General features: G+C 42.7%; 3 protein-coding genes and 3 long non-coding RNA genes across 23 annotated transcripts; 2 read left to right on the forward strand and 4 right to left on the reverse strand.

Moving 5' to 3' along the window:
* Window positions 1-47,880: 47,880 nt before the first annotated feature.
* Window positions 47,881-71,103, reverse strand: MYLIP (myosin regulatory light chain interacting protein). Of its 2 annotated transcripts, none has more exons than XM_005308566.4 (7): window positions 70,742-71,103; window positions 68,971-69,161; window positions 52,948-53,133; window positions 51,603-51,800; window positions 50,940-51,104; window positions 49,876-50,296; window positions 47,881-49,341 (listed from the first exon to the last, which is right to left on the reverse strand). In XM_005308566.4, the coding sequence occupies exons 1-7, from the start codon at window positions 70,841-70,843 to the stop codon at window positions 49,252-49,254; spliced, it is 1,353 nt and encodes a 450-aa protein (XP_005308623.1). In that variant the 5' UTR covers window positions 70,844-71,103; the 3' UTR covers window positions 47,881-49,251. The 2 variants fall into 2 exon arrangements, with proteins under 2 accessions (XP_005308623.1, XP_065441140.1); XM_065585068.1 differs by lacking the exon at window positions 70,742-71,103 and adding an exon at window positions 69,603-70,554.
* A 195,108-nt stretch (window positions 71,104-266,211) lies between these two features.
* On the reverse strand, window positions 266,212-305,000 carry LOC122174713 (uncharacterized). 2 transcript variants are annotated; one of them, XR_006176910.2, is made up of 3 exons: window positions 304,868-305,000; window positions 284,846-284,929; window positions 266,212-266,857 (listed from the first exon to the last, which is right to left on the reverse strand). It is a non-coding gene; the product is annotated as an uncharacterized LOC122174713 (long non-coding RNA). The 2 variants fall into 2 exon arrangements; XR_010598786.1 differs by lacking the exon at window positions 304,868-305,000 and adding an exon at window positions 287,176-287,284.
* DTNBP1 (dystrobrevin binding protein 1) lies at window positions 304,900-467,784 on the forward strand. Of its 5 annotated transcripts, none has more exons than XM_065585075.1 (10): window positions 304,900-304,974; window positions 308,188-308,238; window positions 313,599-313,649; window positions 324,423-324,483; window positions 329,423-329,555; window positions 352,635-352,767; window positions 375,507-375,529; window positions 454,669-454,824; window positions 457,989-458,129; window positions 465,802-467,784. In XM_065585075.1, the coding sequence occupies exons 1-10, from the start codon at window positions 304,955-304,957 to the stop codon at window positions 466,050-466,052; spliced, it is 1,020 nt and encodes a 339-aa protein (XP_065441147.1). In that variant the 5' UTR covers window positions 304,900-304,954; the 3' UTR covers window positions 466,053-467,784. The 5 variants fall into 5 exon arrangements, with proteins under 5 accessions (XP_065441147.1, XP_065441145.1, XP_065441146.1 ...); XM_065585073.1 differs by having other exon boundaries at window positions 304,936-305,207; XM_065585074.1 differs by lacking the exon at window positions 304,900-304,974 and adding an exon at window positions 305,012-305,034.
* Window positions 467,195-782,993, reverse strand: JARID2 (jumonji and AT-rich interaction domain containing 2). 6 transcript variants are annotated; one of them, XR_010598780.1, is made up of 19 exons: window positions 782,354-782,993; window positions 654,072-654,207; window positions 610,955-611,096; window positions 555,297-555,466; window positions 531,784-531,960; window positions 519,944-520,173; window positions 511,946-512,963; window positions 507,102-507,595; window positions 501,373-501,465; window positions 500,695-500,813; window positions 500,437-500,507; window positions 492,408-492,522; window positions 483,655-483,760; window positions 479,383-479,565; window positions 475,639-475,769; window positions 475,068-475,155; window positions 473,037-473,220; window positions 470,233-470,340; window positions 467,195-469,068 (listed from the first exon to the last, which is right to left on the reverse strand). XR_010598780.1 is itself a non-coding variant. In XM_065585070.1 (19 exons), exons 6-19 carry the CDS (start codon window positions 531,935-531,937, stop codon window positions 468,895-468,897), a joined length of 3,180 nt encoding a protein of 1,059 aa, XP_065441142.1. In that variant the 5' UTR covers window positions 531,938-531,960; window positions 555,297-555,466; window positions 610,955-611,096; window positions 654,072-654,207; window positions 726,004-726,141; window positions 782,354-782,993; the 3' UTR covers window positions 467,195-468,894. The 6 variants fall into 6 exon arrangements, 4 of the variants coding, with proteins under 4 accessions (XP_065441142.1, XP_065441144.1, XP_065441141.1 ...); XM_065585070.1 differs by lacking the exon at window positions 475,068-475,155 and adding an exon at window positions 726,004-726,141; XM_065585072.1 differs by lacking the exons at window positions 475,068-475,155; window positions 519,944-520,173.
* On the reverse strand, window positions 750,096-774,561 carry LOC135981652 (uncharacterized). Its single transcript, XR_010598787.1, has 2 exons — window positions 760,389-774,561; window positions 750,096-759,596 (listed from the first exon to the last, which is right to left on the reverse strand). It is a non-coding gene; the product is annotated as an uncharacterized LOC135981652 (long non-coding RNA).
* Window positions 782,994-784,419: 1,426 nt separating the features above from the next.
* On the forward strand, window positions 784,420-876,516 carry LOC101943887 (uncharacterized). Of its 7 annotated transcripts, none has more exons than XR_010598783.1 (10): window positions 784,420-784,665; window positions 786,287-792,602; window positions 794,680-794,729; window positions 795,579-795,711; window positions 823,005-823,188; window positions 826,971-827,093; window positions 864,971-865,064; window positions 869,960-870,054; window positions 873,305-873,455; window positions 875,755-876,516. It is a non-coding gene; the product is annotated as an uncharacterized LOC101943887 (long non-coding RNA). The 7 variants fall into 7 exon arrangements; XR_006176907.2 differs by lacking the exon at window positions 784,420-784,665 and adding an exon at window positions 874,248-874,338 and having other exon boundaries at window positions 788,508-792,602; XR_010598782.1 differs by lacking the exon at window positions 784,420-784,665 and having other exon boundaries at window positions 788,508-792,602; window positions 869,965-870,054.
* The last annotated feature ends 276,917 nt before the right edge of the window (window positions 876,517-1,153,433 follow it).

A 1,153,433-nucleotide genomic window follows, 5' to 3' on the forward strand; every position in this document is an offset into this window, starting at 1 on the left:
TGTAAAAAATAATTATAATAATAAAAATGTTTAGTACAGAAACTCCCCAACATAATGACCTCTCAAGATAGCAACAATGTGAGATGACAACCTTGGCAAATAATGCATTTTAAAAATCTTGTCCTACTAGGAAACATATTTATATAAGTTTCCATTCCCAGTCACAAATCTAGCATTCTGGAGCAAAGTCACTAAAATATAGTCCAACAAACAAATGTTTTTTTAACATGCCCCTCACTTTTCCCTCCACTGCACCCCACTCACCGGGGTTGTCCTTGGTCAGTGGAGACTCAGAGTTCAGAGGTGCTTTCACATAAGTACACCTCCCAGGTGGGGGGCAAGAAGGCACCTTGCTCGTTCCTCCAGCTGCTCACTGTTCGCTCTGGCCACGGCTGTTTGTTGTGCCACCGTTCACTCCACCACTCTGTTGCCAATGGCCCTACGCAGTCGTCTTCTGCTGCCACCTGCCACTGTGACCTCTGCTAGTTGGTCTCTTGAGGTTCCACCCAGCTGTCAGTGATTTCAGCTGAGCTCTCAGTGGGGGAACCTCACTGCTAGTGCAGTCTGGGCTGTCTTTTACACAAAAACACTGTACCCACAGGAACACTGTCCCCACAGCAGGACTAAGCACTTAGACTTGTTTATCAGTGATTTCAGCTGCAGTGGTCACTTAACAGAACAAAAGACTATCTATGGAGCCTAATCAGCTCTGTCTTTAAACAGTGGAGAGGGACAGGTCCCCACCCTCCCTCCTGATGCCCTCAAGCAGCACAGGCTAAGTACAGTTCTACTGCCCTTGACTCATACAATAAGAACAACAACATTTCATTCCCCCCCACCCGCCCCCACATTCAAGTGATTTGTAACCCAACCCCAGCCAAAAGCTATCACTTGGGCAACACAGCTTTGTTTGCTGGATACCTAGGTAGATTAGGTGTAAATGTAAATACAATCTGGTCCTGAAGCCTTTCCCCCCAGCTCATCATTAGCTGTCAGGGAGAGCTCATTTAGACTTTGCTTACAAATCATCATTTGAAATTATTAGGTTGGCCAACATCACTGAAATGAATGCACTGACATCATCATCAAAAACAACAGCCGTATAAGGAAGCTAGTCTATGTTCATACTTTTCAAATCTATTATACTTTCAGATACACATATTTTATCATAAACTGTATATGCTTTTAAAGTGTGTATTAATGTTTCAATTTCAATTCAAATTTCCAAACAGTCAATAAATTGGCATGTTTCAGAGTCGCAGCCGTGTTAGTCTATATCCGCAAAAAGAACCAGGAGTATTTGTGGCACCTTAGAGACTAACAAATGTATTTGAGCATAAGCTTTTGTGGACCCACTTCAATGGATGCATAGAATGGAACATATAGTGAGGAGATATATATACATACAGAAAACATGAAAAGGTGGGAGTTGCCCAACCAACTCTAAGAGGCTAATTAATTAAGATGCGCTATTGTCAGCAGGAGAAAAAAAACGTTTGTAGTGATAATCAAGATAGCCCATTTAAGACAGTTTGACAAGAAGCTGTGAGGATACTTAACATGGGGAAATAGGTTCAATGTGTGTAATGGCTCAGCCATTCCCAATCTCTATTTAAGCCTAAATTGATTGTATCTAGTTTGCATATTAATTCAAGTTCAGCAGTTTCTAGTTGGAGTCTGTTTTCGAAGCTTTTCTGTTGCAAAATTGCCACCTTTAAATCTGTTACTGAATGGCCAGAGAGGTTGAAGTGTTCTCCTGCTGGTTTTTGAATGTTATGATTCCTGATGTCTGATTTGTGTCCATTTATTCTTTTGCGTAGAGACTGTCCGGTTTGGCCAATGTACATGGCAGAGGGGCATTGCTGGCACATGATGGCATATATCACATTGGTAGATGTGCAGGTGAATGAGCCCCTGATGGTGTGGCTGATGCAATTGGGTCCTATTATGGTGTCACTTGAATAGATATGTGGACAGAGTTGGCATCAGGCTTTGTTGCAAGGATAGGTTCCTGGGTCAGTGTTTTTGTTCTGTGGTGTGTGGTTGCTGGTGAGTATTTGCTTCAAGTTGCGGGGTTGTCTGTAAGCGAGGACAGGCCTGTCTCCCAAGATCTGTGAGAGTGAGGGATCATCTTTCAGGATAGGTTGTAGATCTTTGATGATGCGCTGGAGAGGTTTTAGTTGGGGTCTGAAGGTGACGGCTAGTGGCGTTCTGTTATTTTCTATGTTGGGCCTGTCTTGTAGTAGGTGACTTCTGGGTACTCTTCTGGCTCTGTCAATCTGTTTTTTCACTTCAGCAGGTGGGTATTGTAGTTTTAAGAATGCTTCATAGAGATCTTGTAGGTGTTTGTCTCTGTCTGAGGGATTGGAGCAAATGCGGTTGTATCTTAGAGCTTGGCTGTAGACAATGGATTGTGTGGTGTGTCCTGGATGGAAGCTGGAGGCATGTAGGTAAGTATAGTGGTCAGTAGGTTTCCGGCATAGGGTGGTGTTTAGGTGACCATCGCTTATTAGCACAGTAGTGTCAAGGAAATGGACCACTTGTGTGGATTGGTCTAGGCTGAGGGTGATGGTAGGATGGAAATTGTTGAAATCATGGTGGAATTCCTCAAGGGCTTCTTTTCCATGGGTCCAGATGATGAAGATGTCATCAATGTAGTGCAAGTAGAGTAGGGGGCATTAGGGGATGAGAGCCAAGGAAGCGTTGTTCTAAGTCAGCCATAAAAATGTTGGCATACTAGGGGCCATGCGGGTACCCATAGCAGTGCCGCTGACTTGAAGGTATATATTGTCCCCAAATGTGAAATAGTTGTGGGTGAGGACAAAGTTGCAAAGTTCAGCCACCAGGTTTGGCATGTAACTAGTTCACAAAACTGGGGGCGGGTGTTGGGGAAATTCGGGGGGGGGGGGTGTAGGGAAATCACTGCATGGCACTAGCATGATCAGAGGCTCGTATTGCAACTAGAAGCAAAAACCTTGAAACTGTAAGAAAGTACAAAGTCTGGCTGAATGAAGTAGGCTTCACTGGACATCTACTGACTAAGCAGAAAACGTTTCATGCCAAATCCTGGAAAGGTAAGGGCCATTCACAAGACGCCAGAGCCCGAAAATAAAGCGGCACTCATGAGGCTTATGGATAGGATCCAGTACTGAGCACAATCCATTCCCAACCTCTGTGAAGTGTTCCATTGAGAAAATAAGGTTGAATGGCATTGAGAACAAGAGCAACAGAATGGCTTCTGTGAGCCAAAAAGCTCGTTTAAAATGTTCCTGTCGTCCAACACAGCAGTGAAGCAGTGCCAGTAAATCTGTTCACTGAGGCAAGCTTTGAGGATTAAGGAGCAGTGATTTTGCAAGATTGAAGCAAGTCTGAGTTAAAAATAATTGTGCCAGTAACTGTACATAAAAGCTGTTGATGTGCAGACTGGCACAGTAGAGCTACAACATGAAACTGTGGGTCGCAAGTGCCTTTAAAATTTGTGGGCCTGGTTCACCACTGGCTTAGCCCTTATTATTTAGTATTAATTATTTCTGTTTTATTATTATTCATTATTTGTGGTGCAGTCGCTCTTAGAGGCCCTGTAGGGAACATTACACCTGGGTTTGCATTTGAATGTTAGCATGAGTGATAGGCCCAGAGTGTGTGACTAGAAAGTATGAACTCATGAGACAGAAAGATTGTTTGTGTTAAATTTGTAGTGACCTTTGAAATACCAGCATTATCTTATTTAAGGTTTGGGATGAGGTAATAGAAATAAAGAAAAACATGGTTAATTGGATACCAAGTGCACTACATAATTTGTTTGATTAATTTATTAGAAAGAAGTGCTTAGCCCAGTAGTTAGAAAGAAATATGGCAAAATGAGATAAGAAGAAAACTTTGAAGAAAGAGGCCCAGTCATTAATCTTGTCTTGACTGGAGCAGAGGACAGTGTCCAGCCCTAAACTGCTTCATCTGGCCTTATCTAAGGTCTGATAACCACTAATGACATCACTTTTTTAGGATAGTGTATAAGAAGCAAGGTTCTTTCGGACTTTTTTTGGCAGAGCTTTTCATACGGAGTCATGCCATGATTGGCAGGTATCTCCTGGGCCTGATCCTGTTGTAAGTATTTGGCCAACGCATATAACTGTATTGTTGCTAGGAATATAAGTGCGTATATGCTTATATTTTTCTTTTGGATGTAATCAGCACCATGTGGCCTTTGGACTAATAAAGGAATGCTTGTGTGGAAGCTGAATCATGGTTAGACCTTAGGAAAATTATTTCCAACAAGCCCTAACTAAGATCAAGGCCCCACTGTGTTAGATATTGTACAAACACATAAGAGATGATCCTCGCCTTGAAAAGCTTACAGTTTAAAAAGGTAAGACAAACAAGGGGTGAGAGGGGAAACAGACACAGAGAGGTGAAGTAACTTGCCCAAGGTCAGAGAGGAGGTTAATGGCAAAGCAAGAAATATAATCACGTCTCCTGAGTCCCAGTCTGGTGCCTTTTCCACTAGATCATGATGCCTAGCCACCCCATCCAAAGCAGTTGTGAAAAGCTATCAAGTCAGGATCAGCATTTTACACTCACTTTGCATGGGTTTAAATGACTATGTAAGAGGTAAAAGCAGCAACATATCAGGCGGGCCCATTGAGGCGAGGAAGCATAGAAAGAAGTCGGTAGTCTATATAAAAGGGGTATTTTTATTTTAAATCCCACAAAAAGTAAAGTAATGTGACTTAGAAAAAGGCAGATAATAAAATTTAGATCACCTTGCAGAAAGTCATCCCAGCAAAAGCAGCAGGCCCCAGATCCTCAATGGTATCCAAGCCCTTGACGCTCATTGATCTCAATAAAAAGAACAGGAGTACTTGTGGCACCTTAGAGACTAACAAATGTATTAGATCATAAGCTTTCGTGGACTACAGCCCACTTCTTCGGATGCATATAGAGTGAAACATATATTGAGGAGATATATATACACACATACAGAGAGCATGAACAGTTGGGAGTTGTCTTACCAACTCTGAGAGGCCAAGATCTCTATCAAGCATTCTTAAAACTACAATACCCACCTGCTGAAGTGAAAAAACAGATTGACAGAGCCAGAAGAGTACCCAGAAGTCACCTCCTACAAGACAGGCCCAACAAAGAAAATAACAGAACACCACTAGCTGTCATCTTCAGCCCCCAACTAAAACCTCTCCAGCGCATCATCAGAGATCTACAACCTATCCTGAAAGATGATCCTTTACTCTCACAGATCTTGGGAGACAGACCTGTCCTCGCTTACAGACAACCCCCCAACCCAAAGCAAATACTCACCAGCAACCACACATCACTTAACAAAAACACTGACCCAGGAACCTATCCTTGTAACAAAGCCCGATGCCAACTCTGTCCACATATCTATTCAAGTGACATCATCATAGGACCTAATCACATCAGCCATACCATCAGGGGCTCATTCACCTGCATATCTACCAATGTGATATATGCCATCATGTGCCAGCAATGCCCCTCTGCCATGTACATTGGCCAAACCGGACAGTCTCTCCGCAAAAGAATTAATGGACACAAATCTGACATCAGGAATCATAATACTCAAAAACCAGTGGGAGAACACTTTAACCTGTCTGGTCATTCTATGACAGACCTGCGGGTGGCTATCTTACAACAGAAAAACTTCAAAAACAGACTCCAACGAGAGACTGCTGAGCTGGAATTGATATGCAAACTAGATACAATCAACTCAGGATTGAATAAGGACTGGGAATGGCTGAGCCATTACAAACATTGAATCTATCTCCCCTTGTAAGTATTCTCACACTTCTTATCAAACTGTCTGTACTGGGCTATCTTGATTATCACTTCAAAAGTTTTTTTCTCTTACTTAATTGGTTCCAGCCAGTGACACTCTTTTTTCCCAGCTGGCTTTTGTTGTTATATTTTTGTTTCATAGCTTCCCCTTGGTTTGGATGTTAACCATTAAAACCAATTTGACATCTTAGCCTTCCCCAGTCATCAACACCAACCATTCATAAGCACACATAAGCACTCATATAATTACCTGGCATGATAGACTAGACCAAATCAAACAAAAACAGCTAATTAGTATTTTGCTGTGCTGTTGTAGCTGTGTTGATCCCAGGATATTAGAGACAAGGTGGGTGAGGTAATATCTTTTTATTTTATCACAGAAGTTGGCGCAATAAAAGATATTACTTCACCCACCTTGTCTAACAAGTATGTGACTGTTCCCCCTTCATTTCAATAAGAAGCTGTAGCACTGCATGCTTAGCACAGAGGGTGCTGTGTAAGGGTATGAATAAGTTTCTTTATGTGATCCAAAATGACATCCATCAGCAAGTACAGCTGTCTTCTCTTGGATCCAGAGAAGATCTTGAATTTTGAAAAACACTCCTCTGAGGTAGGGTGACCAGACAGCAAATGTGAAAAATCGGGACGGGGGCGGGGAGTAATAGGAGCCTATATAAGAAAAAGACCCAAAAATCGGGACTGTCCCTATAAAATCGGGACATCTGGTCACCCTACTCTGAGGTAAGAATGTCCTTTTGTAATATAAGAGCCAGAGGAAGGAAGAAACCTTCTCTGCAGTTGGTTTCTCCTTATCTTGCCTCTTGGGGATTCATATATGGTTACAGTGAGGAAAGCTCTTCTCCTTTGGCTTTCTCATCTCATTGGTGGATTGCTCCATTGCAAAGACTGATTACACCCACTGGAGAGTAAATGTAAGACAAACGTCTAATGTGAACATCTTCTGTGAGAATTAGGGAAAATAATGTTCTGCTGAGAAAGTGAAGTAAGAAAAAGATATCACCCATAACATGCCATCTGGAAAATAATGCAAATAAAGATGTGATTCCATAGGAACCTCTGTAAGAAGTAGAAAGAGATGAAATTTTTCATTCAAAAGGTGTGTTTTGTTTTGGTTTGAGTCTTTTTAGGTTTTGGTTTGGTTTGTTTGTTTGTTCAAATTAAATATGGCTTTTTTATCAAAATGAAAATTTCCGAGGAAACTGTCTAATTTTGCCAAAAAGAATTTGTGGGGAGAAGGTTGTCAAAAAAAACAAACCCACAATATTTTGGCCAAAAACTGAAAAACTTTTAAGTCTTAATTGCTGAAAACAAAATATTTTTCAGTTTCCAGACAAAAATTTTCAGTTTGCTGAAAGTGTTCTGGTTTTCGTCATAACTGGAAAACTGTTGAAGAAAAACATTGACAAAAATGAAAAAATTTAGTTTAATTTGAAATTTTTTTTGTAGGAACAAAACATTTCCCAGCCAGCTCTGGTAAGAATGCAAAATGCCAAATAAACCATGGGCTATGATAGGGAAGATTTCTGCCTAAAGATCCGCTCCTATGTGGACTGCTGCTCAGAAATTTGGGCATAGGTAGCTGGACACTATTTGGCAGTGATGTACTACCAATATCTTAATATTTTAACAAAAACTTCCTTCTTAGCCTTGTCCCAGGGGTGTGTATGCTTGCAGACAAGTGGAAAGAGGGACTGGAGAATGGATTAATTTGAACAAAAACATTGTCTCATAACAATAAAGTAGGAAGACTGGAATGCCACTGTGCAAACAAACTTCTATTCAGTGCATTTGCTATATATGTATACATCGCCCCTACAGTGTTGCCAACTCTTATGATTTTATTCTGAATCTTGCTCTATTTGGTGTTTTTCTTAAAGTCCCAGCCCCTGGAATCCTGTGATTATGTGAGACTCTCAGGTGTATTTTAAAAAATGTGTAACCTAAAGGCTCAAAAACGGAAAGGCAAATAAAAAGAAGCTAAGCTTTATTATTTTATTTAAAAGCTCAGCTGATGCAATCCAGTTAGCCGATGCAATCTGATTTATTCGAAAAGTAAGCACTTTTCTCTTCAGCAGTTTTTTAGGAGCTTTGGGATTGGGTCAGCGTTAGATGGGTTTTGTGGGTTCAGTTGCACCCACAGAAAGCGTGAAAACAAGGGTGCAACCCCCCCCCCCATAAGGGGGGGAAGGAATGGGGAACTGCATTCACTCCTTTGCACAAGAAACCATGCATAGCTCAGATCCTGCATCATGGTGGTGCCGCTCCCAGCCATGTCACTGTGTGATGCTGTCAGAGTCTTGCGCTGCTACAGAGGCCTGAAGAACAAAATGTACAAGAGGGAGCAGTGGGGTGCTGGAGGGAGATGTTTGATGCCCCCATGTGTCCCAGTCTCCAGGAGGTAAGGACATGGGGGTGGATGCCTAGCTGGGCTGACTCCCCCACCACATCCCAGGCGGGGTCTCTCTTGTCACTGTGAGCACACCCATTGAATCAGGAGGCTGTATCATTGCCACTGTCCAGGCTGTCTGTGGCAGGGATGATCTATCAGTACTTGAAGGGGGGGGGGGCGGGATAGGGAGGAAGGGCTAAATGCTAGAAGAGGCAGTGAAATCACCCCAATACTCTCTGTAGAATTTTAACAAGGGTTTCCAGGCACTCCTCAAGGCGCTCCAGTACGTTGCTGCTTATTGGTTTACTAGGACAGTAACCTGGCTGATAGTCCCAATTATTGTTATGCTTCTTGCAGGCCAGTGTCTACTAAACTTTTAGGGCCAGGTTATGGCAGAGTCTCTCAGTGATGTGTGGTAATGGTAGTGAACAAGAAGCTGCCTCCCCTTGCAGGATCCATGCCAGGACCACTCAAGGCAGAGCAGGGGCTGTATTTTTGGGGCACCCTCCAGGGGACACCTACATGGAGGGACAAAGCAATGAACTTCTCCTCTGAACCATCGTATGAAGTGGGATGTGCCACTCTTTAGGGGGATGAATGGGCCTTGCTGATGGCACCATTTGGCGAGTCTGGAATGGTTTCTATGGAGTAGGCCATGCGTTTGAGTGTAGGTAGCTCCTGTTTGCTATACCTGTCCTAAATCCTAGTTTTGTCTTAGCAGAGAGAAGGTGTTACTGTTCTACAGTGATCATATACTCCATTCCTGAAGTGTTCTGTAGTATCTGCAAGGGCAGAGTGCAAGTATGTGCAGTGTTGGCATATTGGGACACTGGTCAAAGAGGGCCTAGTTGAGGCTGTGTTCTGGGGGTGACATGTAGTTCTGTATTTCCTGGCTTTCATAAGGTTAAATTTGCATTACCTTAGCTCTTCATTTCCTAGATTTCAGAGGTTTAAGGGTAGCTGACCTTGATGTTCTGAGATGAAGCATCATTGGACAATCTTAACTCTCTGCCTTAACAAAGTTTTTGGGCCATCAATTTCCTTTAAAAAAATTCTAAGAACCCCATGTTCCTCAGGCCAGCTCTCCATCTCTACTGCCCCTCGTTCCTTGACAACTATTACCCTGGCCACAGAAAGTACTGAACTGATATTGGTCCCTTCACTGCCCCAAAATCAACTCTTTGCCTGTCCAGCACAGCCTGGTCCTCCCTTCCCAGCCTTCCTACCCACAGAAGAATGGGTGTCAGTGGGGGGCCCAATAGATTTAGAATCTGGGTACAGGATGCAGGAATAATACAGGCACTGACACAGTCAGTAAAGGCATATTTTGAAGGAGGGGGCAAAAATGAGGGGCATGGGTAGGTTTTGATGATGCAGCTGAAGCCTCCCTACTTCCCTCAGTGCACAGCACTGACCCTCTCCTTTCCTTCCCACACTCTTCTGTACTTCTCTGACCTTCCCTTTCCCTCTAGAAGCAGCAATATCCAGCAACCTGGAGGCAACATGGGGAAGGACAAAGTCCTGGGTTCTTTCCCCAATCAGGTTTCATTGGAGGGAAGGAGAACTACTGAGCCCCCTCCCTTGGCCTAGTGGAGAAGCCATGGGGAGGAAATTTGAGGTGATGGGTGTATTTGTAAGGGTAGTGGGGGAAGGCAGAGCTGGCTCCATTTCCTTTCCCCTCCTTATGATACTGTTCTGTCAGCACTTATGAGCTCCCATGGAGCAAAGATCCTTTTGAGGATGATCCCTTATTCATAGAGGGATTGTAGAAAAACTACACTTTTTGGAAACTTAGTTCTTCATCAAAGCTCTAATAATCAAACTAGGTTTTCAAAAACATAATGCTTGTATGAGCCCTTGCACTAATAAAAGTCATTGTCTATGACTGTGCTGTCCTCTCAGTCGCTGTGCCAGGTTGGCAAAGGGGCAGAGCAGCAGTCCCAACTCCAACATTGTCTGCCCTGCTCCAACATATACCCCTATTTCTCCCTCACTTCTCCAATTCCCCCATATTTCCATGATCCTATGAAGCAAAAAGGTTATGAAAATCTGAAAATGTTATGAGCAGCTCATGTTAATGGGTTGTCTATCACTAATCCCATGACCAAAGGACCTAACAACTTACTTGCTTTCCTTTGATCACATTCAGTCCTATTGTTCAGGAAATGATTGAGGCTCATGAGTCATAATTGCATTACCTTTACAAGAATCTTTCATCTTACCTCTGTTTAATACTAATTTCCTTGGTAATACTTCTAAAGTAAAACCAGAGTGCATGTGGATTTTAGAGCACTTTAAAATATTGGCTCTTAAACCAGGGCAAAACTTTCCAAAAGGAGCCCCTACAGAATGCAGGCAGAGAACTCAAATGTATAATACAGATGCTCTGAAAACTGCCAAGGGTACAGCTCCAGTTCACTGTTCATAGGCATTGCTCAGGGTCAGTGGCCATAGCATGTCACCTTGAGCCATCCCAGTCACTGTGATAAGACTGCCTGCGAAGTTTCTGGCATGAACAGAACCCTAGTCTTGCTGTACACGTGCATTTCCCTCTTTGGCTTGTCAGTTAGGCTTGACCCAGGGTAAAGCTTTGGAAATGTTGCATTCCCCAAAGAGGCAGTGGGTAGCGTGCTATACTTGAGATAAATCCAGAGCAAGTAAAATCAGTGTGGAGAAGATTAGAGCCATTGTTCAAAACCCAGATATGCACAAAAATTGTTAGAAGAACCTGGTGATTTTGTAAACATTACTTTTAGGGGGACTGCATTTCAGGAACCCTTTGTTCAAAGGACTCCAAATGTGAATCCTTTTCCCCAGCCCCATGTAGCACAGCAACTTTCAAGACAATTCAAGCCACCATGTGGATTTTAGAGTGACTAAATCTTAACTACGCAGAGTTGCCACTTTGCTATAATGTGCAACATCTAAATTGCCATGACCCCAAATCAAAAACAGAAAGTATCTTTGTGCAAAAAAAATCACCATGTGAGAAGAATAAAATGAGAAAAGGCCTTCACAAATTGCTGAGGCCATATTTATTATGTTCTCAGGATGACATATAGTAATGAAGGCATATATCCAGGATATGAGAGGCCCTCTTTGAAAGGGATCTGGATAGCTCACATGTACCAAATGATCAAAGCAGATCTGGGTATTATGGACAGGTCCAGTGTGCCAGTTCTTAGTGAGAAACCTACATCTAGAGCAGGACAATAAAAGGTGATTTTGTTTCGCAGGAGATTTTGATTTTCAAAAATTGGTTTACTTTGGATTTGGAATGAAAACCAAAAATTTCAAAATTCTCTGTGGAAAGGAATGGAGCCCTGGCTACCCTGAAGCCAAGGACCCTGAAAGCTCTGGGATCCTACGCTGCCCAGGAGCCGGGTGGGCAAGATGACAGGAAAATAGGCAGGTTTCATGACCGTCCTGCTTGGGTCCCATCAGAACTTCATCAAAATTGAACCATGTCTGTTTGGATTTCAACAAATTTGCAAATGCTGATTAAAAAAAATGTGTGGTCTGTGATGACTTCTGACCAGTCTATCGACAACATTAAAGATCGATCAGTTTATCTAGTTACAGAGTAGCAGCCGTGTTAGTCTGTATCCGCAAAAAGAACAGGAGTACTTGTGGCACTTTAGAGACTAACAGATTTATTAGAGCATAAGATTTCGTGGAATGCATCCGAAGAAGTGGGCTGTAGCCCACGAAAGCTTATGCTTTAATAAATTTGTTAGTCTCTAAAGTGCCACAAGTACTCCTGTTTTATCTAGTTAGTTCATTATTACTGTTTTATTTCTCTGTCAATCATACGAAAGCATTTTACATCAAAAGTCAAATGTAGATCTAGTCAGTGGATAATGGAGCTGATTGTTGTGTACAGGGAGACAGTAGAACCCCAAACTTAGCAGTAAATATTTTCCTTCTGTTTATTTTTTTTTTTCTTATTTTTCTCCTGTTGCAGCTTTCTTTGCATGTTCTTTGCTGACAACATTAGTCCTTTGTGCCTTTCTTATGGATGACTTTTCTTGTGAATTTTGTAAGATACTTGTTTCCACTTTTCATGGTTGGTGATAAGTTGAATTACTCCAGACATATTTTTGTTTTGCAGTTTATATCCAACTCATAATTTAATCATTTGAAAATAGATATGTTCTTTGTAGAGTGGTAGAGTGTGAATCAAACAGAGGTCAATTAAAATAACAAAACAAAAACTATATAATCAGGCAAAGAATTGACTAAAGCAAGGTTAGATTGCTACGAGATTATCAACACCTTTTTTGAAAGGAATCTAGCACCTACCATCTATAGTATACAATAGTCTGAACAGTACTAAATAAACTACTGCTTGATGCTAGCCACCTCACAAACTATTGCCCAGTGAGTTATCTTCCTTTCCTAAGTAAGATAGTTAGACAGCTTGCAGAAAACAGTTTCTGATACCCTCTGTTAGCTGCCAGGACCTGGGATCCCTCTGTCAGGCTTCGAGCAGGGAATAGTACAGACACAGCACTTGTGGATGACTTCTTTCTAACCATAGAAGACGGAAATGCATCCATATTCTTTGTTGGACTCTTCTATGGTTTTTGAAGCTATTGATCACCAGCTAGTCTTGGCCATCATGAAGAGGTTACTGGCGTGAACAGAAATGCTCTGAAATGGCTCTGGTCCTTCTTCCCCATCTGAGCTCAGTGGGTTGGAACTGGCAGCTGTTTCTCTGCCTGGAGTCCCCCAAGGCTCAATCCTCTCCTCCTCCATCTTAGTCAACATCTGTATGAAGCTATTGAGAGAGCTGGTGAAACAACACAAGGTGACGTGATAGCAGCACACAGTTAACACAGTTCTACAACTTGTGTCAAGTATATGGAGCACCATCTCCCAGCTTTTTCAATGCCTGCTTCAGATCAACCCCTGGATGAAGAACAGTTGCCCAGAGCTGAATCCAAGCAAGACTGAGGTGATGTTGATAGGAAGAGGCTGAAGTGCTGAATTCAGACCTTTCACAGGAGCTGGACCTGGATTATGGGACTCACTTCCCCCAAGAGATAAGAATGACTGTGGAACTAACTACTTCAGAATGAGATGCAAAACTCACTTCTGCAACTCAGCTTCCCCTCAATAATTTCTTCACACATGACATATCCATTCATTCACACATACATATCCACAAGCATAAACAAGCAAATAAAAAGCCTATAGTCTTTCTGCTTGGAACATGGTTGTTGTGATTTTGTTTTTGAGATACTTGGGAGGTGCTCACATATGACACAAACACCTAGATAGACTAAAATACTCAGGAGAAAATTTTCAAACCTGAGTGTCTAAAGTTTGACTCTTAAATCCATATTTAGGCAACTAAATACAAATGGCTTGTTTTCAAAGGCCTAAGGCAGCTAACAGATTCTCCTTCAGTGCATGTGGGACTTGTGCATCTGTAGAAGGATGCTCTGAGTTCTACCATGCTCTCATTCAAATATTCCTGGTGTGAAGCACTGTTACATATGTGAATTCCTATGTGGCCATACAGTTGTTGTGAATATATATTTATAATGGAAATGTAACATAGACTTTCTCACTGGTAAAGAGATTTCACATATGTAACACTATCTTCTGCAAGGGGTAAATGGTCATTCATAAAAAGTCATTTTGTAAAGGTCTTGTATGAGTTCTTTTTGGGACTCAGAGACTAGCCCAATAGCAGAAATGACAGGTTCTGCCTGTGCAGAAAGGAGAGTAAGTGTGACGGGGGAAAAAAATGAAGGACATACAGTCAAACAGACACAATAGCATGAAATGAAACACTTCCCTTGGGGAGGTATGCTCTCTGTGGCCATGAAAAGTGTTTTCTACACTCTCAGTGCAGTATGTTATTAGAGAGAAAAATAGACCACATTGTAATGTGTATTCTTTCAAATACTTTATGAAGAAACTTGTTCTGGCTCACTTTTGTGCTCCTTGAGTGGCTTCTGTCTGCTGTTCCTGAAACAACTGATTGTTGTGACTGAAACTGTGACAAAAAAGATTTAAATGTGGATGTCCACAATTTTTGAAGTGTCCATAGAAAATACCACAAAATAGTGCAAGCTGAAATCACTTCCCTGGAGAAGTGTCCACACAATCAAAATGCTCCTCTTACCACTGGCATCACCTATATTTAGTCTCAGTTTCAGAGTCATGGTGATTGGAAAAACTGCTCCTCCTCGTGGCCCTTGGACTCAGATAGTCAGGCTCATCTGCTTTTCTTTTAAACCTCATTAATGGAGGATGCTGCCAATGTGAGTAATAAGCTGGGACTTCTTGACATGCTGTGTATAACACTGGAAACAGAAAATATCCCCCAGGAAAGTTCCAAAGACACTCTTGGCTATTCATTCAGCTACATTGAATCACATCACTTGAATTGAACATTTGCTCTGTCAGAAAGAGCTTAATTAAATAAACAAAACAAGAGACCAACCCCCAACATTTTTTTTCAAAGCCAGCTGCTTCGCTGACCTATTTCAAAGCATGCAAATTTACAAGTGAAATGCAATTTTCAATCAGTTAGTGGCCTGTGAAATATAATTATTATGCTAATTTCAAATTCCAAATCATCAGCCCAGGTTATGGGTGCTCACTCAGCAAATAAGCCGGTATAATTATAATGAAAATTAAAATGTCAATCCTAGGATTTGACTAAGGCGTTGAAAATGATGTCTTTTTTTTTTATGGTGTCAGCAAACAAAAGTTCAAAAGAACTCAACATGGGTGAATTTTTCCAGTAGAAATTGTTGTTACCTGGCTGTCTGAAGGCAATCCTGAATGAGGGAGCCGTGCCTCAATGGGTGTTTACAAGACTGAGTGAAGAGGCATGTGATCTGTATTGACTTGTGTGATCTTAGTCAAGTCACTTAATCATTCTGCTGTGCAATTCCCCATCTGTAAATAGGGCTATTGATACTGACTCTGTTCTGTAAAGTGCTGTGTGATCTACGATTGAATAACGCTAAACATTCATAGGTGTACAATATTTCGTTTTGTCAGCTTGTTAGTGGCACAGGGATGTCTTGGAGATGGGGAGCTGTTTAGAAAACATGGAAATATCCTCTTAGATATATTTTCCTTTCTTTGCATTAGAATTCTTACTGTGAAATTTCAAGCTGTATTTGAACAGTAGTGGCTTCTCTCCTCCCAGCAAGATAGCACATCTATCATCTAACACCAGACAGTTATTTTTCTTCAGTAGCACCTTTGGGATTCAACTAACCTTAGAAAATGTATTCTGATGGTGACAGCAGGTGACATACGGAGTCAAATTTTTCACTAAATTATACTGGTGCAACCTCATTGAAGTAACGAAGAATAGGATTTTGTCCATTAGCGTCTCTAACACTGAGAGATGAATCAATAACATGATGCTGTGATCTATCACAGGTGGGATTCTAGTGAACAAAATAAAGCCACAGCTCTCTTGGACATTTATCTGAAGGAACTCTGTTACTGACCTTCAACTTGTCATACCACTTGTTAGGAAAGAGCTGTTGCTGCTGCCAGGGTTGTTGTGGCAGGATCTAACGTAATCAAATTAACAGTGATTTTGTACAGTGCCTCCAGCTCTTGTGAGGGCATGCACACAATGGGTGTCACCATGCCTCTCAGCACAATTTCAATGTACAAGTACGCAATGCTCTATGGACCCAATGAACCAGACAGAATATGTCCAGTAGAAATTTCTAGTGCAAAGCACAAGAAGGAGTTTGGAAAGGAAAAGAACTGGGGAGCGAAAAAGAGTAAATTTTGCTTCTTGGAAGAGATTAGGCCTGCTCCAGCTCCATTGGATTTTGCTTTTCTCAGGACTATTGGAATGAATGGGAAAGGGATAACAGCATAATGAGGAACCATCTGATTGAGAATGAATCTGTTGCCCAGGCCTGAGAATCTCTAACCTTGCTTCAGAGCGTTGGTAGCTTGTGGTTCTCTGGCAAGGCAAAGAGATCCATTTTGGGTCTCCCACAGTTGGAGGGCGGGGGGAAGAGAGAGAGAGAGAGAGAGAGAGAGAGAGAGAGAGAGAGAGACCCGACCACGAGGGCTGATGGCTCAATAACTCAGCCAGTCTGACTGCAAGCTGAGGGCTCCTGCCAAATGTGATACTTTTAAGACTCTGGAATTCTTCTCCATCCATTCTGAGAGCATTCGTCCCACTGGCTATAAAGTTCTTTGCCTGGTGCCCTGCTGGTGATTGATATGAGACCACCATGGTATTGTCAGATAGCCACATCGTCTCCTCATCCTGGGAGACCATGTCCTTGAACTGCTGTAAAGGTAGTCCCCCAACTGCTCTGAGCTTGAGGAGGTTGATATGCAGTCTCCTGTCCTGTCTGGAACGCATCCCTGAGGCACAGTGGGTAGGAGAACAGCTGTTAAAGAAGTGAGAAAGTTGAACACTTCATGTATGAGTGACCCAAGGAAGGGTAACAATAATACATAGAACTTATCTAGCGCTTTTCATCAGGAGATCTGAGTGCTTTACAAAGGAGGCCAGTATCATGGGGAAAACGTCTTTCTGTGACTGGGAGGAAGGAGTCTTTTCCATCATAGAGGTCTTGCCGTGTTTGGTCTGGTGAAACTCCAAAAAGACATTTCCATTTAAAGGGATTGGCAGTGAGACCATTTGCATCATAAAATGCTACTCAGCTTCAGGGTGGCAGAATCAAGCCCTTTACAATCACGTCCTGTTTAAAAATTTAAAAATTGGCAGGGAGGCTTGGTGACAAGTGTAGCACCTGGAACTACTTTAAACTTTAAAAAAAAAATACTGATTAGGTTTCAAGTTGTCACTTTAAGAAATGTCTCAAAAACCTGTAACTAGGCTTGGCACAAAATTTGTACACTGGATTACAAAATTGATGCCTCCCACCCCAAAGGGAGGCTGTGAGGTTAGGAGTGTCTGGAGGGTAGGGTAATGGGGATATCTAGACTCAGTGCATTCTGACATAGTGTTGCAACTCCTGTCTAGAGAGGAGACTTTAATAGTAGCCCTTAGAATGCTGTAGCATTCTAGACAAAGTAAATACTGTAGGAAGCATTGAACTAGGAAAAACACAAACAGCAAAAATTAGCTGTAGCCAGTCTCAAAGGTCTGCCTCCACGTGGAAGAGAAGCTGAGGGAGAGCTGCTGGCCTCTCAATCACGTGCATTTGAGCTTATTTGTGTAACTACTCAAGGAGTCTAATTCTCTGTTACACTAAGGTCCCCTTAGCCCACTCTGGCAGCATAACAGGCCTTAGAAACATGGAGATAGCGCCCCTGATAACAGCCTATCCACAGGGGGCTTCCCAGGCCTGCATAGAGCTGGTGTATCTATACAGAACTCATAACTGAGTGTAAGGGCTCCAGGCTGATGGCTAACTCTAAACTAGCCCTGCTCCCAACCCTCAGCACAGGGGGCAGGCAAGATACAGCTATTCTCTGCTTCCTAGGCAGAGGTGAAAGTAAGCTGGTCCGGTCCGGTATAGCATACTGGCAAGAGCCGGTACGCCGTGCCGGACAGGACCGGCTTCTCCGGCGGCGCTTTAAAGGGCCCGGGGCTTCCCGCACCGGCCGGAGCTTCTGGCCCTTTAAATCACTGTCAGAGCCCCAGGGCTCCTGCAGCCAGGCTCAGGCGGGGATTTAAATGGCCCGGTGCTCTGGCCCCTGTGGGCTAAGCACCGCCTGAGCCCTGCTGTTGGAGCTCTGGTGGCACTCTAAAGGGCCCAGTGCTCCCCGTAGTGGCAGGAGCACCGGACACCTTAAATCCCCCCCAAGCCCTGCTGCCCCGGGGTAGTGGCAGCAGGGCTCCTGCGGTTATTTAAAGGGCCTGGAGCTTCACGGCGGCCGGAGCCCTGGGCCCTTTAATTCGGCCCTGAGCCCTGGGGCTCCCAGCCGCCTCTTCAGCTGGTAGCTTTGGGGTGATTTAAAGGCCCTGGGGCTCCCAGCCGCAGCCGGAGACCCAGGGCCTTTAAACCTTGAAAGGTCCCACCTCTTCCGGTTGAGGCCCTGCCCCCGCTCAGGACTCCAGCATACCGGTAAGTCCTTTAAGTTACTTTCACCCCTGTTCCTAGGACCCCTCAAGGGTGCCCAACCTCCAGGCCATAAATGGCCCACTAGAGCATTTCATAAGGCCACAGCCTGCTTCAACACAACATACTAACGGCCGATTCATTAGTGTTGTGTCATCATGTTTACATCATTTTAGTTTACACAAGTGTGTAAACAGACAACACTGTAGGTTGTTTCTATCTAAATACATACAAAACAAATTGAACTTAAACATACACTTCAAATTTATTAAAATGTATAGAATCTGTTTGGCCCACACAAGGGTGTGCTTAGGGTTATGTGGCCCTCCTGTGTAATGAGGTTGGGCACTACAGAGGATCATGGAAAGGAGAGCATAAGCAGAGAACAGCCTTGGGGTTGCTGTAGCTTACTCTGGTGACTAGGCAGGCTGCTGCATCACCCCAAAATACAGGGAGTGCAAAGGTGACTTAAAGGCACTTTAAACCCTCTCTATCTCTTAGTCCATCCTTGCGCTTGGAGAAATGGTAATCAGCCCATGCAAGGTAAGGATGGAAGAAATCAGGTCCTAAATGTCTGTCTTTCTGCCTGTCGCTGTGTGTAAAACTCACATAAACAGAAGGGAATGACTCACTAACAGTTGCTTGTTCAGGGGAAACCATGACATTGACTATCCACCAAGTGCTGTCATGTGCAAAAAAAGTAAACAAAGTAGTTAAAATATTAGTTTCCATAATCTTTCAATGATAGTGGGTGTTACAAAGTGACAACAATGTTCAGGCAGAAGTGACCATCTTTGTGTTCTGTTTGTACAGCACCTAGCACCGTGGGATTCTGGGACATGACTATGGCTGCTAGGCATTGTGGTTATGTTACTGCTACTGTTATCTAAATTAAGGGTGTTCCCTTAAATTTTGTGTACTTTGTAGCTGTCATATATAGCATCAGTCATCTGAGTATCTTCAAAACAATTAATTATGCTTCACAACACTTCTGTGAGACAGGAAAGTATTGTTCCCATTTTACAGATGGGTAAACTGAGGCACAGAGAGGCTGCCCAGAGTCACAGAGCAAAATTAGTGGTGGAGTCAGGAATAGAATTGAGGACTTCAAAGAGTGCCAGCGCCCTGCTCAAACCACTACACATCACTGCCTCCTCTTGTCATCCCCCAAATGTACTTATTCCTTCCCCCGAAAGATATTTACACTGTGACTTTTATGTCTGTACACTGCTTAATTTTCTTCTATAGCAACTATTTCCCTGTTTTCTTTCTTTTTTCACCCTGCCTTTCCCTCCTCAAAAAATGTATTTCAATTGTCCCCAAATTTAATGCTTAAGTAAAACTTTACACATTTATTTTTCTTTAATCCCTACCCTCACCCACCCATTTACCACCTGAGTGCCTGGAAGAGATTTCCCAGCCTTTCCTTGGACACCTAATCAATCTGGGTGACCAGTGAAGTGACACAGTAGCTAGTAGCAGCTTCAGCCCGTCAGTAGGGAAAACTACTTTGCTTCTCTCCAGACAGAGCAAACTCTAGTGTATTCCAAATGTAGGAGCTGGCTCCTTTATAAATTGCTTGGGAGGAGAGGAGAGAGATCTTGGTAGCTCCAGATGTGGTGGGAGGAGCCAACTTCACTGTCCCCCACACACTTATGGGTACTTGTGATTCCCCCTTTTTAAAAACCTGCTTTCTTCAAAGGGGGGTTAGAGGCCAGTGTGATCTACTAGTTAAAGGAACTCAGCACTTCTTTATTCTGGACCTGGTTCAGCAATGTACTTGAGCATGTGCCTTACATTAAGCACATGAGTGGTTCCTTTGACTTCAATAGAGCTAGTGTCACACTTAACGTTAGGCATGTGTTTAAATACTGTTATGGGTTAGGTTAAACCTTGTTGAAACTGGAGGGTGCAACAGCTGCCCTTCATTAGGGATACGTATAAGAAACAATTAAGCTCCTTTATGGAACCAGTAGCTGAAACAATAGCAGCCTCCACCCAAAACACAGGCACATGTGAGTAGAGGGGTTTCTCTGGCTATTGTTTTGTGAAAATTTGCTTCTGTGAAAGAGCGGCAGAAAGACCAGAGAAGCTGAGAGAAAAAGAAGCACCAGACACAGCCTGAACAAACACTGGCAGTGTGGCCCTGTGTAAAGGCTAGAAAGGGAGCTTTTTAGGCCAAGTGGTGAGCTGTGAGCAAAGACGCTGTCTCCTGCTGTTTGATTTCTGCTGTGTCTAAGGAAACAGGACTTTGATGCAATCCAAATTATTTACAAAGATGCCTGACTCCATCAGTTTCACCTTCCTAACCAAAACAACCTTCAGGGTCCTGAATTTGGATAACCACTCGGGTCAAAAGGGGTAACAGGGCCTGGATGAATTAGGGCCTCTGTTTCAGCTCTTCCACTAATATACCGGGTGTCCTCAGTCAAGTTGTTTAACCTTTCTGTGCAATAATTCTAACCTACCCCTGAGGCTTGTTGTGAACTTTTATTAACCAATATTTATAGAGCTTTTTACAGTCCTCAGATGAAAAGTGGTCTATATTACACATTCAAACTACTTTAAATGAACATTATTAAGGTTGCAAAGGTAAGCACTCAAAAGTTGGGAAATGCCAGGATTAAGGTTGCCTATCCAACCCTAATTCAACTTCCTTGTGCTTATGCATTATGATATTGTAACTATTACAGAGTGAGCTGAACCTTAGACCTTTTGGCAGTCCCTCATGTGTGCACTTCTCAAGTGCCAGGCTTTGCTTTCTTCAACACTTTCAAGGTAGAACCCTGTAGTTCAGCCATTATTAGACTGACTCTCTGGGCTTCAGCCCCTTGTTTCCCAACTATGTTAACTCAACAGGCCCAACTTATTTGCAACTGGCAAGAAACTTCCTTCCCAGAGCCTGTGACCATCTGCTGATTGAAGTGACTCAAAACAGCTTCTTTGGAATAAATTTGTTTATTCACCCAAAGGTAGATAGCATAGGGTTACCATACGTCCGGATTTTCCCGGACATGTCCGGCTTTTGGGGGCTCAAATCCCCGTCCGGGGGGAAATCCCCAAAAGCCGGGCATGTCCGGGAAAATCGGGAGGGCTCGGCCGGGGCCTCTTTGTCTGGGGTCGCTGGGGCCGGTGCGGGGCCGGGGGCCAGGCCGGGCCAGGGTCGCAGGGCCAGGCCGGGGTCGCGGTGCCGGGCCGGGAGCCGGGCTGGGGTCGGGGAGCCGGGCCGGGGAGCCGGGCCCGCGGGGCCGGGGAGCCGGGCCGGGGTCGGGGAGCCGGGCCCGCGGGGCCGGGAGTCGGTCCGGGCCCGCGGGGTCGGGGAGCCGGTCCAGGGTCGGGGAGCCGGGGCCGGGAGCCGGTCCGGGCCCGCGGGGTCGGGGAGCCGGACCGGGGTCGCCGAGCCGGGGGGGCCGCCGGGGGTGGTCGGCCGGGGCTGGCACCCCAGGGCCCGAGCCGACCCAGGCTGGAGCCGCCGGGGGCCAGCCTGGGCCGCGCCTCCTCCCCCCACACTCCCCCTTACCTGCTACGGGCTTCCCGCGACTCAAATGTTCGCGGGAAGCAGGGGAGGGGGCGGAGACTTTGGGAGGGGGCGGAGTTGGGGCGGGGGGCCTGGGCGGGGTGGGGGGCGGGGCCAGGGCTCCGGGGAGTGTCCTCCATTTGGAGGCACAAAATATGGTAACCCTAAGATAGCAATCAGAGAAAAGGGTTAAAACAACAAAAGGCCTACAGGCCTGGGCCTTACCTAAAGCTTATCATTTCCCTCAAAGCTTGTGCAAGCCTAGCTACCTCAAACCCATCCAACAGACCTGTGTCAAAGTCTCTGTACTCTCTGCAAACAGCCCCAGATGACTCCCCCCGGCTATAAAGTGAGCGTTTTTAGCTCTTTAGTGTCCTTTTGATCTCAGGCCCTCAGCCTCGTCAAACCAGCAATGTATCTTTTGCTAGTGCCTGGAAGTAATATCCCGGCAATTAATGGCCCAGCTATGAGTCTCTGACCAACCTTGAAGTTGTTTAGCCAGAGGTATCTTATCTGTGGTGATTTTCATTTCCTGCTTGCTCTTCCTAACAGCCCCTTTTGATTCAACTCCAGGTGGTTAGACAGAATAATATCAAATAAGTAAACTGGGGTACAGACAATATGAACAAAAAATAATACAGATATCTCCCACATTCTCCACAGATACTCTTTTTAATTACATGATCACATACTTTATATTCCATAGGGCCACCGGCTCACTCAGTGCACAAGGTGGATGGTACTTAATTAGTGAGCACCTGTTCATTATTTTGTTTTATCCTCATTGTTCAATGTGTACCCCCAGGCCTTATTTTCTGCACACTATTCAAAACCTGCTAGGGAGAAAATTGTTTATTTCCTCCTGGGTTTTACTGTGGTGCTCATCGCTATAGTACCTGAGTGCTTCCCAAACTTTAATTTATCTTCACAAAACCTCTGAGGTGAGGGGGTGATTTATTCCTGTTTTACAGTTCAGGAGCTGAGACACAGAAAGATTAAGGTCAAAAGTATTCACTAATTTTGGGTGCCCAATCTGAGACACACATTTTTTAAAGAGTTCTCCACATTATACAGCACTTTATTCGTTCAAAGCACAGCTCCCCTTGACTGCTGTTGCAGCTGTGAGTGCTCAGCGCTTCTGCAAAACAGGCTCAGCCTAGGGTCCAAGCTGGGCACATAGAAAATGAGGATGGCACAACTAGTGACCACCTGTGAAAAGGTTGGTGTAAGTGATTTGACTAGCATCACAGAGGATATCTATGGCAGAGTCAGAGATAGAAACCAATTCTGCAAGGCAGCATTAAACTGCCTTAACCATGAGAGCATCCTTTCTCTTCTTACAGTCCCCTGCACCTTCCAACTTCTGCAACAAATAAAGTAGGGATTTACAGTCAACAGCCTCCTTTCTGCATTAATCTGATTAATCCCCAGAGCAGGTCCATCCTGTGCATTGGACGAGATGGGGTCCTGTGGGAAAAAATTCGATGTAACCGTGTAATTAAAACCTATCATAATGCATTTGCACAAGGGTGCTGAATTAGGGTTGTTGAGGCAAATTTGCTTCTGGCATTTCCTAACTTTTGACTGCTTAATTTTGCAACCTTAATAATGTGTGTGTGATTTCACAGAGTTTTTAAAAAAGCAATCTGAAAAAAACGAATTCCATCATGTGACACCACATTGAAAGCCACATGGAACCTTTAGAGCCACCACCTGGACCTCTGCCGCTTGAGCTGACAGAGTAATTGATAGCAGCAACAAGTAGTCATGTCCCTGTGGACAGGGCCGGCTCTGGCTTTTTTGCCGCCCTAAGCAAAAGCCAGAGCGCCGGGAGGAGGGTGGAGAGCCCCCGGCAGCCAGAGCGCCTGGAGGAGGGTGGAGAGCCCAGCCGGGGCTCTCCCCTCTCCCAGGCGGCCAGAGCGCTGGGCGGGGGTGCGGCGAGCCCGGCTGGGGCTCTCCGCTCTCCCCAGTGGCCAGAGCGCTGGGAAAAGGGCGGAGAGCCCTGCTGGTGCTCTCCCCTCTCCCGGGCGGCCAGAGCGCTGGGCGGGGGTGCGGCGAGCCCGGCCGGGGCTCTCCGCTCTTCCCGGTGGCCAGAGCGCTGGGAAGAGGGCGGAGAGCCCTGCTGGTGCTCTCCCCTCTCCCGGGCGGCCAGAGCGCTGGGCGGGGGTGCGGCGAGCCCGGCCGGGGCTCTCCGCTCTCCCCGACCGGCCGGAGCGCGGGGGGAGGGTGGCGAGCCCGGCTGGGGCCCTGCCGCGCCGCCCCCCTCCAGGTGCCGCCCCAAGCACATGCTTGGTGGGCTGGTGCCTGGAGCCAGCCCTGCCTGTGGACCAGCATTAGGGAGAGCTGGGACACTTTGCCAGTGGGTTTCACAGATATGTGCTGACAGCAGAGAAATGGGGAGTGTCAGGAATCTTGGGTTCCATTCCAGGCTCTGTATAGGAGTGTGATCTAGTGCAGGGGTCTCAAACATGTGGCCTGCGGAGCTCTTCCCTGCGGCCCAGGGAGCTCCCCACGCCCGCCCCCCGTTACTTCCTGTCGCCTCCAAACTCCCCTCACCCCCGCCCCCTGAGTTATTTTCTGTGCCTGTTAACTCCCGGTGCGCTGCTCCCCAATTTTTGGGGCACCTGCCACCCCCATGCGCCCGCCCCCCCCCGGAGTGTCTCCTGGCACACACTTGCTGCCTCCTCACTACCCCGGAGCCTGGAGCCTGCAGCACACGTTGAATCCGCTCCACTCTGCAGGCTGCTGGCAGGTCCTAGTGTCCCTCTTCACTAGGGCCAAGGCAGGCTGCCCTTCCCCTGCCCTTCTGCCCTAGTCCTGAGCCTCTCTCTTCAGTGAGGTGCTGCCACCTTGGAGTCGCTGTAGGTAAGCGGCGCCAGGCCGGAGCCCGCACCCTGCACCCTAATCCTCTGCCACACCCCGCACCCCTCCTGCACCCCACATCCCAACTCCCTGCCCTGAGCCCCCTGCCACACCCTGCACCCCAACCCCCTGCTGCACCTCTCACCTCTCCTGCACCCCAACTCCCTGCCTTGAGCCCCCTGCCACACCCCACACCCCTCCTGCACCCCACACCCCAATTCCCTGCCCTGAGCCCCCATCATACCCCACACCCCTCCTGCACCCTAACCCCCGTCTGGAGCCCCTGTCACATCCCACACCCTCCCGCACCCCAACTCCCTGCTGCACACCTCACCCCTCCTGCACCCCACACCCCAATTCCCTGCCCTGAGTTCCCGCCGTACCCTACACACCTCCTGCACCTCAACTCCCTGCCCTGAGCCCCCATCACACCCCGCACCCCTCCTGCACCGCCTGGGGGCAGAGAGGGGGCAGAGTTGGGGTGAGGACTTTGGGGAAGGGGTTGGAATGGGGGCAGGGAAGAGGTGGGGCAGGGGCGGGGCCTCCTGGAAGGGGTGGAGTGGGGGCGGGGCCGGGGGCAGCAAGGGGTGGGTGTCAGTGATGCGGCCCTTGGGCCAATGCACTAGTCCTCATGTGGCCCTCGTGGTCATTTGAGTTTGAGACCCCTGATCTAGTGGGAAGACACTCCTCTGCTGGTTTCCTCCTAGCTTGACACTTACTCCCCCTATTCTCTCTAATGTGTCCTTGCCCTACTACTGTCTCCTGCCCTCTCTGCTCCATCTGTCTCTTTCTCCTTGCCTACTCAATCGCAGTCTCTATTCCTTGGGCTTCTCATCCCAGTCCCACTCTCCTTGCCCAGCCAATGCTACTCTTCCTCCTCCAGGTGTGCTGTACAAGTCCTAGTCTCCCCCATGATTTCCAGTTTCTCCTCCCCACACCTAATCTCAGTCTTCTTGCCCACCCAGAGTTTCCCCCATCCTGACTCCTTGTCGGATCTGCCTCTGTCCCACACCACTGGCTCCCAGTCCCAATTTCCCTCCCTGGGCTCCTCATCCAATTTCAGTCTTCTCTTCTCTTGCTGCTTCTTGTGCCAGGCTTTCTTCCCAGTCTGTCACTCTGTGGGGATGGTGCATGCACAATGCAGTCATACATAAGATCCCTGAGGGGATGGAGCATGCTCAGTGAGGATGGACTCATCAGAGATTTTAGCTGAGAAGCTCTAGCAAGTCTCTATTCAGCATATGCGATCTGCAATTTTTCAGAGGCTTATAACTTGGCCACATTTGGACATATTTTCATAGGAATGGCAAAAGGCCCATCCCTGACACAAAAACCAACTCCTTGCTAAATTTCAAGTCCCTTCTCCAAAGCATAGGGGCACTAGAACATTTCAAAGAAAAGTTCTTAAGTATTTTTTTAACATGAGTAAAACAATGTTTTTGTCCCTAGCCTTGTTCTCAGAAATGGCTGAATCATTTTGGCTGAAATTTCCCAGAACACCCAGCATGGTATATTTCAGCCCAAATGGTTAAAGTTGGCAAAGTTATAAGCAACTGAAAACAGGGTCTTATAATAGGAAGTTTTAAGCAACTTTAATAGGCAGTGGTCCCAGCTCCGCTTATAAGTGAAAAACTACATTCCTTTTACAGCAGTTCTCAAACTGTGGGTCGGGACCCCATTTTAATGGGGTTATCAGGCCTGGCTCAGATTTGCTGGGGCCCAGGGCTGAGGTTACAGGCTGCCTGCTTGGGACTGAAGCCCTTGGTTTTTGGCTCTGGTCCCCCCACCCAGGGCAGAGGGGTCGGGTGGGCTCAGCTTTGGTCCTCCCTCCTGGGGTCATGCAGTAATTTTTGTCATCAGAAGGGGGTCGCAGTACAATGACGTTTCAGAACCCCTTTTAATATATAAAATCTTCCATGGTCCCAAGTCTTCCCTTCTGTAAAAAGTAATTTTATTTTATGTATTCTATCAGTTGGTAAAGCGCTATCATCCATTTTGCTGTCACACAGGTTCACAGGGCAAAAAAAAAACATATGCAAACAAAAATGAGGGGTCAGTATGTAATGTCCCACATTATATCTGACTGGAAACTACTCCAAAAGCCAAACATATGCAAGTAGTTAAATTGTGGTTTGCATTTCCTCTTAGTCCAGGGCTCCAATTTTCTCAAAGACAAACATTCCCAAACAGACCATCTGTTGTTGAAGAGAGCACTTTGAGGAGGAGCAGATTCTTTCCATCTCACTTATTTCTTGGTACCCATTCCATTTTCTGTTTAGGCCTCTTCTGTAAGTAATGAATGGCTTTGCATTTATTTGGTGCAGTTGCTAAAATGCTTTATATATAATATAAACTTCCTTATACGTGGAATATGTGACTTGGGATGGAAACCACCAAAAGTTAAAAATTGAAAAGCTCTTAGATAGAATATATGAAATGTCTATTTACAGTTTGCTTTTAAAAGGAAAGGGACATATGAATAATCACTAAAATACTAATGTCAGAACAAATGTATATATTAGAAAAGTGAGGCCAAATATCAGTGATGATAGTCAATATTCATACAGGGCTAAACCCGGTGGCTTTAAACCACTGCCCCGTTGCTCTAGGAGGCATTGTGCTTGAGGCAGGTACAATGCCTCTGCGGACACAGGAGTGCCACTGCTGCTACACCTTTGGAAAGGAAACAGCATGTACTTGCCTCAGCGTGGAGTCTGTTCCATGGGCTGACATGGAAGGATGGGCCCTCTCCTATTTTGCAAAACTAGTGTTACTATGGCTGCTAGTGGTCTATGGTGCTGATTTTCAAAGGAGCTGAGCACTCTCAGCCCCCACAGTGACTTCACATGGGGCTGCAGGGGCCCAGCGCTTCTGAAAATCAGGGTCTATAGGCAGGAGCTTAAACAAGGATCGCATTGACTTCTACCAGGATGGCAAGCAAATTCAAAGTGTGGGACAATGCTGCAAAAAGCTTCTGTCTCCATGTCCCCTATTCTTTCCCAGCTTTAGAGCCCAGGCCCTCTGCTATGCCCGTAAAGCTGCTTCCATGAGGTTAGAGGGGAGTATGCCATGGAGGTGATGCTCCTGTTTGCATGCCCCACATTTGCTTTGTACTCCCCTCCACTCAGGTGAGGAGCATGTGGTGCTCTGGTTGCAGCTCATTCCATACTCCCAATTCTAACAAAAATCTGCCTAAAGGAAAAGAGCTCGAGTGCTGTGAATTCCAGTAGACCAGGATCACTCAAGCTTTGCCCAGCTGAGGGCCACATTAGCAACTGGCTCAGAGCTCAAGGGCTACAGTGCCTCATTTTCATAAAATGGAGCATTATACATCTGTACTCAATTTTAACATTGATGTGCTGCCTGCAGAGCCTGGCTGCTCAGATCAAGATGGAAGCATTGCATGCTGGGACTTTATAATAATGCAGCCCACAAAGACTTAATCATATTGTTATTTGGCTACTGTTGTTGGTTGTTACATATTTACACAGGAATTGTGCCGTTGGGGCCTATTGTACTAGGTCTATACCACATATACAAAGATGTGTCTGGGCCTGATCCTTATATATTCACACAAAGGCCTCTTTACACCACTCTGAGAGTATTACAGGACCTCAAAATGGACATTAATATAACAGCCACTTTAAGACCCTTTTCCGTGGCTGGAGCAGTGTAAAAGAACTTTAGTGTAAATAAGAATCAAGGCTGTTTGTATAAAATATCAGAACCACAGTGGGCCACATTTTTCTCTATTTCTACAGTAGAACATAATGCTCAAAAGTAGCTGAACTTATTGTCCGTACCCTAACTAATATCCATGTAAAGGGTTAAGAATCCTGTTTTCTAGCCCCAAGCAAGATTCTTAAAAGAAATGCTTTCGTTTCAAAGAAACAAATAAATGCAAGCAAATAAACAAAGCCTGTTCACCCATTCTGAGCGCTCTTTTCAAACTTGAAAAATCCGATTCTCTTGGGAGACCACAAACAACCCTTTTCAGGGGATACAGAAAGAAGCCCTGGGGAAATGAAAAAAAACCCCACACATTACCTCATTCTTCTTCAGTGCACACACAACACGGGAAGAGTTAGGCTTGCCAGGTATCCGGTTTTGGACCAGAACGCCCGGTCAAAAAGGGACCCTGGTGGCTCCCGTCCGCACCGTCGACCGGGCCATTAAAAGTCCAGTCGGCAATGCAGCAGGGGCCCAGGGCTACGGCAGGCTAAGGAAGCTGCCACAAGATCCTTGCAGCCCCGAGGTGCATGGGTGGCCAGGGAGGCTCCACGCGCTGCCCCCCGCACGACTGCTGGCTCCACAGCTCATATTGGCCAGGAACTGCAACCAATGAGAGCTGCGGGGGTGGCGCCTGCGGGCACGAGGGCAGTGCGTGGAGCCTCCCTGGCTGCCCATGTGTCTATGGGCTGTAGGGACCTGACAGCTGCTTCCTGGGAGCCGCAGTAAGCTTTGCGGGGACCCCGCACAATAAAACCCCTCCCGCACCCCAACCTCCGGCCCGGAGTCCCCTCCCACACCCAAACTCCCTCCTGGAGCCCGCACCACACCACCACCCCTGTCCCAGCCCTGAGCCCCCTCCTGCACCCCAAACCACTCAGCCCCGGCCCCACCCAGAGCCCACATCCCCAGTGGAGCCTGCACCCCCCACCACACTCCAAACCCCTTGGCCCCAGCCTGGAGCCCCCTCCTGCACTCAAACCCCTTATCCCCAGCCCCACCCCAGAGCCCGCACCCGCAGCTGGAGCCCTCACCCCCCTCCCGCACCCCAACTCCCTGCCCTAGCTCAGTGAAAGTGAGTGAGGATGGGGGAGTGTGAGCGACGGATGGAGAGGGGCTGCACTGTGTGGGGGTGGGGCCTCAGAGAAGGGGTGGGGCAGGGGGCGGGGCAAGGGTGTTCAGTTTTGTGCAATTAGAAAGTTGGCAACCCTAACCCAACTGTCTGTGGTGATCTTGCCCCAATTGTGGGTGAATGGGGCAAGTTGGCCAAGGAAGATGATGGGTGGTGAAGTGGCTGGCATCGGAGGTGGGTTTGCAGTTCTCGATCTGCATGTCAAAAACGACCTTTGGCCTATGCCTGGGAGAGGGTCGAGGAGGTGACAGTGGCAGGGGCTGGGAATTGGGGCCTTTGGGACTTCTGGCATTTCCGTGGGGACTCCAGTGGATGCTGGTAGTATGATAGGTAGGTCGGATGAGGCTGGGGTCAAAAGGGCTATCTCTGGTGCTTGAGCTTGGGAGTTGTGGTGTAGAGTTCCAGGGATCACAGCATGAACTGCAAATCTTTCAGAGAGTGCAGGCACTTATCCATCTTCTCGTGGAAGAGGATGGTCTTGTGGAAAGGGATGTCCTTGATGGTATTTTGGACCTCCCCTGGGATGCCGGAGGATTGCAGACATGAGTACCTGCGCATCACGAGGCTGGTGGCTAGCGAGCTGGAAGCAGTGTCAGCTGCGTCCACTGCAGCCTGAACGGCTACCTTTGCCACTAATTGTCCTTCACCCATGAAGGTCTGAAACAGTGCCTGGTCATCAACAGGGAGCTTGTCCTTGAACTCTGGGCTTGTCCTTGAAGCCTTGCCCTTGAAGCCTGTTATAGGTATTAAAATCATACTTGGCTTGCAGAGTCGGAGTGTTCACAATGTGGAACTGTAGTCCAGCCGATGAGAAGGCCTTCCTGCCCAGGAGGTCTAGTTCTCTTGGAAGCCTTGTCAGGTGAGGTGGACTTTTGTGGCTGCTGTTAAGCCTGTTCTGCAAACCCCTGGATGACCAGAGATTGGGGGTTGGGTGTGTAAATAAAAAAATCGGCCCCTTTCACCAGCATGAAGTAGCATCGCTCAGCCCTCTTTGGTGTGGGGGCTCATGAGGCTGGCATGTATCACGCTGTTCAGGCAGGTTCCAGGCTGGCATTGTTTGTCAGGAGAGCCATTCTGGAAGGTCTTTGTGGATGTAGAATGTCCAGGAGGTGATGATGTGGATCTTTCACTTCTGCCAAGGGAATCTGTAGATACTGCTGCTGATCATCAGGGGGAGAGAGTGGGAGGGGAATGATTGCTTCATCCGGTGATGAGGAGGCTCCAGTTGGGACCAGTGGTGCCAGTGATAGTGACTTGACGTCTTCCTGTTCGTACACCAACAGTGGAGGAGGGTGCACAGGAGGAGGTACAGCAGGACCCTTGCAATGGCTCCAGACATCTCTGGCATGAATCCCACAGGCTCCAGTAGGGCCAGAACGAGGGTTCCACTGGTCAGGGAAGGTCCCAGGGGAAGCAGTACCAGGCTTCCCTAGGTGGGTCATAGGAAGGAGGGTAAGGGTGCCTGGGCCGTGTGTCTGGGCTCCTACACTGCTACGTCCAAGGACTCTTCAGAGTCAGAAGACAGTTCTGTCAGAAGCAGTGGGACCATCAGTACTGGAGGGCTGTGGAGTGGTGCATGGAAGAGAAGGCCTCTCCTGCATCAGGTGTAGAGGTTCATCCTTGGGTGTGGGGACATCACAGAGAGGAGTCAGGCCCAAGAGGAGTGGAGATTGCGGATATGGCAGAATGACCTCCTTCATGATAAGGAACATTTCCATGTGGCCAGGGGTCTGTGGGGTGCCCATAGATACGGCAGAGGGGCCCGGTGGAGTAGTCAGGGTCAGTCAGTCCAGATGGTGGTGAGGCAATACCGGCAGAATAGTTGGACTCATGCTTGCGATTGGGGCGGTCAGACATTTGATATCGGGCTGACTGTCAATACCGATGGATCCTGCTTCCTCTTGGCTTTACCCTCAAACTGGGGTGGGGGTCCTTGGTGCTGGTCCCATGGGATCTGCATGCAACATCTCACGTGACCAGGCACAGCTTGGGGAGGAAACACTGCTTTTATGAGCAGTTCACTGCGGGGACCTGCTCTTGTCCCTGTGAGAGTTTCTTACTCTCATGATGCGGCTTGTCTTTAGGCTTCAGTGCCAGCGGTTCCACACTATGAGTGGTGCTCAGAGGGGTGCTCGCAGTTGGCAGTGACCATTGTACTGGGGGTGGGGGGTGGGGGTCCCTGGCCAGCATCTGAGTGTGCTCAGGGCTTCATTGCCTCCTCCATGAGGTACTTGCAGAGGTGGCGTTCATGGTCCTCTCTGGTACTGAGCGGAAAGGACTTACAGATAGTGCAAGTCACCGAGATGTGCGCCTCACCCATACAGTGGAGGCACTGTTGGTGCTCATCACTCATATAGAAGGAATGAGGACAGGAGACACCGTTTCTGAAGCCTGGGATCCTGGCCATAGTGCCCGGGTGGTGAGGGGATGAACTCCCGGCCAGAGAACTTATATACTACTTTACACTAATCTATACTATCTCTATAAACTATGATAAACTACAAACTATCTACAAGTCGAGGAACAACTCTTAGGGTACTAAAAGCAAAGAAGGAGCAAAGGTTCTGACTCAGGCCATAGGGTGGTAAGAGGGAACTGGAGTGGTGTCAACCCACACTGCCCCTTATACCTTCAGTCGAGAGCACAAGGAGACATACTACACATGTGTGGGTCAATGGATACTACTTGGAAACACTTCCAGACTCAGGTGCATGTTGCGCATCCGCACACACATGTGGAATACATTTAGGGACCATCACTTGAAGAAGAATAATCTGAAAGTAATCACCAGTTCCCTTGTGGTTGAGGTTTGGATCAGAGGTGTGGCTGTGGCAGACTGGCTTGTCTGTTGGTTTTTTTACATGGTTACAAGTAGGAAGATACACATATGACGCGGTTCTCTTAATATTTAATAAAAACACAGCCCAATACATTGGCCTGCTGAGGAAACTTGCCTTTCACCTTCCTCTTATCCTTCTATAGTCATTTGTTCCCCTGTAGCTTGAGGAGAAGATGCTTTTTGAAACGAGTGTTACAGCTGTGCTGTTCCTATGCCATTGGTCAGCCTGTCCCCTGTATACCATGCTAAACTGTATCTGCCTGCTGCCACAGCTTCCTGCCACTCCGACAGCAAATGTCATGTGGGGTAGTGAGCTGAGTCAACCCAGCATGGCAGCTGGTTCAGGAGGACTAATGCTGACAGGAGTGGAACAACAGTTGTAATTAAACATTTTTAAATTTTAGTTTCAGAATCTTGCTGCTGTTTTTTCCATAGGTCCCAGTAAGTGGCAGTGGATCAGAATCCATCAGGATTTAGAAGGGAGCCAGCAGACAGTGCAAGGGCTAGATCAGAGCAGGATAGGGTTGCCAATTTTCTAATGGCACAAAACTGAACACCACTGCCCCGCCTCCAAGCCTGAGGCCCAGCCCCTTCCCCCTGCTCTCTCCATTCCCCCCTCCCTCCATCCCTCGCACTCCCCAACCCTCACTCACTTTCATCAGCCTGGGGCAGGGGGTTGGAGTGCAGGAAGGGGGTGCGGGCTCTGGGGTGGGTCCAAGGGTTTGGGGTGCAGGAGGGGGCTCCAGGCTGGGGCAGGAGGTTGGGGTGAAGGGGTAGGGTGCGGGGGGAGGGGGTTCTGTGAGGGGACTCCAGGCTGGTGCAGGGGGTTGGGGTGCGGGAGGGGATGCAGGGTCCCAGTGGTGCTTACCATGGTTCCCAGGTAGCAGTTGCCAGATCACTGCAGCCCCTAGGTGCATGGGCGGCCAGGGAGGCCCTGTGTGCTGCCCTCATGCCTGCAGGTGCCACCCCCACAGCTCCCATTGGTCATGGTTCCCAGCCAATGGGAGATGTGGAGTCAACACTTGGGGCGGGGGCAGTGTGCAGAGTCTCCCTGGCTTTCCAATGCGCCTAGGGGTCATAGGGACCTGGCAGCCACTTCTGAGAGCTGCAGGGAGCCTGCCTTAGCCCCGGGGCCCCGCTGAGCCACTGACCAGACTTTTAATGGCCCAGTCAGCAGTGCCGACCAGAGCCACCCAGGTTCCCTTTTTGACTGGGGGTTCTGGTAAAAAAACGGACACCTTGCAACCCTAGGTCAGGAGGGCAGAAACAGGATCTAGATCTTAGGCAGGAGTCAACACGTAGGGTAGGCAAGAGAGGGAATTTGGATTAGGTCTGGTGGCAGCAGCTGGAAGGGGCACTTAAGGGGAATCCTTCACTTCAGCTGGCAAAAAAGTGAAGTTACACTTGTCCAATCTATTTCTGTGATTCCATCTCTTTTTGTTAAGAGCTCAGTATGTTGAGATGGGGAAACTGACATTTCTCTTCTTCTTTCATAGACTGTCTGTGTTATGTTCTGGATGGTTTTATAATTGGGGGTGAATGTGAGTGCTTGTGAAATGTGTCATAGTGGTAGCAGTGGCAGTTCTGTTTCAAAACAGAACAGCAGCAGTATGGTAAGGTTGCTAACAGTGTCCGCCCAATGCAGTGTGCTAGAGGGACCAGCTCAAAGAGGAAAAAACCTGTGCCGACTTCATGACATTCAGTCCTTCTTGGCTTTCAGCTCAGACTGCCCACAAGGATCCCAGTGCTCATATGGCCACTTGTCTCTTGGAAACCAGACAAACTACCCAAGAGCCATCCAACAGAAACAATGTTTGGTCCTCATCAACCAGGAATGGATTCAGTTAAGACTGTATCCCAATCTCCAAAGCCATCCAGTCCCCAAGTTCTCCCTTCTAAAAAGCCAAATGTTCTGTCTAAGATAGTGTTTGCTTTAACTGAGAAGCAGAGATTCGGAAATGTCTTGATTCAACCCTGCTTCTGACACCACTTCATAGGATAGATCATAGATTATAAAGCCAGAAAGGACCAGTGTGATCTAAGCTGACATACCACATAACACATGCCATAAGACTTTCCTGAATTAAGACCTGTTTGAACTAGACCATACCTCTTAAAAACCATCCAATCTTGATTTTAAAAATTCCAGTGATGGAGAATCCACTACAACTCTTGTTAAATGAGTGATAACCCTCCATGTTAAAAATGTGGACCTTATTTCTATTTTGAATTGTCTAGCTTCAACTTCCAGCCATTATAACCCACACAAGCCTTCTCAATAGAAAAATGACTATAATGATGAAAGCATTGATCATTCAGTATCACTGCAAAAATCTAATAAAATCCAGTTACGGGCAATTCATTTTGAGATACCGTTTGGAATGAGATCCTGGCAGGCTAGAAGCTTTGTCCTTGGGTTCAGAGTCAGAAGTACAAATTACTTTCTTGTTCCCAAAGTCGGCACACTTATCATAGAATATGAAAGGAAGAATTGAAGTCCACTGATGTCAGTCCCTTGCAATCAGGGGCAATAGATTTCCTGGGCTTCCCAATGGCCATTTTCAAATGTATCCATGCCCTAGTAGATGATCCCTGCTCCATGTTCCAAAGGAAGGTGGGGGGGAAAAAAAACTCCTTCCTAATTCCCCATATTTGATGACTTGTTCAATTCCACACATGTAAGCAAGAATCTAGTTGAGTAAATTAAGCCTCTAATCATGTGTGTGTGTGTGTATATAAGTGTGTGTATAGATATATCCCAAGAGGTCATTGATATTCATGTAATTATCTTTTTTTATTCTTTAATTCTAGTAAGGTAAATTCAGCCAATTCTTTCCTCATGTAGCTATTTCTGCAATAGATTCCAGCAACCTCTAGGTGGTGGTAAGGATCTCAGGCAACCATTCTGAAAAGGTTCCAGAGCTAGTCCACAAACAGGTATCGCCTCAGGGTGAGTTGAACTGGAATGCAGGCCACTAATTGTCTCAGTGATCATGTGAAGTTGAGTCATTTCCTTGTTTTTAATATCCCTATTTGTAGCATAGTTAAGCTTTCTCTTTTACTATTGAGCAATTTAAAGCAAGACAATGAAAGGTGATTTCTGTGATCAAAAAAGTGTCCTTCTTTTCCAACAGAAGACGACTTATTCTGGGGAGCAAATTGATGAATGGACTCCTCAGAGGTTTGAACGTTAGGACAGATTTTCCCCTTCCTCAAATTTTGGCTGCTTAGTCAAATCTCTTGAGTCACGTCTGTCCTTTTCCCATCTGTTTCCCACCCGCCTTCCAAACCAACTAAATCTTGTTCCTCAGTTTTTCTATCTGATCCATAAATTTGCTCTCTCAATTTGGACCCACAGCCTGTACCCAGTGATTTTCTCCTCTTGTAGTGCTCCACTTTCCTCCTCTGGTTCCCCAAAACAGGAACTTCACTAGCCTTTCCCTAGGTGAACCAGCAAATGTCCACCCCTACCAGCCTGCAAGCACCCACACAAGCAATGACTCAAAGTCTAGCTGGTCTAGTTGAGCCTTTAGAGTAAAAATCTCTCCCAGCTAAACATATCACTATTTTCACTATTGTGTGTTACCACGGAAAACTGAGAGTGAAGTTCAAGAACAGTAGTTGACTGCATATTACTTGAATTGATATATTACTTGAATTGATAGTTCCAAGAATGTACATAAATGAAATATAGAGTTTCTTGTTTCTGGCTTAAAACTATATTTAAGAAATCTTATTTGCAAATATTTCTTTTGCAGAGATAGGACCCTTCTGTCTCTATGATCAGTGTGCCCATGTATTGCTTGGCTGTGAATTGAGAGAAATAGATGCAGCCCGAGGGAAATGCAGGCTGACAGATGAGAATTGTCCCTAAGGGTGTTTTATTGAGAACATAAAACAGTCCTGATATCACAGAAAAACAAATCTCAAAATCTATGTCCGCTATTTTCATGTGGCCAGTTGTTTTGAATGTGATTTCATAGAGCACAGAAGAGAAACCAAGGGAAACCTAAGCTTATAGGTCATCTTAACTACATCACTTAGGCCTTGGCTACACTTACCCGCTAGTTCGGCGGCTGGCAATCGAACTTCTGGGTTCGACTTATCGCGTCTAGTCTGGACGTGATAAGTCGAACCCGGAAGTGCTCGCCGTCAACTGCGGTACTCCAGCTCGGCGAGAGGAGTACCGCGGAGTCGACGGGGGAGCCTGCCTGCCGAGTGTGGACCAAGGTAAGTTCGAACTAAGGTACTTTGAACTTCAGCTACATTATTCACGTAGCTGAAGTTGCGTACCTTAGTTCGAATTAGGGGGGTAGTGTAGACCTGGCCTTAGTGTGAAAATTTTCACGCCCTGTGTGATGTAATTAAACATCATAAGCCCGGGTTAGTTGACAGAATTCGTCCACTGACCTAGCAACCACCTCTCAGGGAGGTGGAGTTACTACAGTGATGGAAGAACCCCTTCCATGCCTGCAGTGTTTACACTACAGCACTGCAATGGCATAGCTGCAGCACTGCAGCTGTGCCATTGTAGCATTTCTAATGTAGACATACCCTTAGTAAGGGAGCCTTTGTGCTAACTTGTATATTTAAGATATTCATAAGTGAATAAAAAAGAAAAAGCCCTTAGGCCACACTGTAGAATCTTGCAAGGTGGGTCTTCAATGTGCAGATCTCCCTTTGCCTGCAGAAAATGAGGGGAGCTGAAGCCAGGGGCAGTTGTCTCCACCAGGCTGGGGCCAATCAGCACAACTCTTCCTTCCCCACCCCAGAAAAGAGTGGGACAATCCATCTTTTTTGGCCTGAGAAAAGGTGGGTTAGTAGCACAAATGCACCTATAGCTCTTTCAGTAGGGTTGCCACGCATCCAGTTTTCGACTGGAACACCCAGTCAAAAGGGGCCCTGGCAGCTCCGGTCAGCACTGCTGACTGGGCTGTTAAAGGTCCAGTCGGCAATGCAGCAGGGTTTTAAGGCAGGTTCCCTGCCTGCCCTGGCTCCGTGTGGCTCCCGGAAGCAGCTGCATGTCTCTCCCGCTCCTATGCACAGGGGCAGCCAGGGGGCTCCGAGGGCTGGCTCCACAGCTCGCATTGCCCGGGAACCATGGTTAAATGGGAGCTGCGGGGCTGTGCCTGTGGACGGGGGCAATGTGCAGAGCCACCTGGCCGGGCCTCCATCTAGGAGCAAGTGGGACATGCTGGTCACTTCTGGGAGCCGCCTGAGGTACGCGCTGCCCAGACCCCACACCTTGAACCCCTCCTGTACCTCTACCCCCTACCCCATCCCACACCCCAACCCTGAGCTCCTCCTGCACTCTGAATCCCTCTGCTCCAGCCCTGAGCCCCCTCCCACACCCAAACTCCCTCCCAAAGTCCACACCCCAAATCCCTCATCCCCAGACCCACCCCAGAGCCTGCCCCCAGCCCCTCTGCTGGAGCCCTCACCCGCCCCCCCACTCGGCTGCTCCAGCCCAGTGAAAATGAACAAGTGAGCAAGGGTGGGGGAGAGCAAGTGACGGAGTGAGCAGGGGCAGGATGTCAGGCCAGGGGGCAGAGCAAGGGTGTTCGATTGTCTGCAGTCAGAAAGTTGGCAACCCAATCTTTTGGTCTGGGACCTGTTACTTCTCCTGTTGATCACTGCTATGTTTTTCGGGAGGACTAGAAGAGAGAACACGTGGTCAGTATTAATGCTGTATTATTAATTGTCAGGTAGGAGGCGATACAGAGCAATATGGTTTGTGTTTCGTCAAATAAGCAAGCATGCTAGCGCTTTTCTCCTCCAGTCAGTTATTTTTACTTGTAGCAAAACTTGAGGCTGTAGCCTTTAAAATCATATGTTGCATGTCACTAGGCCCACTGAATATTTCACACAATGTTCATTGTGTGTATGTAGAGAATTTGGCTTAATGGATAGAGCACTGGACTGGAAGCCAGGGAGCCTGGGGGAGAGTTGTGACTCTGTCACTAACCTGCCAAATGATCTTGTGTAAGTCACTTAACTGTTCTGTGCCTCAGTTTCCCCATCTGTACAAAGGGGATAATGACACTGGTGACATTGTAATGTGCTTGAAATTAAAAGTGCTACATATGTATTATTTCTATAAGTTAGCCCCAATATACTTTTTTGCATTGGAATGGAGTTAGGCAGAGCATGTGTTCTTGACTTCTTTGGGAGTTTTAGGTGCACAAGGGATATAGGATCATTGTTGTATAAAACTAAAACTTCTGTCTCCAGGCAAGGAGAAAAATGATTACTAAAGAATGAAAATACAGGGGAGGCCCTCTATACCTGCAAGCAAAAAAAAAAGTACAAATAGTATAAACCTCACAAATTTGCAGTAGTGTTTATTTAACATCACTTCCAAATCTGCTAATATTTAAATTGTGGAAATACTTTTGGAAGGAGAGAAGGCAAAAATTATCAATATTTTCTTGGGAAATAGGGACTGGCCTTCACCATAAAGAACAATTGACATGTACTGCAGCACACAGTTTAATTTTGAGATGTTAGCTGGTTTATTTCCTGTTTTTAAATTCTTTAGCCTCCTTCAGCAGATCTCTGCTCCTGGGGGATTGGGTGTAGTGCTCTTCCATGAAATACATACTATTGTCAGAAATCCCCACCATAACCTATCAACTGAACTCTGCATTGTGTGGTTAAGAGAAATTATTTTCGTATGTTATTTTAAGCAGGGCTCTTGGGGAAAGCCATGTGAACAAAGCAAATACCCTTACGTCTTCAGCCTTTCTAAGGTAGCTTGTGTGGAATCGTGTAGCTTGATTTTTACTTTACCTCCTAAACTTCTGATGAGATTTCAATCTGCAGTGTTTAAAAACAAAATAGGTATGTGTTAAGTGCCTCTCAAATGAGTAAAGGAGACACCAGCTTTTTGCTAACTTTAAATGTACTCCTGATCTCCTCCCTTCTCACTGCAGTCATCAGCTTCTATTTAGTGCTTAGGCACCTTTCTGGCAATATGATACCCAGAAACACTGGAGACTGTACATTAAGTCCTGAGGAGGCTTTATTTCACACTATGGCATAGTTTCCTAAAACAATTTAAAAAAAATCCTATCCCTTACAGCAAAATATCTTTTTTAAACCATCAAAAGATTTGCCCTATACATCCAGCTAGTTTCAGTTGCACAAGGTGATTAAAGTGTGCCAGGGTTTTGTGCTATGAAAGAGGAAGTCAGGGCAGGGGAAGAAAGGCTTGGGGATTTCTGCACTGCGTGCCTTGCAAGGAAAAGGAAGGTCTTTTGCCTATCCAGATGGAACAATAAAAACACACTCAAGCAGTTTTTGTTCTGCTTTTTAATTACAGCTCACACTCAACAGGCCAGCTCCATGTTCTTTACTTAAACTGTAGCATACTACAGTGGGTAATAGCCATTTTGGGAATAGGACTTTTGGTTTACAGCATGTCTCATATTTTCCACTGTCACTGCTGCGCTATGTAGGCAGCTCCTAGGGGAATGCAGCCACAGAATTACAGTGAATTAGGGCATTCCTATGTAAACAATGCAAGATCAACTGAAACCCAATTCTTAATTAGGCATTAAGCCCTTTTCCAGCAGTTATAATCCCTCTACATCAGTGGTTCCCAAACTGGGGTTCGCAAACTCCTGGGGGTTCGCAGACCGTTACAGGGGGTTCGCCAGAAAAATTTCACGCATGGCAGACAGAGGACCCTGGGCATTGGAGATAGCAGGTGGGACCCGGCTGCAGGGCAGACATCCCGAGCCCCAGGGAGAGTGGGGCTGGGCAGTTGGGGCCGGCAGCCCAAGCCCTGCCCCCATCAGTAGAGGAGCCAGCAGCCCGAGCCCCAGGGAAAGCGGAACCAGGCAGTTGGGGCCGGCAGCCTGAGCCCTGCCCCCGTCAGCAGGGGAGCCGGCAGCCCGAACCCCAGCGCTCTGCGCGGGGCTGGCAGCCTGAGCCCCAGGGAGAGCGGGGCCGGGCAGTAGGGGTTGGCAGCCTGAGCCCCAGGGAGAGCGGGGCCGGGCAGTTGGGGCCGGCAGCCTGAGCCCCGCCCCTGTCAGCGGGGGAGCCGGCAGCCTGAACCCCAGTGCTCCGTGCGGGGCTGGCAGCCTGAGCCCCAGGGAGAGCGGGGCCGGGCAGTAGGGGCTGGCAGCCCGAGCCCCGACCCAGTCAGTGGGGGAGCCGGCAGCCCAAACCCCAGCCCGAGCCCCAGGAATTTGCCAAATTTCATCTAAAGCCAGAACCACGGCCCTCCTTGTTACCACCAGCCACAACCTCACCCGAAACTAGAGGTGGGTGAAACATACCAAGCATTTTTCACAGAAAGTTTTGAATTTTTTTTCACATTTTTCAAAATTCCCCAAGAAAATTTTACAAAAAACTGAAACAGAGAAATGGTCCATTTTCAAAAACTGTTTTCATGAAACATTTTCTGATTTTTGAAAACCAAAAATGAATTTATTTTTATTAAAAACCATTTTTTAAAAAACAAAAGCCAAAAAAGCATTTTACAGAAACATTTTTTGGTTTCTGTTTTTTTTTATGTTCGTTAAAAAAAAGTTTCAATTAAAAATATTTTTCAGAGGTTCATAGATTCTGGGGCCCGGCAGTTGGGGCATCCATCACACTGAGGAAATTTAAACTTAAATCCCTGAAAATATTCATTTTTAGGAGGGGATTCACGAGATTTCACAATTTAGTGAAAGGGGTTCACGGGCTGTTAAAGTTTGGGAACCACTGCTCTACATTATCATGTCAAACAAATTGCCTAGTCAATTCAGTACAGGTGCAGTGTAAGTCTTGCTTACCTCTTTTAAAATCTGCTTTTTTAGAAAGCCAAACATTTCAAAACATGGGTGCATATTTTGGCCTACCAGCTGTGTAAGCTCAAAAGCTTGCCTCTCATCACCAGAAGCTGGTCCGATAAAGATACTACCTCACCCCCTTTGTCAATGTAATCATATCCATGCTAATCAGGATGAATTAAAAAACTCTCAATCTAATTAAAAAAATAAACCTGTTTAAAAAGAAATCTGAATTTAATATAAAGGTCTAAACTTATCTTTTAAAAATGTAAATAAAAACAAATATGCTGAATCCCTAAGCACTGAGCCAAAAACTTGACATTTAAAAGCCGCATTTCTATATAAACAAAGTGTCGGGGAAAAACAGTTAACTCTTAAGGTCAATTTTTATTAATATGACACTATTAAGCGCTTGCTCCTGTGGGGGAGCCAGGGGCTGTGCTTCTGGATGGAAGAGACTGGCAAAGTCGTCATAGGTGTTGGAACCCAGTCTCTGACTCCAGGGGATACCCTCATGTATCTCATCAAGATCATCCACTAACCCCCCCACCCCAGGTGGTCTCAGTCTGGTTTTATAGCTTCTCCCTACCTGAACTCTGGCTCAGTTCTCACCTTAAGAATATTTATGACTCACCTTACCATGGAAATTTAGTCTCCCACTTATGGAATAACAATCAGGCCAGTAACTACCGGCCCTTGCTTCTGGGCACTTCAAGTAGATGATCTTGCTCTCTCTCCTTGTATGTGTACAGACAAAGAAATTAATGGATTTGTTAGTATCAGCTGTCTCAGTCTCTCAAAGAACTGCCCTGTAAAAGGCATGTGGGTTATATAGATGAAGTTTTCAGTGTTGCTGGTTCTCCCCTCCCCCCCCCCGAGGTGGGGGAGTTATGTAACAAGAAGGCATGACACAGTGTAAAGAAGGGACAACATTCTTCAGAGGGCAGCCTCTAGCATGGGGAACTGCAGGGAAAAACTGCAATGTGTACAGGTTGTAAAATCTGGTTCAACTGGTTAATAAACCTAGTTTTGCACCATTCCCTTGGACTGCCTATCATGTCTTATGTGCCATTAAATAACTTGGTTTGTCATGAATTTGTGGTTGGGATGGCTTATTAACAAACTATGTTCAAAATATCATTGGTATGTTTGAAGTATTTATCAATTACATTTTTACCATTACTTCTGAAATTGATAGGATGTTTAATTACATTGAGCAATAAAACTAGGTGAAGATTTCCTGATTAAAAGTAATATTTTATTAGGCATTTACCTATTCTAGCATTTAATTCCCCCCCCCCCCCCACTTACTAGGTATGTTGCTAGAGATAAGTATTTAAAAAGATTTAGGTAATAGTTATGATTTTTCATCTTCCCTATAAAACTAGGTTTAGAATAAGTTACATCATCTAAACAATGGTACTTATTTTTAAAGCAGTGTACTGCGTTATTCAGTAAGAGTGCCTCTTTACCATTTTGTTTCATGGTCCAACTTGGACACAAGGGGTTATGAATGTCCATCGCCTGCAACTTAAGCATCATTTGCTGGTTACCACCAGAAGTGCTGTAACAACGTATACATCAGACAATAAAATACCAGTATCAAAAAGACTTCATGATCCAGAAAAAACATGGATGAGTTCATAATCAGGACCAGCAAATTACAGCAAGACTCAGATGAAGAGAATGCTCAATTCATTTATGCAACAAATTCTCCCTTTCATTTTGTTCAGAACAAATATTTCAATGACATGGTTCAATCCTTATGATGAAGCTATGCTGCATCTAGCTGAGCAGACATTGGAGGAAGGTTTCTGGACAGTATATGAGAAGGAAATCAAACAGCAGGCAAAAACCATTGACAGTAAATTTGTTAATCTGTCTTATTAGTGGATCATTGGCTCCACCTATCATGTGCTTGTGTAACAGAAGATGGGGTTGTCTCTTACAGAAACGACTGATACATCAGGAAATGCCCATACAGCAGAATACTTAAAAGTAGCAGTAAAGCTATAACAAACTGAACAAAATTCTAGTGTATTTGAAAACTTCTGCAGACTGACCTAAAATAATCATTCACTATTAATCCTGCTGTTCCTTTAATAATTGTAAATATGAAACAATTTTTGAAAAGTATAACAAACATTTAAGGCAGTTTTGTTTAAAAAAGATATGCTGTTATGCTTAAAGTAGGGTTGATTAATTGCAGTTAACTCACAATTAACAAAAAATTAACTGATTAAAAAATTAATCACCATTAATGACACTGTTAAGCAGTAGAATGCCAATTGAAATTTAATTTTGGATGTTTTTCTACATTTTCAAATATATTGATTTCTAATATAACACAGCATATGAAGTGTACAGTGCTCACTTATATTTTTGATCTTTTTACAATGCAAATATTTGTAAACAAAAGATAGTATTCACCTCATACACTTTCTCAATAAAGAGATTTGTAACTTACAAATGTAGATTTGTTTGTTTGTGACATAACTGCACTCAAACTAAATAATGCAAGACTTTAGCGCTTACAAGTCCACTCATTCCTACTTGAAATAACATGCAATATATGGCAGAACGTGGATAAAACAGAATAGGAGACATACAATTCTCCCCCAAGGAGTTCAGTCACAAGTTTAATTAATGCATTATTTATTTTCTTTAAACAAGCATCAGCATGGAAGCATGTCCTCTGGAATGGTGGCTGAAGCATGAAGGGGCATACAAATGTTTAGCATATCTGGCATGTAAATACTTGGCAACGCTGGCGAACGCCCATTCTCACTTTCAGGTGACATTGTAAATAAAAAGCAGTCAGCAGAATCTCCCATAAATGTAAACAAACTTGTTTGTCTGAGCGATTGGCTGAAGTAGGACTGAGTGGACTTGTTTTACATGGTTTTATTTTTAAATGTAGGTTTTTTTGTACCTAATTCTACATTTGTAAGTTCAGCTTTCATGATAAAGAGATTGCACTACAGTATTTGCAGTAGGTGAATTGAAATATACTTTTTTTTTTTTTACAGTGCAAATATTTGTAATCAAAAATATAAAGTGAGCACTGGTGGCACCTTAAAGACTAACAGATTTACTGAAGTGAGGTTTTTACCCAGGAAAGCTTATGCCCAAATAAATCTGTTAGGCTTTAAGGTGCCACCAGACTCCTTGTTGTTTTTGTAGATACAGACTAACACTGCTACCCCCTGATACTTGACATAAAGTGAGCACTGTACACTTTGTATTCTGTTCTAATTGAAATAAATATATTTGAAAATGTAGAAAACATCCAAAAATATTTAAATAAATGATATTCTATTAAAAAAATCACAATTAATCAGTTAAAAATTGCTTGACAGCCATAGTTTAAAGTCCAGTTACCATTCTAATGCAGGTTGACAAATCATGAGCAAAAAGTTAATTGTCTAGTAGCTAAGCAATATTTATCATTCACCAGTTTTTGAATACTAAAAATGCACAATTAATTTAAGCAATATTTTCATTTTAGTTAGTGTACCTTCCTAGCTCACCAGATATACCAAATCTAGTATAAAGGCTTATTTAGTTGTAAATCAATAAGTATATGGACTAATGAGAATGCACCTTCCTTTAGAAAAGAAAAATACAAATGGAAAAAGATTACCAATTACTTAAACCACCTTGACTTAAAACAATCAACCAAATTGTAAATTAACATCAGGCTTATCAGTGTTAGCCAGATTTCTTGTGATACAGGGATTTAGATTCTATCACTTGTCTACAGAACCAACTAGCTACTTGGGGATATCCACTTAGGTTGCAAGTTCTTGGTTTTGGACTTCAGGCTGGTGCAGTACACTATTCTTACACTTCAAAGATGTAACTAAAGACAATGAAGAGGATAGCTTGTGTTGTGTATTTGTTTATGTGAATACACCGAAGCTGAGGTAGTGATCATGTTTTATAAATGCAAATGTTTCAATGTTAAGAGTAGGGAAGATCATTTTCTAGTTCAGGGATGACTATACTTTCACTTCAGGTACCTATGCTCTTAATAGGGGAAGATGCTTATGTTAAATTAAATGTTTGTTGCTGCATAAAGCCTCATCTTTGGATACTTTTGTCAGTCTATTAGTAAAAGATTTGTGCCCAGAAGCTGAGAAGTATTTGTATAAAGTATTTAGGCCAAGAGATATTTATAACCTAGTGCTTGGGGCCCTCAATCTTTGTGCCAATGGTTTAGACACACTGGAACAGAGGGAAAATAATTTTGTAGTGCTAATGAGGCCAATTCAATCAAGGTAGATGTGGCCCATTCCCAGCAGTTGACCACTGTTGACACTCACCTTCTTGTCAACTGTTGGGAATGGGCCACATCCACCTTGATTGAATTGGCCTCGTTAGCACTACCCCCCCCCCCCACTTGGAAAAGATGGGCGTTGCCTTACAAGTGCTGTATACCTGCTTACTGTATTTTCCACTTCATGCATCTGATGAAGTGGGTTATAGCCCACAAAAACTTATGCCCAAATAAATTTGTTAGTCTCTAAAGTGCTAGAAGGACTCCTCATCTTTACTGGAAAAGCTGACAACTTTTATTTGAAGTCAAACAATTCAAGAATTTTTTGGATCACACCAACTTTATGGGAACTACCAGTTAATTGAAAGGCTAGGTATTGGTCCAGCTCTAATTTCTTGAACCGTTAACAAGAGCATAGCTTTCTCTCCAATACTAATTCTTTTAAGTTTTTAAAACTGTTTATAGTTACAGTATCATGTTAAGAAGTGAATAGGCTGTAGTTACTAGTTCCCATAAAACTAAAAGGGTGAATTACCCACTCACTCCAACCATTCATCACTAGTGACATTTTCTCCAGAAAGTTTAACAAGGAACAACCTGCAAGAGGGCAGCTAAAAGGAACCAAGTTCCATACAAGAGCCTGAAGTACTTCTACTCCCATACAAACTCTAGTAACCTCTCTCCAGTGCAGGAAAAAATCATTTGGACTCCCAAATGCTAGACACCTAAAGAAACAGACCATGACAAGCGAACCTGCTAAGCAGAAAAACCTACTCTTCTACGACACTACAAACGTGCATTATCAAGTTTGTTTGGCAAAATACAATTTAACATAAGACACCCTTTCTGGATAAACTTCCACAAAATACCAGAGCAGAACTTGAGAGATCATGTCAGAAGGGCAACACATGGCAAAGACAACTTTGTAGGCAATTTTAGATGCCTGACATGGCAGCTTATTTGGTGGCCACAGACATTACAATATGCAGAACCTGATTACAGTTCTCATGGTCAGACAACCATGACAGATTTACCATTCAAGTATTGTGAGCTCTTAAGCTTAAATAATGATAAAGCACTCCACACCCTTAAGGATAGTAGAGCTACTCTGCACTCCTTGGTTCTCAAAACTCCAAGTATTAAAAGGAAATCAGTCAGATACCAAGGTCTGGAATATATTTGCCAATGACTGATGAAGCTTTTTGAATTCATCAAAATGAATTTTCCTTGAAAAGAAATGTGACCCTGTCTTTGGAGGAGTGATATGTGCATTATTGATTCAGTCCCATAGATCTAGCTCCAAGCATTTACATCATACTCATCACTGTAGTCTGTGAACCTGATTTACTCCCCTCACAGCTGGGACTGACAACAGTGCAAAGACATACCCTGCTAATATAATAGAGCATCTAGCAACAGAAGATGTACTAGTCCGCAGCAAGGCGGGCCAAAGCCTGACAGCTAGTCTGTGGCAGGCAATGATTTGTTCAGTATCTTCAACCAGTGACAACTGCTACTTCATCTTAAGTAGCAGAAAATGTAGAAGCAGCTCTGAACAACTCTTCAGAGAAGTCTCTTAAGTTCTGCCTCAGCTTTCAAGAGGGACTGTAGTTCTCCTATCCACCCTAACCATAGTGGCCTTTTGGACATTAATGGCTTAAAATAAAAGCAAACAGAAGTACAATGCTTGGTTCAGGTCTGGCCATTCTAAAGTATTTAGAAATTGCCACTATGATTTGCTATACATATTAAAATTCCATGAAGTTACTTTCACCTACTACACTATTTTGAGCTGGAATATCATTGTTTCATTTGCTCTAAGATGACATTAATAGGTTCAAGTAATAAGGTTTCTGGGATTATCAATTTAAAATGTGTTCAGGTAGAGGCCAAATGTGGAAAGATTTTAGCTTCAATAGGGTAAGTAGTGCTAAATGAAGCCTTCAAAATTGAAGAGTGATGTAGCTGATGACTAGTGGCTCAACTTTAAATGTCTACACACTAGTATAATAAAGGATTTCTGTTAAATGCTTCAGTTGGACTGATGAAATTCAAAGTTTAAGTTTAAATCTTGAAAACAGCTTCTTTAGGTCAAATAGTATCTTATTTTTCAGTTTCTAGTCACAGAAACCTTGTATTTCCTCTGAATGTTTCTATAAGAAAAATTAAGGACCCTGTGACTAGTGAGGTGTTCTAGGCAATATCACTTGAAAGCAAAAGGTAGCGACAACATGAAAAAAAGCTTCCTCCAGTTCGCTCAAGAGAAGAGTCTGATCCAGAAAGATTTTGAGCACCATTAACCTGAATGGCAGTTACAAATGGTCAGTACCTCTTAGATCAGTCCCAAAACATGCAGGTTTAGGAAAAAGAATGGGCAGTATGCTAACTACAAAAGAATGGGTTAAATTATGTACGACACAGCAGGATTTCTCACATCAAAGCTAATAAGCAGACTTCCAAATACTATCAATAATGCAGGAAGACATCTGATTTAAAGTCCTTTATTAACCTGAATATAAAAAGACAGAAGTTGTCTATGATATAGGACAGAGTTCTTGCTTCATGTGGAAACAAAAATTTCTTTACAAAGTGAAAAAATAAATACCTCTTGGAGTAAGGTTTATATGCTAATATGTGCGATAAAAAAGTAGAGTTTTAATATTTTGACAAAAGTCTGTGCAAAGAAACAAATGCATACACACACATTACTGCTACATTAAGGCAATATGAAAAGTATACTCAGAAAATCTCAGTAAAGTGACAGTGTAGTTTTCTAGCTTTAATTTAGCTAGTATTGCACCCAAATATGGTCTTCTAGTTTCCTCTAAATCATGGAGAATACACTAGTTGACCGAAGTCCAAAATGCCCAAATGGGGGTGGAAGATAAAAAGTTTTAGCAAGAAAGATAACCAAGCAACTCAAAAGTTAAACTTATGAAAGCACTTAAATTATACAAACTTTACACTATTTTAGGCCAAAATGGATTTGATAGTTCAAGCAAAATCAGCCTCCACAGCTAAGGCAGATTTACAGGCTGACAGTTGAATCTGTGACTGTTACACAACTTACATCCTTCCCAAGTGGAAATGGTTTTCCCTTTTGATTTGCAAGCAAAGCCCCAGAACATTTCCTCAGTGGAGCATCATTATCAAGCAGGAGAGACTTTCCTGACGAACCTCTCAACATCCAGAAATTAAAATTTGCTGCAAAAAAACCTTCCAAAATTATCACTGTCATATGACTTGAGCTTTGATTAGATTGCTGATTTAAATGCAACTGCTTGCTTAAAGCCTTGCAACCTCAGGTTTTTAAAAATACTGATTTTTAAAATAGTTTCCCCTCACTTTAGAACAATTACTAAACACAGAAACTATAAACATCACACTAAAACTGACGTACAAATTTGTAAAAAACTAGTTTTGCTATTAAAAATAATGGAGTGATCACACTAAAGGAACAAAATAAAAAGAAACGTAAAACCAATTATAAAATGTGTAAAACTACATATTGAATTATCCCTGCTGGGTATATCAAATAGACTTTACACCACATTCCCCAGAATTACCTAGCTTTTGGCAATATTGCCACATTGCAAGCTCATGCATCAAGAAGGCCTTTTTCCTCCTTTAGATGACATGAATTTTTTTAGAGTTCTGTTTTCACAAGATGTCCCAAAACCTCTTCTTGGGCATGCTGAACAGATAATATTGACCCCTCTCCGACCCAGAGATGTAGTGGGGTTTTTGCTTCTCATTGCAGGCAGGAGCTGGAGTGATTGCCTTTTTCACAATCAATGGCTGTAGTTCATCTTAGTGCAGTTTGTAAAAAGTACATGATGCTTTAGAAGTGTACACAGATCATATCACTGTCAGATTGAGCAGACTGGTGTGGGTTGGCAAATACACATGCTGGACATGCTCTACCCGAGACCTGCAAACTGGGCATGACTGGAGAGAAGAAAGAAAAAGTATTAGGGAACACTCCATCACAATTTTCTGAGACCCTATATGTCTCATGAGCACAAAGTCATCACCTTAATGAATAAACATTGTTGGTGAGACTGAAGTATTCAGGTCAGTTGTCTCCATATTTCCAACATGACACCACAAGAAACTTTTATGCCACTAGTTCCTAACTTCTCTGCAAAAAATCCATTAATTTTCATCAAAAGGAAGGACTACATACTATACCAGACCTGAAGATCTCTGTGCAAGCTCAAAAACTTTTCACCAACAGAAACTAGTATAATAAATTACCTCACCTACATTGTCTTTCTTCACACTACAGCCCCATCTATTTAGCTTATAATCTAAACATAACATTCTTGTGAACTAAGACATTATGCAAATTGAGTACCAATCAAACTTTGCTGAGTATATTGGTCAAGATCAGTTAATTATACTAGTAAAAAAATAAACTGTAAAGTGAAATCCGCTGTTAAACACATTAGTGTGGAATGTCCCAAGTGACACTGCAATTACCTGCAACTGGGCAGCACAGGTCTCACAGCATACTGTGTGGCCACAAGGACAAAAGGTTGAATTTATTTCTTCCTCACAACACACCATACATAGCATAGACTCCTTCAGCTTCCGCAACTTCTCTTGAAGAGCTTTTGTTTGCTGGCAGCTGAGACCCTCACAGCTGTCACAGTTCATATTACTTTCTGAAGACTTAAGGGGAGAATTTGGTGGTGTTTGGTCACTTCTTGAAACAAGATCCACAATGCCAGCATTGTAAAGAGTCCTCCTCGCATGATCATAAACCTCCTTTGATGTTCGTTTAATGTCAAAGACATACTTTTTGCCAAGATTAATGTTTTCATTCAGGAACAAGGATGCTAGATGGCCCTTTAAATCTCGACTGTACTGCATCATGACAGCGCTAGTAACAGTGTCACACCTACAAGACAAACCCATGAGACAAGTGAAAAAATTGATTAGTTAATACTGCAACCTCAATGTATCTTATTTGTTCCCTGAGCTCAGACACCCCCGAAGGATGAAAGATCATCCATAGCATGTTTAGCCTACTTAATTTTGTTTCTATATATAACAATTGTGTTTGCAAAGATTTTTAAAAACAGAATTAGAGGAATGAAGCTACAGATTTTGATGTTTTCAATAAATTATAAACATATATGCTAGAAATGAAAACAAGTGTCTACTGCTTACTGAGGTATCTATTAGAAACTGATTTAGTTTTCATTCTGAGGAAGTGCTATTTATATTGTGATAGTGCAGAGAAATATCTTGTTTGCTTATCTTGAATTGTATATTCCCACCCCAGAAAACCTCAGCAATTAGAATCTATCCAGCTCTTGGATGTAACAGAAGCAGAGTAGAACTATGTCTGAATTTTGTTTCATACCACTGCTGCTGTTCCTGGTGTTGTGTGCGCAGGAGTAGCAGCAAAAATATGATAGAATTTTGCAGGGGAATATCTCAAATGCAAGGTAGTGTGAGGAAGTGTCAAAGTTTAAATCCTTGACTCAACTGCTGTTGAAAAGGTAGGAAGAGTGATTTACTCCACTAGCAATACAAACCTGTAAAATGCATGTGTCTCTGTTATTGCTCTGTACAGTCCACTTGCTGCTCTGGTACTGATCATCTTAAACAAGAGAACTACGCTATTACCAGACTCGTTGGTGACAGTCAGATACACATTCTTCCCAGACTGGGTTGCCATTTGAACAACAGGATAAGCAATCCTAAATGTGAATAGAAAATGATGAGTAATGTGTGTGTGGGGGCGATTATTCTCCCTCTAAAAACTAAGGCAATTTCTACAGCCACTCTCATATTGTACTATGAGAAACATCCTTTAAGACTACCCAGAAGAAATTAACAGCTACATTTGCAAAGAGGCCTTTCCAATCTTCTATAATGTTAGATTGAAAATGCTGCACTGAACAAATACAGGACAGCTATACCACTAATATAGTACCCATGGAAGCACATAACTTATTTGTATAGCCCCAAACTCAGTGTTTTACATCATCAATGGCCTCCTGATGAAAAGGCTATCAGAAGTGGATAAATCCCCAGTCACTGCATGGTCCGGCAGTTCTTGCATGGTCCAAACCAGAACAAAGATATAAAAGATTTTAACACTTCCTTTAGAACGGTTTTGATTATATAGATTATAGAACCAAAGTATAGCTCACAGAAAAGTCAGAAGATTAGATTCTTTCGCCCCAGGAACTTACCTGTTAATAGGGCTGAAGTCATCTTTACAGATGGAGATGCCCTCAGGCCCAACACCAATAAGAAGTTTCTGCCCTTCACTGTCTCTCACTGAGTGCCACTCTATCCCATAGTTCTCCAGTGTTGACACAATCTGCAGAACCTGGTACTCTGCTGAAGCCTGGCTCAGCCCTTCTAGTTCCTTGTGCTTTGCAGTAATACTGTGGATAAAAAAGATGGATGATAGGTGAACCATTCAGCCATATGCAGTAATCTACAGCAACATCTCATTTTAAACAAGATTCTAAATGATCAAGTTAGGTGGTGCTTATATAAAAGTACTAAATTACTTGGTCTGTTTAGTTATAGCTGGCTACATGTTTCTGATCATTAAAGTGAGAACTAATTAAATATTCTTGGACTATTTAAAAGGATGTATTGTATTTACTTGGCAAACAATTTTATATATATATATAAAGAAAAAGCTGCATGCTATTTTAGAAACTGTATCCCTTGTGTAGAAAGGCTTTCAGACCAAAAAGTTCCTAGCGGTAAAAAAATTCACATGCATGCAAATACAACATTTAGAATTTTTCTCCTTGATGTTCAGATTTTACACTACAAAAATGTGTGCGCGCACGCGCAGGGAGTAGTCTTGGGCTTGTTTATAACACAATCTAAGGGTATTAAAATTGTGCCTTTAGACAAATGTAGTCTTCTATATGAAATTCTTGAACTTGATTATATACAGTGACTCCTCACTTAACGTTGTAGTTATGTTCCTGAAAAATGCAACTTTAAGTGAAACTATGTTAAGTGAATCCATTTCCCCATAAGAATGAATGTAAATGGGGGCGGGGGTTAAGTTCCAGGGAATTTTTTTTTTTTGCTGTACAGTACACGTAAACTATCAGCCAACATTACGCACGTTCTCTTTGGGATGTTGATTTTACTTGCATATCCATCAAAAAGCAATAGTTTTGTCTCTCCCTTGAGCAGTGTCCTAACACAGTGTGGAGCTGGACAAGGTAACTGGAATTATCCTGATCAGACTATTTAGCCTGCCTTTACTTCCGAATCAAGGAAAATTTAAACAGTTACCGCTTTTTATTTCCAAAAAAGGAAACGTACACCACCGTCTACAAATGCAGCAAATATATAGGGCCACTTTCATTAAAAACATTCTGGGTAAGGTTTGGTTTCCTTTCAAAGAATAGCTAACTAACATTAGCTTTGATTTTTTTTTTTTTTGCAACATCACTTACACTTAAATTTTAGCACCAAATAACCAAACATTATCATTTACTAATTTAAATTCTTAAACAACTTTTGTCACTGGTTGTTCGAGTAGTTACAGCAGTTACTTACCTGTCTAAGGTGGCAGTAGTGAGCTCCTTTGCACACAACTCTTCATAGCTGTACTTGGCAGTATTCTGGTTATAATCCCCAAACTTCATGTGAGCCAACAATGCACTAAGTTCAATGGCATGCTCTGAAGAACACTGAAGATTACCAGCCAAAAGATCCTCCCTTATATGCAAGAAAAACATATGCCTGCAAGAGAATCACTTTTTATTTTTAAAAAGTTTGACTAGCATAGAATTTAATAATTGTTTGAGACTCTAGAATGGTCACTGAGCATATTAAATACCAAATAGTTCTGGCATCAGAGTTAGAAAACTGACTTGGTTTTGTTAACGATTATGCTATCTTTTCAAAAGCCAGCCTACATTAAAAAATGAGTCTTTCAGCAGCTTCATTTAAATATTGAACTGTCCAACAAATCCAAAAAGAGCAAATACTTTAATATCTTAAGGCCATTAAAAAAATTCTCACTATCAGTGAATATCTGAAATGTTACATTCATCAAGTGAGAATTACAGATTAAAGAAACAAAGCACTCATATAGCATGTAAAAGGCTACCATGTATTTATGTTGCTGCACTGTCATTTCTATATAAATATGCCTTACTTCAGTATGCACTACTATCATTCATAGTTAAATGAAGTGAATATTGTAAAATACTAAGCATAAATCAGCACATGCAGTTCTGTGAAATTACAGTTGAGAAATCTGTGGGAGATTTCCCTGTTTATTCAAAACAAACAGCTCTCCTATAGTACTCCCAGAGAGGTGGTGTGATTTTCCCCAGCCTGAAAGAATCCAGTGAAAAATACTTGAAAAACCCACAAAAGTGCTGTGAAAACATATACTATGTTTACTTCGTAAGCATATTTATTCAGCCAGTTATTGCTGTTCTGGGCTTAACTTCTGACCTTTACATTTGGATTTGTCATGTTGGCTAAACAGTTGAAAAAAACAGGATGGATAAAAAAATCAATTTTTTAAAAAAATTCAGACTTACTTAAATCAATTTAAATTAAACCAATTTAAAATTGACAACCTATATTTAGACCTAAACTACTTATAAGCTATTAAAATAATTTACAGTACATGAAAGTAAACTTCAAGCAGTACATATTTTCAGCTATTTTAAAAAGTCAAAGCACTGAACTGGTGGCATTCACTCACTAAGCACCAAGAATCAGTTTGAAATGCTAAAACAGCTTTTGACAGTAGTCTCTTCTGCAGGTGCAGAGACTATTTTCTTCATGTCAGTTTCTTCAACCAGTTCAGTTCAATGACTGGTTTCTCAACTTTAAATAAACTAAAGGGGAATTGAAAAAAAGTAGGAAAGCCTGTTTTAATATTCTGAATTATAAATAAAAATGAGGTGTGAAGATGAGATGTTCTAGTTCTAAAATCTTGAAGGGCCTGATGACCGGAAACCACCATTTCAATTCACTAACTACAGATACTTCCTTTGTTTAATAAAACAGTTTTAAATGCAAAACATGTTTGATAAACTATCTTATGTATCCAGCACACTGAAGGTAGTTTTATAGAATTAATAAAAACCAAAAATTTAAAAAAATATTGGGTGTGTGTATGTGTGTAAGCAGAGTGAGGATGAGCTCTACCCTGACATCTGGTGGTGAATTGTGGTGAGTTGTGGAAAAGAACTTCAGGGGCTGATCTTGTTTGCATAGGCACACCCACCCTGTCTAGCATGAGCCCAAATGGTCACTTTGGCTGCTGTGGGATACCCAGTTTCTCTGTTATTGGGGCAGGAAGAAAAAAGTGTTGTTACCCTGATTATGTGAACCTAGGACAATGAAACTGTTTTATGACAGAGGGACTCACCATCAACTAAGTAGCACTCACTAGACAAGGGACATGGGTTCCAAAACCCAGTGCATTGAGAGAGGCTGGGGACAGTTATTTGTACCTGATGGTATGGGCCTGAAATACCAATTGCACCTCCTCCTCTCTCCCCCCCTACTGTGGAATATCAGAGCTAATTTTAATTCCATTAGGAGTCTAGTTACAGACTGCTGAGCTGAATTCACTTTGGGCCAATGGTGCACCAGCACTGAGGCTCCCCTACTACAAGCTGAAATCACTAAAGAGCTAAAATTACTAAGAGCTGAAATCACTGAGTGTTGGGGGGGCCCTGGAGATATGTTGCTGAGCAGCTGGTGGAGCAGAGCAGTTTGCAGGATGACTGGAGCAGCTTGCAGGACAGCTGGTGGAGCAGAGTGGCTGGCAAAGCGGCTCACTGTGAAGGCTGCAGCAGAACCCCATGGAGAGGCGGAGCAGTCGGCCTCTGATCACGTAAGGTGCCCCTTAACACTGATGCACCCCCAGGCTGGGAGGTAAAACTCCGCAGATAAAGTTTTGAACTCTGGGACTGCACTGACCAGGGATTTCACTTTGGGTGATTTTTTGGTTTACCCTAAGGGGAAAAGGGCACTGCCAAACTTACTTGGGGGGGGGGGGGAGGGAGGGAGGGGGAAATGTCTTTTGCTGATTTGTGTTATGAATTCTGTTTGTGGTGTTTCCCCAACATAATGCCGCATTGTTTCCCTCCCTTATTAAAAGGATTTTGCTACACAGACTTTGTGCTTGTGAGAGGCAAGTATTACCTTAGAGGCGCCTGGGGGGTGGTCTGTAATTGTCCCAGGTCACTGGTGGGGGCTCGAGCCGGTTTTGCATTGTGTTATTGAAACAGAACCCCTAGATACTGAACCCGGCCCTTGTTGCTGCCAACTCAGACGGGCAGAAGGGGTACATGTGCATTTAATTTAGTTTTCCATCCACATATAGCTTGAAAAAGTCTCATGTAAAAAAATTAATCAAGTAAATATGAAAATGCTTCACTCATTTTCTAACATAAAAATGGAAAAATTAAGAACCCGAACAAATGAATGTTAAGCTCTGTAACTGCTTAAATGTGTAGATACACTGTATCCTTGTTAGCAAAAGTACATTTTAGCATAAAGGTTACATTTCATTTCAAATCAACATGTTTTAAGGGTTACCAACCAATGAGAATCAACCTTACTTCAGGAAACTAACTACAGAGTACAAATGCAAAACAAGATTAAGAGTCACTGTTTCCTGCTTGCCAATTTAAATCAGTTAAAACTGGTGATGTAAATCAATCAATGTGATCATGGACTAATCTGCCATATTTTGGGTGTTAAAGCAGAGACTCATCCTGAAGTAAGATGCTGAGCCACTCAAGTCTGGAACAGGGACTGAAGTGATCATTGTAGTTACATCTCAACAGTGACAATCATGCTGAAAGTCTTGGGGCTTGTCTACACTTGAATCTCTACAGCTGCACCAGTGTTGCGCTTCAGTGTAGACACCTATGCCAACAGGAGTTCTCCTGTCAGGGTATGTAATCCAACTCCCCAAGAGGCAGTAGCTAGGTCAACGGAAGAATTCTATCAACCTAATGCTGCGTAAGCCGACCTACCCTCTAGTGTAGCCATGCTGCTGAAGGGATTTTTCATATCCCGGAGCAATGTAGTTGGGTCGACCTAACTTTTCAGTGTAGACCAGGCCTTAAGCTATGTCTACACTTACAACACTATGCCACTGTAGCACTTCAGCGTATATACTCACTACAGTGACATAAAGGGGTCTCCTGTTGCTGTAGTTAATCCACTTCACTGAGAGGGGTAGCTAGGTGAACTGAAGACTTCTTCCACCCATCTAGCATGGTCTGCACAGGGACTAGGCTGGCTTAACTACATCACTCACAGGTGTGGATTTTTTACACCCCTGAGCGACATAGCTGGGTTGATTTAATTTTTACAGTGTAGACCAGACCTTATTTGGGAATCTATAGTCTGCTCTTCCATTTCAATAGTGAAAGTTTTATGCAATGGCATATTTGATCTTGAAGAATTAAATATTTTCTGCATTTTGAGATGAACATAAAACCTATCTAATCTTGCTAAACAATTTTTGACCATGTTTATTTTAGACCATTTATTTTAGAAGAATTATCCATTTTCATTACTTCAGCTAATTTGTTCACCAGTTCCCTACCTTTTTAACTTTAGACATGTTGAGTCAGGTAAGTTTTTACATTTGGTAATCATTACACATTTGCCACCCAACTTGCTGCACGGAGCAGCAGATTTCACATTTGCTACAGTTAGAATGAGAAAGTTATCTAATGAATAAAATATCATAAAGACTAAAAATAATGTGAGCTAGCCAAGACCTGAGTGGTGGTGAATTGCAACCTGAGTTGCAGCTCTCTTCCTCCTCCGACCCCCCTCAACAAGCGGGGACGGAGAAGAGAAGAGATGCTTAGGTCTTCAATCTGACTGTACCATCACACACCAGAGTGAGAATTGATATACCAAATATAAAAACGAACCAAAATAAATGTTTTATAAAGCAATCCTTATGCATCATGAAAGAAAAAGCAAAAATTAATTCATTTTATTTTTGCTTTACAGTTTACCTCTAACAAAAAAACTGAAGCATTATAAAAAAATTGCAAGATGTTTAACTGTATGGGTTATATCAAATTGAAATTTTAGCCACATGCATGCAATCTGACAATATATTTAATTTTTTAAGAGCAATTAATGCAGGTTATCTAAATTAAACTACTCAGACTTGCTCTGGCCAAGACAGCTATCAGTAATCATTTGTTCAACTTTGCCCCCCAGATTAGAAAAATGAAAAGCCTGTTCATACATTTCTGCATACTACTGCTCTTTGAACATACTTTGATTTATGTATCAGATACATTTAAAGGGATACCGCAAACTTGAAAACATCTGCCTGAAAAAATTTACTCCTACTATAGTTGCAAGTGACAAGATTACAACTGAAAAAAGCAAAAAAAAATTTCAGTGTGCTTTCTGCAGTTGACAGCACTTTGATTATACAGGAAAAACAGCAAGACAATCTCTACAGTTACTGAAAAGGCCCTACAGACATTAACAGGGAGCTGAAAAAGCTACAAGATTTCTCCAGCAGATAGAAATGAATTAGAGAAGCAACTACAAGAGAGGCAACTGTTCTAGAACCACCTCCACCTTTCTCTTGCTAAAGACCTATCAAGCCTAAAAAGTGAAGATGCAGGGAAGATACAGAATTCCAGTGTGACCTTGGGCAAGTCTCTTAGCCTCTGTGCCTCAGTTCATCATCTATAAAATGGAGATAACAGTAGTTCCCTAGCTTACAGAGGTGTTGTGAGGTGTTCAGATACCATGGTAATGGGGGCCAGATAAATACTTCAGATAGAAGCCCACTGTAGCTTTTTCACCTTTATTTTTATAGAAGGACACTTGAATGGAGCAGAAAGGAAGCAAATTTGGATGGAAAAATTTCTAAAGGCTTTAATTAATCAGTGGTTACAGAGCACTCGAAGTTTAAAATGCTAATTATTTTGAACAGTGTTCTCTTCATACAACCTGTTTCCGTTCACATTCCCCAAAGTCATTTTCATCAGTCAATTTTAATCAATATCTAGGTTCCAGTTGCCTGATACACATGCAACAACCAGAACCACAGAATCTGGTGAAGTCAGCTGATACTACCCAGGACAGATCACCAAATTAAAATGTTGGTGTTACACTTAACATGAAGAGTTGTGAACTAGAAGAGCTGTTTTTTTCCTGGACATATTCAGGGTAAAACTGGAATGTCCCCTTGTGGGAACCTGACTTAACAGCTAGACTCCTAATTCTGCAAAGTTCATCTGCAGGGCTGAATGGACTGCCTGTAGCATCTTGAGCCATATTATTGAGATTAACTACCAGGAGGCATTTAGCCAAATTTCTGCAAACTACAGTAGTTTTGGGGTTTGAGCACACAGCTTTTATTGGATCTCCAAAAGCCAGTGAATAGCTGCCTTCTCAATATCCCAAGACTCCTTCAAGAATTCCCTGGATAGGCATTCTCAGGTGGCTCTCTAAGGTAAAAAGGTGCTCAATTCTTCAGATCAATGCATTCATTTCTAGGACATTCTGTTCAACAAGGCAGAGAGATTCAGCACATTCAGAATACTGACTGGAAAGTCAAGATAAAAATGAAGTGGCAGTCCCAAGGAGCATTCCTGTAATAGTTCAATAATTCAAAAACCGAAGCCTTCTTTAAGTTGGTTTCTATTCAGTTTTTTAAACAAACTGCACCGATTGCCATAAACTATTTCAGTTCAACCAGTTTATTAAAACTGAATTAAACAGTCATTGACAGTTTCATGGCTACATTATATTTTAACATTTTAGTTATGCAAGGATACATTAACACTTAGAAACATGCTGGAAAAACACTACTTTAATCTCAGAATTGCTACAAAAAAGTCAGTACTTCAGGAGTTCTAAGATTCCTGCTTCTCTTGTATCATGTGACTGATTCAAACAAGTAGCTCTTTAATTTATTTTTCTGAACCAGTTGTACAGTTTCACTTCAACCTTAAAACCTCTATAAAAACCACAGCAAATCTTCATAATGCAAAATTTCACTCTTAAATGAAGTTTTACCATGGTTTGTGTTAATCTTAATATCTCCCAGACATTGGCACACTTCCAACATTAGTAAGCCTGTGAAAAACAACTCTGAAATCACTTGCATACAGAAAAAACTGCTTTCCAGTGCAGTAACAAAGTCACCCATACCTTCCTTTGAGGGCTGCCATCTTGGATTCACATAAGGCTGTAACACTAATAGGAAAATATTGAAGTTAAAGAATTTAATCTTTTACTACTCTGCAGTGCAGGACAAATCCTCCTCTCAAGTTTAGCTGTAGTATTCCTGCATGACAATCGTTCAAAATTTCTTGCCTCCAGTGTAATGCACCCAAGATTGTATAGTTTTAGGATATTAAAGCTTGTCTTCCGTTTTGAGTATGAATATTTTTGTTTGAGAATGAAGCCAGGTGCTCCAGGATATTTCTGGATATAAGGTAGACTACCTCAAAATATAATCTACAGAATTATTATCAGAATTGCAAAGTAAAGATTTGTCCATACAGGATAACTCACAAAAGTTAAGAGAATGAACTGAAGGTGAAGTTAAGGTGCATACATTAAAGTGCATTACACCCCAAAGTGGATGCTCTCATTTAGAAGTAAAATGGCCTTAGTTTGCTGTAGCTTGATCCTTGGAATTAAGGCTACTTTACTTCTGAATGCAAGGATCCACACAGGGATTTAATGCACTAATATATGTGCATTAACTTTACACCTTTAGTTAGTATGCCTACTCTCATGTAGAGAAGCCCTTAGTCTTCAATTTGACATTTCTAGCTAATTGTAGCCCAGACAGGACTCAGGATTCCCAAAGCTTTTTTGACCAAATAAAGCATTTCAGGCAGATGGAACAACAGTACCAAGTGGCTTCTGGCCAAGCACCTATGACATTAAAATTAGTTTATTTTAATCTTCTCTTTTATACTGCCCTAATCTTTTTCACATTTTTATTGATGTTTTAGCAGCATACACAAACCCTTAGGGTATGTCTACACTACGAAATTAGGTAGACTTTATAGAAGTAGATTTTTAGAAATCGACTGCGTATGTCCACACTAAGGGCATTAAATCAGCAGAGTGCGTCCTCACTACCGTGGCTAGCATCAACTTATGGAACGGTGTACTGTGGGTAGCTATCCCCCAGTTCCCGCAGTCTCCGCTGCCCATTGGAATTCTGGGTTGAGCTCTCAATGCCTGATGGGGCAAAAACATTTTCATGGGTGGTTTTGGGTACATGTTGTCAGTTGCCCCTCCCTCCATGAAAGCAACAGCAGACAATCGTTTCGCGCCAGACACTAGGGCGATTAGAAGAGCATAGCAAGGCGCACTGCGCATCAGAGAGGGTTTGAAAACCAGTTTCATGACTGGCCAGACTTCGGTGTGACAGTTGTGTGTTTCTCCTTGATGCAAACCCACCCCCTTTGTTGATTTTAATTCCCTGTAAGCCAACCACCCTCCCCCCTTCGAAATAAAGTAACTATCGATTTGAAACCATGCATTCTTTATTAATTAAAAAAGATAATGGACAAGGTAGCCCGGGTGGGGTGAGGGAGGAGGGAAGGACAAGGCCACATTGCTTATTGTAGCCACACTAAAAATCAAACTCTTTGAATGACAGACTTCTGTTGCTTGGGCCATCCTCGAGTGGAGTGGCTGGGTGCCTCACCCCCACATTCTTGAGCATCCGGGTGAGGAGGCTACGAAACATGGGAAGGAGGGTAGGCAGTTATACAAAGGATGCAGCGGGGGTCTGTGCTCTTGTTGGCTTTCCTTCAGCTCCAACAGATGCTTCATCATGTCAGTTTGCTCCCCCAGTAGCCTCAGCATCGCGTCCTGCCTCCGCTCTTCGCGCTCACTTAATTCTTTCCTAGTTTCTGCCACTGAATGTCTCCATGCATTAAGCTGTGCCCTATCAGGGCAGGAGGACTGCATGAGCTTTGAAAACAGGTAATCGAGAGTGTGTTTTTTTTCTCTTTCTAATCTGCGATAACCTCAGGGATGGAGGTGATAGAGGGAGTGTAGAAACATTCTACGCTCTGCGATTCTGGGGGACTGCATGGTCACCTGTGCTGCCAAGTTCGCCACACTGACCAAACAGGAAATGAAATTCAAAAGTTCCCAGGCCTTTTCCTGTTTACCTGGCTAGTGCATCGGAGTTCAAAGTGCTGTCCAGAGTGATCACAATGGAGCACTCTGCGAAAGCTCCCAGAGACCAATACCATCAATTCGCATCCTCAATACCCCAAAACTTGACCCAGCAAAGTCTATTTTAACACTACTCCCCTCGTCGGGGAGGAGTACAGAAGTTGATTTTAAGAGCCCTTTAGGTCAACAGAACAGGGTTAGTTGTGTAGACGCGTTCATTTTTAAATCGACCTAACCCCATAGTGTAGACCAGGCCTTAGAAAAAAATTTCAGAATCAAATGCATACTGGCTTAGATTTTTCTTTTTGATGGCCCTTAATTTTTTTCAATGTAAAAAAGCAATATAACTGATGCAGAAAAGGTGGTCAACATAAGGATTTTTGTATGAATGGTCGATAGTATGAAAAAGTAATTTTAGGGGTACTGAAAACTACCAATCATAATCACTAACACAAATCTACATGTTGTGCCTACTATTCCTCCCTTAATATGTGATTTATGCAGAGTCCCTGGAGTGACAGCTGTTGCAAACAGAAACAGGTACTTAGGAACCATAATTAAATTTAGACGGGGGCAAAATTCAGCAGCCCACAGAAAGTATAAATTGTACCTATTCCAGATTTTAAGTCAGATTTGAAACTCTACTTTCCCTTCAAGAAAAAAGTTCACACTTAATATGCAAGTTCTGACTTCAAAATATTCCTTTTGCATACAAAGATAATTAAAAATCTTTTTAGTCTAGTAAGGTAAATATGGGAACAGTCCAACAGTGCTGTCTTAATCCCTTTCTTGTTCCATGCTCCGGCTGAATAGTGCCTACAAGGAAATGAGGCTGAGGTAGCAAAAAAAGAGCTGCAATCTCCACTCTGTGGTGGGAGAGGCAACGGAGTGTTTCCCAAAAACTAGGTGGCACAAGCAGGAACATGCATCTCTTGGAACCTCCAGTTGCTGTGCTCCTGGCAGAAATACTGCCAGTCCTTTGGGGGCTAAACTGCTCCAGTACCTGGGGGCCTTCTCACGGATACTGAAATGTAATTTGTAGCTCCTTGCATGAGGTGAATTTGAACTATGAAGTCTAATTCTCTCAAAATGGAGTTATTCTGCTGAAAAATCACCACCTGAAAAGCTGAAAAAATAAGGCCCACCTACCCCAACAAGATGACCCAATATAAGTCACCTGATATGAGAAACTAAAATTCCGCACCTAGTGTACTCCTATTATATTTCCCAGTATCGCAATCCTAGTTTGCGCTCTGTAAAAGTAGGTGAAAGGTTACTAACAGCTATTCAACTCAGCTTCAGATAAACAATTAGATGCATTCAACAAACAATGGCAGCAGTTAGCTTTTACTTGCTCTTATAAAATAAGAGCAACATATCTAAATCCAAGTCCATGGGCAACCAGTGTTACTATGTAAAATAAGCGAGAAACTGGCCAGTTCCTCACTCTACCCCCCCCCAAACAAATGGGTAAAATAGCTATAAATTTACATCAACAAATCAGCCATTCTTACTAAAATTAGCCCATAGGTGCAACTAGGTAATGTGGCAATGAAGCAGTTCACTGTACTTGGTCTTTAAACCAGAATGCTTATTTTGCATTTTCCTTCCTGAGTAACTATACATATATTTAAAAAATACACAAGTACACAAAACACTCCTCAATGGAATATGGAAATGCCATATTTTTGAACAAAACAGTTTTCAAGCAAGTAAAACAGAGCTATTTTAAATGCTAATTCATTAGACTTTTCAGTGTAATATGTCAGTTTGACAAAAAGGTGCCAAGAGCTGTATATGAATATCTGATTTTCAACCCAGTCACACAAGTAAATTATATAACCTACTTTGTCTCAGCGTCGGGTTACTGAAATAACACCAATAAAGTTTATTTTAGTCAGGCATTATATTTCTCAGCTTTCTAGAAAACCTGTTTTAAACAGAAAGCTAACTTTAATAGAAGTGATGGCTTCTGGTCCATTAGGAAACAAAACTAATTTCAATCAATCTTTGCAGAAAGCTTTCTTAACAAAATTAAGTGTCCATATATTACATAATGGAAAAAAGATGTGGTCAGACAAATTACCCCAAAGGAATGGGGTTTGATTTGGAAGAGACCTCAGTAACGCAATAAAATTTCTTTCAGATACTGTTCCAACAGTACCTCACATCAGTCAGGTTAAAAATATAAATAGGAAATAAATGCTGGAGAAATTATGGTGAAAGATTTTATGCTTATCCAGTGGTCAATGTCCAGTCATTAGAGTACTGGGATGCAATCCATAACCAAATATCACAAATTGTTGGATATTTATTACCAAAGACTCCTTTGGTAATCCCATTGGGGCTTCCTAGTGGAACTGGTCACACAAAAGGAAAAGAAGAATTGGTCTCATCTGCTAATAGCCGCTCCACTATTGACAGCCTCATACTGGAAAAAAAAAAACAGAACCACAGAGGAATGGTTCAAAAAAATATGGGAGGTTGTGGTTATGGAAAAATGAACACCAATTAACCCAACAAACAGAGGGCAGACTGATAATTAGATATTTGGTTACCTTTTATTCAATAATCAGACAAAATACACCCATTTTTTTTTAAATATTAACATTTGATAGACATGCCTTGTCTTAAATAGGTGTATATAGAGATTTCATTCAATTTAATAAAATCACTAGAAACAATACAGGTGTTGTGAAAATGCTTACTCTAATATGGTAACATTCTGTTTAATAGAAAGATTTGATGATTAAATTCCTGTCTCTTTATACAAAAGAGAACTGGTGTAATGATAGCTTGCTTGGTTTCTGATATTTACCAGGCAAGGATTCCTAAGCTTGTTTAAACCTTCCTAAATAAAGAGCTTAAAAAATAAAAATGAAGCTTGTTTTATGTTATTCAAAATAATCTTTACTTTAAAATTAATTTTAATGCTATACTTCATAAATAATGCACATTTTGTACATATGGGCTCAAGTTTTGAGTTTATCTTAACAGACTTTTCCTTCTGAAATGTATGGCTTTATTATTTTGTATTACTATTTACTGCAATTTGTCCCTTCACACAGTTTGGCAAACATTGCTTATTGTTATAAAGGTGACAAGTTCCTAGACTTCTTTGCTACTTGTACTTGTTTCACAAAGAAACCTTTTAACCACAAAAGCAGAACTTTCTGCCTCGAGACAAGAGTTCTAAGCCAATCAGGAACTGAATGTCTTCAGATCCTGGGCTGTGTTCCAATGCAGCAGTCACTGATTTGTTAGACATGCCTAGTAGCTATTAGGCAGGGGTTACTCGCAGTCAATGACCTAAAGTTACATTACCATTACTTTACCATAGGGAGCCATACAGCTGCCTCTGAAGCCTCTCAGTGCTAAAACAAGAACAAAAGAGCCACTCCTAGTCACTTTTGAGGTTTTAAAGTTTAACAAACCCATCTGAAAGTATAAAGCTAAAACTTCTTCTGAAGTCTGCCAATCATCTTGGATCACAACTTCAAACCCATTTGCTTCCCTACTCTAAAATCCCATTTGCCTTCTCTTACAGAGAACTGTTTTATAGCAAGTTCTTTGATACAGCAAACACCACTCCTTAAACCCGATTCCTTCGAATTAAATGGAGCAAGAACCCTGTTAAAGTGATCACTTGACAGCAAAGGCTATTCTAATGAACAAACTGCTTTAACAAAGCCTGGACCATCTGTTAAAATGTCTATTTACAAATGCAAAAAAATATTTTGAAAACCACAAAAGATGGAAATGTCTTTTAAACTGTGTTAGAACATAAACTGGTAATGTTTCAGATAAAATGAAAAGGTATTCTCTTTCTCAAAGGAATTTATTTCCTGCTCAAAGGACACCTTTGAAGCCTCAAAGACTGGAAACGTATACATCATAGGTCTTTGAAATAGGCCTGCTCCTTTCTATAGGTCTGAGAAGACTTGCTAGTGAAATTTGAGTTGCCACAGCATATTTCAATAGATCTATGCCTGCATTGGTCCATTTTACCTTTTATTTCACTGCATACAAGTTTAGACTGGTTAACTTTGCAGCCATAATTCACCACAACGAAGGATTTAGATTTAAAAAACCAGCAGCCAACCAATAAACTGAAACCCACACTAGAGCACCAATAATAAAAGCAACTTTTCCCCCCACTCTTAAAAAGGAAGAAATAGTAGGCATAAGATACTTCATGCAACACCTCCACTTACTTAACTGATGGAAGCTGTTTCATGGCCGTAAAGGTTAGACAAATTAACAATCTGCTATGCCCTGGAAAGCCCAGCAATGCAAAGAGAAATAAAGACTGCAAAAAATATTTAAGAGTCACACTATTTTCTACGTAGGCAAGAAAGAGGCTAGTATTCAGCAGTCAAAATAGCTTTCTGCATCTATTTTATAGACGTTGTTTTGAATACTTAACTGACATGAAAATTAGAGACACTAAACTAAGCACTCAGACCATGACTACACGACAGCTATAGAGCCACAGTGCAGGCGCTTCCCTACATTGATGAAAGGCTTTTCTTGATGTACTTAATCCACCTGTCTAAGAAGTGATAGCTAGGTCAATGGAACCTTCCTACATCCACACCAGGGGTTAGGTCGACCTAACTATGGTGCTCAGAGCACCAAATTTTTCACCGCCCTGAGCAATGAAGCAAGGTCAATCTAACTTCTAAGCACTGACCAGGCCTCTAAGTTGAATCTTAAGTGTTAACATACAGAAATCTTTCTAATGAAACAGTAAAATTGTCTATTTGTTTTCTGTCTTTAAAACCATTCAAAAAAAGCGGTTTTCAAACTCTTTTTTGCAACTGTCACTCCGGCTCTTCAATATTGTACTGTCTAGTAATTTACAGCTAACATGCTTTTGCAATTTAAAAACAATTATGATATTTAGTTAATTTAAGGAAAATCCAGTGCTGTGATCTGCATATGTCATGGTGCTGAGGTGTGAAGAACACGGGCTAACTTCAGAGGCAGTATGTAATGTGGTACAAGCTAGACCTCTTGGCCTTATCTACACTGCAGAAATGGTCACGTTAAATGGCCAAAACGGTGGTTGACACCAATAACATTTTTGCATACAAATCATCATCAACCATGGACAGGTATTTACACAACTGCTTTGAATAAGGCTGACTATCAAGTCATTCATCACTCTGTTATCTGCCTGGTTGCAATGATCAATGAAGAAACAAGGTGTTGCAGTTGTAATGGTACAAGTGATCCTCCAAACATGCCAGTGCACCTGCTCACTATTCAGTGATAGCTCAGACAAGCTTCTGGCCTGCTCTCCCTCCTCAATGTCCTCCCCTTATTCCATGCAGGCCTGAGAACAGCCATGGCATCTGCAGTTTGTGTGTGTAAATGTGTACCAGGCTGTAGCTCCTGGCCTTCACAGCCCACATGTTGTACTTTCTGCAGGACAGAAATATTGGAATTAACTGAATTAAACCAGAAATATGACTACAAGAAAAACAGACATTATGCAGTTCAAGGGTGCTGTTGTGCCGTGTATATCCAAAAGAGCATTGCTTAGTATGGCCTATACTGTTGCAGCTTGTACTATTGTAACCCCACCAGTTCAGTTAGTAGTTTACTTATCTAGCGCAGATGCAGCCTAAAAGACCTATTTACCTCAATATGTGAGTGCAAAAGAGTTTATATTTGTGTAAATTATACAACAAAGATAGGTGGTCTCAAGCCTGGTCTAAACCTAAAATTTAGGCTGACCTAGCTACCCCAAGAGACGTAGTTAAGCCAATCTAAGTGCTGATATAGACGCTATGACTTCAATGAAAGAAGTCTTCTGTTAACCTAGCTACTGCCTGTCAAGGGGGTGAATTAACGATAAATCAACAGAAAAATCCCTTCCATCACTATAGCAAGCATCTACACTACTGTATAACAGGCGCACAGCTGCAGTGCCATAGCTGGGCCACTGTAACGTTTGGAGTGTAGACACGCCCTCAGTTACAACTAAGTTTGTGCATTTTTATTATAAAGGAGTATATTTTTCCCCGTCTTTTCAACCGGAGAAATATCAAGAACGTCAAGTGAGTTCTTCCCTTGTTATAGAGGACTTCTTGGAGATTCTCAGGCTTTAGGATGTGAGCTCTCACCTAACTGAATGTCCAGGAGTATTCTATCTTTATAGAAGAGTCTCTTGCTCTCAAATGTTCTTTGGCGTTCAATATGTAAACTAAAGTACCACTCTCAAACGCTTTCCCCTCTCAACTGCTCTACTTTCAGTAAGTTGTCAAGCAGTTTCACTAAATCTCTGGATGACCAAGAATTTCCAAGATAGAAAGGTTCTGAATTTCTATTATAAAACAAATTAAAAAAAAAAAATTCAGGTCTTCATACATCATAAAGAGGGGGAAAGGACATGCTTAATATGTAGTTCTCCTGTGTAATAAGCATTCAGATCAGATCCTCAACCACACTGTACAAATGAATTAGCTGAACATTTTTGGTAAAACAAAGTGAAATACCCGACAATCCTGGGATACTCGTGGTCATAAACTTGAATATCACATTAAGACAGTAGATCATAATTTTGTGCTGCTTGTTTTCAGATAGAGTTCATCAGTTTATGGCCCCCATCTAACACTAGAACTTGATGGCTGACAGAAATTAAATATACAAATGCATTATGTTTCTAGTTCAAAAGGAAGAAAGTTATTGATCCGTCAAGTAAAGATGTGACATTTTCTAGTGTAAATTAAAATCAATAAGACTTCATTGCTATTTTTGCAGGAGTTTGGAACTCAAAAGGTTGGCAACTATGCATTTTTCTGAAATTTAATTTATCATCAATTTAGTTATTGTGCTTTGTTAGTAGGTCTTCTACAGGAGAAGCAAAACAGCTGTTCCTTTTGTAGCTTGAGAGAGGACCTATAGCTGTTTGAAAATTATTGTAATATGACACTAGACTAAGAGGAGTTTAGCAAGTTTAGGCATTGTGGTAGAAACAACTTCCTGCACAAGCAGTTTAGAATGACCTGCAGTAACATGCTGGAAGAGAGGTTACTATCGGGCATGCAAACGTAATATAAATATCACATGCTACCTCCTGTATTTTTCTTTCACTTGTAGCATTAAATATGTATGGAATTAACGATGCTGTTCTTAGCTCTCATATTTAGCTACATATTATGAATAAGTTACAGTAGCACCCTTCCTCTTCAATCTCCAAAAAGACAGAACAATACATTTAAAGTCAGGTTAGGTTTTCACAGCAAGCTATATATACAGCTCAAAAGCAAGTAAGCTGAATATAAGAGGTACTAAATGATTGATACAGACAACATATAGCTACTTTACAGTATTAAATTACAGAATATGAAAACGTGAAATGAAGTTGACTCAAGATTGGATTAATTTTACCTTGTCTGTTCTTGCAAAATAAGATGTGGTTCTACAAAAAACTTGACACGCAGTTTCAATCGGTAAGGAGCTAGTCCATCCATCTGCTGGGAGATCCTATTTCTCAAATTCAGCCATAAACTCTCTCCTTTGCTGCCAGTGAACTGCAGTCCAAAGTAATCAACTTCTATAATCCCCAACCTTCTGCATACCTATAACAAAAATGGAAGTATTGTACAAGTGGCTCTACAACATAGCTAATACCAAAACCATCACACAAACACAGAAGTGTAGCTTTTTTAAAACTGCTCACACACATTACAAAACCTCAACACTCAAATAATAAAGTTATCTTACTGAATCACTTTTCAGTAAGAAGTCATCAAAACTAAGCAAAGCATTAAAGAAGCTGTTCAGATGGCAACCTACAGATATGTATATGAAATGGCAATAAAAACAGGAATCATCTCTGTGGGTCCAAACACACATCACAGGAGTTACCACTATTTTTTCCCCAAAACTTAGGCACCTAAGCAATTGTGACTTGATTCTCCATGATGCTGAGTTTGGAAAATAGATGACTAAGGGGAGATATGACAGATCTATAAAATCAGGAATGGTGAAGAGAAAGTAAATAAGTAAGTGTTATTTACCCCCAAAGAACCAGGTTACCCAATGAAATTAGTAGGCAGCAGGTTTAAAAACAAACAAAATAAAGTATTTCTTCACACAAGACACAGTCAACCTGTGAAAGTCATTGCCAGGGGATATCATGAAGGCCAGCAGGGTTCAACAACGAATTAGTTAAGTTCACCAAGGATAGCTCTATCAATGGCTATTAGCCAAGATGGTCAGGGAAGCGATCCCATGCTCAGAGCCTAGGTGTCCCTAGCCTCTGATTGCCAGCTGCTAGAACTGGATAACAGGGAACCCACAGTGAACAGATCACTCAATAACTGCCCTGTTCATGCTCTGTAGTGTCTGGCACTGGTCACTGCCTGCACAATAGGATACTGGGCTAGATGGATCATTGGTCTGACCCAGCACAGCCCTTCTTATGAGCATCAGCAACTCCCAAGGAAGCCAAGGGCACTTCTGAAAACCAGGCCACTTGTTTAGGTGCCTAACACAGGCAGAGTGACCCAGGTCTGGCTATTTTGGGCAACGTGGAGTCAACTGAGCAGGCAGCAGGGTTCAGCTGGGGCAGGGAGGGCGGGCAGATCAGAGACACCAGGGTAGCCCCCTCCCGGCCACGTGTCTAATGCTTAGGGGAATGTTTGCGGTGCCACGCAGGGGGGACTCGAGCACAAGCCGGGGTCTGGCCTAGGGTGGGCTCCATGCGCGGGGGGAGGGGTCCGGGGGGGTCCCGCCCCCTCACCCCTGCGCCTGGGAAGGACGAATTCGCCGCAAGGGGAGGGGAGACGCGGAGGCCTCTCCCCACCCCGCGGGGTCCCTTCCCGGGGGAGACCGAACATCCGAGGGCGCCGCAGCCTCTGCGGCCAACATGGAGGAGGAACGGGGAGACGCGCCGCAGGAAAGCAGCAGAAGCACCAGCGGCTCCTCCTGCCCCCCTCCCTCCCGCGCAGCAACCGCCCCGTCGAGAGCGGTGGGCGCGCCGGGGAGCGTTAGCCAAGGGCGCGCGAGCCCCGCGCGGGGCAGCCCCCCGCCGCCGCCTCGCGCAGGGAGGGGCCGGGGTGCGGGATTCGGGGTTAGTCGCGTTCTCCGCAACGGCTGCGGCTTCAAGGGCCGTTGGGGAGCCGCGCGGCTGGGAGCCCCCGGGGCGGCGGCTCACCTGGTTGAGGCAATCCTCGCCGTTGGCTTTGGCCTCCACCTCCACCTCCATCACCACCGCGTCCGGCCTGGTCACATAGCACAGCATGGCTGGGGCAGACATCCACCGCCAGCGCGGCCCCCGCCTCGGACACCGGAGCCGCTGCCGACCGAGCCACACACCCTGCCCAGTGCGCCGCGGTCCCCCCCGGCCACTCGTCCGTTCTAGCCTCCGGTGCCGCCTCTGCCCTGCACTCCCGTCGCGCTTCTTTAGTGCCTGCTGCGCTCCGACCGGCCGGCGGCGCGGGCGCCCCCCCCATATATCCGCTCCGCTTCCCCGCCTCCGCCGCCGACCGGCAACACCCGGCCAATCACAACGCGTCTCTCATCGCTGCAGACAGTCGCTCTCGCCAATCAGAGTGAGGTTCTCTTGCGACCGCGGTGGGCACGGCGGCGGTTTGTTATTGCTGCTCCCTTCTGGGCCACGGGGGGGCTTGCTGCGCCCTACGGGGCTCTGCCCCACGAGGGAGGGGAAGGAGCCGCCTGGCCCCGCCAATGACAGGCCCTGGAGGTTCTGAGTCTGCACACAGCCAGGCTGTCCTAAACCTCTTTAAGCAGGGAGCAGCCACGCTGAGGCTTGGGCTGCACTTAAACTTTGTATCTGGTTGTATTAGAAGTTTACTCACACCTCTGTTAACCCAGCTGTGCCACCAACCCTCTCGTGTGGACGCGGCTGGCTCAATGGATGTGAGCGGCTCTCGCCAGAGCGAATGTTGCTCTGGGTGGTAGCCTTCCTACACCGACAGAAACTCCCTTTTGGCAGTGTAGGCTGCCTCTACCCTACCTGGCTGTGCCGACATAGCTGGGCTGGCATAGGGTCTGTAGCATAGAGGTAGCCTAAAAGCTTGTCTTCCTGTGAAGTTGCTCTGGAATAGCTAGTTGTGAATAATGGCCTGTGTGGACACGTCTATTCTGGAATAAGAGGGATTTTTCCCAAATTAGTCCAATCCGCTTTAGAGTTCAGTCTGAAGTCTCTGCTGGTGGGTCTGGGGATGTGTCTGCACTGGCGGTAGGTGTCTGGCCACAGCCATGCTGTGTAAAGTGACCAGGCTGGATTTGGTGGCAGGCCCGGTGAGAGAACTTTTGGGCTGTAGTACATCATGTTTGCTGTGACCACATCCCCTCTCATTTCACTTTATTTACTCAGATGCTACTACATTTGGGTGATCCTCTGAGCTTGGGGCCCTGGTACAATTGTTTCCCCTTCCCTCCTGTCAGCACTGCGTGGTAGTGATGGAGGAGGTTGAGGCAAAAGCCAACGGCAAGGACTGTCTCAGAATTATTCATTTAAGAGTACAATATACAATTATAGAATTGTATTTTGGTATCTTATTTCTAGGCTAAAATGACTCATCTGATTCTGTGAGTGGAAAATAATTTGAAATACCAATATTAAGATTAACACTATTATCTCTGCTATGTCCACCTTTGTTCCTGATTATCCCATTTGTTGAACAGTGCACAAGGCACAGGAGATGGGGCAAACTGTGTGCAAAAGTGGCCACAGACTAAAGTTCACCAACTTCCATGCACTGTGATGCCGCATCTGGGCACAAAGGATGATGGGCTGTTCTCTTTGCATACAGAACTCAGTAGATATGAACTATTCTAATAGACAGTGTGGGCTGGCCAGAGGAAAAACACCTGCACTAGATAATTACCTAAAAGTATGTATTTGACAAAGGCACAGAACATGTGTGAAGTAAAATAGTCTCTAGCTCGGGGTGGGCAACCTGCGACCAGTCAGGGTAATCCACTGGTGGGCTGCAAGACAGTTTGTTACTTTGACCGTCCACAGGCATGGCTGCAGTTTGCCGTTCCTGGCTAATGGGGGTTAGGAGAAGTAGCACGGGCCACAGGGATGTGCTGGCCGCTGCTTCCAGCAGCTCCCATTGGCCGGGAACAGCGAACCGTGGCCACTGGGAGCTGCGAGCAGCTGTGCCTGTGGACAGTCAATGTAAACAAACTATCTCACAGCCTTCCAGCAGATTTCCCTGACGGGCCACGTGCGGCCCGTGGGCCGCAGGTTGCCTACCACTGCTCTAGCTGCTCTAACCTTTGTAGGGAGCAATATAAGCCAGTATGAAAGTAAGGAACACATCAGCAGACAGGGGAGGTCCCAGAAAGAGGTAGCAGTCCAGGTGAATAATAGGCAGCACAGGGTGAATAGGAACAGGCAGTCTCTCAAGAATAAAAGTTGAGAGGGAAAAATGGGGTTCTGGAAAAAAATCTTGAGAATAAAAGGAAAAAGAGTAGAGAACTAACTAGTGGAATGTCACCACATGGATGGACATTAATGTTCTTGCTGCAGTTTACTCTGCATGGCTCATCTGCTTCTGTCTATCTGGGTATTTGTTTTGCATCCATCAGCATAGTGTCTGACCACTATTATTAATTTGTATTTCAGTAACTCCTGGATGCCACCCTAGAAAGGTCCCCATTGTGTTAGGCACTGTACAAATGGAGTAATACACAATCCCTGCCATGAAAAGTTTAAATATATAAGACACATGCAGGGTGAGGGAAAGGAATACAAAATGCAAGTGGAGTGAACAGGCTTGCAAACTATATGTTAGTTCCAGGATTAATTTTTTTTTAAATTCTTTAGGAGGAGCTTTGCTTGTATTAGCCATCCTTTCTTCACAGACAGTTTAGGTGGATGCTTGGGTTAAGATTTTTTTCCCCAGGTATTTATACTTCACCATCAGTGTAGTTTCAATAATTTCTGTATCTAACCAAAGTATTCTTGGAATTGTTATTGAGGTAAAGCTTACCCAGGAACATAAGAGCTACCAGTGTGAAGCAGACCAGCAGTCCATTTAATCAGATATCCTCTCTGACAATGGTCAGAGGAAGGTGCAAGAAACCCCTCCCTGAGAAGTATGAGAACCTGCCATCAAGATAACTTTATTCCTAACGCTGGGCAGTTAATATTTGTTTATACCTAGGGCCCTACCAAATTTACGGCCATGAAAAACACATCACAGACCACGAAATCTGGTCTTTTGTGTGCTTTTACCCTATAGTATACAGATTTCATGGGGGAGACCAGCGTTTCTCAAATCGGGGGTCCTGACTCAAAAGGGAGTTGCAGGGGGGTTGTAAGGTTATTTTAGGGGGCCCGCAGTATTGCCACCCTTATTTCTGCGCTGCCTTCAGAGCTGGGTGGCAAGAGAGCAGAGGCTGGTGGCCGGGCGCCCAGCTCTGAAGGCAGCATCCTGCCAGCAGCAGCACAGAAGTAAGTGTGACAATACCATACCATGCCACCCTTACTTCTGCGCTACTGCCTTCAGAGCTGGGCAGCCAGAGAGTGGCAGCTGCTAACTGAGGGCCCAGCTCTGCAGGCAGCAGTGGAGATATAAGGGTGGCAATACCATACCATGCTTTCCTTACTTTTGCACTGCTGCTGGTAGCGGCTCTGCCTTCAGAGCTGAGCTCATGGCCAGCAACTGCTGCTCTCCAGCTGCCCAGATCTGAAGGCAGCGCCACCGCCAGCAGCAGTGCAGAAGTAAGCGTAGCAGAACCGCAACCCCCCCTACAATAAACTTGTGATCCCCCCACCCCCCAACTCCTTTTTTGGGTCAGGAGGACCCCTACAACACAGTGAAATTTCAGATTTAAATACCTGAAATCATGAAATTTACAGTTTTTAAAATCCTATGACTATGAAATTGACCAAAATGGACCATGAATTTGGTAGGGGCCTATTTATACGCGAAGCATAAGAGTTTATTATTATTTGTATTATGGTTACACATAGCGATCCTAATCTTGTCTCAGGGGCATATGGTGGTAGGTACCGTACACATACAAAACAAAAAAACAAAATGAAAAGATCCTTGCCCCAAAGAGCTTACAATCTCTAAATATTTATATCCCTTACTGGGTTTTTTTCCTCCCTTTCTTTTAACCTTATTTTATGTACATAACAGCTCCAATACATTAATGTCTAATCCTTTCTAATCCTTTTCTTAAGCATGCTAAGCTCTTGGCCTCAGTAATATCATATAGCAATAGCATGCATAGGTTAATTAAGCATTGTTAAAAAAACCAAGCATTTCTTTATGTGTGTGTCATTTCCATACTGCCGGCAAAGAAATAAATTTCATTTCATAATCTTTTCTAGGAGTTTTACACATATACTGAGCAAGATGGAGTGTAGAATTGAGCTACACCTCACAAGAGAGAGCTCTCATGGCAGAGATGCAACTGCCTGTTACAACTCTCGGGGATCTTTCTGAGAGGACTCACTAGACTCTGTTCATTGTGACTGCACTCTCCTGCCAGCTCTCTTAGGTGAATCAGCAGCACTCCATGGTTTATGGTGTCAACCACTGTTGACTAATCTAGCAGGATGAGCATAGACTCCTTGTCTCTGGCAAGAGCAGATCGTTCACCAGCATCAATAGTATTATTGAAGTGCTGTCACAGGCCTGAAGTATGATGATGGGTCTGGGATGGTGGCAGAAGTCAGGCTTTGCTATCGTTTCAATCTACCCTCAGGTGTAATTAAGATCCTTTACATGGTGTGATGATTTGAATTTCCTTGCCTAACCCCATAACAACCAAACTTCTCGCACTCTAGTCACCATGTAAGAACTAAGATGTGTCATTGGCACATCCCCAATCTCATACCTCCTGCTTCATAGGCCAGGTACTAGTGAAATTGCTTCATTATCTGTCACTGAGCACGTACCATGGTGAAACCCAAACCTGTTCTTCTCCAGCATCCCTTCTGGAACTGCTTGCTACCTGTAGCAGTCAAATTCAAAATACCTTTATTGCTATGACAAACTATACAAGTGTTGCCAAAGCTCCTGGAGTCTCTGTCAGCTAAAACATCTGCCCAGCTTGGGATTTTAGAGTGTATAAGAGTAAATTCCTGGTGCTCGCAAGTATTTGTCTGTATTGTCCATTCCTGATTTGGTGGCAGTCACACAAGAGACATGAGCAGAACAATTCCTGAGCTGTTGTGCTATCCTAGCTATTGGTGGGGGATGGTGCTCTACAAAGGCTGCCAAGCAGGCTATGGTAATCACAGACACCTTGTCAATTTCTGCATCTCTGTAATAAACAGAAGCATTCCCTTTGATGGGCAGGTTGAGTACCAACTGGCTCCTACCTACATTGGTTATACATGATGCAATTTACAATCCATTTGGGGAGGATAATCACATGCATGTGACATACAATGTTTTTTGCATAGTTGTGTGGGTTTTTTTTTTAATTGTCCACTGATCAGAACAATGAAGGCCTCTGTATTGTGCTTCCCCCTCTCTTAGCCTATATTTTTTTCTCTCTCTCCCCCACTCTGTCTCTCCTGTTCTTATTCCTTGATCTCTCACTTTCTCAATTTGCCAATGCTTTTAAAGTGCATCGAGATCCTTAAAAGAAAGGCACTACAGAAGTACACTGTACTATCATTATTACTTTAACTCTCCTTTCTTGTGCTCCTCTTTATTTCCTGTGTCTGTCTCTTCTTATTCTGGGTCAAACTACCAGCAGCAGCCAAGGATTAACACTGCTACAGAAATAGACTTTACCACTAGATGTGACGTGGAATGAAACTGACTGGGATCACATGATTCCAGTCAATTCCTTTTGGCAGCTTCTCCTTGGGTAAAACGCCTTTGTGTGTGAGAACAGTCATAGTGCATGGTGTTTCTCAGAATTGTCTTGATTGCTGGTCATGTTGCTGGTGCACGTCACTCAAGTGGAAAGTGGTGTATGAACTGAGACACATGGAGGGAGGCTTAGAATTAGAAGCTAGTCCAACACTGAATCATAGAAATGTTGGGCTGAAAGGGTCTTTGAGAAGTTATCAAGTTCAGTCCCCTGCACTGAGGCCAGGACCAAGTAAACCTAGACCATTCCTGACAGGTGCTTGTCCAGCCTGTTCTTAAAAACTGCCAGTGACAGTGATTCCACAACCTCCCTTGGAAGACTATTCCAAAGCCTAACTAGCCGTATAAGTAGAAAGTTTTTCCTAATATCTAACCTAAATTTCCCTTGCCACAGATTAAGCCCAATACTTCTTGTCCTACCTTCAGTGGATGTGGAGAACAATTGATCACAGTCCTCTTTATAAGAGCCCTTAACATATCTAAAAGCTTATCAGGTCCCCCTAAGCCTTCTTTTCCCAAGTCTAAACATGCCCAGTTATTGTAAACTTTTCTCATAGGTGAGGTTTTCTAAACCTTTTTATTGTTTTGTTGTTGTTCTCTGGAATCTCTCCAATTTGTCTTCTTTTTTCTTGAAGTATGGCATCCAGAACTGGACACTGTACTCCAGCTGAGGCCTCACCAGTACTGAGTAGAGCAGAACAAATATTTTCCATGTCTAACATAAAACACTCCTGTTAATACACCCCAGACCGATATTAGCCTTTTCCACAACTGCCTCACATTGTTGACTCATTCAGTTTGTGATCCTCTATAACTCTCAGACCCTTTTCAGCAGTATTATCCCCTAAACAGTCCCCCCCGCCCCAATTTGTGGTTGTGCATTTGTTTTTGTTTTTCCTTCTTAAGTAAAGTACTGTGCATGTCTTTTTATTGAATTTCATCTTGTTGAATTCAGATCAGTTCTCCGATTTGCCAAGGATGTTTTGAAATTCTAACCCTGTCCTCCAAGTTGTTTGCAACTCCTCCCAGCTTGGTGGCATCTACAATTTGTATAAGCATACTCTCCACTCTATTATCCAAGTCATTAATGAAAATATTGAACTGATGCTTTGAGGGGCACACTTATCCATCTATACACAAATACTCTCTTTTGCACATAAAAGGTCCTTCTAATATTCTCACATATCTCTCTCTTAACTTAAAAAAAATACTCCCAGGCCTGTTGTGCTAAATAAGGTTCTCTGGGTAAGTGAATGTCAATGATTGAAAGATGTTGCTGCTTCCACCAGTGCAGATTTGCCATAACCAACTTAATCATTGCTCTGTAATGAAAACAGAACAGCACATAGCATCTTAAAATGAGATGTTTTATGCAGTTATTTGGTTGTCACCTTTCTTTTCTACCAAGCACTATCAGAGAGACGTCTTCACCAAGATTGTCAGATGTGACTAGTGATTTTGGATAGCTCAATTTTAGGGTGCGCTACTTGACATACTGAAAATTAGTTCCCTTTAAAGTAAGTTCTGAGCAACCAGCCTCTGAAAATTGGGCCCTCTGTATGTGTCTGAAGATGGGGACCCAGAAATGAGGGTTAAATTCAGGAGTGATGTACACGATGCTACATGTCAGTAAGTTGGTCTAAGTGTGTACAAGTGGAGTAATTTACCTGGGAGTGGGAGGAGGAGGTTGCAGCAGGTGGATGTAAGAAAGCCCAGGAGGTTCTTTATCATATATGTTCTTACACCTCTGTTACTTTTCCTGCTGAAACCACACCCTTCTGATACCAGCATATAATATGCACCAATTTATACTAACGTATCTTTTATCAGATGTATCATCCTTGAATTTGGCCTAAAGATGTTAAGTGACATGCAGAAAGCTATACAACAGTCAGTTGCAGAGTCAGGAATAGCACATACAAGTGCTGACACCTAGTCCCCTTCTCTAAATACTGAGATTAGAAGGTGACCCATATTTTTTGTATTTGCTTCCACCTATAAAAGCCAAACATTTTTAATGAGCATTCAATAATTTTTATGCGGTTCTGATGCTCAGATTAACATGCCAGTTATTAAAATGCATTATCATGACTTCTATAGTTTCTGTCTTCTTCCTATATTGATTACTTTATGAAGTAGGATAGTATTGCTTCCCCAGTATCCTTCTCAATTTGAGCCCAGAATTGATCACTGCAAAATTCTGTGCAGATGTTGTGACATACAATCTGCTGCTACATGTAGGATCTGCTCCTCTTATGTCATCTTCAACCTTTTTAAAATTCATTGCAGAAAAATATATTCTCCCCCTCTTGCTGCACCTTCAGGAATTCTTAACAGCATGCCACCTTTTAATCGGAGCTTGTTTTCCAGGTCACCAATTTAATTTCTGAGCATTTCACATTCTTTAGTGTTCTCAAAATAGAACCATCATTGATTATTTTCATGTCTTTAAAATGTTCTTTCATGCTTTAGCAATGCTGAGCCAAAGCTTTCGGATTTCACATCAGTAGCCGTTATTACCCAGATGACAAAAATCTTTCCTAACATTAGTCCTCACTACTGTAAATCTAACATCATTTGATAAATCAAATCTCTAACCCTCAATCCATGACTACTGGGATTTGGGGAACAATATGTTGATACTTAAAGCACACCAAAATTTATTTTTAGGCATAACACAGCATTTATCTTCATCTTCCTGGGAAACTAACAAACACCATTTAGAAAAATGGACTGAGGGCATTAAGTTGCCAAAATAATAAAAGTAGGACACACAAAACAAGCAGGCAGCTATTAAAAGTTTTCTGTGATCATGACTGACCAATATGTAATGAACAATAAACCTGATTCTGACACAGTCAACATTTGACATTTACCACACAGTAAATGAGATATAGCTGAAATGACTAGTTTCCCCCCATATTTAGAATAGAAAATACTTTTGATAACTGTATGGTCAGCTACCAAATATTGATTTTATAATGACTTCTACTGTATCTCTTAAATTTTTCAAGGGACACAATTAGCATAATCTTTTTAATGCACTGTTATTACAAGTAACACCTAATAAAGAGATTAGAGAATATAAATATTACTTTGTGCATTTTACTCCACTTTGTCTATAATAATTTTCACTATTTCCCCTGTGAAGTCCATTAATTAGTCATCTTCCCCTTTTGTTTGTTTGAATAAAATCACACTCACTGATAAAAATTAAAAGTGCAAAAATCTGGTGGCAGAGCAGGTTTCATAGCGGATTGGTGTGGTAATGTAAGAGATGTTTTCAGGAACATGTCAATTACAAAGACTGAGATAGTAATCTCTTTTCTAAGATGAACAAAGGGGAGATATGAGAGAGGTCTGTAAAATCATGAATTGTGTGGAGAAAGTATTTACCCCTTCACATAACATAAGAATCAAGGGGCACCCAATGAATTAACAGGCAGCAGGTTTAAAACAAACATAAGGAAGTACTTCTTCACACAACACACAGTCAACCAGTGGAACTCATTGCCAGGGGATGTTGTGAAGGCCAAAAGTATAATTGACTTAAAAAAAGAATTAGACAAGTTCATAAAGAAAAACAGGTCCATCAATGGCTATTAGCCAAGACTGTCAGGAATGCAAACCCATGTTTTGGGTGTCCCATAATCTCTGACTGCCAGAAATTGGGACTGGACCACTTGATAATTGCCCTGTTCTGTTCATTCTCTTTGAAGCATCTGGCACTGGCCACTGTTGGAAGGCAGGATGCTGGTCTAGATGGACCACTGGTCTGACCCAGTTTGGCCATTCTTACATTCTACTTTCCTTTTGCTATGTTTTTGCAACATTGGTTTTGATTTTGTGTCTTTTTCTAGTGGTGAGGCAGAAGGGAAGGCTTTAGGCTGCAGTTGTGTTTTCATGAGATCAGTTAACAGAAAATGGAAAGACACCTACAGTTGTTAAAAATATCCTGGGATCCACTTTCAGTACAACATTGTGTACCTAAACTTTCCAGTAAAGCAGAGCTGGATGTCCCATTTCAATGACCTAGTTTCTATTATAATGCTGATTTATATTGACTTGATATTTCAATGCTGTTGTTTGTGCACTGCTAAAGAACAGTTTTCCAAATAACATTGTTATTTGATTTATTACCTACTTTATAAAACCCAGATATCATCTTATTAAACTACATTGTAAAGATAACATCATGACAAGTATTGGAGCATCTTAATTTTCTGCTAATAAATACTTCTGTTAACATAATGTATATTTATATCATGTCCATTAAATTCATGGATCTATTTTCCTTCCTTATATAGTTCCATATACTAGCAACAATACAAACCAAGAAATGAGTTTTAAGGTGGCAACTTCACTATCCAGGTCAGTAAAGTCATGTGGCTTTCAGCTTCATTTTATGTAATACTATTACAGCCAGATTGCACTGCTAGTTGTTTTGTTTTATGGCTTAACTACAGTTTTATTTTGCTTTGCTGTTGGTTTTATGGCTATGATGCAAAGTTCAACTTACACATGCAAAAACTAGGTTAAAAACTTCATTAAGGCTGAAAAGTCAAGCACTCAAAAGTTAGGAAACACCAGAATTAAGGTTGTGTGTGCAACCCTAATTCGGCCCCTTTGTGTGCATGAATTATGATACAGTCTAACTACATGATCACACACTATTTTTTTCTATAGCCTATGACCCCTGCCTCATTCGGTGCATAGAATGGATGGTGCTCAATGAGTGAGCAACTGTTCAGTATATTTATTTTTCTTCATTGTTCTATGTGTGGCCTTGTTTACTGCCTACTTCAAACCTTTCTCTGAAGATAGAATTATTAATTTCCTCACAGGCTTTTTATGGTGCTTATCATTATGGTGTCTAAGAGCTTCACAGACATTAATGAATTTATTTTCACAAGACTCTTGTGAGATTAGGGAATATTATTTTTTCCCCTGAGAGAGCAAGGTCAAAAGTCTATGATTTTGGATGCCAAATTTAAGGTGCCCAGGACTGTATATTTCAGAGTACTAAGTATTATATGCACTTCATATTTTCAAAGCATAGAACCCAGTGATTTCAGTTGGTGCTGTGAGTGCTCAAGGCTTCTGCAAATTAGACCCCAAGGCCTCATGTCAGGCATCCAGAAAATGAGCAACGCAATTTGTAACCACCTGTGAAAAGTTTGGTTTAAGTGACCTGATTAGCATCACATAGGAACTCTGTGGCACAGGCAGGAATCACAGCAGTTCTCCAGGGCATCATTCACTTACCTTAGAGACCATCCTCACTTTTTCAGAAATCTCCTGCCTCATTCACTATACACCTTCCAACTTCTGCAACAAATGAGGCCAGGGTCCTACAGACAATAGTTTCCTTCACTACATAACCCTGATTCATCCCCAGAGCAGGTCCATCATATGCAATGAATGAGGCATAGGTCCTGTGGGAAGAACACTATGTGATTATGTAATCAAAAACTGTGTCATAATGAGTATACACAAGGGGGCAAATTTAGGTTGTAAGGACAACCTTATTTCTGGCATTTCCTAACTTCGGAGTGCTTGACTTTGCAACCTTAATAATATTGACACCCATATGGGTCATCAGCAGGGTTGGAATTTTTAGCTCCACCACATAATCTTCTGCTAACAGTGTTAATGGACTAACTGATAGCAGTAGTAGGTTGTAATCCTCTCTGTGGACCAGTACTAGAGAGGCTGAGATACTTTGCCAGTGGGTTTCACAGATATTTGCAGACAGCAAAGGAATGATGAGACTCAGGAATCCAGGGTTCCATTCCAGACTATGGAAGGGAGTGTGCTCAAGTGGGCACAGGCTCATCTGCTCATTCCTCCTGAGTGTGATCCCTTCTGCACTGTCTCCACCAGTGTATTGCTGTCTTAGTCCTGTCTCTTCCCTAACCCTGGCTCCTCATCCCAGTCCCATTCTCCTCACTTCGTCAGTCCCAGTCTCCACTTCTCAGGTGTCTCGTTCCAGTCCTGATCTCCTTACCTACTCTCACATTTCTGTATATCCTGCCCAGTTCCCCCACCCCAATTTCAGTATCCCTGTACCACCATTCCCAGTTCCCCTCCTCTCCCCACCAGCTCTTTGTCCCCAGTCTCCTTGCCTAGCCAATTCCAGCTCCTGCCCCCCACTTGGCTCTTCATCCAATCTGTCTCTCCCCGCTGGGCTCCAGTCGCCCTTTCCTCCCCACCAGCCAGACTTCAGTCCCCCTATATTTCCTCTCCCTGCTTCCCCCACCCATGTTCCCTTTCTTCACTGGCTCCCAGTCCAAATACCCTTCCTCTGGCTTCTCACCTAGTGTCAGTGCCCCCTGCAGCTCTTCATCCCATTTTCTTTGCCAAGTCTGTTGCAGCTCCTCATCTCATCTGTCTCTCCCCTCCATCCGGACCTCCAATTCCCCACTTCACCCCCTGCTGCCCACATTCACTGTCTCCACTGGATCACAGTCCAAATATAACTCCCTGGGTGCCTCATAAAGTCTGTGTTGTCTCCTTGCTCCTCCTAAATGTTAACTTACTGCTTTTTGATTGGATTACATAACTTAAGTGCTTCAGCCAATCAGAAGCCATTTAAACCATAAATGTAGTTTATAGAGACTATGCTGTACTTGTATGGCTAAATTAGCTTCCCACTGGCCCATAAGTAGTAAAATCTTATTTGTCACTAAAGTGAGCTGATATGACACCCAGAGACCTACTGAGCAAGGTGATATTGTTGCAGTCATATTTGTAGCTAGGCAATCACATTTTACTAATCTGATGGGTGAGCGGATGATCATTAATTCCCTGATAAAAGTTTTTGTCTCACTCACAAGTAAAAAGACTTATGCTAAAATACATGGTTTTAGGGTTACAGAGTAATTCGTTCAAAGATTAGGAAATACCAGGATTAAGGGGACAGAATGGAGGTTGCACAGATAACCTTCTGTTCCTTGTACATTCGTGAATTTGTTATGGCAGCTGGTGAGATACAAATGTGAAACCAATAGGTGCCTTTTCTAAAGTTCCTTTTCAGTGTGTAATCAGACTTTGGGCAACAAATATTGTCACCTCCTTGATTTACAAGACAATTTGATCATTGTTGAAACAAGAGGTAGAATTTTTCTTTTGTGTTTGGAACTTGCAGGCATTGAGACTACTCAGATAGCTAAATACTTGGTATGGCATTATTTGAACAGTGGATACAAAGACAGGAATCATACAGTAAGATGCCTTTTACCCTGCATTTTGATTGGATGAAAGGATCCATTCATATTATAATAAATTCCTTATCCTGCAATAACATTCTGTTCTACTGACATGAGAGTTCTAAGAGCCACTTACAAGCTTTCAGAAATACACTTTTAGGTCAAACTCTTCATATCAAATAATATTTTCTGCCACACAGAGTGAACTACTCATGAAAAGAAATGGTTATCTTCTGCCATTGAATTCAATAGCAGGAATTCCCTTGACTTCTTTTTTAAATGTTAGTTGTGAGAAAAAATTATGAATATCCAAGTTTCCTCTTTTTTACTTTGTCTGTAATTTCCTGTGTAACACATGGTCATCTTGTTAAACACATGAGATGTTTTATCAAGAGCTGTTTCCTCAAAGTGGCGCAAAAGACATTTATTTGTATTATATCTAATGTCAAATCTATAATATTTCTTTGATCATATATAACTTAAAACCCAGTAAAAAAGTTAACTTGTACTCAGCACTGACTAAGAATAGTATATCAACTGATGTACCAGCATGATCTAAAACAAAATAAAGAAAATTACCTGGTTAATGCATCTCTGTAATTTTCAAATGTGCACAGAGCACTATTGTTTGCTGCATGTCAAATCCACTTAAGGGCTATTAATAATGTTTGAGAAGACACAGCTGTGACATCCTGATCAGGTCACCCAGAATTGTGAGCCATTGTGTTACCGCTTTGCCTCAGCAAGAGTGAGCTTTGCTGCTGCTAAGTTATGTGTCAGCTCCCCTACACACCAGCTTCTCTGCCTTGGCAGCAAACTCTTCAGGTCTCTGCCGGTCCAAACTTTGCACTGCAAGTAACAATCAGTGAACCTCAATTCCCAAGTTCTTCAGAGGCATCTTTCTGCAGTGTCTGTCCCTCTCAGTGGACACTCGCAGAAGGTCAGTTCACTGCCTTCAAAGAGACAGAGCACTCATCAGCCTGTTAGATTAGCTGCGGACCCACACTTCACTTAAATAAAACAGCACTGAGATGGTTTTGTAATAAATTAATTCTTGTTTTATTAACACAGCACACAGGTTTAAGTAATTTCAAGATATGAAAGGTTACAAACAAAACAATTTTAGTGACTAAAACTTAACTTCAGCAAGTTACAATCTTTGTCTAAGCAGGTTTTTCACCAACAGTCAGTTCCCAGAGAGATCCATCTTTTTCAGATTTTAAGAGCTCTGGCCTCTTGTGTCCCTCAGATGATGGATGCCAAAATGACTTTGTTTCTGCTTATATTTCCCAAAGTCCATTCTTTCTATTTCAAGAGCCAGGAAGGCTTCCTGAGGATCCAGCCTCCATCCCCCGTCATGATCATTAAGTGGACATCTCCCCCATTTGCTAGTTTGATGGCTTTGTTTACTTTCTGCGTAAATGTACGTCCATTGTTTCTGGACTCAACTTGCTCAATTTACATTAGAGACACAGTCAAGCAGGCAAAACAACATTTCTTTGTCTGGGATTGGCAAGCTGTTCATAACCCCAGCCTACCACATTTTAAGAACATATTTCCAGCACACCTCTAGAGTTCTTTATATACCACCTGTACATATATCATGCAATAACATTAGTGATCGTATAAGGTATCATATGCAAACTGATCACACATGACATGTTTTAGATATAGATTATGACAACAGTGAATTGGGGCAATGAGTATGTCAGGCCTGGTGTGAACTGGCACTGAGGTCACAGGGAGTTGGCTCCCTGGGTCACAACAGCCCTGAAAGACTGCTAGTTATATATGCTCTAAAAGCCTTTAGGAATTAATATCCCAGTATTTAGCAAATGAAAGACAAACAAATTCACAAAACACTGATCTGCCTACCTTTGTTATTTTCACAAAGGCATTCTGATACACTCCACCCTCGCTACTGACGTTATCTGCAGTCAAGACATTGGAATGGATTATTCTCAGCCTTAGCTAATAAGACTGCAAAAAAACAACCAAAAAAACGTGTAACAAAGTCAGTTCCATGCAGTACCAGCATAACCTACTGTCATTAATCTTTTCTGTGAATAGATTTTTACAAAAAACAAAGGGCTTGATTTACTCTTCCTTACACCAGTTTCAGAATGGTGTAATTTTCTAGGTTTACTTGGTCCTGCCACAGCGCAAGGGGCAGGACTTAATAGCTTCTTAAGGTCTCTTCCAGTTCTACATTTCTATAAGTCTCGTTCTAACTCCAATGAAGTCCCTGTGAACACTTCTGATTTAGACTGGTAAGGAAGAGAAGAATCAGACTCCAGTTTTTACTGGAAAGTGCTCAGATACCATGGTAAAATACTTGGTGGTAAATTTGTTTGAGGATGTTTTTTGTTTGTTTTTATAATTTGCATTATAAAAAGTTCAAATTAACAAATAACATAATTAACCCCTGACAAATTTCCTAGTTGGTCACCAGCCAGAAGATTGAGCACTAGTGGTCAGTAGAATCAAAGTGTGCATAAAGTATGGGGTAGGTGAGAGGGGTCAGTTAATGAAGCTTGGAAATGCCATATAAATCAAGGGGTAAAATTAAAATAGTTCAGAAACATTGCTGAGTCTCATTGAAATGAGCAGAAATAGTTCAGACCTCTCAGTGGAAATCTTGCTTCCTCCTCTGTGGCTAAGAATGCCCTCTTGTAGCAGAACTGCTGCAGATTCGCTATACAGGGGTGCAGGATTTGGGGAGTTAATATAGGGGAGTCAAGTCAAGGGTTCTCCCTCCATGCCACTGTTTATTGAGTGTTTGGTGGTAGAGTCAGTGGTTCTGTCACTATGCAGATCCACCCGCCATTATTATCCATGGAAGGGGAAGGTGCAAGTGATAAACGGGCTACTCCATTCTGGAGGCACAGAGTAGCTCTTCTGCTGTGGAGTGGTCAGGCTTCCCTTGCAGCCCTTGAGCAACACCACAGCAGAGTCTGGCTGCTCAAACTAGGTTATGTTACAGGCAGCATACTTAGCAAAAAAAGTTTAACTACAATATTTATTTTATCACTTAGGTACAATTTATTTTAAAATATGTGCTTTGCATAATATCATTCTTGGACAGGGAAGGGTTAGTTGATTCACAATGTAATTGGTACAATCGATGGATCAAATTAATTGTTGCATGAAATCAATGAAAAGATTGCTGGTTTCATGAATCCAGTAAAGTGCTATTGATTTTCTGAAACATTTGTCTCAAATTTATACAAGTCAATGAAATAGATACTTATCAGTTTCTCAAATTTGTTATGCTCACATAAGGCTCAGGAAAATTGATCATGCCATCATGGTTAGACATCCAAATTCCCAAGAGATGGCCATTTAGGGACATGTGTGCATAGTGGGCCATATGGCTACTGCTTCAGCTCATAGGCTGGCATTGCATCTCCAGTCCCTCCATGCCCCTTGCATTGTGTGGTGGTGCAAGGGGATCACATAGCTCAGACCCATTGCTCCCCTCCAAGGGTCTTGTGCAAAAACAGTTTCAACAGTTTGCAGAGGACACTGAGACACCCCTGCATGGCTTCTTTGCTCACAGTTCTGGCTTGAGTGGTGCCAAGGGCCTGGCACTGGCCCTTCAGTACCATGGATGAATTTTATCCTTTGTGGATTAGAAGGTCTAGGAGAAAATGGGAGCTGAGATGTAGGTGAAGACAAGATTACACATGACCTTGAAAGCAAAGATAAGGAGCTTGAATTTTTTTTTTTTTTTTTTTTTTTTTGGTGGTGACAGGAAGGATCCGAGGAGAGGGGAATGTGGCCTCCCTTCACAGACTCTTCTAATATTTATTTCCTCCCCAGACAAAAAAATTTAAAACAGAAACAGAATCCCTCAACCAAACTTTCTCAGGAAACTTACTGGAACAGCTAAGTTTAAGAAACCCTCTAAAAGCCTTTGGGAAAAAAAAACAACTTCAAATAAATTATTTTGTAGATGTAATGATAGAAAACTGGAACCATGAAAAAATATATAAAAAAACATACCTCGAGACTCTCTTTTCATTGGTGAACTTCCGTGCATTAACACAAATGATAGAAATAAAGAATTAAAGTACAATATTATTTCTCAATTCATGATCACTATTGAACTGCTAAAAACCACACTGGAAAGGATTGGGGCCTATCGTATAGCGTCCTTCTCCTGCCAGACCAGGTTTTGCTGTTGCTGAGCCAGCTCACTCCCTGGGACAATTCTGCCTGAGCTCTCTCAAGGAATCCAGGGAAGCAGTTTCCAGCAGGGGCAGGCGCTTTATTTTAGGCCATTTTCACAAAACAAATAAAAACCTCACAGGCCAAATAGTCCCTTCCCCAAGTCTGCCCCTCAAACCAGTAACTTCAGCAACCAAAAATTTCTTGATTCTTACCTCACAGCCTGAGCAATCAAGGACTTCACACAGTCTCTCTTTTGTCCATTTGGTTGCTGGAACAATTCCTCTCTGCATTAGTTCCAGGAGCAGTCCATAGGGAACACAGTCCCTGGCCCAAAGGTTGCCAGGTGTCCAGTTTTCAACCATAATGCCCAGTTGAAAAGGGACCCTGGTGACTTTGGTCAGCACAGCTGACCAGGCCGTTAAAAGTCTGGTCAGCAGGGCTAAGGCAGGCTCCCTACCTGCCGTGGCTCCGTGCAGCTCCAGGAAGCAGCGGTATGTCCCCCCTCCGGCGCCTACGCGTAGGGGCAGCCAGGGGGCTCTAAATGCTGCTCCCACCACAAGCGCCGGCTCTGCAGCTCCAATTGGCCGGGGACCACGGCCAATGGGAGCTGCGGGGGCGGTGCCTGCAGACAGATCAGCGCACAGAGCCACCTGGCCACACCTCCACATAGGAGCCAGAGGGGGGACATGCTGCTGCTTCCAGGAGCTGCTTGAGGTAAGCGCCACCTGGCGCCTGCACCCCTCTCTGCACCCCAACCCTCTGCCCCAGCTCTGATCCCCCTCCCACCCTCCAAACCCCTCAGTCCCAGCCTGGAGCACCCTTCTGCACCCCAAACCCCTCATTCCCAGCCCCACCCCACAGCCTGCACCCCCAGCCGGAGCCGTCATTCCTCCCACCCAGCGCCCCAACCCTCTGCCCAGCCCTGATGATGTTGTGGTATCCTCTCACACTGAGGATACCTCTCCGGGGGAGGGAATTCCAGTTATTAGGAAGAGACAGGTATTAGTAATGGGCAATTCAATCATTAGAAACATAAATAGCTGGGTTTGCGTTGACCGGGAGAACCACATGGTGACTTGCCTGCCTGGTGCAAAGGCTGTGGATCTCTTGAGACATTTTAGATAGACTTATGTGTAGTGCTGGGGAGGAGCCAGTGGTCATGATACATGTAGGTACCAAGGACATAGGCAAGGATAGGAGAGAGGTCCTGGAGGCCAAATTTAAGCTGTTAGGTAAGGGATGAAGTCCAGGACCTCCATGGGAGCATTATCTGAAATGCTTCCAGTTCCATGCACAGGGCCAGTTAGAGAGGCAGAACTGCAGGGTCTCAATGCGTGGATGAGACAATGGTGTAGGGAGGAGGGGGTTAGAGTTATTAGGAACTGGGGAAACTTTTGGGAAAGGAGGAGCCTATACAGGAAGGATGGGCTCCACCTAAACCAAAATGGAACCAGATTGCTGGCACGTAAAATTAAAAAAGTCGTAGAGCAGTTTTTAAACTAAGGGCTGGGGGAAAGCTGACAGGTATGGAGGAGCACGTGGTTCGGACAGAGACATCCCTTAGAGGAGGATCTACTAATGGAGATTCTCTATGTCCTAGTAAGGAGGAGAGTATGGAAGATGATAAAATACAGGTAGGATCTGATGAGAAACAGTTTAATGAAAAAAAGTCTCATTCAATTACATCATGTAATGGGAGGCAGCTAAAAAGTGACAAGATTTTAAAGTGCTTATATACCAATGCTAGAAGTCGTAATAATAAGATGGATGAAGTAGAGTGCCTCATACTAAATGAGGATATTGATATAATAGGCATCACAGAAACTTGGTGGAATGAGGATAATCAATGGGACACAGTAATACCAGGGTACAAAATATATCAGAAGGACAGTATAGGTCGTGCTGGTGGGGGAGTGGCACTATATGTGAAAGAAAGTGTAGAATCAAATGAAGTAAAAATCTTAAATGAAGCAAAATGTACCATAGAATCTCTATGGATAGTAATTCCGTGCTTGAATAATAAGAATATAGCAATAGGGATATATTACTGACCACCTGACCAGGATGGTGATAGTGACTGTGAAATGCTCAGGGAGATTAGAGAGGCTATTAAAATAAAAAACTAAATCATAATGAGGGATTTCAACTATCCCCATATTGACTGGGTACATATCACCTCAGGTTGGGATGCAGAGATAAAGTTTCTTGACACCTTAAATGACTGCTTCTTGGAGCAGCTAGTCCTGGAACCCCCAAGGGGAGAGGCAATTCTTGATTTAGTCCTAAGTGGAGCACAGGATCAGGTCCAAGAGGTGAATATAGCTGGACTGCTTGGTAATAGTGACCATAATATAATTAAATTTAACCTCCCTGTGGCAGGGGAAATACCACAGCAGCCCAACACTGTAGCATTTAATTTCAGAAAGGGGAACTGCACAAAAATGAGGTTAGTGAAACAGAAATTAAAAAGTACAGCACTAAAAGTAAAATCCCCTGCAAGCTGCATGGAAACTTTTTAAAGACACCATAATAGAGGCTCAATTGAAATGTATACCCCAAATTAAAAAAAAAAAATAGTAAGAGAACCAAAAAAGAACCACCTTGGGTAAACAACAAAGTAAGAGAAGAAGTGAGAAGCAAAAAAGGCATCCTTTAAAAAGTGGAAGTTAAATCCTAGTGAGGAAAATAGAAAGGAGTATAAACTCTGGCAAATGAAGTGTAAAAATATAATTAGGAAGGCCAAAAACGAATTTGAAGAACAGCTAGCCAAAGACTCAAAAAGTAGTAGCAAATTTTTTTTTAAGTACATCAGAAGCAGGAAGCCTGCTAGACAACCAGTGGGGCCACTGGACGATTGAGATGCTAAAGGAGCACTCAAGGATGATAAGGCCATTGCGGAGAAACTAAATTAATTCTTTGCATCAGTCTGTACGGCTGAGGATGTGAGGGAGATTCCCAAACCTGAACCATTCTTTTTAGGTGACAAATCTGCGGAACTATCCCAGATTGAGGTGTCATTAGAGGAGGTTTTTGGAACAAACTGATAAAACTAAACTAAGTACACCTCTACCCCGATATAATGTGACCCGATATAACACGAATTCGGATATAACGCGGTAAAGCAGTGCTCTGGGGGGGGCGGGGCTGCGCACTCCGGCGGATCAAAGCAAGTTCGATATAACGCGGTTTCACCTATAATGCGGTAAGATTTTTTGGCTCCTGAGGACATCGTTATATCGGGGTAGAGGTGTAATAAGTCACCAGGACTAGATGGTATTCATCCAAGAGTTCTGAAGGAACTCAAATATGAAATTGCAGGACTACTAACTATAGTCTGTAACCTATCATTTAAATCAGCTTCTGTACGAAATGACTGGAGGATAGCTAATGTGACGCCAATTTTTAAAAAGGGCTCCAGAGGTGACCCCGGCAATAAAAGGCTGGTAAGCCTGACTAAAGTACCGGGCAAACTGGTTGAAACTATAGTAAAGACCAAAATTGTCAGACACATAGATGAACATAATTTGTTGGGGAATAGTCAACATGGTTTTTGTAAAGGGAAATCATGCCTCACCAATCTACTAGAATTCTTTCAGGGGGTCATATTGCCTCTATATCAATCCATGGTACGCCCACATCTTGAATACTGCATACAGATGTAGTCGCCTCATCTCAAAAAAAGATATATTGGAATTAGAAAAGGTTCAGAAAAGGGCAACAAAAATGATTAGGGGTATGGAACGGCTGCCATATGAGGAGAGATTAATAAAACTTGGACTTTCCAGCTAGAAAAAAAGACGACTAAGAGGGGATCTGATAGAGGTATATAAAATCATGACGGGAGTGAAGAACATAAATAAGGAAGTGTTATTTACTCATTCTCATAACACAAGAACTAAGGGTCACTAAATGAAATTAATAGGCAGCTGGTTTAAAACAAGCAAAAGGAAGTATTTTTTCACACAATGCACAGTCAACCTGTGGAACTCCTTGCCAGAGGATGTTGTGAAGGCCTATAACAGGGCTCAAAAAAGAACTAGATAAATTCATGGAGGATAGGTCCATCAATGGCTATTAGCCTGGACGGGCAGGGATGGCATTCCTAGTCTCTTTTGCCAGAAGCTGGGAATGGGTGACAGGGGATGGATCACTTGATGATTACCTGTTCTGTTCATTCCCTCTGGGGCACCTGGCATTGACCACTGTCGGAAGACAGGATACTGGGCTAGATGGACCTTTGGTCTGACCCAGTATGGCCGTTCTTATGTTCGATCACCCTCCCGCCCTCCAAACCCCTCAGTCCCAACCTGGAGCACCCTCCTGCACCCCAAACCCCTCATCCCCAGCCCTACCCCAGAGCCCACACCCCCAACCAGAGCCCTCTTCCCCCCGCACCCCAACCCCCTTCCCCAGCCCAGAGCTCCCTCCTGCACTCTGAACCCCTTAGCCCCAGCCCAGAGCCCCCTCCTGTTCCCCAAATCCCTCATCCTTGGCCCCACACCAGAGCCCACACCCCCAGCCGGAGCCCTTAGCCCCCTCAGACCCTAAGCCCCTGCCCCAGCCTGGTGAAAATGAGCGAGTGAGTGAGGGTGGGGAGAGTGAATAACAGAGGGAGGGGGGATGGAGTGAGTGGGGGGAATGGGGCCTAGGAGAAGGAGCAGGGCAGGAGCGGGGCCTCGGAGAAGGGGCGGGGCAGGGAAGCAAGGGTGTTTGATTTTTTGTAAGTAAAAAGTTGGCAACCCTACATGGCCCCTCAGACTTCCAGACTTGCATTCACCCATCCTGTTGCCCTTTTTTTAAAATAAATGTCAGCTAATTAAGATCCAGCTCTTTCTTAGGTTTAGCAGACAGGGCTAGCCAGCCAGCTAGCTGTAGGCCTCTGATCCCAGAGGAATGGTATCAGTTATACCTTCATGCACACATATCATAGTTATAAAATATATGATGTAATTCAGTACATACTGATTTGATACATACTATGGAAATGTGTAAAACTACAAAGATACTACAAAAACATACAAAAACTAATGAATGAGCTGATTGACCAGGATGACAGTTATCTACTAGATCCAAGGATGGTTCTCTTAATTGTCTCTCCTGAAGATGATTTACTTTTCACAAACAGATACTGCTGCATCTTCTTTTTTCCTTGTGCAATATTATGCATTGCATGGCAGTGGAAACTAGAAAAGGTATTGACAAAATGTGGATGGACTTCAGAAGCTTCACAGTAAAAACCACCACTTTACAGACTGATTATTTTATAGGCTGAGAAATAAGATGACTTTTTATTTTCATAGGATATCAGGGTTGGAAAGGACCTCAGGAGGTCATTTAGTCCAACCCCCTGCTCAAAGCAAGACCAATCCCCAGACAGATTTTTGCCCCATGTCTCTAAATGGTCCCCCTTCAAGGATTGAACTCACAACCCTGGGTTTAGCAAGCCAATGCTCAAACCACTGAGCTATCCTTCCCCCCACTATCAAATCCCCTCTTAAATTTGGAATCCTTGGCCAGGTACAGTGATATAAGAAAGGATTCTTTTCATTGCACTTCCAATTGGCTCTAATTCTGCAACTTCTTCTTAAGCTTAGTAGTATTTATTCACACAAATAATCAAAATTCAATAAGATTGCTCATGTGCATAAATACTATCCAACATGAATAAGGGCTGTAGTGTCTGATCTGTGTGATAAACCTTGTATACTCAAGGTTTGTTGTTGTTGTTTTTTTTTAAAGACTTCTCTTCTAAATAAATCCAATTCTTCCATGGAGGACAGAGAACTTTCTGCTTCCTATTCCTCCTTTTAATCTTAACGTGAACTTCCGGAAGAGTGTTTGAGGATGAAAAAGTTGGCATCATAATTACTCTGAGAATTAATTCTTTAAAGTCAGATTTTGAAATTAATGAGATGACTCATGGGATAAGGTACTGCCCCAAAGTAAATTAGTGGGGCCAAATCTAGCCCTGAAACATTAAGAAGAAAAGGTAAACATGTTCAAAGACTCTCAAAATGACAAAGTCTAAATGGAATCATGTTATTCCTTTATATAAGTCTCTGGTAACTATGGTTGATGTAGAGAGTCTTTATCTTGAAAACCAAAAAAACTATAGAGATGTCCAAAAAAGTTTTAAGAAGCAAAACTACAAGGCAGATAACTGATCCACAGTAACCAAAACTAATGTCGATATCTTACAGCTTATTAAGAAACCCGTCATTTCACTAAAGGTCACTTCAGCTTCTAAGGATCTCGTGGGCAAACAGAAAGAGCATAGTTTAAAGAAAGATTCTGATGCCTTTGTTACAGCTTGTGTGAGTCATGTATTGTTAAAGGTAGAGCCTGTCAGTTGTTGGTTTAATACATGATTAGAGCTAAGGCCAAGGTTAAATGTGTTAAAACTAATCTTAGAAAACTTCAGTCCTTTCCCTTGTGTGTGTAATGGTGTGTCATGATGTCACTTGTTCTTCTAGTTCTACTTTAGCTAGGAAAATAATTTGCTTCAGAGCTGGGAAGGCAAGGCCTAATATGAATTCCAAACACACTGCATCTGGGATCCTGTAAATGACTAGCACAGGGGTAGGCACGTGTGCCAAAGGCGGCACTTGAGCTGATTTTCAGTGGCACTCACACTGCCTGGGTTCTGGCCACCGGTCCGGGGGGCTCTGCTTTTAAATGAAGCTTCTTAAACATTTTAAAAACCTTATTTACTTTACATACAATAGTTTAGTTATATATTATAGACTTATAGAAAGAGACTTTCTAAAAACGTTAAAATGTATTACTGGCACGCAAAACCTTAAATTAGAGTGAATAAATGAAGACTCGGCACACCACTTCTGAAAGGTTGCCGACCCCTGGACTAGCATCTCTTTGGAGACCCTCTCGATAAGACTATTAGATTTGTGACTCACAGCTACTACAAGAGTCTAAAGAAAAATAATAGGTATGCCTACAAGTTAAGTTAGTGCATGCACAACTTTAACATGCAGCAGCAGAAACATCCATTTCACTGTCTCTGCAACAGGTCCAATAGAATTTTTTCTGCTTACTTAAAGAGATTCAGACCTGAGCTCTCCTCAACTCCGTTAGGCATTTCCATTTACAAAAGAACAACCATACACTTTTAGTCTGAATAGTTTTTATTTTAGACAAAGGGAAACAACAAAACAAGGAAGAACAAGAGCACAGTGATGTGTCTGTGTGCGACATTAACTTTTCAGGAACCTTCTGGACTTTCAGGATGACTACTTGTGATGGGTTGGGTCCCAGAAACCCCTTTGGGACTGCCACCTGATGTGCTGAGACTACCTCTGAGCCCATTTTCCCTGGCAGCTTGGGACTTTTTTTCCACCCAAGGCAGTTCTTCAACCGCCTCCTACAATCATACTTACAATCCATATTTTCTTCCATTTCAGTGAAGATGACATTTCTCCTCCTTCTCCTTGCCCGAAATTGTAAGCCAGTGGGCTAACTCACCAGCCAGTACATTGAATAAGGCTCCCCAAAGGAGCAGATTTTCAGTCCCTTTCTTCAGGTTTGTTTATTTATTTATTTATTAGCAAAACTGTTCAATGTCAACTTAAAACATATCTTTCATAGACTGTTGTTCCTTCCCGAAACCTATGACCTGCTGCATGGGCTTTCCTAAAGCCTCATATTATTAACGCTTCTGCCCATGCTCCCTGCAGGTATCTCCTACCAGAGATCCTCCCTCTGGTGTAGATAGCCCTCTTGAGACTCTCTGCACCTCTCTCTGACTGAGCAGGCTCCCTCTTATAGGAACTGCTGCCTTTGAGCTGTCACATGACCCTTGATCAACTGACTGAGCTGGTCAGCCAGAACCTTGAAACAGGATGCTGAGTTATGCATGTGTGCTCCAGGACCAATGCACTGCTACACAAACCAAAGAACATCAAGAGAGTTCAGCTAATATCCCTGGACCTAAGAGGGGCCATTAAGAACTACCCCTTCAAAAAAGTCATTTTATAAATCTCACTCTCTTCATTCCCAGTTACAAGTCTAAAAAGAGATCTAAAACATCAGGGTTGCATCTCTTAGATCAGGGGTTCTCAAAGTGGGGGTTGGGACCCCTCAGGGGGTCATGAGGTTATTACATGGCGGGTTGAGAGCTGTCAGCCTCCACCCGAAACCCTGCTTTGCCTCCCGCATTTATAATGGTGTTCATATATAAAAAAGTCTTTTTAATTTATAAAGGGGGTCGCACTCAGAGGCTTTCTATGTGAAAGGGGTCACCAGTACAATAGTTTGAGAACCACTGGCTTAAAGCAAAATGGCAATTGAAGTAGCATTTTCCAAATCCAACATGCCAGTCCCCCATGGAATTACCACCCATTCAATCAGAACTTTAGCTAGTTCCTCGACAAATAGAAACAGAGCATCGGACAATGAGATCTGCAAGGCTGATATCTGGGGCACTCTAGGCTGTTGGATAAAGTTCTCAGTGAAGATCAGTTTACTAACTAGGATAAAAGTGCTCCAATGTCAAAAAACAAAATGCAAGCAGTGACACTGAAATGGATGTTATTTCTCTTGGAAAATTTTGCAGAATTTGTCTAGTTCTACTGGAACACTCTTTGAGCCCTACAAAATATAGTAAAATGTGTGAAATACTAGTTACTTACTGCAGCAAAGCATGTGCAGTTAAACTTTGAAAACCCACTCAGGAGACTGGACTGTGTGGGTGAAGGGCTTATGCTGAGTAGTCTCTGTGTGTGAATGGATAAAAGAACACACAGAAGCGGAGGACACAGACAAGCAGAGGCAAAAAGCAAGAAAGCCAAGCAGTAGCTTTGGAGTCTGTTGGCTAAAGAGGCTTGGGGTATAAGCTAAGAAGCTGCTTCTTTTGTTCTTGGTTCCTCTTGAATTTGGAGAAGTAGGACTTTGTACAATCCTTGTAAATAAACAAGACGGCATCAAAGAAAATACCAGACTCCATCAACTTCTACTTCCAGCTGGAACATCTCCAAGGCTCCAGTTTGACTAGCTGCTCAGGTAAAAAAAAAAAAGGACAACAATCTCAATTGGAGCAGGGACTTGAACCTGATCTTCCCCCACCCTATGTGAGTGCCCTAACCACCAAATTAGAAAGTCATTCTCACTCCCGCTTTCTCTCTGGCCCAATTAATATGTAATTATACAAGATGGAGCCACTTCAACTGGAGAGATGGAGAAAGCCCTAGAATACCCAAGAGTCTGGTAGTTCAGGCACTAACCTGGAGTGTGGAACACCTAGGTTCAAGTCTCTGCTCATAATCAGGGATTTGATCTCAGGTGAGTACACTCACCACTGGGCTCTTAACTATGATGGGGTGGGGAGGGTCGTCTTTGGGAATCTAGCCCTAAGTCTTTCCATGCAGTCATCAGGACTGTGATTATATTCAATCCTGGCACTGGGGCTTACTGACGAAGAAAGCTCCTTAAACTCTCCTCTCAAAATATCCATTTAAAACATAAATTAAAAGATGAGTCTGCTGGCTTGAACTTGAGTCCATAATGTAGTGCAAGTCATACATATGGAGACAGAGGAGTTAAACTGATGTGAAGGCCAAAGAGCTGAATAATAACAACTACATTGGGATAAGTAAAATGCTACTTGAGAAAAGTAAGGTTTGGGGCCAAATTCTGTCTTCAGACTGTTCAGCAAACTGGAAGGAGTGTAATATTCAGAAGAAAAATAATTTGGGCGTTACAGCGGGAGATGACTGTAATCAAACAATATGGGAGAGAAAAAGAAGGGAAATACCTGAGAGAGAGAAATAGTTATGGATTATGACAGGGGAAAAAGAACAATATGAAATGGAAAGAGATAAGAGATATAACCATATAAACATCCTGCTGAGAGTTAGGGATTGAAAGGACAGTTCATATACTGCATGAAAATGGAGAATGACATGATAAATGGGGAAAATATTCTTGATTGCCTTCTTTTTACTAACCTATCAGTCCAAATCAGCAGCATGGTCATCAGGAGTAAGAAACATCTGGTGTGTGTCCCGTAGGAATATTGTATCTTGCCAACAGTTTCCACTTTCCACATAGTTCTCAATTTCTCTTCAATAAGCCAGAGTGTTGTGTATACCAGTTGCTTTTCAGTTGTCTTACATGGGTTGAGGGAATTGTTCAGAGATGTGTGGTTTGAGGTTGCTCTGGTCATCTGTCACCTTAACACTGCATTTGTGGAAAAGTGTATAATAAGATTTATGTCCTCCACAGCTGAATATGATTTTAATTGTCTTGAACTACAATTGCTTGTGAGCTCCCCAGTTAATTCAGTGATACCAGACAGAGAATGCTTGACAACCAATTGGGGATCTTAAGATAGAAGGCACTACCAAAGTACAAAGTATTCTTATTATTAATCATTGTCTAGAACTTCAGCGAGTGTAAATTAGTAGATCTCCACTGAAGTCAATGGCATAAATGAAACAATGTCAATTTTTCGGTTAACGAGGATTTGATCCAAAATGTTTCAACGTCATTGGGGCATCTTCAAAGCAATTTAGTGGTGATTTTTCTTAATATTGTTTGTTTTTAAAAGAAACCAGGGGAAAATAAATGCAAAAAACTAATGTTAGTGCAGTGTTAATGTTGAGAAATCCATTCATAGTAAAATAATTCAAAAACTGAGAATTCTATTGGAATGGTATTTCAACCATATATGGGGGATAGCGTGTAATATATATATTTTCTATTACTGTTTTCCTTGTGCAAATGTAGAGATGTGCAGTAAACCATATTTTTATCTCAGCTATGACAATCTAGTTCTGGAGTATCTCCAGTGATACACAATGCTGTAACGGAGATCAAAGTCTGGCCCATAATGTTTTAGATGCTCTCTAGTGATAATGTCTCATTATGAGGAAGAATTTGTAAGGAAGAATTTGTTGGATTATGTTACCAAGGTATTCTTATTAATAACTTGGCTGTGATTGTTATCAGAGGGAAAAAATCCTGGTGGATTATTAACAGCACCAAAGAGTTCCTTCACACGTACAATAAACAATGCTATGCTTGTTAGATGTAAACTTTCATGTATTATCCTTTATTATTAAAACTATTGTATATAAAATATACAGAATATGCAATGTGATCAACTTAACATTGGGGTAGAAACAAATTTTGGAATTTCTTGACTTTGCAGTGCTTAATTTATCAACCTTAACACTGAATTAATATTAGTTATTTCATTTAACATCACTGGTTTTGTTTTATAAAATAAAATTCAGGCTTTAGAGTACAGTATTTCATATTATGGAGGGTGCAGTGTACCATGAGGTGATCAAAAATGAAATGATAAAACCCCACGCAATAGGTCTAAATGAAAACATTTTGGGGATCAAACATCTCTTATCCACAGTCAGTAGTGATTACTATCTGGAAAATACCCACAATTTTAAAAGAATGGATCATATTTTTAAAAAGTAAGTTTCTAAAACTTAAAATCTGTACACTCTGCCTTATGTAATAGCTATAGCCAGGCGCTCTGTCTGCAAATAGCAGACATAACATCATGTTTCTACCAAAAAAAAAAAAAAAGAGGAGTCCTTGTGGCACCTTAGAGACTAACAAATTTATTTGGGCATAAGCTTACATGGGCTAAAACCCACACCCACTTCCTCATTGTTTTTGCTGATACAGACTAACACAGTTACCACTTTGAAACCTGTCATCATGTTTCTAGTAATTTCATTTCAACCACAATGCAAACGAATTGAGGGCAATGACATGGAGGAAGAGGGAGGTCAGAAGAAGAGATGGAGGCATGATACCTTGGAAATGGTAACAATTTGCCATTCAGTTCCCAAGGACAGCAAAACCAAGAAGATGACAAGGGAGAAAGGAAATAAGGATGTCACAATCTTATTCCTCAACATGAGCTGTTCAAAAAGCAGCAGCAGCAGGTGAAGAGGCAGAGAAGAGGATTACTCATATTGTGTATTAATATTTTGTACTTCTAGAGCATCTCCCACCGCAACAATCTCTACGAGGTTCATATACAGACTTAGAACATCCCTATGAAGTAGGGAATGTACTATTAACCTCATTTTACTGATGGGGAAACTGGGACACAGAGAGGCTGCCTGACTTACTCAAGTTCACAAGGCAAGTCAGTGGCAAAACTGCAAGTAGAACCTGGATACCTTCTCTATTAGGCCTGTGCTTTATCCCGGAGAAAATGTTTGCTCTTGCTAGTAAACCATATTTCCTCCAAATACCTAAAATAGCCAGCTATCTACAGTAGTTGCTGTTGCAGCAGTGACATTTTATGTCTGCTGTGAACTCTAATGAAAGTAATAACATTGTACTTTTTAAATAAGTGTGATCTTTAAATCAAATTTCTATATGGATAACCACAGTATCTAAAATAACTATCTGGCATATCTCTATTGTGCTGTCACATTGTATGACTGCAATTATTCTTCATCTCAACTGCCACTTAAATGTTTCACACACAGAAAAGAATATTGAACCTGATAAGTGGTGAAAAGTGAGACATGGAATGAATGGCTGCCAAATAGGTTGAATTTAACAAATCCAGAGAGAATTTGATTTCTTGGATCACAAAGCCTCCAAGGCCACATTGGCAGAAGCATGTCATTTTCATGGCTGCAGCTAGTGGAAAAACCCACAGTGAGAAAGCCAGCGAGAAGTGGACCGGGCTTGCTGCCCTGCATCACTGGTTAAAATGATACAGAAAGCTTACTTTGCAGCTCCAGCCCCTCCTATGCCACCTATCCCTTTGCTTCAGAAGGCTCAGCTTCCTCAGCACTAAGGAGGTAGATAGGGGAGTTCTGGCTGGGTAGCAAATCACACAGGGTATCTGCCAATTTTGGGCCAGAAGTAGAAGGTTCTACTGCTCTCTCATCTACATGCACTTTTGAAACTTGGAAGTGAGGATTTGAGCCATTATGATTTGCACAAATCTCGTCCCTCTTATGATCACATAGAAGAAAAGTATCACTTTACGTGGTATGCTGGATATGGAGAAATAATGATATTACATTGCATATTTACATTGCTGTACAAAAGATACACACGGGTATTATCACCCACCTCTGAAATTCAGTCACCTCTGGGTGAAGTGTGCAACTGTTTTACACTGCATTACAATACTCCATACCACATCAGATGAGTTTAGAAACTAAGCACATTTTTTCCCAATAGAAACTATAAAGGAAATTTAGATAGGTAAAATGTAATTAGTAGAATTGGAACTTGGCCAATATAACGGAGTTAACACCACTACTCTCACAAAAAATATCATAGGATCTTTAATTCCCAGAGGTGCGGAGAACTACGGTTTCAAGGCTCATCCAGAAGGAGAGAGGAGGTGGAACAACACAGTGATAAAATCCCTGGCTTTTTTCCTTTTCCTATACTTAAGTAATATTCATTAATTTGCCTGATTTTTATTAATAAATTATTGCTATATAATTATGTTTGTCGTTCCAACACACTTGAATGTACAGTTTCCAAAAAATCCAATCCTACCATGATTGTCCACTTGGAACACAATGGAATTTTTGTGTGCACAAGAGGTCTGTAGAATCAGATGGCAAAATACTTGATAAACTCTCATTTTGGTGTAGCTAAACATACTATAACAAACTGAGTGTGAATTTCATGACAATTAATATGTGCTTATATCCTGGTACAAATTAGGGAACACCATGTTTGAATTCTGAGGACTTTGTACTTATCTTTAATCCAATTTAATTCCATTCATGGGACTGCATGGGTCCCCCTCTTATTTGTTTGGTTTTGCTTGGTTACAGACCCTAAGGAAGGTATAGGTGAAGGTGACTGGTGTAGAGAGAACTGTCGGTTCATGTTATGTTGGAGTTGATTTTTCACTTAAAAGACTTGTTTTTATGGCATGGAGTACAGATTAATTTTCATCACTTATATTTCTAAACAATATGAAAAAGTAGCGATGCCTGATCAAAGCATTGATCATCCTCTGAACTACAGTGGCAATAGTTTGATAGTTGAATAATTTAGGATAATAAAATATTGTACAGAAAGTTAAAGATTTATTGTTGAAATATGAAAGGTATGAATCTGAAAAAAGGAGTCTTACAAAATAATCTGATTTTAATTTTTTTTATAAAATATGACTTTATGGGGAATAAAAAATAAAATATCCCTTTGGTTAGGTTCACAACAGGAAACGTTAGAGGAAGTAATTTTTCATTTTGCTTTTGTGATCTAGTGCATCTGAAGTTATTTTGTCTATACACACTCTCAAGGCTAAAATGACAGACTACTTCTCCAGCTTTAAAAATTAGTCAGATTTTTTTTTTTTAAATCGCAGTTAGTTTCCACAAGGTAAAAAGCAGGAGGATTAGACTTTTGTGGTGATCAGGGGAAGCTGTGCAAATCTTTTGTGATGAAACCCAATGCTAAAGATGGGGCCAAATTGCAGAGCTGATCCTGCAATGAACTCATTGCAGACAGAAGGGTTAATATGTATGAAGCTCGCTGCAGGATCAGGGCCTCAACTGCCAGATGCTATGTTACACCGACAGACGCTGGTTGTCAGTGGGTGGGATCAAACCTGGGACCTCTGGAGCTTAGTTCATGAGCCTCTACTGCAGTTGTAGAGGGATGAGGGTGCGGAGGGGGTTTGGGACGGGGACAGATGCAGTGATGGGGGTGCGGAGGGGGTTTGGGATGGGGATGGATGCAGTGACGGGGGATGGGGGTGCAAGGGGGTTGGGACGAGGAGGGATGCAGTGACGGGGGATGGGGTGCGGGGGGGGGTTGGGACAGGGAGGGATGCAGTGAGGGGGATGGGGGTGCAAGGGGGTTGGGACGGGGAGGGATGCAATGACAGGGGGATGGGGGTGTGGGGGGTTGGGACAGGGAGGGATGCAATGACAGGGGGATGGGGGTGTGGGGGGTTGGGACAGGTAGGGATGCAGTGGGGGGGATGGGGTGTGGGGGATGCAGTGACGGGGGGATGGGGGCACGGGGGTGGGACAGGGAGAAATGCAGTGAAGGGGATGGGCGTGGGGGGGTTGGGATGGGGAGGGATGTAGTGAGGGGGGTGGGGGTGCAGCCCCATTCCCAGCACTCGGAGACGGGGATATGCATACTTCCAACTCCTGGGTGCCGGCGAGGGGACGACAGACCGCAGGTCGCAGGAGGGCACATGCTGCAGCTCGAGCCCAGCCACACGAGAAGCGCGAGGAGAAGAGGGCCGGGAACCAGCGGGAGAGGTGCATGCCACGCGACCTCTCAACAGCCACCTGCTGAGCGCTCGCGAGTGGCGCTAGTTCCTCTCCTGCCCTGACCCAGCCAATGGGAGCTGCGCCTGTGGGTGGGGCAGCACGAGGACTCCCCTTGGCAGCCCCTAAGGCTAGGAGCTGGACATGCTGGCTGTTTCCCATCCCAGAAGCCACACTGTGTGGCGGCTAGCAGGGAGCCTGCCAGCCCCAGTGTGCGGTGCCATGAACCAGACAGTCAACAGCCTGGTCAGCGGTGCTGACCGGAACTGCCAGGATCCCTTTTCAACTGGGTGTTCTGGTCCAAAACTGAACACTTGGTCACCCTATTAGCTATTAAGCACTTTGGGTCAGGAACCTTGCCTCCATATTTGTCTGTATAGCATTTAGCACACCGTGTGGGGAATACAAATAAACAATTACCAAAACCCAGAAATTCAGGAGCACTGAACTTTGGGGGGTTCAAAGTGTAAGTTATTCATTCTGCTACTGCTATTTTACAGCCAGAGACTGTGTTAGGTGCTTCATAGCCCAAACAAAAACAGATACATGACCTGTCTTGAAGGATTATGGGGGAGATTTTCAAAGGTACATAGAGGAGTTAGATTCCCAACTCATATTGAAAGTTGGTCACCTAAATTGCCTTTGTGCCTTTGAAAATCTCCCTCTATTATCTGATTTTAGACTTTACACACTGAGAGGGGGTAACAAACTCTAGGGAGGGAAGTGTTACAGAAATAAAGTTCCGATATTACTTATTTTAGACATGGGCACATCTTGGTGGTTCATTTAAAAGTATGGGGCCAAATATCAAGCAAACCTTGAGCCATTGTTTTGATTTGCGATTGAAAGCATATGAAACATGGGAGCTTCACATTGTTTTTTCCAAACCAGGAAATACTTGGTAGTTTTGGCCGAGTTTTGTTTTGTTTTTGTTCATCGAAATCTGAAACTCAAAGTGAAACTTGGATGGGGGCAAAGGCTATGGGAAGTGAACAGGAGAAAAATGGATCACAAGGAGTCTGGCAAACCAAAATAAATTTCACAGAACTCATTCAAGATCTATGGTGAAATCTGAGCACTAGTGAAGTCAAAAGGAAGTCTGCCATTGATTTCACTAGAACCAGGGTTTCACCCTCAAACCTAAACCTCAAGGGCCAATTCTATTCTCAAACAGATGCAACTCCCACTGATTTCACCTGATTTGGCCTTAGAGTAAGAAGTCTGTATTATTGTATGTGGTTATGTAAGAGGTCTCTTGGTTGCTTATTTTAATGAAAGTTTGTAAACCCAGGATTCCTAGTATCTAATCATTTTGACTTATACACACTTCCATCAGAATGAAGTTCCTATCCCGTGTTCTAAGACCTAACTGACAATTCTTAAACATACAGCCATGAACTAGACCACTCTTGAAACCTGCCTTCAACTGGTAGTCAGCACACTAGTATAATATAAAGGATTAGGGCGTGGAACTGGGTGACATTTTTTGGCTGAAACTTTTTTTGGCAAAAAATGCAGATTCACTACCTCCACCACCAGGGTTTGTGAATTTGTGTCACTTTCGCCTAATTGTTCATTTAGGAAAAAAATCGGAATATTTTATTTTGACATTTTCAAAACAATTTTTTCGGTTGACAACTTTTTGCTTCAAAATTTTCTTTAATGTTATTTTTTTAAAGTGTAAGAATGATCAAAATTGAAATGAAAGGCTTACATTTTGTCAAAACAAAATATTTAGTTTGACCTGTAACAATTTTTTAAAACTTCTCAATTTGTCAAAATTTTTTATTTTCAGTCCAAACCATTTTGTTTAAACTTTTTGAAATTGTCAAGGAACAGAACAAAACAAAACAAAATCCATTCTTCACCCAGCTGTATTGGGAAGTCTGTTTCTTTGTTCAGCACTGACCACCCTGCATTAGAAGTCATGTATTTTTGAATATTTTTGTAAAGAAGGAAATGTTGTAGTTGACTTGCTCTGCTAGCAGTAATGTGAAAGGCATCACTTCAAGGGCTGCTGTAATTTTCATGCAGGGGAGGAAAAAGCAATGTAGAAATCTGCTAAGCAATTGCCCAGAGGTCAGGTCTGAGCCTACAACAGGCTGCTCAACCTGATCACGACAACAGACTTTGCACTAATGCTCACAAGCAAGAGTTCATAGCAGAGTAGACAGAAAACTAAACCTAGCTCAAAAGAATAACATATCAAGATCGCTTACCTTTAGAACATGTCTTACTAAGCAGAGCAGTTTAAAGGTTTCCTGTATACTCTAAACACAGAGACAGAAAGAGAGAGAGCACACCACAGAGCAGTTAGGAATTCAGCTGCCACTTTGCTTAAAGATTATAGTAACTAAAAATTAATCCCAAAACTGTGCCTCACGTAATATTACTTGCATTTTCTCTCCAATCAGATAAGATATTATTGGAGATGAGAGAGGAATCTAGCAAGACCTGCCCTTATCCCCCACACTCCAGGCCATATGTGGGATTTATAATAATGCATAGTCAGTGGATGCCATTCAGTTCTTGATTTCCTTTCCCCCTCACCCCTCTTCCTTAGAGTCACCAAAGGATGAGAACCACAATGGAAACAGTTGGATCGCAAAGAACTTTTTGATACTGGGAACACTGAATTGTTGACTGCTGCATTGCTAGGCCGTCCGTCAAAATGAATGACAACCACAACACCCCCTCTCCCGCCCACTGTACTCTAAAGTATTCCTGTGGCACACAGGCTTTGGACAGCTTGTCAAGATTTTTCTTTACATGTGTTTATTTTTGAGACTGTGGGATCCTAACGCTGCAGTTAGGATCAGAGGCCTGGCTTACAGACACTGTAAACTAAATATAAGATAGGGTCTAGATCAGTTTTTAGATTTCTTTCTTTAAATTTTTATGGAAATACAGCTCTAATTCACAGCGGATGTGAGATCACCGGTAAACAGAACTTGAAGTATTGTTGGGCATTTACGTATGAAAATATATATACAAAGTAGGGCTGTCAATTAATCGCAGTTAAGTCACGTGATTAACTCAAAAAAATTAATTGCGATTAAAAATATTAATCGTGATTAATCGCACTGTTAAACAATAGAATACCAATTGAAATTTATTAAATATTTTTGGATGTTTTTCTACATTTTTGAATATATTGATTTGTATTACAACACAGAATACAAAGCATACAGTGCTCACTTTATATTATTATTTTTATTACAAATATTTGCACTGTAAAAATGATAAAATAAATAGTATTTTTCAATTCACCTCATACAAGTACTGTAGTGCAATCTCTTTATCATGAAAGTGCAACTTACAAATATAGATTTTTTGTTACATAACTGCACTCAATAACAAAACAATGTAAAACTTTAGAGCCTACAAGTCCACAGTCCTACTTCTTGTTCAGCCAATCGCTAAGACAAACAAGTTTATTTACATTTACAGGAGATGCTGCTGCCTGCTTCTTGTTTACAATGTTTACAAGTTTGTTTACATTTACGGAAGATAATGCTGTCCTCTTCTTATTTACAATGGCCTGGTCCACACTAACCCCACACTTAGAACTAAGGTACGCAAATTCAGCTACGTTAATAACGTAGCTGAATTCGAAGTACCTTAGTTCAAACTTACCGCGGGTCCAGACACGGCAGGCAGGCTCCCCCGTCGATGCCACATACTCCTCTCACCGAGCTGGAGTACCGGCGTTGACGGCGAGCACTTCCGGGATTGACCCGGGATCAATTTATCGCTTCTAGACTAGAAGATCGATTGCTTACCGCCGAACCCGGAGGTAAGTGTAGACCTACCCAATGTCACCTGAAAGTGAGAACTGGTGTTCGCAAGGCACTTTTGTAGCCAGCATTGCAAGGTATTTATGTGCCACATATGCTAAACATTCGTATGCCCCTTCATGCTTCGGCCACCGTTCCAGAGGATATGCTTCCATGATGATGAGGCTTGTTAAAAAATAATGCATTAATTAAATTTGTGACCGAACTCCTTGGGAGAGAACTGTATGTCTTTGGCTCTGTTTTACCCACATTCTGCCATATATTTCATGTTATAGCAGTCTCAGATAATGACACAGCACATGTTCGTTTTAAGAACACTTTCACAGCAGATTTGACAAAACGCAAAGAAGATACCAATGTGAGATTTCTAAAAATAGCTACAGCACTCGACCCAAAGTTTAAGAATCAGAATTACCTTCCAAAATGTGAGAGGGACAAGGTGTGGAGCATGTTTTCAGAAGTCTTAAGAGCAACACTCAGATGCAGAAACTACCACCAAAAAAGAAAATCAATCTTCTGCTGGTGGCATCTGACTCAGATGATGAAAATGAACATGCATCGGTCCACTCTGCTTTGGATAATTATCGAGCAGAACCCATCATCAGCATGGATGCATGTCCTATGGAATGTGGTTGAAGATGAAGGGACCTATGAATCTTTAGCGCATCTGGCACGTAAATATCTTGCGATGCTGGCTACAACAGTGCCATGCAAATGCCTGTTCTCACTTTCAGGTGACATTATAAACAAGAAGCAGGGAGCATTATCTCCTGCAAACTGTAACCAAGTTTGTTTGTCTGAGCGATTGGCTGAAGTAGGACTGAGTGGACTTGTAGGCTCTAAAGTTTTACATTGTTTTATTTTTCAATGCAATTTTTTGTACAGAATTCTACATTTGTAGGTTCAACTTTCATGATAAAGAGATTGCACTACAGTACTTGTATTAGGTGAATTGAAAAATACTATTTCTTTTGTTTCTTACAGTGTAAATATTTGTAATCAAAAATAAATATAGTGAGCACTATACACTTTGTAATCTGTGTTGTAATTGAAATCAATATATTTGAAAATGTAGACAACATCAAAAATATTTAAATAAATGGTATTCTATTGTTGTTTAACAACGCAATTAATTATGCAATTAATCACGATTGTTTTAATTGTGCGATTAATTGTGATTAATTTTTTTAATCGCTTGACAGTCCTAATAAAAAGGTGTGTGTGAACTCCAAAGCAATGCATGAAAACCTTTAATTTCTTCAATTTTCATATGTAACAACCATCTGTCTATCTAAGGTTCTTATATGGTCCCCATTATCACAGTATCTGAGTGCCTTACAATCCGTAATGAATTTCTCCTCAAAACATCCCTGTGATGATGGTAAGTACTATGTGTGATGCTGGCGGACCAGGTGCAAACTCTTGCCAAGTCTCTAGATGTCAGCTGAGCACAGACAAATTCATAGCTGGAAACCAGACCAGCTCACCTGTATGTTAGTATTATTCGAGATAGGTGTTAGACTTGTAAGGATGTGTTTAGGGTTTAGACGTTATAAAATGCTTGTAAGTTCCTGCCTGCATTAATCTTACTTGTAATATCTGTATCCCATGCTGTAAGGTAATATGAAAGTTTTGCTTTATAGTTGTAAAAATGCCTGCTCTGAGCTTGTGAACTCAGACAGGAGGACTGGCTCCCCCCAGCCATCAAGGACTATCAAAACTAAATGGGCCATTGTAGGACAAAAATTTTGTTGATTGCTCCATCCAGTCATGAAGAAATTACACATGCTCCTGCTCATCCCATCCATTTGAACTGTGGGGGAAGGGCGTATAAAGATGCTCACAAGAAGAAATAGTTATATTTTTGCTGTTTGGACTCTCACAAGGGCTGGAGCTAGGAAACTAAAGCAGAGATCCCCAAGGTCAAGCTGGGTTAGCCCTCAAAGACATTCTGTGGAGAGATTAATACATCTCTGTCACCTTTTGGAATCATAGACTGTAACTCATTTGTGCTTATATGTTGCCTGCTTTCACCTGTAAATAACTCATTTCTTTACCCTAATTAATAAATCCCTAGTTAGTTTACTATGGGATTGGCTACCAGCATTGTTTCTGGTGTGAGATCTAAGGTACAAATTGATCTAGGGTAAGTGACTGGTCTCTTTGGACCTGAAGCAACCTGAATATTTGGTGATTTTTGGTGTAAGTGGCCATTCATCACTAAGTCCAGCTTGCCTGGGTGGCCAAATAGACTGGAGTGCCCAAGGTGAGTGTCTGTGACTCCATGGTAAGACTGGTATAGTGCTTCAGGAGTTCACATTTATTACTGGTTTGATAAAATTTAATTATAGAACATACCATCAGTTTGGGGTGTCTTACCTGCTTTTTGACAGTTTGCCCTGAGGTAGGCACTCACAGTCATGAACCACTCCAGACAGCGTGACACTATGATACCCATTGCACAGATGGGGAACTGAAGCACAGAAAGATTAAATGACTTTCATTGGTTAGGGCACTAGTCTGCGACGCTGTAGAAGCAGATTCAGTTCTTTGCTTCCCCATAAAACAAACCCTTTTGTTTGTACTGAAAAAGCATACAATAAGAATGAAGGGTACTGAAAGGATGTAAGAACCCCATTCTAACATATACTTTTTGAAAAAACACAGAAGGGATATATTTTATTTTTTCACTATGTGCAAATATTTCTGCAGATTATTGTAAACTAGTTAAGAAAAAGACATTATTGACTTAAAGTTCATACATTTGGATAAACTTTGAGTGCCAACAAATTTTAATAGGATGCAATATGCCTTATTAATTGGCAAGGGGGATTCTTTGTCCATAGTTGGATCTTGGGCCATGACATTGAAAGCATAATGATTGATCCAAATAAGAAATCTACCTTTAAGCAGTGTGCATCCTGCCTCCCTAGAGGCTGAAATCAGATGACCATATTTGCTGCTTCATCTGTCTAGGAAATGGCCATTCCCTGGTTCAGTGCTCCATTCGGATGTGTGTCATGCCTTGAGCCCAAAGGAAAGCACAGGCTCGCTTCAAGCTTTCTTTCATAAATGTCACAGATATGTAGATTCCAAGGCTAGAAGGCAGCACTGTGATCATCTAGTCAGACCTGCTATATAACACACACCCTAGGACTTCCCTGAATTAATTTCTGCTTCAAGTCCATTAGCTGTGGTTGAACTAGAAAAAAACATCCAATTTTGATTTAAAGTTTACCAGTGATCAGGGCCGGCTCCAGGGTTTTGGCTGCCCAAAGCAGCCAAAAAAAAAAAAAAAAAGAATTGCGATCGCGATCTGCGGCAGCAATTCGGCAGAAGGTCCTTCGCTCCGAGCGGGAGTGAGGGATCGTCCGCCGAATTGCTGCCGAATAGCTGGACCTGCCGCCCCTCTCTGGAGTGGCTGCCCCAAGCACCAGCTTGCTAAGCTGGTGCCTGGAGCCGGCCCTGCCAGTGATGGAGAATCCACCACAACCCTTGTTAAGTTTTTCTAAATGTTAATTACCCTCACTGTTAAAAACTTGTGCCTTATTGAAAGACACCCTTATGGGCTAAACTCCAAGATGAGTGCTCTTTGGAATAAACTATTCCAACCAAAGGACTAGGTGGGCTCTCACCAGATTAGAAAAATGGAATGACTACAGATAGGCTTCTCTCAGCACTGCAAAGCATTGTCCATTCCAAAGACATCCACAATGATTACTTTTTTCATCTGTCTGAGTCTTATGTAAAGACTAACACCATCCAGGTATATTTGGCAGCTCTCTCGGTCTAGCATGAATTAGTTGAAAGCAGACCAGACCTGCCTCTTATTGTCAGGTTCATGCACAGCTAGACCCTTCTGGACCTTCCCATTAAGAAACCTGTGTCTTGGAATATTAATGGGGGTCTTGATAGAGCTAATGAAAGCTCATTATGAACCACTCAATCCCTATGAGATTAGGTTTCCGACAAAGAAAATAATTTTTCTGGTGATAGTGTCTTCACTTCACAGCATACCACTCAGAAGTACTTCATTTGTAGGGATGTCATTCATTTTAGTCCCAAAGGCCCAGATCTCCAAAGGTATTTAGGTTCCTAATATCCAATGAAATGAAAGTTAGGACCCTAAAATCCTTTGAGGTTCTGGGCCAAAGTTACTTATATTCCATACAAATTTGTTGTCCCCTCACTTCTGGTTGAAAGTCATAGACAATGGAAATAAAAAATATATTAAACTGATTGTGCTTCTTTGAGTGTCCTCTGTATATCTCTACTCATGGAATGCTACTGAGAATGCCTTGCCTGATATATCCTAGGATCCTATTTGCCTTTTTTCACAGTCACATCACACAGTCATCCTGTGATCAACCCACACACCAAGCTCTCTCTCCTCTTCTGTCGTTTCCAACGGCTGAACCCTCAGCTAGTAGCAGAAATTCTTATTAGACCCTAAGTGCATGACCTTGCACTTTGTACTGTTGAATTTTATCTCATTTCTGTCACTCTGGGCTTCAAGGTCATCCAGATATTCCTGTACAATATTCCAATCCTCCTCTGTAGAGATGATACCTCCCAACTTTGTATCATCAGCACATTTCATTGGCACACTCCTACTGTTTGTGCCAAGGTCATTAGTAAATATCCCAAAACCGATCCTTGAGGAACTCCATTAGTAACCTCCCTCCAGTCCAAGTATTCACCTTTCACCACAACCGTTGCCTTCTCCCTTTTAGCCAGTCCCTTATCCACCTTACAATTCTTGTACTGATCTCCATCTTCCCTAATTTAGCTAATAATTTCACATGTGGTACCATGTCAAATGCTTTACTGAAGTCCAAGTTTGTTAGGTTTACTGTACTTCCCTTATCTAAAAAATCAGTTATTTTCTCAAAGAAGGAAATCAAGTTAGTCTGGCATGATCTATCTTTGGTAAGTCCATATTATATTCCATCCCATTTACCTCCATACATTTAATTATTCTTTCCTTCACAATTTGTTCTAAAGCCTTCCATACTACTGAGGTCAGACTAACAGATCTGTAATTGCTTGGATTACTTTTTTTCCCTTTCTTAAATGCAGGTAGAATGTTAGCAGTCATATGGTACTATCCACAAATAGAGAGATATATTAAAAATCCTCGATACCGGACTAGCAAACTCATACTTCAGAATTCTGGGATGGAAATTAGCCTGTCCCCCTGATTTGATCACATTAAGCTCTTTACGTTTTTCTTCAACCTCAGATGTAGCAATTTGCATTGCTAGACACTCATTTCCATCAGCCATACTGCCTTCGTGCACATTTGAGATGGTTCTCTATGACGGTATCAGCGTTCTACTTTAATAAACTTACTATCCTGCCAAAATTCTTCTCAGGCCCACTTGCCCTTCCTGCAAGGCACTTTCTCCATATGCTTAATGTCAAAAAGACCTTAGGATACTACGGCACATTGTGGCCCTTAGAAAGTCCCATGAGGGATTTTTTTTCTTTTCACACCAGTTTTCAGGGCTGTTATTAAAAGGAACATAGTTAAATGTTTGGTAGCATTTCACCCTAATAACATTGCCCTCATGGGTAAAAAAAACTCACACAAAAAGCCCAGACAAAAGAACTAGGGACTTCTGCCGTTTTTGTGCTAAGGATTTAAGACCCTGGAGTGAGTATCCCACAAGATGATAGCTTCATAGGAGCAGAGGCACAAGGTAAGTAATTTTCCCTTTTATAACTGAACTTTACTGAAACCATGTGCTGTAGTTGTGTCATTCATCATCACTTCCCTGGGGGTTTGGTGGGGGAGTGGGGAAATCCCTGCTTCCCGCTAGGAGGGGGAACAAATGCTGCATCCTCTGAGCAGCCTTCTCACAATATTTGTTGGAGATTCTGAGGTTTAAAGTTTCTCCAGGAGGCGAGGCTTGTTCATGAGTCAATTTTTGATACCACTGGAGGTAACTATTAGTGCAAAATGCTCAAATGATTGCTCAGCTCATTAGAACGTACCAAGCTTGTCTCCCACAAAAAACTCAGGGACACAAAAGGAAAAGACCAGCATATTTTGCCAAAAGCAAAGATTCACCTTGCTTTTCTTCCTTGGTCCAACTGGGGAAGCTGCTACACCACTAGAGCTTAGAACACCAAGCAAAGGTGCCAATAAAGAAGCACTACACTTCTATCTTTGCACTTAGTTATTATAACCATTTTAAGGATGGCAAACCTGAAGCATAGACAAGCTCAAACAGCAAGTCAGTAGCAGAGCTAGGACTGCTTCTGCCTTTACTCCCTGTTCTAACCTGATGCCAAGAGATGATCTGCTGTGAAGAAGTGATAAATGCTAAACACAGTCCTTCTTTAAAAGGTATATTTATACTGTAGATGGTATTGATTTGAACAGCACTAACCAACCTGGATCTCACGTTACAAAACACGTCGCATCTCTTCTAGAAAACATTACCTACAGGTGCACTGATCATTAATTACAACTGCTAGTGGGAAAGGCGCTTAGGGAGAGCTGCATATTCTGAAAAAACATTGATCCACAATTATACAATAAAGTACAGCTTGGTTCGAGCAGGCCCTCAAAGCTATGCTTGTAGATCATGACTTAGGAATGATCTTGCAGAGAACATCACACAAAGAAGGCCAAACTGCACAGCAGATTTATGACGACAACAAATGGATGCTTTCAGGCTACACTCCATGGAACTGATGAATTGCAGCAGAACAGCAGGGCTGTAGGAGTAATTTATTAGCAAAAGGAGAATGCGCAGAGCTGGTTAAAACCTTTCAAAGTTTAAAAGGGAACAAGAATTCAAGCTCAGGTTTGACAGTTACCGTATGTCAGTCTTTTATATCTCCTTTGCACAGAAATGCTGGGGAAGAGAGACATCTCTGCTAGGACGCCGGGTTGTCCTCTGCCCTTGTGTGGGTGTGCAAGAGCATGCAAGGAGCTTCTCCCCATCCTTTGCACAGTTGCGCGAGGACCACCCACAATAGCGGTCTCCGCACTCCAGAGAGCACAAAGATGGCTCCTCCTGCTATCACACGAGGGGGCAAGAAGCTGAAAATAGGATGGAAAGGAGGGGATCATGGCCCTGCTTCCCACTGCACCAGTCCATGGAGTGGGACTGGCGCATAAGGCAACAGTCTACAGGTGGGACAGATTACACATCCTCTTGTACACACTAAGAAATCCTTGGTGAGACTGTGTCATGCCTGTGCCATAATCTCCCCCATACTTGTCCTGGGGCAGTGCAGCTCTGCTTTGACCTTGATACACAGTTGTGGCATAAATGCCATAATCTAGTCCTTTGTGACAATAAACTTTGGGGCAGCACCAGTCTGGAGGCACATATTTTCAAAGGAGTCTTGACCAACCATTTTGGGGCTAACACAATCCTTTTTGTCCATGCATAGATAGGTGCACACAATCATTTGAATATGCAGTTTTGCCCACTATCATTTGCATTTGCACAAAAGCCATCTGGGCTTGAGTTGTGCTTATTTGTGGGCACAACTGGGACTTGAATGTATCAGTTCCATCTCTTGTGGACAGGAGGGAGAGTGCACAAAAGCTTCATAGATACAAATGGGTGCTATGCATTGAAAATTTGGCTTAGACTGATCAGAAGTAATTATGACAGCAAACTAGTATTGGCCAAAATAAAGAATATTCAAGCAATAAGTCATTTGTGAGTAGGCACTATCAATGATTATGAACTGGTTTGGAAAGTAATGGGTGAAGGATTTGTTACTTAGTGGAGTAACCGCTACATCTATCCATGGTTATGTCCTCTGAAATCGTCACGAAAATTTACCAGCCCACCTACAAAGACTATTTGCCCTCCCTCTAGCAGGATAGTGATTTAAAAATACGACTTGTCCATTAAAAAAATTACCGCAGATGAGTAAGCAAGTAGAATTTGGTATGGTTACTTCTAACTACAAGATTGCAGTTAGGCACAAACCAGGATTTTATATATCCTAATGACACCAATTACATCTACAGATACATCAAGCACACCAGGCACAAAATTGCACCTGCAATTATTTGCACTCCCAAAGAGGGGGGGTGCAAAAAAAGAAGCAGCTATATTTAAAAAATCTGAACTACTATGAAAATCTCATGGGATTATATTGCTCAGAACTACTTTCATTGTCATTTTGTTGGTGGCTCATTTTTCAGTTTTTTCTTCTGAATTCTTGAAGAAAACTGACATTCCAAGTGCATTTTTTTACAGCAAGAGTAAAATTTTGAACTGTTGGCGTGCAATAGACAGAAATAAATCTGGACATGAAGGAAGCAATGGCTAGTGGTTAAAGAAAAGGGCTGGGAGTCTGGATATCTGCATTCTATTAATGACTTAAAGCTGGGTTTACCCTATCTGGTCTCAGGCCCTGGGGCTGCCACAGTTTTTTTCATTTCTTCCCCAGTTAAAAAAAGCTTCACACCGCGGGTGTGTTCTCAATAATTATCCTTTTTGGGACATCTAGCTTACTAGTATTAGTAACATAACGTTCAAAACAAAATCAGGATGTAAAAACACATAAACAACTACACCTCTACCCCAATATAACACGATCCAATATAACATGAATTCAGATATAACACGGTAAAACAGCGCTCCGGTGGGAGGAGGGGGCGGGGCTGCGCACTCCGGCAGATCAAAGCAAGTTCGATATAACGTGGTTTCACCTATAACGCGGTAAGATTTTTGGCTCCCGAGGACAGCGTTATATTGGGGTAGAGGTGTATTTCACAGAATAACCCATGAAGTCATTAAGAAGTATCTCCATTATATATCTAGAACACCAGACACAAAGAGAGGATAAAGTCAAAAGCCAACAGTTTCACATGTGGGTGTCTAAAGTTAAGCAGCTAACTCCATATGTAGGCACCTAGGGTAGGATTTTGAAAAGTGCTTACATGACTTAGGAGCACAAGGCCCAGTGACTTTCCATGAGTACCCTAAAATGGCCCATCTGAAAATCAGGTTACTGATTAAGAGGCTAAATATTGATTTAGCTGTCTAACTGTAGGCCTCCATATTTGAAAAATTTGGCCTAAATGACTTGCTCAAAATCACACAGCAAGATAGTGGCAGAACTAGGACCTGACCTCTCCCTCACCACCTGCAGGTCTAACTATTAAACACACTTTCTCCCTGCAGTAGTCTTTCCATTACACCCCAGCTCACTATAAAAACGTCTCCGGAAAATTCTTTCCCATTTTAAATGGTTCTAAACCATGTGGTTAATGCATGAATTTAAGCTTATATAGAACCATTTCCATATTTCTCAGCCCTCACACACCTTGGTGGCAACAGGAGTTGTTCTGCTCCCCATATTCTCATACTGGCTACAACTACACAGTGATGCTGCCTGGTCACACATATGCTGATTATTTCCCCCTTGGCCTCCACAACTTGCCGTATGTAGGTCCACTTTTGCAGTCTGCCCTTCCCCTTGCCTGTGCCCTTTTATGGGAATGGTGAGCTGTGATGGCTTCCACCAAATAAGGCATAAGCTGGGTTTATTAGGCAGGTGACCATCTGTTGAGAGTGTTCACCTATTTCAGTTCAGTTTTCCAGCTTGTGCAGGTTATTTTTTCTTTTCATTTTTACTCTTTAAGGAATTATAGGGCCCTTTGTTTGTTGAACAGCAGGCAACATCCTCTCTCTCTCTCTCCCTGCCCCCGGAGCCGCCTGGAGCCAGCTGCGGCCAGAGTGGCATGGCCCTCCCCTGGCACGGACTTGCTGGGGCCAGGGAGGGGCACCTATCCTGCAGCCTCAGCCCCAGAGCTTACGTGGTGGGGAGAGGCGCCTCTCCCCGCCAGCAGGCAACATCCCCTCTCCCTGCCCTAGCCCTGGAGCACCCTCCTGCTCCCCAAACCTCTCATCCCCAGCCCCACCCCAGAGCCTGCACCCCCAGCCAGAGCCCTCACCCCCTGCACCAATCCTCTGCCCCAGCCCTGAGTCCCCTCCCACACTCTGAACCCCTCGGCCCCATCCTCACCACATGAATTTTGTTATGTGCACCAATATGGAGGAGATGTGTCACAAATCACCTTCGTATTGGTGCACATAAGAAAATTCATTACACACATGGGTGGGAAAAATTAGAGGGAACACTGGTTTCCAGGTGTCTGGTTTTTGACCGGAATGCCTGGTCGAAAAGGGACCCTGGCGGCTCCGGTCAGCACTCCTGACTGGGCCGTTAAAAGTCCGGTCGGCAGTGCAGCAGGGCTAAGGCAGGCTCCCTGACTGCCCTGGCTCTGAGCATCTCCCGGAAGCAGCGGCATGTCCCCCCCTCCGCTCCTACGTGTAAGGGCAAGGGGCTCTGCATGCTGCTCCCACCCCAAGCGCTGGCTCTGCAGCTTCCATTGGCCGGGAACTGCCTGGCCACGCCTCCATGTAGGAGCTGGAGGGTGGATATGCCGCTGCTTCTGGGAGCTGTTTGAAGTAAGCACCACCTGGAGCCTGCACCCCTGACCCCTCCTGCACACCAACCCCTTGCCCCAGTCCTGATCCCCCTCCCTCCCTCCGAACCCCTTGATCCCAGCCCAGAGCCCCCTTCTGCTCCCCAAATCCGTCATCCCCAGCCCCACACTAGATCCCACATCCCCAGCCGGAGCCTTCACCCCCAACCCTGCACCCAACCCCCCTGCCTCAGCCCTATCCTATATTCTGAACCCCTTGGCTCCACCCCCAGCCTCTAGCCCCCATCTGTACCCCAACCCCCCCATCCCTGGCCCCATCCCAAAGCCCACACCCCCAGCCAGAGCCCCCTCTCGCATCCCACCCACTGCCACAGCCCGGAGCCCCCTCCCATACTTTGAACCCCTCATCCCTGGCCCTACACCAGAGCCCGCACACTCAGCCAAAGCCCTCAGCCCCCCACACCCCAACCCCCTGAGCCAGCGTGGTGAAAATGAGTGAGTGAGTGAGGGTGGGGAGAGCAAGTGACAGAGGGAGGGGGGATGGAGTGAGTGGGGGCGGGGCCTCAGAGAAGGGGCAGGGCAGGGAGTGGGGCAAGGGTGTTCAGTTGTGTGCGAGTAGAAATTTCGCAATCCTAATTGTTCAATGTGCAGCTCCAATCCTTATTTACTGCACACTATTCTAACTCTGCTCTGAAGACAGACTTATTAATTTCCTCGTGGCCTTTTTTTTCGCACTCATAGTATAATATCTGAGTGCTTCACAAATATTAATGAATTGATTTTCACAACACTCCTATGAGATGAGGGGTATTATCATCCCTATTTTATAAATCAAAGGCCAAAAGCGTCCACTAATTTTGGGTGCCCAATTTGAGTTGCCCAAGGCCTGGTCTTTTAGAATATGTTGCATTATATAGCACTTTATATGATCAAAGCATTGATCCCATTGATTTCGGCTACAGCTGCGAGTGCTCAGAACTTCAGTAAATCGGACCCCAGGGCCTCAATCAGGCACCCAGAAAATGAGGAACACACAATTAGTGATCCCCGGTGAAAAGTTTGCTTTAAGTGACTGGCCTAGCATCACATAGGAACTCTGTGGCAGAGGCAGGCATAGAATCCAATTCTCCAGGAGAGCATTCAACTGTCTTAACCATGAGACTGTCCTTTCTTTTCCTGCAGTCCCCTGGCTCATTTACCACACACCTTCCAACTTCAGCAATAAATGAGGCAGGGATCCTAGAGACAACAGCCAGTTTCAATACACAACCCCTCATCTATCTCCAGTCTAGGTCCATCTTGTGCACTGAATGAGGCAGGGGTCCTGTGGAAAAAATGGTTGTGATCATGTATGTAAAGTCTATATCATAATGCATACACACAAGATAGCTGAATTAAGGTTCCACAAGCAACCACAGTTCTGTCATTTTCTGACTTGTGAGTGCTTGATTTTGCAACCTTCATATTCTTTTCATGTTGTGTTTTTCTACATCTATCTATAGATAGGGATATATATGTATTTGTGTAGGTATCTATATACATATGCACTCAGAGGCCACATGAACAAATTAATTTGTGTATATATATATCTATGTTTACAAGTCTATAAGAAGAAACATTTCTAGCTTTAATAAGATTTTTCAAGCGGTGGTTACATTTGGGATCTAAATGTCTCGACACCATCTTATTAATAAATAGCTAAAACATGGAAATTTAAAATTTGCACATTAGTAATTTATTTTAAAATGATATGCTAACTCAAAGAGGGGAAACAGTGTATTTGGCTTTAAAAAGACAGAGCGGTAAGGAGGATGGACAGAAAATGTGTCAACTTTTTCATATTGACATGATTGGGCCACGACGTCAAATGTTAAATTATTATAGTTTCCAAATTTTGCATTTCATGGCCTGATCTTGAAGGAACTGAACACCCGCAATCTCCATTGATTTAAATAGCTCCAACCCCATGTTGTTTGTAACATAACATACAGTCTGATTTGTACGTGAGTTTTTCTTGGCAATAATCTCTTTTCCTCATTGGGAGAAACGGTGAACCTTCAGATTTTTCGTTTCTTCACTCATGAACTAGATGATAATTGACTTTGGGGGAAAAAGCAAGCTTTTTATTATTTTTTCCTTATTACAATCAGTGAGTCCAATGGCAAGAACACTGTGGGCCAAATTTTCTAACATAAGCACCTTAGTTGCACCCATAAAATATGCACAAACGTGTACAAAGATACTGCAAGCACAGGCAGCTGCATGCACACACAAGTCCAGTTTTGTGCATGCTCATACATATTTTGGAAGTCGGATGTAGGCATGTGTGTATGCAGGGAGAAGGGGAGAAATTAAAAATGATACTGGGGTTGTGAGTCTTGGAGACAGTAATGGAGAAAATTTGGAAGTGAAGAGAATTTGGGAGGAGCTCAAACTTAGTCTTTTAGGCTAAAGTCGATGGCGACACTTCCAGCATATGCTGGAGATAATTTATTGAATAGACTGCTGGGATTGAGTCAACGCTGATGACAGAGGGAATACAAACTGCATCCCTCAATGCCAGCAGACTCAGCTGTGCCCAAAAGAGGAAGGTGATTCGTTCCTGGGCAAGAGCAGTGGTACATGCATGCTGGAGTCCTGCCAAGGGAAGGCAGTGTTACAGTGGTTTGGGATGCGTGGGAGCACTGCCTGGCAGATGCCCTGAATGAAAATCTCTCTTTGGTGCTCTAGCCATGCCCCTCCCCCGGGAGTACCATCCAGTTTTGGAGCAGTGATCTCCATCTAAAGACCTCTTAATGAAGCAGGGTTGTTCCACTGTGAACGTCCACTGTGGTGTGTGCATAATTTAAGCCATCAGCGTCCTGCAGCTTTGGATTTCTGCTGGCAGAGCCTGGTGGAACATGGGAGTGAAGTGATAGCATAAGAAAGACAGTGTTTGATACTTTGCCTGAAGGGGTGGGAAAAGATACACTGGAGATATATGACTAAGGAAAGGGCGAACTTGTGAATGAAAGCAAGTTGCCAAGATATTCCCTTAAATATTTTATTGCTGCTACTCTGTAAAATTTCTGATGGGAATTAGAAAGCAAGTGAATCTGGCATTTGTGCTCAGGCTTAGTACTGTATTGTTTCCAGTGCAAAGGCATTACTCAGCTGGACAGAAACAGGCCGTTCTTTCACATTTAACAGCCAAGCAGTACCAACAAGAGTCTCTTCTGGTTCATAAATATGACCAGGCTACAACAATATGATTTAAAGCAATTTAAAATACTGTTTATTGGGGTTCCTTCTATGATGAACTGCTGCATGATTTAATAATCTTTTACCACATCAGTTTAGTTGAATCCCAGTATATGTGCCACTGAACTCGGTTTCCATATTGAGCAAACGGTTCAGTTATCTCTCACTTAAATCTTGGAACACTAAGAAGTCATCCTCTGCATACTGTATCAAGATAGCAGATACAAGTATGCTCATCTTCAGTACCTCCCCTCATGCCCTTGTTCCTTCTTGCTCCTCCAAAGGAACTACTGTCCCTAGCTTTCTTGCTGGGCAATCAGACAACCTGACCCTTCTCATCTGTCCACCTTTACCTACCCATAGCTGGCCTGCATAGAGCTGATCTGGGCTTCGTGCCACAAACTTATCACTCCTGGTCTCCACTGCCACTGTTAACCAATTGCCCCTGGAAACAGCAGAAAGCAACAGCAGAGAAAAAGTTGTGGACACTGAGCATGCAAATCAAAAGAGGAAAAGGGGTTCCCAGCAGGGCATTCCTTCCTTAGGCCCATTAGCCAACACCCACAGGCCTCTCTTCTTTTCTCCCACAGTGCCCCAGAGTGCCTCCCTCCCCAAGAATTATTTTCAAAAGAGATAAAAATTCCATCAGTTTTCTTTTGTATAATTGTATTAATTATCAAAAGCGGTTAAAATATTTTTGATCATTTTTCTGTTTAAACAGGGCTTCGTTCCCCACCTTTCGCACAGACCACAATCTCCTCCATTTTGATTACCTACAGCTGTTTTTAAAGCAGCCCACTAAGTTCCATGAAATTAAAGTGCAAAATCATAGAGGACCGCAATTTTCATGGCAGGAAAATGCAAAATGAAAAGCGGGGCACTGTAAGGGAAAAATCTCAATTCAGTATACAGCATGACAATATGGGCAACTGTGGGAACACATAGTCCCAAACCAAAAGCCGAGATCAGACCACTCCTAAACTATGGGGAAATTTGAGACCAGATCCAAAATTAATCAAAAAGACATCACGGACTGGTAGTGCTATAAAGGCCTATGCCAAAACTTTGGCTCTGAATAGCCTTAACTTTGGGAAAGTTTGAATCCAGATCTGAATGCCGTGGATCTGAGGAAAACAAAGTCAATTGCTTTGATATAAATATTCTCTCTTTTTTTTTCAAGGTTATCCCTGTGCCCAATGTCCCTTTTTAATACTGCTACCTAGGTTAGCTCTGCAGAGCCAGAATTCTAAGCAGCCTGTACTAATAGCACATGCACAGAACTTTGGGCTTAGAACAGACATCCAGACCCGGCTATCTCTCTAAATGGGGGAGTGTATCAATTAGTTTTCAGAGAAGTTTGCTCTCGCTTATGAGGGGAGAAATATCAAAATTCACATTCTGGAAAATTCATGAACAATAACAAAAAACACTGCAGAAAAGTCGGGACAAATGGTTTTCACCACATCCAAATGCCTGGTGCCATGTACGTGGGAACAACAACCAAATAACCAGGGCTGACTCCAGGCACCAGCTTACCAAGCAGGTGCTTGGGGCGGCCACTTCAGAGAGGGGCGGCACGTCCAGCTGTTCGGCAGCAATTTGGCGGACAGTCCCTCACTCCTGCTCGGAGCGAAGGATCTCCCGCCGAATTGCCGCCGCAGATCGCGATCGCGATCGCGGCTTTTTTGTTTGTTTGTTTTTGTTTTTGTTTGGCTGCTTGGGGCAGCCAAAACCCTGGAGCCGGCCCTGCAAATAACAATCAGGGCAGCAGTGCTAACTGAATCCCAGATAGCTGAAGTAGGAGGGGCAAAATAAAAGCCTATTTAGGATCTGATCTTGTTCTCACTGAAGTCAGTAGGCAGAGAACATATGTTCTAATAGATCAGTTTAGGAGGCAGGACAATCTTGTGGTTAAGGACTGGATTGATAAAATCTGGGTTCGGCCCCAAACGTTCTATGTGGCTTTACAAAAGTCATGTATTTGCTCTGTGCCTACTTCTTCATGTATAAAGTAGGGATTAATTATATTTCTCTACTGCACAGAAGTGTAGCAAGGAGAAATTCCTTAATATATAGATGGTGGCCAGTTATTAGGGTGATGAGTAGCGCAGAAAAGTCCATAAAATAGCAATCAGTATGCGCAGCCTGTTATAACTTTTCATCTCTTTGTCTGAACAAAGTGCACATCATTTAGTGCAGTTCAACCAATATTAGCCGGGCAGCATTCTGTAAATAAAACTGTCCCCTGTCAAACTGTTAGCATCTCTCCTTCACCGCATCAGCTCAGAGTATAGCTTGAGAAGCTAAAGAAGATCTTTCTGCACCAACAATGGTTATTGATCCAGAGAGGCACCAGAAGGGAATCTGGCCATCTCTGTTTCATGTCAACAAAATGTAGCCGGAGAGTGAGGAGTGTATTTGTACTCCTGGTGCTGTCTGAAAGCAGAGCAAGGTTCACATGATCCTTCTCTGGTGCCCTGATTACTATGCATAAAGCTGAGTTATTTTGAAATGTTAGGGCTGAAAAGGATTCAGATTTTTTTTTAAAAAGGAGCTAAGTAAAAAGTGGACAGAGGAAGAGATGGCAGCAGTCCCATCATGCAGACATTGATTTCATCTGCACTTTCCTTTGATTATTTTCTTTACAGTTTATACTCACTAACAGTTTCATTTGATTTGTCCAGCAAATAAGACACATTAATAGTGTGAACTGTCAAAGACTCTTTCTGCTGGTGGACAGCTCTCCTGAAACTAAAACCATCCCTGTTATTTTGGTGCATTCTTATTTAAACTCTAGAGGCCTGTATTTGCAAATCCCCCAGCCTCTGGCAGAGTTTGTGCTAAAAACAAGAATTCTTTGTACTTCTCCAAACCGAAACAGTGAAATAAAAGCTGTATTCAATCAAGTGTTCAAGCAGGTTGCAGGTGGGAGAAATGGTACTGGGAAGCTCATGAAAGCTTTGCAAAATCCTATCTCACTAGGAAATGTGCTCACCACACCAGGGACAAGTTAGTTCATTCATGCTGTCCAGTAGCATTCACATTTTTTCCAGCTCAGCGGTACTGATCAACAGACAGGTAAAAGACACAGGAGACAAATAAAAACATTTCAACCTTTTCTTAGAGGTTAACAATAAGATGTGTCCAGTTATTAGGGAAGAGGCCTGGAGTGAGGAATCCTAAGTTGTATTTTTGGATCTGCCATTTACTAGCTGCCTGATATTAGGTATGGATCCTCACCCTCTCTGTATCTCAGTTTCTCCATCTAAAGAGAAATGGGGGAAATAATACTTTACTCAGGGGTGTTGTGAGGATAACTTAATTCATGCATATAAAGCACTTTGAGCTCCTTAGATGAAAAGCTCTGTGGGAGTGCAAAGTATTATCATCCTACAGGTCACAAATATCTTGTTAGAACATCTAACTGACCTGGTAATTATCATCTATTTAGGTACATAATAGACCTCTGCTGTAGCAGGGTAAGTACATTTTATGTTGTATACTAAACAAAACATTTTTTTAAGTTTTATTTTGTATGTTTTCTTCAGCAGAATATACGCTGGGAGTCACAGAATAACATGGGCCTACCAAATAACATGAAAGAGCAACTGGTTAGTATGGACCTCCAACTAGAAAAGAGAACACTGCACAAAGATCAAAGATTGTCTGTGGCCCTTTTTATCCATATGGTATTTATTAAAACAAACCTCTGTGTAGCAACAATTTATCATGTATATTAGTTTTCATTACATGTAGGTACGTTACCATATACCAATAAGGAAAAATTCTTTGCATAGTATGATGTGAAACTTAAAGCATAATCAGCAACTGAAAATAAATATGGCTTGAAACAAAGACTTTGGCTAAGATTTTTAAAAGTGATTCATGATTATTTATGTGCCCGGCTTGAGATGCCTTAAAGGGGGTTGATTTGCAGAAATTCCTGAGCACCCAACTTCTGCAAAGATGCCTCAACTTTTAAAATGTTTCTGCTCAGGCACCCAAAAACTGAGGCACCACAAATTACTATGCTATTTTTGAAAAATATTGGTCTAGGGCCCACTCCTCCTTCTATTTTTGCTCCTGTTGAAGCCAATCTCAAGAAACTGGGATCAGGATCAGGCCCTAAGAACTGAGTTTAAAGGCATGCTATGGAATGCATCACATAACACATTTTGTCTAAATTAAAGATGGAAATGCCTTGTTCCATCTCTGTTCAGACAGCTAATGAGGGGGTGTCACTAGAAATACTTTCCTAACTAGTGAAGAAACATAGTAATGATAGTTCACTTTTCTAGCAAGTAACTATTGTCTGGTTCTGATTCAGAGACAGGGAGAGGGTTTGAATGGAGAGAGTCTAGACTAGCTCTGTTTATTCAGGGCATGAAACTAAGTACAAGGTAATGGGTGGGGGCTGGTTGCTAGGTATCTCTGGAATGGGGAGAAGAGAGGTGCGCAGTAGCTCAAGTAGCTCTCCACTGCAACCTTGCTGTGAAGGACAAAGTAAGAGGAGATCAGAGATCTGCTCAGTCCTAGTAACGGATTAACCTTAGAAAGTTTCACTCTTCTTGCTGCACTTTATAACTAGTTTGAGTAACAACAAATTCTCCGTAAGTACAGGATAGATTAATCACAAATGAACCTATTTACACACATTTTATTTAGAAATAACAAATGCAATAGCAACTACTTTAATGCATCGTATGTGTAAACTAATAAACATTCCATGCAAACCTTTCTTTCTCCTGGGGCACCAACAATTTCTTCCCAGGAGTTTTTCTTGCTGGAAAGGGACGCAAAGAGGTTTAGCACCAGAAAAGAGCAGCTTCTAACTCCCACTCTCAGAAGGGAAATTGAATCTTTCAATAAGGGATCCTATACTCTTTACACTGGCTAGGGATGAGTTCCCCACTAGCAGTAGTGACTTAAATAAGAAACACCAGAATGGCAGATATGACAGGTCCCTATAGGTCATTTGAATGAGCAGTGAAACTCCTCAATCATAGTTTTATAGACACAAATGTCACACCAGGAAAACCAGATTGTACACGCGCTCCTGATGAAGAGCAAAACTTTTTATACAGACCAGGAACTTCTGCAAGTACTTCAGTCATATTTTGCTCCAGAACCACATCAGTGAAAAATTCTAGCTTCATAAAAGAAAGTGAAAAAGAGGGAGAAATGTTTTCATGATCTGTGGCTGAACATTGTGAATGGGTTAAATGACACTCAATGTCAAGCTAGTCTGTAGTTTAAGTAATGAGATAACAGAAACCTTATGTCATAAGTGGAGATTATATGTAATAATGCTATGAATACAGTAGGAGTTACTATGCAATAATCTAAGAACATTGAGATGTAACAATTTTATGAACCTTGTATATGATCCAGTTGGTGTGAGCAAGTTATTATATATTGGTATGAGTATATTGGTCTGCCTTAATGATGCATTCTTTGTAACATGAAGTCTTTAAATCGTGATTTGAGGACTTCAGTAACTCAGCCAGAGGTGATGAGTCTATTACAGGAGTATGTGTGGGTGAGGTTCTGTGGCCTGCAATGTGTAGGAGGTCAAACTAGATGATCATCATGATCCTTTTTGGCCTTTAAGTCTATGAGTTTATAACAGGGCTCTGTGAGAAGATAAAACAGGAAGGCAATAGAATTGCTCCCCAGATAAGCAACCCCCAACAAAACACTTGAGGTGACAATTACAAGACAATGATATCTTTCCAGGCTTCAAGCTGAAGTAACATAGCAGTTTTGCCATGCTGGGAACTAGAGAGCAAAAAGGAAGTAAAGAGTTAAAAAGAGCTTCTCAAGAGAAGATGAGGGAGTCAATTGTCAATGAGTTTTGTCCAGAAGTCAAGCTGACCCACGCGCTCTGTGAAGGACTCTGAAGGAGTTCTGCCTTTCCAGATCCAGGAAACAGTAAGCCTTCAGGAAAAGCAGGCATTGCATACAGGGTGTGTTATTGTTTTTAAGATATGTTTTCTCTGAGATGCTCTTGTTTTAGATAGTACTTTGCTTGAAGGAGGAGACTGCCACCCAGAGTCCTGCCTGAGAATGGGGAAATTGCCTGCTTCTGCCCTGATCCAGGTGACAGCTCAAGGACTGAGACCTGGAAGGGCATGTGCTCACCAGGAGGGGTGAGAGGTGCAGTTGGCCCACTACCTGTGACACACCTATTGCCTGGGTCTGGTCTCAGCACAACTGGGCTCTCTCTATGGATGACCATATAAGGAAATCCCAATATGTGACAATCATAAAGTGTTTGCAAATCCAGGGTTATGTACTGATCAGATCGACTACAAGAGCTATACTCAAGAGCTCTCTGCTGATGTGCCAGATGTAAAAAAATTTCAGAGAACTGACCCAGGCCAAACTTACTTACACATGCAAGAGGTTGTGTGGACACCACCATTAATCCTTTGGGGGAAACACTGGCAGCAGCCTTAATTCAAAGGTTTGAGCAGTGCTGTCATGGGAGATGGGAATAGCAGACAAGGAGTAACCCTTCCTTTTCTTCCCTCCTGCCCTCTCTAAACCCAGCAGATATGTTAGCTCTCTCTCAGTAGAGTCCCTGGCACTGCTGCATGCTTCTGCTATCTCCGCTATAGCTTGCCCACATCAGGTCCTATTCCCACTCCGGAAAGGGAGGGAGCAAACCCATCTGTCAGATGTACAAAAGCCATTGAGCCAACGCCACTGAGTTTCCCTGCCCTCCTGTAGGTATTCCCCACAGATGATGTGATTGGCTAGGTTTGCACAGAGGGTAAATCAGGGCAGAATTAGGCTGCCAGGGTTCCAACTGTTTTTTTCCAAGAATCATATGACCATCTTTAATGATGAATATTTAATTTCAGTCTCCTGTAAAAAAGAGATATTCCACAAAAGCAGGATTAGGATGGTTTAGCAGCACAATGTTTTTTGATTCATTGCACAGCTCCATCTTACGCTGTAGCATCCAGAACACTTCTTCTTCTAGCTCTTGCTTTTCCCCACAGCTTGTATCTTAGCTTCCTCAGCCATTGCATCTTATATTTACATAGCTGACCTAGACGATGTAAGTCAGCTCTCGCTTTTATCACATAAACAAATGTAATATGCAGATCACACAGAACATCAGTTACCCAATTTCCCCCCTCATTATTAAGCAGGTCATGTTTTGGCATTTGTCTGCTGCAGGATAATTAAAATAAAACGCCTTCAATGTGATTCACATATTAAACCATTTCTGCTTTGCCAAAGCAGAGTCTTTTTATTATTAATTTATTATTATTATTATTATTACTTATTATGATTATTGTGAATCACTTCAGAACAGGAGAAAATACAAATAGGGGAAGCTTTCAACATGACACAGAAAAAGATAGATTTAACACTCTCCAAACAGTAATAGGGGAATTGCAGGTTTAAGGCACAGGGATGCCAGTTTTGGTTGCAAATATTCCTGCAGGTTTTATCACATGACATAAGCTTTAATTAAAGATTAATATTTAATTCCTGGAGATTCCAGGACAATCCTGGACAAGCCCCACCACCTGGGGCTGAAGCCGAAGCCTGAGCAACTTAGCTTCATGGGTCCCCCTATGGCATGGAGCCCCGGGCAATTGCCCTGCTTGCTACCCCCTAATGCAGGGATCACAAACCAGGTCTGGCTCCAGGTTTTCTGCCGCCCCAAGAGGCAGAAAAAAACAAAACAAATAAAAAAAGCTGATCGGCAGCACTTTGGCAGCAGCTCAATCGCACCGCTCCATTCTTCGGCGGCAGTTCGGCGGCGGGTCCTTCAGTCCCTCTCTTCCTCTTCGGCGGCACTTTGGCGGCAGCTTAAAGAGAAAGAGAGGGAGTGAGGGACCCACCATCGAAATCCCGCAGAAGACCCGGATGGGCCACCCTTTTGTATTGGCCGTCCCAAGCACCTGCTTCCTTAGCTGGTGCCTGGAGCCGGCCCTGTCTCAAACTCAAATCACCACGAGGGCCACATGAGGACTAGTACATTGGCCCGAGGGCCACATCACTGAAACCTTCCATGAGGCTCCACCCCTGCCCCGCCTTGTCCTACCCCTTCCCCACCCCCATTCCAACCCCTTCCCCAAAGTCCCCACCCCAACTCCGCCCCTATTTCAACCCCTTTCCCAAATTCCTGCCCCAGCCCCGCCTCTTCTCCGCCTTCTCCCCTGAGCGCACCTTGTCCCCGCTCCTCCCCCCCCTCCTGGAAAGTCCTAAGTGCCGCCAAACAGCTGTTTGGTGGCGGGAAAGTGCTGGGAGGTAGGCGGAGGAGCGGGGATGTGGCACGTTGATGGGGGGAGGAGGAGGATCGGGGCAGGAGGGGAGCTTGGTGGGCCACAGGAAATAACCCCATGGACCACGTGTTTGAGACCCCTGCCCTAATGCCATCCCTGGCTTTTATATGCACAAAAAAAGTTGTTGTAGCACAGCTGGGCCATGGAGTTTTTATAGCAAGTGGGGTAGGGGCACAGAAAAAAAACGGGTGAGAATCTCTGTTGTAGACCACTCCTACAGAGCCCACCTCTCTAGCTTAAATTGGAGATGCTCATACTTTGAGGTCCATGGTTCAATCCCTGGTGCATAGGCTGAGGTAGCAGCCATCACTCAAGCTTTGAAACAATGTCCCTTAATGACTGTTATGTATCACAGGATGCAAACAGAGAAATTAGATAAAAACATAAAATACTCTTACTAGAATGTTGCAACATAACACTGCTTAATTTCTGATGATCCAGAAACACACAAGACCCCCCAGACAGGCTGCTCCCTGAACCAGAGAGGCACAATTCATCCCACCTTGCTTTAAGCTGGCTCTTTTCGAGCTGACTCTGCTCCCTGGCTTTGCTACTAGAGCCCTGTAGCAGGGACAGGGAAGACGTACCCCACTCTGCTTCCAACACCATCCTCAACACACCACAACGCTCGGATTATCAAAATGATAAGGCAGCTTTTTGTGCTATTGAGAAGGGATTTTAAAAGATACAGCCCCCAAGATGTCACAATTATCTCCATGAGAGCTGAAATATATAAAACAATCACTTATGGCATTTTTCCAAGCTTCTAGTGACTGAATGCTGCAGGGCCTGAATGCCCAGGAGTGCTGAACTGGGGGTAAGAGACAACTTTCCAGAGGAGAACCAGGCTGCAAGTCCTATACTCCTGGCTAGACACAAATTAGATGGAGAGGGACTTTCAGCTGTCAGTCAAGTGATATGGTAGGTGTCAGCTTGAAAGGAACTGGATGTAAATCTGCCCCATTTTTCAAAGGCTTTTAGGTGATTGATTACCTTTCAGTGTCAGAGACATGATTGATTAACTTCTGGTCCCAGGTTTTTTAATTCTCCTTGTTAATTATGCCTGGTGGGAGAAGGGAATTGATGCCAATTTTTTGCCCCTAACTCACATCCTCACATGACCAATCCTGGACATGGAAAACAACTCCACTATACAGACTGTCTGATTTAATGCTGATCAATAAGGTCATCAACATCTGAGTGTGGGACAGAGATAGATAGAGAGAGAAAGCAAGAGTGAGAGAAATCTGTGTTGCTAGCCCAAGTTCTCTGAAGCAATGGACTCATGTATAAATCATCATCTCATATCGTTAGACCCTTCACAGCAGGTCCTATCTTGTAACTCCTTGACTGTACTGCTGATACAAAATCAGTGACATGCAGGGCCATAACTGCTAAATGCAGCAGCACAAAAGATGTGCTGCCATGTATACCTAGGGCATTCATTTATCAGCGGTCAAGTGGTAAAATTATACTGCACTTTCCTAAAAAGAGACTTCCTTTAAATTGCACTCCAAAAAAGGCAGTGAGAGACCATTTGCAGGGACTGAAGGTGCAGGAATTCTGTACTAGGCAAAGTGAGACTCACAAAGAACACCTCACTGTTATCTCTGCTCAAGGCAAATTGTTTAGTGGAATTTCTAGGGTGGGCAAACAGTGTGGGGAAAAAATTGGAAGACAATCTTCTCAAATGGGAAGTGGCCTGCCTACAACAATACTACCTTTGGCTGGCATCCTGTCAACTCTCACAACCTTAGCACGGTTTGGCCAGGTTCAGTACTTACAGGGGAGACCTCCAACAAATGCCTAGTTTACAGTAGGTGCTGCTGAATATGGTGTTGGTTATTCCGTAGGTAAGTACTCTTCCACCTGAATAGGTATTGACCCAATGGCACAGCATGGTGTTAGGAAGCTACAACAAGCACCGTGTTTTGAACGAGATGTAAATCCGAGATCCTGACCACTAGTGGTCATTTAAGATCCTACTGCATTTTTTGCAAGGGTAGGACTGTTAAATTCAGCATTCTGGACAAATTCCAGCTTGGATAATTATATTCTGATATATTCATCCTGGAGTTTCACTTGGATCTTTAACCTATCCAGTATTGCTGAGCTCTGTTATATAGTGACTGAGCTTCACCCAGGAAGTAGCTGCATTTCAGGATTGGAAGAAGTGACCCCTGGCTATCACATGGATATCGATCTCTAATAGTTGTAATGTGCTTTTTTCATATTATTCTCCATCTTATTCATTATGGATCCCAATATCTTGATTGCTTTGCGACCATAGCTGCACATTGAGCAGTAGTTTTTCATTGAGCTGTCTAAAATGATGCCCAGGTCCTTTAATAAGAACTGGTTATTATGTTCCGTTATGTTCCAACCCATTGGCGTTGCACAGGTGTCACTGACATAAAATACTGGCCTGCCAAATCTTTACTGCAGCTGATGATGCATGGGAAGTAAAGGACCCAGCTTTGTCCTTAAACCCACTTTGAATTTGCAGAGCTGGCAGCTAGAAAAATAATCTTTCTATCTGTAGCCTGAGCGCAGTTGACAGACAAATCAATGGGCCAGATTCTGATTTCAGTTGCACCAGCATAAATCTGGAGTCAATTTCACTGACGATTATGGAGATAGCGTAAATCTCCACTTTGTAAATGAGATCAGGATTTGGCCCAGAATATTTAGGAGGAACCATGGGATATTGCAGAACAAAGCGACTGTGTATATACTGGGCTATATATACATTGTTTTCCATCAGCAGATAATCTGAGACCCTATCTCTTTCTCCATTTCCTCAAGTTTCTGTTTGCAAAATGACCCTTTCCCAGGAAGGTTCTAAGAGGAATGAGCTGTTGGCAATCATATGCATTGTGTAAGCCAGCCACTTTTCACTTTTCCTGCTGATAATCATTTTGAAAAGAAAGCGAGAGCACTACAACAGTAGGGAATCTATATAATTAAAGCCCCCAGATAGCCCTGAGGAATCAAGCAGAAATGGAACTGTCATATGGCTGTGAAAACTATATGAAATTTCAAGGGATTTCTATCTCACGTGAAGGCCAGCCAGTTCAAAGATGGGTTGGTAGGAGCCAGCACTGGTTGCAACTGTGGGAAATAGCTGCAGAGAAAAATTCATTAGCATTAGAAGTTGGTGTGAAGTCTGTCCTTTGAAGAGTGAGTGGTTCATATAAACCTCAGTGTATCTGGGTTTTATCCTAGCTCCTAAAAAAGGATGTTTAACCAAAATCATCACATTGATGATGCTTGAATTTTGCTACTGGATTTTCTTTTATATACTTTCACCTCAGTTAATTTTGTCCACTGCTATTTGCAGTTTACATTATAATACATAATTCCTTTTTAGCATCTGATCCTTCTTCAGTTGAAGCCAATGGGACTTTTGCTATGGATTGCAAGTGGAACAACCAGAGTGCCTGGTAAATAGCATAAGCTTTTGAAAAATTATTAAAATATTTGGGAAGATGTAAACAAGATGTTTTTCTATTCCCCTTTTGAACCAGGTCAGACCAGACCAACACAATTAAAAAGCATTTCTAAAAAGTACCATTCAGATCACAGCGTTGGCTGCTGTTTTTCTATAACAAGTCATCATTTAGACTAGATCTACATTCACTTTAGTCAGGTCATTTTCCTTAAGCTTCTTGTTTCTGAATATGTCTAACTGCTAAGCTAAGCCTGGCCCACATATTTTAATACAATATTGGCTATTTGCATTTAGAAGCCTTTCCAAAAAAATCTTGGGGAAAAAGAAACTCAAAAGTGTAAGTTCTCTAATTATAAAAACTGCTGCTATTTCCTGAACTTCCCTGTACTACTTGTCCTTAATGATAGCCAGTAACTCTAGTACCATACATACTGCTCTGTTAGTGTGTAATTATGTTACTCATGCTAATCCATAAGGGGATCAGACTTCATTAACTCTAATCTATTTTATGCAGAAGTTAAAGCAAAGTGATTTACAAGTTTGAATAAAGCTCAGGTTTTTAAATATAGGTTAGCAACTTCTTTAAAAAAAATAAACGTTTGGGGCCCATTTCTGCTCCTCCCAAAGTCATTGGCAAAAACACTCCCATGCACTTCAATGCATGCAGAATTTGCCCCTGTATTTCTATTGCATAGATCAGACATATAGATGACTGCTGAATGAGAGCCATGCAACAAAAGAAGAAATTATAATAAATTCCCTTAATTTTATATATATATATAATTATATATATATAACCACTTTCTTATCTTCTGGATACAACCTATAAAAACAATCAAAACTAAAGATATAAAAATTAACATTTTATTGCATTAATGCCTATAAGACCCTACATGCAATCAGTCCCTCTCAGAGGTCCAGGGAGGCCCGGGCCACTTCCAGCTTTTGAGGCTTCTAGCCATAATAAAAATAAAAAAAGGCGACACATGAAAACAAAATAAGGCACCAAAAAAAGAGAGAAACATCATTTGAATAATTTTTTTATTTAACAAATACTTTCTAGCCTTTTTCTGTGCAAAAAAATTATGGCTTTTACCAAATCACATCTCTTATTTACTTAAATTTGCAGCTCTAAGCTGAGAGAGTACGGCACATTTTGGTCCAATAGGGATGCGCATAAAAACAACTTTCAAATCTTATCAAATGCCAAAAAATTTACAAGTGTCTAAATTTGAGGCCCCCTTTGAGCTTGAGGCCCAGGACAAATGGCCCTCCTGGCCCCCCCTCTGATTGGCCCTGCAAGCAATACACTTCCACTGACCAATACATTGACAGGAATCCTTTAAAATACCTCCTCTCCCACATTTTGGGGAAGCAGAAAACTATTTTGGATAGCTACAGTAGGAATGGGCAAATAGGCTGAGAATCAGATTCAGACAATATTATTATTGGGTTTCCTCTTATTCAGATGATACTTTAGATTTGGAGATGAGAAATGAAATTGTAAACCTATTTGCTTCTGTAAACTAAGAGAAATTTAGTTGCATGGTGGTTTCTGCATGACTCACATGAATTGCTGGTTCAAAGGGTTTTCATTGTAATAGCATTTTACAACAAACTGAACAGCAAGGAAAGCCTGTAGCTAGGTTATATTTGCCCAGAACCTCTACTGAAAATTAACTAAGAAAACCATTAATAGGACCCAAGTGTCTGAGAAGGATGAAGAAAGTGCTCTCATAATGGGACCACTACTATGCACATGACCTTGTCAGTTGGGTCTTCTCACCCGATCTTGAAGTAAGCCGATGAAGAGGCCCTAGGCACGAATTTGATCCTTACTAATAAATAATAAGAATACATTGCAGCTCTATAGTGCTACCATCTCAAAGCGCTTCACAAATGTTCATGACTTTAGCCTCACAACACCCCTGTGAAATGTTGTACAGATGGAGAAACTGAAGCACAGAGAGGTTAAGTGCTTGGTCCAGCAAGGAGCTGAGCACCCAGGCCCCAGTCCAGAAAAATACTCTAGCACATGATCAGTCCCATTGTGACTTCAAAAGGACTACTTGTGCTCAAAGTTAAGCATGTACTTAAGTGCTTTGCTGGATCAGGGTGACAATGCCTTTGCAGCCTTGAGCCCTCAATGACTTTGCTGAGGGCTACATGACTAGTCAGGGTCAGAGATAGGAATAACTAAATCATAGAAAGTTAGGGCTGGAAGGAACCTTACGAGGTCACCTCGTCCATCACCACCACTGAGGCAGAACCAAGTATACCTAGAGCATCTCTGACAGGTGTTTGTCTAACCTGTTTTTAACATTTCCAATGATGGGGATTCCATAACCTTCTGAGGTAACGTCTTCAAGTGCTTGACTAATTGAACCCTGATATCTTGACTCTCAGTCCTCTCCTTTCAGTATTAGGCCATAGTCTCTCTTCCTTTCATCTAAGCCCTCACAGGCAACAATGGAAAGGGCCAAAGTTGATCATAGAAAACAAAGGGAAACATGTCAAGTATCAGGGGGTAGCTGTGTTAGTCTGTATCCACAAAAACAACGAGGAGTCCGGTGGCACCTTAAAGACTAACAGATTTATTTGGGCATAAGCTTTCGTGGGTAAAAAACCCACTTCTTCAGATGCATCTGAAGAAGTGGGTTTTTTACCCACGAAAGCTTATGCCCAAAGGGAAACATGGTCAAACCAGCTCCTAGCAAAGATGATATTCAGAAAGACCATGATGGTAACGGGATTCTTTTAGGAGTTATTTGCTGCTTGTAATTTCATCCATCCTATTCATGGGCATGGTGAAGCTCGTTGTATTTCAAAACTTACTGGGGAGACCAGACAGAGGGGAACAGTGCAAGTGCCCATAAATGGAGCCATGCAATTCATATAGAGTAGTGCTGTTTAGACATATCAAAACATCTGCTAGATATATGTGTGTGAGAGGAACAACAACAATAGGCTTTATTTTTACTAATGATTGACACTTGTCAGTGTATTAGAAGAATAGACACATAATCCCACTATTTATCCTTTAGTGAAGAAGTTGGTTTATCTATAGAAATAAACTCCCAATTACAAATAAAATCTTCAAACCATGCATGTAAATACATACTTTTAGTAGAATAAAGTTCATTTTCCCATTCAGCAAGTAATACGTTCATTTGAACTGTCTGCTGCTAACACAAAGACAACTGGAGGCATTTTAAAACAAAAATAATTCATATTTAGCATGCATAAGCCACAGCTGATGTAGTGCATGCATCCTTGCCACTTGGAAAGCAAATACATAGGAGAAACCTCAGCCCAGGGGTAAATATCAAGAACCTCTCGACCTCCACTACAAAAAGCAAAGAAAATCATTATTACACTGCCTGAATGTTTTTCAATTCAAGCACCTATGCTTTGTAGTTTCAGGAAGACTTCAGTACAATGCTGATTAAAAGAGATATAATAAACTCCTTCAAAGACCATTTGCAGCAGAGATTTGAAAAAAAAAATCCACAAAGAGTAGTGGAGTGAAATAAGGAACGGCAATCATATATATTTTTTTCTCATGATGTAAGGAAGCCAGAGAAAATTACCACTATCCTGGCCTCATGCTTTCAAGCCACTTCCACTAATTTAATAGTATGGAGCTGGACTGTAACTGAAAGCCACAGGCCGCACTCGAGGCAGGTGCAGGGGGCTGCCCTAGTGTTGAGGTAACTTGGTGGAAGAATTCTGGGGATCTCAGATCAGAGGCGCCGACTTCCTGGTTTCTCCAGGGGTGCTTGAGCCCTGCTCTGCCTCAGACCCCACCCCCATTCCACCCCTTCCCCCAAGACCCCATCTCCACCCTGCCTTTTCCCACCACATTCTTCCCCCTCCCCCGAGTGCGTCCAGCCCTCGCTCTGCCTCTTACTGCCCCCGCTCCTCCCCCTCCCCTCAGCGCCTCCTGCCCGCTGTGAACAGCTGATCACCAGCGGGCAGGAGGCGCTGGGGGAAGGAGGAGCTGATTGGTGAGGCCCACTGGTGGGCGGGAGGTGCTGGGAGGGAGGGGGAGGAGCTGCTCAGCAGGGCCACCAGTGGGTGCTCAGCACCCACTATTTATTCCCCATGGGTGCTCCAGCCCCCGAGCCAAATCCTGATCTCATTTACAAAGTGGAATTTACTCCAGATTTATGTTGGTGCAACTGAAATCAGAATCTGGCCCATTGATTTGTCTGTCAACTGCGCTCAGGCTACAGATAGAAAGATTTTTTTTTCTAGCTGCCAGCTCTGCAAATTCAAACTGGGTTCTGAGGACAAAGCTGGGTCCTTTACTTCCCATGCATCATCAGCTGCAGTAAAGATTTGGCAGGCCAGTATTTTATGTCAATGACATCATTCCTTCTGGGGATTCCTGGGGAGTACCAAGTCCTCTCCTCTGTGCTCGGCCAGATTCAGCTGGGGCAGAACCATGGGCTCACCCCAACTAGCTCTCTCCCTTCTGGGGAGGCTAACAATGCTAGGAGCCATTGCCATGCACACTTCCTGTGCTCCCCAGTTATTCTGTGGCTGTTTCCTGCACAGGGGCACAATGGAAGAAAGCTCCTTGCACCTTCTCTTCTCTACAGGCTACATTTGATGTATCAGATACTGCAGCATCCCCAGTGGTCACTCACCATGCACACAGCTCCATGGCTACAGTCGTCAGGAATACCAGAGGAGGTCCAGAGAATGAGTGAGGATCTCCCATGCTAAGGTTGAGACCTATTTAATGTAAGAACCAATGAAGTCGTGCACTCTCTGAAAGGTTTAGAAGCCACTGTTTGTTATTTGGGAATCTACATGCCAGCCCCTAAGAGAAATCAGACCAGTCACAAAGCCACTGTAGACAAAGACCCTCCACATATGACTAACCCACAATTTTTTTCCAAAGCTCCCAACTACTATGGGGTTCAATACCACCTGGATTCTGTCTCGGTGAAGGAAATGAGGGATGTTTGGGCCTGCTTTGCCCTACATGCCCATTGTGGGAGGCACAAAGCATCCAGGGTGCAGATGTGGCCCCAGTTGTTTCTACTGGCCAAAAGATTTTGATCTTGTGCTCATGGGGTGCATGCACACCAGGACTGGAATTCAGGTGGACAACACATCTCAGTTAGTGTAAGGCAAGTGACCATTCTTTTTTATTGGAAAACTTCAGCATTTTTTCCCCAGTTGTTCCTTTCTAAATTTCTCACAGAAAATACTGTTTCCCAATAATAATAATATATAGTGAAATCTTCCGTAATGGGGAAAACAATACTCCTTATACTAGTTTTACTCCAGGTTTTTGCACCATTACTGTTATATGCTGTAGCAATTTTTTGAGTGTCAGCACAGAGTCCGAAGGAGATCCGAGGCTAAACAATTAGCCTCACTTCAGAGTAGACCACTGGAGTTTACTACATGCTTTGTGTGCTCTAGACATAAAATAAACTATTACAGTTAATAAAATGTAACCCTTCTGCCAGTTGGAGTTGGCAGCAACAAAGGCCAGGTTCAATCTAGGGTTCCTTTTCAACAATACAACACAAAATCGGCTCAAGACCCTACCCAGTAATCTGGGACAATTACACACCACCCCCTGGGCGCCTCTAAGAGGCAATACTTCCCCTCTGGCAAGCACAGAGTCTGAGTGTAGAAAAGAAACTTTTAATGAAAGAAGGGAAGTCACCCCCCGTCATTAATTTGGGAAAATGCCATAAGCAGGATTAATAAACATAAAGCCATGAGCAAAAGACCCACCCATTGGGCAGTGTCATTTTGCCTCAGGTTCTTAAAGGAACTTCTGGTTGAGGGACTTAACATGCCCCTCCCTTCTCCCTCCAACTCACCCCACTCACAGCTGTTGTCCTTGGTCAGTGAAGACCCAGAGTTCAGAGGTGCATCTGCGTGAGCTCACCTCCCACCTCGCAGTGGGTGGGGGCACCTTGCTCATTCTGATGTCCAGGTGCTTGCCCTGGCATCAGTCACCCTGCCAGCCGCTCACTGGCTTGAGATCAGTGACCTAGAGATAAAAGCATATTATGTCATTATCAGGTCCCTGAGTCATCCACTTCCAAATACTTCTAAGACAGCCATTTAAGAAATCTATAATAGTGTTCAATGAAAGATGGCATTTGGCTCTATAGACAAATCAGTTATACAAATCATAAACCGTTCTACTTAGCATCTGCAGCTCCAGCGCTCCATTCCAATAACTAGAATGAACCTCGCAAATTCAAAGCATAGTTAGGAGAAGGTTTTCATACATTTACTGCTTCACACTGTTTCATTAATCATTGTAGCTGCTGTTTTGGCCAATCCAACCATCGTCAGGGCTTGATACCGAATTACTATTTAAATAGAAAATTTCAGGTCCAGCACATAATCTCCCTTTAGCATCACTAGAATGGGATTCCTGACATAATGCGGTAAACCCAGGATTTATGTTACGCATTGATTTTTATTTTGCATTGGAATATTGATGATGAAAATCAATCCTAGGTTGACAACGTCTGCAGAAGGGATCTTAGCGCTACTGATGAGAGATGAGGTGTTGGAGAAGGCTTGTTTTTTAAAGAGCTATTCAAAGCTGCAGATATAATGAGAAATAAAATAGGCTATAGCATTGTTTCTACCACTGACTAAAACTATGTGTGATTTATCCATTTATACCATAGGACGCTCTCTTTATTTGCATACAACTAGCAGCAAATCCAAGTGTGACTTTGTATAACATTTTCACATCAAGATATTGACTTAATGATCGAGGGTAGCACTGGGGAAAAAGCATCATAAGACATTAGAAGCTTGTACATCACACTAATTTAATACATTATAGGGCAAATCAATTGTGACGGAATGAACTTCAAATAATAATCTGATTACACAGGAACAAAACAAGAAGCATCCAGGTAATTTTACAATGTGGAAGGCAGAGAGATTAGATTTAAATTTCATCTTAACTAGACAATCATTTCTGTATCCAGGACTCACATTCACAAGGATTATTGTTCAAAATATATCTAACCCCAAGCACAGTAGGAATGAATAACAGAAAGACTCCTGCCCTCTGATGCGCAAGCATTGCTGCCATTCATTTCAGAAGGACCTGCAACAATTATCCGAAGACCAAATCTGTCACAAAACGTTTTATTATAGCATTGCCAGAGTTAAGAATCAATATTTCCATTATAATCCTCCTTTCTTTTTCTTTTTAGGAGTTTATGATGCAATTTTTGCAGGATCAGGGGCCAAGCCTCGATCATGCAGATGCTTAAGCATGTGCTTACTTCTAAGCATGTGATCAGTCCCATTGACTTGTCTGGGACTAGTCAGATGTTTAAAGTTAAGCATGTGCTTAAACATTTGCAAGATCAGGGTCCAAGACATGACAAACTAAAGGTTGGAGAAAGTGTATTATTTAAAAAGTCTTTACTAGAAAGACTCCAAAGATCACTAGAGTGTATAGTGTATTGGAGATCAAACAGTATTTACAAAATATTTGCAGTGTATATTTTCCAAAAAGAGTTTTACTAACCATTTTGCTAAATGCATGCTATTGTGTATACATATTGACACCATTCATTCTAACATCTTCTTCAGCAATTTTACACTGAATGATATAAGCACACAAACCCAGTTAATTAATTCCCTATTATGAATCCTGAATACTGATTTCAGTGCTATTAGTAATAAGCATTCATAGTAAACACTGACTCTGAAGGAACCAGAAGTGAATGCTTAATAAGAATAATTCACAAGATTCAACAACATGCAAATGAGGTGATTGACATGATGACAGAATCATGGGCTCACCAGGGAGTATCAATGGAGTATTTGTAGTTTGTTTTACTTGTGGGGAAAAATTTAAACATCAGAGTCTGATTATATTAAACTCCAAGTTTTGTCTGAAATTCTTTCCCTAATTTGACCCACTGTTGTCTACTGCAGCTGTATTGGACAATTAACCCTACTGTAGGTATAGCAGAGGTCCCTAGACAGTAAGACTAATTGTACAACTCTCCTGCAATATAATACATTGGGTCAAATTAAGGAAAAAATGTTTATCTGCACAGCGTAACATTATATACCCTGGGTCTCCTCTTGCCACTGTGCACCTTGAAGGTAATTCCAATGTACACGAAGACAATGGGAATGCCTTTACAGAAGAGGTAAACAAAACCATTAAGCTAACCAGGGGAGGAGATAACTCAGCATCACAACAGGAGGACGCGACTGCAGCAACAGATCAATTTGCATTTTAGCAAACACAAGCATGGAACTTCCTTCACCATGTCTCCCTCCTCACAGCTTGAATGTACTTTACATTGGGGAGTGGCCTTCAGAAGAATCCATTTCAAAGGTTCACTGGATTATAGAAGAGAGGAGCAAAGAACCCCCAGAGATCTTTCACTTAAGAACACAAAATGGAGATCAGCCATCTTGCTGGAAGGTAGTGTGGTAAAAAAATCTTACCTTGGACCAAGACTGTAGTTTTGTTAAGTCTTAGCCTCTAGAATGTGTTTTTCACTTTTATTTTCATGTAACCATTTCTAACTCTATCCTTCATACTTGAACTCAACTAAAATCCTATCTTCTTTTGTTAATGCACTTGTTTTACTTTTAATCTAAACCAACCCAGGCTATGTTTGAATTAAAGTGTTAGTTAACTCCAGTTAAAGTGATAAGCTGTGCAGTTTGTAATTTTGATTTTATCCTGCATATATACACCATGCAATAATATTAATGATCAGTATGTTATTAGCTTTCTATTGACACCATACATGACACCTTTTAGACACAGATTATGACATCAGTGAGTTGGGGTATGCTGAATGGTCAGGCCAACTGAAACTCACTACCAGATACCAGTGACCCCCTTGCTTCTTGCATTGGGATGCTGTTCCCCCTTCACACCTTTTGGTTACAGACCCTGGCAGCACTAGTGTGGAGAAATCTTTGCATTTAGGAAAGTGCAAAGACTGATTGCTTGTGGTCCTTGTGCAAATGTGGAATGGATTTAGAGGGAAGGCTCCTCTCCTTCTCTTGCACACTCATACAGGACCAGACACAATCGTGCCCTATGTGTTTTGTAATAAATAGTGAGTGGAGTGGAGTGAGTTAGACCCAGACTGAGAAAAACACTTAAGCGTGTGCTTATTTTTAAGTGGATGATCATTCCCAGTGAACTATACAGGATTATTCATGTGCTTAACGTTAAACATCAAATTCTTTGTTGGGTCAGGACCTTAAAGAGGGAGCTTGAGCCTTATTTTCTTGCTTTTATGGGTTTACTTAGGTCACAAGAATTATATGAATACAGACATTGCTTTTTGTGTGTTAAGAGAAGGATAAAATATCCATTCTATGCACTAGTAACAAATAAACCAACCAAAAGAATTCTGCATTTGAACAGTGGCTGTACTATTTCTAGTGGAAGTCTAAAATAGCTGATCAGCTCAAAGAGTTTGAAAGTGCTTGTTCCTTCAGAACTGTTTAAAACACACAGAGAAAACATACTGGTGTCTTGCTGAGCTCAAGTTATAAACTCAAGACTCAGCTGAAGCTTTACCACTTGACAAAATGTGGCGATGGCTGAATCTGGCCCTTTAGGAGCCATTTTCAAAATTCAGATCCTGCTCTGGGTTTGGATATTGAACATCTACAAAATTGCTCTGTATTCAGATTATAACTACGACACAAATTTCTCAAACCATTCAAGATTTTGGTTGAGTCTTTCCTGCATTTTTGGGCTTTGCTTTTAGCCAAGCTTCTTCCTAAATTTTTCTTCTTAGCATCATTTATAGGGCAGGGCTTTCCTGCTGGGCTTTTATTATTGGTGTCCCATATGAAATGAGTTGATAACCCCAGTCCAGTTGTTAGTGACCAGCTGTCCACATCACCAATCTACCTGCATATTTGGCACTAATTGGCATCATTGTAGCAGAGTCAGCACAGAGGTGAATGGCTAAATAGGGTTGGAATTATCCTCTCATCTCTGGAGGCATTCTCTGCAGAACAGAACTAAGACCTGCTGGCAGGGTGCAACGTGAGGCAGCTTCTACTGCTATTAAATATGCCGTATTTCTTCAGTGACTACACAGAGTATTTCAGTCTCCAGGGCCGTCAAGCCAGCTCGTTTTGTGTCACCTCTCTCCTTCCTATTGTGCTGTAAAGGACTAAGCTTTTGTAGGCTCTTTAAAAGTCACCATAATATCCTGAAGGTCACAATGCCACATATCCTGTTTGCTCCCACAGACTCTCTGCCACACAGAGACAGGAACCAGTTGCAACGAGCAAGACTGAATATACAACCAGGCTATATGATAGCAGCATCAGTGCCACGTTCAGACGTTATTGCTTGTTAGTTCAACATGTTTTGCTAAAACCTGCCTGACTGAAATACTACCTCCCACCAGAACTAATCTCAGTTAAAAAGAGAATTCATTAGCAATTTTGGCTCTAGTTTTGATCAGGAATTCCTCTAGCATTAAATTCTGCACTACAGAGAAAGATAGCCATGTCCCTTGCCTCATAATCTAATGAAAGGGCATCCTAACTGAGATTTCTAAATGGATGGTTTGCTATAACTCCTCACTCACTTGGTTCATCTATTGCAGCGTTAGTATGACAGGTGTTGACATTTTTGAGGGCTCACTTATCCCAATAGAATTTGGAAAAGGTTAAACACTTATTACAGACTCTGAACACTTTGGTCAATATCTTGTGGGCGTGGTGAGCAGAAATGGGTATTAATGAACTTTCATTGACCTGTTTTTTCCACTATATCCTTTAGCAGAGGAAAATCGTATTTATTTCCCAGCCTCCAAGACAGAGATCTCCTCAAATGGAAAGACAGAAAATGTTACTAAACTGGAACATGTTTCTAGTGGCAGGGTTATCGACGACCCTTTTCAGGATAAATTTGGGACTGTTGCTCAGCGTGTCGGAGTGCTAGAAAAATCATTGTCCTATCAGAGATTGAAACCCTATTCCAGTTAATAGTAAGTTATCCCCCCCAAACTCACCACCTCTAGAAGGAAATTATGTCTTCTGAAGACAAGTGAGAACAGAGCTGGTTATATGGAGCTGAGGGGTTGCACATCGCATCCCTTTGCCTGTGCACCCATTCAGTGGCTGTAGACTGGGACCAGGAGCAATAGCAATAAGGTATTTTTTTTAAATAGGAAAAAGATGGAGAAGGTTAAAGCAGTAGTAGTCTCATGAGGAGGGAAGTGAGTACTGGGAACCAGTTTGTGGGCCTAGGAATGATGGGAGCTGTATTGGAATGGTGAGGATTGAATGAGACATGGCACCCTCCCTTCTGGGGCGATTCCTGCTTCCCCTAAAAAAGCAAAAATAGCATTGAATGAGAAAGGGGGATTGGCACAACTTCAGATTAGTCTGATGCTTCCTAGAAGTGTATGGCATTCCCTTACCCCATACTGGAAAATACTGTACTAGATTCAAATAGATACAGTACGAGCTTATCAAAAAATGTCACTTTACACTCCGAGTCACTTGCAGAAGATTAACTACTACTGCAGAATGCAGACTTGTTTCATACAGTGAGCTAAATTCTGCCCCTGGCGAGGCACACTCAGCTCCCATTAAAGTTACTAGGAACAGCAAACATAGAATTTGGCCCAGTATGTTTTCTAGTGCTTTGTCAAGTCCAGTTTTGAAGTCATTCTGTATTGCTTTGATTAACAGGCTGCTGTTATTATGTGTATTGTATTAGTGCCTAGAGGTTTCAACCTCACTGTGCTAGGGAATGTACAAACTTATAGTAAGAGACAGTTGTTTCTGCCCTGAAGACCTTACAATCTAAATCAACAATCTATAGGCACAAAGGATGGGAGGGGAAACAAAGGCACAGAAGGTGAAATGACTTGCCCAAGGTCACACAGCAAATCAGTGGCAGAATGGGAATAGCACCTAGATCTTCTGAGGCCTAGTGCAGCACTCTACCCGCTGGTCCATGCTGCCCTCTCAAGTTTGCTAAATGTTTAAAAATATTTATACTAGTGCAGAGATTATCATGCCCCTGCCAAACTTCTTCCAGAAGAGATCATGTTCTTTCACAGCAAAGGCAAACGCCTATAGTTTAGCAAAGTTTTATATGAATACACACAGCAGCCACAGGCTTGTTTAGGAAACAGCTTGTAGAAAGATGTAAATGGCAAACAGACCTCAACAATTGTTGTCATCCCTCTGCATATAGATTGGGTAGAAAACCATGAGCTGGTCTTAGCATGACACCATCTAGATATATGGCAGGTAATTTAATGGAAGCTGAAGAACTGCATCAGTTAGAACCACCTCCCATAAGACCTGGTCCCCAGTGTGGTGCTGTCTTCTTACTACTGTTCATTCATCTTGGCATCTAATGGATCTCAGTGGCTCGCTGTTGGTATACAATTTCCACAGTTTATACATGAAAGGCCTAATTCATTATAAAATCCTCATACAGACAGAACTAATTTTGTCATTAATCTTTTATATGCGAGTCAGAATGCATATTATACGCACGACCCATAGAAAGGAGAGAATGGCTTATCAGTGGGGTGCCCAGAGGGTTGGCGCTGCATCAGGCAAGGGCACCATTACAATATAAGAAAAATGTAACCAAGGGCTTGAAGGAAAAAACATATTTTCTGGGGATACCTGATTGCGTTTTGATTTGGTCTGGATTTTTATTGTTTTTAAAAGCGGTTCATCAAGATTAACTTGGTTTCAAAGCTTATTGAAAGTCAAGTAAAAACATTCTAAGGGGTTAAAATGACTTTTCAACTTTCTCGCTCAGGGGTGTGAAAACCCCCCTCCCTGAGTACTGCAAGTTTCAGCACTGTAACGTGCGAGTATAGACAGTGCACCAGCGCTGGGAGCTGCACCCCTAGCGCTGGGCGCTACGCCCCTCATGGAGGTGGTTTTTTTAAAGCGCTGAGAGAGCTCTCTCCCACCACTTGGCTACGACCACACAAGCCACATTGAAACACGGCTGTGGCAACGCTTTAATGTTGCCAATGTAGACAGTGAAATCACCCTAGTCCAGAAGGCCAGTGTCAGGCCCTTTGCACTATTCCACCTTAGATTTGGGGTTAGAGGGGAGTGTGTCTTTGTGCTGAATAGCAACACACCCTGTACAAGAGGGAAACCTGTGCTCCTGAACTGCATATGATAGGGTTACCATACGTCCGTTTTTTCCCGGACATGTCCGGCTTTTCGGCAATCAAACCCCTGTCCGGGGGGAATTGCCAAAAAGCCGAACATGTCCGGGAAAATGCCAGCCGGGCACTTCCCCTCCCGCGGCTGCTCTGCTCCTCCCCTGACTCTTTGGCTCCGTTTAAGAGCCGAGCTGCCCGAGCGCTATGGGCTTCAGGCAGCCCCCTTGCCTCCGGACCCCAGCCGCCGGCGGGCACTTCCCCTCCCGGGCTCCGGCGGCACAGGGTCCGGAGGCAAGGGGGCTGCCCGAAGCTGGTAGCGCTCGGGCAGCTCGGCTCTTAAACAGCGCCGAAGAGTCAGGGGAGGAGCAGAGCCTCCGGCCGCGGCGGCTCTGCTCCTCCCCGACTCTTCGGCTCTGTTTAAGAGCCGAGCGCTACCGGCTTCGGGCAGCCCCCATACCTCCGGACCCTGCGCCGCCGGAGCCCGGGAGGGGAAGTGCCTGGCTGGGGGTGCAGGGTCCGGAGGCAAGGGGGCTGCCCGAAGCCCAAGCGCTACCGGCTTCACGGTTTGCCGGGCAGCCTCCAGACCCTGCGCCCCCAGCTGGGCGCTTCCCCTCCTGGGCTCCAGCTGTGCTGGGGAAGCGCCAGCCGGGGACGCAGGGTCTGGGGGCTGCCCGGCAAACCGTGAAGCCGGTAGCGCTCGGGCAGCCCTTTCCGCGTGGCTGGGAGTGGGAGGAAGGAGGGGGTGGGGTTGGGGTGGGGAATGGGCGGAGTTGGGGTGGGGCTGGGGGTGGAAAATGGGCGGGGCCAGGGCCCCGTGGAGGGTCCTCTTTTTTTATTTGTTCAATATGGTAACCCTAGCATATGAGAATGCAGAGGGCAGCTTGGAACAGGAGGTGGGGGAAGGAAAGCAGGCTTGAGGGGAAAACAACAGGATCTGTGTTTATATGGAACCTGTGATCCAAACATCACAAAAGGTAGAAGTAGCAGATGCAGGCTGGCTACACTGCAGCCCCACTGTCTGACCATGAGTGGGGAATGTAGATTCACCTCCCCAGCTCACCAGCCCTTCACCTATATAAGATCCACTTCGTGTGGATGAAGTGAATCTCACCTACACAGTCGTTTTTCCCCCTCAAAGAACAACTTTACTATACAAGGAGGTTGATTAATTGGAAATGCAATTTGCACATTGGAAAAATGTAGGGAAATAGTCCAGGATACTCACTCAACTTCATTTTATCCCAGTTCCTTATCAGTGAGCACCATCTATTTACAGGCATGGAATTTGTCGCTACTTTAAATACTGCATCAATCCACACTCTCTTCCTCTCTCCACCACACTCATCAGTTTGGCCCTGGACTTGCCTCATTAACATTCAGACACATGCTATTAAGTCTGAGGCCTCATTTAAAGCACAGAAATGGCACTGGTTTAAACTTAAATTGTTTTTTAAACCAATTTAGTTAAAGCAGTCCACAACTCCAGGTAGTAGACAGTAGTGGCTTATTTTGCCTTAACTTAAACTTAAGTTAAACTGACATAAGACTAGTCGATCTCTATTAAAGAGTTTCCACACACTTTTTTGCTTTTGCTCTAAATCTATTTTAAATCACACCTTTAGTTAAATTGGTGTAACATTGCACGTAAGCAAGCCCTCACATGATGATCCTGAGATCCCATTTAGAAATGGTGCTATTCATTAGCCTTGTTGGCCCCCAGACAGTTCAGAGCAGTTTGAATTTCCTGCTAGCTCAATGATTGCATTTGGTTTGCACTTAAAAATGTATGCTTCCTTCTGACCCAGGGTGGTCAGCAAGCTTGAGTGCTGAATGGCTTGGTCTTTCACTAATGTTCACAGCTGGAAAAGAACTTTTTGATCCTTGGGTGAGTGCATCATGTTGTCATTTGTGTTTTTTAGGAACAGAAGCTGACCTTTCCCAGTTAGGTGTGAGAGCTGTTGCTGTTTCTTTAGAGACCGAATGCATCAAACTGAATCAAATGGGAAGGTTTGGAGCTTCAGTGAAAGGGACATAATTTTTTTGAGAAAATTCTAGAAGATTTAAGTTAAAAGGGTTGATTCATGGCTTTTTAAAAAACAAAAAACAAAGTGACAGCACTTAAACTTCCTCTACTATACAGCTTAGCATGGACATCATTTTTCTGCGTGTTTTTCCTTATTGGAGAGCTTCCCTCCCCCAGTCCCTCATCCTCATCAGAGGAGTTTTCCTCCCTCAAGGGCCCAACCTCTTCAGTGCCTGAAGACAGCTGGATGGGGATTTGTTTAGAGCCCATGAAAGCTGCTTCCTCCTCAGCTAAGAGGCTGCAGAATGATATAAGGGACTTGTTCTCTCTACGGTGTTCCCAGCCCCCTTTACCTCACAAACTGAGCTTCAGGACTTGTCTTCACGGCTTAAAAAAAGCTGTGTTTTTTTTACCTCAGGGAAACTAACATGCACGAACTAACCTGAGGTAAAAACACATTGAAGACCAGGCATTTTAGTTTTACTGTAAGCCCTATATCGCTTCTAATAGTTGACCCTTGTGGTGAGTTTACCTCATGGTAATACTAAAGTGCCAGGTCTTTGCAGTGTTTTCACATCAAGATAGCTCACAGGCATAGTTACCCTGTCATAAAATGTACACGTTGTGTAGCAGTGAAGTCAAGGCCTGAGTCTCCACTGTGTCTGAATGGAACTTGGGACTGGCCAACGGAGTTTCACTTTCATTCCCCCATTTTGTTTCAACTTATACAGAACTGGTACACAGAATTAAATATTTTAGGCTACATACCATAAAAAGAATGTACAGGGGACAGCAGTCCTTCTCTCTGGCAGCTGAGAAAATAAAACAAAGAAAAGAATATTTGCTAGGGTTACCATATTTGAACATTGAAAAAAGAGGACACTCCATGGGGCCCCGGCCCCGCCCCAACTCCGCCCCTTCCCCTCCCCCGGTCCCACCCCTTTCCCCACCCCCGGCCCCGCCCAACTCCGCCCCTTCCCTGCCCCCATTCCAACCCCTTCCCCAAAGTCTCCGCCCCCTCCCCTGAGCACCCCACATTCCCCCTCCTCCCTCCCAGCCACACGAAACAGCTGCACCAATTCTAAAGTCAGGCACTCCACTAGTATAGACTCCCATGACTTTAATGAAGCTGCTCAGTGGAGGATCTGCCCCGGCGCTCAGTTTTTGGGAGCGGTCAGGACACGCAGCTCACACTGTTCTGTTTCCCAGCTCCCCAGATGCCTTGGAGCACCCAGTTCTCCTCCCTGCCCGGTAAAATCCCGGACATTTTGAGCTATTTAATTCTTTAATTCTAAAACGTAATTCTTTATATGTAGTGAACTTTGTATTTTCGTTTTGGCATTGTGTTTGCTCCTAGGATCAGGGGCAGCCAGGGTCTCCACGTGCTGGGCCCGCCACAAGCCAAGCTCAGAGGCTCCCATTGGCTGGGAAAAGCTCCAATGGGAGCTGTCAGAGCCAGCCCCTGCAAGCCCTGCCCCCGCAGCTCTGATTGGGCAGGTATTTCGCAGTGATCCACCACACTGCTGTGTCTCATCACAAATGGGGAGCTGAGTGCCATACAGCACACCCCAGCCCCAGGAGCTCTGATCCACTTGCAGGCAAGGCAGCCCGATGCCCATCGCAGCCAGAGCTCTGATCCCTCTGCACACTCCTGCCTTTTTCACACTGCCCTTCCCTCCTCCCCCACCACAGTCAGTGCTTTTTGGCGACTCCCCGGAGCAGCTCCCCCAGCGCTGCCCCCCACCTGTGCAATCAGCGGCGCATGGTACTCCCAGCTTTGCTGGCATCCCTGGCTTACCTTAGAGCAGGCTCTGGCGACTGCTGCTGCTCCCTGACTCTTCGGCTCTCTTTAAGAGCCAAGCTGCCCTAGTGCTACCGGCTTCAGGCACTTCTCCTACCTGGGCTCCAGCTGAGCTGCTCCTGCCAGCTCAGACTGCAAGAGCCGAGCTGCTGGCTTCTGGCAGCCCTCCCCTACCTCAGGACCCAGAGCTGGCTGGACACGTCCCTTCCCCAGCTCCAGCCGAGCTGCTCGGCTCCGCCCCCTCAGACTTACAGAGCAGAGCTGCAGGAGCCAGCATTACCGGCTTCAGGCAGCCCCCCCCCCGCCTCCGGACCCTGCACCGTGGGAGCAGCTCAGCTGGAGCCGGGTAGGAGAAGTGCCTGGCTGGGGGCTCGGGGTCCGGAGGCGGGGGGGGTGCTGCCTGAAGCCAGTAGCGCTTGCTCGGGCAGCTTGGCTCTGTAAATCTGAGAGAGGAGGAGTGGAGCAGAGCCACAGGGGGAGAGGAAGTGCCGGCCATTTTCCCGGACATGTGTGGCTTTTCAGCAATTCCCCCCGGACAGGGGTTTGATTGCTGAAAAGCCGGACATGTCCGAGAAAAAGAGGACGTATGGTAACCCTAATATTTGCTGGCAAGTAAAGTTAAAAAACGTTCCCACGTTAACAAGTGAGATGCATTAACAACAATTGATATAAGTCATTGGGTCCCATTTCATTTTAACTTGTACAGGCAGGCATGGACCATGTCACAGTGTCTGGAGATTATCTGTATTGCAATAGCACTTATGATGAGCTCCAACCACATAAGGCCAGACAGGCCTGGTGTTTCAGTTAGAAGAGTAAGAAGGGAAGCAAACTTTCCAATCAAATCTATTTTAAGCCCAGAAAATCCATGGGCCTCCCTGGCTCTTGAAAGTAGGGGTGGGGAAAAGGGGATCATCATAATTCTGTGAAATTAAAGCTGTTCTCTACCAATCTTCATCCAGCCTTCATTTTCCCCCCATTCATTCTTTATAAACTTGGAAGTCTGAAACCAAAGTATTTTTTCTTTACTGATATTTTCCCCCTTCCATCACATGTGCACACACACGTTTGCTAATGCTAGGCCTCAAGCATTTTAAAAAATGAAACATTTGGAGTTTGGGGGGGGGAAACAACAGATTTCAAGAACTGCATTGAGTAGTAAGTCAAATTTTGATTCAAACACCTTTGAAAATGTTCTCTTTAATAGAGGGAGAAATTATGTCAATTATAAATGGGAAAGTTTTTCAGTTGTTTCCCATGACAAAAATTAGGCACAGAGTAGTCTGGAACTATGCTGAACCTGAAGTGTGTCCAAAAATGACATTAAGTGGAGTCAGTATGTAAACAACTCTTTATCCGTCACCTTGCTTGATTGCTCTCCAGACCAAACAAGTAGAATCAAATGTTGTTTTACACAGCACCTTTCAAACTCAAGGGACCCCAAAGCACTTAACAAACCTATAAGTAGTAAACTGGTATAATAAAATCCACAAGGAATAAGGTAGAAATTCAGACCTTGGTGGAATAAATAGAAACCCTAAAGAGCAGTTATAAAATAATGGTTTTGTCATTTCAGTTATAAAATTAGGTCTTTCAAAGATATTTATTCTAGGGTTTCTAAATTATTTTCTTCCTCCCCTGTACCCACTGATCAGCGAGTTGTTACAGAATGCAGCTATATGTACCATGAACAATCTAGCAATCTTAGATATTTCTATAGCATGCCGGAGTTGTACATTGTTGCAACTGGTATTACAGTTTGTACCTGCATAGTAATAGATTTTTAAGAATGAGAGAGAAAGCGGAGGCGAGAAAAATGCTGTCAAAGAAGGGACGGTCCTTCTAAAATAGGACAGACTTTTGGTCTGTCATACTCTGGAAACACGCCTTTTTTAATAGGAGTTAGGCATTTTATTAAAGACATTCAAATGGGTGCTTTGTGAATCTGCACTACACAACCAAACCAAATAAAGGGCATTAGTTTCAAGCATAACTCAGGTTTTGCCAGTGTGATAGGCTAACATGCATATGTATAGACTGGAAATATTGACAGAGTAACAGAAAAGGTTAAGTCAATGTTTGTATAATGCTTCAATCCTAAGGTCAATTTAGTGCAGCAAATTCTGAAATTCCTGAGTATGAAGTAAACAAAAAGGTCAAAGCAATTAACAGATAAGGAAGAAGTGCTCAGCGCATCCACAAGCAGGCTCAGAGTATTAAGTTGTTCCAGTGTGGGTGATTGCAAGAACAGGCTGCTCTTGTTGCCCTGGGCTTTGCAAGCCAAAATCTTGTTAAGTTTCCCCACATTATAGGGCAAAATTCTGCCCTCAGATACAGGCATGCAACAGTCTCTGAAATCAGCAGGAATTGAGCACCTGAACAGGAGGGCAGAAATAGGCCCCTCCATGCATTTATTGTGTTTAGTAAAGTGAGGAGCTGGTCCTTATTCCATTGACATCAATGAAAGTATTGACTTTTGTAGGAGTCAATTGGGATCTCAGAGAGACATCAGTCTTGTCATAGAGGAATATTGACCTGTTGAATCTATATAAACAAACTAAAGGAGCTGGAACTAGTGGTACTGCCATACCCCGTCGCTTGAAATGAAAAGAGAACTGGATAAATTCATGGAGGTTAAGTCCATTAATGGCTATTAGCCAGGATGGGTAAGGAATGGTGTCCCTAGACTCTGTTTGTCAGAGGGTGGAGATGGATGACAGGAGAGAGATCATTTGATCATTACCTGTTAGGTTCACTCCCTCTGGGGCACCTGGCATTGGCCACTGTCAGTAGACAGAATACTGGGCTAGACGGACCCAGTACGGCCATTCTTATGTTCTGATGTTCTTATGTTAAATGGTTTCCATCATCTACAGGGTTTACAGTTTGGTTCAATGGCTCTCAGCACCCCCACTATACAAATTGTTCAAGCGCCCCTGTATATTTTATAATAAATGTTCAGCCTAATCTGTATATTTTTAATTGGCAGTGGCAATGAGTCACTGGAAAATGTTCTTCAATGTGAATTGACCTAGTGACCTGGTTTCTTGGCAAATAGTGCAGTTTAGGAGGGCAAGCATATGGGTGGCTTTTGAGCTCTCCCAATCCTGGATGAGTTGCCTGCAGAGCTAGTTCTACAGCCAAGTATAGAGCAGTCTGAAGGCTGCTGTGAGCAGGGCCGGCTGCAGGCACCAGCTTCTCAATCAGGTGCTTGGGGCGGCTGCTCCAGAGAGGGGCGGCAGGTCCAGGTATTCGGCGGCAATTCGGCGGACGGTCCCTCACTCCGCCTGGGAGTGAAGGACCTCCCGCCGAATTGCCGCTGCAGATCGTGATCGCGGCTTTTTTTTTTTTTTGGCTGCTTGGCGTGGCCAAAACCCTGGAGCCGGCCCTGGCTGTGAGTTACACCATCTGCCAACAGCCCTGGGGACCGATATAACAGCTGGTATCTGCACGGCCTTGGGAAGTTCTGACCATGCTCCCTGAAAAAGAAACAGAGTAGTAGTGGTGGTATTCCAGGTTTATATCAGCAGAGAATCCCCCTACACTAGAATGATCTTTAGAATAACTTTAAGGGCAGTATTCATTAGCAATTTGATGAAAGGCAGCCAGCCTGCACCCCAGGAACTGAGATGGTATATAATAAATCACAGGTTACTAGCTCTGGAATGGTACAAGAGAGAACAGTAAGCTGTTACATGGAATCAGCAGAACTACATCATCCATGTGAAATTGGTGTCTGGTTTCCAGGACTTTTAACTACTTATATCTGGTGTTCCACTGCACGTTGTGTCCAGCTATTTTCTACAGCTATTCCATGTGTTGGCAAGCACTACCTGGCATTCTGGGCAGCGGTGAAGCAGTTAATCCTGATTTCCTGCAACTCTGAGAGCTACTTGCAAGTCTATGGAAAGAAGCCATGTTTAAACACAAACCAAATGAAGAATCTCAGGAATCAGGAGAAAGCACCCTCTTTAACCGAGGAATTGAAGCAATACTCTTATTTCCTGCTAAATGTTAATGTCTAGAGGTGAACCAGTTGGACCTTGAACTTCCATAGAATTAACTTACTCTGTTCACTCCAAGAGACTTGTGCTTGTGCCCTTCTGGAATTATGAAACCAAAGTCTCTGCCAGTTTTCTGCTAATTTGTGAAAAGTATAAGGGCTTGTCTATACTTACCGCGCTGGTTCGGCGGCAGGCAATCGAACTTCTGGGTTCGATTTATCGCGTCTTGTCTGGACGCGATAAATCGAACTCAGAAGTGCTCCCCGTCGACTCCGGTAATCCTGCTCGCCGCGAGGAGTACGCGGAGTCGACGGGGGAGCCTGCCTGCTGGGTCTGGACGGTGGTAAGTTCGAACTAAGGTACGTCGACTTCAGCTACGTTATTCACGTAGCTGAAGTTGCGTACCTTAGTTCGATTTGGGGGTTTAGTGTAGACCAAGCCTAAGAGGGCATATCCTCCACATTATTAGTTTTCAGAATCCTCTGACTGATCACTAGAAATGTTCTGTCATGCTTCTCTAAGAGTGAGTCCAAATTCAGGAGGTGTTTGATTGCAAGAACTCTTTATTTCTTTTCATAGTTCAGTAAAGGCTGGGGAATACACCAGACCAAATTCTCAACAGGCTTCTTTAATTGCCCCAGCAAATGTTGTAAATACATCAGTCTGTGTGTGTAAAAAATGGAGAAGGATCTGAACCATCACTTCAGATTCAAGATTCCCAAACTCTGGAGAGCTTTGGATTCAAACTTTGCAGACTAGGTCTATTTCCAGTTCAAGACTACATTTGCACATGCTGATTTGCATCCACAAATGGGGATTTTTTAAATACTATTTCATTGGTATAAATTAGTACATGTAACAAACATATTCAAGATGTACTTTGAGTAACAAAAGGATCAAGGACATACGTGTACAACAGCACAGCAACCTGTCAAACAAAACACTCTTTTTCTATCATTGTAAGCAGAAAAACTCTCATATGATACAGTGTGTTTCTAATCCCCCTCACACAAAAGCAATTTTAAAAAGAGAAAGAGACAGGATGGAAATGAAATCTTCAGGAGTAAGAAATCTCTCTCTATGCACCTGGAAACTTGCTATGGATTATGTGGGGTGGGATAATTCAAAGGCTAATTCAGTCATGCCTGAATCCACCATCTTTTGAGTTCTTCCAGGCAGAAAGTTCAGAAATGGCCCTGCAAAGCCCAGAAAGTGTTAATTTAATTTTTCATTCTTGCTTGTTTTTCTTTTCCATGTACAGAATTCCAAAAACATTAATTTTCAGTGTGGGAACAACGTTTTGAGAAATCTTTATCCAGTTTATCAGGGTTGTTTTCTGTGCCACAGAAAATGAGACTCCCAGGGAACAAACTTTGTAAATTATAAATTTCCAGCCAGAAGTTCCAGGGGGTCCAAAGGGGATTTATACATTAAAACAACTGCACGAGATGGACAGTAAAGCTTCTCAATATGAAACCACCCTTGAGGACAACCACTAGCAACTGTTCTTGTGTGTCATATTTCAGAGGCTTGGGTAAACCCTTGGAACTAAGTTTGCTTATGAGCAGTGGAGTAATGTACAATTAATGTACACAGTTGTACTGTTTTTCTCTTGCATCAGCTCAGTATAGATTTTGGGACTAGTTTGTATTACCTCATTCATCAATCTCTTGTCATGTGATGTGTTCCCACATTACTCTAACCTTAGTTATAACAAATATTCCTTGTTTAATTTAATAATTTATATTAGATATCAGACTGTAAAGAAAGCACAAGGCGTTCAAGGCTGAGAGAGACAAATCTCATATATATGTGATACTTTGAAGTGTCTTTGCTGAATGTAGACCAAAATATTGGATCTGGACATGTTTTTGTTGTTGTTTGGTTTTTAGGTTCTGCAAAAAGAGTTCACACCTATATCAGCCAGACATTTAATAGCCCTCTGTACCTTGAATATTGAATTAGCAAAGATAGGATGGAAAATATCATTAATTAGGATTGGTTTTACTGGGAATAGGGACATTGTTGGGAGTTGACTTGATTCTTTGGATGCTGCCTTCAAAGCAACTATTGGGGAAGAGAATAAGACATTATGTTTGTTTGATTTATGGTTAAAAGAGTTCAATAAGAAGAGTATTTGCCATATTAAAAGAGAAAAACAAACTCTTTTTGATCTTGCCAGGGGTATAATTCTCCTCTAAATCAGATAATCCCCAATGATTTGCACCTGACAAACTAAATTATGCTGATTCGTGGCAGGGATTCCCAGATCCCATTTGCAGTGGGTGGACAACCTTGTACATGCTGTTTTGACCTTTTAAATGAAATCTGAATATCATGTTTCATTTCTTTTGAACGGCATGACTGGAAACATTTACGAAATATATAGTATATGGGATATAACGAATGAAAAAATCAGAAAAATTTCTGGACAAGGCACCCTCTCACAAATAATCTACAAAAGAAGACATCAGTGGCTGGACATGCTGAGAATGGAAAAAGAATGCTTACTAAGACCGCCCTTGAATGGAAGCCAGAAAATGCAAGAAGAAAGAGGAAGACCATGAATAATATGGAAACAAACAGTTCTGAATGACATCAAGCACCTCAACATGAAATGGGAAGATTTGGAGAGAAGGGGAGTTGACAGTTGACAGGCAAGGATGGCAAATATGGGTAGCCCAATGTGTAGCAAAGCACAGGATGGACTAAGTAAGTGACTCTCAGCTCTCAGCAGGGTGCTGTAGCCACTGACTATTGGACATTCTGAGATGGGACTTCCTCAGTCTCTCCTATTGAAGCTGTTCCACTGTGTATAAATAAATAAAATGAGAGTCACTAGAGCACTGAACCTTGGATCTCCCACTTCCCAGGTGGGTGCCCTAACCACCAGGCTACAGAGTCATTTTCTCACTAGTCCAACAACTCTTTAAGGTCGTGGAGCATCTATCTTCCCAGGGTTTATGAATTGCTCTGGAGCTTGGGTGGGAGATAGGTGGCCAAACACCTAAGGGAGTCAGCAGTGTGCATGCTCAGAGGCAGAAACAGACATCTAGGGAACTTTCACCCTGGAAAATTAGGTGCTGAATGAGTTTAGGTTACAGGGTTAGGCTTCAGCCAAGTGGGGGTTTTGTGGATCACAGTTTAGCTTAAAACTTGGGTGTATAAGTCTGAGATTTAGGTGCCTAAGTACCTTAATAGATCTGGGTCAAAGTAACCGATCTAAGGTCACACAGCAGTTCAGTGGGAAAACTAGGAATACCATCCAGCTCTCCTAATGTCCTATCCACTGAACTATATGGTCTCCCTGATTACCATCAGGTGAGTTTAAACAGCCCAAGAGGAAGAATTTCTCAAAATTTCTCAATTCTCAAATCAAAAGATGTCTCAAAATTAAGCTTGAAGCCAAAGAAAAAAACAAAACATTCAGTAAAATAAATCAGAGTTAGTAGTCTCTTTGGGTTTGACAAAAGAAAACTAAACTAACTTATCATCCACCTCCGATGCATTCATTCTGCCACTTCAGAGACAAAGATAGAATTAGACCATAGTATGACTTCAACAAGAGAATTTACAACCAAGACAAACAGGAGGGAAGAAAGAGCGTATCCCCACCTTGCTCCTCTTCCCAGTGTAAAATACTCAGTGCACCACATTAGTTAGTAGTGCAGCTTTGGGGATACATACAAGATGTAGAATCAATTAAACATTTGTGCCCTAAGATGATAGACTAGTTAAAAATATTATAGCCACACTCCACACTATCAAAAGACCTTCTCTGTGACCAAAACTACCCAAGACAAATCCAATTTATCAGTTTTCTCTGAATGGGCAAAGAGACATCAAATGTGTAGCTAGAACCATGAAAGTATTTTGACAACTAGATAAAGGACTGAAATGGGTAGAACGTGTTCTACTAATGATGTAGTTAAGAAAAAATACAGTGAAATATGAATTGTGGGATGTAGCAAAGTAAGTGAAGTTTGATTCCTTAGGTTGTAATAATATCCCAGCCATCAACCAGAGAAAGGGCTATTACCAAACTTCTTAGATAGCCTTCTTTGGTGTAAAGATGGGCAAACTGATCCAAATGCGCATCTAAGACACAATTAAAATCCTCACCCAAAATGATATTTCCCTATGTGAGGGCTTAGAAAGGAAAAGTATTCTGCTTAAAAAAAGTCACCATAAAACCAAAATAACTTAAGATCAGGATTGTTAGGCACATATTCTACCAGATCAATTCTTCTCCATATAATATTCTCCTTCCTAATATTATTCTGTCATCCCCATCATGACCAGGGGGGAGGGATAGTTCAGTGGTTTGAGCATTGGCCTGCTAAACCCAGGGTTGTGAGTGAAATCCTTGAGGGGGCCACTTAGGAATCTGGGGCAAAATCAGTACTTGGTCCTGCTAGTGAAGGCAGGGGGCTGGACTCGATGACTTTCAAGGTCCCTTCCAGTTCTAGGAGATAGGATATCTCCATTAATTTATTATTTATTTATTATCATTAAAAGATTATTTAATCTGTAAAGGTAGATTTTTATGCACCAAGACATATACTTGATACAAAGAACTCAACTGTGGAAGGCTACATGCACTATCTGCATTTCAATGGCAAAATTTTATGTCATCTGTAGTGGAGTCTAGTGCATGGGGAACATCAGTTTCAGAAACATAGCCAAGAATTCTCAAGGATAATCAACAGGGAAGTAACCCAATAGTCCTTAATCATGGGCATGTCGGGATTATCCTGGGGAACACCTTCAGCCTCTATAGGAACAATATAACAAAACAGTGGTAAAATAATAGAGCTAAGGGAAAATGTAATTGCTTAATGTTTCTAAGACAATACAATTGCTCTTTCAGCAATATTTGTGTTAGGAGAAAGACAAAGAGGGGTGCCACTATTCAGTTAAAGTAAGCCCAAGTGTTTGAGATACCCCATCATATTGTAATGAGCTACTCCTTCTCCCGTAGGTTGGGTTACAGGTGGCTGTAAATTGAGAGAGAGTCTGGGAGAATTGGATTAAAATAAATTGATGGTTGGTGCTGCCCGTCACCAGTTCTGGGAGGCAGACACTGCAGTGGTAAGGCCCTGGATGCATTAAAAAGTTTGTTATATTTTAAAACTATCTGGTCTTGTATTATTCATTTGGACATCCCTGATATTACAATATTTTATATACACACGCTGATTCTTGCACTAGATTGAGCTATCCAAGCCAAGTATCTCAACAGGTCAGCATTTCTCCAACTGAGCTCTTTTGGCCCAGTTTAATTAACAAAATCTGGCAGCCACAGCATCCCATCTGGATGGGTAGGGTAGGGCAGAAATGGACAAGCATCCAGACAAGTTAGTCAATCCACTAAAGAGAAGATGACTTAATGGGGAGTTGATGCATCCTGTACAAACCAAACCAAAGCTTCTCTCAGAGCAGCTAAGCGAACTATATTCATCTTGGAAAGTCAATAGTTCAAAGCTTTTCTGGGCTGGAATTGGATGCTTTATTGTTGGCGGTAGTCAGAGCAGGGTAATTAGATATTACCAAAGATGCGTAAATTGAAGAAAAGGACTTTTTTCATTTGTTGATATCCCTGGAGATGGTATGTTGAAAGCTACAGCCACAATGTCTTCTTTCCATCTGTAGGAGAGATCTATCAGTTCTGGGTGAAAGCTGCTCAGAAGACAGATTATAGTAACCAAAGCATACATCAACCTTCCTCTTCCCCATTCCCAAACCTAGCTCATTCACACCACAACTCCAAAGGAAGAAGGTAAGATAGGACAGTGAGGGGAGACCAGTCACACCTCAGATGAAGTAACTGTCAACATTTTACAAGTGCAGCTGGAAATGGAAAGGGAAGTAATAGAAATGTTGAGTCACACAGCAGATTTTGCAAAGTGATACAGATATAATTACTCCTGGGGCAATTCTGTGCAGGGTGGATAAAAATCAATGATTTTTAAAAAATGATTTTTTTAAATTTAAATCAGATTTTTGAGGGGGAAAAACCTATCTAAAGATAGTTTTAATGAAGCTACATTATAGCTCAAAGATATCTCATCATGGAATAGGGATTATAAATTCTAATTCTATAGTATGAGACAATATATTCATGTAATGTTTAAGAAAAGTTTTGTAAATGAGTTCCAACAGTTCATGGATTAGAGACCCAATCTTATGGGGTTCCAGGGGCTTCTGTATAGATTATTTAGGTTAATCTTTCTATCTACCCAATGGGACTCAGTGCTCAGTCTAGAAGATACCATCAGAGATGCTTAGTTTTGCAGTTCTCAAACTGTGGATTTGTGTCTCCAGAGATAACATGCTTGTTAACAGCAAAAATGTTTTAAATAAATAAATAATATATAGAGGTGAGAAACAACAGACCTCAACCCTATTGTCCCTCTGCAAATTTGTGTACACAGAGTCAATCCCTTACCTCGCTCTAAAAGTGCAAAGTTTCAAAAAGTTCAATGAATAGAAGATTGTTGGGGGCGGAATAGATCTGGGCAAGGAGAAGAAGTCTGGAGATAAAGGTGAGAAGGGAGGGACAGGCAGTAGAAACAAAAGGGAAACTGTTTGAGTAGCATATTCCAGAAGTCTTGAGGTCTTTCTGAGTGTAGCCTTCATTGATTTGAGGTCTACCATACCATTCTCTCACTAGAAGGGAAAACCAATAATGGCAGCAGGCCATAAAAGAGACCCAGTTTGGGAATAAGAACCATTCAAGAAATATGTTTGCGCTTGATGTTTTAAAGAAAGTCACACCAGTGAACTGGTAGAAGTCACTTAAGCACTTGGATTCAGAGACTGTTGAAGTGATGATCTCACTTTTGACAGCAGTAGCTTCTTCTGCTGGTGTAGAAAGAATATATTCTTCCTTTGGACTAATTCATTCCAAATTGAGAAATCGCTGGGGACCTGACAAAGCAGGAAAGCTTGTTTTTCTTTTCCAGATTATGAACAAACAGCAAAACAAAGGAGAAGACGACTGAGTTAGCTGCAGAAGCCAATGTTGTAAGTTTCTCATGTTGACCTGGCTGACATAGTCGATTTGATTTTTTTAAAAAAATATTTATTTAACTATTTTAGTTAAAAACAATTTAAACAAAAACAAACCTGATTTTAAAAAACTTGGATGTTTAATAAATTCAAAAATTCATATACTTGTTTTGTTAAAATATTATATTTTGCTGTTGAAGAAAAAAATCCAGAATATATAACATTGTTGTTTTAGTTAAATAAAACAATTTAAATGTCTGTCTGGTGATGTTCTCCTCCTAATACAGCATGGCAAGAAAATCCTCCAAATATGAATGATTAACCTGTTGAATTGGAGATAGTTCACCTCCCAATGACTTCATAAATATCTGCTTCAATTACCTTTGGTAAAAGAAATAACCAAACAATCATTCATTTTCTGATATAGCTGTAAAACTAATCTGAAAAGTTTTCAAAATAAATCACTTTAAAAATGTATAGTGTGTACCTTCTAAAAATGAAACCTACATCTATCTGAGTTGTGAAGAATATGTATTAAGGTTCTGACAACCAACAAGAATGCACTTTTATGTAGAAATCCATGATTAAATCGAGTCTTCCTGACTAAAAATTTAAATCGTGATTTAAATCAATTTGATTTAAATCAAATCCACCCTGATTCTGCACCAAAAAAATAAAAATTCTGCGCACAATATTTTAAAATTCTGCATTTTTTTATCAAAATAATGCAATCTAATGCAGCTAGTTTTAATTATTTTGGTAATTTATTTAAACTACAATACAATGGATGGAGAATGGGAGTGGGGAGCATAGGAGGAAATCACCAAACCTCCTCTGTCTAATAGTAATGTAGCTAGTATTGACCCTTTACTCCTAATTATTAGCCAACAAATATATGCAACCAGATGCTTTTTAATACAGTATTCCCTCAACTGCAGCAATGTGAACTCAATCCCCCTTAAAAGGCAGTCTAACAGGTGAATGCAATGTATTATAAGCTTTTAAACATACTTGGCTTTTCTTATGTTTTTAACTAAAGTGAAACTTGGGAGACTGACAGCTCTTAAGGGAGACAGCAATAACAAAGCTGAACTTTACTTGAAAAGCTGAAGGATATTCCACAAAAAATTGAACTGTACTTATGTGATAACAAAATTTATGCTATGGTTTTAAAAACAGTTAGAAATTAGATTGGCGCTCTTTGGGGGCAAGGATTGTGTTTTCCTCTGTGTTTGTACAATGTCTAACACAAGGGGCCTCCAATCCTGATGGGAGCCTTTGAGCACCACAGCAATATAAATGACAAATAACCCTAGTGATGATAATTGAAATGCTTTTAATTTTATAAAATACTTGAAATACACATACGTACTTTTTAAAAACTAAATAAAAGGTCATTTGTTTAGGAAAGAATTGCTCACCCCACCTGTTACCCTGGAGGGAAGTGAGACAAAAATGGGAAGTTTATTCTTTTTAACTGCTGTCTGGTGTTTTAATATAAAATCTGAAAATAAATTCCCAGACAGATGCAGTGCATGAAATTCCCTGTGTACCAGCTGCGTGTATACACATGCCTTATGGACATTGAAATCCAACTCTGGTCTCCTGGTATAGAGTGATGCTGTATCTGGAAAATTCCCAGTGATCTCTGATCATGTTGGAGAGATGGCCTGATCCAAAGCCCACCGAAATCCATGTGCCATTTCATTGACTTCAGTGAGCTTTGAATCAGATCTTTAATACAGGAAATCTGATGCTGCGTGTGGATACTATGGGGTCATCACTCAGGACAGTGAGTACTTTAAAAAAATGGTCTACAACACAGGTTATACTGTATAGTAATAACATGCTGAATGGCCTTCTCATCATTTCTGGGGGCTTATCCAAATGTATTGCTGGAGTGTAGGCTATTGACTAAAATTTAGAAAAAAAATTGCGGGTCCCCTTTAAATGATCAAGCTAAGTCATACATGACATAGTGGACAATATATCTTTTGTTGCTAAGTGGTTAAGCACAATAATTGAAACTATTTAGCGGATAATTGGAGTGCTCTATTTTACAAGGCAATAATCTGGTTTCCAAGGGGACTAACTATGAGGCCCAAAGCCTATAGTTTATCTGAGTGCAGGGATTGGATCATTATTGAGGAAAAATAGAGCAGCCATCCAATTACCACCATTGTATTACAAATGTAAATGCATGAATTATATTCATCAAAAAAAGTTTCTCTCTCTTCCATTTCTTTGCTTCTTGTCATTCTGTAATTTGTAACTGGGGACTGAGCAAGGTCACGTGCTGCCATGCAGTGTTCCATAACTGGATGAATGTACCCAGAAATCCTGGCAGAGTGTGTGATTTGTTCCAATAAACCACATACAAGTAATGATGATTGTGCCACAGAGGACGAACTGATACTTTGTTTTGGAGGGACTAGGGCTGGACTGGGGTACATTGGCTGTTTGACTGTCTACTTCTGGGCTTTCCTATAGGGCTGCTGAGCCGTCTCTCTTCCACCTCAGTTTTTAGGGAGAGGGAATAGATATTAGGCTGCTGCTTGTCTCATTGACTATTGCAATTTGCATCTCCTTGGCTGGGCTTCTTGTTACTTAAGGGTTCTGGTCTTAAATGTTATGGAACTGACCATCTGCTAGTGCGTTTCACTGTAAGGTTATCGGGCTGTAAACTTTCTCTCCTCCACAACGTCATCCTCTCTCTCCTCTTGATTTGGCCTTCTTCATCAGACAACAATCTCCAGTGATGTACTGTGGTCTCACCTCTGACCAAGCTAAATGGTACATTATGAGGGGGTATAACATGACAGAGGGTGCATCATGGGACATGTAGTCCAGCCAGGGAGCCTGGTCCATAGGGGAGAGAAGGAGCATGAAGCACCCAAACTACAACTCCCAAGAGGTACCAGAGGCAGATGGAGTTTAAAATCAAACTAACTCAAAACTAAATGTTTCAATTCAGTTCAACAAACCAGAATGAAATGTTTCCTTTCAATGTTTCCAAATAATTTTTGGGGGGGGGAGGAGGGGAAGAGGTAGTTTGTTACAAATTTTTATATTTTGACTTTTTGTCCCAATTTGGGATGAAAACAAATGTTGAAAAATCATATCTATTTTAATCAATTAAAATTACTATTACTATACTACTGTTACTCTATCATTCCTCCTACTCATATCTTCTACATAAAAATATAAAAATGTGCATTACAACAACAAAAGAATATGCCAAAAATCTCCCAGGCCCAGATTCCTGCAGTCTTTACTCAGGCCTCATCAACAACATGGGTCCAATTCTCCACTAACTTAAGGCTGGTCTACACTCGGGAATTGCACCGTTATAAGAAAATCATATTCTAAATCAATTTAGTTACATTGATGCAACTCGTTTAGTGTGGACATGCAAATTGTTTTATTGAATCAAGCTACATCAATACGAGCCACTCTTAAACCAATTTAACAGAAGGGAGGAGTTCCACTAATGTAACAAAATTGATTTAGAAAATTATTTAGTTAAAGTCATGCATTTTTTGTGGCCCTAGAGAGATTTAATTCAGAAGTAATTCTGTTGAAGTCAATAGGGATTGGTATAAAACTGGTGTGTATGTGACACAAATCAAGAACTATCAGTGCAGCTGTCATTTTGCGCCGAAGTCATAACAACCATATTTATAAACTGGCCGTGACATCCTCTGATTCAATTAAAACAAATGTGGTGGAGCTTATTTCACAACACAACCATCTGCCAAACACCTGTCATGCTGTCTAACCATGTTTTCAGTCAGTGAATTGCGGGAAAATCTAGGCAGACACTGCCTAGCCACAGAACAGAGTACCTGGAGGACACGCACACTCAGCGGCACCAGTAACACATATGGCAGTGTGCTTTGGGATGTTTTACCATATACAGAACAGAGAGAAAGGAAGACCAGCCAACTCAATTACACTGATCTGGTTAGGGAAGTGACTCCCCTCTCCACAGCAAAATATGTGTTATGACCTTATTAATAGAAGAAAAACAGGTCAGCCTACTGAATGTATTAATTAAAGACTCCCAGTAATTTGTAACTGAGCAGTGGCCAGGCACCATATGTTTATTGCTCTAGCTTTTTTCCATTGAAAATTTGGTGCCAGTATTGCTTTCAGTCACATATAATAAATTGCACTTGCTAATTTATGGACAGACAGTAAGCCAGATCTACCCATTCAGCAGACTCAGTCTAATCTGGTAACTGGACAAACTATATACACATAATCGGAAATAGGAATTGAACTGGAAGGAACTCTTAAAATCTATAGTCAGGTCTGCTATTTGAGCAGAACGGAAATCTTCTTGACCAGCTAACAGGGACTAGGCTGTCCTTGTCTCAATTCTATGCTTAGCTTTCAACAGTGATTCTCAATTTGATTTAGTCTGCAACTCACAGAGTGGCTGAAAAATTATCCTGTGGCTCCCATGTCCCACAATCCCTTGCAGGTGTAGAGTATTGTGAAATTTGGGTTACAGGATAGGTTTCAAGCCATTGGGTGTGATAGTCTGTACCCCCATATTCACCTGTTTCATACTGACTATGATAAATCTTATACAAAGTATGCCTTGTGAGGTATTACCACAATTTGCTGATCATTACTGTCCTGGTAAAATATGTGTGGCAACATTGTATGTATAGTAGAATCCTATAACTATATGGTATTATTAGACATAATGGGGGGGGGGGGGCACAAACCAGTTCCTCAGAGACAAAAGGCTAGTTAACACCTCAGCCAGGTGTCACAAGATCAAATGAGCCATCATGTGTTTAAGTGGCTATTCTTTGGCAGGAAAGAGGGTGTAGGTGAAAAATCTACACCTTGACAAAGGAACAGCTTGGAGATCCCATCCACACAGACTTTCTGTCTCCTGAACCTTGGCTGTAGAGGACTCACAAAGAGGAGAAAGAACTGTACTGAGAGAGAGAGAGAGCGAGAGAGAGAGAGGAGGTGCCCCAAATTGTCTCTCCCTTTCTCCCTACCCACAGCATCAACACCACCTGAAGAACAAAGGAAGCAGCATTGGACTGGGGGAAGAGATCCTGACTGAAAGATCAGCCAGTAAGATGGATGAGACATGTGGTGAGAGAGACCTTTGCCTTGAATTCACTTAGTTTTAAGTTAGGCATTAGTTGCATTTTACTTTTGTTTTCTTGTAATCAATTCTGACTTTATTTCTTGTAATCACTTAAAATCTATCTTTCTGTGCATGATGATCATTAAAAATGTACTTCTTCCCGCCATGCAGTGTTTGACAGCTACACTTAGAAAGGACAATACCACAATACACTCAAATAGTGCAAATCAGTAAAAGTTGCTTTTTAAATGACAACTACTAAATGCCAGGGGGAAGGTTACAAAGCTGCTCACTAGCATCTTAAAGTGTATTCCAGGCAGTTCTTTCTCTTTCTATGTCTCTCAACAAAGGGTGATTTTAAACTGTAGAGCACAGATGTGCATGGCTGATAATTAAGATGTGGAAAGAATGTTATGTAAGTGTCTCAGAGGTGTTGAACCATTAATCTCATCAACATTAGAAAAGAACACATCAGTAAAAAAAATAGCAAAAACTAAGAATGGTTAGCAGAAATGTTAGTAAAATGGAGACCTCCTGCAGTGAAAGAATACTGTACTATTGCTACTTATTTATCTGAGCTCCTGGAACAAATGCAAAAGGTGTCTGTGTATCTACATGTATGCAAGAGCCAATGTCAGGCACATTCATGCACAGTTATTTGATGCAATTCTGAATCACTTTGGCTACTGAAAATTTCCTCTTTCTTACGGAAAGGAATGTAGAAAATTACACCAGCGAAACCCACTGGGTTTATTTGCCAATTCTGTGCAGAACTTTTTACACAGGTCCCGTACCTAACTAACTGCCTTTTATCACTGGCTCTTGTCCTTTAGAAATAGCAAATTTATATTACATGAAAGCGTGCATGGTATTTGTTATACAGCATTTTACTTATCACCTCTGCTTTAAATTATTTTCCAAAGCACTTTTTTTTAATTAAATGAACCATTGCTTAATGCTGTAAGTATTCAGTGAACATCAATATTATGCCCAACACAATGTGGTTCAGTGTACTGGTGCCAGGCGCTCATTGATCATTACTTGTATGTGCCAGTTTTAAGAAAGCCTTTTAATAAGCTCAAGACATATTTCCTGGACTAGTCTCACAACGTCTCTAGTGGAATAATCAGCCTTGTATGAGGCTGTGGAGAGGGAAAAAAAATATTCAAGGCATTCCAGCTCAGACATTGAATCAAAACAGTTCCTAACTTGGCCTCATTAAAGAAGGTTCAGATGGACTGTCAAGATCACAAAACAGCATTTGAAGGGCTATTTATGGACTTTTTTCCTCAGCTTGAATTGCCTTTATTAGATTACTTGATACCACCTACAGGACAGAAGGTATCTTAGCCACTTCTGGAGACCAGACAGCCAAGTTTATTGGGATTTCCTGGTGTCCCGGACTTCATTTAAGTCAATAATCCTTCCATCTTTGCTGAGTTTTCATCATTCATCTGTTCCTGCACAGGTGAAGTATATTCCCATCCTGCCAGTTCAGTTCCTGTATCTATCTATCCTGAATCCCAGCTATAGTTGGCATTCTTGTCTTAGGTTCGGACTATCTTCCAGTCCAAAAACTCTCATACTTCTAGAACCTGGTATCTAAACAATTGTTGACACAGAACTTCAAAAGTGCTGTGGCAGCAGTGGGTTAGGCACAAAGGAATCTGTGGAACATCATTCTTCAACCTGGAGGACATACATGCCATAGGTCCTCCTGGGTGGGCAGATGAACAGGGATACAGGGATACACAGGATCAGGTCAAAATAGGGGCAATAACAGGAGAAAGAAGAGAATTCCAACTAGATAGCAGGGATAGCTGGCATCTGAAGATGCTTCAAAGAAGGCAAGATCACAGGATGAATAGCAGGACCCATTGAACCCTGGCAATGTAATGAAATATCCAAAACACAAGACCTGGTAGTAATAGGGGACTTTAACTACCAAGACATCTGTTGGAAAAGTAATATGTCAACACAAAAAATGTCCAATCAATTCTTAGAATGTATTGAAAACAACTTTTTGTATCAGAATGGGGAGGAAGTAATCAGAGAGGGACAGCCATTTTAGACTTAATTCTGACTAACAGGGAGGAATTGGTTGCGAATCTGAAAGTGGAAGGCAATTTTGGTGAAAGTGATCATGAAATGATAGATTCTATCATAAGAAAGAAAGAAAGAATGAATAAGGATAATGGGCTTTAAAAAAGCAGACTTTAACAAACAGAGAACTGGTAGGTAAGGTCCGGCGGGAAGAAAATCAAAGGGAAAAGGAGACAGAAGAGTTGGCAGTTTCTCAAAGTGACGCCATTAAAAGTGAAACAGGAAACTATCCCAAAGTGAAGGAAAAATAGGAAGAATAGTAAGAGACAATAGGACTCCACCAGGTAGTCTTTAATGACCTGAAAATCAAAAAGGAATCCTACAAAAATGGGAAATATGGACAAATTGCTAAGGATGAGCACAAAAGAATAGCACAAGCATCTAGGGACAAAATCAGAAACGCTAACAAGTTACACACAGCAAGGGACATAAAAGGCAATAAGAGGAGGTCTTTAAATACATTACGAGCAAGAGAAAAATGATGGAAAGTGTAAATCCACTGTTTAGTGGGAAAGGAGAGCTAAGAACAGACTACATCAAGAAGGCTGAGATGTTTAATGCCTATTTTGCTTCAGTCTTCACTAAAAAGGTAAATTGTGACCAGATACTTATCACAATTAATATTAATAACAAAGGGGAAGGAAGTTGGAGGGGCCTGATGAAATTCCCTAGGGTACTTAAGGAACAAGCTGAAGCAATCTTGGAACCATTAGCAATTATCTTTGAGAACTCATGGAGGATGGGTGAGGTTCCAGAGGACTGGCGAAGGGCAAATATAGTACCTATCTTTAAAAAGGGGGACAAAGAGAACCCAGGGAATTATAGACCACTCAGCCTAGCTTTGCTATCTGGAAAGATACTGCAACAAAATAATATTAAACAACCAATTTGTAAGCACCTAAAGGATGATAGGGTATAAGGCATAGCCAGCATGGATTTGTCAAGAACAAATCATACCAAACCAACCTAATTGCCTTCTTTGATAGGATTACTGGCCTAATGGATAGGGGAGAAGCTACATAGGTAATATATCTTGCTTTTAACAAGGCTTTTGATACAGTCCAACATAACATTCTCATAAGCAAACTAGGGAAATGTGGTCTAGACAAATTTACTATAAGGTGGGTGTGTAACTATTTGAAAATCCATACTCAAAGAGTAGTTATCAATGGCCCACTGTCAAACTGGGAGGAAGTATCTAGTGGGGCCACAGGGGGTCAGTCCTGCCTCCAGTACTATTCAATATTTTCATTAATGACTTGGATAATGGAATGGAGGAGTATGCTTATAAAATTTGCGTATGACACCATGCTGCAAGGACTTGCAAGCACTCTGGAGGGCAGGATTAGAATTCAAAACAACTTTGACAAATTGGAGAAATGATCTGAAATCAACAAGATGAAATTCAATAAAAACAATTGCAAAGGTCTTCACGGGAGGGTGGGAGGGGGGGAATGGGATCAAATGCACTACTACAAAATGTGGAATAACCAGCTAGGCAGTAGTGCTGCTGTAAAGGGCCTGAGGGTTATAGGGGATCACAAAATTGAAGTAGTTAAAAATGTGATACAGTTGTGGAAAAAAAGGTTAATACATTTGGGGTTGTATTAACAGGAGTGTTGTATGTAAGACACAGGAGGTAATTGTCCTGTTCTACTTGGCACTGGTGAGGCCTCAGCTGGAGTACTGTGTCCAGTTCTGGGCACCACACTTAAAAAAATATGTGGACAAATTGGAGAGAGTCCAGAGGAGAGCAACAAAAATGACAAAATGACAGGAAAATCTGAGCTTATGAGGAAAAGTTTAAAAAAATTGTGCATGTTTAGACTTGAGAAAAAAAGACCAAGGGGGGATCCTGATAGTCTTCAAATATGTTAAGGGCTGTTATAAAGATCACAATAATCAGTTGTTCTCCATGTCCACTGAAGTTAGGACAAGAAGTAATGAGCTTAATTTGCAGCAAGGGAGATTTGGGTTAGATATTAGGAAACAATTTTTTAACTATAAGGATAGTTAAGCACTGGACTAAGCTTCCAAGGAAGGTTGTGGAATCTCCGTCACTGGAGATTTTTAAGAACAGGTGACACAAACACCTGTCAGGGATTGTCGAAAGATATGCTTGGTCCTGCCTTAACACAGGAGGCTGGATTTGATGACCTCTTGAGATCCCTGCCAGACCCACATTTCTATAATTCTATGATTTTTTACAACAACCTTGAAACTTCAGTTAGTAGTTGTCACAGCCTATTGGCTCCCTGGAGTGGATTTTAAAATCAGTGTAATGATTGATTACATTAAGGTGCATGAACTAAAATGTGGAGAGCCTGTTAAACATGGGAAAAAATCATTAAAGTAGAAAAAAAGACCTCAGTAGAGCAGTACGGTCAATTCACTAGACTTATAAGCTGATTTTTTTTTTAAAGGCTTTAGTTTCCAATAAATCTCTAAAAGTAACCCTGCTGACCTGAAACATGAAAGGACTTGTATCTTGGACTTATTTAGAGAGACCCTAGGTTTTCCATTACAAAAATGCAAACTGTATACAAAATATTTTTGCAGGCCCTACACTCTTGCAGAATTTGAGCCCTGATTACAAAAATGGAAACTGTATACAAAATATTTTTGCAGGCCCTACACTCTTGCAGAATTTTGAGAGCCCCCCTGGGGTCATAAATAAAATGTATTTTCTTGCCTTATCTTCAGCATCCAGTAGACTTCAAGAGCAAACATTTTCACCCTAGAATCAGCACTATGCCCTATAATAGAGATTACAGCTTGGTTCCCATGGGAATATTATTTTGATCTGTGGCAAAGAGACACTCTCCAATACAATTTTGGTTGGGATAATTTAAATTTAAATTAATAGCATACTCCTCAGCCTTCCATTCTTTATATAAGACATACAAGACTTGAAGGCATTCTGCTATTTATCTAGCCTTACTGTGACTTGGTTGTGATATATTCATTTTATAGGCTTTTTTACAGACCAACCTCCACAGTTTTTGAGCAACACATAAACACTGAAGTTATCCTACATCACTCCCTAAGATAGGGAAGTAGTATTATCCCCCTTTTAAAGATAGGGAACTGACACCAAGGAATTAGGTAACTTGCCCAAGGTCAAACAGGACATCTGTGTCAGATCTGGGAAATGAACTCAGATCTCCTGAGTCCCAGTCCAATGCCTCAATTATGAGACCTTCCTGTCTTTCATGCCACACACACTTACACACATATGCCTCAACACTGAAGGCTCTGGGGTTCAATACCTATGACTGCGGACAGAATAGGACCATCTGAATCTGGATTAAGTAACAGACCAACTTCCCCAGCAGTAATCTTCCTTTTTAATCAGATAATACCTCTTCAAGAAGGTGCTTGAAGCTTGGAAACAGTCCATTATTTTCCCTTCACACCTGTTACAAACCCAGTCTTCCTAACTGACTTCAGTTGGTAGGATCAGGACCTAAACGGGAGTTTTTTCCACAGGAGTAAACTTTCCCTTTCTGCTCCCATCAAAACTCTTGTGTTATCATTACAGAGTCAAACACTGGTCTGGAATAAATAAGGTTCATTTTAAACTAAATGGATGAGCCTGGACCTTCTTTGTGTTTCAAAAAAGTTTGCTTAGAATTTTTGTTTGTTTGTTTACATTGCTCCTGAGCTTTCTGGTTTTGCCTCAGATGAAAACTGGGAAGTTCCAAATATCTCCCAGGGGAGCCTCTTCTTGTGCAACTTCCAGTCTAAAGAGCTTCTGAATTTTTGGATGCTTGCTTGACAGACTTTCCAATTGATTGGGATTTCTGCATTACTATTAACCATGCTGTGGTCTCTCTTTCTTTCCCCTGGGGAGCTGCACAGCAGCTAAGCATGGTAATATAAGTGTGTTATCTGCTGGAATCAAAAGATAAATTAGATCCTGTAATAATCTGCCTTTTACCTTTAATGAAGGGTGACTTTTTCCTTTGATGTGAAACACAGGAAGTGCCATGAGCACAAGTGTTTGCTAGGATTGTCATAAAAGGCTCACTCCCTCTCCCTGCCCCCTTTTAAAGTCTTTCACTTCAAGAGGGAGAAGTCTGTGAAGTGAAAAAAGTTCATTGAGCTTAATGCCTCCTGTCAGACTATGTGCATCTGCCTCCCTGGATAAAACAAAATAAAAATCAACCTGGAAAATACAAATGTTCCTCTATAGCCTTTGTTTTATTTATTAATCTCAGAGGAAAGGAAAAAGGCTAGGGGAAGGGATCTGAGGGCATTTCTCATGCTTAAATGATTTCACTTTTAACACAAGCAGGGAAACTTACTTTCTTCCCACCCCGTATTTTTCCTTTCTATTCAGATACTTACACCAATTCTGTCAGCTGGAGGTAAGGGCTAATGGTTCTAGTTAGAACTGGTCAGAACACCTGGAGATCCTGTGCAGCCCTAAAGAATACTTTAACATACTGATACAACCAAATTCCGAATTTAAGAAGTACTTCATGAAGGCTGTTTGGCCTGCATATTGACCTATCTTAACAGTTATTCCATAGTGAAGGACTTACCTTCCAGCTCTGTTTTTGGAATTTAAGTCTTTGGAAGGTGCTCAGGCACTCTGGTGATGGGTGTCATTACAGAAACGTGGATAGATTAGGATTTGGATTTGGATTATGCTCCCCGCCAATCAACCCATGTAACTGTGAGACCAAAACCCCTGCAGATGGGTCTGAAGTGGAATGACAGATCCAAACACCCACCTCCAAACTTTTGAGAAGCTCAAATTTGGATTTAAACCCAAATGTCTTGAGCTGACTCAGAACGCAAACTTCCCCACCAGACTTGAATGGTAAAATCTTAATCTGAACTCGCTGGGCCAGATCCTTAGCTGGTTTAAAACTGCCATAACTCAACCGAGCATACATCAGCTGAGGTATTGCCCCGGTGACTTATGCCCATCACTGGGAGTTGGGGGAATCCCATTTGTGCCTCTCTGACTGGCACAGATACTTTCTGCTTCTCCTTCCAGAGCCCTAAAACCGCTTGATTCCCTAGATCAGTGGCTTCCCCAAGATTTCCCTAATAGGGAAGGCTAGGGTGGTCCAGTGGTTAGGGCACTACCGTAGGACTCTAGAGACTTGGGTTCCATTCCTTGCTCCACTACAGGCTTCCTGTGTGAACTTGAGCAAATCACTTAATCACCCTACCCCTCTGTAAAATAGCAATAATAGCATTTCCCTACCTCACAGGGTGCTGCAAGGTCAAATATTGCAAGGCACATGGATATTATGGTGATGGGGGCATATAAGTAACAGAGAATAGAAGAGGAGAATGGGTAGTAAAGTAGAGGGAAGTTTTTAGCTGTGGAACTCTTTAGTTCCAAAAAAAGTTCTGAGCAAATGACCCAGATTTGGTCTTCAGCAACATTTTCATGCTCATGTTTAGTACTCTAATAGTAATTGACAAATTCAAACATAGTGAAATTATCCTATGCTTAGTCATTAATTTTTAAAACATTTCTAAATCTTCTAATTTTGTTGTGGTCTTATTTACCAATAAGAGAATGAAGCACACAACAGATGCAGTGCATCTTCTTGGTTATTATTAGACATGATGGTCTACGCATTATTGAACGGAACTAGTAATTTTGGTGTGCAACTTGAGCTGATCACCTCTGAAAATCAAGCCTCATTAAGGTGTCTCAAGTTGGGAGTCCCAAAATCACTGGTCCCCATATGGTAATTTAGCCTTTAACATGAGCCAAACTATGCCACTAACCTTTAACGAAACCATCCTGATAGTTTAATTAGGGCTGTTTTACTGTAACTGCTTTAAAGTTTTATTCCAGTGTGTACAAAAAAAGAAAACAAACAAACAAACTCCTGAAAAATACAGCCACATGCCTAAAGCGGTTTAAATGATTCAAAATGCAAGTGTTATAATTTGGTTGCCATAATCTTTTTTCTCTTCCCTTTCTAATGCACAAAAGATTAAAGCCATTTCCTTATGTTTGAAGATTTAGTCAGCTGAAATTTGTTCTCCTGCAATGCAGTAGGTTCTTAATTCTGTAAATAGGATTATGTTGGTGGATGGATGGTTTTATCCTGATTTTTAAAACTCTTAAATCCAAAACTGTTCAAATAATGCTGGTCATTCATGCAGTAATCCGAGACTAAAAGACATTCTGAACTTTTTGTGAAAGTACATTGTAAAACAACAGTACAGCCACATGCTTTACTTACATATTCCTATTTCCTTACAATGTAACATTTACTCAGGGCCAGATTCTCCATTCCGTATTCATAGCCAGACAAATCAATGCTTAGGGTGAACCATTTAAACTACAGTTACTACATTAGAAGGATGCTATATCACCATGTCAGATCGAATGGAAAACAAATGAATGAATGAATGAAAGATCCAACACTCTACCCAAAGAATTAATACTTGTTCTAATATGATCATGAATGCGGTGAAAGATGTAAACAGTTTCCGAACATACCTGAAAACACAAGTGAATTTAGTTCTGATGACAAGTTCTAGGAATGACAGCAGAGGAAACAAATGCCTTCCATTTATCCATAGAATAGGTACCATATAGGCAACAGTCAATGTACCTCAAGGAAACCCTGGAGGGACCATATGAAGGACCCATCCCCTTATTGGACTCTCTGCTGAGACTGTCACCTTCTGTGCCAGTTAGTGTCGGTAGTGCTGGTGATTTGGGAATAGCTGTCCATTGAGAAATGGATGGGACCCACCAAATTCATTTAACCGAAAACAGCAAATCAACTTCAGATGGTGACTGTCAACCCAGTTGGATTTGAACTTGTGAGTGGCGAGCGCCAAAGGCCCTGGAAGGAAGAGATTCTCTGTAAAGGCTTTCCACACACCAAACTTTTGACCTACCCAGACCGGAAGGGCTTTCATCATGAGCAGGGGTTGCAGCAGGAATGTATGTGGGTATTTTGAATATGTCCATACTTCCTTTCCAGGAGCAGCAGTATTTCTTTTGGCAGCTGTGAGCACTGAGGAAAAGGGTGTAAATTACCTATCTCTGTCTCCCAGAGTTCCTGTCTGTTCCCAGCAAGAGAAGGTTTGTAGAAAATACAATAGATCCCCAAAATGAGTTATGATTCACTAGTGGGGCACGATTTTACAAATTGCTACTGCCAATTCAAAATTATTCAGAAAGAATTGGATTCCTTTGTGAGGAGGAAGGTTTTAGGTGTCAGTTTCCTAGATGAAGTATCAACAGCTGGTTCTCCAGGCTAAGAGAGAGGAAAGAGAAGAAGAGCAGAAAATGAAACAAAAAAAATATCTGGGCTTTAGAAGGCATTGTTCTTGAAGAAGATAAATATATTGTGTCACTAGCTGCTGCTACTGACTCCCTTCTCCTATATAATTGTCAGTCAAATACATCTCTCTCTCTCTCTGCCTTGTGCTCCTCATATCTGTTCTTAGATGAACTATCTTATCAACACATCTACCAAGGCTTGGAGTTTGGCCATCTGATTCCACATAAGACCGTGCCCTTTAAAGGCCCTGTGACTTGCACTCTCCAGAATAAACCCCAAGCCTCCCTAAGCCAGTGATGTCCACCAATGGCTTGCTACCTGACACCTGTCTCTTAGGACCTATTTGGTCTTAAGTAAAGGGCTTGTAAAGCAAATAGCACGGGCGGGCACCACTCTATCCCAGATTAGTCCTGTGCAGAAGTGTGTGACCGTAGTTATAAATAACAAGGAGTCTGGTGGCACTTTAAAGACTAACCGATTTATTTGGGCATAAGCTTTCGTGAGTAAAAAATCCCACTTCTTCAGATGCTTGCAACCCTTTCTATCTTTACTCCTTATACTTGCCATCACTTAATCCTATGGCCTTCTGTTAAATAAATTGGTTTTATTATAAACCACTTCAGTGAACTAACTGAAGGGAAGGGGTATTTACCCCAGTTAAGCTAACAGGTTGCAGTGCATGTCTCTTTAAAGGAGCAACCAACTTAACTGCTGTGAATGTCTAGTAAGGGGGCTGGACACTGCAGGGAGATGTTTCTGGGGAATGTGGAAGCTGAGGTTCACTCTTTGTTACCTTCAAGGCAAGGTTTGGACTAGCAGAGTCCTGAAGGGTTTGCTGGGAAAGCAGACTAGCGGGTGCATCTGGGAGCTGTCACACAGCTTAGCAGTAGCAAAACTTTCACTTGCTGCAGCTGAGAGGGGTAATACAGTAACTCAGTTCTGGGAGCACCAGCAGATGGTCACACTGTGTCCTGCTGATGCACTTCCAAAAGAGCAAACCAAAAATTTCCCACGTGTCCTGCAAACAATAGAGTAGGGAGCAAGTCAGCCTACCATTTCCATCCTGGCTTGTTTCAAGCCCTGCCTCTGTGGTAACTGCTTCCCTTTTCTCAACATACCTTATGTCCTCCAGCTGCAGCCAATTTAGAAGTAAAGCTCCTGTTTAATTAATCAGTAAACTCAGTCTACATGGAGTGTCAGTGTTGCCATCTCAAAGTCTCTGCACAAGTTCTGTGTGTTTTGTTCTACCTGTTTGTACTGTCCATCCATGAAGTGTACACCGAAAGGTTTCACTGATGCCACATACAAACCTGGCCCTACTTCTTCGGTTCACCTGCAAAGGAAACTAAATGTGAATAGACAAATGATCACCTGTGCACAATATTCGGGACTTGTTCAAAGTGGTTTTTATGAGATTGTATCCAACAAGAAAATCACCTGAGGGGTTTGTAACCATAGATCGCAATACAATACAGTGTAGGGGGTAGGTGAAGCAAGGCTTCTCTAACTGCACCTCCCTACCCCCAAATCAAAGACAGATGGTTTTCTCCTTGTCCCTTATAGACCGTGTAGTATGCTCTTTTCAGGGATGGTGCATTTCATGTACCCCAGGATGTGCACAAGTAGGAAGTCTGCTTAATTGTGACACGATCTCTCAGAGAACCGCCTAATGGGCCAAATCCTCCCCAGGAGTAATTACATTTAACTCAGTTCAACACAGACCAATTTTGGCCGTGTTACTAAGCAGATTCTGTTGTCCTGCTAATTTTGAAACAAATAGGCCAGATACACCTCCCCTAGTGCAGAGAGCAAACATTATACAACCCCTCTCTGTGCACTGGTAGCAGCTGTGCGCAGGGGGGATTCAGCACTACTGCCCTCCCATGCACCTACCCAGGGAACCTTCTGGATCTCCATAAGAGACATGCTGAATCAAATCCCCTACTGAGCAGCTTGACCCTTCCCATGCCAAGCTGACCTCTCCACTTTGTGGGCAGCACCACCCAGTTCTAGGGCCCCGGCCTTTGTGGAGTGGGGGTTTGCAGGTAGCGTGTGCCGCTGAGCCATTCCCCGCACCCTCTTCCAGGCAGTCCTTCCATCGGTGAAACCACAGCCTGGTTTCTGTTGGGGCTGGGTGAATATACACCAACTACTTTTTTCCTCTTCCTGCCCCTTCCAGTCTGTGTGCTTTGAAAACACTGTCTCATAAGAAAACATCCAGTGGAACAGAAAATCCTGCTGCTTAAATTCTGCAGCTCACAACCATTGAATCCTTTTAGTGGCTTCCTGACATCTTCCATGTCAAGCTCACGGTCTGATTTCACCAAGGCAGTGCACAGCTCTGCCTAATCTCAACTCTCATTCCTTCCCCTTCCCTCTCTCTACTCTCTCCCCATTCCACAATCCTTCCTTTGCCTGCTCCCACTAGGCAGTTTTCTGCCTGTCTTTCTTCGTGCCATCTTCAGGTTCCTGTTCAACATTTGCTTCTTTCAGCAAGCGCTGAATTAGAGATTAGCAGTGGAAAGCTATCTGCTCCTTAGTTCGTGCCTTACCATTAAACATTGCCTAACTTAGAGTGTAAGCTTCTCAGGTCATAGATCTCATCTTCTGACAGTACATGTGTCACCAATGGTGCTATGTAAATAATAATGTGCATTATATAATTTTAGCCAGACCATGTACACTTCTGGACCATGGCCAAAGACAGAGCAGCACAAGTCTAGGTTTCCAACAAGAGTACTCACCCTTCAATCTAGTTCTCTCTACCTAGCTGTAGCTGTTTCTACAGGTTGTAAAATAAATGGTGTTATTTTTACCCCCTGCCCCATTCCTGTATATCTTTTCCACTTCAACACAAAGACAGCCCACTTTGCTGGTTTTTCTTCTCACTTTCTTTTCATTCTGTGTGTCAGCAAAAGAGGTTTTGAGTAATGCCTTGCAATAAGCAGCTCTTCAGATACATTATTCTGCTAAGAATGTTTCAGAACTGTTTCAGCCTACTTTCTGTAGGAGAAAAGACTAATGGGCTCAACTTACTCTACATATTTCTCTCAGTTTAATCTCTGGCAGTAAGGAGTCCTATCATCCTATGCTTTACTCATGATCACACAAATATTGAAAGTGACAGATGGTGCAAGTGTGATGGCCACCATATTGGCCAACACACTGGACATTGATTCACAGATCTCCAGAACTAAAGATATGATATCCTCCAGTTGGAGTGAAAGAGCCAAAGCTCTCATGCTGGGGCTGCAATAGACTGAAGCCCAGAACCTCAAAGGGTATATAGGTGCCTAACTCCCATTGAAATCATTAGTAGTTAGGTGCCTAAATAACCTCTGAGGAGCTAGGCCTCAAATCCCCTGCAGACCGGACACAGAGGGGAACTTGTAATGCACTCACAAGTGCAGTTACACAGGATGGTATCTTGATTTGTCAGACTAATCTTTCCCAAGTCAGGACTATGCTTGAAGGTGCAGGCATTTCTCCCTTCTCCACCTTTGTCCCTCATCAGGGAAAATTATGCCTTACGTGGGAGGAAGAGTATCTTCGGAATGTGGTGTTCACATGCCCAGCACTGTAGCCACTAGCCCCAGCAACGGGGAGCATAAGATGTTCATATGAGGAAAAGGCTTTAATGAAAGCACCATCTGTTACCTGGGCTAGCAGCTCCTCAACCAGTTGAGACTGGATCATCTCCCTAAAGAGGAGAAGCTGGGTGGAACCTGCAGTCTTCTCCCAACAGGGAAGTTTATAGTTTTAATTGTTATTTCTCATTTGAAGCCAATGGGCATACCCACAGTGTGTAAAGTTAAGTATATGCACAAAGTCTTAGCAGGACTGGAGCCTAAAAAGACAAGTGGTTATTACCAACCAGCCCCTGAACCTCGCCATCACTAATTGGTTAATTTCTTATAGGTGTTATAGAGTCAAATGCCAGAAGAGACCACTAGATCATCTAGTCTGACCCTCTATTTATCACAGGCCACCAACAACCTCACACTAAACCTAACAAATGGCATGAGATCCACTGGAAACTAGACTATTATGTGCCACAGGCAGAGAAGGGGAGGGACCAAGGTGTGCCAAAGCCCCAGCAATGCCAGGGAAATGATTATGTGAGATATACCCAGATAGTCATAGCAAGTGACCTGCATCCACACACTGCAGAGGAAGACAAAAACCCTCAAGGTCACTGCCTATTTGACCTGGGGGGAAATTCCTTCCCACACCATATATGGCAATCAGTTAGACCATGAGCATGTGAGCAAGAACAGCTGGCCAGCCAACCTGAAAGACAGAGAGACTCCTCAGTGCCACCTCAGAACCCTGGGCCACCCCACCTAGCAGCCCATCTCCTGTTCTGGCCATTCCTCATCCTTCAGAGGAAGGGGAAAAAAACAAACAAACCTCCCATCATACACTGGGAGGAAAAAATCCCATCCTGACCCCTGCCAGTGGCTAGGTGAAACTCTAAAACTCAAGTTTTAGGAACATAAGCTATAAACCATAACATGAGATATAAAGCAGGGCTGTTTAGTTCCCCTCCTCCCCCCACAAACAACCGCATCATACAATTGCACTCAGACATTTGTCCAGCTGTCTCTTAAAATTAATTGTTATTTGTCCTCACAACTCTGTTGGGAAGCTGTCCTATAACCTTACCCTTCTGGTGGTTAGCAACCTTCTTCTAATTTCCAGCCTGAATTTGTTCATGGACAGTTTATATCCATTTGTTCTTGTACCAACATTGTTCTTTAGCTCAAATAGCTCTTCACCCTTCCTGGTATTTATCCTCCTAATGCATTTATAGAGTGTAATCATGTTCCTTCTCAGACTTATTTTTGCAAGACTAAACAAAACAAGTTCTTCCAGTCTCCTCTCATAAGATAGGCCCTCCATTACCCCGATCATCCTAGTAGCTCTTCTCTGCACCTGTTCGAGTTTAAATTAATATTACTTGAACATGGGTGACCAGAATTGTACGCAATATTCCAAATGAGGTGTCACCAATGCCTTGCACAATGTCATTAATACAGTACTTCTCTCTCTCTACTGGAAATGCATCTTCTACTACATCCTAGGATTGCATTTGCCTTTTTCACAGCTGTATCACATTGGTGGCTCGTAGTCATCCTGTGATTGACCCACACACCCAGGTCTCTCTCTGCTCTGTTGCTTCCATCTGATGAGCCCCCCAGTTTGTAGAAGAAATTCTTATTACTTAAGTGTATGAGTTTGCACTTTGTACTATTGAATTTCATTCAATTTTTGTCAATTTGTCTTGAGATGAGATATGAACAAGACAGTAGCCTCAAGAATCAGTTCATGAAGTGTTTTCGGGCCTAAGGGCATTTTTTATGAAGGGATGGAGAGGTTTGTGGAAGAAATTACATTAATTTAATGATATGTTGACTTACTCTTGTAGCTCTCCATACTGTCCATGTTTATGATATAAAGGCTGTTGCAGAAAGCCAGAAATAGCTGTAAAATTGTCCTCTTGAGTTTTAATGTTCTAGTTGCCTTTCTCTGTAAAATGGCTTTTGGCCTTCGCTCTCTGAGAAGAATTGTGACTGAGTCAAATTAGAATTAGAACAGCTACAAGACATGCACTTTTCAGTTCTGCTGCTAAATTTTGTCTTTGAATATGGAGGCCTATCATAATGTATTCCACCAGCACAACACTGCTCAGTCTTGGAAGAATTCTGCAGGTGTGTCTAATGATGCAGGCATGAAAGAACAGGGCTCATCAAAAGGTTTTAGGTCAAGGATTCCAAAAGTGACTAGTAATTCAGGGTGTGCGTCCAATTTGAGATGCCTTGAAGGGGTCTGATTTTCAGAGAGAGCTGAGCAACCACCCTCACCTTTTAAAGTGTCTCAAGTTGGGCATCTAGAATCACTAGCCACTCTTAAAGCTGTTTTTGGGAACCAGGAGAGGAGAGGGGCCCCACTGCAGTGAAAGCTGGAAGGATTGGTCTTTGAGGTTTGCTAAGGAGACCTTGGGGCAATAGGAAATGCACATCTCCAATAATGGGGCCTTTCTTAAAATCATTTCTAAAGACAGAGAGAATGAATAAGAGTGAGCTGAGAGCATCTCATGCAATCACCAGGGATTTGGGTCTTTTGTGTTAATATTTACAACAAAGCTTGGTCACCGTAAACAAGTCATGTGTGTGTTAACTCCCAGAAACTGGGAAGTTCTGTCCTAGGTAGATGCTTCATATATTGTATCTACCTCCGGCCAAGACCCAAACATTGTGTTTCTTTTTACACTTTGGCCACTTTTGCTTAACGTGTTCTGCCAATAAAATGTTATTAAAATAAACTGAAGTGTTATGTGTGCATGGATCTAGTGCAAATATTACCAAACCTGTGACTGAGATTGAAAGATTCCCAGATTCAACATCTCAAAGACAGGAGTCAATTAAATGGTTCTTGTAGTGTCATCAACATTGATCCGGGAACCTGGAGCACATTAATCCTACATTTACGAGGACAGATATGAAGAACGACAGTATCTGTACACTTGCTTAGGAGTGGCCTAACAGTCATGCAGGTGGATGCATATTATGTGTAGTCCTACAGTTTGTGTGTGTATAGCTTTTCAGAATGACAGTGTTTATAAACACACACGCACACCGTATGTAAAAAGTTTGGTAAATATTATTAGTATCAGTGTTATCAAAATTCCTCCTGAGACTAAAGTGATATTTCATATTTCAAGGCTCAGGAATGGATGAGAGGGGGTTTGTAGGACCATTCATATTAAGGGCTTCATCCTGCACCATTGAAATAAATAAGAATATTTCCTTTGACTTCAAAGGGGGCAGGATGAGGCCCTCACCCAGGAAATTGGGAAGGACAGAGAGACATTTCATATAAATTCAGACGCAGGATACAGAAACTAAGAAATTGTAACACTAACGAAAGCAATGCTGTAAATACAGAACACAGCAACAACTAAAGGAAAAAAACAAGAAGGTTAATGGCTTTGGAAAGTCTCAGTAGAATAGAAAAAAATATCAAATTAGCTTCTGCCTCTTTCAGTCTGAAGAGCTGGTACTGATGAAATGCACCTATTTTTAGGCCCTTTCAAAGTAGAGAGGGCTGATGCCCTGACACAGCAAAACCTTATGACATTCCTATGCGTCCAGCACAGCATATAACAGGAATAGTAGTCCCTGCAGTGTACTGCTCGTGCTGCAGGGAATAGACTCTCAGCTGTGGTTCACTGCAGAGCATTTGTTGTGCCATGTTACAAGCTAGCATTTCAGCCAATAATACAGAGCTATTTACAGACCTTGGGCCAAATGCTGCTCTCAGGTACATTGCACAGCCTGGCTGGGCCAGCTCCAATAAAACTAGAGAACTTTTCCCTTATCTAGGTGCTTCTAGTGAGTTCTCATTTCAAGGAAGGTGAAATAGTAATAAATAGTGACCAAACATAATCGTTCTTTATCCAAAGCATTTGATTAAATAAAATGTAACAAAAAGGACATATGCAGCCACACGCGGCTGAAGGCAGGATTCTTGGGATCCATGCTCAATGGCTTGAGAAGGCCTGAGCGCCGCAGTGACTCACAGGACACAGTGGTTCAGTGCATACCTTCAATTTGCCGATAGAACAAGGCTTCTGGAGTGGAAGGAAGATGAGAGCAAGGAGGAAGATATCCAATGACTGGGATGGACAGAAGTCTTCCAAAGAGGAGTTTGGAAATCCCTAATAGAATCGTAGGACTGGCAGGGACCTTGAGAAGTCATCTAGTCCAGTTCCCTGCACTCATGGCAGGACTAAGTACTATCTAGACCATCCCTGACAGGTGTTTGTCTAACCTGCTCTTAAAAATATCCAATGATGGAGATTCCACAACCTCCCTAGCCAATTTATTCCAGTACTTAACTACCCTGACAGGAAGTTTTTCCTAATGTCCAACATAAACCGCCCTTACTGCAATTTAAGCCCATTGCTTCTTGTCCTATCCTCAGAGGTTAAGGAGAACAATTTGTCTCCCTCCTGCTTGTAACAACCTTTTATGTACTTGAAAACTGTTATCCTGTCCCCCCTCAGTCTTCTCTTTTCCAGACTAAACATACCCAATTTTTTCAATCTTCTCTCATAGGTCATGTTTTCTAGACCTTTAATCATTTTTCTTGCTCTTCTCTGGACTTTGCCACATCTTTGAAAGATTTGTCCACATCTTTCCTGAAATGTGGCAACCAGAACTGGACACAATACTCCAGTTGAGGCCTAAACAGCGCAGAGTAGAGTGGAAAAATGACTTCTCGTGTCTGGCTTACAACACTCCTGCTAATACATCCCAGAATGATGTTTGCTTTTTTTGCAATAGTGTTACACTGTTGACTCATATTTAGTTTGTGATCCACTATGACCCCCAGATCCCTTTCTGCAATACTCCTTCCTAGGTAGTCATTTCCCATTTTGTATGTGTGCAACTGATTGTTCCTTCTTAAGTGGAGTACTTTGTATTTGTCCTTATTGAATTTCATCCTATTTACTTCAGGCTGTTTCTCCAGTTTGTCCAGATCATTTTGAATTTTAATCCTATCCTCCAAAGCACTTGCAACCCCTTCCAGCTTGGTATTGTCCATAAATGTTATAAGTGTACTCTCTGTGCCATTATCTAAATCATTGATGAAGATATTGAACAGAACCAGAACAGATCCCTATGGGACCCCACTCAATGTGCCCTTCCAGCTTGACTGTGAAACTCTTAAAATTAATTTCTGGGAATGGTTTTCCAACCAGTTATGCACTCACCTTATAGTAGCTCCATTGAGGACCTTTTATTTCTCTAGTTTGTTTATGAGGTCATGTGAGACAGTATCAAAAGCCTTCCTAAGTCAAGATATAACACATGTTACACTGTCAAAGAAAGCTATTAGGTTGCTTTGACACAATTTGTTCTTGACAAATCCATGCTGTTACTTATCACTTTATTATCTTTTAGGTGTTTGCAAATTGATTGCTTAATTATTTGCTCCATTATCTTTCCGGGTACTGAAGTTAAACTGACTGGTCTGTAATTTCCCAGGTTGTCCTTATTTCCCTCTTTATAGATGGGCAAATATAGTGACATTTTCCAGTCGTCCGGAATCTCTCCCTTCTTCCATGACTTTTCAAAGATAATCGCTAATGGCTCAGATATCTCCTGAGTCAGCTCCTTGAGTATTCTAGGAATTATTTCATCAAGCCCTGGTGACTTGAAGACATCTAATTTGTCTAAGTAATTTTTAACATGTTCTTTCCCTGTTTTAGCCTCTGATCCTATCTCATGTTCACTGGGATTCACTATGTTAGATGTTCAATCGCAACAAACCTTTTTGGTGAAAACTGAAACAAAACAGTCATTTAGCATTTCTGCCATTTCCACATTTTCTGTTATTGGTTTCCCCCCTCATTGAGTAATGGGCTTATCCTGTCCTTGGTCTTCCTCTTGCTTCTAATGTATTTGTAGAATCTTTTCTTGTTACCTTTATGTCCCTAGCTAGTTTAGTCTTGTTTTGTGCCTTGGTCTTTCTAATTTTATCCCTACATGCTTGTGTTATTGCTTTATATTCATCCTTTGTAATTTGACCTAGTTTCCACTTTTTGTAGGACACTTTTTTGAGTTTCAGACCATTGAAGATTTCCTGGTTAAGCCAAGCTGGTCTCTTGCCATGCTTCCTATCTTTCCTATGCATTCGTAGAGTTTGCTCTTGTGCCCTTAATAATGTCTCTTTGAAAAACTGCCAACTGTCTTCAGTTGTTTTTCCCCTTAGACTTGCTTCCCATGGGATTGTACCTACCAACTCCCATAGTTTGTGAAAGTCTGCCTTCTTGAAATCCATTATCTTTATTGTGCTGTTTCCCTCCTACCATTCTTTAGAACGGGGGTCGGCAGCCTTTCAGAAGTGGTGTGCCGAGTCTTCATTTATTCACTCTAATTTAAGGTTTCGCGTGCCAGTAATACATTTAAATGTTTTTAGAAGGTCTCTTTCTATAAGTCTATAATATATAACTCAACTATTGTTGTATGTAAAGTAAATAAGGTTTTTAAAATGTTTAGGAAGCTTCATTTAAAATTAAATTAAAATGCAGAGCCCTCCGGACCGGTGGCCAAGACCTGGGCAGTGTGAATGCCACTGAAAATCAGCTTGTGTGCCGCCTTTGGCATACGTGCCATAGGTTGCCTACCCCTGCATTAGAATCATGAGCTCTACCATTTCATGATCACTTTCACCTAAGCTACCTTCCACTTTCTAATTCTCAGCCAGTTCCTCCCTATTTGTCAAAATCAAATCTTGAACAGCCTCTCCCCAGTAGCTTTCTTCACCTTCTGAAATAAAAAATTGTCACCAATACATTCCAAAATCTTGTGGATAATCTGTGCCCTGCTGTTTTATTTTCCCAACAGATGTCTGGGTAGTTGAAGTCCCCCAGGACCACCAAGTCCTATGCTTTGGATGATTTTGTTAGTTGTTTAAAAAAAGCCTCATCTACCTCTAGTAGACCCCTACCATGACATCACTGTTCTTTATTACCCCTTTTAGCCTTACCCAGAGACTCTCAACACTTCCATCTCCTATGTCCATCTCTACCTCAGTCCAAGTGTGTACATTTTTAATATATAAGGCAACACCTCCTCCCTTTTTTCCCTGCCTGTCCCTCTTGAGCAAGCTGTACCCTTCTATACCAATCCTTGGTAGATGTACTGTCCTGTAGCCCTGACCACAAATCCTGCTGGCTCTTGCCAGTTCTTGTTCATTTTTCTTATTATATGCCTCTGACAAACTAAAACCACAGAGACAAGATTAGTATTTGTACTCATTAATTGCAAACAAAGGCCCTGATTCAGGTCAGCACTTACACATGTTTAACTTTAAGTATATGATTAAATCCCATTGATTGCATATGTTCATTTTTGGGGGTGGGGGAAATGAAATATGGATGTTTTAAAAAAAAAAAGTTTTTTTTTAAATTTTGACAGAAAAATATTTTAAAGTTTTGTTTATTGTTTTTGTTTGGGATTATTTCCCCCACACACACACACATTGCCCATTTTGATTTGGGAGCCTAGTCACATGGTGGCAATTTTAAAAATTGAATTTTTTCATTTTTGAAGAATATTTCAAAATGTAAAAGATTCATGTTTCAGAAATGATAAATTTCAAAAATGAAAAAACATTCACAGAAGATTTTGAAAAACTAAAATTTAACTTTGAAAACCAACAGACCAAAATCATCTTTGAAATTAAAAAAATAAATACATTTTGACCAACTCTATTTGCAAAGGACTAAAGAATAGAAGGAAAACCTTCTAGTGTTGGTCTCTAGGCACTAAAGCAATATTAGTGTTAAATAATAATCATGATAAAATGGAACCTGCAAAAACATTGAAGACAATCAACACGAATAAGATCTTTCAATATGGTGTGCTACAGAGCAATACTATACTATTTATTGCAAGTGTCCATCGTATGGCCTCAAATCTAAGGCACACAGTATGATTGGTCAGGGTGCAGGTCTGGCCAAAGGCAGCTCACAGTTCTACAATGCAGCCTGCAGCCTCTTTCAATTTTAAATCAGAGTTGCCTTCTGTGTGGACTACAAATCCCAAATATCAATACCCCCTTTTGAACTAAGAAGCTTAGTGTTAGAGACAGGACTAAGGTGACCAGATCACCACACTAAAATATCAGGACACACTGGGGTGCCATCAGCCCCGCCCACAGTCCATCCCCGCTCCTCCCCCCACTCTGCCCTAGGTCCCGCCCCCTTCCCACTCGGCCCCCGCACCGCGCCCTTCCTCATCCCCCGGCCTGCCGCTGGCTTGCTGCTTCCCTCCTCAGTCCCCCACCTACCGCTCGCCTCCCCGCCCGCTCGCTCACCCGCCCGCTGCTCGCCTCTTCACCCCCCCGCCCGCCACTCACCTTATGGCGCCGAAATCCCCTCTGCCGGGTGGGTGCTCACCCAGCCCCCTCCTCTTCCTGCCCCTGCACCGCCCTCACCCTGCCCCCATTCTACCCCCTTCCCCCAAGTCCCCACCCCTGCCCTGCCTCTTCTCCGCCTCCTCCCTTGAGCGCGCCACGTACCCGCTCCTCCCCCATCCCTCCTGGAAAGCGCTAAGCGCCGCCAAACAGCTGTTAGGTGGCGGGAGTGCTGGAGGGGGGGAGGAGCGGGGACACAGCATGCTGGGGGGGGAGAAGGAGGCGAGGAGGAGGGAGCTTGGCTGCAATTTTTCCCCATGGGTGCTCCAGGCCCAGAGCACCCACAGGGTCAGCACCTCCCTCCCACTTACCTCCTTACCTGAATATTGGGACAAATGGCTTCCGCACTGTACATTGATCAGGACGCGGGACAAACAGTTAAATATCGGGACAGTCCCGATTTTATCAGGACATCTGGTCACCCTAGACAGGACCCCACTCGGGTCCTTGGATGGGAAAATTCTGGGGGTAGCCCTGCCATAGAGAAATTGCCAAAGACATTCTACCTTCACTAGCACCCATGCCATGGCAAAAGGGAAGTCAAGTTTTTGCCATTATTTAATTGAAAGTTAGCACAACAAACACACAGCTCTTTGGCCATAAAAAACTGGGGCGGGGAAAGGTGGGGGCAGGGAAAGCATGCAGACGTGATGAAAATGTACGGTGATGTTTTGAAGGCAGGGATGGCTGAAGTAGTCATATAGCAGAGAAAGCCATTTTCTCAAGCTGTGAATTTCCTTCCCCCCAATTTCAACTATATGTCCAAGCAGGACTAATTTTTGTGTGTGTGTAATTTTCTTGTTAATTTTTTCCATACCAAATGCATTGGAGGGAAAGGAGGAAATAAAAAAAAAATCAATCAACACAGTTACCACTGCTGTCTAATAACAGCTACAATTTACAATCTGGGTAGTAGCTATGAAGTAGTCAAGCTCATCAGTGCAAGGTACCCAGGGGCGGCTCCAGGCACCAGAGCAGCAAGCGCATGTCTGGGGCAGCAAGCTGCGGGGGGCGGCCTGCCGATCGCTGTGAGGGTGGCAGCCAGGCAGCTTTTGGCTGCATGCCTGCGGGAGGTCCGCCGGTCCCGCAGCTTCTGCAGCAATTTGGCGGCGGGGACGCTGATGGCACGGCACCGGCGGACCTCCCGCAGGCATGCCACCGAATCTGCGTGACCAGCGGACCGCCCGCAGGCGTGTCGCCAAAAGCCGCCTGCCTGCTGTGCTTGGGGTGGCAAAAAACGTAGAGCCACCCCTGAAGGTACCATGCTATACGTTCACATTTGAAAGAACACGCACCCAAAGAACATGCAGTGGAATTATTCATCTGCTTGACCTTAAGCACATGTGTAAGTGTGTGAAGGATCAGGGTTTTATTCTCCTCTTGCCTATACCATTGTAAATCTGAATTAACTCCACTGGAGTTACTGGAGTTACACTAATGTAAGACCAGTGTAAATGTAAGGAGAACTAGGCCTGTAGTTTATGGCAAGCATGAGGTTCCTGTCCTATCTTTAGGAGTGTTGTTCTATTTTTCAATCAATTCCCAGTTAACTGTATTAAATATAATTTTATTATTTTCAAAGTGCAAACATACAATTACACCCAATTTAATAGCAACATATAGTTTGCAAGAAGAAAGAACTAAATAATGACACATTACAACTAAGTGGAGACGACAATAACCATCAAAAAGTATTTAGAGGATGTAAAATCCAAAGAGACAAAGGAATTGTTATAACTAGGATTAATGGGATGAAGTTGAGCAAAGGAAAATTTAAGCCAGATAATATCAGGCAAAACGTCCTAGCCGTCTGTTACACTGCAAAATAATCTCCTAAGGGAAGCAGTGGAAGCGTCAGTGCTCGAGTCATTTAAAATGGAACTGGGCAAAGCAATGAATCACAGGAACAAGTCCTGCCCCTTCTTCCGCAGCTGTGGTCCGTTCACACTCAGCAGAACCACGCAACTGATGAAACACCACTGCATGTACCAGGTCTGGATTTCTGAAGCCTGCATAGGGCTTGCATACCCCCATGTCTAGTCTGTGCAGTATGGTTTGAGGGAGAAGAGGCCATAAGTTGATGAGTAAAAGAGCAGAAATGGAGCCAATGGATCCACTAGGCCTTGTCTCTTGCACTGCAAGGAGGCAGAAGTAGCGGAAGCTTCTGTGGCTTCTAGTAGCCATGAAGCATTTCCACTGCCATTCAGTGACTTGGGGAGGGAGGGTCCTCTGCCATTTCTCACAAAGCCCACTTGCCTCAAGCCTGGCTACCCAAGCTCGCTGAAGAAGGAAGTCGGAGGATTTAGGACATAGAAGTTACATCACATAGTCTTTCCCAGCTGCCAGCAGAAGATTATTCCCTACAACAGTGCTCAAGTGCTCTCTCCAGTCATTTCAAATAACACAAGTAATAAGGCTGCCAACTACTCTTCTACACAGTTTAATAGGCCTCATGGCTGGGAATTTGTCCTGATATTGATCCCAGGTTTTCTTTTGCTCAATTTCACCCCATATTTCTAAGTATAGCTCTTCATGAGCATTACTGTAATGTAATCATAGTAACTGGAACAATTGATGGGAACTGGATAAGGACCTAAACATTATCCAAGTTGTGATATTTATTTTGTGATGTGTCAATCAGTCTTGTCAAGCCCGTCTGTTTGTAAACAGGCAGAACTACTAGCAGATTTCAGCAGAAAAATCCCAAACTGTCTTTTCTTGTCTCCAACTGCTCAATCATATGACACAGCATCTCTGTACATGGGCTATATAATAGGCAACTAAAAATGAAACAGTTTATTCGTGGAAGTCCTGGTTCAGCTACATAGATGGCTTTAGAGAGGACTATTTTCAAGAGAGTACCCACAGCATCCCTGTAATGCTAAGTAAACCATAAAATTCTAGAGTTACCTTGAGAATATGGATTGCTAAATTAAGTGTCTTTTAACACTACCCTTTTCTTTCCAGAAATGGGAGTCCAGGCCTCAATTTCACTGTCCCAGAAGTAATGCATCTTAGTTCAAGAAGTTCAAGTCCCAGAAGTAATGCATCTTAGAAGCAACCTTCCCCAGGGAGGACCTGCAGAAGTCTGTAACAGCACAAACAAGGGGAATTTGGCTCTCCCTTCAGAAGAGTTTTGCCATCTCTGCAACACACAGCTTTTGCAGTCACTAGTTCTGGAAAGCCCTATGTGGGTGGCACTCTTTATTCCACATTTCAGACTACAGATACACAGGAGTTTTTTACAGATACACAGCATAGATAACTTTGGAAAATTAAGGGACATCCCTATAAATCCGGGAGCATTTAAGGTCAGGGTAGATATCAGTTAGGGCATTAAGAGGCATCTGTGTACAGCCTTGAGGAAGCTGCACTTGATATTTGTGGGGGACTTGTGATTTGCAAGAGGTTATAGAAGAAAGAGGAAGAAAGGAAAATGTACGAGTGGATGGAGAAATTAGGGAACGTGTGTGTATGTGTGAGAAATGCCAATTGCACAGAAAACTTGGTCTGGAAAAAATATTCTGAGAAGGTATCTGGGCAAAAGTTTAATAATTCTGAGATCTCATTGCGTGAATGGATTAAATAATTAAAAGGAGCTTTCATACCTACTGCAGCAGATTGATGGACCTGCATTGCTGCTCTCACATATGGCTCAGGGAAATCAGCACCAGTTCAGATCATTAGCACCTTCAGTTCTCACTCTGTTATAGCAACAGCAGGTTGGGAATGTACAGCTGTAAAAAAGGACTTACCCACAAAGCAAAATGGACGAGATTTTGGGTCTTTCACCCATCTCTCCAGCACTCTAATGTTTTTCACCTGGCTTTGATTTTCAGCCGTTACTACCTTCACTTATTATTATATATTTGTATTAAAGAAGCACCTGCAGATTCTGCCTAGGACTGTGTTCTGTCTCTGAAGCCCCCTCACAGTTGCACAGGGTATCAGGGAGAGTCTGCTTTACTATTCCCTTTATTCAGGAAATCACCGTTTTTAACCCTGTGTCCAGGAGTTCCTTGCTAAGACTCCAACCCTCAGCTGGATCATCAATAGCCTCTCCCCTCTTGAAGTGGTACAGGGTCTGGAGGCCGGTAACCCTAGCGAAAAGTCAACAGTCTCCAGCCTCCTGGGGCTCAATGTTCCCTCTAATTTTTTACATCCATGTACGGAATGAATTTTGTTATGTGCGCCAATATGGAAGTGATGTGTGGAGGGGGTGGGGCCGAGGGGTTTGGAGTGTGGGAGGGGGCTGAGGGTTGGGATTTGGGGGGGTGAGGGCTCTAGCTGGGGGTGTGGGCTCTGGGGTGGGGCTGGGGATGAGGGGGTTGGAGTGCAGGCTGCCCCGGGGCTGCGGCAGGGAGATAGGACTCCCCCTCACCCTTTCTTGCTACAGCAGCCCAGGGAGAGGTGCCTCTCCCCATTAGCGCGGCCCTTGATAGCCTGCTGCACGACTGCTCAGCTGTGCAGCTTAGAGGGAACTTAGGCTCAGATCACTTTGTCCTTCAGGGGCTTCCTGCCAGCCCATTGCTGAAGACTGCTGCTCTCAAGTGTTCCTCAGTCTTCTTGGAAGCCTTTTCATCTCCTCAGCTTCTGCAGGGCCACCAATCAGCCCCAGCTGAGGTGGTAGCTCATCTCTCTCTTAACCCTTTAGTGGTTGGAATAGCATGAGTTCTGTACACCCTACTACAGACCGCAACAATGACTAGGATTCCATTGTGCTGGCTGCTGCATAAACACATAGTAACTGACAGGACTTACTGTCTAAATAGAAAAGACAGACAGAGGGTGGGAGAAGTGAAGAATTTTTAACAAATTCACCAGAGAGCTTCCAAAAGATTAAACATATTTAAACATATCTTATTCAGGGCTAATGCTAGGCAACTCTATGCAAGCATTCAATGTGATGCCATTGTCAATTTTTTTTTAAAAAGTGCTATATCCAATGTATCATATATATTGGGATGGTCACATATACAATTAAGGCGATAACTATGACATAAGCCCTGACACCGTTGCCCATGGGATAGTATGTGGGAAGGCTATAGAAAAACCAGACACAAAGTAATGTCTAACAAAGAGCATACCAGAATTGGAAAGTAAACTACACAATCTGAGGGATGACTACGGGCGCTATATTTACATAATCTAGAGAAGAGAAAACTCTAGGGGCCATAACTGCAGTGTATTATACCTTAAAGGTATAAATATAAATACATGACGGGAATTTGTTAGTCTCAGTAGATGCTGGAACAAGGAAGCAAACTAAGGAAGGGAAAAAATTAGGCTAAATGTCTGAAGAATAAAAAGTCAGTACAGAATCTTGTCCTCAGTCATCCCCTTCCACGTGAAAGCATCTAGCCCTTTGTTGTTCACTTTGTTAAGGAGAAGTTCAATGAGTTCTACAATGTTGCCCATGGCTATCCTCAGCTCCGATATGGAGATAATGTCCCTGAATGCTACCGATCCTAGAATGCACACTCTAAGCATTCAGAATGAAACACAGCATGCTGGGACCTGCAGTCCCCTAAGCTATCCCACAGACTGAAAGATAAAGGTGGCTGCATATTCATTGGGGTGTGAGTTTGTTTTTTTGTTTTGTTTTTTTTTTGATTCCTGGCAAGTTGTTAGTGCCTTCAATTGGGGAAAATTTAGGTATCCCTCAGCTTTATGAATGCTTTCCTTGGCAGTAAGACATACAGTAGAGTCAGAGTTACATTCAGGTTTTCATTTTTTAGAAAAAAAAATTAAATGCAAAAACATTATGTAAAAGCAATATTAAGATTATAAATTTAAATGTATACATGTGAGAAAGGTTTGAGTAATTCACCACCATTCATTCTATTTTCAATTATTAGTTAGACATATCTCTAAATGTGATCAGCACTGCTTATGCTATATGGGCACATTACTATTACTATAGGCCCTTTAATGTTTTCATTTCCTGACTTGGGTGTGTTTAAATTGGTAACCTTAGAACTGCATTAACAGTGTGCATTTAATACACATTTTATTGCTTCAGTAGTGATTGAATCCTGCGCAATAACATGATCTTAAGTTGGTTATCAATAGGGCTAGCCAGAAAACAAGAATTCCATTTCACAAAAAAAATGTCAAGGTTTAGAGATCTGTTTTTTGCTCTGCATTGGAACAAAACATTTTGAAATTTTTCACAAAAACATGAGAGACCCACACACATTTTCCATAATAGCCAGAGAGAGTTATTCCCTGCCCCGCCCCCAAACACACCTGCCTGAATAGCCAATAGCCTCGTAGTTAGACCATTCGCCTGGGATGTGGGAGACCCAAAGACAAAGGTTCAAGTCACTGCTCTGCCTGATTCAGAGCATGGACTTGAACCTGTCTCCCACATCGCATTCAGTGGGCCAGAGAGAGAAAATGAGAATGACTGTGTGTGACAGGGAACTCACCTGGGATAGGGCAGACCCAGGCTCTAGCCCCTGCTCTGAATCAGGCAGAGCTGGCACTTGAACCTCCATCTTCTACATACCAGATGAGCTGCCCAAGCCCCCAGGCTAATGGCTATTCTGGGATAGGTTGATGTTTCCACCCCCAATTCCATCCTGGAACTGAGAAAGAAACTTTCCCATCAAAGCAGTTACATTTCCATGAAAAGTTTCAGTTTCAATGAACTGGCATCTTCTGTGAAAAACAAACACACATTTTGATGAAAAATTCCCAACCAGCTCTAGTTATCAGGAAAGGATTTCCTTGCACTGCAGAATGCCACCCTCAGCAGAGAACACTATAACAGTAGCTCTACTCTATCAGGTGCTGAGTACCCTCAACTTTCAGTGGCTTCAGCACATTGCAGGAAAGATTCAGCTCTCTCACAGGATCAGACCCTTTAATAACCAACTAAGTTATAAACAGGACAGAAGCAGAATGAGTCTTCCAGTTAAGCCTCGCAGGGAGACCATTGTCTTTGCCAGTTTACAGATGAATAAGCTGCAGATGCTAATTGTAACACAGTATACTCTGACTGAGCTAATCAGCTCACATGATACAGATAGACAACTTTTATTATCAGTTCCATTCCAGTACCCTGATCATCTTAAAACTCTTTCCCAATAACTAATTTAGAGACGTCCCTTTGCTTTACCTCTGCCCATTGTAGGGTTGTAAACAGCCTGTGCTATCCAAGTACTGCTCTCTCTCACTCTCTCCAGTTTGCCTGCAGTGTTATGCAACTATCCCCATTAGGCCCTGTGAGTGGGAAGCAAAGCATGCTAATATCTATCAGTAAAAGTACATGTTCAGCATCTCAGGGGGGGCTCATATGTGAGAGATTGTAGAAAATTCACTCACCAGCCTAAGTAACAACGCATCATCTTTTGATTTTTGAAAAGAGCTGCAGCAGAAAAAAGGCTCTCGCTCTCCCTTTGATAGTGTAATAGGTTTTACCATTAGACATTATTTCCTAATTTGTTTTTGCCCCTCTCGTTGGAGTGAGATACCATGGTACATGATCAAAGCTAACGGAAATCACTTTCAGATATCAGACCCTGTCCGGTGCTGTGCGTTCAGACAACACGTGTGCACTGCAGACGGCATTAACAAACTGAACCCTAAAAGAACTAGAAGAACAGAATGTCAGTGCTTTAAACTGGTGTAATGGCTACATGAGGTGCAGGACAATGAAGAATCAGGCCAATCTCTGTTGGCCATTTCAGACGGGTCGTTCTCCCTTCCTGTAGTATGAATAACTCCCAGTGTCCTTCAGGAATGCAGGGGAAATAAGCTATTGCCCAAAGAGATGGCAGAGTGAGCTGTGATTGATGAAAGCCCACTAGAGATCACTGTATTGGAACTAGAGATGTTCACACTAAGGTTTCAGTTTGACGGTGTCTTAATCTTGCAAGATGTTCTCATGAGGAAGAATGATGGAAATCTGATGCAATCAGCTATTATATGATACTTTGGCTATCTTGTCCTGTAATCTTGTGTTAAAATCCAAAGGTGGAAAATAAGCACCTTCTGCCTTTGGATCTGACCTTACGGCAACTCCCACTGTGGCCTGAAATTGAAAGGAGGAGTGAGGATTTAAAATTCTGGCCTACCTCTACTTGGAATGATTTGTTTCTGAGAAGCAACACGCTCATTTCACTTGAACAGAGCCTTTTGTACCATCTTACCAAAACTATCGGAGATGGAATTGTTCATTGGAGGCTCAGTCCTGCAAGGTGCTAAGCTTCCCCATTCCCATGGACTTCAACAACTGCTGAGGGTGCCAAGTGCCTCACAGGTTCAGAACCTGAGGACCAAATCCTGAGAGGTGCAGAGCACAAGGCCTGCTTCCATTGAAGCCAATGGTGAAACTCCCACTAACATCAAAGGTGCAGGTTCAGGCACCTACTGAGCACCGAGCTCTCAGTAACATTATCAGCATCTCCCAGGAATTGGCACTAAGTCTCCAATGTCACCTACCTCTCTATCCCCCCCTCCTTGCCCCACTAACCGTGTATCCTACACAGTACAAGGCTAAGCAAAAAGAATAGAGAGTGCACCAGACTGCCATCTTCGTCACACTTCAGACAAGAATCACTTACATTCATTTCCTTTGGCTTTTTCTCATTAATTAGGAGATGAAAATCTCAAGCATCTCGTAGCTCATTATTAATACATAGTCATTCACTGCTGCTCACAGGGGAGAGACGCTCTGACAACAGACTGCTGAGATGGGAGCCTGATTACACAGCCACCGTATATCAGCAATTCCCATTAACCAAGTGGAGGGAACAGAGCCTTTTACTTTTATTACCATTAATCATTTGTTAAAACACTAACAATGTGTTTGGCGCTGCACAATGCCTATAAACACACACCATACCCTAAGGAGCATACAGACTGAAAGACTCTGTGGAGACCCAGAGAAGGTGGCAAGGTAAAATTTGTTATCCATTTTCCTTTAAACATCCACTTTCTCCTCCATCTTTCACTCCCCTGTAGCTAATAACAGGGTGGGGAGGGCAGAGGACTGATATGGCCTAGTGTTTGAGGGCCCTGAGGCAGTGAGTGCCGAGGAGGAATTTGAATGAGGAGACGGAGGTGCACTGGGGTTGGGTAGTCACGAGGCAGCGTGTAAGAAGGTCAAGCAATGGGAGTAGGAGAAGGAAGTGAATAGGTTGGTGGGGTTGCATTGCTGTCAGGACACAGGATCAACGATATAGGTGGATGACATGTTAGGCTGAGACATTTAATCTTCATATACTGTGGATTTAATGAGAGGAGTGACATGATCTGATTGGCAGTCAAGGAAGAACATTTTTGGCAGCTGCATTTTTGATGGACTTGTGGGGAATAATGTGGGCATCTAGGAAGCCAGAGGGAAGGAGGTTACAGCAGCTGTGGCCCATTAAAGGAACTTAGAGAGGAAAGGAAGATAGGATAGTCACTGGGGAGTCACTGGGCTTGAGGTTTTTTGGCTGTTGTTTTTATTTTATTTATTTAAGGATAGGGATTGCTAGAGCACGCTTGTGAGCTGAATGAAAGGAGGCAGTACATAACATAAGAACATAAGAACAGCCGTACCGGGTCAGACCAAAGGTCCATCTAGCCCAGTATCCTGTCTACCGACAGTGGCCAATGCCAGGTGCCCAGTAGAGAGAGAAGAGGGAGCGGAAGGGAATGGTTTAATCATGCTGGCCTCTCTGGGGAGGGTAAGTGCACAGCCGCTTAGTAGCTGAGAGGACATGGTGGTCGAGGGCCAAGTGGAATCAGAGACTGGGAGCAAAGGCTATTGGGAAGGGAGAGAACCATGGAAGGAAGAACGTAAATTGCTAGAAGCTCAAACTAGATTATTTCAACCTTCCACTTGAAGTCAGTAAACACCACGACAGATTAGGAAAGAGAATGGTGAGCAAGAAGACTTGAGGAGGGAATTGAAGGTCACAAAGAGTCATTATGGGTAGCTGGCCTGGGTCTTGCTGGGAACAGGAGGACTGTAGCATGAGTAAGATTTGAAAAGACAAAGATGTTTAGTGCAGAAAGTCTGCTTGGCCCCTCAGTTCCCTTTTCTGCAAGCATTCAGGGGCATGGAAGTAAGAGCAGAGGAAGCAGGAGCAAGGCATGAGCTGAGTTTGGAGGCTAGTGAGATGGACAGTGTGATGAATAAGGGTGGAGGAGAAAGTGGAGCTGAGAGAATCAACCTGGGAATCTCTGGCAGCCAAGGAGGAGCAAGTGGGATCGGGGGCTCAGATCTGCAGAGAAGCGAGAGATGTTGATAGTTTGAAGGCCATGGCAGGTGAGAGTGGATGGATGGGGCAGAGGCAAGGGACAGCAAGCTTTGCAGAAAGAGGGAAGGAGAGTGATCATGAAGATGGAATCTTGTCAGTCAGAAAGGGAGCAGTTGCTGAGTTAAAAAGACGCCCCCTGATCAATGCAAGTTACAGTGACATAAGCGCTGTCCACACCGGTGCTATGTCAGCTAGAGATGCTCTCCCACCAACATAGCTGCCGCCTCTCGCAGAGGTGGAGCTATTATGCTGAGGGGAAAGCGCTCTCCTGTCGGCTTAGACGTCTTCACCAGACACGCTACAGCAGCACAGCTGCGCTGAGATAGTGCTTCTAGTGTAGACCTGTCCTTAGAGCAGACATTTGTTTTTTCTGTCAGTTCCTGAGCGAAGCAGAGGGGCTGCCCAGTCACAAGGGTTCTCATGCTTTTGGGGGAGGAGGAGGAGGAGGAGAAGAATGTTATTTTGGGAGCAATTCAGAAAAAAATAAGTAATGCAGTCTGATGAGTTTTATTTACACCGAAAGTGGGATAAAGTCAATGTTTCATTATGGCCTCCTTGCTGAGAGGCATGGCAGCGTGATTAAACCATTCCTTTCCACTTTGCAGCTTGTCACAAGAGGCATCACTTATTTTGAATGGCTAAGCACCAGCATTAGGCACAATCAACAGACAAGTTCAAGCATTGTTTTACAATGCAAAATGCTTCCTAGAGGTACTGCACAGTACAGCACATAACTGATGCTGCCTTGGCTGAAGCCTGCTAATATGGAATCCAGCAACTATGCTAGCTCAAAGGAAAAAATAGGACATTTTTTCTCTTATATGCTATTTTATGTACAGCTTAAAACAAACAATTTTGCAAGGCCAGTAGATGGGAAGCTGCCACTGCCCTCTGGACTTTTATGCAGGGTATATTTCTTTTTATTGATTGTAGTTAAATAAATGCCATGCTTATCAAAGTGCTCAGCTGTAGCACATGCAAGGCCTGTACACTTGGGTACTAAGGTGATGGGCTCTATATCATAGAATCATAGAACATCAGGGTTGGAAGGAACCTCAGGAGATCATCTAGTTCAACCTCCTACTCAAAGCAGGACCAATCGCCAGACAGATTTTTGCCCCAGATCCCTAAGTGGCCCCCTCAAGGAGTGAACTCACAACCCTGGGTTTAGCAGGCCAATGCTCAAACCACTGAGCTATCCCTCCTAGAAAACTCATGATAAATGGAGAGACCTCAAATATTTTGGCACCTGAGATGGGGAGCTCAAATGCCGACCCCATGCTCCCTCGCTCGGGCCAAAACTTTGAAAGGTATCAATTCTGCCTTCTTCCTGTTCCAATCCTCTTATGGTACTGCTCTGCTACTTACCCCAGTAAAGGAGAACTAACAACTTAAAATGCCTTGTTCAAAAATTTTAAGTAACACTTAACTTTCAAATGCCTGAACAGCAAATGTAACTTTTCTTGTCTGCATAGTAAACACTGGCATTTTAATCTGTTTGAATAATCAAAGTGGTGCTTTCTGTGCCTTCTTGGTTGCAAAGATTTGAGCTGCTTCCTGCTGAAGGTCCACCGTCTGGGCCAGCTCATGCTTTATTGAGATGGTTGCAAGGCCGACCAGCCTCTCCTGTGTCATTGTGGAGCGTAGATGTGTTTTTATTAACTTCAGCTTTGAGAAGCTGCCTTCTCCACTGGTAACTGTTACAGGAAGTGTTAGATGTATGCGCAGAGCAACAAAAGCATTTGGAAAGAGGGTGGTCATCTTATTTGTGCACATATATTCCAGAACAGCCTTTGGAGTTGATCCTGCTGAAATGTATCTTGAAAGGGCTTTCAGTTCATCTCCTAAATCACTCGCCTCAATATCGCGCATGTCATCATGCGTCAACCCTATCTCTAGTGCCCTGCATTGCTGGTGTAGGTCTTCTTCAGGTATAGTGAGGAGTTTTGGAATATCATACAACAACCCCAATATACTGCTGTGTTCCTTTAGCTGCATGAAACCTTCTTCAACTGACTGTATTGCACAATCTAGCATCTGGTTAAAGAATTCAACTTTGAATTGTTGTTTGGGGTCTCTTATGGGATTATCCCGTGCCTTGTAATCAAAATGTCTTCTTCTTCGATGACTCTTGTATTCTTGAATGGGTGGGAAAATAGCTTCAGTGTGAAGTTCCTCTGCCAACTTCTGTGCACTCTTCAGAATGTTTTGAAATCCTTCATCTGACCGGTAAGATTGTAGGTGTGACTTTGCTTTGTCCAGTTGTTCCATTGCTCCAGATATATCAAGGTCAACATCTTGGAGTCTCTTGCTTACAACATTTATTTCAAACAGTATGTCATGCCACAACACCAAGCCACACAGAAATTTGAAGTTATGTATGTTTCTGGTGATTCCATTTCCCTCTGCCACTGTTCTCCCACGACCAGTTCCTGTCATAGCATTATCCTCCATAATGGCAACTATGGCATCATCTATCTTCCCAATTTGGGGTTTAATAGGCTTTATCGCCTCCACTCGACTTTCCCATCGTGTAGCACTCAGTGGTTTCAGTGTCAGAGAGGATGTTCCCAGATGTTGCTTCTAAATTTGCCATCAATGAGTTGATGCAGAGAAAAATACAGATGCTTTGAATGACATTAAAAAATTCAGCAGCCTCACTAGAAGCTGATGCTGCATCACTGACCACCAAGTTCAATGAATGAGAACTGCATGGAACAAAAAAAGCTCGAGGGTTTAACTCTCGCATCAGTGTTTGCACTCCTCTGTTCTTTCCTTTCATGTTGGCACCATTATCGTAGCCCTGACCTCGCATGTCAGCTATCGCAATTCCCATATCTTCCAGCTTTTTAAGAAGCACATTTGTCATACCAGCTTCTGTAGTATCATCAATGTCAATAAATTCTAGAAAATGCTCTCTGACAGTCACCACTGCAGGGACATTTTCACTAGGTTCTGTTGTTACAAAACGCACCATTAAAGTCATTTGGCTGATGTCAAGTGTGCAGTCCAGAATAACAGAGTAATATCTTGCTGACTTCAGATCTGCCACAATCTTCTGTTTGACTTTTGTTGCCAGTAACTGTAAGATCGCATTTTGAATTGTTTTTCCAAGGTAGTAGTTTGTGTACATTTCTTGGGTGGTGACTCTTCTTAGATGCTCCTGGAGTACAGCATCAAACTCAGCCATCAGCTCCACAATTTTAAGGAAGTTTCCATTGTTTGGCACATACAGCTGATCTGAAGTGCCATGCAGTGCTAGGTTTTGGGTAGCAAGCCTTCTCACAATGGCAATGAGCCTTTTCAGAACATTTTGCCAGTAAAGAGACTCTGATGCAATCTTCTCTTGATGCTGATCATCTATGATGGCCTTTAACCTTAGTCTCATCTCAAGCTCTTTCCACCTCTGGAATGCTCTCTGGTGATTTGCTACTATCTCATGGCATACCAGATTTCTAGCCAGATTTTTCCAGTCCTTTGTTCCTGTAGAACCCAATGTGGCTGGAACATTAGACTGGAAGAGTTTGCAACAAAAACAGTATGCAGCATTCTGGGTTTTTGAGTACATAAGCCATGGCCTCTCCAGTTTGTCACCATTAGAGAATTTCACACCATAATGAGTTGGGTGGAAACTTCTATTTTCATTGTCTTTGGGGAACATGAAGTTTTTCACTTGCTGTGGGCCATGCACTACAAGGAAGTCCCTCAGGCTACTGCTCAAGTGGGTCCACAGTCCTGGATCATCTAGACTTAAGGAACTAAACTCAGCAGCAGCTGTTTCTTACACCTCCACCACACTCTTCTCTGATCTACACTTTTCTTCAGGAATGTGCATGGTTACATCCATTTGAGATGCTGCAGTAGCTGCCAGGTCACCTACACTCTGACTAACTGGAAGATCAGGCATCTCCTCACCACTCACATCCTCACTGGGGCCAGAAGGCTCACCGTGAACATTTGTGTCTGTATCTCAGGAGAGCTCCTTCGTGCTTAGATAGAAAAGCTTCATTTGCTTTCTTTCTTTTTCTGAATGCTGCCTCAGAGGGGCGTTTTCTCCTTTCACTCATGACTGCTGTTCTGTGCCAGCTATAGTGGCTCTCAACACTCAGTTGAAGGGGACAAATAAGCAGGCTGGTAGCAGGGCTTGAGTGAGGGAAGATATCAGCATCTTAAGGGCCTAACTGGTTCCTACTACTTCAGTTGACTGCCTGTTCTTTTCAAGTGAGTTCAGGGAAGCAGCAGGAAACAGGAAGTTCCCTGAGAAGCTGGTGTTAATCAGTTCAGGTTCCTGGAGGTGCTAGAGAGGTACATAAGAGGCTCCTCCTCCTCTCTCTCCCTGAAGCTCCTGCTGCTTTCTGCTATTCCCTCTCACCTTTTCTCCTGCCTGTTATGTCTCTTGTGCCCTCCTTCCTCCAGCACAGCACTCCGCCATCTCTGTGCATCTAGAGCAGAGAGAATACATATGCACCAGCAGCAAACACAGTTTTCTACACTCTGGGTCCTAGTGGCGCCCCCCCACAGTCTGGCACCTGAGGCGGCCCTGCCAGATTCTGACCTTATCTGCACCAGTGCAAATCCAGAGTAACTCCACTTTTGGCAGTTGGGTTCCTCTGTATTTACTGCAGTGTAACAGACTAGTGGCAAGGAGTTATGGAGTTGTAGAATCTGGCCATAATAATGCAGTGACTGCACAGGAAAACACAGCTACCATTGGAGCATGAGCTTTCGTGGGTGAATACCCACTTTGTCGGACGCACCCACGAAAGCTCATGCTCCAATACGTCTGTTAGTCTATAAGGTGCCACAGGACTCTTGGCTGCTTTTACAGATCCAGACTAACACGGCTACCCCTCTGATACTTGACAGTTACCATTATACACTCGCAGTAGCTCTCATAGCCACTGCCCAAGATATTAGAATTGTTTTTATGGAGCGCAGTTATCCTAGCCAGAGCACCAAAATTATCCCCTTTTCATTTCTGTAAAGTATCACTATTTTTAATTATATCACTGTTTATTATCAGTCATCTGTATTGGTCTGGTAACTTACATGTCACTTTACAAATATAGGGCCCAATCTTGCTCCTACTGTAGTCACCAGGAGTTGTTCCATTGACTTCAACTGCAGCAAGATCAGACTTGGAGTGAAACATGTTCCACATCCTGAAGAGTTAGACAAGATCAAAGACATAATATAGGATAATAGCACAGGCAAGGGAATGGTTATGCACAGGAATGTAGGTGATCTGGCCTAATAGAGCAGTAGTCAGGTGAAGTGGGCAGAGCAGGCATCCAGGTTGGGAAACAAAGCTAAGGGTCAGCGCCAGAGTCAACTGCCAGTTACCAGAGCCAGGGGCCAGACCAGAATCAGAACTAGGAATCAAAGCTGAAGGTCAGGGCAGAGGTCAGATGCCAAATGCCAGAGCAAGGATTAGAAGTCAAAGGCTGGGGTCAGAGCCAGGCTTGGTCACTGAGGATTGGATGCAAGGCATAAAGACAGCAGGAGAGGCAAAGATTAAGCATGGAGCAGGCACAGGTGGGAACAGGAGCAAAGGCAGGGTTAAGGCCAGAGCAGAGCAGGATTGGGTGCAGGAGGCAGGAACAAGCAGAGTCCAGAGGAACCACAGCATGCAACTACCTTGTTGCTCAAACACACTGCCTCTTCCTGGCTTAAATAGTGTAGCTGGACCAATCATGGAGCTGGGCAATCCTGCAATCACAGCTACTGGGGTGGTGTCTTGGCAAGGGCTATAACCCTAGTAGCTTCTTAGCTCACCTGGTTTCAGTAGCCATTGGATGGTGGCCAGGATGTGGCAGCTACCTGGGGACTCTCAGGCCTGGGCCCAAGGCTGGGGACATCACACGAATGGCTGGAGAGCATTAGGGTCAGAGTATGATTTCAATGGTGTTGTACAGGCCAAGGACAAGTCATAGCAGAATTTGGTCCTTAACTTGTATCTGCCACTTCCAGAGACCATGATTTATCATCTCTTCCACAGGATAGCACTTCAAGTGGTGAAAGTTTCTTGTCAGCATTGTTATGAGCCTAAATGCAGACGTGGGATTTGACCCCCAACTTCTGTCAGAGAGCGGCTATACTGCACTAGAATGCAATGATAATGTGTTTGTGAAGTATGGTTAGATGTGAGTGTAAGTTTAAACTGATATTCCAGAGCAGCATATGCAGCATATTCTAATATTCAATAACTAGTAAAAATTAATGGAAAGGTCCCACTGTCACATGACCAGTTGACCTTTCACAAGAGAAACATACATATTTTAAAGTACAAGCTGCATGCCTATATGATAGAACTTTGTTTAAACTTAATTCAAGGACTTACAAAAACCATGTCAATGGGACTACTCGCAAGCTTAAAGTTAAGCATGTACTTGTATGCTTTGCTTGATATGGGCAAATAGCAATCCCTTCTAAAATATGGAAGCCTGCATCTATGTGCCCTCATTTCATCCTTCCCTCTTGCTCTTTGAAACCATCATGGCTAGCCTGCAATCCACAACATCTACCAGGGTATCAGAGGAAGGCATTGCTTTTCTATTGGTCTGAAAATAGGTGTAGTGGCAAGGAATTCTTGAGTTCTAGTTCCAGCTCTGAAAGTGACTTCCTTTGTATCTTTGGGCAAATCACTCTGCCTCATTTTCCCTGTTTGTAACTCCCTCTCTTCCTCAGAACATTATGGTGAGCATTAATAAACAGTATTAAATTGCTTTTGTAACCTCCCCAACACCTCTTACCATAAATGGGGCTGTGAAACTTATGTGGGCCCTGCCAGGGCCAAAGATTGCATCCCAACAGAGCCGCTGCCCTGTTCCCAGGCAGCCCTCCTGTAAGAAAAGAGACTGGAGAGAGGGAATGAATGTAGCGGCCCCAGATGTCCCCAAAGAGGGGAGATCTGTTGGGTTCTTTACCCCAGAGTCCAAATGCCTGGGAGAAGGAAGTGACTGCCCAACAGACAGTTCAGCCAGCTACTTCAGCTGCCTCAGCCTGCAGCCTGATCACTGACAGTTACCGCAACCAGGAGGAAAAGTGGAAAGCTTATATCTAAGCTCGTTACCCCAGCATGAGGAGGGTTCCCTTGGAGCTGAAAAGCTACTGCTGAGACCCAGACTGCTCCGTGGATCATCAGATCCCTGAGACAAGACAGACACTGGACCACAGTGCCTGCAGCATTCACAAGTGCACCACCAACAGGGACCTCGACTGGGGACTGACATGTTAGAGGGCTGAGTTAACTATTAGAGTCAGGGAGACTTTGCTGTGGTTGTGTTAGGTGACCAAAAAAGAGAGAGAGAAAAAAAGTTTCTGGTACCCCGTCTCCTATATATATATATATATATATATATATACACACACACACACACACTTAAAACAACCTAGCCACATTCATATATATTTATTTAGTATAACTTGTTCTTTATAATTTTTGTGTTTATAATTTCTGTTGTTTCTATATAGTTTATTGGAGTTATTTGATAATTTGAGAACTGTGTACTTAGTTATGACATGAGCACAGTATGCCCTGGTAGGGTGGATTACCCATTATTTCCCAGGAAGCACTGCCATTGGAGTATCATTTTGAATAATCCAGATAACTAGTGGGAGGAGTCGTGAGTACAGCAGGGAGACCCACACTAGCAGGATGACCTGGGCCCTCAGGAGGTAAAGCGTAACTCATACCTCCTGAGTTTGTACCCTCAGGGGCACCAGGGGGTTACACTTTGAAGAGCAGAAGTGCTACACAATTAAGTATTATAATGATTATATCGTTTCATTACACTATATAATTCTTCTTGCTACATCCATGGGTAACACAGATGCCTTATACTCAAAAAGACACCAGTCCTTGAATGTGAAATTAATGCTGCTTCTTAAAAAATGCAGTAGTAAAAGCAGACAGCAAGGGGAATCAGCTTCTCTTCAAGTTTTTACATCTGCTCTTTCTCTACTCAGTAATGTACAATTCATGGCTTTTCCTTTCTGGAGAGTCCTTAACAAACAACAATTAACTATGCAATACCTTATCATGCATTCTGTGATCATGGAGGATTCTTTTATCTGTGCCTTCTACCTAAAGGCTATTGAGGAGCATTTAAAGGCAACATGAATATGGATGAGATGAGGTCAAGCAGATGGGGCTGATATCAGAGAAAGATAAAGAGTCATATTTAATGTGGTTCATAGCAGTTGCTATAAGCTATAAATATGTTGATGAAAAGCAGGTGATGAGTTTTCAAATTTCCTCAGCATACTGCAATAAGTAACACAAGTCATGTAGGCCCAGATCCTGAAAGGTATTTAGGGGGCTAGTTCCCATTGAAATTTGAGGATATGGGCCTTAGTGTCCTCCTCAGGGTTTGGTATGTAAGACAATGGAGTCTATCGTACCAGTTTTCCAGGGCAGAAAGAAACAAAATGATGCATCTCCCCAGTAACTTCTCTCTCTCTCTTTCTCTTCTGCATTTAAAGTGGGAGTGGGGGGATGTCACAATCTGTAATTTGTAGGCAATGGTGCAACCACATAGAAAATACTTGGGAGGCAGCTGGACCGATAGGTTTCCAAAAAGGGGTAATTTGTTTTTAAGAGATTCTGTCAGCGTCTTTGAAAAAGATGTTTCCTTAGGCCTTAAAGGAGGGTTTTCTACTGCCCTCTTTGCTCAAAGATTGTGTCTCAAAGAGGAAATGGATTGCACCATTTGTAAGTTTGATTAGCTTCATTCTCTTCACAATGCAGATTGCAAGCAGTAGCAAAACTTGAAGCATTCATTGGAGATGGTGCTCCACTTGGTCTGGCATCCAGACAAAAATATTCCTGCACCAGTCCTGCAACATATTCAAAGTTAGAAGGGCTGTGTCCATTGTTAATGAAAGCTGTGCCCCTAGATACAGCCTTAGGCCTGTCTACACTGGGGGGTGGGGGGGAAATCGATCTCTAAGTTATACAACTTCAGCCACGTGAATAACGTAGCTGAAATTGACATACTTAGATCGACTTGCCATGGTGTCTTCACTGTGGTGAGTCGACTGCTGCCGCTCCCCCGTTGACTCTGCCTGCACCTCTCGCCAAGCTGGAGTACAGGAGTCGACGGGAGAGCGCTCGGGGGTCGATTTATAGCGTCTACACTAGACGCGCTAAATCGATCCCCGCTGGATCGATCGCTGCCCACTGATTGGGCGGGTAGTGTAGACATACTCTTAGTAGTCTATAACAATGGTTCTCAAAGCCGGTCCACCGCTTGTTCAGGGAAAGCCCCTGGTGGGCCGGGCCGGTTTGTTTACCTGCCATGCCTGCAGGTTCGGCCGATCGTGGCTCCCACCGTCTGCGGTTCACCGCTCCAGGCCAATGGGGGCTGCGGGAAGCAGCGCGGGCTGAGGGATGTGCTGGCCACCCTTCCCGCAGCCCCCATTGGCCCGGAGCGGTGAACCGCGGCCAGTGGGAGCCGCGATCGGCCGAACCTGCGGACGCGGCAGGTAAACAAACCAGCCCGGCCCACCCGGGGCTTTCCCTGAACAAGCGGTGGACCGGCTTTGAGAACCACTGGTCTATAATACAGAAAAATCATTTGAGAGGGTGGAATAGAACCTCTGACTTAATAAGGGCTTCAAACACTGAGATACCCATAAAGAAAATGGTTGTGGACAGGTTTCCAGTGGATGTGGTCTGTGAAACAAATAATGAAATATTACAGCCATTCCATCCCGTGTCACTGAGTAGCTCAGAGATTTGCCATGACTTTCTTCTCTTCATTGTGTTTTCAAGAACTGGCATTGAAATGACTAAAAGAACCCTGCACACACTTACTGAATGTCTGAAAAAACTTTGCCACACAATCCATCCTGACCTGGAAAAACGTTCCGGTTATGATTGATAGCAATAGAGCCAGATAATACTGTGACCATCATGCTGCAGGGGGCAGAGGAAATTTAGTTATGGGTTTCTAAAATACAGCCCAGGGCTATCCCTGCACTTTAGCTGCAGGATGAGGGCAAAACTGATCAAACTTCAGGTTTTTGATGCTGTTGAACAGGCAATTTCTATTCATCTAGCAAACAAGACACTAATACGAGAAAAAAATTATATTCTAAAATTATGCAAATCAGGTGCAGTCGTTGGGCTTTTGCCAAGCCACCAATATGACCCTCTGATTTAATAAGTTTGACTATTTCTTTATGACGTAGTTATGGTTACGTCTCTCTTCTAAGACAGGCCAAACTTTTGAAATGTGATTATGCCCCTTTCCAATAACTCTGTCGGTGTGTGACATTTATAGGTAATAGAATATGTAAATATCATGCACTGCAATTAAATATTCGTTCCCTTGTGCCTGGTCCACTTAGAGATGCCCTGATGGTTTAGAAAAAAAGGTTGTGCCAGATAAGGTACTTGCTTGCTGTTCATAGAATCTTGATTATGTTATTGTTGTATATATGATTCCACAAAGTCTGCTTGTGGAGTTTAAGATTTCATCTGTGATCTGGCATATCCAATGCAATCTTATAATGAAGCAAAGAATGTGATAGAAAGATGCTACCTTTCTCCTGTTGCACTGGAAACTGATAAAGTGATGGATATACAGATATACGGCAAATGTAGTAAATAGGACTTGGATAAAGCAAAGGCAGTTATTAATTTTGTATTTATTTTTTAAAAATAGGGCCCAGGAGGTTGCATTATCAGCTGTCTGCTTCACATATTTACCTCTCTTTCACCGTCAAGGGTCAGATTTCCAGAATTGTGCTCAGACATTTCTGGATGTAAAAATACATACACATTTGTAGTTTAATCTGAAAATATACACTGTGAAACCAAAATAAAAACAACAAAACTGAAAATACCAGTTAAGAGCACAACTGTGCATGCATTTGTCCATGTAGTTGTACATCTGCAGTTCCGAAAATCTGACTTTGAAAATTCGCTGGGCTCCTGCTGCCAACACATTTCTAGGAAGGGACTCAAGGAAGAACCTTCCATGAGCCATACACATGCAAAGTTGTGCTATCCGCTGGCAGGCACACCATGCTCATACAAGTAGCTGTTGTATATAGGACATTCCAACCAAGGAGCTTTGTGGCTTCCCTTACCTCTGTCCTACCAGTCCGAATTGGGGGAAGGGGCTCCAGCATCCTCCCTTCACCAGGCTACTTTCAAGTGCTGACACCTAGCACTTTGTATTTCCAGTTAATGAAAGTAAACATTTTCTAATATGGTTTCTATCATGCCACCCGCCCCAGGTTGCTATTAAATATTTTCATGTGCACCCATCCTAAATAGTTTGGACTGATTTAAATGATACTGAATGACATCGGACAGTCATTGAAGCTGCACCCTTATATGCTAATGTACGAGGTTGTCCCTTTACTAACATTCAGTGGGGGTGTTTTGGCTGGCTAGCTCCCAGCACTAAAAGAATGGGGAGAGGCCAATGCTTCCGGTCAGCCTGATTGACAGGGCGGGCAGGCTAATCAGGGAGTCAGAAGGCCATGGGGGTCCAGTCCACCATGTGAGTGGAATTGCCTGGGTCAGACAGAGTGAGGTCGAGCTAAGGAGAGAGCAAGGGCCCAAGCTGAGCGGGGGAGCAGAGCCGTGCCGGCCAGAGGGGCCAGAAAAGCAGCCCAGGAAGCAGGTCAGAGCTGGGAGCAGAGTCACGGAAGCAGCCCACAGAGTAGAGCCTGTGCTGGGAGCAGGGCTGCAGCTACAGAGCCAGAGAAGCAGCCCAGGGAGCTGGAGGCAGAGCAGCAGCAGCAGCCGTGCTGAGGCAGAGCGGAGCAGGAGCTGAGACAGAGTTTTGGAGCTGGTGCTGAGGCAGAGTGGATCCAGAGCTAGAACAGTGGAGCTGGGGCTGGAGCTGGAGCAGTCTGAAGCAGGGTGCGGTGAGCAACTGGGGCTAGCCAAGGGGGGACCCTGAGCAAAGGGCCCAGCGCAGAAAGACACCCCCAGCCAAGGGTCCTTGCAGGCCAGACTGGGAGGGGGATCTTAACCCAATGGGGGTCTGACCCTGGGAAGAAGGGTCCCATCACCCAAAGCCCGGAGGTGTGTGGCCACCAGCAGAGCAAGTGTCCAACCCACAGTATCTCTGCAGCACAGCTAGGGCCTGAGAAGGAGGCCTGGGACCTACAAGGAACAGACTGTGAACTGCCCTGACGTTCCAGAGACACTGTTTGTGATGTTCCGTGCCACAGAGCAGGGTGATGTGTTTCCTTTAACCTTTCCCATTTTTCCTTATTCTTTTTTAAATTAATTATTGATTAAATAACTTGTATTTGCTTTAAATTGTATGAAATGATCAGCGGGTCAGAGAAGTGTCCAGTGCGGAGAGAGCACCCCGGAGTGGGGACACCCTAGCCCCTGTCCTAGTTGACCACAGCAGGGTTGGGAGTCGAGCCCCCCAGGAATCCTGGGCCCAGCCTTGTTGGGGTTACGAGGACTCTGCCAGACAGGAGAGTGGAAGGGGAGTCCTCAAGGGCAGGGAGGTCTCTGGGTAAAGGAAATGGAAGTGAGGACTCAGATCCTTCTGCTAGCCCATTTCACCGGGGTAGTGCAGAAGCCAGGAAAGTTCCCCACAATAGCGGGACCATTCCCCCGCTTACACTAATTCTGAATTTGACCCATTGAAAATTTCAAGGTTTTTTTCTTGCCACCGCTGACTACAGACTTACCTGAATAGATTGTGGTGAAGAATTGGGTAGTAAGATATTATCTATACATGAGTTTCTGAGCAGCAAGTGACCTATCACTGCAGTGCTGAAGGAAAGTGTGTAAGGAAGGTTGTTTTTGTGGTGTCAGTTAAATCAGAGGAGCAATGTTTAATTGACAAAACAATATATCCCTTGGACTACTAGGCTCTGTTCAGAGAAAGGACATCAAATAAACCTCAAATATGGCTCATCATTTTGCAGCTGCATGGAAAGAGGAACACTACACCCCGATGAGAGAGGTGAGAAAATCAACTCTGAATCCAAAAGCAAAGCACCAGACTTCAATGGAAGATAGCAGCTGCAATATTTTAGGTTTTAAAATGCCTGGACTACATCAAAAAAAGAAGTATGTAAAAGCTGTCATCCTAATGCAACAAACTTAGAGCACTTCTACCACCCTGAGCTTCATGCATTCTCATAGAGACTCAGAGGAAGGTTTCTGTTATTTACTTATTTTTAAGCATGGAACTCTTATGAGTGTTGCCCATTCTCACTGGTCAGGATGATTGCTGTTTGAATTGCATATTTATTTCAAGCTACAAACAGACTCCCCTGGCCATTATGAAGACCCCTTGTCTTCGTTAGCTTATCTTGTTCCATCAGAACCTTTCAAGATAGCAACATGAAACAGCTGGAGGGATTTCAGAATGGTTTAAGGTAGTATAGTCTCTTAAATGAAAGTGTTTGTTATTATAGGTCCTGGAAATAGCACCCCTACGTACAATATCCTCTGCCAAAAGAGCTGCCTTAAATGTATTCAATTCCAAAACCGTTACCTCTTCTACAACAAAATCATTAAGCTGAGTACCCTGGCTTAATTAGACTTAGATGTCATCAGGGATTCACTATGTCTTAATAAACTCATCTGTTTTTATGATCACTTCCGTAATGTAGTCCACAAAAACCCAGTTATCTTGTCCCATTGCCTCAGGAGCACAATTAGAAACTATCTGTGTACCTTTTGGACTGGCCTTCAGAGGGCCACATTTTCAAAGGGTTTGTGCCCACAATATCAGGCACTTGCCGCTGCAGTAACAGGTGCAAGTGGGTTCGTGCCAGCAGAACATTTTCAGAGGAAGGTACAACTTGAGCAGCAAATTGCTCGGCTCCCATTGTGACACTTATGGCAAGATTATCAGAAGAGAACAGCACCTTGGGTTCTGAGCTTTTTTTGAACAGTCTATCCCAGTATAGCTGTGACATCCCCCAGGGTACAATCTGGACTGTTGAACCGCTGTCTCCCTTTAATTCTCCAGCCCCAGGGTGATTTTTACCCTGCTTTGCTAGTAACAAGCAGCCTCTCCAGGCTCTGCTCACACACAGCCATTAGCATGGAAAGTCACTCCTAGCAAAGTTACACGAATGCTCTCCCAGCCTCTCATGAACTATATACAGGGCAACACTAGCAAATTCCCCAACCCAAGCCTTGCACCCAGGAATGGGCATCTTATACTGCTCAGTAGAACCCTGTGCAGTATAAGCTCATATTAGTCCAACATTCCAACAAAGGGTAATGTTTATATGCACCAGCCTTGTTGTCTCAAGTCGAGTTCCCAAGCACTTTAATCCAAATACACCCTGGATTAGGTAAAGGAATATAACAAGTTTATGAACTAGAGAAAGCTAGATTTTAAGTGATTATAAGTGAAAAAGGCATAAAAGTCAGAATTGGTTACACAGAAAATAAAAGGATGAAACCACAAAACTATTTCCTAAACTTACCAAGCTAAATAAGATTTGAAAGCAAATAGGTTTCTCTCACCCAAAAACTTTCAGCAGACCATACTAACTGGAAAGCCTTTCAGTTAGGACCAGTCCCCCCAGTCCAATGATGCTCCTATTGTCTTCCAAGCGATCTCACATCTATGAGTAGAGATGGGAGAAGAGAGGTGAGGAGTAGGTCACTGTCTCTCCTTCTTATACTCTGATCTTTGTACTGGAAAAATCTTTGCTGGGACATGGAGTCAGCTGTTCCATTGCATACATGCTCTGCCAGCTGTCCTTTGGGTGAATTGTAAATACTTTGTTTACAACTCCCCTACTGGTTAATCTTTGCTTAAACAGGTAATGCTTCTTTAGCAGCCTACTATCGTGCAAGTGTGTCTTTGTCTCTGAAAAACTCATTAGAGCCTGCTTTTCTAACTTTGTAACATGATACAGTAAAATCATTGTTATACAGTAGGGTCTCATAACTTTACATACAACGTTGCCACAAATATTTTACCAGAATAATAATGTTCAGCAAGTTATGAGTTTTCAAATAATACCACACAAGGCATACATTGTACTAAATATATCATAATCATATAAAAGTGATGAATATGTGGTACAGGGTGTCACAATAGCCCTCTGAGAACAGATGGAATGGGGGCATGAAAATGGTTGTGATGGAGTAGGTGAATTGGTTCATTATGGGAAGGATATGTCAAAATAGTAAGTTTTGGAATTTGTTCTATAGATAAACAGGTTCATTGTCATCCTCAGCTCTTCTGGCTAGAAGTTCCACAGTTGTGGGCCAGCCAGTGAGAAAGCTCTGTCTCCTGCTTGCATTAGGCTTCCCCTATTCATTGAAAGTTTCATTGTCCCTGAGTACTGAAGCTTTCTCAGGAAGTTTGGGTCACAGAATAATAAGTTGTCTTTGACATATAGCTCAGTCCCAGCCTGTTGTGTCCTAGTGTAATCTTTGTGTAGGCTACAGTTCACTTCATTGCCCTTCTCCAGTGCCTAAAAAAAACCCCAACTCCCATAGAACAGTAGCTGGAGACCCAGAGTTCAGTCTCTAAGGATTTTCAGCAAAGATTGCATTGGGTCAACCTCCCCACATTCAAGTCCCAAAAGGAACTAAAGAAATGAATTTAATTAAATAACTTTATAAAATCTTATGATAAAGAAACAAATAATAATCTAATTTTTACAGCATGACATGGCTATTTTATAATCCACAGACATTATCTTCACAGTTATACATAAACATAAATAAAGAAAACAAATTAAAATCTGAACAGTTGAGTCCCCACAGAAACACAGTGAGAAGAAACTGAGAGTTCCCAAAAGCTTAGGTTTTGTTCACCTAACTCTCAGTTAGAGTCTTTGCTCACCAAATCTATACAGTTTGCTGAGTCTAAAACAACATCTGCCCTCCATTTGCTTGTAGAAATCTTCAGTTGGAATTAATGCAGACTCTTCCTCTGCTGAAATCACTGCTAGCCAGTCAGCTAACTGATTAACTAATCACTCAGTTAAGTCACAAGTGTATAAATTTAAAGAAAATCCTGCTGCAAAATGCTTCAGAGGTGGGGACAACAGCCTGCTTTCTGCTCCTGGGCTCAGCTTCTCCCAACTCACACAGGACACATGGCCTTAGTAAAGCAGCTGCCCTGACTGCTTGCCCTCATGGAGTCTGACCTCAGCAATAGGGAACCTATTGGAGCATACCCAAAACTACCACATCCAATTCCAGAAGCTTCTTGATGTGGAGTGCCAAATCTGCCTAGCAACAATGACCCAGACAGAACTCACTCCTACCTCCCCACAATGAGTCTCTTAAAGAGATATCTCCCTATTAGGCACATGGGTTACACTAGCTCTTTACACAACATTCAAAATATGAGGAAACCAAATTAGCACAGCAAATAACCATGTTTTTAACTGGTTCTGGTGGCTTCTGTAATAGAAGACAGGGAGGCCTATGAGGTGGCTACTAAACTATTTAAAAGGATGTTATCCAGTTCCTATACACTACATAGCCCATTCTTCTTTGTGTGGCTGATGTAGATATAGAGCAACAACTATAATTTTACATTCAGGTGGTTAAGCCAGATAATTGCATCTGGAGTAGCGAAGCATATTGCTGTGATGCCTCTTTCGTATTTGTGAATCAGGCATTGAGTTGTTATATGTTCCATGGCCTGTTCTGGTGACCACAGTCGCACACTGGAGAGTCTTTAATTTTCCATTTATGCAGCAAGCATCTGCATTTGCCATGGTTTGTGCAGATGTGATTTAGGGTTGCCCATGAACTTCATGGGAGATTGAAGCCTGGGGTCTTCTGCATTGGGTCTTTCGCAAAGTGTTTATTTGTGACTTCTTGTGAACTCCATTTGGCTTTCCAAGCTTCATCAGGGTTGAAGCTGCATTGTTGAAGGCTAAACGCATGGGTCCAAAAGGGCTTACGCGACTTCAGGCGGTGGTGAGAGAAGCGTTAAGGTCCTGATGGATGGAAAAACATTAATTTTCCATGATTCTCTGGAATTCCTGAAGGGTTGTGGCATCGTGGCGAATGGATGGGGGAAGCAATGTGAGACAGTACTGGCAGCCAAAGTGTTGGGGTCCACTTGAGGGTTCCATTGATGCACCACATTGCAATGTTAAGTAGAACATCAACAAGTTGAGCATGGCTACTTCTGGTCCATACCAGTGCACAGTACTGGGCTATGGAGTACACAAGGGCCATCACTGATGTCCGTAACACTGCTGTTCCCCAGCTTATGCTTGCCAATTTCTGGACCAGGTAGACTTTTGTCTTCGTCTTGGCAGCTCCCTTCTTCAGATGGTGATGGAAGGTTAGCGTGTGATCCAGCTCCACTCCAAGATAGGTTGAAGTGGGGTCATGGCAATGGTGATCTGAATCCCTGCAACAACATAATGTTATAACCAGTTCGTTGGCCTCCTTACTGCCGCTGCCAAGAAAAGTATTCCCGGGGCTTCTGGGAAGAATACATGCCCTACTGGACAAAAGAGATCCACGATCTGCACCAGCAGTACAACTAGGCAGGCAGACCACAGGTTGCAAAGCCCCTATTAGAGTCTCTAGACTCAGCCAGACGCCAGCAGTGAATTGAGTGTGTTGAAGGTCTGAACTTCACACACTCTAATTACCATGCCTGGGCCTAACTACGACATCTCGGAGCCACTAATCCAATGGAATATCATACCTTAAAAGTCTCGCCCAACTCCATAGCCTTCAAATTAGTGGAGAGCACAAAAGGACCACTTGACAAAAACATCAAGCAAGAAACCCATTGTCAACTACATCGGACAATGACCTCAATCCTTCCATAAGATCCCCTCGCCATCCGTACAGCCCACTGAGAATTTAACAATTAAAACTAGGACTTGCTCCTTCTCTTCACCCACCAGGGTACACATCCTCCCAAAGGTGACTGAGGGTGGGAGAGGAGAGGACAGGAAGGAAGCAGTAGCATGGCCTCCTCCACACGCACTGACCTGCAGAGCAGGCAAGATGCACCAAGAAGGGTGGATGACATTCTAAAGCAAGAGATAGTTTAAGCATTCCCCTGTGTAAGAAGGGACTTCCTGTGCATGAAGTGCAAGTTGGTGGCTATGTTGGAGGAAAAGATTCTTGGATTGGAAGGGCACATAGAGATGTTAATGAGAATCAGGGAAGCTGAGGAGTTCTTAGTCAACCAGGTTTGGGAAACAATCAGTCCAAGGTTCAAGGAAGACAGGAGATGGCCACAAAGAAGTAGGAAAGAGAGGAAGTCACTGAGGTGGCCAGGCAAGGCATAACCATGAGCGGCAAGAGGTCACGGCAGCATGTTTCATAGCTAGAGATGGACAAGGATGGGCAGGCTGTGGTCACCAGAGGGAAAAAGACCATGAGGAATTCCAGTCACCTAGAAGTTTTCAACCAATTCTAGGTCCTCGACGTGGAAACTGTAAGATACCTCTCAAGGTATCCAGCTGGTCCAAAGGAATGGAAAGATGTAGGCGACACAGGTCTCAGGGATTCATCCCTGAGTGGGTGTGTTTCTAGGGGGGTTCCTGCAGGTATCTGTTCTTGGCCCTATGCTATTTAACATTTTTATCTGTGCTCCAGGAGAAAACAAAATCATCACATATAATGTTTGCAGATGACACAAAAACTGGAGTGGTAATAATGAAAAGGACACATGACTAATACAGAACAATCTAGATAGCTTAGTAAGCTGGCCACAAGCAAACTATGTGTTTTAATACAGCTAAATGTAAACATATACCTCCATGATCAGAGAATGTAGCCATACTTATGGATGGGGGACTTTATCTTAGAAAACAATGACCCCAAAAAAGATTTGGGATTCATGGTGGGTAATCAGTTGAACATGAGCTCCTAGTGCAAAAGTGTGGCCGAAAGGGCTAATGCAATCCTTGGATACATAAACAGAGGAATCTTGAGTAGGATTAGAGATACTATTTTACTTCTTTATTTGGCACTGGTGCAACTGCTGCTGGAATACTGTGTGCAGTTCTGGAATTTACAGTTCAAGAAAGATGTTGATAAATTGGAGAGGGTTTAGAAAAGAGCCATGAGAATGATTAAAGGCTTGGAAAGAATGCCTTATAGCAATAGACTCCAGGGAGCTCAATCTGCTTAGTTTAACAAAGAGAAGGAAAAATGTGACTTGATTGCAGTATATAAGTCCCTACCTGGGGAACAAATATTCAATAATGAGCTCTTCAGTCTAGCAGAGAAAGGATTAACATGATCCAATGACTGAAAGATGAAGATAGAGAAATTAAGACTGGAAATAAGGTGTACAGTTTTTATCTAAAGAACCCTCTCTGCCTCCAGACAGGGGCCTGGAAAGGGGAAAATCAGTTCTCTATGTAGACTACTCACATAGTGTATTTACATTTTGTAAGATATTCAGAAACCATGGTGATGGGCACATTACAGAAATATTTGATGGGCCGCCCTTTGTCTCTGTTTAAAGTTCAGGTGGGCATGGATACGTATGCTAAGGAGGACTTTAGACATGATGCTCATTTGCCTGCTCCCACAGAATCTCCAACAGCAGGAAAGGATTATAATTTTTGTGTCCACTGCAACAAGAAGTGTCTAGACATGACATGTACTGGGAAATCACTCATTAAGCACTGTTGTGTGTGCAACGCTTGTTTCCATGCTAGGACAATCAGTCTGGTTGGTATGTAGGCAAAATTAATGCTAATGTACCTCCTGTTCAGATGAGCCGGTCAGCACAGCAGGTCCAGTAGGTGATGTTTCTAATTATCAGGCTGAGCAGTGTTACCTGATGGCAGTTTATTGTAGAAGATATAAAATGACTGCACAACTCCCAAGGTGTTTTTTATGAAGTCACTAAGAGGCAACTCGGTATGCATTAGTGATTACTAGGTATTCTGGAGATTGTGTTTATTTGTCACTTCACTTCTAGGAGCTCCTCTGGAGCCACCTTTGTTTATTAATCCAGTGACTGACAAATAATGCCTGACACTCAGGTATAGGGCCTTATGCTGGAATCTCTTACTAGAAATTCCGCTTTGCTAATTCAGGGGTCGGCAACCTTTCAGAAGTGCTGTGCCGAGTCTTCATTTATTCACTCTAATTTAAGGTTTCACGTGCCAGTAATACATTTTAACTTTTTTAGAAGGTCTCTTTCTATAAGTCTGTAATATATAACTAAACTATTGTTGTATGTAAAGTAAATAAGGTTTTTAAAATGTTTAAGAAGCTTCATTTAAAATTAAATTAAAATGCAGAGCCCCCCGGAGCGGTGGCCAGGACCCGGGCAGTGTGAGTGCCATTGAAAATCAGTTCGGCACGCGTGCCATAGGTTGCCTACCCCTGTGCTAATTGTTGCTGTGAGCAGGACTGCATGGCACATGCTTTTGCCTCTAGGCCATGCCATCTGGACCTGGTATTGACTATGCTCTATTATGAGCTCTAGGAATGTGATCTCTTTGATTTTTCTACCTTTTCACTAAAAAAAAAAAAAAAGGTGCCTTTAAAGCCATGTGTTGATCTTGATGACCTCTCAAAATATATTCCAGTGCTAATCAGAGGCTTGGTGTGCTAGGTGGGCTATGTCTATCATAGTATTGAATAGACAGTGTGGCTGAGGTAACATCTTTTACTGGCCCAACTTCTGTTCTGAAGAAGAGCTCAGTGTAGCTCAAAAACTTGTCTCTGTCACAAACAGAAGTTGGTCCAGTAAAAGCTATTACCTCACCCACCTTGTCTGTCTAATATCCTGTGACCAACACAGCTACAACAACACTGCAAACATAGTATTGAATAGTTTACCACCTGCCTTAAAGGCGCTACACAAGGCCATTTACCCAATGTTAATGTAACACTTTTGCATTTTAATAGGCTTATGTTAATGTCTTACAAAATGACAAAGGGTTAGAACTCTTGGGTTAGATGGGATGGTGGCATGAATCACATGATTCCTGCAAAGGACAGCCAATAATATGGGATATATGAGGGTTGCTATAGCATCTCTCATATGTTTGGACCAAACCAATTTGTTCTGCTGAGGAGAACTATTTTTTATTGTGCAAATTGATTTTTCCACAGCATCTGATACTTGTATAGGAATGTAGGCAGGCACAAGACAGCTTTGAGGTAGAAATCAGTGTTTTTTGAAAGCAGAACTAAGCTTCTATAAATTGGTTTATTGGATATGATGTCCCATAATGTCTTTGCCTAAAGATATGGAATTTAAGAGAACAAGATGGTTTTCACAGCTCTATGGCTGGAATTTTCAGAAGGTCTTGGCCCCCACAGCTGAGGTCAGATTTTCAAACAGGCACAGCCCCCATTTAAAAGTGGCAAGACTATATGAAGAGCTCTAACACATTGGGCACATGTTTGGTGCTAGCCCTAGTGGTGGGTGCTGAGCACGTAAAAAATCCAGCCTCATATCTTCCAGGTATACAGTGTGTCTACATGTCACATTACCACATATCACAGAATTCTGCTCCTACTAGCATTTCAAAAGAGCAAAGTAGTGGTATTTAATATTGTATTTTAAAATCTGTTTATGCACATTTTCTGAGAAGAGGGATGGGAAGTTTCAATCTCTATGCAGTTTCTGGTTTCTGTACTTTTCTTCACTGGTGACTAAAACCCTCTGTTCTCGTATTCGTGTATGAGAAAAACTAAGGCCAAATTCTTCAAACCTGGGTGTCATGAGGGACAACATAATGGCAAAGTAATGCACATTGGCGTGAAAAAGATAAACTACTCACACACTTTACAAGGATCTAAATTAACTGTGTCAACTCAGGGAAGGGACAAGGACCTCACGGAGTCAAACTCTTCCTTGAACTATCTGCAATGTGCAGCTGTGGTAAAAACAAACAAGCAAAATGTTCAGATGCCTAAGGAAAGGGATGGAGATTAGTACAGAACTTATTATAATGGCGTTATATTACGCAATGAGGTGACAACATCTGGAATACTGTATACAGTACTCCTCACTAGGAGTGGCCAGAAAAATAACCATTAAGCTTGATAAAACATTAGAATAAAAACAAATTTTGAAACCTCAATGTCAGATGAAAATTAGACCTTTTGAAATTTAAGAGAAACACGACACCCCAGAATAGCTAATAGCCTGGTGATTAACCTGGGATGTGGGTGATTCAGAGCAGGGACTAAATGCTGGGTCTTCCACATCTCAGAGAAACACTCTAGCCACCAGCCCATTGGCTATTCTGAGATCTCTATCTCTATTGGGTATTCTGGGCTCTGACTCTTACAGCACGGAAATGGGGAAATTTTTGATTGAAACCAGTTTCCACAACACATTTAGGTTATGACAAAATGGTATTTTTTGACAAAAAAAAATTCCATCAAAAAAAAAAAAATTCCAAGCAGCTCTATTGCTCACCCTATCTCAAAAAAACATATTGCAAAATTAGAGGGCGTTCACCTTTTCACACAAGGGAATTAGATTGTGGACTCCTGGCCAGAGGATACTGTTGAGGCCAAAAATATAGTGAGAGTCAAAAAGTGATTGAACATGTCTATGGGTAACAAGAATAGCCAGAGTTATAATAGTCATTTTAGAGAGAGATAAAACCTCATGCTTCAGGGTTTAAGACAATGTCTAACTAATAGAAATTAGGAGGAGACCTAATATAGGGAGGCACATCTGCCTAATGCAAGGTTTCATGTAACTTCCTCTGACGCATCGGACACTGACAACTGTCAGACAGGATTCTGGACTACATGGACATGGGTCTGATCCAGTATGGGAATTCCTTTGTTCCTCTATATCTAGAGGTGACTGAACAGTTAGAAGATCGCTTTCAGGCACTGCTGACCTACTCTCATTGAATCTGTTTGACTGAGAGAGGAAAAGCTCCAGATTCCATTTCCTTAAGCCATTTGGTCACCCAGTATTTAGACATCACAATTTGGTTATGATACCTGTGGAACTCCTTGCCTGAGGAGGTTGTGAAGGCTAGGACTATAACAGGGTTTAAAAGAGAACTAGATAAATTCATGGAGGTTAAGTCCATTAATGGCTATTAGCCACAATGGGTAAGGAATGGTGTCCCTAGCCTCTGTTTGTCAGAGGGTGGAGATGGATGGCAGGAGAGAGATTACTTGATCATTATCTGTTAGGTTCACTCCTTCTGGGGCACCTGGCATTGGCCACTGTTGGCAGACAGGATACTGGGCTGGATGGACCTTTGGTCTGACCCAATATGGCCATTCTTATGTTCTTATGATATATCCTAGACACCAAGCACTTTTTAGACATACCATTAGAACTGGTTGACCACTAGCATTTCAAGGGGAAAAAAGGGCAAAATGAAGACATGCCCCCTTATGTCAGCCACAGGAATAGCTTTGTCGTAGGTTTGATGCTTCCGCCTAAATCCACAGGATAGGCTCTGTCAAAACAATGCTATAGTTGACCTGGAACATACCAATAGGGACACTGAATACATAAGGTGTCAGGTAGAAGACATCTGTGAAGTTCCACACGAGTCATGTTGAAAAGTACCAAGTGACTAAGCAAAAGTTGGAGGCAGGTCAAAATTCCTTTTCAATGTGAAGAACCTTCACCAATCATCTGAAGGCATGTGAATCTATGCCTGCATGTGTTAGTGTTAATATTATAACAAGACCATGGTTACCTAAGAGTTCACAGTTATTAATGTGCTGCATACCATGAGCATTTAGAACTTCATGGTGACAGTGGAGATAAAGCTTAGATCTTCCTGCTCTAAAAACACAGCCTCCTGCTACCTGAGCTAAAAAAGAATCTGGTATCTGATGATAGCAAAAGGTCTAAGACATAGTTAAACAGTTCTCATTCTGTCCAGTGTATATATATGGGAATGGTACACATGCAAACTAGCCAATTTATTATTCTGCAGACTCATGATCTTGATAACTTCCAGGAGTCTTTCTGATCTTTTTAATGCAGTCTGCAAGTCTGTTTCTCCAAAGGCTACTACAGCACTATGCTATGCTCATTCCAGTCTCACTCACACTTCTGATCTGACAATTCTAACCTCTTCAATAACTACATAAAAGTTAGAGCAGACCCATCCAGCAAGCTGCCACTCCACTCAGAGCTGCCGGTAACAGCCCAAGTTGCTCTTTTTGCCACGTGGTTCGCTTAGAAACCATGTGTCATAAATAAAAAACACAAACTGAATTTTTGCTAACAGATATTTAACTGAATAGGGCAGGAGATGGTAGCTGTTTCAGGAGAGACAGGAACATGAAAATAAGATTAACAAGATATGAGAAGGCCTTATAGAGGGTTGATACACATTACTTTAGAGGTTGTTGGTAATTCCATGAAAAATGTTGACAAATATGCCCTTCTGGGGCAACTTAGTACAAGGAAGGACAGCTGTATAGAAGAAATGTACAAAAGATTGAGACTGGGGTGGTGCACTTTGGAGAAAGATTCTGACATAGTAAAAAAAAAGCGGCAGACCTGCACCTGCGTTCAGATACTTAATCATTGCATGTTGCTATATTGATGACAGAGAGATAAGAAGATAGAGGCATTCAGATTAGCACAAGTGACTATGAAGTGATTAATACTTAAGATATCTGAGGCAGAAAAGCTGAAAGTGCAAAATGCAATTAAGAAGATACAGAACATTGAATAGCAATGCTTTTTGCACCTGGCAACAGGGGCAAGCTGATGATGAGGAGCAATATCTGAATGGCTGGAGAGGCAGGAATGCATGAGATATAGGGATGAAGTACAGAAATTTGCAGGACTGCTCTGAAGATGAAAATTTGGTTTTCAAAGGTGGTTTTAAAGACATGAGCATGAACATCTAGCAGTCTACCAAAGATGGTGGTAGCTGCAGCTTCTGATGATAATTATGGGAAGGCAGATGGTCATGGGTGGTGATCTAGTAGTTAGTTAGGCACTGGAACTTAATCGCACTGCTCTGGATATAATAGGTTTATGGTAAGACTATGGCCTTGGCTGTACTACCAGGACCAGGCTTAACTAAGGCACCGTAGCTGTGCTGACATAAACCAGGAGCATAAACTCAGCCTACCCAACGGAGGAGGTTTTTCCATCACTGTAGGAACACCACTTCCCCAAGCGTAGGTCCATAGAAGCATTCTTCCATCAACCTGGGTCCATCTACACTGGGAGCTAGTTTGATATAGCTACATCACTCAGGGATATGGATTTTTCACACCCCTAACCAAAGTAGCTATGTTCACCTAAATTTTAAGTGCAAACGAGGCCTAAATCTTCAGTACCTCTCCTGTCTTCAAATGCACAGCTCAGTGGACCTTTTCACTTCTTCCATTTTATCTCACAATTTAAACAGACGTTAATACCAGTATAAGTAAAGGTTAAAATAACAAGCAACTGTAATGAAGTGAGCTCACACCAGCTGAGAAGTTACATTCTAAACAACATAACATATCTGCCAGGGACAAGGAAACAGTTCATAATAAAGGTCTGTTATTTGTACAACACTGGATAGACTATTCTCAAAAGTGACTGAAAAAATCGCATTCAGGGGTCCTTGTTTGTCTCAATAACTCCACATCCATTTTTCTGGGTTTACAATGAATAAGATGTTTTCGATTGGTAGAGCACACTCAATAAACTAGCTTTATGATGCCAAAAACATGAATGGTTGTTATGAGCTCTGAATTGGAAAGAAAAGGCTGCCATCTGCTTTCTGGCTACAAAGGTTGAAAAGTACTCTTGTCAGCCATTGTTACCTGTACATCCAGCAGCAGCTAAGGATCAAACAAGACCTGGGGGCAGAAAACCTGAGTAAAAAACAGTTGGCATAAACCTGCATTCAGGGGACTTCTATCGCCAATATATGCTTCCACTACCATATAAGCAGCATCTCATCCTTATTTGGAGTGAGTCTCAGCCCTCATCTACATCCCAGCTCTGTCAGAAACTGGGTAAGTAATTCAACTGCATTGGGGCAGAAGAGATGGGTTCATCTACATATCGTATATATCACAGCGTGTATGTCCTCACTCCTCTTCTCAATCATAGATGTGTACGACTGGAAGGGACCTTGAGAGGTCATCTAGTCCAGTCTCCTGCACTCAAGGCAGGACTAGGTAATAACTAGACCATCCCTGACAGGTGTTTGTCTAACCTGTTCTTAAAAAACTCCAATGACATAGAATCCACAATCCCCGTAGGCAATTTGTTTCAGTGTTTAACCACCCTGACAGTTTTTCCTAATGTCCAACCTAAACCTCCCTTGCTGCAATTTAAGCCCATTGCATCTTGTCCTATCCTCACAGGTTAATTAAAACAATGGCCCCTCCAGGTGTTGGCTCGGGAAGATGTGGCGCCAGGTACCAGGAGAGGCAGGTCCATCCCGGGAGCCCAGCCAGGCATGGAGGGCAGAGAGCGCTGGGCAGGGAGGGTCGGGTCCGTTGGTCACACACACACACACGCACCATGTGAGAGAGGTGTATAGGAGTGTGTGTGTGTGTGTGTGTCACCTCTCCCTTTGTGAACCCTAAAGCCTTAAAGATAAGAAGGTAAATAAAAAGAATCCAACTATGCAATATTTCTTTTTAACACGGGCTCAGGCAACTTGATGTTAATTTGAACGTTTGTACTGCATAGTTCTGACTGATCGCAGTTGAACTCGCTTGAATAGGAGTAATTTTACTGGGTGTCCCGTATTCAGCATAGGGAAATATGGTCACCCTATTTGTGTCACAAAAAGGAAATTGGCGCCTCACAAAGTTTCACAACTGCAAAGCACCCTCCTGCCCTTTCACTCAGTCTAACATTCCAGCTCTCTAAGCAGCCTCTATAATTTTTTTAACCAATCCTGCTGCAAGAACATTCCTTCTTTTCCCCCAATGTAGTATTTCCTCTACAAAATTATGCAGACGGGGCTGTAGATATGGGCAAAAGATAGTTATACGCTACACCTCTGTTGTACCAAATACTCACCCTGTATCTTCCTATGTACATAGGATATATTACATATATAGCTACATTTAAAAAAAGGTAAATTACTAACAAGCAAAATTTGCTCTTGTGATCTGCCCCTTTTTTCACCGGCCACTTTGTATCTCATCTCCTTGTGGCCCACTTGAGAAGAAACTATCTTTTCACTTAATCTCAATCAAGTACATTTAAACATGCAAGAGCGTCTAGATCTGTTAAGCAAATCATCGAAAATGAAACATTTATCAATTCCCTGATTTCCAGAGGAAACACTCCTGTTCTAAAAAGAGATGGTGAGTGATTTGCTGGAAGGACTGGACACAAAAGGGCTCTTTGGAAGGTAGGCAGTTGTAGAATCCTTGTCACTGTTGCTGGGCTCCAGTGCATGTTGAGCTGTTCACAGTGGTGTAAGTATCTGCAATTAAGGATTGCATTTTCTTAACTAGTGGGTCTAAACCAGCAGGTAATACCAGAAGAGCCACTAATTTTGAAATATATAGCGATCCTGGGTCTTGTGAAATGTCCTGTGGCTTTAGTATCTAATTTCCTTTGTTCAGGACTCATGGTGGACTGCTAGCACAGAGAAGGGAAATTAAAATGAATGTCACAATGGGAAATCAGATGCCGTATGTGCTTGTAGTTCATCTCCCACCTTGGATTTTTCAGAATAATCCATCAAAAATTGTTTTAATTCTTCTGGACTCATGGCAAAATGGTAAGAGTGATTAGTTAATGGGATATGTGGGGCCTAAAGCAGTAAAATGACATACATGATTACGGAATAATATCCTATCCTATCTCCTAGAACTGGAAGGGACCTTGAAAGGTCATTGAGTCCAGCCCCCTGCCTTCACTAGCAGGACCAAGTACTGATTTTGCCCCAGATCCCTAAGTGGCCCCCTCAAGGATTGAACTCACAACCCTGGGTTTAGTGGGCTGATGCTCAAACCACTGAGCTATCCCTCCCCCCAGCTAGCATTACCCTAAGCTCCTTTCAAACCAAATGCCTGGAAGGGGGTGGAGAGTAGAAATGTTTGTTCAGTTTCAGCTCACGGAGTTCTGACACATTTCTCCCAGAAGGAAGGATTTTGTTCCCTTGTGGGGAGCAAAAGATTCACAGGAACCTCCCAAGCTTGAGGCTCCACAGGGAATTTTGGACAAAAGGATATGAAACCCATAGCATCTCTGTGGAGTGCTTGTTTCTTCACGCACAGTCTTTAATCCCACTTGTCACAGTTCAGGATAACTGCACCTATAATCCCCCTCTAAGGTCCAGCAAGGTCACCCACTCTAGGCCCCAGGCTCCTCAGTGGTCACCTCTCTTGGGTTGAGACCCACATCTCTCTCCCTCCTGACCAGGCTAACTCCAGGCAGCACAGCTGGCTGCCTCCACTGTGAATCCACCAGCAAAGTCAGACTGCCTAAGCAGGCCTGCTGTGCTTTTCTCCTCAGACACAGTAGACAGTGTAATTCCCACAGTTAAGTTACCACGCAGCTCCTCCCAAGCAAGCACATTTAATCTTTAAGAGAAAACATTACAGAGAAAACAGACTAAGACAATAAAGAACCTACATGCCTGCTAATCAGTTTACCAGAGATCATCCCCTCTCCACTAAGGGCTCTGGCCAATGAATAATCCTTCAAACCCCACCCGGAGGTGTTTGTGTGGTCACAGGATCATAACAGCTTTCACTCGGGACACACACGGACGGACGGACACACACACACACACACACACACACACACACACACACTCATGACACAGTGAGTCACTCCTTTAACCAGTTTGGTACTTTGAAGTGACCCTGAACAGAAATACAGCCAGATGAAAGTTCCCCTCCCCAGGGAAGAGCTTCAAAAGGCTGAGTTCTTGCATAACCAGAGAGTCCCATTTGCATACCCCTCCCAGGAATTCCTTGGAAATCCAATTAATTTTAAAAGTTTCACATTGTTTCAAATAGTCCTTTGAAGTTCATAACATTTCCAAGGGCTTAATTAGTCAGGTCTCCTCCCTAGAAACATTACATTAAATCCCATAATACACATTTGCATTTTTAATACAATGAACTCCCAAGATACTTAAACTTAATTCAATAAGGTCCAGGATATTGCAGGAAATTACCATACCTGTCTCACCACCCATCCACTCCCAGCAATTGCCATGGCACCCAAATACGTATGGGTGTAGCACTCCCCTTATGGACAAACAATCTCCCTCTGGGAGTGCAGCAGCTGGATTGCTCTCCTAGCACTTTTAACCACTAAGGAGAGATGCTGCTCCACTGTTTGTAAAGGGGAAAAGAGCTTCCCTACACGTGGTGCACTAGTAGAGAAGAGGATAGAAACTAACCCATAGAGCCTCCTCAGCTTGGGTGTGCTTAAATTAAAACGGCAGCACTCAGCTATATTCCAGTCTTGTGAGATACTATGACGGAGTCTATGGTACAGTAAAATAAAGTAGGTTTCAGAGTAGCAGCCGTGTTAGTCTGTATCCGCAAAAAGAAGAACAGGAGTACTTGTGGCACCTTAGAGACTAACAAATTTATTAGAGATGATGGAGGGAGGAAATGAAGGACACTCCTTCGATCTCAGTGTCTGTGAGATTACTGTGGGGATGGAGGAACACTAGAAAATGAAGGCCAGGATGAAGAAAATCGGCTAGCAACCATACATCACTACTCTTTTTGTTTTACTTCAATTTGGAAATTTAAATTGATTGCTTCCTGGGCAGCAGATGCGGGAAAGGTTACAGAGGATACAATTAATCCTTCTTCTGGAACATGTTGGGAGGGCTGGAATACACAGTACAATATTTGACACAGCAATTTAATCTTTCCATTAGCTCATGGGAACCATCGCAACCAAGGGTAAACAGCCAGCTCTTCTCTTAATGAGACATTAGATAACAATTTACAGTGACTAAATTTGTACGAAAGGTGTGCTGTTTAAGGTATGGTAAGCTATATTCCCAGGATGGGGGCAATACAGCAGATTTAAGTATAGTTTAGTGAAAGGAAAGAAAACCCAGTGAACTATGAAATAAATAAAATGAGTTTTGCATAATCCGATGGCCCTTTCCTTGTTCCTGTCACACTATACATGATTTTCTACTGAGCCTCATCTACATTTATCTCTTCAAGCACAGATCTCAATAGTATAACAGATACTGTACTATTACTGCGTACAGCTTGATTTTCATTTTGGAAGCATAACATGATTTTTTTCTGTAACCTTAAACCAATCTAAAGTCAATCTGACTAAACAAATGTTTGTTTCATTTCAAAGAGACACTTTCACATTTGAACATGGCCTACCTTAAAACTAAGGTAAACTGTTGGGAATGTCCTGTCACTTTAAATGCTATTCTGAAGGGGGGAAACCCCCTCATTTTTTCAGTGTTGTTTTTTTAAAGGACAGTTTTTATGTAGGACCTATCATATTAGCTTTGGGACTCTACTGCAGACTCAATAAATGAATCAAAAAGCTATCTGCAAACTCTAATCTCAGAGACATTGCCTCATTGATGGCAACAGTGTATAATCTATGTGGCAAATAAAAGAGCCAGATAGGCTTCTTTTCTTTAAGAAATACAGAGGAACGTATTAATGTACTAAATTATTGTTAGTTACAATAGTGTCATAGATGTATACGATGTGTTACATAACAAAACAGCCAGGTCCTTGCCTTGAATATATCCTTGCCTTGAAGAGCTGTAGGGTAGGCCCAGCTTTCCAGGCCTTTCCTAGTGGAAATATCCATTCTCCATTAGACCCCTTCAAGTTGGTCTATACTGGTTTCCACTGATCTCTACTGCTTTCAGATGGATACCAATAGCCCCAGGAACCAGCAGACAAATCCATTATTCTGGTCCAAATCCTATGGCTATCATTAGTTTTTATGCAGGACTCAGGGAGTTCCACTTTAAAACTGAAGGCACATGGTGGCCACTCATTGTTAACTGGAAACTATAGGAACCAGGTGAGATGTTTCAACAGGAACTTCCCTTAGGGTTTCTCAGGCAGAGTTCCCATTCACTTAAGGATGATTAGACCAGCATGAGCATTGTGAAATTAATCTAAAAATAATATTTACTTACCAAAGACAGCAAATCGTAATCCCACTGGATTTAAAATGGGAATCAAGGACAAGGGCAAGATATTTTTATTTTCATGGTCCTAAAAGCTGTTGGTTATAACACCTGGAGTGTGCTAAACATTTGTTTAAGGTACTGTATCCTTTTTAAGACCTACAAAAAACTTTGTTATATGTGTTGTTTGCTTTCTATTGTTTCTCCAAATTAGCAAATGCAAGTTAATTCTCCTATTCTAATCAGCCAAACAGGGAAGCACTGTGAAGAATGACAACTGCATAGCTTTTCCTCCCTTGTGAGAGACGCAAGGCTTCAAAAGAAGGAGGGTTAAGAAAGGAAGACAGAAAAATAGAAGAAAATTTAAGAGAAATGGGGGGTGGGGGATGAAGCAGTATTAACACCTTTAGCATATTGCTTTTAACACAGAATGTGAGTCACCTGATTCAAATATCAGTTTTGCAGAGAGATAAAGAAAATATTATTTTGTCCTGTGAGGTTCTCAGAGAGATGAACCTGCCAGGAGGTAAAGAAATAGGTCATATGAAAGTTAACGAAAAGCCAGGAACGGAATACGTTGTGCCACAATGCATCATCTCAGTTAAAGGATCATGTGCTGAATGCCATTTCAACTGACTAATACCCCAGCTCTTATCAGCCTGGTTGTTTCTTTTATGAATTCATAGAGCTCATTGTTAATTCCACTGAGTAGCCTCCGGAATCCTCCTGTTGTGTTTGTCAGTCTAGAATAATTAAAGTGTGAAGTAGCCAAATGCCATGGTTCAGAGGAAGATGTTTCATGGGAGGATGTTTCACCTAATCACAGATGTTTGGGCATTTTAGAATAAACAAAGGATACTGAAACAGACTGATTTCCTCATAGATGAAGTAGAATGTGTCCAGAACTAGACTGGCAGGCCCTGTACACTGCTGTGCAGACCAAGGCTGTGGTCTAATTCTAAGGGGCAATCCACCCACTTCCCCTCAGAAGGCCCAAAGGGCAACAGGACTTTGCAAAAGAGGGATGACTGGTGGAGAGGTGCACACAAGGAACACTTACTATCTGTCTGGCATGGAGCCCTGCTGCACACAAGCTCCCTGAGTAGCAGTGGGAGAGGATGGAAGGGGTGTCTGGCAAGGACAAGCCAAAGAGGATACAGGGGTGAGCTGGAGAATCCACAGTTATACATATTTTCCCTTATGGTGCAGGAGGTGGGTAATAGCTCAGAGGTAACTTCAGCCACTGGGCTGGTGAGGGCTATGCAGAGAAGCTTTGCAGCTCCTCTATGGTCTGGGGTGTAGGGCTTCCCACAATTTAGTGGCACACAACCTTGGAAAATTTAACCCACAGCGTGGGCCTAATCCTGCTTCCACAATGTCTTTGACAAAATTCTCATTGGTTTGACTCAGGGCAGTATTGAATACTATGGGCTTGATTCTCCCCTCCATTACAATTTATACCAGTAACTCCCATAAAGTTGTTCATGATTTACATTGGTACACAAGAGGAGAATGACACCTTCCCCCCCCCATCTCTTTTAGCTGTAGATAATGGTATTTCTCATTTCAAGTTGATCATTTTAATTTCTTCTCAGGTTAGTTGTTTTAATCCTAGGCACTGAAGTATGATAGCACTGATAGCTCAGTGGTTTGAGCATTGGCCTACTAAACTCAGGATTGTGAGTTCAATCCTTGAGGGGGCCATTTAGGGAACTGGGGTAAAAATCTGTCTGGGGATTGGTCCTGCTTTGAGCAGGGGGTTGGACTAGATGACCTCCTGAGGTCCCTTCCAACCCTGATATTCTATGTTAATGTTAGACCTTGGATGATATTTCCCCTAGGTTAGTTTATGATTATGCACTACATGGAAGAGATAGTATGTGCTTCTCCCTCTTTCCTTCCAAAACAAATCTACAGGCATACCGGTGTATAATGAATAGCTACGGCTCGGGCTAGCTCAGCAGCAGAATTGTTTCAAATAATGTTTTCTTTGTGGAGTCAGTGAATCAGAACCTCAGAAGTGAAAAGCAAAACAAAAAAACAAGGGAGCATTATTGTAAGAAAAACATGCTCCTAGTTCTGCTTTAGAGGAGATCTAGGATCCACTCAGCTCTGACACTCATGCAAATATCAAAGCTGGGAGAAAAAACAACCCACAACCTTCCTTTTCCCTGTAACAATCCTACATGTGCATAAACACCATTGACAGGTTATAAATGAAAAGCAGAGATACTGCACATCCCTGGTTTAGGGATGTCTGAATACTTACTGCTATCCTGCAAATTAAAATGCTCATGTTTGTGATTTTAAATTTTTAATCTAGTTCTGAAGGCCTGCTCCTGCAGGAGCTCCTTGCACTGAATTTCTATAGACTTTCCCATTCTCAGTGCTGTGGAGGTATTGGTCCCTACTTGTGTCTATAGTCCCGCCTCCACATCTTGGCTTCCTTTTGCTGTCAAAAGCTTGAAAAAGAACATCTCAAAGGCTCATCTTTAAAATGCTTCCAAATGGATTTTGTAGACTGTTAATATTTAAGTGCCATCCACAACACACATAATTAAGTGTGTGCAGTCTGTGTAAAGCCCTGAATGAGAGTCAATGCAGTACAGTGCCCGGCCGGCCTAATGTAATTTGTTCTTTATATAATATAATAGTTAGAGCACGATTATGAAAAATAGTACCTCTAATAAGGGATGCAAATTTACACAATTTAGCTTATTTTCTTCCTAGTAGATGGGAAGAGCCACAGCAAACAGGTGCCTCTCCATCGCTGAGAACATGCTTTCAAAATGGTTAGCCCTTGGAGGAATATTGTTCTTTTGGCACAATTAAATGAACATCTAATTAATAGATGATGATGTTAATGTTATTACATCTTAAAATTGTAGGACCAAATCGTCAGCTGGTGCAAATTGGCACCATTAACTTCAATTGAGCTACACTGATTTATGCCAGCTAAGGATCTGAATTTAGCACTCAGGAAATTGAGGAACTAACAGAACTGACTAGAGCCAGGCATACCATGCACAGTTGCTGTCCACTCTGCCCTGCCAATACCCCATGATCAGTTCTCTGACCCTTTTTACCAGTCAGGCAGGTAAAATTGTGTAGCTATTTTCTAAGGTGGACAAATGTCAAGAGGAGAATAAGATGAAGACACCAAACTCTTCTCACTTACGAGTGGCTCAGGTCTTGAATATAGCAGGTCTCTGGGGTGAAAGGCTAATGCATTAACTTTTTGTGCCAAGCATTCCCTATTATACATAGCTAATTGTAATACATTAAACAACACTGGGAACTAAGAATCTGATACTGTATGCCAGTCATACACTCTGCATCTTCAGTAGTGGATTGGCCACTGGGCCAATGGGTCCCGTGCCCAGAGGCCCTGGCCAATTGGGGGATCCCAGAAAAAGGGGCGCTCCTGCAACCTGACCCGCTCCACCTGCCTGGCACTCCTGCTGGGGAGTGGGGTCGGGGCACAGCGGCTTGCCCCCCTCCCTGGCAGGAGCACTGGGTGGGTGGAGTGGGGCAAGCCGCCGTGCCCCGGCCGCATTTCCCCGTCAGGAACACTGGAGGGGGCGCAAGGGGGAGACTGCAGGTGGAGAGGGGCCCCCACTTGCTCTGGCTCAGGGACCCACAAACCCCTAATCTGCCTCTGTGCATCTTTCCTATAATTCAGGGGTGGCCAATCTGAGCCTGAGAAGGAGCCAGAATTTACCAATGTATGTTGCCAAAGAGCCATAGTAATATGTCAGCAGCTCCCCAGCTCCCCCCACTTCCCCATCAGCTTCCCCCTCCCCCTCCCCCCCCGGCTTCCAGCACCTCCCGCCCACCTGCAGCTCCTCCGATCAGCGCCTCCCCCTCCCTCCCGATCAGCTGTTTCATGGCGTGCAGGAGGCTCGGGGGGGAGGGGGAGGAGTGAGGGCACAGCAGGCTCAGGGAAGGGGGTAGGATGGGGTGGAGTGGGGGCAGGGCCTGTGGCAGAGCCAGGGTTGAGCAGTGAGCACCCCTTGGCACATTGGAAAGTTGGCGCCTGTAGCTCCAGCCCCGGAGCCGGTGCCTATACAAGGAGCCGCATAATTACTTCTGAAGAGCCGCATGTGGCTCCAGAGCCACAGGTTGGCCACCCCTGCTATAATTTAAGCAAGAGAATTATGTCAAATAGTTCTTTTATACAAATCAACATCGGACCACACATATACTAGGGAAGAGGGTGGGTAACACTTGCTGAACTGAATGTATTATTCATATGGTCTCCTTGTGAAAAAAAGAACACATTCTCATCTTCGATGTGCACCTGCCTCTCTCCCCTCTCCGCCCCCCCCACACACACTGGCTCTGATTCTCCATTCTGCCCCAGCCTTTTTACATCATTGTTGTAGCACAAAGGCAGCAGTAAAGGCCTCTAGTGAATACTCCCTGCCATAAGGGGAGCTGCCAGAATGGCTCTATGCCAGTCTACCCTCACACTTTTCACTAGGGACATGGCCAAAGACATGGCTATTCTCAGCTGCTGGGACAGCCTTAATACCCACAGAGGAGGGAGAGATGTTAGCCCTTTCACAAATGCTGCATGGAGTATGTGGAAGCCACTAAAAATAACCCTCATGAAGTCCATCACTGACAACATTTAAATGAACTAATGATTACTTTTTATATAAACAAGAGGCTAGGGTGACAGGCGGGGGGAGGTAATAGGCACCTATATAAGACAAAGCCCAGAATATCAGGACTGTCCCTATAAAATTGGGACATCTGGTCATCCTACAAGAGGCCCTGTTTGTAATGAAACAAAGATGGGATCTGATTAGCTTTTAGTGGTGATAAGGCAATCACTATAGTGATACACATTAAACTCTTTGAGCTAAATTATCAGTGGGCCCCTCCATATACAAGCGCGTCCCTTCTGCATGGGTGTACACAGCTATGTGACTGAAAGTAGATACAGTCATTCTGCTGCGTGCTACACTTTTAGACAGAGAGGAGTCTTCCTGCCTACTGCAGAGGTAACTTTGAGGCAGCTGCTATGTGAAGGAGAGTTGCTGCAGCATGGTTACAGAGGAGACCTCTACTGTGCTCTCTCATGCACTTTACTTTTGTTCTCTCTTGATTTGCTATGTCCCCAAACCTAAAATAAGTCAGACTGAAGGTGTATGGAAAACATTAACAGTTCCCAGGTGCCAAAGCCTACATTTCTGCACACAAAATGGAGGCCCTCACAAACTGTGTGTATGTGTTTCAAAAACTCATTGGAAAAGGTATCCTTATCTGAAGTTTTAAGGACAGGTGGTATAGGAAATTATCAGTGTGCATTAGGGCTCAAAATCCCAGTTAAAACCCATGTCTGCAAGCCCTGGTTATTTTTAAAATAGGAGCAATTTAGCTCACTGTTTCTCGACTGATGGGTGGCCACTTCCAGAGGAGTCACAAAAGGCAATCAGGGGGTTACGAGGTATTGAAAATATTATTAACAATCTGAAGTCAAGAAAAATCTCGCTCCTCTGCTCACCCTTTCCCTTCAAGGTCAAGTATTCTCTATCCACTTCTCAAAATGCACGCCCACAAATAAGTAGTTGTCCGGCTCCAAAGTAGAGCTAGCTGAAGAATGATTCCAGAATAGCTCTTTTGGTAAATTGGTAAATGTAGACAAACCTTTGGTGTAGACAAGGCCTCAAATGAGAAGTATCCCTCTGCAGCAGCTATGGAGTTGTTTTAACCAGAGACTGAAAAGTGAAAGGTGTACGGTTCTATATCTCACTGTTGCACTGTCAATCCCCTGAACCATCCATTTCCCTCAATTAACTTCTAATACACCTTGTTTTTTAATCTTACTTCAGTGTCAGCCTCAGATGCATGATTCATACCATCATAGTTTACACTGTATCTTGGGAGGTGGGTCACAAGTAACCATGTGACAGTGTTCCTTGTGAAGTATGACACTGCTTTCTTAAAATGGCTTTAAATGTAACCTGGGAGTAGGTGACCAGATAGTAAGTGTGAAAAATCAGGTGGGGGATAATAGGTGCCTACATAAGACAAAGCCCCGAATATTGGGACTGTCCCTATAAAAGCAGGACATCTGGTCACCCTACCTGGGAGCATGAATGAATCACTTAAGATTTTGTCTTCATTGTCACAAAGGGGTGGGGGGTTGTACATAGATAACTTTCACATGTTAAATAGCACTAGCAGTTTCTACCATGAGGTAGCTAGGCAAGGTTAGCACTCTCTCTCCTGCCCATGATTGATCTTGCCTAACTTACTTTGAGGTTTTACAGCAGAATAGCTAAAACTTGTTAGTTATCCCATGGTAAAAAATACTTTCTTTTTTTTTAAAGCTGTGAAGACAGAGTCTAAGAGTTGTTTTGGAGGGATTTAATGGAATATAAATTACTAATGCTATTTTGCTGGTAGGAATGTTTTTTAAAACCCCATAATTAAATGGAAAACTCTGCAGTGAGTGAAAATGTGTTATTCTAGCTCTTCAAAGTAGCTCACAGATTTATCCTTACAAAAGTCAAGTCACTATGGTGTGGCAGAGACATGCTGGAAGTCCATTGTGGTCCACCGCAGACAAAAGGGTATATTGTTTGTCATCTCAGCATGTGGAGTTTTGTGTGCCCAGCTCCTGTTAATGCTGATGGAAGTTAAAGATGTAAATTACTGCACACTGAGATGAGAATAGATCTCTTGGGACTTTACAATGTTTCATTCTAAAGGTTCTGAGCTTTTGATCTGAGGCAGAGATGGAGAATAGTTGGGATCATTTGTCTTAATGCCCCAAACTTTAAAGGTTCTGATAAAATATGACACTGTTCTGAACCAGCTGGTTTTGCAAAAATCAAGCCATGCTGACGATTGTACTGTAAAATGAAAACCGAACTTGTCTACCCTATATCTTGGATAGTTTTGTGGGCAGGGGGATGGGGCTGCTACATCTACTGCACACATGTGGGCAGGAAGGGGTGGGGACTGAACAGACCCTCTACCCCACTCCACACAACTCATCAAGGGATGTATGCAGTGTCAGGGATAGTGTTGGCATAGGCAATGTACCCCACAGAGCATACGGACCCAGAGGCAGATTAAGACTAGACTCTTTGGTTTCCTGATCTGCTTCTGAAGCAGTGAAACACGACCCTATCTCATACCTAGGGCTCATGGCAAATCCACTGTTAAGCCCTACAAAGAAAAGACAAAGGAAGTACAATTAGCCCAATTTTAAAGTTATTTTCCTTTTCTCCCTCTCTCTGCAAAACATTTAAGTCACTCTCTGATATGGATTCTATTATTCTGTGTACCGCTGGGGAGGGGGAAGATATTGATATTGCAAATAGTGCTTACCTTACACAATATTTTTCCAGCATGTTGTGTTATCTTTGCAAGTGTCAGCAGGACATGGTGGCTCACACTTAAGGTCCCAAGATATAATACTAAAACGCAGATTTAGTTCCCATCTATTCAAAATTACGGCCCATTTGATACACAGTGAGAATGTTACATAGGCAAGTAAATCATAATTGATAAGATACAGTAAAAAAAATGAATAGTGTGTAACAGTGTGTTGAGAAGTTTTCTTCTGCCAGTGCATTAAAGGAAACTTGCCCTTGAAATGCTGAGCAAATAATTTATCTTGATTTTTTTTTAAAGCCTGATTCAGTTTCTTAACATTCTTTCATGAGCTTTGAACTCACTGAGTCTTCTAATAATGTCCTTAAATGAGGGAAGGAGGTAATTTTCTCTCTCGGTGCCTTTAGGGGATCATTAATCATGCATCAGTCATAAGTGTTAACTTTACAGCATGCCTGCTTTTTTTTTTTTTAAGAGCTTAATTTCACATGGAGAAAGTGCTGTAAAGTAAAACTTTTAACTCAGAAATTGCTCCATTTCTCTGCACAGAATTGCTGTACCTCCTGCAAGGCAATTTTAGTATAGCACACACCAGCCTGGCTCAGAGTCCTAGATATACTACATTTCATTACAACCTTTCCTTTGCCCCCTGCCATGACACATTTCTGTAACAAGCAAATTCCATGGATGCTGGGGCTAGATTTATAGAGAACTGTGCTGTGTTATTGTCATAGAAGGTGTGCTCATTAGGCCAAAGGGAGATGCAACTACTCAACATTCTGAAAAACCACACCACTTTTATATGAGACCTGTACTCTAGGCACCCAAATATGAATAGTTAAGTATTGAATTAAGTCAAAGCTAATTGAAAAAGTTTATCTGAGAATAATTTAGTGAAAAAGGCTAGGTACTGTAGCACTGAACATTAATACACTAGCTTTTCTCTTGGATTCACATCTGGATTAGATCACAGAAATTAACATTAATTCCAGTCCTCAATAGGCATTTGTCAACATCAGAAAAATCAATATTTATTATTCCAAAATGGAATGTGGTTAGCAGCATATGATCAGAAAATGCCCAACCCTGGAATACCATGTGTTTTATGGAAAAAGTATCTGTGAGGAAAGAACAGTGCACAGCAACTGCCTGTATCTTGCCACTAACTACTGCCATTAACCCATTTCTTTAAAAAGCAGAAAGAAGCATTTTGTTACAGCAATATGATTCAGTGTCATGGATGGGTGAATCACCTATATGGTAGTAGGCAGCATTCATTGGATGCCTGCACTGGGCTAGCATTCTTGAAGCTATTCCAAGGAGCTAGTAAACAAATATGACTCTGGGTAAGTATTGCTGCCTTTTACTTTCCTGCTTGACTCGTCCAGAGGGTGAAACTGCCTAATGACGGTCAAAAGATTTCAGTAATTCCATTTTGTTCAGAATAAAGAAAAAGAAACCCAATGATAAAAGGCAGAAGATTACTAAGTCTGGCCTTTCACCTTTTGAACTTCAGAACAACTTTTTTAAAACAATCAACTGCAAGTATAAATGGTGTCCTGCTGCCACTTATCCATATTTCCCAGGGAACCCATTTGTGATGTACTGTTTGTTGCTCTCTCTCAGGACAGAAATAAGCATTAAACATGGGAAAGTTAATACACTTTATAATGATAAACCAGGGGTTTAAATGAGCATGGAACTTGCTGAGGTAAAGTCTTTTACAGGGTTTTAAAGCTCTAATAAGATCCCTAGCATGCATCTGAAATATATATGCACATTAAGCTCTGACCTAGAATGGTTTCATTACTATCTCTATTATTGTTATGACTTTGTAAGTAAGTGTAACGAGGCCCATTTCTTCCCCCATCCTCTTTCCTGCAAAAACTGCATGGAATCCAATGTGCCGTTCCCTGAGAGCCTCAGATGGAATTCTGGCTAAGTCAACTCACTTCCTGGCCTCTCCTGTCCCATCCTGCCCATCAGACCCACACAGCGCAGAGCTGTGCCTTTACGAGAACAACCTGGGCTAGACTGAGCTTTCAAGGCACAGCTCTTCATTGCAGGAGGGGAGTTCCTGCAGTGAGAGCTACTCACAATTCCTCCTGGTAGGGTTTCCAACTTTCTGACCGAACAAAACCAAACACCCTTGACCTGCCCCTTCTCTGAGGGCCCTCCTCCCGCTCACTCCATCTTCCCCCTCCCTCTGTTGCTCACTCTCCCCACCCTCACTCACTTGCTCATTTTCACCAGGCTGTGGAGGTTCCCTTTTCGACCGGGTGTTCGGTTGAAAACTGGACACCTGGCAAGTGGCAACCCTACCTCCCGGGGCTCCAGGAGAGCATAGACTGCAGCAGTAGCTCAGCACACTTTAAATAGTTGAGCTCCCTCACCATAACTTTGCCCCCAACCAGCTGATAGATTCAGGACCAGGGGAGCATGGACCCCCCACAACTCAGCTCTCTCCGTCTCCTTCAGGCAGGCCACTGCCTTTGGCGGCACTAACACAGCATGGTACCTGCATTCCGCAGTCATACTGTGCTTGGTTCCTGTGCAGGGGGTTTGAGAGGGGGAAGGCTTCTTGGAATCCCCTGTGTATCTGTTCAGGATTAAACATAAGTTGGCCCTATATTGGCGAGAAGCTCTGCTATAGTGTGCATACTTTGTATTTGTTCCTCAGAACCTTCACATTTTACAAATCTGATCCTTCCCTCCTGCAGCTTTCTCTGCTTCTCGAGGTAAGTCTCCTTAATTGATCCTGGCAGCTGGAGTTCCAATAATACCAGTGATTATTTTTTTCCCCGTTAGGTTTTCTTTGGCTCCATGATCATCTTTCAGGTTTCTGGGAATGCAATCACAATGTGATTTGCTTAGCAGGGGACTCTGTCCACTTAAAGAGAGCCTTCAAATTGTTATCAACATTCAAGCTATTTTTTCCTTTTTTCTGCTGCAGAGGCAGCCTGTATGAAACCACAATCACATTTCTTATTCACACAGCAGAGTTCCTCCTATTCTCATGACAGCTTTAAGCACAAGATAAAAACTAGAGAATAGTTAAGACACATATATAAATATATACAACCAGATCTCATCCAAACAATGGCTTATTATTTCATGAGAATCCACAGACTGCTCAGTGCTGTGCAACATAATTCAACCCCTGGGCTCTGCCCAAACCACATGACTATGTCTTTTTTTGTCTCTCTTGCTCACTCTCGTCTTGACTTTTCACATATGAATCCCTAGGGCCTACGGGCCTTCCTATATGTAAATACTATTCCTGGATCCTCTTCTCTGACCCAGTACATTGTTCCCCAGCCTTCTCCAGCTTCCATCCTTCTCTAAAAGCATACTTCTTCCAAATGGCCTACAAACACCAGTCCTCCCCCCTTAAGAGTGTTAACTAATTAGAATTCAATCCTACACTCATTGACTTCAGTGAATGTTTGATCAAGCCTTTAATGACTAAAACACTCCCAACATAATAGAAGATGATCATGGAACTACTATGATGTAGCCCACACTACACTGTTCATTCACACTACTTTTGGTCACATCCCATTTCCCAAACTCTGTCCATACCCTCAGATCCCAGCAAATTCCTGAGGGTTCTGAGCACCTCTCAGGAGATGCTCAACATCTTGCAGGATTGGGCCATTAGAATCTAAGCTCTTCAAGGTCAGGGAGACATTGGACCAGAGCCTGTTCTCAGATACAAGGATGTAAATCAAGAAGAGCTCCACTGAATTTTATAGAGCTACTCTGGATGTATATTGGTGTAAATGAGATCAGGATCCAGCCCATTGCCTTCTTTCTTGTCTCTGAAGGGCCTAGCACCCTGTTGGTATTATAATTCAGTTCTTGTATAGCAACAGAATGTAGAGGAGATGTGGGTCCTGCCTCTAGTTACTTACAATCTAAAAATAGCTGAGGCTGAATCCCATAGTACTGAATCCCATAGTACGCTTATTTCACAGACTTCCAGTAGATTTACACAACTGTATTGGAAAAGGATCATTTGTTTTGAAGTGTCTTTCCCATGAGTTGATGAGTGAAAACATCAAAAAGGGAAAGGAGTTTAGGGTAGTATAACTAGGATTAATGGGCTGAGTATCAAGAAGACTTCCTAGCAGTGAGATCTGCTAGGCCACAATCCTGCAAGCAGTTATGCACATACTTCTCTTTACACGTGAGTAGTTTTGTTGATTTCAATGGGTCTACATGTGTGCATAAAATCAAGGATCTGGTAAGTGTTTTCAGGATCAGGGCTTTAGTCTGTGGAATAGTCTCTAACGGGCAGTGGGGGAAACCTAATATTTTGGGACATTTTAAAAGAGACTGGATAAAAGAAGGTGAGAACATAGTGTAAGGAACAATTCTTCCCTAGCAGGTGGATAGATTTAGGATTGAATAGGGTCTTCTATCATTCCATGGATTAATATATTCTGAGTAAAAAAATATACAATTAATCCAGACAAAAAAGACTGAAATTATAGCTATCAAGACATCCTTCTGTGTTGAATAGTGGATCTAAATAATGCTAGTGTTTATGGGCTTAATAAAAAGCATCTGTGTGACCCAGAAAGCTGCACACTAACCTGAGCAATCCTATCACTGTTTCAGTAAATTCAAGCTTTTTCCCCAAAAAGTAATTACCACTGAGTTCAGCAAAAGAAAGATTGACAATTAAAGGCCATTTTTAAAAGTTATATACACAGTCTCGTCAATCTATTTGCTTTTTAGAAAAAAAAAAACAAAAAAACCCTTCTGAGCATATAGAAATGCCGTTTGCTAATATCAATGGAGAAAAGTTTTTTTTCCCCCTAAGGCACTGACACATTTTTAAAGTAAATTGTTCCCTTTGAAGATAATCAATATTGTCTGAATATCTTCCCATGAATAGGATAATCACTGAGGAGTATAAGCTGTCATGCAAACCACTTTCACTGAGAGGTTCACAATGGGTAGGATGATAGCTTTACAGTTCTATTTGTTAGCCACTAGCTTAACAATGTGCCAGGTTGATAGAGGCCACAATTACTCACCTGCCAATCTGCAAGCCATTTCTTCTAAGAAAAAGAAGTAAATGAAGAAGGCTGATTGCCTAGCTAACCAGGGCCTGCGGATATAGGAGCCAGCCGGTAAGAGCATGAATGCATTAAAATTTACTATGAAAACCTAGACAAAAGAATGCTGTTGCCTTGCAGGAAAGTGAAAGCAGTTGGGTGAATTGGGTGCTCTTTCAAGGCAAAAATTGGCACCTGGGTGTGAGAGGATGTCTGGAATACATTTGATTTGCATTTCTTATTGCTGCTTGGAGTTGGGAAGTTACAAGCAAAATCCTGAAGGTGATAAGTTCTCCATCTCATTCCCTCTTGGCTGCTTATATCCAGTATGAGGGTCTCTGACCACGTCTAAACTATGGGTGCTGTAATCTCATTGTGTAGAGACACCCTACAGCTACCGAAGCAGTTTTTCCATCACTGTTGGAACTCCATCTTCCTGAGTGACAATAGCTATACCTATGGATGCATTGTTCCATTTACCTCAATGCATCTACGCTGGATTTTTAACACCCTTGAACACCGTAGCTATGTCGACCTATGTTTTAAGCATAGGCCATGCTGACAACACACGTGAGCTGTAAACTTTTGCTGTCCTGAACTTTTTTTGGAAGCAATGAAATCACCACTGACTGCAATATGATTGTGGGGGCTTAGGGGCTCCCTGAGCTCCAACCAAACTACAATTTGAGTTGTTTACAAGGTCCTTCCCCCATTTGTAGCCAGGAGTGGTGGAACAATTTTTATAAATCCTGTATATAATGACAACCACTTCAAGCCAGGGGGTGCAGCAGCACCCCCAGCTCCAGCCTTATGTTTGTAGCACACAAGGGAGTCTCCAAAGAAACAAGCAAAAAATAAGTCTTTTCTCTCTCTCTTTCCCTGGGGAAGGGGGGTGGGAATCAGAGGAAAAGCAAAGCAAAGGTGGTCTGTCTCTTAGGCAGTCTTTTGGGTTGCCCCTTTGGGGCTTGGCCCATCAGCAGGTATAGTGTCTCTAATCAGGATTAGGGTCTGCCTCAAGCCCCTCCTGTTGGGTCACTCCACTTTATACCTGCTCCGTATAGTCTCAAGGGTGGTGAGGTCTACGACTGCCTCCTCTTTGCTGATCTGTCTCTGCAGTCAGCAGTTTCTGGGGCCTGGTCTACACTAGAAAATTAAGTTGGCTTAACTACATTGCTCAGGAGCCTGCAAAATCCACAGCCCTGGGCAGCATCGGTAAGCTACCTAACCCGCAGCATAGACAGCACTAGGTTGACAAAAGAATTCCATCGACCTAGCTATCACCTCTCAGGGAGGTGGATAACCTACACCAACAGAAGAATCCCTCCCATCGCCGTAAGAGGTGTCTACACTGAAACTCTATTGTGGTGCAGTTGTGCCACTGTAGTGTTTTAAGTGTAGATACACCTTGAGGTACAGCAGTCTTTTTCCTGTTTACTGCCCCTTCCTATGGAAGGCTTTCCCTTTTTAAGCTTCCCCCCACTCCGCTCCAGGGAGATCAAGCCTTACAGGTGCACCTGGTTAGTGCTGGCTGAGTCCAGAAGAGCTCATTAGCCTCCTCCCTTCTAGAGTGAAGGTGTGTCCCCCTCCCCCAACAATGGTACAGTTAATTGTTATGAAAATGCCCCAGCTCAGCTTTAGAACTTTACTCAGGTTTAGAAAAATTCAGTGACTCAGCAATAAACATTGCCCAAGTCTGACCCCGCTGTAATTTACCCTGGATTACTGTACACCAGGTACAAATTCATAGGCAAGAGAACACAGTGAGATAAAGGCCAAACTGTGAAAAAATGCCACTTGTGCTCACCTGGACACTCATTACATAACGAATCAGTGGCTATGTTACCCAGGGGTTTCAGAACCCAAAGCAGTGGTTTTCAGCTAGCAATGGCTGGACACACAAAATGGCTGAATTTATGTCAAGCTTAAATTTTCCCACAACAGCTATTTACTTAAACAGATGCCAAGAGCAAGAGCCATGTTTTAAAAATCCACTTTTGTTTTATTAGTAACTAAGGGACAATCAGTAGTGCTAGAGCTCCCTTATTCCATTATACTTCTATCCACCTGTCATCATGGTTCACTCAATATTTACCAGTTGTTCCTTTCTACACTATTATTCTTATTCTGATTTATTATTTGTATTACTGTAGTGCCAGTTATAGGCCATAACCCCATTGTGCTAGGTCCAGTGCAAACACACAGAACATTCACTTGGCTAAAAGAGTAAAATCCTACACATTATATCCCAATATCCTATTCAAAGATACTGCACTACCATTCACAGACAATATATTCCTGTTGAAGTGCCTGCATTCTACACAGCTCTGTTAATGATATTTTTCTGACTGTATAAAAACAATGGTTTTTTTTAAACCTTGATCAAAAATATTTTAAAAAAATACTATTGTGTGTATTTCCTTAGGCATTATTTTAAAAGGAAATTACTCTGTTTAGCTCACTCCAGATATTTTTCCATTACTCTGAAGTTCCTTACAGACAACATCAGTTACAAGAGAAGCATCTTCAAACAATATATTCTCAACCTCTCTGTGAAATTCAGCTCACCCATTTGTCTTCACTGTCTGGAAACTTAGCATTATCCTTGACCCTGAACTCACACTTCTGTTAGTCCAAATTCCAGCCTGGCTAGTGCTGCAAGGGGTAGCAAAGATGCTGGCACTTGCATCCCCTCCTAAGCAATTGTACCGAGCAGGACAGGACTCCAGAGTATGGCTCCAGAGGGACACAGGGTAGGGAGAACTTTGCTATCTGAAAAGGAGGATTATATGCCATTGGCAAGCAAATGTTGCTGTCTACAACCTAGGTACTAGCTAGCTGGAGGCCTGGATATAGTTCCCTAGCCAGCAGACAATTCCACCTTAGGGCCACACTGAACAGGCCAGTATAGTAGCCAGTCTCCCCACCTAGTGTTCTCTTAGCAATAGGGAGAGACCCTGTCCTGCTGTTTGCAAGGGGGTGGAGCACGAGGCTCTCTATGCTCTTTTTCTCCTATTGTGCAGTAGTAAAGCAGAGGATAGGATCTAATCCCAAATTCAAAAAATCTGTGTATCATCACTCTTGCAACATCACCTGTGCATGCCTTTTCTTTGGCACCACCACTGCTGAAATATTCATCCATATCGTCATCTCCTCTCTGCTTAACTATTGTAGGTCCTTTCTCAATAACCTCCCTAAACTCAGCTCTCCAGACTCCAGCAACTGCAATGTGTTGCAGACTTTCTATCCTCAGAACGCTCCACTAGCTTGCCAAGCAATTCAGGAGCTGGTCTCTTGTCCTCCTGGCTTTCCAAACTATTCTCCATGGACTCCCTCTAGCATTCCATATGGGTCTGATTCCTCTCCTCTTTCTGCTCCCTCTATGGTTTAGCACCAGCCTCCTTGTTATTTCTTCACACAATCTTGCCACTAATAGTGCAAGCACCTTCTCATCTTAAGTTCCTGCCAAGTGGAACAGACTGTCTCCATCTTTCCACCTCATCAATTCTCCATCTCTTTTCAAATCTCAACTGAAAATATATATTTTCTCCCCGGCCTATAACTCTTAATTTCCATCTTCCGTCTGTTATTGGCCTTATGCTTGAATACTTTAATTCATTCACCATAGACTGCCTTTACATCACTGCGTTCTGTAATGTATACCCAATACTATCTTGCACTGTGTAGCTCTAAGAGGCATTTTGGGATATGCCCTGCATGACAGATTCAGTATAAAATATAGCTGCATTGTATTGTTTTGATCTTCCTATAAATCAGCATATAACAACATATTTATAACAAAGACATAGCTTGAAAATAAAGCTTGTACATCATATGCTTACAGTAAACTCTTAATAAACCAATTTCCATAGGGTACATTGAATTAGATTGTGTAATAAAAGTTTTAAATAATCTTTGGAATCAGTGTAGCTGATAGACTTTGTGACCAAGGAGCATGTTCAGCGTGAGAGGACTGGACATTGAAGTATGTGCAGAGGAGAGAGGTGGGGAAAGGATGGATAGGAGAAGGAGATTAAATGAAGATCAAAAGAAGAACAACTGATTGATATTTTTCAAAAAGTGGGGAAAAAACCATATCATGCTAACAGATAAATACACCTGCATACATCATAACACTACTTTTCCATGTAAGCCACTGCTGTAGTTGTCACATGGATGTTGCGTGACTGTGAATGGGAGGCAATCTCTCTACTAATACCTTGAAAATATGAGAGAACTCCGTGCCTAATGCATACCTTCTTGTTGTTACTTCCCCATTGTCAGAAAAAGGCTGTCTTTGCCTGTAAAACAAAAGCGTTTTGTGCAACTTGAACAAGACAGGCAGGTCTGGTCCCCAGACAAGTTGTGCTGTTCACTTAAAAGCTGTTTCATGCAACCATTGGAATGATATGCCCTATCATTTTTAATAGTATATTAACTATTGAAACAAAAAGGACTATTGAAACAGCCAAATATTACATACCAATTTAATATGTCAATTAGAACTGAATTAGATGAGGTCTATTGAATAGAGATGTTAAACCTTCTGGGAGAATATTCTGTCTTTTGATCACAGATCATTTTATGCTGCCTTTGCCCTGGGTCACCAAGGTAACACAAACCATACATCTTGCTTAGAATTTTCTAAGGCCACAGAATCATATACATTTTTACATTTTTCTGTCAAACAAACTTTGTGCAACTGGACCAAAATTCTGACATACGTTATTGTCCGTCAGAAAAGAAAACATCCTGTGCCCTCAGCAATTGTTCACATTAATAAAATACAGCAAAGTGCACAGCTCAGAGTATACACAGTGCTGTACATAGAAGTACAAGTGACAGATGTGAGCTGACAGAAAAAGGCCCAGGGAGTGTAAACAGAATCCATTTGGCAGCTGAGAGGAGCCTGTCCCAACTGGCCTTGTTGTTTTACAGTTCAATTTTATTTGTCATGGAAAGAAGATTCATGTCAGGAGTTTGGGATGAGCCACTCTCAAGGCCAGCTTGGCCGGAACAAACTAGGGATTGAGCTAGGGGAAGAAAGAATGCAGGGGTACAACATGTTCTCACCTTCTCTGAGCTGCCATCTCATTCTCCAAAAGCTCAGCTTTCATTTAAAACTAAAAGGTAAGTCTCTAGTCTTTATGGTTACAAACAAAACAAAAAATGAGCAAACAAACAACAAAAACATACCTTCAGAATGTGAACAGAGAGGAACTAATGCAGTCCTATCCTCCTAACTTGGCAGAGAGCCTGAAACAATAGCTCTGGGAAGATGACTAGTTCCATTAATCTCAAAGGAGTTCTAATGCTGATTCCCAGTGATGATGATTTAATCCTGTCTACATTATTGACTATTTCTTACTCACTAAAGCACATAAGGAAGGAGAGAGAGGATCACATTGTGAAGATCTTCACAATGGACTCGGAGTGGCAGCTCATTTTGGTGCCATGAGTATACAACATTTGGGAGAATACCACCATTTATTTCGTTCTATAGACAAGGAGGCCCAGTACACGAAGCCCTGCAAAGCAATTGAAACCCAATGGGCAGCCAAGCCCAAGGAGTCCAGCAGAGCATGCACAATCATATTTAAAACATCCCCACAATGTCCTGTAGTTGGCAACTCCTTTGTGTCTCTCAAGTGGGAGGAGTTTAGTTTGTGGGTGGAAATTTAAAGAGTGCTGTCTCCTCCCCCACCTCCACCAGTTCAACTTCTGGGAAAAAAACATTTGTCTGGGATATTGCCATCTCTTCTACTTTTAGTTCATAAGGCATGGAGATTTCTGAATGGAGAAACTGAGCAGTTTTCATATGGTGCCAAATTACATGTCTGAAACCCAACAGTATAAGCTCAACAATGTAACTGGAGTGTTCACTAAAATACAATGGTCAATAGTAAGAAGACATTGGTCAGCAGATACCGCAGCTTTCCCCTGTACTTAGAATAGCAAATAGCTGTATGGAAGATATTTCATGTTCCACCATCACTCTTTGGTAACTTGAAAAATGCTAACTTTTTGATGGTATCCACTGTTTCTGCTATGGTGGGCTTTATTTCCAACTACGTTCACTAATTTAACATGAGGAATGATTGGCTACCATGTGGCTCTAAGTCAGTTATGAATATTTTCTCTTTGTTCTTCTCACTGGGATGCAAAGACGATACATGGAGAAGCAAAGACATATAAAACCAATACACATTGAGAGAGTTATCAGTTAAGATATCCCTTGGTAACTTAGGTAGCCATCCTCCAAAGTGGAAGATGAACAGATACAAGTGTGGGGAAAGGATTCTGTGATGTATGTGGCTAACAAAGCCTGATTGCAAAGGTTGGGGAGAGATTAGTCAAGGAGACACAGACACATACTATTGCAACACTCACTCCATTTGCTTAGAAGCCACACTGCTGTTTCCTGTGTGAAAGGTCAGAGTACGTGAGCCCTAGAGGCACACATTAGGATTACATACACTACAATACCCTTGCTTATAGTGAGTAATCAAATTAATCTGGAGTGGGTCTTTGCTCATAGGGAAATTTTGTTAGTAATTTCACTTCAGCCAAATACCTCTAGAACACCACTGTATTATAGAAATAAGACTAGATTTACTACATTAAAAGGTGGTAAGTTACAAAATACAATAGTAGTCTATTACCCAGGTCAGGCTTATTTAGAAATAAAATCAGCAGAGAGCCATGCCCAATGCCTAGATTATTCCTGCGCAAGTACAAGAGGTCACACAAGGTGAGAGTGCTGTAAAATATTGTCAGCCGCTCACCTCACCATGGCCCCTTTAGCGAATGTAAATAATTCCTTGTGTTTTCAACAGTCCAGCATAGCAGCCACACCTCTTATTCTTCCTTCAACGACAGAGTCATCACTTTTGGAGGGAATCAGCAGCCATAGATATCAACAGGGAAGATCATTTTTTAAAAGAGAGTCAATACATTTTGTGTTTTAAACGGGGATGACAATGATGCATCCCATTTACACAACATCTTTCACTCAAGCATCTCTTCATACTTTACACAAACAGTAATAAAAGTACATCAAAATGCCTGCCAAGTAGGTAGGAATTTATATCCTAATTTATACAGATAGACACACTGAGCACAGAAAGGTTAAACGTCTAGATTCATAGATTATAAGGCCAGAAGGGACCATTGTGATAATCTAATAGTCTGACCTCCTGTGACACATGCACTGTAGAACTTTCCTGAATTCCTGTTTGAACTAGAGAAAAAGCATTTAGAAAAACATCCAACTTTGATTTTAAAATTGCCAGTGATGGAGATACCACCACAAACCTTTCTAAATTGTACCAAAGGCTAATTACCCTTGCTTTAAATTTTCTCCTATTTCCAGTCTGAATTTGTTGAGCTTCAACTTCCAGATATTGAATCATGTTAAACCTTTATCTGCTAGACTGAAGAGCCCACTATCAAATGTTTGTTCCCCATGTAGGTCCTTATAAACGGTGATCAAGTCACCTCTTAACCTTCTCTTTGTTAAACTAAATAAATTGAAACAGAGGGTCCTGTGGCACCTTTAAGACTAGTCTTAAAGGTGTCACAGGACCCTCTGTTGCTTTTTACAGATTCAGACTAACACGGCTACCCCTCTGATAAATAAATTGAGTTCCCTGGAGGCTTTTTTTCCAATCTTTTAATAATTCTTATGGTTCTTCTCTGAACCTCCTCCAATTGATTGATTAACATCCTTCTTGAATTACTGACACCAGAACTGGACACAGTATTCCCAAGAGCAGTCACACCATCCAAATACAGAGGTAATATAATCACCTGACTCCTTACTTGAGATTCCCCTGCTTATGCATCCAAAGATTGCATTAACTCTTCTGGCCACAGTGTTGCACTAGGAGCTCATGTTCAGCTGGTTATCCACAACAACCCCCAACTTTTTCTGAGTCACTGCTTTCTAGGATAGTCTCCCATCCTGTAAGTATGGTCTGCATTCTTTGATCCTAGATGTATATATTTACATTTGGCCATATTAAAATGCATATTGTTTTCTCACATCCTGCTTACCAAGTTATCCTGATTGCTCTGTATCAGCGATCTGTCCTCTTCATTATTTACCACATCCCCAATATTTGTGTCATCTGTACACTTTATCAGTAATCTTTTAACATTTCCCCCCATCTTAAATAGCATAGGACCAAGAACTGGTCGCTGTGGGACCCCACTGGAAATACAGCCACGCAATGAAGATTGCCTGTTTACAATTACATTTTGAGATCTGGCAGTTAGCCAGTTTTTAATCAGCTTAATGTGTGTCATCTTACTTTTGTATTGTTCTTGTTTTTTTAATCAAAATGTCATGCAGTACCAAGTCAAACACCTTACAGAAGTTTATTTCATCAATATTATGACCTTAACAATCAAACTTGTGATCTCATCTAAAAAAAGATACCCCAAGCGAGTTTGATGGGATCTATTTTCCATAAACCCATATTGATTGGCTGAAGTTATATTACCTCCCTTTATTATTTTATTAATTATTCTTTATTGGCTTGTCCAGGAAGTCTATATCAGAACCATGGTTAGAACCAGTCTCGTAACTTCAAGGCCACTGTTTTAACAACTTTAAAAAACACTCACTCTCATACAGATATATCAATATTACCTGTTTGTAAATGTGATAATTTTTGAACACTGCATTAAAGAATTCCAAAATTTCAAGGAATATTCTAGGTGTCAATGGACAGAACTGTATTGATTTTGGTGAAAATTGGAAGAATAGCAAAGTCTGATTTCCACTAGTTTAAGTGAGAGGAAATCCAGGCTCACAGAGTGTGTTGCAAGCACAGGTATCTCTTTGGCACCCCTGCTACTGCCTTCACATAGCAGCAGGAACAGCTTAATATGCTGCTCTGTCTGATTAGGTGTACGGTTTGGCCTAAAAAGCAACAAAGCGTGGGACCCTCAAGTCATTGTTCTTTCAAAAGTTGCTAGCCCCAGCATGGCCTCCATTTGTCTGGTTTATTTAGATATTGCACTTAAGATGCTACCAGTTCATTACTAGCATCAGTAGTTGGGAACACTAATCAGATAGTAGCCATCTTTGTTCCAACAATATCACTAAGCTAAGAGGCTCACTGCCTGAACCTGATATTGTGAGGAGACAGAGAGAGATTAAGTGCCCTTGAGTTTATGAATGTTGTGAAATTGTAGCCTTGGCTACACCAAGAAGTCTGTTGTCAGTCTTACTATCTTGGGTAGCGGTGGAGTGAGTGTCACCTTGGACACTGAGGTTGAGGAATTCAACAAATGATTGAAAGACATAAGGAAATGACTGACCAATTGCCTGTAAGCAACAGGAATTCCTATTTCACTGACTTTTGAACCACCAGGCAGCCATCTACTTCAACCCATGTGGCTATCTTGTTCAATTTCCTGTGCAGCTGGAAGTAGTTAATGTATTGTAAGGCAAGTGTCAAAAGGACACAGTCAGATGCAGAATATCTTCAGAGAGAGAGACCAGACATCCCCAACGGGGTGGAGGATATCACACATTGGCCATGAGATGATGCATGCAATGTTCAGAGTTTTATTTAATTATTTATTAATTGTATTATGGTAGTGCCAGCTAACATCAGGGCTCAACTGTGCTAGGCACTGTACAAACACATAGTAAGGAACAGTCCCTTCCCTAAAAAATTTACAACAGAAACAGACAAGATATGCAAAAGGGTGAGAGAAAGGAAGTAATATAGTCCCCATTATGCAGTTGAGCATACAGAGAGATTACAAGATCTCATGGGAAACCTTTGGCAGAGCTGCCAACTGAACCCATCTCTCAAGTCCCAGTCCAGTGACTTAAAACACAAAACCCTCCTTCATCAAAATTGGAAAGAGTCCAGCGGAGGGCACCAAAAATGATTGGGGGCTGGAGCACATGACTTATGAGGAGAGGCTGAGGAACTGGGATTGTTTAGTCTGCAGAAGAGAAGAATGAGGGGGGATTTGATAGCTGCTTTCAACTACCTGAAAGGGGGTTCCAAAGAGGATGGATCTAGACAGTTCCCAGTGGTAGCAGATGACAGAACAAGGAGTAATGGTCTCAAGTTGCAGTGGGGGAGGTTTAGGTTGCATATTAGGAAAAACTTTTTCACTAGGAGGGTGGTGAAGCACTGGAATGGGTTACCTAGGGAGGTGGTGGAATCTCCTTCCTTAGAGGTTTTTAAGGTCAGGCTTGACGAAGCCCTGGCTGGGATGATTTAGTTGGGGATTGGTTCTGCTTTGAGCAGGGGGTTGGACTAGATGACCTCCTGAGGTCCCTTCCAATCCTGATATTCTATGATTCTATGATCTCATAACTGTGACATTTTCATTTTTGACTTCCTCACAAAAAACAAACAAGTAAAGCATATTCAACTGATGAGAACTATTAGATGGATCAATTCCTGAGTTTCAGTATGACAGTCTTCCAGATAAGGACATTTTATTGGTGCTCCCAAAGTGCATCACCATATGTGGTGCTTCTAGTTTTGTCTTGTCTGGGTTTTTTTTTAAGCCATATGAATTCAATTTCACCAATGACAGCAATCAGGGGGAGGAGCTGTAAGTTTGCAGTCAATCGTCATTTTAGCTGTGTTTTCTCTCCTCTAAGAAAATGTGACAGGGCATATATGCCCCATTCCTGACTGAGCCAATCCCTCCACTGTCCTGAATGCACAGGTCTATCTCATCATGTGTGCCTCAATCTGGGTCAATCTGCAGGGAGCCTGAAACAATAGCTCTGTGAGGAATTGGCTACTCTTATTCATCTCAACGGGGCATTAATGTCAAGAGGATGGGACCCATGGCCAGGTTTAGACAAATGAGTTGATGAATGAAGTTTATTAGTTGCTGAGCGTTTGAGCTGAAAGACAGATGAAAAAACAAGATTCCACTCAAAGCAGATTGTGCAGATCTTCGTAAGACCATCATAAGTGTTAACATTTACATTATCAGTGAGCTTCATCATTAATGGTTCAATTTTCCTTATTTATGTCTAATCAGCACCAGTAACGTGATTTTTTTTACCCTGATTCTGACCTCAATTGCACCAGCCTTGTACTGCCTTGACTTCAGTGCAGTTTCTGCTCTCACACAATGGAAAGTATCGTGCCCAGAGCCCCAAACCAGCAATTAATCCAGAAACAAAAAATTAATAAAATTCTGTTAATACCCAGCGTGACCCCACCAAGAAGCCAAACAGCCCTGAAGACAAACCCTGGAGCAGGTACTTTAAAAGGCTGGAGCTAGTGTCTGGAAAGGCCAGGAGGACTAATTCTTTCCCCAACCTGCCCAAACACCCAACAACAGGAGAGACATTTTTCTATAAAGATTAAAAAATAAGAATGAAGAACACAGAACCACCGGGACTACACCCGAAGGGTCACATACACCCTTGAAAATGAACTATTAGTTTATATATGGGGGAGGGGCAGAGTGACTGACCTTTTCCAGCAGCAGCCTGCTTACAATCAATCCCTGCTCCCTCACGCTTCCTCCAGGAGCAGCCTCTGGAGTTAATAGGCTTACCTGGCCACCTTACGTCCCCTTCCAGGCCTGTATGGGGTGGACACCCCATCACACTTCCCCACAGCCCTCAAGCCTCCCCTCACAACTCTGCACTGATATAACAGAACCTGAATAGGAGCAGGGGAAGGCCTCAGGTTCTCTGCATTTCCTCTCAGAAATCCATGTGGGAATCAATGTTGCTCCAAACACAGAGCTGCCCAGGGTTGTGCAGCTTCTTGCAACACTATGCAACATTATCAGTTTGCAAATCTGCATAAAACAGGGGTTCTCAAACTGGGGGTCAGGACCCCTCAGGGGGTCACCAGGTTATTACATGGGAGGTCACGAGCTATCAGCCTCCATCCCAAACCCCACTTTGCCTCCAGCATTTATAATGGTGTTAAATCTGTAAAGAAGTGCTTTTAATTTAAAAGGGGGGGTCGCACACAGAGGCTTGCTATGTGAAAGGGGTCACCAGCACAAACATTTGAGAACCACTGGCATAAAACCTTACATTGATTGCTCTGAGAGGATTCCCCTGAGCAGTTGTGGGGTGGCAGGACTTTATTCCTTAACTTCTCACAGCAGGGTAGTGGAAGAGCCTGTAGTGACTTAGAGTCAGCTTTGATGTGGGGGAACTGGCTCAACCATGGGAACCTAAGTGATGTGGCCTTTGGCAGGAAGGAGCCAGGTGCTTGTTGGAGTGAATCTAGGGGGATGCTATAGCATGGCTGTCTGTTAGCCTTTAGCTCTGCTTCTTCCCACACCCACCTTTGGGGCAGGTGTATTACTGCCTCCTTACCCCTCGGTGCTTCCCATGGGCTGGAAACCAGCAAGGGGAGCAGAGAGGTTGCTTGCTGGCAGATGCACAGAAAGATTTATTGCAGCACAAGTCCTCCTGCTTCCCACAGGAGTGCGTGGCCTTCAGCCTGGACTCTACAAATGCATCAGTGACCTACGTGTGAGTGTCACAGAAGATGGCACTTGCCATCTGTGCAAACAGCTTCTTCTCTGCTGCTGGAGCAGGGACAAAGAGAGTCCAGGTGCAGTCTGGCTTCTCAGTTGCTCTGAGGAAGCTTTGGGATCAGGACCAGAGCTCTCTGGATCCTCAGGCTGTGCAGATGTGGAGGAATGTTGCTCCTGCCCAGTCCATAGTACCCGGATGTGCTCCCCGACAAGGGCAGTGTCAACAGGCAGCTCTGCAAGGGGCACCTCATGCCACTCTGACCATATGTACTGAATGCCTCCCTGGCAGATAGTTCACAAAGAGGATGGGAGCTTACTACTGCTACCACCTGAGCCATTTGTTCGGTTCAGCTCAAGTTGTAGAATTAGGAGCTTAGAGATTGAACTAGATACTTCATGCTCCTAAAAGTGACTTATTACATTTAGACACACACCCCTGCCTTAAATTATACAAAGATTGTTTAATGTTTAGAGCGACAGTAAAGAGACACATTTTAAACACTTCATTGGGCAGAAAAAAGCCCTCAATATTTATTTCCAATGAACTGGCTGCCAAACTGCTTTTTCTCAGTGCTGTTGCCAGCCATCTTAGCGAGTTTCCCATCATCTCTCTTCTCGCTGTGACTTTAGCAGCTCTGCAGGTGTCCCAGCTTTCCTCTTTAACGTACATTCGCCACTTATTTGAATGGAGCTGCATGTACCATTGAGTTGCCTCATAGAAACATCTCAGTCTCTGTCTATGGAAACCGGCACATCCCCTTTGCAATCGGGGGGAACTTAGCCTGGGTTGTCTGGAGTGCAGGGTTTGGCCCATGGTGATTGCAGGCACTGTACCTGCTGCACAGCCACATTGTGACTTCTCTAGCCCATCACCACTCGGCTCTATCGCATTCTGCGAAGTGGCCAATGATCTGGGGGAACAGAAATCCTTTGTTAGAGAAACCCAACCCATGAAACCCAACTGTGCACCCCTAAGATTCCCACAGGGGAGATCTCTGCTCATTCTGGTCTCTGACAGTGGGAATGTAGGGGGAAGGGGGCCACTGCAAATGGTCCTTTCTCCACCTCCTTTAATGGGAGGAGGTTTGGCCAGGTGATGTAAGGCACAGGTCTGAGAGTCAGGGCTTCTGGGTCCTGTGGCTCTGGAAGGGTGTGTGGTCTAGTGGTTGTAGCTGGATTGGTAGTCAGTACTGGGATTGGCTTCTCCTTCTGTCAGTGATGGTGTGTGTGACCCTGCATCCAGTCATTTTCCTCTGAGCCCCAGAGAATGTGGATAATAGTGACCAATCTTGGAAGGCCTGGGAGGGTCATGAATTAGCGTCTCCTCATCTCTAGCACCTTCCACCCAAGCCTCTCAAAGGTATTAGGTTTAGACAAACCTTCTCTCCAAAGCTAAATACTTGTGCATCTCCACTGGCCAGTGGAATTGCACACACAGGGTACAGTCCAGCCCACAAGGTTCTGTCTTGGTAAGAGACCACCCATTCAGATGCGGCCCATTCCTGCAGACCTCACTCACACAGAACTGCCACTGACAGCTGTCACAACAGTGAATAAGGTCAGCAGTATCTAACCCTTGTATCACAAATACAGCCCCAGATAAATACACTTTCTCCAGGGTACAGCCACAGCAGGGGCTGCAAACGATTTCAGATCGCTGCAGCCTGCAAAGAAAGGACCAGTTCCTCAGTACAGAACACTGTGGCCCAGACCACAGGGGCAGCAGGCTGATCTCTGCCACCAGGACTCTAGTGACAGAACACAAGCCTTGTTAGTCAGCGCTCTGTGCATTGGAGGGGTTTTGCAACCCCCATGCCCTTACATGGAGCAGCCATTTCGAAGAGGCAGCTTCCCAAATGGGTCAGACGGACTCTCCAACAGGCCACCAGCCTTGGTTGACACTGACCTGAGGAAGCTCCTGCAAGATCCTCAGTTTTCTGCTCCAGGCGAGGATGCGGATGCGCTGGCTGGTGGTTGTTCAAGTTGGATGTTAATTTGCAGACTGTTGCACGGGAGTGTGGTCTAAGCACAGGACTTGGAACCAGAACAGTCGCAATCAGCCTCCTTTCTAGGTCTAGGGGAGCTCTTCACCGCTCCATCTCTGTCCCTCCCTCTATTAAAATGGAGCTGATTTCTTTGATAGTGTATCCAGGCTCTTCCTACTAACAAGACCCCAGATCATGTTCTGGTGACTCCCCCAGTTTCCCGCTCCCGGCCATCCAAACTGCAGCTGCTGACATGATCCTCCTCTCCTGGTGCTGTCTTCCCCACTTCCCCAAGTCTGGCTCTGGCTGCCATTTCTCCTTCTCACCTGAAAAGCTCCCTATGCAAATACCCCCCGTGCCAACATCTCCACCTCAGTCATCGTCATCTCCCCTCCCACTCCCATCTTACTGCCACTTCTTCCCACAGCATCCCATGCTACCAGGAAGGGCCCAACAACCTCAGCTCAGGCTCCCCTTTCTATTCATTCCATCCAACAGAGCCTGTTGTTCTCCTACACTCCTAGAGTGACCCCTTTAGCTTGAGCAAGAGGGGCTTGTGCTGAAGGGTCCTGGTTCAATCCCCACCAATGCCCGTTGTGTCCATATGTGGCCATGGTTTTACTTATCTGTCATTGTAGGTTGTTTAGCCCATTCCTGGCCACATGTGGTACATCTGCTGCTGTCCACCTCTGTGATGTAGGTCCCTCAGCCACACAAGGACATGACATATCAAGATCAATCCATCAACTCCCATCCGGTCTTCACCTCCACGATGGATGGAGAGACCTAGCCTGATCACAGAAAGACAGGGTGGCGTGCTTCAGGGGAATCTGCTGGAGCTCCAGTCTGCCCAGCTCCACCCAACACCCCCACGCTAAGGGTTATCAAAAGATACTCCTCATCTCAGATAAACAAAGCCACTAAGATGAGGCCATTGCTCAAAATAGGTATTAGTATTTTAAGAATATATTTAGTACTTAGACTCTATAAAATGCTTGTAAATTGCTGCATGGATTAATCTCACTGATGATGTCAATATTTCATGCTATAAGAAAATGGGTAAGTTTTGCTTTATAACTTTAAAAATGTTTGCTCTGAACTTGTGAACCCAGGCAGGAGAATCGTCCCTCCCCCTCCCCCTCTTTGTCCCCCTCATCTAGATGGACTCTCAAAATCAGATAGGCCATCAAGAAACATCAGGAAGCTTGTCCTGTAGGTTTGGAAGCTGAATGAAGGAAATAAAAGAAAGCCATAGGAAAATTTCCATCTTTTTGGCTGTTTGAACTCTGAAGGGCCAGAGACTCTAAACTGAAGTCAGAGATACCCAGGGACGGCCTCCTGGGTCTGCCCTGAAAGACACTTTGAATTGACAGATCACTACAACTCTGTCACTCTTAGGTAACTCATTTGTGTGTATATGTTTGCTTGCTTTAACCTGTAAATAACTCTTATTTCTCTTTCCTAGTTAATAAATCTTTAGATAGTTTATTGCAGGATTGGCTACAGGCATTGTCTTTGGTGTAAGATCTAGGGTGCCAACTGATCTGGCGGTAAGTGACTGGTCTCTTGGGACAGGAAGCAACCCAAATGTGGTGTGATTTTTGGTGCAAGTGACCATTTATCACTAAGTCCAATTTGTCTGGGTGGCAAGATAGCCTGAAGAGTCTAAGGGGCTGTCGGTGACTCCATGGTAAGATTGTTATAGTGAACAAGGAGTTCACATTTATTACTGGCTTGGTGAAATCTAATTATAGTACATACCACCAATTTGGGGTGTCTGCCCTGAGATAGGCACTCACAGTCAACAGCCGCTCCTGACAGTGTGACTCATGCAGCATCCTATAAGCATTTCATAAAGTCTAAACAGTAAACACATTCTTATCAACTTAACATCTATTTTAACAATACTAATGCACAGGTGAACCAGACTGGTTTCCAGTTATGCATTGGTCAGCATTCATTGGGCCCAGGGACCTGTGCATGAGCTGGCACCTGGTCTGCCAGCATCACGGTAACCATGGGCCTTCATGTCACACATTGACTGAATAGGGATCTTGCCATGGTTTTCTCACCTTGCCTTGTGTCTCTCTTCTCAGGAGCAGAAAATCAGAAGAATAAAAATGAAATTCAGAGAGGACAAGGGTGACCAGACAGCAAGTGTGAAAAACTGTGACAGTGGGGGGGAGGGGGGGTGTAATAGCAGCCTATATAAGAAAAAGACCCCAAAATCGGGACTGTCCCTATAAAATCAGGACATTTGGTCACCCTAGAAAGGACTATTGTTAATGAGACAAGAGGATGGGTTTACATTGTTAATAGACAAGCTGGAACTTTTGGGAAAAGACGCCCCATGTCTGGTCTGGATATATGAAGTGTTTGCATGTTACCAGTGAAAACAGTAACTGACAGCAAAATCTGAGACACTGTTAACTGCATCCCTAAGGACAGGAGGAAGAACTCCTATATAGGTCAAATGCACATGGTTTACATAAATGATTCACTGAGAGCATAAAGAAAACAACAAAAACAAAAATCAGACATAAAACTGATATGAATTAATCTATAAGAAAGTTAGCTGGTAATAATCATATCTACATAGGTATGCCTGATACTCTGATCACTGTTGAAAGATACTACATGACCATCACTCTTTAAAAAAACCCAGAGACCTATTTGACAATGATCAATGGGATCTAGAGAGCTGTGGTGTGATGGTGAAGGAAACTCTCCCAAACTCATCCCATCCAGCACTCACAGCAGTTAGAGAAAGGGACAGTGGAGTAAAGAAGGTTGCTAATGTTACATTCTCTCAAAGAACTTATAGTCTGCAGTCAACTATTTCTACATGTTGATTTCACACCCTCTAAACTAGTTTTTTATAAGGAGCCAGCAACCACAGTGCTGCATGCTCAGACATCCATCTTGGCTATGATGTAGTTCACATAACAGCTTTCTTAGATACCTTGGTGATAGGTATTTAAAAGGCACCTAATATAGTTACTGTAAATAGTATATATTCAACACACATCTCCTGTGAGTCACTACATCCCATTGGAACCAGCATCACTCTCAGTGATATCCCAAAATGGCAAGTACACACAATTCAATATGTAGTATAAGCAACAGTGAAGTTGCACACATGTGGTGATGATTTCAAAAACACTTAAGTGATTTAGGAGCACAAGTCCTATTGAACATATGACACTGATAACAGAATTTTATCCACTGGCACGGGTGCTATCTAGGATTCCTCTCATAAGTGAATTGTTGGATTGCTAGTGGGTGATCAGTTACAGACAGAGTTATTTGGCTCTGCCACTGGAGAGGAGAGAACATTTTCTAGCCCTCTGGCAGGAATCTATTTGCTGGAGTCATTAGGAGATAGGATTGGCCATGGGCTAGCAGGAGTGAGTATTCATCAAAGGAATTAGCATTTGGTTTGTTTCACAGATAGGCCTAATTCCCTGCAATTATCTTGGGACGCTTTATAGGAGCCACAATATAGGAAGAATCTTTTTCCTCTCTGAAACTGTGGCCCAGAAGTGATGTTTTCCACCTTGCTAACTATATGCTGGTTCAGTGGATTATGATTCGTTTTGCGCATTAAAAAAAAACAAAAAACCCTTTTCTTTCCTGTATCACACAATTACCTGCTTTCCTCAATCATACAACTGTTGCAACTCTGGAGTTTGTATGAGTTATTTACTGTTAGGTAACACTAGCTGGTTTTAGCAGAATTGTCTGGAAGCAGGAGATTTGCCTGGAAGCAGATTTAAACCTTCAAAGATACAAAGGATATAGGGTAGGGAGACAGAACAAATAACACTTAAAGAGCAAAGGATAAATTTGACCAAGCACAGATGGAGATTTTCCTGCAGGATGGCTCAAATATGAGGCGTGGTAAAAGGTTTAGTAGAATAGAGTGCCATATTGCTAACCTAAGCACTCAAAAATGATGAATAAAGGCTCAAAAATCATGAGATTGGCTTTTAAAAATGATGTGTTTCTTTAAATAAATTTAGGCTCTTTTCCTTTGCTTTCTGGCTGCCAAGCCTTTAGGGTGCACTTGGGGCATGTTTTCAAACTTTTATATCTAACCATGAGGGCCAGAAATTGTCTTTTTTTTTTTAAATGAAAGTTAAGATTCTCCCATAGTCATTTTACTCCAGGAGCTGCAGCTTTAAGGAAAACGCCAAATATAACGAGAGTTTCAATAAAATCACGAGAGTTGGCAGCACTGTGTGGCAGACCTTGGGGCTTGTATGAGGAAACCGTGAGCCTATTTACATCATAGCATCACCAAACGGTTCTTTGGATGCTTTCCCACTCAAGATTGGGCAGCATCTAGTTTAGGCAAAGGTTATCTGTGTCCTGTTCAGTCATTTGGTTTTAACTGAATTGCATGAAATAAAGTTGCACCCCAAGCCTGCTGCCTGGTCCGCCCTCACTGGAATACATCCACAGCAATTAAGGGTTCTCTGTACTATTTGTCAGAAAGGTTGGTGGTAATAATCATATCTACATAGGTATGCCTGATACTCTGATCACTGTTGAAAAATACTACATGACCATCACTCTTTAAAAAAACCCAGAGACCTATTTGACAATGATCAATGGGATCTAGAGAGCATGAATTCTTTTCATTTTCTATTTCCACTTGTAGCAAAAGGTGATGATGTCTATAGTCATGGGATCAGAAACAAGATGCTCCATTCTAAAGTAATGCTCATTCCCCTATTTGTTTATTGCCATCGGAAGAAGCTGAACTTGAAGCCCTGGTTTGATCAGTAAATTGGCAATTTCCCCTCTGTACCTTCAATTATTGATACTCAGGTTGTTTGCAACTCCACAGCACAAAGAATTATTGAGGGAGCTCCATTAGGTTTACCATATTTTATCTTAAATGATGTTTTCCTAGAGCTGGTACCCTGCTATGCAATAACAGATGTGCTTGTTTTGGCTCTGTACCAGACACCAGATACAGTATCACTCCTGAGAGCATATTTTTACCATAGTGTGCTTTTTATTTTGTAAAAATATGTTAGCACTGACAGTGAAGCTGCCGCTTACTGCGCTCTAAGCCGTTCGGCATATAGTATGTCATATGGTAACATAGCTGCTGAGTTCTGAGCAGCTTCATGTATGAGATATGTCATAGATGAGAGAAAGTCGCTGAGCAATGGGGTCAGAGGCACTCCCCAGAAAAAGGTGATGAGACAGTTCACATATACTGTACACACAGGGAGCTCATCTCCCAAAAGGAGAGGGAGGCCTTTGGAACAGTTATCTGAGACAACTGGCTAGCTAAGGGTTGTGTAACAGGGTTGGGACTCACCACCTGGCGCCTCCTACTGGTTGCTCTGGGAATTAGCTCAGTCCAGTGGAGCGCCCCCTCCTGGTGGTGTCCCGTCCATCATCTCGCCCTTGGTTGGCATGTCTGGACCCACGTTGCTCCCAAGCTCACAGCGTCCGCTTTGAGCCACTGCCCTCCGGCAGTGCCCCTTAGTCCATCCCCACCCCCTTCCAGGTGTGTGTGTGTGTATCAATCAGCTGCCTCTCTGCACCCTGGCCAATGTGGCCAACTGCACCCCCAAAGCCACACCCCTCTTGGCAGGGGGTTGGTGCAGCTCTAGATGGCCGATCCCATCAGCCGGGTGCAAGGCAAGGGGGGGGGGAGATCCAGGCCCACCCACTACTCTGGGTCCCAACCCAGGGACCCTCTAGTGGCAGCCATCCTGCCCTCCTTCTCTCCCTCCGTCTGTCCACGTCCCTGGGCCACTTCCCCTTCAGCCCCTCGCACCAGCTAGGCCCTTCCCCTCAGGGCCTGCAGCCTGGCAAACACTGGGCTGGAGTTCCTTTCTGCTCCCCCAGGCCTGCCTAGCACTGCACTGTCCCAGGTGCTAGTCTCCCACCCTAGAAATAGACTTTCCCCTGTCAAAGGCCTAGGACAGACTCCCTGCTCCTTTCTAGAGCAGCCTTCTTATAGGGCTGAGCCTAGCCCTGATTGGCTCCCTCCAATCTGGGCCCTGACTGGCTCCCTATAAGGCCTTCCCTGATTGGCTCCCTATCTGCACAGGTCCACTGGCTTGCTACAGCCCAAATTCAGGGAGTGGGGCAGTTGCCCCACTATAGGTTGATATGGGCTAGCTGGAGAAAGGTGACTGGGGCAGCAGGCTGAATGTGAGGCTTGTGTTGGGCTATATAGGAAAAGAGGATGGGGAAGCTGGAGAGGTGGAGAGGTCAAGGACAGTTGGCTCATTGGGGAGTTACAGGGGTTCATGGGTGGTGGAAAGTATCTGTGACAGTTGAGGGGTCAATGTGCTGGGGAGCCTGATGGTGGTTACCTTGAACATCTGAGTGAGGGGCTTAGTGGAGGGTGCCTGGGGCAGATGGGGTGTGTGCTGTTCTTAATAAGACCTGGAGAGCTTGTATTTAACAACTGTATGTTTAAAATGTAAACACTAGATAACAGCAAGAAAAGCCTGCTGTAAACTGCAGCCTGCCAGTCTATTCTGCGCCCTGCCATCCCTGCCTTCCAAAAAGGAAGGATGGTCTCTGCTGCCACACCCCACATAACAATGACATCTATCCATACAGTGGGAGAATAGGGGACTCCTGGTGCTTTCTCTGAGCCTGCTCTGGACTGTTGTCCTGCTGCTGCCACTGATGCAATCAACTCTTTCATGCTCTTGCCAGCTGCTTATCTGGCCAGAAGCCAGTTGGGGTGGGGTGGTGGACAGAGGACAACAAGAGTAGAGGCAGAGAAACCTTCTTGCAACCTTAGAACAGATGCCACAGAGGGAGAGGCTGGAGGGTAAAGGAGGTAATGCAGCGCAAACCCTGGAGTCCTGGTAGAACTGTGATATCCAAGGGGATCTGTAAGGAGGTGAGACAGGGCTGCCAAATGTATGTCATGTTGTATTTGTGACACTTGGCAACCCTGTAAAAGTGCACAGTTCTGAAAGTTTATCTCATATTATTCAGAGACTGTAGATTTGGAAGAAATACATTTGTATTTTAGTAGCTGCATGAAGCAGTTCATGCTAAATAGTCCTTTGAATGCACCAGTTCATAGCTACTGTTGCTGCCAGACATCACTGTACTGATTCATAATCATCTAGCCGTGAAATGGCTAAGGCAGTTCCAGTGCTTTCTTATCTGCACTAGAGATTCATGTCTTAGAATAAGGAAAAATTGATCTAAAGTAGCAGAAATACAGAACGGAGCTGTGACGGTATAAACGATACCATTCCTCTAGAGTCAGGAGCCTGAAGCTAGCTGACTAGTTAGCCACACCTGCTGTACCTGAGGAAGAGCTGGAAAGTAACTAGCTGACCCTTATAAAGGAGGGAAAGAGGAAATGGAGGCAGGGAGACTGCAACACCCTCCAGAAGCTAGGGGCTGCTGTGCTCCTAATTCGCTGCTACTGGAGTTACTGCAATGAGGAATTGCTCCAGAAACCAAATGGACAGAAACTAGATGTGGACAGAAACTAGAAGCTGCTCCCCTGGATTCCTTGAGAGAGCTCAGACAGAATTGTCCCAGGGCGTGAGCTGGCTCAGCAATAGCAAAACCTGGCCTGACAGGAGAAGGATGCTATAAGATGGGCCCAATCCTTTACAGGACCAAAGAAGAGTTACAAGCTATTTAAAGAACCAATCAAAATTAAGTCAAGTGAGGATAACTTTAAAAGTATGCTGTAGGATAAACATGAAATGAAGGAACTAGAGTTAGCTTAAGAAAAATATGTGTTGTAAAGAAAGGCCCTGACTAGAAAGTAGCATGAAGGCCTTGAAAATAAGTTATAAGGCCAGATGGAATGAAATAGGGAGGATGTCTGGTTCAAAAATAACTAATGAAATAAGGAGAAGTTTCTCTTTGTTTTATTAAAAACCATCTGCAGTCACCCTTAACAGTCAGAGGCCTTCTTTTTAAATACTGTCTTAAAATAAGCCAAGATGGCCCTTCCCACCCCCCACACTAGTGTTCAAGCCCATGTGAACCCAGTTTACCTGGATGAAGACAGGAAATAAGGGTGAACTGTCTCAAATTGGCTTTTAGCTAATGTCTAACCCATTTGTAAGTATGTTGATTAAATGCTTATAAATGTTTTGCTACTGTATTTGGTGAAGTAAATTGATTATTATTTAGGCTTTTTAGGCATGTTTAGAGCAATTGTATAAACACCATTTGGCCTTTGGATTTAGTAAAGATTAAATTAATGTTTGGTGGTTTCCCATGTCAATATTAATTCAAATATTATTAAGAATTCCAACATATGCCTTTCCTTAAGAACAAAATGATCTAGTTTTTGCTATAGATGAGTGGGCTTAATTTTTAACAGGCCTCCTTAATTACACACACAACATGTGTGAGCCTATATAATTTATATGCATAAAACAGCGGCTTCTTGAGCTCCCCCATCCTGCCCCTGTGGGGCTCAAGAACAAACAGCGTGCTATCTGCCCTGTTTATCATTTCAATGGTAGGTGGATTCACTTGATGTCTTGGGATGATGATGATGATGCTGTGATAGGGACTACATCACTTACCCAACATCTAATTTATTGTTTTTGTCTCTGAATCCATATGCCAGAAGAAGGTGCACAAATCAGTATATCATACTGATTTTATACACACATTTTATTCTCATTTACCTTAAAAACCCCTTCACATTTGATCCTAGAACAAAAAAAGGGAGAGTCAACTGATAGAACAAGCAAGGATACAAATTCCTTCCCTTTATCCTATGTTGTAATGCTGCCCTGAAACTTCAGTATTGTGGTGGAATACTTTCTGCATACTAGAGAAATACTTCTCTTACAGCCATGACAGAATAAGACCATCAGATTGAGATCTTATCTGCAGTACAGAGTGTTGTCAAGGCAAGTTACACGGACAATCAAAACCCGGTATAATTATATCACATGTGCATGTTCACACAATGCTCCTTCTGTTGGTGCTCTAGCATCAACAGTGAGAGCAGTGCACTATGGGTAGCTTTTACTGTGTTACCACCTTCTGTTGCTAGGAGTTATGGGAAGGCGGAATGGATTGCATTGCATCGCATCATGGGTGTGGGCCCAGTGTCCCATCCTGCATTTTTTTCTGTCCCATCATTCCATGGGCTTCTGACTGCATTTCTCGGCATTTTTCAACAACCTGTTTACTGTGCGCCTGCTATCTCTGTCTGAAAGAATGGAGCCTGCACTGCTCTCTACTCTTATGGTCACTGTTATGAACACATCATGGGTTGGTTGTGCAGTATATCATGAGCACCCAATCTGAACAAGAATCAGAGTTGCCTGACCTGCTGTGTACCAGGGAAAGAAACAACACCAGATTACTTTTGGCATTCATGGAGTAGCTGCACACAATGGACCATCACTTTTGGGTTTGGGCAAACAAGCACTCAGTGGTGGGATCGCATTGTTATGAAGGTCTAGGATGACGAGCAGTGGCTGCAGAACTTTCTGATGTGCAAAGCCACCTTCCTGGAACTTTGCGCTGAGCTCACCACAGCACTGCAGTGCAAGGACACCAAAAGAAGAGCTGCCCTCTTGGAAGAGAAGCACGTGGTGATCGCTGCATGGAAGCTGGTAACCAGGGCCGGCTCTAGGCACCAGCAAACCAAGTACGTGCTTGGGGTGGCACATTTTCAGGGACAGCATTCCGGCCATCTTTTTTTTCCCTTTGGGCGGCAAAAGCTTAGAGCCGGCATCGTGCGTCGTGCACGGGGGGCGCCCTGGGGCCACTGTGGTTCGCGCCGTGGGGGAACAGTGCCCGTACCTTCTGGCTGGGCTGGGCAGGCTCCGAGCAGGGGACACTCGGGCTGGGGGCCGCCCAACGAGGCACACGGAGCCGCCTGCAGGTGCCGCAGGACGGCCAGAAGCAGTAGCAGCAGCGGGGCCATAGAGGGAGGGGTGCTGCCATGTGGGGCCCGCGTCCCGCTCTCCAGGGCTCTGCTCCCTCTGGGGCTACCCTGCCCCGGCTCCTCAGCCCCCTGCCAGGGTGGTCCCCCGGCTCTGCCCTCCTGGGTCCCGGCCAGTCCTGGAGGCGGGCGCCCCGGCTGGAGGGACCCTGGGCCGAGGTGCGGCCCGGGAGCTCCGTTGCTTACCCCGACCCTGCTAGCGCCAGACTGGCTGGAGGCGAGGGGGGGAGCGGGCGGAGTCAGCACTGGGGGGGGGGAGCCCAGGGGTGGGACGGCAGGGGGTGCAGGTGGGAGGGGGGAAGACAGAGCCCAGGGCATGGGCGGCAGGGGGTGCAGGTGGGAGGGGGGAAGAGAGAGCCCAGGGCTGGGGCAGCAGGGAGTGCAGGTGGGGGAGGGCACTGATGTGGGGGGGTGAGAGCCCAGGGCTGGGGGCAGCCAAAAATTTTTTTGCTTGGGGCGGCCAAAAACCTAGACCCGGCCCTGCTGGTAACCACAGACTGCTACCATTCAGTTGCAAATCAGTTTGGAGTTGGAAGTCCACCGAGGGGGCTGTGTTAACACAAGTGTGCAGAGCCATTAATCACATCCTGCTACAAAGGACTGTGACTTTTGGCAATGTGCGTGAACTAGTGGATGGCTTTGTGGCAATGGTATTCCCTAACTGCAGCGGCGCTATAGGTGGCACATATTCCAATTTTGGTGCCAGACCATCTTGTGATGGAGTACATGAATAGAAAGGGGTACTTCTCTATGGTATCGCAGGTACTTGTGGATCACTGTGACCATTTTACCAACATCAACGGAGGGTGGTCCAAGAAGGTGCATGACTCATGCACCTTCAGGAACACTGGCCTGTACAGAAAGCTGCAAGCAGGGACTTTCTTTTCAGACCAGAAGATTCTAGTGGGGAATGTTGAAATGCCCATAGTCATCCTGGGAGATCTGGCGTACCCCTTAATTCCATGGCTCATGAAGCCTTACATGGGAAACCTGGACAGCAGCAAGGAGCACTTCAACAATAGGCTGAGCAGGTACAGAATGACTGTAGAATGTGCCTGTGGCAGATTAAAAGCACGCTGGCGCTGCCTTTATGACAGGGTAGACCTAAATGAGGAAAATATTACCATGGTCACAGCAGCCTGCTGTGCGCTCCATAATATTTGTTAGGCTAAAGGTGAAAAGTTTCCCGCAGGGTGGAGTGTAGAAGCAGATCACCTGGTGCCTGATTTTGAGCAGCCAGATACCAAGGCTATTAGAGGGGCACAATGCGGGAGTTATTTGAATCAGGGAGGCTTTGAGGCACCATTTTGACAATGAGCTCCAATAATGTGTCTTTCTATATAGCACTCTGCCATGCTTTAACTTGTCACCTTGCATGAAAACTTTGATTCCTGACCGTGATTTGTACTCAGCAAATGATCAAATTACCACTTTGTATTCATTCCAATAGCAACCACCATGTGTAAGAGACAAAGATTGGTTATCTTTCAGAGAGTGCTTTTCTTTATTAAATACCAATTAACAACACACACAAAAGGCTTGGTGGGAAGGGAGATGATAATGAAGGGCAGCATAGGTTCTCAGAGCTGTGTGTAAATCCAGCTATCATTTTGGAAGCTGTCCAAAGGGGTGGAGTGAAGGGAGTACTGAGACGGGCTGGGAAGTTGCAAGGAATGTGTGGGAGGAGTTTGGGGCGGGCACGGAAAGCAGTTCTGTATTGGCTGAGCATGCATTAATTCAGCCTGCAGTGTGATTAAGGACTTCAACATCTCTGCTTGCTCCTCCATTGCTTTTATCATCTGCTCCTGGCCCATTAAAATTCACTCCTAGCTCTCCTTTCTGTTCTGCCTTCTATTTTATAATTTTCCTTTAAAGTCGCTCTCCACACCCTATGTTCTTGTCTTTCGACTTCTGAAGATTGGAGCACCTCTTGAAACATGTCCTCCTTGCTCCTCCTTGGTCGCGTCTTTATCTGGAGGAGGCACTCCGCCAGTGTGTAGGGAGTTCCCCTGAAGGCCACGTCTATAGAAGCAGAAGAAACAATAGACAGCCCTGACTGTTAGTGCATGCACAGCATCGAATCATTATAGTAAAATGCATCTTTTTAAAAATACAAATCAGTTTCTCACTGTCCCCTGGCAAGCACAGAGCTCAGCGAACACCCTAAACATGGTGAGTTCAACCCAGGGGGTGCACTCAAGATGGGGCAAAGGATATCAGTGGTTTTTTTAAGGGAATCACTGTAGGCAACTAGGGACAATATTATAAATTCCTCCACCAATTTCCACAGGTGGGGGTCGTTGAAGCCAATATCTCACTCCTGAGGGTAAATGAGGATGCAAGGGTGCATTTCCTGCATGTGTGCGGCTTCAGACAAGGTCCCTATGCTGCTTGCCTGCATGCTGCTTTGTTCCCTGCACAAGTGATTGCCGAGGGGCATGGAAAAGTTTCTACATTGGGGGAAGGAACAAAGCAGCTCTGCCAAGGAACCTGCGGTAGAGGATTGGTGAGTACCTCCAGGAAAGGGTTGGGGGTTTTTTCCCCCTAGAGATCTCTCTGGAAGATTTCCATGAAATCTCAGTGTGTATTAACACACTGTTCCACTGCACTGCTTAGCTGAACAGGGGAATGTGAAGCACATGCAAACACAGCTGGTCTTGTACATTTCTGTCCCATCACCCACTTCTAGGACAGCTCTACCTCACATAACTGAGCAGCATCCACTTAAAAAGCGCACTTACTAGACATCTCCTCTCATGCATCATGCACACCATAGATGGACCGCTGGGACTGGCTAGATCCCTCCAGAGTGGAAAAGAGGTCTTGACTCACTGCACCACCAGATGACTCTGCTGTGGGTTCCACATCGTCCTCCAACTTGACCTCCTCATCCATTACTTCATCCTCAGGGTTCAGTCCACTGTCCTCTGTCTCCAGCCCCGCTGAAGTATCTATGGGGCTCTTGGCAGTGGAGGTGGGGTCGTTCCTGAGGATGGTGTTCAGCTCCTTATATAACCGACAGGTCTTCGAGGCAATCTGGTGTTGCATTGTATCTTTGTACTGCACTGATGGGTGTCCCGTTTGTAGCCCTTATCTAACATGCCTTGAGAAATTTGACTGTAGGTATCGAAGTTCCTATGGCTGGAGCAGAGCTGGGACTGCACAGCCTCCTCTCCCCACGGTGCCAGCAGAGCCAACAACTCAGGTGTGCTCAAACTGGGAAAGCGTTTGCTGTGTGGAGCCACCATCATCAGCTGGAAAGATGAGATGTGAGTTGTCCATGCTGAGCCAACAGGAAGTGGAATTTCAAAAATTCCCAGACCTTTAGAGGGGGAGGGGCAGAAGCCTGTGTACCTGGGTGAGGGGCAGAGGAGTCCAAACTAGAACGGTCAGGATGGGCATTGTGGGACATCTGGAGGCCAATTACTGCAACATAACCAAGTGTGGTGTCTACACTGACACTTTGGTCAATATAACTTTGCTGAAAAAGCTCTATGCCTCTGGTTAAGGTGCTTTTATTTTGTCAGCAAAACACAAGAGTTTTGTTGGCGGAAGAAGCATTGTAGTGTATACACCTCCACTATTTTGTCAACGAAAGCTGACTTTTGTCTACAAAACTCTGTACTGTAGACAAGACCTTAGAGATGGTCCTGAGCTCCAACCAGGACCTGACTCTCTTCTTTGTTCAAATCAGGAGTAACTCAGTTGAAGAGAGAGGAGAATCAGGCCCATGAAGTTTGAATATAAAACCAAATTTTCTTAAAGCTCAGGAGCGTTTGGATGTGAAGCTTTGCTCCTGGCTCATCTCTAGTCAGCATAATGCATGCATGCTTAGATTGCCAAAAACATTATTCTGGCCAAGATTTGGCAAACAAATTAGACTGAAAAATAGAGCCACAAAACCCTGGAAATGTTTGATGCAGAATCATTTTGGCCCAGATTGTCCCTGGCCTTTGCATGGGTGCATAAAGGGGAGGGTTGAAGATGCCTTCTATCCTCCATTCCATACAGAGCCCAGAAGAAATTTCCATTGCTGTGCTCTAGAGAGGGCAGGGGCTGCTCTTTCCACAGCCTGCCTCTGCCTCCCACCCACCTGATTGAATATATCCCCTAATCAGAGAAGAGAGGTGACTTTTGATTAAGGTACTAGTCTGGGACTTTAGAGACCTGGGTTCAGTCTTCTGCAAGTTTCCTGAGTGATCTTGGGGAAGTTACTTAATTTCTCGGTACCTCACTTTCCCATCTGTAACTGGAGATAATAATTAGAGCTGACTGAAAAATACCAACTATATTGGGGAAAATTTTGGGGCGAAGGGAATTCACTTTACATTTCCTCTGAAGTTTTGTTTAAGGAAAATCCAAACAGAAAGGGGGGGGGGGTAGGGGTGAATGATTTTTGAAAAAAACAAAAACAAATTTCAAAACATTTATTTTTAAACTTGTTTTGTTTTTATTTTCCACTTTGTTAGAAAACCAGAAAACTTTATGTAAAAATTTGCATTTTGGTCAAAAAGCCACTTTTAGTTGTAAAAACATTTTGATGGGGGTGGGAGAGGGAATTCAACGGACTGTAATAAATAATAGGAATATGAATAAATCTTTTCTTCCACCTTTTGTCTGCCTTATATTCAAATAGTAATCTCTATGTGTTTGCACAGGGCTTTGTACAGATTTTGACTAGTGCCTGGCATCACTACTATGATTATACAAAGAGGCAGAGAGGAGGAGTAAGAGTCATGGCCATGGTACATGGGTATATGGTGTAGAAATATTATATGCAGGCATGTATGCAGTTATTTATTCTGTGTATAAATGAATCTGACGTCTTTCTAGGTATATTACAGTGCAGCTAGTTTTAGGTTAAGGACATTGTTTGCCTTTGTTTAATTCATATTAAAAGTAGCTCATTGGCTAAAGATAAGTACTGCTCAGATCAGTGTTTGGACACTCTTAATTCAAGTTGTGTTCTACTTTTTTCTTATTTTGTGTAGCTACATTGTAATTTTAAGGTTTTCTCTTCTGTGAGCTATAATGTGGTGATACATTTCCCTGTTGCTAGGGTGACCAGATGTCCTGATTTTATAGGGACAGTCCCGATATTTGAGGCTTTTTTCTTATATAGAGGCCTATTATTCCTCCCACCCCCGTCCTAATTTTTCACACTTGCTATCTGGTCACCCTACCTGTTGCTATTAATGTTCAGTAAATGCCATCCCTTGTTTTACTGATCTAGTATCTAGAAATAGGCTGGATTTCTTTAAATCAGCCTGTTTTCTGTCAGCTTTTATGTGTGTGACAAAAATGTTTGAGACTGTGGACAGTCTGAGGAAGTGTGTGTGATCACCTAGCTGCACACTTCCTCTTCAGAAGAAGCTGGGGCTGCTCATAATCATTTTGTTGGTGATTATTGGTATATGGGAAATGCATGGGCTTACTTTGCACTGGAATTCTCTCTAGGGGATAAACTGAACCATAGCATAATTGAGGCCACCTCCACTGACTTCAGTAGAGGTAGCACCTGCCTACATCAGGGCTGAATTTGACTCTCTGATGGTAAGGAAGTGGTGGTACTCTTAAATTCTCCTTCCACACACCCCTGAATATGCTGTGGCTTGCCTATTGTGGCACTATTAAGAGATGCATAGAGAACAGTGTTTAAATCTACCCAATTTTCAGACACTGACATGAGTTGCTGTATGTCTTCTGGAGTCTGTTCTGGTGTGGAGGTAATATCAAAGTGGGAGACCAAAATAGACATCTGCTCCATAAGGGTTGTCATTGCTGGATTTGTTGACCAGTTTCAAGTCTAAAATCTACAAGAGCTGATCTACATAATTCAGCTTATTTTGCTCCTTACTAACTATGTTCTAGTCCAGTGACTCTAGTAGGAGAAACCAGAGACAAAGTCTGGGATGTTGGAAATGTTCATTAGATGGAATAGGTAAGTGTCTACACCCAATTTCTTTTTGAAAATGTCTGCAAATGTTTAAGGGGCATTGGTGTGATTGCATTGTGTGCTCTTTCTACATTTAGTGAACAATTTGGCTGTGGGCCCATGATTTTTATTCAGGAGGTTATAAAGCCATTTCTAGTCTAGTCTATATACAGGTTTATACTGCCCTCATCATCGTAGTATCTGAGCCAGGCATGTAGTTTTTTAGAATTCCATAGATGAGCAATTCTCGTATGACCTGCTTGCCAGGTCATCTAATTTTTGCAGCTATTTTCTATTCTTTGGAGACCAGAAAGGAATATTTTATTTCTTGCTAGACTTCTGTTTGTCCTCCCATATGCACTGCATAGTTTCTTCTATCTAGATTTGGAGAGATTTTTGTGTCCCTTTCTTCCAGAGACAATGTTTCTTAATCCCTTACACTCCCCAGCCAGGTTCTCATCTGAAGGAATGCATCTTTGCCCATGTGCACTTTACCTATTTGATCAGTTCTATGTATGGATTCCCTGCATGTCCTCATACACCGTGGTGGGAAGCTGCCATGCCGCCGCAACAATCCCCTGTTGATTTGCACAGCAGGGTATCTATTTTGGGCAGATTTTCATTGGTGATGCTCCTGAAAGTCAGATTGTTGAAGAATTCAGCTTTTGTTTTAATAGTGTTTAAATAGTGCAGTCAAATCCAGGTGTGAGGCTCCCAAGTAAAGTCTTTCAAGCCTCTGACTATGGGAACTGCAAATTTGGGGCATTGGCTAGCATTTTGGCTGGGTGGAATGGTCAATTCCTTAGTGAAAAACAAACTCCCTTTCTCCATAGTTCTGTTGCTAGCAAATGTGAATTTTCATTGGTCTTGCCAATTATATGTATTTTTTTTCACACAGCTCTACCACCCACGATTCTTTTGTGTTCAGGATGAGAAGAAATAACGTAAACAAAGATTACCTTAATTATATGACTTCTGGTGAATGTTCTAGGTACATCCAACAGAACACATCCATTATGGTGCTCAATGTACCATATTCAAGTATCAGAGCAGTAGCTGTGTTAGTCTGTATGCACAAAAACAATGAGGAGTCCGGTGAGATTAACAGACTAACAGATTTATTTGAACATAAGCTTTCGTGGGTAGAAAATCACTTCTTCAGCATCTGTTAGTCTTTAAGATGCCACCGGACTCCTTGTTGTTTTAATGTACTATATTAGCTGCTACTCTCTAAAATTTCACTGATTTCAGTATATCATACTAATGAACAAAATCAGTAAAGCAAGTGCAATAGAGGGCGAGGTTAAAGGCTAATTGCATAAGGGGTAAATAAGACACACATCTAGTGCTTCCATCTGGACAGAAGAGCCAAGGTAGATCTTTGGTGTATTCTCTAGGCAACCGCAATTCTTTCCCCCTTTCTATGCCCATTTGATAGTAGGGAGATTTTCCAGTAGTTAGTAAGGGCTCTCAGAGATGAGTCTGGTATTAGGACCCAGATGCCTTATGCTATGTACTTTAGACAATCCTAGAACTTCCCACGCCTCCACATACCAATATTGGGGCAAATTCAGAGAAGAGTCTAAGATGGTATAATACTTCTGGTCCCTCGATGTGTAATTTAAATACCACCTGAGACCAGTTTAAGGCCATTCATCAACATGTAATTTAAACTCCTTACACATCTCTGAATTTCTTCTAGAAGGTGAAGAAGCGATTTGAATGTTATTCGTAGAATCCTAGACTATCAGGGTTGGAAGGGACCTCAGGAGGTCTTCTAGTCCAACCCCCTGCTCAAAGCAGGACCAATCCCCAACTAAATCATCCCAGCCAGGGCTTTGTCAAGCCTGACCTTAAAAACCTCTAAGGAAGGAGATTCCACCACCTCCCTAGGTAACCCATTCCAATGCTTCACCACCCTCCTAGTGAAAAAGTTTTTTCTAATATCCAACCTAAACCTCCCCCACTGCAACTTGAGACCACTGCTCCTTGTTGTGTCATCTGGTACCACTGAGAACAGTCTAGATCCATCCTCTTTGGAACCCCCTTTCAGGTAGTTGAAAGCAACTATCAAATCCCCCCCTCATTCTTCTCTTCTGCAGACTAAACAATCCCAGTTCCCTCAGCTTCTCCTCATAAGTCATGTGCTCCAGACCCCTAATCATTTTTGTTGCTCTCTGCTGGACTCTTTCCAATTTTTCCACATCCTTCTTGTAGTGTGGGGCCCAAAACTGGACACAGATGAGGCCTCACCAATGTCAAATAGAGGGGAACGATCACGTCCCTCGATCTGCTGGCAATGCCCCTACTTATACAGCCCAAAATGCCGTTAGCCTACTTGGCAACAAGGGCACACTGTCGACTCATATCCAGCTTCTCATCCACTGTAACCCCTAGGTCCTTTTCTGCAGAACTGCTGCCTAGCCATTTGGTCCCTAGTCTGTAGCAGTGCATGGGATTCTTCTGTCCTAAGTGCAGGACTCTGCACTTGTCCTTGTTGAACCTCATCAGGTTTCTTTTGGCCCAATCCTCTAATTTGTCTAGGTCCCTCTGTATCCTATCCCTACCCTCCAGCGTATCTACCACTCCTCCCAGTTTAGTGTCATCTGCAAACTTGCTGAGAGTGCAGTCCACACCATCCTCCAGATCATTAATGAAGATATTGAACAAAACCGGCCCCAGGACCGACCCTTGGGGCACTCCGCTTGATACCAGCTGCCAACTAGATATGGAGCTATTGATCACTACCCGTTGAGCCCAATGATCTAGCCAGCTTTCTATCCACCTTATAGTCCATTCATCCAGCCCATACTTCTTTAACTTGCTGGCAAGAATACTGCGGGAGACCGTATCAAAAGCTTTGCTAAAGTCAAGGAATAACACATCCACTGCTTTACCGTCATCCTCAGAGCCAGTTATCTCCTCATAGATGGTAATTAGGTTAGTTAGGCATGACTTGCCCTTGGTGAATCCATGCTGACTGTTCCTGATCACTTTCCTCTCCTCTAAGTGCTTCAGAATTGATTCCTTGAGGACCTGCTCCATGATTTTTCCAGGGACTGAGGTGAGGCTGACTGGCCTGTAGTTCCCCGGATCCTCCTTCTTCCCTTTTTTAAAGATGGGCACTACATTAGCTTTTTTCCAGTCATCCAGGACCTCCCCCAATCACCATGAGTTTTCAAAGATCATGGCCAATGGCTCTGCAATCACATCCGCCAACTCCTTTAGCACTCTCGGATGCAGCACATCAGGCCCCATGGATTTGTGCTCATCCAGCTTTTCTAAATAGTCCTGAACCACTTCTTTCTCCACAGAGGGCTGGTCACCTCCTCCCCATCCTGTGCTGCCCAGTGCAGCAGTCTGAGAGCTGAGCTTGTTCGTGAAGACAGAGGCAAAAAAAGCATTGAGTACATTAGCTTTTTCAACATCCTCTGTCACTAGGTTGCCTCCCCCATTCAGTAAGGGGCCCACACTTTCCTTGACTTTCTTCTTTTTGCTAATATACCTAAAGAAACCCTTCTTGTTTCTCTTAACATCTCTTGCTAGCTGCAACTCCAAGTGTGCTTTGGCCTTCCTGATTTCACTCTTGCATGGCTGAGCAATATTTTTATACTCCTCCCTGGTCATTTGTCCAATCTTCCACTTCTTGTAAGTTTCTTTTTTGTGTTTAAGATCAGCAAGGATTTCACTGTTAAGCCAAGCTGGTCACCTGCCATATTTACTATTCTTTCTACACATTGGGATGGTTTGTTCCTGCAACCACAATAAGGATTCTTTAAAATTCAGCCAGCTCTCCTGGACTCCTTTCCCCTTCATATTATTCTCTCAGTTATTTTCTTAACTGAGCTGGAAGTGTTTTGCATCTTTGTTCTCTGCTGGTGGCAGCATAGGAATAAACAGGTAACAGACCAAGTTTAATAGGACAAGTGGGGTCTGAGGGAATAAGGGATGTAGATTTTTACACAGACTGTCTGTAGCTTCCTTGCCTTTTCTCTTCTATGTAATCCTTACAGAAACGAAAGTTACCATCCAATATTGCATTGTAACTCAATAAAACAGTCCACTTTACACTAATACTATTATCTTCCATATAATGAAATGATATATCTTGCTATATTCCTTTATAAGGAGAAACATTTCCCATAATGCATTTCAAACAGATTATATACACTCGTGAGTCATTTTTCACAATAAGACTATGCAGCTTTGTGATGCTAGAATTATTAGCAATGCATTTATGAAATATCCCAGCTCTTGTCAGCAATCAGGCAACTGCCAGATACTTGGCTTGAAGCTCCCGCTCTAATTGTTAAACATGTGTTTCCAATATGCTTGTGATTGGCTTAATTATCCTTAGTTAATTCTGGGCTTATTTATGTTGTAGGGGATAGTAAGCACTCCGTGAAGTTATTTATTGACACCATATGGTGGTTTTAAGGATGGACAACAAAGATATAATGAGGCCATTAAAAGAACTTGCTTCAGCATAGCTGGGGTATATGCAGTAACGTCTTTGCCAGTAAATCTAGGCTGGTACAGCTGTACCACCAAACCCTCCTAGTGTAGCTTATCCCAGCAAGACTGCTTTTTTTTTTTTTTTTTTTTTTTTTTTTTAGTGTAGCCTACGTCTGTTTCCTAAACAAAATAAGTTTTATACTTGCAAAAGCATTTTTATGCTGACATAACTGAGTCTATACTAGGGCTTTTGCTAGTATAGAAAGAATATTCTTTTGCTGGCAACAGTTTTAGTATAGACCTGGCCTTAGAGTTTCAGTGGGAGGGGGAAATGGGGTATGAATTACATAAAGAAACTTCTGCAGTGTGCACATTTCAACAGTCCATGTTTGCACTCTATAGGTCTGACTCTTCCCCCCTCAGCGCTTAGCACTCTCCGTTGTTATTCAAGCCTCTGCAAAGTAAGTGTTGTTCTTCTCCTATTACTTGTTTGGCTTTTTTTTTTTTTTTTTTTTTTGCTAAAAATAACACACCGTCTGACTCTAACACAGGTCATTAAATAGCCTTCAGATGAAGTGCTGGTTGTAGCAAAGTAAATCTGAAGTAACTTTAATCCTTAAAAGGAGTTACTCTGGATTTACACTGAAATATCTGAGATCAGAAATTGGCACTATGGCTGTGGTGGTTAGATTATTTTATTTATTTATTTATTTATTTATTTACCCTTCAGTTGATTGTTGATCACTTTCTTGGTTTTAAAAATATTTTCTTTTAAAACAATTAGTTTGCTCTAAAGGATCATCATTATTTAGGAAATTAAACATAACTCTTCAGTCATCACTCCTGTGGTCACTTCCACTATAATGATCTTTGGGTAGCATCTAGGGTCTCTTTTGAAGATAATAAACTATTCTTAGAAATTCACCTGCAGCTTAATATTCCCATATAGTTTGTAGCTAGGAATCACTGTACCCCATTGATTTATCATTCCACTCCATAACTGACACACCAATTATGTCAATCAAATATATCTACTGGAAGCTAGAAGTCTACATAAAACTTAATCATCCTGACTATTAATGTATAATTAGAAAAAAAAATCCTCTGTAAAAGGCTTAAGAACATCTATTGCTAAATAGTCACATACTATTTTCAAGACTAAAGCCTTGCTAACTATAAAAAAACACATTTACTCTAAAAATTATTTTGCATTTTCACTGAATTGTCTTTTTTTTTTTTTCCTCCCAATAGGTCTAGAAATTAGTTCACTGCTGCAAAAAGAAAAATACAGAAAGGGCAGCCATAAGTATCTTAGGTAGATAAGACCATTTGTTATCACTTACATTTTTATATGATTCTCTTAAAGTATAACAGATGGTGGAAATGTTTATCCAGGCTAAAAAGATTTTGTTTAAAAAAGTAGCACTATTTGATTTTATCAAATGCATTTTCTGTGCATGAAGAGATTACAAAGCATCCTAGCCGCTGAATTTTTGAAATCTCTTTGACATAAAATAATCTTCCAATATTACAAAAATCCTGAGTGGAGTCAAAGCCAGTTAAATAGAATTGGATTATGCAGAAAAAGATGCATAGTATGTTAACTTATAAGCAAATCTTCTGGATGATATTGCAAAATGTAATAAAACTTAAAAGATAGAAGGATTTTTACTTTTTTACCATAAAAGAAAGAAATGTTTTCTGAAGTAACAAGCAGAAATAATCACAGTTGCCAGTGAATTATTACATCCTTTAACTATGGGATTTTATCCCTGACAATATGCATTTTTACAAAGGTTGATCTGGTGCAAATAATGTGACTGCTGGCAAATAGCTGTAACCTACAGGAGGTAGATTGAATTCACGGGCTTCCAGCAGCAGAAATATTGGAACCTAAAGAAGCGTTTTAAGGGATCTTTACATTCCTTTTCTATGACGCAATAATTAGAGTACTGTATTTCAGTTTCAAAGACCCTTTCAGGGATTTATTGATGGAATTATTCTTGAAATATAGGCAGACTATAAAAAGGAGGCTTCTGAGAGTGTCAAAATAATCCTAGGATTGTCATGGCAACTTCCCAAATTGGTCTTCTCTGGTGGATGGATTTGCACTTAACGGATCCCTTCCACAAGATGTTTCCACTAATTCATGTACAACAAGCCCCTTTGGGTCTGACACCTCAGAATTCTTTGTGCTACCTGCTTCGGCACTGTTTTTTAAGGCAGTGTGTAATGTATTGTGACAGACCCAGACCAGTGGGGTACAGGAGTCTGGTAGAGGGCAAATATACTGGTCACTGGATGAGTAGTTTTCTGTTCCCTGAATGACCAGAGCAGGGGCTGCACTAGAGTAATTAGGAACCTGCTAGAACCAGTTAAGGCAGGCAGGCTAATTAGGACACCTGGAGCCAATTAAGAAGAAGCTGCTAGACTCAATTAAGGCAGGCTAATCAGGGCACCTGGGTTTTAAAAAGGAGCTCACTTCAGTTTGTGGTGCAAGTGTGAGGAGCTGGGAGCAAGAGGCGCAAGGAGCAGAGAGCGAGAGGGTGTGCTGCTGGAGGACTGAGGAGCACAAGCGTTATCAGACACCAGGAGGAAGGTGTTTGGAGGAGGCCATGGGGAAGTAGCCCAGGGAGTTATAGCTCTCATACAGCTTACAGTACCTCTTACAGGAGGTACTATAAACAGCTGCAGTCCACAGGGCCCTGGGCTGGAACCCAGAGTAGAGGGCGGGCCCGGGTTCCCCCCAAACCTCCCAATTGACCTGGACTGTGGGTTCTTCCAGAGGGGAAGGTCTCTGGGCTGTTCCCCAACCCACATGGTGAATCTCTGAGGCAAGAAAATCTGCCAATAAGCGCAGGACCCACCAAGATAGAGGAGGAACTTTGTCACAGTGGTGTTAAGAGTGGGATCTTGGGGTGCACAGCGCGGCGGAAGAAGGAGGAGGATTAAAAAAAAAAAAACAACAAAAAGGGAGAGGGTTTATTTTTTTTCACCACAATGGATGATGTAGTGCGGGCACTGATACAAGCTACGGCGGCCCAGCAGGAGGCTACCCGTGTCCAGACAGCCACCCAACAGGAGGCAGTGTGGCTGCAGCAAGAGACTAATCGCCTGCTGATGGACCAGGCTGCTCAAGGCCGAGCTATGTTGCGGGAACTGGTAAACCAGATAAAGTCCCTTACAGAGCTGAATCGCAGCCATGATGGGACGCGGCTCATAGGGGTCAGCCATTGGCTGCAAAAAATGACATGGGAGGATGATGTAGAGGCATACCTTCTGGCCTTTGAGAGGACAGCCCTACGGGAAGCCTGGCCTCGAGATCAGTGGTCTGGCATCCTTGCCCCATTCCTGTGTGGGGAGGCCCAGAAGGCCTACCATGATCTGCCTGAAGAGGCTGCGGCAGACTACCCCCATCTGAAAGCAGAGATCCTGGCCAGATCTGGGGTAATGACAGCAGTGCGGGCCCAGCAGTATCACGGTTGGAGGTACCAGGAAGATAAAACCCCACGCTCCCAATTGTATGACCTCCTCCATCTCGCACGAAAGTGGTTGCAAACAGAGTCCCGGAGTCCGGAAGAGATACTAGCGGTTCTGGTCATCGACCGATACACGAGGGGACTACCACCAGACCTTTGTGCCTGGGTAAGCCAGAACGAACCCTCCACCTATGACGAGGTTGTCGCCCTGGTAGAGAGGCGAAAGACAGCGAGGGAGCTGACCCGACCAGTTAAGGAAGAGGCACCCTGGGTTAAACTAGCAGCACCAAGCCCTAAAGTTCGGGTGACTGGGCCACCAGGAGGGCTCAGGTGGAAAAAGAGAGAGGCTGAAGGCCCATCAGAGGCCACAAAGAGTCGAAGCACTGAGGAAGAAGAGGATCGTGATTTTAGACTGCCCAAACCAAGAGACTGGGGAACGCCTAGGGCTCCATACAGATGTTATGCCTGCGGGGAGTGGGGACACATAGCTGCACAGTGTCCCAATGCTGAGGAGCCTATGCAGTGTAACCTGGGGAACTGGGCAGATCCATGCTCCCTAATCCATCTTGTGGGGGTCTCACTAACCCCACATATGTATACCAGACCAGTGAAACTAAATGGGGTAGGGACTACGGCACTGGTTGATTCGGGGAGTGCCATCATGCTTATCTCAGGGAAGCTCGTGAAGCGTAGTCAGCTGCTGCAGGCTAAACGTACGGGGATAACGTGTCCATGGGACAGTTAGTTACTACCCCACCATCCCAGTAAAAATCGAGATCCAAGGGAACACTACTGAGGTAGCAGCAGGTGTAGTCCCTAAACTCCCATACTGGGTGCTCATAGGGAGGGACTTCCCAGGGTTTGGAAACTTACTCCCAGTTGGGGGATTGGAGAAAGATGGGGACCCTAAAATTGATGAGGCATCCACAGCAGACTGTCAACCCCCAATCTTCTCTGAAATATCCCCAGATTTGTTCTCCACTCCCAGACAGGGTAGAAAGACAAAGGGAAAGAAGGGCAGCTAAGGCCTTGGGAACCCAAATACTGACCCAAAGCCAGAGGGTCGCTCTTGTAGGTAGGTGGACCCACGCAGCTGAAAAGGAGGCCATGCAGGAGGGAGAAGCACCTGAGTCTGACCCCCACCCTAATGCTTCTGAACCAGTAGAGGCAACAGAGACTGGGCCCCTAGATCTTGGGATTAGCCCCGGGAGAGGAAATTTTGGACGGGACCAGGCAGAAGACCCAAGGTATGACAACATTAGGAAGGAGGTGACTGAAATAGATGGGGTCCCCGTGGAAGGAAAAACCCAGGGAACAGGACCCTACTTCATAATGAAGAAGGATCTCTTATACCGGGTTGCACCAGTACAGGGGCAGAAGGTACAGCAGATCCTAGTACCTCAAAAACACCAGAACGCTGTATTAAGTCTTGCTCATAGTCATCTTTTTGGGGGGCATTTGGGGGTAGAGAAGACCCTGGCACGAGTCCTACGACGGTTCTTCTGGCCCGGAGTACATGAAGAAGTGTGGAGGTACTGTGCCTCCTGCCCGGAGTGTCAGCTGCACAGTCCCCGTCCCCACCTGAGGGCACCTTTAGTATCCCTTCCCATCATAGAGGTCCCCTTCAAGCGAATATCCATGGACCTAGTGGGACCCCTGGAGAAGACGGCTCGGGGTCACCAATATATACTTGTTGTTTTGGACTATGCTACTCGCTACCCAGAAGCCGTCCCCCTGCAGAATACGGCCTCTAAAACTATTGCCAAAGAGCTGGTGGGGATCTTTGCCCAAATGGGGCTACTGAAGGAGATATTAACCGACCAAGGAACCCCATTTATGTCGAAGCTAATGAAGGACCTCTGTACGCTGCTCCATATACATACCCTGAAAACTTCGGTCTACCATCCGCAGACTGATGGGTTGGTAGAAAGGTTTAACCGAACCCTCAAGGCTATGATAAGGAAGGTGGTAAGTCGGGACGGGAAGGATTGGGACACCCTACTACCCTACCTTATGTTCGCTATCTGGGAGGTACCACAGGCCTCAACTGGGTTTTCCCCCTTCGAGTTATTATACAGGCGTCACCCCCGTGGCATACTAGATATCGCCAAAGAGATCTGGGAAGAGGAACCCAATGAGGGGAGAAATATAATAGAGCATGTAATGCAGATGCGAGACCGGATAGCCCGGGTTACCCCTATTGTACAGGAACATTTGGAGAAGGCACAGGAGGCCCAGCGACCCTATTACAATCGCCAGGCAAAAGTGTGACAGTTCGAACCAGGGGATCGGGTTATGGTGTTGGTACCCACGGCAGAAAGCAAGCTTCTGGCCCAATGGCAGGGGCCCTATGAGGTGGTTGAACCCGTGGGGGAAGTAACCTACAAGGTGCGGCAGCCAGGACACAGAAAACAAGAACAGATTTATCACGTTAACCTTCTGAAACCCTGGCATGCACAACGGTCGAAAAAGACCTAACCCAGGAAAACAAGCCTTCCAAACAGGTGAGAGTGTCTCCCGATTTAACACATGACCAGAAGAATGAGGTTTCTGAGATGATCTTCCGGAACCAAGATGTGTTCTTGACAAAACCAGGTTGAACAACCGAGACATATCACCACATTTTCATGAACCCTGGGGCCAGAGTAACAATGAGGACCTATCGGGTGCCAGCAGGCAAAAAGGGAGGAAATAAAAGCAGAAGTAAAAAAAAAAATGCTGGAGTTGGGGATCATCGAAGAATCCCACAGTCAGTGGTCCAGCCCAATCATTCTGGTGCCCAAACCTGATGGCACCACAAGATTTTGCAACGACTTCCGGCGACTAAACGAAGTATCCCAGTTCGTCGCATACCCCATACCTCGCATAGATGAGCTAGTGGACCGTCTGGCTAATTCCCGGTACTTGACTACCCTAGACTTGACAAAGGGGTACTGGCAGATTCCCCTTGCAGAAGACGCAAAGGAAAAGACTGCATTCTCTACATCAGAGGGTCTTTCCCAATATACTGTCCTCCCTTTAGGACTAGATGGGGCCCCAGCTATCTTCAGCGCCTCATGGACAAGCTATTACGCCCGCATAACAATTATGCTGCTGCCTACTTGGACGATGTGGTCATTCATACTCCAGACTGGGAAACCCACCTGGAGAAGGTGGAGGCAGTCCTCGATACCTTCAGGCGAGCTGGCCTTACAGCAAACCCTGCCAAGTGCGCTGTAGGGTTTACAGAGGCCAAATATCTTGGCTACATTGGGGGGAAAAGGTCTGGTAAAACCCCAAGTGAACAAGTTAGAGGCCATCCAAAATTGGCCCCAACCAAGTCGCAAGAAACAAGTCCGGGCGTTCCTAGGTGTGTGGGGGGTATTACCGACGATTTATCCCCCACTTTGCCACAAGGGCAAGCCCCCTGACAGACCTAGTGAAAGCCTGTGGACCTGATCTGGTGAGGTGGTCTGACGCAGCAGAGGAAGCATTCACAGACCTACGGACTGCCCTCTGCAATAACCCCGTACTGATAGCCCCTGATTTCACCAAGGAGTTTATCCTGCAGACGGATGTATCGGAAGTAGGGTTGGAGTTCTATCACAGATGGTTGGGGAGGAGGAACACCCAATTCTATACCTCAGTCGGAAACTCCTTCCAAGGGAACAAAAATATGCAGTGGTGGAGAGAGAATGCCTCGCGGTAAAATGGGCCATGGAAACATTGCGCTACCACCTGCTCGGGCGCAGATTTGTCCTCGTGACCGACCATGCCCCTCTTCAATGGATGCAGTGGAACAAGGAGAAGAACACAAGGGTGACCAGATGGTTCTTATCCCTCCAACCTTTCCAGTTCCGTGTGCAACCCAGAGCAGGGAGCAGTCATGGCAACGCTGATGGCTTGTCACGTGTGCACTGTCTGGTGTCCCAAGCTGCCCAACCCCTTGGCGTTGAGCAGGGGGGAGGGATATGTGACAGACCCAGACCAATGGGGTACAGGAGTCTGGTAGAGGGCAAATATACTGGTCACTGGATGAGTAGTTTTCTGTTCCCTGAGTGACCAGAGCAGGGGCTGCACTAGAGTAATTAGGAACCTGCTAGAACCAGTTAAGGCAGGCAGGCTAATTAGGACACCTGGAGCCAATTAAGAAGAAGCTGCTAGACTCAATTAAGGCAGGCTAATCAGGGCACCTGGGTTTTAAAAAGGAGCTCACTTCAGTTTGTGGTCCGAGTGTGAGGAGCTGGGAGCAAGAGGTGCAAGGAGCAGAGAGGGTGTGCTGCTGGAGGACTGAGGAGCACAAGCGTTATCAGACACCAGGAGGAAGGTCCTGTGGTGAGACTAAAGAAGGTGTTTGGAGGAGGCCATGGGGAAGTAGCCCAGGGAGTTATAGCTGTCCTGCAGCTGTTACAGGAGCCACTATAGACAGCTGCAGTCCACAGGGTCCTGGGCTGGAACCCGGAGTAGAGGGCGGGCCCGGGTTCCCTCCAAACCTCCCAATTGACCTGGACTGTGGGTTCTTCCAGAGGGGAAGGTCTCTGGGCTGTTCCCCAAACTACATGCTGAATCTCTGAGGCAAGAAAATCTGCCACTAAGCGCAGGACCCACCAAGATAGAGGAGGAACTTTGTCACAGTATGTAAATGATAGTGAGATATCTTTGATTATTAATGATACCTTCTGAAGACAACCGAATAAAAATCAGGACATCATACCGGAAAAAGAGGTGATATAAATAGGGGTGGTGGATGGCAAGAGGAAGAGAAATATAACAGCAGGCAGAGGAGGAAGTCAAATACCTAGAATATCGATAGGGGACAAGCTGAGTGAGAATCTTTTATTGGACCAGCTTCTTTTGGTGAGAGGGACAAGCTTTTGAGCCACACAGGGCTCTTTGGGTCTGGGAAAGGTAACGTAAGTTGGCACCAGACCTTGCCAGAACAACAGATGCAAAACCTGCAGACATATTTCCACTGCTACAACGATCCCAATCATCACACCATCCACAACACACCTTTCAAGATCCATGGATCCTACACATTCCTACCCCAGCATGAATTCTACCTCATCCAGTGCACTAAATGCCACAATAACGATGTGGGTGAAACCAATCACTACACTCATGGGCGGAGGGTGAAGCTTCCCTATGGGGAGACTAATCCCCTACCCTACCTCTTCCAGACAAGACCATGCCCCCACTCGCTGCTCTCAGCCCCCTCTTCCCCCATGGCCCCACCGCGAGGGAAGGCTGAGAGCTCAGTCAGGGCCACCCAATGGCTGCTACTCCGCCCATCACCTACCTCATTCCGCCCATTCACCTGAGGCCCCGCCCCCCACTCACTCCTTTCTGTGCCCCCCTCCCCTCACCAAGCTGTGGCCCAGAGACTGGAAAAACTCCTCCAGCCCTGGGTTGGTGGTGGGAGATTTTTCCAGGGGCCCCAAATTGGCCAGGGCCCCTGGGCATGGGCCCCGTAGACCCAGGCAATAATCCACCACTACCCCCACCCCCGGCAGCTTTGCCTTCCCCAGCCTCCATTATGTGCCGCCCAGGCCTACATTCGAATGAACTCTCACAAGAAAATGATAAAAGACAAAAACACCCTATCACCTGTGGGTGAACACGGTTCACACACTAATCATTCCGGGCACGTCTTCACTAGCAACATTAAAGCGCTGCCGTGGCTACGCTTTAGCGTGGCTGCGTTGTTAATTTCAGTTTACATGTTTGCCAAATTATTATGTATAAAAGTTAAAATAAGTTCTGTAAATCAAAAGGCCATTTTGTTTTGGTAAAAGGACAAGGTGACAAGGTGGGTCAGGTTCTTGTTCCTCGGAAAAGGTGGGAAAATGGAAAGAGCAGGAATCTGACCTTGCCCAGCAACAGCTCCTTATAAAGACCAATGAGGGGAGGGGCCAGGGGCCCTGGCTCCCAGCTTTTGAGCTGTCAGAGGTTCAGGTGTCTAGCTCTCTCTCGTAGTGTGGTACAATCTTGGCACTAGCTATTGGCCTGCAATAGTTATTTACTAGTTAAGTTGGGGTTGTTTGTTTGTTGTTTTGGGAAAGCAAACGTGCATACACGGACCTGGTCCGATTACTTAGATCAATCGCGCACTCAGGACGATGCAAAGCGGGTTAGGGTGGGAGTTAAGATAGGGATACGTACCTGTCTATTTCATCTGTCGTCCACGGTCAGTGTTCATCGCTGGCTTCTGTCATCTGGATCCTGCAACCCCTTTATCGCTAACGTCTGTAAAGGTAGAAGAACATCTTGTATTATAAGTGCAGGTGTGTGCCTGTGTATTATTCCGAATCTCCAGAATCATTAATCCATTCCCCTTTCCCTTCCTTCCTCTCCCCTTAGCAAATAAAGTGTTGTTGGTTGTTTTACATTTGTGCATGTGTTATTCATTTGGGGTCAGCTCTGATTAATGCGCTTAAAAGGGGGACTCAGCGGGAGGTAAACTGTAAGACTCCCTGAGATCTTCTGATCAGATCAGCCTAGAAAGATAACAATCCTTACAGTGTAGTCACGGCACCAGCGCTGGTAGCTGCGCCCCTCGTTGAGGTGTTTTTTTTCCCTCAGCCTCTCCTCATAAGTCATGTGTTCCAGCCCCCTAATCATTTTTGTTGCTCTCCGCTGGACTCTTTCCAATTTTCCCACAGCCTTCTTGTAGTGTGGGGCCCAAAACTAGACACAGTACTCTAGATGAGGCCTCACCAATGATGAACAGAGGGGAATGGTCAAGTCCCTCCATCTACTGGTAATGCTCCTACTTATACAGCCCAAAATGCCATTAGCCTTCTTGGCAACAACAAGGGCACACTGTTGACTCATATCCAGCTTCTCATCCACTGTAACCCCTAGGTCCTTTTCTGCAGAACTGCTGCCTAGCCACTTGGTCCCCAGTCTGTAGCAGTGCATGGGATTCTTCCGTCCTAAGTGCAGGACTCTGCACTTGTCCTTGTTGAACCTCGTCAGATTTCTTATGAGATTTCACATCCCTATTTTGGCACCAGATCACCTTGCAACAGAGTACATCAACAGAAAAAGCAAATTTTCTTTGGTAGTGCAAGTGCTGGTGGATCACTGGAGTCATTTCACTGACATCAGCGTGGGCTGGTCAGAGAAGATGCATGATGAACACATTTTTAGGAACACAGGCCTGTAGAGAAAGCTGCAAGCAGGGACTTTCTTTCCAGACCAGAGGATTAGCACTGGGGATGTGGAAATGCCAACAGTGATCATGGGAGACCCAGCATACCCTTACTCCCATGGCTCATGAAGCCATACACCAGCCATCTCAACAGCATCAAGAAGCTCTTCAACAGGCTCAGCGGGTGCAGAATGACTGTTGAATGTGCCTTTGGCCATTTGAAGGGCCGCTGGCGCTGTCTACTCAGGAGGTTAAACCTCAGTGAGGATAATATCCACATGGTCATAGCTGCCTGCTGTGTGCTTCATAATATTTGTGAAGCAAAGGGCGAGACGTTTCTGCAGGGATTGAGGACAGAGGTGGATTGGCTGTATGCATTTGAGCAGCCAGATACCAGGGCTATAAGAAGAGCTCAATGGGGAGCTATTTGGCTAAGGGAGGCTTTAAAGGAGCATTTTAACAATGAGCCACAATGAGTAATGTGTACTGCTGTGGTGTGTGGACCCTGGTATTGTTTTGTTTTTTTGAGGGGGGGACCATGCTACGAACTTTGTAATGATTGCTGTACATTTGCTACTATAACAATACAAATGCACCTGCTATTATCTGTGAATGTTAGCAGCACCTACCATATGTTGGAGATTAATAAAGATAAATTCTGTTTCCACAAATAGATTTTTTTATTCCACACCCATGCAAACATACCTATGTAATGCTGAAGTAAACTTCATACATACGGGGGAAGGAACAGCGAATTCCTAAGCACATACACCCAGCTATGAGAGCCTTGTTGATGTATGTGCGGCTGTCACTGTGTGTAATCTCCTACATGGTAGAGTGCTTGGGGTACTGCTGCGACCCTGGAAGATACTTGGAAAGTGTGTGTGGGGGGGGGGTAGAGGGGGAAGTGTAGGGAGGTCCTGGAATGCAGTTCTCTATGGGCTCTAGGGCAGTGGTTCTCAAACTTTTGTACTGGTGACCACTTTCACACAGCAGGTCTCTGAGTGCGACCCCCCTAATAAATTAAAAACACTTTTTAATATATTTAACATCATTATAAATGCTGGAGGCAAAGCGGGGTTTGGGGTGGAGGCTGACAGATCGCAACCCCCCATGTAATAACCCCCTGAGGGGTCCCAAACCCCTGCTCTAGGGGGAGGCGAGCATGGATGGGTTGAGCCTGAAGTTCAATCAGAGACCACAGCATATCTGTTTGCTCCCTGAACTGCACCATCATCTCTTACTGCCCATTTCTCCTGTCCATGCTATCCCTCTGCATTTTGTCATTGATTGCAACCCTCCAAGCCCTCTCTCACAATCCAAAGCACAGTAGGCTTACAGGACATCCTGGAACATGTCTTCCCTTGTCCTCCTTCTTTCTCCTAGTCTGACCAAACCACTCCACTGGTGTGGATGGAGAGACTCTGAAGACCATATCTGCAGCTGCTAAAGAGACAATGGACAGAAGTACTATTGTCAGTGCTTTCACTCCCCTTGACCCACACAAATTACAAGCACAACATTCTCATTTCCTCTTGGGACTCTTAGAGCGTGGCAGCAACCCCAGCCATGGTGAGTATGGCCCGGGGGAAGGAGGCAAGTTGGGGATAGCAGTGGGGCATCAGTACAAGCAGATAGGGGTATTGTATTGAATACTAGCACTGTTTTCCACAAGCAGTGGTGATTTTAGCTGATATCTCGCTCTGAGGGTAACCAAGGCTGCAAGGGAATAGCTCCCACACATGTGTGGCTGTGGCCCCCCACGCCATTGGATCCCCTGGTCTGCTGTCCCACATACTCCTACTTCTCCTCTTAATTGTCCAGCACCTTGTCCTCAGGGTTCACTGTGGTAGGGCATGGCTACACTTGCAGATGTAGAGCGCTGTGAGTTAAACCCGCCTTCAGAGAGCACAGTAGGGAAAGTGCTGCAGTCTGTCCACACTGACAGCTGCTTGCGCACTGGCGTGGCCACATTTGCAGCACTTGCAGCGGCATTGGGAGCGGTGCATTATGGGCAGCTATCCCAGCATGCAAGTGACTGCAATGTGCTTTTCAAATGGGGGGGATGGAGTGTGACAGGGAGTGTGTTGTGTGTATGTGGGGGGAGAGAGAGTGGGTTTTTGGGGGGCTGAGAGCACGTCAGCATGCTGTCTTGTAAGTTCAGACAGCAGCAGACCCCTCCTCCCCCCACCTCTCTCTCTCACACACAGTATTCCACACTAATGGCTTGCATGCCGGCTGTCAGAAATGGAGCTTTGAAAGGGCATTTCCGCATTCCTACAGGAGTTCAAAACAATGACAAGAGTGGCCACTTGATTTAAGGGGATTATGGAACATTTCCAGAGGCCGATCAGAGCACAGTAACCTAACACCTCGTTCACACTGATGCCCATGCATTGTGGCCAAGGCGCAGCAAACGTTATTCCTCTCGCCGAGGTGGAGTACCAGCAGCGCTGTAGCTGTGGAGACAGAGTGCTGTACATGCCTTGCCAGTGTGGACTGGGAGTGAGCTAGGGTGCCCGGGGCTCCTTTAATGCGCTGTAACTCTCAAGTGTAGCCAAGCCCATAGTGTGTGACTCCAGCTCCCCCGAAGCATCCACGGGGCACTTGGTAGTGCAGGTGGGGTTGCTGCTGAGGGTGGCATGCAGCTCTTTGTAAAAGTGGCATGTCTATGGCTCTTCACCAGAGTGACTATTTGCCTCCCTTGCCTTCTGGTATACCTACCAGAGCTCCTTGATTTTCACATGGGACTGCTGCATGTCCCTGTCATGCCCCTTCTCCTCCGTGCCCTGAGGGCTCTGGCCGTAGATGTCGACGGTCCTATGGCTGGATCGGAGCTGTGCCTACACAGCTTCCTCTCCCCACAGACCCATGAGATCTCCCACCTTCCATGTACTCCAGGCAGGAGCACGTTTGCTGCATGGAGCTGGCAAAGTTAGCTGGGCAGTTGCTATGTTAGCTCTCCATGCCAAGCAAACAGGAAGAGCAATTAAAAAAATTCCGAGGGCTTCAAAAGGGGAAGGGCATGTACCTGGCTGCCAGGCAGTGGAGTTCAAAACGGTGGCCAGAGCATTGTGGGACACCTCTTGGAGGCCACATAGGTCAATGTAAGCAATTCAGTGTCTACACTGACACAGCATTGCCCTAACTGCATTGATCTAAGCATTATGCCTCTCACCGAGTTAAAGTTACAGGAGGAACAGTGTACCGGAGACGCCTCCATAGTTTGGTTGATGTAAGCTGCCTTACGTCAATCTAACTCTGTAGTGTAGACCAAACCTTAATCTTATTCTAATCAGAAAATAAACAGATTTTTCTCTTTTTTCCTCTTGTGTGTGCGTGTGTTTAATGGTTCTTTTGCTTCGGTTCTCATTGCATACTTATCACCGACCACAGCCACCTTCACCCCTCAAACTCAGTTCTCTTGGGCAGGGGTGGCAGGTATCAAGGCTGTGGCCTTGCCCATGTTCTGTCCCCCCTACCCTGAAGCCGGTGGGGATTCAGCTCAGCCAGGGGCTTGCTGGTCCAGCCAGTGGGAGTTGGGCCAGCCGGCGTTGGGCCTGCTGGGGAGGCTCAGGCCGGGCCGGCACAGCTCAGGCTGCGGGGGGTTCCGGGCTCAGGCCGAGGGGGGGAGGAGAGACTTGGGGGACGGGCCTCAGGCGGAAGGGGTGGGGCCGGCAGGCTAACTTCCCCAAAGGGGGGGTTCATCCATGGCCCATGCTCTTGGGCGTGGTTCAAGCTGGCAGGAGCAATCTCAGCAGCAGGGACCCTGATGACATCATTCATTAGGCTGTTGTCTAAAGTTTGTAGCTGCACAGTCTCTCCCCTGTGCTGACTGACCTTGCTCTTGCCCCTCCCTGGAAGCCTCTTCACTTCAGCCTTATTCTACCTGCCCTCTCTCTTCTCTAACCCTGCACCCCCATCTCTCCTCTCCCTTTCTTTGTCTTTCTGTTTAACTAACCCACTCCTAACATAACCCCACTTGAATTTATATAAACAAAACCAAACCCTCCGGGGGGAGAGGGGGAATTATGCCACTAACATTCTGATTGCAACTGTCATTCTGCTGGTATGTCATGTCCCTTCCCCCTAACCTGTGTCTGTCTTGTCTTTAGACTCTTAACTCTTCAGGGCAGGGACTGTCTAGTACTCTGCATTTGTACAATGCCTGGCACAATGGATACTACAGGAATTCATCCCTTGGCATCTCCCCATTGTGCCCACCAGAACCATACCTTTGCTCACCACACACTTGCTGCAAGAAGAGAGGACTCTTTTGGTTTGTGCCTTTCAGTTTGAATACCCGAGTGGGGTGAGGTTCTAGTCATTAGCTCTCCTTAGAGGGTTTTGCTCTCTTGGTACCTGCCTACAAGAAGTTACTTAAGCAAGCTGTCTCCTTAAAATAGGTTTAGTTACAGTTAAAGTAAAAGAGAGGGTGCATTATATTCCTAGAAATCAATTATTCACTGTTTCTTTTGGCCAGCCAGTCTCAGATGCACTCTCTCCTCCTGTGTCCTAGGGTATGTCAACACTGCAGTTGGGAGATTTGAGTTCAATGTGGGTAGAAATACCCGCACTAAGTTTAACCTAAAAATAGCACTGAAGAAGAGTGACTTCAGCACAGGCTATACAAGCCTGCCTGGAATTCTGGGTGATAAACATGTTTCTAAGCCCACACCCTTGCATCTTTCCTGCTATTTTTAGTGAGCTAGCTAAATTAAAGCTAGTGCAGGTACGCCTACACACGCTGCAAATCACACTTCTAATTGCAGTGTAGACATATCCGCTGTCCCATATCACTCATCTCCCCCACCCACATCAGTCCTTCCACATGTGGTAAATGAGAAGTCCATTGATGATCAAGGGGGTTCATGCAGTTTATTATACCTGGCATCTTTCACTAAACATGTTTATCCACTTGTTCTGGTTCATTATCCAATCAGACAGCCTTTCTTTCCCCCACAAAGTGGTGTTTCCTAATCCATTCAAGGTAGTATGCAATGCCTAGTTGTCTGTTAACCCTCCCTTGATAGACACAATAGATGCATTTAAATATTTTACATCCTTGAGGTGAGAGGATGCTAATTAACCTCCTATCACATGTTTAATTCCTTGATTGAGCAGACAGACCCTGTCTTGCTAGCTTAGATCAGTTCAATATCTCTTTATATTTGGAAATGAAGATGATGAATATCCATAATGAAATTTTCACATTAATTTTATTCTATATTAAATAACAATTATTGACAGATGCCAGGCCCTCTGTCATAATGACAGTTGTGAGGTTCTATTTCTATTGTGGCAATTTGCTCAGTTCACACAAATATGTATTAGTTTTAACTGCCAATGCTGCAAACTCATCCTGGGATCTAAATTTCAGACTAAGTTCCTGAAGTCAGTAATAATGATAATTTAGTACCACCCAGGTCTGCATGATCAAAAGTAGTCCTTCATGCAAAAATTGAGAAGGGGATGAAAGGAATTAGGGATCTGATATTCCAAACCATATTCATGTAAACAGGGCCATCGAAGTCAGTGAGAATAATCACCTCAGTAAAGATTTGCAGGATTGGGCCCATAAACTGCAGTCATAGAAACATCAGAGACGTTGATCCAGTTAACATGGGATATTTACAAGAAGATTTTCATTCTTTTAATTCTGGAGGCAAACATTAATGCCAAAAGAATGCAAAAGCAACAACAATAAAAAGCTATTAATAATTCCAAACTAAAAATTTAATCTCCCATAAACACAATTCTTTCAAAATAAAGGTGTTTAAAAATAGCAGTGTAGCAGCTCTAAGAAGACTCTGGCCATCATCAGAGAGCTTCATCCCTTGGGGAATTAAAAGTACTTGACTATGCTCCTTGCGTTCTAATCAGCCAATCTCGTTATGCCTTCCTGCTTAATAATTATAGATCTTATTAAGGGAGATGAGTTTGATTAAAAAACATAAAATAAGCATTACAAATTACGTGGTTTCCACAGGGAGATGAGATTTGCTTAGTTTTGGATGCTATCAAGAATGTGGCTTTAACCCAATCACTAGCAGCCCTTTTATTCTTAATATAATTAAATTAAATTGCATGATTTAATGAGATGTCAGCAACAGAGACCACTTCTGAGAACATGCAGTATGAGGAACTACAGATAGGTGGAAATAATGGGCCAGATTGCAGCTGGGGTACATTACTGTAACTCCATTGACGTCAATGGAGCTATGACAGTAAACAACTAGCTCAGGATCTGGCCCAATGTGTTGAGTCAGCCCATTAGATATTTTTGTTTATTCAAACAGCTTGTATTCAAAATGCTTTCCCCTCTGAATATAGAAACTGATAGCAGGCCACAGCTTTCAGCATTACTTGTCCACCAGCCAAGCTGCATTATTGGCTATTGCTATCAAGTTAAAGCTAATATGTTTCATATCTCCAGTTTAGCTGTGATAGTCAAACCACTATAGCAGAGAACACCTCAAAGCTGGTTTGTGTTAGTATTTTCTTATAGTTTGTGCTCTATTATCAGTTCTAATTTTGGCTTTTTTGAAAGCTTCTAGATAGACCCGGCCCTGTCCTACTGTCTTTACACTGTCACAGCTCCCATTGAGATCAGTGGCAGTGAGAGTTTTGCCTGAGATAGGACTGCAGGTTCAGTGACATACTATATAAGGTGAATGTGTCATCATAGCCATAAAAAGAAAAGGAAAACATAACAGGTACTTACTAGCTGGAAGAGAGAAAGATGTAGCTACCAGTCCTACAATAGCTGAAAAGTGCAGCCTATAGGTATAAATATTTGCTAGGTGAATCATAGATATAAGTAAAGGCAGTAATGCAAGGAGCCCTAAAACCCTCAAGGCCTGTAAAACAATAGTTTAGCTAAACTAAATAAGGCCTAAAAAGTCTTAGTATACCAGCTAACCAAGTGTAACCACAGACCATAAGATATCACAAGATAGAATGCTGCAATGATGAAACTTCTGACAGGTAATCACAAGATGATAGTTTATATCAGTATGAGATATTAAGTTAGGAATATCAACAGATGTTCAACCACAAGAATGCCATGTTAACAAATTGATGTACATGCTAATAAGCTTGAGGTAAAAGGCCTAGTAACCTATGGGAGAAGGGCACCCCAACATTAGTGGGGTGTGGAAGTTCAAATAAGGAAAAGGGGCTGAAACCCCTACCGAATATGCATTAGGCATAGTGGCAACAGTGTAACAAAACATAAAAGCTGTATCCTTTGAGGTGTTCTCTGTGACTTGAAATATGCCAGAATGATGGCCACCGGTGATGAGGATGAGGACTCAAACTTAAGGTTTTTCTGCAAGGGATGATGTGAGTATATGGATGCTCAGATGCTTATGTTATATTATCTCTACCTTTCTTGCTGGGTTAAATTGTTTGTAACTTTGCTAACTGTATTAATAAAACTAATGAAAATACAGAAGACTCTTCTGAAGTGTGAGCATTGCAACCATGCCCATCAGGGTTCTCCACTTAACAGTAATTCTAACACTGGGCCTGATCTTGGATGAGAACCTACCAAACCTCAGACTGTTAATTGGGAATTCTTAAGTAATGAATATAATTAACACACAACCAACAGATCAAGCAATAGCAATAAGTATATTTTGTGATCAGCTCAATTAATGTTTCCAATATAAATTAGCGGAGTAGGATGTTTTCCTTCTCTTCAGTATAGATGCCAAATATCAGAAAGAATATAATTATATCAGTTGCTACATCAGAGAAACTAAACTGTGCATCTCCCAGACAGAAAGGAAAATTCAAACTGTTTTTTTTTTAAATGGGGCTAGATTTCACAACCTGTATGATAAAAAAATGTATGTAAAGAGTGCTTCCACCTTTTGTAAAGTACTGACACCCGAATAGGTGGTATTCATTTGGACCAATCTGAATGTTCAAGGTTGGGGACTTTGTCAAAATAGCATCTCTAATTATGCAAAAAAATTGAGTTATTGATGAACTTTTAACTAAAACTCTTCATGTTCATTTGTATTTAATCTTCATTCACTAATATTCAGAAAACTTCTCAGAATTTCAAGACTGATACTGAATGAGATCAATTCAAATTACTACTAGAGATTGTAGGTTTTTAGGAGGCAAGAGAACCATGCAGCCTGCCTGATACAAACAATGCCATAACAAGAATGTCTACAAAACTAAGGACCTAATTTTCAGCCCAGCCATCCACAGTAAAAATAAAGAATGACACAGTTTAAATCTATCTCAGATAGAAACCTTCATGACTGAAAAATTCCACTCTGGCCTGCTAATCTGACAGCAGTCCATAGGGCTGGGTAGTGACCTCATAATTCTCTTCCACCTTGTTGGAGTTCAAATACATTACAGAGATGAAGTTGTCCAGTAAAACAGCATTAAAAACATTGTCATATCAGTGCAATTCTTGACAAGGTGCTTGAAGGATGACAAGTGGCTGCACTATGGAAGATGGATTAAGTGACCAGCACACACAGATATTCCTGCTATATAATAATATTCCTATATATACAATAATAGTTATGATGAAAAATAAACAAGAAGATGGAGGTAAATGCATTTGTGTAACTGTCTGAAGCAGTGAAACTGATTCACCTATAATGCGGTAAGATTTTTTGGCTCCTGAGGACAGCGTTATATCGGGGTAGAGGTGTAATTTTTGTTTTTGTTTTGTTCTCAAGGTAAGCTACCATCTGTTCCCCTCCTCTGTCATGAATGTACCATCAGCTGCTATTTCTCTGATACTGAGTTCAGGAATGAATTTGAAACTGTTCATTAGTTACCATGCCTTTCTTGGCAGAGTTTTTATCTAAATACCACAAAGGAAACCTACACAACCAGAGCTGAAGATACTAGAGTTCACTGTAGTATTTCATCAAAGGACCGGCCCATTCCTAATTCACACTTTCACTGTGTGATTTTGGACACTTAGGCCAAAATGTTCAAACTTAGGTGCCTAAAGTTAGGCACTTACATCCAAAAGTAGGCACCTAAATATAATGGCCCAATTTTCAGAGATGCTGGACTCTCACAGCTCCCATTGGCTTAAAATCAGGCCATTTATTTAGGTGCCTTAAATACTGTATAGGAACCCAAATTTGAACAGTTCAGCCTGACCTTCTTTGTATCTCATTTTTTTTAATCTGTACAATGTTTATCTATCTATGCAAAGCACTCTGTGGGCCTGGAATGAGAGGTGATATATAAATAAAATTGACTTTAAAAAAATGGAGCAGAGATCTCTTTAAATCACTTGTATGTATAACTCCCCATGTTCCTCTTGAAGTTGACTGTAACTTGGAATACTGAGTGTTTTTCAAAAGGACAAGTTTACTTTCACAATAGCTAGTAATGTAATTCTGAATTGTTGCAAGAAAGATAAAATAAATTAAATTGACAAACACTGTGATAAAGTCCTGCTACAACATGAGACTATTTTTTGACCATTGTGTTATGTTTTATTTATTGAGCATAATTCAGTTTGAATGATATGGAATAAAGTCTCCAAGCTTCTTACAGCATAAGTGGATTAGATTCCCTGCATAATGGACTAGTAAGCAGCAGACCTGTACAAACTGAGGACACAGAATTCCATTTTAAAAAGCTAAACAGTGCGAAGCTGACAACTTCACAATCAACAATAATAACCAAATGCTAGGCAGTCCGCCACAATGGTTCAATAGTTAAGAAAATAGCAAAGAAGGGGAGGGTTTCATGGCAAAAAAGGCAATTAAAATTCACTCACGAGAGGACATTTGTCACAAAAAAGACATTGACAGATGACTGAGATCTTGTTTTTAAGAACAAGACCCTGAGCTAATGTAAGATGAAGCCAGCCAATTAGCAGCTTATTACCAAACACAAACCTAGAAAAATGCTATGTTAACAGTGAAAGGAAGTCACTTTCTTCTGTCGTGATCCTCTTTAGAATTCACTTGGATAATGAACATCTCTGTACATAAAACTAAAATTGATCTAATTGCGATAATGGTCTCTGAACAGTAAAATTGACTCATACTTCATTTATCCTTCAAAAGCTGTGGGCCTGCTCCCATTGAACCATGTTTCTGAATTCCATGGGAGCTGGACTTGGGCTGTTATTGGCGGGGGAAGGCGGGGTGGGAGAAGGTTAAAGTAAAATAGAACAGTTTAAGATAAATCATTAAGTGCTGGGGAAAATATGTATTTTACTCTACACAGAACATCCTGTTCTTCATGGCACGTCTTGTACTCTGGTAACATTCACAGGACATTTATGGAAGATGTTTGTAGTCTAGGATGCCATAAAAGCCAAATGATGTAACATTCACTTAAGTAATTACACTTTATAATATGAACAACAGAATTGACAGATGCAGACACAAGTTCATGAATTACTACCAGTTTAGTTATTAATGTTCCACCTCCCACCCCACCCCCTTCACCCTCTTTTGGATTTGTGCAGCCCTCTGATGAGAAGAGATCACCTACAGGTGCACTGGGGATCCAAGTTGAAAGACACTTCAAGAGCAACAGAGGCAGAAGCTGTCTGGACACCTGCTTCCTGCAACACTGTGATTTTTGTCCTCCCTATCTGTGGCAGCATGGCTCCAGTTGAAGTCATACTGCCACTGGTTAAGTCCTCCTGTGGCTGCTCACTAGAAATCATGAAGAGAACCAAAGAGGAGTTGGTGCTTGAAGCAGTAATAAACTATCATTCTGCTAGAATATCTATGGGCTCATCAGGGGATGGTGATATGAAGCTCTGCATCTCCCTTGCTCAACCCTCTCACCCAAAACTCATGGAGTCCCTTTCCTTTACAGCACCAATGGAAAGGCATCTGTGGTACCAGGAAGTTGGTGGGGAATGGTTCTACAGAAGTTTCCTTCTTCTACACAAGCACGGGAGATCTGCTTATGGAAGGAACACTGGATGAATGTATAGAGGGGATGCTCTGGCCCTCTGACTTAAGGATGGTGTGGCTATTACATGCTTTATTCTATATACTAGGCACTCAATACCACTATGATTGAAATAAAAGGGAGTTTTTTAATGTGGTTTTGTGTTGCAGTACTGCAAGAATAGCACTTGATATATTGCAAGTAACCTTTGACTGCTTCCAGGTACATTGTGTTTTTTTTTTCTGATAAGTATACTTTTTTTGTTTTTCCTCACACTGCTGTGCCCTCTAGTGGTCTTAGCTGTTAGACAAAAATAAAGTGTTTCTCACTTAACTACATTAAGCAATTTAATTTAGGCTGCTTAGCAGAAAGGAAAATCATAATTCAATCACTACGTCAATATCAGTGGGAGATGCAAATGGTCAACACTTCTGAAAATTTAGCCCTCGGAGTGTGGAATAGGATTAAAAAGATAAGCATATATATGAATCTCACGTCTCATATCTACCTTATGTCTAAGATATTTTCACCAGAAGAATTATTCCCAGAGAAAGAGAAAATGAAACTAGGAGGAAATATTAGAGAAAATAAAAAACCCAATAGAAATACAATTAACGTTATTTTATAATCTGTAAAGAAAAGAATTATTGGAGCAATTTACAAAAAAGGCATTGTTTAAGAAAAACACATTAGTTTTAATGATAGATGTGAGAAAGAGCTCAACATCATAACAGTACCTGATAAGTTTGTCAATATAGAACATTTGTTTATTCTGTACCAAAAGCAGAAATCTCAGATGCAATATAAAACTTCAAATAAATTTACTTACACACCTATAAAGCTGCCATCCATGGAAATTATACCACCTAAAAATGCTGAAGAAATTGTAATTCTGAAGGCATGTTAAAATGTATAGCATGCTTCTCTCCAAAACTAAAAACTTGTTGGGGAGTGCACCATTGGTAATCCCAAACATTGAAAAATCAGAGTCAGGCCCCAAAAAATCATGAGGCTGATTTATGAGATTTTAAAAAATGCTGGGTTTTTTTAATTTGCTTTCTAGTTTTGGAGTGATTAGGGTTAAAACTTTCAAGTTTTTCTCTGCAACCATGAAGGCTAGATATTTACATATTTAAAATATTAAAGCCAAGATGCTGATGCAATTTTCTGACTTCAGGAGCTAAGGGATTAAGAAAAAACACCAACAAATTGTGACACAGGATTAAATTGCAAGTTTTGTCAGAACTAGGAGAGGTTTGGGCTGCTATTAAAAATGTAATTGGGCTATGACAGATTTAGGTTTGTAACTCTGAAATAGTCCTTGGAGTTGAAAACTCAGAAATACAAAATGAAAAGCCATTAAAATTGGTCAAAATGCTGTTCCTAACAGTACAATACACTATTGCAAGAGCTCCTGATCAGAACAGAGGCAATTCTATGAATTTCAAATTGCATCCTTCCATTGGATGCATGTGAGATGTTTGCCCTACTGTTGCAAAAGCACCTTCTTTAACTTGGGGAACCCTGAGCATCTTTACATACATCTTTGAACATCTTTGTCTATCATAGGTGCTTATATGGCCCCCCATTACAGGAATCTGAGTTGTGACCTGAGAGTAACCCAGTCAGACAACAAGGAGCGCCCTGGTATGTATCAGTAAAACTCAGCTGGTCTGACCGGTTCAATACATCTAACACACTGTGATATTTATTTAAAAGGTGTCTTGTAATATGTTACTTGAAAAGTAACAACATGCTAGTCATTAATCACTGTATGTACTGAAGCTGTATGTGAAATCCTCAGTAAAAGTCACTGAGAGGTCACTGCCTGTGACTTTTTGGTTATTATCCGTCACCTGTCCATGACTTTTAGTAAAAATACCCATGACTAAATCGTAGCCTTACTTATAACTGATAAGTTGTTAATTTAGTAGATAACCTGATAACAGAGTTAAAATATCTCCTTCCATTATAGGTTATAACCTATAACAACCAATGGATATATAACCTGATTTCCCATCACCTTGAATCTTGAGTAGATACTGCTATCTGTTCAAAGTGGGTGTAAAATGCTACCAAGTCAGAATGGTAGTATTTCTCAAGCACTTTGCATAGGTGTCTGACTACACACAGTGCAAGGCATTGGATAATCAGGCTCATATGTCTTGTCTATACTAAAGAAATTAGGGGTGCTTTGCACCATACAGTCCCTCCAACATACCTGTAATGCATCCATACACGGAAGTACACCCAATGGTGCACAGCAGTTACAACTACCATTTGTATTAGGCTTGCTTTGAGAAAGGCTAACCACTGTGAGATCTTTCACCGTGCCAGTCTCCTCCCATGCAATTCTGGTGTGAATGGAGACTGCTGGCATATTAGCCCTACCAATGCAAATAATCCTTTCATTATCTTTCCACAATGTCCCTGTCACTGCTTTGATTGCCTGTCTAATCTACATTCTGTATCATGCACTTTACCTGGCCAGCCTATGCAAATGTCTAGGAAATTGGCACAATGTACACCTAGTCTTGTTGGGAGTCATGGGTTCCATCAATCACTCCTGCATAGTCTGGAAATCCCAATATCCCAAATCCCTCAATCTATGACACATTGGCTGTCCAGTTCACAAATCCCTGCAGCACAGTTCATACTACTATGACAACAGCACCGACTACGGAAGTCCAGCCTTGAACTGGTGTGAATGTGGGGCTGTCATGTTATATGGAATCATAGTCCTTCTAAAACAAGAAGCAAAACTTAAACTGAATGAGCATGGGCAGTGTGGAGACCGTTGCTCCTAAAGCTAGTATTATTCCACCTGTTCAATTACCTATGGTTTAGGCTACAATTTTGAAAAGAGCCTTAAGGAGGTAAACACCCAAATCCCTTAAGGCCCTTTTCAAAATCCCAGCCATAATTCTCTAGTATTGGTGCAGCCATAGACAATATAAAGAAAAGAAAAGGGAAGTTCATGCAGAAGTTATACACAATATTTATTAAGCATATATCAGAAGTCTATTAATAATAACATCTAGCTCTTATGTAGCATTTGTCTTTTGTAGATCTCAAACACTTTACAAAAGAGGTCAATATCATCATCTCTATTTTAAAGATGGGGAATCTGAGACAGCAGGAGGTGAAGTGACTTGAAGTGACTTTAGATTTCTAACCTTATTTCCCTAAATTAAAACATTTTTGGTCTTTAAGATTAAGCCTTCATTGTAAAATGAGAACTTGTATTTAAACCAGAGCAAGGTAATGCCCTGATTGCCTCAGGTTGCCAACAATTGCTGCAAGGAAGCTGAGACATTGTTCTGTCACCCATAAACACTAAATTGAATATGGCACAGTGGCAAAAATCTATTTGGCTACATTCTAAGCAGACAGGCCAACACAAGTTATAAATTCTGTGAACTTCTGGCAGCCCTTTGCACTTCACAGGTTTTATGATTACTTCAGACCCTGTGTCATATCTTCTGTTCGCAACTGCTAAAAAAAATACTGAATGGTCAGTACGAATGTTTTTGGATCTCCACACCTCTTTTAGAAGCCTTCCTTACTGAGCAAAAACTTAAAAACAAAAAATAATATGCTAGATTACTCAATTCCAATATGCTCAGAAATAATTCTATGGTACTCATAGTTGTTGACTAGATGGACCAAATATAAAAGCAAAACACAGACTCAAAGAAATCAGTCCTGAAACTGCTGTGCATGACAAGTGTGTTGTAGTAGTGGCTGTTAATTTTACCGATGGGCAGAAACAGAACAAGCAGAACTACAAGAGCAAGAAAAAAAGCCAAACAATAAAACTGTTATCATAGCAAATGTATACGGTCAGATAGAAATTAAGGCTTTATGTTGCTGTTTTAAAAAAAATCTACCACACATCCTTCTCAGTAACAAAAAGTATTGTTTTAAAGTACTGAAAGGAAAATTGTTAAAAGTTCAATTCTGGTGGTTTGGTGGGAGGAGGAAAAAGAACAACAGGAAAATTATGTTTCTTGAAAACCTTTAATGAATAAAATTTATTTCAACATGGTGTTGTGTTTGGCTCTATTAAAGTTAGGTTCTACTGTGAAAAGCCACTGTAAAATGGGCAACATGGAATTTCATTGTATACTGTGCCATGACTCCATATCAAATCTTCTCATTATATAAGTAAAAAGATGTTTTTTTCCCTCTCATCAACCCTGTAATCTCAACCTGGAATCCGAAAGTCAAACTGTGATTTTACTGGCTCACATAATAAAGATTCTGGAAAACAAAAGTTGCCCTATTTTGTGTGTGCAACTTAATTGTCTTCATATTTTGCCTTTAGTTACATCTGTTCTAAATGTGCTCTAAATTACAAATGTAAAATCATCAGTGGGTTTACAAAGGTGTCAGAGCGTAATTTGAAGGCAATGAAGGTCCACAGGTGCCTTTGCAATGTGAACTTAGTTAACAACAGTAGTGCTGATACAAAAGCTAGAAAAGAACACAATTCACTCTCCTTGAGTTGTATTGGTTCTGCAGGGTGACAGTGCAGTTAAAACATATCATTTTACTAATGTAAGAAAATAAGATTGGGTACACACAAGGAGAAGATCTTATGAGTAAGAAGTTGCCACTTTCACAGAGACATTTTTCAGATTAGAACTGCACTTTAAAACATCGTAATTATAACTTTTCAGTGGGAGTTTCTGACACAGATTGCATGGGTAACTTGAAAAAGACAATGAATAATTAGTAATGGTTTTATTACACTTTTGGTGTCATCACTCAGCGCTTTAGGGTAGAATTTTCTATCCAAGCTTCATTATTATAGGTTCTATTATACACCTCTACCCCGAAATAACGCAACCCGATATAACACGAATTTGGATATAACGCGGTAAAGCAATGCTCTGGGGGGGCGGGGCTGCGTACTCCGGTGGATCAAAGATAGTTCGCTATAACGCGGTTTCACCTATAATGCGGTAAGATTTTTTGGCTCCTGAGGACAGCATTATATCGAGGTAGAGGTGTATTATATTACATAAAAAACACATATTGTACCAGATGTCCCCTTTAATGACTCTCACTGCATCTTCTGTATGGGAGAGATCTTTATGCTCCAGTATCAAAAACAACAAACCTAATTGGTTAGATGGGGCCCACGAGTGCCTCTTGTTTTTCCTCTTTATCTGCTTCTCCTTTGTATTCTCCATCCTCTCCCCCTCCACCCTAAGACAGCTTCCTTTTAATTCTAGTCCCCTGCACCTTCTTGCTCTGTCCACTCTTTGTCCTCCAACTATGCTCATCCAGGAAATATTTTTTTTGCCCTATCCACCCTCCACCCCAAAACCCCACATTCCAGAACTAAGCTGCACTCTTTAAATGGGGACAAACCACACCATGCTGGTCATCTCCTTTGCATCTTCCACCTCCAAAAATAAAGATATATCTTTGGGAACGCATCATATCATGTGGTGAATCATACTGACTGCTGTCACCACCCCATGCATCCCACCGTTAAGGCAGCCGGCCCATCAGCCTGTTCATTTCTGAAAGGACTTGAGCGACATATTTTTATAGTTGTGCCTATTGTTCATCATTATTCTTTTGCCATACAATATGTGAGAAAGAAGTTTTAATTTGTGCATTTAACTAAGTCAAACCTGGGTTTTCATAAAGACTTTATTCTCTTCCACATACCTTTCCTCCTCTCTGAGTCATAGACATTGAGTCTCATTAATGTCACTATTTCTCGGCCAGTCGGTATTTTTACAATGGATTTTTGTTTAAAGTAGGTTATAAATGCCTCAGGGAACAGACTATTTTTATTTTTTCTGTGCTAGGAATATCTAGGCCCTGATCCTTATGCATATGCTTAATTATACTATTGTGTGTAGTCCAACTACTAGTAAAGTGAAGTATGTGCATAAATGTTTGCAGTATTGGCATTCTATTGTGCTATATATAAATGATAAAAATGATAGTTTATATTCTTTACTTTGGTGGTTTGATTTGAGGGGGAAGGTGCAATTCTGCCAATGTGTGGGGATCTTTATTTTGTAATTGTTTGGGTAACAGATAGGCTGCTGAATACGCCAATCAGATTGCTTCTTTAGTCCTGCCTATTTTAAAAAAGAATGGGTGAACAAAATCATCTTCAGCAAGAAAACAATATTTCATTCATTCCAGTGACATTCTGTACCTCAAAATAGCACCCTGGAACCCGCATATTCACCACTGTGATATGATTATGATAAGTTTTGTACAAAGTATGCATTGTGAAGTATCATTTGAGAAGCCATGATCTGTTGAACATTACTATCCTGTTGTATTACCATTGTATGTGAAGTTATGAAGTTTTGCTATGTGTGTGTTACTTAAATGTTGTGAGTCTGGGATATACCCAGAGCTGGTCTTTCAGTGGCAACAAAGGAGCAACTAACACCCAACCCCCAATACAGATTTACATTAGGACTAGCCAACCATGGGTTGATGGCCCATTAAGTAGAAGCCACTCTCCCAGGGGACCCCTCCAAAAGACATGAACATTGGAGGCCCAGAGTCTCAGCAGGGCACATACAACATGTGACACCTGACTATGTTTAAGGCAGTATTTTTCCATGCACATGGATGGGGCAGTATAAATTGGAGTCTGTGACATCAGCCCAGTGCCTCTCTCCTCTCCCACCTACTCCGAAGACAAGAACGTTTGGAAAAAAAGACCTTGCAGTGGAGAGACCCAGGATGAGCAAGTAATTCAGCTGGTGTATTAAGAACCGTGAACTGCTTAGTGGGGTGAGAAACTGTTTGATTCAAATCTTGCTTAGTCTGATAAGGTGTAGAATGTAGACTATTTTATTTTTATGTATGTAACCATCTTTGATCTCTATGCCTACCACTTATAATCACTTAAAATCTATCTTTCTGTAGTTAATAAACTTATTTGAATGTTTTATCCTTACCAGTGAGTTTATCTAAAGTGTTTGGTGAATCTACTCAGATTACAAAGGCCGATGTATGGCCACTATCCTTTGACAAAGTGGCGAACTAATTAATGAATTTACATTGTTCAAGAGAAGGTCTTGAGCAGTGTAAGATGGTACATTTCTAGGATGCAAGGCTGGGGGGATTTGCTGGGTTCTCCTTCTGAATAGTTCACAAGTGGCTTGTCATGCATTCATGCACCTTATCTGGGTGTGTCCCTGCATGTTGTTGGCTGAGGGATCACAGCACCTGGAGGATTTTGCTGCGTGTCACAAGCACAGCATTGTAAGAGACAGCCCTGACTGGAGAGTTAAGGCAGCACAGCAGTCCCACAGTTTCAGGTTGTACCACCTGTCAGTTCCCCACTGCCATTTTCTCTTGCTTTTCTTGCTCTTTCAAAAGGAGTCCAGCCAGCTCCTATGTCTGTTTTGAATGACACATCGAAAGTGCAATTTGTACCCCATTTATGGCCCACGGTACTTTAAAATGCAGCCTATTCCCATCTTCATTAAGAGCAATGTAATAGAGGGGGATCACATGTCCCAACATGCTTGCATCCAGATGGAGCGTAACATGCAAGGACTGCAGTCTCCTCAGGCTGCACTGTAATTAGCTGTTTCCCAACAAGGCAACACCAGACACATCCTGAATGACAGAGGCTAGAAGAGAACACCCGGGGCAGATAAAACTGCATTACCACAGATTAGGGTGACCAGACAGCAAATGTGAAAAATCGGGACGGGGGTATGGGGGGGTAATAGGAGCCTATATAAGAAAAAGACCCAAAAATCGGGACTGTCCCTATAAAATCGGGGCATCTGGTCACCCTACCACAGATCCAGCACTTTCACATGGCTCACGTGGCTGTGATAACGTGGGACACACAGTCCCTTTCCCTCTCTGCTATTGCAGGGGGCCTTAAAGTAACAGAGTCTAAGGCCAGAACTTGGGACCACCAGATCATCCACTGGGTATCACAGGCCACCAACACGACAGCTCCGCCCACCGCCCCCGTCCATCTAGCCGCGTCGCTCTGCGCGAGGGGCCCTGCGCAGGCGCGGAGGCCTTGAGCTCCCGCCCGGGAGAGGGAGACCGCGCGCACACGGCGGCAGGGAAACGCAAAAGGAAGAAGCCTCAGCTCTGTTCTTTACCTACGTCATGACATCACTGCGCGACGGCGATAGAGGCGGAAGGGGAGGGAATATCAACGGCTCTGGGGCGGGGCCTCCGTTGCCGGCATGAAAGCCAGAGTGGGGAGGTAACTGTCACCAATGGCCTTGCGAGAGACGCCTTTTCCCCTCCCCCTCTGCGCGCGGAGGTAGGCGGCTCCGCCCCCGTCCCGCCCCGCGCTCGTGCCGCAGAGAGTGAGAGGCGGCAGGGAGGAGGAGCGCGCGTGCGGAGGAGACGCGGTGGCCGGCAGGCAGGCGGGGGGAAGATGTTTGAGACTCTGCGCGAGCGGCTGCTGAGCGTGCAGCAGGACCTCACCTCGGGGTGGGTAGCCCCGCCCCTCCGCGCGCGGAGCCCCGCGCGGGGAAAGTTCTTCCAAGTCCCCACCGGGGACAACGGTGCTCGGGGGGCGCGGGAGGTCGGGCTGCGGGAGCCGGGCGGGACTCGGGGGCACGTTGCCCAGCCCAGCAGGGTCGCAGCCCCTCTCCCACCCAGGGGCGGTTACAGGCTGAGTTCCGGACAGTGGCTCTAAGCCGAAAGTTTCAGCCCCCCCCCCCCCCCCAGCGTCCCGGTCTCTGCCCCGCTGCTCCTAGGGGCCCGCCCAGACCCCGGCGGGAGCGAGCGCCCCGTGCCCAAGCTGTGACCAGGGGCGGTCGCCGAGCCCCCCCGCGGGCTCCCGGGCTCGTGAGCCGAGCGCTGTGTGGGGGAAAGGAGGCTATTCCTGCGGCCCCGGCTCCAGCCTCTGGAAACCTCCGGGCAGCTGCGTGGCTCTGGCTGGGAACCGCTGCTCTCCGAAAACGCCGCATCCTGCAGAGCGGTAGGGCCCAAGGGAAGGGCCCCCGGCGCCCCTAGCTCCGGGCTGTGCTTCGGGGCATCATTCCGGAGAGCTGATACAGACGTGTCACTTGGGGCGCCCCCGGCCCTTCAGACCCACCGACCTCCGCCCAGGGGCGCGGGGATTGCAGCGCTAATGGACGGGAACGGGAGGCGGTGAGAAGTGGTTGGAGTCGCTGTGGGAGCAGGCACAGGGTAACTGGTGTTTGGTTGTGTTAACATTGTAGGGAGTGGGGGAAACGGGGTGTATTCCTCATGCCACCTTATCTTAAACCAAACTTTGCACCCTCGATAATCTGTATGTTATTCCCTGATAACCAGAAAGTTCTATGCTCAGACTCTGTTCACTATTTTTTTTAACATCATCTTAATAAAATTTTTAAATGTGGTTTGAAGGAACTGACCAGCAAAACTTCCTGGACCAAAGTAACGACTTGATAGGCGGGCCTGTAGTTTACACAGCTCACTAAAAGCTTGTTAGCGTCTCTGCCTGTAGAAGGGCTGACTGTCATGTGAGGGGAGGAGGCGGGGAAGGAAGGAATGGCTCCACCCATACTTTAGGAATGGGAAAGGAAAACCAAAAGTAGAAATCTGAGCTTCAGTTTAATTTGTCCCCCATCCTTGTATTTACAGGAAAAAAAACCCACTTAACAGCAGATAATGAGGTCTCTCTCTTCTCCCCCAGAACATTATTATTTGCAGTAGTTCCTGACTTATGGTTACTTCCTGTGGTCTTGTCCAGCCACTTAGGGATCTGATAAATGAATCTCACTGAAAGTCAGTGGGATGTAGGAGCCTAAGACTTGGTTTACACTTGAAAAAATATCCAACCTGTTGACATAGCTGCACTGAGGTAACACCCCATGTAGATACAGCTATGTCAACAGAAGGGGGCGTCTGTTGTCATTTGGCAAGGTGGTGTTCCTACTTCTGCAGATATACTATGGTGGTATGGTCTTCGTAGTGTAGGCCATGCCTATGCTACAAAATTGTCAACTTAACTTACATTGGCAGACAGCCACCGCAATTATTAAATTGCGTGTGTGTGTGCAGACTTGCCTCCTTGTGTAGGTGGTGCATGTACTCCCCAGGAGTGTTTGTATCGATTGTATTGTCAGTGTGGGTCATGGTGGAACAGGTCTTGAAAGCCAGTATCAGTCGACATAAGAAATGCAGTGTCTACATTGACACTGCATCGACCCAATTACATTGACCATGACTCTCTGCTGCTTGAGCAGGTGGTGTTAGTAAATTGGTGTACAGAGACACTTAAGTCAGTGAGAGCCAAATTTAAGTGAGGACATTTCTATAGCTAGATTGACGCAAGGCAGCTTACCCTTCTGAGAAGAAAAAATTACTACACGACCCCAGGATTGGGGACTGAAGTCTGAGTCTGCCTGAGTCCCAGCACCCACCGTGGGGGGGCCAAAGCAGAAGCCCAAGGGCTTCAGCCCCAGGCAGGTGGCCTGTAACCTGAGCCCCACCACTCAGGGCTGAAGTGCTTGGTCTTCAGCCCCAGGCCCCAGTAAATCTAATTTTAGCCTTGGTGGCCCCATTAAAATGGGATTGCGACCTACTTTGGGGTCTCGAGCCACAGTTTGAGAACCGCTGATTTAGAGGATTATAAGTTTTCGCCACTGTTGGAAAGTACTCTTAAGGGTGAGAAGTCCCTATTTTTTTGGTCTATATGCTTTCTTGGTTCCTAAAAGGTATCGCTTTACATGCATTTGAAGTGCATGAGGGATTTTACTACCAAAAACAATGATGGAGTTGTACTAGTGCTAATGTAATGGTGGGAAACTTCCCAAAGAAGATTTTTTGTTGGCATGGAGGAGTGGGAATTTTCAAACGTGTCTAAGACCGTGGCTGTAAAGGAAAGTTTCTGTGATGTAACTTCTGAAGTATAAATTGATACAGTTAAACAGGTATAAACTCCCTGCCGTGGTGCAGAATTTTTTATCCTGGTATAAGATCCTCTGTGGAAACTGTTATACCAGTATAAATCGTTTTTTGGTTTTACATATGTTGCTTGGGAAGGGTATAAGCTAAACCCCCAAAAAGTCATGCTTCTTCCTATAAGAGTTTCCACACAGGGTTTTTATACCTGTATAACTGATAACTTTCCCGTGTAGACAAGATGCAAGTGATTCAGGAGCGGGAGTCCCAGTATAGATGCATACATGGGACTTGTACTCCTAAATCATATTAGATGCATTTGAAAATCCCATATGCAGCTGTTTGTACAGTACTGTGTGAGAGAAGAAAGGAGGAATACAGTCCATGGAAAAATCACTTCATGTAATAGTTTTGAAAAATACAATAAATGGGGAGACAGTTCTCACTTCCAAAATAAACCAAAGCAAAATTGACCTTTATAAACCTTAAGGTGCACCCTAGGCACCTACTGTGTCAAGCTCTTTTTCTGTTGTGGTTGTTAGCAAAGGCCTGATATTTTTGTTTTGAATTATAGGTTGAAGACTTTGGGTGACAAATCAAGAGAAGCGAAAATAAGCAAGCAGAGGTACTTCTGTATGCTCAAATATATAGCTTTGTCTTTTATGTCTTTATATTTATGAAAACATTGTTTAAACATAGCTAATATACTTTGGCAAAACTATTTACATAGTATTTTACATAATACTGAAATTTTGATGAAGAAAATGCTGCTCTATAGATAAGAGGATTATCCAAAACATATGGTTTAATAGAACTCTCTAGTTCCCACTTTTTAAAATTAGCTATTTTTTTGGTGCTCAGCACTCAGTTTAAAGATGTTTGGTGTAACTAAATTATATTGTCCTTTATAATCTAGTAAATTAAACAGTATCACTGCCCAAAACATTTGACGCTTGAATTTATCTTTCTCCATGTGAATCTTAAATACTACAATCATTCTTCCTATGTTACGAGGTGTTTTTAAAGTACAAGAACAGAAATAAGTGCCTTTCATTGCTTTAAAAAATTGATGATAAAGGGATGGTAACTTCAGAAGAGAAATCTTAAACCATTCTGTAGCATAGCTGAACATAGCATTGGTTATAATGTTTCTGAAGTCAGCATTTTAAAATGTCATTCTGTTTTCAACATGAATAAATGTCATATGTGTACAATATTAAACTGCAGAAAAGTAAAACAAAAAAACCCAAACAAAAATCCAGAGCAATTTTAAATAAATGAAACTGATTACTGCATTCTTGCACTTCAGAAGTTGTTAACTTTTGGAAGATCAGTCTCTTATAACTAAAAATTTGCCAATTAGTTGTCCATAATGTAGGCCACCGCTAAAGTATTTTGTTGGGAGAAGGCTGAATTAGTAATTTTAGCAAACTCTACTGTGCATATGTATTGCTCATAGGTGCTATAGTAATACAAATAATGTTTTAATGCGGGTGGCATATTGAAGTAATGCCATTGATTCTGTAGGATCTGTTATCATTGATATGCTTACATGAACTCTGTACAGTGAAAATGAAGACTAGGGTCTGAATCCTCCATCCTGTTTGTGATGCTCCTGTGTGTCAAGGGGGACAGAGAGCTGCTTTGAGAGGGCAGCTGATTGCATAGGTTGCCTGGATGGCATAACTGGCTCTTTTATCCCTTTCTAGTCCTGCTTTGTAGAGTCCGTGTTGAAGTGAGATGTAATTGTTGATAGAGCCCTGTGAAATTCTTATTTTTATTTTTCAGAAATTTCTTCCCCATCTCTGCTTATATAGCCCCCCTCCAGGGTGGGTGGGAGGCCCTTGGGAGGGGTGACAGGTCTTAGTGGGAGATCCTTGAGGGAGGGCAGCAGTTGGGTTCTGTCCCCCGGGGGGTGGGTGGGAGGCCCTTGGGGTGGTGGCTGGGTAGGGTCCTGCCCCCCATCGGGGGCGGAAGGCCCTTGATGGGAAGTTGGGGCTGGATGGCCCTTGGTAGGGTGTGGCAGGCGCTGCCTCCTGGAAGGGCAGGAGCTCTTCGGTGGAGGGCGGCAAGGTGGGGTGATAGCTCCTGTCATGATGGGGCGGGCAGGCCAAATTTTCCATTTTATTTCATTTTTTTACGTTTATTTTTGTTTTATTTCACGTTGTTTTGCCTTTGTGAAAAACATAGGGGTCTAATTATTGAGATTGTGGAGGTGTCACCAGAGATCCTTGTGCGCTAGTGATTCTTCGCTGACAGAACATGTTAGAGGGCTGTTGCAGCGAGCAATAGGTTAGAGCAGTGGTTCCCAAACTTTTTACTAAGGTGACCCACCATCTACATTTTGTCTTTTTGGGGACCCACCATTACCCCTCCTCCACCCCTTGCCATCCTACCCCTCTGTTCCTCCTCTTCTCAGCCCTCCAGCCCCTGCTGTCTTCTCCCTTCCTAGCCTTCCAGCACCCTGCGCTCCCCCTTTCACTCTCCAGCCTTCTTCTTAGTCCAAGTGCTGTGCTCAGCTCCCCCTAGCTTCCTTGTTCTGGCGATCCTGGCCCTGCCCCTTCCTGCAGCCCCATCTGGCCCCTCTCTTTCTGCTACTGAGCCCGTATCACTACCAGGCTGCTGATTGACCGCTCGTTGGCTACGGCCACTTCCTCCGTGCTGCTGCTGCCCAGATTCTGCTTCCCACACTACTGCCTGTTAGATCCTTCCTGTGACATGAGGTCAGGACCCACTTTTGGGGAAATACTAGGTTAGTTTAGCCTTGAGGGTACTCTAGCCTCAGACTAGGTGAACACAAAGGTGGCTTTAAACCATATTTGCTTCCTCTCCACTGACCAGGTTCTGAAGCAAACATAACATAGCTTGATCTTTGAATCTAACTAATAAACAACTGTTGAGTCATATTATTTACATCACATACACCATCATTCAAACAGTTGGTATAACTGCAGTTTCAATCCATTCTGAGGGCCTTTTAGGAGTCTGAAGTGAGGAAAGTCTTGATGTAGTTAGGGCTGTCGATTGAATTGCAGTTAACTCACGCGATTAACTCAAAATTAATAGTGAATAAAAAATTAATTGTGATTAATCGCACTCTTAAACAATAAAAATACCAATTGAAATTTATTAAATATTTTTGGATGCTTTTCTGCTAATTCAAATATATTGATTTCAATTATAACACACAATACAAAGTATACAGTGCTCACTTTATATTTATTTTTTATTACAAATATTTGCACTGTAAAAATGATAAACAAAAGAAATAGTATATTCAGTTCGCCTAACACAAGTACTGTAGTGCAATCTTTTTATCATGAAAGTGCAGTTTACGAATGTAGTTTTTTTGTTACATAACTGCACTCAAAAACAAAACAATGTAAAACTTTAGAGCCTACAAGTCCACTCAGTCCTACTTTTTGTTCAGCCAATCGCTAAGACAAACAAATCGCTAAGTTTGTTTACATTTGCAGAAGATAATGCTGCCTGATTCTTGTTTACATATCACCTGAAAGTGAGAACAGGCATTTGCATGGCACTGTTGTAGCTGACGTCGCAAGTTATTTACATGCCAGTTGTGCTAAAAATTCATATGTCCCTTCATGCTTCAGCCACCGTTCCAGAGGACATGCGTCCATGCTGATGACGAATTCTGCTCAAAAACCATCCAAAGCAGTGCAGACCGATGCATGTTCATTTTCATTATCTGAGTCATGCTACCTGCAGAAGGTTGATTTTTCTTTTTTGGTGGTTTGGGTTCTGTAGTTTCCACATCAGAGTTTTGCTCTTTTAAGACTTCTGGAAGCATGCTCCCCACCTCGTCCCTCTCAGATTTTGGAAGGCACTTCAGATTCTTAAATCTTGGTTTGAGTGCTGTAGCATCTTTAAAAATTTCACATTGTATCTTCTGTGCATTTTGTCAAATTTGTAGTGAAAGTGTTCTTAAAACGAACAATGTGCTGGGTCATCATCTGAGACTACTATGAAATAAAATATATGGCAGAATGCGGATAAAACAGCAGGAGGCATACAATTCTCCCCCAAGGAGTTCAGTCACAAATTTAATTAACTTTTGTTTTGTTTTGTTTAAAACGAGCAGCATCAGCATGGAAACATGTCCTGTGGAATGATGGCCGAAGCATGAAGAGGCATATGAATCTTTAGCGCATCTGGCACATAAATATCTTGAAATGCCAGCTACAATGGTGCCATGCGAATGCCTGTTCTCACTTTCAGCTGACATTATAATTAAGAAGTGGGCAGCATTATCTCCTGTAAATGTAAACAAACTTAGCGATTTGTTTGTCTTAGCGATTGGCTGACCAAGAAGTAGGACTGAGTGGACTTGTAGGCTCTAAAGTTTTACATTGTTTTGTTTTTGAGTGCAGTTATGTAACCAAAAAAACTACATTTGTAAACTGCACTTTCATGATAAAGAGATTGCACTACAGTACTTGTATTAGGTGAAGTGAAAATACTGTTTCTTTGGTTTTTTACAGTGCAAATATTTGTAATAAAAAATAAAGTGAGCACTGTATGCTTTCTATTCTGTGTTGTAATTGAAATGAATATATTTGAAAATGTAGAAAACATCCAAAATATTTTTAAAAAAATGGTATTCTATTGTTTAACAGTGCAATTAATCGCAATTAATTTTCTAATCGCTTGACAGCCCTAGATGTAGTACAATATATTTATAAAGTGTGGTCTTGCTAATATTTAATATGTGGTAGAAGGATTGTAACATTGTTTTCATATTTAAGTTTATTCTTGCTGATAAATTATACTTGTTATTGACTAAGAGGTATAGCCAAGTAATTGACTATACGTGCGGTTCAGTGTTAAAAATCTTCAAGAAATCAAATCAAGCTAAGCCAGTTTTATTGTCTAAAGACAAAGCAATGCAGTACAGGAAGGAAAGAGTAAGCACATTGGTCTTTCCCAGGAAGCGCAGTCTTGTAGCCTGTTCAGTTCACCTTACACAGAAGATGTGCTTCCCAAATGCCACTTAAGTTAGCCATCTTTTTATAGGATGGCTGTTTATAAGCTGCACAGCACTCACTATTCATATCACTTAAAGTTTAACTAACCAGTTTGTGCCAGCTTTGTCATTGGTGCATCCCTGTACTTTCCTATCTTTTGTTTTGATTATTACCTTCCAAACACTGAGGGGCATGAAAATACTCCTTAATGCAAAGCATTCATACACCTTACATTATTTCCTTGTACCACATTATAGCTTTGTTTCAGAACACTCATTCATCTAGCATAACATGACCATTTTTGTATTTGCCTAAGCCATGTGCTGAGCAATTTGTCCCAGGGCATTGTGGGATGTGTCTTGGCATAAGTGAGCAAGAATAAGCATAGTACAATTTAGCATGATTCCCCTCCTGATGCGCACACACACACATGTTAATATTGTGCATGTAATACCTATTGGTGTGTATGTATATAACCTATTAGCTCTGACCAACATAGGAAATATTAGATTATGGGCTGTCAAAGATTCTTTCAATTTTGTAGCAACCACAGTTTTAATGAAGAGTGCATTAAATTCAAAACCTTAGGGCTTTAATGATTAGTGTCAATATATTAATGCAGAACTAGTTATTATTATAATCATGATTTCATAATCTACTCTTAAAGTGATGTCTGTCTTGCCAAAGCATCTGCAAAATATTGCCTTGTACGTTGTCTGTCTATTTCTAATGAACACCAAGAATAGCGCAGTGTTAAGGGGTATAATGCAATAATCAAAAAAGGGAAAATGTAGGTGGATATCAGCTTAACATTGAAATCTAGTGGTTTTGTATTCTTTTATATTCTTGTAAAGTAGATTGCTTAGTATGTTTTGAACTAGACCATACAAAATGGTAGCAAATGGGGATGGCAGTGAATAATCCTGCATTGATGAGGAGCTGGATTGGATGACCTTATTCTCTTCCATTTTTAACTTCTGTGGTTTTATTATGTTTACAGGACTGTTCAGTATTTGCCAAAGTTCTCTGCTGGATTGGAATTGCTCAGCAGGTATGTCCTTCCATTTTCAGATTAATGTGTTTTTTTCCCGTGGTTTCTTTCCCTAATCAAAATATTATGGGGGAACCAAGTAGTAAATAAGATCATAAGAAAATGAAAACTCTGTATTGATTGTAGGTTTTGAATTGTGTGCAGTAAATAAAGAAGGGACTACAGATGCTCCCCCACTTACGCAAGCATTCCGTTCCGGAATGCCTTGCGTAACTTGAATTTTGTGTAAGTCAGAAATGTATACCCGACCGTTACGCAATAAATAAATAAATTTCTAGCTTACGGAACTTTTTCCGTAAATGCGGATTTGCATAAATCGGGTTTATGTAACCTGGGGGGTGTCTGTACTAATTGAATGATGAGGATAGATACATTGAACAGCTGTCTCAAACCCAGAGCACTGTTCATCCTGCTCACTGAGTGAGGCAGAAATACTGTGGGGTGGGGGAATAGTATGTGATCATGTAATTAGGTTATATAATGTTATAAATTTTTCTACAATTAGGTCGTTTGGGCAACCTTAATTTTAGCATTTCCTAATTATTGAGTATTTGATTTTGCAACCTTAATTCTACTACATTCCGAATCCTGCAGTTCTTATAATGTATCTCTTTGCATATAATATATAGTTAAGTACTATGGATTAGACTGTGATAATTTACAACTATCCAGTTTCTCATGCCACTGAAGCCCAACTGGTCTCTGTGCTGGGGCAGTCTATACTTGACTAATACAAAAAGACATCCATCTTGCATTTTAAGTAGATTAGGGCCATCAGGCTTTATAGTATAGTGAACTCACCTCTCCCCTTTGGTACTCCTTGCTAATTTTGAAGAGATTTTAAAACTTAAACGTTAAAGAAAATATTACTATTTTATTTGCTTCTTGTACTGGAGGAAAGAATGGATCAATTTTTTTTTATTTAAGTGCAACAAAAACACTGTTTTTCTTGAAGTGGAAGCAAGAGGGTTTGGGGACAACAGAACAATCAACATTACAATGAGTTATTCTGCTATCTAGTTTGTTTTTTCTGATGCACTCAGATTCATTTTCTAAAATATCATGTGGTCTGTTCTTTTGACACCACAATACTGGAGAGCTGAAGCATAAATCTGGCAAAATGCCTTCACTTGGGGATTTCTCCTGGTTGTTTCTTGATGTGTTTTTAGTTGATTCAGTTGAAATATCATTCAGATCTATGCAGTGTAGTTGCAGCTATATTGGTCCCAAGATATTAGAGAAGCAAGGTGGGTGAGGTAATCTCTTTCATTGGACCAGCTTCTGTTGGTGTCAGATACAAGCCTTCAGGTCTATACAGAGCTCTTCTTCAGCTTATTTTTGCTGACCTGAAGAGAAGTTTTGTAAGCTTGTCTTTGGCCTGGTCCCCACTAAGCCCCCACTTCGGACTAAGGTACGCAAATTCAGCTACGTTAATAACGTAGCTGAATTCGAAGTACCTTAGTCCGAACTTACCGCGGGTCCAGACGCGGCAGGAAGGCTCCCCCGTCGATGCCGCGTACTCCTCTCGGCGAGCTGGAGTACCGGCGTCGACGGCGAGCACTTCCGGGATCGATCCCAGAACATCGATTGCCTGCCGCCGGACCCTCCGGTAAGTGAAGACGTACCCACAGTCACCAACAGAAGCTGGTCCAATGAAAGATATTACCTCACCCACTTTGTCTCATTAAGATCTATGGCATTTGTAGCTGCAGTCAGATGTTCTCTTGATTTGTAAAATAGCCTACTGGAGCTCCTTATGCTTTTTTGTTATGTAGATTTGAAGTTGCTTTAGGCTATCCTACAAGGACTGACTCCTTGACTGTTAAACTTTCCTTCCCTTTTCTGGACTTAAGTCATACAAGAATATTGAACTTCAATATATATTTATTTAGAGTTTTGTATATAATTTGTTCCTGTGGCTTTCAATTATCTGGGTTGTTTGCTGCATCCAGTTCAGAACCAGCTTCTCTCCAAGACCACAGTAGCTCCAGGCATTGCGAGGAGCTCAGATAATCTAATATTAACTCTTATTTGGTTGCCCATGATCTTTGTTTAGAAACATGTGTTCTCTTATGATGCCTATGTGGAGACTCTACCTTTTTGTGTGCCTGTAGAGGGGTTTTCCTCTGCAAAACAAACTATCATTCACACGTCTAGGATGTCATATTTTGCTTTTAAAGCTGTGATTCTGTTATGGATGCTTCCAAAGTGTGCTTTGACTTCAGATGAAATCTCTAACCGACTCCCATTGTCCACATTATTTTCCAGTCTCTGTGGTCTTCCTGTTAGGCTTCTTTTTCAATAGGTGCTTTAGGCAGGTTTTGCTTTAAATCTTTTTTAGCTTGAAGGAGTACTCATTCCTTTGGCTTGGATCTCCTTGGAGTAAGGAGTCTCTTACTGACTGCTAAGTTGGCCCCCATTTATAAATACTTTATCTGTTATATAACTATTGTGTTGGCACGGATTTAGCACTGGTTTTTTTCTTGAGGTGATAATGAAAGAATCTTATAAAATGTTTTGGAATGTTACATATAAAAAATTGAATTATATGAATGGATTTTTCTTCTATGAGAGAGGCAGTATTAAAAAAAGAAGTCCTTATATACATACATGTCTGTCTTGGAGATCAAAACTGATGTAGTCCAAAGAAATGTGTGCAGAAGAAGCATATGAAATGCATGCAAAAATAGTTTTTATGTATCGGTATGTGTGTATTCCAGGTTTAATAAGTTGAGTTCTGGAGCAGGTAGTTAAGCAGATGGTACTATTACCTAATGCATTGTCATATGACAGTGGAAGGCAAGCTGCACAAGAATGCATGATTCTGCCCTTGACTATATGAATTAAGGTTGTTGTCCCCGTCCCCCCCCTCCAAGCTGTTGTGCTAATTAAGTCACGTGTGATTCTATTTCCAAAATTGAAAACCTGTTGGTTCTGTCAATTACAAAACATGTTCCTGTGAAAGTCTGTTAGGTAACATCTAATTCCATTTCAGTCATATAAGTCTAAAAGTTTGTGGTAATTTGGATCAAATGTAAGAGTGTTGGTAAATTGAATAATTCACATTGGTAATAGAAGTTTAATAGTTGCTAAAGCTGTATTATCTTATGCATAAGTAATTTGGAAGAAACATAGAGAAATACGATACCAAACTACTTGTTTGGGATAAACCTCCAAGGCAGAGATCCAAAAAAATTAAATTTAGGTGCCTCCAAGATCCTCAAGACCCGTGCTCAGCTGCCGCCTTACTCTTGAAATGCCTAAAAGCCCACATCGCTTAAACATTGTTAGGTGTGTTTTGTTTTGTTTTTTAAATGCCACTGCATGTTGAGCAGGTTTGTCAGAGATCTATCCACAATGACTCCAAGAATTTTCTTGAGTAGTAACAGCATAATTAGACCCCTTCATTTTGTATGTGTAGTTGTAATTATGTCTTCCAATGTGCATTACATTGCATTTATCAACACTGAAATTCATCTGCCATTTTGTTGCCCTGTCACTCAGTTTGGTAAAATCTTGTGATGGATTATACTCCAGTATTCACTTCCTACACACTATTGTAATTTTTGTGAAAAGTATACCTTGTAAGATATCATTTGAAAACTTATAATTATTGTCCTAGTAACATGTCTGCTGACAACATTGCTTGTGAAGTTATAACGGGTGGCCAAACTTGCTGACCATGAGAGCCGAGTACGACAATCTTAAGAATTTTGAGAGCTGAGGCACCTGCTGGGGCTCAGGGCTTCAGGTCTGCGGGAGGCACCTGCTGGGGCTTGGGGCTTCAGCCCTGCTCTAGCTGAAGCCCTGAGCCCTGACAGGCATGCCCTGTGGGGCTGAACCCCCAAAACTCCTCCTCCTCCCCACTTGGCAGAAGCCTCCACCCCACCACCTTGCTGCAAGGCAGAGTTCCCAAGCTCCTCTGTCCCCCTGCCCTCACCAGTCTGATAGGTGGAGAATGGCAAATGTGGGGACACTGCAAGCCATACCTTAACCTTTAAACAGCCACATGTGGCTTGCAAGCCAGTTTGGCCACCCCTGACTTATAAGATTCCCCTGTATGATGATGTTAACAAACATTCCAAATGCCACAGCTCTGCCTAAGCAGAAGTCAGGTTTGTCCTAAACAACAGAAGGAATGAGTGCTTTCTTTAATTTGCATTTAAGCAGTAAACAGAGATATTAAGGAAGGAGGGAAAATAAAGGAAGTTCCAACCGGTGGGAAAAAAACAGCAGGACCTATCTTTCTACATAGACTTTGTCTCCTGGGTCTCAGCTGGAAATGTTTTTCTTAACAGGGGGACTGAAACTATTAAAAAGGAGGGACAAAAATATCTGAAGGCACCCCTCTCTCTCTCACCTCATTCTCAGCACCTGAGAACACAAAAGGAAACAGCAATTGGACTCTGGGGGTGGGGTCCTGGCCAGACATGCTAAAAATGCAGAAATCGGGCTAGTTTTTGGCTTGTAGCTTGTTGCTGCTTTTTTTGGACCGGCTCCCAGCAAGCAGGGGCAAGGGCGGGGAGAGAGTCAGGGGTGCACAGCGGACCCACCACAGTCCCAGACTGCACCCTGGTGGTTCTAGTCAAATAGAGTGATGGGGTTTTTAGGGATTGGCTTATTTTGGCCTTGTTTTGAAATGGGATTAGCTTGATTTTTGGCTTATTGTGAAAGTCAGGGTGCTTATTTACCGCGTGAAAGTTGGCAATTGTGGTCCTGACCTGAAAGTTTAGTCAGTAATCTGCTGGATTACTGATGGGCATTACGGGACACCTCCTAGAGGCCACTTATGGAGACATAAGCAAGCACAGTGTCTACACTAACACTTTATCACTCTAATTTCATCACTAAAAGCTCTATGCCACTCATCAAGGTGGTTTTATTATGTCAGCGTAGCAGGAAAATTAAATTGGTGGGAGGAGCATTGCAGTGTGTACACCTCCACTGTTTCATTGACAAAAGCTGACTTTTGTCAACAGAATTGTGTAGTGTAGACAAGGCCTTAGTTGCAAAGCAAACTCTCTCGCCACAAGATCCACAATACTGTCTCTGTGTATTGTTTCTTTTGCTTCTGCAGATGTGGCCCTGAAGGCCACCTCATACATACCGTCAAAGCACCTCTGTCGGAGGAGGAGGAGGAGTAAGGAGGTCATGTTTAGAGAAATGCTGCAATCATCTGATACTACAGATAGTGAGCACTGAGCATGGAGAGAGACAATCAATGGAAAAACTCAGAATTGATAGTCAGGAGAGGAGACTGGGCAGGCAGGCAGGCATGGATGATAAATCAGATGGAGGACCAAACAGATGCTGAGGTCCCTGATTTCACTGCAGTCAGAACACAACCAAGCTCAACTCCCACAGCAGCCCATACAGAACTGCATTCCATGCCCCTTCCAAATTCCACACACATTCCTCACGTTTCCGGCCCGTCGCAGTACCCCTTGCACTCCACCCCTAGGAACGTGTTTATAATGACAGCTCTGAGAGCCTCATTTGAGTGCTCCTCAATGTCATGTCCTTTGTAAGAAATGGAAATCTGTCTTACTGTTTAATAAAAATTTAGTCTTAAAAATACAATTCTTTATGTCCTAAATATGGTGGTTGCTGCTGAAATCCATACACCATGGCAATCGGCAAAGTGGCAAGTAAACAATGCCTTACTGAATATATTAAGACACATTACTGGGGCTGTCAAAATGCTGCTTCAAAGCCTACCTGATTCAAATAGCTCCACCCCCGCCACGTTGAGCTCCTCTAATAGTTTTGGTATCTGGCTGCTCAAAATCAGCTGCCAGATAATCCACCTCAACACTCCAGCCCTGTAGAAACTTTCCCCCCTAGCTCCACAAATGTTATGCAGAGCACAGCATGTTGCTGTGACCATGGGAATATTTTCCTCATTGAGCTCTAACCTGCCAAAAAGGCAGTGCCAGTGACCTTTAATCTGCCAAACGCACATTCAATGGTCATTCTGCACTGGCTGAGCCTCTTGAAGCACTCCTTGCTGCTGTCAAGGATTCTGGGGTAAGACTTCATGAGCCATGGGAGTAAGGGGTAGGCTGGGTCTCCCAGGATCAATCACTTTGGTCATTTCCACGTGCCCTATTGGAGTCTTCTGCTCTGGAAAGAAAGTCCCTGTTTGCTGCTTTCTATACGGCCAGTGTTCCTGAAGATGTGTGTATCATGCACCTTCCCTGACTATCCCATGTTGAGGTCAGTGAATTGACCCCAGTGATCTACCAGCATCTCCAGTACCATATAAAAGTAGCCCTTTCTGTTGATGTACGCCATCGCAAGATAGTCTGGAGCCAAAATTGGAATTTGCATGCCATCTATTGTTCCATCACAGGGAGTCCCATTGTTGCAAAGCCATCTGTTATTTCCTGCACATTGCCCAAAGTCACTGTCCTTTGTAGCAAGAGGTGATTAATGGCCCTGCACACTTGCATCACTGCCACCCTCTTAGTGGACTTCCCAACTCCAAACTGATTCGTGACTGACCGGTAGCAGTATGGAGTTGACCGCTTTCACACAGTAATAGCCACTTGCTTTTCCAGCATGAAGGCAGCTCTCATTTTGGTGTGCTTGTGCTACAATGCAGGGGCAAGCTCCGCACACAGTTCCAGGAAGGTGGCTTTGCACATCTGAAAGTTCTGCAGCCATTGCTCCTCATCCCATACCTGCATCACAATGCGATTCAACAAATCAGTGCTTGTTTCCTAAGCCCAATACCAATGGTCCACCATATGCAGCTGCCCGATGAATGCCATCATCGATCTTGAATTCTTTCTATGGCCCACAGCAGTGCAGGCACCACAGTAGCATTTTCAGATTTGTAGCTCATGAAATACTGTAGGATCAACCATGTTGTGTTCGTAACACTCATGAGATTGTCAGGATCCATGCTTTCAGGCAGAGATGGCGGACGCGTGGTTTACAGGGGTAGTTGGAAAAAGGTGCAAAAACGTAGTCAGAAGGTCACTCCCATGATGCACTGCTATCCATTCCCAGAACTCCTAGCTGTAGAAGATAGCAAGTTGCACGCTGGGATAGCTACCCAAGGTGCCTTGCTCTCTCTGTTGAAGCTAGAGCACCAACTGTGGATGTGTACCACCGAAAACAAGGAATGTTGTGTGAACATGCACAAGCGAAATAGTTACAGCAGTTTATGATCATCGACGTAACTCAAGTTGACTTAACTCTGTAATGTAAACCTAGCCTAAAATCCTTAAGTAGATACTAGTACACATCTTATCTTGATGTTTCTTGTAACCATTGATGACTTTGGTGCCTCATTACTTATACTCACTTAAAATCTCTTTGTAGTTTAATAAACTTGTTTTACTGTTTGATCTAATCCAGTGTGTTGAAGTGTCTGATTAAGGTAATGAATTGGCATATTATTCCCTTAAAGGAATAACAGATTTACTGTATTTGTACTGTCCAGGAGAGGGGTGGGCAGTACAGGGATATACGTTTCTGGGGAAAATCTGGGACTGGGGGAGTGTTGGGTCACCCTACAGGACAACCAAGGCTGGTGAGAGCCAGGGTGTAGCTAGCAAGATGCAGTTACACATAGACAGTCAGAGTGTGGCTTGCATGCTTGAAGGCTGTGAGTGGCCCAGATGGGAGCCACTAGAGTGAGACATTGTAAGGCATCCAAGGTTGTAGGGGAGGGGTGGCGCAGCCCCCTTTTAGTCTGGATTGTGCCCATTTATGTCACAGATATCTTTGTAACTCTTCACGAACAGTTTTGGACTTAACTATCAGGAGTAATTTTGTATCATACAAACTTTGCTACCTCGCTGTTTAACCCTTTTTCCAGATCATTTATGAATATGTTGAACGGTACTAGTTCCAGAACTGATCCTTGGGGGACCCTGCTATTTAGCGCTATCCATTCTGAAACTGACCATTTTTCTACTCTTTTGTTTCCTATCTTTTAACTGGTTACTAATCAATGAGAGGATCTTCCCTCTTATCCCTTACTTTGCTTAAGAGCCTTTGGTGAGAGACTTTGTCAAAGGCTTTCTGAAAGTTCTTTTTACCCATCTATAGTTTATTATTTATGATTCACTAGATAGAGGGTTCTACTGATTTTTGGGAATAATACTTTGATTTTAACTTCTCTTGAAGAGAGAGTCCCTGCCAGAGGTGGACCCACATTCAAAGATGTAACTTCTGTTGAAAGGTCTCCACAGAGAGACATACGGAAGAGATTGCAACTGAAGCAATCATTGTTTTTGTTCTGTTGAGGTATTTTAACTTTTTCTTTTCCTTTCTCTAATAATTAATAATATAATTAATTATGATGTCCCCTAAGGCATAGGAAGAACCCCATGTGACTGAAATAGGAGTCACTTCCCTGCATAGGAAAAGGTAGAAAAATGTTAGATGTGATTTCTTCCCCCCCCCCCCCCCAAGTTGATCTCTTTAATCCAGTTCTTTTGGTCCCTGTTATTTAAGTGACCCTTTTTTCATGAGGCTCTCATGCCACCTTTCAAAACTACTTTAAAGAAACCTATTAGAAGTTGCTTTACAAAATCCTGTAAAAACTATTGCTTTAAAAATAAAAAGCTTTTAGTGAAAGCTTTAAATTAGCCTACAGTATCTCTTGAGTATCTTCTCTTCCTCTAAGTCTGAAGTGATATTCTGAAACCTGCTTCCAGTAAGTGGTAACTGAGTTTGTCCTTAAGCAGATCATTAATTTCCTACCCTTTCCCCCCAGAATCTGTCTTTGGAGAAGATCGGTTCCATACTTCCTATATGTGTGCGTTTGGGTGGGGGAATACCAAACCCCCGCAGTCCTTTTTTTTTTTTTTTTTAAACTAGGCCAGGGGATTTAGAAAGTTCATCAAACTTTCTGTAACACTGCAGGATAAAAATAGAGGGACCACTATTCAGCATCTTAGTGGTTGTGTATTGAGACTGTTTTTGGGGTAGTTTGGCCACCCCTGCAATATAGAGTTCTTCTGCTGGATTTCCCTTCTCCAGTAGACCATATACAAGCTTCTGGTACTTACCATTTCAAGTTCTTTTGTAACGTAGGTCCTTCCTACTGACTTCCTTTTGTACTTTATCATGTCAACTGCTATGCCTCACCAACTGTTAGTCATTTTGCCTATATGTTTATTTCTTCCAAAAACACTTTCATGTTTTCTTCCAAACACTTTCATGTTTTCTTCCATGCCAACCTTATACATAGATCTTTCTGGAACTAGTCCTCCTCTGACCAGATTTTGAATGGGACCTGATCTGGTAATGGCCTTTGAGATCACGTACTGGATGAGGTCCCGCATGTGAGTTAGGCAAGCGAATGCTTCTCTTCCCCCATTCATGCATTGCTCTGGGGCTTAGGCGGGAGAGAGGCATCTGGGTACCTAGAGTGAGGCAGCAGAAGCTTGGGACTTTCTTCCCCTGAAAATTTAAGCGTTGTGAGTTTAGGCATCTCCAGGGGTATGCGGGCATTTTGTGAATCACAGTGGTGCCTAAACCCAGACTGAGGCACCTAAGTTTCTGTGCATTTGGCCTTTGTTTCTAGTCACTGTCAGCTTACTTATTACTACAGATACTTCCTTTTGTTTAATAAATTGGTTAGTATTAAATGCAAAATGTGTTTTGATAAACTTTTTTCTTAGGTGTCCAGCATATCTAAATTACTTTTGTTAAACTAATAATCATTAGAAAATGCTATGTTTATGCATTTTAATTGAATTCTAATTTTCATCCAGGTACAGCTTGACACAAATCACAAGAGTGTGTGTGTGGAGGGAAAAATTCCAAAGAGTTAATTAGAAATATGCATAATTCAGTTCTAACTTAAAGTGTAAAAATGTGTATAGATATAGTGTGTCCTCCTGGTTAGCAAAAAAGAACCAAATTTAGTGTAAAGGCTATATTTAGCTGCAAATCAATCAAGCTGCAAATTAATGGTTACCAACCAATGAGAATTGACCTCTTGATTTAAATCAATTTGTATTTTAGTTATTTACTCAAGATTTTCTACTGTTTGATTTTAAATCATGATTAAAGTTGGTGATTTAAATCACTTGGATATAAATCAATCCACTCTGGCCTATGAAAATGCATATGGCACTTCCATAATTCCCTCTGATTTATTTTATACATACTTGTATATCTTAGGTATCTTGGCCCAAAAGAACTTGTCATAGTGGGTCCTCAATCTTCAGGCCTTTAGGTGCTACTGTAAATAATTAATAAAAATAATAGTTTATATTTGCAGTATCCGGAAGTGCACCTGGCATTGTAATAAACAGTCACTGTATGGATGAAGAGCTGCTTAAATAACTCTGGGGTCAATGGTCTTACTGAGTGTTCCAGTAAAAGTTTACATGGATGTATGTACTAGAGCGCAGATTCCATAGGCACGTATACCTTAAAAAAAAAAATCCTAATCAGAATGCTATTTGTGTTGCATACAATGATAAGATCTTTAATGTTAGTATTTTATTGCTTTCCTTGTGGGACTAGTGTTTCCACTAGTGTGTTTAGGTTTTTTTTTTCTGTACAGTTATGAAGATATGACTCGGCTGTGTTTTCTAGTCAGGTTAATTAGCAGTTTAAGAAATCCATGGAGCACTAAGCAGCAAATGCAAAGTTTTCAACTGGGACAAATACGCTACTAATGTGAAATTTGTATTTAGAAATACACAGATAAGATGAAACACCAACATTCATAATGTTTGTTTTGAGTTGGGACTGAATTTATGGTAAGCATAACCACAAAAGTTTAATTTTTATTCTGTTCAGGTATGAAGACACTTGGGTGGCCCTTCACAAAGGAGCTAAGGAATGTGCAAAAGCTGGAGAGGTAAGAAAAAAATTACATCTGTTAAAATATCTGAAGAGCTGTGAAACTTTTTTAAAATTTATTTATTTATTTATTTTTACTAATAAATATCAGTATTTTGAGACCAAATTACATTACAGTTGGATAATTAGATGATTATTTTTACTTGATTTAATCCAGTACAGTAGAACCTCAGAGTTACAAACACCTCAGGAATGGAGTTTGTTCATAACTCTGGTTTTTTTTTGGTCTGTGTTGCTGCCTGATTGTGTACTTCCAGTTCCAAATGAGGTGTGTGGTTGACTGGTCAGTTCGTAACTCTGGTGTTCGTAACTCTGAGGTTCTACTGTATTTAGCAGGTAGTAGTTGTTGAAACAGAATTTCCAAAATTCCTACAAAGTCTGTTGCTTCAGATTAAAAAAAACTCCTCACTATACCAGACGGATGACTTAAGGTACATATTCACTTGTGGTAGTATGTAATGTACAGACACTGCATGCCCCGCTAGCTGGGGTATAAGTAGCAGGATACATAGTGAGGCGTGCCTTAGGGGAGTAGAGTGCTATACCTGCCTGTTCCCCCATGGTATATACCGTTCACGAGCTCTCTACATTTCCAAGCAGTGCCCCACACGTATACACTGATATTTTTGGCAGTGTAGTGCCCTGTTGTCTTCCTGCTTCCAGAGCCTTTCACTGCAGCGTGTAGCTACACTTGTAGTTCCTGTACTCTACGTGCTGCTGTAGGTGTAAACAAAGGTATGTATCCTTGATAAATTTGTTACTATTCACTACTTCTCTTTGAAATCCTAGAAGAAGAATATCTTCCTATCCTTTAACAAAGGGAAGGTATTCTTGAAGCTTTTCTCCTTATCACTAATTTGGGAAAAAAGCAGTTTTCTCCTAGGAATTTCTGTCATTAGCCTAAACACTTAATTTAATAAAACAAGCATCTACAAACTTAAATATGAGCTGCTATTCTCCAAGCGTCATGTATGTGAAAATTATAAATAGCTCTAAAATTCAGTAAAGACTAAAGCAGGCTTATAACATAAGATTAAACGGAGGCAAAATAGTTAACATGGTTATAAATGTTGATATTTAGAACATAAGACTGGAAGGAACCTCTTTGGTCTTCGAGTCCAGTCATCTGCTGTCAAAGGTTTACCCCCACTGCTCTGTAAAATTGCTTTGACCATTTTTGAGCTGTCATGCCTGAAGTTTTTCACATTTTTCCCCATGACAATGTGAAGAAAGCTTCGTTGCTTTATTGTATTTATTTTCCTTAATCATAGAGTGCTGGAAAAGTGTTATATTAATTTAGGTTACATTTCCAGCTTACAACTTCATATTTAAATGATATTTTCCCCTCTAGATAAAACCCTGTATCCAGTACTGAGAATCCTTTTGTAGGAGAAGTATAACATTAATGTTAGCTTAAGATTTTGGTTAAGGAAGTGTGTGTTGTAAAGAAAGGCCCTGACTAGCAAGTAGAAGAAGGAAGGCCTTGAAAACAATGAACTACAAGGCCAGAAGGAATAAAATAGGGAGTATGTCTGGTTCAAAGAATAACTAATAAGATAAGGGGAAGTTTCTAAAAAGAGAGCCTCTGATCAGTAGGGGTGACTGAAGATGGTTTTATATCAAACAGAATCTGTCTAACATGAGCCAACATGGCCCTTCCCCAACCCACGCACCAGTGTTAAAGCCTATGTGAACCCAGGTGCAATGGGAAACTGTTGTACAGCAAAAAGGAGGGGAGGAAAGGCCTTGAAGAAAGGAGGTTGTAAACCTTATCTGGATTAAGACTGGAAATAAGGGTGAACTGTCTCAAACTGTTTTTTTAGCTGAAGTCAGTAATTGGCAATGACATCACTTGTTTGTTTAAGGTATAAAAAGTAAAGTCTTAAAGGGTTCATTGCTAATACCTGCCTGACCATGTTGGAGCCGATCGATATGGGTTTAAGCACTCTGGGTTTAGCCTGAGTTTGTAAATATCTTGATCAAGATACTTATCCATGTTTTGGTTACTGTTCGCTTATTATTTAGGCTTTTTAGGCATGTTTAGAGTTATTGCATAAGTACCGTTTGGCCTTTGAATGTAATAAAGGAATTTATGATTAAATTAGTGTTTGGTTTCCCATATTAATTTCAAATATTAATAATTCCAACAGTTGTATTCACATAGAGCATTGTATTTATATTTTAAAGATATGATGGCAGTTGGAGATTATTTTGTGCCCTCTTTTCCTTGACAATGTTTAAAGAGGTCTGAAGGACTTACCAAAAAACCCAACAACTTTAGAGCTGCATATTTTTCAACCTTATAAATGTCCGGAATCTCACGTTTCTTTCCTTGAGGACTCCTTCAGAGGACCCAGAGATGTGAATTGGGAGCTCTCCGTCCTTAATTGTGAGGGCAGCAGGGCAGATAAAAATTAATGTTTTAAAATAAAAATATCAGATTTTTAAAATTTAAATTAAATACAGGTTTATTTTTTAAAAATAAATGTGAAATTATGAGAGTTATGTTAAGGCCTAAATTTATAATTTATTTAAATGTAAATTAAATAAAAATAATACTAAGCACATCTTTGTTGCAAGTTGTAAAGAGAGTCTACTACTGCACTGGGGGAAATCCCTGGCTAAGCACCTGGAATCAGAGTTTAAGTGCTAAAACAGCTTTTGATAGCAGTAGCCTGTCTTTACACCTGCAGAAGAATATTTTCCTCTTTTTGGTTTACTCATCTAGTTCATTCAGAGTTAAGAAACCAGTTGGAGTTGAAAAAGCAGGGAAACTTCTTCCAATCTATGTATAAAAACTAGGTTTGGGAAAATGAGATCAACTAGTTCTAAAATGTTGAAGGATGTGGTGACCAGAAACATTCTGTTCAATTCACTTAATATAGATAATTCTCCCTTTGCTTAATAAATCGGTTGGTTTTAAAAGTAGAACATGTTTTGATATGTATCAAGCACATTTAGGGAAGTTTTATTTAACTTAATACTCCTGAGGGAATTCTGCACCAAGAAATAAAAATTCTACACACAATATTAAAATTCTGCGTACTTTGTCAAAATAACACAATATAATCATGCAATTTTCAATTATTTCCTGACAAGTATTTTGAAATAAATTACCAAACTAATTGAAAATGGTCTGCAGAATTCTAATTTTAAAAATTTTTTTGGCACACAATTCCGTCGAGTATTAGGGTTCTGTGTGGCGCAATCTGGGTGCGGGGAACTCTGTGTGGGGGATGTGGATGCACAGGGGCTTGTTGGGGGTTCTAGGTGCAGGGGGAATGGGCATCTGCAGGGTTCAGGGGAAGTGGTTAGCACTCAGGGCGGGTCTGGGTGTGGAGGGCTCAGCGAGGTGTCTAGGTGCTGTGGGAGTGGGGCTTGGTGAGGTGAGGGCCAGGGTGTAGCTGGTTGGGGCTCAGTGGGGTGCGGGTCTGGGTGTGGCAGGGTTCCTGATGCAGGGGGTGAGGCTTGGGGAATCAGGGGTTCTGGGTGCAGAGCGCTCCGATGCAGGAGAGGGGGTTAATGGGGGGTTTCCGGGTGTGTGGAGTGGTGAGGCTTGGCGGGGGGGGTGGTGGTCCAGATGCATGGGGGTTGGGCGGATAGGGGAGCAGCTCCCCGTACAGTGACTTCTCCACCCATGGCTGAGGCGCAATGGGACCAGGAAGTGTGGGGGGGAGGGGTCACTGTATGGTGAGCTGCTCCTCTGTCTGCTCAACCCCCATGCATCTGGACCCACACCCAGCCCCCCCCCCCCCCCCCCCCCCCCCAGCCAAGCCTCACCTCCTGCCAACCCTGCCCCCAACCCGCTTTGAAGAGCTTCCTGTAGCTGGGGGAGGTTTCTGGGGGGTTGATCTGACCCAGCCCCAGCTGCTCCGAGCAGAGGAGGGGGAACTCCACCCCCTCTTCACCCTGCCCAGCTGGGACTAATGTTCCTAGGCAGTGACTCTTCCCCGGCTGCTCTGGGTACCCAACCAGATGCACTCCCACTGCTGGGATGGGTGAGTGAGCACTGGTGCAGCTTCTCTTTGCTTCCACACAGAAACCATTTTTCTGCGTGAATGCAGAGAGAATCTGCGAGGGGACAGATTTCTGTGTGCCTGCAGTGGCACAGAATTCTCCTAGGAGTAAACTAATAAGTTTTTAAAATGCTGTTTTTGTCCATTTTAATGTAATTTGAATTTCGATCGAAGAAGACCTTGACATAAATAAAATTAAACATGATCTAGTAAATAAGAAAGGAAAAAGTGAAATGATGCATAACTTAATAAAAATTAAGAATCTGAATAAATGTATGTAAAGCTATATCGTATACTTAATCTATACTGATGGATTTAAGCAGTGTTCCTGGTTAAGAAAAATAAAGCACAGTTTAGTGTAAAGGCTATATTTTGTTGCAAATCAACATGTTTTAATGGTTACCAATCATTGAGAATCAAAAATAACTAAAAAGTACAAATATAAAACAAGATGAAAATAGAGGATTTAAATCCGTTTCCTGCTTGCTGATTTAAATACTGATTGATTTAAATCACTCCGCCCTGAAAGACAGGGTATTAAGATGCTTAAGAGCTTAAACTTGGGGGAGAGGAGGGCCAGAATCTTCACAGAAAAGCTGTTTTATAAATGTTTATTCCTGAAATGAGTAGAAATAAATACTTGATAATAAATAGCAAAGTCTACATTTTATGGAGACTTCCTGTTAGACCATATTGAACTTAAACATTTTTTTAACACCCCGCCCCGCAACTTGTACTAAAGCATACTGTGAACATCTCTCATCACTGAAACGTCATTGCTCTAGTCATAGGCTTTGTGACTGCATGGATTATACAAATCAATCAAGATGCTCATAAAGCTGAAGTTCATTAATTAATTAATAATCATTATTTTGCAAGTAAATACAAACTAAGTTTTATCATTGGTTGTAAATATTACAGCTAGTGGATAGCGAAGTTGTGATGCTCTCTGCACACTGGGAGAAGAAGAGGAGTAGTCTAATAGAGCTGCAGGAACAACTCCAGCAAGTTCCAGGGTTTTTAGCAGATCTGGAGTCCATGACAGCAAATCTGGGTAAGCTGTGTGTGATGTGTTTAACAGGTGTAAAAAGCATTGTAAAAAATTAGTCACATAACAAAACACAGAGGACTGACGACAATTCAGCTGTTCTGAGAATTGTAATTATAAAGCTATTTTTACTCTAACAGATTTCTCTGTTTTATAGAATGTCTTAAATCCTTATGTTTGTAACAGTTGCCTGAAAACTAGCTGGTTATCGTACATAATTTGAGTGTATTCAACTATTGAATCTGCACACTTAGAGAATTTATCTGTAAATTGCATTTCTGCGAGAGAATCCCCTAATCTGAGACACCTCAGCTGGTAGCTAAAATAAAAGCAGGAGTATTTTTAATTGTACATTGTTGTTGGTTGCTACAGTTACAAAAATTGTGGGTGTAGTGTCAATAGCCCAGACACTTGGGGAGTGCAGGGCTAGGCTTTCGTGAGAGGTGTTGGTCTTATCATAGGCATTGTTACGAGCCCTGCCTATTACTAAGGCTGCCCAACAAGTGCCTTTATAAGATCCGTTTTTCAGATGCTTACAACTTTTCTGAACAGTAACCTTTTGGGCAGAAATGTTCTATGGCTGATGTCTGCCTCATGCTGAATATTTTGGAAAATTTCAGCCAAAATGGTTCACCCGTTTCCAAGAACAAGGCTAGGGAAAAATATTGTTTTGACCATGCAAAACAATTTTGGTAACCTTTTCTTTGAAAAGTGCTTGTGCTCCCAAGCATTGAGCTGTGACTTGAAATTTAGGAGGAGGGTAGCCTTTGTTTCAGGGGTGTGCCTTTTTGCTGTCCTTTATGAAAATCTGCTGAAGGCTGGCCAAGTTATAAGCCTTTGGAAAAAATGCAGTTTGTACATGCTTAGTAGAGACTTAATAAATTTCAGCAACTAAATTCCCCCAAAGATTCTGTCTGTACTGGGCATGCTGCAGCCTGACACTAAGCGGGACTTTCCCAGTAATTGCGGCTTGGGGCTGCTGTGGACCAAGTCTGTCTGGGCAACAGAACTGAGAACAGGAAGATTCCTTTCTGTGATGTCAGTGACACTCCTGTTGATGGCTAGGCAGCCATGGAGGAGGAAACTGTTTTTGGTTTGAAGGCAAAGGGGGCAATAGATGGACCTTCAGGGCTGGATGGACTAGATTGTGACAAGCAGCCTGCAGCAGAGCCTAACAAAGGGTGTGGGAAGAGAGGGAGCAGAAGACAAGCTGGGACTATTAGTTGGGTGGTAGGCTGGGCAAGGAGAATGGGACTGGGAGCCAGAGAGAAATAGGGTGGAGGTGGGAACTAGAACCCAATTGGTGTGTGTGGGAGGGGTGGAGAGTGAGATATTGGCTGAGGAACTGGGGGTGGAAAGAGAGATTGGTACTGAGGACAGTGGGGGCGAGGGGAAACACATCTGGCCAGAAGCTGGGGTGTGGGGTGAAGAACTGAGACAGGCTGGGCAGAGAGACTGGGACAAGTAGCTAGGGGCGCACACACAGGGATTGGAACCGAGATGCAAGGGAGTCTGGGGTAGGAGATTAGAACTGGGAGCCAGTGGGTATGGGAAAACATGGGGTAATGGTGGGGGGGATACAGATTGGATGAGGAGATGGGGAAGGAGAATTGGGGTTGTTTGGACAATGGGATTGGGAGAGAGAACTGGGACAAGTACAGTAACTCCTCACTTAACATCGTCCCGGTTAACATTGTTTCATTGTTATGTCCCTGATCTATTAGAGAACATACTCATTTAAAGTTTTGCAATGTTTCCTTATAACATTGTTTGGCCGTGGGGGCTTGAAACCAGGGTGGGCTGGCAGCGCCCCTCCACCACACCCCAGCGGCCCCTTGGATCAGCAACTCCCCCCTCCCTCTCCGCACCTCCCACCCGCAACAATCAGCTGTTTCGTAGGCGGTCAGGAGGCTAGGGGGAGGAAAGAGGATGCACTTGGGGAGGGGGTGGAGTGGGAGCGGGCCTGGGGCAGAGTTGAGTGCACACACCCGCACCCTAGCCTGGCACTTTGGAAAGTAGATACCTGTGCAGCCATGCTTGCGCCATCCAGAGGAAAGAGTGGTGCGCTCCAGAGGGATAGCATGGGTTCATCATCCATGTTCTATTTCCCCAGAGAAGTGTTTGCAGCCGCTGTTCTATTATGTCTCCTGCCTCCCTTGGTGCTGCCTTGTAGAGTGTGAAGCTACATTAACAATGTGTTAACCCTTGAGGGCTCAGCCGAGTGCTAATTCATCATTTAGCAGCAAGGTATTCCCTGGGAAATGTCCCACCTGATATCAACACGCTTGCTTTAGGAGAAGTTCAGGGAGCTCATGAGCAGGTCCCCAGACAATTCTCTGATTAGAACTGGTTTAAAACTTATACTGTATATGTATATAATGTCTTTTGTCTAGTGAAAAAAATTAGCTTGGAACCTACCCCCCCCCCCCCATTTACGTTAATTCTTATGGGGAAATTGGATTCACTTAACATCGTTTCACGTAGTCACATTTTTTAAGAACATAACTATAACATTAAGCAAGGAGTTACTGTAGTCTGGATGAGTGAAATTTAGGACTGCTGGGCAAGGGGACTGGGATGGGAAATCTGGGGAGTGGAGACGGATTGGCTAAATGAAGAAAATGGGATTGGGATGAGAATTGAGGGGTCAGGAATAGACAGAAATGGGACGGGGACGGGTTGGATGGCACAGGACAGAAGGAGGGGACAGAATACTGTGCCCGCTGGAGCACGCTCACATATCCTAATTCATAGAATAACTGTGTACTAGAATATATGCTGTTTGTATTTGAGAGAATTATGATCTTCAGTATTTTGAAAAGTAGAATCACTGTAAACGAAGACATTTTTGAAAAACCTGATTGTGCTTCAACTTTCAAATCAGTGCCATATTAAGAGCATCTGATAGGCTGCTTTTAGTAGAGGGAGAATTAGAGGAATCTTAGAAAATGATAGAATACCGACAGTATTCTTTTTTTCTCTTTAAAATGTACTAAATTTAGTTCTATCACCACTTTCTTGTATATTTTGCTTTAGAATATGTATCTGAAAGCTTTAAAATGATTACCTACAGAATGCAGTTCATAAGTGTAACTCTTCTGCCTCCTAGAGGTTTATACTATATATTTATTTCATCTTGTAAATTTGAGCAAGTATCACTTACCACTGTCTTGTATTTCAAAGTTTATGGGTATTTAGAACTGAATAATTCTCAGTAGCCTCCATGTCAGTCTTCACAGTGGGCATTCCCCATCTCCATGGGGAGGCTGAGCATACCTGTGCTCTGAGCATAGGACTTTTCCTCAGGAAGAACTCTTCAGAATTCTCTGCCTCCAAATGGCACACATGACAGATGATAGGTCTCCCTTTGTAGTAGAGCCTTTACAGGATTTGTAAACTTTAACTTTTTCTTCATTGTCTTCAAGGGTTTTGTCCTCAAAACTCCTAAACAGACACATGTACTCAGAGAGAGATTCCTGCTCCCAGCCAGCACATAGGCAGGTTCTGTGCTGAGATGGTTGAAAAGGCTACAAAATATTCCCCTTCTCACAAGCTGTCTTTCTTACAAGGCCGTAGCTGCCATTAAAGGTGCCAGTTCCTGTAACCTTTCTAATACTAGTGAGTCATTTGTATCCAGTGGCTCTGGCTCCCTCCCCATTCTGTGTTGGCACACCCCACTCAGCCTGGACCCAGCAGCACGAGGTGAAGTGATTCAGACCCCCTTCTTTGTGAGATGGATCTACCTCCTCTTTATATAAAATATTTAAAAATTCATTGGGTGAGAGAGAGATTCTATAGTCTAGTGATTAGCACACTTTCTTGGGATACCCAGGTTCCAGTCCCTGCTCCAAGGAGTATTTAAGTATTTCATGCAAAGTAGAACAGCTTCAAAAGGAGAGACTGAGACACCCACCCCAGAATAGCTTTATAGTTCCTAGGTTAGGGCAATCACCTAGGAGACATGAGTTCAAGTTCTTGCTCCAAATTAGGCAGAGTGGGGATATCCCCCACCACCCAGGTGAGTGCTTTAACCATTGGACTATTGGGCATAAGAGGGGGTGAACCGCCACCACTTCCATTTTTTCTTTTTCTTTTTTTGCAAAAGGACTGACCTGGTGTAGGTCTCTAATTTCAGGGGAGGGGTCATAGCTGTGAATCCCAAGCAGGGATAGGCGCCTAACTGAGTTTCAGGGGCAGGGCTTTGTTTGCACCCTTTTCCTTGACACTTCCTGCTGGCCAGCTTAGGCACCTCCCTGCTCTGTGTGGAGGCTTTTACGAATCCCTTGTTTTTTAGGTGCCTAACTGCCTATGCTTTGTATAGGAAGCCTGGACACCTAATGTGGGGCTGAGGATTGATTCCACTGGGTGGCAGGGCGCCTGATCCTAAGTCCCTTAGATGTCCCTGATATTCTCTCACCCACCTTGTCTCCCTAGTCCCTTTGTAGATCTAGCCAAATGTGATTACTGTTTTCCTTAGGGGGCAGACATGCAGGATATGTTTCCGCAGATTCTTTTTTGATCTCCCTGGTAATGTGCTCTCCCCCTCCTCTCAAGGATTTGTCCCAAGGACTGGTGAAGGCAGTTGCTTCACATTTTGCTCTTAAAGGGGCAGCACAGTGTCTTAAAACCTCTCATGTGAGTCTCCCCTCTAGATCTTCTAAAGAGAAGGCTGAATCTCTAGAGCTAGGATTTTGAGTGAGATACCTGAGACTCTTAATTAAGCTTCTCAGAATTAAGCACAATCTAAGACTAACTTCATACGTGCTTACGTTTTTAGAAAATGAAACATTAATAAAACACCCTGAAAAGTTGAAGGAATGCTGTGTAGTTCTTCCTTACGTGGTTTGAAGGTGTAATTAAGGGGGAGTGGGAAATCCCTGTGAAGACACATTGGTATCTAAGGACTAAAAGATCTTCATTACTCTGGCTAAGGAGAAGCCTGCAGCTTCATTAGTAAAAGGCCTAATAATACCAGCTGAGGGAGTATTCCTGCCAAACACACAAACATGAGAGTGAAATCATCACACAGACTAAATTTGGATACAACAGCCTAAGTGCTGAGTATTGGTGCAATCTTATTGTGCAGGTCTGTTCTCATCTAGGAGACAATTGTGAGAGTGCACAAAAATATATAAAATCTGCTTTAAACTAGATTTTCCTAGCAGCTTTTTCAGGGCTAATGCTGCACCTGACTGATTTGCTGTTATTCATAACTTTCAAAGATGTGTCTGAGGGGCAACTACAGCTCTGCTTGAAGAAATTGGAATATTTCAGGCTAACTTCTGATATCCTGCCATATATTTTGTTGGTAAGGTAAGCATACAGACAAAGCAGTCATTGAATCTTTAGACAAGAATAAGTCCCTCCCTCATTCCAGGAAGAGAGACTCTTCAAATTATCTTATCTCAGCAGGTGTTTCCTTTGAAGAATTTGCTCATACAGGTTCCAGTATTGAGATCACAAATTAGGAGGAGGCCATTCTGTTTTGAGAATTAAATCCCAGCCTTGGTCTTCCTTTAGAAAACAATCCAACTTGTGTTTTTGTGTTTAGTTTCTCAATTCTAGGCTGATTCCATCCCTCTGAGAGGTGTTTCAGGGTGCGCCCTCATCTGGGAGTGAACCACCTCAGCAATTGGGTGCTTGAGATAATCAAGGAAGGCTAATCCTTCAAAGACTAATATAGATTTTTTTGTTGGTAAATGGCAGTAAATGTTTGTTTCACCATACACAAACTGACAAAATATTTCCAATGATAATCTAAATTTACAGATAGGCAAAGTAAGAATGCTGATAGGGAACTTATTAAAGTTTAAGGATATTTATTTGGTATATTTTGAAGGGTTGACAATGTGTGTTTGAACAGTTAAAAAGTTAAGATTTATAAATCTTAACATTTACAGTCATTAATTTGTCTGATTCCTCCCCCCTATAATTTCCTGCAATTATGAAAATAGGGAAAAAATCCTTAAAAGCCATAACTTTGTGCAGTTGTGAAAATGTAAATGAATCAATATTATCCATCAGAATTATTAAAAGAAAATAGAATTCTGACAAGCTTAGATGTACTATTGAACTCACTCGTCTTAAGGACAAGTTTATCCTTTCCTCAAAATAAATTAAAATAAACCAACACTATCAACAAGATCTTGGTAGCATCAGAAGATAAAGGGTAAAATAATCCATATACTACACGTGAGAATTATGGAACCAATTCTGTGGCGAGGCAGATTTTAATAAGGACACAAGATTTTTTTTTTTTGTAGTACAAAGAGAAACAATGGCATGCAGCCCATAATGAAATCAGTATTCTAGGTGAAATGCAGACCATTACAGCATTATCTTCCAAAACTTCAAAGTATACAAATAACGTCCTGGAGATCCCCTGAAAATATGATCAGGAAGAGTTGCCTATTGATTTCCTTAGCTTCTGCTACAATAAGCATTTGGGTAAAAGTGATTATGAAATTATGCGGATTTCACGATTGTAAGGAAAGAAAGGCGTGAGAGCAGCAGAGTAAGGAAAATGGACTTCAAAAAAGCAGATTTAAACAAACTGAGGGAATTAGCAAATCAAGTCCCTGGGAAGAAAATCAAAGGGATGAAGGAGTTCAGGAGAGCTGGCAGTTTCTCAAGGAGAATGTATTAAACATACAACTGCAACCTGTTCCGATGCAAAGGAACTATAGGAAGAATCGTAGGAGGCCAATATGGCTCTGTGACCAGGTGCCTTGGATGGGCCACACTAAGAATGCTAGACTCACGGCAGCTTGCAAGTAATAGGGCAGACCATCCCCAAAGCTGGTGATTTACGCTATAATGGGGTCTCAAACTCCTGGCCCGCGGGGCTCCAGCAGTTTTGGGGCCGGGTCTCTCCCTTGGCCTCACCTGCCGCCCCTGGGCACTCCCCCCTTAGGGGCCCCGGCAGCGCAGCAGAGCTGAGTGGCGTCTGCCGGCTCACTCCAGTAGCTGCCAGCCCCTCTGTACTGCCCAGGGGCAGGGTGGGGCTTGCCTCTGTGTGCTGCCCCTGCCCCGAGCGCCCCTGCGGCCAATGGGATGCTGCGGGGGGGGGGGGGTGTGCCTGGGGGCAGAAGTGTGCAGAGGCCCCCTGTCCTGCCCCGCCTTGGAGCCCCATGTAAGAGCCGCACCCCTGACCACCTCCCCACACATCCTTCAGCGCCTAAACTCCATCCCAGAGCCTGTACCCCAGGCCCTTTCCCCCACCCAAACTCCCTCCCAGAGCCCATCCTCTCTCCCCTTCTGCACCAAAACTCCCTTCCAGAGTCTGCACCCCAATCCCCTACCCCAGACCACCTCCCCCATCCAAACTCTGTCCCAGAGCCATAGGCGGGTGGGGGATGGTGTTTTTGGGGGACGGGTTCTTGGCGGCATGAGTGACATTGGCCTACTGGGAGGATTTGGGGACTGGCACTAACCCTAAGGTAAATTGAGTTTGAGACCCCTGCTCTATAAGTTGATTCGCCAAGCCAATAACAAAAGAGCTTCTCCAGCACACTGGTTAACCTGAAGCCAAACACATTTCCCTTTGGGCATTCCAGCCATTGGCTCTGATCTGGACAACCAAATCTAATATAGTGAGAGGTTATTAGAAACCTATTTCACCATATGTGATGTTCTTTCTAATCCAAAAGGATCAGGCACATAGCCCCAGATCTCAGATTTTATCCAAATATCAAACGGTCAGTCAATTCTTAGTAACTAACTAAAGAGTAATCATTTATAACTTTAATATTAATCATATACATACAAATGATTACAAAATCCTTATCAGGTTTGTAGCAGTGATGGAATAGACTGTTGGCTTGTAAAAGTGTCTCTGGTAACTTCCAAAAGATTGAAAGGTCCTCAGTCCATAGTTCAAGATGCTCCTTTTAGTTGTAAATTCACAGCCCAGAGAATTAGCAGGGAAGAAGCAACATGGAGGTGTCTCAGAGCTCTTTTTATATCCTTTGCCATGTGCATGGAAATTTATTGTCCCCAACAAAGCTCACAGTCCATGTATGTGGAAAGTTACTGGCCCAAGATGGAGTCCATGGTCAGATGAGCACATCACATGCCTTTAAACGTTTTGCTGAATCACAGGGGGTGACCATTGTTCGTTTGCTGTCTGAGCCGTTCTCAGGAAGAGCTATCTGAACAGGATGAGTTTCTTCAATGGTCCATTGTGAGAGTGGAGTGTCCTTGATAGGCCATCAACACATAGCTGTCTCGCCCTAATGTAAATTCTGTCTGGGGTTGTCACCCAGGAATACAACACAGGTTTAAGATACAAGTACATAGCCAATATTCATAACTTCAGATACAGAGATGATACATGCATATAAACAGGATAATCATACTTAGCAAATCATAACTTTGCAACTGACTCCTTACACGACATTATACAAGTTTTGTTGCATTGTAGAACAGTGGTAGCAACAATGATACAAATGATCATCTTTCTTATACACAGCATCACAGTCTCTACCAGGAGCTCTTTAATGACCTGAAAATCAAAAAGGGGAAACATGGATGAATTGCTAAGGCTAATTACAAAAGAATAGCACAAGCATGTAAGCACAAAATCAGAAAGGCTAAATGATAAAATGATTTATACCTAGCAAGGGACATGAACACAATAAGAGGTTCTATTAATACATGAGGAGCAAGAGGAAGGTGAAGGAAAGTATAGTGGGGAAGGAGAGCTAATAACTGGTGACATTAAGAAGGATGAGATGTTCAATGCCTATTTTGCATCAGTTTTCCCAAAAAAGGTTAATGGTGACTGGATATACAATAAAATATTAATAAGGCGGAAAGAACACCAGTCAAAATAGGAAAAGAACAGGTTGAAGAATATTTAGGTAATTTTAGATGTATTCAGACTTTCGTGGCTGGATCCAAAGCCCTGAGGGGCTGTAGTTTGCCCACCTCTGGGCTAAAATGTCCCCCTTATGCCTTTCCCACATGAGAGTAAAGATGACAAAAAAGATTGTGAAGGATCAGGCCATGGCAATAATCCCCTCCTCATTAACCCTGAAGTCTTGGTTCTTAGACTTAAATTTAAATTGATTTAAATATAACAGGAACCTCCTTTCAGACTCCCAACACACACCATAGTGCCACAGGTACATATCCTGAACCAATATTCAGTGCTGCCTAAATACAGGTGCTCATTCTAAGAAGGTGATAAATAACTTCATTTAAACTGAAGAAAAACTCCTTCATGCCTTCCTTCAAATTCTTCTGGCTTTCAGGGTACTGCAGAATTGGCAAGACAAGAGTTAGTTATCCTGCAGACCTGTTCTTGGAGTTTCCGGCCCTGTTAAAAGTTAACCTATTCTTTCTCCTCTGAAGCTTGTCTCATCTGAAAGGTATAGTGGTGCATCCAAATAATACCACCTCTGGAACCCTAAAACAGACCTCTTAGCTGCAGAGTTTTTAGGGGAGGATGTCTTGTGCTTAGCTGAGGGGATAAAGGAAGTAATGTTGGAATCCAAAAGCCTTCTGCTGGGAAGCTTTACATGGCCGAATGGAACTGGTTTAAATGGTTTGCTCAAGGCAACTATTCCTGTTTATTGTAAATGCTTATTTATCTTCTATGCTGTTCCTAATACAGGGATATGTTAGTCACTGGTGTTTTACCATCCCATGATGAAACAAATTTAAAATGCTCCCAGGAATTCTATCCAGTAGCCAACTGATCTTCCAGAATTTAATATGTTAAAACAATGAAAAATCTTACTATTGCTTGCGTCAGGTTACATGCTTCCACTTTTTGTGGGCATTACTTAGTCTAGGAGGGTTTGAGCTGCACAATCTGGTGGCCCATTCACTTTACACTATTTCACAAAGACAAGGTGATATTCAAACCCCACCCTCAAATTACTGACAAAAGTTTTGTCAAACTTCCATCTCTGTTAATACCGCTGCCTGCCTTTTCCCCCCCAAAGCTGTAGAACTATAGTGAAGTAAGGCTACATGGCCTGGGTCTCTAGGTATTAACAACTATAACCCCACCAATTTGAAATGTGAGACTTATTTATGGCCCTTGGTCAAATCTAAAGACTAACCCGCCTCAATTAGGAACCAGCTGATGTGTCTGGGCTCGATCAACTAGGGAAATGGCAACCTTAATGGCACGTACGTACACTGACCTTTTTGTGTAGTTTGTAGAGCTGCTGTATGAAGTTTTGGCTTGCACCTTCATGATTCAATATTCTCTTGACACTGCATCATAGATACTAATTCAATCCCCTTTTCTGAAAGGCTCCTTGTTTACCTCCTCTGGGAGGTTGCACCTAGTTGCCTACAGTAGGGCTAGGGGAAGGTAAGGGAAGAAAAGGGGGTTACTTTTCAACAGTAGCTCCTGTTCTTCATTTGTATTCTATCCACTCAGCTGTAGTGACCCTGCCTTTTCCTCTACTTCTGAGCCCAACTGCAAATAGAGCTTCTGGAGGTATAGAGCAACTGAAGGGTATTTATATCCTTGGCCTATAGAATGTTGCACTTCAAGGAATGATAAAGGATACTAACTGTTTGGATTCTGTAACTGCTGAATGTATTTACTAGAATTTACTGTGGATAAGGATTAGAGCTGTTTGCAACATTTTCACTAAAATTAAAAAACAAATTATGCTGGTTGGGAAGGTTTTTGGGTCAGGCTCGTCATGTGCTTACTTGCTCTTGAAAGGGAGAAGGGGTACATCTACACTCCCAAAAACAACAACAAAAACACAGCAGATCTCAGAGCCCAGGTCAACTGACTTGGGATCGTGGACTGAAAAATGGGAAGAGTCGATGTTCCCACTCAAGCTGGAGCCCAGGGTCTGAAACCCAGTCAGGGAATGGGTCTCAAAGTTCAGTCTCCAGTCTGAGTGGGAACATCTACACTTCCTATTTTTTAGCCCCATAGCACGAGCCTGAATCAGGTAAACCAGCTCTGATATTTACTTCTGCAGTGTGGTGGTGGTAGTGGGTTTTTGATTGCTGCTGTTGCTGCAGTTAGAAATACCCAGAGACTTTGATGCCCTACCCTGGTGGTTAGGGCCCAGGTCTGGGATGTGGGAGGCCCAGGTTCAGATCCATGATCAAAAACTGCTTCTAATCAGTCAAAGCAGGAACCTGAACTTGGGTCTCCCACATACCAGATGAGTGTCCTAACCACCAGGCTATTGGCTATTGTGGGATGGGTCAGTTATCCTTCTTCCCCTTTCTCCCTCCCTGTCCCCCGCGTCTTCTCCTCTCCTTCCCTCCCGGACCTGAACACTTTTGTGAAAATTCTGATTTCAATGATTTGATATCTGATTGGGGGAAAAAAAAACTCTTGTTGAAAAATTCCCAGCAATCTCTAATCCCAGACCAGTGCCCTAACCACTCAGCTATAGAGTTCTTCTCCTCTCCCAATTATGTTTTTGTAAAAATGGTCAAAAGGTTTTGCTTTTCTTCCAGTGTGGAATGTATACAAATTTCAAAACCTTGAAAGTTGCTGTAAAACTGAATTGTTGTCCTCTAGACTCTGAGAGCTCTAATTAGGATTAAAACATAAATCCCTGTTCTTCAAGCAAGTAAATAAGTTGTTTTCTCCCAGACTCCCACTAGAGGCTGCTCAAATACTGCAGCTTAGAAATGGTTGGCTGCTGCTGGACTCTAGTTTTCACCCTTTCTCTTTCTCTCTTTCTCTTTTTTTAAATTGCTTGATTTTATTACATGATTTCCTCTTCTTTTAAAACAGGAAGAATACTAGTAAAATAGTATCTCACTCTAAATTACACTGTGGGAGACCTGTTGTGTGCTAGTGAGATTTGCAAATTAGTAAGTGAACAGTTATTTAAAAAGCAAGTTAGTGCATCAGTTTTCTGTGATTTATTTTGAAAATTATGGTTCATTATACTTCATGAGCTAGTACTGTAAATGCTTATTTTCACAAAATATTAAATATTACCAGATATAGAAGAATATTTTAATCACGTCTCTGTGAAATTTTTGCTAGGCGGTAGGATGGGTCACTTATTGCAATATTATAAAATGTGTGGATTAATGAGGTTTTACTGTTATACAATTTTATGTTGGTATGCGAAGTTGAAATTGTATGTTTTATTCAGGTCACATACAAACACTCAAGCTGGGGAACTTCATGTACATCATTACCATGAATTTTAACTACTTCTGGAGCAGGAGGTCCAGGTCATGGCAGGAGAGACTAGCTTACCCGGCGCAGTGGCAGAACCCGGCGTAGTGGCCTTTCTGGACGCCCTGGGCCTTCCATCAGAGCCAGGGATGGAGTCAAGGGTCGCGCTCGGCAGCAACACCAGTAGCTTCAGCTACTTTTGTTCCACTTTCTGGCCCTCAGGGACCTGCAGCCCTGGCGATCTCCCAGCCACTGCAGCCAGCTATTGAGGCATTGCCGCAGCATACATCGACGCCGTCGGCTATGGCACCATTGACCGATGGTGCTGACATCGACACCTACAGCGACGCCTGTAATGCCATGGGTGTCCTCTGTCCTGGCACCTACAGGAACGGCACCGTCCAGTCAGCTCCAACCTGGGATCCCCAGGAGTTGCGGAACTCCTTGGGTGCCATGGGGAGGGAACAGCCACCCTTCATGCTAAACCCAGGGTTGTGAGTTCAATCCTTGAGGGGCCACTTAGGGATCTGGGGCAAAATCAAAAATTGGTCCTGCTAGTGAAGGCAGGGGGCTAGACTCTATGACTTTTCAAGGTCCCTTCCAGTTCTAGGAGATGGGATATCTCCATTAATTTAATTTAAAAATTAAAAAAAAAAAGTTGCTCATGGCCTGGGCATTCATGTGGAGCAGGTAATCAAAGACACGGATCCCATGGTGGACATCCTAGCGCCCTGCAGACCCGCACACATTGCCCTCCCTGTCATCAAAACTGTATCTGTCACAACCAAAACTTTGACAGACCCCAGCCTCGTTTCCCCCACAGCTAAGCACAATGAAAAGCGCTACTTTCTGTCATCGAGCATCTGTACTCGCACCTGCTGCCTGATTTCCTGGTTGTGGATGCTGCTAACCAGTCTGAGCAGCAGGGCTATCCGGGACCCTCCCCTAAGAACAGGGAAGCGAAAAGACTCAACCTTTTTTGGTAGAAAGGTCTATTCTATGGGCGGGTTTCAACTCCGCATTTCAAACCAGCAGGCCGTTGTTAGCAGGTACTGCTATAATACATGTGGAGCAATGGAAAATTTGCAAAGCTGCTGCCACAATACTTCCATGCCAAGTTCTTGGCCTTGGTCAAGGAGGGCAGGCTCATCTCCTGAGCTTCCCTGCAGGCGGTGCTAGACGGAGCTGATGCTGCCTCCAGGGTGATAGCTACAGGAGTGGTCAAGAGAAGGGGCTCTTGTATGGCAGACCTGAAACTTGGAGCCAAGGTCCAGCAGGCTATTCAGGACCTCCCCTTTTGAGGGTGTGACTCTGTTTTCTGGAAAGACGGATAAAAGGCTTCATAGCCTAAAAGACTCAAGAGCCACCCTCAAATCACTGGGCCTCCATACTCCTCGCCACGCAGCGGAAACATTTCAGACCGCAACCTCCTCTGCGGTTCTACCAACAATGGAACCGACAGGCCGGTTCCTGGAGGAGGAATAGGAGCGGCAGGAAAAGGCCACACCCATCCTCAGGCCAGGGCTCTGGCCAACCCAAACCAGCTCCCTGGCCCCAAACCGACCTTTTGAAGGTGCAGTTGAGGACGGCGCACTAGAACAAGAACTGGATCTACACTGCCTTACTTTTTCATCCCAACTATCCCCTTTCTACTGTGCATGGTCCCATATCACTTCGGACTGCTGGCTGCTCTGCACAGTAGAGTGGGGATACTCCATCCAATGCTGTGCCCTCCTGCTCTTCCACCCCCCTTCCCCGTCCCTCTTCAGGTACTCCTCTCATGAGCAACTCCTTATATAGGAGGTGCACTCGCTCCTTTTGCTAGGGACAGTAGAAGAGGTTCCTCAGGAGCAGAAGGGCAAGGGTTTCTATTCCTGGTATTCCCAGGCCCATCCTAGACCTGAGAACTCAACAAGTTCATGAAGAAGCTCAAGTTCCACATGGTCTCTTTGGCCTCCATCATCCCTTCATTGGATCCAGGAGACTGGTATGCCGCCCTCGACTTGAAGGACGTGTACTTTCCCATAGTAATAACTGTGCCCCACAGAAAATACCTCAGGTTTGTGGTGAACAACAACCACTGTCAGTTCACAGTCCTCCCGTTCGGCCTGTCAGTGGCACCTTGAGTGTTTACCAAGTGCATGGCGGTCATGGCCGCGTTCCTGCACAGGCGGCAGGTACAAGTGTTCCCGTACCTCGACGACTGGCTCATCAAGGGCCAGTCCAGAGCTCAAGTGGAGGCACAGGTCGACTTCATAAGAGTGACGTTTGACAGTTTGGGCCTTCTTCTGAACGTGGGGAAATCAACATTGTCTCCAGTTCAGTGGATAGAATTTATAGGGGCGGTGCTGAACTCAACCCAGGCCAGGGAGTACCTCCTGGAAGTGAGGTTCCAAGCCCTTGGCAACATCATTCAAAGTCTCAGGCAGTTCCCCACCACTATAGCAAGGAACTGCCTGAAACTTCTAGGACACATGGCAGCTTGTACCGATGTGGTTCAGCATGTCAGGCTCAGACTTCGGCCTCTTCAGTCCTGGCTAGCGTCAGTGTATCGGCCAGCCTGGGGCAATTTGGACAGGGTAATAACCCTGCCCTTCCAGGTTCTCAACTCCCTCCTGTGGTGGCTCGACCTACAGGTAGTATGTGCAGGGGTCCCTTCTCCAGCCATCAGCTGTCTCTCTTCCTAGTGATGGATGCATCAGCACTGGGCTGGGGAGCACATCGGGGGACCTCAGGACTCAAGACCTCTGGTCTGGGGCAGAGCTCGCTCTCCACATCACTCTGAGAGCTGAGAGCGGTGCGCCTGGCATGCCAGACTTTCCGTACCCACTTATCAGGGAAATGTGTATTGGTAATGACAGACAACACCACGGCTATGTTCTATATCAACAAATGGGGGTACACACTCCTCTCCCCTGTTCCAGGAAGCCCTCATGTTGTGTAGAGCATTCAATACACCTTCAAGCATCGTACCTCCCAGGGGTACAGAACAAGTTGGTGGACTATCTCAGCAAGTTGTTCCAGGGCCACGAGTGGTCCCTTAACGCCTGGATGTCGAAAACTCCATCTTCCATCAGTGGGGCTTTCCCCAGATAGACTTGTTCACCACGTGGCGCAACAGGAAGTGTTAGCAGTTTTGCTCCTTCCTGAGTTACAGTCCGTGTTCCATCACAAATGCACTCCTCCTCCTATGGAGAGACAATCTCCTTTACTCGTTCCCACCCATTCCGCTTGTTCACAAGGTACTCAAGATATGGAGGGAACAAGCTTCGATGATGTTGATAGTTCCAGCCTGGCCCCACCAGTACTGGTACACATCACCAGTCCATGGAAGCCCCAGTCACCTTGCTGCTCTTCCTGGACCTGTTGACCCAGGGTCACAGTCATCTCCAGCAGCCCTCGAGTCACTACACCTCACGGCATGGAAGCTCCCCGGCTGAATCCAGTGGTGGTTTCCTGTTCGGACTCGGTCAGACAAGTCCTCCTTGGCAGTCGAAAGCCCTCCACCAGGGTTACCTAGCTAGCCAAGTGGAAGAGATTCTCAATCTGGTGACGCAACACGGTTTATCACCCCTCTCACTTCTTTACCATGTATTTTGGACTAGCTTCTCCATCTTAAGCAGCAGGGGCTGCCCATGTCGTCAATAAGGGTTCACTTGCTCGCTATCTCTGCCTTCCATCCAGGTACTGAGAACCGGTTGGTCTTTGCCAACCCTATGGTTAGCAGTTTCCTCAAGAGTCTCGACAGGCTATACCCACATGTCCAACAGTCAGTCCCAGTCTGGGACCTCAATCTGGTCCTTTCCAGATTGACGAGGCCGCCCTTTGAACCACTCGCGACATGCTCCCTGTGCTCGCTCGCTCTCTCGTACAAGGTGGCGTTTCTGCTGGCGATAACCTCAGCCAGGAGGGTGTCTGAGCTCAAGGCCCTAATATCAGAGCCTTCCTACACAGTATTCTAAAAGGACAAGGTTCAACTCAGAACACATCCAGCTTTCCTCCTGAAGGTGGTTTCCCAATTCCACATCAACCAGGAATGGTTTTCCTCCCAGTGTTCTATCCTAAACCACTTTTAATCGACAGGGAGCAGAGGCTGCACTCATTGGATGTTTTCAGAGCACTAGCCTTCTACATCAAGAGAATGAAGCCATTATGGAAGTCTATTAAACTCTTTGTAGCTGTGGCAGACAGCATGAAAGGTGTCCCAGTCTCCTCCCAACGAATTTCGTCATAGCTCACGTCCTGCATCCAGGAGTGCTACAGCTTGGCAGGGGTGCCTGCTCCTCTGTTCATGGCGCACTCCACCATGGCGCAGGTTTCCTCGGCAGCATGCTTGGCACGGTTCCCACCCAGGAGATATGCAGAGTGGTGCCGTGGCCCTTCATACACAGAGGTCACTGCACATTATGCGATCACCCGGCAGGCCAGAGATAATGCTGCCTTTGGTAGAGCAGTACTCCAATCAGTAGTCAACTCCAACCCCACCTCCAGAACTTTAGGCGTGGGAGTCACCTAATTGGAATGGACATGAACAAGTACTTGCAGAAAAACCGGTTACTCACCTTCTTGCAACTGTGTCCATTTCAATACCCACCCTCCCACTCCTCTGTCGGAGTAGTCAACAGGAAGGAACTGAGGGGGCATCGGGTTGGCAGGGCTCTAGATTAAGCGTCATGAAGGGGGCGCCCGAGCCGACGCAATGGATGCTGCTATGGGAAAAAATTTCTTGTTGCTGCGCACACGCTCCTAATTGGAATGGACATTAATACCACATCTCAAAGAACAACAGTTATGAGAAGGTGAGTAACCGTTTTTTCTGTTGATAAACTTGTTTTACTTTTACAAAACCATTTCACTGCTGTATATTGAACTACAGGGTAAAATCCTGAGTAAACTACCAGGCTGGTTTGCATTCTGTCTCTTTTGAGGCAGCAAACTTGATGACTTTTGTGAGGATCCAGTGGGAGGGACTGGAGACTACAAGGGGGATGGGAAGGGCTGTTGGTATCACCCTGCAAGAAGTAACCAAGCTGGTGAAGTCCAGGTGATGCCATTGTGCTGTGAACATGCTGCTGGTTTCCGGGCTCTGAGCCAAACTGCACTCCACAGAAGCACCTGGGGTTACACAACAGGCATTGGCAGAATCCTTTATTGGTCTGGGTGAACCCCAAATTGTTATGGCATTTCTCTTTTACAGAGGTTAGAGTCTGACCAATGGGTGCTTAGCACAGTAAAGGAGGGGTTACCTCACCTGGTTCATTTCTTCAGTGACTTATGTGACAGTACATTTAAGCCACAGGAAGTGCATTTGATTTGTAGTTAAGAACATGCACTGCCAATACACAGTGCTCCCCATCGGTCTGTCCTCAGCACTGAGGGTGTTCACCAAGCTTATGACAGTAGGAACAGCCCATATGCATCATTTTGGAGTGCACATATTTTCCTGCCTGGATGATTGATTAGCACAAGGAATGTCAAACGGAAATGTACAAAACAGCATCCTTATCAGAGATCTTTTCTCTTCTGGGGCTAAAGTTGAATGTAGAGAAACTGACATTACTTTTATAGGAGCAGAACTGGACTGTGCCCACGAAGGCTTTCTTTCCAATGGACAGGTTTCAGTCTTCCTGTGTGAAAACACCAAATCTGACCCATGGACAGCAGTGCATTTTTGCCTTCAGCTTTTGGGGCATATGGCCTCGGGTGTCTACATGTTCAGCATGCCAGACTTCACCTCAGATGTCTGCAGGCCTGGCTTCACTCAGTATACCATCCAAGCACATGCTCTCTGGACATGCTGATTTGCTCACTTGCACTGGTGCTTGAGGATCTGAATTGGTGGATAGATCCCTGGAACATCTGCAAAGGGCTCTTACCACCAGTGCTAACAATGACTCTTGTAACAGATGCATCCATCATGAGCTAAGCTTCCCATCTGTGGCAACTTTTTAGGCTCATGGACTATGGACATCACAAGAGTCTTCCCTCCATAAAAATGTATTGGAGCTTTGAACCATTCATTGCGCCTGTGAAATTTCATTACCACTGTCAGGAATCAGGTGATTCAAGTTCTTACCGACAACACACTGCTGTGTTTTATCTGAACAAGCAGGGAGGTGCAAGATCCACAAGTGGATCACTTCATGGCAAAAATGAGTTGAACTTTTGCATAAAAGAACAACATATCACTAAAGGAATTTCAGCTCCCAGGAGTGATAAACAGTATAGCACAATTCCTCAGCAGACACTTTGTAGACCATGATGAGTGGTCGGTAAAGGAGGAGATTCTGCAAGAGATTTTCTATCCATGAGGGTACCTGGTTGTAGCGTCTTTTGCAACCATCCTGAACAATAAATGCCCAAAGTTCTTCTTCAGGGCAGGTCACAGCCCTGACTCCATGATAGATGCTTACTACTTCCCTGGTTGAGTAGTCTGCTGCATTCCCTCTAGTTCTGTTACTTCTGAGGATAATCAGGAGGCTAAGAAGAGATGAGGCAATGTTAATCCTCGTAGCTTCTGCCTGGCCAAAACAGTACTGGTACGTGGACCTACGTCAACTCTCAATTTAATCAGCTATAGCTCTACCTTTGGTTGAGGATCTCTTGTCTCAGAGCCAGAGCTAGTCACTGCACTCCAGTTTACAATTTCTTCACCACCTCATGGCTTGGATGATCTCTGATTGAGCAATGTGGGGGAAAAAAGTCTGCCTTCAAGATTTCTGGGCCATTTTGATTAAGAGCAGAAAGGTCTCCACCTGAGTTACTTGTGTAGCAAAATGGGTAGTACTTTAATTTATTTTTAAAAGTAGTCCTTTGCAAAGCTCTAAACGTTGGTGTGATTTGTGTAAATATATCACGTTATAAATAATGAAGATTTTAGAATTTTGAAAACCTAATATAATTTGGACTAATATGGATTAGTCATAACAAACTATTAGGTGTGAGTCATAATATATATACTGAATAGGCTATGTGTATTATGCACGCAAATGGCTCAACAGATTTTTATCAGACTTTCCAAACAAAAGATATTCTGAGCTGTGAGAACAAACTAGAGAAATCAGTCTAAAACCTCTGGAGAAATTAAATTACTGAAAATGGTGGTTAAGAATGAATGTGCTATCCCAGCCATAAACGCAGCATAGCATCATGCGGTGCAAACAAAAGATTATGTTATGATGTGAAGTATCATAAAGTTAACCTTGCCATCAGTTCTATATGTCATTTTGAATGATGACAGAGCCGGAAATAATTATTTTGCAGAACTTTCCAAACAAGCAGCAGGAAAACTTTGAACACCCCATACTAACATTTACTAAACTTTGGAAAGCTGAGTCTCTCCAAGAAAATGAAACTTACTGCATCTCCCCCTTCACTCCTGCCACATGGCATTAAACCAAAATGATCAGTCACTCAAACCTAAGCTGCTTTGTGTTGACTTAGCCGTGGAAGTGTCTTCATTTAAATATGGCTCCCACTAATGTAAGTACCTATCTACGCTGATTTAATAACACCACATCCCTGAGCGGTGGAGAGTCATAGTTGATGTAATTAGGTTTACGCAGTGTCAGTGTAGACATTGTTTTGCTTAAGTCAACTGTTACTGGCCTTCAGGAGCTGTCCCACAATGCCCCACACTGACAATACAATCAATACAAGTGCTCCTGGTGAAGACCCATGCTGCTGACACAAGGAGTCAAGTGTGCATACACACGTTTGATTTTATAACTGGTAGCTGTATGCTGATGAAAGTTAGATCAACATAATTTTGTAGGGTAAACATGGCCTAAGAGAAGATTATCTAGATCCTCTTAGTATTCTGCTTTCTTCCATGCTTTGAGCAGTGAATGAGTTAACAATAGTGACCTTTACAGTACTATCATTGACATTTGAGTTAGAAGCTATGGAAATGAATGGAGCAGTTGACACTTCAGAGCTATTGTTTGAGCGCTTTGTAGACTGAGACAGGCATCAATGACACTTGGGTCATGTTTTCATGGTTTTCTTTGCAACCATAACAACTAGAGACTGACTTATTTGTGAAACGAAAGCTGAGGCTCCAGAGAACAACTGAGAGGCCTGTATGCAGTCCCCTTCTTCACCCCATTCCCAGGGGTGCTGCTGCAGGGTGGTACAGTGCATGCTTCACAAAACATTGCCCTACATAAATACTGTTTTTTATTTCTAATTTCTTTTCATTTTGAGGTGTATTACTGTCCAAAGCTCATTGATGGAGCCTACAGATTCACATAAATACAGTTTCAAACTACGTAATTTAAAAGCATACACCAGGATTTGTGAAGCATAGAGATGTAGCGTAGCATGTGGTAGACAAATAAACATTCAGCAATATTAATCTTTTAGGACTAAGAGTGAAAACATTTTTCCAGAAAACATGTGTTCAAAGTTTTTTTTAATTGTCTTCCTAATCAAACAAGATTCAAAAACTAACGTACATACAAACAAGTGAAAAAAAGCAGTTTGCTTTACATTAAAGTTATCAATTCCGGGTCTTAGTAACAGCAGCAGCGTGGAAAACTTCAGTAGCTCAGCAGTGCTTGAAAGATGCTTAGGTGAATCCTGAGATTCCTTCTCTGAGGCTGCTGTGTAGAGCCAATGGCTGCCCTCCCATGCTCCCTGGTTGGGGGCCGAAACCATGCTGAATTCCAGAGTCTGGCTGCCATATATGGCAAGCTTGTGAGTTGTTTGTGAAATGGTAGCTCCCTGCTCTCTTAGTGGGCATTGGGATTTGCAATTTCTGGCTGAGTGACAGCTAAGAAAATTGAAAAGCTTGTATAGCCCAAGATAGTTCCCAGCTTAACACAGCCAAAATGAAGCTGTCAGCCAGACAAGATGACAGGGATGCTTTTTTAGCCTGATGATCCTTTCTCCTGAGCATCCAAAACACAGGGAGATTTCACCTTTGAACCACTTCTCTGCACTCTTCCCTGGTTGTTGTTGTTGCATGAGAGTTACTGCAGTCCTCAGAGATCCCAGAGCAAAGGGGGGAAATGGTTAGGATCTGCATTAGGTTGCTGGAGTTCAATGCTGCTTGAGTTGTCTGTCCTCCTCTCCCATCACATACAGGATTCTTCATCTCCAGGATTGGGAGGACTGGTCAGCAGCCAGTTTACCCAGTGTGGCAAATTGATACAGACACATGCTATCTACAAACTCCATTCTGTTCTGTGAACTTCATTTTGATTGTAACCTATACTATATCTTCACTTCTGCAGTGTAGCCTTCAGCCTGGGCTGGGACAGCTGGGAGGTGTTAGAAGAAATCCCTTCACCTCACAGAGGGGCTAGCAATGGGAAAGCCAGCAAGAGTCTTCAACCTTGATAGTCTTTCATTCAAATGAGTCCACCCTAGTACGTTAGGCTTGCTGGAATCCAGAAGAATTCGTTTTCTCACTTTGGAACCCAAGGTTGAACTGGCAGGTTTTGAAGTTGCCTGGGAGGTCACCTGACAAAAGGGGCCAGAACTTCAAGGGCCAGATCTTCTTGAGTCTATGGCTGTCGTGAGCGATCTGTTGAACAGGAAGAGAAGAGAAGACTGAGTAGACTGAGTGGGATGGATTTGTAACTTTTGTGCTTTGTCTAATAAGTAAACTCTGGTTTAGAAGTTTCTTTGCAAAGTCTGTGTATTCCATTTGGTTTAGCTGTCACAAAGTCTACAATGAGTTAAACTGTAAATAGGAGTGCCCATGCAGTGGAGCTCTGATAGGGCATGGTTAAACTACTGGGGAGTCTTTGGAGGGGCAGCACTGTCTTGGGGCATGATCATGTGGACTGTGGAGTACCACATCCCAAGAATCTGGACACTGGGAGCGTGCATGAGAGGCTGGACTAAGGCAGTGTGTAGATCAGGGGTGGGCAAACTTTTTGGCCTGAGGGCCGCATTGGGTTTCCAAAATTGTATGGAGGGCCAGTTAGCGGAGGCTGTGCCTCCCCAAACAGCCAGGCGTGGCCCAGCCCCTATCTGACCCCTCCTGCTTCTCGCTCCCTGATGGGGGGGGCCCCCCCCCCCGGGACTCCTGCCCCATCCAACCCTTCCTGTCCCCTGACAGCCCCTGGAACCTCTGCCCCTGACTGCCCCCCCGCCACCTCATCCAACCCCTCCTCTCATTCCTGACTGCTTCCCCCCACCCCCAGGACCCCTTCTCCCTGACCGCCCCCGGGACCCTTGCTCCTGACTGTCCCCCGCTGCCCCATCCAACCCCTCCTCTCATTCCTGACTGCCTCCCCCCGGGACCTCTGCCGCCATTCAACCCCCCCCCCCCCCCCCCGTTCCCTGCTCTCTGACCGCCCCAACCCCTATCCACACCACCACCCTGAACTCCCCTGCCCTCTAGCCAACCCCCCTTACTGCACTGCCTGCAGCACCGGTGGCTGATGGTGCTACAGCCGCGTTGCCCAGAGCGCTAGGCAGGCAGCTGCGCTACCCGGCTGGAGTCAGCCACGCTACCGCGCAGCACAGAGCACCGGGTCAGGCCCAGGCTCTGCAGCTGCACTGCCCGGCAAGAGCTCGCAGCCACACCACCCAGAGCATTGTGCCGGCGGCGCATTGAGCTGAGGCTGCAGGGGAGGGGGCTAGCGTCGGGGAGGCTGGGCAGGAGGGTCCCGCGGGCCATAGTTTGCCCACCTCTGGTGTAGATGCTAAGACTCAGTAGGATTAAAAGCACATGAAATCCAAAGCTTGAATCCAATACAGAAGCCTGGTATCTGATCACAAGGGGCAACTGAATCATGGTTATAATACCTATTCATAGGAATCTATTGTGCCTCTCTTACCTGGACTGGAATTTGACCCAGAAAAAGAGGATAAATGTAAATGTGTGCATAATTTTACCATATTAAGCAATTTTAATACTTGCCTCTGGCTCACTGTTTCTGGGAAAAATATATTTATCTTTCATATATATGAAGTTGGCTAATATTTATTTGTTTTTCTTGCAGCCCAGCTAGAGATAAACTTTAAGGAAATGGAAAATCATCTGTTGCATCTTGAAGACCTGTGTGGGCAGTGTGAGTTGGAAAGGTACAAACATATGCAGGCACTACAGCTGGAAAACTACAAGAAAACAAAAAGGTAACTAAACTACAAATGCTATGAATAGTAACAAAAATAACTATCAAGCCATTAGTTTATAAACCTTTAATTCTCAATGTAAAATGATCTTGGTGCTTTTCCTTATCTTAGAATGTGGTCCGTTTTGTTGTCAAATAATTTGTAAATGTCAGGGTTATCTATGGCAGTTGACATATGATCTACAATAGGGTCATTTAACATTTGTTTTGCTGGTAGTGAAGTATGCAGAGTATGCATTTGGAAAAACATCAGTGTATAATTAGTGTTCAGATGTGGGTAAAATGATTCCTCTGAATTTCAGTTGTTGCTTGCCACAAGCAATAGGAATAAAGGCACTAAGAAAACATTCAATTAACTGTCATTTTAAAAAAAGTTCTTGTTTATCCCATACCTGTATTTTTCATGCTTTCAAATCTACAAAGTAGAAACTTTTTTTCTCTAATCCATCTTCCACCTCTGCCTCTAATAAATGCTCTCCCCAAATTGGCCTTTGCTGCCACTACTGCTCACTTGTCACTGTTTTACATTGACTGTCCTCTAGAGTGTTCCACTTGTAGCAATAAGTAGGAGTGTGCAGAGTCTTAAAAAAACAAACAAACAAAAAAAAGACACTAGAAATGGACGAATCACTTTCTGGGTCTTTGTGTTTTTTGTCAAGAGTGTCTAAAAAGTCTTCTAGTTAAATATGAATAAAGCCACAGGTAAGCACCGCCCCAGTCCCCAGCACTGAGCCCTCCTTGCCCCCCCCCCCCAAACTCTTACTGCTTCGAGACGGGGGGCCTGAAACTGCCCCAGCAGCAGAAGATGACTGGCGCAGGGGCTGTCCGAGCTGCTCATGCGGCTCCCGGGCCAGCCGCATGGGTCACTGCAGAAGTCATGGAATCCGTGTTTGCAGGATTGAAGCCTAAATAAAAAAAAAAAATCAGGGTGGGAGAAAAGAAGCTTCATTATTTCCATTAAATAGATGGGGAACTGAGTCACAAATTGGTTAAGTGACTTGTCCAAGGTCACACAGGAAATCTGTGGTAGAGTCGGGAACTGAGCCCAGATCTTCTGATTCCCAGACCAGTGCCTTAAGAACAAGAGCATCATTTTTCTAGGGCTGTCAGATGATTAAAAAAATTAATGACAATCACGAGATGAAAAAAATAGTCGTGATTAATTGCAATTTTAAATGCACTGTTAATAATGAATACCATTGATTTAAATAGCTTTGGATGTTTTCTACATTTTAAAATATACTGATTTCAGTTACAACACAATACAAAGTGTACAGTGCTCTTTATATTTTTTACAAATATTTTCACTGTAAAAAAGATAATGTATTTCATTTCACCTCATACAATTACTGTAGTGAAAGTGCAACTTACAAATGTAGAATTTTTTTTACATAACTGCACTCAAGAACAAAATAATGTAAAACTTTGACCACCATTCCAGAGGCCATGGTTCCATGCTGATGAGGGTTTTGCTCAATAACGACCCACAGCAGTGCACAAGTGATGCATGTTCATTTTCATCATTTGAGTCAGAAGCCACCAACAGACAGTTGATTTTCTTTTTTGGTGGTTCGGGTTCTGTACTTTCCACATCGGAGTGTTGCTCTTATAAGACTTATGAGAGAGCATGTTCCACAGCTCATCCATCTCCGATTTTGGAAGGCACTTCAGATTCTTAAATCTTGGGTTGAGTTCTGTAGCCATCTCTTCTTTGCGGTTTTTCATATCTGTAGTGGAAGTGTTCTTAAATTGAACAACATGTGCTGGTTCGTCATCCAAGACTGCCATAACATTAAATATATGGCAGAATGTGGGTAAAACCATGGAGCAGGAGACATACAATTCTCCCCCAAGGAGTTGAGTCACAAATTTAGTTAATGCGTGGTTTTTTTAAACAAGTGTCATCAGCTTGGAAGCGTGTCCTCTGGAATGGTGGTCGAAGTGTGAAGAGGCATATGAATGTTCAGCGTATCTGGCACATAAATACCTTGCAACCTCAGCTACAACAGTGTCCTACAAATGCCTATTCTCACTTTCAGGTGACATTATAAATAAGAAGCGGGCAGCATTATCTCCCATAAATGTAAACAAACTTGTTTTCTCCTAGCGATTGGTAAACAAGAAGTAGGAGTGAGTGGACTTGTAGGCTCTCAAATTTCTCATTGTTTTGTTTTCGAGAAATGTAGAAAACTTTCAAAAATATTTATAGTTTTAAATTGGTATTCTGTTATTAAACCGTGCGATTAAATTATGACAATTTTTTTAAATCTAGTTAAGTTGTGTTGCGTTAATTGCTTGAGTTAACTGCGATTAATTGACAACCCTGTATTTTCTCTGTTGGGACAATATTACCCAATAGGGGACTCAGTTTTTTTTATCACCACCCTGCTTGGCGCAAGTATAGTGCTGAACAGTGGCAGTCTACCAATTCCCAGATACTAGTTAATTTGCCACACAACTATTTAAAATCTTGTATGAAAAGAAGTAGATTATTGAATCCAGTTAAATGTATTAATCCTTCTGAAGCATTCTGAGAGGATTTTATTCAGTATATGTGTTGAGGCATGCAGGTATTTTTTCAAAGAAATCTCTTTGGAAGTAATTTATTTTCCAAGGCGTCAAAATATCTATTAAGTTTGCTAAACAGCTGTCAGTTAGTTCTATAAATAGCTTAACTTGCTTGGCATACTAATACTAAATTGATTGATGTTAGTTATTTGGTCAGGTGTAGCCAAAACAACAACAAAATATCATAGATTATACCTGATGAATGATGTAGGCCATTTTTAAATGATTAGTTGCCTTATGCATAGTGTAGTGTTTTGGAAGATCCCACTGTGTTTTAAAATTTAGAATGGAAAGAAATAATGCTTTAGGTCAACATTAAACCATTAAAATTCATTTCACAGTAATTATGGGAGAACTGTCTCTCGGAAATAGACCTCTTAATCTAGTCCATGTCAGATGACTTATGTTTTGCCATTGTGTGTTGAGAATGTCATGGAGGTCTCTGGAAGTCACGGATTTTGTGATTTAAATGTAGCCTTAATTATAATGCATTTCAGAGCCTGATTAGTTTATCAGAGCATTGCTCTCTGAAGTTTTGATTCTAAATTGTAACTGTTTTGTCTGTTTAGGCCCTGATCCTCCAGTTGATTCCATGTGGGCACAGGAATATACCCGCATGCAATAAGCTGTAGGTTCAAGACCTAAGAAAGGACAGGAACTGTCTGTGTTTGTACAGCCCTTTGTACAATTGGACCCTGGTGCAAAACGAATAATAATGCAATAAAACAACCAGAAATAGCCATATCGAAAAACCTAAAAGATTTGGTCACTAATGTAATCAGTAGGTAAATTTCAGATGACAAGGCAGTAGCAGTGTCAGGAATAAGAAAGCTTCAAAGGTTTTGCTCACATGAATCTTGTACTGATGGTTCCAGATATTGGTAGTCTAACAACCACACACTTAATTGATTTGCACATTTCTATTAAAAAAATTTTTTTTGAATAGTTCACTAACTTTTTTCCAAAATTAGGCAGGGCTAATATAACACATACAATTAAATATCGTGTCACAGCTGCTAGGCTGAGTGACCGAACAACAACAATATTTGGAGTACAGTCTCTAAATTTCCTGCAGTTGGGAACATGTGTGCATGTTGTGCTGTTCCTTCTGGTTTCAAACATATTAATTGCATGGGGTTTGAAATTGACAAGACTGTTGCTCTTGAAGGTCTTTGAAAAACAAGTAGGCTTCTTGTTCTCTAATGTCAATACATGCTTTAAGAACAGAGCCAACAGAAAGATGAAGGAAGGAAGCTATTCTTGATTAGAATAAATCTAAAATTCTGGGTTTATTATTGGTAGGGTAATCTTTTTTAGGAGCTAAGCGTTTAACATTACTGCAATCCTTGGCGGGACTATTTTTGTCTGGGGACATTTTAAAGAGACAGATCCGTTTAACTAAGGGGTAAATTATTTTTAAACATAATAGACTCAAAGTGAAATTTGTTTTCAAGATAATTTGTAATTCTCTCACAGGCTTCTTGTTTCTGATGTACTTAAAGAATTTCTTGTTTGTTTTTTACTTTGGCTATTTGTCCATCAGTTTCCCTCCTCCACTTCTTAATAGCCACCTTATATTTTGTGCTGTAGATTATACTTTTTTGGCTTCTGTGAGGGTTTATGCCCCTCCTTACAGGGCAGCACGGCCTAGTGGCCAAAGTCTGTATAAGCGCCCCTAGTTGCAGGGCAGCGTGGCCTAGTGGCTAAAGTCCATATAAGCACCCCTGGTTGCAGGGCTGTAGGACCTTACTACTGGCTCAGCGAGGGGGTCCTACTGAAACACGCTGAGGCTTACCGGGGTCGAGGTACCAGTCCGTCACCTCCCCTGGGCCGTTCCCTACCGGCTGGGGAGTTGGGGTCTCCCACGGATCTCAGGGTCCTCCGTGAGTCTCCGGATCCGTCGCCTCCTCCGGTTCCTCCCGCAGTAGGGGTTCATGCTGGCCGATAAAAGCCTCTGTTCCTGACAGCTCCCAGAGTGTCGGCTGGTCCTCTGCAGGAGCTTCCCAGTTAGGTCCTTCCCCTGCGGCCGCCAGCCCTGACTGAGCTGAGTTCCCTCCTTTTATACTCAGTGAGCATCTGGAGCATGCCCAGTATGAACAGGACGGGACTTCCTCTGTCAGAGCTATTGGTCTGACGTCGCTGGGGCCAGTGCGGGGCGGAGCTGCCCCGTCACAGCTTCATTAGGGTTGGCTTTTAATTTTCTGAAGAATCTCTTTTGGCTTGAATAAGTTTTTTTACCTTTTTATTTAAACTTTCTGTTTTTTCTCATTTTCCTGCTTTATTCTTTGTTTTATGGCTAGGCATATCTTCTGTAACCATAATATACTTAATAGCCACTGTGCAGAGTCTGGCTTTTAGTTTGCTCACTCATGAGCTTTGTTACTTTTATTAGGCTTAGTTGTTTCTCTAATCTCTCTCAATATGGTGTACACATTATCCTTTTTCTGATCAGAAGTCTGTTAGTATAGCGTTACCATTATAACTGATATATAAAAACTCTAGCTGTGAAGCCGTTCAAGTTGCTACACACATTCCATACCTGATATAAACCCACAAAAGTAAGGAGATGAAAAGTTAAATCATCTCATCCTCCATGGTACATGGTAGTTGTGGTAAAGGAAAATGTAACTCTGTCCCCCCCTCAATCTGCCCTTCTCCACATATCCCTTTACTGAAGTATTTTGTGTTTGGAGTGAGTAGTTTGGTAAAGACGGGGGGATGTGATGGAAGGCTGTTATAACCTTAACTCTAACACTTAGATGTTTTGTGCTATGTGTGCATGGTGGTTACGGTAATGGCAAGTTCTTCTTCAAGTGATTGTCCATATCTTACGGTGGGTGTGTGCCTCATGCACCCAAATTCTGAGTCTTTTGGCCAGCAGTGTCTTTTGGGACTCTGTGTACATCCCGAGTATTCTTGTGCACCAAACTGAGGGCACAAAAGGGTGAAGAAGGCCCTCCAACCTCTGTTTCCCTCATCCCCTTCTGTCTTCAAGACACAGTGGCTTGCTGTCAATGAACTGCTGGCATTTTTTTCTCAACTTGCAAATAGAGCAGTTGCCTGTTGTCATTTTGATAGTTTTTATTAGAATTATGTTTTATTATTTTCACCTTGTGATTGTGCTAAACCCATTAATGATGGATATTTAAAATTCTTATTTTGCCTGGGGGAATCGTACATTCCTGGGAAATGTGCTATTTATAAGTCTTTCACTCCCAGGACTGCAAAGATAGAAAAACTCCGTGGCAAACCCAGTGAGGCCTGCTTCAGGCTCTATGGCATATGACAATCCTGCTGCTCCACCTGCCCAGCCTCCCGTCCCAGCCACCACTACATGTCCTCAGACATGATTCCCCTACTTCAGACTCTAGTAGGTCAGTCAAAAAGCTGTTGACAAGGAAGGCACAGGGATTAGATGGTTCTAGAGCAAGGGTTCTCAAACTGGGGGTCGTGACCCCTCGGGGTTGCGAGCTGTCAGCCTCCACTCAGAGGCTTGCTGTGTGAAAGGGGTCACCACTACAAAAGTTTGAGAACCACTGTTCTAGAGGTGGATCCCTGGATTAAGGTGTCCTCAAAAACAAAAGTGTCTTCCCTGCACCATTCTGCCTTTCAGACTTTGGGGTCCTGGGTTGTGACTTCTGAAGCTCAATCCCTTCACAGTACTGAGTCCTTGGCACCAAAACAAAATGCTGAGAAATCTTCAAGTGCAGTATCTTTGTCTTCCCACTTCGCTATGTTGGTACTACCTCTGTTGAAAACCACTGCCTCCACCACCGGCCAAATCAGCACTGTTAGCAGAGGATTCATCCAGCTGGTGAGTCCTCTATAGTAGTGATGTTCGCGGCACTGACAGATCTGTGTCTTGCAGGAAACAGCATTGCTATTGTTCACAATATGTGGTGTCTCTTATGGCACCAGAACACTCTCACTGCAGTACCAAGAATCTCCACAGCTCTACAATCCATCCCTATTTCTACTTCCTCACCAGTGAAGTTGGAGTGCTCCTTCTCTGTCCTCTTCCAGCAGCATTGAATGATAGTGAGAAGGGGACGCTCCCACCAGGGCTGGCCTTACCATGAGGCGAACTGAGGTGGCCGCCTCAGGTGCCAGACTGGGGGGGGGGGCACCACTAGGACCCAGATTGTAGAAAATTGTGTCTGCTGCTGGTGCATATGTATTCTCTCTGCTCTAGATGCACAGAGATGGTGGAGTGCTGTGCTGGAGGAAGGAGGGCCCAAGAGACATAACAGGCAGGTAGGAGAAAAGGTGAGAGGGAATAACAGAAAGCAGCAGGAGCTGCAGGGAGAGAGAGGAGGAGGAGCCTCTTATGTACCTCTCTAGCACCCCCAGGAGCCTGGATTGATTAACACCAGCTTCTCAGGGAGCTTCCTGTTTCCTGCTGCTTCCCTGAACCCACTTGAGGAGAACAGGCAGTCAACTGAAATAGTAGGAGCCGGTTAGGCCCTTAAAACGCTGATATCTTCCCGCGCTCAGGCCCTGCTACCAGCCTACTTATTTGTCCCCTTCAATTGAGTGTTGAGAGCCACTATAGCTGGCACAGAACAGCAGTCATGAGTGAAAGAAGAAAACGCCCCTCTGGGGCAGCATTCAGAAAAAGAAAGAAAGCAAATGAAGCTTTTCTATCTAAGCAGGAAGGAGCTCTCCTGAGATACAGACACAAATGTTCACAGTGAGCCTTCTGGCCCCAGTGAGGATGAGAGTGGTGAGGAGTTGCCTGATCTTCCAGTTAGTCAGAGTGCAGGTGACCTGACAGCTACTGCACATCCATATCTCCATCTGAAATGGATGTAACCATGCACATTCCTGAAGAAAAGTGTAGATCAGAGAAGAGTGTGGTGGAGGCACAAGAAACAGCTGCTGCTGAGTTTAGTTCCTTAAGTCTAAATGATCCAGGACTATGGACCCACTTGAGCAGTAGCCTGAGGGACTTCCTTGTATTGCATGGGTGGCGGGGTGCAGTCAGGGGCAGGGGTTCCGGGGGTGGGACAGTGAGAAGGTGGGGTTGCATAGAGGGCGGGGGAGTTCGTGGTGGTGGTTAGGGGGCGGGGTTGTGGATATGGGTCAGGGCGATCAGAGGGCAGGGAACGGGTGGGGGGGGGTTGAATGGGCGCAGGGGTTCCAATGGGCAATCAGGGAGGGGGGGGTTGGATGAGGCGGTGGGGAGGGGGCAGTCGGGTGGGGGTTCTGGGGTGGCCAGGGGACAGGGAGTAGGGGTGTGTGGATGGACAGGAGTCCCAGTGTGGAGGGCCGTCAGGGGGTGAGAAGTGGGGGGGTGGAATAAGGGGTAGGGGCCAGGCCATGCCTGGCTGTTTGGGGAGGCACAGCCTCCCCTAACCAGCCTCTGTACAATTTCCAAAACCCGATGCGGCCTTCAGGCCAAAAAGTTTGCCCGCCCCTGGTCTTACCAGTCAGATGAGGGATTTCAAAACGTTCTGAAGAGTGCACAGAAGTTGACAGAGGAACTTCACACTGAAGCTATTTTTCCCACCCATTCAAGAATACAAGAGTCACCGAAAAAGACATTTGATTACGAGGCACGGGATAATCCCATAAGAGACCCCAAACAACAATTCAAAGTTGAATTCTTTAACCAGGTGCTAGATTGTTTCAGCAGGATCAACTCCAAAGGCTGTTCCAGAATATATGTGCACAAATAAGATGACCACCCTCTTTCCAAATGCTTTTGTTGCTCTGCGCATACTTCTAACACTTCCTGTAACAGTTGCCAGTGGAGAACGCAGCTTCTCCAAGCTGAAGTTAATAAAAACACATCTACGCTCGACAATGACTCAGGAGAGGCTGGTTGATCTTGCAACCATCTCCTGTCTTAGATAGTGGATCTAGAGACTGGTCTCTCAACAGATGTGGTGTTCACTGAGCTGGGCACAGACCTTGGTTCCTGTCCATGGCCATCAGGCACTTACCCTCAATACCTGTGTGGCCTTATTGGGGGCCATCGACCTCTCATGGAAGGGAGGATTACCTGGACAGACCTCTGCCTTCTAGAGCTTTTTGATCTATAGCTCAATGTGACAGTCTATACCTCTCTGTTCACCCCTTTTACAAGACCATATTAAATTTTGTACAAAGGATACTGTGATTTGCTGATCATTATTGTCCTGGTTAAATGTGTGGCAACATTGTATGTAAAGATATAAGATTCCATTGTATAATATTACAAGAACATATTCCAACATGCTCTGGAGGGCAGTCACAAACAAGTTCCACAGAGACAAAAGCTAGTCAATGCCTCAGCCAGGTGTCAACAAGTTCAAATGGACCAACACCTGAGTAAGTGGCTGTTGTGGGCAAAAAAAGCTACATTTTGACAAAAGAAACTTAAGGTTCCTGGCCCCACAGACTTTCTGAACATCATCTGGAGTTGATTCTTGTGCTAGAGAAAGGGCTATAAGAGGAGAGGACAGATGCCCCAGATAATCTCTGCCTTGCTCTCTACCCATGGCATTATCAATACCTGAAGAAGAAAGGAAGCAGTGTTGTGTGGGGGAGATAGATTCTGACTCAGAGGTTCAGCTAGCAAGACTGCTTGAAAATGTGGTGAGAGACCTTTGCTTTGTATTGACTTGATTTGTTAAATTAGGTGTTAGTTGCATTTTACCTTTTATTTCTTTGTAATCAATTCTGAATTATATGCCTCATTACTTGTAGTCAATTAAAATCTTTCTGTAGTTACTAAATTTGTTGTGGTGTTTTATCTAACCTTGTGTGTTTGGGGAAACAAGATAAGATTTGTGCATATCATTTTCTGTTAATAAATGATGGATTTTATATGAGTTTGTATTGTCCAGGAGGGCAGTACAAGGCGCACATTTCCGGAGGAAAGTCTGGGAGTTTGTTGGTGTAGCCCTGTAATGTAATTTGTGAGTGGCTGGCTATAGCACGCATACAGTATAGCTGGGAGTGACTTATATGCCGAAGGCTGTGCGCGAGCAGACCAGGAATGGTGGTTTTCACAGAGAAGCAGGGTAGAAGGCACCCCGGGTTGGAGAATTGAGGAGACACAGCTGTCCAGTTTGTACCCTGAGTAATGTCACACTCAGTCACCCAGGCTGCTTCTGAGCAACAGCCAGTTTAGATTTCCTTCCAACCTGAGGATTTACCAGGGATATCCTATCTCATTCAGTTCATGTATTGGGTTCCGCTGTCCTAGTCATCCCCTGTGGTCCCTCCCAGTACATTTCAGATTGATGACTTTGATCTGCACCCAGACTTTTTCATCCTGTAGAGGATGAAAGGCAAACCCAGCTCACCTCGTACACTGTTGAGATGGATATCTAACTGTGTGAGAACCTGCTTTGAGTTGGCTAAGGTGAATCCGCTGACTTCTCTGAGCTCACTCCACCAGAGCTCAGGCAGCCTCAGCAGCATTGTTGAAAAACATTTGTTATGTAAAGCAGTCAAGTGGGGTTCTAGCTATCCACACATTTGCAAAGCATTGTGCTATCATTGAAGCCTCCAGATCAGATGCTTATTTAGGAAGGCTGTTCTGCAGTCTCTGTTTTCTTGAGTTTCCACCTCCATTAGAATGGTCCATTGCTTGGGAGTCACTCAAAGGAGAAAGGGAAGTTACTTACCTGTTTAAAAAACAACAAGGAGTCTGGTGGGAAGTGAGGTTTTTACCCACGAAAGCTTATGCCCAAATAAATCTTAGTCTTTAAGGTGCCACCAGACTCCTTGTTGTTTTTGTAGATACGGACTAACACGGCCACCCCCTGATACTTACCTGTTTAGTAACTGGAGTTCTTTCAGATGTTTTCTATATGCAGATTTCATGACTCACACTCCACCCCTTCTACTTAAAAGTTCTTTACCACGCAGGATTCTTCAGTGGGGAAGAAACTTAGTGGCAGGTGGCCCAATCTACCCTTTTATGTGTTTGGTGCAGGACACAAGGACACTCAGGATGCATGTGTACGAAGTGGCTTGCCCCACTGCACACAGGGTTTCCTAGTCGTTTTTTTTTTGTTTTTTTATTTTTTTTTTTGGAATGTCCAAATTAAAAGAATTAACAAATGAGGGAAATGAAAGATTTCTACACACACAGACTTACTTTTCCTTCTCCCTGCCACAGGCAGTAAGAGATAACTGAGGGAGAGTTGTGGCCACTCCACCCTTTATATGCTCACGTGGAAACACAAGGATGCATGTGGTGCATTTGTGGCCCTGACAGATACTGCTATTCAAAATAGCCTGATCTCTCACGCATGAGATGCGTGCATATCTATGAGGGACACATACTTGAAGAACATCAAGTTCTATAGTACAGTGCCAGTAGGCACAACTGACATTTCACTATTTTGTTTTCAGGGAAAGAGTAGGTAGCAATTAAAGAGTAATAAAAAGATAGAGAGAAATTGCATGAGTCACATATGAATGGTAAGAATGAAGTGTGTGTGTGTGTGTGTGTGTACTATGTAACTACACCTCTACCCTGATATAACGCAGTCCTCAGGAGCCAAAAATTCTTACCGCATTATAGGTGAAACCGCGTTATATCGAACTTGCTTTGATCTGCCGGAGTGAGCAGCCCCGCCCCCCCGGATCGCTGCTGTACCATGTTATATTGGGGTAGAGGTGTAGTAAGTGGGAACCAATGAACAAATGCTCCTGTGACAAGTAAAAAGTCACAGTGCAGCAGTTCAATATATTGCCATTAAGTTGAAAGCTAAGCTGAAGTGTGTTTACAAACAAGTATATATAAAATATTGTTTGCAACTTGAAATTCATAACATACAATGTGTGTTTACACAAGTTATAGATTGCTTCTCTGCAATTTTATTTTTAAAAATATTTTCCATCACTTGCTTGTCACAATCCTAGATAAACTCCAGAAGATTCTGCATCTTCCCTGCTGTGGCAGGAAAACTTAACAGCTTATGTGGTTCAGGGAGCTGCATTCCCTGAGTCAGGTCCTAGTGATACCAATTGCAACAGAGAGGGCACCATCTCAGATGTTGTCAGATATAAAGCCTTTCAGATCACTAAATTATGTTTTTATGAAGAATATTTGACAGCAAGAAGAACATAGTGGGCTCTTTTTTTTTTTCTTCAGGGGCTCTAATTTTCTTTTTAGCTCAAATGTCACTTTGAAGTGCTTACATGAATAAGAGAGATGGAATGGGCTGAAGTAATTAAAACAGCTCTCCAAAGTAAACTTTACATATAATCAAGATGTATGTAGCAGAAAAGGATTCATGTTAATCTATTCTCCCAGGGGTGCAGAATAGTTCTGTTTTGATTCTTCAAAATCAAATGTAAAGCTTTTTGTCTAGTGAAGTAGAAGATAGGAGATTAATGATTCTTCAAGGGAGGAGACATTTTTGATGGCTGTATTCAAAACGTATCTATAAAAATAATTCCAAAGTCCCTATACCAGTATTTTCAGCAGCTTGCCACATCAGTTAATTAAGGAGCAATTTTTGTTTTTCTACACACAAAGATGGCAAAGATCAACTGGTATTCAATCTATTAAATGAAAACTGCTGCTATTATAATACTGCCCTCAACTTAGCAATTTAAAGAAAATGATAGAAGCATTTTGCCCTCCATGTATTCCTATAGATTTAAACTACATGTTGCAGCTGCAGGAGAGGGAGGAATTAAAATAAGAACTAAAAGAAACCATATTGATATGAGTACAAGATGGTCAGTTGAACATGGAAGTTTACTTAAGAATGGTTACAAATACAGATACAGGGAAAAAAAGTATTTCTACTCAATTCTGTTGCTTCTGGATCTGGGAAAAAAAACCCTGCAGAATGCTGTGATCCACATTGCAAATGTCATTCAAGACACAGAGAAAATTATGGAGACTGCATCAAAGTGACAGAAAAATTGTGGAAGTAAAATCATTGAAAGCAGGAGAGATTAATTCAGAATTTTGTCCATTTTTAAGAGATCCGCATTTCTGTCCAGCTCACTCAACATGAGTAGTATTTCAGAACATTCAAATTTGTTTGGTTGAAATTTCATAATAGCATAGTTCCTAACAGGGCCGGCTCCAGCATTTCTGCCACCCCAAGTGGGGGGGGGGAAAAAAGGCAGCGGTGGCAATGGGGATGGGGGGGGGGAAGCCGCAATCGGCGGCGGCAGTTCAGCGGCAGGTCCCTCGCTCCTAGAGGGAGTGAGGGACCTGCCGCCCCCGAATTGCCGCAGGTTCCGCCCCTCTCCCTTGGCCGCCCCAAGCACCTGCTTGTTGAGCTGGTGCCTGGAGCCGGCCCTGGTTCCTAAGAAAGCGAACAGATTAATGATATGTTTACCAAAAGCAAATAGAAAAGAGTGGTAGGTCTAGCAAGTTAGTAGACTGGGGACTCCATTGATAATCTGTTTTACTTACAAAACTGCAAGCTTTTCATTTTGAACAATATATGTGTACTTTTGAAGCAATAAATATGAGTATAAAGTGAATCACATCCTCATAAAACTTACTGGGATTTTTCCACAATATTTTTCTAGTGTTTGGGGTGAGGGGGAGGAAACGCTCTGGAAAAGTAAGTGGATTTTTTCAGTTTGGAGAAGTCAGTTTTGACTTATGAACTAAAAATAAACCCAGAGGTTCTCCAAAGTTTTCCATAACTTTCTAATGTTTCTGCCATCTTTGTGATGTTGGTCAGAATATCAGATTGTGTTTCTGCAATCTGTTTTAATATTATTTTAATATTATTCCCTGATGCCTGATGTATCCCATTAAAAATGTCAACTGTTCTCTTGCCTGATGTACATAAGGAGCTAGTCTATACAGAAAATCTTTGAAAATTTAGCTCAAGAATATCAGTTTGATAGGCCCTACCAATACAGTCTTGCTTCCTAGCAATGTAGTTCCTGAATAATAAAATTTATGCTTGCTTGCAATGCTTTAATCCTAGAAAGTGCTGCAGCTACATACCATTTCACACTGAGCTCTTACGTCAAATGTAAGAAAGTGATTATTTTTATTACTTTTGGAATCTGAGTTAAAAGCTACTGCATAACTTTTAAAAGGATATTTGAGTTTCATTGCCAAAAAATTACACATCTCAAATATAGTATTTTAAGTGTGCGTTTAGCCTATGAACATTTTATACATATTTTAAGTTTAAAAAAACATGAAGCCTACTAAGCGCTTATCAGAAGTAATGCTACATTTTAGTCACGGGTATTTTTAGTAAAAGTCATGGACCGGTCTTGGGCAGTAAACAAAATTTCACGGCCTGGGACATGTCCATGACTTGTACTATAGACCTCTGAGTAAATCTTGGGGGGGTGGGAGGGGAAGAGGGGTGGCATGCTGCCTGGGACCACTACTGCTGCAGTGTGTGTGTGTCGCAGGGCTGGCAGGCTCCCTGGAAGCGGTGACATGTCCCTTGGCTCCTAGGCGGAGGTGCAGCCAGGGGGCTTCGCATTCTGCCTCTGCCCTGAGCGCCAGCTCTGCAGTTCCCATTTGCTGGGAACCACGGCCAATGGGAGCTGTGGGGGTAGCGCCTGCTGGCAGAGACAGCGCGCAGAACTACCTGGACACATCTCCACCTAGAAGCCGAGGGACATGTTGCTGCTTTTGGGGAAACCCTGAGGTAAGCGCCACCCGAGCAGTCACCCCCTCCTGCACCCCAAGCTCCTGCCCCAGTCCCGAACCCTCTCCCACACCCAAACACCACCTGCTGCTGCTGCTGGGGGTGGGGTGGTGGCCCAAGACTACCCTAGCAGCGGCCAGTGCGGCTGGCCTAGGGGCTACCCGAGCTGCGTAGTCGGCCCCCGGGCCAGCCACACTAGCTGCTGCGGAGATCCCGGAAACTCACAGAATCCGTGACCTCTGTGACAGACTCTTAACCTTAATCAGGGGTATGTCAAGCTTACACTACTGCCACCTTCCAGGTTTCCCTAGATAGGCAAGATGAGCTGTACTTCAGGAATCCATCCAAGGGGAAAGAGACCTTGCGATTAAAGAAAACCTCTAGCTCTCAATGTTTGGCATCTTGGAGATAGGTATTTGAGTTTAATTAATTATAGTGAGGGGTGAATAAAGAATCAAGTGCGCTTTTCTGCATCCTGTGATGGATATAATAGCAGTTATAGATGAACTAGAGTTGAAATTGAGATCACAACTGTAAATTCTGGAAAAGTGTCAAACTATAGAGTTAAATAAGAATAAATACATGGCTAAGGCCCTACTTGAATTGCAGGATGATTGTCAAATAATTGCGGCCGAGTTGCAGACAAGAGGTGGAAAATTGCGGAAAAGTAATAATGGACCTCTTTTAATGGCGGTATTTGTTTTTAAGAAAAATTTGCTGGAACAATATAACACTCAAGTATTATGTTATGCCTGCTAATACTTTTTGATAACTAGACATTTTGCTGCAACTGTATTAGTCATTAATGCACGAGGCTGACAGCAGGAGCAGGAGCTGCAGCTGCTATCAGCTCGGATAAAAGGGGTTCTACTGTACTAGTGGGGGGAAAACGTGTCTTGCAAACCTCAAAATGTATGCAAAATTATGGACTGTGCAAAGGAAGCGAATCAAAATTGTGGTGGAAGCCTAATGTTGCGGGATCCACTATTTCTGCGGTATCGCAAATTAAGTAGGGCCTTATACATGGCCCATTATTTAAAAAAATAAAAAAATAAATAAAATCTACAAGTGTCTTGACAGAAGCTTGAAAAGCTTAAACAGCAAAAATAGGTGAACAATAAGTGACTGGTCACAGAAAAGGACTTTGATATAACAAACCACAGGTGATGCGTAGAGCTGCAGTGTATCTATACCCATACAAGTGCATTCTTAAGTAGTCTTAACATGAGGCATAAATCTGTAGTTCTTTCTCAAAGTAGGTATCTTTAGGTGGGATGTTTCACATAGGGCTGAGGTTTCTCTTCCTATTTAAAAAGTTGTAAGGAGTATGCAGTGAGTCTGGCTGAAATTTTTCCTTGGTAGTTCAACCATTTAGTCTTTGAGAGAGGTCAACAATATTGTCTACCTGCATTTTAACCATTAGTCATCAGAACTAGAAGTTTATGTACCAACAGATGCAGACAGAGAAAATTTATGTGCATGCTCATAAACTGGGATGGACTCTTCTCCCATAGAATCTTCTCCATTAGGAGCAATACTTTCCTGTCATATTTTATCCTACAATAGATAAGGGGTTTCTGCACAGCTGCTGACTGAAATCTTCTCAGTTAGTGGCTGCTTATCCACATCTGACAAGTCTGCTGACATCCATCCCCATTTAAGCATTTTTTTTTAAAAAAAAAAGTCTCTATCAAATGAATCATTGTCACTGGACAAGGCAGTCCCGCCAGTCCCTGCCCTAGCAGTTGATATCTGGGCCTCTCAGGGTCTCCTAACATATGTTGTAATAACCGTGGATATAGAAACAATGGTCATTCAGGAAGTATCACGTACTTTTTGACATTCTGATTGTGTCAGCTCCTGCCAAGAGTGCTGTCCCCATCACTTAGACTTCTCTAAGGCATTTGACTTGATAATGCATGGCATCTTGATTAATAAACTAGAACAATCCAAGATCAACATGGCACACATTAAATGGATTTAAAACTGGTTAAATGATAGGTCTCAAGATGTAAGTACAAATGGGGAAGTCATCTAGCAGCTTTATTTCTAGTTGGGTCCTGCAAGGATGAGTTCTTGGCTTTTGCTATTTAATGTTTTTATCAGTGACTTGAAAAAAACTGATACATTTTGCAGATGACACAAAGATTGTTTGTTTGCATCCATCTTACCAAGTTATCCATTGTGCGGATGGCCATATATAAGGGTCATCCATTTAGAAACAAAGAACCTAGGCCATACTGACAGATGGGAGACTTTATCCTTTGAAGCAGTGACTCTGAAAAAAGACTTGGGGGTCCTGGTGAATAATCAACTGAACATGAGCTCCTGAGTGCAACTCTGTGGTTAATGTGATATTTGGATGTATAAGATGGGGAATATTGAGTAATAGGTTATATTACCTGTAATTGCCATTGGTACAACTGCTATTGGAATACTGTGCCCCTTCACTTCAAGAAGGATGTTGATAAAATGGAGAGGGTTCTGAAAAGAACTGAGAGAATGATTAAAAGATTGGTAACAAGTCTTTCCCCATAAGGAGCTTAATGTATATAGCTTATCAAAGAGAAGGTTAAGAGTGACTTTCTGTCTATAAATGCCTACATGTGGAACAGTAATTTGATGATAGAGTTCTGCTCTTCAGTCTCTGAGAAAGATATAGTAAGAACCAATGGCTGGAAGTTGAAACTAGACTAATTCAGACTGGATGTAAGGCACAAATTTTGATGGACCAACTAGAAGAATTGCTGGATTAAGTGAGTAATACTTTCAGGTGTTAGACAAAAGGAAGTGTTGCTTCCAAGAAAAGGTAACCTGGATTGCTTGCTGATCAGCCCTAATACAACCATCATCTCCTATTAGCTGCCTCTTCTTTTGGACAGCAGCAGCATCAGCTCTTCTAGTTTTAGGAGCAGCTAGTGTGAAAAATAAGAGGAAAAATTCTTTACAAGATGTTTCCTCAGCATAGGTTTATTGCTGTCTATGGAAAATGTTCATTTCCTTTCCTGTTAATGTTTTTTTTTATTAAATAGTATTACAGGATTCATTGCCTGTGGTAATGTGAGGGAATATTTGGAAACCTTGGTCTGTCGTTTGGTGGCACAGTTGCACTGCTATATGTACATAGGTTTAGGAGGGCTTCTACTTCTGTTTGTTCTCTGACCTTCCCTATAGCATCTGTTTCAGATTTGGTTGAAGCAATTTGCTATTCTTTGTGCAAGAATGAATGCAGCAGTGAGTAATTTGTTTGGAAGCTGAAGGAATCATGCTGTATATGTTATAATGAAATGGTGTGTATGGAGGGAGACTCAAGACGTTGATGCTAGTTCATGGATAATAAGCACTTGTGTCTAGATAACTGATAAAATATTGGTGCCATAACATATCCCTCTTCCCATTTCCATGTTCAATATTTATTACCATTAAAGAGTTGCTAATTGCTTGATGGTTCTGGTTATCTTTTTATATTGACCCAAAAATGCAGTTTTATCATGCATTCATTTCTCTGTTTTTCTCCAGCTGTGTTCTTCCTTAAGCAAGATTCAAATTCTTGATTGACACTGAAATTCCTGTGAGCCATCACAAGATGAGCACGCAGAGACTTGTATTATATCCAGATTAGGATACAGTGATGGCACTGGCTTCCTTTACAAATCAAGCTTCAAACGTTGCTTTCCTGGGAGAGCAAGCGTATTGTTTTAGAGACCCAGAAACTTCTTGATTTGGTATTTTAGAGGGTAAAAGACTTTGTAATCAACTTTTTCATGTTGGTTTTTCATTCCCCCCCCCTCTCTGGGCACTGTTCCAAAACCATACTTAACCACGTCTTGATGGAAGGTGCATTCTTACTGGTTTGTAGATAGTTTTTTATATAATTGCTTGTAATTGATGGCAGTAGTTCCTGCAAAAGAAGTAATTTATCTGTGACAATTAAAATGATTCCAATTACTCTGTGAATAAAGTTATATCAACTGGAAATCATTTTTGCTTATATTTGAGATATTTTAAAGGAAAAATTCAAGAAGCATTACTTAATCATCAAATGTTTTGTCCTATTTTTTAATAAAAAGTGTCCCTTTACTCTGTATTTTGTTGATCATTGAAGCTTTACTTTTCTGACTTGCCCCCTCTTACTGTGTAACTGAGGAAACCTAATTTAGTAATATAATATCACTAGTACATGAATAAATAATCTGAGTTCCTACTGCTGAATCAGTTTTTCCCTTTCTCCTCCCCATCACTTACGTTGGAAGAGTAAGAGGGAAAGTAATATAATGTGGAAAAGGAAGCCTCTCCCACAGGTTTCCGAACATCAGTGATATCACAGAGCCTTATCAGAAGTATGCTCTGATTTTCAAATAGCTCTCTTAATTGTTTAAAAAAAAATACTATTAAGATGTTGTTTTTATTAGTAAAAACCAAAATATAGAGTTAAAGCGTACTCATCATTAGGACCCTACCAAATTCACGGCCATGAAAAATGACTCATGGACCGTGAAATCTGGTCTTTTGTATGCTTTTACCCTATACTATACAGATTTCATGGGGGAGACCAGTGTTTTTCAAATTGGGGGTCCTGCCCAAAAGAGTTGCAGGGGGGATCATAAGGTTATATTAGGGGGGTTGCGGTATTGCCGCACTTACTTCTGCGCTGCCTTCAGAGCTCGGCGTCTGGAGAACGACAGATGGCCGGGCACCCAGCTCTGCAGGCAGTGCAGAAGAAAGGGTGGCAATACCGTACCATGCCATCGTTACGTCAGTGTTGCTGAAATCATGAGATTTACTATTTTTAAAATCCTATGCCCGTGAAATTGACCAAATGGATAGTGAATTTGGTAGGGCCCTACCCATCACATACTAGCCTCAGATAAGCTTATTACACAGAATAAAAAATACCTATGCTGCCACAGTCCGGCAATTTAAAGGAATAACACTTGTAGGCTGTATCTAATTGTGACATTGTCAAACAATTTTTTATATTGCTGTAGCACCCAAAACGTGCAATATTCTTGCCTCGGATACCGCTTCATTAACATCTTAAAATTGTAACTTATTATTTGGGCTGGTCAAATAGGAAAATATTTGAATATATTCATTGAATATCACTGGTATTGAATAATATATTTGTCAAATAGTATTTGACTAGTTGCAGAGCATATCAAAAAGTATTTGTCAAATTATCCTATGAATATAGGTGAAATTAGTCTAAAATACTGACTGAATAATATTTTGCAGGCCCTACTTACTTCATCTCTTCTTATGCAACCTTTCCCTTTCTGATTTCATTTAACTTTTTTTCCCCCTATAATAGCTCATGGTACTTTTTTTCTAGAATTGTCTTTAGTGTCTGTTTGCTTTTTTCCTTTTATTTGTTTCCCTATATTATCCACCTAATCTCAAGATTTTTGTAGTCTTTCTTCTCACTACTTCCAACTCGTCCCCCGCAAAAAAAAATTCCATATGCAACCCATCACTTTTTCTCTTGCTCTCTTGTCTGCCTTGCATGCAAGGGATGGAAATTTACTAGATACCCAACATCTAGAGAGTTTAAACTTACTAGCTGATGATTGATTTTGAAGACTGGGGCAGGTAGTGAATGGGCACTATACAAGGGCATTGCCCTGGGAAGAAGCCAGCTTTCCCCTGCCCCACATAAGCTTACTACTGTGACTTAGCTTCGGGCTCCAAATTTATCATACGCCTATTACATGGAAGTGGATATGGACAAATTGAGTACTCACTCTGTAGAGTAAATATAAAATTAGAGAATTAAAGTTAGCTTAAGTTTGGGTAAGGAAATCTTTTGTAAAGAAAGGCCCTAACTAGCAAATAAAAGAAAGGCCTTGAAAGTAATGACTTGTAAGGCCAGAAGGAATGAAGTAGGGTGGATGTCTGGTTCAAAGAATAACTAATGAAATAAAGAGAAGTTTTTAAAAAGAAGACCTCTTACCAATAGGGGTAACTGCAGAGGGTTTTCATTATGACAAAGAGAATCTATCTTAAAATGAGCCAACCTCGCTCTTCCCACCCCATATACCAATGTTATCTCAAAAATTAGGGCCTACGTAAACCAAGGTGCAAAGGAGAAACTATTGGTCAGTGTGGCGGGCCTGGCACCACAGCGCCCCTTTGTGGCAGGGGTGGGATGTGGTGTCAGCGCCTCACCACTCTCAAGTTCCAGCGCCCATCTCTCTGTGGGCGGCCTAGTTGCCTCCTTCCAAACAATCACCCCTGGCTGGCGAGGTAGTGTGGCCTATCGGCCAGAGTCCGTGTACCTGGCCCCAAGTACCCGGGTGGTGTGGCCCAATGGCCAGAGTCCACATAAATCGCTCCCTGCGTGGGAACAGTGTGGCCTAATGGCTGGAGTCTATACAGTCCCCCTCGCAAGCGGGGTAGGGTGGCCTACCGGCTGGAGTCTATACAATCCCCCTCGCAAGTGGGGTCATGCGGCCTAGTGGCCAGAGTCTATACAATCCCCCTCGCAAGTGGGGTAGGGTGGCCTACCGGCTGGAGTCTATACAATCCCCCTCGCAAGTGGGGTCATGCGGCCTAGTGGCCGGAGTCTATAAATCCCCCTCGCAAGTGGGGTCATGCGGCCTAGTGGCCGGAGTCTATACAATCCCCCTCGCAAGTGGGGTCATGCGGCCTAGTGGCCAGAGTCTATACAATCCCCCTCGCAAGTGGGGTCATGCGGCCTAGCGGCCAGAGTCTATACAATCTCCCTCGCAAACAGGATAGCATGGCCTAGCGGTCGGAGTCCGTGCGATCCCTCTCGCAGGTGGGGTAGTGTGGCCTCGCGGACAGAGTCTGTACAATCCCCCTTGCAAGCAGGGTATTGCGGCCTAGCGGCTGGAGGCCATACAATCCCTTCACGGTTCAGGGGTGAGGTGGTAGGGGGACCCGGGCCCGCCCTCTCCACCGGGTCCTGACCCAGGGCCCTGGTAGTGGCAAGCTCCCCTTGCCACCCGCTCGGCGGGGATCCACCCGCAACACGCTGAGCGCCTATGCGGCTCAAACGCCGTTTGCCTCTAAAGTTCCCCTGGGTCACTTCTTACCATAAATGCCAGGTTCTCTGCTGTGGGGGGTCCTCCGATCCGTCGTCCTACTGTGACATCCTCTGTCGGGGTATCAGGGAGTGTTGGCTTCCGCGTCCTGGCATGCAGGCTCTCCCTCCTCAGGAGCTAGCAGCGTGCCTCCTTCTCTGGCGGTTAGCCCGGACTGAGATGCTCTGCAGGCTTTTATACCCGTTCTCCAGTTGGAGCAAGCCCAGCAGAGCTTCCGGGGCATGGCTTCCTCTGCTAGGAAAGAAGGGTTAACCCCTGTGGTACCAGTGTGGGGCCACTCTGCCCCGTCAGTCAGCAAGAAGGAGGGGAAAAGATGAGGAGAAATGGCCTTGGGGAGAAAGGAGATTATAAATCTTACCTGGATTGAGACTAGAAATGAGCATGAAGTGTTTCAAATTGGTTTTTAGCTGAAGTCAGTAATTGGCAGTGACATCACTTGTTTGTTAAAGGGTATAAAAACGTAAACCCTTAAAGGATTCGTTGCTAATATATGCCTGACCATGTTGGAGCCGACTAATATGGGTCTTACAAGTGGGCTAAGCCCCAGGGTGCTAAGTGTCTTGATCAAATGCTTAAAAAATGTTTTGTTACTGTTTTGATGTAGTAAATTTCTGCTTATTTAGGCTTTTTAGGCATGTTTAGAGCAATTGTATAAATACCATTTGGCCTTTGAATGTAATAAAGGAATTTATGGTTCAATTAATGTAATACCCTGCATAAATAATAATTCCAAGACACAACCCCTTTAATTCTCCCCCCCCTCCCTTGCTAGAAGGAAGAAAAAAGGTTAAATTATTGGTACTCACCTCTCACTGTAATGCCTTCAGGCAGAAAGGGAAGTGCATGTGTATGAAGGGATCAATGGGTGTATCTGCTGTTCTACATGTCTTCCTTCCTTCAGGTTGCAGAGTTGTGTGGTGTCACTATTCCTTCCATATTTTTGAATCCTCCCCCTCCAGTAAATAACTCCAAAATCAGCTTTCTCAGGCAGCACAGTGAAATTTACCAGATATGTGTCTATTTCACTGCTAACCATAGAGTTTTGAATGTCAGTCCTGAAAACTGACAAGACAGTAGTCAGTTTTCATTCTGCTACAGCTTGGCAAAGCTCTGAGAAGCAGCAGGGATGTCTTAGTGTCTGTCAGTGGACCTAAGAAGCCTTCATTTATTATTTGATTATCTTGAGTTCATATTATGTTATCGTTGCAACCAGAAGATCTAGAAATAGTGAGAATAGATATAAATATATAATATATATTTGTAATATGTGGTAGCTCAGTTCTAAAGAAGTTGATATCAGTTATTTGCTTCAGGAAAGCAATTTTTCAAGCTCTATATGTGCAGCTAGAAGTTTCCAGTAACCAAGTTTCTAAAAATGTCACGATACTCGAATCCTTCATTTCACCTTTTCATGCATTTTAAACCATTGCAAATCTTCATAGATAATCCCAGTTGCATTTATGGAACATATCTGTTTTTAATCTGAGACTTTCTATTCTGCTTTCTCTCTCCTGCAGGAAAGAACTTGAAACCTTCAAAGGTAACTTCTTTTTAATTCTACACTTTAGAATTGCTGCGATTTTCTCAATGTTTATTGTATTAATGGTGAAAATGGTAAAGAGCTTTTATTTTGCATTGGATAATGTTGTTCATCTTATGCCACAAACAGTGTTTTGTTACTCTGTCACTATCTGTTTCTGCTACTGACATCTTTAGGATCGTAGTAAATGCTGTAGAAACACAGATGGGACTTTCTTCTATGGGTATTGTGAGGGAAATACTAAATTTGAAAGATCCCATACCTAGTCTAACACTCTCCTGGAGGGTTATCTAGAAGTGAAAGACATTAGGTCATAGGGTAGTTACTATGTCTTTTTCAACTTGTATTGGTTTTTGACATGGCATGGACACTATCTAGAAACAGCTATGCAGAAGTCTGATAGTTTTCACTGTATTACGCTATATCAGCGAGAAGTGTGTGTGTGTATGTATGTGTATATATAATATTGTTGACAGCTTATTTTTTCTCCCTTTCTCTCCAGTTGGGTTTGTTTTAAAGCAAGAATGTACTATATGTCAGTCCAACATAATACAAAAGGGTTGGGAACTTTACATAGTATGACAGGTGTTTTGCCACTATAGTGAGTTGGCAGAGGATTTTGGTGGTTATGGTTTTAATAAACCTTGCATTTAAATTTATAATTTGCTACTTAAGACATTTAAATGTGTGGTCAGTTTAAAAGTTAGCTGTACCCTTTTGATCTAGATAAAACACAAGTGAGTTGATATTTTCCATCTCATGTATATTATAAACCATTAGTGAAGTTTGATTCACGCATGTTAGCTTGTGCAATTTAAAATATGGCTGCAAATTTCTACAGAATTCACTGTCTTTGCCTGTTTGGTTCATTAACTTATTTTATTATTATTATAATGCTAAAAAAAGAAAAACAATCAAGTTAACATTACCAGACAACAAGTGACACAGATTATGTAAAGTGTCACCTTTGTCTGCAGCTCTGCACTACAATTCTTTTCATTGGTTTGACAGCCTTAAAGCACAGACTCACTCAGTAGATAGCCAGACAATGCAAAGTTGACTCTGTTCCAAGGCAGTGCAGTTTATTTTATGATACTAAGTTTTCCTTCATAGTCTGAAAAACACAATCCTCCTTATTTGTATTGATACCTTAGTGACTTCTGGAGTCAGTTTGTGAACATCAAGAGTTGCCTGTAGCTGCTTGCTTAGCTTGGCCATGTGGTCTCTGGAGGTCTCTGGTGCTTTCAGGTGCATAGAGTGCAAATGATTTAATTGACTGAATTGTGAGACATTCATATTTGCACTTGCATTTATTACATTACTCTTCAGACTAGTTTGCCATATGGACCTAATGAAAAGGCAGATGCAGACACAACAAATGAACTTTGAATAATTTTTCATTTTGATACAAAGAGGCACGATTCTTGATTATTTTTCTTAGTTAATGTTTACTGTAGATAATGAAAAACAATTTTTTACTTGAAGAGCTAGTACAGCTAGATTAATTTTGATTAGGTAATTGGAATAGCAAAAAGTGTCTTTATTCCTCATTCAGGCTATGGAAAACAGGCAAGATCAGCTTCTGTTATGTCTTCAACAGCTGTAAATGCCTTTTGGCAAACTTTATGTAATCTTGCTGTCTATATCAGTATAGGTATTATTCCCTTATTTTATTTTGAGGCATGTCAGCAGTACGAGTGATATTGTTCTTTGTATCCTTTGTGTAATGATTTTCATGAGTATATAGTTTGTTCTAGGCAAGGGGTAAGAACTTATTTTCAAACCAACTCTAACATGTCCATATAAAACAGAATATCATGGAGGAAAGAATACTGAATTCCAGAAGGTTCTAAGCTTTTTTCCCAGTGACTTACTGTGCAGCCCTGGACACATCACTTTACCTTTTTGCTTTCCCATCTGTAAAATAGAGTTACTTTGACGATCAGTTTGTAAAACGAACTTTATATTTTGAAAGTGGTGGTATATAAATGTTATAAGTTATGTAAATTATATTTTTCAGCAATAAAATAAACCCTGAACTAACTCAAATATAACCGGGGTGAAATATTTTTTCTTCGAATATGTGTCAGTGTCGATCCCACTGTAGGTGGATGTGTGCCTACTGTGAAAAATTGGATTTGTTTTGGGTAAGTGTCTGTTGGACTATGCATGTGCTCTATATCTTCTTGCGCCCCCTTATGTGAGGGCATAAAAGATGGAGCGGCCGTGGCCTTCCCTCAGTTTCCTCTTATTGAATTGAGATGCAACCTGGCAAATGTTCGACCACTATTTTTCTTGAGCTTCAAACTCACCTTCCACACTAGGTTTTCTTTTTTTTTCTTGAAGAAATCTTTCTTCACTGACATACTTGTGCCAATTTTTTAATTTGGGCATTCAAAAAAAAAGGGTGGGGGGGACAAGAGACAACAGATAAGACTCCCTTCTACCTTCGTCCCCCTTGCCTTCCAGGTTTAAGGCCTGCCTGACATGCAACATGCTCATCCCCCTTGTCAAGGGGCATAGTTGATGCCTTTTCGGTCTAGGGAAAGTCATTTTCGTGATAATTCTGAGATGTGTAAACGTTCTCATCGAGAACTCACAAGGCAAGGGACATGCAGATCAAACTACACCTGCTCGAGAAATCAATGCACATCATTTCAGACTTGGAAGAGACATCAACCTCCAAGGAATCCCAGGAATCTTCCTTAGCAAGTGTTACTTTAGGCAGATACCACTGGAGTCCAATGAGAGGGAAGGCAGGGAAGAAAACCCCATCAAAATAGAGGGATACTTTGAGGAAACCAAGGAAGGCACAATGTACCTCCCTTTTGAGGGTTTGAAGCTGTTCAGGGGCTGATGAAGCACTCTATTCCATAAAGGACTTGAGGGGCCACCCTGAGATCCCTAGGGATCTATACATTGTCCTCCTACAAGAAATCCTATAAATAACAGCCCCAACAGAGCTAATGGGTACATCATTACTGTCAGAGCACACAACCAGATTGCCATCAATGAGAACCGTCACAATATCAGAGGAGATGTCCTTCATCCACCTCCTCTGTCACAAATACTGCCCCATCAGCCAGACAGCAGATTTGACTGGAATGGCAGGAGCCACATCAGAGCCAATCAGGAGCCAGCAGCTACCATTGGAAGCCACCTTGTCCTGTTCCATTGGATGTGATCTGATATCACCTTGGAAAAATGGATGTTGGATATAGTCACCTATCATTATCTCTTCCCTGTCCCTGTTCAGGGACTCTTCTCACACAAAGTCTGTTACAAAAAGAAGTGGCTTCATTGTTTCATATAACAGTTGTAAAGGGTTCCACAGGAATACAGGTGAAGAGATTTCTACTCATGGTACTTCCTTATCCCAAACTAAAAAGGGGGTCTTCTTCCTATCCTAGACCAGAGGAGACTAAACAAGTATATGCACCACTTCAGATTCAGGATGGCAGTACTTGTCTCCATTATTCTATCTCTTCAGGCTCAAGACTGGTTTGTAGCTCTCGACTTGCAGGATGCATATTTTCATATAGTGGTCCACATAGCCTGTGGGACGTATTTGCAATTTGTGGTGGGATCCAATCACTTTCCGTACAAGTATTGCCATTCGGATTCTCACTGTCACCGAGGGTCTCCAGGAAATGCCACACAGGGATAGTAGTGCACCTGAGACAAAGCATTCACATCTACCTCTACTTGAGTGACTGGCTGATTGGGGCAGGTCACAATGGAGATGTCAGTGAGCTAGGACAGCACTCTGTTCCTATTTACCTGACTAGGCCTCTCAGTGAACTATAAAAATGTACTTACCCCATTTCAGATGGTGAAGTTCAAAAGAATCTGGATTGACTCCAGATCAAAAAAAGCATATCTCCCTAATGACAGATTCCAGGTACAAGGACTCTTACTTCTGTTGACATCAGAGCTACCTATAATGGTATGAACATACTTTACAGTCTAGCGTGACCTAACATATTGACATATACGTACATGATGTCACTTGCTAGACTTTATCTGTGGCCTCTTCAACTCTGGCTCAGAATCAATTCTCTGGTAAACACAGTAGACAGAAGATCCTAGTACCAAGTCACATCACTGCTGAACTGATCTGGTGGTTAGAACCCCCACACATGCATAAAGGAATTCCCTTTTTTCACTTCCCTTCCTGACAAAGACACTAATCATAGATGTGTCAGGGACAAGTTGGGGAGGTCACTTAGACTATCTGCATATCCAAGGAACCTGGTCTCCAAGCTACGTGAAGCTACACATTAATGTCCAAGAGCTTGTAGCTATCAGAGTTACCAGTATGTTGTTCCTATCTGTTCTCCAAAACTTGATAATGTAGATGTTCCAGGACTACACGACAGTCATGCACTACATAAGAAAGGGGGTGTCTGTTCCTTGCCCCTCTGCCTGGGAGCCATTATGGAATTTGGCGCCATCAGAATGGGGTGACATCGATGGCCCTTCATTTCACTGGAGTAAGCAACAATTTAGCAGACTTCCTGAGCAGATGGTCAATGACCAATCACGAATGGTCCTTGCAGTCACATTCCATCAGTGTGAATCCTCCTCAGTAGACTTGTTTGGCACTGAGGACAATCCAAAAATGTCAGAACTTTTGTTTCAGAGGAGGTCTGAGTCCATGGTTGCTACCAAATTCTTTCTTCCTACAATGGAACAAAAGTTTGCTGTACGCCTTCCCGCCAATTTCCCTGTTTCCCAAGATGATTTCCAAAATAAATAGAGACAAAGCCGTGGTCATTCTGGTGGCTTTGTAGTGGCAGAGATCACTGTGGCTGATGGATGTACTACAGAGGTCTATTTAGCCCCCTATCCAGTTCCCAGTCTGGTTGGATGAGATCTCAACATTACTACCAGATACTCTATCCAGATCCAAAGTCACTCCGCCTTTTAGTGTAACTGTAGGGTGGATAAGTGCAATGGACAAGAACTGCTCCTTACAGCTCTAGAAAATACTGATACAAAGCAGGAAAATGTCTACCAGAAGAATGCACTCTTCAGAGTGTAAATGGCTTTCAATAGGGGTAGCCCACTAAGGCCATGGTCCGGTCCAAGCCTCAATATCAAAGATTCTGGACAAACTCTACAGCACTTCAAACAGGCCAGTTTTTTTGCCCAGCTTATATTAAAATATATGTCTCCAGCAATTTCATCTAGTCACCTGCCTTTGTAGCCTTGCTCAGTCTTTTCTCACTGCATGGTATAGATGTTTCTTAAAGGGCTCCTACATATTTACCCACAAGACTCTTCCTGCCATGGGCCTCAATAGAGCCCTTCTGAGATTCATCAAGCCCCTCTTTCAGAATGTTCCTTGCACCACTTCACTCTAAAGACAAACTTCCTAGAGCTTTTCTACACAGAGAATTAGTGCGTGACAAGCAAGAGTCTGAATCTACAGCACACTACCTTGCAGTGCACAAACTGGCCACGTGGACATGCTGCTGCACACTAAAAGTTCTGTAGTGCGAGTATGTCAAAGTGTGCTGTGGAACTCTTAGTGCATGTTAGTAGGGTCCACACAGCCAATTAGCGTATGGCAAGCTAGTGACTGTAGATTCACATCCTGCTTGCTGTGTTCTAACTGTGTTGACAAGCCGCTAGTCATGGTCGCTTCAGCCAGAAGATTCAGTGAGTGAGCTTCAGATGCTTTTGGCCAAACCTCCATAATCAACAATCCATAGGACCAAGGTGGTGCCAAGACCTCACCCAAAATTCATCCACAAAATGGTTCCAGTAGTTCATCTGAACCAAACCATCAACCTACTTGTCGTCTTCCCAAAACCACATTTGGCATTGGGAGAAAATAAATTATACACACAATAGGTATATCCAGGACTCTGCTTTATTATATTGACAGGTCTTCTTTGGAGACTATCTTGATGCTGAGAAGACAATGCTGAATGTGCCCTTGTGCATTCCTAACAGGGCCTGGGACCAAGCTTTGTACATTGCTTTTGCACTAAAGCCGCTGATAAGCTTTAGAGGTACTACTTTGGGTGCTTACCATTGACTTTCAGCATCACTGCACCTTTTTATATTGATGGCCCTAGGTGCTTGACAATTGAATTGGTTGACTGGGCACTAATAGTTCTCTTCAATGTACAGGAATTTGAGGCAGCTCTCTAAGGTTTTTCTCTGGGTCATGACAGTGAAGGAAAGACGTATAAACTATCTTTCCATACTGTGCCCTTCATACAGACACTTTGTACAGTGCACTCCATTTATAAGAATTACCGATAAGAATCAACCGCATATAGCGATCAAAACCACTGGGACAAAATCATTCCTATACTAACCTATGCTCCTCTTGTAAGAATCAGCCACTTATAAGACTCAAATAATCTAGGACAAATGTGATTCTTATAAAAGGAATGCACTGTATTTGTTTGTTTGTTTTTTAAATGGACAGCGTAGTCACAATTTACAGGGGTTTAAAAGCTTTTTGACATTGTTTGCTATTTTCAGACCAAAATAATCCAGAAGACAAAATGCATCTGCAGTATTTGGTTTATGAAGAAAGAGAGGGACATCCCAACTGGGTGTCAATTGTCAGAACTCAATTGTAACTATGTGAGGTACAAGAAAGGTGGTGGTTTTTTATTGGGTGGGGTGGGATTTTGTCAAACGATAAAAATGTTAAGCTAGGTAAACAAAGACCAAAAACTGACAGAAGTTGATATGGGGCACCACTAGTAAATCTGAGGATTTTGTTTTAGCAGTCAAAGAATTGAGGAGCAGTTGAGCGCTATATCCCTGTCTAGAGCATATTGGGTATGAGTGAAAGTGCATACCTACCCAAGTTGATACTGCTTGCTAAAAATTACAAGCTCATGGAGTTTCCTTTAATAATAATAATAATAATAAATTAATAATGAGATATCCATCTCCTAGAACTGGAAGGGACCTTGAAAGGTCATCGAGTCCAGCCCCCTGCCTTCACTAGCAGGACCAAGTACTGATTTTGCCCCAGATCCCTAAGTGGCCCCCTCAAGGATTGAACTCACAACCCTGGACTTAGCAGGCCAGTGCTCAAACCACTGAGCTATCCCTCCCCCCACTTCCAAGAGTGGGAAGATAATTGTTGAAAAGGAACACAGTAACTTAAAAGGTTTTTAAGCTCTGTATTTATGCTTTTTAGTAACAATTTGCTCTTGTTTTTGTGTGTGCTTCTGATACCTGTAAATGAACAACATTTATATTTAAAAACAAGATTTAATTTTCCCTAGAAAATAAACTGGTAAAATGAAAATACTCGACACAATTCATTGTAAATGCTGATGGCTTCTTGAAAGTTTGTACTAAAACTGGGGCCTAGTTTTTCTACCGATACTCAAACTAACTTGCCACCAAAAGGTCACGAGAGGTAATCACTGTACCATTTTAAATAGTCTGTCCAAAAAAATTATTTAAACATATTCTGACATAGTTACATAACATTTATTGCTTGCTTGTATAATGATGGCATGTGAAGAGAGAATGCATCAAGTGTGATGTCATACAATGTAATGTGTCATCCCTGCCCACCCCCACAAAAAAAAAAAAACCCTGTGGGTTGGATCAGAACTGGCAGGAGTCTGGTTTGTAAGTTACATAAATTAATTCCGGCTTGGCATGTTGTAACAGGGTGACTTTTCATTGATCTTGCATGCATTTATACACTGACTTTTTTCAATGCATGTGTATAGTTTCTGATTACATTAATCGAAGAGTTCTCATGAAAAGGAGAACAGACACTGAAGTTTGGACTGGTCCTTAACTATATATAGCTATATTCTTCATAATTGTTTATATCCTTATCTTCATTATTGCTCATTGTTAATTTAGAAAGGGTACTGGCCCACAGATAGGTGTTTCACTTTTTGTATAAAACAAGTTAGTGGAATATTAATATTGTAAATACAAATTCATACGGAATCTAGAAAAGTCAAGGTATTCATGAAAATCAATGTTTCTTAGATATTTTATTAGAGGAAAGGAATACAACCATATTGCACATTTTCAAGGAGAAACAGTGCAGTTCTTGAAGCATCATGTTAGTGCCTCTATGAATTGTACAGAATTGACCGATTTTTACAAGAAGTAAACTTGTGCCTCTAGGAATTCAGGTAGGTTGTATTCAGGGGGTCAAAGCAGCCAAGCACAGGAAATATGAATTCAACGTGCAAACTGATGTGACTGCATGTTTACGAAGAAAAAAACAATAGTTACCTGTTGGCAAGAATAAGAGAACAGGAATCCAGTTCATGAAGCAACAGATGGAACAAGCTTCACTGCTCTCTCAAATCTATTTTTAAAACTGCACCCTTCCAGAGCTGTATGCAAATACCGTGGTTGTCTAGAAGTGAGTACTTGAAAGCAGTGAATCTCTACATGCTTATGCTCAGGAACCTATTTCTAAATACCTTTCTGTTAAGTTCATTAAGTAAGGAAGAATATAAACATTATGAAAATCCTACTCGGTAAACATTCTTCTAGCCAAGATAGAGTTTAATCAGAACAATACATTCTTATTTTTTCGAAGTATTGAGCAACAATTCATTAATCTGATACAGATTTTCCATAGTTTACCAGATGTCATAACGAAGGGATTTGAACTGTTTTGATTTTTTTTTTCAATATTGAAAAGTCAATTGAATCCACTAGCATTTCCAACTTATGTAAGGTATTACCTTCAAATAAATGAAGCGTGTATACAGTAATACCATATCATTTGTGAAACTGTGATGGGGGTGATTGTGCCTAGTGGTCGGAGTTGTAGCAGTTGGGCCTAGGGGTCAGAGTCGGAATCAGGAGTCCAGAGCAAAATTGGAGCATGACTAAGAGCAGGGAGGGAGCAAGAGCAAAGTTGGAGATGGCTAAGGCTTGGGGAGTCTGTTGCCAATGTCAGGCAGGAGAGAGTTCCAAGCCCTGGAATGACGTTGAGCAGACTGAGTTGCTGTTCCTCCTGCGGTGCTTATATACCTGTCCTGAGAGTCACCAGATCAGTTCCTGGCTTGTGAATTGGCTGGACTGTATCATAGGAGTGATTCATCACCTTACATAATTGCCTTTTAAAATGTGAACCAACTGAAACACTGACTTTTTCCTTATCTTTATTCTTACTGGTATTAAACAGTGTATATTCATTTGGCTGGAAGAGTGGCTTTTTTCCCTTTATTTCTGGGGATTCCTGTGTACTGTCCCTAAAACACATTCTAGCTTTCCTCTTTCCACCCTCCCAGACCCTGTGTCACAGCAGCCCTGCTAGTCACTAAAAGGGCTCAAAAAGATTCCAAGCATTAAGGTTAATAAATCTTTTAAACCAGTTTATTCAAGTTAGCTATATATTTTTATATTTTGACTTGAATATGTTTGCAGCCATTTCTGAGACACAGAAGCATTGTTACTGATATTGACTTGAGGGAATGTGGGGGAAATAATCATTGCTCTAGAAAGCACAAATCCATTATAGTCATTGCCAATGGCTTTTTGCATCATTCAGCTGCACTGAAACCTGGTATTCATTGAATCTTCTCTGGCAGTAGGAAATAATTAATAGATGGTGTTTGTTTGCTTTTAAAAGCTTTTAACAAAGCACCCACGTGCCTACATGCATTAATACTCTCAACCTACTGTGTCTGCTGCCAAGGATGTGTGTGGGTGTAAGGCACACTGGCTAACTTAAGTACAATGATCCTTTCATAATCCAGGATCCCATTACTGGTAGATCTAATGGAACTTCTCAGATAGTAGCATACTATGTTTAATAAGACGCATTGTTTACATCATAATCTGGCCCTTCTGCTTGTAAGTAAGAAACAAAAAGGTGACTGAGAAGAGTGCACATCACAAAGTGAAGTAGATAGCACTCAAGAAAAGAAGGAAAATAAGAGGGAAAAGTCTAGCTGTTTTATATGGGCTAATTCTTAACAGTTCTGATTCATGAAGATCAGATGTTGCAAAATATTTGGTGATTGTACCAACTGGAAATTTCCCATAATTTTATAAAATGTTTTCTTCAGCCATTAAAGGCATAACTTTCAGAGGTGCTGGACATATGCCACTCCTAGTGGTTATGAATTTCCCCTATGAATGACAATGAATAGTCACTAGGCCAGGGAGAAGGACAATGACTTTCTGGCCTGGTGGTTAGAATACTCAGCTAGGATTTGGGAGACCCAAATTCAAGTCCCTGACTCCAGTGACAATTTATTTATAAAAAGTGGAACAGCTTCAGCAGGAGCTATTAAGACCCAGGCCAGATTATCCCATAGCCAGAGTCCAGGGCACACTCCTGCAACGTGGGAGATCCAACTTCACATCCATCCCTTTTCCACATTAGGTAGTGGGGGTATAGAACCCAGGTCTCACATTTCAGGAGTTAAATGATATAAAGAGAGTGAAGATATCCTATCTTCTAGAACTGGAAGGGACCTTGAAAGGTCATCGAGTCCAGCCCCCTGCCTTCACTAGCAGGACCAAGTACTGAGTTTTGCCCCAGACCCCTAAGTGGCCCCCTCGAGGATTGAACTCACAACCCTGGGTTTAGCAGGCCAATGCTCAAACCACACAGTGGTGTAAAGAGAGTGAGTACCACTTCCCCCTCTAGCTGTTTTGTGAATGTAGTCCAAAAAATTGAATTGTTTTGGAAATGTTGAATCAAACTGTTCAGATTCAGTATTTGCTAAACATTTTGATTTTTCGGTTCAGTTGAAACTGTTGGTGAACTCAACAGAAATTCACTAATGCTTTTAGGTTGACCAAAACAGTATTTTTTGGCTAATGTTTATTTAGGTCTATTCCCTACACAATATTGCACAAGGCCAAAATGACTGAGACCTCCCTCAAGGTTCCTGACTTGATCTTAATCAGATGGTTCACCTACCTGTCTCCTTCCCCAAGCCTCTCACTACTCAGAGAGAAGCTAGGCTTCATTCATATCCTGGGTGTAGTTAGGTGCCTCTCATGCTATCTGAACAGAATGAAGCTGCTCAGGCATTCTCCTAGGCTGTTCCTAGAATTTGTCAACAGAATGAAGGGACAACTTATTTCCATTCAGAGACTGTCAAAATGAGTCTCTGACTGTATTAAGACGTTCTATGAGCTTGTCCACTTGGACCTGCCTGGGCAAGTTAGGGCTTATTCCGTGAGAGCCCAGGCAGCCTCTGCTGCATCTCTCTGAGGTGTCCCAATTTCAGAGATTTGTAAAGCTGATCCTTGGAGTTTAGTTCACACCTTTGCTTAGCATTATTCATTCGTAGAGGGTTGCAAATCTGACACCTGCTGTGGTAGAACTGTCCTGCAGTTATTAATCCAGTAGATCAGAGCACTCACCATCCAGTACATGAGTTACTGCTTGAGAGTCACCGGGAGTGGAACGTATATGGGCTATCCCTAGAAAAAGAGAAAATAGTTACTTACCCTGTTGTAACTGTGGTTCTTGTTGTCCACATGTATTCCATGACCCCTCCTCTTTAGCCACTATTTTGGAGTCTTTGCCAGTTTGAATTCTGGAGAGTGGTTGCAGCTGCTCTGCCTTTTATACATTTGGCTACGGGGCACTGGAAAGTGCATGGGCACAGACTCAACAGATGCTGATACTTAAAACAATTCTAGCCTTGTGCTCACGGGGCGCATGTGCCCCCAAAATGCAAAACCTGTGGACCACATCTTGGAGAACCACAGTTACTGTAAAGTAACTGTTCTTTCTGAGGAACAAATATTATGTAGTTTTGTGATTAAAGAGTGCATCATAGTTCATGCATACAAGTGGGTAAAATTAAGGTCCACCTTAACTCTGGCTTTTTCTCTTTCGAGTGCTTTACTTTGCAACTTTTTTCGTCCTAAGTGCAGGACTCTGAACTTGTCCTTGTTGAACCTCATCAGATTTCTTTTGGCCCAATCCTCCAATTTGTCTAGGTCACTCTGGACCCTGCCCCTACCCTCCAGCGTATCTACCTCTCCCCCCAGCTTAGTGTCAGCTGTCACACGAGGATACTTTTTATTTTCAAGAGCCTCAAGACAACTAGTCAAAGATTTGTTATTTAATTGGTGCATGTCTAGAATTTCCAAATTCTATATATGTTTACATGATGAATAGAACCTTTACATCTGACTGCGTTGAAGAAACTTTGGAATGCTGTGTATGTTTTCTTGCACTATATTTCCATTTCGCTAAACAAAGGTTTTCTGCCTTTAGAAATATTTTGTATTTGCAGTTATTTTGTCTTAAAGCATTTACAGATCTTATTTTGGTAGTTGTAAATGTGAGTTTGAGGGTCTAGAGGAAAAATGAAATTTTAAAGATGGAAAGGGATACAATGGGAGATTTCATAGAAGTCATGGACATACTGAATTGTCAGATTTTCTTGGGATTAATACTTGTGCAATTTCAGTTAAAAAAAAAAAAAACCTACTGAAAGGTATTTTTTTTGCTAGCCCTCTTTTATCATATTCAAGTTTAAACACTTAGATACTTTGGTATAGTGCGGGTTGACTTCAGTATAATTTTATATTTGTGATTTATGATGCTTCTGCTTGTGTACATGTTATCTGAACATAAGGCTTTATTTCATCAGTGTTCTGTCTGTATGATTTTATATCAGCAGTATTATGTGGTGGTGGCTGCCACATGAAATTTGTATGCAAGTAATCAGTTTATGTAGTTTGGAGATTATTGGAAAACTCAGGCATTGGAGACCTTATTTTGAAGAGGTTTCTTTAGCTATCTCGGACTCAAAACAGGCTTGTATTCATGTTTTAAGCTTTGCTTCATTTAAATTTTGCTAGAGAACTTTGTTTTCTTGCAATAAATTTTTTGTTCTGCTTTTTCATGCTGTGTTATATGTTGCAATGTGGTTTTTGGGACTAACGTATTCTCCGATCAGTTGGATTTTTGTTGTTTCTGTTAAAGGCATTCAGTGGGTAGTCCTTCCTATATTTACAACTAATTCTACATGTAGTCCAGTCTTGTTCTGTCAAAGTTCACATGTGTACACACATTGCAGCAAATTCAAGACTACTAGCGTCATTGCTAAGGGACAGATTGTTTATGGATATGCGTTTGCAACTCCCATTGACTTCAGAGGATTGCACAGAAGTAACTTCTGGCAGAATTTGGCCATCAGTGTCAATCAGCCTTTCAGTGTTGTAATCTCATCAGGATTCATTTTGTTTGGACTGATGGGTAAAATATCAATAGTGTTTGTCAGGGAAAACTATTCAGTTTTTGAATTCCAGGCAGGAAAATTGTCCTGAGGATGTAACTCTAATCTTATTGAATTAATACAGAAAATGTAATATTTCAAAAAGGTAATATTTTAAAAATATGTTAAACTTGGATAGCTGAAATGCAGACAAAAATGGAATTTCACTTAATTCTGCAACTTTATCCTTAACTTCTCCCTTTTACATATTAAAATCCAAACTGAATATCCTATAAGATTACTGTCAGTATTTTTGAGTCTTCCTAAGAAATGATTGTATATATTATCTTCAGCATCTCGATGAAAGATAACTAGGGTTTTCATAGGCCTCTAATTTTTTGCTTGATTTTCATTTAATAATGGTTTTGAAAAAAATTAAAAATATAGACTCATAGGCAAAAAGGGAGTTACACAAGTATTCATCAAGAGGCTTTTACAAATATATATTTTTCTTTTTAAATTGTGACTTTATTTAAGTGTAACAGGTTTTTAGAAAACATCAGAGTTCTTTATCTAAACCTACAGTATATTTAGGGACTTTTTAAGTGGTTATTGCTGTTTTTGGTTCATGGCATCATTAAGTACTCTGGGACTCTTAAACTGGGGAAGTAATTGTATGCCTGTATTCAAAATAAAGAATGAAATTATCTTAAAAGAAATGTTTGTTTACAGTAAAAAACCTTTTTTAAAAACAAACCTTAAGGGTTTGAGTTCAAAAAAATCCTGAAAATTCTAGGCTGCACAGATGCAACGTTTTTGGGTGGAGGGGAGGGTGCAGGGGAAGGTTCATTTTATTGTAAATTTGTTATATGTATACTTAAGAATAAGGAGGAACGCTGGCTTTATATTTAGTACACATGCAATTTAATGGTAACTTGGATTTGTAATGCATACATACATTGTTCATTGCAGAAGTCTCATTCTCATTTGTTCAAAAATCATATTAATGTATTTTTTAATATTTTAGATTTGAAGTAAGACTATTGTATAGAATCTGGTGTGTAAGATTTTTGAGCTGACACATTAAGCAAAAATTTGGAGGGGAGAGCTACGTTTGATACAAAACATAGCAGAAATCCTTTTAAGCACTGTCTTGCTTCAAAATGTGATTATCTCTGTCAAAGAAATGCATAGTGTAAATTATGTGTTATTGGGTTGAAAAAATCTGTAGTGTCACACTGTTCTTACCACCCCTTTCTTTAACAGCATGTGGTATGTTCCCAAATACATGCTTGCATCCTGGTACACCACGGCTCCTGACAGCTTGCATTAAGGTTTTGGAAAGGCAGTGAGTTGAAGTGTCTATGTATGTGTATCTATGTATGAGTGACCAAACTGAAAATTGGCAGGCTCGGTATTATTCCTTTGAAAAAACAGGCTTCTAACATCGCTTTGTTCTGCATCATTGAAGATGCACATCAGTGGAGCTGCTTCATAACTGGATGTTTCACTTGATCAGCACTGTGCTTCTGTTTACTTGCTAATTTTTCACTGCCATGTCATCTCCAGGAGCCACCGAGAATAATCAAAGGAGTTCCTGTAGGTGCAGCTTTTATTTTATTTTTATCATCAGTCAAGCTCATGTTCAAAGCTAATTCAAATACAAAACAAAATTAAAGTTAGATTAGTTAATAAATTGTGTTGCAGTACCATAGCTTGTCTTGTAATGCTTCTACTGTGAATGAGGGGTTAGATATCGACTTGATTTGGCAAAACAGAATGAAACAGGGTCGTAAAGAATGTCAGTTTTCACTGGAGTGTTGTCTGTTCCTTTGTATTATTAACAAAGTAATATTCATGAGGCACCATGCATGAATCAAGATTAATAAAAGAGCACAAATGAATGGATATGTAAGGGCTTTCACTGTTATGAAAGTCTGTATTACCACTCAGTGGTTTAAATTACGGTAATCACATAGACCTTTTTCTAGGAATGCATTAATATTAGAGAGGAGAGAGAAAGATGTATTATCAGAAGATAGACTGCCAAGTATAGTAGTAATAAATCAGTTTTCCTAGATGCAGCTTTGTAAGGCTAACACTTAGCCTTCTTTAGCTCAATTACATTTTTTAACATAAAGCAGTTTAATGTGAGCTGTTCATGTGCCATATGAAATAGCATTGTAAAACATGACAAGTCATTTTATGCTTTGAATAGTTTTAACTAAGTTGATGGGATTTGTAAATTAGCGATTTGAAAATCAAAACACACCAGATATCTGCACTGGTTATTTTTAAGTTATTGATTCTTTTAATCTGCTGTTGACAGGATTTATTTTGTTCAACTGGAATGTTTTGCATTTTTTCATTAGTTTGCCAATGTCTTTCAGCCCTAGGCATCAAACTGATATTTTTTAAAATAACACCTGTTAGACAAAAGGCCATGTTTTTATCAGACTCCTACCTGTATGGGTTGTAAATATAACTAGTAGAATTGGTTTGATAAATACGCTACATGAATGCTAAACTTGATGTTTAGCCTTACTGTCGAAAATTATTTGATCTTAAATTGCTAATGTGGCAGTGGGAAATTTATTCAAATTCAGGTTGACAGCAAATATTTTTCTCTTTGGGATACATTGCTTTCCTCTAAACTTAGAGGACAGTTGACTGTTCACTCATTTCAAGATGGCAGAATTTACCCCGTGTGTCATTATATGAGCTACTTATCATAGCAGCTATGCAGTCAAAATGGTGCCAGGTTAACAAAAATATATATATTATATAGGGCTGTCAATTAATCGCTGTTAACTCATGCGATTAACTCAAAAAATTAATCGCAGTTAAAAAAATTGTGATTAATCTCACTTATAACAATAGAATAACAATTTAATAAATTTCAATATTTTTGGATGTTTTTCTACATTTTCAATATTGATTTCAGTTACAACACAGAATACAAAGTGCATAGTGCTCACTTTATATTATTTATTACATATATATGAACTGTAAAAATGACAAAAGAAATAGTATTTGTCAATTCACCTCATACAAGTACTGAAGTCTCTTTATTGTGAAAGTATAACTTACAAATGCAGATTTTTTTTTTTTTGGTTACATAACTGCACTCAAAAACAAAACAGTGTAAAACTGTAGAGCCTACAAGTCCACTCAGTCTTACTACTTATTCTGCCATTTGCTAAGACAAACAAGTTTGTTTATATTGACGGGAGATACTGCTGCCTGCTTCTTATGTACAATATCACCTGAAACTGAAAACAGGCATTCACATGGCGCTTTTGTAGCCAGCGTTGCAAGGTATTTACATGCCAGATATGCTAAACATTCGTATGTCCCTTCCATGCTTCGGCCACTATTCCAGAGGACATGCTTCCATGCTGATGATGGCCGTTAAAAAAATAAAATGTGTTGATTAAATTTGTGACTGTAGTCCTTGTGGGGAGAACTGTATGTCTCCTGCTCTGTTTTACCCGCATTCTGCATATATTTCATGTTATAGCAGTCTCGGATGATGACCCAGCACATGTTCATTTTAAGAACACTTTCACAGCAGATTTGACAAAATGCAAAGAAGGTATCAATATGGGATTTCTAAAAATAGCTACAGCACTCACCCCAAGGTTTAAGAATCTGAAGTGCCTTCCAAAATCTGAAGGACGAGGTGTAGAGCATGCTTTCAGAAGCCTTAAAAGAGCAACATTCTGATGCAGAAACTACAGAACCCAAACCACCAAAAAAGAAAATCGAACTGCTGGTGGCATCTGATTCTGATGATGAAAATGAACATGCATCAATCTGCACTGCTTTGGATTGTTGTCAGAACCCATCATCAGCATGGAAGCATGTCCTCTGGAATGGTGGTTGAAGCATGAAGGGATATATGAATCTTTAACGCATCTGGCATGTAAATATCTTGCAACACCAGCTACAACAGTGCCATGCCATGCGAACGCCTGTTCTCACTTTCAGGTGACGTTGTAAACAAGAAGCAGGCAGCATTATCTCCTGCAAATTGTAACCAACCTTGTTTGTCTGAGTGATTGGCTGACCCAGAAGTAGGACTGAGTGGACTTGTAGACTCTAAAGTTTTACATTGTTTTATTTTGGAATGCAGTTATGTAACCAACAAAAAAAAATCTGAGTTTGTAAGTTACACTTTCATGATAGAGATTGCACTTCAGTACTAATATGAGGTGAATTGGATTTTTTGTTTTGTTTTTTACAATGAAAAGAATTGTAATAAAAAATAACAGTATAAAGTGAGCACTGTATACTTTGTATTCTGTTATAATTGAAAGTAATATATTTGAAAATGTAGTAAACATCCAAAAATATTTAAAATAAATGGTATTCTATTGTTTAACAGCGCGATTGATTGCACAATTTTTTTTTTGATCGTGTGATTTTTTTTTTTTTGATCGCTTGACAGCCCTACTATTATCGGTATAATCCAGTTTATAACACCTTTCTTTTTCCTCTAACCTTCTAAGAATCTCTAAGCTTATTTTGTTGGATTGGATTGAAATTTATCATACAACTTCCCTCTTCCCCCAAATTCCAATTACAATCTTCCTGCAACTCCTTCCTTCCTAGATAATAGTACCCTGGAGCTCAGGATTGCCATTTTTGTACCTATATGGGCTAAACAATTGAAAACTAAATGGAAGATTCTTCAAGGACTGGAATATGAAATCTCAATGCATTAATGACATTCAGTCCCAAGCATTATCAAATTCCTCCACAACTGCCTTGGAAAAGGAAATAGAAACTCCTTTATGGCAGTATTGTATTTATTTTGGAAAAGAAATTTAAGCACCCTGTGTGTCTAAGGGGTGCTTGTTTGTTTTTTCTCACGTTATGTTCCAAAACCTATTGGTGGTAAGAGGTGAAGTACAAATACATGACCCTTGCAAAATTGTGATTGGGGCGTTGTAGTTTTTCATGAAAAACGACTAGCACACCTTTTATGATGATAGACGTTAATAGGGGGTAAAGGAATATTTTTATCTATCTGTTAAACTATTTGCCTGTGGTAAGATTGCAAGTAACATTTTGCAAGGCTGAAATACATGGAATTGTAGGTTCTTGTAAATGACTATGTGAACGAATCATGGTAAAATGAATATTGAAAATTCATTTTTAACCATTGTAATTAACTAATGCAATATTCTTTTTATTGGTTTGTTTACTTATTTGTTTTTAGAAAATTAAACATGAGTGAATGTTTGTTAAGTCTGATATGGAGCTCCAGGGCAACAGTGTAAATATACATTTATCTGTATCAGCCCCAGGGTGGTGCCTGATATGTTCATAGTGCCACTGTAAAAATACAGAATGGTTCTTATGCCTACATCACACTGAGAGAGAAGTACTGTATGTTTTTTAATGCTGCAGTAGTAGTTCTTAGACATGAACTATTCCTTTCGTACAGCATGATCTCAAAACAGGTCATCATGATTAAGGCTATGATTTTGTTACGGACATTTTTAGTAAAAGTCACGGACAGGTCACGGGTAATTTACAAAAATCCACAAAAGCCATGACCTGTCCCTGACTTTTACTAAAAATGGCCATGACAAAAAGGGGGAGAGAAGAGGATCCAGCACCCTACCCTGCTGTGGCTGGGAGCTGGGAGGGACCCCCACCTGTGGCGGCGGGGGAGCTGTGGGGGGCCCCCGCCACGCAAGGCAGCAGGAGTACCACGAAGCTCCCGGTCACCACGGGAGGTTGGGGTAGCCTGCAGCTCCCAGCCGCTGCGGGCTGAAGTCACAGATTCTGTGATTTCTGTGACATCCATGACCAAATCATAGCCTTAGTTACGATCCATGCTTCCCATCTGTTAGTTAACTACTACTTCTTATCTATGTCCATTTATGTAGATTAAAGGAGACACCGTTGAATTGTGTGGGGACATGTGGGAATTCTGGTTTTATTTTAATTTACTTACAGGTATTGTAATGTTCACTAAATAGAACAAAACACTGTATATTTCTGATAAAGAGTTTTTCAATTACATGTCTTATACATATATAGTCTTAAATGTCCAGATGCTACTACTTATTTAAGCTCCAGATATATGTACAAATACAGTCCCTATCCATAGGTGCTTGGTTAGCATACTACATTTTACTGTTTGTTAATCTGTACTGAATAGTTACACAAATGAACACAGCAAAAGCTTAGTCTCCAGAAGAGTGAATATGGATGCCTTTAAAAATGAAATACTTAAATAAAAACAATTGATGAGGTTTTAAAAAGTCAGTCACAAAAAGATTCTATATTCTAATAGGCGTGTGTGTATAATATATAATTATATAATTTATTTTTTTATTTTTTTTAGGGCTGTTAAGCGATAAAAAAATTAATCGTGATGAATTGCATGATAAAAAAATTAATTGCGATTAATCGTACTGTTAAACACTAATAGAAACCATTTATTTAAATGTTTTGGATATTTTCTACATTTTCAAATATATTGATTTAAGTTACAATACAGAATACAAAGTGAACAGTGCTCACTTTATACTTATTTTCAATTACAAGTATTTGTACTGTAAAAAAAACAAAAGAAATAGTATTTTTCAGTTCACCTAATACAAGTTCTGTAGTGCAATCTCTTTATCATGAAAGGTGAACTTACAAAAGTAGAATTATGTACAAAAAAAACCTGCAATCAAAAATAAAAATGTAAAATTTTAGAGCTTGCAAGTCCACTCAGTCCTACTTCTTGTTCAGCCAATCACCCAAAGAAGTTTCTTTACATTTTCAGGAGATAATGCTGCCTACTTCTTGTTTACAATGTCACCTGAAATTGGGAACAGGCATTCTCATGGCATTGTTTTAGCCAGCGTCGCAAGATATTTATGTGCCAGATGTGCTAAAGATTCATATGCCCCTTCATGCTTCAACCACCATTCCAAGGGATATGCACCCATGCTGGTGATGGGTTCTGCTTGATAACAGTCCAAAGCAGTGTGGACAGACGCGTGTTCATTTTCATCATCTGAGTCAGATACCACCAGCAGAAGGTTGATTTTCTTTTTTGGTGGTTCGGGTTCTGTAGTTTCTGCATCGGAGTGTTGCTCTTTTAAGACTTCTGAAAGCATGATCCACACCTTGTCCCTCTCAGATTTTGGAAGGCACTTCAGATTCTTAAACCTTGGGTTGAGTGCTGTAGCTATTTTAAAAAAATCTCACATTGGTTCCTTCTTTGTGTTTTGTCAAATCTGCAGTGAAAGTGTTCTTAAAATGAACAATATGTGCTGGGTCATCATCCAAGACTGCTACAACATGAAATATATGGCAGAATGCGGATAAAACAGAGTAGGGGACATACTATTCTCCCCGAAGGAGTTCAGTCACAAATTTATTTAACGCATTATTTTTTAAAGAGCGTCGTCAGCATGGAAATATGTCCTCTGGAATGGTGGCCAAATGTTTAGCATATCTGGCATGTAAATACCTTGCAACGCCAGCTACAAAACTGCCATGCGAACGCCTGTTTTCAGTTTCAGGTGATCTTGTAAATAAGAAGAGGGCAGTATTATCTCCTGTAAATGTAAACAAACTTGTTTCTCTTAGCTGTTGGCCGAACAAGAAGTAGGACTGAATGTTTTGTAGACTCTGAAGTTTTACATTGTTTTGTTTTTGAGTGCAGTTCTGTAACAAAAAAAAAATCTACATTTGTAAGTTCACTTTCACAATAAAGAGATTGCACTGTAGTTATATGAGGTGAATTGAAAAATACTATTTCTTTTGTTTATCATTGTTACAGTGCAAGTATTTGTAATAAAAAATAATATATACTTTGTTTTCAGTTACAACACAGAATACTATATATATATGAAAATGTAGAAAAACATCCAAAATATTTAATAAATTTCAATTGGTATTGTATTGTTTAACAATACGATTAAAACTGCGATTAATTGCGATTTAATTTTTTTGAGTTAATCGCATGAGTTAACTGCGATTAATCGACTGCCCTAATATTAATCTTTCTGAGGACTTGCCTACATAGCACACCTTTGCCCACTGTGGGGTGTGATTTCTAAAGCATGCTATCATGTTGCGCACTAATTGGTCTACTAACTGTAGACTCTGCTGGTGCACACAAAAATTCTCTAGCGTGCTTTAACAAAGTGCTTTTTAAAACAGTACAACGTTAAAGTGCACTAGGGAATTGTAGTGTGTACCAGCTGGATTTTACACGGATTGGTTAATGTGCAACAAGTGAGTACGCTTTAGAAATTTCACCCCATAATGTGCATGACTGCAGCATTGTAGATACGGCTGAATTACATGATTTTTACTGTATTATATGTAAATATTATAGCGGGAGATATAATGTTGAATGAAGTTAAGAACCACCAATGATAATTTTGGCTAGTTGAAGTCCTTGCTTCTATTATGTCTGTTCTTTGTTTAAAAAACTTAAGGAGTTGAGTAGATTGTCATCTACACTACATTAAGACAGTGACACTCAGCTCTATGCTTCGTTTTTACATATTGCAGTTTTGACTTTCCCAGTGTGTAAATCAGATTGAGAGTTGACCAAGAACTACCTGTCTGAGTCTCGATTTAAATAAAATAGAAGTGATGATGATTGAGCAGTTGACAGCCAGTGCTAAAAACATCATGCAGACATAGGCAATGTTTTCATAGCATGGACCTCCTCTTAGCAGAGAGTTTATAGATATATCCTCTCTTGGCCAATCAGATGACATCCATGTGGAAACTACAGCAATTATATACAAAAGTTATATTGGGAAATCTACTTGATGTAGCTTTAGTTATCTTTTCAATTAAATAGGTGGAAAAAAAGAGGGGTCTACAATATGTGATAAGCTCATTATGGACCACTGGTGGCCTATGAATTGCAGTTTGCAAACCCCTGGCTAAGACCTGATCTCACATTTGATGTAACATATACCTGTTTTATTAACGGAGATATACAATACAGCTGTAAGTTTTAAAATCAACCACTTTTAGAGTTGGTAACCGCATAGCTCCATTTTTGGTGTGCTTCACTCTTCTGGTGCTGCTTAGTTTGGTGAAATTTTTGGAAAGCAATGCCCCCTGGGGCTGCATGAGTGATGTTACAAAAGGTCTATGGGGTACCAAATGCCTCAATTCCTTCCTTTCCAGAGCTCAATGTGGGTTGGGGACCTCCTGTCCATATCCAGAATGCTTGCTGCATTTTTTATTTTTGTTTTATTATAGTTAGTACATGGTTAGGTACCATGTTTGCCACTACACATATAGAGAATGGTTTTCCACTATACCCAAATATAAGTCAGGCATAGTAGAGAGTGATAACTGACAGGGAGTAGATTGTGGCTCCCTGGTTCTCGTGCCCCTGAGGGACTGGCACACCAGGGGTGATTGACTGTAGAAAGCCTCATGAGACAATGTCTGCTCCTTTCCTTGACTGACATTCTCCTCACCCTTCCCTCTCCTGTCCCAACTGCACCAGCCGGTAGAGTTCTTGCACAAAAGATGGCAGAGATTCCTCATGTATGGTGGGGATTCTTCAAGTCAATTGTCTGGGTGCTTTAAGTTTACGGTGCAAAGTGAACTTTGATGGACTGGAGATTCAGGCCCAGTGTTTTTTTATTCTGGACTTGCATTTTTTTGTCACAGGGGTTCACGCCCACAAGGAGTGAGATAAAATGGCATGTATAAGCTGTCAGAGAAAATACAAACTCTGTGAAGACCAACTAATGGTTTTGTATGGCAGATTTAAACTATAGGCGGATCTTTTTCAAAGTATGTTAAATGTACTAGTAAAAGTGCTATGAGAGGAAACTTCTGAAAAGCAACATTTTGAGTATATGTGTTACTACATTAGTCCTCAAAAGCTGAAGTTTTCAAATGGAACAGAAGTATACGTTATTACAAACATTAAGCAGTGAAACATCACCTTAAACTGTTTTATAAATATAAGGTTTTTTATCATCATCATCATTATGGCACATCCCAAAGGAACACAGCCTCTTTGCAGATTGAGTGCCACCTGGATCGATCTCTAGGTAGATCCTTAAGGTGTTCTGGCTGAATATTTAGTTTGTCCATCAATGATGACATGACACCTAAGCTTTTTGCGATCAAATGAATACCAGCTGTGTAGTGGCATTCCTTGGTAAACGTGCTGCAAAAACTGAACCAGTACTGATGTAGGTGGTTGCTGGGTTCAGCTTTGAATATTCTCATATTTGATCTTGTCCTGCCACTTAATATGGAGCAGCTGACAAAGGTGATGAGAATCAAAAATGTCAGTCTATTGCTCTTCAGCTTTCCTCAGCACCCACATAACTAGATCCTCAGTTTCATAACAAGCTTGATGTCCCAACAGCCCCACAGAGGTCACTGAAGAGCCTAAAACATAGCAGCTGCTGCTGTGAATGTCCATGTCTTTCAAGCATTCTCCAGCACTGTCTATGACGCTTCCAAAGTATTTGATAGTTGCCATTGTGCTAGGTGTCATGTCTGGACAGGTTGAGACTGAACTAGGGCTATAAGCTACTTGATGGTAATGGCCAGTGTTTTACTTGTATCCAGATTAATAACCAGCCCATATGAGCTGCTTTTTGCCTGACTGGACCTGCCATCAATTGCAGTGATTCACCAAATTAAGATCGTTCACCAACAAGACAATGTCATCAGCATTCTCGAGATCTCGAAGTAGAATGGTATTCAGGTCAACTTTACCAGTAGCTGCCTTCTCAAGCTTATCCATTAAACAATCAATGCTAATGGTTAGTAACGGTGGTGACAGAACACCACCTCACCAAACTCCCATGGAAATAGAGAATCAGGCGTGTATCTGCCACTGACTCAAGCACAGCTTTCTGTTCCATTATAGAAATCTTCTGTCAATGACATTGTCTTCCCAAGGACACTGAGTAGTCTCATCAGATCCCACAAAGTTTCTTGATGCACTGAATCAAAGGCCTGATAGGAAGTCTATAAAAGTGATGCATCCACTTATTAAATTCAACCATCTTCTCAGGCTGAGAGCAGAACGATCAGATCTAAAACTGAATATCCCAGCCTTTGCCATAAAGTGCATTGTTGATTCAAGACATTAATGTGGAAGTGGTGACTTTTCCTAGGACCAACAATAATGTAATGCCCCTATAGTTACTACATTCAGCTTTATCACCCTTTTTTGAACAGAGGCAGAATAGCATCCTTATTCAAGTCATCAAGGATATTATTAGTGTGCCAGATCTTCTGGAGAAGCCTATGCAGCTATGGGAGACAACAATACTCTCACCTGTCTTCAGCAACTCTTGGATATTACAAACCATGGTGTCTTCCCAGACTTTGACTTTATGGTCTACGATCCAGATCTCTTCTTTATTGAAGGAAGGTGTCTGCTGGAACTTCCTGCCCTTGTTTGAGCAGAAGAGGGACCTGCGGGTGACAAATAGTTGAGGAACATCTTGAAATGATCTTTCCATTTATGCAACTGAGTTTGAAGACTCTGGCTGATGCTGCCATTTCAGTTCTTTACTGGATAAGCTGGTGCTGCCTTCCCCCACAAACAGCACAAAATTGCCCTCCAGGGTCAGTCTATTCACATTGTGAGAGTATTTAAACTGAAGCTAGCCACCTTCAATAGTCTGGTCAATTGTCCATGTAGCCGAAACAGTTGAGTTCCTCTGCCATTGAGGCAGATCAAAGGATCTGCCATAGAGGCAAAAATGACCAGTGGAAATCTTTGTGTTTCTGTATCCTGCATTTTGGTGGCAAATGTAAAATTGGTGCATGGCATGTTCGAACGTTGTCTGAAATTGCTAACATGCCATCCTCCTCATCAAGGAGTTGAAGTGTGAACATTGAGTTCTGAACCTTATCTGAAGTGTAATAGGAAGCCATGAAAAGAAAGATGAGGACCATTTTTTTTTTTGAGTACTGTCCTGCTAGGTGCTCCACTTCCAGAGTGCATGTGCCTTTTATCTGAGACTTCTGATAGCAATACCTGTTGAGTCTACCCATGTTTCCTAGGTATCCTTGTGCCCCATACTCAGGTTATATAGGGCAGTGTCTGACAGATCTCCCTCAATTCAGCAGGGAGGAGGGGGGGAGGGATAGCTCAGTGGTTTGAGCATTGGCCTGCTAAACCCAGGGTTGTGAGTTCAATCCTTGAGGGGGCCACTTGGGAATCTGGGGCAAAATCAGTACTTGGTCCTGCTAGTGAAGGCAGGGGGCTGGACTCGATGACCTTTCAAGGTCCCTTCCAGTTCTAGGAGATGGGATATCTCCATTATAAAAAAAAAAAAAAAAAAAAAAAATTCCTTCTCAACTGCCTCCACCTGAGACAGAGTGACTTGTGCTGCCTGCTTCTTTAACTAATCTGCTTTAGAGTTAAATTTTCTGTAGTTTTAGTAGTTTAGTTAGGTTTTTATTTAACTTCCCTTTTGTTTTTGTTAGTTTTTAGGGATTTCTTTGAAAAGCTATTAGTCTCCCCTTCTTCCTTTCATGGAGGGTTTCTACTTTTATTTGAAGGAATTAATTTTTTTCTCCTTCAGGCTGTGCCTAGATCCTTGGGGTTTAAGGGTTGCCCAACTTGTCTGAAACCTATTCCAGTTTAATGATGGTCACTGTCTCCATTCTTTAGGGCAGTGGTCACCAAACTTTTTTGATCACGCACCCCTATCAGTAAAAATTTTTTGAGCATGCACCCCCTGCCGCGCCGAAGCACCAAAAAAAAAAAGCCACTCGGACTCCCGCCTGACGAAGCCAAAAAAAAAAAAAAAAGCGCTCCTCCTGCCGTGCACCCCACTTTGGAGATCACTGCTTTAGGGGACACCAACGTCTGTTCTAAGCGTAGGATTTACTCTAGGTTGAAGAGTAGATGTAGAAGGAACGGGGAGATAAAGTTGAGACTTCTTATGATGGAGCACTCCCTCTGTCTTTCAGGCCCAGGTACCTTCACACATACATTGGGACCTTTGAGAACCAGAGAGCCCCATTGACCATCTCCGCAGCCCACTTGCCTAATAAGCCTACTCACCCAATAAGTCTGTGGGGGACAATTCTAAGAATTCTAAAAAGATGAGTTCTGGATCCCCTCAAAAAGAAGTTAGTGCTGAGAAGTCGCATCCTAAAAAGAGTACAGCTGAGGGTCCAAGGTCTCCCTGAACTAAAAGTCCTGTGTAAGCGCCATGTACCTCTAAGGCTCACGGTACCCATCATCACTTGTACCTAAGCCAGTCTCAGTACCACCTAAGCAGGTTTGTGATGCTAGAAATTCTAAGTACTCTGCATTGACTAGACTGGTACTGTCTTCAGTGTCAATGGCTCCTGCACTACCAGCAATACCAAAACTATACCACAACCTGTCAGACAGGTACTGTCAAAGTCAGGGTCACTCGCCATACCACCACCTTCCAAGTCTTGAACCTCGCCAGGTTCCTGCTCAGCTTCCCCTGACACTGGAGGAGTTTAAATTTTGCAAAGACTTGATTGTTTTGGAGGATCCAGAGTCACCTCTACTGATGTATATTGCAAGACAATAGTGGAACCTTGCTTCTAATCTGTAAAGTGATTTCCCAGCGCAGACATGCTCCTGGGTACCCACTTGAATGGGCAGACTCCCTGTCTCAGCTCCATCATCTCCCCGCCTCCGCCCAACTATGATGAAGGTGCTTCTATGACTTAGATCTGTGTTCAAGCTTTGCTCAGTCCAGAGCTGCCTTTATCAAAACCTTTTTCATGGTATAGATGTACATGGGCCACTCTACACTTCTGGTCTAAGCATTCATGGGTTCCCACTCTTACCCTTATGACCCGCCCCACTGGTCATTCTGGGCTCATGGGCTGCCTATAGAGAGCACTTCTCCAGAGCTCTGAGCTACATCCAGGGCGAGTGTGAAAGAAAACAACCTCCTCCTTCTCCAGCTGGTTCACATCCATAACCTCTCAGGAGGAATCTTTCAAGGATCAGGAGAAAGAAGGGCTGATGAGGAAGCTATACCACATATCTTTTTCTCCTCTCTCCTCATAAATGAACAATTTTAAACAAAGTTCTGGATCTCATAAAAAAGATTGCAGATAGCCCTTCAAATTCCTCTTGGAAGAGATTCATGCGACTCTCAGCACAAATTGATTGACGTTATTTATGTTGCCGCCTCTGGGAGGGTAACCCTGTCTATAGATGTGAGACTACTTGAACCTGTGAAGGCAATTCGGCAAACTCCAGCAACTATACCCTGCCTGCACGAGAGTGGATAAGAAGTAATACATTCTTGCTAAGATTGAGTTCCTGTATGTACACCTAGCCTCCTTGGTTATTGCTGTGGTCCGCAAACGAAACAGGCTGTATCCTGTAGATCCACCTCCATGACGACTAGAAACTATTAGACTTGTTTGGCTTCAAATAATTATTTTTCTGCATTACTACAATTTAGAATCACCAGTTATCAAGCCCTAATGGCAAAAATAACTACCCAATTATGGGAAGTTCATCATTTGCCTGAAGAACAATGAGAGCAACGAGGAGCAATTGTTAGGAAGGATTTTGCTGCAAGCAGCCCAGGATGCAGCTGACACAGCATTATGCTCTGTGAGCAGCGATTATTATGGGTAAGGATAAGATTTTGTCACAGATATTTTTAGTAAGTCATGGACAGTTCACGGGCAATAAATTAAAAATCACGGAAGCCCGTGACCTGTCCCTGACTCTTACTAAAAATATCCGTGACAAAATGGGAGGCATCTGCATGGGCTAGCTTGGAGCGCCAGGGTCCCATTCCATCCATGGCTTGGAGCTGCGGGGGTCCCCCTGCTGTATTGGGGGGGGGGGGAGAGGGCTGCAGGAATCCCCCTGACACCCACTGGGGCCAGAGAGCTGCGGGGATCTCCCTACTGTCCACCAGGGACAGGGAGCTGCGGGTATCCCTCGGCCGGGGAGCTGCGGGGATCCCCCTGCCGCTTGTGGTAGCTTGGGGGCCACCCCGCCTCAGGTGGCGGGGGTACCCTGCAACTCCCTGTCCCTGTGGGAGGCGGCGGTACCCTGCAGCTCCTAGCCACTGTGGGCTGAAGTCATGGAGGTCTTTGGAAGTCACGGAATCAGTGACTTCTGTGACCTCCGTGACAAAATCGTAGCCTTAATTATGGGTCATGTGTCTTGGCTACGATCATCAGGAATCCCAAGAAAGGTCCAGAACGCAGTCGAGAGATGTCCCCTTGACAGATCCAAAGTATTTAGCAAGTCCACTGATGAGCTCTTACACTCTGAAGGATTCAAGTTTTACCCTTTTATCTCTCAGTATTTACACCCTGGCAAACAAAATGAAATTCAGCAGGTCACAAAGCACAGAGGGCTCAAGTTGTTCAGTTCCCCATCTACCACAGGCTACCAAAACCCAAGTTCCAAAAAGAAGAGACCTTTCACTTCCACTGCAGCAACTTCACAAACTTCATCTTCAGCCAAGCATCTGTTTGAATGTCTTGTTTGAGGACACTCCCTCCAGCCAGACCCACAGCAGTGTTCTCCTGTCCTCCCTCTCCTGCCTTTTGAGGACTCTCTCGCCTGTTTTTGGTGGTCCTGGGAACAAGTTACTTCCGACAAATGGGTTTGAAGGTCATAAAGTTGGGCTACTCCATCCATTTCACCTCCTTCCCCATCCTGTTTCAGGGACCCATTTTCTGAACATTTGCTGAGACAGGAAGTTTTGTTCTTTTCTGTATAGAAGCCATAGAACCAGCACCTACCCAATACAGAGGGAAGGGGTGCTATTCCAATTACTTTCTGGTTCCCATGAAGAAGGGAGACCAGTCTTGGGTCTCAAGATGTTAAATACTTTAATCAAAACACACAAGTTCAAGATGGTGACACTGACATCTATAATACCATCTCCAGAACCAGAGGGCTGGTTCATGTATATTTTTTATATCCCGAAGCACCCAGTTCATGAGCGGTTTCTACATTTCATAGTCTGTCAAAAGCACTTCTAATAATGACTGCTCCCCTTTGGACTCTCTACCACCCCTAGAGTCTTTATGACGGTCTGACACTGGTAGCTGTTCAACTGTGTGAACGGTGAATAGTCATCTCCCCTACTTCAACGATTGGCTTCTCAAGGCTCCCTCTCGCAGCAAAGGTCACTCTGTAGTCAGAAAAGCCATAGCTCTATTCAACATGATAGGACTTGAACTCAACAGGAAGTCCACTTTGATGCCAGTCCAACACATAGTTTATAGGAGCCATCATAGAAGCCATGACATCTAGGGCTTACTTACCCATGGACAGGTTTAGCATATTGATAAATCTCATTTTTCAGGTTCAAATGAGCTCACAGACAACAGAATGTATTTGCAGCTCCTGGGTCATACGACAGCTGTATCTTTGTAATACTGTATGCCAGGTTGCACCTTCATTGTTTCCAGGCTTGGCTGAGAAATGTTTACATGTCCAACGAACATCTCTGCAAATTAGTATTGATCCCTTAAGAGGTTCTAGACTCTCTAAATTAGTAGAAGAACCCCAAAAAATGTGTTTTGGAGTCCCATTTATTCCCATGTTCCTATCTATGACTGTAGTGACAGATGCATCTCTTATAGGCTATGTCTAAACTGGGGCACGTACCTTAGTACTGGATGGTGTTCATGCTCCCTTGTGCTTCCCATGCCTATGCCCAAGAGTATATAATACGCTGTGCTGGACATGGGTATAATGCTGTGTCCATACACATACATATGTCCACACTGCTGCTTTAGGTATACAGGATTAGCAATACCATACCTGTGCCTGTGGTCCCCACAATGAAAGGATATGATGTAAGTGAGAGATAACCAGATGATCCTGTCAAGTGACCACACCCAGGTGCTGTAGACGAAGGCAAAGAAACCCCAAGTCACAGCCAGTCTACCTTGGGAAAAATTATTTTTCCAACCCCACTTATGGTGATCAATTGCACCCTGAGCATGTGAGAAAGAACCAGCCAGCAAAGCACTGGAGAAAGAGAATGCTTCCATTTCAGGCCAATAACCCATTTCCATCCATGGCCTCCCTGGTGCTTCAGAGGAAGGAGATGAAAAACAAAAAAACAAAACCAGAATGTTTGGGGAAGGGGGGGCGGAATCCCTTCCTGATTCCTGCTGGTGACCATATGAAACTCTGAAGTATGAGCTTTTAGGAACATAAACCAGAAGTGAGCCCCCCTACCATCACAAGCAGCGTGTCATACAAATTCACTTATAAATTTGTCTAGCTCTGTCTTTTAATTACTTTGTTTGCCCCCAGAACTCCTATTGGGAAGCTGTTCCTCACCCATCTGAGGGTTAGAAACCTAGGTAACAAATGCCCCTTTCCCAGCTGTCAAAAGATCTAGCTTCTCCACTAACAACTTCTATAATGCAGTTGTGCATTTTAAATATGAAATTCTGCAGGAATTTTTTTAATAAAGATTTGGGGGTAGTATAAAGTTGAATTTAATCTAAAAAATGACTGTTCCACTGAATGTTAATTTTCATATTTAATTCAGTTAATACCTTATTTTTTGAAATTCTCTCTGGTAGGTTATCTGGATGCAATACTGGTATGCCACACAAACAAGTGGTCTTGCCACAGAATTTTAAATTCACCTTGTCACAGAACACATAGGGCATTGAATCTAAATCCCTGTTCCCATTAGATTTAAAAGGCAGACATTTCTGTTGTGTATGTCTTCTTTATTGCTCTTTTTACGTGTAATATGTAATATCTTGTGTTTATATAGGATGTATATTTAATGCAAAATGCATTTATGTAATCATAATGTTATGTTACATTTTTTAAAAATCAGAAAATTTAGTTAAAGTTCCTCTGGTATCCTTAACTGTTTTCCAACGTGTTCTTTATGAATTGTGACCATACCCTGTAGCCTGTCCAGCTCATTATACTTCAGTTAAGCATTGGGAACTGCAGCAATATGTGGCATGGCCAGTCCAGTGGTTGTGCCTTTTTTCTCTTCTTGTTCCTCAGTGGTTTGATTTCTCCCTCTCTGTTCTTTACTTTTTATAACTCAACTATACCTACAATATTTCGACATTTAATAGTTATTCTTCAAGACTTTTTTTTTATTTTAAACAAATCATAGAAATCTGAGTGTTTAGCACATGGGGGCCCTGATTTTCTTTATGGTTTCTGGGCACTGCTGTAATATAGATAATAAATAAGTAAAAGGTAGATTTGTTTTACACTATCACTGGATCTGGAAAGAGTGCATAGACAACTGAGGTAAGTATAAAGATTATGTAGAATGCAATCTTGTTTTGTGGAAATGCTTTTTTTTTTTTTTTAACTGTAAGTGAAAGTTGACAATGTCTGTAAGCACTTGTAAAAAAGGTTAATGGAGATCTTTGTGATCTCTGATGTCACCAGCTGTAAGGAAATCTTTAGTGCTGTCTCCCACTCATTCCACAGTCTTGGAGGAGTGCCAGAACATTGCATTAAAGCCCATAAGCAGTGGTACTGTAAGTCCTCTATTGCTGCCCTTCCCGGTGAGAGAGGTAGAATTACATGCAGGTGACTGATCTAACATCTCCAAAGGAATGGAGACAGATTTGTTGTGACAACGTAATACACTTTGCAAGCCTGTAATTTAAAAACTCAGCTCAGCTTTAGACTCTGGCTGGCTGGAAACCATATTTTGATTACACATTGACAAGTATGTTTTTTCCTAACAGTGCTGATTGTGCTGTGGGGAAGCCTCAATTTCTCATTCACAATGATAAATATTATAATTAAGAAAAGTGTGTGTTATAACCAGAGGAATATTTTCCATGTAACAGTTTTTACAGTAGGTCATTTAGGCTTTAGCTACTTGTCAGTCTTTAGCAAAAAAAACTGTTATCTTTTCAGGTGTAAATCTGATCTATACAATAGGTAAAGAATGACCACCTTGGTTTTTTTTGTCCCTGACTTAAGAATTTTGTGCAGGTTAACAGTCTGGGGAATGAGTCCTATATTTATTAACAGAATAATCACAACATGGACAGTGAAAGTGCAAATGAAATCTGTGTACTACCTCATCAATAATGCCCCAGCTCTGACCTGGAGATATCAACTCTAATGAGGGGGTAGTTCAGTCTCCATGTTCACTCATTCCTTGTCTTCTCTACTGATATTGACAGCAAACATGCCAGTTATAGTGGTGGATGTGGTTAGATGTTCGGCTGCATGAGTGTGTTCTCTCTGTGTGCTGCCCCAGCTCTGCACAGACCTTGAGCGAACTGACCAATGACCACAAGATCTGTTAAGCTACGAAGGCACCAGGCCAGGTTTGTTGTTGACAAAGCACGGTAATAGCACCTGGTAGACTCTACGAGGATACTAATACATGTATGCCCGTGACAATGGATGCAGCTCAGTGAAAGGCGGGACTTTCCATTCCCCCCTCGGATGGACAAAGATAATCCCTCTGAGATGCATCTTTATAGCTGGATACAAACAAGTTAGTACTGCCTCTGACATCGTTAGTGCCCCCTGATGTGGCTAGTTATTACCCATCACCTTGTACATGTTGGTTAGATCAAAACATCTCTATTACGTACTGTCATCCTGACCTTATCTTTTAGGAGGGGTCAGTGTGTTCCTGTTATCCTAGGGGAATGTTTTTGTACCATCCTTGATATTGGGATGTTCTGGTACTACGTGATGTCGGGATGTTTTTGCATGAGTACTCTGTGCTTAGCACTTCTTAGGAATGTGCATTTCTGCATTATCAGCCCTGTTCTTGCCAGATTCCGTGAGCAGATCCTGCCTCATATCAGGGCTCTGATACAAGGGCTTTTGTCTCAGGCTCTCTTCCTACTACAGTGAGTTTTTTAATGAGGCATCTATCCACTGTCACTAGTTCATTTAACCACAGGCCTCTAACTGGGCACTAGTCGTTATGCTAATTTTAAATTCTATTGGTCATCTAACTGTTGCCCATCTCACAGCAATGGAAACAACTGAGGCTGTAGGGTTTTTAGATCAGTCTCTCCTTGGTGTACAGTTATACCACCACACTCTGACTCCAGTTTACTGCCTCTACTAGAGGGTAGTATTAGGTTTGCTGTTCTCCAAAACAGAAAGCTTGGAAGTGATGATTTTCTCTTATAAACTGCTGGGCACTTTAAATAAATTAGATTTTCAATTATTAGAACCAGATGATCTCCTTTTTAGGGGTGCCTGAGTATCTGGCAAGCCAAATCTGCATGCCTTCCAGATTTCTCAGTGTTGCCTAGTCAAACTTGCCTTTCACCACATCTGACACTGGCTTTCCACAGCAACACAGAATAGTTCTCTAGTCTATATATATCACCACCCTTCTAGTATCAATGAACCATCCAAATAACTAGAATCATGTAGGAAGAGATGAGCCAGAAGACCTGTAGTTTGACTTTTTTCCCCCCTCATCCTTTGGCTCTCAGTGCAGACGCTAGAGTATGTTAGCCAATTGGCAGTTCTCAACCTAGCCGTGCAGCAGAGTGGTCTAACAGAGGTTCCCACATGTAATTTTTGGACCACTTCCCAGTGGACTGCATAAAGCTGACTAGCCTTATGGTTCTTGATAGTGGGGGGCTCCAGTTGAGAGAAGACAGACAAAGGAGAAATTTAAATTCAGAGCAGCAGTGGACGGTGTGAGTAACTCTTTAATTAAAAAAAAAAAAAGTGTTTTGCACCTAAAGCCAATAACATAAGAAAATACTTTTCTTATTCTTTATATTTTTCCATACAAGCAGTTGCTCTAGTTACCGCAGTGGTGGTATGAGCTCATGTTTAGAAGCTGGGATGGTTATGAGACGGTCCTTATGAAAACATGACCACATTATGAAAAAGTTTTTATTTGCGATCTTTCACTAAAGAATGGCTGTCAACATTTTTTATCTTTGCAACACCCCTTAATAGGAAAATAATATCCTCACTTTATAGATAAGTTACAGAGATTCCTTGAAGGTTACACAGGAGAATGTCATAGTTGAGTTAGGAACTAGATCTTCTAGGTTCCAGTCCAGTGTCATTAGTCACAAAACCATCCTTACTCTCCATGGGAAGCATGAATTCCCATGAATTTCACGTAACTTATATAGATCATAGGCCTTGGTAGATGAGATGTGCAAGCTGGCTTATCTTCAGCTCTTCAATTTTTTCAAAAAATTTGAGTTAATCTTCCATGCATTTGCTAATGAAACCTTTGGCAGAAAAGTCGCCAACTCAATGGTAGCTGTTTATTTTATTTGTCCTTTATAACCTATGTAACTTTTAAACTAATAATTCCCTCACATACCTTTCTTTAGTCTTTTTGCTGCTGGCTTACCTTCCACACATATAGCATAAGTGGACCTGCCTGATTTGGAGAAAACATTTGTCATACCATATAATTTCTTTTTTCTGAGGAGGGACATATCTGCTGATCTGATTTTCATGAAAATGTTTGGGACAGCAATATGGTGATAGAGGTATATTGTATCTCTCATTGTTCATACATTTGATGTCAAACTATTGAGAAACTTACATGAAGAATTTTGTTTACTTATGTAATGCCTCATGTACGTAGTTGCTATTCATAATGACTAGTTGAAAAGTTCTTATAAGTTTCTGTAGTACTATGAAAGAATAAATTTTGGAGCAAATAGGAGTGCACTGAGCCCTCTACTGCCTGGTCCCGCTTAGGCTACATCTACACTGCACACCACTTCTAATGCCATCTAGGATATGTGCAGCTATGTGCTGCAGTGAAAAGCTGGCTGCATCCATACTGCCGTGTATAGCTACACGTGTCAGTGAAAGGCTCTGGCAGGGGGAGGTAGTGGGAAAAGGCTCTGGTGGCAGGGAGCTGCTGGAGCTGTTCCCCACTGCTGGAGCCTTTCTGTGCAATGGGGAAAGACTCCAGCAGCAGGGAATCAGTGGGGACATATGCTGCTAAAAATAGCAATGTAGACAAGGGAGGCAATGCTTGAGCGAGTAGAGAGCCATGTAGGGTATGTACCCACTGGGTTCAGGTGTCTTTATTTGCCTAACCCGTGCACTGCTGTCTGTACCCATACGGGGGGTCGATTAGTGTGTATATACTCTACGTGCTGCTGAAAGGATACATGCAGGGTAGACTTACTTTTAGATGGGGACAGAGCTAATCATGGAATCCTAGGACTGGAAGGGACCTCGAGAGGTCATCTAGTCCAGTGCCCTGCACTCATGGCAGGACTAAGTACTATCTAGACCATCCCTGACAGGTGTTTGTCTAGCCTGCTCTTAAAAAATCTCCAATGATGGAGATTCCACAATCTCCCTAGCCAATTTATTCCAGTGCTTAACTACCCTGACAGGAAGTTTTTTCTAATGTCCAACCAAAACTGCCCTTACAGCAATTTAAGCCCATTGCTTCTTGTCCTATCCTCAGAGGTTAAGGAGAATAGTTTTTCTCCCTCCTCCTTGTAGCAATTTTTTATGTACTTGAAAACTGTTATCAAGTCCCCTCTGTCTTCTCGTCTTCAGACTAAACAAACCCAATTTTTTCAATCTTCCCTCAAAAGCCAAGTTTTCTAGACCTTTAATCATTTTTGTTGCTCTTCTCTGGATTGTCTCCATTTTGTCCACATCTTTCCTGAAATGTGATGCCTAGAACTGGACACAATACTTCAGTTGAGGCCTCATCAGGGTGGAGTAGAGTGGAAGAAATAGTTCTCGTGTCTTGCTTACAACACTCCTGCTAATACATCCCAGCATCATGATTGCTTTTTTTGCAACTGTGTTACACTGTTGATTCATATATAGCTTGTGATCCACTATGACCCCAGATCCCTTTCTGCAGTAATCTTTCCTAGGCAGTCATTTCTAATTTTGTATGTGTGCAATTGATTGATCCTTAGTAAGTGGAGTACTTTACATTTGTCCATATTGAATTTCATCCTATTTACTACAGACCATTTCTCCAATTTGTCCAGATCATTTTGAATTTTAATCCTATCCTCCAAAGCACTTGCAACCCCTTTCCAGCTTGGTATCGTTTGCAAACTTTGTAAGTGTATTCTCTATGCCATGATCTAAATCACTGATGAAGATTGAACAGAACTGGACCCAGAACATATCCCTGTGGAACACCACTCAGTGCCTTTCCAGCTTGACTGTGAATCACTGATAACTGGGAATGGTTTTCCAACCAGTTACACACTACACACCCACCTTTATAGTAATTCCATCTAGGTTTGTATTTCTCTAATTTGTTTCTGAGAAGGTCATGTGAGACAGTATCAAAAGCCTTACACTAAAATCAAGATATACCACATCTACCGTTTCTCCCCTATCCACAAGGCTTGTTACTCTGTCAAAGAATGCTATCAGGTTGGTTTGACACGATTTGTTCTTGACAAATCCATGCTGTTCCTTATCACCTATTATCTTCTAGATGTTTGCAAATGATTGCTTAATTATTTGCTCCATTATCTTTTTGGGTACTGAAGTTAAGCAGATTGGTCTGTAATTCCCCAGGTTGCCCTTATTTCCCTTTTTTATAAATTGGCACTATATTTGCCCTTTTCCAATCCTCTGGAACCTCTCTCTGCTTCCATGACTTTTCAAAGATAATTGCTAATGGCTCAGATATGTCCTCAGTCAGCCCCTTGAGTATTCTAGGATGTATTTCATCTGGCCCTGGTGACTTGAAGACATATAACTTGTCTAAGTAACTTTTAATTTATTCTTTCCCTATTTTAGCCTCTGATCTTACCTCATTTTCACTGGCATTCACTGTGTTACACATCCAATCGCTACTAACCTTTTCGGTGAAAACTGAAACAAAAAACGTCAGTTAACACTTCCACTATTCCCACATTTTCTGCTATTGTTTTTCCCGCCTCATTGAGTAATGGGCCTACCCTGTCCTTGGTTTTCCTCTTGCTTCTAATCTATTGGTAGATTGTTTTCTTGTTACCCCTTATGTCTCTAGCTAGTTTAATCTCGTTTTGTGTCTTGGCCTGTCTAATTTTTGTCCCTACATACATGTTATTTGTTTATATTCATCCTTTTTAATTTGACCTAGTTTCCATTTTTTGTAAGACACTTTTTTGATTTTCAGATCATGGAAGATTTCCTGGTTAAGCCAGGCTGGTCTCTTGGCATACTTCCTATCTTTCCTACACACTGGAATAGTTTGCTCTTGTGCCCTTTAAGAATGTCTCTTTGAAAAACTGCCAACTTTCTTGAACTGTATTTCCTCTTAGACTGGCTTCCCATGGGATCTTACCTACCAACTTGCTGAGTTTGCTTATGTCTGCCTTCTTGACATCCATTATCTTTATTTTGCTGTTTTCCCTACTACCATTCCTTAGAATCATGAACTCTACCATTTCATGATAACATTCACCTAAGCTGCCTTCGACTTCCAAATTCTCAACCAATTCCTCCCTATTTGTCAAAATCAAATCTAGAACAGCCTCTCCCCTAGTAGCTTTCTCCACCTTCTGAAATAAAAAATTGTCTTCAATACATTTGAAGAACTTGTTGGATAGCCTGTGCCCTTCCGTGTTATTTTCCCAACAAATAGCTAGGTAGTTGATTTTGTTAGTTATTTAAAAAAGCCTCTTCCACCTTTTCCTGGTTAGGTGGTTGGTAGTAGACCCCTGCGATGACATGACCCTTGGTTTGTTTTTTTTACCCCTTTTTTCCTTATCCAGAAACTTTCAAGAAGTCTGTCTTCTATTTCCATCTCAAGTGTATACATTTTTAATATACAAGGCAACATCTCCTTCTTTTTTTCCCTGCCTATTCTTCCTGAGCAAGCTGTACCCTTTTATTCCAATATTCCACTCATGCGTATTGTGGAACTTGCTCTATCATCTAGTGAGTCATTAGAGAGAGAGAATTTATTCAGAAGTAGAGGATAAACTAACATGCCCTTCCTCGTGGAAGATACTGACTGGGAGGACACAATTATTCATTTTACCAATAATGTTGGAACCAGCACTTATGTGCTGAATTCATTTCTGGATACAGTAGTATAGATGCGTGTCTACACAATGTAAAACGTTCACAATTTTCATATTTTTTTCTAATTTCTGATTGGTTGGAATAGCATCACTTGATTACCGTTTACTGTAAATTCAGCATTAGCATCTAGAAAAACAGGCTGTCACACCTGCAAGTATGATTTTTCCCTACACCCCCCCTCCAAACATCCCTATCCCCCTCAAGTGGTCAACTAAGCGGTGTTGCCAGTTAAGTTGTTTTCCAACCCCTCTGTACATTCAAACACTTCTTCTAATGTCAATTCCTGATTAAAACAATCACACTTCCCATATTTTAAAGTATGTGTAATATAAAGATTGACCTGTTTCAAATAACAGGTGGAAAATGGTGCCTTGCAAAATACCTCAGCCAAACAAACATCAGTTTTTAATAGCCTTTGACATTACACTTTACAGTTTTTACATGCAGAATCACTTACATATCTTACGATTTTACAAGTGTGTTTATGCTTATTGTATAGATGTGTAAATGTATATGTTTATCCTACTAGGATTACCTTAAATATTTGTTTTACCTTAATTATGAGATATTTTTAGTTACTCTGTTTTATTCCAAAAGGCATAATTTTGTTACAAGCATTATTCTGATATGAATGTCTGTAGACAAATTGGCATATTACAAGGAATCTTAATATCCTATTCTTGTAAACAGAGGTGCTCCTAGGCTACAACATCCAAGGAGGAGAAACAATTGATGTGGTGTTAGACATTTAAATACAAATACACCTATTGAGTTACTGTGGCTTTTAAAGAACTGCTTGCCCTTTGGATATTGTTATAACCTTAACCAGCTTTATTTTAATAATGTAACTTTATCATCAAGTGGCGTTAGAATAATTCTAGGTTGTTTTTTCCTCCTAGACTATGATATTGTTTTGCATAATTTTAGTATTGTATTGCTTACAAACCACTTTATCATGCTGAGATTACACTAATTGCATTCTTGGTAAGTATTCTTTTTACTAGTGTTATAGTCTGTAAACCCAGTCATGATAAACTACTATCCAAGGAAAGCATGTAGTAGATAATAAAATAAGAACAGTTTAGAAGGAATAGCAATGGCAGAGCAATATGTGTTAAAATCTGGGGCTTTCTATTAAAGGTATGTGAAATTGTAGAGTACTTTACTTTATAGTGGAGTGATTTAGATTCTATGAAAACTGAAACACACGTTGAAGGAAACAGTTTGCTTTGGATGTTCCCTGTTTGTAAACCAGTAAATTTGATGATTTAGATCACCTGATCACTATACATCACAGTTGTTCAAAGCTTCTTGAATACCTCGTTGGTATGCCATTAGTGAAAACCTAGAGAGAAATATTTGTGCCAGAAGAACACATACCAAAAAATGTATATAAGGACCATTGTTTTCCAAAATATCCCTGCTGGTCTGCTACATGTCGTTCTTTATGCTGCATAACAACTGGGGACAGTCCAGAACTCTCAATCAGGGTACCTATTGGGGATCGGCTTGCCTATATCCAGAATCCTCAAGAAAGTTCTGCCTCTGGCAGAACAGTTGGCATTCATCGCTTCCCCATATAACCTCTTTCTTCTCAGTTTTACTAGTTGTTTAAAATAATGGCTAGTAACCAAACAGCAAGTTCTCTTCAGAGTCTTTGCTCTAATTTTTTTAAACTATCTCATCATATCACAAGGAGATCCTCCTCCCTCTCAGTGGAATGGAATTGTGTTGCAAGACCTAAAACAAACCCCTGCTCTTCTGCCATCCACTCCAGGGAACATATGATTTTTGCATTTATGAAGCCGTTTGTCTAATAGACCAATATTCAGCTTGTGATCAGCAGGGTGATGCTAGGTCTTATTCCTTCCCTCCCATCCCCCTACCAGGCATTAGTTTTCTTCTGTACCCTCCCCCCATTTCACCCTAGAGTTGTGTAAGTAAACCCTCCACCACTTTCCAGAAAACCCCTGCTAAATAAGTTAACGGATCAGCTTTCTGTGGACTGGGAATAAAAGCAATGTTTCCTTCACAGTACTGCTGTAATGACATAACACCATTGCCTTTGAGGAAAGGCACCTCTGACAGCCTTTCTTCTAATGATGCTGGCATCTCTTATAGGGTGTTCAGGAAATGACATTTGAGGGTGTGATTGAGGGATGTGTGAGACTGTTATTGATACTCTAATGGCTCACAACTTTCCAGCTAAGTAAATTTCCCAGTTTCTCATGTGCTGAAAGTACAGAACCTATTTCAGTAACCACTTAGGTCTATAGCAAGGGAACTCGGAAAGAGGATCTTTTCCATTTGTCTAAGATGGACAGTAAAACAGAAGGCGTTTTCTATTGGCTGTCTCCTGCCTCAGAGCCAGGCTTTCTTGGCACAGTTAATCTTAATGGACAAAATTTTCAGATCTATATTTAGGATTAACCTGCTCACATAGCCTTTAATTGCTAGAAGATACCTTGGTCCTGGAAAGGGTAAGCCAAGCAAATGTATTCATTCTTCGAAATTTGAAAGTAGCAGTCTTTTCTGGGAGGATTTCAGTTATGTCACTCATCTTTCACTGAAAATATCCCTACAGTTAGCAAAGCACTAGGGCACAACAGAAATCCATTTCTAAACTAATTTGAATTGATTAAACTACTGTGAGGGGGGGGGGGGAGGAAAAGAACTTGTTTATTAATTTATTTTCCCTACTTAATTCATCCATTAATCTGCCCTACCTTCCCTCTCTTTTCCCCCCAGAGGATCTAACCCACAGGTTTTAAAACACCCAGACAGCTTAATGTATTTGTGGTGGACCTTATTATTAAGGCTGCGAGTCTGTCACGGAAGTCATGGATTCCGAGACTTTCTGGGACCTTCGTGATTCCTGCAGCAGTGGTGCGGCTTAACCCTGGGCTGCCCAGATGGGGCAGCTCCAGGGCCTGCTGCACCTGTCGCTGCTTGGAAAGCCCCAGGCAGCTTGACCCGGGGGACGCCGGAGCAGCCGCGGGGCCCCAGGCAGCTCTCCTCCCTGCAGGAGCAGCTGTGGGGCCCCGGGCAGCTCCCCTCCCCCAAAGCAGCAGCAGTGCCCTGGAAGTCCCCAGAGCACCTAAGATAGTCAGTGGTATTTATAGTTCAAATCATGGACAGGTCACAGGGCCGTGAATTTTTGTTTGATTGTCCATAACTTTTACTAAAAAAATACCCATGATTAAAACGTAGCCTTACTTGATATTTATTTATTTGCATTATCATAGCACCTAGGAGCCCTAGTCAAGGATGAGGATCCCATTGTGCTAGGCGCTGTACAAAGATCAAACAAAAAGGCAGTCCCTGCCCCAAAGAGCTTGAAGTCTAAGTCTAAGACAACAGATAAAGATGGATACAGACAAATGGGGAAGTACAAGCAAACAGTGAAACATTATTATCAGCATGATATGCAGTGGTTTCAGTCAAACTGTTGTCAAGTTATTTTGTAGGCATCGCAGCAAAGGAAAGTTGTTTGTTTGTTTTTTTTAAATGAGGCATTTTTGTGGATGTTTATGAACAGCTCCTTAAGTGTAAGTGGCAGCATTGGAGAAAGCATGAAGGTTCTTGTAGGAAAATGTAACAAGTGGGCAATGGAGGCTGGCATCCTAAACTGATTGAGGGCAGGAACTGGCATATCAATAGTGAATGAGCAATGATAGGGAAGGTATACACCATGTAGGGTCTTGTAAGTGAAGACAAGTAGTACTCCTGGGGGAATTCGGCACCATTGTGCACACACAGAATTCATGTCCTCTGCAGAAAATACATTCTGCTGGAGAGGCGCTGCAGTTACGCTTTTTGCCCACCAGAGGCTGCTGTTGTGCCAGAGCAGGGGGCAGCCCCTCCTGGTTGGGAACAGCCAGCCGTGGAGAGGGAGGAGAAGAGGCTGCGTTCCTCACAGTGCCCACACCCACCAGCACCCTGCAGGTTCACTCCCAGGCTTCTTCCCAGCAATTGCTTCCCTCTAGCTCAGCTCTTCCATTACCCCTGACTCCTCCAAGCCTTTGCACTGCTTCTGAGGGGTGCAGGAAATATTTCTATATTGTAGTTTAAATGAATTACTACTCAAAGTTCTGTATTAATATGCCTAGTAAGGAATCTGTTTTTCAAAAAACATTTCCTGAATCTTTTTTGTCTGTATTGTTACAGACCTACTTTCTGACAGGTATTTTGAAATAAATTACAGTGACTCCTTGCTTAACGTTGTAGTTATGTTCCTGAAAAATGCTACTTTAAGCGAAACGATGTTAAGCAAATCCAAATTCCCTATAAGAATGAATGAAAATAGTGGGGAGGGGGGGCGCCTAGGTTCCAGGGAAAAAGTTTTCGCCAGACAGAAGACATCATGTATATGTGTGTGTGTGTGTGTGTGTGTGTGTGTGTGTGTGAGATGGGTTTGTAGCTGAAGAGGCAAATGAGCTCCAAGTGGTGGGCTTTTTAAGATGGGAGAAACTAAAGCATCTTTATATTGTGAGGGAAAACAATTAGAGAAGAGTAAAGGAGAGAATCAGTGTGAGCATGAGGGAGATAAGACCTAGCTCTTATATAATGCTTTTCACCAGTATGTCACAAAGCTCTTTACAAAGGAGTTTGGTAGCATTATCACCATTTTACAGACTGGGAAACTGAGGGCACAGGGAGGTCACCCCGCAGGCCAGTGGCAGAGCCAGGAATAGAACACAGGTCTTTTGAGTCCCAGTTCAGTGCTCTGTCCACTAGGCCACACTGCCTCAGAACAATGGTTAGGATGAAGTCACTGAAGCAGGTGGAGGGATTAGTGCAGGAGAGCAGATTAGAAACTTCTATGTCTGTAACAGAGGAAAAAGAGCAGGAGAGTTGTTGAAGGGGATGGGGAAAGGGCAGACCAGCCAAAGGGAGACGGACGTTCACATTGTATTTTATCGACTTTATCTTAGAAGAAATCTTAGAGAACCTCTTCAGAGAGAGAAGTAGAGGCAGGAGAAGAGAGAGACTTGGAGTGAGTCAAACATGGTGAAAAGGTGGCTGGGATTATGTGTGTGGGATTCAGTTTAGTTCTGCGTACAATATAGTATGGCAGAAAGGACTTCTACTGAAAGTTGCAATAGCCATGCCCTGTTGCCCTACAACTAGGCTCATTGCAGAAATGTTGAGCCAACTGCAGATTCTTCGAGTAGTGTCCTTCTGGATGGTCCACTGTAGGTTTGCATGCATTTCTAATCAGAGATCTTTGGTAGCCGTGTCAGTTTGGCTGGAACATGCGTTCTCTTCCCCCCTTCCCCCCCCCCCCCCCGCTCATTCTTGAGGCTAATTAGTACTGCGTGGGCGAATTACCCTCAGTTCCTTCTCAACTGCCCCCATCTAGAGATGGAGTGATTTGCAGTCTGTTCACGGATACTTCAGAAATCCTTTATCCTAGTCATTCTTAGTGTTTTCGTTCACATTTTCTTCTTAGGTGATAGGGTTCCATTGCTTTTTCTTTTCCCTTTAAAAGAAAAAAGTTTTTAACTTTATTCCTTTTCCCCCAATGGGCACTGCTCCCAGCAAGAGGCATGCCCAGATCCCCTGGGTTTAAGAGGTGCCTCTCCTGTAAGGAGGTCATACGTGTAACAGATGGACATTCCCGCAGGGTCCGTTGCCTCAGGGAGGCCCACATTCCCCAAAAGTGTACTTTTTATCAGCAGTTGAAAACCAGATTCTGGAAAAACTGGGAACTAAAGCTAACCGTACTCTTAATGGAGGAAGCTCTGTAATCTGCAGCTGACCCGGGTCCCGAGTCTCCTGAGTGATGAGAGCCATCACCACACCCTTCTGCCTCGGAAGGGGTTGAACCGAGAAAGAAACCTTCAGATTCCCCATAAAACCTCCAAAAAGAAAGCCCTTGCCCTCATGGTGAGTACTGAACCAGCCAGAGCTGATCCCCGGCATATTTGGTCATGTTGACACTGACAGCGCCTAAACACACAGTATCCATGAGTTGCGCATGTCAGCCTGTGCGGACAGTGAGAGTAAGTCTAAGGGCCGTCTGGGCACAAGCGCTGAGGCAGTGGTACTGCCTATCAGAGACAGAAGCATTGCCTGTATTGCCTCTGTGAAGTTAGCACTGATACAGAAACCGTTGGTACCGATGACAACTAAACAAATCTTGTCAGACTGATCATCTCGGCCAATGTCACCAATTGCCTCGGTACCGACGAGTCAGCACCGGCAAGCCCTGACAGTACCAATGACCACGGCACCGCAGGAGTTCAGATTTTCTAAGGTTCTGATGGTATCTGAAACCCCAGAGTCCCCTTTACTTCATACTTGGGCCATGGTACCGGGTGCGTCTCAAACCCCGGAGTCACCATGAGTACTGAGCCGTTCACCTCCATTCTCCTTATGTCTAGGGCCCTACCAAATGCACAGCCATGAAAAACACATCACAGACCATAGGCTCAGGCTTCCCCTCTGCCCCGTGGGTGCTCGACCCCTGCCCTAATTCCACCCCCTTCCCCCAAGTCCCTGCCCCTGCCCTGCCTCTTTACCGCCTCCCTCCCCGAGTGAGCCGCATCCCCACACCTCCACCTCCCTCCCAGAAAGTCCTAAGCACTGCCAAACAGCTGTTAGGCGGTGGGCGGGAAGCGTTGGGAGGGGGAGGAGCGGGGACATGGTGTGCTCGGGGAAGGAGGAGGTGAAGAGGGGGTGGGGGGAGTTGGCTGCTGGTGGGTGTGGCGCACCCGCTAATTTTTCCCCATGGGTGCTGCAGTCCCGCAGCACCCACAGAGTCAGCGCCTAGGTCACAGACCATGAAATCTAGTCTGTTTGTGTGCTTTTACTTTGTTATACAGATTTCACCAGGGAGACCAGCATTTCTCAAATTGGGGGTCTTGACCCAAAAGGGAGTTTTAGGGGCAGTTGAAAGGTTATTCTACAGGGGTTGCAGTATTGCCACCCTTACTTCTGCAGTGCCTTCAGAGCTGGGCGGCCAGAGAGCAGCGGTTGTTGGCCAGGTGCCCAACTCTGAAGGCAGCGCCCCATCAGCAGTGCAGAAGTAAGGGTAGCAATACCATACCATGTCACCCTTATTCTTGTGCTGCTGCCTTCAGAACTGGGCAACTGGAGAGTGGTGGCAGCTTACTGAGGGCCGAGCTCTGCAGGCAGCAGCGCAGAAGTAAGGGGGGCAAAACCATGCCATCGTTACTTCTGCCACTGCTGCTGGCAGTGGCTCTGCCTTCCGAGCTGGACTCCCGGACAGCAGCCACCGCTCTGCAGACGCCCAACTCTGAAGGCAGCGCCACTGCCAGCAGCAGTGCAGAAGTAATGGTAGTAGTATCTCAACACCCCCTATAATAACCTTGTGACACCCCTCCCCCCAACTCCTTTTTGAGTCAGGACCCGTATAATTACAACACTGTGAAATTTCAGATTTAAATAGCTGAAATCATGAAATTTTCAATTTTTAAATTCCTATGATGGTGAAATTGACCAAAATGGACCGTGAATTAGGTCGGGCCCTACTTGTGTCCAGCTGAGACTCTGATAGCTAACAGGAGGAGGTTCTCTCACTTACATTATGCTCATTCCTGCCATCAACCCAGATATTCCCAGACACACTTTTGCTCTGGACCTCAGCCCCCATGGTATGATCAGCCATGGGCTCCAGTACCCATGCCCTTTCCACCATCCCAGTGGCCTTACTGAGATCCATGGGTGGCTTATAGGCACCATGCAGTGATACCCCCTCCTCCATCCAGGACCTTACAACGCGGGTGGCAGATACACTACAATCGCTCTCAAGGAGGTGAAGGACACCCACCATAATTGGTTGGACATTTTATATACATCCTCCTTCTTGAGGATCGCCCTCCTCATTAACGAGTTGCTTTTGGATCCAGCCAAACTCGTAGTACAAACCCTAGCATCAGCCACACCAATGTGCAAATTGGCTGACAAGAAGTATTATGTCCATTGTCCCATCCCCCCAGCCAAGGACTGAGAGTTCCTCTTTCCCCATCCTCCAACTAATTCCATTGTGGTGGTGAACTCCCATGGCTACCAGCACTGTGCAAAATCCACCTCTCATTATAGGGATTGGAGACTTGACTTTTTGGGGAAGAAGGCTTACTCTTCCATAAGTTTGCAATTTCAAATTGCAAACTACCAAGAGCTAGTGACCAAATACAACTATACGAATATGCCAAGTTTAACACCTTTATTGAGCACCTGCCAGAGTTGCACAGAGACCAATTTCAGGCCATCATACAGGAGGGGCAATTAGTGGAGAAAACAGCACTACAGCCTGCACTAGATACTGTGGATACTGCAGCCCGTTCGATTTTGACAGTGACTGTGATGCGGCAGGCGTTGTGGCTGCATCTTTCAGGACTGCTGAAGGAGGTTTAGATGATGGTCGACTGTGACACGTTGGGTCACAGAAACCCCCTTGGGAACTGCCAACTGATGTGCCAAGACTACTTCTGCCCCTGCTTTCCCTGCCAGCTTGGGACTCCAGCACCCTGTCTTGTTGAGCCCAATATAGACCCAGGGTCTGAACCACGTGGCCCAAAGCTGCAGACTTAGCTGAAAACAACTTGAGAAGTGTTCCTGTCTTTAACACTCAGATTCCCAATGGGGTCCAAACCCCAAATAAATCCATTTTACCCTGTATAAAGCTTATACGGGGTAAACTCATATGCACAGCTGTTTGCCCCCTCCCCCCCAGGTATTAACACATACTCTGGGTTAATTAATAAGCAAAAAGTGATTTTATTAAATACAGAAAATAGGATTTAAGTGGTTCCAAGTAATAGCAGACAGAACAAAGTGAATTACCAACTAAAATAAAATAAAACATGCAAGTCTGAGTCTAATACAGTAAGAAAACTGAGTACTGATAAAAACCTCACCCTTAGAGGAATTCCAGTAAGCTTCCTTTTACAGACTAGTCTCCTTCTAGTCTGGGTCCAGCACTCACTCACCCTCCCTGTAGTTACTGTCCTTTGTTCCAGTTTCCTTCAGGTATCCTTGGGGGTGGAGAGGCGATCTCTTTAGCCAGCTGAAGATCAAATGGAGGGGTCTCCCACAGGCTTAAATAGACTTTCTCTTGTGGGTGGAGGCCCTCCTCCTTTCTCCTATGCAAAGTCCAGCTCCAAGATGGAGTTTTGGAGTCACATGGGCAAGTCACACGACCATGCATGATGATGTAAGATGTGTGTTACACAAGAAGACTGGAAAATTCCAGACCCAGTTGCAAGAATTCAAAAGGTGATGCCTTGTTCCCTGATTGGATGGTGACAGAGGACTACTCTCATTCTGATTGGACATTTTGAATCTTCATCAGAAGCAGAGGTCACCAGCTGATTGGTCCATGCCTGCAACTCCCAGAAGAGAAACCAGGTTGGACCACTTGGCAGAAATGGGATCATACGGCCTGTCTCCTTCTGCACTTTGCTTCCTGAAAGCCAAAGACATCCAGAAGGAAGAACACTGAGGTCCTGGACTGGCCACCTTGGGAATCCTCCTGACGACATCAAATACCTATCTTGGGTAGGCATTTTTAACAGTTTTTCTATTTTCTAGCAATTTGGGCTGCCTGCTTGCGGAAAAGACTATAGTCTTGTCCGTCCTTCACTCCACCTGTGTTTGCAGTGTCAACTTCTCCTGTGAACAGTAAGTGAGCTGAAAGCTGATGGCTGGGCAAAGATCTGGTGTGTGTTACTACACAGACTTTCCCTTGAATGCTGACCCAGATCAGTGAATTGAGCACTTCCTCACCTGGATACCTAATTAGAAAGGAAATGTACCTGTTGGTGTATGGGCTTTAAAGATTGTCACAAAGTTACAGTGTGTGTTCTTGTTTTGTAACCGGTTCCGATCAAGATTGTTGTAAAGTAGCTTTGAACAAGTTACTATTGTTAGCTAAGATTGTAGAACACTACATGCATCTGCCATAGTAAATGGTTTTGTGCTGTGTTTCAAATTCTATATGCATACAGACAAAACAGACCAAATGTACAAGCCTTGAACTGTACTAAATCTATACAGTCTGTAATAGGCGTTTGTTAGATGGGTGTGTTAGTCTGATCTGGGCTAACGTAATTTGTGGGGAAATACGTTAAAAAGCTTGAGTATTATACATCCACTGGGAAGAAGACCATGGTGAATTGGCATGTAAGTAATTGATCAAATTGTCTTCTGCTTTAGCTCTCTTCCCCCCCCCCCCCCCCATGGTATGAGCAACACTGGAGTTGATAATTATTTGGTACAAGTGAGGCCCTATTCTGAGAGACTCTTAGTCAAAAATCTAAATAAAGTCACCTTCCCAAGGTACTGATTGCGGATAAGTATTATTTTCGGTTCTGGTTGTGTGATTTGATTCTGAGAGATATTGACAAATTTCCTAGTTTGTTAGCCAAATCATAGTCCAATTCTGTTTTCTTCCCGCCGCCCCCATTGGCCTGGAGTGGCAAACCGCGGACAGTGGGAGTTGCGATTGGCCGAACCTGCAGATGCGGCAAATAAACAAACTGGCCCGGCCCGCCAGGGTGCTTACCCTGGCGAGCTGCGTGCCAAAGGTTGCCAATCCCTGTCCTATACTGTTAATTGCTGCTGTTAAGGATATTTAATAAAATTTTATAAAATGAATCTCCTCTCTTAAGTCCTTCTCTTTAGTTAAGCAATCAAAATTAAAAGAACCCTAAGAAAGGTGGTATGGGCAATCAGTTAAGCAGTTGCTTAACTAAGATTTGTTTTATACCCTCTCTTTCTTACAGCCAGTAAAGCCAAATTCATATTGTGGGGTTTGATACTTTGGACTACTTAATGCCAAAATACTTAACAATAACATAAGTTAAAAGGTAAAATCTAAAGGAGAAAATTAGAGGGACCTAAAAAACATGAAAGGAATAAGGGAAAGATTATACATGGACTTAACATTAATCCAACTAAAAATACTTGAGGAGAAATTTTGTTTTTACTGTTTAAAATGGGTTGAAATTGACTTACACAGATGTTGGGGGGGAGGAGTGAATTCTACATCCCAGAATACATCACAAAAACCATGATTGGCTGCTCACCTAAGATATGAAAGTGGGATCCTTAAGAAGTAGGTAGCATCAGAACACAAGCACTCTTCAGGATCATTCTCCAGAGAGAGCACTTAAATATAGCTCGAAGACAGGTCTTCCAATATAATGTTATAAAGACAAACTTTAAAAAATAATAGGTTTTTAATGGTCAGTTGAAAGAATGACCTAATGATAAGTTGTAATTAGAAATGTGGATCTGTAAGACATGACCTCCAGTATGCAATACTAAAAAATTCTCAGCTTCCTAAATTTCTACCCCTGACTCACTCCCACCTCTTTTTGGAAGCATACAAGGTCTGGAGGAGAAAAGGAAGAAAGTTGATATTGCATCATAGCCATCAGTTGTCAAGTCCTTTTCACAGCAGGCACAGAGTGCACTCTTTACTAGTCACTCACTATATACTTCCTCACTTAGTGCATCTTTTCTCACCGGATAGGTTTATAATTGCTCCCACGGTTCTTTTTCTAGTGCAGTTCAGTATTTTCAGTGGTATATATTTTCTCAATAGTGTTCAACTTTATCATTAAAATTAACAAAACTTTCTATTTTCCTAGTGATTTTAATAATTGCTTTTTCAGCAATTAACTTTAAGATGTCAAAGCAATTTTGAGTGTTCCAGAAATAACTTCAGACCATAATGATCAGTACATTGTCTTTCTCTAGGTTAAACATGATATCTTGCTCAGAGCCTTAATCTTTCTCATACTGGAGAAATCCTGAATAACAGAGACATATTTTATTTACTAGTTCTTTCAACATCTGATCTGAGTTGTCAATAGCCCTTTTCTCTCCTCGGTTTCCAGCCCTCTCCCTGTTTCTCCATTTCTTTTCCTTTTATATCATCATGTTCATTTCTTGTTCCGGACATGCACCAGCAATTTAAGGGGGAAATATGTTGTCTGTGAAATCCCCTATGTTTTTTCACAGTAGTAATGGTTCCACAGTTCTGCCAGCAGTGTGAAATTCATTAGGACTGTGATAGCTTCTAGTGAATTTCACATTGCTTTTAATGTTACTTTGCAAGACTACAGACAAGACTATTGGTGTTAAACCATGCAAGAATCTCCTGAATTAGGGGCAGATATTAAATAAAGGGATTCACGTGACCTAATAACACATTTAGTTGTTTCAGTGCTGTTTTCTCAAGCCATCAAAATCCAAGGCTTGTTTATATTAGAAAAGGTACATGGTTTTAGCTAAATCTAATTTAAATCCATCTAGTTAAACTGGTGCAGACTAAGTACTGTAGACACATTTAAAGCAATTTGACTGGCTAAACTGGTTTAATCTTAATTCGGTACGGACACAAAGTAAACCAATTTAAGGCAGGGTTAAACTGATTTAAAGTGTGTCCATCTGAGTGCTTTGCACTGGTTTAGCCAGTCTAATTTAAAATAGATTTAGTTAAACTGGTGCAACTTTTCTGAGTGAAGATTTGAAAAGTTGTTACATAATTCAGTTCTAGGTGACCTGCTACAGGGAAAAGATTTTGTCCTCTTTGCTGTTTTTTATAATTTAAAAAGCAGTCCTTAAAAGTGATGGGTATCTGTCCCAGTTCTTTTTCCTATTAGAAATTCACTCTTAGCTATCTTCTTTTTCCTTGAAGAGAATATGAACAACTAGAACACTGGTAAGGTTGTATCATTAGAGATTTCATGCATGCAAGTGAACCCTGATTTGGAGGTGAGGTAAGTGATTTTTATTCATAGTTTAAAAAATTCTCATTTATATTATTTTTTCATGGTTAATTTGAATACATGAGAAACACTTGAGAGAAAAATATCTTTGCTAGATTCAATACCCTCACATCTTTGGTGAAGGACTAAGAAAGTTTACCAGGTGTATCTGAGACCTCTGGGTTCTGCATCAAAAAAGGTTCAAATGTCTTGTTACATCTAATACAAAAAAATAGCAGGAAAAATGTTTCTTTAAAAAGCAAAATAAACCCTTTTCTGGCTTAATTTATACACCAAAGAAAGTAAAGGGCACGTACTCCGGTTTTTTTCCTTTTTGTAGGTTGTCTTTCAAAGTCTGTCCTTGAAGACACTTAATACTAGACTAGACAAAGCAATGGAGAATTATACTGTTGGGAACAGAATACTGTTGAATGGGCATTAGGATGTATTTGATGATGTAATAAGGAATGTTTCTGCCATCTCTAACATTTACAATTATAAACCTGCTTTTTTCCACATTGTAGTTCAGAGCTCCAGAGATAACTCTCTTCCAGTGCCAAAATTGCTTATCTTTCAAAGTACTCTTCTTTTAAAAACTTCCACGAATATTTCTCCCCAAATAAGTTCTTTCTGTTCATCCAAGGCACTTTTGGAGACGTTAAAATTAACTAAAGACATATAGCATTATATAAGTTTCCAGTCTTGATTAATTTTAAATGATTTAGGCCAGTTGTTCTCAAACTATAGTTCACTGAGGTGTTCATGGCTGCTGCACAAGATAAAATAGAAAACGAAGGAGAGTGGGATTGGGGTATTAATAAGGGAGCTGGCCCATGAGAGAATCTTTTTAATGAAGATGGTAGGCAACATTTAAATTGTGAACCACTAGTTTGACCTCATCATCTCTTATAACTACATAAAATAAAATTGCCATGCAGCTATAAATAATTTTTATATCTCACACTTTGCACTACTACGTGTGTTTTGCACAAACTCTACTTGTGTTTTGAAAACTATGTAAAGGGCCATGTATCCCTTACTTACAACTATGCAATAAAGAAACCACAAGTACTGCATATTTCCACCTGTCTGAACACTGCCTTTTTTCGTCTAACTTCTGTTACTCTGTTTGTGGCTAGAATATCATTTCATAGTGGAAAATGAGAAATTGCTGTGGAAATAAAATGATTAATCTTTTACTTCAGATATCCTGAAGATCTTTAATTTCATTATTATATTTAGTGGCTTCATTGTATTTTTAACATTAGATTATAGTGTGTTTTCCCCCATACATTTTATTACATTGAAAACGTGCCCATTAGTACTCCATTCTACAAAAGTTAAAATGACTCAAAAGGTCAACGATGATAAAGGATCTGTAGCCTACACAACAATCTTTTTCTTCATCTGTAAAACTCAGTCAGCCCTCCCCCTCCCCCCAGCCTTGTGAAAAGCCTGGGAAAACAGATGCGTCTTCCTGCATACCCTGAAGATCACTTAATCTGGACTGTGGAAGAACAGGTGAGTTCCACACTTAACGACCCCTTACTGAGATTGCTGTCATAAGGAAGTTAATTATACTAGCAAATAGGAACTGTTCACATTTTATTGCTGAAAAGAATGGGGGCATTTCCATGTGCAGTAAAAGTTGTGTTATCCGGCACTTTACCAACGATAAAGCTCTAGAAACCGGCATTTCTGATATCCGGCATTTCTGATCTCTCCCAATACAAATCTTCAGTGGGATTGCCACGTGTCCGTTTTTTTATCTGAACGCCAGGTCAAAAAGGGACCCTGGTGGCTTCAGTCCGCACCGCTGACCAGGCCATTAAAAGTCCGGTTGGCATGAGGCTGGTAGACTCCCTGCCTGGCTCCCTGGAAGCGGCAACATGTCCCTGCTGCTCCTAGGCGGAGGAACGGCCACAGGGGCTCCTTGCGCTGCACTCACCCCACCCCGAGAGCTGGCTCCGCAGCTTCCGTTGGCCGGGAACCGCAGCCAATGGGAGCTGCAGGGGCAGCGCCTGTGGGCGGAGGCAGTGTGCAGAGCCACCTAGCTGTGCCTCCACCTAGGAGCAGCAGGGACATGCCGCTGCTTGCGGGGAGCTATCCGGATCCGACACCCCAGAATCGCTCCCGCACCCCAACCCCCTGCCACAAGCCCCATCCCGCACCCAAACTCCCTCCCAATCCCATGCCGCAGCCCTGAGCCTTCTACCGCATCCAAACTCCCTCCCTCCATTGGTAGGTATAACTCTTAATTAACTGGAATTTTTGACTAACTGGCACCTCCCATTCCCCCAACATACCAGATAACAAAGCTTTTCCTGTACTACTACTTCTCTATTTGGGAATAAATGTGGATTTTTTTTCATAACTTGGTATATTGTAATGGATATTCTGTGTATGATGGGGGTGGGGCTGTGTACACTGTATTTAATACTTCTAGATTGTTGAAAGATTCATGGCTGTTTGTGCTAGTGCCATAGAGAGATGAATAGCTTACTCCTTTTGCAGGCTATGTTCTGACACTGTTGTTTCTTTCTGTAGAAGACTAAATGTCACTTGAGTTGTTACTTGGTAAACACTGCACACACTATTGTTTGACTGTGCCTGATATCACTATAGGACCTTATGAATCGAAATCTAAAAGTAAACACTTGGCTGGTAGCAGTAACTGAACACTGTTGACATTGGCTAGATTTGAATTAGTGACCTAGAGGTGGAAGATTCTGTCTCTCCTCAATAACTTCCTAAAAATATCAATAAAAATAGCAACACAGTTATACCATAGGGTCTTATTTCAAATAAATCAAAAATTATCACCTATATTTGTCTTGATAAGAGTGAAAGAGGAAACTGACCAACCTCTTCAGGGAAAAATATTTATCTGTTTCAGAGATATTCTACATCACTTGTTCTGTTTAAAAAATTGTACTGCATGTGACAGTTCTTTTAAAGTGTTACTGTACATGAAAATCTAAATTATGCAAACAATATGAGAATTGTATTTGTTGAAACAGAGTAATAATCTACATTCCCTTTTTTCATCACAGGCCATATGGCACTGACCACTTGACAGTTATCCTGAGGCTGAAGAAAAGCATGTTTTTGGTTATTCTCAGGCTTGATTTACAGGAGCAGTTCCCTGTCTATTTCAGTGCCTGCATACTTACCTAAAACAGAAAGGAATTAAATAAGAACAAAATTTAGTTTTATGCAGCACCTTTCATCTTAAGTTATTCCGAAGTTCTTTATAAAGCAGTAAATTTCATATTAGTAGTGCATGGGCTGAGTAGGCAAACATAGCAACCAATATGCACTCAGCAATAGCAGCCCTGGATATAGAATTTGTTTTATTTAGTTCAACATGTTGTGTACAAACAACATATTTTCTGGGGAAGAAATTCGGGCTCTGTTGAAGTCGGTGGTAAAACTCCCATTGACTTCCAGAGTGAAATCCATGCCCCACTGGTCTTAACTTGTACCTGGAAGCCACTACTGACAACTAGGAAAGGGACCTTGTGGTTAATTTCAACAGCTATTGAAGATTCCATGCTTTCCATCTTTAGACAGTTAAAAAGTTTGTGAAATGGCTTCATGATTACTTTAGCACTGCTATTCAAAAGAAGCAGAACAGATGATTGGAAACAACCTCTGCTGTCAAATACTGATTGTGCATTGTGGACTTTCATAATAGTTTCCCTTGCTGTTTAAAATATGCATTTGCAGGGTGCTGACAGATCTAGAAATTTCATTCATTCATTGTATGCTGTTTCCTTCTGCAGATTTACAAATTTGGGGCTGTTACTGAAATGGAGACTACATTGTACATACTCTTTCATATCACTTGAAGGGGATAAGCAAAAATTTCATTATGCATTTGTCTCATCTTTCAACTATTGTATAATTTTCTTGGTAAATAAGGATTTGGGAATTCTTGTTGCTGACAGCTTCGATTGTGTTGTGTTTTGATTTGTATTAGAATGTGCATACTGGTTCATTAAAAAAACTTCAATCCCTTTCTGAACCCAAGTGTTTACCTTAAACACCAAAACACCCATCTCTGTGGCTCAACTCATAAGTACCACTATGCATCATAACTAGCTTTCATAATTGTATTAATAATAATTCTGTTTAGAAGAAACAAGTTTTAGAAGGCAGTCTGTCTCAAAAAAAAATCACTGAAATCTACTGGTTTTAAGTTATCAAAATGTAGTTTCCAGTTTAGAACCAAATAGAATATAATTTTTTCTGATTTTTGTTTCACTATAGTAAAGATAGAATTGACACACAATAGTTGACAGGTTTTTTATCCTTTACCTCAAGCATGGGAGTCTGAACTATCTCTGTCCTAGAGCTCATTGTTTTTTTCCGCTCTCCTCTCTTTCCATTTTTTTAAAATAACTAATTGTATTGTGGTAGTGTTCAATTAGCATCAGGGCACTGTTCTAGACACTGTCCAGACATATATGAAATCATGAGTCCTACCCTAAGAGCTTAAAGTTGATTTAAGTATGGCAACTAATTTTCAGTACTTAAGATCAATTGAAATGTTTCTGTTGATTTTATTTTTTAAATTCCATTGGCAACTTTTAAAACTTCTAAAATAAATGCTCCACAATAGCATTTGCAATACAAATTTTGCAGCATTGAGAATCTGGAAGAAGTCTCTTGGACAGTAAAGTTTAGGCCAGGGGTTGGCAACCTGCGGCACGCGTGCCAAAGAGAGCACACGAGCCGATTTTTGATGGCACACTGCTGCCTGCTGGAGTCCTGGCCCCACTCAGCCCCCCCACCCACCGATTACTCCTGCGGGGGCAGGAGGCAGAAGCTTGGTCCTGCCGGCAGCCAAGCTCCCCCCACCCCCGCTTCTTCCCCCAGCGTGGTGCTTTCCTGCCCCTCCCACTCCCTCTCCCTGCTGCTGATCAGCTGATCGCCCTTGCGAGGGGAATGGGGAGCTGAGCTGAGCCAAGCCACAGCGTGCTCGCTGCCCCGGGGAGGAGGCAGAGAAGAGGTGGGGACGGGGCATATGCCCTCCAGCCCCCTACCGTGAGCACCCCCACGAGCCAAGCACCCCAGCCCTCTGCCCTGACCCATGAACCCCCCCTCACACACACCCCCAGCCCTCTGCCCTGACCCCTGCATCCCCTCACACCTGCATCCCCTCACACACCTCCAGCCCCCTTTCTGACTCTTGCACCCCCGCCCACGACCCCACCCCCATCCTGAGCACCTTGCCAGCCGAGGCCCCGCTCAGCCCGCTGCCACACTAGGTGAACGGAACCCCAGGCCGGCAGCGGGCTGGCGGCGTAAGATCAGCATTTTAATTTAATTTTAAATGAAGCTTCTTAAACATTTTGAAAACCTTGTTTACTTTCCATACAATAATAGTTTAGTTATATAATATAGACTTATAGAGAGAGACCATCTAAAAACGTTAAAATGTATTATCGGCACGCAAAACCTTAAGTTAAAGTGAATAAGTGAAGACTCGGCACACCACTTCTGAAAGGTTGCCGACCCCTGGTTTAGGCTAAGTAAATAATGGGGTAGTAGGTGCTTGTGCTATATACAGTGTAGTCCTGATAACTCTGAGTTTGAGTTAGTACTAGAGGAAAGAGGAGCTGGAAAGACCTTTGTGGCTTTCTTTATTGGTCAAAATATTTGTGTATGTATTCAGTATGTCTTGGCCTGTTTTTATAACCCTTGATCACTCCCCCAGTTTGTAATTAGTCACATTATTATTTCCTTAGATAAGACTGTGCAACAGACCCCAAAGAGTGCTTTCTCAGCATACATACTGTAGCAAGCCATTGGAGTGCATCTGCCATCTAACCCAATGGGACCAAGGGGTAGATAGACTCACCAGGAGTCTCTATGCTTTGGTTATCATTTTGGGTTATTCTGTTAACAAAACTTTTTTTTAACAGAGATTTTGATACATACATAACAGAAAAAATTGGCAAATGTGATTGCAAAATAAAATTCCTTTTTAGTGGAGATTTTTTTATATTTGGAAAACTGTTGCACTGCATGCTTTGAGATAATCAACATGAAATAGTAGAAACAAATTACAGTGGTGTTTTCTCCATGCTGCTTTAAGTTCAGTTTCAGCAGAATTAAACATCTGAACAAATTAGTCCTCATATGCCCTAAAGCACTTCTGACCAGATCTGAGGCTACCTCCTGGACCATAAAGGTTATACTGCATATGATGAAATAATTTTTTTTAATTCAGGAAATTATTCCTCCTTCGGACATTTATTGTGATTCATATTCCACTTATGGAATGGAAGACATGGGTAATATGGGATGGGTGTGGAGGAAGAAAACTTGCTTTAGTAGCTAGTAGACAAAGAATGTATCTGTTTCACCTGCAAATTTTCTGACCATTTGTTCAAATCAAATTTATTTTTGATAGTTCTCCTTAAATACCGTGCTATGTATGAACAGAATAATATTAGATACATGGTATTAAAAAATTAACATACTTCACTAGTACTGATGCAGCATTTGGGAGTATTGTCCTTCAGAAGAGACAAAACTTAACCAAATATTGAGTGGCCTGGTTCTGCTACTCATTCTCTGAGGACAGTAATTGCAATAGGACTTACAGACATGGTGTGGGAGAAAAAATAGAATAAGGCAAGAAAGGCAATTTTTTTTTCTTGTTCATACAGTGGTAATAATTAAAAGTTAGCATTTGCCAACAGTTCTCCGAATAGTGCTCCTTACAATTACCATATTTTAAACATATACACTTCTACCTCAATATAACGCTGTCCTCGTGAGCCAAAAAATCTTACCGCGTTATAGGTGAAACCGCGTTATATTGAACTTGCTTTGATCCACCGGAGTGCGCAGCCCAGCCCCCCCCCCCCCCCCCCCCCGAGCACTGCTTTACGCGTTATATCAGAATTCGTGTTATATCGAGGTAGAGGTATACTTTGAATAGAAGTTATCTGTGGTAACAGAAAGGAAGTGGCTAGCAAATATTGAATTTTAATGATTTCGAATATAAATAATGCCTTTTTATCTAATGACCTCTGAGCTTTACGAACTTTAAGATTTGCATCACCCTGTAACAGCAATCTCCATTTCAGTATATTCCAGTTCCAGAGCAAAAAATAAGTTGAGCAAAAATTCAACTTATAAGGATGGAAAATGCTGATTGTTATTTTATATTGCTTTATAATATTCGAGTACTGTATGTCTGCATGGACAGATTTTATAGCAAGATTGTCCTTGTGCATAAAATTTACTTTAAAGTTGCCAGACTTGTTCATATTGAAGAATAAACAATTTTCAGTTTTCTGACACAATTAACATTGCTATAATATAGTAGCTAGATTAATACATTTGTTGTGAGCCAATAAATAAACCTGATATTTCAGATGCTTGACTTTGTTTTCAAGTTACTTGCTTTTACTGGAGAGATCTCAGTCATTATTGGGCTTTCCTTTGCCACCTTGTCTCAGCTTTCCAGAAATTGGAAAGGGGTGCAGGGGGAAGTGAAAATTATCAGTTTTTATGAACTTTAGCTTTCTCCCTCCCCCTCAAAATCACAGCCTTTTGCATGGTGTCTAGCAGCACACCTGGAGCAGTTGTGATTTTAGGTTCACAAAAATAAATACTGTAATCTCAGGAGAGAGATTAAGGTCAGGATTTTTTTATTGTGGTGTCTCCAGCATCTGCCATTCTAGGAAACAGATACTCTTAGTTTTCAGTGAACACATTAAACATGTTCTACTGCAGAATTCCTTCTTATGATCTCTAGTTGTCTATTTTTAATAGGAGTCTGATGATAGCCATTAGTGAATTCAAAAGGATAGCTGTTAGTGAATTCAGAAATGATAGTACTTAACACTTGGAATATGCAAAGTGCTGCATAAATCTTAATACTCAAAGCAACTTTTGAAGTAAGTATTATCCCTATTTTACAGCTGGGAAATCAAAACAGAGAAAAGTGACTTCCCCAGGGCCTCACAATGAGCCAGTAGCAGATCTGTAATTAGAATTCAGGTGTCCCGGTTTCTCAACAGCATTCTCATTCCCGTTTCATACTGTCTTCCTAAATGATTCTAAATGTCTGTAATTTCATACTGTATTGGTATTTTCTGCTATCTGGTATTGAACCTCTCCTTTTCATTTTGGAAAGAGTAGCAAAGTGTACAGAGTACATCCAAAGAGCCACATATGTAGTACTACCAATTAATTTATCCAGTGCCCAAAGTGTGCCAAGTGCTGAACAAATAACTGTCCTTGCCCCCAAGGAATTAAATTGCATAACACTTTTACTTTCTCCTCATCTTTCTTGTTTAACAGTGTGTTGACTGGTTCTTTATAAATAATGATGATTAATAGCTAGCTCTTATCACCCACAATGGTAGGAAGCAATATATTTTTGTGGGGAGTTGGGCAAGATGAGGTGGTTGAAGATGAGTTTAAAACAGGAGGGAAGGGAGAGATGGCATTGTTGTGGTAAAGTAATAGGCAATGAGAGGAAGAAAAGCTCACATAAAGAGGTGCATGGCAAATGCTGCGGTTGGGTATGGCTGGAATTAGAACAAGTGGTGATGTACCGTGCAATTTTCAGTTAAGATGTGAATAACATATACAGAGGGGCCTGAAGGTAATGAGTCAGCAGAGGCAAGGTGACCTGGAATGGGTTTGTTCATTTAGCGGGGACAGAAGAGGGGGCCTGGAGTGTGCCCAGTGCTCCCCAGCTCCTAATGAAGTCATTACAACTATTCCTGATTTCCCTCTTAGGAAGCTAAAGGCTACCCACAGTAGATTCCTAGCCCCAGAGAGGAAGGTGGGTATTTTGGTTGGGGCTTGGTACTCTGGAACAAGTCTAATGTAGGCTGGGGAGAGGGGCTGCTTCTGCTGGTGCTGTTAATGTCTTGTGAAGGACATATAGTATGCTCTACATACTAAGGTAGTAAAGCAGGTGCCTAGCTACATCTTGAAGTAATATCTGTATTTATGGTATGGTACAGTAGCTATTTTAACTATAGTAAGCTAGTGCCCATTCTTAAGCAGTTTCACATTAGCAACATGTTTGCAGATAAATGAAAAATTGTCTGCTCTTCTTGATTAACTCTCTTAATTCAAGGTGAAGACAAATGTATTCAAAGTTGATACTACCTTAGTGGTAACTAAAATAACCAAAAACATTTTTACTGCTTTCTGAAACTTGGGATTTCTAAAGTCATGCTTCTAGAGATGAGCCTCCAGCCTAGTATATTTTTGGACTTGCAGAAAATAAAGTAAAGAATATGTGCCACATTAATGGTGTTTTTCTATCTGATTTTTTTTGCAATAAAAACAGTCTGCATTTGGACAAGGCAGGAAGCAGTCTTTTTTTGCAGGGGAAGGAAATCTCAAGACTGGGTACTGTTGGTTTGTGACAGATCCTGTGTGTGTAATTGCTGTATAGCTTTTGTATAAACCATCAAAAGTGTCCATAAGGTTCTGGGAGCAGACAGCAGCTGCTAAACATCAATCCACAGACCAGGTGTTTTCCTATCCTGTACAGTAGTAGGCCAGTGTGCTCTACCTCAGCAAGGTCGTTTTGTTTTGTTTTATCCTGACCCTGTAAATGCAAGGAAGGAAAAATCAGGAAAACTTCTGCTGCAAAAGCAAATATAAATACAGCATGGTTCTTTAATTGGCCTACAAACATCCTAAAATTGTCTGTAAGCTGTTAGTGCTTTAAAATTGGGTGAGTGAATGTAGGTTTTTTTAGGCTTGTTTGATTGTATATTATACTTATTATTTCAGTCTTTTAAAACCTGGTTCAGATGTTTTCTGTTCTGCAGAGCATATCTTTAGTGTCTCTAAATTCTAATAACTTCCTGGAAGTCAACAGAAAAAGCCAGAATAAAGTAGTATTTCCTGTGGTATATTAGGAAGCTGCTTTTCCTCTGGCTGCTTTTAAAAATTTGAAATCTTGATACACAAAGGCAGTTGTTTTGAGGTGTGGTTAGATACATTCTGGTGACTAGCAAACATCTTCAATGAACAGTCTATTTCTTTAAAGTTCTCAAGGTAAGTGAATTTTAGTGTTGCTTGCCTGGTAATTTAGAGACACTCTATGTAGCTGATCAGTACCTTTACTGGACTATCCTGTTCCTCTTTTGTTTTGCACGTTAATAACAGCACAATCAAAAGATAATTTCTGACAGCTTGTATAGTAAGAAGATGTTTATTAAGAATTATTGCTCTGGGTACTTGGAAGAATGGGAAGGAGATTATCATGCTTTTTTCAGTCTTGAAAATTAACTGGCATAATTCTGCACTAATAAGCATCTCTGAAGACTAGAAGTAAATATAGAAACTCTAGTTTTACATGTAAACTCCCAGGTAAACTACATTTTAAACTCTTTTTAAAGAATTTAGGCAAGCAATAATTGAGATTTGCTTGTGAAATGGTAGAATATTTCTTCACCTGGAAGTGAATTTGAGGCCTTTTGAAAGTGCTCAAGCAATATACTTCTGAGTTGGACTATTTGCTACATTTTAAGTCCTCCGGTCTGGCTTTTAGCTCATTGAGAGTTTACTTGGTGACAGTCGTGGCATTCCACCTTCCCAATCCAGTCTTCTCAGACTCCAGGGTAGCAAGATTTCTGAAAGGTGTTGTCTTTCTGTTTCCAGCAGTAAAGGAGCTGGTCCCATTATGGGACCTCAGTACTGTCCTGGCTGCTTTCCTGGGGTCTCAGTCAGACATTAACAACTTACTCATTTTGTCTTCTTTCCCAAAAGATAGCCTGGTTGCTGTAACTTCTGCAAGGGTCAGTGAAGTGCATCCTCCTGAGATATTAGTGGAATGGAAAGTGTGTTATGATTAAACTAGATCATCTCTTTTTCCCCCAATACAGAACAGAAATATTTATTGAACACTTTTGCCTTTACTATTTTGATAGCTTGATCTTTTTCACTTCCCTGTTAGGGATAAGAAGAGGCATAATGGCAAACTCAGCAACATATCTTGTAGTGTATTTTCAGTTGCTACACTCTCTGAAGTCAACACTTTTAGTCTGCTTTTCTGGCCATTGTTGTTCATATTGTTGTTCACATAGTTCACACTGGGATTTTTTTTTTTTACAAACTGAAGTCAGAAATATTAAGGCCATTTATTGGTTTCATAGAGCACTGGGCTGCCATGTTGCAAATTTGGATTTAGGAATAACTTTCAGTAATCAGACTTATGGTATCATAAAAAAGATGCATTTGATCTCCTGGTAGATGGATAAGCAGCTGTATGGTATGTTTGTGGTTCCTGCTGCTCATTTCAAGCTTGAACTCTTCAAAGCACTGGGATATGGATTTTATTTTTTAGGGATGGAGTTCAGTTGTAAGGAAAGTATGAAACAGAAAACAATCCCGAAAGCCTTGGTGGCAAAAAATTAACTTGTAGTGGAAGTGCAACCATATGTTCTGAATGCTAAAGGATATTAGAAATGCAAATTAAAAAAGAACCATAAACATGAGTGTCATACTAGGTAATAAAATTGCACTGTTAATTGTTTGCCTCTGTTCTAAACTTACGATTCCTACAGGCCAGGATCTAATTATGAACTAGCATTTTGTACCATCTTGTTTCTCTGTACATAGAAGTATTGCTGGGAAATTCTAATTCTAAAGCACTGTTTTCTTTTCGGGTGGAGGGAAAAACCATAATGCCTTAAGAAGCATGTGTCAAACATCAGTGGGAGTTCATGTATGGATCTATGGCAATATATGGCCCATATTTTTCTCTTTATAAGGCTTTGAAAGGTGGATGTCAGCTCTACTCAACTCTATAATAAATTGCCTTTATATAACACATAGAAGATGCAAAATGTGACTCAAAATGTCTTTGGAAAAAGAATGATGCACGTGTTTTCTGTTGCTTCAAATTTGCTGAGTGTTTTCATTAATCGCTAGTGTTATTGAAAACAAACAGAAATCTTTGGTGCAGCAGTTTCCTTTTGCTTATCCTAGGTGATTTTTATTGTAACTGACAGAAGTGTGAAATCATGTCAGAAGGTTTTTCATGTAAACGCTCAGTAATTGGGCTTAGAGAACAGGCTTATTACAGTTCTTCAACTACAATGTTCTGAGCTGATTCTTTCCTCTTGGGGGAAAAAAATATTAGAATAAGTCAGTGCTACATGTGACTGTTATTGGTTACCTTTGATCAGTGTTCATTTAAACAGCTGAAGTACAGTTTAGGCAAAAAGGAAAACCTGGAAAGATGAAATCCTTAGAGGTTGCATAAATGTCATTTATTGCTTGGATACTGTTTCTCTTTTGAGTACTAAAAGAAATCCTGCACTACCTTTACAGAGTACAAAAATGTCAGAAATTATTATGGGAAATCTAAGATTTCTACAGTCAATAATAGCTGCTGGCTTTTAGTATTACAATTCAGTGACATTTCTGCATCATACACAACAGAATTAGTAATTGCTTATAACTCAGGATAAGAGTAAGACGTTTGCACTGGGTGGAACAGTGTCGTATCTGGTGACTATACACTACTGTATATCTGGCAATGAAGAGATGGTGATTTAAATGAAAACTTTAATGTTTTACTCCTGAGTCTTATTCTAAGAAAATAGTTTCAGCTTATTGACAGACATTTTTGTGGATAGGTGGCATGTCATTCCATTTTTATAACTGTCAGCTGCTGTCTTCACTTGATTGTTTCAGTATACATGTCATGACCTTGACAGAGGCTGCTCAGCAGGCACTGCTCTCTGATATCTCTGCCTGGCTAAAAGAAGACATCTATTTTGTTTCAATCGTAGCCTTATGTAAATGGGGACTACTTTTTAAAAAAAAATTATTGCTTTCAATTGATTCTTTACTTTATATATCAGGAGGCCAGACTAGATATCTGGTGGTCCCTTCTGGCCTTAAGTAATGGTTTTCATTAAGGACTTATACTGAATTTGGCACCCTATAAAAGTTTGTATTCTTCTTCGAGCTATGTTCACACAGACTCCACTGTAGATGTGTGCACCCCATGTGTGTAAGCCCAGAGTCTTTTAGCCAGCAGGGTCTGTTGGGACTGTGTATGCTCCCTCCTGAGAATATATATAAGGGTAGAGCAGCACCAGTCGGTTCCTTTTTACCACCCAACACAGTGTGACAGACTACACTGTCCATCTGCTTCCCACTAGTTTCTTATATAGTGTGAGGATACTTAATGTTCTTATTTTTAGTAATTACAAATTTTATTTAGTGCCCATTGGGAGTGGCAACAACAGAAACTTAACCCCTGAGTCTGCAAATCCTTCTCAAAGCATGTGTCGAGAGCTTGTGATGCTCATTTTAAAATGTTTCTGATGGAAAAGACGATGAATGATTCTCAAGTCCCGTCTCAAAACCTGTCTTCTGTCTTAAAGCGAGTTTTACTCTGGGAGCTACCAGGTGTTCTGGCTCTGAGACCTCATGCTTCTCAAAAATATGCTGACCCGTCTCTTCAGTCGTCCTTGGATTAGTTATCAATTCCTGCTGCCTGAGGTAGGAAGGAGTAGAGATCTTTTGATGGCACTTAGGACTGGTCACCAGCCCAGATACCAACTAAAAAGAGATGTAAGACTCATCACTCAGGCTCCAAGCCATTTTCCCCCCAAAATTTGTCATCACAGTGTTTTTAGAAGCTGTGGAAGCTCATTCTGCTGCAGTGCCACATAGATGATGCTCAGTGACCAGACCACTTCTTCAGTACCGATGACATGAGTACTGCTACAGATACTTTGGTACAGTGTAGTAGTAAGAAGACCTATACTTCTGAGACGACCATATCCATACGGTCGATTTTGGTATTGTCCATTTCAGTAATTATTTTTTTCTCAACACAGGAGAGCATCTGTTGATATGGTGTTCACTCTCAAACCAGAGTCTGCTCTCTTCAATATTTCTCAAATATCTACAGGTTCAGAGTTTCTTCTGTTAAGAAAATTTCTCTGCATGCATCATCTGTGATACCAATGTCTGTTTTTCAGAGACTAGAATCTGGCTCTCCTCAGTCTGTTGCATCCCTGAGATAGCTGCACCACCATTGTAGGCATTCTACTTATCTGCATATTCATCGGCTCATGACAGTAGAGGCCATTCTCCTAGATTTTCTCCTCATTCTCCTAGTCTAGTTCCTAAGAAGGAGCCTTTCTAATCATAGGTCCCATACTTCTGAAAGGTTTCAGGCCCGTTGGTTTCTACCCTGTGGCTTTGCTCTTCCTGAAATATTGGCTTTATTGGTCATCGTAGTACCCTTATCATTTTCCTGCTCCTTATTCCTCTAGATCCACATCTAGGAATATATCTCATGATCCTAATACTGAAGAGAAAGATGTTGATGGAGGAATATGAGGATCAATGCAATCACTTGGCTATTTCTTCTTTATCCATGTGAATCTGTAAAACCATCTGCTCCTTCCACAATTGATTTTAAGGGCTTTCAGTATCTCTTAAAAGTATGGAGGAGACCTCAGAAATACCCCTCCAAGTCATTCAGGAAAGGTCTCAAACTATTCGACATTCTGGATCCAATCTCTCGAGGCCACTTGGCCTTTTCAGTCATTGAGGGTATCCTCAACTTAGCTTAAGCTTTGTAGCAAACTTGTGTACCTATTTCAGCCACAACTAAAAAAGCAGACTGTAATTATGAAGTTCATCCTAAGGAGTTAAAATATTTCTTTTTGGCCCTGTTACTGGTTCCTTAGTAGTAGCAGCTGCCCATGAAAAATCTTAAGTAGGCTAGTCCTCCCAAGTAGACCCCTAAAAGGGCACCAAGGGAGAAAAGTGTATTCTTCAGCTAGTCTATGAATTCACATAATTAATTATAAGGCTTTTCTGGATAAGTAAAATTTCCCCAATGTGACAAGATATCACAGCTTGGTGAAGAGTTCTCTCAGGGACCCTTCTCACAATAGTCTGCTGCGGGTGGAAATAGATTTTCTTCTTCAGTAGGGTGTGATTGAGATGGTACCTCCAGAGTTCTGTGGCAAGGGGTTCTATTCCAACTACTTCCTCATTCAAAAAAATAAAGGTCAGCATCCTATATTGGCCCTCAGACATAATCAACAAATTCCTCATGAAGTGTTTTGCAACTCTTGACTTGCAGGACCCTTACTTCCATGTGACAATCCATCCAGCTCACAGGAAGTTTTTACATTTCATGATCAGTGAACATCCTTACTAATTCAGAGTCCTACCTTTCAGTCTCAACAGCCATGAGGGTATTTACCAAATGCCTTTCAGTGGTGGTTGTCTCCTCAGGTGAGCAAAGTCTTCATGTAAATCCCTGTCTCAATGACTTTTTTGATTTGGGAACACACTTCTCACCAAGTTGTCAGATGTTTATACACACATTCAGTTTTTTTTCTGTAAGAGTCTCAAGATCAATCAAGAAAAACTTACTCACCCCCTACTGAACTGCTAATTTATAGGAGCAAGGTAGGACTCTGTATCAGCAAAAGCATAGCTTCCTCTGGAGAGGTTTTTCATAATGACTCATCACTTTTAACCTCTGCTCCCAACCAAAACTTTAATGAAAATCTGCCTTAGCTTTCTGGCTCATATGACAGCTTGTACTTGCATAACTGCATACACAACAGCATCTCTGTCCTCTTGGCAATGGTTGTTTGGTTTATCATCCAGTCATACAAAGCATAGATTCACCGATAGAAGATCTAAGGGTGCTGAAAACTCGGTGTTGGTGGACAAACCCCCTTCAAACCCCCTGTCAGTGTTCTTTCACCCACCACCACCCAGAAAGGACTCTTGTAACAGACAAATCCAAGTAAGGCTCTGGTGCTCATTTAGAAAATGTCTAGATTCAGGGCCTTTGGTCTTGGATGGAATCTTGGTTATACATAGATGTGTCTGAACTGAGAGCTGTTTGTTCCAGCCCTGCTTTGGGACACCAATACACAGATTTTAATATATAATACAGTGGTGATGCACTATATAAAGTGAGGGGGTTGTAAGATCTTCCCCCTTATGTCAAGAAGCAATTTGTGGGAATGGTGCATTCTTCATTGTATCAACCTAATAGCCCAAAACAATTTGGCAGATCACCTAAGCAGAAAGGGTTCCATCACCCATGAGTGAGAACTGAAGGATTCTGTTTTAGATCAGGTTTTCTGGAATTGGGGGTTACCCTCAATATATCTGTTTGCCAGTGATCTGAACAAGAAGTTCCTTGTATTTTGCTCCCAAAGAGGAGAGAGTCTGGGCTCTCTGGCAGCTACATTTCTGGTTTCAGTGGGAAAAGGTGCTGCTTATATACTTTCTCCCCTCACTCCATTAATTCTCAGAGTTCTCAAGAAGATATGTCAGGAGAAGGCTCGGCTAGTGATGGCACATCACTTTTGGTTCTCCAACCTAATGCAGCTTTCAGTCTGCACGTCTTCCGCTTCCAAACATCATTTCACAGAACCAAGGTGCAGTGTTACAGCCAGATCCAGTGTATTTATATCTGATGGCAGGATTAGCTGGTTATGTTCTGTTGATGGAAGCTTTATGGTATCAGTCGTATTACCCAGGGTTATCTGAACCCAAAGATATGGTAACTAATCTCTGTTTTCACAGCAGTGTCAGGAAATAAATCAGTGGGGGACACAGCACCTCCATCTGATAAATGATTGGTCACACAAGAGTGCTTCCACTCAAAAATCCTTGTTTTATTGAGTACAAAGCACACATCAAAAATGGCAATAGTCTAGAACACCACCTCAGAGATAGTTACTAAACTCTAAAGTGGTGTTGCTTGGCAGCAGCAGGGCTCTGGTGGTCAGCCTTCCTCCTAGCTGCTGGGGAGGTTGATGTCAGTGTCTCCTTGCTCATAGAAAATCCAAACTTCTCCGAAGTACACTCTCTAACTAATTTTTTTATAGGTAACTCAAAACAAAGCATAACTCAAGGGTAACCCCTAATGGGCTGGCCATTTCCGTAGCAACTGCAAAGAACTCATAATTTCTACTTATAAGTAAGGCAAAAAACTTACAATTACAGAGACCCAGACTCTAGGTCAGCTGTCCACACTCCCTTCCATTCTCATGAATCAGTCACTTTATTTTATCTTTCCTTGTTAGTAACACTGCAGCTGTGCAGCTGTTTTGTCTGCCAAAGCAAGACCAAAGACCAAATTCTTCCTCACTACATGGTGTCCTTGCTGCCAGCTTATGGTGGCCAAGTGCACAAAGTGGTGTTGGGTTATGTCCAATCCAATTCTCTCATAACAGTCCAAGAGGTTTTGAGTCAGAAAAGAAAGATCTCAACAAGATAGACATATAAGGCTAAATGAATGTTGTTGTTTTTTTTGTGTGTGTGTGTGTGTGTGTGTGTGTGTGTGTGATCTACTCAGAGGCATATTCAACTCTCAGAGCCTTCTATTTGCTTCTCTATACTATTTGACTCTTAAAATATTCAGGACTTTGTCAGTTCTACTAAGGTACGTTTGACCGCTGTCTCTGCCTTACCACCTGCTTGCTGAGGGTCATTCATTTTACGCCCCATCTCACTGATTCCAGATGACTAAAAGCATTGACTCATTTATTTCACCAGTTAGAGCCCTTTCCTACTTGGTATTTCAGTTTGGGGCTCATGTCCTGAATTGATCCTCCCTTTGAACCTATGTTATGTTCATCGCATCATTTCACTATAAAAAACCGTATTTTTAGCATCTATCACTTCAGCTTGCAGAGTGAGTGAAATACAGGCTCAGATGCATTGTGTTCCATAAAGATAGTTATTCTTATGTTGCAACTGAAACTTTTACTGAAAATTACTTTGGATTTTTATTTAACTTAATTTATTCCTATAACCTCTTTGGCGATCTAACTGCCTTGACCCTTGCTGTCTTTGGATTCCTGGGTACTTCCCATTCCCAGACCACCTCAGACCCTCCTGGGGTCTGCTGTTCAGTTTTTTGAAGAAACCCACATTTCTTCTTTGGACTCTGAAAGGGAGAAACTTGTATCATCTTCACAATCTTTTAGATCACCTTATAGGCCTTATACCACGGTTACAGGTCTAAAGATCAAGACTGGATTTCTTAAGGGGCCCCAGGATGTTGGCCTCCACCATAGGCATCTCAGACATTGTAGAATCCCCTAGGTCCTTACTGGTTTGGGGCTGTTCCAAGGGATTCTATACCTCCATCACAATCTAAGAGGAGGTCCTGTTCTCCAGTACAGGAAATCTTGGCTCAGAATACCGTCATCATCCATCCACCAAATGTGTAGGACCCTACAGAGGAACCCCTAGATGTCCCCCCTGCATATTTATTCATCTCTGGATGAAGTCATCACCCCTGAATCAATCTCTCCCTCTCCCAACTACTCCCACCCTAAAGAACTTCAAGGTTTTTCAGGACCTGATGAGGAGAGGGGCCACTTTCTTAGGAGTGCAAATTGAGCTTGTGCAAGAAAACCCACAAAGCTTCCTTGATATGTTACAGATCCCTGCCCTGGGAAAGCTTGCACCCTTCCCATTGATGGAGATTTGCTAGAGCAGATGAAAACTCTGGTAGACTCCAACTTCTATAGTACCTATGGTCAATTGAATACATGGATGTTAAGTTCCACAACAGAACTTAATTACATTTTTACCCATCCAGTTTCTGATTCCTTACTGGTCACGGATACTAATGAGTGATCTTGACATCCCATCCTAAAGTCACTCCCAAAAACAAGGAGTGCAAGAGACTGGACTTAAATGGCCAAAAGGCATATTCCATCACTACTCTTCAAATAAGCGGTCAACTATCAAGCACTCTTGTCTAATTTTATTAGTTTTACTTTAATTTCTAAATATGCTGACAAACCACCAGAAGAATATAGGGAACAGTTCCTGGCTCTGGTTTTAGAAGGATACCTCACAGCCTGGACATCCCTTCAGGCAGCTATTTGAGGCCGCTGATACAGCTTTGCCTTCAGTTGCCACCACCATCTCCATGAGGCATTCTCCCTGACTGCAGGCTTCTGGCATTTGAATATTATTGAAATTTTTCTCTTTGAAGGGTCCAGAATATTTTCTTCAAAAACGGATGATACTATGCACTCCCTGGGCAACACTTCGTTTATTAGAAGTTTGCACTCCAGTGAGTAAGATCCAGGGAAACAGTGAGTTTAGACTTCACTGTTACAGTATCCTATTTCCAACAGAGGTCACAGGACTTCTTGAAGAGAAGGTTTAGATCTTGATGTCACCAGTTGGCTTAATCTACAACAGACCTTTCTCACCAAACTACTTCAACTTCCAAGCAGTCATTTTTGACTGCTCAGTCGAGGATAGCACATGGACCATATCTCCTCCCTTTCGAAGACACCTATCATTCTTTTGCTGTGCTTGGGGAAAAAATCACATCAGACAAGTGGGCATTCAGCACAATAATGGAGAGATACGTTACCAATTCACTTCCCTTCCTTTTCCAAATCCACCTTCCCCGTCCCCTTCCAGAGACCCATCTCACAAGACTGTATTGCTTCAAAAAGTATATTCTCTATCCTGGAATGGGGAGCAATAGACGAGGTTCCTTATCAACACGGGGAGGGGGAGGGGGGGAAGCTTTACTTCCTGGTCCGAAAGAAATCAGGTGGATGTCCCATTTTAGATGTAAGAAAGTTGAATCATTTTCGTCAAGAGAATCAAGTTCAAGAGGTTCATCTTTGCTTCTATTATCCCTTCCTTGGAGATTGGAAATAGGTATGCTGCCCTCAATTTGCTCATGTATTTCAATGTGGCTGTACATCCAGACCACAGGAAGTACCTTTGTTTCATAGTAGGCAACATGCATTATGATGACAGTTTTTCGCTTTAGGCTGTTCTCAGCCCCAAGGGTTTTTCATCAAGTGCATGCGGTGGTAACCTGTGTTCCCTGTAAACTGCGCGCTTGAGCGGCTACGCAGGAGAGATTCAAGCGCTGCCCAGCTGATTAGGAGAGCACGCACAGCCGGCAGTATGTGTTCAGGTGCCCTCCTCCAGCTGTGCAGAGGAAGGAGGGTGCTGATGTCAGGGTGTCCCTCGTGCCCCATCTCCGCAGAGCAGGGCAGAAGGGACAGCCTGGCTCAGGAGGACTCAAAACTGCTGAAGTCTGACTGGTGAGTGGGTGAGTCCCTTTCTTTTCTCACTGTTTCTCAGATTTCCCCAGCAGCCAGCTCACACAGTCAGTCAGTCTCTCTCTCTCTCTCTCCATCCATGTACCCCATCTCTGCAAAGTGGGAAAGGGGAGACAACAGGGCGCTGGAGAGCTTTCAGTGAGTGTCTGGAAGAGACTGTGCACAGCTTTCCCCAGCAGCCAGCACACAGTCTGTCTCTGTGTGTCACACACAACAGCTAAGTTCCCTCTAAGCTGTGCGGCCATGTATTAAGCCCCGCGCAGGGGCTTAGGGCTGCGGCGGGAAAGGCGTCCCTCCCTGTCGGACCCAGCAGGAAGAGGCGCCTCTCTCCCAGCCCCAACAACCTGACCTGTCCCGGACTTGCCACACCTGGGGGAGAGGAACCCTTCCCTTGGCCCAGCCGAGCCCCACTGAAGTTGCCGGGGAGAGGCGCCTCTCCCCCGGCCCCAAGCTGCTGCGGCGAGAGAGGGATGGGAGGGGGGATCCTTTCTCCCCACCGCAGCCACTGGGCAGCCTGCATCCTGAGCCCCTCATCCCCATCCCAGAGCCTTCACCCCTAGCCAGAGCCCTCAGCCCCTGCACTCAATCCTCATCCCTCTCCCGCACCTCGAACCCCACCAAAGAGCCTGCACTCCCAGCCAGAGTCCTCAGCCCCCCAAACCCCAGCCCTGAGCTGCCTCCCGCACTCTGAACCCCTCATCCCCAGCCCCACCTCAAAGCACCCCAATCCTCTGCCCCAGCCCTGAGCCCCCTCCCACACTCCGAACCCCTCTGCCCCACCTCCACCACATGAATTTTGTTATGTGCACCATTATGAAGGTGATGTGTCACCCATCACCTCCATATTCTGCACGTGGACATAAAAAATTAGAGGGAACACTGAACCCAGTCTCTGTGTCTCACACTCACCACCCAACACATACTTGTGGTGGTGGTGGTGTTGTTGTTACAACTTGGTACTTCCTGCAATGCACATATATTCTCTGTAATTTCATTCTTTCAAAGTGTGTTATTTTAGTGTTTTGACTGGTCTATGCATTTCATAATTTTGTTTCTCTTACACTTAAATATAATTCTTTGAGTAGTGAGTTCTAAAATGCCAACCTGTCCTGGCTGGAGTACTTATCCCTATGGTAACTTTTTAAAAATATATATATTTTTATATATATATATATATCATATCTAGGTTTTTTGTTTCTACTGGTGGCACACATAGGCACATACCTTAGTGCACTTAACAAAATGTATTCTGCAAATGGATGGAAAAAATTAGAGGGAACATTGGTGGTAACCGCATGTCTGTGCCATGTAGACATTCAAATATTTCCTTACCTGGATGATTAGATATTCCGAGGGACATTAAACAACCAAGCCCAAAACAGCATCCTTGTTGTCATTCTCTAGATAAGTCCTGAATCTAAATTTTGACAAATCAAAGTTACAAGGAAAGGTTTCAGGCTATAGCTTTCCTCTCTGGAAGTCTCAAGTCCAACCCAATCTCAATGGTGCATTCCTGTGTGAAGCTCCTGGCCATGTAGCCTCATACACATAGCTAACTCCCGATGGCAGACTTCACCTTTGCTGTCTACAGGCCTGGCTCCATTCAGTATATCATCCTACCAGGCATTTTTTGGATATGCAAGTTGGCATACCTGCTTGAATGCTTCATTCTTTGGATTGATGGTTGGAAACAGGGATAATAAGCAAAGGAAGTCCACTTCTGTCCCCAGAACCTACTATGACTCTGGTAACAGATGCATCTACCAAAGGCTGGGGTGCCCATCTCATTCAACTTCCGGCACAAGTTCTTTAGTTATCCCAGGAAGTTTCATTCCATGTAAATGCAGGACACTTATGTCCACCATCAAGAAACAGGTGATACAAGTTCTTACAGACAACACCACTGTTAGTTTTTATCTGAACAAGTAGGGAGGTGTAAGATCACCTCAGCTATGCCAAGAAGCTATACACCTGTGGAGTCTATGCATAAGGAACAGTATCTCCTTGAAAGTGTTCCACCTTCCAGGAGTGAGAAATACAATTGTAGGTTCCCTCAGCATGGATTTCATACACCATTGCAAGTGGTCAATCATAAAAGCCGTACCCCTCCAGATTTTCCATGAATGGCGGTACCAAGTTGGATTTGTTTGCAATCAACCTGAACAACAAATGCAAGAGATTTTGCTCCAGGGAGGGCTGTAGCCCAGGTTCCATCACAGATAACCTTTCTTCTCCCTTGATCCAGTTGTGTCCTATATGCATTCCCTCCAATTTCTCTCATTCCAAGGATAATCAGGAAACTAAAAAGAGAGAAAGCATCATTAATCTTAGTGACACCAGTTTGGCCAAGGCCATACTGGTTCACAGACTTGCATCAACCCTCCGTCTGGCCACTGATAACTTTGCCGCTAGTCAAGGATCTCCTGTCTCAGACCCAGGGCAAGTCTCTGCATCCTAACCTCCAATCTCTCACCTCACAGCATGGATGATCTCTGGTTAAGTACTCACGAGAGATCATGCTGCCAAGATGTTCAAACCGTCTTGGTAAGCAACAGCAAAGATTGCACTAGAGCCACATACACATCAAAGTGGAAGAGGTTTTTGGCACAAACTCAACACTTATTGTCTCATCGTACAGGAGTTAGACATATATTGGACTATCTATTGCACCTGAAATCATCTAGCCTCTCAGTTTGGTGATAGTCCAGCTGTCTTCCATATCTGCATCCACCAATAGTTGGGTTTTCCATTTTCTTTCACTCTCTGGTTTTCAGACATCTAAAAGGCCTACTCAACGTTTACCCACCTGTATCTGATTCATTATTTATATGGTATCGAAACCTAGTCCTCTCCAGGCTTGTTGGATCCGCCTTAGGTTGTCACCATAGGTTCAATCTACTTCTGTTGTCTATGAAGACGGCTTTTCTAGTGGTAATTACTTCCTCAAGAAGAGTTTTGGAACTTCAAGCTCTTCTGGCTGATCTTCCTTTCATGGTCTTCCATAAAGATGAGAAGTATCAGAGGGGTAGCCATATTAGTCTGGATCTGTAAAAAGCAACAGAGTCCTGTGCCACCTTTAAGACTAACAGATGTCTGAAAGGTGCCATAGGACTCTCTGTTGCTTCATAAAGATGAGATTTTCCCTAGATCACACCCAATTTTATCCCAGAAATGGTCTCAGCTTTCCATCTGAACCAAACTATTATTATGGGGTTTCAAGAAAAACAGCACTCACCCAAAGATGAAGAAGACTCCACACCTTGGATGTTCATAGAGCTTTGGTGTTCTACCTGGACTGCGCAAGGTCCTTCAGAGTCTCTTCTAGACTTTTTGTAGCCCATGCTGAAAGAGTTAAGAGTTGATCATTGTCATCTTAGCATATCTCACATTGTGTTTCTGACTACATTAAGCTCCACTACCATGTTGCTGACATCTCTCCTCCACCGAGAATAATGGCTCACTCCACCAGTGCTAGTTCCGCTTCAGCAGTCTTTCTGAGCAATATCCAGTAGCTGTTAAGTGACACCAGTGACGTGGTTCACTGTGCATATCTTTTTCAGACATGCTATCACTCAAGCTTCTTATGACAATGCTAACTTTGGGAAGCTGGGGTTACAATCTCTGTTCAGATAATCCAGAGTCCTTCCACTTGTGAGGGAACGGCTGATGAATCACCTGGAGTGTAATTTATATACACCATCACTCAAAGGAGAAAAAACAGTTACTTACCTGTATAGTAATTGTTGTTTTTTGAGATTTTGTGCACATATACATTCTATGACTCTTCCACCTTTCCCACTACTTCAGACATTAGATAGACAATGATGCGAAGGAATGGAGAGGGAAATGGCAGACACATCCCTTTTATGCCCTCGAACAGTTGCATGAGGATACCATGGGCACATGTGCTGCCTAGTGATAGTGCTGACAAGTCTGACTCATGTGCATTGGGTGCACTGTACCTGCAATGGAATATATATGTTCACAACACACCTTGAAGAACAACCGTTACTATACAGGCAAGTAACATTTTTTTTTCTCAAGATGCCTTTGTCCACATGGATTCTATGACCTGTTCTCAGTACAAAGTTCTTTACCTGGATATCTGTATCGGTGAAGGATCTGAGTGCCAGTTGCTGCTGCTCTGCCTCTGGATAGGACATGAGGACATTCAGGCTAAATGTGCAGTCCCAATAGACACTGCTGGCTAAAAGATTCTGGGTCCATGTGTGTGGGGCACGCACACCTACAGTGTAGACCAAGGCATTTCAAACAACTCCAGTTACGTTAAGATAAGTAGCCTCTAAGATAGTTGCCAGAAGATTGGGAAACACAAGGGAAAGAATATGGATTCTGGAGGGGAGACATTTTTATTGATTTACTACTTCCTTCATGGAAGGAAATGCATCTTTAGAAGGCTTTTAGTAAGTGAATCAGAGCACTGGTTTTGTAGCTCTAAATATTAAAGTAGCTGATTATAGCTACCCTGAAATAGTTAACTGATTATATATTAGAAAAGTCCCCATTTGTCTCCTGACATTTTCTCCAATAAGATGTGTAAGATCCCTGAATTCTGTTGTGATGCTTCTGACAGTCAGTAGTATCAATTAATCACCTTGATCCAGATGTTTGCATTTCCAGTCACTAAATGTATTGCTAACACTATATAGAACAGTGAATGCTGGTACCAAGGGGTATGATATAGGATTACACAGTGTGTATTTTGTAATGGTCTCTATAATTACCCTTAAAATGGCTAGAGCACCCTCAAAGAAGTTATAAGATCTGCCTAACATAGCTGAAGTCCTCACTAAAGTCCTAATATTGATGGGCCTAGGTAAATAATTGGAAAGAATGGAAAAAATTAGCATTTTCAATGTGCTTGTGATGCTGTCTGGAGTGGCTCATAACGATGAGTTCCTACCTCAAGGTAGGCTGTCAAAAACAGGGCAGACACCCCAAATTGGTGGTATGTTCTATAATTAGATTTCACCAATCCAGTATAGAGTCACAGACAGTCCCCTTAGGCTCTCCAGTCTATCACGCCACCCAGACAAGCTGGAATTAGTGATAAATGGTCACTCAATATTCACGTTGCACCAAAAATAAAATATTCAGGTTGCTCCCAGTCCCAAGAGACCAGTCACTTGCCCCAGATCAATTTGTATCTTAGATCTCGCACTAAAGACAATGCCTGTAGCCAATCCTGTAATAAACTAAATAAAGGTTTATTAACTAGGAATAAGAAATGAGTTATTTACAGGTTAATGCCAGCAAGCATATACACACAAATGACTTACCATCTATGGTTCTTAAAAATGACAAAGGTGTAGTAGTAATGTGTTGATTCAAAATGTTTTTCACGGCAGACCCTGGGGAACTCTGCCTTAGTTTATTGTTGCTGGCCCTGTGAGTTCAAACAGCAAAGAGATGAAAATTTTTCTTGTGACCCTATTTTATCTGTTACATTTAGCCTTCCAGTACATGAGACAAGCTCCCTTGCATGTAGCATTTCCAATGTTGATAGGGCCATTCACCAATCCTTTGTATTGTAATGTTCCTTAATGGGCCGTTTAATCTTCATAGGCCTCCTGAATGGGAAGGGAGGACAATTTTCATGCCTGGGTTCACAAGTTCAGAGCAAATGTTTTCAAAGTTTTATAAAGCAAAATTTTCATATTTTTTTTAATAGCATGGAATACAGACATGACAAGTGAGATTAATGCGTGGAGCAATTTGCAAGCATTTCATAGAGTTTAAACACTCAATACATTCTTATAAGACTAATACCTGTTTTGAACAAAACTAACTTACAGAAGAGCTGGTTTGGTTTCCAGCTATGAGTTTGTCAGTGCTCAGCTGACACCTACAGACTGGGTAAGAGCTGACACAACTGGCACAGCACTTTCCACATTTATGGAATCTTCTATTTAAGAGAGAGGAAATTTCAAGACAAAGAACCTTGAAATTCTAGCTTAATTATGTTATATTTGTCATAAAAAAGACAATAGAATGTTTGTTTTTAAAAATTGAAAGCTATCCTATAGTTTTCCTGCATGTACTTTAACTCTCCCCTTGTATCTCCTCACATGTTTACCTGTAATTTTAAATATTTCCTTTACAACCTCCTCATTCTCTTTTGCTTTTAAAGCAGCTCAGACACTAACAGCCCCTGCTAAAACTTTACATACTAGCGTACAAACCAAACCAAATCTAATGCATCTGGGACTAATATTTGACCCTTCGCTAGATCCTTCTTACTAATGTTAGGGAAATTACAAATTTCTGTTTTGGTTCTGTATACAGTCCAGGGGAGCACCTTTTCCTCATCCACCATCATACTGCAAGACAGCCATCCCACTGTACTCTAAGCACCCTCCTAACAGATGCTAGACACCACACTACCCCCATGGTTTTCACTATCCTAATAGCTCAGAGTTGACAAATTCATGCACTAATAAACAGAAAAATTTCCCGGCAAGTAAGGAGCTCTGCAGAAACTGTTGGATGAATCTGGTTTTTTATTTAAAAAACAGATTACATTTCCAGCCCTTATAATTGTGAATAACCTCCCAAACGTTGTCGACACTATTCCATTTTTTCTCCTGAACCCACACTGCAGACATGCCACCTGAAACATTTGAAGTGTGAATTCTCTAATACGTAAATCCTGGCTTCTCTACACAGCCAGAATCACAATTTTTTTCCACAGTTGACTGTTCAGTGGCAGCAGTTGCGCTCTGTAGTCACTACTTCAGCCATATGATGGACTGTGCCCCACTTGCACTCACAGCTTGCTAAGGGGAATGGCTCCATGCAATGTAATCCATTGCCCTCTCCTCCAGATACACAATGTACTGTGGCACACAGGGAGCCTTCATGTAGTTTGGCTCCATAGTACACAGGATCTGTACATCTTCATAGGTTCTTCATATTCTGACCCACTCTGTGTGTAGTGGAACCACAGGGGTTTTGCTACATGAAGGTTCTCCATGGTTGCACAGAAAGGCATGGTAAACTGCCTTTGTTCATGGTGTGTCTCATGCATATCTTTCTTAGACGTATCCTTCAAAGCAGCTATATGTCTGAAAACTTGGGAGGTTTCAAGCATCCCTCTTCCATTTGTTCCAAAACTTGAGCACACTTAGAGCACTGGTGACAAGTAGGATTAATTTTCTGTACCTCCTATATGCTTTCTCCAAGGTTGTTCGAGGTTGGTGCAGGAATCTGACTTTTTGAGTGTCCAGTCTTTAAACCTTTAATTTTTCTTTTAAATTACATTACTAATATTTTATGATATAACATATCAGCCATGAGTATCTGAATTAAGTTTTTGTTAAGAGAATTATAAGAAGTGTACTTTCTTATCCTATTAGAATGGGGAATAGCTGACAGTTTATTATTTGATGTGGCATCATTACCTTGAAGTTTCAAAGTAGGCTCAACTGTGCTCACTCTACAGACACAAAAATGAAGACTATAACATCTTGACATTAATTTGTTTATTAAATATGCATAACATCATTATTGCTAATTTTACTCAGCAGTATTCTGACACTGTCATTGTTTGAAGTCTGTACTCAATAAGTGTTTCAGTTTATTCATTCCAAGAAATCTTGAGTTATATCAGTTTAATATTGGGACGTCCGGTTATAGTACCTCATAGTACCATATTTGCCTTATGGGAGTGATGAGGTATGATTTTGAAAGTGGACTATCTGCAATACTCAGGAAGTGCAGAAATGATGCTATAACATCTTTTCATTATTGCCCTTATACATTACTGTATATAGAGATTCAGACCTGTGTAATCCAATCTTAGTTTATCCATGGGTCTTAGAATTCAGTGACTGTGATGAGTGATCAGTTGTGTGTCAGATGAGGTACATATAATTTGAACTGTTGGGTTGAATGATAAATGTGTCCTTTTCTTTACAAATAGCCTAGAAAGTGAGACAGAATGTTTCAAGAGGAGGTCGTCTCTTTTTTGTGTATTCACACTATATTAAATATGAGTGTATGATTGAGAAGTATACATAATTCGTTGGTGTGATTCTGATAAGTCATGTTAAAAGCAAATTTACAGATGTTTCCACATTTTTAATAGTGTATATTCCTTTTTATTGTTGGTCCTCAGCTGAGCTAGATGCTGAGCATGCCCAGAAGGTTTTGGATATGGAGCATACCCAGCAGATGAAGCTAAAGGAGCGTCAGAAGTTCTTTGAAGAAGCCTTCCAGCAGGATATGGAGCAATACCTTTCTACAGGATACCTGCAGATAGCAGAGAGACGAGGCAAGTTTTGAAATATCCTCCACTTAATCCATAGACCCACAACTAGAAGGCTAGTGAGAGGATTGTTTTGGTTTCCTTTTGCACTTGGTTTTATTTTGACACTTTTATTAATACAGTGCACAGTAAGTTTTATAATGCAGTACCAGCGCTAGTCAAGGAAGAACATAATTATTGCTGAGTACAGTATTGTACTATGCTGCAGGTGTGAAAGACGGGGATATGCTATACTTGGAAAAAAAGTAATCAAAGGAAGGAGTAGGGTTGCATCTCCGTTCGCACACTGACATCAGCATTGTTTGAGACTTTTAGTAATATGCATACTTAAGGTATTTCTTTGGCTTACCTGTTATATAGTCAGTTTTACTGCAAAATAAAAGGTAAATAAGAGTTCATATGACAGCTATAAAAATAATTATTTTAGTCATTATTTGATGTACTATAATTGTGGCAGAGTCAAAACACAAACTTCTTTTGGGGGCAGCTGAAAGTACTTGTACCTCACTTAGTCGTCCCGGTTAAGGTTGTTTCGTTGTTGATCAATTAGAGAACATGCTCCTTTAAAGTTGCGCAATGCTCCCGTATAACATTGTTTGGCAGCCGCCTGCTTTGTCCACTGCTTGCAGAAAGAGCAGCCCATTGCAGCTAGCTGGTGGGGGCTTGGAACCAGGGTGGACCAGCAGCCTCCCATCAGCTCCCCGCTCCTGTAAGTTCCCTGTGCGGCAGCCGCCCAGCAGGCTATCAGTTGCCAGGCAGTTCAGCTATCCCTCCCCCCACTGTCATGTGCTGCTCCTGCCCTCTGCCTTAGAGCTGCTCCTGGAAGCCTTCCGCTTGCTGTGCGGCAGGGGGCAGAGAAGAGTGGGGTTAATGTCGGGATGTCCCCTTCCCGCCTGCTCCTGCCTCCCTCCCCCCCCCTCCCCCCCCCGCTTACTCCATCTCCATAGAGCAGGGGTGGGACCCGACAGGGTTCAGGACGGAGGGAGCTTGCTGGAAGCAGCTGCTGTGTCAACTTGCTAATCTACTAAAAGGCAATGTGCAGTCAGCATACTTAAAATGGCAATGTGCATCTCTCTGTCTCTGTCTGCCATGCTGTCTCCCGTCCCTTGATTCGTGCGGCTTTGTAGAGTATGAGGCTACATTAATAACAATGTGCTAACCCTTGAGGGCTCAGCCGAATTCTAGTTAATCATTTAACAATAAGGCATTCCCTGGGAAATATCCCACCCCCTGACTCCACCACCTCAACCAAGCCTCACAATTATCATTGCTGTGTACAGTATTAAATTGTTTGTTTAAAACTTATAATGTGTGTGCATGTGTGTGTGTGTGTGGTGAAAAAAATTTCTCTGGAACCTAGCCCCACCCCCCATTTACATTAATTCTTATGGGGAAATTGGATTTGCTTAAAGTCGCATTTTTCAGGAACATAACTACAACATTAAGTGAGAAGGAGTTCCTGTACATTTTTAAATACGTTTATTAGGTTAAAGGAAAGGTTTCTTCAAGTATTTGATGTTGGCATTATACTGATACTAATCAGAAGTTTGCACTTGTCTTTAATGGTGTGAAGTCTCCATATGGGACAATACATTGGACATTTGTCTAGGCCAGGGATGGCCAAACACAGCTTGTGAGCCCCATGTGGCTCTTTTACAGTTAGTGTGGCTTGCGGAGCCCCACCCCTTTTCTCCGCCTACCAGACTGGATGGGAGGAACTTGAGGCTTCTGCTCTGTGGTGGGACTAGGGATTTCTGCCAGAGATGACTGGTTCCTCCTGACTGCGGGGCGGGAGGGGCACAATTTAAAGGTTCCCCCCAACAGCTTGAGTCACACCCTCCCCTTATCCTCAGCGGCCCCTCCCTGTAGTTCCCAGGTGTTAGTGCTGCAGGGAGTGGGAGCTGCAGGGAGGAGTTGCTGCGTTAGCTCTATGGGGAGAGGCAGCAGCAAAGGGAGTGGCTCTGTCTGCAGCTCCCAGGTTGCCGGCTTCAGCAGCTGCTGTGCAGGGAGTGGGCCCAGCAGCACCATGTGACTGAGCAGGGTCAGCAAACCCTGGCAGAAAACTGGGGGCCACACCTGTTGGGGCTCAGGGCTTCAGTAGGAGTGGGTCTGAAGCCCCCGAGCCTGGGCAGACAACTCCTGCATGGCTGAAGCCCTGAGACCCCTTACCCACGAGCACCGGCAGGCTTGCCCCAGCTCTTGAACTTCTGAAGATTGTCGTTTGCAGCTCGGAGGGTCAGTAAGTTTGGCCACCCCTGGTCTAGGCTCTGCACTACAGTCTGCTACCACTGATCACACTGGTGGGTTGAATGGGAAGAAAGAACACCTGCCTTTTGAGAATTACAACTCTTCCTTGCATTTTCACAACTCCTGTGTGTTGATACTTGTACATTGTCCAGTCTTGTACTTTTTCTTTCTTGAGAGATTTTTGTTAAATGTGCAGGTGGGGAATAGAGTTGTGACGCAGGAAGAAGAAAATGTTTGGATTAGTAAGCACCTTTGGGCAGGTCTGTCTCTTCATAGGCATTCCGATAGCACCTGCATGACAGGGCCCTGATCCTCATTGTGGCTTCTGAATTATCTTCTTTTTCTTCTTAGCATGTGCGCAACGTGCCTCAGGTGGCATGTGACCAGGATTCATCATGGAATTTGGTCCATTGGTTGGATCATTAGCTTCCCTGTTTGGGCCGGGTACTGAGTGTGATATGAATGCTGATCCATGCCCCCCCAGCTTCTGGGTTCTAGTAATACAAATATTAGTACTAATAAAATACCTTTTTGCAAAGATAATGACGGCAGCCTGCTCTAAAACAATGAGCAAGAAACAAAGAAATCTTTCCTGCTTTTGTAGGTTCTGAGTCTGCCTCTGAGAAGCTATTTATAATTCATATAAAAAATCTATAAATACGATAACTTGTATTGTTATCAAGATCAGACCTTGTTGTTTTGTCTCTAAGCGATTACCAAAGCTGTTTCCTATCAATAATCAATTTTCCTTGTTTGCCAATGTATGTAATATTTACATTTTGAGAATAGCTGTTTAATAATTAAGGATGCAGTACAGTAATGTGGCAATTGTGGAAGCCTTTGTAATAACATTACAAAGCTGATGGTCTTTGCCTAGAACATGTGCTGCATTGTCAATTCACTCATATTGTTTATTGCTACAGAGCCAATAGGAAGTATGTCTTCCATGGAGGTGAATGTGGACATGCTGGAACAGATGGACCTGATGGACATGTCTGATCAAGAAGCACTAGATGTCTTCTTGAACTCAGGAGAGGACGATAGCATACTATCTCCAATTTTGGGTATGAAATGAACAGTTAGGACATGCCTTGTAAATTATCTAGTTGTGCTTGCACTAATAAATCACTAGGACTCTAATCTAGAATGTTTCATACTGTATCTGTTCTCTAAAGGTTAGTAGTTCCTACAAAACCTCAGTCATGATGCATAAGAGCTTACTGCAAAGCTGCTTGATTTTTCCAAGAGACCTCTTTTCTCTTCTGGCCCCAGGCATCCCTCTGAGTGTCTTGGGGTTAGATGGCTTGTACATTTTTGTTGTTTAGGTAATAAAAGAATCTACTTTATAGGATCTTTGGCTTTATATATATAAAAAAGTTATCGATGGGCATTTTAATTATTTATATATTATATATATAAAACACACATTGAACTTCAGCTTTTAACAGCTTTAATTTCTTTGCGGTAGTTAAGCTTTTTATTTTAAATAGAATACTTTTCCCATAATTAGTCTTGAATTTGTCATTTTGAAGTAAGCCAAGACCACTTTCATCACAAAAGCTGCTCAAAGCTGTAGGCTCTGTTTGTCAAGACTCACAGGGAGATGTTTGGGCTGGAACTCAGCATTAAATGATTGCCTTTCTAGAGTTTCTCTACACTGGTGTATTCAGGTATGTTACTTTACTAATTGAAGAGAATAACTTACAATAGGACTGAGACATTCAGAATTACTTTATATGACCTGATACTCTGTTCAGCTTGTACTCTGGTTTTATTTATTCAGACAGTAAGTAGCTTATAAAATATATTTCTTTGATCCATGTTGATCTGAGCCACGTTACAGGTAGTGCTGTAAACTTTTTTCTCTTAAAAAAAAAAACTACTGAGGAATGCTGCCATTCCTCCCTTTAAATCAGAACTCACTCAGTTTCTCTTTGCTTTCAGGTACTGACTTGGTATTCTAAAGCAGCAGTTCTCAAACTGTGGGTCGTGGCCCTGTTTTAATGGGGGCACCAGGGCTGATGTTAGACTTGCTGGGGCTCAGGGGCCAAAGCTGAAGCCTGAGCCCTACTGTCCTGGGTGGTGCGGCTTTGGCCTCTTCTTCCCCCCCCCCGAGGCAGTGAGACTTGGGTGGGCTCAGGCTTTGTTTCTTCACCCCGCCCCATGTAGTAATTTTTGTCAGAAGGGGGTCGTGGTGCAATGAAGTTTGAGAATCCCTGTTCTAAAGCAATTACATTATTTTATATCCTTTGTTAATTTTTTTAATATATTAAGACAGTGTGATTTAACATACCTTGATATATGGAGATGTACTGGGACCTCTTACTGTAGCATGCCTGAACAGTCTAGCTGTTGATTGCAGAAGATTAGAGATATTTGGTCACCTCAAGCAGTTGCTGTACATTAACATTTTATTCTACAAAGTGCAAAACCTTTGTTCTCACCAAAATGCCTTTCTCAAAACAAAAACAAAAAAATCATAAAGCCAGAATTTTTTAGGAAAAGTGATGTCAAGAATAACTGTCCTTAAACCTAAGGATATTCAACCTGCCTCTTCAGAGGAAAGAAAATCTTTTATTTTCACTATCAATACATTAAGTAAAACACTGTCTAAAACCATCCGCTACCTTAGGATAAGTTTGTCACAAACCAGGCGGGGTGGCGTGGAGGGGTAAAATTTCCTGGGGTTAATTCTCCTGCCAAGATTAGTTGCATGCCCTGCATATGAAAAACACTTACCCCTGTAACAGGGTTAACTTCCTTTGATTAGCATGAAGGGTCTAAATTCTTATTGCTGATACTTAATTCAGAGGATTGTGTTTTAAAGTGTCATCTTGTCTGTGCATTTATTAACATTTTATCATGGTTGGAATTGGAACAGACAGTACTTACAGACTTAAAAAAAGTTAAAGCTAATGTTAAAATTATATAATACACAGATTAAGGAAAGAGTACCTGTACATCTGGGTGTAGTGCTTAAATTATTCAAAAGTAAAAAGGTTGGTTGGAAAGTCATAAGATACATATAGTATATAACCTTAATTTAGGATACTGCAGATTAATAAATTCAGTGATACAGTTAAAGTATTATTATAACCTTTCTGAGTGGGCTGCCCGTTAACTGGATGCTAAGAATAGCTTGTGGAATGCAAATATAGCAATGAGTGAAGTATTTGAGAATTTAGGATAGGTTGTACAATCCATCAGGGAGGTACGTCAGTTACTTTCCCAACTTTTTCTCAATGGCACTCGAGTTCATCTCTCCTGTTATTGCTGATGTCTGGTGATGTGTTCTAGATAGATGCCCCTTGACCACCTGATGGCATCTGACCCCATGAGTTGCTGCATCAGCCGAGCATAGCGCTGACCAATTCTGCATTCTTGCAACACTCGCTCATTACTGGGTTCCCATGGGCCAAGGGCTCCAACAGTCAGCATGAAGTTTGAACCTCGTAACCCCTAGCTCTCAAGGTGTCCCCGCTTTTGAGATCAGGCGTCGTGGAAGGCCGGGGTCCTGTTTTCAAAGGGAACTATGACATCCACCATGACTATCTTCTTCCTGTGGCGATGTCCGGTTGCAGTTGGCTGTCTGTTCCAGGGATGGCGGGGGACACAGCCACCTTCCCTAATAGGTGGCAGGATGGCGCTAACAAGGCGATCTTGGATGGTGTTGTGGCGCAGCTGCCGGGCTCTGGAATGGGGCTTGCAGCTACACAAGACGTTGGGTAGTGTCTCATTGGCATAGCCGCACTTCCTGCATTGCTTGTCCTAATTCCCATGACAGATGGCTCAATTCAGCAGGACACAGTTGAGCTGGGTCCTGTAGATGAACCTCCAGTTGGCAAATTGGGTGAAGCTGCCCCCGAGGCGGAAGTGGTTGCTGGCGTCCCATTTGCATGTCACCTCCAAGGCCTTCCCCTGGTCTGGCTTCCATTTCAGGTTTTCCACCTACTGCCAGGGGATGGCATCCTTCAGGGTCCTCTCCAGCTTGGTTCTAGCTCTCGGAGTGATGATTGTGTGCTCTGCATTTTTCACCTGTGGCACCAGGACTCCCAGTTCTTGGCTTTCCTTGCACCATATCCAGTGGCAGCCGATACGTTTCTCCAGTTGTTGCGTAGCATTGCAGGGATGAGTCTAAAGTGAAGCAGTCTCCCCTGTCTCTTCCAAATTTGCCTTCCAGGGAGCCGCTCAGGTACGTGGCAACATCTTGGTTGGAGGGGGTCCTGATGATTCGCTTCCTGATGACATCATGCAGAGCACTCTCCGTGATGTTCCTCACCATGGCATCCAGGCACATCAGAAGGCAGCAGGCGTGAGTGATCACCGCAGTGTTGCACAGATCACCCATTCGAGGGACATTGGCACTGCCCTGCCGATGTGAAATGTACACCAGTTTGTTGCTGGTGCTCCGGGGAAGAAACATCCACTTCTTCACTAGCTGCCTGATAGTGCTGTCCACCTCATTCAGAGGTACCTTCACCATGGCAGATCCCCTCAGGACAAATGAAATATGGGGGATTAGGAAGGTGTTCAAGGCATAGATCTGCCACCATGGTGCCAGTATGGAACACTCGATCTTGCCCACGTCTCGTAGGATCTCGGCAATGGTATCCTCAGGTGTCTGCTGGACTCGGAAACCTGTGGGCGTGCCGAGATGTTAGTATGCTTGCCCATCCTCCAGGAAGATCAAGAGTTCACCCTGGATCTGGAACGGCGTCGCCTGGACTGTGAGTCCCTTCTATTGCTGTCAATATGCAGGGATGCACATTTCCTAGCATTGAAGTGGAGTCCCAGCTGGTGACATCGACTATTTGTTGGAAACTCTGAGTTGTCTGAAATGAGGACCAGATCATCTGTATAGGCCAGGATATTTACCCTATTGCCATACAGGACCTTGTGTGCAAGCAGAATGGGTGGAAATGAATAGAAAAGATGGTCCTTCCAGGGGAGAGAAACGTGTCTGCGAGTAAGCCCAGATGGTGACTGTGAAAAGAGCAGAACTGTGGACACTTCCTATTAGACCTTTGTGCGACAAAGTACATCTGGGGAGTTCTCCCCCTCTGGAAAATGTCCCTCAAATGGACCATTCGTGGTTGGAGAAGGATCTGCTGAGATGATCCACTAACGCATTCTGTGTCCCTGGAAGGTGGGAAAATTTCTTGACTACCACATGGAGCAATCAGTTAGATTCTGAGCAGAGGAGCAAGAACCAGCCATCCAACATCAGACAAACCAGAAGCAAAGGAACCCTCAGGGCTGCTGAGCCCTGCCCCCCATCATCCTAAACTACCCTGTCCTACAATTGCACTCATACATTTGTCCAGCTCTTGTTGCCTGATTCTTGTTGTTACTGATTCTATTATTGGTTTCCAATTAGAAGAGCTGGGGATGGTAGGACTCTAGTCCCAGAATCAAGGTTATCAAATTCAATATCTGGTTGGGAACCCCAGTGTGAACAATGATTACACTCACATGGAGGGCAAAGCAAAGCTTTAACCACTTATTTTAACACAATTAGGAAAGACACACATGCTCCAAACCACATAAAAATGTAACAAAAATAGAAAGTAGTATCTTGTACCATTCCTCACATATACTCACCCCCTTTCTTGGGGATTTGGTGGTCCTGCTCTGTCCTTGGCGATGGTCCAGATTCTGCCTTACAGCATGGTCTGGCCTATTAGAGAGCCTAAGGCCTGTCATAAATATTCATACTAATGTCCATCTTCCTCACCCTAATAACATTAGGGTGTCTTTATCCTATAGGTTAGTTAGTATATTAAAGATTTTAGCTTATTACCATATACATCAATTTGTTACCGAGGCAAGTTTGTGGTTAAGCATCTGTCAAGGTATCTCTCATAAAATAGTCAAGTTCAGTGTTTCTGCAGTTACCTGGTATCCTTTTGTACAGAATCTCCCCCTTAAGCCTGCTATTCCCAATTCCCCAAAACTCAAGCTGATCATTTGGCCACTTATCTGTGCCAGAGTTCATAGGCCTCAAAGCCTTAGGCTTAAGGTAGTACCTTATAGGTTCTTTGTGTTACTGATAAGCAAACTAAAATGCTAAAGCTAGCTCTGTGGACTACATGCTCTCTTAAAACAAAATTGTTTGCCCACATGCGTTCTGTTGGGAGCCTGTTCCAGATCTTAGTGTATACTGTGTGCAGATTTTTCCAACTTTTTTACATATTCAGTTACTAGCTTCCCACAGCAGCTTGTGCTCAAACAAATAAGCAAAATTGTATTGCATGAAGAGGCAGTGTGGTCTATGGGATAGGATACTGGCCTGGGACTATGGTGATCTGGGTTCTATTCTTGGGTCTGCCATTGACCTGCTGTGTGATAAGTCACTTCCCCTCTTTGTGCCACCATTTCCCTTCCCACCCTTTGTCTGGAGTGCAAACTTTTTGTACAGAGACACAGTCCCTGCCCTAATGCCTAGCAAAATAGACTCCACTTCTCTGTTGCAGCCTCCTAGTGCCACTGTAATATAATGTATTTTCTTATTCTTTGGTTGTTAACTTAATTCTGTGAGACAATCTGAGACAGCAAGAATCAACTTTAAAGCAGTTTAGTGACTACTGAGCTTGAGCAATATGTGCAAAGACACTTTCTAGCCTTAGCAGGGTGAGCACAATGCACCATTTAAAATTAAAGTTCCCTTTCTCCCATCCCCTATAATTCCTTCCTTCCTTGTAGAATTGGAATTTTACAGGTAGGGGGTGGAGCTGAATTTGTTTGCTCTTGTATTAGAACTAGTTGATACTTAACCTTTCAGCAACAGGCATTCTAATTAGTTGGACACTGAATTTTCCCCTCTCCTAATACAAAATACACATATGTTAACCAAGACAAAATCATCCAGTTAATACATTTTAATTATTTTTTGTCCTTGCTCCCTGAGATTTAAGTTACAGCGATGGGAAATTTGGCTGGGTACAGGAGGAAAGTGCATTTGTGTATAGCTTTAGAACAGCAGTTATCAAACTGTGGATGGGGCCCCCAAAGTCAGTCCTGACCCTGTTTTAATGGGGTCAGCAGGGCTGGTGTTAGAGTTGCTGGGGCCTGTGGTCAAGGTCAAAGCCAAAGCCCTGGGCAGCAGGGCTCAGGTTACAGGACCCCTGCCCAGGGCTGTAGCCCTTGGGTTTCCACTTTGCCCCCTACCCCCCCCCCATCCCTTCTCCATGCAAGGTGGCAGGTCTCAGGCATGCTCAGGCATCAGTCCCCCTCTCCTGGGGTCATGTTGTAATTTTTGGTGTCAGAAGGGGGGTGTGGTGCAATGAAGTTTGAGAATTCCTGCTTTAGAATATTAGTTTTGCTGTACTAGTCCACTTCATTCCAAAAAATAATACAAACTCATGGGTTTGCATTTAAGTTACTGTTAAGTGGATTATACTAAAATGTTCCTGTAAAAAACAGAGCATTATTTGATGATAATGGAGATTACTCAGACATGTGACAAAAGAATTAACAGTACTTCTCCTGTCTCTCTCCCACCTCCCTTTAGAGTGTTGCTTGGGCCCAAGATACACTATTACATTCTTTGGCCTCCAAGGGGCAAGAGGAGGGCTGTAGGATGGGAAGAGAGAGCTTTTCCAGAATAACTATCTGTAAACCTTCCTTGTTCTAGCTCTCTTTCCTTATTGAGTAGTTCTTAGCCATCTACTGGAGACTTACTGATAACTGCAGCTAAGGTTTACCTTAGGGAGCTTGAAGTATTAAATGGTGAAATTCTACTTCTCCTGCAGATTTTAAAAATCACATTAAAAATTGTCAACTCAACCCCGCCCCCCCCCCCCCCCCCACTTTAGGAAGTGGTGGGGAGGAAGGATAGCTTTATTGTTAAAGCATCAGAATGAGACTGGCAAAGCTGGTAATCAAACCCAGATCTCAGACTTCCTCTGACACCATGGGTGAATCTTAATTCCCTGTGTGTGAATACTACGGTCTCTCTTTCATCCTTTGTCTTATGAGCATTTTGGGGCAGAGACTAGTATATGGAGGCTCTTATCCTAAGGTTGGTTTACACAGGAAAACTCAGAGAAGCTCATCCAAATGAACTAAAGCTGTGAATTTAAGCTGCATTAAACTCCTGTGTTGACATTCAAACCAAATTAAGGCTACTTTTAATTCATTTCAAAGCTATTCAGAATTAGTGTTCCAGGGTAGACAAACCCTTGGTTGTGGCCTCTTCCTGCTAATGCAATACAAACAGTGAGTAAATTATTTTGCGGTAGATGCAGAAATCTGAATTGGCTTTGGTCACGTAAATACCAGAATCACTAACCATTACAGGGAGAATTGATGGGTCATCGCCAGCAGCCAGAACAAAGTTCAACTGTGACCCTTGCTTAGTCTCACAACTTGATCTAAATTATCTGCATGATTTAGATGGCGACACAGTTTCTAAAGGTGCTAGGACTCAAACCACTTTGGGCTTTACAGAACAACCTCTCCATCTTAAATTACACCTGGAAACAAATGGAGAAATGCAGTCCATAGGGTGAATGTATAAAACACCTCAGCTGTGGACCACCACTTAACTAAGCAGTTGACTTATCAGTCATTGCATTAATGGCTCTGTGCTAGTATATCCAGTATGTTAACCACCCTGCTGAATAGTGATCCATTTTAATATTAACAGCATAATCAGCCCCAGTCAATATCATACAGACTACAGCTCAATAGATGGATTAATGGTTTTTTGTTTTCTTTTCTCCTTACTATTTGAAGGGCCTGAATCCAAAACCGGTCAGAATGAAATAAGCCTCCAGGTTCCAAGCCAGTCTGAATTAAGGCAAAAATTGTCTTCATCATCATCAACCTGGACTGACTCTGCCAGCCAGGGTACCAGTGAAGTAGAGTCTCCTGTTATCCAGTCTGATGAGGAGGAAGTTCAAGTGGACACTGCCCTTGCTGCTGTAAATACTGAAAGAAAAGGTACTTCAGATGTCAGTGATGAAAGTGACTCTCAGACTGTTTGAATCCTAGCACCATATCTTCTAAGAATCTTTGACTTTTGAATGAACGAAGAGCTCGCCCATGTTGTAGGAATTAGTTAACTAATCATGAAAGTCTATAATGTTGCCAGCCATGTGGATTTTTTTTTTAAATTGCCTAAACCACACACTTTAATAATAAAGTTTTGGGGTTTTTTGGAGCAGTCAAGCTTTGTATATACTGTGTATAGAACTAACAGGGAGATTGGATAATCTTTAAATTCCTTAACACTGATGTCACAATGTTCCTTATCTGCATGTTTGAGCTATGTGGCTGAATATAGAAGATTCACAAACAAAACCTTACATGCTGCCAAAGACACTGATGCAGCAGCATCCACTCCCCCCCATGTTGAATTTATTGGGATAACTTTAGCTACAAATGAAAGATACTTACCAAGGGATGCGAGTTGCACATTGAAATCTTACCCTTCTGCTGGAGCAGCCATCTTAGCACTGTTATAAGCATGCTCCTTTCATTGAATAAAGTATTTCTACCCCAGCCTTGTCTTCCTACTTATACCAAAACATTTTCTGCAGGTTAATTTTATAATGGGTATTTTGGGAGAATCACTTAGTGATTAGAAAACCTAATCATACAGCTTTTGCTTTGTTGCCTAATCTGCTGTTCTACAGTAACTTCAGTTTGACCACATCTTGATAGAAAAATTTAGGGAAAAAATGACTGCACCATGACTTAACTCTAGTGTGGACCTCCTAACAAAGACCCTGAGAGCTGAAGAGCCTCATTCTGCTTATCAATATGAAGCTGCTCCTGCACTGAGGGACAGGGAAATCTAGCCTAAGGAAGCTAAAAGTAAAAGGTGACTGGCAACAGGCAGCTGTTACCTTCCAAAAGACCCTCCTTTCTCGTAGTTAGTGGCTTGGAAAGAGGTAGTCCCCACATCCGGCCAGCTGGGAACTGGCCAATTTCCTAAGGATTCAGCTGTTTTGCTTGCTTTTTGGTAGAGTGTTTCCTGTCTTAGCACTGTGAAATTAAATCTGGAAACAAACTTTTGCATGATAAATTAACTTATTTCAATTTAATGAATGAGATTAAAAGTCTAACCCTTTCTTAAAGAAATAGCTCATTTCACTCGCTCACCTCCCAGAAGACAGACAAAGTGTCCAAAAAAAGTTTTGTTTTTATTAAACCTTGTAGTACAAACCTGAAAAGTAAACAAAAACTGGCAATAAACAACATGAAGTCTTTCCTTACAAGGAAAGAGAGCAGAGCAGCGCTAATAAATTAAATGTCAAACTGTAAGCCATTGTCAGAAGTTTACTGTCAAGAGGGAAAAGTACACAGCAAGGCCATAAAAACCAGACAACCACATTTAAAAAACACTTGACTCTGTTTATGTTATTGTTAAATATTCCAAAACAGTTCAGTCTTCTGCAACAACAACCAACAAATTGTATTATAGGACTTTCCTGACAGTCACCACTGGCAAGCTCAGTGCAATATGGGTAGCTACGGTATTGTTGAATTCAATTATGAAACAAAACAGTTTGTGAAAACATTTTCCCTTTTTTATTCCACACATACTGTACACACAACCAGAAAAGGGCAACAGCTACTCCATTATTATTTTTTGTTGTTGTTCAGTGATGTAAGCAGCACTTATAAATGTTACAAGAAAAACCCTGTAAGCATCCAATCCAACCGATGAAGAAAGTGAAACGTAAGGCTTTTCTTCATCTTGTCTCTATACCACCCCACCCCCCACCCCAAGAAAAGGCTCAAGTATTTAAAACAATTTACAGGCGTATGTACAAAAGGTGTGATTTTTTTTTTTTGTTACAATATGAAGAGAAAAAATAGACAAGATGAGAGCAAATGCATTTTCACATTCAAAAGAAAGATGCAGACCTGCTAGTGGCTCTAAATGTGATCATATAATGAAAAATTCAAAACAAAAATTAATGCTGACTGTGTAGAGATGTGAAAAACAGCAGTGGAATGGAAATGGAATGTTAGAAAGATTGCACGTCTATGACAAAGAAGCACTTATGGCTTCAATCACGTTTTTATTTTTTAAAGGATGCTATTGAAGGGTTTTTGATAAAGTAGCCAACAGCACCAAAAAATAACAGAATGGATTTCCTAATGAAATCAGGCACAGTTTTCCCTCATTTGACTCCCTCAAGGCAGGCAGTCTTTTTCCTTCTCTCCCCCCCCACCCTCCCTCCCTCAAACAGATGCATAGTGATGTGCTGGTAAAAGAGAACATATTTACTCCAAATCTCCTCATTTTGCTTATGGTTAGGAAACAAAGTCCATCTTCAGCTGCCATAACCTCCCAAAGAAAGTGTGTATTCTCCAATTTAAAAAATTACAAAACTCATCTTGCCTGTGACAGAATAAAAGACAGCCAAAGTAAAGCAATTTCTTTCAAGTTTTGTTCCTATCCCTTTTCTCTCTAGAAAATCTGCTCACATGACTGGAGAACAAATTATAAAACACATCAAACTTTAACCTATTCAAAAATGGGTTAAAAGCCTTTTTTCACAGTTACCAAAAAAGGCTTTTTTCAGCCATAGGGCCAGTACAAATTAATATTTTATCAGCCCCCTTGCCGGTTTTAAAACAGTGAACATACGGCAGTTTAAAAAAATTTGACTGCTGTATATAACTATCCTAAGTACAAAAAAAATTCAACAGTTTAATGCTAAAACAAAATTAGTTCTCTAAAACCAGAAGAAAATCTTCTTTAGAGCTAGTGCAAAGACAGCTTGTATTCTACAGCAAGTACTCCAAACTATGGTATAATAATTACAAAAAAATATATATAAATTGACAAAATGAGTGTTGGCATCTTCAGGATTAACTTGAAGCACTTTTGGATGAACTGGAGGATGAAAGCCTAGATGATGGCACGTCGACTGTTGCTCTCTTACGAGGTCCTCTTTTTGGTGTAGGCTTGCTGATACAGTTCTCGATGTTGCCATTTTTACCAGAGACTTTCCCACAGAGATTGACTAGACCGATTATTTGTTCCTGTTCAGAGAGGGGACAAAACAACAAAGTTAATATCTTGTTTCTCTTTTTTCCCAGCTGCCTAAGATACTGGTTTTAAAAGCAATCCTATTAACAGAATCCTGGCAGAGATGTTATGTTCAGAATCTTAGAACTGTGAGGGTTGAGAAGGTTCTCAAACAATCCTATTGGCTGCTCAGCCCTTCCACCAAACTTAAAGACAATAGTCTGAAAAAGGAGACATTGCACAAAATTCCAAGCTCTAAATACAGTAGTTTGTAGAGAATCTGGCAACAGAGTAAAGAGACATGAGTAACACTGCACCCCTGTGCACCAGGGTGCAATGCCGGGAGCTGGGGCAAGACCCACTGCAGGCTCACTCTCCAGCCCCCTCATTGGGCTGGGATTACTCACTCAAATTTGAAGTCACACTACCCATAAGATTTTCATCGCTGTGCCAAATCTGCAGCCCTAGCCATACATTAGAAACAGCTGAAAGATCAGTCTCAAAATGCTTGGAACACTGAGACTGATTACACAGAGCTGCTCCTGCCACCCACAGGTCCTGCTAACAACAAACTGCTTCTTCCTGATGTGTGAATGAGCACAGCTCCCAAACCCTCCTCTGTCCAGCAGCCTCTCTGCTGCTGCAATTGCTAAGTCTTCTGTTCTCCAGCATCACTCCTAAACTACTGAATCACATTGTGCTGATTTGGTTTCTAATCTCCCTCAAATCACTACTGTGACTCCATCCACCAACACTACAAGATTACCAGTAAAGTTTCAGGCTGGACTCATGGTAAGTCAAATTTACTTTAATTTAGTGAGAGCTTGTATTGAAGTTACTGTAAATTGACAAATGAAAGTACATCATAATTTACAAGGGTCCCAACCCAATAAATACCTCCCCCCGAAAACGCCCCACCTTTACAGTTGATGAGTTACAGCTCTCTTCTAACTGATGTGATCTTGTATTTTCTCTTTTTATTTATAGTGTTTTGATGGCCAATATGCCAGCAATAAGCATATTCCTGCTCTACCAGAAATTGTATGCAAGTTTTCCTGACTACCTGGAGCCTCTGTCAGACTAGGCAGGAGCCAGGAAATAAGTCTAGGCTGAAATATCCAACTCTGGAGGCCATCTGGCATCACCATCCTCAAGAATGCAAACTATATTGTACAGACCTCGTCATAACGATACATCATTTTCAGTCCCCGACAAGTCTTCTGTTTTTCCACATGCCGGAGGGCACATTCCAGGCAGAAGACAACATTTTCATTCTCCTGTACGACCTAACAAAAATACAGATAGAAAACATTAATATGATTCAAATCACAGTCACATCTAACACACGTGGCATACCCAAAATTGGGGTTTTTTTCTGGGGTGGGGAGCAGGAGGAGAGAGGGAAAATAGAAGAACTTGTGCTAAGTGACTGGAGTAGATGGGCTATCCAAATTAATACAAGGACAAAGTTTGTGCTGACTTTCTTCTCTTCCCCTCCCCACCAAATATTTATTTGAGTATTTAGCCATCATCATGGACAAATACCACGTCTTTAAAAAGAATGAGGTTAATGAATCTCCCTGGCTCCAGGAAAAGCATACTAGTCCAAGTGATTTGCTGCACCCACTGCTGAGAAATTTTTTTTTCACAGGTGCACCTGCTCAAACCACCTTGAGATAAGTGCTCATAATAACCCAAGGCCTGCTCAGCATTTGAATGAGACCCCTCCACTTCAAGTGTCCTGCTCACCCAGTGCCCTGTTTCATTCTGTGGCAGGTGCCAGTCTTTGGGATGAAGCATAACAGAAGACCTGGCCATCTGAGGGATTTAGTTACACAAGAGCCCTTCTCCCAAGAGGGGGCTGCCATGAAATTCTTTAAAAATTCCAGTGTTTGTTTACACTGAAGCTACTTAAATTCCCCCTGCAGTTTCAATAGGATAAAGCGATGTTCACTTCTTATCCTAAACCCTAGGATACTAATGCTTTGTGGTGTTAAACTATTGAGGTATTCTGGCAAAGGGTGGCAGAGGTATTTCTGAATACAGGATATTGTTGCAAGGTACTGTGGAATCTCTCTGGATAAAAGGTGCTACAGAATTCTAAGATACTGTTAGGAGCTGAACTGTCTTGACAAGACTCTGAAGGCAGCATAGCCATCTTACTATATTGCATACCAGTGGCAGAAGGATAAGCAAGAGATAATTTAAAGGATGGGATGAGCTAAAGATGATGAAGGAAAAAGTGCCTATTGCATTTTGTGTATTACAAGCAATCTAAATAATAAAAAAACAGCAATAATAATGAACAGACACAAGCTATACCGTGAGTACACAGCTCTGTCAGCATCTTCCATTTAATCCTCACAATTTCTTGCAAGGCAACTCCTTTGAACAGTTGTTCTACCATTAATTCAAACCATGTCTTGAATGGTGATAAACTGGGGACTGCTTTTAAATACAATGTAAAGCCATGGTTCTGCTCTGAAAAATAACTAAAACCAGCACCATAGGGTTCCTTAGTTACTGTCTCTCTCTGAGTTCAGATAAAAGTTGCTCAGTTTGAAAGTACAATGATGGTTTTATAACTGCCAGTCCTGCAAACTCAGCCGGGGTCTTGATTAAATTAAGAAAGATGCTGCAAGACAAACTCTTCCCTCACTTACACAACCTCACTGGTGTCAGTGAGGTTGGACAGGTTTAAATGAGTAAAGAATCTGGCCCTGTAATTGGAATTTAGTTCATAAAGATTCTGTTGTGGATCCCTGAACTAGAGTTGAATCTCTCTCTCTCTCTCGGAATTACTGGCTATACAATATATATTTCTATTGTTCAACTGAGCTGCTAAGATGGAATACGAGAGTATCATTTTTACATGGTAATTTTTCAAAGCAGAACTGCACTTTAAAGCTAGTTCAGGCTAACTCTGCTTAACATGGTTTAGCCCACCAGACACAACCAGTCCTTGTCCAGAGGGAGTTTAAAAATCCAACATGGTCAGCCTAGGAAACTCATTTTTAACAGCAATAGGCTGTTTTCTTTTCTTCAAAGAAACAAATCCAAACAAGGAAGGAGGAGAAACAGAAAATTTGCTCACACCTGGGGTTCAGCCCAGTCCTATGACCCGTGGTGTGGACTTTTGGCACTATTTGGGTGATTTTCTTTAAGTCCTAGCTTCTGGAATCAGGTGATTACATGAGAAACACAGCTTCATTTAAAAACCACCACCATCACCACAAGTTTATCACTTGGAGTTGCAGAGAAAAAACTTGAGAATGTGACATGAATGCACCATAAGGCTCCAGGCCCCTACATTTATTTTTAAAAAACTTCAGTTTTTTAGCCAAATCACATGATTTTTGAATACTTGCATTGGCATTACTGAGTTTTATCCTAACACAGATAGTCACCCTCTCTTGCTGACTCAGTCAAGTTATAGCCCTTCCTCTGCAAGGAGGAGGAAGCTGAGCTAAGATTAACCCTTTGTTCCCCAGGGATTCGTTAGCAACCCCCATTTCCAATTCTTTCTAGGAAAATGAAATCTAGACCTTTGAGTGTGGCTGTTGGTATTGCAGTACATGATTTTGCAGCTGCTGGGCTATATGGTGTGTTAGTCCACACACGAGGGATATAAATTCTAGGGCGCAGTAGCATGTTGTGCATTAACTGATACATGTCGAACCTGCTGGAGGGGGCAAAAAGTTCCCTAAATGCATGTTAACATAGTAGTGTTTGAAACAGGACTATATTAATGTGCAGTAGGGAACTTTTAGTGCATACCAGCAGGATTCACATGGGCCAGTTAGCATGCAACATGCTAGTGTGCACTAAAATTTGCACCCCTCTAGTGCAAACTAATGTATCATGAAGAGAAGCCCATTGTGTCTGTTTGTCTAACGCTTAAGGTTTAATAGAAACCAGGCTGAAGACGAAGCAATGGTTACTGAGTCAGTAGTGCTATAGGCATACTAAGGGTTTTCCTCACCATAGAAAGGTAACATAGGTGCTGGCAAATCTGACACCTCCTCTCCGACGTCTCAAACTGCAACCACTTTCGAGGCTTTTTCTTTCCATCCACCCCCGAGCTACTGCTGTCGTGGCTCCCATAGCGGGCTGAAGAATGGAGGCCTGCCTCATAAAGCTGCCGCCGCTGCCTCAGTTCTGTGTCCCTGTGAATATTTTATGAAGTTAGCAAACTGGCATCTCCCATGCAATACTGCAAAGCTACACTCAGGAGATCTCATACAATGATCGCCATTGAAACCTTAATCACACACAGCCAAACCGTTTGCGTCATCTCCGTGTTGGTGCTATTCCCTATACCTGGAACAGGAAATGCAGCCAACATCACAGTAAGACTGGAGCTGCTTTTGCAGTCAGAGATTTTAACAGCAACCATTGTATCAAACCAGTGGTTCTCAAACCGACACACAGAACCTTGTGACAGTAGAGCCCTGCTTGAGAGTCTGGAAGGGAGCTGCTGGCTCATGTGGTAGCGGCAAACATGCCCGCCCTTCCTCAAGTTGCCAAGAGCCACCATGAGGAGGAGCCACTACTGCCAGGAGGGGTAGCATAGCCGCCTTCACCAGGAGGTGGAGATGACCCAGGGAGCAGGCCCAGTGCTTGTGCTGAAAGGTAAAGATCTTGCTGCACACCCGGGGAACGAGAAGAGAGACCGCATTTGTAATGAAGACTGTAAAAGGTTGTGTGCAACTAGCGTGACCAGATGTCCCGATTTTATAGGGACAGTCCCAATATTTGGGGCTTTTTTTTTTTTTTTTTTTTAAATATGGGCTCCTATTACCCCCACCCCCGGTCCCGATTTTTCACACTTGGTATCTGGTCACTGTATATGCAACACCTGTGCTGAGCTGTGCAGCACTAGGAGACAGCAGGGGATGGGTCTGAGCTGTGCTTGAGTGAGGAGAGGAGGTCTGGAAAGACTTAGCAGCTGGAAGGGAGAAGAAGCTAAGCACAGGTACAGAGAGAGCTAAGCAATGGGGGGGCGGGGGGGAGGGGACAGGGGCCAAGCTAAACAAATGGGAAGATTGAGCAATCAGAGGAGGAGGCAGCAAGAGACCCAGACCCAGGACAAACAGGAGACCCTATAAAAAGCAACAGAGAGTCCTGTGGCACCTTTAAGACTAACAGATGTATTGGAGCATAAGCTTTCATGGGTGAATGCCCACTTCATCGGTATGCATCCAACGGAGTGGGCATTCACCCACGAAAGCTTATGCTCCAATACATCTGTTAGTCTTAAAGGTGCCACAGGACTCTCTGTTGCTTTTTACAGATCCAGACTAACACGGCTACCCCTCTGATACAGGAGACCCTATGGATTTCTACACTGGAGCTAGAAATGTGCCTCCCAGCTGGGTAGACAGATTTGTGCTAGCGTCACTTGAGCTAGCATGCTGTGAATAGCACTGTGGATGTTGCGACTCCAGCGGAGACTTGGGCTAGTAACCCAAGCTCAGACCCAGGGGGTCAAGCAAGCTTGAGAGCCCAAGCTGCTGCCCAAGCCACAACATCCACACTGCTATTTTTAGCATGCTAGCTCAAGCAGAACTAGAGCTAGTCTGTCTACACAGGCTGATGGACTTGCTCGCAGCTGCAGATTAAACAGCCGTTAGGGTTGGGTTTGGTTTTTCACATAAGCAGGCGCAGGAATGACCAAGGTCCTTCAGAGGATCCCGACCGTAAGAAGTTACCCAGAATATGAACAAGTTTGAGAACCACTCTGATAAAGGCCAATGTGGCATTTCAACAGCAAGCATTAACATTTTTGTTCCTCATTGCACAATTGCAGACTTCAAGGAAAAAAAAATGCATGTGGATGCTATTAGTCCCTCTGGGGAACTGGCTTCAGGGAGCATGTTCTAGCACACCTGGAAATAAATTTCCCTCTTGCAATTCACTCTGAACACTAATACAAATAATTGTGTATGGGGTTTCTTTTCCCCCTTAATCTGGAATATTTCCAGTAACATATTAATATTAGTTTGTTAAATACAATTTGTAGATTCCAGACATCTCGATTACTCGATGTACTACGACCAGCACTACCCAGTTGTCACAAACTTGAAAGATAGGTAGCGACGCTACATGGTAGGGAACAAAAGAGAAGATCATTACATCGGAAACCAGCTGACATGGTATCATGTTTCCTTTCCCCCCTTCTTAAACCTTCCTACCTCAAGAGAAACCCTAAATATGGTTCCTTAATCACTGTAGGGAGAAAAAAGGAGTGTGAAGTTATTCCCATCCAACTGCTAGTGCACAACACGTTGCCACCAGTACAGAAGCTCCTGATTTACCCAATGGTAAAAAGAGTTTGCCCTATGTAAAAATATAAACCCTTTGATCCTACAAAAGGGATGTTATTTTACAGCAAGATATCCTAACCACTGGCACTCGGACATCAAATACAGCCAAGGAAGTTTCTTCTACACATGGCTGTGCCCAGGCAGGTTTGCTCGGTCAGTGGTTGCTAGATTTGACTCAGATTGTTACTTAAACTGTGTCATCGTCAGAATTTCTCTGTGAAACACAGGGTACATGAAACAGACGCCTTGTTCTGTTACCTGAGCTCTCCAAGAAGTGCCGATATTGTAGTGAGAGTCGGTCCATTTTCCTTTTTTGCTTCTGCCGTTGCAATCTGATAAAGCAACTTTTCCATTGAAAATGGCTTGGCTATACGTCGCTGCTTCATTTCCTGAGTTAACAGATTTCCAAGTTAGTTCTTGAGTAAAATTAAATGAAAAAATAATTTGGATAAATTTAACGCAGAACAAAGTTAGATTTTTCTTCGGTTGTTTTTTTAAAGCTATATGTTTCCTGTTAAAGGGCTGTGAACGAAGACTTCCTGCATCTGCTCTAGGTTAAGCAATGTGACAGAACAAAACACTGAAGCCTAAACCTGGCTATGGCAGACAAACAAATGTGCTACAAAAGGTGCCACGGACTGGTGTTCCCTAAAGAGAAAATTTTACATACCTTCAAATTAATGCTCACCAATACAAGGCATTGAGACAAGAAAAGTCTCTGTAAAACACAATGCTCTTTACAGCTAAGAAGTCAATCTTCTACGTTTCTTTGTTACTGATTCTTTTCCTTAAATTTTTGAGTATTTTATTGTGAAATCTAATACTGAAACAATTAAGTTAGACAAAGTCCATCCAGGACAAATTCATTCAGATATTAAATATTTTATTTAAGTATTTGGTCGATACTCCAGTGCCAACTGACTTTCCCCACATTTCAAGTCCACATCTTATTAGAGACAGAAAATCATATTCAATTAGCAGGAAAGACAGTAGGTTTAGATGTCAAGAAACTGAAGAAAAGAAGGGCAGAGAAACAAATCACAATACTACCTCCTGAAATCAATGGGAGTCTTTTTATTGACCTCACTAGGATCTGGATTGGGACCCCTACGCACAGAATAAATGCATAATCCATATTGGTTCATCAAGCCAACACCCTCTCTGTATTCCCTCCTAAAGACTCATTTGTTCTGCAATGCCCACTAGAAATGAACCAAACCAATCACTTAAATATTCCTTCTTTTGAGCTCCCCAGTATGGTCAGTATTCCCCATTTCTGTCTTTTTGGGCAGGGTCTGGCTTAGTTTTGAGTCTCTTACAGCATCAAACATATTGTTGGCATTTCAGAAATAATAAATACAAAATAATGAATAGGAAGTCAGGTCCTATCTTCCTAAGCAAATACTCTTGGTACTTTCTTTCTCACTTAAAGTACCCCAGAATGCACCATTCTGTGACCAAACAAATCTCGCAGATTGCATGGTTAAAGTGAGACTTCTTATATGAGTAATGACACTGTCTGGGATATCTTCAGTGAACATGGAAACACCAAAATGGACACACAATGCAAGTGAAGAGAAAAACGTTTGTTAAACGAGGTTCTCTGTGCTTGAGTCAGAGCGCAGTTGGGATGAGTGTGTTGGTATCAATGGCATATAGGTCGTTCAGATGCATCTTGGATTCTCTTAGTCCTATTTACATAGCTCATGGCTGTGAAAAATGTTATGCTCTCTGTGATGCAGTTAGGTTGACCCCACGGTAAACACAGCGAAGTCGACAGAAGAATTCTTCCATCAACCTAGCTACCGCCTCTCAAGCAGGTGGATTTACAAGAGTGATTGAAGAACCCCTTCCATCACTAAGGGTCTGTGCTGCAGTGACATAGCTGTTATGCTGCAGCTGTAGCACTTGTAGTGTAGACATCCCCTTAGTGAGCTGATTGAGTTCCTCTCTATGGTGACAGAGTAGCTGAGGCAGATTTTTCTCTGCTGGACATTGGAGGGAAAAGTATTAAATGTTTTGTTATTTAGCTACTGGTAATATTTGTTCACCCTATGAAATGTATTTGAGTGGCAAGGTACAGTAGCCTAAGTCTGGGAGGCCACATTTAAATTGGAAAGAGGAGACCGATAAGATAGAGCCATCATAAATTGTGACTGATCTGCGCCTGATGGGATGACAGTTCCACAGATTGTTGCTGAAGTATCAGTCCTAAAATGCATGGTTTGCAGCACAGGGGAATGTTACATGATGAAGGGCTGGACTTTTAAATTCTTCGTCAGCCCATCTGACAAAAATTTCAAATAGACTTCTCTGTCTGTGCCAAATTTCCTTAAATGCAATCTGCTAGTTCAGAGCAGGACACGGATTGTTATCTTGGGTTCACAAAAGCAGTCAGATTAGTCAAACATCACAATCCAATTCCTGATCTGGAATTTCAGATTTCCTTAGAAAAGAAATCTCTGAGGAGTCAAGCCAAAATATAACATGGAACAAGCAATGTATATCAAATAAAAATCACAACAGCTAATAATAAGAGCAAAGTCAACATGTAATCAAAGCAGATGACAAACTATCAGTGTTATTGTCCAGAATTGTAAGACGACTAGATATGCGTATGGCTGTCAGTCAATTCATTAACAACCTGAAGGAGGAATTTTGATGCCTACATAACAGATCTCTGAAAAGCACGAAGTCGGTCTTTGAAAGTGACAAAATATCTCTCCTCAAAGTGAAGGAACCAAGGAGGAATTTCCAGGGCTTAAAGGGGAGTTGAGAAGGTAGCATGGTTTGAAGGGGGGTGGGGGGGAGGAGAGAGGGGAGAGAAGGAATAGAGGTTTCCAAGGTTATATTTTGATATAACTATATATCTAGATTCTTTTATTAAAGTTTGTGAAAGGTAGGTTATCACAATTAGAATCGGCTGAATTTTCAATCAAGTTATATTCATCTAGTGCCAAGCACGTTAATCAAAAGAAACTCTTCTTTAGATTTTGGGACACCAAGCAGAGATTTTCAATCATCCCTAAGTAACAATCTCGATCCCTTAGGACACTGGCTTTTTCACAACTGACAGTCAAACACACGCTTAGGAAGACCCTTTCTTTGTATGTCGAGTTTATAACAGTGTTGTTCCAGTCACTAAAGGGTTAAATCAGGATCCTATTCCATCCACATAAAAAATTTAAAAAATGCAAGATGGCTTTCATCTTACCACTTTGTTACTTTAAAATATGTTTTACATTAACCAGCTTGGAAGAATGCTACTTACCAAGAACACAAGAAAACTAAAACCTGGTCTGGACAAATGAAACTTACTGCCTAATAGTCATGCTGCTGTTCTCAAATTAAAAATGCTGGGTGTATTGACCATTTGACTTGAGGCCGAAAATGAAGATCAATCCTGGCTTATGTGTAAATGCCACCAAAGTACATATGCAGCCCATACTGCATTTCAGGGGAGGAGGTAATTAGTAAAAAACATTCTTGCCCCAAAAAACTGACTACGTGGAGGCCATGGAGATATTTAGCTAAGCAGCATGCTGGGCATGCACATCAGCCATTTGTTTCCGCAGGTCAATGGCATGTCACTCGGAGGTATGAAAAGGATGCAGGAAGCTAGTTTTACTTTCAGCTTCCGGTCAGATGTGTTGGTCAGTCTGCCTAGGAATTTTAAGTTCAAGTCAAATCAGATCAGCAGCTAGTTACTGATGAAGGGTCAAACGGACAGACAAACATAATGTAGCTGTAAAAATTGATTGATTACTCCACATCCCCCAAATTAGCCATATTTTATCAGATCTTTATATTTGAGATTCAAATTGTCCTTGGAGAAGTTGCCTTAAACAAATCTAGTAAGCATAATACAATATATTGTTGACAGCTCATTAGGAATTTTCCCAAGTGTCCTTGTGAATGATTACAACTCTAACTCTAAACTAAACTTATGCCATTTTCAGACCTAGGTTATTAACCCATTTTAAACTCCATTTTTCACCTTACCTTGGCAGTTTTAAAACCCATACTTGTCCACTGGGTGGTAGCAAAGTGCACTGTTTCAGAAACACTGTAGCCACAACACACTTTAGACACAAAGGATCCTGGAAAACAGACAACGAACTGCCCACTCTGCTGTACAGTACGGTGCACCTTGATCCCCTCTTTGCACAAGACCTCTGGGGAGATCTAGAGAGAATAAAAATATGAGAAAGTTTGAATCCTTTTTATAGTTAGATCCCCTCTTCATTGGGCACTGCCATGCATTGCTTGCTATGGAAGGGTGATCACATGTCATACCAACACCTCATTAATTTGACCTCCTCCACCATGCCCAATATGAAACACTGAATTTCCAGTGTCCTGGGGCTGGAGGTGCAGTTACAACAGTGAAGGCTTTATCTGAAAGTACCACTTTAAAATTTCACTTGCCAACAGCTTCAACCACATTACGTGAAAACACGGTGTGATTTAAAACAAATAACTAGCAGGTTTGGCACTTCACCCCACTAGTTTTTCTTTACAGAAATATAGTTGCCTTTGTTAAAGTAACTAAGCCATTCTAAAGATGCTCAGAGAATAAATCTGCCTTTCAAGGCCTAAGCAGATCTATTTTATATATAAAACATATTTAGCATCTAAAAGCATATGCATGCTACGTAAGACATGTTACATGCGTGCTACGTAAGACATGTTAAACACTGGAAGCTAAGAACAGTTTAAGGAATTTACTATTACACAGAATTCCTGGTTTCAATAAACAAGGCCTAGAAAATATCAACACACCTGAAAAACACCAAAAATTAATCTACTATGCCCCTCACCTGTCCTTTCCCAGTTTTACAACATCGAAGTTCCCTATTAATGAATGGCCAAAAATTTAAGACTGGCACAGAGCTCCAGGTCAGCATAACTTACATCCTAAAAATGTAGCTTTCTAGTAAAACATAAGAACGGCCACACTAGGTCAGACCAATGGTCCACATAGTCCAGTATCCTGTCTTCTGACAGTAGCCAATGCTAGATGCTTCTGAGAGAATGAACAGAACAGGTAATCAGCAAGTGATCTGTCCACATTATCCACTCTCAGCTTCTGGCAGTCAGAAGCTACAGACACCTAGAGCATGGGGTTGCATCCCTGACCATCCTGGCTAATGGCCATTGATGGACCTATCCTCCATGAACTTACCTAATTCTTTTTTGAACGCTGTTATACTTTTGGCCTTCACAACATCCCTGGCAGAGAGTACCACTGGTCGACTGTGCATTATTTGAAGTAGTACTTCCTTTTGTTTGTTTTAAACCTGCTGCCTACTGATTTCACTGGGTGACACCTGGTTCTTGTGTTATGTGAAGGAGTAAATAACATTTCCTTACTCACTTTTTCCACACCAGTCAAGATTTTATAGACCTCTATCATATCCCTTCGTTATCTTTTTCCAAGCTGGAAAGTCCCAGTCTTTTTAACCTCTCCTCATACAGAACCTGTTCCACACCCTTAATCATTTTAGTTGCCCTTCTCTGTACCTTTTCCAATTCCAATATATCTTTTTTGAGATGGGGTGTCCAGATCTGCACAAAGTATTCTAAATGTGGGTGTACCATGGATTTATAGAGATACATTATATTTTCTGTCTTGTTATCTATCCCTTTTCTAATGGTTCCTAACATTAACTTTTTTGACTGCCACTGCATGTTGAGCAGATGTTTTCAGAGAACTATCCACACTGACTCCAAGAGCTCTTTACTGAGTGGTAACAGCTAATTTAGACCCCATCATTTTGTATGCACAGTTGGGATTATGTTTTCTAATAAGAATTACTTTGCATCTATCAACATTGAATTTCATCTGCCATTTTGTTGCCCAATCACCCAGTTTTGTGACATCCCTTTGTAACACTTCACAGTCTGCTTTGGACTTAATTATCTTGAGTAATTTGTATCATCTGCAAACTTTGCCACCTCACTGTTTATCCCTTTTTCCAGATCATTTATGAGTATGTTGAACAGGACTGGTCACAGTACAGACCCCTGGGGGACACCATTATTTACCTCTCTCCACTCTGAAAACGGACCATTTATTCCTACCCTTTGTTTCCTACCGATTAACTAGTTACTAATCCATGAGAGGACCTTCTCTCTTATCCCGTGACTGATTATTTTGCTTAAGAGCCTTTGGTGCAGAACCTTGTGAAAGGCTTTCTGAAAGCCTGTGTACACTGTATCCACTGGATCAGAAACTGATTTAAACGATAGGTTACATACCACAGTCAGTAGTTCTGCAATTTCATATTTGAGTTCCTTTGGAACTTTTGGGTGAATACCATCTGCTCCTGATGACTTACTGCTGTTTAATTTATCAGTTTGTTTGAAAACCTCTTCTAATGACACCTCAATCTGGGACAGTTCCTCAGATCTGTCACCTAAAAAGAATGACTTGGGTGTAGGAATCTCCCTCACATCCTCTGTAGTGAGGACTGATGCAAAGAATTAATTTAGTTTCCCTGCAATGGCCTTATCTTCCTGGAGTGCTCCTTTAGCACCTCAATCGTCCAGTGGCCCCACTGGTTGTCTAGCAGGCTTCCTGCTCCTGATGTACACCTCTACCCCGATATAACGCTGTCTTTGGGAGCCAAAAAAATCTTACCGCATTATAGGTGAAACCGCGTTATATCGAACTTGCTTTGATCCGCCGGAGTGCGCAGTCCCCCCCTGGAGCGCTGCTTTACCACATTATATCGGGGTAGAGGTGTACTTAAAAGATTTTTTGCTCTTAGTCTTTGGCTAGTTGTTCTTCAAATTCTTTTTTGGCCTGTCTAATTACACTTTTACACTTGGCTTGCCAGAGTTTATGCTCCTTTCTATTTTCCTCAATGATTTAACTTCCAATTTTTAAAGGATGCTTTTTTGCCTCTAACCATTTCTTTTACTTTGTTGTTTAGCCATGGTAGCATTTTTTTGGTCCTCTATGTTTTTAAAATTGGGGTATACATTTAATTTGAGTCTCTATGATGGTGTTTTTAAAAAGTTTCCAAGCATCTTGCAGACTCTTCACTTTGGGGACTGTACCTTTTAGTTTCTGTTTAACTAGCTTCCTCATTTTTGTGTAATTCCCCTTTCTGAAATTAAATGCTACTGTGGTGGGCTTCTTGGGTATAATCCCCCCTGGGATGTTAAATTTATTTATATTATAGTCACTATTAACAAGCGGTTCAGCTATATTCACCTCTTGGACCAGATCCTGTGTGCAACTTAGGACTAAATCAAGAATTGTTTCTCCTCTTGTGGATTCCAAGACTATCTGCTCCAAGAAGCAGTCATTTAAGGTGTCAAGAAATTTCATCTCTGCATCCCGTCCTGAGGTGACATGTACCCAGTCAATATGGGGATAGTTGAAATCCCCCGTTATTACTGTTGTTTTTTTTTTTTTTTTTTTTTTTTTGTAGCCTCTCTAATCTCCCTGAGCATTTCATAGTCATCATTCTGGTCAGGCGGTCAGTAGTATATTCCTACTGCTATAATCTTATTAGTCAAGCCTGGAATTTCTATCCAGAGAGATAGTTAGCTTTTCTTTTTTAACGGCTTTTTTGACAAAGCACAAGGGAAAAAAGCCAATTAAATTTGCATTTTTAAATGCTTAAAATAGGAAATTAGAGAGACAAGGTGGATGAGGTAATATATTTTATTGGATCAACTTCTGTAAGTGAGAGAGACCAGCTTGTAAATTCAAAAGCTTGTCTCACTCATCACCAGAAGTTGGTCCAATAAAAAATAGTACCTCACCCATCTTGTGTGTCTCATATCCTGGGATCAACACAGCTACAACACCACTGCATACAGAAAACAGGAAATATCAACTATACAGTAAACAAAGGAACTGAACTCTAAGTACCCGTAATCATCTAACTACTCATATCCATGACTGACATTGTAAAAGACAACAGGGACTCATCTGCCATGACGGAGATTCCATTCGTGAAAATATTGGACATATGTATATTTTACATGTTTAAATGGATTGTGGGTGCTTTTGAAAAGAATGGACATTTACTGATATGCAGGGTTAACCTTTATTTCAGCATTCTGGCATTCTGTAGAATTGGAAAATACTGGAAATATTGTGTGGTAAATGCCGCTGCGGGTAGCAAGGGTCCAGACTTTACTGGCAAAGTTTTTCTTTTTAAAATCAAAAGCAATAAAATGTGTGAATTAAAAAAAAAAAAACACTCTTCTGATTAACATTGGATTCTCACAGATACAAAACAAAATTCAACTTACCATAACATTGCTTTCAAGCATTTCCAGCCCTGGAGTGCCATTGGCTTGCAGCAGGGTATGTACCACATCATCAAGTTTGTTCTCTTCCGCAGCAGGAATGCAATACCTGTTTGTTTTAAAGAGAAAATAGAGCATTTACTATGTAGTAACTGGTGTTCAGCAATGGATTGACCAAATCCACTCCAAAACGAAAAGCAAGTGGAAAAAAATTAAAACAGTCCCTCCCAGCTGTTTTGGCAAGATGCTTCAGATTCATGGAAAGTTATTTATTTGGACTCAAACCTACAGTATTTACCATACTCAAAGGAAAAGAAAAGGTTGAAATGATTACAAGCTATCCCCAAAGCAGAACATGTGACAACTCACTACTCTACAAAATCAGAGAGGAGAGAATCAGTAACATCCTGACATCCCCAGTACCAAGGATATCAGCAATCAGGTTGCCATCTACTCAGCACCTACACTGCATACAGTCACTCTAATCCTTACTTTAAATGACTATATTTGTTACATATGCTTAAAATGTAAGCCACATTGTTTTCTTTAATAAAACAGATGTTTATGGTCCCAAATCAGTAACAGAATACAGAACTTACATTAGAAATATTTGATTAATAAAAGCAAAATATTCCAAGATCATCTTCCTTCGCTTACTTGACAAGTCTCAAGTTCACCCTTCCTCCTTTTCCCTGCAACAGAGGCCATCAAATGCCTAAAACACAGCGGGCAGCACAGGAAGAGGTTTAAACTGGGTGCTGAATTACAGGCATCCCATATTCTCTCACCTCCTCCCATATTTTGCTAGCCACCAAAGTGGAAACATTATGCACAATCCCATCTCTGCTCATGGCCATTAGCGCTTTCCCCAGCAGAAGTGGCATGAAACAGTCTAGAGAGATCTTATCTAAGTTCTATGTAGCTGGGGAACTGCCACTGTGCAGGATGTATAGGTGTGATCTGGCTGATGAATAAAGACTGAAGGGGAAGCAGAAGTAGAGACACATACACAGCATGGGGAAAGGGGAAAGAAATGTAGAAGAGAAACACTTATCAGTATTATCATAATCATTATTTCACTATATTGCAGTAGCACCCAGGGTCTCCAATCAATGCCCCATCATGCTATGCACCACATACAGGTAAAAAAAGGCCTGCTCCTACTTCAAAGAGTTTACAATCTTAGTGTAACCAAAAAAAGAACAGGTGTAAAACAAATAGGGAGATGGAAAAGATAATAGTGAAAATTATGTTTGGTATAACAAACAGCTGTCTCAGCACACCAATATAGAAAATTTCCAAACTATGCCTGCTGCAACCTCTCCTTCCCTCCTCCTCCAAAGAAGTGTGGCTTTCCTGCCATTTAAAAGAGTATTAGGAATACCCAATTTCCCCACCCCCAAAAACTCCCAGGCAAAATTGAAATTAAAGCTGAGAGAGAGAGAGATGCAGGAAATGTGATCAATGAAATACTTTCTTAAATGCATGAAAGTTGAAACACCTGTGGTGAAGGAGACAAGCTCAAAAATAGATGATTTTTGAAAGATCCAATTTTCCTTCATTGCAGTGCCTTAAGGCGGGGGCGGGGGGGGGGAGAAAGGAGCAGAGTCTGAGCGGGTTTACCATTCAACTCTGAGGCTAGGTCTACACTGGGGCGGGGAGGGGATCGATTTAAGATACGCAAATTCAGCTACGCAAATAGAATAGCTGAATTCGACATATCCTATTCGACTTACCCCGCTGTGAGGATGGCGGCAAATCGGCCGCCATGGCTCCCCCATCGATGGCGCTTACTCCTCTTGACGAGATGGGAGTACGCGCGTCGATTCGGGGATCGATTTATCCGTCTAGATGAGACGCGATAAATCGATCCCCAAGAGATTGATTTCTACCCGCCGATCTGGGCGGGTAGTGTAGACTAGCCCTGAGATTTCAGCTACATGCTCTCCAATTTCTTCTGTGCAAAACAGCCCTTGGTGCAGAGTATGTTTCTTATAAGAATGGCTATATGGGATCAGACCAGTAGTCCATCTAGCCCAGTACCCTGTCTTCTGACAGTGGCCAATGCCAGATGCTTCAAAGGGAATGAACAGAACAGGGCAATCATCAAGTGATCCATCCCGTCACCCACTTCCAGCATCTGGCAGTCAGAGGTTTAGAGACACCCAGAATATGGGGAGGCATCCCTGACCATCCTGGCTAATAGCCATTGATGGATCTATCCTCCATGAACTGACCTCATTCTTTTTTGAACCCTATTATACTTTTGGCCTTCACAACATCCCCTGGCAGAGAGTTCCACAGGTTGATTGTGTGTTGTGAGAAGAAGTACTTATGTTTACCTGTGGCACCTTAGAGACTAACAAATTTATTAGAGTATAAGCTTTCGTGGGCTACAGCCCATTTCTTCAGATGCATATAGAAAGTACTCCTGTTCTTTTTGCGGATACAGACTAACACGGCTGCTACTCTGAAACCTGTACTTATGTTTGTTTGTTTTAAACCTGTTGCCTGTTAATTTCATTGGGTGACTGCAGGTTCTTGTGTTATGTGAAGGGGTAAAGAACACTTCCTGATTCACTTTCTTCACACCATTCATAATTTTATAGACCCCGTATCATATCCCCCCTTAATCGTCTCTTTTCTGAGCTGAACAGTCCCAGTCTTTTTAATCTCTCCTCCACATGGAAGCTATTCCCTATCCTTAATCAGTTATGTTGTTCTTCTCTGTACCTTTTCCATTTCTAATGTATCTTTTTTTGAGACGGGCAACCAGAACTGCACGCTGTATTCAAGATGTGGGCATACCATGGATTTATATAGTGGCATTATGATATTTACTGTCTTCTTATCTATCCCTTTCCTAACCGTTCCTAACATTGTTAGCTTTTTTTGACTGCCGCTGTACAATGAGTGGATCTTTTTAGAGAACTATTCACAATGACTCCAAGATCTCTTTCTTGAGTGATAACAGCTTATATAGACCCCATCATTTTGTATGTAGAGTTAGGTTATGTTTTCCAATAAGCATTACTTTGCATTTATCAACATTGAATTTCATCTGCCATTTTGTTGCCCAGTCACCCAGTTTTGTGACATTCCTTTGTAACACTTCACAGTCTGCTTTGAACTTAACTTATCTTGAGTAATTTTGTATCATTGGCAAACTTTGCCATCTCACTGTTTATCCCTTCTTTGGGATCATTTATGAATACATTGAACAGTACTGGTCCCAATACAGATCCCGGTGGGACACCACTATTTACTTCTCTCCATTCTGGAAACTGACCATTTATTCCTACCTTTGTTTACTGCCTTTTAACCATTTATTGATTCATGAGAGGACCTTCCCTCTTATCCCACGACTGCTTACTTTGCTTAAGAGCCTTTGGTGAGGGACCTTGTCTAAAGACTTTCAGAAAAAGTCCAAGTACACTGTATCACCCTTATCCACATGTTTTGTTGATGCCCAAAAGAATTCTAATAGATTGGTGAGGCATGATTTTCCTTTACAAAAGCCATGTTGATTCTTCCCCAACATATTGTGATCTAATAATTGTTATCCGCATCTGAGGAATGCTGAGTAATGCTGATTTTAGGGTCACTAACAGATGACATTAGGTTTCCTTTGAAAATGTGAAATTTGCCAACATTTTATCATGCAACTCTGGGCAAGTGAAGGTGTGCAGGACAGAAAGCAGTCTCATCCCTGTGATCCACCAGCGTTGCTTGGAGCTGCTTTATAAAGGGCTCAGTAGGAATTCATTTGTGAGCACGAATATCAATATGCATCTGCAACAGCTCTCGATTCCTTCTATGAAATGGAAGGCCTAGAGTGTCAAAGAGTGTTTTCCATAATAAACCCAGGTACTGCTGTTTAGAGTGAACTGGGTGGGCTATGGTGCAGTTTTTCTTGGGATACATGAGTTGATGGGAAGAGAGGGTTTTTAAAATCTTTCAGCTCTTGACTTCTCTTCAGCTAAATTTTTATTTTTAAAGGAGTAATTTTCCTACTGACATTTCTTGTTTCCCTTGTGACATTAGGTGTTTGTGACATGGGCTACTGTTTTATGGTTGAAAACAAAATCCTGAACTCATGTTTCAGTCAAAATGGAGCCTACATGTATAGTCTCTTACTGATTTGGGATCTTGTGTGCATCTCTCATTTTGTATGTGCAGTTTACTTGTGCTCCTTTAGACTGACTTGGAAGATGGGGGCAGATGTTCTTATTCTCTCTCACTCAAACATTGGCCCCTCCCCTTTATTTCTTTTAACTGTCAGAGGTCCTGTGTCTTTTGCAACCATTCCTCTAGTCACAGCTTTCGTAGCTGTTCAGTGACACTAGTTCAGACAGACAGAAGGATCTTTAGAGAGCTGGCCAGGGTGCAAAAGGAATCAAGCTTGGGTTCCAAATCTCTGTCACCAGATTTCTGAACTGACCCAACCTTACCTGGAATATGTTGTAGTCAGCTAGGGGACATATTTCAACTGCAGCACCATGTCAGAAAGGAAAGAGAAAGAGGAGACCCATCTGAGACATTAGGCCCCATGCAATCCACCCCTGCTCTCAACCACGTAGGCTCAGGAAAGGAAAGAAAACTTCAGGGTGTAGGCAGCCAGTATCATGCCAGCAAGAGCTGCTACCAAAGCAGTTTCAGTAGGAACCTCTGGACACTGATGTCAGACTTCTTTCTATAGACTTTATTCTGAACAGGTTTCCCTGCTGCTGCTTCCAACCTCTTCCCACCCGCTCCCTCACAGTCTCTTCATGCTCCTCTCCATCCATCCCACCTATTCCCCATACCTCATCCCCCACCATTCTTTTCCCCTTTGTTTTTCCTTTTTGCTAATCCCTTCGTGCCTTCTGTCCTCACCCACCCATGCCCTATCATACACACATCCCCTTTTGTCTCTGTTCCCTACTATATCCCCTCTTCTCCCCTCCTCCCCCCCCCACACACAAAGCCTCTCCCCTTCTGTCTCTGTTCCCCCACTGCTCCTAACTCAGCTTTTTTGCTCCATTGGTCCACATGGCTTTTTTTTTTTAAATCATCCTCTCAGCCACTCAGTGGGGAGGAGGAGGAGGAGGAAAGCACCAAAAGTGTTTTTTTCCCCCCCTGAGGGCAAAACACTGAGGGGCTGGCCCTGGCTCCTATCCACCCCCACAGCCAGTTTTCAACACCCCAACTCTGTTCATCACTCAGCATCTGAGTTAGGGTACTTCCTTCTCCTCAATGCTAGCTGGGTGCCAGTAGGACAGTGGCTCCCAAACTGTGGGGTGCACCCTCCTAGAGCGGCACAGAGGAACATCTTAGCGGGGGGGGAGGGGGGTTTGCAGCGGCCCTGGGCCAGCTCCCCAGGAGGTGGGGAGGGAGTGCCACCAACCCCTGGTCTGGCCCTGGCCTCGGTCCCAGCCATGGCTGCCCTCCTGGCCTTGGCTCCCAGCTGTGGCCCCTGGCCCTGGTTTAGGGTTGCCAGGTGCCCGGTTTTCAACCAGAAAGGGGACCTGGCAGTGTCCAGTCAACACTGCTGACTGGACACTAAAAGCCCAGTTACCCACAGTAACCGGCCTCTGCCACCAGGGGAGGGAGGTGGGAAGAGCTGCTGCTGGAGCCTGGAGATGCACTCAGGGATGGCTCCGGCTAGAGATGTACCAGCAGCTCCCACATCCTGCGCTGGATGCGGCTCCACCTCCCCCCTCTGGAACACAGCTCCCCCACACACACACCTGGCTGCGGGGGTGGGGGGAGGACAGACCATGGGGGGAAAATGGTGGGGGGGGACACACTAGAAAAAGTTTGGGGACCACAGCAGAAGGAGGTGAATTGAGAGCACAGGAGAGACACACCTCTGCTCTCAGTTTTTATATCTGGTGCCACAACAGCCCCTGGTGGCTCAGAGCAGCAATTGCAAGTAAAGTCCTCAGCCCGGGCCTGGAGCATGTTCAGTGTAGATCAGGGGTCGGCAACCTTTCAGAAGAGGTGTGCCGAGTCTTCATTTATTCACTCAAATTTAAGGTTTCGCATGCCGGTAATAAATTTTAACATTTTTAGAAGGTCTCTTTCTAGAAGTCTATAATATATAACTAAAGTATTGTTGTATGTAAAGTAAATAAGGTTTTTAAAATGTTTAAGAAGCTTCATTTAAAATTAAATTAAAATGCAGAGTCCCCCGGACCGGTGGCCGGGACCTGGGCAGTGTGAGTGCCATGGAAAATCAGCTTGCGTGCCGCCTTTGGCACGCGTGTCATAGGTTGCCTACCCCTGGTGTAGATGGAATTTAAATAGCCAGCCTCTATATCTCTACTGAGCATGTACAAATGGCAATTTTCAGAGGCTTACAACTTAGTCAAAGATGGGTGGATTTTCATGGGAAAAGCAACAGGCACATCCCTGACACTAGGTCACGCCCTGCCAAATATGAAATCACTGCTTAAAAACGTGGAGGTGCTAGAGCTTCTCGAAAAAAATAGGAGAATGTGAGATTTTTTTTCTAACGCTTGCAAAACAATGTACTTTTCCCTAATCTCATTCTCAGGAGCATCTTCATTGCTTTTGTTGAAACTTTCCAAAGAAATTTAGCTTGGGACAGCCAGCATGGAAAATATCAGACCAAACAGTTAAAGTCTGGTAAAGTTTTACACAACCAAAAACAGTCTTAGGCAACCTTAACTGTAGAGAGTGCCACCAGCTCTGCCTATAATAAAATGTGAAAAACAACCTCCTCTCCCATCCTCCCTCCCCCCCAAAAAAAATATTTTTATAAAATTAATAGAATTCACATGACACTTATAAGGCATTACAATTCACTCTGATTGTATATTGCCTCTTTCCCCAGTTATGGATCTGTCTTGTCTTAGACGGACTGTAAGCTCTTCATTGCATGGACAGCCTCTTATTCTAAGTTTGTTCCTAGGACAATGGGACCTAGCTCCTGGTAGGAACATTTAGCTGTGACAAACTCACCTGTATTCACACAACTCAGCACATAACCACAGCTCAAGTTTAGCACCATTAATACTGATAAGAGTTTAAATAGTTTTAATTAGTAATTAAGAGGGTAACTGAACATCTCTGTATGTTTGGTTTTCTTGAAATCTTATAAAGCATTTTAAAGTACTATTTATGGTATGTGCCAAGCATCATTAGCCATGTAGCAGGGTGGACACCTGCTCCTGCCTGGAAGGGCCTGAGATAGCCCAGGGAGCAGGCAGCGTGAAGGCTGAGCTGATCGGGGGAAGTGGCTGCAGCTGGGGCCATGCCCCAAACAGACTCAGCTGGCCTGTATAAAGAGGCTGGGAGTCAGGAGCTCAAGAGTCTCTCTCTGCCTTCAGAGAGAGAAGCGCCTGGCTGCAGGGAGCTAGACAGGGTACCTGTAGTGGAGCAGGGCTGGGGAAAGGCTGAGGAGCTGGGGAGCTCCAGCCTGGATAGCCCCAGGCTGCAGTCTGGTAGTAGGCCAAGGGGTACTGGGGGTTGCAGAGGTCAGCCCAGGGCTAGGCCAAGGCAGCAGGTCCAAACCGTCCTTGCCAGTGATGAGTGGTCTCTACTGCAGTCTGCCCCAGAGAGTGGCAGTGGCCTAGTACTGAGGCAAGGTGGGGATAGTGGGTGGGGGTTCCCCAAGGAGGGGAGACCCAGATCTGTGGGATACTGCCAGGGGGCAGCACCCAGAGCAAGGGGCACCGGGGTCCTGGGAGGGACACAGGGGCCAGAAGTAGGGACAAGGCGGATCACCGGCCTGCAGAGGGCGCTCCAGACGCTAGACGAGCTGATTCCCCGGAGTAACCAATAGGGGGCGCAGCAGGGGTGAATCTGGTCATCTTACAAGCCATTATAATTCAGCCTCCATGCATCAAAGTTTTATAATCAAGGGTTTTCTTAATTACTTTATTACATTTTTGTTTAATCAAGGTCTAAAAGTTTAGCTGCTTATACTGTTCTTATTGTCGAGAAGATCCTTTCAGGATAACATAGTACTACAGGAATAACATAGATAAGTATATTAAATGCTGGCACCATCTGCTTCCAGTGATTCCACTATCCGCTGTTGTACTTCCATTACAATCTGAGCAATATTGTGTAATGACTACAGTAAGCAGCAGCCACCTCCAAGCAGATATGTGAGCACGTGTTAAACCTATTTGCAACAGGTGCCCACAAAACACAAAATGTGGCTACAAGAAGTTACAGACTTGCAACCATTCACATCAAAATGTTAGAAGGATGTGGCTTCAAAGGCAGGTATCACTGGGTAAAAATAAAAAATATATATGTGGTTTGGTATCTACAGAGTCTCAAGATACCTTGTGAAGTAGAAGAGTGGGGACAGTTTAGCAGAAGGATGGGATCAATCACCTTAGAAATAAGAATATAGAGCTAGCTTGCACAAATCTCTCTACACATCAGTCTAAGGAAATCCTGCCTTGACTAGCTGTCATTTGGATTCCAGGTGTTCAGAAACATTCTGCAGAGTGAAATCTACACACCGCAAAAATTGTTTGCTGCTAAATAGCCTAAAACAGAGAATGGAAGAAATATTAAACCCCTTTCCTTTAGAAGGGGTTTTTCATTTAGTTTATACCATATCACTTGTCTATCAAATTTCATGACTTTCCCATTAAATTTGTAATCGCAGAAACTTCATTTCCTGATGTGACTCATTTAGGCAAAACGCAATAGCCATACTGCAGTAGCTTCCAACCTTCCTACCAAGAGCCACTGGGGCACCGAGTAATGGGATAAACCACAGGGATACTCACCAAACGCAATCAGCACCAGTGTGTAAGTAGTCAATGTATGGAAGGTGATTTTGGTCTCGAGACCAGCATGAGGTAGAAAAGACCATGCCAATATTTAGCCAAGGAATTGTCACTCCTAAAATAGAGGAATTAAAAATAAACTTTAATGGATTAGAATGTCAATTAAAAATTAATAAATGATATTTTTAGAGCACATTTCAGCTGAAAAGCCTGCTTCTCCATTGAGTTGAAGCAGGAGTTTTAAATGAAATGGTCACTAACATTACAGTAACTGTGGTTCTTCGAGCTATGTTGTCCATATATAGTCTACTCTTGGTGCGCATGCACCCAATACACTCGAGTCTGAATTATCCTGGCCAGCGGTGTTTGTTGGGGCCATGCCTGCACCCTGAATGTCTTTGTGCCTCCCACCAAGCGCATAACGGGCAGGGCAGCCCTACCCACCCCTCAGTTCCTTCATCAATACAGAATCCAGATATTAACAGACTTTGTAGTAGCAGGAAACAAGGACAGGTTGTGAAATTATATATGGAGAAAACATCTCAAAGAAGCAGTTACTATAAGTAAGCCAACTGCTTTTCCATGTATATTCTACTGTTGATAACTCACAAGAAGTGACCTAGATCCCAGGAGATGGGTGTTGCAGTGTAGGATAGCCAAAATTCTCGCTTCCATGATAGAATGCTGGGTAAACGTACGCACTGAACTCCCAAATAGCTGCTCTACAAACGACTAGGATGGGAATGTTTCTCAAAGAAGCAACTGAAATCTCAATAACACCCCGTCTTTATGAAAAATCAAATATGGGGCCCCTGACATCAGTGCCTATATCTCCCCCTCTCGTCTGGCTGATGTTATCACTACCAGGAAGGCTGTTTTTATGGAAAGATGAGAGAGAATTTATAGCGAAAGGTCCAAGAGGTGGGCCGATTAACCCTGTGAGAACAATATTTAGATCCCAAAGAGGGGGAGGTTCTCTAACTTTCATAAGAATCTGGTCACTGTGGGGTGTGAGAATGTAGAAGCAGCTTGCAATGGACAGTGGTGAGCTGAGATGGTTGCTAGAAGACCCCTTAAGCTCACAGATAGTTCAGTCTGTCTAGAATCTTTGCTTGAGATGGTATTAACTGGTGGTGTTGTGACCAGATCATGAATCTCTTCCATTTAGCAGCATAAATATATCTGGTAGAGTCTTTTCTGCTGTGGACAGGGACACTCTATACTGCAGATGAGCAGGTTCTTTCTACTGAAGTCAGTCAGCCAACATTTATGCTGTGAAGTGTAGGGAATATGGGATGAAGGACTTGGCCGTGCCTCCATATTGTGACCTCTGGTTGGAGAGCTACATGTATTGATGGTTGAATGGAGCGATTCTTCAGGCCTGATACCAGAACTGTCTTGGTCGCGCTGGAGCTACCATGATCATTATGGCAGAGCGCCATCTGAGCTTCCTGAAAGCAATGGGGATGAACGGAATTGGAGGGTAAGCGTACAGGAGGCCTAATGACCATGAAATCAGTAATGCATCAGGCAATGACCCCTGACTTAGTCTCCCTCCAAAAGAGAAATTTTGACATTTCCTTTTTACTCTTTTGGCAAAGAGGTGAATGCTGGGATGACTACACTTGAGAGAGATGTCTTACGTTGTCATCTATCAACCTGTAAAGGTTGTTTGAAAACTGCTCACTGAGGTGATCTGCCAGCACATTCTGTATTCCTGGCAGATGAACAGCCTTCAGAGTAATTTCATGATGGATACAAAAGTTCCAAAGATGTACACACTCTTAACACGAAGGAGTAGACCTTAGTCCCCACTGCTTGTTTACATAAAATGGCTATTAGCTCCAGGACATTTGTGTGGAGCCTTGCTTCCTGAGGAGTCCATGTAGCTTGTGTTTGGTGATTGTCTAAATGGGCTTTCCATGCTAAAGTAAAGGAATCTGTCACCGATGTTTTTGATGGTATTGGAGGGGAGAATGGCTGTCCCTTTGCAGACTTTGAAGGGCCCCTTCCACCAATTTAATGACAGGACTTCTGGTGGAACATGTATTAGGATGGACAGGTAATGTTTGCTTGGCTGATGCATAGTACAGATCTCAAACACCCTTGCATGCAACAGAAGTCTGGCAGGCTGAATTACAAAGGTGCAGGGGCCATGTGTCCTAGCAGTCAAAAAAGTTCTCGCAGATATCGTGTCATAAACGTGCAGGTCGGCAGTATGACTTGGAATCTCAGGTGGTAGACAAGTCATCACTGTTAGGGAGACCAGTATGACTGCTATGAATTCTGTTTTTTGTGTTGGGAGTCAGTATTGACTTCTCTTTGTTTACTTTAAGGCCTAGAGAGGTGAACAGTTGCAGAGTCAGTTAAATGGAGTCTATTACTTGTTGGCACAACTTCCGATGAATGAGCTAATCATCAAAATATGGGAAAACTTGGACTCCCTGTCTTCTGAGGTAAGTGGCCATCACCACCAGCCATTTTATGAATACTCTTCGTGCTGTTGGTAGGCCGAATGGTAATGCCCTGTGCTAGTAGTGGCAATTGCCCACGTGAAACCTGAGGTATCTTCTGTGGGCAGCTGGGAGAGCTATATGGAAGTGTCTGGGAAGTAGAGAGCTACATACCAGTTATTCTGATTTAAGATTGGAATTAGAGAGGCCAGAGTCACCATCCTGAATTTGAGCTTGCAGATGAAGATGTTCAGCTCTCTGAGGTTCAGAATGGGTTGCCGGCTGCCTTTGTTTTTGGGAGTCAGACAATAATGAGAGTAAAATCTCTTTCCCTTTTGTTCCTGAGAAATTTCTTCCACTGCTCCAAGACTAAAAAGTGACTGCATCTTCTGATATAGCCTGCTTTCAATGAGAGAGGTCCCTGAATAGGGATGGGAAAGGCGGGTTGGGGAGGGCTAGAACTGTATGGAATAACATATAAACTACAATTTTCAAGACCCAGCGGTCAATATAATTGGTGCTCCAGGACCCATTGATTAAATAAATTATTCCCAAATGAAGGGGATATAATTGGAAGAGCCAAAGGGGTTTCCTTTAGACCAAGAAGTCAAATCTGCTGCCTTCATGTCGACCGAGGTTGATCAGCAGAGAGGGTGGTGTGGATCCTGATGACCTCCTTCTGGGAAATTTCAGACATTTCCTAAGTGCCTGTATTGAGGGTAAAGGGATTGCCTCTGTTGTGGCTAGTGTTTACATTGCTTACACTTTGGTGCAGGAGTGTGGACTCCTAAGAAGCTCAGTGTGGCACACAAGGCCTTTAGGGCTCATCTGTTTTCACACTAACAAGTTCAAATTCCTCAAAGGGGAGATCATCAACTGTTATTTGAGTTTCTTTACGGATCCCTGAACTGTGGAGCCAGGAGAATCTCCTCGTAGCAATTGAGGTGGCCATAATCTAGAGCAGCGGTTCGCAACCGGGGGCCCGTGAGCCCTTTCATGGGGGCTGCGGAGCCTGACCACTGAAACCTAGTGCCCCCCATGGGCCTGAAGCAGGGAGTGGCACAGGGCAGAAGCCCCAAGGCCCGGAGTCCCCATGGGGCTGAATCCCCAAGGCGCCCCTCCACCCCCCATGGGGCTGAAGCAGGGAGCGGCACAGGGCTGAAGCCCTGAGCCCCAACACCCCTCGTGGGGCTGAAGCCAGGAGCAGCACGGGGCTGAAACCCCGAGTCCTCTACCCCCCCTGCAGCCAGGAGCAGCATGGGGCTGAAGCCATAAGCCCCAGCACCCCTTGTGGGGCTGAAGCTGGGAGCAGTGCGGGGCTGAAACCCCAAGCTCTCCCATCCCCCTGAAGCTAGGAGCGGCAGGGCTGAAGCCCCGCCGCCACAGGCAGAAACCGTGAGCCCATGGGCAGAGTTGAGGGGCACAAGGATGTTGCCCCCCAATCTGCAGTGCCTTACCCAGAGTGAGGTAGTCCTGGGGGCAACTCCATTCCCCCCCACCTCCTCCTCTCCCTCAGCCCCCCTCAGGCCCCCCCCTCAGGCCAGATCCTGGGCAGGAAGACAGAGCCAGGCAGTGAGGGGCAACTGCTCCTTTGGCTGATGGTGCCATGGAGTGGGCAGCCGTGGCATTTCCCCATATGCTGCTGGTGCCTGGGGTTGCATCTGCTCCTCAGCTCCCAGCCTCCTTTGACTGCTCACGCAGCCAGTCAGAGCCCTCAGAGTAGCCACCGCACACAGCCCCAGACAGGGTGGTGTCCTGATGAAATGAGTCAGGGGCTGGAGGTGGCACTACCTGGACCCCACTGTGCAGAGCTGGCCCGAGCCCTGCTGGCCTTCTCCCCACAAATAGAAGTCAAACTATGCCTATGCCCCAGGGTCCCACCCTTGGTCTGGAGGGCCCCCCGCTGGTCCCTGGAGTTTTTCTAGCATGTTGAGGAGGGCCTCAAAGAAAAAGGTTGAGAACCCCTGATCTAGAGGCTGTATCTGCAGCATGTAGGGATGCCTGTAGGGACACGGGTGCCGTGAGCTGACTCAGCCATGATATACGTTGTCTTAGGGAAATTGGTCTCTAAATCTGGTCATAGAATCCCAACAAGACAGGATGGTCTTCTGTCTGGGTCTCCTCATCTGAGCCTTGACCAGTCTGTTCTGCAGGTAGTGGAGCAGTTGGTCTAGTTGTAATGCCCCATTGTAAAGATGTGGTTGAGATCTAGCACTCGACTAGAATGCTGATGCAGGCCTTCTAGCATGATGCATTTCCCTTGGAGCCCTATAAGGCCAACAGTACTGGTAGGCAAAATGGCAGATATTGAAGGGGTAGGGTATCAAAGTATAGTATCCCTTTTTGAACTTTTGTATCTGTGGTAATAGGAAGTAGCCCATGACATTCTCTCGGGTGTGAACGATCCTGAATACCTAGACAGCAAGGAACAACCTGGTGAAACCTCCCCTAGTGCTTTCAGAGTAGGAAAGTGCATATTCCTCCAGAACAGGAGCTGTACCAATTGGTGTGCGGAAACCCCCACGGAATGTGCTTTAGCTGGTTCCGTAGATGTGTGCAGTGCCAGTGTCAGGACAGCTGTTGGACAGTAGTGGGCAATTTGGTATCAAGGAGACCAATAGGTCTTTAGACACTGTATTGGATTTTGGTAGTGAATATGTTAGCACTGAAGTCAAATTAAGTAGACTGAACTGGAACCAGGAGCCTTGGTGCTGAGGAGTCAGAACCAGGCATTTGTGCAGTACGACAAAAGACAGTCCGGAGGCATGAAGACTTGTGCCTGCATGGGTGCCAGTGGGACCGTTTTGGGGCCTTGTGTCACCCCTTGTGGCTCTTAAAGTAAAGGACCTGGTGAGGAGGAATCTCTGTCTCTTTTCTTTATGAACCTCGTGGTCTTTCTTCCCTGCCACCTGACATTTTACAAGACAAGGAGATTTAATCTTTAGAAACAGGAACTTCAGCCCCATGAGTGGCTGATGACTGTTCAGAGGTTTCCGCCCTGGGCATCCTGGAGCCTGAGAAGGAACACAGATGTCTCCAAAAGAAATGTCTTTATTAAGCAAGTCTCCCTAGCTCTCTGGGTTCTCCAATAAAAGGATCTACAGATGGCACGTCTCTCGGTAATGTGCCCCTTACCAGACGCAATATTCATCCGCTGTGCCCATCAATTAGGGGCATTGCAGCCTTGCACAAAGGGCAGTTTTTGAAGGCTGGATTGTTCATAGTGTATGTCTACACTGCAATCTTAGGTGAGGCTGCAGCACACGTAGGCATAGCCTTAAATCTAGCTAGGGCCGCTAAAAATAACAGTGGAGATGTGGCAACATGAGCTGTACAAGCCCATTGGGGACCATACTTGGGTTGCTAGCCCATGCCGCAATCCATGTCCACATATCTTCACTGCTATTTTTAGCCGTGCTAGCAAGAGTAAAGCTAGCATGGGTATGCCAATCCGTGCTGCAATCACACCTCTCGGTGCAGGGTGGCCATACCCAGAGAGAGTGATCCCCCTCCCCTCATAGGCAAGCAAAAAGCAGTTTCCTTACAAAAAGGGGAGAAAGGAAATGATATTAAATTACTAACACTAAAGCTAATCACTAACTATTTACATAGTTCACAGTGGAGCAGAGAGACTTGGACACTATGTTCCAATTCATAGCCAAAGGAGGAAAGAAGGAAGCAAGAGGCAGTTGGGGCTGTCCCACCCTTTATGTCCTCCGTTGGAAGCACGGCCTCAACAGACACCACTGGCCAAGAGAATCCAGACTTGGTGCACATGTGCCCAGTACTCAAGAGTGGAATATACATGGACAATGCATCTTGAAGAACAACTTTCTGTTTCTACCAGAGCAGAGTGAATAATTCACAAAGAATAATATATTAAACAAATGTAGACTCTTTCAGCTCATAAAATATCTACCAGGCGATTGAAATGGCCTTGAATTTATTAGTTACTCAAATATCTTTTTTAATTTTCTACTTTATGGATTGATCGTCAATACCCAAAATTCAAGGTTAGTTTTGATTGGTCAAATAAGTCACTTGAAACTGTATTTGTTCTCTGACTGTGATAGTACTCCAGCACTGATATATGTACACGTGATTGCAAATTCGGCTTTCAGTGCACTTTTTTTAAACCACTAAAACTTGAATGAAGTCCAAATGAATATTCACAGTAAATGTTGTCATTATTTTGCCTGGCATTGTGTTCTAGATTCTATAAATACGGAAGCGATATCTCAATCATTCATCACCCTGGGCAAAATGTTGACACAGATGTACAAGTAATAACTAAAAGGGACATTACAAGGAGAAGTAAGTGTCCACAGGTATATGGCCCCAACTGTTCAATTCTGAACCTACAGATCACATTTTATGCCTTGAAACACAAAATACTCCAGGGCAATGTCCATCCATATGGGTTAGAAAACAAATGAGCACCTTTCTAGGTCTAGGAAAAGTGTCCATTTCCACAGAACAGATTGAGGATAAATTGGAAATCATGTCTCCACCAAACATGGTTATAAATGCTGCAACAAGCGGAGGCTTGTTTGGTATCCCTGTGGAGAACTGGGACACATTTGCATTGTTTTTTATAGATATCATATGCCCCCCAGTTTATCTGTGAGACATTATCCTGCCTGAAGGCCAGGAGTTAAATCAAAGGCAGTTGTATAGGAGAAACCAACCAGGAAGCAAAACAATAGCAAAGGGAAGGCTCTGAAGGGCGGAAGCGGAATACCCCTTGTCTAGCTCCCTCCCGGCTGGAATGGGTTGCTCTTCCCAAGGCGAAAAGACTGGAATCCTAGGGAGTCCTAAATCTCAAAGACCCTAGAAAAGGGGTAGAGGAGGGGAATTGCTGAGCCAAGAGAGGTTGCTCAAGGTATGTCGGGGAAAGTTGACAGACTGATTGAGGCACACAGACAGGGAACATGCTGCAACAGGGCAGTGTGCTTCTCCCTGCCACAGAGGGAATTAGCAGGGCTGAGAGGTACTTAAACTTTCCTTGCCTGCTTGTGCAAGGCATAAGTGTAGGCCTTGTATTGGTTTACTCTTTGCTCTACATGCTTTGTACCTTTGAGGAATGAATAAATACTACTTTGTTTTGCAGACGCTGTTTCTGTGTCACTGCAAACGTATGCTGTGACAGGCTCCCCAGGAGAAACTCACACATGTCAAAACCAAATTGGGCCTGTGTCGTTAACATGGTTGCAAACCAAGGGGCTGCAGCCCAGCGAGCCATCTAAGAGTGGGTGGGCTGCATGATTCCACCCAGAGTAAGGTGCAGGAAGCCAGGCTTACCATGTAAGGGGGGCACTTGAGAGGGACTGAATGGTGTCTAAGGCACAGTTTGCCCTGTAGCCATGACCATCCCAATCATTAAAATGTACAATGCCACTTGCACCTCTGAAATTTTAAACAGTGGGTACACATGGCTTTCTCCAGTAAAAACTGCACAGAACAAAAAACACAACAAAATTGATTCTGGCCACTCCAGACAATGCCAAAATTGTTGACTCCTAATACCACACAGAACATTGGGGGGTGGGGAGGAGGAAAGGGGGGAATCTGCTTACCAGGCACAGCACCAAGATGTCGCAGGATGGATCCTGTATTATTAGGAAGGACTGTAAGGTTCCACCCATGCCTGTTGAATGAAGTGATACACACATTATGTGTCAACATTAAAAACAAACTGGTCTAATAGCTGCTCTACATCTCAAACATTTGTAGTCATTCTTCTGACCTATAGTCTTATATGGATTCTGTACTGAATAGAATAGCTGTAGCATAACAGGCAAAATGCTATAAAAATCCAGATTATCTAATTTTACCTTGAGAATGGTTCAGATTTTCCCACAGGAAAGCCGCTCCCATGTGTGTTGGTATCCACTTTCCCACAGTGCACTGCTACATGGCAATCCTTCTGTTCCACTAACCTCCAGTATTCTTGCTATAGCAGAAGAAGGCGGTAGTAAATGTTTAGTCCAACGAACAGAGTGAGAAAATTCCTTTACATGTTCACCAATCAACAGAAGGTTACAGTGCACTGATACTCTACGTGTTGCTCCAACAAAACATCTCCTCTTAGAGATGGATATACAGAACTTTAAAAATAACAATGAATTAAGACTTAACATCCCTTTTGGAGACTATTTATTTCCATTTTGCAGATGGGGAAACTGAGACTGAGTGGTGAAATGACTTGTGCAAACTCACACAGGAAGACTTTCGCAGAGACAAGAACAGAACTCCTATCCCCCGACTCCCATGCTGGTGCTTCAACCACAAGACCAACCAACCCTCCTGCCTGTCTTTAACTTGTCAGTGCCCTTATTGATGATATTAAGTAATGTCAGCGGGAAGAGCAGAGACAACATCTTAATTCTCTTCCTGCATCAGACACCTTCAACCAGTCTACTGTGCCACTTTGCGATTTAACTTTGCAGAGCCATCCCTAAATCCTCCATACGGAAAGATTTCCCATCCCTAGGTGCTCTCGTGCCCCTCACCTCTATTTCAGCTACCGAAGGCTCCTTGCTGAAGCACATGTTCATGATGTTTCTTGCCGTCCGGTAAAAGGTTGTTAAAGAAACAGACCTACCCTGTGAATCAAGAGAGTACAATTAAAAGTGAAATTAAAAATGGTATCTCCACCCCACACCCCAGTGTTATTTGCTGTGCAAATGTTACCTTACACAGCCCAAAACTGGGAGAGGGGAAAGGACAGAACGTTCTCTAAGAACAGGTACAACAGAGTCCATTGATCTAATATACATTTCTTCCTGGAGCAAGCATCTTAAATGCCATTAAAAGCAGTAGAGGATTCCAGCTTTTATCATGGCAAGCAGCAGCTGATACAGCAAGTGAGCCTATGCAGATGATATTTTAAAACTTGCACCCAGTCAGTTTCCATTTTTAAGGTCTCACTTGTTAAAACACTTTTCCTAAACTCATTTAACCTATTTTTCTGTGCAAACAGATGCTGTTCAGGATAGAACATGCATTACAGGTGGACACAAAAAGGATGAGCTGAAGCTATATTATACTTTATATTCAGTAATTGCATGTATAACAACAACAACAACAAGGCAGCTAGGCATGGTTCAATAACAATATTATTAAGACCAGGGATTGGTATGGGATGGGGGGGGGGGGGGAAGAGTTACAAAAGCGAAATAGTAGAATGTGTGTTGCTTCCTTCGTCCACTACTTTGTCTGCACGATATCCTTTAGATTGTAAGTAGGGTGACCAGATGTCCCGATTTTATAGGGACAGTCCCGATTTTTGGGTCTTTTTCTTATATAGGCTCCAATTACCCCCCACCCCATGTCCCGATTTTTCACATTTGCTATCTGGTCACCCTAATTGTAAGCTGGGTGGGACAAGGAACGGTCTTATTCTGTTTCTATAGAGCACTTAGCAAACTTTTCAATATTCTTTCACGTGTATATTATTCTTATATTATTAGATGCTCACACACGCATATAATAATAAACACATTTTCAATCTAATAGAGATCCATAGGAAGACATAGCATCGGCGCTTCATATATCTGCAACCAGATTGCCAAAGATCTTAGTAAAATATGGAGGTCAAGTTCTCAGTGTATGATCCAAAGTTGGAAATGTGTAAAATAAGCCTTAGAAGTGTTTTCATGTTAGTATTAACTGAGACCATGTTAAAGGCTTACAGGAAAAGAGACAGTGTGGAGACAGGAAACATGCCCTCCCTTTAAGGCTTGGGGATATTGGAACCTTCCTATACCCTCTGGTGAAAATGCAGCCTATATTTAGGTACTTCAAGTTCTTCCATCACTCTAGACTAAGAAAATAACCTTAAAAAGCTAAGGGACGTGAAGGACGACAGCCACTTAGCCACCAAACTTTGCAATATTTTGGTCTGGCCATGGTGATGTGTACCAATTGTAATAGGCCAGGCCAAGAACAAGACTTGAAAAGGAATTTCTGCTTTACAAACATGAAGTTTATCCCTTGTCCCCATATCTACCTCTCTTTCCTCTGACACCCAATTACCTTCCTTCACATTTGCCAACCCTCTTCCTCTCAAAAAATAAAGAAAAACCTAAGATCCACCACCCCAGGATCTAAACTTCTGGTAAATGACCATTTAATCAGTTGGATTATTATTATTATTTTTAATGGTGAAACATGATCTGCTAAATTGCTAAGACTATATTTCTGCTTAGTTTGAGCAAGAACTCTACCCAAGAGTAAACCAGGAACAATTAGACAGCAGGGTTTTTTTTTCCTATAAGAGACTAAGTCTTTTGCTAAAATATCTAGGGTCCTGTCATTTTGTTTTTGTTTGGTTTTAAACTGAATGCAGGGCAATTAGCTGCTACAAGAAGTCTGCAAAATGCCCAGGGCCCCAGACTCTCATAAACCTCAGAGCTGGATGCTCTGTGATACAATGAGCAATTGCCTTCATCTTTTACTGCCCTTGTGAATCTTTTATTGAGGCAGGCTTTTAAAACATGTCCTCAAATTGTTCTGCTCCTACAAACAGTCTTCAAACTTGTCATCAGGGAAGTATATGTACGAGCTGCTAACAAATGCTCCGTAGAAGCTTTTTAGGTTTAAGATGGTTTGCCTGCTACTTTGTCATACAAAACAGAATAGGATTCAGGACTGATCCTCCAAAATTAACTATGTCCTCCAAATTCTGAGATGGGCGGTTGCGCTATCATAGGGAAGAAACCTGCATACAATAGTGGACAGAATCATTTAAAAAAGATTGAGAAAAAATCAAGAACTTCCATCAAAAATTTCACATCCTTCCGCCTTGGCCCGAAAGTCACAAAACATATATGGGCTGATGAGCTTTCGACATGAAAAATTTGACACCATTTTCTTGAGGATCATTAAGAGAAAATATTTTAAGGCTTTGCGCTATAAAATGGAACTGGCTGAAAATAGACTCACAATACAAAATTATTACTGAAGTGCAAAACACCTTTTGAGGTTCCTGAGAAGATTTTAACAGTTAATACTAAGGATCCTCTAGGAACTTAGAAGTTTTAAGCAGAATCTTTGAAGCAGTGAGAAGCCTTAACAGAAGAATAGCTGAATGGCAAAATTCTATTGTGATACTTCATTCTATATACTTTCCCTTTTCTCTCCTTAATAGTAATGTAAGAGTCCTGAAAATTAACTCAAGTCAGGAGAGCCCAGACTACGGCTAAATGAAATTTTTCAGACAGGTTTTTTTGCTGAAAAACCCAAATTCAGGTCAACCAAACATTTCATGAATTTGTGCCATTTTTAGTGAATTGTTGTGGTTTAAACTAATTGTTCTGTCATTATCCGAACAAAACACACAAACCCAGATTTTTTCCTGCTAGACTCGCCAGGGGAGTTAGGCATGCGAAGGAAGAGGTAGTGGTGGTGTGGGAAACCCAGGTTTGAATCTCAGCTCTAGAGCAGGGACTGGAACCCAGTCTCTCCCTCCCAGGTGAGTGCCCTAATCACCAGTCTGTTGGCTCTTCTGGAATGGGGGTATCAATATCTCCTGCTGAAGCAGTTTCACTTTGTATAAATAATTAGCCATTAGAGCGGGGGCTCGAATCTTGGGTTCTCCCACCTCTCAAGCCACCAGGCCACAGAGTCACTCACTCTCTCTCTCTCTGGCCCAATGACTACTCAAGTATTTTATCAAAATATTTTATTACTTCTGTATATGGCATTGGTGAGAACCGTACTTGAAAACAAGTGGTCTCTTCCTAAAAATATGCCCCAATATAACCACAAGATATTAGACTTGATGCAGGAATTACTGGGTGAAATTCTATGACCTGTGTAACGTAGGCAAGGACAGATGAGCACAATGGTCCTTTCTGGCCCTAAATCTATTAATTTACAAAAACCTTTCTTGAAGTGGAGCTAAGGTTGCTGTCACACAATAGGACCTTCCTATCCCTATACCCTTCTGGAACATAAGACTTAAAAACTCAAATATTAGGAAATATTCACTTCAGGTCTTCTCACATATCCCCCAAAAATGTTAGTGTGACAAGAAATGCCACCCTCCCCGCAACAAACATACTTATGCAAGCCAGGGAATCTGCAGTTAAAGTGCTGTTTCATTCATAATGAAACCACACAACCTTAGCCCTAATCCATAAATAGTACGGCTCAGCTAAGGCATCTGCACACTATGGCTGGGAGCCACACTTGACTCACAGCAGGGCAGCTGTTCATTCTGCAGAGTCAAGAACAAAATATTATCTTAAAAACAAAAATGAATTTGCTTTCAGAGCTTGTTCTCGATGCGAGACACCAGTTCTCACTGCATGTTTTTCCTCTACCTCTGTACAGAAAAGTATAAGACACGTTGTGATTTTAGTAACAGAACCGGAGTTTAAGGCTAGGTGGTCAGATTTTGGGGGGGTTGTGTCTCTGGAACCCCTTAAGCAAACATTCTCAAATGTGTACTATATATTCTACCCTGGCCCATACCAATTTTCAAACAGGTTTGAATCTGACTGCATGTGTGGTTTTAAGGAGGATTGCAAGTTTGGTTGTAAGCAGAAAACATGTTGCAATGTTATCTATAGTACCACCCTGTAATTCAAGACTTCCTGTCTGGTTTGGTTCTTGTATCTTGGCTGCCTTTGCTAGATGGGGGTAGCATGAATCATGTCAGCCCTGAAGTTCACTAATATTTAAATAGTTTACGTGCTAAAGCATATGCACATTTTAAAAGTACATTTATTAAACTTCATTAGACCTCTACTTGGTCATGTCACAGTGCCGGGGCAGGACTTAATGCCGTCTCAAGGTCCCTTCCAGTCCTACATTTCTATGATTCTATACTGGGTCCGATATTGCGAAGTCCTGAGAGCCTACCTCAAGGTGTTGAAAGCGCATCGATGAGAGTTTAAGAGCATTTAGCACTTTGCAGGAAGCATTCAGAACTTCGCAGGTTCAGGCTCATTATTAGAGTGTTCATTCCTGAACTTCTCCCTTAATTCTAATGGCTGATTAGGATATTTCTCTGCACAGACTCACTCTTTTTGTGTACGATCTCTCATCTCCCTCTAAAATGTAACTTGGGGAATTTATACTGGTAAGCAGTGGGGTGGTGTTTTCTCCCTTTCGTTAAGGTTGTATGTGCAGATCAGTATGTCCTAGTCATGTTTCATTTGTTATTAAATTCAAGATATTAAGTACAAAAAAGGCCTTTTAACTATGCACAGGGAATATCATTAATGTAGCTGCCATTAGATAAGGCTTGTATCTTAATGTGATAGAAACGTCATTAACAGTTTGTTTTAACATGGGAGTGAGAAGGGAGCCCCAGAACAGAAAGCTCTTCAGCTGACAAATTCTAATGCATTGCTGGGCAGAAGAAATGTGAATGAACTTTCTTAAATGCAATTCATGAGCTTAGTCAGTCTCTAAATAGCTCAACAAAAACTACTTTGGACAGTAACACTGGGAATGCTATCTGTTTTCATTTCATAGTGACAGGAGTGAGACTGGGGAGGGAAAAGTGGTATAGCAGCTTACTGGCCACAGACAGTAAGTACTGTCTATTTCTCCCTCTCAGCACTGCTAAACAATTCAATCTAACTAAAAAGTAGACTGCAAGTTATGATGCCAATTCTTGCTCAATAGTGGGAGGCTGCCAATAAAATACAATGAAAGAGACAACAACCCTTTGTAAACGGGTGTGTTTAAAGTCTGGAGGAACAAGCATTATGACCATTTGTGCTTAGCAAAATTTGGCATCACAGTTGAAAATATTGTTTGCATTTCAATTCGCACTTTCTAAATCTTGTGTATTTTTAGCGACATTAGTTTTGATGGCTCTATCAGGGGAGCAGTACTCTGCTCAACTGGCAAGAAACAGGCGTGAGAGAGAGTGGAACGTTACTTTAAATGTCACTAAAAAATGAAAACAAATGTTGTGTCTGCTAGGATAATTGCTTAGTGTATTTCTTAGAAAGAGTCAACTCCATAGATGGAGGGGGACTAGTGTTCTATGTAGAACATCCACAAAAATAACATTTTCTAGTCTGTCAAGCCCCAGTAAGATCAGGATGGAGTTAATACCCCCTCATCAAACTGCCTGCAGCAATTAATAGTCCAGCAATTGACGCTGGAACACCACTGTGGCCCTTGACTGACTCCAGCTGGGTCTTACCACAGTGCAGCGCAGAGAACATCTGCTTCAATGCTTTCACAGAAGAAAATCAGCAGAAGTGGTCTTTACTACCTTGTATATACACTTGTGTAAGTCGCTAAGAACTCCCTTCTCCTCCTCCTCCTTCTCGATCTCCTTTTCCTGAGCGAAGAGTCGCCGCCTGCCCGTTTTCAATGGGATATCAACTTCTTTCAACTTGTTACGGAAGCCGTTTTTGTGAACCACACCATTGATGAGTCCATTTTTGGGCTCGAACCGGGGCAAGGAATGGAACTTATAGGCGTTTTCTGAGTGTCCCTCCAAAGGACCTTTCCTCTTCTCTAAGATCTCCTTTTCCAGCAGGACTTCCTTCTCTAGTTTCTTGTGCTCCTCAGAGGAGAGGGAGTCATAGGAGAGCAAGTACTGGCAGTAGGCTTCCTGCAGCTTTGCTAGCCTGTCCTGTGCAGTTCTGGGGATGCGTAGCATATCTGCCAGCTTGTTCCATTTCTTGAGGTCAGTCACTTGCTGCATGCCACCCATTTCATTGATCAGCTGGAAAAAGCAGGCCAAATCTAGCTCACAGCCTCCTGGAGTCCGTGTGTGTGGGGTGGTGGGGAGGGAAGAGGGAAACACAGGAAACAGTTAGGAAAATTTTTCGCAGACTGCATTCAACATTTCTTTACTACTTATATAATATCAGATTCTGTTCAGGTGGGACACTCCATTTTCTCAAAATCCTCAGTAATGCAGATACGAAAACAGAATGGAACAGTCAAATATTCAGTGTTTCCATTTTTAAAGTGCCCAAGTTCTGACTAAGATACTCAGATTGCGAAGATTATTTATTAAGTGGATCATATTTTGGTGTTCACACTAACCTTCCCCACGGCTACTTTTGGCCTCCATTTTGGGTTCAGTTGCCACGTCACAAGTTCAAGCCCTAGCTCTGCCTGATTAAGATTGGTCTTCTATATTCCAAGTGAATACCCGACTGATACCCAGCTACTCTGAGGGCATGCCTCCCAATCTCTCTCTCTCCCTCATCTCTCTCCCCACCCTCCTTGAAATTTCATCCACTCAGAAACCTTCCCAGTGAACTTTAGTCAAAACTGAGTTTCCACAAAAAGTTTTGGTTTTGATGAATCAGCATTTTTGAAAACAAAAAAATTCCCAACCAGCTTTATATAGGCGTAGTGCAGAGTTTTTAAACATTGGTACAACACTTTCAAAGTCTGAAGCATTATATAAGAGCTAAGTATTACTATTAAAGCATTTTTCTACATTAGTAAACAAAAACAAGGGGAAAACCAGGAGGAAAAACTGAGGAAAATGGAGATTCATATCTCCATAAGCATCACAAACATGTTTCTGTCAACTCAAACAGATGAAATGTGACTGATCTAAAGTAAAAAGCTCCAGATGGGTCCACGGAGTGGCGTCCTCTAGTAATTTAGTAAGGATGGTTATTTGCATTTTACACTGTGTATTTAGAAACTGCAAGACCATCAGGAGAATGATTCATTACTTTCTGGGAAACTTCAATCAAAGAAAAAAAAATAAAGACTATAAAAAAGCTTTTAAATTCTAGCATAAAGACAGTCAAATTAATGATAAACTTTCCATCCAAAAATAAGAATTTTAAAGAAAATCTCAGTATCACATTTAGTCAAAGGACAGAATTAATCATCAACAGAAAAAGGTTCACAAACTGACCAAAAACTGCCCATAAATAAGGAGGACAACTGCTATAGGAAAAACTAAAAACACAACATTACGATCATCAACACTGTTCCCAAGTCATCCTTATCTCCTCTTTCCATTCTGAGAAAGTCATGGAAACATGAAGGATTAGCAGTCTTTTAATGTGAATTTAATATGACTTGGAAACAGTACTGTAAAACCAGAAAGAAGCATCATCATTCTAAATGACACCTCCACTGCTGCGATGATAGCTACCTCCTCTCAAACCCAATCAACAGTCTGTCCTGTTCAGATTCCTCTACTATGCCTTTTAGCATAGCATCTGAGCTGTATGTGTGCATCTCCTGCAAATTAGCCATACTGTCTTACAGTATTTCATAGCTGTTCTCAGATTTCTCATCTCCTCCATTCTCTTCCTTGACCATTTTTCCCTACCCTTCAGCACTTTCCTTTGAGGCAAACTCAGTGACGAGGCTCAGGAGCCTGGAGACACATGGAAAATTTTTGCAAAGTTTATCAACAGTGCTGCAACTGAGGCAGAACATTTTGGGGGGAGTCCCTTATTAAAATGTTGATAGCGCATCACTGGTTAGATGACAAAAATGCCTGAGCCTGGACCACAGGATAGTTTGTACTGGTGCTGAAACAATAGGCAACGATTTTCCAAGTGTTTGACAATGCTCTAGGGTAGGTCAAAGGGCAGAACAAGTATGTCTTGTGTAGCAACCATTCCTAGTTGAAGTAGTGCAACTTCCACCTACGAGGAGAGGGGTGGTGAGAGCAACACCATGGGAGAAAGGAAACAAATTTGAGAGGTTTTTGTTCCGTTACTTGTAATCCTTCACATAAAATCACACCCAAGCAACACACAGCTTTTTTGCTCATGCACCATTGACAAACAAATGGAAGGTATATGATCTGTATGAAGCTGAGTAACATCCCTTCAATTCTGAAAGATTATGTTAATGGCTCAGTTTCATATTAAATGGCTTTGTAATACAACATAAATATCTGCATGCTCAGTTTAAATCACCAATCTCAAAACACTTCATCACATGCTTAAAAATGTAATGTTCTCAAGCACAACAAGATGGAAGCTACTTCAGAATGTCAGAGCTTGAGTCCTCTCACTGAATACGTATGCTGTACTACTGTGGGGGCTTTGTAACACCTGCCCTCGTTAAAGATTGTTAAATGGTTTCAGTTACAACTCCATTTCACATGATCATAACTTTCTGAAACAAACACTCATTTTTAGGGTGAAACTTCCAGGGCTCATAGCAAATGGCTGAAATTGGAGACTTGGCAAGGGTTACTAAGGACTCATCTGACAGTTTAAAAAAAAAAACCTTTTGATTTGACAATGTTGGGATTATTTGAAAATTGAAATACTGAGCAAGCTCAGTGAAAAAAATGTAAAAAAAAAAAAAATCTTCAGGTGTGCATTTAAGGCCACATCCTGGCCCCACTGAAGTCAATGGCAAAACTCAATGATCTTCAGTGGAAACGGGATTTGGTCCTTACAGCAGGAGTATGCATGTGTGCACACTTGTTATTTCAAAGAATTTAAAATCTCTACTGCTGAAGCCAATCTATTTCTAATCCATGTGCTCTGATTACCTTCAGATTTCTCTTCCCCTTCTCCTCAACATTTTGTTTGAATTTTAAACTTAAAATACATAGGAAATTAAATGTGTAAAGATTAACAGTAACACAATCTTAAAGCTGTGAGACCAGATACGCAAGAGCCAGGAAATTTAATCAAAAAGTTAATGTTGCATCAGTAGGTGTTAACGCTGCCATATTGCACATATGTTGTATTTTCCTCTTTCCCTTGCCAATGTAACATGAATTTAATACTCCTCGTTATTAACATACAACCATTACAGATATTAGAAATGCCGAAGGATCAATTTAATTCTGCTAGAGTAATCTTAACTTTTGGAATTCCCTGAACTTTTGAGTAGTTGATCTCACAACTTAATATTACAGCAATCCTACTTTTCTTCAGGTATTGTACTGTAGAATACTAATCCTTACTCCCTTTTCTTAAATCCTGTTGAAATATTGTACTGCACATTACAGAGGAGTTCTTGGTTAATATTATAATCTTGCAATGTCTGAATTCTTTTGTTTTCTTCTTTTTTCATGTATTTATGTTGTGAAAACTGAAATAAAGTTTTAACATAGAAAAAATGGTGTGTACACCTGAGGTAGAAAGAAAGGAGTTTTCTTTAAACAAAGTAATGTGCAGAGCTGCCTCCCAGGGAATAATGCCTCAACTACAAAAGTAGTGCCTCAAGTTGTACTGTTAAAGGTCTCTGAGTTATAACTTGGTTAGAAGTTACTAAAAAAAGAAGTGTTAAATAAAAATTTGAAGCAACCAAGATAAATGTATTATATTTTCTAGGCTGCTTAGAAAAAGCAGATTTAAAGTTAAATTTCCTAAAGATTCAAATGTTTCCCTTAACTAGCATGTATGTTCTTTACAAGCCATTGTCACCTTTCTATTACTTATGTCATATCTGACAGCAGACCATAAACCAGGAATTCCTTTAAATAAACAATTCTCACTCAGGCATTAGCCATGGCAGCTACCTGCTGGGAGAAATAATGAAACCGCCATTTTGCAATGAACCACATTTTACTGCTTATTCTTGACACTTAATGGTTGTTAAATGTCTGCAGGTCACTAGAAATTTGTGATCTTAAGTGTCTGGATAACCAAACAGAAGTCAGTTCATAGACCTTTTTTTGTTTGGCTGGTTGATTGTTTTTTTGAAAGAAGAAATTCTGGAGATGGAAAAAGTAAGATTCATTTTCTAGTTTAGCAGCACTACATAAATTGCAACAGAAAACCTCTTTGGAAAACCCCTAAAAACTTCCAATGTAACTTTAGATCAAGAATCTTAATATTTATATTTATTATTTTTACAAGTAAGTTGGAGGGGAAAAGAGATGGTTTTGAAATTTGAGTAGAGAGACCTATGAAGCCTTTTGCCCTAGGTAAAATCAATGAAGAATCAGGCAGTAATAATGTGCTTAAGTGAATCAGCATGGAGAAGCCTGCACTGCACCCACCTGCACGGCACCTGGTCTATGAATAAACAGAGGGAAATCTAGCGTCCTGCAGTTTCACAGGGATTCAATTAATCACACAATCAAATGAAGCACAAAATTTACTGCGCAATGCTTATAAACCGAAGCCAAAGGCCACCAGGAGCCACAGCCCTTACCGATGAGTGGGAGCTCATCCATGCTAATGCCCTGAGATTTGAGGTGCTTCTTGATGCAGGCCAGCCGCTGCACGTTGGGTCCCCAGCGCCTGCTGAGCTTGTGTATGTGCTGAATCTGTGTCACAAACCGCATTTCATCATTCAGCTTGCACTCAGGTCTCCAGTCTGCAGGAGGAATCACCCTACACATCCCATACTTCTCTACCTGAGCTCGGACTGACTCAATGTATATCAACGGGTCATGGAACTCCTTCGCGGAGGGCCGAAGGATGGGAATCTCATCCATCATTGCCCACCCAGACTTGCTACTACCCTTTTCGTGCTTTCCTGTTGAGTCGTGTGGCTTGTGCAAGGACTCAGTTTGAGAGGTAGAATGATTTTCACAGGAGGCATTTTCAGTTTTACCGTGTGCTTGTTTCCCTGGCGTATTCTTTCCAGCAGTGGCTCTTTTCGGCCTATTTCTTTCCAGAATCTTCTCTGGCACTTCCTTTTTCACATGTCCATTCAGCAAGGGCTTTTCCACTGCTGCCTTTTTGCTTGCAGCTTCTGTCAAGCTGACCGCCCCTTTCATTTTCTTGCTGGGTGACTGTATTTTGTCTATATGATTCGTCTCTTCCAGCCTCCTCTTAGAATTGCGCAGCCCCTCCCTCAACTGTCTCCCCACCTCCTTAGTGCATGCCTTTTGGTTCAACTTGCCATTGACCTTGACACCATTAACAGCGATATTGTTAGACTTGGACGCTCCAAGGGATAGCACCTGTTTGCGGGTTTTTGCATTGCTACTTTCTGTTTTCCCTGAGATTGTATGGTGAACAGGTGAACTGGGTTTGTGGTGATTTAGTTTGGTTTCCTTGACCAGTTCTTTCTTGGCTTTGGTGTATGTGACGGTTCCCTTTGTCACTGTTGCAGTGTACTTCACAGTTTTGGATGGTGAAGGTCTGACTTCTCTCATCTTTTTGGCACTGGCTGCATTTGCACCTGGAGATGACATTCGAGTGATTCCGTTGACCTTGGAAACCTTGGAAGCCGGAAGTATTGTAGAGGAAGCAGAAGGAAGAAAAGAGAAAACAAAAAGTAAATTAATAAAAGACTATTTTAATGGAAACACCCACAGAGAACCAAGTCATGCAGTCCTGATGAGGCTGCAGGATATGGCCCCCTTAGCGCAATCTGCATTTCACAGGTTTCACCCAGAGAAGAGCAGGATCTGGACACTTTTTAAAATAAAACCAGAACTGAAAACAAATAAAGTCAAGCCTGCTCTCAGAGTATGAGGCAGGTACCTCTGCCTTAAGGAGAGGGTCACCTGACTCATGCAGCTCTAGTTAATAACACTACTCCATTCCTTATCTACTGTAAAGTCCTTGATAGCATCATGAGGACAGATGCTTGAGTCTATAACTAAAAAGAACTAACCACTCGCCTGTATCTAAAATAACTAGGGAGATGGACATGGCTGGTTAACATCAATGGAAGGTGCACAGAACACCCACCCACTCCTTTACTGATCTGAAATTGATAAATCTATAAATCTGAAATTTATATTCAAAAACACAAACATCTGTTTGTCTATATCGCTGAAACACTATGTACCCGACAGATCAGGATGGCCGTGAAGGATCCAGTCTATCATGTATACTGATTTTTGGGAGGCACTCTATTAAAATTGTTAATACAGAATAGAAGTTTGTACAGTAGTTCTGATATGTGCAGATACTTGGTTAAGTTTTATATCTGGGCAGTTTTACTTCTATACAGTATATTTTATTGCATCATATTATCCAACTCAAGTGCTTTAAGTTATGCATCTAAACCCAGTTAGGAAACTAAAAGTAACAGCCTAACCATCAGAAGTGCTGAGCATGGACAGCTATCATTGGCTTCCAAGGGAACTTCTGAAAACCAGGTCACTTCTCTTTAAGTAACTAAGTTTAGGAAGCCAAGTTTAAACACTGCAGCTTTAAATTCTTAACATCAGCTGGGCATCAGCAGTTTATGAGAATGCAAAAAAACAACCACCAAATATCCAAAGTCCGGACCTTCTATATATGTACCGACAATGGATGCTCATACTGGATTACCACACTTAACCCGAACTCAGTTAATACCTTGCACCTCTATAAATGTCCTTCCAAGGATTTCAAAACCATTTTCAAATAATTAAACTTCATAATCCCTCTGCAATAAAGACAAGTATTATTATCCCCATTTTATAGGGTGACCAGATGTCCCGATTTTTATAGGGACAGTCCCAATATTTGGGGCTTTGTCTTATATAGACGCCTATTACACACACCCACACACACCCCATGTCCCAATTTTTCATACTTGCGGTTTGGTCAGCCTACCATTTTATTACTGGATATATTGAGACACAGAAAAGGTTAAATGACCTGCTGAGATCACACAGTGAAATCGATAGAATGGTAAGGAGAACCTAGAAGTTCTGACTCCCACTCCGCTGCTCTAGCCTCTAGAATAAAAAGCCTCTCTCTTAGTTATGTCCCTTGGATTGTACTGTATATATAGACATACACTCTCCACACAGTTTCTCTGCTGTTCTCAAGAGCCTGGAGCTGGAATGGTGCCCTTTTAAAACCAGCCAGCATTCTCCTCTTCACATGACTCCAGCCGTTAGAGAAACCGAAGCCCAGCTTCTTCTAAGGAAAACCTGTTTACCGGATGGTTTCAGGTTTCCTTGTGAGCATTTTAGATAAACGGAGGCTTATACTGTATATAAAACTTAACCATTTACAATTAAAAATGCATTTGCGAGCCTGCCCCGTGACCTGGGAAGTGCTGAATGCAAGACCTGGGTAAGATTCTTTTTGGTTTCTCACTCCCTGGAGCAGGTGTGGCCTGGGAGAGCTGTGGAGGCAGCCCCTGACCATCAGGATGTACCTTGAGCATCCCCATCTTGCTTTTTTATGTAGCAGTGACTCTAAAGGAAATCCCAGGCAATCATTTAGGAGGGTAGCTGTGACACATGGCCTCAGGAAAACAGATGGAGGGAGAATGGAGGGATCCTGACAACTTTGATAAGACACCTAAAATATTCCCCTTCCCAAAGGCAAAAAATGCATTGAACTCTTTTACGAGTTTTAGGACAGAATTAAAACTGCCAAGATATAAACCCCTGGAAAATTGCATTTACTAGGAAAACTGCAACTTACTGTAACCAGTTAGTGCCATTACAATGCCTCGGCATAACAAGATAGATCTCTCAGAGCCAGTTGTGAAGCTGAAGGGGTTCATCTGACTAATGCTATCTAACCTTCCACCCTACATTATGAGCACAACATTTTAAATCCTGGTTCACCCTACAAAGTTATTTCAAAGAGGGTTCGGTCTGCTTTCAGTATTATACCTGTACCAGTGTCTTCTACATTTGAAGATACATTTCTCTTCTAGATTCCCCAGCACTAAGCCAATCCTATAAGGCTAAAAAGAACTTGAGAACTTCCTCTGAACTGTCGTCTTGTTAGATAAGCTACAACTTTATGGTTTTGAGATGTTTCATTTACTCTTCTTGTCCTCCCTCCCAAGAAGCCCACAGCTATCTCCCATACATAGAAAGAGCATGCACCTGGCGTATTTACATACAGAAATATGTATGGACCAGAATAGACCATGCTTCAAACTGTATTAGGTTGCAATAAGCTTCTTCAACGGGAAACAAATGGAACAAAGAACATGGTCATAGCCATCAACAAAGTGTTTGGTGGATGTGAAATTCTCTTTGGCTAGCACCCACCTATGCTTCCTTTGCCTGTATTTGTCTCTCAGGATCCAACAGATGATTGGTACCAAAGAAAACAAAATAATTGTGGTAGGCATTTTCTTACCTTTCTACAGTTGATACGTCTCCCCCCAATAACGGCCAAACCAAACATACACACACAGAGAGTCAGCCTAATAAATTGACCGCACTCCCAGCTGCTCAGGTTCACCACAGGGGGTCTAGTGACACAGCTCCATCCCGCGACAGTGCTTACACTGACCACATAAGAAAGAAGTCAATTTAATTCAGGTAGTAACAAAGTGTTTGACAATAGCCTTCAACACTCGTTAAAGTTTTGTGCTAACAGTGAAACCAGGCATATCAATACACTTGTCTCTAGTTTTCAGCTACCCTCTCAGTTTTAGTTGATCTATATATTTGTCTTCACACCACTCTCGTTCATGGTACCGACCAAAGTACTCTCCTAACACATAAAATTTTGTTAGCTCTTTTAATGTTAAACTGTATGGGGCCATCACACAGTCTTGCAGCAATATCTTTTGGTCTTCACAGCGGAGCCATCAATGGATGCAGAATCCTTCAGGATTCCATAGTGCAGGGGTTCTCAAACTGGGGGTCAGGACCCCCTCATGGGGGTCACGAGGTTATTACGTGCGGGGGGGGGGAGGTCACGAGCTGTCAGCCTCCACCCCAAATCCTGCTTTGCCTCCAGCATTTATAATGGTGTTAATATATGAAAAGTGTTTTTAATTTATAAAGGGGGTCACACTCAGAGGCCTGCTATGTGAAAGGGGTCACCGGGACAAAAGTTTGAGAACCACTGCTGTAGTGTCTCTCTTCACTTTTTTTTAAATTATTATTAAAGAGTTTAAGTATTCCTTCAAGACTGTTTGTTAGATTTGCATTGGTTTACACATGCCTCCACACAGCACCTAGGATCAATCCTCGCTCTCTCTCTCGCTCTCTCTCTCTCTCTCTCTCTCTCACACACACACACACACACACACACACACACACACACAAAACAGCTTATTAGGAAAAAATATATAATTGTTTGAGTCCCATAAGATGTCAAACTTTTTCATTTGCTTATTCATTCATTTGCATTGGTACATAGTTGGGAGTTTTGCAGAGCTAAATTATCCTATTAGACCAACAGAGGGCCCTATTGAACTAGATTTCCTCTCCCCACAATTCCTGTGGCGTTGGGGGGAGGGGGTTGGGGGAAGACAGCAAGGCAGAGAGTGTGCAATTGACAAGAGCAACTGCACACCAGAGAGAGAGAGAGAGAAAGAGAAACATCTGTGGGTCTATGATGCTCTCTACCTTTGTTTCCTATAGGACAACTAACCCCCTCATCATCCCCTGCTGTCACCACCAGCAAAAACATGCTGAAAATAGAATGGTCCTGCGGCTGGCACTCGAATGAAACAGCTCTCCTCTTTTTGGAAAGCACTAAAGAATTCAACAAAGATTCATCAGAAGCAGAAATTTAATGCTGTCCCCACTAACTGCAAGGTTAATGTTTTGCAACCAGTTAAATCACTGTATATGAGTAACCAGCCCTTTTACAATAGCTCAGCTAGTAACTGTCAAGTTATCAACAGATTCATAAAAATAGGGAGCCAGTTTTTTTCTAGTATTGGGTTGTGGATGAAAATTAAAGGTTTTTTTTACTGATTTAATTTTAAGCTTACAAAAACTGTCAACTTTGAGCCCCTTCTATTTTCTTGAGTTTTAAGATGATCACTATATTTGAGGCAGATTACTTTATGTTTGCATAGCACTATGAACAGTAGAGGAATATATAAGGATCATTTTTAGCATTTGTGTCTTCCTTATTGTAGCATGACAAAGAGTCTAATATTGTGAATGCACACAACTGCCCAAGTTAAATTAAAAAAAAAAAAATCTTGAATCCTGGAGGAAGTTATTTCACATATATTCCCTAAACAGCATAGGCTAAATAGAAAAAAGTGAAATACAAAATCTGCTGTTCGGCAATCTCGGAATCAGAGTTACTTTCCCCAGTAACAACAGTGTCAAGTATCAGGGGGTAGCCGTGTTAGTCTGTATCTACAAAAACAACAAGGAGTCTGGTGGCACCTTAAAGACTAACAGATTTATTTGGGCGTAAGCTTTCGTGAGTAAAAACCTCACTTCTTCGGATGCGGAATAGCTGACACTGTTGTTAATTTAGTTTTATACTGCAACTTTAAAGTATTTCACGGTTACATATGCCAAAATCCCTATTAGAGAAAGACAGAAAGAAAGAATTTCCTGATCAGAATCCTATAGTGCTCAAACGCTGTACTATACAAATCTGATTTTAGCTATGATTATTGTGGTTCAAAAACAAATGCTATTCATATATTACAAAAGGTATACTATAACCACAAAATATTAACTAGATGTTTGTATTGTACAAAGATTAAATATGTCAGTATGTATCTAGTTCGTACAGCTATTATCCAGTTTTGATAAGTATTCAAGTGTTCATTCAGAGCAAGTAAGATCAAAGCTTAAAAACATTCAAAATTGAAATATGTATCTTACGCAGCACATTTAGAGATCATCCCTTAGCTTTTCTTTTATTATTTATATATAGCATTAGATATGCATAGTGCTATGCAAAAAGATAAAGACTAAGCCTGCCCCAAATAAATTATAAGCTGAATTAATGTAAAAATAGGAGGATATGACAGCACAGGAGCTCAGGTGTGGTGTATGTGTGCATGTGGGGGGGGAAGGTGGTACGAGTGGCAGAACAAGAAGATGAGGGTGAACACAAAATGACCATACAGTTGGTTTGCAGCACAACTCAAGCATCTTAAAGGTTACAACAGCACATTTCATTTTAATACATATAAACACTATAGCTTACGCCTTGAAGCAGTGAGCTTTGAAAAGGGACTTAGGTGGAGCGGAACACAGAGAGGTTATAGATAGCCACATGGAAGAAGGCAAAGGACAGAAAGGGGCATTCAGTCAAGAAACATGTGATGAGCAAAAAATGTGATGGGGAGGAACAGGAGAAGAGGTCGAAGGGACATATATTGTGGAGATCCTTGAAAGCAATAATGAGGAACTTGAATTTGGTTCAGGAGGCAAAAGGGAACCGCTGGAGGTATTTTAAGAGGGACTGAAACATTATTGTAGCATTGCACTAAGCAGGTATTTTCTTGGCACTGGATACAGTGTTTTGCCTTCTGCTATTTTCAGTATCTAATGGCCCAACCTAGCAGGTGCCCATCCAAGGCCTGCAGGGCCATGCAGAATCCAGATTGTAGCTCTACAGGAGGCCAGCTATCCAGAGGGAAAGCCTGTATGCGCCAACAAACAAACATCTCTGAAAGGGCATGTTGCAGAACTATCCATTAAGAAAAGAGAAACTAAGCCATAAGAGCGGCAAATTCCCTCTGCTGCACTCCTCTCATCCCAGGCACTACAACAACAGGCTTTGGACTGGATTAATTGATGTACCAGTGGAAGATTTAAAAGGGCACCGACATGGGTTTTTAAATAATTTAAGAAACATTACTTGAAAACTGCTGTTTTAGGAGTTCCTGCCCCAACTGCCAAAAAACGGATGGAGACACTTCCTCTTTGAACGCCAGTCAGTGGCAAGCCACAACCACCAGGCCATTGGTCCTTTAAAACTTCTCCAGCAGAGTGAAAGTCAACAAATCTGCTGCCCGATGAAGACCTTGGGGGTACTGCCACTGAGAGCGGGGACAGTTTGGAATGTCATATTAGGATGCTGGTAAAGGGAAGATAATTTTCCAAGAACTCCAAGTAGTCTCTCAGACTCTTGAGTTTTTATTGGCCAAGTACAATACAACAAACCGTGATAATACAAGCTTCCCTACAATGCCAACGACTCTCAAACATAACCTGAAAGGATCACCTGTAGAAAAAAAGGTCATTCTCGGTGTTCAGCCAACCTTGGAAATATCAGCAGAGAAGCCAACAAAGGTGCCAGACAGTTTTCATAAAAAAAACAAATGTGAATACCCTATGTACACCCTTGTGTGAGGTGAAGCTGTGGTAATAATGTGTATTGTATTGCAATGAGGGGCTGTCCATTTATGTAATGTTTTTTTTCCTCTCTCTCACTTCTCTCTCACTCAAAGTCAACTCCCTGTTTTTCTTCATACCACACATTAAAGATTCCAAAGTTACCTCAGTGGGGGCTGGCGTACTGGGGTTATGAGCACGTGCATCGTATGTGCCCAAATGAGAGTACAACACATTACCTGTTTCCTTAAGTCCTGAGCCGATCTATGAAGAGGGTGGTGGTTGTTAGCAGTGAGCCCTTTCGTTGAGGAGCCAGTATTTGTAGTAGGATGGTGATTAGCAGCAGCCTGGTCTTTTCGGCTCTCAGCCCTGTGTTCACTGTTCCTCTCCTTCCCCGATGTGGTCTCTTTGCTTTTGTGTTTATGGGTAGTTTCTTTCTCCTTCGTTGATTTGCTGGACCCATTGAAGACTGGAAAGTGAGAAGGGAAAGCAGTGGAGAGATGGGGGTTGGGTGTGAGAAAAAAAATATATATTTGAAACCAGCTTCTTCATTTAAAAAGCTTTAAAAAAAAAACTTAAGCTGCTGTCAGCATTAGACGTTTAGTAGGTGCCTCGTTATATACAAATCAAAATAAAGACAAATAAAAAACTAGCGGGACTACCAAGTTACATTTTGTGTACCTATAAAAACAGATTTCCTGAAAAAAAGCCAGGACCTTAAATTATCAAAAACAGACAGAATTTAACATTTAAATTAACATTCACCAGGTATATTCCTGTTTTCATTGTCTGAACAAATACAGACCAGCAAATTTCATGTTTGTTTATAGTTATGGTGACCAGACGTCCTGTTTTTAAGGGACAGTCCCATGTTTAAGTCCTCCTGCAGGTGTCCTGACATTTTCTTAAAAACGGGCAAATTGTTCCGTATTTTCTGTCCCTCTCCCCCATCAGTAATGGCGGGGGAATGGGGTGTGCTAAGCTCCCGGGGCAGGGGCTTAGCACCCTCTTCTCACACAGACAGACACCCTCCTTGCATCCTGCCCCCAGGGAGCGCGAGACTGCTCCCTCCCCTGCTGTGCCACTTCTCTGGCTGGGTTTGCTGAAGCCCTGCAGTCAGGTTTCCTGGGCCCTGGTGCACAATGCATCCTTAGTAGGATTGCCAGTTTTGGTTAGATGTATTCCTGGAGGTTTCATCCCATGACAATCTTTAATTCCTGGAGACTTCAGGGCAATCCTGGAGGGTTGGCAACCCTAATTCTTAGGGTTTAACCCCTTTCTGCCTGTGCTGGGTTATGTCGGTGGCCAGCAGCAGCCGGGAGGTGTTACCCGCCTTTCGTTACTGTGCGGGCAGGAAGTGACAAGCTGCGCGGGGAGTGGGGGGGGGGGGGGAGAAGGGGGAGAGGAGAGAAGAGATGGAGGAAGAATGAGTTTTGGCAAGACACAGGCCAGGTCATTTCCCCACCCCACAGCTGGAAGCAGCTCCTGTCCCTTTGCTCCCGCACAGGGCAGAAAGGCTGCTACTGGCCACATTCTGGTGTAAACCCTGGCAGAAATCTGGAGGGAGGGGAGGGCATATGACCCCGTGTGCCCCAGCACATGTTGCCTCGAGAAAACATGACACCAGGTACCAGGAGAGGCGGGTCTGTCCCGGGGGCCCAGCCAGGCATGCAGGGCAGAGTCTGTCGGCCACACACACACACACACACACACACACACACACACACCCCGCCACTATGAGAGAGGAGTAAGGGTGTGCGTTGCCTCTCCCACTGTGTGTGAGGGGAGTGTCACCATTCCCCTATAGCCTTAAAGATAAGAAGGCAAATAAAAGGGACTCCGTCAACTAGATGTTAATTTGAATGTTTGTACTGCCTAGTTCTGATTGATTGCCGTAGAATTTGCTTGTATACGAGTAATTTTACCAGGTGTCCCATATTCAACATAGAGAAAGATGGTCACCCTATTTATAGTCTGTTTCTAATCAGTTTTCTGGAGTTACACTGTTGGGATTACAAACCCTACAGGAGAATGGTGTTGCTTTAAAAAGAATGGTTTCCACTGGAATTTTTAAAAATTATGGAAGTGTTCCTTTGGAGAATATTCTAGTAACCAAACAACAAAAAAGTCTGTTGACGCAAACTGATTCAACAATTTCCCTTTAAGGTGTTTTCTTAGAGCAAACGTGCTGCAAATAAAAAAGATTCCTTGATTAAGAAAGAAAAGGAACTAATGAGATGAGAAAATTAATTACTTTAACACAAAGATACTATTTTGAACATATTTTATAAGAGATTCCGGGCACACACCCCTAACTACTAGTGTTATCTGTTTGAAACACTTGCTTATGTGAATTAAATGAAATGCTTCTCCTAAAATGAAAGTTGCACTACAGCTTTTTCTCCTCAGTAAACATGACGCACGCTTGCTATGCTTTCCATTAGATCCAGGATGGGGATTTCAGATCCACCTACACACGTTCTCTATTACTTTAAACAACAAAAACACACCCTTAGTGGACAGAATGATGTGCTTCTAGATCTAGATTGCCTCAATGCTGACTGCTTTCCCTCCCCCGCCCACATCACATGTTCAATGTGTCACGAATTGAGTGGTTATTTGGATTATTTACCAGGTTGGGTTGTGGTGGTAACATTTAAGAAGATGAATGTAAAAGATTGAGGTCAGCTGGGTAACTTCATTCTTACATCCCCTGCACCTCCCATTTCCTGGGGCACAGAGCAAGTGGAAACTACTGTTATAACAAAAAATATTGATGATCTCAGGATTAACAGCATCAGACTCAGACGCACAAGATCCGAGATGAAATCCTGTTGCCACAGAAGTCACTGCAAGTTTTATCACTGACTTTGATGGAGCCAAGATTTCACCCCTGGTTTCTATTCCCAGCTCTGCCACAAACTTCTTGTGTGACTTTGGGCGAGTCCCCTAGACTCTGTGCCTCAATCTCCCAATTTGTAAATGGGGGTGATAACACATCCCTTTCTCTTAGGAGGTGTCAGGAGGATAAATTTATTCTTACTTGTAATGAGTTCTAAGATCAGATGGAAGGCACTATAAAAAAGCTAATATTATTAACCAAAGAGGATTTTGCAAAAATATTGTTTTTTTTTAAATAAGATGCACTACACACACAATGAATTTTTAACTTTGTTAAACATGTATTTCCTCACTGGACGCAAGTGCATTTTTACTCAGTGGGAACAAACTGGGTTTACTGCATAAATGGTTCTGCATACACAGAACCATAAGTCAAAGGATAAGTTTTCTGTATCCCATTGCCATTTTATATCTGCAAATTACTAAACAAAAAACATAGCCAAAAAGTCAAATTGTGTGTGTGTATATGTGTGTGTATTATATATATATATAAAAAGCGTGAACAAGAGACAAAGTATATTTTGTACTCAACAGATCATTAATTTTAAGTGTCGTGGGAACCCTGCCAGTTTTACCCTTCTGAGTAATTATCTTTTGTCTTAATTTGTAAGATTCTTGAAAGCGGGAGAGGGAGAAGTAGGAGAGAGGAAAAATATATTCATTCTCACAGGAAAAGCTTAAGCCCTGAAAACATAATAGAAAAGAGAGAAAACTGGATGCAAAGCAGTTCTAGTCATACCGTCCCTAATTAAAACAATAATTGGTATCAGCCTCTTTAAAGATCACTATTCATTTCTTTGAACAACACTTAGAACTGGTATTGTGCCCATATATAAAACACTACTCTAATAATGAGTACACGTAAATATACATATTTGTATACAAACCTCTCAAAGTTAAATTAGGCTTTAACGCTACAAAAAAAATCAAGCATTTACAATAAACACAAAAATTCTCATTCTGATCTCACCCAAGTGAAAGTGAGAGGTAAATCCATTCAAGTTAATGCAGTTACACCACTGTGAATCAACATAAATGAAATCAGACTCAGGCCTGAAGTGGTGACAAAAGGTCATTTCTATGAAATTATAAGAGTATCACCATATGAGAAAAATAATTAAAGGGGAAAATCATATTGTCAAAGTGTCTTTGACTAGAAGAAAGCAACATGCACTTGCCTAAGAAAAAGAAAACTGAAATACTATTGAGACTAAATCTGATTTAAAACAAGCCAGCTACTAATTCCTGGTATCTGGCTGTCTGTTTTGAGAAAGTAGGATGGTCACCCCTTTATAGCTTATCTAAAAAACTGAATATACATATTTATTCATTACAGTGACAGTGTTTGCCATCCCAGAAATACTCTCATCTGCCTGCTAGCCAAATTCCTGCTTTTCTTATAGCAGTTTTCTTACTAAGTGTACTCCCAACTGAAAGGATGGAAGAAAAAAGGTTTCGGTCTTGAAGTTATTTTCTAAAAACACAATTAAAAGGAAAAAACCTTTTGGAAGCTTTAATTATTATGCTACTATAAGCAAGCAGGTCTGTTCTCCTAAATGAGACTTTTAGCTAAAGGCAAGTAAGAGAGAGAACTATCCCCAAGCAATAATAAAAACCTCTATAGGCAAATTATTAATACATATAATTTCAAACAAGATGGTTCAGAACCATTTAATCTGATGTATCTGTGAACACCTATACTCAGAATACTGTTTCCTTAAAGCAGTTTGAGAAACATATGGAGTGCATGCAACTCCCTGCTCTAAGTCAGTGGTGATGACCAAATGTGCGAAGGAAACAGAACCCTTAACTCAAGCCTTGTCTATACTGGGGTTTTTAAGCCATTGGTATAGCTGCACCGGTAGAGACTTAGGGTACATGATTTTCACAGGTGCAACATGATTTGTACCAGCACAGCTTCCCCTGGTTCAGCTCTTGTGTTTGTATTCTGAGCATAGGTAGTCACAGAAAGGTTCAGATACGATGACTTTTGCCTGTTGTGTTTGAAACCTGACCCACTACAAATTGCACTGCACTGGTGTAAATTGTGTCCACACTTGGGGTTTGACTGGTACCACTACAATGGTGGCTCAAAACCCCATTACAGATAAGGCCTCGGTTCTTCTCAGTACTAGAGATAAATTACATTTGAGAAAGAAATTGCCACTTACTGAGTTTTAAAAATGTACTGCACTTTTTGCAACACTTTTTCTAAGAGAAGTCCTTAAAAACTAACACATACCCAAGTTTGCTAAACCATGTCCAGCACCAGAGCTGCTTTGTACTGTATATGATGATAGCTAAACTCAGTCTTATAAATATTTAAAACACTAACTAGTTAGGTTCAAGCTACAGCTGGCTCTGTGTATAGAGCTTTCCCTCACAAACACTCCTTGGGCTTATCCTACCCTATTTTTACACTTGAGATACCGTATGAATGTACTGGAAAGATTGGTGGGAAACCTATGTGTGGCAGATTTTCCTATGCACTGGTATTTTAAGGATAAGGCAAGATACAGCAGAGCCTGTGCTGCATTAATAAAATGAATCTACACATTAATAAAATTGTATTTAATAAATAATAATTATAATTATATATATATATTATATATATATCAGGATGGGAAGAGGGGTAAAAAGGAGAAGTTTTATTTTGGAGAGGAAAAGGGAACCTCCGCAATTTCCTGAACATGAGCTAGATATTCAGATGCACGCCTCATGTCGTTACACACATCTCTCCCCAAACCCAATGACTGCCTGGTACTAATTCTGCATTATTATACAAAGACCTCTCTCTCTCTTGCAGAAATTAATTTTTAAGTCAGTGTGTCTGAAAACATTCGTTTGGCTCCCAAACAGCCTTAAAGGACCAAACGATTTTAAAAGGTTTTTCCCTCCTGCATGAACTAGAGATGTGGGCTATTCACCCAAATCTGACTATTTAAAATAAAATTTCACCTGTTTTCTTTAGGTGCCATATATCTTCAGAGTTGTACTGAGCATTTCTTACAAACTCACTTTCTGACTCCACAAATTCTTCTATGTCGGTTTGAGGAGGTACTTACTACATCATCAGGTGCTAAACTGAATAAAATAGGATGGCATTGTTGTACATGTATCTCAACCCTAGCTCAACTTTATCTAAATTGTAGGTGCACAACTCCATGGTAAGATTTCTTGCTGCATTCTACAGGTTAAAAGGCAGTTGTTGTGGATTATGCTGTAGGCTTCTTGCAGCCAATTATGTCGTTTAAAACTATGTGTAAATAAGTATGTGGTGGGGGAGAGGGAGGAATGTTAATGATGTAAAATATTTTTGTTTTTCAAACCTTCAAAGCTAAAATGCAGAGTTTTGTCCTATTCTAGCACCTCTCTCACTATTCAACTCACCTATCATGACCAACAGATGTCAAAATGGTCTCTCCTCAAGCAGTGAGTCCATATAACATTAGCCCATGTGAGGTAACAAGTCTTTCACTCAGAGTTCAATTCCATTCTTTTTCAGTTTCAGGCTCCCCTATTCCTTTCTTCAGGTCATGAGGCTTTTCAGTAGCTGAGATACAAGAGTCCCAAATTGTGGTGTCTAATTTGCATATTTAGATATGCAAATTACTGCAGAACTGGTAATTTTCATGTTACAAATATTTTTGCAGAAAAATTACATGTGCAAAAATATGTTTATTGCAACAATTACTGGTTCTATGATATTTCAACAAAAGGCTGCAAATCGTACAAATAAGTGGCAATTCACTTTCTAGGCTAGCACCATGCCTCTAAAATATTCTTGTTCTATACTGGGGAAAACAGATATGTTTCTATGTTTTTTTTTTTCCTTGCCAAGACAAATCCAATTGGATGTGATAGTCGTTGTACCTAGGGTGATCAGACGACAAGTGTAAAAAATTGGGAAGGGGGGGGGGGGGGGAAATAGGCACCTATACAAGACAAAGCCCCAAATATCAGGACTGTCCCTATAAAATCAGGACATCTGGTCACCCTAGTTGTACCTCATGCATATACCCCAAAATATCAAATTCAGTGCAGAACAAAACTGAGTAGCATAATTTGCATTCAACCACATATTCAGGATTCCCATGCAAATATTCAGAAACACTGAAAAAGTGATGCTACTTATGGTATAGCTCACAGGACACTGTGCGATGCGTTGAAATGAAGAACAATAAGCACCCCCTGATCTCTTACAGGGAATTTGTTACTACGAGTCTATATATGTACTGAGAATCGTTTTGCTAAATTACCCATTGCAAATTGAGAAGTGAAGTGTTCTTCAGTGTTTTTCTTTCCTCTTTTTTTTTTTTTTAAATAAAGAAGCAGGATGCCCTAAAATCCAACATAGTGTTTGCAGTGATGTCTCCTTGCTTTATCTGAAGACCCAATCTACATTAAGAGTAAAAATGTATTTGCCAGAAAGGTTTTTAAATGTGACCCTTCCAAGAATAGTTTTTTTCCCCTCTGCCCAAAAGCCCTAATAGTAAAAGTTTTAGAAACCATGTTCTAGACACATTTCAGAACATGGTTTATAACTGATTCGGATACCGTTAGGCCCAGTTTGCACTGGCCAAGGAAAAATGAAAAGTTGAGCTTGGATGATTGAAGTATATTGACAGCAAAAGTGACCTTCTCAGATAAGGGAGCGCCACATTCACAGTTCTCTCAGTTTTTGACAATTTTTTTAAATTGATGTCAGAAATATGGAATCCTGAAATCTTCACATTTGAAGAAATTAGTCAATCGCTACTTTAAGCTTCTTAGTCTGCTACAAGAGAATTCTTGTGATTCTCCCATTTTGGGGAGTTTGCAGACATTTTAAACACATTGCACATCTAGGCACTGGCAATTATGGAGGTATGTGCTCAAGGTCAAAATGAGTGAATGGTTCAGCTGAGATTAAAATCCAGTCTCCAGAACTTCTGTTCTAACCACTGCAACACAGAGACTCCTCTGTTTTCCATAAATTAATGCTGAAATTCACCACAAAATTCTATAATATGTATCAGGAAGCTTGAAGTTAAAAGGCAAACCACATGATTTTAAAAAGGAATAGAAAGACCATTGCTGCACATTCTATACATCTATTTCAACCATTTAAAAATACTATAACAGCAAGAGTGATTTTTTTTTTATTCTCACTAAAGATTCATCTTGTCTCTTAGCTGGTAAGATAGTCTTTGAAGTCAGTTGCAGAGTGGAAACCAAGTGATTCAATTGATTAAGTTCTAGCTTTCACCATTTTAACCCTTAGTGTGAATCCTAAAGCAATTAAAATCACTCTGACTGGGAGCTCAATGCCATGTTTAGCTTTAGGGCTTACTCAAAACACCCCACCCCAAAGATCCACACAATGGAGGGGGGAAGTCATTGGTATTTGTTGTTGTTCAATTTGGCAGAAGTTTTACAAACTACATGTAGCACTTGTTTGTGCTTTAGTCCATGAGCATGCTATTTACAAGAATTATCACTTTTATTCTCTGTTACTGTTCACAAGCAACTACAAATTCTCTCCTTTAGAGGAAATGCTGCTAAACTCATATTAACCAATCTGCTCTTTTGTCTGGCTCATCTTGCTTGCAACACGTTCGAAAATAAATTAAAAAGCAAAATTTTTTGAAGTTCCCATAAACAATACTAAGACAAACGATATCTGGTGTGTATGGTGACAAATTACTCCACAAGATACACCTGAAACTGTACAAAGGACTCCTTTCAACCAAATATTAATGTCTGACCAAGACAAAAAGCCAGGAAAAGACTCTGCTATCACCATCCAAGTCTTTAACAGGGGCTGCTGCAAACTCATTTTAACATCTGCTAGACTCTCCCCTAATCAGTTGCAATGTGGCAATGAAGTGGTACCAATTTTTAAAAGCACAGCTCCACCATTTTCCCTCGTGGCAACTGCACCAATCTCTCAGAAAACAGTTTAACCACAAAATTATTGCTGCCTGCACTTCGATATTGCGTCAGGGACAATGCCTATCACACTACTGCATATTTCTCTCTCCACTCTAGCACCAAGGTTTGGGGGGGGGGGAGGTGGAAGGGGCAAACACTTATCTCCCTATACATTCTCCTACTCTATATCATAGCTAGATATTCACAGTGTGATGGAAATACCATGAAAGTGGGAATATAACAATACACGTAATAGTGCAGCAGGGTAGGAGTAGAGAAGCCAATTTACTCATTCCTCTAATAGGAGTAAAACTAATTCACATGTATGAAAGTTTCTAATGTGTGTGTATTTTCCACTTAGGCAACACCACTGAACAAAAGACTCCACAGGTTACAAAAACATATACAAATAGTTTGTAAGAACTGAGTACTCCAGCAACACATCATATTACTGCTACTACAGGCCAGTACAATCATAGTGGTAAATGATCATGTCATCCTGGAAATTTAACGTGCCTCCTGCATTTATTAGGAAGCAATTATTTGACACTATCTAATGACACTAATCAAGCTTTGAACTTTTGCTGTTTTAGGTCATAGCAAATGTTTAACATTTTCAGGCCTATAGTGTTTGTCTACACGTAGTACTGTAAAAACAAAAGACTTTAATCCATTAAAAATTGCCTCCCATGCTAGATTAAGCTCAACTGGAGCAGCCATTCCCATCTGCTTTTGCGTGTGGTCTCATTTGAAACAGACACACAAACCAGCAACAAATATGACAGACACTGAAAACTTAAGGAACTCTCAAACTAGGTAGCTTTTAATACACAAAGCACCTTCTGGGGGAGATTATGTTTCATCACCTTTGACAAAACATTTCACATAATCCCTCAAGTACTATATAAAGGTCTTCAGCATAACTATTAATGCATAAGCCTCACTTATATTGACTCTGATTAGTGATGAAGAGTATCAAGTCATTATTAAGAGTGAAAATAATTAAACACTTTACCCCCAACTGAGGGTTCAGGTGTGTCTGATTTCAAGCTAATTTCAAAGTGGCTGCACTTCAGGGCATTCTGAAAGAAAATGTGCCAATGTACAGTAACCCTTTTGGCACAACATACACATGTATTTAAAGCCCTGCATCTTACAGAGCTGAGAGTCTCATTTGCGCTATGCACAAGTCTGTACTGGTTAATTCTGGACTTTGATGCAAGGTGTGAAGTTTGGATCCTACAATCAAAGGTGTTCAGATTCAGGCCTTTTACAACACTAAAATTGTTGCTAAAAAACTTGTGAACTGTACTATGGCCAGGTATCCTCTTCCCTTCTATTTCTGTGCAACTGGCCCAAAAACAGAGAAATAAACTTACCCTTCACTTAAGATGGTTATAAGGAACACAACGTGCCACAACTAAAAAAAAGGCCTAAGAGTATACCCAGAAACTAGTGCCTTTGGGGGGGCTTCACTGGTTTTGTGACCAGGTGGGTGGATACATGCATGAGGTAAGGCAGTACACTCAAACTGAGAACACAGAAGTGAGTGACAGAGACAGAGGCAAAAAGCAAGAAAACGAAGAAACAGCCTGTAAGCATAGTGTGACCCTGGAAAACAGCTAGAAAGAAGATTTTAGGGTCTGATGCCAGCTAAAGAGGCTTGGATGGCAAGCTATGAAATTGCTCCTTCTGTTATTGGTTCATCCTGCTTTTGGAGAAGCAGAATTTTGTACATTCCTTATAAATAAACCAGATTGCACCAAAGTACCAGACTCCATCAATTTCTACCTCCAACTGGAGCATCCCCAGAGTCCTGAACTTTGACTAGTTGCTTGGGTCAAAAAGGGGCAATAGTACCTTTGATCCTACAAACAGTTCCTCATAAAGAAAACTCTCATGCAAAATGGGAATGAGACAGCAGGAAGCGGAGAAGCCTGGATCTCCTAGTGTTTTCCTCAGAAGGAAGAAAGAGCAAAGAACCCAGGTGCAGCCAGCAATGGCCACTTCCATCTTCCCTGGAAAGCCGGCTATGACAAGGAGTTTGTGCCCTTCTGCAGAGAGGAGGGGAAAGGATCCGGCAGACATTGCAGGGCCAACTCTTCATAGCAAAGAGATATCGTGGAAGGGAATGGGGAATACAGAATTTGTTTATTGTGGTGAACAGCCCTGATTTAACATAGGGTGATGCTGATATCTATTAGACCATGTGGGCTTTGGTGGTAGTGGGACACGGCAGCTCAGGTTCTTTTCACCCTGGCTAGTAGGCTTAGTCCTGAGGTTAGTAGGTGTTCAGGACATGTTTGGTGACACACACTGATTAGTTTATTTGGATATGACTGACAACCATATGAAGAAAATAGGTTGTGACTAATGCAGCTCTGATGATATCCCCCCCCCCCCCCCCCAAAAAAAAAATTACCGTATGTAGGGGTGAAGTCCTATGTTACTGACAAGGCTAACTGCAGCTTAGAAACTCAGCTGCAACTGTGCTAGCAACATCTCACATCTGAAATTAAAATGTTCCCTCTTGGATATATTTTGGTGATTATTTTGTTTTTTCTATTTAATTTAAATAACATTAAATTATTCCAAATTAAATATCTAAGTCAGGGGTCGGCAACCTTTCAGAAGTGGTGTGCCGAGTCTTCATTTATTCACTCTAATTTAAGGTTTTGCGTGCCAGTAATACATTTTAACGTTTTTAGAAGGTCTCTTTCTATAAGTCTATAATACAATAATAGTTTAGTTATATATGTAAGGTAAATAAGGTTTTTAAAATGTTTAAGAAGCTTCATTTAAAATTAAATTAAAATGCAGAGCCCCCCAGACTGGTGGCCAGGACCCGGGCAGTGTGAGTGCCACTGAAAATCAGCTCGCGTGCCGCCTTCGGCCTGCATGCCATAGGTTGCCTACCCCTGATCCAAGTAAAGGCAGCTAGGAAATGCCAAACAACAGCATCAGGGATTAGCAAAACTGTTTTCACCATGCAGCTCTAACCAGCTCCCTGGCTGCTCATTTGTATTTCTCCCACAGACCGACAGAATTGCAGCCTCTTGACAGAAGCTGGCTGGATAAAAGGGAAGATGCGAACAATTTTCATGGTATGGACAGTATCAGTTTTCTCCCAGATGGGAAGTCACTGCAAGGCTGAGAATATAATTCAGTTCTTAGAATTCTTTACGAGGCAGCGTCCCCCACAACTCCCACCCTCGCTTCTCAACTGTATGGTGCAGGAAGACAGACAGAATGATTTAGGACCTACCGTGCCCATTTGAAACGTGCTTATGTGTTTTTCCTTTCCTGGGGGTTGACTGGCATGAAGATGAAGCATTGTTTGTGGCTGTCTTTGTATCCTCTGTCTCCTCATCCTCCTCTTCATCCTCCTCCTCGTCCTGAGAGCTTCCAAAATATACCATGTTGCTGGGCAGCGCTGGAGAACCTGATCATTATGAAGAAAAGGCTCATTAATGTCATTCCATTATTCCTCTGAGCTACCAGCATTAATCACAACCTAATTTAATGTTAAACATAGCGGAAAGAGGAGGTCAGACTAATGCATGCCTTCAGTTTTAGTAATGCTATTACAAAAGGGATGTACACAAAGGCCACACTTCCAGACTCTATTACTAAGTTAAACCAAAAAAAAAAAAAAACTCTTCCTAAAAGCCCACATTAGCAGTCCTATTTATTCAACAAAACACTGAAAGCACATGCCTAAAGCGGAGCATGTCTCTAAGAGCTTTGCTGAACATTGGTGGTCTTAGCCATGTGCTTAAATGCTTTGCTGAATTGGGGCCAAAGAGAGTATGGATAAACTAACCTATAGCCCAGGAACACTTTAAAGTAATAATACTTAGTATTTACAGTGCTTTCCAGCTGAATATCTCAAAGCACTTTACACAGATGGGTTATTGTCTCTATTCTACAGGTAGAAAAAAACAAGGCATAAAGAAGTCTAAGTAACTTGCCTAAGTTCACCCAGCAGGTCAATGGTAGAGAGTGGAATAGAATCAAGATGTCTATTCTCTGTCCACTACCCAGTCCTCTGGCTACGCTCCCTCCCAGATCTCCTCTAGGTCATAAGCTGTACCATCTCATTTGACTTGCACACAAAAGGACAAATATTTTTAAATGTACCTGTCAGTTAGAGACATATGAGAAATAAAAAGTGCAGTGAATTAGATGTTAAATGAATACCCTGGCACAGCATTTCCTCTGTATGTGTGTAATGTGAGTGCATGGGGTTTCCTGTACTACTCAAGGATATGGGATTGTCTCCCTCTAGTAGCTACTTTAGAATACACAAATACTATTGACACCTAAAGAACAACCTCCCATCTACCATGTTAGAGGTGTGATCTTGAGATGAGAGAGTCCCCAGCAGGGACAGATGCCCAAGGACTATTCTATGCAGCTATGCACACAAAGGTTTATTGGTGTTCAAAAAAAAAAATCTCCATGGAAATGGAGCTTATTAATGTACTATTGTCCTATTGCTAAATAAGAGTGGGAAGTTCTACAGAGCTGCAAAAAGTAGTTCACCATTTGGTCTGAGAGCCCCTCTGCAAACTCTTTGGATTGTAAACTCTTCGGAGCTGCTATTATGCTTGTTTAATTTTTGGTGCCTTGTTGTTCATTTGTTGCGACTTGCTGTAAGTTGCCACGTAGTTTCTTCACTATATAAACGATGCATTGTTATAAAAACCTACAGTTTATTCGAGTTAATCCTTGGGTTTAATGTTTCCTGGCTCAACTGGACATCAGGAAAGTGTTTCTCACTACATCATCCCTTTCCAGCATAATTTGTGAACCTATACAAAGTATCTGTGACGCCTTGGAAAGAGTGGCTGGAAACATCAACCTTGTGTTGAGGATCACGGTGATTAGCACTACAACCTTGGTCACCTCAGAAGTAAAAATATATTTTGGGGTTTGGCTGCTCAGTGGTTCTGAAGGCAATTTGTTTTCTAGGAAGAAACCCTATTTCCCCTGTTGGGCCTCACCTAACTATGTCATCATCAGGGTTGGGAACAGCAGCAAGAAACACCTGCTTCCAATAGCAAGAGTAGCCCTAAGAGGAGCTGTAGGGGGCCTGCCACCTGTATCCCCCACAAACATTTCTGGCAGAAGCCAAAGAAGAATCACTCCTCGCCCCAAAACAGACGAGAAGCCGAGGGGCAGGGAGTAGCTGCTCATGTGGGGGGAAGGTGGAGAAGGTGAATGTGGCTGTTAATATGCCAGGGCTTACCACACTGAAGACACCTGGGCTTTGACCGCACGTAGCAGTAGGGTTACCATATTTTGAGTGTCCAAAAAGAGGACACTCTACGGGGCCCCGTCCCCAGCCCCGCCCCAACTCCACCCCTTCCCCACAGTCCCCGCCCCAATTCCGCCCCCTCCCCAGCTTCCCGCGAACATTTGATTCGCGGGAAGCCTGAAGCAGGCAGCAGGTAAGCAGGGGAGGAGGCGTGGCCCAGTCTGGGCCCCCCCCCGGCGTCTCCAGCCTGGCTCGGCTCGGGCCCTGGGGTGCCGGCCCCGGGCCAGCCCCCGGCCGAGCACCCCCGGCCCGCCCCAGCACTGCCGGCCCGGCCCGCCCAGCACTGCCGGCCCGGCTCAGCACCGCCGGCCCGGCCCCCGGCCCAGCACCCCCGGGCCCGGCCCAGCACCCCCGGCTCCACATGTCCTGATTTTCCCGGACATGTTTGGCTTTTTGGGATTTCCCCCCGGACGGGGATTTGAGGCCCAAAAAGCCGGACATGTCTGGGAAAATCCGGACGTATGGTAACCCTACGTAGCAGTCTCTGTCCTCTACTTCTTTAGCAACCCTTGGATCTGCTGTGGGAGGGCACCAAGCAGCTACCTCTCTCCCTCCCCAGCAGCATTACCCCTAGCATGAGAAAAAGGGGGTGAGAGCACAGCTAGGGTACCCTCTCGGCAGTGGATCAAGACCTGTAGCCAGGGGAGGAGCCTGAGGTCAAAGGCTGCTACATAGGACCACACAGGCGGAAGCAATTAAGTGGGTTCAGCTGCTCAGCGCTTGTTCTCACTCCTCCTATACACCCATCTCCTCACCTCCCACCCAAACATCTCCTCTCCACTTCATCACTATACACATGCGTCTCCACATCTATTCCGGTGGGCATGGTGATTTGCTCATAGGTATCTGCTAGACTAGAGACAGCGGGTGATGCCATCTCTTCCTTACGGCTGAGGCTGCCATTAAAAGCAAGAGTCAAAGCCCTGCCTAGTGGCAGCTGGTGCTGTCCCCTGATACCATTTACGGGCCATCAGCATGGGGTAGGTAGTACCACAGCAACACCCAGCACAGGATGGTGCTTTTCTCTGCAAAGAGATTATAATATTATGTTACACACACACACACACACACACACACACACACACACACACACAACTATTGGTCTATTGCACACCCTGACCATCACATTTCTACAGAATGAGGATCAGCAAAAACAGGATTCCAGATGTGCTTGAAAGCATGAAAATTGAAGCAGCTAACAAAAAATGAATAGTGCATTTTTCTGCAAGACAGGAACTTTCTGTCACACCATAAGCAAACATCTGAAGATGAGAGGTGCTGGGAGGGAAAAACAAACAATTGCTTTTGGACTGCCCCAACTCTTCTGCAGTAACTATCTCAAGGATGCAATAACCCTAGGACAGTTCTGAATGATAAAGACATTTCCCCTTTCTCTTCCCTCCACAGCAGTCTGCAATGTGGATCCAAGAATACTGGCTCTGCATGTTGTGGCAACTCACTCTATGAAATCGGTTTCAAGGACCACTAGCTTGATGCCATCACTATGTTAAGGCTACACAAACACTGGCAGGAAAACAAAGTTACTGTCCATTCGGAGATGCCAGTTTTCAAAAATGTAATAGCTGCTGCCTTCATTGATTCAATTTAATGCTCAAAACACACCAAGCTATGAAGCCTGTAAAATTTCAGAAGAAGGAGAATACTTAAAGAAAGGCAATTAGCAAAGAGAGCTTTTTTAAAAAAAAAAAAAAAAAAAAGAGGGTGGGGGGGAAGATACCAACCAAAAAAAAAGTAAATAAATAAATAAATGCACATTTTTAAAAAAACCAGAGGTGGCTGAATATGAATACCCAAATCCACATGCACCTCAAGCTTTTAGCAATTTTGGATCTGGATCCATATGCTATGGATCAGTCCCACATTTACTGTGCGTTTTTCCTCTCCGACTACAGAACAGGCCAACTGTTCTTCAGGGAAGAAATTAAGTCTAACTATATGTGAGCACAGCACCTAGCAGTGTTGATAATATAATAGCAATAATAACCCCACTTCAGCTCAAAGCTCATTATAGTAGAGTACGAATTTGCTCTAAAAAGGAGGGAAGGGTTAACCCAGTGGAGAGCACAGCTATAGCCATCTTTCTTGGCCCCATTCATTCCATAAACATGCCGTCTCTAGTTGGAATACTTTTTAAATTATTTTCAGTTGCAAACTGTGAACAACAAGGGTTAAACCACATTCCTCTGACAGCTGAGACTGGTTGGGGAGTATATTTCCAGCCCAGGGAAATCAGACTAGCAGTTTCCAATAATACAGTAGAATTGCACTAATTCTCACTTCACTAATCTAGCAAGTCTGAAGTATAATGCATCACAGAAAACCTAGTGTTCTTCCCCCACCTTTCACCAGAGATTTATTAAGGTGACCTGCAAAAAAGAAATAAAAGAACTTATGCGCTTTTTAGATTTTTTTTAAATTATGTATAGAGAAGGCAGAGAAGGGTTTTTACTTTTAATTTAGGAAGGGTTGGGTTTTTTTCCTGCTTCCTGTTTACATTAAACATTCAGGTTCTGTCTAGGCTAGAAAACATGGACTTTTCTACATCTAAGGTTGTCCTGGTTTGACTTAAGGTGTGATTTAAAATCAGTTTAGTTAAACAGGTACAAAAGGCTATGTGACCCCTCTTATTCTGATTTAAATCAGGTTTATTTCAGCTGAGTATATCAGGAATCAGTTTAAAGAGATAAAGCACTCTTAAGCCGAAATATCTCCAAGTACTAAACTCCGCTTGCACAATCTCTCTGCCTGGCCAGATATGGAGTCCTGCAGACATAATCTTCCTTTGTGGGGGAGCTGTCTTTAATTCAATCTGCTAATTACTGTGAAAAATAACAATTGCCTTGTCTTTACTAGGATTTCACCTTGCGTTAACTAACTTGAGTTCAGAACACACCTTTTTCCTAGTGAAGATGGGCCATGGGTTTGCTGTTCTCAGGTTTCCACTGGAACAATATGCATGACAGAAACTTAAATGACTAAAATGTTTCTTTCAAAGAAAGAAACCGCATCCACCCAATCAGATAGCCCACAAAAGAGATTTTACAGGAACTACTCAATGTGAGTTTTAATTGATCATCATTATGTTAACAGTGAGTCCTGTCTAGCAATTGCCTGGATATTTAGTCTTTTATTACAAAAGGACTGCAAATAAACTCTTAGGGTATGTCTTCACTACCCGCCAGATCAGCTGGTACAAATCGATTTATCGCACGCGATAAATCGATCCCCGAACGCGCTTCCCAACTCCATCAGAGTGAGAGGCGGAAGCAGAGTCGACAGGGGAGCCGCGGCCATCAATCCCGCGCCGTGAGGCTGGGAGGGAAGTCGATCTAAGATACGTCGACTTCAGCTACGTTATTCTCGTAGACCAGCCCAGTGTAGACCAGCCCTTAAGAACAGAACGGCCATACTGGGTCATACCAATGGTCCATCCATCCCAGTATCCTGTCTCCTACAGTGGCCAAGCTTTTGGAGAGTGTGCAGAAGAGGCAATTGGAGTGATCCATCCATCTTCCCTTCTCAGCTTCTGACAGTCAAAGATTTAGGGTCGCTCCAAGCACGGGGCTGAATTCTTGACCATTTTAACCGAAGAGCCACCAATGAGCCTATCCTCCATTACTTTATCTAGTTCTTTTTTAAGCCCATTTATACTTTTGACCATCACAACATCCCATGGCAACGAGCTCCCCAGGTTAATTGTGCATTGTGTGAAAAAATACTCTCTCTCCTTTGTATTAAACCTACTGCCTATTACCTTCATCGGGTGACTGCTGGTTTTTGTTTGGTGGGAAAAAAAATAACATTTCTCTATTCACTTTTTCCACACCATTCATGATTTTATAGACCTCCATCATATTCCTCCGTAGTGACTTATTTTCTAAGATCATCAGCCCTTATCTTTTTAGTCTTTCCTTAGACGGAAGTTACTCCATATCCTTGATCATCTTTTTTGTCCTTCTCTGAACCTTTTCCAGGTCCACTACATCGTTTCAGAGATGGGGTGACCAGAACTGGACACAGTATTCAAAGTGTGGGTGCACCATGGATTTATATAGTGGCATTATGATATTTTCAGTCTTATTTTCTATCCCTTCCCCAATAGTTCCTAGCATTTTGTCAGCCTTTTTGACCACTACTGTGCATTGAGGTGAAGTTTTCACAGACTCCAAGATCTCTTTCTGTCAACAGCTAATTTTGAACTCATCTCTTCCGGTTCTTTTATTAAAAATGAGCTAAATGTATTTTCAGGTAATCTGCCAACATCTGTGGTTTCACAATTACATTTATCTCTTTCTTGTAAGTGTTTTCCTCTTTTCTGATGTTCTGTGAAAGATCTACACAAAGGAAACGGACTATATAGGGGAAACAATGAAACTGACTATACACAAAGTGTTGCCTTATGCACAAGTAAAGAATCTAATTGTTATTTAAATCTCTTTCAATTAGTCATCTTAAGTGTTATTTGTATAACAATAGGAATAATAAAAAAAAGTCAGACGGAAGTGGGATTTTTAAATTGATGTATTTCCTTTAATAATCCTCAGAGCAAAACGTTCAAAAAAATGTGCACATTCTTTTCATGTGCAAAACTTAGGCCGTGTCTACGCTGCCACTTTACAGCGCTGCAACTTTCTCGCTCAGGGGTGTGAAAAAACACCCCCTGAGCGCTGCAATTTTCAGCGCTGTATAGTGGCAGTGTAGACAGTGCACCGGCACTGGGAGCCACACTCCCAGCGCTGGTAGCTATTCCTATCGTGAGGGTGGGTTTTTTACAGCACTAGGAGACTGAGCACTGGTGCTGCGACTACACAGCCACGATAAAGCGACAGCGCTAACGTTGCTTGTGAAGACATGCCCTTAAGCTTGCATATAATTCAATGTGCATATGTAAGTAGGGGGTTTTGAAGTCAGGCAGCTACCTACACTACTTGCACACACCTACGCTGCAACCTCAGAAGAAAGTGGCTGATGCAATAGAACAAACGATGCTCTCTTTTTGGCAAGTTTAAAAGACAAATGTGAGTATTAATATTTTTGATTTGTCAAATGTTCAATTCCCCTCCCCTCAAAATAAAAGATACTGTTTCCTATGAAATTACAGGCATTTTTGCCTTAGATTATATAAGAGCATTAACAAAGCTGGAAGAAAAAAATGAATTTGGGTCAGAGCTATGGACTCAGGAGTATGGAAAGTCTCTGTTTTGCCAAAAGCAGTATTTTGTTACTCTTCAAAATTAGCTGGCAGTGTTTCTGCAATGTTTACTGAAGTGCAAACCAAATGTTTTCATCTGGACAGAAATCAAATTGTGGTATGTTACAACCACAACAGAAATCATTTCAATCCAACAGCCTTCTCTCTAATTTGGGCTGCGGTTTCTGCAAAATTGGATTCTTCTTCCTCAATTATTTACACAGACTCCCCCTTAAGCCCCCTTCTCTTATTTCTTCGAACAATTAAACATAGCCCAGCTGTGCTTTTGAAAAACACTAAAACAATTTAAGCCGTCACAGTGATTTAAGAATGAGGCAGGTATGTGCGCCTTAAACCTGACCCAATAAATATATGGCATGCCAAACACTACACTACTGGCCTTTTGTGAAGGTTTGGTTTTTCCCTGCCTTTGACATAAGGCCCCATTTTGGGGCGGCACACAGGTGGAAAAATCTTGCCTTCTGAATAGGGTTGACATGCCTGCACCGCTGGGCTAAATATACAGGGCCAAATTCTCATTTACAATAAGGCCCCCTTTATGCTGCTCTGGCAGGCAGTGTAAATGGTCCTTAAAGGGGGAGTAAACAATTTATACCCACATTTTATGGCCCTTTTATACTGTGAAGGTGGCATAATGGAGCCTTATTGAGAATCAGATATGTAACCTCCAATGGGAAGAGCAACTATATTTCATTTATTTAATTCCACATGCAGGAATAATCAAATGGGACAGAGAGTTCTCTGGTGCCTGAATAATTTGGAGATGCATATATCCAAAGTGTGCAAGCGAAGCAAGGAGCACATACGCACACTGCCCTTCAAATCATGCTCCCTCCATCATCACTGGACCATGAACTGCCTGGTGTTATAGCTATGACATACAGCCCAATTTCTCCTTTTTTCCTTTTAAAGCAGCTTGTGAAAGCAGTGGAGCATGGGACAATTGTTTATCCTTCGGGGGAAGGGGAAAGCTAGAGATCAATGGGAATGTTCAGAACAAAAATAATTTTCATCTTTCTGGTAGATGAGACAGACACAGACACAAGGTAGGTAGTAGGATACTGGATGGTAAAAAAAACAGGGGGACCTGTATAAGATTTCTTATCTGAAGATCTCAAAGCAATTAGAGCAATTTTACTCCAACCTCTAGGGTTGAGCAATTTCTCTCTCTCATTCACACGCACACATACACAAAAACTTAACACTCCTTCCACCATGATCAGATCACTATGAACAGAATTTGGACTTCAGTTGGAGTGCCATCAAGACTGCTCTCCCTGGTGCTTCTACAAATACTAACTGGCTATTTTATGCAGGAGGACTCTCTGTTCCATCATCAACCTCTCTCACTGCAGAAGTGCAGAGCAGCTGCTTGTGTTTGGTTCAAAATCATGCACAGTTGCCAGCATTTTTCCCTCCAAGGGACAATTCAACAAAAATGTTGGGATTCTGATAATTCACTAGATCCTTGGCTGCCAGAAGGTTTTACTTTCTCATGAACTGTAGGTTATTTAACTAGTGACTCCAGAGCAGCCAGCAATACAGGTGACCTACCAAAGAAACAAAAATCGCGTGCTGCAGTCTCCACCCTCCCTCCCCCTGAGCAGGGCTCTAGGGGTGTAGAGGTGACTGGGGCAGGATGTTGGAAAGAGAGCTGGGCTCCGGATGTGAGTAACTGGGGCAGGGTAGGAAAGGGAGAGCCACACTCTAGGGGCAGAGAGGTGACTGGGGCAGGGGAGAGAGCGTCATGCTCTGGGGGTGGGGGGTGAGTGGGGTAGGGAGAGCCGCACTCAGGGCAGAACAGGGGAGCTGCAGGTTCCTCTCCGATGGAGCTGTTCCTGAGTGGCTCCACTGCTCCTCCAGACTGCAACAGCAGCTGCAGATCTTCCACATGCCCCCAGTGGCAGAGACTAGTTACTGCAGGTGACCGGACTTTAAGCGTCTAGTCAGCAGTCCTGACTGGACTCTGCTAGGTTCTTTCCAGTCGAAAACCGGATACCTGGCAACCCTAAGCTGACAGCATTTTAATCATGTGTTGTCTAATCTGTAGGCCTTTACTATTTAATAAAGGAAGTACGGTGGACACAGTCTCCATTTTCAATAAAATCATTTGTTGGTTATCTTAGTAGTATGAATGTTCTCAAAACTCAGGTTATAAAACATCAACCAAGGAAACACAATAAGAAAGGAACATACATTGAAATGTTCTAACCCATACCACACTTGTGCAAAGACCCTTGCTGGTATAACCTACGATTCTCTTTTCTCATTTCTATTTATTGTTCTCCTTCTTCTCTTTGAAAAACAGCATCAAATTTCCTCCTATTGCTTCCCTTTTACAACACGTGGTTAAAATGCTGTCAGCTCCTTGTATACACTAGCATTCCCAATCTTCAGTGCTGGAGATGAAACAATTCACCCTACTGGCTGTTAGATCTTCCCCTTGCTCTCCCCTTCATACCTTATATTTTTCTTTGCTCTCTGTTCTAGTACTCCTTTACTTCCTGTATGCTCTTCTACAAGTCCCCCTTGTCTTGCCATAGTTCTTCCTCCCCACTCTAGCATTCAGCACTTATACGAACATTAACCATCTACTCATCACAGAACCCATGCAGGTACATTACCTCCCATTTTAAAAATAGGGAAGCTAAGGCAGAAAGAATAAGTGACTTGACCATATCAAAGCAATAGAGGGAACTAGTCTCAGAACTAGGATTAGTTTTGAATTAGAACTCATTCTCATACTTATTCCACCAGACCATGCTTCTTACGTTACTAAGCTATTCCTCTTTGTGGTCAGAGGTTCCTTGTGCTGCTCAGCAGAAGAGCTATCTCCACCTGCAGGTTGGCAGCCAGGAGGGAGTTTGAACTAGCCCTAGCACCATTAGTAGCAGCACATATGGCATGTGGAAGGACGGACATGGAATGGGGGTTGGGAATAATTGTTATATTTCCTAACATTTTCACATTGACAATAGACATCAAACTCTAGAACCTGGTCTGCATTTTCATGTGTGTCATCACATGATGGGAGAGAGATTTTTTGTTCCTTTAAAATTAAAGTAAAAAATAGCCATAACACTTCTAGAATTACAAAAATCAGAGGGTTCACAGATATGGGCTTACGAAGGCCAACACCACAGTGACATCAATACTTCTATAAAGTAGTGAAATGTTATCCCCATTTTACAAATAGGTATCGAAAGTCTAATTAGCTTGCCTATAGTTCTACAGTGAGTCAGTGGTACAGACAGGAAGAGAACCTAGAAGACCAGTCCCCTCTTGTTACTAGAATCAAGTCAATTTCACGCTATTGCAGCAATATATGAACAGCAGCAGAAGCAGGCACTGAAGTCATTCATGTGAGTGGAGGTAAGGGGGCAGCATAAAGGAGAATCTTGATTCCTCTGCCGCACTTGGGATGCTACAGAGTAGAGAAAAAACAGAAAGTTCCTTCTGCCTTCTAGCTGCATTTCCAATTTATCAAACATCTTCCAGCCAGAAGTTGGTATGAAAAATAGAGGTCCAGACTCCATCCTAGCAGAATACCTATCAACTGCGGAAGTAGGGAGGTCAGTACACTTTCATCACTCGTACCTCACTACTATGGTTTCCACCATTATCTTGTATATGCTCTTCTGGCTAGTGTGTGCTTTGTAAGGTTTTAAACCTCTACCATTACAGCGTAAATTAATGCTTTATTCTTTACTTCCTGTCTTAAACTACTTTTAACAATGCACAGCATCATATTTTACTGGTGGGTGAAGTGATCCCATATGCAACATATATTTATTTTTCATACCATATAAGAGAAAAGCTTTCTCTCTGGCAGAGCACTGTGTATTAGTCTTAAATTTTGAAAAAGGCTTTAGGATTCTCTGGTATGAAAGGTGTGATATAGAAATGTAATATCATTAATGGAATGATTCAAGCAATTAAAATCTGTTCACTTCAAAGCTTACACAAAAGATACAGGATTAATTCTTATTATTTCTTGTCATGCTAAAAGTCCAACTTCAAATGCCCAAATCATGTAGTACTGTACCACAAAGCAGCTATGAAAATCGCCTTCCAGTTTTTTTTTAAAACTGCCTTAAGTCTTCATGTTGCAATTCCTTGTATTTTAGAATTAAGCTAATCAAGGTTATGAAGCAATTAAAAATCATCTTCTCCTCCCAAAAGGTCAGCGTTTTAATGCCCTCCTTTCATAACTATATTGGTAAACCTGCCATTTGATTGGAATGATCTTATTTGGCTTTCTTTAACCTGTCTGTATAGTTCTTATGTAGTCCCTAAGAGACTGAAGTTGGAAATGACAGAGGAGGAGAAAGACCTGGGCGCACTGGTTCATCACAGGATGACTACAAACCACCAATGTGATGCAGCTGTGAAAAAGGCTAATGCAGTCCTAGGATGCATCAGGCAAAGTATTTTCAGTAGAGACACTGGTGAAACCTCATCTGGAATACTGTGTGCAGTTCTGGACTCCCATGTTTAAGAAAGATTAATTCAAACTGGAACAGGTGCAGAGGAGGACTGCTAGGATGATCCGAGGAATGAAAAACCTACCATATTATTAGAGGAGACTCAAAGAGCTTGGCTTGTTTAGCCTAACCAAAAGAAGGCTGAGCGGAGATAGGATTGCTCTCTGTAAATACATCAGCGGGATAAATACCAGGGAAGGAGAGGAGTTATTTAAGTTAAGCGCCGATGTGGACACAAGAACAAATATATATATATTATATATATAAATAAATACATTAAATAAACTGGCAATCAACAAGCTTAGGTTCAAAATTAGATGAAGGTTTCTAACCATCAGAGGAGTGAAGTACTGGAACAGCCTTCCAAGGGGAACAGTGGAGGCAAAAAAACCTGACTGGCTTCAAGACTGAGCTGGATACATTTATGGAGGGGATGGTATGATGGAACTGCCTACAATGGCATGTAGCCGATCTGCAACTCCTAGCAGAAAATATCTCCAATGGCTGGAGAAGGGACACTAGGATGGGGAGGGCTCTGAGTTACTACAGAGAATTATTTCCCAGGTGTCTGGCTGGAGGTCTTGCCCTCGGGTCTAACTGATCGCCATATTTGGGGTCAGGAATGAATTTGCCCCCAGGTCAGATTGGCAGAGACCCTGGGGGTTTTCATCTTCCTCCGCAGCCTGGGGCATGGGTCACTTGCAGGTTTAAAGTAGTGTAAATGGCGAATTCTCTGTAACTTGAAGTCTTTAAACCATGACTTGAGGACTTCAGTAACTCAGCCAGAGGTTAGGGGTCTATTTCAGGAGTGGCGAAGTTCTGTGGCCTGCATTGTGCAGGAGGTCAGGCTAGATTACCATGATGGTCCCTTTTGACTTTAAAGTCTATGACGGGGGTAGTTTAAAAATGTTACGACACACACAGAGGAGATATGCCCTGTTAAGATAGCAGAGGATGGAGACAATAGGCCACTACATTTTCCACCCAGGAAAATGATAACAGTTAAGGGGTACACCACAGCAGAGGGGATAAAAATTTATTTTTTTCTTGATTTTTTTTTTTAACTGTTAATCATCTTTTATTTTATTTAGATAATAAGTTTTTCTTTTTTTAAAATAAGCCTGTTTTAAATTAAATCTGAATTCAATATAAACTATGTTAAGCTCTAAAAAATTATAATCTCTTAAAACACTTAAATAAAAAAAAATGCTGAATCCAAGAGCTTCTATTAAAAATTTGGTTTTAAAGGCTGCCTTTGCTATATAAAGAAAGAATCAGGAGGAAAACATCAAACTTTTGAGGTCAGTCTTTATAAATATGGCACAATAGGTCACGTACTGTATTAAGGGCTTGATCCTGTGGGGGACCCAGGGGCTGTGCACTCCAGTGCAAGAGACTATCGAAGTCATCACAGGTGTTGGGACCCGGGCTCTGACTCCAGGAGATACCCTCATGTATCTCATGAGGATCATCCATTAACCCTTCCCCCTCCTACCCCCCCGGGGTGGTCTCATACTCTTATTTTATATCGGGGTTAGCTGAGTTAGTCTGTATCCACAAAAACAACAAGGAGTCCGGTGGCACCTTAAAGACTAACAGATTTATTTGGGCATAAGCTTTCGTGGGTAAAAAAACTCACTTCTTCAGATCCATGGAGTGCAAGTTACAGATGCAGGCATTATATAATGACAGGCTTATTGGACTGTGTCATTATTTTATAGTTTCTCCCTATCTGAACATACTAAAAATGTACAATTAATCAGCATCTGAAAATATTAAGTTATATGATTGCTTAAATAAATGTACATGGTTATAATGTACCCTCCTAGGTAGCAAAAAGATGGTACCAAATCTAATGTAAAGGCTCTATTTAATTGTAAATTAACATGTTTTAATAGCTATATCAACCAGTGAAAATGCACCTTTCTTTAGAAAGTAACCGAAGTACAAATGGAAAGTTTATGAAAATCAATTATTTAAATTGAGACTTTCCACTTGATTTAAATCACGATTTAAGTTGCTGATTTAAACCACCTTGATTTAAATCAATCCTCCCAGCTGTGACCTTAGGCACCCCTGTGTTCACACCCTACATACTACTGCGATAATTTTTGTACAAAATACACCTTGTGAGACAACATCTGAAAACTAACTCCACACTGGTCAGTAATACTATTGTAAAACATATATAACAAGGCTGTATGTGAAATTATGGATCTTTACTAATGTTATGCTTTAAAGTCTGTGACTAAAAGATGGACAAATGCTAAGTTTTCTCCAGACAACGGAAAGGGGCCAATACCTCAAACCAGGTGTGGCCCAGATTCAATGGGCTATTCATTTATATCGGAGATTGCAGCAGGAAGAGAGAATTTGCATAGTAAAAACCAACAGCAGCTGTGGAACTCAAGAAGCCTGATCTTCCAAACCTTGTGGCTCCTTTACTCAGCATGAACTAATTAACTTTATCTGGGGGTACCCTTCAGAAGAATATATTTCAAAGGTTTATTGGACTGTCAAAGGGAGGGGCAAAGAACCCCAAGTTACCCTTCACCTTAAGGAGACAAAAAACAAAGCTAAAGTAAAAAGCTGGAAAGAAGACTGGAGGGGGGAGGGGGAGAGAGAGAGAAACCATCTTGAACAAAGACTATCTTGCTAGATTAAGTTTTAGACTTTTAGAAGCATGTTTTCACTTTTGTTTGTAACCATTTGACTTTAACCTTTAAATCGGAACTTACTTAAAATCTCTCTTTTTGATTCAATACACTGGTTTTGCTTTTATTCTAAATCAACCCAGTGCTGTATCTGAATTGCAGTGATTATTAAAAACACCAGCTAAAGCCACAAGCTGCTGTGCTTTTGTCTCTTTAAAGAAGCAACAGGTCTTATTACTGAATATTTCAGGGCAGACTATTTTGGGGGAATTCAGGATTCTGGCTGTCTTGGGCCACTTGGCTACTCACAACCAAGGGTGGTGGAGACCAGAGCGTGGCTATGATGTGACAAGCAGGCTGATGGAGTCAAGAGTTGCTGAACCAAGGCTGCTTAACACAGAGACACCCAGTGCATGTGTGTATGCTGGCTGGAGCGTCCACACAGGGAGCTACAACGGCAGAGTGGCACTCAGTGTTCTAACACTAACAGGGGCCCAACCTCTCATTGCTCTCAACTGCACCCCAAAACGTGACACCTGCCCCATGGCCTATTTAAGGGTGGGATGATTGTGCGAGGACAGCAGAGGCAACACGTGGCCAGGGGAGGCACCCGGGGTCATGTGCGCCCCCAGATTTCTGCCAGGTCACATGATGCGGCTGGGCCCCCTCCCTGTGGGGCAGCTGCCAGAGCTGGTGAGCTGCTCCCCGTGGGCAGAGGCAGAAGCAACAGCTGGGAGCTGCATGGAGAGGCTGCAGCTTTCTGAGGAGGGAGAGTGAGGGTAAGGAGGTTGGGGGCGTGACTTGAGCTGTGCTTCTGAATTATGTCCTCCCTCCCCATCAGCAGGTATGGGTCACTTCAGGAGGACAGGGTCACTGGAATGGTGAAAGGTGCCAAAGTTTGGAAAAATATGCACATCTTTGCTGCAGTGACAGTGGAGTTTGCTGTTTGCACACGTTTTCGCAACACTGCAGCACTGTAAAATTGATGAAATTGTTAAATCACTTGAAAGAATGAAGAATTGTGTGTTTTGGGGTATGAAAGGCCAGAAGTTCTGTTAGCACAGTCTGAAAGCTGTATTTTGAGGCCTTAATTACTGAGATGCCTCTATTTAGGAATCCCTAAAAATCAATAAAACCTAGTTCCCAGACCTTCAGCTTATTTTGAAAACTGGCCCTGGGAAAGCTTTCTAATGCTGGCTACTAATCATTGTCTTTGCTACTATTACCTCCCCTGAAGAGCTCATCTCCCCTGAAGGGTAGAGATGGAGTGGAAAGACAACCAACTCCCTAACTTTTGTTGCTCCATTAACATTTTAAACCTGTAAATAATTGTAGGGGGGTAAAGGCAACTTAAAACAGAAGCTATTAGGAATAATGTGATCTCAGACACAGAAAATACAGTAAAAGTACAGGCTATTGTACTACAGTATAAAGCTGACACATTCCTCTCCACATGCACTACTGAAAGATACTAATTATGCCTCTGGCAAAGGGCACATGGGCTCCTTCAAAGAAGCTATTTAAAGATAAGAACACTGCAGGCAAACACTTCAGATGTCTCTGCACTATTCCATTCCTTCTCATGATGGAAATTTTGGGGCATGATTTAAAAACTAAAAATAATGAAGGAACAGGAATTCTGCCAAGCCTGGTCAATGCTGTATTCTAAATACTTTGAAAATACACCTATTAATTGTTAACATTTTTTTGTCTTAGCCAGATGGCTTTTTCAAAACAGAACACAATTTAAAATGCCCATTAATGCCCATTTTCAAGTGAAGAGTTTGAAAAATCAATGAATAGTAATTTCAAAAGTGTTCACAGCCCTCACAATTTGTGCTACCGAAAACAAGCAGGAATTAGTAAATTCTCTCCTCACTTAAATTAGAGCATGTTTAAAAAGAATAATTAGAATCATAAACTTTCAGAGAAATAAAGAAGAACCCAAAGTAATATAGACCCCAGTCCTACAAAGGGTTCTCTAAGCATGGGCCTCTTTCCCCTTTGTGGAGTCCCGCTGTCTTCCACCAACAGCCTGTATGTAATGTTCCACGTTCCTGGAATTCAATTAGACTTTCCAGCTACATTTTTGGATGTTAAAAGCCATAAAGAAAAACCTTCCCTCCTCAAGGGAAGAGTGAAGTTCTTGCTGTTACTGGAATTTTTAAATTACTGTACTTACAGGGAAAAGTGCGGTATAAACGTTCGTTTCACAAAGTACAGATGGTAGCTGTAAGTTTACAAAGCTCAGTGTATCTTCTTGAAGTCACTTACAGAGAGAAAGAGATCAGCTTCACAGAGAAACAGAGCTATTTCATTAGCTTCTATTGGGAGGTAAGAGTCACTTTATATGAGCATTTGTTCAATACTTTAAAGGACTGTAACGCTTTTATGAAGGGATGCAAAACTCTAAGTCCTCATGGACTTTAACATCAAGGTTTGATATTTTGTATACCATCTGTAAAAGGAATTTGAGCAGGAAACCCAATAGGGCCGCTTCATTTCCCCACTGCCTTATGAAATACGAGACATAGTGTACAATTTATTCCAAATACACTCTCCAGCCGACAGAACAGCAACACTTAGAGGCCCACCAGAAGTGTGTAAAACTCCACTGCTGTGAAACTGGCCTAATTAGCCCGAGTGGTACACCTTTCTCAGAATGAGGAATTGTCGTAAAGTACATTTATACAGTGCCATACATTTACACTCTGTTTTCAACAAGATGATTTAGGAAAAAATGTACTCTCCGTATTGTATCACATTGTAGTTTTCAAGCAGTCACTGAGCAGGTATCAGCACTGAGACAACAAAGCTCATACTACTGACTTATCAGCCAAACTAGTTCCCAATCCTGCAAAGTGACAGAGTCCCACTGAAATCAACAAGACTCTGCACAAGTGGATCACCCTGTAGGACTGTCATTAGCTGACCCGCTGCACAGTTTTCAAAGACCTGAACAAATGTTCTATATGTGTCTAGTGATACTATGTTACCAACAATTACATCACTGCTAAACCTATAAATTGCCATGAATTTCAGTGTCTTACAACACCAGGGTAAACTGTAAAAGAATTGGGTGGGGATATAGCAGCACAGATCTTAGTAACAACTGAAGCTGCAGAGTTGAATCCCCACATGAAAAGTTTTGAAAATTTGCCTCTTAGTGTTTAATAAGTGATTGCACTGATTTAAAAAAAAAGTCTTATTGTGCTTACTTGGTGTGAGCGAGCGAGATAATCAAACTGATTTGAAGATCTGACTGGAATTTTTCCTCCATTTATAAAGGGTATTGGGTTCACCACCTATAGTTTTACCTGCTTTACAACTCTAATAATCTAATTTAATCATGGTAACATCTGAAGAGAGAAAGCTGCGTCAATCATAGACAAGACAGGCTTTCTATTCTTGTGTGTCCCATGGTTCTAGCCAGCTGTTTAAAATCAACTTCAAATGTTCTTTTCTGCTTAACAATCACCAGTATAAAATCCATCTTAAAATGTTGTCTGTACTGAAGGATGGGGGTGGAGCTGTGTTAAAGAGTCCTGGGGATGGAAAGAGATATTGGGTGTTCTATGGTAGTCACACCAGAATTAAATTCTCACCCCACTTACATAATCACTTTGTTTAACCACACAACAGCAGCAGCAAGATTGATTTTTCCTTCACAAAAATATTTGCAAGTACTTGGAAATAACAGTGGGTCAACCTTAACATTTCTGAATCTTTATTTGAAAAAGGACATTAGATTCATAATTTTATTCAGAATAAAGACTTTGGAGGGAAATAGTGTTACAAATGTATGTCAACCACAGCCTCAACTACTTCATTTGGAAAAAATTGTGGATCACAATGCAAGATGTGGGGAAAATGTCAGTTTTTCAATTTTTTTAAACTGTGGTTACCTGATGTTAAAAGGACATTCTTTTGTCCGTTAAGGGTTAAGAATGATGTTTTCTACAACATACTTTTAACTAAGGCTGGCTACCAAAATGTTTTTTAAAAACAAAAAAGTAAGTTATTTTTAAACAATGTTCTCTTGCAGCACTTATTCATTTGCAGAATACTGCAGTCTGGCGTTATGAGATCCAACAAACTTAAACTAATCAGAAATTGACAGATGGATTTCAATTTTATTTCCATTCTGTCATTATTGCCCATGTTGAGCAAAATGTAATAAAATGAGAAAGATGAGGAATTTATATTTTTAAAATTATTTTAGATTCAATATTCCTTGTGTTAATAGAGATCCTTGAAATCCGTTTGCCTCTGAAAAACGTGGAAAAAATGCAGAATTTGCATTTTACAGTTTTTTCTACATTCTGTGAAAAAAATAAGTACATATATTAACTATTAGCTAAATTTTACTGAAAGTATCAGTGTCACTTATTCAATGCACGCGACCTACCCCTCTTGTGGTTGATTTTTTAGTGTGCCTTAAATTTACATAGCTAAACATACTCCAATAAACTGCTTCAGGCATATATAGAGAGGTTACTCAACAGCGTGTAGGGATTTGTGTTTTAATGCATCTCAAAGTTCACTTCAGTCTCCAGCTGTGAGTAATTAAAGTTATGAAGAGATGCCGAAAACTTTATCACCCCTAAAGACCATGTCACTGAGTTTGGCATGGACAAATTTCATGTTGATGGTAACGTGCTGTTCTGTAGATTACATTTGAAGGCAGACAATTGTAGAACACATGCAAAGCTCTGAACAAACTGCATGAAAAGGAACGAAAACAAGAGGCAGAAACAGCAAGGCCATTGACAACAGTAAAGAACCAATGCACTGTGACTGGATCATTCTATTACTTTTATTTTATTATAATGATTGATGGCACTGGCAGGCTTCAAACTTGCTTAAAAATTGTAAATATATTAATAAAACATTATGTACAACTGAAATCTATATACCGTATATTATGGCTAGGGAAACTAAAGTTCAGTGTTTCTTTTCAATGGCGAAAAATGCGGGCTTTTTTATGGGGGTGGGGGCTAATTGGATAATTTTGGTTTGTTTTTTTTTAATCACAGAAAACTAGGATCTCTGTTTATTAGTAACACAGGTAAGATTTTTTTTTTTAAATGCAAGAATTTTAACCCAGCAGTGTCACTTTAGGAAAGATTTTACTAGGGAAAGAAACATAAAAAGTACAATCACCAACTAGTCTAAGTTTCCCGACTTCCCACTGGAGATCAGCTGTGTGTTTTCCTTGGGAAACAAAGGCTTAATCTGGAGGGAATCTTTAAAGTTTCCCCACCACTGCTACTTGCACATATTGGGTAAAGTTCCTTTGTATAAACTTTGTCCAATCTGTTCTCCCTGTAACTTTTTATATTATAGGTGTGTGAAAAATAAGTAAAATAAATAAATAAATATATATACATAAAAAAAAATCTGGTAATGAAGGTGTAAAATGTGCATTGAGGGCCATATTCGATGCTCTGCCTCCAGGAGTCCTGTTGTCTCCTGCAGGCACAGCACAGGATCTGTACCCTACTGCAATGGTCCCAGCATAGTTCAGAGCAGCCTGGTCCTCTAAATTATGGCATACTCCCCAGTGTTCCCTGAAGCACAAGCCAGAATGGACATAGTGACACGCACCCACCCTCTCCTGCCCTAGGCTCCTTCCCCCAACATGTCCCTGTTTAAGGCAATCCAATGCAGTGCCTGCGCCAGAGGAATTCTCCCCCCAGAGTCCCTGTATGTTGTTCTCAGACCCTATACAGTGACAATGGAGCTGTCTACGGTTTATTTTTTATCCTAATACTTCCTGGGGGAGGGAATCTATCTATAACCTTTTGTTTACATGCACATATTGTTTGAAAAACACCCATATTTCTGGATCTTGAAGAAATTCGGAATTGACTGCAGGCCTTCAACAACTTTATAAAACTTCTGTTACTTTACAGCAGAACATCTATTAGAAGAAAATTACAGATACCAGATCCAAATGTTCACTATTAAGAGAAAAATCTTGCTGCATGAAGCACTGGATCAGGAGAAGATACCTGTATCTCATATCGCATTATTCAAGTCAGATTGCTGGGGGTAAAGTCTCCCCCTTTTCAAGTCGCCTCTCCATAGGTGTGGGGGCCTTGAGAGATTTAACAATACATATTTAATAAGGAGAAGAAAATATATCTGTACAAATGCACGCATGTGCACACACTTATTAGCTGAATTTTCCCACAAACAGAATCCATCAATTGGCCCTGAGCACTCCAGCAGCGTGCTGCCAACAAACAGAGCAAATCACCACACAGCAAATTAGATCTAATCCACAGAAATGTAGAAAGGGATTCAGTCTGCATTTTAGTCTCCACTGGATGCTACTTTTCACAATCCATATTTTACTTGTATAAATAAATAAATAAATAAACAAACAAACCTTCCATCCCTATCCCCCATTACAAGACAACTTTACATACTGGATGAGAGAGTCAAGATAGACAACTTGGCAGCCTGGTTCCAAAGCCATTAGCAGCAGAATACATAAGCATAGGAAAATTCAACCATGCTGAACTGGGAGGAGAAAACCAAGGCAGGCAGCTGATTGATGCTGATCAGTTGTATTCCAAGTGAGAGGAACTGTGCTGTAAGAGAAGCATTAGGAACCTGCAAAGTGGCAGTAGTAACTGAGAAATGAAGCAAACGTAGCAAACCTCAGGGGATTAGCCCATTGCGTTAGGATTCTGCAAGCAGGGCAGGCATTATCTGTAATGAAGGCACACTCCTTCAACCAGGCTACAAGAAGGAAAGGGTAATGGCAGTGTTCTCCATTGCAAGCTCTGCGAGCCAGTGGTGGCTCCCATCAACCCTAAGTGCTACTCCCTAAATTCCCTCTAAGCTGCATGGCCGCAAAGCAGGCTATATAAATAGCTGCACAGCAGGGTATAAAGGAGGAGAGAGTTGGGGGTGGGAGGGAACTGGGGAGAGGAGCAAGTTGGGGCTTGCAGGGCTGCTGTGGGTCTCTCCCCTGGCCCTGGAGCTCCCATGCTGCCTGCCGGCAGGGGGGAGAAAGGCCCCTTCCCCGGAGCTAGCTGCTGCCAGCAGGGAGAGGGCTGGAGGAAGTCCTCTGTCCCCAGCCCACGGGCAGCCTGCCTGCACCCCAAACTCCTCATCCCCAGCCCCACCCCAGAGCCTGCACCCCCAGCCAGAGCCCTCACCCCCCTGCCTCCCACCCCTCTGTCCCAGCCCTGAGCCCCTTCCTGCACCCTGAACCTCTCATCCCCAGCCCCGAGCCCCCTCCTGCACCCTGAACCCCTCATCCCCAGCCCCACCCCGCAGCCCTCACCCCTGCATCCCTACCCTCTTCCCCAGCCCTGAACTTCCTCCTGCACCCCAAACCCCTCAACCCCAACTCCACCCTAGAGCCCTCACCCTTAGCCAGAGCCCTCACCCCCTGCACCCCACCCTCTGCCCTACCCTGGACCACCTCTCACACTCTGAACCCCTCGGCCCCACCCCATGTGGCTCTCGCATTGAAGTTTTTTTTTTGCCAAAGTGGCCCCCACTTCAAAAATAGCAACCCCTCTGGCACATTACACATGAGCACCATCTAACTATAAAGGGGCTGATGGCAGTTCCAGCACTCTCAGATGAAGGAATAATGGTTAGAATGCATAGGGTTACCATACGTCCGGTTTTTCCCCGGACATGTCCGGCTTTTTGGCAATCAAACCCCCGTCCGGGGGAAACTGCCAAAAAGCCGAACATGTCCGGGAAAAATATCAGCCAGGCACTTCCTCTCCCGCGGAAGTGCCTGACCATCGGCTCGGGGTCCGGAGGCATGGGGGCTGCCCAAAGCCGGTAGCGCTGGCTCGGGCAGCTTGGCTCTTAAACAGAGCCGAAGTCTGAGTCAGGGGAGGAACACAGCAGCTGGAGCCCGGGAGGGGAAGTGCCCGGCCGGGGGCACAGGGTCTGGAGGCATAGGGGCTGCCCGAAGCCCGAGCGCTACCGGCTTCATGGTTTGCCGGGCAGCCTCCAGACCCTGCGCCCCCAGCTGGGCGCTTCCCCTCCCGGGCTCCAGCTGTGCTGGGGAAGCGCTGGCCGGGAGCGCAGGGTCTGGAGGCTGCCCGGCAAACCGTGAAGCCGGTAGCGCTCGGGCAGCCCTTTTCGCGTGGCTGGGAGGGAGGAGGGGGAGTTAGGGCAGGGACTTTGGGGAAGGGGCGGGGCCAGGGTCCGTGGAGTGTCCTCTTTTTTTATTTTTTAAATATGGTAACCCTAAGAATGCAGGTCTAATGCCACAATCAAGAGATTAAACAGGAGGAAAATATCACCAGGCCTCTGCTTGGGGGAGCGGAGGGAGGAAGATATGAAAAAGAACCCACCCTGGGGGAGCCTAAGTGTGATCTAGCAATGAGGTACAGCACTCCAAGCGAGTCTCTGGTTTAATCAAGACAGAATTATCAATATGTCATTCAAAGGCTTTCTTTTCACTGCCAAAAAACTGTGTTTTTATTTCAGTGGGATAACTGACACGGGCTAGCTAGGAGGTTCACCGTATCTACCTACCTCCTGGTTAGACCTACCGATGCCTTGTTTCCACTATGGTTTTACAGTGAGACAGCGAACACGCATAAGTTATTCCACTGAATAAACACATTTTTCTTATGCAAAGACAAAACCAAAATCAACGTTTTCTTCTAATCAGATAAAGCTTGTTGCTCTGGGATTTAGCTGGTGGGGTGAAGAGCGGTTAATGAACACTCCGTAGAGGAAGGGAATAACCAGCTAGATTTCAACTCCTAGTGGAAATAAAGAAGTACTTGTGAGGGTTAAGCAGGACCTCAGTTTATACAATCAGACATAATTGAGAGAGAGAGAGATGGAAGGACAAGGAGAAAGAGTGCTAAGCATAAAAGTAATTTCCATTTGCTCTATTATTGGCCTAATTCTATAATCTTTATATCGACGAAGTAAAACGCTACTCCACTGTAGCTACAGTCAGACTACTGGGTGGAAATGTGTGCAACAGGTTCAAGGGCAGCACCACTGCATTCAGCTAGACTGTACTGTGTGATACTGCAGCTTGGTCTCTGAACTACAGATTGTTCCCCTAGGCTGCTGCAAAATTCCTACCTCGAAGGCAGAGAAATGTAAGGAAATCTTCTGTCTTGGGCTTCCTTTTGGAGAGGTCAGAAATCTGAGTAGCTGGAGGGGGTAACAACGGTTCCACTATCTTTATTGGAGTTGTGCTGGGACTGTTTGGCTGGGATTGAGCAAACTTCCTTTGTGCTTGCAGCCTTGGCCTGTGAAAACAAGAGAAAAACACAAGCATTATTAGGCAGAACCAAGAATACAGACTTAAATTTAAGAATTCACTGTGATAAGAGAGGGATAAATCAATCTATTACCAATAACATTTTCCTTAGTTGTGTTTAGTCCATAATATATTTTTGAAGTATAACAATTATGATTTATTCAGTTTGAGAGAAAGTTTGTTTTACCACAGTTATTTTAAAGTATCTGTTGCAATTTTAAGAATTTCAAGGTGATTTTTACCTAACTTGCGCTAAGTCAGTATAGCGAACCAGGAACTTTTCACCTATAAGTGTGACTAGCATGCTATGTGTTCCAAACATTTTCACCCACTCTGTATAATTAAATTACACCAACTAATATCTGCTATTTTTCCTTCATGAAAACCTCTTTCTTAAAAAGGTGCAAATACATTTGTTACTTTGGTTCTACCCTAGTTAACATTTTGCTTAATTTATAATTGAACATTTTTAAATTAAAGTTTCTTAACTTATTCCAATTCACTAAAAAAGTTTCTTAACTTATTCCAATTCACCTTTATCACTGTTAGCAATAAAGCGGGTGAGGTCCAAAGTGGGTCCAATATCTTTTGGTGAGAGAAACAAGCTTTTGAGACAAAGAGCTCTTCTTCTGGTCTGGGAAAGATACTCCCAGTTTTAGAGCAAAATGCAATATGGAACAGATTGTTTAGCATGACTAGTTTGCACATATTCTAAGGGACCATACAAAGTGGAGTGGCCTGTTAACACCTCTACAGTCACAGGACAAAAAGAGAGGGTTAGTGGGCTGCAATCCATTACATCTTGCATTTTGCTGTGATGCTGGAAATACCTTTCCCAGACCGAAAGAAGAGCTCTGTGTAGAAGTTGGTCCAATGAAAGATATTATCCTGGGGCAGACATGGCTACAACTACACTGCACAAAATGGAGAGTGACAGAAATCACAAAAGTTTAATCCAGGAGCATCAATACATACTTCAGTTGTGTTGATGTACATCCATAAGTGCAATTTTGCAAAGTGTCAAGGAAAGCATTTTATTTTTGACCAGCAAGTAAAATATCCAGTTTTATTTCCCATGGTCAGCAGCCTGGTAAAGAGCAAGCAAGTAGATTTTGTACTTGGGCTGAAAATATTCAAGGACAATTTTGCAAGGCTGCATTAGCAAGAAAGAACAGGGAAAGGCAGAACAAGGTTATCTTGTTGCTTAACCTCTGTAACTAGCTGTACTTCCTAGATTAATCTTGGGTATGTGTCATCTATAGGGCTCTATGAAAGTTACAGTCAATTTTGGTCAATTTCACGGTCATAGGATTTTAAAAATCGTAAATTTCATGATTTCAGCTATTTAAATCTGAAATGTCAGTGTTGTAATTGTAGCGGTACTGACCCAAAAAGGAGTTGTGCAGTGGCTACAACGGTATTGTAGGGGGGGTTGCGGTACTGCTACCCTTACTTCTGCACTGCTGCTGGCAGCAGCGCTGCCTTCAGAGCTGGGCAGCTGAAGAGTGGTGGCTGCTGGCCGGGAGCCCTGCTCTGAAGGCAGAGTCGCAGCCAGCACCAGCGCAGAAGTAAGGATGGCATGGTATGGTGTTGCTACCCTTTCATCTCTGCTGCTGCCTGCAGAGCTGGGCCCTCAGTCAGCAGCCGCCACTCTCCGGCAGCAGTGCAGAGGTAAGGGTGGCATGGTATGGTATTGCCACCCTTGCTTCTGTGCTGCTGCTGGCAGAACGCTTCCTTCAGAGCTGGGCGCCTGGTGAAGAGCCGCTGCTCTCTGGCCGCCCAGCTCTGCAGGCAACATAGAAATAAGGGTGGCAATACCACAACCCCCCCTAAAATAACCTTGCCACCCCCTGCAATCTCCCTTTGGGTCAGGACCCCAATTGAGAAATGCTGGTCTCCCCCGGGAAATCTGTATCGTATGCAGTAAAAGCACAAGACCAGATTTCACGGTCCGTGACAGGTTTTTCATGGCTGTGAATTTGGTAGGGCCCTAGTCATCTAATTTAACTGAGATGACTGAAGACAAGCAAAGTGACTTGGGACTCATATCACAAATGAGAAAACTCGCCTATTCAATGGTTCTCATGGGTACTCATTTGCAATAATAATAAATAATTTAGAGTAGAAATTTATTCTAGGGAAAATACCCCTGTGCAGGGAAGTTAACTGGAGGGGAACGACTGTGTGCCTCACTTTGACCCTGATACTGCATAGCACTCAAGTCTTATGGAAGTGAGTGGGAATTAAATTCCTTCCTGAACTGAGCCCCAGTCAACCCAGATTTCCAAGCATTCCAAGAGCTTGACAGAGAGAACACAGTACAGAATAAAAGGGCTTCATAGCAGTCAAAATTCAAATGTTATTCAGACAGTTAGACGTTAATAACTCACAATCTTTATAATTTATAACTTTATAAAAGCTAGTTTAAAATTCCAGTCCTCAATTAAAAAAGAAAAAAAGGCAGCTAACCCATATATGGCTGTTAGTGGCATAGCTGGAACAAGATGATAAAAAGACCTAAAATATCAATTTTTAGAGGAGAGGGAAGGCAACTTTACATTAATTACTGGTTCTACTAATACAATATTTATCTAATATGAACTTGAGATCTGTAACAAATATTGCCACAAAATAATCCAGGTTTGTCATTGTATTGCAAACTATTATTGTGATTCTCTGATCAAATTATACACATTCAAGTACATTGTTGACAAAAATTTAGATGTAAAAGATAATCAATTAGTGAGGGTAAAACCAGTAATCTGCAACTTTCTCCAATTTCACAGCTATTAAAACTCTGTCATGCAGCCATTCAAACCTGTAACAAGTTTTTGCTAAGGAAAGAGGTGGCATTTAGAAACCATATCAGAAAACTAAGTGCCAAAGAGCAGCATCTATATATGTGATCCTAAAAATATCTAGTAAATAATACCTTAGGAGAACCGGTAGCACAGTCAAGGGAGACACTAAAATCTGTCTGCACAGAAAAGCTATGCATGGGATTGGTGGGAAAAATAATTTTTTCCTCCCAAGAAGTTTAAGATCTGCCTTAAATCTACAAAGCCAAGACATTTCAGAGTTAAAATACCTTGCCAGGCTTAAGCTGCTCTCCAAACATACATGCATATTAACACCAAGAGAGAAGTAGAAGCATCATCCACATACTTCATGGTTTTATCTTCAAAAGCATTGTGGTGGATACTATGCACAATATGTGTTCTCTCAAGCAAAGGGCCAGATGCCTAGCTAAAACACTGAAAAAGTAGCAGTGTTATATATACACCCTCTAATAATGACAGAAAATGAATTGTTTAACAACTCCTCTAGATTTGTTGTCCCTACAGTCTCACACAATTGCCCATAAAGAAAATTATATTTCATCGTGATCAAAAGACTCTGCTAAATTCCTGATAGACATATATTGCTTGCTTATTTCCACCTCCTCAGGGGCTCATATACTGCTTATTATTACAACAGTGCTTATGATTCTTGAACTGAAACAGACTAATTGAACATTCATATTCATTGTCTCTAGGAACAATGATCCTTTAGAAAGAAAGCGCTTCGGTACACCAATATACCTGTCCCAAAAATTCATTCAGTTTGTAAATGCAGAATGCGATCCCCTCTGCATTCATGCACACTAGAGAGCTCTTGCACTGGATAAATGGGATTTTAACTTCAACTGGTTACTTTTCTATCACCAAAAGCACACATGCAGCCACAAGTAATGCTTTGTTATGGATTCTCTTCTGCACAAAATGTACGCTCTCTCTAGCCAAAAAGCAGACCATTAAATTTAGTCGGGAAAAGGACCTTGCTTGCTGCTGTAGCAGAGTGATTTTCCCCCAAAGATGAACTTGATAATCTCCCAACCATGCTGTCGAAAATAATCCATACACCAAATTGGGCAAATGCTTGTTGAATTTACCTGTTCAAGTCCACCCCAACCAAAAAAAGACAACAGAGGGTCCTGTGGCACCTTTGAGACTAACAGAAGTATTGGGAGCATAAGCTTTCGTGGGTAAGAACCTCGCTTCTTCAGATGGCATCTGAATACTTCTGTTAGGCCTTGGCTACACTTACCCGCTAGTTCGGCGGCTGGCAATCGAACTTCTGGGTTCGACTTATCGCGTCTAGTCTGGACGCGATAAGTCGAACCCGGAAGTGCTCGCCGTCGACTGCGGTACTCCAGCTTGGCGAGAGGAGTACCGCGGAGTCGACGGGGGAGCCTGCCTGCCGAGTGTGGACCAAGGTAAGTTCGAACTAAGGTACTTCGACTTCAGCTACGTTATTCACGTAGCTGAAGTTGCGTACCTTAGTTCGAATTAGGGGGGTAGTGTAGACCAAGCCTTAGTCTCAAAGGTGCCACAGGACCCTCTGTTGCTTTTTACAGATTCAGACTAACACGGCTACCCCTCTGATACAAAAAAAGACAGTTACCTTTTCTGTAACTGGTGTTCTTCGAGATGTGTTACTCATGTCTATTCCACAATAGGTGTGCGTGCTCGCCACGTGCACTGGTTGAAAGTTTTCCCCCTAGCAGTAGCCATAGGGGAACGCCCCTAGCGACCCGGGGAGTGGCGCCTCCATGGCATGGTATAAGGGGCGCTGCACGCTCCCCCCACCCTCAGTTCCTTCTTGCCAGACAACTCCGACAGAGGGGAAGGAGGGAGGGATGCGGAATAGACATGAGCAACACATCTCGAAGAACACCAGTTACGGAAAAGGTAACTGTCTTTTCTTCTTCGAGTGATTGCTCATGTGTATTCCACAATAGGTGATTCCAAGCTATATCTGTTGGAGGTGGGTAGGAGTTCACAAACTCTCAGGACGGAGCACAGCCCTGCCAAACCCAGCGTCTTCCCTGGTCTGGGAGACGATCGCATAATGCGAGGTGAACGTGTCAACTGAAGACCATGTGGCAGCCCTGCAAATGTCCTGAATGGGGACACGGGCTAAAAAGGCAGCTGACTAGGCCTGCGCCCTAGTCGAGTGTGCCCTCACAATTGACGGTGGAGGGATTCCTGCCAGGTCATAACAGGTACGGATGCACGAGGTGATCCAGTTGGAGAGCCGTTGAGTGGAGATTGGCCTACCCCTCATGCGTTCGTCCAAGGAGATGAACAGCTGCGAGTAAAAAGTCAGAGCCTGTCTCACATCCAGCGTGTGGAGGCTGCGCTCCTCTTTGGACGCATGGGGCTTGGGCAGAGGACCAGCAGGAAAATGTCCTGACACATGTGGTAGGCGGAGACCACCTTCGGGAGGAATGAAGGATGTGGGCGGAGCTGGACCTTATCCTTATGGAACACCGTGTACTGGGGCTCGGAGGTCAGGGCCCTGAGTTCCGAGACCTACCTAGCTGACGTGATCGCCACCAGGAAGACCACCTTCCACGAGAGGTGTGACGCGGAGCATGTAGCTAGCAACTCAAACGGGGGACCCATCAGCCGGGAAAGCACCAAGTTCAAGTCCTACTGCAGGAATGGGGGCCTAACGTACGGGCAGCCACGGGGGAAAAGCCCCGCTCAGCCATCAATCGGGAAAACCAAGACCACTTTGCCAAGTAGGCCCAGCGCGTGGAGGGTTGCCTACTTTCCAAGCAGACACACTGAACCCCTTCCAAGCACATCCTTTTCTCCCGGCCTAACCATTGAGCAGCCACACAGTGAGGTGGAGTGCCGCTAGGTTGGGGTGGAGGAGTCCCTGGTCCTGGGAGAGCAGGTCCAAGTGGGACGGTAACAGCCATGGCAGGGCAACTGCCAGGCTCGTGAGGGTCCTGTACCAATGCTGCCTGGGCCTTGCCAGGGCAATCAGGAGGACCGGGGCCCTGTCCATCTCTATCTTTTCTAGGACCTTGCTGATCAGCGGGAATGGGGGGAAGGCATAGAGAAACTGGCCTGACCAGACTAGGAGGAAGGCATATGAGATAGCGCCCCATCCCAGCCACCCCCGGAGCGGAACTGGGGACAGCAACTGTTCGGTCGAGTGGCAAACAGGTCCACCTGGGGAGTTCCCCATTCTTGGAAAAGTCTGTGCACCACCTCTGGGTGGAGAGACCACTCGTGCTGAGAGGAGAAGTCCCTGCTCAAGCGATCCGCCTGCGACTTCCAGGCGCCCGATAGGTGGTAGGCCTGTAGGCAAATGTCGTGGGCTATACAGAAGGCCCACAGCTTGAGGGCTTCTAGGCAGAGGATCAGGCCCCGCATTGTCTGTTGATATAAAACATCGAGGCCATGTCGTCCGTGAGAACCCGGACCATCCTGCCCTCCAGGTGCAAACGGAAGGCCACGCACACCAGCCGGACCACCTTAACATTTATGTGGAGGGCCAGATCCTGTGCAGACCACAGACCGTCTCCTACATGGGCTCCCCACCCCAGGTCCGATGCATCGGGACACCAGTTCCAGCGATGGGGGCCTGCCTCTGAATGGGACCCCATGGAGCATGTTCCCTGGGGAGGACCACCATCGTAGGGGGGCGATCACTGGTTCGGGCACAGTGAGGACCTTGTCCATCCTGTCTCTGGCCTGGGGGAACACCGAGGCCAACCAGACCTGGAGGGGCCTCATCCTGAGCCTGGCGTGGGGAATCATGTATGTGCACGCTGACATGTGACCCAAGAGCTGGAGGCACGCTCTGGCTGTTGTCCCTGGAAACCTTGTGACTGTGTCGATGCGCACTTTCAGGGTCTTGAACCTGTCCGGTGGCAGGGAGACTTGGGCCAACATGGCATCCAGGACTGCCCTGATAAACTTTATGCGTTGTACTGGGACTAATGTGGACTTGGTGTCGTTCACCAACATGCCCAGAGTAGTGCATGTGGACAGGAGGAGTGCCACGTGATCTGCACCTGTGACCGGGAGCTGCCCTTGACCAGCCAGTCATCCAGATAGGGGCAGATCTGGACCCCATGGCGCCTGACATAGGCCGCCACCACAGACATGCACTTTGTGAATACCCTGGGAGCAGTGGACAGGCCAAACAGGATGACGGTAAATTGGTAGTGTTCCTGTTCAACCGTGAAACGGAGGAAGCGGCTGTGCCCCTTGAATATATGGATGTGGAAGTACACGTTCTGCAGATCGAGGGCGGCGTACCAATCCCCGGGGTCCAGGGAGGGGATGTTGGAGGCCAGAGAGACCATGCGGAACTTGAGCTTCACCATATACTGGTTCAGGCCTCGCAGGTACAGGATAGGCCTGAGTCCCCCTTTGGCCTTCAGGATAAGGAAATAACGGGAGTAGTACCCCTTGCCTTTGAACTCCGCTGGTACCACTTCCACCGCTCCTAGGCCAAGGAGCTGCCCCACCTCCTGCTCGAGTAGAGCCTTGTGAGAGGGGTCCCCCAGGAAGGTGGGTGGGCAGGGTAGAGGTAAATTGGAGAGAGTAGCCCTGGGAGATGGTGCTGAGGACTCATCGGTCTGAGGTCAGCCGTGACCACTCTGGGAGAAAGGCACAAAACCAGTTGGGGAAGGGAAGCTTTATTGTGGGTGGATCCCTGATGCAAACTGGTAGGTCGCCCCTGGGCGTCCCGTCAAAACTGACATTTCCCTGCCTGTTTGCCCTTGGAGGACCGAGGCTGGGGGGACAGACCGAGGCTGCCCCTGCGGGCGTTTCTTATAGTCCCGCGACTTTTTATAAGAGGGCTCGTATTTAAAGTGGGTGGCCTGGGTGGGAGCCTTCTGAGGCTTAAACTTAGGTCTAGCTGGAGCCAGAACATAGAGGCCAAGAATCTTAAGTGTAGTGTGGGAATCTTTCAGGCCATGCAGTTTTATGTCCGTCTGTTCCGCAAACAGGGCCTTGCCGTCGAACGGAAGGTCCTGCAGGGAGTTCTGCGCCTCACTGGACAGCCCAGACAGCAGGAGCCACGACGCCCTCCTCATGGACACCGCGGAGGCCCTGGACCACGCGGCCGTGTCCGCCACATCCGATGTTGCCTGCAGGGTTGCTCTGGCAGCTGCTGTACCCTCCTCTACCAGAGCTTTGAACTCCTTCCTGTCACGCTCCTGGAGGGAGTCCTCAAACTTGGGCACAGAGTCCCACAGATTGAACTCATACCAGCCCAGGAGAGCCTGATGGTTTGCCACTGGAAGCTCGAGGACGAAAACATTTTTCTCCCAAATGAATCCAGCCTCCTTGAATCTTTATTTTTTGGAATGGGGGCTGGTTGGCCCTGCGGTTGACCAACTTGACCACAAGGAAGTTGGGGGCAGGATGGGTGTATAGGTATTCACGTCCCTTGGCAGGCACAAAATACTTGCGTTCCGCTCTCTTAGAGATAGGGGGAAAATGAGGCTGGGGTTTGCCACAAGGCATTTGAAATTTTTGCCACCCTTTTCGTGGAGTGGCAAGGCCACCCTGCCCGGCACCGAGGTGGACAGGACATTAAAAAGGGAGTCCGAGGGCTCCTCCACCTCCTCTGCCTGAAGGTTGAGGTTTGACGCCACCCTTTTTAATAGTTCCTGGTGGAGAGGCCAGGCTGACGTACGACCTCTCTGGGAGAAGCGGCGGCGGCGCCGAGAGCGGCGCCAACCATGAGACCGTGATCCCGATGTGGAGGAACGGTACCACCAGTAGCAGCTGCTCCACGATCGGCTCCGGCAGGCGAATCTGTAATGGTGAGGCGACGGCAATTGACGCCCAGGGCTGCGGGAGCGGTGCCGTTGTGGGGTCCTGGAGCAAGATGACAAACGGGAATGGCGCCGACATTCGTGTTGCGATTGGCTATGACTGTCTCTCTGAGACAAGGACCTTCGGCGTCATCTGCCTCAGTCCCGTCGATGTCCACTCCTCAAGGTGGAGTGGTGCCTGGAGTCTCTGTCAGTCGAACCCAGCCAGACAACCTGGTGGGGGTCGACGGCAACCTGCGTGGACTACGCACAGGACGGTTGCTGAGCAGTGAACAGCATCAGGAACATTCCCTCAACTGTGACTGGTACCGAGTCAGGGGCAACTGTGGAGATCCAAGCGGTGGCTTGCCTCTGGACCGCAGGGCCAACATTGGCGGTGCTCCTGGTACCAGCATGGACATAACGTCCCGGGCTGCTTGCAGGGCCTCTGGCGTAAAGGACATCCGAGGAAGCCTGCTCCGAATGGGCCGGGCTACTCTGCTCGACCTGAGTCGGGGGCCTAGAGGCCAATGGGGACCCTTGACTGCCCAACATGGGTCTAGCCTCTCCCCCAGTCTTGCTCTGGTGCCGCGGCGGAGAAGGCCTCTTCTTAGCCTTCTTGGTATGCCCTGCGGACACGGAGAGGTGCTGACTGGTATAGGGCACCGGGGGTTGCCACGCACCGACACTGCGGTACCCGGTGCCGACTCGGAGTGGCGCACTGGAGTCAGGGTCAACGCTGATTCCATCAGGATGGCCCGGAGCGTAATCTCTCTCTCGGTCCTAGGCTTGAACGAGTTGCAAATCTTGCAGCAGTCGCTGAGATGGGTTTCACCCAAGCAGCATAAACAGTCCACGTGCAGATCACTCACTGGCACGAGTCGCCTACCAAGTGTCCCACGACTTAAAACCCGGGGCGCAGGGCATGTGCCGGTCAGGGCACACTAACTAAACTAAACTGAAACTAATCATACTACTAACTACAGGTACCATACACTGAACGAACAAGAGTTCTCAGGAAAAGCTGCAGCAAAGCTAGAGCAGAGCAGTTCCAAAACATCTTCACTGGCAGCAAGAAGAAACTGAGAGTGGGGGGAGTGTGCAGCTCCCCTTATACCACACCGTGGAGGCGCCACTCCAGGGTCGCTAGGGGCACTCCCCTACGGGTATTGCTAGGGGAAAAACTTCCAACACTGGTGCACGTGGCGAGCAGGCACACCTATTGTGGAATACACATGAGCAATCACTCAAAGAAGATGATTTAGATAAGTAACACTAAGGCCTTGGCTACACTGGCGCTTTACAGCGCTGCAACTTTCTCGCTCAGGGGTGTGAAAAAACACCCTCCCCCCCCCCCCCCCGAGCGCAGCAAGTTACAGCATTGTAAAGTGCCAGTGTAAACAGTGCCCCAGTGCTGGGAGCCGCACTCCCAATGCTGTAAACTAACCCCCTCGGGAGCGCTTTGGAGTTTTGAGTGTAGCCAAGCCCTAAGAGTGACTGAACAGAAATCCAAGAAATGCACATTTGAAGCCTGTCATAAGATTTAATATTAACCCTTTACATTAAGGATTGTCCATCTGGTTATTTGCAACACAATATACCATCACATGAGATTTGAGTCAGACTGTGTTCCTACTCAATCATCACATCCCAGGAGCAAAGTAATAGTCTCAGTCCATGGGGTGCTGAAGGGGAGGGGGAATAACCAGTATATTTATCCTAAATGCTAATGTCTATTGAATTAGTAAATTAAAAGTACATTTCAAAATGTATGTTCTGCCCCATTCCTTTTCTCACCCGTTCCAAATCCAGTACACACTTTTCTCATATTCTGACCACCCCTTCAATGCTACATTTCTCCAACCTTACCCAGCTACCAGGTAGTAAAAATGTCTCTCCACCCCACAACAGTCCAACCCCAGCAGAGGCCTTTCAATCTTGTTATGAAATTTAGGGCAGAAGATCTTCCTCCAGTCCACTTTCAAGACATACCATGACTTTGTTACTACCAGAGGAAGTGAGATGGCACACTTGATCATACAATAACAAAGTCTCAACAACCGCTCTTCCTTCAGTCTCTCCCTTCCCAATATAAATCAGTTAGCACCACTTCTGATGTATTCCCTGTTCTCTCTTGCTTTGTTCTCACTCCTGCAGTACACTACCTCTTGGCCAGGGAACCAGACCCTCAGTGTCTGAAATGTCAAGATTTATTAACTAAAAGCTTGGCCAATTCACTTTAACGAAGTGAATTAAAAAAAAAACCCACAGCGTTTTTACTCTTTGGGGTTTCCAAAGTAACTGCCATTAGTATATGGACTGGCACAAGTTCCACAGGCTTCAGTTGTGATATGTGGAAGTATACGACTAGCTAACATGTGGCAGATAGTGACTAATAACTAGATGTTTAGTCTATCATGCAGTTTTAATATTATGGAATTGCAGTTTCTAGGTTAAATTTTTGATTCAGTGTTTAAAATTAGATTTCTGCCTCAGTTTCACAGTTTACTAAACGACAAAGTCTAAGAACATGGCCCAGGGAAAACCAAAATGTGCTATACAATTTAAAGCACTGGTAACATGCAGCTGTTCCCTTTTTGACTTAACTTTAATTTTATTAACTTATCTAACCTTATTAACTTAACTTTCTAATATGAAAAACCTTAAAGTAGTAAATCCAATTATTTAGATTACATACCAATTCTAAACCAAGACCGAATGGGTGGCCTGTTCACTCCAGAGCAAGACATTTTGCATCTGGCAAATACCAAATGACCAACATGGTTGCCCTCTTTGAATGGTTAGGGGAACAAGCTCTTGTTGGTTTGCCAACTTACTGAAAGGCCTATTTAAAAAAAAGAAAAGAAAAAATGCTGTTTCTATTTCCCAAATAATTACCCTCTCCACTCTAGGCCAAAATAGACACTATAGAGCTGGCAAATACTCCTACAAAAAAGGCTTCGGTGTGTGAAGAAAGGGAAAATCCTCAAAATAATAATAAGCATTGTGTAAAACTTATGTAAATAGAAAAATGAAAACTAACAATTACAAATACCTAGACTAATTTTTGCTTTTAAAAAAAATACAACTGTGAAATAATCCACTTTTCCCCCGAAACATGGCTATATAGACTCTAAAAATTCACTAAGCTGAGCAACCAAGACTCAGAAAGCTCTGACTAGAGAAGAGCCTTTGCTAAGTTTCTATACAACATTTCTACAAAAACTAGTTACAATTACCAAGTGTTTAGATGCAAGATATTAGCGTGTTAAAATAGGAGAGGTCTAATACAATAAGAATATTCTAAGACTGCATCTATGCTACAAAAGAAGGCCATGTTAGGAAAATATTTAAAAAAAATTAATTTAGTTGGCATGGTTTTCTTATCAAATGTGGTCCTGGTTTATGGTAACAAACACTTTTTGAAAACTGTTCTAGTCTAGAAATATTATATAAATAAGCCTTGTAAGCAAATTATAAACCATGCACACTGCAGTTCCAAGACAGAACTAGCTAAAGGTACTTTTAAAACTCTCTCCTCCCCCCGACCCCCACCCCGGGTCTCCTAGGGCCATTTTTTTGGTAGTGTAGACAAGATCACATCGAGGAAGAAGACACTCACTAAACAAGACACTTACTCTGCAAAGTAAGGCCCAAGTTATTAATACAACTCGGTATTAATTTTAGTAAAGATTCGTGTTCTAGATTACCCCATGCACTCTGTTACCTAGAAAACAAGTTTTTTAAGATATATTTGTGTAGTAATTTTTAAAGGTAAGAAAATAAAATCAAAACTTAATACAAACTATAAGCTCTCAATAGTGGACTACATTGCACGGCACTTTTGTCAGGAAGTTACTTGCAATTATCAGTAGGTTACCTTTAGTTCTACATTTCTCTTAGAGTCTTATACTGCATTCAGTTTACCACACCTTAACTCCTACTAGAAAACGAAGTGTAGATACTGCATAATGCTTAGGCTGGAGAACCTGATTGCAATTAATATATTGGATTATATTCAAATTGACAGAACATTCAGAGACTAAGAAAGATTACCCTCACACATGGACATCTCAAAACGGAAGAGGTTTGGTGGGTTGAAGCCCACACAGTAATTTTAAAGGAATCAGACACTGGAGTATAAATAGCACCACTATGCTTCAACACAGTTAACTAACACCTGTAAGAAAGATAGAAATTGCCATATTGGATCTGACTTGTGATCCATTTAGTCCAGTATCCTGGCACCAACAGTGGCTTGCTGTTTCAGAAGAAGATACAAGACAGCCCAAAGTAGAAAGAGATGTAAAAATGTGCTCTCCAGGAGAGTCTTCTCATGACCCTTAACAGTTATTGTCAGTGCTTAAACCTGGAAGCATGAGGTTTTATAGCCCTTCAAAAATAAATAAAGTTTCAAATCCATACAAATGTTCAATCTTACTTCATTTTTTAATACCAGAAAATAGTACATCAGGGCAAGGGTAGATATATCCCTAACATCATCAAGGGCGAACAGTGATGTAAAGAAATGATTTAGTTTCCCAGCAAAGTCCTTGTCTCCCTTAATTGCTCTCTTTAACCTACGGTTATCCAGAGGACTCAACTATTCTTTCTGAAGAAGGAAGTCTGATATACACACTTAAATAGTCTCTTGCTGTTTGTTTTATACCCTTAGCTACTTGTTCTTAGAATTCCATTTTAGCCCTCCTAATTTCCTTCTTGCCTATTGTCCACTGTAGTTTATGCTCCTTATTAGCTTTGCTAGGGTTAGATTTCCAAATTTTGAAGGTTCTTTGTTTGTCTCAAATAACCTCTTGAACTATCCCGTTTAACCACACTGGTTTAATTCTTGTTTTCCTACTTCCCTTTTTGTTCGGGGGCATACTTGTCTTCCTAGGTTGTGTGCAAGTAACAACCATGTCAAATATAAGGAGTTTGCTTCTCTGGCTTTCTGAAGTATAGTGTCACTGTATTAGTTTTTGTTACCTTTCCTCCCTCCTGGGAAATTTATTATATTATTTTGAACACTGAATTTCAGAATATTGAATTTTATTACATTGTAGCCACTATTGCTTAGTGGGTCAGCTGCTGTTACATCTTGAACTAACTCCTGTGCTGTTATTTAGGATTAAATAAAGAATAGCCTCTCCTCTTGTGTGCTCTTACTCTAGCTGTTACAAGAAGCAATCATTTAAGGTGTCAAGAAATTGCTTCCCCACACTTTGTTCCATTGTGATACTTGACAAGTTTATGTGTAGATAGTTGAGGTCCCCTGTCATTACTGCTTTGTTAGACTTGGCTGCCTCTTTGATCTCTCTCAGTATTACACACTCAATATTCTTTTCTTGATCTGGAGGGTAGTAGTTTAGACCTAGCAGCATACTTGTATTATTACAGCTTGGGATTTGCAGCCATACAGATCCAACTGTGTCATCTCACTAGATTCTATAGAATCTTTTAAGTCTAGCATTGCCTCTCCACCTCTTCATCCTAATCTGACATTCCTGTATAATTTATAGTCTACATTTATAGTCAGGCATTAAAATATCCCATTGATTTTTGTTATTCCAACAAGTTTCGATAATGCTTATTATATATCAAGGGTCCCTTCCACAGCTTGGCATTCTAGTTCACCTGTTTTTGGCTTAACATATTATATAAAGACATTAATGATTTCTGTTTTTGTCCATGTGCCTGTTTCTATTGCATTCCTTAATCTGACATTTTGCTCAGTTAGCAAAAGATTCTTCTGTGATCTTTACCTGATGCTCCTCCAATTCAGGCCAGAATGCACAGTCCTTCACACCCATCAAGTGTGACACCAATGACACCCTCAAGTTTGTTTCAGCGTACGTGAGAGTCAGACGAGGACAGAACATACATTTATGCAAAGATACTCTTATGTACACAAGGTCACTTATTAAAGTAAGTGCACCTGCCAGCGCGATTCTTCAGATACATTCAGGCTTCACTATATAGTATCTAGAACCTTGAACCTCTGTATTTGGTTTAAAATAGTTCCAAATAATCTACCACACAGAAATTAAGTACTTGAAAATCGTATGCTATCTTAAATTAAATCAAGCATCTTAAACGTACTTGTGCTCCTGGTGCTTCATAACACCACTAGAAAATTTCTTACGACCTTTCACACAAACAAGTGGCCAAATGGAATTTTATACATTTTCCAAAAAGATTCACCCCGTCTGAGAACAAGCATGAGACACTCAGCGCAAAGGGTCAGCACATGAATGCAGGGGCTTAGACTGGCAGTGAATCCTCTGCCACAAAAAAATCTTCACTACTGCCAATGATAAAGTAAGAGACATACTCAGAATATGTAACATTACTTTCACTCTAATTAATCCATGAGGGTAAATCTTATGTTTAAAGACTATCTGAAAAAACAAATTGCTATTTAACATGCATACAAGACGGCTTGGTCTGCTTTTCTTGTGAAAGCATATTTGTACAATTTTACTTAGCTTAATAACACTATCTAAACAATGTTCTAGCTATATGTATCTTAGTTTCTTATACAACTCCAATCATTGTGGGCTAATCAGGGGTTCTCAAACTTCATTGCATCACAACCCCCTTCTGACAACAAAAATTACTACATGACCCCAGGAGGGGGGACCGAAGCCTGAGCCCCGCCGCCCCGGGTGAAGGAGCCAAAGCCAAAGCCCGAGACCCACTTCCCTGGGCTGAGGGGTGGGGGCGGGGAAAAGCTGAAGCACCCAAAGGCTTCCAATGTTTCCTCTAATTTTTTATATCCATGTGCGGAATGAATTTTGTTATGTGCACCAATATGGAGGTGATGTGTGGCAGGGTGGGGCCGAGGGGTTTGGAGTGCAGGAGGGGGCTCAGGGCTGGGACAGAGTGGTAAGGTGCGGGGGGGAGAGAGGGGGTTCGGGGTCTGGCTGGGAGTGTGGGCTCTGAAGTGGGGCAAGGGATGAGGTGTTTGAGGTGCAGGCTGCCCCAGGTAGAGAGGATTCCCCCCAGCCCTCTCTCGCCGCAGCAGCTCTGGGGCCAGGGGGAGAGGCACCTCTCCTCGCCTACGCGGCTCTTGATAGACTGTTGTGCAGCCGCCCAGCTTAGAGGGAACTTAGGCTTCAGCCCTAGGCAGGGGCCTGTAACCTGCGCCCCGCCACCGCTTTGGCCCTGGGCAGTGGGGCTTGGCTTCGGCCCCAGACCTCAGCAAGTCTAAGTCTAAAACGGGGTTGCAACCCACAGTTTCAGAACCACTGGGCTAAATTGTAAGTTTAGTCACAGACCTGTGCATTCCTGCCTAAGAATAACTGTGGACGGCAGGATGACTTGGGGGCTTGTCTTCACTGCTAAAAAAAGCTGTTTTTAACCTCAGGATAACTAATGTGCATGAGCCATCCTGAGGTTAAAAACATAGTGAATACAATGCACTTCAGTTTTACTGTGAGGTAAACTCTCAGAAGTCATCCCTAGGCAGGGGAAAAGGCCCAACCTCAGCAAGTTTATCTCATGCTAAAACTCAAATGCCTGGTCTTCACTGTGTTTTTTACTTTGGGAAAACTCATGCACATTGGTCACCCTGAGGTAAAAAATAGCTTTTTTTTAAGCAGTGAACACAAACTGTGAGGCCTTCCTTTGAGTCACATTTCCTTTCCTGCTTCCTTCTTGCTCCCAAGAGATAGCAATTAATTACTGGCCTATACCAGCAGAAAATTACTACACCCTTTTCCACCATCACCATCTTGGCTCAGCAGTTCTGGCCAGCAAGTAGATGGTGATAAAACTAAAGTTCCAACCATTTCCTGTCCCTCCCCACCCACTTGCTCAGGAGAGGAAGTAAGAGGGCATACACCCAAATCAATCCTATGCACCTGCACATCCAAGGTAGAGAAAAATATGGGGTTGTTACTCTTTGTTATTGTCTTGCAAAAGCATATAACCTGGAATCACAATCTAGCCCCATAATATCTATGTAAAAGAAGACACTGTATTTTCAACATATATTTATTACTGACAAGAAGAATTTTTGTTGTATTTTAGAGCGTAAGTTTACAATGATTTAAAGTATTTAATACCTTAAAGTAAATTTTAACAGGTAACCAATTTAGAAATTCTTACCTCTTCTTTTCCCCGTATCCCTGTAGCCCAGGGGTTCTCAAACTGGGGGTTGGGACCCCACAGGGGGTCGCAAGGTTATTACATGGGGGGGGGGTCGCAAGCTGTCAGCCTCCACCCCAAATCCCGCTTTGCCTCCAGCATTTATAATGGTGTTAAATATATAAACAAGTTATAATTATTATTATTATTATAATAAGTGTTTTTAATTTATAAGGCGGGGGTCGCACTCAGAGGCTTGCTATGTGAAAGGGGTCACCAGTACAATAGTTTGGAGAACCACTGCTGTAGCCTTTTGTTTTCCAAGTATCCTTCCCCTACTTCGCCCTAAACTTTTTCTTTTAAGCTAGTACACATACCCTAACAATTGGTTGCACAATTTAAACATCCTTCAGTTTTAAATGAATGCTCCAAAGTGAAGTATTCTGGCTACCTCCCTTTAGTGCTGAATATCAACAAAAAAGGCTTACTGAAAAACGTTCCAGCACAAAAGGTCATGTTTTATTTTACTTTTTAAAGGGAAATAATTACTATCACAAGTCTGTAAAAATGTCTTCAGGAATGAAATGATGAAAAAAAAGTCTGAAAATTAGATCAAATGAAGGGCAACTGATCTTACCCCATCTGATAAATGGCTCTAGTTAAAACCACAACTGATTACTTGTACATATGTACTAAACACTAAATGCAACTCCCATGACTCCTGGAATTAAATTAAAGACTTCTGAGCAAATTTGCTGACCACAAAAAGGTAGACGCTACAGCATCAGAACTACACCAATTTATCCAGTATTAAATCTCTCTGGAGATTGCTGGATTAACATTCAGCAATATATAAAAAAGGGTAAATGTAAAGCATGCTTGACAAGAAAGATCAGAAACACCTTTGTTCAAGAGCTGTAATGTAACAAAAACATGTTTTAAATCTAAACTCTCCAATTTCCTGGGAACTGGAGTTAGACAGTAATTCCCTCTCCTCCATAAGGACCTGTGTTGGCCTGTAAACAACAACAGATGGCAGAAGAGATCCTTCCAAATGTCATAGGCCGGTGAAGCAAAGCCTTCCTTGTCTTGTGACAATTCTCTCACTTTGGAGTAGCCTCATTTTGAGTCTAAGAAACTTAGTGTAACGAACACTGAACTTAGTTATGAGTTGTAACCCAGAGAGGTGGGACAAGAGGTTGCTTTTGTTTTTAATTGCATATTTAAGGATTTATATGGCAGGGCTGTTCTGGAGAGGACTCTAAGTGCATGGCAAGCATCTGCTGTCCCAGTCCTCTTGTCATGTGCATCTCAAGAAGTTTATCATGTGTCTACCACAGGGGGCCTTAGAAGTAGCTTGTGAAAACAAGGAAGGCACAGGGCTGACTATACAATCCACGAAAGCCGAGATAAAGCTATAATAGGAGTTACCGCACTGGTCCACTTCTGTGCACTCCGTAAATGGAGCTACTCTTCTCTCTCTCTCCCCCGCCCCCAATATGTACCTAAATTGAGAAAATCTCTGTCTGTCTGTATTCCCTTCTTAATTTAAGTAAACCAACCCATCCCCGCTAGTCTGAGTTGAGGGTTGTGCAGAGGACACATCTGGAAGTTGCCTTTGGCCTGTTGGGTCTGCCATGTTGGGGCACCAACTAGAACAGTCTCATACCACTCAGGAATGGAAGCTCTAAGGCTGCTGAAGATTCACCTAGGTTCAATATCTAGACCTGAATTTTTCAGATGACACCCAGCTATAATTGTACATACTCATCATCGCCTTCCTCACTTATGAGGCCATCAGCTTCATTCTGCAATACTGAGATGGCCTTCTTATATAAATCTACCAGTCCAGACTAGATGCACTGGAAAGAAACTAGGGCAGTAATAGTGATGCTCTTTGTTAGAACAGGGTGTACAGTTCTGCTTCCCAGAGTTTCAGAAGGATAGTGAAAAACTTAATACATAAAGAACAGTAGCTAACAGAATGCAAAAAGAGATGAGTAAATAGCTGATTTGCACAGGAATACTAGAAACCCTGAAGTACTCATGTCAGCAGTCAGTGAAATAATATTACAGTCACGTCTCCCTACATTCTCTCTCTCTCACACACACACACACACACACACCAGCAAGTTTTAAAAAATAACACAATCACTCATCCACCCAGGATTAGTAAGCAAGAGGATCAGACACTGTCACCTCCACAGAATGTGAGGTTTCTCTTTGGAAAACACCTGTCACGGTGGAAAAAACCTGCACGGTTTTGCCCCCCCCGCCTTTTTTTTTTTTTTTAAATAATCACTGACAGATACCTCAATGAATTTTAAAATTCTGGACACCCTTCTTCTGTAGAAAAGTTACAGGTATATATTTCTTTTTCAGACAACGGCATCACTCCACCTGCTGGAGACAAACAATGGACGACTCTGAATTAGCAAGTCCCTTCTATCCGAGAAGGAAGTTTTAACTCAGAAGCTCACTTGCCCAGTCTCCAGCTACTGGCAAGGTGTTGTAAATGGCCTACCTTATGCACTGTATAGGAGGAGGAATTAAGAAATTAATGGATCACTCAGTAAAGAATGCTTCCTTCAATCAAAGCATTGCTATCAACCTTTATGAAAAATTACTTCACTGATTTTTTTTCCATTTAATTACTCCAAGGCCAACATGCTAATCTTAGCACAAACACATACTTTTAACTGAGCTACTCTATTGTCATTTTCAGCACTCTCACATGTGTGATGGATGTTTGGAAAGCCTGAATGCTGAAAGCAGTTTCCTCTTAACCAGAAGAAATTAAACAAAACTAAAACGGTCTGGGCTGTCAGATGCTCTCATTACATTCTCAAGCATATCATGATGCTTCAGCATTCTCCCTGGAATGTGAATTCTCAGTACAGATTCAGTACCATCCTGGGATCACATTTCCTCTCCAGAATGGTTGTAACAGAGATTCAAGCTGCGGAACAAATGAGATGCTAGGTAGTACAGAAGATATCAGAAGCACCCGACACTAGTATAATATCTATCACGCCCTAAAAATTTGGCCTGCTGCTAACAAAGGAGAGGGTGCATAATCAGAATGCTGGGGCTAGAAAAACCAATTTCCAGGGACTACTTTCTTTCTTCTTCAGTAAACACATGCTAATCCCAAACACCACTTTTACCACATCCCCAAAAATCAACAAATATAAGCCAGGCTGTCAGAGATAATCATGTGGACAGTTCATTTCAGTCACCCTCTGAAGGGTTGAAATACTTCCTGTTTAATTACGTTCGTTCTTCATTAATTAATCCCAACTGTTTTGAGTAAAATTTCCCTGTCTGATGGCAGGAAGTGATAAAAGTCACAAGGTCAGTCTGGTTCAGGGCAGTTTAACCTCTCGTGAAGGTGGCTGCTTGCAGTCTAAGCATACTAGAAACCAGAAACCTGCATCATACATTGGGCCTTTTGAAATCTTTATTACCATCTGGCTACCAATATTTACTTGACATTCCTTTATGAAACTAAATGGCTAATGCCGCAGTAAAAGAAAGCTAAAGACAGACACAAAACACATTGTATCGGCTGCATATTTTTTATTCTGATAAGCAGCAAAGTGATCTATTTTGCATAAAAGACCCACCAATCACATTCACAATCTTGCCAAAGAAGATTACAAACAAACAAAAACCCCACAAGTGGACTATGAAATCAGCATCAACAAATAAATCCACATTATCCTTGTACAAATCTGATACCAAAAGCCAAATTTTAGCAGATGTCACCTTCTATGGTTGATCATTCTTCTTTTCTTACACCAGAGTAATTAATCACTTTTATTGGGATTGCTACCTTTTCCCATTTCCTCCCTCAGCCCATTCTTGTAAGTCAATCAGGGCAGATGCAGTCAATTGTCAAATTAACTCTCTTCACACCTCTTTTCAAGCTATGTCACATCCCACCATCAACCAAGCTATCATGGAAAGAAAAGAAGACATTCCTCCCTGCACTTTCCCTCTGAGACACATTCAACTCTATGAGGAGGATGGCGAGGCTGACTGAGCAGGCTCTCCGGTTCTCCCTGAATGATGGATGAAGTAGTCAGAAACTAATGGCATGTATGGAAACTAAGGCAACCTATCCTATGCCATCACCATCCACAGTCATCTTGTAGACCTCCATTCCTTACCTGCAACAGTAAGAATTGGATGCTTGTTTCTTCCTTGAAACAAGTCTCCATTCTGCTTCTTATGCAGAAATACTGGCAAAATATTGAAATGTGAGCATAAGGCACTTTTTGAGGGAGGGAACCACTTATGGTGACCAGAGTTTTCAAAGTAAAAACCAATATGCTTGTCAGGGAGATGGAGAAAGTTTGTGTCTTTGCGAAGATCCGTGCACAGGGAGGTTATGTCAGCTGAGGTAAAGAATCACGGATCCACCTTCCTACTATTTACTCGTAGCCTATATAATCACAGCAAAAAGTGGGTTTTTAACAGCGGGAAAACGAATATGCCTTGTCTCCACTAGGATTTAACAGCAGGATAACTAATGTGCTTTAGTTATCCCAAGGCAAAAAACACACCTTTTTTTGGCAGTGAAGACAAAGGCTTAGTCCTTGGTTTCTGCTCCCCTTCCCCAGAAACAGGTTCCCATATGTACTGTGTCCCATCAAATAAATTCTTACCTCTAGTGCAAGAAGAATGAGGAAAAGTATGGCTGCTGGTCCAGGTACTTCCTATAGACGGTGAAATGTGCAACTGAGCTGCTGCCTGCAAGCCTGCCACTCACCACCCTGTTAGGAATCAGAATGGGTTCTATGCCCAGCAGAAGGGACTCACTAGGTGGAAGAAGACAGGGTACCAACAAGAGACAGGCCCATTTGGAGTGGTCAGTAAGATATAGTTGTGCTCAATTTAATTTCACCAGCTCAACTGAGCAATTTCTAATTTTCAAGGACATGTGGCAATGTTAGGGTCACTTACAATGACTCCACTAGTCTAAACATACTCTAATGGCTTCATTTAGTTTAAAGAGAGATCCATCTTCAGGATGCTCAGAAACAATATACCGTATATACTCATTCATAAGCTGAATTTTTTTTTAAGTAAAAAAGGGAAGCACCAGAGAAGAGAGTCGGTTTATGAACGGGTATAGAGAGGGAGAGGTGGGACACAGCCCCTCCCCCCAACAGAGGGAGCAAGGAGAGGCAGCACAGCCAGCAGAGCCAGAAGGGAAGAGGCGGAGCCACGGTCTCTCCGCTTCTGGCCACACTGCTCTCCCCGCAGCCTCTGAAGCAGCTGCAGCCCCGGGGCTGGCAGGCTGCAGCCCTGCCGCTCGGCCCTGCCCCCCAGAGCAGGCTGTGGCTGCGCCATCCGGGCCGCCAGAGCACGCTGCGGCCGTACTGCCCGGCCCAGCATGCTGGAACATGCTGCGGCCGCGCCGCCCGGTCTGGCGGGCCTGAGCAGGCTGCAGCCGTGCTGCCCAGCCTGCCGGAGCAGCTCCAACCAGGCCAGAGACATCATCCCCTGGCCCTCCCAAGATAAAGTGGGGAAGGGATGGGATGGGGAGAGTGTGGGGGGTCCCAGGCTAGGGGTGGGGTCATGTGGGGGGTGGTCTCCCCCCAACATAATTTCCCCACCAGTTGCTGTCCCGGGCCATCAGGGTAAGCAGCTGGCGCGCTGGGACACTTTGTTTACTTAGGTTTACTTCCGTGCCTGCGGACGCTCGAGGTAAACAAACCATCTCGGCCCACCAGCGGCTTATCCTGATGGCCCGGGAGCCAAAGTTTTCTGACTCCTGAATTCTAGGGTCAGCTTATGAACGGTCATAAAAAATTTCCATTTTTACTTATCCATCTTGGGGGGCGGGGGGGGGGGGTCAGCTTATAAACGAACCAGCTTATGATAGAGTATATACGGTACTCCCAGTGCTAGATCAGATCAAAGGGTCACTGTCTTCTTACCCCACAACCATTTGTAAATCAATCTGGCATGTGATCTACATATACACTGCTGCACTCCCTGCTCCAGACATCTATGATGTTCCCACAGGAGGATATTCCACTATAGGACTACATTAAGGCCCTATGACCACCTTCATCCAAACAGTCTACTACACACTGTATAAGTAAGTTCAAATCTACCAATAAAACAAAACCAGAAGGAGTGGGGTAACTCAATTAATATCATAATATAAAGCCCAGCTTAAGCTTTCTCTACAAGCTTGTATATTTAACCAGTTTCCTTACAGGAGTTCGCTGTTTCTGCCCAGCCCATAGTTCTTTCTGACCAGATGGTCATGTCCATATCTCAAATCCAGGTGGAATTAACAACCTGCACCTGCGATAGGCAGTCAGCAAAATTTATTCAGCAGCTTTATGCTGCTAACAGGGGGGAAGGTCTCAACAGAAAAATTCAGTTTCCCAAGGGTTCCAATGACCCTTTGGTATCTTCTGTTGAATTCACACTCTTTGCTTCTTCACAATACATAGAAAGTTTTGGGTGCGAGGTCTGAAGGAATGAGCCAAAGCTGAGAACCAGGAAGGCCTCAGTTCTAATCTGCACTGACTTGCTGTGTCTCTTTGAGCAAGTCACTTCACCTTTTTGTCTCAGTTTCCCCCATCTGTAAAATGATAACACGGACCAATCTCTCTCAGAGTGATGTTTTGTGGGTTAATTAGTTAGTGTTTGTACAGTGTTCCGAATATAAAAAAAATGTTATATAACTGCTAGTGTTACGTTCAGCTTGATCCAGCGCAAATGTGACAGCCATTGCTTGTAACAGTGCAGGCAACCTCATGTTAAGTAAGTAGCTCACATTAGTAAGGCTATGGTAGCGATATAACAGTCTCTTTAAACTTTTTGCAAAAGTTCAAGTGTTTTCATTTTCATCCAAAGAAAGAGTTGGGGCTTTAAATTAATTTTAGTTTAGCCCAGGCTTAAAAACCCATGCAGCTAGAAGACAAAAGTATGTGAAAACTGAATACAACAAAAAAATGAAGAGAGAAAATGAAAAACAGAGGAGATTGGAATGAACAGTGGAAAGCCAGCTGCCGGGGCAAAAAGATAAAGTGAAGTAATGCTCGCTAGGGAAATCAAAGAAAGTGAAAAGTTCTATAAATATTATCAGAAAAAGAAGAGGCTCAAGAAAAAAAACCCAGAAGCACTTCTGCAATCAGAATAGCAAGCAGATTAAGTGAGGATTCCAAAATGGGTGACAGTTTTACACCATTTTCCAATAAGAGAAAATAATATTGAGACAATATTAAAGTCTCGTTAAATTAGGCAAATTAGCCAACCACTGGGCAAAGGGTAAGCAAAGATGGTGAGTATCTCATTTAAAAACTACTGTCTGTACTGCATATGATGTATACAGAGATGAAAGTAAGCCGGTATGGCCATTTAAAGGGCCCAGAGCTCCGCGGCGGTAGCAGCGGCCAGAGCCCGGGCTCCTCAAATCTCCCCTGAGCCCTGAGGCTCCCAGCCACCTCTGCAGCTGGTACCTCTGGGGTGATTTAAAGGCCCTGGGGCTCCCAGCCGTAGCCAGAGCCCCGTGGCCTTTAAATCTTGATTGAAAGGCCCCGCCTCTTCCGGTTGAGGCCATGCCCCTGCCCAGGATTCTGGCGTACCAGTAAATCCTTTAACTTACTTTCACCCCTGGATGTATATAACATTATCTATAGGCTTAGCTACTAGGAATGCAATACAAAAAATTATCTAACTACAAAAGCAACCACAGTGGACAACATAACTGACAGCTGTTAGTTTGCACCGAGATGTTAATAACCAGAGGGGATAAATACAGTAAACAAAGCCAACCCTTTCATCCTGTCATTGCCAAGGAAAGAAATGGCAAAAGCCAGAGCAGGAAAGGCTTTTCTCTAGGCCTTGTCTACACGAAAACAAACTTGCACCAATTTAATTACATAAATTAGTTAAACCAGTGGAAATGCCTGTGTGGATACGCTTATTTTGTTTGAAGAGTGATGCATTTTGGTTTAGTTTAAACCTGTGTTCCTAGTCAACTTAAACTAAACCAAAATAAAATGTTCACACAGCCTTTAGCATTGGTTTAATTAAGTTGCTTTAAAAAAAAAAAAATCACATCTTAACTTTTGCAACTGTGTGTAGACAAGCCCTGAGAAACCCCAGCCACCCAAGATCCTGACTCATTAAGTCCAGAATTAACTGCAAAAACATCCTGCATCCCAGATTTCCTCTACAGCCCATTGTAGCAGTTAACAGTGGTCTCTCAGATGACTGCTCTCTCATGGCAGAGACTTGGACACAAGTTTTATGTTAGATATGGGCCTGAACCAAAACTCCAGATATGAACACTCCTGTACTCTAGAGAAGGTGGTGATTCAGAGTTCAAACCTGGAAACAAATATACCTTTGGCCCCTAAAGGTCTATATTAAAAACCTGTATCAGCTTTGTGAAGGGTTCAATATCTAGACCTGAATTTTGCAGATGACACCCATCTATAATTGTACATACTCATCATTGCCTTCCCCACATATGAGGCAGGCAGCTACATTCTGCAACACCTAGATGACCTTCTTACATAAATCTACAAGTCCAGACAAGATGCACTGGAAAGAAACTAGGACAGTAACAGTGATGCTCTTTATAGTCATATTGCAATCACAGTTAGAACAGAGTGTACAGTTCTGGTCTCCAGAGTTTCAGAAGGATAAGAGAAAAATTTGATAATACATAAAGAACAGTAGCTAACAGTTGAAAAAGAGAGTAAATAGCTGATTTGCACAGGAATACAGAAACCCTGAAGTACTCATTTGAATATTAAGTGAAATACACAATCATGTCTCGCTCTCTCTTTCTCTCTCTCTCACACACACACACACACACACACACCAGCAAGTTTACAAAAACAACACATAACCACTCATCCACCCATATTAGTACAGGAAGAGTATCAGACACCCTCACATCTGTGGAATGTGAGGTTTCTTGTCTTAATTTAAGGTTTAGCTCTTTGTTGTAAAGAAAACTGTCCAGATACAAACCAGTGCTTATTTGATGCAGTGGCATTGTCCTCTGTCTGCAGACAGACAGCAACGAGTCTCTTGTTGCTCATAGCTTTGCCAGGCAGCAGAAGAGTGAATTAGAAAGAGAATGGTCAGTTTCCAAACTTTACAGTGGTCAGGGGGCTCTAACAGAAAGTTTTTTCCCTGTTGACCTTCACATTTATTAAGACAAACACATTGGCCCTCTCGGCTAATAGATAAGCCTGAGGTTCTTCACGCAGAGAAACGCAAGCAGGGTTCAGGGGCAGAAATTCAAGCCCTCTTCTTACCAGGAGCTGAGGATGTTGGGGGGGGTGGGGGGTGGGGGTGAGGGAACACAACCTGCATCTCACCAAGTCATCATCCCCAAACCTCACTGGTACAGGTTCCCCATCCTTGTTTCTGTACCTACCTCTAGATACTGGCATTCACCCTTATGCTACTGGGTGTCAAATTTTTCAAGACACTGGTCAGGCAGTCTGGGCTGGTTTTCAATACTCAAATCTCCCCTCTACAGCTGAGAGTAGGAGATTCTCAAGGTCCCTTATTAAGATACAGCAGTACCAGGGCTCTCCATCCTGTCAGATGTAAATCAAATCAGGCAGAACATTCTCTCTTTGGATCGCCAGTAGAGCAGAGCATCATTCTGTTTCTACATTAGATTGATCTAGATAGCTGCTTTGTAGAGGGGCCAGGATATAAAAAATTGAGGTCCACCATTATTAAAATTATCCCCACTTAATATCTTCAATTCAGCAAAAACAGGGAGGAAAATCTGGTATTTAGATAGTACCACCTTCCTCCCTCCCCCCCCCCCACCCCGCCCCTCAGATTTGTCACATTCCTAGATAAGATACGTGAAGAGAAACTAAGGGAACTAAATTTACAGACTCTAGAAAAGAAGACTAAGGGAAAGATATTATCAGTCTATAATTACCGTCAAGGTAACAATACAAATGGAGACAGAATTATTCAGTCTCAGAACACAGCTGAACAAAGACACAAGCTAAATAAAGAAAATGTAGGCTAGACATCAGGTAACGGTGCATAATACTAAGAATAGCCGATCAAAGGAACAGACACAGTGTTTCTCAGCTCATGGAATGAGATGCTCAGGTGAGGTGCAAGAGTGCTCTCAGTGGTTTGCATCGCCTCCACCAGACAAAAAAATCCTGCATAATCCTGTGTTTGTTAGCAAGAGCTAGGGGAGAGAAAGGAAGTAACAATTCATTCCATCTCCACTCCTGCTCAGGCCCAGATTAACCAATCTGCACTCGGTGCACTTGCACAGCGCATCCTTCTCTTGGGGCCCCTGCCATTTGATACGAGTCTGTGGGGTCACAGCACCGCTCAGATCTGGTCTCTGTCATGACAGAGTGTCAGCTAATCCAAATTTGAGTGAAGATGGGGGAACGGGACACACCGATTTAAATAGAACACAGGGCTCCACCGTGCTGCAATTTGGCTCTACTCCTGCTGATGCCCTGCTCCTTCTCTGCCCCAACCCAAACACACAGTGGAGCCTTCACTCGCCTCATCTCCTTATGCTTATTGAGCATTCAGTGGGGAAGGGAGGATGGAGAAGAGAAGCAACCCCACCAGCCAGCCCCCACCACCAGCACCCAACACATCCTTGTTCCCAAACGCCATCAGAGACTCCCTCTACTCTATTACCTAGTCTTTCAACCCAGCTCTGGCCAGCACTCCCCCCACCTGTCCTAAATCTACCATTATACCTCCTCCCATCATCATGTAACCCAAGTGCCCAAAACCTCCCATTATTCCTTTCTGTGAATGGGGTAGGTTGAGGGATGATCTTTTCCACCATTTCAATTGTCACAGCCCAGAAAACAGAGAGCAACTGGAACAGTCAATGATACCAAAGTATACAGCTTGGGACATTAGGATACCTTACATATACATATAGAGCCTCTACAGCACATGGGGCTCTAAAGCAATGCATAGGGCTGGAATGTAATGGGCCTTCACTGCTTAGAACAGAACTCTTCACTTATACAGTATAAGTGTCCAGTGCTTTGTATCACCCGTCCCCTAAAAAGAGCCAGTCATTTCTTTGATTCCTTTTAACCTAAGGAAATTCTCCCTACATAAACTGCAATTGTCTGTAAGAGAGCCTGAAGACGAGTGGTCAGAATTTTAATAAAAAGAGGAATCTGAGGACCAAAAATGCAGTACGAGGACCTGGCATGCCTCCAGTTGGGGATTGGTTTACCATGGGCACAGATATTAGCAGGACATTTGGTTTTATTTAATGCTACAAGCTGACAGGAACATCACCAGTTTTCGTATGCTCATTATTTCCTGCAATATGCAAAAGTCCTAACTTTTACTGCATGGCATTTCTCAAGCTTAAGTATCCTTTTCTTCTTTATATTGTGTATGCTTATAGCTGTATATAATAATGGGTTTTGAAGAATGAAGCTCATCCCTGGAGATGTTCATTGTTTGAGGCCAGAAAAGCTAAACAGCTGAAGTGATGGAACACATCTTACTGAATTCCTCATGTACCATTAAGTAATGCAGTTTATTCTAAAATACCCAACTTGGTGCTGTACACTCTTTCAGAGTGATGCTACCTGTACAGAGACTGTGAAATACCATGCTGTATTGCATAATGACATTTCCAGAGCAATGAACAGATTACATTTCTGTAATGCAATGATAGCATGCAAGCTGTCACTATGCATTCAGCATCATCTTTCATAATGACTGTATAACAGGGCCAACTAACTTGTGGGTGTATAATAGAAAGAATCAATGATGGTCAGAATACCACATACATTCGGAAAGGTTGGCACTTCCTAGCACCTCAGTACCTGCTAAAATCCTCATGAGCTTCAATGCATAATCCATTCCCCAGATAAGCATTTGTGCTGACCCATGATATGCAACTCAAACATCAGCCTATTAAGTTGGTGGAGTGCAGCTGAAAATTATAATTACAGATTTTTTTTACTGCATCAGCACAGTGCAGCTGATTTAGATATCCTGAAAAGACTACTGGTATTAGCAATTCCCAAAGAGCCATCAGTGAAGAATTCTCAAGAGCATTTCAGATGTTACAGCTGGTGAGATTTGTTGTTGTTGAATACCACCAGTACTTGGGACTCTTACTCCATGTCTCATCAACTTTACTAATTTATTTGAAATAGTCACATAAATCCTTCTGTTTTTCAAATCTTACGAGTAACCACTGTGGCCTGGTGCTTTTCCCAGCAGCATTTGGAGCTTTTTATTTTTTACAATCATTAAAATAATTTGGGGGCTCAAGTTAGCATGAATTTTTATGTGTGGATTTCCCCACCCTTTAAAGGGTTCTACAGTATATATGACTCAGATTTACAACTGCAGAACCTTCTAAATCGTGCATAAGGTTAGTAGCTATTTATTAGACAGTGTGAGAGAGAAGGAAATCTATGATTTTTTTAACTGATGGAATAAACTACAGCCTTCCGGGGATAAAGAACGCCCATATGTCTCAAAAATGCAAAGCACCGAATTCACCAAGCTAAATGTGGTTTTAGAATCCTTCGCTGGCAATAGCATCAGACAGGTGAGATAAGTGGATTTCTTCTTCTATCTTCCCCCTCTCTCCCACCCCAAGTCCCTTCTAACCAAAACTAAAGAGCTGATCTGAATGGCAGGAAATGCCACAAGTTCTAGTTTTTATTGGACAAATTAAGACAAATATTGGGAAACCAAACAGATTCTTCCCAGTGGAGCCCAGATAAAAAACTCTTAAGTATGATGGATGGGATGGTCCAAAGCCATAACAATATGACCAAAAAAAAAAAGCCGCCAAATTACAGCCCCAAGGAAGTGAGCCATAAGAGGATATAATCCTAGGGGTATCTTTCTACCATCATTCCAGGCATACTAAGAATGGACACCTGAACCCATAGGGAGCTCACGGGGGGGGGGGGGGAAGGGGGAGAGATAAAAGGGTTTTTTCTCCCTGTCTCAGCCAATACTGAGAAAAAATCCAGGACCCAATACAAGGGAATGTTTTCTTGCCACCTCTCCCACCCACCACTTTTTTGGGAGGGGAGGAGGGGCAGAACTGTGGGAAAATTTCATTCTGTAATAAATCCCTTTGAGATGGCTACCTTCCTCGAACACAAAATAATTCCAACACCTGATGGCGAGAGGAATGGCCTTATCCTCTGGCAAATATATTGATAGAAACACTTCCCCTGAGCTCCCACGCAGAAAGTTGCCTCAGTTGAGCAAACATTCCACTTCCTGAAAAGAGATCATTGTGGACAAGACATGCCTCCTCCAGCCACTACTTCAATAATTTTGTTGCTCCAGGACTCCATCTAACAAATTTAGAAGACATGTTACTGAGCAAAGAAGCAGGAACCATAAGGGTCTTGTATGAAAGCAGAGAAGATCAGAACACCAAGCAGGCAACAAGTTTTGTAAACTTTCCCAGATCCTGAAGTGTAGCTACCTGCCGTACCATAAGGCCTCACCTAAAACCTGAAAATGCCTTTAAATGTCAGCATATAAACACATGGTTTATGAAGACAGACTGTATTATATTAACACTTTCTATTAGCAGGATGGAAAATCAGCAATACATGAGAAATCCACTTGCAAACTGGAATTTTGCGAGTTAAAAATCAGAGGGCGCGAGTGTTGTGACAGCAGAGTTTTCAAATATCACAGCTCAACCCTGGGGAAAAAAAAGAGGATGGAGGTGAACCAGAGCTCAGAAGAACCACAGTAACAAGCCATCCACTACCCTACTCCCTCTCCCCAAGCCCAGCACACTCCCTTTCTCGTTGCAAGTAAGATGAATCTTCGGGCTAGTCACCTGGGAATGATTTGTGGAGGTTGGGTGATTAGCATGCAGCTGCATACCCAAGCACGTAGACTGGGCTGAACCCTTTTTGCCTTGAAGCAGTATGTAACAACCCAAACAGATAAGCTATGGTAGCAGTCAGTCCAAAGGTTTGAAGTCTGAAGATCATGCACACCACCGGGAGGGGCGGGGGGGGGGGGGGGGGGGAGAAAGAGGGAGAGAGAGAGAAGCTAAAAATAAGAAGAGAACAGTTAAATTTCTTAAGACGAGCAGGTTAAGGGGAAAACATACAAAACCCATTGAGATGAGTAAAGAGCAAAAAGCAAAAGAAATGAACCAGGAGATGAAGAAAAAGTTCCACACTGTGTAGTTCTAATAATGGAAACAGAAACCCAACATAACTTGCAATCACTCCTGAGATCTACTACTACCCTTCAGAAAGCTAAACTGATAGAAATCACACTGTAGCACTGAGTAAAAGACAAAGGGACAGATTCTGCTACTCTAACTCAGGCCGAGCAGGACCTTCAGTAAGGCACAGCTTCAGTGAGGATAACGCAATCTGGAACACAATCTAAATTTGGAAAAGACGGGCACACTTTAGACAAGCAATTGTGCATCTGAGGAATAGGTCTCAACTGCAATGATAATGCAACAGCTACCAAGAATCCTGAGAGACCTACTTGTAGCCAGACTTGTTTTCTCCCATTATTATTAGCCAGCATCAATGAAGGTAAAAACCAGACATGAGACAAATACAGATTTTTATGGAAACATGTGGCAGAGGACTCAGGTGCCACATCATTGGGCAGATACTTCATTATGGTTTTTAGTGGGCAAAAGTTCCAGCTCACAATGGGGAACCCACATTCACATTGCAACCGGCAGGGACAACAAAATAAGACACTGACAGGAAACCATCATTAACTTATCTTTGCTGGAGAATCTGGGGAAGAGAGAGAAATCAGAATTGTTACTCCCACATGAGGCAGCACTGCTCTGACATGGGAGGCACTCATTAGGACATTAGACACCTAGAGTGAAATTGGACCCACTGAAATCAATAGGAGTTTTGCCATTGACTTCAGTGGAGTCAGGATTTAACTAATATTTTTAAAATGGATTTGAATGCAGTTTTGCAGATGAAGTAAATATTTGTATATCACTGTTTGAGGAGAAGATGTTTGTTTTGGCTTAACTGTGAATACCTATTCATTTTACACTAGGGGAAAAAAAGAGCAGGGGAAATATTTTGAAATATCTGTATAACACCTCTGATGAATTAGCTTTCTAATGGACTGCAACAAATAGCCCTAAATGAGACAGTCATGCAGAGACAAATATAGGGGCTCCTTACCTGGTTCACAACAAGCTCTTGATTCTGGAAAAATCGTGAGAATTTATTGCTCTGTGAGTCAAGTAAAGAGTGAAGATTCAAATCAGTCATGTAGGGCAAAATCCTGTTCCCCCAGTGATGGAAGAGACAAAACTCTCAAGGTGCATCCACACTAGAAACACTAGTACTTGTAATACAGTAACAGTGCAGCTGCACCCATATGAAGCTGCTAGTGAAACATGGTGCCAGTGTCCACCAACTTCATAGCTATCATAGCATCTGCATTTATTGTAGTGATGACAATGGTAGACCATTTTACTGGGAGATGGCTAGTATGGCTACCCTGAGTGAGCTTCTATGCCTTCCCTCAAAACGTCAGTAGACCAAGTGCTGACTTCATCAAGTGCAGCACCATTGCCCAAGAACAGGGAGTATGGAAATAAAATAAGCACACATGATCTGTGTACCCACACAAGTTAAACTACCCTATTCAGGTCAGGAAAGCAGGCAACCAAGACAGTGTCCACATGCCACAAAGTTTAAAAATACAAAGTCGTGTACAAAGTGCTATCTAAATGGTGATGCATTGTGCAACAAGCCTTCTCAGACTTAAAAGGATAAAACAGAGTTGGCTCTTTTTTCATCTCTTCATATGAAAAATTTAATTTGCACAAGGGCACATTTAAACCAAATTCCAAACGTTGTCATTTTAAAACAAATCTCAATTCTAAGGGCTATCTTGGGTTCTAACACAGTGGCATATTTTTTCTTTTAGAAAAATAAATATACCAGTCAATTCACATTACAAAAAAAATATAACTCTAGTAAGTAACTCAGCCATTAACACAAATCCAAACCAGCTAACAGTTAAGAAAATATCCCTCCACCTAAGGACCTCCACCTCATAACCAAAAATTCTGTGTGCTACACAAATTTGTATCTACACCATTTTAGAAATATAAACTTAGTAAACTGTGGCCATGTAACAACATTTTTCAATTGTAAGGACACTGGAAAACAAGATTTGTACAAAAATGATGACGTTAATGAAAAGGAAGATAACTGCTGCAGGAGCTCTGGTAGCAGGGAGAAGAGGAGAAGAAGGAGTGAGAATAGTAGCTAGCAGTCTCCATGGTAACAGTTAAGAATACAAGGCAGAACTTGCAGGGGAGATGGAAGTAAGCAGATGCTGATCCATAACATAAAATACCAACAGAGGGTGGTGAACTGGAGGCCACATGGGTGATGATTCCCCTAAGTCTCCGTTTATTTAAATCAAAGTAAAGAATACATGGAGAGAAGAAGGCGATGAAGTAAAACACACAGTAAAAACAATACAAAGCATGACCACTGATGGCATAAATTATTTATCAATAAACATACCATAAAGTAGGGAAAGGCGTTCATAGTAAAATGACAAACTTCACTAAGCTTCCATTAGGAAACAGTGTTCCTAGACATAAACCATTAGCCAGACTCTCTCAACAAAACTGAGAACTGAAGCATTACACCAGCTGAGATTGGGCCATTTATTTTCAACTCCAAAATGATTTTTATATTAATATCAGACACTTGGGATTTAAAACCTGATGAGATTCCATGAAGAACGTTTACATTATCATTCTGGCTCTGAAGCCGATTTAAAAAAAAAAAAATCTTTCCCTGTAAGCTATAAAGTCATTAGTGTGGATAGATTCAAAATCTCATCTGGCCAGGGCCCTGTCCCCCTCTTAACTTCATTATCCAGTCCAGTCACTTGAGAGCAGTCCCCATAGTTTCAACCTCCTTTCATTAAAAGCTTTTACAATGTTACTGCTCAATTGTTCTCCGATACCAAAAGACTAACTCATTAAAGTGATTTTTCGTGACTCAGCAAAAGTTCACATCCCCACTTTCAAATGAAAACCACATATTGTTCACACACACACACACACACACACACACACACACACAGAGTAGCTACCAACCCAGCCACAAAAAATAAAAATTCAATAGTCTTCAACTAATATACACTATAAAAAGATGATCTTCAAATAATTTTTTAAACCAAGCTTCAGCCTTGCAACTTTAATATTTACTTTAATTGTAAACTCTTTGGAGCTGGGATCATTTTTTTCACTGAGTAGGTATATTGTGCCTAGCACAATGGGCTCCTGGGCCCATGATGGGAACCCCTAGTGAAATTACAGTGAAAATTATATGATATGCAACCTTCAGTAAAAATTCTTCCCTAAACAACCCATATAAAATATAATAAGGGTTCCAGTACCAGTTTTCCTTGATTTGTCGTTAAAGATCATGTCTACTAGCTCTTTGCTTTACTTTTCTTGCTTCGCTAGAAGCTGGAACCACATACTCAAGGGTTCTACATCTCCTTTCTTGAGCTAGATTTAAAAATCTCTGTCTCAATTACCAAAATATCAAGTCTTTGCAACTGTGTCAGTAACTAATTCTAGAAGTCCCTTGTTTAGACAAAACTTGGATTAATGAATCATCTAGATATGGGATCAGTTGTATGACTACAGTAAAATACTCTGGGGACTGTTCTAGTCTGAAAAGCTTTACAACACTGGGAGTGATTGAACCGTAGAATAAAGGAGAGGTACTGCCTATCACCTCTGTTTAGTGTCACATTGTGAAGGTCTACATGAAGTAGTTGGGATTGATTAAGAGGATTGCAGAAATTGCTGACTCCATTTAGAAGGGAGTTTTTATGAAAAGTGGACTCCGCCAGTTTAGATCAAGTACAAGTGTATCACCTTCTTGGCCCATTCCTGGCCTTTTTGGAATTATGAAGAAAATGCACGTTCACTCCCTTTGGGATTGGAACTACTGCCCCAAAGAATCAAGAGTAGAGACTACTGCATATGCCCCCTCTCTTGTTCTGGGATTTCTTGGATCAGGACTTGGGGACCAGGGAAGGAAAGATTGGTCTCATGCAAGTCCCTTCATGATCTGCCACTTTGTGGCCTATTGCCCTATAGCCAGGTGAAGAAGCTGTTCTGCTTCTCACAGGATTTGTCTGCATTAGGAAAAGAGGCTGACCAGTTAAATCAAAATAAAAGATGTTAACCTGTGCCTACACTAGGGAAAGGTCAGGGCTAGCTAACATGTGTTAACCCAAACATAACTTCAACATCTTTTCCTATAGTAAACCCTGTGGGAGCAGGACGTTGCCTCTAATAGCACAATCCTTTAACACAACCTGCATTCAGTCATGGAATTTAAATGTGATCAAACATTTTTTAAATTATGAGTCCTCCCCAGCCTGGCTACTAACCTCTCTCTGTCCTCACCCAAACATATCACTGCCCTTATCCTCAACCATTCACTCTTTTTCTAGCCCACTCACCTCAAAATACAAATATGCCCTGATCTCCACCATCCTAAAAAACACCAACCCTTGATCCTATCAGCTGCTCCAACCATCACTTTTTCTCCCTTCCTTCCTTAACCTACCTCTCCCTATTCCACTACATCAAGTCGAAATTTCTTGTGTTCACCTATACAGCCCTTCACAATTTAAGTTTAACCCACTTATCTGCACTTGTATCTGTGACTTCTTGAAGTTAATACCATATTGGGGCACTGGCTTATTATTAATTTGGAAACAAAAATAATATCTACTAAACTGAATCTTGTAGTGGCTGATTTTTCTTTCTAGGTATCCCATCCAAGTACTGATCTAATCTTACCCTAGTTAGCTTGAGGTGGTTTACTTGCCACAAATAGAACCAGTAAATTTACATGCAGCCTACCAAAATGTTCTTTTGTTTGGCATATTGACTTTGCCTCCCAATTGCTGGACAGAGTTAAAGGTTAGGAGTCCAATATTGCTATAGATGTCTGTGTGTGTGTGTGTGTGTGTGTGTGTGTATCCTGTGACTGACTCACTCATAGGAGCATCATTTTTCATGGTGTTCCAATGGGTGGTTTTATCCCAGCCATGACTGTTTCCTTTCCAGGATCCCCATTTTACAGATAGGGATTGGAGGCAGAGAGACATTAAGTGATTTGCCCATAGTCACATGGGAAGTCTATGGTACAGTAGGAGAGTGAACTCTGGTTCCCCCACCCCCACCCCAAGTCCAGACCAGGGCCCGAACCACTGGGCCATCCTTTTTCTCCGCAATATTGCCATAGAGAAGAAAATACACAATGCCTGAAGCTCCTACAGCATATCCCCCTCTCCTCATTTCCTAATGCTTCAGCATACTGTTAATGAGTGGCTCTCTTTTATATCCTAAGGCCAAGTAAATGTAGCTTGAGTGAATTCTCTGGTCAACTGTCGTAGCTTTTTGTGTTTGTTTTGTTTCGTTTCAATAGAGTTTTAATTTTTTGGAATATTTTTGCTTCTCTAATTTCAGCATTTCATTTCTGCCATAATTATTTTTATCTGTCGATATTATCCTTTTAGTGCAGCTTTTATAAACACCAGATTTAGAAAGTTGAATGAATTTGGATTAATTATGAAAGCTGGGTCTATGCTTTAGGTTGTACAATGCTTTGTTTCTTATGTGCCCTCTGACTCCTCTAAGTAAGTAGAAGACACGTTAATGACAAATCCTTTTCCAGGGTTGTGTTTAATTGCTGCAAGTTAGCATTTAATCTCCATCCTTTTTAATTTACTGGAAATGTGCATGTTAAAGTGGTGACGTTCTGCATGATACAATTTCCATGGGGATTTTCTTTTTGTTTCTTTGACCACTCATTTGATTTTGTGGGGGGCGGGAGGGAAGAGTGAACGAGTAAAAATTGTGTTAATTATTTGTATTTCATTCTTTCACCTGTGCTACATTTCCTTTATTCTTGCAGTAGGGAGGCTGGCTATAAACTATATCTATCTGTAATCATGCAATGTTGTGTGTGTTCTTCCCCTCCCACCCCAGGTTAATGTATTAGCTAAAAATAAAATTAAAGAGCAGTTCTCTTTTCTCTAAAGGTTAGCTCAAAAAACATCTGCTTTTTAGCAAGTTATTAGCAGCACTTTGTGTCACGGAGTGTGGGGGAGTCAGGGCCCTGCACCCCTCTTCCTGAGATTCACCGTGACTCTCAGCCAGGCAGTAAAACAGAAGGTTTATTAGATGACAGGAACACAGTCCCAAGCAGAGCGTGTAGGTACAACCAGAACCCCTCAATCAAGTCTTTCTGTGGGGTTTAGGGAGCTTAGACCCCAGCTTGGGGTTCCCTGCATTGCACCACCCAGCCCAAGACTGAAAAACAAAAACTCCTCCAGCAGCTCTCTCCCCCCTCTCCTCTGCTCCTCCTCTCTTTTGTTCAGTCTCCTGGCCAGAAGGTGTCACTTTTCCCAACCCCCCTCCTGGCTCAGGTAGCTTCCTTCAAGGGAAGTCCCCCATTCCCAATGTAACTCCCCTGCAACATTCCCAGGTCAAATCCGTCCTGCTCCCTGCTCCATCACACTTTGCTATAGACCTATGGCCTAAATCTGCTTAACTGAAAGACCAGCTCTGTCTTATATGATTCTGCAGGAGTTGAGACCAGTGGAAGAACCTGGCCTAACAGTTGAATTGTGAGGGGGGGTATGCAGACAAAATGCTTTCACTGAAGATTCTTAGGGTATGTCCACCGCACAGTCATGGCTGACCCAGGTCAGCTGACTCGGGATCGGCCCGCAGGGCTCAAAACTGCTGTGTAGACATTTGGGCTGGCACCTTTATGTATGGGAGGGGGATCTACTCAAGGACATATTCAGCGGTTCCTAGTATGGCCAATATGGCTGAGGCCAGCCTAGTGCATTCACATCTCACCTGAGGTGGGACATGAAATGGGGGGCTTCCAGGGCCCTCTCTGCAATTGCTCTCCAATAGTAGGGGAGAAGACTCTCTACTGGATGCCAGCAAGAACAAGTAGGTTGGCCAGGGTGAAGAGGAATATATTTCTTCAAGTGGCAGGACTGTAGAGGGGTGTGCCCCTGGTGCCAGTGCCAGCCAACACGTCAATGTAGAGGACGTCTCTAATTCTTCCCTCAAGGCATAACTCAGACTCTTGACAGGCTTGGCTACCCGTGCTGGTGTCTGTATCAAGGTCAGCGCAGGCCTTCAGGCCTATGCACCACGCCAACGGACCGTTTCATCTCCTCCAATTGTTGAGCCACACGTAGCTTGAAGGTTTTGCTCTTGGAAGAATGCCATTTGGAGTACTCCTTGTGGGGTGGTCACATGGTTCTCAGAACCATGTTTGTGTTTCATCCAGCCTTGTCTTTTGGAGACGGGGTCATCCTTTGGTGTTAGGGGTGCAATGCTGGATCTGTTGGGTCATTACTAAGATAACGAATGCCAAGGTAGTCAGCAATGGAGCCCGTGGCGTTGAGGTTGCTGGCGCTGATGTTGTTGGCACCTTCTTCAATGCCTTCTTCTCTCTGAACTCCAGATCATAGTGTCTGCTCAAAGAAACGTTGGCCAACAACAATTTCTTTGGCTCTAATCTGGCTGCTGGCGTATACCAAGGTCAGAAATTACCCACGTGGACGGCTCTAGCAGATGTAGTTTTGCCAAGTCTTCAAGAAGGAAGATCAATGCATAGAGCACCGGTCTGGGATGTGGCTTTCTCCCACTCAGAAAATACTTTGTCTATTTCCATCTGTAAGGGGGATGAGGCAACTACAGGTGTCAAGGCTGTATCCCCACTTTGAACTTTAGGGTACAAATGTGGGGGCCTGCATGAAAACTTCTAAGCTTAACTACCAGCTTAGGTCTGGTCCGCTGCCACCATCCCAAAGCTAATTCCCTTCCCTGGATAGCCTTGAGAGACCTTCACCAATTCCCTGGTGAATGCAGATCCAACCCCCTTGGATCTAAAACAAGGAGAAATTAACCATTCCCCCTTCTTCCTTTCACCAACTCCCGGTGAATACAGATCCAACCCCCTTGGATCTAAAAACAAGGAAAAATCAATCAGGTTCTTAAAAAGAAGGCTTTTAATTAAAGAAAAAAGGTAAAAATCATCTCTGTAAAATCAGTATGGAAAATAACTTTACAGGGTAATCAAACTTAAAGAGCTCAGAGGATTCCCCTCTAGTCTTAGGTTCAAAGTACAGCAAACAAAGATAGTAAAAGGTACATTTACAAGTTGAGAAAACAAAGTAAAACTAAGACGCCTTGCCTGGCTTTTTACTTACAAGTTTGAAATATGAGAGACTTGTTTAGAAAGATGGGGAGAACCTGGATTGATGTCTGGTCCCTCTCAGTCCCAAGAGCAAACAAACTCCCAAACAAAGAGCACAAACAAAAGCCTTCCACCCCCCAAGATTTGAAAGTATCTTGTCCCCTTATTGGTCCTTTGGGTCAGATGCCAGCCAGGTTACCTGAGCTTCTTAACCCTTTACAGGGAAAAGGATTTTGGAGTCTCTGGCCAGGAGGGATTTTATAGTACTGTACACAGGACAGCTGTTACACCCTTCCCTTTATAGTTATGACAACAGGACAGGCAAGGTTTGATTCCTGACAGCTGAAGAGTCTGTGACATTGCACGCCGTAATGTTTTATGGAAATATGCTTATGAGTGTAACTGGAATTTGCTTTATGCAAAAGGTCTCTTGTAAGGTATCATTACAAAGCTTATAATCTACTGAGTGTGTTCATCCCATTTGTTTGCATGTATTATTTCTCTCAGGTGTTAGGAAAATAAGATATAAAATTGTATGACTAATCTAAACATATTAAGTGGCAGCCATTAAGGGTGCTTCAGAATAATGACCTGTAAATGGCTCTGTTTACTTGCAAACCTTCCTGGGTATGTGCGGGCCAGCCCTGGAAGAATGGAGGCTGGAGTCTCACAGGACATGTGAACATGTCACCTGATACTGGAATCCATCTTAAACCTGGTGCTTTTCCATTTAGAAGGAGGGGTGGGGATCCAGAGAGACAAGATTTCGGCCTTGTGCCAAAGCTATAAAAGGGGGTAGAACAGTACAAAGGGGATTGCAGTCATGGGAAAGCCTCTATTCTCCACTGAAGACATCTGTTGGAACTAACAAGGACTGTACCAGAGGAAAGGATTAGGCCCAGACTAGGAAGGAGTCTAGTCTGTGAAAAAGCTTATTGGGGCATCTCTGGGGATGAGATTTTACCTGTAATCAGTTTCTTAATGTGATAGGTTTGGAATTGCATGGTTTTGCTTTGTTTTACTTGATGACTTACTTTGTTCTGTCTGTTATTACTTGGAACCACTTAAATCCTACCTTTTACACTTAATAAAATCACTTTTGTTTATTAGTAAACCCAGAGTAAGTGATTAATACCTGGGGAAGGAAACAGCTGTGCATATCTCTCTATCAGTGTTGTAGAGGGCAGACAATTTGAGTTTACTCTGTATAAGCTTTATACAGAGTAAAACTGATTTATTTGGTGTTTGGATCCTATTGGGAACTGGATATCTGGGTGCTGGAGATAGGTGACCTCCTGAGCAGTTTTTAGTTAAAGTCTGCAGCTTTGGGGGCGTGGACCAAACCTGGGTCTGTGTTGCAGCAGGCTGGCGTGTCTGGCTCAACAAGGCAGGGTTCTGGAGTCTCACGCTGGCAGGGAAAACAGGCTAAGAGGTAGCTGCAGCATGTCAGGTGACAGTCCCAGGGGGGTCTCTGTGATCGAACCCGTCACAGAGTCCACGATGAAACATGGTGGTTTCTCCAAACTGCCTCACCCCATTGTGCAGGAGATATCGGGTGGGGAGAGAGGGGGGAGGAAAAGGTAATGCCAAAGAGTTATTCTTCTCTCGGGGGGAGGAAGAGTGGTAGAGAGGATGAAGTTCTTCACTAGTTTTTGTTAAAACAGAGTTTTTGAAGCACTCAAGAAGCAAGTCAGACATACTCTAGGTTGCATCTAGCTACCGCAAGCAGTAAGAAGAAACTGAAGGAGGGTCTGCTCTTTATGCTCTGGCACAGGGCAACAGACACAGCTATTCTGATCTCAAGAGCATGAGGTGCACACACTTCTGCAGTGGGATCCACATCAACACATACCTGAAGGAACACCTTTGGCTCCTTTCCCCAATCACCAGCCTAAGTTTGATATGAGTGAGCGCAAGATGGCAACATTCCAAGCATGCTGCAAAACTATCTGTGTTCTCTCAGGCTTTTGCGGAGAAAATGGACTGGGGAGGGGTAAGTAAGTTTAAAGGAGATGGCAGTTATAGTTCTTATATCCTATGACTCACAGGTCCATAGATTTTTAATCAAAAGAGACCATTGTGATCCTCTAGTCTGACCTCCTACATAACACGTCACAGAACTTCCCTGAATTTATTTCTGTTTGAACTAGAGCACATCTTTTACAAAAACATCCAATCTTAATTTTAAAAATAATTGCCAGTGATAGAGAATTCACCACAAACCTTAAATTGTTCCAATAGTAGTTATCCTCACTGTTAAACAAAAATTGAGCCTTATTTCTAGTCTGAGTGTCTAGTTTCAATTCCCAACTATTAGATCTTATTATGTCTTTGTCTTAGATTGAAGAACTATCTATTATCAAACATTTCTCTCCCGGAGGGCACTCACAAACTGAGATCAAGTCACTGTGACGGGTTGGATCACAGAAACCCCCTTGGGAGCTGCCACCCAATGTGCAAAGACTACCTAGCTCCTGTTTTCCCTGCCAGCTCAGGACTCCAGCACCCTGTCTTGCTGAGCCAGACACTCCGTCTGCTCCAACACAGACCCAGGGTCTGAATCACTTGTCCCAAAGCTGCAAGTTTACCTGAAAACAGCTCACAGAAGTGTGCTTGTCTTTGGCACTCAGATGCCCAACGCCCAATGGGATCTAAACCCAGATAAATCCGTTTTACCCTGCATAAAGTTATGCAGGGCAAACTCAAATTGTTCGCCCTCTATAACACTGATAGAGAGATATGCACAGTTGTTTGCCCCCCCAGGTATTAATACATACTCTGAGTAAATTACTAAATAAAAAGTGATTTTATTAAATACAGACAGTAGGATTTAAGTGGTTCCAAGTAGTAACAGACAGAACAAAGTAAAATAAAATAAAATGCGCAAATCTATGTCTAATCAAACTAAATACAGATAAGTTCCTCACCAGTTCCAGAATGCTCCCTTTTACAGGCTAATCTCCTTTTAGCCTGGGTCCAGCAATCACTCACACCCCCTGTAGTTACTGTCGTTTGTTCCAGTTCCCTTCAAGTATCCTGGGAGGGTGGAGAGGCTCCTTCCTTAGCCAGCTGAAGCCAAAATGGAGAGGTCTCCCATGGGTTTAAATGGACTCTCTCGTGGGTGGAGACCCCCCTCCTCCCTCCTATGCAAAGTCCAGCTCCAAGATGGAGTTCTGGAGTCACCTGGGCAAGTCACATGTCCCTGCATGACTCAGTCTTTACAGGCCGAAGCCATTGTCCACATAGTATCTTGCATGTCTCCAGGAAGACTTCTTATGTGGATTGGAGCATTCCAAGATGCATTGTTCTCCAAGTGTTTCCTGATCAGGTACTTATCCTGGCGAAGTCCTTCCTAAAGAAGCTAATCAAATGCCTCCCAAAGCTTACTTAGAAACCAAGCAAGCATACAGCCCATATTCTTAACCTCAAGTAGAAAATGATATATATGTACAAATAGGATGAATAGATATAGTAGACCATAACCTTTACAGAGATATATTACATGGCACAGGCAGCACAAAACATATTCCAGTTATGTCATACATACATTTATAAGCACCCCTTCCCCATAAAGCCTTATGGGGTATACTGTCACAGTCACCCCTTAACTTTCTCTTAGTGAAGCTAAATAGATTCAGCTCCTTGAGGCTATCACTATAAGGCATGTTCTCCACTCCTTTAATCATCCTAGTGGAAATCCAGCCCAATAGCCAATTGTTTTATTTATACAATTTGTTGTTTTAATATACATGCACTACATTAAATAAATTCTATCTATTTCAGGATTTCCAGGGGGGGAAAAAACTAGTTGTACCTAACACTCTAGTCTCCATTCCCCTCTCTAGCATGGATAAATGCAGTTGTTCCCTCTCTAAGCAAACAACTCATGCAACTTTGCATAACCCTCTCAAAATCAGAGGTGGATAACTGAAGCACCTGGTCTATAAACAGGATTACAGTACATGGCAGTGAGCAACAGGTGAACAAAAATATATTGTACTTTGTTTCCACTAGTGAATAAATTATTCATTATACAGAAAAAGGGGAAAACCTGAAGTATCATGATATTCCCTTCCTTCTGTAACTGAGCCCTATTACATCACTGCCCATTATTTATTATTCTCTACATTCCACATCAATTATGACAGACACTTGAACAGGATTAACCCTCATTTATGGTTTGTGCGTATGGTGTTAACAGCCATGCACTAAAGAAGCTGTTCATCCTTAACTAGGAACACAGTTTATCCCAAAAGCTCATCCATATTACTCTGGCAAATTGAATTGTTTTTTTTATAAAAAGCTAAGTATTTAAATACAAACCCATCAGCTGTTAAGAGAAAACAAAACCTTCTAAATTAGGAGAACAATACATACATACTTACCTACTCTTACAGGCTCAATTGACTGTGAAGTGCTTTGAGATTATCAGAGGAAAGGTGCTACGTAAATGAAAAGCTTTGTAAGTCACAAAGAAATGAAGAAAACCAGGTTGACTCCTTGTGCACTTGCATTACACACATAAACCCCTCCCCTCCCAATCCCTCAAACCATAATTTCATTTCACTTCTCCAGTGAAGTCTGCTTTAGAGTCTGCATACAGACTATTAACTACAACAAGGCCAGTGTAATGAGATCACATCTGTATACAGGAAACTAAGCACGTACACAAGTTGGGTCCAGTGCCCTAGCCGCTCTACTCTTTCTGTGATTCATTTTAACATTAAATATGGTGACTAGTCAGACTGTGCATGCTGGTTTACATGCCATGTCAACCAACCGAAATTACAAGCACTAATTGGAGAGTGCAACTTGCAGAGCTTAATATACAAAAAAAGTATTCCCGACTGGAAATGCAATGGGGCATGAAAGTTAGTGACTGCGGAACACTTTTTACTCTCCTCAGGTTCAAGTTTCCCAATCATACTTCTAATTTCTTCCCACTTCCCACAAACAAGAACTTACTTGTTCAAAATGAAAGAAAGAGAAAGAATCTCAATTATGTAAGTATTTGAAAGAAGAATTAAAATCTTAAAAATGCCTACAAATATGTGGATTAATTTTGTTACAACTAGAATTTGCTCATTCAAAAATACATTTTATTAATAGTGCTGCCCAATAAAAAATAAATGCATTTATACATTTGACAATTTTCTACAAATATATGTTTTACTTGGGCCAAATAAATGATCAGCCACCTGACTATTAACATAGAACAAGCAAGATGTTAACTCCGAAAACCAGAGGATAAATGTACTGTTTATACCAAACTTGCTCTGCATGCGTCCTTTCTGAATGAGGTAGCACTACTGTTACTAGAAAGTGTACCGTCATCGCTGTGCACTGCTATTCACCAACAGCAGACAAATTCCTAAAGCTACCTTTAAACAATCTGAAGACATCCAGCATGATGGCTCACACTACTTTAAACAATACTGTTAACCTCCTCAACAGAAGATCACAGCATTGCCTGAAATTAGACACTCATCCATGTAAGACCATTCAAAACCTGATGCAAGTTATTTTTCTTCTCCGTTGGTGATAAAAAAAGCAGTGATTATCCTTTATGGAGTAGCTTTTTTAGGACTTCTAGGTCTTCAATCTGTGAGTATTGTCCACCACAACAGATGGATGGTCTCAAAATTTTACTGTCTTTCAGTCATTTGCCAGGGTTTCAGACCATCTCCACCAACAAAATGAAACAGGCTAAGATTGCTTCTGCTCACATGGGAACTGGAATGCAACCCAGTAAACAAAATATTTGGTGTTTTTTAACTCAGCATTTTAAAACGTTTAACAAAAATCCTAGTAAATACAAGAACAAAAGCAACACTTCATTGCCATATTTTTGCTTCCAAAATGTTAGAATAATTTTGGCACCTATTTATTCATATACATTTGGAAAGTAACATTGCTATTACTAAAAGTAAACCGAAATATCCTCATGCAAGTGGTCCCTTTAATAACATACACAAGAAACCAAACATATATTTGCTGGCAAGACCAACAAAAACTATGTAAGTTAGCCAGATGTCATAATAATGAAGATCATAAAGACTTCTAAGTACTTAGAGATTACTTTAAAAGTAATACAATATGGGCCAAGTTTTTCAAAACAGCCTCAACCCAGCCTCTCTTGGCACACACAATTCAGTTGCTTGTATGCATTTTGACACACTAGGCAAAAATGATGAGGTTTACATGTGGAAATTTAGCAAATTTAATATACAAACATTCTCAAGTAAACTGAAGTGATCACCACATGCACAAGTGACCATATTTTGAAAGAACAGTCCCATGTTCTTATTCTTCTGTAAATTAGATTTCCAATGGTTAGACTGACCCAGAAACCTTATGAGTAAAGCTTTACCAAGGTGAATTGATTTAAAATCAAGATGATTTAAATCACTGGTTTTAAATCATTATTTAAATCGGCAAGAAGGAAACCTTGATTTAAATAATCTATCTTAATTGTGTTTTGCATTTGTACTTTTTAGTTATTTTCCTAAAGAAAGGTTGATTCTCATCAGCTGGTAACCACTAAAACATGTTTTGCAACTAAACATAGCCCTTATACTAAATATGGTGCTTCTTTTTGCTAATCAGGAGGATAAATAAATGTGTATTGATGTAGTGTAAGAAATTATACAGCTTAACTTACATTTATCCAGATTTTTATTTTTTACATTTTTATGAGAAAATGGTGAATGATGTATTTCTTATTTACTATATGATGATGATGATGAATTTTGTATTTGTGATACGACTTAAGCCCTATATAGGCTGGAACTGAAATTCAATAAAAATACACAAAAACTTCATTTTAATTTTTTTATTAAATAAAACTACCTTAAATGTGCTGGATACATAGGTGGGGAATTTTTTACATTATAACTAATTGAATTATTAAACAAGGGCGGTATTATTTGTAATTAGTGTATTAACTGATTGTTTGTGGTTATCATGTTTGTCTAGATTTTAGAACGAATAGATCTGATCCTCTCATCCCTAGTTTTTATTCAAAGATTGGAAGAGGGGAAAAATGTTTTCCTGCTTTTTCAAGTCACAATTCGTTTATTAACTTTGAGTGAACTAGTCATGGAAGTGAACAAGTTGAATAAACTGAAATGAAGAAAATATTCTCCCTGCACTGGCAGAAAAGGTTACTGGTGTCAAAAACTGGTTTATTACTTTAACAAACTCTAGTTTCAGGTCCTTAGCCAATGATTTCCACCAATTCAGTGGTTTAAACTTGGCAGCAAATGTAGTGTTTAATATTATTTTTGTATTTATTCTAAATTATGTTATGCAATTATAATAATTTTAGGCCTTAATGTTTGAAATTTAATTTTAAATAGATTTTTAAAAGATACACTATATGTAATGTAAATTAAAAAGTCAATTGAAAAAAAATCTGATTTCAAGAATAAATCCCATTTTACATATATTTCCTTCCCTTCCTACCACCATCGAGCTGGGACAGTGAAAAATTGTAGCTTAAAAAAATTAAGTTGTCCATTTTTAGTGCTTTTCCACAATTTTTGCTATTTTTCTATAGAAGACGCACCCGGGGGGGGGGGGGGGGGGGGGGGGAGGCTGGGCTGGTTTATTGTAAAGACAATTTTCTCTGATTCCCTGTTAACTTGGCTTTGTAGAAAACTCTCCAACCAATCTGCAGCAAAGGTGTTAGTTACCTTACTGAGGCAGTAACTTCAAAGACTAGTTGGGCTAATATTGTTGAGGAATATCAATCAAGTTTAAACCGAGATAGTTATACCAGTAAACTCGACCTCCACTCCCACCCCCGATGTGGGTTTTTTGTTTATGTTGCTTGAGAAAGGGTTTAAAATAAGCTGGGGTGTGGGGGGGAAGAGCCTCCCTTATACAAGAATCAATGTCCTCATGGGGGACAGGGAGGGAGGGGGGCACAGAGCCGTGTTACACTAATTTAACTTGTGAAACTTTACTGTGTAGACAAGGCCTAAGAAATGCTCAGTTGGAGTCACTTTACTGTCTTCATGATGTCCCTCTTTCATTTTTGTCCTAGGGCAGTGGTTCCCAAACTGGGGTTTGTGAACCCCTGGGGGTTCGTGAAATGTTACAGGGGGTTCTCAGGAAAAAATTCTCTAATGGCGGACAGAGCTGTCCCTAGGGACCCCAAGCAGCGCTTTGCCAGCAGCCCGGAGCCCCTGGACTTCCAAGAGCTAACCAGATCAAAGCAAGCATATCTATCACACTGAGGAGATTTAAACTTCAAGACTCCTTATAAGAAATGGAAAGGGAGGTGGATATTTTTTGCTGGTTTTAAAATTAAATAGGCAGCTAGTATTGTTTTTAAAATTATTATCAAGAACAAGTTTAAGCTTTGTTGTAACGTGGGTTTTTGCGTGTACTGCTCAAGACCTGAATGCTTGTGTAGGAGGAACTCTGAGTTGGCTTCTTAAATACCTTCATGCTGTTTCACATCTGATACTTCTTGATGAAACATAGGAGCCTTGTCTTATAACAGGCTTATTCAAAGTGATACAAGCTACAAAAGTGAGATCTTGGAAGAGAGTTGCCATTTTCATAATGTAATACAAATACAGTAATGATAAATAATTATAAATAGTGTGTAATAAGCATGACATAAAAACAAATTTTATATTTCCAAGATCACTACTTTTATTATTTATACTCTGGTGAAGGAGAAAATCCCTGGAAATATTCATTTTTAGGAAGGGGTTCACGAGACTTGACATTTTAGTGAAAGGGGTTGACAGGTTGTTAAAGTTTGGGAACCACTGTCCTAGGGTAAGCTCGACCCACTAGCTCTTTCAAGCAGGATTTCTGTTTTCATTTTCATTTCTTAGCAGCAATGTGATTGGCCTTCTCTCCTATTCATCTTTGCAGGAAAAATCAATTTCCTAATCTTTCCCAAAAAATTTTAGCGGAAACAATTTCAACTATATGAACAAAGTGTAACAACGAAGGCTGGGAAATGCTCACGCCCACTTACAACTGGAAAATGAAAAGCAGAGCTTGCACACACACACATGGAATTTCCCTCCGCCATATGAAAAATATGGCTATATATAAAATTTTAAATGAAAGTCATCATGAAATGACAGGCTTCATGATTCTAAGGAAAGGAAGGCGTGAGAGCAAAAGAATAAGAACAATGGACTTCAAAAAAAAGGAGACAAACTTTGAAAACTAGTAGGTTAGGTCCCATGGGTAGAAAAGTTGAGAAAAGGAGTCCATGAGAGCTAGTAGTTTCTCAAAGACAATATTTATGGCACAACAGCCTACTATCCCAATGCAAAAGAAAGATATGAAGACTAGTAAGAGTTGGTTCCTTTAGGAGATCTTTAATAACCCCCCCAAAATAAAAAAGAATCCTACAAAAAGTGGAAACATGGACAAATTGCTAAGGACGAGTGCAAAAGACTAGCTCATGCATGTAAGGGCGAAATTACAAAAGCTAAGGCACAAAGTGAGTTATACCTAGCAAGGGACACAGAATAAAAAGAGGTTTTAGAAAAATATTAGGAACAAGAGAAAGATGAAGGAAAATGTATGTCCATTACTTAGCTGCGTAGAAGAGCTAAAAAAAAAGGATGATATCAATGTATTTCATGCCTATTTTGCTTCAATCTTCACTAAAAAGGTTAATGGTGACCAGATGCTTAAAACTATATTAACAAGGGGGAAAGAACACAAGCCAAAATAGGGAAAGAACAGGTTAAAGAATATTTAGATAAATTAGATGTATTCAAGTCGGCGGGGCCTGATGAAATTCACCCTACAATACGTAAGGAACTAGCTGAACCAATCTTATAATTAGCAATTATCTTCAAAAACTCAGAGAACAATTCAAGTCTCAGAGGAATGGAAAAGGGCAAGTATAGTACCTACCTTTAAAAAGGGGAACAAAGAGGACCCCAATCCTAACTTGATTACGTGGAAAGATATTGGAACAAATTATTACCCAACCAGTTTGTAAACACCTAGAGGACAACAGGGTGATAAATAATAGCCAGCGTGATTTTGTCCAGAACAAATCGTGTCAAACCAGCTTAATTTTTTTTGACAGTGTTACTGGCTTAGTGGATAGGGAAGAAGCTGTAGAAGTAATTTATCTTCATTTTAGTAAACCTTTTGACACAATCCCACATGACATTCTCATAAGCAAACTAGAAAGATGTGGACTAGATGAAATTACTATAAAGTGGGTGCACAACTGGTTGGGGAAAAAACGTATTCAAAGTAGTTATCAATGATTTGCTGTAGAAAAGAGAGGGTGCATCTAGAGGGATCCTGCGGGGGTCTGTCCTGAGTCAGATACTATTCAATATTTTCATTAATGACTTGGGTAGAGTGGAGAGTATGCTTATACATTTGCAGATGACACCAAACTGGGAAGGCTTGCAAGTACTTTGGAGGACAGGATTAGAATTCAAAACAACCTTGACAAATTGGAGAACTGGTCTGAAATCAACAAGATGAAATTAAATAAAGACAAGTGCAAAGTACTATACTTAGGAAGGAAAAATCAAATGCACAACTACAAAATGGGGAATAAATGGCTAAATGGTAGTACTGCTGAAAAGGATCTGGGGGTTATAGTGGATACATTGAATATCACTCAACAATGTAATTGTAATCCTAAGAACCCCTCCATGCCAAATGACAAAGGGTTCACTGTTGTTATACCAACTCATATCAGGCTTGACAAACTCACTACACTTAACACAACTGCTTTCAAATAATTTATGCACAAAGGGTTGTATAAGGTGTCTAGAGGAAGCTTATCTCATGCCGATGCACCTAATCACTGTGGGATGTGTGTATGGGAGATGTTCAAGAAGTTGTATGTATGTATTGAAAATACATTTAGAATCGGTGTCCCTGACAGGGTAGACAAGCAGGTTTTGCCAGACAAAAGGGATGGGGAATCACCTATCTGCCTTGTCTCCCATGTGAATTAAGCATTGTAAAACCAACACAAAGTAAGCCCCATTTGTATGTAATGTCCACAGGAAAAACAGGTTGACAGGGGGATCTGAACTCAACGGGGAAGAGCATCCTGACTCTGGAGACAAAAAGAATGGACTTCGGGGTATAAGAAAAAGGCACCAAAATTCCTCTTTTATCCTGTAGTTGAAGGTGTAACCAGGCAGTGCAGTTTTGCCAATGAAAACAGGATCTCAACCAAGCTCATTTGAAACACTGCAAGAAAAAGGTTAGGTGAGAGAAGGCTGCTTTAGACAAGGATTGTAACCTGTTAAGTTTTAGTCTCTGGAGAGTGTGTTATACTTTACTTTTATTTGTAACCATTTCTGTTTCCTTTATCCTTACTCATTTGCTCTTAAATCTCTATCTTTGTTAATGAGCTTACAACATTCTTGTAATATTATGAACACATATCACTGCTGTCAGATTAAGCAAAGCTGGAAACCTGAGTTGTAACCTTCCAGCTGCATGTACACTGTCTCTTTGGGAGGCAGCTTGCCTGATCACTTCTGAGAGTACCCAGTGACAGGGGCAGGACTCTACAGGGAAACACTCTAAGAGGGATCAGGGATTGGGATGCACCTAATGTTAACCTGCAACACAAAGCAGGACCAGCAGAGTCCTGGGGAGAATGCTTAAGTAGTTGAAAGGCCAGTGGTGTACAGGCACTGACACCCAGCTCCACAAGAAAGACTCCCTCATAACCAGGTAACTCACAGTCTTGGACATTCCGAGTGATGCAGTTGTGAAAATGCTAATACCAGTCTGGGGTGTGTTAACAGTAGTCTCATATGCAAGACATAGGAGGTAACTGTTCCACTCTACTTGGCACTGGTGAGGCCTCAGCCGGAGTACTGTGTCCAATTCTGGGTGCCACACTTAAGGAAAAATATGGACAAATTGGAGAGAGTCCACAGGAAAGCAAAAAAAAAAAAAAAAAGATAAAAAGGTTTAGAAAACCTGACCTACAAGGCAAGTTTAAAAAACTGGGCCTGATTAGTCTCGAGAAAAGAGGACTGACGGGGGACCTGATAACAGTCTTCAAATATGTTAAAGGCTGTTATAAAAAGGACAGTGATCAATTGTTCTCCATGTTCACTGAAGATCGGACAAGTAGTAATCTGCAGCAAGGGAAATTTAGTTTAGATATTAGGGGAAATGTTCTATCAGGATTGTTAAGTATTGGAACAGGCTTCCAAGGTGGTTGTGGAATTCTCATCATTAAAGATTTTTAAGAACAGGTGAGACAAACACCTGCCAGAGATGAACTAGGTCCTGCATCAGACAGGGGGATGGACTAGATGAAATCCAAAAGTTACTTCCAAACCTTCATTTCAATGACCCCTATGATCATCAATCAAATCCAAACAGTAGTGCATCTCTACAACGATCTTCTTGGTAGCCTAACTGAAAAGGACCCACTGCGCTCTTCTATTCAATGTCATGTCATGTTTTCATGGCTGCAACTTCAGCACAGCCCAGGGCCTGACATTTCTGAAGAAGTCCTCAGAAAAATCGGCCAAAGCCTGAGATTATCCAAGTGAAGCAGTGCTCCATTTTCTAAACAGTTACTCTTCCACGTATACCTTATGTATAAACACTGGCTGGAATACAAAGCATTGCCAAATATAGCCTGAACTATCAACAAGCCCAATGCAGTTCAGGTAAAGACTATTTCAACTTAAGTAAGAAATGCAAAATAAACAATAAAGAGTTGTAAAAGTATTCTGATTCGGGAGGGTCTGTGGTGGGAAAAGAAGAATCCTTTAACAGACAAATTTGAAATGAAATTCAATTAGAAAGACTTCTTAGATTACTGAACTATGTAACCACGAAATCTTATATCTGCCCGTATTTATTTTGAATAGCCATCTAGCATCCTCTTCTCTATATATCATTAAATAAGACAAGAGAACAGGCTATACAAGTGACCTTTCACTGTATAGAAAATGGGTTCAAGTTTCCCAAAACCTCCCTCACCCTGCAACACACAGAGGATAAATAGTGATTTACATACATACATAGTTCAAAACAGTGCTACCAGACACTAAGCCTACTTTATTAAATAGCACAGGTCCCAAAAGGTGTATACTTCTCTATCTATGCAAACGTTTTAATTTGTTACATTGTGTATGCTGCTCATCATAATGCGTGGCATTTCTCGAAGACCAAGAACAATGCACATTCTAATTATGGAAGTGAGAAAATAGTGGATAGTCTAGCTTTGGCATGTTCATCGTTTAAATGCATATCTCAGCTGGCAACAGGTGATCGGTCTTGTTCAAAGCTGAAAAGGAACATTGAGAAGTTTGGCCACTGGGGGGTATAATTTCCTAAAATGTCATCAGCTCAGAAGCAGAGGAACAAAATGGTACCACATATAATATATAATACTGAATGGAAAAAGTGGGATATGAAATAGAAAAGAGAGGGCAAAGAATGTGGTAGTTGTGGGAAGGGAGAATACAGAGAGAAGCAGCACAAAGAGCAGAAGGCCAAAATCAGAAGGTAGATAAATATGCACAGAGAGGGAGTCAGGGAGGAGAAAAATAGACAAAAAAAAAAGTGACTGAAAGACAGAAAACAGGAAGGTTCTATATAAAGGGGAATTCCAGAGGCAAAAAGGATTGGTGGTGGGGTGTTTTTTTTTTTTTTTTTTTGGGGGGGGGGGGGGGGCAGGGTTGTGCTTCTCTATGATAGGTGAAGTAAAACCGAAATGTTTCTCCCACTTCCACAAAAGCCAAAAAAATTAGGGATTTTTCAGCTGGCTTTTTTTTTTTTTTTTTAATCTCAAAAGTATCAAGAGTCTCAAGTTACTTATATTTCTTATAAGTTCTTTGGAGGCCTAGAAAAATTGGAGTTGGACTTTCACATCCCTTAACAGTGGTGGTGTTGAACCATTAACAAAGGCCTCCTCCTATATATATATATCTATATATCACATGTTTGAATTAAATAGGTATTTGGGGGGGGGGGGGGGGAGTTTTAATGGTATTTCTAAAAACCCTATTACCTCCCAACTGTCCAGTTCTACTTCCTCAGTACTTGTAACGTCACAATTCCACTCAGGGCCGGCTCTAACTTTTTTGCTGCCCCAAGCAGCAAAAAAAGCGCCGCCCTGCTGAGCGTCCCCTGCCCAGCGCCGCCGGAACACTCCTCCCCCCCCCCCCGCCCCCAATGCCGTGCCGTGCTGCCCCCCGCCACCCCAAGATTGGCCGCCCCTTACCAGGTGCCGCCCCAAGCATGTGCTTGGTAGCCTGATGCCGGCCCTGATTCCACTAGTTCCTGAATCACATGCTGAGTCTCCCAGGAAAAATATGATAAACAATATTTAAATTTCTAAACAGAAAGACTTTCAAGCCTTTATACCTCACATAAAAAAGGGGAAAAGGGCACACAGCTAATTGATTTCTCTTTTGCAAGTTACATTCCACACTTCCATGGTGTAACTTGCCCTTGCAACATTTCTTTTTATCGGTACAAAATACTAAATGCAAATTTTGAGACACATACAGGAGCACATATGCATATCCAAAGGCAAACTCTGCTCATTTAATTTTTCGGGGGGACCATTCTCTTTACCCCCTTTCTCAGACCTCCCAAAACATTCCCAAACAAATTGTAAGGTTACCTAGGAAATAGAAATGTGAAAAAGTCTGTTTTGTGTTTTAAGTAGCTATTTATTTTTAAATCCATTTTTGCTTGGGGGGAGGTATTCTGGGGTGTTGTTTTTTTGCAGGGTGTGTGCACGTGGGATTTATAGTTAGTCCTCAGTAAATGTTGATTTCACCTGACACGCAGAAATAAAATGTATATATCCATCAATAACAGTTGTCAAGTGCAGCCTCCCCCAGCACCTAGTGGCTTCAGGGATCCAAGGACACCAGCCCCTCTGTCACCCAGGGAGCTCTCTGCAGCCTGCTGTCACAGTCCTGATCTCTCACTCAATGGCTGGGAGCCATTCGCGGGCAGGAGCCATTCAACAGAAGAGTGACCTCACCTGCATTCAGGGCTCATCCTGCTCCTTGTGGCCAGAGCTGGGGGTGGCGGGGGTGTCTCTGCTTTGCTGGGCCAGGACCACAGCGACCCACTCCCGCACCTTGCGCCCAGGTGACTTGGGTCCCTCAGCAGTGCTGGGAACCCACAGTCAGTGTTGCCCTAACCCTATCCCCTTTCATTTCCCAAAACTGTGAAAATTCAAATCAATAAAAATAAAATGCTTAAAACCCATAATTTCTCACAACTTGAGAAAAATAAAACTGATAATAAAAAATGTTTAAAAATAAAAATGGATATTATCCATTGAAATTACAAAAAAATAAAAATCAAATTTTGCCAAAAGCTTATTTATAAGACATTTTTCAGGCAGACAATTTTAGTTCTTACTTTATACAAGAGGGGGAAAATACCCAGACCTCTGACTGCACTTTCAGCATATTTTCTACAAAAAATTGGCTTAAACCCTGCAATTTTAACCTACATTTTGCATGTTTAGGAATTGGCCAAGATTGTAGCATAATGAGAGTTGAACAGGGATTTCATAACTGATTTCTAAGGAATAGGAGCCAGATTGCCACAGCATTAGCTCAGAGTAATAGTTACAGACAATAACCTGCATCTTTATGGTGAGGCTCACAATACAGCTAGTATTCTCAGAGGCTGCATTTATTTTAAACCTTTTTAACATGTAACATGTAACCATTTTAATTTTCAAAGCAAATCTAAAAGTAATTCTAATTTAATGACATAAATGTATCCTGTTTGTTGAAGTTACATTATCTGGATCCAGTAAACTAAAACACAAACATTCACATTGACAGACAAAAAATACTGAGTAAAGATTTCATTTAACAATCAACCAACCGCAGTAAAACGACAGCTACAGTGCCATGTTTTCCGCTGCTAAACTACAGAACACGCACTTTGTAAAGGATGCAGGATGATGAACCCAAAATGCTAACATATCCTTATAGCTGCATGAAACACTCTACACCTGAAAATCTGTTTATGGTACGGGAGATTTTGGCAACGCAAGCATTATTAATGGACTTAATTATAACCTTACATTAGGCTGCAATGCTACTCTTAAAAGTTTATTTGAGTTCTTAAACACCACCAGACATGCCAAACCTGTGGGGAAAAACGCAGAAATTGGGCTTCTTTTTGGCTTAATTGGCTTGTGAATTGCTTGTTGGATAGTTTTTGGCTTGTAGCTTGTTGCTTTTTTTTTTTTTTTTTTAAATCGGTTCCTGGCAAGGGGGAGCAAGTAGGGGCAAGGGGGGGCGGGGAGAGTCAGGGGTGCACAGCGGGACCACCACAGTCCCAGAGTGCACGCTAGGGGGATCTAGTTACAGAGTGTTGGGGTTTTTAGGGATTGCCTTGTTTTGGCCTTGTTTTGAAATGGGATTAGCTTGATTTTTGGCTGTGAAAATCGGGGTGCTTATTTACCGCGTGAAAGTTGGCAATTGTGAACGCCACTAACCTCTTCCTTGATGGCCCTTCTTCAAAATCTGAAGAACTAACATCATTGCTAGTTGAGGACACTTGCGATGCATCGTCCTTCTCGTTCTCTGACTGTTCTGATCCTGGTCCTGATCCCTTCGATGGGCCATTAGTGAGAAGTCCTGCAAGGGTGAGACAAAAACAGTACAGAATGTTCAAAATATGCATTAATAATACTGAACAGGCCAGGAGAAAGTTCACACAGGATACCAATAGCAAACACAAGGCTACAAAACTCCTTCCTTGCAAAAATGAGCATCCCTGGTAATAACGTAAGAACGGCCCTACTGGGTCAGACCAAAGGCCTATCTAGTCCAGTATCCTGTCTTCCAACAGTGGCCAGTGCCAGATGCCCCAGAAGGAATGAACAGAACAGGTAATCAAGTGATTCATCTTTCCATCGCTCATTTCCAGCTTCTGGCAAACAGAGGCTAGGGACACCATTCCTGCCCATCCTGGCTAATAGCCACTGATGGACCCATCCTCCATGAATTTATCGAATTCTTCCTTTTGTTTGTTTTAAACCTGCTGCCTATTAATTTAATTTGGTGACCCCTCGTTCTTGTATTATGAGAAGTAGTAAACAACACTTCCTTATTTACTTTCTCTACACCAGTCATGATTTTATAGACCTCAATCATATCTCCCCTTAACCATCTCTTTTCCAAGCTGAAAAGTCCCGGTCTTATTAATCTCTCCTCATACGGAAGCCGTTCCATACCCCTAATCATTTCTGTTACCCTTTTTTGAACCTTTTCCAATTCCAATATATCTTTTTTTGAGATGGGGCAACCACATCTGCACACAGTATTCAAGATGTGGGCGTACCATGGATTTATATAGAGGCAACATGATAGTTATCTATCCCTTAATGATTCCCAGCATTCTTCTGGTCATGATTTTTCACAGAGGTACTCCAGTTAGAAACTGATGAAGCTGCAGATCTTTAGCTTAGTGGAGAACTGTAGACGTCCATTCCAAATCAGTGTACAAAGGGTGAAGAAAAGTGCTTGCGGATCACAGTGAAAGTCTTTTCTCATCCCTTAAAAAATGGCATAATTTTAGCGGCATAATCTCATCTCTGTATTACAGAATTTATACAAGTTACTGTAACTGGCATTAATAGGGGTCATTTGCATAAATCTCTGCATCAATATAAAAATTAATTATGTGGACAATTTCTATTTCTTCTCTTCATTCTGCTGCTTCCAACCATTGAAATTTATGATGTGTTAAGCACTGTAAATCCCAAAGGTGTGGTAACATAAGGTTTGTTTCCCTTGACTCTCCTATTTGTCTAGCCAAGTCCCACTCAGCTATAGTAGCTGCAGATAATGAGAGAAAGCTACACAAAATAGGAGTGAATATATCACAACCGGCTTTCCCATCTGTGACTTCCTATCTCCACTTGAAGAGCACCCTAGGCAGCAGAGCTACATAGGTGGAAAAGGGCATTTAGCCCTACATATGTAGATTACCAAATGTTGCATATCTTACTCACATAAGGACAGCATGATTTTACCTAAGAATTGATGCTGAGAAGCACCAGTAGAACAGCAGCACACTAAAACCATTCACACTTACAGTTATTAAACTCGTGACAGATATTTTTTCAATACTGCTGCAGAAATTCCAGTTTTGACTGAGAATACCACCCCTTGTTCCAAGCCAACAAAATAATCCTGCAGATGGCATGAGCAGTTTTGTCTCCACCAGGCAACTGCTAGTAGCACTCTCTTCCCCCACTCCCTCTAACCACCCTTTCCTCACTTTCATTTTAGCCTCCTGCTTGATTCTCTTTTTGTCTCCCTCCAAGGCATGCCAAGCAGCAGCACTAATGGTTACCTAATAACAACAGTTCAAAACTAATCACAAACATTGTATGATCATAGTCCATTTGACACTGCCATTACCAGGAAAGCATTGTGCAGCACTATCAATACAATGATCACACTCCTTAGTGTTCAACTGTGCACATCTTCAAAGCAGCTTCTGAGAGTAAATAGACTATCAAGAAGGAACTTACATCCCTATGCAGCCTGCTGTATACGAACAGGCATTGAGGTGGGAAAAGGCCCTCTACTCTCTTTTGCCCATTTAGTCAGTACTCCCATTGACACTGTGTGCTGGTATGACACATCATCTCTTATTAGATTCTCAAACATTTTGGGACTTCTGACTCCACTCTAGCAGCTCTAGCTGGCTCTTTCAAAACAACCTAATTCAAGGGCTCCCTTATACCACCACCTGCCTTGTCTTCAAAGTCTGTACTTAGTCATTACATTTTAGATTGCACTACATTTCTCTTGACTTGGAGTCAAAAGCAAATACATGGTGGCTACAGTTGGAGAGTTGCAGAGGTAGGTGTTTGTGAGTGCGAGAGAGAGAGAGAGATTTTTAAACACTACTTTTTAACATCCCTTATAAAAACAGAAGCCTGAATTTCACCGTAGGGAAAAATAAAGTAAGATTAAAAAAAAAAAGTACCAAAGAAAAAATTAAATGAAGTTAAGTTTAAGATGTGTTTAACGCCCTCACTAACTAGTCTGCAAGGCAGACACAGCACAGAAATAAATTAAATGACTGTGTTTACATTTTCACTTCTTCCCTTTTGTTAATAAATCCCCTTAAATATTTCTTGGGTCACTGAAGGTCTCAAACTGAAGGACATCAACAAATGCCAGAAATCTCATTGCAACTCATGAAACCTCTACAGCATTCGTGATGTCAAAAAATGATGCATTTTGGGCTTCCTTCAGGAAGATTCAAGAGGATGTCATATGGAGGAGAAAATATTTTAAAACCTTAATTAGATTTTATTTACATGCAGAATATCCTCACTGGAGACATTCAGCACAGAAGTGTGGCTTTAACTCAGTTTCAATTTTTGCTTTGCATTTTAACTTTAAAATGCTAATGATAAAATTTACAGTCTGTCAACTCCAAAGAAGTCTAAATTAAACGTATCATTTGGGGCCCGATTTTCAGTAAGTTAACCATTACGAAAGAATTCAACTAGTTTTTCCAAAAGCAATATTTATTCTGGAGAGATGCCATATGTCAATACCAGCAATCTGAAGTGTTGGAGTCAAGAAAAATCACCTCGTGGGCTGTCAGCTCACTTGCATTTGGAAGGTGATTTCCATTCTTCCTCCCACCCTGCCAAACCATTATTGTATTTGGAAGGTGACTATAAGTTTCCCTATTAGAAAAAAAATATTGGTTCTCCTATTATTCCAACAAACCCCATTTATACAATGTTCTTTATCATAAAAAAAACAAACAAAACAAAAACACAGTACATCAGATAAATGTTAGCGAATGTAAACAAAACACCTTGAATTAAAACCTGAAATGAATCAAAGCCAGAGCAGCTATAGCTGACGTATAAAACTGCTAAGTAAACTGACCATCACATTCTGCATCTCCTTAAGTATACTGTGATCCGTCTGAAAGTGACAAAAGGCATAGAGGACCGTGGCAAGGTCCACAACTGTCAGGAAAAGATAATATACTCCTAGCAAAGTGCAGAGGGAAAACAACACTCAAATACAGTTCTGTTTGGAAAATTGCTCTAGCGGTGGTATTGTGGAGTTTATTGCCTCTCGGTGATTTCTGTATCAGTTTACACACACAAAAGGATGCACTTTTTCTCTCTTCTAATTGCTGGCCTTGCCATCTCAGACCCAAGCCTGCACGAGGCACACTCAGTCTTTGGAAGAGCCTGCAGGTGGTTGATTGACAAGGTCCACTAGAGTCTAGAATCTTTTTTGTGGGAGTTAAGTTTTACTGACCTCAAATCTAATCCATTTTCTATTAGCTTTATGCTGTGAGTTGGAGCAAAGGTGGATTTTTCTGTTTATTTTGAGGCCCACAGTAGCAAAGAGCCTTGGAAATTATGTGGATGGAGCTGGTCACTTGCTATGATTATTTCCCTCAGATGAGCCAACTGTCAAAGTATAGGTAGATCTGAATACCCTGCCATCCCACTTATGCTATCACAACCACCACGCCCTTAAAGACCAAAGGGCAGGACCTTGTCTTGGTAGTGAGTCTCTCCTACCAGGAATCTGAGGTATTTCAGGTATGCTGAGCATATAAACAGGTGGAACTAGGCCTCTTGAAGATTGAGAGTCACAAACCAGAGTGAAGGGGATTACAGAGACCAGACTCATCATCCTGAACTTGAAATGACAGATGAATTTGTTGAGGCCCTGAAGGCACCAGTACACTTTCTTTTTTAAGATTAGAAAATTATGAGAGTAGAACCCCTTGCTCCTGAACTCTAAGGGCACTTTCTCCACTGCTCTGAGTTTCAAAAAGGGCTCCTGTTCCAATAGTGTCATGTGAGAAGAGTTCCTGAGGAGGGACAGGGAAGGGGGGGGGGGGGGGGAAGAGGATAGAAAGGACCTAAAACTATATGCAATACCATTTGCTGACAAAGTAAGATGCACTGGTTCTTGTTGATTCCCGCCCAGGCCTCCTGAAAAAAAGACCAAAAAGAGTTGCCAAAAAAGGGGGTGAGGGAGAATGGGTACAGATCCTCTGTAGGTTTTGCCAGGCTCTCAGTGGTGTTAAACCTGCTGCTAAGAGGAAGACACAGAGTGCATAGCAGCTGAGGAAGTGGCAGGAGGGTCACCAGCTCAAATCTGTTTCTTCCTCACTGATTCCAGTTCCCTCTATGGGTTACAGTACTATGGGCAGAGGGCACTGTCTGAAGTAGCTACGAGACCTGGTTGCTTTTTCCTTGGGGCTGAAGTGTACACGTCCAAAAAGCACACGATAGCCAGAGAGTCTTTTAATGGAGGGCCTCATTGGTCTTGGAGTTGAAGAGGTCACAGAGCTTGAAGGGACAATCCTCCATAACTGTTTGAACATCCCTGGGTAACCCCAGTGCCTGGAGCCAGGAGGTGCTTCGCATCACCACAGACATGACCAGGGTGTGTGCAGCAGTGTCTGCTTAAACTTTCATGCAGGTTGCATCTATCACTTGGCCCTCAAGCATATCTATCATGAGTGATGCTAAGATGTGATTAGAAATCCTCAAAGCCCACAGGAGGGACTTGGCACATCTATCCATTCTTTTGAATGTGGCTGGTAGTGATGCTTGGGCCTGCCACAATTATTTTGCAATGACACTTTGAGTGGAGGTCTTCATCAAGCTGTCTACAGTGACCGCCAGACCATTTCTTAGTGCTCAGTATAAGCAAGGGTTAAATCAGCTTAAGTGAGTCTACACTAGGGATTTGCACCATTTTAACTGGATTGGTTTAAAAAAAAAAAAATCCATCTAGTTAAACCATTGCACTTTTCTAGTATATACAAGGCCTAATTTATACAGAGACCACAAATAAGCATATCAGATCAGAAGTGTTGAGGAGTAGGGGTGAAATCAGTTCAGTGACAAACCAATGTGAAATGGAGGAAAGCTATTGGAAGAACTTGGGTTTTGTTTTTAAAATGCATTTAAGATGACAAGCTTTCACATATTTTTCATCACTAAAGTGACTGGGCACTGAAGCAGCCATGGACACATCTAAATAGATCCTAGTGGCAGAATACTAGCCAAAAAAGTGGTTTTGAGAAGGGATTTTTATAATGTTTCTAGAACTCTTTATATGCATTTCTCATCCTACTTCAAATAAGACATCTGGAAGTGAAGTTTCCCATTCTGTCTCCCAACAGGACAGTGACATAGTAAAGATTTCTGCGCACTTCACTTCATTGCACTGAGAAAGCTTGGAAGGTTGAAATAGATGCATCTGTGTTTCCAGCCCAGTGCCTGCGGTCACAAGCAGCTGACAAGAGCGATTGTGATATAGCATTAATAACAGTCAACAACGAATAACGCAAGCCAAATCTATTAAGAGCATAAATTGACCTAGACAATTGTGACATAGGGAAATTTTGCCACAATTATATTCATAATCTTCAACATGGGGTGAACTGTTAACACTCTGGAAAGAGGAGATTACAGTCCTTCTGCTGTCTAGCTCTGCACGAGAATATGAAAAATTATAAATAGTATCCTCATATTTCTTGCTCACACATGCACGCATACTCTCTCTTGTAAAGACATTTTAAGCAACATTACAAACCAAAAATAACCTAGGTTGGTAGTGAGGCCTTGTCTCCAACGTAGGTTTTTTTTGTTTTTAAATTAAATTATCAGAGTTACAAGTATTGGGGTGGGGGGTTTACATACAATGCAACTTTCTTACCACATTACATTATTCCACAGTCATATAACAGTATTGTAATTCTAAATACACAAGAGATTTTGATTATGTAGGCACAGCTCAGAGCTCCTATTGATCTGTGGGATACAATAGCTGTCCAGGATTTTAGCTGTGCGGTTTTAGAAGTGTACAGTAAGTCACTTGGAAAGAAGAGTCATTTACTTCATTCTCTTTTCATTATCACTTACAGGAAAACTGCATATAAAAAGCTTAGTGTGACAGTAATGCTACAAATGCGAATATTAAAGTAAATAAACAAACAAATTATTGTTATCACATAACTACGTCCATCTGAACATAGAATATACTCAAATTAAACTCTTAAGTCTACCCCAAGGGGCCCATTTCTGACCTCAGATTACTGTAGATACATACAACTACAACGGACTCATATGTGAATAGCACTGTATGAGGCCAAAAATGAGTCCCAGATATACAATGTGGAGAAACAAAGTTATTATGAAACCTTAACATATTAGTAAACTACTGAAGTTAAGATTAGAAATACATTTTATATAATATACACTATATTTACAATTAAGGTGACATTACCCTCAAAAACAAATTAAAGACCAGTCAAAAAATTGTGGAATCTAAACTATTTGGCTTTGTTTTTTCAGCCTGTGACACATTTCACTTATCAGTTTATGATGAGCTAGTTTTATCCACAAGTTTACTTGCTGTAAGTTCTCTTTACTGAACAGACCTCTTCTCTTTTCCATTAGTATAAGACAAACAGATGCAACTGAAATATTATTAGAATAAGGATCTCATTCTTCCTTACTCTAAAGACACACAGCTACCAAAACCAAACAGCAGCCCTTATGTACATGTGACCATTTATTACCATACATCAAGTAGGTAGGTTAAAAAAAAGAAAAAAATCATGAACCCTTTAATACCAAGTTAAAATATTCCAATCTCTCTAAAATACTTATAACAGTTTTCACTAATAAGTGTATTGTATAGAGCTACTGTATTTAGCTGTTGTATACCTATGCACAAATGATAATTTAGTTTTATTGAGCAAATGCCATCAGTCACCTTGTGACAGCATGACAAGGTATCACATTACATATTAAACAGACAACAAGCTTAAAAAAATAAGGCTCATGGTTGTCTTAGACTAAAAAACTATGCTTTCAAAGAAACAGAACAACAATTTTAAAAATACATTTTTCTCTGGGATAAAATTCTGTCCTTGTGTCTAGTGTATTTATCTTCGACTTCACAGTGAACAAAATGCTCTGCTAGCCTCCAGTGATAATCTAAAGCTACAACAGTATCCTGCCTCATTTATGCCTCATTCTGAAGGTTTTTATTTAAAGTCAACATCTATGTCACCCAGGCTCCGTGTTGCCACCATAAGAGTACCTAATGGAACCCAGACTTTTCAGATGACAAGCCACTGGACATTACGTTGATTGTGGTACCCATATGCATATGTATGCAGTAGTATTGTTATGCCAAAAAATGTTAGCAAATAACTTTTACAGTTTTCATAAATGACAAGAACAGTGCTTTTATATGTAGATATACATCATTACTATGGAAGCCAAGCATGAATGACATTACAGCACAAAATGTTTTTGTCAGCCTGTCAAAAGAAGAGCTCACCAAAGAGAATTAGTTTAATAAAGCAGGTTGAGGGAAGCTGTTTACCCCCAGCCAAGACTGCTACAGGATTGATCAACTCAACAAAAACATTCATGTGCTTTCATTGTATGGGATGTTATATGTTGTGTTATATTTTGTACATGAACATAGATGGTGCCAATAGGTGTGTCTGAGTAAGTGAAATTAAATAATTTCTTTGTTTCAACCTCAAGATTAAATATTTCTTTAGGATTTTTTGGGTGTTAAATCAATCAGCATCTGAGAAAGATTAGTATCAGTCATTCATGGACCTCTACAACCAATGGTAAGGAAAAATATTCCAGACTCCTATTATGCATGGTAGGCCTGAGCCTTATTGGGGGGGAGGGGGAAGCAGAAGGAGACTGGCAGTGAGGTAGGAATGAGAGAACAGAACAACATTTGAGGAAAAACACATTCTACTACTCCAGTAGCTGTAGTTCGGCATCCAGAAGCTCTCTTCACTAAATCTACGGTTTTATTTCATTAGATTTATACACAAACCTATTAAAAGGGGCACCCATCCCTTGGCATAGGCATTCCTCAACCATTCTTAAGCACATAACCGTAAAATAGACCACTCCTGTAACTTCTTCCAACCTTTAATTAACAAACCCACAATAAGCCAGCAGCAAAAAAAAAAAAACACATGATCAAGATATTTAGGATCTCACAACAGAGCCTTCCAATTTCCTCACAGGTAGGGGCAAAGAAAAGGGCCCTGCAGCAAGTCTGGAAGATCTAGAGTAATCTTGGGCTCTTGTGAATCAAGTAGGATAGAGGGGTGCAAGACCCAAAGCTAACAGGAACTCACAGAGAAAACCCTGCCAGCTGTTCCCTCTCTTTTGGAGGAGAGAGGCTCCAACAACAGTGCCTCCACTGACTGCAACTGTGGCCTCATGGAATCAGGATGGGGGCAGCTTTTGTGAGAAGCAGGTACCCTAAATGGCCTGGTATGTCTACACTGCAATTAGACGCCTGTGGCTGGCCCGCACCAGCTGACTTGGGCTCGTGGGGCTGTTTCATTGCAGTATAGATTTCTGGGCCTGGGCTGGAATCAGGGCTCTGGGACTCTATCACCTTGCAGTGTCCTACAGCCAGGCTCCAACCTGAGCCCCGAAGTCTAAACTGCAATGAAACAGCCCCACATGAGCCTGAGTCAGCTGGCACAGACCAGCCGCAGGTGTCTAATTGAAGTGGAGATATATCCTTAAAGCCTTCATAAACCTTTAATAGGCTCACAGGCCAAGTGGAACCACAGTGCATTTTCACAGTACCATAAACGATAAAAACACTTTTTTTTTATATTGGTGGGGAAATGTGTCCAATACTATCTTCTTATTGCCAATGTTGAAATACACCTTAATTGTGATTAGCCTACACCCACAATTCTTTCTGGAATGGCGAGTCCCCCATCTCTCTTTTGGGCCTAGATCTACACCAACCAGGAAGCTTCAGAGGACAGTGAGGCCTCTATGGGAAAGGTAGCAGCTACTCATTACAAATGTCTACTCTCTGCTTTGGTGGCAGGAAGAGGGGAGAGGAACTTTGAATCTCCAAGTCTGAAAATACCTAACTGGTTTGTACCTCACGTTGGTTTTCTGGCTTGACAGAATGGTATTATGTTGCCCATAGTGAACAAATGTCTTTTTGATTGGTAGCTATGCCCAAGGACATCTGTCCTCCAATGAAGACTACTCTTGCTACATCTCCTATTTATAACAACAAACCAACTGGCAATTGAGTTAAATGCATATTTTATTCAAAAACTATTCACGTGCACACAAACGCACACAAAAAGCAAGGTCACAGTAGACACACAGGTTTTATCCTTTTCAGTTAAGGTACATATGCAACAGAAAAATAAGTGGTTTTAACAGCTGATAAAGAAACAAAGTATCAGAGGTGTAGCCGTGTTAGTCTGAATCTGTAAAAAGCAACAGAGGGTCCTGTGGCACCTTTAAGACTAACAGAAGTATTGGGAGCATAAGCTTTCGTGGGTAAGAACCTCACTTCTTGCATCTGAAGAAGTGAGGTTCTTACCCACGAAAGCTTATGCTCCCAATACTTCTGTTAGTCTTAAAGGTGCCACAGGACCCTCTGTTGCTTTTTAAAGCAACAAAAATACTCAAAGGCCTGAATGAGTTTTTTTTCTTTTTTTGAAAAATAAATTCTGCTTGTTTTTTACGTTGGAAACACCAGGTCCTCTTTATCCTGATTTTGTTGGACAATTTTGTGGATGACTGGAGGACTAGCAGGATGGCATCACAAGTAACAGGCGAGTAAGACCACTGAGAGGGAAAGGCATTTTTACTCACACTGTTTAAAAATCTTGTTTCCTCAACATTTTAACTCAAACTCCTAACCAACATTTTGGAGAAAAGGTATGTGTTATTGATTCAGCACCCCAACTCCTTAAAAGTCAAGGTCTGAGAGAGCTTCCAATTTACAGAACAGGAAGCAGACATGAGCTGGCAGAGAGGACTGATATCCCAATACATCTAAAGTAAAAAAGTATTTCAGACCTCCTTTATACATCATGAAGCAGCACAAATAAGGACACATTTTCCCCTTCGCAGGTTACTTTTACAGTTCCATTTAATCTATAAATCATACTTGCCAACTGGGGTTATAGTTTGCTAGCAGTCTCGGGGTTTAGTCAGTTATTTTACGCACTGGTTCCTTAAAAGTTGCTTTTAGCCGCACCTGAACTAGCTTAACATTGTAACACAGTGGTTTTCCACTTGTGGTCCGCAAACCCCTAGGGGTCCACAAACAATGTCTAAGATTTCCAAAGGGATCTGCACCTCTATTCAAAAAAAATTTAGGGGTCTGCAAACGAAAAAAAGGTGGAAAACTACTGATGTAACAGAATGAGTTACCATTAAGGACTGGTAGCCAAAGGCAGAACACACCTGATCCTCAAATATCCATCCCCTGATGGAGGAACTAAAACAGATCAGCAAAATCTAAGACAGCATAGCTGTTTTTAGGTGCCATGTGGAATAGTTAAGCCTATAAATAAAATGCATCTCTGGACAACTGCTATCCCATGGGGTAGAAGGGACAAAGTAACTAAATGCTTCTCTGCAAGCGAAAAGGGACTGGGGAAGTCAGTAGAAGAAATACTACAAAGCAAGAGTCTGACGACTGGAGGAAGCAAGCAAATGAATGAGCAGGTAAAAAGATAGGGTACACACAAGGTGACCAGATGTCCCGATTTTATAGGGACAGTCCCAATTTTTGGGTCTTTTTCTTATATAGGCTCCTATTACCCTCCACCCCCGTCCCAATTTTTCACACTTGCTGTTTCGTCACCCTAGGTACTGCCTCACCACTAGGGATGAATATTTTATAGCCTTGAGAAGGAAATGCCTGAACACACCAAAACCCTTACGCTACAGATGAAACCCAAATGCATAACGGTTGGGGGGGAGAGGGCATTTCTTATGAGTGGCAGATTTCTAAGGACCGTTTACAGGCCCTACCATTTCCAAACAGCATATCTGCACCAAGCTGGAGAGCTACAACAAAGCAGCAGTCTCGGAAACATTTCTTATATATAAGTGATGATGGGTTATACAAATAGGGCTGCACTTATCTCAACAGACAAAAATCACAAAGGCCAATTTCTCCAACAAGAGCCATCTTCATAGACTAGAAAAATGTGTCCTTGGCATTTCAGAGAAGGCCAAGAGCATTCATCTGAAAGGCCACTGGAATAGTCCTCCTCAGAACTGTATCTCTGCAGGGGTGAAGTCTGTAAAGCTACTTGCAATTCTCTGCTCTGGCTGTGCAGAACTGGCACCAAGAAGTGCAGATTTAGCACAGCAGAAAGACTGCAACCAACCAGTTCAGCAATACAAGTTAATATGATGTGGAAGGGAATCATCTGTAGCAAGAGAAGGTATCCAAAATTATATATTCCAAGAAGTATGCCAGGTTAAATTAATAACAGAGGACTCAACACAAGAGGATATAGATACAGATATATATTTGGGGAGAAGAAGGAAGAAAGCTAGCAAAGCATTAGCTCAGGATCAGAAAGAAAGAATCCTAGCAACAGAATACACTTTGAAAAAGAGGGCAAAGGTGTCAGAAAGACCTTTTTGGGGAGGTTATTCTCCATTTAATTATCTGTAATTCTGCCTGCGTGAGACAAAAAAAGAAGCCATGAAAGGCAAATGCTGAATGACATATTTCCAATTGTATAGCCTCATTTGATATTGTAATGTGTTTCATTGAGGATTTGTCTTTCATGTTTTTTTGCCAAGAGCATGGGCAGCTCTCCAGACAGACTGAAGAAATGTTTTTCCAATGTGACACATGCTTTGAAGATCACCCTTACTGTAGTAACACATGACCCAGTAATGTAGTGCTGACCCTCCCCCACAATGAATGTATGAATATCCATTTAAAAGCCTCTTAATTGCAGATATTTTGTTATATGAATTTTCAGTTGAAGACCAAAAAATAAAAGGCTTGCATAGAAATTCTACTCGGTCCTTGAAACTGGTGGGTTAAATGTTCCACACAAGAAGACGCAAGTTGCTGCCAATACAACTGACATTTGAGGGGAACAGTTCTAATTAATTTCACTCACATTTTTAAAACTTCTTAAGGTAATCTGTTGACAAAGGAAAAGTCTATCCAGCAAACCTTGATGTTAATTGTAGCATTTAGTGGAAACATGTGGTGTGTTATTTTTCTTGATGTACCACTTTCTACCAAATGTTTGAATTATGAACCCATGAGGTTTATTGCTCTAACTTTAGAACAATTAATATTTTTAATTCGATTTCTCACTAACCTTAGAAATCGAGCTATATTTACTTCTACATAATTACCTTCAAAATAAAAGGTGAAAAAGAGGGAGAGAAAACAGGTTATGCACAAACAAGCCGTTTTCTAGAGATTAGAATTCCCCTTCCTTTCTCACCTGGAAAGGGCCTCTGAGCCTGGTTAACCTCCTTTCCAAAATCCTTGAAGGCCCTGCTATGTAATGATCCCACCCTTCTCTCTAAGAAGAGTTGGATGTGGCTCTCTCTGGAACTCAACAATAAACATAACTGCTTGCATTGGCTGGGAGGAAGAATGGCTCATTGCCAGACACATGGCTCCCGCCTACACACATCAAGGGATGAGCATATTTTGCACAGTGCAAAGTTTCCAATTCCCTGCCAAAGGGGGAGCTTGGACATCAATTTTGAACCCCAATGCTGTGTTGCCACTAGACAAGCAGGCCAGCATGCTAAACTCTCCTAACAAATAGGAGTAAAGAAAGGAAGGATGTTGTGAATGTTTCGCGTGTTTCTCAATAAAGTTTTGTAGTCATTGATTTCCTGAAGCATTAAGCCAGCCTTTTGTCTATAATGGTGCGTTTATTTTATCTTCCTAACGTTGTAAAGGCAACTTTTTTCAGGACGAATATAACAGCCACTCCTTCACAGGGAGTGAACATTCTCTTCCCTCCTCAAAACCCTGACAACCTTTCTGTCTTGTTTTCCTCGATCATTCCTTTATACTATTTTAGATAATGTCGTCATCCAACAACCAGGCCTTCCCACAAGGTGATAGCAGGTAGAAGGCAGGCAGGGATAGTCAAACAAGGGGTGCTTGGAAACACCACATAACCATCCAAAATTCAGGCTGTTCATCCAAACTTTTGGAATTTTCTTCCCCATCACTGGTTTCATATACATCTTTGCTAAGTTGACAATGGGTTTTTGCACAGCATTTGTTCTTACATAATTATAGAATTATGCAACATAGGTTTTAGTGGATTTTTGATGTGGTAGGAAAGGATATTTTTTAGAGCATCCTGAAAATTATAATTCTGATCATGTAGCCTTGCAAAATTTTGTTCACTTTCTTTTCTATGGTGAACAACTATTTGTGATGGGGGGGTTGGGTTAGTCAAGTAAAATATATATATTAAAAAAAATCTTTAATTTTCTTATGGTAAAAGGTCAAAGTAGATTTCAGGTCTGGGCTGGTAAGTTCTCCTGCTAGTTTTTCCTCAGCCCCCCGTAATTTATTTGGAGAATGATGGGGGGAGGGGGAATCAATATACATAACACATGACTTTGAGACTGACGTGTTTTCAGCCAGCCACCATGTATTGAAATCACAACTACAATATGAAAGCCTGATACAAGACAAAGAATTGTGCTACCACACACAAGCGTTGAGAGATGTTACCTCTATTTTAGAATTAAGTCTCTGCCTAAGGTGAGAATCCTGGTACATCTCATACTTGATTCTGACAGCAGTGGGAGGGACTTGTGTCGATGTCTTTTTAATGGACAGCAGTTGTCTACTTGCTGGGCACGTGCAATTCAAAGAACACATCAGGAAAGAAATTTACAGCTGGGAGGTCCAGTGTTCTCCTAGATTGGCTTCAGCACTGCAGTGTCATTTGATAATAATGTGATCAGTGATTTGAGAGCAGATGAGGAAACAAAGCAAGAAAAGCCAATGCTCAGTGGTCAGTTAATCTTTGAGAATCTCATCATGGGAACCAGGCATAGGTTGAATCAAGAGTGACATGCTTAACGGCAGAGGCTCTGGATAATATAAATATAAACTGCAATTGATTGCCAAAGATTTGAGGAAGGAATGTGTGTACAGAGTGCGCCAATTTTACTTACTGGATCCAACTTATCCTTATATAGATTAATAAAAATCCTCTGAAGTACAATGGCAGTGCACATGCATGATGTTACAGCTTTTAAAGGAAGTGTTCCTCATTTGCCAAGCAATTTTCATCTCTATTTATAGGAATTGTGACCACTGCTTACCCTTACTCTCATCTCCCCTTTAGCGAGATCTCCACAGATGAACCACAGAAGGAACAGATTAGGGTTAGGAGTAGGAAGCCAACAATTTGAAAATCTGACACTAGAGAAAGTAGTCCTGAAGAGATTTCCTCCTCCCGCCCCCTCGAGGATTTAAAGAAATCCCACTGCCCTAAAATATTCCACTGATGTTAAAAAGCGTTTTTGAGTTTGTTCTCAGGAGAGATGGAGACATAAAATACATTAAACTAAAATGCTTGCTTACTTAATAGATGCCATGGGCGTAACTTGTCAGTAGAGCCAGTAGTGTGTATTTAAGGATTCTGGCTTTTTGATTAAACAAACAAGATAGATAACATACTATCAGATGTCATTTAAAAATTGGTGCTATTTTCTTAAAACCAAAAAAACTGAAAATAGCAAGGTTTCCATAAAAGGACTTTCAGCGGAATTCACCTCCCATTCATGCAAAACACTGTAAATTACAGCCTGTTCCACTTAGTTCACTTCTCGTTTGTGTGTAGCAACAGCACGATAAGTGAGTTTTCTGCACATATGATTACACAGTGTGGAAATGCAAGATGCAAACAATAAATGACCCATTAAAACTCGTGTGTGTGTGTTAAATTTTGCCTTTTTATTATTGCTTTTGAAACAATGGATTTAGGCTCAAATGTGTGTAGTTGGCATTCAAATACATTTATAAAACCCAACTATTCTAGGAAGTTACAAGGCACTAAAGGAAAAATTGGAAAAAAAACTGGAGGACCCCTGTACATCTTAAGACAGCAAAGGAAATCGGGGCAGGAGGACATGGCGGTGGTGGTGCAGGGGGAACAATCAGTCAAGACAAACTGCCTTTGGACTTCACACAGTCCCATTTTAATCCATCACAATTCAATCAATGTGTAGCCTCAAAGCACTATCGCAATGACCCAAATGGAGTTACAAAGACTGCTTACATGTTGTTAATACTGAGCGCTTACCATGTATACCACTTCACATGTTCAAAATGTTATACAGACCTACTGAGCCAGTCCATCCTACAGAGGAGGAATTAGTTGAAGTTCTATGTACATAAATATATGGTTAAAGTCACTGAGTAATGTGAGTCTCACCCAGCTAGGAGAAAACCCTGTCCTTATCACCGGGACCCACACGTGGCAGGTTGAGGAGGAAAGAGGAGTGCCGGACATGCAGTGGATACCAGAGCCATTCTTTGGGCACAGGGGAGGATGGATCAGGTTGGAAGCCACACCATGCCTGGGCCACAATGTGTTTTGAAAAAACAAACAACAACAACATATTTCCACAGCCAGCATGTGCTAAATACCCTCAGAGTTGATGCAAGGTGGTTGGAAACTGGGTCATAACCCATAAGTGCAGTGGTGGTACCAGTCAGCATGGTAAATCAATCCTTGAGAGTTAGGTTAGAATTTAAGGCAAACCTGAATTTAAACCAGGCAGTGTGTAACACAGGCAAGCAAATTATAGCTGTGGAACAACGGCATTTTGTTCTACATTGTGCCATAAAAGTGACTGATTAAAAATACTTTTGATATTTAAAAACCAATTGTAATGTAGGTTTTCTTCCCGTGTGAAGTAACTAAAGCCAGTTTTATTTTTAAAATACTGGGGGGGAAGGGGGATTCCATTGTGTGCAGTCATAAGCGTTCCCCACATGGGTGACCAGCAAGGTTTGAGCATTGGACCTTCAGATCCCCACCATGTTTTTCTGATCCTCAAACAGATCAGTGACTCCTCCACTAGGCTACACGGTAACTGCATGGAGAGTCATTCTGTCTTTCTCTCCATGTCCCCACCTCTGGTGGAACACTGCCTGATTTAGGGGTTTAGCCGAATAGATAGCCTGAGTCAGCTGAAGTGTCTCCAGTCCCTCACAATCCAGTAGATTTGAGAGCTCTAGTGGCAAAGGCTGAAGCCAGGGAATGGGGGGTGGGGAAGAGAAGATATTTTCTTCACCCGTCCTGTGTATCATGCAGCAAAGGGCAAGACTTAATTCTGTGTGTGTAAAGGAGCTTATGAAAAATATAGTTACAAAAAGTGCAATAATGAATGTGAACACCAACTTTTTTTTTTTTAAAGCAAACACAAAAAGGTAAACACTCAGAGTGCCAAGTGCCTGCCACTAAAGGGGGCGGGGGGGAAGAATTACCGGATCCCAACTAGAAAGCAGGATGTAAACGGGAAGGGAATTCAGGAGGGACTATTATGTTTTTCTCTTTCTGAAATGCAGGACCAGCAGCAGAATTTGGCAACAGATGGCTACATGAAAATAGTAAGTTTGCATGAGAATGAGGGTGCACATCACTTTTTCAATTTCATTTTTTCTTGATATTAACTATTCCTTGTAGGCAATAGAGAAACATTAAGAAATAAAGTGCATAATTATTGAAGACATGAAGGCTGCACTACCTTTTTGCCAAACTTCATGGGTTAATGCCAAAAAAAAAAAAAATTACCTCCCTTCTGGGACTTTAAATCCACACATGGTCTCTTGGAAAGGGCAAAAAGAGAATGTAGGTCAGGTTGTTGAGATAGGGATTGCTTCTGAAGGATGAAAGCAGAATAGAGCTTTTACTGCCTTATGTTTCTTTGAGATTTCAAAAATAAGTAGTATTTGAAAATAAATTTCATTTTCTGTAAGGAACTAATATAGTTAATTGTAAGTTAGGGAATTAATGTACAGTCGGTGCTCCAACTGAGCTGGTAAAACAAGCTGATGCTTCTTGCCAGCATGTGCTTATTATAGACTCTCTCCGAATTTTAACACCAGCCTGTTCTCACTTAGGTAAGATGATTCAGAAATTTGCAGAAAGCCTACGATCTGCAAGGCTGTAACAGTGTGTCCCAGATATCATGGCATTCCCCACAAAGTTTGGTAAAATTAAGTAAGCAGACCGTATGTTTAAGGGGGAAACGGAGTACAGTCAATGCACAAAGAGAGGAGACATGTCAAAACTTAGAAAGAGAGGAGATTGAACAGGGATACCAAGAATGGGAAAAGACAAATAGAAATAGAAGTGAGAATGAATCCACCCATTTTTGATTAAAAGAAAAGGAGACATCAATAACAGAAAAAGAGAAGGGGTAAAAGCCATAGGAAAAAGAGAAGAACACAGAAAGAGGGCATTAATCATAATTTTATAGCATGGAAAGGGAATTTTTCTTAGAACTATTTTACACACCATGAGTCTTATAAACAATTTTAAGATGAAATCCCTTAATATATTCAACAGGGAAACAGCACTAAGGAATATAAATGTTGCTGACAATGGTCATCAGCAACAGGTGCAGCTAAATTGCTGCTGAAAACTTATCTCCCAAGTCAGAACCAAACTATGCTCTGATGTTTCTGAAACCCAAACAGGTTTTAGGCAGTTTCTGAAACAGCTCTGAATGTATTCAGAACTGATTCAGCAGCATCTGTTGCACATCAGCAGTGGGGGGTAGTCTTGGGACTTCAACATAATTGTAGCTGACAGTCTCAGATACAGTCCTTGACTTCATTAGGGAATTTTAGTGGGGGAAAAAGTCTGATAGCTCCCCAATGAGTTCTGCTAAGCTGGTGTTAGCAGCAGTGGGAGACTTATTGTAACCAAAGCTCCAGCAGCTTTCAGTATATTGACCACTGTGCAAGTTAAACCTGATAGGTTTTTCCTAAAATTCTTCAGTGTATACATGGATGTACTATGGACAGAAACATTGATGCACAGTTTAAGGTGTGATGATTTGGGAAATCTGTCTCTGTTCAACTCATGGACTGTTTGACAGTGGGGACTCTATATCTGAGGCTGACTACAAGAGCCATTTTGAATGAGGGGCTTGCTTGCTTCCTCTTATATTTTTACCTCCATGTTGGACTGAAATTCCACAAGGTGGTGACACAAGGCTAGTAATGGAATGTTATTAAACCCTAGTCGTCATCTATTTAAATGGAAGCCCCTCAGACAAAGGAGGTGGTCAGGTCAAGAAAACTAGTTCTTTAAGTCAGTGGTCTCCAAACTTTTTTGATCGCACACCCCTATCAGTAAAAAAAATTTTGAGCACGCACCTCCAATATATGTATATTTATTTATTTATCAATTATATACATGTACTACTATACTAATATATTATGTACAATATAAAACATACAAAAAATAGAATTTAAAAAAGGATGAGATAAAGATGAAAAACATTTTTACAATATTTTTATTGTATTTTATTTATTAACAGTACAAAAAACCTTTTTGCTCACAAAAAATTATCAATAATAATATTTTTAGTGAGAGCAATGTGATTGAATATGCTTCATTATTTCTGCAAATCTTGGTTTAATACTTTGTGATACAGCGATTCGAAGGTCTGGATTAGGGTTAGGGTGCGAGAGGGGGCTCAGAGTGGGGGTGCGGGGTCTGGGAGGGAGTTAGGGTGCAGGAGGGCGCTCAGGGTGGGGGTGCGGGAGGAGGCTCAGGGCTGGGGCAGGCAGGAGGTGCAGAGCACTTACCTGGGGCAGCTCCTGTTTGGTGCAGGGGGTGTGCAGGTGGCTCTGCGCAGCGCGGCACCGCCCCCATGGCCACAATTCTGGGAGCTCCCACCCCCCGCCCCACCAGAACGCAAGGGGTTTAGGGGCTGCAGAGCCCTGGGCTGAGGGGGCCCCAGGGCCTTGGCCTGCAGCTCTAAAGCCCCTTTCGGAATGTGGCCCTGCGAGCACGGGCCGGAGGACTCAGGAGGAGCAGGGGCAGCCGCACAGCCAGCGGCCGGAGAGAAGCGGCGTTTTCCCCTCCAGCCCCACTCGCTCCCTCCCTCCTCCCTTCCCCCCTCCTCCTGCCGTGCCCCCCAATGGATCGTCTTGCGCACCCCACTTTGGAGACCACTGCTTTAAGTAACTAAAAGATCATTTTAATCACCTGATGAGGCTTACTAGGCGTCAGCTGACAATGGGAACTGGAGGTTAAGAAGAAAAGCGTCTCTCACCAGGCAATTTAAAGAGAACGGGAGGGAAGAAAAGTAGAAGGCTGGCTGCAGGAATGAGAAGAGACTCAATGTACTGGAAGAGAATCCAGGGCGCAGGAGCGAAGGGAAATAGGAAGGATCCTGGACTCCTTAAAAGACTCTGACCTGATCCCAAAGAACACTTATCTCTCTTGAGGAAGCTGGCAGAGAAACATGTATAGGTCTTTTATTATATATTGCTTCTTGTAGCTAAAGTAAAGATTAATTTTGTTAGAAACCTTTGCAAAGCTAGTGTGTTACATGTTTCAACTACCACATGTCCTTGGAGAGGTATGTGGTAAATCACATTGCCAACAAAGTTGGTGTTCTGGGAAAGTGTCTCAGGCAACCGGGGTGTCTTTAGGGGTCAGCACTGGTCTTGGGGGCCTGGTCCCATTTCCATGAAAGGATAACAGTCTCTCTGCCCAGGATGTGTGCCAAAGAGGCCAAAAAGAGACACTGAGGCAGTCTACTCAGGCCAGAGCAAGCTTAAGAGAACACAGGTCACATGTGCAGGAACCAAACGCAGCAGGGGGAGTTCTACCAGGGCTGTGAAAAAGGTCTCCACCGGAAGACTGGTCCCCAACTGATTAACTGCATGAAACTTTATCTTCTTCAGCAGGAGAGATGGCTCAGCTGACTGTGCCAAAATGTACAACCTCCAGTTTCAGGAATTTAAGTATCTTGAATAAAGTGAGGGACTGAAAATGATGAAAAAAGAAATAAATCGAGGGGGCTGGGAAAAAGAATGGGATGGCAACAAGGAAGGCAACCTTAAGGGCACGTACATTTTATTTCAGTAATCCATGATCCTGTTTTTAACTGCATTTCTGTGGCAGAAAAGCATAGGGAGAAAAGGGAGTTGAAATTAAAATGAGAGGATGGCCCGTTGCAGTGCTGGAGGAAAGGAGGAATGTACCAGCTCTTATTTTCTTAGTCAAGCATAGTGTAAAATTCTATTTTTAGTAACTGCAGAGTCAGAAATAGAACAAATTGTGGTACCAATGCCTGGAAAGCATGCCGGGGGGAAAAGAGAGAGAGAGAGATACACAGCATGGTGGTACAGACGCTCCCTGGCTTACGCAAGACCCGACTTACGCAAATTCCCACTTACGGGAAAAGTTCCATAAGCCAGAAATAGGATTTTCAATTGGGGAAATTTTTGCGTAACGTACAGGTATACGTTTCCAACTTACACAAAATTCGAGTTACGCAAGGCTTTCCGGAACGGAACAATTGCATAAATCGGGGGGCGTCTGTACTCAAAAACTGTCAGTTTTACCCAAACAGATACTGTTACCTCAGTATTTGCAGCATTTCTTTGAAGTTCTCTAAACTTACTGTAATAATTACCTTGACTACTTAGAATACGGACATAAGCTGACTGGAAATCATTTGGCCAAATCACTTTGAAGAAAAAAAAAAAAATCACAGTTTGCAAAAGCTCACAGCAGATATTTCTTAAATGTTAGCAAGGCTGTGCAAGACTTTCCTTACAACTGCTGGGCTGCTGCAGATGGTTCTGGATCCAGGTCCAGTCACCTGAACTGTGAACAGAGACTGTCCTAAGCTCTCGATGACCATCCTGCTGTGCCTAGGTTGTGTGGAACAGGAAATTTTAACTGTTCCTTAATCTATAGCTCCACAACATTAGATCTCTGCTCTTTGTAGCCTTGGAGGCAAACCAAACCCACCAATCAGTGGTGGGGGAGGTGTGGCTCCATCTTGGAGAAACTGCCAGTTGAGACCTTTCCACAACTCAGGAAATATCTAACCGCTCTATACTGATAAGGAAAAGTAGAACAATATTCCTGCAGAGCAAAGAATTCAATGAATAACAAACTGAGTGTCAATTAATAATGCCACATCTTTCCCCCATTAACTGCCCATTCAGGGTGGATAGGATCTGTGGATAGGATCTCGTTACTCGTAGAAAGAAAATTTTGAGGTAACACATGGATATATTTCCCTATTCTTTCTTGCAGTTCAGTCTATAGATCCAGGACATTGCGATTTTCATAACTATATCCATTTGGGAGGGTAACTATAGAGAGTTACCTACAGACGTGAAAGGGGATAATCCTTTCCTGCGAGTTACTGGGACACTACTGCAAGGAGCACCCATCTAATGAAGGCAACACCAGAGGATGACGACAGTGTCCACCTTGTAGAATTTAGAAGAGGTATGAACACAGGAGCAGGTGGCTGCTTTACAACTTTCCTCATATGAGGCATATAATCTTTTGCTCAGGAAGATGCCATAATTCTGAGGGAGTGAGCTCTAATTTTGGAGGCTGGATTTATATTTTTTTACTTGTACACTGCTGAGATACAATAGGTTAGCCACCTAGAAGTGGAAGATTTTGAGGACTTCTTTCCCTTTGATGCAGATGATAAAGCACAAAAAAAGTATGTCTTTCTAAACTGAGCTGTGGGGTGACTATATACTTTTAACGGCTCTGTGTACATCCAAAGTATGCCACCACTTCGCTTTGGATGCAATGAGTAATGCAGAAGGATGGAAGGACTATTTACTTTATGCTTTATAGAGGCTGAAGTTCATCTTTGGTATGAAGGCAGGGTCAGTGGCATTAACTTACTGTCACTATACCGTGGTTCTGCAGCACCTTTACTGGCAGTGCTGTCTATGAAGAGAATTGGATAAGGAGGTCATCCAGGAAAGCGCACATACGGACCCTTTCCTGTCTCAGAGTTGCTATTTACGCTACCACCACTTTCATAAACCCTTCAGGAAATGAGGAGGGACTGGCATTTGGCATGGCAAGGAGACTGGGAGCCAAGAGCAGAGACTAGGACTGGCTATGCAAACTTAACTCAGCTCCCTTGTGAATGTGCATTATGATCTAATCCAATTACATGATTGCATACTATTTTTTTCCCCCACAGGACCCCTGCCTCATTCAGTGCACAGAATGGACCTGCTCTGGGGATGAAACAGGATTGTGAAGGAGACATGTCTGTAGGACGCCTACCTCAGAAGCTGGAAGACGTGCGGTGAATGAGGCTGGGGATTGTAGGAAGAGAAAGAATGGTGTCATAGATAAAGCAGATGAATGCTGCCCTGAAAAATGGGATTCTACCCCTGCCTCTTCCACAGAGTTCCTATGTGATGCTGGTCTCTTAAACCAAACTTTTCACTAATTGTGTAATCCTCATTTTCTGGGTGCCTGACTTGAAACCTTGAGCACTCCAGCTCTAACTAAATGAAATAGGAGCTGTGCTTTGAACATATAAAGTGCTACATAATGATAAGTACTCTGAAAAAATCAGGTCCTCGGAATCTCAAACTGGGCATCCACAATTAATAGTTACTTTGACCATAATTTCTCTGCACCTTGGTTCCCCATCTGTATAATGGAAATAATAATATCCCCCTCATCTCACAAGAGTGTTCTGAAAATAAATTCACTTATTTGTGAAGCACTCAGATACTACAGTGATGAGTTCTACAGAAAAGCAAATGAAGTAATTCTGTCTTTGGAGCAGGGCTTGAATAGTGTGCAGTGAACAAGGAGAAACCAAAATCATAAATAGCTGCTGTGACAAAGTTCCTCCTCTAACTTGGTGGGTCCTGCACTTATTGGCGGATTTTCTTGCCTCAGAGATTCACCGTGTGGGTTGGAGAACAGCCCAGAGACCTTCCCCTCTGGGAGAACCCACCGTCCAGGTCAATTGGGAAGTTTCGGGGGAACCTGGGCCCACCCTCTACTCCGGGTTCCAGACCAGGGCCCTGTGGACTGCAGCTGTCTATAGTGCCTCCTGTAACAGCTGCATGACAGCTACAACTCCCTGGACTACTTCCCCATGGCCTCCTCCAAACACCTTCCTTATTCTCACCATAGGACCTTCCTCCTGGTGTCTGATAACGCTTGTGCCCCTCAGTCCTCCAGCAGCACACCCTCTCACTCTCAGCTCCTGAGAACTGGATGAGTTGGAGCAAGTCATGCTTCGATTTACCTCTCTGCCTTCTGCTTGTGTAGAGATCCCAGGGGACAGAAAGACTTGGAGGATTCAAAAGTCCAACTGTGACTAGAGCTCAGTGATGCAAGAAAGGTGTGGGAATAACTGACAGAAGAGGTGCTGTGGTCCGAGCATCAAAAAAGGCATAAGTTAGAATGGATGATTGGGCCAAACCCTTTAGGAGAAAAACAGAACCTGAATGATTGGCTTTTAGCTCCCGGCTTCCCAAATCATAACAGAGCTCGGAGGCACAAAGTCCATCTTTGCCAGCTCTTTCCTCTGTGGGATTCTAAGAGGAATGTTCCTGCCAAGCTCCTTCCAGCTCCCCCCTTTTTCCATTTTAGCATGTAGCCAGACTAGAGAACACAAGAAAAAACCCTACTTAACATGTGGAGTCTTTCACAACCTGATACTGAACAAAGCATGGGAAATTCTGAGCAAAGAAAGAAATGAATGTTGTCCATTCAGTGGCTTATGTGGAAGGAATTATCTTCTTGGTAGACCGGTCTCAACATCACACAGCCCAAACTGCAATTAGACCTTTAATGGCAATCTTGACATGGAGGTAAAAGAATTGATAACCAGGGAAATTCAACTACTCTCAAGGCCTGGAAATTGGTCTGGGACACATGGACAAGACACTGTGCTGGATCTTGCACTGCCCCACCAATTCTGTATCCTCTTCTGTGCATAAATGAAAGATTTTAGTGTACACTGCTATGAACTGGATGCCTTTCACAAATGGTAAATTCGCTTAAAAGGAAAAAATATGAAAATCCAGATAATTAAGAATGCCAAAAATAATAGCTTGATCAATAAATCCTTGAAATGGACATCCTATTGGTCTTTGATCCAGAATCTGAGCTAACCATACAATAAAGACAAAACTGCATGCATGTTTATTATATTGGTGTAATTCATACCACCAAGATTAAACATTTCCTTTGTCCTATTCCATGTTTATTTTCTTGCATTTAGAACTTGGCTTTTTAATATTCATTCCCAGGCATTGGGAGAATAAGGTCTCATTATCACAAAGGGCCAAAATCAGTTAGTCTAAAATGATTACTTTGATTAGTTTTTAAAAATGGAGTAATTAGTTCAGAATCTGGATTAATTATTTAGTAGAATAGTAACATGAAAATTATTATTCCTTACACAACCAGTTACTCCAGCAGGTAGCCGGCCATTCACAGTGTTGAAATCCCGGCTTCAAGTGTAGATTAGATGCTGAAGTTAGTTTAGCAGTATCAATCTACTGTAGTACTCAGACTCTAGTTCATGTCGCAAAAAGCATCACATAGTCTTTGTTGATTGGCAATCTCTGGCTCCAGAGAAGCTCAAAAATAGGGAGTACAGGTAGTAGAGGAAACTTCAGGGTCAGGAATAAGGTGTGTTGGTAGTTGTGTCAGGAAACGTGTAATAATCCTCATTGTGCCCATCTGTAGCGCTATAACCATCTGTCACTAAATTGTACTTTTTTTTTAAAAAAAAAAAAACACCTTACTACATGTGTTGGACTTGCATAGGTTTATAGCATACATGACATCTGCACTGATTAAACACAGCCTAATGACTAAGAATATTTTGTTCAATCAACAAACAATTTTAACACTTGTATATGGTCATCCATTTCTAAAATACTCCATTTAAAAGGGGGGGGGAGGAGAACGGGAGAAGCCTGTATTTTAAGAACCTTTTTAAATTGAAAATTTGTTTATTTCTCCATACCTTGGAAATATTGCGTAAAGTGCAGCATTGTGCAAAAGCCCTAAGGAGAGGGAGAGAGAAGGGGAGAGGGGAAAAAAACTAATTTCAAAATAAAAAAGCTCAATCATAGGTAATCATGTACATAAGGAGTGCACGTGTGTGTGTAAAATGTTTCACAAAATACATTTTTCTGTACACACTGTTTCACAAAATACATTTTCCTTTAGACTGTCCAAGGTACTTCCTAAAATTGTATCAAACAAGCTCAGGTATAATCAGACTCAAAATATTTGTATTTACTTGCTAGGTTTATTTTATTTTGTGTTTACCCTAGTAAAAAGAATGTACTCTATTTTCCTGCCCATCTTTCATCCTATTCTCTTATCTATTATGTCCTTTGTTTTGTGTCCTGAGGTTAGACCATTGGCACTAGACCGCTGAGGCAGTTGGATGGCCAATAGAGTATCAACAGTACTCCTGTTAAAGATTGGATTACAAAGTTAACATAAAATTTGGTATATAATTTAGGGCTGTCAAGTGATTAAAAACATTAATCGCAATTAATCATACTGTTAAGCAAGAGAATACCATTTATTTAAATATTTTTGGATGTTTTCTACATTTTCAAATATATTGATTTCAATTACAACAGAAAACAAAGTGTACAGTGCTCATTTTATATTTATTTTTGATTAAAAGTGTTTGCACTGTAAAAAGACAAAAGAAATAGTATTTTTCAATTAATCTAATACAAGTACTGTAGTGCAATCTCTTTATCATGAAAGTTGAACTTACCAAAAAACTGCATCCAAAAATAAAAATGTAAAATTTGACAGCCTGCAAGTCCACTCAGTCCTACTTCTCGTTCAGCCAATCGCTAAAACAAACAAGTTTGTTCACATTTACGGGAGATGATGCTGCCAGCTTCTTATCTACAGTGTCACCTGAAAGTGAGAACAGGCGTTCGCATGGCATTGTTGTAGCCGGCGTCACAAGATATTTACGTACCAGATATGCTAAAGTTTCATATGCTTCAACCACCATTCCAGGGGAAATGTGTCCATGCTGATGACGGATTCTGCTTGAAAACCATCCAAAGAAGTGCGGACCAACGCATGTTCATTTTCATCATCTGGGTCAGATGCCACCACCAGAAGGTTGATTTTCTTTTTTGGTGGTTCGGGTTCCATACTTGCTCTTCTAAGACTTCTGAAAGCATGCTCCACACCTCGTTCCTCTCAGATTTTGGAAGGCGCGTCAGATTCTTAAACCTTGGGTCGAGTGCTGTAACTATCTTTAGAAATCTCACATTGGTACATTCTTTGCGTTTTGTCAAATCTGCAGTGAAAGTGTTCTTAAAACTAACAACAACATGTGCTGGGTCATCATCTGAGACTGCCATAACATGAAATATATGGCAGAACGTGGGTAAAACAGAGCAAGGGACGTACAATTCTCCCTCAAAGAGTTCAGTCGCGAATTTAATTAACGCATTATTTTTTTAACGAACGTCATAGAAGCATGTCCTCTGAAATGGTGGCTGAAGCATGAAGGGGCATATGAATGTTTAGCAGATCTGGCATGTAAATATCTTGCAATGCTGGCTACAAAAGTGCCATGCAAATACCTGTTCTCACTTTCTGGTGACGTAAGTAAGGAGAAGGCAGCAGTATCTCCTGTAAATGTAAACAAACTTGTTTGTTTTCGTGATTGGCTGAACAAGAAGTAGGATTGAATGGACCTGTAGGCTCTGAAGTTTTATATTGTTTTGTTTTTCAGTGCAGTTATACAACAAAAATAATCTACATTTTGTAAGTTGCACTTTCAGGACAAAGATTGCACTACAATACTTGTATGAAGTGAATTGAAAAATACTATTTCTTCTGTTTATAATTTTTACAGTGCAAATATTTATAATCAAAATATACACTTTGATTTCAATTACAACACAGAATACAAGATATATATGAAAACGTAAAAAACATCCAAAATATTAAATACATTTCAATTGGTATTCTCTTGTTTAACAGTGCAATTAAAACTGATTTCCAGAGTGTAGAAAACTGTGTCTGCTGCTGGTGCATATGTGTTCTCTCTGCTCTAGATGCGCAGAGATGGTGGAGTGCTGTGCTGGAGGAAGGAGGCACAAGAGACATAACAGGCAAGCAGGAGAAAAGGTGAGAGGGAATAACAGAAAGCAACAGGAGCTACAGGGAGAGAAAGGAGGAGGAGCCTCTTATGTACCTCTCTAGCACCCCCAGGAGCCTGGACTGATTAACACCAGCTTCTCAGGGAGCTTCCCGTTTCCTGCTGCTTCCCTGAACTCACTTGAGAAGAACAGGCAGTCAACTGAAGTAGTAGGAGCCAGTTAGGCTGTTAAGACGCTGATATCTTCTTGCACTCAGGCCCTGCTACCAGCCTGCTTATTTGTCCCCTTCAATTGAGTGTTGAGAGCCACTATAGCTGGCACAGAACAGCAGTCATGAGTGAAAGAAGAAAACACCCCTCTGGGGCAGCATTCAGAAAAAGAAAGCAAGCAAATGAAGCTTGTCTATCTAAGCAGGAAGGAGCTCTCCTGAGATACACAGACACAAATGTTGACTGTGAGCCTTCCAGCCCCATTGAGGATGTGAGTGGTGAGGAGATGCCTGATCTTCCAGTTAGTCAGAGTGCAGGTGACCTGGCAGCTACTGCAGCATCCATATCTCCATCTCAAATGGATGTAACCATGCACATTCCTGAAGAAAAGTGTAGATCAGAGAAGAGTGTGGTGGAGGCGCAAGAAACAGCTGCTGCTGAGTTTAGTTCCTTAAGTTTAGACGATCCAGGACTGTGGACCCACTTGAGCAGTAGCCTGAGGGACGTCCTTGTAGTGCATGGGCCACAGCAAGTGAAAAACTTTATGTTCTCCAAAGACAATGAAAATAGAAGTTTTCATCCAATATATTACTGGCGTGAAATCCCCAATGGTGACAAAGTGGAGAGGTCATGGCTTATGTGCTCAAAAATCCAGAATGTTGCATACTGTTTTTGTTGCAAACTCTTCCAGACTAATGTTCCAGCCACACTGGGTTCTACAGGAAGAAAAGGACTGGAAAAATCTGGCTAGAAATCTGGCATGCCATGAGAAGGCAGCAAATCACCAGAGAGCATTCCATAGGTGGAAACAGCCTGAGATGAGACTAAGGTTAAAAGCCACCGCAGATGATTAGCATCAAGAGAAGATTGCATCACTCTCTTTTTACTGGCAAAAGGTTCTGAAAGGAGAGAGTTGTGAGAATGCTTGCTACCCAAAACCTAGCACTGCGTTGCACTTCAGATCAGCTGTATGTGCCAAACAATGGAAACTTCCTTAAAACTGGGGAGCTGATGGCTGAGTTTGATGCTGTACTCTAGGATCATCTAAGAAGAGTCACCACCCAAGAAATGTACACACACCACTACCTTAGAAAAACAATTCAAAATGAGATCATACAGTTACTGGCAACAAAAGTCAAACAGAAGATTGTGGCAGATATGAAGTCAGCAAGATATTACTCTGCTATTCTGGACTGCACACCTGACATCAGCCATACGAAACAAATAACTTTAATGGTGCGTTTTGTAACAGAACCTAGTGAAAATGTCCCTACAACGGTGACTGTCAAAGACCATTTTCTAGAATTTATTGACATTCATGATACTACAGGAGCTGGTATGACAAATGTGATTCTTAAAAAGCTGGAAGATACGGGAATTGCGATAGCTGACATGAGAGGTCAGGGCTACGTAATGGTGCCAACATGAGAGGAAAGAACAGAGGAGTGCAAACACGGATGCAAGAGTTAAACCCTCGAGCTTTTTTTGTCCCATGCAGTTCTCATTCATTGAACTTGGTGGGCAGTGATGCAGCATCAGCTTCTAGTGAGGCTGCTGAATTTAATGTAATTCAAAACATCTATGTATTTTTCTCTGCATCAACTCATCGGTGGCAAATTTTGAAGCATCATCTGGGAACATCCTCTCTAACACTGAAACCACTGAGTGCCACACGATGGGGAAGTTGAGTGGAGGTGATAACGCCTATCAAACACCAAATTGGGAAGATAGATGATGCCATAGTTGCTATTATGGAGGATAATGCCATATGACAGGAATTGTTCCTGGGAGAACAGTGGCAGAGGGAAATGGAATCACCAGAAACATAACTTCAAATTTCTGTGTGGCTTGGTGTTGTGGCATGACATATTGTTTGAAATAAATGTTGTAAGCAAGAGACTCCAAGGTGTTGACCTTGATATATCTGGAGCAATGGAACAACTGGACAAAGCAAAGTCATACCTACAGTCTTACCGGTCAGATGAGGGATTTCAAAACGTTCTGAAGAGTGCACAGAAGTTGGTAGAGGAACATCACACTGAAACTACACCTCTACCCAAATATAACGCTGTCCTCAGGAGCCAAAAAAATCTTACCACGTTATAGGTGAAACCGCGTTATATCAAACTTGCTTTGATCTGCCGGAGTGTGCAGCCCCCCCCCCGGAGTCCTGCTTTACCATGTTATATCCAAATTAGTGTTATATCAGGTCATGTTATATCGTGGTAGAGGTGTATTTTCCCACCCATTCAAGAATACAAAAGTCACCGAAGAAGACGACATTTTGATTATGGGGCATGGAATAATCCCATAAGAGACCTCAAACAACAATTCAAAGTTGAATTCTTTAACCAGGTGCTAGATTGTGCAATACAGTCAGTTGAAGAACGTTTCATGCAGCTCAAGGAACATAGCAGTATATTTTGGATGTTGTATGATATTCCAAAACTCCTCACTATACCTGAAGATGACCTACACCAGCAATGAAGGGCACTAGAGACAGTATTGACATGCGCGATATTGATGCAAGTGATTTAGGTGATGAACTGAAAGCCCTTTCAAGATACATTTCAGCAGGATCAACTCCAAAGGCTGTTCTGGAATATATGTGCACAAATAAGATGACCACCCTCTTTCCCAATACTTTTGTTACTCTGCGCATACTTCTAACACTTCCTGTAACAGCTGCCAGTGGAGAACGCAGCTTCTCCAAGCTGAAGTTAATAAAAACACATCTGTGCTCCACAATGACACAGGAGAGGCTGGTCGGCCTTGCAACCATCTCAATAGAGCATGAGCTGGCCCCCACTGTGGATCTTCAGGAAGCAGTTCAAATCTTTGCAACCAAGAAGGCACAGAAAGCACCATTTTTATTATTCAAACAGATAAAAATGCCAGTGTTTACTATGCAGACAAAAAAAGTTAACTTTCAAACGCCTGAACAGTAAATGTAAGTGTTACTTAAAATTTTTGAACAAATCATTTTAAATTGTTAGTTCTCCTTTATTAGCAAAGCAGTACCATGAGAGGAGTAGAACAGGAAGAAGGCAGAATTGAGACCTTTCAAAGTTTTGGCCCAAGTGAGGGGGTATGGGGGTGTCATTTGAGCTCCCCGCCTCAGATGCCAAAATGTTGTGGACCGGCTCTGCATACACTAAAACAGGGGACTTCAAACCTTTTTCATAGTGTGAACTGCAGCTTACTAGATAGATTTTGTAGTGGACCACCTCCTCTCCCATTTGCAATCCCATAACACCCCTGTAGCAACTGTTTACTTTATTATGCATTTACTGTAATTTTGGCTTCTTTTAATGCAATTTAGCACGTGGGAATAAGGAAAAGCAGCCAGCACCATGGGACCAGCCAGTTCTCTACACTTCACCAGAAAGCATTCCATAGATCCCAAGTTGTCGGATTTTGAAGACTGATGCTCTAAGCAGATCTTTCTGATTTTCAATATCCTGAGGAAATCCAGTCACCTACAATCTGTATAAAACAGACCTATCTGCCTGCCAAAGGAACGAGTGTTTTTCAGACCCAGGTGTTAGGTTTTATAACAGGAAGAGTAACTAGTCAGATTATCTAGCAATTATATATATGCTGTCAAACATCTTTGTAGGATTAATTCAAGGTATGCTAAACCTGTGCATATTCAGATACAGAACTGAATGGACAGCATAACAGTAGTCAGAAAGCAAATCTAGAGAAGAAGGGATATCTTGTTTTGATTTCTAAAACAAGCACACAAACTACAGAAATTGATGGAGAATAAGATTTCTGACAGTACTCCAAGCTCTCTCACGTAGCTGAAAATGTAAGCTGTGTTATTTCTGCTGCATACATCAGCTATAAAAAGATTCCACAGTCTGAATTTAGCTGGCAATTTTATTGCTACAGGAGGCAGAACAGAATATAATTTGCTCTTCCCTAGACTACAGAGGCCTGTGCTGCTGACAGCATCCAACAAAAATGTTTTAGGCAGTAAACTGAAGCAGATATTACCTTGGATTTGGAATACACTTTTGTTTTCTGTTGTGGGCAATGGTGGATTGATGGATTTAAATCAAAGCAATTTAAACCACCGGTTTTAATCCTGATTTAAATCAACAAACAGGAAACCTTGATTTAAATCATCCATTATAATTTTGTTTTGCATTTGTGATTTCCAGTTATTTTCCTAAAAAAAGGTTGAATTTTGTCGATTGATAATCATTAAAACATGTTGATTTGTACCTAAATTTGGTGCTTTTTTTTTTTTTAACCACTAACCAGGAGGATACCCTATATCTACAGACATTTATTTTAGCAATTATGTAGCTTAATTTACATTTAACAGTTTCTTAATTCTTACTATGTTAGAAAATGGTTAATGATGTGTTTATTTTACTAAATGATTATTTTTTTACTTGAGATTTGTCAACTTCTATTTGAATGAAACTTAAAATTCAATTAATGCACAAACCAGCATTTTAAAATGGTTAAATAAAACTACCTTAAATGTGCTTGATACATAAGAAAAACTTAAACAAAATACACATCTACCTCGATATAACGCGACCCGATATAACACAAATTTGGATAGAATGTGGTAAAGCTGTGATCCCGGCGGAGCGGGGGCGGGAGGAGCTGTGCACTCCGGTGGATCAAAGCAAGTTCGATATAACGCGGTTTCACCTATAAACGCAGTAAGATTTTTTGCCTCTCGAAGACAGCATTATATAGGGGTAGAGGTGTACATTTTACATTTCATATTAATAGAGTTAACAAACAAAAAAGAGTATTATCTATATTCAGTGAACTGTACTGATTATTTCGGGTTACCCTTTACTTCAAGATCTTAGAACTTTACAATTTATATACCATCTTCCCCACCCCCCCATCATCCATAATTGGCAGTGGATAATTGTAGCAGAGTGATATTTTTAGAGTCACTGACTATAAACACACAGAGGTATAATAGCAGCTATTTTCAAAGGTCTGTACAATGTTTCATAGTTAGAAAGAGATGCAACAAGTAATGAGTCACAGTGTTTTCTGCAACTTTTAGGGGTGTGTGTGTGGGGGGGGAAATGAACTGGGGGATAGGGGGAGTGGTAGTCTTTTAAAAAAGGTTCCTCTCATTTCCTTGTACTGTCACCAGACATAAAACTGAAGTTGCAAAGGCATCATTTGAACACAGTGGCATTGTGCAGGTGTCACTGAGGGCACAGTTTGGCCTGTAGGGTCTTTATAAAACCGGTGATGATGGATAAAATAGAAAAAACCCATCTTTATTCTCAGAGCCCAGTCTCAGAGAGCTTGGCAGTTAGAAAAATAATTGCATCTTTAAACTGAAAAGGTGTAATATTAAATCAATCAGTCAGTGTGACAAAAATGGGAACCAACATAATTTGTTAAAAATAAAAACAAAAACTGTTCAGAGTAGAACTGCACTGTAACTAGAACAGGAGTACTTGTGGCACCTTAGAGTCTAACAAATTTCTCTAAGGTGCCACAAGTACTCCTGTTCTTTTTGCGGATACAGACTAACACGGCTGCTACTCTGAAACCTGCACTGTAACTATTATTCATTAGATTAGGATTTTGAATGTTACTGTAATGAATTTACAATGTCACCTGGAAGTGAGAACAGGCATTCGCATGGCACTTTTGTATCCGGCATTGCAAACTATTTACAGGCCAGATCTGCTAAACATTCGTATGCCCCTGCATGCTTCGGCCACCATTCCAGAGGACGCTTCCATGCTGATGACGCTCATTAAAAAAATAATGTTAATTAAATTTGTGACTGAACTCCTTGGGGGAGAACTGTATGTCTCCTGCTCTGTTTTACCCGAAATCTGCCATATATTTCATGTTATAGCAGTCTCGGATGATGACACAACACATGTTGTTCGTTTTAAGAACACTTTCACTGCAGATTTGACAAAACGCAAAGAAGGTACCAATGTGAGATTTCTAAAGATAGCTACAGCACTCGACCCAAAGTTTAAGAATCTGAAGCGCCTTCCAAAATCTGAGAGGGCCAAGGTGTGGAGTATGCTTTCAGAAGTCTTAGAAGAGCAACACGCGAAAGTACAGAACCCGAACCACCAAAAAAAAGAAAATCAACCTTCTGCTGGTGGCATCTGACTCATATGATGAAAATGAGCCTGCATCAGGCCACAGTACTTTGGATCATTATCGAGCAGAACCCAGTATCAGCACGTCCTCTGGAATGGTGGTTGAAGCATGAAGGGACATATTAATCTCTCTCATCTGACACGTAAATATCTTGCAACACTGGCTACAACAGTGCCATATGAACGTCTGTTCTCACTTTCAGGTGACATTGTAAATAAGAAGCTGGCAGCATTATCTCCTGTAAATGTAAACTAACTTGTTTCTCTAAGCATTGGCTGAACAAGAAGTAGGACTGAGTGGACTTGTAGGTTCTAAAGTTTTACATTGTTTTATTTTTAAATTTTTTTGTACATAATTCTACATTTGTAAGTTAAACTTTCACAATGAAGAGATTGCACTACAGTACTTGTATTAGGTGAACTGAAAATGCTATTTCTTTTGTTTTTTTACAGTGCAAATATTTGTAATAATAAATATAAAGTGAGCACTGTACACTTTGTATTCTGTGTCGTAATTGAAATCAATATATTTGAAAAACGTAGAAAACATCCAAAATATTTAAATAAATGGTATTCTATTATTGTTTAACAACGCAATTAATTTTTTTAATCATTTGACAGCCTTAGTAAATATTCTCTCTTCGAACATGCATAGTTAATTTAGAAACCAGTAAAAGAGGTCACCCTTATTGGACAGCATTCTGTCTTAAGAGACTGCCCCCAAAGACTCCTAATATATACAGAGTACGATTCTGCTTCACCTTTATCATAATACCTTTGTTGTGTTTGCAGAGGTTGTACACACAGATTCTACATAAAAGTTATCTGTCAGAAATAAATGCATCCCAAATTATTTGTAACTCTAAACTATTTGTGTATCCTGCTTTTTGGACCTGGCAGTTAGACAGATATGGAGGCAGAAAATGCATAATAATATTTTAGACTGATCTACTTAATTGTCTTGTTGGCGGATAGTGAGTTATATTGAATTGTACCAATGCACTTCAGTTAGGTTTGGGCATTAATTATAAGAACGGCTATACTTGGCCAGACCGAAGGTCCATCTAGCCCAGTATCCTGTCTTCTGACAGTGGCCAATGCCAGGTGCCCCAGAGGGAATGAACAGAACAGGTAATCATCAAATGGATCCATCCCCTGTAGCCCATTCACAGCTTCTGGCAAACAGAGGCTAGGGACACCATCCCTGCCCATCCTTGCTAATAGCCATTGATGGACCTATCCTCCATGAATTAATCTAGTTCTTTTTTGAACCCTGTTATAGTCTTGGCCTTCACAACATCCTCTGGCAAGGAGTTCCACAGGATGACTGTGCGTTGTGTGCAAAAATACTTCCTTTTGTTTGTTTTAAACCTGCTGCCTATTAATTTCATTTGGTGGCCCCTAGTTCTTGTGTTATGAGAAGGAGTAAATAACACTTCCTTATTTACTTCTCCACACCAGTCATGATTTTATAGACCTCGATCATATCCCCCCTTAAGTCATCTCTTTTTCCAAACTGTAATCTCCCCTCATATGGCAACCATTCCATAGTCCTAATGATTTTTGTTGCCCTTTTCTGAACCTTTTCCAAGTCCAATATATCTTTTTTTAGATGGATTTATATAGAGAGGCAATATGATATTTTCTGTCTTATTATCTATCCCTTTCTTAATGATTCCTAACGTTCTGTTCACTTTTTTGACTGCCACTGCACATTGAGTGGATGTTCAGAGAACTATCGGACTCAATGACTCCAAGATCTTTTCTTGAGTGGTAACAACTAATTTAGACCCCATCATTTTATATGTATAGTTGGAATTGTGTTTTCCAGTGTGCATTACTTTGCATTTATCAACACTGAATTTCATCTTCCATTTTGTTGCCCAGTCACCCAGTTTTGAGAGATCCTTCTGTGGTTCTCTGCACTCTGCCTGGGACTTAACTATCTTGAGTAGTTCTGCATCATCTGCAAATTTTGCCACTTCACTGTTTACCCCTTTTTCCAGTTCATTTATGAACATATTAAATAGGACTGGACCCAGTACAGACCCCTGGGGGACACAGCTATTTACCTTTCTCTATTCTGGAAACTAACCATTTATTCCTACCCTTTGTTTCCTATCTTTTAACCAGTTACCAATCCATGAGAGAACCTTTAGTCTTACCCCATGATTGCTTACTTTGCTTAAGTGCCTTTGGTGAGGGACCTTGTTAAAAGCTTTCTGAAAATCTAAATACATTACATCCACTGGATCCCCCTTGTCCACATGCTTGCTGACCCCCTCAAAGAATTCTAGTAGATTGGTGTGGCAGGATTTCCCTTTACAAAAATCATGTTGACTATACCCCAACAAATTATTTTCATCTATGTGTCTGACAATTTTGTTCTTTCCCATAGGTTCAACCAGCTTGCCCGGTACTAAAGTCAGGCTTAATGGCCTATAATTGCCGGGGTTACCTCTGGAGCCCTTTTTAAAAACTGGCGTCACATTAGCTATCCTCCAGTCATTTGGTACATAAGTTGATTTAAATGACAGATTATAGACTATAGTTAGTAGTCCTGCAATTTCACATTTGAGTTCCTTCAGAACTCTTGGGTGAATACCATCTGGTCCTGGTGACTTATTACTGTTTAGTTTATCAATTTGTTCCAAAAGCTCCTCTAATGACACCTCAATCTGGGACAGTTCCTCAGATTTGCCACCTAAAAAGAATGGCTCTGGTTTGGGAATCTCCCTCACATCCTCAACCATGAAGACTGACGCGAGGAATTCATTTAGTTTCTCCATAATGGCCTTTTGGTCCTTAAGTGTGCTGTATTATGTTGTATTTTTATTTAAATATTGATTGTTACTATTTGTATTACTGTAGCACCTAGGAACCCGTCTGGACCAGGACCTCTATGTTAGGTGCTGTACAAATACACGCATGCACAAAAAGTAAGCTCTTTGGGGCAGAACTCGTCTAACAACCACATTTGTAAAGGGGAGAAAAGTTAATATTCCACCAGAACAGCAGGCATACTACACTCAGTAAACCAAGAAGCAGACTGAAGATTTATAGAGAAAAATACATGAAGGTTTTGTATCTCCAGGCCCAACACCAACCAGAACTCATCCTCATGCTTACAAATTCATCAACTAGGTCATGTTTATACACACGTTTGGGAGAATATATTGGGCTAGCATATTTGGAGTCTATTTCATTCATCAGCTTTATGGGACAAACCTAAGGTTAGTGACAAATTTTATGAACATTGGAGTATTTCTGCTGTCTGCAAAATGACTACCTCATCATCTTTATAGTATACTATTACTGATCATCTTAACAGAAAAAAATTCTTTGCACTTTTATCGTTTTTGAAGGTAATGTTACCATAAACAAAAAAAATCTAAAAATAGGATTGTAAAAGGCAATAAAAGTTTGGTTTATGAGCTACTCTTTTAAGGGTTCTGAATTTACTCTTGTAAACACAATGCAAGCAATAATTAAATCTTTTTTTCTTTTACAGCAATATTTCACATTTAAAGCTACGTAAGAAAATTATTTCAATGAGAACTACTGTAGTTTTCCTCTTACAAGAGGACTACTAAAAATTGGTATCTCAATCCCAAACACACCAGTCTCTATTATTAAAATTGTAATCCAAATAACAGACAATAATAATCAAAATCACAGTACAGGTCCCCTTTGGGTTTTCCAGTGTGCAAAATCGTTACTATAATCTGAGATAAAGTATCCCATTTAGTTCTACAAAGGGTTTCCTGACAACTTACAGAAACATCCTATTCTGATTTTTTGTTCCCACATGTTGGAAGAGAACCTAGTGAACAAAAGGCATATTGTACCAAAAAGGATAGTGGGTCATTCTATACTCTGAATATTTAGAGTCATCATAAACATACTGATATAGTATGTTTCAGCAGTTTCCTATATCCTTCCCTCTAAAATGCCTACTGGTTAAGTATTGGGGGAGGGGAGTGTTGTAAGAAGGGCACGAAGACAAACGCAAAGTGTACAAAATAATTTTTGAAACTAATTACTAACAGGGACAAAAAATGAGCTAAAGAAAAAGGTATGATGAGGAAGTCAGTCCTTAAGGAAACTACTGAACACTAACTAGGACCAGACAAACACCAGGGATTCTGCAATAAACTGAAAAAGCAACGTTTGTTTTAGAAATAACTATCCACTGTGATTTCTTTATCAGTGATATGGGGACAGGGTAGAGGCGTTAATACAATTCAGCTTTCAGTATTTTAAAGACTATTTTAAACAAAAATAATTACATCAATGTTTTCATTTAAGAGTCTTGTATTATACACACACAGCCCAATTAACTGTATGTCAGTCTCCTCTAGGTAGAACCAATACAAGCCCTACTGCAGATATAGGCTCCCATAGATGGGTCCATTTCTACTGGATCTGCTTTTCACACAGGCAGCTAAAATGGTGAAGTAAATGGTTCCAGCTGCCAAAACAGTATGTATACTACAGCTCACACTGGTTTTAATTCTTTTTGAGGGCTTGTTTGTGACTAACAATTTGTAATCCATAAAAAATTTTTTAGAAACAGTGGCTGCATGAGGTTATTGAATGTTTCCTTTGCCCCTTCCTCCATCACACAGAACTTACTAGGGATAAAAATACACTATAGGTTGCATGCCCGTCATATTTCTAAAAAGAAGGGGAGATATTGGGAAATCTCCTGGCAATCTGGACATTGGCACCATTACTATGATAATCTAACTTGGGGTCCTCATCTACCCGCGATGGAATTCTGAATACCTAGAAGTGCTTGATGACAATCTGTTGCTCTATAATGAACACAGAAGCTTGATCTCCTGGTATCAGAGTCTGCTTTCTGCTTCCAGATACCTGACTTTTGCAGTTTGCTGGAGGATGCTCTCCACTGCCTGCAACACCTGGCAAGAGCAATACCATGATTTTATAGTGCTGGAGTGAAGGCTGTATCTTTCAAATTTAAGTACATAAAACAACATTCAGACACTTAATAAGGGGCCTCCTTTCTATAAATGCTGAGCACATGTAGCTCCCATTGAAGACAGATTCCCACTGAAGTCATCGGGAGTGGATAGTGTTCAACATCTCTGTAAAATCAGGACCTCATTTAGGTCCCTGACTTTTGGTCTCCAAGAATGAAAATTATGTCTCATGCATATAAAAAGAAGTAACACAAAATTCTCTCCCATATAGGACCTATGCCACACAACTCTTGAACAACCCCAATCAACTCTCAAAGGGGTTCTAAGGTTTATCCCTATCATAACATTTCTCTCCAACACAGTCACAACATTTTCTCACCACTGCATAGTAACCTCGTGAAAATTAAGTATGATCTGCATTTCCTTATTCCCCACATCGTAAGAGTTTTAAATTTAAATTAATGTATGTGGCCATATTTTAAAAAAAAATTGAGTGTCATGAATATATTCTTAAATATCTTTTCCTCCATATCAGACCATTCTCCCTTTCACAAAACCTCACCCTTCTTTTAAATGGTGGTGGTTAAACAGATCCAGTGAAGGACAGTGTCTTCCTTAAATGCCAGGTTTCAGAGTATCAGCCGTGTTAGTCTGTATCCGCAAAAAGAACAGGAGTACTTGTGGCACCTTAGAGACTAACAAATTTATTAGAGCATAAGCTTTCGTGGACTACAGCCCACTTCTTTGGATGCATATAGAGTGGAATAAATATTGAGGAGATATATATACACACATACAGAGAGCATAAACAGGTGGGAGTTGTCTTACCAACTCTGAGAGGCCAATTAAGTAAGAGAAAAAAAACTTTTGAAGTGATAATCAAGATAGCCCAGAACAGACAGTTTGATAAGAAGTGTGAGAATACTTACAAGGGGAGATAGATTCAATGTTTGTAATGGCTCAGCCATTCCCAGTCCTTATTCAATCCTGAGTTGATTGTGTCCAGTTTGCATATCAATTCCAGCTCAGCAGTCTCTCGTTGGAGTCTGTTTTTGAAGTTTTTCTGTTGTAATATAGCCACCCGCAGGTCTGTCATTGAATGACCAGACAGGTTAAAGTGTTCTCCCACTGGTTTTTGAGTATTATGATTCCTGATGTCAGATTTGTGTCCATTAATTCTTTTGCGTAGAGACTGTCCGGTTTGGCCAATGTACATGGCAGATTGGCATTGCTGGCACATGATGGCATATATCACATTGGTAGATGTGCAGGTGAACGAGCCCCTGATGGTATGGCTAATGTGATTAGGTCCTATGATGATGTCACTTGAATAGATATGTGGACAGAGTTGGCATCGGGCTTTGTTACAAGGATAGGTTCCTGGGTCAGTGGTTTTGTTGGAGAGGTTTAACAGAACACCACTAGTTGTCACCTTCAGCCCCCAACTAAAACCTCTCCAGCGCATCATCAGAGATCTACAACCTATCCTGAAAGATGATCCTTTACTCTCACAGATCTTGGGAGACAGATCTGTCCTCGCTTACAGACAACCCCCCAACCTAAAGCAAATACTCACCAGCAACCACACATCACTGAACAAAACCACTGACCCAGGAACCTATCCTTGTAACAAAACCCGATGCCAACTCTACCATCAGGGGCTCGTTCACCTGCACATCTACCAATGTGATAAATGCCATCATGTGCCAGCAATGCCCCTCTAACTCCCCTTGTAAGTATTCTCACACTTCTTATCAAACTGTCTGTACTGGGCTATCTAGATGATCACTTCAAAAGTTTTTTTTCTCTTACTTAATTGGCCTCTCAGAGTTAGTAAGACAACTCCCACCTGTTTATGCTCTCTGTATGTGTGTATATATATCTCCTCAATATTTATTCCACTCTATATGCATCCGAAGAAGTGGGCTGTAGTCCACGAAAGCTTATGCTCTAATAAATTTGTTAGTCTCTAAGGTGCCACAAGTACTCGTGTTCTTTTTCCTCAAATGCAACAGCTCTGCAGCCGAACACCTAGTGAAACATTTCATTAACAGAAAGGAATTAGAAAGGAAGCCCTTCTGGCTCAGAAAAAAAAGTAGGGCATATCTATACTTCAGCTGAAGTTTCAATTTCCAGCTCCAGCAGATGAACATCCACTAGCTTTGATCAAACTAGAACACTAAAAATAGCAACGTAGCCACAACAGCATGGGTGGTAGCATGGGCGAGCCACCAGAGTACAATGCTGTCCAAGACCCTAGGCACATACTTGTGTGGCTAGCTCCTGCTACCACCTGAGTTAGTGTAGCTACGCTGCTCTTTTTAGCATGCTAGCTCAATCAAAGCTAGGGTGCATACATCTATCTGAGCTGGAAATTACCACTCCAGCTGCAGTGAAGACATATCCTTAGTCACCCATGTTTGTGGAGGGGTAGATTGTATTATAAAATAACAAATTAGTGAGGCATATTCTGAAGACATAGGCCATGTCATTGCCAGAGAAGACTATGGCATACTCCGTGTCTGGTACCTGCATTGAAAGAGCATTCCCAGCCAACTCAGTTTTCATCTATGCTGCCTTTGGAGAAACCAGACACCATAAAACCCTCAGCCATCCTGTAACCTGGCACACCATCAAAGCTTTCTTAACACACAATTACTGTGCTTCACGCCTATAGATTTTTTTTGCTTTGACTAAAGAAAACCCCCACAATGGAGTAAGAAACTTTATAAAAAAAAAAACCATGCTTGACAGATGATCAATGCAGCAGAAGTACTGGAGAAAAAGGAAAGCCAACACTGTTTTGCATACACCTTCAAGCTTATTAGTGACTTGCGGCTAAAGCTAGAGTGACCCTTCCCTTCAGATTAGTATTTGATATTATTACTGACTTCAAAAGTCAGAGGGTATTCCTTAATCACATTGAAGAGGCTATAGTTATTTATCTGATGCAATAACTTAAACATACACAGTCTGTATCTATCCATCCATCCATCCATCTAGGTCAGTGGTTCTCAAACTATTGTACTGGTGACCCCTTTCACATAGCAAGCCTCTGAGTGCGACCCCCTTATAAGTTAAAAACACTTTTTTATATATTTAACACCATTATAAAGGCTGGAGGCAAAGCAGGGTTTCAGGTGGAGGCTGACAGCTCACGACCCTCCATATAATAACCTTGTGACCCCCTGAGGGGTCCCAACCCACATTGTGAGAACCCCTATCTAGGTATTCCACTAGTGTCTGCCTCCCCGGGAATAAGTCAGCTTCTCAGAGACTCCAGTGAAATTTGATTCACCATGTCAAAAATGGAAGCTGCATACAAATATGAATAATCCACCAAGTAAGCACCCAGCTGTTGCTTTAATGTATTAGTGCATGTACAGTTATTCATATGCTGACAAGCATCTGCACTAAGCCTCTACAAAGAAACCTATCAGCTTTTGTCAGTGAAGAGAGAAACACAAACTTGCCCAGAAACTTGAACACTGTCAGTCATTTTCCATTTTCAACCCAGCATGATAAAGCCTATTTAAGGAAGGGTCGTGTATCACTGAATGAGCCCAGAAAAGCCACATTTTATATTCTCCTCTGAAGGTATCACATCTTTCTTATTCAAAGAGAGAGAGCAAGAGTACTGAGAGACTGTGAAACCATTCCTTCATTGGCCAAAGGGCTTAATGACAAAGATGAAAATTAAACTCTTTCCAACCTCAGCCACACTTCTCTATTTTCACCTCCCTTCTCCCCCACTTCTGCCCACATGCCTCCATTATGGGGTGGAGAAAGTTACATGATGGGAACTTGATCCCTAACCCACAAAGATCCCCGTGCAACTCATTTCTGCCCCACAACAATTTGTGAACATTTCCCAAAAGGCATTGTGCTGGATGGTGGCACATGGCTCAGTGAGTTACCTATCCATTGTGCACCACAGTCTGCATTGACACAAGCATTCCTGTGAGTACGTGCAGCACTGACACAAGCGGCCAAGCAAGCATGCGCATAAGAAATACGCTAACTCCGGCAGTGACATACACTGACATAACTTGGGTCGACCAAAGGTTTTAGTGTAGACATGGCCTCAGTATCCCGCTTTTATGGCGCACCAGGTCTGCACAGTTTGTTGGGGACAAGAGTCAGTACAGGTAAAGTGAACCCCTTAAGCATTCAATATCCAAGTTCTCCTAAACTGGGCAGATCAAAAGGACAATGTGTTTGCCAACCTGTGTATTGTCTTCTTGCGTCTTAAAACTAGCATTACACTTAAAATGACAGAACTCTTCCAGTTGAACCAGAGAAGAGACTTACCATTCACAGTCTTGAGACTCCCATTAATGCCGTCACCATGTTGCCTCTTCTGTGCATTTTTGAACTCCTTTAGAGATAAGTAAAGGACCTTTCGTACCACCCTCTCCTCTGACCATGGAATCCCATCACTGTCATCCTAGAGAAAATGATAATGGAAAGGAAACATTTACTGGAAGGATCTAAACAAATTAGTTCAAAAGATATCTTCTATCTAGACAAAGAAATGATAAAGAATAAAAACTGTGTAGTACGCAAACCCTATATAATTTGAACATCAGTGGCATTAACACATGACGGGAACATGGAAATCAGCTCATTAGTCCGTCTAATTCATTATTCTGCTCCTAGCAGTAGCCAATATCAGGTACTATAGAAGAAGTAAAATTTATTTTTAAATTCCTATAATGAACCCTACTGCACAGAGAAATTTATCACAGCCGGGAAATATTCCCCCATTCTCAGAGACCGGTAAAAGTAGAAGCAACACTGAATTGAGCTGCAGAAAACATTTAAGTAAATACAGTGTACCAACATAACATGTTGTCATTTATGTGTCTTGATACTGCCTCATGCCTAAATATTTTATATACTGATGCAATATCAACTGCTCACTGGTATAACAGTGTATCTGAATTATAGTAGTACAATACATTTGACTACAATGAAGTTACTGTGGTTTAATATCAGAGTAGAACAACGTGGAATTTGGCCTGTGGAGCATATTGTTTTCTAAGCTACTTTTAGGAGACAAATACTGTATTGCAAAAAGGAACACTAGAGTATGTAATATTTGGTAGTTGCTTTAGTTAAAAGGTTAGTTCCCTGCAAAATTATTTCCCTAAAGCTTTTAGCATTCAAATTAGTATAGTTAGAAAATTGTTCTAAGGGCATATGTAGGAGTAAGGTAAGTCTTTTTGCATCTCATTTTCTTATGCTCTAGCTTTCCTCAGGATTCTTACAATTCTTACAATCATAATTTATGGTTTCTAGCCCTAGAATTCCTCAAGAGCTGCATCCCTGCCAAGTGGGAAAATTAGAGTTTTCTGGACAGCCCTTGTTTACGCAAGCATACCCCACTGCACTGTCACACTTCACTGAGAAACCAAAACACCACTATCAATGATCCACTCCAGAGGGCAATAGGGTTTACATTGTGTGAGAGAAGTGACCAATAACATTAACTTTTTAAAAATAAACTTATTTTAGGGTGACTATCAACACCTTTTCTTAGTTACACCAGTGAGATATTTGAGGCTAGGAGAAGCCTGCTGAACGCTAAGCATTCATCTTTTCCTCCCAATTGCCTGACTGATTACTTGACCAAAATATTCATATATGAAGGCCAAACAATGACTACAGTGAAAAAAGTTAGTATCCTGGCAGCAGGATGTTCCTCTCACACTAGGGACATGCTACTATACTACAAACACACACAGAACTACGCTCAGATAGCTTTTGGAATATATGGAACTTCAAGCCAAGAAAACAGAAACTTTGTAATTGAAGTGAAACATTTATGGAAAAATTCTCTAGGCAAGTACTTTGAAGAGAATGGTGATCTCAATTGCCTTGACAACAGATGTTTACACAAATTGAATTTCAGTTTGCCATTTTCCTGCCAATACAACTTCAGTCCACACGATTCTCCTCTCCCCTACTAGGCATGACCAGAACTGGCAGAGTGAGGACAGTAATCAATTTACAGGTTTCCACGCTAGACGTAATTTTAATAAAGATTAGCAGGATTGTCAGTTGTATTTTTCCAACACACCAACACATATTGAAAGTAAACTACAGTAGGGATCGCTTCTGATGTAGAACAATGTTGACAACAAAGTTTGTCATCATTGCTGGCAGTGTCCTGATCTCTCAGTTAGTTAGTACATGAGAAAAGCATGATGATTTAATTAAGAGTTTTCCCTTAGTGGTAAAGGTATTTTTTGCTCAGTTAGAAAAAAGGCCGCAACATCTAATGCATTTGTCTGAGCTTATCAATTTAGTGTTTATAACATGAAAAGTCTACCGTTTCCTTAAAATGTTAAATTGGTATTTATACATGCTGCTACACAGATGACCGGGGCGAGGAAAAACGGTGGTGTGCTTTAAATGGTATTTCAAATATGGCCTGAGGACATTACCTATGAGTTGTGATGTCATGGTTGAGTTATATGGGTCATCCAAACAAGAAGCAACAAAACTTTATCACCCTACACAATTACATATTTTGTTTAAACTACAGATATGAAACAATTAAGAATTCATAAATAAGTCAAGAAACTCCCTGGTGCCTTTTTCTTAGATCCACTGACCCTAATGGAGAAACCACTGGTAAAAATTGCTTGGCTCCCACTTCTCACCCCCTCCCCGCCCACAGCAATTGGAACAGACACTCCATGCCCCCAGAGACCTGAAATTCACCTGAAAACTCCAGCAAGGGCCTGTACTGATCCCGGCAGATAAAAATGCAGCTTTTCTAAATTCAAGAAATCCTATTGTAATCCATTTAACTATAATATGGAAGCTGACTGCCATTGAAAGAACATAGCAGCATATTTTGTTCTAATGCCATCAGAGTGAAATTTGCTGACACTTACCTTTAAAATATTCCTGGCACACACTTATCAGTAAGCAGAGTGCAACTGAGTGTGTGACCTATGAAATGTACAGTATATTCTCTGGAACATCTCAGTTACAGACACAATTCAAGAGAAAGTAATAAAGGAAAATCTAAAGTGAGAGACATGTCTAATCTACTTTTCTTAGGTTTAGACAATTCACTTTTTTTAAGTTACTGAAACATGTAGATCAACGCTTTGATCCTTCTCCTCCTACAATGTACTATAGACCCAGAAGATGTCCTGGTAGAACTTTTACCAAGACATAGCACAATCGCACAGTGAGATTTGTTTGTTACTGTTTTTGTTTTAAAGTTGGCAGATACAGCCTCACCACAGAACATTCTCTGGTAAACTCACACCTGTTGAAGGACCTGATGAGAAGTAGTTCCATCAGAGAACAAAGGGGTTCCAAAAATTAGAACCACCATAGCTCTCTGCGACCACTAAAGCTATAAGATTACATTTCACATTATTACAGAGCAATCTTCTCCTTTGTGTAACTGTAGAGCCAAGACGAATCATGCTGGCTTAATCTTCACACCACAATAGTGGCACCTGCAATTTATATGCCCTAAAGGGAGGGTGTCTCCACAACCAGAACTTCCACCCACCCAGAGTCCTACCCACACTGCAATATGAGAGAGCCACAACAAAGCAGCCATCCCACTTCAGTAAAGACTTCAATTTCTCCAATACAATATCTTTCAAGAACAGCAAAATAAGGGACCAAGCCATTGCCAATAACCATGGTGGCACATCTCCACATCTAAAAAAGTAATAAAAATGTATCATCATCATAAGCTACATTTCCCCTCAGGCATCCAATGTAAAAGCAGACCGGAGGCAGAAAGCAGCTGACCTGGAGCCCAGCTGCACTCTTTCAGCAAGTAAGTTCCAACTCTTGACACATTAGTTATAATTGCATAGGTCAGAACTTTGCATCATAACATCAGTGAAGTAAGACTTGCCGAATGCCTCACTTTGTACGCTACCAGTCAAACTGGGTTAGTTAACTCGCCTAATAAAATAGGGTATGTCTATACTACCCGCTGGATCGGCAGGCAGCGATCAATCCAGCGGGGGTCGATTTATTGCGTCTAGTCCAGATGCAATAAATCAACCCCCGAGTGCTCTCCCGTTAACTCCTGTATTCCACCAGCGCAAGAGGCACAGGTGGAGTCGACGGGGGAGCGTCAGGAGTCGACTCACTGCAGTGAGGACACTGCGGTGAGTAGATCCAAGTACGTCGACTTCAGCTACGTTATTCATGTAAATGTACAACAAGATGCAATGGCTGGAAGCTGAACCTAATCAAATTTAGACTAGAAAAAAGGTGTACATTTTTTAACATGGAGGGTAGCCAACCATTGGAACAATTTACCAAGCATTGTGGTGGATCCTCCATTATTGGAAATTTTAAAATCAAGTTTGGATGTTGTTCTAAAAAAAATGCTTTATTTCAAACAAAAATTAAATACGTGCAAATCCTATGGCTTGTGTTAAACAGGAGGTCAGACTAGATCACAGTGGTTCCTTCTGACCTTATAACATGAGTTAATTTTATTTATAATTGAAGTAGAACAAGTCCCAACAGATCAGAGTTAAAATGCTAATTGCAGTATTTCTTTTAAATAATTACAAAAACAATTAAATTTATTTTTCTCATCTGCTAAACAATTTTGGGGAACTTTGCATCACACATTTAGTATCTAAACATCAGCCGAAGTGCCTGCTAGTGGCAGATTGCTGAATACAATATGGAAGAAGAAAAACACATCATTCCCTATGATTTGGCACACAAGCCTCTACCAGCTAGAGATGAGTAGTAAGCATCTGTAGAAACTTGATCTCTGCTAAATGTACCAAGGACAACCCTGTTCCAAGGTAACTGATTTGTACATTTTTCTTTATTTGTAAAATTTCATACTCACTGTTTTTGAAGCTAAGTGACAAACTATTGTCATATACAAATCATTTAAAAGTGGTTTTATTTTAAGTTCTTTACCTGTGCCACTTTGCACCTCACAATGCAACCAGAGCTTACAACGTGTTCACTGTGGGTGAAACTCAACCCTGTGCTGAGGGCCTGCACAAGGACTATGCACCACTTAAGTCCCACTTAAGCTCCATTTTGAGAATTTAAGTGGTCCATAGGCCCTCTGTACAGGGTTGAATTTCACCTTTTTGAATGCTACTGCTTTACAATAAGCACCAAAAGCACTATTACTTCTATATTCATTCAACTGACACCACATTCTTAGGCTCGGCCTAGCCTTTAGCAAATAGTTCATATGGTAAAAAAGCACCTGAAGCAAGGGCAAATGCACACAACACAGAAGGTTGTTTGTTTTACTTTTCATAAATAGTTTAACTGCAAGGATGGCTTTATTTAAAGAGTCAGGACTTTGTAAGGTACAAGGATAGCTATAGACAGGTAGGTTGTGACTCAGTATGTCTGGCATATATCCAATTCTCTTGGGTCTTTTCCCAGCAAGCACTTCTTGACCCCCATTTCTCATGCCAAGTTGCAATCAGCAAAACAACAATAAACAAATCCAATCAAACAAAAAAAGTAGGGTTACCATACATCCGGTTTTTCCCCGACACGTCCAGCTTTTTGGTAATCAAATCCCCGTCCGGGGGGAATTGCCAAAAAGCTGAACATGTCCGGGAAAAACTACCGCCAGCCTGGCACTTCCCCTCCCGGGCTCCAGCTGCTGTGCTCCTCCCCGACTCTTCGGCTCTGTTTAAGAGCCGAGCTGCCCGAGCGCTACCGGCTTCGGACACCCCCCATGCCTCCGGACCCTGAGCCGCCGGCCGGGCACTTCCTCTCCCGGGCTCCGGGGGCGCAGGGTCCAGAGGCATGGGGGCTGCCCGAAGCCGGTAGCACTCGGGCAGCTCGGCTCTTAAACAGAGCCGAAGAGTCAGGGGAGGAGCACAGCAGCCAGAGCCCGGGAGGGGAAGTGCCCGGCCGGGGGCGCAGGGTCCGGAGGCATGGGGGCTGCCCGAAGCCCGAATGCTACCGGCTTCACGGTTTGCCGGGCAGCCTCCAGACCCTGCGCCCCCGGCTGGGCGCTTCCCCTCCCGGGCTCCAGCTGCGCTGGGGAAGTGCCGGCCGGGGGCGCAGGGTCTGGGGGCTGCCCGGCAAACCGTGAAGCTGGTAGCGCTCGGGCAGCCCTTTTCACGTGGCTGGGAGGGAGGAGGGGGAATGCGGGGCGCTCACGGGAGGGGGCGGAGTTAGGGCAGGGACTTTGGGGAAGGGGCGGGCCCCGTGGAGTGTCCTCTTTTTTTATTTTTTAAATATGGTAACCCTAAAAAAAGCCTAGCACAGGAGCCAACAGTTGGTAAAGATTACCATGGCACCCACTGCATTAAATGAATATGCTTTCATGATTTGGTAGCCCCAAGGGCGTCCTCCCACAAAGGTAAGAAGGTCAGTCTGAAGCAATGGGAAAAATAAGCCACAAGTTTCTGTCCTTTCCTCAGGAGAAATTTTTGAGCGAGAACTATTAAAAGATGGTTTTCTTGCTGGCTAAAATATGAAAGAATCTGCCTTTGGCATGAATAGTAGAGTGAATTTTTTGGGGGAGAACGACTGGATGCTAACACACTTTTCCCCCCTCATTAGGGGACTAAAACTGAATTATTTGTTTACTAAATAAATGGAACCCTGTGACAGATTTTAACAAAGACACAGCAATTACACATTTCAAAGACAAAAGTGGAAGGATGGTCTAATAGTTAAATTTTGCTTCTATTCCCAACTCTGCCACAAATATTCTGTGCAACTTTGGGCAAATTATGTAACTTAACTGTGCTTCAGATTTTATCTGTGTAGTACTATTATAACGCTTTTGTACAGGTGTGTTGTGAAGCTGAATTCAGTAATGTTCATACAGCAGAGAGTCTCATGGGAAAGTTTGCTATTTTACTATTATACATGCCCTATTTCTCTGCTTAATTCAAGTTAGAGGCCTTCACTAATTTCAGTTTTTATATGTATATGATTTTTATCATAAGATCAGGGTTTGTGAAATATTACAAGTTGACAACCCTGGAGATCAATCCTCCATGTACAGCATAGAACTCCCCTTTACCTTCCCACCAAGGTCTCTCAACCTTCTTCTGGAGTAACAACTTCTAGATGTGAAAGTTTAGTTCTGTCCTCACGCCCAATAAACCACTGTGCTCAACACAGACTAGCAAGAGAAGTTATACCTACAGCACAGGTATGTGAAGCCAGGTTTTTTAGAGCTTTCCACTACTCTACAACACAGCTATTTAAAGTAAAACTCTCATTTTCTATAGTTAAGTGCTATATTATGCTTAAATAGAGCTATATTCAGTTTGCAAGGAGTTATCCCTAATTTTTATGGTTTACTAGTTTCTACCAAACTCTCTGAATAAAATAAACACTTATTTAATAGTTAACTTTTTTTAGAAAGTTTAACTATCCAGAGGATGCAAGGATTGCTCATTTAAAACAAAATTTTTATATAAATACAGTGCAAAAAAGTAAAACCTTGTGAAGGAGTTAAATTGATGAGGATTGATAAGGCTTTATGGATACAGATTTCTGCCTGCTGAGAAACCTAACGTCCTGTCTAATGTAGAAAAATAGCTAACATTTTTTAACGTGTCCTAGCACATTGTCAAATAGGATTTCGCACCTACCTAACAGTCTAACATTAAAAATGCCTTATGTATTCCATGACAAGTAGCTAGAGTCATTCATGGGGGGGGGGGGGGGAGAGATAGCTCAGTGGTTTGAGCGTTGGCATGCTAAACCCAAGGTTCTGAGGTTAATCCTTGAGGGGGCCATTTAGGGAACTGGGGTAAAAATCTGTCTGGGAATTGGTCCTGCTTTGAGCAGGAGTTGGACTAGATGACCTCCTGAGGTCCCTTCCAACCCTGAGATTCTATGATCAACTGACATTGTTTAAAATAGGGGTGGGCAAACTTTTTGGCCTGAGGGCCACATCTGTGAATAAAAATTGTATGGCGGGCCATGAATGCTCACAAAATTGGGCTTGGGGTGCAGGAGGGGTAAGGGCTCTGGTTGGGGGTGCGTGCTCCGGGGTGGGGCTGGGGATGAGGAGTTTGGGGTGCCGGAGGAGGATCAGGAGTGGGGCGGGGGGTTGGGGTGTGGTGAGAGGCTCAGGGGTGCAGGCTCCGAGCAGCACTTAGCTCAAGCAGCCCCCGGAAGCAGTGGCGTGCCTGTTCTCTGGCTCCTACACGGAGGCGCGGCCAGGCGGCTCTGCACACTGCCCCATCTGCAGGCACCACCCCTGCAGCTCCCACTGGAGTGCCCAGGAGTTTGAGCAGGGCCATGCTGCGGCTTCCGGGAGCCGCGTGGAGCGGCCCCCGACCCAGCGCCCCTGCTGGAGTGCCGGAGTGGGGCCAAGCCGCATGGTGTGGGCCTCAACCCAGCGCCCCAGCTGGAGCGCCAGAGTGGGGCTGAGGCACTTGATACAGTCCCCGACCCAGCGCCCCGGCTGGAGCTTGCAGGCCAGCTTAAAATGGCTCACGGGCCAGATCTAGCCCACAGTTTGCTCACCCCTGGTTTAAAAGGTGTTAAACTGTGTTTACATTAGGTACAACATCTTGTTTAAATGTGTGTTGACTAACATGGGGGGAATTCTCTCTATTAGCAGTACAATTAGCATTTAGTGCTTTAGGTATTTAGATAGGAAATTTTCTAAGAAAAAAATATCAATTTTTCCTTTAAGACCTTCTGGTACAAGGCAGCTCTTGTTTAGTAGGTATGGGGTTAATTTGGAGCAGAACCCTTTTTATGATTGGTGGAGAGGGGGAAAAAGGGGAAACAAAAATATCTTCCCTTCTGTCTGCCCACATGAGGCTACTAAGAGGGAACACCACTTCACATCTTTACTACTAGAGTTCCCATTCCTGGCAACCTACACTCTTGGTCCTGCTCTACACTTAAAAATTAAGATTGACCTAACTTGGTCGCTCCGGGCTGTGAAAAATTTTGTGGCTCGAATGCTGTAGTTAAGTTGATCTAGCCTCTCATGTAGACACAGCAGATTCTTCTGTCAAACTAGCTATCGTCTCTTGAAAATGTGGATTAACTACATCGATGGAAAGTCCCCTTCCACCGATGTAAGAAGCTACTACACTACAGAGTTGCAACAGCTCAGCTGCAGCGCCATAGCAGTGCCACCGCAATGTAAACATGGCTCCAGAAAATGTGTGTACTTCAAAGCACATCTCTCTCTGTTCTCACATATGAGCTGCATGGCAGATAAAATGCCACATGGTTTTGTGTAACAAAAGGATTTAAGAAGATTTGAGCCTGATTTACTTAATCTTGTGCACATAACCATACAGTGATGGAGAGGAATAATATATTTGAAAACCTTTTTCTAAGTACAAGTTACTAGGGATTTTGGGCACATCAAATTTTTGGGTGACTACCCTGAAATACCTTGAAGAAGCCCAGTTTTCAGAGGGCGACTCCAGTTGTATTTCATATAAGTCAGGGCTCTCTTTACAAAAAAAAAAAAAAAAAAAGAGCGCGAGAAAGAAAAAAAAGTTTCTCAAAATAGACATCCCAAAATTGAGGTACCCCAAATCATTAGCCAATTTTTAAACATTTTGGTTTTAAAATGTTAAAAATTCATTTAGTACTGGCTCCATGGGTAACTCATTCTTTTCTAGAAGTTCAGAACCCTTGGCAATGGTTTTGCAAACCTAGGAAAGTAGCGCATCTAGGAAAGTATATGAACATACTGAAAGCATAATTGTTGCTCTTGTTGGTCTACCAAGGTAAATACTTGAAGAAATACAAACCCAAATAAATGCAAACTAACATCAGTTTTGAAGTTTTCATTTATCAAATTATAACAGAACTTCAGATGTGTCTTTCATCTGGCCATAGTTTGCCTGGATGCCATGACTTCCTAAAAATGCATTTACAATGTAATTATCATTTTGCACCCAGAAGGAAGGAGTTCAGACTTCAACTTAAACAAAGCAACACACACAAACAAGTCTCAAAAGAAGTTTTGGGTTTTTTTTCCAGTGACCAGTGGATGGGAGGGAGAGACAGAAAAGCAAGATAGTACAACAACATTATTGTAACCTTAATGGCAGAGAAAGCAGTACAGAAGGAATTCGAGAGATTAAAGTCACTCTGATGTCTAACACTTTAAAAAATAAAACTTCAAAACAGTATGGCGGTTTTCATTCAAATTGCCTTTAAACCCTGTATACATCATTGTATTCAGATGGCAAAATACTCCTTTTTATATTCTTAATTCCATGACAACACTAAAGGATCACCACCCACCAAAACATAGAATGACCTACATGTCAGGAAATAAAGAAGCAACTGTACGATAAATATAAATGAGAGTGTCTTTAATTTTTAAAATAAGGATACCACCCCACAATACTATTTATATGAAACAAATCACTTTTAGCACAATGTAAGGTCTTTTACAGGATTATTGCTTGAAACCAATTTATATCTGATCAAAAGCTTTGTAGTAGTTCCTTATTGGATTTGGGTTGCAGGACATTTGTCTTTAAATAAGGAATGTCCCTTAAAATACAGGATGGTTGGTCACTTTAGCGGCAACTGCTGGACGTACACACACACACACACACACACACACACACACACACACCCCTCCCCGGGTACTGAAGCAAAATAATTACATGAAAAGCAATAGTTCCAATAGAGAGAATTAGGCTTACAATAAAACTGACAGCACACACTCATACACAGCAAATTTGACTTCTATGAAACCCCATAAAATAATGTGTTCTTGTCTTTGATTGCAGCCTATTAAAATACTACAGCTGAAATCGGATTGTGATCGTCTCTTGAAAAATAATTTATTACATAACAACTCTGACAGCCTGAATCTCTGGCCACCAACAGAGTCTTTATAAAAATCTGCTGGGCGGCTGCCAATTCAGCTCTTTGGAGTTGGGGAATGCGAGACATCTGAGCCAGTAGTCAAGGCAGCCACATGTGCTGTGACATCCATAGCCCTACACCTTTGTGGTTAAATGGTACAGCCCAAGAATAAAGCAGGAAGGAAGGAAAGAAGGAAAGTCATATTGTTGCTAGATAATTCCAGAACCCTTTGCCTCTCTGGTGAAAAATTGCTGCATGGAATTGGGAGATTCCACATTCTAAATATTCTCTCTGCCTCTGAGCTCTCATTAAAGCTCTTCACTGAGCACATCTCCACACACAGTACCTAGAATGCAGGGGAAAGGGTATAAAGTAGCTCCAGATAATTAAACTCAAGCATCTTGTTCCTAATGAATTTCATTTTGATTCAGTTCTTATTTCTTATAGTATTTAAGCCAGTCAGTATGCAGCTACGCTAACAACAACAGTAAAAAATGATCTTTACATTTCAGAGGTTTGACAAACTATAGGTGTGAGCTTTCCTGGACTCAACCCAAACTTGCTGCATTTAATTATCGTCAGACTGCAGCACCCTCAGAATACAATGCCTGACCCTTCACTCATGAAGTTGTAACCTTTGTCATGTGCCAAAAGCAGCATCATAATTACAGCAATAACAGACAACAAAAATGGCTTGAAAGTCCATTTTTTAATAATGGAGATATCCTATCTCCTAGAACTGGAAGGGACCTTGAAAGGTCATCGAGTCCAGCCCCCTGCCTTCACTAGCAGGACCAAGTACTGATTTTGCCCCAGATCCCCAAGTGGCCCCCTTAAGGATTGAACTCACAACCCTGGGTTTAGTAGGCCAATGCTCAAACCCACTGAGCTATCCCTCCCCCCCATTTAAATGCATCTTCTCCACCGTTCTGGCTATTCATTATTTTAAAGGGACCTAAATGTGCACTAGGCACTTCATAGGTCCTGGAAGGTCATTGTGGATCAGATCAGGAATATTGGACATCTTCGGGGGCTGATCAACATTAGAGAAGTTGCGCCAGTGAAACTAAATCTATTCACATGAGTAGAACACAACACTTCTAGAGGAGACCAGCCCTATGGTTAATAATTTCTTTCCGTTTTTAAGGACATTCAACTATGTAGGAACATGAACAAGAAAACTAAGGCTTTGTCTACACCAAAAAATGCCAGTACAGGTTATATCAGGTCCCCAAATGAAACACGGCAAATGGGCAAAAGGACTTTTTTGCCATAATAACTGTGTCTACACTAGGGCTTTTGCCAACCCTGCTATGTTGGTAAGGGGTGTGATTTTTTTTCCCCCACACCCCTAACCAACACAGCTATGCCAAAAAAACTTTTGCAGACCAGGTCTAAGTCGGCCCCAAGAAATCCCTTCCCTTAGGCTACAAATGTTTTACTAGGCTTCTCACCTTCCAATTAGTCCATGGGATCTCTCTCATTCAGGAAGTCACCAGGATTAAGATGAGGTAAAAACCTTCTTTTACTTTTGCTCCTATTATAGATAATTACAGGGGTGAACTAAACCATTCTGAGACCACTTCTGATTCATCTCCCTTCTTAAGACTTTTAGGCCTGTCTACACTCCAAATTTTCACCAATATCATTAAACCGTTTTCTAAATTCATTTAGTTAAACTGATGCAACGTCCTTGTATGGACATTCTTACACTGGTTTAAGAGGGTTAATTTTTAGTTCGTTGGTTATCAAATTAACTGAGTTCTTGTGGGCAACTTAGTTCCTTTTCCATGTTCCCAGGTAGCTGAACACCCTTTAAAGTAGGACTAAACGGCTTAACATAGGGCTAGTAACAAACCCAATTAAGCTAAATCAAGACGAACCACTCAAACCAATGTCAGAGTGTTCACACAAAGGGGGCTTTACATATTTAACTGAACTATTTAGTTTAGTGCACACTGTGTGTGAAGACCAGGCCTTACATCTGGAGGAGGCTAAGGATATGTCTACACAGCAAAGAAAACAAAAATACCAACAAGGTGGAGCCTGGGTCAACTGACCTGGGCTTGAGGAGCTTGATCTGCAGGACTACAAACAATTGCGTAACGGTTAGGGCTGATCCTGGACTCTGAAACCCAGTGATAGGGAGGGCTCAGAGCCTGGGCTCCTGCCTGAACCTGAACATCTATACTGCTATTTACAGCCCGGTAGCTCAAGCACCATGAGCACAAATCAATTGACCCAGGTTCTGCAACTCTCTGCCACTTTTTCTGCACTGTATAGACACCCCCTTACTGTCTTTCAAGAGATAAGAGCTTGCACACACCAACAGCAAAGAAGTCCTGTCTCTACTTTCAGAGTTATATTCTGGCTTTCAATAACTTTCCAATAGGCAAGACACTATCACGCAGTATTCCAGGGAAACTCATAACTAAATAAAAAGGCATCTGCTCCATAGTTTGTCACCTAGCGACTATTCGGTGAATCTGTCCAATAACTTCCAAGAAGTACTACAGAGCATCTATTCCAATTAATTCAGGCTAAAAGAAGTTATAAAGGCACATATCTAGCACTGCACTCATAGCAGCTTACTAGGTATGCTAAAGCTAAGTATTTAAAATATGCTATTGTTTATAGTCATGCTATTAGATGTCTAAAAAGCTGACAAATGCATGTGCAGCGCCTCACCCTAGGCATTGCCATATGTGATCTGCAGTGATCAATATATTTTAAAACAATGGAAGCAGGAGTAGCTATAATACACAGGGATCACTGAGGCAGTTGAAGTGATAGTCAGTGATAACACCTTTTTAAAAAAAAAACTAGAAAAAGCATGGAGCTTTCTGTAGGGAACAGGTGCTTCTATCTGCATGGAAAGACATTTTAGTGCATAGATGGTTCACAAAAAGTAGCTATTTGGTAGAGTTGGTAAAAAACAGTGAAAAAGCTTCATGGAAATTTCAACCAGCTTATGGACTAGGCATGCTTTTTGGAAAATTTAAAATGTCAATGAAAATTTAAAAAAATGCATGAAATTTTTGCTGCATTTTTCAACCAACTCTGCTATTTGGGAATACTGAAGAGTAAATCTAACACAAAATGTCTACAAAAAAAATTATATTATATTATATATTTCCTACCCTGCTTTTGGAGTGAGTTAAGTGTCTGTAAAGACCACAAAATCCAAAACAAATTTCTCAGCTTTACAAGAACTGGTTTGTTTATCATTCTTCTACTCTCCTTTTTCCATCTCTATCTGATCAATGGAAACTTTTAAACTTTACCAAAGTTATCAGAGGCACATCAAAGACAACCATTAAGCTTTTAAGTGCACTAACTGATATTTTAGCACTTACAAATACTTTTACCTCCATCTTTGTGCTTTACTGCTCAATTTAAGATGAGACTTGCTTCAACTCCTGTTGGAATTCCCCACATTTTAAAGGGGGATGATTTTCAAAGTCTTTTTTTTCCCTACATAAAAAGGGTTTCAGATTATTTCAAACTACAAATGTAATGCACTTCAAAAATTTAAACACATTTCACAAACTTAAGAGCTTTTCCATAAAAGTTGTAAATGGCATATCAGCTATAACTCTCAAGCTTCTAAGATTTAATGAATTATGCAGCTGCTGTCAAAAGTCAAACTGCAGTCTAAGCATTGCTATTTTCAAGCTACAGGTATTTAAAAATCCACTGATATATTATGAACCACATGGTGCAAAGTGAAAAAACATGTTAAAGACCTTAAGGGGTGGGTGGGTGTGTGTGTGTGAGAGAGAGAGAGAGAGAGGTTGGTTTTTGTTTGTTAGGTTTTCTAAGTCAAAATAAAATATGAGGAAAATTGAGTTAGTCTATTTTAGGTTTTCCTATGTGCCCAGCATCAGAGGATCCATATTACTGTTGTCACAATAACCTTAATGTGCTCTGTTATATCAGATATATAAAATTCCATTCTTCAGATACTGATGTGTAGTACATAATCTATGAGGGCACGATCCCAGCCATAAATCACCCGATTAATCCCTCCAATTTCAGAGGAACTCCTCAAGTGAGTAATGATTGCAGGATTGGATCCATTTACTCCATTACAATTTGATATTTACACAGTTGTATTCTTTTTCTGTTAGAACAATCCACATTCAATCCTGATATTTAGTGCACTGAGAAAATTAAAATTAATATCTGGGTTTTAATTATTTAATTCATTTTTGGATCTATTTTAAGGTTTTATAATGCCTCCCCCCACCCCCACAGAATCTCAGCGCAAAAGATGCCTTTTGGATAGGTTTGTTTATACCCTGTGTGGCAGAAAGCAAATACACCTCTACCCCGATATAATGCGAATTCGGATACAACGCCGTAAAGCAGCGCTCCGGGGGGGCGGGGCTGCGCGCTCTGGTGGATCAAAGCAAGTTCTATATAATGCGGTTTCACCTATAACGCGGTAAGATTTTTTGGCTCCTGAGGACAGCGTTATATCGGGGTAGAGGTATATAAAACATTACAAATACAAGAAGCAACAGGCAAATACAATACACAGCAGACAGCAATGAAAACTATTAAACATGGCAAACCCAGTACCTCTGAAAACTCCTCCCTGCCTCCCCCCTCCCCCATACACAAGGATGCTTTCCCATCTAGTAAGCTCTAAGATAGTATAGTGGTGGGCATTATAAAAAATATAAAGGCCAGCTTAAATGAAATAGGACTCTCATCATAAGCTAATGGAAGCCACTGAGGGATTTTGATGGGTCTTCGGTTGGGGGAATTTCTGCAGCCAAGAACCATCAATTAAGAAATACCTAACCCAATCCTGATCGGATCTCAGGTCCCAAAAAAAAAATCAATGTAGGGCCACAGGAAAGACCATTCATTATTTGAGCATTCAGGTTCTAGTATTTAGGATGATGAAGGTGTCACGAGTTCACTTGAGCCAGCGGAATATCTCAAAGCCAGCTTGCCTTCATTTTATAGCAGCAAACTAATATTTAACTCAGGTTGGCCACCAGATATTTAAATTCTATAACATAAAACAATCCTTTGCTGGCTCAACCAAAAAGTTGCAGTTCAGAGGTAGGTCCTTGATCAGACCAGGCCTCTTAGGTTAAGATAAGGGAGCTCCTTCCTCTTGTCCCAGTTTCACCTTTTTTATTTCGCCTGCTGGGTCCTGACTGGCTTTGGCTTGCTTCCAGTCCTTCTACTGCTGGAGGACCAGTTCTTGTTGATTTCCCCAGCCACTGATCCTGGGTGGCCTCTGTACATAGATATTGGAGGTCTAAAACTAGGGTGGGGGGGGGGGCAGCAAATGCCTCGTACCCCTGTCACAGAAAGGTGTTTGATTAAATTATGGAATAGCAAAACTTAACAGAAAAACAAACAAAACCAGTATGTTTTTGTAGCTGGGATTTACAGTGGAAATACAGAGACTGATTTTTAGGATCCAGGCAGTGATTTCATACTATATACTGTAGGTTTATTCTCTATAGTTCAAACATCCATCCCCCACACCCTTTTAACAGACAAATCACTTTTTCTGCTGAAGTTGTATGGAATGTTTCCCCTCTATGCTTCAAATACCATAATGAAGATTAAATATTAGTTCTGCTCTGTGACAATGAACAGAAATAGATTGCACCCTACAAGTGAATCCAACAATGTCAGTGAAGCATCCAAGATGTATATAATTCAAATGAACTAGCACACTACTCAAAGGAGATTTACTGGTATGCCCGTGCTCCTGTATTCCTCAAAGCCTTTCAACTCCTTAAGCATGAGTTCAATGTCAGATTATAATCATAAAAGCACAGTGCATAATCATAAAACTGCTAGTTCATATCAAGATTGTTTGCTCCCAAACCTTGCAAAAGTATCATTATAACTGCATCACATTTCAGCAAGCACCTCCTCCTCTTCGATTAGTCAAATTCAAACAATTGCATCACCTCTGAACTGTACATACAGCCATACCTCTGAGATGGATCTTCCCTGCTCTGTCCCACAATACTTTTCCCCACCGAGAGTACAGTTTCCAGTTACAACTGTTCATTCCCACCGAGCAGAATGGAGTTCCATGGATATGGGGGGGGGGGGGTAGAATTCAGCCCTAATTTAAGGGGGAGTGCGTAAAATCCTGTCTCTACTGAAATCAACTGGAGTTTTACCAGTGACTTCACTGGGATTAGATTAAGCTCTCAATATTTCCTTACCTATCTCAGAGGATATTGTGAGAAGTAGCTAATGTTTGTACATGCAGTATCAAGATGTAAAGTGCTGTGAAAGTGTAAAGAATCATCAGCAGCAGACCCAAAACACCTTAAAAATATTTTACGTGACAACTAAAAAGAAACCACTAGTAGGCAGTAAATACTGTCTTCCCCTTCTTATAAAAATGAACACAATCAAATTGAAGTTAAATATTTTTCCATCTGGATGTCAGAAAATGGATCAGCAGCACCTACTGAGCTAAAATGAAAAAGGTGAAAGGGAACTCCAACTAACAGACAGTCAATACCTAGGTGAGTATCACATCAGCTTTGAAAATCTGTATGCCTACTGCACCTGCTGCGTTTTAAAAAAAATCTGTAGTGTGATACTGTTTACTCTCTCAATCCAATTTGCAGATTTACTCTTCATTTTGTGTACTGAATGAATATTTACTCTCCAATGAGTTTAGTTAGACTTGCACAATCATACGTTTGAAAAGAAAAAATAGAGTTGAAGTTGCATGTTACCTTTCAACAGCCCTGCCAGCTGGAAATATGCCATCAATTGTCTGCTCAGTACGTGATAAGAACGCAGAGTAAGCTGCTTAATAGAAATTCACATAACTTCTTCATGTTTACTTTAAGTTTAAAAAATGGTAAGGGTAAAAGCAGATTAAACATTTTTCCTTTTACAGCCATCCTCCTCATTTGGTAACAAGCTTTCAACTTTACATGCCAATTTATAGCTTGACTGGTTTTTTAAATGTTTGGGAAGTTGGAAACAAAGTACAAATAGAAGTTAGCCAGAAGATCCCTCTGATTATAAATCTGAATAATATTGTACCAGGAAATAAAAAGCACCTACAAATATTCTGTATGTGTTACTACAATAATCTTGTGGCACCTTTAAGACTAACAGAAGTATTGGGAGCATAAGCTTTCGTGGGTAAGAACCTCACTTCTTGCATCTGAAGAAGTGAGGTTCTTACCCACGAAAGCTTATGCTCCCAATACTTCTGTTAGTCTTAAAGATGCCACAGGACTCTCTGTTGCTTTTTACAGATTCAGACTAATATGGCTACCCCTCTGATACAATAATCTTGCTCACCAAGGATATCTGACATTTCTGTTCCAAAGCAACATATGCTCCTTTCCCCCAACTCAAAAAGAAAAGCAACATTTCTATTTAGTCTTTGGCAGCCAACTGAAACTTTCAAGGAAACAGACTGGTCAATATGGGGCACTTGCATGATCTTTAATCCATCTTTCATTTCAGATAATGGGGCTTGCAGTCTCATACACCTACACATGGTCTCACTGAAAAATCAAGAGAGCTCTGAACAGCCATAGACGTCTGTTTACGTGGAGCAACTTGCAGGATCAGGCCTCAGAATAGCACTCTCTCAAGACAGCATTGTGTCTCACTCCCTCCCTCCCCCACCAAAGTGTTTTTTAAGTTTACCAATGCATTAATAATTTAGATGTATACACAATAAAAGCCTTGAATGACAGCAAGCACTCTGCCACCACAAAACAATCTATATTTCCCATTAGTAAATGTTACTTCCCAGGAATTAATTTTTTAATAGTTTATTGGTTACTTCCTTCCCTGGACATTTACTCTCTCAGAGCTTCTCCAGGCTGTACTATATAGCCAGAAGAACTGCCAACCCTTCCCCCCCCCCCAGAAAACTTACTGAAGAAGTGCTGTAATCTTTTTCCTCTCAGGTTTCTTAGCATATTTACCCACTTTTGGACAGTTCAAAAATACCCAAGTACAAAACTGCAAAATGCATCAGGTGTGGAAAGACAGGAAAACAATATTTAATTACATGTTGAAGGACACCAATCCACCTTTTCTAGATCACCATTCAGCTGGCCAAGGTGATAAAATCTGAAGACGAAGACTAATTTCTAGGAGTTGGGAAATTTTGGACTTTAATTGAAAAAAGAAAAAAAAAAAAAAAAAAAACAAGTAGTGAATGACCCTTCCGATTTTTCAACCAGCTGTAAGAAACTACCTGCCCCCCACACACAATTTTTAAACTAAAGCTCTTTGGTTTAACTGGGCTCCAAGATCACAACTACATGTGTACTATGACCTTACAAGCAGGCAATAGCATGTGCAAATAGAAGCAATAGGGTATATCAAATGTCACCACAGACTTCAACATGAACAGCAGGAAGAGTTCCGACAGCTACAGTGCCCTTTGCTCCCTCTGCCTCACATATGTGGCATGGAGCTATTTCACCCCATAGTCTGCTGCTATGGACAATGATCATGGAGGGGAACATCTCAGTGTCCACCCCACAAAAAAGGAAAGAGGTCTCAGAGCCTGCCTGACCTTGTTACAGAGAGGGCGCCTGACCTTGGTCATTCTGAAAGCTGCTTCTGCTTGGGAGATGGGCAAAAGAAATAAAAAACGGGAAAACAGGGGTCAAAAGAAAGCCTCAAACCCACACCCATAGCGTATACTGTATGGGTAAGTGGGAAGATGTAAACACAATGAGTGAGGAAGGGGTCTAGAGCAAGGAACGGAGGACAAGATTAGCAGAGAGAAGCACCTGAGCCTGAGAAGGAGCCAGAATTTACCAATGTACATTGCCAAAGAGCCACAGTAATACATCAGCAGCCCCACATTAGCTCCTGCGCTCCAGCCCCAGCGCCTCCCGCCTGCCAGCAGCCCCATCAGTCAGCACCTCCTGCCTGCCACAATCAGCTATTTCACATGTGCAGGAGGCTCTGGGGGGAGGGCATGGCAGGCTCGGGGGGAGGGGCAGGGGCCTTGGGGGAAGGGATAGAGTGGGGGCAGGGCCTGGGGCAGAGCAGTGAGCACCACCCGGTACATTGGAAAGTTAGCATCTGTAGCTCCAGCCCTGGAGTCAGCGCCTATGCAAGGAGCCGCATATTAACCTCTGAAGAGCCGCATGCAGCTCCGGAGCCACAGGTTGGCCATCCCTGCTCTAGGGAAACTGGTTCAAGCATTAGAGGCTGTAGTATATCTCCCTACCAAGTGAAGCTTTCACAGATACCAAAACATTTAATTTGTAGTGCGTAACAAAAGCCAAGTAGAAGAGGCCAACAAGCAGATTTACAGAAGTCTACACAATATTTGACCTAATATAATCCATGAAGTAACCATTTGGCCAGCAGAGTGTGGTTTAAGAACAGCAAACACTCATTATCTCAGGCCTTGGCTACACTTACCCGGTAGTTCGGCGGCGAGCGATCGAACTTCTGGGTTCGACTTATCGCGTCTTGTCTGGACGCGATAAGTCGAACCCGGAAGTGCTCGCCGTCGACTGCGGTACTCCAGCTCGGCGAGAGGAGTACCGCGGAGTCGACGGGGGAGCCTGCCTGCCGAGTGTGGACCAGGGTAAGTTCGAACTAAGGTACTTCGAACTTCAGCTACGTTATTCACGGAGCTGAAGTTGCGTACCTTAGTTCGAATTAGGGGGGTAGTGTAGACCTGGCCTTAGAAGCTTCCTGGTGGAATAAGCATTAACTCCTAAGGGACAAAGAAAACCCTCAGCATTAGCCCCAAACTGCCTTTAGATAAGAACATCTCCATTTAGCTATGACACAATGGGATCCCCTCTGACACTGTTTTGGCTTCCTAAAGCAGTGGTTCGCAACCAGAGGTACGTGTACCCCTGGGGGTATGCAGAAGTCTTCCAGGGGGAACATAAGCTCATCTAGATATTTGCTTAGTTTTACAACAGGCTACATAAAAAGCACTAGTGAAGTCAGTACAAACTAAAATCTCATACAATGATTTGTTTATACTGCTCTATATAGTATACACTGAAATGTAAGTACAATATTTATATTCCAGCTGATTTATTTTATAATTAAATGGTAAAAATGAGAAAGTCAGCAATTTTTCAGTAATCGTGTGCTGTGACACTTTTGTATTTTTAGGTCTGATTTTGTAAGCAAGTTGTTTTTAAAACTTGGTGGTTAGCAAGACAAATCAGACTCCTGAAAGGGGTACAGTAGTCTGGAAAGGTTGAGAGCCACTGTTTTAACAACTCAAATAAGTCTCTCTCTCTCTCTCTCTCTCCCCCTTTCTCTCTCCATTTATGCTAATTATTTCATTGGTGGCTAGCTGCTGCATTTGAGCAATAAAAATGGAGGCCATTTGTTAACTTACTGGTTTACCAGAACCAGGCTTATGCATTCCCCCTGGAAAATTATGTGTACTTTTTTCCTTCCACTTGCTAAAAGAAATAGCATTCAATATATCTGAAGAATTGGTAATGGTTTCTGTGGTTGCTATATCACCAAGTGAGAGACTAATAAAAGATGTATTTTACACAGTGTTCATATATTGTGACCTAGTAAAAAGGGTATTACATATCATGTGTTATAACCCTTTAATCTTGCACACTACATTCAGAAGCAGCCAACTATCCCTCTTCTCTCCGCCTCTCAGTAGTTGCCTTATTCCTACTCTCCCTGATGACCATGAGCACAGGTTAAATCCTCTCATCTTAGTCCCCAAACCTCAGGGCACTTGACCAACTTTCTCCCTCCTCAACAGAGCACGAAGGGTCCAGTTACGAATGCCACATAAATCAAGCTCTGGAGCAGCTGCAAGTATCTCACTCACCACAGTGACCAGTCTTCAGGGTGGCCATAAGCAGCTACATCCTTGCCAATGGCAGCATTCATAGTCGTTCTTGCTACACAAATACACAACAGCACGCTTACGTAAATGTTGCAGATGTCAGGCAGAGGGGGAACATGTCTGGAGAGTACACATTTGTTTGTAGAATCACAGAAATTTGGGATGAGAGAGGGCATTAAGTCATTTCATTCATCCCCTGCCAACATAAAATTGTTCTCTATAATACGTTTTCTTGTGTTTTATCCAGTAAATTTTAAATATCCCAGACAAAGAGGCTTCCTCTATTTCCCTTTGGTAAGCCATGCCACATCCTGATCAATCTGAATTCTGAACATTTTTCTAACATTCATTCAGAATGTTCCCTTTCCATTTCATCCTTTCAGTTTTCGCAATACCTGCCTGCACCATTCGAAATAATTCTCCTGCCTTGATATTTTGAGCTCTCAAATATGATACTTATAAACAGTTATAAATATTTGCAAACCTACTCTTGTGATTTGATACCTCCATATATGCAACCCCAAAACCGCAACAGCCTTTTTTGATGTTTGCAGCAAAACCTCGTATCAAACTTGTTGTCCACTATCACTCCTGTTGTCTTTCAGCCTATGTATGGTCCTGGGCAGTGCTAGTCAATTATTGTCTAGGTTCAAATTTCGTGCTCAAGGTATGGTCAAGGTCCAGACTCCAGAGAAAATAATAAATAAAAATAATGATAAGCAGTAAATAAAAAGATTTTGGGGTCTGTTCAAAAGCATCTGCCAGTCCAGATTTGGCCCACAGTCCATCTATTGACTACCCCGGTCCAGGGTTTTCTCCCTCACACGGAATAGAAAGAGCACAGCTAAGTTTTGTATCATGTTCATCACCATAGAATCTAAATGCCGGTAAACTGTGTTTCTCGAAACATGTATTTTACACATCTTAAGTTTCTCTCCCTTCTTCCACCATACAGATATTTGTTTACTGTACAAAACTTGTGTCAAATAGTCCCTTTATCTAGATTTTCTATAAGCCACAATCGCCACTGTGTCTGAACACATCCCAAAATGTGGAAGTGCACACAAAGATATATTCATCTCTTTTGTCTCCCCCTCACTATCAGCAGCGACATGTTTTTGTGGGGTTTTTTTTGTTATTTTTTTTTGTGTTTTTTTTTTTTTTTTTTTAAAGAAAAAAACTTTAAAAAGTGAGGTTTAGGGGGAGGGAGTCCTGATAGAAATAGAAAATTAAGAACAATGTGTCAAAGTCAGAACAAAAGTGCATATAAACAGTATACAGGAGTAAGATTAGCTTGACTCTTGTAGAACAGGAGAACCATTACAAGTTTCTGCTTAAATGCTGTTGTCCAGGAGGATTTCATAGCTGCTGATATTAGGCATGCTCTTTTAATGGTGGCTTTCCCATGTAGATCAATTAACACAAAAAACTGCAAATTGCACAATACCACACACAAAAGAAATCTTATCAACCAATTTTCTTTAAACTCAGTTTCCACTGGGGAGGGGATGGAGACACTTATTCAATTTCAATGTATTGAAGAAAAAAAAAAAACGGATTTGTAGGTCAGAACTTGTCCCCTGCTCTCAGAGGCACAATGAAAGTCATTTATATTTACAGGAAGCTTCACCACATTATGGGAATTTTGAAAGCCTTCATAACACAACCAGGATTTCACGTCTTTAGAAAACATTTCTCTCTTTTTACAAATGTCTAAACGGATGTTTTGCTGACATAAGAAATGGGAGGGATTCCTCAAAAAGTCAGTCTGACATGTTGACAGACTTGCAGTGTTATGTTGTTCGATTTCCAACAATTTACTGCAGACACAAGCTAGTTACTTTAAAATAAAAATTTCCCATCTTTAAAATATTTTCCTGTCTTCAAGCGTACCCAGAATACACACTTCAGGGGTAGGCAACCTATGGCACTCGTGCCAAAGGCAGCACGCGGGCTGATTTTCAGTGGCACTCACACTGCCCGGGTTCTGGCCACTGGTCAGGGGGACTCTGCATTTTAATTTAATTTTAAATGAAGCTTCTTAAGCATTTTAAAAACCTCATTTACTTTACATACAACGAAAGTTTAGTTATATATTATAGACTTATAGAAAGAGACCTTCTAAAAACGTTAAAATGTATTACTGGCATGTGAAACCTTAAATTAGAGTGAATAAAAGAAGACTCGGCACACCACTTCTGAAAGTTTGCCAACCCCTGCACTGTAACAATACAAAACAACATCCAGGGATAGCATTTTAGGATAGGATTTTCAAGAGTGTACGCAAGCACCCTTGCACCCCAAGGGCAAGAAGAGGAGAGGAGACGCCAACGGCAGGAGACAGCAATGACAACTCTGTTTGGGGGGGTGGGGGAAGGTTCGGTCAGAAAATGATTCGATCCTCTTGGGCTCAAGTCCAGTGGGCCCGAGTCCAGGTTAGGCTTAAAACTTAGACCTTCACAAGGTAAACAGTGGGGGAAATGGTCCTTTTCCCAAATAGCGTACAATTGAAATAGATGTGAGATAACAGGCGGATACAACAGACAGGTAGGAGAAGTGCAGAAGCACAATGTACCAGTAAGACAATTACGATTAGCGTAATAAGCAAGTGTTCACTGCACCCCAAGTCTTTTATGGGAATCACGACAAAGGTGAGTTAGGAGGCAATTTAAAAGGAGGATAACATAGTGGCTCTGCAGATTTTCACAGGGAGCTCCTCTGAGGCATAAGGAGTAGTATGGGAGAAAACGATCTTTCTCGAAAAACTGGATCAACGGTTGATAAATGCCAGCATCAGTAGTGGAGCAGGGGAGGCAGGGCCACAGCTTAATAGCATGCAAGTGAGAGGCAGAATGGGGATATGAGTGAAGGGCCTTATAAGTGAAGACAGTTCATGTTTGATAAAGTGGATAGCTGCGAATGGAGGAATATGACAGGATAGCATAGCTGGAGAAATGAGTCAGGACAATTATCTTTGTAGCTGTGTTTTTAATTGCTTTAAATGGAGTAAGATGGCATTTGTCAAGGCCAGAAAGGAGACAGCAGTAGTCACTGTGTAAAATCATGAAGGCCCTGAACAGAGTTTTATAAGTCTGGACAAAGAAGAAAGGCCAGAACTTAGAAACATCATACAGGAGGTAGTGGTAAGATTTAGCAATGATCGGACACGCAGGCCTATTTACTATACAGTACAGCTCTTTGTTTAAAAGGAGCTAGAAGTATTATTGCCCATTTACAAATATATCTCAAGGCTTTAGAAAAGGTGGTGGATTTCATTTTATAGCCTTCCCCCAAAAGAACTTGTAGGCTCATTTTAACAGGTCTCTTAGTGTGGGTCCCTACAGCAGAAGCTGAATTCTACTGATCATAGACACACAGTTGGAAGAATAGCTTAGAAAGAGCAGGGGTGGCAGTTGCACTTACACACCCAGTCTCGAAATGTGGCAGTTTTCCAAATAACTGCAAAACAGTGCGACTTCCCTTCCCTGTACTGACTTACAGAATTTCATACCTCCAGTTGCAGCACTGAAAGCAAAATTGGTTGAAATTTCTCAACCAAAAATTCTTTGGTTATTAAAAAAAGTGGCCTGTTTTGAAAATGAAACTTATGGACTTTATGACTTTCCCTCCCTCCCCCTCACACCAAGAAGTGCTGTGCTTTTGCTTCTCCTGAGCCAAATTGTTTTCAAAAGCATTATCAAAAATAATATCAAAATAACTTTTACATACATTTCTGAACAATTTTTAATATTTTCAATACATTTTATAAAAACAGAACCTGAAGAATTTCACACTTCAAGGTGGCAAAAAAATTTTTTTGTTCAAAAGTAGTTTTTTGTTTTCCAACCAACTCTAATTGAAAGCTACACTGAAAAAGTAGGGAGAGAGAATTCACCGTTTTGACCACAAAATTTTTCTTATTATCCATTACACAAAAGTAGAATAGAAAGTGTATTATTGCAGGGTTTTAATGATTATGTCCCTGTTTTTTACTCCTCTATTTCAAATTTAGCAAAGTGATATTTGAATTTCTCATTACCAAAGCAATTAATTATGACTTTAAAAAACAGTAGCCGAGAAGAAACTCAGACAGGCTGTATTCTAAAGAAAAGGTATGCGTTTTTTATGTCACACCTTTTATGTAAAGATTATGCTCGTTCCTTTCCATTACTCTCTTCTCACCATCTTTCACTCCTGTTCATATTGAATTGGCCTCGTTAGCACTAACCACCACCCCTCCCCGCCCCCGGTAAGGCAACTCCCATCTTTTCATCTGATATATATATTACACACACACACACACACACACACACACACACCTACCTCTACCTCAATATAACGCTGTCCTTGGGGGCCAAAAAAATCTTACCGCGTTTTAGGTGAAGCCGCGTTATATTGAACTTGTTTTGATCCACCGGAGTGCACAACCCCGCCCTCCCGGAGCACTGCTTTACCGCGTTATATCCGAATTAGTGTTATATCGGGTGGCGTTATATCGAGGTAGAGGTATATATCTATATCACACACACACACACACACACGGAGCTTACTGTATTTTCCACTCCATGCATCTGATGAAGTGGGTTTTAGCCCACAAAAACTTATGCCCAGATAAATTTGTTAGTTTCTAGGGTGCCACAAGGACTCCCTGTTTTTCCTGTCCATAAAGTTTCCCAAGCAGCTGTAAAGTGAAACCAGCATGATACTGTCTGGTTTCACTCTGTTGTTCCGACTGGAGTTCCGTATGCAGAAGCAGAACTGAACAAGCAAGGATTAGCATTAGCGTTGCTGCTTCTTGGACAATTCTTGGGATAGTAATACAGGAGATTGCTTCCTTGCAGGACTGTCCTTCCAAAGATTTTCAAAACTGAAGGGAAAGAAAAGGGACATGCAAGGAATGCAAGGAAAACCAAGATTTAAATCCAACTAACTGCTGCCAAAATTGGTGTTTGGCTGCTGCTTATCGCAAGGAAGCTGTGCAAATTAAGGGGAAAAAATTTGAGTAAATTTCTAAAAGACATATGACCACTTTATTAATAAATACAAAGACCTAAAACAAATTTGCCACCCTAAAAAAAACAAAAAAAAAGTAAAGTGTCCCTATAGTTACACAGCAATATACAGACAACCTATTTCTAAAGTAATAAAAACAAACCGAAAAAAAATCTTGTTCCTAGCAGTGATGATGTTTCCCATACATCACCCACACCAATCTAGATTAAAGGAATATTCTACCTCCTACCCAATCTTTGCCCTGTAAATTTAATGCAGAAAGGCACTGTCACCTACGTAATTTGAAGTATTGTTGGTGATCTCTACTTCCACTGTTTACATTGATCTAGGAGATCTTGCTGTCACTTTAAGAAAAATAAAAAAAGAGAAGGAAAATTAAGAAATAAGACAGAAAGGATGACTCCAATGAAAAAGAAAATAAACTCATTAAGGAGAGAAAGTCTCATCATTTTCGGAATATGGCCAAAAACCAGCTAGTTAGGAAATGTTCAGAGCCCTGATCCAAACCCTCAAGCTGAATTGGAAGGCTTTGCAGACTGTTACAGATGAAGGACAGAAACTAGAATCAGAGGTAGAACCATCACCAATGTAATTCCTCCAAATACATTCAAAACAGTCCAGATTGAAGGGATTCCTATCTATTGCCATTGACTAATGTAAAGGCACACTCTGCCTAAACAGGACAGGTAGATCCATCTTATTTTTGAAAACGGTCACAGCTGACAATCCAAAAGGCCACATTGCAGCTGTTATCCCATTCTTCCCAAGATGCAGACATGGACACTGAGTAAACACCAAGGCCTGGTCTACACTATCACTTTAATTCAGATTTAGCAGCATTAAATCGAATTAACCCTGCACCTGTCCACACAACGAAGCCATTTATTTCAAAATAAAGGGCTCTTAAAATTGATTTCTGTGCTCCACCCTGACGAGCGGAGTAGCGCCAAAATCGATATTGTCATTTTGAATTAGGGTTAGTGTGGCCGCAATTCGATGGTATTGGCCTCCGGGAGCTATCCCACAGTGCACCATTGTGACCGCTCTGGACAGCAATCTGAACTTGGATGCACTGGCCAGGTAGACAGGAAATGCCCCGCAAACATTTGAATTTTATTTCCTGTTTGCCCAGCGTGGAGAGCACAGGTGACCACAGATAGCTCATCAGCACAGGTAACCATGCAGGCCGATAATCGAAAAAGAGCACCAGCATGGACCGTACGGGAGGTACTGGATCTGATCGCTATATGGGGAGAGGATTCAGTGCTAGCAGAACTTCGTTCGAAAAGACGAAATGCCAAAACTTTTGAAAAAATCTCCAAGGGCATGATGGAGAGAGGCCACAATAGGGATTCAGATCAGTGCTGCGTGAAAGTCAGAGCTCAGACAAGCCTATCAAAAAACAAAGGAGGCAAACTGTCGCTCCGGGTCAGAGCCGTGGACATGCCGCTTCTACGCCGAGCTGCATGCAGTTCTAGGGGGGGCCGCCACCACTACCCCACCTCTGACAGTGGATTCCGAGGCGGGGATAATCTCATCAGCTACACCTGAGGATTCTGCGGATGGGGGAGGAGGAGGAGGAGGAGGAGGAGCAGCTTGCGGAGAGCACCCAGCACTCCGTTCTCCCCAACAGCCAAGATCTTTTTCTCAGCCTGACTGAAGTACCCTCCCAAGCCAGTATCCAAGACCATGACCCCATGGAAGGGACCTCAGGTGAGTTTACCTTTTAAAATACAAAACTTGTTTTAAAAGCAAGCGTTTTTTAATGATTACTTTGCCCTGAGGACTTGGGATGCATTCGCGGCCAGTACAGCTACTGGAAAAGTCTGTTAACGTGTCTGGGGATGGAGCGGAAATCCTCCAGGGACATCTCCATGAAGCTCTCCTGAAGGTACTCCAAAAGCCTTGCCACAAGGTTTCTGGGCAGTGCAGCCTTATTCCGTCCTCCATGGTAGGACACTTGCAGCAAGTAATCTGGTATCATTGCATGACAAAGCCTGGCAGTGTATGGTCCCGGTGTTTGCTCACATTCAAGCAACATCCGTTCTTTATTTCACTGTGTAATCCTCAGGAGAGTGATATCGCTCATGGTAACCTGGTTGAAATACGGGAATTTAATTAAGGGGACAGAGGTGGCCGTTCCTACAGGGCTGTTTGCCTGTGGCTGAAAAGAAATCCTTCCCTGCAGTTAGCCAAGCGTGGGGGGGGGGGAAGGGGGGAATTGGCCCAGAGCTTTTCGCGTTTGGCTAGCAGGGATCTTCCCTGATACCAGCCACGCGGTGGGGGGAGGGATAAAGCGATCATCCAGAGAATTGGCTGGGTGGGTGGGGTTAGTTTGTTTTCTGCTGCTGAAGGTTAACAGGAAAACCGCAGCACTCAACAGGCTTTGCTTGGTATGTGGGAAAGGAGGGCGCAGAAGCCGAAAGACAATGGCTTACCATGGCCACATGCAAGCCGAATTCTGTTGCCCGGACCTACGTCTGTGATCTCTAGCAACAAAGCCACAGGCACTCAATATTAAGAGGCAAAATGTGACCTTGTACTGAAATCACATGTGCTATGTAATGTGAATAGTGTTGGGCCACCGTGAAAGAGTATAAGCATTGTTCTGCAAAATGTATCTTTTTAAAAAAATTCTCTCCTTTTTTCCCTCCCTCCAGCAGCTGCAAATTTTTCAAGCCTCCCTCCTCCGTCCCGAAGGCTATCTCAGATAAGGCATCGGAAAAAGAAGACGCGAGATGAGATGTTCGCAGAAATCATGGAATCCACCCGCACTGAAAGAGCTCATCTGAATGAGTGGAAGGACACGGTTTCAAAGTATAGGAAAGAAGCCAGTGAACGTGAGGAGAGGAGAGACGCTCGAGATGAGAGGTGGCGGCAGGAAGATCAGAGGAGGCAGGATGCAACGCTGGGGCTGCTGCGTGAGCAAACAGACATGCTCCAGCGTCTGGTGGAGCTTCAGGAACGGCAGCAGGATAACAGAGTGCCGCTACAGCCCCTGTATAACCCTCCTCCCCCCTCACCATGTTCCATAGCCTCCTCACCCAGATGTGTAAGAATGTGGGGGGGGGGGCTCCGTACACCCTCCCATTCCACCCCAGTGGACAGCCCAAGCAAAAGGCTGTCATTTTTTAAACCGTTTTTTAGTGGCCTTTTCCTTCCCGCCAATCCTCCTCCCAAACCCCACCCGGGTTCTCTCCCTCTTTTTATAATCAATTAATAAAGAATAAATGATTTTTAAATGATAGTGACTTTATTTGGTTTGAAAGCAAGCTGGGGGAAGGGGGAGGGTGGGTTCCTTACAGAGAATGAGTCAATAAAGGGGGCGGGTTTTCATGAAGGAGAAACAAACATTAATTTCACACTGTAGCCTGGCCAGTCATGAAACTGGTTTTCAAAGCTTCTCTGATGCACGGTGCTTCCTGGTGTGCTCTTCTAATCGCCCTGGTGTCTGGCTGCGTGTAATCAGCAGCCAGGTGATTTGCCTCAGCCTCCCACCCCCCCATAAAGGTCTCCCTTACTTTCACAGAGCTTGTGGAGCACACAGCAAGCAGAAATAACAATGGGGATATTGGTTTGGCTGAGGTCTGAGCGAGTCAGTAATGATCGCCAGCGACCTTTTAAACAGCCAAATGCACATTCTACCACCATTCTGCACTTGCTCAGCCTGTAGTTGAACAGCTCCTGACTCCTGTCCAGGCTGCCTGTGTATGGCTTCATGAGCCATGGCATTAAGGGGTAGGCTGGGTCCCCAAGGATAACTATTGGCATTTCGTCAAGTATCAGAGGGGTAGCCGTGTTAGTCTGAATCTGTAAAAAGCAACAGAGGGTCCTGTGGCACCTTTGAGACTAACAGAAGTACTGGGAGCATAAGCTTTCGTGGGTAAGAACCTCACTTCTTCAGATGCAAGTGACCTTGCATCTGAAGAAGTGAGGTTCTTACCCACGAAAGCTTATGCTCTCAGTACTTCTGTTAGTCTCAAAGGTGCCACAGGACCCTCTTTTGGCATTTCAACATCCCCAACGGTTATTTTCTGGTCCGGGAAGTAAGTCCCTTGCTGCAGCCATTTAAACAGAGTAGTGTTCCTGAAGACGCGAGCGTCATGAACCCTTTCCGGCCAACCCACGTTGATGTTGGTGAAGCGTCCCTTGTGATCCACAAGTGCTTGCAGCACCATTGAAAAGTACCCCTTGCGGTTTATATTCTGGGTACCCTGGTGCTCCGGTGACAAGATAGGGATATGGGTTCCATCTATCGCCCACCACAGTTAGGGAATCCCATTGCAGCAAAGCCATCCACTATGACCTGCACATTTCCCAGAGTCACTACCTTTCGTAGCAGCACCTCAGTGATTGCTTTGGCTACTTGCATCACAGCAGCCCCCACAGTAGATTTGCCCACTCCAAATTGATTCCTGACTGACCGGTAGCTGTCTGGCGTTGCAAGCTTCCACAAGACTATCGCCACTCGCTTCTCAACTGTGAGGGCTGCTCTCATCTTGGTATTCTGGCGCTTCAGGGCAGGGGACAGCAAGTCACAAAGTTCCATTAAAGTGCCCTTACGCATGCGAAAGTTTCGCAGCCACTGCGAATCGTCCCACATCTGCAACACTATGCGGTCCCACCAGTCTGTGCTTGTTTCCCGGGCCCAGAATCGGCGTTCCACGGATAGAACCTGCCCCATTAACATGATCTCCAAAGCACCGGGGCCTACGGTTTGACAGAATTCTGTGTCCATGTCCTCATCACGCTTGTCGCTGCGCTGCCGTCGCTGCCTCCTCCTCGCCTCGTTTTTCTGGTCCTGGCTCAGCATAAGCTGCATGAGAACGTGCAAGGGTTTACAATGTTCATGACTGCTGTCTTGAGCTGAGCGGGCTCCATGCTTGCTGTGGTATGGATTCTGCAGTTTTCACCCAGGAAAAAAGGCGCGAAATGGTTGTCTGCCGTTGCTTTCATGGAGGGAGGGGTGAGGCTGTACCCAGAACCACCTGTGACAATGTTTTTTGCCCCATCAGGCACTGGGATCTCAACCCAGAATTCCAATGGGCGGGGGAGACTGCGGGAACCATGGGATAGCTATGGGATAACTACCCACAGTGCAACGCTCCGGAAATCGACGCTAGCCCCGGTACATGGACGCACACCGCCGAATTAATGTGCTTAGTGTGGCCGCATACATTTGACTTTATACAATCCGTTTCCAAAATTCGAATTATATAAATTTGGATTAATCCTATAGTGTAGACGTACCCCAACACAGACAGAAAAAAGGGAAGGTGTTCAGCAACTTGCCTAATGACATTAAAGAATCAAATTCACAGGTAGGACTAGACCAAAAACAAATGGTTGGGGAAGAAGTCACCTTTCACTGACTACCTAGACTATGAATAAAACAGCTTCTCCTGGTACTGAAAGAAACCAGAACCACTTCTAGGCAAAAACAAGAGCAATTAATACCCCGGAAGATCTTTCAGGAAGTCTTGATATTGCTGACTGGCTGAGCTTGGTCTGTCACTCAACACCCTTGCTTTTACTATCTGTAACACAATACAATCTGTAGTGTAAATGGGATCTGAGTCATGTCCTGTAACCAACCTCAGATTTAGAAAACACATTTAAGGTCATGTCTACAATACGGATTGGAACTATGTTGTGAGGGTAGATTACAACATGGTTGTCTCCCTAATCCTCTACCTTGGCTGTATATAAAACGTAGATTGGTTCTCACTTGAGTCTAAGGGCCTATGTCATGAGAGTGACTAAATGGTGTAGGAGTAGGCCAAAATGTACAAGAGGAATCAGAGTTGAGTGAGCAGTGAGAAAAGTTACAGAAAGTATGTCTGCAAATGTGATTGACTTTACTGTTTGCGCCAGTAGGTAGACACTATACTTTTAGTGCAAAGCAGTTTCTAACCCAAATACTGGACTGTGAGACAGCATGATTTGGGTGGGAGGGGGAATTAGAGCTTCTGTGTCCAGACACTACTTCTGCCACCTGTATTCTGGGAGTACAATTTTCATGCAGCGGGTAGGCATTTAATTATAAAAATATTCCTGAAAGCAAGAGGAGTCACGTAGAGAAATTCATGTATATCCTTAACTGAAAGTTTACTTGCATCACTGCACAATTATTTGTAATACATGTATTCAGAATTGCCAACTCTCACCATTTTAATCCCAAATAGTGTTTTTCTTACATTCAGCTCCTGAAATCATGCAATCAGATGCAAATCTCAGCTTTCATTTAAAACAACCTTGTCATCCCAGTTGCAGAGGGAAAAAAATTAAAGGTAAAACCAGAATCCTAAAGGACTCAAAAATTAGAAGGCAAATAAAAAGAATCCTACCATTTTTAAAATGTATTTAATATTTTTTAAGGTCCATGGCAAAACTCATATTGATTTCAGAAGAGGCAGGTCCCTCCCCCCCCATATCGTATAAAGCAATTTTGGGTTCCTGACATGATTTTTGAATGCTTGATGTTTGCAATACTGTGCACTGTTTCTTCAATACTTTAGCAGGAAGCAGACTAGTATGAGTTGGGGAGGATTCTAGGTAAATCCTCTGCAAGGAAGCAGAAAAGGGCAGAGTAGGTTCAAAATAATATATTTTTTTCTTATTTCTAATACGTTTGCTGCTCAGAACTACTGACTTTTTTTCAAAATGATAGAAGTATGTAGTTAAGAGAACAATAATCACATTTTAGAGATGACACTTTTGTTCTATAGCCAGATGCATGACTACCCACAGGAGGGTGAAGCAAGGAACAGGTGTTGCGAATGCATCTGTCAAGATTCACTGCTCATAACATATTGTATCTTAATTACTCCCACTGATGCTCAGTAGCATTACATATAGCTATGCCATGACATCACATTTTCACATCCAAAAGTAGCATATTCTTTGGTCCCTTAGGAAGTGCATGGGGGAATGAAGAAGGGAAAGAGGGGTTCAGTAGAAGGAAAGCTATTTATGTTTTTTGTCTTGGTGAGTATCATCACCCTATCAATAGAGCTCTGTTAAAATATGATTACAATCCCTGGAAACCCTGCACATGCTTTAGTACTTTGCAGCCCTCTTGCTGTTGGGCAGAAAAACACAGAAGGATGCATAAGATTAAAACCAGAGATGGAAGTTGAAAATTGCTTTTAAAGCCACTTGTATTTTTTCATTGTTTAGTTGATACACAGCTGCAGTTTAAAGAATAAAAAGTTGGCATTTTCTTCACAAGTTTAATTTCCCTTTATGGTATCCTTCCTTTCATTCATCTGTTTTCCAGGAGCTACTCTCATGTCAGCAAGCCAAAACATATAAACTAACTTTGGCCAAAACTACATTTTTCAAGCTCACAAGGCCAAAACCCAGCCTTGCTTTTACATTTTTGCTTTACCACTAGGTTGAATAGCTTGCTAGAAATAGAAAAGGAATATTTTCCAACAAATAAAATTATTCATCTGCAAGTTCCCCTGCACCAACCCTCTTGACCCAGCTGTTCTGCTTTTACAAGGAATTAATCAGAAAAGTCTGGCTTACTAGACTGAGGCACAAGAAAGAGTTAAAAGTACAGCCATCTGGAGTTACTGCTAACTTTCCTCTCAAAGTGATCTGTATTTAGCACTTTTTTCTGGTTTAGTACACCTCCAGATGCCACTTTATAAAAAGCCAAACCTTAAATTTCTTCATCTTCTATCTTCCTTTTTCTGCAATAGCCTGATGCCACAAGGGTCACGAGGGACCCCCATTTCAAACTTTCCTGTCAACAAATCAACTTGGCCAATCATACTGCAGAGTCTTTAAGCCAGAAAGCCAAAAATCCTAATATGAGGGTAGCTTCTTGGAATGTTAATGTTGAAACAACACTAATTGCAAGGTCAACCCAGAAAAGTAAAATTGTAGTAGTCTTCTAAATCAGGTTACAGCAAGACATGGAGAAAATCCCATTAAATGTTCTCTTTCGCCTTTTAATTAGTAAGTCTGGATTAAATTGCAAATGCTTCCACACAGTACATTTCCCCATGGTTTCTTTCACTGGTCCATGGTAAACAGACCCAGATGATAGTTTACACTCAACTTTTAGATTTTAAGATCTTTTGCAAACTGCCCCAAAACATTTTCATGATACTTTTTGTTCAAGGAAATATAGGACGCTATGGTGAGATGGCTTTAAAATTCTTCTGCAGTACACCTCTACCCCAATATAACGCTGTCCTCGGAGCCAAAAAATAAAAAAAATCTTACTAAGTTATAGGTGAAACCGCGTTATATTGAACTTGCTTTGCTCCGCTGGAGTGCGCAGCCCCTCCTCCCCCCCGGAGCACTGCTTTACCACGTTATATCCGAATTCATGTTATATCGGATCACGTTATATCGGGGTAGAGGTGTATTTTTAAACAAGATCTTACAGCATTGTGCCCTAAATGAGAACTGAAAAGGACCTGATTAATCTATTTTCATTGTCCAAATGCAGGGAAATGAAGTAAAAAGGGGGTGATAAATATTTTGATTTTTCAGTTTTAATATTCTAAGCTATTAGAAAGAGGCAAGAAAATAAAAAAAAACAGAATTTCTAAATAGATAAAAATTACTTTTTAAAGCAATAATTAACATTTGCATCCCATATTTGTCAACTATGGAGTGTTCTCTTCCCCAAAGATGCATACAACATACATTATGTTTACATTGAACTTGAAAGCAGTAGTAAATGTCCCTTAAACCTAGAACTCAATGGGGAATATACTATGATTAGCTAGGCTAGACTTTCCAACCCATTTCTTCTACTACAGCTGCTTCTCATCTCTATCCAGCTGCACTTTCTTCAGAGCTGCAATATAATGCTGAAAACTGGAAGAGCTCAGGATTTTTAAAAAACAAAATACAGATTTTTTTAAATAACAAGGATAAAGAATCTGCCAGGTTTGATGTTTTTATTCTTCTTCCCAAAAGCGGATTCAGGCTCAAGTACCCTGAGTTTGCTCCACAGATGTTCATACTTTCATACATTACGTCCAGAAAAGAGTGTTATGATCATCTAGTCTGACCTGGCATAACATAGTAGGCCATAGAATTTCACGCCCCATGCTGAATAAACTCATGTCTAAACTACAGCATAACTTTGAGAAAATCGTCCAACCTCAATTTAGAGACTTCATCTGACGGAAAATTTACCACAGCCCTTACTAAGTTGCTAAAGTACAGCAAGAAGTTTTAAAAAACAACACACACACACACACACACACACAAGTTTGGTAGAAAAGACTGAAAAACCCCTGAAATAGTTGAAACAATCTCTAATCAGGTTTCAGAAGTTTGGGGCATTTAGCTTAAAACAAACATTTCAGGAATGGTCTTTAAAAATACAGAACATAATGGAAACAATCTGCTTTTTAAAAAGACATAGATGTAATAGTGGCAAAACACAGAGAAAGAATTACATCAGTGGCTATTAAAGTCCCCAGGGAAAATAATATTTCAACTTGAATGCATTTCTAGCTATTTCTTTCCCCTTCTGGAATGCATTACAAATTTTTTTTCACAAGTATGCACATATAATACACACGTATGAACTGTATATAAAACTGTTAAATAAACTTACTATATTAAAGAAACCGCACACATTTTCAAGAGCATCAAGAAAAAAAAAGTGCTCTTCTCTCAGACTAGAAGTCCTTTCAGACATGCAGTGCTGCCTAGCCCAGCATGGAACCAATATAACACAGAAAAAGAACACACACAGATGAGCAACATGTGACTAATCTTTAAACAACCATATCTTCTATGAATAATAATAATTAATAATAATAAAGCTAAAACCAAAACTGTCAATATTTCACTAAACAGAACAAAAAGGAATCTGACAGCATATGGACATCTCACAGTGCTAGCAAAATAAAAGTATTACACTAGTGGGAGAAGAAAGATCTCTGAAAACAAAAAGGTACACAGTGTTCTACAAGCTGCATGTTGATTAGTAGCTATCTGATAATCCACCTGCCTTGAAAAGAAAAAAAAGTTAAATATTACTCAGTATTATAAGAATTAAAGGCAATTTTCAGTAAAATGATTGTTGAGAATCAGGTTACATATAGAACCAAAGACGAAATCAAAATCAAATTAAAGACTGAAGTCAAATTAAAATTAAAACACTGAAGTTACTTTCTTTAGTGCTAAAGCAAGTTTAATAGACTGTATTCCAAGTAACAGATGGAAAGAGACCATTTAATGAAGGTTCAGAAAAGGGCAACAAAAATGGTTAGGGGTATGGAACGGCTGCCATAGAAGGAGAGATAAGACTGGGGGTTTTCAGCTTGGAAAAAAGACAAGCAAAGGGGGATATGATAGAGGTCTATAAAATCATGACTGGTGTGGAGAAAGTAAATAAGGAAGTGTTATTTACTCCTTCTCATAACACAAGAACGAGGGGTCACCAAATTAAATTAACAGGCAGCAGGTTTAAAACAAACAAAAAGTAAGTATTTTTTCACACAACATACAGTCAACTTGTGGAACTCCTTGCCAGAGGATGTTGTGAAGGCCAAAACTATAACAGGCTTCAAAAAAGAATTAGATAAATTCATAGAAGATAGATCCATCAATGGCTATTGGCCAGGATGGGCAGGGATGGTGTCCCTAGCCTCTGTTTGCCAGAAGCTGGGAATGGGTGACAGGCGATGGATTACTTGATTATCTGTTCTGTTCATTCCCTCTGGGGCAGTTTGCATTGATCACTGTCCGAAGACAGTATTATTGGTCTAGAGGAACCTTTGGTCTGACCCAGTATGGCTGTTCTTATCCCATATTCAAATATTACAGCCCTTGTATCCATGTTAGAAGGATTGGATTTGTCTCACTCTGCCCAAAAAGGTCAAAAGGAAGGAAACAGATCTTCATTATCTGTATAATTAGGCTCTTAAGTTGATTTCCAGTGAAGGCTGAAGTCATTCTACAGTCTCGATCCTATACCTGCTGAAGTTAACAGCCATTTCCCAATATCTTCATGGGAGCAAGGTTGGATTATAAGTGACAAACATGTTGCCCCACACACACTCATGTTACTTTACTATGTTCGGTAACCATTTCAATCTATGGTACTTGAGATAGACAAAAGTTTTTCTGTACTTCATGTTTCAAACAGCCTTTCTGTAATAAAGAAGTTCTGCTTCCCCACTGAAGTCCTCAGAAAAAGTATTTTTTGGGGGGGCTACAAATTAGCATGCAAAACAGGGAGACGTCTGGTGACACATTTGGGGTGAACTGACCGAGATGCTTTGGAGAAGTTAGTATAAAAGGTAAAGCGATTTTCCTTGCTGGGAAATTAACATTTTTCTCCACAACAGTGAGGCTTTGTTGGATGTTCACTCATTAGATCTCAGCAGCCACCAGCATAAGTTTGCCTTTTTTAACGACATAAGTCACTCTATTTCGGTATTTATTCACTTCTGAAATAGGAACACCAGCACATTCCATCACAATGTTCTGGGTTTTCAGGTTGGCTATGAACTCTGACATAACCAGCAAGTGTGTAGAAGTTGTGTTGAATATGGCCAGTTCATAAAGCTTCTGTAGGATCTCAGACCTCTACCAGAATTAGGCCAGGCCTTAGATACATGCTAGAGAGGTTAGAGTTTTAAAAGGATACAAGAAGGCTGCAGCGTTAGGCATCTAAAATTTAGAGATATATTATATATTCACACGGTGCAGGTGGCATAGAAAGTGTGAACCATGGGGTGTTTTATAACTGGTTTCACACATATCCATCTCCAATGGTAGCATGATGATACTTTTGTACCACACCACATTTTCTTTTTCCATTTACATGGAAGAATGTTATTATTTCTGCCTGAAGAGAGGGTGTGTGTGTGTGGTGGTTGGGAGCGGGGTGGGGGAGAGGGAGAATACGCAGTATATGCTCTAACAACAGCATTATGAGCGGTGGTATATATATCTATGTAATTTAGGTGCTTTTTAAAATCCCATCCCAATCCATTCAGTCTCTCTTCATATGGAAGGGTTTCCAGCCATCTACTCATTTTCATCATTTCTGGGGCCCCTTTATTTTGGCAAAATCCTTTCTGAGACTAAGTGAACAAAATTGAACACAGTTTTACAAACGAGGGCATACCCATTGATTTATAAAATGGCAGACTGCTGACGCACAGAGATTTTCAGTGAGCTGTGCTCAGTGATGCCCATATCTGTTTCCTGAGTGGTTACAGTTAACTTATAAACCAGCAGTCTGTATGCCTTGCTCAGATTATTGCTTCCAATAGGCATTACCTTACATTACTCAACAATTAATTTTATCTTCCAAAGTGCTGCCCATCCAGCTCATTATGGCGGAATATCACAGAAAACAGTCAAGAAAAGATTTAGTTGGTCTCCAGTCTATAACATGCAGTCCTTAGCTTCAAAATCTCACCGAAGCAGTACAGTAGTGGTGAAAGCTGTGTACAGACAGGAAGTAGACTGCTCAAGGGTGGGTGCTAAAAAATGTTGATGGACAATAACAAAAACAGTTGATGTGGGTGGCCACCAAAATGTGAAACTGTTTTCTGAGAAGCAGTAGATTCTTCCTATAGAAGGGGTTCTCAAACTATGGGTCTGCGCCCCAAAGTGGGTCACAACCCCATTTTAATGGAGTCACCAGGGTTGGCGTTAGACTTGCTGGGGCCCTGGGGATGAAACCGAAGCCCAACGGCTTCAGCCCTGGGCAGCGGGGATCAGGTTACATGCCCCCTGCCCGGGACTGAAGCCCTTGGGCTTTGGCCCACCAACCTGGGGCAGTGGGGCTTGTGCTTTGGTCCCCCCCAACCTGGGGCAACAACTCAGACTTCAGTCCCCACTTCTGGGGTTGTGTAGTAATGTTTGTTGTCAGAAGGAGGTCGCAGTGCAATGAAGTTTGAGAACAGTTGCTATAGATAGTCCTTCTACTACAACCCCTCACAAGCAGGGATGACTCAAGATAGCATCTATATACCTGGGCCAGCAGGATACTCATGGACTCAACATTTGGGTCCACGGAGTGGAGGAGAACACTACTGGTTTGTTGGGGTCCTTTGTTTGGACTGAATCTGGACTAAGACACTGCTCAACATAAGCGAGTGAGTGAGTATATAAAAACCACTGTATATACTTGCAGTGCTCTATAAATAAAAAAAAAAGTTCATTTATCTCCAATTAAAATCCTATGTAAATTTACATGCAAATAGCAGCCCTCAGGCTTCCTGGCAAGTTGCCAATCCAGCCTCTGGTTCTGCAAAAGTTATGCACCACTGCAAGAAGAATTAGCAAATTCTAATTTAATCAGAAAAATACAGAGATTATTTTTAAATCATCAGTTTTTAAACCATTCATATACAAAATGGCTAAAAACACAGTAAGAAAAGCATGCATCTGTCACTCAACTGATGCTAATTTAGAGGGAAACTGGAATTTATGTGACATTCTGTGAAGATTTGTGTTAGAGTCCCTCTTGTATCCCTCTTTACACTTCACCCAAGCCTGCACAGTGGGAGCTAAAACCTTTTCACACCACTTTGTATACAGGTGCAGCAACAACCAAAAAAGCCAGGAAGACAAGCAAAGGGCCGAGGGGGAAGAAGAAAAAAAATTTTTTTAATGCATGTTAATCTGCTTGACAAGCCATGAACCACATCACCACTCTAATTAGAGCCAGAATCTCAGAAAGCTAAAAGAACATGGAGGTGCAAGCATTTAGAACAAAAAGGGAGACTTGCGATTTAACGACCTCCACTGCTAGTTTAAAAATTAATGGGGCGAAATCAGATTAGAGCATTAATACAGAACAGTCTAACATTTATCACTAGTGGCGTTAACTGTAAGTGGCCCCTTATTTAGAAAAAGTAGGAAATCCTATTCCAGCTTTGTCCAGGACATTTCTTAATTAAGATCTGCAAGCCTCCTCATATTTTAAATGTTTCTGTTGTAATGTGTGTGTGTGTGTGTGTGTACACACACACACACACACACACAGCTGACTTTCCTTCTCAGATGCTAGCTGTCTAAGACAAAGCTCTCCTAGCCCAGTGCTATGTCATCAATTACAGACACAACTGGAAATGGTGTGGGGAAGAGTAGAGGAAAAGGGAAGAGTAAAGAGGGCATTTCCCCATTCCACCTCCCCCTGCCCCCCGCAACAGAGTTTTCAGTATTCACTTATTGTCTCTCACTACACCCACAGGACTCATACATTTTTCCCCTCAAGATCTTTCCTCCCCATCACCCAGACTTTTCTAACGTAGTTGCAACCGACACACCAAGACTGAATTGTCTTGCAAATGGTTCTAGCTAAGGGTTTTATACTGCCACCCATCACCATAATATCTGAATACCTTCCACAAACTCATTAGCAATAATGAAGTCCCTAGAGGATTTTATGGAATCTCTTGCACTTCTCTCTTTTTGGGGTAAAAGCTCTGCTTGGGATAGGGTTTTTGGTTTTGATTTGCGTGTGTGTTTAGGTAGTGATTTGACTGGTTAGAAGGGAAGGGGGCTTCATTTTTGCAGCTGTCATTCTTACAAAGTAAAGGCCTTTTTGAAGAAGCTTTTGCAGTGTTTCCTAAATACAAAAAGTTCTAGCAACAGTTCAAACACGCTGGCACCAGGGGCTCCTGAATTTAATCTCAGCTGAGAAATTTACTCCGCAAACATACACATCCGTACTCGCAATCATGACATTGCTGTAGCAGCAAACAGAACTTTTGTACTCTTCTCTTCCTTCTCCAACACTTCTATCCTTCCAGATGTAGGAAAGGAAACTAGACTATAAGCTTAGCTGGTTTATCTCCCACCCTTGTAAGACTCTTATCAGTTAGAAATTTCTCTGAGGAAAGAAACCACAGGTTCCTTAATATTGCAGCAGAAATTTCCTTAAGTCATGTTAACAACCAATTAAGAACTATTTGTTATTCCAAGTGTCTCTTCATCTGTTTTTCCAATTTGCAAGGAGGCATAATGTCCATACGTCATAAAAGAACATGGGATATTTAGGAATTCTGGGTCATAGAATAAGGTCCAATCCCAAACAGTTAAGAGTTGCAAAAACAACATCAGAGCGGCAAATCTAATATTGAACCTGCACCTGATACTGTGCCGCCTTTCCCACCCAAATATTCCCTACCTCCAAAATCAGAAGACTGAATGAAGATATACAGAAAGTTTGATTTCCTTCTAGCAGCTGGGGTAGACGAGAGAGTGTGAAGGTAGTTGCTTTATCAGCCACCTACTAGCCACAGGCAGGATATGAAAAATTAAACCATCAACTAGGGTCCAAAGACAGTATCCTGTTTGGAATCCAAGAGCCACTTCTCTCCCAGAAACTTATGGGGAGAGGGAGAGAAGAACCACCCTAGACTTCATAAAATGCTGCCCTTCACTGATGCTGTCTCTCCCACAGATCTAGCCACTTTTGTATGAGTTGTCCGCCCTGTTTTTAAAGTCATGGTTTAACATAAGAAAGCAAATTAAAAGCAACAGCAGCTTTGCAACCAGTTAAGTTGCAGAAAAACAATGCAACAATATTGAGCCAGTACAAACTGCCCTATCTGTGAAACTACTGCCTTTAAAAATCCTGCAATAAATTTTGAAAGAAACACTATGGGTACTTGCCCAGAACAGCTCTCCCCCTCCTCCCCCTGCCCATCTTTATCAGTGATAATTAGCTCAGATGCCCTGATTATTTATCACAAAAGTAAAAATAGTTTCTAGATTAAGACTTTGTTCACATGCAGAATACCTCATGTTGTGTATAAAAGCAGCATCTATTTTTAAAACATAAGACTACGGTATCCTACATACTGCCTCAGGGGTTGCATCAATTTCCTACTTATTAATTAATTGGTTTGTTAATGCAACAATTTGCAGGCCTGTGTTGCCTAGTAAGCTCAGGAAGTCTATGTCCTCCCTGGCAAGATCAATGTACATTAGTCTAAACCCTCTGATGTTAAACAGACTCTGCTACTGTCAAAGATAACTGAGGAGCGACATTAACTCAGAGAAACATATGCTAAATATTGGAGGGCCAAATGACAAGGCACAAAGTTAAATTCCAAAATGTCAGTATTTAAAATGACAATAGAACCGTACTGATCGCAAGACTAATATACAAAAGTAACCTTCTTTTGCCTCCCAACACCACATTAATTAAACACAATCACAAGAGATCTCACCAGCTAGTAGGTTATGCACACAAAGTCTATAGTTCTCTCCCTCTATCACCTGGACCTCCAGATAACATGAACTGACATAAAACACTCAGTTGGCTGCAATTGAATACAAACAAGCTATCTTGGAGATACTTTACTAACATAAAAGCTTTGTTCTTTTAGCCATGTTAACATTAGTCCAATTAGCTGATTTAGCTGGTTATATACACATTCCCAAATACTCATGAGTAAACTTAACAGGGATCGGGACACAACACATTTATACATTGTTTGCAACAAATGTTTTACAAGTGCTTATATAATGGAGGCCGAAGGGAAAAATGTAACTCTAAAACCCTCAGCTTGCATAAAAAGGAATGACCTACCTGCTTACTTAGAGTTATTGGTACAGAAAACATGCTAACCACGTGCTGTATAAATCACACTGACTTCCATTTCATGCCAGGTGCAATCCACAATGCTGGTTTTAATCTTAAAGGCTCTTCATGGCTGAGGTTATGAAAATGCCAATCTTCATCAATTACTCAAGCAGAGAATCCCTACCTAGGCTTCCACATCTGGCTCTGGGTGCAAAACATTTTCCATGCAAAGTCCTTGACTCTGCCCCACTAATTGAAGGTAGCAAATTTCAGTCAGATATTGTTGGTTTTCCAAACATTTTGCAATGAACATCTTTTTATCCAGAATATTCTTGGGATGGATTGAGGAGGGAGGATTTTATTTGAGATGGGTAGTTTTTGACGCAATATATTCTGACATCATGAAAATTAGATTGTTGTGCATCATTTTAAACTTGTTTACTCACTTACAGAGATTCTAGCAGGCACTCTGCACTCAATGGAAACAAGTAATTATCAGGCTGCAAAAGGAAAATGTTGGTAGCCTATGCACAACTCGTGTTCAAGTTGACCAAAACCACTATCCATTCACATTCCTGAAGGAGGCACATTTAAAATTACCAATCTCATGCATAAATGCGGATAGAACATTAGCTCACTATGTCTATAATACACTACCAACATTTAAAACTGACTTTACCCCCACCCCAACCTGTAAGAAGAGAAATGTCCTATCAAGCTGAAACAAGATGTTACTAAATGGAGCTCTGCTTAATACTAGGTGCTATTTCATAGACATATATAACCCAATGATGTCATAGCATGCTAACCAAGTTGAAAACAAGACATTTTCAGAATGGTCACTCACAGCAAGATATCCTTGCTCATAATGATTGAGTTTATAGCACAGAGAATTCTATGCATCTCAATTTGGGGGACTGGCACAAGAAGAAGAGGGGGCATGGTAGTGTTTCTGACAGGCTACACCCGTGGTGCTCAATTCACAGCTCTTAAACCACTCACTCACTCAACAGGGATCCACTGATCCTGTTGCTCATCCTTGTTCTTCATTCATCTCAGGAAGAGCAAAAAGCAGCATGCCTTATACTGCTTCTATACACACAAAATTACCAGGAGCACAACGAACAAACCGGAATAGCAACAAGGCATCATTATGAGCTCCTCTGCCCTCCCAGGGGAGGATCAGAACCACCAGAGTCTCTTCTCCCCAAGCAGCGAGGAGAACATGACTTGAGGAAGAAGAGAGAAACTCAGGGAGAATCACAAGAATAATTACAGCATGATGTCCCAATGTACATTACTATATTCAGTCCATACATCATGAGAATGAGTTGCATAGCTTCAGAGTTGCAGTACTGACAAGGTCAGGGCACTTTGTTATGCTTCCGTGGCTCACTCTGAAGTTTTCTGATGACGAAAACATTTTGCATCAGTAGCCCTATAAGAGCTCTAACACTTATAATTCAGACTACAACGTAGAGTTCTGCTACCACACACCCTAGAAAATTCTTATTTTACACCTGTGCAATATTTCAGGGGAAGGAAGTGGGGTTTGCGGTTTTCAATTGTTGCTCTCCTACCTACCAAGTTACTTTCCTACCTACTTTTGGAAAGATTGCCTCAGATGACCATGGAACACCAATGATAAGCTTATCTGGTAGTTCTTACACCTGTTCAGACTGGAGGAACCAATGGGGAACCAGAAATTACAACTATTCAAAATGGACACAATTCCGCCTCAGCTTCGGTCATAACTATAAACGGAAGGGTAACAGCTCTCCTGTGTACAGTACTATAAAATCCCTCCTGGCCAGAGACTCCAAAATCCTTTTCCCTGTAAAGGGTTAAGAAGCTCGAGTAACCTGGCTGACACCTGACCCAAAGGACCAATAAGGGGACAAGATACTTTCAAATCTGGGGGGGGGGGGGGGGGGGGGGGGGGGGGGAGGAGAAGGCTTTTGTTTGTGCTCTTTGTTTGGGAGTTCCTTCGCTCTTGGGACTGAGAGGGACCAGACATCAATCCAGGTTCTCCACATCTTTCTAAACAAGTCTCTCCTATTTCAAACTTGTAAGTAAATAGCCAGGCAAGGCGTCTTAGTTTTACTTTGTTTTCTCAACTTGTAAATGTACCTTTTACTAGAGTGTTTATCTTTGTTTGCATATGCATCCGAAGAAGTGGGCTGTAGTCCACGAAAGCTTATGCTCTAATAAATTTGTTAGTCTCTAAGGTGCCACAAGTACTCCTGTTCTTCTCTTTGTTTGCTGTACTTTGAACCTAAGACTAGAGGGGAGTCCTCTGAGCTCTTTAAGTTTGATTACCCTGTAAAGTTATTTTCCATACTGATTTTACAGAGATGATTTTTACCTTTTTCTTTAATTAAAAGCCTTCTTTTTAAGAACCTGATTGATTTTTCCTTGTTTTTAGATCCAAGGGGTTTGGATCTGTATTCACCAGGGAATTGGTGAAAGGTTTCTCAAGGCTTCCCAGGGACGGGAATTAGCTTTGAGATGGTGGCAGCGGACCAGAGCTAAGCTGGTAGTTAAGCTTAGAAGACTTCATGCAGGCCCCCACATTGTACCCTAAAGTTCAAAGTGGGGATACAGCCTTGACAGCTTCTAAGATAGCTTGTCGGGAGAAGAGACAAGATTCAGGAGACTAAGGACAGGCATGATTGAATGGATGTTGGGAGAGTCTTTAAGATGAAGATTTCTGTGCACATATCCTTACACACACACACACACACACACACACACACACACAGATAGATCTGCTCTCCATGAACACTTGACATTAAGGGGAAATACAGTAGCTGTGTATAATTTTCAGTCATTCATAACGTCTCTTGGCAAATTTTTCCAAGCTTAAAGTACAAATTCCTCATTGAATATTTACCTTCTGACAAGCTTAAGATTTTAAGCACAAACTTAGTGAGCTATAAACAGAGAAAGTGTGAACAATTCTCTTAGTATGTGAATCACTTTTTTCAGACTTCAAGCTTAAAAATTAATGAACTGACTTCCTTTGGGACTAAATTCTGAAGAAAAAAATTGAGCCTCGAAAAGGTACGTTTTGAGGGAAGTTATATGCCATTGAAAACAGTTTTAATGTAAATACTACTGAGATTGTAATTTATGACGTCACTAGAGTTAGTCACTTCAGTGGTTTCTCTCTATATACAGGCCTCTTTCAAACACTACAGAACTCTCCGACAGACATCATCAGAGTGGTGAAAGTGTCATTTTAACCCTACACTTAAGGAAATGAGTCTCACACTTTCTTTGACAAGCTTCTTAGACACCTACTTATTACAGAAATACTTGGAAGCTTATGAGATCATATCCAGTCAGCAAAATGAATATGTTCTTGCTTAGAAGCAAAAGAATAAAATTTACCTTCACTTAACAAAATGTCTATCTGGTGAGTATTTACTCCTGATCATCATTATAGATATGTATTCATTACAGTGAAGCCGAGAACCCAAATGAGAACTGGAGCTCATTGTGCTGGGTACTGTATGAACATGTAGGAAGAAAGAGTCCTTGCCCCCAAAGAGCTCACAGTCCAAGTTAGGAATAAAGAATATAGTCCATACTTACAGGGTGGAGGACTCTATCCTAGGACGCAGTGACTGAAAAAAAATGTGGAGGTTGTGGTGGCTAATTAGCTGAACATCAGCTCCCAGTGTGTGGCTGCAGCCACAATAGCAAATGTGATCCTGGGGTGCATAAACAGGGGGACGTTGAATATGAGAAGAGAGGCTATTTCACTTCTATCTTTGGCACTAGTGCGGCCACAGCTGGAATACTTTATCCAGCTCTGGTGCCCACAATTGAAGAAGGATGTTGACAAACTGGAGAGGGTTCAGAGGAGAACCATGAAAATATGCCTTGTAGTGATAAGATAAATAGACTGAGCTTTCGGACTCTAACAAAGAAAAGATTAAGGGGGGGCCTTGATTACAGTCTGTATCTATCTACACGGGGAACAAATATTTAACTATGGGCTCTTCAGTTTAGCAGAGAAAGATATAAAATGACCCAATGGTTGCAAGTTGAAGCTAGACAAATTCAGACTGGAAATATGGCTTAAATTTTTAGCAGTGATGGTAATTAACTAGAATAATTTATAGTGCACCAGCTTCCGCCTTCGGTGGCCGTGATAATACTGCTACCACACACTAAAAGTTTCGTAGTAAGATTTGATGTACTGATGTTTGACAGCTAGTGTCTTTGGAGGAGCACAGAAGGTAGAGGTCACAGCCAATTAAGGCATAGGTACGATAAGCCTATACCTACGGCCACAGTTCCTGGCATCATATGATGACACCAGAGAGTCTCAGTTTTCATTTAAAAATAAAGTTTTGAGCCTTCATGGTTGTGAAGAAAAATTTCTGAACGTAAAGCCAGCATAATTTCTGGTGATGTCTGCCTGAGTCTGCAGATACCCTGAGAGAAGAACTCTGAGAAGTGTGAACCGCCTTGTGCATCCAAAGGGTGTTAACTCCAAGAGCAACTGGGGGAGCTCCTAAAACCCAAAAGGGAGGAGAAGGGAGGGGAGGGGAAAGGGGTCCTAATGTCATAGCCCCTGCTTCTCTCTGGGGGGAGGGAGGGAGGCATTTCTGTCATACCATTCAAAATGGGGGGGGGGGGGGGGGAGTCTGAGCCACAGAGAGCCCAAGTTGTGTTGTGGTTAGGGCCTCAGATTGTCATAATGAAATATAAGTGCAGATAAGCAGGAGGGCTAAAAGAAGAGCCTTAAAAAGGTGAGAACAAGGAATTTGACGTGTTAGAGAAGTAGGAAATCGTGGGGGGACTTGAATGAGGAGGTGGTGGTGCTGGGTGACACTGTCAAAATTAACTGGGGTGGGATGGAGTGAAAAGAAAGATCTTAGCAGCATTTTTTACTGAATGGACTTGAAAGGGGCAAGATGAATGACAGAAAGGCCACAGAGAGGAAGGCTGAAATAGTCAAGACAGGAAATGAGGACCTGAACTAGAGTTCTAGAGGCAGGGTCAGAGAACAAAACCAGACCTCAGTGATGGTATGGAGGAAGAAGCTGCAACAGCCTGGATGTTCAGGGCTAACCTCAGACACAGGTAACAAGGCTGAAATGACTAACTGGGTCTAGGTTGGTGCTGTCAACAGTAACAGAAAGGAAGAAAAACAAGAGATCAGTTTGGACCATAAGTTTCAAGCCAGACATCAAGACATCCAATGAGAAAGCAGAAAGACCAGCAGAGATCTGGTGAGACAGGCTAGGAGTGGAGTGGCAAATCAGCATAACAATGGAAGTTTAAACAAATATTTAAACTTTTTTTAGAATGAGACTCAATGTGAGAATGAAACATAAAGAGAAGCCAGTGCCCTACAATAAGAATTATAAGACCATACACTAGTTATGTAAGTGCTTTGAGGAGAGTTTAAAAAAAGGGGGTGGGGTGGGGGAGATGAGAGATAGACTGCCTCTCTCAAAGCAATGAAACATAACTGACATTTTCAAGGCAGCTTTACTAATGTTGTTAAAATGGTCTGCCAAAACAATTTTTTTATTCACTTGAAGTCAAAGTTCCGCCAAGCCAATAGCTTAGCCAACAGATGCAGTTAAGGTGAGTCACTTTCATAGCCAACGGTACCCAAGTGATGTGGCCAGCATCACATCCTATCACCTTTGACTGCCCTAACCCGATGGATCAGGTACCCTTTTTGCAGCTAGGTGAACTGCTGAAGGTTGTCCTTCAGTGTGAGATCAAGCAAGACTCAAACCCACAATCTTCAGGATTGTAGTTGAGCACCTTAAACACTCAGCCACCGTACCTCAGTATTCATGTGCAGACAGCTGTTATATCGGTTGTACATTACAGTACATACATGGTGAATTTTTTTTCTTTAAACAAATGAACAAATAAGACTGAAACAATGCATTCCTGAACCTACCCAGGCTAAGCCCTCAAGTAAGAGGCAAAGAGTTTAACCAAATAAAAATACAAACAAAACAAGGTTCTCTGGGTTATCAGACATCTCTTACTGAGATTATTCAAACTCTTTAAGAAACTCAGACAAAGAAAACACCTCAGAAGATTTAAAGGATTTGTAAGGTGAATGATTGGCTTTGCCCTGAAGGGAAAGGGTAACAGACTTAAAAGATAAGATCTAGGCTTGATCTCAGACTGAATGGATCGTATAACAGAACACACTTGTATCTGAGCAGGGAGGGAGGGAAGGAGCCCAAAAATCTTGAAACCTCACTCTGGTCAACATCACGGGGATAGTGTTTCTCACACCCACATGCTTAGAAAGAAAATAAAATATTTTAAATTACTTTAAACTTCTGTTTTATGGAGTATTGTAAAAGACTTCACAACAGCTGCACAACTGTGAAAGGAGTCTTGTTAGGAAAAAACAGACACACGCTCTGAATCTGGCTTGTCAATTTATGTATTTGTAAGATGTTTTGCTGTAACAGCTACCCAGTCAGAAAAAATATAGAGGCCCCTTCAGTTGTGTGTGGAACAATCAATCCATTTCTCAACCTGCCAAAAATATACATTTCTTGTCTGTGCCACTTAATAAAATCTCCTTTTGAAAGTTTCACTAATTTAAAAACAAAAAATAAAGCACGTGCATGAGATGTTTTAGCTTCCAAGTAATCTATCAAGAAATATTTTTAAAAATTCTATTGACTGCAAAGACCACAAAAGCTCATAAAACAAATTTTACTACATATCCAAAAATCTCCGAAGATTTAGGCAATGGAAAACTAAGTAGACAAAAAACAATGTTTCTCATTTAAAATCTTAAACGAAGGCACCCCCTTCCTATTCTTTTGCATACTATAAAAAAGCCAGAACAAGATGTGTGCTTCTACTCTTAAGAGCCCAATTGCAGAGGGCACAAAGGATCAATCTTCAAGCAAACTAAGCAAAGCTGTATTTACACAGCAAACAAAGCAACAGGGCAATCAGGATTTTTAAATATTACAGCAGAGTGACCAGTAGTAGCAATAAAGTTAGCATTGTTCCTGCATTTCCTCATAAGAAATTGCTTTTTCAAGGCTTTATGATCTCCACTGGGGGTGAAGGGGAATGTTTAGGCTGAACTTGTCACATAGTATTTCACGCCAAAAGCAAACTAAGCTTCTGTTTTGCTCAAGTCACACCTACAAGAACAAAATCTTTGTAGTTTATTTTTTTTAAATACTTAAAAGTCTATAATCAACTATTTTGATTTCAAAAATTTCAAAATGTTGTAGTTAAATCTGTAATATGGATTTTGAAAGTTCAGTTCAAATTTGACCTCAAAATTGAGTTCTGGAGAAAATTAAGATTTTACAGAATTTAAAACCAATAAAAGGTGAGGTTCTTTTTGTTTGTTTTTAATTTTAAAACATTCCTGTGCTGTGTTTGCTGACCAAATATAGTGAGATTGTCCCGGTGTATGACTACCTGAAAGAGAATCTGGTGAAAAAATGAAATAGACTATTTCATTGTTCATCTAAATGAAATACAGAAAGTAACCAGAAATACTGGAAGTAGTAAACAAAGATTTTTCAAGTGTTCTGGTTTAGTATTCTGAGTTACTTGCAGTGTGGCCAATGATTTTTTTCTCTCTCTCTCTCTCTTTTTTTTTTTTTTTTTTTTTTTTTTTTAATACCTTAAAACTGAGAACACAGGTCATGATCTCTAATGCTGACCTATTAGCTAACCCGAGCAAAGTAGCACAGAGGATTGAAAATAAAATTAATTTATATATTATACACACACACGTACATGTGTTTAGAGATGTACATAAACACACACAATCTATACTTCATTATTAAACAATGTATTAGTTGTTTACTACAGTGGTTCTCAACCAAAGATACATGTACGCCTGGGGATACGCAGAGGTCTTCCAGGGAGTACATCAACTCATCTAGATATTTGCCTAGTTTTACAATAGGCTACATAAAAAGCACTAGCAAAGTCAGTACAAACTAAAATTTCATACAATTACTTGTTTATACTGCTCTATATACACTATACACTGAAATGCAAGTACAATATTTATATTCCAATTGATTTATTTTATAATTATATGGTAAAAATGAGAAAGTCAGCAATTTTTTTTAGTAACAGCGTGCTGTGACACTTTTGTATTTTTAGGTCAGATTTTATAAGCAAGTAGTTTTTAAAGTGAGGTGAAATTTGGGGGTACACACAACAAATCAGACTCCTGAAAGGCTGAGAGCCACTGGTTTACTATATAGAAGTCAGAAATGAAACAGACTAATGCACACTCACAGTCCTGTATAAAAACTTCAAATATTCCAGTGCCTTGTACACTAATAGTTTTTCCCTCAACCACTATAACAATTAATGTACTGAACGTTATGGACCTGATCCTGCTCACAATGAGGTGAATGAGTTTCATGATTGCCTAAAGGAGTGCAGCACCAGGACTCACTATCCTACTACTTTTAAAATCTACACTATGCATCTTACAAACAGCTCACAGATTCACAACTATGCAACCAACAGTATACTTGGAACAACCTACCAGGCAGATAGGCCAAGTCAAGGTTGAGATGCCAGCAGAAAATTGTTTAGAGTGATTGTGAATGGTCAGTTACTACATAACAGAGGGAGGGGGGAAAATGGCTGGAAACTTTCACTGTGCATTTCTAGACTTTCTGGCACTGCCAGTTATTGAGCTGGAGATGGATAAATACTTGACTTGTGTGCTGCTGCAAGGATGAACAAACTCATTAAAAGCTCTCTCAACCACAGCTAAACTCAGTGGGAAACCTTAGTATTGGCACTGTTCACTCAAGATGTAAAATTAGAATATTGGTTGGACGGAGTAATAGGAACATGCAGGTATGTCTCACACAGATGCAAAGAATACAGAAACCCTTCAAAGTAGTTCTCTGAATGATTCCATGTGAATCCACAACCTAAACAGCAAATCAAGCCTTACAGTCCAAGACAGATATGTGTATCAACCTCCCTCCCAGCTATGGCCTTTTTATTGGCAAGGTAGTATATATTTTGTGTATATCGCAAGCAAAATAATAATAAATAATAATAGTAATAAACCAAAATCTGGATTTCACAGGGCAACTGGCCTTTTATGGGTCCCAGTCTGCCCACGTTTATGGTGGGGTTTGGTTTTAGCTGCCAACATAAGAAATATTCTTCCATGGTTTTAAGGTCCTTGGTTAGGATTTGTTCTATGGTAAGTAGGTCCTGTGGCTCTTGTCAGAACAATGTCATCTACATAGACAAATTTCTGTCCATATATTCAGGGAAACTCGGTGTAGATACCAAACAGAATCAGTTCTAAAACTGGATTTTTGTAGTAGGCCATCATTGAGAGCATATGTCCTGCTGACCTGGTCACCTAGGAAAGCACAAAACTTATGACTGGTCAAAACTTCCCAGAAGAATTTTATCATTGAATTGCATGAAATAACCGCATGAGAGCAGCAATTAGAGATAGGAGAATTCTAGAGGGAGAGCTGACATTCAGTTAGTTGGGAGACATCCAACAGCGCCTGGCCTCAGCAAGGGGAGTCCCCAAACAGTGGCAGGAAGCCTAGCCTGCCAGGAACTACAAGCTGTCCCAAGGAAGAGCTGCCCTTGACAGAGGGCCACAAACCCGACTCCAGAAGAGGACAGAAAATAATGGACATAACTGGGAACACGTGGACTGGGACAAAGTCAGTCTCTCAGCTAGGAAGAAGGCTTTTTTTTTTGTGCTTTGTGGTGGATTGTCTGTCAAATAAATGAGACCTGCCAAAGAGCATGGTCCTTAATACTTGAAGCCTGCATGGACTTCTTTATACACCAGGTGAAGGGAAATCAAGGCAGGCCTCAACAGTGGCACCACGCCTGACCAGAAGGAGGCACACTGGGACAGCCTGCACTATGACACTGACCCATTTCAACAGGAACTGCCAAAAAAAAAAAAAAAAAAAAAGTCAGTGAAGAGACCACAAACACAAAATAATTTGGGAAAGCTATCCATGTTTTTAAGAGTATACTGAATTATTAAAAAAAACCTTCAAAGCTACAAAAAAAAGTCAAGAAGAATTTCAGTTTTAAGAAGAACAGGAGGACTTGTGGCACCTTAGAGACTAACAAATTTATTAGAGCATAAGCTTTCGTGGACTACAGCCCACTTCTTCGGATGCATATAGAATGGAACATATATTGAGGAGATATATATACACACATACAGAGAGCATTCTCACACTTGTTATCTAACTGTCTGTCTGTACTGGGCAAGCTTGATTATCACTTCAAAAGTTTTTTTTCTCTTAATTAATTGGCCTCTCAGAGGTGGTAAGACAACTCCCACCTGTTCATGCTCTCTGTATGTGTGTATATATATCTCCTCCATATATGTTCCATTCTATATGCATCCGAAGAAGTGGGCTGTAGTCCACGAAAGCTTATGCTCTAATAAATTTGTTAGTCTCTAAGGTGCCACAAGTCCTCCTGTTCTTCTTTTTGCGGATACAGACTAACACGGCTGCTACTCTGAAAGTTTTAAGAAGGTGTGTGTGTGTGATACACCCCCTCTTATTGGAGTAGAAAGTAGCGCTATATTACCAAACTGCACAGCCTTGACCAGGAACTAAATATATAGAAGCCTGAACCCCTTTCTTGTTCTGCCAACAGTTACACGTCAATAATCTAGGGCCTTAAAGAACTCCGACACTTGTCAATGACACAGAAGTTACAGAATTTTTTCATATTACTCTGTGCTACTGATTTCAGATTCTGTGTCTTTTTTCTTCCATATGGATAATGCTTAGGAGCTGCAGTTAAGATTGTAAGCTCCTTGGGACAGGGACTGCGTGTTCTGTGGTTGTACAGCAACTAGCACAACTAGGTCTGGGTCCACGCCTAGGTCTCCTAGGCACTATGATAATATAAGCAAATAGTAATACCTTCCTAGGAATACACCTATTAATTAGAGTCAAGATCTCATATTTAGTAACGTGTTCCAATAATTGATGTTGCTTGGTTTAGAGATGTACAAAATTCTGTGCTTTAATATTACATTCTGCACCTAGATAAAATAAGTTCTACAGAAATACTTGAAAGAATTATTAATTTTCAAATTACTGCCCCTGTATATTCACTCTACTCTAAATACAGTGACCCTTGGGAAGTTCTGTAGTGACTTGAAGGCAAGTCAAGTTGATATAATGCCAAGAACTGCTATTCTTGCTCTCGGGTGCAACAGGTCTCTCTCTCCCTAAGCCCCGGCGTGAATGCCTTTCATTCTCTTAAAATGTCCCTGTCAACATTTCAGTTATGCTGTATCTCTAAAGCTACAGACAAGCTCTTTAAGGTGACTGCTACTTCTACAGCAGTGTCTTGAAGCAGATACAGCTTCAAAATCCCTGTCAAAGCTCCAAATGCTGTGTCCTTAATTACCATTCTGTTTTCTTCTAGTATTAATATCCCCCCCGGGGTTTGTTTTCTGTACTTTTGAAGGTCAGGGGAGGAAAAAAAAAAATCGGTAACAAAATAACGTCCTGTCCAAGTTCCTGTACTGCCTGGCGGCCAGTCCCACTGGTGACTGCTGGCTGGGTTTTGCAATGAAGAGCATATCAACAATTAGAAACAACATCCCTTGTTAACATGAACGACAATATTTTTAAAGCTGCAATATATTCAGTTAGATTAGTAGGGGCTCCGACTGCATGTCATTAGTTGATTTGTTTCCCTTATCAGTGCTCCTGTGGAAAGATGCATTAAACTTCAAGTCACATGAAATGTCTAGTTGCGATATCTCCAGCTTCCCTTTTTCAATTCCAAGTATTTGCATTGTGTTACAATGAAAACTGGTTCTCCACCCTCAAAAACTGATACAGCAATATCCCATTTCATCTATGTAGATTTTTACCCCCATCACGTTTTGCGTTTTTTGTAAGCCTATCAGTTTTCAGAACCCAAAAAAGAGTTCCCTTGGGGTTCCTTGGAATGAGAAAACAAGTTTACAAATGATATTTATTGAGGAGCTTAAGTAAAAATTTAGTTTTTGATAATTGAATCTTTTATATTTTAGCAGAACTTTATTCTTAGAGTTGAGCTGAAATTTATTAAAATAATTAACATTACTGGAAAAAAAAATACGAAGTCACAGAAGTTTCCTATTGTGACTGTAAATACTGGCCACTATGTCATATCAAGAGCTGGCCACCCAAGTGGATAACCTATCCATTCCTGTACTTGTGCAGGATGTGCACAAGGTGGTATTAATGAGGAAAAGGGCCTGAAGTATATAGCTCACTAGACCAAATAACCTCCTGACCACACAAGTGGAAAATAATTAAAACAATGCACTGTTCTAATTTGGTTTTGGAACCATATGGGGAATGTTAAAGCGGTCTGAGAAAGGTTCATTTAGTGGATAACATGAAAGTAGCCCTATTAAAGAGAGTGGGGGAGGGGTCAGAAAATAAAAAGGTTGTCTATTTGTCACACAGTGTATTTAATTCTTGGAACACTCATTAGAATTCTCCCTTAGAACATCAGGCCTCAGGTAAGAGGCTATTGGAGATTAAATTTCACTACAACCCATTTCGCTAAGGTCTGATAGGCAGGATTTCATTACCCATTAAAATCGAGGCACAGTACCCTAATGAGGGACAGGAGAGAGGTGCACATTCTACTTCTCCTTTGCTGCTTTCAGAGTTGAATATGTAATAAGATGCACATAAACATTAACACTTCTAAAGGGGGTGTGGGGGAAAGCGGGGCAATGCCAAGCCCTCTCCCAGAAACGCCACAAACATTACAATAGCTTTGACTGAAACAGAGCCAGGGGAAACGCATTCACTCTCTGCAAAGAAGATTTAGCCATACTGCTATGGCAGAACTCTGGTACAAACTCCTAATACAAGACAATGAAATCAAAATGGTAGTTTGACCTTCACAGAATATAGACAGCTTGAATGCAGTTTTACCCTAGTATTAAGGATGAAAGCTTCTGCTCACGAAAGGCAGACATTAACTGATCTGCTTACCCGAAAGAAAGAAGAAAAAAAAAAAAGCCACGTACACACCAAAACACACACTGTGGTTTACAGTAAGTCTGCCAAGAATGTAGCAGCATAATCATAACAGAGTTTATTTCAGCACATCACTGCAATCATGCTTAAACATTGTTCTTTGTATTGAATAAGGCATGCTGTCAATTATCCCTCTAAACCATATCTGCAGACGCATCAAGCCTCAGACAGCTCCCACACTACATCATTTGCTGCATTGTGCATGGTCACTGCCAGCTGATGTGCCTCCCGGAGACTTCCCTAGCCCTCCTGCAGCAGTAATTGCAAGAAGCCATGCATATAAATCAGAGGTTGGAGCCACATATGACAGAAAGCCAGGGGTGTGGAGAAGGAATTACCAAAACAAAAATTAAAGAACATTTGCTTGCACATGTCTCCTAACCCAGTCATCCGAAGTAGTGAAGAGAAAATACAGAATGATAGGAGTGGTTACAATTCTCCTTCCCTTCATTACTGGATATTTTCCTCACCATATTGATTTTATTTCCTTTCTGCCTTTTGACTTCTTGACATTGTAAATCACTGAGAAACACACTCCAATTCAAACTGGGTTTCACTGAAGAATTTTAGAATATAAACATTTAAACCACAGACTTGAATAGAATTAAATATTGTTTCCTTATCTTCCACACGTACCATTCCCTCCCACTCCATCCCTCTGCCTCTGCCTGGATTTTGCTTTAGTCTAGTCAGCAGTGCTTTTTCGCCTGAGTTTAATTAAAATTTAAACCAGTGTATATGAAAGTGATAGTATCTCTCCATTCAGAGACAGAAGACCATATCCTCTCAGTTTTTCATGTCCTTATTTCTGAAAAATCAGCTCATCAGAAAACCACAATCCTCAGCAGCAAGTGCTAGGCTATCTTTAGCCAAGGAAATAAGAGACTGAAACCATTTTTATTCCCACACCATTATAGTATATAGTGTGTTTCTCTTTTCTATTGTGTCTCTTTCCAATTTGGATTTTATGCTATTTACACCAGCTTTGCCAATGCAAAGCATACCAAAAGCATGAGCACCTTCCCTTCCTCTCCCCCAATGAGATTTGCTTAAAAGTCATAAAGAGAAAAAAAATTGGGTGATTTCTTTTTATTTGCCTTCTGGTTTTTAAGCGTTTCTGAGCTTTCTTCTTCACAACCACAAAGATTTGAAGCCTACTTTTTAAAAAACGAAAGCTGAAATTTTCACATAAATAACATAACTCCAGAAGCTAGTGTGATAAGAAAACCACCTAATATCATGGGCGTTGGCAACACAGTCATACTTATTTCTTCCAGCCCTTCCTCCCACCTCTGCACACAAAAGGCCTCATATTCTGACAACTCTCCTTCTACACAGAGACAGTCCCTTCTATCTGCTAGTTAGAGAACGTAGATGCTTCCTCCCTCTCACTTGACCTGGGTCCTTCTTTTCAGCGAGATTGAGTTCTTCCCTAACTTTGATGTATGGACACTACAGTGATACAAAACACATCATCAGGTTTTCTCAAACACTTTTCTGTATGGTGGATTCAAGTTCATCAGGTTTCTTGGAAGATGGTCACGTGCTCTGAAGTGAATGTGAACTCAAAACTAACTAAAACCTATAAAATATCTTAATTCCATCATTCTAACACTGTACCTCTACAGCTTTGCAACTGAACTGCATGATCATGTTTAGCTGATTAGGAATGTAGCTATTTTAAAAGAGGCAAAACAGGTAGAGAATCATATGGTCTCATACAACATACCTTGCGTTGTTAGGCTTTTAAAAGATATAGATTCACATAAACACAGAGAGAGAGAGAGATGCAATTCATTCACTCACACACACACACACCCCTACCTTGTTATACATTTCTTCTGATCAAGGCTGAACTGATATCTTTTTATTCTCAAAACATGACAATACAAACCAAGTCGAATTTGAGATTATTTCAAAATAATCTAGTTCTCATATTATACCATAATCACAATTCTTGAAAATGCCACTAATAATTATTTTAGTTCAAAGCAATCTAGACAACTGTTTTATTTAATATTCAAGCTTAAAGCAACTATTCTATTGCTTTTCATATCCACCTTTCTACCCAGGTTCTAGATTACCTTTCATGTTAATTTTCAAATTAGAGATCTATAAACAGAGATGTAACTTTTACTTCTAAGACTTCATGCAGGAAGCTCATTCCACTGACCTCATTTGATCCATCCAAGAAGTAATAATAGAGCTCATGAGGCTAAATGCCAAAGCGAAATACTAAGTACTTGTTTCCTATATTCTTTTCTGATGAAGATCTAAACCAGCAGCTCAAGACAGACTTCTGATTAGATCAAAGGAGGAAACATTTCATGTCATTAGCTACATAGTTTTATGTTGTTTAGCAGCCGCACCATAATGCACACCAGACGGGTAAAAGTACAGTAGCTTTCAAAACCAAAACTTTCTTCAAAACATTGGCTTCAAATCATATTATATATATTTTTTCTAGTAAATTATCTAGAGCATTTTCCTAGCCTTTGTCCATCCTTTTAGGCACACAGATTAAGCTAATGTTAATTTTTTAGAACTTACAAATCTAAGGAAATGCAAAAATATTTCCATGGTAGATAGGCATGAATGTGTGAACGGTATTTCCCATGCTTGTTATAAATACATATGGATCACTATGGGCATAGATCTGTATGTATTTATAAACATCAGTATGGGCCTGGGAAGCTAATGATCCAACCAGGGACCAAATTTGGTGATGAATCCCGGTCATGTGCTACCTCAGGCACGTTCCGCATACGCTAAGATGATATGAAAGTAGGAACACATGATTTTCGCATAGAATAATTCTACATGAATGGCCTGTGATTAGCGTATATATTAGCCAAATGAACTGCTCAAACATCACAGTTTGCCCCACTCAGTAGAGAGGCCATCCAATACTGTTAACCCCAAAATCTTCCATCACTGTGAGAGAGCATGATTGGAGAAATGAGCACAGGGGTGGGAAGTTCCAAATTTTAATTCAGGTTCTCCCACTGACTCATGGAGTGACCTTTTTAATACCACCTGTCACCACAGTGTCTAAGCCAGACCCATCTAATACTCCATCCGTTTGATCTATCCATGTATTCTGTTTAGTCCCACATTCTCCTCAGTGCACAGAAATTCAGAAGTGTTTTTCTTTTTTAATTATTAAAAGGGAGAAAGAAGTTTCTACCCCTTGCAAGTTACCAAGTCAAGATAACCTTGAAAACTTGAGTGCAAAATGATGCAGAGGTCCCTTCCCAAGTCTGCAGACAGTCTGAAACTGACCGAAAGTTTCAGTTTCCTGGACCATTATGCCACATCTTCCTCCAATTAATTTAATTTGTGAATTAAACCAAATGATGACATTCTAAATGTGAGCATTGCTGATTACTTTAGTAAATGAAATGGGGAAGGGAGTGGAACTGAATCTCCCAGAAAGGAAATGAGAGTTCCTGTAGGGAAGGAATTGCATAGGGAAGAAGAGATGAGACTCACAAAGGAGAGGGGAAAGGAAAGAAGCAGAGCAGAGGATAGAGAAGGAAAATAAATAAACAGAAGCAGTGATGGATCTAAAAAAAAGGGAATATATTTTCCTCACTGAATGTCACAATGTGACAATAAGATACTGAACAACTAGAAGTTTAACTACTATATAAAGACTCTATTCCATCCTAGATCTCTTTATGCAAGCTTCCCACTGACATCGCTGGATGCTCTGCTGAGGGCTTCAAAGAGCAGGTCATCCTAAATTTATAGCCAAGTCCACAGTTAAAGTTCAAAATGGAACTGGGCCCTCTCCACTGGATAATTCTGAAACCACTGATCTAAGTACAGAATCAGAGGAGTTTGATGGGCTTTATGTATGAAAACAAGAAAAATGAATGCCATCAGCATTGTTTCTGCAAGATGTTAATAGGCACCAAGTTCCCACACAAGACATTTCTCCTTTGTGTATTATGTGCTGAATCACACTGAATGCTGTAAGGCCTAAAGCAAGCACTGGGCCAGTGCAAAGGTCTAGCAAACAGAATTAGCATGAAAGATCACTAACAAAAGTAGTTATTCCTCTTGGTTGCATCACCAGAGCCTCAAATTCAGTAGGATACAATAAAGGACCAACAGTATCTTTGAAGAAGATGTATATTGCCTAGCAAGTATATAAAATGCTACTGATATTAGACACAATATCAGAAGTCCTTCCCGCAATAGGACTACTTTCCTTGCATTGTGCATTAAATCATAAACACAACCTCTTTAAAGCAAAGAGAACAATAGTCTCAATGAGTGGAGACAGTTTCTTAAGGTCGGACAGAAAATAACCATAACAGTCACAGGATACATCGATTTAAGGCATATTCCCAAAATGCTACTCACTTTGACTACCCCACTTCCCTGAAAACAAACTGTAAGAACTCTCAGGCTAGGCCCACACTACCCGCCTGATTTGGCGGGTAGAGATCGATCTTCCGGGATCAATTTATCGTGTCTCATCTGGACTCGATAATCGATCCCAGAAGTGCTCCCCCATCGACTGCGGAACTCCTGCTTGCCGAGAGGAGGAAGCGCTGTCGACGGAGGAGCTTGCCTGCGCCGCGTGGACCCACAGTAAGTAAACTTAGTTCGATCTAGGAAACGTCGACTTCAGCTACGCTATTCTCGTAGCTGAAGTGGCGTTTCCTAGATCGATCCCCCACCCCAGTGTGGACCAAGCCTTAGATGAATGAGTTTTCCCCTCTCTCACCTATACCAGTTACCACTATCAGAGGGGTAGCCGTGTTAGTCTGGATCTGTAAAAAGCAACAGAGAATATTCACCCACGAAAGCTTATGCTCCAATACATCTGTTAGCCTTAAAGGTGCCACAGGACTCTCTGTTGCTAGTTACCAGTATGTTGATTTTGGGAAATACTAAGACCAATGGTTTCTTTACTGAGGGCCTGCAGAGACTAAGAATACGTTTAGGTTTTGTGTGGTAAGAAAGAATAGAATAAGTTATTGGGTTCACAAAGCTTCAGCAAAAATCAACAGCACAACTGAAGCCAACAAGTCCCTCTCTCCTGTTTCAGCTTAATTTAAACCCTTCAAATGCTTGTCTTCTCAAAGTGTTTGCAAGGAAGAGAGGAAAGAACAGAGTCAACACACAAATTTTAAAGAAATGTTGAATACACATGTGTTATATCTTTATCTTATTTACACACACACACACCCCCTTCTGAGATGTCAGGTTTGCCTATCTCAGCTATACTGATAAAATAGCTAGAATACATTTCTTCTGAACACACACAAAATGTCAATCTTGTAGTAGTATTTCCTTTTTCAGCTTCTCCTGTTACTCATGTGTTTTGTTTTGTTTTTCCCTTCCTCAGCTAGGACGTGCTGTATTTAAAGAGAATTGCTTGTTGGCTAGTTTAACAAGACAACGCCATGTCATCTGGTGAAACAGACCAAAAGTACAAACAAATTTTCTAATTCACTACTGATAAGAGCCAAAAGGAAAGCTTGTCTGGGCTGCTTCCCTACACCTTCTTAAATGCCAGCCGCAGGCAAAAATAAATGGAAATGTGGGTGAAATGGGAGGCAGGGCGGAAACTATGTGATTTTTGCCACTTGCCTCTAACATCCTTGGGTCAAACTACTGCATCTCAACGACCCTTCACAACATCAAAAGAAGACATTTGTGTTTACAACATCCTGAGCAATTTAGGAATCTCACTAGGCATTGCTTCCTACCTCCTGCCCGGTTCCCTTTTAAAACAGATTGTTTCTAATGAAACTGCTAAGGTTTATGAGTTTATAATCATCATGAGGCCAGCTTGCTACAGGAGGCTTTAAAGAGAAATAAGGCCAACCTTCTCCCCCTTAAAGTTATTACATGTGAAACACTGCATGAAAAAGAAAACACATATATAAAATGTGTTTTGTGTTTTTAAATTACAAAATACGAAAGATTCAGGATAGTGTTGTTTCTCAGTATGTCTTCATTTCCCAGCAACAGCATCTGTACCTTGATGGTGCATAACTACTGAAGCAGCACTCTCATTTTAAGTCACTTTGGCATTTAAAGGGAGGGCTGGGGGTGGGGGGTGGAACTCTAATGAAAGCTCTTGCTAAATACACAGGATGTTCCGAGAACCTGCTCTGTATGTATTTTGTCTCCCTATCCTCTACACCATCAAGGGTGGACAGTTATACCAGCATAAGTTTATACTGACTGGTGTAGCATATTCTGGTTGGTAAAGCAAAATAAACTATACCAGTATAAAGCAGCATTACCCCAGCATAGAACTTCATTGACACTAGGGCTTATATCAGTTTATTTAAAAAAAACATGCCACACTCCTAACTTGACATGGACCTAGTCTACACCTAAAACCTAGGTCGACGTAGCCACAGCACTCAGGGGTGTGAAAGATCCATACCCCTCAGCACGCAGCTATGCTGACCTAACCCCCAGTGTAGATGCAGCTAGAATCCCTACGTTAACATACCTACTGTTGCTCAAGGAGGTGGATTCTTCCGTTGCTCTAGTCTTCATCTACACTACGGGGTTAGACCAGCATACTATGAGGCTGTAGTGCCCACAGTGTAGACATGGGCACAGTTATACCAGGATAACATTTCTAGTGCACACCAGGCCAGTACAGCTTACACTCAATGTCCAGTTTTTGTAAACATTGGTTCCTAGATTCTGGGGCTTCTGCAAGGTCCTACCTGCACAGTAACTCTTATTCGTGCCATAAGTCTATTGTTAATACCTAGACACTACCAAAAAATAATAATAATAATAATAATAATAATATTTTAATTTTTGCTACAGTAATTTCTTCCTGCAACTTCCCTTTCTAACTAGGCAGTAATTTTATGAATCCAAGCCTTTAGATATTACTGAGTAAGTTTTGTGCTTTGATGTTTAAAAGCAAGTAAAATTAGAGGTCGCAAAAGTATTTTAGTTTATTTAAAATGTCATTTTATCACTCACTAGAGAGATAAGTCTTTCACAGTAGGAAAAGAGTTTTTAAACCAACTAGAGCGCTGGAAAAAATATAACTTTTTCCAATTCTAATAATACTAGGCATGAAATATTTTCTGGAGCACAGCTTAAAAAGATGAATAGCAATAATTTTGTTTAAAATTAGGGCCTTTTTGTTTTAATACATATTTTTTCCTTTTTTGGGGGTATCTATATAAAAATGTAAACTGAATCACTGTATTTTAAACTACTGACTATGTTTCAGTTAATTGGCTCTCTTAAATCCAAAGGACCCTAAGCTGCAAACTCAGCAATACCACGACATGAATAAATGTCGTCCCAACCACTCCAAACACAGGATGAAAGAGGTCTCCAACCTTAAGCCCTATTTATATTCTCTCACATGGTGACTATAAAAAGCTTTCCTTTCAAGCTGAGGTTTCTGTCAGTGTTGAAGTCTGCAACTGTCTGAATGTGAAAACCATTTTGTATGCCTATTTTTAAAATGGAGGAAGTCCTCTTTGCATTTGGATAACTCAATTTTTAAAAGACTGGTCTTGTCTTTAAACTTGCCATTGATTTACTCCTTCAGGAAGGAAGAGTGTCAAACAAATTCCTTCAGATATATTAAACAAGTCATTATAAACCACTGAAAATGAAAACTAAGTATAAATGGTTGAACATATTGATATTTTGACACAGGAAATATCTTGGATTCTCCCCACCCCCATTTTTCCACCAGCTGTAATCATGATGATGTGCTGAGCATGACCAAAGAGTGTTGTTTCCTATTGCAAAAAAAGGCAGCTCTGGGTTGCACACAAGACATGAAGGCAGAAACTGTAGAATTTTAATCTTGATTCTGCCACTGATTTACTGAACGGCCTTGGGCAAATCACTTCTCTATCTCAACAGCAGCAAACAAGAGTAAAACTATTTTCATAACTCACAAGGGCAGATTAAAAAATGGAAGTTTGTAAATCATTCTGAAGATTTGAAGAAGAGCTAAAGGGAGCTGGTCAGAAAATGGCAAGTATTTTCTGCAAAATAATTGAAACAGAAGTTATACATTTTTGTGATTTTTTTAAAGGAATTTTTTTGTAAAAAATCATTCGAAATTACAAATTTTAATTAACCACTTCTGGCCTCAAGTATCATTACAATTGTAAACCACACATCTTCTAAAATTAGAAACTCAAAAATTACATGCTCGCAGTACAGAGTTGATATTCCTTTTTTCATTTTCGGGGTGTGTGGGGAGGGGTAAATAAATTATTCTTCTGATTTATTCAAGACTAGCATGTCTAGGACACCAGACTTGCCTGTCAAATTTGAAATGACCTCCCATCTCCAACCCCACCAATGGGACTGAAAGCTTTCTCAAAGCAAAGCAAAAAACAAAATTCCATTTTGGGATGAGGTTATGGATAACTTCTTTCAAATATTTCACTGCTATGAATGAACTCACAAGGCAATGAAACACATTTTGTTTGAATGACCTCTCAGATACTACATCCTGTTGATGCCGTGGTAGGCAGCATTGCCACCACCATGGAACCAGCAATTTGGCCGCTCAGACTCCTCACAACCAGAGGAAGTGACTGATTGCCTCACACTGTGATAAATACAGTGTTACTGTAACTTTTATCAACACTCACATTCTTCCCACTCCTGCCTCTTGTAAAATCGTAATTAAAAAAACTTTGCAATTTACCTTCAATAAAGAGTTAATGTTTCACCAAAATGGAGGATGCCCACAAGCATACTGATCTATGTTCATCCCCAATATATTGCCCATTTATTTTATAGGTCTAGATTTTTCTGGTATCATTCACATGAGGTTTTAGAAAATTAAACTGAAGATATCTAATTAATTGGCTACTTGGGTATACTACTATACTCTTATAGAAGTTGGGCTGAGGATACACAGAGGCTGGGCATTTTAACCGAGACAAATATTCCTTCATTGGTCAGAAAACGAAGTATACAAATCACTTCTAAGTGAACCTACAAAGGGGAGGGGGGAGAGAGAGAGACAAGTTATACCAACATAGCCTATAGTGTAGACAAGCTCTTAGTACAACTTAAGAGTGTGTCCATATCAATAAGCATTATTATTAGGAGAAACCAAAACTATGCATCCGAAGAAGTGGGCTATAGTCCACGAAAGCTTATGCTCTAATAAATTTGTTAGTCTCTAAGGTGCCACAAGTCCTCCTGTTCTTCTTTTTAAAAAAGGTAAGAAATTAAAAACCACTCTCCCCCCCGCATCCCTAGCTTCCTCTTCTTCACACTGAAACCTCTCTCTCACACACACACACACACACACACACACACACACACACACACACACACACACACAATCCACTCTTATGGGAACTTCTCTGCTGGGAGGAGCAAGCCTTGAAGAACCACACACCAATGGTAAACAGACCAGATACCTACAAAACAAACTAGAAGTTATTAAAATAAATAATACAGCTTCTATAAGCATATATTTTCAGCCTCAAAATAGTGCAAAGAATAGTATTTTTCCATTATCTGAAGTTATGCAAATAGAGTGGAACAGCCCTTTTAACATTCAGATTATATAAGCCCTCCTTTACAGCGGCAGACGGCTTTCTTAGAATTAGGGCAGAGATGGAAGAATTGTTGTGGGTCTGGATGAAAGTCCATGTTTTTGTAAGGACAAAACCAAGAGCTGGACAGAGAACCATTTTGCCCTGAAGTATCTGAAGGCACAGATCCTTTCCCAGAAGAGCTCTTCTGGCCAGCTAAGTTGGGTTTGTGCCCTTTGTGTCTTTATGGTCTAGAAACAAATCTGGTTACAAAACATTCTGGGTTTGGGGGGTTTTCATATCAGAATTTCAGGTCTTCTTTACCCTGGAAAAGTAATCAAATATTTATTAAAATGATATCACAAGAGACTAAAAATTGAATAACAGAAGGCAAAGGGTTTTAGTTAGACTGTTGAAAACTCTACATGCTTCCTTTTGTTTACACTTATTTAACTGCAATATTTAATGGACACTTGGGAATAAAGAGGTCTTTGTTAAAGATGAAGCACCATTACTCCTTCGATAACAAGTATGGGCACTCTCCATCATTTAACCCCTTCCAAGAGATCCTGCAGCAAAACTGAGACTGAAGAATCAGCTTGACATTCCTGATATTTCTGATGATTTAAAAAAAAAAAAAAAAGGCAAAAAACGAAGTATGACACCCAAGAAGAAAGGTGTTGGGAAAAATGGGGGGCAGAAATAGGTACAAGTCTCTTCGCAATCGTGAAGCAAACAGGGCACAATCCCAATTTTTTAAATGTATTCTGCTGTTTACGTTTAAAAAAACTAGGAAACAGAAGAACGAAGGAGCAAGTTGGATAAAGAAAAGTCACAGGTTAATAACATACAGTGCCAATATGTTTGAATAATTCAGGCCTCAGAGAAGACTGCCAAGACAAACTAGAATGTTTAATGTCATCTGCATGAATTTAAGTCTATGCCTACACACCAAAAGAACCAGCCTTTCAATGTTTTCCACTACATTCTTTAAGAGGCAGCTTTCCCAGGGCTGGTCCACACTAACCCCCCAGTTCGAACTAAGATACGCAACTTCAGCTACGTGAATAACGTAACTGAAGTCAAAGTACCTTAGTTCGAACTACAAGGTACTTAACGCGGGTCCACACGCGGCAGGCAGGCTCCCCCGTCGATTCCGCGTACTCCTCTCGCGGAGCAGGAGTACCGGCGTCGACGGCGAGCACTTCCGGGATCCATTTATCGCGTCTAGACAAGACGCGATAAATCGATTCCAGAAGATCGATTGCTTACCGCCAAACCCGGAGGTAAGTATAGACGTACCCCTAGACTTCAGTATGTTTGCCAGCTGAAGAGGCTCATGATCTCAGGTTCCAAGCCATTAAATGAAGTGTCTGAAGCTCCCTGGAGAACTAAAGACCTTGCAGAGATCTTTGAATATTGGAAGAGGCCAGGGGTTCCAAATAGACTCCATTAAAATCAGGAAACCAATGGCGAAAAGAAAGGAATGGTTAGTCACTGATATATTGTTCACTCTGATCTTCCCAGCTGCCTTGCTAGTAAAAGGAAGGGAGGCAAAGAATATACATCCTCAAGTCGTTCCATAAGAAAAGAAAGGTCATTTGTCTTCCAGGCCAGAGGGAACAGTATATGCAGCAGAAAATCTGAACTCTTAATTAAGGAATTATGCAATGCACCTGCACAAAATCACCACTGATATACGGAGTTTAATATCGGAGCAAATTCCAGAGTGGGATGGGGTGGAAGTGTAAATCTGAACTCTCTTAGAATCAAATGGAAAAGTTCAAACCGATTTAAAAAAAAAAAAAAAAAAAGACAGCTTAGAGCAGGGGTGGCGAACCTGTGGCTCCGGAGCAGCATGCGGCTCTTCGGAGGTTAATATGCGGCTTATTGCATAGAAGCTGACTCCGAGGCTGGAGCTACAGATGCTAACTTTCCAATGTGCTGTGGGGTGTTCACTGCTCAACCCCTTGCTCTGCCCCAGGCCCTGCCACCACTCCACCCTTTCCCCCAAAGCCCCTACCCCGTCCCCCCAAGCATGCCATGCCCTCATTCCTCCCCCCTCCCCACCAGAGCCTCCTGCGCACTGCAAAACAGCTGATTGTGGTGGGCGGGAGGCGTGGGGAGGGGGAGGTGCTGATTGGCGGGGCTGCCGGTGGCCAAGAGGTGCTGGGAGCGGGGGCGGGGAGCTGATGGGGAGCTGCTGACATATTACGGTGGCTCTTTGGCAACATTCATTGGTAAATTCTGGCTCCTTCTCAGGCTCAGGTTGGCCACCCCTAGCTTAGAGGCTTCCAGAACCAACATGGCTGACACTTAGCCACTGGCATATCTGGACCCTTTTGTCTCAGATGCTTAAGAGGGAACATAAGAACAGCCATACTGGGTCAGACAAATGGTCCATCTAGCCCAGTATCCTGTCTTCCGACAGTGGCCAATGCCAGGTGCTTCAGAAGAGAACAACTTCAAGTGATCCATCTCCTGTCATCCAGTGTCAGCTTCTGACAATTCAAGGTTTAGGGCTATTCAGAGCATGAGATTGCAAGCCTAGTAATGGGGAGAGTACTTTTATGCGGGGTGAAGGGAAATCTGTTGGGAAAGGGCACAGGAGATTCTTGTGGGCAGAATGGATACATGAAAGAAAAAGGAGCCTACCATCCAGATACAATGTGCTGATCCCAAGTGGGTCTTGGTGTCTGACTCTCTTCCACACATACACCCCTCGCAATATTTGTAAGTGAAATGCAGGGGTCAAGCAAGACTAGCAGTTTCAGCTACACTACAATGCTTTTGGTTAGGAGATTCAGCTCTGAAGACAGACTGTGACAGGCCATTCAGGACAATGTTGGAGCTGATGTCCTGAAGCAGGTAAGCAGCAGGTTTCCCTCAGGCTGTTCTACTGGTGCTGCTCAGTGCATAGCACTGAAAAAAGTTTTAAAATGGCAGAGTGCCTAAACTGCTGCCAAGTGAGCCCCAAATAATTATGCCTGTAAGCAGAAAGGAAAGGACGCGGTTTCCCAGAACTCGAATGAAGGAGGGCAGGAGATCAAAGAGCTCTCAGGAGTGAGAGAGCAGTAGAATAAGACAGAGTAGTTTGCCATTTTCCTGCTCCAGCACACTAGCCCCTCTACGGTACTTCTGCAAGGCCTTGCTAGACAAGCCTTTGGTGAACTGGGACTGTGGTGCTATGCAGTGGCCATCCATCATCAAAACAGAGCTTCCTGTGAAGAGGGGGAGGAGTGGAAGATTCAGCAAAGCAACTCCATAGCCAGACTGGGCAGAATTACACCAGCTGTGAAGGGTCCCTAATAGGTGATATCCAACTATGAAAATATGATAACATGAATTTTACTACTCCCTGGAGTGATGGTCCTAATCAAGAAAGTCCCAGAATTTAATTCATGTTTTATTTCTCTTGCTCATTCCCATCACCATTACACTCAACTTTTCATTCTTAATTGAAAAGATTCTAACTGTAGTTTCCATGTACATAACTGGTAACCCATTAGTTGTTGCAGCCCTTTCTGTAGAATAAAAAGAGGTACTGAATAAGAAACGTGCTTTAAAAATTACATTCTCTCTCCTGGAAATCCTGCACTGCACTCTGTTCACATTTCAGAGAAAGACCAAATCTGGCCAGTTAATTAAAACAATATTTATTTGTTATCTCAATAACAAATATCTGACACCAAAATATATGTAAAAGTTGAGCAGGGGTCAGAGGGAAGCCAGTAACAGCTGCTTTCAGACTTTTCACTATCAGGATTTGCCAAATGGAAGTGACAAGTCTGGACCACGAAGAAAAATGAAGCAGTTTGGTAAGTTACACACTGTGTAATAAACACACTGTCAGTTTGCTTCTAATCCTCCTCCTCCAACAGGGTTTTTCTTTTTGTTTCCCTCTAAAAAAAGTGCACTCTGCAGAGTTTGTGCATATTATAAATTAAACAGAAGCTACTTCAACTCCATGGACCACACACTGTGGACAACTTAGACAGGTCATTGTTACATATATAGAATTTGATTTTTGTTTGAATTGTGTGTTTCATTTCTGTTTTGACAGCAGATTTTAAAAGAGGATGTCACTCTCTTTAGAGCTTTTAAGCATTTACCAAAAAAAAAAAAAAAAGTTCTGCAAGAATATTATAAAAGTGAAGCCATCCAATGTTTTATTGCTTCCCTAGGCCTGCTCATAATACTTTTTGTTCCGTGCTGAGTTACCATAATCCAAGAGAAGACACTGTTCACAGTGTATTTCAGGAACGTTTGGAGGGGAGGTGGGCAAGGGCGGGGAGAGAGAGAAGAACACAGACACAAATAAATTTGCTAATTATAACAAGTGCCAGGGTCAACAGTTAGCACCCTGTGTAAAATGCTGGATTTTTTTCAGGCAAAACCATTCTTTCACCTCACTCCCTTTTATGTATACACATATTACAAAAAAAAGGGTGGGGATAGCAAATTTTATTTTCTTTAATGACAGATGTGTTATTTGCAATGTTACCTGCCAACCATGCAAAAAGCCATTGTGTGTTTTACATAACTCCCCACCCTAACTTTACATATATCCCAGAACAAAAGATCAACTGATTATCCCATCACACAACTTTCCACAACATTACCGTGTGGCTGAAATTACATTATTGGATGAGGAATATGTTTGACAAGGCTAAACCTACTGCTGGAAAGAGGGTCTTGTAGTGAAAGCCAGGGCCGGCTCTAGGGTTTTTGCTGCCCCAAGCAGAAAAAAAAAAAAAAAAAAAAAAAAAAAAAGCCACGATGGGCGGCATTTCGGCGGCAGCTCCACTGCGCCGCTTTCTTCTTCAGCGGCACTTCAGCAGCAGGTCCTTCTCTCCGAGAGGGACTGAGGGACCCAGCTCCATGCCGCCCCTTCCCCTTGGCCGCCCCAAGCACCTGCTTGCTGAGCTGGTGCCTGGAGACGGCCCTGGTGAAAGCTCAGGACCTGAGAATCGGGAGGCCTGAAGTGTACTCTTCCACGGACTGTGTATAACTTGGGGCAATACACTCTGTGCTTGATTCATTCGCTATAAAAATAAGATCACAGTCTTCCCTGCCTGACCAGAATGTTGTAAGAATTAATTCATCTTTGCAAAACACTTCAAGATCAATTTGTGGAGAGTGTTACAGAAATTCATAGTATAACCTGCCTACACGTGCGCACTCTCTCGCTCTCAGACACACACCAGGCAGAAACTGTTCAGACCATTTACTAAACTGTAGTGAAAGAGTATAGTCCTCAGCTCTTACTCTAATCAATTTGAAATACTTAGACTTTGAATCTCTTGCTGAAATTTAAAAAACAAAAACATATGTAAATGTTTGTTCAGGGTAGCATCAAATAAATTTAAAAAATTATTAAGTTGCTGACATTTCCTCAATGTCACATTTCCAGACTGGGGTAAATCCTGCTCTGCAGCAGGTAGGGGCAAAACAAGCTTGCACATGTTTAGTACAGATACATTCTAGTCTAATGCGCAGCAAACAGAAGTGCAGAAGGAAATCAGGACTCTTCCTCTCCCACTCTATTTCCAGCTGAATCTCTCCACTGGGCCTTTAGGAAAGGTTCTCCAGTTGTGACACTTCTTTTCAGCCTGGAGCATCTTTGCAGACATGGGGAGCAGTACAGCATCACTGTTTGTTCCTGTCTATGGCTTGCTCCTCTATTAAGCCTAGTCTAGTCATGTTCCTGCATACAACGTCCCACCATCTTCTAGTCCAGAGGTAGGCAACCTATGGCACGCGTGCCGAAGGCGGCACATGAGCGGATTATCAGTGGCACTCACACTGCCCGGGTCCTGGCCACCAGTCTGGGGGCTCAGCATTTTAATTTAATTTTAAATGAAGGTTCTTAAGCATTTTTAAATCCTTATTTACTTTACATACAACAATAGTTTAGTTATATATTATAGACTTATAGAAAGAGACCTTCTAAAAACGTTAAAATGTATTACTGGCACGCGAAACCTTAAATCAGAGTGAATAAATGAAGACTCGGGACACCACTTCTGAAAGGTTGCAGACCCCTGTTCTAGTCAATGGTCAGCTTCTAGGCTGGACTGACCTGGATTGTGTTTGCATTGTTTTCTTTGGCATCCTATCATTGGCCTTCTGCAGTGTCCCCAGCATCACAATCTTTTTAACTGTAGCAACCCTATACCCTGATTTCACATCCTACTCTCCTTCTAACTTCCTAACTGTTTTAAGATCATTCCACTTTACACCCACCATCTTTCGAAGAACTCTCTCTCTACTGCCTCCAGCTTTTTGATGTCAGTTTAATTTAATACAGCTACTTCCAGACCACAAAGCAATACTGCTAGCAACAGGTATCAGTGGGTCCATCCTAGTCAACTTGCCTTCTAAGACTAACAAGTTTGGACCACTTGAGTTTGAAATCAGTGTTCTTTCTGCTAGAAAGACTTGCCTGAAGAGGATAAGAGATCTCCACGTGCCCTCATTTGAAATCAGAGTTTTCCTTCTCCTAGATATTGTTGCAGCTATTGTCACCCTCTTGGGCTGTGACCTTGACACAGCTCGTGAGCAGGGTCAGGCCTAATCAGGTCTGGAATAGAAAAAACAGACTGTAGATGATGCAAGAGCATGCAGTAGTTTTCATAGGTGGCATTCTTCCCTGAGAGTCAGAACTGAACCAGCATCTCAACATTCTCTCTTGGGAACACTGCACATACCAAATGTAAAAATGGCAGTCTTGTTTTCTTGTGGTCAAAGATCCAATGGTATTTTTTAAAAATAGGGGGGAATTAACCCATTTTCTGGCTGAATTTTTTTAAATTTTGATAGTTACACTCCGTCTACCTCAATTCCCTCCACAGTTTCAATTGAAAATGGTTCACTTCTAATGTAGATACAGCCTCAGATACATTCTTAATTTTCTGAGCTAAACTGTTGTGCAGTGCTGCTGATCTCTAATGTAAACATCTATCAGTTCCATTCTTGCTTCTTTCCTCTGTAACTAAGGGGCAGAAAAGTCTATCATGAGTAAGGCTGGGAGTTTGTCACAGAAGTGACTTCTGCAGCAGCCAGCCACACTGGCCACTGCTGGGGCAGTTTCGGGCCACTGCACCGCCCCCCAGCAGCAGGAGTTTGGGTAGGGGGCTCAGGACTAGGCGCAGGAGGGATGAGGGCTCTGGGTGGTGCTTACCTCTGGGGGGCTCCCCAGAAGCAACGACATCCCTTGGCTCCTAGGGAAAGGCATGGCCGACGGGGTCTGCACGCTGCCTCCGCCTGCAGTTACCGCCCCCGCAGCTCCCATTGGCCACAGTTCCAGGGAGGAGGCAGTGCGCAGAGCTGTCTGGCCACGCCTCCGCCTGGAAGACAAGGGACATTGCTGCTTCCGGGGAGCTGCTGAGCCGGGTAGGGAGCCTGCCAGCCCCTCTCCCCCACAAGCACCCGCAGCACTCCCCGGGGCCATCCCCTCCCCAAGATTTAGTCAGGAGTAGGGACAGGTTACAGTCTGTGAATTTTTGTTTACTGTCCATGACTTTTACTAAAAATACCAGTGACTAAAACATAGCCTTAATCAAGAGCAGAGATTCTGCCATCTCTCCTACTGAGACTTCACTTTCCTCAGTTGATTCCTTTCCTGACCAACATTCTTGCAGAGCCACCACATTAAACTAATTCAGGAAATATTAACATAATAGACTCTCAGACTTTAAGGTTAGAAAGAACCATCGTGATCATCTAGTCTGACCTTCTGCACATCGCAGGCCACAAAACCTCACACACCCAACTCCTGTAATAGACCCTTAACCCCTGGTTGAGCTACTGAAGTCCTCAAACCATGGTTTGCCGACTTCAAGTTACAGAGAATCCACCATTTACACTAGTTTAAACCTGCAAGTGACCTGTGCCCCATGCTGTCGAGGAAGGCCAAAATATATAAAGCATTTTTTCTAGTCTTGGAATAGAATTTGAATCTTTGACGTGTACTACTGGTATGCGGCAGAAATCATTAACTTTTAATCTAAGTGATTAAGACCCCTGAATAAACATTTAATCATGATTTAAAGGGTGGGCCATCATAAATTAATGTACTAAGATGCAAAAAACCTCACACCAAACAAATTATTTCTGCATTTCCAATACACGGATTTAGGATTGATGGCTGTCTAGTAGTTCAAGGCTTTATACAGTACTTGTATTGCACTACCACCATAGGAAATGCTGGTGAAATACAGTGTTTAAAGAAAGCATACAAAGGTGACCAGAGTATCACCCTGAGTAGCAGAATTCTGCAGCTTCCCCTCTCTGCCAAGGAAGTTGTCATTATTTGGATGGAAAAGGCTTTTGCATCTGGTAAAAACAGGAGACAGACACTCTCCCACAACTACATACAATTTCACGTTCTTGATCCACCTTGCTAAGAACCTTTAACATGGTTAAACCCTTATTTCTGAGATTATGGGGAACACTGCATTTTTGTAAAATTGTGTTTTGAAAGTTCATAAATTTGTACAAAAGCCAAAATTCATAATAGGGATTTGAATATTTGGGGTTAAGGGATATTGGATTTTTTCTATACTGAAACTTGTTTTTTAAAAACTTCAGAATCAAACAAGGAGTGTAAGTTTACTTTGCACTGACAACATAAATGGGATATTAACAGTGGCATATAAAACATTTGTTTTTATAATACTTTATGCAAATAGATAAAGAAACAGTTCCAAAACTTTACAGACAGTTTTAACCTTAGTTCCCTTTAAGATATGGTAAACATTAAATAAGCCACTATATTCTGCAAGATAGCCAAAAAGGAGAAAATATTAAAAAAAAAAAGTCTTCTCAGAAACATAAAGATTTCTGCAACAGGGCAAAAGACAAAGCAGTATAGAAAAAGATATAGCAAGTGTGTGACTATAACCAACATAAAAGAAGAAGAGTTTGATAACAAATGGAAGCTATAACGCCAGGGCATGTACAGCTGCCAATTCGTCCAAAATTGAATGTTAAAATAGTAAAGACTATAGGAACCTTGGAAGGGGGGGGGGGGGGCGAAATCAGTCTATTGCTCAATTCAGAGCCACAAATCATGCACTATTGCAGATAGAAAATGTAGTCATTACAAAATTTGAGACTTATTTGTCTGAAATAACTTCTAAACTGATCCTCATTTTGAGAGCCAGGGAAAAAGTTGGAGAAGATGGATTTAAAAACAAAACCACCACAACCAGACATCAGAATGCATCCTGGAATCACACAATTTTGTTCTTTCTCCTTCTGTTAGCAACAAAAGGTGAACCCAAGAGACCGAGTTGCTACAGGGAATACTGGAAAACACTGCTTGCTTTAAGCATTCTTTTAATCATTTGAGTTTTGGGTTTAAGACTACATTACTCACATAAAATGTCAGTTTTGATTAAGAATCTTGAATCCAGAAGTCCGAACAATATAGGGTGACCATACAGGCAGTGTGAAAAATCGGGATAGGAGGTGGGGGGGTAACAGGCACCTACATAAGACACAGCCCCAAATATCAGGACTGTCCCTATAAAAATTGGGACATCTGGTCATCCTAGAACAATATAATCTCATATGAAGTCACTGAGAGGCCCACATTTTCATGAAAATAGATCCTATTTAATTAGCAACAAGAGAGTCCACTATATATGTGTGTGTGTGTGTGCGCGCGCGCATGTGTGTGTGTGTGTGTGTGTGTACACACGCATACACACACACACACCCCCCTACCTGTTCACATTATTACATAAAGTCATGTGGCAGTACAAAACTGATTTTCATCCAATAGCATATGGCAATTTGCAGAAGGAGCTTGAGGAAAGGAAACTAACACCGAAGAAAAGAATCCAAACTGGTTAGCAAGTTACAGACAATCTTGAAATTCCAAAACTGACCTGCAAATTTCATGGTTAATATGATGTGGATCTTTTTTCAGCAGCTGGGTTAAACGTGCACAGTCTTTTCCTAGGCAAAGCTCCAAAGAATATTAAACCTTGAATGAAAATGCTAATTGCAATATACTAAAAACAGAACAAGGAAGTGTACTTTGGAGAACCACAACAGGAATTATTTGCATTCCATTGGTACTTCAGTTCTGATCTTCCTTTCTATTAAACACTGACTATCTATGGATGTGCTTCTGCAAGTAACCTAAAAGCTTAAGAAAAAAAGTTACGCTCGCTGAGATTATTGTTCTTCCTCCCCAAAACTAATCTACCCCATCATTCCAGCTCACTGGCACAAAAATACAGATCAATGGCACTTGGAATCAACAATATTTTATTTACTTGCAACATCCATCTGCAAAATGTTCCATCTGGGTATAACAGGGATGTGTAGTAATAGCATGAATTTTAAAATATCTATGTCAAAATGCCTCTTGCTACTACTTATCAATCAAGATAAATATAATCTAGAATAGACATTGGCTAAATTTTCTTTTTAACTCAAACTAACTACTCATGCAAGATCTATCATCATAGAATCTGAACACTTATGCAATTGTTAAGAAAAGTTGCCTTCATTGTTTCAAACATATAATATTAAAGCATGCATCCTGTTTCAGAATCATAGGAAAACCAAGCTCCTTGTTACAGCTGTATGACAGAAAAAGCAGATATTTAGTTTTTAACCAACAAAATCCTTCATGAGGTTAACTAAAAGTGTAAACTGAATTCCTCATTAAATCTTCCTCCATGCCAAAGCCACAACAGCTAATACTAGTTATTACTCTCTCAAAAGAAATGGTCCAGAGTTTATACACACATACATGGTCTGAAGAGGTATTTTATAAATCCCACAAAAACATTTACACAAAATAACTGAATTTGGGCCAGTAGAGTAAATCTCTCACATGCAAAATGTCAGCCAATTACGCTTTTAGCAGAGCACCAAGGAGACCGATTTTGGAAAGCTAAGCAGGTTTCCAAGTCTAGGAATGCTTGAAATCTGTTTATTCTCAGTCAACTACTTTCTTCCTTCTGCCAATTACTAAACAAAGGGGGAGGGGGGCGGACTGTTTTACTCTCACAGATCAGTTGGCTTAACCAAATTTAAAAACTCTCACACTGAGGCCTTGGCTACACTTACCGGCAAGTTCGACGGCTGGAAATCGAACTTCTGGGTTCGACTTATCGCGTCTAGTCTGGACGCGATAAGTCGAACCCGGAAGTGCTCGCCGTCGACTGCGGTACTCCAGCTCGCCGAGAGGAGTACCGCGGAGTCGACGGGGGAGCCTGCCTGCCAAGTGTGGACCAAGGTAAGTTTGAACTAATTCGAAATAAGGTACTTCGAACTTCAGCTACGTTATTCACGTAGCTGAAGTTGCGTACCTTAGTTCGAATTAGGGGGGGTAGTGTAGACCAAGCCTGAGATACACGACAGGTCTAGTGAACAGAGCACTGTATTGGGTCTTGGGAGACCTGGGCTCTATTTCTGGTTCTACTGCTGTTCTTCTGGATGACCTTAGGCAAATCACTTCTCTCTGTGCCTCAATTTCCTCATCTGTAAAGTGGAGCTAATGGATACTGACCTCCTTTGAGATCTGCTGATGAAAAGCATCATGCAAAAGCTAGGTATTATTACTACCTTTAATACCCTTTCATGTGGGCAGACAACAGAAGCTTACTTTTCCCTCCCTTCACCTTTGATCTGCTCAACCTCTGCTGCTAACAACTGGAAGAAACTAGTCTCCTTATGGCACCCCTTCATCTCCCCTGCCCAGTCACATGTAAGCAGCAGTACTGTGGAAGGGCCAGCTCTGCACCGTGAACACTGATCAGTTAGGAGGCAAACAGAGAAGATGAGTTGATCTTTTGGCCTCCCAAAAAGTCCTAACTGGCTAGAGGGCTGGCAGGAATTCCCAGCCCTGACTCCCTGCCGCCAGCCTTCCTGCCACTGGCAGATGGGGATGCCACTCAAGAGGAAACTGCACAGCATGAGCTTCAGGCAGAGGGATGTGTGCTGCTACTGCATGGACACTACAGTCCCAGAGTCTGATCTAAGGACTGGGGCCTAGGACCAGGGAGCGGTCTCAGTGTAGGTCACAATGAGCTTTACTATCATGCACCAAAGAGCTGGCTAGAGCCCAAAAGGAATGGAAATGCCCTAATCTGGGGCTAAACGGTTGAGCCTGTGGCACTACAGAGTATATACAAATTACAATTGTAATAATGTTTCTAGAACAGAAGCATGAAGTACCCAAACTGAAGCCAAGAACACTCAGAAATACTGATTCAGTATCAGGTATTGTCATCAATTACATTGGTGAAGAGAGACCAGTCTTTCCCTGACTGAAGGGAAATTTAGTTGGCTTAAGAAAAGTGCAAGAAAGAGAGGGTACTTCTAAACTGGTGCTCATTTTTGCACTCTGCAGAAAAGCTTCAACACTAACAACAATTAGAAATCAGATCCTTGTCTACGAACAGGTAAAACTGGTAACATATCAAGCCAAACTGGGAAAGAGGATGGGGAGGGGGGGAAGGGGAGTAAAATTAGGATAACAGAAGTGACATATTGATAAAAAGGCAGAACAGTAAGTAAAGAATTTTGTTCATGAACATAAAAAGATTTTCAGCAAACTCTGAAAATCTAAAATTGACAAGTATTTTTATACGAAAGACCCAAAATTGTAAAAAAATTAATAATTTTTAAAAGAAGAGGGGACAACACTGACTAATAGTAGCAAAAAACTGTTAGTGGAGACACAGTGCTTAGAGAAACTAGTACACACCAGAAGTATGTTTTTCAAGGGAAGAGATTTCTGAACCTGTAATTTCAACTCCAGAGAAACAACCAATATGGAAGCAAAAGGGGCTACTAATATTGCGACTAGATTAGATTAATTTTTCAAAGACATTTGTGTGAGCAGGGGAGACTAATTCCAGAGACACAACAACTCTCTATGGAAAGGAAGAGTTTTACAAGAACGCATCCAGACAGACAAGCAGCAAAGAGTTCCCAGAAGTGGTCACAAGGTGAGGGGGAGACAGGAATGACCATTTTATTGTTCCCAGGTCTATCTCTCTCAGCTGATGGATACTCAGTTAGGATTTGTCAAGCAGAACCAGCAGGCATGCTTTGTGTTCCGAGACTGGTCTGCAAGTGCTTTCTAGTTTTCACTCAGCCTAACAAAGCCTAAACAGGTATTTGCATGAAAGATTGAACTAATCAAGATTCGGGGGAGGGAGGGATAGCTCAGTGGTTTGAGCATTGGCCTGCTAACCCAGGGTTGTGAGTTCAATCCTTGAGGGGGCCATTACTTGGTCCTGCTGTGAAGGCAGGGGACTGGACTGGACTTCAATGACCTTTCAAGGTCCCTTCCAGTTCTATGAGATAGGTATATCTGCGTATTAAAAAAAGCATTGATGTCATAAAGGACTAATAATAGAAGAACTTGGCAATAATATTTATATTAAACCTTTGTCTGCAGCTTCCCACTTGAGCTTTTAATATCCTTTTTGAGTATTATGTGCACACTGCTGAAAATATTGCATCTGATGAGGATGACATTCTTCCACACTGTAAACTAGATTAGAAGAAATGTCACAATTTTAAGAATTCAAAAATACATGAAAAAAAAATCGTGTTAAAACAAATTCCACGTTGCAAAAAAATTTAGCATTTAATAAAGTGCTGTAAAGAACAGAGGGGAAATCCAATTAGTCATCAGTCAACCCATCTGCTACTAGAATGCCACAGCACTACAGAATTTAGGTTGCCTGTTTTGTTTTGTTTTTTAAATGCCCTCATTTTAAACCAGGAATTACCTGACCTTATAAATGAAGGAAGTTCTGAGTAAGCCTCAAATAAAACACTCAGGAGAACTCGATACTATGTTTTCTTACAAGAACATTAAAATTTATCAGAGTAGGGAAGGCCTGATGGGGAACTGGCACTGTGTATTTATGTAAAGGTTTGCTATCTAGTGCCTTGTCTTTACTGCTAAAAAAAGAATGTCGTTTACCTCATGGTAACTAACCACCAAGAGCTATCCTGAGGTAAAGACACAATGAAGACCACGCATTTAGTTTTACTGCAGGGCAACAGTTCTATTCCCCCTCCCAGGGTTGATCTCAGTGAATTTACCTCATGGTAAAACTAAAGCACCTGGTTTTAGCTGTGTTTTTGCCTCACAAAGAGCTGTTACCTACCTTTTTTAGCAGTGAAGACCAAACCACAGTATGATAATTTCTAAAAAAAACCCTAAAAAGCACCCACACCCCCATAATCTTAATTTTCTCTCTCACTAGACATAACTATCCCTCAATCCCACCATACCCCCAGAATTCTGCAATTTTCTCACTTATTTTAGCCCCATTCCATGCTATGCCAATGCTTTGCCTCAAATCTCTCCAAGAAAGGGTGTGGGGAAAACACATATAGCAACCTATGACAGGAACTTCTTTCCTTCCTCTCAAACCACTATATAATGGTTTAGGGAAGGTGACTTACAGGAGAGCGCACACAAGGAGGTAATTAAAATTCTGAAATTAGAATTCAAAACCTGGACATTTGACTAAACAAGAGACTAGGTTTTCATAAAAATTCTGTCCCACTATTTGACCAGCTCTACTCCTCTGGCACCCACAGCGTCTCTCTTCAGACCCATTCCCTCAGTTTCTTCTCCTTTATCCTCTGCCTTGCTGTCCACAGACTACCTTCCCTGCATTTTCATATGCACCTTTGTTGCACGTAGCCAAAAAAGTATCCTTTAATCCATACTTCACAATCCTGGTTCTCCTCCTCCCTTTTAACTTCTAGATTAAGCTGTTAGCTACTTATCCTCTAATTTTTTCTTTAAATCATTGGAAAGTGGATTTTATTCTCACTGCACTGAAACTACTCTTACCAAACTGACTGAAAATCTCCATCTACTTGATCAAGTTTAACCATCTTTGACACAACCACCACAGCAACTGCTTTGGGCTCTGTGCTTTTGGAGATTCCCTGTGTGAGAGAATTACAGAAGATGGGGGTGTGGTGCAACTGAGGGTTAATTACCTCTAGTAACACACAGCATGTGGTTCAACCCAATTCCATTCCCCTGCCTCAAATTTTACAAAAATCACAAGGTCAACCTTATTTGGTGAACGAGACTTCAGCTGCTATTTTGTCTCCTATGAAAGAAACCTCTTCCAATTTGGTTCAACAGCATTTCTTAACCTGCCGGTATTTTTTATTTAATAAGAATTATGTACAATGGGCTCTTATAATAGAAATTTTGAAGTGCAAAGGAGTCAGGATGTTAACAGTATTTCCAAGCAGCTTATCTCTGGCCCACTACAATCATCATATGCATTACAGTAGAGTTTTTCATTACAAGCTTAAAAGAAAGTGCAACATGGTATACTACTCAACTTACACTCAATGGGACAAAGGTAAGGTTGCTCTAGAAGCAGTACTGCTGAATTTCTGGATTCCTGACCAACTGAAAGTCAGAACTTCAATGTTGCATTAGTTGGGTTTTAGGGTTTTCCCTTTCCTATCCAAATTCACAAACTAACTTTGTGTGGAAAGATACAGCCCTGAAGGACAAGCGACAAGAGCAAGATGAAGGCATTTATTTTAGGTGGCTATTTGTACATAATCACAGAAATAAGTTTTAATGTCACCAGTAGAGAAAATTTATTCAACTCTCATCCTTTGATATCATGATTCTTAACACGCGAAAACATAACACTTGATAATGATCAGTATTATAAATATTTAAATGAGAAGTTTCTAACTACAAATGTAAACTCACAGAAGCCCAAGATGTCCACTGTGAAGTTCCTCTCACTTAATATCTCAATATCTTGCCAGGCTCCTCAACGGGAAGGATTTACCAGCATTACAAAATATTTCTGTTCTTGCGCCTCACAACAACAACAACAAAAAAACACCACAGATAAAATTCTGATTTGGGACAGCGAAATTAAATGTCAATGTTCAATCAAAACACACACCCCACTGCCATCTTGAAGATTCATGTCACAGCTACAGCTCATGAGACAAGTCAGTTGATATTGTAGATGTAAAGACTTCTACCCTATTTTGTTTGTTACACACACTGCTTGCCCCGTTACTGTGAACCGTCCATTAGCAATGAGTTTGTAGGCCTGGGCAGCAGCAATCTTTCTTCAAAACAGTCCCAAACTGAGAATGTGGATGTTGTGATGTGAGTTACAGGAGGCACTGCTGGATTCCCGTATGGTTATGGGATCCTGTATTAACAAGAGCTACAGGGAGGATTGATTCCACAGCGCGCACACAAAAACTGCACTGAGAACACGTGGCTGCTTAGTCTTTCAAACACTTCACTATCCCATAATTGGCTCATAAATTTCATTCATAACTTGAAATGAACTATCTGTATTTTCAAATGTTGTCATTACTCTCCTGCCTGCAAGCAGTTAAAAAGAACCTTGTGTTGTGACTGAATTAGTGGCATAGTTTATGGCTCACATGGAGCCAAGTACAACCAGGATCTCTCCAAATAGGATTTTCAAACCCAGGATTCCTTGATCGATCATCAATTAATCAAAACTGACAGAAGGTGAAGTCAGCCCTGGATTTAAGTCACTATGGTAAGCCATGCCCCTCCCTTAAAAGCCGCCCCACACAAATTCTTGCTGAGCCAATTGGGAGCAGTTATCTCACAGGCATTGACTATACTACAGCAGTATCATTAAAAGGAATTCCATGCCATGCCTTGTCTTCAGATCACTCCGAACACAGAATAGAAGCTTTCATTATTAGAAAGAAAATAGAGCAGGGATGGAAGGAATAAAGGAAGGGAAGTTGTAAAGATTGTGTATAGTCACATATAGACCAATAATTTTTTTAAAAAGTTAAAGCTACATGGTTGATCTATTGACCAAATGGCAGATGCAGAAGGATAAAATGTTCCTAAAGGATTAGATTTTCTTTGCATTTCTTTTCATGTTGTAACTGAATACTAGTAAAAAGCAACAAAAATTTCTGACCACAGTTGTCAAATTCCAAAGTGGGCATAGGGCAAATGTGTAAAAAAAGCAAACTGCATTTCAGAGCAAGGCTTCATAGATATTTTTTAATGACATACTGGACATTCAAATTATTATTTATTGTTCAAGAGCTTTAGACTAATTAAAACAACTAGTAAGATTCCCACCTAAGCAGCAGTTTTACAAATTAAATTGACAAAGACATCGAATTCAAGATTTCACCTCTATACACCCCTACCTATAGAGGAATGAAGACTTGGGGGATGAGGAAAAGTAGTACAATCCACACATAATAGTAGCACAGGTCAGGGGAAATCCAGTTTTGAAGACAACAAAGTAAAAGTATTTAAATATTTGTACACATACACACAAGACAGACTGACTAATAGTCCATTAACAGGGACATGGTGTTTTTTTTTTTTTTTAAAGTTTAGGGACACTACAGATTTTAAGGGCCCTGAAGCAGCTTTCAGGCAAGCTTCAGTTTCACCCTGAACTGCAGAATTCCAGTTCAAGTTGGAGGCTCAAGAAGAAAGCCAGCCTATTCATATCCAGCCATTTAATTCATGTGCTTCCTAAGAGAATAAGAAATACCTTTCTTACATATGAACTTGCTGTGACTATGTACTTGCCCACAGAGTCTGTACAGTTCAGGTTGAAAGTAGTTTTGTTGTTTGTATTCTTTCCAGCTTTAGGCCCAGGAAGCAACTTCAGGAGAAGAGATTTACGATCCACTAAGCAGGCGTTTCAAGAAAATACCTACAGCTATTTTGTCCCACTAGAACATAAACCAAGCAAACAGAAGGCTATCCAACAGAAAGTTGTTTTTGTTTTGTTTTAGGGTTAGTTTGTTTGTTTGCGGGGGGAGGGGGGAAGAGAGAGAGAGGTGCTTCAAGGGAAAAAAGGTGAATTTGCTAACCGACATTAGAGAAGGCCAAACTGTTTAACAAATTGAGCTCTTTCCACACCACTTTCAGGGCTTGGATTTGTCTTGCGTACCCCCAAGTTTCATATCATTTAAAAACTACTTGCTTACAAAATCAGACATAAAAATACAAAAAAGTGTCACAGCACACGATTACTGAAAAATTGCTTACTTTCTCATTTTTACAATATAATTATAAAATAAATCAGTTGAGATATATATATATATATATATATATATATATATATATATATATATATAAAAATAAATAAAAATTACTTACATTTCAGAGTGTATAATATAGAGAGCAATATAAACAAGTCATTGTTTGTATCAAATTTCAGTTTGTACTGACTTCGCTAGTTCTTTTTATGTAGCCTGTTGTAAAACTAGGCAAATCTCTAGACGAGTCGATGTACCCCCGGGAAGACTCTACGTACCCCTGGTTGAGAACCACTGCTCCAGTGTGAACAATGTAGGACAGATTCTTTTTTTTTACAAGATCTCCTCTTACTCAATGAGGTAATGCACTTTAGCTTCATCTATCCTAGAGAAATTTACCATTCTAAGAACAGCCTCCTAACAAGCTTGTAAAATGCATCCGATCCACACACAAGAGGGCTCCAAGCTATAGGAGCATGCCAAACTCCATTTAGTTGCCAGTGTGTATGGAGGTGAGCTGTATAATAGCACTAATGGTTCAAACAATCCTTCCACTGTTGTCCCACCATGCACAGGTGGCCTTTCAGAATCTCCCAGAGTCTGTCTGGGACCTGTGCTTGAAACTGTGGGATAAGCATCCAGAAGGAAACACAGCTGAGGTTTTGTCTACACAGCAGGGTAATGTGCACTATGGGCGTATGATTTCCACAGTGCACAAACATGTTGGACATTAATTGGGTCATGTAGATCCTGCTGGTGCACACTAAAGGTTTCCTAAGGCATTTTAATATAATGCTTTACTATTCCTTTGGGGTTGTGTGTTATGGGTGTTGGTTTCGCTTCTTGACATGAAATTGTGGGAACAGAGTCAAACACATTCAGCTGCTAAACTGCAGACGTTCCATTTTATGGACAAGAGCAGGAGCCTTTTTAGGACATAATCAAAAGTATATGACTTACTTATGGAAGATTAGGGTTCTATGAATAGCCTCATCTGCTCCAACAGACAAATCAGCTTATGGAGTTTGGTTGTATCTTTACTTACGCAGGAAAAGGACATTCTTTGACTAAGTAGTATTTAAAAAAAAAGTGTTTTATTAGTTGTTCTTTGAAATAATCTTACTATTAATTGTTTAGAAATAAAAGAGTGCCCAAAATATGCCAGATGTTTTCCAAACAAAGAGGAAGAGATAATCTCTGTCTTGAGGGATTAAAATCTAAGAGGACAAAGACAGAGGAAAGGTGGGAGACTGCAATACTGCATACAAGCAAAGTTATTCTAGTCATGATAATCGCATGTAGTGTGTGTTTGTTTTTTAAAAGTTAAATAAACTATTGCAAATAGTTTCTGTGCCTGAGTTTATTTTTCTTTTATTAAAATCCAAATGATTCCCACCTATTATTCTAGTTGGCCATGTGATCCTCCAACCCATTACTTCCTGCTTGCCAGCCTATGTTAATTTACTCTTTATCTTGCCATGGGGATAGGGCTCAGTGAGGGAAGATAAACATTGCAGTAAAATTTCACATAAAACTTTAAAGGTTAAGTGTCCGAAGTTACTCTGCAGGTCCAGACTGGAGTCATTATGCTGTTCTCCCAGTAGACTTTCAGACGATATTTGCAAGTACTTTGCTGATCATGTCCCATTTCTCCCCCATCCATTCCAATCTCTAATCAAAAAGATACCTAGTACAGGCTCATTTGGAATGCTGAAGGTCAGAGGTAAGAAGGTATGTGCATGTGTAGTGAAGCTTTCTCAACACCTGGCTACAATAAATTTGCCTCAAGCAATTCTCTACAAGTCCTTCCCCCCCATAAGTATTAGATTCACTCACATTTTTACTCACTCATAGTTCCCCCCCAAAACAACCTCACCTAACAGAAAAATCAAAAGCCAGACTGATGTGGCTTTGCCATATTGGGCATGTATTCCAAAAATAGAAATTAAAAGGCACCCTATGTGTTCTGGCTGGGGGGAGAAAAGAACACAATAATGGTTAGATGGATAGCACTCATTTTTCATCACCAACCTGCATTACTTAAGCATGGAACAGCCTTTTTATAGAGAACAACCTTAGTGATCAATAAATATACCTTTAGAGTTATAAAAATGAAAACTAAGTGCAAAGAATGAGCTGAAAATAGCTGTACAGCTAGCCACCTTCAGCAGATTGACAACTCATCTTTCTATAGCCACTTCCTCTTGACTGCACCATCTTCATTTATTGCCAAAGCCAAAAAAGCTTTGCTTCTATTTAGGGGGTGGATGGTAATTTGTCCTTTGTATTACAAGATAAAAAACTTCCATCAGAAGGTACTGACTATTTTTAGCTCCTTAAAACTATCATATTCACCATTTGCTTTAACTGCTTTTCTCTGTAGACTGGATTTACAGAGTGCGATACTCTGCAACATTTACTCCCGCAGAATTTTATATCTAGGATTTGTTTACATTTCATTGGAGAAAGAACATGGTTACAAATAGGAAGGAAATAAACAATACATACAATTTTTGACCCAGATTACTGTAGTTGGAAGCATGCTTTTCTTTTAGCAAATTATGGTTTAAAAATCATTCATAACTGAAGTTAAAGGTGGTGGGAAGGAAGTCACTGTAAAACAGTCTCTTTTGCCCAAAGCTAGTTTTACAAATTCAACTGTTTCCTCAACTTCTGCTTATGGAGAAGTTATTCTGGCAAGCTCGAAAGTCTTTTTAAAAGCAGATCTTAGGTCAGCAAGGAAACAGACACATAGCAGATCCAGGGCTAGATAACAATGGAAAGATTTTATAAGGTAGAACTCTCACAGAAGGAAAGATCCTGCCTTAATCATGCTACCCGGAAAGAAATGTACACTCAGAACCCCCGAGAGGCACACAGGAAGGTCGCAAAGGGGTCAGACTCTACTCAGGAGATAGCCATCCCCAAAAGTGTTACAACAAACAGACTTTCACTACAACTTCTCCTTTACAACTCCTGCTAGCCTGTAAGTTTACTAGTTTGCTGAGGGCTTGTCTACACTTACATTTTATAGCGCTCTAACTTGCTGGCTCAGGGGGGTGAAAAATCACCCCCCTGAGCACAGCAAATCCGAGCGCTTTAAAGCGCTAGTGTAAACGCGCTCCCAGCGCTCGGAGCTAATCCCCTCGTGGAGGTGGATTACCAGGAACGCCTCACGCGCGACCACACTCACACTTCAAAGCGCAAGTTTCCAGTGTAGCCATGCCCTGTTTTCCACTGCTATTTAACTGCATCCACTCCACTCCCAATTCCACAAATTAGAAGTCACCAATATGATAATGTCCAGAAGAGAGTCATTACTTTCAGCTACCAGATCAATCATTTGTGGTACACACAAGAAAGGACACTTTTAAAAACAGGAATATGCAACCCATTTAAGCTATGTTTGTGAAGTGATGAACTAAGCAGCTATCTTCAAAGGGCAGATCCTATTCTAAACAGTAGAGGAGATTTGAACTGACTTAATACTCCTCAACACACAATACAATACAGTAGTTGAAAATCATCCAACCAGACTCTTGCAATGATCTGGAGGAAGGCTAAAGTCAATGCGGTTCAAATGCAGTCCAACTGAATCTAACTTTAAAAAAAAAAAAAAAATACAAATCCAGAAACACCACTCTCACCATAGTCTGATAATGTGCAGAATTAGGTTAGAAGGGCAATTTTGGGGTGAAATGTTGTTGAAATAACTTTATCAGTCTCTGGTAGTTGTGGTCAGGAGAAAATTAAAGATTCAGTCACACTTTTCAGCACAAGAAGGCTCAAAAAGGGACAGTCAGGCCAAACGTTGCCCCAAATTCATTGTGAGAGAATATGCCTTTGTATAATCCCAAGCGAATAACCATGTTTCAAGTGTTACCAACTCTTGTGACTTTTTGAGAGTCATGATATTTGCTTTCTTTAAAGCCTCAGCTCCTGGAGTCATGTAAATACATGAGCATCTCTTCTGTTTAAAATATCGGATATGTGCATACGTATAAATACATATGTTTCTAGCCCTCATGGCTGCAGAGAAAAGCTTGAAAACGTGACCCAAATGTATCCCAAGGCCTCTAGAGTCAGAAAGTAAATATGAAGAACCTCAAAATTATGGATTTTTAAAACCAATCTTCTGATTATTTGGAGGCTGCCTTTAAAAATATATATATTTGGAGTTGACAGTGCTGATGTTCCCATGATGATCAGAATGGGGATCAAGGAAGAGAACTTGCCCTGCTTCTGTTGAAGTTTACAACAACAACAAAACAACCTGTGCTGTTTGCAATGCAAATAATACAGCATTGCGTTAGTGTACAAAAACCTGCAGATTAGAAACACAAGTGCAACTCATCTGTCTATTGTTGTTCTCCAAGCTCAGCAAATAAACAGCATAAAAGGATGAAAAGTTAGATTTTTTTTTAATTTTTCTCTTTTAATAATCTTTGGTCTTGTTTGTAACACTAATGATTTATTTTAGCCCAACAGTGTCCACCTTTCATTCCATATGCTGTCCAACATTGCTCCTCCTTCCAAAACCAGTTCCAGTGCACAGGTTCATTGGTGCATGCACCTCAGAGGTGCACTGCAGTGTAGAATGGCTGCTATTTTTAGTGAGACAGTGCCTTTTACAAAAAAAGTTTAACTACTTGCTTTCCAAAGCAAATACAAGTAGCACAACACAAGTCAATTTTTAATTACAGCAGAACCAAGCTCCAATTCTAGGAACAGACTCAAGGGAGCTGAAATTCACAGGAAGGCATTTGCAGCAGATGGAGGACCTGATTCTCTGTTCCTTGCACCCTGAGTTATCATTTACACCCATTTTGCACAGGTATAAATGATGACACCAGGTGAAAAGCAGTGAAGAATCAGACCCTAACCCAAGAAACTGGACAGAGGGTCTCTTATCCCCACCGAGAGTGACCACAAGGCAGGACGCTATTTTATTACACAACTGAAGAAAACGATTCTCTTGTTTAATTCTTTCATGATACATTAAAAAAAAAAAAAAAAAGGCAGCTGAGCAACAAGACTATGCAAACATTTCTAGGTTCTGAAGAGATGAGGCCAGCCTCCTCCCTGGTGGTTTGCATGTCATCATCAGAACTGCTTGATGTTTATACAGACTTATAGTTTAAATATGTTTTACATGTCTTTAGAGGTACAGAGCACATATTTATGAGTTGCAGTGATTGCTTTTTCATGAGTGGTGTATAGACATGTGGAATACAGAGGTTCCCAAGGCTAATCCTGTCTCCAACCAGAATACTTAAAGAGGCAGAAGCCCAAACCAACAGACAGAATGGGCATGTTTTACTGGGAAGGAGCACATAAATTAACCAACGCTACAAAGGAGAAAACCCAACTATTAATCCTCTCTGCTACACTTAATTGATTTGTAAACAGTAACATTTTACTGATGCTGAGCTAAAAGTTTTGGTAAGTTTAATTTATATATTATCCTTCATCATAAACGATCCCAAAAATGCTTAGTAAACTTTTTTTACACACCCATAAATCACTCGGATCTCTAAAATGTAGCAGCTTTTTAGCTGCATAATGATACTACTTTATATGTTAAGGACTGAAAGTGAAGAATATCATGAGGCAGATCCTCAGAGAATGTAATTTGGCGTGTCAGTGTTCGAGTCCAATTGCCAATTTACACTAGCTGAGGATCTGGCCCTAAAACCAACTGAAATTAGAGAAAACATAGGTAGGTAAGTAACTGGTAATTACAAGAACAGCAGGTTTAAAAAGAGCCCTATTTTTACCAAAAGCTTTCTTTATAAAAGACCCAGGCCAATATTTTCAAATGTGGACACCTAAAATTATGCTCCTAAATCCATATTTAGACACCTGAACGAGGATTTTCATTTTCAAAGGCATACCCGCTACTCTAGTACATGCATCAAATAGGTCTTCATCCTCACTCCTGCCACACAGGATGAAAGAGGGAATTCAAAAGTGTGTTTCTATGTCTGGGGTTCCAATCTAATTAAATGAGAATAGTTAATTGGATTGTTAACTAAAAACCAATTATAATTCTTACCCTAAGATCAAGCAGTTGCTTTTCTATTTTCTCTTCATCTCCCCTCTGCTCCCAGGTTTGAAACATTTTGTGATCCCTCTCCTTCTCCCTACACCAAAATCCCTCCCCCACCCAACTTAGCCACAATGAGCTGTGAAAATGATACTGGAACAGGATTGTCAGAATTTGTCAAGCCACTCACCCTAATCACTGTTTTAAATTGGCTGAAGAGGAGAGCAGGAATAGAGCTGATGTTTTAAGATAGAGGCCAGTAGCCTTTATAAAAAAAAAAAAAAAGCTACCATCCTCAGCAGTAAGAATTTCCTTCTAAAATCCTGGAATTTCTTTTATTTAGTGAAGAGATTCTTCTCCCTCCCATTTCAAAACTGACAAAGGGAATTAGATATTTTAAACTTATGCACGCACGTTCACACATTTCGGAGTGAAGCATCTTCATTAATTCAGTTGCCCAACATATATCAAAAGCTGCCTAGTAACAGTTTCCATATTTATATATTTTTTAAAAGCAGTGGAGCCTCCAAGCCATAAATCCAGACATTCTGAATTCATGCCTGCAAATCCAGAAGTAAATCCAGATGTGAAATATCAGCAAGGCAGATACAAATGCCATCACACATTCTTCACACCAAATAATATGCATTAAACTGTTACCTTACCACAATATTAGCAGGTTCCATATACAACTGCAAAATTCTTCTGCTCAGACACCAATATATACCACTGACAAGCTCAATAGAAATCTGATTGCCACAAGAGTGTTTGATGAAGAAGCCTCGATAGTTTCCACCAGCCCAGTTGCGCTCAATTAGAGTGACCAGACAGCAAATGTGAAAAATCGGGATGGGGGGGGGGGGGGGGAAATAGGAGACTATATAAGAAAAAGATCCAAAAATCGGGCCTGTCCCTATAAAATCAGGGCATCTGGTCACCCTACACTCAAATGTTTTTTTAATATTAGGAAAGGAGAGGAAAACTAGGGGAAGCTGAAGTGTTTGGAATTGAAGTGTTTTGCATCTGAAGAAGTGGGCTGTAGCCCACGAAAGCTTATGCTCAAATAAATTTGTTAGTCTCTAATGTGCCACAAGTACTCCTGTTCTCTTTGTTTTGGAACTGGAGGTAGAAAGAGAGAGAAATTAAATCTCTCAACTTGGCCCTGCTTTAGTTTAACTCAAAACAAAATTAAAGAAACACTCTATTACCACAACAGATACTGAGCCAACATTTTCTCTGGCAGACTTATTCAGAGTCACTGAAGTCCCCCACCCTCCCGCTTCTCTTTAATGCTACTGAAGTGCTGCAACATGAACAACCATGTGTTTGTGCTCACTTCATTCTTCTTTGCAATGTAAAACTTTACACACTGTACTAAAAAAGGTAGCACATACACATTTGAGGGAGCAGTTTATTCTCCCCAATCACTCAATCCAGCATTTTGAGGTCAAGCTACAGAAAAATACCAGTGATGGTTCTATTTATCAGCCATTAAGTGGTGTTTTGATCAAAGAGTTCAGCTTGCACCCCCAATATGGAGAGGAGAAACAAGTCATATTTACACTACTTTGGACACACATTGGTGGACCCAGGTTCAGTGGAAGAGCATGCTAAAAATAGTAGTGTGGCCATGGCAGCACAGGCAGTGGTTTAGAATAGCTACTTGAGTATGCACCCAAGGGTCGGGCAGTTTACTCAGATGGCTAGCCCAAGCCACGGCCTATTCTACCTCAGTTACACTGCTATTTTTAGTGCACTAACTCAAGCAGAGCTAGTGCTTGAATGCCTACGTGAGCTGTGAATCACACATCCCAGCAGTTGTCTAGACATACTCTTGGAATATGCTGTGAAACCAGCATAAATCAGTATGTCAGAAATAAAAATTAATTTGGAGTCACACATGCAACCACTTTCTCATAGAAGACACTGCCTTAATTACAAATACAGGTAATTCTGTCTAATTGATTTAGCACACAGCCAAGAACTCCCAAGGTCTAATATTGTCTCTGCTATTTAGGGCTGGTCTACATTTGGGGGGGGGGGGAAGGGGCGTGCGCGGTGTCAATGTAAGATATGCAAACTTCAGCTACGCGAATAGCGTAGCTGAAGTCCAAGTATCCTATTCGACTTAGGACGGCGGCAAATCGACCACCGCGGCTCCCCCATCGACGCCGCTTACTCCTCTTGATGAGGTGGAGTACACGCATCGATTCAGGGATCAATTTATCGCGTCTAGATGAGACACGATAAAATCAATCCCCGAGAGATCGATTTCTACCCGCCGATCCGGGCGGGTACTGAAGACGTGCCCATAGTTACTTTGAGACCTGGGGCAACCCACTTAAGCTTGATCTCTAATTTTCCAGTCACTTTGAAGCTACAGCATTCTATAAGGGCTAAATATCAAAGAAGTGATTTACCTCTATCAAGTCAAGTTGTGAAAGATTATGTCCTGTCAAGAGTCATACTGCTACCACACAGAGGCCCAGTGGCTGAGAGAGAGGAGAACTGATCTGGGTATAGGAGTAATTCTAGGACTGCCACTGCTGCTCTTCTAATATTTCCATACTTGAGTTTATTGCTCTTCTATTGGCACCTGGTGGAAGGCTATTGTGCACATAGCAAAATGTCTGCAGATTCAGGAAGGCACCAATGCACTAGTTTCCACTTCGCTCACTTTTCCAACTATATGGGTTAGAAACAGTGTTGTTTTTTCAAACCTGCGATTCCAGCACATTCTGAAGCCACAGAATCATGACATGCGCAAGGTCCGGGGTCTGCTTTGCATTAATTTAGACAGACCTGAACTAAGGGCTTGTCTACACATGAAAATTAATCCAGAATAAGGAAGGGTGTGAATCTGAAGGAGATTAACTCCACCTGTGGATGATTTTGTTCCAGAATACGCAAGACCACAGAGAGTTAATCAGGAGTGGCTAGTCCATAATAACTCCCTATGTATACGATCCTAAGGCATTCACCCCAAGAGTTGCAAACAACGGACACAACCAATTCTTGTAATATGCAGGGGCTGGCTGTTAGGAACATGAGGCACTGCAACATAAGTTAGTTTTCCTCACGGGGTAAAGGAGGGTTCTCACTTAAAAGTGGAAGGATGACATTTTATAAGTCTTCCTAGTAATATTAAACAAATAAAACCTACAGACAGTTTTCCATGATGCTCCCTATAAACAGCTAGGAATATCAGGGACAGCTTTTGAGGGCCTACAAAATCCACACTTGCAGGGTGTCTCTCCCCCCACAATTTGGGAGCAGAATGGGGGAGATGAAGAAATGTAAAGGAGATTCTCAGCATTCATTTAAAAAAAAAGCTATAGCCCTTTTTCTTAACAAGATAGAGTGAAAAGTGCAAAACTCTGTAATCCAGTCACTAGGATTGAAAGCTTGGCACTGATTTTTCATAAAAATCACCGACTATCCACTGTTCTTTCACAGTTTCTGAAGACTTAGGAGGTATCCCAAATTTTACGTTGACTGGCTGACATATGTTAAAAAACTAAACATTGCTTTACCCATACTTAATACATGGTAAAATTGTAGTAACATGGTAAAAAAACCCTTGTTTTTTTCTAATGAAGACATTGCTTAAGCGCCAAGAGCTGGTATGCTGGGAAGAAGAACACTGGGCAGATCTGTGAAGGGACACTTATGTTTATAGTAACAGAGGGTCCTGTGGCACCTTTAAGACTAAGAGAAGTATCGGGAGCATAAGCTTTCGTGCGTAAGAACCTCACTTCTTCAGATGCGCATCTGAAGAAGTGAGGTTCTTACCTACGAAAGCTTATGCTCCCAATACTTCTGTTAGTCTTAAAGGTGCCACAGGACCCTCTGTTGCTATTTACAGATTCAGACTAACACAGCTACCCCTCTGATACTTATGTTTATAGTGAACACCAAAGAATCGTCTCAAATTTGCCCAAAATCCTCAGGCTTGCCTTGTGCTTAGAGATGCAATTATTTGTATTACTATAATGACTAGGAGTCCCAGGTATGGACCAGGACCCCATTGTGCTAGGTGCGTTACAATGAGAGCAAACAAAAAAGCTGGTCCCTGCCCCCAAGGTGTTTACAATCCAAGTATAAGACAAAAGACGGATATGGACAGACTGACAGAGGTGTGCAAGGAAGCAGTAAGAATTTTGGTCACCATGATGGGCTGTCATCTTAGCACACCAGCAGACTAACCATTGTCAAGTTTTTCTGTAGGCACCATGGCAAAAGAGTTTTAAGGAGGACAATGAGGCAGCCTTGAAGATGTTTATGGGGAGCTCCTCAGTGTGAGGGGCAGCATGGCAGAAAGAACAAAGACTTCTTAAAAAATTTAAGAAGTGGGCAATGGAGGCTTTGTAGGTCAACTGGAGGCAGGAGTTGACCACTCAACAGCGAATGGGAGGTGACAGTAGGTTGGAGTTAGGCTGTGAAATGCCTTGAAAAGGAAAACAAGTAGTTTATTTTTGATGTGATAGAGAAGGTGAAACCAGAGAAGGGATGCAAAGGGAGGGGTGATGTGGCCTGAGTGACCGGCTAGGGAACTATCTTTGCAGAAATATTCTGAATAGATATGTGTGGAGAAAGACTGCATTTGTTAAGGCCCAAGAAAAGGATGTTACAACATTTGAGACTCAATAAGATGAGAGCTTGGACAAGAGAGTTGTAGCTGTGCGGAAGGATAAGAAAAGCCATATTTACAGAGATGTCACACTGAAAGAATTGGCATGACTTAGACATAGCCCGGATTGCAAGATCATTTTCCTAGCCCGTCCCTTTGATTATGTCACCCTCTCTTTGAATCCCTCCATTGTCTCATTGGTGCCTTGTGCTCCCATGTTTATACCCAATTGTCATCTCGTCTTATACTTAGATGTTAAGCTCTTTGAGGCTGGGACCAGCTTATTGTTCTGTTTGTACAGCATCTAGCACAATGGGATCCTGGTCCATGACTAGGACTCCTAGCACTAGTACTGCAGTAATATAAATAGTAATGTAACACAAGATTAAACCAATAGCATACTCTTTTGTTGGAAGGGAAAGAAGAGTAAAATTCAGTCCAGTTTATCTTTGTTTCACAATGTCTCACCACATTAATAAAAAAGGAGTAATTTAAACTAGCCTTCTGGGTCGCAATCATAGCCATCAGCTTCAATGGGAACAGCTTGCATTCAATTAATGGGATGATTGGGCTTTTGGTATTTAAGTCCACATTTCGCTAAAGTTTCTGGATTAGACATGTTAGTTTTAAATTTTGAAAACTGAGCATGTGGGAACACAAATCTTAAAGCAAGGCAAATGGATTATTTCAATAATCTTTAAACCAATGCAATCTTAGAAATTTACCAGGCACCTCTAATGCCTTTACCATCTAGAAAAAGTATTTGTCATTAACAACTGAAGCACTTAAGCCTGAGGATTTACCTTATCACAATAAATTAAGGCTTATCTAGACGGGGGATATTTGGGGCTTGTTTATATGGAAGAATTGTACTGATAGCATGTATCAACCTTAAAACAGATCTAGTTAAACCAGTGCAAGAGGCAGAGTGGATGCTCTTATTCTGGCATAAACTTTGCTTACTTTGGTTTATCTTAAATTGATTAGCAACAAGTTTAACTAGACTTAAATAAGCCACTCTTAGGCCATGTCCACACTACATGTGGTATGGAAGCACAGCTATGGTGCTATAGCACTGCAGTGAACATGCTTCGTACAGCAACGGAAGGGGGTTTTCAGTCACTGAAGGAGCTCCACTTCCCCACGTGGAAGTAGCTAGGTTGACAGAAGCATTCTTCCATCAACCTAGCCATATCTACATCAGGAATTAGGTCAGCATAGCTACAACACTCAGAAATGTGAATCTCTCACACCCCCATGTGCCAAAACTATGCTGATCTAAATTTTAAGTGTAGACCGGCCTTATATCAAAATAAGAGTGTTCACACAGCATTTTGCACTGCTTTCAAGTCATATGTTATGTTCTACAGGTGCAACTTTCTTATGTAGACAAGCCTGGCAGTGTAACTGACAGATATTACTCTAATACAGATAGCCCTAGTAATAATGGGCCATTAACACAGATCTTGAGCTTTCCATTTGTAAAATAAGAGGCTCTTTCTCCACACCTTTAAAAAAACAAAATCTATCAAGACCAACTACTGTCATCCCATTCTGACAGACTAACAACACAAGGAGATGAAGTAGTGTTATATTAGGCTTTTCTACTGCTGGCAACAGCTGTGTCTTAAAAAGGTTTCCCTTCCTTTGTGCTCTGATGTAGTTACCAACTACTACCCAATTCTATTAAAATGAAATTTTCTACTACAACAGAGGGCTAGTCTACACTAGTGTAGCCCCCAGCGCTGGTGCACTGTATACACTGGCGCTTTACAGCTCTGAAACTTGCTGCGCTCGGGGGGGGGGGGTGTTTTCCCCCCCTCTGAGCGAGAAAGTTGCAGCGCTGTAAATTGCCAGTGTAGACAAGCCCTAAGATGCAAAACAGTTACAAAAAGCCCAACATCTAATGTCCGAGATTGCAGGCACTCCCTGCATTTTGGCACACAACTATCCTCAATCCTTTTATTCCTAAATTATTATTGGGGGGGGAGGGGGCTGGAAGAGGGGAGAGAGCATTAAATCGGTCTTCCTCAAAATACTTTTCTATTCTGAAAAGTGACAAACTCTTTGGAGCTCCATGTTTATTGGTTCTCCAAGGACTTCCAGATGAAAACATGTTCAATTTAGGAAGTAACAAGATGTTTTTCATAGCCGCCAACACTGCTAACTTGGTCTAGAATCTTCAAGTCATGCTGGTTTTTCTGCAGCGTCAGTTCTGCAACTGAAGTAAGTTAATCATTCTAACAAAAATGATGTTATCCAAAACGGAACCCAGCTCCCTCGCACTACATCTACCCTGGGAAAGTATCGTGTTCATTAAAACATGTTAACACATTTTAAAATGTCAGACACAATTTCACCCTTTTTATGGACAAACACGGTCATATTCAAAATACATTGGCTGGTCATAGCACCTAGTGTGGACAGGAACTACGCCATAGTTAACAAGTTCTCTAACATTTTCCAGTATAGGCATGGCCTTAGTTGTGCTGCTTCAAAGTGCCAAGAGGAATAAAAGAGTAATCAAAACATAATTTTGTCAATGCAGTTAAGTGGATGCAACTGATAAAGAACAGGTTGAGGTTTAGGTAATACAGCAGTGACATTCTTACAGTCAAATCTCTAACTATGACTTCAAGTGAATGCATTTTCACTGAAAAATCAGAGTCCCAGCTGTACCCACCTAATGAAACGGACCCGTGCAAAATGCAATTTTTCCACCAGTTAAACCAATGACAAAACCACTGTCACAATTCAAACTAAAATACCCAACTGCCTTAAAATAAATATATATTTTTTAAATCAGAGACTAAAATTACTAGCAGCTCTTTTGGCATTTCATATCACACATCAGGAAAAAAGAAAAAGAAAAAGAAAACCAGTAATAGGAGGAGTGTTTGGCATTAGGAAAAGAAAAGTCCCAGTTAAGAGTCAATCCTAACAACAGTGTTGGTTAACTTTTGAAATATGAACTCAAAGTCACACTATTTGTTTATTGCAAAAAGGCCCTAAAAGTTCTCTTTTTTTGTTCAGAGTACACTATTAGCATTTAAAGTGTAGAGCCTAGGAAGCCCATAGGAGAACCCAGGATTGAAGCAATTCTCCAGAGAGAATATGGATGAAAGTGTAAAGGAAGGGATTCTGTATTGTCTCCCTGCTATAGCACAGATGGTGATTATCTGATGAAAATCTTTTCTCCTATATCAAGATATAAAAATTGCAAAGAATGCAAGTTTTAATTAACACGGTCACCAGCATCTTTCACAGCAATTCCTTTACAGTAAGCACCCCAAAATGACCGAATGCAGATTTGTGGTACTTTAAGCAGCAAAAGGTGTGAAGAAATTTGAGATTCTTTTCTCCATGGTTAACTGCCTCACCTCCTCTGAAAAATCCAGCTTCTGGCCCTATATTTTGCAGCTCTTTTGATGCAACACGGTGCTGAAGTAAACCTTCAAAATATCATTGTACTGCATTTAGTTCCAGATGATACATTAAAAACAGTTTTCCTATACCTCACAATTTCAGAAAAGGAATTCTCTTTGGCAACAGTTCAATATACACAAAAGTAAAAAATAACTTATTTTTCTTTATATACACTACTTGTTTTTCATTATTACATCAGGAAGAGAAATGCAATATCTTTTATATATAAAAAAAAAAAACTTCTCTTACTCAACCTGCCCAATTTTACCATTTGAATAAAATAAAATAAAGCTAAATTATGGAATTTAATTTAGCTCTATGAGCAGGCAGTGAAGTGGACAGATGAATGGGAGAAAAAGGGAATTGCTATTTTTTTTAGACAGATTTGCCTGAAATCAATACTATGCTCATCCCGGTTCTCATTTTTCTGCATACCCTCACCTTGTTATAATCTCTTTTTTAAATAAGCTCATCGTGCAAATCAGACTTTGGCAGCTAACATACAAAAGTTAGGCTATGTCTACACTACACAGCTTTTAACGACATGGCTGTGCTACTACAGCCATGCCGCTAAAAGGTGCGCAGTGTAGCCACTGTTTGTCAGCAGGAGAGCAAAAAACTTCCACCCCCAATGAGCGGCATTCCTGCCGACAAAGCGCTGTTCACACCAGTGCTTGTCATGGACAAAACTTTTGTCTTGGGGGTGTGTGTTTTTTTTAACACCTCTGAAAGACAAAAGTTTTATCTTTCACTTGCTAGTGTACAAATCTTTAGTTACCAAACTTTTGGTATGTACTCACCTGGATGCTGTTAAGAACTAAAGTTTGGTTTGGGATTTTTAACTACTGTTGAAGGGACTTGGCTCCCACAACTGTAAGTAAATTCAGAGTTAGGTTAAAAATTCTGACTGACAGTCCATCTAACACTTTATACAGTTGTACTTTTGTTTTTTTTCCCTAAAATTGCATTTATTCAAAGTAAAAAAAAAAAAAACCATGCTGACAAGCTGTCAAGTGAGAATCTCTTTGATTTCGTGGATTTATTCAGACCCTTCCTGCTATTTTGAACTTTTTTGTTGTTTAATACAATCATCACTTCATTTATCATATGACAAGATCAGACAATTACACAAGCTCAAGATATGTCTGCCAGTCATAGCATGCCATCTTGCTGGCTTGTCAAGTGATAAGATGTGCCTCTGCACACCTCTAGATTGAGTTCATTAAGACTGCTTGGAGGATATACCTCAAGAATAATACAGATGAAAAACCAAATTAAAATTTTCTTAATGTAGCTACACAATCACTTGCATTTTCCACTTTGCAGTTTAACTGGTTAAGTTACTTGTTTGAGTAAGATGACCCAGCAAACAAAGAGGCTCTAACCCCAACTTCCTTTAATTAAAACTATGCTTCAAGTTCTGAAAATTAAATAAGGAGGTGGAGGCAACAGAATGTTTTGTGGTTCTCAAGGTCTTTAAAGTGAGAAAGCAGTGAAAAGAAAACACCAACTTCGCAGCTGCATGTGAATGAACTTTCTGTCAACTAAAGCACAGGAAGAAGCTCTCCTATGTTAAAATTACGTAATGGAGAATTAAGCAAGCGGATGAGGGTGGGAGAAAGGAAAGGCAAATGTGTGCCAAGGAAAGGAGTCCAAGATGTTTCACATGCTTCATGCCACGCTCACCTTCTAATCTCAATATGTTGCATCCACTTTCTTATTTAGTTTCTTATATTGGCACCTCATTACCATACCATCCATAAACCAGAATCCATCCTTCCAACAGAACTTTGCAATATAATATTAATAACTAGCCACTTGCTTTTTGGAGCAAAGTTTCTTCAATTCCACATACAAAATATATTGCTGTTCCCCCCCACCCCACTACTACCCCCTATTTATCCTAGCAGGACTGATGACGTAAGCTTAAAAGGATGACTCCAACCATTTTGCTCCACTACTGCTAGAGGTCCAATGGTTAAGTAGTAAACCTCTCTATGATTGAAACTGAGCTATATTTTCAAATTAAATTAAAATTGGCTTTTCTGAATCTTCTGTTAAACAATGATCATCTCGTTTATTAAGTGACACTTCATACAGGGTAAAACACCAGTGTACTCGTGATACTATATTTCTTAACACACTTCAGTGTTTAATGCTGACAGAAGTGTTAAATTTGAGAATGAGGGCTTGTCTACAAAGGGACAACCAAGAAAATTAATCCAAATTAACTAAAGGCATGAATTTGAAATAGATTAGTTAAATGTGAACACCCTCATTCACAATTAAAACAGTCTTAATTTGGTTTAGTTTAATTCACTTCAAAAATGAATTTGGATTAACTTTACTGGATGCCCCCATGAAGACAAGCCCTGCCAGTATTTACAAATCTAAAGCTGACTTTTTAATGGAAACGAAGGCTCTCTCTCATTAAGAGTTTAAACACTTTATTTTTGTTATAAAGTATTAATAATAACAGTTGCTTATGACTGGAACACTTATTAAACATTTCTTAATATACTTTACATCAAGGACTATATGCAACCTGTAAGTGTTTTCCTCATCAGCATCATTCTGCAAAGCACTGGCAATTTAAGGGCTAATAAGGAAACTGCCAGATGGATTTGGGCTAATAATTTATGTTTTTAAGATTAAAAAAAAAAAAAAAAAAAGGGTATACAAAGCCATGAAGTTTTGAAGTAATGCCCAGAAAATAATTTGGTCTTATTTAATAAGACTCCTGTGTGGTAAATGTAACTCAATGACCAGTCAATTTTCTTTGCCCATATACTCAATTTTGATGTGGTAACAGTAAACAGATAGGTTTTCAATTTTTCCTTTAGCTTTAAATCAATCATTGAAGATTGGTAGTAACAAGGAATTATAGCATGAAGATTTAACCCAAGAGTGATAAACAGAGTTTCATCTGGATTCCTAGACATCTATAAGGAAGAGCCCTGTGAGAAGATTCAACTGTGCTTAGCAATTAAACTTACACAAAAATATTGTGTAAGTGGGTAGACAAGGCTCCAGCAGCTTCCAGCATTTTTACCACTATTAGTTAAAACTATGGTAATACCAGATGGATTTTTAATTCTCTGGTGTAGACAGGGTTAAGTGAGCCTTAGCTGGTAATTGACCACGTTTGAGACCTATAAAAGGTCAAGAATTAGAGAAACCAATCAACTGAAAACGAGTCGTTTGAAGAAAAATTAAACAGCTAGATATATTATACATTTTATTTTATTGTACTTTTCTAAGGCAGGTGGAATAACCAGGCCTCATGATTCAAAGCAGTGTGGTTAGTCTCTCTACCATACCCACACTACCCTAAAATGTTATGGCCATTCTCAATTTCAGTTTCATAACTGTCAACACTATATTAAAAACTGAAATAATTAAGCATTTAGATAGTTTAGAAAGCTAAAGACCACAAAACTATTTTACAGCTTTAGGTTAGAGTTTGCATGGAGCTATTGGTTACACTGACAGAAATATTTTTCTGCGTCAACGTTGGTAACATTCTAAAAATATTCTAAGATACCAGAAGGAAAATCTATGCAGGCCTTTATTAAGCTATACCACAGTTCTAAGGTCCTGATCCAAAGCCCTCTGAAGTTAAGGGGCATGTGTCCATTGACTTTAATAGACTGTGGATCAGGCCCTAGATGGCAAATCTGTTATAAAGCTTCAGGGATGAAATCCAAGCTCTACACAGAATCAGCTGGAGATTAGCTATTTACTGCAATAGAGCAAGGATTTCACCAGGTTTTTAAATATTGTGAGCAACAGCAGCCATCAAATATTATACTACAGTGATGAGCATGAAATATATACCTAGATAGATCCACTTATGTAAGTTATTATAAATATTACAGAGTACATGTTTGCATCCAGCTGGAATTTTAGATCAAGTCTGGTATTACTGAACAGATCCCTTAGATAAAAGGCAGCATTTCAAGTAAATTAATGTCAGGAAAGTTAGCACATTTCCCAAATACATCATTTTTAAAGAACATCTGAAGCAGTGTTAAGTATCAACTTCATCTAAGTCAGCTTCAAAAGGACAATACACTAGGAAGTCCTCTTTTGATGCTCAGCAAAGTAGTACTATGATGGACAGCTAGCACCTGCTTTCCCCCCGACCCCTCACTAAAATAACCTTGGTCCTTCTATAGTACTGTGAAACACAAAAGACCTGGAATTTCAAGTCTGATTTCTTGTCTTTTGGTCTCTTCCTGTCCCACTCTGTGTATTATTAGCCACGCAGTTTAGTGAATCAGTCATCTCGGATTCTATCACAGTAAGCTTTTTGCAAGAAGCAAGATTTAGACAAATATTTATTACCCTTCCTTATCATTCCTCTCTTTATCTGCCCACCCACCCCCCTTTTTTTTGCTTCATATGAAACTCATTCGTTTTTATTTGTTTAGCTTTTGATAGGGTCATTTAATTGTTTTGCTGTTATTTTAATTATCTTGTACAGTGCCCCAAGCACCAAGCAGGGGTTGGGTTTTTTTTGTAAATTAGTTTATTAGTAAACAGAACTATTCAACTCTATGTCCTGGTAACATATTCTGAGGCTTTTGTTTTAAGCTTCCTGATACAAAAAACAGATGCAAATTGTTTCATACATATATTGGATTTATTTTGTTATATATAGCCACAGTCTTGAGACTCTTACTAGAATCTTTTTAAACAAACTCTACATTTAGAAATAATGTTCTAAGCCACTGAAAACAATAAATCATGGGAACCTTTGTTTTTTAAAAATAGTCTATTCATGTGCTTGGTTTTAGCCATGTCACTAACAATGGCATTAATGGTAGCAGCATAAGTATGGCATCTCGCTCCATATTTATTTCCACACAATGAAGTTAAATGCATGTGCATTGTAGGCAATACCAATGCCTCATAAGACTTAGTGTGTGTTACCTGAAGATAGCGAAAAGGCACAAAACTCCAAATATTTAGTGCCAGCTTCAACTGCACTTTCCCCGCCCCCCCCCCCCCCCCGAGGAAACATTTTTTGTCAAAAGTTTGTATGAATTCCATCCACAGAGAACAGCCCTTAAGACATCAATTGAAATGTAAAAACATTTAAAATAATACACAATATTAATAAGCCTTACTTCTTTTTGGCTGGGGTTTTGGCTGGCGTCTAGGGCAGTTTGATATCCACTTAATTTCAAAACGAATTTGGTGCAGGACTCTTAGGTTCTTTTGAAAACCCCACACTTAGGCCATATCTATACTATAAACTTTGGTCGTCAAGTTAAGTCGCTATAAAGCCGCTGCAGTTAGTATACCGCTTATGCAAGTGCATATGTGGCTTCTTGCATTGGCGCTGCACTTACCAGGAGTGCTTGTGTGTCGACGCAAAGTGCAGTGCGCCATGGGTAAGTATCCCAGTGTACAACCCACCACTATCCAGTGCACTGTCTCTTGGGAACTTTTGGCAATGCATAGTGGGCAGAAATGAGTTGGCTCAAGGGTAACGGGACCGAAGAGTCAACTTTCCAGCATGCAACTGTCTCCATCCCATAATGTCATTTATATCCCATAATTTTTGTGACTTTTTAAAAATTCCACTCTTATGTGGCCATCTCACTGTTTGCCATCTCTGACAGAAGCATGGAGCTTGCACATGCACTATTCTCATCAGCCTTGCGACCACACGATGCATGATCCTCTGGTATTTACAGAGCCGCAAGAACCACCAAATCAGCAAGGAACATGACAATATCATGGAGAACCGACCACTGTGGGACATAGCAAGAATCAATTCAAGGTTGTTGGTGGCATTCATGGAGTACCACTTCTAGGTGTGAGAAATGGGCATTGACTGGTGGGAACTGCATCATAATGTAGGACTGGGATGATGAGCAGTGACTACAGAAGTTTCAGATGTGCAAGGCCACATTCCTGGATCTGTGTGCTGAGCTCATCCCAACACTCCAGCGTGAGGACACCAAAATTAAAGCTGCACTGACAGTGGAGATGTGAGCAGTGAGCGCACTGAGGAAAGCTGCAACACCAGATTGCTACTGTTAGTGGAAAATCATTTTGGAGTTGGAACATCCACTGTGCGGGCCATTGTTATGCAAGCATGCAGAGTCATTAATCGTCTCCTGCTATGCAGGACTGTGACTCTCAGCAACATGCAGGACATAGTGGATGGATTTGCAGCAGTGGGGTTCCCAAACTGCGGTGGAGCATATTCTTATTTTGGCACCAGACCACCTTGTCACAAAGTACATCATCACAAAGGGCTATTTTCTAGGGTTATGCAAGAGTTGATCAATCACTGGGGGTGCTTCACCAACATCAATGTTGCCTGATCAGGGAAAGTTCATGACACTTGCTTCTTTAAGAACACAAGACTGTTCAGAAGGCTACAAGCAGGACTCTTTTTCCCGGCCAGTGAATTACCACTCTCAATGTTAAAATGCCAACAGCAATCGTGGAGGATACAGCATCCTTACACTGGCCACTTCGACAGCACTTAGGAAAGATTCAGCTACTGACCTAGCAGTACAGAATGACATTTGAATGCACTTTTGGTAGATTGAAGGGACAATGACGTTGTTTACTCACAAGATTGGCTCTCAGTGAAAAAAAGTCTCATTAGTTATAGCTACCTGCTGTGTCCTGCATAATATCTGTGAAAGAAAGGGAGAGAAAGGTGCCGTCCGGTTGGAAAGCAGAGGTGGAGCGGCTGTCTGATGAACGTGAAGAGCCAGACACGAGGGCTATTAGAAAAGCTCAATGCAGAACTATACAGCTCAGGGAGGCTCTGAAAGAGCAATTTAACAGTGAGCCACAGAAATGCACTGCAGTATACTGTGCTCTGTCTGGCCCTTCTGTTTTGGGGCCTGTAAGAAACTGAGTGGTACTTGATGTATGTCTATGAGTTGTGTCACACTGTACAGTTATAAAGAAGTGGGAGCTTTCAGAATTGCTAGGCACTCTGCAGAGCCTGGGTGTTTTTCGCCTTTCTCTGCAGCATGGGGCACGGGTCACTTGCCATTTAAAACTAGTGTAAACGGTGAATCCTCTGTATCGTGACATCTTTAAACCATGATTTGAGGATTTCATTAACTCAGCCAGAGGTTAGAGACCTATTACAGGAGTGGGTGAGGTTGTGTGGCTTGCAATGTGCAGGAGGTCAGACTAGATGATCACAGTGATCCCTTCTGACTGTAAAGTCTATGACTCTGTATGTCGTGAATTAATAAAGATTAATTATTTTCCAAATAGAATTTTGAGTAACAAAATCAGCGCAAAAAAACAATCTGTGCAATTTAAAAGCAAATTAATAAATTAATTTTTTAATGTATGGAACAGAACTAAACACAGGGAAAGAATATTCATGTAATTTTTAGCTACACATACAGCAACTGTGGTTTTCACAGGTCATTGTATGTGAAGCTGTGGTTGTCCTTAATGTCCCCTGGTGTGCAGAGTTAGGGATGGAGCAGCGATGTGTCCCCGATGCCACATGGAATGGGGAGGGGTGGGTGCAGGAAGGTGCTGTAATGAAGTCTTCCATGGATTGTAAAGGGAGGGGAGCTCATGACTGTTGAGCCTGTAAGTCCACAAGAGTCTCCAGCATCTGGTTTTCATGCCAGAGGAGCCCCATTATATCCTGCTACATCTCCCTCTACTTTTCCTGCTGGGACTCCTGGGCCTCTCTCCTGTCTGCTCTTTCCTTCCTCAGGCTGACTACAAAGTTCACCCTCCAGGCCCTGTGCTCACACTCTATGCAGCACAGTCTTTTGCAGGATGTCGTCAAACATATCATCCCAAGTCCTCTTCCTCATCTGGCTCAGGCCATCCATGGGTGTGGAGAGGGAGACTCTCACGGCTGCCATAGCAGCAGCTGCAGATAAAAAACAGAGAGGTATCATTCTCAGTATAGTAACAGTGGCAAATGAAAGTTAAGATTCAAACTCCTTTCCCTTGCTCCCCTAAAGTGTTGGTTTTTTGGGGGTTTTTTTTGTTTTTTTTTTTAAGACAGGCTTATTGGCACTTCTGTGTCAGAATGCTTGTGCACAGCACCACTCACAGCTCCAGCCAGAGTGAGTATGGCCCATCAGGGGTGTGGGAAATGAGAAGGGAATTGCTCAGTTGCAAGAAACTATCAACACCGGGCACTGGGACCATTTTCCACAAGCAGTGGTGATTTTAGCCAATCTCTCACTCCTGAGGGTAACAAAAGCACAGAGAGCATAGCTGCTGCTGCCGCCATCCCAAAGCCGCCCGTGCCTGTAGGCTGCTAGCCTGTGAACTTTGGCCAGCACCATTACAGTAATTACGGACCAGCATGGGAAAGTGTCCTACAATGGAAGAAAAAATAAGGCTGCTATTCCTAGAAACCCTCAGGAGGGGATTGCAGAGCAAACCTCCAAGAAAGTTTCATCAAGATCTCTCAAGAGAATTCAAGGAACATCCCTGTGTACATAAACAACCTTCTCGGCATGCCCTCTCCTTACCGAGCTCTACAGGGGAATGAAAAGCAGATCAGAACACTACCTCTCTTTGTTGTACTGCTGCCTCTTCTAATACATGTACATTGATGAAAAGTTGATAGCTGTACCCTGTTAAATTGGGGGGGAGGGGAGGGAAGACCATTGCTACATCATTTTAATGGGAAATAAATTTAAACACTTACCCAAGTTTCCTTCCAGTTCATCGGGCTCCTGCTGGGACTGACTGGACTGCAGTGGAGCCTCAAACAGATCCTGGCTCATGACACAGCTGAAGCGCCACATCACACGTCTCCCACCTGACTCCTCTTCCTCCTCCATCTCATCCCTTGCTGGTCACGCCAAGGGCCTGTGCTTGGGCTCCTCAGAGGTATCCAAGATGGTCTGCGGTGTGGTGGTGGTGTCTCCGCCAAGTATGACAGGCCTCTTTTACATCAGCACCAGATCAACTGTTGGCCTCCCTGGCCTTCTGATATGCCTGATGCAGTTCCTTCCCCTTCACACGGCACTGCGGCTGGCCCACCATACCCCTCCTCTTCCATCTGCTGTGCAATCTGCTCATAGATGTCCATGTTTCTACAGTTGGTCCATAGCTGTGCTTGCATAGCCTTTTCTCCCCACAGGCCCAATATCTTCTGTCTACTCCAAGCCAGAGAACATTTGGAGCATATAGCTGGCATGGTCAGCTGGGCAGTTGCACACAACAAGGGAGAGCTGCTAGGTGTGCTTGCCAAGCGGGGCCATCAGGAAGAGGCATTTCAAAAATTCACATGGCTTTACAGGGGAGGGGAGCCTTCTGCCTAGGGGTCATGCAGACCAATGGAGTTCACGACTGTAACCAGAGCAGTCAGCATCAGGCACTGTGGGACAGCCACTGGCGGACTGTTAGGGTGGGCCTAATTACACAGTGTCTTTGTCAAGCTGTGTCAACCTCAGCACTTTGACCATGGATGAATGCCACTTGGGAAAGTGGTATTACTGAGTCACTGTAACAGGGCACTTACGTTGGTGGGAGACAAATTTAAGTATAGACACATGCACAACTAGGTCAACACAAAGCGGCTCACGTCCACAGAACTTTGTAGCATAGATGAGGCCTTAGTGCACATCTTTTCTCGCCTTTCCCCTCACTAGTTCTCCCCTTCCCTCCCTACTTGTCTTTGCCCATTTGCATTTATCACAGTTTTCTAAAGAGGGGACTGTACTAGTTCAAGGATGGAACAGGGTTGCCAATTTGGGTTGGATGTATTCCTAGAGGTTTTATCACATAATGGTCTTTAATGAAAGATTAATCTTTAATTACTGGAAACTCCAGGATAATCCTGGAGGGTTGGCATCCTTAGGATGGAGAGACCTGTTGTATAGGTTCCGGTGAAGGCTGAATGCGATGACTGACAGAAGCAGAAAGAGGAGCTAGGGAAGGCAGCAAACTGCAATCTGGCTAACCAGCTTGGATCCATGCCCTGAATCACTCTAATGGGGGAGGAGTCTCTAATTGTATCGTTTTCCCTGCCCAACAGGACTCCAGTTCTTCCCCTTGTCAGCAAGCATACATTTCCAAGTTTTGGCAATTAGTCTGAAGGCCTATCTACAAGTGTTAAGATGTCAACACTATTATAACACAGCAGTAGTGCAACCATATTACATGATTTGGCCTTACCTATGTCGACGGGATGAAGCCATGTTAACTGTGCCACAGCCTTGTACAGGCCAAGGCTGCAGAACAATAACACTGTTATAAGAGTTTGATCCTGTTCACACAACCAAAACCAAACTGTACTGTACTATGGCTGGGTCAATACCCTGTTACACAAAACAGTGCCCCTACAGCATTCCGGGATTCAGTTGGGAGGAATGAACAGGAATGGGGCAGCTGTAGCCATTACAATTAAATTCAAAATACAATTAAATTACAAGTAAATTCTTTCCTCCCCACATTCCCACTGGGCTGTAGACATCCTGGCATCACGTATACCACATAACACAAAGCTTTGTGTCACGTATACCACATAACACAAAGCTTTGTCCTAACCATATTGTGAAACAGCCTGGCTGGTTTGAGTGTGTGGCCATGACCAATACTGTAACTGTTAAATACACCTGGCTCTAACCTATGTCCCAATGTGGACTATGGCATGGGCTTTTCATCTAGTTAGAACATAGCATGGGCTTGACCAGCATGAGTTTCATAATCTGATTTGGATACAACTACTTTTAAGCCATGCTAAATGCACATTAATCTCTGTATACGCCATCAAAGCACTGGCTAGCCACAAGCAGGTTTTTGGATGGTTCTACAAATATGCTTGACTCTTAATCAGATACATGTCTACTATGCCAGTAGGACACCTCCCAAAAAGCTGCAAGAAGCTTTTTTGAACCAAGCTGACACCATTCAACACACTTCATTCCCAATCTAAAGAAAAATTTCTACCATTTGGAGACCTACTTCCCATTGTACAGTACTTACATTCAGTTTGTATCATACAGAAAATATACTAATCAGCATTAAAAGAACTCCACTATAGAAAGGCACTTAGTGAAGTCACCTTGAGACGGGCTTAAACTACACAGTGGTTAAAATACCTGCACATGGTCTACACAAGAGCTCCCACCACTGGCTATCACTGGTGGAGTCATACAGAAAGAAAAAAAGTGGTGTATGCATAGTCAGTACACTACAGTAAGATTAAAAGATCAGAGGAGCATTGAGTGAGAAAGAGTTTAAGAACTGAAAAATGTGCCAGACTAGCTTAGTGCAAAGCATGAAGTCTATTCTGGGATATATTCCTACTGTCTCAACCAAATGGAAATGGAAGTGGTGCAGAGGCAATACAATGAGCCCCTAGGTACAGGGGCATGCCTGGCCATGTTAAACAGCAACCTCTGAAGCCAATTAACCAACATTACTCCTTAATTGGCTAGAAGGAGCTCTGTTCAGTCTCTGTCTGCCAAAGTGGCAGTGACTTCTGGGGACCCGAGAGAGATTGGTAATATGACTTATAGAGCATCTTGTCCAGACTGTGGTTAAAAAAATAAAAAATAAAATAAAATCTAAATTAAAGCTTTTTAAATATTTTAATCTTGTGCTTGTTTGCAACTATTAAAATCCAAACAAACAGCTTTTTTGGAGGGCAGGGGAAGAATTGTATTGCTCGGGAGAAAAAGTCAGGTACACCATAACATTTTTATAAACTCAAGTTAACTGTTGTTGAAAGACTGAACTAGACTAAGCTTAAACTGGTCCTATTCCCAAGATTTGTTTGCTTTAAGGCATAGTATGTGCCAAATATTTTAAAACTCAAACACTAATTCTGAAAACAATGTCTAAAACATGCACAGTGGAATGGATTCCTCAACTTGGCCTCATCACTTATGCATCTGATGAAACAAACACTGACAGCTTTTTTGCATTTGTAAAGGCCCCACAGCAGCTGTGGTGATCCCACCATAGAGCAATGAATTAAGCCTGAAACCCAGCTGGGTCTGAACAGAAGCCTTTTTTGCACAATACAGCAAGACTATCATTGTTAACCTAGGCGTTATTGTGAAATATTCTGCATTACATTAAAATTTGAGACAGAAATGTCCTATAAAATTAGCTCTAAAAGCAATTTTAAATACATTTAAAAATATGGATGTCATACTAATTGCTAATTGACAGTTTAGGTAAATGGATAATCACCATACATGGTTTATCTGAAAAATAAGTTTAAAAATAACCCCTGCTAAAATGTTGAGGGGGGGGGGGGACTTTCATGAAACAAGTTCACAAAGAAAACAAATGTTTAATATAATTGTCTGTCAGGACCCTCAGAGTTACTGACCTTGAGATCAGAGGCAGTTTGGAATGGAGACTCTTGTAAGTAATCACAAGTATGTGAGCCCCATGATTAACACCATTGTTAGGAGATTCTTTTGGCATTAAGCCAGAGGGCTTACAGCATTAAATAGTGACAATCAGCAAGATATTGACCGACGTAGATTTTTCACAGTCGACCAGTAGATAGTGCACATGTGTGATGAGAAGTGTTGAGAATTATGTGGAAGAAAAAGTTCTCACGTGAAATATTTATTATTTTAGAAATTTACAGCAACTCAAGGAAGAGTCGCCTATTCTTCCATCTTACCAAACATCACTCTTAAAAACAGATCCAAAGGAAACTGTCCACACAGTGTTCTATTAGATGGCCCATCTGCCTGGGAGCCAGGAATTTCACATTCTACTTCCGCTTCTGCCAGGGACTCACTGTGACCTTGTGCAACTCAATTAACCTCTGCATGTACTTCTCCATCTATAACATGAGGACATTTAGCTAGCTTACAGGAGCACTATGAGGTTTAGTATGGGTACAGGTTTTCAAAGACTGAAAGAGCTATGCAAATATGTAATTGTGCATGAACACCAAACATACTAAAAAAGATGGCTTGGGTAAACTGCAAGAAGAATTCAAGGTGCTGTCACACTGATGCTCAAAATTAGTTCCTGGATTTTTTTTTTTTTTTTAAACATGTAATCGTGATTTCCAATTGTAAGGGAATCATTGTTCTTGGCATTACAGCTAGGCTGTGCTTACCCATTTCACACTGTACAAAGGCAGCTTTTCTTAGTTGTCTGTCTCCCTCTTTCCCTCACCCCTGGCATGGATCCTCCAGATGATGGCTTGCAAGGTGAGGAACTAGAAGACCTATATAGACAACCGATGAAAAACATGGGGAAAAAACCTCACAAGGGACAATTTGGAAACAGGTAATTAATTCAGGAGCTAGAAACAGATCTAGCAGAAATAAAGAAAGCAAAAGAAAAAAAAAAAAAGTCTTGCATTTTTCATATTCAAACATGTATATTTCTCCTCAATGCAGGGTCTGGCTAGAGAAATAAATGCCATATTAGGAGAAACCAAAGTTACAGGAAAGGCTTTTTTAAATGCCTTTCAAACATGACATTTTGGCTCACAGGCCATTGCTTCTAGAACTACCAAAAAACTGGGGGCTGGAGGAAGTGGATGGGTTTGAAGGGAAATAAAACAAACATCAAAAATGGATTTTGGACTTCTCCCCTCCCCCACTCTGACCACACACTTTGCTTGGCTACTGTGAAATAAGAGCAGATTGGGTACTGGCCTCTCCCATGGTAAATTGCCAATTTTATAACAGCTGGTGAAGAAGTTAATGGACAATCCAGTACGGCTCTGTAAACCTTATTTTACAGAAGCTGTAATTCCACATTGGATGTAATTCCACATTCCAGGAGATGATAGGATGCCCTGTAGAGGGTTTATCCTGACTGCCATATAAACACCAAAGATGGCTGACATAAGCCAATGAGCAACCAACCTTATTATATTCCTTCTTGTGACTGCCATAAAGAAGGAAAGAAACATTCAGTCTTTTCCATGGCCAAAGGTAGATGATTAAGTCCCAACGCACAAAGCATTTAGTATTTCCAGAGGACATTTAGAACTAGGTAAAAATTATGTCAAGGAAATGGACTGGTTTGCGTGAAACCCCGTGTTCTTTTTTGGTATGGAGTAGGTCTTTGTACTACCTTATCCAGAAAGAACTGTAAATGTACATGTTGTAGTGAAACCATTTCTAAGCAATTTGATCTCCTCATGAAGATAATTGATAAGAGAAAGCTTACCTTTAAATAGAAGAGGCATTAGCCAAGGATTGAAAGGGTGACCAGGCCTTGTAGCATTAAGTTCAGGCTCCACTTGCGTGACATAGGGTATGTCTACACTACCTGCCGGATCGGTGGGCAGTGATCAATCCAGCAGGGATTGATTTATCGCGTCTAGTCTAGAGGCGATAAATCGACCCCCGAGCCCTCTCCTGTCCACTCGTGTACTCCAGCTCGGCGAGAGGCGCAGGCAGAGTCGACAGGGGAGCAGCAGCAGTCGACTCACCACGGTGAAGACACCACAGTAAGTCGATCTAAGTACGTCGACTTCAGCTACGTTATTACGTAGCTGAAGTCGTGTAACTTAGATCGATATTTCCCCACCACCACCCAACTGTAGACCAGGGCCAACGGACTTTTGTGTGCTATGGCTTGAAGTAAACTCAAAGCATGTAAACACAGAAAACGGCTAAAGTTTGGGGTTTTGTATCTCAAGAGGGCTGGGACCCATACCATCAATCTTGTAAAAGTCATGCCACTATGGAAACACTCACCAGCTCTCTACAGAGACTTCCTTGCACGAATAAATGACGAAACGGCCTGAGCAAGGGCAACAAGAGCCATAACCATGCAAATCATAGTAGCAATGAAACAGATGGAAAGAGATTCAAAGCCACATTTGAGGGAGCTTTTACTTATCGTGAACAGTTTCAGGAGCCCTGATAATAAGTCTAAGAGGGTCAAGTGACCAGCCAGCTTTCATAAAGCAAAGAACTATTTATTCAGACCAAAAGTATTACAGAGAAAACATCAAAGCGAATAAGCAATTTACATGCAGTTGTATAGCTTACCAGCTGTCACCCACCATCCACATGGAGACCCTGATAGGATTAAAGTACTTCAGGACTTCACACACCTACCTCTGCCACAGTTTTATGTCAGTTCTTGGATTGAGTGTGAGCAATTTCTCTCTCTCTGTCAGAGCAGTCACTTGATACCATTTCAAGTTCTCGGTTTGCCAGGTCTCTTGAACCAGGTCAAACTAGTATATGCTATTTCCCCAAGTGGGGGTGGAACGTCCAGACGTGTTATTTGCATTGGGGATTTGCATTAATCACCCCCACCGGGACTTTAGTTCCTGTAGGAGACCCTTTAGTTCACACATTGAACCAGGATACGATATAGCACGAAGTACATGCAGCCAGAGAGCCAAGAGAAAGGAACATGATTATAGGAAAAAAGGCTCTCCAAACAAAGCAAGCAAGCTCCTGATCTCTACAGCAGAGGCGCTGAACTTGTGTCCCATGCAGTCAATTCTACAATATTCCAGAAGGAGGGGCAGGACACAAAAATACAGGAATTCAACAAAGCTGCTGTTAGCCCTGTTGGAATGAGCAAGCAGATTCCAAAAGCAGGGTAGATAAACTTATTTTTTAATTTAAAATACAGATTTATTTTAAAAAATTATATATATATATATATATAAATTTTAAATTAAATTTTAAATTAAATTTTAAATTAACAATTAAGGGCTAATTAATTAAAATCATTTAAAGTTCAACAAAAAATAATATTCAGCAGTACTTATTTGCTGCCATATTTTAAAAGAAGTTGAAAAAAGGAGGAAAGATTGATTGTCTTCCAATTTATTAATAAAAGCTAGGCATGAGAGGATGAGATCCACTAGCTCTAAAAAGGACATGATGAACACAAAATTCAGTTCATTATCTATAATAAACAAAGGAAATATTACCTGTAATTTCCTTTATTTACTATATAATAAAAATATAAAAAGTTTATCAAAAACTTCTGTATCCAGCACATTTAAGACTCACAGATGCCCAAAGCTTTGGAAGGTTCCATGGAGGGGGGGGGGGGGAAAGGGGGAGGGAGAAGAGGACACTAGTGACCCAACCTGAAATTTGAGGTGCACATATGGAGGAGCAAAGAAGGTTCAGAAACAGTGAACTGACAGATGTTCTTATATCCTCACATGAAAACCAGAAGTCAACTGCCATCCCATTTTCAGAGCAGTAAGTCAAGTTCCATAACAGAGAGAAATTAAACTGAATAAATGTTTAATATACTTTTTTTTAAATTACCTAAAGAGGGATAGAATTTTCTGCTAGAATTGCATGCAGTTATTGTTTACTTTCATACTAAACACATCCTGAAGTACCAAACAGGAGAATCATGTAAAATAAACTCATTGGCAGCCAGCATGGCCTAGTGGAGAGGGCACTGGACTGAGCACTGCAAACCTTAGTTTTATTCACATCTCATCCAAATGATCGTCAATTGGTATGCTTGCACTGTATTTTAAAACCACAACAGCAAGTCTCAGAGCCTGGGTCTACAGACTTGGGCTCATGCTACAGCACTAAAAACGACTGTGTAGAAATTTGGGCTCAGGGGGGAAGCTCAGGCTTTGAAACCTGGGAGGAGGGGTGGGATTCTGAGCCTGAGTCCAAAGGTTTACACAGCTGCTTTTAGTGCCATCCTGCAAGCTGGAGTCTACAGACCGAGTCTCTGAGGCTCACTGCCACAGGTTTTGTAATGCAGCATAGACATACCTTATGTGACCCTGGACAAGGTCGATTGATTCCTGTATCTTGTCCTCTGTCTTTTCTATGTAGAGCATACACTCTTTATGCTTTACGTTTGTACCATGCGTATCACAATTAGACCTGGCAGCAGTAATGATATAGAAACTATTTGACACTGAAAAAAACATTTAATACACACCCCATCGTGGGTTTAATACGGATAAAACTGGACTTAAGTTTGTTACATAATACATTTGCTAGTTTCAGTTTAAAATTTCATTAAAATTAAAGAAAGGTTAAATAAAACATATGCTGTAGTATATTCCTTTGGCTAAGGGCATAAACAAAAAACCCACTAACAACTGTACCTTTTCTCTTACAAATAGCGGTTTGTGGTAGTTTGCCAGAAGACTGAATATGTTTTTGCCAAAAGACATCTTTCAACGGAAAAAGCACCTAAATGGAGACTTCTGTCTGAAGAGATAGGGGTTTCTAAATACCAATACGCGGGCAGAATAGGACAGGTACACAGAATGTATGCATCAAATATTAACACATCTAATTAAAAGTGTTCATGCAGCTCTGGAGCTCTATTTGTCACTAATAATTTAGTTTCTTTCTACTTGTAGAATAGACATGAGCAGACTGTAGTTTCCTTAAGTTTGTCCTTAAAAACCATGTTCAATTTTTTGTGACTTTTAATTTCCTCTGTTGATTGACTGAGTATTCAAAGTCCATTAATCATAACTATCCATGCACTTGGAATAGTCAGTTAATTCACATGATTTTATTTTGTTTTGTTTCCTGACTGGATGAACGCATAAGTTAATACTTGGACATGTGTATCTAAAACATGATTTCTGTGAATCCTTAGTTATGTGGCTAGAAAATCCACTTTCCCTGATCATTCATACCAAAGGAACTAAACTGCACAAATGTTCACAAAATGAACATGAAAAGGGTGAGCATGGCCACAGGAAATCCATATTTTAAAATAAAGTGAACAAGGATTGAAAAAGAACCACCCCCCGCTACAAAAAAACAAAACAAAAAGCCCCACCCACTATTAGCAGTATTTGCCTAATTCTACATGGTATCATGCAAGGAGGCAAATTGAGGGGACGGGGGGATTATATTACCACTTTACAATTCTGGAGCCACACTTGAAGGTGGGAATGAAGACAAATGTGCTCTTTTTTTTCCCCTTCAGCTATGCTTTTTCCCCAATGCCACTGCCCCAAAAAGTGAGTTGCAGACACTTCTCCTTGCCTTCCTTTCAGGCCTGCAGAAAAGAAGGAAGCAGGTGCTGATGCAGTACTCCCTCTTCCTCCCTTGGAGAGGGTGCTGTCGACCAGGGAGAATGCATAAAAACTACTTCCCTCCAAATTAGCACTAGCATGGGTAAAATAGTTGAAATCAAGGCAAATAACCAATGTAAAACATGATCAGCAGAAGATTTTGTTAGACAGAAAATGGAAATCATTTTCCCAACTCCTATTTCTGGGCCTTTGCAAACATATACTACCTACTGCCCAAGTTATAAATATGAAGGAGGCATTACTCCAATAAATTTTGATGTAGGCATCTGGCTTGATCAACTTCAGGTGAAATTATAGTTGCTGCTCTACACCAGCCATACGAAAGCAGAAGCCACAAGGCCATCCTCCCACCCTCCCTTAGAAATCTTGATGCTAAAATTGTTACAATAACTATTTCGCTCTCAGAGACACAAGCAGGCTCCAGTCCAAGCCCAAACATCTACACTGCAATTTTACAGCCCCAGTCAGCTGACATGGGCCAGTCAAGGATGTTTCAACTACAGTGTAGACATACCGTGAGTCTCTGGGCAGGAAAATTCCTAAAGACATGATGTCAAACAGTGTCTGGCTTTCTCCAGCTATTTAAAATTCTTTTTTTATGTTTAAAGAAAGTCTTCCTCTCATTTATTTAGCTGTGGTTTTAATTAGGATACGGTATTACAGGCAAATACTTAAAAGAAGGAAAAGCCAAGTTCAGAATTAGTTGCCAGCTATTACAATCAATATATGATTTGTTACATGTAAGAAATAAGTGTTACAATCAGATAAGGGGACATCCCGCCTATAGGGGTTCTCTCCAGGTTTAAATTAGTACAAAGCCTTTTCTCTTACAAATATACCACATACCCATTATGTTTAATAACTATAAGCAAATAATGCGCAGTGAAAAATTTTCAAATCTAAGATAACAGTCTCAGTAGTAGACAAACTCTTATTTCTTTCAATCATTTATTAAAAGCACTACTAACCGAACATGTTAACTTCTGCTTTATATTTTAGTCATCCAATAGGAATTCCAGATGTCTGTAATGAGCCATGCGAGTTTCATCACCATACCTGGACACACACACACACACACACACACACACACACACACACACTCTCTCTCTCTCTCTCTCTCCTCCCCACTTCCACCTTTTCAACTCACATTTATCTGGTGAAAATTCACTTCAAGTCCCTTAGTTTGGTATCATTCCTCTACCAAAAAGGAGGTGCAGTTAAGAGGTATGTGCCAGACCAGTGGACAGCTTTACAACCAATACCAGAAAATGCTCTCTTTTCATTTGGCTTGGAGTTTTCCAAACTCAAAGTTTGGCCTGAGTTTTGTATCCTTGAAACAGAAGCATATGTAATTCTATTCCACTTCTAGTTGTGCTAAGAAGAGTTAATTGATCTGGCATACAAGCAGGCCTGGAAACTTGTATTATGAATTGTGTGTGAGCAATCTTGGCTCTCCATAGCTGAGAGATTTGGCTTACAACTTTGATGTGTTGGGGCAGGGGGAGGAATGTTGGGACAAACTGAAAGTAATGCATTTAAAAACACACACATTTTGCCAAATCAATCATCTTATAAAAAGACACTAATATATAAGCTGGTTTAAGTCATACCATTTTTGAAACCCAAATGCTACATCTAAAGTAAAAGCTTCTTGGGAATATAGGTTACTAGTTTCAGAACAGCACATTAAGAGTTAAGACAGCAGGTATAAAAACCAATAAAAATTACAATTATGTAATAAGGTTAAACATTGAGCAAACTCATGTCCAAGATTCACAGACCCCTTTTAAATTTTAGCAGTGGTGTTGTCAAAAATAATTCAGTGTTGTGTGGGGTTCATTACAGTGCTGCACTTCAACTCTCTCAGGTTCCCCTCTGTATTCTTAAGACAGGCTGCCATCACACTCAGGTACAAACTCTAAGTTATTCAGGCCTGATCTACACCACATGGTTAGGTCAACATAAACTGCCCTGCTTCGATCTAGCTGTGGAAGCGTCTTCACTTAAATTTGGCTCCCACTAACATGAGTGCCTCTCTACGCCAATTTAGTAATACCACCGTAGAGTCATGGTCGATGTAACTAGGTTGACACTGTCAGTCTAGACTCTAGACCAGGGGTAGGCAACCAATGGCACGTGTGCCAAAGACGGCGTGCAAGCTGATTTTCAGTGGCACTCACACTGCCCGGGTCCTGGTCACTGGTCCGGGGGGCTCTGCATTTTAATTTAATTTTAAATGAAGCTTCCTAAACATTTTAAAAACCTTATTTGCTTTACATACAACAATAGTTTAGTTATATATTATAGAAAGAGACCTTCTAAAAACGTTAAAATGTATTACTGGCACGCGAAACCTTAAATCAGAGTGAATAAATGAAGACTCGGCACACCACTTCTGAAAGGTTGCCGACCCCTGCTCTAGACACTGTGTTGCTTAAGTCAACTGTTACTGGCTTTCAGGAGCCATCCCACAACACCCCACACTGACAATACAATCAATACAAGCGCTCTTGGTGAGGATGTGCACTGCTGACACAAGGAGCCAAGAGTGCACACACACAAGCGATTTAGTAACTGTGGTGGCTGTATGCTGACATGGCCTTAGATTGGCAATAGACTTCTGAAACTGTGTTTGCACATATCTTAATTCTCCGAAAAGGGGAAGGAAGGAATTTAAAGCCTGCAAATAATGAGCATACTCTTGCAGTAAGGCCCATAATGCCACAGTGAAACTGGCAAGATTCCTGCTGACAGAGTCAAATGCACCCAGTACAAAAGTAGAATTTACCCAACACTGATCCATATTAGAGCTTGCAAGGCATGATCCTGTGGGGAGGGGAAGAAGAAAAAACACATACGCAGGAAAATAGGAAGGGGAGAGAAGACAGCCTTTCCCCTTCCCACAGTCAGATTTAGGGAAGAAAAGCCAGGTCAAAAGGTCAGTACAAAAAAGTCAACTCCTCAGCAAAATCCAGGGACAGAACACCATACCATATCAATGCCCATGGAGGTGTTGGGGAAGCTCTGAGATTCTCAACGGGGGGATTCTCTTGTACCTCCCTTGGTCCCTGTCCTCTACCTCTTCAAAGAGTCTGGGTGTTAGCCAGGAAGAGTAGGCTATTAAAAATAAATACATAAAAGGTGTGCACAGCACTCTGTCCTGGATTAAATAGAAATACTAGAAAGTGCATATTTATTATGCACACACCGATTTGTGTAAAAAGAACAAAGTTAGATGATTTTCACTGGAAAAAAAAAAACTCGCAGTAAAACAATGCTCATGCATAGATACATCTTTCCAGAGGTCAGTTAAAACAGCTGATCAGTTTGCCAGTCCCATCATTGTTTCTTAATTTGAGAATACACGCTTTCAAACTAATCTGCAACAAAAGATAAAAATTAATGTTTGTACAGATATTCTAAATTGATTGAAATATCACAGCATCAAAGTGTAAAACTAAATTTACTAGATTTTTGCAGGATGAACTCCCATGGATTATAAAAGGCAAGAATAAACTTTAGGCAGTTATCACGTTGCTGTATGAAAAATAATTGTATTCCATCTTCTGCAACCATCACACCATCCAAAAGAGGTCAGACTAACAAGACAGATTTGAAGAATAAAAAGCAGAAATTAGGGACATGGTATAGCACAACATTGTTAGGGCTTTGCAACATGACTTTCCAGTGAGATTTATTTTATTTGAGTTTCCCCGAGTCATTAGAAGGTAGAAGTGACCCACTAATGGCCTGAGAAATAAAGGGTGTGTATGTGTGATGTAATATATTTTATTGGACCAACTTTTGTTGGTGAGAGAGGCGAGCTTATACAGCTGTGTAAGCTCAAAAGGTTGTCTCTCTCACCAACAGAAGTTGGTCCAATGAAAGATATTACCTCACCCACTTTGTCTCTCTAGTAGCCTGAGACCGACAGAGCTACAACACCACTTCATTAATGGTCTCACATCCAAAGCCACCCTTTTGCAGAACAATCTGCAAGAAAGAGTATCTGCCACGAAGGATCACAAGAATCCAGGCAGAAAAGACCAGGAACATTATGAAGAGATGCATTTTGGAAGGTTAAAAATATAGTAAGTTAGTGTCACTCAAGTCACACCAGTCTAATAAGGAAATTAAAACAAACAAACAACACTACCTGTGGTATCCCCACACTTCACCATGCAATATTTATCACTGCCAATCAGTTTGACTGCACACCCAGTTTGTGATCCATCAGGCACTAAACTGAAACTGACTACAGGTCTGTCGCATCTTAGGCGCATTTAACATGTGCTATTTCAGCTTTACACGTTCAGCAAAAACAAAACCCCCAAAAAGAGAAAAACAACAATTTAAATACTGTTTCTGTAGTGCGGGCGATTCCACCCGCCATTACACTCAATGTAATTTTGACTATACACAATTTTCTCTTTAGGCACTGACTGCGGAACGTAACCCCAGCATAAGATGAGACAGACCTGTAGATACTGGTTTAATTCTACAGGCCTGATCTCTAGTGGAGAGTTGAAAGCAAGGCTGAGCACAGGATTAAGAAAGAAAAGGAAAAAGTGAATCAATACCATTCCAGAAGGAGAAAGAGAAGGATGACCAGAGGGAAATCAAAGCTACAGGAGCCAATTCCTTATTTTTAGGGTGGAGAGAGTAGCAGAGCTTTTCCAGCTGAAGTTCTTAGCTAAATGGTACATCTGTGCTTCTTATGCCCATGCAAGCAGTATATTTAGGTACACCTCTACCTGGATAGAACGCTGTACTCGGGAGCCAAAAAAAAAAAAAAAAAAAAATCTTACCGCATTATAGGTGAAACCGAACTTGCTTTGATCCACCAGAGTGCGCAGTCCCGCCCTCCTTCCCCCCCCCCCGAGCACTGCTTTACCGCATTATAGCCGAATTAGTGTTATATCGGGTAGCGTTATATCGAGGTAGAGGTATACTACGTTTAGCTTTTCAAAAGCCGAGCTCCTAATACTAGCTAGAATTTTTTCCATGAACCATTTAAAAAGATTTTTTTAAAAAATGTTTGTAGGCCTGATCTTAAGAGTTTCTGAGCATCCAAGATCCCCACTGAAGTCAATGGGAAATATGGTTGTTTCAGAGCACGTTTGGCTCCAATTCTTGGGCCCCAATCCTACAGACACTTATGTGCATGCTTCATTTTACTTTGTAAATAGTTCGATTTACATCAACAAGTCAACATACATAAGGAACTTTAAGCACAAGCATAAGTGTTCAGAGGATCAGACTCTTTATCTCATATTAAAATGAGGAACAAGAGCATCCTGAAAATAAATGTGACCGTTCACTTCTGTTTAAAAAAGTTTTATTCCATTCCCCTCCCCTACTGTCACCTCCACACCGGGAAATACCAGGTGTCATTCTGCTCTATTTTTACATGAAAACTCTGAACATGAACTAGCAGAACATCATTACAAGAGAGGAAAGAATGAAACCTGAGCAACTGAAAGAAGAGTTTTTCAATCAGATGATTTAAAACTTGTTTGCACCTACAAATGCTTCAAAAGAGAGCATTTTTATGAAACACTGAAATACATCTGCCTTCTCAAATGAGAGCCAAGAAAGCTCCCAATAATATTTTCTAGTTCTCTGTAGCAAAAACAGGGAAGACTATACTCAACATCCCTAAAGGTAACAAATCAGTTAACACCTCAGAAAAGATCTAAAGGAAGCCTAGATATTTTATGTACCTTCTTTATATATCTTAAATTAAGCACCATGTACTCCATAGCAAATTCAACCTAAATGTTACAGAACACTTCGTAGATATTGTGGCAGCTTCACATCATTTTTTAATTGTGATTTTTAATCAAATTAAATATGAAAGTGAGTGATTAAGTACAGGATTCCCTGGTATTTAATCATTTGATATTAAGTTCAATTTATTTTACACTGTCTCTACATTTTAAGTGTTATGTGCTGCAGAATTGTGTGTTGAAAACAGATAGGTGAAGCATAAAATTTTTCAGAAAAGCTAAAGGTGTGGGCAGTTGGCTAGGAATATTTGGGGCTCTTGATACCTGGGACTATATGGAGGCTGTTCAGGTTTAACATCACAGAAATCTGTATTACTAGACTTGAAAATTAACATCCCCTTTAGATTAAGAAAGGCAATCAAATCCACCAGAGCTATTGTTTCAGGTGGTCTGCACACATTCAGACAGTGCATCAGTTAAACTTTGTTTACATTTGGATGGGTTTTTTCACAACCATAAGGTCTAGAAAAAAATAATACTTGTTTTAAATGCAAAAATTAGATTCTGCTGCAATGCATTTATTCTCCACATCTGCAGAATCACAAAACACTGGCTCCTGATCATAAAGAAGCAAAACATGTTTCTCTCCCTATTTGCATCTGAGCCTTCCTCTGCATCATTGCAAAGCAAATACTGCAATATTGTTCTAGTGCATAAAAGCTGAAAGTGACTAGTGTCTTTTCAGTGTCCAAGCTGAATGAAATAAAAAGTAGCCATACAACATAAAATGCTGAATAGATTTTCCCCCAGCACTTTCAGTTTTATATAAATTGGGCAGTATTAGCAACATGTGCAAACAGAATGTCAAAATCTGAATTTTAATCCTGCAGAGTCCCTTTTGCTTCAGCGTATGAGAGGGATCTGCTTAATTAAATACTCCCTCCACTGAGTAATCATCATAAGAAATTATTTCCATCATCTGCAAGGTATCACATCTCTATTCAAATAAACACAGCAAGAGCGCAAATTCTTAAATACAGACTTCAGTATTTCTTTAGATTATGTTAGAGGAACACTTTCAGCATACATTGCAATGGGGCTGCAACTCTTAATGATGTTGACTGATGGTACTAGAATCCAGAAACACTGGATATTAGTTTTGTCCGTTCTCTTGAGGTGTTGTGCTGTTTTGGTTGAGGCATTTAGACCTATGTCTTGCAACAATAAAATGGGGACAATCTTATCTCTCTCAATGCAAGGATCAGTTAATGTTTGTACCAAGCTTTAACATGCACAGTGCTAAGTATTATTCTGTTCCTTTAAGAAAAAGAGTTTATACCTTTAATACTAACTTAATAGGCCTGTCAAGCCTCACTACAGGCAGTGAAAGTGCCCAATGAACACTAAAACAATTATGAACCATTTGCTATAGTCTTAATAATTCAGTATCTGTAATTCTGGAACATATTGTATAAATTACACACTTTGTTTCTAGCCCATGCAGCTGGCTGAAGTAAGAGGCCACTCCCCCTGTCCCCCCATCAATAAGAGACAATTCTTCTGGTTACTCACAGCAACAAGAAAAGGTAAGCATTGATAAGTCATATATTTGTTAGGTACACCACTACATCCTTAGCTCTCTGAATCACACACAATGTTGTAGCCAATTTTTACATAATGCTGAGTAATTACATTATTTTATCTGATATTTGTTGAAGTAAACTCAGCCCAAGGCAAAGCCTAGATCACTTCCTTGCCCTATCCAGAGATCCCAAAATAGTTCTTCAGCTCTGCCTTCCCTTTTTTTATATGCAATACCAGCAGCTAACTCACCTGGCCAATAAGGAATAAAGGCCCAAAAGTCTGCAGACCTAGAAGAGCTGTGGTGTGGCCATGAAGCAGAGGCTTGCATTAAGTGTTTCAAGGGAACTAACAGAGCTCAGGAAGTAGCCCAGTCTCAACCAGATCCTCTGAAGAGTGAAAGTTTTTCCATGGGGTTGCACCCTTAAAGCTTTAGCTACAACTCTTCACAAGAAAAAAAAAAAGTGTTGTTTTGTGGAGAAAGATGCTGTAATAAATCTTTGTCCTGACCAAACTTAAGAGGCTTTGAGACAAAGAGGGCCCAGCAGGGAGAGTGGAATACCTGTAGCACTGGGTACTTAACAGCAGTTTCTCCACAATGCTAGCCAAGGACCCTACTCAGGGCTGACAGAGTCCTTTCAAGGGCTAGATATAATCTTGTAAGAAATCTTAATAAAAAAAAAAAAAAAAAATCAGAATCCCAACCAGGCATGAAAAAGCACTATCTGTAGTGGACTAATGGAGGAGCGGTAGCCGTGTTAGTCTGTATCAGCAAAAAGAACGAGGAGTACTTGTGGCACCTTAGAGACTAAAATTTATTTGGGCATTACGCTGCATGCATCCGATGAAGTGGGCTTTAGCCCACGAAAGCTTATGCCCAAATAAATTTGTTAGTCTCGAAGGTGCCACAAGTACTCCTGTTCTTTTTGCTGATGGAGGAGCTTATTCCTCGCCCTTAAAATAAGGGCTAAGGCAACATAAGGACTGAACTTCCCTTGTTTGTTAAAGCTATCCCCCAGGACAACATGGCTCAACCAGGACCGAGCAGCTCTGCCCCCTCCTTTCATTGGAAGAATATGGTGTCAGTAATTCAGAAAATAGCACTGTCCTCCTCATCAATGCCAAACCAAGCACTGTATCTCATCCAAGAGGACACAGAGGCCCCACCCAATTGTGAAAATTAGAAATCTAATAACACTTGAGTGCAAGGATGGCAAGGTAATAGACGTTACCAAAATCCAGCACAGCTACGTTCTTCCTAAATAAATTCCCCACTGCAGTTTCAGTTGGCTCTGGTAGATCATGCTTCCCAAACTACTGTATACTGCTGTGCATTATGATGCAGTTGCTACATTCCATCCCAGAGACGGCTACGTTTCAATCATGTATGAAGCAATTTTTTTCCTACTGTTGTCACAAGGATATTGTATAATTACACAGTCCAAAGCATTACTCAAAAACATCAATGTCTTTTCAGACCTCTAGAATGTATTAATTTTCTTTAGGCCTTGAACCCTTGATTTGACAAACCTAGGCTGTCCTTATGTGGAGTGTGTCACCTTAAGGCTAGCTACCGCACTTTTACCCCTGCAAGGACAGAGAAACAAATCACACAAGGAGACAGTGGTGTCATTACTACTTAATTATATTTCACCATCTGTTACCATAGCAGAACTACACAGGTATTTCGTTACAGTAATAAAGGTCTGTTACTTCAAAAAGTAAACCACAATGACCACTGGATTTGCTATAAGACATCACAAAAAGGGATAGAAAAATGCACTTATGAAATTATATTTAAGACGTCAAAGCTTTTGATTTAAGAACTATTAATTCCAAGTGCACACTGAAAAAGTCTGGCTTCACAGCTGATGCTTTACAATGCTGTCAGTTGTCTGAGGTTTGAGCCAAAAAGAAATATTTAATATTTAGAGATGTTTGAGGAGGAGGGGGGTGAAGAGAGAAGATTCATACAAATCTATCAGCCATGGTTTTTAAAAGTTCAGTGAAAACATTTTAAAAAGAAGACACACAAGTTTCCTTTTTCTTGGATTAACAACTCCCATGGTAATAACCAAAAGTTTATTTAAACCTTTGATGTATGATGATTATTTGCGTAACAGCAAGTTAAGCCTCAAGGCAACAGTCGTAACACTGTGCTATATTCTATTGTTCTCAGAGTCTTTTTGTTTTAGGGTACATTTTAGACAATTACTTTTCAGCATTCAGCAAAAAGCTCTGGTTGCATTGTGGCAGTCTGTGGTTATCTGAAGACCAGAGCTAAGTAGCCTACAAAACAGTACTTTTTTTAAGGGGGGGGGGAAAAGAGGTGACTGGACAATTAGTTGACCTGTCTCCTTGTGTCACCGACCAGGGTAGGAACATCATATCTTACTTCAAATCCATCCTTGCAGTAAAGCATCATAATTAGCCAGCAATATAGGCAATTTATGACACTAGGAGGACCATTGTTATACTCCACTACAGGAATGCCACATAATCCCTTACAAGCCAGCTCTTCCATAGACAGAGATCAGGAGATTGCTTAGCACAGTAAAATACATAGTGATTGATTATTATTTTTTAATAACTATGAGCTGTAAAACACACATTTTCCAGTTTCCCTAAAATAGCAAAACCTCCAAAGCAATTGGAATATGGATCAGACTTACAATTTTTGTGAAGTGCTTGAAAGATTTTGCATGAAATAAAACTGTGTCCCTCTGAGGGAAAGAGTTCAAGTGGACAAGCTGTGTGAAATTAGCTAAATGGAAAAAAGCTAGTGTGCACACTATCAAACGCAAAACTACCTTTTTTATATTTTTAAATAAAGTCTTTACAAGAGGCTGGGAACTGGAGGCCCTTTCGGACAGCTGTGGTTGAAACCTGGGGTGTGAGTGATCATGCCTGGGACTGAAACATGCAGACAAAAGACTTGAGTGGGTGCACATGTGTGTGTGTATTAAAGGAAAGATGCTACCCAGGATGTTCTACTGTGACACTGCAATACTTAAAGAGGTTTCAGAAAAAAGAAAGGTGCTGTGCTCTGTTGGTACAACTTCACCCCCTGTGCCACCAACCCACACAGGAGTGCCTCTACCTTACCATATCAAGTTATACCACGCAGGAAAAATAGAATGACTAACCCTTTCTTCTTAAAGGGCATCGGGGAAGTGTGCCTCCTACCCAAAGATGAGGTAGATTAGCTCCCTGCTCTGAACCAAATTAAACAGGTTCAGACTCCACTTAATAGGAAGGGGGAAAGGGAGACAGAGGTTGACAGAAGTTGCTGTGTATGCAATGCTTGCTACACCTGCTCACCTGGTAAGAGCAGAGAACAGTGCTGGGTGCCAGAAATACAGCCTCCCCAGTAGCAGCAGCCAGTGCCCTCGTGACTCCCCCTCTTCTCCAGCCCAAGCGGCCCGCCTCACGTTTGACGTCACAGAGGAGGGGGAGGGGGAAATCAGAACATTGATGAGACGAAGATTCCACCGAGTCCAGGCCCTTCCCTTTGTGACGTCACAGAACAACAAGAAGAACCTGGCACTGACTGGGCTGAGTGGCCGGGAACCCGGGGTCTTGTACTGACATTCCGCTTTAACCTGTTGCCGCTGCTCGAGAGGATGCATGGGAAATCGACCAGGCCAGCCCAAAGCAGAAGCAGCAGCCATGCTTGCGTCTGTGCCTGCTACTCACTGCAATAGTGCAGCAACCCACACATTCCCCTCGACACACACACGAACACAGTAACCTGCACTCCCTTGCCCCCTTCCCCAAAAGCGATTTCCCTCCATTCCACAGGGAAACTTGTGAACATTGGATACATTGTCTCCCTACCATGCTCACATGTCTCTCTCATATCTTGCCTCTGGGGCAAGAGTGGGGGGGGTGACAGTAGTTTTATTAATTCTTTAACAAGCACTATAGGCAAAACCAGAGGAAGATTCTATTGTTCACTCGTACAGACGTGGTGTGGCTTTAAAATATATGTTATTTTATTTTAATTAAACACTACAAATTCTTCTCCCATTCTGCTTTGTTTCACTGTCTGGGAAACGTGCACGTCTTACATGTTTCGTTAGACTTTCTAGACAATGTTCCTGTTTCGATGCAATACTTTAAACTAGTCCGCTTCACACTCCCAATTCCTCTGCAATGCGGATGTATTTTTAATTCGTAAATTCGGTGCAGAATACCTTTAAGTTTTTAATTTTTTCCTAACCCCTCGCTTCTCTAAATTATATTTTAAAGAGAAGAGACAAACATGGATAGAAATAGGCATCTTAAGTCAATTTACCTTTTATTAAATATTTAAAAACAAGGCAAAAGGGTCCCGAAGGTCAGACCCCCAAAGAAATACATCCCCACGGGAAAAAAGCCAGAAATGATAATACAGTATATTCTACAACTTGGGGAAAAAAGTGGGGGGTTGCATCTAATATCTTGAAGCAATCATTTTCTGAATATGACATATTTTATTTGTAACATGCAGATAAAATTATTAGTTCTGATGCATATCTGACGAATCCCCTCTGTTTTTCCAAACTTAAAGACTCGCCTTATGCCAATCAAAACGTAGCTGAAGCAGGACCAAAACCCAACTATCCCTGCAAATTTATATGTTTAAAGGGTTAGACTATTTCAAGCGTCTGGTTAAGCAGTTGTGTAAGAACAGAGATAGGTGTACAGCCTGAACTATACCATATTCTTCTAGTATTTCGAGACACCATCATGCATTTTTAAACTAAACCAAGCCATTTCCCCATTATTAAAGTCAATCCTAACAAACGCATTCCCTGTAACATGATCCCCAACTGGTTTGGTTTCTATTGCTTGCCAGATAAGCAAACGATCACATATATTACATTTGATGTGGTAGTGCAAGAAACAAGCTCGCCATAACCAGCCATTCGATTTCAACTTAAAGGGCTTTCTATAACCATACTGTCTTCACTAAACAAGACTCTACATACATACAAAATATGTTATTTTGCATGTAAAGTGCATTATTAATATAGCCAAATGAAAAAGCAGTTTAGTAACATTGTCGCAGCAGCCCCCCTTGAGCTCCCTGCCTTTCATCTAAAACTAGATTATGATTGTGTCATTTGAGGTCAATACATTTATTCACTTGAGGTATCGCTACACAAATCTGGCTTTATAACAAAACTGAGCAGAAGGTTTTGCAATTTAAAGGGGTTTCTGAAACTCCCCCACACCTAAGGAGAATAAAGATCAGCATTACTAGACATTTGTTTCAAACCTTTATAGCTTCAGGGTTAGCTATAAACTTGACATTCACAGCCATTTCCTAAAACTGGGAGTCAAATGATATATGTTATAACCACTTACGTATTTCTTTTGAATTATATTCCTCTTGGGTCTTTCTTTACTCATTCTGGTATCCAAATTCTGTTTGCAAAAGGGGACAATTGCTTCATGAAGTAAAGCCGCAACAATTTTTTGCTAAAATGCCCCTCAAATATCCAGTTTTTGTTTGTAGTAGTATCTTGTAATCCGACTTTCTTGCCTCACAACGGGATTTTCTTTGCAATAAATCCGAGATATGGGGAATGGGGGGAAAAAACGAATGCGAAGCAAACAAAAAAAATCACTTTAGAGAAACATTCATAATGGAAATTTTCTCCCCAACACAAAAAACGACGCCCTTGATATCCCCTTTTCTCTTTCCCAAGCCGCTTAAGCGATCTGTACGTCCTTAGTGTCTGAGCTGTAGTTACATCTTGCAAAAGGAAAAGGATTGAAAGGAGAAGATAAATAAAAATGTTGGAAGTCACGTTTGTGCTGCTGCTGCAGCAAGGGAAAGCAGCAGAGACAACTCCAGCTCCAGCAGCAGCAGCTTCTCTAGCAGCAGCGCAGCAGCAGTGAAGGCTACACGCACTGTGTGTGTCCCTGCTCCTCCAGCTCTCCCCTAACCAATGAGAGCCGCGCTCCGGCAGCAACTTTAAATGGACCTGATTTTTTTTTAATCTCTCGGTTAGGGCTTGGCCTCAATTCGCACCCGGGTCCCCGGCCGCAAGCCCCCACCGAGCTGCATTCAGCAGCCGCAGCCGGCCCTGCAGAGCGCCTCGTGCAGGGCAAACGTCAGAGACCTCGGCCTCCCTTTCGCATTCAAACCTGGCCTCTGGCGAGCCGCGGCCGGCGGCCCCTGCGAGGGAGCGGAGCGGGGAATTGGGCGATGATCCCTAGCGCGCTCACTCGCCCCCCTCCCCCTGCCCTGTCTGCAAAGCTCTTGAATTATTCTCCTGCCCCGCGACTCGCTCGTCCCGTCACATCCCACGCGCCGGGCCCCGCCGGGCTATCAGCACTGGGCCTCACTGGCCAACGCGCCGCGGGGACTCCGCGTGCCCCCTTGGAATGATCCTTAGGCTCTGGAAAAGTTGTAGTTCCCTTCACCACAAAATGGCTACGGCTGGGAAAGGAGAAACTACAATTCCCAGCCTGCCCCGCGCGGCTGGAACGTGACGCTGCCGTCGAGTTCTATCAGCCGCTCCGCCCCGCCCCTCTCCTTGGACGCTAGGGCTGTTTGATTGGTTCCCTTGGGGGCGAAGGGGCGGAGATTGTGCGCAAGGCACCTCTCTCTCTCCTTCCCTCCCCTCTCGGCGGACGGGGTTCGAAAGAGGCTGGAGCGCGAGCCGTGGAACGTTGGCCGGCGCGGGAGTTGACGGAGCGGAGCTCGGGCTGCTGCGGGGGAAGGGTGCCCGGGCCTCGCACTGGGGGGGCTCCAGTGGCGGGGGCGGGGTCCTGTTTATGGCGAGGGAAGCTGCACTACCCGGAGAGCGTGCGGGGGAAAGGGCGACACAGGGTGGGGGAAACAGGACCCTTCTTAGTGGGAGGCTGTGGGGAGAAGGTGACGGGCAGCTTTTACTGGGAGATTGCAGTGGTGCCAGGGACCCGCTGCTGAACGGCTGCGGTAAAGCGCTTGTGATTGGAAAGCCGGGGTGGAACAGAGGGAAGACTCCAAAATACCTTTTAATTGGGAGAGCTTGGAAGGGAGGAGAAAACGGGTGGGGAGCATGTTTGGTTAAGAGGCGGGCGGGGGGGATATCGTTAGTGGAGATGGGAGGAAAAGAAGGGCGAGGCAGGTCCCGCCCACCTTTCCTTGGTGGGCTATGGCTGACAGTAGCCATATGCTACTGGGTGGAGAAATGGGACTTTCCTGGGAGGCTACAAAAGTGGGGAGGGAGAGGCATTTTGAGGGGAGAATGAAGATTAACGTGCCTGGACTGGGTTAGGAAACTGCAGTAAGAAATAGAATTTACCTAAATTATCCTATGGTCTAAAGGGACCTCTTGCTTTCCATCTAGTTATTGGGAGCCTGCTTAGCTTTTCAGTGAGTGTCACCTCAGGACAGTGTGTCTGGTTTATATAAAACTTACTCAGTATGTCTCCAAGGTATTCTAAGGTCACTCCCCTTCTCCCCCTCCCCCCTCCGTAATGCTGCAAAATCCCTGCTGCTGCACTGGATTAGTTTGAAGGGATGAAAGTCCTAGGCAGCAACAGCAGGACTAGTAAAATAACACACATCATAATCCTATAGCGTGATAGATTTTTTTTTTAAACCTCCCTGGTTTTGCTGGTGCCAAGGTGTGCTGCAAAGAGGAGGATTTGCTTGCCATTACAATTTGTAGTGTTTGATCAAGGTAAAGTATTTCCCAGGAATGAAAAGAAACACTCTCATAAATGCAACATTTACTGTAGTTAATTGTATGTGATGTTTTAATCTCCTCAGTCTACATTAAATTATTGTGCCTTTTGCTTTTTCCATAATGTTTGGGTGTTTTTCGCTTGCTTATACACAAGAATCAAATGGTCAGCTGATTTAATTATATAAATAAATGGACATGGTAACGTATACAAGCTAGGAAATTACTAATACCACATTTTTAAGTGTGCATGTGGTTGTGGGTTGCTCAAATAGGTTAATTTCTTTATAAAAGGAAAGGGGGAGGGAAACTGTGATAAGAAAGCTTTGAAAATGTAAGCTAACACCTCAGTCCTATGAGGCAGAGAAATATTTCTGTTTTCAGATGAGAAATGGGGATAGAGAAATTTGAGTGACTTCTCCGGATGTCATAAGTCTGTGGAAGACTTTGGATGATGTTTCCGGTTACTAATTCTGTATTCAAACCTTGGGCCATTTCTCCTTTTCCATGCAACCAAATAATATACTTTACATTTATAACATCTTCCAAATGAGGCTCTTAGCACACTTCCCAAATTGTAATTTAGTCTTACATCATTCTTCTGAGATAATAATATCTTCACCTTACAGATGTGGAAACTTGGGTACAAAGAGGTTAAGTGACTGCTCAATGTCACATAAAGGCTTTGGGAGAGCCAGGAATAGAACCCAGTTCTTATGACAGCTAGTCATAAGCTTTACCCACAAAACCATCCTTCCTCCTTAAAGAGAGAACATTGTGCTCACATCTTGTAGCATTAGTGTACAAACTACATTTAAAATGTTAAATGAAAAACAAAGTTACTTTTTAATATAATTTTCTCTTCATATTTTTCCATATTTGTTGCTGTTTATTTCAGGGTTTCTCTAATCTGACACATTTAAAACATTTTTTTAAAGTTTTGGTTCTCAACTTTGTAAAATATCTAATTTATTAAATTTACTATAAGTGATTACTAATATATTTCTTTATGAAACAAACTCTGGTAAAAGCTGTAATAATAATAAAATTACATTTTGAAGTCCCATTGTGAAGAGCTGTAGAAAACCACTTAAGAACGGCCATGTTGGGTCATACCAAAGGTCCATCTAACCCATCTTCTGACAGTGGTCAATGCCAGGTGTCCCAGAGGGAATGAACAGAACAGATAATCATCAAGTGATCTCTCCCCTGTCACCCATTCCCAGTTTCTGGCAAACAGAGGTTAGGGACACCATCCCTGCCCCTCCTGGCTAATAGCCATTGATGGATCTATATCCTCCATGAACTTACCTAGGTTTTTTTTTGTTTTTTTTTTTTTGGAGCCCTGTTATAGTCTTGGGAATTATTTATCATAGAATTATTTATAGTATTCATATACGCAAATGGAGTGATAACTTTGTCTTACCATGCTTCATCCTAAATTGGAAATACACTCATCAGCTGGCTAGTTAGTCATCACTTGAATATAATTTGTTTTTATGTTAGAGGTGGGCTAAAACTCCTGCTTTTGGTTCTTCATGATGTATACAGCAGGCTTGCAAGTTTTTGTTGTTTTTTAAAAAAAAATTTCTGCTTATGCTTTACTTCACAAATTCAGGTCTCACCTACTGTGTTTTTCTTGGAAGACCCATTGCATTACCGGTAACAAGCAAGTACAATCTGATTAACTGATATACAAGTGATTTCTCTCAAACTGTTTAATTTTTTATTGGTTTTAATAGTGTTTTTATTCAACTCAAGTGCCTAAGAAATTCTTAAGAAAAAACACTTTTGTCAAAGATCCAGTATCCTGCCTCTTCAGTTAAGGACTGTAAAAGCTCCTATTCCACATCTCTGCATCCTCCAAGGAGACATCCAAGCAAAATCAGGCTTGACATTCCTGATATTTCTAAGTTAACAAGAAGCAAAACATTTTTGAAACAAACATATCAGGCCTTTTTTTGTACAATATAAATTAGCAAAAACCCCTTTTCCACCTTCAGAATGCTTTTTAGGCAGATGTTTCAGTTTGGCTCAAGGTGTCGTGTTTCCTGCTAGTGGCTGTTCGACATAACAGATAAGAGCATGCTATTGCTGTTTCTCTTTCAGCTCAGATAGTAGAGATTTGGACTGTTGTTGCTGAAGATCCTTGGTTGTGTTCTCACAATCTGTTTTGGGGGAAGTTACACAAGAAGGCACCCATTGTGGTTCTGGAATCCTGCCCTTCTTATCCCACTGTGCTTCACCACCTCAGTACTGTGTTGACTGACTTGCTATAAATACTTAAAGTAGATTGTTTTACATAAATGATTTATTAAACACTGATACTGTGACAGTGTAGTCAATATCACACAGTTGGTTTGAACTGCTATTGACATCAGTGGCTGCCACTGAATTTGATCAGGGGGTCCTATGGATGCCTTAACTTGATAGTGAGCTTAGTCCTAACTACCATCAAATTATTCGGCTTTGGAGGTGTTTGAAAAGTGACAAAAATGGCATTGTGGAGTCCCATGTTTGTGTCTTATTGATTTCTAGGTCAAATCTGTTTATCATAAGCTATTTTTAGGTCTTCCAATTATGCAGAAATCTGAAAATGAAGTTGAGTTTCTTCTTCAGCAAGATCAGTATGTTCTACACAGGGTTTCAACTGTTGCTTGCAACCTTGGTGGCAGAATCAGATCTGTCAATCATATCACAACATGACCTTTAAATGGCACTAGTCTCTTGAAAGACAACATACAAAAGGAGAAAACCCTTATGCTCTTTGGAGTCTTCTGTACCTAATAATTCCGGGCACAGTAGCTTTGAGAGAAAAAAAGAGAGCTTGCCAAATACAGTAAGCAATGTGAGTCTTAAGTCCTCTTTGTCGGAAAGACAGCTTTCTGAATGGGAGCCTGAGGGAGGCAGATGCAAGATGAGCTATTTGCTCTAGGCTGTTTTGAGACAATGCTTACATAGTGCTTTCAGTCCCCAGAGCAAGAGACGAAAACAAGAAAATATTTTCTCTTTGGGTCAAAACTAGGTCCAGACACTCCTCTCTACTCGATACTGGAGAATTCAACCCGATCTAAATGGGAATTTCCCACAAAATCTAAGTGCTTGAGTAGGCAGGCAACATATTTTTATAATGTAAAGCAAAACAAATATTATCTGGTTAGCTTTAAGGCAGATGTAGTTCTTTCTTCCATAGTGAAATAGGATCATTCCCACATAGGACAGTTTTATACCCAAAGATCCTATTTAGAAGTGAGTGGATTCTTCACTAAGCAGGAACGTCAATGGTACCTCTACAGCCAATTGATGCTTGAGGGCAGCCCTGGCATGGACAGAATCTGTTTTAAAGACCCGAGAAAAAGATCTGTAGTCTCTTTACAAAAGAGAATTATTCATAGCTGACATCTATGGAAGTGCTTCATTTAATTTTTCAGCCTGAGTCATTTCTTCTGATGTGTCTTTGAACTTGGAAGGCAGATAGGTGAAATATTTACTGGTGGCCTTAAAGTTCTCCTGAGGAAAGATTTTTCCAGTGAGCCAATGGATAGGGTCATAGTATATATAGCAGCACAGTGAGATGAGCTACAAACCCAAGCAGTCATTTTCTGGTTTCTCCTACAATATAAAACTGGTATAACCAGTACAGGAGAGGCAGAAAGTACATGGGCTGAATTTATGTGATAACTCACCAGCCTGCAAACAAAGGGCATGATGCCAGATTTTCCTAGCCATAAAAGGAACCTTGTATCCAGGGTAATCTGTGATTGTTTGTGAACAGATGGCTGATTACCACTTCATACAAATGACTTCTGGATACCTATTCCCCAAATGTTGAATATTTTCCCCCAAATTATACCTGCCCAAAATGAATGGGTTTTCTAGACCTAAAATAGATATAACTTTAAAGTCGGACATCTCAAGCTCCTGTAAGGCTAGAGACAAGAACTTTGTATAACTGGAAAAGGTGGTTTTCCAGATTCCCACTGGGGTACAACATTCACGTCTAACCCTGGGAGGTCCCAAAACACCAGATATGAAAATTGTGACTTTTTATGCATAGAAAAACTATTTTTGGTCATTTTTAGAGGCTTATAATGGCTTCCTCTCTGTTCTATATAGCTGGATTCATTATAACTAAGGCAACTAGTATTAAAGGTATAGGGTTTAAGAAATAAAGCACTAACTTTTTTTTAAAACTCTAAAATATTCCTATAATCGTTTTTCTGTAATGTGACATACAGAGTACATGATGGCATGCTGTGGGATAAGTGTTTTAATAGCACTTGTGTGGGGTGGCCAGCATCACTCACCTGTGAGTAACACTAATATCCCAAACTCATCTGGTAAAGCCTTTAAACCTCACCATTCATGAGTAATACATTTTTGTTTCGTGTTTGGGAGGACAGAACTTTGCTAGGCAACAAGCAGAGACAATTACTTTTTCAAGGTTAATAGTTTAAAACCCCCTTTAGGCAGCCATCTTTGTATACAGGCTTCTATAACTTCAAAATTTTCTTCAGTTACTTTAAGATCTCGTTTGAGTTTGTTGTCTAGACTGTATGTATAACCTCACTGTATGTTTTGTCCCTGATGTCCTTCTGTCTTGAGGAATCAAGACAGGATAAGGTAGAACTACATTTTCAGAGAGGCAACTATTCAGACTTCAAAAGGGGAGAAAGAAAGACCTTTGAGGACATGAAATTCTCCATTTGGGCTTTATCTACACACAAACTTGCTGAGGACTACAGAAAGAATAGCATGGTCTCATGGTTAAGACAGGTGAAAGTTGCCCTGGAGACTACAGCCTCTTTCACTTTACAACCCAGGTTCCTCTCCGGAGCAGGGCCTTCTTTGCAGTGAATGAGCAGAGGTCCTGAGGGAAAAAATAGTATGTGATCATGCAATTAAAGACTGTGTAATAATGGATATGCACAAAGGAGGCAAGTTAAGGTTGCCCAGGCAATCTAAATTCTGACATTTCCTAATTTTTGAGTGCCTGACTTGGCAACCTTAACGCTCTCCCGTCGACTCCGCCTGCGCCTCTCGCCCTGGTGGAGTACCGGAGTTGACAGGAGAGCACTTGGCAGTCAATTTATCGCGTCTAGACTAGACGTGATAAATCGACTCCCGCTGGATCAATCGCTGCCCATCAATCCAGCGGGTACTGTAGACAAGCCCTCATGCCTAAGCAGTTATAGTGTTAGTCATGTTTTCCCAGATACAGTAGTGCATGGGTAGGCAACCTATGGCACATGTGCCGAAGGCAGCACATGAGCTGATTTTCAGTGGCACTCACACTGCCCAGGTCCTGGCCACCGGTCCCGGGGGCTCTGCATTTTAATTTAATTTTAAATGAAGCTTCTTAAACATTTTGAAACCTTATTTATTTTACATACAATGATAGTTTAGTAATACACCGCTACCTCGATATAACGCCACCCGATATAACACAAATTCGGATATAACACGGTAAAGTAGTGCTCTGGGGGGCGGGGCTGCGCACTCTGGTGGATCAAAGCAAGTTCAGTATAACGTGGTTTCACCTATAACGTGGTAAGATTTTTTTTGTCTCCCGAGGACAGCGTTATATCGAGGTAGAGGTGTATATTATAGATGTATAGAAAGAGACCTTCTAAAAAGGTTAAAATGTATTACTGACACGCGAAACCATAAATTAGAGTGAGTAAATGAAGATTCAGCACACCACTTCTGAAAGGTTGCCAACCCCTGCAGTAGTGTATGCTATGCAATGAAGTACTCAATCTTTAATTTTCTTCCTTATGATTAGATAATTCATCTAGGGATAGTAGTTCATATGCAATAGAATAATAATTGTTCAATTTAAAATGCGGGAGACTTCTTTGCTGAAAAAAAGTCTACTTGGAACTGCTGCGAGTACTTCTACTAGCACTATATCCACTGGTGCTAGCCTACAATTAGCCTTCATAATGCCTTTATGTTGCATCTAAAGATAAAGTTAAGAAATTTTGAAGGACAAGCTTATGTGCAATAGGCTGTAATTAATACCTACTGCAGTGGAGGCTATGAAGCTTTTTAATAAACAATCAATTTTATAAACAAATATAAGCCTGTACACTCAGATTGTGGGGGCTTCTGTTGAAAAGACCAAAAGGAACAAATGGTTTTTAGTCATCGTGAGGTTTGCCAAACAACTGATTGTTTGTGTCAGTTGCTCATTTAAGGCCTGATACTGCCAGGTGCCGAACACCCTCAGCTCCCATTAACTTCATTGGGAATTGAGGGAGTTCAACACCTAACAGGATCAAGACATTAAGTTGGGAATTGATAGGTAGGGATCAGGGTCTACATGTAAATGATGTAAGGAAATCATTGGTCTTGTTAATATGTTCTTGGCTCCTGTGGTCCATAAACTTGGGTGTAAGTTTAACTTTTGTCTCTGATACCTGATTATAATACATACCAATGGCTGCTTCCATTACATTAACCAAACTCTTAAATCTACTGGCTTACATAAGAACAGCCATACTGGGTCAGACCAAAGCTCCATCTAGCCCAGTATCCTGTCTTCCGACAGCGGCCAATGCCATGTGCCCCAGAAGGAATGAACAGAACAGGTAATCATCAAGTGATCCATCACTGTCGCCCATTCCCAGCTTCTGGGAAACAGAGGCCAAGGACACCATCCATGCCCATCCTGGCTAATAGCCATTGATGGACCTATTCTCCATAAATTTCTCTAGTTCTTTTTTGAACCCTGTTATAGTCTTGGCCTTCACAACATCCTCTGGCAAGGAGTTCCACAGGTTGACTGCGTTGTGTGAAAAAATACTTCCTTTTGTTTATTTTAAACCTGTTGACTATTAATTTCATTTGGTGGATGCTAGTTCTTGTGTTATGAGAAGGAGTAAATGATACTTCCTTATTTACTTTCTCCACACCGGTCATGATTTTATAGACCTCTATCATATCCCCCTTAGTCGCCTCTTTTCCAAGCTGAAAAGCCCCAGTCTTATTAATCTCTCCTTATATGGCAGCCGTTCCATACCCCTAATCATTTTTGTTGCCCTTTTCTGAATCTTTTCCAAGTCCAATATATCTCTTTTGAGATGGGGTGACCCTGCACGTAGTATTCAAGATGTGGGCGTACCATGAATTTATATAGAGGCAATATGATATTTTCTGTCTTCTTATCTATCCCTTTCTTAATAACTCCCAACATTCTGTTTGCTTTTTTGACTGCCGCTGCACATTGAGTGGATGTTTTCAGAGAACTATCCACAATGACTCCATGATCTCTTTCTGAGTGGTAACAACTAATTTAGACCCCATGATTTTATATGTATAGTTGGGATTATGTTTTCCAGTGTGCATTACTGTGCATTTATCAACACTGAATTTCATCTGCCATTTTGTTGCCCAGTCAACCAGTTTTGAGAGATCCTTTTGTAGCTCTTCGCAGTTTGCCTGGGACTTAACTATCTTGAGTAATTTTGTATCATCTGCAAATTTTGCCACCTCACTGTTTACCTCTTTTTCCGGATCATCTATGAATATGTTAAATAGGACTGGGCCCAGTACAGACACCTGGTGGACACCATTATTTATCTCTCTCCATTCTGAAAATTGGCCATTCCTACCCTTTGTTTCCTATCTTTTAACCAGTTACCAATCCATGAGAGAACCTTCCCTCTTATCCCATGACTACTTACTTTGCTTAAGAGCCTTTGTGAATGCTATCCACTTGTATGTATGGTTTCTAAGATGTCTGTCGATAATGCACTCAAATTTATTTTGTTAGAAATCGCGCTATAATTTTTGTTCAACTCATGTTATTTCTTCTGTCACGTTAAGGTATTAAAACACAGTTGATGCTGATGCAGTTCCTCAGTGTCAGAAGCTAAGTTGAGAGGCCAGCTGCTTCTGAGGACATTGTCTGCTCCTATCAAGATATTCAGGTTAGCAGTTTTAAGTTTTAGGAGAATCGGTAGGACTTATTTTCTGAAATGCTTTACTGAAGAGAGGGTGAAAACATAAAAGTCTGGATATTTTAGGAACCTTGCTTTCTAGAGCTTGTTCACTGATTGTAAAATATAGGCTGGCACAGAGAGATCCTTTTTAAAATAAAATTGAATCTTCATTGTCAAGTGGTGTAGAATATGATATTGGGCACAAGAAGGTAGCAATGAAAGCCAAATGAAAATTAAAAGAGAGAAGGCCAGCACAGCAAAGTGACAGCAGAACAATTATAACGTTCTGAGGGATTTGGGTACAGTTTCATTTTTGCTTCCTTCACTGATGCAGACATAATGTGCCAAAAAGGCACTGTACTCAGTACCTTAGTAAAGGTTGCCAGCCAGCTTACATGATGCCTTCTGCTGTCCAGTCTACGAACAAATAGTTACCTTTGAAAGATGCTGTTTGCTTTCTTTCAAGGCCACATTAATGGGCTACAGTGGTTCCAGCTCCTTTCTGCCCAACAGCAAACTCCATCCCTCCTCTTTACTTTGGCCACTAGAATAGATTGCTTGCTCTCTCTCTGAGGCCTGTGACAATGGTTCTCTACTATTGTCTTTTGGGGAATGCAGCATAAGAGTAGTCCCATTTTTAAAAAATGTTTTGTTTTAAGTCTGTAGATGGATAACAGTTCACAATAGAAACTTGTTTTTTCAAGTCTTCTTAGCATGAAGAGATGAGTGTAGCATACTGATCAGATTATTCTTGATTTGGGGTTGCTTTAAATGCACAGCTCTGCAGGCCCATATGCAGACTCCTGGCATTCTACCTCTTCCTCTGTTCAGTGGAACTGCATCAGTTCTGCTGTAGTCGGAGTCCTCTGCAACTGAGAGCAGGTTGGCACAGCATTTGCCATGTTTTATGGAACAAATATTTGTTGTTTTTAATTTTAAAAGTCATCTTGAAACTCATATTAAAAACCCTACTTTCCACTATGACATTTAAATTTTAAAAATACCTGTCCTTGTAACCTAGTAATATATCCAGTAATAATATGTGATCGTAACCGTAATATGTCAGTTTACCTATCCGTGCCATGAAATGACTCAGCTTGCATACCATGGAGAATGGTTTTTAAAATCAAGATCAGCTAATTTAGATTGTAAGGCTTCCAGGCCTGGGACCATCTCTTTGTTCTATGTTTGTACGGTGCCTAGTACAGTGGGGTCCTGCTTTCTTTGCACCACTACAATACAAATAATAAATCTTAATCTGAAACTTGAACTATCCCCTCCAAAAGGGTCTAGTATTCCTGTAGGGAATTGTGTGAATGTGGAGACATGTTAAATATTGGAATCCTCTACACAGTCTGGCAAAGAACCTAAAGTATCATCACTGCTTTTCCTTTGTTTGTTAACATCCTGAGAAGGGAGACTGGTCAATCTTAATAGCACAGTTAACTTTGCCTGCTTCAAGGAGTCATTGTTTTCTGAACAGAAATATCATTGATTGTAGAGGAGAAAGTGTATACTACCTGATGCTGTCCCACAAATAGAGTAGCAAAGATTTTGAAATCCTGTATGTGGAATGTGATGTATCTACAATAGGAACTGAACGTTAGGGACTTTTCTTCACAAAAGCATTTAACTGGATTTGTAACCAGTTAATATCATGGTTGATTCTAAGGGCTAGTCTACACTGGCAACACTAAAGCGCTGCCGTGGCAGGTGTGTATGCCGTGGCAGCGCTTTAACGTGGCTTGTGTGGTTGCGGCGCAGCGCTGGGAGAGAGCTCTTTTTTTCCACACCCCTGAGTGAGACAGTTGCAGCGCTGTAAATTGCCAGTGCAGACAAGCCCTAAAAAGCAGCTTCTCTCCACACGCAATGTGATTAATACTTGGTTAGTTACTTTGGCAGCTGTCTGTGATTCACCCTTGCTAGTGGCCCAGATTAGTACATGGTAGTCATCTGGTAACCAATTTGGTGCATTGTGGTTTTGGGGGGCGGGTTTTTGGCATTGTAGATGGAACCCCTTATTCATGCCTCTGTAACCAGTTTTTCTTCTCCTTTTTCTTCTCAGAGAACTGTTCATAAGGGGCATCTCATGATTCATTGTCCCACATGCTTCAGGTGTGTGTGCATGTCTTCCAGCCACTATATCCTCTGCTGAGCCAGATTTTACTAGACGGCGCTGATACAAACTGGTTCTGGCTGCATGGTAGATGTGTAAGAATAAACATAGATATACATGGCTGTGATAATTATCCCTGCTTGTGTGAATACACATCAGCCTTGTATTTTGTGATTGGGTCAGATGAAAGTGACATGAACTGATTATGAAAGTATAGTTGTCCTATGTAAAGGAGGCCTGATATGTCATTGGATTGTATGTTTGTAAACAATTGCAAGAACAATGTAATACTCTGTACATGTCAGTTTCTTTGCCGTCTGGAACATCGTAGAGACTTAGAATATCATAAGTCCTAAATGTACAACAAAATGTTGCAGGTAGCCTATAAAGGAAAATCTTCATGAGAATTCTGTTTGTTGTGCAAACTCCCATAATGATTTCAGAGCAGTTTTTACCAACTGTTGCAAAATAACATTTTACCTTTTAATGTAGTTAAAAACAAAAATTCTCATATTTAATAAACATTTATGCATATTTTTTCATGCCTAGATATAATGGAGTATAATTTAAGACTGGGCAGGGGAGGGGGCAAATGATGCATGTAATGATTGTTGTAGTATTTGCAAGAAAATAAATTATTTAAATTAGATCAAGCTTTAATGTTATCATACTTTTCTACCTGATTTAACATGGGGAAAAGAGAGTATGATTTTATGGTAAAGTGTTTTAAGCATTAGATGTTTTCTTTTCTTTTTGACCATCCTTTCATTCTACCCTAAAGCCATGCAAATGTTCCTAAATACAAATCCTCATTGGCTTATATTACATCTTACATTCCACTGCTCCAGGTGAAGAGGTCATGCTAAATCAGAAATGATGGAGAGACTGGACCTCATTTATACTCAAGATGGCTGAATTAATACTATTGAAATTGTGTGGAGGAATGCAATATGAACAGACAGGTTTATGATAGGAACTTAGGTAATTTTCTTTTATACTTTATTTTCTTCAACTATTAAATTCAACACAGTATTATCTCTGGAATTCATATTCAGAGCAAGGCACAAGTAAGATAAATGCCTTCTTTGGACCCTGTGGGTTTGGGGCTTGCATTTGCTACAGTTTTCAGGCCAGCCCAATCTATTCTACTGATAGCATGACCAGTGTTGGAGGCAGTTTACTATTCTATCCTGATTTTTCTCCCTCCAGCAGAAGGAATAGTTGGGATAAAATTCTTGTCTTGATGTGTGTCACTCTTAGGCCCCAAAGATGACAACATTATATCATGACCTAATTTAAATTTTAAAAGTATTTTATAAATGAGTGATCAGTTTAGCTGTAAATTGCAGTTATGATAAGAAAAAGTGACTATGTAAAAATGGTACCATCCTGTTAAAAACATCTTTCCTCTGTGTTTATCCAGGCTCCTTTCTCCTGACAAAAATAAGCTTATTTTTTTAGTCCTGTTAACACTGCAGCGTTAGTATTAAATGGGAGATGGAGGTGAGATGCATTTTGTTCTGGCTCATGCAACACCAAAGAAAGATTATGTAATTCGTATTAGGAGGTCAAATTCTCTCCCAGTCAAGTTTCCATTAAAATCAGTGGTAAGGCTCCCATTGTCTTCAGTGGGTTGGATTGTAATCAATGGTTGAATTGTAAGGGCCAACTTACTTTGACCTACATAATCTTTTACTGGTAGTAGTGCACAAACCAGAAAACACAGCCTGACTCTCCCATTCCAATTTGAGTTTCAAGGCTGGTGGTTTTAAAAAAAACCTATATCTTTACTTCTAAATTGAGCACAATTGATCTGGAAGCCACTGAGATGTAATAAACATGAAACCCCGTGATGCTGCTTTTATAGAGTCACTTTTCAAAGTTAGAACTACATTTTAAAAGAACAAAGGGTTAATACTATGAGGAATCCACTACATTCTCGCTACCTGCATAAACCTTTCTTTATCTGGGAGTAAAATATCAGTACACTTCTCAATTTAAAGTTTATGAATTTCTTTTCTTCCTTAATAACTCTTTGAGGTGTCAGCACTGAAAAGATGAATCATTTTTTTAGTAGGAGGCCTGACACACGATGAAATCACTATCTGACACTTCAATGACTTCTAATATTGTTTTGTGTAACACATCACTGTTGGGGATGCTGTGGGATTTTGAAAGTTCAGCAACGCACGGATAATGTGATGTTGCAACTCTGTGGGTAGTAGTTCTTTCCTCTAAACTGATGAAATGCTTTATCATCACAGAGTGTGAGAACTTGCCTTTTTGGTATGACTAGCCTGTGGCTATTATTAATCATGATTCAATTAAAAAAAAAAAACTTCTGAAAACTTAACACATTTGAAACTGGCAGAGGGAGGCTGTCTTTATAATTATTCTTGAGAATCAGTGTAAAAGCAGAAAAGCTTCCTCAAAACAGTCACATAATGCTCTTGGGAGAAGTGTATATACATCATAGAACATCCCTTTTATAATGTGTCACATGATTTTTCTGCCGTGTTGTAAATGAAGGGACTATGTGTTGGCCACTTGATTACCCCCTGCACAGAGCAATTGGTATATTAACCCTACAGCCACTTCAGATATAACCACAGATGTTTGGCAATAAAATAATTGATAATAAACAATTGGCTGTTTGGCAATAAGCCAAACAGTTTTATTTGAAAGGAAAACATTGTAGATGGTAGCACTAATGCTGCTACTAGTTCTCCAGACGTATCCTAAACCTTTTGGCTTGATACTCTTCAAACTGATACCTTCTTGTGACTCCAAAAACCTCACATGACCCCAAACTTCAAAATCAGAAATTATATTTTTTTCTTAATATGTGCCTCTCCTCCTCCATTCTCCAACAGAAAATGTCTGTCTTTCCTTTACACTCCTGGTCTTATATGTCTGTGTTTCTATAGCACACATAGTTTCTAATCACTTAAATATTCCCCTGCTTTGTAATTTTAAATGTCTTCATCAATACCGTTCCCCCATCAGGTTTTGCAGTCCCCTCCTCTGGACCTGCAGGTTGTTCAGGAGGATAGTGTTGTCACTCGAATGTCTCAGTAAGAAGCTGTTTGGGTATACACTCAACTTACCTTCCTGCATGAATGTTATTTTATAAAACAGCTCAAGGTTGGTCTCTTAAAGAGGGGTCTCCCCTTTTTCTCCACAAACTCAAATGCCTGTCCAGATGGATCTGGTCTGTCCCATCTGCTCCTGGCAGCTGTGATCTGGTCTCTGTGTTTATCTTAGGGTATGTCTACACTACGAAAGTAGGTCGATTTTTATAGAAGTCGATTTTTTTAGAAATGGATTTTATATAGTCGATTGTGTGTGTCCCCACTAAGCGCATTAAGTCGGCAGAGTGCGTCCATAGTACCGAGGCTAGCGTCGACTTTCGGAGCATTGCACTGTGGGTAGCTATCCCACAGTTCCCGCAGTCTCCGCTGCCCATTGGAATTCTGGGTTGAGCTCCCAATGCCTGATGGGGCAAAAACATTGTCATTGGTGGTTTGAGGTACATGTCATCAGGCCCCGCCGCCTCCCCCCCCCCCGCCCCATGCAAGCAACGGCAAACAATCGTTTCTCGCCTTTTTTCCTGGGTTACCCGTGCAGCTGACATACCACAGCAAGCATAGAGCCCACTCAGCTCACCGTCACCATACGTCTCCTGGGCGCTGCTGGCAGATGCGGTACTGCATTGCTACACAGCAGCAGCTCCTTGCCTTCGGAGCAGCAGATGGTGCAGTACAACTGCTAGCCCGTGTCGTCATCTCCTGGGTGGGCAGACATGGGTGCTCCTGGGAGACCTCAGTGACATAAATGGGAGTGACTCCAGGTCATTCTCTTCTTTAAGTTTCATCTCATGCAGATTCAGTCCTGCCTGGAATATCATGCGAGCTGGAGGCATCTGCCTCAAACTGCTCTCCCAGCTGGCAGCACCACACGGTCGCACCTACCCCTTGCTCCCATGGCTCATGAAGCCTGGACAGTAGTAAGGAGCAGTTCAACTATAGACTGAGCAAGTGCAGAATGGTGGTAGAATGTGCATTTGGACATTTAAAAGCATGTTGGTGCAGTTTACTGACTCGGTTAGACCTCAGTGAAACCAATATTCCCGTTGTTATTACTGCTAGTGCTCCACAATATCTGTGAGAGTAAGGGGGAGACATTTATGGCAGGTTGAGGCAAATCGTGTGGCCGCTGATTATGCACACCCAGACACCAGGGTAGTTAGAAGATCACAGCAGGGCGCACTGCACATCAGAGAAGCTTTGAAAACAAGTTTCATGACTGGCCAGACTATGGTGTGAAAGTTCTGTTTGTTTCTCCTTGATGAAAACCCGCCCCCTTGGTTCACTCTACTTCCCTGTAAGCCAACTGTCCTCCCCTCTCCCCTTTGATCACCGCTTGGAGAGGCAATAAAGTCGTTTCAAATTCATGCATTCTTTATTAATTCGTCACACAAATGGGGGGGATAACTGCCAAGGTAGCCCAGCAGGGGTGAGGGAGGAGGGAAGCACCGGGTGGGGTGGTGGAGGAGGGAAGGACAAGGCCACACTGCACTTCAAATCTTATTGAATGCCAGCTTTCTGTTGCTTGGGCAGTCCTCTAGGGTGGAGTGGAGTTCTGATAGCACGGATTCCTCTCCCCATACAGCGATCAGATCCAGTACCTCCTGTTCGGTCCATGCTGGAGCTCTTTTGCGATTCTGGGACTCCATGGTCACCTCTGCTGATGAGATCGGCACGGTCACCCGTGAGCTCGCCACGCTGGCCAAACAGGAAATAAAATTCTAATGTTCACCGGGCTTTTCCTGTCTATCTGGCCAGTGCATCTGAGTTGAGAGTGCTGTCCAGAGTGGTCACAAGGGAGCACTCTGGGATAGCTCCCGGAGGCCAATACCATCGAATTGCGTCCACACTACCCCAAATTCGACCCAGCAAGGTCGATTTCAGCGCTAATCCTCTCAGCGGGGAGGAGTACAGAAATTGATTTTAAGAGCCCTTTAAATTGACAAAAATGGCTTCGTCGTGTGCGGAGTTAAATCGATCTGATGCTGCTAAATTCGACCTATACTCGTAGTGTAGACCAGGGCTTAGATACGTTATCAAGCCTCCATTATTCTAATATCTGAGCACTTCACGCTCTTCACTGTATTTATCCTAACAACACCCCATAAGGTTTACAGATGGGTAACTGATTCATAGAGATCCTAAGCACCTGTGAGATCAACCTCTCACATGAAGTCTGGTGCAGAGCAGGGAATTGAATCCAGGTCTCCCAAGTCCTAGACTTGTGCCCTAACTACTGGACCATCCTTCCTTTAGAGGGGCATGGACATGGAGAAGTCCCTGTTGGTGGCCTCTCTTGCCAGTCGTACTAAGTGGCTCCCAATAGTTTCCATAGGTGACATGATGCCATTGCCACAGTATGGGGGAAGAGGGAAGTTTTAATCTCCCACTAAGAAGTCTCCTAGACCCTTCTTAGACACATGATAGAGACACTCTGAACAGTTGAAAATGTAGTTTACTTAAACGTAGTGGCATGGTACTGTACAACAATTTAATCACAGACTTAAAAGAAAATGTTTAACATAATAAAACAATATTCAGAAAGAAACCAGTCAGTCTGCTGCTTTCAACTGTTGATCTCTCCTTAGTGGAAGGCAATAAAATACTCCTATTGCAGTGGTTCAGTAGAGGCATGGCATCAAGGGCATCTGGCCAGACCAGGCCAATCTTATAAGCTGCTACTGCCCTGGTTGTTGTTGTAAGGACTGTTCTTCTTCGAGTGATTGTTCACGTCCATTACACATTAGGCTTGCGCGCGCCGCGTGCACGGACGTCGGAAACTTTTTCCCTTAGCGGCTCCCGTCGGGCCGGCAGGGCCCCCTCCTTCCCGCCAGAGCGGCGCCCCGCTCCAAGGTATATATATCCCTGCCGACCCGACCCCTCCAGTTCCTTCTTACCGTCTGTGGCGGCGTTGGAACAACTCTGTCTCTCGTCTGAGAGTGTCCCTTAGCATAGTCATTAGTGTTATTTAGCAAACAGTTATCAGTTATTTAGTAGTAGTGTTGAGCTTAGTAGTTAACAGCTCATTAGGTACTTAAAGTTCCTGCTGTGGTTGCTTGGTCAACCCCGGCACCGGCCCTGCGCGGCGGGGCATGCCGCACGCCCAAGGCTTCAAGGCTTGTGCCACGTGCCGCAAGCCTATGCCATTGAGCGACCCCCACGACTCGTGTCTCCGCTGCCTGGGGGAAGCTCACCAGAAAGAGCGCTGCAAGATCTGCAAGGCCTTTAAGCCCAGAACTAAGAAAGAAAGAGACTTTCGCCTCAAGCAGCTGCTCATGGAGACGGCGTTGCAGCCCTCCACTTTGGTGGCACCGTCTGCCTCGGTGCGGAGCGCCCCGGCATCAGTGCGGGAACCGGCGCTGGCGGGTCACCCGAAGCCCACGGCACCGACCCAACGGGGGCATGTACGACACCGGTCGTCTTCGCCGGCAAAATCGAAGGGCCAACCCAAGGCCCGAGGACGCTCCCCGCATAAGAGGGCGGCGCCGGTGAAGACCTCGAGTGCGCCTAAGGCCGGCACGGCCCCGGCACAGACCCCGGTAGTGGCTCCGGCGCCGAAAGGCCTGTCGAGCCCCGGGATAGGCGCGTCGAGTGAAGATGAAGGGCAGGAGGAGCTCTTGGAACAGCCCTCCACTCCGGACACGTTTGAGGCAGCTAAGGACCTCATTGCATTGTCCGTTGAGGCCCCTCCACGAACTGAGGACGCTCCGCCGAAGCTGCCACACAGAGGCAAGCCGGCGATGGTGCGCCCATCACGGTCGCCATCTCGGCACCGTTCAAGGCACCGGTCCCGGTCGAGCTCCACCTCGGTGGACTCCCGGTTGCCCTCGGCGCAGAAAGCACCGCAGCAGTCGGGCTTCAACAAGCGGTCGGCACCGACTCAGCAACCAAGCACGAGTCGGCACCGCGAGGCGTCGGCGGCACGTTACCCGAGACCGACCAGCCGTAGCCGTTCCCGTTCCCGCGATCACCGGTACCGATCCAGGTCCAGGTCGACGAGACGCTGCTCCAGGTCCTGGTCGCGGAGGCGCTACTCCCCAAACCCGGACCGGCACCGTCCTACGGCTCCGCCGTGGCCTTCCAGGTCACCGTCCGTGGTGTCGGAGACTGATTCAGGCCGGTACGGCGGGTATGCCCATAGGGCGCAGGCTAGCAGGGATCACGAAGCCTGTGGCCATCCCCAGTGGGGCCAACCGAGCCAATGGCCGTTCTGGACACCCTGGGCCTACCATCAACAAGGGCCCCCATCTAGGACCTCGAGATCCGGGCCATCAGGGTACCGATCCCGCTCCCCGCGGTACCGCCCGCCATCTCATAAGGAGGCAACGGTCTCTAGACCACAGGAGCGGGAGGGAGTGGACTCGGCACCGAGCATGGTACCGTCCCAGTCCCACACCATGGGTCAGGCCCCAGAGGAGCAACCGGTCGACGCCGGGTTGCAGGAAGATGAGGATGGGCAGAAGGCCCCGACCTCTTCCTCCTCGCCGGACGAGGCAGTAGCGGGCACGACAGTGTCTGGCCCTCCCCCGATTGACCATCGGGCGCACCAAGACCTGCTTCGCCGGGTAGCCCTCAATCTGGGCTTGCAGGCGGAGGAGACTGTAGAACAGGAGGACCCCATGGTCGATATCCTGAGCCCGGAGGGGCCCTCCAGAGTCGCTCTCCCGATTATACGGACAGTCCAGTCCAACTATAAGACGGTGTGGCAAACGCTGGCCTCCAGTGCACCGACTGCAAGAGGTGTAGAGAGGAAATACTTCGCCCCATCTAGAGGATTTGACTTCCTCTTTTTGCACCCGTCTCCTTGTTCGCTGGTGGTCTCGGCGGTCAACGAGCGAGAGCGTCATGGCCAGCAAGCCCCTGCGCCCAAGGGCAAGGAAGCAAAGCGATTAGACTTGTTCGGGAGGAAAGTCTATTCATCTGGGGGCCTTCAGCTGAGGATCGCTAATCAGCAGGCGATTCTAAATAGACACAATTTTAACTCTTGGGCATCAGTCTCCAAGTTTAAGGACTCCCTACCACCGGACGCACATCCTGAGTTCACGGCCCTGGTGGACGAGGGTATGGCGGTGGCCAAGACCTCATTGCAGGCCTCCCTCGACTCAGCCGACGCAGCGGCTAGAACAATCGCGTCAGGGGTAGTGATGAGGCGTTCGGCATGGTTACAGGCTTCAGGCCTTCCGCCAGAGGTGCAGACCACACTGCAGGACCTCCTGTTTGAAGGTTCGGGCTTGTTCTCCGACCTAACGGACGCCAGGCTACATAGCCTTAAGGACTCGCGAGCAACCCTTAAGTCATTGGGTATGCATACCCCGGTGACACAGCGCAAGCCCTTTAAACCGCAGCCTCCACAGAGGCAGTACCACCCTCGGCACGAACCGTACCGCCGTCGTGGCAGGGATAACAGGCGGAGACGTAACAATACGCCTAACCAGGGCCAAGGTCACGGCCAGGGCAAGCCGCAGCCAGGGAACTAACCAGGCTTTTGAAGCTACGCCCGAGGACAGCGTACCACATTCCATACCGGATCCTCCTCCAAGTTTCAAGGACCGCCTGTCCCATTTCTACCGGGCATGGTTGCGCATAACATCGGACCGCTGGGTCCTGCGCACAGTGAAGGCGGGCTATACCCTCCAGTTTTCCTCGCCCCCTCCCTGCCATCCCCCTTCCCCGTCCCTCTTCAGGGACCCCTCTCACGAGCAACTTCTCATGCAGGAGGTACAGACCCTTCTCGCAGCAGGAGCAGTGGAAGAGGTCCCACCAGACCTAAGGGGAAAAGGATTCTACTCCAGATACTTCCTGATTCCCAAGGCAAAAGGGGACCTCCGTCCTATCTTGGACCTGCGCGACCTAAACAAGTTTCTGATCAGAACGCGCTTCCGTATGGTCTCCCTTGGAACTATTATCCCATCCCTGGATCCGGGGGATTGGTACGCTGCCCTCGATATGAAAGATGCCTACTTTCACATCGCCATCAATCCGGCCCACAGGCGGTTCCTGCGCTTCACTATCAACCAGCGCCATTTCCAATTTACGGTCCTGCCTTTTGGCCTGGCATCAGCACCACGAGTATTCACGAAATGCATGTCCGTGGTAGCAGCCTTCCTTCGGAAGAGAAGGATGCGTGTGTTCCCGTACTTGGACGACTGGCTTCTCGTGGGCAGGTCGGAGGCCAAGGTCTGATGTCACGTGACGCTGGCCTTGCAGATGTTCGACAGGCTCGGCCTCCTGGTCAACGTGCCCAAGTCCACGTTAGTTCCCACACAGAGGCTGGACTTCATAGGTGCGACCCTGGACTCGGTGACCGCGAGGGCAAGCCTCCCAGAGTCACGGTTCCTGACAATTCAGAGGGCCGTAAGCTCAGTCCACAAATTCCCCACGACAACGGCAAGGTGTTGCATGCAGCTCCTGGGGCACATGGCAGCCTGCACACGTGGTCAGACATGCCCGCCTAAGGCTCCGGCCTTTGCAGTTGTGGTTTGCCCAAACGTACCGCCCCAACAGAGACCCCTTGGATCTAGTGGTGACGATCCCAGATCGGGTGCTGGGCTCGCTCCGCTGGTGGCTCGATCAACAGCAGGTCTGCGAAGGGATCCCCTTCGCTGCCCCACAGCCCACTCTGACGTTAGTAACAGATGCATCGGACCTGGGTTGGGGGGCGCATCTGGGAGAACTGCGGACCCAAGGGTTGTGGTCCAGAGAAGACAAACTGCTTCACATCAATCTAAAGGAGCTAAGAGTGGTTCGCCTCGCCTGTCAGACCTTCCACGCCACCATAGAAGGTCACAGCGTGGCAGTCCTGACGGACAACACTACCGCCATGTTCTATATAAACAAGCAGGGCGGGTCCCGGTCCTCTCCCCTCTGTCGCGAGGCACTCCAATTATGGGACTTTTGTATAGCCCATGCGATCCACCTCATCGCAACGTATCTTCCGGGGATCCAAAACGGCTTAGCGGACCGCCTCAGCCGATCCTACCGAATGCACGAATGGGCGTTGAGGCGAGACGTCCTGCATTCAATCTTCCGGAGGTGGGGCTTTCCCCGGGTGGATCTGTTCGCCACCAAGGACAACAGTCAATGCCCTCAGTTCTGCTCATTTCAGAACCTCAGCCCGGGGTCATTAGCAGATGCCTTCACGATCCCATGGGGAGGGAGCCTGAGGTATGCCTTCCCTCCGTTCCCGCTCATACACAAGGTCCTCCTCAAGACCCGCAGGGACAGGGCGACAATTATACTCATCGCCCCGGCCTGGCCGCGCCAGCATTGGTTCACGACCCTGCTGGAATTGTCCATAGCCGACCCGATCACCCTCCCCCTCCATCGCGACCTAGTCACACAAGACAAGGGTCGCCTGCTCCACCCGAACCTGTCATCGCTACATCTCACGGCGTGGTATCTCTCTGGCTGAATGATGCGGAACACAGGTGCTCTCACCAGGTTCAACAAATCCTCCTTAGTAGTAGGAAGCCCTCCACAAGAGCGACCTACCTGGCCAAATGGAAAAGGTTCTCCCACTGGTGCGAGCCTCAGCACATACAGCCTTTACAGGCCTCAGTTCCGTCGATCCTGGACTACTTACTGCACCTCAAGCATCAAGGGCTTGCGCCCGCCTCGATTAGAGTGCATTTAGCCGCCATTTCGGCTTTCCATCCGGGAGAGTTGGGAGTGTCAGTGTTCTCCAACCCCACAGTGGCCCGATTCCTCAAGGGGCTGGAGAGGGTGTTTCCCTACTCGCACCCGCCTGTCCCGGCGTGGAGTCTGAACCTAGTCCTAACAAAGCTCATGGGACCCCCCTTTGAAACCCTAGCCACTTGCTCCCTCATGCACCTCTCGTGGAAGGTGGCGTTTCTCGTGGCCATCACATCGGCCAGGAGGGTATCGGAATTGAGGGCCCTCACTTCAGAACCCCCTTATACAGTTTTTCATAAGGATAAGGTGCAGCTGAGGCCGCCCCCAAAATTCCTCCCGAAAGTGGTATCACAGTTTCACATGGGACAGGACATTTGTCTACCGGTGTTCTTCCCTAAACCCCATACGGACCCTCATCACCGCAGCCTACATACCCTTGATGTTCGAAGGGCATTGGCGTTCTACCTGGAACGGACCAGGTCGTTCCGCAGAACACCTCAGCTGTTCATTGCCATTGCGGAACGTATGAAAGGCTTGCCTATCTCGACACAGCGCTTGTCGGCGTGGATTGTGCATTGTATACGCACATGTTATAAGCTCGCCAATGTTCCGGCCCCAGAGATCCGGGCCCACTCGACTAGGGCCCAAGCGTCCTCAACGGCCTTCTTGGCGCAAGTCCCTATCCAGGAGATCTGTAAAGCAGCCACCTGGTCGTCCGTGCATACGTTCACAGCCCACTACGCGATCCATCATCAGACCAGAGAGGACGCGATGGTCGGACGGGCTGTGCTACAGTCAGTTGTACCTTGACTCCTACCCACCTCCAATGGTAAGCTTGGGAATCACCTAATGTGTAATGGACGTGAACAATCACTCTAAGAAGAAAGAACGGTTACTTACCTTCTGTAACTGTTGTTCTTCGAGATGTGTTGTTCACGTCCATTACACTTCCCACCCTCCTTCCCCTCTGTCGGAGTCTCCGGCAAGAAGGAACCAGAGGGGTCGGGTCGGCAGGGATATATATACCCTGGAGTGGGGCGCCGCTCTGGCGGGAAGGAGGGGGCCCTGCCAGCCCGACGGGAGCCGCTAAGGGAAAAAGTTTCCGACGTCCGTGCACGCGGCGCGCGCACACCTAATGTGTAATGGACGTGAACAACACATCTCGAAGAACAACAGTTACAGAAGGTAAGTAACCGTTCTTTTGCAAGATTCTTTGTGTTCTGCAGCATCCTTGTTTTCCCTGCCTAACATCTAAGCAGGAGTCAGTTCAGCTGAGAACTGCAGTTATGGAAATTCATCGCACAGTTTATGTCCATTATGTAATGTGGTCTGGTAGCACCTGTGCAATAGACTCGTCTCCTTTCACACAGCTATACAAATTCACTCAGGGCTAAAATTTTGTATACAAAGTTTAACCACAGTATCAGAAGTTTGAGGTTTTGTTTTTAAAAACAGGATTTAAAAAACTATATTATATTTAGATTTAAAAACAACAGCATCAATAGTAAAATACTAGCAACAGACAAACCAAAGGTAGATGCCACAATATAGCAGAAAGTGATTACAATTTGTCAAAGTAAAATTATCCTTGACCAAAAAACCCCCATTGTGGGCAGTTTTCAAGAGAAATATACTACAGTACTTGTCAAGTTAGGATGAATTTTCCATAAACATACTACCTGATAGCATAAAAATATCATTTTGTGTGAAACAATTATAGAGTTAAAAGAGACACGCACACAAATTTTGCAAAGCTCTAGTAAAAATCCAATATCTCGGGGAAAAAAAGCTAAAATAGTTATTCCTGAATATGAATAAATCTAAATTTACATTGAAATATCAATATTTTCTTCTAAAGAATTCTTTGTTGATCTAGTATTAAAGTAAATGCTATTTTAAGATAGAATAAGGTTTTATCAGCATATTCCTAATATATATATATATATTGCTATCAACAGCAGCACAAAACTTAGTTGGAAATAACACATGATCTGATAACAAATTGATTAAAATTCAGATTAAAAATCAGAAGTTTCTTATTATAAGCCTGAGTTACTCATACAATGTCAGGAAATATATATTTTTTGTTTTAATGCTTTAGATTACTTTTGCTTTGCCAAGTTAGTCATACACAGCTCTCTTTCACTGAAGAAATTTAATAATCAAGGCATGGCACAACACAGGTTAGGGTTCCAAAACACTTCACAAACAATATACATTCAGCTCCACAAAAATGCAACTACCTCTAGGTACCTCTGATGCTGGGGAGGGGAAAATTTTGGCCCAGGTCACCACAGCAACCTTATGAAAAGTACCATAAGAGCTTTATGAAAATGACTTTATTGTGTAAATATTGTCATTGTGCATAAAGTTAAGGCTTCAGCTTTATGAAAATCAAGTCTTTAGCATCCAAGTGGAGCAGATACCTTAGTTCTTGAGATCTATGCCAAAAGACTCAAACTGCATGAACTGCAATACATTTTATCTCAGAAATCTTAAGTAGCTGAATTAGCCCTTCCATGTTTGAACTTATAGTTCCAATGCTCTTAGATCATGAAACCATCACCTCCATGTCCTATAATTGTAGGGGTCTGACTTTAGCCTACAAAAGCAAGACAATTCAGTATTAAAAGATGAAATGTTCTTCTTAACCAACTCCATTGTGTCTGGATAGGAGAGGTAGTCACATTTCAGATCATCTTTCATCCCATATATACTGCCATACGTAGGTAATATTAACTTGGTAGGTGAACAATGGAGTTTCAGCTTAGCACATACATTTCTTATTTTTGTTATTGATATTAATGCTAGTTGGAATCTAACCAGCCTCCAAGTAATGCTTTCTTTAAAGACATAAAAATGCCAAACTAGACTTGGCCCTTTCTGAAATTATTCTAGCTAATATGGGAGTAATAAAATCTTTACAATTCCCTTGTCATTTAATATTTTTTGACATATGAGGTTGTGACAGAAATGGAGTGGCTCTGTAATAATTTAGGAACATTGCATGTTGACCTTGCTAATTGGATGTTTGCTCTATGAATATAATGGTTTCATTTATTAGGGGGCTATCAGGACAACCAAGCAAAATGGAAAATAATGGTTCAAGATATGCCACCCCTGAGCAAACACTAGAGAGTTGTTAAGAGACAGTGCCTGCACTCTTAGCTCTGAGGATGCTGGCTTGATCTCCTTCTGAGCCTAAAGGACTAGTTTGGAAGAAAAGGGTGAAAGCCTGACAATTCACAAGAACAAAGGAACTCTGGCAAGATTAAAGGGGACCCTCTTGAAGAGGTGGGGGGAGTTGTTTGGGGGAACCAGACTGAAGCAGGCGTTCACTGGAGTGTCTGAAGAAGTTTGGCCTGTCTAGCTTACCATTGGGGATAATAAGCCTTTCTGTGAGGTAGTCATGTTTGTTACTTTAAAATATTTTTTCTCTAAATGCTTTGTTCCAACTATTGAAAACAGTGCTTTTGTTTTAAAAATGCTGTCTCGTCAGTGTACGCTAGAGCTGTCAGGGAAACAAAATTTCATTTCCACAAAAAAATATTAAAGTTTTCAGGAAAACCAACAACTGAATTTATCATGGAACTGAAATGATGCAGTAATTTATTTTGGAAATATAAAAATGTTCCTGCAGTGGGGAACATTTTGATGTTTCCAAGATTAAATACACTCCCCAGAATTCCCAGCTGCCCACCTGGATGGCTGCCAAGGAGTTGGGGACTCTGGTAGCCTTGGCTATGCAGCAACCTGCCTGACAGGCTGCAGTGGAGCTGTGGAGCTCAGAATAATTGTCTGAAGGGAAATCATTCTGACAGAAAATTCCTGGCCAGCTGTACTATACAGCACTGCTCACAGACTCCAGAACTTAGAGAGGAACCTTAGGTACCTGAACTCAGTCAGACCTGCTGGAAAAACCCAGCTGATATACAGGCTACTACTGTAATCCAGTGCCTGATCTAAGAGATGAGAGAATTGCAGAATTCCACGCTGGGTTAGGTAAAGTTACAAAGCCAGACATGTGCAAATGACCTCAGAGAGACCAGAAAGAGAACCAGAGGTGCAACTAGCCCTGCAACTGTCACCATGGTATTTTTCCCTTATTAAATAACATGTAACATCCAGCTCAACCCAACAAACGTTCATAGGCAATGTCTACACTACACCAACACAAGTTACATCAGCATAAAACTGCTGCAGTTATTGTATTGTGCATGCATGCATGGGTCCTTGTGTTGGTGCTGTGCATATTCACCAGGAGTGCTAGTGTGGATGCATAGGGCAGTGCACCATGGAAAGGTATCCCAGTGTGCATCTTGTCACCGTTCAGTTTTGGCAGTATATCGTGGGGCAGAAACAAGTTGTGCAGGAGTGACTGCGAGCAAAAGATCAAGTTCCCTGCATGCAACTGTCCCCATCCCATAATGTCATTCATCACACCTAATTTTTGCACCTTGTTTAAAAATCCCACGAACTCACACAGCCCTTCTTGTTGTCCACCATCTCTGATGGAAGCATGTAACCTGCACAGCTTTGCACTTTTTATTGTCATGAACATTGCAAGCACAGGATGCACAATCCTCCAGCATTTGCAGAGCTATAAGAAGAACAGAATCAGCAGGGAACATGACAATTTCATGGACAGATTGCTGTGGGACATAGTGAAAACCAGTTCACCGCATCTGGGCCCAAGAAATGAGCATTGACTGGTGGGATCACATCGTAATATAGGCATGGGACACTGAACAATGGCTGCAGAACTTTTGGATGCAAAAGGTTACATTCCTGGATCTGTGTACTGAGCTTGCCTCAGCCCTCTAGCACATGGACAACAGAATGAGAGCTGTACTGCCAGTGGAGAAGCGAGTGGCAATTGCACTGTGGAAACTTGCAATACCAGATTGCTACCAGTCAGCAGGAAATCATTTTGGAGTTGAAAATCCAATGTGGAGGCCGTTGTCATGCAAGTGTGCAGGGCAATTTATGGTCACCTGCTACATGGACTGTGATTCTCAGCAATGTGCAGAACGTACTGGATGGATTTTCAGCAATGGGGTTCCCAAACTGCTGTGGAGTGATAGATTGCATGCATATCCCTATTTTGGCATGAACTCTCAGGCTCTGGTTCCAGGCACTCAGGCCTGGTGGTTGGAGCAGTGGTCAAAACTGGATGTGGGGTTGGGACTGGGTCAAGGACAGTGCTAAAACTGGGGCCCAGGGACAGGCTGTGGGTAAGAACCAATATCAGAGTCTGTAGGCAAGCCAAATCACTACAGTAGTCGGAGTCCAGATGCAGGCCAAAGGTTAAAGCCAGGTTGGAGTCAGTCTGAGGGTACATCTATACTTACTTCCTGGTCCGGATGTAAGCGATCTATCTTCTGGGATCGATCCCGGAAGTGCTCGCTGTCGACACCGGTACTCCAGCTCAGCGAGAGGAGTACGCGGCATCGACGGGGGAGCCTCCCTGCCGCGTCTGGACCCGCGGTAAGTTCGGACTAAGGTACTTCGAATTCAGCTACGTTATTAACGTAGCTGAATTTGCGTATCTTAGTCTGAAGTGGGGGGTTAGTGTGGACGAGGCCTGAGAGTCTGGGGACTAGGAGGTGGATGCAGGGCTAGAGTGGGTCAGAACCGGGTATGGACAAGGCTCTGGCAAGACTGGGGCTGGAACAGAAATCAGATCAAGGGCAAGCTGGAAGCCTAGGGAGTCTGACACTGCGAGGCAGCAGGAGGCGTTTCTGGCTAAGTAGTAAGGAAGATTCCATCTTTTTTTTCTTATCAGTCTTATGAAGAAGCAGATTTTTCCCCCAATAGGTTCTTCATGAAATGTCATGATTAAGGATTCAGAGGCTTATATTGCAAAGCATCTCCTTTTTGTTACCCAATGCAAACACAAAGGAGCTGGCTTAACTACAAGAAAGAAACAGTCTTAAATTCCTTAACCTATTTAAAATCCTTTCCCTTCTCCCCCAAATTATGCCATCTCTTTTCTAGAATATTACTTATGTGTAACTCCTTAATGGGAGTTACATACATGCATCAAAGGAAGAATGTCCGTTTAAATGCTGCTATTGATTTGCACTCAAAAGTTCCATCGACTTCGGTGCGAATTCCGTGTGTTGATCAGTGGGAGTATCTGGTTAATAAATAATTCACCTATCAAAACTACATTAAGAGAATGTTAAAGGTCTGCATTAAACCCACAAAAGAAAGATTTCCCACAATCCCAACTACATGTATGGGTCAGATTCAGACTTAGTGTAAGTGGATCCAACTCCAGTAACATTAATACTTACATCAATTTCACCAGTTACACAGTTTGGCTCCAAAGTCTTTACTGTATATGTAGATGCAACCAGGTTTTGGTATGTAGCTTGAAGGAAAGTGCTCCATGCAGTTAAACATTGGTTTAAACCTTAAGTGTTATGAGTATTTCCTTTAGTGAGTTTGTGGGATCCCTACAAGGTATTTGTGTGTGTGTGTGTGTGTGTGTGTGTGTGTGTGTGTGTGTGTGTGTGTGTGTGTGTGTGTGTGTGTGTGTGTGTGTGTGTGTGTGTGTATGGGGCGATGAACATCTGAAATAGCTTCCATTTTATTTCCATTTGATTCCTCCTTTCCTAAAAGAGATACTTGACTGTAGCTTTCCCTTTGGCAAACAGGCCTTAACATAGCAGCCTTTGAAGCTTGTTGTTTAATGTCCCTCCCTCCATGGAAGGGTAATTGCTCCCTCCCCTCAGGCTGAACTTGGTCACTTTTCAACACTGCTATATCCTTCTCCTTCTGTTCCACAGACCAAGGGCCTGAGGCCCACAGGGTGTATCTACACTGCAATAAAACACCTTGCAAGGAGGGAGGGTCCCAGAGCCTAGATTCCAGCCCAAGTCCAGACATCTACATTGTAATTTTATAGCTCTGCAGCTAAAGCCCTGGGAGCCTGCATCAATTGACATGGGCCAGCTGCAGGTGTTTTACTGCCGTGTAGGCATGCCCATAGGGTCTGACCTAAATAGAGATTGGCACAGGGGTCTGCGCTATCAGATCTTACAGGATCAGGGCCTGAGTTCATTTCCTAGTGGTGCTGATGTTTTTGGTAGATGACTTCCACCCCAGTGGGGAGTTAATCTGGAAATAGTGAGTCTGTTAAATAAAACACTTACGGGGGTGAACCATTTTGTACTTAAAGTAGATACAAATTGTGTTCTAATTTTATTTTATTTTATTTTGTAGTGTGATAGGGAGCATTTGCAAGGAAAGAACTAAAAGTTCTGTTGTTAACTCTAGAATGTGACAGGTTGGTTCACCTTTTAAATCATGTGGTTTTAACCAGTCTCCTCCAATTAAACTAGGTAGGAGTTGTGTGGCTGAAAACTTTATGCTGCTCATTACAAATTTACCCTGTTAGTGCCTAAAAAATGTATAGAGGAAATTTCTTTAAGCTCTTTTAAAGAGAGAGAGAGAGAAATCCCTCTAGCCCATTTAGGAGATTTACCAACTATTCCGCTTTCAGTTAAAACATTCTAATCTTGGACAATAATAGTTTGAATGTCATCTAAATAAATAATCGTCATGTCCAGTGTCTTTAATAAGGCTCATCTGTTTTATTATAGCATTATACTATTAATAATACAGTGACAGGATCGATTAGATCCAAATGTATACAACCAACAAATTCAAGATTTCGAAGTTCCAGAATTTTCAGGAGAGTTTACTTTCTGATAAAAATTCAATGATTTTGGATAATTTTATTGCCATCCCCTTCTTTAATGTGATTCTGGGTGGTGGAGTATAGACACTTGGTTTTCCACATGGATTTGCTCTCTTTTTGTTGGCCTACAGGGATTACTTTTAATTAATGTAATTGGCAAATGTATTGTTCAGGAGCTGTGGCAGACATATCTTTGTGTTAGTAGTCAGGTTAAGTAGCCCCTTGATTAGAGTTATTAACACCTAATATTGGTGGCTGATTAAGGATCATTCAGTGAATTATATAGTCCCAATGCTCTTTCCCTCTAGAGCTAGAAGTGCACGTTCTAGGTGCTCAGATAAGAAACTATGTTAGGGAAATTATCACCACTACATCAGTGGCTTTGTCTTCATTGCAGAAATGTGGTTTATTTTTACAATGGGATAATGCATCTTAGCAATCCCACTTTAAAATCCTACTGAAGACAAAGTACCTGGAGTTTTTAGCTAGGTGAGGTCAACACTCTGCCAGTAGCTGAATTTCTATGGGGGTAGTTTGGCGAAAACTACAGAGCCTTGTCCACTAAGATTTTACAACAGGATAGCTAATGTGTTAATTATTTCACAGTAAAAACAACTTTTTAGGAAGTGAAGACAAAGCAAATGTTACACAAATGTAAACATCTAATGTAGATGTACTGCATTGGCCCATAGCATGTCTCCTATAGGTGTGGCTTAAAATGACTGAAGTATTCTCCATTGATGTGAACTCCACTTTGCACTAGTGGAGTGCATCTCATTTAGGGTCTGTGTTGGTGGAACTGCATCCGTGTGGTTACACTAGTGTGAATTTCCACTAGTAGACAGGACCTAAATCTAAACTGTAAATTACTTTAAAATGTAAGGGGAACCAAGGGAATTCCTTCAGGAGTTCACATGATGTAAGTTAACTGAAAGTATCTTCTTAAAAAAACGGAGCCAAATTCAGACCTCGGATGAATGGGTACAATTCCTTTGACTTCAGTGGAGTTGCATACACTCATGCCGGCACTGATTTTTTGGCCCAGTATTTTCAATCTATCTATTGTGTTGGAACACAGTTTTTAAGAGTTTATAAGAACTTTTGTAGCCACTTGACAAAGTTTTACTGTGTTGTTGTTGTTAGAACACAGAGAATGCTATATCCTGTAGTTTTTAACTCTATGTGTTTAATTCTGACATAACAGAAACTTTGCATGTGGTGGTATGAGAACCACAGGAATGGATGAAAGAGATAAGTAGGAAAGGTGTTCTTTTCTTTTCAGATTGTGGTACAGGGAGATTCAGCAAGTATGCAGAGAGAGAGACACTGCATTTCGCTGCGCTTGCAGAGGTGAATCTGGCTCCAGATTCAGTCTTTCTTACTAGAAAGGGAGGGAAATTGGAAAGGGAAAGAGGAAAAGCTAAAGGAAAGCAGAAGAAAAGAGGTGCAAGCTGGGACAAGGGAAAAAGCACAGGAAGGGAGAGAAATGGGAGGGTTAAGATGTTGGATAGTAATTGAACATGTTATCTACCCTTCAAAAAGGTGGAAGCCAACAACCTTATTTTATGTAAACTTCATCCTTCCTTTAACCCCCATTCCCTTTGCTGGAGGTATTCACAGTGGGTCTGGCCACACTGCATTCGCAGGTGCGATTGCAGATCGGGTAGGCATACCCACGCTAGCTTTAATCTAGTTGCTAAAAATAGCAGTGAAGACATAGCAGCACTGGCACGGGCTTCAGCACAGAACCCTGGTTACATGCTATCATTGTTAGCCCATGCCGAGGTCTGTGCTATTGCTTCTTCACTGCACTGCACTGCTGTGCTAGCTAAATTAAAGCTAGGGTGGGTAGTGTGCCTACCCAAGCTGCAATCTCACCGTTGGTTGCAGTGTAGGCATAGCCTGTGTGATGTGTCTAAGGGCTTCGCTACACTTGGGACTTCACAGCGCTGCTGCGGCAGTGCTGCCGCGGCAGCGCTGTGAAGCGCAAGTGTAGTCGCACCGCCAGTGCTGCTAGAGAGCTCTTACAGCGCTGTATGTACTCCACCTCTCCGAGGGGAATAGCTTGCAGCGCTGCGAGCAAGCGTGCAGCGCTGCAGGCGCTGATTACACTGGTTCTTTACAGCGCTGTACTCGCTGCGCTCGGGGGGTGTTTTTTCACACCCCTGAGCGCAGCAAGTGCAGCGCTGTACAGCGCCAGTGTAGCCAAAGCCTTACTTACATGTAAACCCCTTGGGGCATGAACACTGTCCTTACCTGTCTGTAAAGGCTATGCCCTTCAGTAATGCTGTCTATAAGAAGATACTACTACTACTACTAATAGAAACTTGGAAGACCTACTGAAAGAGAAAATTAGTAGGCCCCCAAAAAGAAGCTGGTGGGAAAAGAGATACGTTGGCAGGAAAATTAGAGGGGAAAGAGATGTGATTAACATTAACATCAGAGAAAATAACAAGAAGTAAAAGGAAACTAGTGTAGATATAAAAGAAAAGTATGTGTTGTATGGTAACTGAAGATGGGAGAAAGGGACTGAGAGACAAGGGGGGAAAGAAATGGGTGAAGGGAAGAAGAATCTAGAAAACACAATTTTTCAGGGCAGGCAATTTTGTTTTATTTTTTCTGCTGTATAGCTGATGGAGTGATGTTTCTATGTTATTTTTGAATACCTTTGTATGCATTATGATACTTTTCTATTAGATGGTCATGAACTATTTTTCTACAGCAAAATAATCATGCTTTTTTCAGTAGGCCTAGAAACATGGAGCATGTGGAAATGCTGTGTATTACTCTGAGTATAGTAGACAGCCCAGGAAAATTATTTCTATGAAGGGTATGCTATATAGCATAATCTAGACAACGTACTAAGTATGGCATATAAAAGAAGATAATGGTGAAAACCTTCTGTAATCTATAGGGACCCACTTTCAAAAATGTTGTGTCCACTAGTTCTCCTATTGAAGGTAGGAGAAAATCTTATATGGATTTCAGTGGGAGCAGAATTAGCCTGTTATCACTCGGTGCAAATGACACAGTTAAAAAACTGGATAAAAAAATTGCTATTGATTAATGTATAACATTATCAGTAGAACGTCTTAAAAATTGATAAATGAAATGGGCACTGCAGGCAGGGGGTGGGGAGTAAATGAATTGTGGGATTGTCCCTGAACATTGGTGAGCTCAACCTGTGGTGTAGCTCTGTGGAGATTGGGCTGATGGCAAGTGAGGCCTCAGGGCTCCCGTCTGCATATAAACACAATGGGTGTAATTCTGGTGGAGGATTTCAGCCTATGTAGCTGGAGAAAGAGCTGGTATGTAGATGGGATTGGGATTGCCACATCAATTGTCCAACTATGGGGTACTGCACTTATAGACTAATTAGCTGTGAAGAGTTCTCTTGTATTTTTATGTGAAAGACACAATAAGTGGCATTTTATTAATAAGAATTCTTCCTTTTATGCTGCTTCCTGTTGGGGAAGATGCCAAAGGAGCACTCACTTCAGTCTTGCTACATAAATAGTAAATCCGGTAAGAGAAGAGTCTGAATAGGGTCTGAGATGTCATTTTTTCTCAGTGTAAAAATTACCATTCTTCTAGGGTTGCCTTCACACTGAGGCTTTTAGGGAATTCTCCCACTTTTGCTGTAACACCAGTGCAGCTCCACATGGGCTAGCAACAGCTGGAGTGTTTGTGTAGACCTGGCACAGACATGTTTACCACAGTGTTGTTAACTCTGTTTAGATCCTCAGAGAAGAGATTAATAACTCTCTTGGCATAAGTGCTGTTTAGAGCTAAGTAGAGAAGGGAAACCATATACCTAGGATGCCTAGGAATTCTGTAAAACAAAAAAACAAACAAAACCTAACCTAGAGACCCAAATAATGCTCTAAAGCAGTGGTTCTCAACCTTTCCAGACTACTGTACCCCTTTCAGGAGTCTGATTTGTCTTGCGTAACCCCAGGTTTCACCTCATTTAAAAACTACTTGCTTACAAAATCAGACATAAAAATACAAAGGTGTCACAGCGCACTATTACTGAAAAATTGCTTGCTTTCTCATTTTTACCATATAATTATAAAATAAATCAAATGGAATATAAATATTGTACTTACATTTCAGTGTATAGATATAGTATATGGAGCAATATAAACAAGTCATTGTCTGTATGAAATTTTAGTTTGTACTAACTTCGCTAGTGCTTTGTATGTAGCCTGCTGTAAAACTAGGCAAATATCTAGATGAATTGATGTACCCCTGGAAGACCTCTGTGTACCCCCAGGGGTTGAGAACCACTACTCTAAACAATCTGAATGTCTAAGGTTAGAAAGAGCTGACTTGTGAAGGGGAGCTTTAGAGTTTGAGCAGAACTGCCTTAGTCTGAAAATTCAAGAGCATCATACTCCAAAAGATGGATTAGATTTATCAATAGACCTTTCTTTACTCTACTCAGCACCGAACTTTCACCAGAGACACAGAAGAATATAGAATATAGAATTAGAGGTAGAAATTGTTTGGTTTGTAGATTCCTATTGCTGTTTGCTTCCGAGAACACTTCTCAATGGACCCATCTAGTGTGTTATTTAGACTAATCTACACTGCTATTAAACACCTGAAGCTGGCTCCATGTCAGCTGAATTGGGCTACTGGGCTGTAAAATTGCAGTGTAGGCGTTCGGGCTCCAGCCTTAACATCTACCAAGCAGTTTTACAGCCCCACAGCCTGAGCCCCATGAGTCTGAGTCAGCTGACACAGGCCAGCCACAGGTGTCTAATTGCTGCGTAGACATACAATTACAGTCTTACACAACATACCTTTTTCCCCCCTGTTGGTTACATTTCCTGAATGATCAGGCGCTCCTGTAGGAGTAATTGGTCTAACTATAAACATGTCACCTCCTGTAAGCATAGTCTCCTTGGTCTGCTGTGTTATAACCTATTATTTAAGGCCCCCATCTACATTAGATTTTTCAACTATTAGTACTTTCTTTGAGAAATGAGTTTAAACTGAAAATTCAGTGTGGACGGAGTCAAAAGAACTGCCGTCATCACCTTGCCAGGATTTTTTGTCTGGGATACTGCATGTTATTCAGGATTGCCAGAGCTGATGCTGGAGTGGATCCAATTTATACTAGGCCCATATTCTATTCCTTAACCTGTTGGATCTGTACCAAAACCAATACAGGAACTCCTACAGTTAGAAAAAGCTCTGCCTTTTAACTGACTAACAAGAGATTTCCTGATTTTATTAATGTAATGTAATGAATCAGGAGGAAGAGTTAAGTTTTGAAGATCTTCAAAGTTGTCTGTGTATTTTTATGCTATGTCTTTGGTGTCACATACAACGTACTGTACTACAGTGAGTAAAGAAGATAAGCAATAGAGTACAGGACTGCTCCATCCATGTACCTGTTCATCCCATAATCCTCAGTGAGACTTAAGAGATCCCCCAGAGCCCGCACTCCAGAGCCTGTCTTCCTGGTTCCTTAGTCTCTCTGTGTTGAGCTGAGCTGGTCAGACCAGGAAGTAGGTTGACAGTTTCAGAAAATGGCAGTAGCTGGTGAGTCTGAGTAGTTCCATCAGCTAAGCTTTGCATAGTTCAATCAGTTCTTCTAACTAAACGCAATAAAATTACAAAAGTGGCTTATGTCTGCGATGGTATCACAATGTGCATATGAAGTATGGAGTTTGCGGGACTGAGTTTTAGACAGAGAAGTCCACAGGTATGTGAGGAAACTGGCACATTTTCAAAAAGGAAGCCTTTTAAAATGTTTCCTTTGCAATAGCCAGTAAATATTTTAATCAAAAAAGTTGCAAAGAAAATGAGACTGACCCATGAAAAGTTATTGTGCCACATTTGGAGATTGAATTTAGTCATTAGAACGAGAGAGACAGCGGGATGTTAGGTTTCAAAGTAGCAGCCGTGTTAGTCTGTATCCGCAAAAAGAACAGGAATACTGGTGACACCTTAGGCTAGGTCTACACTACAGGGGGGGCGGGGAGGGTTCGACCTAAGATACGCAACTTCAGCTATGTGAATAGCGTAGCTGAAGTTGCGTATTTTAGGTCAACTTAACTGGCTGTGAGGACGGTGGCGAGTCGACCGCTGCTGCGCCGTCATCAACTCCGCTTCTGCCTCTTGCCGCGGTGGATTTCCGGAGTCGACGGAAGAACCATCGGGGATCTATTTTATCGCATCTTTACTAGATGTGATAAGTCGATCCCCAATAGATCGATTGTTACCCGCCGATACGGCAGGTAGTGAAGACATGCCCTTAGAGACTAACAAATTTATTTGAGCATAAGCTTTCGTGGGCTACATCCCACTTCATCGGATGCATAGAATGGAACATATAGTGAGGAGGTATATATACATACAGAGAACATGAAAAGGTGGGAGTTACCCAACCAACTCTAAGAGGCTAATTAATTAAGATGAACTGTTGTCAGCAGGAGAAAAAAAACTTTTGTAGTGATAATCAAAATAGCCCATTTAAGACAGTTTGACAAGAAGCTGTGAGGATACTTAACATGGGGGAAATAGATTCAATGTTTGTAATGGCTCAGCCATTCCCAGTCTCTATTTAAGCCTAAGTTGATAGTATCTAGTTTGCATATCAATTCAAGTTCAGCAGATTCTCGTGGGAATCTGTTTTTGAAGCTTTTCTGTTGCAAAATTGCCACCTTTAAATCTGTTACTGAATGGCCAGAGAGGTTGAAGTGTTCTCCTACTGGTTTTTGAATGTTATGATTCCTGATATCAGATTTGTGTCCATTTATTCTTTTGCGTAGAGACTGTCCGGTTTGGCCAATGTACATGGCAGAGGGGCATTGCTGGCACATGATGGCATATATCACATTGGTAGATGTGCAGGTGAATGAGCCCCTGATGGTGTGGCTGATGTGATTAGGTCCTATGATGGTGTCACTTGAATAGATATGTGGACAGAGTTGGCATTGGGCTTTGTTGCAAGGATAGGTTCCTGGGTTAGTGTTTTTGTTGTGTGGTGTGTGGTTGCTGGTGAGTATTTGCTTCAGGTTTGGGGGGCTGTCTGTAAGTGAGGACAGGTCTGTCTCCCAAGATCTGTGAGAGTGAGGGATCATCTTTCAGGATAGGTTGTAGATCTTTGATGATGCGCTGGAGAGGTTTTAGTTGGGGGCTGAAGGTAACGGCTAGTGGCGTTCTGTTATTTTCTTTGTTGGGCCTGTCTTGTAGTAGGTGACTTCTGGGTACTCTTCTGGCTCTGTCAATCTGTTTTTTCACTTCAGCAGGTGGGTATTGTAGTTTTAAGAATGCTTAATAGAGATCTTGTAGGTGTTTGTCTCTGTCTGAGGGATTGGAGCAAATGCGGTTGTATCTTAGAGCTTGGCTGTAGACAATGGATCGTGTGGTGTGTCCTGGATGGAAGCTGGAGGCATGTAGGTAAGTATAGCGGTCAGTAGGTTTCCGGTATAAGATAGTGTTTATGTGACCATCGCTTATTAGCACAGTAGTATCAAGGAAATGGACCGCTTGTGTGGATTGGTCTAGGCTGAGGTTGATGGTGGTATGGAAATTGTTGAAATCATGGTGGAATTCCTCAAGGGCTTCTTTTCCATGGGTCCAGATGATAAAGATGTCATCAATGTAGCGCAAGTAGAATAGGGGTGTTAGGGGACGAGAACTAAGGAAGCGTTGTTCTAAGTCAGCCATAAAAATGTTGGCATACTGTGGGACCATGCGGGCACCCATAGCAGTGCCACTGACTTGAAAGTATATATTGTCCCCAAATGTGAAATTGTTGTGGGTGAGGACAAAGTCGCAAAGTTCAGCCACCAGGTTAGCCGTGACATTATCGGGGATACTGTTCCTGACTGCTTGTAGTCCATCTTTGTGTGGAATGTTGGTGTAGAGGGCTTCTACATCTAGAGTGGCCAGGATGGTGTTTTCTGGAAGATCGCAGATGGACTGTAGTTTCCTCAGGAAGTCAGTGGTGTCTCGAAGATATCTGGGAGTGCTGGTAGCGTAGGGCCTGAGGAGAGAGTCCACATAGCCAGATAATCCTGCTGTTAGGGTGCCAATGCCTGAGATGATGGGGCATCCAGGATTTCCAGGTTTATGGATCTTGGGTAGCAAATAGAATACCCCTGGTCGGGGTTCTAGGCATGTGTCTGTACGGATCTGTTCCTGTGCTCTTTCAGGGAGTTTCTTGAGCAGATGGTGTAGTTTCTTTTGGTAATCTTCAGTGGGATCAGAGGATAATGGCCTGTAGAATGTGGTGTTAGAGAGCTGCCTAGCGGCCTCTTGTTCATATTCCAGCTTATTCATGACGACGACAGCACCTCCTTTGTCAGCCTTTTTTGATTATGATGTCAGAGTTGTTCCTGAGGCTGCTGATGGCGTTGTGTACAGCACGGCTGAGGTTATGGGGCAAGTGGGATGTTAGTTTTTATGTGAAAATCTGAATGGAACCTCTGCTGACACTTTGATAATACACACAGGTTCACACGTGCACATAATGCAAATATAACTTAAACATGAATTCAGACTGTACGCCCCAAACTTTTGGAGACAGAATCATAATCCAGACTTTGTGGCTCAAGCCCATCTGCAATATAAATATCATAAAGCAGAAAAAATAGGGCATACGCTCACTTTTCCAGAAATACAGTCCTACCTTGAATTTCTGAACTGGTGAGACTATTTCTTAAATGAACAGTGAGTCACTGTGTTTTACAAGCCTGGGTTCATTCACTATATGTCAGGTGTTGCAAGAGCATGAGAATACACATCAAATTTAAACAGGCTAAACAGCTTCACAGTAGCATCTCTATTCAGTAGTAGGAAGCGGTGGAAGGAACAACTTGAGTTTAGTCTTCCCAGGATGGCTAAGATAATGGGATCTTCAGCGTAAGTACCTTCCCCACCACCACTCTGTGTTCCCAGTAGGAGGATCAAAAGAATGCTACATTGCAACACTCACAAATGATTATAAAATGTTAATTTGTAAGAGAGAATGTTACCAAGCCATTAAGCCATAGGAAGGTTCCTTTCTTATGCATTTGATTTCCTCATGGGCATGCCTCTGGATTTCTCAGGACTAAGGGCCAATACAAACTACACTGATAATTGGACCACTTATTGTGATGGGGCTAATAGCATATGTCTTTTTGAGGGAAGGATTCACCTGAATAGTGGATGACCACTTTTTCTGATTGTTGATAAGATTTAAGTAAAATTCTTACTTCTCAGCACCAGGGCAATGCTCAATGTGCTGCAAAAAGGGAAACTTAAAATGATCCTGGATCCGCATATTCAACAATAGTAATTTTTTGAGGCGTCACCTATGAGTTTACCTCCTCATACTAGCAGCTTTTTTCCTTCACTTCTAACCTCTTATCTCTCTACTGATGGCAACTGCTCCTGGGCACCATTTGTTCAGTGTCTGGAAAGGAGGACTCCTGGCCCCTTTTTGTGCTCCCTTTCATTTGCACTACCACCAGTGGAGATTTCCCCAAAAGAGCTAGTGGAGACACAACCTAGAGCCTTCATCATGATCGCAATTACCCATTTTCCCTGCAAGTATAGTTGTAGGAGCTAGAGCAGGTCAAGAATGTTTGTCAGAATGACTTTCCCATTGTTTCTGCAAAATCCACAGGAAAACTTAAATTTTGCCAAAAAGTTTTGATTTTGATGTTGGGAAAATCTAAATTAAGTATTCCATTTTGGGGTGGTTTGACCTGATTCGGAATATCATTTTGTTGAACTAACCTGAAACGTGTAGTTTCAAGTCAGTTCAACATTAAATTGTATTTCCCTGTGATGTCACATTCCCTCATGGGAATTATAATTCTGGCCTCCATTCTTTCCTACAGACTGGGCTCCCTGGAGAACTGCATCTTCCTAGATGCAATGCCAACACTCTTCTGATCAACCTGCACAGTGCATCATGGGATACTCGTGGCTGCAGATGCATCATGGGAGATATAGTAGGGCCAGGGGGCTCAGCCCACAGGTGAGAATGTGGGCATCAGACTCCCAAACTACAACTCTCAAGAGGTAATGCACCACATTACAGTAATGCAGTTTAATGTTGAACCAACTCCCAATTTGGGACAAAAACAAATGTTGAAATATTGGAATTTCCCACAGGATGGAAATTCTGAATTTCACTTAGCTCGAGGAGCAGCAATGTTGCTAGCTCTCCTATATTTCAAATTTTGAGAGCAGGACTCCTGAAGATGTTCCCAAGCTCAAGTCTCCTACTCCTACATGATGTGGCAGAGCATGACTGCCGTGAATCCAGGCTGACCATAAGCATATAACTTGATACCAGCAAATATAATGAATTTAACAGATAGAGTAATAATATATTAGTAGCAGATTTGTCACAGGCCTTTCTCAAAAGGACAGACATCAAGTTCTCTGCAGGTCTGATCACAACAACAACAGGTTCTGACACGCTACACGCTTTATCAACAACAAAACCACACCACACCACCTTGCATTAACCCCCATTCATTAACTCCAATAATAGGTGGAGTTTGACTTGCATATATATGGTTATAGTAGGAAAATAAAGACGATACATTTTTTTTTAATAGATAGGAAATTAATTCATTTCTCTGAGCCCTTTTTCATGTATGTGGGTGATATTGTTGTCATCATCGATTGTTAGCTGGGTAACCTGGTATAAACATCTCTCATTTGCCCAAATTAATTCCTGGGGTACCATGGACTTCAGCAGAGTTAATCCAGGAATAAATATGAATTCCCTTTACTACAAAGCTGCAGAGTCAGGCTTTGCCTAAGACTGCAAATGCTCCCTATATACTACCATCTACCTTCTCTGTGGAATTACACAGTGATGATAGAAGCTGGTATGCTAGTTGCATGCTGACAGCACATTGCCCAACTTTTTGCAGTTGGGTATAAGTGAAAAATATTTGTTTTTTTTATTAACTATTAGGATACATATGTTTTTAATTTCTTAATGTAGAGCCTAGATACTACAGTAATACAAATTTTAAATTGGTAAGAGATATGTGGGGCCAAATTCATAGCCATATCTGTTTTTCTGTGGGGAATTGTAACAAGCATTTGACATCTCAGTGCAGTAACTACTTGCCTCCAAATACTGTACAAATAGAAAATGGGAAATACAGGATTGTGACTGTTACAATTTAAAGCAGAGAAATAGATTTATTTTTTATTTCTCAAGTGAAAGATATCCATTATCTCTTTAAGGAAACTCCAAACCATTTGGTCCTAAAAACCAGAAACTTTCATTGCTAATGTCATAGCTATCAATTTGTTACAGTAAGTTTCTTCTTCCACCCTTTCTGAAAGTCAGACATTAAAACTGTTTGTTCTGTCAATCCAGTTTTGCACAACACCGGATAGCAAGATATGTATTATGTTTCCTAGCCCCCCGCCCCAAGGTTTGGTGTCTGCAGCTGAGAAGCAAAAAACATTGCACACCAGCCCAAGACAATTATGGTGCAATCCAAACTAGACAGAGCAGAAAAGTAAGCTGCTCGAGGGACATCTGTTACATGCACTGTATGGTAACAAATCTAAACCTCTGAATTATGGCACAGTATTTTGTCCAACATCTCTTCACTCTGAGAATATATCATTCTTCTTTTATTGTAAGAAGTGTTAATTTGTGAGCCATATGTCTATGGCAGGATTTAAATCAGCAACCAACACAATACAGTAGAACCTCAGAGTTATGAATACCAGAGTTACTAACTGACTGGTCAACCACACACCTCATTTGGAACCAGAAGTACGCAATCAGGCAACAGCAGAGACACCCTTCCCCTCCCCCCCGGCAAAAAAAAAAAAAAAAAAGTAAATACAGTACAGTACTGTGTTAAATGTAAATTACTAAAAAAAATAAAGGGAAAGTTTAAAAGAAAGATTTGACAAGGTAAGGAAACTTTCTGTGCTTGTTTCATATTAATTAAGATGGTTAAAAGCAGCATTTTTCTTCTGCATAGTAAAGTTTCAAAGCAAAGTCAAGGGTCAGTTGTAAACTTTTGAAAGAACAAACATAATGTTTTGTTCAGAGTTATGGAACATTTCAGAGTTACAAACAAACTCCATCCCCGAGGTGTTCATAACTCTGAGGTTCTACTGTATACATGAACTAAAGAAAATTTAAACAGAGTATCAGGAAAAATGACTTTCCATTGAGAGCTGTTAAATTGGAATAATCACCCAAGGGAAGTGGAGGAAGTGCCATCACTTGAGTAATTTAAAACTAGACTGGACAAAGGCTGAAAATATTCTATAAGGAATAATCTGCATTGTCACGCAGTGGCCAGGATGATTTTATAGGTCTTTTCCATCTCTTATTTCAATAATTTTATGCTATCTTACTAAAACATTAGTGGTGCTTCTGGCGGGGGGTACCTGAGGCAATGCTGCATTCAGAACATGGAGAATATGAAATCAAAATAAAGTAAAATTTACCTTAATTTCAGTTGTATGGAGCACTCTCAGCTGTCAGTGAGCAGCCAAGCACTTTAATCTTCCAGATAATGTATCCATGCAAGGGCAAGCTGCTCTTATGCCCCAGCCTGTACATTGCACAAAGGAACACCAAAGCAACAACATCTGCAGAACTTCAGGGAGGGTATTCATGCGTTGTTGAACACAGAGGACTGACAGACACTTTCAAATGTGTTATTCTACTCTGAAAAGTGATTTTGTACAAATGGCATTGTTGGACTCTGTGTCTTAATGACTTCCAGATCAAATCTACTCAAATGACAAGTAAAACGTTTTTTTTTTGCTAACGCTAGTCCTGCCAACTCAACCTGGAATCTTGAAATCAAATTGGGATTTTTCTTGTTTACATGTCATCAGCAATAGAGGTTCTGCAGTCGCAATTTAGCTAACAATTCTACTGACAGTGGATGAGGCAGAAGAGAATCTAGTTCTGTTTCCCAGCTGTATTAGCTGTGCAGTGTTCATAGTAGTCAGCATTTTGGTCAGTAAAATAAGCCAATATGACTCCAAATACAGACAAGGAATCATGTCTATCGAGTTACAAGGTGCTCTTTTTACATAGTTACTTTCCACAGTAGAAGTACACTTTCAAGAAGGAACAGATAAACAGCTGAGGAAGATTGAAGTGCATTATCTAAACTTATAATTTAGAACAGCTGCAGTGAGCAAGGTTCGGAAGCTGCTCAGTTTAGTACATTGAGTTTTAAAAACGGAGACCTAGGTTCAACTTCAGAATTGGGTCACATGTGAAAAGGAGTTTATCTCTGCTCTCTTCTTGAAATTACCACACCATTTTGGTATAGGTGTCCATCTGTGTTCAAGAGAAGCCCAAAACTTCCATCCAGGCCAAAATTTGGCCCCAATATCGTAGGATGCTGCAGGCCAGGTCTGAAAAGTTCACTAGCTGAGCTGTGTGAGGAATTTTACACTGTGTTTGGCATTATATCTGGTACAAGATTATTCATCTATAACTTTCGTAATCATTAATTCAAGATTCTTGTAGAATATGTAATCCGCCAGGGCTTGTCAGTCAGCCTTCCTGATTCAGTGAATGTTGGTAGTGTATGTTGTTTGAAATATTTCTGAATTATTATTATTTGTATTGTGATAGTGCTTAAGCACCTCAGTCATGGCCCCAGCCCCGTTGTGCTAAGTGTGGTGCAAACACAGAACAGAAAGGTAACCTCTGCTCCAAAAAGTTTACAATCAAAGTAATCTTGGTAATAATATTTTGTAGCTCTGTGTAACCTTAATGAGAGGATCTCAAAGTACCTAATTAAAATTGCAAATATTAATTAAGCCTTGTAACAATCATTTTGCAGATGGGGAAACCGTGGAACAGAGAGAGTAAGTGGTTTACCAGCGTTCACAAAGCAAGTTTACAGAAGAGCTGACACTAGAACTTAAACCTCCGGACCGCTCATTCTATGCTTAGCACTAAAGTGGTAATATTTTATTTATATTTTCCTGTGAAATCTAGATTGAAGGTACAGTGCCGTGTAAAATGGAATATATTACCTGAAATGAGCATAGGGAAATTTCCTTTTATCATGTTTTAAGGAAAGTATAGAGTGAAATGGCATTTTGAAACTTGGATGCCTAAAATTAGACACTTAAATCCATATTTAGGCACTTAAACAAATGTGGCCTGATTCTCAGTTGAGGCTGAGCCCCCACCATTTTTTGGAGTCAGCTGGAGCTGCTGGTGTTCAGTATCTGTGAAAATTAGGTCACTACTAGTTAATGGTTTACATTACAAGCCTATCCTTAGGCACCCAAGTTAGGTGTTGTTTTCAATCAGATGTATGGGTATGGGATTCAGGACTTTTGTAAATTACTTGATAGGCTAATAGACATTTAGATGTAAAGATGAGGATTCAAAATACTATGGCAACTTCCTGGTAGAGGCATCTCAAGTGAAATGTATCTGAAACCTGTAGTAAAGGCCCCAGTGACCTTTTGTTCACATGCTAAAGCTGCTACCCAAATGTCTCTGTTTAAGAGATCCCAACATTAAATAGCTGTTTTCCAATTGACACGGTTGAATGATAGTGTTCATCTTGTCTGAGACCTAAAGTATCCTAGAGGAAGGTAGAAGCAGTGTTACTCTTTTAAGTGTTGTCAAACTAGAAAGAATGATTGTTCCTAAGTTTTGCATGTGCCAGCATAATAGAACATAGTCATGCAAATTCCTATTACTTAGCAGTTCCCTAGTACAGAAAAATAGAGTGTTATCATATTTTATTTGTGTTTGTAATTAAAAGCATCCCTTTCACTATGATTTTTAAGAACAGATGTCAGGACAATGTTGAAAACATAAATGAGTGCCAAAAAATATTTTTCTGGTTTAAAAAGAAGTGGAGGGTGGGGGAAGAGAGGGGAGAAACCCTAAGATGTTGAGTCTTTTGGTTTGAATTTCCATAAAAATACATAATTGTTTATGTGCTTCCCCCAATTACTACTGGGAAAAATAAAATAATTATTAACTAATGTATTTTTTATAGTCGTGCTAAGTGCAAAAATATATTACACAGACTTTCAAAGCCTCTAGAATTTTTTAGAACTTTGTGACACTGTATTACATTCTAATTTATTGAATAAATGCACTAGGGTGGAACATTAATTTACACATATAGTTCAAAGACACATATAAGACTGATGTTGAGAGAAGTCAGCTGTCAGTAATGTCAGCACTGTGAAAAAGGGGGGGAAGAGGAATGTGCATATAGCAGTCATGTTCCTTATGTGTGACACATAGCATGGACAACTGCATGGTCCTCCTGTGAAGGAGAGATTGTTGTGTGGCCAACCAACCAACAGCAGCCACTGGAAGATGTGTTTGGGAGTGAGTGCTGGCGATCATATAGGGATATATCTGGCAACCACTTGCCAAGGTGACAGGTGGCTGTTTTATGGTCACAACAAGGTTCATTTGGGCTATCAAACCAGATAAAAGGAAGGAATCATTTACAAGTGAGGTTCCCATTTCTGTCTTTCCTATGCCCACTCACTTTGGCTTGGTTGTCCTCAGGGGCAGCTCTAGCTTTTTGGACCCTCCAAGCACGGCAGGCAGGCCGCCTTCGGTGGCATGCCTACAGGAGGTCCCTGGTCCCGCGGATTTGGCGTACCCGCCGCCGCGTTGCCGCCGAAGCCGCGGGACCGGCGGACCTCCTGCAGGCATGCCGCCTAAGGCTGCCTGACTGCTGCCCTCACAGGGACCAGCAGGGCACCCCCCACGGCTTGCCGCCCCAGGCACGCGCTTGGAGCGCTGGTGCCTGGAGCCGCCGTTGGTTGTCCATAGGCAGGATTGTGGAAAGGAAAATGTTATTGATCTGTTTTATTTCCTTTAGCTGTTAGGCGTTTTATTTTTGTTTCTGTGCTGCATTGGGTATGCTGCTTTGGTTTTGAACACTTATTATATGTGGCACCTTAGAGACTAACAAATTTATTAGAGCATAAGCTTTCGTGGACTACAGCCCACTTCTTCGGATGCATACGAAGAAGTGGGCTGTAGTCCACGAAAGCTTATGCTCTAATAAATTTGTTAGTCTCTAAGGTGCCACAAGTACTCCTGTTCTTCTTTTTGCGGATACAGACTAACACGGCTGTTACTCTGAAACTTATTATATGGTTTGTTTCACATCATCAAAGGCCTTGGACTTGAATGGGGCCTCTTAATGTTGTGCAGACTGGCTACTTTGTGGTATGTAGCCAATGCATTGTTGCACTGGCTGCCCTCATCCTGAGCAACAGACAGTCCTGTCACAGGAGGTATTAATTATAGGCGGAGCTCATGGTGCCACCTACAGTTAAGGTTGTCCGACATTTCTCATTATGAGATTCTCTTTTTAGTTGCTTATAGCTTTGCCAAGCACATACCATTTAGTCTGCAAGTTTCCATGCCAGCTGTCTTCCTCAGGCTGAATTTTTTTGGCAAAGTTCCAGCAGAAATGGCTCTGCCATTTTTGAGAACAAAATTAGGGGAAAAAAATACGTTGTTTTGCTTGCATTTAAGAATTTTTCACAGCTGTTTCACTGAGAAGCTCTAACAACTCCATGCTTTGGAGCTGGAATTTGAAACTGGCAGGGGGATTGCCCTGGTGTCAGGGGTGTGCCTTTTGCCATTTTTGTGAAAAACTACCCAAATTTGGCCAAGTTATGAGCCTTTGAAAAGTCTCAGTTCACACATGTTCAGTAGAGACTTGGAATTTAGCAGCTAAATTGTCCAAATATTCCATCTGTACTGAGCAAACTCCATCCCAGGAATGCCGAGTTTGAGCAGGACTTTCCCTGCAATTGCTCCTTCTGGATGCTGAGGGCCACTGTGGCCCTGGGCACAGGAACTGAGACTAGGGAGACTGCCTGTCCTGTATTCTCAGTCCTCCTCATGCCAGTTCCCAGGCAGCATGGAGGAGGAAGTTGGTTGACTCAAATGCAGAGCAAACGAGCTGGACGTGGGGTGGTGGAAGTAGAGTGAGTAGCTTGGGACAAGGAGCCTGTGGGGAGGTCAGAGTGGAACTGAGAGTTGGCTTGGAGAGAGACTAGGACTTGTTAGACAAGGAGACTGGGCATGAGAGCATAGGGATGGAAACAGGAGAAGGTGAGAGGAGTAGGAGCCACTGTGTGTGGGATGACTGAGACCGGATGAGAAACATGGGAGGGGAGGGCAGGGAAACTAGGACTGGCTGGGTGAGGAGACTGGAAATGCAATGAAGAGCTGAGGAGGGCAGAGACTGGGACAATGAGTAAGTAGGGGGCAGAGGGATAGACTGGAATGTGGGACTGGTGCTTTGGGGAGAGCCTGGACTGGCACAGGCTGGAGGGATGGGGCAGAAGCATCTGTGCCCATTAGAGCACACTCCGCTCCAGAACCTGGAATGGTGAGCAAGACTTCTGAGTTTCACCATTCCTCTGCCGTCAAAAAATATCTGTAAAACCCACTGCCAAAGTGTATATCCCGGTGGCTGCCTTGCAACTTTAATTCAGTCTCCTTAAGTATATGCATTATGATACAGTTTTAAATTGCACGATCACATACTGTTTTTTCTATAGGCCCCCTGCCACATTCAGTGCAGAAAATGGTTTGTACACTGAGGATGAATCAGGATTATGTAGTGAAGGAGGCTGTTGTCTGTAGGACCCCTTGTTTAATTTTTTGCAGAAGTTGTAAGGTGTGTGGTGAACAAAGCAAAGGATTGCAGGAAGAGAAAGAATGGTCTCAGGGTTAAGGGAGATTAATATTGCCCTGAAGAACTGAATTCTATACCTGCCTCTGCAACAGAGTTCCTGTCCCAAACCAAACTTTTCACTAGTTGTGTGTTCCTACTTTTCTAGGTGTCCAACTTGAGACCCTAGCGTTTGCAGAAGTTCTCAGCACTTACAGCTGCACTTGAAGTCACTGGGAGCTGTATCTTGAACACAGAAAGTGCTCTTTAATGCTAAGTACTCTGAAAAATCAGCTCCCAAGCCTCAAATTGTGCATTCAACATTAATGGATACTTTTTAACCTAATTTATGCCTCTATTCTGCAACTGTAAAATGGGGATATACTCACCCACCAGCCCACTCTCAGAGGGATGATGTGAAGATTAATTAATCAGTGTTTGTGAAGGTCTCAGATTTAAATTTTATTAGAGAATATTTAAAAAAATAAACGATACAGAAAATTTGAAGCGTCAGTTATTGGTCATTGGGGGTAACATACAGAGTATAGGGGTATGTTGGTGTTTTGGGGTTGGGCAGCACACATAGTTAGTGATGAGCACCATAAAAAAAACCCCATGAGGAAATTAATCATTACATCTCAGAGCAGAGTTTGAATAGTGTGCAGTAAATAAGATCTGGGGCTACACATTGAGCAATGAAGATAAAATATTGAAGAGCTGCTAATTAAGTGAGCACTGTCCATCCTGTACTGAATGAGGCAGGGGTCCTGTGGAAAAAACGTATGTGAACATGTAATTAAAGACTGTATCATAATGCATATGCACAAGGAGACTGAATTAAGGTTGGATGGGCAACCTTAGGCAATCCTAATTTTTGAATGCTTGACTTTGCAACCTTAATGTTTTCAATGTAGTTTTTTCATGTAATATATTATATAGAATTAGTTAGATCTCTCTCTAGTGTTAACATAGGTAATCAAATGCTAAAAAAATGAAATTATTTTACATTAAAGAAAAGAAAAGTCAAATCCCTTTACTTAAATCACTGAGAAACTTCCAGTTTTGTCTGCAAAATAATTTTTCTCCTTGGAGAAGAAAAAGGTCTTAGAGATAGGAATTTCAGTGCGATAGAAATATCATCACATAAATAGCCTGCTGTAAATGACATTTTAGGAAGCTCAATCAATATCCTGCCAGGAGAAGCACACTATCTTGTAAAATAGTAATAAATGTAATGCATTGCTTAATGGGGGACTTATTGTAATCTATTTTTATATACATGTAAAAAGCGACAAAGAGTCCTGTGGCACCTTATAGACTAACAGAAGTATTGGAGCATAAGCTTTCGTGGGTGAATACCCATTTCGTCAGACACATGTAGTGGAAATTTCCAGAGTCAGGTATAACTATGCAGGCAAGAATCAGTCTAGAGATAATGAGGTTAGTTCAATCAGGGAGGATGAGGCCCTCTTCTAGCAGTTGAGGTGTGAACACCAAGGGAGGAGAAACTGCTTTTGTAGTTGGCTAGCCATTCACAGTCTTTGTTTAATCCTGAGGTGATGGTGTAAAATTTGCAAATGAACTGAAGCTCAGCAGTTTCTCTTTGAAGTATGGTCCTGAAGTTTTTTTGCTGCAGGATGGCTATTGTGTGTCCAGGGAGATTGAAGTGTTCTCCTACAGGTTTTTGTATGTTGCCATTCCTAATATCTGACTTGTGTCCATTTTTCCTTTTACGTAGGGACTGTCCAGTTTGGCCGATGTACATAGCATATATATATAATATATACATGTTATTTTTAAAAGGATGAGAAAATATACCTTCCACCACTCTGAAATAAACAGCAATCAGATTGTTGTTGTTATTTGTTGATGGAAATATTTGTCTAATAGGTTCTTCTTCAAGTGATTGCTCATGTGTATTCCACAATAGGTGTGCGTGCTTGCCACGTGCACCAGTGCTGGAAGTTTTTCCCCTAGCAGTACCCGTAGGGGAGCACCCTAGCGACCTCTGGAGTGGCGCCTCCATGGTGCGGTATATGGGGCGCTGCGTGCTCCCCCCACCCTCAGTTCCTTCTTGCCACCAGTGAAGGTGCTTCGGAACTGCTCTGCTCCAGCTTTGCTGTAGCTCGTCCCCAAAACTGCTTGTTCGTTCAGTGTATGGTACCTGTAGTTAGTTAGTTGTTTCGTTAGTTTAGTTTAGCTAGAGCGCCCGGGCTGGGGCATGCCCCGTGCCCTGGGTTTTAAGTTGTGCGACACTTGTAGGCGATCTATGCCAGTGAGTGATCCGCACGCGGACTGTTTATTCTGTTTGGGGGAAAACCATCTCAGCGATCGCTGCAAGATTTACAAGTCGTTTAAGCCTCGGACCAAGAGAGAAAGGGACATTAAGCTCCCGGCTATTCTGATGGAGTCGGCGCTGATCCCGGTTCCGGTGCGCTGCTTCAAGTCGGCACCGCGGTGTCGGTGCGCGGTGACCCTTCGGTGCCATCGACTAGTGGGCACCGCTCCCCATTCACGGGGCACGCCAAGAAGGCTAGGAAGAGGTCTTCTTTGCCGCAGCACTGGAGTAAACCCGGGACAGAGGCTAGACCCATGTTGGGCAGTCCGCGATCCCCACTGGCCTCTAGGCCTTCGACTCAAGTCGAGTGGAGTAGCCCGGACCATTCGGAGCAGGCCTCCCCGGATGTCTGGATGCCTTCCACACCGGAGGCCCTGCAGGCAGCCCGGGATGTTATGTCCATGCCGGTACCAGGAGCACCGCCGATGTCAGTCCCACGCTCTAGAGGCAAGCCGCTGCTGGGATCTCCACAGTCACCCCCGGCTCAGTACCGGTCTCAGTCGAGGGAACGTTCCCGACACTGTTCACCGCCCAGCGTCCGTTCAGGGCAAAGTACACGTGGATCGCCCAGGCTGTCTGGTTGGGTTCCATCTGACCGAGACTCTCGGCACAGCTCCACCTCGAGGAGCGAACACCGATGGGACCGAGGCAGACGACGCCAAAGGTCCTTGTCTCGGAGGGGCTATTGCAGCCGGTCAAGGCACGAACGTCGATGTCATTCCCGTTCCTCGTCCTGCTCCAGGACCCCGCCACGGCACCGCCTCCACAGCCCCAGGCATTGATTGCCGGCGTCTCGCCGTTGCAGGTCCGCCCGCTGGAGCTGATCGCAGAGCAGCTGTCACCGAGAGTACTGGTCCTCCACATTGGGATCGTGGTCATGTGGTCGGCATCGCTTCCGGCACCGTGCTCCTCCCGGTCCAGGGACAGTGGCAGGTTGTATGTCAGCCCGGCCTCCCTTCGTAGTCGTCCATCTATGGGCCAGGCCAGCCCGGTCGAACAACTGGCTCCGCCGGTGCCACAATAGGTGCAGTGGCACTGGGCCTCGTGGCCAGCCCAATGATACCAGTGGGCACCGTGGTCCCCGACGCAGCCCCCGGTGGAGGCTCGCTCCGTGGCCAGAGCCTCAGAAGGACCATCGGCCTCCCTCTCGAGACCTCTGCGGAGGGAGTCCGTGGGACGTACATCCTCGGAACCGTGACCGGAGACCGACAAGGTTGTGGACTCTTCAGTGCCGGTGGACACACAAAGTACCGTGCCGGCCTCCTCACCCTCCCCAGATGAGGCAATTATGGCTTTTCCTCCCTCCGTCCCTCAGGAGGACTTTAGGGCCCACCAAGAACTCTTAAAAAGGGTAGCATCAAGCCTCCACCTCCAAGCAGAGGAGATGGAGGAGCCCTCGAACTCCCTGTTTAATGTACTGTCCTCCTTGGCACCGGGCAGGGTGGCCTTGCCTCTCCACAAAGGGGTGGCAAAATTTCAAATGCCCTGTGGCAAACCTTGGCCTAATTGGCCCCCATCTTTAAGAGAGCGGAATGCAAGTATTTTGTACCCGCCAAGGGGCATGAATACTTATACACCCACCCTGCTCCTAACTCCCTGGTGGTCGAGTTGGTCAACCACAGGGAACGGCAGGGCCAACCAGCCCCTACTCCAAAAAATAAAGATTCAAGGAAGCTGAACTCATTTGGAAGAAACATTTATTCGTCCTCGAGCTTCCAGTTACGGGTGGCGAACCACCAGGCTCTCCTGGGCTGGTATGAGTTCAATAAGTTGGGCTCCCTGCCCAAGTTTGAGAACTCCCTCCAGGAGCGCAACAGGAAGGAGTTCAAAGTGCTGGTGGAGGAGGGCACAGCGGCTGCCAGGGCAACCCTGCAAGCAGCTTCGGATGCAGCAGACACAGCCAAGCGGTCCATGGCCTCTGCGGTGTCCATGAGAAGGGTGTCATGGCTCCTGCTCTCTGGGCTGTCCAGTGAGGCACAGACCTCCCTGCAGGATCTTCCGTTTGACGGCAAAGCTCTGTTTGCAAAACAAACAGATACAAAGCTGCATGGCCTGAAAGACTACCACACGACTCTCCAGACCCTGGGTCTCGATGTTCTGGCTCCAGCTAAACCTAAGTTCAAGCCGCAGCAGACTCCCGCTCAAGCCACCCATTCAAAATATGAGACCGCTTATAAGAAGTCACAGGACTATACGAGGCGCCCACAGAGGCAGTCTTGGCCTGCCCCCCAGCCTGGGTCCTCCAAGGGCAAGCAAGCAGGGAAAAGGCGGTTTTGACAGGATGCCCGGGGGCACCATGCCAGTTCTCATCAGGGATCCACCCTCAATAAAGCTTCCCTTCTTCAATCGGTTGTGTGCTTTCCTCCTGGAGTGGTCACGGCTTGGACCGATGGGTCCTCAACACCATCTCCTGGGGCTACACCCTCCAGTTTACTTCCTCCCTGCCCCTACTGGGGGACCCCTCGCACGAGGCTCTGCTTGAGCAGGAGGTGGGGTGGCTCCTGGGCCTAGGAGTGGTGGAAGCGGTACCGGGGGAGTTCAAAGGCAAGGGGTACTACTCCCGCTATTTCCTTATCCCGAAGGCCAAAGCGGGGCTCAGGCCCATCTTGGACCTGCGAGGCCTGAACCAGTACATGGTGAAGCTCAAGTTCTGCATGGTCTCCCTGGCCTCCATCATCCCCTCCCTGGATCCCAGGGACTGGTATGCCGCCCTTGATCTGCAGGACGCGTACTTCCACATTCATATCTTTGAGGGGCACAGACGCTTCCTCTGTTTCACGGTGGGGCAGGAACACTACCAATTTACGGTCCTCCCATTTGGCCTGTCCACTGCCCCCAGGGTATTCACGAAATGTATGTCTGTGGTGGCGGCCTACCTCAGGCGCTGGGGGGTCCAGATCTTCCCCTATCTGGACGACTGGTTGGTCAAGGGCTGCTCCCGGTCACAGGTGCTGGATCACGTAGCACTCCTTCTGTCCACATGCACCACTTTGGGCTTGTTGGTAAACAACACCAAGTCCACGTTAATTCCAGTACAACACATAGAGTTTATTGGAGCGGTCCTGGACGCCTCGTCGGCCAGAGCCTCCCTCCCACCGGACAGGTTCGAGACCCTAAAGGAGCTCATCGGCACAGTCACAAGGTTTCCAGTGACAACAGCCAGAGCATGCCTCCAGCTCTTGGGTCACATGTCAGCGTACACATATGTGGTCCGTCACACCAGACTCAGGATGAGGCCCCTCCAGCTCTGGTTGGCCTTGGAGTTCTCCCAGGCCAGGGACAGGATGGACAAAGTTCTCACAGTGCCCGAGCCAGTGATCACCTCCCTGTGGTGGTGGTCCTGCCCGAGAAACATGCTCCAAGGGGTCCCATTCAGGGGCAGGGCCCCATTGCTGGAACTGGTGTCCAGCGTGTCAGATCTGGGATGGGGGGCCTATGTAGGGAACGTTCAGACCCAACGTCTGTGGTTGGCTCAGGATCTGACCCTCCACATAAACGTCAAGGAGTTCAGGGCAGTACGGCTGGCGTGCATGGCCTTCCACTCACACCTGGAGGGCCGGGTGGTCAGGGTCCTCACGGAGAACACAGCCTCAATGTCCTACATTAACAGGCAATGTGGGGCCCGATCCTCTGCCGCGAAGCCCTCAGGCTGTGGGACTTTTGTATAGCCTACAACATCTGCCTACAGGTCTTCCATCTGCTGGGTGCCCAGAACCCACGGCCGATCACTGGAGCAGGGACTTCTCCTCTCAGCACAAGTCGTCTCTCCACCCAGAGGTGGTGAATAGACTTTTCCAAGTGTAGGGAATTCCCCAGGTGGACCTGTTCACGACTCGGCAGAACCGTCACTGTCTCTGGTTCTGCTCCGGGCGGGCTGGGACGGGGCGCTATCTCCGATGCCTTTCTCCTGTCCTGGTCAAGCCAGTTTCTCTGTGCCTTTCCCCTGTTCCCGCTGATCGGCAAGGTCCTGGAAAAGATAAAGAAAGACAAGGCCCAGGTTCTTCTGATTGCCCCGGCATGGCCCAGGCAGGATTGGTACGGGACCCTCATGGGCCTGGTGATCGCCCTGCCGTGGCCGTTGCTGTCCCGCCCGGACCTGCTCTTCCAGGACCAGGGCTGCCTCTTCCACCCCAACTAGCGGTACTCCACCTCACGGCGTGGCTGCTCAATGGTTAGGTAGGGAGGAAAGGATGTGTTCGGAAGGGGTTCAGCACGTTCTCCTAGAAAGCAGGCAGCCCTCCATGCTCCGAGCCTACTAGGCAAAGTGGTCTCGGTTTTCTAGATGGGCGGATGAGGGGGGCGTTTCCCCGGTGGCCGTCCTGATCCAGCTTATTCTGGACTACCTCCTTCACCTTAGAGCCCAGGGCCTGGCACCCTCGTCAGTCAAGGTACACCTGGTGGCCATATTGGCCTTCTGTCCGCCAGTGCAGGGCCACACGGTATTCTTCCATGCTACAATTAGCCGATTCCTTAAGGGATTGGATCGTCTCTTCCCGTATGTTAGGCCCCCTGTCCCGCAGTGGGACTTAAATCTGGTGTCACGGGGCCCCCATCTGAGCCGCTAGCCATGTTCTCCTGGTCACATCTCTCGTGGAAGGTGGCCTTCCTGGTGGTGATCACGTCAACTAGGCCGATCTCGGAACTCAGGGCTCTGACCTCCGAGCCCCTGCACACGGTGTTTCATAAAGATAAGGTCCAGCTCCGCCCAAACCCTTCATTCCTCCTGAAGGTGGTCTCCGCCTATCACATGGGTTAGGACACTTTTCTGCCGGTCCTCTACCCCAAGCCCCATGCTTCCAGTGAGGAGCGCCGCCTCCACACGCTGGATGTGAGATGGGCTCTGGCTTTTTACCTGGAGCGGACTAAGCCGTTCAGGAAGTCCTCGCAACTGTTCATCGCCTCGGTCGAGCGCATGAAATGTCGGCCGATCTCCACTCAGTTGCTCTCCAACTGGATCACTTCGTGCATCCGTACCTGTTATGACCTGGCGGGAATCCCTCTGCCACCAATTGTGAAGGCACACTCGACTAGGGTGCAGGCCTCGTTGGCTGCCTTTTTGGCCCATGTTCCCATTCAGGACATTTGTAGGGCTGCCACGTGGTCTTCAGTTCACACGTTCACCTTGCATTATGTGATTGTCTCTCAGACCAGGAAGGACGCCGGGTTTGGCAGGGCCGTTCTACATCCCAAGAGTTTGTGAACTCCTTCCCACCTCCAACAGATATAGTTTGGAATCACCTATTTTGGAATACACATGAGCAATCACTCGAAGAAGAAAAGACAGTTACCTTTTCTGTAACTGGTGTTCTTCGAGATGTGTTGCTCATGTCTATTCCGCATCCTGCCCTCCTTCCCCTCTGTCGGAGTTGTCTGGCAAGAAGGAACTGAGGGTGGGGGGGCGCACACAGCGCCTCTTATACCGCACCATGGAGGCGCCACTCCAGGGGTCGCTAGGGCACTCCCCTATGGGTACTGCTTGGGGAAAAACTTCTGGCACTGGTGCACGTGGCGAGCACGCACACCTATTGTGGAGTAGACATGAGCAACACATCTTGAAGAACAAAAGTTACGGAAAAGGTAACTGTCATTTTTCTCCATATCTCTTTTTATGACTTTCCAAAGAATAGTGTATTTATATTATTAACAGCAGTAATAATTAGCACTTACGTTGTTCTTTTCACCCATAGATCTCAACGAACTTTACAAAGGTGAGTAAGGATTATTATCGTCATTTTGTAGCTTGGGAAACTGACGTACAGAGGGATGAAGTGACTTACTCAGAGCATCATAGCAAGTCGATGACAAAGCTGGGATTAGATCCTAGATCTCCTGCCTCCCCCTCTGGTGCCATATCCAATTATTGGATTTAAATTACATTTACTTACATGCTGTATTAATTGTATGTATGAAACAGGGCATCGCAGATAAGAGCTTGGCTTGTTTAGCCTAACCAAAAGAAGGCTGAGGGGAGATATGATTGCTCTTTATAAATATATCAGAGGGATAAATACCAGGGAGGGAGAGGAATTATTTAAGCTTAGTACCAATGTGGACACAAGAACAAATGGATATAAACTGGACATTAGGAAGTTTAAACCTGAAATTAGATGAAGGTTTCTAACCATTAGAGCAGTGAAGTTCTGGAACAGCCTTCCAAGGGGAGTAGTTGGGGCAAAAGACATATCTGGCTTCAAGACTAAGCTTGATACGTTTATGGAGGGGATGGTATGATGGGATAGCCTAATTTTGGCAATTGATTGATCTTTGATTATTAGCAAGTAAATATGCCCAATGGTCTGTGATGGGATGTTAGATGTGGTGGGATCTGAGTCACTACAGAGAATTCTTTCCTGGGTACTGGCTGGTGAGTCTTGCCCACATGCTCAGGGTTTAACTGATCGCCATATTTGGGATTGGGAAGGAATTTTCCTGCAGGGCAGATTGGCAGAGGCCCAGGAGGTTTTTTGCCTTCCTCTGCAGGGTGGGGCACGGGTCACTTGCTGGAGGAGTCTCTGCACCTTGAGGTCTTTAAACCACGATTTGAGGACTTCAATAACTCAGGCATAGGTTAGGGGTTTGTCACAGGAGTGGGTGGGTGAGATTCTGTGGCCTGCGTTGTGCCTGCTAGATGATCATAATGGTCCCTTCTGACCTTAAAAAGCAACAGAGGGTCCTGTGGCACCTTTAAGACTAACAGAAGTATTGGGAGCATAAGCTTTCGTGGGTAAGAACCTCACTTCTTCAGATGCAAGTAATGGAAATCTCCAGAGGCAGGTATAAATCAGTATGGAGATAACGAGGTTAGTTCAATCAGGGAGGGTGAGGTGCTCTTCTAGCAGTTGAGGTGTGAACACCAAGGGAGGAGAAACTGCTTCTGTAGTTGGAAAGCCATTCACAGTCTTTGTTTAATCCTGATCTGATGGTGTCAAATTTGCAAATGAACTGGAGTTCAGCAGTTTCTCTTTGGAGTCTGGTCCTGAAGTTTTTTTTGCTGTAAGATGGCTACCTTTACATCTGCTATTGTGTGGCCAGGGAGGTTGAAGTGTTCTCCTACAGGTTTTTGTATATTGCCATTCCTGATATCTGACTTGTGTCCATTTATCCTCTTGCGTAGTGACTGTCCAGTTTCGCCAATGTACATAGCAGAGGGGCATTGCTGGCATATGATGGCATATATAACATTGGTGGACATGCAGGTGAATGAGCCGGTGGTGTTACAGCTGATCTGGTTAGGTCCTGTGATGGTGTTGCTGGTGTAGATATGTGGGCAGAGTTGGCATCAAGGTTTGTTGCATGGGTTGGTTCCTGAGTTAGAGTTGTTATGGTGCGGTGCGTGGTTGCTGGTGAGAATATGCTTAAGGTTGGTGGGTTGTCTGTGGGCGAGGACTGGCCTGCCTCCCAAGGTCTGTGAAAATGAGGAATCATAGTCCAGGATGGGTTGTAGATCACTGATGATGCGTTGGAGAGGTTTAAGCTGAGGATTGTAGGTGATGGCCAGTGGAGTTCTGTTGGTTTCTTTTTTGGGCCTGTCTTGTAACAGGAGGCTTCTGGGTACACGTCTGGCTCTGTTGATTTGTTTCTTTATTTCCTTGTGTGGGTATCGTAGTTTTGAGAATGCTTGGTGAAGATCTTGTAGGTGTTGGTCTCTGTCTGAGGGGTCGGAGCAGATGCGATTGTACCTCAGTGCTTGGCTGTAGACGATGGATCGTGTGGTGTGACCGGGGTGGAAGCTGGAGGCATGAAGGTAGACGTAGCGGTCGGTGGGTTTTCGGTATAGGGTGGTGTTAATGTGGCCATCGCTTATTTGTACGGTGGTGTCTAGGAAGTGGACCTCCCGTGTAGATTGGTCCAGGCTGAGGTTGATGGTGGGGTGGAAGCTGTTGAAATCATGGTGGAATTCTTCCAGGGTCTCCTTCCCATGGGTCCAGATGATGAAGATGTCATCAATGTAGCGTAGGTAGAGAAGGGGCATGAGTGGACGAGAGCTGAGGAAGCGTTGTTCCAGGTCAGCCATAAAAATGTTGGCATATTGTGGGGCCATGCGGGTGCCCATAGCGGTGCCACTGGTCTGGAGGTATATATTGTCACCAAATTTGAAATAATTGTGCGTGAGGATAAAGTCACAGAGCTCAGCAATAAGTTGTGCTGTGTCATCATCAGGGATACTGTTCCTGACAGCTTGTATTCCATCTGTGTGTGGGATGTTTGTGCAGAGAGCTTCGACATCCATGGTGGCTAGGATGGTGTTTTCTGGGAGGTCACCAATGCATTGTAGTTTTCTCAGGAAATCTGTGGTGTCACGGAGATAGCTGGGAGTGCTGGTGGCGTAGGGTCTGAGTAGGGAGTCCACATATCCAGACAGTCCTTCAGTGAGAGTGCCAATGCCCGAGATGATGGGGCGTCCAGGATTTCCAGGTTTGTGGATCTTAGGTAGTAGATAGAATAACCCCAGTCGGGGCTCTAAGGGTATGTTGATTTGTTCCTGTGTTAGTGTAGGGAGTGTCCTGAGTAGATGGTGCAATTTCTTAGTGTATTCCTCAGTGGGATCTGAGGAAAGTGGCCTGTAGAATTTGGTATTGGAGAGTTGTCTGGCAGCCTCCTTCTGGTAGTTAGACCTGTTCATGATGACAACAGCACCTCCTTTATCAGCCTCTTTGATGATAATGTCAGGGTGGTTTCTGAGGCTGTGGATGGCATTGCGTTCTGCACAACTTAGGTTATGAGGCAAGCGATGTTGTTTTTCCACAATTTCTGCCTGTGCACGTCGGCGGAAGCATTCTATGTATAGGTACAGGCTGTCATTTTGACCCTCAGGAGGAGTCCATGTGGAGTTCTTCTTCCTGTGTTGTTGGTGGGAGGGTATCTGTGTATCAGTGCGCTGTTCAGTGTTATCTTGAAAGTATTCTTTGAGTCGGAGGCGGCGAAAGTAGGCTTCCAGATCACCGCAGAACTGTATCATGTTCATGGGGGTGCTGGGGCAAAAAGAGAGTCCCCGAGATAGGACAGACTCTTCTGCTGTGTTGAGTTTGTAGCTGGATAAATTGACGATATTGCTGGGTGAGTTAGGGGTACGCCTGTTGTGGCCCCATGTGGCAGGTAGGATTTTAGACAGCTTACGGTCCTTTTTCCTTTGTAGAGAGGACCTTACAATCTATAAGTCTATGAGTCTATAACTAATGATTACTGTAGCAGAGGGTTTTGGTTTGTATTATTTTTTGGAAGAGAGAATTTTTAAGATCAAAAGCTATGTGGAAAAATAGTTTAAAAACTAGACAAAGCTGGAAGTTAGGATTTAAATATGGCTCTGAGTCACAAGTAGCATAAGTTTGTTGGGTCTCAGCCTAGTCTCCTTTAAAAAAAACCAGCAATTTTTTACACAGTTCATAATTTTTAATCAAGAGAAGTTTAAGATTATGTATCAGGGAATGCTGGTCAGAAATGAGGTGCTTGAGGAAATGAGAAATGAGAACAGCTTCTACCCACACAGGCTGCTGTGAGTACTGTCAGTCTCATAAACACTAAAAGATTAACCCCCAAGTATTACAAAAATATACAGAACAGGGGTATGCTCATTTCTTTATAATAAAACTGTTCATACTAAATAAATAATGGAATGTGCCTTGATTCCATTGAAGAACATGCGTAACTCGTACTTTCCAAACTCTCTTAATTAGTATTAAGTTTATCACAAAAATCAATTTGTTTTTATGTAGTAGTGAAAATAGGTGTAAGGCTCATGGAATTCACAGTTGTTGAACCTTGCTCTTTCAACTTAGAAAAATAAACTTTTACTTGGAAACAGTTTTTCATTAGACTGCATGGGGGACAAGATAATGCATGGAAAGTATTTAGCAATACGGTTCTTGAAAAGCATGTTGAGATTTATTCTTTTACAGTTAAGACAAGCTTTGTTTAAAGCTCAAATGTTCTAAGTGCTCTAAAATCCGTATGGTTAGTCCGATTGCCTTGAAATTTGGTAAAAAGAACGAGGTTAGTCTCTAAGGTGCCACAAGTTCTTTTTGCTGATACAGGCTAACACGGCTACCGCTCTGAAACTTGAAATTTGGTGTGCCTCATGAGGGTCTGGGGTGTGGCCAGTGATCCAAAATGTGGAGCCATTTGACCAAGGTGTTCCTGAGCTATAGCCCTGGGGGAAAAAACAGCTTTTCTTAAACTTGACACATTCTGGCAAAAAAATGTCCCCACATATGGATAGAGCTCAAATGAGGGCTCAGATCATCGCACCAGGTCTCAAATGCTCTGTAGCAGGTCAGTCTGATAGCCAGCTGGCCTAGTGGTCAGGCAGTGGCTTAACAGTTCTTTTCAGTCTGGTTGTGCTGGAAGGGGCCTGTCTGAGTTGTATACGCAGGCCTCAGATTCTCCTGTGTGCTCCCTCTTCCCTCGCTGAGGTTCTGTCACAACAGAGGGGAGAGGGATTACAGGAGGGGGACACGGGACCACCCATTCCACCAGGTCCTGACCCAGGGCCCTAAATAAAGGAGTGTTACAGTTTCCAAACCACTCATTGGTACACCCCAACTTACACTCCCCCCTCCCCTCCCGGTCACTGGAGGCTGGGGTTCCCCCATTTGGGCATGGTCACAGTTTTAGTAGTTTCTGCTTCATCTGCTGGGGGACAAAGTACCATTCTTTGGGGCATCTCCTATCTTCTCAACTTCAAAGTGGGTGGGTGGGGGGAAGGGAGGGCACTATGCATCACTGCTTCCAGAGTGGCCTTACCAAGGTGGCAGTCTCTCTGCCCACAGTTCCAGGCATCCACCTCCCTTCCTGGTGCAGCCTGTAACTCCTTTTCCCCTCTCACTGGGCTACTAGTGCCCCTCCACCTGGGACATACGCTGCAGCTGTTGAGGGGTGGGATCTCTCTGGCCAAGTACTGCTCCGTGTCTTGCTCTGGTTTAGTGTGGTGGGGTCTGCAAACCCTATCACATACCTGCCCCTTCAGCTCCAGAGTTGCTGGGAAGAGTTGTGATGAAAGGTCCCTCCCCAGGTCTCATGAAAAGAAGTCTGCATTTTTATGATCTCTTCTGGTTTTATGTAATACTTCAAAGCAGTACAAGTGCAGAGATAAGTACCACCACAAGATTCAGGAGTTGTGGTCTTTCATGGACTGTAGCCATCCTTGGGATGCATAGTCAGTCACCAGCCAGAATGACTGACCCATAGGTAGTAGTAAAAAGAACAGGAGTACTTGTAGAGCATCTACAGCTCACTTTACTGCTATGGGCTCCTTCTTAATCACTGAATAGACAACTTCTTGGGGGAACAACTTCCTGCTAAGATAAAGGACAGGATGTTCCTCTCCCCACACTTCTTGTGACAGTACAACTCTAAGGCTGATGTCAGATGTATCTGTTTGCAAATTAAAAACAAAACAGGCTCCTGGATCAGTCATTTTTAATGCAATGTCATTGATATAAGCAGCCACCTACTGCCCATGTGGTCGTAACTCTTTGTCCATTAACTTCTGGAATGTAGTGATGGCCCCATGGGTGTATGGAAGATGGTCTTTGCCCAGGATTAAGGAGTGGGGGTTCTGCCAGTATTCCTTGGTCAGATCGAAAGTGGGGGCAGAGAGGCTGTAATGATAGCCTTTGTGTCTGGCTGTTCAAACTCAGCAGAAAGCCAGTCCTCCTCACCCCTCCACCCTGCCTGTAGCCTTTCCCCTTCACCTCACAGATATTATGCAATACAAAATATGCAGCTCTAATGATGGAGATGTTTGCCTTGCTGAGATCTAGTCTGATCTATAAACAACACCAGCAACCCATGAATCTATCAAAACACATTCAACAGTCCTCGTGCACCTGCTGAGCAAGTAGTTTAATCTTTCTCCGGTGCTGTCGAGGTGGCAGGTGTATAGTTTCATGAGCAAGCAGTAGGCTGGGTCCCCCAGAATTACTCTTGGCATTTCAACATTGCTAATGGTAATGTACCTGTCAGGGAAGAATGTCCCTGCATGCAGTTTTTGGAAAAGTGAAGTTTCACGGTGATCCAACAGGGCTTGCATAAGCATGGAAAGTTACCCCTTTTGGTTTATGTACTCACTGGCAAGGTGGGATGGTGCCAGAATAGGGACTTCAGTCTGTCTATCGCCCCCTCTGCAGTTCGGGAACCCCACGGCTGCAAATCCATCTACTATTTCCTGCACATTGTTGAGAGTATCAGTCCTGTGGAACAGGATATGCTTAATGGCCTTATACACTTGGATACAGTGTTCCCCACTGGATTTTCAAACTCCAAACTGATTAGCCACTGACCAATAGCAATCCGGTGATGCAAGCTTCCAGAGCATGATTGCCAATTGCTTCTCTACTGCCAATGCAGCCCTCATTCTGGTGCTGGAGTGCTGAGTGAGCTCAGCACACAGATCCAGGAATGTGGCCTTTTGCATCCGAAAGTTATGTAGCCACTGTTTGTCATCCCTCACCTGCATTACAGTGCAATTCCACCAATCAATACTTGTTTCTTGGGTCCAGAAGTGGTGTTCCACCGTGTGGAGCTGCTCCATGAATGCCAGCAGCAATCTGGCATTTTTATTTGTTTTGTCCATCAGCATCCAGTTATCATGCTTGAACATCTCCTCTTTTTCCTCCTCACACACCCAGTTGTAATAGTACTCATTCAAGTTTGGCAAATACAGGAGAACTGTGCAATGGGCATTAGAATATGACTCTGAGATCAATGCTTCCCCCAGAGAAATGGCACAGACTGAAAAATGGTATATGTGGAACATCCCTGGGCAGGGTTGAAAGTAACTTAAAGGACTTACCGGTACTCCTGTGTCCTTAGGAGGGGGCGGGGCCTCAACCGGAAGAAGCGGGGCCTCTACTGGAAGAGGCAGGGCCTTTAAATCCCCGGGTGCTTTAAATCAGGATTTAAAGTGCCCGGGGCTGGGGCTGTGGTAGCAGCAGCCGGGAGCCCTGGGGGTGATTTAAAGGGCCCGGGGCTCCAGCTGCCACTACCACAGCGGAGCCCCGGGCACGTTAAATCACCATCGCGGGGGCTCCCGGCTGCCGCCGCTACCCCAGGGCCCCAGCCCCTGGCGGATCTTTAAAGGGACGGGGCTCCGCTGCAGTAGTGGCAGCCGGGAGCCACTAGCCCTTTAAATCACCGCCCGAGCCCCGCCGCCTACCCCAGGGCTCCAGCAGCAGGGCTCTGGTGGCGATTTAAAGGGCCCCGGAGGGTAGCGGCAATGGGAGACACGAACCCTTTAAATCGCCACCTGAGCCGCGCTGCTGGAGCCCCGGGATAGTAGCAGCAGCCGGGGACTCGGGTGGTGATTTAAACAGCCCAATGCTCCGACTGCCACTACCACCCCGAGCCCTTTAAATCGTCCCTGGAGCCCTGTTGCCAGAGCCCTGGGGTAGCAGCGGCGGGGCTGCGGCGGCAAGTTAAAGGGCCTGGGGCGGTAGCAGTGGCCGAGCCCTGGGCCCTTTAAATCGCTGCCCGAGCCCCGCCACCGCTACCCCAGGGCTCTGGCAGCATGGCTCCGGGGACAATTTAAAGGGTCTGGGGCTCCAGTAGTTGCTACCACCCCGGGTTCTTTAAATCGTCCCCAGAGCCCTAGGGAGGCGGTGGCGGCGTGGACAATTTAAAGGGCCTGGGGCAGTAGCTGCAGCAGGCGCCCTGGGCCCTCTAAATTGCCGCCGGAGCCCTGCCGCCGCTTCCCCAGGGCTCCGGCAGCAGGGATCTGGTGGCAATTTAGAGGGCCCGGGGCTCCAGCCACTGCTGGGAGCCCCAGGCCCTTTAAATTGCCGCCAGGGAAAGCCAATCCGCCCCAGTACGGCACGCCGGCTCTTGCCGGTACACCGTACCGGGGTGTACCGGCTTACTTTCACCTCTGTCCCTGGATGAATTGCTGGTATCCCATAAAGCATTATGAAAATGTCCCAGAAGACATTGAACCAGCTGGCAGCACCGGGCACACTTGGATACCTACGCATGGTAGACCACATTTTCCATCAACATAACTATTTGTGAGTACGTGCAGTGCTGACGCAAGCACCCAAATGTGCATGCATCTGACCAATACACAAAAGTTGTTGGCTGCATGCCGACGCAACTGGTGTTGACCAAACTTTGTAGTGCAGAGATGGTCACAGCCTAGGTCTTTTTGTATTATTATTATTATTACTATCTAGCTAGAATGATGAAAATGGGAGAAGAATTTCATGTGGCACGGTGCATAAATTTCAAGCAAGTAAAGCCCCGTCGATGTGAGTTAAGCATGAGCTTAAGTGCTTTGCTGCATCAGGCCATAGTGAATAGACATGTCTATGGTATTGCTTTTAAGAGGCTTCCTAGTTCTGTTCAAGAAGGTAGTTGTAAATGAGAATACAGTAAACTGGGGAGCTGGTTTCCTATCCTGCTAAGTTACTAAAGACTCATCTGTGGAGGTGCATATTAATTTAGAAGGTATTTAACACTTAATCATGCCTGTCTAGTACAGGCTGGGAAGGACACTGCTTCCTGCACCATCTAATAGTGTGCCATCAGTAACATAACCTCCAGATTGTCCTAGTCAGCAGCTGTATTGCATAATCAGCTCCAGCATATGCCCATTTGGGATCAGACGTATGAGACAGAGCTGCATGGGTCTGTGAGACGAGCAGTGTGTCAGTTGCATAGATGTCCAGATTTATGTGCTTTTTGACAGTACTAGTTGGCTATTAATCATATCTTATGAATAGGGCCTATGTAAATCAGAAGTAGGAGACACATTTCACGGATAATCAGAGCAAAAATGTCACTTTCCTATTTTGTCATATTCAGATAGACTATCTAGAATTGGAAACAGCACAATCACACACAAAGAAATTAGAATTGAAATACCCTTAAATTGTTAGTGGAAAGCTCATGAATACCTGCCTAAGAACTGAACTTTATCTTAATGTTTTAAAATCAGGAAATCAATGTGTATAACAGAACTTCAGGCCCTATTTTTTTAAGACTTCTCCGTTTTCCGGTGTTGGAAGAGTCAGTATTGTGTTCTTTCAGCATCTGGATCATTTTTATGGCATCATTTTTATGGCAGCCTGAGAAATTCATGGTGTTCCTTTACTTTTATTGCACCGTCATTTACAGTATATGGCCCTTGTGTGCAAATATCTTATTACTCACTACGATGCATATCTCATGAAGTGTACTGTATCTAATGTCATCATTAAATGTCAGGATAATGCATGAGTGTTTTGAGCTTTATCACTAATTGCTGTGTTAGGATGAATTACACAGTAAAGTAATTAGAAAGCAAAAAGTAGCTGTATCTTCTATTGCTCCTTGTAAATTGCACAAGGTGACTATCTCCTCTTGTCTCCACTGCTTCAGGGCCAATACTAAAACAATACTTGGAGGTTAGTCCCCATAACAGCATCATCCATGATGGAGAAAATCCTGTTGTTCTTTTTCCAATGTACTGTAATTTTCTGTAACCAGTCAGTAGTGATAACTTCATGGACTGAACCAGAATTAATACAAGACTGGTTTGAGTTTAAAACAAGAGATTTGTATCCTCAAGACATCTGGCTTTAGCCTCAAACACTTTCCTAACATTCCCTTCCAAAGGAAACATTTGCCTTCCTCTTTGTTCCATTTTCCTCCTTACCTATGTGTAGTTTTCTTTCTTCCAGGAACCTCTCAGTTAGCAGCATGTATAGAATTAAATGAGTTAATTCTTTTTTAAGGTAACATCAGCTATGCAGTGAACGATTAATAACTGAACTAGTCAGATAGCATCAGCAGTAAATATCAGTCTGTCCACATTAGCCATGCTGTTTTGAATGCAGATTTTCTTTGCATCCACAATGGCACTCTGCTTCACCAATGCAGTGGCATTGCATTCTGGGTACTTATCTCACAGTTCCTGGCACAGTTTGCTGAAGCAGTGGCATTTTCTGGAATCTCCAGGGGATTGTGGGAAGAGAATTTAAACTCTTATAACTCCCTGGGAAACGCCTGTTAATCCCCAGAAATCCCAGCTCCCTTTCCAAGTCCTCTTCTCAAAATGGAGGCCAGGGCTCTTGCTCAGCAAGAAAGTGCTTTTGAAAAGCAGCAGTGAGGCAGCTGCACTGGGTGACAGAGGGCATTGTGGCAGTACCTGCAGAGAGCCAGTGCCTGAGGCCAGCATCTCACAGTTATTGCGGCAGTGATCACCTCCCCCCTCCCCCCCTCCACAACAAAATGGATCTAGGCAGACTTGAGATTGATGTTGGCCAGCTCCATAGACCAAAGCTATATCTTGCAGCTTGAATGGTATGTTGAACTTCTTACCACTTACATGGAAATGACTAAATAATGCTGATGCATTTTCTTTTATAGAGCAAGAATATAGTCTACTGTTGTTTTGAATTTAATTCTTGCCACTTTCAGTGCTGTGAAGCTGACGGAGTCAGTGTAACAGCTGCAGGGATGAATCTGTCCTCAGATAACTTTTATCTACCAGAAGGGTGATTACAGCATGCTTGATTTCTCAGACAATTTTACTTCTCTGCTACCTGGTAGTGGGGAATCAGAGTACAGAGAGAGATTTCTCCCTTCCCCCCTATCATTTGAGATGCAGTGACTCCTATGTATATTTTTAGAGGTCTACTATATTTTCTAGTACCTATTTTAACTCAATACTGATATTTTTATAAACAGATACATACCTTTGCCAGATAAATGTTTCAGTGTCTTTCCTCCTCAGTTTTAGTTTTTGTCCCAAAATGACGGTACGTCCACACTACCCACCGGATCGGCGAGTAGCAATCGATCTATCGGGGATCAATTTATCGCGTCTCGTCTAGACTCTCTAAAATACCTGCTGACAGTTTTGACAAGTGTTGTCAAACACCCTTAACAATTATGAATTGTATTGTCTATTTAAAATCTTCAGACTTGCACAATTTTAAGGATTTTAAAACTTCATTGTTCACCTTCTCTGGAGTGAGATCTTGAATATCAGTAGGTTTGTCTACACTAGGATAAGATCAGGGTTAGTTATTAACAAATATTAGCTAATCCCAAATTACCTCCTCCTTCTCATTAGCCTAGATACAGAGTTACATGTTTTACTTTAATCTTCAGCACTTTTCCTAGGCTACAGCTATGCTGCATGCAGTTTGGACTACGGGGGTACAAACAGAGGTGTGCCTCAAAGTGCTGCAGTGTAACTCCTCGTGTGGACACTGCAGGCGTGAATTTAAGAGTTCCTAGTTAGCATTAATGTAATCCTATTTAAAGAGGATTACATTAATGTGAACTAGGGTCTGGTCTACACTGTGGGGGGATAGATCTAAAATACGCAACTTCAGCTACGAGAATAGTGCAGACTTACCTCCCGTCCTCACGGCGCGGGATTGACGGCTGCGGCTCCCCTGTCGACTCCGCTTCTACCTCTTGCTCTGGTGGAGTTCCGGAGTTGACGGGGAGCGCGTTCGGGGATCGATTTATCGCGTCTAGATGAGAGGCGATAAATCAATCCCCGATAGATTGATCGCTACCCGCTGATCCAGCGGGTAGTGTGGACGTACCCTAGGAGTTTTAAATTCGCACCTGCAGTGTCCCCACAGAGGAATTACAGATCAACTTTTTGGTGCACACTGCTATTCATGTCCCCGTTGTCCAAACTGCAGGGCTGTGTAGAGAAGCCCCTGGTTTTGACAAGCCCAGTGTGGGAGGGCTGTATCCACCTGGCCAACAAAAATGGAAAAAGGGCTCATTTGAAAATGAGGTGGTCTAGGAGAATTGGTAGTTGTTACTTTTTTTCAGTTTAATATCCTCCTGGAATTAGGGTTACCATGTTTCAGGTTACCAAAAAGAGGACACTGCCAGAGGGAGGAGGGGGAGTACAGTTGTGGGGGTGCTGAGAGGAAGTTTGGGTGTGGGAGGGGGCTCAGGGCTGTGGGTTGGGGTGCAGGAGGAAGTGCGGGGTGCGGGCTCCGGCCAGGCGGTACTTACCTTGGGCAGCTCCCGGAAGCAGCAGCATGTCCCTGTGGCTCCTAGGTTCAGGGACAGCCAGGCGGCTCCGCGAGCTGCCCCCATCTGCAGTCATCGCCCCCGCAGTTCCTATTGGCTACAGTTCCCGGCCAATGGGAGCTGCGGGGTCGGTGTTCGGGACGGGGGCAGCGCACAGAGACTCCCCTGGCTACCCCTGCACCTAGGAGCTGGACATGCCAGCAGGGCCGGCTCCAGGGTTTTTGCCGCCCCAAGCAGCAAAAAGAAGAAGAAAGGGGAAAAAAAGCTGTGATTGCGATCTCTACCACCGCCACTTCAGTCTTTGGCGGCAATTCGGCGGCGGGTCCTTCGCTCCAAGAGGGAGTGAGGGACCTGCCGCTGAAAAGCTGGACGTGCCGCCCTTTTCTGTTGGCCGCCCCAAGCACCTGCTTGCTGGGCTGATGCCTGGAGCCGGCCCTGCATGCCGGACACTCTCGGGAGCCGCACAGAGCCAGGGCAGGTAGAGAGCCTGCTTTAGTCCTGCTGCCCTGTCGACCGGACTTTTGGCCTATTAAAATCTCCCTGATTGCTTTCAATAGCAATCGGGAAATTGAGGCTGATTCTGTGAGACTTCTGGCCAGTCAGGGAGGGTTGGCAACCCTACTCCAGAATGGAAAAAAAATCACTGCTGCACTTTTCCCAGCCTCCGTCAATTCAAAGAGCAGAGGCTGAGAGAAGTGCAGTATTGGGAGTGGGGTAACACAAGTGTCACAAGTGTTGAATTTGGCCTGTAGAACCTTTATTACTAGGCTGAATCCAACTTGGTTCATAGATCCCAGGGTGAATTTGCAGAGCTCACATTTAAGGGGAAAAAAAACCCAAACAAAAAAATAACCTTTACTGTAACATGTAAAGTGAGCACATTTGAATGAGTGGGGTTGAGAGAGACATATGGAACCCCATGCAGAATGCAATCTTAGCAGAGACACATTTCAGATTTCAGAGTAGCAGCCGTGTTAGTCTGTATCCGCAAAAAGATATGCAGCCGAAGAAGTGGGCTGTAGTCCACGAAAGCTTATGGTCTAATAAATTTGTTAGTCTCTAAGGTGCCACAAGTACTCCTGTTCTTTTTTACACATTTCAGAGTGGACCATGTGAAGTGTGAGTTCTCTGAAGAGTTCTTTTTAAAATGCAATTGGTGTTTAATTTTGCAATTATTTTTTTGGTGGCATGTGTTTGAGATGATAGACTTCAGGTAATTATTCCACAGTTTGCTTTTTATCAAGAATTAGTTGGTAATCACAAAGTATGTTTCATTGTCATAAGAGATTCAAATAATTCTCACGAGGCCTATTTTGTGATGCCAAAGATACAGGATCATGCAGGATATTTTTAATCAAAGTTCTTATTTAAAAAAACCCTAAAAAACATGGATACAAAATCATAAAGTTAAAAACCCCCCAAACCTTGCAGCCACAAAGTTCTTGGCCTCCAGTCATTCTCAAAGCCCTTAGGGTGAAATTCATCCCTGTACAGAGGGTCAGCACAAAGCCTGTACAGCACCGAAGTCCCATTTAACACCTCAAAATAAGGGGCAAATGGGACTTAAGTGTGGCACAGGCCTTGGACTGACACTCTGCTCATCAGGAGTGAATATAATAATTAAAAAGCATAGAGCCTGCATAAAGATGTATTAAGGAATAGGTTAACTTAATAATTATTCAGATCCAGTCTTATTTGCCAGTGTTTTGAGTCTTATGTCTTGTGATCATACAGTGAATACATTGATCCTAAATGCAGCATAAATTAAAAGTTCCAACATGAAACTACATTTACAAATAGCTTGGGAAGAAATTGGAACAAATGAACAGGAAAGCAAAACACCTTAGTTATTTTCTCTCTTCAGATCCTGATGTTATCCAGATAACAACAATCTGTTCTGCATTTTTGACGCTAGCAATTTCTGACTTTGTGTATGATGATAATATTGGATAAAGCTTGTTTTCTTATCAAGGCTTAAGAAAAGATTGTCATGACGGAATATGATACACTAATGTAAGAATGCAATATAAATGATTGCATTGCATTGCATTGAACGATTGATATGCATCCGAAGAAGTGGGCTGTAGTCCACGAAAGCTTATGCTCTAATAAATTTGTTAGTCTCTAAGGTGCCACAAGTACTCCTGTTCTTCTTTTTGCGGATACAGACTAACACGGCTGCTACTCTGAAATATAAATGATGTTCTTCACAATGCAAGTAACTGATTGTGCTCTTTCATATTCCTCCCTATGACTTGATGGATTTTAACCCTACACATTTTTTTTTTTCATTTTAAATTTCTGTATGATAACTAAACAGATTGAATCTACTTGGATTCTGGAATTTAAAGGAAGGCTCTTTAGTTAACTGCCCCACAGGAAAAGAAGTTTCCTCATGACTTATGGGCCATTTGGGCTCAATTGAATTTAATAGGTTTCAGCTGCATCTCCACAATGGCTTTGAACAAGGAAGTGAGAGGAGGGTCTATAGACCTTAATTGGTCAAGTCTAGCTTCTATTGTAAAAGCTGCTTGGAGGGTGGGGGTTGGGTATTAACATACCTATCCTTTGAATATCCGAGAAGGGTAGAGGATCTGGCACTTGATAAGTGGAAACTAGAATGCAAATAGCTTGAGGACATGACTTGACAGTTAGAATGGTTAATCTAGATTTGTCTATGCTAACAGAGTGAGTTTTCAAAATAAAATGAACCAGTTGGGATGGCTGGACCAAACTTTCCTTTCAGAGGTCTCTCGTGCTGGTTGACAAAGCAGTTGGACTGTGACTTCTAAGAATGTTTGCAGTGTTGTTGCAGACATGTTGGTTCCAGGATATTAGAGAGACAAGGCAGATGAGGTAATATCTTTTATTGGACCAACTTCTGTTGGTGAGAGAGACAAGCTTTTGAGCTTACACAGAGCTCTTCTCCGAAGAAGTGGAAATGGAAATTCCACTTCTCAGAAGAAGAGATCTGTGTAAGCTCGAAAGCTTGTCTCTCACCAACAGAAGTAGGTCCAATAAAAGATATTACCTCACCCACCTTCTCTTGTAAGAATGGCAGTTTGTTTGTTCTTCCTCTGTCCAAAAGTTGCCAACAGAATGATCAAAACTACTAGTTCTTAGTAATGCAGTTTTCCATTTCCTTTCCCTGTTTCCTACTGAATGCTGTGTCATAGTTGCTACTGAATTCACTAACACTATCTCTAACTTCATATTCAAGGGTGGATCCTCTTGGAAGTAGGTTACTCAATGGAAAAACATGCCTGTATGAAGAGCGTTGTTTTCACATCATTAGCTGGGCAGACAGAAGAACCTGTGAAAAACAAACTCAAGAACAACTCTCATCCATGGTGAGCTAGGGAGACTGTACTACCAGATGGTAACCGTTGATATACTCTGCAGCGTCATCCTGCATTATGTGGGCAAATGCTGAATGAATGGGACACTATATCGAGGCACCTGACAAATGGATCCACACTGCTACTTTTGTAAAAAAGATGAACAAAAAAAACCAAAACAAAACAAAACAAAAAACAACCAGTGATAATGTTCAATACTAAGGGTCAAATTTCTACTATCAATGTTGCAAAGCTCAGACAAGCAACTTAACACAAACATTGTAGGAGCTGAAATGCGTAGTTGGGACTCTAAAGAATTTTCTGATCACTCCAAATAGCTTTTTGGACCAGATTCATGTTGGGGCTAATGGATTCCCAAAAGGGAGCATGGTTTGCCAAAGATGAGCATTTTAAGTACAGTATGCTTATGTCCTAGGTGATGATGAGCTTCTTAAATCAAGCTCTGAGACTTGAGTGAGAAGAAAACGATGAACTTTAATGATCATGTCTTCACTGCTTACATATGCTATGACGATACTCAGACTCCATTACTAATACAGTGCCCCAGCATCCACTGGGGTAAAATTCAGAGTGTATTCTTTGTGGGGAAGACGCTTTGGTTGTTTTCAAGTCTTGATTGTAAATCTGGAGGCAAAAATCTGAGAACATTACATCATTACATTGGCTTCTTCCATCATGGCACTGGCTAGTTCATGTGAAACTTAACTTATATTTTTCTATCATAAAATGTGCCTATTACAAGCTCTATGCATAATTATAGGAACAGAATTATTCTTCCATTTTGGAGAATGGTATTTGGCTGAATGCCACATATTTTTACAGACCTCGAATGTGAAGGTCCCCAAGCAAACATTTGCATGGAAGAACATTATGGATATAGAACAATATCTGGATTTTGGTTCTATAGGACATTTTTTTTTTTTTTTTTGGCAGAGTGACACATTCCTGTCTGTTCATGCTACGAAATTTACTCCACGCCCATACAGACCAGGTAATTGGTCCCTGTGGGCAAAGTGCTGAGAAGGAAGAGTATGATCTATTAAATGCATCCTCTAACTGATGTCCAGGGGTCCCCTCCCCTGACTTTATACAGCCTCTCCCCCAACCCATGCACTTGTGTAGTGTGTGCGGGCCACAGCTTTGCATAAGTATGGATGGCCCTTCCCTGGCCTCTTTTTAATTGTTCTCCTGTATACTAGCCTATGTGAGGCCAGTGGAGGAGCATTCCACAATGCAATGAGACACTGAGGCCTTGGCTACACTTGCAGCTGTACAGCGCTGTGAGTTAAACCTGTCTTCGTGCAGCTGAGTAGGGAAAGCGCTGCAGTCTGTCCACACTGACAGCTGCCCAGCGCACTGTCGTGGCCACATTTGCAGCATTTGCTGCGCCATTGGGAGTGGTGCATTATGGGCAGCTATCCCACAGAGCACCTCTTCTCATTCTGGCGCCGTGGGTTGTGGGAAGGGGGCGTGGGTGCGGGGCATTCTGGGTCCTGTCCCAATGCCCCGTGATGCATCGCTTCGCATCCCAGAAATCCCTTTGTTTCCATCCACCTTTGGCGCCATCTTTCAACGGTTTCTGTGCAGCGCGATCTGTCTGCGGGAAATAGAGTCCGAACTGCTGAGGCATATGCTGACTTATCTCGCCAGCATGTCACGTTTAGCTGTCGAACTATTCCTTGAGATCCAAAGTGACAGTGAGAGTGAGGAGTCCGACGATGCTATCGAGCCGCGTAACGCATACGACACTAAATTGCTTGTGGCATTCACGGACATGCTCAGCACCGTGGAACGCCGCTTTGGGGCTCGGGAAACAAGCACTGAGTGGTGGGATCACATCGTCATGGAAGTCTGGGATGATGAGCAGTGGCTGCAGAACTTTCGGATGAGAAAAGCCACTTTCATGGGACTGTGTGAGGAGCTCGCCCCCACTCTGCGGCGCAAGCACACGAGATTGGGAGCTGCCCTGCCAGTGGAGAAGCAGGTGGCTATTGCAATCTGGAAGCTGGCAACTCCAGACAGCTACCAGTCAGTCGCAAACCAGTTTGGAGTGGGAAAGTCGACCGTTGGAATCGTGTTGATGCAAGTTTGCAGGACCATTAATCGCATCCTACTCAGAAGAACCGTGACTCTGGGTAACGTACAGGACACAGTGGATGGCTTTGCACAAATGGGGTTCCCTAACTATGGAGGGGCGATAGATGGGACGCACATTCCTATTCTGGCACCACCCCACCTAGGATCCGAGTACGTTAATCGGAAGGGGTATTTCTCTATGGTTCTCCAGGTGCTTGTGGATCACCATGGACATTTCATTGACATTAACACAGGCTAGCCCGGAAAGGTGCATGACGCATGCATCTTTCGGAACACTTGGCTGTGCAGGAAGATGCAGGCCGGGACTTTTTTCCCAGAGCGGAAGATCACGGTAGGGGAAGTTGAAATGCCCATTGTAATCCTTGGAGATCCCGCTTACCCGTTAATGCCGTGGCTCATGAAACACAGGGAGCCTTGACAGCAGCAAGGAACGGTTCAACTACAGGCTGAGCTGGTGCTGAATGACTGTGGAGTGTGCCTTTGGCCATTTAAAGGCCCGCTGGCGATCTCTGTATGGGAAGCTGGACTTGGTCGAAAACAGCATTCCCGCGGTTATATCCGCGTGCCGTACCCTCCATAATATTTGTGAAGGGAAGGGTGAAAGCTTCACTCAGGCATGGACCTCTGAGGTTCAACACCTGGAGGCTGAATTTGCACAGCCAGAGAGCAGGGCTATTACAGGGGCCCAGCACGGGGCTGCAAGGATTAGGGATGCCTTGAGGGAGCAATTTGAGGCTGAAAACCAGCAGTGATATCTGGTGCCCTGCACGGGAGTGAAATGCAGTAGTTCCAATCTTTAGGAATCAGTGTTTGCTAAGCAGACAAGCAGACTTGTAGTGCCTGTTTATTTCTTGGGCTAAAGAGTCTTTTACTTTATGCAATGATAAAGAATGTTTTCAAAGCCAAAACATCCATTTATTGAAAAGAAAAAAAATTATTTATTGAAAAGAAACAAGGGGGTGGAGTGGGGAACGGTACAATCACAGATTCGCGTATGTCCTGTCTGGTGTGCTGTGCAGTGAGTGCTGCACTTCAGGGCAGCTATACTGCATGGTGATGGGGGTTGAGTACAGAGGGTAAGGGTCGTGGTTTTCAGGGCTGGGTGGTGAAGATACTGGTTTTGGAGGCAGCGGGTGGCGTGAAGAACATGGAAGTTGGGGAAAGTGGGTTGGAGGTGAGAGTGGTGCACAATGGAAAGAGTTTTGGGACAAGGGCTGGGGGGGGGGGCGTTTGCGCTTGCGGTACTGCTCCTCTTTCTGCATGGCTATGAGCTCCTGGATAGCGCCTGCTTGGGGCTCCAGGATGCTTATGAGCCAATCCGTGCTTTGCTGCTGGTGCTTCGTGCTTTGCCGCCGGTGCGCTGCGTTTTCCTGGCGGATCCTGCTTTCTCTCTCCCTCCAGTTCTGTGCTTTCTCATTCTCTTTAATAGATTGCCGCATCACTTCTTGCAGCATGTCTTCTTTGCTTTTTCGCGGTCTCTTCCTGAGTCTTTGCAGTCTCTGAGCAGGCGATAAGAGGGACGGCTGAGGTCTCACGGTTGATGCAGCTGTATAGGCAAAATGCAACATTTAACAGAGGCAGCATTGTTTATACCAGACAGAGTAATGATTTCCCCCACACTTAAGGAGTAGAAAACACACAGGGTCTACAAAACAGCATAATTTCCCCATCCGAAACAGAGCACACATATCCCACGGGAGCCTCAAAATGGTGAGTAAGGGGGACTGATTGTTTCAGGGAGGCACTGTCCTCTGGGTTTCTGTGCCTTGGGGAGAGCCAACAGCTTCAGGGGGCACCTACACTGAACACTGTCCCAACATTTTCCACAGAAGTTCATCCTGGACGATATCTCGCTGCTGAGGGTGACCTGGGAAGCAAGGGAGGGTCTTCTACTGCAATGCGGCTTCCGCCCTGGCCCATATGCAGCTTGCCTGTGTGCAGCAATGGTTCCCACGCCCCTTGCGGCACAGTGGCGCGGACACGTTAGCCTGGCTGGGACAAGGACCACAGTGGCTCTCCCGATACACCTGCGCAAGCGCATTGCACGCGTTCTGGATGAGACATTCGAGGAGATTACCGAGGCTGATTACCGCGATGTGATAAACCACATCAATGCACTATTCCGCATCTAGGCATGCATGCCTAACCCTCCTCTCCCAAAGAGCCCGCACTGAAAAAATTCCTTACCGAAAAAAAACCCCGCTTACTGGGAACCTGCTCCTCTGTTTGTCCTCCACCAAGTACCGGCCGCTGTGACTGGCTACCTTCCTCCTGGCTCGAGAAAAGCTCCTGGCTTCATGGCTCCAGGGATTCCGGGGTGTCTCCATCCGGCCCACCACCCTCACTCCCGTTTTCCTCCTCCTCCTCTTCCTCCCCCCCCCCCCACCGGCTCTGAAGTGTCCATGGTGGTGCTCAGAGTGGAGGTGGGATTAACCCCAAGTATCGCATCCAGCTCTTTCTAGAATCGACAGGTCATGGAGGGAGCACCCGAGTGGCCGTTTGCATTGCGGGCTTTGCGGTAGGCACTCCGCAGCTCCTTGACTTTAATCCTGCATTGCAGAGCGTCCCGGTCATGGCCCCTTTCCATCATGTTCTTTGATACCTTCCCGAAAGTATCGTAATTCCTACGTCTGGAGCACAGCTGGGACTGGACAGCTTCCTCCCCCCAAACACTGATGAGGTCCAGCAACTCGCCATTGCTCCATGCTGGGGCTCGCTTGGTGCGTGGAGGCATGGTCACCTGGAAAGATTCGCTGATAGCACTCCACGCCATGCCTGGCTGAGCAAACAGAAAGGGGATTTTTAAAATTCCCGGGGAATGTAAAGGGTGGGTCACATGGTTGGTTACCGGAGGCCAGGGCAGTAGAGTTTGAACTGATGACTAGAGTGGCTAGAACAGGCATTGTGGGATACTGCCGAATACTTCTGGAGGCCAGTCACAGCGCATTGGGCGGTCACACTGGCGCCGCAGCACTGCAGTGGCAGCGCAATACACGCTATTCCTCTCGGGGACGTGGAGTACATGCAGCGCTGCAACCACGGAGATACAGCGCTGCAAATGCCTTGCCAGTGTGGACGGGGAGTGAGTTACAACGCTGGGGGCGACTTTACAGTGCTGTAACTCGCTAGTGTAGCCAAGGCCTGAGAGACACCCTTGAGCAACTACTCCATCCTGGCTCTCCACCTCAGCTCCTCAGACAGCTCTAAGTCGTCGTTTCGGTGGTGCAAAAGGCCTTGTGATGGGCCTCTCTTTATGAGCAAAATTCAGGGGGGTGAGATGAGCCTTGCCAACCCTTCTGTTATGACCAATAATCTCTTGTGAAAATTCCAACCCAGGAATTGCAGTTAATGTTTGTCCAGTTCTTGGTTTAAGTGGCCACATCATCTTAGTGGGTTGGAAACTGAGTGGAATGTAAGTGGCTTTGTGCTGCAGATGGAGGCTACCTCTAGGTTTTCAGTCAGAAGAGACTTTACAGGGACTAAATCTGTTGATATCCATTTGAATTCTTCCTGTAATATGTTAAGGAAGTCTGCTCTGCAGCAGGGCATGAGGAGGAAGGCGGCTGAAGGATAGTAGAATAGCTACAACAGAATGTAGAAAGAACGAGGAGTACTTGTGGCACCTTAGAGACTACAAGTACTCCTCCTTCTTTTTGCTGATACAGACTAACAGGGCTACCACTCTGAAACCTGTCAACATAATGTAGGGGTTTTTTTTGTTTAACATCAAAGCTATTTACAATGTATCTTGTGAGTTTATGCATATTGTTGCTCTCATGGGTTTGGCCACTGATTAGCACAAACCACTTTTCAGAAGAAGATAAAAAAGAGCTTGTATCCCTTTTAAGGTTATAATGGTAAGAAAAATGAGGCTTACTTATGCCCCTTTCAAATAAGACTTTGTGGAAGCATTATAATAAGTCATTTGTTCTCTTTAAATATAGTTTAGCTTCACGCAGGCACACACACACTCAGATGGTTTCCACTTGAAATTCCTCATCAAATCCAAATAGCTCCCAGCCTTGACTGCTGAACTGTGAAGGAGCTCCCTCCCCCACCCCTCCTTATAGCAACAGAAGTGTGCAGTATGGCTGTGGCATTCAGTGCCTGCGGGGTGTGAGACTGCAAACTTTTATTTTGGGGAGTACGCCGTGCTAAACTTTGTCCCTGCATCTGCTCTCTCTAAAGAGGAGGAGAAGCAGAGCAGTGTTTAGAGGGCTTTGGAGTCTTTCCTTATTATATGCTCTAGCTTCCTCATTTTAAGCTTGAAGTTTACAAGCTTACAAGGAAGAGTTGCTTAGCATTTGAAACTGACAGTCAGGTCCATTTAGCCCAGAGGGGAAACAGAAGTGAATAGTCCCATTAAGCTGTATATATCCATGCTACTCAGTGTGTATAAACTAATGTGCTGTATTGTTTATAAATCTTTAATAAAGTGTTTTAAACAAATAACTTTTTTTTTTCTTTTAGAGTAGAAAGGGCTTATGTAAGATTCAGGGTCAGATGGATACAAGAAGCCTGTTAGGTGAATGTGTATATCTCTTTGGTGATCTCCAAATCCAGATAATCACAGCGCGATATATTGCACCTACTTTCATATTCCATCAGCAGTATGTTCTGGAGTAGCCTGTGTGTATATCAGCGAATCTTGATAATCTGATTATTGTGAGATGCAGAATTTAGCACCAGGGGTGGTTTGTTTGTTTTGTTGGAAAATATTTACCTTGTTTAATAATTTAATATGATCATTGTTGTCTTGCATGGGCCCAAACTATCCTGTGCATGTCAAAGAACAAATAAAAAGGCAGGAGTTTGCAGTCTAAATTTAGACATGATGTGTTGAGTGAGGCTAACAAATAGAATTGGGGTGATAGGGTAAGGAAGGACAAGGGTTACAGATTATGTGATTACAGTCTAGGCATATGCATTGTTCACTAATACTTTCCCACTTTCCCATTCCCTACCTCAGCCAGATACTGCATGTGAGAGGCCAAAGATTTGTTCTCAGGGGCATGGACCATCTTTGTGGTATCTGTTTTTACAGTGTTTAATATAATGGGACTCTAATCCCTGTTTAGTATCAGAGGGGTAGCCGTGTTAGTCTGAATCTGTAAAAAGCAACAGGGGGTCGTGTGGCACCTTTAAGATTAACAGAAGTATTGGGAGCATAAGCTTTCGTGGGTAAGAACCTCACTTCTTCAGATGCAAGTAATGGAAATCTCCAGAGGCAGGTATAAATCAGTATGGAGATAACGAGGAACTAACCACAAAAGCTTATGCTCCCAATACTTCTGTTAGTCTTAAAGGTGCCACACGACCCTCTGTTGCTAATCCCTGTTTGAGGTTCCTAAACACTAGCACAATACAAATAATACGTAAAGCATAGTACACATAGTATCCCTCAGCCCAATTCTTCTCAGAGTGCAGTCTCTTTGTGTCAGGCAGACAGTGATTTGGCTCCATGCAAAGATAACAGAAGTCGCAAAGTAATCTCTTCATCTGGAGCCGTGAGTCTATGTACCTGACTTCCTGAGGTTAATGTAATTTCTTTAGCTGAGCCCCCTTTAGGCAGAAAGAAGATCTATGTAGATTTATAAGGATGCATCCAAACTTTGTATACTTACCCTAATCTTTTGATGCTTGTTCATCATGAATAACAGCAGAGCTATCTGAGCTTGAAACTATTGGAACTTGATGCAACAACCCTGTCCATTCTTACTATTTGATAAATGACATGTCTTACACTTCTGGATCTGGTAGTATCATGGATGTAAGCAGGGTCTGAATGAGTTCTTCCCTAACATCTAGTGATGCACTGGGGGGAAGAGACTTCAGGAGCAGACCATATTTGCATAGACACTCTGCCTACATGGTCGGCAGACAGATCTGCTTTGCCAAAGTGATCAATTTTGGCTGGTTTTTGGTTACTATTCCTTTGAGTGCAGGGTAATGAACGGTTATCTTTATTGTATGAGTAAAGGGCAGCAGAACTGTACTTAGCCTGCCTTGACTGAGGATGTCACCCTAAACTGAACCTTACTTGCTAAGCAGGGAGTAGGGATGGCAAATCTCAGTGAAAATGATGGGAATAGTTGTTCCTAAATAACGAGTCCCAGACACTTTTTGTCCCTCCCGTCTCCAGTGTTTAAAGACAGAGCTGATTGGACTCAGCTGAGTCCTAGTTTCTGTTCAGTGATTACTAGAGCTGAAATCACTGATGAGCAGGGGGCGATAAGCCTTAGATCTGGTGTGGGGTCAGTGTTGCAGTAAAAGACAACAAAGAGGGAATAGCACTGAGCTTCCTTGCTACCCAGAGAAATCACTAAGTGCTTGCGAGTGGGAAAATATTGCCTCTCAAAAGGCACTCCAGGGCGGTGGTTAGTTTTCCCAGATTACTGGGGGTGGGGGTGGTGGTATGGGGGACTGAGGATGATTCTGTTTCCAAAAGCAAGTCTACACTACAGCAGGGATCAACGCTCTGAGATCGATCCACCGGCAATCAATTTAGCAGGTCTAGTAAAGACCTACCAAATCGACTGCAGATCGCTCTCCAATCGACCCCTGTACTGTACCTCTGGCAAGAAGAGTAAGGTAAGTCGACGGGAGATTTTCTCCTGTCTACCCCCTGTGGTGTAGATCCCGCGGTAACTTGACCTAAGATATGTCGACTCCAGCTAGGTCGACTTACTGCAGTAGTGTAGACGTAGCCTTATTGTTAAGAGGAATCCCTAGGAATTGAACCCAGCCCTTCTTGCTGGGGACTCCACCTGGCAGAAGGGCTATGTACAGGCGTTAACTCAAGAGCAGAGGGCCATGTGACTCGTAGCCCAGATGTTAGATTCAAACATCTGAGTATTTCTCAGTGAATTTGACTTATGTTAATACTACTTGGGTGGAACAGATAACATTTAAAAGGAACATAGTTCTCAAAGCCATTTCCCTAGAGACACAAATGTCAAGGGATTTCACTGACTAGTAGTGTATAATAGGTTTGTGAGCAACAAAAATAATTATTAATACTTAAAAATGGAAAGCCCAGACTTCAAAATCTTGCTTTGTGGCCTGGGGAAGCCTGACATATACATAGGTTCAGATCACAATACGATTTGTTACTGCTCAACAAAGCTTAACAAATGTGAATAGGGTGCTAGCAGTGTGAGCTATTGAAAAGTGTCATCAGTTCTGCTAAGATCATGATATGGAGTCAGTTCTGGTGCCATCTAGCTTGAGGAATTTAGGAATAGTCTACCCGAATCCAACTGTGTTAGAAATGTTGTTTTAAACACGGTCCTGGTCTAGCACATGCTTTAAACGTGTTTCTCACTTGATTTTTCTGCATTTTTCCTGACTGTTGAAAATATGTTTTGTTGGAACAGAGTTTAAACACTGTTTTTTAACTTGATTTGAACTCTAGTCTGGCCATGGTCTTTGCTACTTCACCCATTTTTTATTTTTCATTGAGCAAGTTCCAAAAGCATTAACTCCCACGTAAGGGCTATTTCTCTTGCTTTCAAGTAATGTGAATTGAGGTCTGGAAGACACCCTTGGAGTTTGTCTAATTAACTTCCTGTCACTACAGCCAAGGCAGAGAGTTAAGGTACAGTAGCTAACACATTTTGCAGTCACTCTATCTGGCAAGGAATATAGATTGGAAAAATTCTTTGCTTGAGCAATATTGTTATGCTATACTCTACTAAAATGCTCTTTAAAAATGAATTAGGTTCTCTTGAGAGTGAGAAATTGAGATCATCTACCACAGCCAGACATGACCCAGGCATTCCCTTCCTCATGCAACTCTGCCCTGAATTGTTCCATGATCTTGAGATGGACACAAGGGACTGAAATAAAAACCACACCCCACTCATTTTTGCTTGTGACTCAAGCAGGATGAATTCAGGTCTTCAGAAAGGAAAGACAAGGGGTAAGAGTCAGCCTTAGGGCAGGTCTACACTACAGCCGGGATCGATGCTCTGAGATCGATCCACCGGCTGTTGATTAAGTGGGTCTAGTGAAATCAACTGCAGATCGCTGTTCAGTCGACCCCTGTACTCTACCCCTGACAAGAAGAGTAAGGTAAGTCGACGGGAGAGTTTCTCCCATCGACCCCCCACGGTGTAGACCCCGTGGTAACTTGACCTAAGGTACGTCGACTCCAGCTACGTTATTCATGTAGCTGGAGTTGCGTAGCGTAGGTCGACTTACCGCGGTAGTGTAGACATAGCCTTAGTTGAAGCAGGCAAAACTCACATTTACTGTAACCGGAACAGCATCTGCTTACACCGTGGTTGAGTTTATGGACACAAACCTACTGCCCTACCTACTCCCTGAAACTTTTTTCAATGCCAGCAATAGTAGTTTCACTTGTAATTGTTTTATCTTCCTTCTAGTGACCTGCCCCCCCTCCCAAAAAAATCCTATGTTGAATGCAGTTTGTGAATGGAAATATTCATGCACTTTCAAATTCTCTCCTGGGAAACTAAGGTACATCTCTCTCTCACACAAACTTATGCTGTAATTTCACACTTGTTTTGTTTTTCCAGCAGTTGATTCTTTCCTCATTATGTAGGACATGCATGTTTCATTTTCATTAGGGCTTTTATAGTTGAGTCCTAATGAGCATAGTAAAGGGGATTCACTCCATGGAGCTGCCACAGAAAGGCCAGAGGGTCCTCTTATAAATGCTATTGATTTGATGCATCCCTCCTAGATAATGCAGGATTTTGCTGATGTTGAAGCCTACAGCGAGATCACAGTCCTTATAAAAACTATCATAAAGTAATATTTATACATAGGGGAGAGAAATGGGACTGAAGTTTAGAGAAAATAAAAAGTATACTCCCTCCATCTACTTTTCTACTACCCTTGTTATGTGAGACTGGAGCAATCCACATACACAAAGATGTAACCACAAAAAGAACAGGAGTACTTGTGGCACCTTAGAGACTAACAAATTTATTTATGGCCCACTTCATCAGATGCATAGAATGAAACATACAGTAAGAAGATATGTATATCTATGTATATGTATATCTTCTTACTATATGTTCCATTCTGTGCATCTGATGAAGTGGTCTGTAGCCCACAAAAGCTTATGCTCAAATAAATTTGTTAGTCTCTAAGGTGCCACAAGTACTCCTGTTCTTTTTGCATACAGACTAACACGGCTGCTGCTCTGAAAGATGTAACCATCTCTCACTGTTTAAGAACGTTTGTTTAACCACAACCCAACAACGTGTTAGCAATAGTTCCTGTGAGACAAATCTGAGATATGAAGGCCAGTCCTCAATAGTGTATTTACACCAGTTACAATTTACTATTTGCAACAACTGGGGATCTGGTCCATCACATTTGTAATGTCCTAACAATTAATGGCTGTCACCAAATTATCAAAACTTTCTGGACTGATCAATATCTAAGAAGAAGTCACAGTTTATTGACTCCAGTGTCTCACCACTAGAAGTACAAAACCAGGAGTTCTTTTTGGGGAAGGAGTAGGGAATTTCTGTGCTATTTTATTTTATTTTATTTACCCTATTGCCTAGCTTAATTTACATTATCAAGTGTTTATCTCATTCAAGAATAGTTTTTAGTTTTATAACACACAAAAGGCTTGATTCCCCTCCCACTAAAGGATTTAGCTCTCAGACATTGTATAATCTGTCCTTGTCTTCTGGGAAATTGCACAGTCTACTGTAGCAATGAGTCTAAATCTGACACCTGAACACCAACACGGGTCTTTAGTATATATTTTAATCAGCTACACAATGTGCAAAAAGCTAAATTAGAAAAAGAATATGTCAGTTGTAGAGAGCTGAGATGTTTATTGTATTAAAACAACCCCAGTGGAAATTTTCAATGGCCCTGTTTAGGAAGATACAATTAAGGTTAAGCAAGTGTAGCATAGGCCTTGTTTACACCAAGGACACTTTCCCAATTTTTTTTTGCTGTTGCTAACATCGGTTCATCACCACAGGTGTTAGCCACATTTCCTCTGAGCGGGCCTGAAACTAGTGGCCACACGTAGCAGTGTATTGACACTATGCTGCTAAGGCTGATGGAGCTGAACCATCCTGGTAAGGGTAGGAAACTTTTGAAAAATATCCTGAGGTTAGATAGGAGCAGGGCTTCACATCCTGAGAGGGGGAAGGGCATGGGTGTTGTAGGAACAGCAACCTACAGAAGGAAGCAAGAAAAGTAAGCGACTTGCTGTATCTTAGGCTGTGCCTACACTGCCACTTACAGCGCTGAAATTTTCTTCGCTCGGGGTGTGAAAAAACACCCCCTGAGCAAATCGGCTGTGTAGACATACCCTTACACTGTAATCATTCTCTTGTAGCTCTTCCTGCTACAGCCCTGCCTTTCCTCCTCCTTGGCATGTACCATGCACTCACACAGTATATGTTATACAGTGTCATGTAACTAAAGTTATCTTTAATGTTGGCCGAAGGAGTCATTAGTATAATTTATATTACAAGAGAGCCAAGGAGGCCACAGTCAGGACCCCATTGTGCTAGGTACAGCCCAGAGGTTATGGTCAAAGTCAGTATGCAGCCCAAAGAGATTATTACAGTCCTGAATTATGACAGATGTTCAAACAGATGTGAGTGGGGAGGGTGAAAGATGAAGTAGCAGTGAAATGATCAAATTTTGTATGGTAAAAGCAAGAGTCATTAAATACAGTTTAAAAAACCATGAATCTCTACTCCACAAAAGTTTCAGGCAGGACTGTCAAGTTAAGATCTCCAAAACTCATTCTAGGTCAATGACATAAATTCCATGTCAGCCAACTGGCAAATTTTGCTACATATCAGTAGCATCACAGCGCAAACGTATCACATTTCCAGACTACTGACCACTATAGTAGTAGTGTAATTCACTCATTTCAGCCTTCAAGGGAAAAAAAATCAGTACTATCAGATTTTAAACTTTTATTTGAAGGGGGAGGAAATAAATAAAAAATAATTTAAAAAATGTTAAAGCCACCTGAGAAAGGCAGCCTTTAAAGTATACAAAACAATACAGTACTGCAGTTCAGCACATGCTACTCTAAGTTTAACAAAATACATAATATTACCAAATTTAATGATCTAGTCCAGTAATCACCAGCCTTACCTCTGACTGTTCTCCATCCTGCTCTTGAGCTGTATCTCCTTCTTTTGTCTTATTCTACACCACAGGAAACAGGTCAGGTGTAAATAGCACAAAGATGTGTTCTCACGACTAACTCAGCTTAAGTATCTTCATTTTATCACTTAAGGGAATCCAAATTTCTAACTGGGATGATTTAGTTGGGGATTGGTCCTGCTTGGAGCAGGGGGTTGGACAAGGTGAACTCCTGAGGTCCCTTCCAACCCTGATATTCTATGATTCAAATAATCAGAGAGCTTTCACAGATTCCATGCCAGAATCCAATTCTGCTAAGCGTTCAAAGCAGACAGGTTCAAAAAAGCAAGAAAAATGTAATTAATTCTTCCTAGGAATATTTGCTTTGAAAGGGTGCACCAGGGGCACGGAATGCCTCATGCAAGTCACCAATGCAACATCACTGCCGGTGTAATTTACAAAAGAAAATTCCATTGTTTAATTTTGTCAAGGCAAAGCTGCAGATTCTGCATCAAATTTGTTCCTGTATAGATAGGAAACGTATCTACTTTTTATCTGGTTGGTCTGGAGTCATTATCTTGACTGTTACCTACTATTGTGGATTTCTTATAAGAATAACAGATATGTTCAGTTAGCTTCAGGCTAAATTTGGACTGCAGTATGATGGCAATACTTGCCTAAACCTGTATTCTGGTTGCTCTCAAATCCCATACAGTGGGACAAATCATGATCCCAATAAGCTAAAATGGATTAGACTATTTCCTCTGGCTCTGAAGCCTGTTGCCAGCATCTTTCCAGCTTGGCTCTGTAGAGCACCATGTGCATGAATGTGGAAGAAAGCTAAGAACTGGGGCTGACCATTTCAACAAGAGATTGAAAAGACTGGACCTGCTTTACAGAGGAGATGAATAAGTGGGGATGTGATAGATAGATGTGAAATAATGAATGTTATACAGAGGGTTAATCAGGTGCTCTATTTACCCTTTCTTATATTAAATACAAAAATAGGATATCTAATGAAGTTAAAAGACAATGAATTTTGAAAAATTATAAAAGGAAATACTTTTTACACAGTGAATAATTGACCTGTGGAATTCATTGCTTCAAGATATAGTCATCTCCGAGAGCTTGGGTGGATTCAAAAAAGTTTAGACATTTATATGGAAAATTATAGCATACATGGTTACATTAGATAAGATAAAATAGTAAGGCTATAATCCCCCATGCTCCAATGCATAAGCCAGTCCCTAACTCATGGGTTTAGGAAGAAATTTCCCATAGGAGCAGGTTGCTGTTGTTGTCAAATATGTATATTTCTCTAATGCCCAGAGATCTCTATCTGGGGTGGAGCCCCATTATGCAATGCACTGCACAAAACCAAACAAAGCCAAGGGAGGGAGGTGTTAATTTTGCTCAGATGTTTAACTTCCACTATGCATTACCCTCAAAAGTGAATACATAAAATGATTTTTAAAATGGGATGTTTTGGTAGGATTGGAGTTGAGTATGTGAGGCAACTGGTGCTGAGATATTGTGAATAGCCAAGAGAAAAGAAGTACTTAAGTGTTTTAAGAGAGACAGTTTTTTAAAATGACTAATTAGAATCAGATCAGTGAACATTGATCATAGTGGCATGTCAGTTTTCTTTGTCCTTCCAAATCCAATTGCATTAATTAATCCACTCTTCAGCCTTCATAGCAATGCACACTAATGCTCCATGATTATGCACCTCTACCTCGATATAACGCTGTCCTCGGGAGCCAAAAATTCTTACCGTGTTATAGGTGAAACCGCGTTATATCAAACTTGCTTTGATCGGCCGGAGTGCGCAGCCCCGCCCCCCTGGAGCACTGCTTTACCACGTTATATCAGAATTCGTGTTATATTGGGTCGCGTTATATTGGGGTAGAGGTGTAATAGGATTTCCGCACATGCATACTTGGGTAGGAGAGGCATTTCTGCAGCTGCTCTGACCTTAAAATGATAGTGGACCTTCAGTGCACAGTGTGACTGCAGTAGCAGGCCACTGAACTTCAAATAAAATGTTATTTGTTTCACTTTAAGAAAGTCCCTTGGATAAACAGTCCTCATTCCTTTCCCAGCCCCACACTCTGATGGGATTTGCTTGGTAGGGGGCCCTTTCTGTTCTTTGCCATAGGATCTAAGCTTTCATCTTGTAGGTGTCATATGATCCAGGGGCAACCATACTGGACTGTTCAGGGTGAAAGAACGTTTGAGTGCCCTTAAGAATATATTTCTTTATCTGTCCCCAGAACAGGAACAGCTTGGGCAGTAGTGGTGCCAACTTTTCCATGTCACCTTGCCAGTGATCTTCAAATCTGACCTGGAGCCACCGCCACCTGTAAGGGTAAGAAGGAAATTCAATACCCATCTTTAATTTTTGTGCTGAGACTGCCAAGCAGGGTTCCACTTAGCACCAGCTGTGTTAGGGATTTTGTGAGATGCATTTAATTTATCTGCTTTTATTTAATTTATCTGCTACCTGATGAAGATGATTATATTAATATTAATTATAATAGTACTACCTAGGGACCCCTATTGGGGGAGAGACCCTGCGAGGGGGGAGGGTCCCAGAGCCTGGGTGTCAGCTCAAGCCCGAACATCTACACTACAATTTTATAACCCCGTGAGTGCGAGTCAGCTGACCTGGGCCAGCCACAGGTGTTTTATTGCAATGTAGACATACTGTATAAAGGCATGTCTACACTGCAGTGTAAGCCCAGGGTTCGAACTCCGGCACAAGCCTAACCCCCCTTCTGTCTACACAAAAATCGCACTAATCCAAGGATCAGACCCAGGGTCCCAGGAGCCCATGGGGGTGGAGGATTTGAACCTTAGTCAAGCTGGGACCCAGAGTTCAAGCCCTATTGCTTTGCAGTTTAGACACAACCCCACTGGACTTGTACTCTGGGAGTCCACTTAAAGTATCCCACAATCCCAATGTTCTCTGGACAGTCAAGTTTTCCCACACTGTGTAACCCACCCACCTCCTGGGTGTGGTGTTCTGTCCCATCTAGCAGCACCAAGACCACTTAGAGAGAGATTAATGAGTCTGCTCTACAACCTTAGCTAAGGGCCATATGGCTTTTAGCTAAGGCTGTCAATTAATTGCAGTTAACTCACGCGATTCTCTTAAAAAAAATTAATCACGATTAATCGCACTGTTAAACAATGGAATACCAAATGAAATTTATTAAATATTTTGGGATGTTTTTCTACATTTTCAAAAAAAATTGATTTCAATTACAACACAGAATACAAAGTGTAGATTGCTCACTTTATATTATTATTTTTATTACAAATATTTGCACTGTAAAAACGATAAACAGAACAAATAGTATTTTTCAGTTCACCTCATACAAGCACTGTAGTGCAATCTCTTTATCATGAAAGTGCAATTTACAAATGTAGATTTTTTTTGTTACATAACTGCTCTCAAAAACAAAACAATGTAAAACCTTAGAGCCTACAAGTCCACTCAGTCCTACTTCTTGTTCAACCAGTCTCTAAGACAAACAAGTTTGTTTACATTCACAGGAGATGCTGCTGCCTTCTTCTTATTTATAATGTCACCTGCAAGTGAGAACAGGAGTTTGCGTGACACTTTTGTAGCCAGAGTTGAAAGGCATTTATGTGCCAGATATGCTAAACATTCGTATGCCCCTTCATGCTTCGGCCACCATTCCAGAGGACATGCTTCTATGCCGATGATGCTCGTTAAAAAATAATGCGTCAATTAAATTTGTGACTGAACTCCTTGGGGGAGAACTGTATGTCTTCAGCTCTGTTTTACCTGCATTCTGCCATATATTTCATGTTATAGCAGTCTCGGATGATGACCCAGCACATGTTCGTTTTAAGAACACTTTCACAGCAGATTTGACAAAACGCAAAGAAGATACCAATATGAGATTTCTAAAAATAGCTACAGCATTCGACTCCAAGTTTAAGATAAAAAAAAAAAAGAGTTATCATTAATAACACTTTGAGTGATGCAATTCTGATCGCTCTGTAGCATATTTTGGACATATGTTCTGGTTTTCCTGATTTATTTTACTTATGGTTCTTGATTTATTTTAGTTATCACAGAATTGGCCACATATTTTTCACCCCTGTGGATTCTGCAACACCTATTTTAGTCAGGTGATTGAGAACTGTATCTAAAAATTTTGAGACAAAGTAAAACATTTCCACAAATACATTAAAAAAACAAACAAAAAAAACCATTGGTAGGTATCAGACCCTCCATCCTAATTTTGTTATATTTAAGCAACTTTTGACTCTCTAGAATCATACAATCCAGTCCGTGTCTAAATCTTGCTGCTTCTTCCTGTACAACATCTCTAATATCTGTCTTTTTCCTCTCTGTTCACATAACTTCATCTCTAGTCCATCATCCATATTTTAATGACTGCAACTTCCTCCTCTCTTGGCCTTTGACAAATGCCATATTGCCCCACTTATATCAATTCAGAAAATTGCTACAAAGATAGTTTTCCTGGGTCACTACTTCAACCACATCAGCCCACTCTTTGCATCCCTTTGCTGGCTCCCCTCTTTCCCATCACATCAAACATACACTTCTTGTCTCCACTTTCAAGGCACTTCATGGTCTAGGGTGACCAGACGTCCCGATTTTATCGGGACTATCCTGATATTTGCTTGTTTGTCCTGCGTCCCGACCGATGTTTGACTTCATATTGAAGATAAATGTTGACTATGTAAATAGTGCTCCCAGAGTTGGTAGCCGTGCTCCCAGCACTCTGCCGTGACCATACATGCCACATGCCGTGGCAGCACTTTAGTATTGCCAGTGTAGACTAGCCCTAAGATACCATTAAAGTTGTGTGCAATTAAAGGCCAGGGAACAAGTAGCTTAAAGGCCAGGGAACAAGTCAGGGAGCACACAGACACAAATGTTTTGGTGATATTTGCTAGTTCATGGGAATTGACGGTATTTGCATATCTGTTTATCTTCAATATGAAGTCAAACTATTAACACTTTTCTTCCACAGATGGTTGACTGAATTTGTGAAATACATCACAGCTAAAATAGGTGGTAAACCAGATTATCTGTCTTGCCAAAATTTTTGAAATTTCAGAATATTGTTCATCCCAAATCAGGATGCAAAGGCAAAATTTTTCACAAGAAGAAATGGGGGAAAAATTAATGTCAGGTCAATCAAAATATTTCATTTCAGTTTCAACCTTTTAATATGTAAACTAAAGTCAATTTCAAAACAATGTGATTTTGAAATGAAAAACTGAAACATAATTCCCAAAATTATTTCACCACCCCCCCCCGCTTTTCTACATGAATTTTTGTCAAAATTAATGCAAATTAATGCAATATTGTGGAAAACTTTGGTTTTGTCAAAATGGCATTTTCTAACGAAACTTTTAACAAACATTTTCTAGTTAGCTCTAATTCTGGGATTGTTTAGAATTTACCATCATGGCCTTCTTTTGCAACCTCCACAACAAGTTCAAGCAGTTTTACAATGCTTCATCTTGATCTGAGCAGGCTGTCTGCAGATCTCCACAGACCACATTTTGGCCAGTGTTGTATAACCAATTTTTCTTTTTTTTTATTGTAGCTGTTGTAATCAGACCTTGATAAGAATTGCTGCCAGAGACATCCAATCAGCCCCATGTTATCATCTGGAAATGATTAGAGCCTTCAAGGCAGATTGAAGCCATTTTGATAGCATTGATTAGTTCCTTATTTTAAGTTGTGCCATTTCACCGGTAAGATTCTTGCCTAATTTACAGAGATTTTATTTATTACACTGTAAATAGTAAAACTAATTTTGTTGTGTGAACCCAAAACCTTAAACTGGCTATTGAAGCTGTAACTTTTGTCGTTTGAAAGTCATGTGAATAGTGTTGGCTCTCTTGCAATGCACAATAATCAATTATCATATCAGAGTGTTCAGTTACTTCTTAGTCATGTGGTATTGTAGCTGTTTGGCTTCATTTCCTGACATGATTCTAATCACCCTCACTGTGTGTGCAACACTTTGGGTTACCCACTGTGATTCTTTGGGGTTCAACTCAGCCCCCAAAGGGGTAGTGTCACTGCCTGCCCTGCAACTCTGGGTTCCTTAAATGCTATGCTGCTGTGGCTCACAGCCTTGGCACCAACCGCCAGCATACAAACATGCAGGTCAGACCCTGGCTTTCACTGCCCAATTACTTTTTGCAGGGTGACCCCAACACCCTCCCAGTCCTGAATTTCTTCAAAACTGTCTGCCCTGAAATGTCAAGCCCTCTTGCTGAACGCTTGTAGAAGTTAAATTTGCCGCTCCTTTAAAGAGATATTACACTGCAGCTTATTCACTTAACTGGGGTTGACAAATGCTCCACTTCAGTCAAAGCACTGAGTTGGCTTAAGTTTATTAACAAAAGGACATAGATTTAAATGATATCAAGTAGAAAGAATTAAGATAAAAATAATTACAAACAAACAAAATGCTTCTAAAACTAAAATTTAACTTAATCAGCAATAGTTCTTGTTCAAGATGGTTTCCCTACTTACAGCAACTTCTCCAATGTGCCTGGCTGTTCCAGCCAGGATCCACCCTTACAGAATTAAAGAGCTGGTTTCTTTGTTCCCTCAAGAGACGGATAAGTATGGGGTTCTCTCCCCTTTCTTTTTATAGTCCAGTAAACCTTTGAAATGTATTATTTGAGGAGTAAACCCAGACAAAGCATCTGTCTTGCTGGGGTGTAGATTCCCTGCTGTCTTCCCAAAACTCAGTTACCCTATGTCAAGAGGCAGGAAGACTTCCTGGTGTAGACTCCATCCCTGTTGAGACTGTTAAGTGATCACTTTCCCCCACTTGCTCTCCTGATGGCTTTGTTTACCTTGCAAGTAAATGTACTTTTCTTTGTCTTTGGTTACACCTTGCTTAATTTACATTGGAAACACCCTCAAGCAGGTGGAACCACATTCCTTTGTCTGGAACAGGTGTTGCTTAGGCACCGCTTTCCAAATACATTTGAAGAACATATCTCTAACACATAGCTCTAAAGTCCTTTGTGGGTTTACTGTACATACAGCCAGGGCCCTCCTTACCCATGTGCAAAGTACGCAGCTGTGTAGGGCACCAAATTTCCTGGTGCCCTGCACAGCTGCATGCTGCTCCAGCCCCTGCCCTGCCTCTTTCCCAGGGTCCCTGCCAGGGTGACCAGATGTCCCGATCTTATAGGGACAGTCCCAATTTTTGGGTCTTTTTCTTATATAGGCTCCTATTACCTCCCACCCCCTGTCCCGATTTTTCACACTTGCTGTCTGGTCACCCTAGCCCCCGCCCCAGCACCGCCTCTTCCCACCCCTGCTCTGCCCAGCCCCACCCCTGCTCTGCCCAAGCCCTACCTCTGCCCGCCCCTGAGGACTGCAGCAGGGCTGACCTTGCACTCACCAGTGGCAGGAAGTGCAGCTGTGAGTGAGCCTCCCAGCCCAAGGAGACAGACTCATGCTAGCTTGAGCTAGTGGACTAAAATTAGCAGTGTGGACGAGCTGCCCAAGTTTGGACCCATGGGCTCAACCTGGCTTGGACTTGGGTAGCTAGCCCAAGCTGCTGCCCACACTGCAACATACACACTGCTGGGAGGCTCACTACCTGGGCTGGAAGGCTCACTCGCAGCTGCAATGTAGGCATGCTCTAAGTTGCTGTGCCATTGTAACACCGACAGACCCAGTCGTCGGCGGGTGGGATTGAGTTTAGTGCATGAGCCTCTACTGCATGAACTAGACGCCAACTAGCTGGTAGCTAAGGCTGTAGAGCAGATTCATTTGATCTCTCTCTCTAAGTGGTCTCGGTGCCACTAGATGGGACAGAAGCCACACCCAGAAGGTATGTGTGTTACACCATTATCTGCATCATGGGATAACAGTACTTCCCTACTCGCAAGGGTGTTGTGAGGTGTTCAGATGAGGGCCATATAAGTGCCTGAGATATGCATTAAGATTATGAGGTTTATGTGTGTTTTAGCTCAGCATGTCACAAAACATATACCATGAAATCTCTTCTTCTGTTGTAAGGAGAACAACAAAACAACAACAAAATTGACATGGATGGATTAAGGCAGCTATTGGCAGATACCCGGGTCCTGTGATCAAAAAGGACCTCTGAATTTGGGAGCAAGACTTCAAGGATCCATCACAAGCAGTCTGGGAACAACAGCTGACATTGTGAGTCAGTTCCACTGACGAGAAAATGGGTTGGCCCTTGTCTCTCTCTGCCTGAGAACAGGCCCAAGGCCCTGAATACTGATCAGCAAGCTGAGCTGAAAGACACCGTAGAGCTTTGTCACTGCTGGGCCCTCTCCCACGCTTCCTAGAAGGCATAACAAGGAGCTGCTGCTTTGATTCAGGAGCAGAAAGGAGATGCCGAAATACTCTCCACTCAAGTGGGAAGTAAAGGTGCCTCTGTAACCCCTCAACACCACCACCACTACTTGATGGGGAGAAGCCCCTGCACCAACAAATGAAGATGGATACAGACTTTCATAGGAGCTGTGAGAGCCTGATGGCTCTCCTGGCAACTGCAGCAGTGAAAGGAGCAGAACGTGGGACCACCTGGCAGCCCCACGCCAGCAGCTCCTCCAGCGCGGCTGCTGTACTGCCCTTAGGCCCTCCCCCCCGCCCGCACACACACTCCCCCCAGCCCTGTCCTCCGGCAAGGCTGCAGTACCTCCGGCCCGGCCCCAAGCCCCGCAACCCTGGCCGGAGCTCTGGCTGGAGCGCAGCCCAATTCCTGAGCTCTTTAAAGCCGGCTCTGATCAGGGGACGGGGGGAGGGAGTTGGGGGTTCTGAGGGGGGCAGTCAGGGGGTGGGAAGTGAGAGGGAGTGGATGGGGGCAGGGCAGGGCAGGGGCGGGGCTAGAGCGGGGCTCCTCCCCCCCCCAGTGTCCTCTTTTTTGCTTGTGGAAATATGGTAACCCTATGCAGTGTAGACATACCCTAAAGTTCTGGCAGTACCATGGCAGGTTATGTGTAGCCACACAACGCAGTGAAAAGCAGGCTGTGCCCACACTGCAGTGTGTACACAAATGGTGTGTAGCTGCCTTTGGCAGGGGAAAGGCTCCAGCAGTTGGGAGCTGCTGGAGCCTTTCCATGCTGCCTCAGCCCTTTCCTGCTGCTGGAGTCTTTCACTGTGGCAGGAAAAGACTCCATCAGTGGAGAGGCAGTGGAATGCTACGCTCCCAAAAATAGCAGTGTAGATATGGGAGACACTGCTTGGACGAGCAGAGAGCCATCTAGGGCATATACCCTAAGGTTCTGGTGTGTGTTTAGTGTACTTGCCTAAGCAGCGCCTCATCATCTACACTGCTGATTATACCTGTGGAAGGGGCGTTTGCAGTATCTGTATGATACATGCCACCGTAGCCTGGGTGTCTTGCCACGGTCACATAGGAAGTCTGCGGCAGAGCTGGGAATTGAAGTCATATCTTCTGAGCCCTAGGCTAGCACCCTAACCACAGGGCCAGCAGTCCTTTTGAGAGTCAAAAATTCTTTGCTTGTCTTAGTGTTGGCAAACTATTGGAGTTAAGAAAAAAAAAGCAATTTCTCCCTACATGGTAGCTTCCAAACGCAAACCATCCCCTCCTGGAGTGGACAGACTACATATTGGGAAGCTGGGTATTTTGTTGCCTCCCTCCCCCACACCCAACCACAACCACAGCAAGGAACCTGAATATTGCCGAGTAGAATAATGTAATGATATTCTGTTTTAAATCTTAAAGCATCACTACAATAAGTTCTTAAATTATTATTCGTTCCATTCCAGTTGGGCATGCCCCATGCAATGCAGGGGAGAGAGAACTGCTTGTCTCACATTCTCTTTGCAGTTGTGCAAGAGCCAAGGGGGAGAAGCAGCCCAGGAAGAGTGAGAAGTGGTGAGGGCAGAGCAGTGCCACTAGTATAGCAGTGGTGTTCAGAAACATTAGGGCTACAGCCCTATCCTCCGGTTAAGCTCTGTTGTTGTTGCACTTGTGTGTGCAATTGCATGTGGTAGAGTTTGATCTTTTACAAGCAATGAGACAGTATGTATCTGAGAGAAGGATGTCAGTCTTAGACTTGGAAATGGAAAGAAGACACTTCGTTAGTATCCAAATAGTATTTACAATAATGTTAGATCCAGTTGTAAATACAGTGATGAGGTGGGATTCTCTGCTGAGGTCACCCTGGAATGAGATCTCCAAACACCTAGCAATTCTCCTCCTCTCAGTCTGGCTCTCAGAAAAGAATCAGACTGGGGATAAATCCTTTGGCCTGTCAGAACATTCAAGTGAACTACAATTAAAAGTTATTCACCATAAAAACATTGCTTCTAATGATTTTTATCAGCAAAACATTCCTGGCAATAGCATGATAATGGTATTAGAACCTAACACATTTTCAACTTTCTGATTTACACCAGGCAATAAACTTTGGTGGTTTTTTAAAAAATACATTACTATTAAAACTAACATTGCACTGAGATTCTCAGTTCCTGGTCTGAGATGAATTATTATTTTTATTGACTGACAACGCCCTTTTTCTCAGTTCTGCATAACTGTGTTTTGTGGCTAGAACTTTTCTGAGAAAGGTATGTTGCTCCCTCAGATCTGAATGCTTACCCTCTAAATCATTCTTAATTAAATCATTAAACCTTGAAGCTTAAAATAAGGGAGGTGGGAAGGTATAAAATATGTTCATGTTTACTTTTGTGTTAATTTATGTCTTATCATGTTGAATAGCAGGGAAAAGCAAGTTAAGCATTTTTAAAAAACCACATGATCAGTATAATTGATGCATTCAGCCTATAGAACATACATATAATAGTCCATTGTAATAATAAGATTGGCCAGCCAATACTTTGCCTTGGAGACCATTACTTAAGCAGATGACTCTTGACCCCTTTCTTTTAGAACTTCCAGAGGTTTGCTAGAAAGAACTTTTTTGTGCCAGTCAGTCTTTAACATCTCCCTCTGGGCACACTCAGTTTTTCATTTAACTTACTTTTGAACATTAATCCTCCTTTTATCCTGAGGATCTTTATGAGAAATGGATTGGGTTTGGAGCCTTTTCATAACAGCAGTTGTAAATGGTTCCTTCTTATGGGTATAAATCTGTCACAATGAAGCAATGATGTGTGTGCTACAAGACAGATGTATTTTTTAAAGGAAAAATGTTACTAAACAATGAGCAAGCAATGTGCTGCATAGTGTATTTAAGATCACTTACCTTTGCTATCTCTCTAGAACTAAAGTGTTCCCAAATCTGTAGATGGTTAAAGAAATTCAGCGTATAGTGAACAGATATGAGAATGTGGAACAAGTTGCTCTAATGAAGAGTCAGATATCTTTTGACATAACTCATATATCTACCATTGGTGCCCAGTTCCTGAGGTTGTTGACAGGCATGAGAAATGGACAGAGAAAGATTAGCAACCCGAAGAGCAAGCCTGATTAAAGCATCCAGTTTAAACAGATGCTGACTCAGGAAAAGAAGAATGTTGGCCAAAACCTTATAGACTTAAATAGAGCAGAGAAAAGCAGGTGGTTGCTTTGTGACATCATTGGAAGGCAAAGGGCATAACAGTGAAAAAAATGTTTGAACGGGAATGCCAGAAATTATGAAAGAAAGGACATTCATGGTGTTTTGTACTTGCAAAATAGACCAGAGAGACTACTGCAGGAAGGAAATTGAATCAAATTAGAGTTGCTGTAAAAAGACCAATTCCTCTTTTTGTGTCAGTCCCCTCCCAGCACATCCAAGGGTTGGCTATTGCTCATCTCTTCATTCCAGAGCCACCATCTTTCATCTTCCTCTCTTCTACATAACACCCTATAGCTCTTTTTTTCCCTTTCAGTGACTGTCATTTCTGGAGTCCTTATTGCAGAATCATTTGAGTTGAAAGGAACCTCCAGTCAGTCATCCAGCCCATCACTTTGCGTCATGATAGAACTGCTTTAATTAACCATATGCCATCCCTGATAGAGAGATAACAAGCCTAGCATCGACTACACCCACTATGTATTATTGCTCAACTATCAATTCCCTTCACTTAGGATTATAGGGCTTGCAGTCTGCTCTGAGATCTATTATTCAGAAGGAAATTTACCAAGAGCATCATCTTACATTAGAGACCAAAGTGTCAGCTCACAGCATGCCTAATCTCAACTGGACCATAGCACTGGAATCTTTGACATACTCCCCCTAAACCCAGATTTCCTACATGAGATGCACTGTGAGGTAAAACAAATCAAATTTTGTTTTTAATCTGAAGTGGTTTGTTCTGTTAGAGCTGCACATAGCCCAAAGAGAGCATTGCTGCATGAGAAGTTATTTGAGTTCCCTGATCTCTTTCTCTCCTAGAAGGCCTGAACTAGGCTTCTGGAATAGATTATAAGGAAATCAAACACCCCTATAAAAGAAAAATACAGTAAAAAATAGCATACGATCAAATGGACTGTGATCTTAAAACAAATACATTTTCGAAAACAAAGCTTGTCAGTACCAGTGAAAATCATTGTCAAAAATATAGTTCCAATATCAGTCATGGAGCCAACAGACATGTTTTCATTGTTTCTTTCCCATATTGCCATGAGATAAGGGTTAATTCTTTGCCCAGCTGAAGGGCCACCAAGAAGACCATGCCCAATTTACAAAATGGAACAAATTGCAGTTGCCTTCATCTTTTATAGGAGAATGAGGTCCCAGCATGTGATTATTATTACTAGTTATTACTTGCATCATGTGTACCACATATTATTCATAGTTCCATATAGTGTACACAGTGCTTTATAATACAACGAAGAGGAATTCCCTGCCCCCAAAAGTTTACAGTATAAGTCAAGACAAGAAGAACAGGGAGGGACATGAGAAAGGGAGGACAAAAGAGAAGGCTATGTTTAGGCAGTCGTATGGGAAGCTAATACACAAATCCAGAGAACAGTGATGCAATGCTCCATCTTGATAAGGTTGACCTTCTGCATGGGTCATTGCATTCAGAGAACAGTATTCTCTGTGCACATGGTCTTCTCTGTTAAAGATGGAGGGTGGTTGAATTGCGCATTTTAGCCAACTTGGCAGCTTCATCTTAGTTTTTAAACCTCATTTTCTCCTAGAAAAGTAATAGCTATAAAAAAATCCTCTTTAATATTTCCCAACTAAAATCAAGCTTGATTCCATGCACTGGCTTTGTATATGTTCCTCCTTTCTCTCCTCATTGCTTGACCTTGTTGAGTTAGTCATGAAAAGCAACAAAGCGCTGCTTTGAGTTCTGTAAATCTTGGTCCTCGTGTTTCCTGTGAACAGGTCCAGCTGAGAAAGTTAAGCAGGAACCTGGGTCGATGCTGTCAGGATGCCATTACAAACACTGTATGTCAGAAGAATATTGGACAGAAAACACTGCTTAAACATCAACATTGTTTTTCCAAGGCATGAAATGTTGCTTGAATTTATATAATAAATATTTCATTGTATATCATGGGGAGCTTTCATGTAAATCTCAAGATTAGCTGGAAATCAGGACAAGCATGAGCCTGGCTGCCTCATAAGTATGAAAGTATTTGTCTGGGGTATTTTTTCAAGGAAATTCCCTAGCATATGGACAAGGCAGAAATGCAGCATCCTTGAGAGAGAGAGAGAGTCAGTCAGCCATACACTAATGAGAGAGAATCTTTTAAATTAAGATTTTAAAACAGGGAAATTACTGGGAAGGAGGATTAGGGAGAGTTTCAGTGAATGAGAGAACCTTGGAAAGAGTAATCTTCCTTCTCCTGTACACAGGTAGAAATTTCTTGGGGAGAGGCCAAAATTGTGATTAGATAGGGACTATGAAGTCAGAATCCAAGGAGAGGTTTGTGAACCAGAAGGATAACTTTGAAGTGGATTTGAAGCTGATGTGAAATGAGTTGTTGGTCTCAGTCTATTTCATACTAGCCGGATGTACTTGCACAGAAAACGCCATCATGTTCAGCATCAATTGGCAGTCTCAGCAGAAAGGCAAGAACTCAGTAAGCCATAGAGCTTCAATTCTAGAGCTAGACTGTCCGGGGTGGGGTTGGCACAAGCTGGCAGGGTGGTGTGGGGAAAACATACACTGCCACTTCCCTGCTGCACGTTTAAGGCACCTTCCATCAGAGGACCTCAAAGTATTTGGCAAACATTCAAAACAAATTCTCACCACAATGGAGTGAGGCAGCTCAGTGTTGTGTTGTCCCCTCTATTTCACAGAAGGGGAAACTGAGGCATAGAGGTTGTGACTTGCCCAAAGTAACAAATAAATCACTTCAGCCTACAAGGCTATCGTGAACAATGAATTCAGTTTAAACATTAAAAGAAATAAATGGATAACATGGTTAAAATGATGCATTTATTCAGAGTTGATGTAGCCCTGAGTTTGAGCACAGAAGAAACCTGCCTTCTGCATGATGCACCCCCTTAAGGCTATAGAGCTAATAAATGTTTTGTTACAACTGCACTTCTTTTCAGAGGTGCCTTTCTTTTCTAATTAAAAACAATTCTTTTTTCAACCTATTTGTTTTAGTTTTACCAGTTTAAAATGTGGCTTTCTAACACTGCGAGGCTTGGGGAATACAGGAATATGAGATGCAAAATCCCTAGACAATCTTCTTTCTTGGCACGAAAGTTGTTGTTACTGCATTGTTTTTATTATTCATCAAAAGGAAAAAAAATTTCAAATACATCAATATGCCACATAATATAAGCTCTTCCCAACCACTGCTTTCCCTCTCTTGCCCCCCCCCCAACCCCCACCTCCTATTTTTATAAGTAATTGGATTGTAACTACAAAGTCAATTTCAGGTCATCTTTCATTAGGTCAAAATATATTCTTATTGGCAAGCTTTTCCCTATTATTCAAGAATACACATATTGTTTTACTTATAGCTGTGTGTTGTATTTTATGTTCTAATATAAAAGTTATGCCTGGATATTATAACTAGAGCAAACTGGAATTTGGTTTTTGTTTTTTTAAACGAGGGAACAGATTCATTATGTTTACCTTTTCAGTGTGTCTTTTTCGTTCTCAACGTGATTAAATAGGCTTTGTATGTAGTAATGTAAACCTACTATTTGCTGTGTGAATTTGTCCTAGTCTAGATTAATAATTAAAGAGGAATCGCGATAGTTAATTAGCAGGCAAATTCTCTCCCTGCCACAAGGGGCAGCAAAAAAGGCATTTCAGGTTTACTTGTACCGCTTTAGTCCCCTGTACCTGGAAACAACTATTTGAAAATAGAAGTTGAAACTTTAGAATTGAAGCCCAGTTCAGCAAAGCCCTTAAGTTCCATTGATTTCAGCATGTTCTTAGGTATTTGCTTACATGATTAGCTGACTTGGGGCCTTCAGGTAGAAGCTTGCAGTTGTAGCACATTTTTTACTAATTGTATCACTGTATTTGGTGCCTAGATAAATTGGTGCCTGGCACCTTATACATTCCTGGAGTAAGACAAATGGGCTTTCTGCACTGATGCTTCAAGATCAGTAGGATTTCCCCATGGATCTTAGGATATTTGTGAGCTTGGAAGGCCAAATCCCCATCTACCAGAGGAGATGATATGGTGGGAATTCCTCTAGCTTTAAGTTTTCTATTTAATTTTGGCCTTCCGGTGTGTTTTCTTTATATTGGAGGGCATAATCTGGAGGGCACAATCACATCTTAAACTGCTCACAAATTGTCATCTGAGACACATCAATATTCTTGTGTACTAGCTTATAAATGACTTGAAGGTGCCTGAACTGCAAGTGGCGTATGTCTCCTGCCAAAGTCCTCTGAAACTGAGTATATTGGATGTTTTTGGAGTTGGGCTGTTTTGGAGTTTGCTTAAGTTTATTTCTTTCAAGTATGCACATATAAAATGCTAGTGCTCACACTTGACTAAGTAGTAGTCTAGAAAGGACTATGATATTTAACTAGCATCTGAAGTTCAAGGTGGGAGCTAATGAGTGTGTACTCTGTGTCACATCAACCAAAGCATTCCAGTAGTCTTCTTTGAATATTTATAGGTCTCTTGCATTGCTTCATTCTCACACCATTCATTAAAGAAATGCTTTATGAATAGTTTATATATTTAAAAACTCTTCCTTTTGTGGAGGAATTACATGGTGTATCTACTGTCTGTTCCTCTCTGGATAGCTCAGAAACAATGAGTAGTAGTACCTAGTGCTTCAGATTCCTGAATGTTCTCACTGAGACGAGTCAGCAGGACATGGATATAACTATAAGAGACTAGCAAGACAAATGATAAGATATAGAGTAAATTTAAATGATAGTGCAATTGTATATTCCACCTTTCTCTTTTTGAGTTGATTTAACTGATCAGATCTTTGTCCACAATGGTTCACAGATTGTTCTTGAAATACCTAGGGAATCCATTACAAGTAAGGTCTGTCTTCCTCCCAGCATGCCCTAGTCACCTGTAAATTAGCTCAGGGAATGTTCTTTTGTATTTACCTTAATGTTAATTGCAGCCGATAATGAATGTTGCAGTTTAAGGGACATTTGTTTTTGACTGTTGATACCTAAAAAATAACCCAGGAGCCTGGATGGGCAAATACTGTGGTTCTTCTTAACTTGATCATGAATACCTTTGTAGTTTGGTTTCATGTTGCATGGTTTTACAGATACAATGGTCAGCAGTTCCTTGTTTTAAGCAATTACTGCCAAATTGGGAGACTGAGCTGCAATGCAGCCATTTTGCATTGGAACACCAAGAGATACTGACCCTAAAGTTAGTGTTGCCCCATTAGTCCAAGTAGTTAAACAATATTCAGGGCTTTGCAGGATTGTTTCCATTAGGAGGAGAAATAGATGATATGAGTCAGGTATTTCTTTGGTGCAATCCTGTATATTTACAAATAATGTGCACTAAATCCTGTTTCCCTGAACACATGAACAAACAACAGCAGGCAGTTTCCTTGCTCAGAGATCCCCAAGTCTGCCTGTCCAGCATGTTCTGTGCCCAAGGAGCTCTGTCTGCTGTCTCCCTAACCCCTGTGTTTGCAAAGAGAGAACTCCTCAGATCACATGGCTTAGCTTCCAATTAGGCCTTGCCATAAGGCCTACTGAGTTGCCTGGTGGTTTCACCTATCTCACTCCATAATGGACTTAATTGCTCCTTCCATTGAACTTGCAAGACAGGTGCTTAGCACACCCAGCAGCTTTAACCAGTTCTGTGATCGTCTATAGATCAAAGACCCACCCAATGGCAGCCATTAATTTCTCCCTGCTTAACAATAGTCTAGCGAACTATGGAAATATCCCCACCCTCTGGGGACACCAGCATACCAGTCCTGCTGCTGAAAGTCAAGGAACTAGCATGTTTTGGAGTTTCTTTATACCCTGCTGATCTGTGGCTGCTATATCAGTCCCATGAGGCTATTGGAAGATGGAATCTTTTAATCAGCCCTTGTTAGGATTGCCAACCCTCTCAGATTGGCCGAGAACAGAGGCACAGCGAGCGCCCTCCGTACCCTTTGACCGGAGGGGGCCCCGTAAGGAAGGGGGCCCCTAAAAGAGGCAAAAAAATGTAAGGTATAACTAGATAAGTGACATTTATTGACGCTATTGCACAATCCATGTCGGTTTTACTGACAAAACCATGAAGTCATTATGATACATCATAATGCTATTGGCTACATCAGTTGTCTGTCGGTCAGTTTCGAATTTTAGTTGGACCCATTCAAAGAATGTGTATTTGCGTTCATAATGGCGGTTGGCGGATAAATGTTATTAATTATTATTAATTTAGTTGTTTAATTTTTTATCGTTTGAAACGATTCGTTTCCAATGCAGAAGCGTGCTTTGTGATGTCTAAGAGAACGTATAAGAGCGGAGCTAGTAAACGAAAGGCAGCAAAAGATGCTGAGAAGGAACTTGAGAAAATTCCAAAGTCGTCAACGTATTTTGAGCTGCAATCCAACGTACAGGTACAGGCACATGAAACGGACAGCGCTAGCAGCGACGAATCGTATCCAGAAGTATCCAGAAGTGCTTCAAGTGAGGTCAAAGGTGAAGCCAGTTGTTCTACCAAACAAACTGTGACAGATATTCCAGCTGCTGCCGGGAAAGAAGTATCTGAATCTGAACCACTGCCTGATGGTCCAGGAGATTGGCCGTCTATAATATCGGACAGGCAAGTGTGTGACATTGTTGCACGTGGCCCACCACAGCAGAATGAAAGTTACGAATTTCCATTTAACGAGGAAAGACGGAGGTTCACAAGTACTCATTTCTATCGAACCATGGCAAATGGCGAGAAAATAAGACGTTCATGGTTAATGTACTCAGTTCAGAAAGATGCCATTTTTTGTTTTTGTTGTAAATTATTTGGCACTGGCAGCATACCGCTATGTCGTGGAACATCTGCTTGGAAAGCACTGTCAAAAAGACTTCAGCAGCATGAAACAGGCAAAGGTCATCAAGACTGTATGGTGAAATGGTTTGACTTTCAGTCAGGCATAGTAAACCGTACATCTATTGACCAACTCGAATTGCAGGCTTTTCTGAAAGAAAGATTTCTGGAGAAATGTTGTCAAACGCATGGTTGATGTCGTTATTTTCTTGTCCGAAAGAAACTTGGCATCTCGAGGAAGTAATGAAAAGCTCGGCGATCCTTCGAATGGCAACTTTTTGGGACTGTTTGAATTGCTTGCAAAGTATGATACTGTCCTCAGTGAACTTTTACAGAGGATTAAGAAGGCAGAGACACATGTTCAGTACCACAGTCCACAGATCCAAAACGAGCTGATTCAACTTGTTGCCAGTAACATTCAAGAGGCCAACATAGCGCAGCTAAAAAAAGCAAAATATTATTCAGTTATTTTGGACTGTACTCCCGACGTGTCACATGAAGAACAGATGTCTGTGGTGTTACGCTTTGTTGAATGCAATGGTGAAGATGGTGTCAATATTCATGAAGCGTTTGTTGGTTTTCTTAAGGTTCATGATACAACTGGCGAGGGCTTATTGGAAGTGTTTCTTGAAAAGGCAAACAACTTAGGAATAGACATTGCTGACATGAGAGGCCAAGCTTATGATAACGGCGCAAATATGAGAGGAAAGAATAAAGGAGTTCAAACCCTCATGCTAGAAATAAATGACCGTGCCTTGTATGTACCATGTGGAGCTCACACTTGGAATCTTGTGATCTCAGATGCGGCAAAGTCATCAAAATATGCCGTTGACTTTTTCGGTCTGATTAACAGAATATATGTTATCTTTTCTTCTTCACCTTCACATTGGGATATACTTCAAGAACATATGCCAATATCTGTTAAAGGGTTATCGGACACTCGTTGGGAGTCGAGAATTGATGCTTTGAAGCCATTGTGTTATCACCTTGAAGAATTGTGCAATGCTTTGTCATCTTTGCGAGAATATGCGCTCGAAAAGAAAGATGGCAATACAGCAACAGAAGCCGGTGCGCTTTTAGACCATGTTACTACGTGGCCTTTTGTTCTGACTGTGTACACGTGGTATGATATACTATTTCACGTGAATAAAACCAGCAAATTAATTCAGTCACCAGATGTGTCAATTGACGTACTGCAGGCAGAAGTCGGTGCTACAAAGAAGTTTTTGGAAGACTATCGAAATACAGGATATATCTCTGTGGTCACAAATGCACGTGAAATAGCAGAGCATATGGGTATTGAGCAGGTGTTTCCAGAAACCAGGGTGCGACGTAAGATGAGAATGTTTGATTACGAATGTGCTGATGATTCGAGTTGTCTTTCTGCTGAAGAAAAATTCAAATCGCAGTTCTTTCTTGTTCTCACTGATCAGGCCATATCTTCTGTTTCGTCGCGATTTGACCAACTCGTGGAGTGGTATAAGTTGTTTGGATTTCTGTACAACGCTAACAGCCTGAAGCAGTGTCACAGAGAAAATGAACTGGAGAATCACAGCAAAAATTTTGAAAGAAAAATGGGAGACATTGATGCCATCGAACTCATAATGGAATTGAATCGTTTTATTTATGTCATCGAGAAAGAGAGAGGACTTGTCATGGCAAACAATTTTTAACGTACATATACAAGAACAGCCTTCAGGAGATATAGCCGAATCTTTGCATTTGCATCAGAATTCTTCTGACCACACCAGTTACTGTTGCTGGTGCTGAAAGGAGCTTCAGCAGAATGAAACTGATCAAGAATATCCTGCGCTCAACCATGACAGATGACAGGCTTTCTGCACTTGCAGTTATCTCAATCGAAAACAAGATTGCCAGATCTCTGGACTATGACGCATTGATTAACCAATTTGCGAAGAACAAGGCTCGAAAGAAGCGCTTTGCGTAAATACGGAATACATGTACACTGTAGGCCTATGTATACATAATATGAACCCTGTATATTGTATAAAATAAATACCGCATTCCAGTTTCTGCATTGTAAGGGGCCCCGCCCGGACATATGTTCGGAGGGGGCCACATTCTTTGTTGCTACGGCCCTGGCTGGGAATCTCCTGGAATCGGAATCAATCTTCCAGTGGCTACTGAAACCAATCCGGGAGATTTTAATAGGCTGCTAAAAGTCTGGTTAGTGGCTCCGTGCGGCTCCCGGAAGTGACTGGCAGGTCCCTCTAGCTCCTAGGCACCGGGCAGCCAGAGAGGCTCTGCGCACTGCACCCACCTTGAGTGCCAACTCCACAGTTCCCATTGCCAGGAACCGCAGCCAATGGGAGCTGCAGGGGCAGTGCCTGCAGGCAGGGGCAGCACGCGGAGCCACCTCGCAGCCCCTAAGCCTAGGAGCCAGACATGTCAGTCACTTCCAGGAGCCATCCAAGGTAAGCGCTGCCTGGCTGGAGCCCGCACCCCTCACCCCCTCCCACACCGCAACAGCCTGCCCTAGCCCTGAGACCCCCACACTCAAACTCCCTCTCAGAGCCTGCTCCCTGCATCCCCTTCTGCACCCCAACCCCAGCCCTGAGCCCCCCCCACCCAAACTCCCTCCCAGAGCCCGTACCCAAACCCCTGCCCAGCCCCGAGCCTCCTCCTGCACCCAAACTCCCTCCCAGAGCCTGCACCCCGCACCCTCTCCTGAACCCAAACCCCATGCCCCAGGCTCAGCCCAGAGCCTCCTCCCACACTCCGAACCCCTCGGCCCCAGCCCAGAGCCTCCACCCCCTCTCGCACCTCTACCCCCTGTCCCAGCCTGGTGAAAGTGAGTGAGGGTGGGGGAGAGCAAGCGATGGAGGGAGGGGGGATGGAGTGAGCTGGGGTGGGGCCTCGGGGAAGGGGCAGGGCAGGGGGCAGGGCAAGGGTGTTTGGGTTTGTGCAATTAGACAGTTGGCAACTCTAGCCTTTGTGCTGCTCTGAGTTACACTAGAGGTCCAAGCTCAAGGCAGCACAAAGGCCACCTTTGCATTCTCCATCCCTAGCTACTTTGTGGGCTCTGCTGGGGTTGTAGCCAATGATCTGGGCCATGGTTCAATCATTACAAAAGCAAACTCTGTTTTAACCATGTTGGAGAGCTACTGTGTTGTAGATACAAGAGGAATTACAGATCAGATGGGAACATAGTAGACACAGCCTTCCATGATAGAGCCATATTTGGCCAGCAGCCCCCCTTTGCTTGAGACTTTTTTAATCATTGGCATAAAGAATCACAAACATCCTATGTATGCAGTGTTGTTGTAGCTGTGTCGGTCCCAAGATATTAGGGGGACAAGGTGGGTGAGATAAAGTCTTTAATTGGACTAACTTCAGTCCAATAAAAGATATTACCTTACCCACCATGTCTCTCTAAACATTCTATGGAAAGGTTTCAGAGTAGCAGCCGTGTTAGTCTGTATCCGCAAAAAGAACAGGAGTACTTGTGGCACCTTAGAGACTAACAAATTTATTTGAGCATAAGCTTTCGTGGGCTACAGCCCACTTCATTGGATGCATAGAATGGAACACACAGAAAGAAGATATTTATACATACAGAGAACATGAAAAGGTGGGAGCAGCCATACCAACTGTAAGAGGCCAATCAATTGAGATAAGCTATCATCAGCAGAGAAAAAAACCTTTAAAGTGATAATCGAGATGACCCATAGAAGGTATGTGGATATTTTAACATGGGGTAATAGATTCAGTTAGTTTAATGACCCAACCATTCCCAGTCTCTGTTCAAACCTAAGTTAACTGTATCTAATTTGCATATTAATTCAAGTTCAGCAGTCTCTCTTTGGAGTCTGTTTTTGAAGTTTTTTTGTTGCAAAATTGCCACCTTCAAGTCTGTCACTGAGTGATTAGAGAGGTTGAAGTGTTCTCCCACTTGTTTTTGAATGTTATGATTCCTGATGTCAGATTTGTGTCCGTTTATTCTTTTGTGTAGAGACTGTCCGGTTTGGCCAATGTATATGGCAGAGGGGCATTGCTGGCACATGATGGCATATATCACATTGGTAGATGTGCAGGTGAATGAGCCCCTGATGACGTGGCTGATGGAAAGACAAGCTGTTTCTCAGTCAAAAAATGATCTAGTCATCCTCTGGCTCCATCTATTCTGAAGAAGAAACTCATCCAGCGTTATATCAAGATCTGTCCAGCTCAATGTATATTTGACATGTTTAGGAGCAGAACTCGGAGCGTTTAAATACTTTGATATTTTGAGGTAAGCAAGATTTGAATTCCCTTCTGTTCAAAGGATAGAGGTTCTCTCTCTCCCCTGCCCAATCATTCCCCTTTCAGACTTATCAGAACCATTAGAAGGAAGACTAATTGTATTGCTCCCATTCTCTCTATTAAGAAGATCAAAGGAATTGTTGTCTTTACTGGCAAATCTCAAGGATGAATTGTGGCAGCCCGACCAATACTGGTCTGTGTTGAACTGTAAATCAGCACTCATTGCAGGCTAGGTCTATGATTCTGCAGAGAGTACTTAAGAACCAAACAATGGCCTTCATTCTGGTCCCATTAAAGCCAATGGCACATCTCTCATTGACCTCAGAAGGTGCAAGGCCAAGTTCAAAGCTCTACTGCCTGCTATAAAGTATACTAACTATATATCATTACCTTTCATGGAAAAAAGTGGGGCAAAAAAAAAAAGGAACATGGGGACCTCTGTGATTTCATACTCGTGAGATGTCAGGATGGAAGAAGTTTGCCATCTGGCAGACAGGGCAGGAATGTGGCTGCAAGGATGTCCTGACATCTGGCTGACAGGGAAATGCTGCGGATCTTGGAACATCCACAGGGAAGGTTGGTCCTTCTGCACTACTCCATGGGACTCTTGCAGCATGGTGCTGTGCTGCTATTGCTTCCCTGAAGGGCCCTATGCACTAGCCTCCTTCTCTTGAGAGGAAGTGAAAGGTACAGAGTTGAACTCTGCAGAAGTTAATGCTGACAGGGTCAGGACTAACCCCTGCAGGAATTTCCCCATGGGTTTGCTGGAAGATAATGCAATGTAAAGCATCTACATCCCCTTCACTTGGCTATGCCCCACCCAATTGTGATCTTCCGGGCCCAGCCACAAGATATTCGCTGCTTTTGTCTCACAGAGAAGAAGGTTGCTGCTGCTTTGGATCTGCTCTCCTTCCTCCAATAATTATGTGGCCATTGGAGTGCGATTTTTGCTGTGTTAGTCCACTCTATGCTATATAAGGGAGGGGATCATATGCCCCTATTGCTGTGCCTACACTGAGCGATTTCCCCTGAAACCAAACCAAATTGTTCCAGTATCATTTCAATAGTGAAAGGATTCCTTTAAATCCAAGAATGTTTTGGTTTTCAAATAAATTTAATGAAAGTAGGTGTCAATATTATATACCTCAGAACAGCTCCTTGATCGTTTTTGCATGGTTCACCTTGCAAAGTCCTCTTGCAATAAAATGTAGTTGGCTGAATGGCCCAGTGGATGGTGGAGATGAGCAAAGAGTAATGTATATAAGCAGCTGTGTGTGTGACAAATAGATTGGGACTGGGAGGGCCTCACTTCAAGGAAAAATGAGGGCTGCCCAAGGCCCTATGTGCTCTTTAAAGGCTTAAGGAGTACGTATTGTGTGAACCCTCTGTACCTATTGTGGTTGCTAGGAAACTGTGGGCATAGGCCCACCCAAAGCTAGAGGTCCTCCCTCTCAACTGATATGGAATGCAATCCACAAGTAAATACAGGGAAGAGAGTGAAGGTCAATTGTTAATAATTGGGGAACCAGAAGGGGACACCAAGCAGAGAACCCTCAACAGTGCCCACTACTCCTCAAAGTCATCTAACAAGTCAGTGGACACCACCTAGAAGAACTTCACTCAGAGGCATGACTGAACAAGGGATTGGATATAGGCCACACAGTCTCGGAGCACCTTCCCATCCAGCTTCCTCCTCCTGGTCTCAAGGATGGCCGTCTTGGCTAGTGGCAGGAGGAGGTTGACAAGGAGGTCTTGCGGCTTTGTGGGGCCACGGATGGGGTGTGTATAAATGAGAAGGTGTGGGGAGAAGTGCAGATAAGATTCTGGAATAGGGTCTGAAACCTGATGTACCCTACTGTTTCAGGGTCTCCCTCTTGTCGCAGAAAGGACATGTTTCAGGGAATTCATGAACTGTGCCAGGTACATGTCTGTGCTCATGGCTGAGACTGCGAGTCTATCATGGAGGTAATGGAAGGTCACGGATTCCTTGACTTCCTGTGACCTCCGTGACTTCTGCAGCCACTGGTGCTGGCTCAGGGGCTGCCTGAGCCAGACAGCCCCTGGGCCAGCTGCAGCAGTGTGAGTATGTGGGAGGGGGGTGGGGCAGGAGGTTGGGATGGGCCCTTACCTCGGGGTGGGGGGTTCCCTGGCTCCCACAGCCCTGCAACTCCTAGGCGGTGAAGGGGCCGGTGCAGACTCCGTGCCGCACGCTGCTCACACCCGCAGGCCCGGCCCCAATAGCTCCCATTGGCTGTGGTTCCCAGCCAATGGGAGCCGCGGCAGCCGGCGCTTGTGGTGGGAGCAGTGCGCCGAGCCCCCTGACCCTTCCGCTACCTAGGAGCTGCAGGGACGCAGAGCTGGGTAGGGAGCCCCTGCCAGCCCTGCCAACCTTTCCCCCTGCTCCAGCAACAGCGGGAGTCCCGGCCGCATGCCACGGCCCGGCCACCCACCCCAGCAACAGCAGGGTCCCGGGTCACGTTGCCTGGTCCCCCTGCCACCAGCGGGGTCCCCTGGGCCACCTCCCACAGCACCCCAGGCGCTCCCAGACCACTTCCGTGTACCCATGGCCCCCTGCCCAAGTTTTAGTCATGGGTATTTTTACTAAAAGTCATGGACAGGTCACGGGCCATGAATTTTTGTTTACTGCCCATGACCTGTCCATGACATTTACTAAAAATACCCATAACTAAAACGTAGCGTTACTCATGGCTCCATGGGCCCTTTGTACAGGGCTGAATTTCAGCCCTGAAAATAAAGGTTTGGTAGTGGGTGTGGTTTTTTCTTTTATTAGAAAAATTAAAAACAAACTACGGACAGCTGGAAGTTACTGTTCTAAGATGATACGAATGATCCTTGCATATGACATCTTCAAAATGCTTTATAAATATTAGCTAACTAATTCTTGCCAGAAGTTTGGCCAATAAAAGATATTACCTCACCCACTTTGTCTTTCTAATATCCTGGAACAAACATGGCTACAACTACACTGCATAATCCTCACCAGACACGTGTGGGGGGGATGCATTTTCCCTATTTTACAGATGGAGAACGGAGGCAATGTGTTTGAGTTACTTGTCCTAGTCAGTGGTGGCAGAGCTGGGTTTAGAATTCACCAGTTCCTGGCTCCATGCTTAATCTACCAGATATCTTAGAAGAGGGAGTGCCAAAGAATGCAGTATTAAAGGGAAGAGTGAACTTTGCTGCTGCCCAAAGGGTAGGTGGTGTCTCTGGTATTATAGCATAAGAGAAAGGTTTATAAGAAAAACATTTTAGAGTATAGGAAAAGTCTTAAAATCAGATCTTCAGCTAGTATAAATCAATGGAGCTATATAGATTTAAACCAGCTGGGGCCCTGACCCCTTAACTCCACTCTAAAGGTTTCCCTTCTATTGCTAGCCTCCACCCCAGCCTTCATCCTGGGCAAGTGTCCTCAATGTTAATTAAAAAACAAAAATACAGAGAAACTACCAAGATATGTGTGTAAGAACAAAAAGCATGCCTCGTGATCTTCCACTGTTGTAATCCTACTCCTCCCATACCCCATACTCCCACTCTTTATTTAATGTCATGCCTGGCTGTGTTATAGCTAATTGATAGATAATCCTGCTCCCATTATACTCAACTGGAACTCTGCCTTGAATTCAGTGAGAGTGAGATTGGGGCCTTTAGTCAGATAGCTCCTTGGGGCTGGGAATTATCTTTACTTCTTTTTCAGTTTGTCTAAAAAGCACTGTGAATGCCCGTGATGCTGTAATAATAATAGTAATCACCAGCTTGCTCTTGAGGTTAAAAAAAAGTTTTAGAAGCAAATGTTCAAAATATGTATTTGCCTAATGGGCTCTAACGGCTCCAAAAAAGTCTGCAAATTGGAACTGTCAGGTCAGTAGTAATGGGTGACACTTTCGAAGTGGGTGTGAGGATTTAGCAGCTGATTCCCATTGACATTGATGGGAGTTGCATGACAAAAACTGAAGATTTAGGAGTAAATATATTAAAAATTCTCAGTACACTGGTTCATAGTCCATGCTGTAGTGGTAGGGGGGAAAGTCCACAAATCCATGGCATATTTCCACAATGGCTGTAACATTTTTCTAGAGGATCGGCATTATGTTTAGTGAATCATTGATGTGCTTTTCTCTACTTAAAAATTGTAAGTCCTCATTGTTCAGATTATTGTTTCATGTAGTGTTGTTGTAGGCAGCCATGTTGGTCTCAGGATATTAGTGAGGTAATATCTTTTATTGGACCAGCTTCCGTTGGTGAGAGAGATACGCTTTCGAGCTACACAGAGCTCTTCTTCAGGCCCATGTGAGCTTGAAAGTGTGTGTCTCTCACCATCAGAAGTTGGTCCAATAAAAGATATTGCCTGACCCACCTTGTCTCTCTAATTGTTCAGACTGGCAGATCTGTCCTTGCTGTAAAATATATATATATAAAGTAGAATAACAGTAAATTCTGTTTAATGGAGAAACATATAAAGTCTAGGTATACCTAGACTTTAGTAAGGCATTTGATACAGTCTCGCATGATACTCTTATCGATAAACTAGGCAAATACAATTTAGACGGGGCTACTATAAGGTGGGTGCATAACTGGCTGGATAACCGTACTCAGAGAGTTGTTATTAATGGTTCCCAATCCTGCTGGAAAGGCATAACGAGTGGGGTACCGCAGGGGTCTGTTTTGGGACCAGCTCTGTTCAATATCTTCATCAACGACTTAGATATTGGCATAGAAAGTACGCTTATTAAGTTTGCGGATGATACCAAACTGGGAGGGATTGCAACTGCTTTGGAGGACAGGGTCATAATTCAAAATGATCTGGACAAATTGGAGAAATGGTCTGAGTTAAACAGGATGAAGTTTAACAAAGACAAATGCAAAGTGCTCCACTTAGGAAGAAAAAATCAGTTTCACACATACAGAATGGGAATAGACTGTCTAGGAAGGAGTACGGCAGAAAGGGATCTAGGGGTTATAGTGGACCAAGCTAAATATGAGTCAACAGTGTGATGCTGTTGCAAAAAAAGCAAACATGATTCTGGGATGTATTAACAGGTGTGTTGTGAGCAAGACACGAGAAGTCATTCTTCCGCTCTACTCTGCTCTGGTTAGGCCTCAGCTGGAGTATTGTGTCCAGTTCTGGGCACCGCATTTTAAAAAAGATGTGGAGAAATTGGAAAGGGTCCAGAGAAGAGCAACAAGAATGATTAAAGGTCTTGAGAACATGACCTATGAAGGAAGGCTGAAAGAATTGGGTTTGTTTAGTTTGGAAAAGAGAAGACAGAGAGGGGACATGATAGCATTTTCAGGTATTTAAAAGGGTGTCATAAGGAGGAGGGAGAAAACTTGTTCACCTTAGCCTCTAAGGATAGAACAAGAAGCAATGGGTTTAAACTGCAGCAAGGGAGGTCTAGGTTGGACATTAGGAAAAAGTTCCTAACTGTCAGGGTGGTTAAACACTGGAATAAATTGCCTAGGGAGGTTGTGGAATCTCCATCGCTGGAGATATTTAAGAGTAGGTTAGATAAATGTCTATCAGGGATGGTCTAGACAGTATTTGGTCCTGCCATGCGGGCAGGGGACTGGACTCGATGACCTCTCGAGGTCCCTTCCAGTCCTAGAATCTATGAATCTATGAATCTATGAATATGTCAAAAGTATAATGAACAGACTTTATTTCCTGCATAAGGGCCTGATCCCGCTGCCACTGAAGTCAATGGCAACTGTTGATTTCCTGTGGAGCAGGAACGGGTGCAAAGGAGCATTCATCGGCCCCCCGACAATGAGTGCCAAGTTCGGCAGTGATGTAAAGGTGGTGTGAATTAAATGTTCAGTGTAAGTGAGAAAATATGTATAAGGAGTAAAATAGTGTCATTTGCACCAATTCAGCATTCAGGGATTATGCAAAATGAAGGTAGTTTGCATTATCAGAAGGCAGGAGTATCATTTCAGAAAAATTTGTGGGGGGAGTGGAAGACATAATGGAGCATTGGAGCATATAGAATTATGAAAAATCTGGGGAGGGGGAGAGCAAACCAAGGCCTGGGGGGCACAACTTCCCCCTCTTGCCTCATAGCAAATGATTTCTCTTCCAGAAAGCATGAAAGGGAGGGGTCAGTTACTGGGAAAAGCAACAGGGGCAGTGATATTGGGCTGACCTTGGTGGTAAAAATAAAGTGCCGGGTCTTCACTGTGTTTTTACCTCAGGATAGCTCATCTTTGTTGATTACCATGAGGTAAAAAAACACAGCATTCAAACCCTAAAACAAGCAGGGAAGGAGTGTTGTGTCTTATCCTGCTACTCTCCACCTTCTGCCCCTGGGGCATGTAAATCTATATTCATTTTGCAAAGCCTCAAAATGGCCCAAGAGGTATTATTTTACCACTTTCAGCTGTTTTTTGATCAAATTTCACTCTCTTTATGTCACTGTTGGCCCAAAGGCTTTCATAGGAGTTGTTGCTGCTTAATCGGTCCAGATTTTTGCCTTGAGTGACAATACTTAGTTAGGACTGAAGCCAAATTCTTACTGCAGTGCTGACTCTGCAACAGGTATGAGTTTTGCAAGCAGATGTTGCAAGCAAGGTGGAGTTTGCATCAACCAAGCCCCCCTGAGAGTTAATAAAACAGGTTTGCAGGTAATTAATTGGATGAGATCAAAAGGGAATATTGCTAACTGAAAAGTATTCTTATAAACTCTCTTCCTGGAAAAATAACTTGTCAGTGTTTACAGTTTCTGCTCTTTCTCTAGTGTTTTGGCTTAAAATATACTATGGTAATCTTTTATTGTTATGCTGAGTTGGAAACCAATTAATTGTGTTCAAGTTGCAACTCAGGAGGCTGATTTAAATTACCTCAGGACTTCTGTGTTCACAGCCAAAGGACAGCCAACTTCTCATAAATTGCTATTTGTCATTCTTCCTATAATAATTAATAGTAACATTTGGTGAGACTAAACAGCCTTGTATACATACAATGGAAAATGAAGATGTACACGTGGATTCTCTTTTAATTAACCCATTTCTCCTTAGGTTTCCTTTGTAGGATAAAATATAAAGATAGAGGGCCCTCAGTTACTTACAACTGAAGCCCCAGATTGTGCCCTCAGTTGATGTTAAGAGGGTTACATATATGTAACTGAGGTTACAATTTGGCTTAGAGGGCCCTTGGATTGTTTGTTCTTTCAATCTGTTGTAAGGCATGTCCTCTTGTTACACTCTAATAATCTCTGAAGATATTCATATTTTTAAATACAACCATATGATGGGGAAATCTCTCATGATGTCATTTATTTTGATATCTCTGTCCATCCCTTTCATTATAGCCCCAAACAGTGCTTGGTCTTCCCTTGATGCTGCTTGTGTGTTGATACAACCCAGTATGGCACAAAATCTGAGGTCATCTGCAGCTGCAACACCATCTTTCAAAGGAGAAGTCATTTACCCTTCCTCACAAAATCTCTTTGCAAAGCAGGAATGTCATATTATTAAAACAACTTCTGCTGCCAAAGTATTTATGTGTCTGTCAGTCTAGATATAGATACTGGGTCAAATTCTCTGCTGGCATAGTTCCACTAAAGTCAATGAAGCTGCGCATCTTAACACCAGCAGAGAATTTGGCCTTTTTATGTTGACTAACTGGTTTCTTTTATCTCCTTCATCTCCTCAAACATCTGGCATCATGCAAGCATTTGGTTTCAGCCATGGGGATTCTAAAGGTATATTTCCTTCACAAGGAAATAGAAACAAAACTAGAAACATCAACAAAAATCAAAGAGTGCTCAGTGGCTGCCTGCAGGTTAAATTTTTATCTTCATCTTAAGTATAGAGCTCTGGGAACTCCCCAGGACTTTATCTTTTGTTTTTCTCCCTTAACTTTGTCCCTGTTCCAGGAAAGATGGCATATGTTGTTAGTGAAACATCGCTAGCCCTAGCATGAGTGGACTCATATGGTTACTCAAGCAATGGTAGTAATGGGACTGCACTGCACTACTGTACGCAACATGGCTCGGTGGGCTGGGAGGTGAGACTGATGCTGAAAGGGCTAATAAATAACCGTCTGATCTAATTTGCATGGGTGTAAATCAGGAGTGACTGCATTGACCTCAGTAGGAGTTACTGTGGATGTAACACCAATATAATGACATCAAAAATCAGCTCATAGTGAATGTTCAGCCAGTTGCAGTGCATGGTAGTGAGCACATTTTCACACTTTACAGAACAGTATGGTTCTCATGCTATTAACATATAAACAAAAGAGAAAATCATAGCCCCTTCATATTCACTGGCCGAACCCAATGTCTCATGCAGCAAGAGCTAAAAGTGTTGTGGTTCTGTTCTGAATGAAAGTTGCATCAAAGAGGGAGGGGGAAAGAGTAAAAAACAACAAAATACAAAAGAAATACTGACAAAAAGTATGGGCCCCAAATTTACCCTATGTTAAAGATCATGTGAATCAAAAAAGAAAAAGAAGTGTGCGGATCCTACTTTTCTTGTGATGGAATAGAGACAGATTTACAAAAGAACTCAGCTCCCAAATGGGCACTGAAATAATGGCCAAGTTTTCAGAAGTGAGCAGCACCCACACATTGAGCTCCTTTGAAAATATATCTCCAATGATGGGTGCTCTTTCTTTGTGTCCACACATAAGAGTGCTCCTACACTTTCACAGGCGTTCCCCTGGTGCAATTGCCCCAGCTCTGAGCCATTCTTGTAAACACCATGGCCTGCATTGGTTCAATCTGAGCCATTGCCGAACTAGCGTAGCCAGGAATGGGTAGCAGTACCCGTTTGATTGGCCTGCCCACCACAACCCCACAATGCTCCTATTGATTTCCCTTTTGGCTCTTTCACCTTTCAACCTCCCCCACACCAGTCTGTTTCAGGTAGGCCTAAGAAATCAAGGTGGGAAAGGGTCATTCCCTGCTCTGCCCAGTACCTCACCCCTTTTTCTCTGCCCTCATCCCTCGAGGAGCAACACAGAATACATCCGTAGAAAACAAAACTACAGTAGAACCTCAGAGTTACAAACATCAGAGTTATGGACTGACTGGTTAACCACACACCTCATTTGGAACTGGAAGTATACAATCAGGCAGCAGCAGAGACCCAAAACAAAACAAAACAAAACAAAACAAAACAAAAACAAAAATACAGTACAGTGTTAAATGTAAACTACTAAAAACTAAATAGAAAGTTTAAAAAAAGATTTGATAAGATAAGGAAACTATTTCTGTGCTTGTTTAATTTAAATTAAGTTGGTTAAAAACAGCATTTTTCTTCTGCATAGTAAAGTTTCAAAGCTGTCTTAAGTCAATGTTCAGTTGTAAACTTCTGAAAGAACTACCATAATGTTTTGTTCAGAGTTACGAACATTTCCGAGTTACAAACAACCTCCATTCCCAAGGTGTTCGTAACTCTGACGTTCTACTGTATATGTTTAGTAAGTCTTCAACAGACTCTAATAAAATGTTTTAACAACAACTATTCCTAACTATTCTGGACCCGCAGATACCCAGCTCCTGAAGAACACATGTGAATGAGATGTAGATGAGTATATATGTTAGGTGCACACGTGAAGATCCATTGTTACGTTTTAAGTAATAGTTGAATGCACAGACAGGGTTGGCAGTGAGGCAGCTGCTCCAGTTGTATTTCCCAGACTCCTGAGATCTAAAACTGTGCACAGATGCACAACAAGGCTACTCCACCTCCCTATGCAAAGCTTAGCTCTCTTTACCTCCTCATGGTTCTTCAAGAACTGTTGTTCACTCCCTTTTTCTCTTAAGTGGATAAACAATATTAGGTAAGGACAGAGAGATTGGGGGAGTTGGTGTGTGTCATGGAGGGGCCGCTGCCTGGCCCACTCTTGTCTCTGTCTGGGAAAGTGAGAGAAAAGGCAACAGTTCAACAACAACGTATTATTAAAACACATATGATTATAAAATACAAATAACACTGTAAACAGAATTAACACAAGCCTCTTATATCCTGGAGTGTGCCACAGTCAACTACAGGCTTCCAGACCCAGACTCTGTGCTGCAGCAGGGAGGGCAACAATTGGTGTGTCCTAGTTCCATGACATTCTTATAGCAGTTGCTGTTCATGGAAGGGGCTCAAATACCATATGATGGACAAGCTGATCAAAACAAGTAGGTAGGTAGGTAGACATGTGAGGTTGTAGTCCATCATAATGAATGGGACACAGTCATTGGAAGCAATCATTGGAATCAGAACAGGAGTACTTGTGGCACCTTAGAGACAAACAAATTTGTTAGTCTCTAAGGTGCCACAAGTACTCCTGTTCTTTTTGCGGATACAGACTAACACGGCTGCTACTCTGAAACCAATTATTGGATTAGGTGACTGAAGATAGGAAAAATGCCATCATGTTGAAGGTGCCTATACAACGTGGTGTGCATTAGTAATCGTGCACAGTCTCTTGTTTCTCAAAATATGCTCCTCAAGACCTGCATCTTTATATACCCTACTATATATTTTGCTGTACGTTTATAGCGGCACAATCATTAAGTACACCTCTACCTCGATATAACGCTGCCCTCGGGAGCCAAAAAATCGTACCGCATTATAGGTGAAACCGCGTTATATTGAATTTGCTTTGATCCACTGGAGTGCGCAGCCCAGCCCCCCCAGAGCACTGCTTTACCGCGTTATATCCGAATTTGTGTTATATCGGGTCGCATTATATCAAAGTAGCGGTGTATGTTTTAATCCTTTAGGACCATCTTCAGTGATGTATTTAAGTGTGTGCCTAACTTTAATCATGCTTCAAGTTAGGCACACACTTAAGCACCTGCTGAATCAAGGCTTTAGTTACAACTCCCTTGTTTTCAAGGGAATGGCTCAGAAGTAAAGAGGATGAAGCTTGGCAGGCAGTGTCTCTGCTCAGGATGGAATCCTTGTCCCTTTTCACACCTTGGGTTTACATTTGTTTTTGTTACTGAAGCCCCAAATCTCCAGCAAGTTTTGCTATCCAAAGGCAAAGGGGACAAATGCTTTTTGGAGTTCAACTGACACCAAACAAGGCTAAGTGCTTTATTCTACATTGGGTAACTGCTCCTTTTGCAAATTAGCAGGGGAAATGTTTAATAGCATCCAAGACACTGAAGTTTAAGTACTGTTTGTGTACTGAGTATGTAATTATTCTCTAATATCTATATTGTGGTAGTATGCACATGCCTCAATCAGGCTGGAGCCCCCTTGTCCTAGATACTGTGCAAACATATAAGTCCCTGCTCCAAACAGCATGTAAACTACCATTGTTTTCACTCAACATTTATAAAAAATTAGTCAACATCATTAGCTTAGCTTAGCTCATGTTTGCTTAGCTCATGTTTGCTTGCTGTGATTATGTATTTTATACGTATTAATGTTCATTATTTTAAACTGACCATAACACATGGAAATAGCTAATTAGGATGCATAATTATTCTCTCATTCTCATTCTTCTATGTTTCTGTGCAGGGGCTGAACTGAGGTAGGCCTTGTCTACACTGGCACTTTACAGCGCTGCAACTTTCTCGCTCAGGGGTGTGAAAAAACGTCCTCCTTCCCCCCACAAATGCTGCAAGTTTCAGCACTGTAAAGCGCCAGTGTAGACAGTGCACCAGTGCTGGGAGCTACGCCCCTCGTGGAGGTGGGTTTTTAGGGAGAGCTCTCTCCCAGTGCTTCGCCACAACCACACAAGCCATGTTAAAGCGCTGCTCTGACAGTGCTTTAATGTTGCCAGTGTAGACTAGCCCATAGTTTCTGGCTGTCTCTAGTGCCCTCACTGTGCATAGAAGTGGGTCCTAACAGCCTTATTATTGAAGTAAATGGAAAAACTCCCTATGATGATGGGGGAATCTATGTACAACTTATGAATTCCAGTTTGATTTTATGAACTGCTTTCTTATGTCTTATGAGTCACTGTCTTTTACTGCTTACTGCCCCATACTCCTTGTGCTAAAGTGATGGGTGGCAATAGGCATGTTTATCCATGACTAAGCTGATCACTAAGGACTATCAGCACCTGAATAGAATTTACCTGGGGAGAACAAAAGAGGAAACCAGTTCTCTTCAATTTCTGTGCAGGGGCTTGGTGTTTGGAGAGTGGAAAATCCCCAGCAGCAGAACAAAGCAACCAGCTGTTTGTGGTGAGAGTAGAAAGGTGTGGGACTCACAGAGCAGGGAAGAGGAAGCTTTGGGCATGCTTTCATATCAGGGAGGTCCTGTTTAACTGTGGACCAGCCAAGGTTAAAGGAAGGAAGGAAGCTGACCTGGAGCAGAGAGAGAATGATTCAGTGGCTACAGTATTTTGAAAAGAAGCCATTGTGCTGGAGAGCGGGATCCTGTACTGTGAATGAAGGAATTTGCTGTGTAATATTAATAAATAACATTTTATATAGTGACTTCTGTCCAAAGATCTCAAACACTCTACAAATTGATTTGCAAACTTTTCACTTCACCAACTACTGAAATGCAGGCCCGGCTAGCAGGGAAGGACATGGCAGCCGCTTCCCGGCTCTTTGAGCTCTGGTCAAGTGAAAAATTCTATAGTTCACAGCAACACTACAGAACAGGAAGTGGATACTGCAATTGCAGGAGGAATTTTAGATAGATGCTATTTTCCCAGGTTGGAATTCAAACAAACTAGTGAGGCTAAGGTGCCACAAGTACTCCTCATTCTTTTTCCTGATACAGACTAACACGGCTACCACTCTGAAACCTGACTTATTTTTGCTCAGGGATCTTCTAAAGTGATCACAATCTTGGTTATACATTTTATTTGAAAGACTACATCCAGTAGCACAATATAATGTGGGACATTGGCTTAACATTATCTTAAGGATTGAGTTGCACCAGTGTAACTTAGGATATGTCTACATATCGGCAGCGCTTTGAAGTGCGAGTGTGGTCGCGCACGAGCGCTGGGAGAGAGCTCTCTCTGCATTCCTGGTAATCCACCTCCATGAGGGGATTAGCTCCAAGCGCTTGGAATGTCAACTTAGGCCTTGGCTACACTGGCGCTGTACAGCGCTGCAACTTGCTGCGCGCCGGGGTGTGAAAACGCCCCCCCTGAGCGCAGTGAGTACAGCACTGTAAAGCGCCAGTGTAATCAGTGCCTGCAGCGCTGCACGCTCGCTCGCAGCGCTTCAAGCTACTCCCCTCGGAGAGGTGGAGTACTTACAGTGCTGCGAGAGAGCTCTCGCAGCGCTGGCGACGCGACTACACTCGCGCTTCACAGCGCTGCAAGTGTAGCCAAGGCCTAGTGTAGCCAAGTGTAGACATTCCCAGCGCTCGGAGCCCTACGCTAGCGCTTTAAAGCGCTCAGACTTGCTGCACTCAGGGGGGTGATTTTTCACACTCCTGAGCCAGCAAGTTAGAGCGCTATAAAATGTAAGTGTAGACAAGCCCTTAATGTGTGATTGTTAAACCAATGTAGTTAAACTGGTGCAAAAGGCTGTGTGGCCACTTTTACTTTGGTTTAGATTAAGTCAACTAGGAACAGGTTTAAACTCAACCCCAATAAGTGACTCTTAAATCTAAAGCAGGCTTGTCTTCACACAAATGTTGGACTGGTTTAATTATAGACGTGTTGTTGCACCTGTTTAGTTAAACCTATGCAACTATGAGGGTGGACACTCTCTTGATTTAAACCTGCCTTATAGCAGTTTATCCTGTCCCCTCTGCCCAACAGGGGCAACTTGTTAGTTAGTCACACCTTTAGTTATATTGGTGCACCTTTGGGTGCAGCTCATGCCTAAGCATGTCCCACTCAGGGAGTGAACTGGTTTCCTCAAACCAGTGTGAAGAAAAGGCTTTAGGGCATGGCTACATTTGAAGATGTAGAGCGCTTTGAGTTAAACCAGCCTTCGGAGAGCGCAGTAGAGAAAGCGCTGCAGTCTGTTCACACTGACAGCTGCAAGTGCACTGGCGTGGCCACATTTGCGGCACTTGCAGCGGCATTGGCAGCTATCCCACAGAGCACCTCTTCCCATTCTGGTGCTGTGGCTTGTGGGAAGGGGTTGGGGGGTGAGGGGCATTCTGGGTCCTGTCCCAATGCCCCATGATGCATTGGTTCGCATCCCAGCAATCTCTGTGCTTCTGTCCACCATTTAGCGCCATCTTCCAACGTTTTTTGTACTGTGCGCTCTGACTTCCCTTTTGGTCTGCAGGAATGGAGCCCGAACTGCTGAGGAATATGCTGACGAGTTTCGCCAGCACATCACGTTTGGCAGTCGAGTTACTCCTTAAGATCCAAACTGACAGTGAGGACTCCGACGATGATATCGACTCGAGATTGCTTGTGGCATTCATGGACATGCTCACCACCATGGAATGCCGCTTTTGGGCCACTGAGTGGTGAGATCACATCGTCATGCAAGTCTGGGATGACGAGCATTGGCTGCAGAACTTTCAGATGAGAAAAGCCACTTTCATAGGATTGTGTGATGAGCTCGCCCCCACTCTGTGGCGCAACAACACGAGATTGAGAGCTGCCCTGACGGTAGAGAAGTGGGTGGCTATTGCAATCTGGAAGCTGGCAACTCCAGACAGCTACTGATTGGTCACAAACCAGTTTGGAGTGGGAAAGTTGACTGTTGGAATCGTGTTGATGCAAGTTTGCAGGGCCATTAATTGCATCCTGCTCAGAAGAACCGTGACTCTAGGTAACATGCATGACATTGTGGCTGGCTTTTCACAAATGGGTTTCCCTAACTGTGGAGGGGCAATAGATGGGACGCATATTCCAATTCTGGCACCAGCCCACCTAGCCTCCGAGTACGTTAATCGGAAGGGGTATTTCTCTATGGTTCTCCAGGCACATGTGGATCACTGTGGGCGTTTCATTAACATTAACACAGGCTGGCCCGGAAAGGTGCATGACGCACCGCCGCACGCATCTTTCGGAACACTGGCCTGTTCAGAAAGCTGCAAGCCGGGACTTTTTTCCCAGACCAGAAGATCACCGTAGGGGAAGTCAAAATGCCCATTGTGATCCTTGAAGACCCCACTTACCCTTTAATGCTGTGACTTATGAAACCCTACACAGGGAGCCTTGACAGCAGCAAGGAGCGGTTCAACAACAGGCTGAGACGGTGCAGAATGACTGTGGAGTGTTCTTTTGGCCGTTTAAAGGGACACTGGTGCTCTCTGTATGGGAAGCTGGACTTGGTCGAAAACAGCATCCCCGCGGTTATATCCGCGTGCTGTACCCTCCATAACATTTGTGAAGGGAAGGGTGAAAGATTCAGTCAGGCATGGAACTCGGAGTTTCAACACCTGGAGGCTGAATTTGCACAGCCAGAGAGCAGGGCTGTTAGAGGGGCCCAGCTTGGGGCTGCAAGGATTAGGGATGTCTTGAGGTAGCAATTTGAGGCTGGAAGCCACCAGTAATGTTTGGTGCCATGCACGGGAGTGAAGTGTAGGGGTTCCAATGTTAGTAGGCATCTGTGTTTGCTACGCTCATTTGCAGTGCCTGTTGCTTTTTTGGGCTAAGGTATCTTTTACTTTATGCAATAATAAAGACTGTTTTCAAAGCCAAAAAATCCATTTATTGAAAAGAAAATTATTTCTTTTCAATAAACACAACTGCTTGGGAAACAGAAAGGGCAAGAGGGTGGGGTGGGGAATGGTACAATCACAGATTTGCATATGTCCGGTTATCATACTCAGCCTTCCTGTCTGGAGTGCTGTGCAGTGAGTGCTGCACTTCAGGATGGCTACAATGCATGGTGATGGGGGTTGAGTGCAGAGGGTAAGGGTCGTAGTTTTCAGGGCTGGGTGGTGAAGCTACAGGTGTTGGAGGCAGCTGGTGGCGATAAGAACCCGGATGTTGGGGAAAGTGGGTTGGAGGTGACTTGGGGGCACAAGGGAAAGAGTTTTGGGACAAGGACTGCGGGGAGGGAGGGGTGTCATGGTAGTGCTCCACCTGCATGGCTACGAGCATCTGGACCATGTCCGCTTGGCGCTCCATGATGCTTATCAGCCGATCCGTGCTTTGCTGCCGGAGCTCTGCGCTTTTGTGCCGGCGATCCGCATTCTGCTGGCGGATCCTCCTTTCACTCTCCCTCCACTCCTGCGCTTTTAGATTCTCGTTAAAGTGACTGCTGCATTACTACATGCAGCATGTCTTCTTTGCTCCTACGTGGCCTCTTCCTAATTCTTTGCAGTCTTTCAGCCGGTGATAACACAGATGGCTGAGATCTCAAGGTTGCATCTGTAAAGGCAAAATGCAACACTTAACAGAGGCAGCATTGTTCACACCAGACAGAGCAATGATTCCCCCATACTTAAGGGCAAGCACAGTCTACACAATAGCATAATTTGCTCATCCCAAAGCAAACGCACATAACTCACGGGAGCCCCAAAATGGTGAGTAAGCACACGGTCAAGGGGGACTGATTGTTTCATGGCTGTACTGTCCTCTGGGTTTCTGTACCTTGGGGAGAGCCAACAGCTGCAGGGGGCCCCTATAGTGAACACTGTCCCCACATTTTCCACAGGAGTTCATCCTGGAAGATCTCTCGTTGCTGAGGGTGACCTGGGAAGCAAGGGAGGGTCTTCTACTACAATGCGGCTTCCGCCCTGGCTCATATGCAGCTTGCCTGTGTGCAGCAATGGTCCCCGCGCCCCTCGCGGCACAGTGGCACGGACATGTTAGCCTGGCTGGGACAAGGACCACAATGGCTCTCCCAAGAAACCTGCGCAAGCGCATTGCCCAAGTTCTGGATGAGACCTTTGAAGAGATCACTGAGGCTGATTACTGCTATGTGAGAGAGCACATCAATGCCCTATTCCGCATCTAGGCATGCATGCAGCCCTAACCCTCCTCGCCCCAAGAGCCCACACCGAATAGCTTCCTTCCCAAAATAAAAGCCACTTACCAGGCACCTCCTCTGGTGTTTGTCCTTCCCCAAGGACTGGCCGCCGCGGCTGGCTACCTTCCTCCTAGCTTGAGAACAGCTCCTGGTGGCATGCATCTAGGGATTCCGGGGTATCTTTCTCCTCCTCAGCACCCTTGTTCCCGCTTTCTTCCTCCTCCTCCTGCCTTGTCGAACTGGGCTCTGAAGTGTTCATTGTGGTATTTGGAGTGGAGGTGGGGTCGCCCACCAAGTATCGCGTCCAGCTGTTTGTAGAAATGGCAGGTTGTGGGGGCAGCACCAGAGCAGTGGTTTGCCTCGCAGGCTTTGCGGTAGGCATTCCGCAGCTCCTTCACTTTAACCCTGCACTGCAGTGCATCCTGGTCATGGCCCCTTTCCATCATATCCCTTGATATCTGCCTGAAGGTATCGTAATTCCTATGGCTGGAGCGCAGCTGGGACTAGCCAGCTTCCTCCTCCACTGATGAGGTCCAGCACTTCGCCATTGCTCCATACTGGGGATTGCCTGGAGGCATGGTCACCTGGAAAGATTAGCTGAGAGCACTCCACAGCTGGCTGAGCAAATAGGAAGGGGATTTTCAAAATTCAAAAAAATAAAGGGTGGGTCTGACAGTTGGTCACCTGAGGGCAGGGCAGTAGAGTTCAAACTGATGACCAGAGTGGATAGAACAGGCATTGTGGGACACTTCGGGAGGCCGATCAGAGCGCATTCACAGACCAGGGCATCCACACTGGCACTGCAGCGCTCCAGCGGGGGGCGCATCAAATGTTATTCCACTCGCCGAGGTGGCTTACCAGAAGCGCTCTAGCCACGGAGTCAGAGCGCTCTATGTGCCTTGCCAGTGTGGATGCGTCGTGCGTTAGAGCGCAGTGGGCTGCTTTAATGCACTCTAACTTGCAAGTGTAGCCATGCCCTGAAGAGGGAAGATTGCTGCCAAGAAAGGTCCTCGTCCAACAAAGCACTTAAGCATGTTCTTAATTTTAAGCATGGTGATTATTCATATGATTAAAGTTAGGTTTAAACACTTTGGACTGGGACCTAAATCATTACACCTCCTACTAAGAGAGACTGGTAAGTAATAGAGAGCCTAAAACTGGGGGCAACAACAACTCACATAGCTATATTTTACTAGTACTGACATTCATTTCCTAGGGCAGTGGGAGAAACTGGGAGACAGCAGCGCAGGATAGGGATAACTGGTGAAGACTTGTCAGAGAAGGAACATCCACTTTTGTGGAAAATCACCTTGCCCCGGTCACAGAAAAATGCCAGAAAAGAAAGGATAGACGACTGTCATGCAGCAATCATGGCCCAACCCTGACTTCCAACACCACCTGCAATGTCTGTCAATGAGCCTGTGGCTCAAGAATCAGACTCCTCAGTCACCAAAGGACTCATTAAAAAAACAAACAAACAAACAAACAAAAACGTTGAAAGAGATCATCCTCCTCTACCTTGAGGGATCACGGAACCACAGATGGGATTACAGCAGAATGCGCTAACGAACATCTACTAACAAACGTCTACCACGTTTAAGCTAGGAGATTCCGTCAGTTAGTTCGAAACTGCTGAAAACTCCTATTGAGAGAATTCTTCTACCACATTGCCCTTGGTCTCCAGACAGGAGAAGCTCACAATCTTTATTCCAAGGTTTTCCTCTCTGTCTGTGCCAGCAGAACAACCTTTTTTCCCCACCACAGGGTATGTTTTTGATGTTGTTGCTGATTGTTTTCATTTTTGGTGTTTTTCTTTTATGGCTTTGAGTCAGCTATCTTTAAAGAGGAGGGTTTGACCATCTGGTTCTGGGAGTAATCAGTGTCTAACAGGCACAACTGGTTTGCACATCATTCTCTGCCTGGTTAAAATAACCAGAACCATCCTTCTCCAGAAAATAAAATGCACCAGATGTCAAGCAACTTCAAGCTCGGGGAAGACAGAGTGAAATTTATGCAGCACTTGAGAGAGATCTAGGGATTAGCAGAGGGGTGTTATAAGTGAGATCCTAGTTCCAGTCACTCTGATGTTTTATCTTGAAAGGGGAAAAGAGTGGGAAAAACCCAAACAAAACTAAACAGACAGAATCCTGCAAACCCCAGGCTCCTCACCAGGAACTTCTCTTAAAAAAGGAGGGGGGGGGGGGAAACTCACAACAAAACTCTTTGACTGCATAAGTGTGTTGTACAGATTGGTTGTCTGACAAGGAACAAGTACACACTAGGAACTGGTTGTGAACTGCCATGCACAAGAAAGGATAATTAGAGGGAGACATTAGAAAGACCTGAATAGGTCCCTCTTTAGGAGGGTACTGCAGCAGGAATGCTTTGCTTTCATCCGTTATTGTGCTGTTAACCATTCAAATTAAATGCTAGATCATTAAAGTTTACTTAACCTACTGGTATCGGTCACTGCTGTGCTTCTAGGGAATGTATTTTTGTCTCATTTTTCTGGCACACATCTTCCAAATTCTTCTGGAAATATGCGGAGTCTGTCTTTTGTGTCCCTCCCAAACTTAACCCTTCCCCCCCCCTTTTACAAGAACACACTATCTCCTCCCAAGTAGGCTTAACACTGCTTCTGTGAGCAGCTGACAAAGAGAACAAGTAATTTCTTAGCCTTTCAGTGTTGTGCTGCTTCTGTTTTTGTGAGCGGCCTCTGCACCTGTTGTGATAAGCAGAGCTCCCTTCACATTCACATTGAAAAGATGTCAATTCCCCCTCACCCTTTCTTTTAGTAAATGCCAATAATTAGGAAAAAGACTTGAGGCTGCAGTGGATTCTTTAGCCTCACAAAAATGTGGTGTTTATATGGAGTAAAATGAAGAGAGAGAGAGAGACAGAGGCATCTTCTTCAACTGTTTTGTAAGTACCCTGTGAAACAGGCTCATAACATGATCAAAGCAGGATGATCAGTTCACTTAACTGGATTAGGCTTTGCCCCACCCAACCTAGTTTGGCCTGTTTGTACCTCTCTCCAAACTGTATTTCCCTTGTCTAAACTTGTCTGATCATTTGCAACAACCATAATAAAATAACTTACACTGTAAAAAAAAAAAAAAAAAGGTACTATTTAGTCTGTAAAAATTGTGTGTACTTTCATATGCTTTGTAATGTATTCCTGGCTCTGTTTATAAAATATAAAAGTTTGTGTTCCTTATCCACCATTCCCATCAGAGCAGAAGTGCTAGTGACTTTGGAGTTTTATTTGCTGGGTGTGATTTGGAGATTGTACAAATAGCAGACATGTTTCCGCAGACCAGCCTCCAATTCACCTGTGTTCTGAGTCTGTTGGCACGTCATCTCGATGACAAGGAGAGGTTTGACATTCTGGAAGTGTGACAAGTGCATTCAGTGCAGTGACCATCCTTTACCACTGGTCTGAAAAAGGCACCGCGGACAGGGGGAAAAAAGGCTGGAAAGGCTACCCAGCTGCTAACACAATGCAAGAAAAGGCCTTGGCTGCTGTTCAAAGCTGCTCCAAATGAGTGTTTCAATTTAATTCCAAATTAAAAGCAGCTAGTGTTGTGTAGCACAGGGAAAAGATTATGCATCAATGCTTTCCCCCCCCTGACATAATCCTAATGATTGCACTAAAATAAATAAAAGTTAAGCCTTCTTCCCCCCACTACTATATCTAATTCTTTGGCCTGGAGCCAGATTTTTGTAGGTGAAAAGAAGAGGAGAAAGGCCTGAATATTTAAAGCTAAAATCTGATCATGAGTCTTATGCTCCTCGTTTCACAGGGTACATCTATGCTTTAAAAAAAAAAAAAAACCTGTGGCAGCAAATTGCTGATGTGGGTCAATTGACTTGGGCTCGTGCTACGCCTATGACTCGGGCCATAAATAGCAATGTTGATGTTCCTGCCTGAGCTGGAGCCTGGGCAAGTGGGGTGGGTGTCAGAGCCCAGGCGCCAACCCAAGAAGGAACATCTACATTGCAATTTTTAACCATGTAGTGTGAGCCCCTCAGGCCAAGTCTAATGACCTTGGGTCTGAGACTTTTTTGCAGTGTAGACATAGTCAGTCTCCCTTCCCTGTTTGCTGTTGATATGTTCCACCTCAGGATCCTGCTGAAAAATAAATATGAAAGAGATCTGCTTGGCAAGTTTAATCTTACACAAACTCTTTGCTAGTAGGAAGAATTGGAGGATCCTGGAGTGGTTACAGACTAACACACATTCAACAAAACAACCCTGATTGGCCTTCCAAGAACTCTGCTCTTTGCCTCCCCAAGCAGCAGGTAGGTACAATAATACAGCACTCTGATCTGTCTGTAAAATTGCAACTTGGTTATTGGTGGTGACACATGATACCTTTCAGCAAACAGTGTGATCATGTTTCAGTGGGCCGGAGGGAGCTGTCCCCTTTGGTGGTGGTGTAACAGCATCCAGCTACAGTGAGCCTTAACCAATGAAATTATGAGCCTGGCCCCATCTACTCCAGCGGCCAGGCAGATAACACAAACCAAGCCTTGCGGGAGGAAGGAAAAATGGATATACCCTTCTAGGGGCTTGTTCTTCATGATGAGTCCAAAGAGTGAGTAGAAAACATTTAAACCAGTATCTCTGAGGATCCTATGGAACTACTGAATTAAAAAGCTGTGTTCACACCGAGATCTCACTATGACTCGGAAGTTGGGGGGAAAAGCAACAGTCAGAGCTGATATACATTTTTCTATACTGCCTACTTCTGTGGTAACGTTGGCTAAGGCATGTGCTGCTGCCACTGAAGTCAATAAAACTGTTGACTTAAGTGGGGCAGCATCACATCTTAAGTATTTCAAGACCACCTATAGTGGCTGGTCCACACAGAAGAAGAGAGTCCATTAGTGTTAGCAGCTCGGGAGTTATTCCTTTAGCTCATGTGGTAGAAACCTGTTCTTTTGGTTCTGGAGGTCCCAGATTCAATCTCTACTGACAGTATGTTGTGTGGTACATTACAAAGAACTAAGAGCAAGAGACAGAAAGAGCAACCTTCAACAAAAAATAACACTTTATAAATGCTTGGTTCTTCTGTTAAATATTGTAGAAATGTGTTTACTGTTCTTTTTGTTGTTTATTCTCTTTGGGTTTTGTGGGGTGAGGTGAGGAACTCTGCCAAGGGAATCGTGATCCACGGGAATCATGAGAGGACATTTAAGCCATCAGGATCATGAGAGAGTGCAAGGGTGGGTTGTTTGTGGGTTGTTAGAGAGAAGATGTATTTAAAGGCTACAGAAGAGAAGAAAAAGGAGATGATGATAAACCTGTTAAGTGTGTGTGCATGCGTGTGCAAATTATAAACTACTCGTACCAACAGTATACAGCTGGTTGTGTCTGTACAAGTCCAATAGTCAGGACCTGAAATCCCAGGAACATCACCATAGTATCTCCTCTTACTCTGCACTTACCACATTGAAATCCCTATGTCTCCTTTAAATCATCATAGGGAAGAAGGGTCCAGCCCAATCATCTCTTTGTACTTCTTTTGAATCAGGCACTACAGTGACTACATGTGACATAGGCTGAAATGGCCTAAAGGATCAAAGACAAGCGGAGCAAGAGTGGGACTGTAGTAGGAATTCATTCCATTTGTATATACCTGTTTTTTTTCCCCCTCAGTGTAAATTTGGGGCTCATGAAAGGTACCAGCCTGACAGCCCCAGAGAATGAAGTCCTGTATTTTTCCAAAGAACAAGTATACACGATCGATCAGCAGCAGTGCAAATTGACTGCCTGTCTGCCCTACCCTGCCAGTAGGACTCAGTGGGACCATGGTGGTTGTTCTGCATTACAGTAGTGCCTAGAAGCATCCAGTGAGATTGATTCCATTGAGCTAGGATTGTAAAAAAAACACATAGGGACAGCCCCAGGCCCAAAGAACTTGCAGTCTAAATAGACAAGAGAGATGGGGAAACAGAGGTGAAGTGACTTGCCTCAGGTCATACTGCAGGTGAATGGCAGGTCAGGAATAGAAGCCAGCTCTCCTGAAGCCCAGGCTGGTGCTTTTCCGACTGAGCCATGCTCTCTCACTAAGGGGGCTGGAGCTGGAGGCGTAATTGCCAGCTCAAATAGATGTACTCACACTAGCTCTCATTGAGTCAGCATGCTCCAAATAACAGTGTAGCCGCAGCAGCCACCAGAGTATGTACCTATGGGCCAGCAATATCATCCCATGGCCATTGCTCACTTTCCCTTTGCTGGTCCCAGTCCTAAAGGAGGAGTCAACCCTGTGGTGAAAGAGTCACTTTGGGAGTGCAGGGTGGCCTTTCAAAGGGATTCGGAGCAGGCCCAGAACTGGTCAGGTAAGAACTGACTTGTCTGGAGTACCCATCTGAACCATTCTGATAATGCTCATTGAAATTCAAGGACTTTGATTTTTGAGAATTATCAATCTGCAAGTGTACAGGACCCAAAGCAAACAGGAAAATGTACATTTAAACTCAGACGTATGCTGGATGCCTCTTGTACTCCTCTAGCAGAGCTATAAATAGTAAGAGTAATTTAACTTCTGCTGCAATTACACAGTTTTAATTTTTTCCCTTTGTTCTCCCTGGTTTGATTTGATGTGGTAGAGCCTACCCACTGTTCTTTTCTGTCTGCTTTTGCTCTGCCCTTTCCTCAAGATACAAGAGATTTGTTTGAATTATTTTAATTGGCAAATTCTTTATTCAAATAGTAGTTGTGGCAGAAATACTTTTGTTCTAGTAGCCAGTTCATTTTTATTGGAATAGCTGCTGCCAGACACCTCTGTACTGATTCAGGATTAACCGAGCTCTGAAATGAGCTGTGTGACATGCCAGTGGTGATTTCCAAATGAGACAGGTTTAACGTAGTTTTTTCTGGTGTGGGCAGGAAGAGATTCCATTTTGATTTCCCTGGGAGAGCTGTTGCCGCCAGTTAATAGACCCAACAGCCAGTTCTAAGGCTGTTTTTCAGAGATGAGGAACTTAGTACCTGCCTCAAAGAGCTAATGCTCTATCTTTGTTCGGTATTAGTACAGTGCCTGCCACAATGGGGTCCTAGTCTATGATGGCGCCTCAAGGAGTGTGTGGGTTTTTGTTTTTAATCCTCCTGCGCTCTCAGAAGCATAGGATGTTCACAGTTTCTTCCATTTATTTCAATCTTGTGCTGGTCTATTCAGGCTTCTGACCATCATGTTGGTGGATTTAGCATCTTTTTCTGTTGCTCTAAGTCATGTTTCTCTAAGTCACCCATTTCTTTTTCTCTTTCCAGTTGGTGTCTCTGTTATCACTTGATGTGGTACTTGTGTTAGTGGCATCTTGTAAAGTGTGTCCGAAATATGTCCATTGTTGTTGTCTTCACCATGTCTGATGTTGTAATGAACTCTTTCTAATGTACTCTGCAAATCTTCTTCAAGCATTTACTTTTGAATGAGTTGATCTTCTTATCAGTTGTGAATTTCCATGAGTGTGTTCCATGGAAGAGGACAGACATGATGCTGGTTAAAATTTTTTATTTTTGTATTAAGTGTTACTGCAATACCAATAAATAATAGTAATATTTTGCATTTGGATAGCACCCTCCATTCAAGGATCACCATCACATTTTGTAAAGTGCTTGAATTTACTCTCTGGACACCCCTGTAAGGTAGGCCAGACTTCTTAAGCTGTTTTACAGATGGGAGAAACTGATGCATAGATCATTCAAGTAACTTGCTTAAGATCACCCAAGAAGTCTGGGGCAGAACTGGGAAGAAAAACCCACATCTCCTGACTCCCAATCTTGTGTATTATCTACAAGTTTATCATTTAAAATGCATTGTTACAATATTTTTATTACAGATGTGCTTGGTTCTGTACAAGACGTAAATGCTGACTTTCCCTGCCTAAGCAGATGTGCTAAGTGCACATTGCTCCTCTAGATAGAAACTCTTGTTTGCAACTAGGAGTTAAACTTCTCCCAAATGTTAGGGTTACCATATTTAACAAATAAAAAGAGGACCCTCCACGGGGCCCTGGCCCCGCCCATTTCCCACCCCAGCCCCACCCAACTCCACCCCTTCCCTGCCCTAACTCCGCCCCCTCCTCCCTCCCACTCCCAGCCACGCGAAAAGGGTTGCCCGAGCGCTACCGGCTTCATGGTTTGCCGGGCAGCCCCCAGACCCTGCGCCCCCGGCCGGCGCTTCCCCAGCACAGCTGGAGCCCGGGAGGGGAAGCGCCCAGCTGGGGGCGCAGGGTCTGGAGGCTGCCCGGCAAACCGTGAAACCGGTAGCGCTTGGGCTTCGGGCAGCCCCTATGCTTCCGGACCCTGCGCCCCCGGCCGGGCACTTCCCCTCCCGCGGCTGCTCTGCTCCTCCCCTGACTCTTCGGCTCTGTTTAAGAGCCGAGCTGCCCAAGCGCTATGGGCTTCGGGCAGCCCCCATGCCTCCGGACCCTGGGCCGCCGGAGCCCGGGAGGGGAAGTGCCCGGCCGGCGGCTGGGGTCCGGAGGCATGGAGCCTGCCTGAAGCCCATAGCGCTTGGGCAGCTCGGCTCTTAAACAGAGCCGAAGAGTCAGGGGAGGAGCAGAGCAGCCGCGGGAGGGGAAGTGTCCGGCCGGCATTTTCCCGGACATGTTCGGCTTTTTGGCAATTACCCCCGGACGGGGGTTTGATTGCCAAAAAGCCGGACATGTCCGGGGAAAAACCGGACGTATGGTAACCCTACCAAATGTTGCCCTGATCCTGCAAAGAGAGCTCCGTGGACAGACTCCTAAGGGAATTTGCATGGAAAATGTCCAACCATACTGTTCTCTCTGCAGAATCAGGGCCTTAGCATTGTAAGCATATCAAGGAAGATTTAATGAGCTATTATAAAATCATCCCTCCTTAGTACAGGTTTAGAAAATTAAGTTAACTTTCCCCTCAGTTTAAACAGTTACATAACATACAAAGCTCTGAATATAATTGCAGTTTGCTCCTAGGATGAGAAAGTGAGGGCTAAAATGATACCTGTTTCTTTCCATTGTATCCATTGGGATGCTCTTTTTGGCAGCTCTGCAGATTCAGTATTCTGGTTTCTATCATGCAGAAGCCCAGAACAATCTGTGATGTGCATTTGATTAAAACTCAACACGCATTTTAAATGCTGATTCTTACAATCACATCATGGAAGTGACTGAGCCTGGGATCTGCTGTGTAGGATACGCCACAGAATCAATATAATCATACCTTAAATTCCAGAGCTGGTATCCAAAAAGACCTTCTGATGGTGGTGTCAGGCTGACACTGTCAGCGAAGCTGAGAAGGGAGAGATGACAGACACTAACGCAAACAATGCTGAAATGGATACATGCACCTAGATTTAGGTTGACTTGGGGGAAAATAAAACCTGGTTCCTTCCTTCCTACCCGCCTTATCTGTAATATAGTGCTGATGGATTGATTACCATGCTGGCACCCATTTGTTATTGTAAGGCCATATGTGTACAGATCCAAAGTTGGATTAGGTACCTCCTCCTTCGTTATATCGTGGCAATCTCAGTTCATTAAATACCCCTCATCTGTTCCACCACCTGCTCCTCTCTTTCCTGACCCCAGGACCCATGCTCATTTATTCTCTTCTTTTTGTTTTCGGCTTGTTTCCCTTTTAATTACATTTCTTGATCTTTTTCTCTATTAATTATTTTCAGTAGAGCTGGTCAGAAAATGTCCATGAAAATGAAACTTTGATGAAAAATGGAAAAAAAAATGTCCTCAGAACACATCTTATTTTCATTTTCTCAGTTTTATAGTTGGGATCCCTATGAAGCCTCTCTCTTCACTTAGGAGCAACTCCTAATCCCACTGAACTCAATGGAAATAGTGTCTGGTTCCTAGTCTTAATCCACAAATGAAAACACTGAGGAAGGATTTAACAGGTTCCTTCACTGCTTTCTGGAAGTTTTTACCTTCAGCTGTGATCTTGTCTGATCTCACAATCTCAACAGTGCTGGACCTGATCAGTATTTGGATGGAAAACAGAGTCCGCAGCAAGCTGGGTTGTGATTTAGGGTCCCAATCCTGCAAGTGAGATGAGCCATTGCACCTGAGCAGTCACTTGCAGAAATGGGGCCTTTGTAAGATGGCATTTTCCTGAGTCACTGCTGAATCAATGCCTAGACTGTGTTAATGCTGCTGCTACTACTAATTATTATTTATTTGTATTACAGTAGCTCCTAGGGACCCCAACAAAGATAAGGGCCCCATTGTGCTAGGCTCTGTACTACCACATTGAGAAACAGTTCCTGCCCCAAAGAGTTTACAGTCTAAATAGACAAGACAGGTGGGATATAAAAGTGAAGTGACTTGCCCAAGGTCACATAGCCAGGATTAGATTCTAAATCTCCTGAGTCCCAGTCAGTGCTTTATCCACTAGACCACATTGCCTCCAGAGCTAATGATGAGTAACTCAGAGCTCACAAAGCAGTTAATTAACAAAGACCATTATGAGGCCGAGTGAGTTCAAGTCACTTGTCAAAAGCCTGGGCAGGTCTACACTACAGGGCTCAGTCAACCTAAGGTATGCAACTCCAGCTATGTGAATAATGTAGCTAGAATTGACGTACCTTAGGTCGACCTTTTGCAGTGTCTACACCATGCTGGGTTGACGGGAGAAATTCTCCCGCCGACTTACCTTATGTTTCTCATTCCGGTAGAGTTCCGGGGTTGACCGGAGAGCGATTGGTGGTCGATTTAGTGGGTCTTCACTAGACCTGCTAAATCGACCCCCAGGGGATCGATCGCTGTGTGTAGATACCCTGGTAAGTGGAGATAAACCCTCAGAGTAAGCAAGTGAAACCCTCAGTTTCCTGATTCCCTGCTTTGTGCTGGGTCTAAAAAAGAGCAGTTGACCATGTGTAAGGGAGATCAGTAATACTGGGGGATCCTGTTTTTTTTTTTAACTTAACAATTTAAACAAGCTTTTGAAGTGTAAAATAGATGAATCATACAATACATACAGTATTGAAGCCATGTTTAAAAATTTCCTAATTTGGAAGAAAAATGGAGGGATCAGAAACAAATGAGGCGGGGGAGAATGAAAAAGGTACAAAAGAAAGGCAAGAACAGGGAGAAACATAGAAATGTAGGGCTAGGAGGAACCACAAGAAGTCATCAAGTCCAGCCCTCTGAGCTGAGACAGGACCACGTATACCATCCCTGACAGGATGTCCAACCTGTTCTTAAAAATTACAATGATGGGGATTCAACAACCTCCCTTGGAAGCCTATTCCAGAGCTTAACTACCCTTATAGTTAGCAATATTTTCCTAACATCTAAGCTAAGTCTCCTTTGCTGCAGATTAAGCCCATTACTTCTTGTCCTGCCTTCAGTGGAAATGGACAACAATTGATTACACTGGTCTACAATTTTTGAGAAGTCATCTGCTTCAGAGATAAAATGTGCTATTTATTATGTATTTTGATGTGCTGAATTCAAATATGACAATTAAAACAACTGGCTACTGTTTCTAAGATATTTAAGTTTTTACATTTTATGTCTATGTATATTGTGTAGATAGTAGAGTTTTAATCATAAATTGTAAACCTAGGTCTTTTCATGTGTTTATGGTTGCTTTACATGAGAATATTTCACCTGTCCTGTTTATGTAACACTTTAAAAATCAGCAAAAGGGTTATATAAATACAATTTATTATGAAACAAAAGGCAAAAAACTATTATGTACATAGTTTAGTCCTATTCAGTATCTACTCAGTGCTTCTTGGCTTGTCTCTTGTATTCATTAAATGGAGCATCTCTTGTCACTGTCCAGCAATAGTCTGCAAGCACTGATGGGCTCCATTTGCCTTGATAGCGTTTCTCTATTGTTGCAATGTCCTGGTGAAATCGCTCACCGTGCTCGTCGCTCACTGCTCCACGGTTCGGTGGAAAAAAATCTAGATGAGAGTGCAAAAAATGTATCTTTAGTGACATGTTGCAACCAAGGCTTTTGTGTGCCTTGAGGAGGTTTTCCACCAACAACCTGTAGTTGTCTGCCTTGTTGTTTCCGAGAAAATTTATTGCCACTAACTGGAAGGCTTTCCATGCCACGCAGTGCATGGTCAATTGCATCATCTCGAAGAAGTTCACGAATCTGAGGACCAACAAAGACACCTTCCTTTATCTTAGCTTCACTTAACCTTGGAAATTTTCCACGGAGGTACTTGAAAGCTGCTTGTGTTTTGTCAGTGGCCTTGACAAAGTTCTTCATCAGACCCAGCTTGATGTGTAAGGGTGGTAACAAAATCTTCCTTGATTCAACAAGTGGTGGATGCTGAACACTTTTCCTCCCAGGCTCCAATGACTGTCGGAGTGGCCAATCTTTCTTGATGTAGTGGGAATCTCTTGCACGACTATCCCATTTGCAGAGAAAACAGCAGTACTTTGTGTATCCAGTCTGCAGACCAAGCAAGAGAGCAACAACCTTCAAATCACCACAAAGCTGCCACTGATGTTGGTCATAGTTTATGCACCTCAAAAGTTGTTTCATATTGTCATAGGTTTCCTTCATATGGACTGCATGACCAACTGGAATTGATGGCAAAACATTGCCATTATGCAGTAAAACAGCTTTAAGACTCGTCTTCGATGAATCAATGAACAGTCTCCACTCATCTGGATCGTGAACGATGTTGAGGGCTGCCATCACACCATCGATGTGTTGCAGGCTACAAGATCACCTTCCATGAAGAAGAATGGGACAAGATCCTTTTGACGGTCATGGAACATGGAAACCCTAACATCACCTGCCAGGAGATTCCACTGCTGTAGTCTGGAGCCCAACAGCTCTGCCTTACTCTTGGGTAGTTCCAAATCCCTGACAAGGTCATTCAGTTCACCTTGTATTATGAGGTGTGGTTCAGAGGAGGAGGATGGGAGAAAATGTGGGTCCTGTGACATTGATGGTTCAGGACCAGAAGTTTCATCCTCTTCCTCCTCCTTGTCTGACTCAAGTGAGAATGATTCTGGTGCATCAGGAACCGGCAGTCCTTCTCCGTGGGGTACTGGGCATATAGCTGATGGAATGTTTGGATAATGCACAGTCCACTTTTTCTTCTTTGACACACTTTCCCAACTGGAGGCACCATGCAGAAGTAACAATTGCTGGTATGATCTGTTGGCTCTCTCCAAATCATTGGCACTGCAAAAGGCATAGATTTCCTTTTCCTGTCCAACCACTGGTGAAGATTTGTTGCACAAGTGTTGCAGCATATGTATGGGTCCCACCTCTTGTCCTGATCTCCAATTTTGCAGCCAGAATAAAGGTGATAGGCTTTCTTAACCATAGTGATTATACTGCGCTTTTGTGATGCAAAAGTCACTTCACCACAAACATAGCAGAAGTTATCTGCACTGTTCACACAAGTACGAGGCATCTCTGCTCACTTTGGCTAAATAGAAATGTGTCCCTTTGCAAAATCAAACACTGACAAATAAGAGAGCACGACACTGTATGATTTCTAGAGCTGATATAGGGCAATTTGTTCAGCAGAGTGATGTAAGCTTCGTTATGATTGCATCATCCATGACTTCTAGGAATAACATGATGCAATTCATATCATGTATGATGCAATACCAGCTTCAGATTGCATCATTCATCGTTTTGCCTAAAAAGCAAGTACTGTCCAAATCCAGTCATAGATTTATTCATAGATCCAGTCAAAGATGTATTTTAGTCATTTCTGGTTTAAATTGAGATCCCTTCCCTTTATAACTCACTTATCCTCCGCCATTCCCAAGTCAAGGGTCGTATATACTGACTCAATAGTATATCTTGAAAACTAGAGCCAATCAACAATTTTAAGCATCATTTTCGTTCTCAGTGACCCAGAATTAGTAAAGTTTGACTACATTTCTTTCAGAAGCATTTTGGCTGAAGAGCAGTTTTACCATCCTTTTTGTAACAGCTCTTAACATATTTGAAGACAGGGAGGGGAGGGACACACAGTCTTCTTTTCTCAATACTAAACATGCCCAGTTTTTTTAACCTTTCCGCATAGGTCAGGTTTTCTAACCCTCTTATCATTTTGTTGCTCTCTTTGGGACTCTGTCCAATTTATCCATAACTTTCCCAAATGGATCCTAAAAAATGTTTTTTTTGTGTATCAGGACAAGGGAACACAGCACATCCCATTTCCAAGGTTGCACTTCTGAGCCTGCTTAAGCATTAGCAAGCAGAGAGGTGTAACAGAATTAGCAGATTCTGGCCTTCCTGTACAGTAAGGCTAACGGATCAAGACTGTTTGCCTCAGATCACAAATGAACCAGATCATTTGTCAGCAACTGTTTTTCTTTTCCTTTCAATGTGGGTCACACAAATTGCGATCGCTGCCACGAGTGGAGTTTAGATTTGGGTTTAACTCATTTTAAAACAACTCCGCTGCTGTCAGTAAATCTCTGCAAACATGCAGCAGCTGAAATGTAATGGGATTACCCTGTGTTGTGACCCCTGCTGAGTAAACAGGACAGGGAGAAGGCTTTGTATCGTTGTCAGGGGTACCAAAATTGTTCTGCCCTTTGTCTGTTGAAAACGTTTCATCTCATGTTATGGTTTGTGTTGATTTAGTGACTCTTAAAGTTACTGGTTGAGTAGAGTTCCCTGAAAATCAAAAGGAAGTAATTTCCATCCTCCTCCCTCCACTTTCTACCTTTACAGTGGTGGAATGTCATGCACACATTTAATTTTTCACATTTTTGGGTTAGGTGTATTCTCAGAATATCTCATTTTTCATATTGTGTTAATAGCTTACCAGGCCTTCGTGTTAAAGGCCATTTGTTTTTTCTAAGCTCTAGTTGGCCCAAATTCACCTCCCTGGACATTGCAGTTGGGCTCATGAGAATGGTGTCGGGTCATTACGCAAGTTCTGTCCCTGTTCTCCTAATATGAAGGATGGGATTTTCCCTGGCTTTGAAGGGAATAAAGTATAAAATGGGCTGTGTGTAGCCTGAGCACAAAGTATCATTGGCTCAGTTCATGGAGTTAATCCATCCCTAACTAGGGAGAATAGGAAGTGAAGGAGTGGGAGCAGAGATGGAGGAATGCAGGAAAGTAAGCTGCTGTGCATGGGATGTGACTGGAGTTTTGGGGAGTGGCCATAGTCTTGACTATGGCCCAACCCTTCTCTTGGCTTTTTCAGTTTCTTTTTGGAGAAAGAAACTGTAATGGATTGAATACATTTTTAGTTAAAATGTGGCCCAACCCCGAAACCCCCCGTGCTTTGGATAACTCCAGCTCTGGAGTCTCTGTAATGGGTCAGATCAAAAGTGAGGATTGCTACACACTCTGGGGTAGTGAGAATGTAGGTCTGCACCTGAATCTGAATTTAGAGGCTTGCTTCATAATGGGTCCAACTCAAAACAGTCTCACACAATGAAGAATGTCACCTCCTGATCCAGATCTGTAATTGCATCTCCAATGTCTGTTGAAGGAAAGTTCCCTGTGAAAATGTAAATGTGTCAATTCAACTGGAAATAGGAATGCATGTAAATGAGTATGGAGAGGATTACTTGAGTATGTTAGAACCTAGCATATGTAACAGCTTGAAGACAGAATATGATAGTGACCCATTTTGCATGTAACTAGGGGAATTGTGTAAGAGGAATATTTTATGTATCTGAAACAACATTTTAAGTGAGTCATAAACTTTTGAAAAATTTCCCCCCTTCAGACCCTTAATCATTTCAGGAAACCACACTAAGATATAGACTGGCAAAAATGCTGTATGTCTTTCAGACCCTGACAAAACACAAACTGCTACTTCTTTCCGCTTCTGGCCAGAATATAACCGCCATACCAATGTACTTGCATTTTTATACAAGATGGGGGTGGGGATGTGAGTGCATTAAAATAATGATGAAGGATTATGACACATTTTTATGGCAAATCCATCAAAATCCCAAATAGAAAATTGGAAAAAATTACTTTTGTGGAAAATACAAGCCCAATCCTGCCACCCTCATTCATGTGAGTAGTGCCATTGAAACTGATGAGATTATTCATGTGAGTAAAGGATGTTGGATTAGACCCAATCTTTGTCTAATATTTAATTATGTACCATCAGAATCATGTCAACTATGAAAAAGCAATAAAAAAATACTAAAATGTCATAAGGCAGCATCAGTAAGTGCAGCGATATGAATACATTAAACTTTTATATATGTGTGTCATGCTGACTTGTATGTGTAAGTCTCTGCTGGTAATAATTTGCAAAAGATACATATCAGTATCATTGCACACGTTCAAGCAAATTACTATGCACGTTTTGCCAATTAGTATACAAATAATGCTGTACTGTGCATTATTTTATGCTTTGATTGGGGATGTGGATTAAGGGGGGATGCCTGTCTTTTTAGTTCTCTAGTGGACACTGAGGCCTTGTCTTCACTGTATTTTTTCCCCTGGGGACAACTAACATACTTGAGCTATTCTGAAGTAAAAACACAATAAAGACCAGGCACTTCAGTTTTACCACAAGGTCAGTCCCGGGCAGGGATAGGGCTGATGTCGGGAAGTTTACCTTGTGGTAAACCTAAAGTTCTAGGTCTTCACTGTGGTTTTTACCTTGGGATAGCTCATGCATGTTAGTTACATGTGTGTATGGTGGTTTTTTTGTTTTTAACCTCTGGGTTTTTTAGCTGTGAAGACAAGGCCTGATAAGATGTTGGCCTTATGCATTTCTTTTATTAAAAGAAGTCAGGAGTCGGATTGAAAGAAGACAGTCTCTCCCAATTGCACATACTCTCTGGGAGTAACTGTGGGTCTCTTAAGGGGATTGCATCAGTGCTTGGTATAATACTTTCCAAAGTTGCATCAGTTGTGGTAACTTTTGCTAGCGCTTTCTGTGGGGACTGAAGTTTTAATTAGCAGCTCCATGGGGAAGGTTGGGCAACCAACACTGGAAAATATGGGGGGAAATGTTATTAATAGGAGGAGAGGGTGAAAAAAACTGTGATTGCTTCCTAGATCTTTAGCAACGTGTGTGTAGCAGGTTACAGTTTTATATTCATGTATAAAGAGAACATATGATTAACAAGAGCAGGTAAATCGACTAGTAATCCCTACATTTTAGCAGTTATATTGCACACTAATAAATATAGTAATTATACACCATGATTGTTTCTGTACCAGATGTATCTCTCATTACTTTTATATACATTCCATCTAAGCCTTAAACAATTGGCTTAAAACAAAACATGTTCCTCTGTGCATGTGTGCACACATTTTGAGCTTAAGTTCCTCACTCTAACCTTTGCTTCAGCGTTCCATGTTTGGCTTCAATTGCTTTTGTTCATTTCTGACAATTTTTAAAATTTTAACTGAGTGACTATAATCTGTCACCAATACATGCTGTAAATAACATAGTTTATATTTGGCAGGCAGCAGGGAATAGGGCTTGAGGTATTTCAAAAACTAGCAGAAGTCCTCACACCTTTTAGGTTGTATATCCCACCAACTTTACTAGTGTCTGCTTTAAGAATGATTGTTATGGAGAACAGCACTGATGCAAACTGGATGTTAGCAGATGTTTCCTTTCGCTGAATGGCTCTGCTAATCATTATGTTTTACTCTATGGGACTTTTTGTTCATTTACCAGGTTTATTCCCAGATTACATATTTGTTTTGGTAGGTTTTTACTATAAATACAGGCATTCTGTAAAGAGTAGGCCCCACCATATTTTATGCAGTTTTGTTTACAGAAGTGGGCCTCATTGAACCTGCATATACAATATCCTTTCAGGATTCCTAGGCAGGAGTGGAGAGGACAGATGGTAAACCAGACCGAGGGTCCTAGCAGGGCCGTCTCTCCCCGACCGGCTGGAGCGCCGGGGGGGGGAGAGCCCTGAAGGCGCTGAGCCCGGCCGCGGGCCTACTCTCCCCGACCGGCTGGAGCGCTGGGGGGAGGGCGGCAAGCCCGCCGGGGCTCCGCTGGCGGCCAAAGCACCGGGAGGAGGGCGGAGAGCCCAGCCAGGGCTCCGCTCTCCCCGGTGGCCAGAGTGCCGGGGGGGGAGGGGTGGAGAGCCGGCCGGGGCTCCGCTCTCCCCGGCGGCCAGAGCGCCGGGGGAGGGCGGCGAGCCTGCTGCGGCTCTGCTCATCCCGGTGGCCAGAGCGCCGCGGGAAGGGCGGCGAGCCTGCTGCGGCTCCGCTCATCCCGGCGGCCAGAGCGCCGCGGGAAGGGCGGCGAGCCCAGTCGCGGCCCCGCTCTCCAGCCGGAGCGCTGCGCCGCCTCAAGCACATGCTTGGTGGGCTGGTGCCTGGAGCTGGCCCTGGGTCCTAGTTTAAAAGGGAATCCTCAGATAACATACAAGGAGTGATATGCTGTTTTAAAAGTCTGCCCTCTAATGCTTTTGTCCTTGACCACAGTTAGCTGTTTTTATTATTGTTATTGCTCTTGTAACTTCAGTAAAACAATTTCAGGGATTTGAAGTAAATCAAGGTTCAGAAATCTCTCTAGTCTGCTTCATATGGCCTTTCCATCTCCTCTTCCTCTCTCTGTATAGTGAGAAATAGATGTATGTTGAATTAATTTAGGAAATACATACTAGATATGAACTTTGGGGATGTTTGGAATGTGAGCCTGGATCCAGGTCCAAATTTTTCAAATGGCTGTTATGGCCCAGGGGCCAAACCCAAACTCCAGAACCAAACCCCACTGAGATTTGGGGCCAGAGAGGTCTGGATCAGCATTTTATAGCTTGAATCTGCCTCTGATTGATAAACATTTTTATTGTGCTTTAATCCCGAGAATAAGATTTTAAATTAAGAGGAGGCCAGTCACATAGTTTGCTGTTTATGCTACATATGTATATATAAAAAATACATGCACACTATATCTTGTTAAAAAGTCATTATGAAGTAGATTATGAAAGGAGAAAGAGGTATGAGAATGGAAGTTGCAACTTAATGTTATGTAGCTGTTATACCAATAGAATAAAAACCAGCAGGATCTTATTAAGTGGGATAAGGCAAAGCTGCCACATTTATTGTAAATATAATGATAAAGCAAAAGATAAAAGTAAACAACATTGTTTGACTACTTACTCCTATCACTACTTATTCCTTACACACACACACACACACACACACACACACACACACACACACACACACACACACACACACATATTCATTTACACAATCATTCATTTAAGTTCTATATAGGTGTTATAGTTACCAGCCTAGAAGTTGCTTATGCCAAGTTACTGGCCAGGTATCTTGGTCATGAGGATGGAACCGAGTCTGTGTCAGGTGCACCTGATGCTCCTGGAGGCTGGCAGCAGAACCAGAGACTCAAAATCCTCAGTTTTGAAAGTCCATTCTTATAGGAATTAATTCCTATGTTAGTCTATGGGAGCTGTTTCATTCTGCTGTTGCTGACTCAATCAGCAGATGGCACATTCCTGGGCACATTTTGCTCCAAACTGTCCAAAGATTGTGTTTCTCATCCTTCCAGGTGATGGGGTGGATCCCAGTTTACCCTCCGGGGGTTCTGGTGGTCCACTTTACACATTCTTCGGCCGATGGATACTCCCTTTCTAGGCTGGCACCTCCCTAACCATTCAAGTACATCAAGCATTCATCAACATACATTCCATATTTTAACCATATTTTAATTTACTGTCTCCACCACTTTTGGGGTGTGTGCTAATTCATTTGAGACTCCCGGCCCTTTAATTACAGAGCGTGGTGGTCAGTTCCTAGGAGCTGTTGCTGTTACAATGAAGTGAAAGTCTGTTAACGGCTTATAGCATTTGTTTACATTGTATTACAGAAAGTATCTTTCACAGGACAGATACAATCAATGGTTTCTACAGACAGTAGCTTACAAATTTTAACAGAAGACCCAAGAAATTTTTGTACTTGGTGAAACTGTTGGATTTTAAAGTGTGGGGGACAAATTATTGGGGGGTCACTGTCACTTGGGGGAATCACTGTTAGTACCTTCTTTAATATCCCTACATAGCTTCTTGCCTTTTATCTGTCCTTTTGTATAGGTTTGCCTGTCTTGCTGTTTGCTTCCCATTAGCTGAAGGTGCTGTTGAATGGCTGCTCATGCAGTGATGCCAAGATTATTTTTTGTTGATCAAGAGAAGGATATTTCTTCTGGGGAATGTGTTAAGATTGCATCAGCTGGATGCTGTGAGGCCAGGGCTGTCCCTGCACTGGGTCTCTCAAGGAAGCATGGAAGTCCTCTGTGTGCTAAACGTACCAGCTTGTTATATCTTTTTTTAACGTTGTTTCTTTTTTATATTGAAATGGGGAAGGAGAAGGGGCTGCTAACTGAACTTTTATGTTAGGCTGTAATTACCTGGATTCTGATCAGTTAAATTGCTAAATCTGGTCTGCGGGAGTTTCTGAACTCATAATCTGTGCTTGCAGTTGGGAAGTAGCATGGGTTGCCTTTGAAGACAGACACCCGTGGAGAGGCAGGTACAATAAAACCAGTGCAAAGAGGTGTGCACTGCTATTCCTTGTACCAGCTTGTCTCCCTGCTCTGCATGGGTGATTCACCCCAAAAGAGGGCAGGCAGTGTTGGTGCCACCACCCTCAGGGTTTTCCATTATGAGAGCAACTGTAGTTTCTGGCCCAGCTTCTCACTGAGAGAGACTGTTGAGGGAATGCACTGAAACACCACCCTACTGACCACATCCCTGCCTAGTCTACATCACCCTTTTTTTGTGACATGACGTCTACAGGCTCCTCTTGCAACAACACCCTTATTGCCCAATGGCTATTTCAGCCTGAACCTCTTCCCCCCAGAAACCGTTTTCAATTCAGGCCGTGAATATGCCCTGGAGAGTTTGCTGCTACAGGCTCCCAATTACAGCTTCTTAGTTGGAGTTCATCTGATAGCCATGGTTGAGACTAAGCAGCATTCTGGGTAGCACTGATTCATGAAGGCCCCTGTGTTTCTGCACTGCAGCAGAATGCTTTCTCTTTTGTTCCCAGAGCAAACTACTTTAATTGGAAAGAGGTGCATTGGAAAGCTATTCAAGAGGTGAGGCAGTAACTTCCTCCAGCCCCCATCTTTATGTTAATTATATTTTATTGGCTATGACTCCTGACTTTAAGGGTTCCTTCCTTCAAGTAGCAAGTGTATGACAGGCCAGATTCACAGCTGATTTATGCCCCAAGCAATCTTATGGGGCTGACCTTTACCCACGCCTATGCCCAGCATGTGGTGAATAGGCGAGTACAGGATTTGGCCCACTGACTTCAGCGAGATTGAGTAGGGTGTGCATTAACACCAAGTTTAGCTTGCTACGGCCCTGCCTACATTAAGGAGATTCACCCAAATATTCCTACATTGATGTGGTTACACCAGTGCAAACGCATAATGTAGATGTGTTTACTATCTCTCAGTTGGCTTACACCAGTGCCGTTTACTTCAGTGTGATACCAGATTAAACTGCACTGGTGTAAACTCTGCTTGGTGCTGCTGCAGCACATCAGCATTAGGGCTTTGCACTGGTGTGACTATCAGTGTAGTTACACCAATATGAATTTTCTTAACGTAGACAGAGCTGAATAGTTTAATGAAGGTGTCTGCATATGCAGGATGGGGAAGCATGCTCAGAGCTCATTGTTTTCTAATCCAGTTTATGTAGGAATTTACCTGGTCCCCTCATCACTGTAGTAATTGAAAGGTTTCCAGGCATGTAAAAATAGAAATAGCAATACATCTCTTCCTTCTCAGCTTATAGGAAAAATAGTTTTGAAGGTTAAGGAGCTTCTTATATGTCTCTGTCCGTGTGTGTATGTATGTGTGTTTGAGAGAGAGCTAATTTGCAGATATGAGTTTTACATTTAGTTCATTTATTTGGGGATGAATTCTTCCATTAATCACACAGGTTTAACCATGAAGAAATTACATTGGTTTCAGTAGAGTTTCATCCTGTAACACAGAACAGAATCTTCCCCTTTCATTTTTTTCTGACAAGGGTACATCTGATTCTTGCAGCTAAGAAGCCAACCAAATTTATAATCATTTTAACTGTAAAGCTGTAGCTTGCTGTCAGAACTGCTCACTGTGCACAATCCTGAAGTGAAAACGCATATTGCAGCAGACTGTATTACCGTATCCACCTGCTACAGAACAATGCAGGGGCGTGAACCTCCTAAATTGTCTACTCTGTAAAAACAGAAACTTTGTATCATGAGGATTAGAGTGTTGGCTGTTGCAGTGAAGTCTGATTATTCTAAAGGCTTAAAGTCGTATATGTGAAGCAAGTTAATACTTAAATTCACTACTGTACCTTTCATTAGATCTATTCTCCACCTAGAGGCTATTTTCTGCTTTGTAGTGGCATTTGTTCCATAACAAGTAATATCTTAATTAAAGTTTTATCTGTTCAGAGAATTTTCTTTTTTCTTTTCTTTTGGGAAACTAGTAATTAGTTCAATAATGCTGAGACATTGTTACTGATGCTCATTAAATTCTGCAACATCGACTTGGACCTTTGAATGCTGGGAGTGTTAAATTGACCTGAAATGCAAGGATTCCATCTGTCTATTACTGATGAACTGGGATTTAAAAAAAACAACTCCCCCACCCCGCCAACTATTACTCATTAACTGTGCTGCAGAATTTCTTTGCTACAGAATGGTAAAACACCCAATAGAAGCTTCTCCACACTCTTCCTCTACTGTGCTTCGACCCTGGCACGAAGGGAATATTTGCCAGGATGAAAGGGTACATTGGCCTCCACCATTTAATCCTTGCTCTCTCTCTGTTGAATATGAGAAGAGTGCTGGGTTTTGAGCTGTTGGGATGATTGCTGTGATGCAGACATTCTTTTACGAGGAACTGCACTGAGATCAACAACTGATGTCATGTAAGTCACCAAATAACCATCAGATAGTAATGGCTGGAGTTGAACTGAAATGAAAGGCTCTGTATCCCATTACCAGTCCCTGATGTGGGATTTGATAATTATCTGTGGTTTAAGATCATCTCCTTGTTTTGCACAGGAAGGGGACTGGACCAGAAGTCCCAAGTCCTGGCATCTTAGAATCATAGAACTGGAAGGGACCTCAAGAGATCATCTAGTCTAGTCCCCTGCACTCAAGGCAGGACTGCAATATGTTATTGCTTTCTTGTAATCCTTTCCCTTATCCAGCTGAGAACTCTGTGGCTGCGAAGGTGAAGGCCAGTGGATTCAGTGGAACAGCTGTTTAACATGGCACAGTCCTCTCTCAGGGCACTAACTTAAGATACTAAAAGCACATTAAAATAGCGCTGCCCTGAACAGCAGAAACTCTTCTTCTGTGGCTCTCAGCCAGGAGTGGCGCCAGGGTTTTTGCCACCCTAGGCAGCAGTACTCCTTCTCTGAGCATTTGGCAGCAGGGGTCCTTCCATTCCGCGTCTTCAGGGCACTTAAGCGGCGGGTTCCAGAGCAAGTGAAGGACCCGCCACCGAATTTCCGCCGAAGATCCAGAGCGGAAGGACCCCCCGCTGCCGAATTTCTGCCGAGGGCGGCAAAATGCCGTCCCCCAAATCCTGCCGCCCTAGGCGACTGCTTAGGGTCACCTAGTGGAAGTGCTGGCCCTGCTCTCAGCCAGTGGCTGCATGGCACCTTGGTGAGCTGTGCTACCATTGCTGCTTGGCTGAGGGGAGCTGAAGCAGCATGAAGAGAATAAAGGGAGGATCTTGGATGCTGCCCGAGATCAAGAAGATCTTCCTTGGCAGCTCAGATCAATTTGAGATTTGCATGCTGTGCCTGTGCCCCATCCACACCTTCTGCATGTCCACAAGTCAGGGAGCTCAGAAACACAATGCAGCGGGCCAAAAGCTTCCTAAATAGTGTTTATCTAAGGATGTCTCCACTCCCGTTCTGCACTATAATGCAGAAATTAGATGGAGCATCTCAACTTTTTGAGTTAATGAAGTTTAGCCCCCAACCAATAGCCCATATTTTAGTTTCCGATGCAGTTTAACATGTTTAGAGCAAACAAGTCTGAGGAAAACAGAAGAAACTAGGAAGGAGGGAGAGACAAAGTATTACTGGAGAGCCTGTCCTTGTGGTGTTTTTGTCCCAACTAGAAGCCGATGGGCTGATTTAAGACTAAATGGGTCCAGATCCACCAAATTCCAGGTTCCCTGTAAAACATCCTCTTTCCAAACAGATTTTGCCTTTTCAGATTCCCTCCCTGCAGACTTCTTGATCCTTCTCCCCACCATTGCCCAAATAGACTCTTCTCCCTCCAGTCCCACTTCCCTACAATGGGCTTCTTGTCTTCCTCTCCAGATAGACTCTTGGCCAAATTCAGCCCTGGCATAAGTGAACGCAACTCACTGGGGGCTAATGAAGGTGCATCAACTAACACAAAGGTTGTATTTAGCCCTCAATTCCTCATTCACTCCCTGCTACCTCAGACCCTGTCAAATCTCTGGTCCTAGATCCATCTTTCAGAAGAAGGAATCACTGGATCAACATGGGCATTTTAGAAGTGCAGGTGGAAAGACAGATCTCTAACCATACAGATTGGTCACACAACATTTCAAGCCTTATTTGACTGACTTGGATGTTTAGTTGAATGTTTCATAGCAGGTTAGCAGGATATTTCACAGCAGTATTTTGGCTGCTTATCTGAAGTGGAACCTCCAAAGCTTTTGAAGTTCACCCATAGACTAATATTTTATTAATTTACTGAGCTAAGGGCACTTTAGCATCTCCTATGTTTCTTCTGAATATCAAATATTCAGTGTAGTTCAATGTGTAGGACTGTTTCAATATATTATAGTTTAAAAGACTCTTTATCATGGACTGAGATATATCGTGTTCTTAGTTTTGACAGTTTATCTTCTCTCTAGTTAATTAGAAAGCACAGCAATTTGGTACTTGTTATTTTAATGCAAAACTGATATTACTGGAATGCAGAGAGAGCTAAATTTTGCATTTGTCTTCCATATTGTAGTACACAAACTGTTTGGCTTATACTTAGCTACTGCACTTTAACTCTTGTGTTTGCAAAAATATTTTAAATTCATGATAGGCCCCAGTCCTGTGTACCTCATATACCCCAAGTTTATATTGGCTTAAGTGAGAGTTTGGTGTGCACAAGGAATGCAGAATCAAACTCCAAAATTACAAGAGGTGTGTGATTACAGCCTTGCCTGCTGCTAGCATAAAACAACTACGGGCGTGAGGCGGGTTCTCCCCGTTCATGCTCTCCACACAGTTCCTCTCTCCCCACATGTGAATATGGGAGGGGACCTGGGAAAGTGTGAGCCAGACACAGGAGCACTTGCTGGCTAGGCTCATGGCCAGTTAAGGGAGTATATACAAGAGTACTGTGCTAGCCACAAGCAGAGCTGCTAGCATAGACCCTCATATGACGCAGGCTTTATCAAGTGGCAGGGAATTGGTGCCTGGCACTTTGATAAGTACAGTGAGATGACAGAAAAAATGAAGTATTCAGAAATGAAAAAGAAATTCTGCCCCAAAATATCACAATTGTATTGTTAAAACGGACCTCTTCCTATGTTAAGTTTGTAAAAACAGGACAAATATTAGCAACACCATTAAAGGAACCAGCCACAATGTGACACTCTAGCTTTCAGAATGGCTCTTCCTACAATAAACCCTTCCTTGATTGACTGCTACTGCGACACTTATGGGAAAATGTGGTCAGGCCAGTCAGTTTCCCATTTCTCCTCAAAGGACTGGGGATCTCCCTATTCATTTATCTGCTTTAAAATCCTGAGTCATGGATGCTATATTTTAAGCATAGATACAGGAAATTCTTGGTAAGTTAATGGTTTCCACAGAAGTCTCTAGACCCCTTTTGGGAGCCATTTGATTTCACTCCATCTACTTGAGTCTGTCCATAGTGACAAGTAAATTAAATGTAAAGGTCCTTGCCATATTCAAAGCACCTGTAATCTAAACAGAGTGAAATTTCAGAAGGCCTATGGACTCATTTAAGTCCTCAGGGTTTTCAAGAACTTGAGACTCATTTCAGCCTTAAACACTGGGGCCTTGTGCTGGCCTTCTGCATTGGGGAGAATGTCAGCCTAGGTGTGGCCAATTTAAACATGAGGTTTCTTCTGGAATCTCCAGGTTGCATGGATGATATAGCTGAAACATCATTACTAGCATATTCCTTTTGTAACAATACTCAAATCTGGTTTAACCTACAGAAGCTAAATTTAGCAGCTGCAAACACCAGACCTCACTTTTTATTAGCAACAAAACATACTATTCCTGGAATGTCTCAATGCCACATCTTTCAGACGCTCATTATGTTGGCTATGATCTGATCAGGTCGTATTGGTCAAATGGTTACAGATGCTTCTCTTGCAATTGCCCCAGAATATGCCAGAGACAAGCTCTGGTGTGAGTGTTATGTACAAGACTTTTGCTTTGGACACCGCCCATAATAGAATGCTGTTCTCAGATCTCCTTTCCATGCTGCATCTGCTTCTTCCTGCTTTTCCTCATAAAACATGCAGGCTGGCTTGGCTGACAGCTATTGGTAGCTAGTTACCAAAGAGTTGAGGAGGAGAGCAAGCTGGTTGCTGATTTAAGTCAGTGAGGCTTTAAAGGTACATTAGCCAATATCCAGAACTCATACCTAAATCCCTAGGAGTGGCACCAAGAAAGAAGAAAATGATAGATTGAGGCTTACACAAAAGACTTTAGAAGACCTAGGCTGTCCTATAATAAAGACCTCAGTGGTAGCACGAAGAGAGTCTTAAGGATATTCACTGTATTCTATAGGACAAACAAAGCAATAACGCAGCTGTTAATGTAGATAAATACCTGTAAGAAAAGCCTTCCTATTCCATGCTAGAAATGCCAGTAGAAAAATGTCAGCTGGCTCCAGCTCAGAACAGAGCAACAGGTTTATTGGTCTGCTGTTTCCTAGTAATGGTTCTTCAAATGAAACCAACAGAGACCAGTAGAAACTAATAGAGGCCAACTGAAGGATTCTTATGGGGTCTACTGGAACTTCCACTAGTGACGGAAAGTGAGCTGTACAGTTTGTTACACATCTTCCCCCTTATGCCTCCCCAACCTCGTGATACGAATTTCAGCGAGTACAGGGGCCATTTTCTCAATGTTTCTGTTTCTCTTGCTGTCTCTGAAGGAGGGGTGCTGGAACAATTTGTATAGTGAGGATACAGAGAGTCATTGAACCAAGCTGTAAACTCTGTATATGATGGAAACACTTCCAGCTAGGGGGTGTGGCAGCACCTCTAGAATCTCTGGTTCCAGCACCAATGCTGGAAGGTGCCTTGTTGTCTTTACATGACTGCAAAAGGAGATATATCACCAATACAAGTTTTCAACAGTAAAGCTATGCTAGCAGATGCAAGATAGCTTTCTTTGGCCATGTCTACACTACAGAGCCTATGCCAGCATACTTATGTCAGCATAACCCCGTAGTGTAGATACATATGCTGCGTATGCTGATAGAGCAGAAGAACTCCTTGGCATAGCTACACTACCTCCCTGAAAGATATTAGCTATACTGACAGAAGTACTCTTCCGTTGGCTTGGTTGCATCTACTCTAAGAGTTCTGCCAGCATAGCTATGTCTCCGCGGGGAGGAGGGGGGAGTTTTTCGCGTTCCTAGCCAACCTAGCTGTGCTGGCAGAACTTTGTAGCATAGCCAGCCTTTCTACTGTGAGACCTACTTGCTAAACTCAAGGAATTTAGACACTTCTTACATCAAAGGAAGGTTTTTTCCATTAATGTAGGTAATCAGTCTCTCTGAGAAGCAGTAGCTAGGTTGATGGAATAATCCTTCTGTTGACCTAACTGCATCCCCACCAGGGGTTAGGTTGACCTAACTATAGTGCTCTGGGTGTGAAATTTTTTCACAGCCCTGAGAAATATGTAGCTCAGTAGATGTAATTTTTAAGTGTAGACCACAACTGGGCTGTGAAAGGATGTCTAGACCCCATGCAATTTGTGGCAGGGAGATGGTTAACTCTCTTTCCTTTAGCAGAGAAATAATGCAGCTGCCTGTCCTCAGTGCCAAACTGAACGGGGAACCCAGCCCTAAGGGAAATGAGTCTGGAGTTACTTAATCCCTAAAGGATTATAAAAAGACCAGGCTCTAGGGAGTTTCTCAAGCCCTACACTAAGAAATTGGACAGTTTTTAGAGCAGATGCCCCTGAACCTGAACTGAAGATGTTTAAAGAGACAATGTAAACTGGGTTACATTTTTTTCAGTACCCTTTCAGAGTACACATCTCAGAGTGCATCTACACAAGAAATATCTTACTCACTTTCAGCAGCAGGCCAGTTGCACCCGTGCTGCCATCAGGGTCGGCTCCAGGCACCAGCTTAACAAGCAGGTGCTTGGGGCGGCCAAGGGAGAGGGGCGGCACCTGCGGCAATTCGGGGGCGGCAGGTCCCTCACTCCCTCTAGGAGCGAAGGACCTGCCGCTGAACTGCCACCGCCAATCGCGGCTTTTTTTTTTTTTTTTTTTTTGCTTGGGGCGTCAGAAATGCTGGAGCTGGCCCTGGCTGCCATTAATATAAGCTCTAGAGTAGATGGATGTAGGCATTTTTACAATTGTGTCATTACTGCACTAAGAGCTGGACTGAGATTACCAACTCATTTCGATCCACCCAAAAATTCATCAGATGGTAGAATCTTTTAACAGCTATGATTGCAGTTCTCTTGTTTGTTTGTTTGTTTGTTCTTTCCTACCTAATGTCTCAACAGATCCTGAGAGGTGCTGAGCAGTATTCGAAATTAAGATAATCCATGGCAGGTGCTCAGCGCCCTACTCTCTATTGGTTGATGAGTGCTCTGTTGACCTTTTTGTCTTCTTGCATCTGTAGTGAACTCAAGTGCACGGCACACCAGGATTCCTTGCAGGATCCAAAACCTATGCACATTCTTACTGGCTTAATCAGGTCAACAGGTGAGGCAAGGTTCTTTAGGAGCTTCCATCCATTTCACTACTTGTACTTATAGTCCTGCCACCAGTAAAGATCTATAACATCTAACAAACACCGCATTTTAAATGAGCATGTCCATGTAACCACTCATCTCTGACAGCTGCAATTAACCTCTAGTCTGCATGCTTTTTTCTTTTTTTCTTTGGCTCACTGATTATTAACCCATTGCTTCAGAACTTTACAGGTTCCTTCCTCCTTCCAGTTGTGTTCTGAAACACAACCTTACAAACACGTGTCTTCCCCCCACCCCCACCCCCTGGATTTTCTAATGCTTTCAACACCATTGGCCATACACTTTTTCTCTGACCTTACAGTTTCCTTCTCTGCCTCCCACAGCCTATACTCCTTTAACTAATTTTCTTTGTGGTCTTGCCCACCACTGAGAGAACTTGGCCCCTTAGGCATCTTTTAAGTTTTTCCCACAACAGCCAAGAGGAAGGAGCTGATGATTTATTAAGATCTAGCGAACCATTAATTTGTTCAATGAATTCCTTTGCCTCTCAGCAATCTTTTATCAAACCACTTCTGCTTTATTTTCTGGACAACTACCTGTTTCTGAAAGTACCTGCAAATTATCAAATGAGCTGATATCTGCTGGAAGCAAAAAAACTCAGTTAACTACTAGTTTAAAAGCAGTGGAGTGCCTGTGATTGATTATCAGAGTTTAGATCTGGAGTAGCTATGGATAGGAAGGATAATAGTTCCTGGGGTGAATGCCATGAGACTTTATATATAGAAGGCAACAAATTGAATAGGAGATATTGGACCAAGTGCTCTGCTTGTGTGAGTAGATGCAGCTCTATATTTTACAGTAGAGTTTTGTCCATTTACACTAGTAGGGAATTGGCCTATTGTCTCTTGGAGCTGCACCTTGATGAAAACACTATTTCTGTTTCCCCATGAGAATAAAATGTTTTAACAATAGGGTCCAATGATTACAGATTTTTAATAATTTATCAGGGTAACGTTTTTTAAAATGTATGTGTCTCAGAACTGTGAGTCAGGAAGTATGGATTCTGCTTCTGGCTTTGCCATGGACTCCTTGTTTAACTTAGGGCCAGTCATTGTTTTTCTATGTGCCTCAGTTTCTCCTTCCATAAAATGAGAATAACAATACTTGCCTTGCTGGAAATCAAATGTATTAGTATTTATTAAGAATTTTGACTTTCTGAGGAGCTATAAAAACTTCATAACAGTATGATGATGCTTGTACCAGCTGAGACAGTTTAGGACTATCATGTATTTCATCAGACTCCTAAATGGGTGATACTTTCCTAATCCCACACAGTTTAGAAAGACCTGGTAGAAATGGAGGTAGTGCTTGTGAGAGTAGTGGATATTTGTACAGTACCTAGCACTATGGGGTCCTGGTCCATGCTGGGGCTTCTGGGTCTACCACAATACAAAGAATAATAATAATGTGTTGCTTTCAAACATACTCCTCTCACTCTCCACCACATCCCTATCTACTTGTTCACAGAGAGAGACTCAGCCCCATGGCTGGAGTGCAATGTGAGTAGCCTTTTCTTGGCCAAGCAAGAAAGTAGGTGGGGGTCAGAAAGAGATTGCAACAATCGAGCCCTTTGAGATTACAGGTCTGTCGCATTTTATGCTGGGTTTACGTTCTGCAGTCAGCGCTTAAAGCGAAAATTGCATGTAGTCAAAATTACATTGAGGAATCGCCTGCACTACAGGTACAGTATTAAAATTGTTATTTTTCTCTTTTTGTTTTTTTTTTTGCCGACCACGTAAAGCTGAAATCACGCATGTTAAATGCGCGTAAGATGCAGCAGACCTGTACTCTGGGTTGGAGCAAGGAGAAAGGGTCCCCAAAATAAGAGTTTCAGGATTGTGGGGGCTTCTGGGGAAGGGCTGGGCAGCGTTCCTGACAGACGCTTTCCTGGCTGGCTTATAGAAATTCTTTTGACCACTTGTGGTATCCTCCATATGTTCCCCACTTTAATACATTGGCCCTACTTACAAAAATCTTAGCTAAAAGTTCCCCTAACTATCGCTGATCCCATATAGAAGACCATTATCAGAAATAATGATTATGGTGCTTTAAATTTACATTGTGCTTTAAAGAAAAAGAAACTGGCAATCTATGGCCCTGATCCTACAACTGGATCAGCGTGGGCCGACCACTGAAAAGCCACATTAAAGTAAGCGGGGCTCAGCACAAATGCCAGGGGTTCACCCATATGGATCCAATTATAGGACTGGGGCTTAAGGTAGATAAGACAACACATAGGAATATAGAATCCAGTTTCACTTGGGACACTAGAAGCTTAACCAAACCAGCCCTTGGTGAAGGGAAGGGGCATCTTGCACCATTGCTCATCTGCAAAAAACCACGATGGGGCAGATTCAGCCCTAGAATAAATGGATGCAATTCTATTGAAACTAATGGACTTGTGTACAGAGGAAAGCTGAATTTGTCCCACTGTCTTTCAAGTCCATGTGGATGCTCTGTCACAACACAGACCACAAACCCCTACACATTTAATCTTTACCTCTTACTTTAGCTTTGCAACTCATATAATGTGTTAGTATCCCTCTTTATTATGCTACCTATTTTTAATACAGTGGTGTTCTTGTTTTAAAGTGTAACAGTGACTTTTACAACCTGTCCATCTTTAGGAATAGCTAGAACTCTCTGAGTTCTAAATGTCTCAGGCAGTTTGGAAATGACATTTATAAGGCAGTCACTTTTATAATGTCTGTCCTTGTCTAAATTAGAAAAATTACACCAGTTTAACTAAAGCAATTTCAAATTAGAGCAAACCTATAGTGTAGATACACTTAAACTGCTATAACCTTTGCTTAAATTTGTTAATTTACCCTTGCTAACCTAAACCATTTTAAGTGAGATTTGAATCATCTTAAGAGTGTCTACTTTTGGGATTTGCTCCACTTTAACCAACAAGACCTACTTTAATTCAATTTAACTAAATCAATCCAACATTTCTAATATAGAAAAGTTCTCTCTCCTTCTCTAAACCAGAAACACCTGTTGGGATATCTCAAATGATAAAGCTTCTGCTTTGATGTACTCTTTTCTTTCTCATTATCATAATTGTGGCTGTTTTTAACTGGATGTGTGTCAAGTTCTCTAAGTGCTGTGACTGGACAGTGTAAATGTAATGGAAGAGAACATACTTCTTGTTGTAAAACATCCCTTTAACTTGCTTGTGCTCTTACAAGCTTTACTTCAGAACTTATGCCCCCTGTATTTATGACTGCTAAGAGGCATTGCATCATGAAGGGGACTGCATTGTAAATCATTATTATGCTGCTAACAGACAGTGCCTTTCTTACCAATAATTATGGTTGTGCCTGGAGTTGAGAAGGTTGTTCTGGGGCAATAAATTGTGCTGTAGGGTATCTTTCATTCTTTCTGCATGGTATTCCTGAATAGGAAATTGGTGTTCTTAACAGCTGAACCTCAGCAGTCTCCAAGGCTTTACAGCTCAAGTCACAGAATCTGCTATGCGGAGAGTGATATTTTGTTTTCACTTTTGTGATAGGAAATTCGAAAGGGGGATTGAGGGGAGCTTGCTCTCCATATTAGAAATGCATAAATGTTTGAGGATATTACTGGAGCTTTAAATCTAATAAAAGAAGTTAACGCAGTATATGCAGCTCTGGAGATTCTGAAGAGCTTTTCTATAGTGCGTTATATAGCACCTTACATTGGACACAGCATTGTTGCACGTTCTGAAATCTGTTAACAAAGACAGTGTTAGGAAGGAGTCCGGATGGCTGAGGGGACTGTTAATGGGAAACAGACCATTTCACCTGTAGGGTTTTGGTTGAAATTTAAACCTTGAGCCCAATCCTGCAGCTCACATGAGCAGTCCCACAAAAGTCAATGGGTCAGCTTGTGTGAGTGAGGACCACTTGTGTGGGGTTTTTATGATTGGACTTTACTTCGGTAGAAATTAAAATCACAGCCGTCTGCTGGCTGTTGAGTGACCTACGTGAAATTTGGTGGCTTCAGTTCTAATAGTCAGTGTCCACATTACAAAAGCTGCCGTCATCATGAGCACCAATTGACACTCTGTTGGCAGCAAGGAAGCATCCAAAGATTGAAATAACCATAGAGACTGAATTGCCCTTTCTCTCTTAGTGATGAGCCATCTGAGTCAAGGTGAGGTGTGTAAGCTTGCATGGTCACTGCTTTTTATATTTATTGCTTTTTAAAAAATGTACTTGTGCCACAGTTGTGATCTAGGGACCCCTTGGTGCCAACTGGCAGAGGGCGCAGTGGTTTTACTGGGATTCCTTGGGTTGGATATATGCATAATGATTCACTAAAGGGACAAGGGAGGTCTCTAGCCACTGGTCATCATAATCATTGCAAAATATATGTACAGATAATATTTAAGAAATGATGTACCTATACTGAAAATGATGTTCTTATGGCAGGTAACCAGGAGATGACGTGTTTCGTTTCCTCTCAGAAAGTGGGTGACAGACAATTATCTCCCTGTCTGGTCAATGTGTATTGTGTGCCAGGAAAAGCAACCAGCAGGGGGGCATCCTGTGTATGAATAAGGGCAATGGATTGTTCCGATGTATCTCGGGGTGGAAACAGACACCCTGGATCTTTCACCTGGGAGGCACGCTAACAGCATGACTTGTCTCATGAACAGAAGATCACAGCCAACCCTGGCTGTGAAACGTTGGAAGGACTTTGTGTGATCATTGTTCTATTAGACATGAAAGTATGTAGTAAGTCTAGGTGCCAGAATGCATGTGATTAATGTAGCCATTTGTTTCCAATACATCTACTTGCTATCACTTGAATCTCTGCACTCTATTAAATAAACTTACACTTGATTTCACTATAAACAGATCTAAGTGCTGTGTGTGCTAAGTGGAGCAGTGATCTGAGGTGGAAGTGGTAAGCGGGGGAGTGCCATTTCTTTGGAAGCGGTGAATCTGTGAATGCTGTAAGTGTCCAGTGGACCAAGGCCTGGATGCTCAGGAGGGCTTGGGTGTTGGAGTGTGCTTATTGCTCACCAGTAGAGTGACAGTGGGGCCTGCGCAGAGCTCTCGGGGAGTGCTTGTGTTGTCAGTGGCTGGTGGAGTCAGGAATCTCCTGCCTCATGCTAAGGTCAGTGAGGTGCCTCACAACCCTGGTGTGGTGGTGGTGGGGGGTCTCCTAGTGGTTAGAGCACTAGCTCACTATACTCCCTTGGAGGTTGGCAGTAGGGAAACCCAGATCCTCCTACTCCACCGGGTTCCAACCCATGGCCCTGTGACTGGCAGTTCAGGTGGGAAAGAGTCTCACCAAGCCTGCTCCCTGGGCCACTTCCTAGCGCACCCCTTGCCTCTTCAGTGGCCCACTGGGGGCCTGGATGTTGACTTGCAACATATACTCAACTGAAAGGAGTCCAGAGAGTCTTCCCCCTCACTCATGGGCAGGTTCTCTTCTGTCTTTCCGGCAGCAACCTGCAGCTCCATATTAAGGTCTGCTCGGGGCAACATGGAACTCCTGCAGTATCCCTGCAGGAGCTATTAGTGTAGGTCTGCTCCTTTGCACTGAGTTGTGCTGTGGCCTTTTAGGATCACCCAGCAGATGCAACTGAGTGGAGCCTCTTGGGGATTCAGCCTCCTGGGCCCAGAACTTCTCCTTAGCTCTCTGTTCCCCAGTGTGGGGTTTGTACAGCCCATCACACTGGGTGCCTCCGGGAAGTGTCACAACAGTTCAGGGCAACTGCACCTGTATTTCCCTCTTATGGTCCACCAAGGGCACCCACTCTGCATTCCCAGCTCCTCAGCTATCACCTCTTTGGGGTAGATACCCGTGTCTCCCTTCTGTCTGTGGTTTTTCCAGGGAGCACAGCTCCCTGCTAACACTGTGGTATCTCCAGCAAGCCAGACTGCCTAAATAGGCCAGTGTCTGCGCAGTGCTTCTCTTCGTAGGCTTATGGGCAGCATAATTGCCAGCAGTCATGAGTTACCACAAAGCCCTTTATAAGCAAGCACATTTATTCTCAAGACAAAAGCATTACAGAGAACATGAAAAACAATCAAAGAAACGATACACGTGCTAAACGTTTATCAGAGGTCACCCATCACAGGGCCTCTGGAGGCCAAAGTCCTTCCTAGGATGGACAGGGGGCCCCCTTGACTGAAGGCCCTCATAGACTCATAGACTTTAAGGTCAGAAGGGACCATTATGATAATCTAATCTGACCTTCTGCACAATGCAGGCCACCCACTCCTCTAACAAACCTGTGTCTGAGCCATTGAAGTCCTCAAATCATGGTTTAAAGATTTCACGGCAAGTGACCCGTGCCCCATGCTGCAGAGGAAGGTGTGAGGTCCTGTCCATTTGCTGGATCAGAAAGAAGCCCCTGAATCAGTTTAAACTCAGAATATTTATCCAAAAGTCCTCTTTGTCTGTTTGGTCTCTGGAGAATCCAGTTTGAACTAGTATATGCAAGTCTTTCCAGGTGGTGATACTTCTCTGGAAGTGTTACAACCTGAGTGAATTTGCCTAGTCACCCCTCCCCCTCCCCCATTCTTAGTTCCTGGAGGAGCTGTGGTCATCCTTCCCCATGGAATTACTTACAATCTCTGGCCCACAATGACACATCAACTTAGTACAGTAAGACTGTCCAAAGATACTGCAGGAAATTGCCATCTCTGTCCCAACTTGGGGACAGACCAAGCCACACAGTTTCAGCCAGGTCTTGACAAATAAAAAGTCAGCCTGACAGATTATTTGTTTTTGCTGCCATGGCCTTTAAGCAGTACATTAAGTTGGTCAATGTGAAAACAAGCAACCTCATGACCTTCTAGTGCATAAATCTTCCTCCTGTTACCACCCCCTTGCTGCTTGTCATCTCTTCCTGTGTCATGTCCTGTCTTATATAAGTGAGATTGCAAACGCTTCCAGGCAGGGATTAGGGGTCTGATTCTCTATTATGTTACACCAGTTTTACTCCACTGCGACAACATTGGTTTTTACACCAGTGTCAAACTAATGTGAAAAAGTAGAGTTAGGTCCCATAGCTTTTATTTGTCTGTAACAAGTTATGCAAACGTGGTGGTGGAGAAATATAACGAAGTGGCCATAATTTATATTTAGGATACATTTATAAATAGACTAAGTTTAAATAGTTAATAGATGGTTAATTGCTGAAGAGTCTGAATGGTCAATAGGCTGCTTATAACATCCATAACACCTTTTTCTTATATGTGTATAACCATCTATAAAACATACTACTTATGTCTGTAACATGCTCATAACATCTATTAATCACTTAACTCTTAGTATTATATTTAGATTAACATTAAAAAAAAAAGGGTGACCTTAATAAAGCATAATTAGAGCTGGTTGAAAATTTTCCAGTGCAACGTTTTTCCATCAGAAAATGCTGATTTGTCAAAATCAAAATCATCTGTGGGAACATGTCAATTTTGATGAAATTTCATTTAGAAAAAAATCAAAATGAAGTGTTCTGATAAGGTCTAAACATTTGTTGGAATGGAACCAAGATGATCTTGATCATCTTGAAACACATTTCAAAATGAAAATCAATTTTATATTCCAAATTATAACATTAAATAAAGTCCCAATTGAAATAAAATATTTTGATTTATATAGAATGCAATATTTTGACTGTCTGGAAAGGATGTGCTTTTAAAAAAACCTTTTGTTTTTCAGGAAATTTAAAATGTTTTTCTTCTGATTTGCAAATGATGAAATTGCAGAATTTCCTGTGTAATGGAAGTTCTTGAACAGCTTAGTTCAGACAGGGCCTGATCCCACTTCCTTTAAAGTCGGTGGCAAAGCATCCATTGATTTCATGGGGAGCAGGACTGACTGCATAATTTGTATTACAATATGAACATTTACACAGATTCTGCATAAAGTCTTGCTGAAAGCCTCTTGATGTCATTCTAATCTTATCTCCTGCAGCGGTGTTCTGGAGAATAGTTTTCTTCCCCATATTTATTATTTCCAGAACAAATTAGTTAGCAAATAGAGTGGACAATACTGAACAACTGTGTCATTAATCTCTAAAGTAACTCAGGCTGTTACTGAAGTGATAAACCATTCTCTGCAGAGAGTGCTAACATGGAATTTTAGCTGGGAGTGCTTTTAATGTGTTAAAAAGAAATCTTTAAGATGGAGGCATCTTTTGAAAATGTATGTTTGAACTTTGGGATGTCAAGTATATGAGGTAGCAGAAGCTCCCGTTGCTGGCAGGTTTCTGATCTAAAAGTTGGTTCTTAATGTTTTATCATTAGAAATGCACATACACAGCAGCGAAGACACCTTCCCTACACTGGAGATTTCTCCTATTGAAGGCCAGCCACAAGTGCAGCAGCAAATCCCTAGTATAGACAGGATAAACTACTATCAGCCAGGTTTTGCACCCGTGCCCCTTATTTCTGCTTGCAACTCTGGTGAACTGCACTGATGCAAATTGTATTTTATAGTGATTTTGCCTCTGTATGCTAGGAGTGTGTGCACTGGTACAGCTACCCTTGTGGCTAAGCCATCAATGGTTGTAACCAGAGCAAATCACCAATGTAGAAGAGCTCTTCTACACTTAAATATGGTGCAGCATATGCTCCTCATTGTGCCCGGCTAGTGGAGAAGGGGAGTTACATCCTCATCTCCTCCCAGCCCTTTTGGAGAGTAGCAGCATTAGCCTGGATCAGGCCTTGTGCTCACAGGCCACTGGGACTGAAACTGTCATAGGCTCCAGAATGGGAGCACAAGTGGGGAGAAACTCTTTGTGCTCTCCCAGTCATGTGGACCTGTGCAGGTGCTGGGTCAATCTGGCCTGTAGGGACACCAGCCCCACTGTGACCATTGTGTAACTTTGGCATTTTAGCCCTTTGCTGAACTGTATTTGTAATTTAGTCCATCAGTGTAACAATATTGTACTGAGCAAGTATGCTCATGTAAAGGCAAGCAGTGCAAATATGTATCTAGATGCATAGCACAATTACAGTGCAAAATACTGTTATAGTGCATTTAATACGAGGGGCAATCTGAGCAAATACAATTTGGCCCTCGTGTATATCTTGAACCAAAGCGGAACAAAATCTTTAGTGTCCCTGTAGCGTTCATCTTCATGCACCTCAGCAAACCCTGGTTTCAGTCTGGAGAAGAAGAGCCAGAAAAATGTGAGAGGGGCTGTTCCTGCAAGATTTCCAGGAAAGTTGTGCAGAACTAAGAAGTTCAGATAAGCACATGAGGTCAAATGCTGGCACAGACCAGGAGGACAAAGGTGGCTTTAAGTCTCTCCTGATTGCAGACTACTCTGGGGGAAGAAATTCTCCCCCTGCCCCCAGTATTACTTCTGTAGCCCATTGGGGCTGCTCTGAATTACAGAAGCCTCTCCCTTTCTGCCTATGGCTCGTGGCGCAAATTAGAATGGACACAACCAAGTGTGTTCCAGCCCTGTCCCCTCCTGATTCCACCTTCTCCACACCAGGTCTTGGCATATGGGCACTTGTGGTGGCCCAGTGAAGTGCCTGTGCTAGGGAATTCTCCACTTGTAGCTTTGCAGCTGTTCACAGCTCCTAACTGCCTTCAGAGTAACATCTGGCAGCAGAATTGGTGGCAGAAGCCCTCCTCTGAACATCTGGGGTACTTTACCAACTGAACTGAATCTCTAAAATTTCTGAGGCTCACCCATCACTAATTGAACTACAGTTTGTCAATTCTTCTCTAGAGCTGCTATTTTTAACAGGTAAACCCCAAAGATAGCTCCCTAGGGGATATCATGATGCCTACAGGGTCTGACCAGATTTCTCCTTGGTCTTGTTAATTACGTTTAGCTATCTCAGAACGCTGAAAATGTCAGGGAAAACTCTGCGTTGGTAGTTCTTTGACATTTCTTTTGACTTGTGTCTGTACAAGGTCAGTATGATGTTAAATGCCCAGTAAATTCAATCTGATTAGTTTGTTAGTAGAGGACTGGAGATAATTTCGTTACCAGCTGAAGTATAAACATAATTTGCATGAACTCTCCAAAAGGTTGTGAGATTATGGACTAACATTATTCACCTATATTTTTAGTTGGTCCAGCTGATTTTTTTTCACCTCCTGCATTCCTGCTTGTCATCAGTCTGGGCTCTGTTATCTGCTATGCAGAGCTGAGTGAAAGATTTTTGGTGAATAGTATACTTGCTGAAAACATGCAGTTTCAGGTCAACAGATACTGCCAAATTCAACCCAAATTTGTGAATAAATAGTTTTGGGGAGGGGGAGGGAGAAAAATTTCCAAAAAAGTGGAAATGTTTTCTTTTTACATTTTCTGAATGTTTTGATTTGTTTTTGTTTCTAAAAGGATGTTTTGTTTATAAATGTAGCTAGATTTAACCAAAATAAAGTTATCTTTCATTGGACACGAAATAAAATTGTTTTGGTTTTGGCCACCAAACAAACAAAAAACATCAATTATTTGCCCAGCTCTACTGCTTAGAACTTTTTTTTGATGTTTTTAAAATGATAGATTAACATTTTCTGTTTATTTTCCATTTTTGTTTTCCTGAGTTCCAGGCTGTGGCTGGAACCAGAACCAGAAATGACAAAATAACAGTGGGGGAAAGACTGTTCTTGCTGTATTTCTGATCAGGCAGGAAGCACCACAAATCATGTTATGAAATTTCTAGTATGATTCTGCAGAACAAAGGGGTTTGGTTTAATATCTGAACTGAACTTTCTGAGGTTTGTCCATCACAAGTTGTTGTTTACCACAGTATTTTTCCAGCTCTTTTGTTAGGAGGACAACTTCCTACAAGACAGATGCCTCCAAGGACCGCCTCCTCCCCTAAATCCCCCCCCCCCAGTATTATTCCTCAAATGCTTCATTCTGAGAGCTACCAGAAAATTCTGAGGGCCACCAGGAAAAGGTCAGTGGATAAAATTTGAGATTGGCTGGTTGAGGGTAATGCTATTGGACTACAACTAAGAGTTATGGGGTGAAACTGAGCAAAGGAAAATTAGGGGTGAATGGAGAGGTCTATTATGCTGCTGAATAGTGTCCAAAAGGCAACGATAAGAGCCCCACCTCTCATGAAATTGCACTAGATAAAGTACACAAGAATGCACTTGGAACAAGGTCATGCTCCTGGTTGGTAGGGGATAAACACGATAACTCGATATGTCTTTCACTTCTAACTTCTGATTTTAAATAGAGTTCAGTGAATAACTTATTCAGCAAGTGGAGCTATGTTCTTCTGCTTGTGGGATATAGACAGGCAGATCATAATATCCTCAGATTTATTCAACACATATCTTGTCATAATGTTTGCATTCTGGATTGCCCAATATTCAAAAATCAAGATGTGTTATTTAATAATGAATGGTCCAATAAATTATACCACATCGTCTCTGTTCTGTGATTGGATGAATGTGCAACCACTTCACATACACGCACTTGTGTGTCTAGCTTTCATATTTTGTCTCCACAAACATTTTCACTGGTAAAACTTATTCAAATATATATGCAAAAGGAGGGTACAAACATAACGGAAGCAAATATTCATTCAAAACCATTTTTTGTATTATTTTCTCAATTCTAAGTACAGGGCACAAACAAGGATGACAAGCAAAATGTATTTTTTTTCCTGCAGAAATTAGCTGCGTCTTGCTGTATTTCCCATGATCAAACTGGAGAAAACAGTGGTTCAGGTTCATTACCTTTTATATGGAGGAGAGACAAACACTAAACAAACCTTGGAGTTGAAAAGAACATCATAAACCTTACATACCCAGTCACTTCAAATAATCTGAATGCTCCTTAAACTCTTTGTGACTGCAGTTAAAGTGAGAAAGGGCTATTAGAGATACTCTTAAGCTCCGTGATCAAGAGAATGTTTACCAGAAACCGGAACCAATCTTCCTCCCATTCTTTTCAGATTAAATTGACTGATACGGCAGTAGGCAAAGTTAACTCTTTGCACTGTATCAGTGAGAAATAATCATAACATTATAAAGTTGCTAAACAAAATTCCAATTCTTCAGGCTTTTCTTGTGTGAGTAAATTGATGGGACATCTTACAGAACCAGACCCCAAAACATGGTGTTTGCAGTGTTGTTGTAGCCATGTTGGTCCCAGGATATGAGAGACACAAGTTGGGGGAAGTAATCTCTTTTATTGGAGAAGAGGAGCTCAGTGTAGCTCAAAAGCTTGTCTCTTTCACCGACAGCAGTTGGTCCAATAAAAGATATTACCTCACTCACCTTGTCTGTTTACAACATGTTAAGGAAAGATATGTGTGTCATCATTTGATGTTATTTCCATTAAATTAGATCTCTTCTTTTTCTCTATTTCTGGTGCCATTCTCTGATGAGATTAATTTGTATTAAAGTAGGGAGCTAATTACACAAAACAAGCTGATGTAGCTGGGATACTGCCTGAGCATAATTAAATATAAAAAACACGGTGTTAATACAATTGTGGTGCTAATTAAATAAAAATGGTGGCAAGTGTCTGAGGCAGTGCAAATATAAGAAGTAAAACTGATAAAATGCTCCATTAAAAAATTCTCATAGATATTACAGTTGACTAGTCACTGAGCTGCATTAGCAATAATTGTATGTAAATTGCTACATAGGGCCCAAATGAAGTCAATGGGGCTTTTGCCATTGATTTTCATGGGAGCTGGATCCAGACCTTAATGTTCCGGAAGCTGCTGAGAGGAAAGCCCTATATTCACATGTATTTGTCACTGGATTTAAGTGTAGCATCCTGCCACCAAATCAGGAATGGATTGTAATGACAAATGGACACAGAGGATAAACCCCTCAACAAAGCTTGTAGCCCTTTCCTGGACAGGGCTTACCTCTTTATTTTGCACTTTGCCAACATTAGTGTATCTTGCCATGCCACGAGAACCTCATTGAATTGAATTGAAACCTTGGTAGTAATCAACCTTCTTAAATCAACATAGACCAAAACTTTGTCTTAATGCAAAATGCCCCTCAAAGGAAAATATAATACCTTCTTTTAAATCCTGATTAGCTGAGCCCAAGTATGCATGTGTATGTCAACTAATAGTGAGAGAAACAGAGCCACACAGGAAAGATATATGACAGCGAAATCACAGCTCTGTGGGAGCCTAGTGTACTAATGCACAATATTCCAGGCAGTTCTGTATGTCATATATATCAACACGAGCGTATCCCAAAACTATGTTGTGATTTGGCCAAAAGTTGGAGGCCTTATGCCCCCATTATTCCTATCTGTGAATGGGCTGAGACACTATCTCCTTCCTAGCAGAGCATAGAGACCCTGAATTAGCATCACTCCCTTTCAGGGGTTTGGCTTTATTAGTGTTTTGTGAAAGGCAACATAAACCTCATCTTTAGTTTCCTCCCTGAGCTTGGCTGTCCCTAGCACTGTCCTAGAGAACATCTTCTGATCTTGTTCCCACTTTCTCTAAAGAGCCTCTCCCACCTCCTTTCTCTCCTGGGTGAAATTAATGAGCTGCACCTGCCACAATGAGTCAGCAGAACTTCAGTAGCTTTATACAGTGTTCTAACAGAAGAGCCTTGCCATCCTGTTACATTATCTTCCAGTTGTGTTGCACAACCTAAGCCCCATCAAGCCGTTCCTTCTGCTCTAGTGGTGGACCTTCAGTGTCTGCAGAATTGAAGTAGTTACTTAAAAAATAAAAGTTTCTGGCTTGTATGGTCATGAAGAAAACCTTTCAAATGGGAAACAATGCAATGTTATCTTCCTGAGTCAATAGCCTGAAACAATAGCTATAGGGGCTGAGCTCACAGCTGTTTTTACCCTGTCAGAGGATTATGTTATAACACAGTAGTCCCCCCAGATCTGCTTCAAAATGGGTTAGTCTCATCTGTGGGGGCTGGATCAAACCATGTTCAAACCACATGATTAAGGCTGTGAGTAATTGGGAGTTTTGCATTTGACTTCAGTGGGAGCAAGATCAGAGTCTTAATGCCTTCTTAAAGAATTATCAAGTGTGTAAAGGTTTCAGAGTAGCAGCTGTGTTAGTCTGTATCCGCAAAAAGAACAGGAGTACTTGTGGCACCTTAGAGACTAACAAATTTATTAGAGCATAAGCTTTCATGGACTACAGCCCACTTCTTCAGATGCATCCTATATGTGTAAACTTACTCATATAGGAAGGTGTTCTTTGAGGATGGCGATGCCTCTATCCCCTCTCCTAGCTCACTGGAACTCTTATGCCAGAGTGAGATGGTAAATATTACAAATCCTACTCCAAATGTGGGTTATTGAATACTCGGATCACTAGTCTGACAGAATATGCATCTATCAGCAAAATATTCGTATTTTTTCTTTCCAGGTGCAGAATAAAACTTATTTGTTGCTCTAACACGTTACTGACCACAATGAATAGGTGAGTGCACATATTTCAGTCCCTATTTTTACTCTTCGCTTTATACTCCCTGGCAAACAACAATCTGCTGGGGGTTCAGAAAGCGCCCCCGAGCTCTATTTTTTCCTTACTTGTCCAGTAACAGTGGTCTGTTTAAAAACAAATTGAATAGTGATGTAATTGTCATGTTCCATTTAATAGTTCTTATGGTTTCACTATCTAATCTAGCTATGTATCTACTTACAGGGACTATTCCTGACCCTGTTTCTGTTATGTAGGCGAATGCTGTTGGGACATGTACGTAGGTCATTAATTATAAATGTATTTTATGCCATTTTTGGCTTCAGAATATGAAGACTGCAGCTGGGATACAAATTGCAGTTATGTTTCAGCCTGATGCTTTTGTATGCCTTCCTGTCTCCATTAGTCTGAGCTCATCTTCCTTCCTGTCTTCATTAGTGTGATTCTTCCTTAGTCTCTGCGGTCTTCACATAATAGCCAGAGCAGTTCTCTACAGTCCTTTCAATAGCAAACCTATAGGCCAGCTAATGGTGCCCAATCAAAAGCAACATTAACGTTAAAGGCATGTGAGGGAACACTTCAGGTGGAAGTATGGGGCTGACCTCTCCTAGTTTACCTCACAGTAAAAAAGTAGCGCCTTGTCTTGACTGTTTTTACCTCAGGATAGCTCATATGTGTTAGTTACCCCCAGGCAAAAAACGCATCTTTTTAGCAGCGAGGACAAGGTGTGTTTGTGTGTCAGTGGCTGTTGTCAACTCTGTGCCGTGGATAGACATTCTCTAAAAGTGGCTTTGGGGGTTTTAACTCTAGTGTGGTGGCATATTCAGAATGTATACAGAGGCTCAAGTCTCTTGTACATTTCCACATGTACACATACCTATCACTCAGACAAACATAACCCTCAAATATCCCTGTGCAGCTGATGTGACTTGTCCAGTTCACAAATCATTATACCATATCCCAAACACCACTGCCTAGAACTGACAGCAACCCAACTCTACATGTATGTGATTCATGATAGGGCTAAGATTTGTTACTGAACACGTCTGAGTCTATTCTAGGATACTTGGGTATCCTTTGATTCCCTAGTTTTCCCTCTATAGGGTACTCTGATGTGCAAATTGATGTTGAGCTTGGTAATAGTAAGGATCACAAGAAGAAGCAGTCGATTATTGAGAAGTTTGGGGTTCTTGATGTGATTTCTGGGCTAAGTGGAGAAGCCGAGCTTATAGAGCCTGGGAAGGTGAGCCACATTCTTGCTTGGCATGCTGCACTGCAGTGTCACCAAAAGATTGATTCCATTGCGGGAGAGATGAAATTATGGATCTGAAGGACCAGGACATGCTTGAGCCTGTGTTGACAGGGAAAATGGAACAAGAGGAGAGAGATTCAAGAAGAACATGTTGGGGTTTTATAACGTTGAAATATTTTCCTTGGCAAATAACTAAAAGGATATTTTCTAGCCCTAATCGGCGTGATGCATGTCATGGACAATATAACTATTGTAGATTCTCTGCTGACATGTGAAACCTCATGTGCAGTGAAAAGAACGCTGTCAACTTTCTTCTGATCTTTGAATGCTATTTGTGAGACTATGGAACAATATGGGCATAAGTGAAGGTTACATATATGTACAGAAGAACTTTGATTCACATTAATGGCTGGAGGCTCATTGCAATTTACTGAATCTGTGAGTTCATGAGCAAACAATAAAAAAAGGATAAGGTATCAGTGAATGGACTCTGTTCCTTTATTTCGATAAGAAAATAAAACTGAGTTACAGTTCTGACTGATAATACTGAAGTAGTAAATGTTGTGTGGTATATCTTGTAAAAATAATGAAGGTTTAGCTGCATGGGAGGGATATGGCAACAGCACTGCAGCTGTTAAATCTTGGAGAGGTGGAGAAAAATGGGCAGCCTGGTGCAGGTTATAAAGCAATAAAGCAAAAGTCAGGGTAATCAATTCTACGGTATTATTGTTTGTGAGACATAGGGCCTGATTCTGATAGCTGAGCTCTACGAGAGTAGCAGATATTGAGTACCTCTCAGGATCAGGCCCATTCTTATTAGTTAAATAAAGTTAATATATAGCTTACATATATATCAGGGAGGATATAATCCTACCATCCTTTTTACTATCTATAGATTTACTTGCTGAAGTAAACATGTAGGAGCAACTGTCTGGCTACAGATTCTTCCATAAATTGCAGGGCGATGTGGCATTTTGGGATTAGCATGTTGATTTCTGATGTCTCTGGTGGATGGCACTCCAAAAACCAGAAATGGCTTGCTCTGAAAAAAACATGATGCATCACAAGAGAAAACCAGCCCCATAGCTTAAAACCTCTCTTGTAGGCAAAGTATTGGCTATGGATGAAGAATGAAGCCTGTCTCACCTTGGGCTTTATTCAATACCCATTGAAGTAAATGAAGGAATGCCCACTGAACTCAATGGGTGTGGGATTGGACCCCTTTAGGTTATGTCTACACAGCCCATGGCAGCGAGTGTCCCAGCCTGGGTCAACAGATGTGGGATAGTGGGGCTTGCGCCAGCACTCTAACAATAAGGGTGTAGACAGTGCTATGAGGTTGTGCCTCAAGCTGCCAGCTCGGGCTCTGAAGCTCACCCACTCCCATACGCCTCAGACCCTGAGCTCCAGCATGAGCTGCAATTCAAAGCACTGTCTACACACCTATTTTTACAGCACTGGCTTGAGCCCCTCTGACGAGAGTGTCGGCTTGGTCTGGTCGGCTCGCAACTGAGGGCTGTGCTGTGTAGGCTATGTAGAGGTGCTCTCTCCATGTCTGTGTTGAGGAAAACTTGCAGTGTTGCTGCTTTGTCTGTGTCTAAATAGAAGACTTCGCTGTCCAAAGCCGTTAGTCTAATATTATTTTTACTCTGTAATTTTCTGAATAGCCAGATAAACCGAATGACATCCCATCTCTGGCTATTCAGCAGATGTTACAGGGTTGTTGGTTGTTTCCTCTCCCCTCACCCCCCCATTTTTAAGGATTATTTTACTGAGATTGCTCTATGACAAGTGCCAGACTGACAGCCCAGGAGATTAGATGCAGAACAGCAGCACAAGCTTCCCCATTAATATGCTTCAGCCTTGATCTGGATAGACCACCTAGGTTAGCAAAAGGATACTTGAATCTCCTGGCCTATTTCAATCTTAGCCTGTCTGTCAAGATGACCAGCAAGGTTGCCAATGGGGTTTTAGTTATGTGGACAATTGTTAACAAGGGACTGGACGGAGACCATCAACTCCTGGCCATCAAACAGCTACCATGTGGTAATAACATTTGGGAACTATGGCATGGGCCAGATTCAGGCTAATGACTTAGAGGCAAAAGGGTTAATAAACAATTTCCTTTCCCCCCTGGGTCATCCCGCTTGTTACTTGGCTTCCTAAATATTGCAATACTGAAAATACACATCTGTATGAAATAGCCTCAGGTTGCAGCAATATGGTTTTGGCAGAACATATGATATTATATCTCCCTTATTGTTACACTTATCTTTGTGTGGGCTGGTGTGTGTGTGTTTGGAGGGTGAGGCCGGTTGTGGCAGCTGCAAGGAGTGTTTCATATCAATAGTTGTGTGATGTAACGGTCAGTCTTCAGTGTGGGAACACTCTTGTTTTCAGTTGTGTTGTTGCAGATGACTAGTGATATGATCCCGTTGGTCTCGGGGCGGGCAATTAAAAAATATTTGGGTTTTTTAAAAAATAATCACACTGTGCCAGACTGACAGCCCGCCACACTGAAATCTGCTATTTATGCCTGTGGGTACTGCACAGACAAACTTCCCATACTGCCCTGTTAATATGCCTCAACCTTGACTTGATAGCCATATCGCTACAGGGGAGAAGTAACTCCATTCCCCTTTCAGTCCTTGGCCTCTCTGCTAAGATTGCCAGCAGGGGTGGTAATGGAGATGGGATTGTTTTGGTAATGTGGGCTTGCTCCTTAGATCTGAGCTGAGCCCACCTAATAAAATAATCCTGAATGTGGTATGAACCATCAGACCCAAAAAGTGCCTGGTCCTGCTGGGTGCTAAACTTCAAGTCCTAGTGAGTTCATTTAGAATGGAAGTGACTCGTCATTCTTTGGATCACAAACTGCACAGCCCCATCCAATTTTTTTCTTTTGCACACAGATTTAGTTAAAAGTTCAGGATTGGGCCCTAAGCTTGGCTCTTTACTGTCCCAAGTCTTTTTATTTTCTGTTTACAAAGCATGTACCCGTTAGCACAAAAACTACTTGAATTAAATGGTGTGAGCAGTGGTTCATTAGAGAGAAACTTGCACACCGTACAATCAATAACACAGTAAGCACTCTATATGTCTGCAGGAGAAATAGAAGCTCCAAACAAGAAGGAAGACCTAGATCCCTGGCTATCGTCAATCGGCTCACTGTGCTGTAGAACATATGCAAAGGAAGACTTTGCACTCCCCTGATTTTGTGCTGGCTGGTGTCTGGACCAGTTCCATGGCATAACTTGGAGCAACCTGCGGTGCTACCCTGTTTGCCAGTGGCCCCACGGGCCAATACAGCAGTCTGGAATCAGTGAGGTATGGGAAAGCCCTGGCCATGCCCCCACAACCTTTCATCCTAGCTGTGCATCCACACCAGCAGCAAGGAGGAGGGTAGTGTGGGAGCCAATGACCTGTCTCTTGGCTCCTCCTCCACTGGGGTGAATCCCCCGTGGCCAGCAGGGAGAGCATAATCATGGCCCCCGTCTGTAAAAAGGGCAGCATTCACTGCAACCATCCTACTGAGGGACAGTGGGACCATACTCCTGCCTTTTCCCTTTCCTGTTGCACTCCAGACCTACTACTAGGGAGCAGTCCCTTGCTTAGGAGAGCACAAAGACTGCACTTGTCCCTGTGCCCTGCATGGGGGCAATGGAAGCTTTGGAATCTCCTTGTGAATTCTGCAAAGGCCGGGCCCAGTTTTTATAATTTAGAGTTAGTTATTGTGACTATGATCGGCTGTCGTAAAAGCAAGGGAACCATTTCTGCCCTGATTTATATTGGCCAGAGTATAAGTCAGGGCAGAGTTCTGCTCACTCTTCTAAGCCACAATAAACTCTTCAGATGTAAATCTGCACAACCTTTCTGACTGCTAACTTGTGTTGGTTACGATATTCTCCATCCCTCCTCCCTCCATGGACTGTAAAGTGATCCAAGCCAGCTGTTGATCTCTAGGTCGCATGGTGCAGTTATGTAAGGATTTACCCTGCGCCCTTAAACCCTTTGCTCTTGAGCATGTCACAAAGAGAAAATCCTATCACGTGTTGAGCAGTGGCAGCGACCTCCTCCAGGGTGGATTCCGAGAGAGCGGTTTGCACACTGCTGAATCCCAGAGATGCAATTTAACCAGAGTTAATGAATTCCGCTCTGATAAATTAGTGAAGTTTGTATCTTGTCTCTGTTCCATCCCTTCGAGGCATTGGAGCTCAGCACACAGCCAGATGACGCTGGCAGTTACATAAGGCTATGGAAGGTTCTAATCGGTAATGTCAGCATGGTTTTCTTGGGCTGTTGCCAGTGAATCAGCACAGTGCACATCATTCAGTAGTCTGAAAGAATTCAGCACCAAACAGCATCCTGCCCTGGAATTCAGATTCATAGCACAGCATGAGCCCTGTATCAGCTACAGCTGTATTCTCCAGAACCACCAACCGGTATTGTATGCATTAAAGGCTCCTCCTGTGTGCTATATTTAAGAGGTATGTAAATGTAAATGTAAAATAGCAAGGAGCCATTCTGTCTTCTGGCCAAAAAGAGCGTAGCATTGCTTTGTCCGTGCACGAAGATCAGAATCAGTAATGTTTTATTCTATTGAACCGTAGCAGGTATGGGAGCCATATGCTCCATCTGCATGTGTGCTCACGTGTTAGAACACATTAGTCCGAGGACAGGCAATATGCTTTGGGTTGGCTGGCCGGAAGGTGGGCCATCCATGAAAAATACTTTATCTGATATCATTAAGTCCATTTATTTTTTAAAAAATCGTTGCAATAAACTAGCCTGTCTGTCCAAATCCCTGTTTGAAGTGCATGCTCTTTTTGCTGCTTCCAAACCACATTTGAGCAGATTTTGAACATCACACCTCGAGCACATGCAAAAGAAAAAAGTTTGGCTTGCAAGAGCAGCCTTATACAGAGTCTCTCCATTCCTGCTTTGTTTCTTCTTGTGCTTATTGCAATTCCTCTGTTGTTTGCCATTCATGCGGAGTGACAGACAGAATTAATTGCAACAGCTTCTGTTACAGCAGAGTGAGCAGAGTTTTTCATTTCAGCTCCGATTTTGCTGTGTTCCAGGAGATAAAGGAACAGAGCCCTGCTTAATGATGATACTGAGGTTTTGGAAATTGGAGTCCCTGCTTACAAGGAAGGTGAGAGGTAGTGATTTGAGGGAGGGTCCTTTATGGCTGTAAGGAAAACACTGTTGTCTAATAACTAGCATAGGGGTCTGTGATTTGGGAGACTTGGCTCTATTCTGTGATATTTATACTGTGCTCATCACCATGATACCTGATCAGCACACTGACTGTGCCACAGACTCACTGTGTGACCTTGGGCAAGCCATTCAGCCTTCTGCATCCCAGCTTCCCCATCTATACTTGGACATCCTCTGAAAGGCACCATGTCCTTTGAAAGGCAACAGATCCAGCCCTAAGGCAGATATTACAGTGTATAATCCTAGGTCCCAGTCCTGCAAGATGCTCCATGCAGGCAGATACCCGCACCTGTGCAAAGTTCCATTAAAGTCAGTGAGATTCTGCATTGGGTCCTCCAACAAAGGACTCCTAGCAGGACTGTGGTCCTAAATAGTGAACTTACTATGCTAAAATATTAGCATAGAAAACCACTACTGCTCCAGTACCTGGTCCTGGGACTGACACTGCTGCAGAGAAGAAACCTAAAACATGTGATTGTCCCATAGCACTCCCCCAGGACAATAAAGACCTTTCTGTCCTAGTCATGGCAGACAATCCCTGTGTATTCCTAAAATCATGTGAATCACTCTGTGGTGCTGACTCCATCCTTTCTCATAAACATATTATGACTTATGTACATAGGCACTTGTGCACACATATGAAAGAAGAATTTTTATGCATTGACTCCTCTGAGAATTATATGTTGAGTTCAGTAGAGGAAAATTTGAAGAAATAATATATCATGCTTCATTGCATTGAGATCCCCATCTCTACAACCCACACATTTGCTAGACAGGTTGCTGAGAGGAGAGAGCAGCTGTGGTGAATTAATTAGCAACTTTCAGGGTATCAGCAGACTGCAGAGTAGGTTGCCCAGGTAAAACCTTTGTATATGTAGCATGCAGCTCTGTGTGCAGCAGCAGATTCACATGTCTATGATGTAGCCATGGTGGCACCTAGAATGGACTTCAATCTTGAATGCTCCCTTGCAAGTCTTCTTCCCTCAGCACAAGTCCACATGGGAGGATTTAGGCTTCTTAAATCCCTCAACTTTGCATCTTCCAACCTCTTTTGTAGTCAGCCTCGTGCTTTACTTCCTTCAACATCAGCTCTATAAACCTTCTGTAAAAGCGTAACTCCTTCTTCCCATTGGACATGACCCCACTACTGAAGTCATCTTGTTCTCAATTTGTGCAAGACCGTAACTTGTTGAGATCATCTAAGTATCACCTTGTTTGTGACAAAATCAAATCAATGTACGTTAAGAATATGCCATAACATTTGACGCTGAAAACTATTTAGTTTCCTCGCCTCAGTTGTCTTTAATGGTCATGTTTCTGTTCCATATAACAGAGTTGTCAACCCTACTGTGTTGAACGTTCATAAATTAGTTTTCACAGCTATCCTTTGAAGATACTGAAATACCATAGATATAAGACTAATCCCAGGTGTGACTTCTTTGGTCATAGAACCTCCTGCTGATAACCCTACCTAGATAGATAAAACCATTCATCCATTCAATATCATTACCATTTACATGCAGTATCGGCAGGTCATTTATTTCTCTTTTATAGGAGGCATGAGTAACTTTGATTTTGTTACCATTGATCTTAAATTGCATAGATTCTGAGGTGTTTTACAGCTCTCACAGAATTAGCTGTAGTTGGTGAATAGTCTCTCCAAGTCAGATAGTATCATCCAGATACTCAAGATCCTCTAAAAATGAGGCATAAAAGGCATCTCTTTCAGCATTGGGTCTTTCATCGTGTGGAGCATATGCACTAATAACTACCACGTGTCCTATCTTCAAATTGAAAATGGCAGCTATCAGGCATGGAGAATAAACCTACCGAGCCAGTTGTTCAGAATCTCAGGGACAAACCAGAGCAACACCAGTGTTCCCATTAGATGTATCACAGACATGCAACAGTAAAAGATCTGACCACTATGAATCAGAGCTGTACTCTTGGTGTTCAAATTCCACCATGTCTCCTGTGTGCTGCATATGTCAACATTCCGTCTTTCCAATTCTTTAGCCAGCGGAGTTGTTTTTTCCAAGAGCTTTTAATGACTGAACATTCCATGATCTCACCCTCAGAGACTAACGTCAGTACAGAAGTGGACATGCTGTCCTTGTATCAAGCGCTGTGACCTATCTCTGGTTTATGGAAGAACCATTATCATGCAGTCTGACTCCTCTGAATGTAGTAGAAGATTTAGATGAATCCTGAAACTTGGTTCCATTGTAAGTAGCAGATGAAACTGCCAAATCAGATGAAATTGCAGAAAATGTTATGGCCTTTTCTTCCATCTGTCAAAGTTAGTGATGTTTTGCCTGGCTATGACTTGCTAGGCTATCTATCACCCAACCCTCCCACTTTATCTGAGCTTGGGACCGGGAACAGGAAGCCAGTGGTTTATGTGCATAAGGACTGGAGTGTCATATTTTGTAAACGAGAGGGAGTAATTTCTGTGCACATTTAGACTTGGTTACTCCACTTGAGTTTTCAAAAAAAATCCCTTTTTATGCTGAGATTGTGCAAGCATGATATTGAGGGGTCAGTTGTACCAAGAAGTTAATGCATCAGTTAACAGGAGATTAGAGGAGAGAGGACTTTTGGGGGTTCAAATTCTTTTCAGGGCACAAGAGAAATGAATGTCTCATTCTGTTGCATGGTGAACGCCTGTCAACCTCACAGAATCAACACCCAAGTTGACCATCGTCTGTGCTCATGTGAGGTTCAGGACTGGAATAGGTGGGGAAAATGTACACAATGCCACTTTATTGATATTAACCCTGTCTTATAGTAGTCCTAAAAATAAAATCATACTAGAAAAGGAAAATAAACCTTTTATTACAGTGCTTTGAAACAAATACTTCCGGTTTGTACTGGGGGCAGTGAAAAGGGGGAGGGGGGAAATGTTGAAGTATACTGGAAGGATTATACACCAAGAGAAAATTAATTAAAAAGGCCCCATTTTGAGTGATCCCTGATAAGATAGATCTGCACTATATTTATATTCACCCTTAGCCACCTAAAACCTGAGTTACATAACTTTGCTGGGCAGTGAATTCAATTGTCGTAGCCCCTGGGCAGGCTGCAAAGTTGCAGACACTGTTCCAGTCTGTGTCCCCAGTATGGGAGGGTTTTGAGCCAGGGATCATCATAATCACAGATGGAGTTGCTTTTCCTTCGGGTCCACCACACTAGGCCCCACAATACCAGCTTACTGGGGCCTAGCATGGAGCCCCCACCCCGCTCCAGAGTGCAGGAGTCGCAGATGATTCCTAACATGGCCACTCCAGCCATGTCCTCTGTGACGCTTTTTGGAGCACCCATGGCTGGGAGTCACCCTGTTGCCACCTGCCTCCAGCTTGAGGGAGTCTTGCCCGTGCCAGCTGTCCGTTAGCTCTTTAGTACAACCAGCCTGTCAGCCACTCAAGCACTCCCCTCTGGGCTAGGCTGGCCCTGCTGCCTGACAACAGATGCAGACTCTGAGTCCCTCCATAGATATCCAGCCCCTGATCACTGGCTACTCGCAGAAATCCCACAGCCTCTGTTCCCAATGGAGCAGGGTACCTCAGTTTACCAGTTTTACGTTAGACTCCTGCTCCTATATCACACACAGCACCAGGGGCGTGTGCAAGGGGGGCAAGCAGGAGCATCCCTCCCCCCCCAATAATCAGTGAGGATGCAGTACTCCCCCAGTTCCAGGGCTGTGGTGGGGAGAGAGCCGCAGCCCCAGAGCTGGGGGAGTCCTCTCTCCCCGGGGGCCAGGGTGCAGCGAGCTCCTCCTGGGGCCGGGGGTGGGACAGTGAGCTCGTCCTGGGGCCACAGGTGGGGAGGGGGGAGAGTGAGCTTCTGTGCTCCCCCCAAAAGGGGTCAAATTTAAATTCCTGTGCCCGCCTCTGCACAGCACTGTTTCTTTAAGAAACAATAGAACTTCAAATAGAAACAGGTGAGAGAGTGATGGAAACAAATGGGTGCATATAAAAAAATGTGAGCTAGAGTCTACGCTTTATTGATAGTTACCTTTACTATCTAATAAAGTAGATTCTCAGCCCAAAGTTCAGTCTTTGCGGCACTTGCCAAGGAGCCAGGAACAAGTCTCTCCTGAAACACCTTTGCTCATCCTGAAGGTGCCTCTGCAGTGAATGGCCACAGAGTGTCTTTCTCCACCTCCTCTGATATACTGAATCAGTCTTTGTTCACAGATGGGGCGATCCCCTTGCTGTCATGTTGTTCCTTTTCACTTCCAAGTGGTTTCAATGTTTATAGTTTATTTTTGATAGTTTTCTATTGACTTTTCTGTGCAGTTGCAACAGGGGACAATTGAGCAATACATTACATGATCAGCTAGCTGGGAGGGCATGACAATACTCTTCCCCCCCTCCCCCCCCAGCCTCGCTTGAATGGGCCATCACTGAGGTATTCCCTGGTGGCTCATTTTCACTCCAAACCCATAAGAGCATAATTTTCAATATAGTTACAGTATTCCTTAAATATTACCTGTACACACATCTTGCATGGATTATGAATATGGATAAGTTACAAGCTTTCAGTGGAGACCTCATATGCTACCCTTTATGGATAAATACCATGAAAGTGGTTTATTAGGTGTAGTGAGTTTGTCAGGTCTGAGACAGGATTTGCTTGTCACGAATAGGGAACCCTTTGCCAGTTGGCACTAATGGTCTGTGTCACAGCCTCGTGAGGAGGGGATGGGAGGGGTAAAGCATCACTTCCCACTGAGTAAGTTCAACCACTGAGCAAAAAGCCCAAAGAAATATGGTGTGGGGCATGATCAGTGAGCACTGCCACTGTCTGGGTCACCTGAAGTCCCATTTTCAACATTGACTTAGGTCCTCACTAGCTTTAAGTGGGATTTAGAGTAGGTCTGCACCGCAATTAGACACCTATGACTGGCCCATGCCAGCTGACTTGGGCTCGCAGGGCTGTTTCATTGCTGTGTAGACTTCCAGGCTCGGGCTGCAGCCTGAGCTTTGGGGCTTCCCACCTTGCAGGGTCTTAGAGCTCGGGCTCCAGCCCAAGCCTGGAAGTCTACTCTGCAATTAAACAGCCCTGTGGCCTGAGACAGCTGGCATGGGCGGGCCACCCATGGGTTTTTAATTGCAGTCTAGGCATTACCCTTAGGCGTCTAAGCCACTCTTGTCCTGCAAGGAACTGAGAAGTGCTTAACCCTCTTCAGGAAGTAGACTGGAGGATTGCTTTCCATAAATTAATAGTTTTAATTATTTGTTAATAAAACACAATTAACACTGACAAAAATTCTTTTGGTCTGAAGCTTTTTTAAAATCATTAACTTGTTAATTATTTTTTTCAGAGATTAAGCTAAACATGGAAATGATTCAGATGGCTAGTGTCTGATGTAACAATCCAGCATCAAATGCTGCATCAAATGCTGAAGCACCAGCTATTTTCATACAAATAATACATGAAATTGACCCAAACATTCCCCACATGAATTAATGTTGCCTGTGAAGGAGGAATACTAAGATATGCTTCCAGTAAACTATCCTACGAATCATAGAATCATAGGACTGGAAGGGACCTCGAGAGGTCACCTAGTCCAGTCTCCTGCACTCATGGCAGGACTAAGTATTATCTAGACCAGTGCTTCTCAAAGCCGGTCTGCTGCTTGTTCAGGGAAAGCCCCTGGCGGGCCGAGCCGGTTTGTTTACCTGCCGCGTCTGCAGGTTCGGCCGATCGTGGCTCCCACTGGCCGTGGTTCACAGTCCCAGGCCAATGGGGGCTGCAGGAAGGGCGGCCAGCACAGCCCTCGGCCCGCGCCACTTCCCGCAGCCTCCATTGGCCTGGGACGGCGAACCGTGGCCAGTGGGAGCCGTGATCAGTCGAACCTGCGGACGCGGCAGGTAAACAAACTGGCCCAGCCCGGCCCGCCAGGGGTTTTCCCTGAACAAGCGGCAGACCGGCTTTGAGAAGCACTGATCCAGACCATCCCTGACAGGTGTTTGTCTAACCTGCTCTTAAAAATCTCCAATGATGGAGATTCCACATCCTCCCTAGGCAATTTATTCCAGTGCTTAACTACCCTGACAGTTAGGAAGGTTTTCCTAATGTCCAAACTAAACCTGCCTTGCTGCAATTTAAGCCTATTGCTTCTTGTCCTATCCTCAGAGGTTAAGAAGAACAATTTTTCTCCCTCCTCCTTGTAACAACCTTTTATGTACAGTATTTTAAAACTGTTATCATGTCCCCTCTGAGTCTTCTCTTTTCCAGACTAAACAAACCCCATTTTTTCAATCTTCCCTCATAGGTCATGTTTTCTAGACCTTTAATCATTTTTGTTGCTATTCTCTGGACTTTCTCCAATTTGTTCACATCTTTCCTGAAATGTGGCGCCCAGAACTGGACACAGTACTCCAGTTGAAGACTAATCAGCGCGGAGTAGAGCAGAAGAATGATTTCTCATGTCTTGCTTACAACACTCCTGCTAATACATAACAGAATGATGTTTACTTTTTTTGCAACAGCATTACACTGTTGACTCATATTTACCTTATGGTCCAGTATGATTCCCAGATCCCTTTCTGCAGTACTCCTTCCTAGACAGTCATTTCCCATTTTGTACTGTGCAACTGATTGTTCCTTCCTAGGTGGAGTACTTTGCATTTGTCCTTATTGAATTTCATCCTGTTTATCTCAGACCATTTCTCCAGTTTGTCCAGATCATTTTGAATTTTAATCCTATCCTCCAAAGCAACCCCTCCCAACTTGGTATCATCCACAAACTTTATAAGTGTATTCTCTATGCCATTATCTAAATCATTGATGAAGATATTGAACAGAACCAGATCCAGAACTGATCCCTGCGGGACCCCACACATTATGCCCTTAGCTCCATATGACATTTGATTTTATATGGTCAGTACAGAACTTTATTTTCACCAAGAAGTTATTCTAAGGCCATTCAAAGAAGTGTCTAACATTCTCCTGTGGGCATGTCAGTGAGCATGTAGGCTTGGATTTTCAGAGGAGCCTGAATTTCAGTGGTAGTTGGGTACCTAACTTCCTTAAGCTCTGTTGACATTTCTGAGTCATAACTTGTAAAGGGCTGCCATAAAATTAATGTGGGATGAGATCAGAGAATCTTACATATGCTCTTTAGTTTCTTTTGAGACACAGTTATTTCCCTAGTCTGCTCTGCTCCTTATTCAAGGATTATAAATTCACACTATAGCCCTAAAATTGGCTAGCATTCATTAGATACGGAACATATTTGGTTGTATACACATTATCTTAAAGTCAATTATGGTTCTCCTATGCTGTTGCAAATTTGCAGTTGTTCTTGGACTGATATTGACATTCTAAGTTTTGCTCCAAATTAATCTAGGTACACATTCTAAATTAAACAACCTAGCCATGGTTTGGTTTAAGAAAAAATTATTACTCACAGGAATGACACATTTGTTACCAATTCAACAATCCCGATTAGAGCCAGATTCTGTAACTCTCACTCACATGAGTAATTCTTACTTATGTGAACAGACCCACTGACTTCACATATATTCACATCGGTCAAATTCAGAGCTGCATTTAAGCACATGGGTAACTGTAAGCATGTACTTAAGTGCTGTTGACTTCAGTGAGGCTTAAGTGCTGTTTTGAACGTGGATGCTCTTTTAAATCAGGGCCCAAGGATGAAATGTGTCCCTATGTAGAAGGCCTGTTCACCATTTATGCCTTCAAAATAAAGCTTGGTGAGACTTAAGTGAGTGAGTGAGACTTAAGTGGTACACAAACCTTCTAAAACCCTGGTTCCAGGGCCGGCTCCGGGCACCAGCCTGGCAAGCAGGTGCTTGGGGCGGATGCTCCGGAGAGGGGCGGCACGTCCAGGTATTCGGCGGCAATTCGGAGGACGGTCCCTCACTCCCGCTGGGAGCAAAGGACCTCCCGCCGAATTGCCGCTGCAGATCGCGATGGTGGCTTTTTTTTTTTTTTTTTTGGCTGCTTGGGGCGGCCAAAACTGCCGGCCCTGCCCGGTTCACTAGGGTGAATGTCACTTATGAACTTCTTCACCTTTACTCACACGAGGATCAGGTTCTTATTGAGGACCGAGGTCTTGTCTACACTTGAAAGTTAATTTGGATTAAGGTAGGGTGTGAATTTAAATAAGTGTGTCTGTCTATACATGGAGTTGTTCAGGAATAGCTGTTCCTGACTCACTCCATGTGTAGACAAGCCCTAGTAAAAAATTAGTCTGAAGTATACCCCCCATAAAATAATTCAAAATAATCATTTTGGTTTATGAAAGTATTTAGTGAAAAACCACAAGTGCTGTATTACCAGGACCACATCCAGTAACTATGGAATTTGCAATTAATAACTTGCAGAAGCAACACTTTTTATTACACGTATCATAAAAGGGTCCTGTGTGTCTTATTTGGTGTGAATTGTTATTTACAAATTCTTTATTACGGGTACAAGTCACTCTACTAGAATGAGGCAGCAGCCTGTCAATTCTCATTAAACGGATGACTAGGCATAGGCCCAAATTCTGACTGACCATGGGGATGGGCAGATGCCACAAAGTCTGTGGGGGAGTGTGGGGCAGGATTTCTGTACCTCATTTCTGGCTTGTCTAACATCTTTGCAAAGGCACTCCATAAGGCCTCTAACACAGGAGCCAGAGAAGGACATGCTGAGTGTGGGCACAAGGACCTCAGTTGTATGTTTACAGCCCCTAACTGTACATTTCAGGGCATGGTACTCATACTGCTAGCAGGAATAATTCATGCACGGATGCTGTGCATGAGGCTGCACTGAATTCTAGCATATAGCGAAACTGCCTTTCCAGCATTAAAGTCTGCTCAGAGTATGGCCAAATGGCACAGGACCCACATTTTGCCCATAGAATTTAAGCTAATACCAGAAACTTTAGCAACTATTCTCACGTGGAAAAAATCTAAACAAACAAGTCCTCTGATGTGGAAATTAGGAAAGTTATCTTAAGTTTATAATAGAGGTTAGCAAGAGATCTAAAGATTGTAGTCTGGATATAATATGCCATGTTCAGTTATTTGACACAGCGGCTCATTCCATTAAGTCTTGCATTGGCTTCAGGAAGCTCATGCTGTTGTTTTCAATAGCTTTATATCAGCATTGGAATGGGGGCAGAAAAACCACCATTAAGGAGCAAAATCAGAATCACTGCAAATGCTAAGCATTTGGAAGCATGCTTAAATCCCAAAGCAGACATGAAGGAGGCCTTTATTACAACACTTATTCCTCTTGAACAGCAGAAAAAGAAAGGGTTAACTCTTAAAAGCATTTCTACCAATTACTAGGCTTTCCCATGACATCAGTCCTCCCAGTTCCTATGGTCCTTTGAAGAACAGCTTTACTAATAACTCACCTCATGTCTATAACAGAATCCTGAATTTTCCTTTGAGCCTTCTTGGAAAAATCACAATTTCCCCTGTGTTAAGCTTCACATTAGATGTAAAATATGAAATTTTATGCATAGGATGTTGTAAAGGAGACCAAAAGACTTTAGCTTCTTGCAAATCCCTAGGCTTTATTTGTAGGAGAGCATTTTAATTTTTACCAGCACAGAAGAGCTATATAATACATAATGTACATACAGTATGTAATATATTTATGTATGCAGGTATACTGTATGTAATGCTCAAGCCAAATACACCGATATAGCATATACTTTGTGTTCATGTAACTCTAAGCAGTTGGGGAATATTACATAATACATGGTCTATTGAAGTCAGTAGCAAAACTCCCATTGATGTGGTATTAATAGTACTTTAAAATGATAAATTGTTCAAGAAATATTGCTGCTACTTACTTCCCCCAAAACCTGTGTGTGGGAGACGGATATATATGGAGATGGAGAGAGAGCAAGTGAGTACATTCCTAGCTAAAGCACTAGATCTTTTGAGCATCGACTGTGTCTTATTCTATGTTCTGCAAAGCCCAGTGAACATTTTATGATGTTGTGTAAATATGAAGGTATAAAACATTATATGTACATAGCATCTTTATAGACACAGTATCATAAAGTGCTCCAAGCATCTATGAATAAGGGCCTGAGCATGCAAACTCTTACTAGCAGGTGTAATGTTTCTAATAGGGCCCTAAGAGCTAGATTGTCACAGTTCTCACTCAGCCATGCAGGGATGTAAGGGGGTGTAATGCCCCACTTATTTCCCTGCTAAGCCAACGAAAGGCTGCTTAGATTGCAGCTGCATCTGTGTCAAGAAGAGCCAGGGCTGCTCCCTTGGTACTCCTGCTGCTAAACCAGTGGGCCCGGGAGAGAAGGGAGGGAGGAGTCTCAACTCTACTCCCCCGTGTCATTCGCCTGGCCCAGAGTAAGTCTATGTCTACACTACAAGCATTACAGAATGTAAACACTTGTTACAGCAATGGAAGGGCTTAGTCCTATGCTATCAGGGCCGGCTCTAGGCACCAGCAAAACAAGCTGATGCTTGGGGCGGCACATTTTTAGGGGCGGCATGGCCGGCGCCAGAATGCCGGCCCTAAAAATGTGCCCCGGCCGCCCTAGCTCACCTCCGCTGCTGCTGCCACGGCGTGCGAAACAGCTGATTCGCCCGCCGCTACTCACCCTCCCTCCCAGGCTCTCAAGCCTGGGAGGGAGGGGGAGCAGCGGCGCGCGAATCAGCTGTTTCACGCGCCGCGGCGGCTCGGGGTCTCCCGCTCCCTCCCAGGCTCTCAAACCTGGGAGGGAGGGGGAGAAGCGGCGCCCGCGCCGCGGCCACTCGGAATCCCCCCTCCCTCCCAGGCTCTCAAACCTGGGAGTGGGGGGGGAGACTCCGAGTGGCCGCGGCGCGGACGCCGCTTCTCCCCCCCCCCCCCCAGGCTCTCAAGCCTGGGGGGAGGAGGCAGGGCTGGGGATTTGGGGAAGGGGCAGAGTTGAGGCGGGGCCGGGGGTGGGGTAATTAAAGAACGGGGGGGGGGGGGGCGGGGGCCAAAATTGTTTTTGCTTTGGGCGGCAAAAATCCTAGAGCCGGCCCTGTGTGCTATAGTAAATCCATCCCCTCGAAAGGAGATAACTAGGTCAATGGAAGAATTCTTCCATCGCCCTAGCTACAGCGCGGGTTAGGCTGACCTAACTGTGTTACACAGGGCATGAAATCTTGTACAGCCCTGTGTGATGTAGCCGGGTGGATCTAATTTGTAGGTGTAGGCTAGGCCTCCGTGTTTCTAGAAGGGTATGGTATGCAGCTGGGTGGAGTGATTCCCAGTGTGGGTAGGCAGACTCATGTTAGCTCAGCTTGAGCTAGCACACTAAAAATAGTGGTGTGGATGTTGCTGTATAGGCAGCAGCTCAGGCTAGCCACCTGCTGGGTCCAAGCTCAGGCTGCCCATGCAGCAAGGACCACACTGCTGTTTCTAGAGCACTAGCTTGAACTGAGCTAGCACAAGTCTGTCTACCTTTGCTGGGAACCACACCTCCCAGCTGCAGTGCTGACATACTGAAAAAGAGGTGAAACAACTTCCTTACTCTTCCCCACAGTGCAAGTGGGGAGCAGGGAGAGGAACTATGAGTTGCAGTCAGCTCTCTGGTCTGCTACACACTGCTGCTTCCTCCGAGCAAGAGGTGCAAGTTAGCTGCACAGTCCACTGAGATGTCCCATATGCCTAAACTCTAACCAGAAATTAGTAGCAATAAGGGTGCTGAATAAATGTCACTGGAAATCTATCAGACTTGCACTCCCACCTGTTTGTCCTAGTGGGTTATCTGTTTCCAGGGATGAGGTTTTGCACATTAGATAGGTTTCAGCTTAACTCTCCTTCAAAAAACAAAGGAAGTGAATAAAACTTGCTGAGGTCCCCCATTTCATGGCCTGTTGATAACTTTACTTTTCCCCTCTACATCAGATTCATTTAAAAAAAAAGAAAAGCCTTTGTCAGCTTCGATTGGACTATTCACTATCTTACTAACAAATTACAGTGAAAACATCAGCTTCCTGTCCTTTCATTTAAGCCCATTGATCTTTCTTTCTAGTAAACAGAGCAGTTGCAGCTTTTGTTTGACTTGTGCTCCCATTTGTGTGGAGCATTTAAAGGATGAAAAGTGCTGTTCTGATCATTCAGCAGAAATAAAGCCAGGACAATGACAGCGGGACAATGAGTGGTAAAACGTGTGGCGACTCGGCTGGTCATGGTGGTTCAGAGGGGATGCGCTTCCTGCTGCTGAGACCCTGCAATAAATACTGCAGCGTGTGGTGAATGAAACAGAAAAGGTTCTGGGGAATGTAGCATGTGGAAGAAACATGATGAAACCTAATGGCAGTCATCATTCACCTTGCTATCTAAATCAGGGCAGAGCAACATGGGAGGGGTGACGGGGAGAGAGAACACAGAGCTGTAGGGTAGGAAAATGGGAGTGATGCAGAAAATATGCTTCTTAACGTGAACCCGCAGTCTTTAAAAATAAAAAGGGAGAAGCGGTGGGAGCTGTTTGGATTAGAGGGGGAGGGTAACAGTGGCCAGAGCCCCTGACCTTACCCCCATCCACTGGCAGAAACTGAGACTCTTCCATCCCCACTCAGATGCTGATCCCTCTATTAGAGCTGAAACACACAAAATGCTGGAACTAACAATAACAATATACCACACCTCACCTTGCTTACCTGTTTCCCCCCTTAATGCCATCCCAAGTTCGTCTTTGTCTGTAAACTCTTCAGAGCTTGTCTTCATTTCTGTTTGTGTGAGACCTGGTAAAATGGGCCTGAATTCTGATTGAGACCTTTGGATGCTACCACTTTGTAAGTAATTAATAATAATACAGACTCCATGTCAGTAGGGTCTCAGGCCTGCCAAGTGCTGAGCGTCCTCATCTCCCATTGGAATGGATGTACACAGCAACCCAAGAAGCCGTATTGCCTGTATAAACCCCATGTTTACAAATATGTACAATGAAATCAACACGCTTGCTAGTCAATTCTTCCTTAACTTACTGGAGTCCAGAGTTCTGTGACTTCCCTGACACGATCAAGAGCATCAATGACACTGGGATTAAGGTATTTATTTCTGTTGTCCTGGACACTGGCGATATCAGCATAGCTACCATTGTTCAGGTCTTGCCAGGTGTCAGGCTCTACAGTACAGCCAGCACTGGAGGATTGGAAGTGAAGATCCTACATCCAGGCTTTGTTTTTTTTTATACTGCAAACACACAACTATGCAAACTATTTGTGGCAGAGGCAATGTCTTAGCAGGCACTTGTACAGTGCCTAGCACAATGGAGCCTTGATTCTGATTGGGGCCCCTGGGAGCTGTCATACAGCATGGGAAAGGAAGGATGGTACTGTGGTTAAAATATAACCTGAGATGGTAGGAGATCTGCATTCTGTTTCCAGCTCTACCCCTGACCACCTGTGGGTAAATCATTGTAATTCTGTGTGTCTCAGCCCCACCCCACCATTTATAAAATGGCGATAATAATGGTGCCCTAGCTCGCTGATGTGTTGTGAGGTTCAATGTTTGTAAGATGCTTTGAAAATATACCGCTAGCGCCTGGCATTTGGCTGAAATTCACAGAGCTCAGGGGTGTGTGTATAAGTAAAAAGGTGGCATAAAGTCCAGTCCTGGTGCTACTCTGTGCAGGCCAACTCTTTGAGCTGTATTAAGTTAGTGCAGCCTCAGGACTGCTCTAACTTATATTAGGCTGGAATAACCCTACAGGGCTGAAAGTGCAGAGGAGAACTGATGCAGCACAAGGGCTTCTTTGCTACATCCCCTTTATTGCTATTCCAGTCATGCCCCTGTCTTGGCCTGTGCTAGCAATGGTGGAATGGGAGACGGTGGTGGAAGAGTCCCTATGCTCTGTATTTGACTCTGGGCTGGAGCTGTTACTTTTGTTAAAGGCCAGTCCTGGTGCTGAGAAAACAAAACAAGAGAAACACACAAGAAGGGAAAGAAAAGGAACAGCATGGCTAGAAAATGCAGCTTCTATTTCTGATGGTGACTCTCACTTGCAGCTTCACTGCTGGAAAAACACAGGTGTGGTCATAGGTGCCAACTCCGTGGGTGCTCCGGGGCCTACCTCCCAGTGCTATCCCCCAGCCACCGCCAAACAGCAGTTTGGCAGTGTGCTGGGAGGGAGGGAGAGGAGCAGGAAAGTGGCGCGCTTAGGGGAGGAGGTGGGAAAGGGGCAGGGCTTGGGGGGATTTGGGGAAGGGATTGGGGCATGGACTTTGGGGAAGGGGTTGGAATGGGGGTGGGGCAGGGGCGGGGCAGGAGCAGGGTTGCATGGAAGGGGTGGAGTGGGGGCGGGGCCGGGAGCAGAGATGGGGTCGAGCACCCAGGGGAAAGTCGGCGCCTATGGGTGTGGTACTTGATCTTATTAGCTACTCCTAGACCTGGTAAACTCATACCAGCATTGTACTATATAGGACATTACTTTTAGTTGGCTTTCTGATGAGAGACTTCCAGCAATGTTGCAAAGTATAGCCTTGGCTGGCTATGCCAGACTCTTATTAGATAGGAGGAAAAAAAGAGAGGGATAGGAGAGAAAAGAAATAAGGTGGGAAAGGAAAAGGATACAGAGAGGTGTGTGAATGTGACAAAGTCTCACATCCCTGCTGGGATTTGGGATTCAGCCAGAGCCAGCAGAGGGGGCAATGTCATCTGTCTGTCTCTCTCTCTCTCACTGGCTTGGTCAGGACATCTCTCTGGATCACAAAAACAAAAGGCCCAACAATGTTATAGTCCAGTCCTGGAGACTATGGAGGTGATAGTCATGATAGTGAAACTTATTCCTTCCCCCTTTTTTAGCCCCAAATTGTCTCCCTTTTGCTATGTCTCTATTAATTTTGCCCTAAAAGTCTCTTCTTTTTAAGAACACCAAAAAGGAGTCACAGGTGGAATATCCCATCCCCTTGTTATTTTGTCCACCAATTAGGTCTAATTTCCAACACCAGTTTTGGTTCATTGATTTCCAGTCCCTGCCTTCCCTTGTTCACCAGGCAAGATAGTCTTTGAATTATGTCCTGTTGGGATCCAGGAAGTGGGCGTCCACTGCTAAAGGACCTCCTCCCAGCCTAAGGGGAGAATCCACAGGTCTGGGATTCCAAATAATTGTGGAGGACAACTAAGGAGATAACAGGAACGGGAGTGAGGTTCTTTGAATTATGTCAGTAGGCCTTTTTGGTTGCCTTTCTGACTTCCTTTTGCACCTTGTCCCATCAACATTTATTGTTAGAGGTTACTGTGACACTCATTCACTTTTCAAAGGTGAGCTCACAGTTAGAATAAATTTGTAGGCCAGTTATCACAACACTACTTGTGTTTAAAATTACACCCTAGTTTAACTGTTTGCAGGAGTGTGGCCTTAATTAGTGTCATCCTACCTGAGAGAGGATGTTACTCTATAAAAACCCTATCCTCCATTTTGGCTCTCATCCCTCCAAGTAAGTGTAGTTTCTGACAGAGAAACAGAAGATTCAGTCCTTCTGTTAAGGTATGAAACTCTATAATGCTCATCTGTGAGATCCCTTCAGTTCACCAGAAAATCTAGGGAAGCCTAAACTTGACATTCCTAAGGTAAAAATTGAGTAGAACCTTATTTTTTTCCTTTGAAAAACATCTTTTGGACCTTATTTATACATAACACAAAGGGCATCAACTCAACCGTTTAAAAAATGCTTTGGTGATCACCTTCAGTGTAAGGAAATGTTGCCTTTTGTATTATCCCTAGAATTCAGCAGGCTTCTTAAATAAAAAAGAAGTAATTTATTGGGATTTTGACAAACGCTTTAAGTGAAATCCTGACCCCCTTGAAATCAATAGGAGTTTTGTCATTGACTTCAGTGGGGCTACAATACTACTTATTATTATTTGCATTGTGGCAGCATTTAGGAACCCTCTGTCACGTATAAGGACCAGAAAGACAGCCCTAGCTCAGTGGTTCCCAAACTGGGGTTCGTGAACCCCTGGGGGTTCACAAAATGTTACAGGGGGTTCTCGGGAAAAAAATTCCCTAATGGCGGACAGAGCTGTGCCTAGGGACCCCAGATAGCATGAGGCCAGCAGCCTGGAGCCCCTGGACTTCCAAGAGCTAAGCAGATCAAAGCAAACATATCTATCATACTGAGGAGATTTAAACTCCAAGACTCCTTATAAGAAATGGAAAGGGAGGTGGATATTTTTTGCTGTTTTTAAAATTAAATAGGCAGGTAGTATTGTTTTTAGAATTATTATGAAGAACAAGTTTAAGCTTTGCTGTAACGTGTGTTGTTTGCCTGGACTACTCAAGACCTGAATGCTTATGTAGGAGGAACTCTTTGAGTAGGCTTCTTAAATACCTTCATGCTGTTTCACATCTTATACTCCTTGATGAAACATAGGAGCCTTGTCTTATAACAGGCTTATTCAAAGTGATACAAGCTATGGAAGTGAGATCTTGGAAGAGTGTAATGTAATAAAAATAGTGTAATTATAAATAATAATTAATAATAAATAGTGTGTAATAAGCATGTCATAAAAACAAATTTTATATTTCCAAGATCACTGCTTTTATAATTTATACTCAGGTAAAGGAGAAAATCCCTGGAAATATTCATTTTTAGGAGGGGGTTCGCGAGACTTGACATTTTAGTGAAAGGTGTTCACAGGTTGTTAAAGTTTGGGAACCACTACCCTAGCTCTAACCGCTTACGATTATGTCCACTCTCACAAGCAGTTTCTTGGTTACATACTTACTCTGTGAAAAGCATTTTATCTGCTAAGACCTGAGTTTCTTTTGTTGTTTGTTCTACAAAACCAGATGACAATAGCCATACACCTGTGTTGTGGAGCTGGATTGCTGGATCAGTGTCACTATCAGCACAACAGGTACCTTCTAAACTGATCTCTGTAGAACTAAAGCCCAGACTCTCAAAGGTAGTTAGTTGCCTAACTTCTATTAATTTCAATGGGAGTAAGGTGCCAACACTATCTTTGATGGTTTGGGTCTAAACACCAATAGCTTCCCTTTGTTTCATTGGGTTTTGCCTGATCTCATTCCCTCCCAGGATCAGTCCCAGAGTTATTAACCATATTTTTTCCACGGCAATGCAATGAAAAATGACAACCAGAATTTGTCTTCATGAAATGGAAGTTTTTGTGTCAAAACACAGGAGATTTAAGAATGTTATATGGTGTGATGCAAAAAATGGACTTTGCTGAAATGAAATTTCAAATAGGGTTTAATATGTTCAAATGAAAATTGAATAACTTTTGATTCATCCAAATTTGTAAAAATATGAAGTGAAAAATAAAAACTGGAAATGTTGAAGTTTTCAAATATTTTGCACAGCTCTTTTACTTACTAACCCCCACTCAACACCACTATTTGGTAAGTCTACAGAGAATCAAAGCTATGATTATGGATAATGTGCAATTGCACATGTTAGTTTGTGTATGAGATGTCTAAAGTAAGGGTTGTGTTTGGAGTTTATTTGTTTTAAATATCACCCCGCACTAGAAAAAGTTTTTTTCTAAAAGTACCAAAGGATAACTTTTAAGCTTGGTAGATACCATGTTTAACTTTAAAGTTAAAGGTGCATAATATTTACATAATATGGATATAATATAGCATCCATATAATATCAATAATATTTATATATAGCATTTTCATCTAGAAGAACAAGACCCCAAGATACTTTATAGAATTTGTGTGGATCTGTTGAGATCATCCATCACTGAAATAGAGCGACATTTGGGGTGGAATACTGCTTGTTTTTACCGTGTTTCTGCTGATGTTTTTGCTTTTGTCCATAATGCTGCACAACTGAAGGTCCCAATCCTGAAAAAATGTAAGTACATGCTTAACTTTACTACGTTGAGTAGTCCCATTGATTTCAGTGTAAATAAGAACAGGAGTACTTGTGGCACCTTAGACACTAACAAATTTATTAGAGCATAAGCTTTCGTGGACTACAGCCCACTTCTTCGGATGCATATAAATAAGTGTAAATAAGCTAAATCCTGGTAAATGTTGGCAGAACTCGGGTCTCGGGGGGAAGTAAGGCCAGGTCTGTACTAGAAACTTTTGCTGGTATAGTAATATTGATTAGGGAGGTGATTTTTTTTTTAAACAACGTTTCTATACCAGCAAAATCCCTAGTGTAGATGCAGTTATACCTGCATAAAAGTCCTTTCACAGTATAGCTTATTTTGCTTGCCGATCCAGTATAAATTATACTGGCAAAAGAGTGTTAGGGGATTTGCTAGTACAGCTATACTGGCAAACCTTTTGTAGTGTAGAATAGGCATAAAGAATAGTGGTAATAATAAATTGCTGATCAAAACAGATGATCATTTCATGTCTGCAAGCATCTTTTTCCTTTCTGAAGAGCTTGTCTCATTGACAAAATAGAACAACATTTCTAAACATACATTACTTTAAAATAATTTCTTCGGTAGCTGACAAGAAAGTCTTATGCTGAGAGGCAGAGTAGATGTTAACAATTGGACCAAATAGTTTCTCTTAATTGTCACGTGTTCACTTTTACTCACTCAGCAGGAAGCTCTTCCATTGCTCTGCTGATAACATAATATCCCTGCTGTGCTTAATGATTAATAATATATTCATAAGTATCTATAAGTATCCTTGTGAGTATAAGTGTGTTTGCTTTTGCACACTGACTGAGGTGTGGAATTCTGCGGAAGAATACCCCTCTTTTACTTCCTCCCTCCCTACTTTACGTCTCTGCAGTGGGATGTAGCAGCTGCTTTATAGTGTACAGAATCACTATACAACAGAGTTGGAAAGAAAGCAAAGTAGAATAATGTATTCAATTGAAATGGCAGGGGGAATTTAGGTGGCAGAACGCAATTACCCAAATTGGAATTTGGCCCTGGTAACAGAGTAACACCCGTGCTCTTTTTGAGAATACTGTGGGATATTTTAAGACCACAAGTAGCCAGAACCTCCGCTTTGCCCCTTATCTGAAGGCTGACACCTCCCTACAACACAAAAGCATGTCCCTGGAACTGTTTATAAACTGTGAAGTGGCCTTTGCCAGGCCATCATTAGGGGGGGCGGGAGGGGAGGTTGGTTTCTATGTCATTGCCTTGTGTTCCCTATGCATTCTGCTCTAAACACTCACTTGGCAGATCTGGGTTTGGCCTGGAATGCTGCCAGATGTGCTGGCTTCCTTTTTCATTGTGGTGGGTAGGGGAAGAAGTGTGCAACTGAAAGTGCGAGGCTCTCCAGCCCTTCCCTTACACAGGTTGGCAAGCTTTCGTTTAGACTTCAAATCCCTCCGGCAAAGCACACTGTTCTCCTTTTTTGCCCCCCTCTTCCCATCATTCTGCCCACAAAGGGACGTCCCCCTCTCCCTTGGTGCCTAGTGGTGTTTACAGATTCCTGGCCAGCTCCCTGAAGTCCCACGTGGCGGCACTTTGTGTTTGTTTTGACTGTTCGGGACAGATCCCCGCACTTCACAATAGTACCACGTTCCACCTTCCTATTCATCCCATTCACACGCAAGCCAGAGTTCCCTTTTCTTTCATTCTTTTCCTCTCTTTTTATTTTATTTTATTTTATTTTATTTTATTTTATTTTATTTTTTGTCTTGTGTGTGAACAAAAATTGATACTCTTTGCCAGGGCTCATTAAAACATGCCTGCTGCTGTCATTCAGAGGCTGGCATTAGAATCAGGGAAGGAGCTTTATTTTTGCCAATGTGGGGAGGGAAGGGGTAGTGGGGGGAAAAAGATGATGACAGGTGGTTTAACTCCAACCCTGATTTTTCCTCTCCAAAGGCAGCCTCTTTTCTAGACACTCATATTCTCCCACAGAGTTTGGGGAGATTAGCACAAATTGTGGCCTAATGATGCAATAATGCCTTTCATGTTGCTTTTCCCCTCTTGGGGAGCTTGTGCTGTAGCCCTTAGGTATGCTCCAGGCTAAAACATTGTCAGTTGGAGCAGTGGGTTGTGGGGTGATGATGGGGGAGGAGAGTCACATCCTACCCTTTATTGCATTCCTGCCTGTAATGCCAACCCACACAGAGTTCTCTTGCAAGCAGTTTAAGTGCATGTGTCTGGATTGTATATTCTTTATGCCTCTGTCTTTTAAAAATAGCCCACTTTAAGGACAAAAAGGGGTGGTTTCTGCTAGCACATATCCCAAGTACCTCACTGACTGAGAGGCCCATCCAAGGTGCCCTTTGTTTTATGTTGCTGTGAATCTTCAAGAGGATATTTATAAGAGCCAGCCATTGTGCACATGCTGGGAAGATGATGTTTTCAATGAGGCTGACTGCTTCAGAAAGAGGGACTGTAGCTTTTTGGGGATTCCCTGTCGTCATGACTCCTGCACAAGTTAAAGGGGCCTAAGAAGACTGTGTACACCAGAGTTTCTCAAACAGGGGGTCCTGACCCAAAAGGAAGTCACAAGACTATTGTAGGGGGGTCGCGAGAGCGGTGGCTGCTGGCGGGGCGCTCAGCTCTGAAGGCAGCACTGCCGCCAACAGCAGTGCAAAAGTAAGAGTGGCATGGGATTGGGAGGTCCTCACTTTTTGGGGGGCATTATCTGAGCCTGAAATATGTTCAAAGGGGGTCCCAGGAAAAAAAGTTTGAGAGCACTGGGAATACACATTTGTAACAGCAAAAAGCATCCAGAGAGTCACTGGTTTTGATGGTTGAGAGTTATCTACTTCCACAGGAGGCAAACACTGTCCCCAAAGGAAGGCTGTGAAAAATACTGCAGGGGGACCTTTGTAGAATTTCTTAGCAGTAGCTTACATGAGGGACAATAGGGGTCTTTATCTTAAACCATTAAGAGAAAATGGAAAAATTCTACTCTGTTATACTGGAGCATTACTTTGGGTTTACACTGATGCAGCTGAATGGAATTTGGCCAAATATATGAATCCTTACATATATACAGGTAAATACAAATAAACGGAAAGGCTTTTATTTACCTGCCACAAACTCAGACGTGGTTTATGTTAGAAAATTTGTACCAGTGTACATAGGAATTGCTGTACTGGGTCAGATCTAACATCCATCTAATCCATTATCCTGAGAATCGGGCAGTGGCTGGTACCAGAGACCAGTGTAACTAAAATAAGTAAAAATTGATGTAGTTACACTGGTGCCAAACCCCTTGGGTCCTTGCACAGAACTAACTGCATTCAGCTAAATTTCTTCAAACCTGGTTTAAACGGCTTTAAGTATGTCTATATTAGAAGTTTACAGCAATGTCACTACATTGATTTTGAATCAATGTAGTGACACAGGTGCGCATTTTCCATTATAGATAAGGCCTCCATTCAGAGTTCCATGTTTCTCGTGAAAGAGCTGGTGGATAAAACAGGTCAAAAAGTGTTGTTTGAAACTCTTTTCAATTAAAAAAAGCTTTTCTCAAAAATGAAAACAAAATAAACCATGGGAAATATTTGGTTTTGATATTTCCCAAGTTCTTTTTTCATCTTTGCCCATTTTCCTAATTTCCCTCTTTTTTCTTTTTTGTCCACTGAAAAAGGGGTGAGGAAGGAAGAAAGAAGGTGAAAAAACCCTTAAAAACTGAAAATATTCAGGGGTTAGATCAAAATTTGGAAAATTTCAAAATTATGAATGAAAAATGTTGAAAAAACAAAAATGGTTCATAATGCTTTTTGTTCAACGTACCTTCTGTGTCTTGCCCAGCTCTGCTGAGGTATTGCACAGTCTGTGGCTTCATTGACACTGGCAATTGTAGGAAAATCGCCTGCTACTGCTATGGTATGAGTGCAGAGCTAGACAACACGGAGGTAAAAATGCCACTGCTTGGGCTACATTAATGTTTTCGGTGGAAGGGCAATAATGGTAATTTCTTTCAAATTGTTGGTGGAGAAAAGCCCTGAAAGTAGAGCAGGGAGCTATGTTCCTCACAGCACTTAAGAGTTTGTGGTGTGAATTGACTCTTGCTGGAGAGAGGCAGAAACCTGAACTCAGGTCACTTGGACAATAAGCTTTTAGAATATATAAAATATAAATAGGCTTCTGCAGTGGTTAGTAGTTAGGACCTTGGACAGGTTTGTTTCTTGTATTTCTTTATTTAAAATCTGGTTCACCTTTTAACCAGTCCGCCAATGCTTAGGTGGAAGGAAGTGAAGCCACTGTATAGATAAGGCCATGATTAAATTTAGCAGCAGCGAGCAGTCAGAATGCGAGGCTGCACGGATGCAGTGACACAGTCGAAGCCAGCTGTAGCAGTGAAAGTCTCACAGGGTTAACCACAAAGTCTGCCTGCAGCTGCTGCAGCTCAATACCCAGCATTCACATACACAGCTCTACCAAACTGCCTCGTGACATTTTTGATTCATGTCAGAGACAGAGTAGCATTGTTGGGGGGGAAAAATAACTGTTTTATAAAATGTTCTACAGACTTCCAGCCATTTTAGTCTTTCTCCCCGACACACCCTCTTGTTTGGAAAATTTCTTCTGCCTTTGCTTTTCCGCTTGATCCTTTCTGAATATCAGTGAGGTTAAGAGCTCAGTGAGTGGGCTAACAGTGGGCCAAATTCTGCTTTCAATTACAGCAGTGAAAATCTGGAGGAGTCCAGCGTGTGTGGATAAGAAGCATGATGATCTCATGACGGGAGCAGTGCCTCCTTTGCATATGGCAAGATAGGAAGAGAAATCTCCCTCACTGACTTCTTCTTCCTGCCCCGTCTGTCTGATCCAGTGCTGCCATCAGACAATCAGCTTGATTACCTCACTCACAGCCATGCAGCAGGCCTTGGGGGTGGGGAGCAGAGAGGCACTGCCAGTTTACTCTTTTCAGCAACCAGATAAAAAGCCTCTTTGTTTTTCAGATTTATGTAAAAGTTTTAAATTGTTTGTAGCTGAGTGCCCTCAGTAACCCCATACTGTGCCAAGAGTTAGAACTCCAGGGCCAGAAACCTAACAGTTTTAAAAGACAATGTGACAGTATGAAAGGGGCCTTTTCCATTCTCCTTCTACTTAAGGAAGTACTGTAGAAGGGCCTCAATGCATTTCCACAGCTTTAATGCCTCATTTGCTTTAAGCATATACAGGATTTGCAGTTTTTGAAAACAAATTAAATTAACGCTGTTTCCTTTTTTGTGCAATTTTTTTTTAAAGCAGTCATTCACCCTGAATCCATTTATAACAGATGCTCAGATTGAGACAGATTGGAAACATGTCTCAGTGAAAGGGACAGTAAAGGAAAATGCGGGTGCCAAATTAATTCCCGGTGTAACTTAGCTGAAGTCAAGAGAATATACGCCAGGGATGCATTTGTCCCTTTTATGTTTGCGCATTCAGAAGTGCAGAAGGAAAAATTGCCAAATGTGCTGCAAAATATTATAAGAGCTCAATGTCCTTGTCTCTCCCCAAAGCTTTCTATGAACACAGAGAGAGACTGGAATCACAAAACTCACTGGATCTGAACAAACCAAGCTCTGGGTAAGTTTGGCTTCAGATCCTGACGTGGACAGTGAATCCGAACACTCCCTTTGGGGAAGTTTGGATCTGACTTCTGCAGCTCAAGGTCATGTCTATATGAAGTACTTCCAAGAAGCGTGTGTCCCTTTTTATTGCATTACTGCACTATAGTGCTCGTTGTTATAATCATTGGACTGGGAACAGTATGTTAAATGAATCTTAAGTGTGACCTCAGGGACAAAGACAGCCCGCAGGCTCCTAAAATGTAGCTTGTAGCCTGCATGCTTTCTCCCAATGACTTCAGGGTGAGGATAAAGCTGATCAGCTCTATGTTTGTTATTGCTGGTCACTTTATCAACAAGGTATTACTATTCCTTAAGGAACATACAAGTACAAACAGGACTGGAGAAATCAGACACTTAATTCTCCACAGGTGAAGGCCTACGTCTACTCTACTACTTACTTCAGAATAACTTATGTTGCTCAGGGGTGTGAATAAGCCACCGTCCTGAGCAATGTAAGTTACACCGACCTAAGCGCTGGTGTGGAAAATGCTATGTTGGTGGGAGAGCTTCTCCCGCCGACATAGCTACTGCCTCTTGTGGAGGTGGTTTTATTATGCTGATGGGAAACCTCTCTCCTGTCGGCACAACGCGTCTTCACCAGACGCGCTACAGCATGTAGCGCTTCTAGTGTAGATTAGCCCTAAGTCTTCCCTGGGCACCCCTTTAAGGAAATATGCAGTTGGAGACACTAGCTTTCTGAGCTTTGGTCGTGGGACCAGCTGCCGTTTGCCAACCAAATGAGGATGCAGCTAGCCCATCCTTCTCTGTGCATTCCCAGGAGTGGTATCCCTGGAGCGCAGGTGTCTACAGGCCAGATGATCCTAGGCACATATTCAGAGCAATAGGGCCTTCCAAACAGCAGGGCCCATGGGCGGTGGGTGAACTACAGGCTCAGAAAGGCTAGCGCCTGGCCTGGCCCACCCCTTCCACTTGAGGCCCCCTCCCTCCCACCAAAACCCAGAGGGCCCCTCTTCCCCGCCCCCCCTGCCCCACCAGCCCTGGGCTGCCTGAGTGCCTCCAGCCCCAGAGCAATGCGCGGGCGTCCCTCCCCCAATCCCGGAGCACCAGGCGGCACAGCCCCAGCATCGGGGCCCCCCCCTCAGTGCTGGGGAGCCCCAGCCGCGAGCCACCCCAAGTCCCAGCCGCTCTAGCGCTAGGAGGCTCCCTGGAAAAGGAGCAGCCTGCCTGGGCTGGGGCCAAGTGGGACGGGCAAGAAGGAGGGGGCCTCAGGGTGGAGTGTGGGTGGGGCCATGCGGGGCTGTTTGGGAAGGTACAGCCTTCCCCAGCCTATTATACCCGCAGCCTATGTTTCACCCTGCATATACATGAAGAGCAGGCCTTGGAAGAGTGTAAACAGAAGAGTGTGTTCTCTTCAATGGTGGTTGGAGATGTGCTATGTTGGCCATCAGCTGATGTAACTTGACTGTCAAGAGACTTGCATTTTTTTTTATTTCTTCTTTTTTTAGGGGTGGGGCAAATGTTAGTAGATCAGTTTGGCTAGGAACTTGATTTTTAAAGGGGTCTCAATCTGCCCTGCAGTTTTGTGGGCATAATGAACTGTGCATGCAGTTTGCTTTTGTAGTGGGCCGCTACCTGATTTGTGGGCACTGTCGGGCAAACAAATATCTGCAAGCCATATTTACACCCTCTGCTTTTTTGCAGGCCCTAAATAGGATGCTGGGTTAAAGAAAAAGCAGGCCTTTAAAGTCTAGACTGGCATTAAATTCAGATTTCACTAAATCTGAGACCGATGCAGCATGACTTATTCTGTAGTATCTTCTGTTTTCATGGTGAAAAATTGTGCTATGTCATGGGTTTTTTTTGGTTTATTTTCTATAATTTGCATTTGTATATTTTCTTCTGTGTTTCTGAATGTGCTTAGCCTGTTCATATGAACATAAAATCTTCATAGTAGCTTTGCAAGATCATAATCTGTCTATATCAAAGGCCAGAATTATTCCCTGTTGTTTGCAAAGGAATTATTTAACAAGTAATCCTTGTAAGTGTCAACATTACACAGGAGATGACATAACACTTGGGGAAAATAAGGACTAAGCCAATATTCCCACACCAGCTTCAAAGCTAAATTTGCTTTCACATACAGATGCTTCTTATTTCTCATCTGTGGCTTCTGTTCCCCCTAAATAGAGTTGACACCAGACATACCAGTTGTTCTCCTCTTCCTGATTGTTTTGATTGGAATATTAATACTGTGCACCCTGTTTAAAAGGCTCTGTGTTATAAAGTTGCATGTGGATACAAAGTACAGTGTATACCAGCCATGTTCCTGGAATTTGATTACAGAAGTAGAGCAAAAACATTGAAGTTGAACACCCCTAATCTTTGGAGGAGAGGTGTTGGTTCACAGCTGGTAACTATCTATATAGGAGTTTGAATCCCAATTTGGATCTGAATATGCCTGAACTTTGGAAGCATTTGAAATCAGGATCCAAATTTTGTGCTTCTGGTTTGTCCTGTTATAAAGTAAACTTCCTGTTAAATAAGCATGCATAGAATTAGTCTGTTTTACAGGGAAAGAATCTAAGGCCTTGTCTACACTGGCAAGTTTCTGCACAGTATAGCAGCTTTTTGTGTTGTAACTCCCAAGATGTACACACTGCCAAGCTACTTAGTGCGCAGAAACTGCGCAGTTGCAGTGCTGTAAAAAAACCACCCCGATGAGAGGCGTACAGCTTTCTGCGCTGGGGGTACAGCACCGCGGTGCCAGTGTAGACAACCTGGTTGATTACAGTGCTAAGATTGGCCTCTGGGAGGTGTCCCACAATGCCTGTTCTTGCCTTTCTGGTCATCGGTTTGAACTCTACTGCCCTGCCCTCAGGTGACCAACCATCATTCTTACCCTGTAAATTCCTTTGGAATTTTGAAAGTCTCCTTCCTGTTTGCTCGGTGACGCGTGCAGTGGTCTCAGCACATCTTTCCAGGTGGCCATGCCTTCTCCACACACCAGGTGATCCCCCTCTTGGAGCAATGCCGAGCTGCTGGACCTCATCAGCATTTGGGGAGAGGAGGCTGTCCAGTCCCAGCTGCACTCCAGCTGTAGGAATTATGATACCTACGGACAGATTTCACGATGCATGACAGAAAGGAGCCATGACCGGCACACACTGCAGTGTAGGGTCAAAGTGAAGGAGCTGCAGAATGCCTACCACAAGGTGTGGGAGGCAAACTGCCACTCCGATGCTGTGCCCACAAGCTGCCGGTTCTACAAAGAGCTGGACGCAATGTTCGGTGGCGAACCCACCTCCACTGAGAAGGCCACTGTGGATACTTCGGTGGCTTGCGTGCCGGTCGAGAGTGGACCGAGCCAGGAGGAGGACATCTTGGATGAAGATGTGGAAGGGGAGGGGGACCCAGAGGCAGAGGATGACTCGGAGGTCAGAAATGCATGCAGTCAGGAGCTTTTTTCTACCCCGGAAGAGGCTAGCCAGTCACAGACGTCGAATCTTGGCAAATCACAAACAGGAGAGGAGGCCCCTGGTAAGTGGCTTTGATTTTGGGGATCGCTGAAGTGAGTTGTTGAGGGCAGGAGGATTGCAGAAAGCAGGCTTGTGTTTGTATGATGCGTGTACCACCATGTGCCTAGTCTGAGTGGCAGAACAGGGTGTTGATTGACTCCCTCACTTCATGGGAATCTGCCTCAGAGATCTCCAGGAAATTCTCATGGAGATACTGGGCAATTCGCTGCTGCAGGTTCTTTGGCAGAGCTGCTTTGTTTCTTGCCCCATTAACAGTAACTTTCCTGCGCCACTCTGCCATCACTGGGGGGAAGGGGTTGCCATTGCTGCACACAGGTGAGCCACATAATGGCCAGGGAGGAAGCCGCAGTCTTGGAGAAGACCCTCCCTTGATTCCCTACTCACTCTCAGCAGTGAGATATCTTCCATAATGAACACAGCCTGTGGAAAATGTGGGGACAGGAATGCTCATGGGGGTGGGGGGATAGCTCAGTGGTTTGAGCGTTGGCCTGCTAAACCCAGGGTGGTGAGTTCAATCCTTGAGGGGGCCACTTAGGAATCAGTGGCAAAATCAGTACTTGGTCCTGCTAGCAAAGGCAGGAGGCTGGACTCAATGACCTTTCAGGGTCCCTTCCAGGTCTTTGAGATAGGTGTATCTCCATATATTATATTATTATCAGGCCCCCCCTACATTGGTGGCTCTCCCCAAGAGCCATGTGCCCAGTATACAGTAGGGTCTGGGAACAAAGATTTACCCAGTCCCTGCAGCTACTCACCATTTTGGGGGTCTTGTGGCTCATGTGTGCTTGCCTGGGGTGAGCCAGTTAATGACAGGTATGTGAATACTGGCTGTGTTTTAAATCACTGAATCAGTGTTCTGTGTGTTGCAAACAATACTGCTTCTGTAAAATGTTGTGTTTTGGCTTCACAGAAATGACCTTGGGAGCCCAGACTCCCTCTTTGTTATCGCTGGCTGTATGGCTGCGCAGAATTAGAAAGCGTCCACAAAGAACTAAGGAAGATTTTCTGCGTGAGGTCCTGATATGCTCCACAGCCAAAGAACAGGAATTGAAGGCGTGGCGGGACAGCGAGAAGAGGGACTGAAAGGAGGACACGGCACACGAGAATGAACCCACGGAGAGGCTCTTAAATGTTATGGAGTGCCAAGCACACATGCTCCAGGTGATACTAGCACTGCAAACCGAGCAGCTCCACACTCGCCCTCCCCTGCAGTCGCTATCACAAAACTCTTTTCCATGCGCCCTTTCAACACCACCAACACACTCCTATCAACCTCCTGGCTCCGTGGCATTCCACTCCTCCCCTGTCACAGTCCAGCACTGCGGACTCCCAGTACCCACTACAGTCATCACCCATCCCTCTGCAGTTTAGCCCTGTTGAAGTACAGTACCCACTGCACTGTACTCCTAAGGAGAAGGTTGGATATGATCCCTGGACATACACAAATCTTTAACTGTCCGGGGACCCCACCTCCTCCTTGGACCTTCCCTTCCCCCATCCCCCTCAGTGCTGGTGTGTTTTTTTGTTTTCTCTCTCTCCTCTGGTTGTTCTTTTTTTAATAAAAGAATTGTGTTGGTTTGAAAACAATCTTTATTCTATTAATTGAAAGCAAACAGAGCCCTGCAAAGCAACAGGCAAGTATCTTAAACCTTCATATTTCATTGTCTGCTCCAATCACAATCACCTCCTAGCATTACAAGCACTGCACTCCCGAGCATAGCAACAAATATTAGTGGCTTTCAGCTTCAAATTTCTGCCTCAAGGCATCCCTGATCCTTATGGCCCCACGCTGTGCCCCTCTAATAGCCCTGGTCTCTGGCTGTTCAAATTCAGACTCCAGGCGCTGAGCCTCAGCGGTCCATCCCTGAGTGAAGCTTTCACCCTTCCCTTCACATATATTATGGAACATACAGCACACATATAAGCATAGGAATATTGTCATCGGCCAGGTCCATCTTCCCATATAGGCAGCGCCAGCGGACCTTTAAACAGCTAAAAGCACGTGCAACAGTCATTCTGTTCTTGCTCAACCTGTTGTTGAACCGCTGCTTACTGCTGTCAAGGTAACCCATGTATGGCTTCATAAGCCATGGCATTAAGGGGTAGGCGGGGTCTCCCAGGATCACAATGGGCATTTCAACTTCCCCTATGGTGATCATCTGGTCCAGGAAGAAAGTCCCTGCTTGCAGCTTCCTGAACAGGCCAGTGTTCCGAAAGATGCGTGCATCATGCACCTTTCTGGACCAGCCTGCGTTAATGTCTGTGAAAAAGCCAACGGTGATCCACAAGCGCCTGGAGACCCATAGAGAAATACCCTGTGCGATTAATGTACTTGGTGGCTAGGTGGTCTGGTGCCAGAATTGGAATATGCGTGCCATCTATTGCCCCTCTGCAGTTAGGGAAGCCCATTTGTGCAAAGCCATCCACATTGTCACGCACATTGCCCAGAGTCATGGTCTTTCAGAGCAGGATGCGATTAATGGCCCTGCACACTTCTATCAACATGCGTCCAATGGTCGACTTTCCCACTGTGAACTGGTTAGTGACTGATCGGTAGCAGTCTGGAGTAGCCAGCTTCCACAGTGCAATTGCCATGCACTTCTCCATGGCAGAGCAGCTCTCAGTCTCGCATCCTTGTGCTGCAGGGCTGGGGCGAGCTCATCACACAGGCCCATGAACGTGGCTTTCCTCATCTGCAGTCACTGTTCATCATCCCAGACATGCATGACGATGTGATCCCACCACTCAGTGCTTGTTTCCTGAGCCCAAAAGCGGCATTCCACTATGGTCAGCACCTCTGTGAATGCCACAAGCATTCTCGTGTCGTAGCTAGTATGCGTGACAAGATCAATGTCACACTCCTCCTGCCTTTGTAGTTTAAGGAATTACTCCACTGCCACTTGTGACGTGTTAGTGAGATCGAGCAGCATACTGGTCAACAGTGCGGGATCCATTCCTGCATGCCAAAGAGGCAGGGCGCGTAGTACACAAACCGTTGAAAGATGGCGCCAAATGCGGACAGAAGCACAGGGATTGCTGGGATGTGAAGCAATGCATCACCGGGCATTGGGACAGGGCCCAGGATGCCCTGCGACCCCATCCACCTTCCCACAACTCTTAGCAGCAGAAGAGGAAGAGATGCTTTGTGGGATAGCTGCCCAGAGTACACCACTCCAAAAAAAGTGCCGCAAGTGTGAACACGCTATTGCGCAGGCAGCTGACAGTGTGAACACACAACAACGGTTTCCCTTCAGTGCTCACTGAGTGGCGCTGCAACTTTGCCACTGTAGACATACCCTAAATCTTGGAAGCTGAACACATGGGAAACATTTCACTCTAGAGAAGAGACCAGTAGTGTTTCTAAACATCAATATTCTCAAATCTCCAAGTGCTCCCCTCCCCCAGGCTGCAAGCAAACAAATAATTTTGCAAACGATCCCTCAGAGGAGCAAAGAATATTTCTCAGTTTGTTATGAGCCCTACAGAGCCCTTCTGCCAAATTCCACTGTGCTCACATCCACTCCAAATGAACTCCATACCCCCATGAAACTTTAATAAACTTCTGTGGTGTGAATTCAAAACATTTGAAAGCCAAACCACTAAAGGTTCATTCCTCTATTAACAACACGAGTCTCCTTGTAACATCAAAAGTCCTTGGCTTCCCAGACAAACCTTGGGGATGGAGAGAGTGCAGGCCAGTGAGCAAGTGAATGTGCTGACCCTGCGTACTTACTGCTGTTTAGCCCTTTGGGATCTCTGTATCCTCAGAATTTGTTTAACAGGCAGGAAATTGCAGGATCTAAGGTGTACAGTCCTACATTGATCTCTTCCCTAAAATGACTGTGAAGGGTTTTAAATCACAGGCTTCAAAAAATGTTATAAAAGAGACTCAAGACCTCCTCACACCTTATTGACCATGGAAGCTATTTATAAGGCCCAGGTCAGACAGTTGGTACAGGAGCCTGCATTAATCATAATAAGGAGCCACAGATGCCTAGCTAGGGGCTGTTGATATAAGGCAGATATTCCCAACTCCAGGTAACCATTTCAACTCTATTATAAAGGCACCTAGAGTTATGATCTGTACTGTAACACAGGCTATCGATATGTCAACATGGCAAACTCTGACTTAGCCCCTGCCCCCTGGGGCAGGGACTATGTTTATAGTTCGTCTGTGCACAGTTTCTACTCCAATGGGGCTCTGATCAGCACTATAATTATAAAAATAACAAACAAACAAAGAAAAAATCATCAAGACTCTGATCAAATATGGATCCTTGGAATTCTCCATTCGTGTGTGTGTCTTACAGAGCAATTTAATAGCACTTGTGCAACATGCTCACTCCAGGTGTACAGGTGTCTTGTGGGATGACAAGATTAGTCCATTAAATATAGGAATGTACAATATGCTTTTCAAAAGTAAACCATTGCCTTATATTGTGTGATGCTTTACTTGAGCACTGGTCCACCTTTAAAACTGGCATTGGCTCTGGTAAGGAACAATGTATTATGGGGTGGGAGTAAAAATGGGGCTCATCCGGGAGCCCCCCGTCTTACTTTGGGGGCACTTAGAAACCAGGTAGGGCCTCCCTGTGGTGTGGCCTTGGGAGAAAACTGCAGAGACTCTAAACAGGAGGAGCAGAAGCAGCCAAAGGAGGGACCTTAGGACCTCTGAACATTCAGAGAAATTTCTACAGGTTTGATTGCACTTTCTCTGCCCTGAGCAGATTGGCAGTTTGCTCCAGCCTTCCCTCTCCCTCACAGTCTTTTCACCTCAGCTTCACTGCACCTGTTCATCTTACTTACTGCTTCCTTGCCCTGTTCCCTTTACTCTCTTTCCCTTCCTTTTCTTTCCATTTCTTTCCCTCTAACCCCCTGACCCCCAAATTGTGTAATGTTTCAGGTCCTGAAGAAGGGCTCAGTATAGATCGAAAGCTTGTCTTTTTCACCAACAGAAGCTGGTCCAATAAAAGATATTACCTCACCCACCTTGTCTCTCTACTATCCTGGAACCAACACAGCTGCAGCTACACTGCAAACAAATATTGATCACAAAGCAGTACTCAAAACATTTTTCATTTTTGCTACTTTATATATTTGAGCTATTTGTCCCTTTTTGCCATGCCATTGACTTCTTTTAAAAAAAAAAAGGTCTTGTGACAAAATGATTGCCTTGTTTCTAGGCATTCATTTAAAACTGGATAAATGACCAGTGTTTAGCCTTTAGGTGTTTTTGTATTTGATATCAGGTTTCATGCATGATAAAGGGCTATTTTAGAAATCTGGCAGGAAGCCTGCAAATGCCACTGTCTCCTATTATTGTTTGATTATTATTATTATGATCATTTAATTTTTGTATTTAACTGAGAGTGGCTTTTCTCTTCAAGAAAATGAGGGTGTATCAGTAATGGCTTGGTTTGAGCCAGACACAGCAAAAGCAGGTTTTATGCCAGCTGCTTTCACATACTTGAGCTTAATCTGAGCCACAGCAACCCACGCTTATTCCAATGCTGTGCCTCCATTTAGCTGATACTGTGATGCTAATTGTGTGATGTGGACAAATGCCCACCAGGGACCAGGATTAACCCATCAAAATCACTTTCATCAGTAACCTAAATAGGATTTGACCCTAAATTTTCAGAGTTGAAAGACAATTGCATTAACTCTGTAAGCGCTTTGGAAAAGACACAGTCTTCCTATGTGTTTATACAGTCCATAAGAACATAAGAATGGCTATGCTGGGTCAGACCAAAGGTCCATCTAGCCCAGTATCCTGTCTTTCAACAGTGGTCAATGCCAGTTGTCCCAGAGGGAATGAATAGAACAGGTAATCATCAAGTGATCGCCCATGCGATCACCCATTCCCAGCTTCTGGCAAACATCCCTGCCTATAATAGCCATTGATGGACCTATTCTCCATGAATTTATCTAGATCTTTTTTGAATCCTGTTATAGTTTTGGCCTTCACAACATCCTCTGGCAAAGAGTTCCACAGGTTGACTGTGTGTTGTGTGAAGAAATACTTCCTTTTGTTTGTTTTAAACCTGCTGCCTATTAATTTCATTTGGAGACCTCTAGTTCTTGTGTTATGAGAAGGAGTAAATAACACCTCCTTCTTTACTTTCTCCACACCAGTCTTGATTTTATAGACCTCTAATATAGCCCCCCATAAGTGGTCACTTTTCCAAGCAAAAAAAAGAAAAGCCAAGCATGTTTGAGGCATTACCACAATATAAATGTTCCAACTGCTAACTCAAGTTTCCTTTCTGTTTCTGTTATAGGTTCTCACAATATTCTTTCTGGAAATCCATGTAAAATATCATCACACAGAGATTTCAAGGGTCTTAGCGGGTCTCTCATTCTATACCATTACTGAGTCCTCAACAACTGTTGCCTCGAAGAGCGATATCCTCCTTATCTATTTGCTAATTCCTACCACATATCACAAGGCTTTCCTGTAAATTCCTATCAGCCTTGACAAAGTTATCTTGTAGACTTATGTAGTGATTTTGATGGCTGCACAGAGCTGTTTGTCTTCTGAACTAAATTAATAACACAGCGATGGCACCCACTTTAGCACCAAACTTCTAAAACTCTTTTAATATACTAATCAGCATGTCAGTGGAATATTTTTTCTGGATAAAGACAAGCCTGGTGAAACGGATTAGACAGTCACATGGCATTGCATAATTCAGAGAGCAGGCATGGTGCATATGATTTGCATTAATAGCCTGCATAGCAGCAACCTCTTACAGGTCTCTTATATGTGGAAGTTTCTAGACTGTCAATCTATTACAATAATTTCCTTTTCCATATTTATTCCATCACTAGCATTGACAGTTACCATTAAGTGACATTAATACACTACTGTACAATACCATCTTGCATTTTTCCAGTGCTCTTCATGCAGGGTGCTTAATCTATATAAAGCTAAGAGACTCCATTAAAAGGGAAAAAGGTGTCTTCATTCCCACACTGAGTGTGTTGTGGCTCAGATCCTTGGAGGGGGAAGGAAGCTCATTTTGTCTAACACGCCTCCTGGACTGCCTCTGGAGAGAGATGTCCAACTCTCCTGTCTGAAGGAAAGTATAATGTAGTAAAAAGTAAGGGGTCAGGTTTGTGAGGCACTTCTATTAACTGCACTCTGCTCAGACAGCATCTCCTCATGCTTCTGAAAACTGCTATCTCAAAGGGCATGTTCAGCAATTTGAAACAGGCATTAGCATGATCATGATTACAAAAACATTACATCATTCTGTTGGCCTGGACATTCCTATGATAGTTTAGGCCAAATTTTTCCAAATTGGGTGCCTAAATTTAGGCTCCCAGTTGCATGTTTAGTCACTTAAATATAGACAATAACTAACTTGGCCTCAATATCTATCTTTACCGGTGGGTGGTTATGACATGGGGTGTGAGATGGCGGCTGTGAGATGGGAGTGGGAGGAGCAAAGATGATGCCAGCCCTTAAGAATCTAAAATTATACAATATAATTATAAAGGAGAGCTTCAGTAACTTGGGTTTTAGTCCCATTGAAAAAGGAGACTTACAGCTGACCTAAAAGGTAGGTTATTGGTGAAAATAATGAAAGACTTATACAGTGGATGAAAATGTAGCTTTCGTTCTGAATAATAGGTTCAAAAACTATTAGCTATCATCTTATAATCAGGAAGTTAGCAGTAAATGGGGGACTCCGGCAGACATACAAAACAAAACAGGGGTGTGAATATGGCCCAATTGAAAAACAAATCAAAATTCACAAGGAAGTTTGAAGAATTTTCTCCACTGTTTATGAGGCAAACAATTTGCTTACATCCTACTTAAACAGGAGCAAACAGTGGGACACTAGAGTTTTTGAGAGCTTACCTAGGTTGTCCTGTTCCTTTTTTCATGCGTTGCCTCATACAGAGTCGACAACGTGTTTGGCTGTTGGACTGTCTTTTAGAATTTCCCTCAGCTTCCTCACAGGGGGTGTAAAAATGTCTAATAAGCTGAAGATGGCTTAGAGGGAAAACAGATTAGTTCTCCTCTTGTTGCAAGGTGCTGCAGTCCAATCTGAACAAGGGTCTTTGCCTCTCCTGCCAAACCTTTCAGCTTTCAAGTGAGGCGTTGAAAACCCCTAGCCTTTAAAAGCCTCAATAGCAGCTTATGAGGAGCAGACACTAGTCAAAAACCCTCTGCCAGAGGTAGGTTTCCACAATGGTGCTCTACCCTGGGAACATATATTTTTCCTCCCTCTCACCAGATTTACTGGTGGCATTGAAAACTTTGCCTGTTGTCTTAGGTAAATAAGATTTGCAATAAACTAACCCCAGTCTAGTGCCTAGCACAATGCGGTCCTGGTCCATGACTAGGGTTCCTAGATATTATGACATACAGATAATAATATCTGTACAATGGAAGGTATTGTCTATATTAAGGATAGGGAAGTACAGGGAATATTGCTGGTCCTGGAGGCTAATTATGTTGGTCTATCTTAACTAAATCTGGCAAGTTTTTCAGTACAACTAAAGCTAAAGCCTTTACAGCAGCTGGAGCGCTGCTCTGCACTCTGCTTCTGCCCAAGGGTAAGAGGGCACCTGTAGCGAAAGGAGAGGCTCCATTGTTAGCCTCTTTGCCCCACTAGTCCAGGCCATGAAATTCTATCTGAATAGGATGCCAGACCTCCTAGTGTCCGGGATTTTTTTTATTTTGCTTTGAGGAGATCAATGAAGGGTGTGAAAATGATTAAAATGTGCTGTCCAAGAGATTAGAATGTGTATCACTTGAGCATGTGCTGCTCTGTGGCACAACCTCACCTGCAATGCTGCGTAGAGTTCTGCTCACTAAGTATAGATGGGCTTTCATTTACTGATGCTCCATGTTTGAAAACCCCCTCCCCCAATCCCTCAATGCAGTAGCAGAATTTTTGAGCAATAGAGCAGGTTGTTTTATGATTCCTTTTATCCTCCCAGCTTTCCTTGCTGCTCACTATGAAGAGAAATATTTACAAGTTCAAGCTTATATTTAGGGACTGATCTTGTTCTTCTGCGAAATACCATTTCCAGGCTTTAAAAAAATTTGGTTTGTTCTGCAGATCCCATGGAGTTTGCCATAACTTTGCACCCATGCTTCCCTGTGTTCTGCTTGAGAGCACCGTAACAATACAGCAACAAGTGCCTTATGCATTCTTACTGCTCTAGGGATTATTTCTGCCACTTTCCAATCCTGAGGTGCTTTTTCCTGCCTCTCTAGTCTGTTGAAATGACATGACGAGATTCCTTCACCACCTCATCATTAAACACTTCATCAGCAATTCTGCACAGGCCCAAGGGTTTTCCCGGTCCTCTTCTGCCATTGCTGACTTTTCTGGTGCTTGTTCGTCTTCATCTCTCTTTCTGGGTCAGACACTTTTCCACTTATCCTCTCTCTTTTCTTTGATATATGTCATGGACTGAGCTGCATCAGTTGCCACTATGTCCCTGTTCAAGACCTTCCTAAAGCTACTGCTGCCAAATATACTGGATGTCTTCTTTCTCACAGTGCTCCATTTTCATCCTTGTCATTCATGGGTAACAGTTCAATGATCTTTCCCCTTCTCTGTCCACTGAGCTCATTTAAAATCCAAACAGTTTCTGGCTGTCAGCTCTCTTATTCAGGACTTCTCCACTGTTTACTCAGCTTCTCTCCTCAAAATCTTCCATATCACCTCTCATCTTTGGAGTTGTGAGTGCGTTTCCTTAAGCTTTTTTTTTTTGCATCACACTTTTTCTATTCTCATCCACAGTTTCTTGTCTCCAGTTTGCAGGTCTCCACTGAGGGGAAGGATTCCCAATTTATAGTATCATAACTGTGTTAACTTATGTTTATTCACATTTTAAGTGATTAAATCTTTCTCAGGGCTGGTATGGCCTTGATCTTTGGTATTGGACCTCAAGCAATAACTCCAAGTTCTAGTTCATTGCTATATGATAAAATTTAAATTAAATTAGTGGAGATACCCTCTCTCCTAGAACTGGAAGGGACCTTGAAAGGTCATCCAGTCCAGCCCCCTGCCTTCACTAGTAGGACCAAGTACTGATTTTTGCCCCAGATCCCTAAGTGGCCCTCTCAAGGATTGAACTCACAATCCTAGGTTTAGTAGGCCAATGCTCAAACCACTGAGCTATCCCTCTATCTATTAATGCTATGCACTAGCTTTTCATTGTTTTGCCCTATTGTATGAATGTGAGTTTTGATCACAAATGTAAATAAGTTTGGTTTTAGCAGAAATTGTCTGAAATCTGGATTTGAATTTCCCCTAAATTCAGGTTGTTTGCATCAAGGTTTCAGAGTTCCCCTTTACAGACACAGGCAGGGCTGCCCAGAGGATTCAGGGGACCTGGGGAAAAGCAGGGGAGCTTGTACTCACCGGCCGGCGCTCCGAGTCTGCGGCGGCATTTCGGCGGCGGGGGGCCCTTCAGTCGCTCCGCGTCTTCGGCAGCACTGAAGGGCCCCCCACCGCCGAAATGCCACCGAAGACCCGGACCGTCGCCGAGTGAGGAAAGGGATTCTCGACCAGGGCTCGCGGGGCCCCTGCGGGGCCCGGGGCAAATTGCCCTACTTCCCCCCCCCCCCGGGGCGGTCCTGGACACAGGGGCTAGTGGTGATCACATAATGAGTTTTAGTTCAGACCAAACTATTTTTTAATCTAGACCAAAATTTTTAACTGGAGTGCTATTTAATTAATATTTAGGCATCTAAATAAAAGTGGCTTGATTTTCAGAGGTTCCAAGTGACTTGGGCTGTGATTTGGGCACTTTCCATTGAACCTTATGAGTGTTCTTTACAACTAGTTCATGGGAACTTGGAGTATTTTGCCAGCCATGTAATAATGTACCTTTTAAAATATAGGATGCACATACCCAAAACTTAACTAGGGGGAGCTTTGTTTTGTACATGGAACAAATCAGAGATTGCCGAATCAACAAATTGGGGACAACAAATGCTTAAGTGAATTTTGATATTTGCATCAGAAATGCATGTGCACTTGTCTAGTCAGAGAAAGATATCCCATCTCCTAGAACTGGAAGGGATCTTGAAAGGTCATTAAGTCCAGCCCCCTGCCTTCACTAGCAAGACCAAGAACTGATTTTGCCCCAGATCCCTAAGTGGCCCCCTCAAGGATTGAACTCACAACCCTGGGTTTAGCAGGCTAAGGCTCAAACCACTGAGCTATCCCTCCTCCCAAATTGAAACAATATACCAGGAGACTATGACCAATTACAATTAGATGATAACTGTGTAGCATGTTCACCTTTAATTCAGAGTAAAAAGTTTTGAAAAGATCTTAATCAAATAACAATCAAATGTAGGAAATAGTAATCGACATGAGTTGCAAGCGGATGAATTCATTGAATAAACTGTATTCTGTGAATTATTCACTCAGTTTTAATAATAATGTAATTGTTGTAATGCCTTTTGTCCCAAAGTACTTTATAAACTATATACACAAAAATCTCTGTATCCCTCACTGATTTGGAATTTGATGTGTGGGTTTAATGGAATGTGTCATCACTACCAACAATTTCATATCAGATGTACCAGGAGCTAAATACCCTCCTTGCAGATGTGGGTCCTAAGAGAAGAAGCAGAATATTGTATCCAGTTGAAACTATGGTGGGAATTTAAATATCAACAAGTACTCAGGGACACATGAACAGAAAATGAAAATTACCATATTGGTTGTAACTGCAGGAGGAATTTAGATCAGCAAAATGTACTTGACTTTGTTGCAGAATGGTCAAGACACCAAGATTAACATCTGTACCAATCACCATTACCTCCCCTGTATTATTATGTATTTCCCTTGGGTTGGGGTCCTCTCACCTAAATACTGATTAAAACTGGGAGGCAGTGTACCTAGTGGTTAGAGCACTAGACTGGAATTTGGGAGACCTCGGTTCTTTTCTCAGCTTGGCTGTTATATGAACTTAGGCAAGTCACATTGCCACTCTGTGCCTCAGTTTCTCCATCTGTAAAATGGAGCAAATGATACTGACCTCTTTCACGATGGAACAGCACTACATAAGAGCTATATATGATTATTAATCTGCTTTTGCTAAACTTGTCAGAACAGATGAGATCACAGCCTGACAGGCTAGGCAGGGGTTATATTTATTCAGAGAAGAGGTGTGAAAATTAAAAAAAAATGCAGTTAACTACAGTGTAACTTCTGGAAAACAGAATATATTTAAAGATGTTTAAATTACATTGCAGGAAGTGTTCTGTGTAAAGTTATGTAGGTTGATAACAAGGGACATGATGTTTGGAGTGGTTGGTGCATACTTTCACTTCCTCTCAGTGAAATCATGTAGTGAGATATAAAGGAGGGCCTGGCAATTTGTTAATCACTTAAGTACCGTTCACAGTTGTGTGAGCAGTGGAACAATATGTAATATTTGTGTGTGATTAATGAGAAGTTGTCATTTAAAATGAAGTCAGTACAGTTCATTTGTAAATCTGTGTCAGAGTACTTTAAACTCACAGCCCACCCACTGCTGAATATTAGTAGAATTGCTCCTCAGATTAAGTCTATTTATTTATTTTGCCATTTTATTCATTTTAATGCCCATTTTAGAAGATGCAGTGTGAGAATTCACATTACACATTAACATTTATGTTAGTTTCTCGCTCATGGCTCTTCAAAAGGTCATGGATACATGAAGCTATTTCAGACAGGTCAAACCACAGCTATTAGTCAAAGAGCATTATTCACCCAAATGTGTATCTCTCTCTCTCTCTCCCCAGTCCCCATCTTTATACTTCAGGAAACTATTTGTGACTGGAAAACAGTAGCCAAAGGAAACATTTTTCTAGTTGTTTAGTCTTCCATTGAAATGAGCTGGCATTTTAAATAACTCAAACCAACCTAAATTTCCATGTATTGGCATAGTATCTGAGATGGAATGACCTGGCCTCCCTTGTGGTGGTTATTCAGCAGAACACAATGCAGGAGGAGACTCAGTAGTCTTGTCTGTTTTTTTTTCATGTGTGGGGGTTGTGCTGCTCTTCTAATCCCTAATGAGAGATCTTCCCAATACCTTTCCCACTTCAGCGAGCTGTAATTTTTCCTGTTACGTGTTGCTAGTTTAATTGAAAGCCAAAATGTTTTTAGTGTCAGTTATTTGGCTCTTTCTCAAAAAATATTTTAATAGCAAGTTTTCTCAAGTGAAAAACTGTTTTGTGTAAATGTGTAAAAAAATAAATCCAGGATTCATTGCAGCATGGGAATGTCGTCATTTTTTAATGTGAAAAATATGCTTTTGCTATTGAAAAACGGAAGAGGCAAATGTTGTTGTTAAATAGTTACACTGAGGTAGCTCCTAGAGGCCTGCCCTCAACCGGTGTGGGACCCATTGTGTGTGGCATTGTATCAATGTATACTGCATAACAATCCCTGTCCCAAAGAGTTTATAATTCAAATAAACAAAACATGACAAGTGGATGAGATCAACAAGGAGGCAGGGGTGAAAGAATAATTTTAATGTTTTAGAACACTAGTGGTGAACAATTCTTAGCCAATTAGTAGTAGTTATCACTTGCTAGGCCAACTGGCAAGAGCTTGTCTACAGGGGGAGTTATTCTGGAATAATCATTACTGATTTAACTGCCAGAGTGCCTTATTCTGAATTAGCTTAGTCCCCTTCAAAAGCTTTACAATAATTTGGGGTTTGTCTACATGTGAAAATTAATCCAGAATAAGGTAGGGTGTGAATTTAAAGCAGATTAACTATTTCTGATGAACTCCATGTGTGGATACTCTTATTCCGGAAGAGGAGTCTCTTATTCTGAATATCTTAATTCAGTTCCAAAATCAGAATAAGAGTCTGGTTGTAGAGCCCGTGGTGGATTAGCCACTGGGCCAACAGGGCCCCGGCCAATTGGGGGGCCCCAGAAAAATGGGCGCCCCCACGCTGTGACCTGCTCCACCCATCTGGCACTCCTGCTGGGGAGCAAGGTCAGGGCGCAGGGGCTTGCCCCTTGCCCCACTCTGCCCAGCGCTTCTGCCAGGGAGCAGGAGGAAGCTCCCATGCCTCGACCCCATTTCCCTGGCAGGAGCATGGGGAGAAGTGCGGGGGGGGGGGGAGGGAGGGGAGCTGCAGGCGGAAAGGGTCGGGAGGGGCCACCTACTTGCTCTGGCCTAGGGCCCCACAAACCCTAATCTACCTCTGTGTAGAGCCCAACCCAGGGAGGAGAATGAGGTACCTGAACTGTAACTCCAATGGGGTATCATGCTGTTTTCAGTGCAAAAGCGTAGACTTTCACTCCTTGCCCACCCCTCTTCCTCAGTCACTTTCCCCAGTGTGCTAGCTAAATGGTAGAGACCGGCCTGAGCCATCAACTTTCCTAAGGTGGGGGGTGTCTCAATTTCAGATTTTAGTTCAGGCTAATCTCTACTGAATTCCAGGCTGGGAAACTAATTTTGTTCTGCCTCCCTTTAAAAATAAAGCGAAAAAGTCTCCTGTAGTTCTAATTGAATTTGATAGTCTTCATTTCCTATCCGGAAAAGTTGTGTAGAGTTGTACACTCTTTGTTAAAGACTGCTGCCTTCCACCCCAGAGAGGGCTGCATTTCAGTGATAAAATGATCCGTGCATATTTAGCCCTGATCCTGCAATCAGATCTTCATGGGTGACTGTTGTGCTCATGTGGAGCCTCGTCAAGTAAAGTTGCAGGATTGGGGCCATTGTCATTGTCATTGTCACCAGTTCATAGTCTGACTACTTTGGGGTCTAATAACATATAGTGATGTTTCTTCATCTAAACTGATGAACTGGAGGAATTTCACTCCAAGTGTGTGCAAACCAAGGTTAAGTGTAGCCATGTTAATCCCACATCGCTCACACCCTAGCCAGGCAGCTCTCTTCTTAAGGGAAAGGAAATGGGAAACTTTCCCCCTTGCAATAATATAGGCCAAAAAACACCTGTTGGAAGAGTGCATTCCTCACCCCAACTACCTCCACCATGGCAGAACAATTCAAGAGCTCTTTTGTCCCAGCTGGAAAATAGGGTAACTTACTCGCAGGACCTCACGGAAAACCAGATGCTGCATCTGAGCTGAGCTTTCCCTGGGCAAATAAATTATACTAGTAATAATAAAAGAAAAATGTGGGTGTTTTAAATAGGCTTTTCTGGCTATAAAAGGGGGAGAGTCAGTGTTATGAAATCCAGGTGCTCTTCTGTGCCCAAGAAATACGCTGCTCTCTGTGAACTTTATTTTTCCTTCTCACTTGACTGAACTTCAGCTTTCACCCACTGCTCTCCTTTTTCATGCTTCAGGCTCAGCGTTGACTGAGCTCTCAGCAGTAGGCCTCCCCTTCCTCAGATGAAAGGACAAATCAGAAGGTACCTATTACATGTCTGGGAGGAAAGAAACAAAGGTCCATGACGCTGATACCCCTCCACTCACTTGGATTTTAATGGTAGGTTTACTTTCCTCATGAAAGCAGAATGAAAAGGAAAACCAAAACGGAAACGACTGGGGTGTGAGTGGTGGCGGCAATGGGGAAACGACAGCTGTTGTATTCATGGTTAATCAGGTGTGTCTGTCTTTGTGTAGCATCTGTCTGCTACTGTTATGGTGCCACATGTGAAAAGGGGTGGGATGAGAAGAGGCATTTATGTTCAAAGCCCTTAGTACTGACCTCTGTCTCTGTCTCCTCAGGATAGGAGAGCTTGTCTATTTAACTTGCTCCATTATAGGAAATTGTAATTATACTCTATTCACCCACCCTAACCATCTTTAGCTGACACTGTTCATATTGCCATAAATCTGGCCACTGAATGCCTATTTCCTTTTTGTTTCTAAAATGCCACTGATTTATTTTTTCATTGGGTTTTTGCCTGAGTAATGACAGAATAAAAACAAATTAAGGACCTCAGGCATGGTTTATAAACTTTAGAGAACCCAATTTCACCCTTAAAGTCACTTTAGATTATTGAGGTTACCCCCAAAGAGAATCAATGGGACCCCATATGTGAGCGTACCTAACATTTTTTGAGAACTTATTTTGCGAGTTCCCCCATCCTGTTATTCATGTTAACCCTTTTTCAAATCCCCCAGGGAAAAGTTCTGTTGACCTAGTACAGTAATAAAGATGGCTTAGGAACAGAAAATGCTCTCTTATTTTTCACTGTCATTTGTAATAAATCTGTATGGTACATGTGTGCTGCATTTTAGCAGGTCAGGAGTTCATTTGCAGTAAGACTTCACGTGTCTTTGAAAACATGGGTCTCCTTGGAGGATAGGAAATTTGCCTCCATCTTTGGGGGAATTTTGCCTCCTGGCGTGGAATGTCTCTGAGGTAGCATGATCTCATTTTTTAATCAAAGGGGGTGGGGGTGGGGGGAACTTTGTCCTTGTTGCTGTTCCCTCCCCTGGCATTCTACACTGCCATTTAGTATATATGCAGGTTCAAGGATGACCTTGACACTCTGCTGGCTTGGTGGGGAAACAGATGTGTTGGCAGAATGATGCACTTGGCTTAGGAGAAAGGAGAGGTTCTGCCTGCACTGTTTTTGGAGCACTTCCTTACTTGCTAGTCCCCTAACTGACATTAATGGCTGCCTAAGCATATGGGCAAAGGCGGGAGAATACAACTGTGGCAGTATGTGTATGTCTGTAGGGAACTGGATTAAAAGAGGAGGGTGAGATTGGAGAAAAGGCCGTTGAAAGTGGATGCTCAAGGCCTTGTGAATAAAAGGGAAATATTTTTATTAAAAAATGAAAATCCATTTTCATCCCGGTCCATGTGCATTTTTGTATTGTTTCTAAAAGTATTAAAACACTTATCCAATAAAAAAATCACCAAAGGAGATTAAACAGTTTACCTAAAAAAGAGAGACATAAGTCACATGACTAAATAATGCGCAAACCTACTATATTTCATTCAGCAAAGACTGAGAAAACAACTGATAGGAAAATCAGACATATATGAAAGAGGAAGAGAAGGGAGAAACATATGTGCTAAATTAACGGATTGCCTTCTCTCTGAAGTGTTAAATTGACTCCTTCAAATGAATAATCTCAAGGTTTGCTATTTCTGTAAATTTGCATTAGGGCCAGGGTGGTTTGATGTCTACATTTTTGTTTTCCCAAGGGATTAGGAGATTAACAACTCTAGCTGCAGCCAGGACTAGTGTAGCCAGGTTCTACGCACACTTTTGATACAAAGCACTTGAGTCCTGATTTGTGACATCTCATGGTATTCTAGTTCTGGGCCTCCTCTGGGGAGTAGGTCCCAAGTGTGTCAAATTGTAGAGGACTGATTTTGTGATTTGAACCAAAGTTAATTGTCACAAGGAGCATGCCAAACTCCTTTCATTCGGGTATCCAGCAGATATGAACATAGGTAATAAAAGGTGAAGGGTCAGTGTATCAATTCTCCACCTAGGCTTCTTCAGCCTTCATGTCTTGTTTATGAGTGGCTGGTACTAATAGAAAATTCAGGGAAACCCCGGTATAACGCGCCCCGCGATAACACGAATTTGGATGTAACGCGGTCATAAGGTGGCTCCGGCTGCCCCAAGCAAAAAAAAATAAAGCGGGGGGAGGGGGGCCGGAGCACCACCGAAAAAAAGAAAAAGAAAAAAGAAAAAAACCTCCAGAGCGCCGCCAAAGCGCAAAAAAGAAAAAAAAAGAAAAGAAAAAAGCGTCCAGAGCGCCGCTGAAGTACCCAGGGGCAGTGGTCAACTGGGAGCCCCCCGCACCTCCCTGACGGTGTCCCCAGCAGAAGGTGGGGAGGGGGCAGGGGAAGCCCACAGTGCTCCAACCCATCCCCGGCAGAAGCGCAGGGGGTGGCAGGGGAAGCCCGAGCACTGGGACCCCTCCCCACTGCGGCCCCGGGAGGCAGCCTCACAGCTTGGGGGGCTGGGCGGGGCACTCACTCCCCACTGCAGCCTCAGGCTGTGACGGGGGGACAGGGCATCTCCGGTCTTGGGGTTGCAGTGGGGGGTGGGGAGGACATAAAATAGCAAACGGGTTGAGGAGCTGCTGTGGGGGTGTGTGGAATGGGGGGACCCTGAGTGGCACCCCAGGGAAGTTGCAGAAAGGGGTGGAACCCTGGGCGGGGGCCGCAGGCAGAAGGGGCAGAATGGGGGGCGGGCTAGCAGGTGGAAGGGGCGGGGGGGGGCACTTGCTTTCTCCCAGGGCCCCAGGAAACCTTAATCTGCCTCTGTCCCTGAAGTGTTGCACCAAATCGCCCCAAACGTTGAGAGGCTCAGGGCCAAATCGCCAGCTTGACAGCCCCTATTAGCCTCGCTGTCCAAGTAACACCTAAGGGCTCTACAAATCTAACCACGCTGCCCTTGCTGAGATGCAGGACACCCCTACCAGCATCAGTGACTCAGGCACAAACTCACCCCCCACACACACACACAGTGCAAAAAAGAAAAAAAAAAAGAAAAAAGCGGCCAGAGCGCCACGGAAATCAAAAAAGAAAAAAAAGGGGGGCTGCAGCACCGCCGAAGGGAAAAAAAACAAAAAACAAAAAATGAAATGTGCCTTCCCCACTGCCTCTTCCCCCCGACCCCCGCTTCTCCTTTTGGCGAGAAGAGCCATTCTCCTCCCAGGCTGCTCCTCGTTCTTCCTCTGCCCTTTGCACATCGCCCCTGCTCTCCCCACGTGTTTCCCTCTCTCGCTGCATGGCTGAGAGCCCCCACTGCTGGAGTTGTACATTTTCAGTTACTGTTATGGGCAGTTTACAAAGGCAAGTCCTTTTCTGCCCAAGAGAAATTGACTGGCTTGAAACTGACCAGCTTGATATGGTAAACCTCGCTATACCGCGACCCCGCATTTAGCGCGATCAAATTTTTTGGAGCCCAATCATTGCGTTATAGCGGGGTTTCACTGTAGTTGTCCTTTACTTGTGGATATTATCCATAAAACAGTCATAGATGTAACAAGGAACTGCCTTGTGATGCTGTTCTTAGAAGGTAATGTAGTATAGCAGTAATCACTTCAGAGTAGTTATTGGTTAATTATTAGAGAATTTCTGCAGCTTATGAGTAACGTTAGCACTTCGCTCAGGTGATGTCCTTGACAATTTGATCAGGTGGTATTTCAGGCACATCAGCCAGTCAGGACTTTCATTCTCTTGGCACAGGTGTTTCAGTGTCGCTTCCGGAAATAGCACTTTTTTGATAGGGCATCCTGGACATATAGGTAAATAAATAAATGACTATCTGGCTCTGGCAATGTTTGGATTGTTTGTGAGAAAAACACACTGCTCTCTCCGCCTCCAGTTTTATACAGATATATACATCTGGGCTGCTTCAGAATGAGACAATAAGTTGAGAAATCAAAATATTAGGATTCATAAAACCATTATGCTGGTTTTGATAAGGGCATTTTATCTTTTCCACTTTAATATGTCTGCCTTGTGATAGAAGGTCTTCCCCCTACTCTCTCTCTCTCAGGGTGGGAGTTAGAAGAGGCGAAGTGAGGACAGGGTTACGGAGAGGGGCAGGGCCTTGGGTAGAGCAGGGATGGCGCACCCCCTGGGAAAAATAAAAGTCAGTGCCTGGGTACCCTGGAATTCCTGGTTGAAGTAGTTGCCTATGAGGTGCCACCTAGATGTTGAATGTTGGCAGTAGAAGCACAGAGGGAAAGCTATTTGACCAGGAGGTATGGCAGAAATATGGTACTGGATGTGACACTCTCAAACACAGTTTTTAATATCTGCTTTCTTGGAATGTCCACAGTGAGGGCGATGTGGTAGTTAGTGTGCTTCTGCGTCATTTGTGCATGTATGGGGCAAGGGCACTTTGCACAACAGGGTTCTGATTCTGGGTTTGGGCAGATGGGCATCATATTTGGAGTTCCCTTGCTGGCATGAGGCGGAGCAGCAGATTTGACAGCATGGGAGGATTAGTTAAAAACAAGAAAGAACCAACCTAAAGAGATTCTTTCTGCATCTGGAGTCATGCCATAGTCATTTAATACTGGAGAATCTGCCCTCTGGCCATGGATGGAATTTTTTAGGTCTCTCGATCATAATAGCTGTGCTGGGAACAGTTCATGGCTATTAAATTATAAGTTTTATTTCCTTTTAATAAGAATGTCATTGGTTTAAAAAAAAAAAGTTATGAGCTGTATGCCCTTTATTTGCTACTCCCCAAGAGGAAGACAGACATGAAGGAGGGAAATTTGGCGATAGTCAACTGCTGATAGAGCGAATTTCTTTTAGCAACATGGAAAAAATGTGTGAGCACAATATGAGCTATTGTAAAATTATCCTTTTTGCCACTGTGGGTCTCTTCAGGAATCAGACTCCAGGTAAAATCCTGCCTTGCATTCCAGGAACTACTGATTTACTTAAGTTTATTCTCTCCCCCTCTTTCTTGTTCCCCACAATAGCTCTTCCTCCTAGCCAGTCAGATGGAATGTATTAACCTCCTCTGGGACTGTGTTGACCCTAGATGTTTTTTGGAAATCTCTCACCATTGCAGCTTCACTGGGGGTGTGCGGACTACTGTAGACAGGCTGGTCACCCATGGTTTTTACACTGTTGTCTAGAACCACTCGGATGCTTAAAATACTGGTGTTTGCTCCATGTCTACGCTAGGGATTCCTCCTACTACTAATGGAGCTACATGGGTGGTAGTATAAGGGTGAGGGATTTCCCAAAGGAGTCAGTTGTATCTCTACTAAGGAGGGTTTTCTATAGCAGAGTTTTCTATAGCAGGGAATGGCTAACCCCTCTTGGAAAATAAAATAAGAGCCTTTTGCCCATTTGATGTGTTTATATCATGACTTATAAAATGCATATTGCAGTAGAATCTCAATGCTTAGCTGCTAGATTTTAAAATATACATTATGTGAATCTACTCATGTTGATGAAAACTACTGCCTCTGTGGTCAGAAATACTGGAAGCCATGTTGTCAGAAAAATGAAAATAAATTCAGATATTTATTAAATATTTATTAAATTCAGATAATGCAAAGGGTCTCTATTCAAATCCATTTTCCACTTTGTTTTGTTGGTTGGGATTGGAACCAGAAATACAAAATTCCAGGAGGGAAGCTGCTTTCACATTACTTCTTGCCAAACTGGAACTAGAAATACTGGAGGTTTCATGAGAAAGGGCTTTCTCCTGAGAGTTCCAGTCCAGTTGTTCAAACGTGTGTGGTTCTCACAGTCTGAATCGCTTGGATAAGCATCTCATCTTTCTGATGCTTAACTGACCCCCAAATATGAACCTGTTGAAGGTGGCCCCTCACTTTTCCTCTGTGATCTCTACCTTTGCGCTCTATTTTACCCACGCCTTCCCAGGGCTGGATACTGAGCCTATCAACTCTGCTGTGTATTTTGGACTCAGTTCTACTTCTAACAGAGGCAATTGCAAAACTCCCTTTGACCTCAGTGGGAGCAAGACTGGATCCTTCCTCTCTACAGACTCAGCTGACAATTTATTTCAGGGCTGCTCCCAGGCTTGGGTTACTGCCTCAAACTTCTGTATGCTCAAGCCACATCACCATGATGTGTAGCTGTGCTGCACTTGCCTTCCACGGGCTCATGATGCAGATTTTTCAGTTAATATGAAAATGGCATTTCTCTTACTTCTGGCTAGACTGATGCAACTCATAGGCTGGAATTATCCCTCCCACTGCCTCATCAGATGGTTGAATCAGGTCAACGTGCCTGTTTGTAGGAACAGGTAGAAAGAACAGGTGAAAAGCAAGAACAGAGTACAAACCTATCTCCCTCTGTGTCAGACTTCGTGATTGTTGTGTTTTCTCATATGAACTGTTTGATCCTGAGAATACATTGTTTGCCTGTTTCTTCTGAGTATTTCTTTTCACAGGTGCTGAAGTACTCTTGTTCTGTTCCTCCTCATCTTTCAGACTTCACTAGGTCTATGAAGTCCGGACTCAGCCAGGAAAACAGTGTGTTGCTTAGCGGAAAATGTGAGTGGTACGATAGTGTTTCTGGATGTATCAAACATACTTACACCTGCTGCATTCCACTGTGCTGTCGCATGAATGCACAAATGCAGTGTTTGGGTTCTGAGCAGGCAGGGTGCTCTGCTTTAGGAACAGCTTAATGCATGTGTAAAATGAATGCTACTGAAACTTACTCAGAACAGTCTCTGTCAGGCTGTCACCCTTACATACAATAAATGTCAACGCCGCCACTGCATGCAAAGCTCTGAAAGATTTCTCCCTAGTGTTGAATTCCTGTAAACCCAGTCTCCATACATTTCTGCTAGTCTCCTTCCATTCCTGTGTATCTAATGCAGGGTGAGTACATTTTCTTTTGCCAGGACATTTGTAGCGCCATCGAGTATTAAAATGAAGAACTTCCCAGGGGGTCTCAGTACTGCCTCAGAGGTGGTAATTGCTTTAAACTGCTATCTCCTTGCGAATAGCACTCAAACTATGGCATTTCCTGCAAGCCAGTGTCACATTCCCTGTTGACCCGCATGGTTTGCACAAGAGATTTCTTCATTTGCAGTGGTTGTATCTTATTCTGTTGCTGGTTTGTTGACTGTTGGTATCCCTCAGCCAGAAATATCAGTAGGGTCAGGAGAGATGGCTAATCAAGAAAGCTTATCCCTATTTACTACTTGTGGTTAGTGAGTCTTCAGGAGAAAAGGCATTTATATAGGTAAAGTGATTCAGACCCAAAATATAAATTCCATCAGCAAGGTCTTTATTTTAAAACAAATAAACAAAATAGTTTAAAACATGAAATCAAAATAAATTATGTAAGCAAAAACAGGGACTATGCCTCCAGCTTGGGGTTCAAGAGCCCTATAACTGAGTATGGATCCTCACCAAAGGCATCTCCTCCATCTCTTCTAAGTAGACTCAGTAATGGCTCATCTATTGATCACCTGAGCAACAGGGAGTGGGAAGCTGAGCTGATCAATAGTTAACCCTTTGTTCATCAGAGACCAGGAAGCTCCCCAGTGCCCTGTCAGTTTCTTTCTGCTGGTTTTTTTCATTTCCCAATATAGGCCCTGGTTGAGCAGACAATTCTTATACAACAAAGTACATAATCACATGCTTATTAGCTTGAAGCATGTGCTTAAGTTCCATTAAAGTCAATTTTCAGAGTAACAGCCGTGTTAGTCTGTATCCGCAAAAAGAACAGGAGTACTTGTGGCACTTTAGAGACTAACAAATTTATTAGAGCATAAGCTTTCGTGGGCCATTCAATGACAGACCTGTGGGTGGCTATCTTACAACAGAAAAACTTCAAAAACAGACTCCAAGGAGAGACTGCTGAGCTGGAATTGATATGCAAACTAGATACAATCAACTCAGGATTGAATAAGGACTGGGAATGGCTAAGCCATTACAAACATTGAATCTATCTCCCCTTGTAAGTATTCTCACACTTCTTATCAAACTGTCTGTACTGGGCTAGCTTGATTATCACTTCAAAAAAATTTTTTTCTCTTACTTAATTGGCCTCTCAGAGTTGGTAAGACAACTCCCACCTGTTCATGCTCTCTGTATGTGTGTATATATCTCCTCAATATATGTTCCACTCTATATGCATCCGAAGAAGTGGGCAGTAGCCCACGAAAACTTATGCTCTAATAAATTTGTTAGTCTCTAAGGTGCCACAAGTACTCCTGTTCTTTTTATTAAAGTCAATGGGATTTAAGCATGTGTGTAGCGGGGTGGCTACCCGTTCCAGCCCTGACAGGGTTAAAATCAGCCGGGGGAGAGGGCTGGGAGAATAGCCCAGGCTGAGTGGGAAGCAGGTTCAGCTGGAGCCATGCCCCAATCAGGGCCCAGCTGACCCTATAAAGGCTGGGAGCCAGGAGCTCAGCAGTTTCTCTCTGCTTGTCGAGAGAGAAGGGCCTGGCTACAAGGGAGCTGAGCAGGGTACTGGGAGTGGAGCAGGGCTGGGAGAAGGCTAGAGGAGCTGGGGAGCTCCAGCCTGGAAAACCCTCAAGCTGCGGCTCTAGCTGGGGGCCTAAGACCAGTACCAGGGCTGGAGAGAGGCAGCAGATCCAGACCAACCTTGACTGTGATGAGTGGCATATACTGCAATCTGCCCCAGGGAGTGGGGCTAGATGGTGACTGACAGTAGCTGTACACTGCGGTGAGGTGGGGTTAGTACGTGGGGGTTCCCCTGGGGGTGGGGGAGACCCTGAAGGGTTCTGCAAGGGGGGCAGAAACCCAGTGAAGAGGCACCGGGGTCCTGGGAGGGACACGGGGCCAGAGTGAGGTAAGGCGGATCACTGGCCTGCAGAGGGCGCTCCTGGCTGGAAAACGAGCTAATGCCCAAGGATGACCAGCAGGAGGCACTGCAGGGGTGAGTCCAAACCCCTTACAATGTGCTTATAGTTAAATACATGTTTAAGAAATGTGCTGAATAGAGATATGGACTTAAACACATTCTTAATTGGAGGCATAGTTCAGAAATTGAAGGGAATAAAGACTGAAATTCTTTATTTTTCCCTTCCAGATATCATGAATATATAATATACATATGCCAAACTGTTGGCGGTAAACAATTGAATTATAATTTTTATTTATTTTAAAGACATTTTAATGTTTCTCTCTCTACTTATCCTCTTTAGTGGTAATTCAAATAGTTAAATCTGAAGTGTTCTGTATAAAGCAGCTTCCTCATTCATTACAGTGGTCACGACTAGTTCTGTTAGTAAGCTGAGAAGGAAACTTGTGACTTATCCACCCCAGGTCAGCTTGTCCTCAAAGAGTCATGAGATGTAAATGGCAAAGATGGTAACTGCGTGCAGCTGGAGCCCCTAACACAGCCCATTTGATGTGAGCTATGTGTGGGATATTCAGCAGGAAAAGGTCACCGAGATGAGGCCTCTTACAGTGCAATTGACAAAACAGTGCACTTCTGATTGCAGTAGCCCACTCTGAGATAAAACTCAAGTGATAAAATCTCAATCTCATCCCAGTCAGCCGCATTGATCACTGAGTGTCACTTTGTCAGTTTCACCATAGCTTCTGCTTGTGTTTCTCTCTCTCTCCTTTTCTCTAAATTATAATGAGACCGAGGCAAAAACCCGAAAACAGATATAACTTAAGTTCAGCTCATTTAGTATCAGTGCCATGTGATGTTAGCTTGTTTCAGTGCACATAAGTTTTAGCTGACACTATTGACTGGTTTGATTTGCAGACTTTAGATTCCTCAAGGTTGCTGCAAATTCTGGTTTATCTTGACTCCACTGAGGCAGTGGTTAAAGTGGATCAGATTAGAAAGGGGAACTGCTAGCCAGCTTTGGTGCTTGCATACAGAATCCGTTATAGAAACACTGCTACTTTCATTAAAGTAGTGCTCTGGATGGGCTACACTCTTCATAGTGGAAGTACACGATAATTACTCTGGTTTCCAAGATAACTGCTGTAACCAGATATGAGCACCTTCCCTGGAGTGAGCTGTGTGAGGGTGCAATTGATTACCTTGATTTTTATAGTGTTCAGCCTCCATTCTATCTGCAGGGGTTCTTCTGGCTTAAATCAATATTTTGAGTCCATTTTCCTTCTTCGGCCAGCTAAAATCCCAAATCTACTTCATAAAAAATGCCGAATGGTAATATCACATGTTGCATGGTTAAAGGCTGGCTGATGTTGGCAACAAAACCCAAAAGAAAAGGGAGACTGAAAATACCTTCTTCTTTCTGCTTCAGACTGTTACTGCAATCCTGAAAGAGAATCCCATGGTTTACTGCACACCAGAGTCCTGTTCTGTAAGATCTAGTGATGTTGCAGAAAAGGCACCACTTTCTTGAAATGACAGCAATTCTATACACAATAAAAAAGGAAAGCAAGTACTTGGGCATAGTGTGGAAAGTTTTTTTTATAGAGCTGCACAGGCTGCTAGCCATGGCTGTAGTTGTCTGGCTAAAACTCTGCATCTCTTTGTAAATTGACTCATTTCAGTGATTGATCATAGAAACATTTGGAAAAGAATAAAAAAAGACTCTCAGAGCAAAATAACAGGTAATGTGGAAGACACTCCCCTCCCCCAAAGGAAAGGCCTAACCCCAAACCCTGACTGAGAAGAATCAAGAAAAAAAAGCCAAACTTTGTTATTCTAAAAAGACTATATAGAATTGGCAAAGGGTTCTATTTAAATCCAGGCGTAGCGCTCACGAGAACAACAACATACCTGCCCTCTCAAATGAGAGCCCAGAACATAACTGGTTACAGGGGAGGAAAAAAATGAATAAATAGGTTTGGGGGCACAGGTTATAGGATTAAAACAAAGGTCCAAAGGGGAACACTAAGTAGGAAATCCCAGGTAGTGCTCACTGCTCTGAAAAGGAGTCCAAGGTATCAGTGGATGCCACGCAAAAGAACTCTGCCTGGATGCATACAAGGACAAAGGCACCAGAAAAAGACTGCACAGAGGGAACATTGCGCCAGCCTGTCCAACTTCCTTCTCCTGGGCTTATGGATTGTCAGCCTTGGAGACTGAAGCGCCTCTATTTCCAGAACACACAGGCCCTGATTATAATAGAGGGGGTAGCAGCACCATACAAGGCTGAGACTGGTTTGCTGTTGAACTTCTTATTTTATTTATAGAAGTGCAGAAAGTCGACACCACCAGGTAGTCCATTGGAGCTGCTGGTACTTGGTACCTCTGAAAATCAGACCCATTGGCCCAGAGTTTTCAAAAATTGCCTTTTTTGTTTTTGGGTGACCAACCTCAGAGACTTACTGTCCCACTGAAAGTTTTGGCCTTAACTTCTCTCAGTATTACCATTTGCAAAATGGGTTGATAAAATGTTATACAGTACTGCCAAACTCAAGCTTTTACAAACCATGAATCAGGCCCTCCAGAAATCCCTTCATTCACCACTTAGTCTTGAGCCCTTTCAAATCCATCCTTAATGGCAAAAGATGCCAGAAGGCTGCAAGAGTACATGGAGATATCTACAAAGCCTTTGTGGACTTGAAGGAGGGAGTTGCATTCTCAATTAGCTATAGCAGGCACACTTAAAAAGTTTGTTCAACTATAGAGCTATTACTGGAGCTAATGGTATCCCCCATTTTAAGGTTAAGGAATATCTCTGAAAGCTTTGTTATCTCTAAAACCTGTCTTTTGTCACCTGAGCCAAGGAGATTGTATGGTATATGAGAAGGCTGCTTCAGAAAACCTGCAATATGGAATACATTTGCCCCCTTATTTTCTCTTTTAGGGAAATAAGTAATTGCATTCACTCAAGGGGCCAAATTCTTTTCTTTTCCTCTAGTGTAACCGCAGCGTCACTGAGAGGAGAATGTGTCCCAGGAGGAATAACCCCTCTGATTTGCCCTTCTCAAACCCAAAGTCTGCCTTTGTGCTCCAGCTTTCTGATTCAAAAAGGCATTTTTTGGTTTCCAGCTCTGTGGCTGTGTAAAGGGTCAGTGCGCTAATAGGATACCGCACTGGGAGAGGACAAGGCTTTGGAGGGCTTTAGAGATTTGATTGACCGTGTGAAGGAGATCAGCAGCAACCGAAAAGGAGGGAGACATTGGAAACGAGGGATACTTTAAATCCTCCCATCCCATTGCTCCTAACCCCACATCTGGCAGTTGTTGATAAACCTGCTCATTGCCTACATAGATCCTAACAAAATTGGATTTTAAAAAACTAGATCTATTTTTGTTTAGCCTCCCCTTGCTTTGTGTTTCTGTTTCTTGGGCATAACTTTATTGTAGGAGATGCTGGTAAATATATGCTTTCTGCTTTGTTAATGGGGGTAGCAGAAAACAAGGTAGCATTTTAAATGACGTTATGGTAATGCCTCTTAGAATGCAAGTGGTTTATATGAGTTATAAGGAAAGACTATGGAATTTAACCCTACTGTGGGATGTATTTAGAAAGGCTGGACAACTCCCTAAACTTACAGGATTTTGGAAAATACTTCTTCCACATGGTGCCTAATCACAGGGGATATTGTACACCAACTTCAGAGCCCCTTTGATACTTGGGAATTGGGAAACTCTGACCACCAGTGCTAGGGTGAATGACATCAATGCTGTGGGAAACTAGAAGAGCTATTTTGGCTCTGGCATTGTAGCTTTATGTCTGGCTGAAAGCTGTGAGACACTGGAGCCTCGATCCAAACATAACTTGCACATCTGTAAAATATATCACTGATAGTTACATGACTTCAAGCAGGAAACAACAAGTTCAGAAATACATGGGCCATTATTTTTTTCCTCCAGCAAGTCTGATGTTGCCTGTGGCTGCTTAATACCACACTCCTATGTAGGGGGAGGGGGCTTGGTCAAATAAGTTTCTTGTGTAGATTTTTTTTTTTAAACTGTGAAGTGCTGTTCATTGGGAAATATCTTATTGGAGTTATACATGCAGAAAACACACCGATCAGCAGCCAAATGATAATGGCCAAAGAGACGTCTTTTAAATGCTTTTAAAACTTGCATTTTATCTTAAAATATAGGTGCAGACATAGGATCTATACATAGTCTGTAATAATAATACTGTTATGGTGGGGATTGGGTGAAATCTCCTCGAAGTGGATGGGTGTAGCAGCCGCTCTTTGTTCAGAATAAATTGTAAAAAGCAATTACGTTTCTTTATGGAATAAGATAGCTGAAACAATGAAAGTCACCACCCAAAACACAGGCCACATGAAACGCTGGTCAGGAATCCAAATATGTTGGCAGAAGGATTTCACTGTGGGGTGTGTAAAAACACTGGGAGTGTGGCCCTGAGAAAGTGAGAGAGAGATTTTTGGGAAGAGTGCTGATTGAAAGAGGCTTGGAACGGAGAGGAAAGATACTGTCTTCTGTTGTTTGATTTCTACTGTGTTTAGGGACACATGACTTTATGTATAGTCTTTGTAAATAAACAGGATTGGATCAAACAAATACCCGACTCCATCAATTTGTTCTCCAAATGGAAACAACCTGCTAGACCCCAAACATTGGCTAACTGCTCAGGTCAAAAAGGTGACACAGCTCCGCAAAAAGCAGTGGGGCTGGTGGGCTCAGGGCAGAGTGAAGGAGAGGGTGAATTCAAAGAGAATTTTTGGAGATAACATACATTCCTGCCTGCCAATATGTCTCCTTCCCTATCCCCCTCCCTAAAAAAAAAAGTTTAGTATTGGAGATCGACAGCTGGTCCAAGTGAAGTCCTGCTGGATATTTGTTATTGTTGGGGAAATTGCCTTATGAATCATCTGTGCATTTTAATTAAAATAATGTCATGAGATATAGCCAAAGCTAGTTTTGGAAAAGAGCGTATCTATACAGGAACAAACTGGAATGGGGATTGAGAGCATTGCTTTGAGCATGGACACATTATTCTTTGGAGTCTTTGTACAGCCCTAATCGCTCTAACACTCCCTACTGAAATATCGCATACCTGCCACAACTAGATTGAAGCCCATTGAATCTAAGCAGCTTGACTGGCAGTGCTTACAAATTCTGCTAGTGAGGTTGGCCACCAGTAGAGGTTATAAAGTCAGTCAGATTTTTGGCAATCTTTTTAAAGGCCGCTGTCTTCCTGATGGAACTTTCAGATGTTTCTTAAAAAATATCCAGCATTATCAGAGGTAGTGCTGTCCACTGGACCTTGTCCATGACTCCTAAATAAAATACATCTGACATTTCTAAACCAAGCCACTATGGTTTTGCAAAAAGAGTTAGTTTTCAAAAAATGAAATATTCTTCATTGCTCTTCTAGCTACATAGAGATTTGCCAAAAATGTAACTTATGCTTATGGAAACAAATTACACACAACTTAAAATTGGGAGGGAGGATGTAAAAAAATTAGGTTAATAAATGGGTTGCCTTAACAAAGTGTAGCCACTTCATGTTTAATGTATATCCTTAAAGGGGCTTCCATTGTACCTTATGATTACTGAGATTTTGATAGAAAGCAAGGAGGAGATGCAAATAGTAAGAAGGGGGAATCTGTGTTGCATGGTTTGCTGGGCCAAGCCTCTAAGATAATCAGTGTGATTGTTTTCTATGACAGGGCCATTTTTTACTAGGAAAACTGATCTTATCTTTTCAGTGTTTTCCCCTGGCTGACAGGTACAGTCCATTGGTTATGAAACATGCACAGCATCTGCTGACAAACTGAAAAGCTGTTTTGATGACCCGTTGTGCAAAGAAAAATGAGAACTCTCGACATGGCCCTGTAAAGCATGTCTACAGAGAAACAACATAAAAGAGGCTGGAATAATCAGTTCCATGCAAGTTTGTGCTATATAACAAGGAAGTGGTTGAATGCTAGTGCACTTCAGTTCACGTTTTCATGGGCACAGGAAGCAATAAAAGCTTGGTAGGGCTAGCATGTGAAGGAGTAGTATAACCTTTGTCCGTGCATACGAGCCTATGAGAAATAAGAAGATAAGAGAATATGCTAAGCCAGTATGTTCTTTTGCTTATGTGTGGTTTCTATACTTTGGTGTTGCCACAGGGTAATGCTGGCAGCCCATCATAGCAGTTGATATAAATAGGATGTGAGTGCTATATGATTGCTTGAATGAAAACATTTTTGCTCTTTTTTTAGCAGCGACAAAAACATCCCTAAAAACAAAAACCTAAGGGGCTGAGCAGCATTCATCTCTTTTACTTGATTTTTCTTGGGTGTTGATGTGAAATATTGGCAGTAAAGAGCAAATTCAGAGAAATATACAATACTGCAGCCTTTTCTTATTATTTATATTTGGTAGGCTGCCTGCATTGTATAGCAATTTTGAGATTGATTTGGAAGAGTGTGTGTACACATAGTATCTCTATACATTCTAAAATTATGGTTCCAGTTTTACAAGAAAACATCAACTTATCTGCCTATATCTCTTTGGATGTTTGTATCCATTTCAGAGTCTATTTTAGCTTATTTTCCCTTTCTCTAGTAGTTATGTTCTATCTGCAGGGGATTTGTCCCTCCATGTCATTGCCTTTGGCTGCCACCTTTTCAGTTTTAGCAATTTCTGTAATCACTTTATCTCTCAATAGGTTGTCCAGGGAGAAATATGATTTACTCACCTTCAGACTGAGAGAATAAAATTGCCAAAATCAGGGAGTAGGTATTGCAAAAAATCAAACAGCAATAAGCAAGTCTTATGTTGAAGGGGAGGTTTTTTCTAAAAACCCTAGGTTCAGAGCTTAATTACAGAGATGAGATGAATGGTTCACTTCTACAAAAAGGTGGGGGAATGTCAGTCCCATGTGGGATGGGGAGGAATTCTATGAAGTGGAATTGCTGGTCAGCATAAGCGATGGTGGAGAGGTACATTGCAGCAGGAGTTCTGTTTCCTAAATACCATTCCTTTTTCATTTTAATATCTAGCCTTCTGTTTCCAGCACCTTACACCATCACCTTTGATTTTTGATCATTAATAATATATAAAACCACTATCTGTAGAGCACATTTTATCCAAAAATTCCAAAGTGCATGTCAGACTTTCCAAAAAAAAGTTTTTCATTTATCACTGAAATGCAGCTAGCTCTCGCGTAGGAGATCAGAGCCTTTAGTCCATGCATAGCACTCATAAGGAGGAACACTGTTTCAAAATATAACTGAAAGGGGAATTTAGGTCAGCAGAATGTAATTACCTGAGTAGGAACTGGGTCAGGCGAATGCTGGGACTGGCACCTGTATTCTCCTGCAAAAAGTATCTTGGCATCTTATATACGAAATGGTCACGACCACACTTCTACAGCTTATCTGAAAGACTGAAGTGCAGTATTCCCTAACACCATGCTGGGCCACTGCTTCAATACTGACTAAGGTCTGGTCTACACTGCAACAATAAAACAAAACCAGTCTCAGTGCCCCGGTCTACAGACTCAGGCTCATGCTATGAGGCTAAAATCAGCCGTGTAGAGGTTCCTGCTCGGACTGGAGCTTGAGGCTCTGAGACTTCCCCTCACTGGGTTTCAGAGTCTGGGCTACAGCCCAAGCAGGAACATCTACACAGCTAGGTGTTGGTGCTGTAGAGTGAGCCTGAGTCTGTAGATCTGGGCCCCTGAGAATCATTGCCAGGGTTTGGTTCTTTTGGTAGTGTTGACATATGACCAGCACTGCGTCCTTCGGCATGGGGGTATCCTGTCCTAAACAGACTCTGGGCCTCATTATGTGTGGGATCCAACAAGATCATTGCTTGACACTTTTGGCTAAGAGGACTCTATTCTTTTGGTGTCAGTAGGGACCCTGAAAAATAAATTCTTCTGATCTGCCTTGCAGGACCCGCTCAGGCCACTTGTGAAGCTTCCCAGCCAAGAACTCGGTGCACCCTCGAGTTCCACAGGTGTGGAAATGCTGTGCAGATGAGATACAGGCAGTGGTGTCTAACCCTGCTCAGAGCTGGACCAAATGCACAATATTTAAAATGTTGGTAGCCACCTTTTGTCCTGTCTACATGAGCTCTAGCGCAGTACAGTTGGAGGTTTTTTTCTTAGGAAAAAAGCCTAACATGGGTAGGTTTCCTTCTTTTTGTTCAACTACTTTGAGGCCAGGTCTACACTAACCCCCTAATTCGAACTAAGGTACGCAACTTCAGCTACGTGAATAACGTAGCTGAAGTTCGAAGTACTTTAGTTCGAACTTACCTTGGTCCACACTCGGCAGGCAGGCTCCCCCGTCGACTCCGCGGTACTCCTCTCGCCGAGCTGGAGTACCGCAGTCGACGGCGAGCACTTCCGGGTTCGACTTATCGCGTCCAGACTAGACGCGATAAGTCGAACCCAGAAGTTCGATCGCTCGCCGCCGAACTACCGGGTAAGTGTAGCCAAGGCTTGAGTTTCATACAGTGCCTCGCATCTGAGAACCTGAAAGCCTGAGGAATTTTGATTCACACCTGCTGTTTTGAGATAGGGAAGTGTTATACAGGTGGAGAAACTGGCACAGGTTGGTTAAGGGATATATCTGAGTCCAAGTGGAGTCAGTTTGAGACCTCAGAGTATGTCAGAAACTCCACTAGGAACTTCACTGTTGCAACTGATTTTGCGTGGAAGGTGTTAAGATACTACAGTGGTAAAACCCTGAGAAGAGATCCTGAAATAGAATTCTGACTCCAAATTCCCTGCTCTAACTCTTAGAACCTACTTTATCTAAGAAATGATTAACAAGCATTCATTTCTCCTCTACATATACTCCCCCACAATGAAGTTTGTCCTAATAAGCATTATTCTTTAGAGTATAAGTATTATTAATGAAGCTAACCACAGTATGGAGTAATTCACAAATATCTGTGCTCCTAGAGCTGACTCCTCCCTTCAGATTTACTGTCCACTGTCCGTACAAAGTAGCAGATGCTTTTAACCATTGCACAGTTTTTGGTATTGCCACAACTAGGTGTGGGGAGTTAAAGCTCAGAGCTCTCAACTAGAGGTGCTGAGAGACCAAAACTCCCACTCATTTCAATGAGAGATGCACCTCACAGGATTGAGCCTTTACTATATTAAAAGTCAATAATTCTTTTTTTAACTCTATTTATAACTCCAGGGGAGGGGGGGAGCATGTCTGCTTCACCGCAGAGCCAAATACTGCCCCGTGGGAGCGCGCAGCCGCGGCCCCCAGAGCTCTGCACGTGGCAGTATGTCTCCAGGGGAGCTGGGGGAGGGGCCGGCGGCTTGCTACATTCGGCCGTGCACTCCGGCCCGGGAGCGCGGACCCCATGGCTTGCCGCGCCGGGGAGTGGAGCCATTTGCCCACCCCTACATTAGGGTGTGCCTGGGCACACCCGGCACACCCTGTGCGCACGCCTATAATATCAATAGCTTTCAATATAGTCATTTGAACAGGTTCTTTTGGCTACCACTGAGATGAATTGCTTTCTATTGCATTTTTGCTTTACTCGTGTGTGTTCATGTACCTCCTATAAAAACAATAAAATGTTAATAGCACCTACTTTTCTATAAGGCATGTTATGGCTAGTTGTGTAGTGTTACTAGTAATGTGTGCAATTTAATTTGAGACTTAAAAAAAATGTATTTAGAGTCTTAGAGAAACTGGCTAGTCCAGTCCATGGTGTCTTCTTGGGTTTTGTGTCTGCCCCATCAATTTGTCAAATGCAAATGTATTTCCTTTTTCATTTAGAACTACAGTAACTCTTCACTTAACGTTGTAATTATGTTCCTGAAAAATGGTATTTTAAGCAAAAAAGTGAATCCAATTTTCCCCATAAGAATTAATGTAAACGGGGGGTTAGGTTCCAGGGAAATTTTTGTCATCAGACAAAAGACTATATAAGTTTTAAACAAACAATTTAATACTGTACACAGCAATGATTGTGAAGCTTGGTTGAGGTGGTGCAGTCAGAGGGTGGGATATTTCCCAGGGAATGCCTTGCTGCTAAATGATGAACTAGCACTTGGCTGAGCCCTCAAGGGTTAACACATTGTTGTTAATGTAGCCTCTCACACTACAAGGCAACAGGAATGGAGGGAGGGGAGACAGCATGGCAGAGAGAGACAGAGACATACACAATGTGTGAGTGAGAGACGCGCATTGCCTCTTTAAGTATGCTGATCCCACTCTAAGTACACTGCCCTTTTAAGTAGGTCAGCAAGTTGAGACAGCAGCTGCTGCCAGCAGCAAGCTTCCTCTGTCTTGAGCCCTGTTCTGTCCCCCCACTCTGTGGAGATGGGATAAGTGGGGGGCAGGAGCAGAAGGGAGGGGGACACCCTGACATTAGCTACCTTCTACCCCCGCACACAGCAAGCAGGAGGCTCCTGGGAGCAGCTCCAAGGCAGAGGGCAGGAGCAGCACATGGCAGTGTGGTTAGCCTGCTGGGTGGCTGCTGCACAGGGAACTTAGGGGAGCGGGGAGCTGATAGGGGGGTTGCTGGTCCACCCTGGTTCCAAGCCCCCACCAGCTAGCTCCAAATGGGCTGCTCTTTCTGCAAGCAGTGGATAAAGCAGGCTGCTGCCAAACAACATTATAAGGGAACATTGTGCAACTTTAAAGGAGCATGTTCTCTAATTGATCAGCAACGAAACAACGTTAACCGGGACGACTTTAAGTGAGGAGTTACTGTATTTTTCTCTGACAGTTAACACACAAACTCTGAAAGATTTTGTTGCTGGGCACTGAACCCTTTCATCAAATAGTATAGATGCATAGACAGAGAAGATTTCAGAGAACAAATGCTTGTGTTTGGGAATATGGATGAATCTCTAGCTTGTGGTTCTGCAACAAGGGCAAAGGAATAGCCAACCCAGAAAAGGTCAGTGGGCCAACTTGTCTGTTGTCCTTTCTGAGCACATCAGTAGAAAGTGTAAAACTCCACAACTATGAATGGATGTACAAGTATGAATGGTTTAATTAAGTAAGAACTGACCTGGCCCTTCACTCCAAACTCAGATTGAATCAGACATTTTTGAGGTTTGAAGAACTTTGGCTAACTTTTCAAAAATGAGTTTTTATTTGCCTGTGTAGTACTTCGTCCCAGTCAGGGGCAAGACACAGAAGCTGTGGTTGTGGAAGTTGAGGCTTATGCAGAGCTCTTTGGGATGAAAATTTCATGAGATTAACTTTCTCATAAGATTTCTAGTATTTTTTGAGATCGGCCAATTCAGAAATCCCTTGGATGGCCTTCGTCACAGTATTTTGTCAACTGTGTTACTAGTACTAATAAATAGTAGTTTAAAAACAGGTGTGAGACTACTGCATGAGAGGCCACATAAGGTATTTTGAGCCTGGTCAAATGCCTGATCTCATGAGATTTCTAGCCCAATTTCCAGACCAAAGAGCCAGACTAACAAGATTAGAAACACTTAATGCAACTGTAGTTGCCTCTTGAATGCAATTTTGCTTTCATTTGAGAACATTGTTTTCCTTTTGTCTGGATTAGCACTAGGCAGGAATTGGGTGCTAGAGAAAGGCGATTTCATGACTCTGCAGCGGATTGTGTCATTCTGTTGGATACTTCTACAATGAGCTGTGATTGGGGGTAGGGAAGGGTGAAGGGACTCTTGAACACTGATTGACATCCTCTGCATGGATTGACACAAAGCTACATGCTTCATCCTCCTGCAGAAACAGGTACTGGGTACCCTATTGACTTTCAAGCTCAGTATTCCCCCTCTCCCCACAGAAACTTCTATTATAAGAAAGGTGCCATGTTCTCGACTGCACATAGGACTCAGATTATGCAGCAGGGACACCAGATTCGTGTGGCAGAGAGTCAGGATTTTTGTGGCTGTGCCTCATCATTGTCCTCTCCCATTCAGTCCAGTCAGTACTGTGTTCCTGGAGCAATTTATTTAGCTATTCCAGGATCTGCCATATTTTGCTGGGGGGACTAGTCACTTGACCGCTCTGTGCCTTGGTTTCCCCCTCTGTAAAACAGGGACCTTTGTAAAGGGCTTTGAAACATAGGCATGAAAAGTGCTATGTAAGAGCTAAGTATTATGACTATTACATGTCGCCCCAAAATTACAATTTTCATTGTGCTACAGATTTCTGAATTTAAAACAAGCAACTGCACTTCACTTTAACCATTGTTAGCAGAAAGCTGGAGGTTTTGACAGAAGGACAAGGTACTATGGAAGCTTTTGGTACCCAGGAAGGGCTGCGGGCGGTGGTTTTGGCATTTTCATGTCTGATGAGGCTCTAGAAGATAATGGAGAGAGGAGGATGCCTTTCTTCTTTCCTTTCCTTTGGGGCAGGTGACTTTACATTTCTGGCAAAACAAAGAGAGCCACCCCATCCAACCCATAACAACAATGCATTTCCCTACTCCCTCTGTCCCAGAAACTGCTACTACATCTAGCAATGACAAATAAACACATTATCCTGACATTTCTGTTGTTGTAGTTTTGAAATCATTCAATATTTCACTCACTATCAGACCCCTTTAGGATGAATGGGGGAGTTTACACCTCTTGAAGCTATTGTTATAGGCTGTTTACAGACTCTAGCAGATGTCTCTGCATCAGTTTGCACTAGATTCACATTTTAAAGGTTTCCTTTGTAACCATAAGAGCTGGAAACTTAACTTGGTTTAATGAAAGCTGAGACCGAGGAGCACAAGTATGCAGCAGTTTAAAAATTAACATGGCTTGGTAACTGCTTTATACACAGGGGCCCTGATTTATAAATGTTCATTGTTGTAGATGTTATTTTGTCTTATAGCAGTGTCTAGTGGCCCCAACCAAGATCAGGGCCCCACTGTGCTAGGCATATACTCAGAATATGAAACAGGATCTTCCCAGAGAAGGTAGGATGGGAAACAGAGGCAGAGAGATGAATTGACTTGCCCAAGGTGACCCAACAGGCCAAGAATAAAAACCAGGTCTCCTAATTCCCAGTCTGCTGGACCATGCTGCCCTCTCATCTACATGCACTTTTAAAAACTCATAGTTATGTCGATTAAAAGTGGTCATTTCCAATTTCAAGTATGAAAGCAAATGGCTGACAATCACTCTCACTAGAGTAACTGGAGTCTGCCATTATGCAGGAGTTATCTTATAACACTGAGGAGAGTTTCAAAGCCATCTAAGAGTGGAGCTGTATCCCATCCCATCTCCTAGAACTGGAAGGGACCTTGACAGGTCATTGAGTCCAGCCCCCTGCCTTCACTAGCAAGACCAAGTACTTATTTTGCCCCAGATCCCCAAGTGCCCCCCTCAAGGATTGAACTCACAACCCTGGGTTTAGTATGCCAATGCTCGAAATACTGTCTTTCCATTTAGCTTGCAGGAGAAATCAATTCTAATGAAAACCCATCAACATTGGACTAGTCGGGCCTCTCTGCACTCCTGTAAAAAACCAACCAACCAAACAAACAAAACCACACCATCAGGAAACCATGAGGCTTTGAAGAAACACAATAAAGATCAAAGACTCTGGTCCTACCTTGCACGGCTGGAGGCTCTTTAGTGCATTAGTGGGTTGTGAATTAACCTTAATGAAACAATTGTTTCAAGTTATTATGCAGTGCACAATAACTCCATCCTGCCCAGGCCATTGACTGGAAAGATGCTGCTGCCAGTGAGGCATGCAAAATCTCTAATAAATTTGTTAGTCTCTAAGGTGCCACAAGTCCTCCTGTTCTTTTTGCGGATAAAATCTCTAGGTGCAGTCAGATCCAAGCTCTCCTTTCCCACCAGATTTATTAGTTGATAGCACTCATTTCTGACAGAGGGCTATGAGATCAAATTTCAGTTCAGGATTTGGGCTTGGGCTCAGTGGTGACACTGCAGATGATTCACAGTGGGAGATGAAATCCTTTGACTAAAATGTTAAACCAAGCTCCCTTGAGACTACATCTTCACTGTAACAAAGGTGTGTTTTTACACTGAGATGGCTAATTCGAGATAACGTTCTCAGTTTAAAATCTTTGTGGGGACAAGGCACAGGCAGTTTTTAACTCAATGTAACTAGTCAACCTCCCTGAGATTTTACGAGGTCTCATCTACACTTAAAATGTAGGTCAACATAGCTATTGACTCAGGGGCATGAAAAATCCACACCCATCAGCGCTGTAGCTATGTTGACCTAACCTGCAGTGTAGACACAGATACATCTATGGAAGAATGCTTCTGTCAGCCTAGCTACCGTTGCTCAGGGAGATGGTGGTCCTACAGCAGTGAAAAAAAAAAACTTCCATTGCTGTAGGCTGTGTCTACCTTACAGGTTTATTCTTTCATAGCTACAGCATCACTATCGTAGTGTCGCCATGGCCTGAAGGAGAGATCTCAAGTTAGTTATCTCAGTGTAAAAACACGCCTTTTTTTGCATTGAAGACACAGCCTGTCTCCTAATGGTGCCCACAGGTACACTAAAGAGCTAACGGTACTCTTCAAAACAAAGAGGCAGGGAATAATGCTGGTGCCCTGCCCAAAAATCCTCTCAGTAAAACTGTTTTTAGATGTGCAAGATTGTCTGTATGCTGTTGCTAAGTGCATTATAACTGCAGAATGCTAACTTATCATTCTGTAAAGTGCTGTGCAATACCAGGATTAGGAAAGGCACTATGTAAAACCAAACTCCAATTTATTCAAGTGGCCGTTTGATCAGACAGGCTGTTGTAGTACAGATACATGAGCTGCAGGCCTGTGGCTTTATGGCTATGAATGCCCGTTGTACTCATTTGCACATGCCAGAAATTACAAGGGCCCTTTCAGGGATTTTTCATGCCATCTTTTCCTCTCCCTTTATCCTTTTATTGTGTGTGTTGAAATTTCAAACAGTTCGTGTTCCAAACCCTTGGCTTTACCAAATATACACCTGCTAATTCTTAGTGAGTCCCAATAGTAATGTAATTATTTTGAAAGTAGCCCAGACATTGATCATTGCATAATAGGAGAAAGGAAGCAAATGAAAGACACATTAGAAGAAGGTTTGGGGGAGGAGGGAAGAGGGTCCCAGAGAAATGAGAGCCTCAAAACAAGGAAGTTAGATACAGCTTGAAGGACTTCATCCTGACTAATTTGGGCGGGTAACAAAGGGATGGCATCAACATGAGAAGAACAGGGAAGAATAATAGTAAGAACAAAGAGGACTGAGGATGAATAAAAGAATCATATAATGGACAAATGTCTAACTCTTTATAGAGCAAGAATATTTTAGTGCCCTCTCCCCTCCTGGTCCTCAGAAAATGTCTTACTCTTAAGGAGAGCAAAAGGGTTGGCAAGTTTAACAGTGCCCTCAAGGGTGATGAAATGTTGGTGTTTGACAGGACAAACATTCGGCCATCCAGTTCTCCAGTTTTGCTTTAACTTAGTTGCTCTTTTAGTGTCGTCTCAAGTCTAGTGACCCACATACAGAACAAGAGGAAATGACCATAAATTCACCGTTAAGAATGTAATTGCCTGGAGTGCTGAGAAAAGAAAAAGGATTCCCCAAAAGGACTTTCATCCCAGAAACATAAATATTGCATCTAAACTTCAGTTGATTATTCTGTAGGTTCTATTTAAGATGATGATGTTGTTTTTGGGGGGTTTGTTACTGTTAATATCTGTGGGTAAGAGATGAAGCATCCTGCCACTAGAGGGAGCTGTAGAGCAATTGTGGTAGCGTAGTAGGTTTAAGACTCTCTCTCACACAGCTGAGGCATCGAGATCCAGAAGTAATGAAGCAGAGAGGGTACTGTATTCTATCAGTCTTCGTTTTCTGTATAGTACCTATTACTATTCAATAATGTCATGTTATTTGTAAGGCTTTCCCTGCTTACTAAACTATATAACGGGGTGTCCAAACTTACTGGCCCTCTGAGCTGCATACAACAATCTTCAGAAGTTTGAGAGCCAGGGCACACCTGCCGGGACTTAGGGCTTCCACAGGAGTGGGGCTAAAGCACCGAGTCCTGGCAGGTGCGTCCCGCAGGGCTGAAGCCCTGAGACCCCCACTCCCACCCCGCTGGACAGAAGCCTATCCCCACCACCCATTGCAAGGCAGAGGTCCTGAGCTCCCCCGCCCCCCAGTCTGGTAGGCAAAGAATGGGGGGATGTGGGGGCCTTGTGAGCCGCATTTTAATGGTAAAAGAGCCTCATGTGGCACACAAGCCACAGTTTGGCCCTGCTATATAAGGCACTTCTGTGGTTCCCGCCATCACAGTATCTGAATGTCTCACAATCCATAGTGTATTTATCCTCACAACACCTTGCGAGGTAGGGCAGTACTGTTATAGTCATTTAGCAGATGGGGAACTGAGGCATAGATGGACTAAGTGACTTGCCCAAGATCACACAGGAAGTCGATGACAGAGCAGGGAAGTTCCCAAGTCCTAGGCTAGTGTCCTAGCCATTAGACCATCCTTCCTCTCTGTGGTAGTTACTTTGTGTCGGTGGGGATGTTTTAATATTTTGAGGATAAAGAAGTCTATAATGAATGTACAAAGCAACTGATAACAAATTTCAATTAAATCCTAATGCAGTCAAGAGACACTGAAGATATGATGAGTCAGATCCCCAGTTAGTGTAAACTAGCATCCCTCTATTGATTTGAATGGAGACTTACACCAGCCGAGTGTCTGCCTGTATATGTAATAAAAGTCCATTATTACTTTCTCAATATTTATACACTGAGATCCTTTGTCTTGGTGCTTATAACTGACCTATGTGTACCTTGTTAATTTCAAAGACATTGTGTGTAACAATGCTTAACAGCTATATAAATGTTTGAAAGATTGTGGATTACCTTGTTAAGCAAGTCGGGCTTGTAAGTAATGTGGAGCTGATCCTTTGTGACACTTACATGACCCAGAAACAAAGCAGCAAGCAGGAGATTACTACACTAAGTGAACAGTGTTTTGATATTTTCCTATAATAAAACCTATGAAGTTAACCTTTGAAGTAGAGTTAATTTATTTTCAAAATTGCGAATGCATTTTAACCTATTTTTCCACTTCCTTTCTCTTGTCGTCAGACAGGTTTTTAGGCCAGGAGTACAGTAATGAGTAGAGAAAAGAGCATTAGACGGTAAAGAGCCCTTGTGGAAAAGTCCTAGAGAATTATAGAGCATGATAGTCTTTGTTTAGAATTTTTAAGCCCAGGTCCCCTCGTTTTATAGTTGCAGGGTCACAGTAAGGAAATGTTAAATAAATATAAAATTATGCAGACTTGTTTATAATTCAGATGGATTTAATGCACAGAAGCAGGAGGCTAATGTGTTATGCACAGTCTATCACTAGAGCTTTAATGGTAATCGCACTTCATCACTCACTCGGAGTGCTTGTCTTGATTTATCTGAACTTGGGTCCAAATAAAAATGTTGGCTCCCAGCACCTTCAAACTTTGAGGGCTTTTGAAATCTTAAACTGATCAGAATGAAAATTTGGCAATTGACCCTTTTTTTTTTTTTGCAATGGACCAAACCATACTCCTGGATCTGCAACACACCTTTGTGTTTTCAAAAATCATATCTAAATGTTGTCTTGTTTTCATCTCTACATTTAACAGGTTTATTACTTTATGTACACATACTACAGGGATGTATTATCACAGAAGGGTGAATCTTAGAGTTGACAGTACAGTAGTTTCTCCTTACAAAGTTAATTTATACCATGTATTCAATTGAACTAGTCACTGTATTTGAGTTGACCTGAAATTCAGTGAATAGTTAGAGGCCAGTGTCCCCATCTACTTTGGTACATGTATAGGTATGCATACATTGCAGCTACTGGAGATGAATAGGGGGCCAGTGCACTCTTGTATGTTAATTCACTATTAATCGTTCTAGCAGTAACTTTACTGATTCATGAGTTCCATAAATTGGTTAGCCCTGCTGTTAATGAAGAGCCTAATGCAGTACATATACAATAGATCATTCCTTTATCTTTTAAATGGTATCTGATACAGAAAACTTGACCATACTGAACTAAATTGGTAATGATAATTTGCACCATGGCATGAACTAACTATGATTAAAAGTTCATGAATGAATATCTGTTATGTATGTACAGTATTATCACAGAGACCAAGTTACCAGTCTGTGGTTCATTCTGCAAACACTCAGAGTCAGATTTTTAAATGAAAGCGAATAATCTTTGAGTTCCACAGTAGTGTAAAATGTCCTTTTAAAAATCTGTTTTGATTTTATTATATTGCTCCAGCCCCTAATCTTTTAAACTAAACAACTCCCTAGTAAGATGTGCAGTAAGCTTTTGGTTTAGTGCGGTACCCATTAAAAAGTCAATATTACCAGCAAATGCCAGACACTGGGGGCAATTGCCCAGGGGCCTGGGTGATTTAAAAGTGCTCGGGGGGCCCTGGATGCTGCCACGATAGCAGTGGCCAGGAGCCCTGGGCCCTTTTAAATCACCCGGGTGGGCTGCAGGGCTCCTAGGCACATGCGGGGGGTAGTACCAGCGGCGGCGAAGGCAACCGGGTGGGCACGTGGAAGCCCTGGCTGTCATAGGAGCTGAGTTTCTAATCTGCTGTGGGGTGTTCCCCCCGGCTCTGCCCAGGCTCCGCCTCCATGCCACCTCTCCCCCCAAGACTCCATCCCAACCCTGCTTCTTCCCTCCCCCCATTCCTTCCTGCTGGGAGGCCAGTTATTTTCATAGATTTTAAGGCCAGAAGGGACCATTATATCATCCAGTCTCACCTTCTGCATAACACAGGCTATAGAATTTTACCCAGTTACCCCGGTACTATAAGTTAATATAATTATGGAGATATCCCATCTCCTAGAACTGGAAGGGACCTTGAAAGGTCATCAAGTCCAGCCCCCTGCCTTCACTAGCAGGAACAAGTACTGATTTTGCCCCAGATCCCCAAGGATTGGGCTCACAACCCTGGGTTTAGCAGGCCAATGCTGAAACCACTGAGCTATCCCTCCCCCGATTGTTAAATTTATGATAGCAGACAGCTATGGTAGTTAATATAACCTTGTATGATAACTGTTAGTAAAGTATTTTTTCAGTTGTGACCACTGTGCTTATCCAGCACAGTTAAGTAGTAAAGCAAACTCAAAGGGGGGAAAGAAGAAAATTTCTCCCTGGAAGCTTTATTTTTTTCATAAACTTCATGCAAATATACAGAACAAATGGCTTAGTTCAACTTACTGAAGGCTTATACGAAGTCACGTTGATCAACATGAGGAAGCAACAATGGGAGGAAAATTGCAAAGAAAAACATTAAAGTTTCAGTTTGGTCTAAGATTATTTGTTATTTAGGGAGTAAAATAAAAAGTTAAATTTTTGAAAGCCATAGTGTTGTAGTACAGTGCAGGTTAACAGTCAATTATTAATGCAAAGTTAAGATTGAAAATTAATGTTCTTTACAAAAGACCCTTTATTACAACATTACAGCTGAGAATTTCAATACTAATGGCAGGTAAGTCTCAGTTACGTTTTGAACACATGCCATTCCTGCCACTTCGTCTGCCAACTGTCTGCATATGGGCCAGAGACCCTTCACATTGCAAGGCTTAATTCTTCTCCACTTCTTCACCCAAGACTACTGTCCACCACTGTAGCATAGGCTGGAGATATCCATACTCTGAAATGGGTCCAGAAAAACTCAGACCCACCCTTCACTTACAGATTGGAGGACACCACCGTTATCCTGATGTGGGCAAGAGAAGATCCCACCCCATAACAACTGCTGCCCATCCTTCTAATATAGCCTTCTAATTATATCCTATCTAATGCATCACAATGTGTTTACCAACTAGTATGTGGCGATACTCACAATCATGTGATCAGGTAATGAAAGACTTGTAATAACATTGACACAAGGCTATAGCTGTCCAACACTGGGGAGACTGGAGGAGAGGTACTCCCTCACTATGAATAGCCTATGTATTTTCCTTTCTAGGCTATGAGTGAACTGAAATGTCAACAAATGATGACTGTCATTCAAAACAAGGATTTCAGGTTTTTATTGCCAGCCCAGCTTACATGTTAAAAAATATTAAGAGCAGTAGTTAATTACTCACTCCACCATTGGTATCTCCAAAGTGCTGAAATGCAAGAAAATACACAGGAAAAATTAATTTTCATCTCAGATAGCCAGTCACACACAGCCCCGGTCAGACACTAAGCTGTTTATTCAAAATACCCCATAATAAACGTGGAAAGTTTACTTTTGCTTGTAAGACATCTAGCATTGAGAACACTAAACATGTGGCATCTACCATCACTAGTTCACTGAACTCACTGGTAGTATGGGAAAACAGCCTCAGTGATATGAAAACCTCTCAGATGTTTTGGGGAAGCTCCAAAAGGTGTGTCATCCAAACTTTCTGAAGTCTTCTCTCACGTTTCCATTCCCTCCCCCTCACACCTAACTTCTGTTCATCCAACATACAGCCTCAAAAGTTATCCTCTTTGCCCAGACTTCTGATCATGTCTTGTCCTTTCTTTCATCCTTCACTGGATGCTGCTTGCCATCTGCATCAAATTTAAGTTCCTTGTCCTCACCTTCAAAACCCTGCAAAATTGAGCTCTAAATTTGCATCTCTTTCCTCTCCCTTCATCCTATTCACTCCACCAAGCTTCATGACTAGCTGTTTCCTTCCTGTCATCTTTTCACACTCCTCAGTGCCTTTCCCCCTGCAGCATCCCCATGCCTGGAACCCATTTTTCCTGACCCACGTCATCACACCTTCATCCTCTCTTCCTCAAGTCCAGCCTTGAAACACCCTTCTTCAGTGAGGGCAATAAGTCATCTTCTTCCCCTCCAGTGAAGTAGTATGGTGTCTAGGTGTGTTTGGGACTTGGTTGAAGGCTCGCTGGCTGTAATTCAATCCAGACAAGATGGAGATTATGCTAGTGGAAGCAGTTGGAAATATTGGAGGAATTCATATTGGCACAACTAACTGAAAGCGCATCGCCACTGTTTGTAACAGGTGGACAGTTTCAGTGTGGTGGTAGGCCCTGAGCTGTTCCAGTGTACTCATATAATGACCATGGTCCACAGCATTTTTTTAACCTCTCTGTACCTGATGAGAGGAAAGTTATGTTTTTCTCTTCAATATAGACCTTGCTGCAATTATCCATGCCTTTGTCACCCTGAGATTACATTACCATGATATGCTCTAAATGGGGCTGTACTTTGAGACCATTCAGAAACTGAAGCCAGTGTAGAACACAGTAACCAACCTTTTAGTAGAGTTTCTTACTGGGAGCACGTTACATGAACGTGCCAAGATCTGCACTAGCTGCCAATAAACTTCTGGATGGTAATCAGGGTGTTGTTGGTGTTAACCTGTAAAGCTATAAATGATTTGGGACCTGGTTCCTTGGGTCAAGAGAGAAGGCACAGTGCCTTTGTTAGCTGTACAAGAATCCAGCTGGGAATGAATCTGCTTAGACTTCTGGAAATGTCTAGTTCCCAGTGGACATGCTCAGAGGCTTGACACAGACATTAACATAATCACTCCCATATTTGCATTTCATCTTCTCATTGGTGGTCCCTCCCCATGCTAGTGATGACACAGTTCCTTACACTTACCTTTGCTGATGTTTGAGGTTCTTTGATTTGGCAATCTCTGTTGTGAGCCAAGGGCTGAAGTTTAGCTTACCCATCTAATGGCCAGCAATAAATAGGCCTCTGGATTTCAAGGATGCCCCAGTGTGATAGATATGCCCAGTAGAAACTTTCAAAACTGCTGAATGTGTGACACCCGGATATGAACATAATTAGTGGGATTAGAAAACAGAGTTAGGCTGAGGTACTTGTTGAATGTTTCTGGTTCTGGTTTGGGGAAAAAATGCTGAAAGTTTTTGAGTTAGTTTCCAACTTAATTGAACTAGTTCACACTTTGTCCTTTCTTTCTGTATCAGAAATGGCAACATGCAGACATTATAGCTTTGGACAGATAAGACCTTTTCAAAATTTAGTTGCTATATTTGTCTGTGGTGTTTTTCATTGTTAGTTGTAATAATGTTTGTGTTTCTCTTTTTTTATGTCCTTTTGTCAAGCTGATTTAAGAAGGCACAAAAGCAGCAACCCTTTCATGAAAACAGGGCTTCATTGGAAACTAGCTGACACCAACTAAATTGAGTTTCATCTTGTATAAAAAGGTTGATAAATAAATGGATCTGCTTAGCACATTGCTCTGCTCATGTAGGCTATGTACTGTGCAGTATGGAGCTGCTTTGTTTTGCATCCGTCAAAAAAAAAATTTTTTTTGAGCAAGTCTGGGGGAAGTGGTTTCTCATTCAAGCCTCTTTTATTGAACAGATCTCGTGCAAACGATTTGTTTAAAACATTGCTATCTAGTAGCTTTGATGGGACATTTTGACTTTGCTGCTGTATATATGTGAATTTTCAACCTAAAATTTTCTTTCCAGGTACTAAAAATGTGAGGCTTGATTTACATTTGTTTTTCTTGCAAATTAGGAAGAGCTTAAAACATAGGCAGCTTTCCATCCAGCTACCACAGACTCTATGTAAAGGCAGTGTGGAAAAAGCCACAAGGAGCAAAGAACCAGTAGAGAGAGAGAAAGATTTGGAAGTTTAACAGCCATCTTTACAGCCAACAGACTAAGAGACTGTTGTTCCACTCTGTATCTTACTCAAATATTTATGACAACAGTTTATGCTCATTTAACGTCTGGTTTCTCTCTTAAAGATCTATATTAGGTAGATAATTTTAAGCTTCCCTCTGCCAATTACTCTTTGGGCCTTGCCAGGTCATGTTCTTGACCTTGGGCAGTTTTAGTAACCAATCATAGGGTTTTGAAAGGAGCTACAATTTGTGTGGTTTTTATAAATACTTGTGACATCCAAAAGGTATTGAAAACAGTCCAGTCAGGATGTCCTGTTAGGGCCACTGAGGTAGTCCTGCTTCTCTACTGGCCAATAGAAACAAGAGAGGGCAAACTGAAGAGCTCCAACAGCCAATGAGTCTGTTTGTTCTCTACACTCTCTGGTAGCCAATTAGTTTCTTTGTTGGACAGAGCTTCTAATCCAGGGGTCAGCAACCTTTCAGAAGTGGTGTGCCGAGTCTTCATTTATTCACTCTAATTTAAGGTTTCGTGTGCCAGTCATACATTTTAACGTTTTTAGAAAGTCTCTTTCTATAAATCTATAATATATAACTAAACTATTGTTGTATGTAAAGTAAATAAGGTTTTTAAAATGTTTAAGAAGCTTCATTTAAAATGAAATTAAAATGCAGAGCCCCCCGGACTGGTGGCCAGGACCCGGGCAGTGTGAGTGCCACTGAAAATCAGGCGGCACACGTGCCATAGGTTGCCTACCCCTGTTCTAATCTGTGCTTGCTCTTTTGTGGCTGTATTTTCAGCTGTGCTTGACCTGTTAAATGCAAGTACATCTGGTAGTACTACTATAGCCAGAGTTTGTGTGTGTTTCTGGGGAGCATGAGCAGGATCTGAAAAATAGATGTTTAAAACAGAATTGCCATCCCAGCTGCCTTTGCTATAAACAGGGACCTTACATTCCAAGAGGGAAAAAGAGGGTTTCTGTTTGTGGAGCCAAGAGGCCACAACTTTATTAAATGTAACTTAGCAAGATAGAACCGAAATACAATGAGGTACTGGTAATATTTGACAGGGGGTTGAGGGGAAGCAACAGTAGCTGCTGGTGCCATCTCTGGCCTCCCCTACTTCCAGTGCTGGAGTCAAACTTGCTAAGGCCAAGCACGATCACCTAGTGTCACATCCTGATGGGCCTGCCACAATCAGTTTCTCTCTCTCTCTTTGTCTCCCTCCCTTTTTAGTGTTTTCTACTGCTATCGCTCACTATCATGTCAGATCATCTTCTGCACGTAGTCAACAATAGCGAAGTCCCTTAGTGGACTTTATGGAGTCTCTACTCTTGAGACCTTGAGTTTAGGCATGAATAGGTCACAGCCTTCAAACACTGTTCCAAGAGGTTGGTTGCTTTGATTTATTAAACTCTTGTTGGCACAGGACAAGAATAATATAAATGACAGAGAAGGTGTATTGATGTCTTGTCTGCAGGAAAGGGCATCTTCCCCCTGTCAATAGGTTGGGACACCAGGCCCACTTCACCTCACTTAATGATTTAACGTCCCCCCTTCCACTGGGAAGTTAATCTCACCCCTGCTGCTAGGACATACTACCCAGGGCCGGCGCAACCCATTAGGCGACCTAGGCGGTCACCTAGGGTGCTACAATTTGGGGGGCGGCGACCACGGCAGTATTTCGGCGGCGGGACCTTCTGCCGCCTCTGTGGGGGGTGGCATTTTGGGGTGGGACCTTCTGCCGCCTCTGTGGGGGGTGGCATTTTGGGGCGGGATCTTCTGCCGCCTAGGGCAGCAGAAAAGCTGGCAGCGCTCCTGACACTACCTGAAGTTGTAGTCTTGTGAAGCACAGAATAGCAACTGAATAAGACCAAGCATTTGTGTTCAGGTTCATACCCTGGAAAAGCGACTTGCACCATTGTTTTAAAAGTGCAAACTCACACAAACAAACTAGTATGCATCTGTGAAATACACAATGCAATTTGGAACTCTACAACAAAATAAACCAGATATTATTATTATTTGTCCTACAATAGCACCTAGAAGTCCCAAAAGAGATTGGGGCTAGGTGGTGTAGAAACACATAGCTCCTGTCTTGAAGACCTTATACTCTCAACAGACAAGACAGATAAAGCATGGGAAAAAGTGTTGTTATCCTCATTTGACAGGTGGGGAATTGAGGCACAGAGACCCTAAATGGTTTGCTCAAGGTAACACAAGAAGTTGGTGACAGAGCTAGGAATTGAATCCAAGTCTCCCAAGTCCCAGACCAGTGTCAGAACTTCAAGATCATGCTATTTTTCAACCGTGGAGAATGAAGTCCTCTGTTTATCCTGATCCTTTTATATCATGTCTGTGAACTGGAAAGGAAATGGGATTTGGATAGTGGTAATCCACTGTTGGATAGGACAGGGCGAAAAGATTGTCACTTCAGAACTGAAGTTCATATAGGCATATAAGTAACAGCCAGTCACTGTAATTAAACACAGTTAGTTTAAGCACCTGTTTCAGTGATGTTTGTCTGAAGATCAAATTCTAAAAGGCAGCAGCGGGAGAAAAAGGTTGCACAGACAAATGTGTGGAAAAAATGTTTCTCTTTCTTGCCACTTTGATCAAAGCAAATACTGACCAAATTATGAGGCTTAGAACTACCAATTTTTCAGATGTCGTTAACTGGAACAAAGGCAAGTTATATCTGGTTTGTATACCTTCTCCCTACTAACCTTGTATATTTCAGTATTCTTGTTTTATTTCTGTGTTTTCTATTAGTTACTTTAATCTTCCAGTTATATATCTGGTTTACCCACCTGTTTTATTTAGTTAACATGTTCCCACTAAACTGGTGAACATGATTAAGCTCTTAGATTTACCAACTGGACTTTTTCTTTTATAAATTAGTAAGTTTTGGTAATATTTTTACCCTCTCAAACTCTCAGTTCCTGTAGCATAAAATGAATTTTATAATAGGGAAATGAAAGAGAAAGTGTGTGAGTCTCAGTCTAGAAGGACCCACAGGACAATAAACCTGCTAAGTTCCAAAGTGACAATGTTATGTTGTTCCACCTGTTTCTTTAATTACTAGAATTTGCTAAACACTATCAGCTGCCTCTGAAGCTCTGAGAGAACAGGAAGTGCTGATTTGGTCAGAATCATGCTTCTTTTCAGACTTGTGCCAAGGTTGTGTAGAGAGTCACAGTTCCCCACAGATATGTTGGTCAGTTGTGCTCCAGACTTGCCTCGAAGACCAGAAGTAACCTGCATAGTCTTTTTAATCTACAAAATCCTTTCACATTTCTCCCTTTCACTGCTTTATGAACAGAGTTCAATGAGTTTTCAGTGACATTTTCATTTCTTGGCATGTAATAATGTTACAGACCTTGTACGTGCTGTATTTTATTATATAGGGATTCATTTATGTACTTTCTTACATGTATGCTGTTATTCAGCACCAGTTAAAGTGGCAGTTATCTTATTGCTCATTCAAAAAAAAATCGTAGGATAAATCTTACAAAACAATATTCTTCCTGAGAGTCTGGCCATATCTGAATCCAAAACAGAGTACAGACAGCTTTGAGCTTTCAGTTTTGGAGAACTAAAAGTATTCTAGGACTGGGTTCAGAAGTGAACTTCTGAGCCACCAGAAAAGTTGAAGGGGTTTGGATTCAAGATTTCCATTTTGGTCCAATTTCAATTTTAATATACAGGATGCGCAATAAGGCGAATTACTCTTGCTTGCATTTCCTGACTCTTTGCAGTCATATTTACAACCTTGATTTTACATTAGTGTAGCTTTTGGCATTCAATTCATACTTCCATCATCACAAACATTTGCTACGCAGAGAAAACCAATTGTGCTCTCTCTCCTCTCCCTTCCCCCTCCCCCTTTAATAATCTCTGTCTTGGGACCACTGCTTTTTCGATAACCTCTTCACTTTTGATCTGCCCTCACTTTTCTCTTATTTATGACAACTGTCATGCTGAGTATTGTCTTGTTTGCCTGCTTTCTCCTCTCCGTTTCCCAGGACAAGCTGAAAATGAAACTTAATGGGCCTCCCACTGCTGTTGTTCTTTTGAGATTAGTAGGGTTGGATCTTCTTCTCTTGAGAACTAGATCAAAAGAAAGGGAAGGAGAGAGAAGACCAGAACATTCAGATAGTGACAAAGTTAAGATAAAGGAAGGAGAAAAATGATTTCCAGCATGTCATACATTGGTTTGGGGCTTTTTGTTTAACTGGCTCCTAGGCAGGGTTTCACTAGAATGTCAGTGCCAATACAATGTGAGAAGCTTAATTCTGTTGTTGAGCCATTTAGCAAGCGCAGTCAGCTCCCGAATGTTCCTATTTATAGCAGAATTTCCTCAGGCTACTAGCCATAAATGAGCCACTAGTTTTAATATGGTTTTTTTTTTTTTTTTGGCTGACCTATCTGTCCCTATGGCCCCAATAACCCCTTCCATATAAACTGTATTTCACTGCTGTGGACACCTGTTAGCCAGGGCACAGCCGAGCTGGCTCCTAATACGCCTAAATCTCTGATAATACTCCAGTTAACTATCTCTTCTCATTTTTTTAAAGCAGTGGTTGGACTTTGCCCCCATTTACCAGCCTGAAGCAAAGGCTTCTGCTCATGAGTAATGTGAGAAAGCTTTGCTCCAAGCGAGTTTGTTGATTTTGAGGGCTGGCCCCTATGGTTTTGTGGAGCCCTATTCAAAGTAACCTGTGCAGGTCTTTATCTGGTAACCCTACCCACCAGTGACTGCATTCTTCCCTCCTCCTTTGCATACCCATGAGGAAAGATGGCCCAGTGGCTAGGCCTCCAACCTGCTGTTACTCAGGAAATGCAGCTTCATTTTTTAGCTCTGCCACAGACTTCCTGTGTGACTGCGTACAAATCACTTAACTGTCTCTCCGTCTCAGTTCCCATCCGAAAATGGGGATAGTAATGCTAACCCGGGTGTTGTGGGGATAAATCTGTTAAAGATTGTGAGGTGCTCAGATACTATTGTAATGGGGACCATAGAAGTACCTCATTGGATGTGCGATTTTCACCCATTTGTGCAACGGTGCCCTGATGCTGCTCCTCACTGCCATGGCCAGTACCAGGGAATGGATGTGAAGTGCATCTTACCACCTGGGGAGAAATGCAGCTATGTGAGTCAGTCTCCCCATTGGCACCAGAGCCAGATAGGTCTGAGGGTTAGCAACTAGGGGTCAGGGGGCGAGTCGCTGGGTGAAGTCAGTCCACGACTCAGGCAGTCATAGGTGCCAGCTTCCTCCGGGCCCAGGGGATGCTCAACCCCCCACTCTGCCCCAAGGCCCGCCCCCACCCCACCTCTTCTCCCAAGTCCCCACCCCGCCTCTTCCCATCCAATTCCACACCACCCCCGGGCCGCCCTGTCCTCACTTCTCCCCGTTCCTCCCAGATCCTCCTTCATGCTGCAAAACAGCTGATCATGGTGGGTGATAGGTTCTGGGAAGGAGGGGGAGGAGTTGATCGGCAGGGCCGCTGGTGGGCGGGAGGCACTAGGGGGGAGGGGAGGAGCTGGCTGCCGGTGGGTGCTAAGCACCCGATAATTTTGCGTGCATCCTCCAGCCTTGGAGCACCCACGGAGTCGGTGCCTATGCAGGCAGTGCAGTCTCTCTTGCTATGGCCCAATGACTATTGAAGGAGGTATCCACAGTGGAACAGTTTTTGGGTGAGAGAGAGAATGGGAATAGCTGCAGCCTAGTGGTTAGGGCACGGAACTGGGAGACCCAGACTCCAGTCCCTCTGCTGCAATGACTATTTATTTATCCAGCATCAACAGGAGAGAGTGAGGGAGCCCCACATCAGACTATCCCAAAGCTCAGTGGTGAGAGCACTTGCTTGAGAGGTGGGCGATCCTTGTGTAAATCCTCTCTCCCACTCAGACAGAGGGGGGAATGGAAGCTTAGTCTCCGATATCCCAGGTGAGTGCTCTAACCGCTGGGCTAAAATTTATAAGGTGGGCACCACTGCCACTACCACCTACTCTGGCTGGATTTAAATGGGGCCCAGTCTTCTCTGGGTACTCAGAGGCCACCCACAAGATCAGGCACCACATGTGACTTATGCAGCAGAATGCCCATCTTCCCCTGGTTCACGCATCGCTCTGGGATTGAGGCAGGAGATGGCTGTCCAGACACCAAGAGGGAGGCAGCAGTGCACGTGCTCAAAGGCAGAAACATAGGCACCTAGGGAACTTTTACCCTGAAAACTTCAGCGCTGAGCGAAATTAGGGGCCTACTGGGTTTGGCATGAGTTTTGTGGGTTGTGTGGAACCCAAACTGGGATTTATTTAGTAGTTATGCACCTAGATGACTAGCTTATTAGGAGCTAATAGTCTCAATGTTGTTTTTAAATCAAACCTGGTTTTCAGAGGAGGCAAGCAATCAAAAATATTTATAGGTTATAATCTTGTTTGATAGGCCCGTGCAGCGCCCATTTGCTTTAATTAGCTGTAATGTGGGAGTTAAGCTCTAGCAATTTGGGAAGAAACAGTCAAAAACCTTTGACTTCTTTAAAAAAAAAAAAAAAAGTGTTTTTTGAGTAAGTCCTATTTTTGGAAGAAAACTTGCTCCTGTGTTGAAATCGCATCCTCCAAGCTCCAGCGAGTTTTGGATTTTTCTCCTTAAATTAGGATTTAGAGTAAAACCCCGGAAGAAATAGGGCACTAACTTCACCTACTGTGGTGTGAATGGTGCCCCTCAATTATATTACAGCACTTGCAAACTTTAGGAACGGGACTAACTGTGATCATAAATATCTTTCCTTGGCATATAACACTGAATATGGCTCTGTCCACATGAACCACTCTCCGCATGATCCTCCGGTTGCTCACAATGCTAACCATTTATAAGCCAGTTGGCTTTACGTTAATGAATTCCCTAGCCATTCACAAAGAGCAACAATCACCTCAATTAAAGTGCAGACCCTGGAAAGCATGAGCATTTATTGAAAGCGACATCTACATATGAAACTTTAACATGTTAACAATTGGACACAAAAGCAACTCTTTCCCTGCTAATAGTTATCTGTTTTAGGTTGTTTTGCGGGGGGGTCGGGTTGTTTGCATTGGGATGATTTATTTATGACTAGTGCTAATTTCTAGTGTTTTATTTCCTCCTCCCCTAATGTTAATTCAGTGTCCCACACCAGCTGGGTCACATAACAGTGCTTTACACAAGCAGTAAGAGGTTAAGGCTTGGGAAAAACCTTGCTGCCTTTGGGAACAACTCAGGGAGGAGCTGAGGCTGTTGTGAATGGTCACAGAACCGTAGGATCAGAAGGGATCGCAGGGGTCAGCTAGTCTAAGCCCCTGCCAAGATGCAGGATTTGTTGTATCTCAACCATCCAGCCATCCAAACCAACCCACCATCTAGTTTGCAAGTGCTGTAATATAATTGAGTGGCACACCGCAGTAGGTAAAGTTATGATCATCAGACCTGTACCTCTACATTTGAGGGAAGCATCTGGCCGAATGCAATCTTTGTGCATGCCCTGGTTATCTCTCACTTTGCTTACCATGCCTTATGAAAAAAGAACAGGAGTACTTGTGGCACCTTAGAAGAAGTCCTTACTAATAACCTTTCTATAGGATTTTAAAACCAGACTATGACATTTAATAGCAGGGATGTAATTTTCTATTAGTTTAAATTATTTAAATATTGTTTTGAAAGAGTCTTATTCCTTCTCAAACTCTATAGGCTTTTAAAGCAATTTTCTTAGGAACTTTTTGGTTTAATTCCTATTAAATTCTATTAGGAATCTATTTCCCATTAAAGGTAACCTTTTTGTCTCTGATCTCCCGGCCTCTCACCTCTCCAGCATGTCCGAAGTGGTGCTGATAGTCATCCCCCTCACACTCTGCTCTGACATGGACTCTCTCCTGCCCTGCTTTGAGTCCTGTCTGACATTGTCCTACCCTGCAAGTCCTACACAGTTTTGCCCCCACCTACAACTCAGATCTCATTTCCTTCCATCCCCCTGCTTAGCTCTTGTGTCCTTCCACCATTCATGTTCACCTGCCAAGCATCCTCTGTCCTCCTTGAAACCCCTCCTTAAAGCCCACTTCTTCAAGCAATCCTGTCTTACTTCTTCATCTTCCCCCTCCTGAACTGTTGCCCTGTGTTTTATCTTGTGTGTTTGTCTTACTTGCACCGTAGGCTTGCCAGGGCAATGAACATCTCTTTCAATATGTGTAAACCTATAGGATGAAATCCTGCCACTGACTTAAATGGGGGCTAAGGTTTCATCCATAGTGTTATAGAAATGATTATTGGTAGTAATATACTTGATCATGTGCAGATTTGAGGTCAGGGTGGCTCAATGATTTACGGTGTATGTGTTGGGTGTGGGGGAATTAGCTTGTATTGAATGATTGGTTTAAGGGATGGGTGAAAAAATGTTCTTCTGCAATTTGAAATGGCCCTTAATCTTGTGTCCTTACTTTCGGGGAGAAAAGGAAGCCTTTAGAAAACCCATTGTGGTTACACCAATGATCATTTTAAGTCATTGGATTTGCCCTGGTGTAACTGGGAGGAGAATCTGGCCCGGAGTGTCTCATTCTTCTCTCATGGCCACATACACAGTAGAAGTAGTCTTATGAAGTGTAACTAAATATTTGTAAAATTCATATACTGTGTTAAGTCAGTCAGTGACAGAGGTGGGACAAGAAATCCAAGCTCCCAGCCCTAAGTCTTCCAGATAACCCCCATCATCTACCTCCTTTCTTCTCCTGGTTGAATTTCATTTGCATTTTAGGTTTGAGTGTAACTGCTGAAATTTCTTGACAGTTTTTCAAACTCAAATAATTAAACTTCATTAAAAAATCTGTGATAAACATTTTGCACCACTCTTAAAACAAACAACCCAGCATTAATTTAAAATCCTGTAATAATCAACGAATAGAAAGTCATTATTTGTCTTAATGCTGGTGAAGTTCACTTCTCTCTGTTACACACAACCCATCCATGTTAAAAGAACATTATTAAGCTTCAGTGCTCAAAGGTTAGTAAATGCCAGAATTAAGGTTCTGTTTAACCTTAATTCAGCCCCTTGTGCATATGCCTTGACACAGCCTTTTATTTCCTGATCACATACTATTTTTTCCCACAGGAGTCCTGCTTCTATCAGTGCATGCAGCGTGCACTTAATGAGCAGCTATTCAATATTTTGTTTTCTCCTCATTGTTCACTGTGTGTCCCCTGGCCTTATTTTAAAATTTTATTAAGATGATGTTAAAAAAAACCTACACACTGATCAAATCCTGTTCTGAAGACAGAATTATTAATTTCCTAATGGGACTTTCTATGGCACGCATCACGACAGTATCTGAGAGTATCACGAACATTAATTAATTTATTTTCCCAACACCCCTATGAGAGAAGGGGTTTTTATTATTCCTGTTTTATAGTTGGGTAACTGAGGCACAGGCACACTAAGGTAAAAAGTGTACACCCAGTTTGAGACAACTAGGACCTGACTTTTCAGAGTACTTAGCATTCTATAGTTTTTTTATATTGGATAACTTCATGGAGGATAGGTCCATCAATGGCAATTAGCCAAGATGGTCAGAGACACAACCCTATGCTCTGGGTGTCCCTAAGCCTCTGACTGCCAGAATCTGAGAGTGGACATCAGGGCATGGATTGCTGGACAATTGCCTCATTCTGTTAATTCCCTCTAAAGCATGTGGCATTGGCCACTGTTGGAAGACAGGATACAGGGCTAGATGGACCATTGGTCTGATCCTGTATGGCTGTTTTTATGTTTATATGTTCAAAGCCCTGCTCCCAATGACTTCAGTTGCAGTTGAGACTGCTCAGCACTTTTTCCATCAGACTTCCAGGGTAAGAAGTCGGATATCCAGAAAATGAGGAACACAATCAGTGACCACCTGTGAAAAGTTTGGTTAAGTGACTTGCCCAGCATTACTAGGAACTCACTGGCAGAGGCAGGGATAGAATCCAATTCCCCAGGGCAGCATTCATGAGACCAGCCTTTCTCTTCTGCCTGATTCACTACACACCTTTCAGCTTCTGTAACAAATGAAGCGGACGTCCTACAGGCAACAGCGTCCTTTGCTGCGCAGCCCTGATTCGCCCTCAGAGCAGGTCCATTCTGTGCACTGAATAAGGCAGATGTCCCATGGAAAAAATGTGATCGTGTAACTAAAGATTCTTATAATGCAGTCTGTAGTCCACATTATGCAGTCCTATCCAATCTCTCTCTCCTCCCACACCAATGCAGTCTCCACTCATGACCCCTGCTCACATTTCCTGTCCTCACTGGCTCCCAGTCCTACTCTCTCTTCCCCCAAGCTCGTCATCCAATCTCAATGTCCATCCCCTCCATCTGATTCCTTGTCTCAGTCTCTTTGCACACCCAGTCCCAGTTCTTCCATACCAGACCCTCGTCAGAGGAGTCTCCCCTCGCCCCACCTCCTTCCCCAAACCCCCTTGGCTCCCAGTGTCCCTGTTACCCCAACTCCCAGTTTCCCTCTCGCCCATCCCCACTGCCAGCCTCCAGTTCTAATCTTTCTCCTCATCCTCTTCAGTCTGGCTCTTGTCCCCTCTACATTTGAATCAGGAGTCTTATCCTCCGCCCTGCTTGGGCCCAGCCAGGTGTCATGGAGAGCACAGGAGAGCACAGGAGTAGGAGAGACTCCCTACTCTCGGTTCTGGTAGAGCCAGCACAGGCCAGAATGGCCAGAATTGGAATTGCAGGGAAATTTTTTCTCAGCCCCAGGCTGGACCATGCTCAATGCAAACTGAATCTTCAGAAGGAATATAAACTGTGAAGCTCTAGCAAAGCAAGTATCTACTGAGCACGTGCAATTGGTGATTTTTCAAAGGCTTATAACTAGGTCAAATATGGATGGATTTTCACAGGAGCAAAAGGCACAAAAGTCACCCTTTTGCCAAATTAAAAAAACCCTCCTCCAAAGCACAGGGGCACATGGGAGCTTCTTGAAGAAAAGGTTGCCAGAATTTAATGTGGGCAAAACAATGTATTTTCCCCTAACCTCCTTTTCTGAAATAACTGAACCATTTTGGCTGAGATTTTCCAGATATAAAAATGTTATTAAAGCTAATGTTAAAAGTATATAATACACAGGTTGAGAAAAGAGTGGCGTACATCTGGGAATAGTGCTTAGATTATCCACAAATACAAAGTTTGTTTTTAAAGTCATAAGATACATATAGTGCATAATCACAGTAACCCAAATTTAGGTGAATAAATTTAGATTAGTTTAGAAAAGTTTAGATATTAGCATCCAAGTATTCAGATACATCACTCATGAAAAGTTATACAGAGAGTTGGTTGTGGAAAGCAAAATATATCAATGAGTGAAGATTGTCCCTCAGTAATTGAGAATTTAGGATAGATTGACCATTTAGAAAATACAATCCATGAGGAAAGTAGTTCAGTTACTTTCCCCACTGTGCTTCTCATCGGCCCTCCAGCTCATCCCTCCCGGTATTGCTGATGTCCAGTGATGTGGTTTATTTAGATGTCCTTAACCATCTGATGGCGTCTGACACCATGAGTTGCCACATCAGCCGACACCCAGCATGGTAAATGATTCAGTGAATCAGAATGATGAAAGTTTTGCAAAGTAATAAGCAACTGAAAACGGGAGGTGTCAGGCGATCTTGAAAACAGGTTGTGCTACCAGCCCTGTTTAAAGTATTTTAGTATTTGGTCATATACTAACATGGCTATTTACAGCTTTCTAATCTAAATCATTTACAATAAAGCCAAGGTTCACTGTTTTGAAATAGCGTCACATTACCATAATAAACTTTGCTGTGAGACTATTGTTGCTGATTCAGGTAAAGTTAGAGTCTGACATCATAAAGATAATATACACATTCCGATTCATGAATGACCCCCAGATCCCTTTCCGCAGTACTCCTTCGTAGGCAGTCATTTCCCATTTTGTATGTGTGCAACTGATTGTTCCTTCCTAAATGGAGTACTTTGCATTTGTCCTTATTGAATTTCATCCTATTCACTTCTCCATTTCTCCAGTTTGTCCAGATCATTTTGTATTATAATCCTAATCTCCAAAGCACTTCCAACCCCTCCCAGCTTGGTGTTGTCCGCAAACTCTCTATGCCATTATCTAAACCATTGATGAAGATATTGAAAAGAATTGGACCCAGAACTGATCCCTGTGGGACTCCACTCGTTATGCCCTTCCAGCATGACTGTGAACCACTGACAACTACTCTCTGGGGACTGTTTTCCAACCAGTTATGCACCCACCTTATAGTAGCTCAATCTAGGTTGTATTTCCCTAGTTTGTTTAGGAGAAGATCATGCAAGACAGTATCAAAAGCTTTACTAATGTCAAGATGTACCATGTCTACCACTTCCCTCCTATTCAGAAGCTTGTTACCCTGTCAAAGAAAGCTATCCGGTTGCTTTTTTACATGATTTGTTCTTGACAAATCCATGCTGACTGTTACTTACAACTTTATTATCTTCTAGATCAGGGGTCGGCAACGTTTGGCACGCGGCTCGCCAGGGTAAGCACCCTGGTGGGCCGGGCCAGATTATTTACCTGTTGACGCGGCAGGTTCGGCCGATTGCGGCCCCCACTGGCCGCGGTTCGCCGTCCCGGGCCAATGGGGGCGGCGAGAAGCGGCGCGGGCGAGCGATGTGCTGGCCGCGGCTTCCTGCCGCCTCCATTGGCCCAGGACGGCGAACCGCGGCCAGTGGGGGCCGCGATCGGCCGAACCTGCCGCGTCAGCAGGTAAATAAACTGGCCTGGCCCGCCAGGGTGCTTACCCTGGCGAGTTGGGTGCCAGACGTTGCTGACCCCTGTTCTAGATGTTTGCAAATTGATTGCTTAATTTTTTACTCCATTATCTTTCCGGGTATAGAAGTTAAGCTGCCTGATCTGTAATTACCCGGGTTGTCCTTATTTCCCTTTTTATAGATTAGCACTATATTTGCCCTTTTACAGTCTTCTGGAATCTCTCCCGTCTTCCATGACTTTTCAAAGATAATCACTAATGGCTCAGATATCTCCTCAGTCAGCTTCTTGATATTCTAGGATGTATTTCATCAGGCACGGGTGACTTGAAGACATCTAACTTGTCTAAATAATTTTTAACTTGTTCTATTCCTTTTTTAGCCTCTGATCCTACCTCATTTTCACTGGCATTCACTATGTTAGACATCCAATAACCACCAACCTTCTTGGTGAAAATCGCAACAGAGAAGTCATTAAGCACCTCTGCCATTTCCACATTTTGTTATTGTTTCCCCCCCTCGTTGAGTACCCTGTCCTTGGGCTTCCTCTCGCTTCTAATGTATTTGTAGAATGTTTTCTTGTTACCCTTTATGTCTCTAGCTAGTTTGATCTCGTTTTGTACCTTGGCCTTTCTAATTTTGTCCCTACATACCTGTGTTATTTGTTTATATTTATCCTTTGTAATTTGATCAAGTTTCCAATTTTTGTAGGACTCTTCTTTTGATTTTTAGATCATTGAAGATCTCGTGGTTAAGCCAGGCTGGTCTCTTTCCATACTTCCTATCTTTCCTACGCAGTGGGATAGTTTGCTCTTGTGCCCTTAATAATGTCTCTTTGAAAAACTGCCAACTGTCTTCAATTGTTTATCCCCTTAGACTTGCTTCCCATGGGATCTTACCTACCAAAGTTTGCTAAAGTCTGCCTTCTTGAAATCCGTTGTCTTTATTTTACTGTTCTCCCTCCTACCATTCCTTAGAATCATGAACTCTACCATTTCATGATCACTTTCACCCAAGCTGCCTTCCACTTTCAAATTCTCAGCCAGTTCCTCCCGATTTGTCAAAATCAAATCTAGAACATCCTCCCCCTTAGTAGTTTTCTCCACTTTCTGAAATAAAAAATGGTCTCCAATACATTTAAAGAACTTGTTGGATAATCTGTGCCCAGCTGTGTTATTTTCCCAACAGATGTCTGAGTAGTTGAAGTCCCCCAGGACCACCAAGTCCTGTGCTTTGGATGAATTTGTTAGTTGTTTAAAAAAAGCTTCATCCACACTACCTCTTGCTGGTTAGGTGGTCTGTAGTAGACCCCTACCATGACATCACCCTTGTTTTTTTTTTACCCCTTTTATCCTTACCCAGAGACTTTCAACAAGTCTGTCTCCTATTTCCATCTCAACCTCGGTCCACGTGTATACATTTTTAATATATAAGGCAACACCTCCTCCCTTTTTTTCCTACCTGGACTTCCTGAGCAAGCTGTACCTTCTATACCAATATCCCACCAAGTCTCTGTGATGCCAACTATGTCATAGTTGTGTTTATTTGATGTTTGCTTTTTTTTGCAACAGAGTTACAGTGTTAACTCATTTAACTTGTGATCCACTGTGACCCCCCCCAGATCCCTTTCTGCAGTACTCATGCAAACATGATGACAGCTAGCAGGAGTATGTGTACAGGAGCAGGGAAATCACACCCCTAGCTTGTAGTGTAGACAAAAGCCTAAGGGATAATAAAGGTATGGTGTAATTGTAGAGGCAGTGGATAGGGCACAGCAATGGGACCCAGAAGATCTGTTTTCTGTTCCCAGCACTGCCTGTTACTCTGGGCAGTCACTCCAGTCTCCCTGCTGCCTTTTGCCTGTCTCAGGGCTGGTCCACGCTTAAAGTTTTGTCTACATAGTTATGTGGGTTCCCAGTGTGAAAAAATCATAACCCAACGTAATGTGCTGGCAAAAGCCCAAATGCAGGCACAGTTATATAGGCAAAAGAACGTTTGCCAGTATAGCTTATTCCATTCAGGGAACTGGTTTAAACTACACTGATGTACTCTTTTGCTGCTATGAGTTACATCTCCGTAAGGGCGGCTTCCTAGCATAGCTCCACCAGTATACCTATACCGACAGATCCTTTCAAATGTAGGCAAGGCCTTGGATAGTGAGCTCATTATGGCAATGATTGTGCTGTCCTCCCTCTGTGTTTGTACAGCTCCTCGCACAATGGGGCCCTGATCTCAGTTGGGGCAGGCCCGCCGACAGCAGGGGCAAAGGTGGCAATTGCCAGGGGCCCGGGGGCCCCCAGCCACCACTGCTGCTGTGATAGCGGCAGCATCTGGGAGCCCTGGGCCCTTTTAAATCACCCAGGCGAGCCACCGGGCCCACTCTGCAGAAGCGGCGGGCTGGGGAAGTCAGTGGCTGCCCTGCCCCTGCAAGGAAATGCCTCCTCTCTACTGCAGGCAGCAGCACCAGGCAGGTAGGGCTGAGTGGGGCCCCAGGGGATGAGACCACTCTGTGCTCCCAAGCTTCAGCTGTTCTGCCCCCTAGGACTGTGCTGGGAGGGGAAATCCCTACTCTGTGCTGGCTCAGCAGGGCCGGTGAGTGCGGCCGGGGGTCAGGGCATGGGGGAGTGGGTCTGGGGGGGGGGTCCTGGGCTATGAGGGGGTGGAGGGCACTGGGCATTGGGGAGGTTTGTGTGTTGGAGTGCTAGGCAGTGGGGAGGTTATTGGGGGGTGCTGGGCAGTGGGGGAGATCTATGTGTGTTGGGGAGCTGGGCAGTGCAGGGTCTGTCTGGAGTGCTGGGCAGTTGTGGTGGGGCTGTGGGTGGGAGGAGTGTTGGGCAGGAATTGTGGTGTGCAGGGCGCAGGGCAGTTGTGGTGGGGCTGTGGGCAGAGGGGGGAGCGCTCAGCATACTGAGTCTGGGGGAGGCTGGGAATAGAGAGTTCGGGGCTGTTGGGTGGGGGGGGCTGTGTGACATGGCATGGGCCCCCCCAGAGGGGAAGGGGCATGCTGGCAGTACAGGGCTGGGCAGGCCAGTGTGCGTCTGGTGGCTGCCAGTTTGTAAACAGTGCCCTCGCACTGGGTTGATCAGAGCGGGGCCGCCCCCTCCATGCCATGCCCCATTGCCCCTGGCCGGCCCCTTGCTCCGGGTACTGACCTCCCTGCACCATGCTCCACTGCCCCCATGGGGTCCCACAAGTATGTTTGGTGCCAGGCCCACAAAAGGTTAATCCGGCCCTGGCTTCTAGGCCTGTGCAGGGTGGTACTGGCGGCGGCGAAAGCCACCAGGCAGGCACATACCTTTCTAGGGGACCCATTGACTGGTCTGCCCTGGGGCCAGGGAAAGTCCTGAGTTGGGGTCTCTAAATGCTACTGTCATATTAAAAAGTTACTAGGGGGATGCAGTTTAAGAAGAAAAAAAAAAGTTTGAGACATTTGTTAGTTTCTGAAGAAAGAGCAGAGCTGGTTTAATATTATCTCATATATAACATATTTTCCAAAATTTGCCTTGATTTATCAAATAAGTTATACAATTAAATGTATTTGCATTATTTAGCCAGCTCTAAGAGGTATAGAGGGGTATAGTGAAAAGGGAGAAAGGTTGGGTAATGGTAAACCAAGCATATTGTGCTAAAGAGCCCCTTCTCTGCTACTCATTTTTTTCCCTTCTTTTTTACAAGGCAGGGGCTATGCTTAGTTTCACAATAGCAAATGACAAAACCTAGCCTGTGCAAGTGATCAATGTGCAATTTGGGATAAATCTCCAACCAGCAGAGGAAAAAGAACAGGAAAGATATTCCCCTTGAAAGAGATTGCTAGTGGTGTCTGAGATTCCCAAATTAAGTCTCTGGTGGTGAAGATATGAGAACGGTGAAGTAAACAAAATTTCAAGGTCCATTAGAAGAAGAAATGTAACAGACAGGAACACTAACACACATGCATAAGTGCATAACATATATATTTATTGCATCAGATTCAAGTATATTATCTAATATGGCACAGAATACAGTACATAAAATGTATATTTTTTAGCCTTTTTATAGCTTTTTCCTCTTACCTATTAGAGTCAATTGATTTTTCAGACCCTTATCTCGCACAAGGAGATGAAATGTTGCCTCTTGCCACTTGATCTAAGCACTTACCTTAGTTCCGTTCCCAGTGGATGTGTCTATATCACAACAGCTGGCACTCATTGGCATCCTTGGATCTCAGCAGACCATCCAAGTATTGAAAGGGCCGAGGTGCCTGACCATTCTTTCATCCTTAGTAGTGGTCCCTTCAGGACAGGACTGAGACATCGTGGTGGGGCAAAATAGGGAAGCTTGTACTGCTGCTAGCTATCCAGGCAGCATCTGCTCTGTGGATAGAAAACATCAGATTCTAGAAAGCTAAAAAAAACAAAACAAAAAAACCTGTGGCGCGGCCGGAGTGGCAAAGCAGGGGAAAAAAAACAAAACCTGTGGGACGGCCGGAGCCAGGGTGCAGGGGGACTCCCTGTGCTGCGGACGTGCCCTGGCTAGTGGGGGGGATGGGGAGGGAGCGGGGGGAGAGAGAGAAGGGGGGGTGGCCAGAGCTTCAGCGGGGTGCTCCACGCAGCCCCAACCGCCTGCCGGGAGGGCTCCGCGCCGCTCCGGTCGGCGGGCAGGGAAGGATGCGGGCTGACCTGCCGGGCTTGCTGCAGACCTGGCACCGGCTGGGGCAGATGGACTGTGCAGCCCGCTCCCAGCAGGGCGCTCCTCTCCTCTGCGCTGCTGCCCCCTACAAGACAGCTGGATAGGCAAACAAACAAACAAAAAGCGGCCGTGCCGCCCTAGGGTCGGGCAGAATGCCGCCGTAGAATCTGCCGCCCCAAGCACGAGCTTGCTGGGCTGGTGCCTGGAGCCGGCCCTGGGAACCCAACACACACAAGAAAAAGGAAAACTGCCCTGCGAGTGCACTGTCCTTGCTACTTCTTACTCTACAGCTAATTTGAGTGCAAGAATTTCATTGGTGACTGCACAGATGGTGAATTACTCGGCCCAAATGCCACATCTGTCCAACAGCTTTGGGTTTCAGGTACTTGTAGAACGTAACAGGGATGAAGCTAGTGAGAGGTTGTAGAGAAATTAAACAGGGTTCTATGGAAATTGCTATTAATTCTATGGAACAGGGAATAAGATAATTTCTTGTAGAATTTTTAAAAGCACCCAGCAGAATTTAATAGAGAATAGAGTTCTATTGCAAGGATAAATTCTTTATAGGTTGTTTTCAAATTTCTATAGCATAGTAGTCATTCGCCATTAAATTCTCTGTAGGACTTTTTCATTGGGGTAGTAGCAGAAAACCAAATTACAGGAGGGTGTAATATATATTGAGCCCCCTTTACTTTGATTTACACTGCAAAAATCTCCAGATTCCTGGGGCAAGGGGCTGCAATCCTATTGACTTCAGGAGGAGCTGTACCTGCTTACCATAGGCCTTGAACTAGGTACACATGGAATGCCAAATTGGTGAGAATAAACTTATTTTGCACACTCACTGAATGCCAAAAGAGGTGGTGGTGTTTGCAGTGTTTTGCCACCGACACTCAAATTGTAACTAGTTTATATCTGTTGTGTAACATACCTGACCATTTACATCACTGCTGAATCTGGTCCATCGTATTCATTACACCAAATGGGGGCTGCCTGATTTGGAGAAGGACCTTGAACCTGGGTCTCCCACATCCTAGATCATCTTTAACCACTGTGCTGTAGTCAGAAAGAGACACACTCACTCCCTTTCTCTCTCTCTCTCTCTCTCTCTCTCAAACTGTCAATAGGTCTTATTCTTGTTTCACACCTGAACAAAAACAAATGTCAAAACCTCAAAATGTTTTATGAAGCAGAATTGTTTTTTTCTGGCCAGCTTGACAAAGAAGTGTGGTTCATGCCAGTGCCTGGGGAATGAGCAGAAATGCCCTGGCCTGTAGAGTATAAATTAGGAATATATGTGTTTATTCTCATGGATTTTCCTTGAGAAGAAGCCAGCAGCAGGAATATAGGAAGATGGTAAAATAAAATTCCTGACAACAATCCACTGAGAGGAGGGTTTTTTGTTGTTGCTTCTAATTGTGGTAAGGAGCAAACACATTCCTCTTTAATTTTCATTGGCAGGGTCTGCAGTGCTGTGCTGGTGCCAGCAAGTGTGCTGTGTCTGGTGTGTTCCTCCCCTGTTGGTTTACAGCTATTGCCTCAGCAAATGTCTGTTCTACAGGAAATGTAGCAGTGCCCCCCTCCCTCCCTTGTTGTCTTTCTCTTCAAAACTCTGCTCTATCTCTTTTGGCCAGCTGCGGCCTCGCCAGAGTATCTTCTACCTGACAAAGGAAGATACCTTTGATAGCCAGGCATGTCTGTAGTGTTGAAACACATGCTTGGTTCAGATACCGATGAACTTTAATTTACCTCAATTCATTAGTGATTTTAAAACCACTGCTAACGCAAGACAAACTGTAAAATAATTGGAAGTAAATGTTCAGGGGAAAAGACGGGGAGCAGGAAGGCAGAGGAAAGCTGCTTGCAGCAGGAGACTAAGCTAGGCTTTCATCTTCAGGATGGTCTGTTATTGAACCCTGACAGGAAAGGTCATGAATTTTAAAATGTGTCTCACAGCAGACAGTTCTAATCATAAAACTAACACTATCTGCAGTGCATGTCTGACCATGTGAGACTCACAACTGACTGAAGAGGGAGACTGACTTTCAAGAGAATGAGGGCTCCTTCCCAGTGCTTTGAATAGGGGAGAAACGTGTGGAATAAGCAAAACCTATGCCATGTCTGTCGTCATTAAGAATAAAGTAATCAGGTGTTCTGATCGTGAACAAACTGTTTTGGGCAGGGCCCATCTAATACTCCCTGTAGACGTACTAGATAGTGTGTTTCCATCTTCAGTGTCATTGCGGTTTTGCTGTGCCCTTACACATTGTTTAGGAAGTGCAACATTTTACAGCTTTACCCTGAGGTTTTGTTTTTAATTTAATTTTTTTTTCCTTAACAGATTGACTGAATTTGAGTCAGGGAGTGAAAAGGGTTGCCTTTAATTATGGCAATCCCCTGAAAAATGTGTTTCTCCGTGATTCATGCAGGCTGTCTGGATTTAAGTGGTGTTAGTGTTTTGGCAACAACTTTACAATGCTTTTGAGCAGGGGTGATCAGTGGTGTTGGAACATTTTTAATAGTGCTGAATAGTGGGGGAGCCAACCCCCTTATCCTATCCACTCCCCTGCCCCCCGAGCTGAGGCCCGTACCCCAGGCACACGGGGCCGGCAGCTGGGACCTGGGGGGTGCTACAGCACCCCCTGCACCTCTAGTTCCCACACCTATGGGAGTGATGGTGGTGTTTATATAGGTCTTAATTTCATTTTAATTGACACTGCTGGCTGCTCAGACAGTTGTGCAGGACTTGGAAAAATCCTTAATTCTCTTTCTGTGGCTGCATCTACCCTGTATGTGTTCAGAAACCTCTTCATTATTGATCTATCCCTGATACAGGTCCACTTTTGCTATCAATTGTGGAAGCACTTGGCCCACTGGCATTATTACCTCTGTGTTGTCTACACATGCTCAGAGCATATGAGCAACAATGAATTTCAAATGTGAAATTGCGGAACTATTAACTATGGTTTGTAACCTGTCCTTTAAATCAGCTTCTGTACCCAATGACTGGAAGATAGCTAATGTAACGCCAATATTTAAAAAGGGCTCTAGAAGTGATCCTGGCAATTACAGACCGGCAAGTCTAACATCAGTACCGGGCAAATTAGTTGAAACAATAGTAAAGAATAAAATTGTCAGACACATAGAAGAACATAAATTGTTGGGCAAAAGTCAACATGGTTTCTGTAAAGGGAAATCATGTCTTACTAATCTATTAGAGTTCTTTGAAGGGGTCAACAAACATGGACAAGGGGGATCCAGTGGACATAGTGTACTTAGATTTCCAGAAAGCCTTTGACAAGGTCCCTCACCAAAGGCTCTTATGTAAATTAAGTTGTCATGGGATAAGAGGGAAGATCCTTTCATGGATTGAGAACTGGTTAAAAGACAGGGAACAAAGGGTAGGAATAAATGGTAAATTTTCAGAATGGAGGGGGGTAACTAGTGGTGTTCCCCAAGGGTCATTCCTAGGACCAATCCTATTAAACTTATTCATAAATGATCTGGAGAAAGGGTGGCAAAGTTTGCCAGTGAGGTGGCAAAGTTTGCGGAAGATACTAAACTGCTCAAGATAGTTAAAACCAAAGCAGACTGTGAAGAACACAAAACTAAGTGATTGGGCAACAAAATGGCAAATGAAATGTAATGTGGATAAATGTAAAGTAATGCACATTGGAAAAAAATAACCCCAGCTATACATACAATATGATGGGGGCTAATTTAGCTACAACTAATCAGGAAAGAGATCTTGGCATCATCGTGGATAGTTCTCTGAAGACATCCACGTAGTGTGTAGTGGCAATCAGAAAAGCAAACAGGATGTTAGAAATCATTAAAAAAGGGTTAGAGAATAAGATGGAGAATATCTTATTGCCCTTATATAAACCCATGGTACGCTCACATCTTGAATACTGCATATAGATGTGGTCTCCTCATCTCAAAAAAGATATACTGGCATAAGAAAAGGTTCAGAGAAGGGCAACTAAAATGATTAGGGGTTTGGAACAGGTCCCATATGAGGAGAGATTAAAGAGGCTAGGACTTTTCAGCTCGGAAAAGAGGAGACTAAGGGGGGATATGATAGCGGTATATAAAATCATGAGTGGTGTGGAGAAAGTGAATAAGGAAAAGTTATTTACTTGTTCCCATAATATAAGAACTAGGGCCACCAAGTGAAATTAATTGGCAACAGGTTTAAAACAAATAAAAGGAAGTTCTTCACACAGTGCACAGTCAACCTGTGGAACTCCTTGCCTGAGGAGGTTATGAAGGCTAGGATTATAACAAGGTTTAAAAGAGAACTAGATAAATTCATGGAGGTTAAGTCCATTAATGGCTATTACCCATTCCTTAATGGGTAAGGAATGGTGTCCCTAGCCTCTGTTTGTCAGAGGGTGGAGATGGATGGCAGGAGAGAGATCACTTTATCATTACCTGTTAGGTTCACTCCCTCTGGGGCACCTGGCACTGGCCACTGTCGGTAGACAGGATACTGGTCTGGATGGACCTTTGGTCTGACCCAGTAAGGCCATTCTTATTTCTTATGTTCTTATGACAGACTTTCAGCTTACGTACGTTACCTCATTTAAACAGTTTTAAACCCTAGTGGTGCTTAACCAGGATTAGCAGGCATGATGGTAAACATGACTTGTCCTTCTCTACCCTGACCATGAATTCATGGTCACCATCATATGAGAAGGAGGATGGTTTTCTGCTAAAGGCATGGGACAGGACTCAAGAGATTTGGGTTCAGGTCTTGGGTCTGCTTTCTGCGTGACCTTCATCAAGTCATTTAATCTCTGTGCTTCAGTTCCCCCTGTGTAAAACAGGAATAATAATACTCTAACTAAGTGATCAAAATGGTCCCTTAAAATCTATGAACCGAGGCAGCTAGCTCGATTGTTAAAAACTGTGTTTAGACCTAATAAAATGTCCCGATATAGACAAGCTCTCTATGAGCAAAAGCAAGCTTGAACACCTTTGGATGTTCCCATCCTACAGTGATATACATTCTAACTCAGAGATATTTTGGTATTTTGCACTGCATTTTCCAGATGTTTCTGGTGTGTATGATATGGGGTAAAATTTTCAAAAGTGCCTATGTGATTAGGCTGCTTAAATTTCTAAGTAACTTTTGAAAATAGGACATGTAGGCACATTTGAAAATTTACCCAGGATCTGTTTGTTTTCTTTGGCTGCACTGTAATCCCCTTCATAGTGGTGCTGACTCTTTTTCACAAAGTCAGAGACGATATTCAAACCGTTACCCAACCTGAACCTTGTTGGGATCGTGCCATGTACTTATTTTTCATGTTCATCCACCAAGGATATGTCTTCACTGCAGAGTTAATCCAAGCTGTTGCTTTGGTATTGTCTCTAACCCCTTCCGGTCCATACACAAAAATCCTTTCACCTGAGTTGAGTGGTGCTTGAAATCTGGGCTTGTTGGTTTGGCTGAGGGTGTGGGTAAGCCTGGGTGTTACTTTCACTCAGGCTGGTAACCCATCCCCTTTGCAGTTGAGGACACAGACTTTAATGACACTTGAGCGCTGATAGTCCTCTACTATCTTCCCACAATTTCCCCATGTGCCCAGAAGGACAGACAAGTTCTCCCACAATTCACTGGGAAAGAATCATAAAACTTGCTGCAATACAAAGAACTCTAGGAGTTTCCCTAGTGACATATATTGGTGAGTCCAGCACCACAGAAGACATAGTAAATATGGGTAGGGCTTTGCAGTGTGACTGGTCACATCTGGGCTAGGCTAACCCCGGGTGCTGATTACCTGTGTTAACTCTGCAGCAAACATATCCCGTTATCATTCCTCTTGGAAAATTGATGGGGAGTTTCAAGAAATTCCAGCTCTGAAGAGCCTGCCTCAAATTTGATTGTGGTCTGCTGTCAGGGCCGGTTTTAGCAAGTGCGGGGCCCGATTTGTGGGGCTTGTACTCACCAGGCGGTGCTCCTAGTCTTCAGCGGCACTTCGGATTCCCGTGCTCCGGCCAGGGTTGTGGGGCCGCGGGCTTGCAGGGCTCGGGCTGGCGCTCCGGCCGGGGGAGCGGGGCTTGCAGGGCTCGGGCTGGCGCTCCGGCCGGGGGAGCGGGGCTTGCAGGGCTCGGGCCGGCGCTCCGGCCGGGGGAGCGGGGCTTGCAGGACTCGGGCCGGTGCTCCGGCTGGGGGAGCGGGGCTTGCCGGGCTCAGGCCAGCACTCCGGCATGGGGAGCAGGGCCTCGGGGCTTGCCACGCTCCGGCCGGGGGAGCGGGGCCCTCTTAGGCGTGGGCCTGATTCCGGGGAATCAGCAGAATTGGCCTAAAGCCGGCCCTATCTGCTGCACCTGTTCTCACAGTTTCACATTTGAACTGTGATTTGCTAGCTGTTGTACCTTTTTGGTAGTATCTTGGGAAATACATGGGCGTCACAAGGCATTTCTTTGCACCTCTCCCCTCCCCTTCCCCTCACTTAGTGCTGGTGGGAGCTGTGTGCAAAGTTCTTTGAACAAGGACATCAAAGACCAATTGCATATCTTAGTTTGAAAAAGAGGCTCGGAGCCAAAGATGGACTTAAACTGATAAATTGACTTGAACCTGATCTGGGATTCTAGTCCCTTCAGAACAAAGCTGAGTTTCACATTTGGGGGTGACATTTACCTCCTTTGAAAATCTGGAACCAAGTGACTTTCCAACAAAAGGGACCCTTCCAATGTGTAAGAGGTAGCTTGCTTGTTACAAGACAATACGCTGTTGTATAGCATATTGCATATAGATTAAGTGTAAAATCTTTTGGGATCCAATATAAATTATGCCACTAAAGAGATTAAGAAAATATACTGTAACAGAGCAAGAGAGCAATGAAGAGACATAATAGGTAAAATGGAAGAGATGTTTTCAGATAAGCCTGAAAACGGGATGGAGAGGAGTTGAGGAGGTATAAATACAGGAAGGCTGTCTAAAATGGTAGGAGATGCAATGGAGAAAATTCTTCACCAGCAATGGAAAGATTTTGTACAGGGACAGTGGTGGAAATGCAGAAGGGATCAGGGAGAGATGAGGCCTAGGAGTGAGGGAGGAGTGATCCACGGCACGTTTCTTTTTAAAAGGGAGAAAGGGGGTTGCATGTGTCGGTTTTGGACTGAATCCTGGAATGGAGAGCTAGCAGAGTTGTTGATGTGATCATCACATTGAGAGGGTATTTGAGGCCAAGAGGATGGACAGGGAAGTGACATTCATGGTGTCAAAAGGCACATGCTGTTGAATTATCACTATATCATGGCAAAAATGGTACTAAAGGTTGCAGATAGGGATAAAGGGACAGATCCTCAGCTGGTGCAAATTGATTGCCAAGGTGCCAAAGAAGGAAGGGAAAACAGAGGGCCCAGACCTGTACCTTGTGAGACACCACAGAAGGGTCTTGGGGCAAAGGTTAAGCCACTAATAGATAGAGAGAAAGTGAGTGGTTTGGTAGGAAGGAGCAGAGATGGGGGCATAGTTATGGAAGTGGGTTGCCAGTCAAAGAGCTGAGCCTCAGCATGTAATGCTGGCCTCTCAGCCTCTTTAATTAGATGCTTACATTTAGAAGAGTCATGTTAAATTAATTAAAGTGGATGCTAGCTTCCTCATCCTCATCCCTAAATGTAGTGGTGGGTGTACCTCAGAAGGTCTGGAGGTTCAGTGAAGTTAGAATAGGCACCCTAACATGCAGAGATTACTCCCATTTTTGTTTGGCTGGTTTGTGTTTGTTTGCTAGAAGTCTTGCCAGATGAGGATTTGCTCAGGAAAGGTACAGTACATCTTCATTTGGATCAGGCTGGAAATATCTGTATTGGGGTATATCTAAAACCCTATTTGCGGTAGTTTAGTCTTTCCTGTCCTAGCTGAAAGTAGGAAGTGCAGAGCTACACAGAAATAAAAGCAAAAGAAAATGTTTAATCAAAGTTCATACATAGCTGCAAATTCAAGTTGTGGGATAAAGGTAAGGGTGGTTCTTATTCTAGCCTAATTTATTTTAACCCAGATGGCTGCTTCATAGTGTAATTGTAAGTGTGTTTTTATCCCTCATATTGGGACATTATCTAAAGGGGGAGGGATAGCTCAGTGGTTTGAGCATTGGCCTGCTAAACCCAGGATTGTGAGTTCAATCCTTGAGGGGGCCATTTAGGGACCTGGGGTAAAAATCTGTCTGGGGATTGGCCCTGCTTTAAGCAGGGGATTGGACTAGATGTCCTCCTGAGGTCCCTTCGAACCCTGATATTCGATGAGGAGACCCCCAAATGCAAAACAAAAGTTAGGGGGCTCAATACAGAGATAACTAGGTGAAATTTAATGGCCTGCGATATAAAAGGTCAGACTAGATGAGCTAATGGTCCTTTCTGCTCTTAGACTCTATAAATCTAATCTGGCAGTGGTCAACACTAAATACCAGATGCTTCAAAAGAAAACCTCTCCCTATCCTTGCTCATAATCTACCTAATCACTTGCATAGGCCTCTGCATGGAAAAATTCCTTCCTGAGCATTGTGTGAATTGATTTTATGCTGTAAAGGCTTTATTACTTTTATCATTTTCTGAGCTTCCCTAGCTACAATGTCATTAATGGCTATAAAATAACCCAGTCTCTTATTTTTATCATTGTTGCTTGTTTGTATTTCAATAGCACCTAGGGGTCCAACAGAGATTGGGACCCCAAGGTGGTAGGGACTGTACATACGTATTCTAAGAGCCAGTGCCTGCCTCAAGGAGCTTAGAAGAGACAAGACAGACAAGGAAATACTATCCCCATTTTAAAGATGAGAAAGTGAGACACAGAGATTAAGTGACTTGCCCAAGGTCGCACATGCAGTATATGCAGTATCAGAAATTCAACCCAGATCTCCAGAGTCCATATCCAGTGCTTATACCACAATACCTCTTCCTGTCCCACGATAGAATTTAACATGCAACTACATCTTTGGCTGAGTCGCCATAACCTCCCTGAAAGGTCATGTGACCAATTTCGTCACGCTCATAGTCTGGGGTTTCTCCGTGTACTGTTAATGTTTCCTGTTGTGTGTGTTCCATCTCTCATCTCCTCCCAGGAGCCCAGAAACAATGAATCCACAACTTGGGCACTCTTTACTGGCCTTGATGGAGGGGAAGGGGTGGGTTAAGAGGGGACCTTAGTGGAGATTGTTGATCTTGAGCTCAGGTTGTCACTTAGCCATGTGCAGCATTACCACAGCAGGGGGGTGGCTGCTTCACTGCATATTTCCAGCAACTGAATTATGTTCTGTGATTTCATTGTATCACAGTATTTGCCTGTACTTTACATTAAATTGGAATGTTCAATGTCTCTAACAACCTGCCACTTCTGCGAACAAGAATTCCACTGCAGCGTTTTGATGGCCCTCAGCAGGACGAGTATTTTCTAATTTAATAAATCAATAAATCTACACGGGGAAGAGCTGCATATTTTTTTTTCTTCAGGTGAGGGGTTAAGTAGCTGTTAAATACTGTTCTTGGAAAAGAAACATAAGGGAATCCCTTCAAACCCGGACTCTTTGATAACAAAGTGCAGCTATAGGGATTTTTAAGCACATACAGCACATATAATATAACTTTTCCAGTCAAATCATTTATCTCTCAGATAGGCCATTTATTCTTTTCTGTGGGTAAGGCTGCTTTGATTACGTAATGACAGCTGTGCGAATATATGGACTGTGGCAATGGGCTGGCAGCCACTTCATTGTCAATTTCTCTTTGTTCTCAGAGAAAGGAAAGGCACAATGGAGAGGGTTTCATCCACATGTCAGACATATGAGGGACAAAAGGATGATGGGAGCTGACTGAACTACATGATCCAAGTCACCCCAGGAAGAGCTATATTTTAGCCTTACTTAACAATGGTCGGGTGGTCCGTGGTTGCTCCATTCGTAATTAGTTAATAATAATAGTTAAATTACAGTAGAGACTCATCATTACCTTGATCAATGAATGAAAGAAACAAAGACCGAAAGATCTTTTTCACCTAGAAATCTCTCAGTTTTACTGGAGCATTAACCCTTTCCATGATGGCAGTTTTCCACACTGCCAGTCAAATGAATGCTTAGAGTTTAGTGTTTCCAAAATTTTCCTTGGATGCTTCTGTCTGAAAAATGAAGGGAGTTAACTGGGGCAGGTGGGCCCAGAAATATCTACATTTAATTTTCAGTGTTCCCTCTCTCACTGTAATACCTACAGATGAGTGCTTACAAAAGCTGTGTGAAAAACAGAATTTTTGATGTGCTGGCAATTCCATAAATTAAAAATAAATTGTTTTGGGTTGAACCAGAACCAATTTTTTTTTAAATTTTTTGGCAAATTTAAATGTTGAAAAAAATAGTTCTGGGTCAAACAAAATGCTTAGTTTGACCCAAAATGAAATGTTTTATTTTGATGTCTAGTGCTTTTATAACAAATTTGAATAAAATTTCAAAACAGTCACTCTTAACTGGGGGGGGGGGGGGAATCATTCTGAAAATGTCAGAATGAAACATTTCAACTTTTTTTGAATGGGGGGGTGTTTGACACTAATAAATGAAACTGACACAAGTGCACAGAATATTTTGATGTTGCTTAATCTGCATTTCCTCTCTGAAAAATTTTTCAGCTGAAAAATTTCAGCCAGCTCTATGGCTAATGGTTGTCTAGAGAGCCATTGGGTAGAGCTGCCTAGGAATTGTTTAAGGAAACATTTTTGCCTCAGAAAAGGAAGATTCATCAAAACAAAACAGTTCACAGATAAAGGTTGGTTTCAACAAATTTCCCGTTCAGAAAAAAATGTGGAAAAAAATTCTAAATTGTCAAAATGTCCTATTTTGACATTTTTGAAATGAAAACTTACTTTTGTTCAAAATTGCTTTTTGTTTTGAACGTTGATTTATAATAAAAATGTAAATAAAAGAGAGGACAAAATTGAAGTGAAACATTTTGAAATGAGATTGATGCATTTTGATTGACCTGATCCAAAGTAATTCTCAGATTTTGGTTCACAGAAATATTCAAGATTTAGGGGGTTTTTTTGGTCCTGATTTGAGTAAGAAATTTTTTCAAAGTCTCAGCCTCAGAGGATGGCAAAACTTGTAGCTTGTCGCTACTGTGTAATCGTGTGTTTTCTTATCACTGGCAAATAAGTTGTCTCTGAATACATATGAACTGTTGAATAAGAAGGTGATATTTTTATGTAGTTACTTTTTAGTGCCATCTCACTGTATTGCCAGTAGTTAGAGGACAAGTTTGTTTATCTGTCAACATGCTTTTTAATGTTGTGTGAGACCCACTGAATTTGGTTCGCAAAGTTTCAGTGATCCAAAACAAGAAGATTCAGTTCACCACAGTTCATGGCTCCCAAGCTCCACCTGGAATTTCAAGTTTATGTAAACACAGTGTCTGCTTTAGAGATGTTGAGAATCAGAGACAGAAGGTGCCCTAGCATAGTGTGAGGGAACTTATACAGCAGCTATCCAGCGTATGTCTAGAAATAGGGGAGAGCTATCAGTCCTTCTGTTTTTGAAGTCAGACATTTACCCACAAATGTAAATAGCAAATAAACCAAAAGCTAAGACAATTTTTCTAATATTTCAGTATTAAATATAATGATGTTGACATATTTAAAGATTCTGTCATGCTCAACAGTTTGTTTTGGGGCTATTGATTCCTGTTTGATTCTCAGATTCCCTGCAATCCCAAGCCCTTACTAGCTGCCAAAAATAATGAACTATTCGAATGAATGTCACAAAGTTCCCACCAGACACCTAGTTCCCATATCATTTTATGGATTGCCCATATGAGGCAACCTGAGGGACACCTAAGGTAGAATCACTGTACTGCGGTCTATCTGTTTTGCCTTGGAATGAGGCAATGTTTTTATTATTCTCTGAAGTCTGGTTTTCAAACATTCTCTTCTCTATCCATCCTCAGCTTTGTCTGTAATGGAGTAGTTCTCTCTTTGACAATATGTCTCAGAGAGACCACCCTTAAATATGATTCTGCAAAAGAATATCCTATAATTATAGCAATTATTACACTATTTACAAGGCCAAAAAGCATATAGTATAGGCAACATGAAATAAAAATGGACTATAAAGAAATCATATTACTACAGGTATTTCCTTGTCATTGAAATGTATTACTTCTAAGATTTATATATCTGACTTCACTTACACCAGTGTAAAACCTTTGTAACTCCAGTAGCATTACTTCTGATTTACACTGGTGTGAGATCAAATACAGTCCCATTATTCAAACTAGTCATAGGTGAGCTCATTTTGCCTAACCTGAAACCCACTTAAACATTGTGGGTTTAAAAGCCTGACTTAAAACTTAAATATTATTGGGTTTGGATTCTACTTTGGAGAGGATTTAAAGAAAAGGAGCAGAGATTGAGAGAGGAGAAAAAAATCCACTTAAAAATAGAATGTCTGTAAATATATTTGATATATGGGCCTGATTCTGTCATCCTTATTCAAGTAAATTCTTAAGTACTTTCAAGACCAGGTTCCATATCTAGGAGCTAGTATTGCTGGCTAATACTGAAAAGCCTTTGAGCTGATAAAGGCTGATAAAGGAATGGCAAGCTATCTGTGAATAACCTACGTTCCCCAGTTTAGTAAATTTTGCTTCTACTTTGGGATCTTATAATTCCATTTCCAATCTCAAGGTGAACCAGGTTGGAAAACCAAGGATAGATTTAGGACATTATGGATTTTTTTCCACATTGGTTGATTAGCTTCAGACATTTTATTTGATTAATGTCTAAAAGCTTTAATTAGCAATGGCTAATCTTCCCACAGATGTTTGGTATTGATTTTGCCTCCAGTAAACTAATCTAATTGCCCTCCTTATCAGAGGTTGGGTGGGTATTGAAATAACCAACTTGTTCATGCACCTATGGTTACCATCAAAATGCCAGTGGGTAATAGGATAATGCTGTCTGTTAGGTACCTGAAAAAACCAGGCATGGAGTTGAGTAAATAGAGGAATTACCACCAAAACTGACCAGGTGGAGAATTGGGGTAAATCCTATTGCACCAGAATTGCTTGCCCTCTTAAGGAAAGAGAATGTTCCACTCTGTTGCAAAGAAGAGGAGAGGAGATAAAAATAGGAGAGACACGAGAAGAAAAACATATTTCTTAACTGGGCTGCTGGGGAGGAAGAAAGGACAAGGAGAACGTAGTCAGCAGCTATTCACATATGAAAACATCCTTCTTAGTGAACTATCTGCCTCCAATGGTGGTGCAATGCCACCCCTAAAAAGTGGTGTGAACACTATCAGTAATAAGATATCCCTCACCACTTCCTTTAATAAAACCTTCTTTTCAAAGGTTTTGAAATTGGCTATAAAAATTTGTGGTAGGTTGAAACTTAGCCATAAATAACAAAACAAGCTGACAAACAAAAAACCCACCTCCACTTAAAGCAAGATATTTTCTTAAATAAAATTTGAAGGCCCCTGATTTTTGAGTCTCACACACATAAAAACATCAGAAATGATGATTTATTTTGCCTTCCACTAGATAAGAAATGCTTTAGTTTTTAAAGCCACATTTTGGAAGTGATTAGTCCAACGATGTGGACGTTTGTTGTTTTGCAAAAAAGAATATCAATGACTGAGTTATAGTGTTGATGAAATGTGTTTTCATTGACAATTTCATAAGGCATTTTAGCTCCTGATTTTATTAAAGATCAATAGAATTGTTGACACTACAAGTTAGTTTCTCACGTAAGCAGTAGATGTGAGGGTGTCAAATACAAAAGATAAGGGAAGACCACAGAAAGGATGCAGTATGCATAGTTTGCAGTAAATATATTTACTTGTTCTAAAAGTTATATAAATGTTTAACTCTTAATTAGCTCAACCCATTTTTCTCCAATACTTCAGTTAATTTGTTACAGGCAATTAGTCATTCAATTGCTCTTAATTCTCTTATTCTTCACCACCACATTTCTGTAGAGGATGTTTATTTTAGCAACCATATATTCTGATCCTGTAAACTCGTACTTACATAACTAGTTCTAATGACTACTCACATGAGTAGGGGGATGTGAGATCCTTCTGCTTTTTCATTTTTCTCTGAAAACATAGAGAAATAATTGAACATACAGAAATTGAGCAATTTGTGGCTTGATTTTCAGCCTGCCCCTCAAATGTCTCCAGGAACAGTTGCCACCATTAAGTGTAGCACATAGTGCAAATACTTTTACTCTTGTTATCACTACAACAGCTCCTCTATGCCTTGTAGCAGTTTGCTCAGTGGAGGAGAAAGAATGAGGCTTGCCACTGACACTATGGACAGTATTCAGTAGTATGATTGTTTTTCTCAGGTTGACAGCTAGCACTGAGCCATGGCATTCTTCAGGCATATATGTGAACTCCATCGGCTATGTCATGGACTCCGAAAATATTCACTGCTCCAGGGATTCATTTAAATAAATAGTCAGGTTAATTTGAGCATACACGTACAGTAATTTGAAAAGCTGGCACTTGCTTTCTATTGGTTTTCCTTTGATGGGCAATCTGCCAGCTAATGTGGGCCAATAGGGGTATATTAATTTATTTGTAGTAGCAACCATTATGTGCTAGATATTTTCTTGACATTAAAGAGAGGACAGTCCTTGCCTTGAGAAGCTATCTATGGGCAGACCCACAAATAGAAGTTAAGGGAAGAGGAATGACAAATAGATATATATTACACAAATCAACTAGATCAACTGTGGACAGCAGGGCAGAAGTGGGCCATTAAGAGAGACTTAAATGTGGACAGGATTGGGGACCTCTGGAGGAGCTCAGGGAGGTTGTACCATACATTCTGGGCTGTGCAGGAGGAGGCATGGAAGCGCATGTGCAAGAAGCTATCAAATGGGTGTCAAGGACAGCAACACTAGTGGGGCGGTGAGGATAGGAGAACATGACACTTGACAAGGGAGGATAAGTCGGAGGGGCAGAGTTATAATGAGCTTTGAAGATGATGGCAGTGGTGGGGACAGTGATACAGAATGGAGGAAGTGAAGAAAACTAGGAAGGAAAGATCAGGTCTTTCCTTTTGGCCTTCAGTTTAAGCTGGAGACAAGACATCCAAGAGGGGACATCAGAATGAGGCTGAGAATGAGGGGCTGGGTGGAAGGAGACAGGTCAGTGGTGAACAGCTGGATTTGTAAGTCAATAGCATACATATGCTACCTGAATCTGTGAGCAGGTGAGATTGCCCAGAAACAGTGTGTAAAATGAAAGGAGCAAAAGTCCTGGATGGAGCCAGGGGGAACCTCCCACAAACAGTGATAGAAGTAGGCCCTTTTACAGTGGAGCACTTAAACACGTCTATGGTACCACTTAGAAAGAGAGGGATGGGTCTACTGGGATCTCCTCTTTGGAGCTTAGGGAAGGTCCCTGACTGGTAAAATCTTTCAAAAGGTGGTGGGGGTGGGGGGGAAGGAATATTAAGAGTAGCACAGGGTTTGTCATGTTTGGTGTTAAGCCAGGAAACCTGCCATGGAACCCAGAGCGGTGAATGTGGTCAGTTGTCTCTATGGCAGTTTCCCCCCCCCCCCACCTCCACCCACACACTCACACACTGTTTTCATCATGTTTGACATTTTGGGGGCTACTTCGTTCCAGCCTAGAGGCCTTGGGCAGGGAGCTGAGGAGATAAGGGATTTTGCTTGGATTTGAAAACGTGCACAAGTCAAAAAATGTGAAAATCATGGAACTGATGCGTTGGCTGTGGCAGCTGTGTTAGAGATTGAGGCGCCACTTGCTGTGAATGCACTGGGGCAAAAGGAAATACATACGGTATAAAACTCCTTCGGCCACACAGGATCTCTGGAGATAGGCAGGCAGCCAATAGACACACAGAGAGAATGGCAACCTGTTCTCAATGCACATATGTCATTATTCAGCTTTTAAACGAACTTGCTCCATGGCACTGTGTAGAAAGAGCCACTACTGGGGTGAGGAGGGAGAGAGATTGGGGACCAGGGAAGAGAATTAGGGCCAGAGGAGGCAGAGACCGAGGCACAGGGTGCAGAGAGAACCAGGTTCAGAAGAGGCAGCAGTGGCCTGGAGGAGCTGGAAGGAGGCAAAGAAAGATGTGGCCGAAGAGCCTTAAGATTGAGAACCTAAAAAGGGCAGCTGGTGGGAGCCAGGACCATGTGAATAAAAAGTAAGAGCCACATGAGGCAAATAACAATGCAGAGGAAATGGAATTTATTTGCATTTGGTGTGGGTGGCCATATTCCCTATCCTCTTGTCTTCCCTTGGATCTGGCAGTTAAGAGTGGTAAGGCAACCCCAACCAATGAAGGTAAATTCATCCTGGGTATTGTTACGACCTTTTCTGAACATTCATTTCCTGCCTTACTTTGGCTGGAGTGTGATGGGAACTGCTGGTAGCTGGTGGAAGTGGGATTTTACTATGAAAGGCTGCTCTAAATAAAGTAGATTTTTGCAAGGCAGATAGCTGTACAATAATAGCACAGTCAATAAAAAGGGTGTGTCGGAGGAGGGGAAATCTTGAAAAGACGTCTCTTAATTATTTCCCCTTCCCACCCCCACCCCGTAAGCTAATAAATGTTTTACTGATAACCATATTGTTTCCTTGTGTGGTCTGATAGGGCTTTTGTTTACTCTACACAGGACAGATTAGGTAGAGAGTAAATTGAGCAGCGTAGTCAGCTTTGAGTTACACAAGAAATACATCCCAGACTGCCCCAAATCTTTGTAAATGTTCATGCGTGTCATTCTTAGACTGTAAGCTCTTCAGGACAGGAACGGGGTCTACCTCTGTGTTTGTACAACAGAACTTCTGACTCGGAGCAGGGGCTCTGGGTGCTTCCATGATATCAAGAAATAATAATAGTTCTCAAGAGAGAGGCCCTTAGAGCCTGACGCTGAGTACCTGCAACTCCCAATGTATTACTATTGATCATTATTTGTACTGCTGCAGTGCTTAGGACCCTGCAGCCATGTAGCAGGACCCTACATAGCCAGCTTCAGCATTTCTGGCCAGCCTTTAAATGATTTTTTACAATACCCTTACCTCTTCCTGCCCCCTCCCCGTCTCTTCCCCGCCCAGTTCCCCCCCCTCCCCCGAGCACACTGCACCCTTGCTCCTCTCCCCTCCCCCCCAGCTAGGGTGACCAGATGTCCTGATTTTATAGGGACAGTCCCAATATTTGGGGGTTTGTCTTATGTAGGCAACTATTACCCCCCACCCCATCCTGATTTTTCACATTTGCTATCTGGTCACCCTACCCACAGCGCCTCCTGACGCTGCGAAACAGGCGCTGAGAGGGAGGGGGAGACGCTGATCTATGAGGCCCACCGGCAGGCAGGAGATGCTGGGGGTGGGGGAGGATCTAGTAGGGGGTGTTCCTCCTTACCCCTTCCCCCGCCTGCCTGATGCTCACCTCCCTGTTCGCCTGTTCATGCCACTCACCCACCCGCCTCACCTCCCTGCCCGCAGGGCCCCCCAAAGCGTGAGGCCTGGAGGAGGTCACCCCAATTTGCCATACCCAAGGGATGGCTCTGGATGGGCTATTAGAGTTAATGGAAAGACATTGAGACAACTGGGGATTTCACCACTTGGAATATCTATAGTGACTGAAGGAAAAACAAAACTATAACAAAACTTTCCCCTTTGAAAATGGAAGAGGTTTGAAGTGAAATCCACCCAGAAACTGAGGGAAAGCCTCTAAGCGGGAAGCTGTCCATGAAATGCTGGCCCCCTCCTATAGTTAGGGAGCATGCTGGCAAACTGTGCAAAGGCAAGAGGTAACTTGTATTAGAAAGGGATTTTATCTAATACAGAAACGTACAGCCCGAGGTTCTCTTTATGTATTGACTGTGTAACTTGTATGTGTTTGCACAACAGAAACATGTTTGGGGTAAAAATCAACAAAAGGTTTATTTAATAGAAAAAACACAGATTCAAAAATGAAACAGTAAGGGGAAGCAAACTGTGTAGAGTGTGTGTGCCAAAGTGAACTGATAATTGGGGGACTGGTTTCACGCCTCTGGGGGTGATAAGAGGGGGAGCAGTCCAAATATCTGGCAATTAAGAACTTGGGGAGGAAGGATTTGGGGAGACTGGAAGGCCTTTTGGCGTCACCCTGCAAGGAGTAAGTAGGCTGGTGAGAGCCATGTTGAGACATTATCCTTGTGGGCTGGCTACTGGTGTCGGGAGTCTGGACCACAATGACCTGTCTGGGTGATCCCCAAAATGTCAGACCTTCTTCCATCACATCCTCTACGTGCAGAACATCCTTCCTGAAGTGACCTGAGAACACGCTACCCCCTTCCACATTCAAATTCTTCCTAAAGGCTCACTTCAGCTGGAATTCTTATATTCTTATAACTAGATTGTGGAAATTGAAGTTATTCTATATAACTATATAACTATCCCACCCTGCACAAAAAGAAAAAAATAATTTTGTTGTTATATTGATGTGGACTATTGTCACCTAGCCATAAATTGAATAATTTTAATAGACCAGTAAAGTTATAAAGCAGCACAACCCCTCTAGTGTGAACACAATTAGATCAATATAAAGGTGCCTTATACTGGTATAGCTACCGAAGGGGAATAATCTATACTGATAGGAAATTGCTTTATATTGGTATAATTGTGGCCACACTACTGGTGTACCTATTGGTACCAATTCACACCTAACTGAAATGGTTATTGCAGCGTAAAAGCCATGTGTAGAGCAGGTCTCAGATCTTTGGACCAGGGAGCTGCATTCTTTTGTGTTTGGAAAGTGCCTCCCATGTTGTAGGAACTACCAGACCTGAATAACAACAGCAGGTCATTCTAGGAGACTTTTGCGACAGATATGGCAATTTCCTGCAATATCCTGGACAGACCTTACTGAATTAAGTTTATGTATCTTAGTAGTTCATTGTTTTAAAAATATTTGTGCAAATATTTATGTATTCTTATGGATTGTATGTAATCTCTCTAGGAAGGAGACATGACTAATTTAAAGCCTGGGAAATGTCATGAGCTTCAAAGGACTATCTGAAACAATGTGCCAGACAAGAATGAGCTCTTAAAGTTAAGTGGGCTTCCCAGGAAATCCTTAGTGGGAGGTGTATGCAAGTATACCCCCTCCGCTTATGCAAGATCTCAGCCTTTGGAAACTTTGCCCAGGGGAGAGATGACCTTTGTCTGCTGATTACTTGATACATGAGGATAAGATCAGAGGCCCAAACTGTATAAACAAATGACTCAGATTCATGGGGGTGGTGGTGGCTTGTTTGGCAGTTATGAATTTGTAACAACAACAAAAAAGACAACAACCCTTGCTAGGGTTTGAAGGACTGACTCCTACCAGAGGAATTGTTGGAGTTGGGGTAACCTTATTAGCATGTGTGTGGGTTCCACTATTGTTTTAATTTGTTTTCTCTTGCATGCTTTCACCTTAGGCATAAATATGATTGTTTAGGAAAGCTGTGTGGTATCTTATAACAGTGAACAATTATGCTGTCCATAGCCTCTGAGGAGAAAAGCAAGGCCTGCTTAGGCAGTCTGACGTGCTGGGGAATTCACAGTGTGGGCAGGGAACTGTGCAGCCTGGAAATACCCTGATCAAGAGGGAGTGAGATGCACATCTCCACCCCAGAGAAGTGACAGCTGGGGAAGCTAGAAGCCTAAGAATAGGTGCCCTCGCTGGACCATCGAGGGGGAATACAGGTGCTGTTGCCAGGGCCGCTGCAAGGATGTTTCGCGCCCTAGGCGAAATTTCCACCTTGTGCCCTCCCCGAGCCCTGCAGCAGCTCCCCGCCCCCCCTGCCCTCCCCGCCCTGAGGCGCCAACCCCCACGGTAGCTCCCCACCCCCCCCGGCCTGGGGAGCCGTGCGGCAGCTCCCCACCCCAGCTCACCTCTGCTCCACCCCCTCCCAGAGCCCTGCGGCAGCTCCCCACCCCCCCTCCGCCCTGAGGTGCCTCCCCCGTGGCAGCTCCCCCCCCCGCCCGGGGAGCCGTGCGGCAGCTCCCCACCCCAGCTCACCTCTGCTCTGCCTCCTCCCCGAGCACGCCGTCGCTGCTCCACTTCTCCCGCCTCCCAGGCTTGAGGCGCCAATCAGCTGTTTGGCGCTGCAAGCCTGGGAGGGAGAGAAGCAGAGTGGGGCGGCGGGCTCAGGGGAGGAGGCGGAGCAGAGGTGAGCTGGGGCGGGGAGTTCCCCTGTATGCCGCCCCCCCTTACTTGCTGCAGGGGCCCTCCCTTCGCCCCTCTGCCCCCTCCACCTAAATGCCGATGACGACCAGGGCGGCGGAAGATCTGGTTGCCACGGTCGCTGCCGAAGAAAATGCCGCCCCCCCAATGCTAGCGGCCTAGGCGACCTCCTAGGTCGCCTAATAGGTTGCACCAACCCTGGCTGTTGCCATGAACTGTGATGACCACTTCCTTATCTAGTGCAGACGTGGCTTCCTGCTCTGGGCCACAAAGAGCCAAGGGCACAAACCTTTTGGGAAAGGTACAAAAGAAAAAGAAAAAACAAAACACTGCCTGGAGAAGGCTTTGGTGTATCATCCCTACTTCCATCTCCTGTTTCCTCAGACATTAATTCATTCGTTCCTGTAATAGACACAGAAGAGGGGAAAAAACACATGAACTATTACTGCGAAAATGGATTTATTAAACTCCTCAGTCCAAAGGAACATATGGCGAAAGGGGATGAAACGGGTCCCCTTCCAAAAGGCCAGTATTTGACTATACCTCAGAAGGAAATAGCATGCCAGCTGCTGCTATCGTACTGTAGGGAAAACCATTGTACAACAAGATGGGGGAGGGGGGAATTAATGGAGCTCCCCTCAAAATAATGGAATTGCCTATAGGAGAGAAAAATGGACACATCTATAGCCAGACTGAAAAGAAAGTAGCTGCTATTATTGCTATGTGGGAGGACTGAATTCTTGTTTTTTGCTTGCTTCCATAGTCCTGAGGCAGGAAGGGCTGAGTTCACTGTAGTTGAGAGTATCTTCTTGACCCTCTTTTATGCAAGGAGCAGCCCTGTACACTACTTTGTATTTTCATTGAGATTTTCTTTCCAAGGACCTCAAAGTACTTCAGAAACATTATTTAACACTTGTGACACCCATATAAGGTCAGCAATCTTGTTATCTCAGTTTCACAGATAGGTTACATGACTTGTCCAAGGTAAAACAGATCTTTAAACAGACCCAGAAGTCCTAGCTCTCAGTCCTGTGTTTCAGACACTAGACAACATTCACTCCTTTGATGGTCAGTTTTCCTGTTGTACTATGTTTTAGAGCGAGAGAGAGAGAGAGAGAGTGCCTGAAGTAAAACTTCTAATGTGGGAGAGGGGAAGGGAAGTTTTGTGGTTTCAAAAAGGGCTCAGTGAATTACTTTTCCCTGCTGGAATAAAGTTATGTTATGGTGTTATTGTAGCAAGACATTCACTTGGCAGTAAACAGTCCCTTGAAGCTGAATTTGGCAAAGTCTCAGCTTGGGAAGCACTAATTTTTTTCAGGGAATTTTGGAAAAAAAATCCATTGGGTTCTTTTAAAATGACCCAGCATCGGTGTTAATTTTACAAGTGTGTTAGATGGAAGGGAGAGAAGAACCACAGAATACAGAGAAAACTGAAATGTAATGGTTTAAAATACTTTTTTCACATTTAGCTTAAAAATTGTTTTCTGCTGAAATTGTCCAGGTTTTAATTTAGAGGTGCTCAAGGGTTGGCAGTATGCTATTTCAGATAAACCTTCGTATTTTGACTACATAACCACCTTCCACTGTTTGGGTGACCACTAAAGCAGGTCTAAATATCAATAAGAGTTTTTCAGAAATTTTGAATATGGTTTATTTCTGTTGGTTTTTGAAATAGACCAACTTTTCATTTTTCCAAATTATCTGCAGGATTTTAAAAAATAGACTTTCCCTTGAAAATCCAAATTTTTCAAAATGAACTTTTTCAATTATGAAATTGAAAATGTTTGTAAGCAAGTTCTCAATTTTGAAAATCCCAACATGTTACTAAGCTAAGCAATCACAGTTGATGATGAAACCCTGTGAAAAGTGATTACCATTACAGAAAAAAAACCTAATAAAAGTTGCCATAGAAAATTCTTGAAAAATGGAAAATCTTGGGAATAATCCAAGTTTTTGAAAGAATTTCCACTTACAAAATTTGGCGTTTTTTTTTTTATGTGAGAAATAATTTCAACCATCACTACTAGTTAACATCCACGTATGTAACTTTTTGATTTCAAATAAAACGGTATCATCTAAATTCTATTTTGGTCTTTCTCTCCCTTTTTGTCTCAAGGCTACAAAGGGTAGAGAAACCTGTTGGTGTAAAAATCTTCACCAAGATATCTAGCAGTGCATGTTGTGATAACTCGGCCTACAAATTTACCCTAATTTTAAGCTCAATTGTTAAAAAAAAAAAAATTGAAAGTTCAAAAGATGTAACAATAACCCATAATAATAAAGGTTGATGGAAAGTAGGTCAAGTTGCTTTCAGTAATGAATGTTATTAGCAGATGCAAGAAAACCAGGGAGACTAAATTAGTCCAAACAAAAGAAGGCCACATTGATATCATTCAAGGACTATGTGGAAATCATGCTTGGTGAAAACAAGACGTGGAACTAGGAATTAATGAACCAAAATTGGTTTGTTGGAAACTAGGCCTAATTGGTGGACAAAATAATGAGGGGATGGGCTATTCCACTCATCACTCCTGTTTTGGGGGAGAAAAGAACAGATGGAGGCTATTGGAGCAAGCTTCACCATCATGGCTGCCACCCCCCACCACAGGCGCTGACTTTCCAATGTGCTGGGGGATGCTTGACCTCTGGCTCTGCCCCAGGCCCTGCCCCCACTCCACCCCTTCCTCCAAAGCCCCGCCCAACTCCGCCTCTTCCAGCCCCTGCTCCACCCTGCCCCGCCTCTTCCTGACCCATTTCACCCCCTCGCCCCAGTGTGCCGCCCTCCCGCTCTTCCCTCTCCCTCCCAAAGCCTCCTGCACGCCGTGAAAGAGATGATTACAGTGGGTGGGAGGCGCAGGGAAGGGGGGACGCTGATTAGCGTGGCCTGCCTGCGGGTGGCAAACACTGGGGGGCAGGGAGGGAGCTGCTGGGGGGCTGCTGGTGGGTGCTCAGCACCCCCATTTTTCCCCCCGTGGATTGTCCAGCCCTGGAGAACCCACAGAGTTGATGTCTATGACCCCCACCATGTCTTGGGACCCCCGGACCTTCATCATCAGTGGAGTAGTGGAGCCAGATGAACTAACTTCTTTTCTTGTCTCTGAAAGGATCGTTATTACCATCTTTAATACTGTCTAAGAGATTGTCAAACAAAGGGATTTTTCGTTCTAAAACTCTCTCTAGCTACAGGGAAAGGGAACAAGAAATGTTGTTAAAATTAAAGCCTTACTTCATACTTTACATTTCAAATGTTTCAAGTGTTTTTCCTTCATGTCTGTGTCTATAATAAAAGGTTAAAAGGATTTTTACTGGTGTGTTTGCCATGATAATAAGCAGGCTGAGGTCTCTGTATATCAACGCTGAACCTGCTTAACTCTGTTCAGGGTTGGACATTGACTGGGTTATGTTAACGCCGTTAGCCCATTTATTCCATCTACATTAATACAACAGGCGATACAAGTAAGATGGAGCATGCTGAGTTTTGGATGAAATTAATTAGCCCCCATAAGCTTCATATGTCCCTGCAGTTCTGCTTAAAAACAAATGAACCAGAGGGCCAGTCAGAGCTCACGAAGAATTTCAGGAAGTTCCTAAACAGCTGGGATTAACTCAGGGATGGTGTTTTATTTATTTATTGGGAGGCTAACAACTTGATGCATTTAGATTTTGTAATTTGAATGTCTAGCTTAAACTTTTCACAAACAAAACAGAAATACTTATTAAATTTTACCTCAGGTGCATAACCATTGTTATTCTGACAACCCCAAAGAGGGTGTCTGATGACAAGAACCCTGCCAGCTCATAGTCCAGCAATATATTCCCTGCCAAAATCACTACTATGCTTGCAGTTGTATGCAAAGAAGATAGTACATGATTGTCTCTGAACTGAGTTTCATCTACAGAAATTATCTATCCAGAATGTGATTTTAGTGCTTTTGGGTATTCTGGAAATAAACCATCAAACACTAAAGATCCTGAGATTGAAAATCTGGATATTTCATCTGCACACAGCATATTTTCAAGAAGCATTTAATGTGTTTGGATTTTTGTCACTTGGACATATTGCACAAGGTAGAGCAGTCAAGGTGACCCCATGGGCCAGGTTCCTACAGAGTCATTACAATGAATTTGGTCTGTGAACTAGGGGAAGGATTTATACAATAGACTAATGGCTTCAAAGGAGCCAATATGGCCTTCTGGGTGGAAATGTCCACTTTTTATCCCTTAAAATGCCGTCTAATTTCCAGGTGGATCTCACACATAGACACTAGGAGTGCTGGGGGAGAGAGGGACACCAGATGTTCATTACTGGGGTTGGGAGCAGTAAGTGTACCACAGTGTGCTGTGTGGGGAGGGGTACCAATCGAGAGGGGTCGGAGGTGTGTGGGAGGGAGACTGTATTGCAGTTTGGGTGTGTGTGAGTGGGCATCAACAGGAGAATAACAGGAGAGAAACTGGATCAGGGTGCTTGATGTGGCGTTTTCAGCAGCAAGAAGGTTCAGGACTTGGGACTTGTTATGGTCAGTGTTACGTTGCACTCCAAAATGCTTTATGGAAATATGCTTACGAAAGTAAATATGACATAACTGGAATATGTTTTATGCTAGATAGGCCATGTAACATATCTCTGCAAAGGTTACGATTTACTGAGTATATTCATCCTATTTGTATGCATGTATCATTTTTGTAATCAAAGTTATGAATATTGGCTATGTACTTGTTTGATTTTAAGTAGCCTTAGTAAGGCATTTGGGCAGCTTCTTTAGAAAGGAATTTGCAAGTTAAGTGCCCAATCAAGAAACACTTAACGGACAATAGATCTTGGAAGGCTCCAATCCACATAAGAACTCTACCTGAGGACATTCAAGGTAGCATGTGAACAATTGCTGCAACATGTAAGTTCTGAGTCATGCATGTGACTTGCCCACGTGACTCCAAAACTCCATCTTGTAGCTGGGATTCTACACAGGGGGAGGGAGGGGTATCCACCCACAAGAGAAAGTCTATTTAAACCCCTGGGAGACCCTTCCCTTTTGTCTTCATCTGTCTCAAGAGATAGCATCTCCACCCCCAAAGGATATACCTACAAGAAACTGGAACAAAGGACAGTAACCACGGGGGTGTGAGTGATTGCTGGACCCAGACTAGAAGGAGGCTAGTCTGTAAAAGAGGCTTATTGGAAGATCTCAGAGGGTGAGATTTTATCTGTATTCAGCTTCTTACTGTATTAGGTTTAGACTTGTGTGTTTTATTTTATTTTGCTTGGTAATTCACTTTGTTCTGTCTGTTATCACCTGGAACCACTTAAATGCTACTTTTTGTATTTAATAAAATCACGTTTTACTTATTAATTAACCCAGAGTATGTATTAATTGCCGGGGGGGGGGGGGGGAGGGACAGCTGTGCATATCTCTCTATTAGTGTTATAGAGGGCGAACAATTTATGAGTTTATCCTGTATAAGCTTTATACAGGGTAAAATGGATTTATTTGGGGTTTGGACCTCATTGGAAGTTGGGCATCTGAGTGTTGGAGACAGGAACACTTCTTAAGCTGATTTCAGTTAAGCCTGCAGCTGTTGGAGGACGTGGTTCAGACCTGGATCTGGGTTTGTAGCAGGCAAGCGTGTCTGGCTCAAACCTGGCAGGGCACTGAAGTCCCAAGCTGGCAGGGAAAGCAGGGGCAGTAGTAGTCTTGGCACATCAGTTGGCAACCCCAAGGGGGTTTCTGTGATCCAACATGTCACAGTCAGGACAGAAGATTTGGCAGTGGGGTGGGAGAGGTTTGAGGGGTTGGAGTCAGGGAGGAGTCAGAGGATGTTATGGGGAAGGAGTTTGTGGATTCATTAGCAAGGATGAAAGGAGATCAGGAAAGGTCAGGTAGTTGTCAGAGGGTGGCAAGACAGTTGGGTTCAGATCAGGTTGTTGTGAAGGGGCCAATGTATGGATGAGTGTATGGTTCTTCTCTTCAAGTGCTCAGAGCAGTTTATATCTCTGTTCCAAAAGGAGAGATTAAAATGATAGCTGGGGATGGTTCCATAGGGTTCAATTAAGGCTTAACTAAGCATTTATTGTACTGTACATGAGTCGAAATCCCTGCCCGAGATCCTGGAAGGATTTGAAAAGGGGCTGGTTTGGTTTCTTGTGTTTTATAGCTGTGTTCTCACTTTTTTCCCTAGCTAAATGTTTAAAAACTTTTTAAACTGGCACTGAGGTTTTAACAGAGGAGACTGTATAACCCGGGCATCAATAACAGGAAGTGAAGCCTTTCTCTATGATGCCAGTTTAAATCCAGCCCAGGACAGGCAGTTCTTCTCAGTGTGAATTTTGCCCCAGTGAGGATGGCAGGATTTGTCCCATTGTTTAATTAGTGAGTTTAATTACTGTGAAGGGTTCTGGCTGACACTTTGGTGACTGAAGTCCTCTATTGCTCTGTGTGGTGGCTGCAGCATTGGTAGTCTCAGAACAAAAGTACCCTACAATGTGCCACGAGAGTGCCTCCTGGAAGCATCATCTCCATGCATGAGTAGATAGTTCATTTTAATGCCCACTCAGTCCTCTGCCTGGCTGCCCCTCTGGGAAGACTCTCAGCACACAAAAAGTACCAACTGTGGTAGCCTGCTTTGTGATGTGGACCCCAGCAAGAAACATAATGAGACCATTGCACTCCACAAAAGTCACTAAACAGGCATCTGATAGTAACAACTTCCAGTTACTATCTATTTGAGCAAACTCATTTAAACCCCTCACCCATCCCCAAGTTCCATCATCCAGCTACCAGTCTGTAAGTAGTAACCGGAATTTATCATCTGAGAGCTATTTGGTGGCCTATATGAAATGGTGGAATCAGGACCATACGTAGTAGACATACATAAGTGTAATGTGGCTAGATGACTTCAGACTGACCAGGGTTGCCAGTCCACCACCCTTACGAGCACTAAATTCACTTTAAAATGGTTCGGCTTGAGGACAAATAAAACAAAGAAGCTGGGACATTCAAACAAACTCTTGTTGTTGCCCGTCCTTTACTTCCCACAAGTCATGAGTTAAGAATAGAGAGAGTCAATTTTACAATGTGGTTCTACTCTGAAAAGAGCATTTATCTTATTAACATGCTGTGGAGTAACATCTCATTAAGAATCTCCTGGCAATTATGGAAGCGAAGACCTTTATCTTCGATCCACAGGTGTCGGGTACAGTTGCTGCGTAACCACTCACCAAAGGATTTAACAAGTCAGCTGGAGGTAACGCCCTCTCTATCTCTGGCAGGTAGTCGATCCTGCACAGCACATCAGTTCAGTTCTGGGAGTGGGACTGTGCTGGTTTTGTGATGTAAATCACTGGGCACTGAAAGCACATTGCACTTTGGACCTTTGGGATAAGATAGCAGACTTGAATCTTAATCCCAAGGTAAAAGTCAAATGCTTTATCTACCAAGCCACCCAGATAGTTATTCCTAGTTGGACTGCATAGCCAATTATAGACAGAGGCTTGCTGTTTCTGTTCTGAACACAAGTGGGTGGTAGAAATACCAATAATTGTATCCGGTGTTTTACCTTATCATAGTAGAGAGGGTGTTTTACTTTTGACACAAAAACGTGCTGCGGGCATGATCTCTTCAGCATGACAGATTGTATTTGGTTTTGTCTTATTTTTCATTTGAGTCCATTCAGTTGTAGCACAAAAAAGGTAATGCAATTTTTAACATGATAGGCTCAGACTGCTGGCAGTATAATAAATTACAGCCAGTTGTGTTTGTTACTGCACAGTACTGTGTTTATATTGACTAATCAAGTATCAACACACACAGAGTGAATGGAGTATTTCATTACTTTCCCACAATTGCCCATAGGAGATCAGTACCCAACAACTTTGCTCTAATTGCATCTTTGAGATAACATATGACAACTTATTTTGAAAGTATAAGAACCTGGGGGTATTTAGACTCCCATGAACTTCAGAGGATTAGAGGTTCTGTTATGCAACCTGAACAATTTCCTTGATCTCTTTACTGTCCTAGTCAATCATTTATGGGGCAACCTTTTAACAAAGTCCTCCTGTAATGTGTTCATCGCAAAATGCTGTGCTCCTGCCAATGGCTTTCAGACGTGTGTGTTCTGTACACAATGATGAACTCTTGCACATGATTATTTATTAATAACGGCTCCTTTCCATCAGTAGAACCTAAAGACTCTACAAAGGACTCAGCATTATTATTCCCATTTTACAGGTGGAAAAAATGGGATTAGTTATTGTAGCACTGGGGGCCTGCATTGCGCTAGGCACAAAGAAAAAGGAAGCCCCTACCCCAGATCGCTTACAAAAGTAATAGACTAGATAGGAAAAGCAGTGGAAGAGGAAGGAAGTGCTCTCCCCCTTTTACAGATGGGGGACCCAGCCACAGCATGGTTATATGACTTGTCCAAGGCCACAGAGGAAGTCTGTGGCAGGGAGGAGTTGAACTCTTTGGATTCATAGGCTGGTGCCTTACCCCCCATGCCACCCTTCATTTGACACAGAATTTGATGGTCTAGGTCTGATGTGACTACCGCACAGGGAAGAAGATTACTAACTTACACATGGCTATGCCACTTGTAGATTATTTCTTTATTGGTGAAGGCAAACGTGATGGCGGGTTTAAGCTTTGCGATATCTGTTTGGATAGTCTATCCAGATAGTGACTAGTCACAGATAAATTTGTGCGTCAGCTTCTGCTTTCTTTAGGTTGTAAGAGACACCTCACTAAGTGATTATATAGTGTTATTGCTGGCTTTTGCACTCCCTATGTTTGACTGTTACTAGAGAGTATGTGGTTTCACTATGAGGGGAAAATATAATACACTGACACCTAATAACCTTTGTCTTCTTACATGCAGTGATCAGGGCTGAGGGTTATCTCCCTATCAGTCATGCTATCCTGCTTCCTTTTCTCTTTAATGTACTGTTCCTCAGACTGTAATTATAAGTAGCAAACACTGCTTAAGAGAATATTATACCTCCAAATTCAACCTCATTAGTCAGGGCAACCAACACCCCCCGGTATGATTTCCAGCACCAAACTCTACACAATGAATCAGAAGCAACCAAGCATTTTTTTTTTGGTGCAGATAACTCCAAATTAAAGTGGAGCATGGGTTGTCATTGAGATGCCATGTAGACGTCTCCTTTGGTTTTACAGCACTTGGATGCAATCTATGTCCAAGGGCAGTAGCAGTCAAGTATTGTCTTTGGATAAATAGTTCCTGAGCTATATTACTTAAAAACTTCTGGTTCTACACCACAATCTCAGAAAATACTTGTCTAGGAGACTAGTTACTTAATGTAATTGCTATTATCATATTGGCAATGCCCCCTTGGGATCTTGATATTGTTCTATTCAACTTTGAGGACATTCCCCCCCCCCCCAGTTCTTTCCTCCCTTAATCCCCCAATTAAGATGACTGCTTCTAGCCAGAAGTGGTCTTTAGACAAGGAGGACTCAGGCTCTGAGGGGACTTCCTCCATCTTAACCCTAGCAGGAACTGCCTTTAGAAGGGCAGGCCAAGGTGCAGGGCCTTCCCCAGGAGCAGTGTCAGTTGAAGAAAAGTGCTATGCTGTTACCTCCTAGCAGTGCACTCTTCTGTCCATCTCTTGCAATTCACTTTGTGTCTAATTTGTACTGTCTGCCTGTTTAGATTGTAAGATCTTCATGACACGGTTAGTGTCTGTCTTTCTATTTTGTTGTGCTCAATGGCATACCGTGTCATTTAACATTTAGTACTATTGAACTGCCAGCTCCCCTTTTGTTTTGTTTTTGTTTTTGCCAACTGCGTAAAGTTGAAATCGTGCATGTTAAATGCGCGTAAGATGCGACAGACCTGTAGTATTTATACCACCAGAAATAGGTAGAGATTATGGAAGACAAACTTTGAGTGTAAACTAATAACTGAACTCTTCTTACCTGAGCTGTGGAATAACTTTCTCTCTTTAGCATCCACAGCTGTATAGTTTCTAGGGAGTCATCTGGCTGCATGTGATTTTATACATCTGTCAGCTACATCAAAGATCCTAATGCATAATCCAGCACTCAGCGACATTATGTGGATTTGTGATGCTCCCTGGGAGACTTCAGATCCATAAACCAGTGAATGGATTACAATGAGATATAAATACAGTATTTTCATGGATGACATATAATCCTGCTCTATTATTGTTCTTGTCATGTAAAGGGAAACTGGTACCCATTTTTCTCAACCCAGAACTCTGAATCTTTTGCATCGGGTGATTCTTTTCTTCTGAAATTTCAGTCTTGTAGATTCCTGTTTTCTACTTTATTGATACATTTTGAATCTTATTTTAGGTGATTTTGTGAATATTAATATGATGTTTTGAGATCATTCAGACCAGCAATGAGTTCTGTCACCACCACCCCAGCATCCTTGGGTACCTTAATGCTATGTCACAGCTCTGACACCAGTAGCCAGCCTAAAAGTATGAATGTCTCATTCTGACTACCACCAGCCTCCTATTCCTTGCAAGGTGACACCAACAGCTCTTCCCTGACACTCTCCCACTGACATAGCGACCACTGTGTGTTGGAGGTGGTTTAATTATGTCAACGGGAGAACTCTCTTCCCATCGGCATAAAGCAGCTACATGAGCGATCTTACAGTGGTTCGGCTGCACTGGTACAGCTGTGCTGCTGTAAGCTCACTAGTGTAGACATGGTCTCAGTTATTCAGGGTAGGGAGAATTCCCCCCTTTCCTAGTTTTCTAAGGTTCGGGTTTTCTTTTCAGTTTCAAGTTTTCAATGTTTTCCCATTAACTTTAATGGTCATCCATTGTCTCATGGCTGGACCATGGATAAGCACTTGAAATTGGTTTTCTGTAAACAACTAGCTTGGGATGTCCCCTTCCCTGCCTGATTGCTTTACCACACTTGTGAGTTGATGCTCTAGTTGCACCGCAGGTACAATTACAATTTTCTACACATATGTACATGCATAACCATTACCTGTATATGTATCTCCTAGTGACCATCAAGTTCAGGACTTTACAAGCTTTCATAAGAGACCTTACTTGACATATTAATACATAACAACATTGCATGCAACCAGTTGATTCAATTGCTTATTCTTTGGGGTTCAGACCCCCGGTTGTCTTGGGGTGTCTGGACCCTGATTGTCACCATTGGATGTTTCCTATAATTCCTTGTATCTATAAACAAAATTGCTACAAGGAAAATTGACTATGACAGTAAATTTGGTATAAACTTTTAAAAGTTCTTGAATGAACAAAATGAGTATATTATTCTCAAAAGTGTGTATATCCCATAATGTGCTTTCATTTATGTATGTAGGGCCAGATCCTGCAAATGCTTTCATATCTAACTTTATTCATGTGAGCAGTCCCATTGACTACTAAAGTCTTTGAGTGGCTGAATCCACTATTTTTCACTTGAGTAAAGTTATTTGCATGCATAAGTATTGGGATCAAGCTATACATGTTAGCACTGGGAATGTGTATTATATAAAAACTCAACCCAGCCTACCAAAGTACCAGGTAAATGTATGGTGTTGTATAGATGTTTAATGACAAAGTGGACATTGGGGAAAAACGTGTTTAAGACAAGGGTGGTGCATTTGAATCGTGTTTGTATCCTTTAAACTGAATAAGCTCATAGAGCATTGGTGAATCGTGCAATTAAAAAATTAAATAAATATTGTAGAAATGAATGTACTCGTTGCATATACTGCTGGCATATCAAATTTGGTGTAGTTAAAGCATCCTAAAAATATATTGCTATTAATGTTGTAGAGGTACCAGACTAGACTGCTCAGTGCTTATTGCAGAACTCTGTATATACATCCTGCACTGTAGTATGAGCGATATTTCCTGAAGGCTTTTCGGCACAGACAATCTTGTGGTGAAAATCTTTCCGGTTATCCATTCAAATCTGTGTCTTTCAGGTTGAATGTAAGTATGTTTTATACAAGAGCAGTCCCATTTAGGGCCACAATTTGTACCTGCAAACAAGGAAATTACTAGGGAGCCCATTGTATGTTTTGAAATCGGAATGAGGCATCTCATACGAACAAAAGAAACACTTAAAGCTAGCCCCAGATAGAAGGCTTTAAAGTTGAACATTGCCTGCCTGTTTCTAAAGTGTGGCTCTACAAACCTACTCCCAGAGCCAGATCCACACACCCCCCTATGTACTTTTGAAAGGCTAGGATCTGGCCTAAACTCTGCTGTGCTTATAGCACAGAATTCAGCTGAAATTCTCAGCTTGTGCACTTTTATCTCCCTTCTTCCCAAAGACAACATCTGACCCTAAATGTGTGCTTTTTTTTTTGTTTTTACCCCTCACACTCTGGTGTGACATGAAACCCCCCTCCATGGCCCTCTTCTCTCAGCTCATAGAAGGATGCCAGTGGCTTTGCTATCTTTGCTTGTTTCCATTTGGGGACCTGAAATAGGGCTATTTAAAGTTAATAGTAATAAGGCTTGTATGATTCTGTCAGGTGCTGTCCCCAAACTCTATCACAGAAGCATTTTGTTAAAAGTGTTTTAGTGCTGGGTTTTATGTATGAACAGGGCTTAAAAATAACTCAGCACTTGAAGGGAGTGGTGCTGGATGGACCAGTGAAACAGCAAAATGCCAAGTGCATTTCCCTAAAAGAAGCTAGAAAACTTGAAATGGTCCTTAATAAATGTATGAGGAGAAGGATGGCAGTCGGTGTATCTACCTTGAGCAATGTAGCTTTAATGTGTGGTTCTCAGCCCAAATGCTCACAGGATATGGATGTTTGCTATCTGTCCTTTCAAACCCATGCAGGATCTCCCTCACCTGGTGTAGATTCTGGAATGAAGCATTGCTGTGAAAAACCTGCATCAACCATACAATTCAAACGTGCAGAAACGTTCAGGAGTCAACTCTTGCGTCTCTTCCCTCACAGTGTAAGCCGTTGTTTTTATAAAGTTTTAAACAATACGCTTTTCAGATATTGTGTGAGGCACCAGCATCAGAATGTACACAAGACAACTGTTCCCCCATATACACTTTATAATCTGCTGACCCAGTTTGTCTTGACACTCCCCTGGTTTTTGTTTTTTCATACATAAGAACAAATGGGCACTTTCGTTCTGACTGGCTTGTTTTACATTGAGAGACACAAAACAGGACAAAAGCCAGCAAAATCTCCATGAGAGTGCAGTGTCTGACTCCTCTTCATCTGAAAAAAGAAAAAAAAAAAGGCGGCTAGTCACTGCAAGACCTTAAATTTAGAGGTGAGGCACAGTACAGAGCAACAGTCATACAGCAGCACAGCTGCATGCACCATGGTCTCCTTTTCTCACATTGTGCCCAGAACATCTTCTCTGCTGCTGTGTATCAGGCAACCTCACTCTCTTTCAAATACCTCCTCCAAATTCATTTCTTTTTGCTAGGTTGCCATTGCTGATCTCCAGTCCTGCAAGTTAATGGCAGTTACCACCTCAAATTGCCGTTATGAATGACCAAGTGTGAAAAATGACAAGATCTATAAACCATGTACACAAAACCAAACCGACTAGTGGCCTGAGTACGCATCTGGGGCTTTATCTGTCAGGGCTGGGATGCAGGGTGCTGGGCCTGGCGGTTAGTGTGGCGAGGGCTGGGTCCCCATTTCAGCTGGGGTTCAGAACCAGAAGATCAGGAGCCAAGAGTCAGATACTAGGAATCAGGCTGAGTCAGGAAACCCGAAATTTTGGGATCAGGAAACAAAAGCAGGTAGCGCTGGGTGAATAGTTCAAACCAGGGTAGAGTCCAGTTGTACAAACAACTTCACGTTCCTCCTTCTGGCTTAAACAGTGGGAGGCAGCTGATCAGGAGCTCTGGTGTTCCACCAAGTGGGGCCCACGCCTGGAACCTCCTATCTGAGCTGAGCTTCCAGGAGTCTCTAACTGATGCCACTAAGCCATTGCGTGTATCGTTGGAGTATGATGACCCCTAAGGATCTGGGTTCAAAACCCACAGGTCATGACACCATCCTGCTTCCGTTGAAGTGAATGGCAAAGCTCTTGTTGACTTTAGTGGCAACAGGATCAAGCCTTTAAAGATTAACTCACAATCTCTTACTATTGTTGCCCTTATCTCTCTCTCTTGTTTGTTTGTTCCTCCATGTTGTGTTACATCTACCTGAGGCCATGTTTAAACTAAAATAAATAGCTTGTCACACAATATGTTAACTAACATGTTTTTAAGGCCAGGTATACACTAGAAACTTTTGTTGGCATAGAATAACTTTGGTTGGTGTGAGTTTTTTGACATTTTTATGCCGGCAAAAGCCCTAGTGTAGATGCATAGAAGTGATGTTGCTAGTTCAGCTCAGGGAACCAGTATAAAAGTTATGTTGGCAAAAGCACTTCTTTGCCAATAGTATTTATTACTGTAACACTATAAGCTGTGTCTATATTCGGATGGTTTGTCGGTATAGCTATACTGGCATAACTATACCAGCAAACTTTTCATAGTGTAGACCTGGGCCTAACAGACATTTTAAATCGGACTTTGTTTCTAGTTTAGACAGGGTATATGGTTTTAATTCCCTTTGCAACTCTGCTTGGCTTTTGGCGGTTCTCACTTTATCCCTACACTTTCTGGCTTCCAAGAGGTAGCTTTCCCTGCTGATCCATCCCATTTTCCATCCCTTGTAGGCTTTCTGCTTTCTCTTAATCACCTGTTTGAGATACTTGCTCATCCAGCTTGGTCTGCCACCCTTCCCTATGAATTTTTTCCTCTCGCTTGGGATACAGGCTTCAGATAGTTTCTGCAACTTTGACAAAATAATTCCAAGCTTCCTCCACGTTCAGATCCTTGAGTTCTTCAGTCCAGTCCACTTCCATAACTAATTGCATTAAATTTTTAAAGTTTGCCTTTTGAAATCAAGGACCCTAGTTGCAGATCTATTCTTGTTTATCATTCCATTTAGTTTAAACTGAATTAGCTCATGATCATTCGAACCAAAGTTGTCCCCTACAGCCTGTTCTTCTATGAGGTCCTCATTACTCACCAATACCAAATCTAAAATGGCATCACGTCTTGTTGGGTTGGTGACTATTTGGTGAAGAAATCTGTCAGCTATCACATCCAGGAAAATGTGGGCCTTACTATTATTAGTAGCACCTGTCCTCCAGTCTATATCTGGGAAGTTAAAGTCTCCCATAATCATACAGTTCCCAATAGTATTTATTTCATTAACAAGATTAAAGGGGTCTTTATCCATATCCAAATTGGATCCTGGGGGTCTGTAGCAAACCCCTAAGCACTAGCCCAGGAGAACCTCTAGTAGCTTTCTTCCCCAAAGTGATTTTGGCCCTAACAGACTCTGTCTTATCCATTCCATCACTTCTAATTTATTTACAGTCCACCTCACCATTAATATACAATGCTACTCCACCACCTTTGCCTTTTTTTCCCTCTTTCCTGAACTGCACATACCCTTCAACACCTGTACTCCAGTCATGACTACTATTCCACCATGTTTCTGTAATCCCTATAATATCTGGTTTCTCTTCCTATACCAGTAGTTCTAATTTCCCTCCAGTTTGTTACCCAGGCTCCCTGCATTGGTGTACAAACATCTTAATTGTTGCTGCTTGGTTTTGCCCACATTCCTCATCTGATTGGGTACAGTCATTCTACTGCCAGTATCGCCTGACTGTTCGCTTCAATGGTATTGACACTATCTTTTCTCTTAATAAAAACAATGAGGAGTCCTTGTGGCACCTTAGAGACTAACAAATTTATTTGGGCATAAGCTTTCGTGAGCTAGAACCCACTTTATCAGATGCATGGGAAAATACAGGAGCAGGAATAAATACATGAAAAGATGGGAGTTGCCTTACCAAGTGTGAGGTCAGTCTAACGAGACAATTGAATTAACAGTAGGATTCCAAGGGAGGAAAAATAACTTTTGTAGTGCTAATGAGAGTGGCCCATTTCAAACAGTTGACAAGAAGGTGTGAGTAACAGAAGGGGGAAATTAGTATGGGGGAAATTAGGTTTTGGTTTTGTAATGACCCAACCACTCCCAGTCTTTATTCAGGCCTAATTTGATGGTGTCCAGTTTGCAAATTAATTCCAGTTCTGCAGTTTCACACTGGAGTCTGTTTTTGACGTTTTTTTGTTGAAGAATTGCCACTTTTAGGTCTGTTATTGAGTAACCAGGGAGACTGAAGTGTTCTACTGGTTTTTTAATGTTATAATTCCTGATGTCAGATTTGTGTCCACTTATTCTTTTGTGTAGAGACTGTCCGGTTTGGCCAATGTACATGGCAGAGGGGCATTGCTGGCACATGATGGTAGATGTGCAGGTAAACGAGCCCCTGATGGTGTGGCTGACGTGATTAGGTCCTATAATGGTATCCCTTGAATAGATATGTGGACAGAGTTGGTACCGGGGTTTGTTGCAGAGTTTGGTTCCTGGGTTGGTGTTTTTGTTGTGTGGTGTGTAATTGCCGGTGAGTATTTGCTTCAGGTTGGAGGACTGTAAGCAAGGACTGACCTGTCTCCCAAGGTCTGAGAGACTGAGGGATCATCTTTCAGGATAGGTTGTAGATCCTTGATGATGCGCTGGAGAGGTTTTAGTTGGGGGCTGTAGGTGACAGCTAGTGGCGTTCTGTTATTACCTTTGTTGGGCTTGTCTTGTAGTAGGTGACTTCTGGGTACTTCTGGCTCTGAAGTCTGTTTCTTCACTTCACCAGGTGGGTATTGTAGTTTTAAGAACGCTTGATAGAGATCCTGTAGGTGTTTGTCTCTGTCTGAGGGATCGGAGAAAATGCGGTTGTATCTTAGAGCTTGGCGATAGACAATGGATTGTGTGATGTGGTCTGGGTGAAAGCTGGAAGCATGTAGGTAAGTATAGCAGTCAGTAGGTTTCCAGTATAGGGTGGTGTTTATGTGAGCATCGCTTATTAGCACTGTAGTGTCTAGTGGACTTCTTGTGTGGACTGGTCCAGGCTGAGGTTGATGGTGGGGTGGAAATTGTTGAAATCCTGGTGGAATTCCTCAAGGGCCTCCTTCCCATGGGTCCAGATGATGAAGATGTCATCAATGTAGCGCAAGTAGAGTAGGGACGTTAGAACAACGCTTCCTCAGCTCTCGTCCCCTAAGTCAGTCATAAAAATGTTGACATACTGTGGGGCCATGTGGGTACCCATAGCAGTCCAGCTGACTTGAAGGTATAAATTGTTCCCAAATCTGAAATAGTTGTGGGTGAGGACAAAGTCACAAAGTTCAGCCACCAGGTTTGCCATGATAGTATCAGGGACAGGGCCGGCTCCAGCTTTTTTGCCACCCCAAGCGGCGAACAGAAAAAAATAAAAAAATAAAATAAAAGCCGCGATCGGCGGCGCTTCGGCGGCAGCTCTACTGTGCCGCTTCATTCTTCAGCGGCAATTTGGCAGCCGGTCCTTCCCTCTGAGAGGGACTGAGGGACCCGCCGCTGAATTGCCGCCAAAGACCTGGACGTGCCGCCCCCTTTTATGGGCCGCCCCAAGCACCAGCTTGCTGCACTGGTGCCTGGAGCTGGCCCTGATTGGGGATGCTATTCCTGACGGCTTGTAGGCCATCTTTGTGTGGAATGTTCGTGTAGAGAGCTTCTACATCCATAGTGGCTATGATGAAGTCTAGGACTATAACAGGGTTTTAAAGAGAACTAGATAAATTCATGGAGGTTAAATGCATTAATGGCTATTAGCCAGGATGGATAAGGAATGGTGTCTCTAGCCTCTGTCAGAGGGTGGAGATGGATGGCAGGAGAGAGATGACTTGATCATTACCTGTTAGGTTCACTCCCTCTGGGACACCTGGCATTGGTCACTGTTGATAGACAGGATACTGGGCTGGATGGACCTTTGGTCTGACCCAGTATGGCCATTCTTATATTCTTATGATGGGGTTTTCTGGAAGATCACCAAAGGATTGTAGTTTTCTCAGGACATCAATGGAGTCTCAAAGATAGCTGGGAGTGCTGGGGGCGTCCAGGATTCCCAGGTTTATGGATTTGGGTAACAAATAGAATACACCTGGTTGGGGCTCTAGGTGTATATCAGTGTAGATTTGTTCCTGTGCTTCTTTAGAGAGTTTCTTGAGCAGATGGTGTAGTTGCTTTTGGTAATCCTCAGTGGGGTCAGAAGGTAATGGCCTGTAGAATGTGGTGTCAGAGAGTTGTCTAGCAGCCTCTCGTTCATATTCCGACCTATTCATGATGACGACAGCACCTCCTTTGTCAGCCTTTTTGATTATAATGTCAGAGTTGTTTCTGAGGCTGTGGATGGCGTTGTGTTCTGCACGGCTGAGGTTATGGGGCAAGTGATGCTGCTTTTCCACAATTTCAGCCCGTGCACGTCGGCGGAAGCACTCTATGTAGAAGTCCGGTCTGTCGTTTTGACCTTCAGGAGGAGTCCACGCAGAATCCTTCTTTTTGTAGTGTTGGTAGGAAGCTTTCTAAGGGTTAGTGTGCTGTTCAGTGGTGTGTTGGAAATATTTTTTGAGTCAGAGATGTCGAAAGTAGGATTCTAGGTCACCACAGAACTGTAGCATGTTTGTGAGGGTGGTGGGGCAGAAGGAGAGGCCCCGAGATAGGACAGACTCTTCTTCCGGGCTAAGAGTATAGCTGGATAGATTAACAATATTGTTGGGTGAGTTAAGGGAACCACTGTTGCGGCCCCTTGTGGCATGTAGGAGTTTAGATAGTTTAGTGTCCTTTTTCCTCTGTAGCGAATCATAGAATATCAGGGTTGGAAGGGAGCTCAGGAGGTCATCTAGTCCAACCCCCTGCTCAAAGCAGGACCAATTCCCAACTAAATCATCCCAGCCAGGGCTTTGTCAAGCCTGACCTTAAAAACCTCTGAGGAAGGAGATTCCACCACCTCCCTAGGTAACCCATTCCAGTGCTTCACCACCCTCCTAGTGAAAAAGTTTTTCCTAATATCCAACCTAAACCTCCCCCACTGCAACTTGAGACCATTACTCCTTGTTCTGTCATCTGATTCCACTGAGAACAATCTAGATCCATCCTCTTTGGAACCCCCTTTCAGGTAGTTGAAAGCAGCTATCAAATCCCCCCTCATTCTTCTCTTCTGCAGACTAAACAATTCCAGTTCCCTCAGCCTCTCCCCATAAGTCAGGTGCTCCAGCCCCCTAATCATTTTTGTTGCCCTCCGCTGGACTCTTTCCAATTTTTCCACATCCTTCTTGTAGTGTGGGGCCCAAAACTGGACATAGTACTCCAGATGAGGCCTCACCAATGTCGAATAGAGGGGAATGATCATTTCCCTCGATCTGCTGGCAATGCCCCTACTTATACAGCCCAAAATGCTATTAGCCTTCTTGGCAACAAGGGCACACTGTTGACTCATATCCAGCTTCTTGTCCACTGTAACCCCTAGATCCTTTTCTGCAGAACTGCTTCCTAGCCATTCGGTCCCTAGTCTGTAACAGTAAAGGGAATTCTTCCGTCCTAAGTGCAGGACTCTGCACTTGTCCTTGTTGAACCTCATCAGGTTTCTTTTGGACCAATCCTCTAATTTGTCTAGGTCCCTCTGTATCCTATCCCTACCCTCCAGTGTATCTACCACTCCTCCCACTTTAGTGTCATCTGCAAACTTGCTGAGAGTGCAGTCCACGCCATCCTCCAGATCATTAATGAAGATATTGAACAAAACTGGCCCCAGGACTGACCCTTGGGGCACTCTGCTTGATACCGGCTGCCAACTAGACATGGAGCCATTGATCACTACCCGTTGAGTCCCATGATCTAGCCAGCTTTCTATCCACCTTATAGTCCATTCATCCAGCCAGCCCATACTTCTTTAACTTGCTGGCAAGAATACTATGGGAGACCGTATCAGAAGCTTTGCTAAAGTCAAGGAATAACACATCCACTGCTTTCCCCTCATCCACAGACCCAGTTATTTCCTCATAGAAAGCAATTAGGTTAGTCAGGCATGACTTGCCTTTGGTGAATCCATGCTGACTGTTCCTGATCACTTTCCTCTCCTCTAAGTGTTTCATAATTGATTCCTTGAGGACCTGCTCCATGATTTTTCCAGGGACTGAGGTGAGGCTGACTGGCCTGTAGTTCCCTAGATCCTCCTTCTTCCCTTTTTTAAAGATGGGCACTACATTAGCCTTTTTCCAGTCATCCGGGACATCCCCCGATCGCCATGAGTTTTCAGAGATAATGGTCAATGGCTCTGCAATCACATCTGCCAACTCCTTATGCATGCTCGGATGCAGCGCATCCGGCCCCATGGACTTGTGCTCATCCAGTTTTTCTAAATAGTCCCGAACCACTTCTTTCTCCACAGAGGGCTGGTCACCGCCTCTCCATACTGTGCTGCCCAGTGCAGCAGTCTGGGAGCTGACTGTGTTTGTGAAGACAAAGGTAAAAAAAAGCATTAAGTACATTAACTTTTTCTACATCTTCTGTCACTAGGTTGCCTCCCTCATTCAGTAAGGGGCCCACACTTTCCTTGACTTTCTTCTTGTTGCTAACATACCTGAAGAAACCCTTCTTGTTACTCTTAACATCTCTTACTAGCTGCGACTCCAAGTGTGATTTGGCCTTCCGGATTTCACTCCTGCATGCCTGAGCAATATTTTTATACTCCTCCCTGGTCATTTGTCCAATCTCCCACTTCTTGTAAGCTTCTTTTTTGCGTTTAAGATCAGCAAGGATTTCACTGTTAAGCCAAGCTGGTCGCCTGCCATATTTACTATTCTTTCTACACATCAGGATGTTTTTTTTCCTGCAATCTCAATAAGGATTCTTTAAAATACAGCCAGCAAAGTGTGTGTTGTAAATGGTTAGTCTAGTTTTTGTAAAGTCCAGCCACAAGGGAGTTTGTGTGGAAGGTTGGTTTTTTAAGAGAGTTTCTAGTTTTGAGAGTTCTTTCTTGATCTTCTCCTGTTTGCTGTATAGGATGTTGATCAGGTGGTTCCGCAGTTTCTTTGAGAGCGTGTGGCACAATCTCTCACCATGGCCCACGAAAGCTTATGCCTAAATAAATTTGTTAGTTTCTAAGATACCACAAGGACTCCTCGTTGTTTTTGCTGATACAGACTAACACGGCTACAACTCTGAAACCTTTCCTCTTAATGTCCATTCTCCTACCCACTGCTGTTCCTTTCTCCATTGCTGTGTCCTTTCTCACTTGATTTTCCTCCCTCTCAATGTTAAAATCAGGTGTGGACTGTGGAGCTTATATAAGTATCTCCCAAACATTTCCCCCGAGTTCCTAGTTTAAAGCTCTTTTAATCAGTTGTGCCAAATCTCAATCCCAGAAGCCGATTTCCCTCCCTACTCAGGGTAGCGGGTAAATGGACATGGAGGCTGCATTTTTCTGTGTGTTGAATACTGATGCTGAGATAATCACACGTAAGTGGGTGGCTTCCTCTTCAGGTTGGGGGGAAAAAAAATCACAAGGTAGGCCAAAGACAGTGTGATTTAATTATTAATTTAAAATCTCATGATATTTTTGGTGTCTGATTCATGATTTTTGAATGTGTGAGGTTGGCGACATTGCTTCTATTCAAGGATCTCAAAACCCATCACAAAGGTTAATGAAATTAGCATCACAACCCCTCTCTGAGGTAGAAAACATTACGTCCACATTACACTTGGGGAAACTGAGGGAGAAGAAATTTAAGTGACTTGTTCAAGATTACATGGGATTTCTGTGGAAAAATATTAATATTTGAACAATATCTCCTGCATTAGGGATCTCTATTTTGAATCTGGGTCAGTGAAGGCCAGTCTGCTAGTGTGTGCCTTCTCTCTCCTCCCTGTCCCTCCACCCTTCCCCCACCCCTTCAGTTTTGGCTCTCAATTCATCCTAAGAGATACCTGGGCTTGAAAGAGTTGCTGAGAAACAAATCGCTGACTGTCCTTTAGCGCTGTGGGGGAGAGGGCATGAGTATTGTGGCAGATTCAAAGGAACAGCTTGAAAGCAGCTGGGGAGCTTTGCAAAAAACACAGAGAGCAGCTGCATAGAGAATGCTATGCACAATATTAATTATACCCATGTTATGGAGGAAAATATTAAACATTGCTCATGCAAAGAGTACAGTGTGGGGACAGCGAGTGACACTATTTCACACTCCCAAAGGTACCTCCACTAGGATGGGGTTTCACCCAAGATTCCAGGGCTGTCAAGCTGTGACAATTTGAATAAGTTGAGATTTGAAATGTGTCATTGAAACACACATGGCAAAATCCTTCATCACCAGCAACAGAGACTTTAAAAGCTGCTTTAGAAAATGAAGAATAAAGTTAAGGGAGTGTACCTAAAAGGAATGAAACTTGGGAGGGCTCAGATTCCCTGGGAAATTCATTTTCCCAATCTCTTTCCAGTGAGATGCCTCAGCCATCTCCTCGCTCTGTGCACTCTTAATGATCTTGCTCAAGCAGACAGGGCCGTCCTTAGCCATTTGGGTGCTCTACGCAGCCCCCCACACACATGGGAGATAGAAGCTGTGGGGGGGGCCACTTTTGGGGGCCCTACAGGCCCAGAGTGGCCCGGGGGATTAGCAGGGGACCAGGAGCAGCCTGCTCCGCTTCCCTCGCCCCGGCCCCAGCTGTGTCGCTCGGGAGAAGGCATGGGGGAAGGGATCCCCCCACTGGCAGCGGCAGGAAGTGCAGCAGCCTGGCCCCAGCCCGCTCTACTCCGCCAGCTCCCAGCAGTGGCGCTCTGCTTCCCGCCACCGGTGAGAGCCGGGGGCGGTCCTTTCCCCAACCTGAGCGACATGGCTGGGGCCGGGGCAAGGGAAGTGAAGCGGGCTGGGGCCGCATCTCTCTGCTTCCCACCATCAGTGAGTGCGGGGGCGATCCTTTCCCCGCACTCACCGGCTGCGGGAAGCAGAGCACCGCGGCTGGGAGCTGGCGGAGTAGAGTGGGCTGGGGCCAGGTTGCTCTGCATCCCGCTGCTGCTGGTGAGTGCGGGGTCGCTGGGGGAAGAGGTGAAATGGGGCAGGTCGGGGGTGGAGCAGGGGGGAAGGGGGTAAGAAGCAGGGCAGAGGGAGTTGTCTGGGGCCCCATACCCCCCTAGAGACGGCCCTGCCTCTTGTGGGGGGGCCGGCCAAGGGATAGGGCTGGTCGCCGGGGCTGGTGCTACCACGTATGCAGCACGCCGCTGCCTAGGGCACCATGAAATTTGGGGCAATTTGGTACCCCAAATTTCATGGTGCCCTATGCAGCTGCATATGCTGCGTATGCCTAAGGACAGCCCTGCAAGCAGATAGCCAATCTCTGCTTGGATTTACAGGGCCCTTTCTATTCTCTGAAATGTCTATAATTTTTAAAATAGTTTCAGTTGAGATGGCAGTAAAATCAGATTCATTTCACATATATAAATGAAAAAGCGCAAATAAAACAGTAAAGATATCAAGGGTCTAATTTGCTACATGGTTTCACACATGCACTCTGACATTCTTACATGCCAAATTTCTGCACAGAAAACACATTTTTTTAGGTCTTAAAAACAATTGTGCACATACCAGAGTAGAACATCCAATACCCATTTTGCTTTGTGGATTGTTTATAGATTTTCCCCTAAACGACACCAGTTTTAATTAGAAACAGTATGTATCATGTACCTTTTTGGTGCAAGACTCCCCTGGCACTGCTTCAGGTTGTATTGGTCAATATCTTAGAGCCAGGGAGTGGGTCCTATTTGGGCTCTGTCATTGGTCTTCTGTGTGACTTTGGCCAGTTACTCAACTTTTCTATGCCTTGGTTTATTCATCTATAAAACAGATATTTATAAACAGGGAAGAGATTAAGCTTCATTGTTCGTATCTAGGATTTCAAGCATACCAAAGCATTAGGAGGCTGGATCTGGGCATTTGATTCAGCTCATTATAGAACTAGGGTACTTCTATGAAAGTCTGAACCTGATCTATGTTCAGATTTCAAACACCCTTCAATTTTTGTAGATATTCAAATCTGTTTTTTTCATTTTAGCCTGTCTCTATTTATAAGTAAATAATACATACATCCCTTACAAGGGCAGTCTGACGATTTTAATGACTTGTTTGTAATATGCTTAGAGATCCTTAGATGAAAGAAGTGAAAAGTGGTGGTGTTTGAATGTATTCTCTTATAATTCAGTGCCACTCACATCAGGCCAGGGAGGTAAGGACTGGAAGCTGGCTATTTTAAGTGATTGATTTCACTGTACAAACATCAATAAAGCAAGTGCCCAGGGAGCATGGGCATGCACAGTTATAACTGAGTTCAGCTAGTGCAAAATAAAAAGCATGAGCTCCTGTGCATTAATAAAAGCCATATTTGTTATACAGATCAACATAATACACCCAAAAGAGCCATCACGGAGGGGGAAAAAAACACTGGTTCCTGTTTCTCTTCTGCCTTGCCCTACATTTAGTCATTAACTCCTGTCTGAAATGGCCACAGAACACTGCCATTCTGATCTGGTGGCATTTTACGTTCACTTGGCAGAAGTACAAGTGACTAGAGATGATGTGAGGTTGTGGAGAACCCAGCCTTAGATAAATCTATCTATCTATAGGGAGGTTTAGGTTGGACAGTTCCTAACTGTCAGGGTGGTTAAACACTGGAATAAATTGCCTAGGGAGGTTGTGGAATCTCCACCTCTGGAGATATTTAAGAGTAGGTTAGATAAATGTCTATCAGGGATGGTCTAGACAGTATTTTGTCCTGCCATGAGGGCAGGGGACTGGACTTGATGACCTCTCGAGGTCCCTTCCAGCCCTAGAATCTATGAAAATATAAGCCTGTGCAATCAAAAAATGCACTCATACTTGCCTGCCAGTCATCAGCACTTAGCAAGGACTCCAAGATTCACGTGCTGCCCAATTTCCATGCAGACTCTCTAGCATACCTTTAATATTAGTACTGCATTAAATACCATAAACCAACTAGATACGTGACTCTAGGCAGCTCTATAAGCTAATAGATCATAAAAGCACAACATGGCTTTTAGCATGTGCATCAGGAAGGCTTTCACAACAGCACACTCACAGCTGCTAGCTTTTCTCCCTGTCACCATTCTCTTTTTTTTTGTTAAGCCCCTACACACTGTTGTTGCCTTATGGTGATTATTTTTGCTGCCAGCAGAACCCTTTGCATATTAGCAGCCATTAATCCAATTGCATCAGCTGGCTTAATTGGGCTAGGCTGTTCTGATTCCAAACCTCTGTTTCTTTTTCCCTACCCCCACCCCCAGTGATGTTTAAGGGATGTACCAAATCTATAGTGTTTCTACATTTGAATGGCGCACATAAAAACTACTTGATCAGGTTTGATTAATTGGGGAGACTCATGATTTAGAGGTAAGGAAAAGGCCTAATCAGGGATATAGAAGGGAGCAGAGGGAAGAGGGCCCTTTTTTTATGAAAATGTGGACCTCCCCACAGTAATTCCCCTTCAGCTGCTGCCTCACAGATGGACCTTTTAATTGAATTTTCTTACAGGCCTGAGGGAGGGAGTTCATTTCAGGTCAGGTGAGGCAAATGAAGTGAATCTAATGGCTGTCGTTTCTTTTCACTAGAAGCACAGAGAAGTGTGGTTTTGTTTTTTTCTCTTTCAGCTCCGCTAAAAAGTTTCAATTAAAAACTGAAACACACAGGGCGATTTCCAAGGGTTTGTTGTCTTCATTTCACTACAAGTGGCAGTGAGGTCAGCAGAGGGAGAGATTTGAATCAGTTTGTATCCTGTTTTTTTGTTGTTCCTGTAGCAGGAAGGATGCAGCGTGTGTATATTCACAATTATACTGCTATGTGTAAGTGGATGTAGGTGGAGCAGGGGCCTAGGAAACTTTTTTCTTATAAGTCTACAAACCTGTGCATCTTGGATTACTGAGTTATGCATCCCTGTAGTAATCTAGTTGTTATTTTTACAGCATTATAGGTATGCATGGCATTTTACAGGCACAGAGAAAAGTCCTTGTCCTAAGAAGCGTACAAGATAAGGTTTACATCTAGACTAGGAAAACAGAAAGGGACCTAGGGTGGCCCGTGACCATATGTCAGGGAATATCAATAATAAAAGGTTTTGTACCCATATAAACAAAAATAAAACAAGGAAAGAAGAGGGACCGCTAACCACTGAGGATGGGTGGAGATTAAAAATAATCTAGGCCAGGCCCAACATCTAAACAAATACTTTGCCTCAGTTTTTAATAAGGTTAATGAAGATCTTGGAGGGTAGTGGCAGGAAGGCTAATGGCAAAGAGGATATGGAGGTAGAAATTAGCACATCCGAGGTGGAAGTCAAACTCAAACAACTTAATGGGACTAAATTGGGGGGCACAGATAATATTCATCCACAAATATTAAAGGAATTGGCACATGAAATTGTAAGCCCAATAGCAAGGATTTTTAATTAATTTGTAAACTCGGGGGTTATACCCTATGACTGGAGAATTGCTAATATGTTTCCAATTTCCAAGAGAAAAGAGTGATCTGGGAAACTACAGGCCTGTTAGTTTGACCTCAATTTTATGCAAGGTCTTGGAACAAATTTTGAAAGAGAAAATAGTTAAGAACATAGAGGTGAATGGTAATTTGGATAAAATACAACATGGTTTTACAAAAGGTAGATAGTGCCAGACCAACTTGATCTTTTTGAGAAGATATCTGATTTTTTAGATGAAGGAAATGCAGTAAATATACTCTACCTGGATTTCAGTAAGGCATTTGATACATTTCCACATGGGAATGTATTAGTTAAATTGGAGAAGATGGGGATTAATATGAGAATTGAAAGGTGAATAATGAACTGGTTAAAAAGGAGACTACAACAGGTCATACTGAAAAGTGAACTGTCTGGCTGGAGAGAGGTTACTAGTGGAGTTCCTCAGGGATCGGTCTTGGGACCAGTTTTATTTAACATTTTTATTACTGACTTTGGCACAAAAAGTAGGAGTGTGCTAATAAAATTTGCGGATGACACAAAGTTGGGATGTATTGCCAGTATGGAGGAGGACCAGAATATCATACAAGAAGATGTGGATGACCTCATAAACTGGAGTAATAGAAATGGGACGAAATTTAAAAGTGCAAGGTTATGCACTTAGGGACTAACAACAAGAATATTTTTTCTGTAAGCTGGGGACATATCAGTTGGATGTGACAGAGGAGGAGAAAGACCTGGGTGTATTGGTTGCTCAAAGGATGACTATGAGCTGCCAATGTGATGTGGCCGTGAAAAAGGCTATTGCAGTCCTAGGATGCATTAGGTGAGATATTTCCAGTAGAGACAGGGAAGTGTTAGTATCATTATACAAGGCACTGGTGAGACCTCATCTGGAATACTGTGTGCAGTTCTGAGAAAGATGAGTTAAAACTGGAACAGGTGCATAGAAGGGCTACTAGGATGATCCGAGGCATGGAAAACCTACCTTATGCCAGGAGACTCAAAGAGCTTGGTTTGTTTAGCCTAACCAAAAGAAGGCTGAGGTGAGATATGATTGCTCTCTGTAAATACATCAGAGGGATAAATACTAGTGAGGGAGAGGAGTTATTTAAATTAAGCACAATGTTGACACAAGAACAAATGGCTATAAATTGGCCATCAGCAGGTTTAGGCTCAAAATTAGAAGAAGGTTTCTAATCATCAGAAGAGCGATCAGAACAGCCTTCCAAAGGGAGCAGTGGGGGCAAAAAACCTAAGTGGCTTCAAGACTGAGCTTGATATGTTTATGGAGGGGATGGTATGATGGAACTGCCTATGATGGCATGTAGCTGATCTGCAACTCCTAGCAGCAAATATCTCCAATGGCTGGAGACGGGACACTAGATGGGGAGGGCTCTGAGTTACTACACAGAATTCTTTCCCAGGTCTCTGGCTGGATGGTATTGCCCTCAGGGTCTACCTGATCACCATATTTGGGGTCAGGAATGAACTTTCCCCCAGGTCAGATTGGCAGAGACCTTGGGTTTTTTTGCTTTCCTCTGCAGCATGGGGCATAAGTCACTTACAGATTTAAATTAGTGTAAATGGTGGATTCTCTGTAACCTGAAATATTTAAACCATGATTTGAGGATTTTAGTAACTCAGCCAGGTTAGAGGTCTATTACAGGAGTGGGTTGGTGAGGTTCTGTGGCCTGTAATATGTAGGAGGTCAGACTAGATGATCACAATGGTCCCTTCTGACCTTAAATTCCACGAGTCATCTGGGTATGGGGAGCTGCCATTCTGTCCCTCTCTGTCCCCATCCCTACCTAGACAGTACAGGAAGCTGCCCCACTCATCTTCCCAGCATACTCCTCCACAGTCTCTTGACTGCTTGTAGTAGGTTTGGGCCGAGGTTCGGCCCTCAGCGGGGCTGTGCGGTGTCCCACCGCCTCGCTCTGGTCCGGCGGCAGTCCGGAGCAACAGGTACACAGTTAGGGGCTCAGGCCCATAAGCAGGAGCTGAGTCCAAGTCTATAGCAGCCCAGGCCCTAAGTCAGAGCGGGGCAGCAAGCAAACAGTCTGTCAGGGGCCCAGGCCTTGTAGCAGGGGCTGGATCAGTTTGGGGCAGCCCAGGCCCTAGGTCAGGGAGGGGCAGCAAACAAATAGTCAATCAGGTACCCAGCCTCTCTAGGCCAGGGGAAACCGGGGGAGTCTGCCACCCAAGGAGTGGGTGGCAGGGGGGATGCAGGCCCTCCCACTCCACTGCGTCCCAGCCCGGGGCCCTAGCAGCGACGGAAACTCGCTGCTGTCAGTGGGGATCCTGGCCGCAACACACTGACATCGGCTCTGGCAGTGCAGCAGCCAGACTGGGGTCGGCTGCCCCCAGGCTACTTCCACACTCCCCCTCGTATGGTACCTGGGCCGTCTTGGTGTCGTCGGTGCTTTCAACCAGCATTGGCTCCTCTGGGTAGGTGGCGAAGGGCAGGCTCGGCTCGTCCTCGGGGTAGCTGGCATGGGGCAGGCTTGGCCAGTCCTCCTCGGGGTAGCTGGCATGGGGCAGGCTTGGCCAGTCCTCCTCGGGGTACCTGGCACGGGGCAGGCTCGACCGGCCCGGTGACTCAGCAGGACGGTTGTGGCCTGTGGCTGTTTCCCAAGTGGGAGCTTGGCCACGGACGTCTGCTCTCTCCGCCGGCCTGGGCTCCACTGAGCTCTGCAGGCGAGCTTTTATACTTCTGGGTCGGGGCCGTGACCTCGGAGGGGCGGGCGCCGGACCCGGTGGCTCCGCCCACGTTGGGATTAGGGGAGGTTCGGCCCTCAGCGGGGCTGTGGGGTGTCCCACCGCCTTGCTACACACACCCCTCCTCAAGGCTGGCTCCCGTCCCTCGGGGCCAGACCCGTCTAATTCTCCCATGCGGGACAAGAAGTCCACATTCGCGTGGTCCACCGCGTTAACTGCATATTATTGTTCTTCATTCGGGCCAACCACCGAAGCGCGGCGTGGTCCATGACTAGTATGAAGGGGGCCCCTAGTATGTAATAACACAGGGAGTCACAGGCCCATTTCACCGCTAGGGCCCCCTTCTCTATTACCGTGTAGTGTCTTTCTCGCGGGAATAATTTTCGGCTGAGATATATAACGGGGTGCTCCTCCCCATCCACCTCCTGAGACAGGACCGCCCCTAGTCCTACCTCCGAGGCATCGGTCTGGAGGACGAATCCTTGGCCAAAGTCGGGGCTGTACAGGACGGGTTCGCGGCAGAGACAGTCTTTGAGGGCCCGGAAGGCGCTGTCGCACTCCGGGGTCCATTCCACCTGTCTGGGACTGGTTTTGGTGAGGAGCTCTGTTAAGGGGGCTGCAATGGAGGCAAAATCGGGGATAAACCTCCGGTAATAGCCCGCCAGTCCCAGAAATTGGCGTACATGGCGCTTCATAGTGGGTGGTGGGCATACTGCTAGGGCTTGAACCTTTCCGACAAATGGCTTCACTTGTCCTCCTCCAATCGTGTAGCCTAGGTAGGTGGTCTCCTGCCACCCAATACGGCATTTCTTTGGGTTGGCGGTTAACCAATATGGTGGCTCGTAGGGACCTCAGGACAGCTGCTACCCGCTCCAGGTGGCTCTCCCATCAGTCACTATAAATGACTACATCGTCCAGGTAGGCGGCCGCGTATTCCCGATGAGGAAGCAGGAGGCGGTCCATGAGCCGCTGGAACGTCGCGGGGGCACCATGGAGACCGAAGGGCATCCGGGTGAATTGGTAGAGGCCAGTGGCGGTGGCGAAAGCAGTTTTCTCCTGTGACGTGGGGTCGAGGGGAATCTGCCAATACCCTTTGCTTAGGTCAAGGGTCGTAAGGAAGCGGGCCTTACCTAAACGGTCCAGCAGCTCATCTACCCGAGGCATGGGGTAGGCGTCGAACTTTGAGATGGAATTAACCCGGCGGAAATCGATGCAAAAGCGCTGTGGGCCATCCGGTTTAGGAACCAGGACTACTGGGCTGCGCCACTCGCTTTGGGACGGTTCAATGACGCCCAGTTCTAGCATCGCTCGTACTTCCTCCTCGACGACCTGCTGCATAAGATAGGGAAGGGGTCTCGTTGACTCTCGGATCACCACCCCCGGCTCCGTCTGAATGTTATGGTACACGAGCGTCGTGTAGCCCGGCTGGGCGGTGAACGTCCCACGGAACGCCTACAAGAGGCACCCAGTCTGTTTCCGTTGCTCCACAGTCAAGGACTCTCCAAGGTGCGGTGTGCCGACGTCCAAGGTCGGTGTAAGACCATCATCTTGTTGTGTGTGTACACAGCACCTAGCAATGGAGCCTTTATCAATAATTGGGACCTCTAGGCATTACTGTAATACAAATATATCAAATTTACTTGGGGCAGCCTCATTTTCATTACAATAGTTACTGGGACATGGTGGCCATCTCCCTGAGGGAAGCTTGTGGTTCCAGTCCCATTGACTGCGATGGGAGATGGCAGCCATTTTGGGTGAGGGCAAAACTTCATGAGATTGAAAGCAGAAATAAGTAATGCATAAGGACCCTTCTAAAACACCCCAGATATCATGAGACTAATGACAAAAGCATGAGAGTCTATGAGGGTTGGCAATACTTTGGAAGGCCCTGGGGAAGTGCAAATTATTATTAGTGTTCTTTTACCATAAATGTCTCCGCTTTCCTATTCATTACTTATGTGCTTACTCTGAATTCTAACAGGTAGTTCTAATGATCACTTGCAAATTTATTTAATAATGGAGAAACTTTGTCAAAAGTGACCAGTAGTTTGGGGTTCCCATCTGGAGAACTTAATGGGTCTGAATTAATATCAAAATGGTGAGCATTTGTCCTCTGCAAATCAGGCCCCTTTAAGCATCTCAGGTTGGACGTACCCAAAATCACTAGTCAGTTTCCAAAGTGGGGGCTATTACCTTTAGTAAAACTTTGGAACCAGATTCTGCACCCCATAACATCAACATCTGCTGTTGTATATGGTGGTGATTGCTGCTGGGTTTCTTTGTATGTTTAGTTGGGCTTTTAAACCATTATCAAAAGCACCTAGGGATTTTGTGTGTCTCATAAATCTGAGCATTATATATTTTGAATTATGCTGTTACCTACGTGCAGCATGGGCCAAATTTCTGTTAAAGAGAGAGATGGGCAATTCTTATGGGCATAGGAATAAGAATCGGGGGGGGCTCGTCTGCACTTACGGCACTGAAGCTGCACCAGTTCAGCTGCGCTGCTATAGCACTTAGTGAAGATGCTACCTACTCTGATGGGAGAGCTACTCCAGTTGGCATAGATACTCCATCTCCCCAAGAGGCGGTAACTATGTCTGTGGGAGAAGCCCACATGTTGACATAGCGCTGTCTACACCAAGGGGTAGGTCAGTGTAACTATGTTGCTCGGGGTGTGGATTCCGAGCCAGGTAGTTATACTGATACAAATTTGTATTTTAAACCAAACCTGTAACTCCTGAGTTCTAATCCCAGCTCTGGCTCCTTCTGTGGCCTTGGGAAACAACCTCTCTGTTTCAGTTTCCCGTACTGTAAATATGGGGATGATACTTCTCTACTTCAGAGGTGGAGCGAGGATGAATCCAATAATGTTTGTAACGCATTTTGAACATATAAAGCTCTGTGTAAATGCTATGTTGCTCAGATGCTACATACAGCCCAACAGAGGAACCTTAGATGAATGTTAGGGATGTGAAATATTCCAGTATTTGTACACAAATAAAGGCATTTTTTCATGTACTGTGGACCAAATCAAGCTTGACTTAGTCAAGTAAGTCATGCCATTCAAGTTTATAGGAGCCACTCAACTGAGTGTGATTTGGGCCTGTATTTATAAATGCTTGCAAACCCCCATAGCATTTCCAAGCCCTTTCTATGTCTCCTGCAATAATTCAAATTTTGCTTAGAGTAATACATTTTTTTAAAGACTTCATATATCTTTACAAATTTATGTTTTTTCAATTCAGTTTTTGTGTTTTTTCTATTTTGATGGTTATTTATCCAATTTTAAAATAGATTTACATATGGGTAATGAGTTGCTGTAGATATGTGCCATGAATTATAGGGTGAAATCTTCGTCCCCTTAAGTCAGTGGCAAAGTGCCTACTACTTGCAGTGGCTAGAGGATTTCACCCATCATGTTAACATGAAATTACCATGAAAGCAATGCTAAAATAAATGTTACACGTTTTTGTCCAGTTGGCTTGACTATATATTTGATTTCATAGCCACTATTCAACACTGATGACCGCTATTTGTTTATGCAGAGTTGTGGTAGCCGAGTCGGTCCCAGGGTATTGGAGAGACAAGATGGATGAGGTAATCTCTTTTATTGGACCAACTTCTGTTGGTGAGAGAGACAAGCTTTTGAGCTTATACAAAGCTCTTCTTCAGGGCTCTATGTACGCTCGAAAGCTTGTCTCTCTCACCAACAGAAGTTGGTCCAATAAAAGATACTACCTCACCCACCTTGCCTCTCGCTATTTGTTTATTCAGAGAAACAGCAGAAAAGATTTTGGCATATCCTCATTTTCCCTGGAAACAGATGCACTTGTGTGGTCCTTGATGTCTACACAAAGTTGGTAAGGGCCTGCACAAGTTCCTCTGTTTGCAGGATTAGGACTGGCAATAAATATTAGACTTGAGCTAAGGGGCTTAGGTTTGTTTAGGTCAAGTCTCATTGATCTATTTTTTTTTCCATTTTATCTGAACCCACAAAGTTCAGTCAGTGTGTGAAGTTCAGATAAAATATTCAGGATTTTGCCCTTTTCTAATAAATATATAGCATAATATAAAAACGAAAATCTGGTAATTATAGGCCTGTTCTTTCATTGAATCCCAGTGGCAAACCTCCCATTGACTTCCAGGATTGGCACTGGAATTTAAGTGTTAATATTCAAAAGCAGATAAATAATTGCATTGAGTGATTTAGAGCTCAACTATAGCTGTGCTACAAGCCCCAATTAAGGAGCAGCGAGCAGCTGCATTGCCTCAGGAGCAGACCTCTAAGTCACAATCTGGTCCTATTGGGTTCCGCACTTACCCTGGTAATCTGTGCCAGCACTCCTTGCCCACCTATTGCCCACCCACTTGTATAAGAGGGGGTAGTAGCAACCCTGTAGAGGCTGTTGTCCTCATGCTGCTATCTGCAATACAGTTAGCCAGGTCAGCACAGCAGGGCAGGGGTGGAGTACCTTTCACCCTTTACTCCCATGCACAGGCATGGCTTAAATTCTCAGAGTATTTCCCAGGCTTCTTTAAGGGTTGATGAAACCAGCCACACCAAGCCATAATTAATTAGCTACTTCTCAGCCTGAGGGGATGAGAATAAGGAGAATCAGGTGATAGATTAGAGGACAGCTGGGGCTTATAAAGGGGATGAGTGAGCAAGATCAGTGAGGTGTTAGGACAGCAGGGATCAGCCAGGTTCTTGTGGAAGCTCTTGACCTAGCATCTGAGGAGACCAGGTACTCTAGGGGAATCCAGCTTGGGAACCTAGTGCTCTATACCCGAGTGGAGTGGAACCACAGAGAATGGGCAGGCTTCTGTAGAAGGTCCTGAGCCAGGGGCTAGGAACAGGCCCCAGAGGGTTGGCTGAAGAGAAGCCCTGAAGGGCACAAGTATCTTTTGGTTGTTGGGACTTTTGCTATCCTGGAAGGAGTTACGTTTGTTGTGACTTGGTCAGAGGGCTAAGCCACATCTCCAGCATAGACCATGATGCATGGAGAGCCAGGAACACCCACCTTGAGGGAGGAAATTGAGGCAGGGAGCACTGGTAGCGCCATGCTTGGCCAACAGGGAGCACTGTGGTGCAGCAATGCCCTCTGACAGCAGGTGTATGGGGTGAATTACAATCTTGCCCTTAAATAACATAATTATTTAAAAAACCTTTCCCCTGCATGAGGATTGGTCAGTGTTGAATTAAAAACATAACCATTCATAAAGTGAAATAATTTCCTTGGCCTGTTTTGGCATAATCATTTGTTTCTAATTCTGTGGTAATTTTGATGGTGCCTTTTGTGGTGGTGTTGCTGTGCAATGACTATAGAAAATGAATAATTAGTTTAAAAGGTGCAAAAGCTAGAGAGAGATTTGCTGGTGTTCTCCCTTTCATCAACCTCATTGGGTTAACGGTTTACAAACCAAGTGGAAATAGTTGTCATGCAAAGAAATCTCTATATTCAAAGGATATGCAAAGGCTCAGACTGTTTTGTATATGTGGATACTTCCCTGCAATAAATCCTCCCACGGGGTGTCCCTTTCAGTCTCTGGTGTTAAGAAGACGAGCATACACGCATGCGTGTGCGCGCACACACTCTGTCTTGAGCTGCCAACATCTTGATAAGAGATTCATTATAATCTACCACTGTCAGAAGCAGTTCTGAAATGCTCTGTAAGGGGAAACATCCTGTATATATGGAGGTTTGGTGGTGGTTTTTTTTTTTTTTTTAATTAAATAGAAAAAGTGTCAGGAAACTTTCTTCAAAGGTGCCAGGCAGCTGTTTCGTCTGAGGCATGTTGTTCTTTTTTTAGGCAGTGGATCTTTGATAACTGTCTCTCAGTATCTTTAGAAGTGCTTTCCAGGTTAGGAGGATGAGAGAGAATAGATGGCAGTTATGATACCACTGGCTGATAAAGCCAGAATGCAGACTAAATCTTCAGATCAATAGGAATGCAGACAGTTGTAACAGTAGACTACCTAGTGTTTGCTCTAATTTCACTTCCTGCTCTGGTTGCATCCATTGCCTTCAGCCCCTTAGGTTGGAGAAAATCTCCCTGTGTTTCAGAGACGCACACTAGTTGTGTCTCAGGAATAGCCTGTTACATAAACAACTTAAGAGTGTGAAAAATGGGGAAGCTGTAGATCATCAACCCTAATCATTTAATGTTTTAAAATATATTATTCCTCCCATTCTTGGCAATTCACCGGTACACTGGCGTGTACTCTGATGTTTTGTTCACTGTAGTTTTTACAGCCCGATACTTGTCTTTTGATAGCTATATTAACTATTACAAGAGGTATACATATCCTCTGTGTTCCACACTAAGGAACTGTAGGTAAACTCCTCTCTGCTCCCTTTCCCCAAGAGACACTCCTCCAGACTTCCAGCCCACTGGTGTCTCCTTTTCTTTCAACACATGAGCCTAAGGTCCTTCCCACAACAAAGGAGAGCAATCTGACATCCCATTCTATCCTATGAAGTTGATTCTCTTCCACTCCCAACCTTCTTTCCTTGGCTTTTGATTCATTTGCCCACTCTCATCTCCAAATGATTCCTCCAACCACAATCTGAGCTTCCACTGTGACCTGCCTTCCTTCCTCCTACTGCTTTATGGCTTTTAGGTCAGAACAGGTAACAGGAAGAGGTAGCTCATGTCAGAAGCACACGTCACAGGATGAGAAGGCCCCAACTGTGGGATAGCATGGTGGGTTTGGGACTCTTTCCATGTAACACAATGTGAAATCTAGTGTGGACAAGGCAGATTGTAGCTTTCATGTATGTTAGCAGCTCCAGGAGAATACTAAGGGGAGCCTAGGGAGCTGGTCAAATAATTGGCATTTTGGGGAAAACTTGGATTTGTTTTTTCCAGTGGAAATTCAAAACTAGAAAAAATTCAGCCAAAACCCAAAACACTTTGATTCAGAAATGCTGGCATGGTGCCTCATGTACCTGTTCTCTATATTCCTGGCTCCCTCCTCAGGCCATATCTCTCACAATGCTCTATACTCTCCCCTTTTGAAGAGCAGAGATGGTACATGGGAGTCCCTGGACATGCAGCATCATGGTAGATGTAGTCCAGTTACACAGGGCAACTGAACAACAACTCTCATGAAGCTTTGTGGCAGCATTACTGAATAAAAATATGTAGAGTTCTATTAAACTCTTGTTTAATAGAAAACCTAATTTTCCCTCAAAGAATATGTTTGACACATAATTGTCAACCAGCCCAATTCACCAGTTATCCAAGGGCAGCTCTAGTGAAATCAGGAAACATTTGACCCCCCCCAAAAGTTACAAACACAATTTGTGATGGGTTCCCCCTGGGGTACCACTGAGCCCCCTGACCCACCAGCCTGGGCTCCCTCTCACACTGTACTGTTGTGACAACTGCAGAGCCCTCCAGCCTGCACTTTCACCAGCATTCATACGGATAGGACCACACCCAGCTGCAATTACATTCAGGCTCTCTGATCAGCCCCTGCATAGGAAGGCTACAGCCAAGGCAACTCTAGCTCTCCAGGCATGCACCCCCTCTGGAGTATAAACCCCAACTTATACCATTTGGTGCTGCAGAGGGAACTGTGCAGCATAAGCTCCTAAAGTTCACTCCCTCCCTCAATGTGGAGTGGAATATGCAACAGTTTTTGCCCCTGAGCTATGATTCCCATACACTTCTCTACAACTCACTGGTTTAGATAAAGCAAAAACAAGTTTATTAACTACAAAAGATAGATTTTAAGTGATTAAAAGTGCTAGCAAACAGATCAAAGCATATTACCTAGCAAATAAACAAAAAACACAAACTAAGCTTAATATACTAAATAGATTGGATATGAATTAGCAGATTTTTACCCTAAGAGATGATACAAGCAGGCTGCAAATTCTTAAGGGGCAAGCTGCACTTGCTTTACAGCTTGGAATCCCCAGGTGTTTAATTCACAGGGTAGAAATCCCTTTAGCCTGGGTCCAGCACTTCCCCCTGTTCAGTCTTTGTTCCTCAGGTATTTCCAGGAATCTTCTTGTGAGAGGAGTGAAGAACCACAGATGATGTCACTCCCTCTCTTATATAGCTTTTTGCATATAGCGGGAACTATTTGTTCCAAAGCTTTGGTTCCCAGACTAGTCTGCAAAAATACTGACATCCCAAGATGGAGTCCAGCATTATGTCGTTTGATCACATGTCCTTGTACAGTCATAGCAGCCATTACTCACAGGCTGTTTGGCGCATTCTCAGGAAGGGTCATCACCAGGTGGGAGATAAGCTTCTCCTAAGGCCTATTGTTTTTTCCTAATGGCTCATTGCTTTGAGTAGGCCCTTCCCCACCCACTATCTCGACTGAAAGCATCTTGTCTAGTGGGTGTTACCCAGGTTTAACTACATTTGAAATATAGATACATAGTCACAGAGGGTCCTGTGGCACCTTTAAGACTAACAGAAGTATAGGGAGCATAAGCTTTCGTGGGTAAGAACCTCACTTCTTCAGATGCAAGTAATGGAAATCTCCAGAGGCAGGTATAAATCAGTATGGAGATAACGAGGTTAGTTCAATTAGGGAGGGTGAGGTGCTCTGCTAGCAGTTGAGGTGTGAACACCAAGGGAGGAGAAACTGCTTCTGTAGTTGGATAGCCATTCACAGTCTTTGTTTAATCCTGATCTGATGGTGTCAAATTTGCAAATGAACTGGAGCTCAGCAGTTTCTCTTTGGAGTCTGGTCCTGAAGTTTTTTTGCTGTAAGATGGCTACCTTTACATCTGCTATTGTGTGGCCAGGGAGGTTGAAGTGTTCTACTACAGCTTTTTGTATATTGCCATTCCTGATATCTGACTTGTGTCCATTTATCCTCTTGCGTAGTGACTGTCCAGTTTGGCCAATGTACATAGCAGAGGGGCATTGCTGGCATATGATGGCATATATAACATTGGTGGACATGCAGGTGAATGAGCCGGTGATGTTGTAGCTGATCTGGTTAGGTCCTGTGATGGTGTTGCTGGTGTAGATATGTGGGCAGAGTTGGCATCGAAGTTTGTTGCATGGGTTGGTTCCTGAGTTAGAGTTGTTATGGTGCGGTGCATGGTTGCTGGTGAGAATATGCTTAAGGTTGGCAGGTTGTCTGTGCGCGAGGACTGGCCTGCCTCCCAAGGTCTGTGAAAGTGAGGGATCATTGTCCAGGATGGGTTGTAGATCACTGATGATGCGTTGGAAAGGTTTAAGCTGAGGACTGTAGGTGATGGCCAGTGGAGTTCTTTTGGTTTCTTTTTTGGGCCTGTCTTGTAGCAGGAGGCTTCTGGGTACACGTCTGGCTCTATTGATTTGTTTCTTTATTTCCTTGTGTGGGTATCGTAGTTTTGAGAATGCTTGGTGAAGATCTTGTAGGTGTTGGTCTCTGTCTGAGGGGTTGGAGCAGATGCGATTGTACCTCAGTGCTTGGCTGTAGACGATTCTGTAGAGGACCCTCTGTTACTTTTTACAGATTCAGACTAACACGGCTACCCCTCTGATACTAGATACATAGTCAATATTCATAACTTCAGATACAAAAATGATACAGGCATACAAACAGGATAATCATATTCAGCAAATCATAGCTTTTCCAATGACACCTCAGATGACGTATCTTGCATAAAATACATCATAATTATGTCATAATCCTATAATAATATCACTGTGAAGAATATGGGGTTCAGTGTCGCACAGTTTTTCTGCCCTTTGCAAATCACTTTCATGCTAGAGATGAGTCGGAACTAAAACCTTGGATCTTATGCCTCTCAAATTTCAGGAGACATACGTAACAGGAGTTTTTAAGAAAATTCAAATTTTGCAAATGGTTCCTCTGTTTACAGTGGGCTGAACCAAAACTCTGGATCCAGCCACTCCTTTCCCCAAACAATTCAGGTGTTAAAAAATCTGGATCCAAATTTTGCAACTTGAGCTAATTTCTTATTATATTAGGCTCCCGGAATTCCCTTGGTTTCATATATGTATGATCGATATCCTGGGGCTTTAAGGTCTTCTCACAGACTTCCTGCAGATTTGTCTATATTCTTCAGAATATAAACTTTGATACTGAAAAGAAGTCTTTCTCTCTAGGATTATACCTTATGCAATGTATACCTAAGATAGTGTTGTCTTTCTGGCCTTATCAAGACTTGGAAAAAGGGTGCTTTTTAAAATTGGGTCAGTTAACATGATTGTAATCTGTTGTGCTGGGTACTATGGAGTGTTTCAAGTTGTGTTAGCTAAGTTGAATTAGCTAACTTTGATTTTTAGAAAGCACTTTTCCCCCTTTGAGTCCATAGGCAGATATGAAACAGTGCCAAGAGAAGTCTGAACTTCCTCTGTTTGTGGTAACGGGCTTTTAACTTTAAAACCTAACTATGAACATTTATTTGCAAACACTGTTAACCATTTCATTGCCTATCATTGTACTAAAAACATCTAAATAATGTACTTATCCATTGTAGCTTGGTTTACCTATACCTGCCTGATGATCCGTTCTTAGGTGATAAGTATAAGACTGCAAAATTTGAACATACAAATACTCAGTAATTCTATCAATTTTTAAAAAATTAAGTGGATACATCTGTAATTGCCCTTTACAAAAATTATAGCATAGTGTTTACATTGCCTTCCACTGCAAATTGTAGCTACAGTGCAGGTTCCATAGTTTCAGGGGCATTCTATAAAACTTGGTCCAGCAGGAGCAAAGGTAGTTTGATTTTAATAAGATGATAAATATTTGAAGTATGCTTCCTGTGGGTTATAAAAATATAAGGGTATGTCTACACTACAGGATTACTCCGAATTTACAGAATTCGATTTTTGGCAACCGATTGTATAAAGTTGAGTGCATGCGGCCACACTAAGCACATTAATTCGGTGGTGTGCGTCCATGTACCAAGGCTAGCGTCAACTTCTGGAGTGTTGCACTGTGGATAGCTATCCCATAGTTCCCGCAGTCTCCCCTGCCCATTGGAATTCTGGGTTGAGATCCCAATGCCTGATGGGGCAAAAAACATTGTCGCTGGTGGTTCTGGGTACAGCCTCACCCCTTCCTCATGAAAGCAACGGCAGACAACCATTTCACACCTTTTTTCCTGGGTGAACACTGCAGACGCCACACCACGGCAAGCATGGAGCCCACTCAGTTCAAGACAGCAGTCATGAACATTGTAAACACCTCGCGCATTATCGTGCAGTTTATGCTGAACCAGGACCTGAAAAATCAGGCGAGGAGGCGGCGGAGATGGCAGCGCGGTGACGAGAGTGATGAGGACATGGACACAGAATTCTCTCAAACCGCGGGACCCGGCGCTTTGGAGATCATGATGTTAATGGGGCAAGTTATAGCAGTGGAACACTGATTCTGGGCCCAGGAACCAAGCACAGACTGGTGGGACCGCATAGTGTTGCAGGTGTGGGACGATTCCCAGTGGCTGCGAAACTTTCGCATGCGTAAGGGCACTTTCATGGAACTTTGTGACTTGCTTTCCCCTGCCCTGAAACGCCAGAATACCAAGATGAGAGCAGCCCTCACAGTTGAGAAGCGAGTGGCGATAGCCCTGTGGAAGCTTGCAACGCCAGACAGCTACCAGTCAGTTGGGAATCAATTTGGAGTGGGCAAATCTACTATGGGGGCTGCTGTGATACAAGTAGCCAAAGCAATCGCTGAGCTGCTGCTACCAAAGGTAGTGATTCTGAGAAATGTGCAGGTCATAGTGGATGGCTTTGCTGCAATGGGATTCCCCTAACCGTGGTGGGGCGATAGATGGAACCCATATCCCTATCTTGGCACCAGAGCACCAGGGCAGCCAGTACGTAAACCACAAGGGGTACTTTTCAATGGTGCTGCAAGCACTGGTGGATCACAGGGGACGTTTCACCAACATCAACGTGGGCTGGCCTGGAAGGGTTCATGACGCTCGCGTCTTCAGGAACACTACTCTGTTTAAATGGCTGCAGCAAGGGACTTACTTCCCGGACCAGAAAATAACCGTTGGGGATGTTGAAATGCCAATAGTTATCCTTGGGGACCCAGCCTACCCCTTAATGTCATGGCTCATGAAGCCATACACAGGCAGCCTGGGCAGTAGTCAGGAGCTGTTCAACTACAGGCTGAGCAAGTGCAGAATGGTGGTAGAATGTGCATTTGGACGTTTAAAGGGTCGCTGGCGATTGTTATTGACTCACTCGGACCTCAGCCAAACCAATATTCCCATTGTTATTGCTGCTTGCTGTGTGCTCCACAATCTCTGAGAGTAAGGGGGAGACCTTTATGGCGGGGTGGGAGGCTGAGGCAAATCGCCTGGCCACTGATTACGTGCAGCCAGACACCAGGGCGATTAGAAGAGCACACCAGGAAGCGCTGCACATCAGAGAAGCTTTGGAAACCGGTTTCATGACTGGCCAGGCTACAGTGTGAAAGTTCTGTTTGTTTCTCCTTGATGAAAACCCGCCCCCTTGATTGACTCGTTCTCTGTAAGCAACCCACCCTCCCCCTTCGATCACAGCTTGCTTTCAAAGGAAATAAAGTCACTATCATTTAAAAATCATGTATTCTTTATTAATTGATTATAAAAAGAGGGAGAGAACTGAGAAGGTAGCCCGGGTGGGGTTTGGGAAGAGGATAGAAGGGAAGGAAAAGGCCACTAAAAAAGTTCAAAATAATGACAGCCTTTTGCTTTGTGTAGCAGGGTGGATACCCGCTCCTGCCCTGAAGGGCTTGAAACCAGCCCTGAAAGAGGGCTGCAAGGGTTAAAAGCAGCCCTGCAGAGGGCTGCAGCTCTAAAAGCTGGGCTGACTGGGGAAGCAGCTGGGCCATGCCCCAATTAGGCCCTAGCTGGCCTGTATAAAGAGGCTGGGAGCCAGGAGCTCAACAATCTCTCTCTGCCTTCAGAGGGAGAAGGGCCTGGCTGCAGCGAGCTAGAGACAGAGTACCTGAGTGGAGCAGGGCTGGGGAAAGGCTGAGGAGCTGTGGAGCTCCAGCCTGGAAAGCTCCAGGCTTTGGCCTAGCAGAAGGCCAAGAGGTACTAGGAGTTGCAGAGGGCAGCCCAGGGATAGGCCAAGGCAGCAGGTCCAAACCCTCCTTGCCAGTGATGAGTAGGCTGATACTGCAGTGTGCCCCAGGGAGTGGGGCTAGATGGTGACTGGCAGTAGCCTTACACTGAGGCGAGGTGGGGTTAGTGGGTGGGGGTTCCCCAGGGAGGGGGGACCCTAAGACTGAGGGGTTACTGCCAGGGGGCAGCACCCCAGGCACAAGGGCACCGGGGTCCAGAGAGGGACACGGGGCCAGAGGACCGGCCTGCAGAGGGTGCTCCAATGGCTGGATGAGCTAATTCTGGACAACCAGCAGGTGGCGCCGCAGGGGTGAGTCTGCTCCTCTACACTTGGGCTGTCCACTGGGGTGGAATGGGAGGGTGCACGGAGCCTACCCTCCCATGTTCTTACACGTCTGGGTGAGGAGGCTATGGAACATGGTGAGGGGGTAGGGCGGTTATACAGGGGCTGCAGTGGCACTCTGTGATCCTGCTGCTGTTCCTGAAGCTCCACCACATGCCGGAGCATGTCCGTTTGCTCACGCAGCAGCCCCAGCGTTGCATCCTGCCTCCTCTGATCTTCTTGCCGCCACCTCTCATCCAATTCTCTGGGATCATCGCTTTGCCCCTCCCCCCACCGCGTGGCTGGTATCAGGGAAGATCCCTGCTAGCCAAACGCGAAAAGCTCAGCGCCAATGCCCCCTCCCCCATGCTTGGCTAACTGCAGGGAAGGATTTCTTTTCAGCCACAGGCAAACAGCCCAGTAGGAACGGCCACCTCTGTCCCCTTAATTAAATTCCCGTATTTCAACCAGGTTACCATGAACGATATCACTTTCCTGAGGATTACACAGCGAGATAAAGAACGGATGTTGCTTGAATGCCAGCAAACACCGGGACCATACACTGCCAGGCTTTGTCATGCAATGATACCAGATTACTTGCTACTAGCATGGCGTGGTCAAGTGTCCTACCATGGAGGGCGGAATAAGGCTGCACTGCCCAGAAAACTTCTGCAAAGGCTTTTGGAGTACCTCCAGGAGAGCTTCATGGAGTTGTCCCTGGAGGATTTCCGCTCCATCCCCAGACACATTAACAGACTTTTTTCCAGTAGCTGTACTGGCTGTGAATGCATCCCAAGTCCTCAGGGCAAATTATTCATTAAAAAATGCTTGCTTTTAAACCATGTTTTATATTTACAAAGGTACACTCACCAGAGGTCCCTTCTATGGCTTCATGATCTGGGATACTGCCTTGGGAGGGTACTTCATTCAGGCTGAGAAAAAGATCCTGGCTGTTGGGGAGAACGGAGTGCGGTGGGTTCTCTGCAAGCTCGTTGTTGTCGTCCTCCTCCTCCTCATGTTCACCGTCCGCAGAATCCTCAGGCATGGCTGAGATTACCTCCTCGTCGGAATCCACGGTCAGAGGTGGGGTAGTGGTGGTGGGCCCTCCCTAGAATTGCATGCAGCTCAGCGTAGAAGTGGCATGTCTGTGGCTCTGACCCGGACCTTCTGTTTGCTTCTTTGGTTTTCTGGTAGGCTTGTTTGAGCTCCTTAACTTTCATGTGGCACTGTAGTGAGTCCCTATTGTGGCCTCTCTCCATCATGCCTTTGGAGATTTTTTTCAAATGTTTTGGCATTTCGTCTTCTGGAACGTAGTTCTGCTAGCATGGAATCCTCTCCCCATATAGTGATCAGATCCAGTACCTCCCGTACGGTCCATGCTGGTGCTCTTTTTCGATTCTTGGACTGCATGGTTACCTGTGCTGATGAGCTCTGCGTGGTCACCTGTGCTCTCCACGCTGGGCAAACAGGAAATGAAATTCAAAAGTTCGCGGGGTTTTTCCTGTCTACCTGGCCAGTGCATCCGAGTTCAGATTGCACCATTGTGACCGCTCTGGACAGCACTGTGGGATAGCTCCCGGAGGCCAATAGCGTTGAATTGCGGCCACACTAACCCTAATTTGAAATGGCAATGTCGATTTCGGCGCTACTCCCCTCATCGGGGAGGAGTACAGAAATCAATTTTTAAGAGCCCTTTATGTCGAAGTAAATGGTTTTGTTGTGTGGGTGGGTGCAGGGTTAATTCAATTTAATGCTGCTAAATTTGACCTAAACTCATAGTGTAGACCAGGCCTAAGGGTGGAACTGTTACTCAGGAAGAAGGGAGGGGGAAATTTCACTTAGAGAAAAAACTGATTTTGGGGGGGAAATCCCTATTGACATGACCAAAATTCACCCTGATTTCTCTAGGCTAAAAGACTCTGCATACTCTGTGGCAGCCTGCATTCTGCAACAAGACCCCTGGATTCTGTTACATTTCTAGCAGAACAGTCTGTAAATTCTATTCGTACTCTTAAAAGAAGGGTTTTACTGAATTAACATGAAAGTGAATCATACAATCAATGCAGATTTTCTTTGTTGGTTTATTTGATATTAATTTTATGCTGCCTTAACATTTTTAATTTTCAATGTGCTGCAGATTTTTTTATTTTATTGCAAATGGATAACTTCATTGTAGGGGGTCCATGGGGGAAGTTGGAGATTTTGGCAGCTGGGCAGGCCACAGCTGAGATGTCCAGTACCTAGAAGAAGTGCTTTGGGACTTTGGATGACATGCAAGCTGGATTTTTCTGCTTAAATAATCAGCAGTGAAGTAGTTTACAGCGTTGAAATTTAATTTATTGGCACCAGGTTCCAAAGCTGAAAACCCATTGATATGAACGGAATAGGTTACACATCTCATGTTTCAGGCTGTTTGAAGACTTAGGCAGACATTTCATGGGTTTACACTCGGTTCATATTTGGAAGGTTTACTTTATAAGCATAACAGCTTGTAACTTTTTAATAAAAGCAGGAGCACAGTTCTGCTGCTAAGGTTGGATTTTTGGTGGCAAAATCATGGAATGCATGAGGCCCTGGCTATACTCCTCCTCCAAGAGAGATTTTGGTCTGTTAGCCAGTAACGTTAAAATATTAGCATTAATACAGTGTCCTGAAAGTGACTCATTCAGGGCCTCTGGTGTAAATCTTAACTCATGTTGCTGCACATTTACTTGGGTGAGTAGTTCCATGGAAGTCAATGAGAATTTGCTTAAGTGCTCAGCAGCATGTATACGGGTAGACTTTAGCTGTGCCCGGAAATGAACAATCACACCAAGGGCAGCCATTTTGAAGGAGTATTTCTGGAGTGGGGACAGTTCACGTTAGTGACTATATCTGTCTGGAGTGTCTGTCTTTTAGACAGAGCTGATATACTTTTATTATTATGCTCAGGGTCCTTATTGGAACTTGTCCAAAATCAAAATGTGGATCATTATCTGAATTTTACACGTGATCCCTATATTTACAATGGGCTTGATCAGAACACCCCAGACTTTAGGTGGTCAAAATTTGTATCTGAATTTGGGGCCTGGCTTGGTTTTAAACTGATTCAGACCTACTTATTCCAGAGGATTTGTTAAACATCTGTTTTGTGGTTCTATTATGGCTAGTCCATACTGCTCAGAAAGGTCACATTGGATTGGTTTAAATTCTTAATTGAAAATGATTCAGCAATCATATATTTCTAAGACTTAAAAGCAATGTGATTTGAAGAACAGTTAATGAACAGCTCATTAATGGAAAAAGATCCTCCCATACGCCTGCCTTGACACTCCCTTTGAGCCGTCTCTGTTTCGATACATGCAAGCTGGATCAAGTTTGGAAGATTGCTCCTCGGGGGAGATGGAAAGAATAAGATACAGCAGCAAACATTGAAAAGTATCTGGAAAATTGTGGGATTAGTGGCCCCAGCCGCTAAAAAGCAGCATTAAATCATTGCTCCAAAAAATGTTTGCCGAAAACAGAGGTGAAATACAACTTTTATCAAAACACATCCTGCAAGCTATTTTAAGTATTGTTTGACCTGCAGACACACTCTAGTATATGAATGGCTCCTGTTTATTAGAACTGAATTAGGAAATGTTAGATTGCACAGGATGAAGACATTGCTTGATCTTGCAGCCTCCCAGGAACATATGGAAAAACTAGGGGAAGTGTTTTTATTATTTATTTTTATCTTGTGGGATTCATGTTTTTATTAGCTCTGAATGTACACACAAGCTTCGTAAAATTCTAGAGACTGTCTGTGTGATGATAGAATTTATTTCATTCATTCTTGTTGCCATCTATTGAAGTATTTTATGTCAATGTTGCAGACTATTTTTGTTTCTATAAATTATCCAATCAGTTTCTTATGTAAATGATGGGACAGATGCTTCTGGAAAATAACAAGAGATGGAAAGATGTATTTGCGATGATCTTTAGTGTCATGCAAGTTATTACGTAGCAGACTGAGAACAGACTAGAGAAGTGTCTGGTACATGCATTTTAAAACAAGCCTGAGCTAGACCTAGTGATGCAACCAGAAGAGTTATACATCGAGCCTTCTCTTTTTCCTATTTCCACAAAATGCAGATACATCATTCAGTACAAAAATCAATCCTTTCCAGTCTCTCTCTTTAATATGTGTTGGGCACAGGTGATCTTGGAACAGTGTTTTATCCACCTGGGCTGTATAATGTTTCATGTCCTTGATTATTGCTCGTTGGTGTAGTGTTGGGTCTGCAGCTTATCTCTCAGCAATGTAACACTGCTGTAATGCTATTGACTTTAGTGGAGTGATTCCTGATGTATGCCATCAGGAGCAGAATCTGGATCACTGTCTTTATGTAAGGCAATAAATTGCAATATAGAAAATACAGGCCCTTTTTCTGTTCCACAGTCATAAAGGGATTGGAGCCCCAGCAGATCTTTCCCATGATGTAGAGGGGCTCCTCTGCTGGTAGAGAGCGGCCCCTATGCCATCTTTTTGCATATTCCCCAGTATAAAATGGTGGCTCAGAGCACGAGGGGTGCTAGCTGAAGTGCACTGAAGTCTGGTTATTCTGAACCAGTTCAGCTCAGAGGTGGTCACCCAATAAACCTGTAACTTAAAGCAGGTCTAAATTATGCCAGTGGGCTGGAGGCCACGGGCAAGACCCAGAACTCAGAGGGCCTTTTATCTAAATCACCTTTCCTCATTGCCTGAACTTTAGTCGGTCACACAAAATAGAGTTTTCATTCCAATCACCCTGTGGTGATTCTAGTCATGAGGAGGTTTTGCAAACCCAGAACGAGAGAACCCATCCCAGTTTGCTCATTACATAAGGCCAATAGCTTTAGCAGAACCCCACCCTGACTTGCTCAATTTTTTTTATAGATCAGTTAAAATGGAACCCAAATCCAAATCACTCCTGGTTTTGGATTTGCAAATCCCAAATCAAAGCCTCACCACTTCTGCCCATCCGCAGTACAAATGGAGTTTGAATGGCAAACTCTTATTGTAACAAGGAAAACATCTTTCCCCTTCTAACGCTTCTCATGTATCTTAAACACACTACATTTAGTCTAACAAAGTGTTGCACTCCTCCTCATTCTTTCTGAATTCAAGCCCTAGGTATAGGCACACAGTCAATTATTTGTTTCCCTAAATCTGACCTAGAGCTAGGTCAGAGATCTGTTGTAATGATGTTACTGTAAGTAATCCATATAAACCTTTTCAAACTCAGCAGCTGCATGCTGATCTTCCTTCCTTGAGGAGCTGCTGATGAATAGTTAGTGTGCGTGAGATTTGTCATGAGATTTTTATAAACATGGGAATTATGTTGTGACTAAGCCCTGGTGTACACCACTGTTAGATCAACCTAACTCTGTAAGCATCTACACTAAAATGTCATTCCCACCGATGTAACTTGCCTGCCACACCGACTTAATAACTCCACCTCCACGAGAGGCATAGTGCTTAGGTTAACGTAGTTAGGTCGATGCCGTGTCAGTGTAGACACGGTTCCACAGTGCTCCACACGGACAGTTCAATCAGTGCAAGCGCTCCTGGTGAGGACGCGTACTGCTGACACAAGGAATATAGTGTGGACAAGCAGAAGTGATTCAATTACTGCAGTGGCTGTATGTCAACATAACTTAGGTCAACATAATTTTGTAGTGTAGACCTATCCAAAGATCAGCCCCATGATTCTATATGGTGTGGGTACCCTATTTTAGGATGCCAGTCACTGTTGGTGGCACCTTGCCCAAATTACAGGAGCAACTCTCTACGGTAACTAGAATTTCACTGTTTGCGTGTATGGTTGAAAATCCTACACCCCTCACTTGTTACAGGGACACTGCCAAGACTGAGAAACCTAAAATTAGATTTTCCAGCTGTGTTTTGGTTTGCAGGCACCTGCATGTCTGTTCCATTGTTAGAAGCAGCAGAGTATTGAATTACACGAGAAATCTGCTTTCTGATGTGTTATGAGAATACACTTCTTTTATATTTCTCCCCCACCCCAGCCCTGAGGAATGAATTCCTCCCCTCTTCATTTTTTCTCATTTCTCTCAATCCACTTCATGATGACCCTCCTTATGGCTGAAGGCTAGAAGTGGGTCTCTCCAAGCTGCCTCAGTGCAACACCTGGTTAGCCCAGAGAGTTTAGAGCTGAATGCTGTGAAGCCCTCTCTTCCAGTGATGGGCCAAGCATGCTGACTTCATAGCACACCTAGAAGTGGCTGGCATGTGAGTATATGATCGACCTAATCTCAGACTTGGCCCCATGCTCATGCTACTGATAGATGGTCATGCTGGCCTCTTCTAACTTAACACTCAGCATATTAGTGAGAAGAGACGCAGAACAGGGAGGCATTCAGAGCCCTGGGTTGGTGGTTGTAGGCTAACCCACCAAAGGAGATGAAGTTTTACCAAAGCAGCAGCTCTTATTTGCGGTAGGGAGAGATCAATAGATTTTTTTCAGAATCAAGAGGACATTCTCAGGCTGATACAAATTAAGCCTTGGGCTTCTCAGCCTTGACCATGTCCTTTAGCACTTGAGTTACTGGGCTTTAGCTTGTGTGTAGGAATGTGCAAGCCTGCTCCTCAGTGTGGAAATTGCCATTTGGATGTTCACCAGTCCCCGGGTAGTATTCCAGTAACGTCCATTTTGCTGCAGAATGTGTGGAGCAGTTTGGAGCTCGTTCACAGACCCCTCAATGAAAGTGAAAGCTGTGGGTGGTCAGGCTGGGGAGAACGGAGCCCACCCTTTTTAGAAGGGGTTCCGCCAACAGATTTTGACTTTCCTACCATTCAAAATCTGTTTAGAGAGGAGTCTGCACCTCCAAGTGCTCATCCAGTTCCCAAAGGTCAGGATGTTCAGTGCTAAGCTTTTCATTTGGCCCATCTCCAAAAATCATTGCGGTCATTTCCATAGATCTGCAAGATATCCAAAAGGGAACGTGTCCATAGTGTGCCTGTTAGCCGCATACAACAATAAGGGCAGCAGCCTGCGGCTCACTCTCTTTAATATGTATCTATTCAGAGCTGATCACTAGCCTTCAGAGGTTGAGTGAGCAATGGTGACTTATCCAGAGTTTTGGTTTCTTGGAGCAGTAGCAGGGAATCAGGGCCATATTTATTACTGGCTGTAGTGTTTGGTAACATCAGTCAATATACCAGACCAAGTACAATCTCCAGGGATAGGTTCCATTCGCAAGTCCACACAAGCTGTAGGTGAACTCCATGGTACTTGCCTTCCACTACAGACTGCGCACATGACTAATACCCTATCCTCCACATGTGTTTAACAACCAGAAAGCAGAGTTCCCCATTTAGAATATTACTTTACTTTCATAGATCCCGAACCTGAAAAGTGTGAGCTCTGTGCTGAGCACCTGTAACTTCTATTGATTTGAAGGGGAGATGTGTGTGCTCAGCACCTCTCAGGCTCAGACAGCGTTTCCCATTTTTAAAACAACTTACTGACAACTAATTCTCCTCAGAGCTGTGTGAGGTGGGTAAGGATTTCTTATCAGCCTTCTAGAGATGGAGTTACTTTCAGTAAGAGAGATGGGTCAGTGACGTGCCCACATCACCAGTGTGTGTCAGCACACTCATTTGCACTGGTTTAGTTAAACTGGTACAACAGTCTGTGTGTGGCCGTCTTATTTTGGTTTAAGAATGGCTGATTTTGGTTTAGCTTACATAGAAGTAAGTTAACTGGAAAGAAGCCCCGTTTAAGCTGAAATAAGTATCCATGAAGCCTTTGTACCAGTTTAACTAAAACAGCTTAAAATCACACGTTCTGTTAAACCAGACAAGACCTCAGTGTCAAAGGCAGTAGTAACTTGGGAGATCCTGGCTCCCAATCCTGTGCTCACTTTATCTTCTCTTCTGCCAGTCCTGGCAACATGTTAACAGCCTGTGTTCCAGACAACTGAATTGGCGACAGTGTGATATACGGTCTGAGAGAGATGACTAAACTCACTTTAGAGGAGTAAAGGGACAACGTTTTCAGGGAAATGTGACTTTAAAACATATGCCTAGTCAGGTGTACTTGTTTCCATATTTTTCGTGCTTTTGAAGGATGCAGAGCTAGTCTGAAACTGCATCTCAGCTTTGCTTGATTTATTTATTTTCCCTTTCTAGAACTGTGTTTCCGATAAGTTGTCTGGTTCAGCATTTTGCTGGCTTGGTTAAGTATCTTGTAAGGAAATAATTTATAATAAAGCTGGTATGCTGAGGTTTATCATTTATAAGCGTGGGTCAGGATTTAGTTCACTATGTTAAACTCTCCTTGCCGCATGTGATTTTTCAAGCTTTGTCAGGAACAAAAAGTTCGGGGGATGTGCAAAGCATGACTGCTTGGTTTCCATGGAGACACTGCTAGTTAGGCTATGGAAATCCTGAAAAGGCCAGAGGATGACTGACAATACAAGGTCTTAGCGGCTGATCTGAAGAGCCAGACTGAATTAATGAGATTTTTCACAGAGAGTTATTAGCAAGGCTAGCACGGTATGGCACTTAGGCCTCTTTCGTTTTCTCAGCTGCAGTCTTGGAAAACCGAAATGGAAAGACTTAATTGCTGTTTTTTAAACCCTTTAAGATTATTTTAACCTATAATATTTTAAGGATGTAATGAAAAGCAGGTTTGTTTGCTTTTTTTTTTTTTTTAATCAGTCAGTTACTGTTATTACTTTGTGTTTTGGTGGCAGTTGCCCTTTATCTGTGCAGAGATGTGAAATTCAATAGTACTTATTATACTGAGCAGTTAATTCCCACATACTGTGAACACATTACTGTTCAAAGTAGGTTATCTAGAGTTCTATTTAGAGCCAAATGAGACATACCACGTCAGTGGCTTTATATCTCCTATGCTATATTAATTATTTATTCCTGACTGCTTAATATAAACTGTTAACTCTGGCTAGTGATAGTTTGTTCATCTATCTTCCAGTCACTGCTTCATTTTCTTAGGTTGTTGTTTTGGGTTTTTTTCCTCCACAGATTATTTAGTGTGCGTGTGCGTGTGTGTGTGTGTGTGTGTATGTGTATATATATATATATATATACACACACACTATATTTAAAAAAACACTATTTAGTTATGGGTCTGAGCTGAAACATTCAGATCAGGATCCAAACTTCCCCAAAGTTTTGGGCTGTCTGAATCAGGAGTTTTGGTTTGGGCTCCTCAACCCAACCTGGATAGTTAATGATCAGGTGGAAATTTCTTTGTGAATTAAGCACATAAGTGTGTGTGTGTGTGTGTAGTCCTCATATGAATAATTTATTTGCAACAGATTTGGCAAAATATTTAGCTATGCATGCTCTCTTTCTGAAAACGCAGTAACCTGTATCTGCTGAAATCGGTAAGCCCAGAGCCGTGAAGACACATGCCAGGGAACTGCAGTTTCTTGTTGGTTTGCATAAGTACAGATGCCCATATGTTTCTGGGAGATGTTAAACCATAATGTTGCTGCTGAGTAATCCACAACAAAAGCACATGTGGACTGCATTCCTTGAATTCCTGTACAGTAGACTAATCCACTTAATCTCACTGTTAGCTTGTCCAGCTGGAATTTCAGTTTCTTTTGATTTAGTGGGTTGTAAAATCTTGGATTAAGTGCATGCTTTTTCTTTTCTTTTTTTCCCCTTTTCTTTCCCTGTTGCCTCCGTAACCCCCAAATGATTTTGTGGAAAGGAAAGAGAAAAGTTGAAAAGAGGTCAGGGTGCCCTCGTCATTGTCTGATTTTTTTTTTTCGGTTCCCACTATCTTGCTTACTCTTTTTTTTTTTAATTCTGATAAAAATATTTGTCTATGATTTTCTTTTTCTGTCTCTAATAACTAATGACAAATGTGAGATAGAAAAGATACAGGGATATTGGGACTAACTCTCTTACATTGGTAGAACTGAATCAATTTGGGGGCACTCAGGTAACATGGTGATAACCCAGTATATATGACTAGATAGAATATGGCCTCAGAAGATGCTCAGCTGATAAATGACAAGTTATGATTTGGCCTTGAAATTTAATTTAGGAGCAAATTATATAGATGCTGAAGTGTTTAGCGAGGGACTTCATCTAAATTTAATGAGTCATAAAATTTGGAAAATAAAGCAAAGTTCATGAAATTCTCTAAAATAAGTACATCATTTAAAAGCCTAATAATAAATAAAACCAGCAGTGAGCATAGCCAGTTTGAGCATTTCACTTTTGGGAACCTCATGCATGGTATTATCTTGCAGAATGACATGAGTGTGAGATACTGTCACTCCAGACAAAGTGCATGGTATTTACACCTCCACTTATGCACACAAAACACACAGCTGCTCAAGCCTATGCCAGTGAATCAAAGCTATCCCTTTCCTTCTGTGCTGCATGCTGCTAAAATGACTCCTAGCTGAAATTCAGTTTGTTCTTTTCAATTCAAAATTGAAAATTCATCAGAAATTTTACTGGTTCACCAACAAACTAAGTGTGAAGAGCTGTAAAACATTGTTGTTCTTCTCCTCTTTCCCTCAATCACACGCCAAATAGGAATAAACTTGAACAATAATGCCAGCTGGTAAGAACGGTCACTGAGGCCAAAAGTGACAATCAATCAATAAATAAATTGGCAAACAAATTGGTAAGTAAACAAACTCTACAGAACAACAACAAAAAAAGTTTGTAATAGCCATTCTGATGCAGGATAAATCAAAAGGGATAAGGTAGGAGGCTTTAATGCTCACTAGAGATCTGCAGAGCAGCTTGTGTATGGATCCAAATTAGGTTTTGGTTATGGTTTCAGTTCCAGGTCAAATCAGAACTGGGGCTTGGGTTTGGTTTGATGATAATTGCTACAACTTGTGCATGATGTTTAGTCCAAAGTGATAGAAACCTCACAAGATCAATTGATTGATCTCTCAAGACTTCTGCAATCTGGGCCTGATCCAACTTCCATGGGTCTGTTCTTACCACAAGAGGGACCATTCTTAAGAGATTTCAGCTGCAATTGAACTGGAACTGGAAAACCATCCTTTATTGGTTTTGGCTCCAACCCTGAGCTAAAGCTGTAGGGCAGGAGTCAGAAACCTATTGCACACGTGCCAAAGGCTGCACGCGAGATGATTTTGAGTGGCACTCGCACTGCTCGGGTCCAGACCACCGGTCCTGGTGGCTCTGCTGCCATCCTGGGGTCCCGGCCGCTGGCCCGGGGCTCTGTAGCCGCCCACAGCTGTGGCCCACTGGCAGTGAGGGGTGCAGACAGAGGGCAAGAGGGGATGCAGCTCAGCACCCCACCTTAAAAATTGTTCCAGCACCACTGTACTCGGATATTTTTAAGTCCTGATTTGCTGCTTACATCACTATCATGGCACGTGGAACAGCGCACTGCGTTTGACGTGCGTGCCGTCTGTCGCGATTTTTTCTCCCACTGTAAGTTGAGAGGTACATTTGACAAAATATCAGCTCCTAAGAAAGCAAAGTTAGATGTCCGTTCATTTCACTTCACAGCAACATTCGGTGGCTTAGTCATGGCAAGATTTTGGTGTGGTTTGTAAACTGTTTTGATGCAATCAAAGCCTTTTTGTCGGAAAAAGGACAAAACTACCCCGAACTGGATAATGACAAATGGCTGTGTAAGCTCGTGTTTCTAACTGACATCACCACTCACCTAAACAAACTCAACCTCTGTCTCCAGGGTGCAGAGCAAAAAGTTCTGGATCTTTATGAAGCCTGGAAGGCATTTGTTGTAAAACTAGCAGTTTTTTCTCGGGATATTCAAACTTCGGCTTTCTGCTACTTCCAACACATAAAAGAGCTATCGCACACGTTGCACTGTCAATGTCGATGAGATTGGAATGTGCACGCAAGAACTGGAATCAGAATTTTCTGACGATTTCACGATTTCCAACGATTTGGCCCAATGCTTTCTTTTCTAATTAAATCTGAAAAGTTCAATGAAAGCGACTTGGATTTATCTGTATTTCAATGGATGGGTGTTAAAGATTTCGAAATGCAGCTCATTCAGTTAAAAAGCTCAGAATTGTGGGCATCAAAGTTTGGAGATCTGCAGAGTGCACTTAAAGCTACCGAGAGAGATCAGGGGCCTCTATTCTGACCTGCTTGACGTCCCTGCCAGTGAAATTTAACTGTTTGAAGAAAATTGCATTTGCAATGCTTTCAGCATTTGGATCCACATACCTGTGTTAACAGGTATTTTCAGACATGAAATCTGTCCCCTGTCCCTCTGAGAGCCGGTTAACAACTGATCACTCAGAAGCCTGTGTGCAGCTTAAATTATCCAAATACGTGCCAGACATTGGAAAACTCAGCAAGGAAAAGCAAGGGCAGGGATCACGCTAAACTGATAAGATCTGCATTTTAATTTAATTTTAAATGAAGCTTCTTAAACATTTTAAAAACCTTATTTACTTTACATACAACAATAGTTTAGTTATATATTATAGAGAGAGACCTTCTAAAAACGTTAAAATGTATTACTGGCACGTGAAACCTTAAATTAGAGTGAATAAATGAAGGCTTGGCACACTACTACTGAAAGGTTGCCGACCCCTGCTGTAGGGGCAGATTCATACCCATGGATGTGAATCTGAACCCACTCCAAAACATGAAGTGTTTTTTTTATTTGATGTTTCAGTTTTGACACATGTGATGTGAACATAGAAAGCTTCTGAAGTACTGTAAACGTCACTAACGATATTGTACATGTACTGTAGCTAATGAAGCTAACTACAATTTCAAAAGACTCCCAAGTAGTACTGGTAATGTGACAGTAAAAGATTACTCAAGGAGAAAGTTAGAAAGATATGGGGCAATGGAAAGTCAGCAGGAAGAATTAAAGACCTCACTGAATACTCTCAGGGTGTATTGATAAGTAGGTGTTAGCTAAATGCCATCTGAACTTGAGCTCAATAAGCAGAGAAGGTAAACTAACTACAGTGACTCAAAGGCAACAAATCTTCTCCAGACAAAATTAATCCAAGGCTGTCACAGGTGGGTAGGAAGGAAATTTGGAAACCACTTTGGATTGAGAGTCTGTCAAACTGGAAACAAACAAGTTGTATTATGACTACAGGGCTTCACAAAGAGTAAGCCAGGGCGGGCCCATCAGCTTTCAGTCTCTCATAGTACACATTGATACTGCTAAGGAGAAATAACATATGAACTGATAGAGAATACTTTGCCAACAAGATCTATGGTTACCTGTAAACAAATAGACTCAGGTGAGCAGTAGACAGACTATGCAAGGATGTTCTCTAATGAATACAATAACTGGAGTCGCATACAGCATATGAGGGTTTGTGATCACAGGATCAAATACTGTTCAACAGGGAAAGAACTTAAGGTGATCTGCAAAAGGAAGTGGAGTGAGGGATGGGAAAATGTGTCCTTTTCCCTTCTCAATGATGTATATACAAGGCCTGAATAGTGTTTTTAAAGGTGTGTTTTAGTTTTTCTTATCTTAGAAATATTAAGACTATGAACTCTGACCTGCCTTAGTTTTGCTGGACCTCTTCTTGGAGGTCATAGAGATGTGGTGTGTGAGCAAGTTAGGAGAGCCTCCCCAGGGTCCTGAGCAGGAAGCACGGTGTGTACCAAGATGTGTAGGGGTGGAAACACTGATGGGGTTGTGGGGAGCAAAAGAACATGGAAATTCATGAATACTTTTGCGGAGACAGGAAAAGAGTATTTGTCCCAGGTTATATTGCAGGCATCACTGACTGAGATGGTAAAGTTTTGAGGATGCCCTTTGTTAAAATGTTAGCAGTATGCCACTATCTGAAACCGTGAACAGCAATTGGTTATCCTCTCGATTTAATCAGGTTTCTCATGCCTGGCAACTCTGTCATAACCCTAGTTCTCCAGTCCAGGAGTTAGTTAGTTAGGTGAGGTGAGTTTTGGTTTGGTTAAAGGAAATGTTGGGACTTCCTCAAGCTCCACTCATACATGACATCAAAAGGTCACCTTGCTTAAACTAGCATGAATAGCCCTTCATAATACAATCCTCTCTCTTTTTTATGTACGCAATAGTTAATTTAAATTTTCAACATTATCATTAGCTTTCATGTCCACTCTCATAAAGATGAATGAAGCCATTTGTACTTGTCAGAGCTGCTGTTTCAGGATTTCAGTATGCTCAGATAGTTTTAATCTTGACTAGGATTTAAAGGTATGACGATAGATCATGTTAACTAACTTGCTCTTAGAAGTTGTAAGGCCATGTCTAAACAGGTGAAGAACAGGTGTCTTTTACAACCTTATGGTTCACGTCCACTAACTACTTTGAGGTAAAACTACAACTTGATCCATCTACGCTGGGATTTTACGGTGTGTTTAGCCATTTTGTTGATGAGCTATCTCATTGTAAATCTGGTGGTCTCTTTTCCTAGTGTAGACATGACCTAAAACTCTAGTACATGCCAAAATAAAACTTGCCTTATCTTTACTAAACTGGTTGAGTTAAAACCTACTGGGGAGTTTAGGACTTGGACTTAAACAACTTAGCACATGCTAAAGTGACTTGCCTTGTCTTTACTAGAGTTTTAGAATGCATTCATTAGACTGAGCTAGCTAACATGGTCTTACCTCACATCTTCAGATCCTAGTTAGCCCAAAACCTTGTTAGTCTCTAAGGTGCCACAAGTCCTCCTGTTCTTCTTTTTACAAATATCACTGTACTGGTTTATAGATAACTTTCAAGATGTGAACTATCTTTATCTAGCCACAGAGGCTAGAGACTTTGTTTATTTAAAATGAATGGTTAGATTCCGAACTGCAAGGTGAAAAGAGCCAGATAAAACAGTAGCTGCAAGGGGGACCAATTTTCCCCTTGCTCCAGTTGTACGTTGGGTCAGAAAAAATAGAGTAGAGAAGATCTGAATTTCCAAAGTGAAAAGACCGAGCAGATATCCATCTCCACCTTCTTTTTGTTGTAGTAGTAGGAGGGAAAGGCCCTCCTACTACTAGGAGAATACTTTTCCTTTTTTTAAAAAAAGAACAAATACAATTTTTCCTTTGCTGGTCACCTTTAAAAGAGGCCCAGAGACATTGCTGTGGCCTGGCAGACAGCTCTGTTTTGGAATTCAGCCAGGGACAAGAAGAGGGAACCCCTCAGGCCAAAATCCTCCCTGTCATGGTTCTAAACAGAAGAGTGAACAGGAAGGAGAGGGGGAAGGGCTGCCTTCGTGGTGTCAGGGACAGGAGCTCTGTTGCCAACTGTCAGTAAATGTACTGACTGTTAGTGTTTTTAAAAAAAAAATAGTGAAAAGTGACTGTCAGTAAAATCCATAAAAAAAGTGACACTGAAAACAGCAGGCTATTCCAGGAGCATTTTTTCCCCATATTCAAGCATCATCCTCTGTATTTTCAGCAGTGAACTTAATGAAGACTGATATCAGTAACAAACTGTCAGCTCCCATGCAAGAGAGATTATTCATTCAGTGAAATAGGCCAGGGAAAAGAAATAACCCAAGAAATGGTGGAGCCTGTAAATATTGACAGGTACAAACAAAAAAACACAAGTTGGGCAAAGCGAAAATGGCTTAAGAGCTGCAATTTTCCAGGCTATTTATAAATGTTGTTAAAAATCTACATTTACCTGGTTTTTGTGGCTCGGGGAAGAGAGCACAGGGATTAGGTAAAAATACATTTTAAAAAATGTTTGAATGTGGATATTGTTGGTAACTATTTCCCTAGAGGTCAAGATTTGTAGTTATGGGTGTGACGGGTTGGATCACAGAAACCCCCTGGAGAACTGCCAATTGATGTGCCAAGACTACTACTGCCCCTGCTTTCCCTGCCAGCTTGGGACTCCAACACCCCGTCTTGTTGAGCCCAACATGCCAGTCTGCTCCAACACAGAACCAGGGTCTGAACCACGTGCCCCAAAGCTGCATACTTAATTGAAAGCGGCTTACGGAAGTGTTCCTGTCTAACATTCAGGTGCCCAACTCCTAATGGGGTCTAAACCCCAAATAAATCTGTTTTATACAGGGTAAACTCATACATTTTTCGCCCTCTATAACACTGATAGAAAGAGATGCACAGCTGTTTGCCCCCTGCCCCCCAGGCATTAATACATACCCTGGATTGATTAATAAGTAAAAAGTGATTTTTATTAAATACAGAAAGTAGGATTTAAGTGGTTCCAAGTAGTAACAGACAGAACAAAGTGAATTACCAAGTAAAATAAAATAAAACATGCAAATCTAAGCTAATACAAGTAATAAAACTGAATACAGATAAAATCTCACCCTCAGATGTTTCAATAAGTTTATTTCATGCCTTCCTAGTCTGGGCACAATCCTTTCCCCTGATACAGCCCTTGTTCCAGCTCAGGTGGTAGCTAGGGGATTTCTCATAATGGCCGCTGTTTTGTTCTGTTCCACCCACTTATATATCTTTTGTATAAGGCGGGAATCCTTTGTTCCTCTCTGGGTTCCCACCCCCTCAATGGAAAAGCACCAGGGTAAAGATGGATTCCAGTTCAGGTGACATGATCACATGTCACTGTAAGACTTCATTACCCACTTGCCAGCACACAGGTATACAGGAAGACTGACAAGTAAAACAGAGCCATCTACAGTCAATTGTCCTGGTTAATGGGAGCCATCAAGATTCCAAACCACCATTAAAGGCCCACACTTTGCATAATTACAATAGGCTCTCAGAGTTATATTTCATATTTCTAGTTTCTGATACAAGAGTGATACATTTATACAAATAGGATGACCACACTCAGTAGATTATAATCTTTGTAATGATACCTTACAAGAGACCTTTTGCATGAAGCATATTTTAGTTACATTATGTTCACACTCATCAGCATACTTTCATAAAATCATATAGAGTGCAATGTCACAATGAAGTGATCCTACTTCCCTCTCGTTGGGATCAGAGACAGGAATGGTACCTTTCCCCTTTGGGGGACGTAGGAACTTCCACTGGAGATGGTCAAGGAAAGAGAAAGGGAGAGGTTATAGGACAAGAGAGGGAGGTGAGGAGCTCATTTGCACGAACACACTTTCTCTCAAGTTCTCCAGAATAGGAGGTTTTTCATTTTAGGCCCTAAACATGCAGATTGCTTAACTCTCCCCACTGTGAAGCCAACATCTGTGTGCCTCAGATAGTTGTGAGTACTTTTAGCTGGCCTCAATCTTCACGGTAGTATCGGGTATGAGACTGAAACTGTGCTATAGTAGCCTTGCTTGAGGGTCATTCCTGGATTTTTATGAGAACAACATCCCTCAGGTGCGTTTGACCAGAAGGTGCATTAACTTGCCTGTGTGTCTAGGAGAAATGAATAGGGGAACCACTTTGAAGTGGCTTCACTCTTGTTTTATTTTAATGGGAGAACCCAGAAGGTGATGTATGGGCCTAGCTTTTGTTTACTCCAGGATTTAGGATGGTTTATCTAATGAAATGGTTTGGGTCCATATTGCCTGAGAGTGGCTTTCTTTCCTCAAGCCATACTGCCACAGTCATGACCAATGGAGGTGCTCAACCTGGACTCCCTTGATATAGAACATGGGTCAGCAACCTTTCAGAAGTGGTGTGCCGAGTCTTCATTTATTCACTCTAATTTAAGGTTTCGTGTGCCAGTCATACATTTTAACATTTTTAGAAGGTCTCTTTCTATAAGTCTATAATAGAAAACTAAACTATTGTTGTATGTGAAGTAAATAAGGTTTTTAAAATGTTTAAGAAGCTTCATTTAAAATTAAATTCAAATGCAGAGCCCCCTGGACCAGTGGCCAGGACCTGGTCAGTGTGAGTGCCACTGAAAATCAGCTCGCGTGCTGCCTTTGGCACGAGTGCCATAGGTTGCCTACCCCTGATATAGAAGAAAAAGGGTTACTGGGATCATAACGAGTTAGCGTGTGACTGAACAATGATTATATGGGTGGTTACTTTAGTAGTGGATTTTAGTGGTTCACTGCAACTTTATAATCAAGTTGTTTTAGTTATTGGAAGGGATGTTGAGAGTGTTCCGAGAATGTAGGTTTTAAAATCTAAATAAATAAATATCTCTAGATAACTCAGTGAAATTAGTAGAAGGGTAGGGTAGGGTGTGGGGGCTTTAGTTATCCCTGATCAGTCAGGGAAGCTACAGAGCTGAGCTGGGCATGGAGGAAATAAATAAATAAAAAATCATTCAAAACAGACCCCAATGAGCATGTTTTTATCCCAAGAGCAATCAGTGTGAAGAATGTGACCTACCAGATGGAGTTGCTAAGGGAGAAGTCATGTAAGGTTATTTGGAAACAACAACGGTAACAAAACACGATTAAGTGTAATTTTGATAGAATGAAGGCCTTAGAAAGAAAGAGCCCCAGTGGGCCAGTTTGCCTCCCCCTCTACCCCCCAGTCCCAATATTTCATCTGCTTTCAGCAGATCCCTGGAGAAAGCTGACACAGTACTATAAAATGTCAGGGCAAAAGTAGCTAAGAGTTACTGTACCTTCTACTGTACAAAGGAGATTATATGTGCCAGCAACACCTCCCACCTTAGCTGGCTGGCTAGTGAGTAGGGCTGCTGTGTGCTAGGTTGTATAACACCCATGTGAATGAAAACTGTTATAACCTGAAGGTCTCATTCCTATTCCTAGTGGACAGGTGTCCACATCACAAAAACTGCCACCATCACTGATACCAATTATCAGGAGTCTCAGCAGAGAGGCCAAGGATTGACTGGGCGTGGAGACTGAATTCCCATCTCACCTCTAGCAATAAATAGGCATAAATTAAGTTTTCATCTACTTTAATGCTCCTTTGGTAGTTTAAATGGGTTTTGGTGTAAATGAGAATCAGGCCCTTTGTGTGGATAAATTAAAGTTTTCAGTCTTCAGGCTTGTGGGAAGTTTATTTTTAAGGCTGGAGAGAGAGACGCAGGCTTTCAGAATCTGCCAGATGTTTGGCTTGTTGTTTTGCAGCATTTCCTACTATACCATGTGACATCTGAGTCCAGGATTGGCAGTTGGCAGGACTCTAGGCGGGTGAATGATGGTAGAGTTGCTGCATTTTCTATGCAAACAAAGGTGACAGTGTGGGGAATAGAGGGTAGAAAATGTGGCAATCTGTGGGGAGCTTTAAATTCTTTAATAACAGGGTCTTCCACGTGGGCTTGGCTAGATATCAAGTAAATATTTTATAGGCTGAATTCATCCTCTGGCTTTTCCCTCCATGTGATGTAATGCTCGTTGTGAGTGTGATATTTATTACACTCTCTTCTGCAGTTGGTGCATGCAGCAATATTCAGCCTTAAAACATTTGGAAACAGTTCCTTGATCTTATTTGCACCTTTTTTTATGATCTGTAACAGCAGAAGGTCAACTGTGTGCTCCTTTCCTTTCCCCTCCTACCTCTTTCCCTCTTCTCCTCCCTTCTCCCACCAGTTTGTCAAACTGTCTTGCCTTTATCTCACCAGACAGACTTCACAAATAAGCGCAGGGTGATTTATGCTCAGATAACTTCTGCTTTTAAATTCTGAGCTAAGAAAAGCAATTCTGCAAACTTAGCATTTGTGGAGGCGTGCGGGGGAAACCCGCCCATTACTGCACACAGTATCTTCAAGTGTTATCTCAGCAGAGATATTGAGAAATGGGTGGATGGACAGAGGATCCTTTTCAGTGTTGTCAAAAGATTTCTCCCCCTTCTTCCGCTTGTTTCTTCCCTCTCCCCCCTCCCCCGGGTTGTGGTACCTGTGGGGCAGCCTATTCAAACCCTCTGAATTTCTCTGTTCTTTGTAAAGTAAATGCTGAAGAATCTGAGTTATGTCAGGAGACTAGGTCAGCTAAAGCAGCTACAGTTTGGCATTGTGCAAATGCTACTATCTCAGCATTGTTAGAGGAGCAGAATCCTGCTAAAAGTGTATTGCTGACTGGTAATAAATCAACAGAGGAATGTGAAGTGTTTGTGTCATTTGAATCATGGGGAGCAGACAAAGAGGCTGAACTTTCTACTGGGTAGTTGTTACTTTTGTGGCAGTAGAATTTAGGGAGTGGTTTCTAATTTGAAGGGAGGTTATGTGTGTGGGAGGAGGGTTATGGGGGGAGGAAGGGAAAGGAAGAAAGGAAAAGAAAGTTAATTAGTGCTGGCAGGTTTTAACTGGTGAATGACTAACAGAAGAACTCTTTCCATGTGTCTCCCTCCATTTCTATAATACGTACTATTAGGGCTGTTGATTAATCGCGGTTAACTCAGGCAATTAACTAAAAAATTTATCAATTAAAAAAATGAATCGCAATTAATCACACTGTTAAACAATAGAATATCAATTGAAATGTATTAAATATTTTGGCTGTTTTTCTACATTTTCATATATATTGTATTTGAAATCAAAGTGTATATTATTTTTATTACAAATATTTGCACTGTAAAAATGATAAAAAATGATAAAAAAATAGTATTTTTCCATTCACCTCATACAAGCACTTTATTGTGAAAGTGCAACTTACAAATTTAGAATTTTTTGTTGTTGCATAACTGCACTCAGAAACAAAACAACATAAAACTTCAGAGCGTACAAGTCCACTCAGTCCTACTTTTTGTTCAGCTAATCACTAAGACAAACAAGTTTGTTTACATTTACAGGAGATAATGCTGCCCACTTCTTAATTACAATGTCAGCTGAAAGTGAGAACAGGCGTTCGCATGGCACAGTTGTAGCTGGTGTTGCAAGATATTTACGTGCCAGATGCGCTACAGATTCACATGCCTCTTCATGCTTCGGCCACCATTCCAGAGGACATGCTTCCGTGCTGATGACTCTCATTTAAAAAAAAATGTGTTCATTAAATTTGTGACTGAACTCCTTGGGGGAGAACTGTATGTCTCCTGCTCTGTTTTACCTGCTTTCTGCCATATATTTCATGTTATAGCAGTCTCGGTTGATGACCCAGCACATATTGTTGTTCGTTTTAAGAACACTTTCACTGCAGATTTGACAAAATGCAAAGAAGAACAGCAGGAAGGCTTCCTTCCCCTTGAAGCAGGGTAAATGAATTTTGGGAACGCAGCCTGAAGTCTACACCCCAGCAGGAGAGAGAAGCTTTGGGCTTACTTCTTGAAGAATACATTTCAAAGGTTTATTGTGCTATAAAATGAAAGGGGAGAACACCCCATAGTTGTCCATTACTTGGAGGATTGAAGGGGCCAGAGCTCTTGAAATCACAGAACACTGGGTCCTTCAACCATGTTACTAGATTTGCCTGTTGCTTTGGGGTACACTCATTTATTTGGGTTACTCTTCTGGGGGGGTGTTCTGTAATTTTTATCAATGTACTGCTTGTGTCACTTGTGTTTTCATATGGAGCTCTACTTCTCCCTTCTGCAAGTTCCATCACAATCGAGCTATGTGGCAGGACCTAGGTTCCTAAGGGCTGGGTGCGCGCGCACACACACACACACACACACACACACACACACACACACACACACATATACACACACACACACACATCTGAGCGGACTGGGTCAATCAGAACGCCCAAGCTGACCCCTTATATGTCCCTGGACTCAGCAGGTTGGGTCGAGCAGCACTTTCAAGCTGCTGCCCTTATATGTCCCAGGTTCAGCACGTCCCTATCCCCACTTTCACGTTACAATTGTTCTGGTAGTAACCCACTTGATGAGCAAAGCTCACAGGATTTTTGGGCGCTACAGTGATCTTTAGCTTAGGTAAGAGGAGCGTTGCTGCAGAGCAAATGGGGAGGCCAAAAACACAAGAGGGAGGGAGGGAAGCAACCAGCTTAACCATAAAAGTTATTTATTGCCAGGTAGTAACCATACAAGGAGAGCCAAACAAACAAAACAGTTACAATATTAAATCTAACTTAAATTTGATTACAAAAGTCAGGTTTAGAAAACTATACCTGATCACACACATCAGGGTTAGAAAGCTATACCTCGAGTGTTTGTTTGTTTTTTCTCGAGAGAGAGCTGGGTTCTCACCACTTTGTGAAGCTTGAACCAGTCAGGGTTCCCAGGTGGTGGTGGTAGCTGAGGGTCTGGAGTGCTAGAGACAGGCAGATCCTGCAGCATGATCAGTCAGGAGAAGATGAAGTCCCAATGGAACTGATGCAGATTTTGGCATCAGAACACTTACTTGAGCATGGGTAGGGGGTTTTTGTAGGGAAACAACAATGGTTCAAGGGAGGACACTAGATTTGTTTATAGGTAAACTGATGGCTCAAGGGAGTATATCAAAGTTGTTTTGTTCAGACAATAGGAACTGATCATTCCTGGCTATGGGCAATGTTCCTTCGAGGGAGCTCACAATGCAATTAGGCAGCTTCCGTATTTTGGATACCAATAAAGGATTTATTACTAGAATTGATCTAATAACTACTGAGCTGGGTGGGTGCAGGTATAGGTTCATTAACATCTGGAGCAGAGATCCCCATCATGCAGTGCTTCCCTGCTTTTCTGGTCCCAGAGTTCAGTGGGGTTCTTGCCTTAGAATCTCTGTTCTCCATACTGTATGCTAATTGAGATGCTTCCCTGTCTCATCTTCAATGCAAATGAGGCTAGGGGAGTTGCCTTAATCCTGTCACCCTTGTCTGGAGGGTTTAAGCGTGTCTCCCACTGCCTTTTCATTGCTTTTTGTAAGTCTTTCTTCTGATCAGTTTTGGCTCAAGCAGAGGCTGGGGGCTGGGGAGGGAGGGTCCTTCATGAGTCAGACTAGGGTGACCAGATGTCCCGATTTTATCGGGACAGTTCTGATTTTAGGGGACTTGTCCCGCATCCCGACCTTACATCGGGACTTTGTCCCGATATCGGGGGGACCGTCTGGTGGAGGACACAAGCCGGTGCTGCCGGCGCCACTCACCTCTTCTTCCTGGGCCTGGGGCAGCGCAGCTGAACTCCGGGCACTCGCCCACCGGCCGGCAGGAGCCTGCAGAGTGCTGCAGCCCCAATCCCCAGGCATGCACAGAAACGGCGAGTAGGTCTCCACTGTGTGCTGCAGGGGCGGGGCTTGTAGGCGCCAGCAGCGAGCCCCCCCGCCCCCCTCGACCCGACCCGAGCGACCTTAGCAGTCAGAGGGACGGGACCTGCCTGCTGGATGCTTCCTGGGAGCCGCTCCAGGTAAGACTAGCACTGCCTGGGACTCACCTGGCCCCCAGGCAGGTCTCTCTGGTGGGGGAGGGGGGCTCTGCATGCTGCCCCCCTCCCTCCCCGAGGGGGGAGGTGGAGACGGAGCAGAGGCAAGCTGGGGAAGGAGGCGGGGCATGAAGCTGCTGGTGATTTCTCAGTTTTTCCTGTGCTCCGGCAGGTTTTTTTGTTTTGCTCCACCCCCGCGTCCCGATATTTGACCTCTGTCATCTGGTCACCCTAAGTCAGACAGGCTGGATACTGCCCTGGTTCCCCAAGAACACAGAGCTGACAGATAACAACCAAGGGGGCTGAAGTCTCTGGGAACTGAACATAGGTGATAAACCTGCTTAGGCAACCACTGTAACTTGCTGAATTCAAATTTTAGTCTTAGAAGTGTATTTTTATTTTTGTTTGCTTGTAATCTTTTCTGTCTTTATTCCTTATACTTGGGGTCACTTAAACCTGTGACTTTTTTGTGGAAGAAACTTGTTTTACTTTTATTGTAAACCAGTTCAGTGCTGTGCCTGAAATAAGAGTTTGTCAAACCCCAGTTAAATTAATGAGCTGTAGTATATTGTCTCTTTAAAGGAACAACAATCAATAACTTCTGTGAGTGTTCCAGGAGAGGGCTGGGCACTGCAGGGAGATGTCGCTGGGGACCTCAGGAAGTAGGCATCACTGTTTATAAACCTTGCCTTGCAGGTAACACTGGCAGAGTTTTGAAGAGTTTGCTGGCATAGGCAGACAAGCTAGTGTATCAGGAAGCTGTCAAACAATTTAGCAGTAGCAAAACTTTCACTTGCTGAGGCTGAGAGGGAACCTCATGGGACTGTCACATTGGCAGATGGTTTTCGGGACTGGAAGGGTGTTGGGGTCACTCTGCAAAAAGTAACTTGGCAGTGGCAGCCAATGTGTGACCTGCATGCTTGTCTGCTAGCTGCTGGTGTCAGGGCTGTGAGCCTCAGCAGTATAGCATTTAAGGCACCCTGAGTTGTAGGGAAGATGGTGACATAACCCCTTACTGGTCTGGGTTGAACCCCAAAGTGTCACACTATTATACTTTATTGATACAGTATGTAAGCTCTTCCCTGCCTTCCTCTTTCTGGAATTATAAAGTGTTTTCACTAATGGTTTGGGCAAATCCAAGGGACACTGTGGTTTAATGTAATTGATGTCACTCCAGTAGCTTGTGAGAGCACATTAAAATTCCAGAAAGAAGCATTCAGGGGGGCATTTGCCAATAATATATACAAAAACATACTGTACATTAATGCAACATTAAGGTGGTCGATACATAAACAAAATAAAAATTCAGGAAATTACGGTTTAAATTTCAGCAGCCACATTAACCCCGACACATAATTCATACTGTAAGTATTTACATATGCTGTTAGAATTTATATGTAGCATGTACAATGTGGTCATTGAAATCTGGGCTTGGAATACTGCTATTGGAACCATAATGTCTGTATCCCCCTCACTCTTTCGTTTAAATTTCTAATCGTAATGCTGCATTAACATAGGTTTTGTGTATGTTTGTGTGTTTAATACCAGGATGCTAAATCCTGAGGTTCTTACTCAGGTTTTATGGAGTCCCTACTCAGGCAAATTCCCAATGATTTTTAAATACATTGTTACCTTTGAAATTCTTAAAAAAAATAAATAAAAAAAAATGGAATTTTGCACTATACAAATCCTACCTTGTACAAAGTAACTAGTGATTTTGGGGGCCTCAACTTCAAACACCATAAAGTGACCAGGCTTTCAGATCGTGCAGCTGATCTCACATAATGAAAATCAGGCCCCTTCAAAGCACCTGAAATTGGGCGACCAAAAACACTTGTGAAAATTTAGGCCTAAGATTTTAGCCTAAATTGACTGGGCAGTGTCCCATGAAAATTCAAACATGGGTGGTTGGTTTTTTGTTTTGTTTTATCACTATTATCATAGTGCTTAGGAGCCCTAGTCATGGATCAGGACGCCATTTGTGCTAGGTGCTGTAGAAACACAGGACAAACATACCATCCCTGCCCCAAGGAGATTACAATCGAAGTATAAACCAAGAAAGAATAGGTGGATATAGACAGATTGGGGAGCACAAAGAAACAATGAGGCAATTTTAGTTCTCCATATGCTAAGAAAATCTTCCCTTTTTTTTTTTTTTTTTGTAATGGGGAAATGTAAATTTTCCCTCAGCTTGCCTGCCTTATAAATGGCTGAAATCATTGTGCTCACTTAAAATTCATCTTTGGACTGAAAGCAATCAGTCCAGCAATCAATCCCAGAGTGAGAAAATCATGAGCAGATAAAAAGGGTTGAAATGAAAATTGAATTACAACCTTAACTATAACTCTTGCTACTACAAATAAAATGTAACAAACACAGAGCAGGAGGTCAGCACAGATTCAGGGAAAGACTTCTATAATTATGTTCTTGTGTAGTATATTTGATTTGTAAAAGATTTTTTTCTTATCTAAGCCAAGGTCACTCTTGCCTAAACTCCTGAGCAAACTGATTAGAGCTAAGCAAAATGTTCACTGCTAAACATGAAATTACTTGAAACTTGATTGGTTTCAGGTTTCTTTACAAACTCAAAACTCAGGCATGGTTCACTGAAAGGTTTGCTAAGAATGATTATGAATCTTTTGAGTGAGCAAGGGCTGATTTATGAAAATCCATGTAAAATTTCCAGTTTCACATGGTAATGTTTTTTGATCCATCTCTCTCTCCCCTGTCACCCTGAGCAAACAGGGATGTGTTTTATCTTGTGCTCCTGTATCCAAGACCACTCAGCTTGGGCTCAGAGGGGCTGCTTTTTGTTTAATTCCTTGTAAATCATCGATGGTGTTCAGGGGCGGCAAATTATATGGGCCTGTGGTGCCCGAACTCGAGGAATATTCAGTGCCCGAGGGCCCAGCTACACCAATGTTTGGGGCCGGGTCTCTCCCCCAGCCCCACCTGCTGCCCCTGTGCACCTCTCCACCCTGCCTGCCACCCCTGGGTGATTTAAAAGGGTCCGGCGGCCCCCGGACGCCACTGCCACCACAGGCAGTGCCGTGGGGTTAAGACAGCTTCCTGTGCACCCTTGCTCCGCACGGCTCTGGGAAGCTGCCGGCACGTCCCTGCAGGGGAGGGGTGTCTCTGCATGCTGCCCCCACCCCGAGCACCAACTCCGCAGCTCCCATTGACCGGAAACTGTGGCCAATGGGAGCTGCGGGGCTGGTGCCTGCAGGCCGCGGCGTGCGGAGACCCTCTGGCACCCCGCTTAGGAGCCACTGTCAGAGGGTGTGTGGATTGATTTCAGGAGCCATCTGAGGAAAGCGCCGCACCTCCCACCCTCTCCCACACCCCAACGCCCTGCCCCAGCCCAGAGCCTGCACCCCTCCTGCACCCAAACTCCCTCCTAGAGCCCACCCCTGCACCCCTGCCCGCACCTTGCAACCAAACTCCCTCCCAGAGCTTGCACTTCTCACACCCTCCTGCACCACAACCCTCTGCCCCAGCCCAGAGCCCGCAACCCAAACCCCCTTCTGCACCCAAACTGCCTCCCAGAGGCTGCACTCCAGCCGTAGGAATTACGATACCTTCAGGCAGATATCAAGGGACATGATGGAAAGGGGCCATGACCGGGACGCTCTGCAGTGCAGGGTTAAAGTGAAGGAGCTGCAGTATGCCTACCACAAAGCCCGCAAGGCAAACAGCTGCTCTGGTGCTGCACCCGCGACCTGCCGTTTTTACAAAGAGCTGGACGTGATACTTGGGGGTGACCCCACGTCCACTCCGAGTACCACCATGGACACTTCAGAGCCCAGTCCAACAAGGCAGCAGGAGGAGGAGGAGGCGGAGCAAAGCAGGAGCGAGGGTGCTGAGGAGGAGGAAGACACCCCGGCATCCCTAGATGTATGCAGCCAGGAGCTGTTCTCAAGCCAGGAGGAAGGTAGCCAGTCGCGGCTGCCAGTGCTTGGGGAAGGACAAACACCAGAGGGGGTTCCCGGTAAGTGGCTTTTATTTTGGGAAGGAAGTTATTCGATGCGGGCTCTTGGGGCGAGGAGGGTTAGGGCTGCATGCATGCCTAGATGCAGAATAGGGTGCTGATGTGCTCTCACATCACGGTAATCAGCCTCAGTGATCTCTTCAAAGGTCTCAGCCAGAACTTGGGCAATGCGCTTGTGCAGGTTTTGTGGGAGAGCCACTGTAGTTCTTGTCCCAGTAAGGCTAACATGTCTGTGCCACTGTGCCATGGGGACGGGGGGACCATTCTACACATTCTATGGGCGAGGGCAGAAGCCACATTGTAGTAGAAGACCCTCCCTTGCTTCCCAGGTAACCCTCAGCAGTGAGATATCTTCCAGGACGAACTCCTGTGGAAAATGTGGGGACAGTGTTCAGTATAGGGGCCCCCTGCAGCTGTTGGCTCTCCCCAAGGCACAGAAACCCAGAGGACAGTACAGCCATGAAAGAATCAGTCCCCCTTGACCCTGTGCTCGTTCACCATTTTGGGGCTCCCATGGGTTGTGTGCTCGCTTTGGGATGGGCAAATTATGCTATTGTTTAGACTGTTTGCCCTCCTTAAGTATGGGGGAATCATTGCTCTGTCTGGTGTGAACAATGCTGTCTCTGTTAAGTGTTGCCTTTTGCCTTTACAGATGCAACCGTGAGATCTCAGCCATCTGTGTTATCACTGGCCGAGAGGCTGCAAAGAATCAGGAATCCCATGCAGGGCACCAGACACTACTGGTGGTTTTCAACCTCAAATTGCTCCCTCAAGCATCCCTAATCCTTGCAGCCCCACGCTGGGCCCCTCTAATAGCCATGCTCTCTGGCTGTTCAAATTCAGCCTCCAGGTGTTGAACCTCAGATTCACTCAAGCATGGAACTCTATCACCCTTCCCTTCACAAATGTTATGGAGCGTACAACACGCGGCTATAAGCATAGGAATATTGTCATTGGCCCGGTCCAGCCTCCCATATAGGCAGCGCCAACGGCCCTTTAAATAGCCAAAAGCACACTCCACAGTCATTCTGCACTGGTTCAGCCTGTTGAACTGCTCCTTGCTGCTGTCCAGGCTCCCTGTGTAGGGTTTTGTGAGCCTTGGCATTAAAGGGTAAGCGGGTTCTCCAAGGATCACAATGGGCATTCGACTTCCCCTACGGTGATCTTCTGGTCTGGGAAAAAAGTCCCGGCTTGCAGCTTCCTGAACAGGCCAGTGTTCCGAAAGTGCATGTGTCATGCACCTTTCCAGGCCACCCTGCGTTAATGTCAATGAAATGTCCACCGTGATCCACAAGCGCCTGGAGAACCATAGAGAAATAGCCCTTCTGATTAACGTACTTGGAGGCTAGGTGGGCTGGTGCCAGAATTGGATTATGCGTACCATCTATTGCCCCTCCACAGTTAGGGAAACCCATTTGTGCAAAGCCAGCCACAATGTCATGCACTTTACCCAGAGTCACGGTTCTTCTGAGCAGGATGCGATTAAGGGCCCTGCAAACTTGCATCAACATGATTCCAATGGTCGACTTCCCCACTCCAAACTGGTTAGCGACCGATTGGTAGCTATCTGGAGTTGCCAGCTTCTAGATTGCAATAGCCACCCGCTTCTCCACCATCAGAGCAGCTCTCAATCTCATGTCCTTGCGCCGCATGGTGGGGGAGAGCTCATCACTCAGTCCCATGAAAGTGGCTTTTCTCATCCGAAAGTTCTGCAGCCACTGCTCATCATCCCAGACTTGCATGACGATGTGATCCCACCACTCAGTGCTTGTTTCCCGAGCCCAAAAATGCTGTTCCATGGTGGTGAGTATGTCCGTGAATGCCACAAGTAATCTTGTGTCGTATGGGTTACTCGAGTTGATATCGTCGGTGTCCTCACTGTCACTTTGGATCTTAAGGAGTAACTCGACTGCCAAACGTGATGTGCTGGTGAGACTCATCAGCATATTCCTCTGCAGTTGGGGCTCCATTTCTGCAGACCGAAAGGGAAGATAGAGCGTGCAGTACAAAAAACGTTGAAAGATGGTGCCAATTGTGGAAGGAAGCAGAGGGATTACTGGGATGCGAACTGATGCATCATGGGGCATTGGAACAGGACCCAGAATGCCCCGCACCTCCTGCACCCTTCCCACAAGCCACAGCGCCAGAATGGGAAGAGGTGCTCTGTGGGATAGCTACCCATAATGCACCACTCCCAATGCCGCTGCAAGTGCTGCAAATGTGGCCATGCCAGTGCGTTTGCAGCTGTCAGTGTGGACAGACTGCAGCACTTTCCCTACTGCACTCTACGAAGGCTGGTTTAACTCAAAGCGCTCTACATCTTCAAGTGTAGCCATGCCTGTAGTGTAATGAATTCATGGAAAGACAACAGATAATTGGTCAAGTCCTGCTTTCCTTACTCATACAAGTGACTACTGGAATTATTCAGTAACTAAAATGTGTAGGAAGTGGCCAAACTGACTGTACAAATTATTGTATAAATCTCACATGCTTGCAGCTGAGAAACTGAGGTTGGAACCCTGGTCCTTCATTTCCATTTCCAAAAACACAGACCTCTGCCAAAGAAGCAACAAAACTTGAGCTAATAGTAGTAGATTGCCATAGACTCTTTGTAGGCCAGCCATTAGACGGCAACATCACATGCCTCTTCAGCCAGTACATTACAATGGCTCTGTTCAGAGGTAGAGCTGGTTGGAAATTTTTTGACTGAATGTTTATTATCGGAAAATGCTGATTCATTGAAACTGAAACTGCTTGCAGGCAAGAGTTGGTTTCAACAAATTTCCTGTATTAAACATTTTTTGTATAAAGTTTCCGAATTGTTGGAATACTCTGTTTCAACATTTTCAAAACAAAAAAGTTGGTTTGGAACCAGTTTTCATTTTGAAAGATTGTTTACAGTAAAAAATTTAAATAAAACATTTTGAAATTAGCTAAATGAAACCTTTCGTTGACCTGGTCTGAAATGTTTGAGGGGATTTTCAGTTTGCAATAATATTTGAGACTTTGACTTTTTGTCTTGCTTCAGGACAAGAACACTAGTCAAAATCTTGATAAGTCTCAGGAGACAGGAAAACCATTTCCCACCCAGCCCTATTCAGGGGTCATTTAAGCTATTCATACGTCGGTCAAAGCAGTCACTGCAGAGGCCCAAACCGGGGATTGCCTCTGCAGCTCTCCTCATCTGTGATAACCCAAGATGAAGAAACTTGGGTTTGTAAACTGATCCCAAGGGTCTCATGTGCCTATGAAGAGCACAGACTTGCAAGATTAATGGGACAGCCGATTGACCCTATCCTTTAATACTTTTCTTGAGGCGATTTCATAACACTAGGTTTATTTGTGATGTATAACATTTCTTCTAGTCAAGAGATGTAACAATTTCTATGTTGCTTCATTGTAACCCCCATCTCCTTTTACATAACACTGCTCTACAGCCAAAATGCTTCTGAAATAAATGTAGTCAAACTTTACTAATTCTGGGTCACTGAGAACGAAAATGATGCTTAAAATTGTTGATTGGCTCTAGTTTTCAAGATATGCTATTGGGTCAGTATATACGACCCTTGACTTGGGAATGGCGGAGGATAAGTGAGTTATAAAGGGAAGGGATCTCAATTTAAACCAGAAATGACTAAAATACATCTTTGACTGGAGCTATGAATAAATCTATGACTGGGTTTGGACAGTACTTGCTTTTTAGGCAAAACAATGAATGATGCAATCTGAAGCTGGTATTGCATCATACATGATATGAATTGCATCATGTTATTCCTAGAAGTCATGGATGATGCAATCATAACGAAGCTTGCATCACTCTGCTGAACAAATTGCCCTATATCAGCTCTAGAAATCATACAGTGTCGTGCTCTCTTCTTTGTCAGTGTTTGATTTTGCAAAGGGACACATTTCTGTTTAGCCAAAGTGAGCAGAGATGCCTCGTACTTGTGTGAACAGTGCAGATAACTTCTGCTATGTTTGTGGTGAAGTGACTTTTGCATCACAAAAGCGCAGTATAAGCACGATGGTTAAGAAAGCCTATCACTTTTATTTTGGCTGCAAAATTGGAGATCAGGACAAGAGGTGGGCCCCACACATATGCTGCAACACTTGTGCAACAAATCTTCGCCAGTGGTTGAACAGGAAAAGGAAATCTATGCCTTTTGCAGTGCCAATGATTTGGAGAGAGCCAACAGATCATACCAGCAATTGTTACTTCTGCATGGTGCCTCCAGTTGGGAAAGATGTGTCAAAGAAGAAAAAGTGGACTGTGTATTATCCAAACATTCCATCAGCTATACGCCTAGTACCCCACGGAGAAGGACTGCCGGTTCCTGATGCACCAGAATCATTCTCACTTGAGTCAGACAAGGAAGAGGATGAAACTTCTGGTCCTGAACCATCAATGCCACTCCGACAGTCATTGGAACCTGGGAGGAAAAGTGTTCAGCATCCACCACTTGTTGAATCAAGGAAGATTTTGTTACCACCCTTACACATCAAGCTCGGTCTGATGAAGAACTTTGTCAAGGCCATTGACAAAACACAAGCAGCTTTCAAGTACCTCCGTGGAAAATTTTCCAAGGTTAAGTGAAGCTAAGATAAAGGAAGGTGTCTTTGTTGGTCCTCAGATTCGTGAACTTCTTCGAGATGATGCATTTGACCATGCACTGCGTGGCAAGGAAAAGACGGCATGGAAAGCCTTCCAGTTAGAGGCAATAAATTTTCTCGGAAACAACAAGGCAAACTGCAGGTTGTTGGTGGAAAACCTCCTCAAGGCATACAAAAGCCTTGGTTGCAACATGTCATTAAAGATACATTTTTTTTGCACTCTCATCTAGATTTTTTTCCACTGAACTGCGAAGCAGTGAGTGACGAGCACGGTGAGCGATTTCACCAGGACATTGCAACAATGGAGAAATGCTATCAGGGCAAATGGAGCCCATCAATGCTTGCAGACTATTGCTGGACAGTGACAAGAGATGCTCCATTTAATGAATTCAAGAGACAAGCCAAGAAGCGCCGAGTAGACACTGAATAGGACTAAACTATGTACATAATAGTTTTTTGCCTTTTGTTTCATAATAAATTTTATTTATATAACCCTTTTGCTGATTTTTAAAGTGTTACATAAATAGGACAGGTGAAATATTATCATGTAAACCAACCATAAACACATGAAAAGACCTAGGTTTACAATTTATGATTAAAATTACACAATATACATAGACATAAAATGTAAAAACTTAAATATCTTAGAAACAGTAGCCAATCAGTTGTTTTAATTGTCATATTTGAATTCAGCACATCAAAATACATAATAAATAGCACATTTTATCTCTGAAGCAGACGACTTCTCAAAAATTATAGACCAGTTTAATCTGTGATCCATTATGACTTATCAGGCAGCAAAGATATAGAATGAGCTCCAATATGCTTCCAACTGGGGATATTTCACCAACAACCATAGCTCAGTTCATGAGATCAACTGTACTCACTATTTTAGATGCTTGATAGAAGTGTAAATCAGTAATTCAAACAAACTTCTTACCTGCTCTGAAAATGCTGCTGCTTGGAGAGCAAATGTGATTTCAGAAATGAAAGCTACTATGACTGCAAAAAGATAGGACAATTTTGTAGCAGAAGGTTTTGTTTTGTAGGTACCTTGCCAAGAAATAGATTCATTTTATACTTAAAGAGCTTTCTCCCATCAGAATTAATAATAAATTGATCAGTGTCAGAGGATGTGATGGATAATAAATGCTGTCAATTAGAGTCTCAAACTTTTTAATATTTTGGTCCACCTTTTAATATAGAGACTGTTTCCCAGACCACCTCTCCATCTTGTTATATTATATCCCTGTAGCAACTACAACAATTGCTTTTATGGAAAAATAATCTTAGAAAACCATTCTAACCTCTTAATGCAATTTAGCATCAGGAAATAGTGAGCAGTGGACTGCACAATGTGATCAGCCAGCTCCCCATAGACTACCGGAGGTCCATGGGAACGTTTGCCCTAGAACATCAATAGATCACATGATACAGGTCTCATCTTAAAAATGTGGGGTGGCATCTGGGACGCTGCAATGCACTGGTGCCTGGCTCTGCACCACTGCCTTCCACTGGATTAAATGAAACTGCTTAAACTTTCGTGAACATCTCATCATCTGGGCAGCTGATTGTAAAAGCTTAGAAAAACCTTTAAAAGTGGTTACACCTAATAGAAATTCTCCTGTAGCTTAAGTGGTAGAACCTGTATTTTTGGAGGAGCAGAAGATCCACAATTCTGAATATTATTCCCCATGCCCGCATACTGATTAGCTGGTGGACTGTTGTGGATGATTTGCTGAGGATTTGCTCATGCCTGGTGCTGACCAAGGCATGGTTCATGTCCTTACTACTACCATGGGACCTTGAGGAGGAGGAAGGATGGTGTTCTGATTAAAACCTGTGTTTTACAAACAACAAAAAGCTTAAAAATGCCACGCTGTTTTGGTTGCTTCAGTTTTTGGTTGCCCAAATTTAGACCCTTTAAAGAAATCTGATTTTTTTTTTCAAAGGGTAGGTGCTCTGCACTTCCTGCAAAATAGGTCCCATCTTAAAGCATCCAAAAACCAGAAACTTCCACAATCACTAATCACTTTCAAAAATCTGATCTGTAATCTTTTAGTTTACCTAGTTCTTATCTGTAAAATGGAGATAATAAATCCTTCCCTAGTGTATGGGGAATTGTGAGGCTAAATCTCTCTGTTTGAAAGGCACTCAGAATACTGTGATGAGTGCCATAGAAATGCTTCTTTCTTTCTTTATTTTTTTAAAAAGCATAGTCTCCTTTGGGGCACATCTCTGATGTGAGCTATTGCTTCATTGACTGTTGAATAACAGGGGGAGCCTTACGAGTATGGGAGACAGAACTATCTCAGGATCTGGACTTAGGCCAGGTCTACACTAGAAAGGTTTGCCAGTGCAATGATGTTGGTTAGGGATGTGATGATTTTTATTTATTTATTTATTTATTTATTTATTTTGAGACATCTTTATACTGGCAAAAGAAGTCCTTTTGCAGGTATAGCTTATTTCATTCGGGGAACTGGTATAAGCTATCCTAGCAGAAGCGCTATGCTGGTAAACCTCTTCTAATGTAGACTATGGAACTAACTCGTAAGAGAGAAGAATGATCATGTACTTCACCATTTTCAGAACTAAATGCCTGCTAATTAGCTTTCTTAGCTTTCTCTAAGTGAATTACACTAAAAAAAAACCGTATAGAACAAGTGTGAAAACCAACGTCTATAAGCCGCTGTGTCTGATTTTCATGATGTATACATGTGGTCTGCATGGCGTATTAAGACTGCAGAATCTAAGCTTCCATTTAAAGTAAAAGTATGTTTCTAGCCCTTATGGTTGCAAAGAAAACTTTCCAAAGGTTTGTTTAGACTGGGAAAATGTGTATTGCTTTAAACATATGAGTTAACGCATTTAAATTAACAGGTTTTTCAATACATTAAATACCAAGTGTAGACAAAGACAATAATTTTTAATAATGTGTTAGCTGGTGCGAACAGCCTGCAAGCATATGTTTGTAGCCCCCCCCCCCCCCCCCCAGCTTAAAGTCAGTTTGAACAAATATACTTTTTTTTTTTTTTTTTTTGGTGAATTTGTCAGTCATCTTTGCAAAATGAAGCAACATTTTCCATGTTTTGGTGTCATTAACTGGCGTGTGCATGTGGCAGAAAGTAAAATAATTCGTACTACATAGATAAAAGGCTGAGATTTTCAATTGTTTGTTTTCTCTTTGATGATATTGCGGAGGCAGCTGGATTGGAACTCCAATCAGTCTGCTCCAAAAGGACAGATCACTGCTGCATGAGTGAAACAAGAAGCTCCCTTACTAGTTTGCAGTAAAGCACCTATGACATGCCTTTGAGAATTCTAATTGCATCCACTGGAAGGCAACAGCCCATGTCCACACAGCCCGATCTCTGTAGTATCAGAGAAAGGACTGAGTCACAAAATTTGATTCTGGGATATGGTCTGGATTTTGATCATGGGATGATCATGTTTGGGGCTGGAATTTCATACATTTTAGAGAGAGGGTCTAATTGCAATATTTAGACCTAGATGTGGATTTTGACCCAACCACTTCAAAGTTCTGGGGTGTCCAGATTCTAACTGGAGTATGGGAACACAGGTACTCGGTATCTTTGAAAATCGGGCCACTTTTATTTAAGTGCCAAAAGTAGATTTAGGCATTCTAGCCTGAGACAGTCTGGTTTAAAAACCTACCACTTCTTGAGCTTCTTGTCCAAATCCTTTAGCTTTCTCTAATATAAACAAGCTGGCGCGTACTTGTCAATGAAAAATAATTTTGCTTGGCTCGGTTTCATGTTGACACTTCTACTGTTTACTATAACAAAAGCTACTGCAACTATAAATAACTTCCCCACGAGTTCTTCTTGACAACATCTCTAAACTTGAGTGCTCACTTTTAGAGAAATAGCCTTTGAGAGGCTGCTTGTGAAATGAGATTAGGATCTCTGACTGTTGTTACAAAGGAGGTTTCTCCTGATGCATCTGATGATGAAAGTAGTGAGCCACTCCTTGTGGGGAGCCAGCAGCCCCAGAGGAGCTCACACCTTGTGAGCGTGAGCATCAGCTCTGTTTCCTGACAAAAGCAGCAGAGGCATGTGCGCGTGCACACACACACACACACACACACACACACACGCAAACCACTCAAATGTCCCCCAGACAAAACAGAAAGCTAACAACCTCTAGCTCGACACTTTCAATTCAATACAAGGACTAGGAGAGCTGAGAATGAGCATACCAACTGAAAATTTGCTTGTGGTTGCCTCTTATGTGAACTTGAGAATAGCGGAGTAAAAGTATAAAGCGTAGATGCTGACTGATCCCCCTCGGTGGAAGGGGTGTAATAGATGAGAATAAGAGAGTTTTCCCAGATAAGAACTACCAAACTACACAACAAAGAATGTTTTATCATTTCACATATAGTTTTTTTAGACCCTTTCAAGGTTTGTGTTCTTAAGTGGGGACAGGGAGATTGAAATGTTTTCATTCAATGAATGTACTAAGATTAACATATGACATTATTGATATAAATTGGAACTGTATAAATCATTGTTGCAACCAAAGTCCTGTAGTGGCACCAAATCTTGTATAAAGGGGGTCAAATAAGGTGTCTATGAAGAGGTTATGGTTTGCTGGTTATGATTATGCTGTCTATATGTGTGTATCATTTTTGTAGTTGAAGTTATAAATATTGGCTCTATACTGTCTGTATTTCAAACTTATGCTATGCTTCTGGGTGACACCCCAGACAAGCTGGTGTCAGCTTTGCCTAGCCTGTTTGATGGCCCATTAAGAACCATCAGCTATACAACTGACCCATTGAGAGAAGGCAGATACGCCTAGTGACTCAGCAAAATATGCAGGGACTTGCCCATGTGACCATCGCTTATTACCACCCTATACCGGAAACCTACTGACCGCTACACTTACCTACATGCTTCCAGCTTCCATCCAGGACACACCACACGATCCATTGTCTACAGCCAAGCTCTAAGATATAACCGCATTTGCTCCAATCCCTCAGATAGAGACAAGCACCTACAAGATCTCTATCAAGCATTCTTAAAACTACAATACCCACCTGCTGAAGTGACAGATTGACAGAGCCAGACGAGTACCCAGAAGTCACCTCCTACAAGACAGGCCCAACAAAGAAAATAACAGAACACCACTAGCTGTCACCTTCAGCCCCCAACTAAAACCTCTCCAGCGCATCATCAGAGATCTACAACCTATCCTGAAAGATGATCCTTTACTCTCACAGATCTTGGGAGACAGACCTGTCCTCGCTTACAGACAACTCCCCAACCTAAAACAAATACTCACCAGCAACCACACATCACTGAACAAAACCACTGACCCGGGAACCTATCCTTGTAACAAACCCCGATGCCAACTCTGTCCACATAGCTATTCAAGTGACATCATCATAGGACCTAATCACATCAGCCATACCATCAGGGGCTCGTTCACCTGCACATCTACCAATGTGATATATGCCATCATGTGCCAGCAATGCCCCTCTGCCATGTACATTGGCCAAACCGGACAGTCTCTACGCAAAAGAATTAATGGACACAAATCTGACATCAGGAATCATAATACTCAAAAACCAGTGGGAGAACACTTTAACCTGTCTGGTCATTCTATGACAGACCTGCGGGTGGCTATATTACAACAGAAAAACTTCAAAAACAGACTCCAAGGAGAGACTGCTGAGCTGGAATTGATATGCAAACTAGACACAATCAACAAAGGATTGAATAAGGACTGGGAATGGCTGAGCCATTACAAACATTGAATCTATCTCCCCTTGTAAGTATTCTCGCACTTCTTATCAAACTGTCTGTTCTGGGCTATCTTGATTATCACTTCAAAAGTTTTTTTCTCTTAATTAATTGGCCTCTCAGAGTTGGTAAGACAACTCCCACCTGTTTATGCTCTCTGTATGTGTGTATATATATCTCCTCAATATTTATTCCACTCTGTATGCATCCGAAGAAGTGGGCTGTAGTCCACGAAAGCTTATGCTCTAATAAATTTGTTAGTCTCTAAGGTGCCACAAGTACTCCTGTTCTTTTTGCGGATACAGACTAACACAGCTGCTACTCTGAAATTTGCCATTACTGTATGTAATTGATTCCATTTAACCAATTCTAGCTCTCATCTATATCTTTTTCCTTTTATGAATAAACCTTTAGATTTTAGATTCTAAAGGATTGGCAACAGCGTGATTTGTGGGTAAGATCTGATTTGTATATTGACCTGGGTCTGGGGATTGGTCCTCTGGGATTGAGAGAATCTCTTTTCTTTTACTAGGGTATTGGTTTTCATAACCATTTGTCCCCATAACGAGTGGCACTGGTGGTGATACTGGGAAACTGGAGTGTCTAAGGGAATTGCTTGGGTGACTTATGGTTAGCCAGTGGGGTAAAACCAAAATCTTCTCTGGCTGGTTTGGTTTGCCTTTGTGTGAGTAGAAACCCCAGCCTTGGGCTGTAACTGCCCTGCTTTAAGCAATTTGTCTTGAATTGGTACACTCAGTTGGGTCCCGCCAGAACCAGCCTCGTTAGCAAGATGGAGATGTGATTATAACAGGGAAATCCCAACATGCTCAAAACACAGTTCTCTCTCGCAGTGTGGACAGAACCAAACTATGTGGTAACTGCATTCCTGAATCAGGCCTGGAACCATGTAAAATCCAAGATTTTTAGCGTGCTCAGGGAATACAGTCAGAACACTGTTTGAGGCTATGTTATAACCAGCACTTTAAAGACATCCTCAAGATAAACATCAAGAGATGTGGCATCAACACCACACATTGGGAGACAGCAGCCCAGGATAGGGATAACTGGCCAACCCTTGTCAGAGAGGAAACGTCCACTTTTGAAGAAAATTGCCTTGCCCCGGCTGGCAGAAAAATGCCAGAAAAGAAAGGAAAGACAACTGTCATGCAGCAATCGTGGCCCAAACCTGATTTCTAACACTACCTGCAACATCTGCCAACGAGCCTGTGGCTCAAAGCAGTGGTGCTGGAACCGGGGGGAGGAGGGACAGGGAAGCCATAGCCCTCCCTCTTCCCCCTGAGGTCCCACCCCCCGGGCCAGGCCAGCGTGGAGCCTGGGCAGTTGTGGGAGCCGCCTGGACCCTCCACCTGCCCATGGTGTGTGTATATGTGTGGGGCTGAGAGCAGCCCCCGGCCCATGTCCCTGCCCTCTAGGTTCTTCACCCAGCCCAGGGCATGTGGAGGTAGAGGCTCTGTCTCTAACCTGCCTCCGGCCTCGGGGTGGGAGCACCTCTGGAGCTGCAGCCCGGCCATGGTAAGAGCCATGCCATGGGCAGCTGTGGGGAACCACGGACCCTCCACCTGCCCTGGGAAGGAGGGGGCGGGGGGCAGGGACATGGGCCAGGGGCTGCTCTCAATGGGGCCCCCCGCGCCGGGGGCAGGTGGAGGGTCTGTGCCGCTGCTCCGAGGTCCTGCTCCCCCAGCCAGAGCTGGGTCGGGGGAGAACCATGCGGGCAGCTGTGGTGAGCCCAGGTCCCTCCACTTGCCCTGGGAGGGGAAACTGGGGGAGGTGGGGACAGGGGCAGAGGGCTGATTTTGCCCCCCCCCCACACACACACACACACAGCGGGTGGTGGGGTGAGCTCCCCTGCCCCACTCTGACTTCCAGCTTGGGTAGGGGTGGGGATCCAGGGGGAAGAGGAGGGGTGGAGGCAGGGCCTCAGGGAGTGGGAGCCCCTGACACCCTCCCCCCCAACTTGGGAAGGCTCCAGTGCCCTTGGCTCAAAGGTAGGACTCCTCAGTCACCAAATGACCCATAAAAAATGAAACCTGTGAAAGAGATCATTCTCGACCTCGAGGGATCGCCGATGCTAACCAGATCACAGTGTAGACAGGGCCTAAAAGTTCTAGTTGTTTTGCAAAATAGAAAAAAAAATAGGGTTGGGAAAGGGGTGCACATCTTTGGCAGGCATAAATCCGCATAGTAACACTGAAGTCACCACAGCTATTATAACTTGCATCAGGCAAAGTTCTGACCCAGGTTTCTCTGAGCCCTCAGTTTTTTGGAAGTTCTCCCAATCCCTTTATATTTATTATTGCATGGCTTGAATAGTGGCTATGGCAGTGAAAACTGCAGTGGTTCCCATTAACAGGAGATCATGCATGTTCATTCTGCTATCAGTTCACATGGGTTTGCATTCCCTGAGCTTTGCATTCAAGTGAACTCAAAACTTAGAGCAAAACTCTGCCAAATGCACTGAGTTTTACATGATTTCCATCCAAAACCATAAATGGTCCTGCAACGTGGCCCAAGATCGCATTAAGGTTCACAGCCCTCAGTTAGTCTGGAATGTGGGGGTCTGTAAAGAAATCTGATATCAGGCAGGCTTTGTTTAATTTCACATTGTAAAGACCTAATACTTTATGGGGATAATAGGAGAGAGTTAGAAATCTACCCTTAATAGTGTTAGACCAGGTCAACACTGCAGACTTATAGTGGTATAACTACGTCGCTCAGGGGTGTGAAAAATCCTCACCCTTAAGACACAGTAATACTGACCTAACCCCTGGTATAGACAGCACTACATTGAGGAAGGGAGGGCTTCTTCCGTTGACATAGCTACCACCTTTCATGCAGCTGTACTTACGCAGTGTTTTAAGTGTAGGCCTGTTGTAAGAGAGAAGCATGGTGTCTCAATAAGAACATTATTAGTAAATATTAGAGATGAATCTGAATTAAAACCCTGGATCAAGGCTGTGACAAATTGGGAAAATGTCTGTATTATTTCTTAGGAATATTATGTGTGACTTGTTTTCCCAGTTCCATTTCCAAAGGAGTCTATAAAGTACTCCACCTCGGTGAGTGGAATAACATTTGCTACGCCCCCGCTGCGGCGCCAGTGTGAACGAGGTGTTGCGTTACTGCGCTGCGATCAGCCTCCGGAAATGTCCCATAATCCCCTTAAGTCAAGTGATCACTCTTGTCGTTGTGAAATCAGCTGCAGGAATGCAGAAATGCCCTTTCAAAGCTCGGTTTCGGAGAAGCCGGCTGCTTATCATATGAATATGAATAAAAGTCTTAAAGAAACAACAATTCACTCAAACTTTTTTTTTTAAGTTCATAGCTGGATTTGTGAAACTATCAGCTCCAAGAAAAAGCAAACGTTTACTGTTTGCTTTGAGTGAATGCGAGAGAGGCGGCGGGCGGGGGGTCTGAACTTACAAGACAGTATGCTGACACACTCTCAGCACTCCAAAAACCCACTCTCTCTCCCTCCACATACTCACAAGACACTCCCTGTCACACTCCACCCCACCCCCATTCTACATCTGCAAGTGTAGCCATGCCCTTAGTCTGCTTATACTTAGAGTCTCTGGTTCTGAGACTCACTGTCAGGGCCGGCTTTGGCACCCGCGGGGCCCGATTCGAAGGAGCTGCCGCCGAAGTCCCGGCACTGTCTTCGGCAGCAGCTCAATCACTGCCGCGGAGGAAGGACCCTCCGCCGAAATGCTGCTGAAGACAGCGGCAATGATTGAGCTGCCGACAATGACAGTGCTGGGACTTTGGCAGCAGCTCAATTGGCTGCTGGTGCCTTCGGCAGCACTTTGGCGGAGGGACATTCCTCCGCAGAAGCGATTGAGCTGCCGCCGAAAACAGTGCCGGGACTTCCGCGGCAGCTCCTTCGGGATGTTGCGGGGCCCTCTTAGGGGCGCGGGACCCGATTCCTGGGAATCGGCTGAATCGCCCTGAAGCCGGCCCTCCTCACTATCCAGGTTGGTTGGTTGATTGTTGCAGTATAGATGTATGCTCAGTGACCTGCCTGGACTGGTGATTAGTGTGATTGTAATTTCAGAGGTCTTTTGAATAAAAGTCTTAAAGAAACAACAATTCACTCAAACTTTTTTTTTAAGTTCACAGCTGGATTTGTGAAACTAAGGGGTCAATTATGCTTGCCCCGCCTGATTGGGTTGGGTAGTGGAGGTGAGAGTGCACCTAAGACTTCAGATTTGAACCCTGCACAAATTTGGAGGGATTCAGAGGGAAGTTTTCAATGTTGGTCCACCTCTACAAACAAAGTATTGAACTTAAATGGTGGTGAGCTTGTCACATTTGGAATGGTAATAAGAAATAGCAATCCCCACCCCCACCTCCTTCTAGACAATAAACAGTTGCTTATTAATTAAGGATATTCTAGCGTGTTTATTTGTTCTAGAAAATCACAAATGTTGCTAGAGGCTAGAAATTATCTTCTCTTTTATTTCAGAGATATTTCCTGCAGTAGTATCTTGGAATCTTTTTGTTTTGATTTGATTCCCAATCAGATACAGTGTGAGAGAAGTATATCACTTAAAAATAATTTTAACCAAAAAGAAACATCACATCCTTCAAGAAATGAGCCCCATATTTAGTGGTTTGTGAGAAATGGCAGTCTGTGACTGTACTTTAAAACCTAAAAATGATGGTACATGACCTCAATTAATGTTTTTGCACTTTCAATGGGAAACATAACCCAATCCAAAAATTATGTTAAATAAAACATAAGATGGATTTTGATCAAAAAACGTATGTATTAAAATGTATTATTTTATTGCAACATCCAATGCCCTGGATTGCTGCTGTTAATTACTGACATTATTATTCTAGCATTACTATGTTCAAAATATAACAACATTTAAATTAGTTATAGAACAGTTTAGTCATTAATAGAGAATGCACTATGTATATTAGTGATTATTGAGAGAATATGGAGCTTTTGATTTTATTTGTTTGCTATTGGTACAGACTTGGCTATTTTATAAGTAACAAGTGATTATAATGTTGTTAGGTTACCGCTGTTTAACTCATTTGTGTTGCTGTT

The sequence above is a fragment of the Chrysemys picta genome, chromosome 2, assembly GCF_011386835.1.
Source record: "Chrysemys picta bellii isolate R12L10 chromosome 2, ASM1138683v2, whole genome shotgun sequence".
Taxonomy (NCBI): domain Eukaryota; kingdom Metazoa; phylum Chordata; order Testudines; family Emydidae; genus Chrysemys; species Chrysemys picta.

What these genes read in the sequence shown, in the direction of transcription:
- MYLIP (XM_005308566.4), bottom strand. Translation starts at nt 70,843, where the DNA reads ATGTCTGCCCCAGCCATGCTGTGCTATGTGACCAGGCCGGACGCGGTG. An exon ending in ACTACTGCCACCTTAGACAG is followed by an intron (nt 51,801 to 52,947) that starts GTAAGTAACTGC and finishes TTTTATCCACAG; the next exon opens with TATTACTGCAAAGCACAAGG. An exon ending in CCTGTGCTGCCCAGTTGCAG is followed by an intron (nt 49,342 to 49,875) that starts GTAATTGCAGTG and finishes TCTTCTCTCCAG; the next exon opens with TCATGCCCAGTTTGCAGGTC.
- JARID2 (XM_065585069.1), bottom strand. Translation starts at nt 782,398, where the DNA reads ATGAGTAAAGAAAGACCCAAGAGGAATATAATTCAAAAGAAATAC. An exon ending in TACATTTCTCTGCCTTCGAG is followed by an intron (nt 531,961 to 555,296) that starts GTAGGAATTTTG and finishes CATAATGATCAG; the next exon opens with GTTCTCCAGCGCTGCCCAGC. An exon ending in ACATCTTGGTGCTGTGCCTG is followed by an intron (nt 492,523 to 500,436) that starts GTAAGCAGATTC and finishes CCTCTATTTTAG; the next exon opens with GAGTGACAATTCCTTGGCTA.
- DTNBP1 (XM_065585073.1), top strand. Translation starts at nt 305,152, where the DNA reads ATGTTTGAGACTCTGCGCGAGCGGCTGCTGAGCGTGCAGCAGGACCTC. An exon ending in GGATTGGAATTGCTCAGCAG is followed by an intron (nt 313,650 to 324,422) that starts GTATGTCCTTCC and finishes TATTCTGTTCAG; the next exon opens with GTATGAAGACACTTGGGTGG. An exon ending in CATACTATCTCCAATTTTGG is followed by an intron (nt 458,130 to 465,801) that starts GTATGAAATGAA and finishes TACTATTTGAAG; the next exon opens with GGCCTGAATCCAAAACCGGT.